The sequence below is a fragment of the Podarcis vaucheri genome (assembly GCF_965113315.1).
Source record: "Podarcis vaucheri genome assembly, chromosome: 6".
Lineage (NCBI taxonomy): Eukaryota > Metazoa > Chordata > Lepidosauria > Squamata > Lacertidae > Podarcis > Podarcis vaucheri.
Window position 1 is genome coordinate 31,054,964 of NC_138764.1, and position 1,153,433 is coordinate 32,208,396.

Below are 1,153,433 nucleotides of genomic sequence, written 5' to 3' on the forward strand. Positions count from 1 at the left end.
TGACCCGGAAAAACTGTCTGCGGACAAAGGCTCGCTCCCTCGGCCTGTAAAGCGAGATGAGCGCCGCAACACCAGAGTCATTCGTGACTGGAGACTTAACTGTCAGTGGTCCCTTTACCTTTTTTACTGTGTCATGTGATTGATTATGCAAGGTGAGGCTCACCTCCCCCCCCCATTTTTTATTCAAGTTGGCACCCGTGTTCTCAGATCTCAGAGGTGGCAGAGAAGCTGCTCCAAACTGCTTAGAGGAGCTGCACACTGTTGGGATGAGGCCCAATAGACAGCTCCACAATCCCTTTCCCCCTGCTTTGGCCCTTCAGCTTGGGACGGTCAGTCCCTTTGCCTGACTGTCATCAGAAGGTGGCTCTAGGGAGGTTTGTTAATCTTTTTGTGGGGAGCATGTGCTCTAGGTAAATATATCTGAGTTCTCTGTGCAGAGGCATTAGCAGTTCATAAACTGTGGCTGAAATGAGAGCATTGGAGGGCAGGAGAATCTGTGCACGTAATTTGTAATTAGCTATCACTACCACAATACAAAATAATAAGAAGCCATCCATTGTCTCTGATGTTCTAAAGTGGTTTTTCTTCTTCTTCTCCTCAGCTGATTAGTTTTCAGTGAGATTTGAGGCTACTCAGTACCTCGGTGCATCCCATTCATAATTCTTTGGAAATGCTTTTTTAATCTTTTAAAAGAAAACATTGACTAACTAGAGGGAAAATGTGCTATTAAGAAGAGAGAGGAGGTTGTGTTTTTCTTCAGTTGGTTGAAAATCCATATTCCTTATAACACTGAGGGGAAACTGGAAGAAAAGAAAAGAAAAGAAAGAAGTAGTTGCTTGTGTTAGGGCCATATGGGAGTCATTTAGGGGATTGTGTCCATTTACTGTTCAATAAAACATGAACGCTTACCATAGCAACCGCAGTGGCATGTGGTATAATGCTGCCTCTGAGATGCAGGATGCAGCGTTTAATAGAAGAAAAATGCTCAGTTTTGAGAGCGTAACGAACCCAAGAATACTTTTCGTGATAATTTTCTTTTTTAACACCAGAAAACAAATTTGTTCAACAAAGCACTTCCTCCTACCAAGTAAATACACACAAAAAAAGAGCATAGATAATAATTAATTCTCTGTGTTACTTTCCATTTTGGGAGGTCTTGTTTAGTGGTGTTAAAAGAGGTGGTCTGTTCAATGGAATCAGCACAACCACACAGTTTTGTTGCAGCCATAGTGACAGATTGTGGTTTTATCATCCTTCTGTTGGTGCTGTAGAACCATAGGGAGAGGCAGATTTGGGCCCAAGAAGGTGAAATGCTTCATTTTTTAATTTTTCGCATCCATTTCTGTGCTGCCTACCCCATGCAGAATCCTTTTCTGTGACTATCTACCTCAGAGTCAGAAACAGAATCTATTTCTGGGTACCTTTACCTCAGTTAGCATCCATTTCTGTGTTGTCTACCTCAGACAGAACCCCTTCCTGCTTGGCTTCCTTGTATACTCCAGAGCTTAGAGTGAGGAAACAAACTGGGTGATGTGTTGAAGACAAGTGGAGGAAAACACCAGTTGCATACCCTCCAACATTTCTCTGATGAAAATAGGGATGTCCCATTCCATAATGATACCCCACACATCATACTGGGTTTTATACCCCACACATCATACTGGGTTGCCCCAGCCACTCTAGGCAACCTTCTACATATATAAAAACATAATAAAACATTAAACATTAAAAAAACTTCCCTATAAAGGCTTGCCTTCAGATGTCTGGAGGCATACCCTCCACTGAAAATAGGGACATCCTACTATACCCTTCAACATTTCTCGAATGAAAATAGGGATGCCCTACCGAAAAGTGGGACATTCTGGGAACATATCAGAAACTGGGATGTCTTCTCTAAATCAGGGACATCCCTGGGGAAAAATGGGACACTTGGAGGGCCAGCAGTTGAATGCAACCCAACTCTGGTGAGGGTTCATCATCGAGCCTACCTTGTGACAGTGAAAGCTGCGAGGAAGGCATGCTTTGCTGCCTCCATTGTATCCTCATTGTGCCAGCAGAGTTTACTTCCTGTGATATTTCAAGAAGTCACTACTTAGGATTTAGAGTGCTTCTAACATTCCCTTTCATCAAACTCGTCTGGGCTGTGTTCAACTTCAGTTTCAATCTTTATTGGGAATGTATCAGATTAATCATGCGTATTAATTACAAACTGTGCGTTATTATTTATCCATGATAAAAGTGTGTTCTTTGTGCAAAGATTCATAGCAAAATAACATTTCTCACCAGCAGAAGTAAATTAAATTGAAGTAAGACCCCTAATACCACCATCTGTACAAGTAAATTACTTTCCGAGTAATTAAATATGCATATCTGAGCTGCACACTGTACAGATGAACCAGGTTTTATTGAAGCAATATGCTTATAAATCCCTTAGGTATTAAAGATGAAGTATCATTGGCATTTTGTATTCATGCAGCTATGAATAAGGAGCACATGTGAGTGAGTGTGTGTGTTTGTCTGTCTGTCTGTGGGCTGAATGGGCATCATATTATGGCTGTCACATATTTTTTTAGGGATGTGTTTGATTAACTTTTCATGATTAATTATTATTTGCCAGCAAATAACCAACATGATCAGTCTATTTATATTGGTGACATTTCACAGAGATGTAAGGCTCCATAAGCTATATTAATATTGCATGTGTTTGAATTTACAACGGCAGGACGCCCGCTTGCCTTCTCCGGGTTCTGTGAAAGTAGAACAATGCTGTGAAACTACTTTTCATTATATCGAGGGGATTCATTACAGCTGCATTCGTCCCTCCATGAAATACCAGTAGGCGACCAGTTGGAATTCATGGTCACAGCCCTTTATTAGATCATCAGAGTTTGTAGCCCATAACAAGTACAAGTACAGAAAGGAACAATATCATTAAGAAATGACTCACCTACTACCCAACCGGCCATGGGTCTTGCAGAATAGCAACTCGCTGGCTAGAAATGTCTGACCTTGGCCCTGCGGCTATCAACACCCTGTTTTCACAAAAGAGAACAAATGAGCAGCATGTTCAAGTTATCAAGTTATATGGAAGGATTCACAGGGCTATGTTTTTCACACAGTGACTGAAATGATCTCAAGGTAATATGTACACCTGAAGCTTTCAGCACTCTTTTTTTTTAATATGATGGTTTAGTATATGTGGGTATTAGATGTCAATGGGGGATAATTTGCCCATGATGAGCTGGTAAACAACTGAATGAGACTTCGGTGTGTTCTCTGAATTCACTCTTAGTGATCTGAAAATAGAAACTTCTTTAGTAGAGGGAGTAAAGAGGGGGAAAGGACCCAGGAGCAATATCCTGAGCCTCAAAAAAGGAGCTTTGTGGCCGCAGAAATTGCAAGATAGAGAGGAAAGTTACTATAACTGTATGCCATGGGAACCGTGACAAAATAACAACATTCAAAAAAGTTCATCATTGTCTCCTTAGATATTCTCCCACATTTAAATATGGATAAAACCGGTGCTTCTTTTTTTTATTTTTACAAAAAAAGGTGTCAGTACAGTGGTAGCTCAGGTTAAGGACTAAATTCGTTCCGGAGGTCCGTACTTAACCTGAAACTGTTCTTAACCTGAAGCACCACTTTAGCTAATGGGGCCTCCCACTGCCACCGCACGATTTCTGTTCTCATCCTGAAGCAAAGCTCTTAACCTGAAGCACTATTTCTGGGTTAGCGGAGTCTGTAACCTGAAGCGTATGTAACCTGAAGCATCTGTAACCTGAGGTACCACTGTACCCACCATGAAGTTGTAGCAATTGGTGCCACTGGAGAGAATCACTACATGATCTGCAAGCGATCAAAACCTCTCAATGCTCTCCTTTGTTCCCCCTTCAAAAAACAGTGCATTTTAGAGCCAGTTACCTGTGGAATCTCCTGCCAGCCTCACTTACATCCGCTTTTACTGAGCTGTGTTTCCAAGCTATGCCCTCTGCCGTCCTGGATGGATGATATAACAGGGTACTGTACGAAGGCAGACTTTGTATATGTGGGCACTATACATTGGACCCAGGAGGTGATTTCTCACCTTTGCATCCATACAGGAAAGATGTCTCTCCCCAGCAGAGAAGGTCCTATGGTTTCTTAAATGCTTCAGTGACTCATAAAGTCACCCTTTTTGCTTTAGCAGCCAAAAAGATCAGAAACAAGACCCTGCACAATATAGCAGTGAACTGTAAGGGAGACGCAGAGATCTAAATAGATACCATTATTTGTGGCATGACATCCCTTTTGCTTGCATTTATTTTTGGATTCAGATTTGTCATGTTCAATGGCTAGTACAACCAAGTTATTCGGATTGGATTGCCATTGTTACAGTAAGTGCCACAGTTTTAACATGCGGGGGAAAGGTGCCGGTACTGTCTACCCCTGAGTACCCCCAGAAAAAAAAATCACTAGATATGACTGCAGATAGTCTAAAACCAGAAATAACTTAGTCATGATATTACTTTAATGTGGTTGTGAGTAGTGCTTGTAGTCTGAATGAGTCAAATGAATGAGCCTTCTTTTGTTATGACACCCTGCTGTGCAGATGTGTTTGCAGATCAGCCAACAGACTATATCAAACGCCCTATGTCTAAGTTTCCATTGTCACCCAGTAGCCATATTGGTACATTTGCTTGCAGAATAATTGAGACGTCATTCTTTTTTCTTTTCTTTTTGTAAGAGGTAGCTGCTTGCAGCCTCAGTTGCAGACGCACTGCACATTTAAAGCACATTGCTTCCGACAAAGATGTAGTTTACATTTCATAGAGTTACAATTCCCAGAACGTTTAGCAAGCCACAGTTTCCATGTTTCTTAGGGGGAAGTCATGTGCTTTAAATTTGATTTTAATGTTCTATAAATATGGGGTGTGCACTCCTTAACCAAGACTTTGGTTGATTGGCATCCAGTGCCCTTTTTAAATGTGTTGGGGAGGGGGTGCTTTATTGGGTTGTTCCTGTTTTTGTTTTTATTATGTATTTTGTGTTTTTATATTGTGTTTTTATATCGTAACTGCCCTGAGACCTGCAGGTATAGGGCGGTATAAAAATTAAATAAATAAAAATAATAAGCCATGACTTTTTTTTTTAAGGTGAGTTTGACATTATGGGGAACTGCTGAGCATGATTTTGCTATGATTGACAATATACTGCTGCAATCCGGAGTACTCTTAGTAGGGATTACATCTAACTAAAAACATTGGAGCTTACTTAAAAGGAAACATGCTTAGGATAATTAACACGGGACATTCCTTTGGAGAGCTACAAAACTGGTGCTATAAACCCCATGCCTTGAAAATTATTATATGTTGCTATATGAAACAACAACAAAAAAACACCAATGTATTGTGCAAGAGCAGGAGGGAGAGATAAATAAAAATTTTCTGCTTTCGGTTTTGCTATCTAACAGTAACATGCCTCAAAATTGTATTGAGAGATGGATATTAAGTCTCCACTTGCCATTTCTAACCATTAAGGCATCATTTTGTTCAGGGACCGTTGAGCCTTTTGCAAGCTAGGAGTAGCATATCCCATCAGGATTTCCTCCTCCTCTGTCTAGCTTTCATCTACTTAGACAAAATTGAGTTAAGAAAGAAACCTTCACCTGAAAAGCTTTTTGCTGGTTGCTGTATCTTTAAAGCTTTAAAAGCCTTTTCCCCCTTAGCATTGCTCTTTCCTCTTTTTTTGCGGAAAAGGTCCCTGTTTTTCTTATATTTTCCCCTAGAGAAACAGCACCATTTGAACATTTTTTTTGGGGGGGGGCAGCTGCATTTCATTGTGGAAGAATAAGTCAGGGCAGATCAATCATACAGACATTTTTATGGAGTGCAGGGGAGGAGGGGAGCAAGGCCCCCAAATAAAAATCTACATTTCCCTGTCCAAAGTACAGATATTTTTACAACCAGCCCTGCCCTCAACAACCCTCACATCTCCATTTGCCAACAGCATGCTAATGTTCCAGAGAGATATGTGTTAATGCTTCCTTCTCCCTCATTAATGGGATGCTACTTTGTGGGGGAGTATCACACCTAATGTGCAAATCTTAGTCATTTTTAACAAATAATAAAACCTTTTTATCCTCTGCTGGTGTTTACTTTTCAGCGCCTGCAAGTTTTTTGTATCTGGGAAGTAGCCTTGGCCAATTTTGTATCGATGTGGTAAGATGAGAAACAAGCAGATATCAAATGAAAATGAAGTATCTTAATAGATATGGGCCGGAGGCACTGCAAAACACTATCATGCATTTCCATTTTCTCTGATCCTCCTAAACACTTCAGATTTCACCTTTTCACCTTTGAACAAGATGGCACTAACTTTGATCCTTTCAATTTTGTCCAACTCCAGGCGAGGGCAAACTACTTGAAGACAGTTATCATTTAGATCTTTGGCTCCATCTCACCTCCCTGCTGTCGCCCTGTTTTTTGTTTTAAATAAAAATAAAATAAGCTTGAAAAATACTTTGTTCAATATTTATTTTAGCATTTAAAGTCAATACTCTACGTCATTTTACCATAAAACTGAATATGTACATAAAAATAAAATCTACAGTTGCAAGATTGAAATAACAGCCAGTTGATTTCATTTAAAGGATCCAAGTACTGCTTTGTATAATGCTTTTTTAATTGAAAAAGAAATTATATGAATCCGGGTCACTGAAAATGTAATGCAACTGAGCTGTGGTGATACATCAGATTATGCTCACAGTTCAACAGCATAGTCAGAGATAAACAAACTTTCAAGTATCCATCACAGATTTACATGTTCACAGTCACACAGATTGTAAGATGAGCTTGTTAGCCATTTTGCAGCATCCTGTACACAAATGCTTGCCAAAAGTTTTCAGTTATTTTGAGTTTACCTCATGTATTCATTTAATTGCTAAAAAGAAAAAAAGGTTAGCCATGTTGTTCTATAAGAAAACTCATATTGGGGCAATATTGCTCCCCATTTTTATTATATGAAACAAAATACCACAGTGTGCAGGCTTTCAAGTTTTTCAGAACTCTTCATCAAACTAGCTAGCAAACAGAGAAATGGTTGTGGTGGTTATTTCTTTTTGGGAGGGGTTGATATTGAAACCATGGAGTCTACATGCGCTCACTGTCTGAAAAATGGAATGGGGAAGAGGCAGCAAAAATTCAAATGAGGTTCTTTTTAGTACTACACAGGTATCAAAAGAAGAAGTATAATTTGGCTGATTCCTCATCTCTGGCAACACAAGAACAGGCTATTGCTCAGGCCTCTACCCATCTTTAAGCAAAGCATGCAGATTTCTTGACAGGTGGAAGATAGGAATTGACAGGAACTAGGAAGTATTTATGTTAGCAAAGGTGAGATGGTGTGCCAGGCAAAAAGCTAAATAGGGCAGCTTTATCTAGCAGTTTGGAGATACAGGCTCTGTGGATTCGACAATGGCCAACCCTGCCCCACATTACTACCTAGCCTAGGGTTTCCCAAACTTGGGTCTCCAGTTGTTTTTGGACTACAGTTCCCATCATCCCTGACCACTGGCCCTGCTAACATAGGATGATGGGAGTTGTAGTCCAAAAAACAACTGGAGACCCAAGTTTGGGGACGGCTGATCTAGCCTGATGAAGAGCACTGGAGAACTCAAATGCTTGCACACGATTTTGTGATATTTTGATTGACAGCAAAGAGGAACAAATCAATAGCTTCAGGGTGGGGTAACAACAACGACAGATTTATATACCACCCTTTATCAAAAGATCTCAGGACGAGATAAAAATACAAGGTGAAAGCACAAATAAATAGTTAAAACAAAATAATACCCTGCTCCCACAAACACATGAAAAAGAGTATCGGATTTCAGTCAGCACAAGGCCTGGTTGAAGAGGAACATTTTTGCCTGGCACCTAAAGGTGTATAATGAAGTTGCCCTAGGAACCTCCCTGGGGAGAGCATTCCGCAAACGGGGAGCCATCGCAGAAGAGGCTTGTCCTCTGGTCCTCATGTGGAGGAAGCACATGAAGAAGGGCCTTGGATGATGATCACAGGGTCCGGGTGGGATTAGGTATTTCGAAAAAAACTATCCTCCCATCTTATGGAGCAAATTCCCAAACTACAAAGAATCTCAAAACAGTTTCAGGTGTTTCATTTGCCTTAGTCCGCTCCACTTCACCTTGGGGAGGAGTTGCGGTGGACCGCGTGGCCCCCCACTCTCCTCCGAGGGCAGGAGATGAAGTCCCACATTGCCTGGGGAATCCTGGCCACGTCGGCGATCAGCCAGCCAATCCGCTGGCTGGTGGGGGCGTGGCTGGGACCATTTAAGATGTGGCGCGAGCTGGAGGGCTTCCTCTTGGCTCGCTTCTTCCCCTCCCTCCCTCCCTCCCTCCCTCCCTCCCTCCCTCCCTCAGTATTTTACAGGTTTTTCTTCTTTGGCCTTGCTATGGACCTTGGTTGGTCGCTGTTGAGGGGCCTGGTAGGGATTTTTCCACTTGGCAAATTGGCTTGGGCCACTTGGTTTTCGCCTGACTCACAACTTTGTAAGCTTTGGTGGTTAGGCATTGGTTGATCTTATGATGGGGAGGGGAGGTGTGGCCATCACTTGCCCCTCCAAGCTTAAGGGTATTCCATTAAAGGAATCTGGGGGTGTGGATCTTGTCTGAAGCCTGGGGTAGCGCTAGGGCCCTGCCACGACCCTGGCGGGAACACCTGGAGGAGCTCGAGTTGCTTTGCATCGATGGGGCTCCCCCTTCTGGTGGTTTACCCTTACCGGACTCCCTGCGCAACAGGCAGGAGTCAGATATAGTTGGGTCCATTCAATGACTAAGCCAATACCACTCACATTCTGTAATCAATAAAGTTGTGACCAAAATTTGCCCAATAACGTTAATCTAATATTTTGTGTCCTGGTGTGTTTTATTCTTCAACGAGGGGGTGGTTGCGGGATCTTGACATGCAAATGCAAGTGCTTCCCCTTTCCTGTATGTGCATTTCATTGCTCTGAAGCTTCTCCAAGTCTCCTTAACTAGTAAAGAGCTGTATCTCTCTTTACGACCTTCAGGTGCCATTTTAAACCATGGTAGAAATTGTTAATTTTTATTTAGGATTCCCTTCTCCTTTTCTTTCTTTGCACTTATCTTACATCTGAAAATCAATTATCTCCCCAATGCTTTCCCATTCAGGTTTGCTGTTTCATTTCCCCTAAAATAACCCATTTCAATGGCTGATCTTACAGAGGAATATCGAGTGCAAACGGTTCAATTAAAACAAAAATCACTTTAGGGAAATGTCTACCCATCATACCACACGTGAACCTCTGGGAGACAGCATTCATGTTGCCTTCATTTTGGGGAATAATATTTCCCACGGTGCCAACTTGTCCTCTGGCTATATTTTTGGTTTGTCTTTGACCCTTTCGACCGAGCAATATGTCAGATACCAAATTATTTCATATGTCAACTGTCTCCTGCCTTCCTTCACCCATGTTACCCCTAAATAATTCAGTTTATATATTTCAGGTTGCTCCAACTAGCTTCTAGTCCAGAAATATTTGCCTAGACATGTTATCCTTGGGAAACAAAGGCCAGTGTTACCCATTATGTCAGTCATGTGGAGGCTGGTTGATAACATTTCCATGTGGCAGCTTCCGTTACACTGCATAACTATTGCCGGAATCCTTATACCCTACCTTGATCACTGAGATCATTGGCAGGAGCACCGTTGGTCCTTTCCCAAGTTGGTGAGGCTCATTTGACAATAACCGAGCCTTCAGTGCCATCAGCCCAGTCCTGTGGAATACTCTGCCAATAGAGATTCAGCAGGTGCCTTCTGTGCCAACTTTTAAACACCTGCTGAAAACTTTGGTCTTCTGCCAAGCCTATACCGTCAATTAAGAATACATCCTTCCACAATGGCTAATTGATTTCTTCTTTATGCTTTTTATTGTATGGTTTTATTCTTGTTTGGGGTTTTTCTTTTGTTGTAAACAGCACACACACGACACAGTGTTATACAAATATTCAATAAAACATACATACATATATCATGTAAGGTTAAAGGTAAAGGACCCCTGGATGGTTAAGTCCAGTCAAAGGTGACTATGGGGTTACTGCGCTCATCTCGTTTTTCAGGCTGAGGGAGCCGGCATTTGACCGCATACAGCTTTTCCAGGTCATGTGGCCAGCATGACTAAACCGCTTCTGGTGCAACAGGACACTGTGACAAGTGCCACAGTGCATGGAAACACCGTTCACCTTCCCACTGCAGTGGTACCTATTTATCTATTTGAACTTTCAAACTACTAGGCTGACAGAACCTTGGACAGAGCAATGGGAGCTCACCCCGTCACATGGACTCCAGCCTTCTGATCGGCAAGTCCAAAAGGCTCAGTGGTTTAGACCACAGTGCCACCCGTGTCCATTAAATATCATGTAGAACAGGTGTGGGCAACCTTTAATCCTCCAGATGTTGTTGAACTACAATTCCCATCAACCCTGGTCATTGGCCACCCTGACTGGGGCTGATGGGAGTTGCAGCTGTAGCAACATCTGAAAGGTCAAAGGTTCCCCAAACCCAATGCAGACTCACCACATAGATCACACAGGTTCCTGACCTAAGGGAGAACTAGGCCATTACATAACACAGACATCTTGGGATTTCATTTCCAAGCAGGAATCTTCAACTCTGACTGAGGACCCTCTGGGATTAATAGCATTTCAGGCCAATATTCATGGGGAAAGGTGACAGCTGTAGGCGCTCACAACCACTAATGCGACAAGCTTAATGCAGTTTTCTTGCAACTTAATTCTGCAGCAAATGAAATAGGAATGATTCATAAATTAATGTGGTTCGGCCACCGAACTTGACAAATTACTGTGAAAGAATGGCTTTCTCTCTCTGCACATACCTGGTTGGGGATTGTGGGAGATTTAAAAAATGTGGGAGACTTGGTAGGGAAACCCTAACTGCCTATTAAAAGAACTCTAAAGGAGGGGGGGGAGTGTAAAAATGCATGTTTACTCAGAAGTAAGTTCCACTTTGTTCAGTGGCACTTTGTTCAATGATTCAATGTGTTTAGGACCTGAAGCCCCCATTTCAAGTTTTCATTACTATATGAATTCAGTACCAAAAATAAAAATCAGGCTTGGCATTTTAATAATTGTTTTAATTTAATTTGTTTTCCTAGAGGGATTTAAATCACCATTCCTAGATGCATCATAAGCAAAAACATCCATTAGAACCCCTTCTTTAAGACTAATCCTTAGATTTAAACCTCATTTCCCCAGCTTGTAAATTCTGAGCTGTCCACTTCCTGTGAGTTCTCTTTGTAAGACCTTAGGTAAAGGTAAAGGTACCCCTGCCCATACGGGCCAGTCTTGACAGACTCTAGGGTTGTGCGCTCATCTCACTCTAGAGGCCGGGGGCCAGCGCTGTCCGGAGACACTTCCGGGTCACGTGGCCAGCGTGACATCGCTGCTCTGGTGAGCCAGAGCCGCACACGGAAACACTGTTTACCTTCCCGCTAGTAAGCGGTCCCTATTTATCTACTTGCACCCGGGAGTGCTTTCAAACTGCTAGGTTGGCAGGCGCTGGGACTGAACAATGGGAGCGCATCCCACCGCGGGGATTCGAATCGCCGACCTTTCGATCGGCAAGCCCTAGGTGCTGAGGCTTTTACCCACAGTGACACCCGCGTCCCTTGTAAGACCTTAGAGCTAAGCTACTCAGCTCGTCTGCTATAGCAAGTGACTCTTGATTATTTTAAGTCACCTTGCAATGAGATCTACTTTGATCTGGCAGCTGACAGTCAAAGCATGTATCATGATGTAAGAGCTGAGCTTTATCTGTGCAAAATGTGTTGCTTTAGCTGTTCAAGTGGTTACACGTCGTGAAGCCCTAATTAAGTTGCAAAAGTCCTGGGAGGGACACGAAAGTGCTGTGTTTTAACCTACCAAACTTGGTCTTAATTATGCATCGTGAAAGTTAACTGGGCCAGATTAAAGGGGAAATGGGGAGAGCAGAGTGCCAAACTAGACAAAGTGAGAAAAACTCTGAAAACTGACTGTCACCAACTCCAACATGGGGAAGTGACAGGACTGTAGTTGCAATGTAGTTCCAAGTCAGTTCAGTTTTCAACAGGCAGCTGGATATTATCCAATATATTGTGGAATCTTAACAGCACACCGTTCCAATTTCCACTGCCTGTGGGCCCATCCAGCCTGAAGACAAGCACCTGTTTAAATTCCCCATCACTGTCATGTGAGCTTCTGTGACAAACTGTTTCCATGGAAACCAAATTATCTTGACAAATGTTCAACAGACTGCTGCCTAATCCATCTACACAGCGTTGTAAATTAGTCATCTGTCTACTCTAGATCTCCTGTTCCTGATTACAACAGGCCTCCAGCTGGCCGGTAGCAGAAGTCAATGTATCGGATTGCTTTCCGAGCTGAGGCATTGGCCATAAAGGACCTCGGGCAGATGCAGTTAGAGGAAGTTAGAGGAAGTGTGGCAGAATTGTGAAAATAATAATAATTGCGAATCAGACTATGCAAATCAGTCCACTTCTTGTTTTTGTAGGGATCTTGAACCAGGCTGAAAATGTCAGTCCTCTCAAATGAATCCCCCCTCCCCCAAATACTGAGGGATAAACCAGAATGTCAACTCCATTTCAAGGATTATGATGGTTTCTTGGCTAAGGAGACATGCTAACAGAAAAAGAGATGACTACATGGCTGAAGATGAGTCACTGGATGAACAAATGTTATATGGGTTGACAAGGGGTGATTTAGGAGGAGCAGCCATAGTTTAGTGTGAAGCTCACCATTTTATAAGGTCCCATGTGTAATCCCTACCATCTCAATTTACAGATCTCAAGTAGCAGGCCTTGGAAAGGCTATTGCCTACGACCTTGGAGAGTCTTTGTCAGTCAGAGTGGACAGTCCTAAGCTTGATAGGCCATCAGTTTGATTCAATATAAGGCATCTGTCTCCCCTTTTTGTTATTTTAGCATGGTTTTACAGGCTGCAGAACAGATGAGCAATAATCAGTGAATGGCATGACCAACCAACACTGCTATGAAATGCTGCAAGTTCAAGTTCCTTTTTTTAAAAAAAATGTATTATTTGTATCCCGTATTTAAACTTAACCAAAAACTCAAAGGGCAGCTTCCACAAAGCATCACATAACCCTTGTCCTTCACAACTGATGGGTAACTGAGGTTCCAAAAATAACTTGCTGAAGTCTCCAGTAGAGCACATCACAGAAATCAAGCCTGGATGTGTCTAGACACAGGGGTTGCTGTGGCCAAATCAGAGCTCTCTCAGTAGGACCACAGTTGGCACGCCAGCCAAAGCTGATGAAATGCGTTCCTCAGCTAGGAGTTCAGCAAAGAGTCTTTTGCCAGTCACGCCAGGTATGGTCCTCCAATTTTCCCTTTGGATGCACATGGCAATCCCCTGTAAAATGTATGGTAATCTCAGAGTTTGGGTTATGCCAAACCCTGTTAAGGTAGCCTATCTTTCCTACCTGGAGACGAGTGTTAATAAAGTTGCCGTCTGTTCTTTTAGCCCAACGCTGTTGCCAAGGTTGCTTTCTCTCGCTGTTATCTATGATGGAGGCTCATAATGGTGTAAAATATTTCCTCAGAATTGCTGTTATCCATAATTCTTACGAGCGTCTGATAGTTAAAAGCCACCCTTACGGTTACATTAAGGAAGTGAAACCCACACTTATTAGTCTCTCATTTCATCCTGTTTCACGTCGCCTCACCTTTTTGGCCTCGGCAGCTCTTTTGCCCATAATGAACTCCATTTAGCTTCCCTGCAGTAGGACCTTGTCTTTGTTAATCACTGACCTGGCAGCATGAAACTGCATTGAAGAGCAGGCTAGGATTTCTTTTGTTGCTTTTCTGGATTCTCCACTTCCTCCAGCAGTCGTAGGTTCCAAGGAAAGGGAGAAAAATAGCCTGAAGAATAAAAGATAACTAAAATAAAATACTTTAAAGTTGCACAAGTTAGAGTCCTTGATTTCCCCTTCGTCTGTCCACAATAGTCAGATATGTGGGAATCTTAAGGGGAGGAGACAAAATGTTCAGGCAGTGGGGAACCTCTGACCAACAGACCAAATTAGGTCTGGCATTGGTCCTGATTTGACTCCAGTCGTGCAAACCAGTATCACACTTGACGCTGCAGGTGATGTCAGGTGTGAGGAAGGTGGAGGCATAGTCGCTAAGGAACAATTGCGAAGGCCAGCACTGATTGGTGATGACAGCAATCCTGCCAGTATTGGCTGTGCTTTGGAGTTCTCTGTCAGGAATTTTGAACCACAGCCAATGCCTGCCTCAAGCAAACTTACTGGAAGCACAACTAACCCTGTACATCATTGGCTTGAATTGAAGACAACAGAATACAGGAATTTCTTCTACAGGTACATCATTGCTGCCACCTGCTTGCTCGCCCACCTATTCCTCTGTCCCACAGAGAGCAAGCAACTTAGAGGGGGAACACAGCATAATGGAGAAGGCAGGCAGAGATGAAGATAGTCACTCAATGAGGATACCATGGTTAATGTTATCAAATGCTCCTAAGAAGTTCAGGAGAACTAACAATAATACATAAGTGATCCACCAGGGTGACCAAGGCTGTTTCTGGTCCACAACGTGGCTTAAAACTGGATTGGAATACAGTGGTACCTTGGTTTGCAACCGTTTTGGATTACAACCATGTCAGACCCGGAAGTGCGTGTCCTTTTTTTGGATTACAACCCTCCCCCTTTTTTATTACAACCCATTTTTTTTGGGAGGCCCCATTGGTGAAAGTGCACCTTGGGTTACAACCAGTTTTGGTTTACAACTGGACCTCCGGAACGGATTATGGTTGTAAACCAAGGTACCACTGTAGATCCAAACTGAGGCACCACTCAGTAGATCCACTGAGGAAATATGCAGATCATCACCACTAGAGTGCATACCAGGAATCCATCCTGAGAACCTATTGAGAACCAGAGGATAAATTCCTTAAAGAGAGCAACATGTTTAACCACAACTCTCAGATCCTGGAGAACGAACATGAACATAGAGGAATGGTTGGCCACAAATTCTCAGCTCATGAGTGGATAACAGAATGCATAGTTGTGAAATTGGCATGCACAAAAATCTATATGCTGGGGAGCACACTATTTCCTTTATTTAGAGAAGGGATTTTCATTCAAGTGTTCTGTCATACTTACACAGCTGCCAGAGCTGCTCCCCCGCCCATCTCTTGACCTTTGGATTCTGTGCTGTTGCAAAGATGGCAGGATGTCAATGCCCCCCAAATTGAACCTGTGATGTGTTTTTCTTTGATTTATGGGTTTGTAGTCAAACTTTATAAATAAAGTATCAAGCTGAGCAATCAATCAAAAGATAAGCAGATTCCTATCTTTTAGAAGGATTCTGGCCCAGTAAGTGAGGTCTCATCCATCTTTTGCAAGCTTCACTTTAGCTTCTGACCAAGAGGGAACTCCTCCCAATTGTGGGTTTCTTGGCATTAAATACTACTCCAAGTACAAGCTCTTAAAATGTATCTTTCACTTGTTGCTTTTGCTGTTCCAATCCAATTTCAAGAACACTTACATTTTCTCTTTGCACTTTATTATCCAAACCTTCCTTCAATGCTGTGAATTCGAAGGAAATGGTGCCATTTTAAATCCTCCTAGGTATTAGTGTAAATCTGTTTTGCTATTCCAAACACACACACACACACACACACACACACACACAATCGAGTACACTCAAACTGAATCCCCATTTGTTCTATTAGCATCCTCTGAATTTTTCTTCCAAACAAGACCAAGATTATCATGTAATGTTTTGCTTTTCTTTAGCACAGATGGTATGAATATGCAGATTGGTGATTTTCTAATCAATACTGTTGCACTTGGGAGTATATGTAAGTATTGTAATAATGCATTAGTCAGGAGTGATGTTGTAACACACTGAGATCACACACATAAATCTAAGACACCACGTCTAGACACTCCAGGGAAGACAGCCTGCCATGGGTTAGAGCAGGCTTTAAGGGAGTGAAGACTTTCAAATATGATGGGGAAATAATGCAATTTGCAGACTTTAATAAAACCACTGGGGAATTAATTTCAGCAGGGCAATATTCTTTCTCAAGACATCCATGATCTTATGTTAGCTTTGCAGCTAATCAGAACAAGAGGCATTTTACCTGTTATCTCTGGCATAAGCACAGTGTGGTATCTGTGAATTGCACTAGATCTTTAATGTGCTGAATATGAAAATAATCCCTTTATAGATAGCGGTTTAGCACTATAAAACTGCATTATGCAAACAGCACACAGACAGCATAAACCTTGGAGATTCAGAATCTGAAGAGCTTACAAATTAATCTCATAAATGCCGGCTGGAGCATGCTCTAGCAGAAGGCATCCAGCCATGAAACTTGACCAACTGAACCTGCAAAGTTTTAATTAGTAGCATTTTTATGATACGGTATAAAAGGACAATGCATGATTTGTGCCTGTTTTTATTTCTGCACACACATGTGTGCGATACACATTCCGCACACTTGAGTTCCTCCACGAAGGTCTAGCTTTAATTCCCTCTCCTTCCTCTCTTTGTGACTTGAGTTGCCTTTGGCAATTTTGCTGTTGGTACAGCTTTTGGCATCTGATTTTTAATCAGGCAACCTCTGTTTAAATTACTGCCAACCGATCATGAGACACAAGCAAGTAATCTGCTGCACCATTCCAGCAGTCGTGTGATAAAAATGTCAATTTAAACTTGGCTAAGGATGACAAGGCACAATATTTTCCCGAGCGCAGAATGAACTGAATGCACAACAGGATCCTGTCTATTAGGTTTACCAGAGCTATATAAGCAGTCAAGCCCACCCTCTAGATCTGTACTGAAGAACACTTGAAGACGCTAATCAGAGGAGACAGGTGCAACTTTCTGGAGTTACTTGTCACTCAGTGATGGCATTCAAAAGCCAGCTTGGGATGCTTCAGGAAGGTGGTGTGTGGATACCACCCATTATATAGATTAGTCACTAGGTGGCACAGGAATTAGTTGTAGCCGAGGGAAACCAGGAGTTTGTTGTATCTGTTCTGCTCTCTGTTTAAGAGAATCAATGAAGTTCTTTACCTGCTTCCCAACTAGTGTGTCTTCTAAACCTTCCATAACAGGTGGCACTCTAAGGAAAGATATGAGAACCTCTTCACATAGTACATAATTAAACTATGGAACCTTACAATGCAACTGAATATCAGAGAGTTCAAAATATGACTTAACTGTGTGCAGGGGGAGTCAAGCCACATCCACTGAACCTATATCTAATCACCTGTGAATTGCTGGGTAACACTGAAATTCTTTCTTTCTTTCTTTCTTTCTTTCTTTCTTTCTTTCTTTCTTTCTTTCTTTCTTTCGTTTTGCCATTCTTATCTTTATTTTACCCCAAACCATGAAGTGGTGCATTTGCCAGAACTTCCCTCTTCCCTCTGCTTTAAGACACGGAAAACTGTCACCTCGGGTGCATATGGTCATCAATTCAAGTCTTTGTTTTTAGAGAGTTCACATGACATACCTGCCAACTCTACTCTTTTCAATTAAATCATAGACCTGATCTATGGAGAGTGAAGATACTGGCTGGTTCATCTGCACATAGAGAGAAAGAGGGTGGAGTGAGGTCAGAAACATTTCAAAACAATCAACACCTGTATTGTTGTGGATAATAATAATAATAATAATAATAATATAATAATAATAATAATAATAATAATAATAATAATAATAATAATAAATAATTATTATAATTCCAGTGATCACTAGAAGGACAGATTGTGAAGCTGAGGCTCCAATACTTTGGCCACCTCATGAGAAGAGAAGGCTCCCTGGAAAAGACCCTGATGTTGGGAAAGATGGAGGGCACAAGGAGAAGGGGACAACAGAGGACGAGATGGTTGGATAGTGTTTTCGAAGCTACCAGCATGAGTTTGACCAAACTGCGGGAGGCAGTGGAAGACAGAAGTGCCTGGCGTGCTCTGGTTCATGGGGTCACGAAGAGTCGGACACGACTAAACAACAGCAACAACAACAACAACAACAACAATTTATTAGTCCCCCACCCATCTGACTGTGTTACAATATATGGAATATGTGGCTATGTGGCATCAGTTTGGGTAACATGTTTTATATATTGTTATAATCTTTGGGGGTCATTTCTGACCCCAAAGGTGCAGGAATGTTAAATTCTGATAGGGCTCTGGTTTTCCACTTGTCAGATCGAGAAGTAACATTTTAAAATTTGGCAAGATGCCACTAAGAAGTCTTTATATGAATTCTCCAGAATTTTGTTCTTGTGTGTTGCTTGTAAATGTTATTCACCATTTGGCAGGTGAATAACATGTGGATCAGAAACGTTTTACTTAGGCAAGGATATTTAATCACTGAAGAGGGTGAGCTTGTGAGTTCTTAATGAAACCTTTTTAAAAAACAAGAAGTCGTGAAATTCACAGAGTCAGAAGTCTGGCCCCCACTGGCTGCATATGTGAAAGAAACATAACTCTTATTTTGTACAGAAGCAGGTGGGGAAGGTGAGAATGAAAGGACTCGTAAGAATTTGTGGCAGGTGTCTAAACACGGAGGTAAGTAATAAGCAGATATTGGCTCCTGTTGAGATCAATATGGAGGTTTGGTGACCCGAAGAGGTTAAAATTGACTCAAAAGTAGAGCAGTAAATCTTGCTATTGATCCAAAAAGCAGAAATCAATATATATATTATTATAAACATTTTTCTTTTTGTTGGAGATGGTAAAGGTAGGGTGGGTTTTAAGACTTTATGCTGACATGGCTTGGACAGCTGAGTTGTTTATGCCATTTAACTAAGGAAGGAAGACAGGATTTTTTTGGACTTCCTTCCCTAGGCGCTTCTACCTATGAAGTTGTTCTGAACAGATTTCAAATCCTATGCCCTTGTTTCCATTCCTATACAGTTTGGATGTGGAAACATGCTTAGGCTAGGCAACTGGAGGCGTATCTAGGGTCCTTTGCACCCTTGGCAAAGAGCTGTATTGCCATACCCCCTCTGAAAAAAAGTCATCCACAATAACTACATGAGAAATTATTACATTTTGCGCAACCCGAGTACAGTGGTACCTCAGGTTAAGTACTTACCATATTTTTTGCTCTATAAGATGTACCAGACCACAAGACGCACCTACTTTTTGGAGGAGGAAAACAAGAAAAAAAAATCCCTCTTGCTGTTCTGGCTTCTGTGATAGCTGCGTAGCCTGCATTCACTCCATAAGACGCACACACATTTCCCCTTACCTTTTAGGAGGGAAAAAGTGAGTCTTATAGAGCAAAAAAATACGGTAATTCATTCTGGAGGTCCGTACTTAACCTGAAACTGTTCTTAACCTGAAGCACCACTTTAGCTAATGGGGCCTCCTGCTGCCGCCGCGCTGCTGGAGCATGATTTCTGTTCTTATCCTGAAGCAAAGTTCTTAACCCGAGGTAATATTTCTGGGTTAGCAGAGTCTGTAACCTGAAGCGTATGTAACCCAAGGTACCACTGTACTTGAAATGTCCGGCGTGATGCCTGCCTTTGTGCCATGGTGTGAGAAGGACGGGAAGCTTCTCCGGTGTTTGATCTTGCCGTGATAGCATCGTTGCATCAGTATATTTTGCTCTGCGCATTGAATCAATGCCTGGATGCGCTTGTGCGCATTGGTAACCAAAACAAGGACCTGAACTGCATCTGTCTTCACATTTAATGTACACCTCTTCCTCAACAAGAGCTGGGCTCCCAGATTAGGCTGGATTGGGGAAGAACAAAACATCCCAAAAGGCAGGGTTGTTCTAGCTCCTGTCACAACTGCAAAGGAAGCAATTCTTTCTATAATGGCAGAATTTTCTGGCAAAGCATAATAGAAAAGCCAAATTAGGGCCAGCTTGTCCTTCATGCTGTAAATGGGCAGCGAAAGAGAGAGAAATGTTCACAGTACATAATATACTCCATAGTTTCCAGACCTCTGAGACCACCCCTTCCATACCCTCCAACAAACCACTGATCAAAAACTTGTTTTTGAGTCCCGGACTCTTGCAGGAGCCGGGTGATCTGCACAAGAGCATGAGACCAAGAAACAAGCATCTTTTGGTCTGGCACAAACCAGCTGGCTCACACCAGAACAGGGCATTCTGGGATCTAATCAGAAGCCAGGACGGCTTCTGTAACTCCAGGACATCATGCTGAAATCAGGACAGTTGAGGGGTCTGCCCTTCCCTATAGAGGGTGCCGAGAGGTGGGAGGCCAGTGTGGTGTGTGATCTAGAAAGGAAGTCCTACAAGAGCTGGGAATTTTTAGCTTGGAGAATACAAGATTAAGGGAAAGTGTGCCAGCTGTTTTCAAACATCTGAAGGGCTACTATGCAGAAGACAAAGCAGACTTGTTCTCTTTTGTTCCATGGAGAGGGATTACAGCTGATGGGTAGATACTACAGATGGAGTGGAAGATCTTGGAGAAACATCAGGAGAAAAACTACCTAATACTAAGAATGTGGGACAGGGGCATTGACTGCTTTGGAGCCACATCCACACCATTTTAAAAACTTTAACAGTCATGGCTTCCCTGCAAAGAATCTTGGGAGCGGTAGTTTATCCCTCACAAAGCTATGATTCCCAGCACCCTGTTCTCAGGATTCTTGGGTGTGGGGATTTAAATGTGCTTTAAATGTATGGGTGTATGTGGTTGTGACTGAGATGGTGGGATCTCCTTCACTGAAGGTGTTTTAGCAGAGACTAGACAACCGTAGGTCACAGATGCTGAAGTTCCAACGTCCCACATGCAGTTGGGCTAGACACTCTCCAAACCACCTCCCCAGCTAATTCTAAATTCTTTGGTATACTTCCTTACTTTCCTTGTTTTGCCACTCTCCAAATGACATGCTGCATATCGATTTCCTGGCTCTCTTATGGTCTACTTATACAGCAAATGCAGAATATTTTCTTTTCTTTTTTCTTTTTAAAGCATGCACACAGGCAAATGGTACTTCAACCTTCTCCAAAAAATATATTTTTTAATTAAGAGACTATCATCATGACATTTTAGAACCGTAAAAGCTGCATTTAGGGGGCAACATGAGGTTTGCCTTTAGATATGTATCTCTACAGGAAATCTTCTTAACTCATTTTCTCCTTCACTCTCCATGTGTTTCTCCACTGGAGTTAAAAACACACTGTACAACCCATTTCCTCTGTAACTGCGTTTTCCTTTGCTTCTGTGGTTTTAGTTCTTGGCTAGTGAATTGACAAGATGTTCACTCAGTTTTCATATACGTGCACTTCATTACAACTTTAAACTTCTAGAGAACAAAGTACCTAGGAATGCTGTCCTCCCTCCCTCATTATTTGAAACTTTCACTTTGTATATATCCAATATAACCAAAGTGATATCGTCCAGCAAATGTTTAAATGAGCAGAACCTACCATCTAAACGATTTGAGGTGACGCCTTGACGCTGTATACCTGAAGAAGCACCTCAACCTCTGATGTCGAAGCCCAGACACTGAGGTCCAGCTCTGAGGGCCTTCTGGTCATTTCCTCGCTATGAGATGTGAAGCTACAGGGAACCAGGCAGAGGGCCTTTTCAGTAGTGGTGCCTGCCCTGTGGAATGCCCTCCCATCAGATGTCAAGGAGATGAATAACACTGTAACCTTTAGAAGACATCTGAATATAATAATAATAATAATAATAATAATAATAATAATAATAATTTATTTGTACCCCGCCCATCTGGCTGGCCTTCCCCAGCCACGCTGAGCGGCTTCCAACAAAGATTAAAAATACAGCTCTTTAATGTTTGAATATTTTGTGATGTTTTTAGATGTGTTGGAAGCTGCCTAGAGTGGCTGGGGCAACCCTGTCAGGTGGGTGGCATATAAATAATTAAATTATTATTATTATTATTATTATTATTATTATTATTATTATTCATAGAAAACACTGGAAATAACTAATAACTTCATGGTCTTCCTGTACAGTGAACTGCACTGCTGTACTGTATAGACATTTGCTTCTTCCTTTTTCACTGCAGTTATGTTGCATAGCATTTTATTTTTTAATTCCCTCATACCAAACCCCTGGCTTAGAAACAGCACACCCATTGGATAACTGAGCCATTTGTCATGTATGTTAATCAACTATAACAAAAATATCAACATGTTACTGTAAGTGTTTGGGCAGAGGCATTCCAAGTAGAAATTACCAACCTATATATTATTTGTCTGTTTCAGGGATGGGGAATCTGTGGCGCTCTGGAAATTGTCAGACTCCAGTCCCCATGACAGATGGTCAGGGACAATGGGACTTGTACTGCAACAACCTCTGAAGGCCACAGGTTCTTCATCCTAGGCCTAGCGAATGAAACTATGCTGAATAGCCAGTATTGGGTCTGAAAAGCCAGTAATTTCAAGCTTCTGCCATTAATGTTTAAATAATACACTGACAAGCCTATTTATCCACAAGTCTTCCATTCTGAGAGTGACCTAAAAATAAATGTGACAAGTCTAGTGTGCAGCCCTACTTAGACAGATGCTGAAGTGACTGACATGTCCGTGAGTTATTTATTTAAAACCCACAAAACTACATGGCCTTCCATTTTTATCTAACTTCTGCTCGTCAGCATTGGTTTTCCCCCTCCTTTGATGGCACAATTCCTTAGCAACAGTCTGAAATATGGATAGCTAATGAGAGAATTGTTTCCTTGCTGAGCTCCATTCATGTATTCCCCTCACATCTAATTCTCTCTTTTTTCAAACCTAGTTTGAACACTCTGATGAGAAGCAGAGGAGGCAGGAAAGGAAGGCAGCACTCCCCAAATTTCTAAACCTGAACTTAGCACTTCATAAACCTGAGGTACCAGATGGGCTGCCCTCCAGACATGGTTGAAATACGACTCCCATCAGTCCTAGCTATCATGGCCAAAGGCCAGGGATGATGGGAACTGCAGTCCACCAATATCTGTAGGACATCTTACTACCCATAAATTCTGGGCCATCTTGTCTCCAGCTGTACCGGAATAGTACTTCTAAGTGTAGCTCAATTTGCAAACATTTTGAATAATTCTTTTTATGTAACTGACAGAGAATCAAAATCCCATCTTCTCTTCTCTTCCTCCTTCTTCCCTTCTTTGTCTTTCTCTCTCTCTTCTTTTTCTTGCTGTATATAAAAAAAACTTTAATAAAGATAAGTATGCAAAAAATAAAATAAATGTAGCTCAATTTAACAAAACAACAACCAAAAACCCTTACACATTAATACAGGGGTGGGAGACATCTTACAGTCTGCAGATGAGATTCTGGGTTGCCCTATCCCCTGGTGGGCCATTCTGATAGGTGGGCTGCCCAACTGTCAATCACCTGATGTCAGCATGATGTCAGGTGACCCACTCTTTCCTCTGAATTCAAACCACACTGCAAAGGGCAATCCAAGTGGATTGGTGCTGACCTCAGGTCCTGCTTTTAGCTGAAGAAGCTGTGCGATAGTGTTCTCCACTGGGATCAGCCTATCAGGTGGTTGGTGCTGACTTTAAGCTCTGATTTTCACAGAGTTCAGCCGCACTGCAGAGTTCCCAATAGCACAGTTGATTCCAGTGGGATCCCAGTAATTTAACAGCTGTAATTTCCTGGCATTTTGGAGCTCAAGTAAACATGGAAAGCCCTTAATGTGATGTGTTAAACCAGAAGGTTGTTTGTTAATTGTATCTGATTACTTTTTGAGAAGCCTGCAACCCTCTCATCAGGCAGACTTGAAACTACAAAGGGAGAAATAGCTCATCAATAAGAAATCACACACCATTTAGAAGAGGAAGAAGTCACATCCCGCTAATCCTATATCTATTGAGTGCATAACTGTCAACCGTCCCTTATTTGGCGGGAAACTCCCTTATCCCAGCACCATTTCCCGCTGCTGTCCCCGATTGATGATGTCTCTTAAATTTTCCGGGTTTCAAAGGAAGCAGCTCCTCTCCCTTCCTCCCTGCCATCCAGGGAGGAGGGAGGCTCCAACTGTGTTGCTTGGCTACATTGCTCACCCAATAAGGAGTCTAAGAACGACTGGGGTGGTGGAGCTTGCATGCCTTGTGCCGATCAAATCAGCCGCGTTGCCTGGGGACTCGCCTTTGCTCAGCGCTTCCCAGCAGAGAGGTGACGGTGGTTTTCCTTGCTGCATCCGCTTTGCCGGGTTGCTGCTCTGTGGGAACCGCCACTTGAGGCTTCGTTTGGCTGCTGGTTGACTAAAATCCCTTATTTTGGCTGCTGATCCCTTATTTTCGAGACTGCTGGTCCCTTATTTTCAAATCTGTAAGTTGACAGCTATGATTGAGTGTCAAATTTATTGGGTGAAGTAAGTTTAGAAACAAGGGTTGCCAACTATTTTCCTAACTAGGCTGCTGTGTTCACTGGGGGTCATGCTGGTTGCCATGTCCTACAAACACCCTGGATAATTTCTGTACATTGTGCAGTTGTTAAAGGCTCAGGAACAGGCCCACCTTGGGGTTTTCAGGTCAATTGGCAAGTCTAGTATTTAAAGGCTTCAACAGGAAATTCATCATTCTCCCTTTTCCCCCTAAAGGCTCTCCTATGCCTTCAGAAACTTACCATCAGAAATCAAGCCACTGTGTGCCTCAGAGATATTTTCCACTTCCCACTATGTCTCTCAAATAATTTCTACTCATCTCCTGTGATTTCTTCTCCTTGCCACCTTTCACACCTAATGTCTGATCTCTTGACTTAACTGAACTGTACAAGGTTGACACCAAGTCTCCAAGCATCTTGCCCAGCAATAACAAACTTTTGTTGTTTCAGAGGCTAAGATTGGCCAGAAGCCATTGCCTAGCAACAGCAACATAAACCAATGTTAGTCAATGGACTTGCTTATTCTGCTGTGGCTAGGCAATGGTTTCTGCCCAATCTTTTCATAAAAACGACAAATATGTCATATAATTCATGGGTAAAGAGCATATGCTAGACTTTCCCCGTAATCTAAAACAACCTGTTTCCCAAAACACGTAACACAAAAAAAAATTATTGAAAAGCTACTCCAGCATCCATAGAAGAAAAACATACAATGTCAACATGCCATCAAACATTTACCTCATTCAAAACAAGCCATTTCTTTTCCTTTCTACCCCAAATTAAGTAAATCTTACTGCCATTCTCAATCTGTAAGTCCTAGAAGATACTACCCCCTGGTTTCTCATCATAAAGGCAGAATGTGATTTTAAAATGGCTGTGGGGGGTGTGTGTGTGTGTGTGTATCATCTATCATCTATCTATCTATCATCTATATCATCTATCATCTATCATCTATCATCTATCATCTATCTATCTATCTATCTATCTATCTATCTATCTATCATCATCTATCATCTATCTGAAACACACACACACACACACACACACACACACACACACCACTTCTCCCCCATTCCTTTTAAGTCCCCCATACCAGCTCAGAGATGGCACCTGAGTGCCTGGTTTAAAGCCATTTCAGTTGAGTCTTTGAGAGATGTATGATTCCTCTGTCCAGACATTTGCAATTAAGGCAAAGTTGCCGCTGCAAACTGTTGACTCATTATATGATGAACCTGGGCAAATAAGAAAGGTGTAGAGGGTGCATACATTCAATAATCAGGATATATTGACTTTTGCTGAAGGTCAGGATCACAATTTATTAACCCAATAGGTAAATATTGACTGAAACTTTAGACAGCTCTTGCCCACCCCACTTATTCCCCCCCTTCTTTTAGCCTAGAGGACTCAGGACTTGCTAAATAATTCTGTCTGCTACTTAGTAAGTTGTAGGATTCATTGTTTTACTTGCAGAGAGTTCGTATTGCTCTCTTGGGGAGCAGAGAAATTTGCAATGTATTTTAAGAGGATACTTAAAATCATGCTAATTATTTTCGATCAGTTCTGCTCTTCTCAAGCAGTTTCCTTTTGCTGAACTGGGTTTTCATATACCGTTTTCTAGTGGCCATTGTCCACGTTTCTTTCTAATTTTCCCTGTTCTCCTTTGGATGTTTGGTGGATCCCATTCATTTCTACCCCCTTTGGAAGGATTTACTCTGATGTCCATAGAGAGAGGTTGTTTACGCTTTTAAAATACTTGGTTAGTTCCCCCATCTCTTTTGCAATCAAATTCTTTGCAAATCTCGTTCCTTGTACATAGTATACAAATAAAAGTTACAGCACATTTCCACAACAGTGCTAAATCACTCCTCCTGACCTGATAAAAAATACATCTTTTCACCCAGTAGACCTGACATGGCCTGTAAGTGTGCAATATGACAAAACTCTAAATAATATGCAACCAGTGTAGATTGTGAAAATTGCAGAGTTTTGTTTTATTTTTATTTTCTCTACAGGTACAAGGCTGTCTGCAGGCTGGGTACCAGAAGTGGGCCTCAGCATCTTCCAAGCATAAGTTCTTGGACCAATAACAGCTCCCTACATATGGCGTACATGTGTGGAAGTGGAATCTGGTTAAAGAGTGAATCCTTCACTCCTTAAAATCCATCACTGTTGAAAGGGAGGAAAGGAAAGGAGAGGGAACCAGACAGAGTGACCGTCGGAGTCTGAGGGAAAGAAGAGAAAGAACTGAAAAGAGGGGGGCAAAAGGAATGGATGGACTGAGGTGAAGGAAAAGCCTATGCCTATGTCCAGCTTCTCTTTGAAGACCTCCATCAAGACGGAGCCCACCATCTTTCCTCTTGGTAATTGGGCTCTGTTGTTCAACTGCTCTTACTGCCAAGAAGTCTATGTACAATAGTCAAAGCACATTTCACCCCTCAAAGAATTCTGGGCACTGTAGTATGTTAACGCTTGCTGGAAATTGTAACTGTGAGGAGTGAATTTCAGGGGGCCATAATTCTTTGAGGGAAAGAATGCACTTTGAATGGATGTAGCAGCATAGAACCTGCTGTGTGACAGACCTTCGAATATTGAAAAAGTGTGACCATGCTCCTCCTCAGATGTCTCTTCTCCAGGCTAGGTATGCCAAGTTCCTTCAACCATTCCTCAAAGAAGATTGCTTTTTTTACCTACCCCTGACCATTTTCATTGCTCTCCTTTGAACACATTCCATTTTTTCTATAACCTTCTCAATGTGTGGTACCTGGAACTGGAAACACTTGTCTTCAGTCAGTGGCCCTGCAATAGACTTGGAAACTAAGATTCTATTAAGGCATCAAATTAACATTACCCTTTTTTGCAGCCACATCACGCCCAGGGGTGCCAACTTGACTAAAATATTGTGGAGGCCAAAGCCCCCCACGGCCTCTAGGAGTTAGTTCCTGCAGTTTATGACTGGCTGCAATCCTGAGATGGTTTTTCTGTGATATACTACTGCCATGCCAGGTATCTGTCCACCTCCTCCAATTTATACATGCACATTGGGATTTTCCCCATAATGCGGCCCTTTATGCCAGTCCTCTTTCTATGATTTTGTGGGGCCCCAGAAGGATTTGGTGGGCTGAAAGAGAGATGATAATCTCATGCTTGTATATTTTAGACAAGTAAGTAGGCGTGCATTAACAAATGGCTGTCCCCAACCCCAACAAGGAATCCCTATTTGCTTTCAAACAAATACCCACCCAATTCTAAAGGTCTGGGATGATCACGGGGAATGTACAATCCTAATGCTCATCTGCATTTGCATTGGTGATGCGGTGGCGTCAGGGCTGAGCTATCTGAGGTGAGCCAGGAACTGGGAAGCAAGAGTAAACAATGGATAGACCAGGAGAAAGGCCCAAGTTGGGACTGACAAATATCCAAGGATGCAGAGCTCAGGAAGACCTTGAGCAAGACTCAACTGGAAAAAGAATCTCTTTTGTACTCCTTCCCACCAAGAAGGAGCCAATGCAGGGGCAGACGAAGGGGTGTGTGGTGGGGGCAGACCGCCTCAGGTGTCTTTGCTGAGGGGGGTGGCATTTGGCAGTTGCAGGCGGGCGGTGCGCCAAATGTCTGCCATTGGCGGCTTGCTCTGCTCCCATGGGCTGCTTGCTCGACCCCTGGCTGCAGGGCCGCACACCATTCCGTGCACCCAAGCGGCTATCCCACACCTGGGAGGGCACCCTCCGCACCCCACACCCCTTGGGAGCATGCCCACCCTGGGAGCGTGGGCATATGCTCTGCTGCTGAGCCAATGGTCATCCCGGGTGGACAGAATCAGTCGGGAGAAGCTGCCACCTGCAGTTGTCGTTCATCATGAATGGCAGTTGCAAACAGATCTAGCAGTGGAAACCTGCTTATATGCATTGGTTTCTCTTTCTGGCTCACACAGCAACCATCACATCTATTTCACATTCTTATAGGACATTTCCTAATGGTTTTTTTTAAGTTAATGGGGCAAATATATCCCCCAAATGCTTTCTTGGGGTGTTGCATTATATCTCTTGAGCTCTCACACACAAACATTCACACACACGTACAAACTGCAACCAATATCATTTAATTTGAATTTAGATTCTGCCCTAAACAAAGAGTTATGTGGCCTGCATTTTTTTTTACTTTTTTTTACTGCTATATCATGATTTACTAACTCCATTTTGGGGGTTAAAGGGAGCATGACCTTGCTCCGTATTAATATTTAAAGATTACCTTGTGCATGAAATCAGATGCTGACACAAGTCTCACAGGACTGGTGAGCTTTCTAATCTTTTGAAAGAAGCGGTGCCACATTGCAAATATGTCTTGCAAAATATTCAAGCTACAGGATATAACAAAATGTTAAGCCAGCAGGAAGCATGTCGTGAAAATTTCAATCTGTACAAGCAGTTTGGCAATAATCTATTTTTAAGTGAATTGCAATACCATGAAGGACATTGCTTAACATCGTAGCAAAGGCCAACAGCTTAATCTGAGAGACCGCAGCAAAGAGAATAATTCTCCTAGTCAGTCATAAATGCATTTAGTGCCCTTTTCAAGGTAATAAACAGAATCGACTCTTTTGAAAAGGGGGAAAGGGGGCGGGGTGGAAATCATCCCAAATTTTACATACAGTTTGTGAAACAATTTTGCACTTTGGGGCTGGGGGGAATCAACCTTGAAATGTTTTGAAATTACAGCTGGTCACCCTGAAGCAATAACTGGTGACAATGTTCATATAGATTACAAACACACACAATTTTTGTGTGTGTGTTTGTGTAACTATAAGAATTAGCGAGAATAAGGAAGGGAAATCTCCATCTCCTTTCAACTTTTCTCAGTAGTCAAAATGTCCTCTTCATGTCAGTAGTCAAAATGTCCTTTGTCATGCTCATCTCGAGGAACTATTGTAAAATCAAGGGATAGGCAACCTGTTTTTCCCCCTTCTAGATCTTGTTGGAATCCAACTCACGTCAGTACCTGCCAGTATGACCAATGACCAGGGCTGATAGTCATTGTTATTGGTGTCTGTCTCAAGATACAATGGAGTGTGCCTCTGGGGATGAAGTCAAATCACTGCACCAGCAGCACCAAGGTGACCTCTCTGGGGCAAAAGCCTGGGCAATGTGTATAGACATCCTGGGCTGTCCAGACAATGACCTTCCCCCCTCTCAGCCTCACTGATGTGGTCCAAAGGAAAGCAGAGCAATATGTTTGGCACCAACTTGGCTGCAAGAATTGACAGAAGGAGGCATGCAAGGTGCCATCCATCCATTTTAGGGATGCCAGGTTTGTGTAGGATTTACTCCTTAGCCTTTTCTTCTCCCAGAGATATCCCACAAGACAGCAGGAGTTTAGGATCCTAGTTTTCCTACCTTTCCAGGTTGACAAGCTCCATCTGCCCCTCACTTCCCTCTACAGCATGTGCAGAAGCCACCTTCTTGACTGTTGGACCCAAAATTGGCTTTGTCCTCTCATACCACTGGAACCTGTCTTTGCATGCAGGAGAAGTTCCTACCTTACTGAGGGTTTGAGACTCATCAGCTAGTGTCACCTGGTTAGCTGGCCAGTCGAAGCAGTTTCCCTGGGTTTGACCGCTGGGTGCAGGGTGAGGACTAAAGGTGGACAAACTACCTCAGAAGGAGCACGACTTGTCCCTCACCAGAGTTACCACTGCTCCCCTAATAACCCACACTTCCCAATGGTCGTTGTAGTCCTACAACATTTGGAGGGTCACAGGCTGCCCTCCTTGACAGGGTCTGCAATGAGATATGACCAGAGAGCAAATGTTAGTAGCCTGAAAAAAAATCAGCTGTAACCAATGAAAGCAACAAAACTGGTGGTGGTGAAAACGACGATGTCAATGATATATGTCTGTGTGCGAGAGGAGAGAAGTGGGTGTGTGGGTGTGGAGGCTCTTTACACTTTTTCATACATTCTAGGCCAGAGGTCAGCAAACTTTTTCAGCAGGGGGCCAGTCCACTTTCCCTCAGACCTTGTGGGGGGCCAGACTATATTTTTTGGGCGGGAAATGAACGAATTCCTATGCCCCACAAATAACCCAGAGATGCATTTTAAATAAAAGGACACATTCTACTCATGTAAAAACATGCTGATTCCCGGACAGTCCACGGGCCAGATTTAGAAGGCGATTGGGCCAGATCCAGCCCCCAGGCCTTAGTTTGCCTACCCATGTTCTAGGCCTTTTTGTAGCATAGACCAAACCTTGGATGCTCACATGTTATTGGACTACAACCCCCATCATCCCTAGCTAGCAGGACCAGTGGTCAGGGATGATGGGAATTGCAGTCCAATAACACCTTGGGACCTGAGGCTGAGAAAGTGCTAGTGTAGACCAACAAATATTCTTCCCACGTTAATCAAAATATGTCAGTGCATTTCTATAGTTTTTCTCAAAAGCATATATTGGTTTGCTGAGAACTCTCAAGGTCATTTTGATCCCTTTTAATCTCATACTAGCATCAACCCCTCAAACAATTAGTGACTGCATAAGAGAGCAAGGTCATGCTTATCTTCCAAGATCACATTCTTGAAGATGGTCCGGAAAAAGCAGCTGATACAGAATATCGCTGGTGCCCAACTGTTGATGGGCACCATGATTTTATTTTACTTCATTTATTTGACAACATTTATATACAACTTGATTGTGAGAAAACCTCCCAGCGGTTCACAAAAATATAAAATAAAACATTGAAATTCTCAATTAGCAGCAGGTGTTTAAAAACATTCACAGATTAAAATCAACAATAAGCTAAATACAGAAAATCACACACCTACACCATGCAGCTTCTACATGTCTGGAAACAAAACAAACAAAACAAAAATGTATTGTAACAGGCACTAAAAAGAACACAGTGAAGATAGGTGCTTGGTTTCAATAGGAAGAGATTATATTACAGTGGTACCTCGGGTTACATACACTTCAGGTTACAGACTCTGCTAACCCAGAAATAGTACCTCGGGTTAAGAACTTTTCTTCAGAATGAGAACAGAAATTGTGCTCCGGCGGTGCGGCCCCATTAGCTAAAGTGGTACCTCAGGTTAAGAACAGTTTCAGGTTAAGAACGGACCTCCGGAACGAATTAAGTACTTAACCCAAGGTACCACTGTATACCAATTTTTAAACAACTGTATTTGGTTACCGGTTTGTTTCTGTCCTCAGTTCAAGGGGTTATCCTAAATGATGTTTAGTGTTATCCTAAATGGCTCTTAATTATCTCAAGGAGTACCTTCTCTCACATCCCCCCCCTTGCTTTGCCCACTAAAAACTGCCAAAGAAGTTGCTCCTATTTTTTATGCCAATTGTTTGTTTTAATTTTAAAAGTGGCTGGCGAAACAGATTAAAGAACCGTTCAAATATCTTTAAAAGGCCAACGCTCCAGATACTTTGGAGTGCATCTCCCGTCACCCTTGCCCATTGGCTGTGCTGGCTAGGGCTGATGAGAGCTGTCATTCAAAACAACTGGTTGTGGAAGGCTGGAGTAGACGATACTGAGCCAGGGGTCTGACCTGGTATAAGGAAGCACACCCTATGCTCCTAACCACACGGCTGCAAACTGCATAGGAACCTAGAAAGCACCCCTATAGCAGATCGCAGTATGCATCCATCTAGGCCAGAAACGCAGCAGCCCTCCAGCATCTCAGGCAGAGGTTCTTTCCTACGGCTGCTATCAAATACTTTTAAGTGGAGATGTCAGAATGGAAGTTGGGACCTTCTGCATTCAATTGCACTCTGGAACTTCCCTGCCTCTTGGTCCAGCAGTTCTTGCAACCAATCCTGCATGCATTTTATACCACATTGGCTCTTAGGATGAGGCCGCCAGTGCGGCATGAGTCTCAGATAACACGGAGCTATTTAGTGAAAGGAACTCACGTAGCCGAAACATTTTGCAATATCATACAATATTCATATTTGGGAGAGTTCTGATAATATAAATGGAATTGAACTACGTGATAAGGTTTCTGGTCTGCTGGATTCACTTCCTGATGTCTTTTCTCCTATTCATATTTCTAAACTTTTTTTTTGGGAGGGGGGAGAAATCCCATTAAATTCTCTTTAAATACCCTTATTGCTGGTTTGATGCTCTCAACCAAGAGTGATCACAATTTGTTAAGATAAATATATACTAGATCATGAATGTTTCATGAATCAGGCTTGGAAAGTAAAGGATAACATCTTTTTATATATATGAAAGGAAAGTGAGCCTCTTTTCCATAGTGAAATTATTTCACTGGGGAGGAGAATGAAAGCTATTTCGGCTGCTTAGGACACCTGATGTACCGTTCTAGATGAATTCAGATCATTTAGGAAAATGCTACAAGGTACTTTAGCTTATGACTCTCATCTGTTAACGCACGGCTGTTTAAAGTAATAAAAAGCTAATTACAGAGTGGAAGGATTTTGGTAACTAAATTAACGTAGATTTATCCCTCTAAACAAAAGCCCTTGCTTGAATATTACTATTGCATTGTGTTTCCTTGCTGATGTAAATGTGTATGGGTGACACCACCAGATGGCAGCCTTGGGTACAATCTTCCAACTAGCGACCCCCCCCCCCAACTTAGTGTGTAGCAAATGCTCATATTTTGCAAATATAAGTTTATTTTGGGCATGCTTGTTTCTGAATAAATATTGGGGACCGTGTGTACTGTCAGCTCTGCATTTTTAGCTTTACTTGGGGACAATTGTTTGTTCTGACAGTGCTTTTCATGAAAACAAATTGGGAAACAGATATGGAACTGGATTGAAATTCCCTTCAAGAATCTTCAAGATGTGTGTCCCATTCTTTTCTTTGATTATGATAGAGGTGTGAAAATATACTTTTGAAATCCTCCAAGGCCACTCACTAAATATATGATAGGAATCAGCAACTGGTAGCCTCAGGGTCAAAACTGTACATCTGCAGACACACATTTTCCCTCATTCATTCATTCATTTATAAAAATGTTTCTATACTGCCATCTCATGTAAAATATCAAGGCCTCTTATGTAAAATATACAATAAAAAGCAGCTCAAATTATTATTTAAAATGACTGGCTAGTCAAGAACATTTTAACAGCTGCACAGTCTTGCTGCATAAAAAAAGTTTTCAGGACACACCTGGAAGTCAATAGTGAGGACCATCTCTCTGCGGGAAGTGGATTCCACAACATGGGAATGGTGACATTGTATATATTAGGGATGAGGGAATAAATCTGATTGAGGTCATATTGATTAGTGAACCTAAACTAATTTGCACTTTCTGAAATGATGTGAGAGCTGAATCAACAGGCTTCCTTCAAAATTCACACTTCTCTGAATTTTTCAGTGTGGTTCTTCTGCAAAGAGACAAAATTGCATATAACGAGATAAAGTAGGCAAAGAAAGAAAGAAAGAAAGAAAGAAAGAAAGAAAGAAAGGCGTGTACTGGTAGAAATAACACACAAAAAATGCTTTGCAAAAATGTGTGTGTTGGGCAAAAATACAGACAAACATGCCTTTTAAAAAGAAAATCTAATTAAAATGCTTTTGAATTTTCGTGAGGACGTTTTTAAAAAATCAAAATCAAAATTGCAAATTAGTTGGTTTGGGTCTTACTCTCCGGAGCAGGAGAAAACAAGCTTGCTCCATCTTCCATATGACTGCCCTTTAGATATTTGAAAATGGCTACCATATCTCCTCAGTCTCCTCTTTTCCAGGCTAAACATACCTAACATACCCAACCCAATGTTCTCTTTGTGTGAGATTCATTGAAGGTGTTAGGACTTACCTTCCATGCTGGCCTAATGGCAGGTTGGAATGGGTCATTCTTCCTGCAGGGCAATCAATTTTAGTACAGAACTACATTTCCTTGGACCCAGTTATAACAGCTAGCCCTCTGTAGTTTGGTTCTCAGAGCTTCGTTTGTGTAAACAGGGTATACCAAGTCCAGTGTGGACAGTAGCTGAGGTTGATTTGCATATAAAGCTCAAAATCGCTTGGGACCCAAATATCTCAAAGGGCTCTTCCCCCAGTATCAACCATCTTGAACCCAATGAATGGCAAATGAGGCCTTGTTGAAAGTGCTGCCAGTAGGACTGCTCTCTGACTGGTCCTTTGTTTAGTGGCTGTTCCCCATTTGCTGAATGACCCCCATGGTGATAAGTCCAACTCCCTGCTTACCGACGTTACCCAGTCATGTGGTGTCCGAACGCTAGTGTTCTTGACAACCCAAAAACCACTGGTTGAGTGAATGCTTTAAAGCTTGGTTTTTTTAGTACCTGCTTTTAGAATGCTTTTCAAAATGATTTCAGTATTGCTGTGCTGGCTATCCCTGGGTTCCTTCGGGAAGAAGGGTTGGGATATAAGTTGAATAAATTATAATAAAGATAATATAAAGTAAGACATGAATTCCGTGGTACTTCCTCATGCAAAAGACTCTCCTCCCTGAAAGAGAGGGGAGGGGTTGTGGTCGGGAGCCCGAGCTCCGCCTAGCAGGGGGCGTAGCCCCCTGCCTTCAGCTCACCTGGCTGGCGCTCACGCCCCCTCGGTGGGCCACCCAACCAGGTGCCGCTGAGGGGGCGTGTTCAGCAGCTTTTGCTGCAGCGACAGCCTTTCCCCGGCCTCATTCTTCGTCGTCGCCTCTTCGGGAAGTCACCCACCCTCCACTCCCTTTTAGTTAGGGCTTAGGTTTTTGGCCTTGCTATGGACCTTAGGTTGGTCGCCCCGGTTGCCTGGGGGGCCTGGTAGGAGTTTTTCCACTTGGCACTAGGCTATTTGGTTTTTTCGCCTACCTCGTAGCAATCGTCACAACTTTTGCGGTATTGGTGGGTAGGTTAGGCATTGGAATAATGTGTTGTGGTGTGTCGAAGTGCTAGGTGTGGCCATCGCCTATGCCTTCAATTTTTTAGGGGTATTCCGTTAAAGGAATCTGGGGGTCGTGTATCCGTCCGATGCCTGCTTGGCGGGAGGCCTTGGCACGACCCTCGGTGACAACAGGGGTGAGCCTAGAGTCGGATTAGCATCGACAGGCTCCACCTACTGGTTGAATAACCCATCGTCCAATGCCTAAGCCAATACCTTTTCCATTGCTGTAACCAATAAAGTTGTGGCCTTTTCTTGCCCATTAACCATATATCACGTGTCCTTGTGTCTTTATTTCACCACACAGGGGTCGGGTCCTCGAACCACAATCAGTGGCACTTAATGAAAGGACTGGAGCCTCAACTCTCAGTGTAATGTTGGACAAAGGACATCATCCCCCTGAAAGGTAACTTCTGGGAAAACCAAACATGATAACCAATGTCATAATATTAAGTATATCATAAAATATACAGAAGCTGTTGATCTTGCTGTTTGATCCATCAAGACAGGCAATTTGAACATAATCTGCAAATTAAATTCAAAGCAAGCTCCATGCTTCTGAACTTTAGGCATATATATATATATATATATGCAGGTTTTGGTGTCTTCGGGTGTCTTCCCGTGTAAGAGTCGGGGTGTCTGTGCGACGTTTCGACGAGGTCTCACTCGTCATCTTCAGGCTGGTGCTTTCGGCTTCTTGTTACTGGAACATATATATATATATATATATATATATATATATATATATATATATATATATATATATTTTCACAGAGCCAGAAAATAAATAAATCTTGATCTTATGATTAAACTGTGAGAACTATGGGGGAAAAGCATTTTCAAATGAGATCTACTAGGGTGTCTCCTAGGACTGAGGTTTTAAACCAAAGTTGCATCAATTACTGGCTGTTTGTTAGGGCAGCTCCTTGCTGAGTAAAGGTCTCTGGGCTTTCATCGAAACCTCCCTCCCTTCCTGTTTGTTCTTTAGACAGAGTGAGGCAAACACCTCCTCCCAGCACCAAACGAATGCAAATGCATCGTATCTTTTATTTTTCTTTCTTCAGAAATTCATACAAATATTTAAAAGGTAGCGGATGATACTGTCATAGAGATGCACATCTTCAGAGTTGGGGAAATACTTCCTTTGATGCTTTGCAAATGAATCTCTTTTTTTAAAAAAAAAGAAACCTAGAAAAAGCAAGGTTAGGAGAAAGCCTCAAGAAGTAGAAAATTCCACAATAATTTTACAAGGAAAACGAAACTTGTTAACACATGGCGTGCTATTTTCTTCAGAAGTGAAGGCCCCATGGGACTATGGTCCTTACTACTTAATCACTACAGTAATTAGACATGATGTGGGTGAGTATTTAATTGAACAGTGGGCCATTTCAGATGTTAAAGCACTTTGGCATAACATTTCATTTCCTTTTCCTCATGTTCAGGGGATGATTAAACGCATACTAACTTTGGTAGGGAAAAGGGAGAACTTGGCCTGTTAAGCTATTAATTGGTATTAAAACTCTATTTGTTTGCACTGATTGCGGAAGAGAGTAACAGAATTGTTTAGTAAACAAATTAATAGAATATCTTATGCAAATCAGGTTATGTGTAAATGCACCAAGAACCCCAAGAAATCTCATTAATATATAAAGCATGGTGTCTTAACATACTGTGCCAAAAAAAATTATTCTGTGTTTCCCCCCCTACCATTCTGATCCCTTAGTGAGAAGACATTGCATCCTCCACATGCATCTGCTGGGTGACCTTGGGCCAGTCACACTTCTGTGAAGTCTCTCAGCCTCACTCACCTCACAGAGTGTTTGTTGTGGGGGAGGAAGGGAAAGGAGATTGTTAGCCGCTTTGAGACTCCTGAAGGGGAGTGAAAGGCGGGATATCAAATCCAAACTCTTCTTCTTCTTCTTCTTCTTCTTCTTCATCCAGGGAATAGAGAAATTCCCTGAATTTCTCATAGGTAGAGTGTGGGGCTGGGGGAATCCACCAGTTATATATGGTCTGCTAAGAACCTCAGCAATTTTTAAGCGGTTCATGGAGAGGAGGGAGGTTTGGGAACACCTGATTCAGGATATATTATTTGTGAATGTGTTGAAACAGTGATGCAATCAGTGGGTCCTGTGAATTTTCGTACACCCTGTTTGAAAAAGAAACTTTAAAGCAGCATCTTTTATGTACATAATCTCAGAAAATGTTGCCTTTCATATGAGACAGGGAGGAATGCCAAGACGTTTTGAGCTAGAAAACGGAATCTTCTTTTTTGATTGTCTTTTCCCCCTGGTTCATTTTCTCGAACAATACAACATTAGCATCCCACAAGTGGCCTAGAAAAGACCCCAGAGAATTAAATATGCTGGTATCGTTTGGCCACCCGGAATCAAATATCATGGACGGTATGAAATGACTTATCATAAGCTCGGAGCACACAATGGGGATCTTTGTGTTATTATTTGTTTAAGCCCCTGCTGCCCTTTTGCACTTTTGATGGTAATCTGTGTTTTTCAAAACATCAATTCAAAATGACATTTTTTGAATGTTGCTGTTGTGAATAGCTTTTGATGAATAGAGGGTTCCTTTGAAAGGTTACATGTGGGCAGCAAAGCGAGGGCACAGCTGAACTGGATCTTCCCTCCCCCTCCCCCACTTTTTTTTTGACCTTGTAAAGGTGACTATGACACCTTTTTTTGTTTATTGTTTATACTGAAGGCAATGACTTACGAAATAAAAATTCCGCATAATGGTAAAAACAAAAATGTTCCACTTCTGGCCATGAATCCAGTTCTCCTTTCTTGCACCGAAACAACACTTTGAATCATAGAATTGTAGAGTTGGAAGCGATCCCAAGGGTCATCTACAACAACCCTGTGAAATGCAGGAATCTCAATTTCATTAAAAATAGGGCACATCCACAATGTACAGTCAACACACATTTAATTACATGGCTTCCCACAAGGAATCCTGGGAATTTAAGGGTTCTGGGAATTGTTACTCTGTGAAGAATAAACTACTGTTCCCAGGATGCTTTGAGGCAAGTCATGTGCTTTAAACACGCTTCATATGTGCTTTAAATATGCTGTGGATGTGACCTTAGAGTCCCTGGCCCATTTCAGAGGCTCAAAAATAATTTTTAAAAGCAAAGGTATACATGTTGGTGAAGAAGAAGAAGAAGAAGAAGAAGAAGAAGAAGAAGAAGAAGAAGAAGAAGAAACAGCAGCAGCACACACAGTTGTTTTGCAATACTGGAACCAGCCCAAATGTCTCAAAAGTATGACAGGTTCTCCAGAACACATCCTCAAGCAAGGGTCACATGTGGAGGACTAAGAAAAATGAAAAGCAAAGAAGTATTTTAAAATAGCTTGAGGTTCTACAGGGGTGGACTTTGGTAATATGGTGCCTGAGCATGGACAAATCTGCGCCCTCCCCTAAATATATATCTTTTAATTTCACAGTACAGACGATTCTCCATTTGTGATGGGGTTAGGTTCTGAACCACCGCATGCATACACCAAATCTTGTGAAATGAGGAGTCACCTGTATCACCTCAGTTAATGGGCAGGGAAGAAGCTTTCCCACCTGTCAACTAAGCGAGAGCCACGTTGTCCCTCCATGTGTGAGAGCCGGATGGACGGCTTGGCTCTCACACAGCTGACGGGAAGGGAAGTGCTCATCAACAAAGAGACGGAAGTTCTGAAGGCGCATTTCATATATTTATTTCATATTTTATTATCCTACCTTTTCTTCCAGCTGTGAAAAAATAATCTCTGTAGAAATTGGAGTTTGCTCCTTAATCTTAGGGGTACCATTAGCAGCGGTCCAATCAGACTGCAGTTGGTTCTCTTATCACGCAGCTTTATTACCTCAACCTCTGGAGAGCCTAATTACTTAAGTATTTCTTGAATAAATTTAAGAAGCGGTCACAGTCCATTTATTGAAGAAAATCTATTACCTCTGGTGTAAAAAATGTTTTGCCAGCAATTCAGATAGTAATAATAGTCGTCTGAGGGTGCTCCTATTACAAAATGGCCAGGTAACTGCCTACTGCCCCCTACTGCCTACTGCCCCCTACTGGATTCACTCTTTGGAAAACCTGTGTGGTTGCAAAACAAACAAACAAACAAACAAACCAGTTTCCATTTGGTGATTGCTGGCTACAAAGGGTAAGGATGGATATAGCATTTAAAGATAAGTCATAGAGCAGCCTTCTCCTGCAGTGTGAGCCTGGCTTTGCGGTTTGGATGACATATGTACAGTGTTCTTTAAACAGAGCATTTTTTGTTTTCCAAGTGGCATGTATGCATTCTGTACATATTCATCCAGTTTCATCTTTGAATTTTTTGAAATAAAAAAGTAAGACCTAGTGAAAAAGGCAGGGTAAAAAATGATGTGCTGCTGAGGATTCATTTATTCTGATCTCACAATGCTCTGTTTCTAAATTACTATTTCTATCCGATGATTAAAAATCACGGCATTTTCTCATTTGAAATGTGTGGCCTTCTCTTTCTCTACCCCCCCATCTAATTCCACCTACACTGACTCACCCATGTGAAAGTAAAGCAGTGCTGGCACTGGGCATGTACACAGAAAGCAAGAAATAAGTGCATGACAGCTATCCTCAACTTGCATTGGGACTTTTAAAATCCACATTGCCGGAATGTAGGCATTCGTTTCCATTCCAACCAGTGTTCGGTGCTGTTTCTATTCCACTGCAACTCAGCTACCTTATCTGGCTCACTGTCCACAGTAGTGAAATTTTACTTATTATTATTGTTATTATTTTGTATTTGTATTTCTCGAGACACAACAGAGCACACCTCCAGGGGTGAAGTCAAACTGCTGCATTAGCAGCAACAAAATGACCTCCTCAGAGCGCAAGCCTGGGCAGCGTGTAGGAAGGTTCTGGGCTCCCCAGATGACTAGCCCACCCCACTCAGCCCCACTGATGTGATCCAATGGAAAGCAGAGCAACACGTTTGGCATCAGCTTGGCAGCAGGAGTTGCCAGAAGGAGGTGCATAAGATGTCCCCAACCATCTTAGGGACTCCACTTCAGATCTAGCCTTTTCTTGTCATTAAGATACCCTGCCAGGAAGCAGAACTTTGGGATCAGAGTTTCCCTTCTCCTAGATGGGCTATCTTCCCAGGATAACAACCCTCATCTGCCCCTCATTTTCCTCTACAACACGTGCAGAAACCGTCCTCTTGACCATTGGATCCATTATTGGTCTCATTCACTCAATCCTCTGGAGCCTGTCTTCACATGCAGGGGAAGTCCCTAGCCCACTGAAGGTTTGAGACCCATTGGTTACCTTCACCTGGTTTAGCCGTCCAGCCAAAGCCGTTCCCAGGGTATGGCCGCTGTTACATGTTGAGAGCTTCTAGGAGCCACAGGTGAGAGCTGAGTGTCAGGAGAGGATTAAAAGTGGACAAACGACACCATAAGGTGCATGAACTTTCCACCACCAAAGGTACTACCCTTCTCTTAAAACCACATACGTTATTGTTACGTTATTTCACACCATTTGAATGCAAATAAAACACAATGCAAATTGGAAGGGGGGAATATAGTAACATCATATTTCATAATATTTCAGTTTGCAGACTGAAAACAACAGCCACAGCTGTTGGTTTCCATTGGGGACATGGGAAAATTATGCAAACATTTTCTCCTTTCATTTCCACTGGAGTCCTCCAACAACCCTACTTAAGTGTTACATATTTGTGACATATGCAAGAATTTCAACATGTTTCCAGTTTCATGGATGGTTTTCTTTTGCCACAGAGTTTATCCTTTTTAAAAGGCATATATTACTGAGCACGCTGTACCTTGCTTTTCTAAAGTGCGATAAAATCTCACGAGATATGACCAGCAAAACGTAACTCCGTACTTTATGCCTGTTGTAACTGACTGAAGGACACCCTGACACACACACACATGCAAAATGAGGTTCATCTATACATTTGCCAAAGTGTAATTTGAATATATCAGGTCCATTTGATGAAATAGGTGCTCTTCCTGAAAACCTCCATAAAATAGGGGCAACAGCAAAAAGAGTTTTTCAAGATAAGCAGCTCCTTCCACCCACAGAGGACTTTTGATCCAGCTTTCCAGGTGGAAGGGGAGAAGAGGCAATATTTGCTGTTTTTCCCCTCCCTTGAAGCCCACCACAAACTGTTCCAGAGGACCCCCAACCCTCCAGAGCAGATGTCTGAGAAGATGCAAGGAAATGTAGATGGAGTGAAACTCTGTTGGTGGGAGCAAAGTCTGGATCCAAGCCATAGTATTATCTATTAGTTCCTATAATGATCCCAAGGCAGCATACAATGGAGGTCATCCCATTTTATCTTCACCTCAACCCTGTTAGGTTGTTAACAGTCAATGACCCACTAGACTGCCTTCCCAGCTCAAGAATTCCCTGGAGGAAACCTACAATCTTGATGCATTTCAACCCAGCTTCTTGCTTGGTTTTAGAAAGGGTTGTTCTATTGCACAGCCTATAGCAGTGATATAGCATTTGATAGCTGGCATGCACATTGTCAAATACTAAAACAGCTGGCAATGGTAGTACCTGATTTTACTGATAAATGACACATATTTAATATTTGACAGTTGTCAGCTTATGAGATTTCATACTTGACGCCTGCCAAAATCAAAGCTATCAAAAGATGCTAATAAGGCATTCACGCTCACATTTTGAAGAGAAAGTTGCACACTCAGAATCTGAACTTGAATTCCAATGGAGAAATGCTGCATTTTCCATTTTAATGGAGCAACTAGACATGTTAATGGCTATTTGCAACAACAAAAAATTGTTTCAGCTCTAATCTTAGTAGATAATGGAGTGGCTTTATGCTTGTGGTATTTGACAGGTTTGCTCACTGTTTCTCAAAGAAGAAGAAGGCTAGCAGCATGATGGACCAAAAGCGTTTTTCACCATAAATGGTCCCCCAACCTCATCAAATTTCTTTGAATTGCTGGGGAGTGACAGAGGTGATCTTTTCTATATCCATTATCCACTCAGTATAATACAGCAGGATATGTCATTTGTGTTTCCAGCGCTATCAATAATAAGAGTCTCTTTAGATTCTATATTTGCTTGTTGGCATTTCCTTAGATGCCCATGTTCAAGGAAAGCTACAACTGAAATAGATGTCATGTAATGCTATTAGCATACTATTCTCATGTTGAGCTTTTCTCAGGACTCCTGATTTTGAACCAATGTGGTTGTATCTTGTGGACAATGCGTCTCAGCACCAGTTGACAAAAAAACCTAATTTCCTGATGAAGAATTACATCTGCAGATAAACCCATCAAGATCACAGGCATCAGTGTACTAGAATAAATCATCTATCATGTTTGGCAGTGTATTTTTTTTGCAATGCTGGTTGTGTAATTCAGTGAACTCCGCTTATGTCACAAGAGGACAGCCTCTAACTTCCTCTGGTCAAGCCTTTGATCCAAAGGGTTCTTGCCACTTGCTGGTTTTAAAAAGAGGCAAACAGAAGAATGCAAGGAAGGAAGTACTTGCAACTTATCATATCACATCTGTAGAAAACTTGTTAGCATACGGGTGCACTTATTTCATGGAGCAACGTTTATAGCATGGAGTAGGAAAACCACATGCATATAAAGCAGTTCACCTACAAAAGCCATGTGAAGAAACTTAAGATAATAGAAGAAAGTGTAAAGGTTCTGGGCAGGCCAATCCAACCCCATCTCCCTTGTGTTGGGATAAGGGCTGGGTGTCCTTCCACCAATGCAGCCACCAATGAAAACCTCTGAAATGAAGCTATCTTCATGAAATACAGTGCATAGTTATGAACTGTACGTTCCACACTTTTTAATGAATTGGGGCTGAAGAGGGCTAAAAACTAACTGTAAAAAGCTTAATGAGGTATTGAAATGGTTTTTGGGAGCTGCAGAATAGACCAAAATCTGCAAAATTTGGGAAAATACTTACAGCTTCGTGGTGGACAAGCTATGGTCGGTCTTCTGTATGTTGTCCACCAGCTGAGAGAAGTGATAGTACCTAAAGAGTGTGGGTGATGCTCCACCCTTATAACGTTTTGATGTTTTCATGTACTTTTAATCTTCTGCTGGAAGCCTCCCAGAGTGGCTGGGGAAACCCAGCCAGATGGGCAGGGTAAAAACAATAAATTATGATTATGATTATTATCCTTGAAATCAATACGAGGCAAGCTCAAGATGAACTGCAGAAAGGAGGGGAGAACATTCTTCACCATCTTCAGCGCTGCCATTTTGTTTTCCTAGAATGCATGCAATGGTGGCTCATTCTAAGGCATTCAAGAAGAGAGGTAACAGTTGCCACAAAAATGGTGACAGCTGATAGGGTTGGTGGCCTTATTTTTTGGTGGCCACTATTCCTCCGCTCACTGAGAATGTTCTGGAACAAGGTCTGTGACCTTCTGGGGAAATAAAATGGCAGCCACCACTACAGGCAGTGACAATATTTTTTTAAAACAAACAAACAATAACATAACAACACCATTCTGAGCAACAAAAGCAAATGTGATTAAACAATAGACACTGAGACGAAAGTGTCCCCCCCCCACACACCAGCAACCCTATAAAAGGCCAGAAAGGGGAAGGAATGGGAAGAACTATACAGATGTAAAAAGCTGAAGTTCAGGTACCACACACTCTTATTCTGTGGGTACTACTACTAACCTCCCTACTTACTAGGAAGGAGAGGGCTGGGTGAGGCAGTGGGGAGGTTAACATGGTGGAAATGAAAGAATCAAAGAATTGTGGAGATACAAGGGACCCCGAGGGTCATCTAGTCCAACCCCCTGCAATGCAGGAATCTCAGCTAAAGCATCCATGACAGATGGCCATCCAACCTCTGCTTGAAACCCTCCAAGAAAGGAGAGCCCACAACTTCCCAAGGGAGACTGTCCCACTGTCAAACAGCTCTTACTGTCAGAAAGTTCTTTCTGATGTTTAGTCGGAATTGCCTTTCTTGTAACTTGAAGCCTAGGGTTGATTCCTACCCTTGTCCCCCCTGCAGGAGAAAACAAACCTGTTCCCGCTTCCATGTGACAGTTCTTGACATATTCAAAGGTGGCTATCTGATCTTCTCTCAGTTCCAATGAACTAGCAGGAATACCAGCTTGGCTCCACATGTGCATTTGCATCACACGTGGTGCTGTGGGTAAAACCTCAGCACCTAGGACTTGCCAATCGTATGGCCGGCGGTTCGAATCCTCGCGGTGGGGTGCGCTCCCGTAGTTCGGTCCCAGCGCCTGCCAACCTAGCAGTTCGAAAGCACCCCCTGGGTGCAAGTAGCTAAATAGGGACCGCTTACTAGCGGGAAGGTAAACGACGTTCCGTGTGCTGCGCTGGCTCACCAGATGCAGCTTGTCACGCTGGCCACGTGACCCGGAAGTGTCTGCGGACAGCGCTGGCCCCCGGCCTCTTGAGTGAGATGGGCGCACAACCCTAGAGTCTGGCAAGACTGGCCCGTACGGGCAGGGGTACCTTTACCTTTACCTTTTTAACCTCCCCATCACCTTGCCCTTCTGCTGCCCATAAACTCTAGTGACTCAGCTGCCAGGCGGGCACCACCACCTCACCACGCCCCAGGTTTAGCCCTTATGCCGGTGCAGACCCACCTCTGCTGCTGTTCCCTCCACCACCAAGTATTCCTCCCCCCCCCAGTAATCACAGGCCTCTCTCGCACATTACCTCAGACACAACTCAGTATCAGTACCTGTAGTGCTTTCAACAAATACACCCACAGGCAGTGTCACTGCACCTCAGATTGACTCAGGCCGCCTCATTCAACTCAACTCTCTGTCACGGTGCAAATGTGACTTCGTCGGAGCCCATGCTCTGGATGTGAAAAAGCCATTTCTTTTTAGTGCCCATTATTTGCTAGCTTCTAATCATTGCCCTGTTGACAGGCGCTAGCTGTGCTTCTTCATAATCTGAACATAAATAGCCTGGCAGACAAGCTATTGGGATAATTTATGCAATTCTTGACTGGGTTCTGGAGTTATGTCGGCTAAGTTGGTGTGTGAGGGCTTTGCTTTTTCTCGCTTATATCTTCACCCCTTTACCACGGCGGATTTACCATTAACATTAGTCACCTGCCTGCCCCCTCCTTTCCAAAAAGGAATGGAATCTTTGGTTCCATTTTGAAATTTCACAGCGGCAAAAAAACCCCCAAACAAACCACCAACCACTTTCCATTTCCAAAGCACTTACAAGTCATAAAGGTACTGTGTGCAGTTAAAGTCAAATAATAATAATAACCCTTCTGTACAACCAATGGCTGCCTTCAGCATTATTGTTTCTCCCCCTCCCCTTTCCCCCCTTTCCAGATCCATAACTGTCTTTAAAATCACTGTTCCCTCCAGCACCAGAGAGGCTGTAAAGATTTCAGGGACAGCCTTTACTGTCTATCACTGCTTCCTATTTTGTTGTCACTGGCAATTTCAGTTCATTTCATTCCAACGTTTGTGTCGTTCCTGCTTCTACCCTCGGTTTTCGGAGGTGTGGAGAACTTCTAAGCTAGGCTTCCTTCATATCAGGCCTCCCCTGCAAAATAAATGAAGGGAGGGTAAAACAGGACAAGAGTGAGCTTACTGGCTTTCTTCAAGCCTGTCCAAGACATTTTGTTATCTGAGGCAGTGCAGGAAATTGTTTTCTCACATGCCAAGGGTAGGGAACCTCAGGCCTTTGGGTCCAAAAGTGCCCCTCTAAGCCTCTTTATAATGCCAATGTTTTATTTTTTACATAGACCTCCTAAGTGCTGTTTTTCTAGAAAAAGAGGTGCTGGAACTCACCATGAATATCTCCCTTGTTCTTTCATAACAGCAATGGCGCCCACATTGAGTGCTGGTGAGTTCTGACTGAAAAAAAGCACTGGTTCACCACCTCTCCATTTTATCCTCACAACCAGGGTTGGTTTGTTTTTCAGGAGGAACTCACAGGATCTCAGTTCCAGCATCTCTCAGATGGGCATCATTGCCATTCAGTGGGCAGTGCGTGGGGGCGAAGGCCCTGGTCCAGTTGCCACTGTGTCACCCAAGTGTCGTGCTGTCATGACATCATGACGTGACAGTGTGCGGTGCGCACCGACATTGGGCACCCACAGTGTGGGGTTCAAATTGGTGCCCCGCTCTGCCCAGTCGTATTATGTGGAGAGGACTAGTCCTTCCACCAGGCAGGGGATAGGTACCGCCCCCTTCAGACAGTAGTTTTCGGGATACAATTAGAAGTAACAAACTATCATTTCTCCACCCCGACCCGCAAAAAAGTTAACCTGAATTTTCTTCCCCAAGCAACAAAATGTCTCTGGAATAGAATACTTACTTGGCTGATGTGAGAGACGAGTAGATATGCTAGTGTATTTATATGCCTTTCTATGACAAGTCAGTGACAAGCAAATCAGTCTCTTATGCTTAAGTCAAGAAATAGTATTCTCTATGAAATTGAATATCAATATACGTATCAAGGCTTTGAGATTAGACCACTGAAGAAGCCTGGAAAACTACCTTGGGAGTGTGCTACCTGCAAGCCCCAGTAAAAGGGCCCCATCGGGGGCAAACAGCGGCCTCTTGATTACTTGGACTGCCAGGGCAAAACAGGTGCAAAATGCCGGCACCCTGTCTACAACTTCATTAACATCCATCTACAACTTCCCTAGCATCTCTTGGTATTGTGGACAACACCGAACTTACCTTTTGTTGGTATCTTCATGAACTTACCTAAAAAGATTTTTTTTAAAAGGACTTGAAAAATCCATTCAAATCAGACATTATACTGTAAGTTCATCTTAGGTTGGGTAGTTCACAAGTCTCTGTGGCTTTGCATAAGGTTTTGTATTTTTCTCATGAGATTGATAAAGAATGTATAATCATTTTGGTAATTATTGTGTGTATATTAGTCGCCGACGTCTTGCATGAGTCGTACTACTGGCCCATGTATATGGCAGCCAGCCCTCAATATGGTTGCTTACGTTATCTGCCATGCGGCCTTCTGCATTGTGAGTGGGCCATAATGGCGGCAGTACTTTGGAGAGCTACTGCTATCCCTGAGCAGGGTCCTATCCTAGAAGGGCAGAGTCATTTGTTTTGCTTGTGTTGAAAGCTGTTGATTAGGCATGTCCTCAAAGGTCAGGCAAAGCGAAATCACTTTCGCCCCTTCTCAGAGACACCCCCAAAAGATGATTAACAGCAGCAGCAGTTAGAAACTTGTATGCGCAGAAGTGGAAAGAAGAGAAAACACCAACAGAAGACAAATGGATTTTATAGCTAATGGACTATGTGGAGCTGGCGAAACTAACAGCAAAAATAAGAGACCAACATAACAGACTATCCATGGAAGAATGGAAGCTCTTTTTGGGATATCTGAAAAAATATCATAATCCGATGAAATCACGAGCAGGATTTGAAATAGGAGCAGCAGTAGAAAATTGATAATATATGAAATAGAAGTATATGTATTAGGTGAAATGTTTATAACAATGCAGTGTATTAATGGGATGGAACGAAGAACAGCATGGCGGGAAAGATGGGAAGTCAAAGTTTAAAGAGAAATGTACAATCAATGTGGAATCTGGAATTTATACGTAAAGATTTAAAAATTAATAAAAATTTGACCAAAAATAAATAAATCATTTTTTGCCCCTGCTAAAGGCAAAAGGCACTCCTGCCATTTTAAGAATGCTGGTGCTTAAGCAATGGCTGGCAGTGAGACAAAGTTCAGTCGCTTTCCGATGGTTTTCTTACTTTTCCCCATAAGGATTTGAACTTTAAATAGGAATCGCTAACACAACCAATTTTGTGTTTTACACCTCCGTTCCCGCACCAGTTAAATCAGTGTGCAGCAGCAGCAGCAACAGCTCGTATCCTGCTGGGACTCCAACCCAGTCCTTAACTTCTGTTTCCGTGGCTGTAAAGCACATCTTTTTCCTGGCTGTAAGTACGCTGGATCAAACAGGCTTCTTCCTTCTCTCTCCCCTGATGCCTTCCTGCCTGATTTCTCTACATTCCTAGGAAAGGTGCCATAACACTTTAAAATTCTTAACTTGCAATTCTCTGGCTCAAAGCAATATAATGGCCCTGGAGCGGACTTTCTAAATCTCTCCTTTCTCTCGGAGGCCTCGTGGATCTGGTTGTCTCACCTGAGCACTGGCCTGGTTTCTTGCAAATTAGAAGCTGGCGTTGGGGGACGGAGAGGGTTGGAGGTTTTGCTCATACTCTCCAAGGTTTCTTGTCTTCTGGCACTTTATCCTTACTTGTGTTCATTATAGCATTTTTTCTCCTCACAGCTCCGTAAAAAGGGTCTCAGGAGGCCCTTGCCAACGTCGGCTTGCAGGTAATGTTTTCCTGCTTCATTTTTGGCTCTCCCAACACTAGGCCTTGTAAACAGCACGGCCAAAATCCGACTCAAATTCAAGCATGTGTAAGTGCCATTAGTGTGCAAAATAAATGCACAAAAAAGGACAAACATTACTTATTCAAGGATTATATGCTTGGAATGTACTCACTTGTTTTAATAGGAGTGACCTGCCCCTGACATCACATTTGGGGCTAACCCCACCCTACAATGTACACGTGTTGAGCATGGATGATGGAGTAGGGCTTACTTGTGCACATAATTGTGGGGGTGGGGCCAATAGCACAGTCCCACTCCTATGGCGACATGTGAGTGACTTGCGCACATGTAACACATAAAAACAGCTGTTCTAGAGTGTTGATACTGATGTATCCTGTTTAACAGAAGGCCATAACTCAGTGGTAGAGAATCTCCTTTAGATGCAGAAGGTCACAAGCTCAATGTGAAGTTTCGCTGTCTGGATCCCTTGGCTGCCACTGCCAGTCAGGGTGGACAACTGTGGTAAATGAAGAAGAGTTTGGATTTGATATCCCGCTTTATCACTGCCCGAAGGAGTCTCAAAGCAGCTAACATTCTCCTTTCCCTTCCTCGCCCACAACAAACACTCTGTGAGGTGAGTGGGGCTGAGAGACTTCAAAGAAGTGTGACTGGCCCAAGGTCACCCAGCAGCTGCTTGTGGAGGAGCGGAGACGTGAACCCGGTTCACCAGATTATGAGTCTATCGCTCTTAACCACTACACCAATGATCTGATTCAACAGAAGGTAGATTCAGATGCTCCTTAGTACTTCTTGTCAGAATCTCAAAGTTTTCCAAGGTATTGTTGAAGGTGTGGCATGACTAAAGCATTATTACAAGTCACACTCCTCCTATTATCACAAAATACTTTCGTTGTGCTAAAGCAGCAGCAGCAGCAGCAAACCCACAAGGCTTAGAGCAGAACAAAAGGTAGGAGAGTGTCCAGCAAGAGGAATGCTGTCATGCCAACATTGATTCACTTAAAAATTATTGTCTTTAACCTTTTCTTCTTCAAATTTCTACTCTACCATTTGTACACAAATTTGTACTCTACCATTCTGCCACTCAGTGTGATTTGCAACAACACAAATCTTATTAAACACACATATCTTTACTGTCAAAATAGTTAACAAAGATAAAAGAGCATATAAACAGAAGTAGTTCAGCCTGACAAAGCCCCCACAAAACCCCTCAGGGTATATCTAAACACCATAAGCATGTAGCTTTTCTGAGGTAACAGTTGCCGCTTTCCACAGTATGAGTGCCATCCCAAAAAAGGCCCTTCTCTTATGACTTTCCACAGTTTTTCTACAGTCCAAAGTACTTGTTGCAAGGTCTCATCTGAGCACATGGTGTAAAAATACAGAACTGAATGGGATCCCAAAGGGACCAGGGCAAAAACGGAACTCACATATAAAATGTATACAAAACACTTTTTCTTTACCAATCTAGCTGAGTCCCTAGACTTTTTCTTGACTCTAGGGTAAGAATGCCAAAATCATTATGCCAAACAACTGTATTCTGAAGTGTTTATGAAGCTAACATGCAATTGTATTTCAATAATTACATGTTAGAATAATTATATATAAAAGAGCCATGGCCCTGTAACTCGAGATACACTTATTTGATGTGGCCTCTGTGCTGAACAAACTGCCCATCTCTGCTTTTGTGCCATACTAATTGTTATGTTCCAGATTAGATTCAGACATCTCTTTATTTCAAACTAGCAGTCGTGCTCTACTTTACTTCATTTTCCTCGTTAATTTAAAACAGATGCCGGGGGTGGGTGCAACCTCTGAGCCCTGGCACAAATTGTGCCCATTGTAAACTACTTTGACTGTGCTTCTCCATCAAGCTCTAATAAAAGAAGAGCATATTAACAATTCAATCTTGTCGTATAGGTAATGTTTTGTAAATTTCCTTTCGAAACGGGGGACGGTACATTTTCAATCCTCGTACAGGACTTGACCCGTTTGCCAATAAAGTCAAAGGAATGGCTTTGGTTTTGCTTTAATATGTAATAGATCAGATCACTGGGGAGTCTGCAGAATGTGACAGATGCAAGATTTGAATTAAAAGGGGGCAAAATACTAATACAAAATGGATTGCCTTAATATCAGATGCTTGCAGGCACTTAGCTCATTTCCATGCTGTCACAGCTTCTGAAAATTCTGTAGCATCCCCCAGGTGACCTGAACTCAGATAAGGGCATCTACACAAGAGTAGGAAATGTCTGTGTACTGAATTGCGAAGTACAGACAGTCCTCATAATCTTGAATTAATGGAGTGGACCCTGATCATGTAAATGAATAGCACCACGCATATCAGTCCATATGGCTGTAGATATTTGGATCCATTGCTGGCTAATGATTCTAAGAAAGCCATTCTGCTGCATGGATAAGTTTGGGGTTGGGGTGGAGAAAATAACTTGTCTCTCTGGATTATGCAAGGACCACAGATGAAGCAAAGTTGATTTGTGTTAGTGGGAGAGTTTAAATTGTTTGTCAACTTTCTTTCTTTTTTAGAAAAATGCATTCAATTCTTTAAAACATTGCAATCATCAAAATATTTAAAACATAGGATTTACATGTTGTATATCTGATCCTCATGAAAATCAGCAAGACCCCCTTGGGCTTAAATGCCTTGTGGTGGATATAGAGAGGAACCCCAGGCTGCATGCCACTGCCTGTCTGTGCTTAATTTGTTTTTATTTGGAGAACAAAATGTTCTGTCTGGTTTTTTTTTTTAACAAAAAAAGGAAGGAAGGAAGGAAGGAAGGAAGGAAGGAAGGAAGGAAGGAAGGAAGGAAAAGAAAGGAAAGGAAAGGAAAGGAAAAGAAAAGAAAAGAAAAGAAAAGAAAAGAAAAGAAAAGAAAAGAGGTGCCATTACTCATATCCTCATAAAAGTACTGTGGGTGACGGTTCAAAATGGCGCCATGGACAGCGAAGAAGAGAGCGGAAAGTACTCCAGGCCATCACAAAAAAGCTCTGGTGGGAATAAATAAAGAGTTTAGGCTCTCCCTACTTGCAAAGCATCATAGGAATAGTTACCTTTTACTCACATTGAATTAAAACAAATATTGGAGGCCTGTGTGTCCATTATCCATTTAGCAATCCACAAAACTTTGCAAAATACCCTTTAATGACAGACCGTAATGCGGTCTTATAAATATTGAAAAAGGGCAGCTTGAATTCTTCATGGCAGACACACTGAAGATAGGCAAATCCAATACTTCCACAGATTCAAATATGCTTGCATCTTGTCCGAAATGTTCCTGCTAATTTGTCTTGGTTCAACTCCCTCCCAACTTTTGCCACAAATTGCTTCTGTCAGGAACCCTAGCGGATACGTTGCTGTTAAAATGTTCTCCTGAAACATCAAACACCCGCTGAGAAAATTATCTCAAAAGGTTAACACAGTAAGGCTTAAACATAAAATGCCAGTGCCACTCTCACATTCCCCCCAGCTTAAAAAATAAATAAATTACCCACAGACTGGTAGAGATGGCTATCAGAGTTTTAAGTGTAGGCCATTCCCAAACATCAGGAATGCTTTGCTCAATGCATACAGCCTGATGTCTACATTGGCAGTGCCGTAAGAGCTTGTACAAACCCAGCGAAATATTCAGGCTTGTCTTCTTTCCAAATTGTCCTCCTTGAACTCTCCAAGACAACCGAGCAATTTAAATCAATGGACAACTGCAAGGGTGGGAAATGGAGGGCAGGAAGAATTAATAACATGCTAAATCTCAGCCTGAGAATAGCCATCGGGGTCTGATGTCAGCCGTTTCTGTTTTGGAGGATGCAATGATATTTGGCAAGGAATGATGATTTACAAAGAAAATGGGGAGGCCCATCTGCTCTCCTGCGATGCGACGTAATAGCAGAGGCTGAGATGGCCTCTGATGCATTGGGTCACTGGCTGCTTGATATTACTGCTGCTAGGACGACTATTTAACATTTATTGCTCCTTCGCATTGGGGGGTAATATTTCAGTTAGGCCATATAAAATATAATTTTAAATCATTATTATGTCTCTATCCCTGATGGCAGGGCACAGGTGGAAACCATTAAGTGATAAACTATGACCGGTCACTGTTGTATGTTGATGGCAATACAGCAGAGTGCTGCTTCCAAGGAAACACTCTCAAGGAACGGCTCGTTTCTTCCGATTCACTGGCGCGCTGAGATAGCACCAGGCCTTGCAGTGAGGCAGCTCACTTGTGCTGCGAAGGGCAGGACTACAGACTGTCTTGTTACATATAAGAGGAAGGGGCAGTGGTGCGCAGGCTGTGGGCTAAGGGGACTAGGCTAGTCTCCTAAATGTCCTCAGTAAATTAGAGTAAAGGTAAAGGTAAAGGGACCCCTGACCATTAGGTCCAGTCGTGACCGACTTTGGGGTTGTGGCACTCATCTCGCTTTATTGGCTGAGGGAGCTGGCGTACAGCTTCTGGGTCACCCAGGGGACCAGAACAGCACACGGAAACGTTGTTTACCTTCCCGCTGGAGTGGTACCTATTTATCTACTTGCACTTTGATGTGCTTTCGAACTGCTAGGTTGGCAGAAGCAGGGACTGAGCAACGGGAGCTCACCCCGTCGTGGGGATTCGAACTGCCGACCTTCCAATCGGCAAGCCCAAGGCTCAGTGGTTTAGACCACAGCACCACCTGGGGCTTCCTTTCCAAAACCCAGGATTCTTCTGCTAGCCCCTACCCACCCCAAATCGCCCTTGCAAGCTGGCGCTTCTGGCCCTAACTACTCCCCTACGAAAAATTTCACCGCACACCACCGGGAAGGGGTAAAACCCTGCTGTGCTGACGAGAGTCTTTTTGCTAGCTTCCGCTTAGTTGAATCTGGCCCTAAATATTCACATACCACCTTTCCTACAATCTACCAAGAGAATGTTGTTTTTTCCTCATTCAAGCTTTACCTTAATCTTAACTTCTCATTCTGCCTTGTGTATCTATTCCAAGTACAGTGGTACCTCGGGTTACATACGCTTCAGGTTCCATACGCTTCAGGTTACAGACTCCGCTAACCCAGAAATAGTACCTCGGGTTAAGAACTTTGCTTCAGGATGAGAACAGAAATTGTGCAGCGGCGGCGCAGCGGCAGCAGGAGGCCCCATTAGCTAAAGTGGTGCTTCAGGTTAAGAACAGTTTCAGGTTAAGAACAGACATCCAGAATGAATTAAGTTCTAAACCCGAGGTACCACTGTATTATGAATTGCAAAGGGCATGATCCTGCCAATGTTAAGTGCATCTGAGTCGTTGGCTTTGTAGAATTAAGCACTTCAGCAAGTTTTTTAGATCCTGATCAGCGAGCGGAGCTTAATTTTCCCCCACTAAACTCAGTGGCACTCCAAAGTGCTTTACTTTGCCTGGGTCATGTCTAACAGCAACAAAGAATATTAATTACAATAATTGCTATCTATCCAGAGCTTACAGTGCTTAGCTGCTGTACATGGAAATATTTTTATTATTATTAATTCAATTTCTATCTTGCCCTTCCTCCAAGCACCTTGGGGTGAGCCCTTTTGGCCCTCCCCATATATCTTGGGGGTCAGGGCCAGGCTCCCCAATATTCCAGAATTACAGACACAAAGTGTGCAGCTGACCGTGGTGTGGCTTCAGTGGCCGGCTTCTCCTCCTCCTGCTGCTGGCACGTCTGGGTGGCATACCCAGAGCCAGTGGAGTGTAGTGGATAAGAGCGGTAGACTCGTAATCTGGTGAAATCAACCACCCAGTGATGGAAAAAGAGTGAGAGAGTGAGAGAGGTATTCCATCACTGGCCTTCCCTTGTTAGAGAGCCAGTGTGGTGTAGTGGTTAAGAGTGGTAGTCACGTAATCTGGGGAACCGGGTTCGTGTCTCTGCTCCTCCACATGCAGCTGCTGGGTGACCTTGGGCCAGTCACACTTCTCTGGAGTCTCTCAGCCCCACTCACCTCAGAGTGTTTGTTGTGGGTGAGGAAGGGAAAGGAGAATGTTAGCCGCTTTGAGACTCCTTCGGGTAGTGATAAAGCGGGATATCAAATCCAAACTCTTCATACATGATTTCTCCCTTCCTCCCACCCATTTAATTCTCACAACAACCCTAGGAAGTAGGAAGTTAGATTGAGGAAGAGAATGACTGGCCAAAGTCACACAGTGAAGTTCATGGCCAAATGGGGGCTTGAACCTGGATGTCCTCAGTTTGCCCAACTTAAAGCAGTAGTCCCAGTTTCTGATTTGATCCTGGAATGTCCCACTTTTCCTTAGGATGTGCCCCAAACCATTTCCAGACCCTCCTATTTTCCAGGGACAGTCCCAGATTTACAAAAGCTGACCAGGTTTCTGATTTGACCCTGGAATGTCCCACTTTTCCTTAGGACATCCCTATTTTCTTCGGAGAAATGTTGGAGGGTATGGAGTTACGAGACCCCTGAGCCAAGGAGAGAAATAACTAGACAACCTTTAGAAGACATCTGAAGACAGCTGTCTATAGGGAACTTTTAAAATGCTTCACAGTGGTACCTCGGGTTAAGTACTTAATTCGTTCCGGAGGTCCGTTCTTAACCTGAAGCACCACTTTAGCTAATGGGGCCTCCTGCTGCTGCCGCGCTGCCAGAACACAATTTCTGTTCTCAACCTGAAGCAAAGTTCTTAACCTGAGGTACTATTTCTGGGTTAGCGGAGTCTGTAACCTGAAGCGTATGTAACCCGAGGAACCACTGTAGTTGTTTATTTCTATGACACCTGATGGGAGGGCATTCCACAGGGTGGGCGCCACTACTGAGAAGGCCCTCTGCCTGGTTATTATTATATAATTACAATAACTGAATAGGTCGTACATCAGAGAAATGTTGGAGGGTATGCTATCACCTGAGGGAAGTAAGGGATCACAAAGGAAATCTGTGACATATATATCCCAAAATTGCTGAATTATTTAGTGTGTGATGTTGGTGATTTTTCGTTAGGAAAACCAGGCACTGTATAAGCTATCTCTGACAAGGTGAAGAATCCAGGTCCCTTGAATGGCAATGAAGGAAAAGAGAGACAAGGTGGAAACACTTTGGGACTGAATTGTGACACTCATCTGTTCTTTAATCTTTCATAAGGCATTGACTCTTCTATAACCTTTCTTGAAACAGCACACCAAGTCACGGTACTATACACCTCTGCTGTCACTTCCTGAGACACATATTGCAATGTTTATCTTTTTTATCCATATGCCCTATGAGTTTCCGTGTGAGTCCTTTCATAGATGGCTGTTCCTCACAGCTGGCTTTATTCTCTTTGACACTGTGTTGCACTGACGCAGCACTGTGATAGCTGCAAAATATGTTTCAGATGACACGTTTGACTTTGGTGACATGACAAGGAAAATAATTTAAAGCTTCTTCTGTTTGAACGGAATGCTTAACAGGTCACCACTAGCTACCAGGTGGCATTGAGGCCCCTTATATGTCCAGCTGTCCTTTGTCAACAACCAATTGTCGCTGTTTTTTTGTGTTGAATGTATGCTATATGGTAATTTATGGACCGAATAGGTATCTAAAGCCATTTGCACATGCAGAATGTAGGCACCCTATATATAGAAATGAGCAAACCAGTGATATTTTAGGGAGCAGGATAGCAGGCGGGGCCCATGACTTATATCACAGGAGCCTACACAACACAAAACACTGTTGCTGTATGTAGGTTTTACTTTATTTGTTTTTTATCTTATATTTTGGAAATGTACATCCAGGTTTTTTCGCTTTAATTTTTTGTGTGGCCCCCTAAGCTATAGCTTGCTTAGCTTATACGTAAATCTGGCACTGAATTGCACCCAAGGCTACTACCATCCCCGCCCCACCCCCGGGATGGTATCACCCACTTTGGAAAACATTGATATAGCCCACCAGTATATTCAGGAGTAGGGGGCTGCCTTTTAAAAACATCTCTAAATTGCCAGCTAGGCCCTTTTCCGATCCAAACAGTTGCACTTGTCTGACACTTGAAGTCTCAATTGTGAAGAGAGAGAGAGAGAGAGAGAGAGAGAGAGAGAGAGAGAGAGTCCCCCAGAAGTAAGCGTTTACGCGGTGGGATTCTCTCACAGCAATGCTAGATGACTAGTTTTAAAGGTCAGGGTGATTAAAGCATATTAAATAATTCATTACCCTGAAAGACACTCAGAAAATGAAGAGACTGTTCACGTGCTGGAATAAGAGTCTGAAACAGTTTTGGGGAGCAATCGTGCATTTGCAGATGGTGCCTGGGCTCGCTTCCAACAGAGGCCGGAGCAGTTTTTTAAAATATATATATATATAAAATCTCAGAGCCAGGAAAGGCATTGACTTCAGGTACCAAGCTCCTCAGTCCTGAAGTGCCTCCTCTTCTCGGCCAAGCTTTGCACCTTATGGCAGCTGCAGAGAGAGAGAGGCGCCCAAATGAGAGATGTGCTGAGTGAGAGATGATTTGAAAGGAGGCCAGGTGCAGAGAGGCCTCCAGCACAGCAGCTCGCACAACTCGCAGCCAAAAGGAGCAGCTGCATCCCCAAGGAGCAGCAGAACTCTGTGGCTGAGAGTTGTGCTCGAAATAGCCCTGGTAATAGCCCTTGCAGGAGGAACAAGCCAGTTTTTTAATATAAAGCTGTACTGATGCACTTCCAATCCAGGTGGCCAAAATGTCTGAAGATGCTTAGGTAAAGTTTGGCCTTCGTGTGTTGTTGTTTAGCCATTTAGTCGTGTCCGACTCTTCGTGACCCCATGGACCAGAGCACGCCAGGTACTCCTGTCTTCCACTGCCTCCCGCAGTTTGGTCAAACTCACGCTGGTAGCTTCGATAACACTATCCAACCATCTCGTCCTCTGTCATCCCCTTCTCCTTGTGCCCTTCATCTTTCCCAACATCAGGGTCTTTTCCAGGGAGTCTTCTCTTCTCATGAGGTGGCCAAAGTATTGGAGCCTCAGCTTCACGATCTGTCCTTCCAGTGAGCACTCAGGGCTGATTTCTATCAATGTCTAATGAGCAACAACAGTTCTGGTAAGAGTGGCTGCTATCAGTGGACATACAGTCCATGGTTTAGTGGTGAAAGCATCACCAAACCATGGGCAGTATGCTCATGCAGCATCTCAGATCACCTCGGCATTGGCCACAAAACTGCATTTGTTCCGAAGGGTTTGTGTCCAAGCCGGGACGCGTGTTTCTCAGCGGCTTATGTGACCAGGCTGTTAATATCTCCAAAATGAATATCTATCTACTCAACACCCACAAGCAGAAACAGGATTATATTTTTATTTTCAAATTGCCACATAGATTATGGTGAGAAGTCTCCAAAGATTATCTGCTGAATGCCAGTTTTTAATGAATCACATTTGTCTTTCTTGATTAAGTCCATTATTACCCCCTTTAGTCTTTCACCAACCTATTGGCTGGATTTTTCACTTCACAGTTTGGAAGAAGAATTAGCCAATGAGGCAGGCACTTATCATCAGTCGGTTTATGTAATGCAGTTTACAGTTTATGAATTCAAGAAACTGTAGTTTCATATAAGAAAATTAATAACAATGTAATATCTAAATTGTAGCAGTACTGTTCAGACCAGGCAAAGCAGCCTGCATGGAGTTTATAAAGTTTTCTTTGTTTTATCATAATTTAGGAGCAACATCCTCTAGAGAAGGGCATCTATTTTGAAACTTTTTGGGAATTTTTGTCAATGAATCTTCAAGCGCCAGTTGGAGGTTTATTATTATTATTATGCAATTTAATAAATATATAAGCAGTAACTATACTACAGTCCAATGAAAATATGTAGAAATAATGTTGCTATAAGCTGAAGAAGTGTGGGTAATGTTGCTGGTAGCTTCGAGAACACTATCCAACCATCTCATCCTCTGTCGTCCCCTTCTCCTTGTGCCCTCCATCTTTCCCAACATCAGGGTCTTTTCCAGGGAGTCTTCTCTTCTTATGAGGTGGCCAAACTATAGGAGTCTCAGCTTCAGGATCTGTCCTTCCAGTGAGCACCCAGGGCTGATTTCCTTAAGAATGGATAGGTTTGATCTTCTTGCAGTCCATGGGACTCTCAAGAGTCTCCTCCAGCACCATAATTCAAAAGCATCAATTCTTCGGCTACCACCATGAGTTTGACCAAACTGCGGGAGGCAATGGAAGACAGGAGTGCCTGGTGTGCTCTGGTCCATGGGGTCACGAAGAGTTGGACATGACTAAACAACAACAAGAACAACAACAAAATGGAGAATTCCCTAGATGCCTTGATCTGGATGCGGGACAAGCACTCTCCCATAAGAGAGCCCCAGCAGGGGTTTAAAATAACAAAATGTGTGAAGTAAAGTGTGGGAATGTTGGCTGTTAGACCTTTAAAATATGCCCCTTTAAGTCACTTCCAAAGCTTTCTTCCATTTTAGCATAGAAAAGTCCACACCATTTGGTAAATTAAAAATGGTTTTTACTTACAAACACTTCATAGGTCAGATTCATGTGTTTTCCCAAACAGCAGTCAGAAAACACAGGCAACAAAACCTGGTTCCAAAATTTGGTAAAGAAACTAAAGACATCATTGTACGCAGGTTGTACATTGATAATAAAGGTATTATTATAGAAACACAAAGACAGCTTGGAAGGCTTGCACAACACCTGAGCCTGGAACAACCAGGCCCAGACCTCCATTACACATTGAATTCACATGGCAGACTAAGAGTTTCCAAAGTATTTCTATAGAAAGACAAATGTGGATTTGAATAAGTCACGCGGCCATCTGGGCCAGCAACCCAGGCATCCTTCCTGGTTGGTTACATGTTAGAAAAAGAAAAGAAAGCATGGGGGGGAAAAAAGAAACTTGACTTCCACCTTCCAAGGTGAGGGGGTGGCCTAACTAAGTCTAGGAAAGCAGCTTACTCTGTGGTCTTAACCATTTCATGCATTAACGAGAGCTAGGCATTCTGGTTCTATTTGTTGCACCCTTGTACAAGGCTGTCCTAATTGATGTCCTCCATGTTTATAACTGGGGATGATACTAAACTACCAAGTTCCATCAGTGTAAGGATTTCCACTTGCACAATGGGATTTCCCCTCTCCTCCCCCTGTGCTCACCCCATGCTCACCCACCTGCTCCAGAAGGTTGAGGGCACCCCAGAACAGATTTGGGAAATGCACGGCAAGATGAGAGGGGGAGAACATTCCATTGCACATGTAGAAATCCTTGTCACAGAATGTTACATTGGATATAACCTTGAATCTTAAGAAACACCAAGGCCGGATTTAAAGAAATCAGCAAACACATCCAGTTGATTGACACACAACTAATTCACACTTTGTGTGTGAGGGAACTGTATCTTGATTAAATGTGTGAATTTAACCAGATTTGCTAAATAAAATAAGACTCAAGAGTCAAATTACACATTCAGAAATATCACGTACTGTATTTCAGAATGTAGCTGAAACTCCCAATGGGAAAGTAATATCTCAGGGAGCAGGGTTCTAACTTGGGTTTTTTTTTTTTTTGTATAATATGCTGGGTTTTTTTACATGCAGCTCAATTTTTTTTGGTTTTGTTTCTTAAATGGAGGCACTCATGCATGTGTATTGCTCCATCTATGTTTTGAAGCCGTATAGGTCTTTGTATGACTAAATGTCTTTGACCACTAATATCTCAAACACTAGATGCTTGCAGATGAACCCCACCACACAAACACACATTTTCTAATTGTATGCGTGAGGAGAGGAGTCATGACCACTAGCCCATGCTCCCATGGTTTGGGAGAAGCCATGATACTTTTTAAAGTGTGGTGAATGTATAGCACAGATGGAGCCTGTGTTAGCCAGAGGTTGGTGTCTACATGAAAATCCCTGGGCTTCCCGATAGTGAGGAAGAGCCCTGTATTTACACAACAATCTCTCGCTAACACAGGCCCATTCCACAATATACATTCAAAATACTTTAAACAGTGTCATGGCGTCTCCCAAAGCATTCTGGGAACTGTAATTTATCATGAGCACTGGGGGTTGTAAGAAAACCCCTATTTGCCTCACTGAGCTACACTTTCCAAAGTTCACTGGGATGAAGGATTGACTGTTAAACCACTCTGAGAAGAGTAGCTCTGTGAGGGTAGTAAGGTTCTCCTAACAACTCATTACTCCTGACAAGCTACAGTCCCCAGAATTCTTTGTGGGAATCCACGATTGCTTAAATTGGTATGATACTGCTTTAAATGTATAACACAGATGGGAGGACAGAACGCATGGCCGCTAGGGTACATGACTGGGGTGCCGTCCCACTTCCCCACACATGCACATTTGACGTCATGTTGCCAGTGCCCTACTTAGTTAAGTAATGCAACTACCTTTAAAAGAAATATAAATTGTTGATCTGAATTAAAAGTATGTGCAGGAAAGCTATCTTAGGTTATACCAAATCTTTTACTTACTGGATTCCAAATAAGAGCACATGTACACAGTCACCTCAGAGCATATAAGCCGTTTAATGATTACAGCTTCACTCAAAAATCCCTGGGTATTTTAACGTTATGGGAGTGATGAGAAGCACCAACACTACAGTGGTCACTGCCTCTGTGCTTTCCCCTCAAGCTTTGACCCATGTGGTTTGTCTGACAGTATGTTTAGTAGGTTCCACAAGTGATGTCCTTCCCAAGAGGGTGGTCATCTCTTGCATAGCAGGTTAAAAACACTGCCAGAGGAATCACAGGGAGAAAAGCTTTTACTCAGAGACAAACTGGTATGGCAACATCTAAATATCTATAGGAAGGAATGTAGGAAGCTGCCATAACTCATATCAGACTGCTTGGTTCATATCATGTAGCACTGTGCCTTCCCCTTCAAAAAATTATCCTGTATTTCCCCCTACCATTCTCCATCAATTTATGAGAAACTAAACAGCATTTGGATCATTAAAGGGGCTAGAGATTTTTGGTGAAATTCTCATGGATGGGATGGAGAAACATAAAGAACCAAAACTGATTTGTCCATCCCTAATTGAAAAGAAACCTGTCCATTTCTGTTTGTCTTTGTTTCATATTTTATTGTCTTAAGTTCGTTCTCCGCTTTTTCACAGCTGATTGTTAATATGGGTTTCTCCTAATAGAAGCACTTTTGTGTGCAATTTTGCTTAATGCAAAACATTTTTGCAAAGCAATTTCCCCCAATGTTCTGAAATTTTGTATGTTATTTTCACTAAAATATGCATTTTATGGTTACTTTACCTTGGTATGTGCATTTTTTAATATGTTACTTGGCTGGAGAAGTGCACTGCAAAATTCAAAGATTCAGTTCATGTATTGTTTCAGAAACTGCAGATTAGGTAGGTTTGCCTTACGTGAACTGAGAATAACTGTCTGGAGTTTCAGATGGGACTTTTCCCTAGTGCTGTAGATGTTGAGGGTTCAACCTGGCGCCATTTGCACACAGAGCATGTCCTCTACCACTGATCTGCAGCCTTTCCCCAAGAAGGGGCCTGTGTAAAGAAATGTTTTGGAAAGGTAAAACTTCTTCACAGTTCTACAGTTCTGACAGTTCATTCATTGGGAGCCATGAAAGTTAAATGGGCTTCAAATTGGGTTTTATTTTCTAGTGGAGACATGCTATGATTCTTAGATACGGTGTGCCGCTTTCGGAATTTCTCTCAAAAACAGAGTTTTCTCATTTGGCCTAGCTTTAAAGCTTGGGGGCGAATGGCTACTTTGCTATATTGCTTTCTGTCATATTGCAGCGAGGGGGGTGCTTTAAGCATGTTTTAGAGAGGACCAACCATCCCTCCCACACTACATAGACAACACGAGGATATCAGAGCAGCTACTGCTGTGAATAAAAGTCTAGGTTAGTGGCAATCATTGTTGCAGGTCAAGAGAGCCCCTCTAGCACTGGAGGGCATCATAGAGAGCCTGGAGATAATCAAGAAATGATAACAAGACATGTTTCCATCATGTCTCATGTGACTTGATCCTGTGGCACCATGGCACCATGCATTCATAACATGCTAAAAGTGTGCTGTACATGAAGTGTTCCCCACATCATCAGTCACCATATCAAGTCCTCCGAACATCTGGGCTTGAGAAGAAGGATCTCTTTCACCCTATACTTTTTAAGAATTGGTGACTAAGCTGCTTTCTTGCACAAGATCAGTTTTGGGTGCAATACACGATGTGCAACCTCCGTACAGACCCTAGAAAACTCAAACGGTCCTCAAAACTTCCAGACTGATTCTGAGAATGCTGTTCAGAGTAGTTTAAGTAGTTCATCATCCCTAGTGGGATAAATCGTACAGGCATTTTATTGAGATGATTTGTTTTAAACTCAGCTTCTTCTCTTTCTTTTTTTTAAAAAAAATTCTGGTGGAAATTCTGTGACCTATAATCCTGCAAATGGTCATTTTGACACTCGTAAAGAATTGCTGGTTATTTCAGGTTAATTCATCTCTTAAAAGCAGAAAAGCTTTGAAAATGATGTGGCTTCCCTGTTATTATAGCCACTGTATACGCACACCCCTTTCCCCTTTTAGTTTCAGCCGGAGACGTGCGCTTTGTGTGACCTCTGCAGCTTCTACTAGATACTCAAAAAGCATGACCAAGGTTAAGGGCAGGCAACAGTTATTAAAATACATTGTCAAGTACCATTGAAAACTCTAGCATAGATGCATCCTTGACCTTAACTACCATCTACCTTCATGCCTTCCTATGCTAGTATTAGCATTACTTTCTGATTCTGTAAGCCCAGAACAGCTACCTTGTGATCATCGCTCTCCGTTGTTGATAAGACAATGAGGAATGCAGATGTCTGTGGCTCGCGGCGCCATTTTTGTTGTCCGTGGCAATTGCCGCAGAAAGACAGAATCTCAAGCGGGAAAGATTTATCAGTCCAATTGCACTGTGGGGGAAATTGTAGGGTGGAGACTCCCTCAGATGTCATCTCTGATTCCCTGTAATTTCCCACTGGTTTCCACATCAGCCTTCCCTCATGTGATAAAAACTACAACAGAAATAATGAGAAAAGGAATCTGCAAGACTGTGATTGAATTAATGATATGGGCTACATCTTTGAGATTACATTTATTTGTTTACTTGGTTTATATACAGTTAAAACACAATGTCATAAAGTAACAACCTGTTGCCTAAAAGTTTCCATCAGAGAGAGAGAGAAAACACACACCTTAGATGACTTAACACACACAGCCCAAAACACCATTGTTTTTCAAAATAGTAAAATCAAATATATTTTAAAAGCCCAGGAGAATTTGTTTAAAGAACAACTGACCCAATATAGTGGTATCTCCGGATGTGAACGGGATCCATTCCGGAGCCCTGTTCACATCCTGAAGTGAACGCAATGCGCGTCTGCATGTGCGCGGGTCGAGATTCGCCACGTCTGCGCATGCGTGTGACGTCATTTGGAGCGTCTGCGCATGCACGAGCGGCAAAACCCGGAGGTAACGTGCTCTGTTACTTCCGGGTCGCTGCGGAGCATAACCTGAAAATGCTCAACCTGAAGCCCATTTAACCCGAGGTATGACTGTAATGACTTTAGAGAAGACAGCAGCTACTAGTCATGATCCCTATGTTCTACCTTCCGTGTCAGAGATAGTATGGGAGTCACAGGTGGGCAGAGTGCTGTTGTGCATCTCCCACAAGCATCTGGAAGGCCACTATGACAACAGGACGCTGGACTAAATGGGCCATTGGCCTGATCCAGCAGGGCTCTTCTTATGTTAAGGTGCCAGGCGAGTCTCTCTGGGGAAGGCAGCCATCTTTGAGAAGGCCCTCTTCCACATCACTTCACATGCAGGAGGCAACCAGAGCAGGACCTCTGAGGAAGAGCTGTCTAAATTCTTGTAAAACAACACTTGCCTCTCAGCATCCGTATGTGTCAGGGACTGGGCAGAGGAATGGTGGAGACTGCCTCCCCAGCCTGGCCCTTCCAGAGAAGGACAATTCAGAATTACAACAAGGGTTTAAGGGAAGTCACAGCTCAGAGGAAGTTGAGGGGAAAAGTTGGGAAATAATGGGAGAGGAGGAGGGGGCAGAGCTGGCGCAGCTGGCTGACACGTTATCACTAGAAAGCATTCCAGACCCACCATCTCCCAGAATCCGGCGAGCCATAAAAGTAGGAGAGCAAAGAGCTCGGAGACAGATGGCCCTAAGCGGCAACCATAAGGGGTGGGGGTTGTGCCATTGACGAATGAGGTAGTGGGAGAAAAGGGGGGTGGAGATGCCATTTGGGGCAATGCCATTATTCTGAGAGGCTGCATTCTCAAGCCTCTCTCTGCAAATATTGAATAAAAAGCAGGTGGTAAGAACTTTTCCTTTTCTTATCCGTTCCTGGCAACCTGCCGTGGGGGTTGGTTCCTCTGCTGCCTGAGTATGTAGTCCAGAAAGAGAAGAGGTTCAAACCCTGTCATGTCCTGCCTGAAGAGACTCCTGCCTCCTGCAAGCCTCTTCCAGACACTGAGCTAGATGGACTCAGTCTTAGACAGTAGCTTCCAATATTCATGATGACGCCTCTTCCTTTGCCCCTGAGAGTAATCTCAGGATGGTTTCTGAGACTGGGAAGGGCATTACCTTCTGCGCAGCTGAGGGTGTGTGAGACATGATGCTGTTGTTGGCGTGCAGTCAGAAGCACTCTGTATCCATGTCAAACCCAGTGTTATGAACCCCTTGGGCGGGTCCATGCAGAGTTCAATTTCTTATAGAGTTGAGAAGATGTTTGCTGAGCGCAGTGGTAGGTCTTTACTGGTCCACCAGTCAGTAGTAGAAGTGTTCCTCGTCCAATAAAGTCTACTGTCAAATTGTATTCAGTGAGAGCTAGCAAAAGCCATGCTGACCGAGGCTTGAAGACATGGACAAGGTGCTTTTGATGGCCTGTCCCAGTGTGGTGTAGAAGAAGAAGAAGAAGAGTTTGGATTTGATATCCCGCCTTTCACTCCCCTTCAGGAGTCTCAAAGCGGCTAACATTCTCCTTTCCCTTCCTCCCCCACAACAAACACTCTGTGAGGTGAGTGGGGCTGAGAGACTTCACAGAAGTGTGACTGGCCCAAGGTCACCCAGCAGCTGCATGTGGAGGAGCGGAGACGCGAACCCAGTTCCCCAGATTACGAGACTACCGCTCTTAACCACTACACCACACTGGCTCTCACACTGGTAGTGGTTAAGAGCGATAGACTCGTAATCTGGTGAACCGGGTTTTCTTCCCCACTCTTCCACATGCAGCTGCTGGGTGACCTTGGGCTAGTCACACTTCTCTGAAGTCTCTCAGCCTCACTCACCTCACAGAGTGTTTGTTGTGGGGGAGGAAGGGAAAGGAGATTGTTAGCCACTTTGAGACTCCTTAAGGGGAGTGAAAGGCGGGAAAGCAAGTCCAATCTCTCTCTCTCTCTCTCTCTCTCTCTCTCTCTCTCTCTCTCTCTCTCTCTCATTTGCCCTCTTGACCATTGCCCCTTCTGGCTTCTCTGCGCAAGTTTGGAGGAGACCCAGGAGTTGGTGAACACACCCTTGTATGAGGGGACAATTCAAATAAGGTGACTGTTGATGTCAAACTATGGAAAAATGGGATTCAGATGCTGGACTGGTGGTAAATGGGAGGGGTTGGGGGGTTTCCGCCCTTTTTGAGGCCTGTATAAAAAGTCTAGACTACAAAATAGGGTGAAAATGATTCAGAATGACTCTGACTTCTCTGAGGCTAGTAGGTCCCAACCTCTACGTCTCTTGCACCCCTCCCAGCATGAACCAGACCGCATTCTGCCCTCCTTGCAGTAGAATCACAAGCTCAAAGGCCTCCCAAGTCTCCTCCTGCCAGAAGAGGTCCTCAAGGAGTGCAAAGATGTTTAGAGATCAGGCCCATCTGCATCTGGGAAATGATGGGAGTTCATTTTCCTGGATTAATTGCTAATCAATCCAAGAGAAAGGACTGACTGCCAATCTCTTGCAAGCGAGCTGAGAGATATTCTAGCTGTTACAACAGGGGCTTGACTGCTCTGAGTATACTGGTGTGTTGAGTTTAGTGTTTTAACAGAAGGTAGCACATTTGTGAAGATGTAAATGGCATTTAATGCACTGAAGTAACTATTTGATTTGTAGTTTCCAGCATTCCCAGCTACGCAGCGGAAAGCCTCTAGGAACTTTGCACTTTCTGATTTTCTCTCCCTCTCCCTCCAACGTCCCAAGCAATTATCCCTCTTCAGTGCCAGTTAATTTGTGAATAGAATATCAATAATTTATACGAGTATTAACGACGCTGATCATACCGGGGCAGAAAAGAAACATGATGCTTGACTTCTCTCTCCAATCCATAAAAAAGAGGCAATTAATTTTGGGTTTCTTCTCTCAAATCTGAAGAAAACATATTACATCTCGAAGTATATTTAGCAAGTGTTCTCCTCTTTAAAGTGGAATAATTCATCACTGTCTCTAAAATGAGGTTTATTCGAATGGAAATAACATGGTTTTTAAATAAAATATTTCATTGCCAGCTCCTGGTCTCCATATCATTACCTGCATTCTTTTTTTTTAAAGAGAGAGGGAAAAAAGTGCCCCTCACTTCTTCTTTCGAGAGTATCTTTAAAAATACATTTCTTCTGATGTTGATCCTTCTAACTCTGGCCCTTCCTGCCATCTCGTTTCCGAATCACTCCACCATGTAATTGTATATTACTGAGATAAGTTGTGACTTGTTCTGACTTTAGTATATTTCTATTTCTATTTAATTAAATGGGGTTTAGCACAGAGCTGAGAGGGGAGCCCAACTGCAAGGAGCAATGCTGGATGGCGGGTTTATTCTCTTTATCTTCCTCCACTTGAACCGTCCTCCCATAGCATCGCAGCCATATAAATAACCTACGTGGTACTCAAATCAGGTTTGCTCTGGGCTTGAGATTGGAAAGTCTTTAGGTCAGGAAGGCAGAAGTATAATATGAATCAAGGTGACAGGAATGGCTTTTGAATAATTTTGTTAATCAGGCACCTTCAGCAGCTCCAGTCTCGTAACTTGTTTACCAGACAAGCCTCGACTAAATCTATGCATTTTTTTTTTAATTGCTAGGCGAGCTTTATTGAACCGAGCCTTAATTAGGGCAGCTGTGATTGTCTTGCATAATTAACTGGGCTTCATTTATAATTATTTTCTGATAGTTGAAATTGTTTCCCGCATGTAGTGACACACAGTACTAATGGCATGGCTGCAACCCCTTTGATTTCTGTTTATTAAGTAAAGATGTGGATTGGACAGATGTAAAGGAGGACATTGCTCTTGCTGAAAGGAGCTGCTTGCCACATGGGTCCTAGAAAAGCCAAGGTAAATGTAAAGGACCCCTGGATGGTTAAGTCCAGTCTAAGGCGTCTATGGGGTTGTGACGCTCATTTTGCTTTCAGACAGAGGGAGCTGGCATTTGTCCACAGACAGCTTTCCAGGTCATGTGGCCAGCATGAAGCATGACTAAACTGCTTCTGCCACAACAGAACACTGATGGAAACCAGAGTGCACAGAAAGACATTTTCCTTCCCTCCACAGCAGTACCTATTTATCTACTTGCACTGGCGTGCTTTCAAACTGCTAGGTTGGCAGGGGCTGGGACAGAGCAACAGGAGCTCACCCCATCGTGGGGATTCGAACCACCGACCTTCCATCAGCAAGCCCAAGCCCAGCAAGAGGCTCAGTGGTTTAGACCACAGCGCCACCCATGTCTCTATAGAAAAACGGCGTTTCCATGTGCTCTGGCTTACGTCATAATGTTCGGTTGCACCAGAAGTGGCTTAGTCATGCTGGCCACATGACCCAGAAGCTGTCTGTGGACAAACACCAGCTCTCTTGGCCTGAAAGCGAGATGAGTGCCGCAACACCATAGTCACCTTTGACTGGAGAGGGGTCCTTTCCCTTTCCCTAGAAAAGCCAAACATGCCAATGGAACATGGTTAATAAATATCATAAATGACTTTTTTTTCAAAAACAGAAGAAGAAAAACTGTGTTTTCTGACATTTCTCTTCTGTACAACTGCTAAGGGTGCAGGAATCCTGTCACCTTTTCCCTCTGTCCTCTCAAAGTAATAATTCCCAGCCTTTGTTTTCATTAGGATAAAGGTGGATCTTTTAAGAAATGGTTTTGTTTTGTGGGTTACCTGTGCAAAGGGGTATACTGAGTGGAATGAGGTTGCAGGGGTGTGACTCTGGTCCTGCTCGTGACAACTTGTGACTTCTCCTAACACCACCACTCTCCATCCATATGTTAGCAAAGGTGTCTGAGGCAGGGAATTGTCTACATGTAACAGTGGTGTAGCATGGGCCCAGAGGGGTGGCACAAAATTCTGAGAGGGCCACAAGCAGGCACAACACTTGAGCACTTTGCCCTTGAGCTGGCCAAGCCAGGAGGCAGCGGAGCTGCCACATCAAGAAACATGTGCAGCCATCACTAGCAGCAGTGCCGGCAGTCACTGCCTCACGGGCTCTGTTTGTGCCCCCGCACTGGCGCACACCTCAACCCCAGCTGCCTTGTTCACTGGGCAGATGCAACACTTTCCCTGCCCCGGGCACCAGCAACCCATGCTATGCCACTGGCATGTAGATCTCTCTGCAGATAGGCTTGACTGGATCGTGGAAACCTGAACTTGCAGGGTGCCAGGGCCTGCCTCAGATGCCCATGCTGAAGCATTGCTGTTGTTTAGTCATTTAGTTGTGTCCGACTCTTCGTGACCCCATGGACCAGAGCACGCCAGGCACTCCTGTCTTCCACTGCCTCCCGCAGTTTGCTCAAACTCATGCTGGTAGCTTCGAGAACACTGTCCAACCATCTCGTCTGTCATCCCCTTCTCCTTGTGCCCTCAATCCTTCCCAACATTAGGGAGTCTTCTCTTCTCATGAGGTGGCCAAAGTATTGGAGCCTCAGCTTCAGGATCTGTCCTTCCAGTGAGCACTCAGGGCTGATTTCCTTCAGAATTGAGAGGTTTGATCTTCTTGCATTCCATGGGACTCTCAAGAGTCTCCTCCAGCACCGTAATTCAAAAGCATCAATTATTCGGCGACCAGCCTTCTTTATGGTCCAGCTCTCACTTGGTCCTCAGTCTACATACTGCTTAAGCCTGCCTTGTAGAATTTTAAGCATAACCTTGCTAGTGTGTGAAATGAGTGCAATTGTGTGGTAGCTGGAGCATTTTTTGGCACTGCCCTTCTTTGGGATTGGGATGTAGACTGATCTTCTCCAATCCTCTGGCCACTGCTGAGTTTTCCAAACTTGCTGGCATATTGAGTGTAGTACCTTAACAGCATCATCTTTTTAAATTTTAAATAGTTCAGCTGGAATATCATCACTTCCACTGGCCTTGTTATTAGCAGTGCTTTCTAAGGCCCATTTGACTTCACTCTCCAGGATGTCTGGCTCAAGGTCAGCAACCACACTACCTGGGGTGTACGAGGCATCCATACCTTTCTGGTATAGTTCCTCTGTGTATTCTTGCCACCTCTTTTTGATGTCTTCTGCTTCTGTTAGGTCCTTACCACTTTTGTCCTTATGGTTATCTTTGTACGAAATGTACCTTTCATATCTCCAATTTTCTTGAATAGATCTCTGGTTTTTCCCATTCTATTGTTTTCCTCTATTTCTTTGCATTGCTCGTTTAAGAAGGCCTTCTTGTTTGGACTGTTGCAATAGAGGGAAGTGGGAGCTACACATTGTCACCAGGGTGTGTCCTCTTCCTCCTCTTAATATATCATTTCTTAAGCACCTACATAACAAGAATCTGTATTTGCTATATATTTTGGAAAGTTGCTTGTCTGTTTGCTATGCATCTGGGCTTCCTATTTCAGCCTTGCATATTTGGTTGGTACTCATGCCAGTGCATCCCACCAGAGCAGGGATATACTCTTGTTCAATGGAGCTTCTCCCTTCCCCTTCTCTCAGTGTGCACCTCATGCTCTCCTGCAGTCTGCTGTGGAGAGTGGTGGGGGTGAACCCTGGACATATTTAGGGGGCACACAGGGAAGGAGAGGGTGGAAGTTTCTTTGCACAAGCATAAATGCATCTGCTGATGGGAAAAGTTGTGTGGCACTACACTGAATACAATACATAGTTCCAAAAACATATAGCTTGGGGGGGGGGGCAGGATGAAGAAAGAATTACGTATAATGCTGTTTTCATGAAATGTATCCTGCAAGAGTTCTGTCTCTTGGGGGGAAATTGCATTGTGCCGTTTTAGCAATTACTGCAAGTGTTTCTTAACTACAACCCCTGGGGCTTATGATTTTGCTTTTGTCAGCTATTCCTTTTTTGGTGGTGGTGGTGGTGGCAGAGTGTGTGTGTGTGTGTGTGTGTGTGTGAAACTTGCTCATTTTTACCTGATTATTCAGAATCATTTGTGCAGCCTGGGATCCCACAAATACAAAGCAAAACATATTTTTAGGAAAATATTAACTCAGCAACAGTGCGATCTGAAAAAAATGCTCTATTCAGAAAGTAACCCTTTCCCCATAGCTATAACGTCATTCTGAAATGAAATGTTCACTTTTGTCTTGATTTGAGATTACCAAAAGGTTTAATTTATTTTAATCATTGTTTAAGTGACTTGAATTTTTCTTAAATGCTAGTCAATAAGAAGATTAAAACATAAATGGCAGTAAATGTGCTCTAAATATCAGGCTTGCTGAAATATTTCCAAGGCCCTGGATCCTCTTAACCATAATCTCCTTTTGAAAACAGGAAAAAAATGTCATCCATATGAGCATCTCATGAATTTAAGCTCTGATTAGGCAAGGAATTATGTACAGTAGCTTTAGAAATCTGATAATTAAAAAGGAAACACAAGATCCTTTTAGTTGTGACATTTAAAAGCCTAATAATGCTAGAGAAAGGTTTTCAGCATTTCAGGACCCCACTTTGCGAACTGCACTAGGTAGTTTATTTGAATTATAGGTGCTTTAAACACCAGTTTAATCATTCTGTTACTTGAAAGCAATAACTGGGTTGACATTATTTGGATTTCAAGCCTTGCTCGCCTTTCCTAGTGAAAGGGAAAACAAAGATGATTAACAACAATAACTAGTGTTTTTTGACCACTTTCCAAAGCTGGAGATTGGAGTCAGTTGATTTAATTTGTACTGTAAACCTATGACACAGCCATGCCCATTTTACAGATGGAAAGAGAAGGTGTGTAGACGAGACCAATAATTTTAATTCAGAGTGCTTTCCTAGTTTCTCAGACATTCATGGAGAGTAGCTTTGAAGGGCCTCTCTGTACGAAGCAGAGAAACCTTCCCCTCCTTCCTGCTTCCACTGAGAAGCCACAGCAGTTGTTGCCACCTCCTCCTCCTCCTCCTCCCCCTCCTCCTCCTCCTCTTCCTCCACCACCACCACCTCCTCCTCCTTCATTGTATCTCACCTTTTACATATGAGACATTTACTATTTACTACTACTACTACTACTACTACTACTACTACTACTACAGCTTACCCTCCATTCCATAGCATCAGAGGTTGGTAGTCAACAGTCTAATAAAACACATTATAAATACAGCAAGAGCAGTAAACAAAAGCACAACATCAAATACCGAAAGGCAGCAGCAGCTTACTGTGCTTTCTCTCAAAACATGTTTAAGAAATGTATTTTGTGATTTGCTTAAACTGTCGAGAACTATGCCACAGTACTGAGAGAAGTGCAAAAAGTGATGGGATGCTAATATCTGTTCTACACCCAGATCAAATTCCTCAAACGGTCCTTGAGCCCAAGTCATCTTTCTGCCAAGAGCAGCTAGCATACATGGTAGCCCAGCGATGAGCAAGTTGCTGGGTCTTTCTATGCAAATTGCAGAATGGTTTCTACTCTAGACAAGGGGTAGGGAAACTGTAGCAACATGTTTGGGGGGGGAGGACAAATCTGATAATTTCTGGTCATTTCATTGTTCAGTTCTCCACATTTCCTCATCAGTTTGCATTTGCATTTTTTGTCAAAAAGTAGTCCTCGTGAAAATTCACCAACCTTTTAGGGTGAATTTATCTTAACATTCAGTTTTTGTATGCAATTTTGCCTAACATGCATGTTTTGCTATATAATATAATGTATGTATTTGTATGCTGGTTTGGCTAATGTATGAATTTAATGACACCCTCATCTATACGCTTTTGTACACATTATGTGGCTGGAGGACTGCATTGCATAATTCAGAGAAATGTGAATGTCAAAGGACAGCTATGCTTCACTCCATGCATTGTCTTGGAAAGTGTGAATTAGGTGGCTTTGTTATGTATACTTGGTTTAATTCACACTGAAATGAAAATGCATGTGCATTATCAAAGGTTTAATATCTAGACTAGGCTAGACTAGACACATAAACACTCACAGCCATACACAGCCTTCTTAGATCCCAACATCAGCTCGCACTGCCTTGTGACCATGTTCAGATTTTCTTTTGGGCTTTGCTGATGTAATGCTGCAATGCACAGAAAGAGACAGCAGGTGGTGACTATCATATGCCCTAGCTAGGGTCAGAGGATAAATTCAACCCAGTTTGTGTTTAAAGACGAACTTTCCTAGTTTGTGCTTTCTGAAAGAATACGAGAGCTGAAACACAACCATCCTTTCAAAATTCTCACTTCTCCCAATTTTGCAATGCAGTTCTCCAGCCACGCGATGTGTGCAAAAAATGCATATACTGTGGCATGGGTAGGCAAACTAAGGCCCAGGGGCCGGATCCGGCCTAATCGCCTTCTAAATCCGGCCCGTGGACAGTCCGGGAATCAATGTGTTTTTACATGAGTCGAATGTGTGCTTTTATTTAAAAATGCATCTCTGGGTTATTTGTGGGGCCTGCCTGGTGTCTTTACATGAGTCGAATGTGTGCTTTTATTTAAAATGCATCTCTGGGTTATTTGTGGGGCATAGGAATTCGTTCACCCCCCCCCCAAATATATATAATCTGGCCCCCCACAAGGTCTGAGGGACAGTGGACCGGCCCCCTGCTGAAAATGTTTCCTGGCCCCTGTACTATGGTGTATGTGTGCATATAAATGTGCATATTGGTGGAAAGAACACAAAGGCCTCAGGATGATAGAGTTTGTTCTTTCAGCACACCAAGATCAGTGAATCCAGATCATGTGTGCACGTGAGATTTATCCCTCTGTCACTAGACATTTACTGAGATTACACAAAGTTCTGTGTGGTCCAGGAACACTGCTTATGCAAGGATTCAAATCTGCATTTGGATCCAAAGGATGTGGGGATCACTGTCCCTTTCCCCTACTCCCACAACTGACAGACTTATTTCCATACCCAGTTTCCACGATTGTATCAGCTAGTCTCTCTTGCCCCCATGCACATGTGATTCTGGCAGTGATAACCGTGACAGAGACAGAACAATGCTGCAAAGGTTTTGATCAGCAGGAGCATCGGGGACAATCAAACTCTCCAAATTTTCATGAACATGTTTGGGGAGATAGACTGCAGACAAATCGGATGCCCTAATAAAAATAGCTATTTAAACTTCATGCTGCCGGGGCCAGGTGCTGGCAAACTTCCCTACTAATTTAAGATTTGGATTCAGGCATCTGGAGAGCATCCCGCTGACATACACACAGAGCAACCAACCTTTTTACATTTATTTTACATTTATTTGGATCAGTGGATTCCAAACTTTTTTCCTTGGGGGAACCCTTTCCTCATCAACTTCTCTGTCTTGCCATATCACTTGGTCTGCCCAGCTAGTCGGCTTTGGAATGTGTTGCAGAGCATCCTGGGATAATTTCTAGGGGCCATATGGAGCATTAGCCAGGCCCATTGGGTTTTGCTGTTGCTCTATGTCAGAGATGGCTAATCTGTAGCTCTACAGAAATTGCTGGGCTACATACAGCTCCTATCATCCAGACCCTGACCATTAGCCATGCCAGCTGGGCCTGATGGGTGTTGGGGTCCAACAACAACAACCAAAGGCCCATAGGTTAACAACTCCTGCCCCATATGTGTTCCTTAAAGGTAAAGGGACCCCTGATCATTAGGTCCAGTCGTGACCGACTCTGGGGTTGCGGTGCTCATCTCGCTTTATTGGCCAAGGGAGCCGGTGTACTGCTTCCGGGTCATGTGGCCAGCATGATTAAGCCGCTTCTGGCGAACCAGAGCAGCACACGGAAATGCCGTTTACCTTTCCGCCGGGGCGGTACCTATTTATCTACTTGCACTTTGATGTGCTTTCGAACTGCTAGGTTGGCAGGAGCAGGAACCAAGCAACGGGAGCTCACCCCGTCGCAGGGATTCAAACCGCCGACCTTCTGATTGGCAAGTTCTAGGCTCTGTGGTTTAACCCACAGTGCCACCTGCGTCCCTCTATATGTGTTCTTTAGACTGCATCAAATACTCCCCTCTAGTTACACACAGCAGTTGACAACCAGCAATGGTGCACAAGCTGTCTTTCAGGAAAGCTTGTCTGTCATTATCGATCTTCTTATCAGGGAACCCCTCATAAGCTCCCAAGGAAGCCCAAGGTTCCCTGGAGTATGAATTGAAAACTACTGATTTAGATTGCAGGTAATCCAGGACGCCCAACCTGGTTTAACATCAATATCTCTTTTCACCTCCCCTTTTCTGCTCCAACGTGATTCATCTCTAGTCGTAAGCGACAAGTAATTGCTTAGTACAAGTGAATCCTCATAAATATTGATTGTGAAATATCCTGTAAATGTGCAATGAAACTAGTGAGAAACATTAAAAGAAACATGTTTACCAAAGACTCTTTAAAGGCAGGAAGGTGTCTGTGTGTGAGGGGAAAACTAATTCCAGAAGGAAGTCACACGTGTCAACTCTTTTCTCCAGTTGGCTAAGTAACAGCAAGGCTGTTTCCTAACTAAACAGTCTCATTAACATAAGCATAACTACAGGGTAAATTTTCAAGCTCATTCCACGGAATTCATGGAAGGGGAGGGAATATTCTTTTAATATGCACAAGTCATGCAGACAATGATATGAAGCTAATTCGTTTCATCATATTATCACCGTATCACATTAGCTTAAAAGAAATAATAATGCAACATGGAAAATGTTTGCATATTAGTGGAAACTCTCATTGTACCCTATTAGCACCATATCATATTAGTATTGCATTAGGCGATTATGCTTCAGTGCTAAAATGATGAAATCCCCACTGCGAAAACTGATATTGAATTCTTGTAATGTTTTAGAACCATTTTTAGCTCCACACATAAATAATTCATGGGAGAAGATCTAATGAATTGATGAGAGAGAGAGAGAGAGAGAGAGAGAGAGAGAGAGAGAGAGAGGAACCATCCCTTGACATTATGAGAATATTTATGAATGTAAAGTCATGAAAAATTATTCTAAAAAAAATATGGAGACCAAAATATCTGGCTTATTGCCATAGCCTGCTTACATACCCTGAGTAGAAAACTGAGGCAGGCAACCATGTTTCCGTGTGAACCTGCCGAATTGATTGAAAGAAATGACTGTCTATGGGCTGGCAGAGTCTTGACATCTTGCCTGGAGCAAGTATAGAATCATAGAGCCGGGTGTCAAAGGTCATCTAAGCTGACAGCCACCATCACCTCTGCCAACAAGAATTTCCAGGACTGCAAACAATTGCCCCAGAAACACTAATATTTGAAATGAAGCCATTTTCACAATTTCTCTAGGCAACCAGGAGCTGGAATACATAACCAGGAGAATCGCATGGTGTGGCTTTCAGACCACAAGTGAAAAGATCACAGTCTTTTGAGAGAGAGAGAGAGAGAGAGAGAGATAGGGAGGGAGGGAGGGAAATCCTGCACGTGAAAATTAGCTCACCAAGAACAAAGGTTTCAGCCTGGTGCAATAGTTATCATTGCTTTAAACATGGGGACAGTGGGGCAGGGGGACTGAGCAGTTTAAAAGTACCCCTTTATGAAGGGTACTTCTCAACTGATGAAGATGGTTAAAGCTATCTTGGCCCATGAGCAGATCGAGAGATAAGACTTGATAGAGATAGGTTTGTGAGTCTGGGGTGGTAGTTTCATCCCAGTATTTCTGGAGCTGTGTTGCCATTCTTTCCAGGGCAGGGGGCAATTTCCATTATAGTTGCAAGTGTATGAGCAAAAAAACATCAAAATGGTAGTGTAGCATTAAAAATACACAAATGCCTAGAGCTGATAATGTCTTCAGGTAATACCTGAAGTTCAATCCCATGTTGACCGACATTGGCTGTTGGGCGTTGTTAGGAGATCCCTGTTCCTCTCTCAGAGGTACAATTCACAAAACTTCCTGAGAAGAGGGGATTGATTGCCAATTCACTCCAGACTTTTTTTTCTTTTTTTGCTCTGGGTGAGGAATAGGGGTTTTTCTAACTGCTGGATTATGGAGAAAGCTAGAGAGTTCCAGAAAAAAAATGTACTTCTGCTTCATTGACTATGCAAAAGCCTTTGACTGTGTCGACCACAGCAAACTATGGCAAGTTCTTAAAGAAATGGGAGTGCCTGATCACCTCATCTGTCTCCTGAGAAACCTCTATGTGGGACAAGAAGCTACAGTTCGAACTGGATATGGGACAACTGATTGGTTCAAAATTGGGAAAGGAGTACAACAAGGCTGTATATTGTCTCCCTGCTTATTTAACTTATATGCAGAATTCATCATGCGAAAGGCTGGGCTGGATGAATACCAAGCTGGAATTAAGATCGCCGGAAGAAATATCAACAACCTCAGATATGCAGATGACACAACCTTGATGGCAGAAAGTGAGGAGGAATTAAAGAACCTTTTAATGAGGGTGAAAGAGGAGAGTGCAAAATAGGGTCTGAAGCTCAACAGCAAAAAAACAAAGATCATGGCCACTGGTCCCATCACCTCCTGGCAAATAGAAGGGAATTGTCAGAGCTGCTTCCAGATCCCAGCTCACAGACGATCATGCTAGCCAGCGTTTACTTTATAAAAGTCTTTATTGAGTTACAGTTTCCATTTTCAAGCTGCAGCGTGCAGCTCTACGTCTTAGAAGCTAGACCGGCGAAGCTCCGTCTGAGTCCCCGCCTCCTGTACACCAACTTAATACTCTAGCCTTACTCCACCTCTTCCGCCTTTCCCTCCTTCTCTGGGTCCCTCTGCCCCCCGTGGTCTCTTCCTTCCTGGACTCTTCTGACGCTGACCCTCCGGACCCTTCTCCTTCCTTGCGGCGGGCTTTAGGACCTGGCTCCCTTTCTGGACTGCTTACTGTGCCGCCTTCCTGTGCATTTGAACTTGGCGTGCGCGCCCAACCTTCCACCTTCCTCTTGACCGTTTCCTCACTCCCCGATGGAGGTGTGGCCACTCCTAACTCCTGCCCTCCCGCCTGTGGCGAGACGTCGGATCCCGATACCTGGCGCCCTTCCTCTCCACTGCGCTCTGTTGGGGACGCTGGCCCCGATTTCCAACTGCTGCTCTCTGAGTCCCCTCTGGTCCCTTCTTCCTGGGGTGTCCCCCTGGGTCCCCCCTTGCTCTGATCACTGGCGCTCCTTTCTGTGAATCTTCCGATTCACTGGAAAGACTCGGAGATCTCGGGTCGTTGTCATCACTCATCTTTCCTTCGGACTCCTCCCCCTTGCTCTCTGTTTCCTCCCTTTCCCGCGCCTCTGCTCCTGAACCCCTGACAGGAATGAAATGGAGGTAGTGAGAGATTTTACTTTCTTGGGCTCCATGATCAGTGCAGATGGTGACAGCAGTCATGAAATTAAAAGACGCCTGCTTCTTGGGAGAAAAGCAATGAAAAACCTAGACAGCATCTTAAAAAGCAGAGAGATCACTTTCCCAACAAAGGTCCGTATAGTTAAAGCTATGGTTTTCCCAGTAGTGATGTATGGAAGTGAGAGCTGGACCATAAAGAAGGCTGATCGCCAAATAATTGATCCTTTTGAATTATGGTGCTCTTGAGAGTCCCATGGACTGCAAGAAGATCAAACCTATCCATTCTTAAGGAAATCAGCCCTGAGTGCTCACTGGAAGGACAGATCCTGAAGCTGAGGCTCCAATACTTTGGCCACCTCATGAGAAGAGAAGACTCCCTGGAAAAGACCCTGATGTTGGGGAAGATGGAGGGCACAAGGAGAAGGGGACGACAGAGGACAAGATGGTTGGACAGTGTTCTTGAAGCTACGAACATGAGTTTGAGCAAACTGTGGGAGGCAGTGGAAGACAGGAGTGCCTGGCGTGCTCTGGTCCACGGGGTCACAAAGAGTCAGACACTATTAAAAGACTAAGCAACAACAACAACTTTTTGCATCCTTAACTAGGGTTGCCATATTTCAAAAAGTGAAAATACAGACAAGTTGTTGAGCTTTTTCTGTAGGCTGCTTGCTGTAAAACAACAACAACCCTGTAAGTGGTTTATATAAACTCGTTAAGAGAAAAATATACCCTTGAGGAAAGTGAGGCACTGAGGCAGGGATGTCGCTGGGTGAGTAAGCCCGCTTCTGCCTAACCATGTCCCAGAGCATTTTGAATCACTGCCTTGCACATACCTCACAACATTGCTCCAATGAAAATAGGGACATCCTATTCCATAATAACAATTTTACTATTTATACCCTGCCCATTTGAGCGGGTTGCCCCAGTCACTCTGGGAGGCTTCCTACATATATAAAAACATAATAAAACACAAAACATTTTTAAAAACTTCCCTGCCTTCAGATGGCTTGGGGGTCAAATGACTCCATACTCTCTAACATTCCTTTAATGAAAATAGGGATATCCTACCATACCCTCCAACATTTCTCTGATGAAAATAGGGTTGTCTGATGAAAATAGGTGTTACGTTTCCAAGGGGTTGCTCGAGAGCAAGCAGGCAAATACCTCCCTGCTCGGCTGTGAAGCCTTGCTTTTGATGCAAAATAAACTTTATCTGTCCAGAGCGCCACTCTCCCGTGGCTGACTCATTCACTGGCAGAATCCGTGAGTGGGTGGGGCTTAAACTTTCCCCAGCAAAGTAATTTATTGACGCCCACTCTGTGCCTCCCCTCTCGGCGTGAAAGCTTACTGCACAAGGAGGGCATGGGTAACGGAGGACCTCTCTCCTCCCCACTTTGCCCAGGCAAGGTGTCCTGGCACCGCCTCGCCTCCTCTGAGCCCTGCAGCTCCTCTCCACTGGAGGCGTGGTTACTCTCCTCCGCTGAGGAGGAGCTGCTTCCCAGGATCTTTGGGGGCTCTCTGTAATCCATCCGGCTTTTCCTCTCTCCCTCCTGAACTGATGGCAGTTCCCTGACAATAGGGTTGTCCTAAGCAGGACATTCTGGATTAAATCAGAAACTGGGACAGCTTCTGTAAATCCGGGACTGTCACTGATGAATAGGGACACTTGGTTGGGTGGACAGAAAACATCCATCTCTGGACTATGTATATTTTAGCTGCTGTCTCCAGGTTGAGGAGAAACTCCATGTTCAGGTAAGCTGCGTTGTTATTCAAAGCAATCTGCTGATTTCCTAATGCCTCTGATGGCAAAATATCTCTCACATTATTTTAAGCATGCCTTCCAATCTGTGGATCACACCCAAGTACCAGAAGAAGAATTGGGCCAAGCTCTTTCAGAGAACTAAACAGCTTTTGGATACAATGGCAATAGGCTTCTGCATCTTTCTACAAAATGTAGGTGGGTGAACTACTTTGTGATCAGATTCAGTGAGTTCAGCTCTTCTTCATTACAAGCATGAATGCACCCACCAAGTTTACACTGAAGAGCAAGAAAGCTTATGGAAAACATTTGCCCTTATATTCTTTACACAGCATGCTGGAATTTTTGTAGCAAATCTCTATAAAGGCTAATGGCTACCTGACTGTGCACAACTGTGAATATTCAAGGTAAAAACAAAAATGCTCTTGGAGTGATAGGGGTTCTTTTCCCCTTAGTGATATGACCACTGCATGCTAATTCGATTATGAGCACATATATATTTTCATTGAATTGATGTGATGTTTTCTATTCAGAATTCAGTGGGCAAAGATAAGGAAGTACTTCCTAGTTCAAAGGCCTTGGGCTTGATTCAGAGTTGGCCTATGATTATGGCAAATATATACAGCCATATTTAGGACTGTAGCCATAAGAAGCTGATCCTAGCACCCCAAAATCATGATGTGGTCCTAGGAATTAGAAATATTTTCTCTGCCATATGATAAAGTTGCCAGGTTCAGGACTTTTTCTCTCTCTCTCCTCTCCTAGACCACAGCTGCACAATTCATTCAGGGACTATCACACCACCTTAAATAGCCATGGCTTCTCCCGAGAATCTTGGCAAATACAATTTGTGGTTGAGCTGGCTACGGAGATTGCCTGCATCACCACTATTTTGCAAGCAATGCAGTGTTGGCAGCAGCACTCCAAGGGCGGTGGGTAGGCAGGCAGGAAGTACTCCATCACTGGCTGTATAGTGGACAGGAAGTGTCAGGAAGTTAAACTAGGATTGCCATACATGTGGATTTTCCTGGACATTATTAGGATTTCAAAGGCGGATTTGACATCCAGGGGAAATTTCTGAAAGGTCCCGGCTCTTAGGCAAGTCAATCAAAAATCATGTTGTTGTTTTTTTACTTTTTGAAATATGGCAACCCTAAGTTAAACAGCAGTCAAGCAAGGAGCTGGCAGACCACAAAGGTGACATTCCCATTGGTGTCAGGTGAAGGGTGCAACCTGTCACCTCCTGAGCTCACCCTAGCTCATCATTGGGCTGACTCTGGACAGGAAGTGAGCTGGTCCACTTTTCCGAAAGATACGCTCACATACATCGCACAGCTTGTCACTGTATATTTAAATTACCACCACTACAAATAAGTTTAAGTAACCTGGCTAATGATCAGGGATAGTCTTCTGTATTTGAAAAGAGCTATAACAGAGAAAATGGCCTATGGAAAAAAGGGAGGGCAATATTTCACCCCCTCTAATCACATTTTTTTGGACCCTATTTTCAATTTTTTGTTCCCCTCACCCTGTGCTCTTTGTATGGGAGATATTACCACAGCTGCTACAACAGATGCTATTCTGGCCCTGCACAGCTTTCATGTTTCATCTCCAAAACCTTGAAATTTTTACAATATTCATTTTGCAGCTGAATCTGAAAGTAAAATGCAACCGCAATTGCCAAGGAAAAAGAAAACACAGCTTTCTCCAAGGAATCAGAAGGGCATAATCCCCTCAAGCTGAGAAAAGCGCCTCATATTCTAACAAATGCTGGCTGCATGGATGATGTGCCTGGATTCCCCCCACTGAAAATATGGAACAGAAAAGCTCAAATATTTGACTTCGCTCTGCATCCTTCTTGCTAATGGTGAGGCATGTGATGAGTGCCATCCACCCCCAAAACTATATTCTTGGCTTGCTTGAGGAGTTGTCAGCTGTCCAGTGCCATCAATCTAAGTAAGGTTAATTATGGTGATCTTAAGGACATTGCCAGGTGGAAGATTTTGTATTCCTAAAACCCACAGTGGGAGATGCCTTTCAGATGTTGTTGGATTCCAGTTCCCATCAGCCACAGTCAGCATGGTCAATGGTCAGGGATGATGGGAATTGCAGTCCAGCAGCATTTGGAATCCCCAAGTTAGGGAAGGCTGTAAAAGACATTTTTTTAAAAAAAGACCTGGGCATATTCACACTACAGACTTAACCTGGTTCAGTAGTCATTTCCTATGGAACTCTTGGAACTGTTGTTCTGTGAGGAGCTTAGAGTATCTAATGAGCCTCAGGGATAGCTCAGTTGATAAGAGCATGAGATTATTAATCTCAGGGTCTTGGGTTTGACCTCCCTGTTGGGCAAAAGATTCCTGCATTGCAAGTGGTTGGACTAGATGACCCTCGTGGTCCCTTCCAACTCTACAATTCAAAGCTTCAAAAGGGTTCTTAATGTCTCAGCCTATTGCTAGTCCCAGTAACTTTTTGTTTTGTTTTGTTTCTTTGCCTTAGGAGAGAACCTGTGAAAATTAAAGAGGTATAACCCTTTTTAGGATTTTGCAGTGAAGATAGACCCTTTGAAACAGTACTCAATTTGCCCGAGGTGCCAACATTCATTCTTTGTGTCTTGCGTGGCTTATGGTCAAAATCGTTCTGCATTACTTTAGGCTGAATTCCAGAATATCTGAAGTCCCCTAGAGGCACGATCAGCGCTGCTTCAATAGGCAGGTATGTTCTGATGTGATGCTGCAGAAGGATGCCAAAATAAAATCAATGCTGTATCAGGTCCTATCATAAGCCTAGTAGTTAGGAATAGTGAGTCGGTTATATCCTCACTGCAAATACATGGATTCCTTTTTATCTGACATTGGGTTGCAAAGCTCTTGCTTTCTGAGCTGCTGTCAGGTTGATCAAATGTGAACAAAAGCCACGTTTGAATTTTTCTACCACCTCTTCTACATATTCCTCCATGTGTAAGTGAGACGCATGGGAATGGGGCAATACCTCCTCGCCTTCTGGTCTTAGTCATTTTCCATCCACATAGTGCCAGGGTGGGGAACCTGATGCCTAGGGGGCAAATGGAGCCCCCTCTTGTCTCATTCCATCTCATTTCAATTTTAATTTGCATGCCACTTTTCTTACATTACTATACAAGACAGTTTACAAGCTGAAGAAACAACAAGATAGGCAGCAAAGACCACACACCTAATAATCTGACCAAATACAAAAAAGTCACAATAACTGAAGCGCTATTCAACAATCCATCAGAATATAATAGGAATCAGTAAAATTAAATACCAGCAAATAATAATTACACAGTTTACCCTTACCAATTACAATAAAGAAAGACTAAACTATAACCAATAGTTTGGTCCTTATGACTTGCCCCAGGCCACCCACCCACTTGCCAGGCCACATCCTCACCATCTTCACCCACTCCTTGAGTATTTTTGCCTGACTGGAACGTGTCATTGAATCCTGACAAATAACTCTTTCTTCCCTGGGCGGAGTACAGAGAGCAGCAGGTGGAGCAACTGGCAAGATGTGCAAAAGTAAATTTTAGTTCTGTTGCTCCGCCCACTTTTTCCTCTAGTCCCGCCCACCACCTCCATGTGTCCCCCATAAGGTTGCCGCCAAGGAAATGTGGTCCTTGCACTCTGATTCCTCAGCTGTGATGTAGTGGCAATGGGAGGGGGAATTTACAAAAGGCCAAATGGAGAAATAACACCTCTGAATACCTTTTCTCCTGGTTGGCATGAGCTGGCAGGGGTGAGAAAGTGGTGGTTTCTTCATTGTGGAATTTCCCCCTTCCACACCTGAGGATCACTCAGCTGCTCTTACCTGGATTACTAATCCAACCTGATTTCACAGAATCCCAGAACTGCAGAGTTAGTCGTAAGGGACCCAGGCGCTCATCTAGTCCAACCATTGCAGGAATCTCCACTAAAACATCCATGACAGATGGCCGTCCAACAGCTGCTTGAAAACCTCCAGGGATGGAGAGCCCACCACCTACAAGTGCATTGCCTATTTACTGTGGAAGAACTTTGAAAAGCAGCCTTGCCAAACAAAACTTTGTCAACCGGCCAAAGGGTGTCCAAAAAGCTTTTAAAGGCAATAACAATGCGATGCAATGATGAAACGCACCACAAAAAAACTGAATTATGTTCCCTGGCACGGTAGCAACAATGTGGATGTATGCATTCAGAAGTGCTGTTCTTTATTCATTCATTTTGACAGGAGTGCCTGAAAGAAAGATAATTGTTCAGAGTTTGGATGAATGTGTCCTCCGCAAAGACAATGAATTTTCTACTCATGAGCTATTTCTACAGCCTTCTGCCATTAACCCATCTTCACTGAAATGGAAGGGAAGAGTGCCATTTCTGAGCAGAAATTCCAAAATGTGCTGATTGGCGAGCTTCCCTGTCGCCTTCTAACTAGATGGCACAGCAGGCCTTTGGCAAATTCCTTCTGCCAAAGAGTCAGTGACAAATGAAGCTCCTGGTATGTGTTATGGAGACACAGTAGGCAGCGAGTCTCATTTGGACAAACTTCAGCTTTAGGAAACTTTTTCCAAAGTGGAAAACTTGGGGCAAGGCTGCTTGGCTACTATGGAAGCTGGAGGAGAGCAGATGATCATTTTCTTCAATATAACAACAACAACAACAACAACAACAACAACAACAATTGCATCAGTGGTGTGTGGGACTAGGTTTTTTAAAAAAGTTTTTAAACATTATTTTTGTGTTCTTTAAAAAAATGCTTCACTCTGCCATCTCTGTATGCGCCTGCAGATGACCTGCTTATTCAATACGCATCCTGATGTGATTGCAAATAGCTTATGCAGCGGTTAGACAATGTCTGGTCTTCATTGACTGTTCATTCTGATTTGCATATAGGGTGGTTATACGACAGCGAGCATTTGTTCGTAGGATGCTTACATGGTTCCCTGTTAAACATGGGTGGTGCTGTGGTGTAAACCACTGAGCCTCTTGGGCTTGCTGATTGGAAGGTTGGCGGTTCGAATCCCCATGATGGAGTGAGCTCCCGTTGTTCTGGCCCAGCTCCTGCCAACCTAGCAATTTGAAAGCACACCAGTACAAGTAGATAAATAGGTATCGCTGCAGCGGGAAGGTAAATGGCGTTCCTGTGTGCTCTGCCTTCCGTCACGGTGTTCTGTTGTGCCAGAAGCAGTTAAGTCGTGCTGGCTACATGACCCAGAAAGCTGTCTGTGGACAAACATTGGCTCCTTCAGCCTGAAAGCAAGATGAGCACCGCAACCCCATAGTTGCGGCGTTATGGGATTGCGTGCTCATCTCGCTTTCAGGCCAAGGACTCCTTTACCTTTTTAAAAATTGTTTGTTCACCCCACACTTTACAATGCATTCCCCCATCACTTTCCAACAATAAAATGGCAGGTTTGTTGTGCTAGGGCATGGGTAGGCAAACTAAGGCCCGGGGGCCAGATCTGGCCCAATCACCTTCTAAATCTGACCTGCGGATGGTGTGGGAATCAGCATGTTTTTACATGAATAGAATGTGTCCTTTCATTTAAAATGCATCTCTGGGTTATTTGTGGGGCATAGGAATTCATTCACACACACACACACACCGCATATAGTTCGGCCTCCCACAAGGTCTTAGGGACAGTGGATCGCCCCCCTGCTGAAAAAGTTTGCTGACCCCTGTGCTAGGGTGACAGCCCTCATTGCACAGATCCAAAGTTCCAGGATGCACTTGAATCCCTCTCACAAAATGATAGCAGTCTAGAGGCACCCTGTGAGTGGAGACACTGAAAACACAACAGAACTCAGTGGTACCCTATCCCTACTTCTCTAGTACATGAGGTCTGACATCATGGAGGGACATCAGTGGGTACTTGCCAAGGCTGACACTCCAGGAGGGGGTCCACCACCAACCACCAGAGACCCCAGGCCGTGATGCTCCTCTCTTTGCTGTTGCTGCCTTTTCACCACTCCCTCCAAGCAGCGATGGAGAAAAGGGAAGGTGTAGCAACCCCCACTCTCCTTATGTGTTCCTTCTGGCTGTGCGGGTTGGGTCCAAAGTGGAAAGTGGCAGACATATGGGCAGCAATTGACAGCAGCACGGAGGAGGTGGATAAACACCCAAGGTTTTTCTCCAAATTCTGGGGCTCGCCTCGGGGCCGATCGACTGTGAAACTACTGAATCTTATATTCCCGGAGGGCCCCCCCAAAAAAACTGTAGTCCACATTTAAAAAAAAATGGTCCAGTAGACCCAACTTGAGTTGCATGACCCAAATTGATTGATTTTTGTTGTATATATTTCATCAATCCCAAAATGTGAGAGTCAGTAGCACAGATGGAGTGTTGTGGTGAGTTAGCTGTTCTGCTGGGGCTGTTCTGCCCCTTCTTAACAGAGGTTAAGACCCCGGAGGAATAACAATGAATTCACAAAGGTGCTTAAGTGGATACCAGAAACGAAAACTCACAGAAAACTTGTGGTGATCTGTCGTGTAACAACCCCATGGAAGAAGGCAACAGTGGTTATCCAGACCTTGTTTCCCCAAAACAGTACAAGCTTCAGGGCCCCTAAAATGTAGGTCTATCACTGGCTGGCCATGCACACACTGGGAGGCCTTTCTCACTTCCCTACACCCATCCCTTCCAGAAGGAACTCACCTTCCTAATACCCCGGCTTGCAAGTAACTTGGGCCCAAAGGCTTGCATGAGTAAGGCTCCACATTCCTATCCCCAGATGGGAATCCATATACTCAGTTACTGGGCGTGTGTTCTTATATTGAAACTGTATCTGCTCATAGCCATCTGGTTGGCCACTGTGGGAACAGGATACAGCCTCTGCCAGCCCATTGAGTTCCTGTTCTACACTTTCCCTTTGCTGGACTCTGGCTCAAATGCAACTCTGGCCCAACCCTCTCTGCCTCACCCCATCCCTTCTTCCAGAGTTATAAAGAACTCTGAAGACTTGCTACCAACAAACTATCTCCCAGCCATTTGCCCCCAGCCAGATCTGCTGACCAAGGACCTGATTCCAGGGGGCAGTGGGGTGGTGGTGCCAGACAGTCCCTCACGCTGTGCTATTATTTCAGAGTCTCCGTATTTGTTCTGCTCCCCTATTCCCCAGCTTCCTTTTCTAAACACGAAGGCAAGAGCGGCAGAAGTCGCAGACTTTTCTGAGCTGGGCTAGCTCGGTAATCTATAATTCATTACCATAGTTAAAAACAGACTGAGGAAATAACTGGAACAGTTTTAAGGAAACATAACTGTCAATATGGCAGGACCCCAGTCATATAGATTCTGCCATAATTGCCGCTGCAGACATGGCATTAGATGAGTATCATTTTGTCAATTAACCTTTTTTCCGTTTCATAGTTTATTATACCCCGGAAGAATCCATTTGTAATGACCTTACTTTACATGATGCCCACCACTTTAAACAATTTACTACCTGCTCCTTTTACCCTTTGCACATATTCGGTTACACTTTCTCCGTGTAATGCATAACCTTATGGCTTGCAGTGAAAGCAACTCTTTTTTAAAATTTATGGAGTGTTTCCTTTAACTAAATACTATGTTGGTGGTAAACTCTTTGTAACACTTTATCGGGCTAGCTAAGCATGCAAGGAGTTCCTCTTAGTTTATCATCCTTTAAAGCGTTGGTTCCATGATTGAAAACGCTTTCTTTTCTGCCTAATTAGTAATAGAAAACATGCTTCTTTCTTGATATTTATCTCCTAGAAAGGATGATAAAATATTAACCCAATTAAAACTTATTGTGATAATCCAGCTGAGAACACAACTGCAAATCTCTTACCAATTGACCTTTCAATTTGAAATACATTTAAAACTGAAGGCTTGATATAACCAAAATGTAAGTTCCATTGATCTTAGTGGGAGAGCTTTTAAGCATCTGTGTAACTCTTCTATTGAAACAAATAGGAACTAAAAGATCCTTTCCTTGACTGAATAACATTTTGGCTCTTTATTCTAAAATGTTTTTTTTAAAAAGCTGTTGTTCATCTGCAATCGACAAAAAAACAACAGAAAAGAATATTTTTGTGGCCTTGCCGCCTTTGAAGCAGCCAGCAATTTATGCAAACAACTTACCCTCAAAGTTCTGACAATGCGGAGGGCAAGGACTTGTACGGGGAATAGTTAACAAATAGAAAGAAAGGATATATTTTAATTTCAAGGTTCACTGGAAAAATAACATGGGAGGGAATCAATGTTTGCCAAACAGAAGGACAAACTCAGATGGGAAATAAAAAATGTATTTACAAGATTCAAAGACAGTCTGATAAGTGATGGCAAGCTGAAAAGAAAATGTTAAAGCAAAGCGTTTTTTTTCAGGTTTGCATCCAGATTTAGCTGGAAAACTATTATTATTCAAGGATGATGCAACAATACCCAAACCCCTTAGAATTTGGTTTCTAGCCCTACAAGGGCCTATTGGGAAATCCTCACACCCTTTAAGGTATGAATAAAAATGCAACAAATCTGAAGTTACTGCACACCATTGCATCTGCTTCTATTCTGCTTAATCCCTTCTCCAACTTTCTTTTGTCTCCTTCCTCCCTTCCATTCTCATATTCCGGTTCATCTTGCAGTACAATTAAGGAAGCTTACAAAAACAAACATTGACTCGCGCAAACAATTCACATGACCTCCGGGCACCCAATTTGCCCGTCTTAAACCCCTGAAATACTCTGGCTCTTTTGCGCGGGGTCAGCTCACCATCTGCAAACACCACCAGGCACATCAGACATTTCAGAAATGACTTTTATGATTAAGTGCACAAGGCTGTGTGTTGCAGCAGCAGCAGCTGCTCCCTGCCAGGTCTTTGAGCCTCACACCCTAAGTGCCTGCAGGCAAGCCCAACCACTGATTGATTGCCCCATGTGGTACCTGAAGTGGGGACAGGGTAGCAAATTAGAGAGCTTGCCGGGAAGAAAAAAGATTTCTTTTCTCCCTCCCTGTGCCTTGTGCCCCAGCCTCCCTGCCTGTCTGGTGTTCTCAGGAAGCTGGCATTTGGTGGGGTGCAAAATTTATAAAAACTGTACTGTACATATTGCTTTAAATGGAAATCTGGCTTATCTTTTAGCAATGCTGTTGAGGTTTCTGGCGTTGTTGTTCTGCAGTTCAGACATCTGCCAGGTGGGGGCAGGAGTGGAGCTGGACAACGTAGTCTCGCCAACACAGGCTATGTAGCAAAGCATCCGTCCTGATTCCGTACTGGTGATTCCAGAGGGTGGTATATATTTTTTGTCTTGCTTTTTCTCTCTCTCTTAAAGCAAGTTAGACAAGCAGAATCAACTGATTTATTTCTCTTTCCCATTCCTCCCACCTCCCTTCTCCCCATTCCCCATTTGTTCGCTAAGTTGTTAACCACAAACAGAGAGAAAAGATGAAAAATCCAGCAGCTTTGATAATAAGATGAAAATGTCTCTCAATGCCAAGGCTTTCACACGACCACATCGATAACAGCTTAAAGCTTCCCTCTTTGGACGGAGAAAATCACAGCCATTGAGGGAGCCTAACCAATGAATCCTTGGGGAGAGATTTTCTCTTTATGACATTCTCCTTCCTGATCAGCTGCTCCTGGTAAGTAGAGCCTGTGGAGAAAGCGAAAGCCTCACCTATCTGTAATAACTAGCAAACAGAAGCCAAGCTGACATTCTGCACTATGACAGCAACTGCTAACTTTGGACAGCTTTCACATTTAGTCCTTTGGCTGAATTCGGGTTTTCTAAAAGTCTGTTTACCTAATTGCACATTTTTTCCTCAGTCCAGATTCGGATGGAAGTTAGATGGAGAAGAGGGAGGGGGGTAGCGCTGTGGGTTAAACCACAGAGCCTAGGGCTTGCCGATCAGAAGGTCAGCGGTTCAAATCCCTGTGACGGGGTGAGCTCCTGTTGCTCGGTCCCTGCTCCTGCTAAACTTGCAGTTCGAAAGCATGTCAAAGTGCAAGTAGATCAATAGGTACCGCTCCAGTGGGAAGGTAAACGGCATTTCCGTGCGCTGCTCTGGTTCGCCAGAAACGGCTTAGTCATGCCGGCCACATGACCCAGAAGCTGTACGCCGGCTCACTTGGCCAATAAAGCGAGATGAGTGCCGCAACCCCAGAGTCAGTCATGACTGGACCTAATGGTCAGGGGTCCATTTACCTTTAGATGGAGAAGAAAGATGATGATACTTTCAGGTTCTCATGCATCTTACCACACAAGCCCAGCCCCTCCAAGTGTCCCTATTTTCCAGGGATGGTCCTGGATTTACAGAAGCCATCCCAGTTTCTGATTTGATCCCAGAATGTTCCGCTTTTACTTAGGACGCCCCTATTTTCATTTAAAAAATCTTAGAGGATATAGAGTTATGTGACCTGTAACCTGATGCATCTGTAACCTGAAGCGTCTGTAACCTGAGGTACCACTGTATTATTATTATTATTATTATTATTATTATTATTATTATTATTGAATAGGGCACCCCAATTTTCATTGGAAAAGTGCTGGAGGGTGTGCAAGCCTTCTTCTTCCTTATGAGAGTAGTTCCCCCGGACTTGGAGCTTTATAGACATTTTGGACTACAACTCCCATCAGCCCCAGTCAGCCTAGCCAATGACTAGAGATTATAGGAATTGTACTCCAAAGCATGTGGAGGGTACCAGGATGAGGACGACTGTTCTAGGGAGTAATTGGAAGCTGAAATCCTGACTACCTGATAGAGATGGCTAAATATGTCAACTTCAATCCCCCACCCCCGCAAGTTCTCATTTTTCCAATTTTAAAGTCAATTATCTACATTTTCACATCACATCCATCTGCATTTGGGTGTGAATTGTGCCTCAGACCATCTTGGCTGTGAGTTCTGGAGGACCTGCTTAGCGTTTTGCAGGCCTTTTCTCACTTGGCCTGGGAGGGCAGACCCCTGACTGACTCCAGCTACAAAAGCTGTGGCTGCTGCACAGAGTCTTGGGCTGGGCTTTTGTGGGTTTTTTTGTTTTTTTTTATAGAATATTTATTAAGAATTTAAACAATAAAACATCATTCACATACACAACCCAAAAAAGAAAAAACACCATCACCGTCAATCAGTAAAAAAAAGAAAGAAAAAAGAAACGAAAAAAAGATATACAAAAAAAGACAAAGGACAAAAAATCATAAAAAAGGCATGAAAAATAGTTCAGTTTCATGAATAAAATTTCCATAACCCTCTGGGCTGGGCTTTTGTTTAGGGGAGTGATTGTTGCTGTTATTGATATTAATTTGTTGCATGTTGATTTGGATCTTCTTATGATTTATGTGGAAACTGTTTAATTTGGTTGTTTACTTTTTGAAGCTTTATTTATTGTTTATGAGTACTTTTGTTATGTTTGTAATTTATGGTTTTATAATTTAACCCCCTTGAGCATGGTTTTATCTGCAGAGAGGTGGCATGCAGATAAAATGATGAGATGAAATAGCCAAAATTGCTTGCAAAAATGTGTATAAGAAATACATTTTTCCTAATATGAATTGTTGTAGATTATATTCACTAATATGCATTTACTTCGTTGGTGAACTGCACTGCAAAATTCAGCAAAGTGTGGATTTCAAGTGATAGTGGTGTTTCAGTTCTTGTATTCTTGCAGAAAGTATGAATTAGGTAAGTTTGCCTTTAAATGTGAACTAAACTGAACATCCATCCATACTGAGGGTTTCAGAGACTGATTCAAACCCCTCATGAAAATGGGTGGCCTAATGGATTTAAGAAGCCATAATAATAATAGTAATTTATTATTGATACCCTACCTATCTGGCTAGGTTTTCCCAGACACTCTGGGTGGCTCCCAACAGAATTAAAAGCACAATAAAACATCAAACATTAAAAACTTCCCTAAACAGAGCTGCCTTCAGATGTCTTCTAAAAGTCAGATAGTTGTTTATTTCCTTGACAATTGATGGGAGTGCGTTCCACAGGGTGGGCACCACTACCGAGAAGGCCCTCTGCCTGGTTCCCTGCAACCTCACTTCTCTCAGTGAGAGAACCGCCAGAAGGCCCTCAGAGCTGGATCTCAGTATCTGGGCTGAATGATGGGGGTGGAGATGCTCCTTCAGGTATACTGGGCTGAGGCCATTTAGTGCTTTAAAGATCTGCACCAACACTTTGAATTGTGCTCGGAAACGTACTGGGAGCCAATGTAGGTCTTTCACGACCACTGTTATATGGTCTCAGTGGCCACTCCCATAAACATATTGTGTTGGATATTTCATACCAAATCTCCCAGGGTCCCTTGCTAAATATATAAAAGTTTGATGGTTTGAATGCTTTGTATTTAAAATGCTATGCAGAGAGATTTGCATTAGACAAAAGAGAGGGGTCACTTGGACAGATGTGGCAAGGAGAGGTTGAAAATTTCCATTCCAGTGTGAAGGTTGGAAACCCAAGCAGTATATCATCCGCAGGAAGAGGAAACCTGAAAACTCAGCACCGAGACCCAACTTAGCATGGTTTGTCAACGATTGAGAGCAGCAGTGATAATTATAGGTGTGAAGCTCCACAATGATGAACAAGCTTAGGATCTTTCTCTGGGACCAGAGAGAGGAAAGTTTATTGAACTCTATTAAGGACTAAAAAGAAGACAGAACCACATTACAAGATCATTAAATAGCAATGTGTTACTTCATAACTTGCCATGTTTAACTATAACAATTCAAGACTGTTTTAGTAAAGCTTTGAAACTCATTCTTTGTGGTTGGAGGGCAAATTCTTTTCTACTTTACACAGGGTCCAGGTCAGGCATTTCATTGTAGCAACATTCCTGATAGCTGGCAGCGACAAAGGCAGCCCTGGAGGTGAAATACTGAATCTCTGAATTTCCCTGCATTGGATTTTGCCACTTCCTGGCTATAGAATGTGGATTGTATTTAGCCCAAACTATGACTTTAACATATGATTACTACATTTAGCCAAAAGACCCAACTCTCCAAAGCTAGCAATTGCTGCTCACTGTGATAAAAGTTGCTACCCATAGCAATGTTCTCATGTGGCTGTGAGCAAGCCAATTATGGGAGGGAGGCAGCTAACCACTGGCCCTGTAGATGTTGCTAGGCAACAACTCCCAACTCCCATCATCCCTGACCAATGGCATGCTGGCTGGGGCACATGGGAGAGTTGAAAACCAATAATATCAGAAGGGCCACCAGTTTACTACCCTTGTTTAAAAGGCTGATGGTGACCTGCACTGGCAGTGTTGGCACAATGGCAGCAACACCGAACAATGTGGGACTGGGTGGGAATGTTTTGGGTAGTTGCCACTACAGGCTGCAGAGATCTCCCCTTTCTCCCACCAACTTGACACTGGTTTTTACTTATTGAGGTGAGCAGTCACAACTGAACTGATCTGGCTTTCCCTTCCACTGGCCATTATTGGCTGGATCAGTGCAGCATGGGAAACATGAAGCACAAATTACATGCATGCCTAAGGAAGCAGGAAAAATGTACACCCTTTGTGCTACAAGGGGCTCCATTTTTCCCCCCAGGACCCAAGCCACAATTTAAATCCAGCTTTCCACAATTAAATCTTGATGTCGTACTTACATACGACTGCATGAGACAAAACTTTGTTTACAGTTCAAGTGGTTTGTTTACAGTTCAAGTGGTTCAAGTGAGTGTGGTTTCAACATATAATTTCTGCAGAATTATGCCAAGGGAGCTGCTTCCTCAGCTCTCTGAACAATTTCTGAATGCTTTAGCCTCATCAAGGCCAATTGAAAAAAAGATGAGTGAGATAACATAGGGAGCTATTGATGCACACCAATATGGCATCTGGGATTCAAACTGGAATCTGAGAGACTTAGACCAAGTTGTCATCAGCTGAATCTGCGTTATAATTTTATGGTAGTTGCGTAGTCACTCTATCTACCGATAACATGTCCAGTGCCAACGAAACTTCAAAGATGGATCTCCTCTTATGCTACAAATAAAGCACAAAAGCAATCTGTGGTCTAATTCATATAATTCTTTGATCGTGGTGACATGGACCACCAAGCACTGCATGAAGGTTTTACCGCACAGTCTCTTTGTAAGGCAAACCATAAATAACTCAAAACTGGTTCCATGATTCAGCCTTATAAGACAGAGATGGAGGGAGAGGGAGGTAAGGAGAGGCACTGATCTCAGTCTCCAACCAACTGAAGAAGTAGAGTTGGCAGAGCTGTACTCACACTCAAAGGCCACAATGCAGTAAGGAAGCAGACCTTGTAAGCCTCAGATGAAATACAGAAAGAAGGGATCAGCCTTTGATGGGGAGAGATAAAGTCAATAACTGCACTCAGATCCACACAGCAGCGCTCACCTTTGACATTTCGGCTCGCTCTACGTGAGTGACGTGCCATTGATATCAACAGGAGTCCCTGGCACATATTGGGAAGGAAAGAATATCAGAGGCAAGTACTACTGAGAAAGATTTCCCCTAGCTCTGTAAAGGAAAAAGACTTCAGTATCAGGCTTGTGTTGGATTGCCATATTGTAAACAGTAAAGGGGATTGTGATTGGTGTGTGTGTGTGTGTGTGTGTGTGTTGTTGCGTTTTTTAAAAAACTTTTCACAGTAACCCTCTTAAAAATTAATGACTGAACTTTCATAGATTCTTTACAAGTGTGAGACACCTTAGAAAGAAAATGTAGAGCTGCCATCCTGTTGCCCTGATGGTTTTTTTTACCTCTTCAGGAAGCATTTGCCCCAGAATTGCTGCCAGTGTAATAATCCAAATGTGGGGGCAACATCCACTTGCATTCCTCCCCAACTTTACAAGTTTTGGGGCTTATTCTTAAAGTTCCTGGAGCAGCATTGTTGGCACTGCCTCCTGGCTCCATAGCACACCACTCAGCTGACTTTGCATACAGGAAATGACATGAGATTGGGTGATCATTGCTCTCTCAAGTATTTGAACAATTTGCATTTTAAGTGTTGGAAGCAATCAATTTTTTTTAAGCAGCAGAAATGCAGTTTTTGCTCTACTTTTAAAAAACCCTGGTATTTAAATATATTGGTCCAGATTCTACTAGCCCATTCCTCTAGCAGAAGCCATCTCCATGTGTTGCCTTTTAAGCTAGATCTACTATTTCCTGTGCTCATGCATTGGCAAATCATTAGGAATGCTTCAATATCTTATTTCAGAGTGACTTAAGTTGCGTTTTCATTGAGGTTCCTTTGTATGTAAGAGAATTTGTACACCATTATCTTGAAACCAAAGCACGTTGTGTTTCTAATTGTTTAGCTTCAGAGCATTCAGGGGAAAAAATTGTCTCTTCATGTGTGCTTGCTCCAGAGTGACCTAGGAGCCAATCCTCAATGGCTGACTTCTCTCCTTGGCTCCAATCAGCACAAAGGGCGAGAAGCCTTCTTAGTGGCTAAAAAGATCCTCTTTCATGCTGATTGGTTGGCTCTAGAATGCTAGAGGCAGGATTCCTGCTGTGGAAATAGTATGGGGTGTTCAACCCCTCATGACTGCAGACCACTACACCTCTGAGCCTGACAAGATGTCTGACAGTGTGAAGTACTTTTTAGCCAAATAGTTTGCAGTTAGTTTGCACTGATTTGCTCTTATGGGATTTTTGTTTGAATAAATAGTAGGTTTGTGGCCCAGTTCAAATGTTACTGTAGAAAGACGAGAAGGTGCTAGCCGCCTCTTGAATAGCCTCTCCATTTGATGAAGGGATAATCTCAAACTCTGTGATAGAAGACAAAGTAGATATATTTGAAATATTGATTATATACAGCTTCTGAAAAATGGTAATGGGGAATTCCTGGATGTAGTATGCATGATTCTCCTCATCTGAAAAGTTTGATTAATGCACACCTAATCTTTCTTTCCTGCTAATAGACTGTAAAGTGTTCCCTTGGAAAGAAATGAATTATCAGACCAGTAGTACAAGTGGTTTTAAAGAAGTCCATTTATAATGCTGCATCTTCAGCAAGTAATTCTTGACCTAGAAAACTGTTTCACTAAAAATGACTAATTTTGCCAATTTGATATTTTTGCTTTGGATGTGATTTTACACTAGCAGGCTAATCTATTCTACAGTGTGCTTACCAATGGGAGAACAGAAGAGTCAAATGAACAACAGAATCAACCTTCCCCCCTTCTTTTTTCTTTGCTTTTTTGCAAACTAATGCCTAGATTATATTTTCCCTCTGTTTTTCAAAAAATAATAATAATCAAGTGGAATCAAGCCATTTCAGGTTGGGAACTCCAAAACCTCTAAAGGCTTGGGCTTGAAATTGCACATTGCAATTGAGAAGCAGAATTTGGTCCTTTTTAATTGCAGCTTTTGCCTCCATGCTTGTGTTCCAGAGGGTAAGAAACAATTTCCGTTGTGAAGTAGAAGTTTAGGTATTTTTATCTGGCGGTAAGTATTGCTGTATTCAGTGTCAGCTACTCCCCAGATAAATATGCACAACATTACAGTCCTGTAGTTAGGGAGGGTGGGCTTCAACTTAGGGTTGCCATATTTCAAAAAGTGAAAATCCTGGCTCAAAAGTTGTTGAGGTTTTCAGTGATTTCCGCCCAGACACTGTTTACAAGGGCTGAATAGGACGTATGGCAGCCCTACTTCAGCTGAATTATGTGAACCAAAATACAATCACACTTTTCCAACTAAAATATATGTACAAAAATGCATATTTTATGGGGAAATATGCACAAAAGCCTAAATATTAGTGAGAATAAGATAGAAAATGCATCAGAGAAGGGGAATTCCTCGCAAAAAAATGTGTATTATAAAATTGTGTTTATTAGGACTTAAATGCTGACTGATTTCCGTGATGCTTTTGAATTATGGTGCTGGAGGAGACTCTTGAGAGTCCCATGGACTGCAAGAAGAGCAAACCTCTCCATCCTGAAGGAAATCAGCCCTGAGTGCTCACTGGAATGACAGATCATGAAGCTGCGGCTCCAATACTTTGGCCACCTCATGAGAAGAGAAGACTCCCTGGAAAAGACCCTGATGCTGGGAAAGATGGAGGGCACAAGGAAAAGGGGATGACAGAGGACAAGATGGTTGGATAGTGTTCTCGAAGCTACTATAGCATGAGTTTGACCAAACTGTGGGAGGCAGTAGAAGACAGGAGTGCCTGGCGTGCTCTGGTCCATGGGGTCATGAAGAGTTGGACACGACTAAATGACTAAACAACAACAACAATTTCCATGAGGATATTTCTAAAATTAAAATTGCAAATTGAAGCAGAAATGTGGAGAATGGAAATTGACTCTGGACTCTGTTAAAGTGCATTGCTTTTAAGGTTTGTGTGAGGTGTGTCAATCTCTTTTTCATGATTTTTTTTTGGGGGGTGGGGGCAATAGTCTTATGAAAATACACCAGTTAAATTAGAGATATTTCCCCTTCCTCAGGAGCATGCAGGATCTTAAAGGGCAAAATCCTTCCCCTACATTTATGCCATCTCCTCAGGCAAAGTTGAGGGCCCTGTGTACTAATGCTGCTTGATGTTTAAGTAGCATCTTTGAGTCTTCAAAGTGTCCCACATGTTCTCTTGGCAATCAGCTGTGGAACGTAAGCTGATATTATTGCCCCCATATGTAAGATAAGAGCGTAAGAAAAACCCTGTTGCAACAGACCAAAGGTTCTATATAGTCCTGCCTTCTGTTACCCACAGAAGCCCACCCGATTCTTCTGGAGAGACCACAAGCCGGTCTTGAAGTCAACAGAGCTCTCCTTCTGTTATTCAGAGACAAAAGTTCCGTAGAGGAATTATGGCTTATTGCTATTGGGAGACTCCATTAATTTCTCTAGTTTCAGCTATGTGCCATCACACCTTGTAGCAGTGACTTCTGTAAACAAATACTGTGTGCTTTCTTTTCCTTATCTTGACTCTTCTGCCATCCAATTTTGTTCATGCTGGTTTGCATTCTTAAAAGACTCATAAGCTGGTTCATCAAAGACATGGGTGATTCTGAAATCCAGCCAAACTCAAACCTGCAATGAATCTTGAGCTGGGGACCTGAACTGTCAGTCTGGGCACCACAACAGACCTGTCATTGATATAAGCTTGGGGGCAAATGGGGCTGCCTGCTCTCCTGAGACACTGGAATATTTATACAGGTGCAACATAAATCTCAGGGATGAAGCCTGCCAACTCCACTCATACCTGCCTTGATAGCAGTGAACTTGTAACACGGAGGGAAATGTTGACAGCTATGATGGTAGCCCTAGTTCAGTCACAAACCTGCAAATCTTCTGTTGCATCACCTGTGATCGTTCTCTCAGTTCCAATTTGTATGAGTAATAATATTTATTTATTTATTTAATTTTGCCGCCCATCGGGCTGGGTTCCCCAACCCACCCTGGGCAACTTCCAACAAGTCAAAACACAAGACAACACCAAACATTAAAAAATACCCTATACAGAGCTGCCTTCTTGTAGAGTAACTTATCTCCTTGACATCTCATGGGAGGGTATTCCACAGAGTGGAGCACCACTACCGAGAAGGCCCTCTGCCTGGTTCCCTGTAACCTCACTTCTTGTAGTGAGGGAAGGCCCTCGGAAATGGACCTCAATGCCAGGGTGAACGATGGGGGCGGAGATGCTTCTTCAGGTACACAGGGATGAGGGCATTTAAGGCTTTAAAGGTCAGCACTGACATTTTGTAGATCCTTTAAGACTGGTGTCACCAGTCTGGCAGCCGTGTTCGGGATTAGTTTCTGAGTCACCTACAAAGGTAGCCCCACGTGCTAATGAGAATTATTATTAATGTCTATTTGTCATGCAAGACGGCAGATTTTCAGTTCTTCTCTCTCCACCAGCTCCCCTTACTACCAAAACCTGCCCCCCTCAACATGGCAATTAGGCTTTAAAGCAACTTCTATTGGCAATTGTCTCTTCTGACTATTTACAGAATTAAGAAGGATATTGACAAGCTGGAATGTGTGCAGAGGATGGCGACCAAGATGATCAAGGGTCTGGAAACCAAGCCTTATGAGGAACAGTTGAGGGAGCTGGCTATGCTTAGCCTGGATAAGAGGAGATTGAGAGGAGATATGATAGCCATCTTCAAATATCTGAAGGGCAGTCACATGGAAGATGGAGCAAGCTTGTTTTCTCCTGCCCCAGAGGGTATGACCCGAACCAATGGATTCAAGTTACAAGAAGGAAAGAAGATTCCAACCAAACATCAGGAACTAACTCCCTCAGAAGGGGATGGACTCTCTTTCACTGGGGATTTGTAAGCGAAGGTTGGATGGCTATCTGCCATGGATGCTTTAGTTGAAATTCCTGCATTGATTGGGGTTGGACTAGATGACTCTGGAGGTCCCTTCCAACTTTACAGTTCTATGATTCTATGTGAGGGAGATGGAGGCCTAACATCACAATTTCACTTCCAACACCAGATGCACTAAATAGGCGATGACTGATTGTGGGAACATGGCTTTTCAGAGTCAATGAAAGAGAGTATGAGAAATATTGATGGGCTCTCAGTAAGGTTATGAAGGCTGCCATTTCCTTCTCAGTCTAAATGTGCCAGCTGTTGACAGAGAATCTTTTTCACTTGGACCAGAGAACGGCATGTGCCCAATGGGGAATTCAAGGCCATCTCTTTATACTGTGTTTTCTACTAACAAGTTTCACGCGGCATGTTTCCATCTGCCTGCATATGCTAGGAATGCTTGTTGTTGTTGTTGTTTTTAGGTTTCTTCATACCTTTCAAGCTTTGCAGTTTCCCCTTCAGCCTAAAATTTCCCATATGGCTGATCATCACTGCCTTACAAACTCGAGCTGACAATTGGTATATCTACAGTATTTAGCAAGCACTAGCATGGCTTATTGCTGCAGATTGGATTGCTTACAAATAAGTGACCTTTGGCAGGGCTGTTAAATGTTGCCTTCTATCGCCCATAACTCAGTGGTAATGCACATGCCTGGCATGTGAAAAGTCCCAGCTTCAAGCCCTGGCATCTCAAGGCAGTGTCAAGAAAGATTCCTATGTAAAACCCTGGAGAGACGACGCCAGTCAATACAAACTAATCCTCAGCTAGGAGGGCTGGTGCTCTCACTTTGTATAAGGAAGCTTCCCCCAAAGAACCCTGGGAAGTGTAGCCTGTTAAGGGAGCTGAGAATTGTTAGGAGATGTGATTCCCCTCACAGAGCTAGGATTTTCAGAGTGGTTTAACAACCAATCCCTGCAGCTCTGTGAGGGGAATAGAGATCTCCCCTCAGCACCCTTAAAAATAACACTGTTCCCAGAATTCTTGGTGGGGAAGCACTTTAAACTCATGGGGTGAATGTGATCTAAGGTTGCAATTTTAAGCGTGCTAGCCTAGAAGTCAGTCTCTTCTACTATGTGGAAGCCAACACCAGAATTGAGAGCAAACAACAAAATGGCATCTCATGGACTCAAACATTCAAACACATTCACTGTGGTCTAAACCACTGAGCCTCTTGGGCTTGCTGGTCAGAAGGTCAGCAGTTCGAATCCCCATGATGGAATGAGCTCCTGTTGCTCTGCCCCAGCTTCTGCCAACCTAGCAGTTCAAAAGCACACAAGTGCAAGTAGATAAATAGGTACTGCTGTGGCAGGAAGGTAAAAGGCATTTCAATGCACTCTGGTTTCCGTCACAGTGTCCCATTGCTCCAGAAGTGGTTTAGTCATGCTGGTCACATGACCCAGAAAGCTGTCTGTGGACAAAAGCCAGCTCCCTCGGTCTGAAAGTGAGATGAGCACCACAACCCCATAGTTGCCTTTGACTGGACTTAGCCTTCCAGGGATCCTTTAACTTTTTTTTTTAGTTTTGCAGGCATCAGTGCCACCACTGTCTTAAAACCTCCAAGTGTCCCTATTTTCTGGGGACAGTGCTGGATTTGCAGAAGCAGTCCTGGATTCTGATTTGATCCAGGAATGTCCCACTTTTCGTTAGGACGTCCCTATTTTCATCAGAGAAATGTTGGAGGGTATGGAGTTTTGTGACCACTGAGCAAGGAGACAAATAACTATACAAACACAGGGTGTTTTTTTTAAAAAAAACAAATTAATGTTTTATTATGTTTTTATATATATTGGAAGCCGTACAGAGTGGCTGGGGCAACCTAATCAGATGGGTAGGGTAATAATAATAATAATAATAATAATAATAATAATAATAATAATAATGGAATAGGGTGTCCCTAATTTCATTGGAGATATGTTGGAAGGTATGCACCTGCATGCTGTCTGCCATTAACACCCCCACAATACCCTGGCACAGTGTCACTCCAGGACACTGGGCAAAGGCTAAAACAGTGACTTTCTACCTGTCCAAAGCTGCTACTTGGCAGTAGGAGTGTGGATACGGAGGGCCCTGTTCAAGTGATGCTATGCCCTCCCAGCACATTGAGCCATTCACAGTCACAAAACCATGCTGGGCATCGCCACTGGTTTTGGCCACATTGAAAGAGGCAGTTTTTGCCACCACTGTCAAATTGGCCTCATATGTAACACTCCCCCCCCCCGGAGTGGATGGATGGCTGCTATTCATTTTTATATAAGGAACAGTAGAGACTTTAGTTTGAGACTTAGCATCTGAGGTAACTGTAGCTGTGGATTTATCTCACTACATGGTGAGTTGCTCTATTTATGAGGTGGTAAAGCAACTGTTTGGAACAGCTTCTCTTTTTTCATTGTTCACTGGTCAAAACAGTTGAATCAGGAAATTGAACGTGTCTCAGCAAAGAGAAATCAGCTAATACATGGAAATGCGGGCCTCCGAATGCATTTTCCTGCAATGCGCACATGTCAAAAAGAAGCACGTGTGGGGTTGTTTTTAAATGATGGAAGTTTGTTCGGATGAAAGAACTTTTTTAATTTTGTTTTTTCTCAACCGTTAAACTGAGAGTGCAATCTTTTACATGCCCACCCAGAAGCAAGTGCCACTGATGTGAATAGGACCTGCTCCCAAGTAAGTGGGCATGAGATTGCAATCTCACTTACTGCACAAATCAGAGGTTGCCAATGTGGCACCCACTTGTGCCAGTGTGCCCACCGTTATTACCTACGATGCCCATGAAAAGCATCAGGAAATCTCCCCTCAAAAATCCACAATACATGTTTGCTCTTCCTGCTCATTGCAGCCTCTCCTACCTTGAAGCAATTATGCCATGCCTCTACAGCAGCCATTTTGTGTGTTAAGCCACACCCCTGGAACTGGTACCCGCAGGCACTTTTCTCAAAATTCCTCATGTTCCTACTGGCCCAAGAAGTTTGGCAATCCCAACTTAGGAGACCTCACTGGAGTGCAGCTTAACTTGCCTTCTACCCCTTTGTCCAATTTTTGGGGAAAATGTTTTCCATCTCTCTCAACAAAGGAGCTTGTTACAGCTTCTACACCAAAACTGTCTCTACCTCATGTGTGTGTGTGTGTCCAGCCCAGCCTAAAGAATGCCCAAAATTTGTCTTGCCAAAATGATAGGCTGTAGCACTTTGTACATTTGGAATTGATTGCGGTTCATTGAGGGACAGCCAGGAATCTTGACTTTCGCCTCATCTTGTAAAAGAGTCAAATGGTTTTTGATTGCCTGGCCATATCTCCTAAACCCCTTTTTAGTTCTTGCTGCCAATGAAGCTGGAAAGATCACTAACAACAACAAAAATGCACCAAACAAAGGGTTCTGTGTGCAGAGCTGGAGTGCCATTGCACATGTCTTGATTTTGCTGCCTAGACATATATTTAGCCTGCGTAGGGAGCAGTAAATCAGTGGGGTGATACGTGGTCACCTGACTTCCCAATGCAGAGTGTTGCTGCTGGTTGTGAAGGGGGTGAGGAGGAATTGAACCTGGTTCTGTGGAGATGCAGTGGCAAAGCCAATATCCCCCAGAATTCCCCCTTCCCCCTATACATTTCCTTTCCTCTTTTCAGTAACCAGGAGCAACACTCAGTGTTGGGAAGTCAGGTGAGCAATGCTACCACACCTATGCCTCCCTGCTATTGGTAAGGTGAAAATGCCATCATTTAACAGTTTTCAAACTTACAGTGGTACCTCAATTCTGGAAGACCATTCGAGTTCCGAAACATTTGAAAACCAAAGCAGTTGCTTCTGGAAGCATTTACTTACGGAAAACTCAATATGGAAGCCACATAGCATATTCGACTTCTGAAAAGCATTCGAAAACTGAAGCACTTACTTCTGGGTTTTTGGCATTTGAAAATCAAAACGTTCGACTTCTGAGATGTTCGAAAACCGAGGTACCACTGTATTTTTATTAAAGTAAGCTAGGATTTCATTGTACTAGGTCATATAACTAAAACAAAACAAAACCCCAGGTTCAGTAGATTTTATTACAACTTTTCATAGTGGAGATTTTTTCTGGCCCTTGCCAAGGCTAATGGCTAGTCAAGTTGTTGCTTGGTTGCCTGGTGATTCCCAACTTGCAAGTCCAAACAAATTCAAGTGTATGCAAAGATGAAATGGACTGTGAATCATTTGAGGATGAGCTTGACTGGCAAGTAAACAGGCCCCTGTAAGAGACAGAAGTCCACCTGAACAGGGCAGCAAGATGTTACGTTCACAAAGCTCCAAGACTTGTTTTCGATCCAGCTTTTTATTGGGTGGAGAATGAGAGCATCTCTGTGGCCTTTCTGGACAATCTTTTAACTAGCTGACAGCTGCTTGGAAGCCCTGATGAAATACCTCTGCTTTGACTCTCCTGTGGCACCGCACACTTTGATCAGGAAACTGACAAGGAATGTTTTGCCTCAGGCTTCCTCACTAGCATCCCTCATGTTCTGCTGTAAAGCTATTATTGTTTGTAATACCTGTTAAATATGGTGATAGTGAAGCACTTGGCAGTGGCCGCTTCAGGAAACAAACAGTAACTGGAGATCAGAAGCTCGTCCAGTCTCCTTCTCTCCTTTCCTTCTCTCTCTCTCTCTCTCACACACACACCATGCCCCCTCAAAAATCTGCACCTGGGACCACAGCCCTTCTGGCATACCCAAGGCTACGCCCCTGTTCTGATGGAGGTTTGGAAGGATACAAAAAGGGAGAGGGCCTTCTCCCCACTGATGGGGTGCTCTCCCCAGTAAGGTCCACCAGGCATCATCATCCACATACTTTTGGCACCAGGTAAAAACATATCTCTTCTCTTAGGCTTTTGATGGATGAGGATGTTTTTGATGTCTAACTAACATCAAGGGATGCGGGTGGCGCTGTGGGTTAAACCACAGAGCCTAGGACTTGCTGATCAGAAGGTCAGCGGTTCGAATCCCCGTGACAGGGTGAGCTCCCGTTGCTCGGTCCCTGCTCCTGCCGAACTTGCAGTTCGAAAGCACGTCAAAGTGCAAGTAGATCAATAGGTACTGCTCCGGCAGGAAGGTAAACGGTGTTTCTGTGTGCTGCTCTGGTTCATCAGAAGTGGTTTAGTCATGCTGGCCACATGACCCGGAAGCTGTACGCCAGCTCCCTTGGCCAATAAAGCGAGATGAGCACCGCAACCCCAGAGTCGGTCACGACTGCACCTAATGATCAGGGGTCCCTTTACCTTTAAGGAACACATATAGGGCAGGAGTTGTTAACCTATGGGCCTTCGGTTGTTGTTGTTGGACCCCAACACCCATCAGGCCCAGCTGCAACACCCATCAGGCCCAGTTGCATGAGAATGGTCAGGCTGTTTGTTTGCATTGTTGTGTTTGATTATAAAATTTGTGAAACTTTAATAAATATTCTATAAAAAAATAAACTTTTTCAAAGAAAAAAAACACAAAAAAACAAACAAAGTGCAAGTAGATCAATAGGTACCACTCCGACGGGAAGGTAAACAGTGTTTCCGTGCGCAGCTCTGGTTCATCAGAAGCGGCTTAGCCACATGACCCAGAAGCTGTACGCCAGCTCCCTCGGCCAATAAAGCAAGATGAGTGTTGCAACCCCAGAATCAGTCACGACTGGACTTAATGGTCAGGGGTCCCTTTACCTTTAACATCAAATAAGTGGAAATGATAGTAGCCTCCAATAGCCGTAATCCTCCATGAATGTGTCTAAGTTGGTGGCCCGTTGCTACATCCTGTGGCAGGCAATCCTGTGGTTCCCTTCTAAGAACCTGGTGCTCACCTACCACCACAGCATACAATAATAACGATGCCACGGCCCACCTAGGAAGCTATTCCTGTCCGCATCACTCTTTCACTTGACCTTAGGCCTGAAGTGCATCATATCCCCTTCGGTTCAATGGGTAGCAATGACTCAGTGCTGACCAAAGTCAAGGTTGCTGATGAGGTCAGAGAAGCGAAAGCACGGAAGGGTGAATCGGCTCATTACAGCGCTCCATTCCGCCTGACCTATCCTGGCAAAGGCACAGCTATTCGATAAAGGCTTGTGCCGAGGGCTGTGGTATATGAATGCCAGTCCCTACGTTTAGATTTCAAGTTTCTGAGCAGGTCAGTTTCAACCAAATTGCCTCTGTAAATATGAAAGTGCCCTGAGTGTAGCAAACTCCGAGACGTTCCGGCCTTGCTATTAAAGGGGCAGAGCCACCTCCTCCGTGGCTTTCCGTGTTACAGAGGAAATCATCTGTGAGATGTATTGAAGCTTTGCCGAATCGCTTCCCTGACGATGACCTGACTGTGGTGGTTATTCTCGGGAAGGCCCTACTTGAAGGCTTTATTGTGCTGTAGTATTTCAGCCCAGGAAACAGAGCAAATATTGGCATGAAATACCGTTTGCTGTTGCTGCCGGTACTTCGGAACGCACCAGCCAAGAGCATAAAGTCGTAAAATAAAGATGTATGCTTTAATTTCCAACCGGTATCTTGGTAGTCTATAAAACTGAAATACTGTACCATTATTAGCCCTTTCTTTACATCATTATTGTATCGAGCATTCCCTGCATGCTAGATTTTTCAAAATGGGCAGGGAATGAAAACGGCAACAACTCTATTCCTATTAGAAAGGTCAGAATAAGAGAGATGTTCATGCAGCCACACCAGCTTGGGACTAGGTCCCTATGTAGGCAACAGGCCATTTAAAAAAAAATACAAATAATTCACTTTGTTTTGCAATTCTTTGGGGATTCGGTTAAACCAGGATGGGGAACCAATGGTCATCCAGACGTGTTGTTAAATTGGTCATCTCTGACCACTGGCCATGGTACCTAGGGCTGATAGGGATTGGAATCCAACAACATCTAGAAGGTCACAGGTTCCCCATGCCTGATTTAAATGCACACACAGAGAGTTATTAGTTATACACTGAGTTGCATGAGACTGTGTCGTACTATGTGTACATTATGAATGCATAGTTTTCTTTTGGGATTCTTGGCCAATCAAGACTTGGACCTGGAACTGAGTGTCGCTTGCAAATTTGGGACTAGCCAATAGGGAAGTGTCAATAAGCATGTGATTAATTAATAAAGAGAAATGTGGATGGAAAAAGATAACAATCCGATAAAGCTGAGGTGTTCCTTAACAGTTGCCACATCTGGGAACCTATCAGTGTGTGTTTTCATCAGACGATCAGAACATGTGCACATTTGAAGAGAGAATGGGTGAAAGACATCTCAATGGGGGCACACTTGCAGTTTCCTAAAAGTGACAAATCCAGCTTCCTCTGCCGTTTATTCTGGAGGCAGGTTTGATTCATAGATATCTAGTATATCACAATGTATCACAAATATACATAATGGCCATAAGTCATCAGAAAATAATTGAAATAAAAGAACTTAAGCATGCTTACCTTCCCAATGGATTGTGGTAAATGCCTCTATCATCTATCTATCTATCTATCTATCTATCTATCTATCTATCTATCATCTATCTATCTATCTATCTATCTATCTATCTATCTATCTATCATCTATCTATCTATCTATCTATCTATCTATCTATCTCTATCTTTCATCTATCTATCTATCATCTATCTATCATCATCTATCTATCTATCTATCATCTATATATCTCTATCTATCTATCATCTATCTATCTATCTATCTATCTATCTATCTATCTATCTATCTATCATCTATCTATCTATCTATCTATCATCTATCATCTATCTATCTATCTATCTATCTATCTATCATCTATCTATCTATCATCTATCTATCTATCATCTATCTATCTATCTATCTATCTATCTATCTATCTATCTCTATCTATCATCTATCTATCTATCATCTATCTATCATCATCATCTATCTATCTATCTATCATCTATATATCTCTATCTATCTATCATCTATCTATCTATCTATCTATCTATCTATCTATCTATCTATCTATCATCTATCTATCTATCTATCTATCTATCATCTATCTATCTATCATCTATCTATCTATCTATCTATCTATCATCTATCTATCTATCTATCATCTATCTATCTATCTATCTATCTATCTATCTATCTATCATCATCTATCTATCTATCTATCATCTATATATCTCTATCTATCTATCTATCTATCTATCATCTATCTATCTATCTATCTATCTATCTATCTATCTATCTATCTATCTATCATCTATCTATCTATCTATCTATCTATCATCTATCTATCTATCTATCATCTATCTATCTATCTATCATCTATCTATCTATCTATCATTCTATCTATCTATCTAGTGCTTTTTTCAATAAAAATGTTTAGGGGTACTCTCATTTTCCTACTCATATTGAAATAGTGTCCTTCAATGAGGCCAAACTTAGATTCACAAAATGTGAGGGGTATGCGTACCCCTGCGTACCCCCCAGAAAAAAAGCTGTCTGTCTGTCTCCTCTCTCTCTCTCTCTCTTTCTCTCTCTCTCTCTCTTATCTACCATCTATCTAAATATCTATCTATTCATGCTATAAATGATTGATCACAGCCAACTTGTCGAAGGAAGTAATGGTGTAGAATTCAGTTGGAATGGGGTGAACAAAAATGGGTGGTGGAACCTTTGTGTATCTGCATGGTAGGGAATATGACCCTCTAGTTCATTTGAGTAAGACTATATTTTGGTCTGAAACAAGGAAGAAAAAAAGTAGATGCAAGGGTACATCAGCATAATGAAAACAGATAGTAAAGGTGTGCATGCACACATATGCACAGCCCCACTTGAGCCTTAGTCTAATGTGTAATTTATCATCTAAATGCATTCATTCAGGGAAGGGGGAATTACACTCAGTTATCGGCAAAATAAATGGAGTCGGCTGAGATTACTTATTCATGCAATTGGGGTGTTCCAGACTATGGGAATGAAGCAGATGAGAGATCTTCAAGGAATACTCACAATGTTCTTGATGCTCATGTTTATCATATTTCTTAAGGGTAGTAGTCTTAGCAGACCAAAGAAAATCATATAAATACTAACCAGGCAAACAGTGCTGTGTTTGTATCTGCCACTGCAAGCTAATTATATGGTGAGGAATTAATAAGATGGAAAGTGGTCGTGTTTACTCTCTGGCAATGTTATCAAGTGCACATCCTTAAGCTAGAAAGGTCAGTGCATTCAACTAATGAAATGATGAGTATTAGAGCAAGGTGTATTTCTGTACTTCTCTGGGTAAAGACACTTGGGCCTGAACTCACTCACTTACTGATAGAGGGACTGAAATTGCTAGAGAGAAAGCTGGATGTGGGTACTGCAATCTGTGCTGGCATCTGTCTGTCTCAGGAGACAATGGAGGAGTGAGCCTTTGGGGATGAGGTCGAGCTGTTGGAAGGTTGCAGTGCCTGCTGTGGCTGTAGAGACTGATGCGGGAGAGACATGTTTTGTTGCAGCTGAGGTAGATGAAGGCATCCAGTTGTGCTGCTGCAGATGGCGTTTCTTCTCTCTGAGCTCCTCCCAGCAGTCATTTCTCCTCTGGCTATGGATACATGACCTGACTGTCTCCAGGTGCTGCGGTCATCTGCAATGGATTCTCAGACAGTGGGGTTAATGTTGCCAGTCTTCCTCTCATGTTTGCAGAGATCTTTCTAACACAGAGTTGGCCTGACAATGTGCCTGGTGCCTGGTCACCACAGAGCACATCCTTGGAGATCCTACCATCTTCCATTCTGTGGACATGACCAAGCCAGCGTAGTTGTCGCTAAGACAGGAGTGTGAGCCTGCTAGGAATGTGGGCTTGGAAGAGCACATCTCTGTTCGAAAATCTACCCTGCCATTTGATACCCCAAATCCTACTGGTTCAGTGGCTGTGGAAGGTGTTGAGGCATCACTCCTGATGGTTGTAAGTTGCCCACAACTCAATTACATAAAGCAGCGTGCTCAGCTCGCAAGCCTGGTATACCTTATCTTGGAATTGGATGTTAGCATCACATTCTCCCATACTCTTTTGGAGAGGCGAGTCATTGCCGTAGTTGCCTTGCCAATACAGTGGTACCTCGGGTTAAGTACTTAATTCATTCCAGAGGTCCATTCTTAACCTGAAACTGTTCTTAACCTGAAGTACCACTTTAGCTAATGGGGCCTCCTGCTGCTGCCGTGCCAGCGGAGCACGATTTCTGTACTTATCCTGAAGCACAGTTCTTAACCCGAGGTACTATTTCTGGGTTAGCAGAATCTGTAACCTGAAGCGTATGTAACCTGAAGCGTCTGTAACCCGAGGTACCACTGTACATTTGTCCAGCTCAGCATCGCTGGAGAGATTGCTGGTCATGGAGGAACCCAGGTAGACAAAATTGTCAACCACCTCAAGTGTGTGGTCACCAGTGTTGATGCATGAAGTGCTGGTGACGTCCTGACCCAATATGTTGGTGTTCGTCAGATGAAAATGAACAAAAACAGCAAGTAGTGATAATATCCACTGGTTTGTTTACCCATTCTGGACAAGGCAATTTCTGCTCTCATTTCTGTTTTCTCCAGAATTCTCCAACATCCCCAACTCAGGCATTAGATTCCTATCTACCATGTGATGTGGAGCTCATCTTACATAGAGATCTGAGAACTGGACTTTTTAGCTTTCACATGGCAATCCTGAGCAGGTCTGCTAAGAAGTCTTACTCTTAGGAAATTGGGAAGAACTTTGCAACCTATCTCTCATTCATTTTCCATAACAGATCACCATATTTGAGGGTGAGAAGGAAATTGAATCCATGTCAGAATGGTTTGTGGTCCTTGTTGAACTTGTTGCATGAGTTTCTTTGTTCCCCTTTGTCTTCCATTAACTGGTAGCTGACTTGTTTCAGTCATCTGGAGCAATTTGGTCTACTGGCATTGTTACATTGTGTTGCTCTACTACATTTTCTTAGAAACAGGACCGTTGACTCCGCTGAATACATTGGTGCCAATGAGGGTGGAAAAAGCTGTTCGTTTTTGTTCCCAGGGTTTGCCATTTTTCCAAACTTAAATTCAGTTCTCCAGATTTCTGCTGCAATGTGTGTGTGTGTTTTCAAAAATACGAAAATTCAACAGCATTTTGCTGAGAATTTCTCTTCAGGAACACATTTTTATAGGCAGTTGTGACTAACGTACACATTTTTGCAAACAATTTCTCCCAATATAATGCATTTTGTATATTATTTTCACTAATATGTTCACATTGATGCACACGTTTACCTAGTATATTCTTTCCTGGGAACTCTGTATGTTTGGAGAACTGCATCACAAAATTCAGATAAATGCAAATTTTAAAGGATGACTGCATTTTGGTTCTCACATTGCTTAGGGAAGTATGAATCGGAAAAATTTGCCATTAAATGTGAACTGAATCAGATTTCTCCCCTGTCTCTAGCATCAATTGAAACCACTCTCAACTGAAGGCTGGCAATTGGGATTTCATCTTGAAGCTGCTTAAATTCAAGTAGGCTATTTTATTTGGTTGTAAGTCAGATCTGTATATAAGAGAATTAATAAAACCAACATTCTCCTTCCACAGATACCTCCTTGCACAAGCTGCTGTGAGCGTCTCATAATCAGGCTTTGTACAATGTTGCTTTGTACCTCGTTATTGATTAAATAAATAGATCAGGGATCATCCAAGCACACAACTTTAAATGAATCCAAACATCTGCCCTTGAAAATATTTGAATGTTAGACTTTTGTTTGGAAGATTGTCATGAGCAGTAACAAATGCAAAGCAGGGCTTTCAGAATGACTTTTGTTAGAGGCATATTCTTGAACTATTCATCTGTGCTAAATGCATTTTGCTCGAATTGTATGTCATGTTGCCAGAAAAGAGTTGTTTCCATGCCAACTCATTTGCAGCATGGGAAAGAGGAGCGGGGGGTGGGGTGGGGAGAGGGAGAGGAAAGTGGGGTGGATGGAATCAAAGCCACTAACATCTGGAAGATGTCAGTACTGATAGAAGCCACTTGCCATGAAAGGCAAAAGACTGCAGGAGGCTTAGCCAAATAAATGTTATGTAGAGGGTAGCACACTGTAAACTCACTGCTCAACAGTGAATCATTATTCCATTTTTGGCAATGTGTTGGATCTAACCCTTGCGCCAAAGATAGGTTTGCTATTAAAGGAATATAAATACCATCCATAATTCTCATGTGCATGTTCTCTCTCTCCCTCTCTGACAAAGATCTAAGTGGCATATTTTTACACTATTATTCTTACCATAGCCACCCCATGTAAAGCAAAGTGAACTAGTGAAAGAACTGCACTCCGCTTCCCAGACTATTTCTTTCCATTCTCAGTACTGCTGGGTCTCCCTTTTATAAAGAACTAATTTATCAGTAAGATTTGTGAGTGCTGAGTGTCTGAAACTATGGATTTGGTCTTTGTGTCCACTCCATTCTCTCCTGCACCCACCTGCAGAAATTCTTTCCTCCTCCTCCTCCTCCTCCTCCTCCTCCTCCTCCTCCTCCTCCTCCTCTCTCCCTTTTCCTTTCCTTGTTTTGCCCTCAGATAGAAATGAGATTGTTTGGTTATTACCTAAGCATTATGAAATGCCCATGGCCAGAGCTGTGGTACTTGAAAACTTCACATACCTAGATATATTTAATTTTGAGACGATCTGGGAGCTGCTGCTAGGCCAACAGCAAGCGGAAGAAGCAGCAATTTTTGCTTCATGGTGCAGGGACATTTCTAATTTTCTTAACTACGGGCTTACAGCTTCATTTAATTTATATTTGTAGAGGCACAGTTATTGCTAACTGAAATGTTCTGCAGTAGAAGCAGTGGATGCAATACTCGTGTTGTGAATGGAGGGGGAAAACCCCATTGGTTTTAATGGATTATGCCGTTTCTGTGGTTCTTTTTCTCTCTTATTATACACTAGTAGCAAATACTCAATTTATGCGGAGGCTTGCTTCAGGTTCCAAAGCACCTTGCATTACAGGCCCATGTTTCCTCATGTTTTAAACCCTTCCCAAAGAGCCACCTCATGGCCTCAATAAACCAGAAGGGTTCAACTGTTTTCCAGGGAAGCGGGGTTTCCTTAGAGCCCTCTCAGGGGCTCCTCAGTAAGAACAGGCAAGTTTCACGAAAGGGAATTTGATTACTTTCCTAATGGGTAGCAGAAGATCAGGCGAGGCAGAATAAGGCCTTTCAAACACACCTGGCTTTAATGCTGCATAACATACCTGGATAAAGCTTCACCCATCAGCAGCAGAAACAAGACAAATACAGTGGTACCTCGGGTTAAGAACTTAATTCGTTCTGGAGCTCCGTTCTTAACCTGAGGTACCACTTTAGCTAATGGGGCATCCCGCTGCTGCCGTGCCACCACTACGCGATTTCTGTTCTCACCCTGAAGCAAAGTTCTTAACTCGAGGTACTATTTCTGGGTTAGCGGAGTCTGTAACCTGAAGCATTGTGTAGTGGTTAAGAGTGGTAGACTCATAATCTGGTGAACTGGGTTCGCTTCCCTGCTCCTCCATATGCAGCTGCTGGGTGACCTTGGGCTAGTCACACTTCTCTGAAGTCTCTCAGCCCCACTCATCTCACAGAGTGTTTGTTGTGGGGGAGGAAGGGAAAAGAGAATGTTAGCCGCTTTGAGACTCCTTAGGGTAGTGATAAAGCGGGATATCAAATTCAAACTCTTCTTCTTCTTCTTGGTCAGGCAGTTTCCACCGCTCCTCCTCACCTAGCCAGTCCTTGACATCCAGTAATGCACAGCTACAGGGGGCTGTTAACTCAGCATTCTAAGGCAGGGGTGGGGGACTTTTTCCACTCAAGGGCCACATTCCCTTCTGGGCAATGCTCTGAGGGCCACATGGCAGCGGTGCGGGGTGGAGCCAGAGACAGAAGGGTGTGAATTGCAAATGTCAATTTTAGATAATAGGCTAGTTTCTACACAGACACACACACACCGTCTCTATCCTCAAGGACACATTCCAGCCAGGCAAAAACCCCAAACCCTAGGATGTGAAGGAGGGCTAATGAGGGGTGTGTGCTGGGGAGAGTTTCAACGGCCTGCTTGAGTGGCCACATTTGGCCTTCACACCTGAGGTCCCCCACCCCGTCCTTGTGTGCGTTTGGGGCAGCGGCAATAGGGAAGGAAGTGTATCACTTCTTCTCCTTTACATGACTTTGTCTCCTTTACATCTGCAGGTGTGGTTGTTGTCTTGCCTTGGTCATAGATTAGATGGGAGCCAGCAAATGTCTTTACAGTAGTTTTTTTAGCTCCTTCCTTCCTTCTTTTACCATCATTCTGAGGGGGGATAGGTAATGTAAGAGCTATTGTTCTCAGCTCCTACACGTTTAATATTTTCAATCTGTCGGTGCACCAATTTGGGAGATTCTTGTTAAAAAGCTGGGGACCCCCCACCCCCCACACATAGGGATTATCAGAGGCCAGTGGATTTCAAATTTCCCACTTTCAGGGAACCCTCGCTTTCTTGCTGAAGGTTCTGGATACAAAGCATTCTCTGCCATATTTATTTATTTATTTATTTATTTATTTATTTATTTAATCCTATACTGTACCGCCCTTCATCTGAGGACCACAGGGCCATTTACAGTATTAAAAAAAAACACAGCGATACATAACATAACGACAGACAAAACAATACCCCTCCACACATACCCACATTTTAAAAGGCCATAGATTGTTTAAGGGGTGCCACTCTATCAAAGAAGCACACACATACATGCAGGCACACAGTTATTCAGGACTGCTAAAATTAGTATATTAAGTTTTCAATACCTTTGATTTCAAGGGGGAAAGAAAACATCTCAATCATGTGAGCGGAGTGTTGCCGAGTTGTGTTTTGAAATATTTTTAAGTGTTCCGATAAAAAACCATTTCCAAGTCAACATTTGAAGCCATTTGAATGTAATTTTAAACCACACTGTGGTTGTAATTTTATATACACTTACCTGGGAACACACTTCAATGGAAACAATGAGACACACTTGTATAGGAGTATGCTGTAACTGCACTGCATTGATTTTTGCCTTTCTCCTAATCAAATATTTCAGTTCAATTAATTTTGACTATTTGGTGGGGCAGGGGATGAATTTCAGATGATTCAACCAAGTTTCCTCACTATATTTTTTCCTGTCTCTTTTGCACATCTGTCCTAGAGAAGTGGGGAACTTCTAAGCCCTCCAGATGATGTTGGATTTGCGAATCCCACCCTCTCTGGCCATTGGCTGAGGCTGATGGGAGTTTGGATTCATCAACATCTGGGGCGCCAAAGGTTTCCACCGCTAATCTATCCTTTCCTCCATTTCCCCAGACCCCTTTGGTTCTTTGTTATTATTATTATTTTGCCAGTTATTTTTATTGATTTTCCATCATTTTAAACAAATTGTCACCAAATTTATACAAATTAATACAAATTTAAAAGATTCCTTCCCACCCACCCCAGATGCTCCCTCTATTTTCCTCCCTCCTTTGCTGTTACCAGTACAATAACTTTTCCAGATATCATTTCAAAATGCAGTCATCCTGCAAATTTGAAGATTTGTCCTAAGACAAAACATCTCAAGAAAGTGAAGGCAATGGAATTAAAGGTTTGTTTATAACGGTAATAACTTATTTTATTTATATTTTACTATAATACTATATTAAAGTAGTATATATTGCCTCTCCTCGATCTGAGACAGGTTGCATTTGATAAGCCTAACCAAAAGAAAACAGCTATTGGTGGGATGGAAGAGAAACTACGCATCTAGGTAAACTATTCAAACTGATATGTTTATGCTATACTTAAATCCCAAACTTTTCTCAGTAAAATAAAATCAGCGTTTTGCCTCTAAGGTGTTGCCAAAGTGAGTCAGTAGATAAAGTGATGGTAAGGGGGGGATGGAGAAACCCCACAAGTAATCTGTCCTTAAACAAACGGAATATTTATTGATGCCAAATCATGTTCCTATTGTCAGAGAGGCTTGATCACAATGCCAAATAGTATTGTTCGGCAGGGATACAAAAAGCACCAGCTTTGCTTCTGTTATGTAAAATAGGCATTATATAATTATGATGCCTCGTCTTCTTACAAAGTCTCTAAATCAACAGTAAATGCTCTGCACTCTCTAGCTGTAAATAGGAACATATTGGCTTTGATTTCTCCAGAACGTTACATAATTGCTTTGATCTTTATCGTGAATTACTCTTCAGCTGAGTTTCATGGCCTGTGTTGTCAGTTTAAAATTTAGGGGTTGGGGAAGAGGTATTATAGACCAAAATGAGAAGAGACAAGGGTTTTGTTTTGTGCCAGAACAGCTGCTCTGAATACCAAGGCGTCCGTGAAAGAGATTAGGGCTCTTCACTTGAGACAAGAGATGGCTGAGTGGAAGACATGGTAGAGGTATATAAAATCATTAATGGCTTGCGAGATGTGCTTAGGAAACACCTGTTTACCCTTTTGCAGTACTCAAACACACACACACACACACACACACATAGGAGCACCTGATGATTTTCCCTAGCAACAGGTACTTTTAAAAAAGCAGCATGCACACAGTGCAAATTTTATCTATAAATGGTCTCTACTAGAGGTTATAATAATGGTCAGTCACAGAATTAAAATCGCTACAGTCTTTATGTGGCAATTCTGTTTGCCATGGTTATCCCTCCTTTGTCTCTCCTTCTCCTTCTCACAGTTTGATCCATAAAGGCCCTCTGAAGCAGTGAGGGAGGTGCTGGGGCCAGGGCATCTAGAAAAGTGTGTGTGTGTGTGTGTGTGCGCAAGGCTGGTGGAAGTCTCTACTATATCAAAAGCAAAAAGCAAAACATCCTTCCATTCAAAAAAGGACCTCTTTGAATTCAAGCCTGGGATTACCAATGGGCACCCATGCACCCATTCCCCCTTCCTCAGCCCGAAATTAGGCTTGGAATAAGATTACAGTATATTGAAGACAGCAAACTGTGGTCCATCTGCCCTATGCATTTAAAGCAGTATCATACCACTTGGAACAGCCATGGCATCCCCAAAGAATCTTGGAAACTCGAGTTTGTTAAAGGTGCCGAGAGATGTTAAAAGGTAAAGGTAAAGGGACTCCTGACAGTTAAATCCAGTCGCGAATGACACTGGGGCCGCGGCGCTCATCTCGCTTTACTGGCCGAGGGAGCCGGTGTACAGCTTCCGGGTCATGTGGCCAGCATGACTAAGCCGCTTCTGGCGAACCAGAGCAGCACACAGAAACGCCGTTTACCTTCCCGCCGGAGTGGTACCTATTTATCTACTTGCACTTTGACGTGGTTTCGAACTGCTAGGTTGGCAGGAGCTGGGACCAAGCAACGGGAGTTCACCCTGTCGCAGGGATTCAAACCACCAACCTTCTGGTCGGCAAGCCCTAGGCTCTGTGGTTTAGACCTAGGAGACTCCAATTCCCCTCAGAGAGCTACAGTTCTGAGTGGTTTAACAGCCAATCCCTCTTCTCTGGGAATGCAGAAGGGGCCAAGCAACTATTAACTGGGAAAGGGTTCCACAACTGTGGAGCCACCACCAAGGAGGCCCTGCTATGTGTGCTCACCAATGTGGTTTATTTCACTGGCAGACCCACAAGCAGAACTTCTGGTATAGATCTTTAATTACAAGCAGGGTCCTATGGGCACAGCTAGTCCTTTCGGTAACTTCCTTCTGACTCCACTGTAGTCTTAATTCAGCACTGCTGCTGCGCCTTAGAAGAGATCATTTCTTTGCATTGTTTTTATGCATGCCTGTTTGTCATAGCTTGGTCCCTGTGACATTATCTTATGGCTGAAGGCATACAGGTAGTCTGTGCTTTGAGGCGAGTTTATGGTGTTGATGTGTCCAAGGTAGGAAAAAGGAAACACAGGAATCACGACCATTTTACGCCGTAAAAATGTTTAATTTTGTGGTATGATCAGCGGTGGACATGAGGTTCATTTTAGATTTCAGCCTTAAAAAGACCCTACATGCACACTCCTTTGCAAAATTTAGCCGGGTCATCATGAACCATATATGAGGCCATTAACGCTAAGAAGAAATCTACTGTCAAGATATTGCAATAAAGGACTAAATTGAAAGTAGAATAGGAGAGTCTTATTGCTACACCGTGCCAATTATATTACCACATTGTTTCTTTGCTACAAGACTGATAAGAATCTACAAGCGCCCAGAGCCCAGGGGACTTGAAGATGTCTGGTGAAAATTGGAAATCAATAGGACTCTATAATCGCAAGCAAACTGCATCATTTTCACTGGGGTGAAAGATGACAGGCATTATCACATTGCCAGAGACATCGTTACACAAAAGTGAAAGCCTTCTTTACTCCTCTGGAGTAATCCATCAGGATGGTGCAGAAGATGCACTTGGCTTTCTTCTTAAAAGAGGCATTTAAACAGATGGTCCTTTTGGAGAACAAAAATAGGAAACAAATGTATTATTAGCCTTTCGATATATTTTTTTCCTTTAAGAAGACGGATGTGTTGCGCATTTAAGAAAATGATTATTCTTTGGAAGATGGCTCTTGCTGACTGAGCAAATACTGGCTAGCTTATCGTCGCACCTTCACCTGATCATCTCTCTTGAAGCAAAGTCTAGGTGGAGAGATCATTTGACTTACAAAGTCCAGATGCGGGTTGGGTATAACTTAAACAAGGGCAGTCAGATCTGATTGTTAGATTTGCTTTCAGTCATGCAGCGGTTTTCATCTAGGGTTTGGGAAGCCCTGGATTCCTTAGAAGCTCCTCAGAGGTTTCTCCATTAGATCAGGAATGGTAAAGAAACTTCAGCTGAGAGGGGACCCCTTTGAAGTCCAGTTTCGAAGGCGCTTAGAGCACCCATCAGCTGATCAGCACTAAGAGGAGCCAGTGTGGTGTAGTGGTTAAGAGCGGTAGACTCGTAATCTGGGGAACCGGGTTCGCGTCCCCGCTCCTCCACATGCAGCTGCTGGGTGACCTTAGGCCAGTCACACTTCTCTGAAGTCTCTCGGCCCCACTCACCTCACAGAGTGTTTGTTGTGGTAGGTGCTGAGGGGTAGCCTCTTTGGTGCTACCATATGACATCATGATGACATCTAGCGACCTCATCCACTTGTCAAAGTTGGCCCTTGAAGTGGTGAGGGGGTAAGGGGTAAGGATCCAATCCAGAACCAGTTCCCCACCCCTACTCCCTTCACAGAGCTACAATTCCCAGAGTTCCCTGTGAAGAAGAGGGATTGGTCGTTAAACCACTCTGGGAATTGTAGCTCTGGGAGAGGAACACAGGTCCCCTAAGAACTCTCATCACCCTTAACAAACGACAGTTGCAAGGCTTCTGGGAGGGTGGAGAGCCATAACTGTTTAAATCTGCTGTTGTTGTTAATTGATTTTGTATACCACCCTTCATCCACAGATCTCAGGGTGGTTCGCAACATAAAATCACAATATAAAAAAACACAAAACATACAATAAAAATAAGAACAACAACAAACCAATAACCCTCCTCCCACAGCACATGGCATTGGGTGTCAATCAGAACAAAGGTCTGATTGAAGGGGAACATTTTTGCGTAGCGCTTGAAGGTGTATAATGAAGGTGCCAGCTGAACCTCCCTGGGGAGAGAGTTCCACAAATGGGAACCCCCTGCAGAAAAGGCCCATTTTTGTGCTGCCACCCTCCAGACCTCTTGAAGAGGATGCACACAAAGAAGGGACTCAGAAGATCTCAGAGTCTAGGGAGGTTCATAGGGAGAGAGGCGGTCCTTGAGATATTGGGGTCCTCCGCCATTTAAAGCTTTGTGAGTCAAAACCAGCACTTTGAATTGGGCCCGGAAACTAATTGGCAGCCAGTGGTATCATAAAGTGGTATCGTAGTGCTTTTAAAATATGATGTGACTGTGGTCTGAGTGCTGTTTGCTGAAATCAACAGTGCACCGTCCTTCACATTTTACACATTATCAAAATAATGAGGGTACAGTATAGAAAGCAGAAGGACCTGTTTGTAAGCTGATGGTTGTGCTATTCAACTGAGTTTCAGGGGATTATTTCAGCGGTATTCTAGGTGACATTAGGAAGATTAACAGAACATTCAGTTTTATTATTATTATGTCACTCTTCCCACAAAGCAATGAAAAGAAACATTAAAAACAAGTATTAACACCCCCCATCAATGTTTAATAATAATAATAATAATTTATTTGTACCCCACCAATCTGCCTGGGTTTCCCTAGCAATTCCTGGCGGCTTCCAACAAAGATTAAAAATTCATTAAAATGTCACACATTAAAAACTTCCCTAAATGTTTATTAAATTGCAGATGGATACAAAGGAGTGGTGGTCAACCCTTTCTTCATACATCTTTCTCTCTGTGCCAGAGATAACTATTTATTCATACAACCCTTGCGGGTTTCTATGTCATGAAGAGCCAGGAAAAATATAATCAATAAGTAACTACCCAAAATGCCTTGCTATATCGAGAAGACTGGGTATCTTCATTTCTTACCAACTCATCCCAACATGTTATTTTATTTTTTGCTGCATCAAGGAAACCTAAAGGCAGGCTTTAGCCCTGCCGTTAGAACAGTGTCTCGCTCATTGATTAGAGACTTGCTAATGTCAGCATGGGACGCGGGTGGCGCTGTGGGTTAAAGCCTCAGCGCCTAGGGCTTGCCGATCGAAAGGTCGGCAGTTCGAATCCCCGCGGCGGGGTGCGCTCCCGTCGTTCGGTCCCAGCGCCTGCCAACCTAGCAGTTCGAAAGCACCCCCGGGTGCAAGTAGATAAATAGGTACCGCTTACCAGCGGGAAGGTAAACGGCGTTCCGTGTGCTGCGCTGGCTCGCCAGATGCAGCTTTGTCACGCTGGCCACGTGACCCGGAAGTGTCTCCGGACAGCGCTGGCCCCCGGCCAATAGATGTGAGATGGGCGCACAAACCCCAGAGTCTGTCAAGACTGGCCCGCTCGGGCAGGGGTACCTTTACCTTTACCTTTAATGTCAGCATGCTTTTTTTATAACCCTGTAGCAATTCTGCAGTATTTACACAATGAGGAGGATTATGGTACGGGGAAACTGCTGGTAGCTGTCTCAGAAAATCAGACATCACATGAGCAAAATGCGCAAAGGGTTCTCCTGCATACATATCAGCAAAATGTGGGTGGCTCGTATTAATGGGGAAATGTTCGGCTAAATATTTTGGGGAGGAGGGTGTGCCGGTTCTGCTCTGGTCCACAGAAACCCCACCTCATGAAGGAAGAGATGATGCGACTCCCTGTATGCAAAATCTTAACCCCCCTCCCCCGAACTCACTTCTCATTACAACTTACCTGAATAATAATAATAATAATAATAATAATAATAATAATAATAATAATAATAATTTATTTATACCCCGCCCATCTGGCTGAGTTTCCCCAGCCACTCTGGGCGGCTCCCAATCAAGTGTTAAAAACAGTACAGTGTTTTTAATATTAAAAACTTCCCTGAACAGGGCTGCCTTAAGATGTCTTCTGAATGTCAGGTAGTTGTTTATCTCTTTGACATCTGCTGGGAGGGCGTTCCACAGGGCGGGCGCCACTACCGAGAAGGCCCTCTGTCTGGTTCCCTGTAGCCTCACTTCTCGCAATGAGGGAACCACCAGAAGGCCCTTGGCGCTGGATCTCAGTGTCGGGGCTGAACGATGGGGTTGGAGACGCTCCTTCAGGTATACAGGACTGAAGCCGTTTAGGGCTTTAAAGGGCAGCACCAACACTTTGAATTGTGCTCGGAAACGTACTGGGAGCCAATGCAGATCTCTCAGAACTGGTGTTATGTGGTCCCGGTGGCCGCTCCCAGTCACCAGTCTAGCTGCCGCATTCTGGATTAATTGCAGTTTCCGGGTCACCTTCAAAGCTAGAGCATGCACCACTCTGGCGAGACAGTCCGCGGGCAGGTAGGAGCTGGTACCAGATGGAGCTGGTAGACAGCCGCCCTGGACACAGAATTAACCTGCACCTCCATGGACAGCTGTGAGTCCAAAATGACTCCCAGGCTGCACACCTGGTTCTTCAGGGGCACAGTTACCCCATTCAGGACCAGGGAATCCCCCACACCCACCCGCTCCCTGTCCCCCCAAAAACAGTACTTCTGTCTTGTCAGGATTCAACCTCAGTCTGTTAGCCACCATCCATCCTCCAACTGCCTCCAGGCACTCACACAGGACCTTCACCGCCTTCACTGGTTCTGATTTAAAGGAGAGGTAGAGCTGGGTGTCATCTGCATACTGATGAACACCCAGTCCAAACCCCCTGAATAATGAAAAGAACAAAGAGTCTTGTGTCTTGAAGTCTTGAAATCTTGAAGTCTAATGCATTAGTGCTGTAGCTCTATGGTACAACATCTACGCTGCACCCATAATGTCCCAGTTACAAACTCTGGCATTTCTAGTTAGCGCTGGGAATGTTTTCCAGTCTGGAATCTCGGCGAGTTGCTGATAGTCAGTGTAGACACTACTGAGATAGATGGACCAATGGTCTCACTCAATATGAGGTAGCTTCCTATGTTGATATATTCCTATTTACTGTGGTGTAAGCTTCTGTGGATTAGTGCCCCACATCACTGGATGTACGATGTGGATTCTATCTCACAAAAGCTTATGTCATATTTATTTTGTCCTCTTTACGGTGGCTCTTTGTTATTTTTGCTGCCATAAACAACCATGGCTATCTCTATGAAAACTGAACAATGAAATGCCCAGTTTAGGGGTGTGTGTTCTGTAATTGTTGTTGCTGTTGTTGTTGTTGCTATATTTTAAATCACTTTAATCTGACATCACTACATGCACTAGTGAGAAGGAACATCTGACTTGTGGGCCAAATTAGGTGTGCCAAAATTCCGAATTTAGCCTGTGAAATCTACCTTATGGTAAAAGGCAGGATATCATTTTTTAAAAAATTCTCCGAGTCAGTGTGCCACTCTAAATTTCTGGATTGGAAATGCTGCACATTTAAGGACCAAGTTGTTAGGGTGCATAGAGAAGAGATCCATATACATATATGAAAAAGGTAGCAGTAAAAAATAATGAAGAATGATGCAACTTGAGATCAAATCCAAATTCTGTCCTCTCTCTTTCTCTCTCTTTCTTGCAGATTTGCCTTAAGTGCAAGTCAAACAAGATTTTTAACACCTTCATCACCTATAGGGAATCAGGATAATAGGCTTGTAATGATGGCGAGGGCAACTTTTGATGGGGGGGGGCATGGTGCAAAACAGAATGCTACCCTTTCTGATATCCAACCATCTGGAGGATTGAAAAACATAAAGTTGGAAGCATCAGGGGTGGGTTAGAGAGTCTAGGCTCTTCCCATCAAAAGTGTTGAGCATTCTGATCTGGAAAAATGATTGACACATTCCTTTTACTGAGGTTCCTCCCATATCGAATCATAATATTATATGTTTGTCAAGTGATATAAACGGCACCAGAACCTAGTTGCGATGCCCATCCCTCTGCCTTTGATATCCCACTGGTGATGTTAAGCATTAGCAATATAGCAGCAGGAATTGTAGTATTAGTCATTCTATAAGCAAAGCTTACTAGGATGTTATTCATCCTATCAGTTCTTGTCATATTTGAGATTTAGAAATGAATGTGTTTCATTTTCATTGCAAGTACTCTACCATTTAACAGCCCTTTTACTTCCTGCAGAATATTAGGGCAGCATCTTGCCAAATAAGAATCTTCTGAGTGTGCCGTGCTTTTCCTAATTTCTTTATCGTGGAGCAAAGTAATAAACGACCCCCAATCTGTGGGATCTATTAAAATAAATAAAACCTGGAGGTATCTCCCCCAGTCAATTGCCACCCAGATTATAAAATTCTCTTCTTAAGGGAGGTTAAGTGTTTACCCAGCAGTGCACACATATCCCAGCTCCCTTATTAGTTTGGCACTCAGCTTAGCAACAGCACAAAATCTTTCCATATAGCTGCAGTGCCCACAAAGTGTTTGAGAGAGAAAATTGTGCCATACTAATCTTGTTAGGCTTTCTGATGCCATTGACAATAAAGTATTGACAATACCTCCCCCCCCGTAGTTTCAGTCATATTTATAAGGGAGACTATGAACTACCACATAGCCTTTGCCCTAATGCTGATGGCAACCAACTCTGTTTTCCATTCCACCAGGTGCTATGGTGCTTATTTAGTTTATCTCATCATCAAGCCTCCTGAATTAAGGAAAAACTAAGGTAATAATGATCAGCCACAGGTCACGTTTATGCAATTCATGTGTGTGCATGCTCTCCTTGGGTCAGATAAAAGCATACCATGTACCAAGAGTAAGAGCCGATTGCTTCATTCATTTGGTAATCAAATCTGACCAGGAAGACCCTTGTTTACTTTGAAAGTGACCTAAAGGGGAAGCTTCAAAGAGGAAACTGATCACGGGGAAGGGGGGGGAAGGAAAACTGCTTTTAGTGATCAAAAGATTAATTACTTTGGAGTGGATGGTTAGTACAAACTAAATGAGAAACCACTAAAGCAGCTGAATGGAAACCCAAAGAGATGATGTTTGCTTTGAACTAAAAGTGGAGTAGATATTTTAAAAATGGGTGCCATTCTACTGAGTCAATCTGAGAGTGGTCTCTTTCAGAATTGGATGGTAGGATTAATGGCCTTTTTAGCTGGTAGCCATCTAAGTAGCCCCAAGGAAACAGATGTTCAAAAATTATGGAGCACTGAGGTCTGCCTTTATACCACACACTCTGTTGGAGAAACTAGGAACACTTGCCCAGTGATGTAAATATTCCTTGAAGAAGGCTTGTGAAAATGTAGTCTATAGTTTAATACACTAACAGGGCAATCCCAGAGACGCTTTCTTGGTAGTTAATCCTACTGAATTTAGTGGGGCTCACTCCCAGGTAAGTGGGTACGGTCACACTTACATTCCCATAAGCCAGCAGGACACACTTCCATCCTCCATTGAGACAAGCAAGAGGCATTATTAGAGATAAAGGTCTTATTCCTGTCAGGCAAAAATACTCAAGGAGGGTGGAAAACAGGGTTGGTGAGGCTGTGGTGCTGAGGGAGAGAGGGTATGGAGAGATGTGCCGCCTGGGGAGAGTCCCAATGGTCAGAAAGGGAGGAACACATTTGGACCTCAGGCATGAGGTTCCCTGCTTCTGTCATGCCACATCTCCAGATACGAGTGAATGGGGACATGCAACAGATCCATAATGGTTGGCTGTATAGAATGGCATGGCCAGTCCTACCATTTGGTAGAGTGAGGCAGGTGCTTTGAGCAGTTGATTTATTATTATTAATATTGTAATGAAAGACCCCCAAATTTTTACTTTTCAATGTATTATTGTATTTTTATTCCTGATGAGGGGACGTGGGTGGCATTGTGGGTTAAACCACAGAACCTAGGATTTGATAATCAGAAGGTCGGCGGTTCGAATCCCTGCGACGGGGTGAGCTCCCGTTGCTTGGTCCCAGCTCCTGCCAACCTAGCAGTTCAAAAGCACGTCAAAGTGCAAGTAGATAAATAGGTACCACTCTGGCGGGAAGGTAAATGGTGTTTCCATGTGCTGCTCCAGAAGCGGCTTAGTCATGCTGGCCACATGACCTGGAGGCTGTACGCCGGCTCCCTCGGCCAATAAAGCGAGATGAGCGCCGCAACCCCAGAGTCTGTCATGACTGGATCTAATGGTTGGGGTCTCTTTACCTTTACTTTTTTATTCCTGATGAGAGGGTCTTGTGGGGCGTTCTGTCCCAAGTGACAAAATAAATGGTTGACATTGAGGACTATATACCAGTGGCGTAGCGTGGGGGGTGCCAGGGGTGCCAGCCGCACCGGGCGCAACATCTGCGGGGGGCGCGAGTCCAGAGGGAAGGGACAAGTTCCTTCCTCCGCCGGGCTCCCCGCCGCCACCGCCAGCCTTGCGCCCTAGCGCGTGCGCGCCCCCCGCCGCCGCTGCGGCTGCGCTCCACTCACTGCTCGCAGGAGGAGCAGCCGCTGCAGCAGCGCTGAGGATGCCACCGACGCCTGGCCGGGCACGGGCAGCCTCCGCACCCTGACGCCATCCCCTTCCCCCTTTTTTTCCAGAGCTGGGGGAGGGGGAGGTTTTAAAAGGGGGTCTTGCATTGTATCTTTCAACTTCAAAGGGAAAAAGGTAAAGATTAGAAGTGAAGAGGACCAAGAAAAATTCCTGAAAGACCACGGGGAGGATCTTCGGAAAGGAGTGGCAGGAGCCTGGCCACTACCTCCTACTGGCTCAACACCTATTCCACCTCCAGATTTGGACGAAAAGGGAGATCCATCCCTATTGAACTGATAGATTGATCCAGGATGTCTCTGCAGCTACTTAGTTGGAATATTCATGGCGCAAATTCCCCCAAGAAAAGGAAAAAAAAATTCACATATTGAAAAAAGAACAATTGGACATTATTTGTCTACAAGAAACACATGTGACCAGGCTTCACAGGAGAGTTTTAATCAACAAAAGACTAGGTCAAGAATTTATTTCATCAGACAAAGTGAAGAAAAGAGGAGTAGTAATCTATGCAAAAGAAAACCTATCACCAAAATTTTTGTTTAAAGATGAACAAGGAAGAATTTTAGCAATTGAAATACAAACACAAGGAGAGAAATTCTTGATAGTAGGAATTTATGCACCGCTGCAGCAGCGCTGAGGACGCCACCGACGCCTGGCCGGGCACGGGCAGCCTCCGCACCCTGACGCCATCCCCTTCCCCCTTTTTTTCCAGAGCTGGGGGAGGGGGAGGTTTTAAAAGGGGGTCTTGCATTGGCGATCCTGCAGCACTTTGGGCTGCACGACGCGAGCGCGCAGCACGGATCAGCCACGACCCCACCCCGTGCATTTCCCGGGGAAAAGTACTCCGCGTGGGAGGCGCGTTTCCCCTTCATTCCCTCTAGTGCAAATCCTCCTTGGGTTCCCTCCCCCGTCTTTCCTCTCCCTACCTCACAAAAGCCTCACCTCGTTGCCTCCTCGCTGCCTCTCGCCTCCGCAGGAGCGTTTCCCTCCGCGGAAGAAGGAGCAGGGCGCTTCTGCAACTTTGGATTGCAACTTCTTGCTTCCCTGGGAAACAGAGCCCGGCCGGGTCAGTTGTCCAGCGGAGGGCCAGTTCCCCGCTCCCTCTCTCTCTCTCTCTCTCTCTCTCTCTCTCTCTCTCTGCAACCCTTGCACCCCCCCTGCGTACTACTTGCAATGCAACTTCCGCGCTCCATGCGCTTTCATAGAATCTGTTGAGCTGGAAGGGAGCCGAGGGTCATCTAGTCCCACCCGCTGCAATGCAGTAATACGCCGCTGCCCCCCTACAAGGGATCGAACCTGCAACCTTGGCCTTATCAGCGCCGTGCTCTTAAACTGAGCCATCCGGGCTCCCCTTTCCCCCACCTTCTTGCTTGCCTGAACCTGTCCGCGTTTTGCATTCTAACACTTGCAAGCTCCATCCTCCAGCAGTTCCCTGACGCCGGCTGCGCTTCCTTTCAGGCCAATACTTGGCAGCCATAAACTCGCACCGTGTCCAATATCCTATAAAAAGCATTAATCGGAATACCTTGCAACATTTCATCAAAGAAAATTGAGACGCCCTATTCCATAATAATAATAATAGTAATAATTTTATTATTTATACCCTTCCCATCTGACTGGGCTGCCCCAGTCACCTTGGATAAAAATATAATAAAACATGAAACATTTAAAAAAACTTCCCTTCAGATGACTTGTGAAGTTGTAGAGTTACTTATCTCCTTGGCTTGGGGGGTGTCAAATAAAAATAAAAATAAATTATTTATACCCTGCCCATCTGGCTGGGCTTCCCCAGCCACTCTGGGCAGCTTCCAAAAAAATATTAATACGTCAAACATTAAAAGCTTCCCTAAACAGGGCTGCCTTCGGATGTCTTCTAAAAGTCTGGTAGTTGTTCTTCTCTTTGACATCTGGTGGGAGGGTGTTCCACAGGGCAGGTGCCACTACCGAGGAGGCTCTCTGCCTGGTTCCCTGTAGCTTCACTTTTCGCAGTGAGGGAACCACCAGAAGGCCCTCGGCGCTGGACCTCAGTGTCCGGGCAGAATGATGGGGGTGGAGACGCTCCTTCAGGTCTACTGGGCCGAGGCCGTTTAGGGCTTTAAAGGTCAACACCAACACTTTGAATTGTGCTCAGAAACGTACAGGGAGCCAATGTAGGTCTTTCAATGTAACTTCATACATTGTTGTTGTTGTTGTTGTTGTTGTTGTTGTTGTTGTTGTCGTTGTTGTTTAGTCATTTAGTCGTGTCTGACTCTTCGTGACCCCCTGGACCAGAGCACGCCAGGCACTCCTGTCTTCCACTGCTTCCCGTAGTTTGGTCAGACTCATGTTTGTGGCTTCCCCTCCCCATCCAGCTTGGTTTCCCTAGCCACTCGGAAACCCGAACCCTATGGAAATAGGGATGTCAAGGTTGCAGGTTCGATCCCCGCACGGGACAGCTGCGTGGTCCTGCATCTTTCCTCAGGGCCTGCAAGACAGAGCTGTTCCACCTGGCCTTTGGTTTGGACTCAGTGGGACCCTTATGTCTTCCCTCCCCTTACAGTTTTGATTTGTGGGCTACTTTTAAAATGAGGCTGCTTTTCAAATTGCATTTTAACCTGTATTTTAAATTGGTCCCTCCCCCCATTATGTTTCTATTGTAATTTTACCGGTGTTAGCCGCCCTGAGCCCGGCTCTGGCTGGGGAGGGCGGGGTATAAATAAAATGTATCATCATCATCATCATCATCACCACCACAGGGGGTTGGACTAGATGACCATCGGGTCCCTTCCGACTCTACGATTCTATGATTCTATAAAGCCATGCTAAAACCCATGGGTTAGGGGGCGCAAATTACTTGCCTTGCCCCGGGTGCTGACAACCCACGCTACGCCATTGCTATATACGCTTTGACCAGCTTAGAAGCAGGCAGATGTCTTGGGTTGAGCCAGCAGAATGAAGGCAAATATAGTGGTTGCTGGAACATTTTTGTCATATTTGGGTCTCTGACAGATCAATTCTATGTGTGCTTACATAGATGTAAAACCCCACTGTGCTCAATGAGGCTCTCTCTCCCTCTCATCTTGCAGCCTTGATACAGGAGACCAGGGTCAATGCAATTCTCCTTAAGGCAGAAGAGTTAAATTAGATTATTATTGCATTTCTCTCTGAGCTTCGACTTTGTAATAAAATGCTAAGATTTTATTTTAAAACAAAGTTTTGTAAAATAGTGACTCAGTAGGAGATATCAAGCAAATCCACCGAGGTAGATTAGAGGCGAACAGATAAGAAAGCATTTACTGGGTTATTTGGAGAATATAGCCAATTTTGTAGGAAATGAAAACTAACAGGTTCTCATTTAAACATTAGGGATAAAAGTGCTATTATGAAAAATAATAATCTAAAATGTTTTAGAGACCACCAGGGAACCTTTTGCTATTCTCTCATTTAATAAAGTAAGAAGAATTTTGCTGGATCGCGCTAATGTCCCACCGTCTCCAGTATTCTTTTCTTATAGTGACCAACCAGGTGTCTATGGGGAGCCCAGAAGGAGGAAATGAGTGCAACAGCATTGTCCCCATTTGTGATTCCAAGCAATTGGTAGACAGATTCATTCAGCTTCTAGGAGTGTACATGTTGTACACAGATGCACCTGAGTGTAGGTCTTCCTGCCGTGAGGTTCGCTCCAGCTCACCTTTTGTCAAGGCTCTGTCAAGGCTTTGCAAAAGCTATTCCTCCCCCAGTTGCAGCAAGAGCAGAGAAAACAAGGTACAGTGGTACCTCGGGTTACAGATGCTTCAGGTTACAGACGCTTCAGGTTACAGACTCCGCTAACCCAGAAATAGTAGCTTGGGTTAAGAACTTTGCTTCAGGATGAGAACAGAAATCGTGTGGTGGTAGCAGGAGGCCGCATTAGCTAAAGCGGTACCTCAGGTTAAGAACAGTTTCAGGTTAAGAACGGATCTCCAGAACGAATTAAGTTCTTAACCCGAGGTACCACTGTAGAGCCCTTTCAAATGAGGTTTATTCAATCCCAATAACGAGAGGCAAAAGAACACAACCAGCCTCAACAATAGCGTTGTTCCAAACTGGGCTCCTCCTCCCTCCTCCATAACAGTATCTTCCCTTATGGTGGCCACTCATGGTCAAATGTCTTTGAGTCCTTTGTTCCTGTACTCTGCGTTCTGGGAGAAGGGGGATCAGAAATACTTTCCAGTGACAACGTGTCATCTGGCTGCCCTGCCGCAGTCCCGCCCCCCCTTCTTCTCACACTTCCCAACTTTTCTGTTCTTCTCTCTCTGAGCTGTGACTTTCCTCAACCCCCTGCTGTAAATCCAGGCTGTCTCCCTCTTCTGCTGCAGCTTCAGGAGAAGGGTGGGGAGGTGATCTAGTCCTCTTGAGTCTGATCCCTGACACCTTTGTTTGGTTGGAAAATGACTCTGCTTTCTTAGGTGGCTCTTTCTGGCCAGATAGTCAAAGGAACTTTTTCCGGCTTGGAAGGCTGGAGGCCATTCCATTCTAAAAAGAGATATTTTAGATGAGCAAATGCAATACCTTCTCTCCTCTCAGGAATGGAGCTCCAGGAACAGGGTGAGACAAAGCAATGAATATGCCAGGAGGCAGGAACTATACACAGTGTGAACTGATGGAGATTTACTGTTTCTCTGGAGCCAGCCACCTAAAGGGACAGGTGATTGTCCTCACTAGGGCAGCCGCAGGGGCTTTGGTTGCTAATTATAAGCCAAGCTGGGATAGCTCAGTTGGTAGAACATGAGACTCTTAATCTCAGGATTGTGGGTTCAGGCCCCATGTTGGGCAAAAAATACCTGGATTGCAAGGGGGGTTGGACTAGGTGACCCCCGCAACCCGTACAATTCTATTGTTGCAAGGATTTTAAGGTACCAGTGACCCACTCAAATTGTGTCCAAGAATTGACAGACGCAGCAGTGGAGAAAAAGAAAGTGATATTTATTGCTGAGCAATAATTGACCCGGTGGAATCCTTTCCAAAAGACTGGGCCCCGGGCTCTAGCGCCCTGGGGCTTTATACCTGAGTACATACATCATAGATACATGACATAATCGGATACAATCGCAAACGGCAGCAAAAATAAAGCTAATGAGCGCATTCAAGCCTTGCCCCCCGATCATGTAAAGAGTTCCCTCCCAACTTCTGCTTTTTCAGTCTGAACATGCAGTATAACCTTTCCCCTGATTTATGGCAAGAAACAGAAACGTAAGGCAAAAGGAACTCCTACGTGGCTATCTGCTGTACCAGGACATTCTGCGGTTAGCATCTTCCTGTTTTAGCTACTCGGGACCCTGTCTGGTACAGGGGGGAAAGTGCCAGCACATCAGATTTATTGCTTCCCCCCTTTTGTGAGTGAGACATTGAAAGAACAAGGAAGGGAACTGGGGCAGAGTTCATTTCGGATTTTTCAGACCTAAGCATTTCACTATATGTTGTGCAGAAGCTTTCATGATTCAAACATGGATTATATAAAAATCATTATAAGGATATATGGTTGCATATGGTTATACAGTGGTGCCTCGCAAGACGAAAAGAATCCGTTCTATGAGTCTCTTCGTCTAGCGGTTTTTTCGTCTTCCGAAGCAAGCCCATTGACGGATTAGCGGATTAGCGCTATTAGCGGCTTTTAGCGGCTTTTAGCGGCTTATCAGATAAGCGGATAAGCGGCTTAGCGGCTTGGGGAAAAGGGGGGGAAGGAAAAAAACCCCGCAGGAACTCGCAAGACATTTTCATCTTGTGAAGCAAGCCCATAGGAGATTCGTTTTGCGAAGCACCTCCAAAACGGAAAACTCTTTCGTCTAGCGAGTTTTCCGTCTTGCGAGGCATTCATCTTGCGAGGCACCACTGTATATGAATATATGGATAACTGATTATATGAAAAGCATAGGGGTAAAATTCCTCCAGGTGGTCCTGCTTCACTATGACTCTAGCTCAGATATTGGTTTTTGCTGCTTCTCCACACTTGAGCAAGCTTTGGGAATTGCGGGGGTGGGGGGCGGGGCGGGAAGAGGATCTCTTTGTTTCAAACATCGAACATGCTTATCATGGTAAATCTCCATTAAAAAGCCTCCATGCACGGACAGAGGAAGGGGGTGCAGGGTGTGTGGTCCACCCCAGGTGTCATCCCTGAGGGGGGATGACATTGCTGCACCGCCGCCACCCCACGCTCACTGTGCGGTTAGGGATGCTCGCCGAGTGGGTGGCTAGTCCCGCCCCCACGCCGCTCTGGGTGCTGGTGCAGGTAGCTCCGCCTCTGCGTCCATGATTGCCACAAAGGCCAGCCAATTGAACCTGAGCACAGCTGGGAGGGGAGAGGAGAGATAGCTGCATCATTGTCACCAGGGACAGCCAATCAACGCTCTGCACAGCCAGCATCTATTGGACTTCGATTCGGCTGCTCTTGACTTCGATTCATTTAAAAAGAGATACGGTAAATGTGAATTTATGCCAGGCACACTTCTCAGGATATGCACATCTGTACACAGCCTAAAAAGGAATTAGTCTACCACGGTCTTCTAAAGCTGTCCTGGCCTCTAAGGAATAAAGACAGCTTGTCTGTAGTGTGGTTTTGATGCTAAATCCAAAACTGTTTCTCTCCTTGTGTCTAAATTTAGTAATGAGGATATAATGGAGCAGTTTCCAAGCTTCTGTCTTCTTTATGCTGTAGGAAACTGCAGCTTAAAATTGTGTCAAATACTCAATATTAATTTGTCTAATCAAATAGATTTTCTGCTTCAAGGAATGTGGATCAGAGCCAACGTTGCTCTGAACATATGATAGCTCTAGACATCTGTATTTCATTCCTGTTAGTTTGAGATATGTCTAAATCCTCACCATTTCTGAAGCTCAGTATTATTTCCTTTATGCTCTGTTGATGTATTTACCGATGAGCCAATGCCCCAGAGTTACGTATGTTTACTCAGAGGTAAATACCACTGAGCTCAATGGGGCTTATTCCCCAGTAAGTGCACATGGGGGAATTGAAGCTATACAGGGGAATCTATACCTGGAAATCTGGCAGCCTGCTTTCCTTCATTACTCAGAGGACAAGGAAGCTGCTAGCAATCCAATGCAGAGGGATTTATTTATTTTATTTAAAAATTAATCTCACCATTAATACTTCCGTCTAATGTTCAACCAAACTCCACCTTCCTGTAATGTAGGCTCATTAGATGTAATCCTAATGGGCCAAAAAGCTTAAGGAATTAGACAGGGCAGGAACACTTACTTCTGGGTATTTCAGCTTAAAAAAATATATGGATGTAAATCTAAAAAAGTAACCACCGCTGAGTTCGCTGGAGTTGGCTCCCTTAAGAGTTCAGCTGGATCCACTCCTGTAGAATTTGCCAGACAGCTTGTAATTTTGTTTTAAATGTAGGGGAGAAAGAACAATGCGACAGTTATATTATTTTCTAATAAAATGTTTGTATCATTTTAGTGTTTTTTGGTTTCTATGGAAGCCACCCAGAGTGGCTGGGGAAACCCAGCCAGATGGGCGGGGTACAAATAATAAATTATTATTATTATTATTATTATTATTATTATTATTATTATTATTATTATCACTATACCTATTACTATTACTATTATTATTATTTTAATGTGGTGGTGGTGGTAGTGATGAGCAATACTCTTATTGGAGAGGTGGATCATAAATAAACTGACTCTCTTAGGCTCAAGAAGAAAAACCCAGAGTAGCAGATCTTTTTCTTTCTTTCTTAGCATGGTGCTGATAAAGCCAAGGTCGCAAGTTCAGTCCCCATATGGGTAGCTATATATTCCTGCCTTGCAGGTGGTTAGACTAGATGATCCTCAGGGTCCCTTCCAACTCTACATTCCTTCCTTCCTTCCTTCCTTCCTTCCTTCCTTCCTTCCTTCCTTCCTTCCTTTCACTATGACGTATTTATTATGTGCCACGAACTCCATCACAGTTTACTCCACACATCTGTAGGAGATATACTGCATATACTACAACGAGGTAGAGCCTTCACATATTAATTCACAAAACCCCATGCAACATTAGCTCAGCAAGGAAGAAGGGAGAACTTAGGACACTGGTTCTTTGGGACACAGCTTCCAAAAGAGAAGAAATAATAAAACAAGATCAAAAGTCCCAGCACAGTCTATAGGCTGCACTGCTATAGGCTAAAGCTATAGGCTTTACCAAATTCCCTAAGGGCAGTGGCATAGCATGGGAGGAACACAGGGGTGGTTGCCCCAGATGCAAATTTTGTTAGGGGTGCAAAGTTTCAGCACCCGGTGCTGCCTCAATACAACTTTGCGCTTCTGTCACTAGGCTCTGTTGAAAATAGCTTCTCCATGCGAACCAGGAAGTGACCTCTCCAGACAACGGAATGACTCTTCTTTTCTTAACTCTGCTGCTGTGATCTCCTGGGTGACACGGAGGCCTTAGGGAGTTGAATGTGCATGTGTACATTTCCCTCCCACCCACCCCCACCTCCATGCGGCCCCAGGCATTGGCAACCCACTCTACATCACTGCTTAAGGGTACCTCTCTTCCCTCAGAACGGAATAGTGCAGAGAGTGACAACTCTTGAACTTGCTGGTGACGGAGAAGGGGAACTGACTTGCAGCCAGACTTCCGGGTTATCTGCTGTTGGGGAGGAGGGCTGAATTTGCATAGCCTTGCCCCATCCTTCATGCCAAGATCATGCAGTGGAGATTCGGCCACTGTGTGTGGGGTAGCAAAGTCACTTAAAGTCCTGGGTGTCCAGAGAGAAAAGTCTTGATTACTGAGCACTGCTCTGGGCATGGATGGCTGCAAGAATGGTCCACATCTTGTGTTTAAAACTTCAGAGCTGTTGCAGGTTACAAGTGATGTAAAGTCATACCTCATGTTACGTCCGCTTCATGTTACATTCTTTCAGGTTATATCCCGCGGCGACCCGGAAGTACCAGAAAGGGTTACTTCTGGGTTTTGCTGCTCCCGCATGCGCAGAAGCGCAAAATGACATCACGCGCATGCGCAGAAGTGGCAAATCGCAACCCGCGTGTGTGCAGACGCACCACTGCAGGTTGCGCTCTTTTCATGTTGCAAACGGGCCTCCAGAATGGATCCCATTCGCAACCAGAGGTACCACTGTATTCTAGAAATTTATTTAAAACAAGAACAAAACATCATTTAATAATAGAGGCTTTTAGATATGCTATTGTGATCTCAGGCCTGCTTCAGAGAAAGGTGGGATGGTGTTTACCTTTTGAAAAGCAAGCTTCCCTCTCACCATCCATTTCTCTCTGTTCCAAGAAAACAGCCCCATGCTTCTTAACCTAATGACTTTCCGATATTCTCTCCCAATACCATGGGATAAAAACTGCCCCTCCCTTCTTTTATCTGCTTCCTCTCCAGCCAAGAGTCATTACAGCTCTATATTTAAAGTGACGCTCTTTTTTTTCAGGAAAGGGGATAATTACATAAAAGCAAAAAGTGATGATTTTCTGTTTGAAATATCAGCAGAAGGCTGCTTTGCACATCCAAATAGGCTATGGCCTGGAGAGTTATGAAAACCGTATGTCCTACTCTGAAATTAAGTGCCCTCTTTCTGAAGGCATCCTCTATTCAAAAGGCTGTCTGGCCCAAGTTGGGTTCAAAGATAAAGAACCAGAGGGAGGGGAGGGGAGGGGAGGGGCCTTAGTCAGTTGAGCTGTGTACCCACACAGAAAACTTGTTCAGGTGCTAACTGCTGAAGTTGCCCATCAACACCACCTGGACCAGCAGTCTGGGCAGGTACAGAGCCCACCTGGTCACAGTCTTCCCTACTATGGTAAGATGTATTGTATTTCTGTACAAACTATAGTAATTATTTGCGCCTGTTGTTGGCATCCATCTGTCTCAAGAGACAGTGGAGTGTGCCTCTGGGGGTGAAGACAAATCACTGTGTTAGTGGCACCGAGTGACCTCCCTGGGGCACAAGCCTGGGTGGTGTGTTAAGGAGGTCCTGAGCTGCCCAGACAACAAGTTTCCCTTCTCAGCCTCACTGATGTAGTCCAAAGGAAAATGAGTAATATGTTTGGCACCAGCTTGGCTGCAGGAGTTGCTAGAAGGAGGCTGACAAGTCACCATCCAACCATCTTTGGGACTCTACTCTGGATTTCTGGAGAGTTTGCTCCTTAGTATTTTCTTCTCCTGATTATGTGTCAGAGGTACTTCTCCTAACACCCCGTACATCCCTATTTGCACCAACACATATGAATTAACATATGAATATTTTATGGAAAAAAATCTGTCCAAGTTTTGACAATGCATTTCCTCTTTGGTACAAGTGCCCTAGAACTGAAACTGCAATCCTGTGCCCCTTTACCTGGGAGTAAGTCCCACTGAACTCAATGAGACTTATTTTCCATGTGATAGGATTGTATTGCCATTCACTCACAAGCTCGTCTCTCCTCCTCCCAAGTTCAGGCAATCTATACAAGACAAAAACTTCCTCATTTATTAGTAACTGGTCTTTGACCATTTCTTTAATGCAAGCCTCCTACTTTCCTTGGCAAGCTGATTTGCATAATGTGTTATTATGTCTAAATGCAAAACTAAATGTCTCCATGTGGTCTTTAAATGACAAGTGCTTGTCAGCTTCATGCAATATTCAAAAGCAATGGATCCAAATCACAACAGCTCGAACAAAGAAGTTAAAAAAACCTTGTTGTGTATCCTTCCTTGACAAATTTACACTTTGGTATGGAATTGTCAATTAGAGTTTTCATGTGTTAAACATTTCAGTTCAACTGTGAACGAATTTAGTGTAGCTTTTATTCTGCCGTGCTTTGAGAAATTACTATTCACACAACAGGTTTTCGTCCCCCCTCTTCCTCTCAAACAATTGCTGCTCAGGGAATAATCTTCAGATGACCTTGGCGAGATATACTCAAGAACTTCAGCATTAATTATTCTGGGAAACACAAATGCCTCGTGACAATGGTTCCAAGCGCTGTGGGGGGGGGGACCTGTTACCAAGTTTCCATTTTAAATAGTGATTGACTTGAAATCTCCAACATTGGCATACTGTCTTGGGTTATTCCTTGGAAAGTTCAGGACAGCTTTCACAGAAATCTTGTTTTTGGGTGTTCACATACGCCTATGAAAGGAATATATTTGTATGTTGAGCCTCAGAATACGCAAGCTGAGAATTCTCTTAGACTCCATCTGACGTTTTTGGTTACACTGCAAATTGTAAATTGTGCCACTGCTAGGGCAGAGGATTTCTGGCTGAGCTTTGGACATTTCCATTTTCTGGAGAAGGCTTGTGAAGGAATTAGGATGAGGCCCAGTGGCCTTGTCCCCTGCCTCTATGCAGTCAAATATCCTGTTTTTAGTACAGAGCTTTTCTGCATATACCCAGACATTTATGGGCTCTTGTGTATGTGATCCACACCCCTCATTTTTCCAGGTGTGTGCGCGACACTGTGCAAAATGGGATGCCTAAGTTGCGGTGATTGGGGGCAGAGATAGAGGTGCAACTCTGAGCCCTTCTCAACTACCCACTGTAGCCCCATCAAGAAACAGACCGCACCAAAGCCTATAAAGGTCAAACCACTCTAAGTAACCAGCAAGCATTGATCTAAAGTATTCCTTGGGTTGTACAAGGGCATCTGTGTATGTACCTCCATCACACTTGAACACACAACTGAGGATCAGAGAATTGCCGAGTTGGAAGGGACCCCACGGGTCATTTAGTCCAACCCCTTGCAATGCAGGAATATGCAGGTAGTCCATATGGTGGTGTCATCAGCACCATGCTCTCGCCAACTGAGCTCACTGCCACAGCTTCAGTGCTGAACTAGATGCAACAAGGCTTGGTCTAGCAGGGCTGCTGCTATGTTATTGAGACACACCTTTGTGCATATACAGAAAAGCTTTTACCATTCTTACCATTTGTTTTCCCAACCAATTTCCTTGGCAGATTCAGCTGATAGGCGATAGTGGTAAGTTTCATAGTTGAGCAACGATTTGAACCTTTTTGGGCACAGAATTCGTTGGTCCTCATTGGCTCGTAAAGATGTATGAGCATTCCTTGTCCTCACTTTCTTTTACAGTGGTACCTCAGGTTAAGTACTTAATTCGTTCCAGAGGTCTGTTCTTTACCTGAAGCACCACTTTAGCTAATGGGGCCTCCTGCTGCCACCACGCCGCTGGAGCATGATTTCTGTTCTCATCCTGAAGCAAAGTTCTTAACTCAAGGTACTATTTCTGGGTTAGCGGAGTCTGTAACCTGAAGCGTATGTAAATCTGAAGCGTATGCAACCCGAGGTACCACTGTACTTTCTTTTTTTTAAAGCATCCAATTCCAAATCAGTCTGAGAGCAGGTAAGATGCTCTCTGAACATCTTCTTCTTCGTTGGTGATCACTCGTAGCCAGGTAAGATTGTCTTCCATAAACATGGTTTGAAAAGTGAGTCCGTAAGTGATTTTGGAGGCCAGTTCTGGATCCACACATCCTTCCACAGTGGGGACATAGGTTTCTGGGTGGAAGTTGATCACGGTGAGGGTTTGCCAAGCGTGCCTTCCTCTTAGCACATTTCTCCCTTGCATCCTGAGTGTGAGCGTCTTCAAAGCCCATGACACCTTTGGTAAAGGCTGTTCTCCAATTAGAGCACTTGCAGGCCAGTGTTTCCTAGTTATCGGCGTTTATACTACATTTTTAAAGATTTGGCTTAAGAGAGTCTTTGAACCTCTTTTGTTGACCACCAGCATTACACGTTCCATTTTTAAGTTCGGAATAGAGTAGTTGCTTTGGAAGACAATAATCAGGCATTTGCACAACATGACCAGTCCAACAAAGTTGATGTTCAAGAATTATTGTTGAAGAACATACAGGGTTCCAAAGACAGTGTGAAGCCTCTGCACAGAAATGCCTCCCCACACAAGGGCTTCCCCTTCCCCCATGGTGGTGGCACCAGCAAACATAGCCCCACTCTCCCCCTTCACATGATTTTTTTGTGGGAGGGGGGCAGAAAATGACTTGAATAGGGATGTGAAGGCTTCTGTTTCTGAACAAGAGGGGCAGGTTTTCACAATTCATGTAGCTGCGGCTAACTCTAAAATTATCTTTGGTGAAATGATATTAGAGGCTGAAGACTTTATCTATCATAATGGCAAGCAAATTTTGTGCTCCAAGTGGCTGTTAAATAGCCTCATAGGCTGCTGTGTATTGAAATAAGGTACAGTACAGTTGCTTCTGTTTTTGTATATTCCTGAGTATTGGTGTTTATCTCCTCTCTCTCTTTCTTGCTGTTGCTATTTGTTAAGAAGACTTATAGTCTAGATATGCGTACAGTGATTTATACATGCAGCTCTCCATGTATCAAAATGAGAACAAACCCCCCGTTGGGTGAAAACAGTAGAAATGAAGAAAAGCTTCCCGGTGCAGCTTTTAGTAATCTGCCCTCGCCGAAAGAATAGATTTAATTATCTAACGAGATGGCAATCATTTCTGATCTTAGTGCAAAAGAAAAGCGTCTGGCAATGTGCTTTTTTTAAAAAAATATTTGAACGAAAACAAAAACAACCCACTGCTATTAATTTTTGCTTTTATTCTCCTGCAGACAAAAAAAAGAAAAAAGAAAAAAGATTTTTAAAGGAAATATGGGAGTCCCTTATGGGTCTGGCGGCAACCGTATTTGAGAGACTAATCACGCCTGTGGAAGTCTCAGTGAAGGATTCTGTGTCCAGGGAATGCACATTGCGTTTTTTCGGCTGCTGACGAAGTCCAGTTGTGTTATAAGGCAGTTGGACCCTCCAGCCAACTTCAAGGGGGGCAATTAGGACACATTTTTGAGTGAGTCGCACACTGTGATCAAGCTGATAGGAAGGACTCAGCATCAGCCTTCGTCTTGAAAGGGGGACTGATTACCATTTGTGCTCTGCATTTTAGTAATCAGAAATCATTATACAAAAATACCAGGACACATCTCTTATAGCTGAGCTAAATTGGCAGCATAAAAAAAAATCAACTTGTAAAAAATAATATTATTACTTTGATCTGCATGGCATTGGTACTTTGTCAAGTATTTAGCACGCCCACAGCCTGATCCTAAACATAGCGATATCTGCCAAGGAAATGGTGCAATGCTCCTGAATCACCAACACGCTGTTTTAAACATTGTTCTGGCACCAGAGGTGGGTCACCCCAGATCTGGATGTGGACCTCCAGGCCTTTCTATATGGCCCCTGGCAACCTTCTCAAGACCGACCCCTTTTCTTAGGCCATATCCCTCTGTGAGTGCCTTTGCCTAGTTGGAATGTGTCACTGAGCAATGAAATTATGCCTATTTCTTGCCCAGTTGAAGGATGAAAGCATGTTTGCGTTTTGTGTATAGAACTGGCAGACTTCTGTGTGGTTGAAATGTAGCCTAGGCTAGAAAAAGACTTATATGAAAATCATGTACCCGTGGTATCTGACTCCTACAAAGTTGGCAAAAATGTATAGGACAAGTACAAATACCTCCTGGAAATGTGAAGAGAAAGAAGGTACCTGTGGGGTGTAAAGATCTCCAGGAGCTCCCCAATAAATAAAGACACAATTGACACGGAATTTAGTTTTAGGTTATTGGCATAATTTTGGCCACAACATTGATTAAAGATAGTGAGTGGTTTGTTTAGGCATTGGTTCCTGACTAGGTGCACCTGACCTCAGCAGGGCAGCACTGACGACTGGGCCCCATCATATCGTCAGTACAGGTGGGTCAGTACAGTACTTGGGAGAGAAATGGTCCAGGATCAGACTCAAGCTCACCCCAAATGCTCCTAGGGACTCTTGCGTGCCCCCCCGAAAGGGGTCAAAAAAAGCATGGTGAATCCCTGGATTCCTTTAACAGAATACCTTTGTGCATTGGGAGGGACAGGTGCTCCAACCCTCTCTCCAGATCACCTTGAACCAATGTTTAACTGCCAAACTTTACAAAATTGTGATAATTTGCTATGTGGCAGGCGAAACCCAAGTGGCACCAGCCAATGTGCCAAATGGGAAAATTCCTACCGGGCCCCTGTCCCAACAGCAGACGACCTACGACGGCATAGCAAGGTCATAGCAAGATCCTAAATATAGGGAGGGTGATCTGGTGCACAAAGCGAAAGAGAAAGTTCTACGTAACGTGCAGTGGTATATAAAGGTCTCTCAGTTAATACACAAAATTCCCCATTGGCCAGATGTGCTCAGCAACCGAGGGACCACCAATTGGGTTGTTGTGGCTATCCAATTGCTCCCATCCACACAAACAGTGAGGTCACGTGCTCTCTGTGAGGAGGACTCGGTTTATCATATGTGATAGACCTCTAAGGTGGGGAAAGCTTTCTGGGAGATGATATACAATGAAATGAGAAAAAAAATGTTTAAAATAACTTTTGTTTTTTTAAAAAACAGAAGCTTTTTTATTAGGAATTGCAGGTACCGACATCCCAAAGGACCAGAAAAGACTTTTTATGTATGGAACAACAGCCGCCCAGATGCTACTAGCCCAGAGATGGAAAGAAGACAAAGTCCCTACCAGAAAAGAATGGCAAAACGAGCTGATGGACTATGCCGAAACGGCAAAGCTGACTGGAAAACTCAGGAATCAAGAGGACAAAAACTTTACAAAAGAATGGGGGAAAATTATAAGTTATTTCAGAGACCACTGTAAGCAGATGGAAACATTGGCAGGATTTGGATTTCACTTGTAGTGTAACAATTACCATGGGAAATATGGATTGATATAATAGTTAGCGTTTGAAAGAAAACACAGTTTTAATTGTTTAAAACGGAATTCCAGGGAGGGGTGGGGGGAAGCCCCAAGATTTGGAAGAATCTCTGTATGTGGATATGAATTTGAATTTTAAAAATATTTTTGTACTGTAAAATGATTTCAAAAAGAAAAGAAATGTAGCTTAGGCTACATTTAAAGCAGTAACATATGAATTTAAACAGACCTGCCTTTGCCTAGAGAATCCTGGGAAGTATAATCTGTTAAGGGGGTTGAGAGTTGTTTGGAAACTGCTATTCCCCTCAGAGGGCTACAATTCCCAATCAATCCATCTTTCTGAGGGGAATAGTGGTCTCCTGATGACTCTCATCACCCTTGGCAAACTACAGCTCCCAGAATTCTTTGGGAGAAGCCATGACTGCTTAAAAGGGTATCATACTACTTTAAAAATATGGCATGAACGTGGCGTAGTTCTAACTGCAGACAGGGGTGTGTATAGTTGTATATATGTCTGTGTCTATATTACTTACGCAGTGTAACCTTTTTTCCTACTAGGGTTTGAGTCAACCATAAAATATTATATTCAAAATATACACCGTCTAGTCCAGGACACTTTATTTTTTGTTAATATCAATTCATTTCTAAGAAAACGAGACAACTTTATTTCACTTTTTTTTAACGCTCTTCCAGAAACAAGTTAACAGGTGTGAAACTCCATGTTAGAGTTACTGAATTACCATTGATCAGAATATAGAAAAACATCTTCTGGAGGACTCATATGTTTCTCCCCACACCCACCCCTCTTCCTATAAAGTACTAAAGTGACGCTTTTTGACATATTTTGACACCTGGCTCTTCAGATGATTTGCATCAATTATGTTATGGTTATAATGTTGGTTCAGCCCTCCTGTTTGCCATTGAAATTGGAATGCCTCCTTTATACAAACATACACACAGCGAAAGCTCACGTGCTCCACTTACCTTTGTAGGCAGTCCAATCGCCATTTTCCTCTGAAGCAATGTCAGTGAAGTCAATGGAACAACAGCAGTGGATGTCAGACAGCATCCAGAGGACCATGAGGGGAAGAAAAAGCAATTCCTTCTGCAGAATCATCTGCAAATTAGGAACCAGCAGCCTCCTCAGTTTGAAAAAATACAAGGTGATCCTTTGAGGAGCCACTTCAAACACTGAAACCATTTGAGTGGAGTGGGTTTTCCTGTTTGACCCACTGCTTAAAGGGATTGGTATTCTGTTTGGGTTGACTGGTATGGAAAGATCTTCTTTGGGGTCAGAATTGGAGGGTGGAAGCTAAGCCCTAACACCGCCCCAAGATTACCCATGGTCAGGTAGCTCTCAGCCCCCATTCTCCAGTTTTGCCTCTGCAACTTGTTCATTTGGGGCCAGGAACAAGCACCTTCGAAATTGGAGTGGTTTTTTGTTGTTGTTTTGGTTGTTTTGCTGAAGATAGAGGTGACTTTTGGCCTCGACTCTCATATTTTGCCTCTGGGGCAGCTTTTCTCCACCCTCATAGTGTTGGCAGAAGCACTTAAATAATGTAGTTGAGTCTGGAGAGAAATTATTGGTAAATGTTTACTGAACAAAATGAACAGAATAGTGTACAGCTTTAGCAGAAGGAAGTAGAAGGGCATGCCAATGTATCAGTCAAAAAGCACCAGTTCCATATCACAACAGGCAGTGTACATTAGAAAACAAGACAGAAACACTAGCCTTAAAACCAGGAAAACTAACACAATAATCCCCACATCTCAATACACTTCTAGGTTTGTAACGGAGGTATGTTACCCAATTTGGCAAATTTACATTTCATAAATATACTAGATTATTAATGTCTGTGACAATGCTCAAGTGTCTTTGTCAGATTAAGAACAGAATGTAAGGTGTGGTTCTAAATATGTTTGCCAAACTATAACTCCCATAATCTCTGGCCATGCTGTCTGGGGCTGGTGGGAGTTCAGCAACATCTGGGGGCACCCCTGCCTTAGAGCATGCTATACATTCTTGGTGGGAGAGTGTACCCCAAACTTCTTGCAGGTACACACTGAGGAAAAAAATCAGCACTGAGTGGACTGACTAACCTTTCATTACTCTATTCTCAGTGGTGACGGCCTCATGGGATGCTGAGGGTTTCTCTGAAAACCATGTGAAAATCCCCATTAGATTTCTTTTTGACGTTGCTCTCCTATGAAAAATATTTTACCGAGGGGTCTTTGATAAAGAAAATTACAGGGTCTGCTGTTTGTGTTGTGTAGGAACTCCAAAACGCGTGTGTGTGCATATAGATATACAGACACATATGTGCATATGCTGTACTGAACAAGTGCAATTTGAAATAAATAAATTGGGCTTTATTTTTTAATAAGGTAAGACATGCAATTATGTGATACCTAATTTCTGTGCATAATTAACATGATTGTATGTGCAGATCAAGTAATTATGCATGCAAATAATCGCAATTAACTGTTTTATGGGTAATTATTCAATTATTCAATTTCCACACACAATCACAGTAATTGAGTGCACAAATTAAGAATGCAATTGTGTGTACCAAGTTCAGTGCACACTTGTGTGCTTAATAATCAAGCTCTCACAGGGGATTCCCCCCCCCCCGAATTTGCCTGCTTGACATGGGAATTCTAAGGATACGTCCTATTATAGTTTGCTACCGGCAATCTCTCGTCTATAGTTTATGTCGTAAGACTGCAGTAAGTGGTTATAATTTTTCTTCCCAGATTTCTTTTTGTTTTGCTAATGTTTCCCCTGCGTACTGTGAATGCAAATGATCCCTCAGCTGAGGGAAGCCTGATTAACACATGCAAGTAATCTCCAAAGTTGTCCAAAGGGAGAATGACATGCTGAAGTTCCTCCTGCTATCTCAGGTGCATTCTTGGTAGGTTTGCGGCCTTGGGCGCGCGCACACACACACACACACACACGAGCTTTCTCTAAATATCTGGATTGGGTCAAAAGCATTGATTTAGAACTGGTGGCAGCCACACGAAATCATGGTCAATTACATCACATGACAGTTGTGTGGCGAGTTCCCAATCCCCCCCCCCCAGGTAGAAATAATGAAACATGACACAATTATTAAGGTTAACGGGCTAAAAAAAGGCCACAACCTTATTGGTTACAGGTGATGAACGGTATTGGCTTAGGCATTGGCCCTAACCGACTATATCTGACTCCAGCCCGTCCGCTTGAAGTCCAGGAAGGGTAAACCACCTGTAGGGGGAGTCCTGCTGATGCACATCACAACTAGGAGCTCCCCTGGGGTCACCAATAGAGGGTGTGCTTTAGGCCCTAACCTCCCTAGGCTTCAGAAAAGGGCCACGCCCCCTGGAATCCTTTAACGGACTACCCTTCAAAATGTGGGGCAGGTGATGACGCTACCTCCCCTTTTTCCATCTACAGTGATACCCATAGCTGTCAAGTGTCCCTTATTTGAAGGGACAGTCCCTTATTCCAGCACCATGTCCCACTGCTGTCTCTTATTGATGGATGTCCCTTAAATGTCCCTTAAATGATGTCCCTTAAATTTCAAATGAAGCAGCTCTTCTCCCTCCCTGCTGGCCAGGGAGGAGGGAGGCTCCAACTGTGCTGCTTGGCTGTGTTGCTCACCCAATAAGAAGTCTAAGAATGACTAGGGGGTGGAGCTTGCATGCCTTGTGCTGATCAAATGGCTGCGTTCCCTGCTGCGTCCCCTGCCTTTGCTCAGCGCTTCCCAGCAGAGAGGTGATGGTGGTTTTCCTTGAGGCTTCGTTTGGCTGCTGGCTGGGCTTTCTGCCTTTGGCTCAGAGGGGCTCAGAACTTGAACATATCTGTGCTGAGTGCTCGGATCGGATTCGGATGGATACGTCATCGACGGCCCACTCACCCTTGCCGGCGAAAAGGTCTGTCTGGAGCAGGGGAACATGGTGGGGGGGAAGCAAAGGAGATCTCGTGGGAGGGAGGGAGGCTGTGTGTGTGTGGCTAGTTAATGCAAGCTGAGGGGTTTTTTGAATGCTGGACGCCATTTTGTTGCACATGCTGCTGCTGCAAACTTTGCAGTGCAAAGCCAGACCAGGGAGCCATCTTAAGTTGAGGCTGCATAGGCCTTGTGGTGCATGTGATTCAGATTCTATTCAGTTGAAACTCTGGTTACAAAGTTGGTTGGACAGTGTTCTCGAAGCTACCAGCATGAGTTTGACCAGATTGCAGGAGGAAAGGAAGACTGGAGTGCCTGGAACAGGTGAGGCTGCAGGTCCCTTATTTTGGCTGCTGGTCCCTTATTTTCAAGGCTGCTGGCCCCTTTTTTTCAAATCTGTAAGTTGACAGCTATGGTAATACCACGGGTTAAGTATTTAATTCGTTCCAGAGGTCCGTTCTTAAGCTGAAACTGTTCTTAACCTGAAGCACCACTTTAGCTAATGGGGCCTCCTGCACCTGCCATGCTTCCGGAGCATGATTTCTGTTCTCATCCTGAAGCAAAGTTCTTAACCTGAAGCACTATTTCTGGGTTAGCGGAGTCTGTAACCTGAAGCGTATGTAACCCGAGGTACCACTGTACAGAACTATTCCAATGCCTAACTGCCAATACCCAGAAAGTTGTGATGATTTGCTACGAGGTAGGCGAAAACCAAGTGGCTGGTGCCAGTTTGCCAAGTGGAAAAATTCCTACCAGGCCCCACGGCCGGGGCAACCCGATTGGCTGGCCAGGGGGTGGTGCAGCCGGGAATCTCCCAATTGCGCAGGGGCTGGCCTCCCACCCCCTGGGCACGTGGAGGGGCCGTGAAGCCCGCAACCCCACCTCCTCCCTAAGGCAGAAGTGGCTGTATCCTTTCATTGTGACCTGTTTGTGGGAAAAGGAATCGCCACAGACCAAGGCTTGAGTGTTATATGTAAAATGGTCTACTGGATGGCTTTCAGACAAGACTTGGTTCCTTCTTCCTAATGCTGCCTTAACCTGATAATGCCCGTTTCACCTGATCACACAATGTAAAATGCAGTTTTGGTGGAATCTAGTAGAAGCTTTGCACTCATTTCTGTGTTAACTGCTTTCAGGAAAAAAAATCCTTATGCAACCTCGTTAACCTGAAAAACATTGGAGTTTTGTGCTGTAATTTCCCCACCATTGTCACATGACAAAATTTGGGGTACCGTTCTGGCGAACTGTTCTTTCCTGCCATTTCCATGGGTGAACAGAGGCACACATGCACATTAAGGGTGAAGATATGTCTAAGGACATCCACTGTTGCATCACCCTGGTATGAATGCAATTTAGCGCAACATGGCTCTGTATCGATCAAAAAGACACAGTAACGGAACAGGGGACGCAGTGTGAAAGGAATGTTAGAAACCAGAACAGAAGCGCTAGAATTCTAACCAGGAAAACTAACACAATAACCTCCATGTCTGAATTCACGCAATGTCTTGTTATATCATAGGTGGGGAGCTTTTTCTAAGCCCAGCCGGCGTAATCCCTGGTAAGCAAACTCCCAAGCACCACATTTCAGTGATCAGTGGGGCAAGATACAAAATTCAGAGATTTCTACACACACAAACACCCCTCTCTCTTCATCCTCCACCCAGGGAGGCGTTCAAACAGTTCAAGGACACATTGCAGTTAGGCAAAAGCACTTGAGGAGGGCGCAGTCAAAGCGAAACACATTTAGGAGCCAATGGGATTTGAAATCGGCCATTTCCTGTATATACACTGACATTTTTTTCTCTCCCTTGGAAACAAGCCAATCTTTAAGTCCCTCATCTAGGCCTCACTAGTTTTTATTCACAGTATATACACCCACGTCCACCCAAACTGGAATTGAAACCTCTAGAAAAGGATAATTTTGAAATATCCATAAATGAGCATAATTGGAATGACTTTCCACCCAGTAATATGGGCATGGAATTTGAAGCGGAGGGACAAATCACCAGTTAGCAACAATAAAAACGTTGGATGCTGTTGTGTGTCCTTCCCACCCCCACTTTTGCTGATTTCACAGAGCTTGCAGCTGCCTTGTAGATAGGGTTCCCATTTTATTGTTCTGTGAGGTTTATGCTTTACCCCTCCCCTGTGTGATTTCAATATTTCTTTACCCTTATTTTTGTGTTTCTAAAGAAAATCCTGATTTCCTTTCACTTCTCCTCGTCTCTCCAGGGCACGTCTGCTTAACAGCTTATCATGCATGCAAAGAAAATCCGGATGCATTGACAAAACCCACATTTCCCCCAGGTTAAAGATGCCCTCTGCTATAATAAAAAAAGGATCAGCCTGGTGATCATATCTGACCTAGTGCCCCACCTCTTTCTTATTGCGACAGATTCAGTCAGACAAGTTGTTCCTCAAGACAGACAAGACATGACCTTGTGGAGACTCGGGAGAATTCAGGACAAGCTGGAATTCTAAGTAATTTATCTGCTGTTAACAATATTACTTCAAATGTCCTAGAAATCTCTTCCTAGAAGAAAGGACTTTCCACAAATAGTAGTGATATTAATCTCAGAGACACACAAAAAAATCAAAGATGGTGGGGAAATCAGAAATGATGACAAAGTAGAGAGACCTGAACTCATCTTTAAAGGGAAACACACCTATGCAGGTTTACTCTGAAGCAAATTTTGCTGTGCTCAATGAGACTTACTTCCAGGTAAGTGTGCATCAGATTGCAGTCTTGATCTACTTTGCCCATATATGAGAATGTGTTTGTGTAGCTAGTAAAAGGCTGAGGTCTTTCGTTCCCAGATAAACTTTACAGTAATACTAGTATGGTTTGTCTACAGAGTTGAAGATAATGATGCTTATTGTATTCCTTTACCAAGTGGAGAGGGAGAGTTTAACAGGGATATGGGAGGTGCATGCAGACTGCAGGTTTTCTATAATGGTCTTGCACAATTTGCCACATGGCAAACAGGGTTCCACTGTGCACGTTGGGGCTCTCCAAGCCCACAGATACTGTCTGTGGTGGGCTAGGAGCTCCAGATTTATTTGCAGACAACTAATGCAGAGCTTAGACAATATCATGTCTTTACTGATCATTCCTTCTGATCTGTAAAATGCTGATAGTCGAGGTGACATAGAAGGCCATGGTGTTTTGTCAAGTTGGTTAGATGATTTAAAAATCTGCTAAAAAACTGTTTACTCGGGCCTTATCTGATGTTTATCCTGGTTGGCTGCTGATTCTGTTCTTTTTAACTGAGGAAGGTTCCTTTTTTGTGTTTAAATAATGTATCCATTGTTTTTATGTTGTTTTTAAAAACTTTTTATTATACTTCCAAACCGCTTAGAGATTTCTCTGTCTGCGTTTCGAATCCCCATCATGGGGCGAGCTCCCGTTGCTCAGTCCCAGCTCCTGCCAACCTAGCAGTTTGAAAGCACACCAAAAAGTGCAAGTAGATAAATAGGTACAGCTCTGGTGGGAAGGTAAACGGCGTTTCCATGCGCTGCTCTGTTTTTGCCAGAAGTGGCTTAGTCATGCTGGCCACTTGACCCAAAAAAACTGTCTGTGGACAAACGTCGGCTCCCTCAGTCAGTAAAGCGAGATGAGCGCCACAACCCCAGAGTCGTTCGCGACTGGACTTAATTGTCAGGGGTCCTTTACCTTTTTTATACATATAAAGAAAGGCCAAAGTGATATTTGCATTATCCCAAGGACGTTGCCAGCTGAATTTCAACAAGAAGGCTGTAGATAAAGGAGTAAGTTGGAGAGTCAAGAACAAGAAATGATTCCTTCAACAGATACAGCTGGGGATAGGGTCTAAGAGGGTAAGCCACAGCTTTCATAGGAAAAAGTCTGTTTTGAGGACAGAGAGAAATTACATTGGGCAGATGTCCTGAGAGAGCATTCTAGGCATAGAGGAGTGGGAAAGGATAATGGGTGCTGTCTTTTAAGAGAGTTTGGTGGCTGAAGGTGGTAGAGTTTGGAAGCAGAAAGTCATATCCACAATAATCTGGTATCTGAAGAAGTGTGCATGCACACGAAAGCTCATACCAATAACAAACTTAGTTGGTCTCTAAGGTGCTACTGGGAGGAATTTTTAAAATTTTATATCCACAGTAAATTAGAGCGGAAGTTCAGGTGAGTCCACGGGAAGCTTTGGAGATGCTGTGTGAATAATGTGTGAACCTCTGGTGCATCAGCTGGGCCCAGATGAGGAGCATGCATAAGTTCTTGTTCTCTTCTTCCATAAAGGTTTTGCCAGGCCTTGTGCTACCAGGCATCACCCTTCGTCTGTGGGCTGTCACCAGAAGTTCCTATGCAATGTGTGAGGCAGGTTTGGGGAACCTTTGGCTCACCAAATGTTACTAAAATACATAGCCCATCAGCTCCCGCAAGCATGGCCAATGACCAGGGATGATGGGAGTTGGGTTTCAGCAACATCTTGGGGTGGGGGTGGGTGGGCAAAGGTTACCCATGCCTGATATGAGGGATCTAACAGTGGTAGTTTAATGTCTATAATCTGTACAGCTAAATAATTTGCTAGTTATGTTCCTTTGACTCTATAGAAAAGGCCTAATAGGAAAATGAAGACAGGAGTCCCTTCTACTTATTTGAGACATGAGAAAACTGAAACGTTACTAATTGCACATTTCAAGCTTTTTTTATGTCGTTCGTTTGATTGGAACATTATACCATGAGTTATAATAGGGCAGGAGCACTTGGCGTGTTTTGTATCCGCTTTTTCTTTCTCTTTGCAGGAATTCATTGAGCACGCTGTTTTGAAGGAAAGGCCTTTTTGTGTGTATTTTTAACAGCCAGTTGACGATGACTTGCTTTCCGTCACATGAAAGGCTTTGCTCGTAGATTTGATAATGAGAAGCAAGGATTTCTCTTTTCGTGATCTGGGCAGGGGGGATAAGTGGTGCAGCCCTGTATATGTCCATTCCGAAACAAGTCTTGCTGAATTCAGTGGGACTTTGTTGTTGTTTAGTCATTTAGTCGTGTCCGACTCTTTGTGACCCCATTGACCAGGGCACGCCAGGCACTTCTATCTTCCACTGCCTCCTATGCAATATTTTTCTTTACAGCATTGGACTTTCCTTTCGCTTCCAGGCATATCCGCAACTGAGCATCCTTTCGGCTTTGGCCCAGCCGCTTCATCAGCTCTGGATCTACTTCTACTTGTCCTCCGCTCTTCCTCAGTAGCATGTTGGACGCCTTCTGACCTGAGCGGCTCATCTTCCAGCGTCATAACTTTTATATGCCTGTTGTCTTTGTCCATGGAGTTTTCTTGGCAGGGATACTGGAGTGGCTTGCCAGTTCCTCCTCCAGGTGGATCACATTTGGTCAAAACTCTCCACTATGACCTGTTCATCTTGGGTGCCCTGCTTGGCATAGTTCATAGCTTCTCTGAGTGATTCAAGCCCCTTTGCCACGGCAAGGCAGTGACCCATGAAGGAGTCAGTGGGACTTACTCCCTGGTAAGTCCCTGGTGGTTACAAAGCTTTTTCTGCCCAAGAGACACATTCCCTCATGAGAAATCTTCCAATAGCCGCATGCCAGTGGCAAAAAAGTAGGAGTGGGCAGAACCATGGGTTCTTGTGTCTGCACAGTGGCTGAAATTGGGCTGCAGGCTTGTGGTTTACCCACTGCAGGGTTAGATGATTGCAGCCTTCCTTTGTTAACTGCACAGACCAAAGGGCACATTTGGCAGAATTACAAATACAATGCAAACATAATTTCATGTTCAAATGCCAAGTTGGAAACAATAATGTTATATAGAAGAGGGAGACTTTCCAAATAACAATATGTAGCATTTTAACAAGTTGTTGTTGTTGGCATCCGTGTGTCTCGAGAGACAATGGAGTGTGCCTCTGGGGGTGAAGTCAGACTGCTGCATTAGCAACACCAAAGTGACCTCCCTGGAGTGCAAGCCTAGGCAGTGTGTATGGAGGTCCTGGGCTGCCCAGATGACAAGACCCCATCCCAACCCTTAGCCTCACTGATGTGGTCCAAAGGAAAGCGAGCAATATGTTTGGCACCAGCTTGGCTGCAGGAGTTACAAGGCACCATCCAACCACCTTAGGGACTCCACTCCGGGGATGTGTAGGGTTTACACAAGAGAGCCAGTGTGGTGTAGTGGTTAAGAGCGGTGGACTCGTAATCTGGGGAACCGGGTTCGCGTCTCCGCTCCTCCACATGGAGCTGCTGGGTGACCTTGGGCCAGTCACACTTCTCTGAAGTCTCTCAGCCTCACTCACCTCACAGAGTGTTTGTTGTGGGGGAGGAAGGGAAAGGAGAATGTTAGCCGCTTTGAGACTCCTTCGGGCAGGGATAAAGCGGGGTCTCAAATCCAAACTCTTCTTCTTCTCTTCTTCAACTCCTTAGCCTTTTCTTCTCCTGAAGGTATTCCACGAGGCACTAGAGGTTTGGGATCTGAGTTTTCCTTCTCCTAAATGGACTACCTTCCTGAGTTGACAAGCCCTCGTTTCCTTCTACAGTGACAGTGTAGAAGCAGAAGCTTCCTTCTTGACTCTTGGACCCACGGTTGGTCTCGCCCACTCAATCCATCAAAACCTGTTTTCTCATTCAGGGGAAATCCCTAACTCACTGAGGGTTTGAGACCCATCGGCCATCTTCACCTGGTTTAGCTGGCCAGTCAAAGTTGTTCCCCGAGTGTGGCCACCGTCACGTGATTTGCAACAGGGCAAAGATATGATTTGAACCAGGGACTTCTAAGTTTTCAAATGGTCATTAGTCACATTGCTGTAGCTCTCCTAAAGAGCCATAGTTTATGTAAAGGAGGCACAGTTAGAACACACTTTCCCAACTTCGGCTCTAACTCTCTTCTGTGTTATTTTCTGTCACTGGTTAAAAGTTGAACAGAGCCAAATACCAGCTCTCGGTCATCCGTGTAAAAGCATATTAAAGGCATATCTCAGATAAAATAACAGAGTCACTGTAGCGCCTTTTCAGATCTCTTGGTTTTTTTCTAGTCTAAAGTACATTAGCAATGAATAACATTCTGGTAGGGATGTCTGGCAAGCAATATAATTAGATTATTGGCATGTCACAGTGTGAACCAGGAGCACGTCAATCTGTTTGATAGTATAGTAGATACTTTAGGAAAGTTCCCCATTTGGCTCGAGAAACTTGTTATTTTCTTCAGATGATGCAGCTGTAGTGAATGAAAAAAAAAAGGCATTTCAATCTTCTTTTGGCTCAGAGCACTTTATACAGGTGCAAATCGTGCGCTCTCTCTCTCTCTCTCTCTCTCTCTCTCTCTCTCTCTGTGCCTAATGTTTACAGTGAGTGACTGTTAGCTACCTGTATAAATGTATCTGGCAATGGGAGTGGAGAAATGATCACAGCTCCTTCTGCCCCCTCCACCCCATTCTCTCTCTCTCTCGTAGTACCTCAAAGCGTGCAAATGAAAGGTAGCATTTTGCAGAGGCAGAGGAATGTGGCTAAAAGACCAAGGGAAAGTTTGGATACACAGAGGTTGAGTCCTAAGTGAGATGAAGCTGTAAGCAGGGGACAACCTTTGGTGAGGCATCAGGGGCAATGTGTGTGGGCTTTTTGTGTAGTAGCTCTACACCAATGGTATGACCTCCTCTCTGCAGTGTGCCTTCCCTAGTGAAAGGGGAGAAATTTGATTTAATATTAATTAATATATTGTTAAATCATAATCATATTTTTTAATGATAAGAAACAAGGCATTCTGTGAACACACCCACTCCTTCACACAGAAATACATTAGACAGAATAAACTAAACCACAATGTAAATTAGAAGCCTAAGGTCTTTATAATGTCCTTCATTTAGGCCTGGGGACAGAAATACCATTCCAGTATCTAGGGGTGGAGGGTGGGGGAGAAACATTTTCTTAACATTTTTATTGTAGCCACCTTCTTTTGAAAGACGAATAAGTAAAAGAAAGTTGGTTGGGAAAGATGGAGGGCACAAGGAGAAGGGGACGACAGAGGACAAGATGGCTGGACAGTGTTCTCAAAGCTACCAGCATGAGTTTGACCAAACTGCGGGAGGCAGTGGGAGACAGGAGTGCCTGGCGTGCTCTGCTCCATGGGGTCACGAAGAGTCGGACACGACTAAACGACTAAACAACAAGGATATTTTTAAAAACAAGTAATGCAATCAATGGTCACTTCCTAGATCTCTATTTGCTTTATATCAATGCGAACTAGACTATGCTTTATGTATTTCTGCGCTATAAACATTGCATAAAAAGGTAAAGGGACCCCTGACCATTTGGTCCAGTCATGACCGACTCTGGGATTGCGGTGCTCATCTCGCTTTATTGGCCGAGGGAGCCGGCGTACAGCTTCTGGGTCATGTGGCCAGCATGACTAAGCCGCTTCTGGCAAACCAGAGCAGCGCACGGAAATGCCGTTTACCTTCCCGCCAGAGTGGTACCTATTTATCTACTTGCACTTTGACGTGCTTTCGAACTGCTAGGTTGGCAGGAGCAGGGACCGAGCAACGGGAACTCACCCCGTTGCGAGGATTCGAACCACCAACCTTCAGATCAGCAAGTCCTAGGCTCTGTGGTTTAATCCACAGCGCCACCCTTCCCATTATTGCGTAGTTCAGGATTAATCAATTGAATAATTATTTCATCCAAGGAATGGAGAAGAAAGTTAACTCCTCCCAATTTCAGTCTGGATGCTATATAAGTAACATGAACCAAATCTACATATGTGTGCTTTTGGGTGGGAAGGAGCTGTTAATTCTCAGCTATGCACACACTTCTAGAATACAACTTCCTTGTGTGATGGAGACATATAAAAAGCTCTGCAGAGGCTTGGTCCAGAGTACTTAAGCTAATGCCTGCTCCCACTTGGATCTCTTCAAGGCTATATGGCCTTCAAATACCTCAAACCACTGAGGCTTATAAAGTGGCTTCAAGGCACAGAGACCTTCCATAAGTTACACACCGCCATGGTATTCCCTGCCAGAGGAGCCAGACTTTCTCTCTAGTGGTCTTCCGGGGACTTGCTCATTTTTGAATGAGCAAGATGCTGTTTTAATGCTTGAATTATTAAGTTTTGTTCCCTGTTTTTATTGGAGCTGCTATTATTTGAAACTTTAAAATGTGACGAATTCCCCCTACCAGCAGGCAGGCAGCGCTGATAGACCTTGATCAAGAAAACAACATCCATAAATGGGATTTCCAGAATGACCCAGTTGCTAGATTCTGTGGCAATGCTTGCGGGTACCATTCCTATAATAGAGGGAGCAGGGGAATAACTTATATTGTTGCTCCTTTGCTCAGACTTGACAGGGTTAAAAGCTGTATGGATGTTTGGAAAGCTTGAAGCCAATGCGATGCGACCTTCATTGTTCAGCATCCTCTGGCCCGAAAGCAGCTAAGTTTTCCATGTGCTTAGTATTCATAGGCAGCATTTTCACACCCCAGTGGACACTTGTACTGTGATTTCAGAACAGTCATGGCACTTGGAAGCTGCTTTGCAGACAAGAAGAAAGGGAGTGCAGACTTCTTGCACAGTCAGGATTCCAGCTACAAATCTATTCAGATCTAGCTTCCTGTGACATGCTGGTACTTGACAATGGCACAGCTCACCTACTTTCCAGGTGAAGCAGTTACTATGGCAGAGTATGCATTTCCCCCTCTGAATAATAAGAAAAGACATCCAGAGACTGCATCATGGAACTCTCATGCCATGTCGCATTTGACCATGACAGCCCATCGGTCTCTGACTTGAATAGGGTTCAGTTGGGACTTGATTGCCTGGTTTCAGAAAGCAGTGTATTTAGGCAACAGATAGCCAATCTCAGGGAGCCAAACCGAGAGAGCAGGAGGTGGTCAACCTATTCAGGACCTGGGAGAGCTCCTGAATCGTTTGGACAGCAGCCTGAGCAAAACTGAGTATTTAAATCAGTGTTTCCCAACCTTTTTTGGGCAACGGCACACCTGTTTAATGAAAAAAATCTCGCGGCACACCACCATTACAGCCCCGTGACGTCAGCGCGCAGCGTCACGCCGGGAGGGACGCACGAAAGTGAAAGTTTTTTCCCTCCCCCTTGCCGGGGAACCTCCAAGCTTTGGGGGTGGGAGGAGGCAGCAGAGCGAGGGACTGAGGGACGGCGGCAACTGAGGCGGCGGCGGCTGTTGTGGTGGTGATAGCGGGCGGAGGAGGGGGCGGCGGCGGGGCTTGAGGAGCCGTCGCCGGGAGTTGCTGCTGCTGTTGTTGTTGCTGCTGCCCGGACATGCCGGCCTCCTCCTCCTCCTCCGCTGTCTCGCGCTCCTCCCTTTTGCACGCGCTGCCCCGCCGCTCGGCACCACCACCGCGGAGCTGCCCCCGGCTCGATGCGGATCCTCGCCGCCGCCGCCTCTCACCGCCCGACTCGCCCGCCTCCCTCCCACGGCACACCAGCCAACGTCTCACGGCACAGTAGTGTGCCGCGGAACACCGGTTGGGAAACACTGATTTAAATAGTAAAACAAATCTGGTGGGTGCTCAGACTGGTTTCAGGATTCAATGTTTTTTAAAGCAGGCCCTGGTTTGAACCTTAGATGCCTCCCTTCCACAACCTGGTATGCTTGTCTGCTCAGAAATTACAGGAGGTGAAAAAGATTGGGCAGGTAGGGAAGCTGTGGGTTCTGGTTCTTTGCTTAAGGTGCTTGAATCCATGCCCTCAATGATAAAATCCTGTAGCAAGTCTTCTTCCTACGAGTGGGCTTCAAAGTGTTCTCTTTTTCAGCTGGTCCTTGGGCAAGTTTGGAGCCTGCAGGATCCCTGAACTAAATTGTTGATGACCTAGGACTTGCCGATCAGAAGATCAGCGGTTCAAATCCCCACGACGGGGTGAGCTCCCATTGCTCGGTCCCTGCTCCTGCCAACCTAGCAGTTCAAAAGCACGTCAAAGTGCAAGTAAATAAATAGGTAAATGGTGTTTCTGTGCGCTGCTCTGGTTCGCCAGAAGTGGCTTAGTCATGCTGGCCACATGACCCAGAAGCTGTACGCTAGTTCCCTCAGCCAATAAATCAAGATGAGCGCCGCAATCCCAGAGTCGGACACGACTGGACCTAATGGTCAGGTGTCCCTTTACCTTTGCCTTACACAGTTATACTAGTACTCTCTGGCTTAGAATATCAGCTTTTCCCAATCTGATATTCTCTGGCTGTTTCGGACTACAATACCCATCATCCCTAACCATTGACCATGCCATCTGTGGCTGATTGTTGTAGTCCAAAATATATGAAAGGCACCAGGTTAGGGAAAAGCTGTTGTAAGGCCAGGGTGGCAAACCTATGATCCTCCAGATGTCGTTGGAGGATAACTCTTGCCACCTGCATGTTCAATGGTCAGGGATGATGGGAGTTGTAGTCCAGCAACATCAGGCTAGCCACCCCTGATCAAAGGTGTCTGGAGACTGGGATGTGATAGACAATGGAAAGGATCCCCCCCCCTTGTAAAAATGTAAGCATGTCATCACACAGCCCCCACTGGAGGATTTGTAGTGCGAATCACCACAGTCCTGGATTTGCATGAAGTCAGGGTGGGAAACAGGAGCCAAAGGTTACACGATGTGCAGGTGGAAGAAGATGCAGGAAGTCACCATGGAGATGGTGCACAAAATGCGAGAGAGGAGGCATGAAAATGGGTACAAAGCCTGGCTGCAGAATAGAAGAGATAGGTGGCTTCAGAAATGGGATTGAGAAGGTGAAAAGCAAGCTTGGGGTGGGGGACACTCTAGGAGGTCAATGTGGGGAGATTGTGGTGGGGTTGGAGTCAGCAGTGGTATAGCCCCAAGTTGGAAATATGTGGGGAAAGCTAATGCCTCTCTTGGTTCACCCTGAAGTACAAAGCATCAGCTATATTGCCAGTGTACATTTGTGCAAACAGACAGGGATCTAATAAGTTCAAACGTATTTTGTTTAGCTGCTGATACGGATATGCTCACCATTGTGACAGGTAGCCTTAGACTTCATTTCGCGCCTTATATGTATCGTTATTTGTATCCTATGGGGTAAATCAGACGTGTTACCAGTCTCCGTGAGATCGATGGAAATTTCTGATGTGTCTGCCGCCACACTCGAGCGCAAAGCACTGGAGGGCATTTCGCATGCCGAGAAAGGTCAGAGCAAGACTACATCAGTCTCTGAACCTAAAATATTCTGAACTCTTCGCTACCCATTAAGAAGAATGAAGAAAAGCTGTGATTTGATGTACACCATCCAAAAGAACTGCTCGAGGCAGGAAAAAAAGTTACTGCTACTCATTGGGCGGAAACTAGGTCTCTTTAAAAGATAGGAGTGTGAAACTGCTTTTAAAGGAAGATCCTCTCTCTCAGTAATTCCTTGTCAGGGCTTTGCGGGGATCTCTCCTGAAAGTAATCAGCTGGAAGAGCCACAGGGAAGAAGACAGTCTAGGTCAGGCAGACATCAAGGGTGCAGAATGGTCAATCGAGAGGCATAGGTAAGTTATACAGCCAAGTCTGGCAGATGGTCTGGATCCGGAAGCTGAGAGTCCATGAGAAGAAAAAGTAAAGCAAGGCACTGGAGCCTCGAAAGCAGCTACTCCCTCTTATAAGCTGAGGTCCTGCTCGTGGGCTTTCCCCTGGTTGGCCACTGTGAGAACAAGATGATGGGCTAGAGAGGGCTCTGGCTTGGCCCAGCAGAGCTTCCCATGTGTTTTGAAGTTGCTTGGGCTGAAGAACCAAGCAATGGCGCTACTAGGTCAGCCACCCAGGCCCTGATTGGCTCCCCAGGTCACCTAGTACACAAGCTGTGGTACCCATCTCATGTCTGGGCATTATCTGGGCGGCATTTAGAAGAGTAAATAATAGTTCCATCTGCTCTAGAGCTGCTCTGGTGGTGCAGAAGGTCACCATTCTTTGGTCTCTGTTGCCAGATCGTCTGATGTGAGCCTACTAGCACCTTACGTTCCCAAACAGCACCAAGAGAACTACATTACTTCATTAAGGCTCCTGTAACTCCAAAGCAAACATCTAGAGAGCAGGCTGTGTGTGTCACAGTACTTTGTTCTGGACTCAACTCCCTCTAATTGGAGGCTGTTCTCTCTGTATGTAGTCATATCGTTCAATCTTTGCAATGGGCGTGATGGGTGTAAAAATCTTTAAGTTTCCATTGCTCCCAGTGCAGCAGAATTAACTGTACACATGTGACTGGGCCAGGCCCAGCAATCTGAAGTGATTTAGAATCCAGGAACCACAGAAAAGCCAGGAGGCAGGAATGAAGGACAAACTAGGAAGCAGGAGCAAGGAGCAAACCAGAAGTCACAAAGAATATCGGACCACCCAAGAGCTCAGACAGACCATGTAGTTCAAACAAAGCTCAATTGGAGCGGGAAGTCCTTTATGCTAATTCTTGCCCAGAAGTATCCAGTGGCGAGGGTCTAAGAAGACTGCGGAGTTCATGGGGCAGATGCCTACAGATCCAGCAGCTTCCAACAGACTACTCTCATATTTGCTTCCTTCTAATCAAGAGCCACGCCCAGCAACTTATGCCAAAAAATAAGTGTGAGTAGCTACTCTAAGAACAGGTGATTTTTCTGCATATGCACCCTAAAAGGAGAACCCTTTCAGAAGTAAAGGATGTGTCCATTTTTAGATTTTAAGAAGAATCCTGTGCCTTGGTTATCAGAAGTTTGGGAAGCTAGATCAAGGTTTTGCCACCTGTCTCTGTTGATTGTATAACCCAGTCTTACCCAAAGTGGTGCCCTCTAGATGTTATTCCAGCAGAATAACTTTCTGACAGTAAGAGTTGTTTGACAGTGGAACCGTGTCCGTCAGAAAGTGGTGGACTTTCCTTCCTTGGAGGTTTTTAAACAGAGGTTGGATGGCCATTTGTCATGGATGCTTTAGTTGAAATTCCTGCATTGCAGAAGGTTGCCCTAGTTGACCCTTGGGGTCCCTTCCACCTCTACCATTCTATGATTCTATCATTCCTGTCATTCTTGCCAGCTGGGGCTGATGGGAGTTGTAGTCCAAGGCATCTGGAAGGGGTACCAGGTTGAACAAGGCTAGTATAAACTGACCATCCCTGCTCTACAGATAGCTTTGGTGAGGCGTACCTCGTCCCCTTCTGCTCTCTGCTTGTGACAGCTTGTGGTCTCGAGTATCAATCTGTAGTGGACCGAAGTGCGAAAGATCCTGCCTTGCCTCCAGTCAAGGGATCGGAACGGATGACCTTCTCATTCTTCCCAGTCCTATAATTCTAGATTAAGTAATTAAGCATAAGGCTCGACATGGATAATTAATACAAAATGTTCATCAGCCTAGTGGCTCTGGGAAGTAATAATTTACATCTGTAAATTAATCAGTTAATTAATTGGTTAAAAGCAAGAGGGATAATTGATTAAAAATCTTTAATCAGCTGGCAGCCATACTTACAAGGTGAGCTGCAAAGCTAACACCCCGGTCTTCCACACACGTACTCGGAACCAAGTTCTATTGATTTCAGTGGAATTATGCTCCCAGCGAGCATGCTTAAGATCAAATTTTGAATTTATAATCTCTGGTGAAATGAGTTCATGACTTATAGAAGCATTACATTGTTTCACTATTGCTATTCAGCTCATCGTTTAGGGAAGCACATTGGAGAGTCGGCCCACACTATCCTTATCTCTGTGACATAATCTCTAACTAAATACTTGCATTGGTTTGCCATCCCAGTAAACTGTTTCCAATACATTAATGCCATTATCTTGTTAACTCCGACAAATCCTAACCTTGTTATAAATGTGTCATTAGATGAAGAATTATTATAGAATCAGCAAACATAATGAAAGGAAAGCAAGGAGTGCAGATGTGTGTGGGGTGGGGGGGGGGAAGAATTGCTCCTGAAATTGTTGCAGTGTTTGTAGTTTTGTAATTCATTGACACATTACCATGGCCTCCGAATGTGGGTTTGAAGGATCTGAGCGTTGTGATCTGAGCGTTGTGAATCGCGCCAAAATCCTTATGTGAAATTGATCTGCAAGCATGGTGCATATCTGCAGCGATAAAAGAACAAATCCAAAATATGTACCTGGCTTTCTCCTAATTCAGGCATAGGCAAACTCGGCCCTCCAGATGTTTTGAGACTACAACTCCCATCATCCCTAGCTAACAGGACCAGTGGTCAGGGATGATGGGAATTGTAGTCTCAAAACATCTGGAGGGCCAAGTTTGCCTATGCCTGTCCTAATTGATATCCCTTCATCCCTTGCTTTCCAAACCATAAGCGGGCTAGCGAGAGCAACAGTGTTTTGCAAACTGGATCATAGATGTCTCATATTAATTGGTTATCAATAGGGCCTATTTCACCCACACCCACGGACCCGATACTACGCACATTTCTTCAATGAAAATTTTGCCATCTGCATGCTTATTTCTTGGGCCTGGTTTACCCATTTGCCAGAATGAGGTAGTAGACTGTGCCACATTAGTTTGAAGGGATATACATCACCTTTGGAACGCCGTCTCTCATTTTTGCAGCGAAATGTAGCTCAGTTGGTTAGAGCGTGGTGCCAATAATGCCAAGGTTGCAGGTTTGATCCCCATAAGGGACAGTCGCATATTCCTGCATCGCAGGCGGTTGGACTAGATTATCCTCGGGGTCCCTTCAAATTCTATAATTGTACAAAAGCTCCCTGCAAGTTTGAAACACACAAACTCAACACAGGAGAAAGGTGCTGGCTCAGACAGTACTCTTGCTTCTGCTTGGGTGGAAGTGTGGGCTTTTGTTTTTGTTTTGTTTTCCTTTTAATTAAATAGGGAAGTGTTTAAAACTGTAGCAAACAAAGTGATGCCCTCATACAGCCAGAAGTAATATGGTTCATTTTACCCAGTGCTTTAAAAAAAAAAAAAAAAAAAAAAGTTCAGGGATACTCTCATTTTTCCTGCTCCTATTGAAATACTGCCCCTCAATGAGGCCAAACTTAGATTCACAAAATGTTTAGGGGTATGTGTACCCCTGCGTCCTCCCAGAAAAAAAAGCACTGATCTTACTACCTCAGGGCTCAACCACACTATATTTTTAAAGTGGATTCTTTCCCTCAAAGAATTCTGGGCACTGCAGTTTACCCCTCACAGAGCCCAGAATTCTTTGAGGAAAAGAATGTTCTGTAAATGTGCTCTAAAGGTATGTAAGTGTATACACAGCCTCACTGCTAAATGTGGGAAGGGGAAAGCAAAGCCGGGCCAGCTGGCCCCTTCCCACCATTGCACCCCCGCTTGCCCCACTCGTCCTTCAGTGGGATTCTAGATTTTGCCAGGACAGGGGGCTCAGGAAACCCATTCCAAGGATTATATGCAACAAGAGGTCTAGGAATGTTGTCAGTTGTTCTCACGATTATAATTTGCATTTGTTGTGTTGCAGCCCCAGGTTCTAAAATTAATAATTCTAGAAAAACAGTGGCTTTCTTGGCTTTGATGTTTTGCTAATTATGACACAGTCTAACATATTGAAGTGTGCTTTCCTAGAACCACTTGTCTCAGCGGGGCATTCCACAGGTATTTATGTTCCTTTAAGGGGACCAATGAACTTACTCCAACAGTTTATCATACAAGCTACGCTTCCCGAGAGCAGATCTGCTATACCAAAATATATGAACGTCTCCAGATGTATTCGGCTTATTGCCGATTCATTGGTGCACTATTGCTCCATCTGTCTACTTAAAAGGTTTTTATGAAGAGGAATGAATTAACTGTCCCTACAGGGAAAACTCATTGGACACTGTGAGCGCAATGCTGATGCCAGAGGAAGACCAGAAGGGGAACACCTTCAGTCAAAGGACAAAGTGAAAGGGGCACATCTAAATTGATGCTGAGGTGAATGTAAGGTCCATGAAGCGATACAGACACAGAGTTGCTTTGCTGCTCTTAATGTTGAGGATGAGATGGCTAACAGAAGACTAAACTGATTGAGATGGCTGAGGAAATAACTGGAGGTTATTAGACTGGAGAGGGTATCAGGCACAAAACTGCTTGGACCTTTGCTTTCTAGGCACAAGACAACCGCAAGTCTGGATGAACCCTTGTTTATTGCAAATACGTGGTGTCTTCTTCTTCTTCTTCTTCTTCTTCTTCTTCTTCTTCTTCTTCTTCTTCTTCTTCCCTAAGCAGAAAGGGGGCATTCATGTTTGATTCCTCTTGGTTTTGTGAACCCCTTTTTACAGGGGTCATTGTCAGGGGCTGGGCAGGGGAGGAATGGTGGAGACCGGCTCCCCATCTTGAACCTTCCAGGGAGGAGGAAGAGGAAGACAGTATAGATTTACAACAGGGGTTTGAGGGAGGTCACAGCTCAGAGGCAGATGAGGGAGAAAGCTGGGAAATCATGGGACAGCCAGAACAACACCCAGCTGAGGCGTTGTCATTAGAAAGCATTCCAGACCCTCCATCTCCCAGAACCCGGTGAGCCTTAAAAGTAGGAGAGCAAAAAGCTCAAAGACAAAGGACACTTCGCAGCACCCATAGAAGAGATGATGACGACGAAGTGGGAGAGACGGGGGGTGGGGTGGAGATTCACTTGGGACAACACCATTATCAAAGAGGCTGGGTTCTATAGCCTGTCTCTGTAAAGATTGAAATAAAAAAGGACTGTAGGAAACTTTCCTTTGTCTTTATACTTTCCTGGGCAACCAGCCAGGAGCTGTTGACAACATCCTGACAGTCATGGAGAGCAACCTAGGATCTGGGATTTTATCCTCATGGTGGACCAAGCATATATACCAAACTCTCCTCTGCTAGCTGCCAGGAACCATTGCAAGAGTATAGGGACTGTCTAAAATCCTGGTAGGCTCTCATTGGCTCTCCTCCTAAGTTCTGAACATGCCCCTTCCCTTGGAAGATTTGTAAGTCACCCCCTGAGAGGCTGCATGACCCCAATCAAGCATGACTGGTCTGCTGGATCAGACCAAATATCCATTAAGACTAGGGGTGAAGACCCTGTGATCCTCCAGATATTCCTGGACTGCAAATTCCATCACTCCTGACCATTGGCTATACTGATGGTGCTTATGGGAAGTGGGAGTCCAATGGTATCTGGAGGGCCAGAGGTTCCCCAACCCTGACCTAGGCTGGCACCTTGTTGCCATCCAGGTGCTTCAGATCATTAAGTCCAACAGCTCAACCATATTTGTCCCCAGCACCTGGTAATTCAAGGCATAAGTTTTGCAGGTGTAGTTTAGGGATCCGAACAGTTTAGAAGTGCAGCAGCGGAAAAACAGAATTATGCTGGTCATTTCAGAGCCCCCGTCCAAACCTCCTTAAAATGATGTATGTGAGGTATTTTGGGCACGTGAGGAAAGTGTGCCTCGGAAATAATTAAAGAAGACGGGACCGTTGAAATATTTTATTAAAAGTCCTTGGAATGTTAGAGCAGGGCATTCATTCCTCTGCCCAATTCCATTGCTATTGTGGAATTCATTCTATTAGCTGGAATATATTGTTCAATCTAGTGGAGCTCGGCTGGTACAAATGCATTTGGGATGGCAGCCAATGTTTCCCAGCCTAAACATGTTGCTTATCTACTAGGCAATCGTTTGGCTCTGTTGATTACAAACCTTTTTAAATCTCAATCTTCTCCTGCAAGGGGAAAACAGAAGGAAAGGCCGTCTTTTCTAGGCTGACAATGCTGTCATTTCCTCCATGAGGAATATTGAATAGTAAGAACTTTTGAGATTCACCCCCAGCTTTGAAAGTTTGTACATCACTGAAGGGATTTCACCTTCAAAGATCCTCATTCCAGAGGGAATCCCCTTTTGAGGATTTTTACTCTGCAGAGGAAACAGTCTCATTGCCTTTGATTATTTCCTTCTTCAGACACAGTCACATTGCTTGGGTATCCTCTTTGAAGTTGAGTTTCTTCTCTCTCTCTCTCTTTACACCTTAAAGGATTTCCCCTTTGAATACGTTCACATTGCTGAGAGGTGATCGTTCCTTCACTGACATTGATTGTCTTTGATGATTTGCAGAATGTGGAAGAGAATCCACAAAACCAGCATTGTGATAATAATTGCACTGTGGTTAAATGGGAGTGCTGTGGGCTTATTCATACTGAGAAGGATAACAGTGACACTTTAAAATATAGCCCTCTTTGTCCGAATTTGGTTATAACTCATTAGTATGGCACGTCCTTTTCACATATGAGACACCATCTCCAGAAATTACAATTAGGAGCTGCCTGAGAACAGGCCAGATAATATTGCTATTACATTTTTATTCCGCTCTTATGCCAAGGAAGCAAAGTGTCGTACAAGTCATTATCCCATTTTAACTTTGCAGCAGGCAGAGGCAGAATGTTCCAAAACAGAGGCTGTGTTCACAGATCTCAGCAAACCAGGGTTTCTGGGTTATTGTGGTCAGAATCTGTAAGTCAACAATGAATTGTGTTTAAGGCAGGCTAGTGTTTGTGGCTTGCTGAGAAAGAAGCCACCATCTCAGATTTTGATGGAGTAGGAAGCCAAGGCTTTGGGGTTTGTTATCACAGTTACACCAGGGAAGTGTGAGCTGCTTGTTCACAGTAAGTCACGATAAGCCCAAAAAAATCTGGCTTCTTGTTTCATGCAGATGTAGCCACTGTGACTTTCCCAAGGTTAAGGCATTTGAACCAAGGTGTTTCTTCTTTCCATGACACAACACTGACTCTAATGATGGGTGAACACACGTTGATCTGATGTGGAATGCCTGCAGCTTATATGAATTATTTTCCAAAAACACTTTTAAACATCACTTTATTCTACATGCGGAGAGTCATCCTCATTTGCATGTAGCACTAAGCCAAAACATGGCTTTGCACATTGTACCAGCTCCCAGGGCGGAGACTGTACCTGCTTTGATCCTCTCTGGTCCTTTTAGTTTGGTGCTGTGCACCAGCTAAGTCAGAGTTTGGCTTTGCGTGTCATCCAAATGTTGGATTGTGGTTAAATTCTCTCCTCTTTAACGATGATTGGTAGAAGAAACTATGGTTACAGATCTAGGTTGAAGAGGTGAGAGCTTAACCATAGTCCCATGTTCAGATAACATTTGAAGCCAAACCATGGCTTAGTTACTGCATTGCCCTAAACTAAAAGGAACAGGGACAAATCTCCTCTCCAGGAGCCAAAACATGTGTGTGCTCATTATATCAACACCATCATCATCACTCCGCCTTTTTCCCTGACAGGGATGCAAGGCAACTTACAGATAAAAGAAGAACAGCTAAAAGCAAGACAGCTAAAGAACCAACATTAAAAACATAAAATAAACATTAATCGAATTAAAAGTGTGTGTGTGTGTGTGTGTGTGTGTGAGAGAGAGAGAGAGAGAGAGAGAGAGAGAACTATTAAAAACATACAGATAATTCCAATAAAAACAGCATGACACCAGCCCTTTCATTAAAAACAACCAGTTTCCAAAATCCTGTTGCTATAAGAAAGGCTTCACCTACCGGCGGAAGGACAATAAGGAGAGAGCCAGTCTAACTCATCTAGGGAGGGAGTTCCAAAGTTGTCTGGGAGCAGCCACCAAGAAGGCCCTCTCCCGCATCCCTACCAAGTGTGCCTGTGAGGAGGGTGGGACCGAGAGAAGGGCATCTCCCATTCCAACAAGGGTGTCTCTCTTTGTGGATGGCATTGTATTATTAGATACATTGCTGATATGGTGTAAAGCTAGGGGTGGGGGGCATGGCCAGCCAGGTGTGTGTGTGTGAGAGAGAGGGGGGGTTAGCCATTCCTGTAGCTGTTATAGCCTGCAAACATTTTATATAGGGAAATCACAGGCTCATAGAAAGAACTTCCTTTCCTCGGTCACTAAAATGGAAGATGCATCTCTACAAAGACGAAAGGGTTTGTATTTGTGGTATCCCCTCTACTGAAGTTCAATAGGGGAAGTACAATCAGGCAGCTTCATAGTATGCATGGGGATAGCCCTTGTAATTTGGATTGGAGGTGATCCTCCATTCAGCCTACATGGTCCAGTCAACTCATACTGTATGCCATGGCAGTTTTCTATGCTGGCGATGGAACACAGAAGGCTGACCACAGGGAACAATTGGGTCTTACTGATAGCATTTTAGGAACTCTGCTGGCTTGCTAGCCACTTCAGATGGTAGGAAGGCCGGAGACTGGGAATTCTCCAAAATAGTTGTTTTTCTCTGAAAGCTTCTGCCATTTCCCCAGGGGCGCCGCAAACGGAGCCAACATTTGTACATGGGCTTTGAGATCTCCAGATGAAATGGATTCCTCAATTGTTTGGCTTCGGAACAGTCACAAAGCATCCCGCCACTGGCTCCTTCTTTAAGAGAGTGGGGGGTTTTGCGCTCGGTGGCATTCTGTCCAGCCATCTGCTTCTCTGAGAACACCTCTGAGGATTTTGGTCGTGAACAAAAGTAACACAGACATCTAGGCTGTCACCGAGAGCTTTTTATGTGTGAGACAAAGAAAAACCAATCTAGGGGACTGAGAAATGAGAATTTGAATTTAAGCATCTGTACTGGGAAGGGAAGGCGGAAAACAATGTCCTGGGGCTCCTTTCACACTGCAGAGGATTGGATTGTTTCCCAGCTCTATTTGTTAAAAATAATAATATTTGAAAACCAGTGGGAAGGAAATAGCCTTGGTGGCAAAGGAATGGATGTCTTCACCCACCCCCCAGAAGCCTGAGAAGGTGGAAGATGAACAGTTAAATGTGACATGCTTTGACCTGTAGATAGACAAGGGCAGGCGGCAGATTGTCCCAGAGAATGGCTTGTTTTTATTTCAGGGAAATAAGCCATAACCTGCTAAGAAAGAAAACGCCAGAGAATAGCCTATAGGACTTGTTTTGACATTTCAGATCCCTTGCACTAAGAGAGCTTCTGATCTGAACGTTGAAAGAAGAAGACCTTTATGGAGGCTTTCACCTGTAACGTCTCCTTTAAGCAGCTGCACAGCTGGGTCCAGTAAGACAGGTCAAAACCAAAGCCGACTTTTGGAAATGGTTAGTTTACAGCATGGGTAGGCCAACTAAGGCCCAGGGGCCGGATCCGGCCCAATCACCTTCTAAATCTGGCCCGTTGACGGTCCGGGAATCAGCGGTCCGGGAACCTACATGAGTAGAATGTGTCCTTTTATATACCCGGTAAAATGCATCTCTGGGTTATTTGTGGGGCCTGCCTGGTGTTTTTACATGAGTAGAATGTGTGCTTTTATTTAAAATGCACCACTGGGTTATTTGTGGGGCATAGGAATTCATTATTTTATTTTTCAAAATATAGTCTGGCCCCCCACAAGGTCTGAGGGACAGTAGATCGGCTCCCTGCTGAAAAAGTTTGCTGACCCCTGGTTTACAGGGCCACCAAATCAAATAATTAAAAAAGGCCTTGTTAATGGAGAAAAAATCTAGCTTGTCAATTGTGCAAATTGACTACTGGGACAAAACTGATAAAACCCCTACTTGGGTTGAGATGATGAGTACTGAGCAATGAGGTTTAAAGGAGAGATTGATGAACACACACGTCCAGAAATTCTTACTCCATATGTTTTCTCGGTTGTAGCTTAATGTTCAGAGTTAGCAATGTGATGTGCATTAACTCCTTAAATCCAGGCTAATAATCATCATTGATCTTCACATCCAACTCCTTTATTTAGAGACTGCATGCTTCATACGGATCTCGAACCATCAAGTGAAGGAATGTAGAATTTACCATAGTTTGAAAGGCACATTTTAATTTCTATAAATTATTTACTAAAGCAGGACATATGTGCATACTTTACAAATGGCATGAGAGAAAATACTTGCATGTGCTTGTGGATATTCCTGGAGGAGGAGGGGGGTCATGGTTTCCTTAAGAGTTCCCTTTTCTTTACCATGTCCAATACTTAGCTTCTACCCATTCCATTTTCCACTGCAGATATGACATGAATTTATTCTCCGGTAAGCTCAGTATCTTCCAGCAGACTTATCTGTGCGCAACCCTTTCCTGTACTCACAACATGTCGGCTTTGCGTACAAGATCTTTAGGTATATAGCGGAGCTGAAAAGGTCCCCCTCTCCTGGTATGCAAGCTCTGGGAGCTTGTGGGGAGATAAGCTAGAGGCAAAGAAATTCAGTAGGTTTCACAAGGCACACTCAGCATCCCATCAGTATTTCATCCCTGTCTCTGGTATTGAGCAAAGAGAACAGACTGAGTTTACTTTTTATCTGCACCTTTGAATTGGACTGTCTTCTCTTTCCATACCACATCCAGAATGACAGAAGCAGAAAATTGTACCAGAGAACTGGCGACATCTGAAGATATGTAGTATTTTTATATCACTTATGACATGTGGTTGTCTATACAGGGTTGAAGAGTCTTTTCCTCTTGGATGAAGAAAAAGGAAAGTGTGAGTGTTTCAGAAAATCAAATATTTCTAGTAGGTGACATCCATTTTGTAGCTGTTAACATGAAAGATCCCATTAGACCTCATCTAATTTGAACATGTTTAAACCAGCACATTTAACTCAACTTTGCTAATGACTCTGTCTTTAATGTGTTTCCCTGAACCTGAACAAATTACGTGATACATTTAAAATGCAAATATGCCCACTTAAGAATTAGGGCTATGATCCACAAATCACTAACTTTCTAAAAGCCCAGTTCTAACCACATTTATACAAAAGTCCCACTGTGTTTACTCCTGGGTAAGTTTGCAAGTGATTGTAGCCTAATCATCTTTATTGTGGTCAGTGGGGCTACTCCAGAGTAAGTGATATGAAATTCCAAGCTGTGGCAGGCTGATCTTATCCATGCATATTTAGATTAATTTCATTATGCTCAATGGAGCTTACTAACAAATGTGTGCACAGGATCACACTATTATGGTAAACTGTGAAAAAACAAACAAAACTTTCAAAATCTTTGTGGACCCTACAGATACTCATACTTTTAGTTATCCTACTTCTTTACAATGTTCTAGATATTTACTGTCTCTTAAATACTTTGATGTTGATTGAGATACAGACTACACTGTGTAAAATCTGTTATTGTTTCAGATAATACGTTATGAAATACTATAGAGTTTCTGTTTATGCTTAGGATAGCTTTTAATGCATAAATGGACTATGATCCACAATCCAGTTAAACCACAGTATTTTGTAAGGCACATTATATGTGTAGACTGGGCTAAACATGAAAAGCTGCAATTATATCGTGCATAATGGCACAACTACTTTCACTGTCATCAGGACATCATATGATCATATACACCTACGACATAAAAACCAATTATATTCCATCTTTATCACTGCACTATCTGTTGCATGGAGGCAAAGTGCTGTCCTCGCATTATGGAGGGTGGTGCTCTCCACATGGTGGACTCTCGTCATCTCTATTGTCCATGCTGGTTGAGACTGGTGGGAGCTGCAGTCCAATGACTTCTGTAGAGCACCTCACAGGAAACTCCTGTATTATGGGGTGATTATATCTTCTGAAGCTTTCTTCTCCAAAGACCGTCTCACTTTACGATTTACACTTGGTTATGGACATTGCTTTGTTTCTAGAACAAAAGATACTCTGGGCGATTACCCTAGTCGCAATTTTTCCTCACGGCCAGGTGGTTCTTGAGGTACGCTGGACCTGATTTGTTAAGGCCTTGTAAATGAATACAATAACCTTGGAACTTAGGGCTTACCACTTCTGAAGGAGATGCACTTATCCCTTCCACTGTTAGTACACATCAAGGAACTATGGTTGTGATTTGCTGATAGGAACAATGTGTGACTGTACAGACTCAAAGCTGATTCAAGTGGAAGAGGAGGCTGTTAAGGAATGAGTTATTTTCCCACAAGTTAGTGCAAAAGATTTCCCCCCAGGATGCAGCTGCAGAGCACTCCTGACTGTCTTGTCCCTGTTGTTGTGCCGACTGGCCTATATCAGAAGCTCCAATTACAGCATTCTGGTTGTGGAGAGTAGTGGGAACATGTGGAGGAGGATTGTTGGAGAACTGGGAAGACTGAAGTTGTAGGACTTTGGCAACTATGGACTTGCCGGGAACTTTAAGCAAGGACTCTGATAGCTGAAAACCCTCTCTGGGCTCAGAGAGAGAAGCATTCTTGAAGCAACTGTATATAGTGTGTGTATGGTGTATTTCATGTTTACTGAGTAAAACTCTGCTACACTTTGTCTGCTGTGGGAAGTTTAATCGCTTTGCTGAACTCCTGACTGTGCAGTCACCCAGCAGGTTATTAGGAACAAACATCCAACAGAGACATTGTGCATATATTCTTGAATCCTTGGAAATTTGCAGGTGTTCACATTTCGCAGAGCCCAGAGATTCTGAATATTTCTTTGCCTATTTCTTATTTAGTCATCTAACAGAACTGAAGACTCCAAAGGATAGAGGAAAGCTGTTTTGAAATGAGTGAAAAGTGAAACCAGTTTTTTGAACTGTGTTCTATTTCCAAGGATATGTTTTGAGGGACTGTCCTTATTTTGGAGCCTCTGTTGGAATGCTACCAGACTTTGTTGGCATTGTTGACATGCTTGAGTTTCTGATGAGATTAAGGCTGCATTTGGATTTTGAGTTTATTGTGTTAGTTTTACTTGTGATAATGCAAGTGTTTCTGTCCCAATTTCTAATGTTTCTTTTACACTGTATTACCTGCTGTGTTATGGAACTGTGGATTTTTGATCAATATATTTCCATGCTGCCCTAGATTTCATTCACACCAGTAGACATGGTGTGACACAAAAAACAAACAGCCTTGGATGTGTTGCTGTTCCCCAACCCATTCCGGGCATGCATATTTCTGTTCCCTTGTGATTCACTATGCAGTATGCCCAATTTCTTTGTTGCGGGAGCAAAACTCATGTAATGTTATGGGCTTCCAGGGCTGCAAATGGACTCCCCCCCCCCCTGTAAACAATATAGGAATTAGCACTAAACTTCCACTCAGGTTCTAGCTGTGGATGTTATGTTGTGCGGGAGATCAAATAAAATGTGGAAACAAAGAGATAAGGAAATGTCAGAAAGCTGAATATAGTGCACTCTGAACACAGGCATAGTAACCATGTGACCCCCCAAGATATTTGTGCAGGGTAGCAAGAAGGGTTTAAAAATATGTAACCAGAGGATGAGACACACACATGTGTCAAGTACACTGAAGGCCTGCCTGCTTGAATATTATTATTGGGAGTAAGAGAAAGGTAATTAGTTAATTAATTATATTTGTATGGGCTGTGGATTTACTTTTTTGCCTTTCTGGTCCATCCTGTTTTATTAATATACAAAGGAATATATATTTATAATAAAAAGGCCGAAGCTAAGGAAGAACGACCCCTATTCTTATTTGTCAAAGCAAGGCGCTGCCACGGAGCCAGCCTGTTTGAGGGACGTTCTTGTCCCTGGGAAAGTTGAGGCTTGCAGCATCACTACTGCTTTCCATGTTTTATCACATAAGTAGGAAGTCTCTGATCTCTGGCACATGCAGTCTTGGAGTTGCATTCCTGTGGCGTGCGCACTAACAGATGCGCAACGCAAATGGACCCTGTGAGCCCTTATGGATGCAAAGATACTTATGCAGCAAGGCTGAAAGGAAAAATACCCAACATCTACTCAGTGCTCTGAATTTCTCCTTGCCATTTCTGCACCAATCTCCTCTGGATACCTGTTCAGACATATGGGCTGCCTATATTAATTTATACTTTTAAATCAGGACCAAAGGAGTATTTTTTTATTGTTCATGTCAGCTGATGATTTTCCTGTCTTTTGTTTTACTGCTATATTTGCAAAACCGAAATTTAAGTGAAAATGGAGACGTCGTGTGCACAGTCTCAACCTGTAACTTTGGTGGCAATCTTGCCACCCATTCCTTTATTATTATTATTATTATTATTTCCCATTCCTAACTTGTCTTTCTGGAAGTAAACCCCACTAATGTCAATGCTGTATCTATTCACACACTGAGAGGCAAAATCAACAGAAAAGTTAGGGGGGAAATAGTTCTTGAAGTAGGCAAAAGGGGGGGGGGGAGGCCCAGTGTATGAGAGGGTTTCTTTCCCCCTCAGGTCAAAGTCAGACAATTTATGGAGTCTCTCCCCGTGCAAATAATCATTATTAACAAAGAGATGCATATCAATATACACAGAGATGAAACTCCAGGGTGCAGGGATCCTAAATAATTTCCTTCGGAAATTGTGCCTCAACCCCCCCCCCCGAGGTTCGCCCTCCCCCTTTTAACTCGTGCTTCAAAGCCCAACACAGGGAAAGAAAGACAAATCCCGCTCTTTTTTTCTTTTTGTGTGTGTGTGTGCGCGCGTCCCATTTCTCCCGCCATCTCCCCCCACCCCCCTGTTTGCCTTCTGAGGGCAAGAAATATACATACACAAAAGCCCTCAGCCGCGCGGACTGCGCATGCCCGAGGCCTCTCGCGCATGCCCACTGAGAACAAAGGAGTTCCGTGGGTCTGATGGGGAGAGCGGAGCCTGCTAGATAGAGCGCTCGGCAACCTTCGGCGGTTTCCGTTGGGGCCCGGCCGCCATTTTCTCGCTCCCCTCGCTCTCTCGCTGCTCGCTACCTGCGCGGCTCCCTGCCCTGGTCGCCAGCGCTTTGTCCTGTTCGGCGATGGACGGGTGAGTGAGGGAAGGAGTGAGGGACCGACGCCGCCCCTGCCGCCACCGGGAGGAAGAGAGGGAGGAGAGAGTTGTTGCCGCCGCCGCCGCCTCTCCCGCCTCCCTTCTCCCCCTTCTTTTTCGAGGGGGGCATCCCTTACGTGTCAGGGGCGCTTCCCGAGCTCCTTCCTTCCCGCCTGCCGGGCTCGGGGCGTGAGGAAAGCCTGGGGGTCCCGGGAGGAGGGGAGAAGAGGGGCGTGTGTGGGTGTTTTCCTCTCCCCGGGGGGAGGCGCCTGGCCAGGCGGCTGTCACTGCCCCGGGTGAGGGGCGGTGGTTGGGGGGCCGGTCTTGCCTTTTGACAGAGGCCTGGGCCTCTGGAAGGAGGCATCCCCGCTGGGATGCTGGGCTAGACAAGGCCCCTGTGGGAAGAGGCCCCCCCTTCTTTCCCCTGTTGCATCCCCGCGACCCGTGGCATCCCCGCGTTCACACGTTACTGGCCCCTTTCCCCATGGGGAACGCCCTTTTCTTCCCTTCCCTTGTCTCCTCCCTCGTCCCGTCCCTCCCGAGCTCACCCCTCCCCATTGTTTCATTTGGGTTAGGGTGACAGAGGAGCAGCAGCAGCAGCGATGCCCCCCATTTGGGGCAAAGGAAGCAGGAGGAAGGAGGCTCTTTTGTTTCCATTGGGGCCTTGTGTGTGTGTACATGCCACCTCTTTTCTCCCAACCTCCCAAGGTGGAAAAAAAAAGATGCCTTTGTGTTTGCTGGAGACAAGGCAGACCAAGCCGAAGGAAAGGAAGGCAGGGATTGCAGGCGTCAGCCATATGGAAACAAGGCAAAGGGCCTCCCTCCATTGGTGGTGAGGAGCTTGGGTGGGCAGCTTGCGGACGTATCACAGGCAAGGCCCTCTTTTTATTGGAAGCTGGGAAGTCCCGCTTTCTGGGCCCTGCTCAGTGACAGCGTAAATAGAGGGCTGATTATTATTTTTTTACTGCCTTCGCCAGACTTGAATCTGCTTTTGAAATGAAGCTGGGCAGCTCTTGTGTACATGATAAAATGGTTTCACTGGCTTTTGTTATACATATAAAAGAAAAAAGATAACGGCATGATGGTTAGCGATCATAACAGGAGCATGACGAGCCCTGCTAAGACTTGGGAAAGTTAGTCAACTTCAGTGGCCCAGGCTTGCATGTAACTCGAAACCAAACCGGTGGATGGGCAGCGGGCAAGATTATTATACGCACAAGTTGTATTCTCTTGAGCAGCTATTTGCTACATCCACATTCAGTGCTGGGATCTAGTTCTAGGCTTTATGAAGTTTCTTGCCCTGCCTTGCTAAAATCCATTTGCTGAATTGCCAGTGCAACTCTTTGTTGACATTAAGGACATAAGAGGAGTCCTGTTAGATTAGGCCAAAGCCCTATCTAGTCCATCATCCTTTTCTCACATTGGCCAATCAGATGCCTGCAACATGCGGGCAGTACTCCTATTTCACTCTTGTTCCCCAGCAACTAGTATTCAGAGGTGTGCTGCCTCAAATGCTGGAGGTAGCATACAGTCATACCTCGGGTTACAGACGCTTCAGGTTGCATTTTTCAGGTTACGGACTGCCGAAACCCGGAAGTACTGGAACAGGTTACTTCCGGGTTTCAGCGGTCACGCATGCGCAGAAGCACTGAATCGCAACCCGCGCGTGCGCAGACGCGGGTTGCGAATGCTGCGGGATGTGAACGTGCATACCGCACAGATCATGTTCACAACCCGTGCGTCCACTGTATAGCCATTATGTAGCCATGATAGCCTTTTCCCCCCATTAACTTTTCTAATACCTTTCTGAAGTAATCATCACATTTCATAGTAGCATAGTGTTAACTATGTACTGTGTAAAGAAGTACAGTGGTACCTTGGTTCTGGAATGGCTTAGTTGTCGAATAAATTGGCTCCTGAACACCACAAACCCGGAAGTAAGTGTTCCAGTTTGCAGATGTTTTTCAAAAGCCAAACGTCTGGTGCGGCTTCCAATTGAGTGCAGGAAGCTCCTGCAGCCAATCAGAAGCCACACCTTGGTTTTTGAACGGTTTTGGGAGTTGAATGGACTCCTGGAACAAATAAAGTTTGAGAACCAAGGTACCACTGTACTTCCTTTTGCTTATCCTGATTTCCCCACCATTCAGCTTCAGTGACTCCAGACTCTAGTTTTGAGACATGGAAAAGAACTTCCTCTACATCTAGTTTTATAAGCCTGGTCTGTTGGGCTTGATTAGATCTGCCTAGGTCAGATTTGCTCTCTTGTATGTGGTTTTACAGTTCTAAAGAAAACATGAACAAAAGTTATTTATCCTTTTTGGCTCCCATTATCACCAATCCAGGTTTGGTTGTATGTGTGGCACCAAGGTAGTTCTTGCCACCTTGTTACTTCAGTATGTCATGAGTAAGTCTAAATTATTACAAGTAAGCATTTTAATGCCAATATATTTAAAATATATTGAATGTTTGGTTTCAAAGAGAATGCCTTTCTCATTAGAAAAGAGAAATAAAAGTGAATTCCCCCTTTTAAAAATTTATTTTCTTTTTCAGCATTGTCACTGATGTTGCAGTTGGTGTGAAGGTAGGTTATGAATTTAATAAATAATCCTAAATTTGGTATGAAATATTAATTTGTCATGTTGACTATTTGTCCCGGTCACTTTCGGTCAGGGGTGCCAGCAGCATTTCCTGCTCTTAGTACACTGTACGTGGATTGATTCCTCAGCCCCACCCACAAAAGAGGGACCAATCTGCAAATAACTTGTGTATGTTAATTTATATTTATAGATACAAATTTATAAATAATTACTGTAACTTAAATAGAAATTGAATACATTTTGCCATAGTGGGGAAAACTTTAACCATGTCAGGTGACCTTGTAACCCTATGTGAATTTGATTGTTTGGTAAGTATAAGGCCATGATGGGAAACTTTTTCTTTCTATAAAGGGTCATTGACCCACCAAAAAAAAATCATTCTGGGGGCCATACACAAATACAATGACTGACTGACAGAATGTCAACAGATGAAGCTTTTCCCATTATTGTATTTCCATCCCAGAAAGGGCTTAACCAGTTGGATTTCTGTCTGCCATGCAGCTCTTAAGAACACAAGAACACTGCTCTCCTCCAATAACAATCCTAAAGTATGCAAAGAATACACGTTTCACGAGTCCTATACTGGCTATATTTTCGTAGGTCTTTTGATCAATTTATCTCATTCTGGCAACATTCTGTCCGGCCAGGCAGGATATTTCAAATGTTGGTATCAAAAGAGATTTTAGATTTACAGCAACATAGGTTCCATTTCCTGTGCTTGGATAATTCAATATGTGCAGAGCAATCTGTAAGGGTCGGTGGGGGACATAACTGAAAGTGGATGAACTGCCTCTTTCTATGCTCGGCCACACCTGTGCCCCCCCCCCTTTCCTTTTTCTGCTAGTTGTGTAATTTGTCCCATGTTCCAGGTGTGTGTCTGGGGAATGGAGGAGATGTGGATCCACAGCCTCTTCTGGAATGCTTTCTTTCTGCACTTTCCAGTGTTCATGCTCTGTCAGAACAGAACTGGCTACGTACCTTTCCCTTACTTCATACTGGAGGCCTAGGAAATCACATCTCCCTCTCCAAGGGCAGACCTCTCTGCCCTCATAGTGAAAAACCTTATGACTCCCTGGGGCCTTTTGTGGGCTGCGTTGCAGGATTGGTATAACCCATGCTCTCACAATAACAGTCCACTGCCCTCTCCTTCAGTATATATGTGTGTGTATATACTGGTGATGATATACCCTTTGCAGGGTAATTGTTGTAGGGACTGTGTGACTTAAGTGGAACTAGAATTGGAGAGTTTTTAATATATTTAATGCAGAGTTCATAAAATAGGACTGAAAGGATCTAGATTCTAGCTATATTATGAACATTGCAAAGGTCTAGGATTCTAATCACTGACCCAAAGGAAGGTAGCCATAATGTTCTCAGTTTCTAGACCGCAGGCTGGAAGTACAGTCATGCCTCATGTTATGTCTGCTTCATATTACGTTCTTATGTCTGCTTCATGTTACGTTCTTTCATGTTGCGACCCGGAAGTACCGGACAGGGTTACTTCCGGGTTTTGTGGCTCATGCATGTGCAGATGTGCAAAATGACGTCACCCGCATGCGCAGAAGTGGCAAATTGCAACCCGCACGTGCGCAGATGTGCCGCTGTAGGTTGCACTATTTTCATGTAGTGAACGGGCCTCTGGAACGGATACCGTTCGCAACCAGAGGTACCACTATATGTTGTAGATTGTGCACTCATGTCTCCTTTCTTTTGTGGCTTGCTTTTACTGTGGTATTACATGTGTGATTCTGATATTGCCAAATTGTGGTTTGACATTACATGCATGAGCAGACACCTCCAAGTCACCCTCCTGCTTCCCTTCATATGTCATGATTTCTTTACTTAATCCTGGGTTCTGGATTCTTCACAAACTGCAGTTTACCATTTAATCCAAACCCAAGCTATGGTTTGAGCAACCAAGGACCAAACCATGGTAATTGGTATTGTGTGCCTTCTTCTACATGGAGTATAACCTTATGTATGAAATAGTAATTATGTAGCATTAGTGTTAAACCGGGTGGCTCTTGTATGCAAGCTTTGGAGTGGGTTTGCAAACCCTGGTTATGAAGGATTCTGGTTAATGTTAATTATGTATTTGCACCAATGTAACTAATGTTACATCATGGCAAAAGCAGGCCATGAAATGGAAAGGGGAATTAACATGGAAGATGGGAACATGTAATCTCAAAGAGTTCTCACAGGGATAAAAAACATGCTTGCACTGGGCCTGCAGTAAGAATCTTCAAAACTGTCTAATCTGAGAACAGATTATACTAGGAGAACAGGTAGTAATAACCTTGAATTTTGGGGTATTTGACATCCTGGTTTATTTTGGGTAGTCTTGATTAAAAACACTACTGCTCTGAAACACGGAACCTGTAAAATTGTAAGTTCGGATTAACATGGGGTAAAGGCCAGGTGCTTTGTACTTTATCCTCATATACTGTACTACATCAGTGCTTGAAAAACGGTGGTGGTAAGAGAAAGAATTAAGCAACAATGTACCTCTGAGCATACATTCAGTCTAGGAATTTGTTTTCAGTATCAGAATTGCTTTTGAAATCCTTTCACATGCAAATCACTCTTATTTTCCCTAGCTTCCTTTGTTCTTAAATATTTGATAGCCAGACACCCTTTAGATCCACTGTAAATTATTCATCTACCAGTGGATCCTGAGATGTCTTCTACCCCATACCTGACTTAGATAAAGCTTGCTATGGTACAGTGCTGTGCTTATAAAATGAATATGCCTTTCTTTTGGGAGCATGTGAACATATTTGGACCAGTAACAGGAGTAGAATCTCTCATAGCTAAGCATATATACTTTGAAAATGGAATTGAATTCTGGGAGCACCCATCTTATATTCTTCAACACAACTGCCTCTAAGAAGAATATAAACTGTCATTCTTCCAGATGGCATTTTGCCTTTTGCAGAGTTGAACTGACAGTTTTGAGGAGATAGTTTAATTTGTCAAAAGCATCATTGGTGATATCAGCACAGTTCTGGTCAAAGGACTGTCTGGCTTGCTGCCTTCTTCAGCAGAATAAGCATGTCATTAACCACGCCTCTTAACTGGAAATGACTTAAAATAAAGTAATACATATTAACTAATAACTTATAAGAATACAATGGTAGTGGGAAGCAAAACATTTCCTGGCATGCTTTGTAGCTGACCAGCTGACTGACATCAAAAAACCAATTAATTGAATGGAGCTCTGTTGTTAAATGGCTTTTCATAAAGTGAAAATTGGGCAGTGCAAGTTAAAAATCTGTATGGCTGTATGGATTCATTGGGCGCACACATTTTTCTGAAATGATCACAGTTTTCTTCCTCAAGGCAAGTCATACAGTTTAATTTGCATGAACTCTTCTAACTAGAGCTATAGACAAAATTTTATAGGCCCTAAATGATTTGTGCGAATATTCTAGAATATTTCCAAAAGCATGAGTCTAGGATGTACTTTTTGTGTACCTAACAACCTAATATTGCTGTTCCTCCTTGGAACATATTTAAAATGGCTAGAGCTGGATATGAGTCTGGGCAACGAAGTCTTAGAGGAGGGACTGTATGGGCTGGGGGAAAGCTGGCCTTTGTTAGACTGATTTTGGTTTAGGGGTTTCCATCTGGCAACTTCTTGGCTATGGTGATGATTCCATTTTTTGCCTGCAAAAAGCACAAGAAATTGCTGGTTTACAGTTCTGCTTTACAAAATGTATATTGCCTATTTCAGTTATCAGTATAGGAATTGCTGTTTGAATAGTAGCTGATTATAGGTTTTGCTGATTTATGTGGTCCTTGCTATAATGGGACAGGTATATTTGTACAAATATACAGTGCTTCACCATATATTCTATTGCAGTTATTTCTGTTAGTGAAACTAGGCTATTAGTTTTGTAAATCCGTATTTGACTTGTAGACTGAATCACTTTTTGTTTGAAACCACCTACACAGATTTGTTTGGAAATATTTGGAACACACAACCCACTTGATTTAAAAAAATATATATTTTTGAGGCAAGGGAGATAATGACAAGAACTTTATTCCAAGGAAGGTCAAAATCTGTACTGTGGAAGTGTATGAAAATATGTTTCAGGTCCAGGTTTCCATTCAAGAAAACAACTTACCTAAATTCTTGGAACTCTATAATCATAGTATCTTTTTTGTTAGGCAAAGAAATGTTGTGTGTAGTCTACAGAAAGCATTAGGAGGGCAGCTTAAATGAATAAGAATTGATTTACTTAAAATTGTCTGTAACGAGATACAACCTATTTTATAAATGATTTTTTTCATATCTATATGATCACTGCCAGTGAGCATTATAGAGCAGGTTAACAAAAAAAATCACTTTTCCTTCCTAGTTAATGGCTCTGGAGGCAAAGTAATGTACAAAAATTACTTTAACCTTCAAAGTTATGTGACTACTCTCATGCCTTTCATAAGAACTTCAGAACCTTGCTGGATCTAACCAAGGGCCCATCAAGTCCAACCTCCCGTTCTCAAAGCTGCCAATCAGAGACCAATGGGAAGCAGAATATAAACAGGAGAACACTCTGCCCACTTAAGTCCCCTCCTCCATAAATTAATTTGCCTAATCTTTTAAAGCTATCCAAATTGACGGCCATCATAATGTCTTATGGTAGTGCATTCCATAGTTTAATTATGTGCTGTGTGAAAAATTACTTCCTTTTGTGTGCCCTGAATCTTCCAACATTTAGCATAATTGGATGACCCCGAGTTCTAGTATTTATGTGAGATGGACAAAAACTTCTCTTTATCCACTTTTTCCACACCATGCACCTCTTACTATGTCCTCTGTTTGCTTCCTTTTTTTCTAAAACTAAAAAAACTGCTGTAACATTTTCTCATAGAGTAGTTGCTCCATCTCTGGAGCCATGATAGCCTGTTGCTGTAAAAATAGCAAGAATAAAGACTCTTGTGGGACCTTAAGCCATAATAAACTTGTTAGTCTTTAAAGTCCAATGATACCCTTTTTAAATAATTTTGTTACCTTTTCTGCACCTTTTCCTGTTTTCCTTTTTGAGGTGTGGCAAACAAAACTGGACACAGTATTCCCAGCATGGTTGCACCACAGATTTTTTTTAACGCCTTCTGTATTTCTGCAATGTTCTTTAATTGTGTAGAAATGCCCTAGCTAACATGTTACTATTCTTATTCTTATTCCAAAGTTAATGGCTTAATGAGGTGATAAGGTTTTGAATACTTGGGAATTCAAAGTTTTTCTTCTTCTTGCTATTCAAAAATCTAAATGCCTGTGTTATGCTTTCCTAGTAATTAAAGAGATTAAAGGGTGAGTCATCACTTGACCTACTATGATAGGCTCAGAGAATTGGAGAGAATTTATGGCCCTGTTTCAGCTATGTGGACAGATGGCATAAAAAAAAAACCTCTCTACTGTGGCAAATCTAGAACAGATATTTTCTGTGTAGGCCTAGGAGACAAGAATGTCCTGCTAAGATACTACATATTTGTGGGTGCAAGGATAAGATTAATATTTGTAGAATCAGATCTTTGACTGTACCCAGCGTATTATTGGCACTAGCTAAGTACCTAACCAAATTTATTACTCTATTATGGTGCTTAAGGAAGGGAATACAATTTAAATTTCCTCTCTTTTGGGGATAAATTTCAAGATACGGAGGTGTTTCGAGGAATACAGCCTAAATTCAGCCTGTCTGTTCAATTCCATGTCTCTCCTGACTCATTTATGCTGATCAAGGAGAGGGTTGACCAGCTGGATTCAGGGTATGATTAATACCTCTTTGTGAGAAGAAATAGTTGCAGTCATTTTGAAGGAGGTGGGTTTGAGGCCATTTCCAAAGGAACTCTTTCTAGACACCAAATATAGTCATGATTGTTGTTCAAATAAAACCTTCCCTGTACTGCAAAGTTTGTCTATGGCTAGAGGGTGGTGACTGTAAAATTCAGGCATAATTTGAATGATGATGAAATAGATTGACTTCGGTATAGCTTCCGGCTTGTCATCAGAACTAAAACTGCATTGGTTGTTATTTTATATGAACTTTATTAGGAGAAGGAAAAGTGAAGTGTGATCCTGCTAATATGTCTGAATCTCTCAGCAGTTGATACCATCAAACATAGTATACTGCTGGAGGGGCTACCTAGTATTGGAACTGGAGGGGCCATGATTCAATAATTTGCTTCCTGCTTAGAGAGACAGTTCCAGAAGGTGGTGCTGGGGGGTATTGCTCTGAGCCATTACATCAGTATTCTGGAGTCCATTAGGACTTCCTTTTGTGCCTTATGCTCTATATAACTTTGGGTAAGGGATTATCACCAGGCTCTTTCTTCATTTTATCAATGCATATGAGATGACACGGGCATACTGAATTTGTGTCTGAAGACAGTAGTGGTTTACATGAAATTTAACAACCTAAACTCCGTTCAGACAAGATGGAGGTGCTGTTGGTAGGTGACTGGTATGACCGCTAATGCGGTGTTCAATCTCATTTGGGATTGTACTCCCCCAGGTGGTGCCCTCCAGATGGTTTGGACTAAAACTCCTGTCATTCCTAACTATGAACCATGCTGGCTAGGGCTTTATGGAAATGGGTGGTGAACCTGTGATCTGAGGATCAATCTTGGCTTTCATATTTGGCCTGTGATCCTCCTCCCCCCCTCCCAGTTATTGCGTGGTGATTAATCTGCCTTTCAAGAGATCAAGCAGGTAGTGGCTGCTGAGCTCTAGGGCATTCCTGAGTCATCCTGATCTTCTAGATGTACTTTATTCTGACCTCTGCTTCATTTTTGAGACAGCTTGGTGGATGATTAATGCCAGGGGAAAGCATCCTTGTTGATTTTCCATAACTTCAGAGTCACATTAGATACCATTACCAATTACATACTTTTGGATTGCTTGTCCTGGAGCAGTTTTCTGGCTCAGTTCTGAGTTATACCAGAATCTGTCCACCAAGAAGGAACTGAAAGTGATGGTGGGATACTGTAGCTCAGTATCATGGCATTTACTCTATGGTGTCCTTCATGGTTTTGTATTGTGCTTTGCACTGTTCAACACATTCATGAAACTACTGGTAGAACTCATTTTGATGGCTGCAATCAATATATGATTGATACCAAGCTCTTTCTCATTTCTTTTCATTAAATCCAGATGTGGGCATAGGTGTCCTGAATAGGTGCATAGCATGCTCATTAGTAAACTGACAAGATAAGAGAGAAGTGTCATTAGCTGATAATAGCATATCTTTCCATGGGAGCAATATTGAACCTGTTCTGAATTGGGTTGGCTTCTTGAAGGATCAGCTTCACACTTTGATGTTATTCTACATTCAGCGTTGCTGCTGGATGCATAGGTGACATCCATAATGCCTTCAACCAACTTCAGTCGTATTTGGTGTACTTAGGCTTCCTTTTGAAAACAATTTGGAAATTCAGCTGATGCGAATGGGGCTGACTACTGAGAACATACGCCAGTCACAAAAACATTACTAGCTATCACTTTACTTTGGGGCTCATTTCTAAGTGATAGTATCCACTTGGGAGGCTTTGTGAATAAGTTAATTTAAATTATTATTGAAATGAGCAAGAAGAAAAGTTGACTTAAATCATTGATTTGAATTAAGATTTTCATTGATATCTTCTTCATATATTTCCTAAACAGGGCTCCAAGAAAATAAATATCCAGGCAATTTTGTTGATTCATAATTTCCTGCAATGAGAACATAATCTGTGACTGCTTGTAACGTATTTAAATTAATAGCCCTTTGAAGTGAATTTGTTTTCTTTTTACATAGAAACAGACTTTAATTCAATGTTCTTGTTTGAACGTAGTGCTAAATAATGGTTTAGAGCTACATTTCGACTTTAGCCTTAGTTTTAATTATGGTTCATTGGTCCAAGAGCGGTTTGTAAACCACCTTTTGAAATTTACTTGTTTGGACAAACTATAGTTAAAGTTAACAATAGTTTGTAATGGTTTTGATATATTGGCAAATCTTGATTGGTAGAAAATGGAAGTAAATGCTTCTAGTCACCATTTGCAGCTATGCCAGAGATGGGGAAGTAGAATTGTATGAGTCTAAGGCTTGTTTATGTAGCACCAAATCATAGTTTAATGTTGTGGCTGAACACAGCCATTATATTTGAAAAGGATTATATATGCAGTTTTAAGATAAGTATATAATTTACATTTTTGCATTAAGTTCATATTTCATTTTCATCCTGCTTGTTAAAAAATCACTTAATTGAAATATAAAGCAAAAATCAGATTTAAATAAAATATCAATAAAAAAGTCTACTGTGATTGCAACATGAGGAAGCAGCAAAATAATATACTTTGCCACATTTCATATGCATTGCAAGAAATTGATCTTAGTTTACAAATTTAAGGGTAACTTGACCCTTTATGATTTATGTCTTTGGAATATTTCTTGTTGTGTCTGAAAAGTTCATTTTGAAACTGGAAAAGACCAAAAAGGAGATGGGACCTAAATAGCTAGATTAGAAATCATAGCAAAGAAATAATAATATTCAGGTTCCTTTACAAATATCATTTTGATTGTATGTAGATATTGTTTTTTTCATGACTGTTGCAAGCTAAGGATGCTAACTGAAGTTGATGCACTCTTAGTTGCTTAAAACATTTTAATCTTTCCATAGGCTGTTGAGTAACTTGCTATCTTTACAAATTATGTACAGTTTTCAGTGAAGAAATTGGACTGGATGAACAATTGCATGTTAATAATTTTAGTTTATTTTGACTGGCTACCTGAAAAGAGTGGTGGAGGAAATCTGATAAGTCTTCGTTCATACATCACCTTAAACCACAGTTTAAAACAAACTGTGATTTAACGTGAACAAGCTCTGTGCTGTTGTATGCTGCTCAAAAGTTCCTGAGGTTCTCATTTCCCATGTCTGAACCTGAATTCGTACTTTGTTTCCCCCACCAAAAAAACCACAAGCAGTGAGAAGTTGGTTATCGCTTCTGGTTTGTTTAGGACAGTGTTTCCCAAACGTTTTTGGGCAACGACACACCTGTTTACTGAAAAAAAATCTCGCGGCACACCACCATTAAAGCCCCGCCCCGTGACGTCAGCGCGCAGCGTCACGCCGGGAGGGACGCACAAAAGTGAAAGTTTTTTCCCTCCCCCTTGCCGGGGAACCTCCAAGCTTTGGAGGCGGGAGGAGGCAGCAGAGCGAGGGACTGAGGGACGGCGGCAACTGAGGCGGCGGCGGCTGTTGTGGTGGTGGCGGCGATAGCGGGCGGAGGAGGAGCCGTTGCCGGGAGTTGCTGCTGTTGTTGCTGCTGCTGCCCGGACATGCCGGCCTCCTCCTCCTCCGCTGTCTCGCGCTCCTCCCTTTTGCACGCGCTGCCCCGCCGCTCGGCACCACCACCGCGGAGCCGCCCCCGGCTCGACGCGGATCCTCGCCGCCGCCGCCTCTCACCGCCCGACTCGCCCGCCTCCCTCCCACGGCACACCAGCCGATGTCTCACGGCACAGTAGTGTGCCGCGGAACACCGGTTGGGAAACACTGGTTTAGGAGGAAACAAACTAGGAGTCTTAATTTGGATGACAAGCCAAGCTCTGGTTTGTTTTGTCCATGTCATGGCAGGAGGAGGGGAGGAGTACTCAGGAATATTTGAGTTGTTTGCACTAGTGTGCTGCTCGTTCACATTAAGCAATAATTTGTTTTAAACTTTTGTTTGATGTGAATCAGGCCTCTAACTAGGTTTCCTAGGTACTCTTTTTTTTTTAAAAAAAAAAGATATTTCAAACTTACATGCTTAATATTAGTGTTTGCATTTTTAAATGGCAAAGTGCTTACTGTTTCTTTCTTTTTAGAGAGGATCTGACGAGCTTCTTTCAGGCAGTGTACTCAATAGTCCGAACTCTAACATGAGCAGCATAGTAGTTACTGGTAAGTGATGCTTTTTGAAAGGAGACTTTTTTCATTGTAGCATCAAAATGTATCCATGTTGCAGAAGAAGAATGAACATCTGGACAAAGAATGTTTATTACGCCTTCTTAGGATCTGAGCACTGAAGTTTTTAAATATCAAATGCCTAATACAGTACTCGTAAAAAAAATAATAATTCTGATGCATGGAATTTGGAGTTGCCCAGAGCAGAACTACACCAGCTGGACTTTCACATGGGCAGAATGGGATGGGGGTGGTACGGCAGTCTTTACCAATTCCTTCTGTGGCCCCCAATACCTTTCCCCCTAAAAATCTGTTCTGGAGGGTTGGGGAACCCTCTGTAATACTGTGGGGAGGAGGCATAAAGGACTGCAGGGGAAAGGGAGAATCACTGGACATTACCTCCCCCGTCTTCCACCAAGGATCTTGGTCCCTTCTTTAAATGATAGGAGCTCTTATTTAGTGCAACACCAGGTCTGAGTCCAAGCCTGCATAACTTTAAAAAAGGGATTCTCACAGTTTATTTTTTATTGTTTTTTGGAGAGGGACCTTCCATCAGGCAAGGAAAGACTCATGCAGGCATTTGTGCTTTCTGCCTGTCTGCACTGTGTCATCCAGCCAGGATCTGTTTTTATATCCTGTGTTTCATTTATGTCAGGGGTGCCAAACATTTTCCAAAGATGGCCAGATTTGATGAAGTGACCAAAGTCGTTGAAGTTTTTTTTTAGGATTTTACCCCCAGGACATATACTGCTACTGGAGCTGGATTAAATGGACTGGTGGGCCGGATTAGGCCACCGAAACGGATTTTGGACATGCCTGATTTATGTTGAAAACTCTCACCCACCCGTATTTTTTTCAGACAGGTTTGTGTTGCTTTAGGAAGTCAGAGCAACACGTGTCGTTTGTACCAGGTCTCCTATTCCTCTTTGCAGGTTACCTCTCCATCCCTAGGTGAAACACCATTTCAAATAACGAAATGTTATAAAGTTTCCTCTGCTAAAAGAATGGCTATATCCTATTAGTTTGGGTGGCTTTTTGAACTACTGATAGTACTACCACTGTCCATAACTATTATACCTGGATGTAGCAGGAGAGGAGGGGGGAAATACAAGCCCCCTCCAGCAACCAGGCCAGGATCAACTGTCATATGTCTCCTTCCCTGCAAGGACTCTGTTTTGTAGTCATCATATAGCTATTAGTAACTGATACTTGAATTTGCATATTTTCACTGCCACTCCTCATCCTGCCTTCCCTTAGTGCAGGGAAGGGACTCCCGCTCGCATCAGTTGCAGGCAGCATGGACAGTAGACAGGAGTAATGAAAGTTGTAGTCCAGCAACAGTTGGAGGGCCACAAGTTCCCCACACCTGCTTTAGTGTCATATGTCTCAGCTTCTAAGATCTGTTCTAATCATTGTACAATGCTTAAGAATGTATTAAGTCAGGGGTAGGCAGCCTATGGGACAGGTGCGGCCCAATCGTCTTCTAAATGCGGCCCGTGGACGGTCCGGGAATCAGCATGATTTTACATGAGTAGAATGTGTCCTTTTATTTAAAATGCATCTCTGGGTTATTTGTAGGGCCCGCCGGGTGTTTTTACATGAGTAGAATGTGTGCTTTTATTTGAAATGCATCTCCGGGTTATTTGTGGGGCATAGGAATGTGTCCATTTCCCCCCCAAAATATAGTCTGGCCGACCACGTGGTCTGAGGGACAGTGGGCTGGCCCACAGCTGAAAAAGGTTGCTGACCCCTGTATTAATTGCATAATAGAACTTATTGTGAATAGTTACCCTTGAATACTGGTATCAGCTTTGCAGATAGGTCTGAAGGGGGTACCTGCCAGAGTGGCTGGGATGGGTATGTATATATGTATGTATGTAAGTATATATGTATGTATGTATAAATAAATTATTATTATTATTATTTCTTCATGAAACTTTGTCTCCCAATACTTTGAGGGAAAGAGAAATTCCCATGCTCAAGCCTTCATGATACAGTTGTACAATGTCATAGAAATTGAGTGCTGAATTATTTCTCTTCTGTCACCTTAACTAGCCAGTAGATGCTGTAGATTCCTGTGTATTAGGCAACTGGGCGTATAAGACGACTCCCCAAATTGGCAGTCTTATACACTTCACTGGGCAGTGACAGTGGGCAGCGGGCTCTGCGCCAGGAGGGAGCTGCCCGGTGAAGCTGCCCAGCGATACTAAACTGGAGTGGGCCATCCACTGCTGCTGCTGTGACAGCTTTGGCAGCTTCCGAAGCAGCGGTGGGCTCCACGCCTGGAGGAAGCCATACCCGGTGAATAAGACGACTCTCAACTTTTTAACCTCTTTTCCAGGGTTAAAAAGTCGTCTTATACGCCGGAATCTATGGTAATTAATGTGTTCTTTTTATGCTGGACTTTTAACTGTCCATCAAATTTGGGTTTGTCAGATTTTATTGTATTTTATTTATTTATTTATTTAGCCACTCTGGGAGGTATGGCTGAAGAGTGGGTAATACATGTTTTGAAATCATATATAAATATATTAAAATTGAATTAGGGTGGGAGAGCCATGTAGCTATATCCCTGCATCAGTGCAGTAGCCTGGAGGCAATTTTTAATTGCTAGGTAAGTTGCTAATTATAAACTTGAGTTATGTAAATGTTAATTATGGAGCACTGTAAACACATTTCTTGTTTATAAGATTCCAAGCAGGGATCAAAATTAATGATGTAGCAATATATTTAAAATTACCTTTACCTTAAGTATTGAAATTAGTTCCAAGTTGAAATGGAAGGGCAAGGGAAATAATTTTGGTAATATTTTCATGAACCCCTTCATGAGCGGATCCTTGGGTGACTTTTTTGGGATGAAGTGGGGTAAAAGGGTAAAAAAAACATGTTTGTTGTGAGAGGAAAGTATTTCTTCAGTCTATCAAGATAGGAAGCAAACTTTTTGCTGAAAATGTAGATTGCCTTGGGAGTTGGGAAGTTCTTTGCCCCTCTTCATGGACATCCAAACGGAAGTCAAAATACTGCTTCATTTGCTCTCAGTAACGTAGCCAATCACCTTTGGCTTTATCAAATTCAGCACTTGATTCCTATTTTTGGGTGAAGAAGAGTTATTTTTTTCCAAATGATGTAGCAGTAGCGTAATATCTCTACAACATAATAATAATAAAAGGCAGAAGGTCTGGAGAAGATTTTGCATCTTTCAAAGGTTTTTGACATTAAAATCTAAGTGTTAGTATTTGGTGCAGCACTAATTGGAAAGAAGAGTCCTGTGTTAATGCCCAAAAGAGTAGCTCACTTTGAATGAATATATATACATACATACATACATACATATATATATATATATCCTTACATGTCAGATGCTACTCTGGAGGAGACCTTCCCCCAGCCCCAAAAGGGGCCTAAAAAGAACCCCCACTCCTTTGCATTCATGCTTGATATTTTGGTCACATATGCCAGGCTACTATTTTCTTGGACTTGTGGTGTGATTTTAGGAAGCTTCTTGTAACAAAAATAAAAATAAATACTAGCTCTTAAACCTCCTGTTGGCACATAGCCATCTTAAAAATTATACCAGGCTTTGTTTACAGTGATTTAAAGATTTTACCACTAGGTAAGCATTTAGTTTCTGCTCTTAAATCAGGAATATCCAACATGATGCACTCTGATGCTGTTGGTATACAGCAATGTTATTTAAAACACAGTTAACCCAGTTAGTTTTGGCAATGGTCAGATATGATGGGTGTTGTAGTCTAGCAACATTTGGAGGTACCATGTTGGCTATCACCGGCTTAAACGGTCATATATGAAGTATAATGAAAGTATGGGGTTTGATGTTATTGACTTGCTTCTAGTATATTTGTGATCTTGAAACTTGCTGTTCCTGTTTGGATGAGAAACAATATTGACACTTCCAATATTGGACTTTGTTACATGTGATATGAGTTTAAATATTTGCACATTCAGATTCCTTAAATTGAAAGAAAAGTTTCCTGCATTTCTCTAAAGAACCTCAGCATCGTGAATAAGTTAAGATCCTAGACTTACTTAGAACAGACTCTCTGTGTGGTCCTACTTTTGATTTTCTAATAAGGCAGAGATTTGTTTAACCTTTTGTAAAAGTGAGAGTGAAAATGTTATCAAGAAATTCCACACTAATACAGAAGTCTTTCTGCTGTGCACCGTGAGGCCTACTGCAGTCTTGTAACCCCTGAAGCAACACTGGATTCACCCTTTGCCATGAGAGGTCGGGTGTCTGATAAGGTAACAGTTGCTCTGCAGGCTTTCCCAGCGCCCTTTGCTGATGATGCCAGGGATCACCACATGCTAAATGGAGCCACTCATTTTATTAGCAGGCTAAAATTCTCTCCTAAGCAGCTCACCACAGGTAACTTTCAAGCAATAAACGATTGATGAAGGAAGGTTGCTTCATCAGTGGAGGTGGGTGTTAGAATATGCACCAGAGCCAAGAAAATGAACAGCAAGGACTCTAATGGCGGTGGCCTGCAATGTGAGTTTCTTGCCTGAAAGCACCATAGACCACACTAGCTGCACGTATAACCCTGTTGCTCTGTTGGAAGGGATGAAAAGAGGATAACAGGAGCAAATTTCCATACTTCCATACCTCATTGGAGAATAGAAGGAGATATTGAGCAGGAATTTGGAAGCATTGTAACAAAGACAAAAGTAGAAAGAGTATCAGAGTAGAAGATGACAACCGGAGTTGCGAAGAAACTGCAAGAAAGACCGGAGCAGGAGAATCAGAAGACAGTTTGAACAATAGAGCTAAGAAATAACTTTCAGTATTAATTCAACAAGAACAGCTCTGAACATCTTGTTGGATAGCTACAGAAAGATATTCTTGGTGGGAAGGAATACTCTTCAGTGCTTCAAGAATAAAGGTGACAGTCATAGCCTGCAGAAAAAGGAAGAGAAGTGTTGTGGTGGTTGAAGACTCCCTACTGAGAGGTACAGAGTGGCTTGTGAATGTACCAGACCTGTTAACTTGTGACATAAGCTGCCTTCCCATTGTGTGAGTTCAGGAAGTGAGGGACAGGTTTGTCAGACTTACCAAAACTGCTGATTATTCCTTCTTGCACACCATGTGAGATCAAACAGTACTGCCTAGCACAACTATGACTATCATATGTATGTATGAAGCTCTGGGGATGAAAGTGAAGGACTTGGAACTTAAGTAGTGGTCGTGCCATTTCTACTTACAAAATGTGGAGGGCTATGAAGAGAGAGAATAATACTTCAAGTTATTAGAGTTGATGGGAGAAGTTCTGTTTCTGGGACTGGTGCAAGCTTCCTTAAGAAGGACTACTGGAAGGAGATGGGCTGCAAATTACTAGGACTGGAAAAAAGTGTCTGGCAAAAGAAAAAATATGAACCTGATCAAGAGCTTTGAACTAAATTCTGTAGCAGTTGGAGATAGGTAAGTTCAAAAGGTAAGCACTGAAGATAGGGATCTGTGTGCTGTAGGAGAACAGGGGGAATTGTGTGGCTGACTAGCAAACTAAAATCTCAGGAGAGAGATTGGAGCAGAATTTGCAAGGCTTTCAGTGACTATACACTAATATGCAGCATATTGAAAATAAATGAGTTTGAACTGCAAATACAGGAAGATAAATACAATATGCTGGGTATAACAGACTTGGTGGGGAAACTCATGTGATTTGAATGTAATAATTGAAGGTTACAAATTGTTCAAAAAAGAATAGGTGCAACAGAAAGAGAGTAGCATTATATGTCAAAGATGGTCATATCTGCAGAGAATTCATGAGAGTCAACATGGTAGCCTTGTGGATGCACCATCTGGGTCAAAATAAATGGAGGAAAAAATAAAATTGTGGTTGGACAGTCAAACAAACGTGGTGATGTAAATTATCCTTTCCTGAAACAATTTACAGGTTTTTCATGGAAGCAGATTTAGTAGTATAAGAGAGTATTTCAACTGATGTCTTCTGACTGATACCATGGAAGATACTAGAACAGAGAAGAAGGGAATCAGTTTGAAAGTCCTTAGTAGAACCCGGCATTTGTCAAGAATAAATCTTGTTAATCTTATCACTCTTTAAAATCAGGTTAATAGATGGTGGGAATGCTGTGGGTGTAATCTATCTTGATTTCAGCAAAGTGACTGACAGAGTACCCCTTGATAATTTTGTTAAATGTGACTTAAATGTGGGCTAGGTAATAGTATTGTCGGAAGGATTCACAGCTGGTTGGAAAACCATACTTAGTGCTCATCAGTGGCTCCTCATCAGAATGGAGGGAGGTTTTCAGGGGGGTTCTTCTGTAGGGCTTTGCCCTACCCACTTTCAACATTTTTCATCAGTCAATGACTTAGATGAAGGGGTAGAAATAATTCTTACAATATCTGTGGATGACACACTTGCTAATTAGGTAAAAAGTATGATTGTGTATATTATTTATACAATCGAATAAAAATGTACAAGGAATTAAAATGTGATATAGGACAATCATTACTGTTTTTCCATCAAGAATGCAGCTTTCTAATCTTTTAAGAAGAAGCTAAACATAGCTTAAAATGTGTGTCATTGCAAAAGTCTATTCTAACTAAATAGGTCAGAAAACTGTATAGATTTCAAGTTACATTCTTCAGTTCTTCTTTAGCAAGTGAATACTCTTCAATTATCACTCCAATTTGCAAGGTGGTTTCTTTATCTTTATAGTCCGGTTATTGAATGACCTTACCACTTACTACATTAAGCATAGGGTTCAACTGAAGTAAAAGTTTACCAATGCTGATACATGGCTGTTTTTAACATACTAAATTAGCATTTCATAAATATAATTTTGGGAATCATTTATTGAAAATGAGTATAAATAATTGGCTTCCACTTAGCTAGAATATTCTATCATAGGCTTTGAGTAGTAACTTTACGATAAATAAATTTTTATTTCTTTTACAAATCACTGTAACCCTGAAGTACAGTGGTGCCTCACAAGACGAAATTAATTCGTTCCGCAAGTTTTTTCTTCTTGCGAGTTTTTCGTCTTGCGAAGCACGGTTTCCCATAGGAATGCATTGAAAATCAATTAATGCGTTCCTAGGGAAACCGCCTTCAGACCAGGTCCGGGGACAGTCTGTCCCTCGACCTCTTCTGAAGGCTGGGGGGGGGGGGACGACAAGGGCTTTTCTTCCCACTGCCAGCCTTCAGAAGGCTGTTCTGAAGGCTGGCGGTGGGAAGAAAAGCCCTTCTTCCCACCTCCCGCCCCGCAAGCTCCGGGGAAGGGAGGGCTTTGCTGCCGACCGCCAGCATTTTAAAAGCCCCTGCTGTCCCGGGGCGATTTAAAAATGCTGGCGGGCGGGAGCGAAGCCTCCGCTGTCCCGGGGCGATCTTAAAACGCTGGCGGGCGGGAGCGAAGCGTTCACTGCCGACCCCCAGCATTTTAAAATCTCCCCGGGACAGCAGAGAAGTCTCCGTTGCCCCGGGCGATCTTAAAATGCTGGCGGGCGGGAGCAAAGCATTCGCTGCCGACCCCCAGCATTTTAAAATCTCCCCGGGACAGCTGAGAAGTCTCCGCTGCCCCGGGCGATCTTAAAATGCTGGTGGGCGGGAGTGAAGCGTTCGCTGCCGACCCCCAGCATTTTAAGATCGCCCGGGGCGGCGGAGAAGTCTCCGCTGTCCCGGGAAGGCAGGCGGGGGGGGGGGAGCAAAGACTTTTGCCCCCCGCCGGCCTTAAGAAGAGGTCCAGGACCTCTTCTGAAGGCCGGCTGTGGGCGAAAGTCTTTGCTCCCGACCGCCAGCAATTTAAAACAGGTCCCCGGAGATTTCCCTGCGAAGCAAGCCCATAGGGAAATTCGTCTTGCGAAGCGCCTCCAAAACAGAAAACCCTTTCGTCTTGCGGGTTTTCCGTCTTGCGAGGCATTCGTCTTGCGGGGTACCACTGTACAGAGTTTGGCTTTCCATATCTCCCTGGTATTTGAATTGGTAGAGGAAAATCAAGTAAACTGAGTTGTACATAGTATACTGTCTAGTAAGGTCAGCCTCTTCCAATATACAGAAGCCACCCATGACAGCAAAGTTTTCAGACAGGCTGTGCTGTCTGAAAGATGACTTTACATAATTACATAAAGATTACTTTATGAGCGAAAAGAAAGCAGGACTGCGGAAGAATTAAATCATGCCCATATCTACTTCCATCAATGTGTAACAGCTTTGGTTATTTATGACTATATGCTTTTCAGATGTTGCATTGGCAGGCAAAACAAACAAACAAAAACTCAAAAAAACTTTTTTTGAGTGAACAGGACCTTTTGCAGGCACAGTATCTCTTTTTAAGTTGGGCTTCTGTTCCTCCTGCACGTGCTCTTGTACAAGCTGTAGCAGTTTATGGCTCAGCAACTTGGTCTTGTGTGTCTGTCTTTCTCTTTGGGTTTCAGCTCTTATCTGAGTTGCAGTTTCTCAGTATTTAGCTTTGCCAAGTTGAAGCCTATATTTCTCAGTTAGTTCAGGTTTGCTTATTTTTAGTTGTTGAGCCTGCATTCTTCCCAATCTTTGGTAGATTTCAACAAGTAGGATGTCCTGTTTACTCACTGTTGATGAGAATTTAGTAATTTTGCTGCGACCAACAGGGTAGCAATGGAGGAATTTCCAGTTAAACACTCCGGCGCAATTAACCTCCTTATATGTGATTATTGAGTTTTCCCTGCCTTGGGTAACTCTCCTGAGAGACCACTCCCTCCACCCCAACTATGGACTTTTGGAACTAAATCAAAGACGGCTCAATAAAATTTTCTACGTCTGCTTTGGTCTTTAAAGCAGTGTGTAGTAATTAGGTATGCCCAAATAGCAAAAATAAAACAATAAAACTGGTTGAACTTTTCTTCTTAAAATATAGGTTGAACCTACCAAAACAGCAAGCATAAAATTCTAGCAAGCTCATGAGCAGAGGTGGAAAAGAAAACCGATAATTGCTCGTTCCCCCCTTACAGTTTGTACGTACCTCCTGAGTGTTTTTTTATTTCATAAAATTTATTTACTGCTTGACTGTAAAAACAAAACAAACCCTCATAGCAGTTTACAAAAAGGGTAAAACAATAAAATAGTTAGTAAAACAATTAAAAGATTTAAAAAATTAGATCCAGCAATAAACTAAAAACACATCAGTAGGGTGTTTTTAACAGCTTTCATTTAACAGAATGGAAGCCTCTGGCCTGTCTATCTATCTAATTAATATATATATTTATTTAGTTATTTATTTAATATGTATACTGGCCTTCATCCGTAGATATCAGGGTGGTTCACAAAAACCAAGATAGGAGGCAAAATTTGCAGGTGCTATTCTAACCCATTTGTTTTGTGTCAAATGTTATACCCATATTGCTAGGAGGTACCGGTAAGTCTGAGAGGATACTGAAAGAGGATAGTGTCTTACGTTTCCGAGCACAATTCAAAGTGTTGGTGCTGACCTTTAAAGCCCTAAACAGCCTCGGTCCAGTATACCTGAAAGAGCATCTCCACCCCCATTGTTCTGCCCGGACACTGAGGTCCAGTGCCGAGGGCCTTCTGGCGGTTCCCTCACTACGAAAAGTGAGGTTACAGGGAACCAGGCAGAGGGCCTTCTCGGTAGTGGCACCCGCCCTGTGGAACACCCTCCCACCAGATGTCAAAGAGAAAAACAACTACCAGACTTTTAGAAGACAGCCCTGTTTAGGGAAGCTTTTAATGTTTGAAGGACTATTGTAGTTTAATATTCTGTTGGAAGCTGCCCAGAATGGCTGGGGAAACCCAGCCACATGGACAGGGTATGTATGTATGTATGTATGTATGTATGTATGTATGAATGAATAAATAAATAAATAAATAAATAAATAAATAATATTATTACTACACCCCTGGTGTGTAGTTATCCACTTGCAATGATCGTTTTTTAAGAAAATGCAGTTGAAGTAGGGTCTGTAATGTTTATTATAGCACCTGTGCTGGGAAGGGGGAGGCACGAAGTGGGTGATTAATAGTTTTCCATCCATGGGGACTATATGGTAGAGTTGTGTGTGTGTAGACTAGTGGAATCACAAAAGCAGCATGAAGGGGGAGTGTTAACCACCCATCCCCAAATCTGCTTGCTTAAGTTACCAGCTTTGGTCCCCCCCCTTGTCTGTAGAAAAACCTGAAACCACTATATGTAGTTTTAGTCTCTCTCTTTTTTTAAAAAAAAGTGTCCTAAAAGGCTGCAGTGGAAGTTACTACTCTTTTAGTGATTGGTCCTGTTTACAACTCTCTCTTTTTCTATTTTCTTAACTGGCAATCATTGTATGTTTACAGTTAAAGTAGTTACATGGAAGCAAATTCAGTGCCCAATGCAAGTCCTGCTTAGATTGGCTCTGCTTAGGAGCTCCCAAGTGTTCTTCCAATTGTTTCTTTGCAACAGGGCTTGCATCTGGCCCTGTTTAAATTCAACGTGGTATACAAAGCCTGCTGCTTTCAAGCGGACTCAGAATCCCCCAACACCTTATGACATAAGGCGATTGACAGAGCCCCCCACCTGCTAAAAGACAAGTGGCCACTTTTTGATCTGGCCTGCCTGTTAAAAAGTGGTTCTCCACCCTTGCTCTTAGGAGAAAGAAAACTGTATAAGCAGCAACCTTTTTGAGTGGCATTCACAATATGAATATGCCCCTCCTTGCATTTGTGTTGGGCTAACTTGGGGTAGGAAGAGGTGAGAGAGAAACTGCAGTTTAGTGTAGATCACTAGGACTGGAGTCCTATGCACACTTGCCTTATGAGTAAAAAAATTATAGGATTCTGCTGTAACTATTGTCACAAGTACATTCCTTCAAAGGAAGTATTTTTTGCAATTCATCATTTATATATATGTGTTGGGAATGCGATCAAATGCTTATCTAATGCAGTCACTGGTAGGTAGAGCTGGAGATATACTGCCTGTGATCCAGAAGGTAGCACATAGGAATCATGGCTAGTAGCTACTAACAGCCTTATCTTCCATGAATTTGTCTAATCCCCCTTTGAGTGCTTCAGGTAATTAATTGTAATGAGTGATCAAATTTAAAACCTGATAATAGCTATGCTGCTAGGTTTTGTAGGACAGTATTATTGAATTCTTCACTTCGATTTTAATACATTATTTCTATTAAATGTAGGAAATAAGGGAACATTTGCATTGTTAACTATTCTCTACATTATGATAACCATTCTCTGTTTCACCGGTGCATTCTTTGTTGTTTCTAATCTAATTGCCTTTTTCTCAATTGCCAGTTCTACCCCCCCCTCCACAAGTAATTGATTTCACCTTCTAGTAGCTATTAATATCTGCTTTTTTTCTCTGTGCTAATTGTGATCACATCCCTTGCTCACAACATAAATCAACCATTTCATGTTGAGTAGCACATTAGGATAGCAGCCTGAATTTTGAATAGTATTTTTAGTATCATTTAAGGATGCTTAAACTTTTGGTGTACTGTTCTATCTAACAGATAACAAAAGGTGGAAGCAATGCATTATGTCTGTTTGGAAAGAAATAGGGTCTTCACAGTGGTTGTCCATGTTGCTTGACTACATAGGATGAATTAACACATTTTTTCTGAAACATCTGAGAGCTAAAGCACTTTGTTTTTAAACCTCAATTAAAATTGAACGTAGATATCACACTCAAAGCCCAGGCAAGTTTCTTAGTTTAATGAGAATTGTCTGCCCTCATAACTCCTTTTTGCATGGTTCCTGACTGGAAAAAGGCCAGGCCACACCAGTAACATATAAAGACCCCATGAGCTACTTTCAAGGATAGGTAATTATCTGTGATTGCACTGTGATGATGCAGATCCCACCATAACTGTGATGGAGCAGGACTACTTACCCCATGGAGCAGTGAAGGTTAATTCAAAGAAAACCAAGACTAGAGCAGTCAGCCATGCAGAAATACAGTGAGGAGGCTCCTTTCTTGCTGAATTATTGCCTTTTGGGCTCACCAGTGCTTTTATTTATTTTTTAAGGTGTACTACCAGTTATCCCTTGGCACATTAGTGTTTCCTACCACATAGTTTAGGATAACCTGAAATGGTTATCAGTTATGGTACAGTTATCTTTGCTTCTCAGTGCTTCAGGCAATTAATTATGTAATGGTTGCAGGAAAAATCCATGGTAAGTTGATTCGCCAAATATTGCAGGGCTTTGTGAGGAAGCACATTAGCAGCTGCATTTTACTTCAGTTAATCTTTTTAAAATGTTGGTTGAAAGAAAAAAAATACTCATTTCACATACTGATTTGGAAACTGTATGCATGCACAAAATGTATTTTTCTTGATGAGTTTATAATAAATAGGGTAGCTTTCAGATATGAAATGAATTATAAAAAAATGTCTTTCAGCCAATGGTAACGACAACAAGAAATTCAAAGGTGAAGATAAAATGGATGGGGCTCCTTCTCGTGTTCTTCATATCAGGAAATTACCAGGGGAAGTGACAGAAACAGAAGTTATTGCTTTAGGCTTACCTTTTGGTAAGGTAACCAACATTCTCATGCTGAAAGGAAAGAACCAGGTACTTTCTAATTTTGTCTTACTATTTTAGTATAGAAAACATCTACCCACCAATCAGTCTAAATATTCTGTCTGCCTTAAGTTGAGGCCGTATCCCAGCAATGGAGCCTACTCTTACTAGCCAGGCTTGGAGAAATATTTCAAGTTAATAAGTGCAGGATTCAGTGTTCATGGACACACACACGCCTTCTACAAGAGTGAGATAAAAGGCCAGATTTTAAGCATCAGTACCCATTGGTTGGACATTTGCTTTTATTCACTTGATCCTATCTTCTGCTGTTGTGTTGCAGCACATAGGTTTGGGTCCTAAGCACAATTCAGTTAAAGGTAACTACATCTAGCTCATGCTGATTTCAGTGGGAGAGAATTATGCACATTGTAATCTCCCCTTGAAATTGATTATGGTGGCAGATTTCAAAATGGTGGACTCAAATGTGTCTCCTCCCCCTGCCCCCAAGTCTCATTTTCCAAGCTGTACACAGGCCCATTCAGGCCTACGAAGAAAGGGCTTGTTTTTGTATGATCATGCCCCACACTACCAGTTTCACCTTTCCCAAGCCGCCTCTTGTTAGAATGGGGGACTACCAATACAGTGGTTTTCTGGCACAGGGAGCTACTTTTCCCACGTTTTGTGGCATCAATAGATGTTTCTGCAGATACAGTAATGAACAGGCCTTAAGTTTAAATTCTCTGCTACTGTCACCACCTTCTGGGCATCAATTTAGAGAGGGACAGCAGCAGTGGCCTGTGCTGTGGCCCAATCATATCCATATTTGATTGAACCCAATCCATATTTAGCTCAATGAAACACATCATGAAGAGCCTAACTGATGCTACACTCCCCGGTGTGAGAGCTGCCTGTTTGCTGAGAATTCTGAACTCAGAGTTCTGATGGAGATACAAGCTAACACTCTTAAGAAGTCTTTTTTTCTGTAACTCATTCATTTTCCCTGCTCCTGCCAACTTTAAAGGAAGGCAATCATTAAGGGGCAGATAAGTAAATACCAGTTCTTCCTTGCCCTGCCTCCATTTTCTTGCACCTAAATAGCAGGAGGGAGAGCAGCACTTCAGATTCTCAACAATCAGAGCCAAGCTGCTCTTTTGCTTAGCATATCAGGTTCTTAAATATGGCTTGATGGTTGCTTTTCTTCCTAATACTGGTTAACGCAGTGTCTCTTCAGTTATCATCCTATACTTCTGTTTTTTGTTTTTTTTTAAAAAAAGTGTGTCTTTCAATGTGTTTTGTGAAAAAAATATGTTTTGGTGTCTGAAAACTAATCTTATCTAAAAATATTTTATTTGAAGAAACCTAATTTGTTCAGACTGTAAATTCTGATAGTGCTTTACCAAATCTGATATAACAAAAATTATAGTTCTGCTTTGATAATAAAGACTTAAGAAGATGAAAACCTTTGAGGAGCTTCTCCTGCCTCCTTAACATGGGATCACATTCACAGCCTAATTCTAAACATTCAGAAATAAGTCCCACTTAGGCTGTAATCCAGCCCTACAAGATTCTGCCTGTGGAGTGACACCAGTGTCACAATGCCAGTGTGGAGCTCCCTGTTCTGCCTGCCAAACATACGGGTGGAAGTGCAGGAAGTGGGAGGGACAGAACCAGCTCAAGACTGCTATACCCAAGCTGGCCCCACTGCCATCCCTTGACACCATCAACCTTGATCTAGCCTTGAGTGCTGGTGTGGTGGCTTTCCTATCCACTCCCACCTTCCACCCTGGCCAGTGTGACCAAGGGGCTGTGGATGTGGCGGTGGCTGTCATGCCTTGCAACCGGGCTTTGGATTGTCATGTTACACTCTTAGAGCTTACTCCTTCTGAAAGGGACTGCTGTTTGTTCAAAGGGCTAAACTTGGAGAATGAGGATGAGACAACTATCCGTCTTGTTTTGCTACTTAATCGAAAATTACATACATGAGTTTGCAGGAAACAATAGACTCTGGGAACTATGAGATGGGATGTATCTTGTTGAGCAAGATTATTGAGGATGTTCTTGAGCAAGAAGCCTGAGGAATGCTTTCTGCTGAATAGTGTTTTTACATAGTTATTAGAGGATGCAATAAAAGAGCACTTAACTCTTTAACCAGCCTGAAGACTCATTTTAGGCGAATAGAATAGTCCTTCATATTCTTTCCCCAAATATACCCAATATTAGTACATGATCCAAAGGAAACATTTGTTTTCTTCACCATAATAGCTTCTGCAAAGGCCGCTAAAAGCTCTCTCATTATTTGTGCAGATTAGCTAAGGAAGGCGATTCTTATCCCTTCCCAACTCACCAAATGATTGAACTGATGGGCAGATTTAAACCTCCCATCCAGCCCAGCACTGTGTCTTCTTTTCTTTTCTTGCAGTCAAAATCAGCATGGTCTTGGGAAGCTCAAAAACTGTTTTGGGGGGCCTGGATCAGGTCCCCAGACCAGGAGTCAGCCCTTCCCTGCTATAAGCCGTTTCTGACAGGCACATTATAAACTTTTGACTTCTTGGTCAGGAGTTCTAACAGCCAAGTCAGGAGATCATGCACGCCGTTAATAACCTGTGGTAAAGGGATATAAATGCAGATCAATTCTCCTACAGTATTGGATGCTGTCTGTTGAAAATAACCTTTGCCCAACTGCCTCCTGTGGTTCGCAGCCACACAGTTTACTGGAGGTTTTTATATGAAGGCTTTTAAATAGTCATCTACCAATTTGAAACCTGTGGAAAAATGAATACTTTCTATTGGGTCGGGGGAAGGTAATTGGCCACCATGTCTTTCAACATATTGCTGGATCCTGCATATTTCTCTCAGAAATTGGAATAGTGGAGCAGTGCTCCCTTTCATTTAGGATCAGGTTTGGCAAACTTCAAATAGCCACAGTGATCTGCTGATAGGTGTAACAAGTCACTTGCTTTTTAAGGTTATGGAGCTTGGAGCGCTGCTGCTTGTTCAGACCTCTATGCTTCTCCCTTCAGCCAGGCTGGTACTGGTCCTCCTGTCATCTGTGTTTTGGAGAGGAGAACCCACATAAAAGTGCTTTTCTTTCTGAAAATTGCTCTTGGGATTCCCCTCTGCCATTTTTTTAAAAAACTGTTTGCCATGTTTTGGTTGTCAACAACCCATGGATAAGAGAGCAAGTCGACAACCTTAACTGTCAGATTGTAAATATCTCCAAGTTTGCTTCAAGTGGGTATGTCTGAAAAAATTGTACATGCTCATTTCCTTAAACAGACATCAGAGCTGTGGCTGCTTTTGCCCTCGAGGGAACCTGTAGCATTTTGTGGACAGTTGGGGCACATTCCGACCTAGTCCTTGCTTAGTTAGATCTGTAGATCTGTAATGTGTAATGGATTCTGAATGATTTTGGCAAGTGTTTTAAATGTCTCATCACTAAAGAGCCTGGCAAATTCAGAAACAGAATATAGTTATGTATGCTGCAAATACTACAAAACCATTTTTAATATTTTTATAGGCTTTTTTGGAATTGGCAACAGAAGAAGCTGCGATCACTATGGTCAATTATTACTCTGCTGTGACGCCTCACCTTCGTAATCAGCCCATTTATATCCAGTATTCAAACCATAAAGAGTTAAAGACCGACAATACACTGAATCAGGTAACATGCCCATTCTCAAGATTATAGTTGTTAATGTTGTATTGATTCCCTGTGTGTGAACACCCCATCATCAGTCCCCCCCCCCATTCTGATTAACGTAGGAGATTTGCATTTGGTATTATTTTATGGTAAAGGCAAATAGTGCAAATGCCTAATAGTGTTAAACAGTTAAACTTCCTAAATATTTTTTCCTCAAGTCATCTTAGACATTAATTTTGGCACAAGAGCTCGAGTTCACCTATAAAAGGAACTTGTTTCCTTCTTATGTGGATAATGTGCAGTCTTATTTCCAGTATGTTTAAATAATCCATTTAAATTTCATAGCACTGGTAACCTCACCTTATTTGATCTACTCTTCCCATAATGCAGTCACTGCAAAATATATTCATATTCACTCCAGGAAATAACTGAGAATATAGTCATTTGATCTTAAAGACGTTAAAACCTATTCTTTCAGATAAAGACTGTATTCTTACTGGAGCAGGGAAACTACTGCTCCTACAGGTGCTAACTTTAAAGATCTTTTTAAGCATTTGATGTTCCCATTTCCTATGAAAGATGTTAAAGCGCTACTGACCTATGCTATGTCAAATGGTAATATCTTCATGTTCGTTTCTTGTGGTTTTTCCCTTGATCATACTAACAGTGCTATAACAAGCAACACTTTTTAGGACTCTTTCTGTTCTAGTCTTCGTTAAGCCTTGCCTAGAGACTGGGCATGTCTCATTTGAAATACAATTGTCCAATCAACTTTTTAGCCAGTTTTCCATAGGTGTTAAAAACTTGCTTGTTACCTGTGGTGGTAATCCTTAGAAAGTGTGTATTTTCTGGGAAGACCTGTTGGCAATAAGCCTTCATGAGCTGTTAGAGTTACAAAATAATTTTACGTAACAGGGGCAGGGCAAACTGTCTTCTTGATGGTTACTGAATTCTGTTCTGATAACATCCGGTTGAATGACACTTTTAAGTGTGGCAGCCAGAGAATGTGCTGCAATTTGAAGAACTTAATTATTCCATAATCGGAGGCCAACACAATTTTTAGAAGTGCTGCATCCTGCCCTGTACTCATTGGACATTGCCTTTATGGACTAGCACTGTGAACTAGTACAGATGTCATTGTTTATCTTAAACTGTTACTGTGTCATCAGCTCTCCTTTCCTTGTACAGTGGACCCTCCAGATACGAAGTAAATTCGTTCTGGGGGTCCATCCGCAACCCGAAAAATCTGTAGGCAGAGGCGCTGCTTCTGCATACGCGTGCGACATGATTGAGCGCTTCTGTGCATGCATGCAGCGTGCAGAGCACTTCTACACATGCACGAAGAAACCCGGAATTTACGTATCCAGAGCGGTACATAACTAGAGGGTCCACTGTACTTTAACAAACTGCACTTTTTAGTATATTTTGGTTCCCTCCTCACATAGGATTCCCATTCATAGCCCTGTAGTCACCATTGTAGTAGCTGATATAACCCAATCATATTGACCTAAAGAAATGTTTGCATATTAGTAGATAGAAGAAGGAACTCCTATTATTGTTACTGTATCGAACTTGACTCTCAGTCATATAGGATGTAAAGAGTGTCCGTGTAATGGGTTTTTAAAGATTGAGAAAGAGCGAATGGCAATGCTAAAGTGAGAGTTCCGGAAGATTCCTTTCAGTCCAAAGCACATTTACTGGGAAGTAAGACTTACCTATTGATATCCAGCTATCTTGCTTTTAATGAAATGTGGCATAATGCCAAGCACAGCTTTTTCAGTATGATTTTATAATATTGCCAGAGGCTGGGGCGGGGGGGATCTCCCATTGACTTCTTAAACATAAATCCATTTTGCTACCACAAAGGTTTTGTGTAAGTATTAGGAAAACAATATTCATAAAATAAAGTTTTTAATACATAAACAAAAAGGTTATGTTCCATTGATTTCAGTAGTAACAAGACACCATTTTATTTACATTCTGCCCACTAGATCATAAAACATGTATATTTTATTGTTGGTGTTCTTATTGTTAAACCACTTTGGGGTGTTTTATGGGAAGTAAAATATAAAATAAGAGTGCATTCCTTTCTGGCATATTTTATTTAAAATTATTTATGCTGGTGTGCGTAAATATGCACGTGTGTTGTTTAAGCTGTGACAAATAATAATAATGAGAATATATACATTTTTATAGCATCTCTATAATGATACATTCAAGCAAAATGAATCTATGCTTTATTTAAGAAAAAAACCAGTATTGACAAAAGTATGGACAATTTTAAAAATGGTGACTGCATTCTGATTATCATATTTCAGCTTAAGAAGAAAAAAACTGAGATATGAACAAGCCTTTTGGCATTTTCATGCAGCCCCTTCATGCGATTGAGCAAACCAGGAAGTCTTTCATTAACTGTAGTGTCCCTTTTCGGCCAAACCATTAAACTTTGGTTAACAGCAGCAGAACCAGCTAGATAATGAAGGTAAGAGTGGGTGGAGTGTTGGGATAGGTCTTGGTAAACCAGGAGTCAAATCCCCACTCAGTCATATGAAATCCACTGGGTGACCTTAGACAACTGACACACATTCTCTCTCTCAACCTAACCTACTTCACAGGGTTATAAAATGGAGAGAGAAGAGAAGCACATGTGCCACATTGGGTTTCTTAGTGGAAAAGTGGGATATAATTGTAATAATAAATTTTAGAATAAATGGTTTGAAGTTGGACTTCAATCCTGGTTTTGCTGATGTTAACCATAGTTTCCTGATTTGTCTGAAAAGGGAAACTCTAGTTAATGTAAGACTTCCTGGTTTGTCTGCTCCTGCTGTGAAGGGCTGTATGCATGGGCAGAAGTTTCATTAAGATCTTAACTTACTAATTTTGCCATTAACTACTTTTAGATTCATTATTTAAGAAAGTACTTCACACACATTTCTGATTTTGTGTGTGTGCATACTCCCTGTTTGAGTGAGTGAGCACTTAGAACCAGCATAGTTACCAGATGCAGAATGGATAGTTCTCTGGATTTTCTGGGCTATATTCAAGATTCTGTATTCATTAGGTCTAGGGCTCTTAGGAGTTTTAGGGCTGCACTACAATAGAATCCAGTGCAACAGTTGCACTAGTGGAAACTTGAGCAGTCTATTTCTCCAAAATTTACCAGCAGTATGCTTATGCATTCTCTTGCACAACTATGTTCCAATGACACAAAACATTTTGCTCAAGGAACAAGTACACTGCTAAATGACTAACTTAGTGCTACATTGGATACAACTCTTGGATAAACATTTGTCAAACCTTGCTTCAGAGGACTATAACCCCCCCCCAAAGTCAACATCTGAGTGACTTTAAAAGTGACCCCTAAATCAATATCAACCACTCAAGGCCCCATTACCTTGAGACACTGACTTCCCCGCAGCTGCATAGGTCTAAGATACCCTCAACGTATTTAGAGGGGAGATACCTGGAACTCCACATGGAACTCAGGTGCATTTATGGATGCAGTCAGGTTGAGGATGCTGTACATTACCATCTGCTTTGCCCCTTATATTCAATGTCAAGAGATTTTTAAAAATCACCTGTTCTTGAGTGTCTCTCAGTCCGATCACCACAGGAGGTGACAGTTGAGCTCCTAGTTCAGGGGTCGGCAGAGATTTTGTGGCTTTGGCCAGTTCACGGTCCCGCAGACACTGCGGTGGACCGGAGTGTGCACACACGCATGCACAAACACTATTTCCGGCACTCCTTCCGGCGCGGAGGAGGCATGCACAGCTTCCCATTGGCTGCAGGAGCTTCCTGCAGCCAACGGGAAGCCGGCCAGCATCGCGGAAGACAGTCCCCGCTCTGCTCCACACCGGTTTAGCGCGGCACATGGGAGCTGACCAAGTGGGCGGCAGGGGTCCTCAAGCAGATGGCGGGGGTCCATGGGCCACTTGTGGCCCATGAGCCTTAGGTTGACAACCCCTGTCCTAGTTGATAAATATCTCCAGATTACATATCTGGTACCAAGTTCGCTCTGGTAGCTAAGAAGCTCCATTCTATATACGTTAATGCTTCCTAATTTTAAAACCTCATGCTGTAAATCTTTATGTTTTACCTTTTATAGGTCATGTTATGTGACTTCAGCATTGTTCTTAGCCTCTGCTGTACATTGTAAAGGTCTTTGGATATATACAATAAATTGATTGACTTTAAAAGTGTACGTTCACTCCACTGTGTCAGTGGGAGTTCTGTCACTGTGTTGAGTATAAAGTTGATACGCAGAAACGGTAAAAGTTGCATAAATGTGAAATGAATTTATATGTACATTTATTGGGTTGGTAGATAACAGTGTACTTTTCACTGAGACCTTAGATACAGTGTTCAGGCTGCCTTCAGTTGGCAAACTGCCAAGAAACAGCTAGCAAAGTACAGTTTTAAAGAGGTGATTGTGTGTGTCCCGTGAGCTTTTTGTCAGTCGATGTGTAAGACCATTGCTCTTATGTCAGATATTGGAATCAGAAAGGTCAGGCTCTGATAGGTTCTTAGTGGACTTTCCAAATTCATTGGTTTAAAAATCAGTGAGCTGTTGAATTACCAGAGAGTAGCTTTTGCTTGGTTAAATGGTTTTGGTTGAAGAGAATTAACGTGCAGACACACCACTTTCAGATTGTGTTCAGAGTTTGGAGAAGCAGCAGCTGGAGCAGGGCTGAGAGGCAAAAGGTCCTGGTGACATCAGGGAGAAAGAATTCAGGACACCAGGGCTGAAACCACAGAAGGCTGAAGCTGAAGAAGTGACTAGAGGGAAGACTTAAGGTTAAATCCTCTGCAAAGCCCATGTGTTAACTGGAAGGGATAAAGCCTATTGACTTAGAATAGGGAAGAAAACTAGTACATAGTACTTTGAAATAACGGTAACATTTTAAAGTAATTATCAAACAAAATGTTTCACACCTAACTTGCAAAAATCATATAATCTGAAATTATAAACAGATTGTTATAAATATTGACTTTCAGTGTTAAAACTTCTGGTCTGTTCATCACATAGCCTAAACCCAGTTGTTCTGGGCTAACAGGTGAATGTTTAAAACTAAAGGGGAGTTTAAAGAAATAAAAATGTATGCCCATAAAAACGTATGCCTTCAATATATAAGCTGCAAATGGCAAGGATCTTTACCTTGTGCAGATAAAGGCAGGATCGTACACTTAGAGATAATATATAAAAAGTAACAAGGCATCACAGTGGATTACACCTGCATGACTCAGTACATGGATTATGCTGTCCATCCAGTCATCATTAGGCTGACTGGACACATATTTGATGCATATGTAGATTTTCATTGCTATCCAGGGTCATTTATTGTTGCATAGGACTAGGTTTGCATGACTAGAGCTGAACTGGGAATAGAACTTTTAATCACCTTTAATAAGCATTGTCAAAATACTTTGGGATGCCTCATGGGAGGTGATTCATAAAAGAATAAAACAATAATACCTAATATTTATTATTTATTTATTTATTTATTTATTTATACATACAAACTAATTACACACTGATTAACTACAATAGCCTCTTAAGTGGTTTCTGAGGATCCAATAAAAAAAGGAAAAAATCCATTAAAATTATAAAATCGGTTAAAATGCCTTCTGAAATAATAATAATATAATAGACTTCAGTAGGCACCACAGAGGTGTTCCAGGAGGAAACCATGGTCTGTGGGATCAAAAGCCCTGAGAGATTGAGAAGCAACTCCCCCATTCACTCTTGGTAATATTATTATTACCAATAATATTATTATTGGTAATAATATTAAATATTATTACTTCATCCATTACGGCAAACAAGGCTGATTCAGTCCCACAACTGCACCGGATCCCAGATGGAAACAAATCCAACTATTCTTGTCCCTCAGGAATTCCTTTAAGTGCTTGGCCTCCAGCCTCTCCACTGCCTTACCTGAGAAAGAGATATTTGCAATCAGGTAATAGTTGTAAACCATAGGATCCAAGGTGGGTTTCTTCAGGAGTGGGTGTGCCACTGCCTGTTTAAGGGTGGCAGGTGCCACTCCATCACATAAAAATGCAATTCACCATGCCCTGCTCCCATTCAGTCAGCCCCTCTTGACTGGATTTCACTAACCAGGGTGATAGAATTTGTAATCCATCAACATTTTTGAACTCAAAGCTGACGAACACTTGGTTAAGCTGACCTTTATTTTTGACTGACTCCAGTTAAGTTTTATAGTACAAAGAATTGTCAAGTTAACCTAAAACACTAACTGCAAAAGGGGGGAGGGATCCTTTTTGTTAAAACCGAGAGATACATTATCCAGAAGCGTTCTCCTGTGAGAAAGTAGATTATTCAGAATACAGAAGCTTGGATTCCTTTGCACTCTTATGTTCTCAGGCAGTCTTCTTATTTACTTCTTCCTGTTCAACAGCAAGCAGTAGTATTTTCTTTGCTGGAGGTCTCCTTCCAATCTTTGGAACTGGTTGGACTGAAGAGGAAAGGTGGGGAATAATTGGTCTCGGGCCCATCAATGGAAAAAGAAAGTAAAAAAAATGGCTAAGCTTACATTCCTGTGCATCTAGAATATTCCCCAATCTTCTAGAGCTTGCTTGTGGCCAACTGCTGCACCTTATTTCAACAAAATGTACAGTATTTTGTTGTTGAAATACCTATTCCATCTCTGGCTTCTCTTCAGCTGATGAGAGTACTGTTGTTTCTGATGCTTAGAAGTGATAGGGAAGTCCTGCAATAGCACAGATTTCTCCTCTTCCATCTTGATTTCATTTCAGAAAAATATACATCTGCTATGCATTAACAAATTTAGTCTAAGTTATTACACTCTGATACACTATCAACATCCAGTTTAATGTAGATAAAGAGTGTCAAGATGTTGTGCATGAAAGTATTCATACTGTCATATGGAGAGCAAAAATAAAAGCTAAAATATTTTTAGAAATTCCATTCTGTCATTGACTTTTTTAAAAGGTACATTGAAGCAACTACGGAATATACTAATCTTTAAATCTAATTCACATATTCTCATTTTGAATGCTTTCCCTTCTCTTTTATTGTAGCGAGCTCAAGCTGTTCTACAAGCAGTGACTGCAGTACAGACAACAAATACTCCCATAAGTGGAACCACAGTTAGCGAGAGTGCAGTAACGCCAGCTCAGAGTCCTGTCCTTAGAATAATTATTGATAACATGTATTATCCTGTAACTCTTGATGTTCTCCACCAAGTAAGTCTTTCTTTTTACGGGGATTTTTTGAGCAGAGAACAAAGCAAATGTGTCAGTAAACATGGTCATTGAATAAAGAAAACAACTTCAGTTTGTGTAATGGAACTTATCTTCCCTCTCCTCCTTCTGTGTCCCTCCATTTCCCCCCAAACCTGCTCTGGAGAATTCTTCCAACCTTCTGTAGCATATTTGAAAGAGGGGCGGAGGGAAGGGGAGGTTCTACTGCAGAATTCAACCCACAGAAACTGGCCAGGAAATACACTTTCAGGATCTATGTAGAATGTTTGTTTTGCCCCCCAGATGTGGAAGGGAGTATAAACTTTTTGTAAGAATTCAGCAGAACCGTATGGTCCAAGATTCATGAATGTTTTCAGAAATACACATTTTCATGAGTTTCATATTCCTGAGTCTTCCTGAATTTGCCACACCGTTGCAATGAAACTGCTACAGAACAGCATTGCAAAATACAATGTGTTGGGTTGGGTGTATTTCGTGAGTGCAGATATTGTATGTTGACAATTGACTGCTCTTAGTGAATTGTGTACCTACATGTGCCTTCTGGTGCAATTAGAGCTGAATCAGGGCTGCAGACTGGCCTTGTGACATCTTCATGTGGCCAGAAAACAATGGGCCAAATGTCTCTGACATTTATCATGGTAACTGCACGAAGGGCTCAGTCTGGTACTTGATCCTGAAGCTTTACTACAGTTAGGCAGGGGTGGACCTGATCAGTTCCTTAGGTGGGAAACAAGTTGGAGCATCATGTAAGAGCAGGCTACAAATAGAATGTGTTCATTCTGTGATCCCTGATTGGTTGGTATTATGTCATAAAGGAGAGAGAAGTCCTGTTAAACTTTTTTTGTAAGTGGAAAATGGGAGACCTCAAAAATGTTTGAAGGTGAAAATTCAGTTCAGCTCCACTTGTAAATGCCTGACATTCACCTATATGCTAGAATGAGCACAGTGGAAAAAATAGGACTTTTGGGTGCTGGCTGGCTGCCCATTGAAGAGCTCTGACATGAGCTCTTCATGTCTCTCCTGGCAGTGTTTATTTTTGTTGCTATACTTGGATATGTCATTCTTTTGGCAGGTGTATGCACATAGGTACAGGTGGAGGGATTGGGAATGCTGTGGCTAGATGGAAGTAAAATGCCAACAAACAAACAAACCCCAGTTCTGAAACTACTGCATTAAAAGCTTTAATGTACATTTTGCTTGGTGGCACTGGCAAAGTTAACAAGAATGAAGGGTTGGTTTGACTGGTTTGCTTGCCTCCCATGATATCAACTTCAAGCTGTGTCATCCCAGTGCTGTATTTTATTCTTCAAGTTTTGTATCTGGGTCTTTACGCTGGCTGTTGCTTAAGGTTATTGTGGTTCTAACATTACCCACCCAAAAAAGAGAATAAAAGTGTATGAAGCCTAGATTGTTTCATTCATTTATCACAAATTGAATGAATGAGTAAATGTACCTAACTAATTACCCAAGGGAATGCAACCCTCAGTAGGGAAATAAATAAATAAATCTTACCCTGCTCTAAATTCATGTGTGTATACACCTGCCAAGTGAGCATAATGCTTCCTGCATCTGATGAAGTATCCTCTAGTCCAAAAATATTCATTTTTTTAATGTGCCCCAAGATTCTTTGCTGCAACAGACCATTGCAGCTGCCCCTCTGAAACTAACCAGATACATGATGTAACATCTTAGTGGTTTGTGTGGGTGTGTTTTGTTTTGTGACTTGTAAAGTTGAGTACCTGTGTACTTTTGATTGTTTTTCACAGATATTCTCTAAATTTGGTGCAGTTTTGAAAATAATTACATTCACAAAAAATAATCAATTTCAAGCACTGTTACAGTATGGTGATCCAGTAAATGCCCAACAAGCAAAGCTAGTAAGTATATTTAATTCTGTTTAGCCTTTATTAATAAGTATAGGGTTACGTATAGCTGGCAGCACTTGTTTTGTCAAAAATGTATTTGTGTGGACAAAATAATTAACTTTTGAGATTATAAATGAACATCAGGATCTTACTGCCTGTGAGTAAACATTCTGTTCCTAAATCAATAGTATCACTGTTTCACCCAAAAATAACCTGGGACCAAAATGAATATGTTATGCTTTTCAAATTACTAAGTTTGTCTTAACTGTTTTCTTAAGGCTTTGAGAAATAAACTAATGGAAAGTATTGACAGAGGTTCTTTTTAAGAAAATGCTGTGGCAGGGAACTTCATATCTAATATTTCTACCTAATGCTTAACTGCCTGGAGTTGGTACATTGATTTAGGTTGAGCACCTGAATTTTGTTTATGTGCTACATTTAGAAAATAATCTAAATTAGGGTGGAGATCCTACAGCCTGCTTTCTAGTCTTAGTCAGCATTTATAAACATTAAACAATCTAAACATTCGTTGAATTGATAAGTAAAGTTATGAAGCAGAAATGTGAAGAGATAATTTACAATGCAATCATTTGTGTGTCTATTCTAAAGCAAGTCCCACTGAATTCTATTGGATTTGCTCCCAAGAAAATATGTATAGGATTACAGACCTTAGACATCTAAATACATTGTGAAGATGCTTTTTAAAGCGGTTCATGATGTGCCTTTGGGTGATAAAATATCCAGCATTCTGAAGGGTCAGTTTAAAAACCTACTATTGCAGAAGAGAAGCTAAATGAAATTTTCAGTTTTTTGCCATAAAGGTTAATGGTAAAATTACTTTGCAGATAGTGCTCTTTATAGGGAATCGGAATGTGGCCTTCAAAGAAATTGAAGGCTCAATAAGGAAGTTTAAAGAGCAATTTAAGAAAATCAAGCACCTAGATGAAGTAGCATTTCCTAAGGAGTCTGATGAAAATAGCCTTGTCAACATCACTGTTGGCTATGAAGTGCCTATGATGTTCAGACTTGCTATTCAGGTTGAAAAAGTGAATTCTGGCATAAAATGATTCTCTTTATTTCACATTGGCTCACGTTGGGTTATTTCCCTATCAGACTGTTGTTATTGTAGCTGAAGCATCTGAAGTTGCCATTGCCTTAAAATTTCTGCCTTTGCAAAACACACCGAGTTATAAATAAGCTCTTGTATGCATACCATCATGGTGGATAAACGTTGGCTTTTAAGATCAAGTGTGCAAGTAATTTGTATATACATATAAGATCAGATGTCTCCATCAAAAATAATCAGCAATACATTAAAATCTGGATTTAACAGAAACATGTGTTAGTTTACTCCTACTTTTAATCTGCTCAATTAATTGGAAACTCTTCCTTAATCAAAAAGTTTTTAAGTGATCAGTTTGATTAATCAGCTATATGTTGCAGCACAGCTTATTGCCAATTAATTCTGAAAGAAAGGCCTTGATTAGTTCTCTTCACAGGAATATTGTCAAACTGACAAGTGTTGCAACATTGTTGTGTGTTACTTTGTTTTCAGATAAACTCATTCCTTGATCCAGTCACTCTGTTCTCGGTTTCAATGTGCCTGGAGGACAGTGCCATTTCATTTTTTTAGTACACCTGCTGTCCATATACTTTGACATTGCTTGGTGTTTCTTGACTGAGGTGGTGATAAGATACTGTTGAAGACGGGAGAGAGATGAGAGAGAAATTTGAGAAGAGGTGTGAGACAGGGAAAAGCGTTATCACCACAGCTATTCATAGTGTCAGAGCTTGTGTTCCATAGGTTGGATTGGTTTCCTTGAGGTCTCAAAACAGATGGCAAATGTTTGCATCATCTAAGAGATGCTAATTATGTGCATGCATGCTGTGAGATGCTTTTATGGATGCTCATTTAGAGTCACTTGTGAGCTCAAGTTTTTCTTGTTTCCTCATTTTTGAGGTTGGAAAGGAACTTCTATATTTATTTTTACAATTTAATAGGAAACATGACAACATAACATATATTTTATGCTTTTGTGCCTGTATGGTATCTGTTCGAGCTTATTTTGGGGGCATGTTTTTTCATACTTATAATATACATTATATTGAAGCCTTGCAGGAGTTGGATATGGAAAGATGATCAGTTTCTGCCCTTAAAACTACTGTCATCCAGCTGTGCCATTGGGTGTTTCACTCACCTGGAAGGCTTGCACTGATAGACCTATTCCTTCCCTCAGATGAAATGAAATGGGGTATCTGTAGTAGCTATGTTCACCTCTGTTTCAGTGGAAAGTATGATCACTGAAGTTTAGATTTGAGGAAGGAAATACCTGTTTTAAACTTCGTAACTGACACCAGTTGCTGGAAACTGCAGGAGGGGAGAGTGTGCTCGGAGCCTGCTTACATGTTTTCCATAGGCATCAGGCTGGCCGCTGTGAGCCCAAACCTGAGCCTGGGCCATGCACATCAGAGCCCAAACCCAAGCCCGGGACACCCAGGCCAGAACCCAGGCCTAGACTGCCTGGGCCAGATCCTGAACCCAAGCCCAGGCTGCCTGAGCCAGATCCCAAGCCCTGCGCCCAGGCTGCCCGCAGCCAAACCCAAACCCAGGCCACCCTTGCCAGAACCCAAGTCCAAACCGCCCGCATCAGAACCCAAACCTAAGCCCAGGCTGCCCATGCCAGAGGCTGAACCTGAGACCTGGCCACCTGAGTCCCTGTGCATTCGCCATCCATGTATAAGACAACCCCCAATTTTTTACTAATTATTTTTTAGCAAAAACCATTGTCTTATACACAGAAAAATACGATGATTCTAGTTCCAATGGTTTTAGTAAAATTTCGAGAATAGCTAGGCTAACCAGTCTGTAATTTCCTGGCTTTCTTTTTACCTTACATCCCCGCTTTTTGTAAAATAAAAAATAATACAAAGTTAAACCAACTATATCAGCATTATCTAGCTAATAACGTCCAACTACTATTGAATATAATATTTGATAGTATCCAGTTCCATATATGCGGTGATGCATATTAAACATTTTTATATTAATTTCAGTGGATGTATGGGTATATATGCTTAAACCTCAACTGTAACATCTGTCATGTGATCTTCATTAATATTTTTCTATTTTTCTAGGCGTTAGATGGTCAGAATATTTATAATGCCTGTTGTACCTTACGGATTGATTTTTCCAAATTGGTCAACTTGAATGTAAAGTATAATAATGATAAAAGTAGGGATTATACTCGCCCTGACCTTCCCTCTGGTGATGGCCAACCAGCTTTGGATCCTGCTATTGCTGCTGCCTTTGCCAAGGAGACCTCTCTTCTAGGTATGATTTTGTTTCTTTCTCTCTCCATTCTCATTATTTACAATGTCTTCTAAGATAGTATCTGCAGATTGTATTAACTTTTTATCCATGCAATCATTAATGAGAATACTGAATAAAGTAGACCCTGAGCTCTGAAGAATAGGTCTGTTGATTATTACTTGCAATAAACTTTTCTTCCCTTTCAACAAATTCTGTTCACATTAGCTGATTCCTCACTCCTTTTTAAGCTGTATCCCTCCCAGTCTTTTAACTTGAATACCTGCTACTGAAGCTAACAGGGCTGCCCATTATTTCAGCTTCTTTTATTCCATTTCTTTACTACATATGTTTTATATTCATTGGGTACCCCCCAGAACCTATAAAATGAATCTTAATACATGTGCTATTTCATGTAAGGCCTTTTCTACTATTATTGGATGGGGATTGCTTGGCCCCACATAGTTGAGAGCAAGAGCACCTGGCTTTTCCTCAATCTCAGATGCATTAACTCCTATATCGCTACGGTTCCTTTTTTATGAAAACTGAAGCAATGTGGTCTTCCCATCACAGAACTGATGAAACCTTACTGCTTCAGACATGACTTTAAACCACCTCTGTATAGCATTTGCTCTACCGTAAAGTTATAGCCACTCTCATGTCATCTACTGCCAGGTTTACAGTCTCTATATATGTATTACAGTGAAGCTCAGTGGCATATCAAGGCATTTTTAATAGGTTTGAAAATGTAATTCTTATGTTTACTTCTTTATATATGTTCTTGCTGCAGAGTTGAGAATTATTTCTCATTTTCTTTTTGCCTACCTCTCTGTGGTGTAAGCAGTGGGGTGGGGGCAACCTTGTTGGCTGAAATCATATTACTCTTTCCCTTCATTGGGGCAACACATTGTATTGTCGAAAGACAATTAAATTTACTTTTTGCTTTGTGCTGATGAATATTGCTTCAAGGGGAAATGCACTGAACTGTGAGTATGGCTATAGGTGATTATGCATGCAATTTGATTCTATTTATTTTATTTATCAGCCAGGCCCCATTAAATATAGAAGCAAGAATGTTCTCTTTAGAAATACCTAGGTGCACATGAGCTAGGGATTTTCCTGACCGTGTGAAGTTTAGATACAATCCCTCAGTTTAAAAAACCCCCAACAACTTTGGGACTCTGCTGTCTATGTCTGCTATCTCCTGGTGTAACATAATATTCAGAACTAGTGCAGTGCTATTCATACTTCCTCTTAACTTTCATTCTTTAATGCATATGAGGTATATACAATCTGGTCCTATTTCTGGGTCTTTCTGAGTGTCCAGGATTAAAAGGTTAAAGTTTAATGGATATCATTGGCCCAGATGTATACGTATGATGTGTTTCCTCATACAATTTTTTCTTCTACAAAAGGATAACTGCTCATTAAAAAGGATGGCCAATTTACAAATAGAAAAACTCACTTTCAATCTATTAGAAGTGCTTGATTTCTATTGATGATACAAAATTTGTACTCTATTAAAGAAAATTGGATGAGGAGAAATGCCAGAAGTTCACTATGTCTATTTTTGTATCTTAAGAGCAATAACATGATGGTGGTGACTTAATTTAACCCAGGGGATGGGTTGGGAATTAAAAGTTCGCAAATTTAAAACTGAAGATGCATTTGAGTCATTTCTGTCTGCATTTGGATACTTTCACCAGAATTCACTCCTGTATTTTCTGTGAATAAGCCAATCGCTGTCAGTTTTCTCTGTGAGCCCTTATGCTACAAGTAATACCTAGATGTAAGAAAGAATTAGCGTTGAATTGGCTTTAGTAAATTTATTCAACATGGTTAAAAACAATGGATATCAGCATGTAGCAAATCAATACATAAAACAACAACAGCATCCACAAAAAAACAAACAACTTTATCAGCAAACCAGAGCAGCACAATTTTTTTTTTAAAAAAATTGCTTCCTAACATAAAGCTTTGATACAGCTGGATCATATTTCATCAGATGCATGGGGGAAGCCCTAACCTGGTGCCTGTGAGAAAAGGAAAGTGTTGGCGCCAGACCAGTGTGGCTGGAGAGATGCTGTCATGATAGTAGTTGCAAAATGTGTGTGCTTCCTCTGATGCTGTGGAGGTAGCATGCCTCTGAATATCAGTTGTTAGGAACACCAGTAGACAGTGTGTTGTTGCACTTCCATTCTGCTTGTGAACTTCACATAAGGTTCTAGTTGGCCATAGTTGGCCACTGGGAGCAGGAGGGTTCTTCTTAGGTTTTTGTGTTTGAATTTTAAAAAATGAATTCATAACGCGAGAAATGTGGTTCAGAAGCTTTTGCCTACATATAGTTCCTTACGGAAATACTATGTGTAAAAGGAGTGGGGGCTGTGCCCATATCTTGTGTAATGTTTGCATGTGTTTTTATCTCTTCTCTGGCCTTTAGTAGGAGGAAAAACACAACCATTTTAATCAATAAAATTAGGAGTATGGCAGAGAGTTGAAAAAGAGTAACTTTTAGAGGGTAATTTGCAATAAAACCATAGACTTTTTTTAGCACCCTTTCATACAATCATAGCGGCTGAAAAGGGATTTTTTTTTTAAAAAAAATGACTTTAAAATGAAAAGGGTAATAGTGCTAAAGGCTGAGATCATTATCACCTTTGAGTGAGGTTTTTTTGGGAAAAATGCTTTGTATTCACTCACTACAGATTGGCAGAGTGCTTAAAGAGGAAGATTAGGAGTAATTTAAAGCAGTCTTCCAAAAAAAGCACCACCCTTTAAATTACCCCCTTTAAACATCCTCACAAGTCACATTAGCTTCCAGGATCACCCAGCCACAATGAAGGTGGTAATATTCTTCCAAACTACACCTTGAGCCAGGAGAGCTCTTGGTAAGGGAGAGCTGGGTGAGTCATTGGGTGAAGTTGACTGTACTTCCGCTTTCTTGTGAGTTGATGGAGCAGAGGAATGACAACAGCTGTAACTGGGTTTTTTTAAACTTGAAATGGTCTGTTCTCAGAACAAGCACACATTCTTTATATGGAAGCTTTAATGTTCCAGGTTTTGTTTTGGTTTTTTTGGTAAAAAGCTTGTTTTGTTAATTTTTAAAACATCCTTAGGTGAGGTGAGTGCTGCAGATGGCATTGTGCACCTAGTAGCTCTTAAGCAGCTACAGCGCTGCTACGGGGTGTTCTCCCATTAATCTCCAAAGGGTTCAGCTGATAGTACATGCACATTTTTCAATTAATCTCTGCAGCATTGAATAATATTTAGACTGTATTGAACAACCAACTCTTATAAGACCTTAGGTACACATGACTTCTACATCCAGCACAGGTAGCTTGTGAATAAAGGATTCTGGGAAAGGTGTGTCAAGGTGTTACTTGTTGCTCCTATCTACAGCATTTTCTTTTAGAAAGCATTTGATTTAAGAAGTTGTGGTTTCTGTGTTAAGAGGAGTGACTGTCTAGACTTCAGATTTGGTGCTTTGTGGCTCTGGGCCTTTTCTCTAACTGTATATCGTTGCAAGAAGTTGTGATGATTTCAGTGGTAGGAGGAATGATGTTCCTCACAGGATTTAGACTCAAGATTTAGACCCATCAGAAGTCAAGGAGATAAAGAACCACACAGCTTTTAGAAGACATTTGCTGAAGGCAGCCCTATATTGGGTAGTTTTTAATGTTTAATGTTTTATTTTGTTTTTCTATGCACTGGAAGCTGTCCAGAGTGGCTGGGGAAACCCAGCTGGGTGCGCAGGGTATCAATAATAAATTTATTATTATTACTATTATTTGAGCCTATTATTAAGCCTCCCTCACTATCTGTAGATATTTGCAAAATATCAAAGGAGCAGGTCAAATGTATTTCTCTTGTCTCTGTTTTCTTATAGTTAAAGACATGTTGGAGGCACGCCTTATTGAGTAGCTGAACTTGAAAGTGCTTGACCCATTTGTTTAGTGTGACTTGTTTTCATGTGCCATTGAAGCTGCCATAGATTTCTGATGGGCAAATTAAGCACAAACACCTTCAGTGAGCTATTTCTTACAGGATAGTGTTTGTGTTAACTGAAATGGTAAGCTAAGGACTGATAGGGAGGAAATGCAAGGTTCTGTGTCGCGTGCTAGTGAACTAGTAACGAGGTTTTCGCTCTCAGGATTCTTTGGAACATTGGTTTGTCATAAAGAAGCGGAATTCCACATAGGTCAACCTACAAATGGATAGAGCTGGACAAAGGCGCAAAACCAACACAACACTTCTAAATTAGATTATATTGGAACGACTTGTGTGTGTTTCGTAAAATATGCTTTATTTTAAAATTAGGGCTTCCTGTTGCAGCTGTTCCAGGAGCGCTGAGTCCATTGGGGATTCCAAATGCTGCTGCTGCCGCCGCGGCAGCAGCTGCCGGCCGTGTGGGTATGCCTGGAGTTTCAGCTGGTGGCAACACAGTCCTCCTGGTTAGCAATTTAAATGAAGAGGTCAGTGAACCTACTTGTTCACCCTTCTTTTTTTTCCTTTACCATGCTTCATTTTGTAAACTGCTTAAGTGCTTCTTTATCTTGAGCTTGCTTCAATTTTTATTTATTTATTAAGATCCGTGGCTCCCCACCCCCCCAATGCTACCCAAGGTTGTTTTACAACTAGATTCCAATAAATTGTTTCTGTTATAGTTAAATACTTCTGTTTTCCTAGGTAGCCAGCATCTTTTAAAATACCCTTTGCTATTCGGCTACCTATTTTTCCTAAGAAAAATATGGTAAATATTGCATGTTCTGGATGCCTTTTAGTTTATTTTTCCAAGTACCTATGTGCTCCATTTTGTAAATTGGTTCTTAAGAAAACTGCTGTTCTGTTTTGCCTGAGCTAATTATTTGCTTGTTCATTTCATGCTTACACGTCATTGCATTTTTGTAGTATTAATTTGTGAACAGCTCTAACACATTTTTCTTTGAAGGTTCTCCCAAAGATCTTGCTGCAGCACTCTTCAATCTCTCTTAGTAATTTTATCTTTCCTTCACAGTTTTTATTCATCTTTTCTCCTAAAAACAACAACACTTTACTTCAATACTTCTTTAACTCTGAAATCGAAGAGGTTTTCTTTAGTTTTGCATTTTATCATCTTGTACCTTTACTTTGACTTGCTGTGAAAGCTGGTATGAAATGTGGGATAGTTTGTATCCATTTGTCTCCTTTGAATATGTGTTTCATTTTTTGATTGGCCTCTTTTTAAATATAAGCCATTATGCTTTTCTCATTTTTGTCATTTACACTCTTGCACATTAAAATGCTTGGATCAGAGTGCCATTTTGAAAAACTCCTGCCTGCATTTCATAACCAGCCATGCTTATGCAGTTAAAGTTTAGAGTTGGGCTTGTTTTTGTTTTAAGTTTCTATTGCATGGATTTTTCTTTTCTTTTCACATTCAGATGAGACGTAATTTACTGTTTGATATGGATGTACTTTACCCATATTTTGTCTTGGGTGACTACATTTTACTCAGTTTTCTTGTACAATACATAAACCAACCATTTTCTGACCAAATTCCTGCATTTCCTATGTACTGACCTATATTTTATTTTTTTTTTGTTCCCCACTTCCTTATTTTTCTTCTGCATTGCTGTTTCCCTTCCCCATTTCATCCTTCTCCCTTTGTTCTCACCTACCCTTTCCCTGTCTCTTCCCAAATTCCCACGCCCTTCCCTGTCTTCTCCTCTGCCTACCTTGTCTCACCCCCTGTCTCCATTCCCCTATGTTCATGCTTCTGTGCTTGAACAAAATGTTCCTCGGACCAACTTGCCCCAATTAACCGCCTTGAACCATGATCCATGACCACCTCACCATTCTGCGGGAACCACCCTTCGTTATGGATGATCTGTTCATCTCCGCTCTTCCTCGACTCTTCTCTCTTCTTGTCTTATGCTGCTTGCTCTTCTCTCCTTCTAAAGATGGTTACGCCCCAAAGTCTGTTTACCCTCTTCGGTATGTTATCGTTAGCACTATACTTTTATTATTGATTTAATTATTTGTTTCACCTTAATTCTTATTTGTAGCTAGCACTTTGGCTTTAAAGTTGAATAGTAAATCTTTTGCTATTTTTCTTTTGCTGTTTTTTAAAGCTCTCCATAGATGCAAATTTTTCTTTTAATGCATGCTTTTTATTTTGCATGATCTTTAATTTAATATCATTCACATAGCTTTGAGGGTTTATCAAAAAAATGTCTTCTTTTTCAAAATTCACCTATTCAAAATCTTGTTCTTCTTTATTCATTTGCGTGAATGTTGGGAGAAGTGAGAGACATGTTCCGAATGTTTCATTGATATGTCAAAATGTGCTATTCAGCTATCCTTAAAAACGTTGTTTCTTTTGGATTTACTTCTCTGATTCTAAAAAGGTGTTTATGGGGATGTGCAGCGTGTGAAGATTTTATACAATAAGAAAGACAGTGCTCTTATACAGATGGCTGATGGAAACCAATCACAGCTCGGTGAGATTAGTGGATTTTTCCTCTCTCTTATTTGCCACTTAAACGTTAGTTTTCGGTGTCCTTCAAGTCATGTTTAAATTTCAGCGTTTGCTTCTAATCTTTCTAAAATCTGAGATTGTGTAGGAAGAATGTTTTTTCCCCCCGATCACAACTTCTTACACTGCTTTGGAAATCTGAACCTGAAGTTCCCCTTGCTTTTGAGTGACTTGCTAGGCCAGAGAGTTCCTTGTTATTGACACGAGCTCCTTTTGTGAATACCACGGTTGGGATCCAAAGAGCCCTGTGTACACATAAAATGCTTCCTTGCTTGCACAGGTGGAAAGTTGAAGCTTTCTCCCTTCCTTATATATATCCTTAGTCACATCAAATATAACTGCATCTTAAGGCATAGCTTTTGGGAAGGGGGGGCGGGTGTGAGGGTCTTGAAAAACCTGGTGCATGTGGAGCTCAATGTGTATGGCCTTTTGGATCCTTGCCCATAAACTTAACATACGTCTGAAGAAAATAAAGCTCTATTGAAATCATAATTTGTATTAATTCAGTGACCATAATAATGACTTACTAGAGTCTGGCAACGTATGAAAACGTAATTTGTTTATTGCTTTGCTGGGCACATTTGCAATATGAGCACAGCTTTTAGATTAGCTGTCAGTAAAATTTAGACTGAAAGATTTCCAGATAGCAATAATAGCTAAATTTGTCAATTTATCGAAAGAAAATTGCCATCAAATGCTCCACCCCAAACACTGAACAGATTAGAAATTACACTACTAAATTCAATAGAAGAAACACTGAAATGAATAATTGGTTTTGTTTTCCAGCCATGAGCCATCTGAACGGACAGAAAATGTATGGAAAGATTATTCGCGTGACTCTTTCCAAACACCAGACAGTTCAGCTACCTCGAGAAGGGCTTGATGACCAAGGACTGACTAAAGACTTTGGCAATTCACCTCTTCATCGCTTCAAGAAGCCTGGGTCAAAAAACTTTCAGAATATTTTCCCTCCATCTGCAACTCTTCATTTATCCAATATCCCGTAAGTGTGGGGAACACGGCTGAAAGATTCATACAAGATCCAAACGTTAGCTTCTAATCGTCTCTCTCTTCTCCCCTTTGTCCCCCTTTTTGTTTAGACCATCAGTATCCGAAGATGACCTACGCATGCTGTTTGCTAATACTGGGGGAACTGTGAAAGCATTTAAATTTTTTCAGTAAGCATGTTTTCTTTGAAACTTCATTTAAAACGAGACAACAGCTGCCTTTGGTAAGAACAAGGTTTATGTTACAATTTTCTAGTGCTGTTTTGGTATCTAATTTTATTGCTTTGTTCCAGAAGAGATCACAAGATGGCTCTTCTTCAGATGTCAACAGTAGAAGAAGCTATCCAGGCTTTGATTGATCTGCATAATTACAATCTTGGAGAAAATCATCATCTGAGAGTTTCTTTTTCCAAATCAACCATTTGAAGTGCGAGATCAAAATAATAAGGTTGTATCACGTTGTTTAGTGTTGTCATCTATGACTGTTCGGGAAAGCGGGGACCAGAGATGGACATCTGTTTTTCATGCTGTTACCATTCCTTGATTGTTTATGTATAAATGAAAACAAAAAAGGATTTACAAGGAAGAAGCAGTGGTATTATCTGCTGGTTTTGCATATGTTTATGAAAGGTTTTTGTTTAAAAAGGGATTCTGAGGAAATCCCATAGTTTTTCAACTTAGTTAACATACGTGCCTTAAAAAAGGAAAACCTAGAGTTGCTAGAATTGCATTTACTAGTTTAAAAAATTGGTTGTCTGGGGCACATTGTTACATGGGAATTAATGGGTGCAATCCAGTAAACATTAGGTTTGCCTACATCCCATTGAAATCTATTGATTTTTAAAACATTGATTTCAGAGGGACATCGCTGCACCTAACTTTTGCAGGATTATGCCAAATGTGTATTAGGCAGGAGTGTGTAAAAAGGGTTAAGCTTTGTTTCTCCTGCTTGGAATTTATTGGCTTTCATGAATCTTTTTTTTTTATGGAATATGTTGCGTTACTTTAAGAGAGATGCAGCACATTTGACTTGTGCTTCTCTCTTGTCTCTTTCTTTTTTAATTAAGTAAAATGGCCTTGTGTATTCCAGATTTAGTTTGGTCAAGGATATAGGCATAAGTCAGAGTTAACAAGATGCAGAGAAATAATTTCTTTTAAAGACAGGATGATTATTTTGTTTGGGGTTTGTTAGTTAGTTTGTTTTACCCCTCGGGCTTTGAGCCTCTGTGGGGAAAGCATTGTTAAGTCTTAACCTTTTTTGTACACACACTCTGGGGGCGTATCATATAAATGTTGGCACTAAGTAATGTCTTGTTTGTGGCTGAATATTTTTTGTAGATGTTTTTTGAAGTTGACATGACTTATGTGCATTTAAATATATATTGCCATTTTTAGTTAGTAATTACAATTTGAAATATGGTTGTGGATTTCTGAGCATGTGCAGACCGGTCTAGCTAGTTCAGGAGTTGGTGCATGTATTTCAAGGATGAAGAAAGTGTATTGCAAACTTTTGCAGGAAGATTAATAATTTTTGTGGCAGTTTTCTTTATAAAACAAAAACAAAAACAAAACTGACAACCAGGTGGGACCAAAGTTTATGTGCCTTTAGTCTTAATTTACCTTGCATTGTAATATTCAGTTTTAATAAATCTCTTCAAAATATTTTGTATCTAGAAATGGATCTGACTTTACTATAAACATGACTCAGAATCTACAGGAAAAAATAATTAATTTGAAAGCAGTTCCTCTGTCAGTCCGAACTGTTGTCTTGATTCTGTTCAAATGACCAATACTTTTTGCAATTGATGTACTTAGTTCCAAGAGTCATAGATTCTGTTATCTATGTAGAAAAAGGTCATGTATATTTTCTATTAGTTGAGTTTTTACATCTTTAGAAATGTAATATTTCAGTATAGTTTGAAAGCGGCACAATTAAAAATTAATTTTCTAACAAAGTTGGGAGGTTTGATGGTTGTTTAATTTCTTCTTATGTGTACGCTGCTTGCCTCTGTAGCATGCTCAATAAACACTTCTGTAGCTCTGTATTCACCTCTTCTGTCTTTCTCTGCTGCCTTTTCTCTCTTTTCTTCTTTGTTTTCCACTTCCACTGTGCTTCTGAATTCATGTTTATTCTCTGCCAGGGTGGGAAAAGCATAATAATCTGATTTTTATAATTGTCTGGATTTATACAATATGAAAATCAAATGCTATGGAAAATGTAGCATATCTTAAAGTGTATATATTTCACCAATTTAAGATTGTAAATGCTTTGTTGAAGCACATATGGAAATCGATATTAAACATTTCCCACCCTGTTATATAACCTACAGCTTTAAAGACATAACTTTTATTGTAGCTTGTAAGTTCTATCTTTTCTGTTTTTTAAATAGATTTATGCACTAATTGACCTTTCAGGTTTGCCATGCTTTTGCTGCAGTTTCATCTTCCATTTTCTGTGTCTGCTAAACAAATTTCCACTAATCATAAGATAACCTTCATGGGCTCAAAGCAAAATAGCCAACTTGCTCATACAGAAATTTAGCAATGGCTGTGTTCAAGATACAAAGAAGGGGTGGGAGGGGGATGGAAGGAAATGGTTGCGGGGACACGTCATCAACATCATGCTTTAAACAGTGCTGAAAAGATTAGTCCGACTTTTTCAGAAAAAAACTGGCATCAAATACACACTTAACTTCCTATATGTTCAAACTATAAATGCCACTACACATTTCTTCCATTTAACTTCAGCTGAACAGTTCAGTATTCCAGATTACTTTGAACTTCATGTTCTTTAGGATAACATCACCCGTGTTTAAAACACACGTATCAGTGATGGTTACTTATTGATTTCAGTAGGGTCTACCTTGGACTGGTCTGCTGATTTTCAGCCATCATCTGTATATTGGTCACAATATGTTGCTAATTTGGACCTTGATATCTTAATTCCATGTACTTTGTTAATGGGCCATGTTTCATTACAGTGAAAACAACACAGCACAGACTCATTACATTTAATTGCTGCTTACTTGCGTGACAACGTTAACACGTTGTAGGTTCTGGTCCTGCTTGATCTCAGAGTACACAGATTAGGAGACAGGTAGGCAAAGTATTCTACCAATAGTGAAGAGAACCCTCCCTTGCAGTAACAAAAAGTGTGTGTGTAACCTCAATCCTAACATCTAAATACATGTGTGTTAAGTTGTGTGCTTGTGTTGTTTTAGACATTTTATTCCTCCTGATCTTTGGAAAATCTCTAGGCAGCTTACAATATAAAAACGGACATTATAGTGCAAGAAGCAGAGTACAAAAGATGTTCACTACCATGCAATGCAGCTTCCACACACTTTTATGCCAGAGATGAGTATAGCTGCTTTAGGAAAAAAGCTAAAAGTCACACTAGACAGGAATGAATCTTTGCACCCACATAAAGGGCATCTTAACTTTACAGCATATGATTTGCTGGTGAACCCATTACATTTACTCTGCAATATTTTTGTCATACAAGTCACTCTCAGAAGTGTGAAACTTGAAACATACCTTGCCAGATCTGGAGAGATGGACTTGAGGATTGAAAAGAAGAGGATTTTGCCTTCCTTCAACATGTCTTTTTTATTCCTGATTCTTCAGGAACAAAATGTCTTACGTTAGAATTTTTTCCATTAAGTTCAACATTAAGCTTTCTTGATATTTAAGAACAAGGTTGGCTAGAACAGTACATTTTTCGTTTTCCAGGAAAGCTGGGATTTTGAGAATAAAGCTGGGATTTTGAGAATTTTTGCAAACCCAAACTGGCTTGTAGAAAAATATCTCAGTGGCTACAATTTACTAATCCTTGCTTTAAAGCAGGAGTTATAAGCTGACAGTGTTTTTTTAAGTTTTTAGTTGTTGACATTGAGTGACTCATCTCTTCATTTTGTTCATTATGGGTCTGTTAAAAGTTCACAAAATTAATAAGCAATTGGTACGATGCCTTTGTCAGGTGACATGCAAATGATGTGAATGTCATTTTCAAAGCCAGGTGAGCTTTTTAAAAATGTAAATAACTTCAGATACCATGGGTTTAGTTGATGAAGAGCAAATGTACCGTTGAATGATTTATTAGAATCATTTTTCCTGATTAGTAATTGCATCAAATTTTTCATTTTGGAGTTGCACATTATTCGGAGGGTGTTTTTCTGTGCAACAGCAACATATTTCTGAACATCTATCAAATTTCTAATAAGCACTTGAACATTATTAGTCATATATCTGGCATTTACTGGAATTCGTTATTGGATCTCTTTTTGTATAGAATTGGAAGCCTCGATTCAGGTTCATGCACACAAATCCATACAATGAGTTCTTCCACATTGAATTAAGCATTGGGCAGTGTTTAGAGTTTGGATCATTCACTTGACATTGATGTCAGGGAGAAACTCCATCTCTGCTAACATTGGGTTCCATATATGTCAATCTGTCTTTGGATCCCTACCAAAGTCTCTGTGCCAAAACAGACATTACAGAGAACATTTATCCTTGCTGAGTCACCTCTACCTACAAGATCTAGATTAACTTTTCCTTTATCCTGATGTCATTATGATGTGTATGTCTCTGACATCATATATATGACACCTTCCTCCAAAACTCCTAAAGACAACCACCAACAGCTTCATATATATGTTAAATGGCATTGCTGGAAGAATAGTTCCCTGTGGAACCTGTTGGAAGAAATCCCAGGCAGCAGATGAGCCCTCACCCATTTCTCCTTTCTGAACATGGGCCTGAAGATAAGAATGGAGCCATTATAATACGGTGCCTTTGATACCAATCCAACTGAGCTAGTGCAGGAAGATACTATGGTCAATGGTATCAAAAACTGCTGAGAGATTGAACAGAAGTAGCAGGGTTGCCCTACTCTTGTCTCACATGATAACGGTCATCCCTCAGGGCAACCATCAGATTGTAATTATCAGCCTCATCCAGGAATATCTTCAGTTGCTCCACAACCACCACCTCCACCACCTTTGCCAAGAAAGGGGCATTCATGACTGGGTCCAGTTATTACAGCAAATTACACTCCGCTGGGTCAAGTTTGGGATTTTTAAGGGTGAACTAATTCCTGTCTTAGAGACGCAGGTGGCGCTGTGGGTTAAACCACTGAGCCTAGGGCTTGCCGATCAGAAGGTCAGCGGTTTGAATCCCTGTGATGGGGTGAGCTCCCGTTGCTCGGTCCCTGCTCCTGCCAATCTAGCAGTTCGAAAGCACATCAAAGTGCAAGTAGATAAATAGGTACCGCTCCGGCGGGAAGGTAAACGGTGTTTTTGTGTGCTGCTCTGGTTCGCCAGAAGTGGCTCAGTTATGCTGGCCACATGACCCAGAAGCTGTACACCAGCTCCCTCGGCCAATAAAGCGAGATGAGCACTGCAACCCCACAGTCGCCCGCGCCTGGACCTCATGGTCAGGGGTCCCTTTGCCTTTGCCTAGTTCCTCTTTAAGGGCAGCATGCACCCCTATGTCACACAAAGATAGGTTTGCCGCACCTGTGGACCCATTTTGTCACCCCGCTCTTGGCTAGCTTTAAAAAGGCAGGATGGACAAGGCTCTGATAGGCAGGTGGTCGTTTCTGCATCATGGTTTGTGTAGAAATAGATATTGTCAAGATAGCAGATTGCAGAGGAGCTTAAAGTAGATGCAAGGGGAAGCTCAGTTCTGCCCTCTGGTACACTTTTGAAATATAAGGTTTAGGGCAGGGATAGGGCACCCCAGGTTCAATAGCAAAACGTAGTCCTCCAGACCCCTCTGTCCGACTCAGGACTTTTCCTTATATCCTTGGAATATCCTTATTATATCCTTATTATATCCTTGAGTTCTGATAATGCTTCTTGCATGCCTGGGTGAAAGATAGGGTTGGAGGCAAGCAGGAAGAAAGCCTACTGCACAGAGGTCACTCTCCACTTTACCTCTCTGCCGACACACCAACGGCATGTGGTCCTTGGAAGGTTGCCTCAAAGGGCTGAAGAAGATTCCCCATCTCTAGTTTAAGGGGAAAGATTGAGGCACTCATTGTTCATAACTTACCCAACCAAAATCCTAAACTTGATGTACATCCCAGTAAAAAGCTCATTGAAGAATCTCCCTCTGGCAGGGGAACTGTTAAAGGTAAGCAACTGTTTACTTGCTGTATATAGCTTTTTCAGTGAAATGTCAGATCATCTTCTAGATCCTCCCAAAATTTTACAGTCAATTGGAAGTTTTTCAATTATTAGAAGCAATAGGCAAAAGGAATAAGCACCCAGAATGAAGAAATATTTTAGTACGTGGCCTAGATCTGGTTCATCTCTTGCGCCTTGGGTAAAACACTCGGGTGTCACCTTACTGCTTTAATGAAATCTTGCAGCTCTCATATAGTGAGAAAATAATAAGGTAAGCAACTTTATTCCACTCACTGGAAATTAGATATTTCAGGCATGAGACTTAGTAGTAGATATTCAGCCTCAGGGAAATGTCTGGTATAAAAGTATAGATTTTTAACATTAATTGGGGAACAAGGAATAGATACCCAAGATACTTTTATAGTAAGCAAACATGACTAAACAGCTGTCTCCTTTTAATCTGGATGTCTTGGATCCATTTGTGCTGTATTATGCAGCCAACTATTGTCTGTACAATTATGCTAAGTTGCACCATGCACATTGTGTGTGTGTGTGTGTTTAAGATACATACTTTGCACACTGGTGTTTCTTGTTTTTAAGAGCGAAAACAGTGTCGAGAATGGACTGTCCTCTTTGGGGAGTTAAAATGTTGCACTTGGATCTGAAGACAACTGCAAAAAGATCCTTCTATTTTCCAATTTTCTGGTTTGAGTTCCGCCGCTTGTGTAATCAAAATGGCACCACAAATGCACAAGACGGATGTATTAGCTGGGGTGGGGGAGCCCCAAGCTTTGTAACAACAACAACAAAAACTTTTCTAGGGGGAACCCTAAAGGAGTTCATCTCCTGAGCTATGTCCTTTTTCACAAGCACGTGTTCTATATCCATAACGCTTAATAGGTAAAGGTAAAGGGACCCCTGAACATTAGGTCCAGTCGTGGCTGACTCTGGGGTTGCGGCGCTCATCTCGCTTTATTGGCCAAGGGAGCCGGCGTACAGCTTCCGGGTCATGTGGCCAGCATGACTAAGCTGCTTCTGGTGAACCAGAGCAGCGCACGGAAACGCCATTTACCTTCCCGCCAGAGGTACCTATTTATCTACTTGCACTTTGATGTGCTTTCAAACTGCTAGGTTGGCAGGAGCAGGGACCGAGCAACGGCAGCTCACCCCGTCGCGGGGATTCAAACCGCCGACCTTATGATCAGCAAGCCCTAGGCTCTGGTTTAACCCACAGCGCCACCCGCGGCCCTTTATAACGCTTAATAGGCAATAATAATTTCATTATAAGGTTTGATCAGAGTTTCAGATTGTGCGGCAATGAATTCAATTCTGTGCATTCATATCTACTCGAAAGTAAGTTTTTTCAGTGGTGCACCCTAATAGCACCTTAGTGGAGGTGGGGAGACTGCTAAATGTTTTACCTGCTAAAATATCAAATACAGATTTCTTCTTTTTACTTAGAAAAATGTGTTAACTATATCTAGTAAACTTATTATGAACTTGGATCTTAGTGTCATGTTATTTACAGGGTATTTCTTGATGGTACCAAATCCTGAGTCACGAGCAGATTGTGTTGTCACCTCAATTCACATTGTGAGCATCTCTGTGTATGTGTGCATACTGTAAGCTGTTTTGCAATACTGTGAATCATGCATTTCTTGACTCTGGAGAATTGGCTCATATATTTTATCCTGACAAGAGAATAGTCTCTTCCAGCTACCTAGAGCTACATATGCTTACCAGGAACTACGTTCCACTGAACTTAGTAGGACTTCGTTCATTCTTCTGCCCTTTCCACCTTCCACAGAATCATAGAATTGGAAGGGACTACAAGGATCATCTAGTCCAGCCTCCTGCAATGCAGGAATCTTTTGTCCAATGTGGGGCTCAAACCCATAACCCTGAGATTAAGAGCCACACACCCTATTGACAGAGCTACTCCAGCTGTGCTATCCAAGCCCATAGAATAATAGAATTGTAGAGTTGGAAGGGATCCCAAGGGTCATGTAGTCCAACCCTCTGCAGTCCCGGAATCATCTTCAAGCTTCTTTTTTATATTTAAAAAAACACCACCAGAAACAAAAAAACTTGCTTTTTGCCCCAGGATAGCATAGCAAAACAGTACAAGTTATTCTTTCTTTGGGTACTAAATTCCTATTAGTGCTACAAATGTGAATATCCTGAAAGCATCAGTGTTGTTTTTTGTAGTTAATAGATCTCCAATAAAATTTGTTGGGATTGCCAGGGGCCGATTGGAGGGACTAATAATCTCAAGATGCACCGTGACTACCAAATTGCAGCCCAAAGAGAAGTTGCGGTCTTTTAGCAGCACTGGAAGTAAATACAGCCACTTCCACTAGGTCTATTCACTCAAGCTGCCTTCCTTCCTTCCTTCCTTCCTTCCTTCCTTCCTTCCTTCCTTCCTTCCTTTCACTATTCAGGACAAGGGGGAAATCAGACAGGGGATGAGCCAAATGGCTCCCCACATTTTTCTGTGGAAGGTGATAGGTGATCTGCAGGTTGCTATGGCCTGGCAAACCCTAGCTGCATTCCAGTACTTTTGCATACGCATCATAAACTGCTGCGCCTAAAAGCAACTATGTAGCCTGGAGAGGAGGGAAATAATGCACCTTCAAAGGCAGCTAATTAACACTCCTGGAGGAAAACACACTTATCACACCCTTCAAAAGCACCGAGCACGTATGAATAGTGAACTTATTAACCTGTGGAGAGGGCACAGTGGCCAGAACAGAATACAATTAGTGTCCCTGTAGCTATAAACACGATTCAACCAGCATGACTAGAAAACACCAGGGCGATTGCATAAATGCAGAAGGGGAAGCAATCTGAAGGGAGGCAGCTATAATCCAGAAATCTCTTAAAAAGAGAAATATGCTCGGAAGTCAGTAACGGGCACACCTACCCGTTTTAGCAATGTTTGGGGCGGGCGAGACTCGTTTTGCAAATTTTTTCTTATTTGTTAGTTGCCTGACACAGGGCAGTCTTTAGGTGACATGCAATTGAGGTTTAAAACTTCACATTTCATCAAATGCCTGGGTGAAAAGTCTTGACCGGAGGCCAAAAAGACGTCAGTATTGGCACCAGACAGACCTCACATTCCACAGACAAGGGGAGACCACAACAAAACTGACCCTCTCCCTCGTCATTCTCCCAGACTCCCTTGGAGGGAGCATAGGGTTTCAGATGGTGCTCATAAGGTCTGGCTATGTTCTTGCTGGGGAGAGATGGTCAGTCAGATGGTCTGGATCCTGAGTCATTTAAAGCTTTATAAGTCTATCTTATAAAGACTTGAATTGGGTCCAGAATTCTATAGGCAGCCACTGCAGTTGTGCTAATACTGGTTAGGCTACTTAGAATCATAAAACCGTAGAGTTGGAAGGGACCACAAGGGTCATCTTTTGCCCAGTGAGAGGCTTGAACCCCTAACCCTGAGATTAAGAGCCTATCAGCAGTCTGGCCACTGGCAGAGGACCCTCAAGCTCCAAGACTGGTCCTTCACGGAGAATCTGACCCTGTCTGGAACAGCCAACTCTACTCATATGAACATGGAAGATAGGGCTAAATCTTGCCTAGAAATCACCCTTATCTCAAGGTCCGATTCCCTGTTTTAAAGAAAAAGCATGAGATCCAGGCCTTTCTAGACCAAGGATGAACCTGTGACTCTCCAGATGTTGTACTTCAATTACCTTCCACTCCAGCCAGTATGCAGTGGCCAAGGATTTGGGGAGTCCAGCAACAGCTGAAAGTGCCGCAGATTCCCCATCCCTGTTGTAGACTGTACCATGTGTCCCCAGATGTTGTTCGGCTACAACTCCATCATATGACCACTGGTCCTGCTGACTAGGGATGATGGCAGTTGTACTCTTAACAAGAGGCTTCCTCAAACTCAGCCCTCCAGATGTTTTTGGCCTACAACTCCCATGATCCCTAGCTAGCAGGACCAGTGGTCAGGGATGATGGGAACTGTAGTCTCAAAACATCTGGACGGCCAAGTTTGAGGAAGCTTGCTTAACAACATATGGGGGGCTCAAGGTTGTGAAACACTGCTCTAGAACATTGGGCTGTTAATAAAGAGAGGCCCTAGCCCAGATTTCTCTTCTTTCTGGCTTTTTTCTAGGCAAGAAAAGAACATTCAAAAGAGATTTACCCACCATTTGTGTGCATCAGAAGTCCCAAAGAAAGGCAGGCCATGTTGGGCTTTTTTTACTGATTAGTTGTCTAAGATGACTCATACTGAATCCAACCAATGGTCTGTCTGATCTAATGTGGTTTTGCCTTTTCATGTCTTAGGGTTTCCCAACTCTGTTCTATTTTATCCTTTAGCTGGAGATGCTGAGATTTTGATTAGGAGGCCTTCTACGAAAAGCACGTGGGTTAGCACTGAGCTGTGCACTCCTGTTTTCTTGAATGTTTGCATGTTTCAAGCCTGAGCGCTGGCATGAACAGCTGACTATGGTGCTAAGCTGCTCTAAATCCTGGTCTTGACAGCTGGTTCCAGTGTTAAAACTCAGAAAGCTCTGAACCGGACACATCTATCACTTTTTTTTTTAAAGCAACTTGTTCCATTTGCAGTATCATCACATGTGAAGGCACTCCAAAAAAACCCAAGAAAACTATAAACAAGGACATGTAGCTCGTGCTTCCTGTTCCTCTATATATTCTATTTCATGAAAAATAGAACATTTGCATCACCCTTTGGACAAATTACCCCAACAGTGTTTGCTTGCCAAAAAGGAGAGCCGTGAAAATTCAAATTTGGGTGTAATAAAGATGGGCAGGAGACTGGATGTACAGTCGTACTTCCGTTTATGTAACCCTCTGGTTACGTAAACTTCGGGATGTGCGTGTGGCAAACCCAGAAGAATTTTACCGGGTTTCGCCGTGTGTGCATGCGCAGAAGCGGTCTGCGTATGCGCAGAAGCAGTCCTCAGGTTGTGGAAAGCTCGGGATCCGACCAGACCTTTGGAATGGATCCCATCCGCAACCGGAGGTACCACTGTATTTGCACAAAACATTGCATCTTCTGCCTTGGTTCTCAGTTAAAGAGTTAAAACTGTATTTAGGCAGTACATATTCAGGTTGCAGGCAAAGGACTCATGTGATCAAAGGATTCTTCACAAAACACAATCCAGAAAACTAGATGTTCTAGTATAGCTTTCTTCCTGTTTTTGGTATGCTTCAATCTTATGAGTCCCTTTCCATCCTTCTGAAATGATGCTGCCACAGAATAGGTACCTCAAGTTCAACCAATTTGTTCCTGGCTATTTGGAGGAGCACAATATGAGTAGATTCCCCACCCCTCCACCCCCATTTTAGCTAGAAGATTTACACTGTCAGAAGCAACACTTAAGATGCAGTAGGTACTTGCCGCCGACATCAGAAAATGTCAAGTTCATCAGGCATGTTAAAGAGAAGAAAGACTATTTTAAGCCTTAAAAAAATTAAATCAGATCCTACTTATTTCATAGCAGCAGTACACAGATTTGATTTTTGCTGTTGATTTGCAAAGAACAAGCAAGTAGTTTTTTCACCAAGAAGGCAAAATGTAAGGTCTATTCCATAGATGGAGGAGAAAAAGGAGGGAGAAGATCCTAGTGAGGGGTGTAGCCAGGACCGGGGCACACTGGGGCAAGCTGGGTATGGGGAAGGAGAGGTTGGAAGGGGGTCAGGAACCAGAGTAGCAGGACCCATCACCAGAACCAGAGCGCCCCCTGTTTCCATGAAAATGGTGGCCTCTGAGGCATAACGAGCAGCAAGAGGGACGCTCTAGGAATCAGAGGCCGGCAAGGGCCCACAGCCCAGCTCTCTAGCTGGCCAGGTGAGACTCACTACCTCTGGAAGGAGGGAAGGAGGTTTGGAACAGGTGAGCTTCATGTACCTCATCAAGCCCAGATGCTGCAATCAGCATAGAAATTCCAAAAGGAAGCAGAGCTGAGGTGCTGTGTCTGCTTAGCTGCCCATATTGATGGGCCTTGGCTTGGATGCTTCATGATTTACGTGGGACTGTGCTTTGGTTTGGACACTGGACACCTGGATTGACCCTTGACTGGGGTCTCAACATACTGATTTGCTGTCAGGTAGGCCAAGGGTTCAGGAGAACTTGCTTGTTTCCTTCACTATGTTGCCGACCAGTAAGCCATTTGAATGGAACCAGTTCACAATATGCCAGTTAAGTGTACTGAGCATTAGAAATTGCTTATTTTGTTTTTAAAGCAGTTATGGAATTCTAATGGGAGTGATGAAACTTGAAAGGAATAACGGGCAAGGGTTTGAATAAACATGCAATTGATGGTGTTAATTGTCGTAATATTGATCATATCTGATTCACCAGGCAATGATCTACAAAAGGTATTTTTAATGATGTGGTTGTGGTGAAACGTTCTGAATAGGAATAGCTCTGTTCCACACCTGTTGAAGATAACTTCAGCTTGGAATGTGGAGAAGAACAATTAGATCTAGGTCAGGAGTCAGCAAACTTGTGGGGGGCTGGACTATATTTTTTTTAGGGGGGTGGTGAACAAATTTTTATACTCCACAAATAACCCAGAGATGTGTTTCAAATAAAAGCACACATTCTACTTGTGTAGAAACACCAGGGAGACCCCACAAATAACCCAGAGATGCATTTTTAATAGAAGCACACATTCTACTCATGTAGAAACACACTGATTCTCGGACCGTCCGCGAGCCGGATTTAGAAGGCGATTGGGCCGGATCCGGCCCCTGGCCCTTAGTATGCCTACCCATGATCTAGGTCAAAGAGCTAGTTCCCACACACCCAAATACTGCATAGTCCCAAAGGTGAGAGAGCCTCAGGCTCAGAGACCAAATGCAACCCTCCAGGAATCTCTGCCTGACCCTTAAGACTTTCTCCAGGCCACAACCCTTCACTGCCCCCACTTTATGCCCTCCTTGGATGTTTCTGCCTGACTGGAATATGTCCTTAAACTGATTGTGCTTTTTGCTTGCCTGGATGAAAGATAGGGAGGGGTGTGTGACTGTGTGTAGAAACCAGCCTACAGTATACAGTCGTACCTCAGCTCCTGAACACATTGGGAACCAGAACTGAGTGTTCCGGTTTTCAAACATTATTTTGGAAGTCGAATGTCCGGCGGGCCTTCCATGGCTTCCAATTGGCTGCACTTTGGTTTTCGAACGTTTTGGAAGTCGAACGGACTTCCCGAATGGATTCTGTTCGATTTCTGAAGTACGACTGTAAAGGTAAATTATACATTGGTTGCTCCACTCAGTGTAGTTGAAGGAGCGTCTCCACCCCCATCGTTCAGCCCAGACACTCAGGTCCAGTTCCAAGGGCCTTCTGGCAGTTCCCTCACTGCGAGAAGTGAGGTTACAGGGAACCAGGCAGAAGACTTTCTCGGTAGTGGCGCCCGCTTTGTGGAACCCCCTCCCATCAGATGTCAAGGAAATAAACAACTATCTGACTTTTAGAAGACATCTGAAAGCAGCCCTGTTTAGGGAAGTTTTTAATGTTTGATATTTTATCGTGTTTTTAATATTCTGGTGGGAGCTGCCCAGAATGGCTGGGGAAACACAGCCAGATGGGTGGGGTATAAATAAATTATTATAATTAGTAGTAGTATTTCTCAGGCTCTGCCCGCCACTGCCATGTGGCCCTTGGGAGGTTTCCCCGAAGGCTATGTGGCCCTTGGGATGAGAAGGGTTCCCTCACCCTGCTCTAGACGTTCAGCAAAAGTGCAGCACTAAGAGCCAGGCCAAACCCACAGCAAAGTTAGCAACTGAGTTTTCTCCCTATAGATAAGGGTTTGTTTTCCCACTAGGTCGGAGCAGGAAGTATCACTGTGCATTTGGAAGAGAGCAACGCTCCCTACCTCCCAGCTCTGTCCTCATGTTTTGTCATATCCGTATTTCTGCCTTTGGTGCTGATGCGCTCTTCATTCCCACTTCTGTTTGTTCCCACCGCTGCTGTCATCCTGCGCTGCTTCAGCCATACACCATTCCAGGCTTTTTAATCTATCTTCTGTAGTTCATTTTCCTTTCATTAATAAAACAATGACCTCTGCAAATAAAAATCAAATCAGTGTGAAAGTCTCATTTGATCAGGGTTACTGTTAATGGTTACTTAGAAAATGAGTTCTTATTTCAAGTGCCTGATTAATGGATCTAAGAATTAATCAATTACAGATTCCTGATTACTTTTGCCAGAGAGTTAATAGGCCATTGATTACCTTGGGTTGGGTGTCTGAGTGCACACGGATCAGAACAGTACGTGGACTCCTTGCTTCCCATGTCCCCCCCCCCCCAACCACCACAATAATAAAAGTAGTGTCTCTCGGCTTATGGGAATCTTCCAGTGTGCTCTAAAGTCTTTGATGCCTTGCCATCTCAATCAACCAATAATAATGACAATAATAATAATAATTTTATTATTTGTACCCCGCTCATCTGACTGGGTTCCCCCAGCCACTCTGGGTATCTTCCAGCATATATAAAGACATAATAAAACGTTAAACATTGAAAAATTCCTTATACAGGGCTGCCTTCAGAGGTCTTCTAAAGGTTGTGTAGTTACTTGGCATTGATGGGAAGAGCATTCCACAGACTGGGCGCCACTACCGAGAAGGCCCTCTGCCTGATTCCCTGTAACCTCACTTCTTGCAGTGAGGGAACCACCAGAAAGGCCCTCAGAGCTAGAGCTCAATGTCTAGGCTGAACAATGGGGATGGAGACAGGGCTGAGGCTGTCTAGGGTTGATGGACCAAGTCCTGTTCCATTCTTTGCAGAAATGACCCAAGCCATTTTGCCGCCTGAGGCAAAGGACAAGATCTTGTATTTCCCGCTCTGTGCACGAAATTTGACTAGACCCCAGGTTGACTATTCCTTCAGCACTGGTGATGGAACAATGTCTTCCACTGCACCCCAGGGCAGCAAGCTAGTTTAGGGGCTGCAGGGCAAAGGGCACACATTTCTAGCCACTTCCCACCCCTCAGAATTTGCCACCTGATACAGCTGCTTCACATTGCCTCATGCAAGCGCTGGCCCTGGTTCTTTGACTCGTTTTTAGCATTTATGTGAAATACCTAAGGATGCAGCCATTAAACCATCAAAGCATTTGCCTATTTAATTGGAGGGAAAGTCCATGAATTAGGTGCTCAATTGCTTACTTTGGAGGCTATTTTGGGTGTGTGAGAAATGTACGTTTCAACTCTTGGCCGCCCTTCATCTGAGAAGACGGTATATGACTATATTAAAAAATCTTGCAAAAAAATAAAAAATCACAATATTTAAACTTCATAAAACATACATTATGTGGCAATCCTCTCTGGAACTCTCAAGTGTTATGTGCAATATTCACCTAATGCAGTCCATCCGTGCAAAGATTTTTGCTTGCACATTGGAACTATCCCCCTCATCTCCACACACATTGAGGCTAACCAGCAACCTGGGATTATGGGAGTTGTAGTTCAGCAGTGTCTGGAGAGAACCACAGGTTAGCTACCTCTGAAACGTATATGCCTAATTATCTCTCCAAGAAGAGAAAACCAGCCTGTTTAATGTCCTTGGCGCATGTGGCTGTACTACTCTATTTCCTTCAGCAACAGAGTACTTTTCTAGAGCTGAGAAAACTGCAAGATTGGGAAATACGCACTTTGTTTGGTGCCAGCAACCTCATAATCATTTAATATGGTTGCCAGCCACAGTATTTACACACTGCAGCTGTTTGGAATGATTGAGCTAATCAAGGAGCATTAAAATGTGGTTGGTTTCTCCCCTCTCCCCTCTCCCCCCCCTCCTACAATCCTCTTCAGCCTACCAGCTTGTATTTGATGACAACAAAATAGTTGTAGCATCCCTTTGAAGCTGACATTTCAGCTATGCAGTCATTTCCATGTAGGAAACTGCCCATATCCTATATGCATGCCATCACATCTGATCAACATACAGGTATATTGTTCATTGGTTGTACAAGTGATGGGGAAGTCTTGGTTTAGATTTTGGATGTGTTTCTTTTAAAACTTGTTTTTAACTTTGACTTTAATGGACAATTTCAATGTATAGTTTGTAGTCTTCGTAAAGACACCTAGAGGTTTTATCTACAACTGAGCGGTATACGAATTCTGTTAAATAAGTACTGATTGGCAGTGATGAAGTAGACTTTGGCTACGAAATGTATGTGCCGTATATTCATCACATGACAATGTGTACATGAGGTGCATTTCCTGTGTGGAAATATTATCCATACAGAAATTTCATCCCTGATCAAAGTAGCTGCGAAAACGTATTTTCCGTTTGCAATGTATGTCCTTTGTGAAAGTGAATGTGGTATATAGATGCTTGAAGGGAGATTTTGAAGTTATTCTATTCCACATGGTGTTTGGGGAAAGCAAAAACTAGAGCACAGAAGGAGGAGATTCTGTGTCGCCAAGAAAATGACTAGAGCTACAAGCCTAACCCCAGTTTGGGGTAAGTCCCATTGAATACAATAGGGACTTCTCAGCAGACAAGGTGAGGATTGTGCTGTTATTTATCAGTTAAGTGAGGTCAGCCATTAGGCTGTTGGAATGTCAGCAGATGCACACCCTCTGCAGATGAAATTTCAACAGGGGTGGAGGAAGGGGTGTGTGGTGGGGGCAGGCCACCCTGAGTGTCACCACTGAGGGGGGGGGGGTGTGACAAAATGCCGGGCAGCACTCACTGCGGGGCCTGCAGCACGCCCGAGCTATGGCTTGGGCGCCCACAAGCTCCGCACTGCCCCAAATGGTCTGCCCGCAGCCTCCCCCTCAGCTGTATGGCGGAGGAATGGGAGGAGGCAGGCATACTCCTCAGAGGCCCCGTGGAGTGCCCTGCTTCGGTTCGCCCTACCTCCACAGGCGGGTGGCCCCACCCCTGGGTGCAGAACACGTGCGCCACCCCAGGCACCAAATCGGCTTGCTCCACTGCTGAATTTCAAGAATGAAGCCTAACGATTGCTTGATGTGTTTCTTTCTACATGGTTTTTTCCATCTCTCTGTCCTTCCCTCTCTCTCCCCCCGCCCCAATAATTGTTCCCTTGAAATGTTTACCCAGTGCCATTGCCACAAATCTGCTTGAGCACACACCAGTCCTGGTTCCTATCCCTTTCTCAAGCCCCCTGATCTGTGGTAAATGTCTGAGAAGCTCCAGAAGGAAGATGCACCTCTGTTTCAGGTGCATTGGGCCACTCGATGAACTCTGTACGTTCTCAGAGTCTTCAAACAGCAATGTAATTGGCAAAATCACAGAGAGTAGCTCTTCACCGGGAATGGATTAAGTGTTTCAGCACACTTATTATATACCTCATTGTACAAAAGTAAATTCTCAAGAAAAGGGGTTCTAGTTTGTTTGCTGGCTTTTAAATTATATATATGCATCTAGGTCCATTTCAGCTTTTGACACCTTCATCTGTAATTTGGCTCCACCGGTAGAGGCTGAAGATAAAACCTCTTATGAGAAGCTACCATATATAGCAACTGTCTAAACCAGAGATGGGTGCCCTATGGCTTGCCAACTCCAACTCCCATCAGCCCCAGCCAAGAGGGACAGTGGTCAGGGGATGATGGGAGTTGTAGTTCAACACCTGGAGGACCACAGTTTCTCCATCCCTGGCTAAACCTTTTGCACTTGCCATCGCACACACATTGCAGCCTTGGGTTCATTTGCATCTGAGTGCTAATATTTTCATGTAGCAAGATGTGCTTCCACTTAACTTACTCTTGAAGATTTTAGATGGCTTCTTGTCCTCTCCTGGTTGTTTTATCAGGGAGTTGATAATTGAAACTCGCGGAGAAGAAGAGAGCAATTTCTGCTCAAGGCAAGCAATTGGAGGGAGCGGGGCGAAGCCTATAGTTATTTGGTTACCATTTTAAACAAGTGCTTCATATAATATCTGAGGTATACTTCTGTTCAGGTCCAGCAGGCTTCACTAAATCAACTTCCCGCTCCGTTCAGTTAATGTTTCCCTCCACCCCCTGTGTCTGAGGAGACTACAAGGCGGGAGGTTTGGAGAATAAAAACACAGAAGGTAAGATTAAAGAACCTGTCGAAAATTACCAGAGCCTATTTTAATAACCCGCTCTGATTGCTGTGCACAAGAAGTTGGGAGGCAGGAGGTTTAATCTCAATGCAGGTGCCTTTGCAATTATAATCGGAATTGAGCAGAAATACTGGTCAATACAGCCTGCACTCCTCAGGGTAGGGAGAGGACAGTAAGTGGAATTAAGTCTTGGGACTTTAGGGAAGGAAACATAAAAAACAAGCCTAAGTGGTTACTGATTCAGAGATGATAATTACAAAGAATATGTGAGGTTTTGGCTGTGTATGCACACACGTACACATAGGCACACACATGCATAGTCGGCAATAAATTAATAAAGACTAGATTATCCAGGGCAGCTGCAGAGCAGAAATGTTGGTTTCTCATTAATGTTTAGTGAGTTTTGATTGGAGAGAAAAGAAAAGCTTCCAGCTTTACCTTTAGGAGCGATGCGTGTTCTCCTTTTCCTCCAATTTAGGGTTAAATTGGTGTGGTGTGTAAGGTGGGGGGGAGGAAGTTCCATTAATTTTAGGCAGGCTAAGGGTTGTGGAAACATATAGGGTGTTAATTGAAAATACCAGCCTCCAGACTGCCTTCTCCTTAATCTCTCAGGCTAAAACCTTGCTCTGTTTTCTACTCTCCCTCCCTTTCCTTTGGCCATTTTGTCACATAATGCCCGTCGAGCGTGTGTGTTGTTGCTGTTTTTAATTAAGTGTGGGCTGGAGAATGGCTGAGGCAGTGCTGTATAGAAGCTAGCTTGAGGAAGCTTTGGAAGGCCTCCCCGCATCCACCTATGCCTTTTCTGCACCTTTGTCAGGATAAAATGCGGATAGCTCAGGTTCAGCAGTGCAAGCCTATGAAAAACCTTCAGCTCCATAAGCAAGGTTCCAAGGGGATCCCCAAAGACATATAAATAAACCTCATATAACATGTAAATTTTCTGGGGAAGGGGGAATGCCACATAGTTCCCCGTTTTTACAAATTCCACCAACTTCAGACTTGCCCCCCCCCTTCCCACCTGCCCATTGTGATTTAGTGTTTCTTAAGTCACAGGAGAGAAATGAGAGATTCCGTAGCTGAAGACAAGCTTTTAAAGCATTGCGCCTTGAGCCGACAGTATGTTGACATTAATAAAATACTTACGTATCTAAGGAGAGTACTTGGGTTTGAATATTCCGTCTCTGAGCTCTTGCAGTGGAACAATTTGGTTCGAAATATTACTTTCCCTGGCTTGGTGCAGACCCAGTATGTAATCATGGTTAATCCAAGCTATATCTTGTTGCCTTAACCCTGATTAAGACTCACAAGCAGGCTGCATACAAGCTATATATTTAAAGAACATCAGTTCCCAAAGAATCCTGGGAATTGCCACGGAGCTACAGTTGCAGCACCCTTAACAATCTACAATTCCCACAATTCTTTGCGGGGAGTAGTGTTCTTTAATGATTGGCATCCATGGAGTCACAGTGAAAGGCTTCCTGGCTGTGAGGAACAAGTAAGCAGATTAGGCAGGGCGGCCATTTTCAAGGAGGCTTGTGTCTGTCTAACTTTGCTAGTACAGTGGTACCTCAGGTCAAGAACTTAATTTGTTCTGGAGGTCCGTTCTTAACCTGAAACTGTTCTTAACCTGAGATACCACTTTAGCTAATGGGGCCTCCCGCTGCTGCCGCACCGCCACTGTGCAATTTCTGTTCTCACCCTGAAGCAAAGTTCTTAACCTGAGGTACTATTTCTGGGTTAGCAGAGTCTGTAACCCAAAGTGTCTGTAACCTGAGGTACCATCGTATTAAAGTTACAGATGCATTACTATTCTCTCTGCCCTTTTAGTGCATGTTTTACCCCACGGGCGGGAAGCCTGTTTTGGTCAGGGACTACAGTCGTTCTTAGTTATCCTTCTGAGGGTCGTCTTCAAAGATCTGAAGGGCTGTCACATGGAAGATGGAGCAAGCGTGTTTTCTCCTGCTCTGGAGGGTGGGACATAAACTGATGGCTTCGAGTTGCAAGAAAGCAGACTCTGGCTTAACATCAGGGAAAGCTTTCTGACAGTAAGAGCCATTTGACAGTGGAACAGTCTACCTTGAGAGGTTGTGGACTCTCCTTCCTTGGAGGTTCTTAAGAGTGGATGGTTGGCCATCTGTCATGGATGCTTTAGCTGAAATTCCTGCACTCAACAGAGGGTTGGATTAGATGACTCTTGGGGTGGGGGGGGGTCCCTTCCAACTCTATCATTCTGTATGCCTGTGGTGGGTGTGTCCAAGATAAAAGTGGGTGTGGCCACACACACCACATAAATCCCCCATGCACCCATACATCTGCACTTCCCATACACTCACACATGCCCCCCACATTTGTACACCACACACACACACACACACACACACACACACATTCCCCTACGCATATGCTACCCACTCTCCTCCTCCCAAAATTTAGACTCAGAGAAGATGTCACAGGCTGGATTGAAAGTCCCCGTTCCTACCCTGGTTTACATGAAATGAGTCCACCTCTTGGAGTCCACCTGCACCTCTTAAATCCTCTTCATCTGGAGACTCCCTTTTTCCCCTTAGATTTGGATGGGTCATGTCTGTGATTTCTAGATCTTTTTACCTGCCCCACTACACCGAAAGCTGTTGATTGGCTTATCTACTTGAATCTTCTGGGCCATTTCTCTAGCAACCTGTGATACAACTTGTGAGCTAAAGTTTCCTGTCAACTATTTCCATCCTTCATGGGGCACTTGTGCTTTTAAGAGCTGGGCAGCTGTTTAATAAATGGAGCATTCCCTCACTGCATTTCTTTGTGGAGCATATGTTCACCTGTTCCATTTCGGCCTGTTGTACAGGAGCTAACAGCAAACCTTTCTACCTGGACATTTATAGGAGGGTTCCCACGACTGTTGTTTCATCGGAGAAAACAAAAACAACACATACTTGGATAAAAACCAAAAAATATATCAAATCCTTAAAAATAACAACTACAATCCTAAAACTTCTTATTTCGGGTGTAATCTTATTGAACAACTGGAACTGTTTGAATACGTTGAGGGAAAAGTTTTAATGTGAAATACAGAGAGGTTTTCTGAGTCAGGGCTTGACTCCTCAGTATCTGCTATGCCCCTCCCTTATTCTGTTTTCTGACTCACTTCAATTAGAAATGTCACAGAAGTTCTTTTTATCTGTTTAATTAAATGCGCGTCCTGCCCTTCCTCCCAAGGGAGCCCAGGGTGACAAACAAGAAGTGATAAAACAATTTTAAAAACCTCAAACTATTCCAATACAGATGCAGACTGATCATTCCCAAGCTGTATAGGGCTTTGTACACCTAAAATCTATTTGCAAATTGGCAGCCATTGCAATTCTTCAGACTGTGGAGTCATTAGGTGTTGGGGTTTGGTAGTGGGCCCATTTCATATGCGCAGAGGCTGAAAGTGTGGCTGTGCAGGTCTGGGCAGTACACAGTATATAGACTGAGTGTGCACCCTAAAACAGGTGTGGGGGATATTTTTCAGCCTAGGGGCCCATTCCTTTCTAGTCAAACTTCTGGGAGCCAAAGGTGGGCAGAGTCAGAGGTGAAAGTTGGGTGGAGCAATGTGAATTTTCCCTTTGAACAGTAGGCTAGTACACACACACACACACCACACACACCACACACACACCCTTCCCTGACCTCCATTCAGACATAAAAGATGCATTATCAGAACTCAATGACATCTTCCAGCCAGGCAAAAATACTTAGGGACAGTGCAGAGCAGGTTTGGGTTAGGAAGGTGTGCAGCCTAGGGAAGAGTATTGAGGGGCAGATAAAGAGCCTGCAGGACTGAATTTCGACCTGAGGTTCACCTGGCCACCTCCTTAAATAGGCTAGGTGTGGGCTGGTTGCAGGCCCCAAGCCCCTGCCTCCAACTGACTGAGCAGGCATTGCCTGTCCTTACCTTGAGGGCCTGATGCGCCTGGAGGGGGGCAGCGCCTGCCATCACCTCTCCCCACCGTGCCGGAAGATGGTGGCCTTCCTGGACCCACCGCAGTCGTGCCATGTGGCAACAGCTGCCCACCTGGAATCCCAGAACATGGCCTCTCCAAGTCCTCCATCCCATGTGAGGGTTCTTTGGTAGACAAGCTGACGGCTTTGCCTGCAGGAACAAAGTATAATTCCAGTGAAATGAAATGTATACTGCTTTGTCTTTTGCATGGACCGTAAATGTTGACCAGCTAGATTTGACTGGTCAGGATTTTATGCAGCCACCCTAGAATTTACGTATTGGTGGAAGCAACGTTCCCTCTTCCCTTGTAGTTTTTGCAGAATAATAGCAGCATTTGGTTTTTGTGATATGATAGAGCGTGCAATTTAAAAAACAAAAAAGGCTGCTTTTTGTATTTTTATACCACTAAGAGCTGAAAAACCCATTTACATTACAATGAACATTTAGTATGTTTGCGTTATTTCCCCCGATCCAGGATATAGCATTTGAGATCTACAAAGCAATATACCAGTATTAGGCAGAGGCCTCTTCTGATGTAATGGCGGGTGCTGCCATTACATAAGATGGCTTTTAGAGATTGATGAGTAGATATTTCTGGAGGGCGGGGAATGCATTGGAATTCATTATCCGTGCACATTTCTGCAGGCAGTTCCAGATAGCACAAGCTTTTGCCTAGGAAAGTTAGACAAGTATAATGAAAGTTGAACACATAGGTACTTAAGAGGTTGTTTCCTAAAGTCATCCTGAGTGGGATAGAACTGATGCTAAAATTACCTTGGAACAAACCCCATTTCCTGTTGCCAAAGCAATCTTTAAAAGGCGGGGATATTTTTGCAAACAGTTTTCCAAATGTGTGCTAATGTGTCTTTTGGATGGGTAATTTATCACAACTGTAGTGCTTTTATATCCTTTACACTGCAGTGCTGTACAAATGCCCATTACGTACCCAGGTGTGCGTATTATACTATGCCTAAAGTTTGAATAAACTCATTAAGTTTTCCTAAGGTACAGGAGAGGATCATTAAAAATCTTGCTTCAGACAGCTGACAACTTAATATTTTTTACAGCATTCATAAAGTTATCTGTTCAGTCACAGTGGGACCAATCCTGATCATGGGAATTGCGGGTACAAAACAGCTACAGACTGTGGTCCAAAATGTATGCAAAATAAGACGCTTAGAAGGCTATTAATATTCAGACATGAGTAGTGTAATTATCCAGCCTTATTCACATCTAGACTGTACCTCTTTAGCTTAAAATTAGCATCAATCGTTTGGAATTCTTAAACATGCTATTAAGGAATTAACATATTATTAGGGAAATAAAGTTATGTTGTTCCAAGTTTACTCTTGGCATAAAGATGCAAAGACACACAGTGTTCCTAACAAAAAGGAAGTGAATGCAGAGTTTGGTGAATGTATAGCTTGTGTACAAGCCTGACGAAGTGATATACTAGGGATAAACCAGGGATGGGAAACCTGTAGTCTATTAGTAGCAGTACTGGTAGCAGCAGCACTTGTTCTTTATCTCCTTGACATCTGATGGGAGGGCACTCCACAGGGAGGGCACCACTGCCAAAAAGGCCCTCTGCCTGGCTCCCTGTAATTTCACTTCTTGCCATGAAGGAACTGCCAGAAGGCCCTCAGAGCTGGACCTCAGTGTCTGGGCTGAACGATGGTATACAGGTCTGAGGCCATTTAGGGCTTTAAAGGTTAGCACCAACACTCTGAATTTTGCTTGGAAACGGACCAGGAGCCAGTGTAGGTCTTTCAGAACTAGTGCTATTCTAGGGTCTTGTTGGGATTCCACCCATATCAGTATGGTTAATGGAAATTACATTATATCAGGGATGCTGGGAATTATAGTCCAATGGTAGCCAGAGGTCCTCAGATTCCCCATCCCTGCTCAAAACCCTGACAGAGGACCGCAGAGGATATATGCAAGGGAAGAGATCACCTTTCTCCTCTACTAAGTTTATCTCTATAGAGTTTAGTCCAGGGTAGCCAACATGGCATCTCCCAGATGTTTGGGACAACAACTCCCATCAGTCCCACTCAGAATGGCCAATGGTCAAGGGTGTTGGGTGTCCCAAACCTGTGGAGGGCACCACGTTTGCAACCCCTGGTTTTGTCTGTAATCAGCCTATTTATAACCCAACTTTTCATAGCAGGATTAAAGTGGTTACCCCTCCTCAGTGCACTTTTCTCAAAGCTAAGCATGCTCAGTCATCCACCCACCCACCCTGCTACATGGACACCAGTGATTTGATGCGGTCATCTTGCGCCTTAATTTTAAGGTGGTGCTGGGGAAGAAAGCAACAAGATACAGTGCTATGCTTGCTTGTTTATCTGCTACACTTAGATCCCACCTTTTCTCTGGTCAGTAAATCACACACTTCAAAGTTGGAGCTGACTCTCTATTATCAAAAACACAATCTCCGCAGACTTGGCTGAGTGTCAGGCCTAATGAGCAGAGCAGCTCATTCCCTGTGGGTCATACTCCATGAAATCAGTCCCCACAGCTGTCTATGTCTCCTCCCCTCCAGGGCTTTCCCCAAGCAATCGGAGACTGTGTCTGCATGTAGCCAATCTTTCCTCTGCCCTTTTCATGCCTCTTCTGGTTCTGGGTGACAAGGGAGGAGGGCAGCTGGTTGCAGCAGGAGGGGGAGATTCCTGTGGCTCTTCCTTAGCATGACTCCTCTGACTCACCAGCCTCTTGACTTCTTTCTGCCACAGACTCTCCCAGCTCACCAAGCCCTATTACCCAATATTATTACCCTAAATTCCATATATGTACTTCACCCAAAATCAGGGGACTGATTCACACACACCCATATGCAGGCATATCTCTCATGAAGGTACAATCAATCAGGGAGCCAGGATGGTGTGAAGTTCCCCAATAAATAAACTAGATGCTAAATGGAAATGGTTGAGCATATCTTCATCTCTCTTGGAAGTAAACACCATTTGCAAACCCGTTCCACTTTTAGAAAATAACGGAACCGCCTGTCTTGTTTTTAAGAAATTAATAATAAAAAGGCACAGCCCTAAGTGTGCCCAGCAACAATATTGTTATGTGGTGGAGTGTGCTGCATTTCTAATAGAAAGATAATTCTTTTTAAAAAAAAAAAATCCCTTCAAAATTAGACTTCAGAGCAACATCCTAAACATTCCCATTGTGAGAGCACGTCTGATGATGTTCCTGCACTGACTGGCTTATCTCCTACCTGCAGAGCTCTGTGCATTGAGAGGCAGCAATAAATATTTCTTTTACACCATACTCTGCTGAAATGTAATCCATTTGGAAGGGACAGGTGGGTATTCCACACACACATCCTGCAATGGTTCTTCCACTGTAATCTTTTTGGAGAACGGGGCAATGGAAACTACAGGACCATTCCGCTCTAATATTCTAGTACAGTGGTACCTCGGGCTAAGAACTTAATTCATTCTAGAGATCCATTCTTAACCTGAAACTGTTCTTAACCTGAGGTACCACTTTAGCTAATGGAGCCTCCCGCTGCCACTGTGCCACCAGAGCACGATTTCTGTTATCATCCTGAAGCAAAGTTCTTAATATGAGGTACTATTTCTGGGTTAGTGGAGTCTGTAACCTGAAGTGTCTGTAACCCGAGGTACCACTGTAAATGGAAGTTGAATCCTTCAGTTTCCGTAAGCAAAGAGCACCTCCCACAATGCTCCAAAGGCTGCAAGGAGCTAGTACAGATTCCAGTATACTGCTCTTGCACCATTACCTGTACCATAAAAAGGTAAAGGTAAAGGACCCATGGATGGTTAAGTTCAGTCAAAGGCAGCTATGGGATTGTGGCGCTCATCTCGCTTTCAGGCCGAGGGAGCCGGCGTTTGTCTGCAGACAGCTTTCCAGGTCATGTGGCCAGCATGACTAAACCGCTTCCGGCGCAATGGAACACCGTGACAGAAACCAGAGTGCACAGAAACTATGTTTACCTTCCCGTCACAGTGGTACCTATTTATTTACTTGCATTAGAGTGCTTTCGAACTGCTAGATTGGCAGGAGCTGAGACCGAGCAACGGGAGCTCACTCTGTCACGGGGATTTGAACCACCAATCTTCTAATCAGCAAGCCCAAGAGGCTCAGTGGTTTAGACCACAGTGCCACCCGTACAACAGTGTATGCTAAATCAGATTTTCTTGCTGAAGGCCACAAAGACTTTCCTGGAGATCTTCCTTATCCAGCAAATCTCAACATTTCTGATCTACTATGGATGTCCATGTGCAGTTTACCCAGAAGTCTGTGGCCATTTTGCAGTTTTGCTGTTTACAGTTTTGCAGGAAAGGACATCATGGCTGCGTCAGTCCATAGGAAGCCACAATTCATTCACCTTGACTCAGGCAAGTTCCAGTGAGCCAGCTTCCAGTGAGCCAGTGATGGCTTCAGCTTAGAATATTCTGAAAGCTCAAGGCCACCACATTATTACAGGCTGTAGTCTAATGAAGGTCCAACTGCATCTCTCCATTCTGGCATTCAAATTCAGCAGGTTCCTTTCCCCACTGCCCACGTCAGAGGAAGAGTTTCTGTGCTTTGCCCTCTCTTAGTGGTCTGCCAGCTAAATGCAGAATTGGTTTCATTACCTGGTCTGACTACTGAAGAGGGTGACTCAGGCAGGGATGATATTCCGTGCTTCCTGCAATTTTTCTTCCATGCATATAGCCGGGTTGTTAAAAGGCTATTTTTAGCAGGCACTGGAGTACAGTGAAGTTCCTTTTTTTTTTTTTGAATAAAGACAGAGTACAAAGCGGAAGGTGAGGAGCACAATGGATCTTGCCTCGGAGGGTATAGTACTTTAATCACATTTATATCTTCATCTGAAGAAAGTGCCTGAGAATTATTTGCCTCCTGCAAGCAGATGTGATGTAGTGAAAGGGTTCGAAATCCAAAAACATAGAAAACATGAAGATACCAATATTCTGTGCTACATAACTGTGTGTGTGTGTGTGTGTGTGTGTAACATTTAAAACAAAAGTATTAAGTTGTCAGGGCTGCCTCAGGTCTCAGCTCACAAAAGACCAATGCCAAGCTCTTCTTATATACAAGGATGTTTATTGCAGTTCATTATTGGTTCCACAGCCGAGGCGTGCAGCCCCGCGTCTCTTTCTCCTAGACATTAGAAGTCCCCTCTGAATCGGTCCCTCCCCTACACCAGTTTAATAAGCTAACGCTGCTCCACCTCTTTCTCTCTTTCCTTTTCCGCAGGGTCTTTCTGCCCGCCGGGGTTCCTCCCCTCCTGCTTTCTCCTGAAGCGGAGTCTCCAAACTGCTCCTGCCCCCTCCTGCGGGCTTTGGGACCTGGCTCCTCCTCCTCCAGGCTCCCTGTTCTCCCGCGCACCTCCTCATTTGAACTTGGCATGCGCGCCCAACTTCTGACCTTCCTTTTGACAGTTATGCTACTCCCCTCACTGCCTTCCTCCCCTTCCGGGAGAACGGCTTGCTCTGATCCCTCCCCTTTCTCTGTCGCCGGAGCTGCTCCCTCTGACACACTGGAACCTCCCCCTCCCTCGCTGCGCTCTGGTGGGGAGGCTGGCCCTGATTCCCAGCTGCCGCTTTGGGGTCCCCTGCTGGCCCCCCGCTCCTGACACTTTCCCCCTGGGGCTCCCCTTGCCCTTACCACAGGCGCCCCTTTCTGGGAATCCTCTGATTCGCTGGAGAGACTCATGGAATCCCCTGCGTCATTGCTATCCTCTTCCTCGCTCTCCTGGGATTCCTCTCCATCGCTCTCCATTTCCTGCCTTCCCTGTGCCTCTGTCCCTGTACCCCTGACATAAGTTAAAATGGTAAAAATCATACCATCATAGATCTAGGATGTCAGAATCTGTTAGTGAATGGTAGAAACTAATACATGGTAGCATTTAGATAATACTTGGGATATGAATAATAGAGTTGGTAGGTACCCCAAGGGTCATCTAGTCTTAACCCCTTGCAGTGCAGCAATCTCAACTAAAGCATCCATGACAGATGGCCATCCAACCTTTGCTTAAAAACCTCCAAGGAAGGAGAGTCCACAATCTCCCAAGGGAGGCCGTTCCACTGTCAAAACAGCTCATACCATCATAAAGTTCTTCCTGATGTTCAGACACAATCTCCTTTCTTGCAACTTAAAGCCACTGGTTCAAGTCCTACCCTCCAGAGCAGAAGAAAACATGCTGGCTCCATCTTCCATGTGACAACCCTTGGAGTATTTGAAGATGGCTATCACATCAGTCTTCTCTTTTCCATGCTAAACATACTCAGTTGCTTCAGCCATTCCTCATAAGGCTCGGTTTCCAGATCTTTAATCGTCTTGGTTGCCCTCCTCTGCACAAATACAAGCTACAGAAATGTGTCAGACAAGAAATTCCTGGATTGGCTCATTCAAAGCAGTCTGGTTAGGCTAGCTAAGTGCAAAGCCATAGTGAAACAATGGGGAGCCAGGTGCCGGGCCATTTATGACTACTAAAAACATCCCTGCCGCCTGCCCCAGGAGTGGACAAAGAAAGGAGATTCGGGAGGTTGCCAAGTTGACTGGAGACACGGAATCACAGAAAAATGTGTCCGTTTTGAAATATAAAGGTGTTCTGGGAACAAGATGGAGGAAGGAAGCAGAACCATCTTGTCACTGGCTGGAGGTGGCTGCACCAAGAGACTGGTAGCCATGACTGACTGCTGCTTCAAGCCCAAGGTTGCTGAAACTATGAGAGTGGCAATGAGAGATATTCTTGGAGTTTAACTGGTGACTAGGAGTGGCCACCGAGACCATATAACACCCGTCCCGAAAGAGCTATATTGGCTCCTAGGATGTTTCCGAGCACAATTCAAAGTGTTGGTGCTGAAGGAGTGTCTCCACCCCCATCGTTCTGCCCGGACACTGAGGTCCAGCTCTGAGGGCCTTCTGGTGGTTCCCTCACTGCGAGGGAGGTTGCAGGGAACCAGGCAGAGGGCCTTCTCAGTAGTGGCACCCACCCTGTAGAATGCCTTCCCATCAGATGTCAAGGAAATAAGCAACTATTGGACTTTTAGAAGACATCTGAAGGCTGCCCTGTTTACGGAAGTTTTTAATGTTTAATATTTTATAGTGTTTTTAATATTCTGTTGGGAGCTGCCAAGCGGGGCTGGGGAAACCCAGCCAGATGGGTGTGGTATAAATAAATTATTATTATTATTATTATTATTATTATTATTATTATTATTATTATTAATGTTCTGCACCCCCTCCAATGAAGACTCCAGGTCTAAATATGTGTAAAAGAAGCCATATTTCTTAAAGACGGTAGCCTCTGCTGTCCCTCAATTTTCCTAATTTAAACACAGTTTCTGGAACCCTGTGGAATCTTACTGCCACTTGGCAGAGGTTGGGGTTGACATGCAACCTTACTATATTTTTCCCCTCTGGATGATAGCAGAGCAAAGCCAAGTTGATGCACACACACACGTCCATAGCTGATGCATCAAGCTGCATTTGGAATGCTTCCTCCGTTCCCTTTTCTTCTAATCTAGTGCCCTTTCTTCCTTCTCCAAAATAAGCCTCTGAAAGTTCAGGTTAGATTCAACTTCCCTGTTGCTTTGGCAGGTGAACGGAAAGCTGAGTGGACTGATCACACACTTCCCATCTGTCAGCTCTGTCGCTGTTGGTAGGTGCTTAAAGGAATCAGCACTCATTTTCTCAGGTGCTACGTTTAGACAATTCACACAATAAGCAGAACTCTGTTTACAAAAAAGGAAGGTGATATAGGAAGGTGTGTGTTTACAAGAATCCGTCTCTGGGCTTGGGGAAGGTGGTGGCATGGCTGTCCTGGAATGTCCAGCTTTTCTTTAGGATGTACCTATTTTCACGGGAGAAATGTTGGAGGGTATGGAGTTATGTGACCCCCCAAACAATCTGAAGGCAGCCCTGTATATGGAAGCTTTTTTAATGTTTAATGTTTTATTAAGTTTTTATATACCGTACTTTTCCGTCTATAAGACACCCCCATGTATAAGACACCCCCTATTTTGGGGGACTCAAATTTAAGAAAATGGGGGGAGATGGCACAGAGTTGTTGAGCTTTTTTTTAGGGGGGGGGTTGTCGTAGCGTCAGTCAATCAACACCACCAATTGACGCAGCAACAAATCAAACACCCACCCTATTCATTAACCATGTATAAGACGACCCACACGTTTTAGCATGATTTTTTTTGAGAAAAACGTAGTCTTATACAGGGAAAATAACGGTATGTTGGAAGGTGCCCAGAGTGACTGCGATAGTCCAGTCAGGTGGATGGGGTATAAATAGTAAAATAATTAATGTAGGGTTGCCATACACCCGGAATTTCCCAGACATATACAGAATACTGTAGTCGGCAGCAGTGTCTGGGTGGAAATTTGCAAAATGTCCTGTGAAATCCAGGTGTATGGCAGCCCATGTAAGCAGTGCAACTTTGGACAAGTTCTGTCTGGATTTTTCACTCTTTGAAATTCCTAATTTATGACATAGGGTGTCCCTATTCTCGTCGGAGAAAGGTTGGAGGGTGTGAGATGCTCTAACACTGAGCTACAGCCCTACCCTTAAGGGAGTATGTCCAAGTATACTGAATGCCAGAAGTCACAATCCCATTTCGGTTACTGTTCATTGAACAAATCATTTTCGAGTGGGGCTGGGAATGCTCTGCAGTCCACTTGAACAAATAAAGTCATTTATGCCCAAACTCCCCCCACCCATTAAGGCAGTGAAATACAGCAAAGAGTTGACTGCTGTTGGCCCTCTTGAACTTGCTAAGAGGGTGGTCTCAAGCACTTTTGTCTAAAGGTGTCTAAAAGTCACTTAGTGGCCGCCTGGAACTTTTGACAGAGGCCTCTGAGAAACCATTTCAGCAGCTTATGGTGGCTTAAGAGCTTAATTCATCACTGTAGGCTGTCTCAGCACTTTGCTGGTAGGGGGCAATTTTTTATTTATTTGCTGACCATTGTTGCTTTTCTCCCCACTTACAATGAGCTTGTTGCTGTTGGAGTCAGCTTTTATATTAACTGATGGAAAGCAGCCAAATGCACATCCTCCTGAAAAAATTCAGGGAGGGCTTGGGAGGATGAACTGAAATGATCCTAGTTTAAGAGAGATGGAGGTGGGTGGCGCTTCTGTGGTTGCATGAATGCTAGCATTTGTCCTTGTCATTTATCGCTTGCTTAGCCTAGTGTCGTCAGTGAAACAGGCGAGGAGAAAGCATGCAGGAGGTAGGTCCCAACAGGGAACTATGTACCCTGTCCCTCCACTTAGACTAGAAGAATGAGAAGACATCAAAGAGGTAGAATGGAAAGGAAGAGAGGTAAAGGTAACAATGGGTAACAAAAAGCCAATAGGAAGGTCAGGTGGTACCCGGTGTGGAAAATTTCTTGTCACCCCACACCCCACATTGATATTTTTTTTTAATTTTGCCTGCAAAAATAGTTTTACGTTATTTCATATTTTCTTACAAAGGAATGTGGATCATGGGCCTCTGATAACAAGGAGGCAACTGTGGACAGATACTTAAATCTACAGGGTGGATTGCATTTCAGCTGCACTGAATTGAAATTTCAGCCTTCACAACATATGAAAACAGCCAAGAAAACAGTTATTTTCGTGGAGGAGGGTCAAGATATTAACTGATATGCATGAAATTCCAGATATAGCTATATAATCCCTAGTGTAGTAAGATAAGACCTTTGCAGAAGGCATTTTTTTTAAAAAAAGGTTTTTTTTATGAACTGCCCTAGTGGGGCAGTAATTGTTCCTTTTTGACACCCCCCTCCATGATGGAACCCGGGGCAGACCGCCCCCTTCCTTCGCCCCTGAATGCATTTATATTGTAGGGCAGGGTCAGGAACCCTTTTTCACACTGACAGCTGCATTCCCTTCCAAACCCTCCAAGTGCCCCTATTTTCCAGGGACACTCCCGGATGTACAGAAGCCATCCCAGTTTCTGATTTGATCCCTGAATGTCCCGACGTCCCTATTTTCATCGGAGAAATGTTGGAGGGTATGGAGTTAGGTGACCCCTGAGCCAAGGAGATCAGTAACTAGACAACCGTGTAGAAGACATATGAAGGCAGCCCTGTATAGGGAAGTTTTTTTAAATGTTTAATGTTTTATTATGTTTTTATATATTGGAAGCTATCCAGAGTGTCTGGGGCAACCCGGTCAGATGGGTGGAGTGTAAATAATAAAATGGTGATGATGATGATGATGATGATGATGATGATTGAATGGGGCATCCCTATTTTCATCAGAGAAATGTTGGATGGTCAGCTCTCAGAAGGGCAACTTGCTTTTGCTTAATTTTTGTTTAGTTTTTTGATGTCCTCGACTTTGGTTTAATGAGGGTACACATATGAAGGCGATGGAAGACTGGTGAAAGACTCTGGCAGGGAAGATCTGCCAAGGTGGGAGAAGATAGGGAAGCCCCCATGTGAGTCCCTTCTGTGTGAGACAAGGGTAAGATAATGATGGATAGGTCCAACATATATAAATTTTGCCTCTGTACATTAAGCTCATTTCTAGGCACATGCTCACACCACTCTCTGTCATCCATCCTGTAAGGGTGTGTGTGTAGATACTAGGAGAGGATATACTTATTAGATATTATCCTTCCTTTCTCACATTTGTGAGTTCAGCAGAGTGCATCCCTTTGCAACTCCGACCCTCAGTGCGTTCCCTGAAGGCAAGGGGGGTGTTGTCAGAATGCTTGAGTGTATATGTCTGTGTGTTGCTTATAGCCAAGCTCTCCCATAATCTGTCAAGGGAGATTTTTGCTATTTGAAACAGCCATTGTGGTTTATCCGTGGAGAGCCATCTCTCTTCTTTGTGTGTGAACATTAATGGAAGGAACCTGGGGGGGGGGAGAGTAAGAAGTTTACATGGCACTTATTGCCGAAATGAATTTTGTGAGCTGAGACTTAATCAAAGGAGGGAGGTGAACTGAAAAATTGCATCTTCGCTACATTAGCTAATACAAAACAAGAGTTTCGGGGCAGTAAAAACAGGGCTGTGTCTTATTACCACACAGCACCATGAAGTCAACCCTAGAAAGGGTTCCATGGAACATTCCATCACTTGGAGAATGCAGAGGTGTGCCTTTGGCTGATGAAGAGCTCACAGATTCTTCAATATCTTTGTTATGTCCATTTCCTCCTTCACAATCTCTCACATCCTCCCTCCGTTCTTACTCTCACACACTCATTCCTACTAACATGCGGTACTCATTCACACAGGACCCTCACCCATGTGTTAACAGTGACTGAACATTTGGATGGGGTGGGGTCTAGTCCTCTGATGAAGCCCTTCCCACACACAGTAAACTTGAGGTGCAGTGGTACATTCTGAAGTGCAGGTACTCTTTGTGACAGTCCCCACAGCCACACCCTCACACAACAATTCTGATATTATTATTTTTTTACCAATGCAGACAAGGTGGCTTCAATATTAAGCCAGCTCTCCCCTGCCCCATATGCCCAGTCCTATTTAGCTTAACCACCTGATCAAGATCTTGCTAATTTGTGACATTTTGGCTGTTCCTGAGAAAGGGGCTTTGCACTCCAGCCTCTTGCGAAATACAAGTGGTTCTTTAACCCTTTTCATGCATGCAATTCCCCTCTTCCTCTTCCTGGCTGATCGGGTGAATTCCTCTCTGGGGGAAAAAATTGGCATGTAGTAGATTGCCAAGTCAGGTCTTGCCATCTCCCATTGCCTTTGGCTTATGGGCAGGGGTCCCTCGGGTGCCCCTTAGGCTTAGCATGCACACTTTAGTGAACCATGGAAAGGGGCTGTGGTGTGTGCATGCTAGGTTCACACAACAAAGGAGAAGAATTTCTTCCAATTCTTTGCAGTATTACCACAGTTTGCAGCTGGAAGTGGGCCTAGGACTTGAGGTGTGTTTGTGTGTACTCCTTCCTTGTTACATAAACCCACTCTTTTGATTTAGTTAATCTGGGTAATTGTTTTTGCAAATCTTCTAATTTTGTTATATTTAATAACTCTAACAATTTTACCACTCTGTTTGGCTGTCGGGTCTCCTTTATGGGTGTGCTGGCAATATTCATTTACATGCTGTGCAATGTTCTGTCTGATGATTTATTTCATTTCAGCTTGCTGTTAAATGCGCAAAACAGCCTATCCATGCCATTCCCCCCCCCCGACAACCCAACTCGGTCCCTTAGTCACAAGCCATCATAGATGAGTAGGCACCTTGATTTCCACAGGCCATAATCTATTGGATAGATGCTTACTGTATATATGGGCTAGTGGAGCATTAATGTATTCCAGTGTATGTGTGTGTGTTTTTAGCACACTGCACTGACTTGAACTGCAAGCAACTGAAAGGCCCATTAAAATTAATTTAAAATCAATGTAACCACTTGTCAAGCTTAAATATTTCCACCTTTCATTTTCCTCCCTCTTAGGCACCTAGTAAATAATTCTCAGCTGTAAAATAAGTAAGTAAAATGGTCTACTTTGCTACTCCCTCATGACCTGTATTTCCCCCTAACCTGGCCTTTGTGCTCTCCTGAACACTCTGCTTAAAAACCTTGTTCTTGCATTCTTTTTTTAACCTAGTGCAAATTATTTGAAAGGTTTTTCTTGTCCTCCAAAGCATTTGAAGCTTTCAGCATAAATTTGATGGAAGTCATCAATTCCTCTCCCTTTTGCTGGCAAAACAGAGAAGTCAGAGGCAGATTGGTCCATCATGTATCTGATCTGATTTGGGATTTGGGGTAGATCGTGGGGGCAAAGTGTTCAAAATTAACTCTCGGAAAACTGGTCTTTTAATATCTCTACATTGGCTTTTGTCAATTTGCAAGTGGCTAAATATTAGCTTCACAATTAGAGATTACAGTGGTGTCAGATCCTACACTATGGGGCATAGCTGTCAACTTTCCCCCCTTTTTTAAGGGAAATCCTATTTGGAATAAGGGAATTTCCCTTTAAAAAGGGAAAACGTTGACAGCTATGCCATGGGGGCACCCCTGTTATGGGCCATGGCTCTGCAGTACAAAATCTGCTTTGTACACAGAAGTCCCTGGTTTAAGTCCCAGCATCTCTGGGTAGGACTGGGAGACCCTGTGGTCTGAAATCCTGGAGGGCCATTCAGACAATCCTGAGCTAGGAACCCTGAGGGTTATCTCATCCCAACCCCCGGCAATGCAGGAATCTCAGCTAAAACATCCATGACAGATGATCACCCAACCTCTGCTTAAAAGCCTCCAGTGAAGGAGAGTCCATCACCTCCCAAGGGAGACTGCTCCACTCAGTATATGGTAGCTTCCTATGTTCCTAGGAATATCCTTCCCAGGGAGTCCAGCACTGATCTGTTTGATACTTGACCACCGATTTAAAACCTACCCATTTGCCCAGGCCAAACCTTAATATCTATATTAGTTGTTGCACTTGGTTGCACAATATGTTTCTAGGATTGCTTACAGTTTATTTTTAGGAGGCGGGGTGTTTGTTTGTTTTTCTGCTAGTTTTTTTTGGTGGGGGTTGTGTTATATTTGCATTTCCATTTTAATTGTTGTAGCTCACGCTGATATTGTAACATGAAGGGTGGGACAAATATATGCTAAATAATAAATACGGTGATTTAAAACATGGGGAATTCTTAAATCAACCATTCAATCTAACATACTTTAGAAAGGCAAAATGGTGTTTTAAAGGGAACAGGACCAAGTCTTGATATTTGATCATAACTATAGAACCTTAATCAATTTTTATTATGATACCATACAAACCTTATTATCTACAAACCTTGTAGTTATTACCCAAACTTTGGATTAATGAGGGATGCTTCTTTTATTGCTGTTATTTAAATCAGTAATGCATTCTTAAATATTCATTATATTTAATATTAATAACTAATAACAGAAATGAAGGAGAATAATTATAACTAAAAATGGAACAAAAAATAAATCCATAAAATAATTACCATTGCTCTGGCTGGTATATACAGTCAGGAAGAGGTTTCTTATAACATTAATTATTACAATCTAGTGACTGTACAGAATTACAGAATATCCGGGCTCCCTTTTCCAACCTCAAATTCAGGAACAACATAGAAGTAAGAGCTGAGCAGGAGAGGGGTATATTTTTGCTTATCAGCTGAACAGTAAATCATATTTCTAAGTCACAGCAAACGCCATTTTTGACAATAAAATTTAGGGCAATATTTTGTAGTCTAAGCACTCCTGCGGTACTTCTGGTATAATTTGCTTCACCATTTTCAACTTGTGGTACTTTATGTAATGTCCAAAAAGTTATTCCCCCCCACAAAAAACCCTCACAAAAAACCTGAGACAGAACATACAGCAGTTCAAACTTGAAGACTAGGAGCTGAACTTTCTTGAGTGCAGTAATTACTTTCCCAATTTATCCCACATCCTGTAATGCATTTTGAAAAACAAATGTTTGACGACCCAGACATTAAAAATTTACAGCATTTTCGAGGTTCCTCAAAGAGTCATTAACTTTTTAACTTGTGTTTGGACACAGTTCCTTTTCTTTCATTTCTTATCTCCAACTGACCTCCTATAGGTTAACTGTCTCCATGTGCAATTTTTGCACGAGACAATCCTCCCCAAGCCTACTGTCATCTTTACATAGCAAGCTGAACGATCAATTGGTTATACACTATGTATCTGACAGTGGTGTTTGTTTGAGAACTTATACTATAATCCAGGGCAGGCACCATTTTTTTCTGATGAGGGTTACATTCTCTCCATGGCAGTATGCCACTGGTGGGTGGCATCGGAGTCAGTCATGGGCAGAGACAGAGACCGAAAAGTGTTTTGAGTTAACTAATCCAGAGTGAAGTCTGCCTTGCTTCTGTTTTCAAAACAAATTCAATACCTTGCTACGCAAATACAGTTATCACAATACGTAAAGCGCAACAGGCAGAATAATAATAACTGTAAACAATTTATTGGCCTGATCTGTAAGCAAAAAACATTTGTGTACTATATTTTTCAGTAATGATACAGTAGATATCTTATTCACTACTATTGTACCTTGGATACCAAATATTGTATTACCATGCTTTTATTTATATTGTATAGATCTAATATCAGCTGAGGAAGCCTTTGGGGGTGAAACAAGGGAGATATCTGGAAACCTTGTTCTGCCTAAGTTAGCAGTTTGCATCTGCACCAGCCAGCTTGTGCCAGCAGTCTACATCAGCTGTGTTGTTCTCGTTACCTTGAGGACTTTTCTATTTTTTTACCTAAGGATTATGTTATATAGGAACTTACAAGAAGAAACAAGAAGAAAGCCTAAGGATTGTTATACAGGAAGTTATAAGAAGAAACAATAGGAAAAGATAAGAAAAGAAGAAATGTATTAATATTGGAATTAGTCTCATAGGTTATATAACATGCATAGGAACTGTATAGGTTGCACATACTGGGCTAGATCTTTACGTTAGGAAATAACCGATAAAATGTTTACAGTTATTATTCAGCCTGTTGCGCTTTGTGTATTGCTTCTGTTTTCATCATGGCTACTTTATCTTAGAATTCCCAGTCCTGTGCAGGGATAGGAGAGAAATTTGATTAGGTTTGCATTTAAAGATCCATATCTTATTCACATTCTCTGAAACTGACATGTGAACCGAAAAACAGCCATCCATTGAAATTTGCACTTCCCCGAATTTTGCAATGGTGATTTCCACACAAAAACTGCATATACCAGAGGAAAGTGTACATGTAAATGCATATGTAAGAGTGGCAGGGGAATACCAGAATGCATTGTGCAAAAATTGCTTTGCAAAAATGTGTATTTCAAGCAAAATTGCACACACCAAAAGTGCACATTAGAATAAATTTGCACTAAAATGTTGATGAATTTTCATGAGATCACCCAAAAGTGTGGTTGTGTGTGGGGGAGAGAAATCACAAAACTGGTGTGGAAATATGGTGAACCAAACTTCAGAATGGAAAAAGGAGAAACCGAGAGAAACCAAAATGGACAGATTTGCCTTTCCCTACTCAGAGGTAAGCCCCACTGGGTTTGTCCTGGTTACTTTCAAATACAGATATAGAGGATTTCCCCCACCACCACTATAATAGACTAATTCAGCTCCTGTTCTGGAAAGTGAACAATGGCAATTCCCCACCCACTCCTGGCTTTAGTGTGTTACACACACAGCAGAAGCCTACCAATTTGTTCTCAGAAAACCACCTTTTCCTCAAGCCATACAACCAGGGTAAAAGAAAGAAAGAAAAATCAGTGTGCTTTTTATCAAATACAATACTGCCCCTTTAGATTGTTCAGAAACTGCATACAAAGAAGGAAGAAACCCATTAAAAAGCCTGGAGTCATAAGAAGGAAGTGTGCAGGAAGAAAGGCATTCTGATGGGATGAAAGAATGGTGCCTTTTCAGGAGGTGTTGGGAGCTGCAGAAAATGAGGTTGAGGCTGCAGGTTCCCCACCTGTGCTATGATAGCGGACCTGAAATACATTGGCATTTTGTTCAGGACATAAGAGGGGTGGAGAGCGCTTCTTTATTCTTAAGGGTTTGGGAAGTCAAGCTACTATGACAGCCATTAGCTTAGATAGGTTCAAAATGTACTAGACAAATTGATGAAGGGTAGGTCGAGAAGTTAGCCAAAAGAGCAAAATGCCTGCTCCTAAATTTACATCATTTATGAACGAGTTAAGAAACACAGGTCCCATGACTGACCTTGGGGGACTTACCTTCCTACATCTCTCAATTCAGAGAACTGTCCATCCGGCCCTATTCTTTGCTTCCTACAACTTAATCTATTCCTGGTCCACGATAGGTCCTCTCCTGTTATTCCCTGCCTGCTAAGCTTACTCGGGAGTCTTTGGTGAGAGCTTTCTGAAACTCCAAGTTCACGAGGGACCCACCCACACCCTGGCTTAATGTGGATTGTGAACATCTTGTGCCTTCTTTAACCACCACCTATCCATGTGGTGTCCTTCACCTACTGTTGTCCCATACTTTCTTCTCCCTAAAACTGGCAATTCCCTATACTTTGAAAATTGGAGTAGGAGAGATAGGTTTTTCAGGTGGGGTTAGGCATTCCTTACTGTCTGCTTGCAGAGCTTTTATTTTTGCAAGAATTTGTGTTCCTTTTTGTTCTCTTCAGGTGGACAAGACTTCCATTTTTTTGAAGGACGCATTCTTGCCTCTAATAGTTTCTTTGACCTGCTGAATAACCACACTGCTATCCTCTTGGCCCTCATAGTAGTGTTCACACTCTGCTTGAACTTCTAATATTCTGTTTTTTAAAAACTCCCAAGCATTTCAGAGTGACTTTGACTCTCTTGACTTTTCCTTTCAACTTCCTTTTTACCAATCTCCTCATTTTGGGGAACTTTCCTCTTTTTTTAAAAAAAAACAAAACAAAATCAAATGGTCCTGTGTTAGATTTTCTTGATTATTGGCCATTTATGTGTATATTGAATTTAATGGCACTGTGGTAACTGCTCCCAGTTGGCTCAACAACACTTACATCTTGCACCACATCCTGGGCGCTATTCAAGAAGCCATGCCAATCCCCATGACAAAGTCAGAAATCTGTAGTTTGGCACTACTTCATTCGGACCAACCAAAATGTCACAAAATAGCAAGCTTTCAAGTTATGAACAGCATAGAAACATATAGCTAGAAGAGACAACAAGGATCATCTAGTCCTGGGTTTCCTAAACTTGGGCCTCCAGCTGTTTTTGAACTACAGTTCCCATCATCCCTAGCTAGCAGGGCCAGTGGACAGGGATGATGGGATCTGTAGTCCAAAACAGCTGGAGGCCCAAGCTTGGGAAACCCTGATCTAGTCCAACCCCCTGCAATGAAGGAATATTTCACCCAGTGTGGGGCTTGAACCCACAGCTCTGAGATTAAGAGTCTTGTGCTCTCCTGACTGAGATACATGCTCAGGCCAACACACAAAGAAAGGTCCCACTTATTTTTTTCACTCATCTGTTTATCATGAAAGCACAACCTTAGTGGGTAACCCCCCTCCATTCAAGGGAGGGTGGCATTTTAATAAAATATATTTTTAAAAGGCACTACATAAAACTAAAATGTCAGATATGGTATTTATTGGATGTTTCTATTATTTGCACAATTGTCTCTATTTTTAAAATACTACACACATAGTGCAAAGAGTTTAGCAGTTGCCTGGGAAAAATAATAATTGAAGTCTGTCTGCCATCCATTTAGAATTAGCTCCTCCGGTTTGTTCGGTTCATGGATAAATGGAGCTAGCAAATCTTATCCATTCAGGTCATGGAGATGAGGAAATAGCCTGACTGATGTGAGGAAACGGGGGCTTATATTCTGATGGGCTTTAAACTGAAATAGCACAATTTGAAGTCAATTAAGGCACACAGCTTCTCTGCTGTATAATAGAAAGGAAGTCATTTTAATAAAATTAATGCTGGAAAAAGAGAGGAGAGGATTATGGCAAGGGCTCTGCAGTGGAGTTCAACAATGACAGGAAGCTGTACTGCTAAGGGGAGCAAGACTGCCGAAAGGATAGACATCAGGCACATTCCCAGCTTGACTTCTGGGACACATATATGGTGCAGATTAGAAGTAGGCCGGAATCAGCTTGACTGTCATTGTTGCTCCACAAAGGAACCCTGGCTTTATCGTTGAATCCGCCTCCTCAATCTGTCATTAAGTCAAGATGCTTCTCTCTGTAGAGTACTCCGAAAGCCCAGTTCTTCTTCTAAGAGTGTGGAATGTAAGCAGGACTCAACTAGACCAGCATCCTATTCTCATAGTAGCCAACTAGTATAGTTATTTAATTCACTGAAGTTGTAAGTACTTGCATGCATTACTATGTGTTTTAATTTTTACTGGTTGGTAACGGAATGCTAGGGAGTTCTCTAGCAGTTCTCATGTGATTGGCTAATGTTGGCTCACACAGGAGGTATCTCGTGAAGGAGAGACTCCAATTTATGTGAGGCAAGATGACTGTGTTTTAGAATCCACTGTGAACACTGCTAATTTCAATAGAGTGTTGGAGTTCTTCCTCTCTACATGAAAGAAAGAGAGCAGAAGACTGCAGAAAAAGGTAAAAGTGGAAATCTCTCCTAAGAGCTGCAAGGCATGGCCTAACTGAGACACAGAAGGCTCTGGAAAAAGAGGAAAATACAGTTGTTTGGAAGTTAGAAGAAGAGACTGTAAACCCATGCTTGGAGAAACATGTGACTGCAATTATCATGTTTTGATTCATCTATAAGTTTCTGCAAGTAAAGTTTTTGAATGTTAAAATATGGACATTGGTTTAATTTCCAAAGAAGGGTGTCAGTCATGTATATGAATTGAGCTGCTTTGCTGCGATTTTGCTACCCTTACCTCAACAACTAGATGCTGGCAGGAAGCCCACAAGCCAAACCTGAATGCAACAGCACTCTCTGTACCTGAACTTCACAGCAACTGGTGTTCAGAAGCACACTGCCTCTTGACAGTCGAGATCAAATGGGTTTGCATTAACCAGAGAAGACCTTCAGGTCAGAGGCTATGGCTTTCAAGCAAATGTGAGCCCTGGCACCTCTCAGTTAAACACTAATGGGTGTGTATGAGTGAAGGCGAGATTGTGATCAGAATGAGGCAGTGAAAACAAGCTCTTTCCTGACATTGGTACATGTAGGTCTTGGCCCCCACCCTGCAAGCTATTTGGCTTCCAAGTTTTGCAAAACATTTTGCTCTCTGGTAATTTGTTGCTTGCAGCCTGGAGTCTCAAGATTCACATTTTAAGCCTGAAAATTAAATAGAACTATAGTCCAGTCCATTCTGTCAGTGACAATTGTGAGAGCTGAAAAGCAGAACATGATTAAAGAATGGTCCTCCTCACTGAGATAATATTTAGTTGCATATCCTGATCCATGGATCTGTGAATTAGGACATCAAATATACAACACTGGTAGAAAAAAATTTCTGATCTGACCTACATGATGAAAAGCTTTGGTTAGTAAAGTAGCACTCAATCCATTACAAGAAAGGGGGCCTGCTTTTGCTCAACATAAAGGAGATGGTTAATTAAGGTTTAAAATATTACATATTGATTTACAGATGTCCAAGCAGCAGGCATAAAGCTCTGTTGTGGGGATAGCAGCCATTGAAATATATATATAGCGAGAAAATTCTCTATGTAGAATTTAGTATTTACTTTTAATTAAAAATGTATAAAAGAAGGGTTAAAAATATTATGAAGTCTTTCAAATGGGGAGTTGGTTCCACCCTCTGAGGCCCCTACAAATGGAAACGGATACATTTTCGAGAAGCTTTATATTGCCTTTTGGTTTATTGAAGTGTCAAAGGGTTTATGAGCTCTTCAGCTCAAGTTCTGATTGTTTTACCCAACTGCTGTCACTTCTTATCACTATTGAAGGCAGGGATCGAAGTGAGGGACCCAGGAGAGAGAGAGAAGCTCCCAAAAATGCAGAATGGCTCCATGTATGTCACAGGCTTTGCTCACTCCAGGCCTAAAAGTGGATGCCAGCGGTTGGGAAACAAGGTTAAAACTCCTCAAGTCACATGTGTAACAATGGTCTGTTTTCTTGGTTATGTATGGTTACAGAAGTTGGGTGTCTCTGCCAGGTAGTGGCAAGAGTCCATGGGCTTCCATGCATTCAACCAGAGTCAGTGTTCCTTTGGAGAAATGAGGCATGGTAGAGACTGTCGGAGCTTTCAGAAATGTGGATGGCCATCTGTCATGGATGCAATGGTTGAGATTCCTGAATTGCAGGGGGATTGGCCTGGGGTCCCTTTCAACTCTACAGTTCTTTGATTCTATGATCCCGGTGATCAGGATGATTGTTTTTGGTCACGAGCTCTCGTGGGAGCCAGCTGACTCACACGACAGCAACAAAAAATGATTGCCTTTTGGTCTGCCGCTATGGCGTGAGCCAGCTAACTCGCACCAGAGTCCCAGACAATAAAATAAAATAGGGACATTCCAGGATCTAATCAGAAGCTGGGATGTCTTCTGTAATTCAGAGATGTCTCACTCAAATTGGGACGGTTGAGGGGCATGTTACAGGAGATGTAAGGGATTGAACCTGGGATGTTCTGCAGGCAATTATGATGCCAAATGATGGAACCATGGGTGGCTCTGACTACTTGTCCAAGCTGGCCAGCAGGGGTGCGGGGAGATGGAGATCTAGCCTGCTAGGCAAAATTTTTCCCCACCCCTGACCTAGAGTGATTGCTGCTCTCATGCCAAAAAATTTAACCTCCCCCATTTAAAGTTCTGTAGTGCTTTAAATTCAATTTGTCTGTAGCCTTTTTACTGCATTTTACATAAAAATGTATATATTTTAAAAAGTTACGTAGCTGAACTGCATAATACTGTCTAAAGGAGAGAGAATTTCAGTTTGCAAATATATATTTGAGACTATAAAAACATGCACCTCGGCAGCCATTTTGCTGTTTTAAATTGTATAATTTAATTTCCCATGTAGCCTGTGTTTGTTTTCCAAAGGATTTCTCTCCCCCACCCCAGAAAACACACCACTACGCACCCGACAAATTCTCACAGTCCATTTTGCTTTGCTGATTTCCCCCAAGTATATACAATTTGCAGCACATACAATTCGCAATTGACTGTTTAAGGTTGATCTGATCCATTTCGGAACGTTCTGCAGGATATGCAGAATCACTTTATGCAAGGTGGGGGGAACGCGGCCTTTCTCACCGTCGTATCAGTTTATTAGGTTTTCAGAAACGTATTCGCTTTGCTATCAACAACAGTAAGTAGGAGAGAGGGAAGGGAAATGACAGAAAATCCATTTGACAGAGTAAATGGGCTCTCTCTACATGCATGTATATGAGCGAGAGAGTATATAGGGAAAGTAACCTTAGGAGTGCAAATAGAAGAGGCACCTTTTAGCATTAGAATGGCAAATCATAAAGATGATGTGAGCCGGAGACTTTATTATTTCATATCCAAAGCAAATAGAAAATTGACTTAAGCTTGAGAATCCAGCGACTTTGGATCTGAATGCAAAATTTAGTTGTAGCTACACGGTAAGTAAAAAATAATTCAAAGGGCAAGGCACTCATGTGACCCAGGCAAAGAGGATGCTTTGTAGAGAGAGAGAAAGGCAGAGGATGAAGTCAATATTTAAATCTTGAACGCCTGCGGTTATAAAGGGAAATTGTTTCAGCTTGGAAGTACTGCAAGCCCCATAAAGACAAGGCATTCAGAACAGTTGATTCAAAAAGATCATAATGCAGTGGTACCTTGGTATAAGAACAGCTTAGTTTATGAACAACTTGGATTAAGAATGCTGCAAACCCAGAAGTAGGTGTTTTGGTTTGTGAACTTTGCCTTGGAAGCAGAAAATGTTCCGCTTCCTGTTGAGTGTGTTCCGTTTGTAAACTGAGTCCCCCCACTGCTATGTGAAAGCACACCTTGGTTTAAGAACGCTTTGGTTTAGGAATGGACTTCCGGAATGGATTAAGTTTGTAAACCAAGGTACCACTCTATACAAAAATGTGTATTACGTCTATAGTATTATGGGCTTACTAGTGAAGGCTGACAATTTCCAAGGCTGTCGACTATCACCTTGTTGGCTTTGCCATGAACGGAGAAAGAAAGAAAGGGTGGCCTTATGGGTCTGCTCCCTTTTCCTTCCAGCAGGCTAATATATTCATTATGACAAATGTGGTGGTTTTCTGCAGCCAACAAGACCACCTCTGTTCCAGACCAGGAAAGTGGTACCTTGGTTCTCAAACTTAATCCGTTCCAGAAGTCTGTTCCAAAACCAAAGTGTTCCAAAACCAAGGCACGCTTTCCCATAGAAAGTAATGCAAAATGGATTAATCCGATCCAGACTTTTAAAAACAACCCTAAAACAGCAATTTAACATGAATCTTACTATCTAGCAAGACCATTGATCCATAAAATGAAAGCAATCAATGTACTGTACTATAAAATAAATAAGGCAGTATTGTAGATGATTAAAAAAACAAATTCTTACCTGCACTGATGATAGTTATTGTTTGAATTGGGGGCTTTTATCCATTTCCGCAGTCAATCAATCAGTCAATCAATCAGTAGCTGAACTGGGTTCCACACAGTCACAAAAACAAATTAACCGAAAAAGCCTCAAAAACGAAAAGGCAAAATAAATAGCAAAAATAAAAGCATCAAACTTAATCTGTTCTGGAAGTCCGTTGGACTTCTGAAATGTTCAAAAACCAAGGCGCAGCTTCTGATTGGTGCAGGTGCTCTGGAAACAATAGCTGACAGCCACATCAGACATTTGGCTTCCAAAAAAGTTCGAAAATTGGAACACTTACTTCCAGGTTTTCAGCATTTGGGAACCAAGGCGTTTGAATATCAAGGTACCACTGTAAATGTTCCTGACCTAAATACATTTTAGAGAGATCAGAAATGTACCAACTGACCCACTGTTACCTATTGTTGAGAGGAGACTTCCTTGGCTGGTGTGATATGGCTGGTTTCTCTCTTTTGAGTTGGGTAATGATGCGCAGGGGGCGAACCCTCTAATTACCTGCTCATGCCTCACAGCTGGCTTGAGTCCTGACATTAGAGTACTAGCCAACCCTTAAGGCAGCGGTTCTCAACCTGTGGGTCCCCAGATGTTGTTGGACTACAACTCCCACCACCCTAGCTAGCAAGGCCAGAACTCAGGGATGATGGGAGTTGTAGTCCAACAACATCTGGAGACCCACAGGTTGGGAACCGCTGCCTTAAGGGGTTTATCGGAAAATGAGCAACCCATTTTCATTGGGTTGCTTCTAGCTTAAACCATGTTTAAACCAGGTTTTCACTGGGCACAACGGCAACTTGTGGCAGCCTTTGGGAAACAAAAATGGTGGGGTAAACTCTCCCAGAGTATCAGTTACAGATAGGTAGCCGTGTTGGTCTGCCATAGTCAAAATAAAAAAAATCCTTCCAGTAGCACCTTAAAGACCAACTAAGTTAGTTCTTGGTATGAGCTTTCGTGTGCATGCACACTTCTTCAGATACACTCAGTGGAATTTTTTTATTTCTCCCAGAGTATGTTGACTCACTCTGTTTTGGGACATGGTAGCGGAATTCCAAGAGGTAAGCCCTCACTAATTTCACTCCATTCCCCCCATCTAGGAACACAGGAAACTTCCTTATACTGAGTCACACCATTGGTCCAACCAGCTGAGTACTGTCAACCCTAATTGGCAGAGACCCTCCTTCCCAACCGTACTTGGAGACACTGGGAGTCAAACCTGGGAACTTTAGCATGCAATATGTGTTCTCCATCTCTGAGCTGTGGCCCCTTCCCCAGCTTCTTTGGCTGGAAACTCAGCTGTGCAGATTTGCATCTGCATAATTTGTCGTGCTGCCACAGGGACCCGTTTTCTAGCTTCACTATGGAAATGGTCCGGACTATTCACTCTTAATTGGGATATACTTTAAATGGGAAGAGAACAGAATAAGAAAACAGTAATGACGGAAGAGTCAATCAATGTTCGGGTCAGTGGGACGCGGGTGATGCCCACTGCTTCTGATGTGGACTTGTTGCACCAGCCTTCAGAAGAATGTATTTGTCTGTGTAAACACAAAGCAGCCCCCAAAAAATACTGGTATGTGGGGAAGTTTCTTTGGCTATGAAAACGTTAGATTCTCGCCGACTGAGCCTTGGCCGATAATGAAGTGTTCTGGGATGAACCTGCATCCCAAACTGACATTTTTGGAATGCTAAGTTTTGCATTTTGATGGTAATGCATTCTGAAAAGAGGGCAACACGACTCATTTAATAATGTATACATCATTTACAGTTTGGAGAGTTAGCCAGCTTTGGGGTGATGAGACCTCTCCCAGCCAAATGGTTATCAATGTGGAGTTGTAACATTTTTAAACAGGGGGTAAAAAAAAACACAACCCCTACACACACCCACACCCACAACCCAACTTAATGATACACTCAAAATGATCCATGAAGAGGAAAGAGTATGTATTGCAGCATGGGAGAATATTTGTGCATTATTTAACAGCAATAATGTTTGAATTCATACATTATGCAAATATCTTTATAATCAGGGAGAATGAAAGAACTTGGATCGCTCTGGCCTCTTTAGCTCTGTCATTAGCGACTTATTTGTGCATAACATTTAGTCTGACAAAACTGCCGCAGCCTGTCAGTTGAGAAGAAAGGTTATCATCAGAACTTAATGGTCCCACTAGAAAGAAAAGGTGACAAATCACAGGCTGTTACCTTGAGGCTGTCTTCTGCAAACATATCGGCAACAAGTGTTAAGGAGGGCTGGTGGTTCTGAGGCCCAATCCAGTTTTGAAACATCGAGGTTTCCTTTTGGGGGCTTCCGATACTTGCATGTAGCAGCTGCAGAAAATGTGTCTGAAAACGGGAGCTTGCCATAATAGGCTCCTATTAAAGTATCAGCAAACCTGTTCTGTAGTAGTCAAAGCAATCAGTCACTCTCCCAGTAAAACCACGAACATTCACCTCTTGTCTCCTTCCAGAAATAACCCACTCTTTCCCATCTAAAAACATACCCATTCAGATCTTCAGCATATTTTTTCTTAGTGTGCTATACAGTGGTACCTCAGGTTAAGAACTTAATTCGTTCCGGAGGTCCGTTCTTAACCTGAAACTGTTCTTAACCTGAAGCACCACTTTAGCTAATGGGGCCTCCTGCTGCCACCGCACCACGATTTCTTGTTTTCATCCTGAAGCAAAGTTCTTAACCCGAGGTACTATTTCTGGGTTAGCGGAGTCTGTAACCTGAAGCGTATGTAACCTGAAGTGTATGTAACCCGAGGTACGACTGTATAGTGTTGTGAGTATTTGGCAGGGGGGCAACAGTTAGGTTGTATGTCTGAATCCTTTCTAATTCCTGAATCATAGAGTTGTAGAGTTGGAAGGGACTATGGGGGGTTATCTAGTCCAACCCGCTGCAAAGCAGGAATCTTTTGCCCAGTGTGGGGCTTGAACCCACGACCTTGAGATTAAGAGTCTCATGCTCTACCGACTGAGCTATTCCAACAGGGATTCAGTTGCTAGAATAGCCAGCCCAGGTTCCTGGTGAGGTAATAGCCTAAGTATGGGTTGTTAAGGGAGCAAAGGAATGGGTTCTGTGCCAGAGGACAAATGGGTAGGTGGGGACAAGTTAGAAAGTTAGAAAGACAAAAGCCCAAGTTGAGGTGTTTGTGGACTAGCATCTAGAAGCAGGAGGAAGCAGACTGTAATTATTTTCCTCCCAGAAAAGTTTTTCTCTTTCCTTTCCACTGATTTGGCTGTGCCATTTTGTCTTCCCACATCTATAAGGTAAAGGTAAAGGGACCCCTGACCATTAGGTCCACTCGTGGCCGACTCTGGGGTTGTGGCGCTCATCTCGCTTTATTGGCTGAGGCAGCCGGTGTGCAGCTTCTGGGTCATGTGGCCAGCATGACTAAGCTGCTTCTGGCGAACCAGAGCAGCGCCGGAGTGGTACCTATTTATCTACTTGCACTTTGATGTGCTTTCGAACTGCTAGGTTGGCAGGAGCAGGGACCGAGCAACGGGAGCTCACCCCATTGCAGGGATTCGAACCGCCAACCTTCTGATTGGCAAGCCCTAGGCTCTGTGGTTTAACCCACAGCACCACCCACGTCCCAGTAAATCCCACTGTGTCCAATAGTGCTTACTTCCTTGTAAGTGTGTTTAGTACAGGGGTCAGCACACTTTTTCAGCAGGGGGCTGGTCCACTGTCCCTCAGACCTTATGGGGGGCCGGACAATATTTTGAAGGGGGAAAAATGAATGAATTCCTATGCCTCACAAATAACCCAGAGATGCATTTTAAATAATAGCACACATTCTGCTCAAGTAAAAACACCAGGCAGGCCCCACAAATAACCCAGATATGCATTGTTAATAAAAGGACACATTCTACTCATGTAAAAACACACTGATTCCTGGACCGTTCATGGGCCAGATTTAGACGGCGATTGGGCCAGATCCGGGCCCCGGGCCTTAATTTGCCTACCCATGGTTTAGGATGTGGGCTTATTCACTTTATGAGGCTGTCCATGGAAAGAGAACTCACTAGGTGAATATTTTTTACCCTTTTTAAAGTCTGCAACCCTTATAAATACTTACCCAGGAGTGAGCCCCATTGAACTCAGTGGTACTTACTTCTGAGTAAGCATGCTAATAATAAGTTTGCCAAAATGAAAGCAAAGTAGTCATTCAAGTAGTATTAAATGAGTCATTAATTATTGTAATAGGGGAATTTTGTTTGAATTATGCTAATGTTCGATAATTTCTGCTCTTAATTTTAGTAGATGTAAATAATGTTTATTTGATACTATGTTGATTCGTAATTCCTCGAGACGGGCAAGATATTCATTCTGCATTCCATTAAAGGAGGTTGGATAAGGCAGATACATTCATTAATAACCACAAACGCTGATTCACCAGATGGGCAAACTATTCACGTAACTAATGAATCATCGGTCAGGGTTGCTAGGTAATATATCACCATTAAATACTACAAATTGAACTATATAAAAATATATATTGTGTTGATATTTCATATACTCAAAAGAGGATCTGCCAACCTTTTCTGACCACAGGGCACATTTCAAATTTGGGGAGAGCACTCGGAGCGCCACTCACAAAATATTTGCTGGGGAGGGTTGTGTGTATATTGCATAACACAAAATGGCTGCCATGGAGAGCATGGCAAAACAAAAAAAACTAGAAAGACAGTCACTCCCAACGACATTATATTTATTAGGGGAAGTCAGCCACATCCTGCTAGCTCTAATTGTCCTTGCTCTTCCTTTCCAGTGAATCTTTTTAAACAATGTTCAGAAGTTTTAATTGGTAAATCGGCTCACCCACAAACATTCACAAGTCAGTAGGGCTTATTTCTGAATACATGTCTATTCAGAAGGGACCCCCACAGCAACCTAAGGGCCTATTTATACTATCAAGTAGCAATTGATTTTCTGGGCTGCACTACTTAAATTCAGCAGCATGTATGTGTGTGTGTGTGTCTGCATATATATCCCTGCATACAGAAAACAAGCATGCCAAGGGAGAAATGCTCAGCCTGCTTCCTTCCTGATACACACCATTTCTAAATGCAGGCAGATTCCCCCCTTTTCTTTCTAGTGGGGTTTTGTGCTTTGAAGGGAGGATATTCTACTTTGCCCACAGCCCAGTGCCATTTTGTTACTACTAGTGAAAGTCTCTGAAAAGTCATAGGCCTCGTTTCCTGTTAGCCATCTCTCTTCTGAATTCTTACCATGTCAGTCGTTGCTCTAGAGCAGCGATGGCCAAACTTGGCCCTCCAGCTGTTTTGGGACTACAATTCCCATGATCCCTGACCACTGGTCCTGTTAGCTAGGGATGATGGGAGTTGTAGTCCCAAAAACAGCTGGAGAGCCAAGTTTGGCCATCACTGCTCTAGAGGAATGTCAGACCTATGTTGAGCTACAATGCCCATCATCCCTGGCCATTGGTCATGCTAGCAAGTGTCGGTGAGCATTGGAGTCCCAGGAACACATGGGGTCCCAGGAACTTACATATGCTCTGATGTTTTGGATGCCATCATAATGATACACAATTTTTAGATGCAGACCTTATTGAACACTTTGTATGAAATGACATCTCCGTGGCATCTTATAAACATACAGTGATGTTTCTTCTGGGAGTCTGTAACTAATTTGGAGCCTGATGAAATAGATATTTCAAACATCTTTAATGTGCTTCAGCTTCGACTGAAGTGTGTTTGGGATTATTTCATCAGATTTCCTGTTGTATAACTGGTTTAGTGGTATGGCGGCGCTGAACTCACTGCCAGTTCCTTTGGGATTTAATAAGGAAGACTCTTTTTCTTTAACAAAGCTTTGTGTGCTGTGTAAACACTGTCGCCTCCAACACAGCAATGCAGAGTTGCAATCCTTCCAAGTGTCCCTATTTTCCAGGGACAGTCCCTGATTTACAGAAGCCATCCCAATTTCTGATTTGATCCTAGAATGCCCTGCTTTTCCTTAGGACGTCCCTATTTTTATCAGAGAAATGTTGAAGGGTGTGGAATTATTTGACTTCTGAGCCAAGGAGATAAATAACTATACAAATCTTTGGAAAACATCTGAAGGCAGCCCTGCATAAGGAAGTTTTTAAAAAATAATATTTTTTTTTAAATGTTGGAAGCTTCCCAGAATGACTGGGGCATCACAGCCAGATTGATGGGGTACTACTACTACTACTACTACTACTACTACTACTACTGAATAAGATGTCCCTATTTTCACCAGAGAAATGTTAAAGGGTATGGAGTTGCTAGCTGTTAACAGATTCTTTAAAAAATATTCTTTTAAAATGCCTTTTAAAAAGAAAATAGCGCTGAATACAGTTGCCATAATAAATGCACATATTTGATGATATTCTTTTCTTATCTGATAAGCAAGAAAAGGTCAGCCTGACGTTAAATTGGCTACTGAGTGAAGGATCAGAGTGTAAATGGAATCTTGAAAGTTGGTAAGCAGGAGTGTGATAGTGTAAATAATGTATTAATTATTGACAGCACGGGGACAGGAAATCCCTCTCCTGTCCCAACAGCTTTGTTTTTCTTTGACTGACAGCGTTTAAGGTGTGTTAATTAAAGGGGCCTCCCCCACTCTGAATGGGTATGATCCTGCAAAGAGGTAAGGGTGTTTAAGCCCACTGATGTGGTCCCAAAAGAACACAGAACAATATGTTTGGCTGCAGGAGTTGGCAGAAGGAAGCATACAAGGCACCATCCAGCCATCTTAGGGACTCTGGATTTGTGCAGTTTACTCCTTAGCTTTTTCTTCTCCCGAAAATATCCCACAAAGCAGCAGAGGTTTAGGACCAGAGTTTTCCTTCTGCTAGATGGGCTACCTTCCCAGGTTGACAGGCCCCATCTGCCCCTCACTTCCCCCTACAGCATGTACAGGAAATTGCCTTCTTGCCCAGTGGATTCACTATTGTTCTCGCCCTAGAGCAGGCATAGGCAAACTCCAGCCCTCCAGATGTTTGGGACTACAATTCCCATCATCCCTGACCACTGGTCCTGTTAGCTAGGGATGATGGGAATTGTAGTCCCAAACATCTGGAGGGCCGGAGTTTGCCTATGCCTGTCCTAGAGACTGTCTTTGCATGCAGGGAAAATCCCTAACTCACCAAGGGTTTGAGACCATTGGCTACTCTCACCTGGTTTAGCCAGCTAGTCGAAGCCATTCCCAGGGTGTGGCTGCTGTCGCATGCTGACAGCTTCTAGGAGCCACAGGTGAGAGTTGAGTTCAGGATGGGGACCAAACATGGACAAACCACCCCAGAAGGAGCATGATGTGTACCCCATCCCCTAACACCCAATGCACCTATATGGGACCACAGTGACTTAGCTTGGGTCAGGGTGGAGAACCATGGCATTAGGTGACCCATTTTTCCTTTGTAATAGGTGCTGACTTCAGACCCAGTGGGGATGCACTTTAGAGCTTTCAGTAGGAAACGACCCAGGATCATTGTGTTAGAATTCCTGTTCCATGATTGCAGTCATGGGATTGTAGCCTTTCACATGACGTTGTATGTTTTGACTCCACAGAGTGGGAAGTGACGGAGACAGGATGTTTGTATTGCTGTGTTCCATGAAGTGGGACTATTATCCTTTGTTCTTTCTCTTTGCTGTCTGATGCTACAGAGAGAGGGAGCCATGTTGCAGTGCTCCGTGTGTGTTTATATGTAAATAAAGTAGATTAGCCAAAATGCTGATTTGCTGAGGTCTGTTACGTAAGCTGCAAAGACTCTGCGGATCCCTAAGTGTGCCGGTGTCTGTTGGCATCAGTCGCTGTGATGTTTGGGCAGAAGAAAGCTTTTGAAGCTCCTGAATGAAAGACCAGGAGGGAGAGAACATGCCAGTCGGGCATGTGTCTCTGCCAGGGACCTACTCGAGTGTCGGACAAGCTCCTGACACATTGATCTCAGCAGGCTTGGTGATGAGCAATTGAAAACACAACTTAAGGCTCCCAATTGTGCACTGACAGCCGTGCTTCTACTTGCCCCATGCTTGATGTTTCTTGGGTGGGTATGGTTTTGGAGAAACAGCCTTGTGGGCCAAGTTGATACCTAGGCTAAGCCTAATTGTGCCCATAGGCCAGACACTCCCCATCCTTGCTATATATTCCCAAGGAAGGACTGACCTGGGCCACTGTGTCTCATCAGCAGAGAATTCTGCACCTTGAAACAGGAATGCCTTATCTCTTCGCCTTTCATAAATTGAACCTAATCCAAATTAATGTACATGCAAGATTTAGGCTCATTGCTGCTATTGTTTAATGAGATGCATGTGAAGGATCTTATTAACCCAGACACCCAGTTCTCTCATGCTCTGTGATGTAGAATATCTTCATACAGACTAAACGGTGCTGCTTTTAATGGGGCTAATAACAATGCATATAGCTGCTACATCATGAAAGTAAACACCCATTGAACTCAGCACCTCAAAGATAGGTATTTGTCAATGCACCCAGAACTGGGAAATTAATTGCCAGTGTTTCTATTCCATTATGAAACAAAACAAAAGTGGATTTTTGTTTTTGTTTTGTTTTTCATTTAAAAGTGCGAATGACTGACTGGAGCAGAGAGGAATCTGTCAGAGGAGGGTGGCAAGGGGTTGGGGGCCAGTACACAGGAACTAGGGATGCGGGTGGCGCTGTGGGTTAAACCACAGAGCCTAGGACTTGCTGATCAGAAGGTTGGCAGTTCGAATCCCCACGACGGGGTGAGCTCCCGTTGCTCGGTCCCTGCTCCTGCCAACCTAGCAGTTCGAAAGCATGCCAAAGTGCAAGTAGATAAATAGGTACTGCTCCGGTGGGAAGGTAAACGGCATTTCTGTGCGCTGCTCTGGTTCGCCAGAAGTGGCTTAGTCATGCTGGCCACATGACCCGGAAGCTGTACACCGGCTCCCTCGGCCAATAAAGCGAGATGAGCGCCACAACCCCAGAGTCGGCCATGACTGGACCTAATGGTCAGGGGTTCCTTTACCTTTACACATGAACCAGAGCAGAGGCCTAGGGAGAAGCAGGAGGGGTGGTCTAGGAGGCTGAGGCAAGCAAGGCCCCATAGCCCAGCTCCCTAGCTGGCCAGTGGGGCTGGCTATCTCTGGGAGGAGGGGTGTGATTTCTCAGCTGGAGCAGACTAGGAACAGGTGAGGGTCACCTGCCTCATCAAGCCCAGGTGCTGCAATCAGTGGGCAAAACAGCAAAGGGAAGGAAAGCTAAAAGGCTGTGTTTGCTCAACTGCCCACATCGATAGACCTTGACTTGGATGTTCCTGGACTGTGCTTCAGGTTTGACTCTACACTGTATCCTGACTGCTGGACTTCAGACCTGGCTACTTGGATTGACCCTGGACTGCATTTCTTCACCTTTGGACTTTGCTTGTGTGGATTGATCCCCCCCCGACTTTGAATTTTGGACTTGACTTGCTGCAAGGTAGGCCAGGGGTTCAGGACAGAGGTGTTTATTTTGCATTGCTTGAAAACCTATCTTTCATTGGGTTTTCTGCCATTTTTAAAGCTACTTTTAGCTACTTTATGGTATATTTGTAAATTGCCTTGAAATGCATGCAAAAGGCAACTCTTTAATAATGATGACAACAATAATTAATATACCTGGGTTTGGTGCCCACTGATATTTACTTCTTTCCATTTTGGTATGTGGTGTGGGCCTCTTTTTGGTTGAATGAAACCATCCTATTGCAAGCAAATTTATCCTTATATGATATATGCTCGGAAGGCCTTCGCCTCCTGATATTGCTGTATTATCCCTCTCATCACTGTCCATGCTGTCTGGGGCTCTTAGGGGCTGAAATCCCAATTATGCCTAGAGGGCACCAGACTGACAAAGACTTTACTTGCATTGTAGTGATGATTCAGGATGGGGGTAGGATCAGAACCTAGGGAGCATTGGATCATTCATCGTGGTTGATTTTTGGTGTACTATTTACTAGATGCTCAGTTTTGGATTTGGCTAATCCAGTCCAAAACCTGTTATTTGCAACTGCCAATGCTTTTAGTGGAAGGTTTGACTTCTGGTCACTAGAAATCCACTGCTATTTGCAGAACCTGTGCATCAAAAACATTTTTTTTTTTTACCAAATGCCATTGTGGCTGGATATATTAATTTTTCTGCCTTTACTTCCTAATATAACTTTGTCAGAACGAGGCTTCCTGCACTCTTAAGCCAGTCACCATGGCAACTGCATTGTTCACCTGCGATCGGCAGGCACAAGCTGTTGGAACCTGAGAGCTAGCCAGGATGAGTCACGCTTCTCTCCCATTGATGGTGGAACAGGTGTGCTTCCTATGCATCTGCAGAATGTGCAGGAGCCTATAGCGTAAGGGGAATGCACTTCCCCTTATGCCGATAGCATGTTGACGGTGCCTTGGCTTCTCTACAAATGCATGATTCTCAAAATATAAGGGGAACTGAAGGCACTGAGGAAGTTGCAAGCAAGAGAGGTGGGACTGTGTTTGTGTGGAGAAGGTGGATGGAGACTAGTTGTTCTCCCTCTGTCATAACACTAGAACCCTGGGTCATGCAATGAAGCTGAATTTTGGGAGACAAAGGGGCAGGGGAAAAGAAGTATTTCTTTGCACAGCCCATGGTTACAGCAGATGTACTGCTGGCCACCAACGTAGGTGGTTTTGAGAGAGAATCGGGAAACTTCATGGAAGAAAAAGCTACTGGTCAAGATGGTTGTTGCCCTGCCTCTACTATTTGAGACCTTTAAGGATTGAAACACCTGTTGCTGAGGATCGCAAGTGGGAAAGTGCTGCTTTGCTCATGTCCTCCTTCTGTGTGTCTGTTATGTTCTAAGCTTGGATCCTAGAACAATAGACAAGTAGGATCCTAGAATGCAACAACTGATTGGCCTGCAGGAAAAGACCAATCAGGCTCCAGGAGGAAAGCCGAATCAGCCAATCAGATGGGACTCATTGTGTAAATAATGTATATAAAAGCCTGAGTTGGGGGGGGGGGAATTCAGTCACTGTTTTACAAGCTGCAATAAAGAGCATGAAATCAGTACAGGACTCCGAGTATATTTCAGTGTCCCAAACAGGCATCTGGTTAGTCACAATGAGAACAGGATACTGGACTGGATGTCCCTTCGCCCTCAACCAGCTGGGTTCTTTGTATGTTCTTATGTAAACTGTCTCATGATTTCTCTCCATGAATCCCTGCTTTTGTGATCAGCTCAGAATTAAAGCCCCGTTTTGTTGCATTTGCTTAACAGAATAGCTGCTAGAGAAAGGATGGGTTAACCTCAGGCTCGGAGGTCAAATGTGGAAGCCCATTCAGGAATGCCATTATGTGCCCTAGACCAGGGACACAACTTGCCTTGCAAAATTACCAGATCTCTGGTGCTTTTCATGTCCAAGTTCTGAAATCTATTCATTGGATTACAGCCGTTGCTTTGAGCTGGGCCACATTCTCACAATTCATTGAAAGCGGTAGTTTGTTCAGGCTGCTGAGAGTAGTTATGAGACCCTTCTTCCTCTCACAGGGCTACAATTTCCAGAGTTCCTCGTGAAAAGGGATTGATTGATAAATTACCCACCCCTAAAATAAACCCAATTCTGTGTGTGCGAATAACCTCCCTGCTACAACATTTAATTACAATTTTAATGGCGAGCTAGACACAACACTAAACCCCTGGGCCACCCAAATGGAATTCAGACCTTTGTGTATCCCATAGCTTGCAATGAAATACAACTCGCCAATAAGAAACAAATGCTCACATTTGGCAAAAATGTGAAATTTATTTCCCGGAGCCGTTATTGAGATTATTACACAGGGACATGCCCCCATGCTGCTAAAGGCAGAAGAGTGACAGCTATCTACCTGCACTGGATATTTCGAGGTGAAAAAACTGCTTTTAACTGAATGCAAACTTCAAAGTGGAATGTTTCTGCTAGCACTAAAATATAATTAGTGCTAGCAAAATATGAATGGGTCCCCCACACCTATATTATGCTGGTTAGCTTCCTTGCTGTTATGTTGCTGCCTTTGCTCTTACAAACTCCCCCCTTCCCGTGCTTAGCTTGACATTGTGAATTCTTGACTACAGGTCAAGCAAAGAGGAGAGACAGAATGATCTATGATGGAAAGATGTTCAAAACTGATTGCTACAGGTTGCTCTGAAAATGTAGCACCCTGTCCTTGACATGAAATACTTTCCCCCTCCTTGCTTTTATTATAGTTCTCATTTCAGTGTCACTGTTTACACTTCTGATGCAAGCCTTCACCTCCACATTCATTCTGGGAGTGGAGAGGCAAAGCCCTTTTCTTTTGTATTATTTTAATAAAGGAAAAGCGGGAGCTGGGTGACTCATCCGAAAAGCTGCCGTCGAGTGAGCTCCCTGGCCGTGTAGATAACTTTAGCTGAAAAGGAAAGCTGGAATATTAGTGGTTAAAAGAGTGGGAAGAGAACCCTGAGAGCTAGCCTCTCCCTCTCCCTCCCTACCACTCTTTGTGTCAAGGTGGTCTCCCTGGCACGGTATGGAGGCTGTCCCATTAACGTCAATGTCAGCGCTTTTGATTCCAAGGACATTTATTTGGAAGCCAGTTCTACCGAAGTCAAGAACATGAGTGGGGTGTGAATGTGCCCATAAACAAGCCAATGGTGTGAAGTGTTGCAAAACCTCCCACCAGAATTTTGCAGCCAGAAAAGACTAGCCTGTATTATGATGGAGAATGGCCGTAGCTCCATGATACCTTTCTATGCCCAGTTTCAATCCCTGGCATTTCCCTTAGCTGGGCTGAGGCTAGTGTTAGTTTCTGTTTGCCACTGAGCAGCTGCTTAGAGTCACAAGGCTCTGTTTACATTCCAGAGACAGTCCAGGCTGTTGGAAGTCTCACGGGAATGGGAGACGGATGTGACGTTACTGGTTTCCTGTTCCTTTGTTGTTCGGTTGCTCTCTGCTCTCATAGAGGATGTATTTTCCTTAGCTGTCTGCGTAGCTTAGTAATAATGCATAGCATGTAGCCATAAATCTCATCACTTCCACGTGCTGTTTTGGATTCTCTGCTGAATGGGATGTGCCTGAGGCCTTATCAGAGGCTCAGGTCGTCAATCACGTCAGAGGGCGATTCCGGAAGATGAGCTTTATCAGCTTGGCCGAGCGGAGATCTCGACAGCTAGTGCCTCAGCCAGTGGAAGCCCACGAGGCAGCAGCACCACAGGTGCAGGTGAATTAGGCTGAGATCTCACCCCAAATTGGCACTCATGCTGGCACCGCTTCTCCAGCAGCAGCAGAGGTGGCAGGGCAGGTGGCTGGCAGGGGTGACAACTTGAATAAAATATTGAGGGGGTTTGGGTAAGCCCCACCCATCACAAGACATGGTGCATGAAGACCATTTGAATGCCATCAACTTTGGGGGGCACTGCCCCCTCAAAAATTTATTGGGGGAGTGAAGGGACCTTGGCCCTATGAGTTGTCTGGCACTTTCTGTTTCACCTCAAATGGCAAACGGGGACAAACTGTCTCTGTCTCTAGGTAGGGCTGGGAATGTCCCCTGCCTGAAACCCTGATGAAAACCCAGTGTAAACAATACTGAGTCAGATGGACTCCTAAGTATAAAGCAACTTCCTGTGCTGTTTTAAGGTTTCTCCTGTCCCCTATGGTCCTTTAATCCCCACACCCAGCACTGTATTTTTAACAGCACACATGTATGGTGGTCAACAAAAGAGGTTTAAATACAGCCTCAAGGTAAAGCTAAAAAAATGTAGTATAAACACCAACAATTGGGAAACACTGGCCTGCGAGCGCTCCAGTTGGAGAACAGCCTTTACCAAAGGTGTCATGGGCTTTGTTTTTTTTTATAATCATATTTATTAGAATTTCCAATTATAACAGAATAGGAAAAATAGAAAAGATAGAGAAAGGAAAGAAAAAGAAAGCAAAATTTAAAACCTTACTTTCAGAACCTTCTTTCTGGGACTCCCTCCTTCCCCTCCCGACTGTATTCCCCTTTCCTTAAGTTGGTTCCACAAGCTCTCATTCCCAATTTAAAACCTAATATATTTAACCCATTAACCAATTTAAGTATACAATCTTACCATCACTCCTCATCTTTAACAGAAAAAGAAAAAAGATTTCCCCCCCAAGATCTGCCCCAATTTCCTTCCACGAATTCCCCCTTTAAAAAACAAAACAAAACATGTTAGATCAAAGTACAAAAGTTATATAAAGAAATAGAAGATAATAGATATAAAAAGATTCAAAAAGTTGGTTACATAGCCTTTGGATTCCAAGATTCCCCCTCCCTTCCCCGGTTTGAATTCCCCATGTCCAGGAGGGAAGGCACCAGATACGTGGAAAGAAGCATTCATCACATTGATACCTAAAGTGGAAACTGAAAAGACTCAACTCAAGAACTACCGTCCCATCTCACTCCTAAATGTGGATTATAAAATATTTGCGGATATTCTGGCCAACAGATTAAAAAAAGTATTAAATGAGATAATCCATAAAGACCAGGCCGGCTTTCTCCCAGGCAGACATTTGTTTGACAATACCAGGAACATTATTGATATCTTGGAACTTTTACAAACAAATATTAACACCAAAGCAGTATTGATCTTTATTGATGCGGAGAAGGCCTTTGATAACATTTCCTGGAAATTTATGAAGAAAAATTTGGAAGGGATGGGAGTGGGAAGGGGGTTTGAGAATGGAATAGAAGCAATCTATTCAGAACAAAAAGCTAAGTTGATAGTGAACAATGTGGTGACAGAAGAACTTCATATTGAAAAAGGAACACGACAGGGATGCCCCCTATCCCCCTTATTGTTTATTTCAGTCCTGGAGGTTTTGCTGAACATGATAAGGGAGGATCGGCAGGTACAAGGAATACGGGTCGGAGCGAAACAATATAAACTGAAAGCATTTGCAGATGACCTGGTTTTAACACTACAGGAGCCAGAACCCAGTACAAAAAGAGTTTTAGAACTGATCCAGAAATTTGGTCGGGTGGCGGGTTTTAAGTTGAACAAGCAAAAAACTAAAGTCTTAGGGAAAAACTTGACGGCCATGGAAACAGAAGGGTTTCAGAAAGAGACAGAACTAAATATTGTTAAGAAAGTGAAATACCTGGGGGTCAATCTGTCTTCCAAGAATTTGAATCTATTTAAAGATAATTATGAGAAATGTTGGTTAGAAGTTAAAAAAGATTTAGAAATTTGGTCAAGACTGAAATTATCCTTGTTAGGCCGAATTGCAGCTATAAAGATGAACGTTTTGCCAAAGATGTTGTTTTTGTTTCAAGCCTTGCAGATTGTGGACAGAGTGGAATGCTTTGGAAAGTGGCAGAAGGACATTTCTAGGTTTGTCTGGCAGGGCAAAAAGCCCCGAATAAAGTTTAAGATATTAACTGATGCAAAAGAGAGAGGGGGGTTTGCCCTGCCGGACCTAAGGCTATACTATGAAGCGGCAGCCTTCTGCTGGATGAAAGATTGGATTCTATTAGAAAACACTGATGTCCTAGATCTGGAAGGCTTCAACAATTCGTTAGGTTGGCATGCGTACTTGTGGTATGACAAGGGTAAATCATATGGAATGTTTAAAAACCATATTGTCAGAAAAGCAATATATATGGTCTGGAAAAAATACAAAGACTTATTGGAAAGCAAAACTCCGAGGTGGATCTCACCAATAGAGGCCAAAGCTCGGAAAACAACCAATATGGAGGCTTATTGGCCGAAATATTGGGAAATAATAGAAAATATTGAAGGTAACTGGAGATTGCAGAGCTTTGAAAAACTAAAGGATAAGGTGCAAAATTGGCTGCATTATGCCCAAATTAATGAGGTTTTTAAGCTAGACAAAAAAACAGGTTTCCAGGTGGAAAAATCGAAACTTGAGACAGAGTTGCTTGAACCAAAGACCAAGTTATTATCGAGAATGTATAACTTGCTGCTTAAATGGAACACTCAAGATGAGACAGTTAAACCAGCAATGATAAAATGGGCTCAGGACATTGGTTATAATATTATGTCTGATGACTGGGAAAGGTTATGGACCACCGGTATGAAGTTTACTGCATGTAATGCTTTGAAAGAAAACATTATGAAAATGGTATACAGGTGGTACATGACCCCGGTTAAGCTAGCTAAGATTTACCATTTGTCCGATAACAAATGTTGGAAATGCAAGGAAGCTGAGGGAACATTCTTTCACCTCTGGTGGACCTGCCCAAGACTGAAGGCCTTCTGGGAAATGATCTATAATGAGTTAAAAAAGGTGTTTAAGTACACTTTTCCCAAGAAACCAGAGGCCTTCCTTCTGGGCATTGTCGGCCAGAAGGTGTCTAAAAAGGATAGAACTTTTTTTATGTACGCTACAACAGCAGCAAGAATTCTTATCGCTAAGCATTGGAAGACCCAAGATTTGCCCACACTGGAGGACTGGCACACGCAACTGATGAACTACATGGAATTAGCCGAGATGACTGCAAGGATTCGAGACTTGGGAGAAGAAGCAATGGAGGAGGACTGGAAAAAATTTAAAGACTATTTGCAAAAGTATTATAAGTTATATGAAACATAAGATGTCGTGTGATTGGGAATCTAGCCCCAGTAACAAAACTTAATTATTTATGAAATTTGACAAGATTTATGAAAGAATCAAGGTTTAAATGGGTAAAAACGATATTATGGTATATTGCTCAGAGTATATATTGATCAAGAGATTTAAATTTAAACTGTAATTGAAAATAGAAAGAAACATACGAAATAAGGATATAATTTGCTGATAAATTTATTGTTAAGAAATGCATTCTGCGAGGGATGGGGGAAGTCCAATGGAAATTTGAAATGAGTTATTGAAATGGTCGTGTTTTTCTTTTTCCTTTTTTTCTGGTCTTTTTTTTTCTTCTTACTTTTTGATCTCTTTGTTATTTCTGTAAAAAATGTAATAAAAATTATTATAAAAAAAAAATGAATTCCCCATGTCCATCAGTCCATATGTTATCAGCCTGGAGATCTCAAGTCCATAGCCAATTTTTTCCCTTTCCACCTTGCCGGTTTTCTTTTAATTTGTTTGTTTTAACGATGTTTAACTTCAAAATTCTAGTCTAATAGAGGCCTTTAGTTTCTTTGGTCTTTGTTGCTCCTCCCATTGTTCTTTCCGTGTCGTAGTTGGTTCTTTGTTCTTTTTATTCCTCATTTTCTCAGGTTTCTTGTCTTGTTCAGCTGCTAAAACGTTCTTATTCCAAAACCTGGTATCTCTACAGAGGTTTGTTATTCAGGAACAAAAACTTACGTCCAGTCCCTTCCTTTCTTCAATAGAAAATTCTATTGTCTCCTTTTAATGTAAACACCTCTGTAGACAAAATATTATTTCAGTTTTGCAGCTTTCCCAGAAGATAAGACCTGTGCACAATCCCAGAGTAATTTTCCACATACGACCACTTGTAATGTCCCGAAACCCCTCTAGGGGGATTGCAGTAACTTTGTATCCTCTGATCCAAAAGTCAAATTGTTGTTTCTTTCCCCCCCCCCGATAGTTTATATCCATATTGTATCAAATTATAACAAAATTAACCAGCAAAATACTTGTATCAAAGTCCTCTTTATATTCTCAAGATTTGACAGCTACTTTGACAGCTGTCAAATTCTCCGTCTCTCTTCGCCAGGTTCTACGAATCGCCCCGGTTCCCAGGGGGGGTTGCCTTTTCCCTCTCACCCTCCACTTTTCTCCTCCAGCACAATTCTTGTAGTTTCCCATCGTGGAATTAATAATTTTTATCAGCAATAAACTTCTGGATCGATCTTGGTTTTCCAGTCCTTGTTTTAGCATGTTTACAATCAGGGGGGGGGGGACTGACTTCCTTTTTAGATCACCCCCGCTCGTGCCGAATCTGAAAAAGATTCTTTTTTTCTCCTTTTATACCCGGTTACCCAATTACTCACGGGTTGTTGTTAAATGTCCGAATTTCCAATGGAAGAAGCCAGCGCTCTTCGTCGAATGGCATGCGGCTGCACTCGGCAGGGGAAGCGGAGGACTCACAGCACCACGCCACTCCCCGGCACCCGATCCGTAGCCTTTAAAAAGGCTCCTTCACGAGTCGGGAGGGCGCTAATGGTGCCAGCCGAGTCACCATGTCCACGGGCTCCGTGCCCGTGGTTTTTAAGGGTCCCCGCATCGCCGGCGCGGTAGGACCCAGCCCCTGCCGAGCAGACTCCCTCCGGAGCTCGGAGGGAGTCCGCCATTCGGCGATGGCGCCAACCCGGAAGTCCCCAAAGGTGTCATGGGCTTTGAAGACATTCAAACTCAGGACGCAAGGGAGAAACATGCTAAGAGGAAGGCACACTTGGCAAATCCACACCGTGATCAACTCCCGCCCGGAAACCAATGTCCCCACTGTGGAAGGACGTGTGGATCCAGAATTGGCCTCCACAGTCACATATGGACTCATTGTTAAAACCGTGTTTTTGGAAGACAATCTTACTCGGCTTCGAGTGATCGCCATAGAAGAAAGAAGATGTATGTGCCTTCCTTGTCCTCAATCCAGAGCTCCTACAGAGTCCCTGCACAAGTATGCTGTACCAGTCACTTTCCTGAGAGCCAGTGTGCTGTAGCAGTTTCAGTGCTGGGCTAGGATCAGGGAGAACCAGGTTCAAATTCCACCTCCCGTCCCCCAAAGATGGCTTTGCATATCTTCTGGAAAACCTGGGGTTCCTCTGAGCCTGCTGATACCTCCCACTTGTGTGTGGACATCGCAGTTGGGCTGCCAAGGGATCCACACTCAGACTCGGAGAATGAATGTGCCACTGGTATATATAGGATGAGCAGCTGCAGAAGAAAGTTCAATGTCAATTTCCATCCCGCATATGCATCTATCTAGCTTTCTAGGACTGTGGCCAATGGGGTTTCTGCCAGCGTGGTTTCTAGTAGTAAAGGGGATTATTTCAATCCATTCAATTCATTTTTTATTTTATTTTTTGCAAGGTGAGAGGAATCTAGGGAGTGCTCTCTATTGACCAAGTATCTTCAGTTAGCGAACTATTTCATATTGCCAATGCAGATCTTCACCGTTTCCCTATTAAAACGAACCGGAGCTCCGGCAAAGTGAAATTCCAGCTTGTTGATCCTGTCAAACCTGCTTCTGATATACGGCAGGAAAGATGAGCCCTGATAAGAGCAGGTGAACTTGTTCATCCGAAAGCCAGCTTTAAAATTAAAACCGGGTGAGTGGCGGCAACATATTCTTCCTGACCCCATGCCAGGCAAAAGGGAAGGGAAGGAAGGAAATCTCTGCTGCCTTCAATGGCTGTAATGAAAGCTGAATTGCTCCCCCACTCTTTGAATGCCCTAAAATAATTTCTTGGTTAATTTTATGCCTCTTATTTTGACTGTGAAAGCAAGGCATCCCTCCCACCCCTCTGCCATACCATTAATAGGGTCAGTCTGTGTGCTGCTGGTGGTTACCATGCCTTCAGTTGTGTGGAATCCTAACAACCATTATAATTTGTTTCTAAACAGATCAAGAGCTATTTACCAGCTCAATGTTTTGTGCACAGCTGGGTGCCTGGCAAATGTCCAATACCCATTAACATTTAAAAAATTAGTCCCATAATGCATCTTTTCTATGGCTTGAGGAGTATACACACTGACACATGTTGGGAACCAATTAGACTTGCACCACCATTATGCTGGCTGCATTCAATGTCTCTGTAAATGAGGGCTAATTTAGTTGCCAGAATGGTCTATCTTGAAGGCACACAAATGACCTTCGGCTTCCAGGGGGCTAAGAGAACACACAAGGGGGGGCAAGAATGCTCTTTCCTTCCCCCAATTCCTCTTCGGAAGCAGAAACGTGGGTGCACTTGGTGGGCTGATCACTGCACATTAGCCAGAAGCCCATCAAATGTTGGAAATGTCTGCTGTGGTCATAAAGAGGGGCTGTCAGGGAGTAGATCAGTCAGCCCTACCTTCCTAGTAGATTGCCCAACTTTTCTTTCCCTTGGCTCCCTGATTCCTTTCTCTGGTCTGCAATGTTGCCATCAGTCTGTTGACAATGGAGTGTGCCTCTGGGTGTGAAATCAAACTGCTGGAGAATCACAGCACCTGCTGTGGCTGCAGAAACTGGTAACTGGCAACTACTGCCTCCTGTGTTGTTTTTGCTGCATTAGCAGCATCAGAGAAACCTCTCTGGGGGACACAGGCCTGGACAGTGCATGGAGGTCCTGGGCTGCCCAGACTCTCAGCCTTGCTGATGAGGTCCAAAAGAAAGCAGAGCCAGTGCCAGATTTACGTATAAGCTAAACAAGCTATAGCTTAGGGCTCCACTGTCTTAGGTAAAGGTAAAGGGACCCCTGACCATTAGGTCCAGTCGTGACGACTCTGGGGTTGCGATGCTCATCTCACTTTATTGGCTGAGGGAGCCGGCGTACAGCTTCCGGGTCATGTGGCCAGCATGACTAAGCCGCTTCTGGCGAACCAGAGCAGCGCACGGAAACGCCGTTTACCTTGGCCCCCCCAAAAAAAAATTAAAAGAAAAACAACCTCAATGTACATTTCCAAAATATAAGATAAAAAAACAAATAAAAGGAAACCTACATACCTATTAGGTCCATAAATTACCATATAGCATATATTCAACACAAAAAACAGCGGCAATTTGTTGTTGACAAAGGACAGCTGGACTTATAAAGGGCCCCATTACCTTCAGTAGCTGAGGGCCTCATCAAACCTAAACCCGGCCCTGAGCAGAGCAATACATTTGGTACCAGCTTGGCAGCAGGAGTTGCCGGAAGGAGGTGTGCAAGGTGCCATCCAACCGTCATAGAGACTCCACTCCAGATTTTTGTAGGCTTTACTCCTGAGCCTTTAATTCTCCGGACAATGTCTCGCAAGGCAGCAGGTACAGATTTTATCTTGGGGTTTACTCCTGAAGCTTTTCTCACGAATGAGTTTAGTCTCAAGGGAGCTGAGGTTTAGGATCAGTGTTTTTCTCCTCCTAGATGGGCTCCCTTCCCAGACAGAGGGGCCACACCTGCCCCTCTGTCTGCATGCACGCCATACATTGAAAGCACATGGCTTCATCCTGAGGTAAAATTAAAAAGCTAAATAAACCCTGCAAGTCTTTGTGGGCTTCTTCTGAAGTCAACAGTTTGTTTAGAGAATAATATTTTGAAGAATAAGGAGAGGTAATTTAAGCATGTTAACAGAGAAATGTATCCCTTCTGCTTAATTGGTTAGTCTCCTACTAAGAAATAGCTCCTCAGAGGTCAGTTATTCTTCAGGGATCTCTTGAACAAAAAGAAAAAAAAATGCCTTGATTATCTCTTGAATGTGGAACTTGTGACACAGTGTGTACTGAGAAAATGAAAACAAAAACCCCCCCAAAGATAATAATTCTTTTTAAAATCACTCCTGATATGTACTATGATGAGTTCCCTCTAATTGCAACTTTATTTATTTATTTATTTAGAAACCTTGCTACAATCCAATATCATCAGCCTCACAAAGGATCTCTTATCCCACAATATTTGGGATTTGAAAGTGCAAACAAGAAAAATCTCATGAAAGAAAAGCAAACCATGGTATTTCTCAGGTGCCCAGAACCCTGAAAGAAACACTATTTGATGTGGTGGGGAAAGACATTGAGTGTTTGAGTTCAAACGAACCAACCACACACTAAATATGTAGGAAACGCCATGAAAATGTCACTTGTGAGTGAATACTACATGACCAAATGCCTGTGTTTTTGGTACAACCCATGCAGTTCGGTGGGAGGAGATATTTTGGGTGGCTGACGAATATTGTGCATATTTTGCTAGGTTATTTGTGTGTGTGTGTTTTAAATAAAAGGAATTGTGGCAGGAGGGACCGTAAACACTAGTCAGACTTGGAGGCTTGGTGCAGGAGATCAAGATCCCTGTCAGCTGTCTGTGGTGCAACAAGCTTAAGAGTATTGCTCTCATTCTTTTGTATTTTGATTGTTACTCACCCTGAGATCTAATGATAGACAGGAGGGTGTTGTTGGAGAATATTGTCATTGTTAAGTGATAGAAAACGTTAGTCGTACTCAAAGTTGACCTATTGAAACCCATACACTTCAAATTGTGTTTTATGTTACACACCAATATCAGACTTTTTGCAGCGATGAAAGCAACAGGAAAGTGTTCTGGGGAGTGTGGAATAACAATTGTTTGCGGCAACTTCATATAACCTCCCCACAAACAAATATGGATGCATGATTGATAGCAGCTCCTCTGGAAGCAACTTGTAAGCTGAGGGTTTTTCCTCTTTCCCCCCCATCTGAAGGAAAGCTGTTGTAACTTTAAAATGCTATGCCCTCTTTTGCCACGCCCTGATGAGGCTTGAGAGTCTTCTCCCCTCCCTGGCTGTGGGGCAGTAGCAATGGGGTGCCCTTTTGCACAGAAGACAGTTCTGTGAAATCTTACATGAAGTTTCAGGTGGGGAGAGCTAAACATACACCTGCGCCTGAGACTCCTCCACTGTGAAACTCTCTGGCAAGTTGGGTATTTTCATGGAGCTACATGTTTGCATCTCGAGGCCCCAAGACCCACCCCCAAAATAAATACACACGGACACTTATATTAGTTTAAGTTTTAGGGCAAAATTTTTGGCCACAACTTTATTGAAATACAATCACGTGAGCGGTATTGGCTTAGGCATTGACTCCCCACTATAACTGGCTCCACCTCTCAGTGTGATCGTCAAATGGGGTAAACCAAACGAGGGAGGAAAGTCGATGAGGACCAACCTAAGCTCACCCCAGGGTTCCTGTGGTCCTGGCATGGCCCTAGCCCCTCAAGCGGACTTTGGATGAGATCCAGGACCCCCAGATTCCTTTAAGGGAATACCCAGTTCCTGGAGGGGCAGGTGATGGCCGCACCTCCCCTCCCCACAGTCCAACTGAGCCAATGCCTAACCGCCACCTTACAAGTTGTGACGATTTGCTAAGGGGTAGGCGAAAACCAAATGGCTAAAGCCAGTCTGCCAAATGGAAAAAAATCCTACCCAGCCCCTGTTCCAAAACAGACAACCCAAACCAGAGCAAGGCCAAGCGACTCTAAACTAGGGAGGGTGGGCGTTCAACAGTGCGATGCAAGTGCCCCTTCTTGCATCACACTGCTGTTTTTAAAGCCCTTGGGATCACGCCACCTACTGGCTATTGGCTAAAATCCCCATGTGTGATCCCAGGGGAATGGCCAGGACCTCTTGCTCCTACCCCCTCATTTTAACCCTATCAGGTGAGCTCTTGGGTCCCGGGCGCAACCAGGCCCCTCTGTTATGAGGATCCCATTTCTGCTCCTGGTCTTCCACATCACATGTGGAAACAGGGCTAAATTGTAATGTAAAGAAGGATGGATGGGATGCTTGAGTAAGAGAAGGAAATATGAATGTAGTCCATGTAAGAAAAGGTGGTAGTCATGCAGTGCTCTGCAGCCTTGCCTCTTTATTTGAATAATCTGGATAATTAAAAAATGTGAGCTATGAGCAAGTCCTGTTCTGGGACTGAACACTGTGGGTTACCGGCCAGGCAAGTAGGCAATAGAGATGGTGTGTGTGTTTGAACGAAGGCCTATATTTTCCAGAAAGCAACATTTGCTCCAACACCAGATTCTGTATGAAAAACTGCAGATAATTATTTGGGACAAGGAAGCAAGTGTACATATATCTTGGAAGCCAAGGGGAATGGTGGTTAGCCAAGGGATTCAGACTCCTGTTGGGCAATGTTGGCTGCTGGAGTTGGGCACCTGGAAGCCACACATTTGAAATGCCATCAGTGGTTTAAGAATATCACATTATGTCCACAAGCAGATTGCATATTCTTCAGCAATATCGTTTTTTTGGCTTTCAAACGATGCCTGGTTTTCAGACATCCAAAAACGCTTGATTGCATGGCTTACTTTCAGAAATGGCACGTTGAGGGAGAATGAGTTAATCAAACGGCACAAGGGGAAACTTGAAATTCTCATCATGCAAACATTCAGGCGGCTTGGGGAGAGAAGGAAGTGATGCCGAAGTACAATGGCCTTACGCCAGTGATTCTCACGTGGAGCAGTGGGCTGAATGCTTAAAGCAGCATGCAAGGCTCGCTCTTTGCCCCACAACAAGAGGCTCAGCGCTTTCTGTTCTAACTGGGCTGGACATTTGTTAGGCCCTGAATCAAGGTATTGGCTGTGGGGTCCCCACCTTAATGTGCATGGCCTGTCTAGGCATAGGAAACATTGCTTAAGTGTTAGTAGTAGTACTAGTAATTATAATTATAATTTATTGTTTATATGCCACCCATCTGACTGGGTTGCCCCAGCCACTCTGTGTGACTTCCCCAAAATTAGACACATTAAACGCAGCAAAACATCAAACATTAAAAACTCCCCTATACAGTGGTACCTTGGGTTAAGTACTTAATTCGTTCCGGAGGTCTGTTCTTAACCTGAAACTGTTCTTAACCTGAAGCACCACTTTAGCTAATGGGGCCTCCTGCTGCTGCCGTGCTGCTGGAGCACGATTTCTGTTCTCATCCTGAAGCAAAGTTCTTAACCTGAAGCACTATTTCTGGGTTAGCGGAGTCTGTAACCTGAAGCGTATGTAACCCGAGGTACCATTGTACAGGGCTGCCTTCAGATGTCTTCTAAAAGTCAGGCAGTTGTTTCTTTGACATCTGATGGGAGGGCATTCCACAGGGCGGGCGCCACTACCAAGAAGGCCCTCTTCCTATTTCCCTGTAACCTCACCTTCTCCCAGTGAGGGAACTGCCAGAAGGCCCTCAGAGCTGGACCTCAGTGTCCGGGCTGAACAATGAGGGTGGAGATGCTCCTTCAGGTCTACATTGTATTTTTAATGGATATGAAACACACACATTATTGAAATTATCTCAACAATGAAAATGGCATGGAGAGATAAATACTATGGTTATATTTATCATCCCAGTATTGAATAGATAGGTCCCATGCTTCACGAAGCTTTTCTACTAATTGGCAGCCCCTTGTCAATAAGTATCCAATAATCTTTTTGAACTGCTGAACTGGGGCCCTCGCATATATGACCTTCTAATGAAAGAGAGCAAAATGATAGCAATGGCCATTTATACCAGAGGTAATTGCTATCATTTTCTTCTTCTATGAGAAAGTCATACGTGTTAGGGCCTCAGTCCAGCTCAAATTAGTTATGACTAATGGCACAATACTGTGCATGTTTACACAGAAGCAAATTCCATTATTTACAGTGATGCTGCCTCCCAGATAAGTATCCCCAGGGTTGCAGCCTAGATAGCAGTTAAAGAATTAAGTCTGCTGTGATTAATCATAGAATCATAGAATTGTAGAGTTGGGAAGGGACCCCAAGGGTCATCTAGTCCAACCCCCTTCAATGCAGGAATCTCAACTAAAGCATCCATGACAGATGGCCATCCAACCTCTGCTTATAAACCTCCAAGGAAGGAGAGTCCACAACCTCTCGTGGGAGTCTGTTCCACTGCCTAGTTTCACTGGGACTTTGTCATGATTTCTAGCCATAGATGGAGTAGGGTTTTGAGTTTAACTCTCTTTCCAGGCAGCAGGCGTAGCCACCCTAGCAGAACAAAGCAAGCCAATTTTAATTTTCACCACTAGATCTCCTAATAGAATTGTTCCTGGACCCATGATTTCATGATTCCACTTGAATACATGCACTCCAGTTCACCATGCGTAAAACAGCACTTATTTGTTTTTGTTTTTTAAAGGTTGTTTATTTGAAATGCAACAGCCAACATCACATCAAATAGTTATATACGAAAGCCCAGATTGGCTTACTGATTTTGAGGCTATCAAGATTGTTTGAGTTGGTCCCAGTGAAGTAGAATGGTGACATTTGGTGTATCTCTATAGTCAAAAAAGCACTTGTGTCTAGTATTCTAGGCAGTTTATGAATAGCAACAAGACCTTTGCCTTCTTGAATGACTATTCAGTGTTTTTAAATCGCAAGAAACTCTCATGGGGTCTTGGCTGACTGCTGCTTTAATGTGGGGAGTTGGGCAGAGTTGTACAGATAAAACATTTGATAGTGCTGTAATAGGGTATAACTTGTGAACCTTTAATTGGGATACAAAGTTCAGTACCAATAAATCTCGCTGATTTTAATGGGAAAGTTAAGCATGCACTCTCTCTCCTGTAGTAGAAACTGACAAAACTTAAAGATGTTTCCATTTAGCTGGATTGCTGTCTCCTCAACTTTCAGAATCTCAAAGCATGCGTTTCCTTCCATGAAATGCGACAGTGGTGGAAGACAATATTTATTTTAAAAGTGCATTCCACTTCACAATAATCACCACAGAACTTTTAGGAACAGAATAATCAGTGTTGTAGTTGTTTGTTGTAGACTGTTCCCCCCCCCCAAGAAAACCAAAGAAGTGTATTACTTTTTAAAGTGCATTTTTTTTAGTGAAATTCAACACATGGGTTGCAAGGGTTTGTTTATTTTTGGCTTGGACTTCCATTCACACTACAGTAGTACCTCTGGTTGCGAACAGGTTCTGTTCCGAAGCCCCGTTCGCAACATGAGCAGAACGCAACTCGCATCTGCGTGGGTCGCGATTCGCCGCTTCTGCGCATGCGCAGTCATTTTGAGCGTCTGCGCATGTGCGAGTGGCGAAACCCGGAAGTAACCCTTTCCGGTACTTCCAGGTCGCTGCGAGATGCAACCTGAAAAGATTTAACCTGAAGCAAACGTAACAAGAGGTATGACTGTACTTGTAGCCTTGGAATTTGGATAGATTTTTCTTAACTGTTGCAACTCAAAAGATAATCCTATATGCCCTGTAGTTCTGAGCCAACTGGAAACATACTAAGTTCAGTGAACCTCAGATGCAAAAGGGAAAACGTTTAGGAGGACGAAGCAATTGAAAACCGCCTGGGTAACCTTATCACGAAGCAGCTTGCCTCTCTGCCTATGTGTCCCATTCAAAGAGCAGGCACAATAGCAAGAACTCATATGGAATTTGTAAAGTTCACTGCATTTCTGATTCTGGTCAACTGTTGCTTGCTTGCAGCCAATTGCGCTATGCCACTGTGATTAAATTAGCACTTGAAAGGCTCTTTCTTAAGTTCCCGGCTGATCAGAGGGTTGGGACACGCAGTTCCAGTAATCTTTTAAGAGGCCTGTGCTAGCAACTGCAGAGTGAACCGAGATCTCTTATGTCATGTTCAACGTATGGGGATTCTTTGTAGTTCCTTGGTATCATCATTGTGTGAGGTGCTTGATGGACAGCGTGTTAACTACATGAAAGCTGACCCGTGCATAATGCACAGTAAAGAACCAGAGTTCAACACTGTCATTGTGGGGGTTTTATTTTTTATTTTTTATTTTTAAAAAAACAAGTTCAGAGACACCATATCTGCCATTTTCACACAGGGCAAGGCTGCCCCAGAACTTTGCTCACAAATTGTTCAGCAGATGTGCCTTGCTGAATGTTAGAGGTGAATAACAACAGAGGGGTGGTTGGGCGGGGAAAGTGAACCTTTTCCACTGACAGTAAGGAACAAGAAACGGTAGAAGGTTGACCAGACTTTTAAAACAGCACAGTGAGGCAGGTCAAGAGAGTCTGGTTGCCAGCAGTGTGATCAAATGCGTTCCTTGCATCTAGCCTTTTCATAAGTATTGAAGCATGGAAGAAACCTCCAGTGAATTTCCCCTCAATACAGTGGTACCTCGGGTTACAGACGCTTCAGGTTACAGACTCCGCTAACCCAGAAATAGTACCTCGGGTTAAGAACTTTGCTTCAGGATGAGAACAGAAATCACGTGGCAGCGGCAGCGGGAGGCCCCAATAGCTAAAGTGGCACCTCAGGTTAAGAACAATTTCAGGTTAAGAACGGACCTCCAAAACGAATTAAGTTCTTAACCCTAGGTAAAAGGGTAAAAGGTAAAGGGACCCCTGCCCATTAGGTCCATTCGTGGCCGACTCTGGGGCTACGGCGCTCATCTCGCTTTATTGGCCAAGAGAGTACAGCTTCCGGGTCATGTGGCCAGCATGACTGAGCCGCTTCTGGCGAATCAGAGCAGCGCACGGAAACGCCGTTTACCTTCCCGCCGGAGCGGTACCTATTTATCTACTTGCACTTTGACGTGCTTTCGAACTGCTAGGTGGGCAGGAGCAGGGACCGAGCAACAGGTGCTCACCCCGTCACGGGGATTTGAAGCGCCGATCGGTATTCTTTCTTTCTTTCTTTCTTTCTTTCTTTCTTTCTTTCTTTCTTTCTTTCTTTCTTTCTTTCTTTCTTTCTTTCACGTTTCTATTTGATCTCATTGGAACCTCTGATTTGTCTTACAATTCCATTTCAGATGAAACTGATTCCAAAGAGTGTGTGAGTGATCTCGGTGGAGTTGCGGATCTGTTGAAATGTTCTTCGAAAGTTAATACCATTGTGCTCAACACGTGTTATCCGCCTGTCATGTTACAGTCCTGTAGCCACATATCTAGGAATTAGCCCCATTGAATTCAATGGGGCTGACTTCTGAGTTGACATGTAAAGGATTGCACTGTGGGTTTAGGATTGTAACCAAACGCAGGCTCGGAAATAGCTACTTGCTTTGTGGTGGACTGACAGATATACAGGGAGTATGGCTAAGCTTTAGATAATTTGGGTCATGAGGTTTTTCACCCTTTGACCAGACAACATCAGGGATTGCATATAGCTCTTTTCCTCCAGGCTGCAGAGCTTCCATGTGCAGTGTCTGTTGTCAGAAGCTCAGAGGCTACCTTGTTCTCCTACACCACCACCACTGGCATCACGGATTGCCCACGGATTTAAAGGAGATCTACCTCTCCTTTAAATCAGAACCAGTGAAGGCGGTGAAGGTCCTGTGTGAGTGCCTGGAGGCGGTTGGAGGATGGATGGCGGCTAACAGATTGAGGTTGAATCCTGACAAGACAGAAGTACTGTTTTTGGGGGACAGGGAGCGGGTTGGTGTGGGGGATTCCCTGGTCCTGAATGGGGTAACTGTGCCCCTGAAGGACCAGGTGTGCAGCCTGGGAGTCATTTTGGACTCACAGCTGTCCATGGAGGCACAGGTTAATTCTGTGTCCAGGGCAGCTGTCTACCAGCTCCACCTGGTCTGCAGGCTAACACCCTACCTGCCCGCGAACTGTCTCGCCAGAGTGGTGCATGCTCTAGTTATCTCACGCTTGGACTACTGCAATGCGCTCTACATGGGGCTACCTTTGAAGGTGACCCGGAAACTGCAATTAATCCAGAATGCGGCAGCTAGACTGCTGACTGGGAGTGGCCGCCGGGACCACATAACACCGGTTCTGAGAGATCTGCATTGGCTCCCAGTACATTTCCAAGCATGATTCAAAGTGTTGGTGCTGACCTTTAAAGCCCTAATAGGCCTCGGTCCTGTATACCTGAAGGAGCGTCTCCACCCCCATCGTTCAGCCCAGACACTGAGATCCAGCGCCGAGGGCCTTCTGGCGGTTCCCTCATTGTGAGAAGTGAGGCTACAAGGAACCAGACAGAGGGCCTTCTCGGTAGTGGCGCCCGCCCTGTGGAACGCCCTCCCATCAGATGTCAAAGAGATAAATAATTACCTGACATTCAGAAGACATCTTAAGGCAGCCCTGTTCAGGGAAGTTTTTAATATGTAACGCTGTACTGTTTTTAACACTGATTGGGAGCCGCCCAGAGTGGCTGGGGAAACTCAGCCAGATGGACGGGGTATAAATAAATTATTGTTGTTGTTGTTGTTGTTGTTGTTGTTGTTATTATTATTATTATTATTATTATTATTATTATTATACATAATTGTAATAGGCTGCATCCTCCTTGAAGACACTGTGGATATTTAGTGTCTGTAGATATATGTTTAGTGGCCATAATCCAACCAGGAGTTAAGTGAAATCAATAAGCATCCTTCAGTATCACAAGAATTAAATAGTATCTTAAGGAACAAAGTGCTGAGATGATGAATTGGTGGTGGGGTGATTTTCAATGGATGGCACTAAGTTAAGGAACACTTTGTTTACATGTGGTGCTCTTTGGAGGTTACATGTTGAAGTATGATGTAGTTGTATTACAAAGTGAAAACTATTTTTGTAAGAACAAGTGGGCAGTGTAGACTGGTTTTGCTCAGGGTTTCAACCACTCTATTATATTATCTCCTCCTGCCTCCTCTCCCTCCTCTTCTGCGCTCATTGGGCGTGCTCTGGCTTCCTTCCTTCCTTCCTTCCTTCCTTCCTTCCTTCCTTCCTTCCTTCCTTCCTTCCTTCTTTCCTTTTTTGCACTTCTGCAAACCTTGAGGCTCCCCTGAGCATGCTAAAACTTCTCCTTTCTGCACAAATGGTCTTGTTCTGACTACATGATGGCAGAACACTTGGAAATTTGAGATTTCTATTGGTATATTTTTTTCAAAAAAACATTTTTTAAAAAACAACAACAACCACCAGTGTGGATTTCACTGTGAAAAATGTATTATGTTGAGCTTTTGGTACTATGTAAATGTATTTAAATTAAATATAAAAGAGTGATCAGTGGGAGGCATCCTTCTTTAATTGATTGACAATCTGGTACCCTCAAGATGTTGTTGGATTCCAATTCCCATCAGCCACAGCCAACATGGCCTATGGTTAGGAGACCTGTAGGTCCAACATCTGGAGAAACTGATCTACATACAGAGAAAAAGGAGGAGCTTCCACATCCTTTTCTCTCTTTGTCCAGTTTACTTAAAAATAAATAAATATATCAACTGAACTTCATGCTCAGGCTGTACTGAAGTCCTGCTTCTGCATTTATTAACATTTTAAAGGGTGTTATTAAAACAGCCCTGAAGAGAATAATCATAAAAGCATGTTTGTGAAGGATACGGGGATGTGAGGGAAGAATTAAGATTGGCAGCATTTGTATTTGTTCCCAGCATTGCCACCTCTTCTGCTTCATCCAATTACTGAGCTGTTTAGCTCTTTGCATGGGCCATGTTTATTCCTTCCCTGTCCTCAGATATGAGCCTCATTAAGGCAAAATCTGACAAGTTCACACTGTGCCAAATGAGAACTCTGGAGTTGTTGCTCTATTTGGATACAGCATCAGGTCATGGACTTTCAGACAGATTTGAGAAGATGAACTGGCATAAAAATAATCTCTTAATGGTTCCCCTCTTCATATACTTGGAGAATTTAGGAAAAGCAAGGGGGGGGGGTTGCACATAAAGATTCCCAGGCTCCAGAGAGTCTAACAACACAACGGGGAGGGGGGAGACGGAAATCCTCCATGTCAATCTGCCACAAGAGTATTTCAGTGACCTGGCAGTAAATTGCTACAGCAATTTTGTGACAAGTGTGGGAATGGATGTGCGAATGATTTGCTCTATATTCTTCACATTTCTGACATGCCGAAATGTCATGAGTAGCAAACAGCTACTAATACACTCTTGATAGTCAAAGATTCCATTGTTCCACCTCTGGTGTGCTTCGTTCTCCAGGAACGTCGGGGAAAGTGGTACACACAGCTTTCTGCTAGACCCTCAAAATGCTCAGCTATAGGGAGAGAGAGCTCACTTCTGGGTTCACTTCCGTCTCTTCACATCACCACCAGTTAGTGTCCCCCTGTACTTAACCCCTATTCCCTTCACAGAGACGTTGTTGTTGTTGTTAGTCCTTTAGTCATACAGAGATACTATTTGTCAATCTCTCTTCCCAGGGAACTCTGGGAATTGTAGCTCTGAGAGAGGAATAGGGGTCTCATAGCAACCCCCAGCACACTTAACAAACTACACTTTCCAGGATTCCATGACTGACTGATGTAGTATGAGCCTGCTTTAAATGTATAGTGCAGATGGGGCCTTTATCTGCTCTGCTATAGTTCTGTATTACATTTTATACTAATAGTGGGGTAGAAGAGCTGAAAATTATGTCAATATATCTCACACCTGGCAACCAATGCGCCCCTTTGGTTTCTGATAGTACATGGGTAGATGACTCTTTAAAAAGACACAAATTTCCCTTTTTTTTAAAAAAAATAATATAAAAAATCACATATCTTTATTAAAAAGTCAGCTCATGACAGTTCAGACTTCATGGGGATCAGGTCGTCTGTAGCCTCTGGACATACTATAGGCTGTGCGTCTTCAGGTTGCCAACAAACTACTGAAGCAAGGTAATAACTCAACTCACTTCATGGCAGGAGAGATCACAAATGACCAGTGCACCATGTAAGTACAGCCACAAGAGGGTTTGGTTTAAGACAGATGATTAAGGGAGATGATTGCATGATTCCAGGCAATATCTGCTTCAGGTGTCGATTATCACAGTCAAACTTTGTGAAGAGCAGCGATGTGCACAGGCCCATCAGATTTGCTGCATATGTGTAGTAGACTTCCAGTGATGGATTTTCGGCCGCCCACTTCTCCTGGAGAGCGATGATATTAAAGTTTTGTCGGTAGAAGGGAATGTCTGTAGAATGGGAGAGGCATCTGACCAGCTGGCAACATTCCAGGAGATGATGTTTAGGGGAGTAGTTGGTTCTTGGGTTTTTAGATTCCAGGCACTCATAGCTGTTTTCTGCTGCTGATTCCTCGGGTCCTTTGGGTTTGGCTTGATTGAGCCGCGATGCGGAGGAATGGGTGAGCCTTTTGGGGGAAAGGCTAATTTGGGGGTATTAATTTGTCTGTCCAGGCAGTCACCTGCTAAGACCTTATTTCATTCCTCTGCATGAATAGCTTCTAGGATTCCCCGGCAGTCCATGAAGATTGGGCCAATTCCCGGCGCTGGCACCACTAGTTCAATTTGTTGCAATTTGGACTGGGCTGTTGGTGGGGGTGTAGGAGAGCCCGTTTCTTCTGGAGCCAGATATCGACAAGTTGTCCATTCCTTGTTAGTTAAAGGCTTTGATTTACAATTGATGTAATTAAATTCCATGGGAGGAGGCGGGGCTAGAGGTGGAAGAGAGTTCCTTATGGTCGATAGTCTTTCAATTAGTGCATCCTGGGAAAGTAGAATCTGCTCGAGGTAGGTTGTTCCATGCCCCTCTAGAAGCTATGGTGGCTCATTTACCAGAAGTAATGTAGTTAGCATTAACTCAGGAAGCGTATACTCGATTCTGGCCAAACTAAGCCTCATAGGAGGCTCTAGGAAAACAAACGAAACTGGATCCATGGAGGATGAGGCTGTCTGCTGATGGGGGGCACGTGAGGAAATGGTGCTGTTGCACCAGGTATCTGGTTTGTGTCGGGAGCCAGAGTCAAGTGTAGGACAGCAATAAAAGCACAGTGTAGGTGACGCTAACTCTTTATTCAAAGCAACCAAAAGCAGTCCAGGCCTAGTGATCCCAGGAACTCTTCCCAGTAGGTCTTGCCCCAATGAAGCAGCTGCGAGGACTGAAGGTGCCCTCTTCCCATAGATGCCTAAGTCCCCTCCTCTCTGGGATCCCCCCCCCAAAGCAGTAGTATTCTGTGTCTGGGCACAACCAATCTCTGTCTGCCCTTTTCATTTCTCTGTGTGTTCCAGCAGACCAGCGGGGAGGGGAGCTGTTTGCAGCAGGAGGGGAAGAGACCCCTTGGATTCTTCAGCCTCTTGCTTCATTGCTGCCTCTTGGCCCCCTCCACCTCCAGCCTCCACTTCTGCTTCTGAGTCCGCACTGCTCTCTGCTCAAGCCTCTTCCTGCTCACTAAATCCTGTTGCCCCTTCAGTTTCCGACACTACCTCCTCCCAGTCTGCTCCCTCTGACCACTCATCATTGTCCCACCACCAATCCCTGGCTTCTGAGCCTTCTTCCCTCGGGGGTTACCCAGCTGGTGCCTCCCACCACTTCTCTGCATTCAGCCAGTCCATAACAGTTGGACACCGTGAGGAGAAGATGATTGCCGACATAAGCCTTTGGCCTGATCCAGCAAAGCTCTTTCTGTGTTCTTCTGAAAGTTTAGTGCAGTCACATATATCAACTTGTTGAATACAGCAGGTGTATTTGAACCATGCTGATTTTGCCTCTGTGCATCTCTACAAGCTCCTTTCCACATTAATAATAGTGATCAGGTCCTCTTCAGTGCTGCTACTGCTGTTCCTTTCTCTTCCTGGTCCACATCAGAGCCTTTGTAACGTGTACCAAAAAATGAGAGAAAACAACACAGTGTCATCTCTGGGTTCCATCAGCATGCCTTAGCTGTATGGATGCTTTTGACTAGACAACTTATTAAAGGTCTTGGCAGAAGGCTGCTACTTCTATTTGTACTTCACATGCTTACCAATGCTGCACACATTTATCTCTCCTAAACCTGTTCAGACATGACACAGAAAGTAAATGCTCTCTTTCATGTCACCAGGGATGGATGTCATCCCTTGAAACGTCTGCATTTTCAAGCAATGAATTCTGCATTACTGACACACAATAAAACTCCCACTCTGTTAAGGCTCAGTCACGTTGCTTGTCAACTCTCGAGCTCAAATTGAGCAGAAGCACCTACAACTGGACAACTGACAATTCCCTTGAATTTGGTAGGGGAAAAAAAATCTCTTCTATTGATCTTAAAAGGGAGAAAGTGACAAGGTGTGAATTATTCCAACAGGAATGATCCAGGAGATAAAGCAAGCTGGCCTGTTGGACTTTAAGGAGATCTTAAATATTGGGATGGGTGAATTTGTCAATTCTGGTTTCTCTTAGTTTCTGTATTTTCCAGTCGTACTGTGTAACTTGCCCCTTAAAGATAAATAATGTGGATCTCTGATTCCGCTAGAGATGGATGTGATATATTACACAACTTGGTTCTTAGCCTTGGTTTGTAGTGAATTAATCTGACATAGAGTCCGGCTACATGTTACACTCACCCTTTGACAAGTTAGTTGCATTGTAGAGTCGAGCTCTGACTGTTGAGACTTCTGAAGCATTTCAGGCAGTGGACAGAGGCTTGATGATAGGTAAACACACAGACAAGTAGGAGATGCTACTTTCCCCTTCCATTGTTAATCTCTGCCTTTTCTCTCTGCTAAATGGCTAATTCCCCTCCTCTCAACATCTAAGAAAAATGACCCACCAAGCAGAGAGAGATCAGGTCTATATAGTATGTAAACACACATACATTTGTGGCATAAATTCACCTTGTGCATCAAGCTGTGATGAAACTTCAAGCCATTTTGTCATCTGACCAAATCATAAAAGCTGCCACAGCCCGTGCATATGGGTTCTGCCCTCAGTCTCCTCAGCCTTAACGTTTTGCAGAGCTGAAGATGGATTCTCAAGACCTTAGTCAGCTGAAAGTCCCATTGAGTGTCTGCTCTCATAGAGCCACTGCCTTGCATGCCAGCGGTACCTGTCAATTGAAGGCAAAGCTTACATGCGACAATCACAATGTGAACTGCTCATGTGAATCCAGCCTTGGCAAAATATCCTACGCACTTTCCTCCCTACTGATGCTGCCTCTTTGCTTGTGAGTGTCCAGCATTTTACAAACTGGCAGCGTGTGCAGAATATCGTGCAGCGAGGGCTGAAACAATTCCAAATCGTCATGTTTTCTCCTCCCCCTCTTTCTTTCTCTCTCTCTCTCTCTCCCCTCGCTTTCTTCTTGTTAATTTTGACAGCCACTCCCATTATATTCGCTTTGAAAGGTATGTGAGTTGGCAGGACGCCAGACTCCAGTGTCAAACGTACAAGGAATGTTGCGGGCTCCTTAGATAGCACAGCCAAAAATAAAATAAAATTTAAAAAATATCTTGTGCTTTTGCTACCCATTTCCCACTCTTTGCTCCCACCATTTTCCTTTTCTACGCAGAGAAGGGATCCAGAAATTCGTTGCTAATTAAAATGTCGCAGTTACAGTTCTTCATAATGCTAGCTCTGATATTTATATAGAGTCCCCCTATTTAGCTTTAACAGCTAATAAGCAAAGATAGAGCGTAGCTGTCAGCGCACACACAGAAAGTCGTAAGAAACTTCATTGAGCTTGCTTTAAATTGCTATGCACCCCGGTATCTCTCTTACAACCATGTTTGCTGGGTCTTCTCCATGTGTCCCGATGCACAAACTGGGTTTATCCGCCATTTCTCCATCAATTGTTGAGGCATTGTTGGTAATTATGTGGAGATGCCTTAATTCCCTGGCGAACTAGAAAAGGATAGCAGACCAAACAAAGCTGTGGACAAAAAAGAGTTTCGAAGAGGTCTTCAGATGTTGCTCGACTACAATTCCCATCACCCTTGGCCATTGGTCAGGCTACCTGAGGCTGATGGGAATTGGAGTCCAACAACACCTGAAGGGCCTCAGGTTAGCCGTACCTGCTTAGAGAATATATGCCTAAAACCTTCCTGAATCTTGAATGTAGTGTTTCAGTAGAACAGCACCTGCTCTGGAGAGTGTGTGAATATGGGAAAGCACCGTTTCAGGTGGGTGGCAATGAGAAGCAAGGCTTTCTCTGTGATGGCAACCTTCCTGTGAAGCAAGACCTATCTGGCTAACCAAAATAACAACAACAACAACCAGTCAGCCAACCGTTCTCTGGCCTCTGGGCCATATTTGACCCATTGATACCTCTCTCTTGTGTGTGGATGGTGCAGGTTTGACAACGTAAGGCTAATGGAAAACAATATAATATCCATGTTTTATTTTTCCCCTTTGGAAAAAACACACACCAAACAAATAAGGTTTTTGTGTTAATAAATTTCTGCCATGAACATCCTGAGGAGCAAGAGGGGGAAAGTAAGCAAAGCTAGATCATGTTGGGTCCCCCTCCCCATATTTTATACTTTTTGCTTTCTGCTAGTGAAATAGAATATAGGCTTCACTAGACTTTTCTTCAGCCATATCAGCTGCCTTTAACTCCCTGGGAGAAAAATCATCCACCTTATCTAAAATAGCTGGTCGATGATACAAGCCATTTTTAAACGCTGGGAGTCTCTCCCCCTGCCCCCGCCTCCATGTCTCAGGTAAAGTTTACAATTCGGTAAATAATGTGGGAGGGTTTCAACCTGGGCTTTCTGACAAGGGCAGAGGCGTATGGATTTATCCAGACCTTTAAAGCTGCCAATAAGAACATTTAGAGTTTATCACAGAAAACCGTAGTCTCATGAAAAGGGATTAGTTAAGGGCATAATGCTAGGAGCCAAAGTCGAGTTTCAGATTCTGACAGGCCCCTCTTGTGTAAGATCACCCCATGCTGAAGATGCGGGGGGAAACCAAGCATCCTTGAACAGCCATTCTGACTGGGATGAGGGTCAGGTCAGGAAAGTGTGATGAAAGCCAGAGCATACAAGGATGGCTGAGTCTCTTCGGTGTGAGCCACAGGCTTGGCAGACAGTGCCTCACTGAAGAATTAGAACATGAATGGTGGGGATATATTTATTTATTTATACACTGTCCTTCCCTGTGATTGGCCTTTGCTGGAGCACTTGGCACTTTGGCTACTGCTGAAGGGACTGCATACTTTTCAACATTTCTTCAATGAAAATAGGGATATCCAATGTAACAATAAGGGACGCGGGTGGCACTGTGGGTTAAACCACAGAGCCTAGGACTTACCGATCAGAAGGTCGGCGGTTCGAATCCCCACGACAGGGTGAGCTCCCGTTGCTCGGTCCCTGCTCCTGCCAACCGAGCAGTTTGAAATCACGTCAAAGTGCAAGTAGATAAATAGGTACCGCTCCGGCGGGAAGGTAAACGGCATTTCGGTGCACTGCTCTGGTTCACCAGAAGCGGCTTAGTCATGCTGGCCACATGACCCGGAAACTGTACGCTGGCTCCCTCGGCCAATAAAGCAAGATGAGCGCTGCAACCCCAGAGTCGGTCATGACTGGACCTAATGGTCAGGGGTCCCTTTACCTTTACCTATATAATAATAATAATAATAATAATAATATTTATACCCACCCAACTGAATGGGTTGCCCCAGCCGCTCTGGGAGACTTTCAATATATATAAAGACATTAAAAAATTAAACATTAAAATAACTATAAATCTGAAGGCAGCCCCATATAGATAAGTTACCTCCTTGGCTTGGGGGGTTGCATAACTGACTGTAGTCTTAGCTACGGTGAGGTGGCCGCCTCAGGCAGCATATGCTAGTAGGAATCCAACAAAGGTCCGTATAGTAAAAGCTATGCTTTCCCCAGTAGTGATGTATGGAAGTGAGAGCTGGACCATAAAGAAGGCTGATCGCCGAAGAATGGATGTTTTGAATTATGGTGCTGGAGGAGACTCTTGAGAGTCCCATGGACTGCAAGAAGAACAAACCTATCCATTCTTAAGGAAATCAGCCTTGAATGCTCACTGGAAGGACAGATCCTGAAGCTGAGGCTCCAATACTTTGGCCACCTCATGAGAAGAGAAGGGGACGACAGAGGACGAGATGGTTGGACAGTGTTCTCAAAGCTACGAACATGAGTTTGACCAAACTGCGGGAGGCAGTGGAAGACAGGAGTGCCTGGCGTGCTCTGGTCCATGGGGTCACGAAGAGTCGGACACGACTAAACGACTAAACAACAACAGGCTGGTCACCAGAATGAACTCTGCTGCCAATAGGCCAAGTAATGGGTCATAAATGGGATACCAAAGATGGTAGCTATTTGTTTTTTTTTAAATGATATTTATTAAAAGTTTAAAGATTACAGAAGAAAGAAAAAAGGAAAACAATAAAAAATTTAACAGAACATACTTTACAATACATAAAAAGAAAAAACATAAAAAACAATACAACAATACAGCAAAAAGAAACAAAAACACTAAAACACACATCCAATATTCCATATCTTTACCTTTCATTTACTTGTTTCATTGACCTCCTCACACCTCCCTTTTTTGTATTCTAGTTCAATTCACTATTTCAGCAAATTCTTTCCATCTTTCTCAATTTTTGTTCTATAATTTGTTGTAACGGTCTAACCTTAATTTTTTTCATTTTTGCCCCTTATCAATCAGCTTTTACTTAATTCTTTATTACATTTCTGCTAAAACCATATAGCTTCATTCCAGCATCTCTAACATTCATTAATTTTGCAATGTTTTTGTAAATATACTTTAATTTTTTTCCAATCTTCTTCCACCAACTCTTCTCCCTGGTCTCGGATTCTGCCAGTCATTTCCGTCAGTTCCATGTAGTCCATCAGCTTCATCTGCCATTCTTCCCTGGTGGGTAGATCTTGTGTCTTCCAATACTTTGTGATAAGTATTCTTGCTGCTGTTGTGGCGTACATAAAAAAAATCCTATCTTTCCTTGGCACCAATTGGCCGACCATGCCCAGGAGAAAGGCCTCTGGTTTCTTCAGGAAGGTATATTTAAATACCTTTTTCATTTCATTATAGATCATCTCCCAGAATGCCTTAATCTTTGGGCATGTCCACCAAAGGTGAAAGAATGTACCTTCAGTTTCATTACATTTCCAACATTTGTTATCGGGCAGATGATAGATTTTTGCAAGCTTGACTGGTGTTATGTACCACCTGTAGATCATTTTCATTAAATTCTCTTTTAAGGCATTACATGCCGTAAACTTCATACCAGTGGTCCATAACTGTTCCCAGTCAGCCATCATAATATGTCCAACATCTTGGACATAATAATGATTTCACCGTTTCATCTTGAGTATTCCATTTCAACAGCAAGTTATACATTCTTGACAAATTCCAAAGATGGTAGCTATTTGTACCCATTCATTGCTCATTACATTTGCTTCAGAATGAGGGACAATGGACCCCAACAAGCACATTTGGCTCACATGTTAAAAATGCATTCTAAAATAAATGCACACCTCTGAAACCCTCATTAACCCATTCCTAGGGACGGCATGTCACTCTACTAGTGCAAAACTTTTAGATATTCCACCACTTGGGGCTTCAGGATGTTGTTTTCAGGGAGCAATGCTGCATAATTCAGCTGAATGGCAGTGTGCGAATGGCATTATTTATAAACCGTGCATTTAAAACCCTCTAGTTCTTGAGTAACAATGATGTAAATCAGGAATCTAGGTTTCCCCCCCTTAATACTGTCTCCTCTCACAAAATCAGCAGACAGAAATTCTAGCATTGCTCTCCAGTCAATAAGCAGCATGGGAGTTGGCTAGGAAGCATCTTGCAGTTTTTCTCGAGCTCTGCTGAAAAGACCAAATCTATATCTCAGGTAAGAATCAAAGGCAATCCCATGAGTCGGAGGAATGTTCTGTCTGCTACAGAAATCTTTGCTTGTCTTATTAAATAGTTTTACAAACACTTTCTACCCTGGGGGAAACCATTTCTCACAACACCTGAATTTTCCCAATTAAAAATGCGAAAGTTGAGTGCTTTGACAACTGTGCAAAATGAAGCATAGACTCCAATGTGTGTATCCATCCCTGACACTCGAGGTAGGGTTTACCAATAAATATTGCAATAGAGCCTAGTCTTGTGAATGGACAGAATACATTAGGGCTGCCATACACCTGAAATTTTCTGGACATAGCAGCAGCTAAATCAATTTGGTGAATTTGCAAAAAAAGCTCAGCAACTTTGTCCCAAAACTTTTGTGGCTGGGTTTTCACTGTTTGAATATGGCAACCCTAGAATACATGGTATGCATGGATAGAGTCACTCTCTCCAAAAGAACCAGTTTTGAAGCTTGAAATCCCTTGTCATGATCTGTGGGCCATTGGCTGATATGCCAGGCACCCATTCATAGAAGACTGCGATCTGTCGCTTGTCATTCATGATTAGGTTACCCTGCATAGGACTTCCTATGAAGGTGGTCTGCCACTGCAGATTGCTGCTGCCTGATCTTTTGTGGCTTTCCACCTATCTTAACACACCCGCATCAGTTTGCTTCTGGCCTAATTCATGAATCCTGATTATTTAGGGAACTCATAGCCCTTTGCATTTGATCTCCTAATGAGGCCCTGCTGAAACGTCCATGTTGTGTAGAGGCTATGTTGACCTCCATTAGAAGCAGAGGGAGTAGATCCAGTTATTTGGACTTAAGTCCCATAGAAAATAACTTGACAACTTTTCTGAAGTCCAATTGATTTGAATGGGAATGGAGTTCAAACTGTCTTAAGCTGGGTCTAAATGGGAGTAAAGCTCACCACTGAGCTAGATGGCCTGATTCAGTATAAGGCAGCTTAGCCTGGATCCAACCCAATATATTTTCTGGTAAGGCCCAGGTGCTTATAATGCATTCATTGGGAGGGCCACACCTTATTTCGCTGGCAAATTAAGACTCTTTGTGCCTTTGGGAAAATAATCAAATTTACAGGATGGTTAGTCTCTGCTGTTTTATGATGATTCCCTCCCACCATTGATTTTGTTAGTGTTGATTTTAAATGTCTACACCACTTTGATCATGTTACTGGATAACAGTTGGATCCACCACAAAGTCCCTCTCTCCATAAGCTAGAATTGGTCAGGTAGCATGAACAGTTCTGGTAGGCCTCAAGTACTTGTGTTGATACTAAAGCTGTTTCCGTAACACCACACTCTGCCTTCTCTGCATTTTCCTATGTCCCTGGAAATACTTGCACAATGTGATGTTGTGGGATAATTAAGCTAAGCAAGAACTTTGGGCAGGCTGTGATGGGTACCTGTTTTCCGAAAGAGCAGGAGATGGAAACCTTCAGAAGTCAATGGTCTCCAGCTGTGATGCTAATGAAGTAGACTGGGGTTGATTCACTGGAAGGCATATTGGGAAGAAACACAATGTGCGTCAATGGCAACTGCCGAGTCATCTGGCTGAGTCATCTCCATACACAAACAACATGGAAAGGATTGCATCTGAAGTGGAAGCAATTCTTTCAAGTGGGCATTACTGATGTATTCGACCATGCGGAGCTAATTTTGGAGCCGGGACCAAGGAATCGTTTGAGAAAGTGGACAGCGTGTCCAAGATCCTTAGGACCTGATTCTGCAGCCACTGAGAATGGGGGCTATAAGCTGGGGATTCTTTGGTTCCCAGCTTGCTTTGGCCGTAAGCACTCCTAACAAGCAGTTTCTTGAGCTGCTCCTTCCTTCTCCATTCACAAGATCGACAATAACATAGCCTTCCAAGTTGGATAAAGCATGTGCATGATCTAAAAAGTGGGATGTGCAGCATAATGTTGGTATGTGAAGTGCTCCTTCCACTTCATTCCATTTGCTTTCCAGATTTTTCTGCTCCTCCAAAAGTCATTCAGCATATGGCCATCCTCAGATCTCATTATGGGTTGGCTTGTTTTTCTTACATTTCTATCACACCTTTCTTCCAAGGAGCTCGATGTGGTGCATGATTTCCCCCTCTCTCAATTTCGTCTTCACAACAACCCTGTGAGATCAGATAGGCTGAGGGACGGTGACTGGCTCAAGGTCACCCAGCAAGCTTCATGCCTAAGGCTGGCCTACTATCACCCAGAGGGCCTTGCAATAGGCAATCCCTCTCCCTCCTCATACAACCCATCTGTCACCATGATGGGCATTTTGCTAAGGGTGGGGGAGAGAATCTCCCATGAACTTAATGAAGCTTCTCTGACATAAGTCTTTTGAGGATAGCAGTCCTTCTAATTATATGAAAAGCATTCACAGCTGTGAGTAATTTTTTTTCTAATGAGACATTACTGAGATAATATAATATTTAGACATTGCATAAAATGCTGCTTCATAGGACTTCTGACAACTACATATCTCTCCACAAATAATGCACTACCATTTCAGCATCTCCTAGACATCGCTGTATATCTTTTGTCCTCAATGTTGTGGACTGTTTGAATATATATATGGAATTCATTTGAGAATTCTGTCATGGAGGTATGGTAAATCTTCTAAGGCTCGAATTAGAAAGAAGAGGGAAGGAATTAATCAACAATTAATATATGGATGGCATGTCCAGTAAACAAGATTTTCTATAATGAGATTAGCCTCAGACAGGATAAACCACTTGATGAGTTCGTAGAGGTCTGAGACAATCCTGAAATGATGGTGGAAAGAGCAGGGAGTGTGTTGGGATAAACAGCAAAAACAAGACACTCAAACTGCAGTCACTCACCTGGCAATAAGCTTCATCGGACTCAGTTGGTCTTACTTCTGAGTAAATATGCTTTGGATCACCCTATAATTTTTTTAATAATAGTTTTTATTAAGGTTTTTGTGTTACAAAGAAAATGCATAAACAAGGAGTGGTACATCTATTGTCTCTATTTTCAATTCATAGGCTTTTTCACAGTTCATTTATGTTTGGGGAGAGGCACTTTTGTCACAGACATCTTGCACTTGGGGGACAGGAGACATCACTGAGCACCCTGCAGCGCACCCTGCTACCCAGGTTTCAATGAAACCACAGAGGGAGACAGGAGGTCTCCCCCATGGGGCTTTTTCAGATCAGGAACCACAGGCAGCCAGGGAGGCTGCAGCATGCTGGAGGCAAATGCTCACTGGCAGGGGCGCCGAATATAGGGGGTGGAGACAGCTTCAGTCCCCTCAGTATTTTGGGACAGGGGGCTTAGGCCCCCTGAATATTGAGGGGGCTTCCATGCCCCACTGCCCCCCACTGCTGGATGGGACACGTAAAGGTGAACATCACACTCTGTGCACCCTATCCCTCAAGTGCCGCAGCCTCTCTCTGCTGCTCAAGTTAGGCTTGACCCAGGAGTGGAGCTTCCATGGCTGGCAACCTCTCTCTGCTGCAGTGGAGCTGTGCATGGGGCTGCCAGCCCAGTTGAGGAGAGGGGCAGTAGCTCTTTACCACCAACTCTCCACTCCAAGGAAGCTTCCTTGGCAGCTTCCTTGCATGCTGGAGCCAGGCTTTAATAGGCGCCTGGTTTTTTTTGGGGGGGGGGCACCTGGTTGCACCTCTTCCAGAAAATGTGCCCGGTGGGTGGGATGAGCCTGGCCAGGTTGAGGGGGCATTATGAGTGTGACGGCATGCACCCGTGATTGTTAGGAGATTGATGTTCCGTTCCACCCTAAGAGGAACAGATATGTGGATTGTTGTTTGTCACATGCCTGTTTACATTCCAGCACAGCTTGCTGGGAATTTCCGTTTGTGTATTGCTTTTGCTTAGTGCTTCTTGCTCTTAGACATGAAAGAGAGCAGACATGTTTTTCTTTGTCTTGATCTGTGCTGAATAAACTGCTTGTAAATATGCTTTACATATGCCTCTGTCCGCCCTTCCGTCGTGAAGAGATTGTTATCCCTGCTGGCTAGCGTGCTCCAGCTTCTGAAGAGTTCTGAAGCTGTGGGTCACTGTTTGATGCTGTTCCGAGAATTGGAGTTTGCCTGGCTACCGGCCGGTGGGCTGTAGCCATTTGGGGGCCTGGCAAATGCCCCTGTTCCCTTGGACACATCACAACAGTGATGCGTGTTGGGCGCAACTTGGGAGCCCCTGCTCACTGCGGAGAAAAATCACACATGCACTACCATCAGTAAACTCAAGACCTGGCACCCACCAAAATGCAAAAGAAATTCTCAAGTGCCCCAACAATGAGACATTAAAATGGACGCCCTTTCGCAGGGGACGAAAACGCCGGAGAAACTGGAAGGCGGGTTTGGGCCCAGCACTTGTCGCAGCAACTATCTGGGTCACTTGTGAGGCTGTCTGCTCGCATTAGTCACCTGCACGGATATCTCAAGGCCGACTCATAACATACAAATTGTCCTTCTGACACAGACCTTCAGATTTCTGCAACCGTAAAGCAACATCTGAAGCAGAGAGAGGCTTAGAGCTATTTGCTTCCCCCACACTCCCGAAATCCAGTCCTCCTGATCTCTCACTTCAGCGCTTGGCTCGTTGGTTAGTTCAGCGTCTCCAAATGCCATCATGTCAAAAAGGGACCATTCACCCGTAACTAATTAGCATGGCAATTTGGCATTCGCTCCTCACATTACATCTCGCATTGTACGCACCATTATCCCTGCGAATCCAGCTGGCACAGGAAGTTTCAGTTTTAACTTTATGAAGGAATGCATTTATTCTCCGAAGGCATCATCCATAAGTCCCCTAGTTAAGTTCCTGTCTTGGGAATGGCGCCGCCGTCTCGCAGAGAGAAGGGCCTATTCCCGGAACATCCTCGTCACAGCAATACATCCAGCATATTTATTGCATTGTTTGTGCGTGTGTGTGTGCATGCGCAAAAAGAAGACAATTCGATGGTTGCATTTCATGCCTACTAAATAAAGGCCAGGCAACAGAGTGAATCAATGCTCTGGAATGTCAAACGAACAAACAGTGCTTGATTTAAATTTGTGGCTACACTGCTTAAGTGCTGTAATGATAGAGAGCTGAGCTACACAACTCATTAACCCATTTGTAAATAGAAGACTCTTATTGGGCTTGTGTGGAATCATAATGAAAAGCGGGGAAATGCTCTCTGATATGGTAAAGAGAGACTTCTTTGCTAATGCAATCCTCTGTGGAAACATAAATTCTGATTCCACAACAAACTGATTAATGAACTATGGCAAACATCTCCATATTACTGCGTAAACCCCCATTCTTCTGCCCAGCTTTTGCTGAAAAAGAAATGCATGCGAAAGAAACCTATTTTCTCTGCTGACAATGCCTCTGCTTGTTCAGTCTACATTGTGTTGGTATTTCAGGCTGCACCTTGTTGCTCTCTGCTGTCCACCTTTCTTGCACTTTGGAGGACACCATTCAGCAGCATGGTGTGATAACTCCATTACCCTCCCTTTTAACCCCTAATCTATACCAAGGGTAGTCAATGTATTGCCCTCCAGCGGTCGTTGAGCTACAACTCCCACTATTCCAAACTATAGGCCATAGGATATTTTTTTTACTATATCCCCCATTATCCCTAACCAAGGGTCTAACCTGGAGCTCATGAGAACTGGTTTCCAACACCTGGAGAGCAGCATATTGACTATCCCTGATCTATGCCGAAGGACCACTTTAATGTTTTTTGATCTGGATGTATTTATCACACTTGTTTCTTGCCTTTCCTCGAGAAGCTTAGGGTATCATACATTGGATTGGCTCACTTTATCATCACACCCAACCTGTGAAGTGGGTTAGATGGAGAAGTAGCTGCTAGCTGATCTCCCTGGTCCCAGTGCAATGCTCTGTTCATTACAATGGGTTTGTAAGATCTAACTGTTAGCAAAGTCACTTAGAGTCCAGAGAGAAAATAAATCTTAATACAGTGGTGCCTCGCAAGACGAACGCCTCGCAAAACGAAAAACTCGCAAGACGAAAGAGTTTTCCGTTTTTGAGTCGTTCTGCAAGACGAATTTCCCTATGGGCTTGCTTCGCTGCTGTGACTTCTCTGTTGTCCCGGGCGATCTTAAAATGCTGGGGGGCGGCAGCGAAGCCTTCGCTGCCGCCCACCAGCATTTTAAAATCGCCCCAGGACAGCGGAGGCTTCGCTGCCGCCCGCCAGCATTTTAAAATCACCCCGGGACAGCAGAGGCTTCGCTGCTGCCCGCCAGCATTTTAAAATCGCCCCGGGACAGCGGGGGCTTTTAAAATGCTGGCGGTCGGCAGCAAAGCGCTCCTGTCCCCGGAGCTTGCGGGGCGGGAGGTGGGGAGAAGGGCTTTTCTTCCCACCGCCAGCCTTCAGAACAGCCTTCTGAAGGTTGGCGGTGGGAAGAAAAGCCCTTGTCCCCCCCCCAGCCTTCAGAAGAGGTCGGGGGACAGTCTGTCCCCGGACCTGGTCTGAAGGCGGTTTCCATAGGAACGCAGTGATTGATTTTCAATGCATTCCTATGGGAAACCGTGCTTCGCAAGATGAAAAACTCGCAAGAAGAAAAAACTTGCGGAACGAATTAATTTCGTCTTGCGAGGCACCACTGTACTTTACAGAGGAAACTGAACCAAAACCCAGCATAATTTGAGGAGAAATAAACAGAGATGTTTTCTCTTTCTTGCCTTAGGTTTTGTACATAGCACAGAGACATTCAACCAAACATACAAAGAAAAGCTCCCTCAAGACTACACACCCAATCAGGACATGTGTTACCTCAAAACTAAGTCCCAGGTATATACTAAGCCAGGTATATACACTAAGAATTGAGGAAATAATTTGTGCACATGTTCAGTCCAGAATCAAGCTCACATTCCCCCCCAAAAAAAAATGCTGAACTCCTGATCTCACCCCAATCTCCACCATGTACTTCTTTCAACAACCCAATTTGGGTATAGGAGAAGATGTTTATTTGTTGCTATAGCTAGAAAATTGGAGGTCAGATCCCCCAGATATCTTACTAGTAGACCCCAAATTATACCTTCTGCCCAGAATGACATTTCCCAGCAAGCCCTGCTATGAACATTTTCTCTGGCCTGGAGAAAGGAAGCTACCATCCTTATGGGAAAGAGGGAGGAATGAGAAAAAAAGAGAGGAGAACAGCCTGAAAGCAGGTCTGCGAAGGCTACTAAAGCACAAGCTGGAGTGGAAGACATTTATTAACAGACTGAAAACCAAGGTAGCTCTGTGACTGTACATAAACCGAGTGTGTCAGAAAAGCTCTGGAAGAGAAAGGCCTAATATGTTCCTGAACTTGGCAAGGCCTACCAGGACCATCCGTATCATGAGGGAGAGTGAAATGCCCGCCTCAGGCAGTTGGATTTTGGTGTCATGAAAGGGCAGCACATTTTTAACCTGCTTGATTCATTATTACTGTATTTTTACTCCCAGGGAGAGGCGCTTGAGGAATTTTCTGCCTCAGGTGCCAAAATGAGTTGAGCAGCTTATACACCTTGACTTGGAGGGGACATTTGCTGTTCAACTTCAGACAGCAAAATGTCTTGGGCTGGACGAGGCATGACTTCAAGCTGCCAGTTAATCACCGCCTGTATATGTGGATGTCAGGAAACAGAAGATATTTACCAGTCACTTTGAGACGTTCTATTTATACACTGCAGAGAGCTGCTGTTGTCTTGGTCCCTAGTTTATAGATTCCACTACAGCTGGGGATGACTTGAACAAAAGCTGTAATTTCCAGAGAAATCAAAATGTGTGTGCAACTCAGGGCCGTCTTAAGCATATCAAGTGCCGTGGTGCAAATATCCCTCCAGTGCCCCCCCCCCCGATTCCCAGAGTTGTTGATCTTTTCCCAAGCCTCTGTGGGGATTGCTCTCCTCCCGCGGAGGCTTGGGAGGCAAGCTGCACGCCTGCCAACCATATGGTTGATGGGGCACAGCTGGCAGGCGTGCCAGGAAAGGGGAGGCCACCGGCAAAGCCGTGCAGCTCCTCCACTCGCTGGGACACCCCTGAGAGGCCAGTGCCCTGGTGCAATGCGCCAGTAAGCCCAATAGGAAAGACGGCTCTGGTGCCACTTACAATATTGCATTGTGGCACAGAAACTTAGGGTGGTATTCAATTAAGTTTTACCTGGAGCAGGCCCTACAAAGGTGGTTCAACTAATTTCAGTCTACTCTGAGTAACATTGAGCTGGATGCTACTCTGAGAAAAAAACCCAGTGTTTCTGATAGCACAAAGTCTTGAGGAGCGGTAGTTGAGTTATAGGTAGTGTTCTGCCTCCATGACTGGAGCCAGTATGTCTTCTCTACACCAGCTGCTGAGGACAGTGCTGTTGTGGTCATGTCCTGCCCATGAACAATCTGTAGGCCTCTGGTTGACCACTGTCAGAACAGGATACTAAGCTAGATGGGCCTTCGGCTGATCCAGAAAGGCTGTTCTTATGTTCATATACAGTGGTACCTCGGGTTAAGTACTTAATTCGTTCCGGAGGTCCGTTCTTAACCTGAAACTGTTCTTAACCTGAAGCACGACTTTAGCTAATGGGGCCTCCTGCTGCTGCTGCTGCGCCGCTGGAGCATGATTTCTGTTCTCATCCTGAAGCAAAGTTCTTAACCCGAGGTAATATTTCTGGGTTAGCATAGTCTGTAACCCGAAGCATCTGTAACCTGAAGCGCATGTAACCCGAGATACCACTGTACAATAAACTTCCATGGCAGCTCACCATCCTTAATCTGATAATGGGACTTATACACTTGGAGTGGGTACTCAACTTTATTTTAACATGTTCTAGATCACTGGTCTTGAACTAGTGGGTCATGACCTGATATAAGGTGGATCACAACAGGAGCACTTCCACATGCAAATATATGATAAAAGATTAAGAAATGGCATACTCTCCAACATTTCTCTGATGAAAATAAGGATGCCCTATTCTATTATTATTGTTATTACCCTCCAACATTTCTCTGCTGAAAATAGAGACGTCCTAAGGAAAAGTGGGACATTCCAGGATCAAATCAGAAACCAGGGCGCCTTTTGTACATCCAGGACTGTCCCTGGAAAATAAGGACACTTGGAAGTCTGAAAAGGGTCCTGGAACTGAAAATGTTGACAATAGCTGTTCTAGATTGTATGTTTGTAATTACCTATGGCTAATTTTATGCTGTGAACTGCCCTAGCATTGTCAGATGAAGGGTGGTATACAAATTTAATCAATAAAATAAATCAATGGAATGTGTGCATTTATTCTCAAAATACTGCTCTTCTCCTCCAAAGTGAAAGCAAGGGGCTAGATTCTATCTTGCAAATCTCTGCTTTCTTCTGCTCACCAAAGAGTTGTTTGAGTGTTAGAGTATCTACGTAACTGCGGCTGTGCATATATTTGGTCCAGGGCCATATCACGTAGTTAAACCAGAAGTTTGGGTGCAGAATGTATTTAGCAGAGGCTGTCTGTTTTCCTAGCTTTTGTATGCGCCGTTTTTGGTGTGGCTTTCAGATCAACATGCCACGCACATTCCAGCCCCTGCATGGAAGAAACAAAATGTCTCTGTCACTTTGTGTTGTTTGACTTTGCAAATGTAATTAGGCAACTACCTGATGTTGGTACATCGGGGCACCTCATGGAGTTTTTAATAGCGCTAAGTTATGAGTCGCTGTAGCATGGAGCTGAGTTGTAATTGTCACACTTTACTTTTGGCAGTGTATTAACTCCCGCCAGATTTCTAACTCCCAGAATGTATGTGATTGCCAAGTTAGGCCATCTGTAAACACTAACACTTGGTGAACTAACCAAATACACAGTTTGACTATATATTTTTTCCAGGACTCGAATAGAGATTATCTCTGGGGATGCAAAAGAGAGAGAGCATAATCCAGCCAGACTTAAATCTCATTGATTTTAACAACAAAAATTTAACACCTAATTAGCTCTTCCACCAAACTCATTATTACTCTGAGGCTGCAGGTCTGTGCATTTTCACTCAGAAGCAAGTTGCTGTGAATTGAATGGGTCTTATTCCTCATTGCAACCTTAGACTGCGATCCTGAGCACAGCTATCTAGGAATAGAGATAGGCCAAACTGTTAATTTGGGTTTCTCTCAGTCCCCGCCTCTATTAAATTCAGTTCTAGACATTTCCATATCTGATTGAGGGTTTTTTAAAGCCCTCATGAACATTTAAGTGTGAATTTCTCATAAAATACACAATTTTGCCTGATACACTCTTTTTTTTTTTTGCAAAACAATTTCGCCTACAATAATGCTTTTTAATGCGGTATTTTCATCAACCTATGCATTTTTATGCACACTTTGCCCTAGTATATGCATTTTGGCACACATTACTTGGCTAGAGAACTGCATTGTTTTGTAAAATGAGAATTGGGCAGGTTTACCTTCATGCCTACCTGGGCGTGGTCTCGGTTGTAGGTAGTGGATCTTCTTTTGGATAACTATGCTTAGAAATTGATGACTATGGGTCAGTCTCAGAGGTTAACCTGTAAGGTGAATCTACGTGAACCTTTTCTTCAAACCAGGCACTTTCTTTTGGAATATTTTGGAAGAATTGGTTACAAACCTGTAGGAAATAAGCTGAATAAACAGGCATACTTTTTGAGTCTCGAGGCCCCAAGACCCACCCCCAAAATAAATACACACAGACACTTATATTAGTTTAAGTTTGGGGGCAAATTTTGGCTACAACTTTATTGAAATACAATCTCATGAGCAATATTGGCTTAGGCATTGACTCCCCACTGTAACTGGCTCCACCTCTCAGGGTGATCTTTCATTGGGGTAAACCAAATGAGGGAGCAAGGTCGATGAGGACCAACCTAAGCTCACCCCAGGGTTCCTGTGGTCCTGGCATGGCCCTAGCCCCTCAAGCGGACTTTGGACGAGATCCAGGACCCCCAGATTCCTTTAAGGGAATACCCAGTTCCTGGAGGGGCAGGTGATGGCCGCACCTCCCCTCCCCACAATCCAACTGAGCCAGTGCCTAACCGCCACCTTACAAGCTGTGACGATTTGCTAAGGGGTAGGTGAAAACCAAATGGCTAAAAGCCAATCTGCCAAATGGAAAAAATTCCTACCCAGCCCCTGTTCCAAAACAGACAACCCAAACCAAAGCAAGGCCAAGCGACTCTACATAAACTAGGGAGGGTGGGTGGGTGTTCAGCCGCAGTGGCGTAGCGTGGGGGGTGCAGGGGGGGCCGGCTGCACCGGGCGCAACATCTGGGGGTTAGGGTTAGGGGGCGCAAATCCACGGGTTAGGGGGCGCAAATCCACGGGTTAGGGGGCGCAAATTACTTGCCTTGCCCCGGGTGCTGACAACCCACGCTACGCCACTGTTCAGCCGTGCAAATGCAAGTGCCTCACTTGCATCATACTGCTGCTTTTAAAGCCCCTGGGATCACGCCACCTACTGGCTATTGGCTAAAACAGCCTGGCATGATCCTAGGGCAGGGGTCTGCAACCTTTAAGACAAAAAGAGCCACTTGGACCCATTTTCCGAAGAAAAAAAACCTGGGAGCCGCAAAACCGGGAAGGTGACGTTGGGACAGTGCGTGACTAATGCACGCACTGCCCCCATGCGACGTCACAGCCAGTACAGCGCCCGCCACAGTGGGGAGTTTCGGGGCGCACAATGCACCTCCTCCCCTCGCTAGTATCCGCCCCGGAGCCGTGGCAAAGGTGTAAAAGAGCCACATGCGGCTCCGGAGCCGCAGGTTGCAGACCCCTGTCCTAGGGGAATGGCCAGGACTTCCTGCCCCCCCCCCCATTTTAAGCTCTTGGGTCCCGAGTGCAACCAGGACCCTCTGTTATGAGGATCCCATTTGTGGCACAATCCTGTACATGTCTTCTCAAAAGTAAGTCCTATTGAGTTCAGTGGCGCTGACTCCTGAGTAAATGGGCAATCTATTGTGTCTGTACGATGATGGCATCCTCAGCTATGTTATCCATGTTCCAGTGTTACTGTTTCATTTTCTGAGAAATGCCCACTATTTTCAGTGTTGAAGAGGCCACACACTGTGTGGGAGTGCCAGGAGTACTGTATTTCTCTGTTGTAAAGATGATGATCAGCGGCTGATAATGTCCATCTTGAGACTGTAGCTGTTTGCAAGAATAATGTATGTCAAGCAAACCATTCACATTAAATAGGCACACTTCTGGAGTTTCGAACAGCGAAGGATTATTACATACCCAACACTTCCTATGTGTGCATTAACCACACTCGGTGTGGGGGCATGGAGTTCATAAACCATGTAAGACAACGCGTGCGCCTGTGTGTGTTAAGCAAAAATCACAGAATTGATTGAATGTACCAAATTGAACGTGCAAGTACATTTCAGTGAAAAATGTATGCTGTCTGCAGAAACATGGGAGCAGTAGACAAACACAGTTTAGAATACATGTCAAATGAGAGATCATCTGTGTGATCACCACATCTAGACAACATATCAAATGAAAATAAAGATATACAAAAAGGCAGTACATTGCTTCATGTGGTGTGTATGTGACGGTAGCCTTCCTGCTGTTTGCTCCTGGGTAAAAAAGAGAGAGAGAGATGGGGCAGGGTGATAAAACAAATTGTGCCTGTATGTGGAAGGGAAGAGAAGGAGAACATATATCTTGCTCTTTATTAACAGTGTTACTGTCAGAGCTGCTACCAGGTCCCAGCTCACATAGGACCACGCCACACAGCGTCCACTTTAAAAGAGTCTTTATTGAGTTACAGGTTTCATTTCCGAACTGCAGCGTGCAGCTCTACACCTTCTGCTCTAGGTCGGCGAAGACCCGTCTGAGTCCCCGCCTCTTGCACACCAGCTTAATACCCTAGCCTTGCTCCACCTCCTTCTCCTCTCCCTACGTCTCTGGGTCCTTCTGCCCCCCTGGGCCTCCTCCCTTCTACTCTCCTCTGACGCTGACCCCCCTGATCCTTCTGCCTCCTTGCGGCGGGCTTTAGGACCTGGCTCACTCTCCGGGCTGCTTACTGCTCCAGCTTCCGCTGCATTTGAACTTGGCGCGCGCGCCCAACTCTCTACTTTCCTCTTAACCGTTGCCTCGCTCTCTGAGGAGGGCGTGACCACCCCTGACTCGTGCCCTCCCTCCTGCTGACAGCCTCCGGAACCCGATGCCTGGCTACCTTCCTCCCTGCTGCTCTCAGTCTTGAGCGTGGGTCCCGACTTCCAGCTGCTGCCGCCCTCAGTTATGAGCGTGGGTCCCGACTTCCAGCTGCTGCTCTCTGAATCTCCTCTGTTCCCTTCCTCCTGGGGTGTCCCCCCGGATCCCCCCCTTGCTCTGCTCACTGGGGCTCCCTTTTGGGAGTCCTCTGACTCACTGCTTAGGCTTGGAGATCTCGGGTCGTCATCATCACTCATTCTCCCTTCGGCTTCCTCCCCCTCGCTCTCTGTTTCCACCCTTCTCTGCGTCTCTGCTTCTGAACCCCTGACATCCATCCCCCCCTCGAAGCCCCCCCTTCCCCCCTCCCCGCTGTCAGGTGTGGGTGCTGGGCGCTCCATCATCATGGGAGGGAATGCTGGATACAGGTCGCTCCCCGTGGGTGGCCGCCAACTGAAGACCTCCGAGTCTTCCCCCTCGCGGTCGTCGACGTGGACTTGTTGCTCTTCCATCTCTGTACCGCCGTGCTCGAACCCGAGGTCCTCCCCGAACACGTCCAGGTCAGTCTCTGCGTCGGTCGCTCGACCTGGCATCTCCAGCCACTTCCTGCGCCATCGCTCCTCTGGTCGATCGTCCCACCAATACGAGTTGCCTGATGCCGAACCTGCCGGTGAACCTTCTGGGGAACGGGTGCTCCGTGCGGGTTCCCCTTCTGAGTCGAATCCATGGAACGTGCTGGAAGAAAGTGTGGGTGTGAACAACCAGTCGTCGAAGAAGCTCGCTGGCATGGGTTTGTGTGGGAAGAGGGCATGAAACTCGTCCTTGAGCAGGGGTTCCTCCAAAGCGTAGTCTGGTACCCAGCTATTGGCGCTGGCCCGGGTGCCCTCTCTGGCTAAGAGGTATTCGACTCCCTCTTCCCCCCATCTGGAGTCCAAAATCTCCGTGACCTCGTTGATGTGGTCCTGGTGCTTCACCTCCCGCGTCTCCGTCCGTTCCCGGAGCGGACTTGGCGCCGTGCCTGGCTCCTGGAACCTGTGAGGTGCCTTGTAGGGAGTGAGCACCGACCTGTGGAACACCGGATGCATTCTGGAACCCTCCGGCAGCGCCAGTCGGAAGGCTACCGGGTTGATCTGCGCTTCGACTTGGTACGGACCGATCTGCTTGTGCCCCAACTTCTTCTTGGCAAGCGACCTGGTCGGCACTGCGTGGGCTGCCAACCAGACCCAGTCTCCCACTTGGATCACTTCGCCAACCCGCCTGTGCTTGTCAGCTTGCACCTTGTAGGCGTGCTTAGCTAGCTCCAGCTGCCGTCTGAGTTGATCGTGGACCGCCTGCAGCTCTGACGCGAACGCGTCCGCCGTCTGTGGTTCTCCTTCCCCCACTCTCTCCAGTCCCGGGAAGGTTCTGGGATTCCTCCCATTGTTGGCAAAGAACGGCGTCACTCCTGTGGACACGTGCTTCGTGTTGTTGTAAGCGAACTCGGCTAGCGGCAGGTAATCCACCCACGTCGCAGGCTGTTGATTGGCATAGCATCTCAGGTACTGCTGCATGATGGCATTGACCCTCTCTGCTTGCCCGTTGGTCTGCGGGTGTCTTGCTGATGCCAGATTGACCTTGACATTTAGAAAACCCATCAGCTTCTGCCAGAAAGACGAGATGAACTGGCGTCCGCGGTCGGACAGGATAGACCGTGGCAGGCCATGCACTTTGAACACGTGATCTATGAACAGTTTGGCGGTTTGTTCCGCCGTGGCCACCTTCGCACACGGAATGAAATGTGCCATCTTGGTGAACAAGTCCACCACCACTAGCACAGCTGTCTTGCCTCTCGAGCTGGGTAAATCCGTCACAAAGTCCAGGGCCACCCTCTCCCACGGTTCAAACGGTGTTTGCAGCGGTTCTAACAGTCCCGCCGGTGGTCTGTGTACCGGCTTGGCCCTCTGGCAGGTGTCGCACCTCGCGACGTAGTCCGCGACCTCTCCTCTCAGCCTGGGCCACCAGAAGTCTCTCGCGACTAATTCCATCGTTTTCTCTGTGCCAAAGTGACCGGCCGTGGGTGCGTCGTGCAACTGTTGCAGTACCTTGGCGCGAAGGTCGTCTCCGGGTACATAGACAGCCCCTTTGCGTAGGAGCAAGCCGTCCCGCACCTGGAACTCGTCCGTGGTAGCCGTGCCTCTGAGCAGTTCCGCCATCTTGTCTTGCGCGAATGAGTCGTCCCGCAATGCACGTCGCACCGCATCCAGGTCTACTGTAGCTGAGGCACACGCCCACGCCGTCGGTGCGAAGATGTGCATGGCCGCCGCTGGCGTCACCTCTTCTAGGTATTGCGGTTTTCGGGACAGTGCATCCGCCATGATGTTGGTGTCGCCTGGGACGTACTCTATTCGGAAATTGAAGTCAGCAAAGAACTCCGCCCAACGTATCTGCCTCTGGTTCAGGAACTGAGCCGTGCGCCAGTGCTCCAGATTCTTGTGGTCCGTGCAGACCTGCACCGTGTGCTTGGCGCCGATTAGGAAGTGCCTCCACGCCTTGAAAGCTGCATGAATGGCCAGCAACTCCCTGTCCCAGATGGTGTAGTTCTGCTCCGACTTGCTGAGCTTTCTGGAGTAGAACGCTCCCGGCCGCCACACCCCCTGCGGGTCGCGCTGCAGCAGGACAGCTCCCACGGCTCTGTCTGACGCGTCTGTCTCTACCCTCAACGGTTTACTGGGGTCGATATGCAGCAGTTGCTTCTCCGATGCGAAGAGATGCTTGAGCGCTTGAAAGGACTGTTCCGCCTGCTCCGTCCAGATGAATTTCTTTTTTTTGGAGCTGAGCGTGTCCGTAATTGCTGCCGTCTGCATCGCGAACCCCTTGATAAACTTGCGATAGAAGTTGGCGAAGCCGACAAACCGCTGGACCTCCTTCCGGTTGCGCGGGCTTTTCCAATCCAATACCGCACGAACCTTGGTGCTGTCCATGGCTATCCCCTTGTCCGACAACTTGTATCCCAGGAAATCCACCTCCGTCGTGTCGAACTGGCACTTCTCCAGCTTGGCGTACAGTCTATGTTGTTGCAACCTGCTGAGCACCTCCCTCACGTCTCGGTCGTGAGCTTGCTGCGAGTCAGAGAAAATCAGGATGTCATCCAGGAAGCAGACGCATGTCTTGTAGAGGAGTCCCTCCAACACGTGATGCATAAAAGCTTGAAAACAGTGAGAGCCATTTTGTAATCCAAAGGGCATAACTCTGTATTCGTAGGTGCCCAGCGGTGTGAACATGGCCGTCTTCCACTCATCGCCCTCCCGCATGCGGATGAGATTGTACGCCCCTCGCAGGTCCAACTTGGTGAACACGCGTCCCTTGCGCACCGTCGCGAGGAGGTCGTCAATCCTGGGCATGGGGTAATCAGACGGTTTGGTCATCTGGTTCAAAAGGCGGTAGTCCACAACTAGTCTTTTTTGGGGCGTGTCTTTCTTTTTCACGAAGAAAACGGGACTGCCCCCCACTGCCTTGGACTCTCTGATGAAGCCACGCTCCAGATTATGCTCGATGAACTGTTTGAGTTCCTGCATTTCATCTTCAGACATGGAGTATAGCCGCCCCTTCGGCAGCGTCGCCCCCGGTAGGAGGTCAATCTTGCAGTCATATGGCCGGTGAGGGGGTAGCTTGTCCGCCTCCTTCTCGCAGAAGACCTCCAAAAAGCTCGCGTATTTGTGGGGGACCGCTTGCAACGTTCCCAACTGCAGTTGTGATTCCTCCTCCTCTCCCTCCCGTCGGGGCAGGATGCAGTGTTCTGCGCAATAAGAGGAGCCGAAGATCAGTTGTCTCTGGTACCAAGCCAGTGTCGGACTGTGCCTGTCCAGCCAACTCATGCCCAACACAATGGGCGTGTCCGACAGTTGGGTGACATTAAAACTGATGACTTCCCTGTGGTTGCCAAGGCGCATCACCATCGGTGGCGTCTGCTTCACCACCTGCCCCCCTAGCAACTCTCTGCCATCCACTGTGACGACTTGCAGGGGCAGAGTGGCAGGCAATAGCTGTATAGCGTGCTGCTCCCCAAAGCTCTGCGCTATAAAGTCTGCGTTGCTTCCAGAATCCACAGAAAGCGGCACTTCGATAGTGACGCCGTCGGGTAGCTGGAGAGATGCTGTGAGCTGCACTACTGGTTTGGGTGGGAGGGGATCCGTGGGTTGCAAGATTGCTGGGGACTGCTTCACAGATGCGTCTGGCTGGGCCCCAGTGCCTCCGTCTCCAGCCAGACATCGTCGTTTCCCTGCTGTGGTTCTCCTTGCTGCGTTGCTGCAGTCACCATTGCTGAGGCTGCAGTGTGCTTGTGGAGCCTCCGGGGACACTCCTTCGCCAAATGGCCTGGATCCTCGCAGATGTAACACTTCCTGTTCCCTCTAGGAGGCTTCGCTTTCCCTGCTGCCGGTGCTAGGGCTCTGGCTGCTGACTGAGCCCTTGCACCTCCAACCTCCATCGGTTCCCCTCCCCCTCCTGGCGGAGGTGTGGATTGCGCACGCGCTGCTTCCCTCGGAACGAAAGAGAAACTTCTCGCTGCTTCGCGCCCTCCACGTCCTTCATCTCTGCACCATGGACGTTCTTCCAGCCTCACCCCCACAGTCAGCGCCCTTTGGACCACCTCCTGCGTGCTTCGGGGCCTCTCCCCCCTTGCAATTTCATCCTTAACCGCTGAACTTAGACCCTCCCAGAAGAGGTCTCTGACAGGGGGCGAATCCCGATCCCATTCTAAAGCACTGACCAGCGCAAAAAATCGGGCGTGATACTGCCGGACGCTCGCCCTCCCTTGTTTTAGTCCATGAATCTCCCGTCTGGCAAGATCCACATCAATAGTAGACAAAAAACACGCATCCATCGCTTTGATAAAGGCATCTGCATTCTGAAGCGCCGGATCTTTATCCCTCCACAAATTGCGCAGCCAGGCTTTGGCATCCCCATGCAAATGGGACAATATGAACCCCACCTTCTCTTCCTCATCTCTAAAGTCTTTTGCCAGCAGTTGCAGTGCGCACATTACGTCTGCTCTAAAATTAGGGTACTGTTGCAAAGTCCCATCGAAGTGAGCCACAAGCCCTCCTGCTCTCCGTGCCAATCCCACGCCCTCCGGTCTGGGTCCCGGTTGCCCTTGCTTAACAAGCATTTCAAACCTGGCGTGTAGGTCTCTGTAGGCGGCTGTAGTCTCCTCCTCCCGTTTCTTGGAAGCCAATACCTCTGAGGACAACTGGGTCACTGCCTCTTGCAGCGCGGAGATCCTCTGTTCTTCCGTCATCTTGCTAACCTTTGTGAGCTCGCTTACAGACACCCCTCTTCCTCCCCTAGCGGCTTCTGCTCCCGCTGCGAGGTTTCAGGTTTCTGAAGCTTTGAGGAGACGGGTCTTACTGTCAGAGCTGCTACCAGGTCCCAGCTCACATAGGACCACGCCACACAGCGTCCACTTTAAAAGAGTCTTTATTGAGTTACAGGTTTCATTTCCGAACTGCAGCGTGCAGCTCTACACCTTCTGCTCTAGGTCGGCGAAGACCCGTCTGAGTCCCCGCCTCTTGCACACCAGCTTAATACCCTAGCCTTGCTCCACCTCCTTCTCCTCTCCCTACGTCTCTGGGTCCTTCTGCCCCCCTGGGCCTCCTCCCTTCTACTCTCCTCTGACGCTGACCCCCCTGATCCTTCTGCCTCCTTGCGGCGGGCTTTAGGACCTGGCTCACTCTCCGGGCTGCTTACTGCTCCAGCTTCCGCTGCATTTGAACTTGGCGCGCGCGCCCAACTCTCTACTTTCCTCTTAACCGTTGCCTCGCTCTCTGAGGAGGGCGTGACCACCCCTGACTCGTGCCCTCCCTCCTGCTGACAGCCTCCGGAACCCGATGCCTGGCTACCTTCCTCCCTGCTGCTCTCAGTCTTGAGCGTGGGTCCCGACTTCCAGCTGCTGCCGCCCTCAGTTATGAGCGTGGGTCCCGACTTCCAGCTGCTGCTCTCTGAATCTCCTCTGTTCCCTTCCTCCTGGGGTGTCCCCCCGGATCCCCCCCCTTGCTCTGCTCACTGGGGCTCCCTTTTGGGAGTCCTCTGACTCACTGCTTAGGCTTGGAGATCTCGGGTCGTCATCATCACTCATTCTCCCTTCGGCTTCCTCCCCCTCGCTCTCTGTTTCCACCCTTCTCTGCGTCTCTGCTTCTGAACCCCTGACAGTTACAAAAAAAAAAAGGCCAATAGATTCTCATGCACTTACACAATTGCATTCTGCACAGCAACAAATCACAATGCCACATTTTCCCTGGCATAAAATATTGCGCCTTGAATATTTCAGAAATGCAACAGACGTGCTGCTGCAATGAGCAAATGGGTTATCATTTCAGTATCGTCAGCTAACACTAGCTTTTCTTTATAACCAAAGAGTACAACTAGCAGATCCAAAGGCACTTCGTCACCTGTTATGGTTTGGATTTATTCTTTTAGACCAAAACGGCCTTATCTCCAGGCAAGACCAGAATATGCGGAGTGAATCAGGATTACAGAAAGCACATCTCAAAGGGGTGTTATTTGCACCATATGGTTGGGTTTCTTAGGTGTTTTTTAAACAAAAAAACAAAGCTTTCATGCACTGTACATGGTAATTCAAATGTGGATGACGTCCCATCAAGGTAATTAAAAACTTCAGTGAGAAGTCACCAGTTTGATTGGCATGTTTGATGAAGAAACTTGCTCAGCTGCATTGCGGAACAAGGACCACTTGCCCCATAAAGTCTTCTCTTACTTACCGAGTGGTCCAAAGTCCCCTTAGACCAGGCGGGATGTGTGTGTGTGTGTGTGTGTGTGTGTGTGTGTGTGTTGAACAGAGGTTTCCTTCCACTCAACACGACTGGCAGAGCTGCCTACCACTGGTTGCTGAGCAGCAGGCAGATCTCTTGAGATTTCTAGAAAGCCCTTAAGCACTGTGTTCCAGGAGCGGGGCAGAGCTGGCCAGGGATCTCGTAGATTTGTTGCCTCTGCAAAGTGGTTGGACCAATAGCACAACCCAGGAGACAGCTCTATGAAACAGATATGCTTTAGTCCAAAAGCCTACAGTTCCTACAGTTAACGATTGAGCCAGTTCCCAAACTGAGTCAAGGAGAACCACAACCAATGAGAAATGAATGCCTATTTATTGGGGCTGGGTGGAGAGGGAATTGTGTGAAAGAATGTTGTTTCTGGAAATGGCCTCGTTCGCTCTGTTGTGTTGTTCCTTGTGACTTGAGAGGTGTCTTCTCATTTGTCTCTGGGCTCTCAAGCAACATTTTTAATTACAAAGAAGAGACGAATTGGTGAGACCCGTTATTGCTTGTTCTTGGCAAAGTGTACACAGCTTCAGGAGGGAGGGACGAAAGATTTAAACCTGGTAAGCATGGAAGGATTAAGTGTAGGAAACAGTGGGAATAAATGTTACGAGAAAAGGACTGACACAAGCTTGCATTTTCTTGGTCGGAAAACAAGTGCACAAGAGGTACGTAGCCTTCAAAGAACTATTTGATGGGGGAGGGTCAGGTTTTATTTGGGGGGGGGCTGCAATGACTGGCATGGTACAGCATTATTCATGGTGTGTGACTGCTTGTGGTGGCGATTGGTGGAAAGGAAAACAGTCTGCCTACATACTACCTCTGCAGCAAATGGCTTTTGTTTATTTCAGGGACTGCAGTTGGGTTGTTCACCTAGTAAAGGGAGCTTTTTTGGAGTTGATTAATGTGCCTTTCCACCCATTAGGCTATAATCCAAAGGGGGTTCAGCCACTTCTGAATCAGACCAAAAAGCAAGCAGGTTTCCCGCAGAATGCTGTCTGGTAAAGAATTGCCTGTCTCGCGATAAAAAAAGGACTTGTCTTGTCATGATATGACATGACCTGCCCTGTTATGACATGACCCAACCTGACCTGCCATGACCTGACATTATCATGACATGTCCCATCCCGACATGATCTCTCCCCAGAATCTGGCATCAGTCTCACTTGTTGGGCACGTTTCCTAGTTCCCCTGCTCTGTTGGTGCTTCTGGGATGCAAAACAAAAACACAATAGAGGGCTGTTCAGTAGCACCTTAGAGACCAACTAAGTTTGTTCTTGGTATAAGCTTTTGTGTGCATGCACACTTCTTCAGATAACTGGTATCTGAAGAAGTGTGCATGCACACGAAAGTTTATACCAAAAACAAACAGTTGGTCTTTAAGGTGCTACTGGACATTTTAAATATTTTTTTATATATATAATCGACAACAGAGGGTGAAAGTCCTAGAGTGGCAAAAACAGGAATGAGGGCAAAACTCTCTAAACCGCTCTAACTTGCCCTGGGATGATTATCTGGATGTAAAGAGCAGAATGGGGCCTCCGCTGCCCTCCCTCACAACTGATAGGCTGGGCAGTCAGTTCCTGCAGTGGTGCTGGGGGGGGGAGGGGACATTCCTAGATCCAATCGGATGCTAGGATGAGCTCTTGTGAATTTGTGATGTCCCAGGAAATTCAGGGCACTTGGAGGGCATGCAAAAAACAGCCTACACATGCGAACCTGTCTATGCAATAAACAGCACGATTCTAAACACACTTCCTAAAAAGTAATTTCATTGAGCTCAATGCACTATATGGGACTTCCCTCTGTGTAAACGTGGTCAAGCTTGCACTTCAGGTTTCTTATAGAAACTTCATTAACAAGGGATGGATCCTTTTGTGTAGCAGCAGCTCAAGTGCCATTTGTGATCTACCGGAATAGCTCCGTGAATGTCCGCCTTGTCTGGTGTCCATTCCGGCGAACGTCCATGGCAAACCTGGAAGTACTGGAACGGGTTACTTCCGGGTTTTCCACTCGCACATGTGCAGAAGCACAAACCACTCCATGCACATGCGCAGACGCAGCACTTTGCCCTGCGTCCTTTTGGGCTAGCGGCTGGGGCTCTGGAACAGATCCCAGCCACAAAATGAGGTACGACTGTATTTGCAAGTACAATTTTTAAAATCCTGGAAACAGAAAACGTTTTGGCAGTTTCATTTGTGCCCCACAAAAACAGTTCTGTTTCCCTTAAGGGACAGTCATTAGGATGTTGTTGTGACCAGCCTGCAAGGCGGACAGAATGGTATTTATTTTGTTTATCGTGATCGTTCATTCTTCCACATACAAATAAGGAGAGCGTAAAATCCAGAGCGCCTTTCCATTGTGGCAAACAAGTTAGTTTTTAATGCCCCTCATTTCTCGCTGTAAGATTTTGATTCCCCACCCCACCAGATAACCAGGATAAAGTTAGAGCTACGAATTAGAACAGCTTCTCTTGGGGTTTAGTGACTTTACAACATGTAGCCTATCATAACCTACAGTTTCCTCCTTGCCTCGGTTAGTGAAAGACAGCTCCGGAGCAGAGAGGCATCAGGTATTCAAACATTTATGTAACACTGGAAATAAAATGTCACTAGCAATGTAAACAGTTGACTTGCAGCCCACGCCATAAATCCTTGGGCACACAAGAAAGGAGTCAGCCGGCATCAGGATTCCTGACATCTTCTGGTAACTGTACTTTCTCCAGATAGCCGCTAAGCCGGGCAGGAGCTTATTTCATGCATTAAATTACTTGTGGCCGAGACAATTAGAAAATCCAAACAATTAGTAAGATATCACATGTCTGCCATGTTATTGTAAGCCGGCAAAAGCTCTTCCAAAGTGGCATGTTCCCGGATTTAAGGAAACGCTGCCCTCTTGTGCAGGAAAATGAAGCAACCACAATATTTCCCCCCCTTTTCTTTGCCAAATAGCCCACTTCCTAACAGCAAGCACAACACAGGGACTCAGCCCTGAAAACCCATTCACAAGGGGAGCAGGGGAGGAGGAGGAAATCTTTTCCTTTTTCTTCTCTGTATCCCAGAGAGAAGGTTGTATGCACAGGTGAAATATTGCTGAACTTTGCAAGCAGTCTAGGAATTTCGTATCTTTTTTAGTGTGTCTCAACGCTCAGATCCAAATTACATGGGGGAACTGGTCTCTTTCCTTCCTTTGTATTATTGGGTCCATAATAACCTGGTGATGTAATGCTGGGTATAAATGCAAATAGGGAAAAGGCTGTTGCTCAGTGATAAAAATCCTCAGGTTCGATCCCTGGTGTTTGCAGGTAGGAGAAGTCTCCTGCCTAAAACCCTGGTGAGGTACTATTAATCAATGTAGACAACACTGAGCTATGCTGAGCTAGATAGACCAATGGCCTGATTCGCTATAAGGTGGCCTTGCGTGTGCCACTAATGAAAAAAGGGGTTTGATTTTAGCAGTTAAGCAGAATGAATTCTGTCCACTCTCGTTACATGAGAAGTTGATGGCCTCAGAGTCATGCTTATGTTCCCAAACGTCACGTCTGTGTCACCGTTCTTGCTGTCTGTCTTTCTCTTAGAACCATCCTTCAGGCAGTAAAGCACCAAGCAACGATTAAAGATTTGCTGCAGTCGCAAAGTCTGGCTGGACGGAGTGCCCCCAACAGTTCAACGCCTCCACTGAACTGTTTAACAAACACGGCGCATCGGTAAGTGGCAGAAATGAAATCCGGTCCCTCTGTTGTGCAGAGCGAGGATGCAAAGCAGATAACAACTCACAAACCTCCAGGATCACTGTAGAGGCTGGAGTGAGCGGGGCTGTTGCTCTTTGTTTAGGCAGCCATAAAAATCCTTTACAGCTTCATCTCTGTGGGAAAATGGAACAGGGACAGAGGGTGATGAAATTTCTTTCCAAATTCATGTTTAGGCTGCAATCCTGTAGCCCATGAATAAGCTGCATTGAATTTAACAGGGCTTCCATCTGAGATCACACTTTTTCATTTGTTGTTGTCATTTAGTCATGTCTGACTCTTCGTGACCCCATGGACCAGAGCAGACCAGGCACTCCTGTCTTCCACTGCCTCCCGCAGTTTGGTCAAACTCATGCTGGTAGCTTCAAGAACACTGTCCAACCATCTCGTCCTCTGTCGTTCCCTTCTCCTTGTGCCCTCCATCTTTCCCAACATCAGGGTCTTGTCTTAACTGCAATACCATCGGATGTGGCCATATGACAGCCATTGATGCAGTTTAAACCAAGACACCCACTGCCCTGAAATAAAGTCCTCATTGCAGCAGGCCAGGATGTTGCTGTGCTGCTTAGAACATTGGTGGGGAACCTGTGGACCTCCAAATGGTATTGGAATCCAGTTCCCGTCAGTCCCAGCCAGCATGACCAACAGGCATGGATTTCGAGAGTATTAGTTCAACATCACTGGGAGGGCCACAAGCGCCATACCCCTGATTGAGAAACAGGGACAGTCCAAGACATTATGCTGCCTGAGGCAAAGGTGACAATCCCTCTCAATTCTTTGTGTAGCGGCCAGTGGGCTGGTAGCTGAATCTTCCTTCAGCACTGGTGATGGGATAGCATCCTCCACCATACCAGAGGACCTCAGGAGATACCATATGGCAACAAAGAAGAATGGCTGGGTGCTCAAGAGGAATGGCCAGAGACTGTTCCTGTTTCCCCTGAGCATCTGCTGCCTAAAATGGTTGCCTGCCTCTGCCAAATGGTAGGGCCGGCCTTGTTTAGAAGACAGTAAGTGGGGAGATGACAAATATTTATAACATTATGCAGTGTGTAGAGAAAGCACACAGAGAGACTAAAATGAAGCTGGTTCAGGACAAATGGAAGTGCATCTTCATAAGAAAGCTATGTAATTCAGTACTTGAAGGGCCAGTTATGGTCGGCTACTTAGACGGCTTTACAAGCAGATTAGGCAAAAAATGGAGGACAAGTTTATAATCGCTCTTAGTCATGTTGGCTTTGTACTACCCTCCAGGTTCAGAGGCACGAACTTACCAAATTTGCAAATTCTGAAACAATAGAAGAACTGAAACACAGCATTTCTTCAAAATGCCCACTCATCTGAATTTTGCAATGCAGTTCTTCCATGAAATAATGCATACAATAGTGCATATTCTTCAGTAAAGTGTCCATAAAACACGAATATTCTTGTGAAAATAAAATATACAATGCATTATTTTAGGGGAAATTGCCTTGGGGGGGGTGATGTGCATTTGGGGCAAAATTGCATACAAACATCCCTATTGGGGGGGGGGTCACAAACTGATGTGGAAATGTAGAGAGCTGCATTTAAGATTGGAAAACGAAGAAACTGAGAGAAGCCAAAATTAACAGATTCATCCCACCCTAGAGAGGACCTTTACGCTCAGCTTTGGCCTCCCCAAGATCTGGTTGGCCATTGTGGGAAACAGGACGCTGAAGTAAATCATCATTTTGTCTGATCCATCAGAGCTCTTATTATGTTTCTAACTAGAATTTTGGGGGTCCAACACCCTGGGTGTAAATCAGGGAGGTGGCTAGTCAGATATTTGTTGGGAGTGAGTTACTTACAGCAGTGTCAGGAGCAAGCTAGCAATAAATCACACTGTGCATGTTGGAGTCCCCTCCCCCAAAGCAATCAGAGACTGTGCCTGTGTGGCTGTCTTTGCTTCTCCCGCTTCATGCCTCTTCTGATACTGGGAGACCAGTGGGAAGGGAGCTTGCCACAGCAGGCAGGGGAGACACCTGTGACTTCACCATCCTGACTTAGCTCTGCTTCTTGGTCTCCCTCCCCCCACCCTCCTGCTTCAGCTTCTGCCTCTGATTCTGGAGTTCTCTCTGCCACAGACTGTTCCAGCTCACTAAGTCCTGTTACCTCCTGAGCTTTGAAGCCCTCCTCTTCCCAGTCTTCTCCCTCTTCTCCCTCACCGTTTTGCCAACACCACTCCCTGGGCTCTGGGCCTTCTTCCCTTGTGTGGTGCCTCTGCTTGTTCCTCCCACCATTTCTCTGCGTCCAACAAGAACATGACAGGCATACGTCACAACAGAAGAGGTTAAGAACACCATGCATAGTGTTGCAGTCTTTATGGAGCAGTCATTTGGATTTGTTTATGGGGCGGTTGTATGTCAATAAGCATTCATTCTGCGGTTGATCTCACACTTTTCAACTTGGTTCCTCTTCACTTTCCAAAGCCTACTATTTATTTTTTACATGTGCATTTGTTGTGCTATGGAAACAGAGCACTTTGATTCCCTTTAATAGCATAAATGCAAAGTTCTGCCTTGCTACATGCTGAGCTACTACCCTTGTCTCCTTCTTTTATGGGCTGGTATTGATTGGACCAAGGGACGCAGGTGGCACTGTGGGTTAAACCACAGAGCCTAGGACTTGCTGATCAGAAGGTCGGCGATTCGAATCCCTGCGATGGGGTGAGCTCCTGTTGCTCGGTCCCAGCTCCTGCCAACCTAGCAGTTCGAAAGCACATCAAAGTGCAAGTAGATAAATAGGTACCGCTCCGGTAGGAAGGTAAACGGCATTTCTGGTTCACCAGAAGCAGTTTAGTCATGCTGGCCACATGACCCGGAAGCTGTACGCCGGCTCCCTTGGCCAATAAAGCGAGATGAGCGCCGCAATCCCAGAGTCGGTCACAACTGGACCTAATGGTCAGGGGTCCCTTTACCTTTACCTATTGATTGGACCCAGAAGAAGAGGCAAGCAGATAGGCAACAGCAACAATGGCAAGGTGGTGATGAGTAAATCTTTTTTTTTCTTTTTTCTTTTTGGAGGAGGGCAAACAAGCTTGAATTTTGGGGGAAGGGTTCTTCTTCACTCACTTGTTTAATATCCAAAACGGCTGCTAGTCTTGTGTCATCTCTAATGCTCACAAACCTCTCACACAGAAGGCTGTTGATTTTCTAACTATTGCTATTTCCATTTTTACAAAATCTGAAAAGGGAGGCAGTCGCAATGAACAAAGCCCTTGTCTTGCCAAACGGGGAATGGAGGTTGATACGAAACAAGTGATTTTCTTTTTTTCTTGTTCCTTTATGAGGTTGTTAAATGACTGTATCCTCACTTCCAGTGGTCATTTGTTCTGTAGTCTACTTGCCTTCTCATGGGGACACTTAACAGAAGGCAGCCAATGAAGGCAAAATGAAATGTAATGATAAAATACACTCTCACTAAAAAAAAAATAAAAAAATCCTTCAGAAGCATTGAGATAATAACTTGGGCATGGGGGAAATCCCCCAGAATTCAAGCTTGTTAAATATTTTGAAATCTGAGTGGGGGGGATTAACTGGGAGGACAAAGAAGTTTAGAATGCGGTTTATTCCATTATGTTAATGAAATGGTTAATTCTATTGCCATAGCAACAAAGAACAGCCATGATAAAAAGCTAAAGGTCTCCACACAAATGCCTGATACAAGGTCTCTCTAGTTCTAAAGCTGATTTTTAGTAGCTACAATAGAAGTGATATGTGTTTTCAATATCGTCTTAAGCTTCCATATCAAAACCCTCTCGCTTAATCCAATAAATAGACTGGTAGCATAAAGTGGCATATATGTTTGCACGTTTAAAACCTGACAAAAGAGGTTTAATGCTACACAATCTTAGCCGAGGATCTCAAGCGAAGATACGGAGGGCAGGAGGGGAATCATAGACAAGAGTAAAACCGAAAATAAAATATTGTAAGTGGGGATAGCTGTCAGACACACAATACTATATTAAATGCCCAGAAAGAGAACCAAGAGAGGGAGAATGAAATTTAAAACTGAGGAATGCAGACTATTGCTCCTTTAGTCCCTTCTTCTTGCTTGGTTGTCTTGAAAAAGCTGTAACAGGGCTTCAGGCAGGATGGATGGAAGCAAGATGATGGAAAAGGGCAGCAGGGAACATCAGGTGAGCTGGATTTAGAGACTGAGACCTGGTTCAAAGTATAAGTGTAAACAGCTGGGAGGTGTTTGGCACCATCTTAAGAGTCATATTCTTTCTCATTCTGTCCAACTAGAAAATACTGAGAGGGTGTGCTAGGATAACTATGCTAGGGCTGAATTAACAACCACAACAACAATAACCACCTCACCCTGGCAAATCATTACTTTGGCTGCATTGCAAAATTTGGAGAAGGGCAAAATTTGAAGGGAGGTTATGTGTTTCAGTTCACACCTCATTTCAGAAATTCAAATGAGGTAAGTTTGCCTTTAAATGTGAATTCAATCAGCTATCTTCCCCCCTTCCCTACTAACAACCTTGACTTACTACCACATGCGAACACTGTCTACAGCTGTTTATTTCGAAAGAGAAAGCCAAAAACAAGCCTCTTGGGTTCAAAGAAGATTTCTAAGGACAGGTTTCAAAAACATCATGCATCACTAGCAATTAAAAATATAGCGCCAACTAAAAGGTGAGCATGTGTAAGCCAGGGAGCAGTGCCATATTTATCTGAATTTGTGAATTTTTTTTTTTAAAAAAAAGAATCTGAGAGGTGCAAAAACCCTCTGAAGCCAAGTACGAGCAAGAGTTTTGACAAAATAATAAATTAAGAGAAGATTTAGATTGTCTGACTGCCAAGATATAGCTAGACAGGGAGATAATTCTGCCAATTTTAGGGCTTGGTTGAGCCCAATTAGTTTTTCTTCTTTCAAAAAGTTAGAGAGTTAAGAGAGTGCTACTAATACATAAATCCTAGTAATTAGTATCTGATTCCCATGCATTCATCATTTTGATTTTATGCTGTTTGGTTTTTTTATACTATCCCCAAGGAAACCTGGCTAGCTGTGAAACCTGTGACCTCTTTAGCAACGTAGCATCACCCTGTCACCGCCATGGATATGAATAGATATTACAATTCACAGAGGAGATGAAGCTACAGTACCATCCGATTCTTGGTAAGACAGTCTTGATATGCCATCTGTCCAATTGCATTACAGAAAGTTACCATGAAATGTTTAGGATTGCACCCAGATTACTTACTTTATTGCAGGATTTTGCTGTATTTTTTACTTTATGTATTTTACTTTATTTACGGCAATCCTGTGCACTCTAAGAGTGCAATCCAAACCCAAGATCTGTCAGGATTGAGTGAGTTTGGAACAGGCAGATCTTTTGAGGGTTATTCCAGTGTAAGTTTCACATTCTAGCCATGAATATGCCAGCGTAACACCTTCAACCTGGCTAAGTTTGACCATGCTGGCTAAGCTGCAGCTCAGCAGAGGAACTTAAGCTGGAGGAATTTATACCATCTTAAGTTCCCCAAAGGTGGAGCAAGCAGAGACTTGCATGTATTCCAAGTCAGTCACATGATCTGGCAACCCAGTGGGACTCATGCCAGCCAAACTCTGTTTTAAAGACTTGTTTTCTATCTGCCAGGTTCGGGCTGGGTCAGCTGGCAAGTCTCCAGTTCCTGAATCAAGCTTGGAATATGGGTAGGTCACACTGGCTTAACTTAAAATACCAGTTTCCTATGCTTCATATTGCACTGTAATTTGGAAATAAGGCCAATTGAACTCAGTGGGATGTTCATTTGCCTGGGCATGCACAGGATTGCAGCATATACTGCCTTTAGGGTGCTGGGCAGCTAAAATAATCCCACCCTGAAAAACATATTCAGCATGCTGATATACTCTTAGAAAGCATTAGTTGTCAAAGTCATCTGTAGAAGTCATGGTCTTTTTGTTCAGCCAACTTCTGTAAACAAAAGGGAAGAAGCTGGTTGACTTTTCCCCACCAAACAGTGGCGTAGCTTGGGGGGTGCGGGGGGGCAGCCGCACCGGGCGCAACATCGGGGGTTAGGGGCGCAAATCCACGGGTTAGGGGGCGCAAATTACTTCCCTTGCCCCAGGTGCTGACAACCCACGCTACGCCACTGCCACCAAATCTTGAGTGAAGAAACAAAGTGAAGAAATCCTCAAAAAGGATTTGTTTTCTGAATATAATATAATATAATATAATATAATATAATATAATAATATAATATAGTTCTACCCTGCCCATCTGACTGGGTTTCCACAGCCACTCTGGGCAGCTTCCAACATAACTAATAATAATAATAATAATAATAATAATAATAATAATAATAATAATATTTATACCCCGCCCATCTGGCTGGGCTTCCACAGCCACTCTGGGCAGCTTCCAAAAAAATATTAAAATGCTGTAATACATCAAACATTAAAAGCTTCCCTAAAAAGGGCTGCCTTCAGATGTCTTCTAAAAGTCTGGTAGTTGTTGTTCTCTTCGACATCTGGTGAGAGGGCATTCCACAGGGTGGGCACCACTACTGAGAAGGCCCTCTGCCTGGTTCCCTGTAACCTCACTTCTCGCAGTGAGGGAACCGCCAGAAGGTCCTCGGAGCTGGACTTCAGTGTCTGGGATGAACGATGGGGGTGGAGACGCTCCTTCAGGTGTACTGGATCGAGGCCATTTAGGGCTTTAAAGGTCAGCACCAACACTTTGACTTGTGCTCGGAAACGTCCTGGGAGCCAATATAGGTCTTTCAGGACCGGTGTTATATGGTCTTGGTGGCCACTCCCAGTCACCAGTCTAGCTGCTGCATTCTGAATTAGTTGCAGTTTCCGGGTCACCTTCAAAGGTAGCCCCATGTAGTGTGTGTTGCAGTAGTACAAGCGGGAGATAACCAGAGCATGCACCACTCTGGTGAGACAGTCCGCAAGCAGGTAGGGTCTCAGCCGGTGTACCAGGTGGAGTTGGTAGACAGCTGCCCTGGACACAGAATTGACCTGTGCCTCGATGGACAGCTGATAGACCAAAATGACTCCCAGGCTGCACACCTGCTCCTTCAGGGGCACAGCTGTCCCATTCAGGACCAGGGAGTTCCCCACCCCCACCCACCCCGTCCCCACAAAACAAAATAATTGAGAATCTCTTAGGAAATCACGACACATCTAAAACAGCATTATCTCACAAGTAAGCAGACGAATGCTGAAATCTGTATGCATAATGGCATATTTAGAATTATATCTCTTGCAACCCTGGCAATTTTTGCATTGCATGTCTGTGCTTCAGGAAAGCTGTAGTGACCAACGCCAGCTAGCTTCTTCTTTCAACATTAAGGATGCCAGTTGTGAATTAGGAACTCTCGACGTTGTGGCAAAGATGTTCTTGTAATATGGTGAACAATTATAGCACCTCAGAACAAGATAACACTACACAGCAGGTGGTCTGTTTAATGGTGCCTCTTGAGGTCCTCAGGGGAAGTTGCAAGACGGAAAGAGCATTTTGATACGACTTGGAAACATACCCACAATTTTTCTTCTTCTTCTTCTTTTTTGGCCTCTATTTTTACTGATGACATAAGTGAGGAGATGCACTTGTTATAAAGCAGCCTTACTATAGAATCTGTTTGTCAAGAAGATCTCTGAGAGAGATCAAGAGATTGTACACAAACTCCTAAGGTATGCATTCTTCTAGAACATTCCCAAAGGAAGCTGAAAACATTTCATCTGAACAAGATGTGAGTGTGAGACTCAGAAGCTCCTCAGGGCTTTGCAGTTGGGCCAAGTTTATTTCCATTTAGGTGTGTGAAGATGCTCAGAATAATTACAGAACACAAGCCAGGAGACAGTTTAGTAGCTAAGCCTTTAAAAACAGTGTTTACTAATGTGGGTGGAACTGCCTCCTAGGTGGGCATTGGGATTACATAGTAGGGCACAAGGAAGCAAGCGGGCAGTGGAGGTGTCAATGACTATCAGACTCCGAAAAGCTGGTATCACTGGAACAAGTTCATCAGTTTTGTTGAATTAATTAAACTAGTTTTACTTGGATTTTGAATAAATGTGCAATGAATTGTTGTTGTTTTGAAATTTACTGTGTTATTGCGGGCCCAGTTGCATAGCTGCCCACTCCCAGGTCAGTGTCTACGTGTGATATATGATTAATAACTAAGGCAAAGAATCTGGATTAAAAATGACCAAAACTTTATTGATTACAGATGTAGGTGGAATTTTGGTTCAGGCATTCCATTCCAGCCTCTTGCTGGAAGGCCGGAAGCACTGCAGGGTCGTGCCAGGATTATGGCCTCCCCAAGATGCTGATCTACTGAGTTGGCCACTCCAAGACTGCAGAGTGCGAGAGGAAGGGGTAAGCATCCATTATCTTCCTTAGTGGGTTGGGCAAAGAACTATTCTAAACAATGCTTTCTATAGGACAGGGGAAATCAATTTATGGAACCACCCAGAAAAGTTTGGGAACTTTAAAACTTGACTGATAAAAGGACACACCCAAGACAAACAGTGTAGCTTTATCTGCAATACTGTTGGGTTTTTGATACTTTCTAGAAACCACGTAGTCCAAGCCTCAAGACCGTTTAAATTACACAAACTCTTGATCTTTTTTATATAAATATATTTATATTTTATATAAATATATATATTTTATATATAAATAAATTTATGGGTTCAATTGAAAAGAAGCCTTTTTCTTATCAGATATCAGAATACCGTTTTTGTGTCTGCATCTTTAATTTTATGAAACTGTTCTGCTGTTTTTATGTTGTGTTTTTGTATACCGCTTATAGATTTTAAAATACTAAGTTGTTTAGGAATACTTAAAGACAAAACCAAATAGCTCCAAGAGAAGCATGGAAGTAGAGCAGTGCAAATTAGCTAAGCTATGAATCGATTTAGTCTGTCAAAATACCACATTAATCTGCTTTGTCTTTGATTTGCTTACCTGCTTGGATGTTATTCAGGGCCTGACATTAATTAAAAGCTATGAAAAGATCCCTGACAAATAGCCACAGAAAACACAACATCTGTCAGAGTTAGTAGGTACTTTTAACATGCCTGTGTTCACTTTAGGACTGCTACCTTTTAAGTGTCAACAAGGCATGTGCATCTGGTTATGTTGGGTTATTAAATATGGAGGGGGAATCTCTCTCCCTAGCAACATTATAGCTAAGTGCCATGAGGTTGATGGAGAATTACACAGTATCTACATTGCCTGATAGAGTGAATTAATCAATATGTCCTCTATCAAAATGGTGAACACATCATCTTTGATTTGTTAATGCTGTAAAAATTACTGTTGTGTGCTGGGATTTTATTTATGAAAAAAAGTCATGGCAGCCACACCTATGGAGGAAATTTCAAGTTGCTCGGGGCAGAGCTCTTGAAAAATGAACAACCTGCATGGGTTATTTCATTTATTTGGACATTTAAATCCTGGTTGTTGTTTTGCTGCATGCAGGGAGGTCCCCACCCCTGAAAAAATTAAAAAGAATTGCTTCTCTGTATCCCCAAAATTGTGGAGGGCTGTTAATTAATTTCAACAATACTATGGCCAGTAAAATATTAAATGAATACTACCCTACGGATAGCGATGAAATAGAAACTGCAGATTTCCCCACAAAAGCCATTTAGAAAGACGCATACAAACCAGGTTGCACAATGTTCTTTAATTCTGATTTATTAACCTTGTAAAAAGTACAGAAATCTGAACATAAGGATTATTTAATAAGTACGATCGAAATTTTGTATTTTTAAGTTGATGGCAGAGAGTATAAAGAAATGAAGAGATCCATTGTTAGCTACTTAAACAGCATGTGGCTTTCTTTGGGATACAGCAGCTAGTGCATGAACCCCCTAACTGAAAATGAGGAATAAGTTGTAACTGACTAGGCTTGGGCAATATATTGCCTAGGACCGGCATGCCAGCTTCACTCAGTGGTATCACTGGTGAAACCACCACCGCTCTTGAGTCCCCTGCCTCCAGCACCCAGAGGGAAAAACAAGCTGCAGGCAGAGAGGGACGCAGGAGTGGAGGTGGTTTCACCAGAGATACACCCCGAGTGAGACCGGCCTTGCATTCTGCCCTCCAAGTGTTGCAGATGAAGAAACAAGCTACATTGGCGAGGCGTGCGCTGCTGCCCTTGCCTCAGCCAAGCAGTTTTACGGATCCCCGACCCGCCGCCAGCTTGCATGACCTAGTGGTAGGGTGGGGGCTCTGCTAAAGTGCCCCCCTCCCCAGCAGCGAGAGCCCCAATTGTGCTCCTGCTTGCTTGTTGGGGTGGGATTGTGGCTGCTCAGTGGGCTCCAGTGTGGTGTAGTGGTTCAGAGCGGTGGACTTGTAATCTGGGGAACCGGGTTTGCTTCCCCACTCCTCCACACGCAGCTGCTGGGTGACCTTGGGCCAGTCACACTTCTCTGAAGTCTCTCAGCCCCACTCACCTCACAGAGTGTTTGTTGTGGGGGAGGAAGGGAAAGGAGAATGTTAGCCGCTTTGACACTCCCTGGGGTAGTGATAAAGTGGGATATCACATTCAAACTCTTCTCAGGCAGGTGTAGCTTTGCTTAGTTGCATCTTTTCCTCCTGGGTACAACAACCACCACAGAAGGAAAAAGGCAATGGAGGTATGGAGGTATGGAGCCTGACAGGCCCTGTGCACTTGGCTACTGCTGCCTGGTCTGCCTTTGGGGAGTGGGGGGGGGCAAGGAAGCTTGCTCAGTTGGTGGCAGAAGCCTTTTTGCTCCCCAGCTGAGCAGCAGGCTGGGTCCAGCTGTATTAGCCCAGGAGCTGCTGGGGTGAAAGCGGTGGCAGTTTCACCCCAAGCCAATACAGATTCTTTCAACATCGCGGTTTATTGCCAAACCGTGATGTTCGGCTGGTGATACGCCACAGTGTTGAAAACCCAGCATCGCCCAGCCCCTGTTACTGACATGCTAATTTAGAATAGTGGGAAATCTCTGTCTCTCCCTCCCTTACTGTAGTTCTACTGTAAACAAATACACAGCCAATTTAGGTTGAAAACTCAGAGGTAAATAGTTGTCAGCATATTACCGCCATATGTCGCAAAGACACGGGTTCTATTTCTGAGAAGCAAATACTCAAAAATAAAACACATGCCTTTGCAACATATGGCGGTAATATGCTGACAACTATTTACCTCAGAGTTTTCAACCTAAATTGGTTGTGTGTTTGTTTGCAGTGAAATACACGGCTAATAAACATTTCTCATGTAATTAAAAAGTTATTCACTTCCTGGCATGGCGCTTACTTACCGCACAGTTGCAGAACGTGAGTGTAACTTCATTTATATGCATTTCCCAAGCCATACTGCACGAGAGATATAAAATTGCTATACTGTGCCTATAACTTTTCACTCACAAAACTCTGCCCATGTGGAATGGATGCCACAAGCTTCCACTCTGGCCTGCGTCCCATGGGTGACTTCCACATGGATGGGTTAGGCCATTGTCCTGGATGCACAAGAACCCTCCTGGCTGTTCCCCAAAACATGAGGGCCTCCTGCACTTCACATAACTTTGGGCTGCTCCTCTGCCCCAGGGCACTAGAGCCCTATATCACCCTCTTTTGGGAGACAGGATGTGTGCCTGGAATGGGCACCTCGGTGTTAGCCAGGGACAGGGAATATCTGGGCCCCATTCTGTATACTCAGCACAGAGGCTGTATTGGTCTGGGGTGAGGACAATATGGCCCAGCGGAAACCTGTGGGCTTCCCATCCCTGCATGAAATGGACACCTGTAGGGCTGGAAAACATTCACGTATGTGACATTTTCACTTAGCGTATCTGCCCAACTGCTCTGCGTCGCACAGGTTGTTCCTGCTAAAACTGGCACCACTCTCTTTTGTTTGGCAAGAGTTGCAGAGAGCCTCTCTATATGGGCGAAAAAAGGAATTGCTGCCTTGCACTGCAAGAATAATCTCATCTTCCAAAGAGTGCACGGATGCAACAGAAAGACGCCATAAATCAGATTCTTGAGCTAACGCTTGCATTTGAAATAATATAGCTAATAGACATGCTCTGGAGATTCATTAACAGAAACAAAGAAATCATGCAAGCTACTGAAAAAAGCACTGAATGGTGAAGAGTGCATTGTATTTCCAAATTTAGTTTTTAATGCCTAGTCAAAAGCAGAATTTAGGGAGAATTAAGGTAATACAGTGCCATATGCTGCAGCCGTTGAAACTGATTAATAGTTCAGAAATACCCATTTAAACCTCTTTTTACATCCTCCTGTAAAACACACACACACATTGAATCTGCATTGCTTTGTTTGTGTGTTTTGCAGTTAATTACATCTTCTAAAAAACAGTTTTAAAAGGAAATGAAATGTGTAATTACCAAATGTTTCCCTGGTAACAAAGTTGGTTTGCGTGTCGGGGTTTAGCTGATTTGGTGGGAGCGGGGAGAGACCCTTCTCCTAATTTTGTGGGGGGTTATGAGGAAGAAATCACCAAAGCCACCATAGCGTGCAAGAATTTGCAGAAAGAAAAAGAAAAAGTAAAGTTCTGCTTCTGGGGGGTGGGGGTGGGAAAGACAAGGATAGCTAACATTTGATAAACTAGCCACTGCTGGTCTGAAGGCTAAATAAAAAATAAAAAATTTAAATTGGAAAATGCAGCTGACATTATAGCAGTCTCCCATCATTAGGTGTCCCCCCGCAATTCTTTTTTAACATAGTTGTTGTTGCTGGTACTAATTAGATAGCAAATCAATAGAATCAAGTAAATGTAAGGTTTGCTTTAACTGCTGGTCTGATCACCTCAGCACACTGGGTTCACAGCTAAGGGCAGGCCTCTCTTTGGTTCATAAGGTGTTGTCCTGGAAACCATTCGGATGCAGTCAATAATAGGGCAGACACTGAGACACAGAGTGCAGCCTGTACAACTGTCAGTAACAGTGGGCAGGTGGGTTTCTGGATCAAATTGTATAGCCTGCAAGCAGAAATAAACAGCACTGATGTCACTCACAGAAAAGGTCAAAAACAACCCCATTTTTAGCATCCACATTTCCTGTAGTTGAGGTGCTTGGAGACATCTTTGTCTGGTTCCGCACTGCAGCTATAGTAACAGTTTCAACCATTAAGAAAATGCATTTTGAAAAATTATGAACACAGTAGCCCTGCTAGAAATCAACACACAGACCATTTTTAGTTAAAAACCGAGTCGAGCCTTCGAGCCTCAGGACACGTCGTGTCCATGATATTTAAGTTCCATGAAGATATTTTTGTTTTCTGTGAAATCAATCTTTCAGAGCACAATGATTTACTGGTGTTATTATTGCAGAAAGCTAAACAGCTCAGTTCTGTGTGGCTTCTGCAGAAATATTTCCACAAATGTTAATATTAATAACAGTGGTACTATAGTAATAATAAGCTACATAAAGTCATTGAAAACAGCAGCAACTCTTGGTTTTGCCAGAAGGTGTACATAAATTCATCAGTGAGCTGCAGCCAATGAATTTTCCTTGAACGATACACATCTTTTAAAAATGCATTTTGGAACGCTTGAAAAATCTTCAGTGTGTATCTGAAATGCCTCATTTCCTTATTCTGCTTCTGCAGAGCCTGAGACAGCACCCTTCAGAGAAAAAACTCTGAAGGCGGCTTACTGATTTACACTAGGGTTGGATCTACACACAGGGGAAAAAAACGCACTATAAATAAGTCAGAAATTAAATCCTTTTAAGAAAAAAAATGTTATGTAAAATTGCATAGAAAAGTTTTCTGCTCTACTGCACCATCAGGCATTGCATGTTTATTTAAAATGCTGTGGGTTTTTTTTTTTTACTAACGTTGTCAATGTGTGTTGGCTCCATTTCTGAAGAACAGGCTAGACACTTGCCACACTTCATGTGTGGCTGCTTTGATTTTCCTTGGGAGGATCTTGGGTGGAGGCCACCTTCTCTAGTGGTCCATTTTCTTTGTTTGTTCCAGATAAAAGAGCTTTTGCCTGACTGGGATGCGTCCTCAAATTGTGTAATGCCTCCATTACTGAGGTAAGAGTCACCCCTGTTGCTCTGCACACCTAGGCTCATGGCTCCATGTCCCCAGGCAATGCTGCCCCAGGATTAGGGAGCATGAACCTCTCTCCCTAATGCAAAGACTTCTACTCCCCATATGGCTGAGCTTCCTGGCAGCTTGGCAAACCACACACAACACAGTGGACCTCTCAAAGGTCTGGGCACTCCTTGCATTGTTTGCAAACACATTAGAAATCTGATCCACACACCTGAATCAAAGGAGAATCAGCCAATGAGGCAGCAGCTACTATGATGCAAAACTGAATACTTAAAAGAGACCAGAGAGGCTACAGGTTTTGGCAAGCAGACCTAGCACAGCTCTGTACATCAGGGAATCACCACCAGGGCTTCCCAACTAGCACAGCCAGATCAATTATTAGAGTGCAAGGACTGTTGGTCAGGGTTAGTGCGACTTTTTCAGTCGGCGACTGCAACACTCTGCTTAGAAATTGACCACAGCCCAGGCACAACCAAATGCTACCTACTGCATGCACTAATGTGCTTTATTTTTTGCACCTTGCATTACTTTGCCCCCTTTGAAATGCATGGGCTAATCACATTCTTTTTCTTGTTGTTGCCGCTGCTTCATTTCAGAGCAAGTTCCTTTGGCACAAAGAGGCCACTATTCCATTGTTAAAAACAAAACACCAGAAACATTATTGCTGCTGCAAGTGAACTAAATTATTTTGCACTGTCACTGTAACATATTATAGTACATTTTTATTAGACTATGATGGTCTTTGATAACAGCGCTCTGTAAGACAAACTCAGCACTGGTGGCTCTCTTATCTTCCGTTTCCATAGTTTTCAACTATGTGAAGCTGGGTTTTAAACTTCATGTTTACTTACATTAACCCTTTTCTGGGGGAAAAATATCTCTGCGGACCCAGACAGGCTGTTCTGCTCCAGGCCCTGATTTTGCAGCAACCTCAGATATTTTTTATTTATATATATATATATATGAACTTTAGAAATGGTTTGCTTGCTGCTTGCAGCTACTGTGGAGAACATGTGCTTTGCCAGCTCACCTTAAGCAGACATACAAATCTGATCTGACCGGTGGAGCTGAGGGGAAAGCAATGTACCAGCAAAGACTGCAAGTCGGCAGTGGAGGCGGGGCTGGCTGAGAGGGGTAAATGTTGGGAAAAGATACACCAAAAAAATAAAAATAAACGTATCACTGCTTCCAGCAGGCAGACTCTGTGGGGGAGGTCATTTACAGGATTATCTAGCTAGAGCAAGGGTTGCCAAACATTTTGGGCCTATGGGCACATTTGGGATTTGAAGAGAGTGCCGCAGGCACAGCATCTCTGCTCACTTCTCTCCCTGCACTCCTGGGTCATGCTCTCGGTGTTGAGCAGGCACAGAGAAAGTGCGTAAACATACACACATGCATCTGCAGAGTTTCTCTGCTTTTCCATGAGGTCTGGGTAAAAAGCCAGATCTGGCGGAATTAAAACAACTGCATGATTTCCTCGCAAAGTCAGCCTCAAATTAAAGCGTACAGTGGTAGACTGCAGAGTAAAAACCAATGAGACAGCACAAAGCTCCTGTTCTCCAGTCCAGTGCTAGCTCCGCATGTTGCGCACAGCTAGTAGTTGCAGATATGAAAGCCCATCTCTATCGAAAGATGCAGAAGGCCAGTAGGCACACTGCAATGTGGACACATAATTGTAGGAATTGTGTTTGTTCATATCCTCACTGGATCAGGATGCTGGTGTGAACGAGGGCTCACTACCACCACACTGCCTTCCCTTCCCAGCAACAACTTACTTCCTTAGTTTCAAGATATTTGCTATTTAATCGATACTATGTGCCTTACTGAAGCTGAAGACTTCCTTGCTCTGATATAGATACCAAGGTTGTCACTGAATCAGCTGAAACCTATTGGAGTTTTACATAATTTGTTTAGACTCTGGTGTGTACACCGTCAAAAGGGACGTGGACCCATTGCAAGCACAATTCTCATAACCCCAGTGTGGATCTTCCGCAGTTTTCTGCAGCCTGCAATATTGGGAGGAAAATGGCAGCTCCACTCTGGATGCTGTGCAGCAGGAAAATAACCGGGGAGAGCTGAAGGCGTGTGCTCTGTGCATCCCAAGTCTCTACGAAACCCGCTTTATTGACAACCCCTGAAAATGGATCGGACACGGTTCATGCAGTCTATACCTGAGAGTGCACCAGTGTTAATTTCCAGTATCTTGTAAATCTCCTTTTCCCGCATGCCCATCAACAGACAGTAGATCCCTTCTGCCTCAGCAGCGAAAAAGATAACTCACAGTGCCCTTTTGCTAATTACAGCTGTACTCTTACCTGGTAGCCAGAATCATTACAGGTCATGTAGCATTTGCCACAGTTGATACACATTTCCTCATCAATCAGAGCCAGAACTTGCTCCGTATTACTGAGCTCTCCATATGTTCCAATATACCGCAGTGCTTTTCCAATTACATCCTAGGTTGGGGAGGTGGGAGGTGGGGAGGGGGAGGAAGAGAAGAAAAGCATTATTGAAACACTTTGGAGATATCCAAGGTTGTTTTATGGCCAAAGCAAAGCACTTGACAGCATGTTTCTGAAGGATGTTGTTTTGCAGGCACTACGGCAATGCTGGGAATGATGGGACGAGTCAAAAGCACTTCATGCTTGCTACACTGCAAAATGTGGATAACAGGTATTGATGGATAAGCAGCTCAAGCATTGGCAGAGCTAAAAATAGCCAGGCCACACAAGGACCCTGCCTTTCAGATCTGCATGCATCAGAGGTAGCATTTAATTAAATCATCCTCAGTGACCATTGTTTAGCGCAACAGGAAGCAACGGGAGAAGTGACATGACACGCACAGCCTGCCTATAGCATCCATGGCTGCTGTTCATTAGCACACCTCGGAGTACTCATTACGAGAGAAGAAAAGGAGGCCATTAAACAACAGGGAACAAAGGACAGCGCCATTGGAAAGAACATGCAAATGGCCCGGCGACCCAAACACACGTTATTGCAGTCATCATTAGTTTTCAGTCAATTGAGCCGATCGTGCCGTGCTGTAGTTTCGTTACCCAAATCTTGTTTGCATGAAATTTTGCCAGGGGAGATTTACAAAGATGGCGTGCTAGCCCTCTGTAAGGGTCACACAACTTTGCAATAGGACAGGGGCAGCCAACGTGCTGCCTACGGGATGTCATTGGACTCCGACTCCCAACAAATGCCAGCCAGCATGGCCAATGGGCAGAGATGATGGGAGTTACAGTCCTGCAACATCTGGAGGCACCAGGATGGCTAGTCCTGTAATAGAGGTTCAGGTGGCCTCTTGCAAGCTTGCAAAAGTGGGATCTGTTTGTTGATTTAATTTCACAACATTTATATACCTCTAATAAAACCTCTAAGCGGTCAACAAAACAAAATGAGTAGCACAACGTAGGAGAAGCAATAGGGCAGAGCCAAACATGGCAGCAGCGTGGCTTCCAAGGCTGGCAGCTCCTCCTCCTCCTGCTGCCGCCACTGGCCAGGAGCTGCTTCCGCTTCCTTCTTCTGTGTGGCAGGAGGAGGAGCCAACCACTGAAACCACTTGGCTCCATGTTTGGCCCTGACTTTTTTGGACACTGCCCCCCAAAAATATTGGGGGGTCCTTTTTTGGTTGGGCCCCCCAGGAGTTGGCACCCTGGATTGAAATATTAGCCGATGCAGAGTGTTACTGAATATGAATAATGTAGGAATTAAAGTCTAGTTGCCATTTGCAGAGTCTGCAGAAGACATCAGCTAGTTCTCTTTCCCCCTTCTATAAAAAACTATGCAAGACACTCCCTGTTTAAAGTTTAAAAATATACAACTTTTACTTAGTGTACTTGCACTTGCAGATTAAAATCTACAATGCAGGTGGGATGTTTCTTAAATTGATAAAAGTTTCCTACATTAATTAAACTGTTACAGACTAACTAACTCTGAGGCAGACAGCAACACAACACAACACAACACAACACAACACAAGTGCTGCTCTAACTGTTAAAACTGTACAACTAACTGCCATAACTGTACCAACCGCCATAACTGCCTCGGAGTGCATGACATCACAGAGTTCTACAGCTCTTGCAATTAAACTCCTTACATATGCATTTTGGATGCTAGCACCCCACAAATAATACCAAAGGAGCACAACAGGCAACCAATACTGTTAAGATAAGAAAAAATGGCTACAAATGCAGAACACCATCACTAAGTGCTTGTCAGTTTCCAGTGGGATTTATTCCCCACCCACTCTGGGAACATCAATTCAGCATGCTGCATCCTGAACTGTTTTTGTGAGTTCCTTTTTTTAAAAAGTGCTTTGCTAGAACACACAAAAGAAGAAAAAGGCAAATTGCTCCACTGAGTGTGAACAGTCAAAACAGATCTAGTATGGGAATAAGAGTTGAGCTGGGTGCAAGTTTGGCAAAGCTGGATTGGATGCGGATCCTGGGTGCAGGATCTTTGGCAAAGTGCCTCCTGAAGGTAGCCCATCTAGGAGAAGAAAGAAAACTCTGATCCTAAACCTCCACTGTCTTGTGGGACATCTTTGGGAGAAGAAAAGGCTAAGGAGTAAACCCTATACAAATCCAGAGTGGAGTCCCCAAGATGGTTGGATCGTGTCTTGTATGCCTCCTTCCAGCAACTCCTGCAGCCAGGTTGGTGCCAAACATATTGCCCTGCTTCCACTGGACCACATCGACGAGGCCAAGAGGGAGGTCACTTTGGTGCCGCTGACACAGACTTTACCCCCAGAGACATACTCCACTGTCTCTCGAGACAGACAGATGCCAAGCACTGCTCTCTTCACTGGACCCCACCAATTTTCATTGTCCATTATGTTTCAGAGCAATGCTACATTGGGAGCACTGGGGGAAACTTAAATGGCAGTTTTCAGATGCAACTATTCAATGCAAATAAAATAAAATAAAATAAAATAATGTTTAAATGTGGTTTTTTTTTGGGGGGGGGTGCGGGTTGGTGTTACCACACTAGACAGAGCCCTGGCAGCTGTCTGAAGATGCCATGTGATGATGTTGGCCTGGCAGCATGGGCAATTGAGTTGTGCCTCGCATTTTCCCGTCACATGATCTGAAATCAATGCAGATTATCCTGGCAGAGAAATGCAATGAACAGGAAGCACAAATCACCTAAGCTTCTTGTTTCCTTCACGTATTATCGTGACCATAACATTGCCTGGTCACAGTTCTCTGGGTTGTGGCTTATGTGAGGAACAAACTCCATTTGTCTGAAATTTCCATTTTTGTTTTATACAGAAGAACCCAGCATCTACTGAACCAGGAATCTGAGCGTTGCAAAAAATAAGTAAGCCCCTTTCTATTTCTTCCGCAAACAAAACTACTTATAGATCAACAAATACACTTTAGTAGATTGATGGACCTAGCATTTTGTTTTTATTGCTCTCTAGTCTGTTCTAATGACTCAGTAAGGAGATAGGCATGCTTAAATCTAATGGAAATCTATGACACTTAATATGTGCTTAACAGAGCAATCCTGTATTGGGAAAGGAGAAGTCCAGTGGCTCAGATATTGCCACTTCCTAAGCTCTGCTGTTTCATCGCAGCCATTTCTTTTAGCCTTGTTTTCTTTTCTCTTTACCAATAGGAGATAATTTCTTTGCCACATCCAGAACTGCTGCAGTTTATAGCTATGTGTGTGTGTGTAGGGGGTGTCTAGTAAATAAGGGGGCTTAGGATCTTACAGATACGTGGCTGCCCCCGACACCCAAATCACATCACCTCTACTGTTGATGGACATTACACCTGTGATGCTTACTGCAGGTGTACCAGCAGAATTAAGTACCACCCCAGTGGCAAACCAGCATTCAAATGCCCTGCTAGGCTGTCCTTTGGACTGCTCCATAAACCTTGCTGATTTCATTAGGGGTAGTGCAGTTAAGTAGGGTGTTGGAGGAATCCACTGAAAATGATCAGGTGGAATTCCTTCCATCAGCCCATTTGACATGCATCATGTCACAGAATCTTGTTGTGCATGCTTGTCACCTTGGTTCCTACAAAAAAATGCATCTTTAAACATGCACACATTATACATCAATTGTTTTGCAATATATGCCCCTTTACAGGTATCTCCTTGCTTTTCCTGAAGTGATGCTTGTTGACTTTGTGCAAGTTGTTTGTTGCTAGAGGCAACCTGTATGCACCAATTTGCAATCCTAACCCTGTCTACTCAGAAGTAAGATCCGCTGAATTAAATATAGCTTACTCCCAGATATGTGGGTTTAGAATTGCATCCTCAATCCATTTCCTATTGTGAATGCTATTCCTTGTTTGTTATCTGTAGACTTTATCTGTACGCCTCAGTTCAAGACCGAGCCTCTTCGGGAGAACTATCTGGATTTGACCATTTATTTTTCTCTGTCCATCGATCCATCCGCTAAATCTGTGTTTTAAGATTGTCCTTGATCCACTCCCAGCAAAATCTTAGGTGCTTTCCTTCCTCCCAACTTGAAGTTTTGTTGACTTATAACTCATTCTTTACTCAGTGTCCTCTGTGCTGTGAATTTATTCACAGCACATTGGCACAAATAAGAATATAAAGCTGTCAAATGTAAAATCATGTTTACAGTGAACATTTTCATAAATTAGCTGGAGCCTTTGTTTCAGCACACACGCACACGACCATTTTCCGAACAAAGTACAGATTTATGAAACAAAATGCTGTAATCAAAAAGGACTTGTATAAGGGCTATGTTTGCTCACCCTTTTGGTGGGGTGGGGTTGCGGGACAACAGAGGCTCCTCTAAGGCCCTGATGAGGGAATTGTGGCATCAATGCCCTGTCTGGATAGGTGGTGTAAGCTATATTGTGCCTATGGTGGTCGCCGTATTATGGGACCAGGTAGGCATTTGTTCACCAGGCAAATTGGCTCCAGCCCAGTGGTTTTGCCTACCTCATAGCAATCGTTGTGGTCCCTTCGGGGGTCACCCTATTTGATGTAAGACTTAGGAGACCCTGCCTGGATTGACCTACGTGTCATTTCTGGTGGGTGGGCCGGAAGTATTTTGATTGCCCCATGCCAAACCAAACCTCTTTCATCTGTATTCAATAACATTGTGGCCTGTTTCGATCCAAACCAGTCTTAGTGGTCTTTTATGTATCTGGGGGGTGGGGTGGGGACTGGGGAGCACGATGCCTGGGCCTGCAATTACCATTAATCTGTGCGAAAGAGAAATTGATACAATCCAGGACACAAGGAGCCAAAGTTCAACAGGGAGTTAAGATGGGATGACAAATTTATACTGAACAATGAAATCAAGCTAGTGAAATAGACTGCAGTCCTAACCGCATTTACCTGAGAGTAAGCTTCACTGAATTCAATGGGGTGTACGTCTAAGTAGACATTGGTTAGAATTGCTTTGTGTAGGCCACTGGCCACTGCATTAACTTTGTCTTTATAGGTGTCACAAGACAACTTGCTATTTTTGTTGCCAGACACTAACAGATTTGTAAATCTCTGTTGATGACTGTGATATGTGTGTCTATTGAGCATTACAATGTACATGAAAATAATGTACAGCAAATGATGAAATGGAAGAAAGACTTGTGGAAAATAAACTAATTGCAGGACAGAAAATGCTAGATGAAAGTGTGAATGACTATCAGAACAGACTGAGGCACACTTGCACATCCCTACACTTAAGGTCCTTTTTGGATGCTGGTCATGGATTACCATGGTATTAGGTTACTCTACTTTTTAAAAATTGTGGCAGAATTTGGAGGAGGAGGAAATAAAGGCATAGCCGGGCTAAGAACCTAAGAGATCAGCCTGGGGTGGACATGGTGAGATATGTACCCTTCCACCTTTCAATTACAGTGGTACCTCAGGTTAAGAACTTAATTCCTTCCGGAGGTCCGTTCTTAACCTGAAACTGTTCTTAACCTGAAGCACCACTTTAGCTAATGGGGCCTCCTGCTGCCGCCGCACCGCTGGAGCATGATTTCTGTTCTCATCCTGAAGCAAAGTTCTTAACCCGAGGTACTATTTCTGGGTTAGCGGAGTCTGTAACCTGAAGCGTATGTAACCTGAAGCGTATGTAACCCAAGGTACCCCTGTATTACTATTGCATAGTAATTAGCTAAGCCAATTTTGGGAAAGATTGGCACAAATGTAGCTGCCCCCCGTCCCCCATCATTCCGGTTATGCCTCAATCTCGATAGGAGGCAAGTTCTGTGGGTTTTGGGCTGGGGGTTCTTCTTCTTCCATGTATAGTTTCATGAGAACCTCATTAAACTGTGCATCATTTAATTGCAAATGGCTTGCATCAGTACCGTTTTGTTAAGTCGAGAACGGGGGCATTACTTGTGTGGCAAAACAAGTTATGCAGCTACAGATAATAAGCGCAGAAGATGCTTTGCAGGTGCAACGCTTTACGGCCTCTGAAACCACCTTAAGAGCTTTCTCCTTGGGCTAGCTCCGGCATTCCTGGAACAAAATCATCTACCCATCAAGATTAATTTGGTGAGTTCTCTCCCTGCCTCCCAATGTGAAGCAGAGATTTGCTCCCGAAGAGAGAGATGCTTTAAAATGGCACTGTGGGCTTTATCTTGGTTGCCTTTCCTCTAGATCGCATTTGTTCAGTTTACAAGCATAATGATGTTTTTGTTAACTGCCAGCTCCGTATGAGGGCACGCCAGTTCTTCTGATAGTCAAGCTGTGTTCTTTCTGACTGGTGCATTATCTCCAGTAATGAGGATTGCACCGGCCAAATCCTGCCCTTAATTAGACCTCTGCTATCCTGTTGCTACCTAATTCTGCCCTTGGTGACACCTGTGCAGCTCATCCTTGTCAGTGGGGCTACCAGGTGTGTGAACAGAACTGGAGCCAGCTGACGATTTGGTTGCTAATGACCTAACTCCACAGTCAAAAAACAATTAGCTGCTGGGGAAACAGAAGCAGGGAGAAAAGGAGGGTTTAAAGTGATTTTTAATTTGACAGTGCTCCGCGGATTCAGTGGGAAACAAATTGGACTCAGAAGAGGGAAACCAGGACTTGTGTCCCAGGATGCTGTGTTGGGCAAGAACCACCGCTCAGCCTGAGAGTGAGAGTAAGCGTAACGGCAAGGCTCGCACCCACCATTCCCTGCAGTATAACTTAACTGGGTCCTGAAGTCCTGCCATTCTGCATTATGGCTCTGCTCAATATCATTGCCTGTCATTTGCAAGTCAGCCCCTCCACAGGGTGCCACTGTGAGCCTCCATTTTCTCCCAGCAATGATGTGGCATCATTAGAAGTGAGGCATTGTGCGAGGGGGAGGGGAGGAGGAGGGAGCAGCCACTTGGGGAGCGATCCTATGCACAAGAATCTGGCATAAAGCAAGCTGATCTAAGGTACGCTGGCGTAAAGTTACACCAGTTCCAAACCCTGTTCAGCAGCTCGGTTACTGCTACTGCTCTGCCAGGTAAAAGCCTGGTAGAGCAGGCCTTTTAAATAGTGTAACTTAACTGAGCAAGCTTAGGATCCAGCCCAAGTCTTCCCAATCTGGTCCTGCCCCAGCCACACTGAAATGACTCTTTTAGAGGGGCTTACACCAGGCTCAGCTCCGTCAGCTTGGGCTGAGCTGGCAGGATGAGCAAGTTATGATGGCGTATCTTCAGCTGAGCTGGGGCTGGGGAGCCAGGAGTCAGTCGGCTGAGCTAGAGATCCTCTGCATCCTCAGCTGCTCATCCTGGCTGATCACACCATAGGAGTGCTCCCCCTCCATTTGCTGAGAGCAGAATGAGAGCAGAGACTCCTTACGGGGTCCTCACCACGGGATCACATTCACCCAGTGCTATACCAGCTACACTGGCTCCCGATGGAGTACAGGATCAGGTTTAAGGTGCTGGTTTTAACCTTTAAAGCCCTATACAGCCTTGGACCCTCGTACCTACGGGACCGCCTCTCCTGGTATGTCCTACGGAGGACCTTACGGTCTTCAAACAAAAACATCTTGGAGGTCCCGGGCCACAGAGAGGTTAGGCTGGCCTCAACCAGAGCCAGGGTTTTTTCGGCTGTGGCCCCGATCTGGTGGAACGCTTTGTCACAAGAGACTAGGGCCCTGCAGGACCTGACATCTTTCAGCAGGGCCTGCAAGACAGAGCTGTTCTACCAGGCCTTTGGCCAAGGCACAGTCTGACCCCCTCCTTTGGTAATCCTCACAGAACTCTAGTCCAATGGTTGCCATTAATTTGATTTTGAATTGATTTTAAAATGAATTGATTTTAGAATGCTGTGTTACTTTTATTGTTGTTAGCCGCTCTGAGCCCAGCTTTGGCTGGGGAGGGTGGGATATAAATAAAAATTTATTATTATTTATTATTATTATTACTGCTTGTGGTGACAGTGAAGCTACAGCTTCTTCTTCTTTTTTTAGAAAAAAGACTACTTGTCTAGAAAGCACCCCTGAAATTTTTCCTCACTCTTGCCATTGCCCCCAAACACACCCCACTTTTGCAGTCTGTGAATGGGGATGCAAAATTTCCAGCTTAGTTCTAAACTGTGCTGTAAACAAGGCTACACAGTTGACAGTTTACCAACAACTGAAGCGGGACTATGTGAAGGCAAATGCAACAGGGGGCAAAAAACTGTAGGGAAGAAGGTGTACTTTTTAATAAAAAATATTAACATTTTAAATTGATTGCTACAAGAACAACCTCCATCGTGGTGATGCGGTTTACCAGTGAGGTTATTGTCTTGTTTTGCGATATTGTAAAATACAGCGAACCCAAGAGACCAGGGCATAAATTAAGAGGAATTCTTTTATCCAAGGCTCCAACACAATGCTTGTATTATGTCTCCCAGAAGACATACTCAAGGGGAGCACACATGTGCCTGAAAAGTCGCATTGTTCATTTTAAAATGAAAAGAGCTATTTTGGTGTACAGCACAATATCTGGGAAAATGAAAGATTTGCAGATTAGATATGTCAAGCAGTTATTAATCAACAGCAATGGAGAAATGCAGGGGGGGGAGGGAGGAAAATTAGACAAAAACAGAGGGGAGGGAATAAATGTCTGATGGGAGGGAAGATGGATGGGAGCTAAGTTGCCAAAATGGAGGAAAAGGGGGTGTATTTCTTCTGAGGAGTAACATCCTACTCTGTGGAAAGGCCAAGGAATTTCAGTCATCTGAGAGAACATGGAGATGCAGAAAAGCTTCAGTGATAAAGTTGTAAGAAAATAGCCATAACAAAGTGGTTACATTAGATCCTACCAATCATATTCGATTAAGTCATTTATATGCACGTGCGGTCCTGTTCATTGCACTAGTCTTCAGTTGGTGTAGATTTAATGAGTCCAGGATATAATTAGGAAAAGGAAATTAAAAACAGAAGCAATCTAATAAGCTATTCCAAATGTGTTTGGGGGAAACTTGGAGCTCAGGGTTAGTACTACCATTAGGCAGAATGAGCCACGATCCATTCTACAGCATTGTTGTGGTGCTGTCTGCAGGGGCACTACCCTGAAACCACAGTACCCTAAAACCACCTCTGCTAGACTTGTAAAGGCCACACCATACTGTGTTCACTAAGATGAAGAAAGTCAGGTCAAAGGCTTTAACCAACAAACAGGATAATCTTCACAGAGAAGCCAGTAGTGGGAAGGAGCTATGAGGTAAAAACAATCGTATTGCAGCTGGAATGGCAATATTATTAAACAGGTAGCACTGGCCCTAAACAGAAGGGGGAAATGAAGTGATGAGAAAAGCTCACAAGATCTAGTAAGAAAAAGGGAAAATAAATGAGAAATATGGGGAGGGAAGAGTATTTGGAGGGTGTATACAGATAAAAGGAGCTTAAGAAAATAAGAAGCCACAAGTATCCTCTGGATGTCATGAGGAAATCAGATACTAAGAAAATAATATGACACTCGCTGATGAAGAACACCCCAACGGAGAGAGCTTATTGCTGGCTAAAGTGTTTATTGTACACGGATTGCGAACTGAGAGGAGTTGTGGGAGGCACTTACGGGCTGCTTACGCTCAGCTGGGAATATCATCAATGTTCTGTGTGTTCTAGTGCTAGTTACACGAAGTGTTGCCTAGTAGCAATCTCCTAGTCAGGGAAATACCTTGAGAGAAAGTGGTGGTGGTGGTGGGGACATAACACATTAAGCTGACAGGTGATGACAGGGATGAGGAGAAAACAATGGAGGTTTGGGGAGATCAAGGGCCGGGGCAGTCCCGAACTCAAATCAACCTCGCCCAGGTGCTGAGGAATGGATTTAAACCTGCTAATACATTCCAGTTCTGCAGCCTCTCATTAAAGACTGGACCATTGTAGTGAAGTTAGGAATGAGTGAATGAGTCTTTGAATTTGTGCCACCTTTGCATGTGCTCATCAGTCCCATGTCTGAATTAATAAGAGACTTTATTTTTTTTTAATGTGTGAAAATTCATATTTAAGTATTTTTAAAAGTATCTGTATTTTCCTTCAGAAAACATCTCTAAATATATTTTATCTCCAGTTGTGAATTGCTAAACTTTATTGAGTGATTGAATCAAAGGCACTCCAAACCATGGAGGTGGTTTGGGGCTGGATGAAGGCACTAAGAACTGTATTGGAATATTCAGGAAGTGCAAAAGGCAGTGGATAACTACTTTCCAGTCTGCAAATTAGCCTGGGAGGTCTCCAACAGGATGCTGTGTGGCAGAATTTGAAATTTGAATTTGCAAGAATTCCTAACGGAAGCATAGTATTTTTAAAAAATTCATTTTTCTTTTTGCACTTGGCAATTTCAATTACTAGTCCAGTGAAGTAGGCTGTTGCCAACTTATATCATGTCAAAGTGTCTAAGCTCCCACCTGCACTATACATTCAAAGCAGTACCACACCACTTCAAACACTCATAGCTTCTCCCAGAGAAGTTTTTTAAGGGTACAGAGTTGCTAGGAGACCCCTATTCCCCCTGCAGAGCTTCAATTCTGAGTGGTATTTTTTTACTATTTTTTGCCTGCTGTTCTAGTGTTCATATGGATTTGTTCTAGGATTTTGACTTGGTCATTATATGATAGTAATTGCAATATCTGATAATGAGTCATATTGAGGTTCCAAAAAACAGGATACAAACATTTTATTTTATTTTATTAAGTATTATTCTTTGCCTATCTTATTTCCCCCCCTTTTCATCATTTCAGGGCCTAGATCAGTATCAGTGCCCTGTTCAGATTGTGGTATATATATATATCTTATATATTTCTGCTACGTTCTCTCCTTTCCTACCAAAATGCCTGATATATTTCTGGTCTCTCCACCACCAAACACTGCCTGCCCTTTCACACCTCTCCAGTATTTGTTCTTGTTTCATCTGCCGTGGCAAAGTTAGCCCTCATTGAAACTGCAGGTGTTCTTCTCTCTGACAATTACATCAATATTTTCCCCGAAAATAAAAAAAACCCTAGTAAAACCCCTAAGGTGAGAGAAGTCTTTGAAAGCTTCAAGCCTCTTTCAAAACAAACAAACAACGATATTTGCTGGGTGTTTCCATGTACACAGAGAGAAGGCTTGCAGTCGGAACAATATCAGAATAGAGCTGTTTGAACTATCAGTATGATGTAAGTCAAGGGTAAACCAGTGTGGTGACTTTCAGATGATGAGGTTGGATTCCAGCTGCCATCAACCCCTTCTGTCATGCTGTCTGGGGCTTATGGGAGTTGTAGTCTGACAACATATGGAGGGTACATTCCCTTAATGCAGTGGTTCTCAACCTGTGGGTCCCCAGATGTTTTTGGACTACAACTCCCATCATCCCTGACCACTGGTCATGCTGGCTAGGAATGATGGGAGTTGTAGTCCAACAACATCTGGGGACCCACAGGTTGAGAAACACTGCCAAAATGTAAGCCATGGGGAAGAGAAGGAGTCCAGACATATATGAGGCTATAACACCATTCACAGGCATTTCACCCTCATAGGATTAACAACTGTAGAAGCCAGGAGGGGACCAGTCCCACCAGGACCTCTGTATTATCTCTAGCAGCCTCACCTCCATCATTCACACATGGAGGTACGTCTGCAGAGGAGAACCCTGTTGAGTACTCAAAGGCTCCCACTGTGCTTGTGAACCTTAAAGGTAAAGGTAAAGGTAAAGGGACCCCTGACCATTAGATCTAGTCGTGACTGACTCTGGGGTTGCGGCGCTCATCTCGCTTTATTGGCTGAGGGAGCTAACGTACCGCTTCCAGGTCATGTCGCCAGCATGACTAAGCCGCTTCTGGCGAACCAGAGCAGCGCACAGAAACGCCGTTTACCTTCCCGCCGGAGCGGTACCTGTTTATCTACTTGCACTTGATGTGCTTTCGAACTGCTAGGTTGGCAGGAGCTGGGACCAAGCAACAGGAGCTCACCCTGTCGCGGGGATTTGAACCGCCAACCTTCTGATCAGCAAATCCTAGGCTCAGTGGTTTAACCCACAGCCCCACCTGCCTTGGTCATGCCTTATTTCTCCACCCCACCTACAACTGTTAATCACATATGGGCAGTGCCCCCCCCAAAGGTGCTGGAACTTGCCATGAAGTTGTTATAGTAAGTTACAGGACAACTTGGGGCAGCCCTGAACAGATGCCAGTTTGACAACAACTGTGTTTACTGCCTGCAGAGGGTGCTAAAACTACTGCAAGCTGTCTCCCTAGCTGGTTTGGGGGTCGCCCCTGGTTCTGGTGCAGGCCAAATAAATGTGCCCCAGCCTCCCTCATTCTCTTAGATTCAGGCGGATGGCTAGGGCAATTTGGAAGGGCTGGAAAGCTTAAAGCCCACCACTGCTACATGGGAGATGGACTGAAGAAAAGGAAATATGAATTGATCATGCCCCATAGCTTGACCAATCATGGCTAGCAGCCAGGAGCTAGGTGGAGTCATAGATCTAAAAAACAAAAGAACACTTTGGCCAGCTTCCATTTTGACTTAAAATGTTTGTTCTGGGCTTCTAAGAAGTATGTAAAGGCAAGAAGCAGGCAGGGGGAGCGCCAGTCCAGAGTACCTGGTGCACTCCGGCTGAAAAATGCATTGCATATGAGTGAAATATCTGATTGGGGCTTGGGTACCCTCAAAATTGAGAGCATACAGCTTGCAGTTAGCTGTGTTGTTCACAAGTCCCTTCCCATCAATGTATTCAGCATGAAAAAGGCTGGCCCCACTTTTGCCCATGACACTCGCCTGCTACTTCAGAATATGGGATGCTTACTAACAGACAAGAATCTGGATCCTGTATGTATCACCAAACTACCCCAAGGTGATCTCACTCATCCCAGAATAATCTGGTCTTTTGTATCATCTTGACAGACGAAAAGCAGAGGGCACATAAGGTAAAACGGTGTGTACAGTGGTATCTCGGGTTACAAACACTTTGGGTTACAGACTCCACTAACCTGGAAGTAGTACCTCGGGTTAAGAATGTTACCTCAGGATGAGAACAGAAATTGCGCGCCGGCCATTTAAATCAGGCTGGGAAACCTGTGGCTCTTCAGATATTACTGCACTACAGTTCCCATCATCCCTGACTACTGGACATGCTAGCTGAGGCTAAGGAGAGTTGGACATCTGCAGGTTCCCCTGTCCTTATTTAACACACACACACGTACATTCTCTTTTTCTAAAAATAAACACCCTCACATAAGGCTGGCGTTGCATCTCCTAAAGGCTTGTAGGATTTAGTTTTCTTCTGTCACTGTTCCCGTGCATATGACAACCACAAACCATCCCAAACTCACACCACTGAACCATGACACTTTGTACAAGAGGCCCACATTCTGTGATGCTACTTACTTTCACAGCTGGGATGGGCTTTTTAGGAACAAGATGTTTTCTCTCAAGCTGGGAAACCAGGGTGCTCTGTTCCATCATGTTCACTTTGGACTCAGCTATTATCTTCTTGCGCTGCTCAAGGTAGGGGCCAAAACTAGGAAGTTTCTAAAAGAAATAGAAAGTATGCCATTACTGTTGTATAGAAAACAGTGGCCCCAGTGAGAGTGAATGACTTCATCCCACATTTGACAGACATGATCAATGATTTGAATGCCGAATCTATCTTTCTTGCCTTCTCCCATGCTTCGGGAGGCTATCCACCTTCATTTTAAAATTGCCACATGCATATTTATCCAATTAAAACATATATTCATCAATCTATGAAAACTTGTTTAAAAAAGATTTTTTTAAATAGTAAAAATTGTGCTAGGTTGTGTGTGCATTTATATCCTTTTGGTTCTTAGCCAGTTAGCCACAATTCCCCCAAGAAAATTTTTGATAGGAGTTTTAGTGGCATCACTAGTCATGATGCAAAACAAATAAACCAACCAACCATGGATAAAGACTGCAATGTATGGACAACAACGAAAATTGGAAAGTTTGGTAGTGGGATAATCTGTCCCTCAGTTACTGCATTTCTTTGGGGTATGTATCACTAGGGTCCTGCTATATAAAAATACACATCACTTATTAAAATAAATGAAATTCACTCTATGTTTATTATTATGGTGCAGGGAATATTATGCACTAAAGATTCATAGAACTTGGGTGAGAAACCTCCATTTGCTTAATGCTTTACATCAGTTTCCCCTTCCAGCTAATGGATTTGCTAGCTAACTTTATAAAGCATGCTCTGAGATTATTTTGACATGGCGCTTAAAGGGATATTGGATCGGTTACTATAATGGCAGCCAGTTCCAAGCAAACTCTGGAAAGTGCTAATTTTATTCATTTCACTATTTGACCTCATTGAGCTTCTTAATCTTTAGCCTCTGGGCTTCTTTCATATAATGCAGCAAAGGGAAAGAATACTAAGCTCCAAAATACTCCACTTCCAGCCAGAAACCTATAAACGCCGGCTCCAATTTCTAAGCACGCCAGTACCTACAGATAATGACTCTACACCACCAATTCATTAAAGTTCCTTGCAACCCATGAAGGTCATTGTGATCTTCCACCTAAGGAGGAGGACCATAACTCATGACACAGCATATGCTTTGCATGTAGGCTCAATCTCTGGTATCTCCAAGTAGAGTTACCAGCAGCTAAGAAAGTGTAGCATAGGCAGGACAATGTTCTATGCAATGGTACCACATCACATACTTCAGGAGCCCTCTTCATGCATTCAAGAGAATACCTGAATGAGCGTCTCCACCCCCATTGTTCAGCCCAGATGCTAAGATCCAGCTCCAAGGGCCTTCTGGTGGTTCCCTCACTGCGAGAAGTGAGGCTACAGGGAACCAGGCAGAGGGCCTTCTTGGTAGTCATGCCCACCCTGTGGAACGCCCTCCCGTCAGATGTCAAGGAAATAAACAACTATCCGACTTTTAGAGGACATCTGGATGATGTTTGATATTTTTATTTGCTGGAAGCCATCCAGGGTGGCTGTGGCAACCCAGTCAGATGAGAATAAAATAATAATAATAATAATAGAAGAAGAATATGTGTGCAGGGGGAACAGGTGTGGGCACTGTTCCAATGTCCCAGAGCAGATTTACAGGGCATGCAAGAAGCATGCAGTTAGAGGAAAAGGCAGGGAAATGTCATTGCACTAGTGGAACTGTTTAGCTGGATCCTCTATTCACATTACGTTCATTTCCATCAAAACAACCATATGGTGAGATTACCACCTGAAGATCATATAATCCCACTTTAAAGTGAAAAATTCTCTATGATCAGCCACATATTCCACACCCCATATTGACCCCAAAGAAGTCACCCCAAAGGAAATGTATCTGGGATATCTATCTCTCTTCCAACATCCCTGATCCTATTTGACATATCCAAGAGAACTGTTTGTTGAGCTGTACATTTTGCCCACATAAGGTCTGCATTCTTGGACCTGTGACTTTCTTTGAGGAAGACTATTGTACATCTTTAAGGGTTGGGAAGAGAAATGGGACGAGCTGTATCCTGATGGAGCTGTCCTTTCAGTACTTCATCTGAGCTCTTCTTCGGATTGAAAGAGGAAGGGAAAGAAACACACATTGTCCTTCACTTGAAGCAACAATGTGTCTTGGGGTGGCCTTGAAGATGACCCAGTGCTGGATCCTGATGCTGGGGTTTGAATAGAACTGGCAGTCTGACCCTGATATAGACAGTACAGATCAGAATAATTTGTAGGAAGGCAACATATCCCAGTGTGAAATGTGGCAGAACTCCCTGTCCCTTTGGTTTCAGTGCGGGGCTTTTCTCTTGCCTCCCCTTTTTATCCAAAAGTAAATCTCTGGCACTCAGCTTCCAAAAGCAACCTTGTAACTGATGAAGTGTACAAATCTCCTGCAACCATGTGATTTTTGTTTCAGTATTTCTCCAGGGATTCATCATTGATGAATTTGTTCTCACTGGATAAGCTAAATCCTACTCATTTAAAGATAACAGTATCTACCAGTAGAACTGTTTCTATCTAGATATAAAAAGCATTAGACTGCCAATAGAGAACTGACAACATAATGAATCAACAATGAAACCTTAAGCCAGCAAAGCTTTAAGGTGAATAAGCCTGTTTCGATTATAATTTATTCACAGATCAATCTAAAGCCAATTGGGCATATTATGAACTAGAAAAGAGGCTGCTTTTCTAAGAGAAGCAGGCGCCTGATATCTTCATTTTCAAATTACTGTAGCCTTTTTTTTAATGGAAGAAACACTGGCCATGTTTGAGGAAGGTAATATGACCAGTTCATACTAATTCTCTCAGATAATAATACTAGTAATTCATTACTTAATGATGAATACATGTATCTTATCCTGACTAGATATTTGCAAAACTAATGCACTTGCAGGTATTTAGTAACCTGGCAAAACATTTCCTCTGCTTCCAAGATTACAGGACTTTAGAGTGTCTCACTAGCCCTTTTAGTAATCACGTGATTACGACTGCATAAAGATAAGAGGAGGGCTGTCCTCACTGACCTTGCCATGGTGTTTTCCCTGGCTCTGCCCCCTAAACCCAGTCCATTCATTGGAGGGGAAGACTTAAGCGTGAGCCTACTCTACATATGCAGGCTCCCCACTCGGTTAAGAAACCGGATTGTGCATGGTTCAAAATTCCATAAGGAGCCTATATGTGTGCAATGGGTTCTCCATTTCAGACTTCCCCTGCCCCACAGTGGTGTGGGCAGCAATGATGCAAGGACAGGGTCCACAAACAGAGCCCACTCTTTCCCTCTCATGATGTTAATCAAATATTGAGTGAGCATCAGTACAGCACTTAGTCAAGTCTCAGATATATTTAAGATTAAAATTCAAAGCAGCAGCCAGCTTTTAAGAATATGGGTTTCTCAGGGCTTTCTTTCAGCTGGAACTTGCCAGAACTCAGTTGCCTTTCTATGAGAGCAAGGGAGGTGTTTGTGGTGAGTTCTGGCACCTCTTTTTCTAGAAAAATAGCATTGAGTTTTGTAACGATTTGGGGAGGAATTCAACACCATGTTCTTCAGATCTTTCTGTCATGACAATCATTTCTGCTTGCCAGACAAAATGTTTTCCCTCTGCTCCCCTTATATGCTTTTCTCCTAACCCTCCAGAGCAGATCTGGAGAGGCGCAGGGAGCATGGGAAGAGGAAAGAGGCGAAGTCCCATTTAACTAGTGGGAGCCCTAGCACTGTCTTCCACTTGTATTGTAGCTTAGCTGAATCCAAACCCATTTTTTCCCAGACCTCATAATAACTACCTTAATGTTATTTTTGTGGGACCCGGGTGGCGCTGTGGGTTAAACCACAGAGCCTAGGACTTGCTGATCAGAAGGTAGGCAGTTCCTACCCACAACGGGGTGAGCTCCTGTTGCTCGGTCCTAGCTCCTGCCAACCTAGCAGTTCGAAAGCACGTCAAAGTGCAAGTAGATAAATAGGTAAGGTAAACAGCGTTTCCGTGCGCTGCTCTGGTTTGCCAGAAGTGGCTTAGTCATGCTGGCCACATGACCCGGAAGCTGTACGCTGGCTCCCTCAGCCAATAAAGCGAGATGAGCGCCTTAACCCCAGAGTCGGCCACGACTAGACCTAATGGTCAGGGGTCCCTTTACCTTTAATGTTATTCTTAATGTCATGCAATTCGTTAAATTTGTATACAGGCAACCCTCATTTTGTGTGGGGGTTCCATGCCGGACTCCTGCACACATAAGCCCACTCCACCCCCCCTATTATGCTCCTTTCCATGATGTCTTTATGATATTTTGTCGCCGCTTCCATGTTTGGTGCGTCATTCGGATGCCCTAAATTGGGAGTTGCCTGTACTGCCTTTCATCCATAGATCTCTGGGCACTTCACAACACAGAAATAGTCACATCATCATTATATGATTTTATGAAATACATGTCTTTTGCACACTTGGTTAGAACAAAGGCTCATTTCATTATTTAAAACACCACCAGTGGATTTACCAAGACTTAATTTGAACAGTTCAATGCATGGATCACTTATAAGGTTTTGCTTTTGTGTTCTGTGTGAAGCAGAAGTGATGAACCTGTGATACTCATGATTTGTTGGGCTCAAATTCCCAGCAGCCCCGGCCAGCATGACCAATGTCTGGCAACACTCGGAGCCCTACTTTTTCTCCACCGCTGTTATAAAAAGCAATTCCTAGGCAAAAATAGGAGGGCTCTGTGCAAGTGAAGAAGCCATAAGCAGTTTGACTGAACATATCAGTGTTTGTGTGTTGTATTTTGATAGCAGTGCATCTGTGGGGATTCCAAAGGAAGTAAGAAGAATATTGACAAGATTAATGAAGTATCATGGGATGGGGGAGACGTTCCTCACACATCTAATCCTCTTGTAGCTAAACAACAGGGAGTGTAGCCTTCATTCCCCTTGAGAAATTTTGCTCATCTTTTTTTAAAAAATACTTTCTGCCTTCAACATTCCACGAACGTTTTGCTTGAACAGGGACCACCCAAATATGCCTCAAAGTTTTGGCTTGGATAACATCACTCTCTGCAACATCACGTCATTTGCTCATCTGTTAAAGGCAACACCATTCCTTCTTGTTTAGACTTCACTCAATGATCTTGATCTGATTTATTTGTCAGCTTTGAAACAAGAAGATTTGAGGGATTATTCTTTGCTACAGTACAACATCATTTCATGTTCTAAAAGACCAACTGGTCTGGTCTTCTGGCTATGTAATATTCATCACACACACAAAAAGGGGAGTTAAACACCATACTGTGTGTTAAACCAAATGCTTGATTAGCAAGGATGCCAAAATGAATGATATACCTCTGTTGTGGGAAGTAGGGAGTGTTGGATGGGGGGGGGGGACACAATGAAGATTTCAACAGATTACTGTGCTACTTGGTGAACATCTGGCAGACTGTCACTTAATAGACAATAACGTCTTCTCTAAACAGAAGAGACTTGAATCCATCAGGGATTCCTTCAGTACCTTATGTGCTTAACTTAGGCTGTAATCCTACACACACTTGCTTGGGAGTAAATCCCATGGAAACCAGCAGGGCTTACTCCTGAGTAAGACATGCCTACACTTCCACTGCACAACATCTGCTTTGTGCTCTTTCCATAGATTATCATATTCATGACACTTTGAAGTGAAAACCATTTTACTGTCTCACTCTACCCAAAGCATGAAAAAGAAATTAAAAACACTGGCAAGTTCTTTGCTTTCAGTTTTTTGGGGCATGTATGAGGAAGGCCTTCCTGGCCATTTTGGGGAAAGAAATTCTGACAGCTTAGCAGAACTAAAGCTGTAACAAAGACGACAGCAGACTGCCTATTAAGAAACACCACAGAGCAACAAAATGTAACTGCTTTCCCCTCTCCTTAATAAATATGGTGACTCTATGCTTCTGTACTAGCAAAGTGTGTGCAGATAACACTGTGGAACATTCTCGGGGTGTTTCTACAAGCAAGCTTACCATTTTGTTTTGCATACTGTACATTAAGCCAAATGAAAAAGTGGCACTGCATATAAAAGATACAACTGAGAAATGGCCACTGTCCATTTTCTTTTTCACATTTAACAGAGTTCAGAAACTGTTGGCAAGTCGTATTTCCAAAGAGGACACACCTGATGTGATCTGCCTGGAACCATGTGGAGATCAGAGCATGAGAATCTATGCACTGCTGGGAGTCCTGCTCTCTTACAAAATGGCACACAAGGTGGTCTGAGGGTTATCTGTCGGTCTTCTCTAAAAAGCGATTCCTGCCACCTAGGAGCAGCTAGCTAGTGCAAATGGGTCTTGCTGCTACGCACTATAAAACCAGTGTAGGAAGTACTGCTGGGAGAGATGCGCATTGATGACACATGCTCTCAGGGTTCTTTTTACACATTTTACTTACTTTGCAGACTCCAAGGGGGAAACTGAGCACAAAAGACATAAAATGCACCCAAAATATATATGTGACAGGATGTAATTAAGACCCGTTGCTCCCAGCAAGACTGGCTACACCGATTTTTGGTGGCTGAATTTACTTTTTAAAAGCAACAAAAATGACAGCTCAGCAGCCCTCAGAGCACCTCAGAATTGCTCACAAGCCCACCCACCTTTTTATTATTTTTGTGTGTCAAATTTTTTTTGGGGAAGTAGCTTTTCAAGGATACGATCATTAAAAACCCAGCATGGAAATGAGATGGAAGAAACTTTAGCCTGACATAGATTTTTGTCCTTGAGTCAATCTCTACTTTTCACATGCTGCAAACATATGCACAATGATGGGCGGCGTGGGAAGGGTGGGGACTTTGTCTGAACCCCCTACGATATGGGCAGTTTTCTGAGGCAGATTACCTGGCCAAGGAAGCCTTGAATTTATTCAGGCTGGCATCACTCACAGCAACTCTCCTTCTAGCTAATGCAGACAGATAAATCAAGGACACTGCTCCCCCCCCAATTCTATGTCTGTTTCCTAAAACCTTCACCAGCCACTCAAAGCCCTACCTTCTAGCTGCCTCAAGCTGTTTTCTTTGGCAAGGAAAAGCCTGTTGCCGACACAGCGCGAGTTAATTTATTGAAGGGTTTACCATTCCCTTTGGTTCTGATCCCAAGTTATAAAGAAAATAATTCAGTTTTGTGAAGTGTCCTTCATGCTCGGTGCTCACCAAAACCCCTTTATATTACAACAATGATTTAAATTCTTGTAAAGGAAAAAGACAAAACAGCATTGCTGGCCAACTTACGGAATCGTGAAAACAATTAATTTTGCCCAGCAATAAAAGTTCCACCTCCAAACAAAATATCATAGCAAATGGAAGTAGAACTACAACTTTCGTTTTACTGTAGTTTGCCTTCTGCCAAGGAGCTGGAATGAGCTGGCCCATTCAGATTCTGAAAAGTGTATTTTTCCTCTATACCGCTTTATATTTTTAATAAACATCTCAAAGCATATTAAATAAATCAATCAATAAAACAACAGCCGGGTGATGTTCCTCCAGCCTCATGATGAGCCTCTTCAGTAGGGCTGGTGAATCTGGGCCCAGCCCCCTAGACCAGATGGAAAGGGTCTTGCAGGGAGTGGCCTTCACACTCACAGCTGGGTGAGGAGCCTTTTAAGCAAAGCTTCACCAGAGCCTCGAGTGCCCTACAGGGTCCTACTGAAATGAGACTAGATGGGGCCAACCTATGGAAGCTTCCAGGTGAGCATCTCCAAGTTCTCCTGTATCACTGGTCTTTGGCTATAAGGCACAAATGGAGTAGCAGCTGATGCTCCACACTACCAGGGGAATAGGAACATGGAAAACAGTCTTCTACTGAGTCAGACCATTGGTCCTTCTAGCTTGGTATTGTCTATGATGACTGGTGGTGGCTCTCCAGGGGTTTCCTTCAGCCCTAACCTGGAGATGCTGGGGAGTGAACCTGGGACCTCCTTCATGCAAAGCAGACACCCCACAACTAAGCCATGGCCTTTCCTATTGTGAATAGCTGACATTGAAAGGGGTGTGTGATTCTCACTAGGATTGTGGCTGCGGCATAAGAATAAAGCTGCCCTTCCCTCATGCCATGTCTCCAATCCAACTCAGCCCTCTCCCACTACATTTTCTCAAGTGATCTGATAAGAATCTCATGGGAGAAACAGGAGAGAATGATAGCTGCTAGAGATCTGTATCTCTAGCACAGTTGGCCAATTAATGCACTGACATTTTGGGGATGGGGCTATGAAGGACTATCCCTTCGGTCTCTACATCAATAAGAAGACTAGCTTAGGCTTTGAAAAGCATGACTTAGGAATTGTGAGGATTCTATAGGGTGACATTTTCTTGAAATTTACACTTTAATGTAAAAAACAAAACAAAATCAGAATATAATCTCAAATGTAGGCATTTCAGATCTAGAAAACAAAACCACTCTTTCTGGCCTGGCCTAATAAATGTCTACTTAGGATATTTTCTTCTACTGAGGTCACCAAAAGGCTCTTTGGTACACAAAAATGCCAAGCATTTCTCATAATGGTTTACTCATCTCTCTTTTATATTAGTTTATTAGTGCACAAGTGACAGTTCCTGGTACTCGAAGCAGCTCTTTTAAAGATTAAAAATATGTGATAATACAATGCTTAGATGCTCTGAGACACATGCTTTATATCTTGAACTACCCTAAAGGGAAAATATCAACTTCTAGCAAGCACTGGTGATTTAGCACAGTGTGCAATTGAGGTATGTGCATACTTTGTGTAAGCACACAGATTATATATGGGTATGGAAAAGCCAAAGGAAGATTCAGTTGCAATTTTGTTTCTCTCCCATGTTGAATTCTTTTGTTTCGTTTTTTTTTTTCAAAAAAAGGAGATGGAAATAGCATGTGCCTTGCATATATTAGGTTCTGAGCTGCATTGTAAATAGGAAATCTCTCTGATAAATCTAGAAGTAAACTCCCCCTTCTGCTGGATCACATAACTCTCCTTGTGTTATACTAATAGATTACATAAATGCAAACCATTGCTAATAATTCCTAAATAAACCTTCTTCCACTTCAGATTCACTGTAATCCATCTCTTATGTCAGATGAACTGTGGTACTTATCCTCCTTACTGCAAAGGCTATAATGCGGCTCCTTATTCATCTCTCATACACAGTAATCCCTCCACCTCAACTTTGCAGATTTCTAATTTAAATGTAAAATATTCATGGCAGACAAAGGAGCCCTAGTCTAAACAACAGCTCTTATAGCTAATACAAAGGATTCTGACATTGTCTTTACCTAATCTTTTTAATAAAATAAAAAACCCACAGGCTACATAGTGATTTTATTCATCACAATGATTATCTGCATTTTCTGCAGAAATACAAGCTTTAATAACAGCAATTAGGAATAATCTTGAAGCTACTATAAAGGTAAAACATTCTTCCAGATTTTTTTTTAAAGTCTTGTTGTTTTATTCTGCAAGACCATATGCTGCCTTGAATACTTCTTTTATTATTCCATGATATTAAAATGTATGGCATTCACAGCCACAATGTGGGGCACTGGCCACTGTTTTATGGCTTTAAAGGAAGATTAGACAAATTAATGGAGGAAAGGGCTATCATATGCTTAACTCAACCAAACCTTCCTGTTCCGAGGCAAGAAGCCTTTGAATTCCAGTTACTGGGGGTGGGAGGCAACTGGGATGGGGTGCTTCCTCCATGGCCTGCTTGTGGATTTCTGGAAGCATCTAGCTGGTTACTGTTGAAAACAGAAAGCTGGACTAGATGCACCTTTGATCTCATCCAACAGGGGTATATTTTATGCATCCAAATTTGGGATGAGGAACCTGAAACCCCCCAGACGTTGTTGGATTCTAACTCCCACCAGCCCCAGCCACGACACCCAATGGTCAGAGTTGTGGTTGAACAACATTTGGAGCACCACAGGTAACCTATACAGATATATCTATACAGATACACAATTGTTTTGTTGTTGTTTAGTCGGGTCTGACTCTTCGTGACCCCATGGACCAGAGCACACCAGGTGCTCCTGTCTTCCACTGCCTCCCGCAGTTTGGTCATGAAATCTTACAGTGGTGCCACATGGGGATGGAATCATTCCCCGCCCCCAACCTTCTGAAACTGAGTAATTTAAATTTGTTTGTTAAGAATAGGGCACATGCATTATCCCACTTTTATGGGACTACTGAAGAGCTCATTGCAAATCAGAAAAATGCATCCCTATGCAGCAATTTACAAGGAATAAGAGGAGCGTAACTCTATATTCAAAGAGCAAATGGATAGGGTTATGGTTGAGCAGGGACCTGAGCTAATTCATCGCTGACTTCAGCCTTCCCAACTGCAGAGGAATATGAATTATTACAGTAGCTAATGAAAATATATTTATTGTTTTTGATTTATTTTAACAACCCTAAGTCCATGAAGCAAGTAACGTTACTAAACAAGTAACACGCACCAAGGAAGTGTCATAGGGGAGAATAACACTATCTCTTGGGTGTGTAAAGCCAAAGCTCTTTCGGGTCAAAAATCAACATCTAGAACTGAGCCCAGAAATAAACTCTGGAACAGAGGTCTAAAGTCCTCTGGTGGCCCATCCATTTAAGGAAACACATACTAAAAATATATATATTCTGAATATAGCAGCTTTTGCTAAATGATTCATTCATTCAGTCATTTTATTCATATCCCCCATATCCAAGGAACTCAAGTGGCATACATAGCCCCCTTCCCCCCAATTTTATTCCCACAACAATCCTGTGAAGTTGGATAGGTTTGGAAAGAGTGACTGGCCCCAGGTCATCTTGTGAGTTTAGTGGTTGCATGGGGATTTGAACCCAGGTCTCTGCACTTCCAGTCCAACACGCTAGGAACTATGCCACAGTGACTCTATTGAACTGTGGCATCCGATTCTGAGTCAGTTGTTCTTTGCCAACCAGCCTTTTTAAAATAAAATAAAATAAAATAAAATAAAATTAGAGTCAGCATGGAGGCAGTTACACAGAAAGCTACAAAAGTTAGACCTAGCTCCTCCTGCAGTACCATATAGCTGAATGAAATATGCAAAGCAAAGGGAGAGAAGAAAGCAATATGAGTGGGATCACGTAGCCTTTCCAGTTGAGTCATGAATGATAACCACACTGCTTCTGTGTAATCACCCAGTGTCAGAAGTTTAGATGGACACACCTGGGAATTTTAACCTAACACCATCTTGCGAGGAATTCCAGTTAACAGGAACAAGTAATTAATCTGGGTAATTAATCTGGGACGACCCAACCAGCTTTTGCTCGCAGTTCATGCTGTGCTTGCTAAGTCTCTAGAACTTTCATTAAGTTTTAAATATTTTAGATGCACATCTAGAGACAACTCCAAATCATTAAAATATGATAAATCATCACAGCATTATAAATCATTATAAAGATTATACAAATCCATGTCACGAATACAATAATAATGGTCCCGGCACCTGAATGAGAGTAAAATGTTCCTTCCCTGTAGCAATAGTGAAATGTCAAGGCCTAGCTTTCAACGTGATAAAACGATACTATATAATACGCAGGACAGATAGATAAAAGAAAGATGCATTATAATAAAGTTTCTTCATTTCCTCAAATAATGAAATGTCTCCCTTATCTAACAATCACTAACTATAACCATCACGATTTTCGGAAGGAAAAATGAGCTTACACTATTCATGCATGTCGTGGGCAGTGAACTCCAGGGAGAAAGGGCATGGATCTGGCAGTGGCAATGGCAGCAGTGGTATTGGCAGTGAAACCAGCAGCACCAGCCATTTAAGTTCTTCCCCCAACAAATGCACACCTACCAGCACAGTTGCAGGCAGGAGCAATTTGCCTGCAATTGGGCAGATTTCTTACCCAGGGAAACTTCTCTCACACCTGCTATTTAGATATCAGTTGTACACAAAACACATGGGTTGGAATTCAACACAGCACAAAGCAGATTGTTCCACCCGTGCAAGTATTTCTGCTTGCCCAACGGAACACACACACACACACCCTTTTCAAGCTACCACTCTTGGAAATGTAAGGGCTGCGTTTGAGGGGAAACCACTGGAGCTATCCTTCTGAAAAATTAGCAAGATTAATGACAACAGAAGGGGCAATGGCTGCAAATTTCATCCACTTCTGCTCCCTAAGTTAGATACAATTCCTTAAGCTAATATTCCCTACTAATAAACTCTACATGTATTCGCCTGTGATTTGGCAGGCTTAATTCACTCTGGAGAGGTTAGCCTGCCTGAAAATGCCATTTGCTTCTGCTAAAAGGGGGAAACATTATAGTCATTTTTTATTCCCCATAATAGTGAGTGTAGAAAAGCAAAGTTCAATTCTTTCTGAAATGAATTTGGACCCTGAGCCAAATTGCATAGCCTCCAAGTGCTTCAGACCGAATCTTCTGTTCTGAAGCACTGAACCCAGATCCAAACTGAACCCCTACTATAAACATTTTTCCAATGAGTAAAACCCATACATGGCCAGATATTGGACTATGTAAAAAGTTACAGACTGATTGTATGAGATTTAAAAAAAAAATCAGTTGAAAAGTTTTATGTCACTTACTCTCAAATTTTGCCAAAATTTTAATCCTTTGAGTTGCTACTATGATTTCAACTCCTATATTTAGAACTAAGCATCTATTCGGATGAATCCTAGAGCAGTGTCTTTGAATTTAACTGCAAATTAGCATAGACTAGCCCACCTGTCTATCTTCACCTGGAGAGAAAATGAGATTTTTGCTACAGTGGAAGCTCTGCTTAAAATGACCGTCTCATCTTCATCTTGACTGCACTCAAATAGCTTCCAAATAATATATTTCAGATGAGCGATTGCAGAGATCCTGCAGTGCTTGTATATTCAGAAACAGAATGCTTCATAGCAAGCATTCATTGAAAATGCAGGAAATGTATTTTTTTATTTTATGTCTGGACTTAATTTTTCTTTCTGAAGTGATGAATGATACTTAAAAATGCTTATTAAAAACCAAGGAATCCCCATTGGTCCACAAGGGGAAAAGCAAATCCAAATCCAGAGTCAAGCTATCCCTACAATTAGAACCAGAAAACTTGTCATAAAATACAAAGGAAGCTTTTGAGTTTTCTGGAACCCTTCGTCAGGTGGGCTGTTACACAAAGAAGTGAGTGCTGTAGGGAATATGGAAAGATAAGGAACTGCACAAAACATTTGCTTTATGTTTTAGCTATAAGGTCCGCAAAAGGCAGGGCTGGAACATTTGTGTCCCTCCAAATGTTGTTGGACTCCAATTCCCATCAGCCTCAGCCAGCATGGCCAATGGTCAGTGTGGCGTTTGCCGCCTAGGTGGGTCATAAGGAAAGGGTTAAAATGAGTGTGATGTGATTGGCCAGTGGAAACTGATAGGAGGAGTTAGGGATAGAGGGGGAGTTGTGTGAAAGTCAGTTGAGAGTTGGGAGTTGAAGAAGGAAGTGTGGGATGTAAACACAGGAGCAGTCAATGACAACATTCCTAGAGTGTACATGTTAGAACATGGGGAGGGATGTCTGTCCAGCAAGCAGGTAAACTTCCTGGGGACAGACTTCCTCCGCATGTGACCAGAGGTGGGTGTGGCCTCACCTGTGCAGGTAATGACAAAAGCACAGGGCAGGCAGCCATCTCTCTCTCTCTGCCATTTTCCTTCGATGAGGAAGCATGTAAAGATGCCCTCTTGGCTCTCAGCCAAGAGAGGAGATAAGGTCTATCTTGCAACAAGATAGATTCTAAGTATATGTAACCTTTTTAAGCCTATCTACCTTCTGGGATCATGTTGTGAACAGAACGTGAGTAAACTCTTTTATACTTTTATAAAGACTGTGTTGTGTCTTGTATTTTAAGAGGGAACAAAGGGGAAATTACCAGAGTAATTATTATAGAGGTTCTAGCGAACCTGTGCACACGTTACCGTTGCGAACTTAAAGGGGAATGTCTATAAACTCTGCTGATATTTTGGGAACTTGTTAGCACAAGTTGGATAAGGATATAATCCCACAATATATCCTCTCCTGCACCCCAGAACATTCCCACAGGAAGAGGGAGGTTAAGTCTGTGGGTTGGTCGAGTTGTGAGGTGAGGGAGTGTGAGGAATTGTTAGGTGGAGTCAGATAGATAGTTGGAATAATCAGTTTGAAGTTGTTAGGAACGCATAGAACAGTTACGGAACTAGGTTTAAGAAACTGCTAAGAAAAATTAACTGAAACCATAAGCTTGTTCAGGCCTATAAATAAACTTGATTATTTGTTAATGATACCAACTGACTGGACTCCGTGTGTACCCGTGAGGAGAAACGGGTTGGTGGCAGCGAAAAAAGCAATCACAGTGGCGGCACAGGGTCAATAGACTGTCAAACGTCCGGGGGCTCTGTGTGATCGCCACAGTCAGGAATGATGGGAGTGGTAGTCTAACAGCAGTCCATGGGCCCCAGACTCCTCATCCCTGGCATAGGTTCTGGCTATAAGGTACTTGTGTGTTTCTGGGTAGGTTCTGGACTTTGCGTTTCAAAAAATGGGGGTGGATCAGCCATGTCTTCTGTCTTAGAAACCTAGATAGCACCACGACATCTGCAGCATCTAGCAGAGACTAATCTAATTAAATCTGCAGTGTTCATCTTGAGACTGAACATAAATGCAGACCTTATGCCTACAATATTAAACAATTTTGGGGTTCTTTTTTTATGCCCCCTCCCTATTCGCCCTATCTGTATTGCATAAGAGACAACTTGACGAATATAATTCTGGTTGTTTCTGATACAAGTGTTGCCTAACTTCTAAATTTCTGAAAGGTTTCACTTAACATCTCTTTTTATAGGTCACACTCTTGATTGGACAGTGGTTTTTATGTTTAATTATGGTCCTGCACCATCACTATATTTGTCACAGGGTTTTTGTTTTCTCAGGTTCATTTCATTTTGCAGCCCTTAATAAAACATTTGCAGACTGGGGCCATGAAAGCTTTCAGTGCTTGGGAAGTTCTAGTTTATCCTCTCCAAAAGGAACTAGTTCAAGATCAAGTTCACCCTTTCACAAAATGAACCAGTTCATTACAAGTTCACCCAATTTCCTCTGCAAAACAAAGTCAACATTCAGAAGGTTACAATTTAAATTTGTGCAAGTCACACAGCTGTTAAAGGCAGAAGGCAACATTCACTGTTTTCTTACACCTGCCCTTCTCACTGTAAGCCAGTGATGGCCAAACTTGGCCCTCCAGCTGTTTTGGGACTACAATTCCCATCATCCCTGACCACTAGGATGATGGGAATTGTAGTCCCAAAAGAGCTGGAGGGCCAAGTTTGGCCATCACTGCTGTAAGCCATTCTTGTTGGATGAGAGTGAATCTCATCAGCAGGGAAGATAAGGAAATGCCTCACATTCTTTCCTTTAGATTTATTAGCAACCATGATTAAGCAACAAAGTATTCTTAGCAACATCAATACCTCTCTAACTGCCTAATAAGACCAAAAATGTTGCCTCCATGTTTTGCTTACTAACTTTGTTTATGGATGTCTGATTAATTTATTATTCTTTTTTAATGAAAGCTTTTAATTTCTTTTTTTTTTGGGGGGGGGAGTGTAGTTGGGTAAAGGAATGAAGCTGAAGCTGAACTAGCAATTAGTCGAAATTCAAACCCAAAATGAACTTAGTTCACCCAGCAATTGTGAAAACAACTTTCAGGTGTTGTTCAGAGATTTTTGAACTAGACCAGTGAAAGGTGTTCAGCTGAACTAATTCATTTCAAGCGCTGATTTCAACCAACCTCACCTCAGGGTTACTATGAGGTCAACAAGGGAAACATCTAATAGAAAGATAGGTAGCCTTTCTACCAAAACTCTGTCATACTTATGAGAAAGCCAGTCACACAGATTAGACACTAAATCCTAGCTAGTGCTTGTAGGCTGTGCTGTTGAGCCATAGAAAAAGCATGGCCTAAGGCAGGGACCCCCGAACTTGACCCTCCAGATGTTTTGGGACTACAACTCCCACCATCCCTAGCTAACAGGACCAGTGGTCAGGGATGATGGGAATTGTAGTCCCAAAACATCTGGAGGACTGAGTATGGGGGTGCCTGGCCTAAGGCATCAGAAATGTCTGCAGAGGTAAGAAGTGGTGGAACAAGGTCACCTCATCTCCAAATTTGGAACCACATAGCTGGGTGAACTAAGGGTAGGCATTTAGCACGAAACTTGGACTTGCAAATTTCGGTAATATAATCAAGCTTGCATTGAGGACAATGCTTAGAAACAATCATGCTAAAACACCTTTTCTTTTTTATACAAGAGAAACAATGGCAAAACTCTTTGCCATAAATTTAACTGGGGCCAAATGAACTTTCCTCAGGCTTTGGATCTGGTCCACAGGCCACCATTTGACCTTCTCTGATTTAAACACAGGAATAATTTTCCTTAGACATTTCAACTGGATTTGCTGGTCTTGTCTAAATCTCCTATTCTAATTGGTCTGAACACTTTGCCATTGTACCTCATACCAACTTCCTAACAGAAGGTGGTAAATAAGAGAAATAATAAATCCTTCATTATAAATGCAGACTGAGCAGAGCTAAAAGGAAAATCAATGTTGCAATTTTAATTTACCACTTCATTGTGTAAATTTATATGCAAGCCTTGTGCAATAAAGTTTTCTCTGGCATATTAACCAATTCTTGCCAAACAGAAATGCTGCATTTTCATTTTGCATTATTTTCTACACCGAATAAAGGGCCCCGCTTTTTCTTAACTTTGTCCAAAAAACATAGGCTTCCAGCAAGACAAACTAAACATATTGTCATTGGTTTATCTGAGAGCTATCAATTCTAGGAGCCATTGTGGTAAGGACATTATTTAAACAAGAGTCCATCAAATGCAGAACATCACAGCTGATGTTTTATTGCTTCTATAAAAGCCATCTTGGCTTGAGTATACAAGGACCAGCACAAACAGAAACTCCGACACAGCTGCATAGCCAAACCTACTTAAAAATGTATTGTTTTCGACAAAGGGCAACTAAGCCAGTTTTGAACAACATCTTCTGAAATGCCACTTCCAGAGAACTAGTCCAGAACACATGGCAAATAGCCAAATCTTAAGAGCTTGCAGCTTTCAAGCTGTGCATGGGAAAACCTTGGAGTTCATTGGAAGCTTATGAAGGACTCCTCAATGTGAATATCAGAAATGGCAGACATGGTTACCCAACAGACAGGCTGCCTACCCACATGGGGTGGTTGTTATATACTCAAGCCAGAATGCAGCCTTCATCAAGCTTTCTGGATCTGTTAGCTGAAACTATGTGAGCCTGCAGATCATTTTAAACCAGAAATGTTATGTCCAGACCAAGTTCCCATTAAACAATAAAGGAATAAATAAAGGAATAAATTTATATAAATTGAAAAGGAATAAAATTGAACATGTATTACAAGAAGAAAATTTGGACATTATATGCTTGCAAGAAACTCATGTAGCAAGAAAACATAGAAGAGTATTGACAAATACAGTCATACCTCTTGTTACGTCTACTTCATATTACGTTCTTTCAGGATACGTCCTGCGGTGACCCGGAAGTACTGGAAAGATTTACTTCCGGGTTTCGCCGCTCGCGCATGCGCAGACGTGCAAAATGACGTCACGCGCATGCGCAGAAGCGGCGAATCACGACCCACGCATGCACAGACGCAGGTTGCATTCTGCTCATGTTGCGAACAGGGCTCTGGAATGGATCCCATTCACAACCAGAAGTACCACTGTAAAATATTAGGGATGGACTTTATAACATCAGATAAGATAAAAAAACAACAACACAAAAAATGAGGTGTGGTAATTTATGTAAAAGACAAATACAACCCCAAACAGCTATTTAAAGATGAGGATGGAAGAATGATAGCTATAGAGATAACATTAAAAGGTGAAAAAATTGTGATAATGAGAACCTACACACCAAATGATTAAAAAATTGGAATTTTATAAAGAATTAGGAGAAAAATTGTTTGATTTTATGGATAAAAAATAATTTTAATGAGTGACCTAAATGGGGTAGTCTCATTAGAAATGGATAGGACAATAAGAAAAACGGATTCAAAAGAAGGTAGACTACCTCTGACTTTCTTCAATTTGGTGGAGAATTTTAAATTGATTGATGTTTGGCAATTTAGACACCCATTTGAAAAAGAATATACCCATTATTTGGAGCCAAATCAGTCTGCCGGAAGAATCAACTCGATATGGATATCAAATTAGTTAACACTGAGAATAAAAAGAACTGAAATACAATCAAAGACTTTATTAGAGTTAAAAGGAGAACAAAACTCCACATTGAGGTGGAAGCTAAATGAAAGTCTTCAAGGTAACCAAATAACTATGCAAAAAGCTGAAAAAATTCTGAAGGATTATTTTGAACTGAACTGAATTTGGATAAAGGGACAGATCTAAATATATTATGGGATATAAGCAAGGTGGTAATGAGAGGGTTTTTTATTCAGCAAAGTGCACATCAAAAAAGAATTTGAGAAGGTAAAAAAAAGGAAATTATGGATGAACTGATAAAAAATGAAAAAGTTGATTAAGAAACCTGGAAAGGACTCAATAAAACAAAATATAAAAATGTTACAGGCACAATTCTCAATGTTAGTGAACCAAGAAATTGAATGGAAAATTAAAAGGTTGAGACAAAGAAATTTTGAATTTGCAAACTAACCAGAGAAATTGCTTCCCCTTTGTGGAATGCTGTTCCCAGGGAAGCTATGATTAGGTGCTAGGCAAAAACATTCCTCTGTAACCAGGCCTTTGGCTGATTAAACAATCTATGGCCTTTTGAACATGTTTGTGGGAGAGGGTTTATGGGCTGTTTTTGTTAGTATTATTATAAGTATTCAGTGTTTTCTGTATTTTTTAAACTATAACCCACCTGGTTATCTTCAGATGAAGGGTGATATATATATATATAAATGATGATGATGATGATGATGTAGTATTTGGAAGAGGCAATAACTGTTCTCGGGGTTGCTCAGGTATAAATCCAATGTAGAGATGGGGTTGCTTTTATCAATGTGCTTAATCATGCCTTTCTCTGGGTTTGATTTAAACCCCAAATTCTTACACACAATGCTTCCTCATAGCTTTATTAATGTACATTGTGTGTGTGTGTGTGTGTGTGTGTGTGTGTGTGTGTGTGTGTGTACTAATTCCAGTATTTCTGAAACTTGGATATAAGCACACAAAAAGGGTTCTGTGCCTAATGTTTTAATTCTGTTCAATATTCATATTCACACACACACACACACAATCAAATAAAGAAAACTTTACCCTATTTTTTCCTGTGGCATCTGGTGTTTGCTGAAGAGGAAATAAGTTTATGGGCTGAGATGATGAGAAAATGTGAAGTACTCTTGCAGGACTGAGCTGGGAGCGTTGACGATAGTTGTGGGTTAAGACTGTTATGCATCAGTTGCTTACAACCCAAATTGTTTCGCTGCCAGTTCATTACTGAATGACAGCACAGAAGCAACAAGAATGCGACTGTAATCATGATATTACAGACTCGCTCATCATGCTCTCAAGATGAACACCTCTGTCTTCTCAAAGTATTTATAGAGCCTCCATATATGATGAAGCTGAAATGTTCCTGCAGTCAAAATGGTTGGGTGATGAGCAAGACCTTCCGCCTGAGACCCAGGAGAGGCACTGCCCGTCAGAGTGGACATTATGGGGCTGGATGGACAAATAGACTGGCCTGGCACCCTATGTTCCATGTCTGCACATTAAATTTAAGTTAAATTGAATAATTAACCATGAATTCAATGTTGTTGAATATAAATATTCGGCATACCACCAAGTCATAGAGTGGAATTCAGGGCTACACTATGATCAGTGTTTCATCAGTAGAAGCATTGCACCTAGCCAGATAAAATAATCCCTCATCTCCTCCCCCTGGGATTTCCCGACATGCACATGCAGCCAATTTTGGGGTGCATGCAGTGGGTGGAGAGGAGGAAAAACCCCATTGTGCAAGCAGAAGTCCTTCCACAGGGCTTCCACTCACATGGCTCATTAGTTGGATACAACCCTTTGAGCAGGACTTGCCTAAGTATTACTCAATTAGATTCAATTGGGAAAATAGCTTCTACAAAAGGCATCATGAACTTTGAAGAAGGATAAAAGTGAGAAATGAGCTAAGAGGAAGGCACATTCGGCAAATCTTCACCGTGATCAACTCCTGCCCGTAAACCTATGTCCCCACTTTGGAAGGAGGTGTGGCTTCAGAATTGGCCTCCATAGTCACTTGTGGACACACCGCTAAGGCCATGTTCATGGAAGACAATCTTACTTGGCTACGAGTGATTGCCAAAGAAGAGGATGACTCAACAGGAGACCTACATTGAAACCTGGAGTCTTTATTCAGATAGGGCTGGGAAAAAATCCAGCCTGAAATCCTGGAGAAAATACTGAGCTAGATAGAAGAAGTGTGTGAGTCACTATAAGGCATTGTCCTACGTTTTGTCTCTTACAGCCCTTCGGATATTTATTTATCTGGTCATTTAATATATATATTAAAATAATGGCCTGCCCTTTGTCTGTAAATCTCAGGATAGGTTGCAACAGTAATTACGGAAATCAGTTTACAACCATCACCCCATGGTCGGCAGCTATCTGAAGACAGCTATCGTATCTTCCCTGAATCTTCTGTTCTCCAGGCTAAACATGCATTGTTTAGATTGAGGGAAAACTAAAAGTCTTGCCTGTGGACCCAGCTGGTTGGCATGTGGGTTCGTCAGAGGTGGTGACGGGATGAGTCAGCACTCTGGGGCCTTGGCATCCATCCTGGAATGTCAGGTGCCGACTCTGGGATTGTGCTTTTCATGCAGGATGGATATTGTGACCACACACACAAAGTGCAAGTTACACCGATTTCCTAAAGAACATGCTTCTCAGTATGAGTTCTTAGGTCTGAAGAATGAAGAAAAGGTCAAGGAATATGTACAACAACCTTAAGCTATTATTTAGTATCGTGATTTATCATCCCTTGTTTAGGGGTGAGATGACGATGTTTGTCACCACAGAGTCTTTTCATATAGTGAGAGACTGGCTTAAAAATATATATCTGTTTTTCAGGTTCTACAGCAGCCCTCCATGCTTTCACCAGGCTACTCATCTTTATTAAAGCTGAAAGCTTGGTCTGCATGTTTATCCACTTATCTTTAAAAAATAATAAACCTGCAAATATTTTTGAGAAGACTTGCAGAGCCGCTCCAGGGATCAGAGTAGGTAATGGGGCTGGTGACATTATAGTATTGACCAATAAATGACCTCCACAAATTCATCTTCCCCATTCTATATCCTGCCTGCTAAACTGTTTTGTGTTAAGCACTTGCATAGGAGCTGAAGAAATGCATGTGTTTACAGAACAGCGAAACGGCCTCCATTGGTAAAAAAATTGCACATTTGTACACGCCCTTACTGAACCTCTCAGGAAGTCTGTGAAGGAACTTAGTAATTTCTTACTACCCTGTGATGTCATACAGTCAGCTTTATGGGTACACAGGAGACCTGGTGGGTCTGTTATAACCAAATCCAATAAAACTATTCACTGTTACGCCAACCCCATTAAATAAAATTAAATGAATGTTCAAATAATGAACGAATAACTAAATAATAAAAGACCAATAGATTCTTCAAATTAATATTAGCATCTATCTACTCAATAAATATATTATTAGGACACGTTTCATCAAAATTAATTCCAGGGTGGTTTACAACAAGAACAAATTATATAATATACATGTGCCTGTATACACTAAGAAAGACCACAAAAAAACCAGCAGATAGAAAATCAGGTACACTGTGGCGAATGGTTCAGTAAGAAAAAGTTTTATGACTAGCATTAAAAGGTAACAACGTTGGCATCCACATGCATTGGCAAATCATTATTTATTTATTTTTCCTATGAAAAGTTGTCAGTATTTTAGTGTGTATTCCTAATATACAAAGCTTGGAATGTGATTTTTGCCTAACGTACACCTATTTACAAAGCAATTTTATCTAGTATGCTGCTTTTTTGGTATGGTATTTTACTAATGAATGCATTTTTTAGGCACATGTTCCCCTACCATTTATGGATTTTTGTACACATAACTGGACGGGAGAACTGCATTTCAAATTTCTGAGGACTGAGAATGTCAAAGGATGGCTCTGTTTCAGTTCTTGTATTGCTTTGGAACGTGCAAATTAGCTAGGTTCACCTTTAAATGAGAACTGATTTAATTTCCCCCCTCATCCCTCTTTGTGACCCTCCAGATGTTGTTGAATTCCAATCAGCCCAAGCTAGCACAGCCAGTGCAGGATCAGGGGTGATGGGAGTTGTAGTCCACTAACATCTGGAAGGCTACAGCTTAGCCACTCCTTGCTTAGGTTACAACTGTGGTTGTCTTAGTTTTGTTTGAATGTCTGCATTTGGTTTTAAAGAGTATTCTTTACTTTTTTTTCCTTTCAAACAGTGGTTCCTCTTTTGTTACCAGCCATGATGTAGCACACATAGAGTGACACTCCATTACATCTGCATAATTGGATTGTTAGAAATCAACACCTTATATACTGGGATTCCTAAAGTAACACTAAATTTCACTGAAGTAAAATACCGCTTGCTATTTACAAACTGTGAAACAATCTACCATTGGTGGGGGATCTCCATACATACGGTGCATGGAGCAGCGTTCCTAAATAATTCCCAGTTGTTAAAGGGGCAGATTGTGGAAAATGATAAATGTAAGAATGAAGATGCAAGGCATGGCTTATAGTCACCGAGTTAAACAATGAATTACATGAAAATCTCTAACGAAGATGACAATCAAAATCTCAGATGCAAAGCACAGCGTATCACGGAGCTTTCTTCATTAAAAATGGTCTACCGCTGATCTGAATAAAGGGCAAATAAGGTCAGCAGGGATGAGGCATAATTATTTTAAGTGTCAGTTTTCAAAATACAGAAGTGCAGTGAGAATGAGTAAGATTCCAAGAAATTAATAGGATGCTTCCCAGAATGTTTTTGGCTACTGCACTGCTGTAACATGTCCCTGAGTTGTTGATTAGGCAGAGGCTGAAATCCTACACTTACTGGGGCGGAAGGGCTACTGTTAATTATATATTTTTTAGTAAACTGGGCAATGCAAGAAGTTAGCCCCTTCAAAAAGGCAACCTAAATTTTGCAGCCTGGATGTGCCTGAACTGGCCACTCACAAGCCTGCAGGAGTTTCTTCAGCTCCATGTATGAGAGCTGGAGTACAAGATGCACCAGGTAAACTGCCTGTGAGGGAATGGGAATATGTGGTCAATGTGCACATCTATTTTGGTGGAAGACAGTGGCATAGCATGGGTTGGAGGGCCGCGTGGAGGGAGGGAAAGGGACAGAATCTGCATGTGCCTTCAACTGCCTAACAGTGTCCGTGTCACCCAGGAGATCCCATCTGCAGAGATATGAAAAGAGGAGTCATTCTGTTGTCTGGAGGGGTCACTTCCTGGATTGCATGGAGAAGCTGCTTTCATCAGAGCCCAGCAGCGGAAGCATGCAACTGTACTGAGGCAGCATTGAGTGTTGAAATTTTGTGCACCTAACAATTTTGCCCCTGGGGCAACTGCACCTGTGCCACACCCCCTCATGCTACACCACTGTTGGAAGATGCCTGCTAATTGACGTATGCATGTACCAGACATCAAATCATTGTTGTGAGGAATAAAGTTTGGACATGCACAATCAAAACAAATATTAGATAGTGCATGACAAGGAAGTTAACTTTTGTCACAGCTCTCATGGATAATTAAAATGTTCAATTTTGTAATGGTTTAAATTAATTGACTTTCAAAACTTCTGATCAACTAAAAAGGCCACCTGAAAACAGCAGATGGCAAACTTCACCTTCTAAGAACACTTAGGATAACCCATCTTCTAAGATGGTGTCTGCTGAAATAAACACGTGCTGAACTTAAAACAAGGATGCAGCATCTTTGGGCTTTGAGATGTTGCTGAAGTGCAACTCTCATCATCCCTGACCATAGTAGACCATGGCAAGTGGGGGAAAGATGGGAGTCAGATTCCAAAATCTGAAGGACGACAGATTCCTGATCCCTGATGTAAGAATTATTATTTTTTGTTTTTTGTTTGCTTCAGAACTACTGCTTTACTTATATGCAAATGCAAATTAATTAATTAATGAATCAACTAAAACCCACATGAGTAATGACTAAGATGGTGACACAGCCTTGATTAAAATCATTCTTTCTAAACAAGTAGATTAAAACCATTCTTTCTAAACAAGAACTTCTGATTCCCAGGCTGTTCTGAACTCCTTTCTGCTTAATAACTAGTTGACAACAGAGTGAGCCATAAATGAACACAATGAATGCAGCTATTTTTTGCAGATTTGTCACAGTGGAAAAGAAAAACTCTGCATCTATTGTGTTTCATAGTTATTGGTGCTCCCCACCCCTCCTTCAGTGATTTTCCAATTGAGGACTGCCTGCCCAAGAACTCCTCTATATGACCTGTTTATTGAGCATTCATACAGGTTTGCTTGCACAAAGCTTATGCAGAGGTTATATGGTGTCTGTGGTTTATTGAGCATTTGTTCCAATTTATTTGTGGGGATGTTATATGACAAATAACATTCATCCTGATTTTTTTATGTAGAGGTTTTCAGTTTCCCCATCTGTCTATTGGGTTTAGTGCATTTCCCATCCTTTTCCTAATCATATAAAGTCAGTATTTTTAAAAAGTGGATTTGTTGCAACATAACACGTTAATCCACTTTAATTGTGCAAACTTAACTTCCTGGTGCGTGACTGAATTCCTCCCATAAACGGTCTGGAGACAACCCTAAATTACCAATGAAATAAGAATGCTAGTCAAAGTAAGAGTGAATATATACTGTAACATACATTAAAGTAGCACTTCTAAGAAACGTTACTAAATAAAAGGAGAAAAAACTAAGCAACTAGACCCTAGTTGCCATTTGGCCATTATCTTAGTGTTCAGTTAGTCTCCATCCCTAAAATGAAAGTAAAAAAATGGTCCATTTCAAAAGGGTGTTTGTTGAACGGGAAACAAAACGAAATGATGCTAAGTACTTTCCATATTACAAGTGCAGTTAAACAATTATATCATAAGTAACTGCAATGCATTTATGAAATGGACAATTTTGAATATGCATTTCACTAGTGCAATTCAAGTATTCTACAGTGCTTTAGACATAACAAAAGTTGAGGTATGGGGAGAGAGAAAGATACGGAAAGCTTGCTCTGAATTTAAAGAACTGCCCTTCTCTGCCATTGAAGAAAATTCTTCCACCAGCAAATTCCGGCTGACTGCTATGATGAATGCTTTATCACTAAGATCCAGGCTCCCTTTAAAACAGTGATTATTATTCTTGTCATGACCCCTCCGGTCATCAAATCATAGGGTCTTTTGTCATGAAACAACTGTCCAATAAGGAATAATCTAGGGAAAAGCCTGTAGCATAATATCTTCTACCTCTTTATAGTCACAGTAGGAGTTGGAAAAATCTACTCCTTCAAGTTATTGCTTGCTTAAACCCTTTTTTTGGAGGGGAATATATCTTTAATTATGTGACATAAGAAACTGGGCTTTTCAAGTTCCAGAGCAGTTGGAAAAGAACAGTTTCTGTTTCAAAACAACCTGAAAGTACTCTCAAGATTCAGCAAAGGTTCAGATCTACACAGATACTAATAGTCTGGCATATTTCCCAAATAAGCATGGCAAGAACCTGCCCCAGTGGGACCGGTGGAGAAATTAAGCCTCATTTGAATTTTGCACTATTTGGATCAGACCGAGAGCAGGTCCTACTCAAGAACTACACTGCAGTTGCCTAGACAAAACCATTTCAAAAGCAAGGCTTGTTTACAGTAGGTTCTCAGATGGCCTCACCCAAGATATAATGCTTATATTATTATATTATATTATTATATTATATTATATTATATTATATTATATTATATTATATTATATTATTGCTATTGTATGTTGTTGTTTATATCTACCTATTTACCTATTTACCTATCTATCATATCTATTTATATAATAAAAAATATCACTACTTAAATGCATATATAGTTGTGCTGCAACATTCAGAATTGTTGTTGTTTCAGTGCCATGCTATGCATTTTGTGTTTTTATACTGTAAACTGCCCTTTGGTCTTCAGATGAATATAATTATATTTATATGAGCCACTACTTCTACTTTAATTTACTACAGAAGTAATAAAAGGTGACTTATTGCTTTTGACTTTCTTGAGTTCTATTCATTTAGAAGAAAGCTCCCTTACGGCCAGAGCCCCATAACCTAGTTATACCTGCAATCCAGAGCATCACGCATGCAAAGGCCACCCATTTTCTGCCACCAAATACTCCACTTGAACATGGCTCCTATTATATGTGCCGAGAATTTTCCCATCTCACAGACTATGAAGCTACATGACTCTGTCATACTTTCATGTTCAATTATATATGAAATATCCCACCAGCTTTTCAGGCTGTAGTTGGCTTACAACAATGCAGAGAACACCATACAATGATAAGAAAGCAATTAAAAACCACACCATCAAAAAAACAACAACACATTAAACAGCAGCAATAAAAATCTATAGGATCATATTATCATAGAATGGCAGAGTTGGAAGGTACTCTGAGGGTCATCTAGTCCAACCCCCTGAAACACAGGAAAATCAACTAAAGCATCCATGACAGATGGTCGTTCAGCCTCTGCTTAAAAACCTTCCAAAAAAAAAAAAGAGTCTGCCACCTCCCGAGGGAGACTGTTCCACTGTCTAACAGTTCTTAGTGTCAAAAAGCTCTTCCTGATATTTAGTCAAAATCTCCTTTCTTGTAACTTCAAGCCGTTAGCTTTTTTTATTTTTTACTGGTGCATCACATTGCTGACTCACATCAAATTTGTGGTCTACTAAGACTCCTAGCTTCTGCCAACCTAGCAGTTCGAAACACGTCCAAGTGCAAGTAGATAAATAGGTACCACTCCAGCAGGATGGTAAACGGCGTTTCTGTGTGCTGCTCTGGTTCGCCAGAAGTGGCTTAGTCATGCTGACCACATGACCCGGAAGCTGTACGCCGGCTCCCTCGGCCAATAAAGCGAGATGAGCGCCGCAACCCCAGAGTCGGCCACGACTGAACCTAATGGCCTGGGGTCCCCTTTACCCTTAAGACTCCTAGATCCAAAAATGACTGTTCTATGGTGCCTGGCCAAGCAAAAGCATCTTAAATGTTTCTACTTGGATGTTCCAGAGGTGGGGGCTGCTACCAAGGATGCCCTGCCCTCCCTAATTGTGGTGCCAGGCCATTGCTCTGTAAATTATAATGCAAAACTGACGGACCATTAAAAAGTAAGGAGTTACAGTTTCAGAGGCTCAGTAGGAGCCAGTGTGGTGTAGTGGTTCAGAGTGGTGGACTTGTAATCTGGTGAACTGGAGACTTCGTGTCTCCGCTCCTCCACATGCAGTGCTGGGTGACCTTGGGCCAGTCACACTTCTCTGAAGTCTCTCAGCCTCACTCACCTCACAGAGTGTTTGTTGTGGGGGAGGAAGGGAAAGGAGATTGTTAGCCGCTTTGAGACTCCTTAGGGTGGTGATAAAGCGGAATATCAAATCCAAACTCCTCCTCTTCTTCATCATCATCATCACATGCCTATAGTTTGTTAGGCACTGTACTCCCCGCCCCCCAAAAAACCATATACAACATTCCTGGCCTGAAGGCTTGTAATCTAAAAGACAACTCAAAAGAAAAAAATGTGGAAAGAGGGAGAATGGGAAAGCCAGCAACTTCAGGCACAAATTCGTCAAAAAGTTATAGAAGTATTAAATGGCCAGGTGGAATGGCTGCAGAGGAAAGGAGAGGCCAAATGGCAATTGACTCAAGCCAAGCTGAAGAGGCAAGCCCCACTGTCCCAGCCCTCTCTCCATGTGGCTGGGTTTCAGCATCAGCTAGGTGAGTTTCAGCATCAGCTAGGTGACCAGGTGGCTACTAATAGATGAAGATGAGGAGGAGTCAAATAGCAGATGGTCCCAGCTGAGCAAAACAAAAGTAAATCACAAAGCATCAAGTTCTGGCAGTAGGCAGTCTTGCCTGATGAATGCTGACCACAAAGGCAGAAAAACAGGACATCAACTCAGAGCAGCACAGGATTGTATGATGCAGTCTTACAGGAGAATAGAAGCCGAGTCAGATCAACGGCCCAGCTGGCCTAGTATTGTTTACACTAACCAGCAGCAGCCCTCTGGGGTTTCAGACAGGGAGCCTCACCCAGCCCTACCAGGAGATGCTGGGGACTGAAGCTGGGACCTTCTGCATGCAAAGCAGTTGCCCTACCACTGACCTATGGGCCTCCCTCCCAAATATGTTATGATATCATGTAAGGGGGTAAAGAGCTTTGGTCATGACTGGCAGCACCCCTGCCACAATAAAGGTGAATATTAAAAAAGTAAAGGTACGCTTCTGGCGAAACCAAAGCAGCGCATGGAAACGCTGTTTACCTTCCCGCTGGAGCGGTACCTATTTATCTACTTGCATTGGTGTGCTTTCAAACTGCTAGGTTGGCAGGAGCTGGAACCAAGCAACGGGAGCTCACCCCGTCATGGGGATTCGAACTGCCGACCTTCCAATTGGCAAGCCCTAGGCTCAGTGGTTTAGACCACAGCGCCACCCGCATTCAAGGTGAATATTAGAAGGAGTTAAAGCTCACATTATGAGCTTGTTGTTTCAGGAACTTTCTTAGCACTTCAGCATTAAAGGTTATGCAAAGAAATGAATAAAAATAATAATAGAAAAGGGCCACAAATAGGCTGTTTTACCCCCAGAATTTTTCCACATGACCATACACAACACGAGCCAGCATTTATTACCACGAACCTAGTTTCTGGAAGGAAAGCAGACCAAGCCTGCCTACCTACCTGCGTCTGTGATCGAGGAGAAACATTTGGTAGCAAATGACTTCAACAAACGCAAACACAAAAATTGGGATCTGAAGGCTTGCCACCACAAGTCATTTGTTTCCTCGTTTGCCTCGCTGCTGCTCTTCCTGACAACGCAAAAACCCAACGCTCTTTCCTTGAAACATCCCATCTATTAATCTAACCCTAAGCCATGAAAAATGTGTGTGTGGGGGGGGGAATGTATTGAGTGAAGCCACACTTAGTGCGAAGGGGTTGATGGAACATACAGAGATGTTATGTATGGCAAGAGGTAGAAGGGGGTAAGGGTTCGTCGTTAATAGGAAAAGATGTCAAAAAAATTGAAACATAATAATAGTGCAATTTATCCTTGCTAAACGTACTGCAGTGCACTGTAATTAAATATGAAAACCTAAATTTATCTCTGTGTTCGGCTGTCATTAATTTAACAGGGAATGCACATGTTGTAATCTAATGGCTGATTCCACCAGTTCCCCTCCCAACGTGCAGCATATTAAAATGTATATTAGCCTCAAGGTGCATAAACACAAAATAATAGGGCAAAGGTTTTGGTGTGTGGAGTAGGGGAGAAAAAAATCCATGCTCAAAGGCCGTCAAGTAGCTGGTGATGCAAGGGAGCCACTCACTTAGCCTCATTAAGCCAAAGCTCTCTTTTGCTTGTCTTTTGTTCTGCATGACAGCAGCCTCTTTGTTGTATAATAATTCATTCCAAGTTCGTTCCAAGCTACCGAAACTGGTGAACTGTGGCCATTTTAATGAGAAGTATTGGTGCTATGCATAATCTTGGAGCCACGTGGACCAGGCAATCACAGAGCACTGCAGCCAGCAAAATGAGAGACTGTCGAAATCACAAATTTGTCAAGTTGTTTTTGGACAGGGGTATTATAATAAGCACTAAAATATGCATCCTATTACTTTGCATCTGCCAGTCAAAGATCACTGTAATGAATGCATGCTGTAGGGTATGACCAGGCCGTTGTTGTAAGTAAAACAAACTGGAGAGTACAAAAAAGAATTATGTATTTTTGGCAGGGCTTGCCTTATTTTTAAATCCTTTTGCATCAGGAGCTGGATTTTTCTGGCACCGTGTCCAACGCCAGCAGTGAACACACTAAAACTGCCAAAGCTAAAGAGTTAACTGGAATACATTGCTGTTGATCCCTCTCTCTCTCTTTCTTTCTCTCACTCTCTCTAATGGCTGTGTTTACTAGCTGAAAAAGACAAAATCTTAAAACACAGCACTCCCAGCAAACGTAACATACAGCCCATGAAGGCACACACAGATTAAATCATTTTAAAACTCACCTCGCAATCATTTTAGCATCCTTTGTTTAAAAGTTGCTACTGAAAATAGCTTGGCGCTTTGCAAAAAGGACATTTTATAACAACCCACAATCTCACGAAGGGGTCCTAGATAGGGACAGTGCACACACACAGAGACATTGTGCATACAGCACCTCCTCCTCACCCCCAGACTGGTATGGGCACAAGCTTTAGGATTGCGAATACATAACATGCAGAATCTTCACTGATATGGGTCTCATGTGAGTGTTCATCCCTGTGCACAATCTTGCTATATACAGATTCCATTTGACACAATCAAGGATGGGCAACTTGGACAGAGGCACATGCTAATGGGCGTGTTCACTCGTGACATTCCTGGGAGGTGGGGGGGGGGCTTGCAGACCTTCCAAGTGTCCTGGATTTACAGAAACCAGCCCTGTTTCTGATTTGATCCCGGAATGTCCCCCTTTTCCTTAGGATGTCCCTATTTCCATCGGAGAAATCTTGGAGGGTGTGGTAGGAAATTCTTATTTTCATCAGAGAAATGTTGGAGGCTATGGAGCAATGCAACCCCCGAGCCAAGGAGATAAGTAACTATACAACCTTTAGAAGACATCTGAAGGCAGCCCTGTATAGGGAAGTTGTTTAATGCTCATTATGTCTTTATATATGTTGGAAGCTGCCCAGAATGGTTAGGGCAGACAGGTGAGGTCAGAAAGATGAGGTATTATTAATTTATTATTATTATTACTGAATAGGACTAACATATTTTCATCAGAGAAATGTTGGAAGGTATGGGCTTGTGAGGGCAGAGACTCATTTCCTGCTCTCCGCTATACACCAGAGGGCTCTATGCACTGGGCTGCCAGAAAGAAAGGAACGCTAGGCATGTCTGCACCTTTTTACACAGTGGTGAGATTCAAAACTGCTGCATGCTGTTCAGATTCTTACCACTTTGTTTATAATTGGTGAGATTTCTCCTCGCTGCCCCAATCGCACGTCCTGCCTTAATGCTGCAATAACGAGGGGGTAGTATTTTCATTCTTTAAAACAGCACGCTGCCTTCTTTACACAAGCACAAATCTGCTATGCGTAGTATATATCTATAACAAAGTCATGCAGTTATATAACTTACAAATCTATGTAGCTGTTTCTAATCATGTGTACATTTGTAATTTAATAACAATAAATTGAATGATAAATATGTGGTCTGCCTCAAATTATGTGTATATGATGCATATGATTTACATGTATAAAACACACATGCTTTAAAAAAACAGCCATTGGGGTGGGCAACTGGGCAGGTAGAGGAAGGTATTTAACCCTTTTCCTGCCTCTGCACTTCTCAAAAATGGCCTCTCCCCAAACTGATTTCCCCACTGCGGGACTGCAGGTGCATGCTTACTGAACGTGAACCTCAAATTCCAGCAGCTGCATGGGGATAATTTTGTGAGGAATGACACTAAAGGGTGGTGGAAATAGTAAGGCACTTCCTGCATCTCTTCCATTGAAAACACAGGCCTCCCAATGCTGCGTCTCCTCCTCAGCACAGGACTCTGCTGCATGTAACACGCTGCTTGCCTCGCAAGAGGGTTTTTCAGCAGCTCAGCCTATATCGGCTCAGAATCAATAATGGAGCCGGAATGCATATCTCAGAGGTAAAAGTAAACAATGGAACCAAGCTAGCCCTTTAACACAGAGTGATGGGAATGTTCTCCTCCGGGAGTCAAAAAGCAGCTCATGGATTTTTCAGTTCTGCTGAAAATTATCAACTCTTCTATTCCAATGCCTACAACACATTTCGTTTGGTGGCCAAAAGGCGCTGTTTTTTTTTTTTTTTTGTGTGTGTGTGTGTGTGTGTGTGTTTTGTGTTACAAAAAACTGACTGATTTAAAAAGGCCAGAATGGAATTGAATCTGTTCTGGTTTCTTAAAAAATATTTAAAAGCAGTAGTTTTTTCCCTGGGGGTACGCATACCCCTAAACATGTTGTGAATCTAATTTTGGCCTCATTGAGGGGCAGTATTTCAATACATGAAGGAAAATGAGAGTACCCCTAAACCTTTTTTAAAAAGAAAAAAGCACTGTTTAAAAGTATTGGATTTCCTATCTTGTGCAGCAAAATAGTTTGGTGTCATACACAATAATCCTAAACTGATGCTACATAATAATTTTGTATTGGTTTGTTCTCTCTCTCTCTCTCTCTCTCTCTCTCTCTCTCTCTCTCTCTGTGTGTGTGTGTGTGTGTTTTTGCAAATGTGTGTGGTGGTGGAGGGGAGAGAACCAGCTTTATTTACATGTTTGTATACTGGTGGCACCTGAATAGGTAGATGAACTGACTTAAAGGCGGTTATAGACTAGAACATTTTTGTTACCACCAGCAGACACAAGTACATTTTTCAAACATAATTGCAGAAAGTCTGCAGAGAGCGATCAAGTCAGCAACCAATGAAAGACTCTTGGAAGAGACAGACAGCAGCAGATAGTGACTACTTATCGATCCAATTCTACTATGGGGAATATGATGTGAAAACACACACACGTTTTAGCAGACTATTTTTTACACTATCCCCAATGTCCCCTGGAACATTAGTTTGAAGGCAAAAGCATCCTTACACCTACATTAATCAGCTAATCCTGTTTTATATCCAAAGTTTTTATTTCTGTTCCACAGTACAGTTTGTCAGGTTGCAAGGGAATACCAAATGAATCATGGAAATTAATGAAAAACAATGTGTCACGTTTGCTGCGCTGGGTTTTCACATGAGAAGTTAGATCCCTTTTCTTCCCCCCACCAAAGGTTTTCCACAATTCACTGTATTGTATTACAAACCTTTCCCTCCAAACTAATACTTGCTGGATGAAATGACATCAGAGTCCGATACAAACAATTGCTGAAGCTTAAAACATTTCATGGACAATGCTAAAGAATCAACAAACCCACAACAAAAAAATAAGCTGCTATTATTACCAATTAAAATTAAAAAAAATAATCACCACCAGCTAACACAAAAGTTAAGTAGAAGCAATTCGCAGCAGGATGTTTGACAGCACCTCAAACAGCACAATGCTTATGAGAGCTTTTATTAAACTCTTTAATACACTTAAATTCTAACTAACCTATGATGAAAAAGTGATGCAGAGAAAGAACTTCAGTCAGCAACAAGAACAATGAAGCAAATTCGATAAGCGCAAGTCACAAACTGCACTGATGGAGACAATCTCCACTCCAGTCCCCCACAACCCCCCGAAAAACTGCTCTGGAAGGGGGGGGGAGGACTCTCCAGAGCAGATTCTTTCTTTTGAGGGGGCAAGTACGGGGTCTGTAGAGAAGAAACCCAAAGTCCTTTTGCACAAGCAGTGTTCCTTTTGCACAACCAATAAGATGTAATTGAGTCTCGTCCTATATCTTTGATTGACAGCACAGTTCTGTCCTTGAAAATTTCTGCTCAGAGGTTAGCACTATTTAGTCCAGTGGCGCTTATTCCCAAGTAAGTTTGTATAAGATTTAAGGCTTGGACCTATCTTGTTAGCAGGGCTGTGCGAGATTCTTCAAGGTTCTTCAGAACCTCCCGTCTCCTTCCCCTGAGTCAACCTTTTTGGCATGCTTCTAGAAAGCAACATTCAAAATCCCATCTACATCTTATCCATATCCAAAATATCTAATCTACAGTGGTACCTTGGTTTATGAACTTAATCCGTTCTGGAAGTCCGTTCTTAAACCAAGGCGTACTTTCCCATAGCAGCGGGGGACTCAATTTACAAATGGAACACACTCAACAGGAAGCGAAACATGTTCTGCTTCCAAGGCAAAGTTCACAAACCAAAACACCTACTTCTGGGTTTGCAGCATTCTTAATCCAAGTTGCTCATAAACAAAGCTGTTCTTAAACCAAAGTACCACTGTATACCATTAGCTAGACATGCAATAGGATAGTTGTCAACATGGAAACAAAACTCACTATTTCATTTAGAAACTTCAAAGTAAAAAATAATACCCTCCAAATGGTATACAGATAAAATTATACATAAAACCTGATCAAAATCTATAAACTATTTAAAAACAGACTTAAGAGCTGCTACACTTTTTCTTTTAAAAAATCATACCTTGGCATTTTGTTTTATTTTTAAATTGTGGTGCATCCCTTTGAAAATAGCAACATAATTATGAAAACCATACAGTGTTCTGACCACTTTACTCATTTGGAAGTAGATCCTTTGACTGAAACTAAGTGAGATAATTCCCTTTTATACGTAGTTATAACTAATTTGTCAAGTTTTTGAATCATGGGTTACACAGCTGTGGGGTTGAGCAGTCTGTCAATATTTTTGTTCAGATTCTCCTAGTAAATGACCTACGTTGGTGGGTCACATTAACAGGGAAGGGAAATTTGGATAACATCTGCTAAATGTTTACGGTGGCTGGGAGCAGGCAAAGCATTCCAAATTCATTGGGTCTTCTCCAGGCACAGTTAAGCAAATCATTGGCACTTAGCTGTGCCCTTCAATAGAATATAGGGAGTGGATTACACCCTTTTCATTTCTTTCCAATTTATAGGCTGCTGCACTAAAAATGGCTTCCAAAACGAACAGGACTTCCGATTAAACATGTTGAAGATCAGACGGCAAATGACAGGACATGGGTGGGATAATTTACTTACTTTATTCGTTTAATTTATATCCCCCCTCACCCTTCCTCTCAAATGAAGGGTTTCAGAGAGCATTCCTGAGGTAGAAGGCAAGCTTCCAGTTCCTGCATGGGCCACATTGCCACTTGATGCAGGATTCTGTATGTCAATAGTTTTAGATGACACCCAGATGCAAGTTTTGCTACTTATCTCCTTCGTCAGCCTTCTCACCCCCAGAAAATGAACGTGATGCCTTATCTGCATCCAGAAATGGATGTTGGAAAAGAAGACTAAAGGATGAAATGAATGGTTTTGTGTTTTGGGGTTCAGACCCCATTTGCATTTAGGTTTTTTTTGGGGGGGGAGTGAGTCCCTTGTATCTCAGCATCACTTTGCCATCTATGAAATGGGTGTTTTGTGGCTGGTTACTCCCACATTGGCAGCCATTTGTGAATGAGCATGAACCCTCATCCAGGCATAGCTGTCAACCTTCCATTTTTTTTTGCAGGCAATTCCCTTATTCCAGTGCCGTTTCTCGCTGCTATCCCGGATTGTTAGGTATCCCATAGACTGTCCCCAGGACAGGTGAGGCTGCTGATCCCTTATTTTTGAGGCTGCTGATCCCTTATTTTCAAATCTGAAAGTTGACAGCTATGCATCCAGGGCACTCATTTTGTAACGGCTCCCAAGGCGCACTCTCAAAATTCCAAATGTATCCCTCCATGGGCCCCCGAAAAAGCTGGAGAACCCATGCATTAGACTCAGGGCTGTACCCAAACACCCACTCAACCATGGAGTTCACAGACTGACTACCAGTAACTCACTACATCTCAGCTTAAACGTGTCTCAAAAAGTTGCTGTGAAGATTAAATGGGAGGAGAGCCAGGTGTGCTGTCCTGAGCTCAAGGATAAAGGGAAGGGAAGGATAAAATTGTCATGCTACAATCCCATTGGTGATCTGCAAGGGCTTTTCAACCAGGTGGAAGCATTCACAAAGGAGGGAGGAGGACAAGAGGAGGCAATTTTTCCAATTGTCCATCCCTCTTGCCATCTCCAGAATCCAACCCCCCCCCCAAAAAAAATCTGGAGGATGTCACAACCCCACCCCACCCCACAGAATAAATTTTGGAGGTGAGCTGGGGGCCTGCATTGGGGAGGGGAAGTCAGCAAAAATTCCTTTTCTGCCTGCATTAGCAGACACCTCTGCTTCAGCAGCAGTGCAGGGAGACTACTTGGGTTCAGCCTGAAAACAAATATATAATAGAGTATTAGACTGAATTGTTCTTTTCAGTGATTTAGTCTGGGGAGAGGGGGCATAGGGTTTTTTGTTTTTTAAAATCTGCTAAATAATTTAATGCTTCCATCCAATGGTCTTTAAAACAAGATTAGTCCCTTTGATTTTCCATTCATGTTAGATTTCCAACATAGCCAGGTAAGCTAAAAGAAGAAGAAGTAAAGTTAAAGGACCCCTGGATTGTTAGGTCCAGTCAAAGGTGACTATGGGGTGTGGCGTTCATCTTGATTTCAGGCCAAGGGAGCCGGCATTTGCATTTGTCCACAGACAACTTTCTGGGTCATGTGGCCAGCATGACTAAGCCGCTTCTGGCGCAATGAAACACCGTGACAAAAGCCAGAGCGCATGGAAATGTTGTTCCCACCACAGAGGTACCTATTTATCTACTTGCCACTGGTATGCTTTTGAACAGCTAGGTTGGCAGAAGCTCACTACCATCAAGCAGATTCGAACCGCTGACCTTCTGATCAGCAAGCCCAAGAGGTGCAGTGTTTTAGACCACAGCGCCATCTGCATCCCTTCTAGCCAGCTGAGCTACCTTGGATATGACAGTATTCCCTCTTCCCTCACTCACTTCAATCTTTTTTATGGCATCAGCCTTTGGGTTAAGATTCATTTATATTACTAAATGTTTAAGAAGCTTTTTGCACCATACCTTTATATAGAATTATTTCTTGATATAGTGACAAGCTGAGAAAACTATGAATTGCAATCCCTCTTCTCATTCAAAACACTGAAAAGTGGGGGGAGATGGGAGGGGGAGATTCTCCCACAAGTGCTATTTTCCATAAAGCAAAGATACAACAAAAGATGAAAGTCCTTGTGTTTCTGGATGGCCCTGTGTTAGGCAGATGTGAACAAGCCTTGTGATACTATGAAAATAAGTGTCTGGGGAGGGGGCTGCTAAGCGGGGTGGGGTGGCAAAGAGACCCTGAGCAGAAGAGAGTTAGTACATAACCTCAGGCACCTGAGTTTAACCACTGAGCTTTAGAAGTTGAAACAACCACCCCCCAAAATGTTTAATTATTATTCTTAAAAAAAAAGACCTAGAAAGACTGTACTCTCCAGGGCTTAGTGATAGGATTGTCTCTACAATCGAAAGGTAATGTTATAATTTTCAGAGCTTCACAGAGAACAAAGAAACCTTCCCCCCTCCCACTAACACCTTCCTGAAAAGAACTCCAGTCTCCAGCAATGATAAGCAGAGATTTGGAGGTATCTGACACTCCAAATCCTATTCTTTTGTAAATCTTTGCTTTATACAACATTTTCAACCATGTTATATTAGATTTTTCGAAGGATAATCAATAGGCATGATGTATAACTGAAAGCACTCTTCAAAGTGAATCTCTTCCAGAAGCCAGAAACAAAAGCCTAGTGCTTTCTTTCTTTCTCTCTCTTTCTCTCTCTCCTCCTCCAGCTGAAAATCTAGCCTGAGCAGTGGGGGGAGGCAAAAGCCGCCGGGGAGCAAATTAAAAAGCCGGTTTTGACCACGGCTCTCCTCGTTGAAAGCAAAAGTCACCCTGAGCCGGCTGTAACTTATTCCAGCTGGCAACAGTCCCCGAGGAATCCTGTTGCAAATTGGGAATGCTTAAGCATGGCGGCGACGTGGAGAGAATTCCGACATGGCTAGAGTGGCGTGAGCTTTCTGGGTTTCCTCTGCACCAACCAGATCAGATGGAAAGGGAGGCGGAGCTCCTCCAGGGAACGGGTCTCATTGTTCAAGACTGTGACCCAAACTCTAAATCTGTTTTAATTGGTGTGACATTTTCCAAAAAAATAAAATAAATTGTTGTATTTGCTAATGGGAAATTATAAGGAAATAAAGGTTTGCCCTGATACAGCCTGAATGAGCCCCCCATACATCAGGACTGGCTTAGTTCAAGGTATTGGAGATGACCTACAAAGCTGGAAGTGGCCTGACTCCAGCAATATCTGGAGACTTGGCTGTCTCTACTCACACATGCTTTTAAGACCCGTTGGCAGTCCCATGAACAGACTAGGCGTCCGTGGGGTTCGCTTCTATCTTGACAATTCCATGGTTCCATGTAATCCCACATTACCAAGCTGTAAGGTCTCGATGGGATTTGAAAATAGTGTGTTCCCATACCTGCGCACCATATAATGATGATGTTTAATGGATCAGCTCAACAACTGCTTCTCTGGCATGTTTTTTTAAAGGGGAGAAAAACTGAAGCTGGCCAAGTGGGAGGTTAGGAATGTGGTACAGCTTGGCTTGTGAGACCAAAACTTACTAATTAAATACTTGGGGTTTTTTTTTTCTTCTCCACCCCAGACAGTAGCATAGTGGCAAGCTTCATACTATATTGAAAGGTGGCATAAAAATCTTGTAAATAAATAACGAATTAACAAGCCTCGGAGCCCAGTACCCAGCATAGCCAAGCATCTGAGAGTGAGTGGTCTAATGTAACATACCTTTCCCACCAGGTCAGCGATTTTGGGCACAGGTTTTCCCTTCTGATGCCTTATAGTTGGTGGGCTCTGTCCATCCCAGTCTTGAAATTCTTCTATGCTTTGCAGATAAAGCAGAGCTCTCAGCCCAGTGCAGTAATCCTCAATCACGGTAAAATCTTGATTCTGTATTGCACTGCAAACCTACAATAGAAGATGCAAACTTTGTTACTATGGAAATGTGTAGCTATTGATGTTAGAGGCAGAAGGTACAGAACTCATGAATGAAGATGACCAACCTTTTTGAGGCATGGATTGTTATACTTGCTGTAGGGTTTCAGATAAATTGGTAGCCATGAGTAGGTTCAAACAGGACAGAGTAATCAGTTGTTCTTTACTCTTTTCTTTGCTTTAGAACTATGGATTTGGCAACCAATCCATTGGTCCAGTTCTATTTGTCAATAAGTTCATTGAACATTCAGAATTTTTAGCCCATATTAAAGGTAAAGGTAAAGGGACCCCTGACCATTAGGTCCAGTCGTGGCCGACTCTGGGGTTGCAGCGCTCATCTCGCTTTATTGGCCGAGGGAGCCGGCGTACAGCTTCCAGGTCATGTGGCCAGCATGACTAAGCCGCTTCTGGTGAACCAGAGCAGCGCATGGAAAACGCCGTTTACCCTCCTGCCAGAGAAAAGTCTACTTGCACTTTGGCGTGCTTTCGAACTGCTCGGTTAGCAGAAGCAGGGACTGAGCAACGGGAGCTCACCCCGTCGCAGGGATTCAAACCACTGACCTTCTGATCGGCAAGCCCTAGGCTCTGTGGTTTAACCCACAGCGCCACCTGCGTCCCCTAGCCCATATTACTGCCTCACAATAACACAAGTACTTGGATGTATTCACTGATAAGCAAGCTGCAGCAAAATAACTGGAACTTGCCCCTTGTACATTTTATTAGTGTGTGGCATAATAATGCTTTTCCTGAACAAAATAACTTGAAAGCTTGCCATCTCCAGTTACTTTCCTACCTGCTTGTTCCAAACTTTAATTGGAAATGAGCCTTGAAGAACCCCCGAAAGAAGAATTCAATATTATAATATACCTCCCTGGCTTCTATTTGCATTAATAACAAAGAACTGCATTATTGAGTGCTGTGCTGAAATGTGTTCTCCAATTTTTGCAAAAATCTTCTTCCCCTATGAAAGAAGCTTCAGTTTTTCTGCCTCTTTGTCAGAGTGCTCTAGAAAGTCTTCAGAACTTCTGGTGTTTTTTAAAGATTTGGAGGGTGCGGAGTTAAGCTTAACTTTATTTTTGTGACAGTGGCCATGGATGGTATGTCTGTGCTTTTCTTTCCCTTAGACATTACTCTAGAACAGCCTTTCTCCACACTGGGTCCCCCACACTGTAACTCCCACCATCCCTAACTAGCAGGACCAGTTGTCAGGTATGATGGGAGTTGCAGTCCAACAACATCTGGGGACCCAAGGTGGAGAAAGGCTGCTCTAGAACTTTGCAGCCTCCCTGGCTGCCTGCACTCTCTGATCTAAAAAAGCCACATGGAAGGAGTTGCTTCCTGGTGGCTCCTTCTGAACTTTCATTAAAGAATGGGAAGTCAGAGAGGCTGGCTTCTGAGCACCTGAGACCAATGTGCTCACTGGTTTTGCTTTTAAAGAAAGGGTGTCCTTTTAGCTGCTTTTTTTTTAAAAAAAAGAAAAATCTGCACTGATTTGTTTACAAGTACAAAGACTTTAAAAAGAAACAAGGAACAGTGTTACACGCACACTAGGCAGCCTCCCCAACTTCTCATGTTTGCAGTAAAACCAAGCTGTGGACATGGGTTTTTCAGGAAATAAAGGCATCCAGGAGGACTGCAGAGTGCAGAGAAATGGTGAGTAGTCTGAACGAAAAGAAAAACACTCCAGGCCACTTTAAAAGGTAAAGCAAGCACACACATTAAAATGGCACAGCCCCCCCATGTCCACTTTGATCTTTTTTGAAAATAACTTCTTTTCTGATTAATAGACTGAGAATAGTAAAATAAAAATGCAGGAGGAATTTTCAGCACAGGGCTAGTATTATTCCAAAGCACTCTTGCACATTTGGACATAACATAAAATACCCAGCTATTCCAAAGACACACACATACACACCACCTAAAATTAACTTGCGCAACTTTGAAGCCGCTACTGATGAAATCCTAGGTAACATCATCAAAGCTTTTTGGGTGCCACCTGCTATATCATACAAGCTACTGTTCATGGGGCAGGGTGGAGGGGACGGGGGAAGAGTATACTTTGAAATACTGTACACTACAGCTGCTCAGGAAGAAACAAGGAACAAGTATAAAATATGCACAAGAACATTTCCTATGCAGCCCATTTACATTACACAAAATCTGTTTCTCTGGAGGAACAGTGTGAGCATTAATTAGGTCTGTTATACCTTCCATAGATTTAAGCTTTATCTTTCTCTCTCTCTCTCCCCCGCCTCTCTCTCCTTCTCAGAACAATTATAGAGAACATCATTATAATTTCCTCCACAGGTTATTTAACTGTAAAACTCAACCAATGCTTTATTTAAATTTCTTTGTTCACTAAGGGCTTCTAATTTTTAAATATATGAGTAATATTTTTTTTCCCTGGATGCTGGGGAAAAAAGAAAGGGGGCATTGAAAATGCAGGTAAAAGATATGCTGGCTTATATAATTCAAACACGCCAGATTCCCATGCCGAAACATTATGGTATTTTGACAGTTTGTATGCAGTTGAAATACGCAGGGGCACAACTATTCTAATTTTATACACAATGTGATTTTTAATGTGTGGTTTTTTACCTTATTTTAATGGCACCAATTGAAATAGTATCAGGATGCACTGCCTTCATAGAAATAGGGAGGCCAGCCAATCAAATTCCCAGCTGTGCATCAAAGCACATATCACGACTGATCCTGGCTGGCTGAGATCTCACAATGGACGAGAAAGCAAGGCAGGGTGCTGCGACAATTATGTATTAGGAAATGCAAAAACCAATTGGTAGGGTACTGCATGATCTGGGATAGCTCTTATGGCACAGTAGGAATTCATCCAACAGATTATATATATAAAATCTCAGGTGAAACTATATTCTTACATCCCCAAGCAGGGCAAGTACCCCTCTTATGAAGGCAGGATGCGATCGAGCATGTGTGAGATCACCATGTGGCATGATCCAGAGTTGTTTACTGCGGCAAACTGAATGCCCCTCCACTTGAACTTTCTACCTCCACCAACAAGGCATTAAAGAGAGTGGGCAGTTTGGGATGGTTGCTGTTTTGATTAGCAGTCCTCCCCCCAAAACAACCCCCTATATTGCTACACCCACAATCTTTATCAGAGAGGCAGTTCGTTAGTCAAGGTTGGCCCGATACATTTTGCTGCCCGAGATGCTGCAGAAAATGTTGCCTATCCCCATCCCACATCAAGGTGCATAGGACCCAAAGGTGGTCAAGTTATTTCGGCACCCGAGGCAGAAATCCCACAAGAGCTGCTCTCTGAGAGTAAAAATACATGGATAATAAATAACTGTCCTTTCGTGACACCCCAAATCAGCCACATCTTTCTCACTCTGCCTAATCATAGGGCTGACCGAGTGAGCTTAACCTACCACTTAAACCTGTAGATGGCACTTGTAGATTTACCTGTCATGAAATGAAGGGAAGAGAAAGAATGAGCTTTTCTGTGCCCCTCTCTCATTCTCTCCCTTTTCTGCTGGGCCCTTCATTCAAGGCAATGTCCAAAATCCCTTATTGATGTGCTTTACTTCTGCACATTCCCCATTTATTAGCCACATCACCTGCTGCATGCGAAAGAGCATGTTTGCCTGTGCTTATGTACATCTATCAGCTAACATTATAAATATTTGTTCCCACTTGTTGTATCTGTACAACACCAAAAACAGCGATATCGCTGTGTACTGCATTTAGCAAAAAAACCTAAACGTTAACAGACAATCAGCAGAGATCAAAGTGAGTTTCCAAGTAGTTTCCTGGCAATTGAGACAGCAGCCTCTTTCATCTGTGCTGTTACGGTGGCAGTGTATTCTTTGGAGATCACAAATGTTTCACTCGACTATCATTTCCCCCCTTTGTCAAAGTGATAAAATTCTAGCATTTACCAGAATGCCACCTTGCTTCCCCCAAAAGGTGGAGGCTCGGTTCAGCTTTGCTACTGAACAGCAGAAGATTGCCAAGTAAAAGAGCTTTCCAAATGCCATCCTATTAGGAAGCCAGCCTTTCACCTCAGTGTTTCTAATATTCTCACCGTATCAATGGGATAAGCGACAAAAACTGTACTCAAGGTACCTTAGAAAGGTCCTGCAGTGGATAGGTTGTTTTGATTATATTATGTTTAATTTGGCTGACTTCAAAATGTTACTCAGTGACAATACACGAAAGGTAAGTAAAAAGTTATGCATGCAGTCCATTAAGCACACTTGCCACATTATTTCCTTGCATTTTAAATCGGCAATGAGAGACACAAAATAAATCAACCTATGACTTCAGGGTTATAAAAGTGCCAAGGTAAGCCGGATTCATTTCTTTTTGCAAAGTCAAATCGAGACCATTTCCCTTTTTGCTCACTTGGGTAATATTTTTGGAACTATAGAAAATGGCATGAAAGCACATCCCGCAAGTGTCATCAAAACTTCAGTAGATGCTGATGTGTCTAATACAAATGAACACTTTGGGTGGTGAAAAAGTGCATATCATGGGTAGGATTTACCTAACACACCCGGTCAGTGGAAGTCTCGAACAAGGACTTAACATTAATAATAGTTTTATTGTTTGTACCCCAACCATCTGACTAGGTGGCCCCTACCACTCTGGGCAGCTTCCAGCATATATAAAAACATAATAAAACATGAAGCATTAAATCCTTCCCAATACATGGCTGCCTTCAGATGTCTTTTAAAGATTGTGTAGTTCTTTCTCTCCTTGACATCTAAAGGGAGGGCATTCCACAGGGTGGCTGCTATTACTGAAGACCGCCTGGTTCCCTGTAACCTCACTTCTTGCAAGGTGTGGAGAGGGGGATTGTTTTATCTGATAATCAGAAATGCTCGCCCTATTGGAGGGATCTGCTTAGTGCAACACTGAATTCTAATCCATGCACAGATGGAATGTTCAGAACAGCACAGTGTTGAATTCCACCCAAGATTTTACAACATGCTACGCATATTATCATGTACTTTCTTGAGACTGTCCAAGCACATTGCTGTGGATAATAGAATTCCATAGCAGATGGAATCCCTGCTCCTGAAGAACTTGCCAAATAGGTTGAGGTCCATTTGCTGGAATCTACCATATATCTGGGCCGTTTCTTGAACTCCTCGTGATTGAGAAACAAGCAACATTAGGTCTTTGGAGAAGCTTCTGGACACCAACACAGCCAAATGGCATCAAGCAGCTTCTCCAAAAGCCTATGAAGAACCCTACCTCAGAACCTGGTGCTTTCTAAAAAAATAAATTTAAATACACTAGGACTGAAGTAAATCTAACGTTTTCAGAATTAGATCCATTTAGTGTTGGCCATCTCTATAATCAAATGGAGGGCCAAACATGTGTTTCTGGACCCCCTTCATCTTTGATTTTATATTCTTACGATGTTAGTGATGCTATTGTAACCTGCAACAGATCAGGCTGAGTGATTCGTTAGTGAATCCTGACTGCCAGTTGGAAACCAATGATCTAATAAACACAGTCTATGGGAGAAAGGTTGAAGATACAATGGGCGGTATCTAGAGTTCTTTTGAGTGGAAATCTACTCATAGGATGTTCCTGTTGAAGGAAGGGGAGGGGAGTGATTTTTGCCACTTCCTCCTTCCCTTTGGAGTTCCTATGCTCCCTGAAAGCTGCTCCAGAGGTATGGAAGGTGCCCTGGAAGCTGCAGATCGGAAGAAAAGTGTGGATTGAAATAACTATTACATTCATACATAAAATATAGGTTTGCTAAATTCTTCTGGTTGTGAGGACTGATTCACGTACACAGGTTCACTACCAGAAGTCTCCACATTTGCTGGCTTATCACTTAGCTCTCAGTGAATTTTGTTGGGGTGGGCGCAGAGTGCCCATTCAACTCACCAGTGGAGTGTGCCAATGGAACAGAAAAATCCCAGACAGCTCTTGGTAGGGTCAGTCCCCTTACTGACAGTAAAATGCAGTCCCACATCTTAGCAGTTACATACAGTTGTAGTATAGGGTCCTTCCAGCAGCATAGAGTCTCCTTGCAGTGTTCCAACACAGACGAGGTTCTGATCAAGAAGCCTTGCTTCACACAAGTGTATTTAGATTGTGCTGAATCACTCTCATGTGCTTAACTAGTTGCAGGTGCAGGACAAGCACACCCAAAATTAACTAGCACACTTAACTTAACCCTTTCTTCTCCTTTTTCTTTGCATGCATAAACCCTTGTACACCATCAGATTTCCTGAGAGCTAAGCTGATAGGGCAAAAAAATAATAATATAAACACCCTTGTCTCCACTGTGGTGCTAGCTTTGGATGTTACAGACATTCTGAGGGAACTGAGAATACTTTATTATTGTATTCATTTATTCATAAAATTTATATACTGCTTGGTGGTGGCGGTTGTTTTTTAAAAAAACCCCTCAAAGAATAACAAAAAGAATTACCCAATGAAATTATCAGTAAAAACAATTCAAAACCTTCAAAAAAAGTTATAGTCAGCAATAAGCTAAAAAGTAAGGTTAAAACACACGTCAACATTCTACTTGTCTGGTTATGCTTGCCTAAACAAAAATGTTTTTAACGGAAGTCAAAGAGACTACAAGAGAAGGATACCTACCTGACACAGCACATCAGGAAGAAGCTTGCCTCTCTCTCCCCCCCCCCCCGCTAATTTCGCATGCACTTATATAAGAGCAGCATTCAAAATTGTACAGTGTTACCTTGGTTCTCAAACAAATCCATTTCAGAAGTCCATTCCAAAACCAAAGCATTCCAATAGGAGCGCTTTCCCATAGAAAGTAATGCAAAATGGATTAATCCATTCCAGACTTTTAAAAACAACCCCTAAAAGAGCAATTTAACATGATTTTTACTATCTAACGAGACCATTGATTCATAAAATGAAAGCAATACACAATGTGCTGCAGACACACAATCAATCAATCAATCAATCAATCAGTAGCTGAACTGGGTTCCACACAGTCACAAAAACAAAACAAAAAAGGCACAAAAACGCAAAATAAATAGCGAAAACAGACAGACCTCAGCGTAACACTCAAAACAGAAGTGTGGCACTCAAATCGGAACTGTAACACTCAAAATGGAGCACGGTTGGCTTCCGGAAAAAGGTTGCAAACCGGAACACTTACTTCCGGGTTTGCAGTGTTTGGGTTCCAAGTTGTTTGAGTACCAAGGCGTTTGAGAACCAAGGTACCACTGTAATGTCCAACTTGCCAATTATAATGGTTCTGTCCATATGATGCTCTGCTGCTCGAGTTTGCCAAATGCACAAGGTGGCCCAGAGCCTAAGATTGCTGTCAAAAATCCAAGACCACTTGAACATCAACAGACCCATGTATCTGCAAATGGTCTTAAAACATTTAGACCAAAAAACCTGAGGTAGAGAAATGGAAAACAAGGGCGGGACGAGCTAGAATGCAAAGAATTTCAGTATTTTTGGCTGAATTCAGGATGGACAGTCCTTGGTCCACGGAGACGGCATTGTGGGCAGACAGAAATCTGTAATGAACAATGTCATTACAGCAGGAGCCTGTTGTTCCCTTGAGGCACGTTCCCATGGGGCCATATTTTTGTAAACTGCAAGTCTATCAAAACCAGCCAGCAAAACAATTTTTCTGTCTTGGGACCTCAATTTAGTCCTGGAGTGATTAACCTCTCATCCTTTTGAGCTTCTTCCTTCAATACTGCTATATTTTCTTTCCGTTAAAATTGCTTTCGGGCTCCATCAGCTTGGCTATAAGAATTTGTGAACTCAATTTGGTGTCCACGAAAGAAACTTATTTGTGATCTATGAAAGGAGAAAAGTTCTCTGACCCCTAGAGTCCTACAGGAATAAAGTAGAAAACCCACTTTCACACCACCCAAGAGACTGTTTTCGACTTCTTGTCTTTCTACCCAGATAATAACTTTCAAGAAGAAGGAGTAAAATGGAGGCTCTTGGAACGTTTTTACAAAAATCTCAGTTTCTACAATATTTCTCTTTCTTCCTTTCTTCCTTTCTGCTTCTGAGAGATCACTTCTGGGCAAGGTAGCCCATGTGCTATTTCACAGAAGGTCAATTTTGGAAAAGCTGTTCATGGGCCATTCTATAAGATGGTGCATTAGTTCCTCCTTGGAAGAGAAGACCTCAAACGTAATTGAAAATTGGGCACAGTCAACCTTTAGTGATATAGCCAAACTGTGGCTATACCTACACAAATAAGGGCTGTGCTGCAAAGTTTGAAAATTATTGCACCAACAGATTCCCCCCCTCCCAATACAGAAGAGAATCAATGGTTTTTCTTCTATTACTTTCTCTTGTGGAAGCAGCATTGAAGAACAATGAACACATGGTATTTTAATAATAATAATAATAATAATAATAATAATAATAATAATAATAATATCTTTATTGTCATTGCCCCCTTCGGGGACAATGAAATTACTTGACTGCTCCATAAAAACACTAATTAGACAATACAGTATAATACAGCAAGGGAGATTAGATGACTTTCAAAGTCATCTATTCAGGGCCGAGATCGCTCTGGAGAAGAAGCTGTTCTTAAGACGGCTCGTTCTTGTCTTCATCGTCCTGTATCTCCGTCCCAACGGCAGGAGCTCGAAGAGACAGTGACCAGGATGCGATGGATCTTTTACTATGTCCAGCGCCTTCCTATGGCACCTTGTGGCATAAATCTGCTCTAAGGTGGAGAGTGGGCAGCCAACTAGTTGCAAGGGAACTAGAGGATGCTAAGACTTCCAAATAAGCAACACTTTCATATATTATTATATATGAAAGCATTCATGACATGTTTCTGAAGCCACTTTTTCATTCAGTGGGCATCAGAGGTCTCCCATGGAAAAGAAAGAAAGGCCCATCGCTAGGAATGTGCATTATATCACATGTCTGATATCCTGTCTGAAAGGACAAATGCATTTATCCAGCTAAGAAGCTAAACATGCAAAAGTTTCTAAAGCAAAAACAGGCCAGGTTTCATATTCTAGAGCTGCTGCTATATAAAATGTCCACACGGTCGAAATAAACCCCTTCATTCTATTCCCTTTCCGGTTACAGCTGCTAGAAATAATGACTGCAGAATCCTTTTCAACAAAAGGTCATTTATGTCAATGGACAGCACATAGAGGATCAGATCACCTGCGGTAATTGCAAATTAATGCTCTACTGCTAATGCATTAACTACACACTATTGATCTACAATTGAATCATACGGGCTGCTGTGAAGTGATTTTTTACTTTAATATTTTTTGTGCTTTTATGGAGTTTTCCATAATGCATTTTCTCTTTCAACTGGAGTTTTCTATAATTGTCTCCATTTTTAATTTCCTACAGTGAGATGACTTCTAAAAATGCATGTCTCTGCCTCAAAAGCTTTTTTTTTAAAAAAAAATTATATATAAATATATTTTTTTAAATCTATCAAAGGGAAAGATGTGACTCAGTAGAGCACATACGTGAGAGAAAAGAGATATGCGAAAAGGGATGAAAGTCTTATTTGTCAAATCAAAGATTTAGGGGAAAGAACTCTCTTTTTAAAAAAGCAAAACATATGTTGAACTGGAATGCTACACTTTGTTAAAAATAACTAAATCTAAGGATTAATTTGCCTCTCATCAAAGAAATATCAAGCATCGGGAGTGATGTATATACCAGGATCTGACTTTTTCTTAACACTGTTACCTTTGGACTTTTTTTCATATGTACGCAGCAAGGGAAATGATGGCTTTAATGTGTTTAAGCAATAACTATCCCCACAAAAACTCCATATCCCACTAATTAGAAAAATACCTAAGAATTTATAATGCTCAGAAAGAGTCAGAGGTTGGGTTTTGTCTCACACTCCACCTACATCACCAAAGCAAATTCTTTCCTTAATTAAAAATGTTCAATTCAGCTGTTGAATCTGCTTAAATTAACTGTACTGGCATTTGTTCAGATGCTGATCTCCTGGTTATGTAGAAGAAGAAGAAGAAGAAAGGGAGGGGTGAGAACCCTAAAAGAAAACCTCGGTTGTATTACGGAGGGTGAAATAGGTCCCATAAAAATCGAAGCCAGGTGTCTCTGTTTTCCACAAGACACACCATAATGAATCATGCTGTTCTGTAGTATCTTAGGTATTTATTCACTTTGAACTTTATATTTTCACTCAATAACTTCATATTTAAGGTCACATACAGAACCATTTTTTTAGGGGTGCATGCACACACACACACACACACACACACCAACCAAACCTGACCTGCTGCCAACCTGACCTGACAAAGATCTGGGTCCCAAATCAACTCAGGGCCCATAACTGATGTTTAATTAGGAATTTAAACCCTAAGTAAACATGCAGCCAGGAACAGAAGAGCAGGAGGAGGAAGAGGCATTGTGTTTACCTCCTCCCCTCCCAACTCGGTGTTTAATTAGGGTTTAAGACCCCTAATTAAACATATGGTCAGGAAGAAGAAGCAATAGAGTGGCTGGAGGCAGACAGAGAGGGATAAGGCAGCAGGGATATCAGGGTGGGGTGGAAGCGGCAGTGGAGCCAATCCAACACTCCGGCCACAACACCCACACTACACAGAGCTTCCTCCTGCCTTCCCCTTTTGATAAGTGTGTGGCACTGGAAAGCCAAGTAAGCAACGCTTCTCCTCCCATGCTGCCAGGCAGCCCTGCCAAACAATACTGCACATGTTTACTTGAAAGCAAGTCCCAGAGAATGAAGGGGGTTTAATTTCTAGTAAGAATGCATGTCTCTGTCCACCCCTCACCCCAGAGCTACCGCCAGGGCTGTCTTATGTATATCTGGCTCCGTGGTGCAAAGATCCCTCCGGTGCTCCCCCCCCCGTTTCCCAGAGTTGCCAACCTTTTTACGGCACTGCCAGCAGCTTTGCGGGGCTGGAGGAGGCAGGCAGCAGCTGGAGGGCAGCTCCTCTGGCAGGGAAGGGGCGGAGGCTCCGGGCACAGTGCTGCTTCAGCGAGGCAGGCAAGGGTGGCACACTGATGCTGGGAGGCACTGTGCCCAGCCTCCACCTCTTCCCTGGTGCCCGTGCCGTGGTGGCCACAGCAGGCATAGGATCCAGAAACAGCGTTGCTTTGGCATAGCATAGTGGAGGCGGGCGAGAGCAGCGAGCTTATGCCAGGAGGCGCCACGTCCAACCTCCGCCTCTTCCCTGGCGCCCTCCAGAACTTGGTGCCCTGGTGCCCCGCAGCCCTTGCCTCTATTTCAGGGGTCGGCAAACTTTTTCAGCAGGGGGGCAGTCCACTGTCCCTCAGACCTTGTGGGGGGCCAGACTATAGTTTGGGGGGGGGAAATGAACGAATTCCTATGCCCCACAAATAACCCAGAGATGCATTTTAAATAAAAGCACACATTCTACTCATGTAAAAACATGCTGATTCCCAGACCACCCACGGGCTAGATTTAGAAGGCGATTGGGCCAGATCTGGCCCACGGGCCTTAGGTTGCCCACCCATGCTCTATGTTCAAGATACCCTTGGCTACCGCCCTCCTTTTTCATATCCCCAGGCTGATCTAGAGTCATCTCAATCTGATTCGCCCAAAGACTGGAACCACCCAAATTTGTTTCAGAATTCAGACCTCGGCTGAATCTGGTGCTTAGCTCTAGTGTTTTTGCTTTGAAAAGAAGAAAGCTGGCTTTTAGTACAGCAGGTGGAACCAGTTCAATGGATGGGTAAAACAGGAACGTATTTGGTAACATCTTGCTTGCAGAAGCTTAAATTTGTTTGTAGAGAAGAAAGCATGGGCACTGTGTTGAGGAAACAAACAATGGAAGGATCTGTGCTCTTCAAAAGGTTTGGATAGGGGGAATTGTTTGATAAAGATCGATAAAGCTGAAGTCCAGCTAAACTTGTGCTTTTTTAAATTGTTGCAATCCACCTGGGATGTTATGGTGAAGGGTGAGTAAGAAATCAAATAAATACATAATATATATATAAGCGCTTGCTTTAACCTACTGGCACCATGGGATAACTAAGCACCAGTTTAACTCTCTGCCCCTGAAAACAATTTGGCATGAAAACGCTTAATATGAGCAGGGCTAACACATGCTTGCATCCACATCTTGTCACTCTCCTGTGGGATTGTCACTGCATCAAACTGAAGCAGTAGAAGAGAACCCACGGTTCATTTCAGTGGGGCAAGATTGAAGACATTTCCTACGTGCTGGTTCCTTTGTCTTTATCATTGCATATGCCTAGATTCCGCAGAAAGCTCTCCTGCCAAGTTGTTTTGGTAACGCCTCTCCTCCTTGCAGAAGGGAGGAGTTGTGAGCAGGAGCCATTTCCCGCATTGGCAGGGGGCGTTTCGGCCCCTGCCCAGCCATTCCAGCTGCCGCGCCATGCCCCCGGGTAGCCAACCAACCAGGTGGAGGCTTGGCGAGTCCTTGAATTACAATTGCTTTTCCCCACCCTCAAAGGTGTTGGAGTTCAAGCACAACCGGGAATAACACCATGTGATAAATCTGGGCCTTGTCCACCTGTTCCCAGCTCTCTGGAAACTGGTGGTTGTGGTTAACCAACGGCAACAAGGACGCCCTTCTGTGAAGAGTAGGACTCTTTCCAATATTGGGAGAGACTCTGTTGCAGTGGCAGCCTCTGCTGGATGGGAGAGTCAATTTTCACTGATCGCCCCATTCCCCTGTGCCCCCCACCCAGTGAACTGCCCTGAAACCTTTGGGTATAGGATGGTATGATGATGATAATAATAATGATAATGATAATGATAATAATAATGATGATGATGATGATGGTGACATGGGGTGGGTTCATTGCTGCTGGTTACCAAGAGGGAGAGGTGCAAGGCAGCCAGGGAGCTCAGCATGGTGTGGGCACAGTGGTAGATCCCATTCAACCCTCCTGCCACTGGGTCTGTACCAGGCCAAATGCCTGGTGCCTTCTCCCTCCTGCTCTTGGTAACTGGCAGGATCACACTGTCAGTGATCACACTACTATCTGCTACTGTCCCCCACACTAATTCAGAGGGTCCCTCAACCCTCCAGAAGAACATTCCATGGGGCACAGGCAGCTACAGTGAGAAGGAAGCATTAGTGACAATAATTTCCTCTGTCCACTCATGGTTATTCTGGATCCAACCCATCGCATGCACTTCTTTGTGTCTCCATAGTTAATATTTTAAAATGTATCATTAGAGACAAGGTTGGATTTTGTTTTTTTTAAAAAAAGAATAACATTGAACCTATTCACTTTTGCCTAACTATACATTAGTAAACTAATCAAGTCATCAATTTTTTAATGTCAAATCAAAGTCCTTAAGCAAGTTGAGTACAAATGAAAGGAGCATTGCAATATATTTCAGCTAATATAACATTTTAATGGAAATCTTCAGAGGCTTGGTGACAAATTGTAGGAAGTTATATACTCCTTTGGTTGAGGTTCAGTTCTAATTAGCAGTCATAAATGAAATCAATGGAATATTCCCCTGCTGATCATACTTTTCTGCAGACATAAATGCTGCTTTAGATTCAGGAAGGCAAAACGAGAAAAAGAAAGGCTCAAAACTGAAGCCTTGGAAATTAGCTATTTTTATTTAGACAGTCCCGTGGCATATAACTACAAGACTCTCTAAATAAAGCAAATGTAAGTTTCTCTACAGCTATAAAATAATATTAATAGCAGCAAAATTAAAGAGTTTGAGACATGGAAAAGGGACACCTAGGTTCTAATCTTCTTCTCTGAGCCTGGTCTTGGTTGGGGAGGGCGGGGTATAAATAAATAAAAATTATTATTATTATTATTATTATTATTATTATTATTATTATTATTATTATTATTATTATTCTCAGGCTCTATTCAGTTGTTATCACTCAGCCTAATCCAGCACTTGAATTATGGAAGGAAGACAGAGGTCCCCTAATTATATCCTTAAATCACTCCCTGGTTTCACCCAATTTTAGGCAAATTGGCTCTTCCTGGAAGGGGACCATCACAAAATGTATGGAACTGAGTCTCCTACACATCTGAGCTCTGATCATATGTACCCAGTGGCGTAGCGTGGGGGGTGCAGGGGGGCCGGCCGCACCGGGCACAACATCTGGGGGTTAGGGTTAGGGGGCGCAAATCCACGGGTTAGGGGGCGCAAATTACTTGCCTTGCCCCGGGTGCTGACAACCCATGCTACGCCACTGTATGTACCTCACAGGGTAGTTAGGAGAGAACTGTGCAATAAAATGCACACCATCCATGACTTTCTTAGAGGAACAGTGTGAGACAAATCTGATAAATCAATCAATATGTGTGCACAATAAATTAATTACCAACACAGCCAAAGTTGAAATGCAATGGCTCTCAATTTACCTGCCCATCCTATATGTAACTTGAAATTTGCCATGACTGTAGGTAGCAAGAAGAATTTTAAGCCCACCAAAACTTAGAACATACCGAATAGTGGGATTGAAATACTTTTCTAAAATGGCAGCTTGGCAAATATTCAGGATGTGGTCCCAAACACTGGAAGAAACATCTGTCCCAGCAGCCTGACCGAGCAATAGTTTATACTACCCAAAGTTCAAAACTGAACTCAGTGGAGGTTTCTCTATTAGGGCAAAGAATAAAATGACTTTACAACACAATGTAATTTTCAACAGCAAACCTTCAGGTGCTCATTCATTGCACAGACATACCCTTGCCATTCCTGGTATGAGTAACATCCTAAAGTAACAAGTTGATCAAACGGTGTTGCCGTGGGAGGTACATGGAAATCCAACTAGAGAAGGGTTGGTTATTGTGGCCCCTGCAGATCTTGCTGGACTATAACTCCCAACATTCCATTGGCTCTGCTGGCATTCACACATTAATTTTCATAACAATTCCCAGAAAAAAGGAGATAAGGGTAAAAAGATATATTTGGACTTACCTCCTCCCACTTTAAGGCCAAATCTCAGTTGTTGTTTTATTGTAAAACATATTACTGTGTTGTTTTTTTTCAAGCTATCAGAATAAAAGTAGTACCTGCAAAACAGAAGCACCGCTCTGAAGAAATTGCAAGCCACTCTCAGCTGAGTCAATGCCTCCTGTTGCCAGGACTGGAAACCCCGGAAGAGCACGAGCTATTGCAGAAACTGCTCGAAGGGCAATGGGTCTTATGGCATTTCCTGTACAGAGAGAGAGTGAGTGTGCATTAGTGAGGCAGCAGGCAAGGAGGGTCACGGACTCTCAACTCCCCTCTTTCCTCTTCTCTCAAACCGGTCGCAGGCTTCATTTCCTATCCTGCTGCTTTTCCATGCTTGGAAGCACCTCTTCATCTGTTATTTGTCCAGCCATGAGAAGAGAAGACTCCCTGGAAAAGACCCTGATGTTGGGAAAGATGGAGGGCACAAGGAGAAGGGGACGGCAAAGGACGAGATGGTTGGACAGTGTTCTCGAAGCTACCAGCATGAGTTTGACCAAACTGTGGGAGGCAGTGGAAGACAGGAGTGCCTGGCGTGCTCTGGTCCATGGGGTCACGAAGAGTCAGACACGACTAAACGACTAAACAACAACAACAACAGAATACACAATGACCACTGGGCAGAGGATCTTTCAGCCAACAAGTTTGTGAGCTGCCAGCTTTGCCATGCATTGTGAGTAAGCAACGCCCCACTAGGGTGTCTGAAGTATTTAGGGAATATTGCACTACCATTTTTCATTTTGATTATTATTATTTTTTAAAAAAACAGGGATCTGTTTGCTGATATGGTTTTTCAATGGAACACAGAAAAATCTGTTGCGTTGTCAATTTTCGAAAAGGTGTTTCTTCTGTGCTTATTGCCTCCAGCGAAATGTCACCTCCTTCTATCAGCCCACCATTTTTACGGTCGACATTGTGGTCTTTACAAACAGGATGTCTGACAAGCCTCTCCCATCAATGCTAGTTGCTACTGAATCAGCATCCAAATACTCAGACAAGCTGTCTGTATTGACATCTGCTCCTGATTCAGCATACGAATTATCCTCTAGGGTTGTGCCACCTTCAGCTGCTTCAGCACAGATTCCTCTTCATTATTCACCAACGCTGGCATTTCCTCCATTCTCAACGATGAACCTGCACCCCCCCCCATCAACAACAGCTCCAGAACCAATATTCAAGCTAGCCCCTCAGGAACCCCATTAACAACACATGTCTTCAAGGGATAGAGAACCATCAGCGACAAAGAATTGCTGATTCCACCCCCCACCCCCCTTTGCATACGTATGAAGGTGCAGTGAAATTATCCTTCAGACAGGCAGAATAGTGATTGAAGGCAACGAGGGGGGAAGATATGAAGTTTAATTAGGCCCCTGACTCCAAACTGCAAAGGTGGTGAAAGGTGTGCAAATGCGTATGTTTGAGCAGAGGTGGGGATTTCTGTAAGAAGACCTAAAAGAGCGTAAGTAAAGATCATAGCAAAACAGAAGATCACAGAGGGAAAAGCGAGAGGGCAAAGAACTCCCATTGGTCATTAATGGATGGCTTGATATTTGCAGTTAGCTTAGCAAAATCAATCTTAAGGAGACTGGGAGGAACACAAAGAGTCTTCCTAAAGTCATACCGGTGGCATGCGCTCTCTCAACACTGCAAAACCCAGTCTTTCGTGTATTGACTATGAATGGCATGTTATGTGCTATTGGGTGTGGGGAGGTTGCTGCTGTTTAATAATTTGTGTTTTAAAATTGGTTCATGGTTGTTTTTTCATATTTGCTTTTATATGGTGCTTTTGGCATATGCTTAAAACTCAAGCACTCCTGGGCCATTAATGGCGAATATTGGACCAGCACAGATCACCATCTACAGTGGATATTGTTAACAGATATGCTTAGCGTATACTCACTGAAATTCAACGGACTTAAGTGACCCACTTGTCCCCTTGATTTCTTTGGATCAACTCTAAGCATGACTAATTCTGCAATGCCACAGGGCTTGGCAAGGACAACACTGCACCCAGAGTGGAAGGGTGGGGTGATTTGGTCTGATCCCTGTGCCAGGGATTGGGCCCATATTAGGCCTGATGTTGTCTCCTAACAGCAGTAATATCCCGGGCCAGCATATACACACCCCTTCCTGCCCTCAGAACACACATTTTGGGGGTTTTCTGCTGGAGGGGGTATCATCAGCAGGCCTCCCCCCCCCCACTCACCCAGTGGCTGGTGGCTTGCCTCTGCTCAGCCCAACCCTCCCAAAATTTGGTGTAAGGGTGTGGTTTAATTGCTCTGTCTGTCTGGATACAATTCACTGTTTCTTGTGGCATGTCTGGGTGATGCCTTTCACTGGTAGAATGATAATTACCCTGACAAATAACTCTTACACACACACACACACACACACACACACACACACACACACACACACGGCTTGTCTTTTTCCTTCACCGTTAGTTCAAAAGCCCACCTGGATCTTTTGTCCTATCAACAGAAACAAAAGATACACCGCAAAGTTGGGGGCAGACCCTTCCTGCAATATCTATCGTACCGTGTTCCTGGCATAAAAATGAAATTGGATCATAATTCTCAGTAGCGCACTGCATACAGCAAAGCAAAATTTAGCTTTAATTTATTTATGTTACAGTAATTACAGCATGGATCTTCCTTGCAAAATTAAATTTAAGATTCACTCAGCACTGTATTAAACATGAACTAAGAATAAACTAAGAAGCTAACATAATATTAAACATACAATTTATTTTTAGCGAACTGAGGGTAATTTTGGATACTGTGCTGTTATTAAAGGGAAAAAAACAAGTGACATGTAATAGTACATGTTGTGTTTTACATATATACAGGGCTTTTTTTTCAGCTGGACCTCGCTGGAACTCAGTTCCGGCATCTCTCAGGTGGGCACCATGGCCATTCCAAGAGAACGAGGGAGGTGCTCATGGTGAGGTCCAGCATCTCTTTTTCCAAAAAAAGAGCACTGCATTTATAGCCATGGAGAAAGTGCCTTATGCTAGCCAGACTGTGATTCCAACTCAGTACTGGGCTCATCCCTTGCCCTGTTGCTTTTCCCTGGAAAAACTCAATCTTTACTGCTGAATCAGAGCAAATATCAATTGGGTATTTTCCGGATTGACGTTTGCTCTGATTTGTTGCTAAACAGTGGGACAAGGGCAAAACTACTTGGACCCATGTTTTCTAGGCTCTCTAGGCACGAGACAAGCAGAATTGTGGATGATCCTATTGTCTACCATGACTATCAGAGACTCGCCAAGATTTGAAAGAGGGGTTTGCCTTGTTCTCCCTGAAGATTGAACATGGGGTCTTCTGTATGCAGAGCTGATGTTCTATCACTGAGCTCTTTATACATTATACCAGTATTTCCACATCTACATTAGCTCCCAATTGTCTTTTAGGCACAATTCAAGGTGTTTATTAAGACAGGGCAATATATCAATATATTGTCCCAAACCGGTTTGAAGTCCATATCGTGATGTCAGTTTCATAGTTTTTGACCTGGCAGTAAATTGCAAATCATGATTGTATGCTTGTGTGCGATGCAAAAATCACAGTGTGGGAAACACCATGAAGCCAGGCAATCCCCCTACATAGCTCCACCATTCTTTCAGACTGTGATATATCAATATATCACGATGTTTAGCTGGTGATATATCGCAATGTTGAAAAGCGGATATCGCCCACCCCTAGTGCTGATTACATTTAAACCTAGGTCTAAACTGCTTAGTTCCTACGTACATTAGAAGGATCCGCTGCTAGTTTAGCTGAGTTCTACACTGATATGGGGGTAGAGCAGTGATGAGCAAAAGCCCTAGGTCCCCCCCCCAGCAAAATTAACCTCCTGATAAGTCCCATTGCCGCAGATGTTGCCCATTAACATGGCCCACGGAAATGCCAATGAGGAAGGGCTCAGCCACACTTCTGTTTTCCCTACCGTGTCCCCCCTAGAAAACCTGTGGTTTAGTGCTGAATCGGAACAAACAACAATGAGGTTTTCTACAGATTGCCATTTGTTCCAATTTAGTGCTGGAGAGTGGGTTTTCTGGGGCAAGTCGTGGGCAAAGGCAAAAACCACTCAGCTTGTGACAAGTGGAAGTGTAGATAAGCCCAAACTCTTGCCTTACAATAACCTCTTTAGACAGTTTCAGCTGCAATGTGCTTTAATTCAAAGGTGTCAGCTTTATGACACCACCTGTGTCCAGGTTCCAATAGAGAGGTATGTAGGGCTGCCAAAATACACGCAAAAAACACAGTTCTTCACAGTTATAATGCCCTCCTCACATTTTCCCAAGAGTCTAACCCAACCTAATTTACTCTGCTTTCAGAAGTTAACATTTTGGAGGCAGGAGTGTGAGCGGCCATTTAATAGTACTATAATCTAATTATTTTACTTTAATGTGTGGGTTAAGTCAGTACCTAGATGGGATGTGTTCCACAGGAGCCAGCTCCTAAGTAATGAGATCCCTTCAGCCCCTGCAATAAAATATTTGAGGAGGCCGCACGCCCAAAGTTGATGGGAACAGTCATCCAGAGGGTGTGTGTGCATCACATCTTGTGATAGATTATGCAGGGCGGGGCTAACCTGCCCCTTCCCCAATATTTTATTCAAGTTGTTGTTATTGTTTAGTCATTTAGTCGTTTAGTTGTGTCCGACTCTTCGTGAACCCATGGACCAGAGCACGCCAGGCACTCCTGTCTTCCACTGCCTCCCGCAGATTGGTCAAACTCATGCTGGTAGCTTCAAGAACATTGTCCAACCATCTCATCCTCTGTTGTCCCCTTCTCCTTGTGCTCTCCATCTTTCCCAACATCAGGGTCTTTCCCAGAGAGTCTTCTCTTCTCATGAGGTGGCCAAAGTATTGGAGCCTCAGCTTCACGACCTGTCCTTCCAGTGAGCACTCAGGGCTGATTTCCTTCAGAATGGATAGGTTTGATCTTCTTGCAGTCCATGGGACTCTCAAGAGTCTCCTCCAGCACCATAATTCAAAAGCATCATTTCTTCGGCAATCAGCCTTCTTTATGGTCCGGTTCTCACTTCCATACATCACTACTGGGAAACATCACTACTTTATTCAAGTAGGCATCCCTGATGTGTTCTAACTCAAAGTAAACAAGCTCCTACCTAGAGAGAAGGCAGCCACTATTAAGATGTGATTTTGGTGGAAACACCTTCGAACTAAGCTTGCTTAGGATTGCGTCCAACTAGCTATGCTGTTGGGCATGCAGCACACTGTTGGTTTCCTACTATTACAGTTAATAAAATTGCTGAATATGACAACAAGTGGTTTTTGTTACGCAAACAACCACCTAAGAGTAAATATCAGCACTCAAAATGGCAGAACGGGAATTAATCTGGAAACATTTGCGATTCACTTATTGTAAACACGTTCGCATAAATACTAATTAAACTAGACATTTCAAGGATTAGGGCAAACAAGCAAATAAAGCAAAGGGAGAAGTCTAACCTTCCCTGGCAGAGAAACTCCATAAACTTGCAGTTTGCAACGTGACATTTGGGAAGTACTTGACGCAGACAGATGCAAATATAATAAACAAGACATCTGCATCCACCTCCTTATTTGGGATAACAAATTCAATATTGTTTTTGCTCCCTTCCACCTGTAGGTGGCCTTCAAAAGCTGCACTTATCACATAACTCATTAGCAGGGTTTTCAATACTGTCATATCCAGATAATTAGCAATTTATTTAAATAACCAATTTCTGTGGAAATAATTGCCATGGAATGCCCTGAACCTTCTTTTTATAAACTATAATAAAAGTGTTAAGATAATCCCTGACATTTGCAAATGCCATTAGTTCACCTTTCCTTTTGATAGTGCTATGGCTTTATGTTTAAACAATTACCCGATAACGCAGCAGCTTAATGAAACAGCGCAGCAAGCACATCTTTCAAAATGGCCAATGAATGCATTTAAATGCAGAAGAAACCAGTATACATACAAGTTTGTAGAATATATATACATATGAGAAACTACAGTTACATTGTAGAAAGAAATTCAGTGTTGTAGCATCACACTTAATCTCGTATTTAAGAAAAAAAATCAGAATACTGCATTAACTATAAAACTATGAAAATCTCTAATGTCTTTGGAATCTTCATGGGAATTACTTAAACTACCTCACAGTCCTGATCTACACTACAACCTCATACTGGTTTTATATCAATTTAGCTGCCATGGCTATTCCTCCACTTGCCCTGAAAATTGTAACCTGATAGGATGTGGAGATAAGTTCGTCCCCTCAAAGAACTACAACTTCTCAGTCCCCTGGGAAATCACTATTAAAGCACTTTAAGTGGCACCTGTAGTCTGGGGTAACCCCTCAGAGTCAATAGGAGCAACCTGATTTTCTTTTCTTTTTCAGAAGTGTTTGTTGATGGTAAATCTGACCATCATTTTTCTTGAGTTGCATCAAGAAACTACACAAAGAAGTGTGGTTCTTCTGCCATTTGTAGGGCAGTAATCAGATTTATTCTTTAGGGTGATAGATACAGCCTACAGTCATTTATAACCTGAAGGAGCATCTCCAACCACATCATTCAACCCAGACATTGAGATCTAGCTCTGAGGGTTTTCTGGTGGTACCCTCGCTACGAGAAATGAAGTTACAAGGAACCAGGCAGAGGGCCTTCTTGGTAGTGGTGCCCACCCTGTGGAATGCCCTCCCATCGGATGTCAAGGAGATAAATAACTATACAACTTTGTATCTGAAGACAGCCTTGTATAAGGAAGTTTATAATGTGTGATTTTTAAAATGTTTTTATATGTGGTGGAAGCTGCCCAGAGTGGCTGGGGTAACCCAGTCAGATAGGTGGGCTACAAATAATAAAATTATTATTAATATTATGTCCTTGTTCAAGACTTCCACTGACAGGGTGTGTTAGCTAAATCCCAGCCATGATATGCACGTTTTCACCACCCAAAGTGTTCATTTGTATTAGGCAGATCAGTAATTGCAGAGTGGCTGGGGCAACCCAGCCAGATGAGTGGGGCACTAATAATAATAATAATAATAATAAGAAGAAGAAGAAGAAGAAGAAGAAGAAGAAGAAGAAGAAGTAGTTATATTTTTCTAGAAAAAGAGGTGCTGGAACTCACCATGATATCCTCCCACTTTCTCTTAGAATGGCAATAGCACCCACCTGAGAGATGCCGGAACTGAGTTCCAGTGAGTGATCCCTAATAATAATAATAATAATAATACCACAGAATAAAATTGCTACATCAGTATGAAGAACTGGCTACCTGTACTTTCAGCTTACACTGTGAAGTGGTTTGCCAAATACCCATAAGCACTCAGAGCTTTGGGGTGGTGTGCAAGGGCTTCTATCTGCACAATTGTGCCAGTGTGGTGTAGTGGTTAAGAGCGGTGGACTCGTAATCTGGTGAACCGGGTTTGCATCTCCGCTCCTCCACATGCAGCTGCTGGGTGAACTTGGGCTGGTCACACTTCTCTGAAATCTCTTAGCCTCACTCACCTCATAGAATGTTTGTTGTGGGGGAGGAAGGGAAAGGAGGTTGTTAGCCACTTTGAGACTCCTTAAGGGGAGTAAAAGGTGGGATATCAAGTCCAAACTCTTTCCCCCATCTTCCCCCTGTAAATGGCTCTGGGGAAGGTTGGGACAACCCCCTGTGGGGAGAGGGAATCATTCCGTCTAGCCGCTGAAATGCTGCAAATACTCCATTATCGGCTAGTTTGTTACTGCAGCAAGCTGGCGGGCTTCCCCACTGCAACTGGAAGCTACCAATTTCCCACTCACGCCACCCTCTACTCTGTCCATTGAAGCAACTTTTGGTCATTCAAGTTGTGAGGTGGAGATGGGGCAGATATTGCTTCCCTCCCACTTCCACTGATAGAAGTCTCCACTGGATCAATTCTCCTTCTGTCAGCACGAGGGTCACAACTGGAAACAACCCAGGATTTGGGTATAAGATTAGCATTGTACATACATCATATTTTTTTTTTTAAAAAAAGATTTTTAGCACAGGGCTTCTCTTAATTTTCTTTGAAAAAACTAAGGCTTAGTAAACCGAGTGATCTTGAAACTTCTAGAAGACATAAATTCAAACACATTAGCACATGGCATGCTCAGTGTTTTACCTCAGGATACACGAGCAGAAATGCTCCTTTGTATTCAGGAGCAGTGCGCTGAGGGCTCGGCACATAACTTGTCTCATTGACTTGTGAAAGCCAGACGACTGTGGTGCTTAACATTCCTCATGGGGATGTTGGGAGAGTAATATGAAATGAGTGTATTTTAATTAAGGCTGCCAACTGATGAGAAAGGATTTTAACTGATTGCCGTTTTAACTAATTCATTGATTAAACGGAGATAAAATATGCATATAATCAGAGCCTCGATATAGGTGCCTTGTAGAAATATTAAAAGGGTATGTGAGGTAGCTAACAATATAATAAACAAACACTACCACTCATTGTTAGGACAGGCCTTCCCCGTTTTTCCCTGTTGCTGCCTGAACTTTTCCATCACTGATTCAAATCGAGCCTCACCAATAATCAACTAAAGCTTGAGTAGATTATACCTACCAGCCCTAATATTAAAGTGATCTGGGATGCAGTGGGGGGGGGAATCTAAATAAATAAACTATAGCAAACCGCCTTCTGGAAGGTCCCTCATTGCAAGAAGTGAAGTTATAGGGAACCAGGCAGAGACCCTTCTTGGTAGTGACGCCCACCCTGTGGAACCCCGTCCCATCAGATGCCAACGAAATAAACATCTATCTGACCTTTAGAAGACAATTTTTAGAAGCCCTGTATAGGTAAATTTTGTATGTTTAAGGTTTTTTTTGGTGTGTTTTAATATTTTGCTGGAAGCTGCCCAGGGTAGGTTTTATCCAATGAAGTTTGTGCAAGTGGTTCCAACTCGCACAACGGAACTTCCCCTTCCTCTCCTCCCTCCTTACACCCCTCAAATATGTTGCCTCAGGGAGAGGAGGGGGAGGAGGGAGAGGAGAAGTTCTGCTGCACAAGCTGAAATCCTTGAGCAAATAAGACAACTTAGTTATATACAGTTACCCTTTGATTTACTGGCTGCACCAGGTGGACCACTCTGGGGAGAAGAAGACATTCCATAGCCAAACTGCCATCACTATAAAGATCCTTTCAGTCATACCCACTCACTGTACCTCACATGTGGGCAGCCTCAAAGAAGGACCTCAAATGAAGATCTCAGGGTCCAGGTAGAACGTGTGGGAACTGATGATCCTTCAAATACTGTGTCAAAACCAGTGAAGACTCTGCAGCCCTAAGAGTACTATTTGGCCAAGTACACCGAAAAAGATCAGTATGGAGCAGTGGCGTAGCATGGGTTGTCAGCACCCGGGGCAAGGCAAGTAATTTGCGCCCCCTAACCCGTGGATTTGCGCCCCCTAACCCTAACCCCCAGATGTTGCGCCCGGTGCGGCCGCCCCCCCCGCCCCCCCATGCTACGCCACTGGTATGGAGAGATTCCTTGCATGCCACCCCTTCCATTTCTACCTCTGTGAGTACAGTGGTACCTCAGGTTACATACACTTCCAGTTACATACGCTTCAGGTTACAGACTCCGCTAACCCAGAAATAGTGCTTCAGGTTAAGAACTTTGCTTCAGGATAAGAACAGAAATCGTGCTCCGGTGGCACAGCGGCAGCAGGAGGCCCCATTAGCTAAAGTGGTGCTTCAGATTAAGAACAGTTTCAGGTTAAGAACGGACCTCCAGAACAAATTAAGTACTTAACCCGAGGTACCACTGTATCTCACAAAAGGCTGCCCGTTCCCCATAAGTAAATAAATAAAACTAGAGCTGGTACAGTTTGAACCAATAAAACTGAGTGGCAGGGGATTCAAGACAGACAAAAAGGAACAACTTCTTCATGGAAGATGTACTTGCATGTGGAAAATTCACCGCTACAAAATGCGATGATGGCTGCCGGCTTGGGTGACTTGAAAAGGCAATTAGGCAATGGAGGAGCAGAACTATCATTGGCTATTTCTTATGATGTCTGTATAGAAGCTCCAGATTCAGAGAGGTTATTTCTGGGGAGAAACAGCCAGTGATTTCTGGAGTCATCTGGTTGGCTCTTGGGCTTGGGTCTGATCTCACAGGACTCTTATTTTATTATTCATTCCCCAAATCCTTATGCCACTGTTCACTTAAAGGTTTCCAGGAGAGTGGGAAACCACAAGTTTAAAACACAGCACCAAAAACATAAAGATGTTTAATCACACCACCAATGGAATGGCAAGATAAAAACAGTCTCAGCATAAAATAAAAATCAGATATCAAGGACTTATGTTCTTAGGGTGTGGAATAGGTGGGACATTCATGAGGCATGGTATAAGATGGCCCTTAAATCCTATAGATGCTCATTTTCCAAAGTAACTCCTCATATATTATAAACTCTTTATATAGTATATTACAAATTATTTGTCTATACCTCTAGCAGAATGAAGACATGTTCCACCGCCGTCACCATTGACAGATAAAATACCACCATCATTTGGTTGTGGAATGGGGATACAATGCAATGAAAGTTGTTCAGGGAGAGTAGACAGGGAGATATCATGATTTCAACCCTTTAACTTTCTTCTGCGGTGATTAGTTCCAGAAAGATGAGGTATCATCATTTCTGTGAAGGCATTCTGGCTTATAAGATTGGTCCTTAGGAGCTGGCAACGTATAATAGATATCTTTTATTCCTAAACATCAATCAGTTTCAAGAAAGGCGCTTGCTTGCAGAATGGTAATAACAGGAATATTCAGCTAATAACTACCACAAGCATTAAACCACTAGATGACAGATGCGGAGTCGGCTTGTGCAACAAGAACACTTTTTGTAATTATGTCTTCATAACCATTTCCAAACATTTCTTGCTGCTATTGTTTCTATAGCTTTGAACTGAAACCCCACACTGTTTTTTTAAAATGGAAATATTCACAGAAGTCAATGAAGCTTCTGTTTTTAATGCATCGCTTCTTTTTTATTTAATTGCTTTTTAATTTGCAGCACTTTTTTTAAATGAAAGACTTAAATGCTTTATTTAAAAAACAACAACAACAAAGGAAGGCAAGGAACCTAAAATAAATGAGAGGAAGGGTGAGCCAAACAATTCATGCCCATACTATGTATTTAGGAAGCTAATATTATGGCGCTCTGGAACTATTGCTTTCTTTTGTGTCTTTACTCAGAAGTAGGTCAGAGTAAATTCAATCAGAGTTACACCCTACTGCTTCCTGGATCCTAAAGTGGGCTAGCACAAACAATGCAGCATAATTTTTCCACCCATTACTATAAAGCTAAAGGGACCCCTGACCATTAGGTCCAGTCGTGGCCGACTCTGGGGTCACGGTGCTCATCTCGCTTTATTGGCCAAGGGAGACGGCGTACAGCTTCCAGGTCATGTGGCCAGCAGACTGAGCCGCTTCTGGCAAACCAGAGCAGCGCACGGAAACACCGTTTACCTTCCCGCCGGAGTGGTACCTATTTATCTACTTGCACTTTGACGTGCTTTCGAACTGCTAGGTTGGCAGGAGCAGGGACCGAGCATCGGGAGCTCACCCCGTTGCGGGGATTCGAACTGCTGACCTTCTGACTGGCAAGTCCTAGGCTCTGTGGTTTAACCCACAGCGCCACCCGCACCCATTACTATACTCAAGAGTAATTCAGATTTCTAGAAACGTATTTGTCATCAACATGTTTGGGGCCAATGGGCCCATATGGAGAAAAAAAATGGTGTGGACAGCACACACTGCAAACTATTTTATCAACTACCCTATTTTCAGGGTGGAGAGAGGCCCCTGTGGGTACTATGGAAGGCCACTGAGGTTGCATGTGTGTCCACTGGTGCCATGTTGGCAATCCTTGCTGTACTGTAGCATAATGAGCCTAGAGTAGCAGTTAAGGGTGACCGAAAGAGAAGAGTTACATCATCAATGGACAAAGGGGGGGGGGAATTGCATTAAATGTGTGTATGGTAATTGACATACGAATTCAGAAATAATTTCTATAATTTAAATAGAAATACAGTGGTGCCTCGCAAGACGAAATTAATTCGTTCTGCAAGTTTTTTCTTCTTGCGAGTTTTTCGTCTTGCGAAGCACGGTTTCCCATAGGAATGCATTGAAAAACAATTAATGCGTTCCTAGGGAAACTGCCTTCAGACCAGGTCTGGGGACAGTCTGTCCCCTGACCTCTTCTGAAGGCTGGGGGGGGGACAAGGGCCTTTCTTCGCACTGCTAGCCTTCAGAAGGCTGTTCTGAAGGCTGGCGGTGGGAAAAAAAGCCCTTCTTCCCACCTCCCGCCCCGCAAGCTCCGGGGACAGGAGGGCTTTGCTGCCGACCGCCAGCATTTTAAAAGCCCCTGCTGTCCCGGGGCGATTTTAAAATGCTGGCGGGCGGGAGCGAAGCCTCCGCTGCCCGGGGAGATTTTAAAATGCTGGGGGTCGTTCGCTGCCGACCCCCAGCATTTTAAAACAGGTCCCCGGAGATTTCCCTATGGGCTTTCGTCTTGCGAAGCAAGCCCATAGGGAAATTCGTCTTGCGAAGTGCCTCCAAAACAGAAAACCCTTTCGTCTTGCGGGTTTTCCGTCTTGCGAGGCATTCGTCTTGCAGGGTACCACTGTACAATTCAATATAGTGGGGAAGACCCCCAGGTGACTTGTGTGCCTGCTCAGTTGCTGGTCAGGTGCTGGCCACTCCCGTGGGCCCTGCGCTGTGATGCTGAAAATCCAAAAAGGATTTTTGAGCCCTGCAGAACCCTAAAATGGACCCCCTTTTAAGCAAAAAAAATAAATAAAATAAATGGACATGCCCACTTTGATATGCAGCCCCCAAAGGGTTGGCTGTTAGTCGCTGTGCCCACTAGGCACCCCTGCTCTAAATGTAATGGGGTGAAGGAGAAAGTCTGGGGCTCGTCCGTGCATTCCTCCATGTGTCATTGGCTATATACATGCATACACCTGCCATAACAGTGTCATCCATCCATCCATCCATCCATCCATCCATCCATCTATCTGTTCTTTGGGCTGAAAATATAAAGCACACATGAGTTGACTATACATGATGTATAGTGGTACCTTGGGTTAAGTACTTAATTCGTTCTGGAGGTTCATATTTAACCTGAAACTGTTCTTAACCTGAAGTGCTGTGCCGCCGGAGCACAATTTCTGTTCTCATCCTGAAGCAAAGTTCTTAACCCAAGGTACTATTTCTGGGTTAGCGGAGTCTGTAACCTGAAGCATATGTAACCTGAAGCATATGTAACCCGAGGTACCACTGTATATGCTCACAGGAAGGAGAACAGGCATGCTCACTCTTCTGGGTCTATTAGAGTTTGAGTAAACTCATGCACCAGCTATTCAAACATTTCCATCACTACTTGGCTGGTCAGTTAGAGGGGATGCCATGGTTTATCAGATTGCCCCAGTAAGTAACCTACTGCCTCACATGGATGGACTGTGTATTACTCACACAGACTGGTAAGTATAGTATCTTTTTTTTTCAGAGGGAGGCGGTTTCCCAGCTAGTTTAATTAGCCTAATATACATACTCCCAGTATGCTGGCTTCAGGTTTTGCAGGTCATATTTTGGTTCAGAGTTTTTGCATTGATGAAAGTTAAACAGGATTAGCGGCAGTGCTTGATTTATTCAGAAGCAACACAAAGAGATGCAAGAGAATCCCAACGTGCTGCCGTATCAGATCATTTTAATTGTTATCTAACAAGGGCATCTCAGAGGGTGAGGAGGGTCCTTAATTTTCGTACACAGCGAGTTCCCCAGCCTGCATGAAAGGGAAAGATGGTAATCATACAAAAGTGTGCCTAACTGCGCTCAGCGGATTTCTTCTTTGGAGCAATGCTGGCTGATCAAAACTGAGTTGAATTAACTCTGTTCCATGCACCCACAAAGAACATGCCTGTTTGATCTGAAAACATTTAGCATCAGACCCAACCAATCTTTGCAAGTAACATGCCCCTTTCATCGGAAAATATCAAAGTGTTTTAACAAAAAAAGAGAGAGGTATTACACAGAATCACATCTCACAGGGGACACAGATGCAGGGAAATCAATGCCTTGCACAAATGCAGAGAGGTCTCACCTTAAATATCATCCATACAGGTGAGCACCTCTTGAAATAAAAGAAACGGAGATCTGAAAACATGCATGTGTACTACAAGGTAAGAAAGAAGTATAACTTGAGGCATTAGAGGGGATAGAGTGTTGTCCATTCCCCCTTTCCCCATTGTCATGAGTGTGCAACCTCTCTCCCATTACAAACATTGCTAGGCTGCCCAAATGCTACAAGTGAAAACATTCTTCTCAACTGCCTTGAATATTCTGCTTCCACTGATATCCCATATTTCCTTCAGGATAACAGCGCAGGTATGAAGCCCATTACTAATCCCACATTGATCTGGTCTTCACCTGTTTGCATGCTTCACGTATTAGGGTTTACTTTATTTACATAATTTATAACCTGCTCCTTCAACACAAACGTCTGTTTCCAGGGTGGTTAGCAAGGTAGTTAAGAAACAACAGAAGTGCAATAAAAATGTAGATAATAAAGCAACACATTCAGTCACGAGACGAGCTAAAATAGCAACCATCCATTCAAGTAGATGGCAAACTCAAAACCGTTCTCAGCTTAAGATACAGTGGTACCTTTCTTCTCAAAGGCCTTGGTTCCTCAACGCCAAAAACCCGGAAGTAAGTGTTCCAGTTTTCGAACGTTTTTCGGGAGCCAAACATCTGATGCAGCTGTCAGCTATTGTTTCCAGGGCGCCTGGATGAATCAGAAGCTGCACCTTGGTTTTTGAACATTTCGGAAGCCAAACAGAACGGATTAAGTTTGGTGCTTTTGTTTTTGCCATTTATTTTGCATTTTTCGGTTAATCCGTTTTTGTAAGTGTGTGAAACCCAGTTCAGCTACTGGGTATTGATTGTGTGACTGTGGAAATGGATAAAAGCCCCCCATTCAAACAATGACTATCAGTGCAGGTAAGAAAAAATAATAATTTTCATTTTTATCATCTACAATATTGTCTTATTTATTTTATACTACAGTACATTGATTATTGATTTCATTTTATGGATCAATGGTCTCGTTAGATAATTCATGTTAAATTGCTGCTTTAGGGGTTGTTTTTAAAAGTCTGGAACAGATTCATCCATTTTGCATTACTTTTTGGGAAAGTGTGCCTTGGTTTTAGAACGCTTTGGTTTTGAAGCAGACTTCCAGAATGGATCAAGTTTGAAAACCAAGGTACCACTGTACTAACACTGGTGGCTCTTAAAATCCTGGAAAAACAGAAAAAGAAAAGGGGGAAAAACACACATTTTGCCTGATGTCTGAATGAGAGTCACCAGGATACCACATGACCTTCTCTGGGGAAGGCTTTCTAAAGGTGAAGAGATGTCACCAAAAGGGCTCTCTCTTCAGCGTCACCACCCACATCATTTGAGATGGAGGAGGGCATCCAGAAAAAGGCCTCAGATGACAATCTCAGCCTGATGTGGGATGAGAATGTGGTCCAACAGGTACTGGGGTTCTAAGCCATGGAGGGCTATAAAGCTTAAGACCAATATTTTGAACCCAGCTTAGAAGCTTATAGGGAGCCACATGAGCTATTTGAAGACAGGAGAGGTATGATCTCTTTGCCTGGTCTCTGTTACCAGTGTAGCTGCTGCGTTCTGGGCTAGCTGAAGCTAGGAGGGCCCAAAAGAGAAGAAGGTGTGGTTCATGCGCACTAAAGAATGTGTGTGTGTGTTGTGTGGCCTGGCGCAGTCCAGATCTCTTCCATTTAAGTCCTGGAAATGTTCTATGTACTTCCCTTCCTTAGAATACACAGCCCCCAAGGCCAAAGGGGCCTACAACTATACTATACAACCTTTAGAAGACATCTGAAGGCAGCCTTGTATATGTTTTTTAATGTTTAATGTTTTATTATGTTTTTACATATGTTGGAAGATGCCAAGAGTGACTGGAGCAACCCAGTCAGATCTGCAGGATATAATAATAATAATAATAATAATAATAATAATAATAATAATAATAGGACATCCCTATTTTCATTGGAGAAATGTTGGAGGGTATGGAATAGGTAGAAATAGAATAGAATATAAAGGATATCTGCCTTTTCCTTTCTTTTTTTAAGGAAGGAAGTCTTTGCTGTTAATTTTATCAATTACTGACTTTCTTTTCTCAGGGATTTGGTATAGCTAGAGCAATGAACCTGAAGTTAGATTCTGAGCATCTGGTGTTAGTATAGAGCAGAGAGAGAGAGATTTTAAATAATACTTTTTTTTTTAATGTGTTCTGTGAACTGTCTTAAGGGAATTGAGAAGCGGGGAAGAAAGAGATTTCTACAGGTTGATATAAATATACCAAACAGGAAAATGAAATGTGGGCAACTTTCATGTTATACAAGCAGCTATGAAGAAAAATAATCTTTTTTTAATCTTCAAGATACAGAATATTAAAAAGAGCAATAATAATAATATTCAAAATTCAACTGGACAGCATCACCTATAATGCCAAAACAAATGGAGTAGAATAATAGTTTTCAGACTCGGGTTACTGTGTCAATGCAGAGACTTGAGCTGTGTTAATTCAACAAGCTTGATCCTGCTTGCCAGAGCATGCTTGTCAATATTTAGCACCCAGGGAGCATGTCACGAGTCTTTACAAAAACTCGCTTATAGACAAAACACAGGAGAGGCTGTTGTGATCCTTTTTCTAACATTGAGATTAAACTGTTGAAATTTGTTTCGAGCCTTTTAAAGTAGAGGGGTGTGTGGGGGTGTACACACACACGCATTCCTATATACCATTGGCAACTGAAAAGCGATAAAGTGCATTATGCAATTGAAAACGCTGTTCGTATGAGTGTATTAGATACTTTTTACCTTTTAACCTTTATTAAATACTAGGCACTTTACATCTTGGTGGTGTTTCTTTTGCATCAAATGCCGAAATCAACCTTCCATCCTTCTGCTTTGCTGTGATGTTGAAAACTGAGCAAAGTTCATACCAGATGCTTTGGGCAGCCCTTTGATAAAGCAACTGCTGCAGAGACGAATTCACTTATATTTCCAAAATGTTCCCCCAAAATTATAAGGAGGAACAAACTTCCAAACCATCCGTTTGCTTATATCACCTGAGACTATTTGCTTTGTGAGTTGTGCCTGCTCTCTGACTTCAGCATACACTTTCAGGATGGTACAGAAAGCCCTTTTGTTAGGGCTGCCATTCTGAATGATACCCCCAAGCCTGAATTTTCGACTTCCTCTGCTCACCGAAACTTCGTGCATACTCAAAGGAGAGCAAATGGTTTTCTTGTTCGCTGTCCTTCAACTCACAGGCACCCATTGTAGTCTATTTTCTATTCAGATCTTCTGAGCTTGTCTCAGAGATTCACCCCTTCTAAAGGACCGTATGAGTCATGCTCTTTGGCTTCATTGCTGCTGGCACCCCCTTATATATTATGGAATTTGGGTCTTGACACCAACCTTGTAATATTTCTGGTTGACCTCAATGGAGTAAGAGCTCTTTGCCAACCACATTTTCAGTATGTGCATACATGCTTACAGTTCTCAAGTAGCCCTGCCCCTCCACCCGCCTTTATTCCATTCTCCTTGCTTTATCAATCTGGAAGTGAATAGACCTACTTGCAGGCAGGTGTTTACTTGACAGTTTGTTTGCTTCTAGAGTCATGACAGTAGATCAGTTACATACCTATGATACAAAGGAAGCAATTGTGTCTTGGTGCAAGTGACAATGATGGAACTGAAGCAAGTAATTTCACAGGCAAAACCTTTGAAAGCACTAGGACCTGATGGTCCTTCAGGCAATACACTATGAGAAGTTGCAGGATTATCTTATACAACCATTAAAGGACATTATGAATATGGTTTTAAATACAGGCGAGCTGCCAAAATCATGGAAGAATGCTTACATAACTTTGGTTCCTAAACAAGACATGTTAAATTGATTGCAAAATGAACTTGAAAAGTATTAATTAAAAACTTAAAAAATAAAAGTGTCTTGTTGCACAGAAGACCATGCCTACCAGAACAACATCACATATAATCATTTCTGTTCTGCATTTCAAAGAAGAACATGATTTGTAGCAATCTACTTGCCTGTTCCACCTTCTCCTTCATGAACTCCCTTGACAACTGGGCATTTGTGCCCATTGATGGACCCTCTTACGGCTGTCAGTATGAAACTCAGCAATAATGGTTTCAAAGTATCAGAGGTATTACATGGGAAAGCCTAGAGCAAAATGTTCCACTGCTTTAATTCTTATTATTTATTAAATTTCAATATCACCTTTCATCCAAGGATCCAGTTCCTAGCATAACAATGCAAAATGAAAACACAAAATAAAATGAAAACAAAGCAAGCCAATACCCCCCCAGTATTTTTTTATTTTGCAATATAATTATTCAACAACACATAGCATAATAACAAACTGAAACAACCGCCCCCCCAACTGACACTAATGCTATTACAATGACCACACTATTAGATTCATGTTTGAAGGGTTCAAAAGGTTGGGTGGAAGAGCTGACCTTATAGGAGCAGGAAATCATGGGACAGGGGAAATAAAAAGCCCTATAGATACTGTCCAGAAAGACCTAACACAGATATGGCTGCCTATCAGACGAAATTATCTGACTCATTATTACTGCTCAGCATAAAAGATGTACTATTGGATTATTAGGATGCAGTCTATGTGGGGCTGTCATTGAAAGGAGATTGGTAATTCCACAAGGTAAGTCCACAAGGTCGGTGGACCAGAAGTCACAGAAGCAAGTGATTTCCTTATTACATCAACTCTACCAACTTCCAGGTCAGTTCTGGGCCCGATTCAAGGTACTGGTTAGGGTAACCTAACCAGCTTGAAACCTGCCTGTCTAGTAAGCTCTGCAGGAGAGGCTCTCCTCCACATTCCGTCAACATTTGATGCACGTTGAGCAGAGATGGATGTGAGGGCCTCCTCAAATGGGGAAGGGTTGCAGCTTAGTGGCACAGCAGTTACTTTCCATGTAGACAATCCCAGGTTCAATCCTCCAAACCTCCAGGCAAGGTTGGGAATGTCATCAGTCTCAATCCCTGAAGAGCAGCTGTCATTGTAGAGAATACTGAAATAGATTGTTTGACTCTGTATAAAGCTTCTTCTTTTTTTGTTCCACTATGTGTCCAGGCTCCCTGCCTCGAGGTATCCCATCTAGCTGTTTCTCGCTCAGTTTTTCCTCAATACACCAATAGCTTTTTGGTTTGGCTTAGTAGGTTTTGGTTTGCTATATTGATTTCTCGGCCGGGTTACACTGTTTGTCGTTCAGGTAGGTAGCCATGTTGGACTGGCGCAGTCAAAATAATTTTTTTAAAAAAATAATAATTGTCCAGTAGCACCTTAGAGACAAAAGCTTATACCCAGAACAAATTTAGTTGGTCTCTAAGGTGATACTGGACAATTTTCAATTTTATTTATTTATTTTGACTGTTTGTGGTATTTGACTTTAACTGGCTGCTGTGTTATTGTTTTTTTTTAAAAAAAACTTTTTACATATTTTTAATTATGATGCATTCTATTTTTTGTGTCATTGTAGCTTGTCATAAGTCACTCTGGGTATCTAATAAGGAAAACTGGGATATCAATTCTTACCATTTGTTTTTAAAAAAACATGTGCATGCATAATACTCAGCAAACACACCACGTTAATTAATGCAGCCTACTGTGTTTGGAAATGTGAAAGTAAACATGTGTTTGAATCCCTGCATGTGGCAAATTTGGAGCCGGGAAATGGCAGGCAGGAAAGGTCTCAGGTTCCCACCTACACTTCACTTTTGCTGCTCTCAGTCAGTGCTTTGCAAAGTAGCTTTCCATTGAAAGAGACAAAAGGAAGGCCATCATGCTACCAGTACATATGTGGGCATGATATGTGTACAGTGGTACCTCGGGTTACATACCCTTCAGGTTACATACGCTACAGGTTACACACTCCGTGCTTCAGGTTAAGAACTTTGCTTCAGGATAAGAACAGAAATTGGGCTCTGGTGGCGCGGCAGCAGCAGGAGGCCCCATTAGCTAAAGTGGTGCTTCAGGTTAAGAACAGTTTCAAGTTAAGAACGGACCTCCAGAATGAATTAAGTACTTAACCCGAGGTACCACTGTATTTTGGCCTCAGCTAACTAAAAATTGCATGGGTCATACCCAATGCTGCAGACTTCTGTGTGTTTCCTCACTGCACCCTTCTGTGCTTTCAAAGTCTGCTCCATAGGGTTGAGGGACCCATCAGGGAAGAAGCAGGGGAAGGAGATGAAACAGAAGTCCCACAGTACCAACAGAACTATGAGCGCAGAGCATCAGATACAACTCCATGTCTGCTGCACAGTGCACTTTGCTTAAAAGCAAAACAAAAACAAAAAATCCCTATTTTACAAGGATTAGAGATAGCAAGTGCTGAATTGTGCAGACTCCAAGGCTCTGGAACAAGATGCTTTGGCTCTTAGCCTAAAAGCAGCACTGGGCATTTCTGTCTGATACTTGGGAGATACAAGGCAACTCGCAGATAAATTTTGTGAAGAATCTCATTCCAGTCATGCCTTCCTTTCCTAATTTCCCTTTTCACTGTTTTGTCTTCTTTTCCTTTTTCCTTGGGGAGCAGGGTGATTGATAGCCTAATCCAACGACTGTATTACAGCTGCCTCAAGTTGGACTCTTTTCCTTATCATTAGCAGTTAGCCTATGGTTAAATTCACAGCTCACTGCTTGGTACAACCCCTGAGATTTAAGGTTCTGGCCTTTTAGAAAATATTTAACATAAAATTGAAATCTTGACATACTCAGAACTCAGTTCGCAGCAAGGATTCCTTAATTAATCCAATGTACTGTGCCATTGTTCTATGTAATACTGTGCCACAGTGAACAACTATCCAGGCTCCAAAAGAAGTATAGCACTAAATTAAACAGACTCTGGCAGAATCTACATCCTAAGGTGTATTTCCCCCGCTTCCTGAACAAAGTAGATGATTTTGAATATTTAAATTCACTCTCAAGAAATGTTACCGGGGGTGGGAGGTGAGGGGGAGGAAGGATCCCAAATCCCATTCCCTTCTGACTGCAATTCTATTCCCAATTACTTAGGAGTAAGTGCTCTTGAATTTAATGGGGTGTAGGGATGTAGAGGGATCCATTGTGATTTAGTTAACATATGAAAAGCCGGGTGGGGGGGCGGTTTGAATAAAAAAAACATACATACTAAAGAGAAATGCTGGGCAGCCAATAACAGAACTGTGTGAGCCAGTGAGTCCTCAGTTCAAATTACCGTAAATTTCGCTCTATAACACGCAGATTTTTTGTCCTAAAAAGTAAGGTGAAATGTCTGTGCGTGTTATTGAGCGAATGTGTGGTCCCTGGAGCTCACTCGCCGGAGCGCAGGGGCAAAATAGGCAAAAATAAGATCGGGCGAGATCCGGCGGGCGGGCGGAGGGAAGAGGGAAGGCAGAAGCTTTCCTGCATTCTGCCTCAGGGTCTTACTGCCCACGCGCTTCTGTTGCTGCGTTTGCTCAAACTCAACAAAGAGCAGGGAATCCCCTGCCCTCCTGGCAAGCAGAGGGTTAAGGAAAGGATCGCGTCCTTCCTTCTAATCTTCCCTAGTCACACTGTGTGCAGGCTCCAGCCCACCACTTCCTCCTCTCCGCTCTAGGGACTTGCAGGCAGCCGAAAAGCATGCAGGTGGGGGGGGGGAGAGAGAGAGAGAGAGAGAGAGGGCTGGCTTGGGGGGTGGTGGTGGGGGAACGACTTTTGCTTTACAATGGTAGGTTTCTCATTTCTTTTCCAAAAGCAGAGAGCCCTGCCCCCAGGCCCCCTCCAAATTACAGCTTCTCCAAGCAATGTACTGCTGGAGGGAGACAGCATGCTTGTTTGGAAGAGAAACCCTGCTTCCCTGCTCGTAACAGCAGGCTGGATTGCAGAGTGAGACATGGAAATCTCTGGATTTATATGCTGTATATCAAATATCTTAATCTATACTTTCTACACGCAGCTGGTAAATCAGAATCTCCTGAGCCAGGAGGATTACAGCATCTCTCCTCTCCCCTTCATTAAAAGCCTAATACTCTTCTTTGAAGAAGTATAACGTCAGAATGTTATATATATATATATATATATATATATATATATATATATATATATATATATATATATATATGCTTTCGTAGATTTTCACGGGTATAGGAATGCAGGTTTTGGTGTCTTCGGGTGTCTTCCCGTGTAAGAGTCGGGGTGTCTGTGCGACGTTTCGACGAGGTCTCACTCGTCATCTTCAGGCTGGTGCTTTCGGCTTCTTGTTACTGGAACAGAGCAGAGTCTGGTGTTTGAGTTCCTATAAATACTGTTGAGGGGTGTGGTGTATAGCCTCCAACGTTCTGGGCAGAGAGGAAGTTCCTAGATTAGTGTGCCTTTTCTTCTTTTGTTCCTTAATTACTTGAGGGATATCTTGGGTGATTTCATGAGTGATATTCTGAATATCACTGGGTGGGTCATTAATTACTTGAGGGATATCTTGGGTGATTTCATGAGTGATATTCTGAATATCACTGGGTGGGTCATTAAGTGTAGATTAGTTGCTAAAGCTCTCGTGTCTTGACCTCTTGAGCTTGTGAAGAGTTTTTCTGAGAAGATGGCTGTGCTGCATTTAGTTGTGCTCTGGCTTGGCTTCGTGTATAGGGGCGAGCTATGGTTTTGTGCCTTGTGTCAGCCAGATCTGTGTAGGGATTGCAGGGGGGTGCAGCATCCGGAGGTGACACTATAGTTTGGTTGCTGGATGGAGTCTGTAATATGTCTGTGGTGATGTTCCATGTTAAAGAGCAATTTGGAATCTGCAAAATTAATTAAGAAACAGGACACGAAATTAATTTTGCAGATTCCAAATTGCTCTTTAACATGGAACATCACCACAAGAGAATAATCATGGAAGCCATCGAGATAGAGAAACACCCTCACAACATGAACAAGCGTGACGACACGTCCCGCCTGCCAGACATCTGGAAATTAGCCCTCCCCACAAAAACCGACACCAGAACCAGAGGCACACAGAACGCCGTCACCAATCAACCACACCAGACCCAAACCCAGACCCTCTCCACAGACATATTACAGACTCCATCCAGCAACCAAACTATAGTGTCACCTCCGGATGCTGCACCCCCCTGCAATCCCTACACAGATCTGGCTGACACAAGGCACAAAACCATAGCTCGCCCCTATACACGAAGCCAAGCCAGAGCACAACTAAATGCAGCACAGCCATCTTCTCAGAAAAACTCTTCACAAGCTCAAGAGGTCAAGACACGAGAGCTTTAGCAACTAATCTACACTTAATGACCCACCCAGTGATATTCAGAATATCACTCATGAAATCACCCAAGATATCCCTCAAGTAATTAATGACCCACCCAGTGATATTCAGAATATCACTCATGAAATCACCCAAGATATCCCTCAAGTAATTAAGGAACAAAAGAAGAAAAGGCACACTAATCTAGGAACTTCCTCTCTGCCCAGAACGTTGGAGGCTATACACCACACCCCTCAACAGTATTTATAGGAACTCAAACACCAGACTCTGCTCTGTTCCAGTAACAAGAAGCCGAAAGCACCAGCCTGAAGATGACGAGTGAGACCTCGTCGAAACGTCGCACAGACACCCCGACTCTTACACGGGAAGACACCCGAAGACACCATGCATATATATATATATATATATATATATATATATATATATATGCTTTCGTAGATTTTCACGGGTACAGGAATGCAGGTTTTGGTGTCTTCGGGTGTCTTCCCGTGTAAGAGTCGGGGTGTCTGTGCGACGTTTCGACGAGGTCTCACTCGTCATCTTCAGGCTGGTGCTTTCGGCTTCTTGTTACTGGAACAGAGCAGAATCTGGTGTTTGAGTTCCTATAAATACTGTTGAGGGGTGTGGTGTATAGCCTCCAACGTTCTGGGCAGAGAGGAAGTTCCTAGATTAGTGTGCCTTTTCTTCTTTTGTTCCTTAATTACTTGAGGGATATCTTGAGTGATTTCATGAGTGATATTCTGAATACCACTGGGTGGGTCATTAAGTGTAGATTAGTTGCTAAAGCTTTTGTGTCTTGACCTCTTGAGCTTGTGAAGAGTTTTTCTGAGAAGATGGCTGTGCTGCATTTAGTTGTGCTCTGGCTTGGCTTCGTGTATAGGGGCGAGCTGTGGTTTTGTGCCTTGTGCCAGCCAGATCTGTGTAGGGATTGCAGGGGGGTGCAGCATCCGGAGGTGCCACTATAGTTTGGCTACTGGATGGAGTCTGTAATATGTCTGTGGAGAGGGTCTGGGTTTGGGTCTGGTGTGGTTGATTGGTGACGGCGTTCTGTGTGCCTCTGGTTCTGGTGTCGGTTTTTGTGGGGGGGGCTAATTTCCAGATGTCTGGCAGGCGGGACGTGTCGTCACGCTTGTTCATGTTGTGAGGGTGTTTCTCTATCTCGATGGCTTCCATGATTATTCTCTTGTGGTGATGTTCCATGTTAAAGAGCAATTTGGAATCTGCAAAATTAATTTCGTGTCCTGTTTCTTTCATGTGTTGGAAAAGAGAGGAAGTTTTTTCTTCTTTTTTGACGGCATTCTTGTGTTCTGCGATACGTGCATTTATTCGTCTGTTTGTTTGTCCAATGTACGTGGCTGGGCAGACTTTGCAGGGTATTTCATAGACCCCTTGGTTTTCCAGCTGGATTTTGTCTTTTGGGTTTCTGAGGATATTGGCTATTTTTTGGTTGGTGCAGAAGGCTGTTTTGATATTGTGTTTATGGAGGATTTTGCTGATTTTGTCTGTAGTGCCCTTGATATAAGGAAGGAGGGCCATGCCATTGTTTTCTTCTGTGTCTTGGTTTTTGGGGGGTGTTTCTTTTTGGATTAGCTTCGTAACCCTGTTTTTCTGGTATCCATTGGCGATTAACACATTTGAGAGATTCTGTAACTCAGTTGTCAAGTGGTCTTTGTCAGCCAGGCGTTTGGTTCTGGAGATGAGAGTCTTGGCTACGGAGTTTATTTGTGCAGGGTGGTGGTGTGATTGTGCATGTAAGTAGCGGTTGGTGTGTTTTTTTTTTCCGGTAGATAGTGTGTCCTAGGGAGCCATCAGGTTTTTTGTAGATTAGGACGTCAAGAAAGGGCAGTTGGTTGTTGTCTTCTATTTGTAATTTGGCCACACGGGAAAGAAAAACTAGATAGCTTCCTCACACATCTCAACAGCCTACACCCCAAAATACAATTCACTATGGAAATAGAAGACAACAACCAACTGCCCTTTCTTGACGTCCTAATCTACAAAAAACCTGATGGCTCCCTAGGACACACTATCTACCGGAAAAAAAAAACACACCAACCGCTACTTACATGCACAATCACACCACCACCCTGCACAAATAAACTCCGTAGCCAAGACTCTCATCTCCAGAACCAAACGCCTGGCTGACAAAGACCACTTGACAACTGAGTTACAGAATCTCTCAAATGTGTTAATCGCCAATGGATACCAGAAAAACAGGGTTACGAAGCTAATCCAAAAAGAAACACCCCCCAAAAACCAAGACACAGAAGAAAACAATGGCATGGCCCTCCTTCCTTATATCAAGGGCACTACAGACAAAATCAGCAAAATCCTCCATAAACACAATATCAAAACAGCCTTCTGCACCAACCAAAAAATAGCCAATATCCTCAGAAACCCAAAAGACAAAATCCAGCTGGAAAACCAAGGGGTCTATGAAATACCCTGCAAAGTCTGCCCAGCCACGTACATTGGACAAACAAACAGACGAATAAATGCACGTATCGCAGAACACAAGAATGCCGTCAAAAAAGAAGAAAAAACTTCCTCTCTTTTCCAACACATGAAAGAAACAGGACACGAAATTAATTTTGCAGATTCCAAATTGCTCTTTAACATGGAACATCACCACAAGAGAATAATCATGGAAGCCATCGAGATAGAGAAACACCCTCACAACATGAACAAGCGTGACGACACGTCCCGCCTGCCAGACATCTGGAAATTAGCCCTCCCCACAAAAACCGACACCAGAACCAGAGGCACACAGAACGCCGTCACCAATCAACCACACCAGACCCAAACCCAGACCCTCTCCACAGACATATTACAGACTCCATCCAGTAGCCAAACTATAGTGGCACCTCCGGATGCTGCACCCCCCTGCAATCCCTACACAGATCTGGCTGGCACAAGGCACAAAACCACAGCTCGCCCCTATACACGAAGCCAAGCCAGAGCACAACTAAATGCAGCACAGCCATCTTCTCAGAAAAACTCTTCACAAGCTCAAGAGGTCAAGACACAAAAGCTTTAGCAACTAATCTACACTTAATGACCCACCCAGTGGTATTCAGAATATCACTCATGAAATCACTCAAGATATCCCTCAAGTAATTAAGGAACAAAAGAAGAAAAGGCACACTAATCTAGGAACTTCCTCTCTGCCCAGAACGTTGGAGGCTATACACCACACCCCTCAACAGTATTTATAGGAACTCAAACACCAGATTCTGCTCTGTTCCAGTAACAAGAAGCCGAAAGCACCAGCCTGAAGATGACGAGTGAGACCTCGTCGAAACGTCGCACAGACACCCCGACTCTTACACGGGAAGACACCCGAAGACACCAAAACCTGCATATATATATATATATATATATATATATATATATATATATATAAAGTTCTTTTCCTCATTGTGCGCTATACACTGATAATTGCTGCCACAATAACAATTGATTGAAAATGGAATTTAGTCTCCCCCCCCCCCCCAGAGAGCTGTTCTTCAAACGTTTAGCCTTAATACAGTGGCTGATGTGATACCCTTCTGCTTCACTAGGCATTTTATATAGGGACATTAAAATTGATTTTCTACATCTTGGCAGATGAAAAAAAGTGTGTTACATGCCCTATTGCCCAAAAGTGTGCAAGCACAGAGCAAAGGTTGCAGTGACAGAGGTGGCCAAAAAATAAATACTGTAAATAAAAAAGAAATCATACTTCGTATATCCTGTCTGGCTTGGGGGGGGACTTTTGCTTTCCTTCCCTCCCCATTTAAAACGTGGTGACAAAGCACGGATCCACATGGATCCTCAGGATTTTTGCATTGGGTCACCCCAAATTCACCATCAGATAACATTACATGTCCATGGCTACAGTCTGTACCAAAAAAATCACGCACCCACTGTTGCCTAGGGTCGCAGTGGTGCAAAAACGTGGTTACAAAGCATGGATCCACATGGATCCTCAGGATTTTTGCATTGGGCTACTCCAAACTCACTGTCAGATCACATGTCTGTGGCCACAGCATGAACCACAAAAATCATACATCCACTGTTTCATTTAGAATATTTTTTTTCTTGTTTTCCTCCTCTAAAAACTATGTGCGTGTTATGGTCGGGTGCGTGTTATAGAGCGAAAAATACGGTAAGCTGCAGGCATGAACTCACCAGCTTGCCTAAGGTGAAATGCTATTCTCAGCCAGAACACCCCATCTGCAATGTGCTGAGAAGAATACTGGCCCACCTTGCAAGGCTATTGCAAAAATTAATCAAGCTTTGAACCCCTGAAACACACCAAAAAAAGCTAAGTACTACTACTACTACTACTACTACTACTATTATTATTATTATTATTATTATTATTATTATTATTATTATTATTATTTATGAGCTTAAAAGTGTCAGAGAGAATGGTCTGCTGCTGTTCGTTGTGAAAATTAAGGCTAGAAATTCCAGGTAAGCAGCACCCCCGGCAGCCCGATCCCCAGGGTGCCATCGCGGCTGCCCCCGCCCCGCCTGTGCTGGGAGGCACACCCCGCCCCTGGGATGCAAGCCCCGCCCCTTAAAACAATGCCCATTCATTCTTCTTTAAAAATCTACTTAAGACTGCACATGTGTTGACAAAGGCTGCATGAAACACATGACTTGGTGTTGTGTGGGAAGAGTTGCAACTTTTAAGGCTTCTTGTTTATTTAAAAGAAGTGCTGATTGTGAGAAGATTCAGATTATATCCCTCGCCTTTTGAAAAACAGCAACGGAAGGGGACATAGCCCCTGGTCCGTGCTCCATAAACCTTTGCCCTGGTTCTTAAGTCAGTCGATGAGCTGCGAGCTTCTATGGAAATGGCAGCTGAGTCCCAGCTGAAAAATTATGCATCTCATAAGCTGCTATTCTGCGGAAATGTCAAGCTATGGCAGGCCTGTACCTCAAACTCAGCACTTGGCATTTTCCCTCTGTCTGCTTTGTTGCCATGAAGCAAACATGAACAGTGGGGATTAGTGTAGGGCAGGTAGCAGGCAAGCTCACTGTCAAAAATCTATTATTAGGACTCTGATCTCTTTCTGCACAGACCACTGACGGCAGTGCGTTGGAGGGGGTGGGGGGAAGCGAGACGGCATGCAGTACTGCCCTAATGGAATAAAGAGAATTCTTTGTAAGTCTGTGTACATAATGCATGCAAATGAGCCGCTCTAATGGGCGAGCTACACTTAACAGAAATAATAGCCCCAAATTAAAATCGTATCCGATTTGTGTTGCAGCCCTGCTCTCCGAGTAGGCTTTCCGTAGCCCCCCGCTCTCCAAAGCAGGCTCTCGCCTATTCTGTCTGATTCTCTCTCCAGGTGCAATTTACCTCCCACTAAAATAAATGGTAAAAGTCCAATTGATTTTAACCGCGCTGAATTGCACCCTCTGCTCTCAGCGCGCATGCATATCACATACATTTCCTGCCTCACGATGGCTGGATTTCGATTCGTGTCTAATGACTAGAGCTGACATCACGTAATCAATAAACAACTTGTGACTTAGAAAACAGAAAGCTCCTTGCTCCCCCCCCCCCGCCGCTTTCCAGCCAGGTCTCCACCAAGTGATGTGCCAAAGAATAATAATAATAATAATAGCAACAAAAAGCTGGTATTCCTTCAGCCTCTTTGCTCTTTAAATTAACGTTATCTATTTCTAAGAGATTTAACATATATTGATAACAACATTTATTTCACTGTGTGTTTCGACGTAACAAATGATCTTCTTGGTACTTTCCTGTCAGGGTTTCCTCAGATGGTTTAATTACATTATTTGAAAGACAGACAGATTTTTAGTATTGTTTTAAAGATTCATTTCCCCTGTTCAAATGAAAACCTTGGCAGGGATGTTTTGTGTGTGGCCTCTTAAGGCGAGAGGCAAGATTGTGGGAGTTCTGGGTAAGAGTTAGTTGATGGTTTCTGGTTTTATGTGTTTTTTATTACATACCAAAACTATTGTAAACCACTTTGATATTTTTATGATATGGCAGAATATTAATATTTTTATGCATAAATAAATAAAATATCCCCAGACCCTTCAAACACAGAAATTAGTAGGGAATGGCAAACTTAGCATCCATCCCAACACTTTATCTCTTCAGAAGAAGAAGAAGAAGAAGAAGAAGAAGAAGAAGAAGAAGAAGAAGAAGAAGAAAGAGGCAAAAACACAATTAGGAATACTTATGGTTAGGACCTGAATGTGAACATACCTAATTTGCCCATTAATTTCTGGAGGACCACAGGTTCACCATCTTTGAGCTAGATAATAATGAGTCATAAGCAACACTTTTTTCTAGAAAAATAGGTGCTGTTACTCAGCGCAAACACCTTCCTCTTTCTCAATGGCGCCCACCTGAGAGGTGCCAGACGTGAGTTCTGGCGAGTTCTGGCTGGAAGAAAAAAAAAGCTCAGATCATAACTGATTTGCCAAAGTGGGATGTTTTCATGGTGAATGATTTTGGTTTTCTAAGGGTTTCATGTAGGATTATGTGCTGATGTTCTGTAAGGGTATTAATGGAATTTTCATATTATTATTTTTGCTATACAAGTATGTTTTCTGACACTTAATGTAAATTGTCTTTTTGAAAAGTTGGTGCAAGGTGTAATTTCTGTATTAATTTTACATTCCTCTCAGCTAAAGAAAGCAGCTTTCTGATAGTCACAAAACTCTGTGGCAGCCAGTTCTTTCCCATTCTGCTCAAGACAAAAGATCCTCTCTCATTATATGTAGACAATGTGACATTAATATCATATCCATTAATTAGATTAAGGCAGCTACTATAGACTCTGTTATTAAAAGCAGGTAATTGTTAACTTTTTTTTTTAACCATTCTGGTCACTAAAGGCAAAAAACAACAATGTGGCTGGTTACATGAGACAGGGTCTTTTTAATTGTGGCTCCCCATCACAGGAATGCTCTACCCAGAGTATTGCTGCTGTTGCCAACCTCACAGGATGAAGTCTTTTTAGTTGCTCAGCCCAGTTAGATCTTCTGCCTTACGTTTCTGATTTGGAGATAAATTGTCACCTTTTTTTGTTCTGTTTTCATAAGCTCCATTGTTCTCACCCATCGTTAGCCATTCTGAAAGATTTCTGGCTAAACTTAAGTGAAGCAACACTTAGCATCTGTATTGTTCTTCTAGATATTTAAAATGAAGATTGGATGTTGCTAGCATCTCTGAACTCACCCACAGGAGTAGCAGATTCTGATGCAAATCTTCATCCCACCCCCCCTTGTTCCTGAGGTAGATCTTCACTCGCCCCTTCTTCCCTGACAAGGAAGGGGCACCATTTTGTGGTTCGCCTCAGGTGCCAAGAGGTTTTGGGCTGGCCCTGTCGCTTGGGGTCCCAGGCCCCCCATCTTGAAATATGATAATTTAATTTTGACTAAACTTGGGCTGCAGATACTCACTTTACTGGACTAAATTGCAACCCTGGGGTGAGTACAAGCCACCTAGGTTTGGTCATATAGTAATCCATTTATTTCAAGTCTGTCAGTATAGAGGAAACTGCTACATAATTTAAACAAGTTATTGGAAAAAAGAAAAAAATGGAGTTATCTGGCACTAAATATTGGATTGGATTTTAGTGCCAGGAGAACTGAAGCAGAGAATTAAAGGCAAATATGTCAACCCCAGCATTAGAGTGAACAATAACTGTGATCTTTTAAGAAACAACAACAAAAATGTTACTAGTAGTAGTAGTAGTAGTAGTACCCGAGTACTCAGGTATTCCTGACAAATTTAACTTTTGCAAATTCCAATATGAACTGATCAGACCACTATCTCCCAGGCCAATGTGTGGAGCAGAACTTTATCCTTCAGATTTTCACACACACACACCGATGAATTTTTCTGATCAAAACAATGCATTAAAATGCATTTTTAAATATATGAGAAAACATACATTTAGAAATGCATGTTTTGAGAAGGAAGAACAGGATATTGATGTTGGTCAGGAACATAGATTTAGTTAGGATTATTTCATATTTTACACTTTCTTGCTCATGGAAAGTGCCCAGTCAGCTCCAAAAAGGGAATGTGTTTTCACAAAAAGGTGAAAACTGCTCAAAATCTGGGTTTTAGGTGGGTCACACAAGGTCACACTGACTCATAAATCCTCAGATGTCTGACTAACCTTATCCAGCATGGACAATCCCCTATTTGTTATGTACTGCAGATGTGTTATATACTATGAGTCCAAATCATGATTTTTATATAAAGAATATGAACAAGGCTGTACAATATTATTCCTTAAGGAGAGAGCCCTCTTCCTATTGTGCAATATGGCTACCTGCCCTGAATTCTTAATAAAGGGTGGGCAAAATTCAAATAAATAATTTGCATCATTTATAGATTTTCTTTGCTGCCATTCATTCTGAAAAATGGGCTTTCCCCCCCTTTTTTAAAAAATAAATAAATAAAGATCAACAGCCAGTAATGCGAACTATATTACTCTTACAAATCTATAATTTAGAGCTAATCCTATTAGAATAATTTATTTCAGTAATACAAAAATAGCATGGCAGCTTGCAAACAGCAGGCTGGCCACCTATAGAACAAATTGTAACCACAATTGCACAGCACAGAAATAACCGCAGCCAGACAGTTTGAACTATAAATCCTTTTAAGTGGAAAGCTTCCAAATAAAAGTGCCTGTGTTCTGCTTTGCACTCTCAGGGCAATCCACGGGACAAATGCTGTTGCGTTTATATTTTAAAACACACAGGCAGTCGTGATGGATGGAGACTTGTGGCATTTTGCGTAGGGACGTGCAAAATTCTCTGGGTGCGAGGGACTGGGGAGAGGAGGAATGGTGGAGACCGCCTCCCCAGCCTGACGCTTTCAGAGAAGAAGACGACAGTTCAGAATTACAACAGGGGTTTGAGGGAGGTCACAGCTCAGAGGAAGATGAGGGGGAAAGCTGGAAAATAATGGGAGAGGAGGTGTCAGAGCTGGCTGGCTGACACATTAGCACTAGAAAGCATTCCAGACCCACCATCTCCCAGAACCTGGTGAGCCTTAAAAGTAGGAGAGCAAAGGACTCAGAAGCAAAGGGCCCTCAGCGCCACCCGTAGAAGAGATGACAAATGAGGAAGTGGGAGAGAAGAGGAGTAGAGATTTACTGGGGACAACGCCATTATGACAAGAGGCTGCATTCCCAAGCCTCTCTCTGTAAATATTGAATAAAAAGTAGATGGTAAGAACCTTTCCTTGTCTTACCCGTTCCTGGCAACCTGCCATGGGGGTTGGTTCCTCTGCAACCTGACACTGGGGCATTTCCAAGACAGATCTTCTCATTAATAATAGTAATTATTATTATTATTATTATTATTATTATTATTATTATTATTATTATTTATACCCTGCCCTCCCCAGCCAAGACCGGGTTCAGGGCGGCTAACACCAAATACAAAAACAATTGATTGAAACACAGCTTAAAAAACAAGATTAAAATACAACATAAAAACATTAAAATGCAGCCTCATTTCAGTGGAAACTCAAGTAAAAAACTTTTTGGGGGGACGAAAACGTCAAGTCCTCACCAAGGCTAACTATCCAGACTGGTCCTACATGGACCAGAAAAAAGCCAGGGAAGTCCCCAAAAAGGAGTTCCAACACAGAAGGAGAAAGGAAAGAATAAAGAAAGAGGGGGAGTTAATCAAATTGATTCCAAGCCAAAGCCCAGGCGGAACATCTCTGACTGAAACTCCAATTCCTGGGACCACCTAGGCCCAGCAGTGAGCCTGACTCATGCTCAGACTCCTGTGCCCAACATTGAGGAGACCCATCGCCGCACACTCCTGTGATGTCTTGTGTGCAATGCCAGTAAACCTTTGAGAGGAGGCTGAGTCCAGATCCCAGCCCAGTGTGGCTTCAATGACTGGCGGCTCCTGCTCTCTCACACTCAGGAGGAGCCAGCCATTGATGTTCCACCATGTTCAGCCTCCTCCACCCTCTCAACATTCGGCCCCTTGCCAACAAATATTGAGGGGGTTGAAGACTCTTTCAACCCACCTGTGTTCATGCCTGAGCAGGCCCCAGTCTGACAGTGGCTTAAAAAAATTCACAGGTGTGCAAACAACCCATGGGGTACCTCGATATTCCCTGGGGAGGAACCCAATGGGCTTTGGCCAGAACTTAAAGAGTCCTGCATTAGCCAGGTATCAGAAGACTGGTGAGTGAAGTAAGCACTTTCAGAACACCTGCCTGCTCTATCAGAAACACAACTTTTGAACAGATTTCTCCTTGGGTGGAAATCTACAGCACTGCTAGTGTTGTTTGTTCCTCACCACTCAAGCTGCAGTGCCAAAGGGAGTGAGCCTGACATGAGCCACTCTGCACCTTCCTCCTCCTCCTCCTCCTCCTCCTCCTCCTCCTCCTCCGGCTTATATATACTGCAGCAAACTGGCTCTTTGGTACAAGAAGAGGAGTGTGTATACATATACCAAGCAATAATCTTGCCTTCATTTCCCCCAAGTTACTCCTGCTCTGAGTCAGAGACTGGGGTTATAGGAGGAAATAATCAAGGTGAGATTGATGCCCTAGCTTGCCATCGTACAGATGGCCATCAGTCTGTGATCTATCTACTTGTGCATACAGCAGCAGGCAGGGAGTCTCACTAAGCTCATGGACACAGCAACCCTTGCAGAAGTCTAAAATGTTCTCTCTGTCTATTCATGTGAGCAGGTGCTTGGGGGAAAGCCAGGAGAACTCACAGGAGCAAAAAATATGAAGTATTAACAAGTTCTACTAGGCAAAGTGTATTAGTGTCTCTTGACGAAGATAGCACACACATTTTCATTCACAGGTATCCTAAGAGGTGAAGTCCCTTCTGGCTCTCATACTGGAAAAGCCAGACCCTAGTGAAAGCTGAAGCCCTAGGCAACACAAAGAGCCTGAGCTAATAAAAGCCAGAAGGCTTATACCCCCTTGCAACAACACTTCAGAATAGGCAAAGCATGCTTGTTTGTTTTTGGCATTTAGCTATTGCCCTTTCGGCACTAGGGCTCTCAGAGCAGCTTAAATAATCAGTATTAAAGCAGTCCCTGCTCTCAGCATAGCAATCTAAATGACATGACACAGAAGGAAAAAGGAAGGGAGGGAGGAGGGGAAAGCAAGCACAAGCTCTTAAAGTTACAGCTGAATAACTGTTTGGCTCTCTTTGGAATTGGTTTACCCATAACCTAAATTTGGATTTTTAAAAAATGAAGTTAATTAAAATCTAGGATAACTTATTGGTCAACTATCAACTTTTTTCCTGAAAGCTACCATGCTTAAGAGTTGAATGAATGAGCTGATCCCCTGCTTATCACTCTCCCATTCAGTGGTGTGTGGTCAGTGGACTGGGGGGGGTCTAGGCTAGTCCACTACAGGGGCAAAGAGAACCGCCCCACCCGGAGCGGGATGTTGGGGGCGGGGCAAACCGCCCAGCATGCATGTGTGTGTGCCACTATGTACCGCACACGCGCATGTCGCTATGTACCGTGCATGCATGTGTGTCGTATGGACAGTGGCGGGATCATCTGCTCATGGCTGCAGCAGCAGCAGAGGGATCCCACCGTCGTCCATAAGGTGCTTGAGCGCCGTACAGACGGCGGCGGAGGGTGCAGCCATGAGCAGAGGATCCTCCACATGTGGCTGCAGCGGAGCAATGTTGGTGGCTCGCGCCGCTGCGCCCAGGGGGGGGGTGAGTTCCCTGTGGGGTGCCTTCTTGTCACCCCCTCAGAGATGGCACCTGGGGACAGACCACCACCCCTGCTCTCTTCCTCAACCACTGGTCCCCTAAATGTTCCCCTGGCACCTCCTTCCCAAAGCCCACGAAGCTTCTGCTTGGCTTAGAGAAGAGGAGGAGAAGAAGAAGAAGAAGAAGAAGAAGAAGAAGAAGAAGAAGAAGAGGAAGAGGAGGAGTAGTAGTAGTAGTTTGGAGTTGATATCCTGCTTTATCACTACCCGAAGGAGTCTCAAAGCGGCTCACATTCTCCTTTCCCTTCCTCCCCACAACAAACACTCTGTGAGGTGAGTGGGGCTGAGAGACTTCAGAGAAGTGTGACTAGCCCAAGGTCACCCAGCAGCTGCATGTGGAGGAGCGGAGACGCGAACCCGGTTCACCAGATTACGAGTCTACCGCTCTTAACCACTACACCACGCTGGAAGATTGATTCTCACACACATGACATCAGGACATCAAGATGTCATGAATGTGACATCTCCCTGCCCATCGCCTTCGCAAGCTGTTGCATCTGGCCCTAAACGTTCCCCTACAAAAAATTTCACCACACACCACACTGTTCCCATTGAGAACAATGGGACTTGAACCGCTTAAGCTTGGTTGCCCTGCTTAATCTCGCTCTCCCACTCTCCTCCCCTGGAAATGCTGGACATTTAAAGCCTTGCTACAAAAGAAAAGAAAAGGGTGGAAGGCTGTCTATTACTGTTTTCAATGCTCTTTAAGTTTAGCTTCGAAAATCTCTCACCCTTTTTCCACAGACCAGGAGGGTTCCAGTTGCAAGTGATATTCCCTTGCTCCCCAAAGAGGTGAATTTCCAACCATGAAAGCAGAGCTTTACTATGGAAATGGGGACAGGCTTGGAAAAGCGCAAGGAGTCCAGGTACTGCTGTAATCTGTACTATACACATACTTAAAAATTTGTGCTGTGGAGGACACGCTTTTCATCATGCAGCAATTTTATAGTTTTATTGGTCTGACATTGCCATGAAGGAATTCAGAAATGGCAGCTTAAAATGAAAGAAGGGGGGGGGAATACCACCGAACGGCGTTACTTATATAAAATACTACTGCAATAGTTCTTTTATTAATTTTTAATGTGCAGCACCCTCTGTGACCTCTTTTATTCTTTCGCTGTCAACATGGCAGACTGGGAAAAAATTGAAGCAGGATAATAAAGCCTAGGAAGTCCTTAACCCCCAAGAGAACGCACGTGGGTTTCCTCTTCCTCTCCTGTCTGTCTGTCTGCGTCTCAGTCTCTTTGCGCACACTTGACGCGCACAGAGATTAAACCGAATGGCTCTATTTTTGCCTCAAGCTAATGCCTTTCTTTGCATTTCTATATTTACTTTAAATACTGCCTATTAAGCACAAAAGTGTATTTATCTGTGCAAGGCTATGGACCAATTTACTGCAGTAAACGATTTCCATACATTTATAAGTCAATTAAAACACACACACACACACACACACACACACGACACACTCAGCAAGATAATCGCCACAGGACAGCCTTCCTGTTTTTGACACACAATAGAACTACATGAAAGAAAGCTGTTTCCTTTTGTCTGTCCGGCCTGATTCAGCTGCATTTTGCTTGAACAGTGGGGCACCATTATGCGATGAATATTTACCACTGTTTATATCTCCAAGGAGACTAATCTCCATACCACTACAGTCCAGAAGCTCACGGCATTTTCTCGGCAGGACCAGGTTCATGTTGTCACAGCAACTGAGGGCACGGGGTCAAACAGATTAATCCATCAGTGAAAATAAAGCATGGCACCACATGTACCACAACTCCCCCCACGCCTCCGACAGAGGGTTTAAAATCATGTTTTGTGCAGGCACCCACTGTAGTGTGTATGTGTGTGTGTGTGTCACACAAAGGAGTGAGGCAGAGAAAACATTAAATTGGGGAGTGTGGTTTCACATCCCTGGGGGAGCCACTTATGGAAACATGGCGGGAAGGTGGATTTTGAGAGGGAGACAGATGCCAAGTGCAGCACATAAAGAATTCCCACGATGCATTGGGAATGCTTGTATTTTCCTCTGGTGGTGCCCTTTGATTAGCCTCTGTCTAACATGTGGCCTGACAACTGTGACAGAATGAAAAATTCCAGGAAAACTGTGGGTCACGAGAGAAAAGAGATTTCCCCCTTCCTCGGGGTTGACCCTATCACTGCCTTCCGTTGCAGTGTTTCACCATTAAGGAAAGGGCAGCCCAAGAGTGTTCACACTCAATCTGCTCCATCTGTCATGACTATTAGGGAACACACTGGCCGGCAAAAAAGCGCGGAGAACAGAGCAGGCACAACGCCCCTAGCCGTGCTGCAAGTAGCGCCTGATCTTTCGCTGGCCCCAGAGGAGGCGTTTTCGTCGGGAAAGGGCAACACTTACCTGACACTCCGCCGTAGGTAGTCCTCTTCCGCAGCCCGACAGCTGGCCAAGGTGTGCCATCTGCTCTCAGTCCCATCAGCCCTGACACGGTGTTGGTGGCTGTAACACCATCTGCGCCACCTGAGGACAAATTTAGGGACAGACTTAATAAGCTGGAAAAGAGATGCTGGAAGTTATCCCACAGCGGTAGCGCAAGAAGACCATAAAGCCACGTCAGCCTTTCTTTCTAGCCACAATCCTCCATCACCCAATTCGTTGTCCTCATCTCTTTTTTTTTTTAATTACAAATTTAGAATTTGTAGAGTGCATTTCAAAGACAGTGATACCTCTGGTTGCGAACGGGATCCGTTCCGGAGGCCCGTTCGAAACATGAAAAGCCCACAACCTGAAGTGCCGTATCTGCGCAGGTGCACGGTGTGATTTGGCACTTGTGCGCATGCGCGAAGCGTGATTTAGTGCTTCTGCGCATGTGCGAGCAGCAGAACCAGGAAGTAAACCTTTCTGGTACTTCAGGGTCAACACGGGACGCAACCTGAAAAAACCTAATATGAAGCAAATGTAACATGAGGTATGACTGTATCCCAAGGATGTCACACAGAGTAATCTTTACAGCAGCTACTCTTGCCATGGAGCAGGGATTGCTTGCAGCTCCTGGCTAGTGGCTGTGGTCAGAGAAGGGCTGTGGCTCACTGGTACAGCATATGCATGCAGAAAGTCCCAGGTCCATTCCCCAACATCTCCGGGTAGGACTGGGAAATAGCTCTGCCTGAAATTCTGCAGAGTCAGTGGAGAAATACTGAGCTAGATGGACCAAGAGTCTGACAAGGAAGGTTCCTATGTTCCTATGTTAAGTGCACACTTGATAACAAACCCATGTTTATTTTGATGTAATGCTGGAAATAGTTCAAAAAACCAGAGGGATGCAGCCAGGGAACTCTCTGTGCTCTGGCCTTCTCAAGTGGCCTTTCAGAGGGCACACTATTGTCCAACTCCAATATAAATCACGCCCCCCCCTCTATGGAGAGATACCTACAAGGGGAATACACGTGAATTTAATAAAATCTTTCTATGAGCAAATGATGAGTGCTTGTGAAGAGTTGCAATAGGATTAACCAAAATAGCATGGTTTTACCTAATTGTTTTGACTGGCCATTCACACAAGGAATGTGTGTTTACACATAGACAATCTGATGCATTTAAAGATTATTTCATGTTTTCTGGATTTTATGCTGGAAATTGACGGCATGACTGAATCTTCATTCGATCAAATGTTAGCCTCCACCCCCAGTGGCCAATTGCATAGGAGATGGAGGGAGGCATGTTGGGTGAGTGTTGAGGAAAGCTATCCCACACCTCACAACATGTAGAACAACTTACAATTATATTCTCCATGCACAAACACAATGATACTATCCTGGCCCTGGCTAAGTTCCTCTTGGAAGTAATAAGAAACAGAAACCTACACGCTCTGGATAGTGAGGGCTTTGGAACCCTTTCCCCGTATTTCTGTTTTATTTTCCTTTTGAAGATATTTTTGTGGGTCTTTGGACTGAAATAAAGAATGTGTGTATATCCTCCATGCTGTCCCTTTGTTTAAAAAGGAGAACGAAACCAATAAGAGCTAGCCTTTTTAAGGACATAATATATTGCCTAAGAAACAATCTGATTATCAATTGCACCAAACAAGCAACAATTTACAATTTTGTATTTTCCTTGAATAAAACAACCATAAGCAAAGCAATCTGGTTTTTTTGGGGGGAGGGGTTTTTTTATGTCTCTCAAAAGGTTTAGTGCATCAGTTTCTGCTCATGGGTTATATGCTAGCTGGGTCTTCATGAAGTGGAAGAATGGAGTACCCTGTTTCTTAGCTGCTCCATGCTGGCATCTAGACCATGTGATTCTCTGCCCTCTCCCTTTCTAAGGAGAGAAAAGAATTCTATGAGCGAGGAATACATGTGATCAGGTATCAGCATGGGGTGCTTGGTTTATATGCGAGGGCATCTGCACGGCAGAAGAAAGCAGGTCCAGAATCAGGGATTGGCATGATTAGACACCTGCTGAACCCCACATCCCAGTGAGGGCTCCACTATCAAGGTCCCCCCTCTAGATTTGCTCCTCTTCTTCCTCACCATCACCACCCGCTTGCTCACCATCTCTCCCCTTCTGGCCCAAATGGAGTACAGCAAATGAACAGTGGTGGAAAATAAGGAGAAGGGGTTGCCAAAACTCTTTGTTTGTACTTTGCTTGGCAAATGAGAGTAGGCGGCAGAAATGGTGAGGATGAGGAGCAGCATCTAATGTTGCAGGCAGTCAACCTGGTGCCCTCAAGATATTCTGGACTACAACTTTCACCAGCCCCAGCTAGCATGGTCAAATAGTCAGTGAAGCTGTGGGTTTAGGGAGGGCGCCAAGTTGGAGAAAGTTGCAGTAAGGGATTGAGACTTGCACAGAGAATATGATGGACTGAGGGTGTCTTGCCCCCCTTCCACCTCAACCCCCCCAAAAAAAGACAGCCCTGGAGAAGAAAAGATGACACGACCTCCTTCACCAGGTGAAGGCCCAGATAATGTATGAACCAGTGGCATCCCTTCACATAGGTTTCTCATTGAGAAAAGAGGGCAAAAATGAATATGGCAAATGTCTCGTGTCCCTTAGTAGATTTCTCTTGCTACAACGCCACTTACATGTCCTGATTAATCAAGCTGTGAGCTTATATGACAGGGAGATGCCAAAACATCTGCGCTTGTTACCTTCTTGGGAAGCCCTTGCAATGCTCACAATATCCGTGACATTTGGGGTCAGCTTGGCAAAGAAAGGAATCCGAACAGCTTGCCTCACCCAGCGACAGATGTTGCGCACCAGCTCTGGATCCTGTTCAAATAGGTCAGATAAATACAGTGCATAATTAAAAGTAATGTGATCAAAACTTTCCGACAATCTGCTGCACTGTGGCTTGCTGAAATGATACTTAAATGCTCTGCTTTGCCTCATTATCTTAGGCTGTATCTGCATTCCTTCTTCCCAGTCCAAGGCAGCAAGAAAAGTATGCCTGCCATATATCTGATACCTAAAAATAAAACTTAAGAGGGCTGGCAGTATGATGTGGGATTGCTCAAGCTATCACTGTGGACAGCCATAAGTATCAGCTAGTTGAATGCCTCAAAACTATGTGGAAACAAGTGCATGGTCTAGGGCTGGGGCTGGGGGAGGGCTTTCAAAAATGTGAGCCTCCACTTTGAAAACCCCCCACAAAACCTTATGACTCGTTTTAAGTGAATCTAGAACCTGTCTTGATCCTTGAAGTGGGTTGCAGTGGGTCGCAAACACAGATGTCCCTCCCCTGCCAATTCTTCTCTCTCACACAGCCACTTTGCAAGGGTCAAATAGTGCACTGAAAAGCACTTGGATATCTGGATTTATTTTTTAACATGATTGGATTTCATTTTATTAAAATGGCGTAATAAGTCGAGCAGCTTTAATTTAACCATATAAGATTGTTTGTACATAGGATTTAGCTGTTTTGTACCGAGGAATTATGATGAATTGCACATATATCACAGAAAGCTTAAATGCCACAAATAGGAAGAGAACGTCTTTACCATGGCTGCACCATGGGTGAGCAATTCCGCAGCAATGCACAGGTCCAAGCAGAATTAAACCTTAAGCGCAGGCAAAAACATATCATACCAAACTGAAACAAAAAGTCAAAGGCATTTCACCTACTCAGACTATTTATATTTTGATTATTCTGTAGCCCAGAGCCAGCCAACTGGTAGACCCTTGGAGGGGTATGGACCCAAACATGAGGGTATCTATTTTTATCTGCCCTCCATGGGAATTGCCATTTTTATTCAAAATGTTTCCCCACTTGAAATATACTCGGAGTTGAGTGTGGATTTCATGCTCTTTATTCAGCTCATAGTAGTGAGGAGGAATGGAAGTTCCCATGTCTGCTTTTTATACATTATTTACACAATGGGCCCCACGTGATTGGCTAATTCTGGGATTCTCCTGTAGGCCAATCAGGTTGTAGATTCACTCCCTCCTGGAGTTGGATTGGGAGGCTTCTGCGGACCAATCAGACTGCTGCATTTTGGATCCTATTGTTCTAGGACCAATCAAACTGCTGCAATTTGGATCCTATTCAACTCAGTACATAGCACCACTGTTGCAATTTTAAGAAAACAAAGAAAAGTAACCAAGATGTATGAAATTCCACACTTGTGATTACACTTCAAAATTGTGTACGAACCTGTATGCAACCTGTACATCTAACTTCTGTAGGGCAGGGATCAGGGATCTGTGGCTCTCTAGGGGATGTTGGACTTTAGCTCTCATTAGCTTGGCAAATGGACAGGGATAGTAGGAGTTGAAGTCCAATAGCATCTGCAGGGCCATAGGTTCCCCATCCCTGCTGGAGGTAATGCTATTCCTGAGTATAGGTGATTTTGAACAGTGAGCCCCCTACTACTAAGCAGAAATTTGTTTTCAGGTCTGGTGCCAGCATCTGGAGTCCTACCAGGGCCTAAATCCTGCCCTGGGCCTGCCACACAAGGCACTGTGAAGCTGCCACCTTAAATTTCCCACAATGCAGCATTCTGCGGCACTGTGAGAAGTTTAAAATTGTAGTCACCTGCCACTACCACTAGTGAAGTACATTTCCACCCAGCCCCAATATAGAAGGGGTCCCATGAAGGGCACTTTCCTGCTGGGCTGTGAAAGCTCAGGCTACTCTTGTTTATTATGTAATTTGTTCTGTGGTCAGTTTGTGAGGGGGTGGAAAGACACTTCAGACCCAAGGACCCGGGTCTGGAGCATGCAGTGGTCCTAGAGAACTATCCCGGAGGTAATCAACGCCATTTGAGCCACAGGAGTCTCCAATAACCTAAACAACATGAGTTGACAAAGACGTATTAAGCCTTCCCCCCCCCATACCTCCCTCGTCCAAATAGCTCCTAAGCACAGTTATTTTGGAGAGGTCAAATGGTTTCTCTGAACACTCATCTCCTTTGAAGAACGGTTCAGGATGACAAAAAGCTAAATGGGGAAGAAGAAAAAAATCAACTCGCTCTCTTTAAAGCTAGAAATAGAAATCTTCAAGCACTTACTGCCCTCGTGGGACAGCCATCTTTTAGAGGACAATCAGCTATCTGTTCTATTGATAATGGCTCTATAGTAGTAATCCTCTTTGATTCCAGAGCATGGAACAGTCTTTCACTTTATTACTCTGTAATAAGTTTCTCCCTCTTGTGACAGCTACTGATAATGCCTTTTGATACATTATGTTAAAATCGGCAACACCGATTTCGTGACTAATATGATCTTAATGAGTTAAAAAGTTCTGAGGAGAATGATAAATAATTTATCCCAAAACAAACCGTACGAGCGCGCCAGTCGTGTGTCAGCTAGATCCTTTCCTATAATTATTTACATGTATTCCTTCCATGCTCTTTGCTGAAGTTAATTAAATTTGTCATAAAGAAAGAGGCCTCTGATTAAAGGGCGTATCGTCACAAAAAAAAAAAAACAGCTGATAACCAGATTTAGATATAGGCTGAATTTGCACATAAACACTAAGCCAAACCATGGCTTACTTAGTGTGAACGCGGAGGTTCTCAGAGCAGAGATTGCAGCCATTTTACTCCTTCTGGGTCCGTTTAGCTCAGTGTGGAGTGGCAGTTGAGCCAAGGTTTGCCTTGGTGTATCTTCTGTTCGTGCTTAAACACTTTCCTCCTTAACTTTGGCTTTGGTGTCACAACACCCTGAGCTAAAGGACGAGGGAAGAAAAAAAAATATAGGTGCGAGCTCTTCTCTGGGATCCAGCATGTTTGTGTAGTCTCGGTAAGTCATACTTTTGGCTTGGTGTGCTGTGCAAACCCGGCCACTGCAATCCTAATCTGATAAAACCATCATTTATCAGACCAAGAAAGACGTTTGTATTGAACAGATGTAACATTTTAAATGCGGTGGAAATAGCTCAAATGAGCATATCTGTTTTCAGGGTAGTCAACGTATGTCAAGCCACTTCCATCACATTTAAATGTTATGTCTGCGTCTTCAGCCTGAGGTAAGCATCACTATATTTAAACCACTGCTGGCTGACTTACAGTGCAGAGCGTTATCTTAAAATATTCTGATAATGGAGCATCCATAAATAATAATGTGTTCCATTGCTCGTCCTTGCATGTGTCTTGGGTTATTCCTCAACAATGCACGTTCTTCTTTATTGAATTAAGAGATTTCTTTGCTAAGGTTTCAATGGATAACAGGTGACCTGTGCTTTTGATTGTTGAGAACAGCCTGTGTGGTACCATTGTGAAGAGACATTGAAGTCAGAGTAGTGTGGTAGATACAGGGGGGACTGTAGAGTGCTGGGCTTGCATTGTAGTAGTAGTAGTAAAATAATAATAATAATAATAATAATAATAATAATAATAATAATAATAATAATAATTTATTCATAACCTGCCCAGCTGGTCGGCTTCCAATAGAATTGATGATGATGATGATGATGATAAAGCAGCGATAAAACATCAGACATTAAAAACTTCCCTAAACAGGGCTGACCTTACAGCAGCCTTTCTCAACCTGTGGGTCCCCAGATGTTGTTGAACTACAACTCCCTTCACCGCTAGCTAGCAAGGCCAGAGCTCAGGGATGATGAGAGTTGTAGTCCAACAACATCTGGGGACCTACAGGCTGAGAACCGCTGCCTTAAAGGATTATTTTGAGGACAAAATGGGCCCAATCCTATAATATACTGGATTTCTTGGAGGAACAGCGAGATGCAATTGCTAATAATAATAACAACAATAATTCAAGAGCACTGCTATCCATGGGGGCTCGTTTCTATTTTACCCATTTCACAACAAAATGCTTGCTATGTGCAGTTATAATCCCCAGGAAATTTCTGGAAAAGGAAAGCGAGCGCTTCCCGCTTAGGAATAATAGTGGATATGAGCAGAGCTTAAAGAGGAGGCTGTGTTATGCTTTTGATCCGCATCTCCCGTTTAGCAAAACTTCGGGGGTATTTCCATTCCCCCCCCTCCCGTTGTGTTTTGAACACTTTAATAATTAATCGTAGGCATTCAAAGACACATGCCATGGGCATCGGCAGGGCCTAAGGTGTATTTACATGAACGGCGCCCCTCCCAGACTTAGGTCTGCACATTTCTAGCTAATAAAAATGGTGATCTCCCCTGCACATGCAGCTTTCATGAAATATTCATGAGAGCTGCACCGGCATTTCGAAAGCAGCTGCATCCTTGCGACTTCCATTGCTTGCTTATGAATATCCTGATGGGACCCACTTTAGAAGAGAGAGCACCTCCAGAAGGTACAAATCATACAGGCTTTCGTGATAATTTTCTCCAGCTTAGGCATTTTAACAATAATGGGGAGAATATCTGTATTATAAGCAAAGCAGCATGTGCCGTGCCAACATTATCTTTCTCTCTCTCCCGTCATCCTAACACACAGAAGCTTTGCGAAACAGAATCTGGAAGATGCAATATTATTTATTTCCACCTGCCTAAAAGTGTCAGTGGTCTACCTGTTCAAAGGAGTCAGCGGCTCAAAGCTTTTTTATTATTATTTAAAGGATGTATTCCTAGGCCTCTCTGAAATTGCCAAAGTAGGTCTTTGGATTCAGGCATCCGTGTCCTAGAGACAGAGATGAATTAATTCGTCCATTTCAGCTTCTCTCGGTTTTTTCATTTTTCCAATTTTAAGTTGAGTTTTCCACATTTCCCCATCAGTTTGTGAATTTTATTTAAAGACTTCTTGAAAATTCAACATGACTGTAGTGTGAATTTCTTTTTTTATATCTATGTTCATATGTTATTTTGCCTATCATACACATTTTTTTGCAAGGCATTTCCCCACAATATAATGCATTTCTGCTTATTATTTTCAATAAAATATACATTTTTCTACACATTACTTGACTGGATAACTGCATTGCAAAATACAGAAATGTGCAAATTTCAAAGGGCAGCTGTGCTTTGTTTTTCCGTATGGTTTTTGGAAATTCCAAATTAGGGAGGTTCACCTTTAAATGTGAATCCAATCAAAATTCTCTCCCTATAAATGTGAAATCAATTAATTTTCTTCTCCCATCTACACATGGTCATTGAATTGCTGAAGTTGAAACAGAGTTAACATCACTGTAGCAGCATGAAGAAAGTTGCTGTACAGAAATAATACCTTGTACAAAGGCAGAAGACAGTGTAAAGAATTTGCTGCCACTTTTTCTCACAACAAATGTTATCAACGCTACACTGATTTTTTTCTCATTCATATTCAGTTCCTTAGCAAGTGTCTCAAATTAGCCCTTGCACCTGAGATAGCAGATTTTCATCAGCTTGCAAAAATGTCGGTGATGACAGAAAATGGATGAAAATTGATTTGCTTTATCAAATACTGATTTACTTTATTTCTCTAATGCACAGTTTGCTGTTTAATGTAGCTAGGACTTTGTGGAGATTCCAGGTAACAACAACAACAACAATGCAAGAGTGAGTGGATGGATAGAGAGATACAGCTGAAAAAGTGTGCAGAGAATCTGCTCCTGTATACTTGTTGGAGAGCCTGGTTTACAGACCATAGCTCCCCAAGAGAACATACATCCTTCAGACATAATCCCCCCCCTTAAAAAATTAGCACATTTATCAGGTCTAGGGGGTTGTACCAAGGCAACCATGGCTACCGTCTAACCATTGTTCACCATTCAAAGGCAGCAGTTTCCTTCGCTAAGAAAAAATTCCCATTAAGTACAACTAAACAATTCATAAGCACCAGCATTGGCCGCAGTGAAGACTAATGGTGATTTTCCATAAACTAGAACCTGAAAACTGTAGCTAGAAGTGGATATCCAATCTTGCATCAGCCCTCAGTAAACAATGAACATAAGTTAATGGTATACTGTGCTTATAACACCATGGAAGCTACATCTTGATGGCACAATTACATGCCACAAAGGCACATGTGTGACTGAGCCTACCTATTCTGTCATCCCCCATGGTCTGATTGCACTGGGTAGCTACATGAGACAGAGCCTTCTTAGGGGCAGCACCTAGACTGTGGAACTTTCACCTGGCTTCATCATTACTGGCGTTCAACTGGCACATTAAGACCTCACAGAACACTTGGGACTGGAGGAACCAAGTTCTGCTTCATGTCCTTATTCAACTTCTTGTTTTATAGATGGGTGGTCCCAGGGAGAAGACTGGGAGGCGGGGCTGTCAAAAGCTGAAGAGGTAAAACGGATTTGTGAGAAGGGAGAATCTGTGGCAGAGAGAAGCCCAGAAGAAGGAACGTGGGGTGAGGGAGACCCAGAGGCAGAGATGCGTCAGGCTGATGAAGAAGCAAGGATGTCTTCCCCTCATGCTGCAACGAACTCCTCTCCTCCCTTGTCTCACAGGACCAGGTGAGGCATGAAGCAGGACATGCCAAGGTAGACATGCCAGCATAGTCTCAGGTTGCTTGTGAAAAACCGTGGAGGAGACTTAGGCAGCTGTGGGAAGGCGGGGACCTTGAGTCTCCACAACTGCATCAAAGGGACAAGACATACCAAGGAAGAGTTGCTGTACTCATTAGGCCTGGCACTTCTGACCAGACCTTGTTTCCTTCACTTACTCTGTGCGATTTATTGCTGGCTGGCTGGCTGGCTCCTTGACAGGTCACAATTAGGCCCCAGACCTGAAGTCCGCCACCCCTCAGTGCAGTGGCTAGAATGTCATTCGTATAAGACGCACCCATGTATAAGACGCCCCCTATTTTGGGGGACTAAATTTAAAGAAAGTGAGGGGAGATGGCCCAAAGTTATTATTGAGCTTTTTTTAGGGGTAAAGGCTGGGGGTTGGCAAAGTGGGCAGCTGCTCCCCCAAGCCACTGCGGTGGGAAACTCCCTAGAGCACGGGCCGCCAACCAGCTGGCTTCCCCTCCACGCCACTGTGGGAAACACTCCCTAGAGCGCGCACCTCCTGCAGCTGCATGGGGGGGGAGTTGCACACCCCAGCTAGCGGTGTGCAGCTTCCCCCCCATGCCACTATCCGTGTATAGGACAACCCCAGTTTTTTGACATGACTTTTGAGTCAAAAAACCTTGTCTAATACACGGTAAAATACGGTAAAATCATGAAGTGATGACCTTGGGCCAGTCTCCATCACTCACAGAACAGGTGTGAGGGTAAAATGGGAGGAGAGAACCTTTAACAATGCAAAGAAAGCAAAATAAATAAGAAACAAATGCTTCCCTACAAGCAGGACCCTTTGTGTGGGTCTTTCCCAAGCAAGCTGCTTCGCAACCAAAGAGATGGTAGTAATCAGATGGGAACAATGCACTCAAGTCACCTCTGCCCACCTTGCCATGTTATTCATACACACAGCCTTGCATTGTGGGAATCACACCAATCAGAATTGGCTCTGACACTGCTAGGAGGACGTCTGCTGTCTGATGAGGGTCTGAGCTGAATTGAAACAGGTTACAGTTTCACTAAAAGGGCTGCCCATCTGGAGTTTTACTGAGTTATCTAAGCTGGTTTATATTCCTTAGTGTAAATCTCTGTGAAGTCAAGGCTTTAACATACAAAGACCGGTATTATGAAGACTGAAGATAGGAATGTAGCCTATAAAAGACCGTACCTTGGGGCACTCAAATTAAATTAAACAATGATCTTCTTTCTGCGCAGAATACTTGCGTGACTAGTAGTGTAATACAAATATCTCCTTTATCCAAAACCCAACGCTATGAGAGAGCCTTAGGCCTGTACTGCTGCTATTATATATAAAAATAAAAAGTTGAGGAAGCTTATGTGGAAAAGATTTGTTTTTTTTTAACTGCTTGGTATGCAAAACTTATTAGCTGCAAAAAAATGGGGGGAAACCGATGGGCATTTGCATTTGCAAAATCAACAAATGCAAACCACCCCAAAATGGCTTTACTTAATCAGGTTAAAGGATCTTAATGTTTGGGGGTTGAACAACAAACAAACAACACTATAATAATTATAGCATAATTTATGCCTTGCCATATTGAAAATATATCTTGCTTTGGTTATCTCTCTCTTTCTCTCTCTCTCTTTTTTTTACTAATGACTGTTTATTGTAATCATAATTTTAAATTTGTAACATAGTTTCAGTCCAGGGAAATAAGTGGATGACCCTGAGGGCCAGGAGAGATTTACTGTAGCACAGAAATCTGCTAATTTGGCTTCCAGTACCCCTATTACTTTAGCTTCCTGTACCAAAATGCATTTAGCTTATGGATGCTGTTATATTCTGCTAATCAGTTCAGAAGCAACTGGCAGCAGCAGAACCACTGTGGATTAGGCTACATGATTCTCAGAGAAGGAATCAGATGTTCAGCCCTTGTTTCCTCTCTTCCCTCCTATATCATCTTCATCTATTTAATGTAGTGCATATTATTAGTAGCATTAGTATTATTTCACTGCCAGAGACCATAAAATGGTCTCATGGTGACTTACAGAGAAAATCTAAAACAAGGACAAGAAACACAGTTACAATTAAAACACATAAACCAAATAAATGTGACCCCATATTCATCCCCCCCTAAAAGACAATTGTTCCCTAACTCCACACGCTACCAGTGATTCCCATTCCCCCCCCCCTCTGGGCTACACTTTCAGAATAAAAATTTGCTTGCCCCACACCACATTTTTTATTGATAAGAAATACATTTGTGGGGGGAAACAGCTCCCATCAGTGCTTGATTTATAACATAGAACACAAATACTTCATAATATGATCACAGGACACCCAGAAAGTGTAAAACAATGAAGCTATGTAAGAACATGGATCATTCCCAAGATATAATTACAAATGAACCTCTTACGTATGTACCTTAAGAATGTAAACAAACTCAGTAAGAGATGTGAACTTGCTTTTGCTGGGTAATCTCATTTATATTAGGTCTAACGTGAGACAAACTAACTCTCATCTCCTCATCAACACAAAGAAGCCTTTGTCTTTTCTGATCTTTCATATTTGCGAGAGCTGAAGATCCCCTTTTATGACAATATGTTGTGGAGATGCTGTTTCTGGTTGTGTACGCTTCACAGACTCATGTGTAAACCAATTGACAGAGTATAATCAAATGATGCCTGTTGTCTTTGTCCATGGAGTTTTCTTGGCAGGGATACTGGAGTGGCTTGCCGGTTCCTCCTCCAGGTGGATCACGTTTGGTCAAAACTCTCCATTATGACCTGTTCATCTTGGGTGCCCTGCCACCTCATGAGAAGAGAAGACTCCCTGGAAAAGACCCTGATGTTGGGAAAGATGGAGGGCACAAGGAGAAGGGGATGACAGAGGACGAGATGGTTGGATAGTGTTCTCAAAGCTACCAGCATGAATTTGACCAAACTGCGGGAGGCAGTGGAAGACAGGAGTGCCTGGTGTGCTCTGGTTCATGGGGTCACGAAGAGTCAGACATGACTAAACGACTAAACAACAACAATCAAATGATGCAACCAGGCCTATATCCCGAGGATAAGACTCCAGAGCATCCATTTTAAGACCATTGCTTTTTAACACACAACTTGCATCTAAGGAAACATCCCGCCCCGGGCCCTGTTAGCCTCCAACAAACGCCCCACAGAATTATGCTATGTAGTTCTGGAAATAATGTTGACTGGAAATAATGTTCTTATTGGGTATTCTTAACTGGTTTCAATGTACGTCACTTGTGGTCCCTATGTGAGAAAAGCACCTAACAGATATAAGAAATAAAATATGCAAAATACAAGAGCATCATCAAGAGCATGAGCCAAATTCATGAAGAATAAACTCCAAAAATGGTTATTAGTCATAGCAAGTGGGGCCCTGTGACAAAATGTTGCAGTGAGGTGTGTTTCCTGCTCAGGATACTCCATTCCATTCCTTTTCACTCTTGGGTATCCCATCCCCAACAGTCAGTCTGCATTCAACAGCCACTGACCATGCTCAGTCCTAACTGGGTTATTTGGGTCCCCCCCACTCTTTAGGGCAGGCATCCCCAAACTCGGCCCTCCAGCTGTTTTGGGACTACAACTCCCATCATCCCTAGCTAACAGGACCAGTGGTCAGGGATGATGGGAACGGTAGTCCCAAAACAGCTGGAGGGCCGAGTTTGGGGATGCCTGCTTTAGGGATTAAAAATAAATAAATAAATATCTTTTGAAAACCTTGGATTTCCCCAACACGTTGGAAAGTTCTTTCTTGCATGAATGTGTGCTTATTTGGATACAGCACTCTGAATATCAGAAACAGAAGTGATAGCTATTATGGAATCTTTATCTTCAGAATCATAGTATCATAGAACAGTAGAGCTGGGAGGGACATCTAGTCCAATCCCCTGCAGTGCAGGAATCTTTTGCCCAATGTGGGGCTAGAACCCACAAATAGCATGCCAGAGTATATCTGTTTGGGGGGGGGGTGTCCTGGGGAAATAGCAGGAGATGGTTACTGCCTTCAAGTGCTGCTGGTGGGTTCTGATGGCTATTGCAGGAATGGGAGTCTGGCAAGATGGGACTTGTTGTGGTTTGGCAGGGCTGTGTTCTTAGAAGCTGGACCTAAGAAATGCTTTGAAAATTTTTAATCTGCCTCTGTTGCTCTGTTGGTAGCTTAATTGCTGTTAATATTGCTACTACCACATTTATTTATCTCCAGCTCTTCCACTGGAAGTACCTAGGGCAACCTATAAAGCCTCGTAATATAATCAATAAAACTGCCAGAACAGCTTACAAACAATTTCTAAAAGCAGCTAACAAATTAACATATAACACAACAACTTAAAAACAAACACATAATGGATATTAATATTAGTATCAAAGCTCCCATCTCTTGTCAGTAGTACAGGATCAGGCATGTGATAAGTACTCTGTTGTTTGTTTCCACCAAACTGCAAGCAATGCCAAAAAGGGAAAAAAGCAAAAGGCTTCGTTTTCAATTATTGCAGATCAATGCTTTCTAAGTGCCTTTCCACTATCCGAGTTCCACCTCTTAGATTATTCTTTGCCTTGTTCATGATGATACACCAAGAACATAATCGCTTCCCACTCCTCCTGTGGGATGTCCAAAATTACCTTCAGAAAATTGAATCTGCCTTAATCCTACCCGAAATTTCACAGTACCTAATTACAGAATTGCAATCAATCATTAAAGCAAAAGAGACACCATTTGTGAATTTCACAGCTAATCTTATTGCAGACTCATGTCCTAGCAAGGGGCTTTTTAGTCTATGTGCTTGTCCCATTTCAAACTTAATTAAAGCTAACAATTTGCTTAAAGCCTGTCAAATTAAGGGGGGAAATTTCCCAGGGTAGGAAGAAAAATAACTCTTGGCTTAGGGTTCTGCAGAATGTATTTCCTTACTTCTCAGAAAACTTGACAGTAAAAACTCGCCCGGCATCATCTACCACTGACAGCTGTCAGAAGAGACAGAAAAGGGGAGCTTCTAATGCCACAGTAATCATTTCCATAGTTAAGTGTACAGTCACTTGCACAAGGCTGCTCCTGGAGACACTCAGAATTCACTCCTATTGTTTGGTTAGCTTATTTCCCCTTTTATACCCTGTGCCTTCCTCTTTTGCAAATGCACAAGGGTTCCTGAAGAGGTCACCTTTCGTTCAATAGAAGACATGAATGGCAGAACACACCAGTCTTCCATATAGGGCTTCTCTAGATAACCCATGTATTCAACATCCATCCCAATTTGCTAGCACTAAGCTTATATGGGGGTTAGATTACTTCATACTGATTTGTTTACAGAGTGCTAAAGGATGCGGGTGGTGCTGTGGTCTAAACCACAGAGCCTAGGGCTTGTCGATCAGAAGGTCGGTGGTTAGAACCCCCGTGACGGGGTGAGCTCCCATTCCTTGGTCCCTGCTCCTGCCAACCTAGCAGTTCGAAAGCACGTCAAAGTGCAAGTAGATAAATAGGTACCGCTCCGGCGGGAAGGTCAATGGCATTTCCATGCACTGCTCTGGTTCTACATGCTGGCCACATGACCCGGAAAAACTGTCTGTGGACAAACGTCGACTCCCTCAGCCAGTAAAGCGAGATGAGCGCCGCAACCTCAAGAGTCGTCAGCGACTGGACCTAACGGTCAGGGATCCCTTTACCTTTACCTAAAGGATTAATATTCTTCCTGCATTCTTCCTAATTTGTTTGTAGGGTCTTCTCATTGGTAATCTATCCATCCATGTCTTCTCCTTAGTAATCCATCCATCAACCCCATACTTTTCAGTGCGTGTCCCCACCACTTTCCTAATCATGAAAGTCATTAGGGAAAAAAAGTGGATCTACTGCATTTGAGCAGCAGTTTGTTCAAATCCCTTTTATTGCTCCAGTGCCTCCTGCAAAGGGAAGCCTGTGTGGAGACACCCATAGTTCCGATGTGCATTTCTGACAGTGACCAAGCATGTGACCAGGGTAGTGGGGATGTGCCCAAATGGCTGCCCCCAATTTGCCTGTGTTTTCATAGATGGTTGAACTGGGGTTGTCTGTTCAGTTCTCTTTTAGGAATCAAAATCCAGCCCTCAAAATGATCCTTGAAATTGTTTCAAAGGACAAAGGGGATGCTTGCAATTCCAGAGTGCGGAGGAGGAATCTTCAGTGAGCCTCTGCCTTTGCTCTTTTTTTTCTTTTTTTTCTTTTTTTCTTTTCTTTTTTTCTTTCAAAAACTTGCTAAAGCTGCTGTCACACTGGAAAATATGAATGGTAGAAGCAGCAGAGTCCACTGCTACTACCACAGTGCCCAAATCTGCTGGATTGTGTATAGTACTCAGCTAAGTTTACTCAGAATAGACACACTGAAATTAATGGACCACAGTCTTGTAGCTGTCAATTCCAACAGTTACCTGTGGGCTGGAAAAAACAAAACAAAAAACCATCCTTTCAACTCTATAAGTCTCTGATTCTGTGACACAGTTGCCTGTGTAGTAGTAGTAGTAGTAGTAGTAGTAGTAGTAGTAGTAATAATAATAATAATAATAATAATATCCTGCCCATCTGGCTGGGTTTCCCAAAGTCACTCTGGGCAGCTTCCAACAAAAGATTAAAAATATATTAAAACATCAGTCATTAAAAACTTCCCTAAACAGGGCTGCCTTCAGATGTCTTCTAAGCATCAGATAGTTGTTCTTCTCTTTGACATCTAGTGGGAGAGTGTTCCACAGGGCAGACCCCACTACCGAGAAGGCCCTCTGCCTGGTTCCCTGTAACCTCACTTCTCACAGTGAGGGAACCCCCAGAAGGCCTTTGGAGCTGGATCTCAGAGTCTGGGTTGAATGTTGGGGGTGGAGATGCTCCTTCAGGTATACAGGACCGAGGCCATTTAGGGCTTTAAAGGTCAGCACCAACACTTTGAATTGTGCTCAGAAATGTACTGGGAGCCAATGTAGGTCTTTTCAATGAGTGGGAATTGGTGCGTGAGCTGCTCCTAGCTCGGTTAAGGCATGCACACAACTGGTCTGCAGTTAGGCTAGAGACTTCTTAGCTTGATGGGGAAGCAATACTTAAAAAAAAATAAATGGAGGCTTTATTGTTTTTCATTCCTTTTCTGACAACCTATTCCAGTTTAAAAGCACAAGCTTCATTCCCAATGTGAAATGCAAGGGCTTTTGGCTGCACTTAAGTAAAGCTGTAAGCAGAGTGTCATGACTTGCACAGGTGTTCTGCAGATCACTCACTCCAAGTTCCACTCGGCGGCGCCTTAATGGAGACAGATTCTCCCTTTTTCCAATCATACTGACTGTTCCTGGACAGAATCAAGTTACTCTGAATTAGGTCTGGGCTTTCTGTCATGGCTGAACTGAGACGTCACAGCTCGAATCATTGCCTGAGCTATGAGAAATAGTGGCAGCTAGCTGAGAAAAGACTTGAGCGCTCGGCTGTGACCAAGTGGGTGTTCCCAAACCTCTCCTCACAATTGGGAGCTTCGTAAACCATTTTTTTGTCAGAGAACTCCAGCTTAAAATCCAGTGTAGTAGCATGAAGCATAGGTACTGGATAGCATGAACAGAGTAAACGAGGCTCATTTTGAAAATGAAAACAAAAACCATCACTTATTCACACTCTTGTTTTTTATTATATGTCTGGAAACTCAAAGTATGGTGTGGGCAATTACAGTAGGTTGGTCACAATGTCCTTTTTTTTAAAAAAAAAAAAAGCTTTCAATTGGCCCTATTCTCTGGCAAGCACTGTATTTTTCTGTGTATAAGACTAGTTACTTTCTTAGAATACTGTGCTAAAAACTTGGGGTCGTCTTATACACGGATAGTGGGGAGGTGGGGAAGGCGATTGGTGGCTGCTGTGGTGTTTTTGCTGGTGATTGGTGGGTGCTGCAAGGTCCACTGGCTATTGGCTGCTGCAGCAATTGGGTGAGCAATTGGTGCTTCCATTTGGCGAGTGTGCAGCTGATAGTTTGCTTCGCCGACTTGTGTGTGATTGGCTATTGCATGCCTGCGGGTGAGTGATTTTCGGCACTCCCCCTAAAAAGCTCAACAACTCTGGGCAATCTCCCATTTTCTTTATTTGGAGTCCCAAAAAAGAGGGGGGCAACTTATACACAGAAAAGTACAGTACTTATGTGCTACTTAATGTTTTAGGTAGGGTTGCCATATTTTAAATAGTTAAAAATCCGGACAGAAAAGTTGTTGCACTACATTTTTGAGCTCTTTTTAAGTAAAATCGACAAAAACGACACTGCCGACATGGGTTGCCACACTTCCCGATTTTCCCGTTTTCCTGATTTTCGCCCAGACACTGCTGCCATCTGCAGTATTCCGCATATGTCTGGGAAATTCCAGACATATGTTGTTGTTGTTGTTTAGTCGTGTCCGACTCTTTGTGACCCAATGGACCAGAGCACGCCAGGCACTCCTGTCTTCCACTGCCTCCCGCAGTTCGGTCAAACTCATGCTGGTAGCTTCAAAAACACTGTCCAGCCATCTCGTCCTCTTTCATCCTCTTCTTCTTGTGCCCTCCATCTTTCCCAACATATTGGTCTTTTCTAGGGAGTCTTCTCTTCTCATGAGGTGGCCAAAGTATTGGAGCCTTAACTTCAGGATCTGTCCTTCCACTGAGCACTCAGGGCTGATTTCCTTAAGAATATGGCAACCATGTTTTAGGGTGACCTAGGGAGCTATGACTGAAAGGAAGATAGGCTGCAAATAGCACAGACTTTTGAGGGCAGGGAAGGAGGGTAGTAAGAAGCAAGAGTCACCAGCTATGACTCTTCTCATTTTTGTTACTGAGGACAATATCCAACCCATCTTCTTTGACACGCTACTCAGAACTGATCTGGCATGGGTATCCACTTCACAATGCCAATGCCATTCACTCACTCACTCATTCAGTCATTCAATCTTTCTCTAAAACACTTTCTGAAAGTTAGCTGGCCTCCTGTCAACTATAGCTACCACAATGCATTAGCTTAGGATACACCTGAACTCAGCTTGTCTGCCAGACACATCTGCACATTAAACTCCAATGTCCAGAATAACCACACATGAGTTGCAGCACAAAACAGAAAATGAGACGTTTTTCCCCTACTAATTATACCAGTAGGCACAAATTTGAAGTACAGGGTTGCATTCAACTATGTGTTACTCAGCGCAAAACCCACTGAAATTAATGAATCTTAGACAGCAATGCATGTAGGTCTACTCTGAGTAGAACTAGCACTGAATACCATTTGTAGGAGTTTTGCCTTGAGTTGCAAATGGTGATGGGAAAGTTGCCAGGTCCAAGTAGGGATGGACCAATATGTCAATTTCAATTTCTCTCAGTTTCTCATTTGTCCAGTCTTAAGTTCGGTTCTCCAAATTTCCACGTCAATTTAGGATTATTATTTTTTTAAAGTCCTCATGAAAATTCATCAGCATTTAATTGCATTTCCCCTGATACACTAGTTTGCATGCAATTTTATCTAATATACACTTTTTTAAAAAGCAATTCTCCCTAATACAATGCATCTTTGTAAGTTAATCTGACCAATATATATACTTCTCTGCACAATTTGTCCCAGTTTATGTATTTTGCACACATTATGAAAATTGCAAAATTGGGAGAAGCACGAACTTAGAAGGATGGCTGTGCTTTTCTTCTTGAATTATTTTTGGAGGTGCAAATTAAATAGGCTCACCTTCAGATGCAAACTAAATTGAATTATTCCTTCATCTCTAGTGGCAACTACAGTCCTGTCTTTAAAGGTTTTTGAGAGAACTTTGCAACAACTCCCTTTTCCAGCTCAAATGAAGGCTTCCCCACCTTCAGTTTAGCTCAGAGTCTGAATTTATCAAAATGCTTCCTTTAGTGACCATGTTACATGAAACAAAATATTCCGTAATGATGAAATAACTCAGGCTACTGTAACAAGACACAAGGCATGGCATGCAAGAGTGTTCTGAAAACCCATGGCATACCAGTTAAAACTGGAGCAAGAGCCATTTACACTATTAATAATAATAAAATAAAAATAAAAATTTATTTATATCCCGCCATCCCCAGCCGAAGCCGGGCTCAGGGTGGCTAACAACAATAAAACAGTACAAAAGTACAGCATAAACAACACTCTAAAATCATTCATTATAAAATTAATTAATTCAAGCCACTGGCAACCATTGGGCCAGAGCTCCGCGAAGATTGCCGAGGGAGGGAGTCAGGCTTTGCCCTGGCCAAAGGCCTGGTGGAACAGCTCTGTCTTGCAGGCCCTGCGGAAAGATGTCAAGTCCCGCAGGGCCCTGGTCTCTTGTGACAGAGTGTTCCACCAGATCGGAACACTTGATTGATTTCTCTGTGACATTAAGAGTCCAAATTCAATCATTATTCTCTTTGGTTGTCAAAGGTTAATAACAGCTGAATTTTGGACCGAAGAATCAACACAAACATTGCCAGGTAAAAACAGTAAATTGTTTCCAACTGAAGCAAAGTCAATACAGGACTCTTTTCTTCTTTTTCTTTTAAGTGACAGCTTTTTGTGAAGGCCTGGGGAGAAGGGTAAGAGGAGGAAATGCCTTCCTCCTTTCAAGCCCACTGGTTCTTCACTAACCAGTTCCTCCACTAACCTACTCATCTTCAGTCAATTCTGCCAAATATTTGATCACTCTCCTGCAGAAAAGGTCCGTTCTCTCTACTTTCCATATAGAAAATAGTTTCATGGGGAAAGAAAGTGGCTTTCATATTGCTCCTCAAATTCAGTTCCCCAGAATTTCCATTTAAAATGTGTTAGGTAGAAGTAGGGTTGAGCAAATGTGTCAATTTTAGTTTCTCTCAGATTCTCATTTTTCCAGTCTCAGGTCGATTCCTCCACATTTCCATGACAGTTTTCTTTTCTGAAGACCTCGTGGAAATTCATCAGCGTTTTATTTTGAATGTCTCTTAATATATACATTTGAATGCAATTTTGCCTAATATGTGTCTTTGTGAAAAGCAATCTGCTATCACACCAGGCATTTTTTTGTACGCTATTTCCATGAGCGTATGCATCTTTGCACACACTTTACATTCTTGAACATGTTACTTGGCTGAGGACCCCATTACAAAATTTGGATAAGTGCACATTTCTACTGATGCCTGTATTTCAGTTCACACATTGCTTTTATATCTGTTGGAAGCATCCCAGAGTGACTGGGGCAGCACAGCCAGATAAACAACAATAATTAATTAAAATGTGAACTGAATTGAACTTCTCCTCCATCTCTAGGTAGACAGATGCTTGCTATTTCCCCAGTTCCCAACATGTTCACAGCAGCATCTCCTGGGTCTCAGTCCCTGCAGTGGCAATTCCAACCATCCCATAGCTGTCAAGCGTCCCTTATTTGGCGGGATAGTCCCTTATCCCAGCACCATGTCCCGCTGCTGTCCCTTATTGATGATGTCCCTTAAATCTCCAAGGTTTCAAAGGAAGCAGGTCCTCTCCCTCCCTCCCTGCAGGCCAGGGAGGAGGGAGCCTCCAACTGTGTTGCTTGGCTGTGTTGCTCACCTAATAAGGAGTCTAAGAACGACTGGGGGGTGGAGCTTGCATGCCTTGTGCCGATCAAATCAGCCGCATTGCCTGAGGACTCGCCTTTGCTCAGCGCTTCCCAGCGGAGAGGTGACGGTAGTTTTCCTTGCTGCATCCCCTTTGCCGGGTTGCTGCGCTATGGGAACCACCACTTGAGGCTTCGTTTGGCTGCTGGTTGACTAAAATCCCTTATTTTTGGCTGCTGATCCCTTATTTTCAAGGCTGCTGGTCCCTTATTTTCAAATCTGTAAGTTGACAGCTATGAACCATCCCTCCTCACATCAAATAGTTTGCACAAAGGGTCAGGGTCAGGGATCCGGGGAAAGACAGTGGGTAGAATTGACTGAAGTGAGTGTGAGAGCACAATTTTGGGTCGCAGAACCAAAGCTTCCTTCCTTCTCCTTCCCTCATGCATCCTCCAGATTGACTCTGGATACAGTGGTGCCTCGCAAGACGAAATTAATTCGTTCTGCGAGTTTTTTTGTCTTGCGAATTTTTCGTCTTGCGAAGCACGGTTTCCCATAGGAATGCATTGAAAATCAATTAATGCGTTCCTATGGTCAAAAAGGGGACGCGGGTGGCGCTGTGGGCTAAAGCCTCAATGCCTAGGGCTTGCCGATCGAAAGGTCGGCGGTTCGAATCCCCGCGGCGGGGTGCGCTCCCGCTGCTCGGTCCCAGCGCCTGCCCACCTAGCAGTTCGAAAGCACCCCCGGGGGCAAGTAGATAAATAGGTACCGCTTACCAGCGGGAAGGTAAACGGCGTTCCGTGTGCGGCTCTGGCTCGCCAGAGCAGCGTTGTCACGCTGGCCACGTGACCCGGAAGTGTCCCCGGACAGCGCTGGCCCCCGGCCAATAGATGTGAGATGGGCGCACAAACCCCAGAGTCTGTCAAGACTGGCCCGTTCGGGCAGGGGTACCTTTACCTTTACCTTTATGGTCAAAAAAAGTCCAAACAAAGCCAAATTTGGTACAAAAAGAGTTTATTAAGTGCTCTTTAAAGTCACACATACTGTAAAGAGCATTTCCGAAATTGAAGGAACAATAATTTAAGTTTCTAAACATGACAGAAAAGCATTTAAAAATCACCAAAGTGTATTGTACATACATTTTCTAAGACTCTGGGGGACAACTCGAAGAAGGTTCCTCTTCCACTCTTTGCTTCTTGCTGAAGAACCTGTCCATGGTCTGCTGCTTCATCCGCCTTTTCAGCACCTCCCTGAAAGACGACATGACCCTCGTATCAAAAGTGTCAGGTCCTTGTCAGGGTGGTGCCACTGTGCAAAAGCCTGCACATCTTTCCACTTCTGGCAAATGTCCCTCAGTTCTTTGGAGGACAGCCGTTCCTCAGTTGCTTCCTCCTCTTCCAGTGAGGCCTGCTCCTGCGCAGCCTCTGCCTGCAGTTCGACCAGCTCCTGGGTGGTCAGCTCGTGGTCATGCTCCTCCACCAGCTCTGTGACCTCCAGGCCCATGGTCCTCCCTAAGGAAACAATGTCCTGCACCACTGTTGACTCTGGTGCATCAGAGTCACTTGGTGCCACACAGTCCAGCCACAGGCTGCGCCAAGCGCAATTCAAATTTCTCTGGCTGATCCCGTTCCAGGCCGTGGTGATCATCTTCAAGCAGGTGACGATGTCGAAGTGGTCCTTCCAGAATTCCCGCAGGGAGATGGTGGTGCAATCAGTCACCTCGAAGCATCGCCTGAAAAGCTCCTTGGTGTAGAGTTTTTTGAAATTGGCGATGACCTGCTGATCCATCGGCTGGAGCAGTGGCGTGGTGTTAGGCGGCAGGAACATGATGTTGATGAAGCGGAACTCCTCCAACAAGTCCTCCTCAAGGCCTTTAGGATGAGCAGGAGCATTGTCCATCAGAAGCAAAGCCTTCAGCGGCAGGTCGTTGTCCAGCAGGTACTGTTTGACAGCAGGGCCAAAAGCAAGATTGACCCAGTCCACAAACAGCACACGTGTGACCCAAGCCTTACTGTTGGATCGCCACATGACACTCAGCTGCTCCTTGTCAACCTTGTGTTTCTTGAAGGCCCGTGGGTTCTCCGAGTGCTACACCAGCAGGGGCTTGATCTTCAGGTCACCGCTTGCGTTGGCACAGAAGAGCAGGGTCAGACGGTCCTTCATGGGCTTGTGGGCAGGCAACTTGGCCTCCTCCTGTGTGATGAAAGTCCTTTTGGGCATCCTCTTCCAAAACAGCCTGGTCTTGTTGCAGTTGAAGACCTGCTGTGGAAAGTAGCCCTCCGTCTTCACAACCTCCAGGAACTCCGCTGCAAAGTCTTCAGCCGCAGGAACATCAGAACTGGCAGCCTCTCCATGCCTGACCACGCTGTGGATTCCAGATCTCGTCTTGAACCAGTCAAACCAGCCTCTGCTTGCCTTGAAGACTTCTGGCTCGCCTGAGGTTCCTGGCTGTTCCCGGACAACGCCTGCGTGCAAGGCTTTGGCCTTCTCACAAATGACGGCCAAAGTCTTCACCAAAGTCTTCAAAAACCTCAAAAAAGGCTACCACACCGCGTGCTATGAGTTGCTCCTCGAAGTCAAGTCGCAACTGCACCTCTTCAGGCAATGCACCCTGGGTATTAACGGTTTTAAGAAAAAGGAAACAAACTTGCAAGACGTTTTCGTCTTGCAAAGCAAGCCCATAGGGAAATTCGTCTTGCGAAGCAACTCAAAAAATGAAAAACTCTTTCGTCTTGCGAGTTTTTCGTCTTGCGAGGCATTCGTCTTGCGAGGCACCACTGTAGTTGGGGAAGGAGCCCCCAGAGCAAATTGTGAGAGTGCAAGGACAGAAAGGAGAGGGGATGTTTTCTTGTGTGAGTGGAAGTCATTCCACTCATGCAATGACTTCGAAGGATACAATCCACTGACAGACTGAGGACAACTGCGGTTGCCCTAAGGTCCAATTCAAAGTGGAACCAAAGAAGCAGATGTATAAAGTCCAGTTTCACCCTTCCCTGCCACATCACTAAATACCGTGCAGATCGAATTAAAAATGTTCCATGCAAGCATCTTATTTATGCCACTGAAAAACGCAAAAGAATTAGCTGTAAACTTTTAAACTGATAGCCAATGGGGGGGGGGGGGAATAGACTTTCCTGACTCTTACAGGGCAAAACATTTTATCCTGACCATTTCTATAGGAGTAAAATAGTATTTCCTCTATCACTGTACAAAAAGGTGGTAGGTGGTATGATTAAACAATATTTCAACTCTTTAGTTCATGCAGAGGTTACCTGCCAGAGGGCATAAAGGTTTGATTAGGTTTATGTCGGACATGAGAAATTTCAAAGGAAAACCATACACCTTTTCTAATATATGAGTGCTGCACCTACAAATGACTTCTTTTCATGTGGCCAGGTATGGCAAGCATTTAGTCCCTTTCTGATTACTAACAGGAAGAAAAGAATAGGAATCACGGGAAAATAATAATAACAGTCTTTCATACAATCAAGGGGGTGCATTAAAGAGCATAAAGATTATGTACTGGCTAGATCTTTCATTTTTATTTGGTATTGGAGCAGAATAGATTGTTGATGGTATTTGATCTCAGCCCTGATCAAAAATAAAATGGAAAATGATTTTAAAGCCTTGAAACTGCTCTGTTTGGTAATTTCAACAGTCCATCTAGCCAAGCTCACTGTATCTAAGAACACCTCCTCCTGCGTTTAAGGAACCTACGAGGTGTAACAAATTCCTTTAGAGCAGTGATGTCCAAACTTGGCCCTCCAGCTGTTTGGGGACTACAGTTCCCATCATCCCTGACCACTGGTCCTGTTAGCTAGGGATGATGGGAATTGTAGTCCAAAAACTGCTGGAGGGCCAAGTGGTCAGGGATGATAGGAATTGTAGTCCCAAAACAGCTGGAGGGCCAAGTTTGGCCAACAATGGTCTACATTGACTGACAGTGGCTCGCTGGGGTTTCAGACATCCGTAATAATTTAACCATATTATTAAATTAAACAAATTAATACATTGAAGAAATAAATATAAATAATTGAATCTCTGCAAGAGGAGGATCATTGATTTGTTTTTCTTTTTGTTTTATTCATGTTGTCAATTTGTATTTTTTATGTTGTGAAGTGCCCTGTGATTTTTGGATGAACATCAGCATACAAATTAATAAATAATGCAAGGAGTTATTAATAAGGTTACCTTATTAAATGTTATGGTCCACTTTAAAAACACTCACTGTTTCTGGATTCTGCAGTGATATTGGGCAAAAAAGCTTCACAATGGTTTGTACCAGGGGTCTGCAACCTGCGGCTCCGGAGCCGCATGTGGCTCTTTTACATCTTTGCTGCGGCTCCGGGGCGGATACTAGCGAGGGGAGGAGGCGCATTGTGCACCCCGACACTCCTCACTGTGGCGGGTGCTGTACTGGCTGTGACGTCGCATGGGGGCAGTGTGTGTGTTAGTCACACACTGTCCCGATGTCACCTTTCCGCCCGCTGTCAGATCGTGGCTCCAGAGATATATTTGTTTTAAATGTCGCAATGGTTTTGCGGCTCCCAGTTGTTGTTTTTTCTTCGGAAACGGGTCCAAGTGGCTCTTTTTGTCTTAAAGGTTGCAGACCCCTGGTCAAAGTCTGCCTTAAGGCTGAATGACAGTAAATGCAGCAGATATGTTTGTTCCAGATACCCTGAGGTTAGCTATGGTGAATGCAGGCTTGAAACTGTGACCGGTTTTGTGTAGAGGGATGGAAAGGCCTGTCCATTTCTGACCTGTGTCAGGTTCAAGAGAGGAGATTACAAGAAAGCAAATTCTCACTGAACATAAGGAAATCTTTATTGTTATTTCTTGGAATTTGACTTAAGAACAAGGAACGCAGAGGAGGAGAGGTGGGCTTTTTTTAAAAAAAAAATATGTAGGAATAAAACATATTTGGAAAGCAGCCAGCAGCAAAAGGAAGACATGGAACTAAATGAGTTATTGGTATATTCCAGTAACAGTAGTAATTTTGTCCTTGCTAGAAAACAACAGCAGGAGAGGAGATTAAAGAAAGCAACAGGGAGAAATGGAAAGCAGATACCCAGAAGGCAAAGGGAAAGAAAAGCAGTTAAAGCACACAGAACTCAATAAAGAAATAGGGGGAAATTATATGTGACCTAGTAAAATACGATAAACAAATAAGTAAAAAAAAAAAATGCTAACGAGAAATGGCAACAAATCTGAAAGAAAAGTAAAAGGTAAAGGGCTGAGTTGTGCTTGGTTCAATCTCGTTGCTTGTCAATCCAACTTGAATTAACCAATGATTGCTGGATGGGTGAACAGTTTCAATCAATCAAGAAAAACATGTATCAATCAATCAATCAAAACATTTGATGTTTGAGCCAGAGGTCATAATGAGATCAAGAAGACAAAAAGCTTAACTCAACTGTGTGCAGACACGGTTCAAAATATAATAGAAGGAATTGTCACAAACTGTTGCAATTTAATCTGCAATGCAAATGCATCTTTAGAAGCCTCATGCACTGCAAACAAAAATTGATAACTGCTTCTTTAAGATTCAGAGGGGTCTCATGTCTCTTGCTTACTAGCTAGGCTCGTGTCCCTCTGAAATGTATGCCCCAGATCTGCTAGCGGAATTTTCCAAGTGAGATACTAGAGTAGGGCCTATTACTAAATGGCTGGGCCCGAGACAAAGGTCACTGAAACATCACAGGTATTTAGCCTTGCCTTACGGCTGAGATGCTTAAAGTCAGCTGGTCAATTTTATTTTTAACCCTTGACCTCATCTAGCCATAACAAATTCTTTCGAGGAACCATCAATCTTCAGTCCTTGCTAGGTTGTAATTATAGTTCCATCCAACATGGGATAAAGTGAGAGTCTGGATTTCTCCCATAGGGGGAACATTATTTCATTGGAAGGTACTGATATTTTCCCCAAGAATGAAAATTAGGGTCGTCTACAGAGCATTAGTATATATACGTTAGTGCCACACTAGTGAATCCAACTATACATCGCACTATTCCTGAGACACTGAAAAGCAAAGCTGTGTGCAGCGCTCATAGAGAAGAAAAAGGAAGTCTGCAAGAAATCCAGTTTTATGTGTGTGTATGTGTTGCATATGGTGCATTTGAGTGTATGGTGTATAGTGCACAAGTGGGAATGGGTGAAAATCGAGAAGCAGCAAGTTTGGATTAATTTTGTCATGCAACTTTTGTCATAAGATTTGAAGCTCATTCGTTGTTGGAGGCAGATAAGCATTTGACCTTCAAACAAACTTCTAATTTTGCAGCGTATGGGGGGGCATAGCGGGAGGGGGAGAAAAGGGACACAGATGGCCAGATGGATACTTTCTGATATAGGATGGAATGGCACACACACGCTATTTCACACACACACACACACACACACACACACACACACGGTTTTGTGTTTCTAGTCAAGGTAAATCCTGAAGGGGTTTTTCATCAAGATAGAAATTCAAGCTTTCCCCCCTCCCCCACCCATTTCTTTCTTTTGCATAAGCCATTTCCAACCTGCGCCAGCAGGAATAATGTATGCAAGTACTGGAAGCCTCTTGAATGTGTAGTCAGTGGGGAACAGCCTGGCTACATGCGTTTTTACATATCTTCCAGCTACAGCGGAATCAAAGAGCCAACTGCTGAATTTCGGAGCCCAAGGCTATCCTGTGGATTTATAAGACCCCTTGAAGGAATCAGATCCATAAGCCAATAATATGCCAACATTATTATTATTATAAAAACATATATGTATATAACAGTAGTAGGTTTTGCTTCCCATATAAAGTGGATTTTTTAAATTTTAATATTTTATACTCTTCTATTATCTTTTAAACAAGTTACTCATTTAAAAGTTATTTCACTGGCTCGGAGCATCGCATTATGGAAATCGAGTCGGTGTTAACTTACAATTTTCATCCCGAAGAATGCTGTGCACCCCAAAACACTTCCTGATTGTTTTTATTTGAATTCATAAAGCGGCACATCCCATAGGCTTGGAACAACTCGCATTTCAGCTCCCCTCTTTCTTGGTATAAACACACTTGTCACTGTATTCCTTTCCAACCTTCCCTTTTCCTGGTCCTTCCTTAAACAAGCAGGCATCCCCTTCTGAGGGGATGAATACTGTGACATTTCAGACAGATAGGTGCACAGATTTTTGTGTGCAAGGAAGAAGAGAAGAAGAGTTTGGATTTGATATCCCACCTTTCACTCCCCTTCAGGAGTCTCAAAGCGGCTAACAATCTCTTTTTCCCTTCCTCCCCCACAACAAACACTCTGTGAGGTGAGTGGGGCTGAGAGACTTCAGAGAAGTGTGACTGGCCCAAGGTCACCCAGCAGCTGCATGTGGAGGAGCGGATAAGCGAACCCGGTTCCCCAGATTACGAGACTACCACTCTTAACCACTACACCACACTGGCTCTTCAATGGAGAGTCTTCAAAGTTTTTAAGGGAGGGAAGAGATGCACACATACACATCATTGGGGGGTAAGCATACAACACAGAAGTGCCCCTAGCAAGTAATCTGCAAAATTTCAGGAGGATCAGTGCAGGGGCTTTTGTGCAACATTAGCTTCTAAAGTTCTGTGTGGGAGATGGCTACTTTGTTTTCTGCTCAGTTGATTTCAGCTGGTAAGTCCCTTCTACATGTCTTCCAAAAGCACTGTGATTGGATGTGAAAAAGAGAGCTATGGTAAGATTATCTTCTGATTTGAAGCTATAGCCATCCATCACAAAATAAAAGCTCCTCCTCTCGCTCCCTCCTGTCACATGGAGAGCTTCTAGAAATACAACAATGAAAGCTTCTCAAAATTTCCCCTAAATAATTGTTGTCCCTTTTCCAGGACTGAGGCCCGAGCAGGTTACGTTATGTAAGGTTTTAATTGGTGTTCTCATGTGTTGGCAATACTGATTTCTATCATTGTATTTTTATGGTTGTAAGGTGCATTTGAAAAGCTTTGTCTGGAAAAGCAGCACAGAAATAATTTAAAACAATAGCAACAAACATCAGTCTGTTCTCTTAGACCTCTGAAGTGCTGATGTGGTCCAGAGGCTTTAGAAGAAGCCTGATTCATGCCCCTTGGGACACAACATGACCTCAGAAGATCCCCAGATTTTTTCCCAGAGCTGTCCAATTTGGCTCTCGGTTCAAGATTGATCAAAACAGAATGCACACCCCCAAATAATACATGTAAATCTGAAAGAGTTCCTGAAGTGACTGACATGTTTAGCCATTTATAAACGATCTCCTTTACTAATATGAACATGTTCATGGAGAGCTCACACAATACATCAACATACTTTGTGAGTTTTTGTTCCCTAAAATGACATGGTGACAGTGTACCATGACACTGGAAAGTTGTCAGCAATACAGTCCAATACAATCCAAACAATACAAAATAAGAGGAGTGAGGCAACCTGTAAGTCACTGCCAAATAAACAGAAGGGCAGATACAGTCAAATGTTGGATCCCGAATGCCGAAAACCCAGAAGTAAATGCTCCAGTTTTCGAATGTTTTTCAGATGCCAAATGTCCAATGCGGCTTCCACTTGAGTGCAGGAAGCTCTTGCAACCAATCGGAAGCTGTGCCTCGGTTGTCGAACATTTCAGAAGCCAAACAAGATTCCAGAATGGATTACGTTCATCAACCGAGGTTTGACTGTAATTAATTCAATGTAAAGGATCCATGAAACAGTCAAGTCTCATCAGGATGCCAATAAGGAGTCAGACCAGTTGGGCTTCCCGGATGAATCTGGGTGCTACAATTGAAAAGGCCCTGTCCTGCGTCCCCCACCAATTGGATTCTCAGCGGCCAAGGTATGTGGAGCAAGGCCTCAGGCACTGATAGTAGTGGATTGGAGTTTACAAGTGCAGGATTGGACCAACAGACATTCAGTTAACAGAATGACAAGCCTACCAGTTCAGAAGGAGCCTCATGTTGTCTCCTTGCCCAGCTTCTAATAGCCATAAAATGCCACGGCTGTAGCTATTCTTCTGTAAAACGCCTCTGAGCTCAAAATCGCTTGTACTGCATTTCCCCAGAGATGCTGGTCAACATTAAGAATGTATAAAGTACAATTCTCTCGGAGCATTTTGGCAACTATTTGTTATGATATTGCTTCCTGTCAAGCGCATAATGCAATTTTGTCTTCCATAAAAATAAACGCGCTCTGTGTGTGTGTGTGTGTGTGTGTGTGTGTGAAATCTCAGGCTCTTGTCATTTCCCACATTTCTGTCACTAAATATTTAAACAAAGGGAGGCCAGAGAATCCCAAGCTAGCAATCGGCTTCATGTAGTTTACCCCCCTAAGGTTAGACTGCGAATGAAATGGTGCTGCATCATAGAGGAGACTTAAAAGAGATAGCCATTAAAAGCCCTACCTGCCCACAGGCTAGGCCCATGCCTCTCTCTCCCATGCCATGCGGACAGGATAAATTTAACTCCAGGGCATCCGCTCCAGAAGCCTGTATGACACACAAGAAAGAAAATATCAAATATTAACTGCCAAAATGGTACACCACTTCGGTGAAGGTAATTTCCCAAATGACAACCTGATGTGTAGATCTGTAACTCATGCCACATGTAATATCCCCACCCCCCCACAACCCATCAATATTTACTTTTGGTTTATGACTAATTCAGTGCAAAATGTAATTTGAAGAAACAAAACACAACAAACTTTTAAAGGGGTTACATTGCAAAACAAACTATAATCTGACACAGAGAACTTTCATTAACCTCTCTTTCCCCCTTCCAAAAATACCTCTGGAATCGTGGCAGTTCTACTAATTGTACTGAATAATTGTATGAGTAATATGCTGAATAATGATAGAAGTCCGGACTGTATCACTTCATAATGCAGGTGAAAGGCCAGAGGTGTATGAAATGGTTGAACATTTCTTCCAAGTAAAATATATAGGGAACAGATGCAACAGAGAATAGTCTGTATTAAACCCTTCTCTCTGACAGACTTGCATTCTACATGGCCAGAATTTCTCACAATGGGTATTTTGTTAATTGTTTCAGATAACAGCTTATGGCTGGCGGTCTCCAAACACGGATAAATCCACTACATTTGTTTGATGTTGGTTTGCTTGTAAAATAGAAACAATCTTAGAGGGCGTTATTAATTCTGGAAACACATTAGGGTTCTGCAGAGAATGGACTTATTGGAGGATATAAACACACACAATACATATACCAGAAACTGTTACATAAAATCCAAGCTGGGAGGGGGCTGTGTCTAAAGACTTTACATGCCAAAATCTAACCAAATGCAATTTGAACTTTTCCACTGCAAGCCCCCTCTTTGGGCTTAAATTGCCCCAGTCTTCCCTTGGGGGTCCAATCCTCACCGTTTATTATCAGGAGCACAGAGCTCCCAATCCTGGAAATATGCAGATGAGTTGCACGGTGCAGTGAAGTATGAGCAAAACAACATGTCAAGAAGGTTTGCGGATCCGACGGCAGTGTGAAAGAGGGATTGCTACTCATGGCTTGTATATGCATTCCTCCGGAGATCAGCTGTACCATTAGGTAGAGTGGGGCAGTCACCTCAGGCAGCAGGTGCTAGGGAGTATGAAGTGGGGCAAGGCAGATCTGTGAGTTCCAAGTGGCCTTGTCTGTGCATCCTTAGAGAAGCATCTCACCAGGTGAGATGGAAGCAGCTCCTCTCCTAGTTTCCCAGCAGGTAAGGCAGGAAGATCAGTGCAGTGCAGATGCACCAGCAGGAAGGCTGGATTGGCTCTGACAGTGCATTTGCTGCTGTGGCAACAATGACCCACTGGCCAGGAAGCTATCTCCACCTCACCAGTCACTGCGACACCATTAGCTAGCCTGTGGTCCTTGGCTTTCAACGGAGAACAGAATCCAGTTGCCAGCACTGAAGTTAAGATTCATCTGCATCCGGTTGACTTTTGTAAATGGAATTTTGCGGTTGGGTACCTTGTCCTTTGACTTGGACAGCAAAATGTTTTGGGCCAACCCTGCTCACCTTTGCCACTGGTGAATATATATAAACATATATATAAATGCTATGGTTTCCCCAGTAGTGATGTATGGAAGTGAGAGCTGGACCATAAAGAAGGCTGGTCACCGAAGAATGGATGCTTTTGAATTATGGTGCTGGAGGAGACTCTTGAGAGTCCCATGGACTGCAAGAAGATCAAACCTATCCATTCTGAAGGAAATCAGCCCTGAGTGCTCACTGGAAGGACAGATCGTGAAGCTGAGGCTCCAATACTTTGGCCACCTCATGAGAAGAGAAGACTCTCTGGAAAAGACCCTGATGTTGGGAAAGATTGAGGGCATTAGGAGAAGGGGACGGCAGACGATGAGATGGTTGGACAGTGTTCTCGAAGCTACCAGGATGAGTTTGACCAAACTGCGGGAGGCAATGGAAGACAGGAGTGTCTGGCGTGCTCTGGTCCATGGGGTCACGAAGAGTCAGACACGACTAAATGACTAAACAACAACAAATATATATATATATATATATATTTGCATTGCTTTAAAAATACCCCTGATAAATCTGTTTGACAAAGGAGTCGCAGTGGGATAAAATGAAGCATGAATGATGTGCACCCGTGCATCAGAGAAATCAAAAGATCCCTGCACTGGTTTCTGGATTTGCACACTGAGAAAGGTTTCATGGAACTAATCTCCCTTCCAAGATCTGGTGGTGGTAGCAATTTTTCCTCTATGTGCTTAGTTCTTGAGCTCCCTCACCCCTCCACCAGTATGCACATAAGTGCAGCACATGAATGGGGAGAAAGCAGATATGGTTGGCAATAAAGGTCACTTGAGGAAATCTCAGCAGCTGCAAGTCATAAGGATTGTGGCTGCTAATGAAACCTGCTATCCCTTTTCACAAAATGTGTTTTGTCCAAGGAAGGTCCTGAATTCAAAGTATATTGTTTGAATTGATCCTTAATCCCATTTAGGGTTCGTGGGCCAGGCTTCGAGGTAGGCCTCATCACAGAATAAATAATTATAATTGAGCTGCCCAATATTTGACTGTCTATCTAAAGGTTAGCAAAAGTCATTTAAGCCAAGGATCTGATGGCAAACACTCTTGCTGTTGATTCCAAAGTGAAGTCAAGAAAAGTGCACTGAGAATATGGGAGCAAGCAAGAGAGAATGAAGTCGGCTAAACTTCTTTAAAGGTCACATTTAATTGTGAGACAGGAAATAGGTCTTATATTATCTGAACACTTTCCCAATTGTTGTGAATTATGAAGGAACAGCAGGTCTACTGTTAAAAGACTTGGGCCATGAAAATCTTTATTCAAGTCTCAAGTAAGAGAAAAACCTGGTGATTTCTAGAGAATTACCGTAAGGTGTGGACTTCAGGAAATCTGTGCTCGAAACGAAATATGTTATCTTCGCCATTCAAGACACCATTAAAACAGGTCTAGCCCACCTAAGTAAATGCTCCTGCTCAGATGCTTATAACTCCACACAAAGAAGAAGGGCAAAAGCAAAAATCTACCCCTTTGTCCCAAATTAAAAGCCCCAGGACATTATGTGGAGAATGTTGGTTCCTCAAGGCTGCGTTTTAGAGGCTGCTTTGAAGTCAGGCAGCAACAAATGTGAAATGAAAGCTCAACAGAATTGTCTTGAGTTCAGGCTTGAACCTTCAGAACACCATTAGAATATCTTATCACTTGAGCCACAGACGACGTGGCCTCCTCAGGCTATTAGTCTCCTCAGGAAACTGCATCTGTGTGCTGTAATAGATGTAACTTTAACTGCAGGCAAGCATGGAACTGTAGTTTTTAAAATCCCAATAGCTGCTGCAGGAGTGTGTGTGAACAGGAATGAGAAATGTGCACAGAAGATGCAGCAACATCTTCCATAGCGCTTCATGAGGGGAATCTTAACGTACACATGCAGCAGAATTTATTCCTAGGCCAAGGGAAGGAGCATGTGAGAAGGGGTGGAATCTGGTCCTACTTAAATGGCCAGGGCTGCTCCAGTCACAAAACAACCACCCCAGACCCAAAAATTCTGAAGTGTATCTCTTAATTGAATTCAGAAACAAAGGATCAACCCATGCAATGGAGGCTCCTGCAAACCTTTAGGGTCCTTTAAAAAAAAAAGAAAGAAAGAAAAAGTGCCAGAGGTCACCATGAACTTCTCCCTTCCTCTCTTAGAACGGCAGTGATGCCCACCTGAGGGGTGCTGGAACTGAGTTCCAGCTGGGAAAAAGCCCTGAGCTTTAGAACCTGTTTAGAATAAATGGTTTTATGTAACTTGCTTTTAATGGTTTTTAATTTGGTGTTTTAAATGAATATTTTAGACTGCCTACTGTAAACCACTTAGAGGACTTTTGTCCTAGGAAGCGGTATATAAATTTTGTAATACACCCTTGAAATCTACTCCTTTTTAATTACTGTTGTAGCTGTCACCCTTATTAGTAGATACTGATCTCAATACAAGGCAAACTCAGTACAAGACAAAGCAACTGTGGATTTGGTGAATGGTTCTGCAGCAGTTCTAGCCTTATCAGAGTCAGCGGTATTGCGATAGAGTAAGTGGTTTAAGAGTCAAAGCGGGGAGAGGGGGATAACTTCAGTCAGTATTACACATAATTTCTGATTTAGCAAAGCAGGAAAAACCTATCTTCGTGTGCTTTAAAATTATTACTTAGGCAAGGTTAGAATCTGGTTTGCATTTTGTTGTTTGTGAGCGACAGGAGTGACTTTTGCCTGCTGTGTGGCCATGGTTCAGAAACTCTAAAGAGACCCATCAGAAGAAATGCTATCCATCATTTTCCTCAAGCGTTCCCCTTCCTGTTGAGCTTCACAACCTATGCATGTGGGCTTGTTGTTATTTTTGTTATTTACTTCCATGACAGGTTGACCTTTAGTGTACATGGCTGGCCTCCTATGGAGACCTGACTGCATCTCCTCTAGGGCTTATGCACCTTGGAAGGTCACAAGTATTTGGCAGGGAGAGGGTTGTTTTCTTTCTTCTATTTTTTAAAAAAATGTTTCTCATGTAGGCCATAACCTACATGTGGGGCAATGTTGAGAATTTGCAAAATAAGAATGGTTTTATCAGTTCTAGAAAAACAATAACCAAGAAATAATAATTGAGGAGGGAAAAACCTGTCACGCTTTAAAAAAAAATATTAAGACCAAATGAAGAAGAAGAAGAAGAGGAGTTTGGATTTGATATCCCACTTTATCACTACCCTAAGGAGTCTCAAAGCGGCTAAGAATCTCCTTTCCCTTTCCTCCCCCCACAACAAACACTCTGTGAGGTGAGTGGGGCTGAGAGACTTCAGAGAAGTGTGACTGCCCCAAGGTCACCCAGCAGCTGCATGTGGAGGAGCGGGGAAGTGAACCCAGTTTACCAGATTACGAGTCCACTGCTCTTAACCACTACACCACACTGGCTCCTTACGAGTCCACTGCTCGTATGGAATGATATACACGACCAGTTAAAAACTGCTGAAGCAGAATTTCACAAAGTATACTCTCCATTCATTTCAGAAGAAGAGGAACTTGAACAGCAGGGATGAGGACCGAGGGCCCTCCAGATGTTGGACTACAATTCCCGTCGTTCTGACCATGGGGGCTGGGGTTGATGGAGATCAGAGTTCAACCACAACTGGGTTCCTAATCCCTGTTGCACAATGCCAACATTTATGGATGTAAACAGTGGAGACCTTTTTTAGATTTTAATAAGGAAAGATGGGAAAATGAGATTTAGCAGTGCATCCCAGGCACTCAATCGGAAGCCGCAGAAGCCGCGTCGGACGTTTGGCTTCCAAAAAACGTTCGAAAACTGGAACACTCACTTCCAGGTTTGCGGCATTTAGGAGCCAAAACGTTTGAGTCGCAAGGCGTTCGAGAACCAAGGTGTATTTGTTCTGAGCACTTTCCTATTTATATCTCCTACTCACTACAATAACTTTATCAATATAAAAAATTATAATATTTTTACAACTACTTCGATGAAATTCGAATTTTCATGGGAGTGTATATATATATGATTGATATGCAAAAATAGTAAGAGGCAGAAAATTAAACCGTAGAAAAAACACATTTTAAATGCCTTGGTGACTAAGAATGTCTTGATCTGACATCTAAAAGCTTGCATCATAAGTGCTAGGCATACCTTCCCAAATAGGGCATTCCAGTCAAGGTGCTACCACTGAAAAGGCCCTCTCCTTTGTAGTTACATAGCACACTTCCTATAAGGAAGATACTTGGAACAGGGTCTCAGCAGAATATCTTCAGGCAAGAGTAGACTGGTGTGGGAAGACACAACACACTGCCTCAGGTATTTGGGTCCCATGCCATTCAAGGCTTTAAAGGTTAAGCAACTGCACCTTGAATTCAGAAAACTATTTAAAAATGAATCTAGTTTTGAAGCAATGCACCCTTTGCATTTGCCCTGACCCAGCTAGGGCCCTTTCATGTGTGGGGGTGAAATTATTCCTCCAAGTGAATGTTGCACGTGTAATTTCATAGCCGAATCCACTAACCAGGGCTGTGAATGCTTTACTCTGGTAATATATTCCTAATGCAGATTATCAGCTGTTTAGGATGGGGAGTGGGACAACTGCTCAATTCTTCACTGGAGCTGTGATGAAGAAAACAATCATTTCGTAAAACTGTTACCGTTTTGACGATTCCATTTTCTTTTGAGCCTATAGCCTAGCTAAACTGAAAGGGCCTTTTCTTGCCTGCTAGTTGTTTTCAGGTACTGCATATAGCAAATGTTCCTTTTGCAACACCGAAAAAATATAAACTATTAGACTCAGTGGTGGCTATTGTATGCAGGAAAAGAGAATTGGCTAGGAATGGCAATAGTGGTTAATCTTGAATTGTTTTGTAGACAGATGAAAGACGGTATTGGGAGGCAGTTAATGCATACGAAAATTAGTCAAAGCCTTCATAAAGAAATATATTGAAAAAATGATTATATGTAATTACATGATATTATGACGAAGCCTGATCTGAAGAGCTACAGGGTTTTGATTGGTTCAGGATGGTGACATTGGATTGCAACTGTTAAGATCGCTGTGATCCTTTGATTGGTAAAATGAAACGACGTGTGTAATCTAGAAGTGTATAAGAAACATTGCTTTGGATTATGCTCTTAGCAGCCTCCTCCTCATTTTCGAGGCCGTCCCTATCCAATTAAGGGCCATCATTTTACTTGCAGCCTGCATCCTTTTATTTTGGGTTTCTGGGAGGGATAACGCCAGTCTAGGAACACCTTTTAAATTTCTCCAACAGCTGCACACTTGTAGATTTGGATTAGGTCCTAATATTTCACTTTATTTCTCCAAGGACCTGCAGTTTCATTACTGTGCGAGATTAAAACGGTACATTCAGCAGAATCAAACGGCAACATTTTTCCTGTCCCGTATCATTTGACACTGCAGATGGCAGAGTCCGTATTTTGATGCTCCTCTGTGGTTTGTTTGTTTTTTAATCGTACCTACTCATGGGGGGGGGGGGAGAACATCAAGGGGAAGACTAAGCCTGAGTCCTCCTTCACACACGAGCTTTCGATGTACAGGAAAGCTCCCTCCATACTCCCCATGGATGTATTCAAGTGTGCAAACCCCACCTGTAGCCTGCAGTGAAACAGTCCAGGGAAAAAAAAATTACCACTTGAATATCTAGAGTTCTGGGAAAGAGTAGACAGATTTGCAGCTTCATTTATAATTTCAGCGCACACATTGATGCACGCAGTGCATCTTTCAGCCTATATATTACTGCCTTAATAAAGTATTTCTTGCACAACCTTGATAAACCTTGCTTTAAAGAGAGAAACAGAGGAAGACAGACAGACAGACAGAGAGAGAGAGAGAGAGAGATAAAATTCCAGGTGCTTGACCAAGATGTTTTCATTTGTACAAGTAGGTATTTATTTTATAGGAAAACCAACAAACTGCCGTTATGTACAATAGCTTTTGTGCCACCGGCACTTTTTTCTCTCCCTTTTGCAAATCTGTATTAGAAGCAGAACAGCATTAAATGAGCCTTTTATACTTTAAATATTCAAGAGTTTTATATTCAAAATTTCTTCTGGTGCTGTCAAACTAGAGTGCCTGAAGGCAAGGTAAGATCAAGTTAGGTTCTCAAAGGTAGAATTAAATTTTATCAGGGCATCCGTCATAATATGCGGGTTGCTTAAAATGCAAATAAAAAGTGTAGAGATTCAAAGGCTAAAGGATTTTCAGGTAGAATGCAAAGTCCAGGGGACCGCTTCTATGCAATAGAGTCATTTAATTTACATTTCTACCATTTTAATGAAAACACAGAAGAAACAAGCAATAATGGATATGTCTTAAGCTCTCGGTTTTTTGGTTGGAATTTCCTTTCTTTCGCAATCTCTCTCATGGAATAAAAAAGTAAAAAGGGTAAGAGAGAGGAAGGGAGGGAGAGGGAATAGGATGAAAAAGCATATTAAGAGGCCATTACCTCAGCCACTTTGGAAAGTTCAGTCCAATCGTCTTTATTATAGCTGCACATGATACTGGCGATGACAATCTGAAAAGATAAGTATTGGTTTATACAATGCTGTATTCCTGAATAATACCTTCTGCATATATTGCAATGTTTCTGCTTCTAACCCTCTTCTGATCCTATTTTGTTGTTATAACTGCAATACAGCAGTCTGGGGATTTATTTATTTTTAAAAACTCATTGTGATAAAAGACAATGAATGTTGGGCATGAATGGGATTGGGAGGCACTGTGGGGCAAGTAACAATCTTCCAGCAAACCAACCTGAAATCAGATGGCTATTTAACACCCCCTCCCCAACAATTCCTCAACACATCGGCCTTTTCCATTGGAATTCTGTTAAATGTAAACGTGCCAAATTCAATATCTTAACAGCTATCTTAAAAACCCCCACAAAAACCTTAAATTTGGCAGCACCTATATCAGGAATGTTGGAGACAAGTAAATAGATAAGATAAAACTAACAGAAAATAAAATTGAATTTTTGCAAGCAAGCTGGAGACAGGAAAATTTGTATGAGAATTTTCTCTCCAATACAGTGGAGTATTCCTCCTTAGAAATCATCTCCATGTAAGGAAATAATGTAATGTGCAAAGAGTCTCTAAATATGCACAAGCACATAGGTTTCCAAAAGTTGACAGGAAATTGACGGCAACTCAAAAACCCAGCAACTTCATCTCTATAGGTGCAAATTCGCAGAGTCAGACAAGCAGTTTCCAACAGTAACTGGAGTTTCGAATGGGTCACATTCTCATCTTGTATACATCCGGTCTCTGCACAGAAATGCATCAGATTTCAACCACTCCTTGCACGGTCCCACTGATTACAACTCTCCCCCCCCCCATATGGATGTATATGTGAATTCACACTCACATATAAATAGATTTGGGGGGGGGGGGAGAGACACAATCAACTCTCCAAGTGTCAAGCTCAGGAGGCACCTGCCCCAAACTGTCCCTCAACTCTGTCACTCTGTCAACTATTGAGCAGCTGGAAGCAATTTGCACAAGCAATTCACCTTCACTTTGTAAAGCTGGCGGTACTGACATACTGTAGGTGGCCAATACTGTGTTAACTTCTTTAAAATTATTCTTTGTATGGGCTTTAACAAATGACATGCACAAGAGCGACTGCAGTCAGATGCATCCATGCAATTTTATCACCTTACGTGGCAGGGATGAATCATGCATGCACAATGTGTATTCAAAACAATGGCACGGGCTACAATTCAATCAAAAATAAGGTGTTAAAAATTAAATGGCTGGAGGGAGGGTGCCAGTGGTGTTCTTTACCTTGGGCATCTTTGGTTTGGGGCCAGCCTGTTATATGCAAGAACAGTTATCCTCAGTTGATAGGTATCTGAATATGATACATTCACGCACATATACACTTATCAGCTAAGGATAACAGCTCACACAAAGAACAAAGTGATGTGCCTACAATTATGCCACAATAAAATTCTTAATCTTCACAGTGTGGTGGGACTCTGTTCTTGCCACAACATGCATATCTTCTGCCGCTGTACCCCCAGTATTTGTCTCAAATTGAGTGAGGCACAATAACTAATAAATCTGTCATCTACTATAGTTTATTTGCTGGAAGAAACTGTGATGGTGCCAGACTATGTTATTATCTGAAAGCAACAAAAGGCGGTATCTTCTGCAGCTTCATTGTGTGTATACGAGGGAGATGCAGATTTCCGTTTTATAGCAAAATTATCTCAAACATTAGGCTTAAAACTTTCCATGTGGAGATAATTGTGACTGACAGTGCTGCCCAAAACCCCTTCTTTCAAAGGAAGGTAGGTGGTGGTGGGTTGTAGGGAGAGATGCTTAATTGGATTACTGACATGTGTTCAGTTAAGAGAGTGCCCTAATTTTCAAATAACTTTATTCTTAATGTACTATCTGTTAACTGTCCTTCTATTCTTTACAGACACCCAAAAAAGCTTCTAGTCTATGCCCAATTCAAAGGCGTGCTAAAAGATAAAGGTAAAGGACCCCTGACAGTTAAGTCCAGTCACAGGCGACTCTGGGGTTGCGGCACTCATCTCGCTTTACAGGCCGAGGGATCCGGCGTTTGTCCACAGAGAGTTTTTCCGAGTCATGTGGCCAGCATGACTAAGCCGCTTTGGAACACTGAAACCAGAGCAGCGCATGGAAACGCCATTTACCTTCCTGCTGGAGTGGTACCTATTTATTTGCTTGCACTTTTTGGCGTGCTTTCGAACTGCTAGGTTGGCAGTCTGGGTGCTAAAAGCCTTTAAAACAGCCTTTGCCTAGCTGATGTTTGCAGAAGTCTATCCAATCCTATCAGCCCCAGCTAGCATTCCCTGGCTGAGGCTGATAGGAGTTGTAGTCCAAGCCGTCCGGAGAACACCAGGTTAGCAAAGCCTAATGTAAAGCCTTAAATGAATTGGGGCCAAGTTACCGGAAGAAATCCCCCCTCCCTTCTGTTCATACCTGTCCAGAGATCTTCATTGCAGACTTTTATCCAGGTTCTTGCAGTAAAGAATCTGGCTGCATGGTGGCCCTGTAAAGGAGGGGTCCCACCACCCTAAATTTCTTGCTAATGAGACCATCGCACAACTTTAAGGAAATGGCAGGGGGATAGGACAGGACAAGCTAAGGCGAATCAGTGACTTTAAAAAATAATGCACTGTGGCCCAGTCACAGCACCCTAAATCCCTTTGCAAAGGTAGTAGCTATGTTGTAAAGGAACAAACTTGACAAGGCTTGATCTGGGATTAAAAAATGGCCACTACTTTATTGATTACAGATGTAGGTGGACTTTGGCCCAGGCATTGGCTACTGGAGGGCTGAAATTTAGAACAGGGTTGTGCCAAGGATTGTGGACTCCCCAAGACACTAATCTACCAAGGTAGCCACACCCAGGCTACCGCTAGAAGCACCATGGCCCATCTGCCCAACAGTTGGCTTCTGAACAGAAACTTCCATCTAGATCCCGCTAATAGGGTACCCTGAGTTCACACTTGCTTTAGGTTGGGGGTGATGCATCCCTTCACGCAAACCTACGGTAGATGACTAGAATTCCATACCCAAAAAGTTGTGACATTTTGCTATGAGGAAAGCAAAACCACCCAATGGGCCCAATCTGTTTGCAAAAATCCCTTACCGGCTCAGAATATGGCAACCATTGGGAAACCATAGCAAGGACAAATGCAGCATGCACAGGAAGAAAAACATGGTTAAGACAAAATTAACTCAAAACAGTATGAAAAGGAAGGGAAGAAGGAGGGTTTGCTCTGCAGCCAACTGAGCTACAAACACTAGACAGCTTTTCTCCTCAGTCGGCAGACAAGAAATGCTCAGGTCCAATAACCAGACTCCGCCTTATTGGCTTACCATGTTTCTGCATCATTTTGTGCCTTCTTTTTTTAAAAAAAAAGTCAAAAAAAATGTCAGCGTTTTAGAATGCAGTCCTTCTAATATTCACATTTTTTGCAAATTATTTTTCTGTAATATAATACATAAATATATACATCATTTATGCACGCTTCCCCTAATATATGCACTTTTGTACACTTTTTTGGGGTGTGTGGAGAAATATATCACAAAATTCAGAGAGGTGTGGATTTTTTTTGGATGGTTGTTCCAGTTTCAGAACGCATTAATCAAGTTCCCATTACAATATGAAGTAAATGAAATATCTGCTAGTGGCACTAGGGTAGGAAGTAACTTCACCCTCTTTAGGAGCTTTTAATTGCCTGCATGTTTCAGTGAGGCACTTTTGTTATATCATGTTATTCTGTGCCGTTCTGGTTTGTTTTTATCCTACAGTTGCAGGGTTTTTGTGTGTGTGTTATTAACTGTAGCAACTCCCTTGACAAACACACATTTCTGAGAACAATTCAAAGTGTTGGTGCTCACCTTTAAAGCCCTAAACGGCCTCGGTCCAGTATACCTGAAGTAGCGTCTCCACCCCCATTGTTCTGCCCAGACGCTGAGGTCCAGCACCGAGGGCCTTCTGGCAGTTCCCTCGCTGTGAGAAGCCAAGTTACAGGGAACCAGGCAGAGGGCCTTCTCGGTAGTGGCACCCGCCCTGTGGAACGCCCTCCCACCAGATGTCAAAGAGAACAATAACAACCAGACTTTTAGAAGACATCTGAAGGCAGCCCTGTTTAGGGAAGCTTTTAATTGTATTTTAATATTCTGTTGAAAGTCGCCCAGAGTGGCTGGGAAAACTAGCCGGGGTATAAATGATGATAATGATAATAATAATAATAATAATAATAATAATAATAATAATAATAATAATAATGGAAAGGCAGATTGAAAGCAATAACAAAAGAATCCACACGATCCACATAGGTCCTGTGCACAGAAATGAACAGTGCATCCTGAGACTGGATTGTGAAAGAAGTGCTCATCGTGCAACTCAGACTACACGTGAACTGGTGGTCCCAGGATAGAATAATGACAAAAGGTATACTTCCTCCCCTCTCACACACAATCTACAGGCTAAGCAGAGTTGCACAGCAGGAGGATTTGGACCAAATGGCTAAAGCTATTTGCCCTACAAGAGAAAGGCAGCTCACCATTAGATCTGACCAGGGAATTTGTCTTGCTTAAGGCTTTCATAGGTAACCTGTAGCATTTCAATCCCAGAACTGAACCATCTGCACAGTGCAGACAAGCAGGAACTACTGAGAGATTTTTTCCTTTTTCTGTATCTCCCATTTGAGCATTCAGTCAGATGTGTATAGTGCTGAGTGCATTGCAATGCACACAGGTGTTCCCTTTATTTGGCTATGGCCTGAGGACACATGGTGTGATCACCTGGCTTAAGTAAAGCAGGTCTGAATATACATGGAAGCCCCATGCATGATGCCTTGAATTCCCTGATATTAATGTGTTAATATCCACCTTCATCTCTGAGAGAAGGATCCAGTGACTCCTCTCCTCTTGGCATACCGGTACTTGGGTGCCAAGGGGTTGCAGAATGCGATTGCCACATCTTTGTATGGGAGTCCAGAGTTGGAGTGAGCTGCACCAGAAGTTGTGCTGCCATGTGCAGTGTGCTTAGGAATTTCCTTTTGGAAACATTAGATTTGTGGGGACAAAAATCAATGGGTTGGGTGCTTGGGTTAAAATAGGCACACTAAGCAAAACAGGCCTGCCTTGGAAAAAAAATAATGTAGATATGCAAAACATGTTACTAGCATCTGCTATCCATGTACAAAAAGTTAACCTTTCTTGGTTTTTTTGTTTTGCTAACCACTGCAAATGTTTCCTTGATTAAACATGATCAATCACTGCTGTGTGCTGCATTTTATTCAACCTTGAAAAACACACGAGAGGAACAAAATGTCAATTATGCAAACAATATCCTTTTATAATGCTGCATTTTTTATGTGAAGGCCCTTCTAGAGTTAGAGAACAGATGGAATGTTATTTCGTAAGTATTTAGTGGTCGGCAAAGCCTTCTTTCCAAAACAGTAGACTTGCAGTTCCCAATATCAGAGATAGAAAGCATGCTTAAATTTGCACGGGGTTAAATAAAAAAGGGTCCTTCAGAATTTGCCACCCCATTTATGGTGGTGAATATTGTGGGCAGGGGCATTCCAGTGGTTTGGGGAGAGAGGAGGCAAATTTTGTCAAAGTCTTTGGGTAAGGAAGGTGTGTGCATCCCATTCCGAGCTAGTCTGTGGAGTGACCTCTTTGGAGCAAGAGACTGTGGCCCCACAGAGTGCCCCATGGCAACAAAAGACCTTGAGGAACCTACCACAGTCCAAAGCGGCCTGAAGTGTTCCATCTCAAGGATGCCTTACCCAGACCCACCTCCAACTCTTCCTGCCATGAAGATGATTTTCGTATCATCAATGGTTTTCTGTGAAATCTGAAAAAGCTGAGTTTCAAAAAACGTGGAAGTGATACAGGAGACGCAATGCTTTGACTATTCTTAACTAAGATAACTAATTTTAAAGTGTTGGTTCATCTAGTATTCACTTTGAAAATCAATGATATATATATATGTTGAAAATAGTGTCTTCTACTGGAAACAAACTATTTCAAAACTGGCCTCTCATTTCACGTTTATATGTTCATGTGACATCAGCAGTGATGGAAAAGAAACCCTATACAGTACTTTCAATCTATTATGCATCTAGGGTGTTCATAACAGTAGAAGCTATTCATTTCCTTTCTAAGAGGCTTATTTACAAGCCACTGTCTATTCTTATATGAAAAGCGCTTATACGAAAAGATCAGTTTTTCTCATGATATTATGTGGGAGAAAAACTGGCAGGACATGTACAAGTGTACTTTTCTTCTCTTTCCCCTTTTGATAAATGCATTTTCCTATATTTCTAATGGAGCATATTTTAAAGCTTTTTTTCTGGCCAGTTCAGACAACACTCTCCATTAACTTCTCCATAGGCACAGTGAAGGAGCCAGACTCACTTTTCTGCTCTGTCCACCACGCATACTTGCCCTACCCAAACATCAATGCATATAGGGGTGAAATTGATTGATGTTGTAGTATGCTTTTATATTTGTTGGAAGCCGTCCAGAGTGGCTGAGGCAACCCAGTCAGATGGGTGGGTATTATTATTATTATTATTATTATTATTATTATTATTATTATTTACACGATTCAAGGGAAATTTTGGAACAAGAGGGTGATAAATTGAAATTACAGAGTTATGAGAAATTGAAGGCTAAAGTACGAGACTGGCTCCACTATTATTAAATAATGGAGGTTTATAAACAAGACAGGAAAATTGGCTTCCAGGTGGAGAAATTAAAATTAGAAACAGAACTGTTAGAACCCAATGCTAAAAATTTGTCTAGAATATATAACTTGTTGCTGAAATGGAATACACAAGATGAAACAGTTAAATCAGCTATGATTAAGTGGGCACAGGACATTGGTCATAACATCATGTTTGCTGACTGGGAACAGTTGTGGACCACCGGTTTGAAATTTACGGCATGTAATGCCTTAAAGGAAAATATTATGAAAATGATCTATAGGTGGTACATGACCCCAGTCAAGCTAGCAAAAATCTATCATTTGCCTGACAATAAGTGTTGGAAATGTAAGGAAACTGAAGGTACTTTTTATCACCTTTGGTGGACGTGCCCGAAGATCAAGGCTTTCTGGGAAATGATATATATTGAAATGAAAAAGATACTTAAATGTACTTTCCCTAAGAAACCAGAGGCCTTTCTCTTGGGCATTGTCGGCCAATTGGTGCCAAAGAAAGACAGAACTTTTTTTATGTACGCTACCACAGCAGCAAGAGTACTCATCGCAAAGTATTGGAAGACTCAAGATCTACCCACTCTGGAAGAATGGCAGATGAAGGTGATAGACTATATGGGACTGGCTGAAATGACCGGCAGAATCCGTGACCAGGGGAAAGAGACGGCGGATGAAGATTGGAAGAAATTCAAAATTTATCTTAAGAAACATTGTAAAATTAATGAATGCTAAAATGTCGAGGTTTTAGGGGAAAAAAGGGGATTACAGCTGTAAAAGATTAAGTAAAAGAAAAGAATAAGGGAAAAATCTGATAAAACTAAGGGCTAGGATTTGCTGAAACAGGTTTGGAAATTGGGGTGTAGAAAGGGGAAGTATGGGGAAGTTGGTGAAGTAAGGTTTAAGAAAAAAGGATACGAAATTATACATGTTTGTTTGTGTGTTTGTTTGTTTGTATTGTGTATTGTTTGTGTTTATAAAAACTGTGAAAAACCAATAAAAATTTTATTAAAAAAAATATTTACATGATTCACATTCACAATTCAAAACCATGTCTAATGATACAGGGCTTTGAGGGTCAAAACCAGCACTGTTAATTGAAACTACAGTCATACCTCGGGTTACAGACACTTCGGGTTGCGTGATTTCGGGTTGTGCACCGCCCCAAACCCGGAAGTACCGGAATGGGTTACTTCCGGGTTTCAGCGCTTGCACATGCACAGAAGCATTAAATCACGCTTTGCGCAGGCACAGAAGCGCTGAACTGCGACCCGTGCATGTGCAGACGCAGCGCTGCGGGTTGCGGACACTGCGGATTGCGAACGTGCTTCCCGCATTGATCACGTTCACAACCCAAGTGTTCGCTGTATCTGGCAATCAGGCCGGAACTAGTGTTATGTATCATCACTATGACTTTCTGCACTAGCTGAAGTTTTCCAGCAGTCTTCAAAGGCAGTCCCATTTGTAGTGCTGTGCAGTAATCCAACCAGAGGCTACTAGAACATAGGCAACTGAAGCAAAGATGTCTCTGTCCAGATATTTATGAAACACATTCAGGGGGTCATTGAAGTAACCATATTTGGTGTGTGTGTGTGTACATGCATCCCTGAGAACTTCAAAGTATATTGGGTCATCTCCGCTGCTACTGGATAAGTGTAATAAGGTGAACCAGGGAAGGGGGCAATGGACAAGACGGATTGCTAACCCAAAGACCTCAGACTCTGCTGAGGCCTCAGCTGCTGCCCACTGAAGTCTTGCATGGAAACCCCAGTGAACTTTTCAAGACCAGCCACCAGAAAGGACTTAGAATATTTTAAATAGACGGGTGCTGTACAAGAGCACCACTTTCAAATGAATGGAAGCTCCACAAGAGCACTGCATGCAGGCCGTCTGCAGCTCTGGTTCACTTTCGTATTTTATAGACTGAAACCATTTCGATGGATACAGCTACTAAATCTTGCACTGCCCATAATCTCGTCTCTGGCTAGCGCATATTATGAAGAACATTCTCTATGGGATATTTATTTGAGAACATTTCCACGCTTTGTCCCGGCCCACCAAAATAACAATAAAATGAGATAAATGAGATAGTAATAGGAGACATGCAAAATGTTCTCTATTGTGCAAACCAAAACTTTGGGAAAAAGAGAAAGCTTTTCAGTAAAGCGCGGCTCGGGTGCGTGTGAAACAATAAGATGAATGCTTGGCATTAGATTACAGCATCCTAAGCTACGCTTACAATTACTGTATAATAATGAAGGCATTAGTAATTGTTGTTCTCCGAAAGACACTACCAAGATACATCCCCGCAGTTCTTGCATGTTATTTTACAACTCCCTCAGAGCTCAGAAAGAAAGACAAACTGCTGACTGATATTGTCCTCCTTTTCATTAGGTGTGTGCCTTTGCATTATAAATGCTGAGATGCTGGTTTGCTTCCTCCCCGCCCCCCCAAATCTTCAATTGAAATACTTGCTTTGAATATAATTCACTAGTAATGAAGCTTTACAAAGAAGTCTAAAATGATTTTTTTTAAAACAACAACAACATGAAAGCCAAAAGTGCCCAGAGGAATTAGAGCGGCATTATATTCTTTTACGGGACACGGGTGGCGCTGTGGGTTAAACCACAGAGCCTAGGACTTGCCGATCAGAAGGTCGGCGGTTCGAATCCCCCCCGATGGGGTGAGCTCCCATTGCTCCTGCCAACCTAGCAGTTCAAAAGCACGTCTAAAGTGCAAGTAGATAAATAGGTACTGCTCCAGCGGGAAGGTAAACGGCATTTCCATGTGCTGCTCTGGTTCGCCAGAAGCGGCTTAGTCATGCTGGCCACATGACCCGGAAGCTGTACGCCAGCTCCCTCAGCCAATAAAGCAAGATGAGCGCCAAAACCCCAGAGTCAGCCACGACTGGACCTAATGGTCAGGGGTCCCTTTACCTTTTTATATTCGTTTACATTTCCTGCTCGAAATGTGGTGCATTTGTGTTAAATCTTTGAGCGACATCCTTCCTTTTAATTTGGCTGGACAAACCATGGAATATTGCTTCCATCGGCATACCCAGTACAACTGTAACATTCGCTATCTTTTCTCCTTAAGTTTCAAGTCCTTGGTGTTTACAAAGGAAAGGGTTAAAAATGAATGGCTTCTCTGTTTATGGCTCTGAGACATGCAAGCCAGCCTAGCAGCATGTAGACAGCTGCTGTGGATGGGTCAGTACAGATTTCCCTTCTCTGCTGGTACCCATTAATAGATGGGATTATGCATAGTTAAAAAGGGAAGTCTATATGCCTGCTTTATTGTACGGGCAGATTTTGCTCCTATACAAGGAACGCTGCATCTGATAATTTACTTTATTACTCATCATCTAGTCCATGTAAACAAGCTGTTTTAACATTTGCACATTGAGAAAGCTCATTTATCATATGGAATAACTTTAGCTTGCTACATTCATGGACCATGAGTGCTATCCGTAGATGTATGGACATAATAGAAAGAGTCAAGCTCTTTGAAATGGGGGCAAGACAGATGTTGGAACCCCCCCTTGCAAGTATGGCTGCCTTGTGGACCTTTTGTTTAAAAAAACATATTGTGTTTTTCCCTTGGAATTTTGATTCGTCACTGGATTGAAATAAAAAAAATAAGCTTCTTATTAAAACCCTCTTACAGCTTCAAATCCCATGCAATAAGAGAGTTAACCGTTGTAAACCCTGTCATGTCTGTGAGAAGCAGAGGAATTATCTTGTTATCAATTTAATAATGGAGCATTGAAGTAAATGATGCCATCCACTGACACCAGTAACGCTGCGCTCCCCTGGGAAATTCAAGTCTGTAGAAACTGTCAATCTAGATGGATATGGACATACTAAACAATGTACCTCCAAGTCCATAAATCTATTCTTTCGATGCCGCCTTGCTGAAAAAGATTCTGCATAGAGATAGACACAAGTAATGCAGGATGTCTTGACATTACTGTCCTGCAAGCCTCTTCTCTCTCTCTCTCTCTCTCTCTCTCTCTCTCTCTGGGGAGGGGGAATTAAAAATAAATAAATAAACCCAGAGTGGGGCCAGTAAGCAATTTAACCACTTCTTTCCTTCTTTTGTTTTGATCCACAACCTGCATTTAAGACTTGCTGCTTCTGCAGCAGGGGAAATCGCACACATGCAAACCTTTTAATAATTGAATGCGAGTGGTAGATTCTCTTGTAACAAATTACTCATCTGTTTATGCCTAGAAGCCTTCTTGGCTCCCCCCCCATTCCCTCTTTCCCTTTTCTTTTGGATGCTTGCTCATCTGTCGCTTTGTGGCACTGTCCGCTGCCCGACCAGATTGAGATGCAGCGGATCTTTCGCTGCCGCCGCTGTTTGTTTTTAATAAAGCAAACATCCTTCCGGCGGGCAAATAATCTCGGATAGCAGCAGCCCTCAATGCAAGCATGTTGGCGTTTGTTCACAGTGGGGCAGAGAACACAGAATGGGAATGGCAAACAACAAAGGCTAAATCAGGGACGTTTCATCTGAGCGCAGGAAATGGGGAGCATGCGACCAGCGTTGCATTACAGTAACCCTCCTTGGGCTGCGTCTCAGGGATGGCCAGCACGAGCCTCTGTGCACATGCAAAGCAGAGAAGATCAAGTGGTGCCAATTTTAATCTAGCAACAAGGTAAGGCGCTGAGCTGCTAAGAAGACGGCAGCATTGAACATTCCCAGTGGAAGTACTGGAAACCAAAGGCAACTATAACAAAGGGGTTTTGTAGCACCTCAAAAGACTGGCAGCTTTATTGTGGCATAAGTGTTTGTGGACATGAGTCCTACTTCATCAGATGCATGGAGTGTTATCCTAAGTCACAGAGTTGGGGAAAGGGGACTGAGAGCGGTGGTGTCAGAGGGAAATGAAAGTGCCGAAAGTGACAGCGATGCAAAAGTTTAACGGTGGCCCTTCCGAAAGCAGTGCTGGCATGGCAGCACAAACACCCTGGCACTGGGGAACCAATTAACATGTGAGATACAAAAATCCATTATCTAAGCCACAGGTGCTAGAACTTCTTAATACTGTAAATTGCAATTCTGTGGGTTCACACCGGAGTCCACCTTCAAACCTATTTATTCAAGAATAGCCAGATGAAGGTCAGTTCTGCAAGGCTGAAATGTTTCTTTGCTAGGCTCTGTACCATGACAACTATTGCAGCAATTTCCAGAGGGGGCAGCTGTGTCAAGTCTGTTGCTGCAAAACATACGCAGTGTCTTGTGGTACTTTGAAGACTAACAAATATATTACACCATAAGCTTTCATGGACTACAGTCCACGACCATAAATTTATTACTTTTTTATATATATAAAAAAGCTACAAGACTGCTGTTTTTACAGTAACAATGCCACACTTCCCCCCTCCCATTTCTCCTCTTTCTTTGTTACCATTTCCATACCCCGCCCTTCCTCTTTAGGTTTTTTTTCCTCTTCTCTCCTGTTCAAATCTGCACGCTTGCTGTAAATTTGCCTTAATTTGCCTTCAGCCCATCAAAGCTACTCTTCATTAAAGCCTTCATTTCCTGCCTTGTCCATTTACTGCTGGCTGCAGGCTTGGTTTTCCATTTATGATCAAAATGAACACATCTTTATTTGGGATGTTTTTGGCAACTCCTTGAGATGTTTGCTACATTCTGCTCAATTCCTGACTGTAAGCTTTTAGTGGAGGGCCATGCCATTTCCGAATATAGAACCGATGACTTGTAATTGCGGCTAATTACTACACACACACTTTGGCCTCGTGAAGATGTACATCGCTGGCTTGCTAAATCATAGTTTATCAGGTAGGAGGAGTCTGGGCCTCTGGACATCCCTTTTGACTCCTCCCTTGAGAAGCGTGTTCACAGGGCTTTCTTTCTGCCAGAAATCACCAAAACTCAGTTCCTGCACCTCTCAGGTGGGTGCCACTGTCATTATAAGAGAACAAGAGATGTGCTCATGCTGAGTTCTGGCACCTCTTTTTCTAGAAAAATAGCACTGAGTATTTGTGTCCTCTGTTCGAGGTACTGTCATAGGATATTCATCCTTTGGAAGGACTCCTTTATTGTGGGGCTTCCATTCCATTCCAAGTCTGGTTAAAAAAATAAAATACCCGAAGAAGGGAGACTAGGGACCTTGAATGGTTAGCACTTGGGCACCAAACTGAGCAGAAAAACAACACCTGGCCACAGTCTTCCTCATTGAGTGAAATGTATTGCGTACCCATGAGCACTATACATTTAAAACAGTATCATACCACTTTGAAGAGGGGATCCTGGTTTGTTTAGGGTGCTGAGAGGTGTTAGGAGGCCTCTATTCCCCTCACAGAGATTGGTTCTTAACCCACTCAGAGAACTGTATCTCTGTGAGGGGAATAGGTGTCTCCAACAACTCTCAGCAGCATTAACAAACTACAGTTCCCATGGTTCTTTGGGGGGAAGCCATGACTGTTTAAAGTGGTATTTAAATGCGTAGCACAGGTGGGGGCCAGTATTTCATTCTACATATGTATACAGTGGTACCTTGGGTTAAGAACTTAATTTGTTCTGGAGGTCGTGTGCCTCCGCCGCATGATTTCTGTTCTTATCCTGAAGCAAAGTTCTTAACCTGATATACAATTTCTGGGTTAGCAGAGTCTGTAACCTGAAGCGCCTGTAACCTGAAGCGTCTGTAACCCGAGGTACCACTGTATTTATTTCTAAATTTTCACAAATCTCTTTCCCTAAAAATACAAGTCCTTGTTTCACTGCAAAATCCCATCATTTCTCTGTTGCAGAAAGAGGTTTGGGGCAGCATTAGCTTGCTATTCAGAATGTTGCTTGCTGTGCTCTAACATGGCTTCCAATTGCCTCCAGCAACTCTCATGGGATTGGGAGAACTGGCACATGGATATGTTTCCATAGACAAATTCAAGCATGATCTCCAGTTTAGCCTCAATGCTCCCTGCTCTGCTAAGACTCTCCTCCCTGGAAGAGAGGGGAGTGGTTGTGGGCGGGAGCCCGAGCACCACCCCTAGCAGGGGGCATTAGCCCCCTGCCTCCACCTCACCTGGCTGGCGCCCACGCTCCTCTGCAGGCATCCAACCAGGTGCCTCAGAGGGGGCGTGTTCAGCAGCCTTTTGCTGCGGCGCCAGCCTCTCCCCGGCCTCATTCTTCGCCGTCTGCTTGGCGGGAGGCCATGGCACGACCCTCAGTGACATCAGGGGGGAACCTATAGTTGGATTAGCATCAACAGGCTCTGCCTACTGGTGAATAAACCCACTTGTTTTAGAGATCCAATGCCTAAGCCAATACCTTTTCACTGCTGTAATCAATAAAGTTGTGGCCTTTCCATGCCCATTAACCTTATATCACGTGTCCTTGTGTATTCATTTCACATCGCGGTGGTCAGGTCCTCGAACCACAATGAGATTGCAGGAAAAACCCAGCCCCTTGTGTATACAGTTGTAACCTCCCCATGCCCCATGTTGAGTCCCCATTTGAATCAGAGAACTGGTGCTTAATGTGCATTAACTAACCAGCATGATGCAGCGGTGAAGGGATGAAACAAGGAGGGGGCATGCAGATCCAATGCTTCTTCATAGCTTGATAAACTATGGTTGAGCAGGCTGAGAGCAGGCCCTCCAAGCAGACCTTCCAGAGACAGTCCCAGATTTACAGAAGCTGTCCAGGTTTCTGATTTGACCCTGGAATGTCCCAATTTTCCTTAGAATATCCCTATTTTCATTGGAGAAATGTTGGAGGGTATGGAGTCATCTGACCCTAAGGCCATCTGAAGGCAGCCATGTCTAGAGAAGTGTTTTAATGTTTAATGTTTTATTATATTTTAATATATGTTGGAAGCCTCCCAGAGTGGTTGGGACAACCCAGTCAGATGGGTGGGGTACAAATAGTAAATTAGTTAGTTAGTTTGAAGAAATGTTGGAGGGCATGTGAGATGCATCCAAACCGACTCTTCCTCTTGCTCTTTCAGATCATTGCTGTCGAGGGCCAAAAGTCTGAGAGAAATAAGTACTGGCGATGAGGAAGCGGTATCATCATATGAGGCAAGAGCAAAAGAGCAAAAACAAGAAAACCACAATGATGCTCACTCAGAAGGGAATGTGGAATGAATGATTCTTACCATTTGCAGCTCAGCCATCCCTACTCAGCCAAGCATGGAAAATTCTGAATGGCTTCAGAATAGCCGGCCACCCCACTTTGCCAACCCTAGCAGGAACAGCATACTTTTAAGATATTGCCTCGGTATCGGGGGAACAGGAGAGGCCAAGGAACAATCAGAAGAGCTAATGGAAAGTGGTTATGTCTAGTTTTACAATATTTCAAACACCTAAACTATAACCTGCAGCAAAAACTTAACAACAGGGTGCTGACACCTTATTGATTCTTGAGACCACACACTGAAAAACAAGGTAGGCAAGAAGGCAAAGAAATCTCCAGGGTTTTCCCCTTTCACTACACATTTCCTCCCCAGTATTTTTATCTGAAAATGAGGCGCAAACATCCAGAGCAACAGATGCATGCACAATAGCAAAGAGGCAGGAACAATGCAGTCTTCTTTTACCATTTAAACAAGAGGCGGGGAACCTGTGGCTCTGCAGGTGCTGGTGAATTCCAGTTCTCATCATCATCCTATGCTGCCTCCCATCACTGTAAGCCAGGCATAGGCAAACTCGGCCCTCCAGATGTTTTTGGACTACAACTCCCATGATCCTTAGCTAGCAGGACCAGTGGTCAGGGATGAGGGGGAGTTGTAGTCCCCAGAGATCTGGCGGGCCAAGTTTTCCTATGCCTGCTGTAAGCTGATGGCATCCTCTGTGAAGTATCCTCACAGATGGGACACCTGCCGCAAAATTGCCCAGGTGCACCTGGAAAATTTATTCTTACCAGACACATTTTTGCTTTGAAACTATTTTTTTTGCTGTGTAGGGGAGCTGAAAATAATGCCAATCTATTTCATATCTGGCAGTCAATGGGCCCCTTACATTTCAGATAGTACATGGGTAAAGGTAAAGGGACCCCTGACCATTAGGTCCAGTCGTGACAGACTCTGGGGTTGCGGTGCTCATCACGCTTTATTGGCTGAGGGAGCCGGCGTACAGCTTCCGGGTCATGTGGCCAGCATGACTAAGCCGCTTCTGGCCAACCAGAGCAGCACACGAAAACACCGTTTACCTTCCCACTGGAGCGGTACCTGTTTATCTACTTGCACTTTGACGTGCTTTCGAACTGCTAGGTTGGCAGGAGCAAGAACCGAGCAATGTGAGCTCACCCCATTAAGGGGATTTGAACCGCCGACCTTCTGATCGGCAAGTCCTAGGCTCTATGGTTTAACCCACAGCGCCACCCTAGCACATGGGTAGATGAGTCTAAAAACCTGGGACACAAATTTTCACAGCCTTCTAGCAGCTATCATGACTCATTTACCAGAAGTAATGTAGTTAGTGTTTACTCCAGAAGCGTATACCCGATTCTGACCAAACTAAGCCTCCTAGAACAAAATATACATCAGGAGGTTTCTACAAAATAGACACCCCCCCTTACCTTCACACAATTTGAAATGATGTATTAGACTACCAGCCCACAAAGGGAAAAATAGCACTCAGGAAAAGTATGGAAGCTTGTATTTCTGGCATCCTTCTACATATTTGAAAATAGCACATACACACACTCTCCTTGGCCCAAACTGAAACTCGGCACAACAAAGGGCTCTTAACAGCTGGGCTTTGCAGCTGAAGGTGGATATCCCCATCTGCTCCCTTCCCCAAATATTCGGTGCTTAAACTGAGCCAGCATTTGCTCAATATGAGAAGCTGCCTTCAGTGCCAGGTCTCAGCTCTGAACATATGAAGACTAAAGCAAAGGAACACCAGGCATGTGCTAACTTTTTTCCAGTTCAGTAGCCTTGATCAGCCTATATATTACTCCCCTAAAACTCAAAACTAAACAAAAACCCAAGTGAAAAACACAAAGGAAAATAACCACATTTGGAAAAGAGATGTGTGCTGCTACTAAGCTTCTGTGAAGAAGCCGAAAGCAAAAAGAAGATCCAAATTTCTATTTTTTGCCCAGACCTGTTACCCATAAAGAGCCATTCCCAGCAAACTTTGCAGCCAACTATGTACATTAATCTTTTTCTGCCAGGCAGTGCCTGGTAGGTTCCAACATCTGTGAAGTACTGAAGGGCCTCTAAACACGTGCAAAATACCTTTGGTCAAAAATATACCACTCAAATTAACCTGAACACATTAAGGAGCAGGGAGAACGTGGGAATTCCTAGAATAAACTGCAGGTATACAGAGCAAAGCAGCTATCAAGATTTCACTTCTATTTCTCCCTCATCAACAAACAGAATGCAGTTTGTTGTATGCTAAGATTGCGTTTTAAGAAGTTTGTCCTGAGCAGGACCCACTAGTTGAGGAAGAACAAGCAGGCAGAAAGAAATATGCCAAGAATGTGACTGGATTTTATGAATAAAGGTTAAGGATCTCCTTAAGAACAACTAGTATCTCATGGATAAGGGAGCAGATACAAACTATTAATTAATAGTGAATGAGCAAACTAAATATAACTCGTACGTATAACTTCCTTATACACTAAATGCAACCAATACTTTTTCAGCTGCCCAATCATCCCTCAGGTTCCTGTTTCTCAGCCCACTGCTTTTTCTGCAGTCCACCTTCAGACATATTATCCCCTGGTCATTGTCTCCTCTGCTCAGGACACAGTTTGTCCCACAAAACTGCTCCTTCCCCTAGAAAATGTAAGGATTAAATCCCAGCCATTCTGACAACTTTCCCATTCCTCACTGAAACTGAATGACAAACATTCCGAGCAATGAGAAAGCACGTTTACATTCCATGCTACCCTGCCGTCTCAGCTAATCAGCATCCAGAGGGTTCACTTCCATGCGTGATACAATATTGATGTCTTCTCCTATTCTATCTTGTAAGTTCTGTCTCTGTTGTCTTAGGAGACCCCCACATGCCATTATCTCATGAGCATTACTAGTCCCGTGTTACTTCCGAATTCCATCTTTTGTCAAATAGTCAACAGATGGGCCTGTCATAGAACTGCTTAAAAAAAAACACCATCAGCTACGGTGCATATCAGCATCGATTTCTGTCCTCAAGAAACCAGTATTGTGATTTCAAAGCTAAAATGGACAGCTACTGGATTAATGGATTCCTGCAGCTCATAGTCAAAATGGCCAAATGAGAGTAGCAGCTCTTTCAATATGATTTTTATGAGAGGGTAAAGAATTGCAGAGAATAAAGCTACAGAAAACTAGGGCTGAATGATTGAAGATGATTGTGTATGCCCTCTACATACCGCAGCATGCCAAAAACTTATTCCCCCTTCCTACAACCTAATTTTTTTCAGCAAGAGTCAGGAAGAATGGTTTGGGATTAAAAAGCAGCAAGGATGGAAACAAATGTTTTGGAATGGGGGACTGAAAATGAATGCAAATCCCTTAAAAAGAAAGACCCAGCATATCACAAGCTAAGCAGTGTGACAGCCTTTCCCAAGTAAACTTAGCTTTGTGAAATGGAGGAAAACTGGGGTAAGGAAGAGCTAACTGACAACAGCAGGGATTTCACAGGCCTTTTTGTTCCACAAGACAGTGGCACAATGGGTCACGGTATCTGGCTGCTAACCAGAAGGTTTGAGCCCACCCAGGGATGGCTGTGGGAAGGATTCCTGCATTGCAGGGGGTTGGACTAAATGGCCTTTGGGGTCCCTTCCAAATCTAGAATTCTATGAATGGAAACTTCCCTTCCCACGCACCCCTCTAGCTTTTGGGATGAAGTCTTCAAGGCGTCTGTTGTCACCCGTTTCGACTTACTTTATTTATTTATTTATTTATTTATTTATTAGTTTTCACATACAGTGGTACCACGGGTTAAGTACTTAATTCGTTCCGGAGGTCCGTACTTAACCTGAAACTGTTCTTAACCTGAAGCACCACTTTAGCTAATGTGGCCTCCTGCTGCTGCCGTGCCGCCGGAGCACAATTTCTGTTCTCATCCTGAAGCAAAGTTCTTAACCTGAAGCACTATTTTTGGGTTACCTGAAGCGTATGTAACCTGAAGCGTATGTAACCCGAGGTACCACTGTATTCCATTACAATACAAATGTCCCAAAGCCAACACCATTTCCTCCCCCCATACATTTACATGTATATTTCTTCAATGCATGATATTAATCTTTTCTCCCTCCTCCCACTTCCCTCCGCCCCCACTCGATTTCCTCCAAGTTATACAATTTACAATAATCTTTTCATTCTACAACCTTCTCAAGTCATCTATATATTCTTATTATCTTTCCTTACTAATTTTTCTTCCATCCAGTACTTCACATTCTAATCTAGGTATATTCGACTTTTCTTGTACTGATTATCTGTAATGCTTCTCTGGAGAAGGCATGCAGCAGGCATGCTGCAAAACCATGGAGATGCATGTCTCATCCCTTCAATAAATGTCCTTTTGGACTCAATGGAATGGCATCTGACAAACTGTAAAATCCTTATTACACTATTGAACTTATGCTGGGAAAATGGAATTGTGCAGTTGGGCTCCAGGGCTGGAGAAGGGCAAAGATGGCTTATGACCACCTCCTCAGCTTCACCCATTATTCCTGGTTACAACTGTGCCCAACTGTTTCCTCGTGGTATTGTGGAATATTTCAAGGCCAATACAGTGGTGCCTCGCAAGACGAAAAGAATCCGTTCTGTGATTCTCTTCGTCTAGCGTTTTTTTTCGTCTTGTGAAGCAAGCCCATTGAAGGATTAGCGGATTAGCACTATTAGCAGCTTTTAGCGGCTTTTAGCGGCTTATCTGCTAATCGGATCAGCTGATAAGTGGCTTAGCGGCTTATCTGCTAATCGGATCAGCTGATAAGTGGCTTAGCGGCTTAGAAAAGAGGGGGGGGGGGAAAACCAGCAGGAACTCGCAAGACACTGTCGTCTTGCGAAGCAAGCCCATAGGAAATTTGTTTTGCGAAGCACCTCCAAAACGGAAAACTCTTTCATCTAGCGAGTTTTCCGTCTTGCGAGGCATTCATCTTGCGGGGCACCACTGTATTTATATACTGCAGGTATACTTAAATTCACTGGTTTCAAAGCTGTACAGGCATGATCCCAAAGCTAGAGCTGAAAAGGACAAGGAGCCAGGGGCACCTTCTATCCTAGTCAGCATGAACCAGCAAGATTTCAGGATACAGCGATAAATTTGCCACATGGCTCCACTCCGACATCTCATTAGGATCGGTCTGTTAGCTGCAATCCTGCACTCACTGATTTGGAAGTAAGTCTCACTGAATGAAATGGAGCATGCCTTGGAGTAAAAACACACAGGGTTGTCTTCAGAATCCTATCTCACTGTTCCATTGAGCAGAATGTGTGTCTATAGTTTTATATGTTTTTATTTATCCATGTGTACCCTGCTCCTCGGGATGCAGGTGGTGCTGTGGGTTAAACCACAGAGCCTAGGACTTGCTGATCAGAAGGTCAGCGGTTCGAATCCCTGTGACGGGGTGATCTCCGTTGTTTGGTCTCTGCTACTGCCAACCTAGCAGTTTGAAAGCACGACAAAGTGCAATAATAATAATAATAATAATAATAATAATAATAATAATAATAATAATAGTAATAATAATAATTTATTTATACCCCGCCCATCTGGCTGAGTTTCCCCAGCCACTCTGGGCGGCTCCCAATCAAGTATTAAAAACAATACAGTGAGTAGATAAATAGGTACCACTCCAGCGGGAAGGTAAATGGTGTTTCTGTGCACTGCTCTGGTTCGCCAAAAGAGGCTTAGTCATGCTGGCCACATGACCCAAAAGCTGTATGTCGGCTCCCTCGGCCAATAAAGCGAGATGAGCGCTGCAACCCCAGAGTCGGCCACAACTGGACCTAATGGTCAGGGGTCCCTTTACTTTTACCTTTACCCCGCTCCTCAGCCAAAAAAGGTCCTAGAGCAACTTACATTCAATCAAAACAAGACAGTTCTTAACCACAGGCTTACAATACAGCAACAACAACCTACACAAGGGGGAAAGGACAGGCATGGAAGAAGAAAATAAAAACCAAAATTCAGGCACTAGTTTCTAAACAGCTGTTCCTATAATGACCAGCTGGCACAGTTCAGGGGCAGGAGGTGCCTGATGGAGCTGTAGTTCCAGTAAAAAGGATGAAATGTTGTCCAGCCCAGACAATGAAGTATCCAGCTCTGAGGACCTTCTGGTGGTTACCTCACGGTGAGACGTGAAGTTACGGGGAACCAGATAGAGGGCCTTTTTGGTAGTGGCGTTTGTCCTGTGGAACACCCTCTCATCAGATGTCAAACTGATAAACAACTATTTGATTGTAGAAGACATCTGAAGGCAACCCTGTTCAGGAAAGGTTTTAATGGTTGATGTGTTATTGTGTTTTTAATATTTTGTTGGGAGCTGCCCAGAGATGCTGGGGCAACCCAGTCAGATGGGTGGAATATGATTATTATGATTATTATGATGATTGTTATGATTATTATTCCTGCTTCCTATTCCCCCCATCCATTGAGGCAGCCTGATGGAATGGCTCTTCTGGGGAGGGGAGATGAGGCCTGATGGGGCTGGCCTGTCACAGCAGAGCCAGTGGAGCGAGCTCTGCTTCTCAGATCTCCCAGTGCTGGAATGCAAAATTCAAGCAAGGTTCTGCAATAGGATGGAAATGTATTTTTGCACATGAATGTTCATGTGTGTGAGCATGTCTGTGCACACACAGAGCACTTTTAACAATGGAATTGTGCATCATATTTCAGGAGGAAAGGAATGCCGAGCTACAGAATGGCTCACATTTTAAGCCATGATCCGTATTCTTGCAAAGAGCTCTTCTCCCATTCCTCCGTAGAGGAGCTTTCAGCACTGGCATTAGCTGAATTGTCAAGATCAGGTGCTGTGAGTACTAAAGCTGTCTTTCGCCATTAAGGGTTTGTTTTTCCCAGTAATCAAGAGAAGCTCTCAGCTCATTTTCCGGAAGAGGCCTGGCAGATTATTTCAGAAACAGCTTTAATTTTCTCCTACTTTACACCTTGGGGCAACGTCTTCAAGATGTGCTTATCATCCTGATAAAATTGTGAAATGCGTTCCTTCCTAATAGGACCAATGTCTTGTACTCTAAGCAAAGGATGCTTCTTACTGAAGATACAAATCTCCAATGTGCGTTACTGTTTTGTACCATTGACTATCGCATTTTTCATAAAAAGCTATTTCAGCAACACAAAGGCATGGGGTGGAGAGAAAGACGGCCATTCTGCACAACTGAAGGTAAATCCACAGAACACTTGGGAAGTGGAGCCCTTACTTCTCTCGCGCACAAGACCTTGACATAATTCCCTCCCTGCCTTAGAAAAAAATACAATGTGTATCCTATATGCATTTCTGCCCAGGGTGTGCGTAATGTTGCACTTCCTGTGATCTCAAATCGCAGTGTTTCATGCCAATAAATTGTAATGCATCTTCCTGCTAATGAATCACAGACAGTCAATAAGGCAGAATGGCTCATTCAGGAGTGCAAACTGATACTTTACAGGTGTAGTTTGTGGCCTTCTTTCTAAAAGACACACACACACAGAGAGAAACACAACTCCAGACATTCAACTACATATTTACTTAGACACTCTTATCATTTCGAGATAGTGCACACTTCCTTTCCAGCTTCAAGGTTCTTTGCTCGAGAACCTAAACATCTCATATAAAATGAACACCTGTGATTCCATCAGACTGGACAGGATATTATAGTTTGGCTATGAAAATATGGCTCAATAAAGTGTTGATTTTAGATATCAGTCCCCAGTTATAAAGAGTATGGAAGACAAAAGGGTTTTTGACAGACACCATAAATATATATTTTTCATAGTAGCACTGTAATTGCATATATGTGCACTCTCTCTCTCTCTCTCTCTCTCTCTCTCTCTCTCTCACACACACACACACACACACACTACACACACAGGTTCCTGAAAAGGAATATTTACACGACAAGAAGCATATCTACATTATACCACTTTCTCCGGGGAAAGCCACAACAGTGAATTGTAGGAACTGTATTTAGGCAAATTTTTAGTAATTCCAGTAGTTCCAATTCTCTCACAGAGCTCACTGGAGAAAGGTGAAAGTAAACTTAGCCTGTAGGTCTAGGTCGTCAATAGGATAGTTACAACTACCATGCCAACCCCCCCCCCACTCATCATTGCATTAATTGGATTGCTGCAATGTGCTTTGTGTGGGGCAACCCTTAACAGTGGTCCAGAAGCTACAGCAAGTACAGAATGCAGCAGCAAGGTGTGCTCTATCTATCTCTGTGTTGAAAGAGTTATGCCAGCTACCAATACGCTGCCAGTCAAGTCTAAGGTCTTGCTTTTGGTTTATAGAGCCCTGAGCAACTTGGGACCAGATCGCCTCCTGCCACTTCAGTCCTCTCAAGACACTTTCTTAGTGGTGCCATAGGTTCCAAAAGTTTGTCTTATGGCCACTAATGCCAGCTCCTTTTAGTGTGGTGACATCTGCCCTTCGGACTACAGTATTAGCCTTTAGGTGCCCACTTAAAGGTCCCCCTTTCACCCAGGCTTTCCCTGAGAGGTGAGCCAACCATCTTGATTCATCCATCACAAATCAGTACATCAGATTAACACATTTTGCATTTGTTTTATGAATGTAATGTTACTGTATCATTAGATACATTGGAAGGACAAAAATATGGCCTCTTTCGATCAATGAACAGATGACACAACAGCCCTTGCAACCCATTAATAGATCGCTTTCAGAGGAAGATTATGTATGGACAAATTTAATGATATTTGGAACATATTTACTGAAGCCACCATGACCCATGAATCAATGGACATTTGAGGGAAACAGTAAGTTTATCCATTTACATACATGTTATGTAGTTCTGCAATCTTAATTATAATTTACTGTCGTATTATTGGTTTTCCCTCCACCTTTTACAATGTTTTATGTATTCTTTCTTTCCCCCTCTCTTTTTGCTTTTAGCTCATTGTACTACTCTTAATAAAATTATTTTTGAAAAATGAGTATGTTAGTGTTGATTTTACATTGTTCACCACAGTCTTTTTTGCCTTTAGATCGGTGATATATGCAAATAAATAAATCCACTTGGTGGCTATTATAGAAAGACATGTATTGCTAGACGACTAAGACTCCCTTCATGTACACCTTAGGGGGGTATGGAAGTAGTCACAAATGTGATGGCAACCCACAGCTCAAATTATGTGTGACCTAAGTCTACAATCCTGTACCAGTCTTTATCCAGTCTATTTATTTATTTTTAATAATGTTTAGCGCTTGTGGTACGTTTTTTAGTTTGCTTAGCAAGTCATTATTTACTGACAATAAATATATTTCCTGAACCAATGGTGAAAGGATTTAATTGTCAGTCAAACATCACTAATATACTTTACTCAAGAATTCTGTTTGGCTAAGGAAATCCCTGTTTCCAGGACAGCTTAATTTATCAAATGTTCCATTAAAATGCCACGACATGCACTGTCAAATACTGAATAAGGGTCACTAAGTGCTTATGTACACTCAGGGAAACTTGTCACTCACTTTCAATGATATTTTTTTTAAGCTGTATTCATTGTGGATGTCTTTATTAATAGTCAATCTTCTAAAGCCCTTTCTTGTGCTCCATTCATTACAATGACGGTCTGGCAGACACCGGCACATCAAAATTGATTGACTGACATTATGAGCCAATTCACTGACTGCTTTCATTTGTGCAATCCTACTGAAGGTGACAGAACTACACCAGAGGAAGGGGGTACTGCATCCACCCACCACCCTTGCTCTAGCTGATGATTTCCCCTGGAAGTTGGAAGTGCTGTGCTTTGTTCAATGGCTGCCATGGCGGTGAGCAAGCTCTGCTCATGCTTAACTATATGCCTTGGCCCAGTATACCTGAAGGAGCATCTCCACCTCCATTGTTCAGCCCCAACACTGAGGTCCATCTCTGAGGGCCTTCTGGCGGTTGCCTCACTGCGAGATGTGAGGTTACAGGGAAGCAAGCAGAAGGCCTTCTCGGTAGTGGAGCCTTCCCTGTGGAATGCCCTCCCATCAGATGTCAAGGAAATAAACAACTATCTGACTTTTAGAAGGCATCTGAAGGCAGCCAGCTTCAGGTAAGTTTTTAATGTTTGATGTTTTGTTGCATTATTTGTTGTTGTTGTTATGTTGGGAAACCCAGCCAGATCAGCGTGGTATAAATAAATAATTATTATTTTTAACTAGGCCTTGAGATTTTCAGCTGACTCCTGTTCAGTTGTGATGTGTCTCTATGTATGGAATACAGTGCTACCTTGGGTCAAGAACTTAATTCGTTCCGGAGGTCCATTCTTAACCTGAAACTGTTTTTAACCTGAGGTACCACTTTAGCTAATGGGGCCTCCCATAGTTGCTGTGCCGCTGCCATACTCATCCTGTTCTCATCCTGAAGTTCTTAACCCGAGGTGCTATTTCTGGGTTAGCGGAGTCTGTAACCTGAAGCGTCTGTAACCCGAGGTACCACTGTACATGGTCAATGCAAGGCCACATTTCCTATGCTGCATGCTCTGGAGAACCAAATAATATCATTCTTGAGTATCTTAGGAGAAGATAAAAGCAACTAGACTCTAGACAGTCACCACAGTGAGTATTCTGACTTACTCTTTCTCTCGTTCTAAGATTCTGACAAATTTTTATGAGGTTTTTTTCTCCCTAAATTGCGGCTGAAATGTGGAGTACTGAATTTAAAACTCGAATCAGAAACTGAAAGAAATCAAAATTGACAGATGCATCCATTCCCTAGTGGAGAGGTTCTCCAAAATCACGTCAAAGAGCTGTTGTCTCACACTTCCCACTGCATTTCCTATCACTTTCTTTATCCACTAAAATGGCTTTTTAAAGCGTGAGCTTGTTGTACCAAGTCCACTTTAATTGTGCAACCTGCATTTGCTGGTGTGCAATTGAATCCCATCTGAAAATTAGCATCAGCCCCTTGCAAATTATATTGTTCAGCTCAACTCCTGTCAGGGCCATGTGAATCATAAGAGTTAATGCAGCTATATTTTGGATAATCTGAATACAATTCCTTTTGTACCAAACATCAATTCAAAGCACTGTCAACTGCTTTGATAGTGACAAAGGCTTAATTCTTAGCATGATGATTTTTGAACCTACTGTTTAAACTGCCTCTATTACAATGCAAAGGCAATTATATATCAAATTTCATTCTATTTTTAATATTTACCATAACACAATAATTTACTTTACTGTAATCACTAGTTGATATTCTTTTGTACACTCATCTCTGCTTTATCTCTCATTTGAGCAGAGGATGCCATTCACTTGCTCATTAAGTTCATTTAGGGCGAAAAAACTTTCTGAGTATTGTCTAGGTAAATAAATAAATAAAAGCAATGCACACCCTATTGAGAATTATATGCTTTTTCAGGGATATGAACAAAAAACTTCCTAAAAGCCCTAATTACACAGAGCATTTTATTATAAGCACCAAGAGATTTCTACTCAGGCTGCAAAAATCTATCCTCATTTAGTGATAAATTTACCGTTACAATAAGGATAGTTTGTAACTGAATGCATGGCTACATTCAACTACATTACATACATTACTGTTTGTTGTTGTACAAACAATGTATTTGCACACAGAACTGGAGAAGAAAATAGTTTTTTAAGCAAGCAGTTGGTGGCATAAACACATTTCTTTTGTCCTACATTTGCCTCTAGTTAAACAAGTTTTGCAAGTTCCCGAACCATAGAACCCTGCTGAACCTGTTTACAAGATGTGAAAACAGGATGAATATATGCACCATGATCACCTGTCTCTCGGACTAGACCTCCACTCCTCTTCTCCAGCCCCTATGGGAACTTCCTTTGCATCAAAGCTCCACTTACTTTGTCAGGGAAGTCCATCTTCAGCTCAGAGACACTTTTACACCAGTAGGCTGCCGTCTTCTCACTGATGAGCTCAATGTTCAGGAAAGAGCCTTGGCCTGGACCATAGATGGGGCCTGAGGTAACGCCACGTATTATTCTCGGAGAAACGTTTGTTACAATGTCCTATTAACACAATGAGAGAGAAAAAATAAGTTAAACAACAACAAGAAGAGATCAACCACAGTAGTGCAGGAAAAGGTGGTTTTGGAGAAAATGTAGAAATGTCGTGATAGAGGAAAGCCTGCCACGTATATCTGAACAGATGCCTGCTAATTTTACAGCAAAAACCTAGCTATGGCATTACTGTTTCGCCAGGTGCTGTGCAGTGTGTAAGAGGAATCTGACACACACAAGGAAGACAGCAGAGAAGGGGTAGGAGGAATGGAATGGGTAAAAGGAGTGATACAGAAAGCAGTTGGCCTAGTAGGCCATGGATGGTGTTAAAGACACAGACAAACTGAGCTACCACTTAAGAGTCTGGGTTCAACCATATCTGGGATGTGGCTATTTCAGAACAACTAACTGGGCTTAGAGGGGTTGCAATAGGTATTGTAAAGACTTTTGATGTAACAACCTGGTCCCCTTTCTTTTCATAGGGAAGTAGATAGCAAATTTCTCCCAGCAATTTCGCAAACGTGTTTGTGGAAAGCCTACATTGACCATTAATGTTTTAATAATACAGTGGTACCTTGGGTTACATACGCTTCAGGTTACATATGCTTCAGGTTACAGACTCTGCTAACCCAGAAATATTACCTCGGGTTACAAACTTTGCTTCAGGATGAGAACAGAAATTGTGCTCAGGCGGCGCAGCAGCAGGCCCCATTAGGTAAAGTGGTGCTTCAGGTTAAGAACAGTTTCAGGTTAAGAATGGACCTCCAGAACGAATTAAGTACGTAACCAGAGGTACCACTGTATGTGAAATGATGCTATCAGCTCAATGCTCTGTTGTTGTTGTTGTTGTTGTTCAGAGACTTATTAAATTTACTGATAACAACAACAACAACAACAACATACAGATAGAGGCAATTCCCACCTATCTTTTGAGTGTCTGAAGATGGGGACACAGACAATGCTGTCTATTGGCCATACATTCCCAAAAGCTGCAAAGCTAGATGTGGACCTGGGACCACACCAATGTGTTAACACAATGAGAAGTGAAATACCTTATATAGAACTGAGAGAGAGCGTGCGCGTAAATGAATGAACCTTCAGGCAAACTTGAGCATTTTCATTTCAGTAACGAACTTTCTTTTATTTCAGTGAGTCTAACCCTAGCCAGAGAGCTCAGCAACCACTAGGCACTCAGAGTCAATGATATGGACAATATTAAGAGTCCAATATTATAATATGCTATAATCAAACCACTTCAGATCAAAACCATAAAGTTATAAGGAAATCTTCATCCTGTGGAGGAAAGCAAAATTAAGCTTCTTTTTTATTTTTTCTCTCCCTACCTATATATGCGTGTGTGTATGTGTTTTTAAGACACTTAATTCAGAAAAAAAATGCTGTATGTAAATAAGTTATTTTGGCAATTTATAATAAAAAATGATTTTTTTGGGTAAAGGCCATTTAGTTAAGGATTTCATAGAATTATTTGGTTAAGTACCCCTACTCACCATCTTGTCACTTCTGGAGAGATAACATGAACCCCCATTAGTATATAGCAATTAAGGTCAATTTACATATTTTAATTAAGATCCATCCCATATAAAACAATTAGGGTAATAGGCATACTAACTGATTTCATAACATTTGGACGTTTTTCCAACTAGATAGACAGGAAACCTTAATTAGCATTAATTAGTGCTGATCTGCATATGTTTGATAAGGCATACCCTCACCACAAATGATTATTTATTCCTGAATCTGCCAAATGCTACCGTTGCAGAGGATAAAGGGACTTGCTTCATATTGTATGTAAATGTCTAGTGATTTCTATTTGTTTTTCTGTTTGGACTATTTATTATAAAATAAATGGTGAGAAATGGTGTGAATGTACAAATATGTACATTCGCATATAGAGAAAGCATGCCAATTAATGTGCAGTGGTTAATCAGCACTGCTGACATTTCAGTGGTAACTGGGGAAAGGATAATAGCAGTTAGAACTTTTCCTGTCGTATATTCTCCTTACATCCCAAGGCACTGCATGTCAATAAAGTTTTCAGTTAATTTTCCAGCAGCCTCTGAAGATGTGGGCATTATGATACACAAAGAAATGCAGTCCTGTTGTCAGCTTTATTAATTTTCATTAATGATCTACCTACGATACCTTTCCCTTTCCCTCAGTTTTGTCCAGCAGTTATATTCACAAAGTGTCTTGTTATTTCATCAAAATCAATTGGGCAATGGGATTCTCCTGTGCTTCTGATCATTTTGTTTGACATTAAATATCACAGAGAACTTCTTTTCAAAAAACCAAACAAACCCAACCCTTAAATATTTAGGTACAATCTCTGAAATGTTTTGATCCTCTTTAATTTGTTTCTAAGCTGTAGGGTTGATTATGTTGCAGCATTCCTGCTTGTAAACTGCCATAAATTTTGTTGATCAATTTTTGTCTTTTCTTTCCTGTAACTGAGGATCTGTTTTCTCTCTTATTTTAATTGTGGATTGTTATCTCCTTGGGCTATGAGCAATGAAGCTTCTGTAGTTTTATAAACTGTATAGATATTTTAAGATCACAGAGATGGGACTAAACCTATGATCACCTCGTACAGTTCCATCCCCAAGGGAAGGATAGATTGGCTATGTAAAGCTATCACATAGCCAATTCACATTCAGGACAATGCTTTGCACTTACACAAAATGAGTGTGAGGTTCCACCATTTGCCATAATGCTTTAAACAGCCATGGCTTCCCCCAGAGAAGCCTGCGAAGTGTAGTTTGCTATGGCTGCTGAGAGTTGCCAGGAGACCCCTGTTCTCACAGCGGTTTAACGATCCATCTTTCTTCCCGGAGAACTCCAGCTCTGTGAGGGGGAACAGGGGTCTCTCAGCAACTCTTAACAACCGTAACAAACTGCAGTGCTGCTAATGCTCCACCCATGCGAACTAAAAATTCCCCATCCCACCTCATGCAACTGCTAAGCCCCCCTTTCACCTTCCCAACCCCATTTCTGAAGCCACTTCTCTTGTCTATTTTGCAACCTCATGCCCATGTTTCCTCCTCCCCAGTGCTGGATAATATAAGCTAATCAAGCTATAGCTTAAGGCTCTCCACTCTCTTGAGGACTACCAAAAATTTTAAAGAAAAAAACACCTGGATGTACATTTCCAAAATGTAAGATAAAAAATAAATAAAATAAAACCTACATACAGCAACAGTGTTTTGTGTTGTGTAGGCTACTGTGATGTAAGTAACGGGCTGCACCTGCTAGCCTGCTCCCTAAAATATCACTGGTTTGCTCATTTCTATATATAGGGTGCCTACATTCTGCATGGACTGGCCATGCAAATGGCTTTAGATATCTATTCGGTCCATAAATTACCATAAAGCATATATTCAACACTCCCTCCTTTTCTGCAACTCCTCGTGCAAACAGACCACTCCCATTGTGACCTCCTTGTCCCAAACACTGCAGCTACTAAGCCTCCTCTACACTTTACAGTGGTACCTCGGGTTACATACGCTTCAGGTTACAGACTCCGCTAACCCAGAAATAGTACTTCGGGTTAAGAACTATGCCTCAGGATGAGAACAGAAATCGTGCTCCGGTGGCGCGGCAGCAGCGGGAGGCCCCATTAGCTAACAGTTTCAGGCTAAGAACGGACCTCCGGAACGAATTTAGTACTTAACCCGAGGTACCACTGTACACTGAAATATGAATCTGCCTTCTATTACCCTGCAGCCCCTATTGTACCCCATTTCACCTCCACTCCCTATTTCTCCTTCCTACTCCCAGCTTTCCCCCACCCCTCCTTGTACAAAACCCAGCCCATTTCCATGCCTCCTCTTACCTCCTATTTGGCAGCCCCCTAATGCAATTTTGATGAACTGAATGTTTGGATGATTTAAAAAAACACAAACAGATTTATTCTTTAAAATATATAAATTGCCACATTATGAATGTGCATTTTAACTATTGGGATGCTCCAGACAAGTTGTTCATAGTCTTATTGAACTGCATTTTTTGTCAGATGGCTATAAACCACCTCGAACATATAAGGAAAGATGTAAGTAAAATTGACATGGGAGGAAACCAGACCATCCAGTGTCCTATTTTCCAGGGATAGTCCCAGATTTACACAAGCCATCCTGGTTTCTGATTTGATCCCAGAATATCCTGCTTTTCCTTATGACGTCCCTATTTTCATTCGAGAAATGTTGGAGGATATGGAGTTACGCAACCCCCGAGCCAAGGAGATAAGTAACTTTACAACCTTTAGAAGACATCTGAAGGCAGCCCTGCATAGGGAAGTTTTTAAATGTTCACATTTTTATTATGTTTTTATATACGTTGGAAGCTGTCCAGAGTGACTGGGGCAACTTCAATCAGATGGGTGGGGTATAAATAATTAAAAATATTTTAGAATAGGATGTCCCTATTTTCATCAGAGAAATATTGAAGGATATAGGAAACTGGGTTGATGGCAATTGCGAAAAACAAATTAGGATTTCCACAGGTAAAATAAATAATAATAATAATAATAATAATAATAATAATAATAATAATAATTTATTTATACCCTGCCATCCCCGGCCAGAGCCAGGCTCAGGGCGGCTAACACCAGTAAAATTACAGTAAAAACATAATAGGATTTTTTTAAAAAAAATACAGGTTAAAATGCAATTTAAAATGCAGCCTCATTTTAAAGTAGCTGATAAATCAAGTCCATAAGGGGAGGGAAACATAAGAGTCAGACCAAGTCCAAAGCAAAGGCCAGGCGGAACAGCTCTGTCTTGCAGGCCCTGCGGAAAGATGTCAAGTCCCGCAGGGCCCTAGTCTCTTGTGGCAGAGCGTTCCACCAAGTTGGGGCCAGTACTGAAAAGGCCCTGGCCCTAGTTGAGTCCAATCTAACCACCTTGTGACCTGGGACCTACAACATGTTGTCAATTGTGGACCTTAAGGTCCTCTGCGGGGCATACCAGGAGAGGCGGTCCCATAGGTATGTGGGTCCTAGGCCGCATTCCACGGGTGCCCTGCATTCCATTCAATGCTCCCCCACTGCAGTTCAAGGAATTATCAAGGAATTATCATACATGCCAACTGACTGTAAAACCCAGTCCCCCACACCCCGCTTTCAAACCTCACTTATTCCCCACTTCACCCAGAGAAACATGGCCTTGGTATCAGACTCCTATGCAAGCTCTTCTTCTGGTGGGGAAACTGTGATCACAGCGACTCTTATCCAGGGAGCTGGAGAGGCAGGCATGCCTAATCAGAGGAGCAGGAGGTGGCAGCAACACCTTCAACTGCAGGTTGAAACACAGGGGACTTTCAGATGCCAGAGCGTCTCCACCCCCATCGTTCTGCCCGGACACTGAGGTCCAGTGCCGAGGGCCTTCTGGCGGTTCCCTCATTGCGAGAAGCAAAGCTACAGGGAACCAGGCAGAGGGCCTTCTCGGTAGTGGCGCCCGCCCTGTGGAGCGCCCTCCCACCAGATGTCAAAGAGAACAACTACCAGACTTTTAGAAGACATCTGAAGGCAGCGCTGTTTAGGGAAGCTTTTAATGTTTGATGCATTGCAGTATTTTGTTGGAAGCTGCCCAGAGTGGCTGGGGAAGCCTTGCCAGATGGGTGGGGTATAAATATTTATTATTATTATTATTATTATTATTATTATTATTATTATTATTTGGGATTCAACCATATACTGGACAATTCAAATGTCACAAATATAATTGGTTGAGAGCTCTGCCGCAACAAACCCACCTCCCCCCAAACATGGACTTTTTGTGATAGGGAAAGTGAGGGAGGGAAGTCCTGGAAAGTGTGGGATGACATTCGCTTTGATGCAGCAACATCTGACCTGCCTACAGACAAATCAGAAGAGCCAACATTGTCTAATTGGGATGAACACTCAATAAACAGGTCATCTGGAAGTCCCCCCCCCCAATCATCCACACAGGTTAATTGAAACGATTCAAAGTCTACCGAGTCTTCAGCAAAACTCATCACATCTTGCCTGGAAAGGAGCTTTGCAGTGTTTGGACTCTCAGAAGCAAAAGAGACTAGGACAAATGAAAGCCTGGAAGCACATTGCTTTTTAGGCCCCGTTTTCCACAATTATTTACAAGTGAAAATGTTTTTACAAAGTAAATAAATAAATCATACATATGCTTGTGGTGAATCACACACACACACACACACACACTGGTAACAAATAAGGTAAGAATTCACTGCACTCTAATTGCACTCTAATATAAATGAATTAGACTAAATCATCTTAAACTTATTTTGCACTGGTTCAGGTATGGGGAAAACAGCTGCTTTGCATTACAAATGTCTGTAGACAAATGAAGGTCTTCAACATGGATAATTTTACAAAGAACTAATTTTATTACATCTTTCTCACATTATACATTTCCTCAATTGCAATCTACTCTTGAGGGCCTCCTTAAATATTGTTACTTTTCCAAATGGATTGTGGAAAATGGAACTGAATAAATTGAAACACAAAATATATTTATTGGCACAAGTTAGAGGGCTGCACTGTTAATGCTCACATTTCCCCCTCCTTAATTGTTGCTTCAGGCTCATTTCCCAGTTTGATATAATTTTTGTTACCACAACATTTGAAATTTCTTTCTCTCTCTCTTATTTACTCACTATGACATGGTGTCTGATTTACTGGGGCTCGAAAGGATTTTGTTTGTGGTTGTTCAGTGACATCACAGCATCATGTGTCAAATCAATCACATCACTTTGTCTGCTATGTGGTACCTGATTTTGTTTTCAGAGTCACATGACTCTATTTGTCAACAGTTGCAAATGGAGTAGAAGTGGAATTGTAACCCAACAAGTTAGCCAACAAAGAAACGCTACAACCCTAAATATCTATATATAGATATATAACCTTTCTTCATCATTTATCTTACTGCAGATTTAATGTATTTAATGGCCAACTACATTCAAAATGCACTTTGTGTCACAGTGTGTGATTCCTGTAAACCTTCTGCATACTTAAAATCAAACACGGAAGAACAAAAGTCAGCCATGACACACATGCAAAACAAACGTGTCAAAATGACAGTATTGACTTCTGTAAAGAATCAATCTTCTCTCTCTCTCTCTCTCTCTCTCTCTCTCTCTCTCTCACACACACACACACACACACACACACCATTTATTGCATTGACCAGCCCAATCCTATCTGTTTGTGGACAAGGTATTTAAGCATAAAACCTCATTCTTCTCCAGATCACAATATCTGGCTGGACACCTGAATTTATTTGAGTCCAAAGGCACTCTGGACCACATCAGTGAGGCCAAGAGGGGGGTCTTGTCACCTGAGTAGCCCATGACCTCAATACACACTGCCCAGGCTTGCTTGTGCCCTGGGGAGGTCACTTTGATGCTGCTAATGCAGCAGTTTGACTTTGTCTCTGAAGGTGTGCTCCATTGTCTCTTGAGACAAATGGATGCCAACAACAACAACAAAAAGGTGTATTGGCGCAAGGAACAATTTTTGTGTTTCCTTGGATCCTGGCCACAGATTCCAGTTGCCACAGAGACTATATACTTTGGCACATTGGGTCATATCCAGAGACAGAGACGGCAGAATTCCACTCTCTCAATTGGGTTTTCCAAGCTCCTCCTGCCTGCACCCATTGAAGGTCACTCCTGAGGGTCAAGGGACCTTAGGGAATGGGGGGGAGCTGTAGAACTACAGGAAAACTGAGCTAAATAAGTGGGGCTCCCTTGAGCCAGTGTACAGTAAGTATTTTTCTGCTTACACTAGTTATTTATTGGACCCAAGCCAATATGAGCACATTCAATGCCCTCTTTCGATCCACCATGTGTGTCTAAGTCAGTTTCATATATTCTGTTAAGCTCTCAGGTAAATTGTCAGTTTAAGTTGCAACTCAGCTAGGATGGCACAGATATAGCAAACATCCAGATGAACCAAACTAGAATTAAGGATCTCACATTTCTGTTCAAGGAGAGACTGTGATAAAAGTTCACAGAAGTCACCAGTGAATTAAAAAAACTAACGGAAAATGAAGTCAGAAACCTGAAATAAACTAACCAAGAGTATCCCCTTAGATGAAGAAGAAGAAGAAGAAGAAGAAGAAGAAGAAGAAGGTGGTACAAAATCCAGGAAGCCTACAACCAACTTGGTGGCTGTCACTGCTTTCATGTAGAAAGTGCACCTCTACAATGGGGAGGAACGTTAATGAGACAGAATTAAATGCTTAAGGCAGATCTTTTGTTAACTTTGGAATATGAAATTGTTGTATTTAGTGAACTGTGTGACCTTTGTCAGTTTCCCTTCATTATAGATGATGTAAAGGTTTAAACAAAGTGATCACATTATGTCTTTTTCAGAAGTTAATTTATATGACCTTTCCTCATCTAGAGAGCTTTTTAGGTGCTTTGAAGTAAGTTCCAGAGTGTAACAGTGGTTACTTCTTACTAAATGTCAGCACTGGAAGAAAGACAGTCACAATGGCCTTATTGTGAACAATTCCACAGGGATGTCTTACGAAACTATTCTGGGGGGTGGGTGGGGGGATGACTTTCATGTCTCCGTAAAACATAATTGTAGGTAAAGTTTGAACAGGCACTCAGTTGTAGCGTGCAAGAACAGACTTCATGTTCTTAACAGAATACATTACTGAATTTGTGATCGAAATCCACAATCCACAGATGCTTTATTTTGGAGCACTGGGTTAGTTCCAAATTGAAGTCATTTGCACTTTATTCCCATTGGAATCAATGGGGTTTCTGTTAAGTCATGACTCCCTTTGCACATTTATTTCAAAGGGACTTGTGTGCAACTGATTTCATGGTGATCCAGTCATGGTGTGACTCACACCTGCTTTCCTGTGTTTGTCTGTAACTTGTGCAGTGGGAAACCGCTTGATTAAAAAGCTCCAGTCATCCTTAGCTGTGATGGGAGCCTCCTTGAATAGAAGATTCTCCACTGCAGGATAATAATAATAATAATAATAATAATAATAATAATAATAATAATATATTTCTATCCCGCCCATCTGGCTGGGTTTCCCCAGCCATTCTGGGCGGCTTCCAACCAAATATTAAAAACAATACAGCATCAGACATTAAAAACTTCCCTAAACAGGGCCGCCTTCAGTTGTTTTTAAAAAGTAAAATAGTTGTTTATTGCCTTGACATCTGCTGGGAGGGTGTTCCACAGGGCAGGCGCCACTACCGAGAAGGCCCTCTGCCTGGTTCCCTGTAACCTCACTTCTCGCAGCGAGGGAACCGCCAGAAGGCCCTCAGCGCTGGACCTCAGTGTCCGGCCTGGATGATGGGGGTGGAAATGCTCCTTCAGGTATATAGGACCGAGGCCGTTTAGTGTTTTAAAGGTCAGCACCTACACTTTGAATTGTGCTCGGAAACGTACTGGGAGCCAATAAAGATCTTTCAGGACCAGTGTTATATGGTCTCAGTGGCCACTCCCAGTCACCAGTCCAGCTGCCGCATTCTGGATTAATTGCAGTTTCCGAGTCACCTTCAAAGGTAGCCCCACGTAAAGCGCATTGCAGTAGTCCAAGTGAGAGATAACTAGAGTATGCACCACACTGGCAAGACAGTCTGTGGGCAGGTAGGGTTAAAGGCTCCCTTGCTTACCCTGAGAAGCAAGACTGGCTCAAGATATTTTACTGTAAAAGACAAAGTGGCACTATAATTGGGATACTCTATACAGTTCTGGTCAACTCATCTCTAAAGGGTATTGATTGAGTTGGAAAAGCTTCAGAAAAAGGCAACCAAAATGATTGAGGGGATGGGGGGCCACTAGGGGGCGCATCGGAAGATGGCTGACAATAACATCTCTCCGACCCACACGAGGTAATTTGGAGGCTATGATGGGGGTAATTAGCCTCCCTAACCCCCCCCAGGATTGTGGGGGAGGGGCGGCCCTTGCCTGCTGTGCCCTATACCACCCCGAATTTGTGGGGGTGGGGGCACTAGGCACAAAGCCCTCCTGTGGGATTTCCGGCTCTCCTGGACGCCGTCCCTGATTCGCGCCGCTAGTTGCAATGATCTTTAAAAGAAACAATTTGGACGAGATTAATTGCACATGTTTCAAGGAAAAAGGGGAGTAAAGACTGCTGACAGAAGAGATCTCTGATAACAAGACAAGAATAAAATATGAGAAGATACGTCAAGATACGGTATGGCAAATGGGGGAGGGGGGAGAAAACCTGCCTTCCTTTTTTTATGTGATTTAACAAGAATCCCCTCCCCTAATGAGTCAGAAACTAAGGACTTAAGCTGTGGATTTAAGGCTGTGTGGAGATAAACTTTCGATCCAAAGCAATGTTTCAAGATGAAGCTGGAAAGCTAAGAGTTTTGGAATGACACAGTTAAAAATGCCGTCGCCATTTTGGGAGGCATTGTTGGAGCTCTTGGGTCTGAGAGGAGAAAGAGAGAAATAGAGTTGTTTACATACTGTGGATCAACTCCTCGGTGGGACTTAAGAGCGACAAATGCCAAAATTTACGATGGAAAGAGCGATGTTATCTATGAAGGAGATATATGGAAACCATCTAGACTTAGTGGAGGAACGGGAAATCCACACAGGATTATTATACTTGCTATCGGCTTAAGGAGACCAACAGAAGAGATCGTAAAGGAAAAAGAGAAATTATATGAATAAGATATGATGTGGAAACACCAAGATAAGACTGGATAGAATTATGAACTTTGTTTGGACTGATTGGGACTGATTTGGACATTAACGCAGTAATAAGAAGATGATCTGAATCCCCCGTTGGATCTTGAAGTATGGGTTCCCCCAACAAAATTTAAAAAATTGGCTTTGTAATTTAGATTTTATATGATGTGATTTAATTTGATGTGATTGGCCAGTTAATAAAAAATATTTTAAAAAAACAAAAAAACAAAATGATTGAGGGGATAGAGACAACTCCCCTATGAGGAAAGGTTGAAGTATTTAACAGGAGCATGGAATTGTAGAGTTGGAAGGGACCACAAGCCCAAGGTTTCCTAAACTTGGGTTCCCTGTCATTTTTGGCCTACAATTCCCATCATTCCTGACCACTGGTCCAGCTAGCTACGGGTGATGGGAGTTGTAGCCCAACAACAGCTGGTGTTCCAAGTTTTGGAAACCCTGATCTAGTCTGAACCCCCTGCAATGTGGGGATCTCAGCTAAAGCATCCATGACAGACGGCCACCCAACCTCTGCTTAAAAACCTACAAGAGAGCCTCCAACTTCCCGAGGGAGACTGTTTCGGTTTAGAGAAAAGGCAAGCAAGAAGTGGCAGGACAGAAATTATAAAACAAAAGCATGCCACGGAGGAAGTGGGTTCACTAGAGTTCGTGGACATCCAGCGAAGTGGAACGTTAGAAAATTCGGCAGAGATAAAAGGATGTCTTCCTATAGCTCATGGTTAAACTATGGAACTTGCTCCCACAAATAACAATAATAAAATAATAACAATAATAGTAATAATAATTTATTATTTGTACCCTGCCTATCTGGCTGGGTTTCCCCAGCCACTCTGGGCAGCTTCCAACAAAGATTAAAAATACATTTAAATATCACACATTAAAAACTTGCCTGAAGCTGGCTGCCTTCAGATGTCTTCTAAATGTCAGGTAGTTGTTTATCTCTTTGAAATCTGGTGGGAGGGCGTTCCACAGGGCGAGCGCCACTACCGAGAAGGCCCTCTGCCTGGTTTCCTGATGCTTTGCTTCTTGCAATGAGGGAACCGCCAGAAGGCCCTCAGCGCTGGACCTCAGCGCCCAGGCAGAACGATGGAGGTGGAGACGCTCCTTCAGGTATACTGGGCCGAGGCCGTTTAGGGCTTTAAAGGTCAGCAACAACACTTTGACTTGTGCTCAGAAACGTGCTGGGAGCCAATGTAGGTCTTTCAAGACTGGTGTTATATGGTCTCGGTGGCCGTCGCCAGTCTAGGGGCCGCTTGGCTGGTTTTAAAAGAGGATTGCAGAGGTTCATAGTGGATAAGGCTATCAGTGGCTACTAGCCATGGTGGCTATATTCTGCCTCCATGGTCAGGGGCAGTGATGTTTCTGGGTACCAGTTTCTGGAAACCACACAAGGGGAGAGTGCTTTTGTGCTAAGGTGCTGCTTGAGGGTTTCCCATAGGCAGCTGGGTGGTCTTTGTGTGAACAGGATGATGGACTAGATGGGCCACTGGCCTGATCCAGCAAGCTGGATGTGAAAATAAATATGCAATGCAGAGCGGGTAAGACAGAAGTAAGTCATTATGAGAGAAGACACAGGATATTGTGGGTATAAAAGGCAAAATAGATAGATGGTCATGCAAATTTCAAATCCTCTGTGCCTTTCATAAAGATGACCCTCTTTCTGCCCAGTCAGGGAGAAGCGCAGCTAAAGAAAGCACTTAATCAATATTTCAGTATCATCCCAGGATTGCTCACGTATACTTGTGAGAGAAACTAAATCCACCACTCTGTGGGGAATGGTACAACTGTTCATTTAGCTTGGATAATTTGCTTGTTCCTTCAGTGGGCGTCCCTAGAGCTTGTGTCATAATTAAAAAGGAAGTCCCAGTATCTGAATAAAATAATGTTAGGCTTTTATTCATTGTTGTTTTCATGTTACAAAACAAACTTTAATAGAAATGTGGCTTCCCCAACTCAGCACACATAAAGGAGCCTTAATCTAACAGAACAAACTCATACAAGTCAGAAGTAGTAGCAAATTCTCTTTATCCCTCTTGTGTGAGGTAACCATATGGAAGCATGCCAACCTGTTTTGCATGTTGCATTAAACCATAGTTAAACTATGTACTTTGTTCCTCCCCTACTTCTCCTGATGCCATATTGTTGGAAATTAAGTCATGGTCTGTCATGGCATTATGTATGAACCCAGACTCATGGTTTATTTCAGGCATAGGCAACCTCGGCCCTCCAGATGTTTTGGGACTACAATTCCCATCATCCCTGACCACTGGTCCTGTTAGCTAGGGATCATGGGAGTTGTAGTCCCAAAACATCTGGAGGGCTGAGGTTGCCTGTGCCTGGTTTATTTCTTTTCAATAATCCACCAGCTGTAACCAAGGTTTGTTTCTGACTTACTGTCGGTGGTTTGTTTGGAGAAACGAACCACAAACCCTCATTTGGACATAACGCTAAGCCAAACCATGGCTTAACTCCCAGCAGCATCACAGAAGCAGTGGAGAAATGCTGTGATCACATACTGCATGTTCATCTTTAAATCATGCCTGGGCTTGCACAGTATATTTCCAGAAGCCACAGCATAGGCTCCTGTCTCTATGTGGTGAGAGGACGAAGCAACGAGAGCCAGAAGAGTGATGGTGGCATTAGAAAGCAGTGGTGGGGTTGGGGGAAAATTTGCAAAGCGGGAAAATGCACAGAACCGTATGCAGCTAGGAGGAGAAATCAGGGGATGGGATGAAAGGGGGAGACTACAAAAGCAGAAATTACAATAGAGGAGGGTGGAGGAGAGGTGAAAAAGCAAATTTGGCTGCTTTTTTTTTTTACCCTGAATCTTCTTTTTAAAATGAAAATTAAATTTTAAATTCCTTTCCTCCCCCACAGCCAACTGATTTTTTCTTGACTGAGCTGGCCCTTTTAGGTTTGCAGAGAATGATGATTTTGTGGTGGACCATTAGCCAATTTACTTTGTCTTAAGATGCCACCAGGCTCCTTGTTTTTGCTGCAAAAGACTAAGAGGACAACCTCTCTGGAAACTCATTAACTTTGGAAAAGAACACAGAGGGAAGGTAATTGATTTGTAAATATCAGTTGATGGCTGAAATATCCATTATCTACTTTGTGCCAAGTTAAAAGAAAATATACATTTAAAAATAGATATATTTCCACATAAGCGGACAACAAAATAAAGCACAGGCTTAATAAATAAATAAATAATAATAATAATAATAATAATAATAATAATAATAATAATAATTAGTTATTCCCTGGCCAGAGCCAGGCTCAGGGCAGCTAACACCAGTAAAATTACAGTAAAAACATAATAGGATTTTTTTAAAAAAATACAGGTTAAAATGCAATTTAAAATGCAGCCTCATTTAAAAAGTAGCCCATAGATCAAAACCATAAGGGGAGGGACACATAAGGGTCAGACTGAGTCCAAACCAAAGGCCAGGCAGAACAGCTCTGTCTTTCAGGCCCTGCGGAAAGATGTCAAGTCCTGCAGGGCCCTAGTCTCTTGTGATAGAGCATTCCACCAAGTCGGGGCCAGTACTGAAAAGGCCCTGGCCCTAGTTGAGACCAATCTAACCACCTTGCTACTTGGGACCTCCAAAATGTTGTTATTTGTGGACCTTAAGGTCCTCCGCAGGGCATACCAGGAGAGGCGGTCCTGTAGGTACATGCAAAATAAAACAACTGCAGCACTGTGAGTAAATATTGGGAGAGACTGAGATGTTCATGCATTGCTCCTCAGGAAGGATCATGCCAGAAACCAAGAAAGAAGCCTTGGAATGACTCCTGCCTTCAGATCCTGGTGAGTCATTGCCAGTCAAAGTAGACAACGGGTTAGATACATCAGATCAATCATCTTTGTATAAGACAGTCACTCATGCACTGTTTAGTCTAATAAAAACACAGCAAGCAAGTAAACCTCAAAGCAAATTTAGAGTAAACACGAAACCGCAAGAAAAATGTTTTTCTTTTCTTTTTTCAAGTATTGTGCTGATATTTTAAGTAAAACAGCTACTCTTGCTCCTAATGCTCTTACAAAAGTTCAGCATCTCGATTGGTTCCAGAAGCATTTAATACAAATAAACACTGGGGAAAATATAAAAAAATTGAAACTCTCATGCATTTCTGACATCTGTATTTGACAGCATTTTTCCAGACCTTTAGAATGTTTCTTCTGCCATTACAAAAACATTATTTTAAGAAGCTATTATGTCCTACACCACTTAGCCTTGACAAACAATTACGACATATCACATTCAACAGAATACAAAAAGTAATCTGTATGACAAGGTTAAAATTAGACTTTGAACAATAGGTGCTTTGCAGAGCAATTCCAAACTCTGTGCTGCTTTATGAAATTTTCCACTGAGGGGGGAAATATGGGGGAAGGGAGGGGGAGAGAAAGAAAAGTGAAGGACATCTGTCATGGAAGGCTTAGAGGACACACCATCCTGGAAGTTAGATGAAAACTTTATTGTCTCTCTCCAGTACGGATGGAAGAGGCACCAGAAACTCTTGGCTCCACTCAAGTATAGCTAGTAACGAAACCTTATACTACCATCCACACAAGCACCTGAAAAACCGACCGAGAATATTTGTGCAGTCAAATATTTCATTATATTCATGACAATATTTCTGAACTGTATGAATAATACAATTAAACTCCCATAATCCAGAACCATTGGCTATGCTGGCTGCGACTGAGGGCAGCTGTAGCACAAAATATCAGCCGGGGGCACCGGGTTGGGTAAGGCTGGTCTAGATCTGTTGTGGGACAGAACTTTGCTTGGAGAATTTAGTGCAACTAGTACAATCAACTAGTACAGTGCAACTAGTACAATAAAAAGCAGAGACATCACCTTGATGACAAAGGTCCGTATAGTTAAAGCTATGGTTTTCCCAGTAGTGATATTTGGAAGTGGGAGCTGGACCATTAAGAAGGCTGATCGCTGAAGAATTGATGCTTTTAATTATGGTGCTGGAGGAGACTCTTGAGAGTCCTGTGGACTGCAAGAAGATCAAACGTATCTATTCTGAAGGAAATCAGCCCTGAGTGCTCACTGGAAGGACAGATCCTGAAGCTGAGGCTCCAATACTTTGGCCACCTCATGAGAAGAGAAGACTCCCTGGAAAAGACCCTGATGTTGGGAAAGATGGAGGGCACAAGGAGAAGGGACAACAGAGGATGAGATGGTTGGACAGTGTTCTCGAAGCTACGAACATGGGTTTGACCAAACTGTGGGAGGCGGTGGAAGACAGGAGTGCCTGTCTGGTCCCATGGGGTCACGAAGAGTCGGAAACGACTAAACGACTAAACAACAACAACAAGTGCAATCATCAAGTGCATGGATGCCATAAAGTCTGATGCAATCTTCACTGCCTCATCCCTTTGGTGGTGCTACTTTGGGGATGGAACGAGGGTGTAAGACAGCCCCTTTGTGTTAATGGAGATGGGGTTTTAACTTGGGTGAGTGTTGTTTTATTTGGAAGGTGGAGTTGTTTGAAATTGTTGTTAAATGTTGTATGTTAATTTAGATTTTTGTATTTGTGGGCTGGAGGATTGTTTATGGACTTTGGTTGGGGAATGTATTATTTATTAGTGTGTCTTTTGATTATATTTGGTTATTTTTATTTTTATTATGTTCTGACTATTTTTATTATGTATTTTGTGCTTTGTACATTATAACTTTGTGCTGTGAACTGCCCTGAAACCTATGGCAAAGGGATGTGGGTGGCACTGTGGTCTAAACCGCTGAGCCTCTTGGGCTTGCTGATCAGAAGGTTGGCGGTTCGAATCCCTGCGATGGAGTGAGTTCCCTTGCTCTGTCCAGGCTCCTGCCAGCCTAGCAGTTCGAAAGCAGGCCAGTCCTGCTGTGGCGGGAAGGTAAACGGTGTTTCCGTGCGCTCTGTTTTCCGTCACGGTGTCCCGTTGCGCCAGAAGCGGTTTAGCCATGCTGCCCACATGACCCGGAAAGCTGTCTGTGGACAAACTCCTGCTCCCTCGGACTGAAAGTCAGATGAGCGCCACAACCCCACAGTCACCTTAGACTGGACTTAACCATCCAGGGATCCTTTACCTTTTTTAAACCTTTACTACTACTACTACTACTACTACTACTACTACTATTACTACTACTAATAATAATAATAATTTCCATCAGAGCTGCACTTTGCTTATGCAGTGGCGTAGCGTGGGTTGTCAGCACCCGGGGCAAGGCAAGTAATTTGTGCCCCCTAACCCGTGGATTTTAGCACTCGAGTCTCTTCCGCCCCCCCCCCCAGATGTTGCGCCCGGTGCGGCAGGCCCCCCTGCACCCCCCACGCTACGCCACTGTGCTTATGCAGACTCAGACCAGTAGTCCATCTGTCACAGGATTGCCTACTCTGGCTGGAAATGACTCTCCATGGTTTCAGGAAGGAGACCTCCCTAGCTTCACCTGGAGATGACAGAGAATAAAGCAGCATAGCCTTTACAGTGGTACCTCGGGTTACATAAGCTTCAGGTTACAGACTCCGTTAAGCCAGAAATAGTACCTCTGGTTAAGAACTTTGCTTCAGGATGCGAACAGAAATCGTGCTCTGGCGGCGCAGCAGCAGCAGGAGGCCCCATTAGCTAAAGTGGTGCTTCAGGTTAAGGACAGTTTCAGGTGAAGAATGGACCTCTGGAACGAATTAAGTACTTAACCTGAGGTACCACTGTATTTCTTCAATGAAAATAGGAATATTCTATTCTACATCAGGAAGCTTCTCCTGCTTTTGATCTCGCCACACATATATATGTCATATACACAACTACATTGGTCACCTTGAGCCAATTACAACACCTTCAACAGATAAATGGAATGAAATAAAATTTTAGCTGTAAGCTGCCTTGAGTCCCTGCCAGCAAAAAAGGTGGGCTATAATAACGATAATGATAATATCATTATCTGTGAGAATATCATTATCTGTGAGAATGATCAGGAACATAATAGTAAGTCCTCAGTGGGACTTAGTTCTGAGTGAAAATGCTTAGGATTGCAGTGTAAGACTGCACGTCTTTACCCAGTTACCTGGGAGTAAGCACCATTGAATACAGTGGGACTTACTCCTCAGTAGACAGTGTAAGGTTCCATTTACTATAAAGGAATAAACTTTTCATGTGTTTCCTAAAAAATGGCCGGCTGCTGAAGCATTACAATTGAAGAATTTAAAGTGGATTGGTGACATTTTCCTTCAAAATCATAGGAAGGGCTTTGTATGCCTGCTTCAGCATTTCCTTCATTTGGTGCAGGAATTGTATCTTCAGTATAAACAGCATACACATAGACACACACATACACACCACTTTTAATTGTTCTCAAAGACGTGGAGGGGAGGAAAAAGGAAAAGTGGGACATTCCGGGATCAAATCAGAAACCAAGATGGCTTCTGTAATTCCAGGACTGTCCCTGGAAAATAGGGACACTTTGAGGGGTATGCGAATATATTTCCTTCTATAGACCTCCTGGCTGCTAGCTGAGTGTGCAGGGCATGCTTGATTACCAAAGAGGGCCGCCAAGCAGTTTATCCATATCTGAATTCGCCTTTTAGCTTTACAATGCTGAATCATTTTAGAGAGAGCCAGAATGGCTAGTGAGCTCTTGCTTACATTTCGTCAAAAGCTTTGCTTCTGTTATTTATTTGCAAAGCCAATACAGCTGACCGTGGCCTGCTGTCAGGGCTGGTTTTCCACAGATGAGATAAGAAGCAAGCAACTATTCAGACAGGCAGTGCGCAAGGGCTGAACACTATAAGAGCTGCTCATCTGAGAATGAAGAGCCAGAGGAGAGCTAGCGGGTGGATCAGATGTAAAGAGTTATACGATCAGCTGGAACCCTACTGGCTGCTTATATCACCTGATGCCTAATGAGTCAAGGCAGCACTCACAACTAGGGGGAGGCTGCCAGATGTAAGCATGCAAGAAAATAAGAGAATGGAGCAAGAAACGATGGGAAGAGCAGAAGCTAAAGCGAAGGTTTGATCCATCCAAATAAGAAGGAAATTCAAAGTTTCCACAGCTCAAAATGCAATGGTTTGGGGTCATTGTTTTCACCACTTATTGGATTATCTATGAATCAGGGAAATTCAAATTCGAGTGGGGGGGGGGAGGTGAGGAATGTATGCTGTGGACACCATGTGGACCATGCTGAATTAACAAGAAAACAAGCAGATTTGTATGCAGATTATGCTCTGGTGTGGACAAGGCCTGTGGGGTGATTTGGTGCTGAAGGGAGGCACATAGTTCGCGCTGGAGTTTCCTGGGGGGTGGCCTGTTATTCCCCCCCCCAGTTTTTAATGTGATAAAATATAAAGATACACAAAAGTATTTATTCCTGAAGCCAATATATAATCATTTGCTTTGACTTTATTGCCGAGGTGGTTCATAACTTCAGCATCAATGCTGCATGGTTTCAGTTTAGTACAATGACAATTGTTATGGCCTGGAAAATAATAAATGGTATGATCTGGAATTGGCGCCATTTTAAAGCAGCCAGTGTTTTACCATGCAGGAAGGTGGTTTCTACAAAGTGTGTCTTATGATGTAATAAATAGTCCACATCAACCCCTTTCAGAGATTTGGAAAGGAGCTAAACCCCAACAACTTTGGTCAGATTGGATAGTCTGAAATCACATACACACTTCCTCAATAGATACAGGTTGTATCATCTGCATACCTTATGACATAATTATTAAACTCCAAAAGGAGTGGGGGTTTGGGGTTTTTTTGGCGGGGGGTAGAGATGCCACCTACTAAACACCCCAGCAGCCACTGATAAGATTGGTATTTTTGGAATAATAATAATAATAATAATAATAATAATAATAATAATTTATTTATACCCCGCAAACTGGCTGGGTTTCCCCAGCCACTCTAGGCGGCTTCCAACAAAGTATTAAAATACAGTAGTCTTTTAAACATTAAAAGCTTCCCTAAAGAGGGCTGCCTTCAGATGTCTTCTAAAAGTCTGGTAGTTGTTCTTCTCTTTGACATCTGGTGGGAGGGCCACAACTTTCGTAGGAAGTCTAGCTATCCAAACTTTCCGTACCTTATGACAATAGTCCAAAAACAAGTGTAGGAAAAACAACAACTAACAGCCAATGCCACTTGCACAATCCCAGTCTTACCATCATAGCCACTGGCTACCATTTCAACTAGGATCAAAGCCAGTATGAAGACAAAGGTTGAGTCTGGCTGGTTATCTCTACAAATGAAGATATAAACCAGAAATAATGCCCAAATCTACTGTGAGGCATTGGCAACACTGGCATGTGTAATGCCATGCTTTAAATCTACATAAAGTTAAATTGCACTGAAATCACAGCCATTTCCACGGGTCTCATGCAAGCATAACTAAGCAGGATTTGCAGCCTTAGCTGCCTGCCAGGATGTCCATTTGCAGAAAACAAGGTAGGAGGAACTAATTACAGAGAATTCATTATGCCTTTGATTTACAATAACATTAAACAGGAAAACTATTTGAAATATGGATTTGACTCACTTGACAGGGGTTAAATCATTCTTATAGAAAGTTTAGCTTGGAAGGGGGGAAAAAGAAACAAGAAAGCCCAGCCAAAAAAACAAACAAAAAACCTACTAATATGAATGGCCTGTGTTTCATATTACTGCTTAAGCTCAGACAGACAAATTGCATGAAGCCAATTATTATTGATAGCAAACGTCAGGCAGGGAAAATGCAAAACTTTGAAAAACAACCTGAGAGACATCGACAGTGTTATGTATTCACATTAAAACAAGGTGCTATAACACTAATGACTGCTCTTGAAATCCTCTGACAACTCCTCAATCTTAATCAGTTACCAACTGTGGCCTTTCTACCACCACTAAATGTTTATTGTGCTTGTGGCATTAAGGGAAGACTCCTGCACAACCAGTGCAATCAGTCCTCATTTGGATTGGTTTAATAGTGTTTTAACAATAAGAGAAACATGAGCTGTTTTGATGCTCTCTCTCTCTCTCTCTCTCTCTCTCTCTCTCTCTCTCTCCAGTGTATCTGAAGAAGTGTGCATGCACACGAAAGCTCATACCAAGAACTAACTTAGTTGGTCTTTAAGGTGCTACTGGAAGGAATTTTTTTATTCTCTCTCTCTCTCTCTCTCTCTCTCTCTCTCTCTGTCACTGTTCTGGAGCAGAAATCTATGGTCAGCTTTTGAAGAACCACACACAGCTAGTTCTCCACCCCTGCCCAAAGGAGCTTGCTTGCATCCTAAAAAACAACAGCATATGGAAACAAGAGAAAAGAGAGATGGAGGGAAAAGACGTAAAAGCAAACTCAAGGACCAATTCCTAAACAGTAGGAATGACCAGGTGACACAGAAACAGATCAGGGATGGGAGATGAGATGATGGAGCTGGACTTTTGGCCAAGCTGATGGAATGTGTCCTGCTTCTCATCTCTCCCACTGGTGGAATGGTGAGGTTTGAACTGTGGACTTTGCAGCTGCCAGAGCGATCTTCCTTGGCACCTGACTGGAGAGTGGGGGGAATCAGTTTGATGGAGTTGTATCTCCCCCATCCCTGTCAACCTCCACTGGCCTTCTGCTTACGGAGTGAAACTAGAGTTGACCACGCTGGCCGAGAGCTGCCCTTTCCACCGGCCAAACATGTGAGTGGAAGTGCCACTGGTGCACAGGTGCCGAGCTGCCCCCAAGATTGGGGGCGGTGCGTGGCACGTGTGAGTGTGACATCACACGCACCACACAGCATGTGATGTCACACACGTCTTCCATGCAGGCCAAACCGGCGTGGCCTAGCAGAAGTGTTGGGAGATGCTGCAAAGGCTGGTGCAACGTTGCTAGACAGTTCAGCTTCCTCTGCCTCCTCAATATTTGGGTGGGTGAGCCCCCTGACAAAACCTCTGCCACCAGAGTTGGTGTTCCTGCGCTGGTGTGATCCTCACTGGCAGTGCCTGGAAATGGGGCTTTCCAGGGGAGAGGAGTCCTGCCTGCTCCCCACCTGGCTGCCATGCACAACAGCCTTGTGGTTATGGCCATAGTCCTACTGCTGCACAAAGCCCTTCCAGGCTTGGGGTGAGTCTGGGTAGTTCCCGAAGGGTCACTAAGATACAGAAGCTCAGAACGTGTAAGCACAGGAAGAAAGGTCGCGAGCCGCAGTAATATATGAAGGAGAGAGAAAGCATTAAAACAATACCAGGCCCACACATACATTCAAAGATCACGGCTGCAATGCTTGCCAATTAAGCATCAACATTCACACTTGCGCACAATCAAAGAGGCGACTCTTTGCTTAAGGCAGAATTTACCCACACACTAGTAAAGCCCTTAACAACAATGGACACCTGTTCAAGACTCACTTATTGCCTAATTAAATATTAACATGTCTTGATCCAATCTGTGGCATAATTTTAATTACTGTTGTCTCTTAGGATAGCCACATAATCAATGTATTTAGAGCTGTTCCTAGAGGCTATTTTGTAATTCAAATTGTGATCCATCATTACAATATTTTCCTCCGGATTGCTGTTAGAAAAACCAGCCCCATTAAACTCTCCTAAGGGGAGGGAGCGGGGATTAAAATAGCCCAGTTTCTTTTTAAACAAAGTGAAAACTTATTTGAGACCTAAATGGAACCAACTATTGAAACCAATTTGCAAGCAGCTGCTTCTGTTAACATTGTAGCTTTTCCTAGATTAATCTTCGGCATGGCCAACCCACAATGCACCTATTAGTATTTAATACATGGAAACACTGCACCATGTTTATGTTTTGATTGCGCCGGCTTTCAAAAAGCAAGCCTCACAGTGCACATCTATGCAGAAGCAAATCCTACTTAAAAAAATTAATTATCTTTTATTGAGTTTTTTTAAAAAAATAATAATAATGAGCAACTACAGCAGATGAAAACACCATAGTGAAATGCAGACTCTTAAATGCAGTCATCTACCAAGGGTAATGCAAGTACGCATTTCAATCATGCTTTAGATTGCGAAATTAGATTCATGTTAATTCTTTATTTCCGTGACTTTATAAATGTGCCTTAGTATCCAAGACCTAGGACAAAAAACACCTGGAGATTTTCATGATCCATAAACATGCATACACTGGGGGAAGAGAATAGCTGTGCTCTCTGTTACTTGTGTAATCAATAAGATCCAAATAGCTTCAAAAGGATCGTGATTGCACTGCCCCCACAATATCACAAATCTCTGTGTTTTTATTATCTAGTTAGCTGTTTAAAACTTACATGCTGCTTAACTACAGTCAACTCTAAGCAGATAACAAGGCATAGTTCAGTTGGTAGAACATGAGACTCACAATCTTAGGGATGTGAGTTCAAGCCCCATGTTGGACAAAATGATTACTGCATTGCATGGGGTTGGATTAGATGACACTTGTGGTCCCTTATATCTATGATTCTATGACTTGGACATAATACAATGAAGCAAAGATCAGTTAAAATAATAAAATCAAAAATTCAGCAGGCGCTAGAAGTTCAGCAGTGAGAGGGCATTCCATAAAATTTGGCCCACAGTGCTAAACACATAGCTCCTGGTGGATCCAAGCTGTGCATACGAACAAAGTAACAGTGACCCCCCTAAAGATTTCTGTGATAGGACAGGGATATAAGGGATTAGACAGTCCTTAATGTTTCCTAGGCCCAGTGGAGCTGCAGTTCAGCAACATTTTGGAGGGCCACACAATGCAAAGACTGTGCACCATTAGCAGATGAAAAACTGCCTTCAGTATGACATTCAGATCCAGGCACATGGTTCCTTTATGTGTCTGACTGATGTTTTTGTTTTAAAAAAGCAGTGACGTCCCTGTCCCCCTAATGCGAATCAAGACCACTGCCCAGAGGCAGAGGGAGTTAAGCTTTCCCCTCCACACAGTGGTTCTGGTGAAACTTCCCAATCCCCACCAAAGCTGCTGTACATTCCATGAGTAAAACTGAAACATTAAAAAAATGTACTCTAGTTTGGTCCTTATTCTGTTTGGTACTATGCTCTGAGCAAGAAAAAACAGCCTCGCTCTGATTTCATATCAATGCAAATCAGGAGCATAACGACATCTTAGTAACAACAAAAAGGCAGAAGAAAGGTCACTTTCTGTAGAGAGGATTCTGGATGGAGACACCTTGTGCGAGTGGTTCTCAAGGCGTGCGTTCCACCACTCTGGTGTGGCAGGAAGATGCAAGGGCAAACAATGGAACATTTAAACATTTCACTGTAGTATAGTACGTCCTCGGTATCAGAAAAGAGAAAGGTTTCATTGTGTTGATTAGGAGATGAATTTGTTTGTCTCAAATTAGACCTAATATAAATGGAATTACCCAGCAAAAGCAAGGTCACATATCTCATTGAATTTGTTTACATACTTCAGGTGCAGATGTAAGAGGCTCCTTTACAATTATATTCTGGGAATGATTTGTGTTCTTAAGTAGCTGTATTGTTTTATACTTTCTGGATGTCCTATAATCATATTACAAAGTAGATTTTCTAAATCAAGCACCGCTAGGAGTTGTTTCTTTTCGTTTTCCAATGTATTTCTTATCAATAAAAAAACTGGCGTGGTGCAAGGAAATTTTTATTCTGAAAGTGTGGCCCAGAGAAAAAGGTTTGAGAACCACTGCCTTATGTAAATATTAGTAAGGTTCACTGGTATAAACTCCTACAGAAATAAAAATCTGGCTCTGGTTACAGGACTGCTGTAAAGCAAAATGACCCTTTCTTCATTTTTCAGGATAACAACATATGGACAAAACATACGAAACACAAAAACTTCTGTTCCCATTACAGGGACATATCAGCACATGTGGTGCAAGTGTCCGTAAAAGAATTTTTTAAAATAAAATTGTATTTACAGAATTATATTTAATTACAAGGCAGATAATTCCAGTGAGACCAGGACTGAACTCTACTTAATTTGTATAGCCAAGATATGTTGCAAATTAAAAATAAAGAATTAATAAAGCATATATTAGCCACTGCATGAACCACCATTGCCAGGACATAGAAATCATTACAATGACTATGGATCAATAGTATAATACAATTTGGCATACAGAATTATTTTGCAAACTGACACAAATTTAAAAGTAGTAAGTGTGATTTTATTGATTATACGAAGAATGAGCCATATGGCTATACAGAACCCTGTGGTTCATATATTCAGAAATGTTTATCTGAGCATATACTGTTGTTTTACTTTTATTCACATTTTATGCAACTGTTGCATGTCTTGTGTCTATAGAAAGACAGATATAGATATATAGTTTCTGTTCACTGTAATCATGTTTGGGCACATGTGCTCTAGCACTGTCAATGTTTCCTTCACATAATTGTGTCAAGTTAATGTATGGCAGCAAGGTGCATGACTTTGTAGTAATTCTTGCAATCAAGATGAGTCTAAAAATGGTTGCCAATATAGCAATAATGGTTAGAGTCCCACACATGAGTATACAAGTATACTTTTTCTGGATGGCCCCAATATAGTTCCCTGGAAAACATTAGCTGCTCCTGCTATACATATGAACTGGTATGTCTTTTTCCTTCCTCTGCAATTTTAGACACACTCACTTTTAAGTAAGCTCCACAGATTGGACCCATCTAAGAAATTCAAATCAGGACCGAGATATTAGTCAGACAAACAAAAATTGCTTCCTCGCACAACACACAAAAATTGCCAAATGGTGCTGCTGGGTGGTATTTTCAAACCAGAGCCTTACTGTGTATATGGCTGGAAAATTGACAAAACTGTGCAGGAAATAAACCATGGAAATGTCAATTTTACCTAATTCAATCATTGATGCTAATCCAGCACTTCTACAGTGTGTAAGAGATTCAAACCATTTTAAGTCAATACTTGCCTTTACTGGGATCTTTATTATAGATTTTGATCATGGCTTGCAGCCTTATCTACTTGAAAATCCATGAAATAAACCAAATGTTTTCCCTTAAGCTCTGGTAGTAGCCATGTGCCGGGTACGAGCTACAAGAGTCCTTCTCCACCATGTATGCTTCCCTTTTAAACATTTAAGAGCTGTGGGTGAACTATACAAATGAACACAGTGAATATACTTATTGTATACCAGAATTCAAAAGTAAGTCATTTGCTTGCTTAGATAGATTTACCCGCTGCCTTTGACTCCATTAATCGTACCAGATTGTGGGAGTAACTCTTAAACACCAATATAGAACATAGACTCCTCCCGTTGATCTGAGAGCTGTACAGCAATACCGACACGAGAGTCAGAGTGGGCCTAAATGGCTGCTTGTCTCAATTTTTCAAGTCAACTAGTGGTGTAAAACAACACTGCATTTTAGCCCTCTCGCTTTTCAATTTCTACATCAATGATATGGCTCTACATTTAGCCCAAGCTCATTTCCCCTCTCCGGTATTTAGAAACAGGAAGGTGACCTGCCTGCTATATGCGGGCAATACAGTGGTGCCTCGCAAGACGAAATTAATTCGTTCCGCGAGTTTTTTCGTCTAGCGAATTTTTCGTCTTGCGAAGCATGGTGTCGGAAAAGTTTTGGAAAAGCTTCAAAAATCACCAAAAACCTCAAAAAAGGCTACCACACTGCGTTCTATGAGCTGCTCCTCCAAGTCAAGTCGCAACTGTATTAAGGGTGTTAAGAAAAAGGAAACAAACTTGCAAAAAACGCAAGATGTTTTCATCTTGCAAAGCAAGCCCATAGGGAAATTCGTCTTGCGAAGCAGCTCAAAAACCGCAAAACCCTTTCGTCTTGCGAGTTTTTCATCTTGCGAGGCATTCGTCTTGCGGGGCACCACTGTATACTCCTTTCTCTTTCCCGTCTGGGCTTAAAAACCTCCTGGAGGCTCTCAATTCATATTGTAAGCAAGGCCACCTCCTGGTTAACCACTCCAAATCAAAAACCATGGCCTTCGGAAAACGTAGCCCCCAATATTTAATGGACCCTTGAGCACCATGAACTAGAGCAAACCCGTGTTTTCAAATATCTCAGAGTGCTTTTTAGTGAAACATAGACTTGGAAGCGGCACATCAAGGTGATGAAAACCGGAGCGCAGAGAGAGATTGGGCCTCTGGTGAAGTTTTACTTCACTAAGGGCTGGAAACAGTTTGAGCCCGCGCTAAAAATATTTGGCAGTAAACTGATCCCTCCAATGCTTCATGGAGTTGAAATCTGGGGTGAGAATGAGAGTGCTATTAAAGGGTTAGAAATGGTGCAAATCCAATTTCTCAAGAGATTGTTTTCTTTACCCAAGGGAACAGCAGCTGCACTCTAACACATGGAAGCTGGGTGGCCAACGTTGACAGCAAGAGCTGATTGCACCAGATTTAATTACCTGAAAAGACTGTCCTCCATTCCTTGTGAGCAAGTGACAACCCTGTGCTATGCGGAATTGGAGAACAGCCAATGGTGGAAATCTAACACCCAATGTTATTTGAACTCATATTATTTCCATAAACTAGAGGAGGTTATATACACAAACAAATGCCAATTAAGGGATTGGTGCCACTGGAAAGAATCACCACGTGATCTGCAAGCGATCAAAACCTCTCAATGCTCTCCTTGGTTCCCCCTTCTAAAAATGGTACATTTTAGACCTGTTGACTCTCCTGCCAGCATCACTTAGATCTGCTTTTACCGAGCTGTGTTTCCAAGCTATGCCCTCTGCCGTCCTAGACAGATGATATAACAGGGTACCGTACGAAGACAGACTCTGTATATGTGAGCAACTGCAGGTAGACGATAACTTGCACTATTTACTATATTGACCACTATACATTGGACCCAGGAGAAGATTTCTCATCTTACTGTCCATACAGGAAAGATGTCTCTCCCTAGCAGAGAAAGTCCTATGGCTTCTTAGTAATGTAAATGCTTCAGTGACTCATAAAGTCGCCCTTTTTGCTTTGGCGGCCAAAAAAATCAGAAATACGACCCAGGACAATATATCAGTGAACTGTAAGGGAGACACAGAGATTTAAATAGATACCATTATTTGTGGCATGACACCCCTTTTGCTTGTATTTGTTTTGGATTCAGATTTGTCAAGGCCAATGGCTAGCACAATAAAGTTATTTGGATTGGATGGGCTATACAGATTTATTTACTTATGAATTCATGAGGAATTACCTGAAGGAGCAAGCAATATTTGCTTCAAATACGACTAAACGACTAAACAACAACAACAAAACTGAAAGTAATTTCCAGTACACTTTGCATATACTTCATGGAGGATATAATTCGTCTCTCCATAAATGAAGTACATACTGCCTTGGAATGAAACAATGATCAGGGCCGGGTTAGGCAGAAGTCCACCCAAGAGAAAACTCTACCTTTCTGCTGTAAAGCAAGCACTGCAACTGCAATAAATAACCATGCAGGGATGGGTGGGAGGGTGGAGTGTAACAATACCCACAACAAGGGCAAAGCTACAGACTAGAGACCTGCCCATTATAATTCCCATGGGAAACTGAAGTTACACTAGAGCCAAGGCCAAATGTGTCAACTGTGGTTTCTATGTGCTCTTCAAATATCCACAATCTTATGTCTCGGCCACTCTATTCTGCCTTGGTCAGACCACACATGGAATACTTTCTGGGCACCACAAGTTAAGAAGGACATTGACAAGCTGGAATGTGTACAGAGGAGGTTGCCCAAGATGATCAAGTGTATGGAAACTAAGCCTTATGACAAAAGGTTGATGGAATTGGGGATGTTTAGCCTGGAAAAGAGGAGACCGAGAGGAGAGATGATAGTCATCTTCAAATATCTGAAGGGCTGTCACATGGAAGATGAAGCAAGCTTGTTTTCTCCTGCTCTGGAGGGTAGGACTCAAACCAACGGCTTCAGATTACCAGAAAGGATGTTCCAACTAAACTTCAGAAGAACTTTGTGATGGTAAGAGTTGTTCAACATTGGAACGGTCTCCCTTGGGAGGTTTGGGTGGCTCCTTCCTTGGAGGTTTCCAAGCAGAGGTTGGGTGGCCATCTGTCACTGATGCTTTAGCTGAGATTCCTGCAATGCGGGGGGTTGGACTAGATGACCCTTGGAGTCTAAGACCCTATCAAGTTTCCTGGATACATGAACAAGGATGCTGTGAAGATGCATGTATGCAACAACAGGCTGTCTGTGTACCATTGAAAAACACCAGCGTTCTGTCAGAGTTGCACCTAGCAGAGACTTCTGTTTCAGAGTGTTGCCTGAACATTCTGTCTTCATTATGCTCAAGTGGCACTGATAGACATTTATGTTTATACAATATACTCTTCCTGCAAAAATACAACAGGCAAACAAACTATGCCCCGGACTTTAAAAAAAAAGGAAAAGGGAAAGTATTATGGCACCATTGTTTCCATTTATCTCCTGCATGGAAGCCCTTCAAGTTTCTAATCAAATTCCAGTTGAGTACAAGTGCATATATTTCCCTGACAACTATGTATATGCAATATATCTAACTTGCAAATGATACAGTTAGTAAGCTTCTCCTTGGGCGGTTTAGCTGTCCCACAAGCATGCTAGGATTGTAATCAGCCAGCTTCTTTATTCCTTTAGCGAGCCTGCCGTATAGCTGTGTTTTGTTGCCTTCATTTCAAACTTACTTTAAGTCCAAATTAAAATGCCATGATATACCTCTGGGGAGGAAGGGGGGGGGAGGAGGAGAGCTGTGAGTCAACTTGAACAAAGAGACATCGAGCTAGGATGAGCTTCAGCCTTCACTGCTGGACACAGAGGACCATGTTGTGGGAGAGGCGACGCTTTATTACGGTTGCACTATGGCCTCCCTTCCCATCTTCATGCACCCCACATTCCAAACTCCAATTAACTTCCGTGTGCATTTCAGTCCTGAAGTGATTGCAAGCCCCCTCGTATGGCAATGCAATTTCTCCTTAAGTAGCTCCTTTCCTCAAGTAGATGCATGCTGAGAATAGCAAACTACCTGCACACTGGATGTTCCGCCAACACTCCGCTCCTTGTCATAATATTTCCTGTACAAATAAGAGTGCCTCTGGCTGTGGCGAGATGCTGTAATATGGCTTGCTTGCCTTCATCCACCACACTGGGTCCACAATGGAACAACATAATTTGTTCATGAGCATATGCATGCCATTTTTTAAAATTATTATGAGAAAACCTTCCTAAGCCAACCAGCTCCTATCATTCCACAGCACCACTGTTTTATATATCACCTTGAACTAGCTCAAGGATTCTTCTGTTATTCATAATGAGCCTCCCCCCCCACCTGCCAAAGCTAAGGCAAAAACCATTTAAGCATCCTGAAGGGTTATCTGAGAGCAATATTTGGCGCTATAAACATGCGGTGAGAAAGGAAGCACAGGTAATGTTCAGAACAAAATAAGCAAAGGAAGTCCAGGTGAGAGGTGGGAGGGCACATCTTTCTCTGTAGGCGATGAAAGTTAAGATTTAGTGATGAGGGAGAATCTTGTAGCTTCTTTTTCTGTTTCTTCTTTTTAGTTTCTTTTTTCTCTTTATTTTCTGTAGATTAGTTTGTTTCTTTTATTGTATTGTGAAAAATTCAATAAAAAGTTACAGGGGAAAAAACAACTAGGCAAATGAGTGATCTGTGCTCTGAGGTATCTGAAATCTAAACTCAGATAAGCAGAGTGTAAAAGTGGGGAGGGGACAGAATTTGAAGGTGGCAAGAGGCAAGTGTAACTTGCGTGTCAAGACCCCTTGCTGAGAAATAACACACACAAGGACACGGATATTAGGTTTATGTTACTGGGCAAATTTGGCCGCAACTTTATTGAATTACAGAATGTGAGCGGTATTGGCTTAGGCATTGATTGGACCTGACTATATCTGATTCCTACCTGATGTGCAGGAAGTCTGGTAAGGGTAAACCAGGGTAAACCACTGGATGGAGGAGCCCTGTTGATGCCGACCAACTTGAGCTTCCCCTGGTGTTCCAGTTGGGGTTGTGTCATGGCCCTAGGCCCCAACCCGGGCTTCGGACAAGATCAACACCCCCGGATTCCTTTAATGGAATACCCTTAAGTTTGGAGGGGCAGGTGATGGCCACACCTCCCCTCCCCTATCACAAGGTCAAACAATGCCTAACCGCAACCCTAACAAAGTTGTGACGATTGCTATGAGGTAGGCGAAAACCAAATGGCCAGTGCCAATTTGCCAAGTGGAAAAATTCCTACCTTAACAGCCACCAGCCGAGGTCCATAGCAAGGCCAGTGCCTAAAACCTGCAAAATAGGGAGGGCGGGCAGGTGATTGAGGAAGCGAGTCAAAGAGGAAGCCCTCCGGCTCACGCCTTGGCTTAAACGGACCCGGCCACGCCCCTCCGGACAGCGGATTAGCTGGCCAGACTCTGACATGGCCGGGATCCCCTGGGCAGCGGGGGACAAAGTCCCCCACCCCCAGTGGAGAGTGGGGTGGCCACGCGGTCCACCGCAACTCCTCCCCACTGGGAAGTGGAGCGGATTTATTGTGAATATGCAGGAAGCTCCTGCAGTGAGGTGTGTTTTCATTTTTCTAGACTTGTTATCATTTATATTATAAGTGTTGTTTTTTCTTCAGGGGGTACCCAAGGGTACACAGTGCCGACACCTCTCTCTCTCTCTTTTGGTTAAAAAGTGTGACGCTTACTGTAAAAACTTCATGGTGAGAACCAGCACTTATTTTTCTAGAAGAAGAAAAAGCATTGATGATATGTCTAAAGTCTAGAATGTATTACTGATGTCTTTGGTGTCATTTTTCGTGTTTTGCTTTGCTTCAAATGCAACAGAAGGTGAGATGGATACTTTGTGAGATGGGTACTTTCAATGTGGGAAGGAGGAAGATGCTGGAGGTTATGATGGACGTTGTTTGTGTGCAAGGATGGTGGGTTGTGCAGAAGGAGGAGGAGGCATGGACATGAGGTCAAGCACAGCTGCAGAACAGAAGGGAAGTGGCTTCAGAAGTGGGGATGGGAAGCTGAAAAGAGAGCTTAGTAGTTGCATGGGGTGAGAAGGGGAAACCCTAGGAGGACAATCTCTCTATATATTTTTTAAGCCATTTAATTTTGCAGGCTATTTACTTAACCTTTATGTAGTCCACAATACATTGCTATGAATATTGCCATTGCAAATCCCAGACCATTCAACTTTTGCTCCTGGGAAGGAATGGAATATTCCCAACAATCCACCAAACACTGGGAAGAACTCACATGAAGATTATTTGAAATGTACAACCTTTTCAGTAAAGGATTAGCTGTGAACTGTTCCCTCCCTCAGAAATCACCTAGAAAACCTGCTTGAAATACACTTTCAATATGAAAAAAAATATCAATAATTTAAAACCACAGGTTGAAATTTTTACAGCTTCCTCTGAAAACTGCCATGTTTTAAAATGAAAATGCTAATCACACAAATGGGGCAAGATGTAGCCAAAAAAGATGCATGGGAGCGTAGATTTGCTAGACGTGCAGGCGCGATCTCAACCTCTTTCCCCTCCCTTGACTCCTTTCTCATTTATGATAAAACAACTTATAAAACCCCCCATTTTTCATTCTAGAATTTCTAAGGCGTGCATCATTCCTTTCGTCAATAATATTTTCTCTATGAGAAGCTAAATAGATCAAGACATTTACAGTAAACATGAATACAGAATGTGGGCAATGCATTTTTAAAGTTGTATTATTAAGTTCCCTTCTTTCTGGCATAGCCTTCAACGTCAACACCTTAAATAATGCCTGGAATACTTTTCAGACATATAATAAATTCTGTAAGCATTGGGTTGTATCCAAAGGAGTGACTTGTTCTGTCAGCGTAAGGATTCCTACTTCCTCAGGGAAGCTTTCTCTCCTCCTCTCTCCCCCCCCCCACATGCTTCCTATATCTGTTCTGGGTTTCTCCCCAACCCTTCAGAGCAGATTTGGGGAGGATGCAATGCAAGCAAATGGGAAGCAGGGAAGGAAGTTCCACTGTGCAAGAACAAATGGTTCTGTTAGCTAGGGATGATGGGAGTTGTAGTCCCAAACATCTGGAGGGCTGGAGTTTGACTATGCCTGCACTAACAGAACAAATGCATTTGATATGGCCCATAATAAATAATGTTTCCCAATGGCTGCAGCCTATGCTTTTATTTATTTATTAATATTTATGTGTTTATCGATCTACAATGTCCAATTCTGACCATGGGATCTTGAGCAATGCCAACCACCTTGAGCCATGAAACAAACCAGAGGTGTGGTACTGTATAAACACCCAAACAAGCAAAACAACAGTAAAACTGCAATACAAACAAAAAGAATACCCAATGGTCTGTTAAAACAGATTTTGAAGAATCCGAGCCAGCAACAAACATGCAGCAAAAATAAAATAAAATAAAATCAGCAAAAAGTTCACGGTGGAAAGTCAAAGCAAAAGAGAACCAGATTGCTGGTACTTGACATCAAAAAGATCACAGAGCTGCCTTTAAACTTACTACCAGAGGAAAGTGGGAAACAGTTGAGAAGCATCTGTTGTGGGAGACTTCACCCCTTGTGGGGGATGAAAGTCCTATGCCCTCAAACCAAGGACATGAGGAAAGAAGTTGATATGGACACTGTCTAGACACTGGAGAGTAACTCAGACTGCCAAGGTTTAAAAAGAAAGAAAAGAAAGAAAGAAAATACCTTTTTCAACTTAACCATTTCACCCTGCCATATTAAAGACACTAGTGATGTGCAGTACAGTTTTCTATTTTTGCATTTATATGCATTATATTTGCTAAATCAGAATTTATTAATCTAGCTCATTAATAAAACTATTTGAAAATAAGCATTATTCTAAACATTAATTGCCTTGCATAATAGTATCTTACCATTACCCTTCTTCCTTTTGTAATTTCTCTTTAAAATTTGATTAGACAGAGAGATGGGGAGTCAGTCAGATAGAATTACCCATCATTGGAGAAAACTACCTGTTGTTGCTTTGGCTGCATCATTGCTCAGGAAACACCCAAGAACAGGTGGTGGGTTACTCCAAGGTCAGGTAGCCCTAACTCTTACACAGACTAAAAGTAAGCAGTAAGGGTAAAAGGGATCATCAATTTTAATTGAGGAAAGAAAGGAGAGAGAGAGAGAGAGAGAGAGAGAGAGAGAGAGAGAGAGAGAGAACAGGATAGACTTATGAATGCTTGAGAAATTCAACCTCTGGAATTTCAATGTGACTGATCTCCTGGACTAATGTGCAAATTGGAAGCTAAGTTTTCCAATGGCTTTCAAACATCCTAGATGTTCTGTCAGAATCCTTGACTCAAATGTCTTCTTTGGCAATCACTCGTAGCAGAGTTAGATTGTCTTCCATGAACACGGTCTTAACAGAGAGTCCGTAAGTGACTGTGGAGGCCAATTCTGGATCCACACATCCTTCCACAGTGGGGACATAGGTTTCTGGGTAGGAGTTGATCATGGTGAGGGTTTGCCAAGTGTGCCTTCCTCTTAGAACGTTTCTCCCTTGCATCCTGAGTTTGAGCGTCTTCAAAGTCCATGACACCTTTGGTAAAGGCTGTTCTCCAATTGGAGCACTCGCAGGCCAGTGTTTCCCAGTTGTCGGTGTTTCAACAAATGTAATATGTTCTAAACGTATAATTTTGAGAGAAAGCATGCTTAAAATCTATACCTATATGGGAAAAAAATGTTGAGAACTTTTGTTTTAGAATGTGATTAGTGCAGATATGGAACAGGCTGGACTGGCGGGTGAACAACTATGAAAGTCAAAATGACCAGGTATAGGACTGATGCATTCAGCTCTAGGGAATCTGCAAACTAAGGACAGGTGTATGAAAACCAACATGTGGGTTAGGAATGAGGTGCCTGCCTGGTTTTGAAAGAGAAGGTAGATATTGTAGGAATATCAGAAACCTCATAGTTTGGGGAGAACGTGCAGAGGATGAGGGTTTAGCTCCACCCTCCTGCCACTCATGCTTAGTTTTAATCACACACACACACACACACACACACACAGCTCAACCAGAGTGGGCCTTCTTAGTGGTGGTGCACCAGAGAAATTTACATACCTTATTATCCTTTCAGTGCCAGGCAAAACCTTTTTATTTATTTTATTTTATCTCCCCAAGCTTTTCAGACACAATTATAGCTTACGATATTATTTGTACTTATATTCAATTGCTTTATTCTTTTCATAAACCACCCGGGGGATATATTTCAAGGGCAGCATCAAAATACTTAAAATAAATTTAAAAACCAAAGATAATGTATAGTATAGAAGCAATTCTTTTATGCAGGTAGGAGAAAGGTCAAGAGATGCAGTCAGGGGCGCTGACTAAACCTGATCACTACCCTGGTTGACCCGACACAAGATATTCAAAAGAAGGCTGCTTTGGTCTATCCCAGGGTTTCCCAAATTCGGGTCTCCTGCTGTTTTTGGACTACAATTCCCATCACCCCTGACTACTGGTCTTGCTAGCTAGGGATGATGGGAGTTGTAGTCCAAAAACAGCTGGAGACCCAAGTTTGGGAAACCCTGGTCTACACAGTCCCATCCTGGGACCTGATTCTCAGTCACTCTAAAGCATGACAAAATACTGGTTTTATTTTTATTTATCTTTTCAAGTCAAAGCCTTACACCAGTTCTCCATTATTTTTCAAAAACAAGGATTAAAAAATATATACCACAAACAATGGAAGCTTAAGCCTTAATTTTTTCCAAGATCCCAGCAGCTACATTCCCCTGCCCCTGGAATGCACAGAACCATGGCACCCTAACAATTCCACCAGTGTTCGCATGACAAGACTTATTTCCAATGCCTCCTTATTCTGTCATCTACTGGCAGTGTGCTCTCCAGTCATGTTTCCTGCCAGTCTTTACCAGTTTGCCAATTATACAAGCTGCTTCCTAGACATCAGACAAAAATTCCACAAGACTGCTGTGCAAGCGCACCCTAATTAACCATCAGCTTAATTAGACAATTTACTGTGTAATTAGCAGGCAATTAGTCAACACCTCTCAGATCTTATTGACTGCTGTGACAGCCTTCTCTACTCTGCACATTCCAATACACAACCACCACTATGTCTCTAGCACTCTCTAATCCCTGTACTACACAATTCTGGGCAAAGAGCAAGGAATGATATAACACAGCAAACGGGGTGTGTGTGTGTGTGTAAATCAATGTGTGGTCTGTCGGCATATTGAACTTTTTTCTGGACGGCCTAAATTGTTTGGTGCTATTTGAGCAGCTGCTGAATGAAGCGGCTGAACATCTGATCTGCTTAGATCATGGGTGCTCATTCTGTACCCCAGCTCAAGGAGGGAGGGAAGCAAGCTGAAGACAAATCAATATCCTGAACTAGGAAATCAACTCCCCCTCCCCACCCCACAACCAGAATAAATAACAGGAGCAAAAAATAAAAAATAAAAAATCTGCCTTATACCAAGTCAGTCCATTGGCCCATCTACTATTGGTCTGAGGCAGTTTGGCATATAAGCTGCATATAAATTAATAAATAATAATAGTGGTACTCTATGTGACACCCTCAGGATATTGCTGTATTTCTTCTGTCTGAGGCAGTGTGGTTAATGGCCATGAATGGTGGGGATCGTGGGTCAACAACAATATCTGGAAGGCCAGCCAGGCCCAAAGCATTTTGGCACCTGAGGCAAATGCCAAAATTGTGACACCCCTCCCTGTTAGCGTGTGAGTGCCAAGTTTTGGGGTTTCTTTTGTTTGTCTCGACAGAGTTACTCAGAAAGTCTTCCTGCATCTTCACACCAGCAGCAGCAGCAGCAGCAGCAGTCCAGTCCTCTCTTGGTGAATTCCCATGAATTAACCACTTCACCCACCCGATTCTTCTCTAAAGTCCTCATTATTTACATTACAAGTTGAATAACACTACTGGTCTACATATAATCAAACCTCGGTTCCTGAACAGCTCCGTTTTGGAACATTCTGGCTCCTGAATGCCGAAAACCTGGAAGTAAATGCTACGGTTTTTGAACATTTTTCAGAAGCCGAATATCTGAAGTGGCTTCCGCTTGAGTGCAGGAAGCTCTTGCAGCCAATTGGAAGCTGCGCTTTGGTTGCTGAATATTTCGGAAGCCGAATAGGCTTCCGGAACGGATTATGTTCGTCAACTGAGGTTTGACTGTATAAGAAACGGAACAGATCTCTGCTTCCTTCAGGCATCCGGTCAGACAGACAGGCTCACAGACTTTCACATATTCTGGCAGCCACACTGACCGACACTACCTACCTCACACTCAACTGCATCTCTCCAGACACGACCTGTTGAAGACACCTGTTGCTGGGGAGAATTCTTGTTGTTATGCAGATGTTTTAGGTGTGCCTCAAGGGCGTGCTTCAAGGCTCGTTTCAAGGTTATTTTGGCAATATACCAACACTCCCCACCAGGGAAGAAGAGATAAATGAAGATCCATATCAGGAAGAAGGGGCAGGTGGGGGGAGAGATTGACATTGGGATATGCTGCCCCTGAAGACCCTTCTACCTGAGGTGGTCACCTCATCTCACCACATGGGTGGCCCATCCCCAGGGCTGTCTTAGGCATATGTGGCACCGGGGTGCAAAGATCCGCCTGGTACCCCCTCCCCCAGGTTGCCCAGTACCAGGCATGCAGGAGGGCCGAGTCAGCCAGCCATCTCAGTGTCTCACTGGCTCAGTCGACCCCAAACTCGTGGCACAATCCTGCCCACAGCAGAAGAGCCTGCTGCAGCACTCTGACCGACGGACGGGCTCTTCCCCGGACTGAACTCTCGGGCTCTGGAGTCTCAGCCTGGCACCCCTGAGAGCCCGGCACCCAGGTGCCCCACAACCCAAGCACCTATGGGTAAGATGTCCCTGGGAGGGCCATCACTTTGGTCTACACTGACTGGCCTTCACCATCATGGGTTTCATACAGGAGTCTTTCCAAGCTCACTTGCCGATGCTGCGATTGAACCAGGCACCTTCTACACGCAAAGTATGTGTGATGGTTATAGATATGTCTAAGCATGTTTTCATTATGATTGAAAGAATCACTCTGGTCTGGTCTGCAATACTTCCACATATGCTCATTCATACCATTCCTACATTAATCTGCCACTTAAACAAATACGCGTGGAAACGTGTATTTAATTGTGCGTTTCATTTTCTGTCACATTTCAAACTCCTTTCAAAATACACGTTTTTTAAAGAAATGTAGTTTCATATGTCTTTTTTTGAGACAAAAGCTGCCTCAGAAAATTATGGAACTACATTTTCATGCAATTTTGCTTAATGTTTTTCTCCCATAAATGATTCTGTATTTTAGAATGTTTTTAGGGAGTGGAAAGGGAGCAAGGACTAAATGAAATTGTGTGGTGGGGCGGGGGGGGAGATCACTAAAATATTTCTAGACTTTTGTTCATCACTGAGAAAACCTGATGGCATATTTTTAAAGATTCATTCTTAGCACAACATTTTGTGTTTTATTCAAAATCCTATATCCGAAACCTGCTCAAATATATATCAGCTTATCCAAATGAATGGCAATACAGAATCATGATACAGCACAGATAGATACAGTAAATGAAAAATCTTAACCCATTTTAAATAGAAAATGCTGTATTTGAAACTCGCTCAAATAAATACCAGCCTATCCAAATGATACGTAATACATAATAGCCAAATAGTCCCTGAAAGGAGTTGTTCACAAACAGAGATCACTTACAAACAGCCTGAGTAATAATGAAGCAACAGAGTTGCAACCCCTCCTATTGTACAATGGAAGAGACGGCTGGAGTTGTCAAAACCTTTTCTCTGGGATATTAAACATACTTTGTGGGCAGCTACTTTTACGGATATGTGATTTGCACATTTCTCTCCCATCAACTCAAATATAGTTACATTTGCAAGCTGCAAACCTTCCTTTGCTGACAACTGGATGTGTTTGCGTTTCCACACAATATTGGTTAAATACAGGTTGTTGTAATTCTGGAATGGAGATTAATGAGGGAAATTGCTTAGAACAGCAAATATTAATCCGCTACCAGAAGCTTTGCAAAAGTGTTCTTAGAAGCCTAGAATGTTATCCTCTTGTCATTTTATTGCAGACTCACCAAATTCACCATATTGAGACATATAATTGCTATTCTAAGATATATTGAGTTGTATTCAACTAACTTTTACACAGAGTAGGCATATTGGAATTAATAAACCTACATTAATCAAGGCCATTTATTTCAATGGGCCTACTCTGAGGAACTGTTACTTTAATACAACCTTTTATTTATCTTCCCCCCATTCTAATTTGGACTTATTCTACAGCTAACTTTGAACCTGTTCTGGTCAATTTCATTTGTACTTAGATGGGTCAGCATAGTTGGCTTGTAGTGTACGCGTGAGGGTGGGGGAGAACCGGAATCCAATAATGATGGCATAAATATATCAGTTAAAGCAACATATATTTATTTTTGTTGCAGTCCTGAACTTAGATGACAAGCAATGCTTCCTACCTTTGCTTTAAAAAGTATATGCTCAATAAAATTGTATCGTAAATGAATTTATGCGATCTCTCAAAGCTTTATTGGATTGCTGTAACCCTTTTTTACAATTAAGTTTCCCATTTTGCATTTAATAGATATGTATAGTTAGTTAGGAAAAATACGGGCAAATGACATAAGATTAGGTAATAAAACTTCACAGAACTTCAGTAAAGTCCAACCACTAATTATAGCAGCAGGAAAGCCTAAAAGCAGTGCGAACGATCTCTCATCTCTCTTTCTCTATATCACACACACATTGTAGAGAAATATTCTGCTTCAGCCTGTTCTCTGTTACGTGGGAAACTTTTGGGTTAAAGGATCTAAATGTCACCCACCCACCCCAGTCTTGTGGATACCAGTGGTGGTCAACTTTGACAAGGAAGACCTGAACTCAACCATGAATGTATGTTGCATATGGAATCCAACTTTCCCTCCCTCCCTCATTCTAGCTAGCTTGACTCATAGGGTTGTTGCGAGGATAAAATAAAGTGTCGGAGCGGGAGATATAACCACGTCAACCCCGAGTTCGTCGGAAGAAGAATAGGATACAAATGTAACAGGGAGCAGCAACCGTTTATAAGGGCACTTGAAAATACTGAAATAGCAACTGCTTCAAACGTATGGACAAATATGCAATAAACATAGCTCCGTTTCGAATGCTGAATTCCTCTTTCAAAAGCAGTAAATGCAGAAGGCTGAAATCCTCAAACCCTTCTCCCTGGCAGAGTCCAAAATCACGTGGATGCAAGCACTCAGGAATAGATGGTCTGAAACTCATTGATACACAGTGTGAAGAATTTGCAAAACAAGATAGAATTAATCAGCATTATAAAACAAAAACAAACAAAAACCCAGGGGCAGTTTTATTCAACAACATTAAGCTTTTGTAGGGTGGGCAGGTGAGACACCACCTCCTATGTTACCCCCTCATTGCAATTCTCTCGGTTTATATCCACCTCTCAAATTGAGGGGGGAAGTGGAGCATTTATTTGTAAAACAATAAATAATTCAAGTCACAGGGCGAAAAGCTCAGTGTGCTAAGAAATCTTGCAAAATGCTTGCTGTTTCCTTTCCCCACTCTCTGCCTAGGATCAGTGTTAATAAAAAATAGTCTTTGATGTTATTTATTGGAAAGGCAAACAGTTGTCGTCATCGTTGTCTTTTTTTTTTATTTGACATTAACAATCTGATCATTTGTCTCTCTCCAAAGAAAGCCTACGTAGCTTTCATATGGTCTACACAATAAAGCATCAAATATTTCTGTTTACTGAGATATCAGCTGGCATTTCACTGCAAGTCAATGGTGCGTCTTGGCTGCAGCACACTACACACTTCAATCTGGCATCTACAAATGTCAAGAGTATATATGGAAATCAAAAGCAGGTTCTAAATTCTGTCTTCCTTTTTTTTTTTAAGGGAAACAAAGTTCACCTAAATATATTTCATGCAAGCAAATAAAAATAAAAAAGTTAAAATAAAAATATCATTGCAATATTCGGCTGTCAGTCTAGAAGAATAACAAGGGAAACACTGTCAGTAGGACAGGATAATAAAATTTCAAGCAGATGTTCATGCTAAGTCTCTAATTCTCATGCAACTCCCTTGGCAAGCATATACTTATTTTATCACATGCAAGCGAAGCAAATTGCACTTCATCATCACAACTGAATTGTGAAATATTAATATTTCATATTCCAACAAAACTCCCATAGAACAAACTTTGTTATGTTAAAAGCACCAAGAGTTCTGCATTTTAATATCATTTAAAGTCATTTTCGGAGGGGGGGGCAGGCAGACTTGCAACCCGAAATTGTAACTAGGATATTGCAAATTACTGGGCTGCGATATCAGAGAAAGAAAATATGTTTTTTATGCTGTGAGTTCAATTCAACAAAAAATACTGACATAAGTGAGGACAATGCAAGTCATTGTGCTTCAGTGCAGGCACTTATAATTATGAGGAGAGGCATGGGCCTCCCATATCCGTCCCTATGGAAACACCACCGGTTGCAGTATGAATTAGAATGTCTAATGTTATGGAGGAATGCCATTTCATTGCACAATTAGTAAATTCATACAGGCAACGGCTCTAATTGGCAAGCAACGTCTGCAGTTACCACTATGCCATCTTCCTCGTTACAAGTTGCTGTGAATCATGTTCAGTGTGTGAACACATTCACACTGTAATAGCTTGATGATTCCACCCCCCCCAAAAAAAATTGTTGCATCTTTCTTCAGATTTAATCGGAATCTAAACAGAAATCTCTTTTTGAATATTGTAGCAGGCAGAGGTGACGTTCAGGTGCAACACTAAACCATGGTTTAGGTTTAAACCCCCCTCCACCAAAAAAACCCCAAGTTTCAGTCAGTCCCAGACACACACACTCCCTCCTCATTTCTCCTCCAGCGCTGCCAAGAATATATTTGAAGAGTCCACCTCTAATTAACCACAGTTTTGTGTGTTGTATGAGCCATAAACTGTGGCTAATTTTATACTCTAACTACAAATTACAACTAATAGGCAGCCTAGCATTACACTTGGTAATTTTAATATTGCTCAACAAAAAGCATGAGAGGCCTGGATTGGGACCACAGCATGCCGGAAAACTCACACATACACAGCTGTTACCAATAAGTGTCTGTTTTTAACTCTATGTATGCCAGTGATGGCGAAACTTGGCCCTCCCTCCAGCTGCTTTGGGACTACAAATCCCATCATCCCTAGCTGACAGGACGGGTGGTCAGGGATGATGGGAATTGTAGTCCCAAAACAGCTGGAGGGCTAAGTCTGGCCATCACTGATTTATGCTAATGGAAGTATTTTTGCTATCGCTAACTGTTGCCCAGGGGTGGGGCGAGGCGGGGCGGGGAAAGGATTGAGTGTTCCCTTGTACAGTAGTCCCAGATCACTGCTTCACTTACTTTGGGGTAAGGAAAAACACAAAGGTGCTGTAGGTTGCACACTAAACCAAATGTGTAATTGGACATTTGACTCTGGTAAACCAAAATATGGACAAAGGTCTGTATAGTTAAAGCTATGGTTTCCCCAGTAGTGATGTATGGAAGTGAGAGCTGGACCATAAAGAAGGCTGATCACCAAAGAATTGATGCTTTTGAATTATGGTGCTGGAGGAGACTCTTGAGAGTCCCATGGACTGCAAGAAGATCAAACCTATCCATTCGTAAGGAAATCAGCCCTGAGTGCTCACTGGAAGGACAGATCCTGAAGCTGAGGCTCCAATACTTTGGCCACCTCATGAGAAGAGAAGACTCCCTGGAAAAGACCCTGATGTTGGGAAAGATGGAGGGCACAAGGAGAAGGGGACGACAGAGGATGAGATGGCTGGACAGTGTTCTTGAAGCTACCAACTTGAGTTTGACTAAACTGCGGGAGGCAGTGGAAGACAGAAGTGCCTGGTGTGCTCTGGTCCATGGGGTCATGAAGAATCGGACACAACTAAATGACTAAATAACAACAACAACAAACTGAAATAAGGCAACTTCAGAAGCTACAGTTAAATGCTGCCTTGTTTCAACAATTCATTACGAGCATTAAACAGTCTGTTTAGATTGAGGCAACACAAAAAACTGTAGTCATAGAATTACAGATTTGGAAGTGAACCCAAGGGCCATTTAGTCCAACTCCCTGCAAGGCAGGATTCTCAACTATAAAGCATCCATGACAGATGACCATCCAACATCTGCTTAAAAACCTCCAAGGTTTGGGTCCTACCCTCCAGAGAAGGAGAAAATAAGCTTGCTCCTTCTTCCATGGGACTGTCCTTGATATATTTGCAGGAGGCTCACAATCTCCACTTTTCTGGGCTAAACATGCCGAGACTATAAAATGTAAGTGAAAATTTCTGAACTGCTCCTTCGTGCCTCACAGAAGAAGGGTTGGGATTCTGCAAGTGGTCAGAATATTTATATTTAAAGCATGCAACTTCCCTCAGAGAATCCTGGGATCTGTAGTTTGTTAACGGTGTTTGGAATGGTAGTTCTATGGAGGGGTGAACTACAGGTCTCGGGTTTTTTTTGGAGTAAGTCAAAATTCTTAAAGGGATATGAATGTGCTTTAAATGTATGGTGTAGATGTGAAGCAAGACCTCCCGAGAAACACTTCCTTGTAACACTAAACTATGGTTTAGCATTAATCAGCCACTTAAAAAAAAAAAATACTAGAGATTTCAGATGAAGTGGCTCGACATGTTTATTTCTGCTGGTGAGCCTTAATAAAGGCAACAGCTTCCACGTTATTGAAAGCGACAGCATCACAAATCAATGCATGTCACCGGCAGAGTAAAGACAGATGTCTCTGATTAATCAGAATTACATTTTTAACAACCAAGGAAACAGCTAAAATCAAAGCAAATATTTCAGCCATGCCTGCTGTTTTTTATTCTTGCTCCTCTATGCCAACTGTACACAGTGAGGCAGCTACAACTCTAAATCTAGAATTTTTAAAATCTATAAAAGTTCTCCTACACACACTTTTTATTAACTTTAGCAGACAAATAGAGTTTTGAAAAAGACAAGTGAAAAAACTGAAATATAAATTTCGGTCAAGACTCATATGTCTGCGATGTAGATTCCAATAAGAAATAAAACAAAACCATTTATCAGCGACATTGATTATCTGTTGAGGTCTGGTTCTCCTACGAATTGCATCAGTTATTTTGTCTCTTTCTGCCACATCAAGACATTTTAATAAACATTCCTAGACTGAAGTTCTCCACCCCCTCGCGAAATCGAGCCTAAACACATTTAACAGAAATCAATGAATGCATTATCAGAGATCTTAAAATGTTAGGTTTGCACACCCCCCCCCAATTATGCTGAATGATATAATCAAAGTATTTCAACCCAACTTATAATGTGCCATTTACAAAACTTCATCTAATATTTGTCCCCAATCATTCCATGCGGTTTGGCATCCTCATTCACAGAAGGGGAGCATGGAGAGTCACATATTTCCAGCATTAAAAACCTGACAATAGGAAACATCTGATTAAGCCTAGTAAAGGTAAAGGGACCCCTGACCATTAGGTCTAGTCATGACCGACTCTTTATTGGCCGAGGGAACCGGCATACAGCTTCCAGGTCATGTGGCCAGCATGACTAAGCCACTTGTGGTGAACCAGAGCAGCACACGGAAACGCTGTTTACCTTCCCGCTGGAGTGGTACCTATTTATCCAATTGTACTTTGACGTGCTTTTGAACTGGTAGGTTGGCAGGAGCAGGGACGAAGCAACGGGGGCTCACCCAATTGCAGGGATTCGAACCGCTGACCTTCTGATCGGCAAGTCCTAGGCTCTGTGGTTTAACCCACAGCGCCACCTGCATCCCTTCTGATTAAGCCTACCTGGCATTAAATACCAGGGGAGGTCAAATGTTGTATTGTATGTCATGCAACCAAAGTCTTAGGTCCCACCTTCCCTATAACTTTAAAACAGTGTTATACCATTTGAAATAGCCATAGCTTCCCCAGAAGAATTATGGAAACAGTCATTTGTTAAAGGTGCTGAGTTGTTAGGAGATCCAAGTGCTCGCTGTGGTAAAATATGAGGTGCTGGTACTCTTAGTGATAAGGGTGTTGTGGGTGCTAGCACAAAATGGCTGCTACAGGAAGCAAAATAAAAAATAAAAAGGTGAAGGCATTCTGCATCAGCAGTAACTGCCACAAAAAAAGCCCTGGAGACCCCTATTCCCTTCATATAGCTACAATTTTCAGAGCTCCTTAGGAACAGGGGTCGATTGTGAAACCACTCTGAAAATTGTAGCTATATGAAAGGAATAGGTGTCTCCTAGCAACGCTCAACACCCTTAAACTACCATTCCCAGGATTATTTGGCTATACCTGTTTAAACAGTTAAAACACTGCTTTGCATTTATAGTGGAGATGGGGCCTTGCACATACAACCTTCTGGAGTTGCAAACCTTGTTCCATTTTTGCTCTGAAATTGTAATTCCAACTCTGTCCTTGGTGGACAGTGGAGAAATCTGCAGTCCTCATGGAAAGGAAGTAAGAAAAGCAGGGCCAGACAAGGGGCACCCAATTGCCAGCAGTCCATAGAGTGAAGTAGGATGAACAGTGCTGGGAGCAGCCACTGCAATCTAATAAGAACTTGTATTTGGAAAAGGTGATTATGCTGTCCCCAGGGCAACACTATTTGCAACTTGCAATGGGTAGAAACAGTCCTCATGCAATAGTTTTTAATTATTTTATGCAAGCTACTTTGGGGGTCCTTTCCAGAAGGAAATACAGCATGAAATCAGATAGAGGCAGGAAGAGAGATAACCTATAGTGAATTAAGACAACTAATTGATAATCTCGTTCCTGTGTTTCCTACCCAAACTATCAGAAGCTTTCTAAGGTTTCAGGTAGAGGTCTTTAATAGGTATCTCAGACCTATCTGCACTATACATTTAAAGCAGCGAGCTACAGTTTATTAAGGGTGCTCAGAGTTCTTAGAAGACCCCAATCCCTCTCATGGGGCTACAATTCCCAAAGTTCCCTGGGAAGAAGGATTGATTGTTAAACCACTCTGAGAACTGCCACCCTGTGAGGGGAACAGGACTCTCCTAAGAACTCTCAGTTCCCTAAAACTACATTTCCCAGGATTCCTTGGGGAGGAGACATGGCTACTTAAAGTGGCATGTATAGTGCAGACGAGGGCTTACTGGATATTGTTTTAACTTGAGAGGCCAAGGACTGAAACTGGGAGCTTCTTAAGACTATACCTTAAAGACTAACAAATTCAGTATGGCATAAGCTTTCATGGACCAGAGCCCACTTCAGCAGTTGTAGGAAATGTAACCCTAAATTGGAAGGCGTATATACATACACGATGCGATGTTTGTTGTCCTGAACCCTCGGCCTACCTGGCGGAAAGTCCCACCTGGCCTATACAGTAGGACAAGTCCAAAGCTCAGCAGTCAGGAAACACAATCTAGGGTCAATCCACACAAGCCAAGTCCAGAGTCCAAAGTCCAATGGTCAGAAAATGCAGTCCAGTGTCAATCCATGTAAACCAAGTCCAAAATCCAACAGTCAAGAAACGCAGATCAGAGTCAAATCCAAAGCACAGTCCCATAGACTTCCTGGAGCACCCAAGACAAGATCCATCAGCATGGGCAGTTGAGCAGACACAGCACCACAGCTCTGCTCCCATTTTTTCCTCTTGAGTCTTGATTGTAGCACCTGGGCTTGATGAGGCAGGTGGCCCTCACCTGTCCTGAGCCTAATACAGCTGAAGAATCGCACACCTCCTCCCAGAGCTAATGAGTCCCACCTGGCCAGGTAGTAAACTGGGCTGTGGGGCCTTGCTTGCCTCAGCCTCTCTGACCCTACCTCCTCTTGCTCCCTATGCCTCAGAACCTGCCTTGATCAAGGAGACAGGAGCCCCTCTGACTCTGCTGATGGATCCTACTCTTCTGGTCCATGTAAACTGACCCCCATGCCCTCACCGTCCTCTGTCATCCCGTGTGTACTTTCCACAACCCCAACCTCTCTTTTCCCATCATCGGTTTGCGTTAATCTGGTCTGTGACCGTTTAATAAAATTTGATTTGATTTGATCATCGGTTTGCCCCGGTGGGTCCTAGTTGTGACTGCACCCCTCGCCAGGATCTTCTTCCTCCTCCCTGTTGTCCTGCCAGTTCATGACATGTGTGCGTGGTGGTAAGAGGAGTGAGGTCAAAGGAACAGAAAAGGCAATATGCAATTCAGGGAAAAAATCCTCAGGTTGCAAACACATGTGAATGACAACAAGCACTCAGTTTTAGATAATTAGCTAACATTGAATCTCTCTCATGCCAACTTTTTTTAAAAAAATTCACACACATCAAGAATATACACACTTCCAGGAAGCTTATATTCATTCTTAGATGTTAATTTAATAGGAATTCCATTTCAACTGGTGGTGCACGCAGTACTGAAATATTAACCACAGTCTGCAATGTATCCTTTTTCCAGTTCCAATTAGATATGGACTAAAGGGATTTTACGTTTTTTTCCCAGGCAATTCCACAGACATGGAACTAAATGAAGTGGTTTTGTAGGACAAGCTGTATTAAATTGGTACAGCCAAGGTCTACTCTATTTTATCTAATCTCCCAATCTCTTCTCCCTTTAATATGCAACATGGTATCATTGCATGGCCATTAAAAAAAGTATTTCAGACATGAATGCTGACTATTAATTCTATGGCAAGGAAATAAAGGTGGAGATGGGTTTCTGGGTCTAGGCCAGGTGGAAAACACATATACACTGCAGTTTCCTTCCCCCTTCATCTCAAATGACAACCTCACGTAAACATCAAGTAGCCCTTTGTTAGATCTGCCAGTCATGTTCATGGATTTTGGACTCGGCTATACTGGTAAAGAAAAAGTGATTTATATGTGTTGTGTGGAAGGGATGCGGGTGGCACTGTAGGTTAAACCACAGAGCTAGGACTTGTCGATCAGGTCAGCGGTTCGGATCCCCGCGACGGGGTAAGCTCCCGTTGCTTGGTCCCTGCTCCTGCCAACTTGGCAGTTCGAAAGCACGTCAAAGTGCAAGTAGATAAATAGGTACTGCTCCGGAAGGAAGGTAAACGGCATTTCCATATGCTGCTCTGGTTTCGCCAGAAGCGGTTTAGTCATGCTGGCCCCTTGACCTGGAAGCTGTAAGCTGGCTCCCTCAGCCAATAAAGTGAGATGAGCGCCACAACCCCAGAGTCAGTCATGACTGGACCTAATGGTCAGGGGTCCCTTTACCTTTACCTTTATGTGTTGTATATGTGATATAACAGTGTGCCACCAGATGGTGATGTAGAGCCTCATTTTTCTCTGCCTGTTTTCCCTGTTTAAATTTACAATGCTTTAAATTGAAACACTTCTCCGATGTGTCTAGATCCAGCCTTGGTGTGTATGATGTGTGTGCTGTGAGAGGAATAGCATATCTGAGACTAGGGAAAGGTGAAACAATCGGTCTTGGTTTCTCATTTTTCCAGTCCCAATTTCAACGCAACACATTTCATTTCTGCTTGCCTTTTTAAAAAAATGCCCTCATGAAAACTAATCAGCATTTTAGTGTCATTTCTCTAAATATACACATTCCTGTATGCAGTTTTGTCAAATATGCATTTTTTGCAAGCAAATTTGCCCAGTACAACACATTTTTGCATGCCAGTTTCACACACCTTTCCTGATGCATGAATTTTGTACACATTTTGCGGTTGGTGAATTGCACAGCAATATTTGCAGAAGTTGTTTCGGTTTGCTTATTGGTTCAGGAGTTGAAAATAAAGCTAGGTTTCCATTAAAACATGAACAAGACTGAATTCAAGACTCATGAAATATATAAAGTGTAGCAAACCATTTCCTTTCCAGGTACTACTTGGCTTTTGCTTTCAGTGTACCATTAACCGAAGAGGCAATGCTATATATTTCCCCCCACTGTAGCCATTTCCATGGGTGAAAATAAGCCAGGGACACCACAATCTCAAACTCCTCCTGACCCAAGTTTTTGTGTCCCTGAGAATTAATGAGAACCGATTCAGTCCCCTGAGTTCTGTTATTGTGACTGTATAGTGTGGAGGAATGCAAATACCCTTCATTATAACAGTAAGTGTAGGTGTGGAGTTGGGGGGGGGGGGAGACAACGCCCAGGGAAGACTTTTCTCCACAACACAAATAGCAGGTTTCGGTTTCTGTGTGTACAACACAGGGTAAAGGAAGGACCTTGTTTAATCTACGTCCTATATTTCAGAACCATCACATGGAAATGCATTAGCTAATTTTTACTTGTTGTACAGAAACACGCCTTCTAAGTCCCATTAATGTGATTTTCTGCAGCTTACCAATAAGAAAGTCTTGGGAAAGGATAGGAAAAGCAAATGTGTAATAGAACCGTCCGTGAGTGGCAGGGCTGAGTCTGCGTGACACGAGGCAAAGAGGTGTCAGCAGAAGCCATGGAGACAACGATGGGGAGACTGGAGAAAACCAGAGCTGGATTTGGGGCACATGATGGTTCACAAGTACAGTCGGTAGGTCAGTGGCTTTGCAAATGTGCTGTAAAGCAGGAGACACAGTAACAGCGGTGGCTATTACAGCACCTTAATTAAAGGAAGTGGCTGCTTCAGTGATCCAGAATTAATTTTGGCTAGACAACAATTATAACACAGCCTTCTGGGTGACTCCATCCTTGGTTAGACACATATGCAGCTCTGACCTGTAGACACAGACTTTGACCTGACTGAGCATTGAAAGAAAGCGAAAAAGCAACCCTATGTTTTGAAGGTGACGGGAACAGAAGGAAAGTGCATTTTGATTTCAAAGGGCACCACCTTATCTCCTCCTCCTACAACTCAACCCTCTCTAGAAACATGATTGCTTTTAGGCTACCAGAGAAGGACAGACAAGAGACAACCAAAAACGAAAGCAGAACTGTGTTGTGGATGAGTTTGGTAGCGCCTGTTAGAAGGGAACAATTCGACATAGGAATGGAGCAGAAATTCAGTTTCATTAACATCTGAATGTGACTCTCCTTAATTTGTGCTTCTCAAAACTATACGAAGCAGTATGAGAACCATCAATGGATATATTGTACAAAATTGCATGCAAACATGAGTATATTGGGAGGAATGAATGTTAAAATGGATTCTTAAGATGGTTTTTAATGAGAGTGTTTTTAAAAGAAAATTGCACGTTTCTCAGAGTTCAATGGCACAGCAAGTCAAAGGAATGAGCCTATGACTGCGAACTACTGACAACAGTGTGTTCACCTTTCAATCACAGCCTTTCGTAGAAAAAACTACAATACCAGAGCCATTTGTTTGTGAAGGTTCAATTCACATTCCACTTGCATGGAATAAAGAGAGAGAAGTCAATTACAGATCATCCAAATTATGCCACGAATTTGAAATTAAATCTCTGAAATTTGAAAATCTCAAAAGACAAAATGGGAGGGGGGAACCTCATACTTTTCAGACATTCAATATAGATGTCAAAATCTACTGTTTTTAATTTCCAGCTTGCAGCTGGTCACTCAGATGACATGTGGGTCACAGTTTTAAAAGTATGCACAATAGAAATATCTCTCATTCAAAACAATCTAAGTGGCTTCCAGACAAGTGGAGGATGTTTTTTATATATATAGAGTGTGTGTGTGTGTGTGTGTGTGTGTGTGTGTGTGTGTGTGTTTGGAGTGAAAATATAGCTTAGTCCAACAACCCCCTACTTGCTTAATTTGGCCACCAGAGGCCAGTCCATTCAAAAATATATATGGATAACTTTCCTTCTATACTATACCGAATGGTATAGTAGAACTACTATTTAGAAATACGGAATAATGAACTCCTCAGTGTTCTTGGCACCTGAACCTATCATATAAATTGCATCCCTGGGGCTGCTTTTGGGGATTCTAATGCGACACAAAGAAACATACCATTTCTGGAATATTTGTACATGCAAGTCCCACCATGCACTCCTAGGACATTGTTCGTTAGACAAGCGTTCGCATAATGAGCTGATGATTTCCATTATTTCCTATGGGAACCTTTCTCATCCATGCTTTTGCCTGCCATGCTTTCTGCCTGAAATTGCTGCAGCCAATCAGCAAAAGCCAAACAAAGGAAAAACTGTCCAATCTCTCCTGTTCTCTGATTTGTTTGATATCACTCCCTCTCCCCATGGTTTCTGTTGGAGACGGCGGCCACCGACCAGCAACACACAAATGACACACGGCGTTGCAAAATTATTTCAAACGTGGTGGTTAGGGTGGATTGGGAACCAGCTTTCATTACCTTGTCCAGAGAAAAGGTTTTGGTCAGTGCAAATCCCCATCCGGCTTCGAAAGCTCTGCGAATCATTGGCGAACTTGTGGTGGGAGTCGCACTGGCGAGGCCAAAGGGGTTTGGGAACCGGAGTCCAGCAACTTCTATGCTGATGTCTACTGAATCCACAGGCGTGTAGAAAAGAGGAAGCTGGGGTACAGTAGGAACAGCAATACCGTATAAAGACTGTGGAAAGAAAACAATGACAGCACAGAAGTTGGCTTATTCATCATCATCGTCGTCATCACCGCCATCACCATCATCACCATCATTTATTATTTATATCATGCCCATCTGGCTGGATTTCCCCAACCACTCTGGGAGGCTCCCAACAGAACATTAAAAACAAAATAAAAGCTCCCCTAAACTTCCCTAAACAGGGCTGCCTTAGGATGTCTTCTAAAAGTCAGATAGTTGTTTATTTCCTTGACATCTGATGAGAGGGCATTCCACAGGGTGGGTGCCACTACTGAGAAGGCCCTCTGCCTGGTTCCCTGTAATCTCACATCTCGCAGTGAGGGAACTGCCAGGAGCCCCTCGGAGCTGGACCTCAGTGTCTGGGCTGAACGATGGGGGTGGAGATGCTCCTTCAGGTATACCGGGCCGAGGCCGTTTAGGGCTTTAAAGGTCAGCACCAACACTTTGAATTGTGCTCAGAAACGTACTGGGAGCCAATGTTATTTCACCTCCAATTCATCACCCCATCTTCCGAGAAACTAAAGTTAGTGCAATGTGGGGGTGCTCTTACATTAGTCTCAGAGTAACCCTATGAGAGAGAGTTGTCTAGCTGAGAGTAGTGAAAGATAAAACTGTCAATTTTCACTCATATACATATTTTTGCAACACAGTTTTGCTTAATATATACATACTATGTTCTTTAATATAACACACTTCCGTATGTTATTTCTTTACACATATATACGCTTTTATGAACAATTTATCCCAGCATAAGCATTTTTGTACATGTTACTTGGCCAGAGAACTGCACTGCTGCATTCAGAGACACGCAAAATCCAAATGATGGCTGGGCTTTACCTTGTGTATTGTTTTAGAAAGTGTGGGTTCACCTTTAAATTTGAACTGAATGGAAATTCTAGCTGAGACACAGTGCCTGCCACTTGAAAACTTTCCTTAATCAGAATGAAGGGAATCACTCACATATTTATGTGTTCATAATGTCAATAAATACACTGCAGACAATCCAGTCAAGTTATGAAAACAATGAAATGCAAGATCCCAACAAGTTCGGTCACCTTCCCTCCAATATTTCTCCAATGAAAATAGGGATGTCAATAATAATAATAATAATAATAATAATAATTTATACCCCACACATCTGAATTGGTTGCCCCCAGCCACTCTGTGCGGCTTCCAACATATATAAAAAACATAATTAAAACATTAAACATTCAAAACTTATACAGGGCTGCCCTCAGATGTCTTCTAAAGGCTGTGTAGTTACTTCTTTCCTTAGTTTGGGGGTTATCTAACTTCATACCTTCCACCATTTCTCTGGTGAAAATAGGGACGTCTTACCATACCCTCTGCTATTTCTCTGATAAAAATAGGGATGTCCTAAGGAAAAGTGGGACATTTGGGGATCAAATCAGAAACTGGGATGGCTTCTGTAAATCCGGGCCTCTCCCTGGAAAATTTGGACACTTGGAGGGTCTGTAGTCATTAACTACGATGAGAGTCCAAGCCTGAACTTGTCTGCCACTTTAAGAGGTTGGAGACACTGATTCCGTAGAACGATGGGCCTTAAGCTCACTGCTGTCCTCCTCATCTATTCCTGATTGATGAAGAAGCTGATTTGTTAACAAGCTGTGACAAACCTCTTATATGCTCCTCACACACGAAGTGGGTGTGGGAGGGGGTGAGGAGGTATGTGAGCATGCACTGTGCAAGCGACAACAAACCATAGCTTGGCATTAAGTCTGAGCATCTCCTCAGAGTATTGTGAAAGAACGATGTCAATCAACACTTGATGATCTCCTTCTACCAGTCCACAATAGAAAGTGTCCTTTCATACTGCATCATGGTGTGGTACGCTGGTTTGACATAAACTGATAGGAAGTACCTACAGAGGGTGGTGAATACAGCACAAGATATTATGGGATGTCCCGTGAATCCACTGGACGACATTGCAGAAGAACGTTGCCTCAGGAGAATGAGGAAAATTCTCAGGGATGATTCACACCCTGGCCGACACTTTCTTGATCTCCTGCCCTCGGGCAGAAGATATAGAAGCATGATTAGTTGCACCAACAGGGTAAATAACAGCTTCTATCCATGGGCTGTTAGGTTGCTGAATGAAAAGATAACAACAGGGCAACCGACTTTCGGGTTTGGTGTGTGTGTGTCAGTAAACGAGGGGAATTAAGACTAAGAGAGCTGAGTAGGGAGGTGCTCGTGTAATCTCACTGTATGCAAGTTGTACAAGTGACAATAACGTATTTCAATTTTTCAATAGATCTCCGAGATAGCTTGCAAACCGTGCTTTCCCCCAGACCAGTTTCTTGCCTTCCACATCAAGTAGGTAGAAAAAGCAGGCAAACAATATTTATCTAACAAAATCTGTCTGCTTCTTAACTGTAAATAAAACCTCAGACCCTTCAAGTGCTTTTGTCTTCCATGGACACTCCCAGATTTACAGAAGCTGCCCTAGTTTCTGATTTGATCCCAGAATGTCCCGCTTTTCCTTAGGATGTCCCCACTTAGGCCAATTTTCTGCATAACATATGGAACATTAAAAAGCCAGAGCCTTCTCCTGCGGTCTGAAACGGTACAGTCCATTCTACTACTTCACAATTCTATCCTTGAGACACTGCTAACATGCCTGGGAGAGCTAGTTTAAGACAGCTAGTCCCTGCTTGCTCCCCTATCTACATCTTGCTCATTGTTCTCCCAAGGACACTACATGGTGTGATGAGTTAATGCACTCGCCTCCTACATCTCTCTAAAAATGAAACACTCCATCGGCATCCTTTTTTAAATTCATCAGTACCTTCCAGCTTTTGTAAGAAAATTCCTCTACATCTCCGCACCTTACTGACCTGCTCTCCATTTCAATCTTACCCCTCCCCCCAAAAAAATAAGACTTCTATTCTTCCTCCCTTGTATTTCCACTGCCTTCCCCTCGTCTATTATTTATTATTTAATTCTGTAATTGCATTATTTACAGTCAGTCAGGGATGCATTTTGTATGAAAGTCACTATTCAAATTAAAATTGTATCACACTGCAGTACATTATGCCCTGGCTCTGGATTCTTCAAGAGACTCAACAGCGTTTTCTAAAGAGATGCACTTATTCACCTTACAGAAACACAATAAGGAAACTTAAGGATGTGAATTAATACCAATTTCTCTTCCCCCATCCCACCTCCCAAATAACTTGTACTCAAATTATCTCTGAAATGTTTGAATGTTGCATTGAGGCAAAGCTACATAAAAGATAAACTCCTGGCAAACCAAATGTAAAAGCTCAAATATTATTCTTTTACTGAGAAAGAAAGAAGACTTTTTAATGCAGCATTACACCAAGGAAGTGCTCTTAAAGCTATACTGAAGTGAATGGAAGCTTCTGTGAACCATCAATGAATCCGGCCCCTCTGTTATTAAGTGCCCAAGTGCCTTTCATCTTAACAGGGATAAAATACAGGCAGAAGGAACTCAGAAGAGGAGGGAAATGGAACTAGGACTTAATTTATTCACTTCCTGTTTGTGAACTCCACAAGAGATATAATGCTAAGGGAAGGAAAAGAAGGGATATTGCAAATGCAGTTCCTTATTATCACAGCTGGGACACGGGTGGCGCTGTGGTCTAAACCACTGAGCCTAGGACTTGCCGATCAGAAGGTCGGTGGTTCAAATCCCCGCGATGGGGTGAGCTCCTATTGCTCGATGCCTGCTTCTGCCAACCTAGCAGCTCGAAAGCATGGCAAAGTGCAAGTAGATAAATAGGTACCGCTTTGGCAGGAAGGTAAACGGCATTTCCATGCACTGCTCTGGTTCGCCAGAAGCGGCTTAGTCATGCTGGCCATGTGACCCATAAGCTGTACACCGGCTCCCTCGGCCAATAAAGCGAGATGAGTGCTATAACCCCAGAGTCGGCCACGACTGGACCTAACGGTCAGGGGTCCCTTTACCTTTATATTATCACAGCTCACCTAAATGGGGATGATGCCTACAGTGTGAACAGAAATAACTGGGATCAAGAAGAAATTAGTTCATAGATACCAGGGCCTAAGTGAGGGCACCAGAAGCTGCATAATACACAAGGAGGGAAGAGGAAAAGACGGGAAGTGACGAAGTGTCAAGTCACAGCCAGGGAGGAGGACAAAAGGGAAGAGACAGAAACATAAGTGCTGTTTCTACATATAGGATCAAAGGTATCCTCAGGCTTCCGTTAAGAGCAAGCAATGCTGGTTATTAGGGAGGTGTATTATCTCTGCCTGTACCCTGAATAATCAGGTGAATCGGGGTATGCTGGGTCATAATCTCACACCCCCAAGTTGGCTCCTGCTGATAACAAAATGTCTCAAGCTCCAGAGTCGCTCTGTTGCCTCCAGTTTTCAAAAATGTTCCACACACAACTTTTGCCTTTCTTTTCTAAGGTGGACTCTACACACATATAAAAAACCCCACTGTGAAAATACTTTTTTAAAAAACACGTTTTGAAAAATAAACTGAATTTGGCATAGCTCACTCTCGCCATCTAGTGTCACATTTGTATACTGCACTATACAACACATTTAAAATGTTTTCTATGCAGCTGTATAGCTGAGTCCTAAGTAACAAAACCATTCCTAGTGGGGAAATGGCCAGAACTTGAGAGTAGAGGGGGTGAAAAGGGGGAAGAAATCTTTCCATTTGACAGACAGGTCTAGCTCCTCTTGATGACAGTGAATTTCTCCCCACAGCGCCACCCGAGGAACAGCTTTAAATCAGTGCCAAAATGTGTATGTATTTATGGCTGGTCCCTTCTAAAGCGTTGGTCTTAGCTTTTACTGAGATGCTATACTGCAGGGATGGAGAACTTACGGCCTTGCAGTTGGGAGATGGACTCCAACTCCCATCAGCCCCAGCTAGCAACATCTGGAGGGCAATTTCTTACACACATATTGTTGTTAGCAGTTTTCAGTAATAGCCTATAGCTTCTATACTGCGCTATAGAGAAATTACCCAAATGACATATCATTAACTAATGTGAAATTGGCAGGCTGGACGGGTCGCCATCTCGTGTATTCAAGAGCATGCCAATCTGCTTCGCCAATATATTTTTAATTTCAAGATGGAGAGGCTACAACGGTGAGAACAACGCAGAGGAATGTCCTCATGTAGATAAGAAAGGCAGTTTAGCGCTATGCTAGCCCTGAAAATAAAGCAACAACCCAGGGATGCCTTGACCTGCCTCTAAATTACAACTGTCCCCAAATAATGCCCCAAATCCAACAACTAAAATTGCATGTGGTCCCAGTACTGCCAAAGCAATGGCCAAATTATAGTAATTGCTGCCACAGCAACCAGATTTTACTGAGACCGCACACCCAAATAAATGCCTCGTGGCTACCCATTCATCTAGCAGCTGGAAAGATGACACTTGACATTTGGAAACTTTCCTGTGAAGATTGCTGCAAGGCTTTTCCCATTAGCTTCATGGTGAGATAGTAAGGTCGAATAAGCTCCCTCAAAACCTGCAAAGGGTAACAGAAACAACTCTAACATTAAGCCCGCTTGATCTAAAATTCCAATTGACAAGCTATGAATTGTCAGATTTCCTCCAATGCCTTTAGTTATATTCCGGGGAAACGTGTGTTTTATTGTGCGGATCCGTGCCCAACAAGGCATACGTGGAAGAAAAAGCGACGCACTTAGAAATCAAAGGGCCGATTCACATTCCGCTACTCAGAGGCATTTGCCATTGTGAGCATCATAAAGGGTGATGGGGAAGATGCCTAGAAAAAGCTCTGAAGGCAAATGATAACAGTTCCATGACTGAAGCTGAGGTCAGGACTTGTAATCTGAATGGGAGATTTCCTGGGCACTCTGAGCTCCCTAGAGGAAGGGTGGCGTGTTAATGTACTGTAGAAGAGCTTATACATGCAGAGAAAAAGGACAAGAAAGGTGTGCTTTCTTGGCGTGCTGTTTAATTAATTTCAGCGTGCTGTTTAATTTGGGTGTGTTTTGTCCTGCATCTGCAGCTGGTTAAGCATGTGAGAATGAGTCAGCAAGCATGTGAGAACAACTCAGCACAATCTACAATACAAATGCTGCTGTGTTTAAGGCAAGTTTGTTCTTGGCCCCTGTCCTTGGCCAGAGCATAGTCTGTATGCTGTAAGGAGACTGTATCTACAACTGTACGTAACTAAAACTGCATTATACTGTCAGTAAAGGAACAGACTCTTTCGAGAACTGCTTGGTGTTTCTCTGTTCTTTTGGCACACCCCACTGGCCTTAGAATGGGCACTCTGTACATTGGGATGGTATATAAACTGAGGACGAATGCCTGATGGACACGTACTAGGCAACAATATCCAAATGGCTCTTCAGTGCATGTCTGTGCAAGTCTTGTTTTTATGACATTCTCTAGGACAACTGTACGTACACACGACAGAAACAACTGCCAAGTACAGTGTGAATAAGCCCATAGTTGTCTATTATTCTCTGTGCTAGCAAAGAATATAAGCACCATTTTGTCCTTATTCCAATGCACATATGGGCATCCTCTGAAATGCCAGGAACATCCATGCTGGAGAGGGCTCCACATCTGCACCAGTGTGTGTGTGTGTGTGTGTGAATGCATGTGCATGCCAGAATCCCCCAACAATTCCAGACAATTGGGCAGTCGCTGGTCATACAAAGTCCATGGCTCTCAATGGAATCCCTTGGAATTTGGGGCTAAGCAACAGTTTACAAGTAGCGCCTTGGTATACATACATGTGTCTGGAGGCAAGGGAGCTTAAACCTACGAAGAACCGCAAGATGTGCTGCCAATCAGATGAACACAACACAGATGAACACCCAAAAGCCATGCCATCATGGATATCAGTGCTACAAAAACCCTCAGACATGTTGACAAGGTAATATTCACATCAAAGTTACAAGGTGGTCTGATAAGAAGAAGAAGAAGAAGAAGAGTTTGGATTTGATATCCCGCCTTTCACTCCCTTTAAGGAGTCTCAAAGCGGCTAACATTCCCCTTTCCCTTCCTCCCCCACAACAAACACTCTGTGAGGTGAGTGGGGCTGAGAGACTTCACAGAAGTGTGACTGGCCCAAGGTCACCCAGCAGCTGCATGTGGAGGAGTGGAGACACGAACCCGGTTTCCCAGATTACGTGACTACCGCTCTTAACCACTACACCACACTGGCTCTGATAATACAGATCATCTCCATATTGGAGAGAATACTATAGCAAAGGGATAGCCAAAAGGAGAGAATAGTGGCTTGCAGAGCACCACTTTACTGTGCTTGTGATTAAGATGAGAGATGTACTAGACACTTCAGCCAGGGCTGTTGGTGTGGACACCAGCTGAAGAAGGAGCAAGGCAGTCAAGCAGGTACTGTATATATGGAGAGGGAATCAGAACTGAGACTGAAATTGACCATGAAAAGTTTGTTTGGACTTAGGAACCAGCCAGGTAGAGGAAGCCTCTTGGCCCCATGAATGCTCTTGAGTTCCTAGTTGCAATATTAGCCTTTGACTGTCTCCAGTGAAAGTACAGAAGTGGTGGAGAACAACAACAGCTCCTTCTTGCAGGTCACCACAGCATAGAGAATGACACAGTAAAGGTAAAGGGACCCCTGACCATTAGGTCCAGTCGTGGCCGACTCTGGGTTTGCGGTGCTCATCTCACTTTATTGGCTGAGGGAGCCGGCGTACAGCTTCCAGGTCATGTGGCCAGCATGACTAAGCCGCTTCTGGCGAACCAGAGTAGCGCACGGAAACGCCGTTTACCTTCCCGTCGGAGCGGTTCCTATTTATCTACTTGCACTTTGACGTGCTTTCAAACTGCTAGGTTGGCAGGAGCAGGGACCGAACAACGGGAGCTCACCCCGCCGCAGGGATTTGAACCACCGACCTTCTGATCGGCAAGTCCTAGGCTCTGTGGTTTAACCCACAGTGCCACCCGCGTCCCTAGAGAATGACATACTTGGATCTAAAATCCCTGGTTTGTGATGTTGGAATCTTACTACTTCCTGGCTCTGAGTTGCTGCACTGCACTAACAACTCAGCAACTACATTCACATGGGCACCTGCCTGCCACTGCACTCTTTTTCATGATAAATGCTCTACTGCAATAACTGCCACATTGCAATAACTGGAAGATGTCCCTTTTTCCAATACCTGCAAAATAAATGACACACCAAACACCTAACTACTCCCTGCCCCCCAATAATAATAATAATAATAATAATAATAATAATAATAATAAATGTTTCTATAATTTGGACTGCGATTCAGTAGAAATCTATTGGCATCTCACTTTATAGAACGTGGAATATTCGGAGACTTTCTTCCAAAAGCTACAATTTGAGGCAAATTCCACCATTTATATAACAATGTACCTATGTTAACAGAAAAGAGCTGGCAGCATTTATAGCACTTATTTTCCTCTCCCTTAAAAAAACAAAACAAAAAAACCCTTTCCTTTAAAGTCCCTGGGTTGAAGTACTGCAGAAGCTCTTATAAAGATTTTTTTCCCCTTGCAAAAAAAATCTTACCCACAGACTGACATACAGCCAATTGGGTCTAATTCAGCGTAAGTATTTTGCCTCAAAGCACTCAGTGCAATTCCCACAGAAATGCATGGAGCCGGAGCCAGTGGAGAAATTTAAAGATCATGATCTAGATGCTGCAAATTACCTTGTGAGTGATAACCAAGTCAGTATCATCCTAAACATTTTAACAAAATAACACTGCTGGCTTCTTGCTGCAACCTCAGATCCAGCGCCTTATACAGTACTAGCATTGAATATAAATGGGATTCCTTCTTTCCTGACTCCCTTTGCTCTCCATCCCACAGTTTTAACTATGCAGAACTGCTAAGTCCCGGTCTATTTGAGAGGCCACAATTTTGCTGGGTTGCCATTTGGCTCAAATAAAATGCAATTCTCTCTCTTGAGAATTTAGGAACTCTGAGTATTCAGGTTAAGGGGGTATAAAAAACCTGGAAGGAATAGTTTTCCCACCCTGAATAACCATTTCCAAATCACAGCACCACCATTTGGTCTATGACAAAGGCTTGATGGAGCCAGGGAAACGGGGAAACTGTCCGCAGAGAAAGTGCTTCCATAGTTCACAAGAAGCATCACATTGCATTTCCTTATTTGAACCCTACTTGCTTTAGCTGCAGCAGATTAAAGCCTCTGCTCCCTGCAAGAGAGGGGAGTGGCTGTGGTCGGGAGCCGGACTCCGCCTCAAGAAGGGGGCGATAGCCCCCTGACTCCCACTCACCTGGCTGGCGCCCACGCCCACGGGCAGGCCTCCAACCAGGTGCCTGCGAGGGGGCGTGTTTAGCAGCCTAAATTGCTGTGGCGCCAGCCTTCCGGCCTCACTTTTCGTCGTCCCGTCGCGAGTCACCCACCCTCCACTCCCTTAGAGCTCAGCGTCTCAGTTTTCTTTTGGCCTTGCTATGGACCTTAGGTTGGTTGCCCTGGTTGTCCGGGGGGCCTGGTAGGAATTTTTCCATTTGGCATTAGGCTTTTGGGTTTTTCCGCCTACCTCGTAGCAATCGTCACAACTTTCGTGGTATTGGTGGGTAGGTTAGGCATTGGAATAATGTGTTTGTGGTGTGTGGAAGGGCAAGGGTGGCCATCGCCTGCACCTTCAATTTTGGGTATTCCGTTAAAGGAATCCGGCGGTCGTGTATTCTGTCTGATGCCTGCGTGGTGGGAGGCCATGGCACGACCCTCGGTGACATCAGGGGAGAGCTTATAGTTGGATTAGCATCAACAGGCTCCACCTACTGGTGAATAAACCCCCCTGTTTTAGACTCACCCCTCTCTGAGGGGGTGGAGTCAGCTGACGTAATCCAATGCCTAAGCCAATACCTTTTCACTTGCTGTAATCAATAAAGTTGTGGCCTTTTCTTGCCCATTAACCTTATATCACGTGTCCTTGTGTTTTCATTCCACTACGCGGGGATCGGGTCCTCGAACCACAACATGGCTCTCCTCAGAAAATAATGAAGAAATCCTCAGTAAATCAGAGATGTGGTGGACTTCCACATTGTCCAGGTTGGCATAGCCAGTGATGAGGGATGATGCGAGTCCAACCAATACCTGGAGGACCACAGCCTCCCCCTCACTGCTTTAAATATTCTTTTCTACCACTCCCTGAAAGCGATTCCCATGCCATCGTTGTAGAATGGGCACATAAAAAATGAATGTGCTGCCACAGTGCGTGTGTATGTACTGCTTCATCACATCCCACATAAATTCTCTTGACTGACACCAAAGTGTGGTTTTCATTCTGTTTCAAATGGCTCTGGAAAAGAAATCTCGAACAAAAAGGAGTATCTGAAATTTTCTATTACAGTAATGGGTGTTTGGGAAGTAAATGGTTGTACCCATTCCTCTCACCCCTCAGAGGGCCAGTTTTTAGGTTAGAAGGGGAGGGAAGTGATAGCATGCACCACTGCATTAAAGACACTGCACTAAAAGACAAGGTCTGCTTCCAAACAAAGCAGAACCACAAATCCTATGGAAAATACAGCACATTTGGCTACATGAACCAGCTATGTAGTTTTAGGAGCCATGGCAAGTAAACAATCATTTGGAAAATAGCCACTCTTCAGCACAGAAACAAAGATAATTGGTGAAAGGCTAGAGAGTGGTGTTCTTTATGCTAAATCAATCCACATACGGTGGTACCCTGGTTCTCAAATGTCTTGGTACTCAAACAACTTGAAACCCAAACAAAGTAAAGTGTTCCGGTTTGCAAACTTTTTTTGAAAGCCAAACGTGCTCCGTTTTGAGTGTTACACTTCTGATTTGAGTGCCACACTTCCGTTTTGAGTGCCATACTTCCGTTTTGAGTGTTACGCTGAGGTCTGCCTGTTTTTGCTATTTAGTTTGTGTTTTGTGGCTTGTTTGTTTTGTTTCTGTGACTGAGTGGAACTCAGTTCAGCTACTGATTGATTGTATGACTGCAGTACATTGTTTATTGCTTTCATTTTATGGATCAATGGTCTCGTTAGATAGTAAAAGTCATGTTAAATTGCTGTTTTAGGGGTTGTTTTTATAAGTCTGGAACGGATTAATCCATTTTGCTTTACTTTCTATGGGAAAGTGTGCCTTGGTTTTGGAACGCTTCGGTTTTAGAACAGACTTCTGGAACGGATTAAGTTTGAGAACCAAGGTACCACTGTATATGAAAATGCCTCAGATTTCTCTAACAAATGTCTGTAGTTCTATAAAGTGACCCACCTCATATATTGAGAACCATCATTGAGAACCATCACTCCAGTTACTTATCAACTGGAGATCTGCTTAACACCAACCTCTTTGGGCCTGTTGGCACACCTGGAAGTTTGAAATGTGCCAGGAGTGGCAGAAACAAAATGGCTGCCATGGGGATGTGACATAACGGAAATAGTTTACACATCTGCACGAGCAGGAAAAAGAGACAATGGCACAAAACGGTTTGTGGACACATGCCCCATCAGCTCCCCATGAATGGAAGAAAGCCACTAATATTAGCCATTCTCATATTTGCTCATAGAGAGAAGCTATTTGCACCTCTTCTCTGTTCAGAACAGAAGAGAGACTGAGCCAGTGCAAACAGGAACAGATCAGGTACAGCAAACAAACACTCTCTCATGCAATGTGGATTTCTGAGGGGGTATTTACTGAAACCTTTTGTGGGCACCAGGGGAGGCCACATTGCCACCTATGGGTACCTTGCTAGCAGCCCCTGGATGACACAAACTTATCCAATGAATAATAAAGACAATGGTCAACTAAGAATTGGCTGGAAACACTGCTATTGCGAGCTGAAGGTTTAAAGAATTTTCATGGTCTGGAATTTATTTTATTTTTGAGGCAAAACTACCGACAAATTATTATGGAGACGGGTCTTAATGTTGAGTACAAAAGAGCAGGAAATGTTTCCACACTAATCTTTTTTTTATTATTTATTTATTTTTATTAATTTTCTAAGCCAAACAACAACAGAAAAAAGAAAAACAAAAACAAACTGAACACACCAATGAGAAGAAAAAAGAAAGACATCAACCAAAACAGAAAATATAAACAAACCAGAAGACAAACATAAAAGTTGACTTCCCTCCATCTCGATTTTGGATTATGTAAAGTAGTAATTCTGTTCTGCAGTTTTCATTTTATATCATCTAAACATCGCAAGGATTATATTAAGCCTACTGTGATTTTTATATCTCTAGAATTTGATTCCATGTACATTATAAATTTATTCCAGTCATCAATAAACTTTGTACCTTTTTGCTGCCTGATATTCTGTGTCATTCTTGCCAAATCCATATATTCAAATAATTTAATTTGCCAATCTTTAACAGTCGGGATATTTGGGGTTTTCCAATTTTTTGCTAACAAGATCCTGGCAGCTACGGTTGCGTATTGAAACATTATATGATCCTCTTTTTTAATCTCGTCTCCGATCATTCCCAGAAGAAAAGCTTCGGGTTTTTTAACGAAAGTGTATTTAAGTATTTTTTTTCAGTTCATTATATATTGATTCCCAATTTTTTTTTGATTTCTTCACACTTCCACCACATGTGGAAGAAACTTCCTTCTTTGGTTTTACACTTCCAACACCTATTATCTCCGGTCATATACATTTTTTGCAGTTTCACAGGGGTGATGTACCAACGGTACATCATCTTTTCCATATTTTCTCTGAGGGTGGTGCAAGCTGTAAATTTCATTCCTTTAGTCCACAGCCTCGTCCATTTGTTGAAATCCAAATTGTATCCGAGGTCTATAGCCCATTTTGTCATGACATCCTTAACCTCCTCATCCTTGGTGTCCCATTCTAATAGCTGATTGTACATTTTAGATAGCAGTTTAGTTTTACCTTCTATTATTTCTACCTGGAACTTGGATTTTTTTTCGTTCATTCCGATCTTTTTATCTTCCTTCCATAAGGCATTGATTTGATGGTACTGCAGCCAACCTGATAATTTACTTTTTAACTCTTCATATGGTCTAATTTTCCATCCTCTTTCTGATCTTTCTAGGAGGTCTTCATAAGTCCATCTCTCACCTTCTATATTTGTTTTTTTAATAGTTAACATATCTATAGGCGATAACCACCAGGGTTTTTTCCCCCCAACAGTTTCTTGTTCTTTTCCCATGTTTCTAACAATGTTCCTCTGATAATATGGTTCGAGAAGCCTTTATGCACCTTTTCCTTATTTTGCCAGAGATAAACATGCCAACCAAATCTGAAGTCAAATCCTTCTAGGTCTAGCAGGTCTGTATTTTTCAAAATAATCCATTCTCTAAGCCAGCAAAGGCACGAGGCTTCATAGTACAGTCTCAGATTTGGGACCGAGAATCCTCCCCTGTATTTTTATCCGTTAACAATTTAAATCTAATTCTCGGTCTTTTACCTTGCCATATAAATTTAGAGAGATTTTTTTGCCAGTTTTGGAATATTGCACTTCCTCTAATCACCGGAACGTTTTGGAATAGGAATAATAATTTCGGCAGTATGCACATCTTGATTGCTGCCATTCTACCTGACCAGGAGAGTTTGATCCTGTTCCAGATGTCTAGTTCCTTTTGGATATCCTTCCAGGTATTAATGTAGTTATCAGCCATTAAATTTATGTTTTTCATTGTAAGCCACACTCCTAGGTATTTTACCTTTTTTACTTCTTTAATTCCTGATTGGAGTTCTAATTGCCTCCTTAGGTCTTCCACTATGTTCTTTACCATCAATTTAGTTTTAGTTTTATTTAACTTAAAGCCCACTACTCTCCCAAATTCCTCTAGAAGTACCAGGGCTTTGTCCATACTTTGTTTTGGGTCCTCGAATTCTTTCACCCCAATTCTAATTCCTCGTATCTCTGGTGTTTTCCTTATCTTATTTGCAATTACCTCCAATGCCATTATGAAAAGAAGTGGTGACAGGGGGCAGCCTTGTCTCGTACCCTTGGAAATCTTGAATGTATCAGTTAAATTGTTGTTAATAATCAATTTGGCTCTTTGACTAGAATAAATTGCTTTGATTCCCTCCATAAAGGCAGCTTCTATCCCTGCTGTCTCCATACACTTTAATAAGAACTGCCATGAAACATTATCAAATGCTTTTTCTGCATCGATAAAAATTAATACTGCAGGGATTTCATTCTTCCTTTCCAGGTATTTGATAATATTTATTATGTGCCTAATGTTATCTTTTAGTTGTCTATTAGGAAGGAATCCAGCTTGGTCCGTGTGTATTACATTTTTTAGGTAATGCTTAAGTCTGTTTGCCAAAATTTCCGCAAATATTTTATAATCATTATTAAGAAGCGATATCGGTCTGCAATTTTTAATACTCGGTTTATCTGACTCCGCTTTAGGTATCAACGTTATGTGGGCATCTTTCCAGGAGTCCGGTATCTTCCCTCCTTGTAGGATGTTATTCATTACATCACGTAGCACCGGGGCTAACTGTTCTCCAAGAACTTTATAATATTTGGCCGACAAGCCATCTGGGCCCAGAGCGTTCCCTAATTTCATTTTCTTTATTGCTTCCTGGACTTCCTCTATTGTTATGGCCTTGTTCAATTGGGTTTTCTCTTCCTCCGTTATGGATGTTATTCTGTTATTTTCTAAGTATTTTCCTATTTCTATTATATATTCTTTTCTGTATAATTTTTCAAAGAATTTTAGGAAGTTTTTCTTTATTTCGTTTGGCTCTTCCACAAGCCTTTCTTGAATTTTTTATCTTGTTGATCACATTTTGCTTTTTCCTTTTTCGTAGTTGCCAGGCTAAAAATTTTCCCATTTTGTTTGCGGATTCGAAAAAATTTTGCCTCATTGATTTACTTCTCCATTCAACTTCTTGGTTAATTAGCGTTGAGTATTGTAATTGTAACAATTTGGATGTTTGTTTAATCTGGTCATCACTAGGATTTGTTATTAATTTTTTCTCATATTCTCTTAATTGGGTCAGGATTTCATCTTTGTTTTGTTCTTTTATTTTTTTCCTGTGACTATTTTGCTGGATTAGAAAGCCTCTTAGCACTAATCCACACTAATCAACAGCATTTTGTTTTTGTTTTAAACCAAGCCCTCTCCCCACCAGCATTCAGTATTTGAACAAGGATATTTTCCAGCCTGAATAGTTAAAAATGAAATTTTCGGTACCACTTTTCAGTTCCAAGTGATTAGGAAAAGCAAGGCCACTGTATTCCCTTCTTCCCTTTTCATTAATGATTTTTTTTTTTTAAAAAAAAGGATATTCCATGTTCTACAAACTGCATCTTATGAATGGTTTACAAGAAGGCCTATGCAAGACAGCCAAACAAACATGCATGCCTGTGATGGGATGATGAGCTGCTTGTGCGTAAAATCGTAGTCCCTCAGAGTTTGTGCAACCCCACAAACCTCTGTGTGTGACAGAGCTCCTCAGACATGTCTGCTCTAATCACTTGCAGATTCCGACAGTGGTTGTTTTCGGAATCGTTTCCAGCATAAGAGTTCCTTAACGGAAACACGTCTTCTGGACTCACGGCGTGACAGTTTCCGGCGAGGCGTGGGTCTCCCTATGGGAGCTTCAGATACCTCCCCACTGTTCTCGCTGGAAGTGTCTCTGAGCCCTCCCACCTGCTCGCATTCCCTCAGAGATCCACTCCTCCCCCTGCTGGTTCCTGCTTCAGCTGTTGATTCTCTCCCAACCTCCCTGAGCCCCTCCACCACCTGTTCCTCCGATGGCAGTTCCCTGACAATGCCTTTCAGTATCCAGTCAGAGAATTTGTTCCTTCACCTATTTGAGCATATTCCTTACACACATTTTCCTCTCTTTCCCCTGCTTGTATAAATTTCTGTCCACAAGCAAGGCTCTCTTGCCTTCCTCCTGCAGGTCTCTTGTGTGACTGCCAAATTTATCTGACAGGTAGGCAGCTTGCTTTGTGCAGGTGCCCTTGTTTTGTATGTGTATATGTATTTTAGAAAGTGATGGTGTGATCACACCCTGTACATAATAATTTCTGCCCCAGGTGACAACACTAAAAGTATTTTTTTTAAAAAAAACACCAAAAACTTCCATGCTGTTCAAAACACTGAGATCCTTTAATATTTATAAGCTATTTCCCCATCCAATTACTTGAGTAAAGTGTATTATGCAGTGTATTATGCATTAAGTTGCATCCCCTTTGGGTACAAATAAGAATTGTTAACCAATGAGAATTACTTTTTTTTTAAGCACACTAATCAAACCAAGCAACAAACCAACCAACCAACCCCTCAACAATAATCCAGGCCCTCTCTTATTTTCCAGTTTCTATAGCTAATTTGGGGTGGAGAACCTATATCCCTCCATATGTTGTTGGACTCCATAAGAGGATAAAAAGAGTCTTGATAGATTGAAAGGCTTATCTGCTGTTTTCACAGTGTTCAAGCACTGTTTTCACCAGTGCTTTTTTCGGGGGTGGGGGGTGGGACAGGGACATAGCTGTCAACTTACAGATTTGAAAATAAGGGACCAGCAGCCTCGAAAATAAGGGATCAGCAGCCAAAATAAGGGATCAACAATTACTTTGATAAAATACATATTTTGTTGTGTGCAAATGGCTTTAGATACCTATTAGGTCCATAAATTACCATATAGCATATATTCAACACAAAAAACAGCAATAATTTGTTGTTGACAAAGGACAGCTGGACATAGAAAGGGCCCCATTACCTTCAGTAGCTTATTTAAGGGACATCATCAATAAGGGACAGCAGTGGGACATGGCGCTGGGATAAGGGACTGTCCCGCCACATAAGGGGCACTTGACAGCTATGGACATGGACAGGGATGCAAAGGTACGCACACCCCTAAACATTTTGCGAATCTTTGTACTTTTGTCCATTTACTGTATTTATTTTCCCTGGTTTGAACTACAAAATGGTGATTTTCTTGAGTCAAAATGAGAGTACCCCTAAACATTTTTTTAAGAAAAAAACAACACTTGTTTTCACAGTGGTCAGTCAGAAACCTTTGAGGAGCCCAAAGGCACAATGGGAAGAGAATATCACTCATAACCCTTACCAATTGGTATTCAGTTCCCTATGGTACTGGATGTAATACAGCCATCATGACTAGTAGTCATTGATATCCTTATCCTCCATGAATTGATCTAATCTAATGCTCAGTAGGTAGAGCAAGAGGCTTGTAATTTCAGGGTTGTGAGTTCGAGCCCTACATTGGGCAAAAAAATTCCTGCATTGCAGGGGGTTGGACTAGATGACCATCAGGGTCTCTTCCAACTCTACAAATCTATGATTCAAAAACTGTCTAAGTAGATGGCTACCACCCAATTCTGTGTGAGCAAATTCCATACTTTAGGAATACGCTGGTTGAAGGTGTTCTTCCATTCTGGCGGTTCCCTCATTGAGAGAAGTGAGGTTACAGGGAACCAGACAGAAGGCCTTCTCGGTAGTGGCGCCCGCCCTGTGGAACGCCCTCCCAGCAGATGTCAAAGAGATAAACAACTACCTGACATTCAGAAGACATCTTAAGGCAGCCCTGTTCAGGGAAGTTTTTAATATTTAATGCTGTATTGTTTTTAACACTTGATTGGGAGCCGCCCAGAGTGGCTGGGGAAACTCAGCCAGATGGGCAGGGTATAAATAATAAATTATTATTATTATTATTATTATTAGTAGTAGTAGTAGTAGTAGTAGTATGTTCTGAATGTCTCACCACCCAGCTTCACTGGATGATGCCTGGTTCTAGTATTATGCAAGACAGACAAACAACTTTTCCTCATCCATAACCACCAATGTCCCTGACGATTGGCCATGTTGGTTAGGATCTATGGCAGGCTTCCTCAAACTTGGCCCTCCAGATGTTTGAGACTACAATTCCCATCATCCCTGACCACTGGGTCCTGCTAGCTAGGGATCATGGGAGTTGTAGGCCAAAAACATCTGGAGGGCCAAGTTTGAGGAAACCTGATCTATGGGAGTCACAGTCAAACAGGATCTGGAGGGCACAAGTTCCCCATCCCTGATCTAACTCTTTCCATAAATTACTCTGTTGTCAGTAACTTAGTTATCTCTATGATCATAGAATCCCACCACATCTGAACTGTTCTTTGCTTATTTGATAGCCTAGTAAGTTTGGGAAAGAGCAGGGAATACGCTCCAAGCCTGGATAGCTCAGTTGGTTAGAGAGTGGTGCTGATAACACCAAGGTTTGATCCCTTTTTGCGATAACTGCATATTACTACATTGCAGAGAGTTGGACTAGATGATCCCCAGAGACCTTTCCAACTCTACAATTCCATGATTCTGAACGCCTGACAGGAGAAATCAAGGTAAAGTCAAAAGAGAGTCTACTGAAAACTCACCTGTAAGTATTTGTGCATGAACCAGGAAGCTTGCTTTCCATCATTCACTGATTCCACTGTAGTGTTGGCCAGTCCACTAACGTCACCTCCTGCAAAAATCCACGGCTCGCTTGTTTGCATGGTCTCTTGATCAATTTCAGGGAGACCCCATCTGTTGAACTTGAGAGGATGCAGGGCTTCTTTTACTGTTTTGTAAGGAAAGAGGGGATGGGAGGGAAGCAGAAAAAAGTAGATGACACAGGTATCTACTGTAAGTTTGGAAAAACTCTTTGTCTGTACACTTGTATTTTCGGATACCTCTTAAAATATCTTAATTAAATTTTGCATGTCAGCTCCTAAAACCAAGAGGAACAGGTTTTTGTCTGTTTTGGAATACCACTGAAGGCCGTTTCAAAACAAAATGGCAGATTGGACCTTTCAAAACTGCAGCAATTTGGACACCACTTAAGATACCATAACCAAACTTGGGACAATGCTTCCTAAGGTCAAAGAGCAGTTGTCTGTCTTTATTTGGATACTGTTGGGTGCCCTTTTGAAACACAATGGCATACTCAATCTTTCAGAGATTTGGACACATCTTAGGATATCATAACCAAATTTGTCATGATGACCCCTGAGACAGGAAGAAGTTTCCTGTTGAGTACCATTGGATGGCATTTTGACTCAAGATTGTGGACTCAATATTTCAAAAATGCACTCATTGTCAATGTGGGCTGCTGTTGAAGTCTTAGAATTCCCAGGCAAGATGGATGCCCTTGCTATTAACACTTAAAATGTTGCATACTATTAGGTACCTGAAGGACTGTACCACTTCAGACTGCCCATGGGGGGAATCACATAACAGAATGCTCTTTAGCACAAAACCATTCTCCGCATGAATCTCATGAGCATCTCAGAGAAACAACAAGGCCAGAACCTTTTTCACTGAGAATTATTATTATTATTATTATTATTATTATTATTATTATTATTATTATTATTATTATTTTGAGGAACTCTCAATATTATGAGCCACTACCTTCTATCTGAAAAAGCACAATCCAAAATCAAGTTTAAATCCTTACCTGCTTTTTGGGGAAACTAGGACTCTCTGGTTGTTTGATGACTATCGTCTCACTTTAAGGTAATCAAAACAGTATGTTGCTGTGAGTAGAGTAGCAGGCACTAGGGGACAACATGGTGGGGCTGTGCTGCTCACCTGACCTCCCTCCAGCTTACTCGCTGCTTCATACCAGAAGGAGGAGAGGGGAGAAATAAGACAACAGTAAGGCCAGTACAGTGCAAACACGCTGGTAGAACCAATCCAGCACTCCTTCTGGTGCATTTGGAGCATGCTGACCTTGTTGCTGCCTCTCCTCTTCCTGGTATGCATCAGTGACTCAATTGCCAGGAGATCAGGGGAATGGCACTGCCACGACAAACCATCTGCTGCTGGTAGAAGAGTCTTAGACTGGAAAGTCTGGTTTCATATCCCCATTCCTCTATAAACCTCCCTTGGTGATTTTGCATCAGCCAGAAACCCTCAGCCTCAACCTCATGGGGATAATATGTGGGGTGAGATGTAGATTGCCTTGTATTCTTCAGAGAATCAGCAGGGCACATGTGTAATGAACAACGAAACAATGCCTTTATATTTTTTGATGTATCGTTCATTATGGTTTGATGCAAGATGTATTGGAAAGGTTTTGCCCTGAAAACCGGCAAACAATGAAACAAACAATAGCTATGATAAATTAAACCAGGAAACAATTAGGCAAATAAATAAAACGGCAAAAAAGAACGGAAGATTGTTCTCTTGCTCATGGCAAAAAGTAATTTTAACTTCAAAATAATGTCATTTATTCTGCTATAGTTTAAAATTCAGAACAATCTGTCATTTAAAAAGCACTAGCTCCTTAATTTTAGCCGCATATGGAAGTACATTTGAGTATTATTTTAGCACATATTGATGCCCTGTATCAAATGAATGACGTTTATGTAGGTATTACTCTATTATGGTACCCAGGTTCTCCCTCCCCCCCCCCTCTTCCAAGTGACAGGGTGGGAGGGGTTTTTTTTTTAGCATCCCTTGGGGACATACCACACACAGATGCAGATTGCTAAGGTCAATTAAACTGATGTAGCTGTGCTGTCATATATGTAAAAGAGAATCCTGCTAGTATATTTCTCAGTTGTCATAGACAGTGTCAAAGATGTGTTCTGTTTCTACAAGAGATGAGCAGAGGCAGCTGTGTTTTGCCTTAGGAAACCCTCTGTAAAGTCAAAACTATCATTATAGGAAGGGATCAGATTTCCATAATTTCCCATTCTCCATTTCCATGTCAATGAGTTAAATAATGGGATAGAGGGCAACCATGTGTCAAGGGCTTGTTAGTGGGACAGATCAAGTGAGGAGGGGGAATGGACTTCCATGATGGATTTGAAGGAGGAAAGGCAACTGAGGCTGTAGTAGACATAGGGCTGCCCCATAGAAGTTATACGGAGGTGCACAGTCAAGGCTTTCTTTCAAACATTTTCTGCAGCTGCTCCAGACGCAGAAGAGTTAAGCCTCTTCAGTCTTTACAAGTGGCTAGATTCTTCAGCCTCAGAGATGCTACGGTAAATAAAGTCTATTTGGGTCATGGTCACCACTGTGACTGAAAACACCAAGAGGAGAATCTGTGGGGTGGCAGTGGGTGGGGGAAAGCAAAGCAAATTGGATTTAGACCCTCACACAGGCACTATCTCAAAATGCACGGGAAGGAAGTAATAGTTAAGTCCAATATCTCATTTTTTGATACAGTCAACAAAACGCTATTATGACAAATTAATATGACTACCACATAGGGGCTGCTAATACTGATAATGCCAAGCACGAAATGTTTTGAAACCCTGAATGCTAAGATAAAGCACTGATGGCTTAGACAAAAATACCAGGAAAAGAAACTGTTTTGCATGTTTCAGCAGCTAATTTTAAAACTGGAAATACTGTGTCACTTTCAGGATCAGAAGCGATTAGTCTCCTTTAAAGTCCCACCACTTGCAGAAAACTAAACTGAACGGAAGCAAACAAAGCATGCATTTGGTTAAGTCTGCTAAAATAATTTACAAAGTCCCAAGACTAGATTTCTTTTCTCCAGGTATCTGACTTCCAAGCAGCTGAGTTGGTTTAATATTTCTATGGATAAACTAAAGAGGACCTAACGTTCCAGGCTATATTTCTTGAAACCTTAATAGGCACTTCATGGTTGTTGGAGAACGGTAGTTTTGCAACAGGAAAAATTGGCTAATTAGACTATTAGCTGTGTGGTGTAGTGGTTAGGAAGCTGGACTAGGGTTCAAATCCTCTCACAGCCCTGTAGCTCATTGGGTGTCCTTGGGCAGTCACAGCCTAACAGGGTTGTTGTGATCATAAAACGGGGAGGGGAAGTTGAACCATGAGCATTACTACCTTGACCTCTTTGGAAAAGAAGTTATAAATGCAATAAATATTGACCACTACTTTGAATCCAGGCTCTTGATGTTCCTGTGTGGTTCATCTCACACAATCTCACCCCTCCCAGGTTACTGTGGCATTAGTGGGAGGGGAGAAAAGTAGCTCTGACACCACTATCAGGAAACAAGACCCTGTTTTCACTATCAAGAAACATTTTATTCCACTGCAGGGACAACTTATATTCTTCCAGCAGCACTTGAAAGGCTGCCGGTACTGCGAGTGAGACAATAGCTATGCAATCTGAACAGATCATTCAAACTGGATGACAGCATGCCAAAGTTACCAAAAGATAGCAGCACAAATGCAGAAACCAAAATAATTTTGTAGACTACATTATAGTTCAAGCTGCTGCGTTCATTGAGCAAATAGACACAAATAGGAAAGCGTCAACCAATTATACACCACTTGGTGTGGGGGGACGGCGACTACGAGTAATATTAAGATATATTGAAAAGCTGGAAAATATTTTAATTAGCAAAACAAATCAAATGGAAAAGATTCCTCAAATAAAGCTTTAAAAGTGACACAGTGTGTGCTTGACTGCCATTACTAATTAGGTATCCATGTAATGTGTGTTCAATTTGGGCTTATTTAAATAGCAGAAATGCTCATTAGCTGCAGTATTTCTGTGAAGCCTCAGTAAACAGTTTAATGGTATTTTATGTTTAACCAATTTCATAAGTTCCTGTAATTTTGGCGTTTGCAGCTCATTAATGTTATTTTTGATATACATCTTGCAGACTTCTTTCACCGAAAACTGGCAGTATTCCCTTGACTGCACTTGGGATATATAGTGACTTCTGCTTAAACCAGAAACGAAAAGAAAGGAGAAGATGGCAATAACTTTATGATAGAGCCAGTCTGGCTCTTGTGTTATTAAGGCAAAAAAACACACACACAAAAACACCCTTAAAAGGTTCAACAGAAAGTGGTACAGGAGAACATTGCTTTGGAGCCTAAATTGACTGGCTTTCTTAGGGAACTGAAGCAGATAGAAAATCATATTTCTGAGCTCTTCCTGTAATGTATTGTACAGTTTGCACCACCATTTTGATACATCATAAACGAAGTGAGCTAGATGCAGCTAGGTGATTTTAGACCCTGGTAAGGATGAGTGAATAGAACAATTTCCGTATCTCTTATTATCTTCAAGTCTTACGGTCAGTTCTCCATATTTCCACAGCACCCTTCGCTTCTTCTTTTCTAAGCTCTCATGAAAATTTATCAGCTTTTTAGTGCACCAGCACAGAGTGATGATATAGGTGGTCTGCTAAGGATGTGGGCCTTCCTTTATTTTCTTTGGGACTTCCTCACCCCCAGACCATCAGCCTCAGGCACAACCTGGCCTCTGCTGCTCTTGTAGCCAATGAGATGCCTCTTGTGGCACATTAAGGATGTACAAACTCTTTCCTCAGCTAAACTGATACATTTCTCTAGCCCTATTGAAGTTATTTTGTCTTCTCTCAAAACTTCAGACATTTCTCCTGAGAAAAACCCTCAAGTGGAATGTACTGTACTTCAAAATTTACCTCATGTCTTATTGGGACAGCAACTTTAGAAGAACATGGATCTTTATTGCTTCATATTATTTCGATTTTATTTAAAACATGCGGGAGGTGGGAGTGGAGGAAATTTCCATATTCCTCTACTTGAAGAGCTTGTATGCATCATTAACATTTCTTTAATTCTAAAACTGAGCCCAAAGCAGCCAGGGTCCACTCATCTCCAGTGCTATTTTTCTAGAAAAAGAGGTGCTGGAACTCACCTTGAACACCTCCCTTGTTCTCTTAAAAAAAGAAAGCACATTATTTTATTATTCAAGAGATGAACAGGATTTTCTTCCAACCAGAGAATGGCACCCATCTGAGAGGTGCCAGAACTGAGTTCTGGTGAGCTCTGGCTGAAAAAAAATCCTGTCCATCTCTTGATTAATAATATACAGTGGCGTAGCGTGGGTTGTCAGCACCCGGGGCAAGGCAAGTAATTTGTGCCCCCTAACCCGTGGATTTGCGCCTCCTAACCTGTGGATTTGCGCCCCCTAACCCTAACCCCCAGATGTTGCGCCCAGTGCAGCCGCTGCCCCCTGCACCCTCCATGCTACGCCACTGATAATATAACTTGATTTCTTTTTTTAAAAAATGGGAGGGGAAATAGCTATAGGCCTCTACCTAGAAAACTTGTGTGCATTATTTTTTTCTTTATTTCTAAAATTGTGGCTGCAATAGTCAAGGTCCACTCTTCTTCCAATATATTTTCTTGCTTATTTAGATATGACATAGTTCCCTTAAGGTGTGTACTTCTGGATTCAAAAAAAATTATATACATATGTACATATCTATATTCCTCTCTATTCTGTTCTTTACAGCAGCTAATGTGGAAATAAAACACATTATTCTGGGCTCAGGTCTGCTGCCAAACTTAAGATTATCAATGGCCTCTTAGTAAGAGCATATGTGATATCAACTCCTAGTGAAACCTGGCAAATAATGATAAGCAGAAACTCTGAGCATAGCTATTCACAAGGGAGGAAAGCCTATTCTTGTGCAGGTATTGGGGAAATGGGAAATAATAATAATTACAGAAAGATCACGTTGTGCTTCACAGCAACTGTCTGAGGCAACACGAAGCGGTGCTTAAAATAGCCTCCTAAAGTAACTCGGCTTTTTGTCCCCTGTAAAAATAATCCCATTGAAAATTATGCACTTTCTGTGTTATTTGTAATGGGTGTGCTACACGAACAAGGCTTTTTTCATGTTTTTCACCTCTCATGCTTTTACCTCTCATCACTGAGTTGTTTCAAAGGCATGTTAGCAATGCACATATGCAGCAACATATAATGGTGACAATAAACTTTGCGAATTGTGTTGATATAGCGGAATGTTTCCCTTCTGTTACAGGATTTCTCTTCAGCAAGGCTATAATGACTTTAATTGTGACGTTTAGCTTATTTTTTTTAGTTGTTGCTTTGTTAATAGCGCCTCGTAGATTGAAATTGCTTCACTCCTGATTTGTTAATGACTCTATATGGCTTATGCCGTATTTGTGATGTTCTATTATGTCCTATCCTGTTTTTTGTTATTTATTGTTTGTAAGCTGCAGTGTTTCCCAAACTTGGGTCTCTAGCTGCTTTTGGACTACAGCTCCCATCATCCCTAGCTACCAAGATAAGTGGTCAAGGATGATGGGAACTGTAGTCTGAAAAACAGCTTGAGACCCAAGTTTAGGAAACACTGAATAATAATAATTATTATTATTATTATTATTACACATTCTGAGTGGCTTCTGGCATATATCCAAAAACTTAATAAAACATTAAACATTAAAATGGATGAAAAGCAGCATAGAAATATAATCAGTCAATCAGTGGCAAACATTTTCAACAGTGGGGAGTGGCTTCCACGTAGTGGCAGGGCATAGGCTATACATGGAAAAGGTCCCAGGGTTCATCTGTGTGGCATCTTCATGAAGAGGTGGGAAAGATGCTTCTCTGCAACGCTGGAGAGAGCTGTCAGTCAGTGTGGACAATACTGAGATGGACCGATGGACTGACAGCATTATCAGTGTGCATTTCTTGGTACGGAATGTATTGATTTTATATGTAAAGATCTTTCCTAATTAATTCTAGGGGGTTTGGGAAGTGTGTGATACAAACTGGAAGTTCCAAGCTGACAAGTAAGTTTCTATTCTGCCTAGAAACAAGCAGAAGGCTCCTGATATTTGGGTTATTCCTTCAGAGAAGCTGCACAGCTGGTTTTAACTGGTTCTGCTATCTCTTTCACCCAAGGTCATTCTGACTATAATAATAGGCCAGAAGGAGCCCGAGTTTCACTTTTTCTCTCTCTCGCTCTCTTTCCTTATGGTGTGGTGTTCTGTACATAGTATGCTTAGTATTAAGGTTTTAGTCCTATTGTAAGTTATTTTAAGTTTAAGACAGGCAACCCCAAACTCAGTCCTCCAGATGTTTTGGGACTACAACTCCCATCATCCCTAGCTAACAGGACCAATGGTCAGGGATGATGGGAGCTGCAGTCCCAAAACATCTGGAGGGCCAAGTTTCGGGATGCCTGGTTTAAGTCAAGTCTGCTGCAACTGGATTTCTTATGGACTGTCCTAATCCTGAACGTATTGGATTTGTGACCATTATGCTCATTTGCCTTCAGTGGCAGTAAAGCTCTGCTGGATGAAATACAATTGCCTCTGGTCTATTTCTGGGGAATCCTAAAATGTGTCTTAAGTTTATTATTATTTTTACTCTGCTAACAATATGTTGGATTCTATCTCTGGATCAATATTGAGCAGAATTCATGACAAGCATAAGGCAGCTTTCTCCGCTGTATAAATTGCAACTCTGACTATAGCCAAGAACAGCCCTTTCAGGAGAAAATGGAGTCCCTGTGGCAACAACAGGAAATTGAAGTGCAGAGAACAAAGGAGGACAACTTTTTGCAGCCGAGAAACAAATATGGGGAAGGGTGGCAGACTATTTGTACTGCGAGTTTTATTGCAGCTCTTTTGCCTTTTTCTCTTTTTCTCCAAAGCAACCTTAAATAATTCATTCCTTAAAAGCTACTAACAAATAAATATTTATCATCACCCTCATCATCTACCACAAATACATTCCTTGTGGAGGCTGCGGAGACCAGGCTAAAAAGAGACCTAGTGCAGGAAAACAACAAAGCATAATCATGTTTCACAACTATGAGGGGCAAATAGTTTTTGGAGGTGCCCCTTTGAAAGGCTTGGGGGCACAGGGGGAATCTTTCTCAGGATTCCCCCTGTCGCAGGTGTTATTATCCCCCAGAAACATAAATGTCTCTGGTTATTTCTAAATCACACAAAATAATCACCGTAAGTTATCTTAAGATAAATTCTTGTCATTATATTTTGAATTTAACCTTGGATATATCCAAGAGCTGAACTTTACTATAAATCTTCCAGCCACACTGGGACTGAAGCAAGGGTGGCTAATCTATAGTCTGTAGACCATCTATAGATTCCCCAGGTGATTTATGATGCTCCTGCAAGCCTCCAATAATTTGGCAGCCATGTGGACAATATAGTCATACCTAGGGTTAAATGTGCTTCAGGTTGAGCACTTTCAGGTTGCGCTCCACCGCGACCCAGAAGTAACGGAACACGTTACTTCCGGATTTCGCTGCTCGTGCATGTGCAGATGGCCAAAATGGCGTCACACGCATGCATGGAAGTGGCAAATCGCGACCCGTGCATGCGCAGACGTGGGGTTCGTTCGCTTCTGGATGCGAACGGGGCTCCGGAACAGATCCCGTTCATATCCAGAGGTACCACTGTATTTAAATACAGAGAGAGAATGAGAGATCAGATATAGATAAATATATTTATTTAGACAATGGGCAGGAGGTGGTGGGATGAATGTCTGCTGAATATATGGGTGTGACTGCGCATGTGTGAGAGATCGTGACATGCCAATATCGTGACAGGCCTTGGAATCATGGCCAACCCTCAATGTGGCCTTCAAGCTGAAAAAGTTGGTACTTCCCTTGACCAAAGTTAGAAATTTCACCCTTGAATGCTTCCAATAATGAAACCTTCAAGATTCTCTGCCACATCTGAAGTACAGCAGAACATCCTATGCCAAATCATAGCTGTCAACCTTCCCTTTTTTTGTGGGAAATTCCCTTATTCCAGCACCATTTCCCACTGCTTCCCGCTGCTATCCCGGATTGTTACATATCCCATAGACTGTCCCCAGGACAGGTGAGGCTGTTGATCCCTTATTTTCGAGGCTGCTGATCCCTTATTTTCAAATCCGAAAGTTGACAACTATGTGCCAAATTACTAATACACTGGGAATGGATTAGGATGAAGTGCTGCCCAGCACCCTCTAGTGGCCATGCCATAGGCATAGAGCAGCCTTTCCCAACCTTGGGTCCCCAGATGTTGTTGCACTACAACTCCCATCATCCCTGGCTAGCAGGGGTTATAGTCCAATGACATCAAAGGACCCAAGGCTGGCATAGAGGCCTCAAAATTTGGGGGTACCAAGTAGCAGGGAGTCAGGGACCCTAGTTTTCATTTGATGGAACATCACAAGCTTCAGTTCTGCTCAGAAGACCATAATCCTGTTGACCACTCTGATACCACCACTGTCTCTTCTCTTCCAATCTACATTTCTCTATTGATTAATGCTTGTCAAAAAATCAACATGACCCACTGCAACAACTAGCCATCTCATTCATATATATGTTGTTGTTTAGTCGTTTAGTCTTGTCCGACTCTTCGTGACCCCATGGACCAGAGCACGCCAGGCACTTCTGTCCTCCACTGCCTCCCGCAGTTTGATCAAACTCATGCTAGTAGCTTCAAGAACACCATCCAACCATCTCATTCTCTGTCGTCCCCTTCTCCTTGTGCCCTCCATCTTTCCCAACATCAGGGTCTTTTCCAGGGAGTCTTCTCTTCTCATGAGGTGGCCAAAGTATGTGTGTATATATATATATATATATATATGCTTTCGTAGATTTTCACGGGTACAGGAATGCAGGTTTTGGTGTCTTCGGGTGTCTTCCCGTGTAAGAGTCGGGGTGTCTGTGCGACGTTTCGACGAGGTCTCACTCGTCATCTTCAGGCTGGTGCTTTCGGCTTCTTGTTCCAGTAACAAGAAGCCGAAAGCACCAGCCTGAAGATGACGAGTGAGACCTCGTCGAAACGTCGCACAGACACCCCGACTCTTACACGGGAAGACACCCGAAGACACCAAAACCTGCATATATATATATATATATATATATATATATATATATGAGAAAATTGGGATTTAATCAGGTTGCTGGATAACATTAGTTGCTGAGTTCACCACAGGACTACAATAAAAGAGGATAAGCAGAGTAAGACCACTAAACTGATTGATATTACAGCTGGATGAGACTATAGACACTACTGGCGTCATTTGGCAAATCTATATTCAGCTTCTTATTTAATAGGTCAGCTTTTCAAATATGTTCTCATAAGCTCCAATTAAAGTTAACTTCAGCAATGAGGACTTCATTAGTGATTCAACGGTTGCTCATTTCTTTTCTCTTCGGGGCATAAGCAACCGATAAATCAAATTCCCTATAAAAAGTTTTCGCAGGGTGGGATGGGGGTGATAGAAAGGCATAAGAAATATCAGAAGAGCCCAACTAAATGACACCAAAGGCTCATCTAGCCCAGAACTAAGGGCGTACATTCCCTTTTTCCAATGAACAAAGAACTGGATTAAATTAGGCCCATTCAGTTCAATGTTCATGCATACAAAGAGAATACACAGAGGAACAAATTGGTACACATGGATCCCCCCCGATTCATAGAATCATTCATGCCCATTCATGTGCAAGTGGGGAGAAAATGGGTGATGGTGATAGCAGACCTCTCCTCTCTGGGTGTTCCTGCCAGCTGCCATTTTTATATGTCCAAACAGGTTCACATGGTGACTCTCACACGCCTTCATGAATAACTTTACTTCAATGCACGTTTTCTTGTTCCATCTCTTGGTTAAAGAGCCCAATCTAGACATTTCCCTTGCCAGATCAATGTATCCGCTGAAAGGGCCACTGGGTTGCTCACAGCAGTCCTATAATAGCTAAGAGACTTACTGCAGTTGCAACAAAATTCCAAGCAAGAGTTACTTTCACGAAGGGGCAATGGCTGTGCAAAACAAAGATGGAGCCTCATCCTCCAAGAACTCACTTCCCTCGCGTTTGGGTGCATCTTCCACAGTGTGGTTCCTTTTCCCTGCCTCGAGGGTTCTAGATCGCACAGGGAACCTATGTGACTAGAAAAGCTTCCCCACAAGCCCTTCACATGAGCAATGACAGAATAAGTCTATAATGTAAACAGATTTGCATGCATTCTAAAGCAGCATGCTGAGATGGGCATAGGCATTCACTTTTAAAATGGAAAAGGGCAGTAGTGGCTTAGGCGTAGGGCTCTTGCTTTGCATGCAGAAGGTCACAGGTTCAACCCCTGACATCTCCAGTTAGAGCTTCTGCCAGTCAATGTAAACCAGGGTTTCCCAAACTTGGGTATCCAGCTGTTTTTGGACTACAGTTCCCATCATCGCTGACCAGTGGTCCTGCTAGCTAGGGATGATGGGAGCTAGAGATGGAAGCTGGAGACCCAAGTTTGATGTAGACCATTCTGAGCTATATGGAACAATGGTGTGACCCAGCATAAGGCCCCTTCCTATACACAATTAAAAATTGACCTCCCTAACTTGTTCCTTCCTACCTAAGTTTCCTGCAGAGTTGTTAGGGAACAGAAAAGAGATTTAGTGATCTACGTTTTCTGCAGAGGAACACGAATGCAAGTTACGAACAAATAAGAAAATGAATGTGCTCTTTTTAAAGAATGAAATTGAGGCAGGAAACAGTATTTCAAATCAAATTTCACCCTCTCTTCTATTGTAGCCATTTGAAATGTGCACATTCCAGTCATCAAAGTGTTTGTTCTAGGGAATTTAGTACATCCTGGGAGAAAACCCAACCAAAAGTAAGTCCCACTGATTTCAGTGTGACAATTATGCATATACTTGAACCAGTGGGATTTAAACGCGCATAACTGCGGCTGGATTATGCCCCTTGTAACTGAGAAATACCTTTAGGGTCACTTAGGACTGAACCAAAGGCACTGATCACCACATCGGCTTTCAGGCGGACAATCTGATCCTGGTCCTCATTCCAGTTTCCATCTTCATCTTGCTCTGTCCGAACAAATTCCATAGCAACAATCTTCCCTCCTTTCACTACAACCTTCCGAGGGGAAAGGAAGGGGAGAAATTCACATTTTTCTTCTTTTGCAAGATCTACCTGGAAGGGGAAAAATAACATAGTTGCTATTGATTTTTTTTTTAAGGTGAATTTGTATGTTGAAAGCTATCTTGAGAGAGTCTGACCCTAAAAGAAAAGTCTACAAATGTTCTATATAAATAGATAACACTTGTGTTACTTTCTAACCCTGCAATCCTATTGCAGGCATCCCAGGAGTGCTGAGTATTTGAATCTCCCTCTTTGAGGATAGAGAGAAAGGTCTATCATCAGAGGTAGAAATCTGGTCCCTCAAGCCTCTCCACGAGGCTGTGGAAAGATCCACAGCCAGTTATTGTGATACTGGAGATGGCACAGGAGAGGTATGCCAGGGGGGTTCTGGGAGGGTCTGTAAGTCCACAGGATTTAAAACCCTCTCTATCCCAACTCTCTCTTCCAAAAGAGGGAATAAACTACAGTGTTGGCATAGCCTATTTCCTTTCCATTGTTTCCAAGGGGGCGGGAATCTTAAATGAAACATAAACTGGCAAAGTAAAACAGGAACGCAATAAAACCACTCCATCTTCACTTTCTGCTCTGCTGAGCTGGTGGGACATTGGAATAGAGTGAGTCATCTACCTCCAGCTCTCCCCCTTTTTGGCCCCCTTGGATCGCAGTCTACATCTTCTACACACTGGGCTGCAATCTTTTATTGTGGCTCGTTCTGTAGATTCCAGTGTTAGGAGGGTGAGATATGCATCCGAACAGGACAATGGTAATATTCTCAATACGCATCAACCTCTCTCCCCGCAATCAGAAGATCAAACTGTCTTTTTAAACATCTTTTCTACCACCCACTACTTCTGGAATTGCATTACTTTTAATTAGCAGCATCTGTTAGGAGACCTCTTGGATTTGAAGTCAGAAATGGAATCGGCTTCATCTTTGTGAAAGGCTCTTACAGTAGGCTTCATTATCATTCCAATATGAGAGGAGACCACACAATCTGTTCTGGGAATAGCAGTTAGACCTACACACATTCCGTTGTCAGCTACTTGCTGTGGTGCCCAATTATCAAATCCACAAATGTTTTAAATGAATTAAAATGTGTAAGGCAAGGCTGTCGTCGTAAAATATTCCTCAAGTCTGGGATTCATCCAGTCTCTTTTTGCATTTAAATTATCATTTATGATTATTTTTGTTTCCATTCATTTGACACATACTGAATCTACACAAAGCAACATCTTCCATGACCAATAGTCACAATTCTTTCTAATCCCATTGGTCAGGTGTCTTTTCTTAAATGTCAATGATTTCAGCTGAAGAATGAATTCACAGCAGCAAAGCCCAATTTAGTGAGAGCAGCAAACCTCTGTTTTCCCCCAAGCTCCTTTCTCCCCAAATTCTACTATGCCATGTGCACCACTCCTCATTAAAGTGCAAGAAGGAAGTCAACAGGGGAAGGTTTAGTACAGGTGTGGGGAGGCTGAGGCTTTCTGGGTGTTGCTGAACTACAACTCCCATCAGCCCCAGCAAGCCAGGCCAACAGCCACAGATGATGAGAGTTGTAGTTCAGCAGCATCTGGAGGGCCCAAGGTTCCCAGCACTTGTTTTAGTAAACCAGAAACGGGTGCCTCCGCAGATATACACACTGCCTCCACATATCTGCAAGAAATATGGCAGATGGAATCACTGGCAGATAGCAGTCTATTGCACACACACACACACAGGACTTCAGAACTTAGACAAAGAGGAGATGGACAGTATTGACAGTATGCATTAATACTGTTAGTTGTTTGGATTATTTTTATTATGTACTTTATTATGTATTTTGTGCTTCGTATATTGCCTAGGTGTTGTGACCCACCCAGAGACCTACAGGTATAGGGCGGTATACAAATGTAAGAAATCAATCAATCATCATCATCATGCCTCATTCTCTCTGTTAATCTACAAAAATGGGAGGTACTGACTGTGAGGCCACAGCAAAAGGGCAACAGTACAGCAGCTACAGTCTGGGTAGCAACCATGACAGGATAAGCACCCCTCCCAAATTCCAGCTAGAGAATGGACCCTCTTGGAGTGAGATCCCACACAACAAACCTGATCCCAACGTGCCTATCAAACAGAGCAGATGTGCATTGTACATTGACAACACAATGCCACCAGTATGTAACTATGACCTCGTAATAGCTTTTCCTGAAAAAGTGAAGCAGAGGCTACAGACATTTGTAACAATGACAGGACCCTTGAGGATGAGCCCTGCCATAGAGACCAGGGCTTGAATTCAAAGGAGTGCTAAGTAACTCCTTGCACAAGTGGAACAACATCTGCTTGTGCAAGGAGACTCCCTACTCTCCTCTCCCACTGTGCCATCATATTTCGCTGTGATTGTGGCAGCAAACCACCCAGAGACTGCTGAATATCTTCCCCACTCCCTTCCAGTGCTATTTTTCTAGGGGGGGGAAGGTGCCGGAACTCACCATGAACACCTCCCTCATTCTCTTAGAATGGCAATGATGCTTACCTGAGAGGTGCCAGAAGCCACCTGAGAGGTGCTGGAACTAAGTTCCTGTGAGTTCCCCCTGGAAAAAAGCCCTGCCCCCTTCTATTACCATGATACTATTTCAAAATGTAGTGCTATTCTGAGACTGGAATGAGTGCTGCCATTGTTACAAAACAGGAGACAGAACTAAAAGGCGAAAGAGGTATGCCAGTTTCACTGCCCTGCTTTGCCCACCAAAATTTAGACTCCTGGAATGCTTCTGCAAACCTCCTGAAATGTCACCCAAATGACCTCCATTATTTACTTCAGGGGTCAGCAAACTATTTCAGCAGGGGGCCGGTCCACTGTCCCTCAGACCTTGTGGGGGGGCCGGACTATATTTTTTAGGGGGAGGAATGAATGAATTTCTATGCCCAACAAATAACCCAGAGATGCATTTTAAATAAAAGCACACATCCTACTCATGTAAAAACACCAGGCAGGCCCCACAAATAACCCAGAGATGCATTTCAAATAAAAGGACACATTCTACTCTGATTCCCGGACTGTCCGCAGACCGGATTTAGAAGGCGATTGGGCCAGATTCGGCCCCCAGACTTTTGTTTGCCTACCCATGATTTACTTCTTGCTTCAATAACACCCACCATTTTAAGTGAATCTATTCTTTGTGAATTTAAGAATATAACTTCTAGTCATGCTACCAGATGCTTGACTTGCTAATTTGGTCAAAGATGTTTTCACATTAAGGCAGGAGTTGAAATTATTCCAAAAACTGGGCATCTCTTGAAAGGATTATGCAAAGTGGATATGAAATTTAAAGAAGAGCTTAACTCTTTTTCTCAGAGCCAAACCTTTAGGGTTCATTGTGTTCTATTTGTGTTCACTAAAGTTGATAAGATTACTAACTTTTATGGTTAAATAAAAATGTGGCAGGATTTAGAAAAGCTGTCCTGGTTTCTGATTTGATCCTGGAATGTCCCATTTTCCTTAGGATGTCCCTATTCTCATCAAAGAAATGTTGGAGGGTATGGAGTTATGCAACCACTGAACCAAGGAGATAATTACCTTTAGAAGACATCTGATGGTAGCCCTGTATAGGAAAGTTCTTTGTAAAATGTTTAATGTTTTATTGTGTTTTTATACATGTTGGAAGCCACCCAGAGTGGAGGGGCAACCCAGTCAAATGGGTGGGGTGTTGTTGTTGTTAATATTGAATAGGGCATTTCTATTATCATGGGAGAAACGTTGGAAGGTATGGCATAGTCCATGGTCAAAAGTTATGGTGGCTGTGGTTCAACAATATATAGAAGGCCACTGGTTTGCTACCTCTGTTTTAGGGAGAAAAAAAATCTGCAAACAATATTTACACCTCAGCAAAAAACAACAACAGTTCATACATAAGAACTAGGGAACTACCATCAGAGTTGTGCTAAGAATAAATCAGTGTATTTATTACATTTGTTCAAAAATAATCTCTCTAAATTATTACTCTCTGACAAAAAAACTCCAGAACATAAATTATGTAGCATGGAAAATTACTCTCTGTTCTAGATGATTCCCCACTAGTCACCTTGCGCAACCGTTAGGTCTACATCTGTCCCTGAAGACAGGGGGCTATTTCCGCATATATTTTGTAACTGGGGCATATCTGATGTCTCATTAGTGTGAATTATGCAATAATACGTGGTATGTGGCACATAAATTACAACAAAGCAAGCCCAACACATTGCGATAATTAAAGCTGAAATAAAAAGCTTTCATAATAAAATAAATGATTAAGATGCCAATCAGAAGCTTAATATGTGTGTGGCGTATGCATGCCGGCTACTGAAACTCTGATCTGAGTTCCAAATTAAGTTGTGCCTCAAAAAATTGGTAACCTTTTTTTTTTAAAAAAAAAAGCACATGAATTCAACACACAGACTTTCTTTCTGAGGATCTCTCCCACATGTAAATAAAATTCCTGGCCTGCTCTTCATAGACATCTAAAAGTTGTTCATTTTTATGGTGGCCAGTTGGACAAGGCCTGTAAATATCGCACACAGTTTGGAGTGGCTCTACATGTACATTTCCTCTATCAGAAGGTCAATATTTAGAGTCATGTCGCAAAGGTGAACTGGCTCATGAAAACAGCCACATGTGAACTGGAGTGATGGGCCAACGAAACTCAAGCAGACATTGCTTTGGGGACTTGCCAACCTGGCTGAATTCATTGCTGGGAGGCTCTCATCACCTCAGATACATGGATTTCCTCTGCAAAGTATTTTTTTTTAGAAATAACAACATTCCCACCTTGTGGTAAGTGACCATTTGAATGCAACCTAGAATGGAGTAGGGTAATCTGTACAGTGCAACTGGATAGTTATAATTTATATATTTGGAAAACTGAAGTAACTACCCAGAATTCATTCTCTCTCTCTCTCTCTCTCTCTCTCTCTCTCTCTGTGTGTGTGTGTGTGTGTGTGTGTGTGTAATTTTCCCCCAGCCTCAATTGGAATTACAAACATATTACCAAGTGCTAAACTGCATGTCTATAAATGGGAACTTTCAAATGCCATCGTATATTTTTAAAAAATAACAGTAGCAGACGCTCCAACTGTCCCTATTTTCCAGAGAGAGTCCCAGATTTACAGAAGCCGTTGTGGCTTCTGGTTTGATCCCAAGAATGTCCTGCTTTTCCTTAGGACGACCCTAGTTTCCTCAGAGAAATGTTGGAGGGTATGGAGCTATGCGACCCCCGAGCCAATGAGATAACTAATTCTACAGCTTTTTGAAGACATCTGAAGGCAGCTCTGTATAGGGAAGTTGTTTAATGTTTCATCATGTTTTTATATATGTCAGAAGCAGCCCAGATGGGTGGGGTATAAATAATAAAATTGTTGTGGTTTTGGTTGTAATGGAACAGGACATCCCTATTTCATTGGAGAAACGGAGGGTATGCAATAGAGATCATAGGAAGATGCCTTATACTGATTCAGATAACTGGTCTATATAGCCCAGTACTGCCTGCACTGCCTGGCAGCAGCTTTCCAGTGCTATCTCCCAGCTCTTACTTGGAAATGCTGAGAACTGAACCTGGGACCTTTTGCATAGAAAGCCTGAGGCACAGAGCAACCTATACATTGAGCCAAGCCTGTGCAGAGTGCAAGGGGCAGCCTGATACACTTGCCCCAGGCTTTGGAAGGCTAAGCTGGCCAGGAAGCCCCCTCAGGGGCTTGTTGGACTTGCGTTGTCATGCCAAGAATGCCCCATGCCTCTTAGCTGACTGGGAATTCCTGCCCCACGCCTCAGACAAGCTCTGCACAGGCTTGCGTAGAGCCCATGTGGCTTGTTTTTAAAGTCTGACATTCAACTGTTGGCATCTCTGGTTAAAGGATATCCAGTAGGTGGGTTGGGTCCATGAAGAGGTGCCAGTTAGAGAAAGAAGAAGAAGAGGAGTTTGGATTTGATATCCCGCTTTATCACTACCCGAAGGAGTCTCAAAGCGGCTAACATTCTCCTTTCCCTTCCTCTCCCACAACAAACACTCTGTGAGGTGAGTGGGGCTGAGAGACTTCAGAGAAGTGTGACTAGCCCAAGGTCACCCAGCAGCTGCATGTGGAGGAGCGGAGACGCAAACCTGGTTCACCAGATTACAAGTCAACCGTTCTTAACCACTACACCACATTGGCTCTCAAGACTAGGCTAGATGGTCTGAGTCAGTATACACTTAGGAACATCATATAGTTCCTAAGAAGACCACAGTAAACACCTCATAGCAATATTTTATTTCAAGTGGCTGGCACAGTGTTATAAGACGGCAAAAACCATCAGGTGTGAGACAGGTTTATTATATCTCAATGTCTTCCTGAGGGGAAATATTCCCACACTTGTATAATTTTAAGTTACATGAAGGTTTTCTTACGATAGAAAACTCTCCTCACAGTTGACAGAAACATGCTGTGAATAAAGAACACGTCTTGCACACACTTGTTTTTGTATTTCAGGGCCAACTCTAAAGGGCATGAGGCTGGGCATGTGCCAGGACTCCAAGAGGCCATGAAGAGTCCACCAGGTCAACAGCACTATGGTCAAAAGGAGGCACAAGATACACATTAATTGACACACTCTCAGGGCTGGCGCCAAAGATTGGCATGTCTGATGAAAGCCTGATGGACCTCCTTCTCCTCTTCAGCATGTTCACCCACCTCTCACCCTGGGCCAGATAACAGTGGTGGTGAGAAGGAGGAGGAAATGTCATGACTCTCTGCCAAGCAAGCAAGCAGGTAGAATAGTAAGAGCAGCAAGCAATTAGTGATATGGAGGTAGATGCACTGATAGAGGTCCCATGGAGGATGTCTTATCCTGCAAAAACCTGGAGCTGACCCTCCATGCACTGCCTTTTCCTGGTTAAAGGAGACTCACTGAATGACACCCAAATTCATGCATCTGGAACTCATTTTCATGAGTAGTATGTGATGTTCTCCCATATGCACCAGTAAAGGCAGATATCAATGTAATGTTTATTTTTACAATCAGCGGGTAGACTTAGTATTTATTTTATTGCGGTCCTATTCTATGCTGGCTGCCTCACACCCAAACACCCACCTGCACGCTGTCTCTGGCTGAGGTTCTAGCCTCCTCCATTAACCTCCCAGAGGGGTCTTCCCTCCCAAACATAACAGCACATAACAAACTTCTTAAAGGGATAGCCCCACATGGGAGAAGCTGTCTCTGGGCTTGTCTACACTTCCGCTTGCCCCGTGCCTAGAAAGCATGGTTCCGAGCGGTTTTCTGCTTGACCTGAGATTTCTAGACATGGGTCTGAATGATTTTCCCATTGCTCTGCTCCTTTCCCAGGGAAAACTAGCTCTTTAGCTCTAAATCAAAGCAAATGTGAATCTGGAGAAAACCTGAATTGCTTCGACTGAGCACTAAAGAGTGGCTTTTCCCAGGGGAAAGTAGCGGGACAAAAGGAAGTGTGGATAAGTCCTCTGTTGCTACAGCGCAACATGTGAAGATGAAATCACACACTATTTGTGACTATTTGTACCTTTCACTCTGACTTTCTTTTTATGTATTTGTTTCCAAACAAAAGCAATAGGGAGCAAATGATAGGCAGGGAGTAGGGGAAGAACCATCTCGTCCTTTGCTTGCTAGCCACCATGTTGCTCAAAATTTCTCATTTCCAATGCTATTTTTTTCTGTCCTGCCATGGGCATGGAGGGGAGGGGTATAGACCTCAGTACCTTATCCCCTTGGATGAAGGAAAGTAAATTGTTGGGGAGGGGGAGTCAAATTTTGAGTGTAACAAATGCCCCATTGGGAAATGGCTGCTCCCCTCACCCCCAATTCTCTGATCAACCCCCAAGCCGGCCAGCCCCAATTGCCCATGTTTTAATGTTAGGGGAATGCAGCAATAACCCCCACCCCCCAAACCAGTATTGCATACCTTAATGTATTTCCTATTAGTACTTCCGGTGTTTCAATTTTGGGAAAACTTACCTCCTCAGGGACAGCCCGTATATTGGTAAATCCTTTCCTGAACACCACAAATACGCGACGAGCTCCACAGCGCAAAGCTGACGTTGCACAGTCAAAAGCAGTGTCGCCCGCTCCAAGAACAATCACTGCTCCCTGTATTGATGGCAATGGAGAGCGACAGGCGCACATTCCTGAATGATGAAAGGAAAACCCCATTTTCAAGGAGGGGAAGAGAGGGAAAAAACACCAGAAAGCTATTTCTGCATGACAGCTCAAACGGCACTTATACTCGAAGCAATGTAAAATTGCATCTTGCAGTTTCCGAGCATGGAGAGTCAGTATCAAATTATTCTGCTTCATTGAAAGACAGTTTTATTCCCATTTTTAAGATATGCTCATACATGTAATTTCATAGTCAGTACCCTTTAGCAGCACTGCCTTCCTGTCTTGGCAGGAAATAAAGTACAATGCATTTCTTCTTTAAAAATAAAAATAAAGGGGAGACTGTAAGGCCTTGTCAGATTGAGTGAAACTGATTTAAGATCCTGGTATTCAAAAAATTAAACCTTTGACTCATTCTTATCGGCATCACTATTCCTTGAGAAAGAGAGAGGGAAATCTTGTTACCAGAAATTCTGTCTGTCACACGATCTAATGTGACTAGAGTCCCACTTACTCAAGCCCTTGTCCAAGGAAGGCTCCACAGTTGTGGAGGTAGACTACAAGTGGTAGAAACTGAGGTTATAAAAAGGAAAACAGCTCCAACCACTCTTACTTTGCGAATCATGTCCACTGAAACAAGATGGCGTCCTGAACGTGGGAAGAATATTTGTGCTTGATATCCAGGGCTCCTGGCTCTGGTTCAATCTACCTAGAGCCTGTTGTCACCACCATATTTATGTATGTGCATACATCAGGTGTGGGGAATCTTTGGCCCTCCAGCTGTTTCTGGATTACAAGCCCCATCATGGCTTTGGCCATGCCTGCCATATTTGTTTCCTACTTCTTTTGTTTCTTAAAAGAATTATGAGGAGAAATATGAAAGTCTGTACAGTGTCAATAAGTCACTGTCTGGTAAGGTACAGGATACTGAGAAAGGCTTAAAAACAACAACCCTTAAAAGACACAAAATCCATACAATGTGTTACACTTTAAAAGCAGGCAGAATGCAGCTAACCACTGATTAAACAAATTACTGTAATTTTTAAAATGATACCATAAATAGAATAAACCTGTAATCTGAAGGGGCCTGTGATAGTTTCATTCAAAAGACTATGTTTTTTAAAGCATATCACCAGTGGTCTATAATTCTTACGTTTGTGCTGCGGTAGTTGTGAATTTTCACAGCAAGGGTGGAGAACCACAAGTATCAATTTCTTCCAAGAACAAAAAAAAAGTTAAACACAGGCCTTTGGAAACTTAAAAAAACCCCACCACACGCACATGGAAACCTTCAGCATAGCATAGTACATAACCATTTATTTTTTCCATATGGAGACAGAATTGAATTTTATCAGGACTGGTCACATTTTCACCAGTTTTATTTCAGGCAGCTAAAGCACTACAGTAGTTTGGGACAAAAGAGTCCATTGAACTATTTCCTGAACCCATCCCCATACTGAGGATATTCCTTCTGATTGTTTTTTTCTGTTTGTTTCCCCGATATGCTGTTCTTCTATTGTGTTTTCTTCCTGGCCATAGTCACTTGAAAAGCCTAGCAAATCAAGGATCACATTAGAAATATACATAGCTAACAAGATTTAGAAATGTGCTGATGTCACTGAGGGCAAATAAAGGTGCTTAATGGATCCACTGCCCCTACCCACAATTATTTTATTTATTTAACAAAATTTATATACTGTTTGAATGTCAAACAAAAACCCACCAAAACCTCTAAGTGGTTTACAACAGTAAAATCAATCAATCAATCAATAAAATATTGATGAAACAGGTATTGAAATCAACATTAGCTAAAATGGGTGACCATGTTCGCTTTTCAATATAATGTCTGAAAAAGGGACACATTTGTAAGCTGCTGGAAATGTCAGTGAGATGTTCCGTCCTCTTTGGCTAATGCCTAGATTCCATTCAACTCATGTCTTTACACAAACCCAAATTCTTCCCACAATACTGTACTTAAGACAAAGGGTTTTGACACAGAGGTGAGCCAAGTGCCAATTGTAAATAATTGTGAAATACCTTCGATGCAGAGATTGGAATGCTGAAGTAAAAGGTTTAGGCCCAAAGCACCACACATTCCTGGCCAAAGCTGTCACAGGTATGGTAAGTTGTCAGGTCTACTTATGGAATAGGCAACTTAGTTGTATTATGGTTCTCATGTGGCACTACCACCAAATGTAAGTAGTTCTTGGCAACTTCCACAAGGAGAGGTACACTGCTTCAATAATGTCAGGGGACTGCCATCAGAACAGGGGAGGGAGGCAGGGACGCTGTTGGGATACAGGGAGCCGCAGAAACTTCTGAGGAGCAGTTCCTCATCCAGCGGTGGGGAAAGCCACACCTCCAGTGGAGAAGAGAGGGAAGGGGCCAGCCAAGCGAGCAGAGGGCTCAAAGATGCTGCTGAAAGCCCAAGCTCGGTTGGCTGGGGGGGACGCACGCCAGGAGGTTAAGGGGTGATATGATAGCCATGTTCAAATATATAAAAGGATGTCACATAGAGGAGGGAGAAAGGTTGTTTTCTGCTGCTCCAGAGAAGTGGACACGGAGCAATGGATCCAAACTACAAGAAAGAAGATTCCACCTAAACATTAGGAAGAACTTCCTGACAGTAAGAGCTGTTCGACAGTGGAATTTGCTGCCAAGGAGTGTGGTGGAGTCTCCTTCTTTGGAGGTCTTTAAGCAGAGGCTTGACAACCATATGTCAGGAGTGCTCTGATGGTGTTTCTTGCTTGGCAGGGGGTTGGACTCGATGGCCCTTGTGGTCTCTTCCAACTCTATGATTCTATGATTCTATGATTCACTTCCATCGCCCAGCTTGCGCAGAGGGGTGAAACACAAGGACGGGAGGTGGAGGTTTGGGGTGTCTAAGTTCTTATGTTGGGGGAGAAGCCGGAAGGGGCCACTCCCGCATTCTGTAAGTGACTAAGACGGACATGAACTTTGGAGTTCTGCACTGTAAATAGTTTGCACAATAAAAACCTGTAAAAGACAGGTTTGGAGTCTGGTTACTCGCGAGGAACAACCAGCAACATCTGACAAATAAGTATTAATCTCCACACAGGATTGAATAATTCAGCCTTGCCGAATGTCACAGGTTCATAGACTCCACCTCCCAAAGACAGTAGACAGATTTCAAAAATGTTCATCATCTTATCCTATGAGGTGACAGGGAGGGGAGCTTTTTCTCTCTTTAACGAAAAAAAAAGCCTTGTCATCACTTTAAGTGGCACCATGGTTGCTCTGTGAATGTCGCTGGGCAGAACACGCCCAGGAACGAGGCTATTTCAGGAAGTAGAGTCATTTCCTACCTTGGATTATTATTGCAGCTGGTGATGGAGAGAGCAATGGGAGACGCCACCTCAAAATAAATAATTAAATCACTGGGAGCAACTCTGTCATGGCCCCATGTCATTTTCATTGGGCTTTTCTTTCATAATGAGGAATGCTACTGACCTAATTGCAGTCCTATTGCTGCAATTGCTGGAGCAATGACAAAGCTATTTTTCCTAGCAAAATGAAGACCGCATCCCACTGCTGATTTGCATTTATCATGGTAATCCACACAACTGAAAAATAAATGAGACACCCCCCACCAATATAAAGGTGTCCAGAAATATTCCACCACCACCACTTTCATGGAAAACTATTGTTTCTTTTTTATTTTTCCCCAGGAAACTGTAATGTCCCCTAGTTTGGGAATAACACATAACTATAGCTAGTTAAAAATCCTCTTTGCACAGAAGGAGAAAAAGGGAGGGAAAGTGACAGAGCCCTAAGGCTCATGCACATAACACTAAATCATAATTGCGTGCTCTTCTATGAATGACTTTTCATTCTAAGCTGCTGGAAAATCAACACTATGGCCTGTGTTTAAAGACCTCTTCTGCACACACAACTCCATTTTCCTTCAGAACAGGAAAGTCCCACAATGTTTTAAAGAGGCTTGCTAAAGGAAACTCAAGAATGTGCACAAAAATGGCATCTCTGGCTCACTGAATGCCACCCTATGGGCAGGGGCAAAACTCTATGCTCAGTAGTGTGAATGACTTGTGTTGTTCCCTGCATACCAGTTTATATTGTTTTATTAAAGCCATGCTCTGTGTACCTTCCATATGGAACATTACAACATATATGTCCCCTTCCTGGTTCAGGGTGGAGGACAGAATGCAAGGCTTCCTTTTATTGAAGACTTTTTATTAGTAAGATTCTGAATAACTATAGATCCTGATACTTCATATTTTGTTTTTGTATTAAGCATATCGAAATGTGAGGATATAAATGTATTGCATAAATATCTTGAGAACAAATCGTTCCGGCTACCTGGTTTACTTGCCATAGCCACCAATGGCAGGAAGTCTTTAGATGTGTAAAATCCTTGATCCATTCCCAGACCTTGAAATACAGCTTCTCTCTTTGGTTCTGGTAGACCTGATACACAAAAAGTAGAAAGCGTATGTGAGTATGTCAAGTATTCATAAGAAAGGAAAATATCTTCATCCTCTCAACCATTAAATTAGAAGAACCTATAGAACTTTGCTGACAACCAAAGATGGCAATTCATGATCATTATATTTTGTGCACAGTAACTTTTTATTCAGCAAGGGCGTATTCATCATCAAAATCATTTATATAATGTTTTCAAGTGGTCAAAGCGTTTCACATCTATTATACACAGTAGTTATAACTATCATGCAATGTCAGTGAATATTCTTATCCTCTGTACTGCAGGTGGGGAAACGGAATCAAAGAGAAAAGTGATGTGTGGCCTGAGCTCACCTAGTGAGTTCATAGCCAAATAAAGACCTGAAGTTGGGGGTAATCCAAAACCCTCCAGAGCAGATTTAGAGGGGCATGGGGGGAGAGAAGAAGATGAGGAAGTTACATTATGCAGACAGAAATCTTTGCACTAATGGGATGACTTTGTTGGATACAACCCAATTAAACCATTTTGATATTTGTATGATTTGCATAAGGGCTTGACAAAAGAGCTCTTCATGTTGATTACACATATTTCAGCACTAACAACTCTCTACACAATTAGGGCTCATCTCTATATCCCCCCCCAAGATCCGGTACACATTCAGAAAGATCTACTGGGTACCTCTAATAAGAGAGGAAGAGCAGCTGCCATCAGGAAATATATCTCTGTTGAGGCTTCTGGCACCTTTTCTTTCTTACTGTAATAAATACTGATAAGCTGCTACCCGACAAGTATTTGTTTCAGCCACTTGAATGGACAACTGTAACAAATATTTTACCAGTCACCACAGTGTCGACACATTGTCTTTTTGGACCTTAAAAGCCCCTCACTTGAACTTCATATGAAAGAATACACCAAGTGCCATTTTACGTCACCCTGAGACCTCAGTCAAGACAAGAAAATGTCTGAAGACAGGAAAATAAAACATTTCTCTACATCTGGAGCAGGGAGACATTATGAGTGCAAAAAAACAAAAAAAAACCCGACACTTAGAAAAAGAAAATCCAGAGATATACCTTCAAGGAATATGGAAGACCATATTCTTGGATGTCTGCCATACTCACTGCCAAGAGTCATTCAATGCTCTATCAAACATAGAACATGCAGATACCCACAATGCCCCCACACAATTGAATGCCCATAAATTTCCAAGGAAGCAAGCGCAATATCTATTTCCCTTGAAAACAGAGGTGTCAGAGCAAAAACTGGTGTGTGTGTTGCATTTAAGAGGAGGAACTCTTGGACCAAACTCAACATCCCAGATGCGGGTGGCACTGTGGTCTAAACCACTCAGCCTCCTGGGCTTGTCGATCAGAAGGATGGCGGTTCGAATCCCAGCAACAGAGTGAGCTCCCATTGTTCTGTCCCAGCTCCTGCCAACCTAGCAGTTCAAAAGCACGCCAGTGCAAGTAGATAAATAGGTACCACTGCGGTGGGAAGGTAAACAGCATTTCAGTGCGCTCTGGTTTCCGTCATGGTATCCCGTTGCACCAGAAGCGGTTTAGTCATGCTGGCCTGAAAGCGAGATGTGCACCACAACATATCCCAGACTAAACCATTCCACCCTTCCTCAAAGAGAGCAAGACAGACAATGTAATGTGATATCAGAAAGATAGTTGATGTGTTCATAACACAGGGCAAAATTACACATTTCCAGTTGTATCTATTATACCATAAGTGCAAGGATGTCTCCTCACTGCAGCCCTGTGTGTGCTGCTTTCCTGGAACTGAGCTGAAATCCTTTGAAGTTTTCCCATTGACTTGTATTGAGAGAAAGCTTTGGTACTTCAGCCCCTGAAGGCATTTGAGGCAATACAAATAGATAGGCCCCTATTCTTTACTACACAATACAGGCGTTGCTAATCCCCTCATTTACTACCCTGACTACTGTTGAACCAACCTCCTGTGTACCTCTCTTTCCTCCTAAATATGGAAGGGGTATTCTTTCTGGAGCTTGCTATTCCTTAGTGAGTACGCGGAGACTGTCTCACTCTCACATGCCTCCTCCTCCCCGGAAGGAGCTGGTTTGGATGGTGGGAAGATGAGACAAGCCTGGTGTGGGGAGGGCATGGGCAGGGAATCAAGAGGTACTTTCCTCTTCCCGTTGCTAGTCTCCGATTCTCATTCTCCCTAATGAAGGCCCCCACAGCCCATTGGGCCCCTCTATGAGATCATCCCCTTCCCATTCTGCATTTCCCCGAGGTTCGTGCACCACTCAAAAAGCCACTCCTAAGTTTGGAACGTGGGGCAGAGAGTTCCAATGGGAGCTTGCTCACTCTACAGTGGTACCTCGGGTTACATACGCTTCAGGTTACATACGCTTCAGGTTACACACTCCACTAACCCAGAAATAGTGCTTCAGGTTAAGAACTTTGCTTCAGGATAAGAACAGAAATCGGGCTCCAGCGGTGCGGCAGCAGCAGGAGGCCCCATTAGCTAAAGTGGTGCTTCAGGTTAAGCACAGTTTCAGGTTAAGAACGGACCTCCGGAACGAATTAAGTACTTAACCCGAGGTGCCACTGTAGTTCTGAATCATGGGAAGAGCCTCGGCACATGCAACAGTCTTCTCCATTGTAGACTTTCCCCACAACACTGTTAGAATATTCCATTCCACCTTAAGTACAGGCATGACTGTTGTGTGTCACATGCCAGTTTACACTCCAGCACAGTTTGCTGGGAACTTCCGTTTGGGTATAGCTTTTGCTTATGCCGCTTGCTTGGAAGTGAAAGGGAGAAGACATGTTTTCCCCTTTGTCCTGATATACGCTGAATAAACTGCTGTAAATATGCTTTGCACAGCCTCTCCCTGCCACTTCTGTTGTGCGTTTACTCTGCTGAGTTGCGTGCCCAACTTCTGAAGCTTCTGAAGCTCTGGGTCGCAGATTCATGCTGCACCAAGGACTGGAGTTAGACCGGCACCTTGGCCAGTGGTCTGGAGCCAGCTGGGGGCTTGCCAATTGCCCCCGTTCCCTTGGAAGCATCCCAACAAACACATGGTGGGAAAGGGGATGAAGTGACAGTGGAGAGGGCCCTCCAACATCTGCCCTCCTGTCAACCGTTTCCTCCTTTTTTTGGACAAACAGCGTCAAAAGGTGAAGGCAGACCTCGCAAAAGAGCTCCTTAGGAGATGCAATCTGAGGTAACACTATCTCTCCAGCCTCTTGCTTTTGTGTGTGTTTTGTGTGCACGTCACAAAAGCAGAGGTGCATCTAACTAAAGCCTTGTTAACGCAGAGTATTAGTAAGCCCTGGGGGGGGGGGAAGCAATTCTAGAGGGGAAGAAGGCTTATTAATAAATTAGGAAGAAAATAAAAATGATGGTTTTTAAATGGCAAAGCTATTAAGCAGTTCTTTTAAATCAGTTTTTAACAAGGAAAAATAAGCAGAAGTAACTACGGTACAATTAAGAAAGTAATGGCCCGGATCCTGAGTTGCAGTTAAGAGTTCTTCAGCGCAGCTTCTGGGAAGGGCTGGCTAGGTGGATTTCAGTTCATCTTGCAGCCGTCTGGGAAGTGGAGGGCTCCTTCTCCCAGTCTCTATAATCATTGCTGGTGACAGGGAACTCACCTGACAAGTTGCTAAGACTTTCACCTATACACGCAACCACTGTTGACAGTGGCACCTCTAGCACAAGACGAATGCAAAACACTCTGCTGGAGGAACCTCTGCCTCACAAAGACAGGGCTAAGATAGACAGACACATTTATAGACTGATGGTGCTAGGCTGGGAGTGGACTCGTGCGTTGAATTTAAACTATATGAAGAATAAGTTTATTTTCAAATAAAATTGAAAATGCAGGCAACAACAAAAAAAGCAAAATCAGCACTTAAAAGTAAAACAAAGCCGCTCATTAAGAGGGTAGTAAATGAGTACATAAATAAAAGATTAAATTGGCTGGTTACCATCTTTAGTATAGCCTGTAGGCTAGTTCAGAGTAAAGATTGCTAACTATCGACTATGTAGCCGTAACCTAGTCAGAAATAATACACGCCTCTATAGTTGATTGGATCATGGTCAGAACACCAAGGAGCTTCCACACAGGAGATAATGGAAAACAAGGTGCTATGACAACTTTTTAAACCATTTTCATCTCCCACAGAGAGCTCACTTCTGCAGCCTTTTTCTTTTTTGGACAGATTAATTTGAAGAGAGCAAAGCTGTCAGCAGTCAGGTTTGATCTGCAAGTACCTGCACTACACCTGTCTCTTTTTTCCTCTCTCTCTCAAATGCACACATTCACCTGTAGTGTATTTTATAACTATTTTTGATTTGTGGATCTTTTTTTTCCTTAAAAGTGAGGAATGAATGGTGAAGCATACAAATATATTTTTTTTTTTTCAAAAAGAAAAAAGTTGGACATGCCGGCCTGTAGGAGGAAACCACACTGACAGCTAAGCCAATGTTCAATTTTCTGGTCTGTAGAGCCATGGTGGAAATTACAAATCCAGGGCTTTATTCTCCTGTGTGTGAACATTCTCCACTGTGTGTGAATACAGTGGACGCTCGGGTTGCGAACGCGATCCCTGTGGGAGGCACGCTCGCAACTCGCAGCATTTGCAACCCGCAGCGCAGCACCTGCGCATGTGCGGGTTGCGATTCAGCACTTCTGTGCATGCACAAAGCGCGATTTAGTGTTTCTGCGCATGCACGAGTGCCAAAACCCCAAAACACACAACCTGAAGTGTCTGTAACCCAAGGTATGACTGTGTGAGCATACTGACTTCTGGTTTAAGTGTTGCTTTTGTCTTAATAGACCCTGTAGATTTTACTCCATGTGCGCTGTAAAGGTTTAAAGCTTTAGATGTTATACTTCCTAGGGTATTAGGAGACCAATTCATGAACAATTATTTGCGTAGGAGAATAAAGTTCTAAATTCCATAATGCAGAAAGGACCAGTTCAGGTATAACAGGACTACTGGACAAAGTACAGCTTGTTTGAGGGTGAACAAGCAATGAGCTTATTTCCCCGGGTGTTTTGATGGCTTCAGGTTGGCAGGCGCAACATGGCAGCTATGAAGATTACACAGAATCACAAAATTGCAGAGTTGGAAGAGACCCCAAGAATCATTTAGTTCAACCTCCTGAAATGCAAGAATATGAAGCCATCCCATATGGGATTGAACCTGCAAGCTTGGCATCATCAGCACCATGCTCTAACAGGCAGTTTAAGAATTTGTAAAATAAATAAAGTATTAAAACTCAGTGCACAGCAGCACTAACATGCTACTCGTTGAAGACTTGCAGTGCAGAATATTCTTGGGTCTCAGAGAATTGAAGCTATTGGAACTGAAACTAGGGAAGAATTTGGCTGTGTTTGTGTATAGCAACATCATCAACAGAGTGTGCTGCTACTTACATGTGTGCCTTTTCATTTTGTGGGCAATCGAGCAAAGCTGTATTTGTGACCCTGTCATCTGAAAGCAGTATTTGGGAACGTTTTCTCAGTTACCATTTCAATACACCACCTCTCTGGCACTAAAGGGCACAGAGAACTTTGTTAAACAAAGATCTAGTAATGGACAGATGGGAGAGTGAGATCAAGATTATCGGATAGAGAGCCAATAGTCACACTGGAGAGACACTCTTTTGTAATGAACAGCCACCCAGCAGAAACACACTTCGGAGAGAGATCAAATATTGATATATCACCCAGCAGCCACCCAGGAGAGAAACAATTTGGAGTAAAAATACAACACACACACGCACACACACACTACATGGGGAAGAACGTAACTGAGAACAAACATAGAGACACACAATCTGTATAAAAGCCACCAGCAAAAAGAGATACAGGGAGAATAACATCTGAAATAGATATATTATTTGGAAGTAACATGCACCCAGGACAGATGCCATTTAAACAGATGTTGGACACCCCCACTTCTATGGTGAGTGCAGTAAATGCCCAGGAATCACACATATGCCACTCTCAGATTTAGCTGCTGCAAGGCCTACAATCACCACAACCCAACAAAATAATCTTTTCTAGCATTTATATTCTATAAGCACATATATTTAAAAGGTGGATAGGTCAAACCCTGTTCCAGCATCATAAAACCTGAACATCCCAATTATTATAAAATCAAAATGATTTGTTCCAACCATCCAAAGACTGACACAGTGAACCTGAAATGCTATAAAGCTTGCCAAACATTTCAAAACTCCAAGAAGAAAGGGCTGTGATACAGCAGTGAAAAAATGTCTCCTTGAACTAGGGATGCTTGAGGAATTAGATTTCTGTGAATTCTGATGCGAACAGAATAAGTGGACCAGAAATCCATCTGATGTCACACTTCTCAGAATGGGAGGGATGGACAAAAATACCAATGCAACACTAATTAAAATCTCTTAAGTTGTACTACAACTAGGGATGGGGGAGAAACTAAGCCCAGTTTGCATTTAAAGGTAAAACCTAACAAGTCCACACTTTCTGTAACAATATGTTAACTGAAGCACAACCATCCTTTGAAATTTGCACTCCTTTGAATTTTGCAATGCAGTTCCCAAGACAAGTCAGACACACAAAAATGCATATGCTGTGCACAGAAACACAGATATCATTGAAAACAACATGAAAAATGCATTATATTAGGGAAAACTGATTTGCAAAAAATGTGTACATGGGGACAAATTTCTACAAATGGCAGGCAAATTTTGATGAGGACTTTGTTTTTTTAAAACACGCACAGACTGATGTAGCAACGTGTGGACCTGAACATAGAAGAAGACTGAAAAAATAAGAAACCAAGAGAAACCAAAACTGACAGATTCACCCATCCCTAATTACAACACATATTTGGTATACATTGATTTTTTTTCCTGGCTGAAGAAATGGCTGTAGCAGTTAAGCTGCTGAAGTCTGTCAGCAGGAGAGAGTGAGTGGCAGAGTCCTCTATTTGTGCCTGTTTGTGTGTGAAGTCCTTGTGTATGTATTTGTTTGTGTTTGTGGTCCTTGTGTGGAAGAGAGGAATAACCAAATTCTCACATAGTTATCTTAAACTGAATATCCACAAATGATCGTTTACTTTCCCCATATGCTTTCGGTTGGGTTAGAAAGAATGGCATTTGCTGGGCTGCACGTAACAGGAACAAGGCTGAGAGACTGGAGCAAGACTGAAGAAGGCAAACCTTGGGGCTAATGCCTGTACCATCACAAGGCAGGCAACACCCACACAGTACATCTGCATTGGAAAGGAAGCAATGAATCCCACACTTCTGAATAAACAGGACTTTGCAAAACAGATCTGTTTAAAACAAATGAACAAACAATATAGAACTGAGAGGCATTGCATACTAAGGGAACTCTCCCAACTGTGATGTTCTGACAATGTGTGCAGTTGTTTTGCTGACTGCCGCTAAAAAAACAAAGTTTGCAAGAAATTAGCAAAGGGAGCTAGAAGTATGAGGAGGTCCAGTCACAGCAGACCAAGGACTGTTAAACATTCAAAGGATCACGTTTTGCAACTTCAGCTATACAAGAGGCTGGCTATCAAAATTAAGAGTTTAGAATGTTGAAGTCTACAGTATACAGTGGTACCTTGGGTTAAGAACTTAATTTGTTCTGGAGGTCTGTTCCAAACTTGAAACTGTTCTTAACCTGAGGTACCACTTTAGCTAATGGGGCCTCCCGCTGCTGCTGCGCCACCGCCGCACAATTTCTGTTCTCATCCTGAAGCAAAGTTCTTAACCCAAGGTACTATTTCTGGGTTAGCGGAGTCTGTAACCTGAAGCGTATGTAACCCGAAGTGTCTGTAACTTGAGGTAGCACTATATCTCAATAAATATTGGAATGCTTCCCTCAGCTCCCCGCCAGCCTCCAAAGGAAGAAAACTATGGTGCTCCACTGAATTGAAATTTCAGCCTTCATGGCATAGGAAAATGGCCAAGTAAACAGCTATTTTCATGGAGGAGGGTCAAGATATTAACTGATACGCATGAAAATTCATATATAGCTATATAATCCCTAGTATAGTAAGATACAGTGGTGCCTCGCAAGACGAAATTAATTCGTTCCGCGAGTTTTTTCGTCTAGCGAATTTTTCGTCTTGTGAAGCACGAAATCCCATAAGAATGCATTGAAATTCAATTAATGCGTTCCTATGGTCAAAAAAGTCCAAACAAAGCCAAATTTGGTACAACAAGAGTTTATTAAGTGCTCTTTAAAGCCACACATACTGTAAAGAGCATTTCAAAAATTGAAGGAACAATAAATTAAGTTTCTAAACATGACAGAAAAACATTTAAAAATCAACAAAGTGTACAGTACATTTTCTAAGACTCTGGGGGACCACTCAAAGAAGGTTCCTCTTCCACTCTTTGCTTCTTGCTGAAGAACCTGTCCATGGTCTGCTGCTTCATCCGCCTTTTCAGCACCTCCCTGAAAGATGACATGACCCTCGTATCAAAAGAGTTCACAAGGTCATGTGCCACGTGCTTGTCAGGGTGGTGCCGCTGTGCAAAAGCCTGCACATCCTTCCACTTCAGGCAAATGTCCCTCAGTTCTTTGGAGGACAGCCGTTCCTCAGTTGCTTCCTCCTCTTCCAGCGAGGCCTGCTCCTGCGCAGCCTCTGCCTGCAGTTTGACCAGCTCCTGGGTGGTCAGCTCGTAGTCGTGCTCCTCCACCAGCTCACTGATGTCCTCCTCTGTGACCTCCAGGCCTATGGTCCTCCCCAAGGCAACAATGTCCTGCACCACTGTTGACTCTGGTGCATCAGAGTCACTTGGTGCCACACAGTCCGGCCACAGGCTGCGCCAAGCGCAATTCAAATTTCTCTGGCTGATCCCATTCCAGGCCGTGGTGATCATCTTCAAGCAGGTGACAATGTCGAAGTGGTCCTTCCAGAATTCCCGCAGGGTGATGTTGGTGCAATCAGTCACCTCGAAGCATCGCCTGAAAAGCTCCTTGGTGTAGAGTTTTTTGAAATTGGCGATGAGCTGCTGATCCATCAGCTGGAGCAGTGGCGTGGTGTTAGGCGGCAGGAACATGATGTTGATGAAGCTGAACTCCTCCAACAAGTCCTCCTCAAGGCCTTTAGGATGAGCAGAAGCATTGTCCATCAGAAGCAAAGCCTTCAGCAGCAGGTCGTTGTCTAGCAGGTACTGTTTGACAGCAGGGCCAAAAGCAAGATTGACCCAGTCCACAAACAGCACACGTGTGACCCAAGCCTTACTGTTGGATCGCCACATGACACTCAGCCGCTCCTTGTCGACCTTGTGTTTCTTGAAGGCCCGTGGGTTCTCTGAGTGGTACACCAGCAGGGGCTTGATCTTCAGGTTGCCGTTTGCGTTGGCACAGAAGAGCAGGGTCAGACGGTCCTTCATGGGCTTGTGGCCAGGCAACTTGGCCTCCTCCTGTGTGATGAAAGTCCTTTTGGCATCCTCTTCCAAAACAGCCCGGTCTCGTCGCAGTTGAAGACCTGCTGTGGAACGTAGCCCTCCATCTTCACAACCTCCAGGAACTCCGCTGCAAAGTCTTCAGCCGCAGGAACATCAGAACTGGCAGCCTCTCCATGCCTGACCACGCTGTGGATTCCAGATCTCGTCTTGAACCGGTCAAACCAGCCTCTGCTTGCCTTGAAGACTTCTGGCTCACCTGAGGTTCCTGGCTGTTCCCGGACGAGCTCTGCGTGCAAGGCCTTGGCCTTCTCACAAATGACGGCTTCAGTCACTGTGTCCCCTGCACGCTGTTCCCAACGCTGTTCCCAACTGTTCCCCCAGCCACCCACCACACAGAAATTCAAATCAAGATTTTTTTTAAAAAAACCAGCAGAGTGGCCCAATGGTCACAGAAATTCATAAAAATGCAGAAAAAACCACACAAGCTTCCAGATTCTTGCAAACCCCCTCCCCAACTGTTCCCCCAGGCCCTCCCCAACTGTTGCAAACCCCTCCCCAACTGTTCCCCCAGCCACCCACCACACAGAAATTCAAATCCAGATTTTTTTTTTTAAAAAAAACAGCAGAGTGGCCCAATGGTCACAGAAAATCATAAAAATGAAGAAAAAAAAACACAAGCTTCCAGATTCTTGCAAACCCCTATCCAACACCAAGTCCTTGAATTCCAAACACCCCAACCCAAAATCCAACCCCCCAAAAAAAAGTTTTAAAAGTTTAACTTACCAAATGGCTGCAAAATAGGTTTTGGAAAAGCTTCAAAAATCAGCAAAGTCTTCAAAAACCTCAAAAAAGGCTACCACACCGCGTGCTATGAGTTGCTCCTCGAAGTCAAGTTGCAACTGCACCTCTTCAAGCAATGCACCCTGGGTATTAACGGTTTTAAGAAAAAGGAAACAAACTTGCAAGACGTTTTCGTCTTGCGAACCAAGCCCATAGGGAAATTCGTCTTGCGAAGCAGCTCAAAAAACACAAAACCCTTTCGTCTAGCGAGTTTTTCGTCTTGCGAAAGACCTTTGGAGCAGGCATTTTTTTTTAAAAAAAAGTTTTTTATGAACCGCCCTAGTAGGGCAGTAATTATTCCTTGATAATTTGTCACCGCCCTCCATGATGGCACCTGGGGAGGACCGCCCCCCCTCCTATGCCCCTACTCTGGGGTTGCAGCGCTCATCTTACTTTATAGGCTGAGGGAGCTGGCATTTATCCGCAGACAGTTTTTCCGGGTCATGTGGCCAGCATGACTAAACCACTTCTGGTGCAATGGGACACCAAAACCAGAGCAGCACATGGAAATGCCAATTTCCTTCCTGCCGGAGCAGTAACTATTTATCTACTTGCACTTTTTTTGGGGGGGCGTGCTTTCGAACTGCTAGGTTGGCAGAAGCTGGGACCGAGGAACGGGAACTCACCCTGTTGTGGGAATTCAAACCACTGACCTTCTGATCGACAAGCCCAAGAGGCTCAGTGGTTTAGACCACAGCGCCACCCCCGTCCCACCTTATACACACTTACTTGGGAGGAAACTTAATGGAGATCATTTCTGAGTAGACATGAATAGGGCTGCATTATTTCTATCTTAGTCACGCTTTCACACACACTTATTTATTCTCTACTCAAAGGCCATCTCCTCATACTGTAAGATTCATTTAATAACTCTTATAGAACTGCCCTTGAAGGGAGAGTTGATGGAGGAGAAACCTAGAAGTAACTTGTCCAGGTATCTGAAGAAGTGTGCATGCACACGAAAGCTCATACCAAGAACTAACTTAGTTGGTCTTTAAGGTGCCACTGGAAGGAATTTTTTTATTTTGACTATGGCAGACCAACACAGCTACCTACCTGTAACTTGTCCAGGACCCAGTTATACAAAATTCAAGAGATGTACATATCTGGATGGAATACACTGGCCAGATTATATAAAGAGAAAAAAACATTCTCCATTTCTCCCTAACCCCAGACAAATTCTAGCACAAACACAGACATATTTTTTAAAAATCTACAGGAGGAAAAAATCCCTTTAAGTAATCCATTGTACACAAAGTTCTTTCAATGGCTTCTTGCATTTCCATTTCAGAGATAGCATGACGATTGCTAACATTCATAGGTTTGCAAAACAGAGAAGATGGCTTGTACTTTGAGTACACTGAAAGTAAACATCAAACGTACATAAAAGTACATATTCTAAATTCAGTCTGCATAAGCATCACATAATGTTCTAGGAAACTCTGATCTCTTCAACAAGCCCATTTAGAAACAAAGATGGTAATTACGTACAAAAACTATTATGTACAAAAACTAAGAAAGGGAGTACTAGAAGTTTCAAATGCTACTTCCTTGAGATAAGTATTAGTCCGAGATAACAAACCATTTTAAAACAATCTCAAGTTGGATTTTCATCCTATATATTAAAACCGTTTATACATAAAACCACAAGGTGACATATAACAAGAGAACATTTACAATTTATACTATTAACAGTCTTGCATTTGGCTGCTTCAATAAAACAGTGATTTAGTTTCGAGCCACTCTAGATAGAGCCTGTCACCTTGTGCTATAATAACAGCTATAGAATACTAAAACACATACTGCAATTGTATATTCCTCATCATACGAATATGTTCTTAACAGGATTCCCACCACTGCTACCCCAGGAGGGGGGGAAAAGGACTTACATTCCTAAGGAAATGTGTAGACTTCACATTACATTGTAGACATTTTGCAATTTTAACATAAAATATTTATTCATGCTGGAAGACACAGCCTCATCCCACTCATTCATTAAATATATTTATTTGAGAACAAATCTTTTTGATTGAATACTTTGTAAGGAAAAGCCCTAGGACTCGCAATGTCACCACTCGGCAAGCTATGGAAGGCTGATGTCAGTGACAGATCGTGTGGGCCACTGGATGTGACAGCTCATGCCTGCAGGATGTCCTCTGATGGGAAGTGCATGAAAAAGAATTACAGGTAAAGTTTGCTTTAAGTGCCGAAAAAATGAATATTTATGCGCCTCTTTCGCAAATGGGAATATTTCATAGGGAAGGTGCATGCTGTCTGTTACTGGAAGAATTTCGCGAAAAGGAGAGCATGACAATCAAGCCAAACAAGGAAAGAGAGGCGGAGGGAGAAAACACACCAGCTCTTGGCTATTAAAATTCATTCCAATTAGAAGAAAATGAAAACAGAAAGGCAGCGACATCTCTAACTAGATACTTGGTATAGCATTATGAAGGTTTGATATTCGGAGATGAAAAGAACCCAAGGCTTCATAGGTAATAGCAGGTGACCAGTATCTCTCAAGGTCAGGCTGACAGCAGTTGGCATGCTAGCAAGGTCTGTCTGTTGTTGTTTTTTAAGAAAAGAAGCCCTCCCTTCGCTGCAAACGCTTCCCTTTTCTATGCTGGCAGTTTGGTGACTTCCCATTGCGAAGTTCAATCAAATATGGATGCTCCCCTCTTTTTTCCCTGGTGTTTGGATTTGTGGGGGTAGGGGCTGTTTTTGTTGGTTTGTTATGTATGTTGATGGAGATAAGTGTTTTAATTACTTCTTTAATGCCTGGGCTTTTGTATTTTCTCCTCTCTCCCTCTTTATTTCCTGCTGTTTGAGATTAATGCCTCATCTCCACAGCAGGTGCCACTTTGATTATTATTTTTTCCTCTTTTTCTTTGGAAGACTGACTGGGCAGATTTATTTTGTAACGTAACTGCTTCTTTTTATGCGCTCTGTGTGTGTGTGTGTTTGAACACACACACACACACAAATAATACATACATATAAGTATACATACACACTTATTTGGATATATCCAAAGTTAATCATACTTAAGAGGAGCGCCACTGAAAACAATGGATTTAACTCACTTGGTTTTAATGGGTCTACTTTGAATGGAGATTTTCTTTTTGATTTTGGTAAATTTATTGTCATTGTCCGTATATACACAGTATGCACAGCAACGAAAATCAAACACCCACCCAAAGACCGGGTACACATATACATTTGCACGTATCTCCGAGCTCTCATCCTATTTGGACATAATCTATAAAACATACATAGTCCAGAATATAGCATGACCTATTTAAGGCATAACATAACCTAAAACCTATCTCATTCCTTCCTCTCCCTACTTACTAAACCTTGCAACTGGCCCTGAGATCATTATTTAGTGCAATCAGAGCTCTTGGATAGAAACTATTTCGAAGGCGTGTGGTTCGTGTTTTCATTGTCCTATATCTTCTGCCCGAAGGCAATAGTTCAAAGAAGTTATGAGCAGGGTGGGTGGGATCTCTCAGAATGTTATGTGACTTCTTCAGGATGCGAGATGTGAAGATCTCATCCAGGGTTGGTAGTCGGAGCCCAATAACGTTCTGGGCAATTTTAATTGTTCGCTGTAAAGCTTTTTTATCCATTTCAGAGCTGCTCCCATACCACGATAATATACTATAGGTTAAGACACTCTCAACGGTACTATGATAATAGGACAGGAGTAGGTGCTGGGATAGATTCAGTCCCCTGAGCATTCTCAGGAAATACAACCTCCCCTGCACCTTCCTCACCTTCCTCTTACTACACTAAGTGGTGTTTTCATTTTTTGTTTAAATTAATCCTAAATTGTAATTCTCCAGTGAACCCTACCACTTCATAATAAGAAAAATAAAATAACGGTGGTTAAAATCATGTGTCAATGACTCACAAGTTAGTGTTTCCTTCAAGGGAGAATAGAAGGGACTATTCCCAACATTACTTCATTACTGTGCATGCTTAAAATGAGGGATGGAGAAACCTTGTGACCGTTCAGATGTTGTTAGACTACAAAAGTTATCAACTCCAACCACCATTGCCAATGGGCAGGGATTGTGGGAGCAACATCTGGAGGGCCACAAGTTTTCCACAAGTGGTTTATAAAAAAACAGAACCTCAAAATAATGAAGTGTTTCAAAGAATACAGTGGTACCTCGGATTAAGTACTTAATTTGTTCCGGAGGTCCGTATTTAACCTGAAACTGTTCTTAACCTGAAGACCACTTTAGCTAATGGGACCTCCTGCTGCTGCCACGCCGCCGGAGCACGATTTCTGTTTTCATCCTGAAGCAAAGTTCTTAACCTGAAGCACTATTTCTGGGTTAGTGGAGTCTGTAACCTGAGGCGTATGTAACCCGAGGTACCACTGTAGTTGGAAGAAGTAGAGGACAAATGAAAGGCTTTCTTCTTCCACAAGTGCCTTTTGGGGCCTATACAAAAAGGGAAAACAAATTATCTGGCAATCACCAAAAACCATCTCTATGTATTTACACATTACAACATCTACAGTGGAACTTTCTCATTCCTTCCCCACAACCAGGAACTACTGCAAAAGACACGTAAGCTTGAGGAGGAAATACCAATTTGTGGTGAGGGCACAGAGCTAGCACATTGCTTCCACCTGCTCAGTGCAGGCCTTCCCAAGTTGTGCAGGGAAGTTCTACCCTGTTCACCTCAACGTCAGTAGAAGCAGAAGAGGTTTGCTCACTGTGGGGAGGGTTGTGTGGTGTGCTGTCTGCTGCAAGCCCATCTCTCCCCTCTCCCTCCTGGTAAGCAGCAGTAACACACCTGTTGGGAAGCTAGCATCATGACACTACACAACCACCAAACAGCTTCTGAGTAGAAGCATCCATGTGACTGGAAGCTCTGCATCAGACCTTCCCTTCACCACATGGGAAGGTCTGGTACTGAATGGCTGGGAAGGAAGATATTTTTCTAATATGATGGCAGCTTTTCAAAACTGCTGGTGAGAAACCTGTGTCCCTCCAGATGCACACACCAATCACCTCCTAAATCTGGCCCATGGACAGTCCGGGAATCAGGGTGTTTTTACATGAGTAGAATGTGTGCTTTTATTTAAAATGCATCTCTGGGTTATTTGTGGGGCATAGGAATTCATTCATATATATTTTTTTCAAAATATAGTCCGGCCCCCCACAAGGTCTGAGGGACAGTGGACCGACCCCCTGCTGAAAAAGTTTACTGATCCCTGTCCTATTCCATAATTATGATGATGGTGGTGATTTTATTTATACCCTACCCATTAAACGTTTTAATACTTCTCTACACAGGCCTGCCTTCAGGTGTCTTCTAAAGGTTGCATAACTCCATATCTTCTAAATAACTCTGTATCTTCTAACATTTCTCCAATGAAATGACATGCTAAGGAAAAGTGGGACATTCCAGGATCAAACCAGAAACCGGGATGGCCTCTGTAAATCTGAGATGTCCCTGGAAAATAAGGACACCTGGAGCATCTGCAGATGTTGCTAAACTACAAATTCCATCTTCTCTGATCATTGGCCATACTGTCAGGTCTGATGGGTGTTGTGTGTCCAATAACACCTGGAAAGACACAAATTTCCCACTGGTGTGCATGGGGATGTTAGGGGTGTGACCAGTGCATGTGGCCTCATGCCTCCTACATGCAAAGTTACCTGTTTGGCAATAATGCCTCGGTTAAGTGTATGGGATTTCAAAGGGTTTACTCTGAGTATGACTTAGTCAGATATTACCCAGTGCTGAATAATCAAATATTTGTCAGACAAACAGAAATGATCTATACTAATATGTTGGCCTATAGGAATATATCATTTATGTACTGTTACAGAGTGGTCTTAACTTTGTGGAAATTCTATTCTATTAACATTTTGTATTTTCAGGTCATTGTATTATTGTTGTTGTTTCATCACCTGCTTTCTAACTGACTGAACAATTATTTATTTAGGGTTTTTTTAAAATAATAATAATAATAATAATAATAATAACAACAACAACAACAACAACAACAACAACAACAACAACAACAACAACATGTATATATTTATTTTAAATTAATTTCCAAATGATCAAAATATCAATATAAATGCTTGGGGGAGAATATGGAGGGAAAGTGCAAAATAAGTTTAAAAAACAAAATCAACCATTTCCATTGTTTTTCTAGAAACACCTTTAATCTGTCTAGTGGGTGGAAAATGTTCTTTTGCATATCCAGTTGCAGTAACAAACCAGAATCAAAAGAGCCTCAAAAAATGAACGTGTGCCTTTAACTTTTATCACCCTCACCCTCTTAAAATTTGCCCTCATTGATTACAACTTGCATCCAACTTAATTAATTGATTGATTGGTGAAGACAGATGTTTAATCAACTAAATATTATGTAATTGGCTGAAGGCCCTAGTGAAAAACGTTGTATCAGAAAGGCAAACTCTATGCTAATTATGCAGAACACATTTCTGAACAGGAGCAGGAAGGATTTTCGACTCTCTTTTGCACAATTTTCCTGGAGGAGGGAGACCATTTGGTTTCCCATCACATTTTAAATGTTAGAATCCCTTTATGCAGGAGGGGGGAGTTTCTGTGAAAACGAATGATGATTATTCATAACTAAGGGACATCAGAGCAGAAAGCCCAAAAGCAGAAGGCATGAAAGGAAAAGGACTTGGATAATGACGTACTTGCATGCAAGGGTATTCATGAGATGGAAACCAGGAAGAGATGGCCACCACAAGGGCATGAATCACATGACCTGCTTTTGCAGGTTAAAAATCAGCATGTTTTGCCACTGTTACAAGGTTTGTAGTGTTGAAACAGACTGACGGGCATTTCAAAACATACAGTATATATGGTATCTCACCAACACAATACACAAAACAACAGAAACAACAGACTCACTGTGCAAGTACAGCAAGTCAGAGCCAATCTACAATTGGCCCTGCATACCTGAAGGAGCATCTCCATCCCCATCGTTCAGCCCGGACACTGAAGTCCAGATCTGAGGGCCTTCTGGCGGTTCCCTCACTGTGAGAAGTAAGGTTACAGGGAACCAGGCAGAGGGCCTTCTCAGTAGTGGCACCCACCCTGTGGAATGCTCTCCCATCAGATGTCAAGAAAATAAACAACTATCTGACTTGTTTGGGGAAGTTTTTAATGTTTGATGTCTTATCATGTTTTTAATATTCTGGTGGGAGCCACCCAGAATGGGCATGATAAATTTATTATTATTATTTTATTATTATTATTATTATTTACACATTACAGAAACCATTCCCCAACCTAGATGGAGGAACTGATGGGAGTTGAACAACATGTGGTGGGCACTAGCTTGGGAATGGCTGATTTAGAGAACAGTGATGATTTCTGCCTTTTTACTGGATCTGCACATTCATAATCTAATAAACTGTAGGGGATAGTTTGTGAAAGAACCCTTCAAAATCCCTTGAAAGTACTGAAGCAATTTGGAACATTGGCTGAGCATTGAGCATCGAGGTGGTCAGCACTGATAAGCAAAAACACTTAAGGAAAGCCAGTCAGCAAGTTACAGCTCTTTAAGAAAGCTCTGTTCTGTGTGACTCATTTTTAACTTTAAATAGCAACTGTGTGTTGTGTCTCTTGTGAGAGAAAAAGAGATCAGGTCTGGGACTGTGGTACGTACAGACATGTGTTAATCCTTTTCTCCTGTGCAACAATCCCAATTAATATTCTCCACCCTGGAAGTATTTGGCATTAGAAAAGATTCCATTTTTTATCTGCTTGCTTAAGAGTCCTGGTGCCTGGCTCTTCAGGACCACCATCTGATCAAGGGACAAAACAGTATCTTCTAAATAGAATATAAGGAGAGGCAAATATCATTAAACACAGGGTTGGTTTCATTGAACACAATGTCTGTGCAATATACACTGTTGTTTGTTTTATCTGCTCATCTACTAAATTTGCTCATCCATGATGGTGTACATGAGATTTATTATCCAATTTTATTCTGCCTTCACAACAGCCCTGTGAAGTAAGTTGGGCGGAAAGGCTGCAACTTGCTCAATTCATGTCTGTGCAAAGGATTCGAAGTCCTACATTATAGCCATTGGAAATTTTTGCTAACTATTCCCCAATGTTCCTGTGACTTTAATAGCCAAATGACAAGCAGGTAAAGCTTTTCCAAGTATACAGATGCAAAGTCTGCTTGTCATGTAAGCTACTACAAGAGACCTGACAGTAACAGAAAGACAACACAGCTGCATACCTTGCCATGTTGGCACTTTGCTTCTTTCTCTACGTTCTGTTCTGCCAAGGCTGAAAAAGCTGAAATGGTTAGCCATGAATCATGATTTGCTGGGCTTAAGAGTCCTGCACATATTTGTAGAATAAGTGAAGAAACAGCTGCTGGAAAAGGGAGGGGGGATAAAGTGGAAGATTGCTCCAGACCTCCCTCCCTCTCTGTCATCCTGGCTACAAATCTGAAAAGGTCACAAGGGAAAATGAGTTTAGCGATCTCAGCCTGGGGCCAAAGCCAGCCTTTATAGAGCATGTGAAATTTCAGCGAAGGCAATGAAGTAGGACCGTTCTCACGCCAAGGCTAAATTTCCACTACTAGGAAACAGGTCACTTCACACAATTGGGCCCAAATGGCCAATGTTTGGCAGCATCCCAGCACTGGCAAAGCAAGGTACTGCATTTACATCTACATGTTACAGCTATCTACTCTTCTTCTGCGATGCAATATCTGGAAATATTTGGCTACCATGTTGATCAATACCATCAACAGTCCCCAAAGCACAAGGACTCTCGTCAATTATTGTTTGTTTGACATGCGTGATCACGCTAGAGGGCCACCGAGCGACCATTCTTCCTCACATTGTTTAGGGAATGGGTCACTGGCCAAATGACAGGGACATGCTCCATTCCAAGCCTTTCTGAGATAATTTTGAGTCAAAGGAATAGAAGGTATCTGCAGGTCTATTCAGATGTTCCTGACAGAGCAGAAACTGTAGTTCAATAGGAATCCCAGGTGTGTGTACACCTGCCTCCAAAGGGAAGGGACTGAATTGATTTGAACGTGATCGTTGTTGTTGTGTTTTGGAGGGGGGGGGTGAATGCCTTAAGGACAAGTTGAGCAAGACTTGGCCCCACCCACTACCTGTGCAATATGTGATTAGTCTGAAGGCAACTGTCTTCTCTGTGCACACGGCTTCCAACATGGAGATGGGAACCCCAGCCTATCAGAGCACACATTGGCTGAAGAATGTGCTCTGCAAATTTATTAGCACAGCATGGCTATGTTGCCAAATATTGGGAGAAAGGAAAGGTATTGGAAGAGACTAGCACCATGTTCAGAGGGAATAACCCACCAAATACCAGTTGCTGGGAAAGCGCTTGCTTTCTTCGTGGGCTTCCTGATGGCAAGCTGTTGGTCACTGCAAGAAGCTGGATACTGAACTATGCTGTACATTCGTAAAGCAAATGAAATCAATCTTTTAAAATACTTGAAAACAGCAGCCATAATCCATCTTTAGTTCAGTCACTAACCATGCGCAGAAAGATGCAGAAGCCAATTCACATAGAAGCATGCATCTAGCTAGCACAATAGGGCCTAGATGAGTTGTCCATGCTGGTGGAAATCAAAGAAAAAGCAGAGGAACTCTAGTGCTCCAAAGCTGTAATTCCATGTTCACCTTCTCTGAAATAGGACCCACTGGTTTTAGTGTGATTTATTTCTAAGTAAACACACATTGGACTGTTCTACAGGTTAATGACATTCATCGGAAACAAGAGGTACAAAACTTTGGTTCTAAGCCAAAGGACACAACAAAATGGGAATTTCTATAGGGAAAATATCTAGCTGCATGTAGAGTAAGAACAGCATAGTGCACTTTTCTAAACAAAACCCTTAAAACAAGATCAATTCCCCATATAGTCAGATGTGGTGGGAGGAAAGTTAGATCAATGCAAAGTGGCACTGAGAGGCAAAGTGGATATTCATTCAATGCTAGCAAATCCTAATGAAATTATAAATGGCCAGGTCACTTGTATTATATGGTACTACCATCCCTCACTGGTGTAAATCAATGAGATCAAATAGAGCTTTACCAAATCACATCAGCAGATGGTTCAGCTGAAGGCATACAATATTGTCTTAATCTATTAAGTAATTAACATTTATAATGCACCAAATGTAAAACTAAATTGCATCCCATTTCACATTTGTTGTTATATAATATTCATAATATTCAATAAGGAGACGGAAAATCACCAAGAAATTAATTTTATACCCTAAGAACATCTCATTTGAGTTACAGCTTGTCTACCTCTATCATAGAAAAGGAGTTTCTCTAGCTTTCTCTAGATGTTTTAGAAATGAGCAACCTCTTAAAGTGAGACTTGATCACTGATTTTAATCTTTTTTTGACTGACCTGATGACTATTCATTAATTTGTTAAATTTAAATAAATTTGCATATGTTGCATTGGTGCCTTTTTGAGGCTGTTTGAGGACAGGGATATAAGGGATTAAAGGTAAAGGTAAAGGGACCCCTGACCATTAGGTCTAGTCGTGACCGACTCTGGGGTTGCGGTGCTCATCTCGCTTTATTGGCCGAGGGAGCCAGCATACAGCTTCCGGGTCATGTGGCCAGCATGACTAAGCCGCTTCTGGCAAACCAGAGCAGCACACAGAAACGCTGTTTATCTTCCCGATGGAGCAGTACCTATTTATCTACTTGCACTTTGATGTGCTTTTGAACTGCTAGGTTGGCAGGAGCAGGGACCGAGCAATGGGAGCTCACCCCGTTCGGGGATTCGAACCACCAACCTTCTGATCAGCAAGTCCTAGGCTCTGTAGTTTAACCCACAGCGCCTCCCGCGTCCCAACATTTTGCATTACGTTGATAAAATAACTTTTAAAAAGTAAGCATGCTCTTCAATCTGAGCCTCGCACACTTTGCCCACTCCATTTTGATTATCTCATCATTACTTTACACCATGCTTAAGAGAGAGTGAGAGTTGTGCTTATCACAATATTACAAAGTCCTAGTAAAAGGTGTGGAAACCCAATCAGCAATTACATTTTCTCCAGCCCTCCCTTAACCACCTTTTCATATGCCCAGGGTGGTTCAAAAGTACTAAACAGGATGAAGAGTCCGTCCCATCGAGCATGTCATGCTTCAGTCTAAATGACGTTACTAAACAACTATTTCTGGTAGTTCGTCTCTCTTTGGGATTCCATAATGCAGCATAAAAGGGGTCTTGTGTGTACAGACCTTGAATCAACTTAAAGGGGTTTCCAAAAGCCATCCATCATGGTGGTGAAGGAATATCTCTACCCAGTCATATGTTGGGGTGGCAGGAAGTGAATCTACACTAGCCCACCTGGAGGGCATCTCTAGGTAGAGATGCGGGAAAGACTCCTTCCAGAAACCCTAGAGAGCTAGTGCTAGTCAGTATATACAACACTGAGTAAGATGGACCAGTGGCCTCACTCAGTATAACACAGCTTCCTATGTTTGGATGAACTATCAGCAAATTAATGGTCCAATAATGGAGAGAATATCAGGAAGGTCGCCTCAATACCTATTGGGAGATAAAATCCCATGGGTGGCATTGATAGTGGTGAAATTTCTATCCCCGGTGGTGAGAATTAGAAGGCAATAAATCACATGAAGCTGGAAGGATTGCTTTCAGGGTCTTACATAGGGTTAGTTGTTATTTTGTACAGAACTGAGCAGCTGTTAATATGCAGCATGTTTTTGCATTTGTCCTGTCTTGAAGATTTTGGTGCATTGTCTGGTTTATTTTCGGTCATGTTTCTGACGTGTTGACCATAAGCTGAAGATGAGTTTTGCAGGATCTGTGACTGGCTTCCGTCTGTTGAGACAGCAGGCTGGGTCAGGGTGGGTTGAAAAGGTTCATGTGGTGTTAAGTCTATTTCCGCTGCACTCTCGCAATGAGTCCTCAATCTGCACATTTTTAAAAGGCACAAATTGGAGCGAAGCTTTCATCCCGTACAGCCAAAGGCATGTAGAAATTAAAGTTACTAGGATTCAGGAGAGACAAGTTCAGATCCCCATGCACCCATGAAGCCCAGTGAATGAATTGGGCCAGTCATTTTCTCTAAGCCTAAACTACACCACAGGGTTGCTGTGAGGATGACATAGCACGGGAGGAGAAGGATGCATGTCAGTTTAGGCTACTTGGGGAAAAGGTAGGATAGACATGTAATAAATGTTGCTTTCAAATCAAATGGCCATTAGAGAAATAACTCTGGAATTCCCACTGCTCAAAGAAGAACGAGTGCACAAAAATCCCACAATGAGAGTCCTCAGGGATACGTGAAACCAACATAAAACTTTTTCAATGTACTCAAAAATATGTGGCATGTCTCTAGTTTAGTCCAGCATACAGAGGGAACAAGAGTGTACAACAGTTGAACTCTTCCCAACTCTGCTGTGTCCCTTGTTTTTATCTATACAAAACGGTTGTTGAAGTGCAGTTCAATGATCTCTGGAGACCATTAGGAGATAATTAAAGATAAGTGCAAGTGGCAAGACCCTTCACCTCATCCTTGAATTCTAGGAGGCAATGGGTTGTATCCAATGTTAATCTGACTCAGAATAAGCCTACGGAAATTAATGAACTATTTACGTCCAGAAGAGTGCAATGCCTGGAAACAGACAATCAGGTTGTGTATCCATGGCAGTGACCAGAGGAAGAGTGACCAGTGGGAGGAGTAACTGTTGGGAGGAGTGCAGAGTGGAAACAATGTCAAGATGTGTTTGCATGAGCACAACTGGACGCCTTCATCTGTTGCAGCTGCAACAAAACTGGTCTCTTCCATGTTGGTCTCTACAGCCACAGCAGGCGCTGTAACTTTCCAGGAGTTTGATTTACCAGACTGGAAGCTGGATAATAGACAACGTCAGGGATAGTCAAAGTCCTACCTTCCAGATTTGGAAGATAACGCCCATCTGCCTTACTTAGCATGGCCAATGATCAGGGATGATTGGAGCTGTACTCTTCAACATTTGGATGGCAACAAAGTTGGCTACTGTTGGACTAGACAGAGCTTTGGTCTGATCTAGTTGGGGTCTAGTTATGTTCTTAGCAAGAAATTATCATAAATAATTTTGTGTCTGCAGGTCTAAGAGATTAGGAAGTGTGTGTGCGCGCGCACATGCATGCTTATATGTAGTATCTGGAGAGCTCTGATAAGGAGAATGGTGTAGCTCCCCTTTCATTATACCAGAAGTCAGCTGGAAGGTGAACCTAAAAAACAACAACAATAAAAAAAATGACTAGACTGCTTACATGACTCATATGGGCACAGGATCCTGGGATGCACAACCATCTCTTGCCCAGGAGCACTTAAGTTTATCATGCCCACAAGCCATGCTTATTGGCAGAAACTTTCATTTTTGGAATACTTTTCTCTACCTTGGTGGGGGCGGGGGGGGGACTTTGCAAAACTTGCTTTAATCCTGCGGAGTATTTACATCTACTTGACTGAACAAGAAAAGAAAAAAGGGAAAAGAAAACACTAAAGGCTGTTCAACAATTTTTTTTCACATATTGTTCCACCTACGCCACACTGCTCAAATCGCTTTAGGTAAACCATCTCTAACATACATTAAAAATGATGCCCTGTGAAAAGGATTTTAAGCAATGCTCATTTGTCTAGAAGCAGTGGATGTGGGACTGAAAACCCATCATCAGTTCGTTTTGACAAAAAGGTAATAATTAAAGTCTTTTAACTCCCCTCCTCCTCCTGCACATCATTTGACCTATGATAAAACAGCCTATCAGATTTCCATTCATTATTTCTACCTGAAGGGCTTTGCCAGCTCACACATATATAAATCTCCATTTGTCAGCTTTAAACTATACCTGTCCCGCCCGCTACGAGGGCTCATTGCTCTTGTCCCTTAAAAAATTGCCAAATGCCGTCAAGTGACATAACCTGCCTTCAGCCTCCAATGACCCTTGCAATCAATAATATTTGTAACCTGTAAGTGCAGAGTTAAGTAGAACAGAAGCGATGCACCGTCCTCGTTAACCACATTGAGCTGTGATACTGCAACCGGCTCCCCTGTGCCTCCCGTGATCAATTTTAATCTCTGGCCCAGGAATAAAAGAACGCAGGCTCCTGCTTCTGAATTCATCTCAAAAGGATGCTATAGATTTGTGTGTCTGCAGAGGGAATGAAATATTTAATTCAACCAGGGGCTGAAGGAAAGAATGCATCTAAACTATCATTCCTTCTCATTACCCTTGGTAATATTTAAGCCTTCAGTTGACAGTATTAAACACAGGGAGGGGAAAATACACAGCGACAGGTAAAGAGCAGACCTCTCTCTCGTTCTTTCTTACATTCCAGAGGCTCACAGTTGCTCATTATAGCATTCGTGATTAGTATAACTGTCATCACAGCGGGGTGCATTTTTGTATCATAAACACTAGCTATACAAAAAGCACAAACTGGCAGCTAATGCACGTTGCAAAAATTGGATTCACGGCACACTGTAAGGAAATTGCTTTTTAAAATAATATATAAAAGCCATTGAGGAGCCAAGTTAATATATCTGATTTTTAGAAATTTTTAAGGTGTTTGCGTTCCATTTGTGCACATACACTGCACACCTGCAAGTCTCTTTCTCACACGCACTTATAGTTCTGTGGACTACTTAGCACAATATGCAGAGGAAAATCCAGGCTCTCTATCAAGTATGTACTCAACAGGGAGCTGCAGCCAATCACAGCATGGCAACTGTACACACAGAAAACCTCTGAGATGTAAACGCAGAAACTCAATGTAGGAAGCAGCTCCGAAAGACAAAAAGGAAAGAAAGGGCTGGACGAATCGGGTGGGGTGGGGAATACCTGTCTGCACTTTTCAGACAAAAACATATATGTGGCTCTTCACAGGATAATATCAGTGAAGACTGGAAATGTAATGAATGTGCACATTTACCAGCAAATCTTAGGATATTACAAGAATCAACAAGAATAAATGTTTGCATCATGACTTGTCTCTTGACATACACACTTTTAGCATGGGAAACGTCTTGTTCAAAATAATGATGGAAATGAGGCTATGTGAATGTAATTGTTTACTTGTAAATGTAAAAAACCAAACCCTGGCCTACCCATTGCTAGTATTGCTAAATTTTGGTAATGCTGTAATGCTGCCATTGTGACTAACCTTGGGTCAGCCTTCAACCAACTAGAGGGTCTCACATAGGGAAGGATGAAACTATCACTCTCTCGGTTTCAATTTTTTACAGTCTTAAATTCAGTTATCCACATTTCTGCAGTAATTTATGGTGGCATTCTAGTAGAAATTTCTCCTAAGAAATACAATTTTTTGCATGTTCATATGTCATTTTCACTAATATATGCATTTTTAGGCACACTTTCCTCTAATTGCTGTATTATTATTATTTGGTACACTTTGGGTAGGATTCACCTAAGCAGCCCTGTTAGCAGAAGCTCTATGGAAAGATTTCTGCTTGTACAATGGGGCTCCTTTCCGTCTCCCCCAGATGCCTCCCAGAGTCCCTGAAATTGGCTGGAGGAAGGGCTTCAGGAAAACCCCCAAACCGTGCACAGGGGGAGGAGAGGTGTATTATTCTGTCTTCTTGCAAGCTGCATCGCTTGCACAGGTGGAACGTTCATAATGGTGCACTGTTGAATTCCACCCATTTTTTGGTTGCAGAACTGCATCGCAAAACTTGGAGAAGTGTGAATGTCATGGACTGGTTGGACGCAGAGGAATGGTGGGAGCAACCAGCTGGGAAACACCCAAGGGAAGAGGGTTCCGAGCCAGGGGATTGGTGGTGAGAATCAGGGTTCTGAGCCAGGGGATTGGTGGTCCAGAATCAGAGCCAGAGCCAGTGTGTCTGTCAAGAGGCAAAAAGGAGACAGGTTCCAGGGAGTCTCCCTCTTCTGCTGGAACAGCTGTCCATGGAGGCGCAGGTCAATTGTGTGCCCAGAGCAGCTGTCTGCCAGCTCCATCTAGTACACAGGCTCCATCTAGCACTCAGACCCTACCTGCCCGCGAACTGTTTCGCCAGAGTGGTGCATGCTCTAGTTATCTCCCACTTGGACTACTGCAACACGCTCTATGTGGGGCTACCTTTGAAGGTGACCTGGAAACTACAACTAATCCAGAAAGCAGCAGCTAGACTGGTGACTGGGAGTGGCCGCCAAGACCATATAACACCGGTCCTGAAAGACCTACATTGGCTCCCAGGACGTTTCCAAGCACAATTCAAAGTGTTAGTGCTGACCTTTAAAGCCCTAAACAGCTTTGGCCCAGTATACCTGAAGGAGCGTCTCCAGCCCCATCGTTCAGCCGGGACACTGAGGTACAGCACCAAGGGCCTTCTGGCAGTTCCCTCATTGCGAGAAGGAAACTAACAACTATCTGACTTCTAGAAGACATCTGAAGGCAGCTCTGTTTAGAGAAGCTTTAAATGTTTGATCTTTTACCGTGTTTTTAATGTTCTGTTGGGAGCCACCCAGAGTGGCTGGGGAAACCCAGCCAGATGGGTGGGGTATAAATAATAAATTATTATTATTATTATTATTATTATTATTATTATTATTATTATTATTATTATTATAACAAGATCCCCTCCTCCCGGTCTCTCAGGGCATGAAGAGGAATAAAGAGGACAGAACAAAGAGATGCAAGGCAAAGGAACCTCAGTTTGCTGGGGAAGGAATTTTAGAAAGCAGTGGGAAGGCAGGGACCTTCAGTCCTTGCAACTGCTTCACTGGGGCAAGACCTACTGGGAATAGTCGTGGTGACCACTTGGTCTCAGCTGTTTTCATTTCCCTGAATAAAGAGTTAACTTCACGGACACCTGGTGTTTTATTCCTAACCTGAGCCTGACTCCAGCTCCTGACAGTGACTTTCAAAAGATAGCTATGTTTTCGGTTTGTATATCGGTTCAAGAAGTACGAACTAAGTAGTTTCTCATTAAAATTCAAGCAAACGTGAATCTCTCCGCCATGCTCCTGTAAGCTGCAATGTAAAACTTTAACAAACGACAGATCTATATATTATTTCTTGCATTGCTCCTTTGAGACATAAATGCAAGCTGGTTATCTTGAAAAATAAATAAAATGCCTGCAGAAGGCCACAATCCTCAGCGCTCTTTGGCTGCTCTCCTCAGCACAGAGATACAACTGAGGTGATTAAAGAATGGGAGAAAAAGTGAGAGTTGCACCCTTCAGCCATAACGTTACCGAAGATGCCTCATATGAACTGGGGTCATCACATCACAAGTTGCCTTTTCACTGGTGCTCACTGAAAAGGGCCTCAAGAAAACTCGCTGTCTTGGCCATATTCATGCAATCCCCATGACAACCATAACATGTAACTAGTGTCCATCTATCAGCTTCATTTTCTCCACTGCATAACTAAGATAATATTGAGTTGTTGCAAGGATTAGTGAGATCAGCATATGTGAAGCTCTCTGAACACTTAAATGTCAAAATATTATTATAAGAAAAGTTGGTTATTTCCCCAAATTTCAAAGCAAGTTTATAATAGAATCAACTGCTCTGGTCTGTCAAGTGGCAATGAGCACAGCATTGAGAATGGCCATTTCCACCAAGTAACCAACTTTCCTGGATTAATAGAGCAATTGATTAATTAATTGGTTAAGTGATTAATCTAGAATCTAGATTAATTGATTAATCTAGAATCTAAAAAGACTGTCTTCTTGTGCATTTGACATAACTAGGTTTATGCTGAGAGCAAAGAATTTTGGTGCAAATTTTTAGTATCAAGATGAGCACAGATGTGTGTTCCTGCTCATAATCAAAGAGCAATCTCTCTCAATAGTTTCATGGGCAAGTGGTAATAACATCTGTTTTGTGCACTTTTGGTTCAGAACCGAAATGGGCCTATAAACATACAATCTCATAATTTGAAATTAGGAACTGGTTTCGTACCCAGAATGAAAGTGCTGTGCTGACACAGCTGTCGGTTCCAGCAGTACCAATAGCTCTGACTGAGTAAATTGCTCTAACAAAGGCTAGAGGTGGACTGATGTCTTATGAGTCACTGTCTCCAGTCCTGCCCCCTCAAGCTCTGCCCCTTGCTCAAAAAAAATGGTGACTCTTTTAAAGGACAAAATGTCTGCCATACACACTGTACTTTTGGACAGGCACAGAAGTGCAGGAGGGACTTGGGTTTGTTGCTCACTGGGAGCCTGGGTCTGGTTTGGTGGGCACATTGTTAGAAACCGGTCAAGTTCTTCCTGGGGTGACACAGCAGCCTTCAACTCAGCCAGTTCATGCTCATCCTTTGACTCTGAGCTTGAGTTGGGCTCACAACAGTTGTTAAATTCCAAGGCTCATGCTAAGGGGAAGGTAACTGAGGAAGGTAACTGCCCTCGCGTTGGCTCACAAAGTCCTTGCTGGGAGTTTGGGACTGATGAAGAACCTCATGTATACAATGGACAATGTTGATAAGGCCAGAGAGTACAAAATGACACTGAAGTCCTGCTAAAGAAAAACCATTCAAAACATTTTGAAGAAACATCTGGGGAGACACAAACAATGGTTTGATACATCTAGTGGAACATCAGAGAGGTGGGGAAAGGACAACGTTCTAGATCATTGGTTCAAACTTCCTCCTGAACTTACAATGGCTGGAAGGGAAAGATTGGAAATTTGTCAAAAGCTAAGAGGTGCACAAGGGAGCAAAGGTACCAGAACTATCACTACCGGCTTCCGGGTCAGCGCCATTGGTGAATGGCAGAGTTCCCCCGACCGGAGGAACGGGCTCCGTGGAAATTGGGTCTTCCCGCCGCGGCGAAGGTGGGGACCCGCTAAAAATCCCAGGTGGAGGAAACCTGGGAACGTGGGGTTTGGCAGGGCACCAGAAGCACCCCCCTACTCACGGGGAATCCCATTTAGGGGCTCCGGAGCGAAGTGGGGTAAGAAGCGCAGTGCTACGAACTGACTGCTACTTTCACGGAGTGAAGCCGCACAGTCATTACCAGACAGCGCTGACTTTTTCCTGTGGACAATTGGACTTAAAATAAGTACCCGTGAGTAGAAATGGAAAATTGGATCAAGAAATTGTTTTAATTTGGTATCAAAGCGGGAAGGTGCAAACAGGAAGTCCGCCTTCCGCTTTTTTGTATATAGACTAAAGCAAAAATTTTGCAAGCTAAAGCCGGGAAGCTGTTAAAAAAGACTAAATTTCCTACATTTAGAACCACTGAAACCCCCCTTGGAAGGAGGAGAAAAGGGGGGGGGACTCTGTTTAACCCCAGCAGGAGAGGGAGTGAAGAAGGATAAGTTTCCACCGTCTCTAACCTGGGAACGGGATGTCAGAGACAGAAACTGTTGGAGAGGTTCATTGACTGTGAACGTAACACTATGACAGATAGCTAATGAAGAGAAACAAGTTGATTCTAATGTTGCCTTTTGCATTTTAAAGAAACAAAATACTTGAAAAACATCTGAAATATCTGAAAAATGAAAGTAACTTTCCTTTGTCTTAAAAAAAAAATGGATACAAGTAGACTGTCTCCTCTAGAGGGAGCTTGTTAAATTGTTGCTGCAGCATATTTGAGACCCAACATCTGTGAGATTAAGACTGTGGGAACAGTCTTTTCTGACCTTGAACAAAGATGAGCTGGGAGAAAGACTGGGTGCTTGCTTTATGCAAGACAAATGCTTTGCTGGAACAGATGCATGAGAAGATGGACTTGAAGAATGAGAAAATGGATTTGACTGTTGTGGTTAATAACATTGATATAGAAATCATCCAAGAACCAACCTATCAATCTGTACTGACTGGGCAAGTGCAGATGACAATGGAGGAGGATGCGGCTGCACCTCAAATAGTACAAATGGAGAGACCCGAGGCCCTACAGGAGCATAAACTGCTGTTATTGAAGATTGAAGCTGGAGTGGGCCAAGGGGAGTCTGGAGATGAGGAGGTTCCTAGCTTTGGAGAGACTTTGAAATTTGATTTTAAATACATTTTGGATTATATCGAGGACTGTGGGGAGTGGGACTGTGGGGAATGGGCGAGCTGGATGAAGGGTGATGGAGACAATTTTGGGCTGGAATCCCCCAGAGACCTACTCCTCAATGAGAAAGGAAAGAAACTAAGACAGAGACCAACAAAAGGCAAGGAAAGAGGCAAGCACAAACAAGATGAAGAAGAATTGCAGAAGGGACATGGAAGAGATTTAAGGGCCTCGGACATAAGGCTTCCAGGTTGATGGACTAGATGGAATGGACAATAAGGACTGACATGACCCGAGACCAGGAAGAAGAGACGCTGGATGATGATTGGAAGAGAATTTATAATGGAAATCTTTTATTTTTTTAGAATTAGCTAATGAATATTAGGGGAAATGTGGGAATGAAACTATACGACTCTAGCAGAAATGATATCAGAGCAATGTATATTTGAAAACTAAGATTTAAGTTGTAAGGTATTTAGGGGTAAGATAAGGTTTAATAAATTAAGGTAATTAATCTGAATAACAGAATATGGGGAAAGATGGTAAGGATTTGTCGAGTTAATTAATAGGTTAAATTGTTAAGATAAATTTTATAACAAAAATTGAGAAAGATGGAAAGAATTTGCTGAAATAATTACTAAACTAGAACACAAAAACGGAGGTGTGAGGAGGTCAATGAAACAAGCAAATGGAAATTATGGATATGCAATTTGGGATTTGTGTTTTTTTTCTTTTTTTCCCTTTTTTCTTTTTTTACTTTTACTTTTACTTTCTTTTGCTGTATTGTCGTATTTTGTGCTTTTCTCTCTTTTTATTGTTTTCTTTTTTGTATTGCAGTGTTGTTTTTTATTTTCTCTTCTAATTTTGAAATCATCAATAAATATTATTTTTTTAAAAAAACAGAACTATCACTACCAATGGGATTATGCCAGTGAGTTTAAATGCTGCACACCTGCTTCCTGCTCAGGAGTATTTTGGCTTCCCTTAGTTTGGACCCCTTAAGGCAGGTTTGCTACATGTTTTTGTACATTCAGTATCGGAGCTAAAGAGGTGCCCATCTCAATGGAGATCCACATGACAACCAAAAAACAAGAAGCATCTAATCGATAAATAGAAAATCAAGTTTACATGCTCCCAATAGGTCCCTCTTAACTAGGATTTCTCGGTGAAATGTTCATGCCTGTCTACAGCTGCTGCTGTTGCTTTTAATCCTTTCACACCAGTGGGTCCAACATGCCTGCCATTAGCGTTAATGTAAAACGAATGAGCATTTTACACCAAGATCGGCCAGCGCTTTTCCTCAGGAAAAAGGGGTTAACACCAGAGTAAGCTTTAGCAATGTAAATTATTTCCCCCATGCGGCTGCAGAATCACACAAGTTATTCATTTAAAAATTATTAGCATATAAAAACATTATTATCTCTGCAGTTAATGTACACTTCGCTGACAACCTTTTGGACCATTACAATTAAAGGAAGGCAGCATCCCCTTAATGAAGTTACAAAACATATTGTTTATTAAAGAGCAAATTATATCTTTAATTAACTTTAAATATTATAATCCAATGAAAAATTCTCTCATAAACTAAAAGGCCTTTCAAGTGCTCAAGGCTGGAGCCAACGGTATAATTTAAGAAGATGATTTTGAGTTGCCGTGGTTGTCTCTAAAATCTAAAAATATTTTGCTTTGGTTTTTCTGCCAGCAGTTTTAGCTTTTTACATGTATTTGCCACTGCTACTAAAAGTGAATTATTTGTTTACTGAATTTGTATACCGTCCAATACACCGGAGGTCTCAGGGCAGTTCACAAAATATTACCGTTGTAGTTGTTGTTGTTGTTAATCCACAGAGGATCAGCCAGAATTCAGATTTTTTTTATTGGTTCCTGGGGGGGGGGGGTTAGGTCAGTTTCACTAGAATGAGGAGATGTTCGGTCATCTCTTAATTATTTTGCACTGATCCTCCTTTGAGCAAAGATAAAAGTGCAGAATACTACAGTGGTACCTCGGGTTACATACGCTTCAGGTTACACACTCCACTAACCCAGAAATATTACCTCGGGTTAAGAACTTTGCTTCAGGATAAGAACAGAAATCGGGCTCCGGCAGCGTGGCAGCAGCAGGAGGCCCCATTATCTAAAGTGGTACTTCAGGTTAAGAACAGTTTCAGGTTAAGAATGGACCTCCGTAACGAATTAAGTACTTAACCCGAGGTACCACTGTATTAGTATTTAGCAGTTATAAGCTACACGCCACGGAAGTCAGTGGCAAAATGTGCATTGATTTAAATGAAATGGGCAAAATTACAACTAATCATCTTCATAAAGGGTAGCGAAGCAGAACTAAGCAAATGTAATAGTTGGAACATATTTTTAGTAACCCGGCAATGCCAGATACGAAAAAGGCACCACTCAGTTCCTGGAAACGTAATGTGAAAATAAGTTCTACAGATGTCAAGCATCACAATGTACCACTTGGAAACAGTGAAGAGCTCATTAGGAGTGTCCAAATCTCTCTTGCTGAATAGGTACTACATATATAGACAGTAGCAAAATGGCCATCCCTTTGGGTGGCGGCATATAATGGGGGTCATTATAGTATCTGTATACTCTGCACACAGGGTTGAATCCAACTAAGCCATTACACTTACAAGTGATTGCTGATCCATGGCCACTTGATATACCTTTGGGGAGAATTAATTCGCTGATGAAGACTTATCATTGAAACAGTTCATTATCCTGGAAGAACTGTACTGTTTGCTGCTGTGCTTGGAGCGCCCTATTGCTAGATTTGGGGTGCAGGCAGAGGTTGCCTTGTGGAAGCAAAAGTAGTTCTTTGACTGCAATAACTTAGTAAGATACAACCAGTATGTACATTGCATTCTGTGGGAGCTTTCACAATGGAAACTGCACCGCTAGTTTCTTCAAGTTGCAACCATTCACTTATATGGGGTCATATGCAGATGACACAACATTGATGGCAGAAAGTAAGGAGGAATTAAAGAACCTTTTAATGAGGGTGAAAGAGGAGAGGGCAAAATATGGTTTGAAGCTCAACATCAAAAAAATGAAGATCATGGCCACTGGTCCCATCACCTCCTGGCAAATAGAAGGGGAAGAAATGGAGGTAGTGAGAGATTTTACTTTCTTGGGCTCCATGAACACTGCAGATGGTGACAGCAGCCGTGAAATTAAAAGACGCCTGCTTCTTCAGAGAAAGGCAATAACAAACCTAGACAGCATCTTAAAAAGCAGAGACAACACCTTGCCAACAGAGGTCCATATAGTTAAAGCTATGGTTTTCCCAGTAGTGATGTATGGAAGTGAGAGCTGGACCATAAAGAAGGCTGATGCTTTTAAATTATGGTGCTGGAGGAGACTCTTGAGAGTCCCAGGGACTGCAAGAAGATCAAACCGATCCATTCTGAAGGAAACCAGCCCTGAGTGCTCACTGGAAGGACAGATCCTGAAGCTGAGACTCCAATACTTTGGCCACCTCATGAGAAGAGAAGACTCTCTGGAAAAGACCCTGATGTTGGGAAAGATGGAGGGCACAAGGAGAAGGGGACGACAGAGGACGAGATGGCTGGATAGTGTTCTCGAAGCTACCAGCATGAGTTTGACCAAACTGCGGGAGGCAGTGGAAGACAGGAGTGCCTGGCGTGCTCTGGTCCATGGGGTCACGAAGAGTCGGACACGACAAAACGACTAAACAACAACAAAAGTCGTGTATTCAGTGGCACATCTTTCGAGGTAGCGCAGCTTCTCTCCCGTAGACTGTGCTCTGAAGGGAAAAGACCTTTAAAGGTTTGAGGGCTGCAGCCCATGCATTTTGCTTCTTATAACTGAAGGGAGCTACTGAGGGTGTGATTGTCGACAAAGAGACACAACTGAGTAAGTAGAAGCTCATTCTTGAAAGCGTGGCCACGATACTCGACTCTACCAAACTTATAGCCAAGGAACAAAAGATTTAGGCAGCTAACCTTGTTAATCTTCCTCTCTCTCTCTCTTTTAACAAGTTTTGACATTGCTAGTTAATCATCAGGGTCTTATTTTATTATTTTTTAAAAGCGAGCCATAACAAGGGATTGAGCTGCATAAATTGGTTCACAACCACAGTCCACAGAAGGCCCGAGACTGTGAAAGCAAAACAAATTTTCTGCATAGTTGCAGTAACTGAGGAATGCATATGCACATAATGAAAAAAAATTAAAAATGCTTGCTTCTCAGAAGAGGATTGTTGAGTAATTGATGAAATGCTTTTTAGAGCAGGAAATCAGCGGTTTTCTCTTGACATTAAAGCAAAAATCATTTCATGCCTATAGAGATTGACACAATGGCATTGGATTTAAACAAACACTCTTTTTTTTTTACATTGTGGGCAGAGCTTTTTCTGCAAAAAAGCAATTGCTTATTTTTAAAAGCATGCACGGCATGGATAAAATCTGTATGATGTGCTCAAATTATTCTGCAAACTACATTTGTCATGGGAAAAAAATTCAAAAACACAGGGAAACAGCACGAATCCTACTTTAATTACTTTCTTAACCAAGATAGTTTGAACAAGTTCCGAACAAATTTAAGAGGCTGAACCCAGACTAAGTTGCTCGTATTTGGATTCCATTGAAACAAATGAGACAAGTTAGCCATGACTGGTTTTCAGTGGGCACCAAATGTGACTACCTCATCCTAAATCTAATCCAACCATTTAAGCTTTCTTAATTCTCACTAAAACAAAGTTGGATTTAAACATGCTATGACACTATCCCATGGTCCAGTTATTCTCAAATGGCTTCCGTCTATCACCTCCCACCAACTCTTGAAGGAGCTAAGCTTCTCAAAGAACGCTGGGCGACTCACTCTCTTCCTTAAAATGACCCATGACTAATGGAGCACAGAGTCCAAAAAAAACCAGGAGTTTGCTGTAAAAAAACCTATTAACCAGCAGGCAAATCTGGATCGCCTTTTGGGCATGGGACAACTAATGAAAACCTCTCAGTTAGAAATGCAAAGAAAGCGAACACCAAAACAAAGTAAGTAGGTTCTTGCCAGAATATGTAGGTGATTTCGTACATGAAGTTTTTAGGTTTGGCAGTGGCCACTTCTCCATAGGGACTTGGCATCATCTTTCCTTCCATTCAAGGAAGGCCAGCTTGCTTTGAAGTGGCTGAATCCTAAACCTATTTCCAGTGTGCTGTAGCAACAGCATCATCATGCAGCCATTAACAGACTACCAAACCATGGCAATGGCAGGAAACAGATTTGACTTCCTCCCACATTTGAAGCTCATGGAGGGATGAGAATCAAAAGAAGCTTCAGGGTTCGCCCTCTTCGTATCTCACCCACTTAGATTTGGCATTACACCAGTGCTCTGAAGTGAACTCCCTTCCTCCATCCCAATGTCCTCTGAAAATGTCACAGGTGAACTACAAGGCGACACCTCTTCCAGTCGTTCCATCTGCCAAGCACTATAGCTTGCAGGGCAATAATATAATAATAATAATATATTTTTATTTATACCCCGCCCTCCCCAGCCAGAGCCAGGCTCAGGGCGTCTAACACCAGTAAAATTACAATAAAAACATAATGGGGGGGGGAAACCAATTTAAAATACGGGTTACAATACAATTTAAAATGCAGCCTCATTTCAATAGTAGCCCATAGATCAAAACCATAAGGGGAGGGAAACATAAGGGTCAGACTGAGTCCAAACCAAAGGCCAGGCGGAACAGCTCTGTCTTGCAGGCCCTGGAGAAAGATGTCAAGTCCCTCAGGGCCCTAGTCTCTTGTGACAGAGCGTTCCATCAAGTCGGGGCCAGTACTGAAAAGGCCCTGGCCCTAGTTGAGACCAATCTAACCGCTTTGTGACTTGGGACCTCCAAAGTGTTGTCATTTGTGGACCTTAAGGTCCTCCATGGGGCATATCAGGAGAGGCGGTCCCGTAGGTACGGGCAGAGTGATCTCCTCTCTTATCTCACCACATGCTGCTCTCCTGATCATGGGCAGAGGAAGGGGGTGCAGTGGGGGTGGAGAGCCCTGGGTGTCACCACTGAGGGGGGGTGTGACAAAATGGCAGGGAGCACTCACCGTGGGGCCTGCAGCGCACCTGAGCTATGCATCTCTCCTGCGAGTGACAGGGTGGCTTGGGTGCCCTCAGCTGTGGGGTGGCTGAGTGGGAGGAGGCAGGCAGACTCCTCAGAGGCCCTGCAGTGCATTCTGCCCCAGCTCGCCCTGCCCCCGTGGCTGGCTGGCCCTGCCCCTGGGCGCAGGGCATGCACACTGCCCCAGGCACCCAATTGGTTTGCTCTGCCGCTGCTCCTGACCCCCCCCCCCTGGAGTCATTTTCAGCAGGGGGCATGAGCGGGGAGGGAAGCCCCATTGCACGCACAGAAGTCCTTGCACAAGGCTTCCACTGACAGGGCTGGTTAGGTGAATCCTGCCCCACATCTCTAAAGCTGCTCTTTCAACTCTCTGGAGAATCACAATGACTCTCCATTGTGGTGGACACACACTGTGCTCAGCTGACAATGGTTAGATCCTGCCTATCATAGCCACAGGTGAAGCAATAACCTCTGGAAGATGCTGGACAGGGAAAACAAAAGCCCCTTTGGTGACTGTTAGGTCGATGGGCAAATGCTGGATTAAGAACTGACCTTTCAAATGCGTAGATTTACATATCAAATGTTGATTTATTTTAATGCCAGCTGCTATTGCACATATTCTTGAAATTGCACAAGCCATTTGTGGAGGTTGACAGCTACGGAGCAAAATCATCAAATAAATCAAATTTTAGCATAGTGGAATAAATAAATGCTCAAAGGCAAGAAAGCAATGTATTTCTAAATGCAATCTTTACAAGATAAAAAGAGATTACTGTTGGGGCTCCATAGGCAGAGGTTGGGGACTATGGCTATTTACTTATTTATTCATTCAATTATTTACACAAACAGCTTGGATCGCTGTGTTGAAACCAAGATGCCTAAGAATGCAGATGTTACAAAACCGAGAGGCACATTAATTAATAATGAAATAAGCAGTTTACACATCCCACCGATTATTTAACTGGGTAGATTAACAAATCACAGAAGTAGATAAGTAGACAACGAGGTTTCGTGAAAGGAGAGAAAAAATACCAGGGAGGAAGGATTAAAATTGTGCCATAAATTAAATGCTGTTGTAATATGGTAATAAAGAGAATATATGGAGCAACCTTTAATGAGATGTGTAGCTGAAAATTCCAGAAAAACCCCCCACAAATCTTTTGATCCTGCTAAGTCATATGCAATGAATGTAATGCCTGAAGACCCAGAAGGTGCACAGAGTTCCCATTGCCATATGCAGCTCCAGGAATGTACAAAGCACTTTTTTAACAGCTGGAGAGCCTCACTTCCATACTCCAATAATTTCAGGCAAGCAAAAGACACTGGTGGAATCTACAAACATATTAAAAAACGTTCTGAAAAAATACATTGAATTTTCCATAATGCTCACCATCGCCATCTAGTGTCACATTTTATATTGCTCTTAAAACACGCTTAAAACCTTTTATTTGCAGCTGTATAGCTGAGTCCATTATGAGAGTTCAAGGACACACGGCAAAGCCAGGCAAAAGCATTCAAGGGAGGTACAAAAGAAGGCTGGTGGGGAGTGTGGCTAGGCAGGAGGTGAAGTCTGGGGGGTGGGGTGGGATCCTGCGGCCTAGATAGAGAAGTCTGAAGGGCCGGATTTGGGCCCCAAGTCCGAGGTTTAGCACCCCCTTTTTGATGTAACGTGCAGTACCAGCCAAAGAGTTGAAGCCACCACATAGGATGGGCTAGATATCTACAGTAAGACCACAAGCTACATTCAGGATGATGGCAAAGCATATAACTGGAATGGTCACAAAAATACTAAAGGTCAGCCTATCATTTAAAACGAAATATATTCTACAAGGCGGAAACCTATTTATTGTATACAATGGTTAGCAAAGGAAATGAGCAATCCAAATAAATTAGAAGAAAAGTTCCTTTTCAAAAAATCAAGATGGTTAAAAAAATCCCCCAAAGACTCCCACCCCCACCCTCAATCTGATTATCTGAAATAACCTTTGGATCAAATTTCTTATTTGGGCTGAAACAAAGAAAATCATTTTCAAGGGACGCGAGAGATCCTGCAAGATTGCAGAAACCAGATAGGGTGTTATAGGCTTTACTTTTGTTACTGGGTACATAATTGCAATCTTTTTGTATAGTAAAATAATAATTAACAACCACCACCACCCTGGAAATTAAGACCCAATTTGTACACAAATATAGCCATAGGATGGTGCTGTTAAAAATAAAATAAAAATCAGGCCTGCCACTCGACTACAATCAAGGGAAGAGTGCTTAACCACAAGCCTGTGTACCTCTTCTCCGGTAAGAATAACTAATATGAGAGGGAGTGAAATGAAAAGAGCTGGAAATGCATTCCCTCCCCCCCTGCCAGCATATCAAGCAGGTTTTCATAAGGAAGCAGTGGTCATCAATCACTACCTCATTACCAACCTGTCATCTGGGCTTAGGCTAAATGTATTCTGGCTTGCTGCCATACTAAATGTTCAATGAAACATCCTTAAGGCTCTCTACAAGTTCAGCTGAAGTCGCACATGCTATACATCAAAGAGGAACATTAGCGTTATCATAGCTTAATAAATAGTGCCATTCCGGCAACATCATCCTGTGTTCTAGAGCTATCTCCCATTCCCTGGTATTATGCAGTTTAAGTAAACAATCTGGCTGTCCTGCGTGATGTTTACTTAATGATAAATGCATGTAATGATAATTAGTCATTCTGGGACATATGCACTTCCACTCCCTGTTGAAATTTATATATAGATATATATGAAATTTCAACAGGGAAGGGAAGTGCAAACAAATACACAAGCACACACACCCACACCCACACCCACACACACACACACACCTTAATCACCGATTGCCTTAACAAAGGGTTCTGTGAAACCAACATTGAATTAGGGATGGAACACAGTTTCAAAACGTTTCCACTGAATAAAATTAATAATCCTCAAATGATTATGAAGTGCCCAGAAAATCTCTTCTGTTCTTCCAATAGACCAGTTAACCAACTGCCTAATGCATTAAATGAAAATAAAAGGGTGTACATTAAGTCCTTGTTAGCAAGTAATGTACTCCATTTTAGTTTCATTTTGGACACCTACGCCTTATGAAGGAGTTTTGAAGAGTTCCAAAGTATGCAACGCTTTTAGGCACATTTAGAATCCAATAAAAGGTATCACCAATTTACTAAACACTTTGAAGAGAATGATAACATAGGCTAAAATGTTCAATTGCTAAGGAATTGCTATTCACTATTCTGTTTTGTATTTCTCCCTACTGGGAGATGCCAATAAGAAGGTATGGTCCACATAATTGCTGGTATTTTTAATAATAGGTCTTGTTTACAAGCACAATTCAACCTTAGAACATCAATGGTTTAACATGAACATAGAAACCAGAGGAGGCAGGAAATTTTGGAAGAGGGAGACAAATTGAAATTGCAGAGTTTCGAAAAATGAAAAACAAAGTGCGAGATTGGCTTCATTATTATCAAATAATGGAGGCATACAATTTGGACAAAAAAAAATGGATTCCAGGTGGAAAAATCAAAATTGGAAACAGAACTGTTAGATCCCAAAACTAAGATTTTGTCAAGGATGTATAACTTGCTGTTGAAATGGAATACTCAGGATGAAACTGTGAAATCTGCTATGATTAAATGGGCACAAGATGTTGGACATAATATTATGATGGCTGACTGGGAACAGTTATGGACCACAGGTATGAAGTTTACGGCATGTAATGCTTTAAGAGAGAATATTATGAAAATGATATACAGGTGGTACATGACACCAGTCAAGCTTGCAAAAATCTATCACTTGCTCGATAATAAATGTTGGAAATGTAAGGAAACTGAAGGTACATTCTTTCACCTTTGGTGGACATCCCCAAGGATTAAGGCTTTCTGGGAGATGATATATAATGAAATGAAAAAGGTATTTAAATATACCTTCCTGAAGAAACCAGAGGCCTTTCTCCTGGGCATAGTCGGCCAATTGGTGCCAAAGAAGGATAGAATTTTCTTTATGTATGCCACAACAGCAGCAAGAATACTTATTGCAAAGTACTGGAAGGCACAAGATCTACCCACTCTGGAAGAATGGCAGATGAAGGTGATGGACTATATGGAATTGGCGGAAATGACTGGCAGAATCCGAGATCGGGGAGAAGTGTCGGTGGAAGAAGACTGGAAAAAGTTTAAAGACTATTTACAGAAATATTGCAAAATTAATGAATGTTAGAATGATGTTGGATAGAAATTAAGTGGTTTTTAGCAGTAATATTATAAGGGAATATGAAAAATGGATTATTAACAGGTAAAAATTTAATGTCACAATATTTTAAGATTAAAGACTAGGATAAATAAAGAGGGGAAGGATTTGCTGAGCTAACAAACTGAATTGGAATACAAAAAAGGGAGGCGTGAGGAGGTCCGGGAAACAAGCAAATGAAAGATAAGTAATGGAAAGATTAAGTTGTTTTTAACTACTTTTATTTTGTATTTTTCTTTTTTTCTTTTTTCATTTTGTAATATTTTGAAAATCTTAATAAATATCTTTTTTTAATTAAAAAAAAAAAGAAACCAGAGGAGGCTCTGCTCTGTGTTCTGCCACTGATGGAAGTATGGCAACCAATAGGAAGGCCTTTTCCAGTAATGGTTCCAAGACTATGGAACTTCCCAAAGTCTGTCTCTGTCTCTATCCCCTCTCCCCCTAGCCTAGAATCTATTTACCTATGATCTGTTTACCTAACTGCCTTCTCCTATATCATCGTGCTCAAACCCTGAGGCCATCAAGTGATGTTATCTTAGTGTGACGGCACCTTCAGTGTCCCGACTTCCACTTGCAGAAAAAGGGGCCTGGGCTTGATTAATATGAAGGTTGCATTCAAAAAACCACTACATGGCTTAAACCAGGAGACCACTGGGCGATTGAAAGCAAGGCAGAAATTGAGATGTTGTCTCAGCCCCTATTACACCCCCTTCTACCCTCCTTTTGGAGAGTGGGACAGGCACAATCGTTCCCATATTTCAGGCCCTGAGTGATGGGACTGGACATGCAAGATGTTTTCCGGCTTTCTGGCAAGGAGGAAAAGAGAACCTTCCTCAAGTTCACACATTGCTCCAGGTATTTCCCTGGCTTAGCAAGGTGTCAAGTTCTGGTTCCTGCCTAAACACTAAACTGAGTGAACCTTCAAGATCCTCTCTGATGGGATGTTGACCTTGTTGTCCATCCAACTCCTCCTGCCCCAAACTTAACTTGAAATGATTAAATTGTGAAAGGTTGGGATGTGCTTTTTGGCCATTTCCCTTTAGCTTTTGGATTATCGTGCAACTGAGATCTGTGTCTCACACTAGACATAAGAGGGGTGCTGTCCACGAAGCAAGTGCTTAAAACATTCTTAGAATTACACCAGTCTAAGGTCGGTTAGGAAAGGAAAGGCAGCATTGGAAACTATTTCAGACATCTGAAATTTACTGATTTGGTGCATATCTTAGAATTTATCTTTCTATGTATCTAACCATCTTGGGTCTGTGCTACATGTTTGTAAGGCAATTTACACGAGAATAAGAGGGTTCGTGACCAGTGGGCTTAAGGAGCGCTACTGCCCTACTTGCAAGAACCCCCTAACTGGTTGTAGCATACGAGACTGAGGACATAGAGGGCTTAGAAATGTACATATGTTTTTTGTGTTGATGTGCACGCATACAATCAGGATCAAGGAGCCTGATTTCATTAGGATGGCTGATTTCTCCTAGACACAAGAGCTTTATTATCAAAATGGCAAGTGCAACGCAATGTCTTCCTAATGCTCACCATCAGCCAAGCAATTTAAACCTTGTTCCCAGTACCCTGTACTGTAGCTGCTAGGTCACATTACATAGCTCACATGAATGCAAAAGTAAGAACCATCCTAGATTGGAAATATCTGCAAACACCCACCCAACAAGTGCCAAAAGAAGCATCAAGGAGTCCTACCCACTACCCATTTTTTTTTTGAAATTTCCATATAACAAAAGTGAGTTACTAACAAATATTGGGGGTGGCAGGGATTGCAATATGTAGACAGTATTTTAGACTGCTTCAGTCATCAGAAATAAAATCAGCCCTGGCCAGCAAGCCCACACAATGTGTTTTCTTATATCTTCTCTTGTTGTGGGAGTGAGTGAGAAAACCATTTGCCATCCTGCAAGAATATATTTACCAGTTCTCTCTCTCTCTGAAGGGTTTAACAGCAGCTGCTGCTCCCAGCATTTCAGGGTGAAACAGAGAAGCGGGTTCTGTTCACTCTAAAAACATTACCATCAGAAACTGCAATAGCCTTTAACTTGTGTGTAGCGTAACCTGGTGAACAGGCAATTCTTTATTTCAGATTTATTTGTTTAAGTGTTTCATAAGATGAACAATAACAACTTACACTACTGGCCTTAGAAGAAGTCTTTTAAGAAGAGTTATTTAAAGCCTTGATCAATGCAATGTTCACCCCCTCCCAGAGGTTCACCCCCTCCCAGTTTTCTTATTATGGTCATAATCTTCCCATGACCTCTTTACAGATGAGTGATGGTATGAAATCCATTTCTTTACATTCTCTTATGAGAGGCAAAGAAGCTGAAAGAAAGAAAAAGCTTTGATCCTAAGGCAAGGTAGAGCGCTGGTGGAATATTACAGGTCTCAAAGACCCTAAACCAAGATGCTGACATGTAGACATCTGCTAATATATGCTTGCCAAGATACTGAGTTGCCTGCTAAGTGATAACATTTAGTCCCCCCAGAATAGAGGCAACAGATGCATAAGGATCTCCCCCAGCTAGTCTTTGCTTCCAGCACCTTCAACATGTTTCTTCAATTATACATTACAGGAGTGACTGCACAGCAGTATACCCATAAACTCTAACTACCTAATTCTTCTCTTTCCAAAATTTACAAGGGTCAAGATACTGCTGAAGCCCATAGGACATTAGCGTGCAGCTGTTCTTCCATATGTTCTCTAGGTTTACATCTGTTACAGAGATAATCCCAAAGCATGGTAGTTGGCATGACATGACACTAACATATCTGATGAGCTTGGGGGTTGGAAGTCACTTCTCTCTCCTATTTAGGGTTCCGGGACACTTTTGGAAGGTAATCACAGTTTCCTGCTAGAGCGTAACTATGCGCAACATCTGTGATAAAAGAAACCAAATGCTTTTATTGGAGGGGGGTTAAGGCGTTTTCTGAATTGCAAAGGGCAACAGATAAAACACCTTTTTGCTGTTGTAGGAGAAAACAAGAAAAATAATGTAAAAGCAGACAAAACAGAAGCCAATCTGACCAAAGCCATTAATTGAGAAAAATAAAAAAGCCTCCATTCAGCATACTCATAATCTTGCTTTCCTTATTTATTTACCAAAAACATTGCACACTCCAATTTCATTAAAGAAATTACAACAATCACAGCCATACAATTAAAAAAAAAATCCCATAAAAGTTAAAACCAGGGATAATTCACTAATAATTGACAGAAAGATGTTTTCTTAATTGCCTGCCTAAGCTTGGCATCCTAGAAAAGTTTTCAGGAGACATTTAAAGGTTAAAAACAGCAGGTGTTTGCTGAATCTCTATTGGAAGAATGTTCCCTAGTACTTGCCCAATGTCACTAAAAGCTCAATTTTGTGTCCATATCAGAAGAATTTCATTAACATGGGGGATTAGCAACTAAACTCCTGTAGATGATCTCGGTGATTGAGTTGGGATACAAGGATTCAGATCCCCAAGGTAACATGGGCCTATCTTGTTCAGAGCTTTGTAAATTAATACAAGGACTTTGAACCTGAGTTGGAAGCCAATGGGTTGTCAGTACAGATGTTTTAAGAATGGTGTTATGTATTGCTAGCCATGTAACCCCATCAGCAGTCTGGCCACTGCATTCATTCTACACCAGCTGGAGCTTCCAGACTAGGCCCTCAAAGATGAGGGTAACAATCTTTTGACATTTGTGTTTTCCTTGAGTCCAGATCTGTACAGGGTAGCAAAAGACCAGGCTTCCACTTGTAAATTAATGTTGCAGTGGAGCATCCAGACAGCCATGATCTTTGAGTAGAGTGGGTGAGTCTGCTTTTAAGGAACAGGCTAGAGGAGGCATGGCCAAACTTGGCTCTCCAGATGTTTTGGGACTACAGTTCCTATCATCCCTGACCACTGGTCCTGTTAGCTAGGGATGGTGGGAGTTGTAGTCCCAAAACAGCTGGAGGGCCAAGTTTGGGCATGCCTGGGCTAGAGGGATAGGAAGAATATGTGATATTGTGTACAGATCTTCATGGGCATAGCCGGGGGGTAGTGGTAGCTGCCCTACCATGATCAAGTAAATCAATAGAAATACTTAATGAACTGACCAATCACGATGGTTCTGCCTCCCCTAACAAAAGTCCTGGCTAGGCCCATGAAGATCTCCCCTTGGGATGCAAGAGTCTTGAGTGCTACAACATGATGACCAGACACAGGCCTGATTTGATTTTATAAATTATATGTAGAAAGCCAGTTATTCCCCCCCCCAATGGTTAATGTGACTGATATTTGTCCCTGCATGAATTTTAATAATAATAATAATAATTTATTATTTATACCCCGCCTATCTGGCTGAGTTTCCCCAGCCACTCTGGGCGGCTTCCAATGAAGTGTTAAAAACAATACAGTATTAAATAGAGTGGTGCCTTGCAAGACGAAAATAATCCATTCCGCGAGTCTCTTCGTCTAGCGGTTTTTTCATCTTGCGAAGCAACCCTATTAGCGGCTTAGCGGTTTAGCGCTATTAGCGGTTTAGCGGATTAGCAGCTATTAAAGGCTTAGCGGCTAAAAGGCTATTAGCGGCTTAGAAAAAGGGGGGCGAAAAAAATCGGAACACTCGCAAGACGTTTTCGTCTTGCAAAGCAACCCCTTAGGGAAAATCGTCTTGCGAAGCAGCTCAAAAACGGAAAACCCTTTCATCTAGCAGGTTTTCCGTCTTGCGAGGCATTCGTCTTGCGGGGCACCACTGTATTAAAAACTTCCCTAAACAGGGCTGCCTTCAGATGTCTTTTAAAGAGAATATAGCTGCTTATTTCCTTCACATCTGAAGGGAGGGCGTTCCACAGGGCGGGCACCACTGCCGAGGAGGCCCTCTGCCTGGTTCCCTGTAACCTCACTTCTCGCATTGAGGAAACCGCCAGAAGGCCCTTGGAGCTGGACCTCAGTGTCCGGGCTGAACAATGGGGGTAGAGACACTCCTTCAGATATACAGGACCGAGGCCGTTTAGGGCTTTAAAGGCAATTTACTTTCAGGTAAATAAAAATGTTGGGAATCTTGGGTGGAGGGACTAAACTCCAGCTAGAAGAAGAAGAAGAAGAAGAAGAAGAAGAAGAAGAAGAAGAAGAAGAAGCAGCAACAAAAGAACTCAGGTAAGTAAATTAAAATCCATTAAGACAACAACTTCCTTAAATGCCCATAGTCCTACTTCATATTTTTGAAACATTTAATATAAACTTCCAGATTCATATTTAGACAAATCCATCGCACTATTAAGCCTGGTGAAAGTATATACAAGATTCCCTTATATTTTGATCAACATCAATGTTTAGGGTATTTCTGATGGTGGATCATAATTGGGTAAGGTTTTTCTTCTTTATTAGCCAGAAAAAATGTCTGCAATTTATGTATATCATCCTCTAAGTCAGAGAGAGCCAATATGGTGGCAGATGGGCCATTACTTCCATGATTCCTGACCATTGGCCATGCCGACTGATTCAAGTCCAACAACATCTGTCTACCCCTGCTCTATGTATCTGACCAGAATATTTCCAATGCGCTCAAGAAACTAGAAATTTAAATTAAATATTCCACCAACGGCTACAAAAACTGAAGTCTGATGAAGTATTGCAATTCCTTGCTTTGAACAGAACGGCAACAATATCGACACGCACCATGGAACGAATTCACCCCAACCCACAATTTTGCATTACTATCACACCTCAAAAAATTAAGCATTCTTACAGCGTGCACAGACTTGCAGAAAAGCACCTAGAGCAATCTCATCAATCACAGTCATAGAGTAGAAATCCTGTGTTTAGGTAGCTTTAAGATCACAAATTCCATGATGCAGTGCAACTAGGAGTGAAAACCATACATTAAAACTTCTGGGGCTCTTGATTTCAAATAATATATTAACTAAGCATAGAAGAGCAACTCGGTGAAAGCTTGAGTCAGCTGAAAGATTCCATAGGTTTTCTGGGCAAATTTATTCCACAGGTTCAGGAAAGGAGAACCAAAATTAGAACCCTTTCTGCAGGTTTTGCACTTTAAATTAGTAAAGTGCTTGCTCCTGTTTTATTTAGTGATGCTGCCAAGATTCAAAAATAACAGGCATAAAATATTATCATTCTCAGCACACAATTCCTGACTGTATTGCAAATTAAGCTCCCTTGCTCTGCAATTCTTACTCTGCTCATTTAAATGGTGTTATATTATGAGAGTAAATACGGTACCAATATGCAAATACAGTCAGGGGGAGAAAACCCTGTTCTATCACTTATATAATTAAGGAACAGGTCCTGATCTCTCAGCAAGAAAGTAAAAATATATCCAAAAGCAAGGTTAAACCCTGTGCCACATGAAATCTGAAGTCGTCTTCATTCTTAGAATATAGAATCAAATTATTATTATTTTTTAAAAAGGGAGAGAAGCCTGACAGCAGCTTTGGATGTTGCAACTGAAACATGAACCTGTGCCTCCTTTCCCCATGACTCTTCTAGGTCTTGTCCAAAGTCATCAGGTGTATATATTTTGCACCTGTATCAAGATAATCTGCATTTCCCACAAGAATCCAGGTAGGGAGTGGAGCCTAGTATCTATGCGCCATCGCCTCTCTCATCTACTCTTGTTGAGTAGACAGCTGTCCTCAGTTGACTTTGCAGAAATGGAAGAAAAGGTCATCAGCCCAGATACCAGATGGAGAAGAAAGATGTTCCTTACAAGAGAAGGGCAGATAGGATGGGTTTAGGCAGCAGCAGGGATTATGTTATAAATTATCATCGTGATAAAGGTTGCAGAAGAGTCGGGGTTTGTAGGGTGCAGCATTTTTTCCTGGTGTGCATGAAGTTAATCAGTGCAGTTTACATTTTCGTTTTGAAATAAGAAGGCAGTTCTCTCATCACTATTTTTTTTCTTTTCCTTCTTTTGCCCGATATGTGTCATTTCAATAGCTGAACACAATAAAAACATGAACATTTAAGGAAAGTTACAGCACATTAAGTTTAACCCTCATTTCTGTCTTGGATGATAGATGCAAGAATTCCAACTGAGTTGATTTTATGAACCAGTTAAATGATTTGTATTCAGAACCACATTAAAAAATCCCCATGACAAAGTGCACTTGAACGAAAATACCCTGCTTGTGACACATCCTTTGCAAGTAATGTGTTTTCATTTTTCACATGTTGCATCTCATTTATTTTATTCAGGCACACATAGTTAAATCTGCAAGATACGGCAAGCTCCCAATACCCTTGAAATAATAAATCATTTCTTACAGATGTTTTCACCCACTGCAAAGCTGCCTCTCATTAATCAAACATTATCAGTTTCTATCAATGCCCAGTCCTAAACAGGGAAGGCACTTCATTCTCAGTTCTGACTTTTATTCACTGGCTAGCCCCACGACCCTTCTTTATTACTGGATACTCATTTGAAACATGGAATCCCTTAATGTGTGCTGCATTTTGGTGGGTTTTCTTTAACCACACAAGTGTTTTATAAGGGTGTAATTCTTATGTTTTATGCTACAATTAAATTCACACACATAATCTTAGTTGGAGCTCTAAGTCACAGCAGAAATGCATAAATATTATGTTCAGGCCTCCTTAGGTAGGCCATTCTTTAAAGAAATTGCAAATCCATAAACAAAGCAACTCAAAGATATATTGTTTTGTTTCAAAGTGTGAAATAGTTCTCTGAGCAGAAGCTAGGCAATATAAATCTTTCCTTTTTTCATTTTGGATAAATTATTAAAACTTCATTTCAGAAAATAGTATGGTACACATGATAGAGTCTTATCAAGACAGTTCTTTAGAGAACACAGAAATGTATGTGAACAAAGGGCTATCAGATACAGCATTTTTTTTTTTAGAGTAACAGTAGACAGAAATTATTTGAGTATTGGAAACTGTCCCCTGAATAGGAAATAGTTCTTCTAGTAATACGTTGTTTTGATCTTTCCTCATAATGCTTCATATTCGATGACACAAGGAGTCAAGTAAGATAATGAGCAAAACCCCTCTTTGTTCTGAAGAATTATATAACCAAAAAGATCAAAACTATATATATTTTTTTGCTTGCGGGTTTTGAGAAAAAATATTTTTAATATTAAAATTTGTTTATGGGATCTACTGGGTTGCACAATGGCTGTAATACAAGCCTACTTGCATGTTGCTACAAGCGGCCCCCGCATGAGGCACGCATCGCCGTTGGCATCAAAAGGACAGGATGAGTGTCATGTTTGGGGGCACTAAAGCAAGGCACGGATATTTTGTAAACCTTGAGGACAGCCATGTCCCCTCACCCCATACAATTCCCCCTGGGAGCAGCTAAACATCATCAAGCTCTGTCTCTTCCAGGGGACATCCTCTATGTGCATTCAAGGTGTTCAGTTGCTACAAGACCCCTTGCTAGCCATTGTGGGCAGCCTGAATAAACAGTTTTAAAATTAATAAAAAAGCAGAAAGACATGAGGAGAAGGCCACAGGCAATGGGGAAGGGCTGATCTGGGTAGCAAAGAGACTTGACCTTCAGTCTTCCCTCTCCTTTTGTCTCAACCAGTCCTTGGCTTCATGGGATTGACAGAAATGAGCATGACCTCCTAGCTTCAGAAATGACAAAACATTTGTATACCATCTGTTACTACTGCAGACAACAGAATATTTGCCCCTGATCAAAGACCTTATATTTCCCCTTTTTAATGCAAAAAGAAATCCTTAATATTTTTACAGAAGCAAAGATTTCATGACCAAGGAGACCCTGCTGTTATTATTTAGTATACAGGAAATGAAACCAAAAAGTTATTATTTAATTTATACCAAAAAATATCCAACTTTTGACTTAGGCCAAAAATTGTTTAATAAACAGTGGCTTTAAAGACTAATCAACCACATCTTTTTGACCATTAAATTGTTATCACTGATTTCCCCCCATTAAACTCTAATCAGGAAAAGGCCATTAATTAGGAAGGTCTTTGAACAAGTACAGTATTGAGCCACTGAAACTTATTTATAATTTTCCATTATGGCCTATGTTACAGTTCTTCCTCTGGCATAGACACACTGCCTAAAATCAATTTAAATTACAGAAAGGAGGAGTATGTCTGGCAATACCTAGGAAATTAGAATGCCAACTGTTCAAATGTTATGTATCAATTTAATGCCACTCAGTATACATGTGGAAACGAATAGACAATAGACAATGAAGTCCTTTTAATAGAAACTGCTGCCAAGGACAACAGACTCTGAAAATATTTTCTCTTGTGATGTAGCCAGCCATTTTATTATTAGGTGAATATGTGGTTTTATTATCTGGCATGCATATTCTTTTCCTTCCAGTTTTCTAACGGTTCCCTCCCTTAAATCTTCCTGTGAAGTGTACAGATATTGTACATACAACACAAAACCCATCTAGTAAGGGTGCAGACGTTCCCGTAAAACTCCCTAGAAATTATGGCACATATTACACAAGACAGCTCAGGCATGGCTTACAAGAGCCTTTCTATTCAAGTACTGGGCCAGAAAGTCAACTGTTCCAAATTACAGGATGAATTTATGGTGCAGTAATGTAGATCAATGTCATCCGCACAAAGAACTATTTATGATGGATTTGTCCAACATGGCACAACAAAACACATAAAATGCATCACCTATCGCCATCAGGGAAAAAATAGCTTTATGTGCATGTTATTCTTGCTCCTAAACCATTCTCCAGATAATTTATATTGCCATAGAGTACACTCAAAAAGGAATGTTTAATTAAGTGACTAACATCATGATCCTAAACACATTATGTGGCAATAAGTCCCATTGATTTTAGCAAAACAATCTTTCATGTAATGTGTTTAGGATCACTGTGTAAAGTGTCCATTCTTCATGGCTTTCCTTCTCCACATTGACCCAAGAAATAAATAGCCTTGACAAGAGAGAGAAAAGCAATGTTGTTTTCTTTTTTGGATCTGAAGCTAGGAAGCAAATAATGGTGCATAGCAGCTTCTGAAAGCTTGTTCTATAACAGTGTGGAAGTGTTGGCTAAGTAATGCCCTTAAAAAAGTGATATTGCGGTTTTTAAATGATGCCTGTAAAAACAGTGTTTCCTCCTTTTAGCCTTCGCTTATAGGCACAAAGGAAAATAACAAGGAACTCGTGCATTATTGAAAATAAAAATAAAAATCCTGTTGCATCATGAAACCTAGTAGTTATCTGGTGCAAGCAAAGACAGAATTGAAACTAAGCAAAATGAGATCTTTCTTTGCTGCCTTTAAATGTTCCCTAAAATCCTTGAGTCTAAAGCCATGACTATGCCAATCCTTGTCCGACTGAACTTTTTTTTACCCCAAAGTGCAATAGAATGTTTTCTTTAAGACTTCTTAGATTCTGAGAATATTCCCCTTTATTAAGCTGATTTAAAGGTAAAGGTAAAGGGACCCCTGACCATTAGGTCCAGTCGTGACCGACTTAAGGGTTGCGGTGAGGGAGCCGGCATACACCTTCCAGGTCATATGGCCAGCATGACTAAGCCGCTTCTGGTGAACCAGAGCAGCGCACGGAAACACCGTTTACCTTCCCACCGGAGCGGTACCTATTTATCTACTTGCACTTTGAAATGCTTTCGAACTGCTAGGTGCGCAGGAGCATGGACCAAGCAATGGGAGCTCACCCCGTCACGGGGATTCGAACTGCCAACCTTCTGATCAGCAAGTCCTAGGCTCTATGGTTTAACCCACAGCGCCACCCGTGTCCCTAAGCTGACTTAGGGCCATCATTTTTCCTATCCATTGCTAATGCTCAACAACAACGACCAGACTTTTAGAAGACATCTGAAGGCAGTCCTGTTTAGGGAAGCTTTTAATGTTTGACGAACTACTGTATTTTAATATTTTGTTGGAAGCCACCCAGAGTGGCTGGGGAAACCTAGCCAGATGGGCGGGGTAAAAATAATAAATGATGATGATGTCATACTTCTCTTCAACTGTGTTCATTGTTTTTTTCTTCTCCTTGAATGAGCCACATCGATGATCCCAGCCGACTGGAGTATCACGTAGTGAATGGAATTACATCAAAGGATGATTATGCCAATCAGATTTGGCATATAAAGTCCACCAAGAATGCAGTGAAGCTTCCTGTTAAATGATGGTCACACACTCAATGGGATGGCACCACAGCCAATCAGATTTGCCTACAAGATGTCAACACAGCCAATGAAGAGAAACGGCAGATGAATAGGTGATTCTCCCCCCCCCCCAAGCATTGGCAAAATATCACTGGAAGAAAGAGATGCCAAAATTGTTTTGGCTCAGCCCTAGTTAAGACATCCAAGAAAAGGAAAATCGAAGGGACAAATGGTTCGAGCACACTGGGGCACCAAGTCAAGACTAGCTGTGCTGGCTACTGAAATAATTAACCTCAATTGGTTTAAATTAAGTCTGACATGAGCTTGGCCCTTCTACAACAGGATTATCAATTGAGAACCAGACAAGCAGGATAAGCTATAGCAGGCCGTCTTCCTAGAGGAGTTCCCAGACACATTCCTAAAATCCCCTTCATATATTTGAGATTTCTTTTAATGTGTCAAAACAGCTACACCCCTTACTGGGCAGGCAATAAGGAGAACTTATAGGGGGGATTTGATTGTAGGAAAACACCAGAAGGTTTTCTATTGGGAATAGTACCAGGAAGTCTAGAGGAAGAAGACAAGACATTATATTTCTATGCAACAGTAGCCGCAAGGCTATTGATTGCGAAAAATTGGAAAAGTGGTATTATACCGACAAAAACAGAGTGGCTTGCCAAATTATTGGAGTATTACAATATATCCAAAACAGTGGGAGAAATTGAAAGGATCTCAAAAGAGAAGATAGACAAGGACTGGAAGGTGTTTAAAGGATACTTGCAAAATCATATTGAAAAATCAGAACTCCCATTAGAATAAACAAGTTCCGTTATAAATACTGAAATACTAAATAAGATGGATAACAATGTGTAACAGAAAAAGAAGTAGAAAATTGGTTTAAAAGTGTATGAAAGAAAGTAATAGAAGTGGAAAGAAATTGCAATTGAGTAGATTGGAAGTCTAACACAAGGGTGGGGTGAAGGGTGAGGGATGGTGGTGGGAAAAGGAAGTATCTGTGGGATTGAGTGTGGGTATGTATGAATATTTTTAAGGATTGTATGAAATGTATGTTTGTATATTCGTAATATGTATGTATTAATGTTGAATTATTTTAATAATAAAATATTTGTGTTTTAAGAAAAAGTATTTATAAAAATACATTTTTACATGGGTAAATTGCTTGGAACCTTTTATTCCATAGCATGAAAAACACCCGCCAGTAATTGGCGCCAGATATCAAGAGATTTTAGTGCATCTCCTCCCCCATTGTTTTTCAGTGGAGTTTCAAAATCCAAGAAGCTTAGCTCACTACCTTGCCTGGGGGGGCGGGGGGAAATGGAGGGGGGAAATGAGCGTGCATTTCAGGAGCTATTATTTAAATTTTGTATTTTGTCACGGCTCATATGAAATAAGGTAGCACGACATTAAAATACAATTGTCTGGAAGCAGGAAAATTTGGCTCAGTGGTAGAGCATCCTAAGCTGTACCAGGTCAAATGAACTGAACTCCATGGCACATTAAGACCCCAAAGTAGAAACTCTCTTTGCAGCAATACATTTGGAGTGGGCCTGTTTGGGCCTTTTGGCTTGGGGACCAAGTGGATGGAGTAGCTTAGGGATTGGCTTGCTAGACCCAAGTCAGATTTTGAGAATGCTCATGATGGCAAATGGTTGTAACATTTAGATATCGAATGATAAAGGAATCACTGCACTCCCCCCACCCCTATTACACAGCCGTAAGATTCGTGTGAAATTTTATACACATTATTTAAGAACAGAATTGTCATTTATTTTAGAATGCCAACATTACTGACATTTCAGTGGGTGGTTCTGTCATAGTATGGCCAGAGAATGAAGGGGAGGAGCAGAGACAGGCAGAGGAAGGGGGGCAGGAAGTGGCGATCGAAGAAAGAGGGGAAAGCTAGGAGGCGGAATGGCTCACAGATGTTGAACCAGAGCCTCAACACCGCACAGGAAGTTCTGGCACAGACAGTGAAACAATGCCTATTCCCTCTGCCAAAGAAAGGGAAGTGTTAAAGAGGAGGGGGCAGAGGCATCACATGAAACTTCCCCGCCTTTTCTGTTGGAGAAGGGGCGGGCATAAGTCATTCCCAGAATCTGAGCCGGAGGATTCGGATGCATGATTGTAATGCGCTGCTTGTACATATGTAAAATATCTCTGAGTGAGCAGAGGCATTTCTTGTGAAGAGCATTCACAAGCCATCACAGGTTCCAGTGCATATTAGGTTCTGTCAGAAACGAACATCACCAGGGTGAGCAACTGCTACTGGAAGGAAACTCTGTTGATAGAAGATTGGGCAAAAGGTGCTACTCCTTCTTATCCTAGATGTGAGAAACTTCATTGACCTATGTATGTGACAGAACTCCATGATTTGTCACAAAAAACAGAAATCATAATTCCTTCTGCAAAGATACTCCAGAACTTGCCACATTAAGAATTTTGTTGTCTAGTCCCAATTCAAGACAGCACTTCTGCTTTCTGCTGGTACACTGCATTGCACTTTACAGACAGAAATGAAACACAATAATTATGTTAATGGACAGTCTTCCATCCAGACAGAATCACTGTCATCTTTCAAAATGCTCCAGATCAAAGACTTTCACCTGCATCCTCACTGTTTAGCTTGATCATGGGGCTTTGCCTTCTCTCCCCTGGACCCCAAAGAGGCCCAGTTCAGAAGCAATGCTAAAATATCGATTAGTGCTACAGGCACGACCTACAACAAACCAAACCCAAACCTGCCTCCCCTCTAGTTAGTTAAGCAAACTAACTTCACAGAGCACATAATCCATGTTTTGAAGTTGGCTTGTTCAGAAATTGGCCAATGTTCTTTTTTAAAAAAATGCAATCTATTTTTAAAGAGTTTTTAGTAGATTTTATCCATATAACCCAAATAACGAAACAGAACTTTGTGAAATGGCAATATCTGACTAGTATGTAGCACAAAGTAGCTTTGAAACTGAAATGAAATGCTGCAGAGGTCCTTCTGCGAACTGCATGGGAGAAGGGAAGGGAAGGGGTGCATGTACAGTGGTACCTTGGGTGAAGTACTTAATTCATTCCAGAGGTCCGTTCTTAACCCAAAACTGTTCTTAACCTGAAGCACCACTTTAGCTAATGGGGCCTCCTGCTGCTGCCGTGCCACTGGCGTGCAATTTCTGTTCTCAACCTGAAGCAAAGTTCTTAACCCGAGGTACTATTTCTGGATTAGCGGAGTCTGTAACCTGAAGCATATGTAACCTGAAGTGTATGTAACCCGAGGTACCACAGCTGTAGAAAGAAGTTTCACTGTTTATTATTATAGTTCATATACATAGCATGAAACAATGTTTCGGACCACAACTCCCATCATCCCTGACCACTGCCCATGCTGTTTGAGGCTGATGAGAGTTGGAGTCCTACACATCCGGAGAGCACCAGTTACAGAAGACTGGTTTCGTGTTAAGTCTGAACCAGCTCAACATCTCACTGTTGGAACTTTTCGCAGACAGATCTAGTCACATGTACACTTCAAACCAGATTATTCATGCTTATTTAAAATAAAAAAAATGGAGGGAGGGAGTCTAGGGTTAAAACGCTGCCAAAACAAAAGCTTTGTTGTTGCTTTAAAAGAAAATGCTTTCGTGCATTCTATTGAATAATTAGTTTGGCAGGAAAATAAAGCAAGATTGCCATGAAAAGAGCACAGACGCACAGTGGCCCCCCATTCTGCATGCTCCTCATATTATTGCTCAGAGATCTCTCTCTTCCTGGAGAATCTCAACTAGTGCCTCCTGCAGAATGTAGCCATCGCGTCCTCTTTCTTTCTCGGTCTTATCTATTTATTTATTTAGCAGAAAATGTAGCCATATTGGGCAGAGAAGATGTGAAAAATGCTTCAGATGATCCTGCCCTCCCACTCTTCTTATGGGAGGTGAGAAACTCAGTGGGGAGGTTTAGAAGGGATGGTGGAGGCTGGAATGTACAGTAATAATGAGACGACAAAATTGGCATGAGAAATTATGTGAGTATATGTATTCCTAAAATACTTGTGCTGGCCTCTGGTCAAAAAAAGAAAAAAGAAGAAGAAGTCCATATGCAGAAAATATCTTCCAAATTTAGTTTATTAATCAGGAGCAAGAGGCACAATTTCTTTCTGCATCACAAGCAAAATGAACATCTGTTCACTTTTTGTCACATAGGTTTTTAATGCATGTGGGTGGGTGTGAACAGAGCCCTTGATATGTAATATTCTTCCCATCTGCACACCAGGTGGCACTGCATAGTTAATCAGAAGATAATAATTGGCACTAGGTGATTACTTACTTTTTAGGGATAAGGGAATAAATCAATCTTGCAACATAAAAAAAAAAAATAAAGTGCACCAATGCTCAGACTTTTAATTTCTCTTTTGCTGCCCAATTTGGTAACGATCAATGAGATTATCTGATGACACTATTGTTTCCAATGGTATGTTAATTAGCACTGAACAAATGCAATTACAGAGAGGATCTTTCCATGAATGGTTTGATTTGCTCTTTCCGATAGAGTTCTGTAACCTTCAGCTACAGAAAATTATATAGCATTTGAGCAGGAGGGAAGGGGGAGAATGTTGTCTGTGCATTCATTTAAAAAGGGCTACCTAGGACACAATAGGATTCACTGCCACACAAGACCTCTAGGCAGCTAAGAAAGGAGTAACAGGTGCTATAGCAACATCACAGCTATATACAGAGGGAAGAAATAATGGGCCTGACAAAGCCAGCCAAACCCCCATGAAAGCATCTCACAATTTAGAGTTGCAAAAAGCTGCCCGATAACTGCATTCACCCCCTGCAAATGTAACCATTCCTACAAAGACTTAAGCTGTGAATGACTTGAGCAATGAGAATTCCAGCACTTCTCTAGGCAAAAGGAGCTCCTGAAACTCACTTAGAATATTCATCAGCCTGGCTTCCTTTTATTGCCCTTAGACCCTTTCCAGCTCTGCTCCACGCTTCCTCTTTGGTGGCCTTTTGCAATAGTCAAGTGCTGCAGGAATGCAGCTCTGATAAAAACTGCTAGCACAGAATGGTAGCGGTCGTGCAAGTTCTACAGAACAAGAGAAATGGAACGAGTTAGGAGTCTCTTTGCGGAGTCACAGTTTTGACTGCATTATCCCAAGAGGAACTGCTACCTCATTGCACTCCTCAGACCTCCAGGTAACTGAATTTAAATGAAAGGTATTAACTTCTTTCTACTCCGACTGACATAGATTAATTCTGAAGTGTTAACACCCACAGTTACCTTTGTTTTGCATAAAGACGGGAGAGCCATTCAGTTCATATTTTAATGCAAATGTAACCTGAGTTGCACATGTGGAAACAAAATGGGAACTGAAACACAGGTGTTTGAACTTCCGTTTTGAGGTGCAGTTCCCTGAGTGAAAAATGTGTAGAAAAACATGTATGCTCTCTACACACTTATGCCCTACACATGAGTAGCACATGGATAGGGCTCATGGTGACCCGCAAAAGAAGATTATTCATTAAAACAACTGCAAAGCCATTTAAAAAAAATGTGAGCAGCCAGGAATTCCATGAAATGCCCATCTAGTTGTTGTTGTTATGGATCTAAGTATTGTGTCTGTCATCTAATCAGCTGCAAAGCTGGCCTGTGGTCTTCTGTGAAAGAAATACATAGCTATGGTGGTACAGCTCAGAATGGCCTGCCCCCATCAGTATCTCATTTCCCTGCAAAGCTGAACAATTAAGGGAGAGTCTTGGTCAATCTAGAAATGCTCAAGGGAAAGCTTTGATGTTTAAGCAGAATAAAAGTTTCTGGGAAGTTTAATTGCCCAATTAGTGGAGTGTGTGTGTTTGTGTGTTTAAAAAATAGAAAAATATTTCTGCTTTTAAGTAAAGGAAATCATCCCAATATAGTTCAATGCCAATGTCTCCCACAATCAATCATTTTGAAATATAGACACACTGGGCAGCACAATGGTCCTTCTGTGTCTGAAGAACGAAGGAAGGAGGGAAGGAAGGAAAACCAACTGGAATTCAAAATTAATTATAGAAATGAAGGAGCTAGCTGTAATTGATTGTTTCTGGGGTATGTGAGGAGTGATGTTATTTTAACTAGGTTCTGCGCCTCCCATGACATTTATTATCACTGATTGTTGTATTTCACTCATACACACACACATACCCTACCTTATTGATTAATTTCTAAAGTTTGTGGCATTTCCCTTTAATAACTGATAATGAAAGTGACGGCAATTACACACAAGACACATGTAGCTTAGAGTGAATGCCTACAAATGTCGTTTCAAAATTCAGGGTCTCCAAGCCATATATTTTAGGTTCCAGCATTTGCTTGTTTAAAAACACCAATTATGTGCAATTAATCATAACAGAAGCTTTTAGGCTAACAAAGATTAAAAGCAGGTGATTCCTTAAAGCAGGTAGTGCCAGGGCACATTGTATAGTTGTTACCTGGTGACAGCTACAAAAAATTCCTGTAGTGGCTTTATCTGCACAGAAAGCCACTACAAGCAGCAAACAATTGAGGATTTTGTTCAGTTCTTAATAGTGGGATGAATAAAGTTTCCCACTAGCAGTGCTTTTTTCAGGGGATATTGTTAAAAAGTGTGGCACTTACACCAACAATATCACGGTGCGTACAGGCACCTCTCTCTCTTTTGGTTAAAAAGTATGACAGTTACTATACCAACTTCATGGTAAATACCAGCACCTGTTTTTCCAGAGAGAGAAAAAGGACTGCCCACTATACACTATTGGATCTGAATGTCTCACCACATAGAGCAATGCCCATTATATGAGATGAGGGTTGGTGGGAATTCTGACCTTCTGACAACTGAACCCCCCCCAACACAATGCAAAACAAATTTGCAAAAGGAAAAAGCAGCTGTGATCTCCTTGTGTTTGGGATCTCATTTGCCTGGACCATGGTGACATCAACACCTAACACAACCATCACCTCTATTTTCACTCTCCAGTGTAAATGAATATAAGAAAAAATGCAACCCAATGAAAGAAAGCAGCTGCAGATTTGAGGATAGGGTCCAAACGGAATGAGAGAGGGAGAAAGCAGGGGAAAGATAAATGAAAACTACTGGGAAGAGAAGACCAGGCTTACCCACCCACACAGCTGCAGTTAAATTTCCATACATTGTCAATTTCCAGCACTCTGTGGTCAGCCACTTTCATGTCCAAGGGCATGAAAACTACCCTGGAGCAAACGGCTATTCACAGCTCCACAGCAAATCACTCTCTGGTCATCTTAACATATCCTTTACGTCAATAATGACCTAAGCATTCACTGTAGACCAATCGTCCAATGGTCACATGCTAGTAGCAAGTGTGCTCAAAGCAAAAGGGGATGTTTGTGGCTATCCCACAAACTCCCTTACACAAGCACACATATGTAGAATACAGGAACCTCTCTCACACAGAGTCTGCATATATTGTCCACCTCTCTCGCTCACTCCTCACACACACATCCCTCACATGCACTAAAATGATGAAAATCATGCACTCACTTCTTTCCCTGCTTCCAGACTTCCAGAATTCTTTTTTACCATGGTAGTGGTACATACAGGACAGAATCGTTTGCAGCTCACATGTCATAACCCTGGCCTTTCCCTTATTGCATCTGTAAACTCATTCTCACCCCAAGAGGGATTTTGGTTTTGAAAATAATCCTTCTAGCACCCTTATGCTGGCCCACTCTAGAACAGGCTTTTAGTGGGGCACTTCATAGAATCATAGAGTTGGAAGAGACCACAAGGGCCATCGAGTCCAACCCTCTGCCAAGCAGGAAACACCATCAGAGCACTCCTGACATATGGTTGTCAAGCCTCTGCTTAAAGACCTCCAAAGAAGGAGACTCCACCACACTCCTTGGCAGCAAATTCCACTTCAGTAAGAAGGAATAGCAGGATTGTCCCAAGTCTCTTGTTCTGGATCTGGAACTGCAACATGATCAGCGCTGAAGGGGGCATTTACGTGCTGCCATGCTTCAAGCAGCAACTATGCTGCAAGACATCTGGGGTTGGTTTGGAACCTGAAATGTTTGGTGGGATACATTAGGCTGGGCTGTATGGCACTGCAGTTGGAAAGAATTCAGGTTTAAGCATCTTCTTAAAGGTAAAGGTAAAGGGACCCCTGATCATTAGGTCCAGTCATCAGTACTTCTATTTATCTACTTGCACTTTGACGTGTTTTCGAACTGCTAGGTGGGCAGGAGCAGGGACCGAGCAATGGGAGCTCACCCCGTCGCAGGGATTCAAACTGCCGACCTTCTGATCGGCAAGTCCTAGGCTCTGTGGTTTAACCCACAGCGCCACCCGCATCCCAAGCAAGCATCTTCTTACGGTACACCAATTCTTTGCTTCAAATTGTATCCTTCCAGTGCCAAGATATATGGAATAGGGGAAGAGGCAAGTGCTCTGCAAAAGCACTAGAATATAAACAACTAAGCTACACATTGCTCCTCAAAATCGGTACAATTCACCACCTCTACACTGCCAAGATAACCCTTTCTTGTTGCCTTTCAACTCTATGAAACTGGTGGGTTGTCTTCAAAACTTGCTTTGATATTTTTCATTACCAGCACCATCATCAATCACACTAGTACTAGGAAACACATGCGTAGTGGCTGTACCAATCACACAGGCAGCAACTGGAGTAAGCAGCAAACAGGCATGGACAAACTCGCAATAGGTTTCCTCTAGAAATAAAGCTCACATGTTTCATAATGCAACAAAGGACAAGGACAACAACCTTGCTGGCCACAGGCATTGCATCCTCCCCATGTGGATTTGAGACCATGTAAAAGTGAAGGTGAATGGAACAGAAGTTGTAAGCAACATACCTTTATAGCATAGCACAACACCACAACGGCTCACTTAATGCAACTGTTAAAAGTATCAACCTTTGTTTCCCATTTCCTGACTTTTTGGAGGTTGAGTCACCTTAATTCTGGTCTCAGACCTTTGGTTTGTTTGGATTTTATTTTTTTAGAATAATTGGATAAGTATATTTTGTTGCTGCAGGAACCTGTCCACGATGCACTTTCATATCTAACTGGACAGAAGTCCTCATTAATGCCAACTATGGGGGGCAGGAATTGATGCCGGGGAAATTCAAACTGGGAAATTCATCAGTTCAATCCATTATTCTCACCACAGTCACCCCATTTTCACTAGTGAAAACAACTGCTGTTTTGCAAATGTAAAAGAATGGCAGCTACTCAAGGCAGTCTTAAATGCAGGCTATGATCATGGAATGGATTCATCATAAAGGCAATGTGAGTGAGAACAGCTATAGCTCAGAGAGAAACCGCCTGTTTTGCATGTATAAAATTCGGGTAGTGGAACCGGGGAAAGAACTTCTTCCTGAATCTCCGGAGAGTTGCTGTCATTCAGAGGAGACAATAATAGGAGAGGTGGGTTCAATGGTTTGACAGAGCATAAGGCAACTTCTTATGTACATTCCACTATGAGATCAGTATTAACACAGCAGGTCAAAAGGAAAGGAGCTCTTGAGTTCTCTTTTCCCCTCGCAGACATTATTTCTTGTCTGTACACCTCACAAAATCCCAGCTGTGCCTAGCTGAGTAATCTCAGAACAGAGGAAAGATTGCTGGTAGTTTAGCCTAGCTCTCGGTTACAGAGACAACCAAAGCTCTTTATGTATTCCCACCTAACTTCTGGGATTTCCCCCCTCCCTGAGCAAAGGGTGGGATGAAGAATGAAGGGTACATGGTTTGTCAGATGGATTAAATCAAGAGGGACGGTAACCTGGCACGTTGCCTCATGTACAATTATCAAGAAATATGACCCCATGGAAATTCCTACGCGTGGAAGGTCTCAAACAATGAGAGGATTTAGGATTATATAAATCACAATGGCCTGCAGTATAATCACATGAGAGAACAAACCTGGAAAGCTTATTATACTGAATACCCAGATGGAGAACAACAGTTGTTGCTGTACTAAGAATTACCACTCTTGTAATCAATAACAAGGAAAAAAGAACAGTTGGGCAACTTGTTTCTTATTATGTTCACTTAGGCAACGTCTAGATCAATAAAGAGCATTAAGTCTCATACCACTATTGGCTCTGCATACTCAATTTGCTGAGCGTATGCTGGGGAGGGATTTGGTTGTACATTCACAATTTTTTAGCAGATAAACATGCATTCCACTTGGAAAGCCATTGTTTAAATGCCGGGCAATTTTTTTTGTAGCATATCGAGACAGCCAAAAAAAAGGGGTCTTGGTGAAGTATGCTAAATATATATTTTTAAGAAAATGAAAAGCATAACCAGAGAGGTTATTATTTATTGTCCCTAATTTTCAGTAACACTTACTGTTCCTAAGGTTGACATCTAGGCCACCTTCAAGGAAAAGAAGCAATTTTGGAGTATAGAAAATGTGCGTCTGTGATGTTGCCCATATACCTCAACATATGCCAAGATCAGAGGAACTTCAACATATTTATGCTTCCTTCCTACTCCTGCCCCAATCTGCTCACTGCATGTATTCAAAGTGCTGGTTTTGACCTATAAAGCCTTAACCGGCATAGGACCACAATACTTCAAGGAGTGCCTCTTTTCGTATGAAACTACCTGGACCCTGAAATCATCTTCTGAGGCCCTTCTTCATGTGCCTCCTCCTCAAGAGGTTCAGAGGGTGGCAACACAAGAAGGGGCCTTCTCTGCAGTGGCCCCCCATCTGTGGAATGCTCTCCCTAGGGAAATTCACCTGGCGCCTTCATTATACGACTTTAGACGCCAGGCAAAAACATTCCTTTTTAACCAGGCCTTCGGTTGATCTGATTCACATTCTATGCCCTGTTAAAATGTGTTGTTGTTGTTGTTGTGGTGGTGGTGGTGGGGCTATTGGGTTGTTGTTTTTATTTTTATTATGTATTTTGTGGTTTTATAACTTTATTTTATTCTGTGAACTGCCCTGAGACCCCTGGGTATAGGTTGGTATATAAACAACAACAACAACAACAACAACAACAACAACAACAGAAGCTAACCAAACTGGAAGATCCAACAGCAATTTGAAAGATAGTGAAAGATAACCACATGTAAGATAACCATGGATCTCTTGATCTGGGCATTGCTTTCTATGTATGGTTGATATTGGAAGTGAATGAACCTGAGGATGATTCCAAATGGGGAAACCAAGCCAGATGGGCGGGGTGTAAATAATAAAATCATCATCATCATCATCGCCATCATCATCAAATCTCAATGTGCGTAGAAATGTGAGTCATTAACATCAAAACAGCCCTGCTTTCTCTTTCTAGGTAGTCAATTCATGATGCTTTTGTCATGATGGTTTTGGGAGATTCCTTCTACCTTGTCTTAATGACAGGTGCATGGAATTTGCAGGAGAGGAACAAGACGCAGGGGATACAATGCAGGGACATGACGTATCCCCATGACGTATTATATCTTTTGCACAGAGGGGAATTCCTTCCAGCTAGGGCTGTGACTCAATCAAAATCTTTGATGACTAACCCTATGAATTCCAGTTCCAGTACCAATTCAACAAATTTGCACAAAACTTGCATGAAAACAGCTTACTTTGTTTTTAAATGATGCATACAAGTGTTATAGCTAGCATTGCCACAGAAGAGCTATTCCTGTGCAAGGAAAATGCCTCTTTCAGATAATACCTGAGCTCTGCATGCATAAGCACAATATTAAGAATATTGGATGGGATCCATTGGGTGCCTTTGCATTCACGGAAAGGCTTTTGATCCAGCAGACACTTACGCTAATAGAAGAAAAGGGAAGACATTTTTGCCCCTGAAGCTCCTCACATCTTCTTCCACCCTGTTCAGGAGCGTCCCTCAAGTCTTTGGAGCAGGTTGTGGGAACTGAAAGGAATTGGCAAAAACTGCCTTCCCTGTTCTTCCACAAGTAGAGATATCCACCAGATCAGGCACAGGCAAACTCGGCCCTCCAGATGTTTTGGGACTACAACTCCCATCATCCCTAGCTAACAGGACCAGTGGTCAGGGATGGGGGGAGTTGTAGTCCCAAAACATCTGGAGGGCTGAGTTTGCTTATGCCTGCACTAGTTCAAAGGCTTTAACATGGGTGCACGTGTAATAATTGGATTATACCCTTAAAAAAAATGCTGCCAAATCACCTTTAGTCTATTGAATCCAACTAATCTCTGCTTTCTCTATCTGCAGACAGAGCTAAAGTCTTGAACCGGAAGCTTAAAAAGCACATGGGCAGGCAGAACAGACCACACAAAAATAATAGTGTACAGCCCTTAAAATTGCAATTATTGTGGTTTTTAAATTATGTATAGTACTATCGACTTGCTTACTGTAGTAAACATTAAGGGAAGGGCTACCAAAAAAAGCAGTATGTTCCCTGTGTGTGTGTGTTTTTAAAGATAATGTTGATCCTGCAATCTGCTGACATTAATTTAGCATAAATAAGTCCCCTAAGGATTTTGTTACTTAATGATCATATTGAGATCTTGACTAAATTAGTGACATCTATTAAATAAAGTGCTCCTTAGGAATGTGATAATTGTACTAGAACATATTGATTCAGGTTTTATTAACTCTGTCCCTAATATAACACAGCAGCCATTGCCAAAGCCAACACCGTTTCATACTTCCACAGCCCCAGAGAAATATTTCATGTAGGTAATAGGCATAATTATATATTGGGGAAAGTGGTCGGTACCAGAGAAGGTTGCATTAAAACTAGTTAGAGGATGGCGAAAGCTCCTCACATGCTAACGGTACCACTTCGTGAGATTAGTGTTTAAAGGTCTCTTGCTGAGACACAGGAACACGGCCCGTTTATTACAGCATTAATCATACATACAATACTTCCAGTAAAACCAAGTACAGAGGAAGAATGATGAATCCCTACCAATTCCAATAAAGATTGCTTTGTAATCATCTTCCTTCAAGGCACTGAGCGTCAGTCCTTCTGCCGAAAGCCCTCTGCCGCAAATTATCTGAAAGATAATATTAGGAAGCTCATCATCACTTTATCAGTCACTTTTAAGCTCAAGACATTCAGAAGCTTTGTCCCGGTCATTCAATCAATCATTTTAAGAAAATATAAAATTCCACTAAAGGCCAAAGGACTTTTTTTTTTTAATGTTGTTGACCCTGGACTTATATCTGAGCCAAGACTGCGAACATATAGCAGAAACTGATTAAATACTTTTGCTGGTTCTTTATGCCCACTTCTAAATGCAATTCAAAGTGCTGGTGCTTACCTGTTCACTTTCTATGGTGGGCAGTGTTGCGGCTAAGCTGCAGGCCACGCCAGTGATCTGGCGATTAGCAGGGCCAGATCACCCAGCTGCTGGCAACTGTCCAATGTCAGCAGGTTTTGGGCAGGCGTTCCCTGCGGGGTGGTCCCAACTGGCCAATAGGCATTATTATTATTATTATTATTATTATTATTATTATTATTATTATTATTATTACCACGCCCATCTGCTGGGTTTCCCCAGCCACTCTGGGCGGCTCCCATAGAATATTAAAAACAAAATAAAAGATCAAACATTACAAACTTCCCTAAACATGGATGCCTTCAGATGTCTTCTAAAAGTCCGATAGTTGTTTATTTCCCTGACATCTGATGGGAGGGCGTTCCACAGGGTGGGTACCACTACCAAGAAGGCCCTCAGCCTGCTCCCCTGTAGCTTCACTTCTTGCAGTGATGGAACCACCAGAAGGCCATTGGAGCTGGACCTCACTGTCCCAGCTGAACAATGGGAGTGGAGACACTCCTTCAGGTATACCGGGCCGAGGCCGTTTACAGCTTTAAAGGTTAGCACCAACACTTTGAACTGTGTTCAGAAACGTATTGAGAGTCACTTGGGCCCACTCCCAGGAGGGAATAAATTGTGGCCTGCCCCAGCTCTTCTCCTCAGCCTTCACCGGACACCTTTGCTCCTGTATAAACTGGCCTAGGTACTGAGGTAACTTTGAAGGCCCTCCTTCAGGTGCCCCTGGCATCTTAGGTTAGGCAAGCAGCATCAAGAGTATCGTGCCCCATTTATGACATCCTCACAAAAGCTGCCCTGGTACCAACCTTAGTATTGTGCTTTTTAATGTAGTATTTTACCATGCTATCACTTAGTCTCAAAAATAACAGGACCGCCAGTAATCAGAGCATGAGGTCTTGCTGAACTTTGAGTCGCTCCGTGGCCTTATACTGCTTCCTCCTCTGCTCACGCCTTTCTAAACTACATGCAACTTGTTCCACTTGTTAATGTCCATTACTGTCATGGTTCTCTTTAGCAATGTTTGAAGTTGCTTACTGGAACATGGTGAGAAAGGGCATAAAGAAAAGTCAGCACCGAGTTGGACCTTAGGATTTAGAAGGAAGCATCTGTAATAAGAATGGAATGCACGGATAAAATACGGAATTTGCTATCACGAGATGGCCACCAATTTTGACGGCTTTAAAAGTGGATGAGACAAAATGGTGGAGGAGATGGCTAACAGCTACTATTCATGAAGACTATATGGCACTTCTAGGGACAGAGGCAGCAGGAGAGGATAGTGCCCCTATGTCCTGCTTGTGGACTATCTATGAGTATCTACTTGGGCACTGGAGAAAACAAGAGGCTTGACTGATTGACAGGCCTTTAGCCTAATCACACAGAGCTCTCGTTATATTCTTAGGAAAAGGTGTGGGTTGTTTTGATTAGCAAATATTTGTATTTGAGGGAGAATGTGTAATGATTTTACTGACACACCTACGGCATACTGAAATTCTAAGAAGACCCTGGGCCTCCAACCAGAAGGATATCTCCTCCTGCCAGTGACTCTGTGTCTTACAACCTGGTTTGCTTTTGTGAAAAAATATTTTAAGAAACAGGTTAAAAATAAAGAAAAGCTTTATTCCCATCCAAGCTGGGGACAGCACCACAAGCACATACACACACTCCATGTGTTGAGCCGTCCGCAACATTGAAGTGAATGGACGATCTTTGCTAATATGGAAGCTGAAGGTATATATCCAAGACCCTTAATTCTTGGTTGAGTACATGTTAAAAATTATCTTTCCCCCTCTGTTCGTTTAAAAGACGTGGTATAACTCATAATTATGAAATGATAACCAAAGCACAGTTGCAATCCTCCTCAAACAGATACTTTATATTCACTGGGAACAAAAAATAAATCATTCTAATTTATCATACAATGATGTGGATTATACACACACACACACACACACACACACACTTGGGGTGGTGGGATTTAGTATTCTTTAGGCCTAGTCCTGTAACTTTCAAAAACCCAAATTATTCTTAGAAAAAGAATTACATGCATAAATAACTTCCAGTGCTCAAGACAATATAGCATTCTTCATCTGAGAGCACCGCAATTACTCTGATTTTGCAGAGGAAAGAGTTCTGTGCGGTGGATATGCAAAGAACTGAAAGAGATCTCTCCATCATACTCATTAAGGGCCACGATAATATCAGGGAAAATGAAAGGCTTTGGAAGTATTGCATCTTAACAGTGTGCCAGCATATACTTTGCTGCTTAATAGTTTTATTATCATGATATTAGCTCCGTGGAAATTATCACATACGTACATGGACAACATTAAGTATGATAATCAATTTAAAAATATATACCACAAAACACGAATAGCTGAGTCTTTTCAAGGAAGTTTAACAATCATGCAGGGTTCCCCCCCCCAAAAAAATGTATTATTAATGCTCCACTTAGTTACTGTGCGAGACAGGTCTTCCCCCCGAGATGATATCTGTACACATTGTAAGAAAATGGAAAGTGTCACGGATTAATGTTTTTTAACTAATATTTAACTTGCATAAAAGGAGGAAGAGGGGGCTGGAAACAGGAACACCACGACGTGATTAAAGAAATCAAATCCTTCCAATAGCTACACTGAACCCCTAAAGCAATTTAGGTATTTGTTTCTTACAGACAATTAATCACATGCAGGCAAGCCAGATGAGAACTATTGATTGCCCTTTTCCAAACTAGTGGCATTCAGACAGCAGACAGACAAATGCCCTGAGCAAGAGAAAGCATCTTCCTCCCTCTGCCTGGTGTAGCTTTTAATTGTTCTTCACTAATGTGCATGACATTTTGCTGTTAATCTTTGGCAGAGCTCGGCTCCCTTTTTTTCCTGCGAGCTATACCAAAGCAGTTTATATTTTTCATTACCTTCACTCCGAGGTCTTTCATAAGCTCAGTTTCGAAATGTACTACATCATATGGCAGCCGGAACTGGGGGATTTCAGATGTACTAGAGAGAACAAATAGAATAGAGCTGATGAAACATTTCCCAGCTGTTTTACAAAAGAGAAGGCATCCTGGAATATTAAACATTTAAACACACAAGCACAGAGAGACAGGCAGAGCATACTTAAAGCGGCTGAACACAAAGTAGGAAGTGCATCTTAAAACTTGCAAGAGCATGGCTAATCTAATGAGCAGACAGAAGATACCCATGTTGGCACCTGTGGTATAAACTCAAGGAAAATATTTCAACCCATGTAAAAAAATAAGGCATGCTGAAAAATTATATAGCCACTTAGAATAAGAAGTAAATATTGTATAGGCAAATGAAGTTTATATTTATCTTTTACCTAAAAGCAAAATATGCCCATTTAAACCAAAAATATTATACAAAGACTTGCTAAAATTGAATATGTAAGGAGAAAAGGGTAACCACTAATCTCCAGTCAGGCACAGAGATCGGGTTCAGATCGGGTCTGATGCAGGTCACTAACAGTTGTATATTTCTGAATATAAAGACCTCAGCAATATTCAAAGGGTAAGGACAGAAGTTTACCGTAATGCTCCTGGATAGATTGGAAATGTTATCTAGTCTTTCCCCCCCAATTCATTTGTTAAGAAGTAACTGGCACATCAGTTTCACCCAACCCGGGATCAAGATTGCAAGCAGCTCTTTGTCCTCCCCTTTACCTTCTTTCCTGTTTCCATAATACACACAGGTTCCACTTTCCAAATGCTCACTAGGCAAAATTTCACTTATCCAAACACAGAGGATTATGCAGAAACCTCACTAAATAGACAGCTGATTCAGATATCTAAACAGCTTGCCCACTTCCTTTTATATGCTTTGCTGGTCAATGGCAACCAATTTCCAGAAGAAACCACAGAGAAAATGCGGGTGGGCGAGAGAAAGACCAGCCAAATCAAAAGATCAGGAGAGATCGAACTTCTAAGTTTTTCTTTTATCTCTCTTTTGCTTGTTGGCTGCAGTCATTTTAGGAAAACCATGGTGGGAGTGGGGAGAGCGATCATGGATTAGAAATGTTCCCATAGGAAACAATGGGAAACATTGGCTCATTATGGGAACAATCACCTAACAAACGATTTCCTGGGATCACATTGTGTTCAGAAAGTGTGACCTGCAGGTATCTGTGTTAATCTGTGGTACCTCAGGTTAAGTACTTAATTTGTTCTGGAGGTCCGTACTTAACCTGAAACTGTTCTTAAACTGAAGCACCACTTTAGCTAATGGGGCCTCCTGCTGCTGCCACGCTGCCGGAGCACAATTTCTGTTCTTATCCTGAAGTAAAGTTCTTAACCTGAAGCACTATTTCTGGTTTAGCGGAGTCTGTAACCTGAAGTGTATGTAGCCTGAAGCGTATGTAACATGAGGTACCACTGTATTTCTGTTCCTTCACCAGCAGTTATTCACAATCCCCAAAACCAAAAACAGAGATGAACATACCCTGGTAAAAAAGGTAAAAGTAAAGGACCCCTGGACGGTTAAGTCCAGTCAAAGGCGACTATGACTGGGGTTGCGGTGCTCATCTCACTTCCAGGCCGAGGGAGCCAGCGTTTGTCCACAGACAGCTTTCTGGGTCATGTGGCCAGCATGACTAAACCACTTCTGGTGCAACAGAACACCGTGACAGAAACCGGAGCACATGGAAATGCTGTTTACCTTCCCCCCGCAGCGGTACCTATTTATTTACATGCACCGGCGGGCTTTCAAAATGCTAGGTTGGCAGGAGCTGGGACAGAGCAATGGGAGCCCACCCCGTCGTGGGGATTCGAACTGCGGACCTTCTGATCAGCAAGTCCAAGAGGCTCAGTGTTTTAGACCACAGCGCTACCCGTGTCCAGGTATCCCTCTTCTAGACCAAGCCAATACATGTCAGCGTGTATCCCTCAGTTCAGCTCCTGTGTCCCTCCATAGTTCTCTCCTGGTTTCTTCTTTCTGCAGCAACCAATAGTGCTATTTAGAACTTTCTAGTAGTATTTCAAATCTGCTTTAGTCCTTTTACCTCTCTTGTAGTCTCTTTTAACTCCAGCCCTTCAACTTGCTGACTCCACAAATGCTTGTTTCTAGCTTGATTTATATACTGAATTTTCACTTCCCCTCCAAAACCTTTCGCCAATCAACAAGGTGACTATTCTCCTTTTAAAGCTTCTGATTCTCCTTAACTGCTAAGTTCTTAGTATGAACCTTGGATCTGCCTGTAAACGACAAGCCCATTGTACAAAGCACTCTCTTACACTTTTAGCCTCCCTGTAAACTTTTGACCCTCCTGTGCATGGGAGCCTTTAAAGCAAGCAAGCAACCGTTTAACAATCCAAGTCTTTCAACCAAAAACCAAACACAAAATGGCTGAAAGTTTTATCCTCTCACAGGCAGCATTACGGTAAAATGTACTGTAGATTGCTTAAGCCTACTACCTTGAATATGTGGCATCAAACTATTGAGGAAATTGCTAAGAAGAGTAAGAGGGTCTCTGCTGTGCAACTACCCAACATTCTATGGCCCTTCCTAATAATTTATTGGCCACTTTTATGCTTTCAAGCTTTATGTTCATGCTGTTCCTTTCCTTGAGGCTTTTAACTTCATAAATTGCCTAGAAATCTATAGCTATACAGTTGTACCTTGGAAGTCAAATGGAATCTGTTCTTTAAGTCCATTTGACTTCCAAAATGTTCAGAAACCAAAGTGTGGCTTTCAATTGGCTTCAGGAAGCTCCTGCAGCCAATCAGAAGCCGCAGAAGCCTCATCAGATGTTCGCATTCCAAAGAACTTTCACAAACCAGAACACTCCCAGATTTGTGGTGTTCAGGAGCCAAAACGTCTGAGTACCAACACGTTCGGGATCCAAGGTACAACTGTATGATAGAAATCTATAGCTATATGATTGTGTACGAACGCACATGAAATTAATTTATTAAAATGAATGGTCTGATTCTGTCTTTAGTGTTGCTACTTAGCAAGGGCTAAAAAAGTTAGAAGTGAAAGACTGAACATCAAATTCGCTCCCCAAATGCTATCCGTATTTGGCTTCAGTTATTCAACATACTGAATAAAAGTATATTGTTTACAATAAAAAGATGAAGTGGGGTTTTTTAGGGGGTGAGGGGATTTGATACTTAGAATGTATATTTTGGAGGAAACCATGCCCCTCCCCAAACTTCAAATTGTTGTAGTTGAATGATGAAAACATGGTGTTCAGAATGCTTTATTTCCAAATTTAATTATACTTTATATAATTCCGAGCACAATTCAAAGTGTTGGTGCTGATAATTAAAGCCCTAAACTGCCTTGGTCCAGTATATCTGAAGGAGCATCTCCACCCCCATCGTTCTACCTGGACACTGAGGTCCAGCGCTGAGGGCCTTCTGGCGGTTCCCTTGCTGCGAGAAGCCAAGTTACAGGGAACCAGGCAGAGGGCCTTCCTGGTAGTGGCACCCACCTTGTGGAAGGCCCTCCCGTCAGATGTCAAAGAGAACAACAACTACCAGACTTTTAGGAAGACATTTGAAGGCAGCCCTGTTTAGGGAAGCTTTTAATGTTTGATGCATTACTGTATTTTAATATTTTGTTGGAAGCCGCCCAGAGCAGGTGGGGTATAAATAAATAATAATTATTATTATTTCCAAATTTAATTTAAATCTACCTTAAGCCACCAACATAGCCTTCCTTTTCAAATATGGTGATGTTTGAGTAGCCCAATCGAGCCAGAAAGGTGGCACAGCTGATGCTTGCAGGCCCTGCTCCAAGAAGAGCTATCTTGGCATGGTAGGCTTCTGGCATTTCTTCTGGTGGTGGCAAGGATGGACTTCTACTCTGAGGAATATTCATTGCTCTGAATACCTGAAAAGGAAATGCATTAAAGTAGTTAATGAGTACAGAAGACAACACCCCTCTCCTCAAGCCCCAACAGTTAACTTGTTTGAAAAATATCCATTCGTAGAGTTTGTCATCACATGTGAAAATGGCAACTCTCAAAATATTCTTTATTGGTTTTCATTAGCACACTCCATATATACATATTATATTACATTTCACGTTTACACCTGCTCCCCAGAGCCGACTTCCCTCCTTCCCTCTTCTGGCCTTTTATATCGCATCTAACTTTTTCGCATTGTCTTCATCCATTTTGCATATTATTGTTCTTCTTTCGTATTTGTCAATAGAGTGTCTATAGTCAAATAAATCCTCCTGTATATACAATTCTTATTGTCTGTCTATATTCATTTACAACTACCATTGGTTACATTAATCACATTGTACATTTTACTTTTTGTTATTTTCTTTATCCAGAAATTTTCTTTGTATTTCACATTATGAGGTTTATTTCAGTTCTACTGGTTTCACTATTTCACCTTATCCTTCCTATGTATGACATAAATTTTCCCCATTCTTTTTGAAATGTTTAATCGCCCTGTTGTCGAATTTTCCCCATTAATCTAGCTATTTCTGCATATTCCATTACCTTCTGTCACCATTCTTCTACTGTTGGTACTTGCTGTTGTTTCCAAACCAGGTTTGGAAAATGGCAATTCTCAGTGTTAAGTATCAAGGAAGCTCATCGCACAGTGAACACTAAAGTTGCAAACTATCCTTACGGAATGTATTCCAATGACTGCCAATCACAGACAACTGCTGCCAGGGACTGGCAGGACATTGATGAGTGTGCACTGGGAGAAAGGGCACTGGAGTCTGACTCGAGAGAGGGGGTCACTGATTTGTGGGGGACTGTTCCAGCCAGGAGTCAGAGGCTGAGGAAGTTTCAGAGCTGGAGGGTGGAGCACAGGATGGGTAAGAAGAAGAGGCAGGTCAGGCAAGTGAAGGGCTCAATACTATGCCACCCTCTCCTGAACCACTGTCCCCCGGAACCAGGAGGGGATTGAAATGGGAGGAGCAGAGGGAGTTGCCACGAAGGCGCAGTCTTTGGTTCCAGGTGCTCAACCTGTCAGGGGAAGATACATAAACTGGTGGAAGGGGAATGATCACCTGTTGCTGCAACTGCTCAGAGCACAGACCTGGGTATAGCTGCCAAGACACTAGATTGGTGTGCGCAGGTATCCAGAGCTGCAGAAGCGATTGTGTTATCTTTGACAATAAAGAATTAACTATCCGTGTGTGCATTCCTTTGGCTGGGAAGCATCATTGACAACTGCAGAGAGTTTGAGATTTACTTGCCAGTTGCCTCACTTTTATCTGTTGGATCGCATGATGGAAGATTTGGGGGGAGCGGGGCGTTCAAAAGCAATGATAGCTGGGGCAAGCTGTGATACTTACTTACAACCTAAAACAGGTTTCATGGAAGTGAATTCTGCTTATTTAGAATGCACTTCTAATCAAGTGTGCTTACAATTCCAGTCCAGGTGAATAAATAATATAGAACCACATAGATATCAGAGCTATTAGATTCCACACATGCCCAGCCCCAAAAGCCCAGGACCAGAAGCATTTATTTGACAGAAGTAGACCAAACCAAGAGTCTAGTCAATTGTAATTTTAAATGAAGAAAAGTTGAGCATGACTGCAATGTAGTGGTTGAGAGATCATGCAGCCATGCAAGAAATTCTAAAAATTCAAGGTTGAGTGCTTTGCTTTTAATTTTGCCTTCTCGTGCATATGGCTCTCAGTAACAGTACAATATAGGGTTTAAAAATAAAAGACCTATGTTGACCATCTATGATGCTCAGTCAGTGTTCCACGCTGTGAAGAAGTGTGGGGTGCTCTTTCATAATAATTTATAAATGATTTTAATAGTACAGACCCTATAAACAGATATACATTTTCACTATCATCTAAATCAGTATTCTCCAAAGTGGTGCCCGCCCCCCGCCCCCGATATTTCAGAGTATAATTCAGATCAGTCCCAGGTATCATGGTTAATAGTCAGAGATGATGGGAGTTGAGGTCTTCAACATCCGAAGGTCACCAGATTAGGAAGGCCTATTGGAATCACACAGCATTATAGAAAAGAACATGATTCCTACCATTTACAGCAGTGCACTCCAGGTGGAATTGTGCTTGGGCCTGGTGTGAAAGAACCAGCTAGGGCAGCAGATAGACAACAGAATGCTAAAACATCTGCACAGGCTATCCATATACTACCAGGTCAGGTTCAAGGATCTTGCATGCCTTTTTAAGACTCATGGGACAATTTAAACAATGCCCGGCAAATGCCAGAAATACAAGATGCTAATCGGCAAAAACAATTTGCGTTTGTGGCACCTTGATGCTGACCATTTGCACTTATCTACCTGCAAAGCCAGCGTGATGTCTTGTTTTGTGCTGCGTTACTGGCACAGCCAGTCAATAAGTCTCCCACCCTATGCACTTAATCTGCTGGCACAGTATGTTTTCAATTGGGCTGTAAATCTTGCAGTGCACAAAAAGGCAAGGACCACAAACCATTTAAAGTGCCACATGGAAGACAAAGGGATTAACCCAGCTTAATTGGTTTATAACAGCACAGTTTAAGCACTTAGGCAGGTATCCTACCTGAATGCTTAGGGAAAGCTGCACAAATATTTGAGGCAGAAGCACAATAGGCACTTTGAACTACCGAGGGCAGGAGACAATTCCCTAATTGCTTACATATGCCCTCTCTGTCATTCCTCCCATACCTTTGCTAAGAAGCAACCCTGGAGGTAAACCTAAAAAATGAAGAGCACACTGCTAAATAGCTTCTTGGAAGTAAATATTACAACCCAGTGGTTTCCAAACTTAACACATCCATAGAAGCCTTTATTCAAGTCCACCAAGGAACCCTTGCCTGTAAAGACCTGTTGGGACTCAATGTCACCCTGCACAAACCAGGACACATTCAACACTTCTCTACACATACCCACTGCAGTGAATGACAGATAAAGGTAAAGGTAAAGGGTCCAGTCACAGATGACTCTGGGGTTGCGGTGATCATCTCGCTTTATTGGCCGAGCGAGCTGGTGTACAGCTTCCGGGTCATGTGGCCAGCATGACTAAGCCACTTCTGGCAAACCAGAGCAGTGCATGGAAACGCTGTTTACCTTCCCGCTGGAGCAGTACCTATTTATCTATTTGCACTTTGATGTGCTTTCGAACTGCTAGGTTGGCAGGAGCAGGGTCTGAGCAAAGGGAGCTCACACCGTCTCGGGGATTTGAACTGCCGACCTTCTGATCAGCAAGCCCAAGAAGCTCAGTGGTTTAGACCACAGTGCCTCTCGTGTTGGTGCCCAAATCGTCAATAAGGGAGGCCTCTTCACATCACAATCTCAGTGAGAAACCTCATACAGTGGTACCTCAGGTTACATATGCTTAAGGTTACAGACTCCGCTAACCCAGAAATAGTACCTCGGGTTAAGAACTTTGCTTCAGGATGAGAATAGAAATCATGCAGCGGGAGGCCCCATTAGCTAAAGTGGTGCTTCAAGTTAAGAACAGTTTCAGGTTAAGAATGGACCTCCGGAACAAATTAAGTACGTAACCAGAGGTACCACTGTATATGTTTCCATGGAGCCCTAGGGATGCAGACTGAAAGCCATCGCTGCTGCTCAAAATGTTTCACGCTATTCTCTCTCAAGGAGATCTGGGATGGAGTTCATTTCATTTATGTTTTATTTTCATCCCACCTTCTTCTCTAAGCTCATGGTTCTCCCCTTCTTCATTTAATCCCCACACCAACCCTGTGAGGTAGGTAAGGCTGAGAGGCAGTGACTGGCCCAAGTCCACCCTGTGAGCTTCGTGGCTGAGTAGGAATTTAGACCCTGGTCTCCCAGGTCTCAGCCCAACAATCCAACCACTACATCACACTGGCTTTCATGACAGACCTTTCCCCCTAATGGAATTAAAGGTCTTCCTGCTTTGTTGAGATGTCCATCAGAGTCATCGTCTCTGGGAAAATGTGCTTGACTAGATAGCCCAGAAATGCTCATACATTGAACTATTCTCTCTGCAAGCTGCTTTTCTCTAGAGGCTTGTGGAATAAGTTTCAGTTGCCCCTGAAAAAGAAGAGTAATTGTATTCAAAATATTTGGGGGCTCTGATACTTAAGCTCCTTTCTGGAAAGTTAGCTCACAACACTTTGAGGTCCACCTCTTGATTTCCGCCTGTCCTTTTGTTGCTGCTCAGCCTCTCCTTCTGGCATGCATTTGCCAGTGCAGTTTATGGCTACAGTAGAAGCTGAACATGTTAATTTTGATAGATTTTGTCTGCTGAAGATAACAAGAAATTATTCAATCTTGCATGCTTGGAATGCAAGTGGAATATTACCCCAAAAATGCATTATGAATGTGACAGATTATTGTTCCTTATCATTTCTATAATATATGACATAGTCATTAAAAACCACTGCCAAACTTGAGGGGGGGGGACCTAAAGTTTGCAACATTTATGAGCATGATCTGGGTATAAAATGAGTGTATATATTCTAAGTATATATTTGTGTGCGTACATATTTCAATAAATTTTAAATTATGCAGAACTACCACATTGCTCAACTGTATTAGAACCCTTGATACCAATAGATCACTTTAAATAAACTTAAAATGCTGTGATGAAAACCATTCAGAGCTATTCATCCTATGCCAGTTTTAATATCAATCATTGTGCCAGCGCACAGCATTTTTAATAGATTTCTAAAGATTTTTGAAGAAGAATGGTGGATATTTAGCAAAATCTATCAAGGCATAATTCTTCCCTATTAATCAAAGCATTAAGGCTAAAAGGAGACACAAATCAAGGTTTAACAGATATTGCTCACATTTGGTTTTAAAAACAGTAATAATTCAGTATTATATCACTCACACATTTGACAAGAGTTTAATCTATTTCTTTTACACGAGCCGCAAATGTGCGTATTTTTAAAGAAGAAAAAGCAAACTGGAATGGTTCTCTTTCTGTGGTAAGCCAAAAACATTCACTATTAGTAAAGGATCGGACATTCACTGTGCTCAATGAAACTTGCAAGCACATTCTTCCAATAGTCCTCCTGGCCTCTCCTAGGGAAGTCCAAAACCAGTTGCCTGCCACAAAGAGGTAGTCAAAAAAGATGACTGCTCCAACAGGAAACTAAATATCTCATTTGCCAGCTTTCCTTGCAGGAAGAGTTGCAGGTAAGCTACAAGTAGAGTGTAGCAATGGGCTATTTATTCAAAGGAATGCCTGCCCATAGAACACCATGCAGGAAGAGAAAACTGCATTATCTAAAGCTGAAGAACTGAGGTGAATGAACTCGTAACGGGTTCGGCCCAGTTTATTCTACCATCTGGGGCAAAAGGAACCGTGATTCAAATCTTTTTCCATTAAGTATTTTTAAGAAGAGCATATTACATTCATTTTTAGAGTGTACTTCACGTATGAATAGCTACAGAGCAAAGTTCAAATGATTAGCTGCCAAAATCTTAGCCAATTTTTTAATATATATCTCTATTTTAAGGCACACCATTTTTGAAACTGGAGCAGTGGCGGACTTTGAGGTCTCAAATTTCAGCAGCATCCTCTGCAACATGAACATTTGGTGCCTCCTGCTTCTCACCTTCTATTCTACATCATAGTTGCAGTGCCCCCCCCCCCGAGACTCTACGCCCAGTGTGACTGAACCAGTCATGCTCCCCTAAATCCACCTCTTACTGGAGGGGTAGGTGGGCAGAGCTACTACACTTGTGCCCACTTTCTCACACTTCACATGGGATCAGAACAGGGCTACACTGCAATTCAAACCTTAGACCACGGCTGAATATAATGGATGATTTGCCAAGTGGCAATGGAGCTGCTCAATAAGTCAAGGTGAGCAGACCAATCTTAAGGGATTATTTATTTCTTTATTATTTCACACTGACACACCGCCCTTGTTCGCCAAGTGGGAAAGGCAGTGTGTCTTATGAAATCACCTAAAGCTGTTCAAAACAAGTTTCTAATATGTTGGCAACCTCATACCTGGCATTGCTCAAAAATCCCAAGAAACCAAAAAGACCAGTGCAGTTTTGAAAAGTTCCATCCACCATATTGATTCAAAATGGCACGCAACTGTATGCAAGCACAGACAGAAAACATGCTCCCAATATCTCAGGAATCATCATGTGAAATTGGGTTACGGTATCTTCAGAGGTGTCCCAATTCATAGCAAGCAAGCAACTTTCCAAATTAGCCTGAAAAGATAGAGTCAATATGGCAGGGAAGGGGGAATCTCCAAAACCAGTGTGAGGCTGAGCAAGAGTTCCAATGGTCCGGTGGATAAAGCTTGTGTAGTTTGTATAGCTGCTTTCCTCCTGCCCTTCAAGTTGCCCATAAAAAGACCATCTGGCTGATAACTGGGCCTCTAATAGGTGCAATAATGTGATGGGAGCTAAGTTCAGCTTGCTTAGTATGGCTCCAACTCTACTTTTTAAAATGCGAGTCACTGGGGCAGGGGGCATGTATAGGGCTAAAAGACTGGATGAAAACAATAAATAATAAATTCCTATTTGGCATCATGTCTGTGCAGCGATTGTCCTATATCATACAGCTGTGCTTCATGGGTGGTAACCCGCATCCCAAGGGCCACACACTACCTTTGGCCCCCATGCAGGTTGAAATAGCATGGAGGACAGAATGAGACCAAGAAGGGAAAAACATGGGCTGGGAGGAGTGTAGCTGACATGGATGGAGAGATGGAAGGAAGATTGGGAGGGAACTCTCTGTAAGCAATCAGTTCTCCGGTAAGAGAAGGGCCACAGCTTAGTTGTAGAGCATGCAAGGAGCCCAATGACAGGCAGATCTGGAGCCAATGAAAGGCGACCTTTGAGGGTGACTTGGAAACTACAACTAATCCAGAATGCGGCAGCTAGACTGGTGACTGGGAGTGGCTGCTGGGACTACATAACACAGGTCCTGAAAGATCTACATTGGCTCCCAGGACGTTTCTGAGCACAAGTCAAAGTGTTGGTGCTGACCTTTAAAGCCCTAAATGGCTTCGGCCCCATAAACCTCCACCCACATTGTTCAGCCAGGGCACTGAAATGCAGGTCTGAGTGCCTTCTGGTGGTTCCCTCATTGTGAGAAGTGAAGCTACCAGGGAGAGGGCCTTTTCGGCCCTCCCATCAGATGTCAAACAGACCAACAGTTATGTGATTCTGAAAAGACATATGAAGGCAGCCTTGTTCAGGGGCGTTTTTTAGTGTTTGATGTTGCATTGTGTTGGGAGCCGCCCAGAGTGGCTGGGATGACCCAGTCAGATGGGTGTAATAATAATAATAATAATAATAATAATAATAATAATGTAAAGGTAAATGAACCCCTGACCATTAGGTCCAGTCGTGGCCGACTCTGGGGTTGCGGGGCTCATCTCGCTTTATTGGCTGAAGGAGCCAGCATACAGCTTCTGGGTCATGTGGCCAGAATGACTAAGCCACTTTTGGCGAACCAGAGCAGCGCACGGAAACGCCGTTTACCTTCCCGCCAGAGCAGTACCTATTTATCTACTTGCACTTTGACGTGCTTTCGAACTGCTAGGTTAACAGGAGCAGGGACTGAGCAATGGAAGCTCACCCTGTCGCGGGGATTCGAACCGCTGACCATCTGATCAGAAAGTCCTAGGCTCTGTGGTTTAGACCACAGCGCCACCCGCGTCCCTTATAATAATAATAGGCGGCAGTTAATTATTGTTCTTGCCCCCATAAGGCACCCCCTGAACTTGTTGTAAATAAGAGGACAGTCAGATGGGGACTGGCTGAGGGCAGAGAGAGGCTGGTGGAACATTGCCTCATAATGCCCTAATGGACCAGCCTCCACTGCTGGGCAAAGGGGAGAGGGAAGGAAGGAAGTGGCAGAAAGAGAGAAAATTTTGCTCCTGACCTACCAATGGCACAAGGCAGAGAGAGCCTGTTCTTTCACACACAAAACAAATGTTCCCCAACCCTGCTTTATAACCAAAAGTACTTATGGATTCCATCTAACTCTTTGTATATTCTTTTATTCAACACAAAGAAGTGAGCGGAGAACTACTACGTTTGACTTAGTCTGGTTGCCAACAAGATGTGGAATCAAATCTCATTATTAAACAATCAAACAAAAAATCTGAGCTCTACACATCTTCACTTACCTCTGTAGCAAATTGCTGCAGTCCGCCAATATTAATTGGTCCCTCCTCGGTGGCATATAAATTGCATCCACCCACGCAGAGGTCTGAAGTTGGACACACCATCCCACACGTCAGCCCAAGCGGGTTGTCAGAAAAGATCATTCTGGCAGCTCCGTAGTAGTTCTGCACAAGCAGGAAAACAGCAGCAGCATCATGTTAGAAGGCATGTGGAAGCTTAGAGACAAAGCTTTCAGCATTTCATCTGAACAATGTGTGTAGCATTACCCCAACGATTCCACACAAAATGTAGCCACATGTTACTCAGACATACAAGTTTTAAATCCATTTTCAATCATGTCAACCTTATTTTGAAGACTGAAATGTTGTGATTAGTTTAGGCAGATCTTAAGTCCTCCCTGTAGCAAAATGGTCTCGCTATAGAAATAATGTTGTAGCTGCAAAACCTTCGTGTAATGGCACCCTCTGTTCCTAAATCAATTACATACAAGGGGAGAGGGAACCCCACAAGATAATGTAATTTCCTTCCCAATTTCCTTCTCATTCCACAGAATCCACATCAAGACAACTCCTATCTTTCATTATTACTTGAAAGATATTTATAAAATCCACCACTGATCCTCAGCAAAATAAGCTGGTTAATACATGCAAGGTTGATGCAGCAAAAAAGTTTCTATGATTTTATAATTATATGATTTATCTGTACCCGTTGTTTCCTCAATATGTGTCCAAGGGCAGGCAAGGAATAGCTTGCAGCGCCCTCAATAAGGTCAATACTCCGGGAAAAGCCCTGACAACACATTCCTGCTGCTTGAAATGGCAACCCAAGGCATCTACTCAGAATTAATGGGGTCATGTTGTGCAGTGGTTACAGTACTGAAGTAGAGTCACATCCACACTGTACATTACAAGCACTTAAGTACATTACAGTATGATCACATCTTACACACATTTAACTTGTGTGATCTCAACTATACACAGTTGTAGGTCAGCTAGTTGAAATCCTGTGTGTTCAATGCAGAGCCGATACATGGAGAGGGTCTCCCCACACCAAGTCTGGATTGCTCGCATGACATCTCGTGGGAACTCAAACACCACACGAGATCTTGCAAGAGCATCCTGGGGCTTCTAGAGTCAGTGAGATTAGAGAGCCTCGCTTGTAAACCAAGGCTCTCTAATCTTGCCAGGTCTGGGAAACTCCTGCAACATCTTGCGGGAACTCGAACGACCCCATGAGATCTCATGGGAGCATCCTGGGACTTTTGGAATCAGCACACCAGTTCCTGAAGCCTCAAGATGATTGCCAGGGGGTTGGTTCCCAGGATTTGAGTATAAGCGTTTTTGCATATACACAGAACCATTGGAACCAACTGCCATGTAAGACACAATCCTACTGTACATCCCCCAAAGAGCCCTAGGAATGTAGTTTGTTAAGGGTGCTGGGAATTTTAGTTCTCTGGTGGGTACACTATTGTTCTTACCATTCCGGGGATGGGGTGGGGGCAGAAGCAGCGTGCTTTACATGTACAGTGTAAATGGGAAAGGGATGCAGATGGCGCTGTGGTCTAAACCACTGAGCCTCTTGGACTTGCAGATCAGAAGGTTGGCGGTTCAAATCCTGGCGATGGAGTGAGCTCCCGTTGCTCTGTTCCAGTTCATGCCAACCTAGCAGTTCGAAAGCATGCAAATGCAAGTGGATAAATAGGTACCACTGTGTCAGAAAGGTAAACAGCATTTCTGTGTGCTCTGGCTTCCGACACGGTGTCCCGTTGCACCAGAAGCGGTTTAGTCATGCTGGCCACATGGCTCAGAAAGCTGTCTGTGGACAAACGCTGGCTCTCTTGGCCTGAAGGGATGAGTGCCACAACCCCAGTTGCGTTTGACTGGACTTAACCATCCAGGAGTCCTTTACCTTGTAGATGGGACCTAGACTTGGGGAAAACTAGGTTCAAATCCTAACTCAGTCAAGAGGTTTCTCATGGGCCCGTCATACTGTCTCAGCCCTACCTATGTCACAGGATTAGTGTGAGCGTAAAATGAGGACAAAACAGAGCTCTCCTGCTCTTCCTTCCACCAGCTTGTTCCAGCTTGCCACCAGGGGAAAACCAGTCAGAGAGGAAGGCATCAGTGGGCTGGTGACATGAGGAATGAATAGAGGAAATATTTTAGCTCCAACTAGCTACCTCATTATGAGGAACAGTTATATCGCTCCATACAAATTAAAAGGCGGCAGGGCAGAGGGAGCTAGGAAAACATTTCACCTACACAAACTTTGTTTATTGCCAATTCTGTCTTCCTAGCACCAAGCAATGCATTTCCATAGAAAATCCACAGGTAATTTGGAAATCTGCCATGTTGCAAATATGCTCACTTTATTTGCTGCTTTATTAGTTGTTTGGCTCCAGGTAGCCTCAGACAGTTTCATGCAGCCTCAAGGACTCCATTAATTTGAGTCTGAATGAAAAAGAAACACGGACTACGTGTAGGAGTAAATGTGTTTTTAAAAATAACATAAACGGGACATCTTGCAAAAAAATAAAAAAGTGATTTCACAGGACTGGGCAAGATGAGAAGAGGTGCTTTGGCGTGAAAGTATTAAAAATGTCACTATGATGACAGATATTGTGAGGATGCAGGCTGCACATAGAAAACGCACAGCCCCAACAGAAGCATTTTGGATGAACAGATTACAGAATGTGCCTTTGTGGATTTCAATAAGCCTGCCTAAAAGTATGAAATGATATTCCAAATGGCTGCAATGGCAGAATCAGATACTGGTGGATTTCAGTGGCAGCTGTATTCGCAACTGGACAACTACAGGAAAAGAGGAAAGTGCCAGATATACACACAGGTTGCATCATCCATGTGTCTATGCATCATTTAAACAAGTCATGTGATCATCTTGCCCATCAGACATCAGAGAGCAAACTGGCAGCAGACATTATTTAAGCGGCTTTTCATTAAAGGTCATTGGGAAGATCCAATTTTAAACAAGTAAATAAATAGGTTGCACTCTAGGCTTTGGAATCCACAGTCTATAAGGTAAAAGTTAAGTCTAGTCAAAGGTAACTGTGGGATTGCAACGCTTAACTCACTTTCAGGCTGAGGGAGCAGGCGTTTGTCCACAGACAGCTTTCTGAGTCATGTGGCCAGCATGACTAAACTGCTTCTGGCGCAATGAGACACGGTGACGAAAACCAGAGCGCACGGAAACGCCATTTACCTTCCTGCCACAGTGGTACCTATTTATCTACTTGCACTGGCATGCTTTCGAACTGCTAGGTTGGCAGGAGCTGGGACAGAGCAACGGGAGCTCACTCCATCGTGGGGATTCAAACCACTGACCTTCTGATCTGCAAGTCCAAGAGGCTCAGTGGTTTAGACTACAGCATCACCCGCCACTGTCTATAACAGGAATGGGCACGCTGCTGTTCAGATGTTGCTGCACTCCGACTCCCATCATCCTTGACCATTGGCAATGTTGGCTGGGGCTGATGGGAGTTGGAGTCCAGCAATAGCTGGAGGGCCACAAGTTCCCCATTGCTTTATTAGGTTTTTTTATCCCCATTGTTGCTGCTCTATGAGCACAACAGTGACAGCCAAGTGGCTAAGGGAAAATGAAGAAGTCTTATGTCACCCTTCCTGCGGACTGCTTCGCATTAGCATTCTAGTCAATCTAGCTGGTAACCAGAAAGCTACACACTGTCATTTTAAAGGGAATAACACATGAAAGTATAGCTTAATTTATTTGTCAAAATTCTAAAGCCTTTTAGCACATGATGGAAGTTGAAACATCAAACCAGATGTCTTTTACACTGAGGCTGAAATTCTAAAAAGGTATTTATTTACAACTGCCAAATCAGTATATGCAAATCACTATCCATTTTAATTTATTAACTAAATGTTCTTCATGGAAATCAAATTGCAACCAATTCAACAGGTGGCTATTTGTTTTTCCCCCCTGTGCTTTCCTCTAAAACACAATTAATTATATAATGGTTAAAAGACAAATTTTCACATACTAATATACTTGTGTGGCATCTTCATTAGAATACTTCCATTATGTAAATTCAAATGTTGATTGTTTTCCTCTGTTACTGGATTATTATTGTGATTAAATTTATGCCAAGATGCATTATTCATTGGATTTAAAGCCATTATGTACATTTTATATGGACTGTTACAACTACAGTGAGATATGCATTGTGGACTTCCACGCTATTAGAGACTAACACAGTAACACAACAAATGTATTAAAGGGAACAGCCACAATCCAACATCCCTAATTTTGCATTTGATTGTAGTTGACACATTTTGCAGTTCACTTTCAAATTATTTCAGAGCTCATAAATGCACCAAAACTTTAATTAAATGGGCAAATGTGAATAATTACCAATTAAACAATTTACTTAGTGGTTATGCTGATTTCAATAGCCATGAAAGCTTCCACAAGCACTTTCACCATTGTGTCCAAAATGATGGCATGAACCACTTTCAGAAGAACTGAAAGATAAATTCAGGGCACTTACACCTTCCTTGTCCTACATAATTAGACAGATGGGCACCATATGAAACTTGTCACTGTTACTATCCTGTCTGAAAGAGTCATGTAACATGAAATGAAAAAAAAAATATTGGGGACATAAAGAACCCAGAAATAAGGAAGAATCTCAATTAGAGGCTAATGGAGATTAATAGACTAATTAGAGAACTCTAATAGAGAGCTCCAGATAAACATGATTTTCTCCCATAAACAATTCAGAGGGAAGTGTTGGCAAACCGATGCCTACTTAATTTACCAACAATATGGCTGGTTATAGCCTGTGTTAATTATGATACTGGCTGCAGTGATGATGGTACTGGGAAGAGCCACAGAAATTCAGTGATCTGAGTGCTGGGTTTCTGCTTGAAACCTTGGGATACAATTCTACAAGTCCATTGGTAAGTCATCCTGATGGTCAGTTGGACTAACAATGATGGTTATCATGCAGAATTGTAAAACACTTTGTATATAAACAATCCGATAAAAATAATAATCAAAAGGTGATTTTCTATTAATTTCTAGGCAGCTGTAAGCAAGTTACTGACATCTAAAGGCAGCATTCAGTACTGGGAAGAAATGCTGCTTCATCTCTTAAGTTAGATTAAGCCCTGCCAGGATCAAAAATATTTTCTTCTCTGTTCATTATTAATTTTTCCAACCATGGGCCAATACAATACAATAAAAGTATAAGTTGAAAGGCAGTTTTTGTTGAAGCAAAGGTGTCTGTTCTGGATGCAAAAACCATCTTGGTAGTCAAGATAACCCCACAATTAATTGGTAGTTGTTGTAACATGGAGCTCATAAATGTTTATACAGTATTCACTATATATTCACCTATATATATTCAGCCCAGTATATCTGAAGGAGCATCTCCACACCCATCAATCAGCATGGACACTGATGTCCAGCGCCGAGGGCCTTCTGGTGGTTCCCTCACTGTGAGAAGCGAAGTTACAGAGAACCAGGCAGAGGGCCTTCTCAGTAGTGGCACCTGCCCTGTGGAACGCCCTCCCACCAGATGTCAAGGAAATAAACAACTATCTGACTTTTAGCCCTCTTTAGGGAAGCTTTTAATATTTGATGAACTGTTGTATTTTATTATTTTGCTGCAAGCCGCCCAGAGCGGCTGGGGAAACCCAGCCAGATGGGTGGGGCATAAATAATTTATTGTTATTATTATTATTGTTTTGATATAAGCTCATTGGATTGTTTTGATGTTATCCTTACAGTATGTGTGGTCTGCAGGTGCTGTCCACTGAGTCCAGAAAGGGGAACTCTCTCAAAGATTTGGGTATTTGCCACCTATGCCTTTATAGTCCACCTTCTTTGAAAGTCTACGGAAAATCTATCTCTTTCAAGATCTGGTGGCCCTTGGGAAGAAATTCTGCACTAGTGTTTAAGGGAACACAACCCTAGATTTTAAGTTTTTAGCCTTCTCCCCTCCCCATTCCCTATGAGTGGCTTGTCGGCATTTCTAGCCTTCTCTACAATGATGGTCACCTTTGGTCTGCCTCAGATTGTTTCCACTCTGCTCTCTATTTAGAGCACACTGTGAATAAAGATTGCCTTGTGGGACTAGGCCAAAAGTAATATAGTCCAAAATTCGGTTGCCGATAGCAGACAAGAGAGATGCCCTGGGAAGCCTACAAGCTTGGTGTTACAGTGACAACCTTCTCCTGTTTGCTCCCAGCATCTGGCAATCAAAGGTTTCATATCTGAACATGGGGATCCCATTTAGTTGTCATTGCTAATAGCTGGTGATAAACCTGCCGATGACCCTACGCTTCCATTGAATTGCAATGGGCAAATATCTACACACTTGCACGGACTTTCTGAAATGAGGTAAATGGAAGCTGGGCAATCATCTAACCCCTTCTAGCACAGATTTCACAAGCCGCTTGGTGTTAGCACATAGGCTGCCTGAAAAGAATGGTGCTTGACATTTGCCTCATTTACACTTGGTCACTAAAACGGAGACTACTGGATATTGCCACAAGGATATGGCTTTTGTTAAATGTTTAAGTGGGTCAGTCACATACCTTGCTTGTTAAATCAGCACATTTCCTAAAGGTATGTTATAAAACGGTAGGCCTTTTTCTTAAGAAAAACAGAGAGTTCTGGGTTTGTTTGTTTTTTTTTAAAAAAATATCTTACAGTTTGTTGAAGAATTAAAAAATATAGAACGCTAAGGAGCTGTAGGCTAAGTTCCCACTTCCTTGACAGGGCGAGGGGCTACTGTATTTTAACTTCTCTATACACCCCTAAGAGTATTAAACCACTACAAACAAGCCTGTTTCTCACTAAGGGACAGCCCAACAGTTAATAAGACAGCATTTCCCTTACACTGACATATCTCGAGTACATTGCTAATGGCTATTTTAGAGGTGAGGCAACATTTGTTAAGCACAAAAGAGGTGAAATCCTTCCCACCTTATCAGTGGTTGAACTGTTAGTACAGGTAGAAGTTCTTGAGGAGGTTTAATGCAAATCAACTTCCTGTAGCTTGAAATATTTTTGTTTGATTGTTTATGCTTCAGTCTGTGTTAGAATTAACACTATTGCCCATCTTTCTCTGAGTGTGGCATTACAATAGTGTCAACCAATATGTAATAGGTGTATTAGCAATGCTTTGGCTGGTAAATGACACCACATACAACCATCCCTCCAATCAATGAATTATGGAAGAATTCCTCACCTTCCCATGATTCCACTCCAACCATGATTCCATTCTCTGTCACACATCTATTTCTCTCTCCCCCCCATCTTGTGTCACCCATCTCTCACTCTCAGCCTCTTTCACAGATGGATACAAGCATCATACAATATTATTTATATAACTCAGGGGTGGTGAGTCTATGGCCTGTGGGCCTAAACCAAGAAAACCGGGTTAAAAATACATTAAACTTTCATTCTGGTAGAGATAGAATAGAATGGAATGGGCTGAGTCTCTCAGCCTTTTGGGGAAATAATCGTCGAAAGTTTGTGTCTGACAATGTTCGTTCCTGACATTTCACCAAGCTCGGAGACATCCAGTCCAGGATAATATTTTCCTAATTTTTCCTGATCAAAAAGCCAGAAGAAATAAGAACTTTCCAGCATTCACAATGTTATACATATCCTAAAACTCAGAAGGAGCTTAGAAACGAGATTTAGTTTAGGTTGTTCATTTCCCTCCTCTCTCATGTCAGAACTTGGTAAATTTGCAAAATTCGAGCGAGGAGGAAATCTAGCATTCGGATGAGGGCTTGGCTTGGCATGGAGCGATTTTTGAACTGAGTTTTCCCATGCCCCATATGCCAACCAGTATTCTTCACCTATATTTCATATCATTAGCCCCTTGCTACAGGAATGATTAAGGTTACTCAGTGACTTAATGGCTGAGGTAAGATTTGATATGAACCCTTCTAACTATTTTTTTAAAAACGTTATGACATGACACCAGTTAGGGATGGGTAAACCTGACAATTTCAGTTTCTTTTGGATTTTAAGTTTTAAGTTTTAATTCTTACATTTGGTTTATCACATTTCCACATCAGTGCATAAACTTCTTTTTTTAAAAAATCTGTAAGCATTTCAGCTGCATCTTATATACATTTATATGTAAGTGATTTCCCTAAATACAATGCAATTTCGTATGTAATTTTTAAGAATATAAGAATTTCAATGCACAATTTCCCCATGTGCAACTCTGGGTTGCAGAACTGCATTGCAAAATTCAGAGAGATGTGAATTTTGATAGCCATGTTTCGGTTTACATGTTGGTTGGAGAAATATGAATTAGGTAGGTTGGCGTTAAAATTCAAACTGAACAGTTTTCTCCCCCATCCCTCATGTCTGTCTCTATAAATGTTACAAGTCAAATCAAAATTCACCAAGGAAGCTTTGCAACTATAGCATTTTACAAACTTTCACAGACCACCCAAACTTGACTCGCTTTGACTTGGGTTTCCTTTTTACTGCTGAATATACTGGAGCTCCCCATTCTGTGCCAGACCAGACAACAAAGCCACATTCCTCACAAATGAAACCAAATGATTTACTGCAGACACTACAGCCTTTCCCAAGCATGCTGTGATCTCCAACTAATAAGATTTAACTGAACATGAAGAAGGAAGCAAGACTCCATGGCTGCATCAGGAAGATAGGTTCCCAAATGAATTATGATTATTCAGGGAAGTCTGACGTTTACCATTATTCATCAATAAAAATGGGTTTGGAACCAGAATGCTTTGTAAATGTTTTTAATTAAATAGATGCCTGCTCATGCTTTGTTTACAAAATGCCTTCTCCTGGGCAATTCCACAGGAAGGCATGCATCTAAGTGGATAGGATGTTTTGTGGTTTCCTTTATCAAAATGTCAATAAGTACTGCATTGGTAACCAAGAGAACAGAAGCCAGCCTTAAACAGACATCAATAATTGGTAGCAGACAGAGGTGGATCTTCACATGTATCACTTGGAAGCATTACATAATATGCATGTAAATGAGAATGTTTTTACTAGAGAAAACCTATTAAAAGATGTAGGATCAATACTGTTAGACCAGAAGAAATTGCGTTTTCTATCAGGAAATGCTCGTACCATTTAGACTGTCCTCCAATTCTGGCATCCATTATTTATATTCCACACTGAAACTTCCTGATATTGTAACTTTCTCAAATGCACAGCGACTGTAAGTCTGCATTCTGCGTAATTAGAATGGAACTAATGGCTCACAACTGGTAGCAAAATCCTAAACAGCCTTGGCATGGAAATAAATCTGGCTGATTTTTACTGAAACCTGCACCAAAAAAGTATGTCATGAATCGCCCTGCAATCTTCAGATGGAATTTTAAAGTAATACTAACCCAAGTTCATTTTCTGCTGCAAGGAATTCAGCGAATCTAAAATTAGAAACCAATTGAAATGGTAGAATTCAGACAGCTAGCCTTGTGTTAAAATAGTTCTAGTAGATCTATTTATTGTCACAGTCAATGGTTAGTACAATAAAGTTATTTGGATTAGATATGGATTGCTGTGTACATAGTGCTATACTAGGATATATAGAATTAGCCTTACTAATATAGAAAAAAGAACTGTAAAGAAGTTGTATAAGAGCTTCCAGATCAATTTTTAGTACCTAAATTTTTAGTCCCTAAAACTGAAATTCTACAACAATCCAAAGGCTCCAATGAATACTTGCAAACTATACACAAAGCTTTTTTTGTGGGAGGAGAAAGAGAATTTTTCCCACAGAGGATACCAGAAGCAACAGGTAATCCCTGGAGACTTACGCAGGCATTCAGCTAAATGCATGATGGCACAAGCTGTGTAGGGGAACACATTCAGTCCCTAATAATAATAATCTAAATAATAATAATTTATTATTTATTCCACCCATCTGGCTGGGTTTCCCCAGCCACTCTGGGCAGCTTCCAACAAAATATTAAAATACAGCGGTCTGTTAAACATTAAAAGCTTCCCTAAAATTAAGAGCTTCCCTAATGTCCCCATTCCTACACACTGTACCCCCAAAACTTTCCATATTGAAAAGCAAGGTCTGAAAGGTTTATGCGTTCAGCTAATTCAGCTGCTTAGCACAATGCCTTCCAAAATTGTACATATTCTCCTCTGAAAAAACACACGGGGAAGCTTTCTGGTTCACATCACAGTTGGCGTTTGATACAGCGAGGCCTGACAAATTCAGGATGACGGAGCATGAAGCGCAACGTCGTGCCTGATATGGGATTATGATTGTATCTCCAGTGGTTATCAGTAAGGATCCAAGCAACTCTGAGGCTGATTCCATGAGCTCAACTGGGGCTGTTTTGTGTTTTGTTTGTTGCTAACAGAAGGTCTCCAAGCCACAAATGTGGAGGGTTTCTTATTTACCAAAGTTTCATAATGTTTAATTATGATAAATTCAAAGTTAAGGAAATTTTATTAAGTGTTACAAATTGAATGAACACTAAGCAAACAAAAGGAGAGATTACATAGTCAAAATAGTGCACCCTATGCAGCATTTACACAGTCACAATCTCAATGGTGGTTGTTTTTTATTCCTAGAGTGTGTGTCCAGAACGTCGCAAAGGTTGTAACAGTATAAGAACACAAGGACTGTTTTTCACATGGGGGGGGGGAGTTGCCATGCTGCATGGAAATACAGTGGTACCTTGGTTTAAGAACAGCTTAGTTTATAAACAACTTGGATTAAGAACACTACAAACCCAGAATGAGGTGTTTTGGTTTGTGAACTTTGCCTTGGAAGCAGAACATGTTCTGCTTCCTGCTGAGTGTAAATTGAGTCCCACACTGCTATGGGAAAGGATGTCTTGGTTTAAGAACGCTTTGGTTTCAGAACTGACTTCCGGAACAGATTCTTAATCTGAAACTGTTCTTAACCTGAGGTACCACTTTAGCTAATGGGGCCTCCCGCTGCCGCCGCACGATTTCTGTTCTCATCCTGAAGCAAAATTATTAACCCGAGGTACTATTTCTGGGTTAGCAGAGTCTGTAACCTAAAGTGTCTGTAACCCAAGGTACCACTGTACCACTGTATTATAATATGGCCTAACCAACTAACCACTTCCTTCAGCACAAGGGTTTACACTTGTGCAATGAAAATTTCTCCTCCTGCTGCTAAATCTCTCCTGGGGTTTTCCCCAATGCTCTGTGACAGAATGGTGGAGGATGCAGGGTACACACAGGGAGCAGAAATCTTTGCACCGGTGCAACAAGATATTTGGATACCACCCACTGTGTGGTCCAACTCCCATTAAACTAGAAGTCGTGGCTTTGGAAATCGGAAATGAAAAGCGCTGAGCTTTGAACTGTCGTAAGGTTTTAAAAACTATTATTTTCAAATTCCAGTAATGCAGACTACAGACTAAATTGGAAGAGGGGGAGTGGAGCAAATGCAAACCTTGACAGGGTATCAATATCCCTCTTATTTTGCCATTGATCGTTACATCGCACCATTTGACTTGCGTCACCAAAACAACCCTGTAGTTTTACACCGCTAACGGAAAAAGAACCCCATAAGTTGGTGCTTACACTGTCACTTTAGTCTTTGTCATCGAGAATGCAAGATATTCTTTCATCGAAACGGTGTCATCGAGACAGTCTATTCTACATAATTACACTATGGCAACCGAAACCAGCTGTCAGCCATCTCAGTACATTAAGTACTGATAGATATCTTAAGAAAAGTCAATGTTTCAAATACATCAAGAACATCCTTACTTTTCATCTGAATGCTTTTGTACTTAGCGACCTGGAAAAATATCAAGATGCACATAAAATACTGAATAAAATTCAACTTTCAAAAACCTAGCACCCCAGAAATCCTTCAAGAAAGGTTAATTAAAATGCAGATTTCTATGTAATTATAACTCAGTGCATACTAGCAGCTTTAGCTTCCTTTTTAATAATAATAATAATAATAAGTTTCTCGTATTAATGATTCCCTGTATCATTTTGCTTCTGAACTCTGGCAGATGATTTTTGGCAACAATTTGCAGTGGCATGTAGGTGACATCTATCCTGTATCGAAAATTAAAGACACTATCTTGAAGCCCCACTTATTAAAATTAAATGTAGCAGTTTTAAATGGCATGCATGAGCGCGCATGGCTTGTGCAAATGAGTACAGACTTTCACACACAGTCTCCAATTTGCATGCACAATTTGAGCTGTCATTTTGAGAACAGGCCCTCTTGCGTCTAACGTCTGTGTTTCATTACATTTTAAATCTTAAATGAAAGAATTAAACACAAAACAGAGGAAAAGGGGGGAGAGGAGAGAAGAAAGCAGAAGTAATAAATAATTTGAGGGAGAGGGAGAGAGGGAGTAAGAAAGAGGGGGGGGAGAAAGATGGAGGATGAAAGAGTTGGTGAAAGCAGGAACAGTAGACCAGAGGAATGGAAAGCAGGTAAATAAGGGAATGAAGTTGAGGGGGCGGGGGGAGTGGAAGGGAAGGAATAAGACATTTGGAAAGAGAAAAGGTTAAAATACTAGATCAATCAGAATATTAAAGGGGTAATACCTATTATTAGGAATAACTAAAACGACGCAAAATAATGAGCAAGCTTTCAAGTTGCCCATAAGACTTCTTTATGCTAGATACAAAGCAAAAATAAAGAGGAAAGGAGAGGAGAAGATGGGTATAATGCCAGAGCCCCAAACTGCACAGTTTGTAAGCCTTAGGATGGTGTGCAGCTGCTAGGCAGACTTAATCTGCAATCCTATACACATTCATCTGAGAGTAAGCTGCACTGAAACCAATGAGACTCACAGAACAATTCAAACCCGGGTTTAGGAGCAAGGATCCCTCAGCTGCAAGTGTAAGCTGTTGTTGACCTAGTGCAGAAAGTAGGGGGCAGGCCAATCATTGTACCAGCCTGCACCTGGAACAACAATCTGGTCCAGCTCAGCCTCTGTGATGTAATGAAACAGCAGTGGGTCTGACTCGGGATCCAATGGATCCCCAAGACAGCGCAATCAATCAATCTAGGAGGAGGGAAAATGTGCTTCCTTCTGACAACTGACTTCTGTTGTGGGCTCACAGCCTGCTGTAGGGAACTGGCGGTGAGCGCAGGGGAAATTCCATCTCCCTGACGTCCTGTCCCAGCCTTTTCTGTTTCCTTTCCACTTCCTCACTCTCTCCACTTGGTTTTCTCACACATGATACACCCCTCAGGCAGTGCTGTGCAGTGATTATTATTATTATTTTGTAGCAGAACAGTTAGGACCAGAGGTGCCAGCTTGCAAGGCTGATTGAGCGGGGTTCCGACATTGCACATGTGAGAATCGCACCTCCATCCCTAAGCCAGGCAGAAGCTTCCTGGGCTTTGGGGAGGAGGTGCCATCATCCAGCCCGGACACTGAGGTCCAGCAAATGGGCTGGAGCCGGATAGTCGTTAGGACCAATGCCTAAGCCAATGCCTCTCATTCCTGAATTCAATAAAGTTGTGGCCTAATTCGCTCAATTGACCTTATATTATGGTGTCTCGTGTCTTTATTTATCCTGGTGGGGGGCGGGAACTCGCCACACAATCGCACCTCCATCCCTGAGCCGGGCAGAAGCTTCCTGGGCTTTGGGGAGGAGGTGCCATCATCCAGCCCGGACACTGAGGTCCAGCACCGAGGGCCTTCTGGCAGTTCCCTCACTGCGAGAAGTGAGGTTACAGGGAACCAGGCAGAGGGTCTTCTTGGTAGTGGCGCCTGCCCTGTGGAACGCCCTCCTAGCAGATGTCAAGGCAATAAACAACTATTTTACTTTTAAAAGACAACTGTTTAGGGAAGTTTTTAATGTCTGATGCTGTATTGTTTTTAATATTCAGTTGGAAGCCACCCAGAGTGGCTGGGGAAACCCAGCCAGATGGGTGGGGTATAAATAATAAATTATTATTATTAAATTATTATAAAGCCCTGCTGCCTCCTCTCCAAAGCCGAGTGGGCTTTAGAGAGGTGGTGACAGGGCTCTTGGACCCTTTAGGGGACTAGCCAATTCCCATAGTTCATTGACCGCATGCCACTGACCTCAGGATATCTGGGCTACAGCACACGAAGGATGGGCCCCACTGACATGTCTGGGAAATAAAGCAGAGCACTGCACCCATATTCTCACTTGGTTCCTTCCACTCTTACGCTGAGCAAACATTTGCTTTTTAACACGGCTTTTCTCCAGTGAAAGCATGAATAAATTATGATACCTTCAAGCTTCTCAGCAAAATCATTTCTTTACACGTCTGATCTTCTGTAGCAGGCTATGTAGTGACAAAATGCCTGCTTGTTGCTTCTCCCTCCCTCTCCCAAACAAGCATTTGCAGTACGGGGAACCTCAAAGTTGTCTGTCACCTATTGAGCGAACGCAACAGAAACAGGCTGTTTGCGCATTATGGCGAATCTTGACTAGAAAGGACCCGGCAAAATAGTCTGCATGCTTTGGAAAGCAGGGCTGTGTAATCCCATTGTATGAGAAGTAACGAAAGGAAGTTCTGGCCTAGGCTTTGCGTGTTGAGTCCCACAATGCCACCCTCACCCAAAAACTCACACATCACACATCAATTTTTGTTTAAGGTTTTTGGCATCATTTTTGGCCACAACTTTATTCAGATACAAATGTGAGTGGTTGCTTAGGCATTGGTTATGACTATCTGTCCATGCCCAGGGACAGTGCTGACTTCCGGATTCCAGCGGAAGCCAGCGTGGGAAACAAGTATTGGGTGAGAAAATGAAGCTGGGGACCAGTCCCTCACTTCTCACCCTCATGTTCCTGTGGGGCTTGCACGGCCCAAGTCCGATTCCAGGGACAAGGACGAAAGAATGGCAAGCCCCTGGATTCCTTTAACGGAATTCCCATTTCCGCAGCACCATTGGAGGGGTAGGCACTTACCCCTCCACCAACCAATTTTAACCAATGCCTAACCGCCAACCTTACAAGTTGTGACGATTTGCTACGCAGTAGGCAAAAACCACAAGGCACAAGCCAATCAGCCAGGTGGCAAAATTCCTACCAGGCCCCCGCACCAAGGCGGACGACCCCATGACAGGCATAGCAAGGTCAAGCAAACCAAGAACCCCCCCTATAAAAGGGAGGGTGGGCGGGTGATCCGGTGCAAAAAGGCCAAGAGGACGCCCAGCAATGGCGACCTGTATTTAAAGGCTCTAACCCCTCCTCCGAATTGGCAACATACAAAACTCCCCAGTAACCCAATTAACCACTTAAGGCCTGGGTTAACCAACCCACCCAATCACACTAGGGTGGCCTGTATTACCCAACCGCAACACATGCTCTCATTTAGGGAGAACATGCTTTGCAGAAATGTGGAAACCTAGCACAGTGTTGCCAAAGTCAGTGACATCCTTTTCCTCAAGGAGGCTCAAGGCTCATTGCGCCTGGCAATTCAATTACCCTCTCCACCCAGAAAGGCGCCCCCCCAACCCCTTTCTTGCCAAGTTGAGGTCTACAGGCAATGAAATGTAGAAGAGACCACATTGTGCAAGACCTGCAAATATCTAAAATGCCCCAGGCTTGAGAGAACAAGAATCCCTGACCTTTTATGATTGCTACAGTAGTTTCCCAACAAAACACACAATATACAATAAAGCCCCTTAAATACCTGACAAAAGAATGCATTTGCTATACTCCACCGTCCAAGGAACTTGCAATAATGAAAGCTCCTTCAATGAAAACCTGAGTCACAAAGCTTCCCGGTTAGTGAGAGAGCAGGGACAGAAAGGGATGGTATGTAGCAGGAATCTGAGTATGCCTTCTCTGTCTCTGATATACACCTTTGCACAATGCATTCAGGGCTCGATTAAGCCATACTGAGGCCCTAAACTACATCAATTTTAAGAGGCCCATAGCAGAACACAGAGACACACAAGAAAATGTGCATTATTCTAAAAGAAAGGACCATGAAAATAGAAATAACTAACTTGTATATCTGCATATGTGCCAGGATCTAGGCAAGATACAACTAAAAACTATCAAATGGAAACATATATTTTTTGCAAACTCTACTTGCATATGAAATACTTTAAAAAAAATATCTTATGATTTCCTACTTGGCATATATGAAGAGAGTTTCAGTGTCTATTTTAGAGTGTTTCCCTTGCTTCCTTTCTTTTCTAAACCAATGAGTGACACTTGAGAGTGAGTTTAAAAGGTTGTATTTAGAGCCCCCTCGTAATCTGAAGCTATAAACTTTATCATAGCTCACATGTAAATTCGCTCTGACTTCACATACTTAAAAGTCCTATTCATACATGAGCACAGGCACTGACTCCTAGGGGCCAAGACAGTTTCGAGCCCCCTAATATATCGTGTGTCTGATGTCAGGACACCATGCAACATTGCATTGTGAGCACCCCAATCCTCTGGAGCAGCTGGAGCCTCTGCACATGAGCCACATGGAGGGCTAATACCACTGGGCTTTGGCGCCTCCTCACGTGAGAACTAATTGTGATCCCATATTAGACCTTTCTAAGAATTGATGCTTTTGAATTATGGTGCTGGAGGAGACTCTTGAGAGTCCCATGGACTGCAAGAAGATCAAACCTATCCATTCTTAAGGAAATCAGCCCTGAGTGCTCACTGGAAGGACAGATCGTGAATCTGAGGCTCCAATACTTTGGCCACATCGTGAGAAGAGAAGACTCCCTGGAAAAGACCCTGACGTTGGGAAAGATGGAAGGCACAAGGAGAAGGGGATGACAGAGGACGAGATGGTTGGACAGTGTTCTCGAAGCTACCAACATGAGTTTGACCAGACTGCGGGAGGCAGTGGAAGACAGGAGTGCCTGGCGTGCTCTAGTCCATGGGATCATGAAGAGTCGGACATGACTAAATGACTAAACAACAACAAAGTTACAAGGCTGCCAGAATGGCAGCAGAAACTCATCACCAATGCACATGCTTATTAGAGAAAAGACTAAATGATTCAATGTTTCTGAAGATCACCCTCTAGACTAGGGGTAGTCAACCTTTTCATACCTACCACCCACTAATGCATCTTTCTTGACGGTAAAATTTCCTTACCGCCCACCAGTGCTCGAGGGAAGATGGATTCAGCTTGTGCCACCGTAGAACCCCCTACCGCCCATCTAGAATCCTGAAATGGCCACTAGTGGGCGGTAGGGACCAGGTAGACAACCCCTGTTCTAGACAGCTAATGCTAGACAAATAATACTGATTATTATTAAGGGAAGAGGAACGAGTGCAGAAATCCAATACTCAGTTCCAGTCTGACCCACCGTAAAATTCAAAAGCACAAAGTATTTGCCTGAAAAGGTTCAGAAGGTTTGGTTTTTAAATTTGCAACACACACACACATCCCACAGTCAAGGCTGAAACTGAGTGCCTTTCAATGTTTTCTTTTGTTAGTTCCATTCCATCCTATTAACTGAAGTAGGTGCTACTTATTAGCACTCTCATAGCTAGGTTTTGCCATTAAACAAGAAAAAAAAGTTTTAGTTGAAGGAATCTTTTGGAACAAAACAAAAAAAAAAAAAAACCAAAAAAACCTGCATTGCCACTGTCCTCATAAAAGGCCCTGCACTTCAAGGTTTAGTTCAAGGTGCTTTGTTAAAAAAATCTCTCTCAAGTAAACTAAAAACGAAACTAGAAAAAATCTCGGCTCTCCTCCTCCAGCACATCATTCTGGCGTGGGTTCCACAAACCATTTAGCTTATTTTACATTAGCAGAGCTCTCTGAGGACAAGACATTATCTTCTTAAGAGAAATAAAATAAAATAAAGCTGCAGAAGCCTAGTAAACTTCTGTAGTGAATCTTAATGCCACAAACTGCTTATTTGTTGTTGTTTTTTTTTTAAAAATTAATTAATAGTATCAATTAAGAAGGTCCATCCAAAGCCAACAGTTTTATGGAAAGAAAAAGATATATAATTACTTGAAAAGGCAGACTGAACACATACACTGGCTATACACTTATTGAACAATATCTCCGCAGGAAAGTAGCAAGAATAATTATGCAATTAAGAAAAGACTGCTAAATTTTATAATAGCTGCTTCTAAACATTATTTCATTAAGCTACATACAAAGATAAGGGCTGTAATTCAATCATACAAAAAGAAATGCAACGACGGCAGGTTTTGGCTTTCATTTTCTTGGTGAACCAGCCTCTTCCTCTTTTTCCTTCTTCTTACCTTGTTTGCAATACTTGTGATAAATGACTTGATGTCTAGATTAGTTGGGCAGCTCTTCTGACAGGGGGCATCTGCACACTTTAAGCACCTGGGGAAGAAAGTAAATGAGTTAAAGCGACTTACAGCACAGAACGCTGCCAACAGCATACATTTCCCCCCCTTGTACCTGACAGAAGCTAATCAATCTAAAAATTAATAATGCTTCACCGTTTGGGCAACAACTAAAAAATGTTCCTGGGAGAAGTGCCATTATTCCCATGCCACAGACAGGCAAAGCAAGGCAACCACCAGCAGATCACTCAGGCCACCAAAGTCAGAAGGAAGCCACTCATAACACACAACTCTTTTGCGAGTGTGTCGTGCTTAGAATTGTGCAACAACATAGTCTTCTTCTCCAGAGCTTTTATTTCTAAGGGCAAAAGGAACAGGAGCTGTTCCCTGAATCAGTAGCTATTACATCCTCTCTCCACCTCCCTTCACAGTCTTCTGATGTTCCTTCTGAGGTTATAGGCAAATGCTCAGTGCTCAAAGAATATGCTGAATGACAAAGAATGAATTAAATTCTAGCTTTCCTACTGAGCAAATTTTCACAAATATTCATGAATTTATTATCCTACATGCAACAGGATGAATCAATGACCGACAAAGGTTTAAAAAGCTGAAGGAATGACTAAAATAGGATCATTTAGGCTGGGGTCAGACATAACACTGAACTACGTGACTGAGCCTTGGATCCATCCACTTCTCCTTTATTTCCTTCACTGGTATGGCCATAAGAAGCACTTCCTTCCATTTTCAGCTAACCATGGTTTACCATTGTGTCTAAGCCAGGACTGTGGTTAATTTTAACCGTGGTTTGCTCAAACAAGTCAGCTTCAATACTGTGGCCTATTGAAATAAGCCAGATTCAAAACCAACCAGAGTTCTGGTTTGAAAGAAACTATAAACAAAGTGAGTTGAAAATGGAAGGGGATGCCTCTGATCTCCTCACAACCAGGCTGAAGGAAGAGAGGGGAGTGGGTTCGCGCACTTGATTTAGTGTTATGTCTCAGCAAAGTCCAACTAGGTCATGGGTAGGCAAACTAATGCCCGGGGGCCAGATCCAACCCAATGACCTTCTAAATCCGGCCCACAGATGGGTCCGGGAATCAGCATGCTTTTACATGAGTAGAATGTGTGCTTTTATTTCAAATGCATCTCTGGGTTATTTGTGGGGTCTGCCTGGTGTTTTAACACGAGTACAATGTGTGCTTTTATTTAAAATGCATCTTTGGGTTATTTGTGGGGCATAGGAATTTGTTCATCCTTTCCCCCAAAAAATATATTCTGGCTCCCCACAAGGTCTGAGGGACAGTGGACCAGCCACCTGCTGAAAAAGTTTGCTGACCCCTGTACTAGGTAAAGTACTTAGTGTGTGTGGACTACAGTGGTACCTCGGGTTACATACGCTTCAGGTTACAGACTCCGCTAACCCAGAAATATTACCTCGGGTTAAGAACTTTGCTTCAGGATGAGAACAGAAATCGTGCAGCAGTGGCGAAACAGCAGCAGGGGGCCCAATTAGCTAAAGTGGTGCTTCAGGTTAAGAACAGCTTCAGGTTAAGAACAGACTTCCAGAACGAATTAAGTTCTTAACCCGAGGTACCACTGTAATTCATGAGAGCAATTAAGCACAAGAACTGCAAGCACGTGGTGTCAAAGGGAAATAGGAAAGTGAAAAGGATGTAACTCCCTTGCCCATGAGCTCAAAGATTTCCACATGTACAATGGGATTGCCCCCTTTTCCCTTCCCCTTGCATGTCCTACACACTCCCCAAATCTTCCCCAGAGAATTGGTAGAACCCCTAGAACAGATTTAGGGGGCACATGTGGTGTGTGTGGAGGAGATAAGGTCCCACTGTGCTAGTGGAAATTATTGTGTTTATGGAACAGTTACTTAGCACTACGTTGGTTACAAGCCAAAGACTGGAGATAGTTTTCAGGCATGTTCAGCTCCAGGGCCAAACTTTGACAGAGGCATCACAGCTAGTTCGCAGTTGACATATTGCTTTCTTCTGCCCACTGTTGTCTCTCAGCCAAACAGGTTTGAGAAAAACTATAACACCTGAATGCAGAAATGATCATAGCATGAGTATGTACACCACAGGCACCAATTCCTTTATGCCAGCTTCCTCATTCTAGAAACATTTCACTAGCCTCCAGGAAGGCTACGGACAGGGCCCTATAAGATCCTGCATGCTTAATCCAAAGCCAAATGATATCTTAAATTGGAAGAAACCACTTTATTTTGGATCAGCAGAACAGGAGCAGTAATACCGCCCTACCTTGCCTGTTGCAAGAATTGTAGCACTAATGTAGATAAAGCACTCTGAGTACTTGACATGCATTATATAAAACCTTAAGGATTATTGCTGTTTCTACAGAGCATCATCCCATTTCAATGCCTCACACTTATGGTGAGCCCTGCAATTTCTGGCAAGCAGAATATTGTATTATGTTGAAACAATAAACCTGTGGTTGGTATGAGATAGTAAGTTTGGACCACATGTGGGAGGAAGAGTGTTTAGTCCATACAGGGTGGTTTTTGGTTTTTTTATTTGACAATGTTAGACCAACAATAAAAAGAGACAGCTTCAGAGCACATTTCAGCAAGTCTAGAGCAACCACACTGATCAAAGGAAGGAAAGGCTTAGATGTAGGTCTAAGCTTTAAATAAAATACACAAAAATTCAATTTTAGAGACGCTGCGTATGAGAAAATATTAATTGTGTGGGCTCTTGTTTTGAAGATCTTCTAGGAAAGCAGATTTTAAATAAACTATAACCTGTTTTAAATATGACACCTTGGGGGATGGTGCTACACAAACACTACAACTGGTAATGAGTCTCACCCGTCTAACTTTAAACCTGCAAAGAGAACATCTGAAAGAACTGCCTAGGAAGCCATCTTAGCAATAGATTACAGTGGTACCTCGGGTTACATACACTTCAGGTTACATACGCTTCAGGTTACACACTCCGCTAACCCAGAAATAGTGCTTCAGGTTAAGAACTTTGCTTCAGGATGAGAACAGAAATCGGGCTCTGGCGGCATGGCAGCAGCGGGAGGCCCCATTAGCTAAAGTGGTGCTTCAGGTTAAGAGCAGTTTCAGGTTAAGAACGAACCTCCGGAACGAATTAAGTACTTAACCCGAGGTACCACTGTATTGTGTAGCATCGTTATGCATCTTCCGTCAATAATATATATTTATTTGCATTATTATTACTGGAGTGATAATAACAATAACAGTAACTGTCTCGCAAGTAACAGCTGTTGAAAATGTCAGATGCTAATGAGGCAGAGCAATGTGAGCCCGAATTTGTGGCACTGGGTGGGGAAAGTGGGGAGAGAGTGCTGTGAATATGCCAGTATAGACAGACGCTTATAACAACACCATCTTCCAATTCTCAGAGCACTCTGCAGACTAAAGTGCATCAGGCTGCCATTAATCCCACTTATCACTCTGACAGCTCAGTAATTACACCACTGCTATAGCCCAGGTACTGCAGTTGTAATAAAATATCAACCGCTGTGCAGGATGCATGCTGGTGAGATGTTTTATTAAACTTGGGGGGGTTTGATCATCAAGTGACATTAGGGTTGACCTATTTTTTTCTATTTGACAATAAATTATCCTTTGACCATGCCATAATAGATATTACAGAGTGCATTTACTGTACCAAAACAGAAAAAGGTACCACATTCCGAAGAACCAGACAAATGGCATAAAACAAGACAGTAGAAAGGCGTGCCTGAATGTTATTACCTAAATGGCTTTAAATGATAGATACTGTGAGAAATTGCAAACATGGCTCCAGACGACAATTACTGCAAACTACAATTCAGCACAAATTGTCACATGCACACGTGTGTGTGTGCATGTGTGTGCACACGTCACTCTTCACTTTCTTTGTAAGAGGTCCCCTTCTACATAGTTATACACTTGAATTAAATAACATTTTAAGAACAATTAAGAAGCCATTAATCAGGGTGGAGGTGCTGTTCCTACCTGTCAGGGGATGATTAGCTGCTTGTGCTTAAAATAGTGCCTGGGAAGGCTCGGGGATGACACCCGTGATTGGCCAAAAAAGGGCTCATTCCCGTGGACACGTTCTCCGCATTGTTATAGGCAAATTCTGCCAACGCCAGCTTCTCCACCCAATCATTCTCTCTGTCATTCACATAACACCTCAAATATTGCTGGAGGACACCATTAGCTCTTTCCGCCTGCCCGTTGGTTTCTGGATGGCGGGCAGTGGAAAAATTCACCTCTACATGCAATAAGCTCATGAGCTTCCTCCAGAACCTGGAAGTAAATTGTTTCCCTCGGTCCGAAACCACCCTCAAGGGGGCACCATGCAATCTAAACACATTTTCCACAAACAATTTAGCGGTTTCTTCTGCTGTGACCGCATGTGAGCAGGCTATAAAGTGGGCCATCTTGGTTAACAGGTCTACCACAACCATAATGGCTGTCTTCCCTTTGGACCTGGGCAGATCAGTCATAAAATCTATTGCCACTGCCTCCCATGGTCTTTCCGGCGTGGGTAGTGGTTCTAATAAACCTGCCGGTGCCCGCCTCTCCCCCTTGGCTCGTTGACATCGGTCACACCCTCTCACATACTCCCGCACATCTTCCCTGACCTTGGGCCACCAGAATTCCCTGGTAACCAGCCACATGGTTTTGTGTTGCCCAAAATGCCCTGCTGTGGGGCTATCGTGCAGTTGCTTGAGTACCTTTTCCCTCAATTCTCCTTCAGGTACGTATAACGCTCCCTTGTAGTACAACGCCCCGTTTCTCTCCTCAAAACCCCCGGGTTTGTCTCCCTCCCTCCTGAGACCCCTGAGTTTGTCCTGGGCATACTCATCCTGCACCGTTCCCTCTATCAGTTCCCTTAGCCCCACCAATGCCGCCCCACACACCCAGCGATCCTCGGGAATGACATGGGTCTCTTCGGGTGCACCCTCTCCCTCCAAATATTCAGGTTTGCGTGAGAGAGCGTCCGCCCTAACGTTCTCCTGGCCTGGTACGTAACAAATCTCAAAGTTAAATTTGGAGAACTCCTGGGCCCATCTCAACTGCCGTTGGTTGAGCACTCGCGCAGTTCTCCAATACTCTAGATTCTTATGGTCCGTGCGCACTTGCACCTTCTGTTGTGCACCAATTAGTAGGTGCCTCCATCTCCGGAAGGCCTCATAAATCGCAAGAAGTTCCCGGTCGTACACCGTGTAGTTTCTCTCAGATTTGTTCAGCTTTCGCGAAAAGAACGCACACGGTCGCCACTCGGACCCCTCCTTCCCCGGCTGCAGAAGAAGCACCGCCCCTATGGCTCTGTCAGAAGCGTCTGTTTCGACCCTCAGCTTTTTTTGTAAATCCACATGTAGAAGTTGTTCGTCAGAGGCGAAGGCTTTTTTCAGTTCCTCAAACGCTCGCTCCGCCTCCCCCGTCCAAACAAACTTCTTTTTGCTGCTGAGACAGTCCGTGATGGGCGCCGTCAGGTGAGCGAAGTTTCGGATGAACTTACGATAAAAGTTTCCAAACCCTAGGAACCTCTGCACATCCTTCTTAGTCTTGGGGGTTTTCCATTCCAGCACCGCTTGAACCTTGCCGGGGTCCATGGCCAACCCCTTGTCTGACAAGCGGTACCCCAGGAATTCCACCTCCTTGGTATGAAACTGACACTTCTCCAGTTTCACCCACAGTCTGTTGGCTTGCAACCTGCTCAACACTTCTCTGACGTCTCTCACATGTTGCTCCTCATTCTCCGAATACACCAACACGTCATCTAAGAAGGCCACGCAATTCTTGTAGAGCAAAGGCCCCAGTACATGGTTCATAAAGGCTTGAAAACACGCGGAGCCTGCTTGTAATCCAAAAGGCATAACGAGATATTCAAATGCCCCCAAAGGGGTGAACATGGTGGTCTTCCATTCATCCCCTTTCCTTATACGTATCAGGTTGTACGCCCCCCTTAGGTCCAGCTTTGTAAAAATCTTTCCTTTTCGCACCCTGGTCAAAATATCATCAATCCTGGGCATAGGAAAAGCCACCGGCTCTGTCACTGCATTTAGGGCCCGAAAGTCACATACCAGCCTCGGCTTGTCCGTGTTCTTTTTATCCACAAAAAACACTGGGCTACCCCCCGCTGCCTTGGACTCTCTGATGAAGCCTCTCTTCAGGTTCTTGTCAATGAACGCTCGCAACTCCTGCATCTCCCTGTCTGACATGGCATACAACCTGCCTACAGGAAGCTGTGCTCCAGGGAGTAAATTGATCTGGCAATCAAAGGGCCTATGCGGGGGTAGTTGGTCAGCTTCCTTCTCGCTGAACACGTCGCTGAGATCAGCATACTGTGATGGCACCTTCCCCTTCTCCATCACTTCCGTCCCTGCTAGGGTGGCTTGGGCCCCTGCTGACCCCTTTTCCCCCCTGCAGTGTTCTAAGCAATGTGCGGAACCGAAGGAAACCACTCTTTGATGCCAGCCCACCAGCGGATCATGTAGGGCTAGCCAGCTCATTCCCAAAATAATGGGAGCGCCTCCCAAGGTGGCCACATTAAACGCTATCAGTTCTGTGTGCCTTGCCACCCTCATTATCATTGGGATGGTCTGCAAGCTGACGCCTCCTCCCAACAGTTCTCTGCCATCGATCGTGGTCACCTGCAGGGGGTTGCTTAAGGGGATAGTCTGTATCTGGTGTTCAGCAGCAAACTCCTTGCTCATGAAATTGCAGGAGCTGCCTGAGTCCAACAGCGCCTTTATTTTTAGGGGGTGTCCATTTTGCAACTCTAGCGACACTTCAATCACTAGAGCAGGTCGAGGAGCTTCTGGCACTGGCACTTGGGGAAGGGGCACTTTCACTGCTCTTTGGCCTGGCTGCAGTGCCCTGCTGGCAACCAGGCGTTGGCTTTTACCTGCTCCGTTTCTCCCTGCTCTTCCCCCTCAACAGTTCCCACCATCCCTTGCCATTCCTTCCTCTGGGGGCAGACTCTGGCAAAGTGGCCTGGCTGTTGGCAGAGATAGCATTTCCGGGGTCCCTTTCCCTCCTTCTTCGCCCCCTCACTGGGCTTTGAAACTGCGCGCGCGCGGGCTGTTCCGATTTCCATCGGCTCTGCCGGCGGGAAAGCTGGCTCAGGAATGTCTGGAATGCGTAACTCCTTCCAACGTTCCCCTCTCCCTTCCCGCCTCTCCAAGGCTCTTGCCTCCTGGCGCGCTCCAATGGTCAGCGCAGATTTGGTCAGCTGATCCATAGACACCGCCCTGGGGCTCCTGGCCAGCTCGTCTTTCACAGCTGAAGAAAGACCTTCTTCAAATAGCATCTGAATGGGTGCTGCCGATAAATCCCACCCCAATCTGTGAATCAGCATGGTAAATTCAGTCCAGTACTCACGGACAGATCTGCTTCCCTGCTTGCAAGCCATTAGCTGTCTGCGCACTACCCCCTCCTCAATATCGCTGGAGAACATGATATCCATTGCACGAAAGAATTTCATAGTGTCCTTCAGGATATCGTTGTGCGTTGCCATCAGGGGTCGAACCCAATCTCGCGCCCCCTTCTCAAGATGCCCAATTACGAAAGCAACTCGGGATTCCTCATCAGGGAACTCATCAAACTGCACATTCAGGGCATATTGCATTTCAGTCCTAAAGGCATGGTAATCCTTGGGGTCCCCCCCAAACTTCTGCACTAATCCTGGTACCTTTCTGGGGAACTGAGTGGTTCTCCCCTTCTTGTCTGCATCTTGAGCCCTCCTCTCCTCGAGCCTCGCCGTCTGCAGCGCAAGTTGGACCTCCAATGCTCGGTATCTGTCTTCCAAGCTTGGACCAGCTCCACCCCCTGCGGCTCCGGCTCCTGCTGGGTCGCTCATGATGCCTTCTCCTGCACAGGCAGCGTACAGAGACTGTCGGACTGCTGTCAGGGGATGATTAGCTGCTTGTGCTTAAAATAGTGCCCCTTCAGAGTTTGTGCGACCCCACAAACCTCTGTGTGTGACAGAGCTCCTCAGACATGTCTGCTCTAGTCACTTGTAGGGTCCGACAGTGGCTGTCTGCGGAAGCGCTTCCAGCAAAGAAGTTCCTTAACGGAAACGCGTCTCCTGGACTCACGACGTGACAGCTTCCGGCGAAGCATAGGTCTCCCTGCAGTTGCTTCTGACACCTCCCCGCTATTTTCGCTCGAAGTGTCTCTCACCCCTTTCTCTCCCCTGCTGCTTCCTGCCTGGGCTGCTGCGTCTCTCTCAGCATTACTGAGATCCTCCTCCAGAGACCCCGCGCTCCCCCTGCTGGTCCCTGCTTTGGCTGTTGACTCTCTCCCAGTCTCTGGGAGCCCTACCACTTCCCTTTCCTCCGATGTCAGTTCCCTGACACTACCCAAAGTAAAAAAACACACAGTACACAAGCCATCCAGAAAAAAACAGACAAGCAATTCTCCTTTCACCGTACCTATTAAAAAGCAGAGACATCACCTTGCCAACAAAGGTCCGTATAGTTAAAGCTATGGTTTTTCCAGTAGTGATGTATGGAAGTGAGAGCTGAAGCAGAAAGAAGGCTGATTGCCGAAGAATTGATGCTTTTGAATTATGGTGCTGGAGGAGACTCTTGAGAGTCCCATGGACTGCAATAATATCAAACCTCTCCATTCTAAAGGAAATCAGCCTTGAGTGCTCACTGGAAGGACAGATCGTGAAGCTGAGGCTCCAATACTTTGGCCACATCGTGAGAAGAGAAGACTCCCTGGAAAAGACCCTGATGTTGGGAAAGATGGAGGGTACAAGGGAGTTCATGATGGCTGGGAGTTTGTTAAGAGGGAGATAGTAAAAGCACAACGTCAGGCAATACCAATGAGACGGAAACATGGAAGGTGCCTAAAGAAGCCAGGGTGGCTATCTAAAGAACTTTTAACTGAATTAAGATTAAAAAAGGATGTGTACAAAAAATGGAAAAGGGGGAAACCACCAAAGAGGAATTCAAACAAATAGCCAGCACGTGTAGACACAAAGTCAGAAAAGCTAAAGCACAGAATGAACTCAGGCTTGCTAGAGAGGTTAAAAGCAACAAAAAAAGGCTTTTATGGGTATGTTCGTAGCAAAAGGAAGAACAAAGAAACAGTGGGGTCACTCAGAGGAGAAGATGGTGAAATGCAAACAGGGGACACAGAAAGGGCTGAACTCCTCAATGCCTTCTTTGCCTCAGTCTTCTCCGATAAAGAAAACAATGCCCGACCTGAAGAATTTGGAGCAAATGATTCAGCAAAGGAAACACAGCCCAGAATAACTAAGGAGATAGTACAAGAATATTTGGCTAGTTTAGATGTATTCAAGTCTCCAGGGCCAGATGAACTGCATCCAAGAGTATTAAAAGAACTGGCAGATGTGATCTCAGAACCACTGGCAGTCATCTTTGAGAATTCCTGGAGAACAGGCAAAGTCCCGGCAGACTGGAGGAGGGCAAATGTTGTCCCTATTTTCAAAAAGGGGAAAAGAGAGGACCCAAATAATTACCGCCCAGTCAGTCTGACATCAATAGCAGGGAAGATTCTGGAACAGATCATTAAGCAAACAGTCTGTGAGCACCTAGAAAGGAATGCTGTGATCACCAATAGTCAGCATGGATTTCTGAAAAATAAGTCATGTCAGACTAACCTGATCTCGTTTTTTGACAGAATTACAAGCCTGGTAGATGAAGGGAACACAGTGGATGTAGCCTACCTTGATTTCAGCAAGGCATTTGACAAGGTGCCCCATGATATTCTTGTAAAGAAGCTGGTAAAATGTGGTCTTGACTATGCTACCACTCAGTGGATTTGTAACTGGCTGACTGACCGAACCCAAAGGGTGCTCATCAATGGTTCCTCTTCATCCTGGAGAAGAGTGACTAGTGGGGTGCCACAGGGTTCTGTCTTGGGCCCGGTCTTATTCAACTTCTTTATCAACGACTTGGATGATGGACTCAAGGGCATCCTGATCAAATTTGCAGATGACACCAAACTGGGAGGGGTGGCTAACACCCCAGAGGACAGGATCACACTTCAAAACGACCTTGACAGATTAGAGAACTGGGCAAAAACAAACAAGATGAATTTTAACAGGGAGAAATGTAAAGTATTGCACTTGGGCAAAAAAAATGAGAGGCACAAATACAAGATGGATGACACCTGGCTTGAGAGCAGTACATGTGAAAAGGATCTAGGAATCTTGGTTGACCACAAACTTGACATGAGCCAACAGTGTGACGCGGCAGCTAAAAAAGCCAATGCAATTCTGGGCTGCATCAATAGGAGTATAGCATCTAGATCAAGGGAAGTAATAGTGCCACTGTATTCTGCTCTGGTCAGACCACACCTGGAGTACTATGTCCAGTTCTGGGCACCACAATTCAAGAAGGACACTGACAAACTGGAACGTGTCCAGAGGAGGGCAACCAAAATGGTCAAAGGCCTGGAAACGATGCCTTATGAGGAACGGCTAAGGGAGCTGGGCATGTTTAGCCTGGAGAAGAGGAGGTTAAGGGGTGATATGATAGCCATGTTCAAATATATAAAAGGATGTCACATAGAGGAGGGAGAAAGGTTGTTTTCTGCTGCTCCAGAGAAGCGGACACGGAGCAATGGATCCAAACTACAAGAAAGAAGATTCCACCTAAACATTCGGAAGAACTTCCTGACAGTAAGAGCTGTTCGACAGTGGAATTTGCTGCCAAGGAGTGTGGTGGAGTCTCCTACTTTGGAGGTCTTTAAGCAGAGGCTTGACAACCATATGTCAGGAGTGCTCTGATGGTGTTTCCTGCTTGGCAGGGGGTTGGACTCAATGGCCCTTGTGGTCTCTTCCAACTCTATGATTCTATGATTCTATGATTCTACAAGGAGAAGGGGACGACAGAGGATGAGATGGCTGGACAGTGTTCTGGAAGCTACCAGCATGAGTTTGACCAAACTGCGGGAGGCAGTGGAAGACAGAAGTGCCTGGCGTACTCTGGTCCATGGGGTCACGAAGAGTCGGACACGACTAACCGACTAAACAACAGCAACAACAATAGTAGTAACAATTCAAAAACAATACATAAAATAACTATCACTTTGCTGTCCAAAGATCAGCAGCTACAATCTGCCTAATGGCAGGGCCTGCCCTTACACTTTTTAGTTAATTTAAATAATGATAAAATAGAAAATATACTTTTATCTTACTGGGGGAGTCCAGAGAAACTACCTGCAGCTTTGTAAGAACACAGCTATGCCAACATCACGCACCAGGCATGTGTAAGCAATCTTTGGATGGAACAATAATTTACTTCAGAGAGTCAGAGTGATGAAAAATGCTGAGCTTCTTCCAATAAAATTAGTCCTGTGGCCTCTCTTGTGTAATAGATGAATTACTAGCTACAATGTTCTGTTACCTCTGTTCTATGAGAAAGTAACAGGGTGCTGAACCCTAGTTTTAGCCTTCTAAATGAGACAATAGCTGCATTCAGACAGCACTTTGTTCCTTTTTCCAGACAGTTCCCTACCTGGCATTTTTATTTATTTATTTATTTTGCATTTTATACAATTTTACCCAACCTCTTAAAAGCACTCTGGAAAAGTAGTGCAATCTAGTGGAAGCTTAGCAGTCATTTCCATGTTAAAATTCCAGGGGGGAAATCCCATTAACCTGAAAAATCACAGGAGTTTTCTGCTGTAATTTTGCCATAGATTTCATAGTTTGGTAAAGGTAAAGGACCCCCGGACAGTTGAGTCCAGTCAAATTTGACTACAGGGTGTGGTGCTCATCTCCGCTTTCAGGCCAAGGGATCCGACATCTGCCTGCAGACAGCTTTTCCAGGTGATGTGGCCAGCATGACTTAACCACTTCTGGCACAACGGAACACCATGATGGAAGTCAGAGTGTGTGGAAATGCTGTTTACTTTCCCGCTGCAATGGTACCAATTTATCTACTCGCACTGGTGTACTTTCGAACTGCTAGGATGGCAGGAGCTGGGACAAAGCAATGGGAGCTTCCCCAGCCATGTGGACTCGAACTGCGGACCTTATAATCTTACCATCAGCAAGCCCAAGAGGCTCGGTCCTTTAGACCACAGAGCCACCCGCTTCCCTCGTAGTTCATAGTTCACACCGCTGCTGCCCACATGTCAGAACTGGGGCATCCATATTCCAATACAGATCTTTCTCACCATTTTCATGGGTGAATCATGGAGAAAAAGACATGTACATGGACATAAAAGGGAGGACAACATGTCCAACAACGTCCACTGTTGTTTCACACCACGCTCACCAGTGTGAATGAAAGTTGCAGGAGCATGGCAATCGATCACTCAACACGCCACAGTTGCATAATGCAACCTGCAAAGCACCGAATCCGAGACCAGGAAGAAGAGTCAGTGGAAGAAGATTGGGGAAAAAAATTAAAGTATATTTACAAGAACATTGTAAAATTAATGAATGTTAGAAAGATACTGGAATGAATTTACATGGTTTTAGCAGAAAGGTTATAAAGAATTAAGTAAAAATAGATTGTTAATGGGTCAAAGTGTAAAATTTAAGGTTAAATTGTGTCAAGATAAACTATAGAACAAAGTTTGAGAAAGAGGGAAAGGACTTGCTGAAACAACTAATTGAATTAGAATACAAAAAGGGAGGTGTGAGGAAGTCAAGGAAAAAAGTAAATGAAAGATAAAGATATGAAACTGGATGTTAGTGTTTTTAAATGTTTTTGTTTTTTCACTCTTATTGCTTTGTTGTACTGTTTTTGGGTTTTCCTTTTTTTTCTTAGTATTGTATTTTTCTTTTATTTTTGAAGTATTGTAATCTTTTTTCTTTTTTATCACTGCCTGCTTTTCTTTTCTTTTTGTAATTGTTAAACTTTAATAAATATCATTTTTTAAAAAATGCAACTGGCAAAGCACCGTAACCAGAATGTTAGAAACTGGGACCAAAGTGCTAGCATTATAAACCAGGAAAATGGATCCCCACCCCTGTATGCACCCAGTGATGAACAGGCATGGATGGGGTAATTTCTAAAAGCAAAAAAATGTGTGCAGAAAGAGATTTCTACTTGAACCCTCTGCTCCTCTCACCCCTAGTTACAAATGGCTACTGGGAGAGGGAGAGATCTGCCTCTAAGATCTGCACATGTATTTGCTCCAGTTCCACATACATCCTGCAGATCAATGCTCAGTGATCTCAGTTCTGATCGCATAGGAGGGCACCAAAGGGAATGGGAGATCCATCTTCTACTTCTATTACTCTGCAAGTAATAGCAGCCACAGATAACATTGCATCAGGTACCCCTTTCTACCATTCTTGTATAAAACTACAGTGGTACCTCGGGTTACATACGCTTCAGGTTACATACGCTTCAGGGTACAGACTCCGCTAACCCAGAAATAGTACCTCGGGTTAAGAACTTTGCTTCAGGATAAGAACAGAAATCGTGCTCCAGCGGCGCAGCAGCAGGCCCCATTAGCTAAAGTGGTGCTTCAGGTTAAGAACAGTTTCAGGTTAAGAACAGACCTCCGGAACGAATTAAGTACTTAACCCGAGGTGCAAGTGTATATTTAAGGATTAAGATGGCTGGGGAAACCAGAAGTAACACACCTACCTATTTTCACAAAACTTGTTTTGAGTAAAGATACCCCACTCTCACTATATATATGCTTAATGCTCTTTTGAAAGGGGAAACAGGTAGGGCCTCAAGGTGTGCTGCAAGCAAGATGTCAGGGTTTGCTTGCTTTGCCCCTCAGCTTGCCAGTGTGGTGTAGTGGTTAAGAGCAGTAGTCTCATAATCTGGGGAACCGGGTTCGCGTCTCCGCTCCTCCGCATGCAGCTGCTGGGTGACCTTGGGCCAGTCACACTTCTTTGAAGTCTCTCAGCCCCACTCACCTCACAGTGTTTGTTGTGGGGGAGGAAGGGAAAGGAGAATGTTAGCCGCTTTGAGACTCCTTAAAGGGAGTGAAAGGCGGGATATCAAATCCAAACTCTTCTTCTGCTACCTGGCCTCCTCTTCTCTTACCTTTGCACATTCTCTGGATACCTTCTCTGTGGCTGCCATGGAAAAGGCCAGGGGCATCTCAGCTGGAGATGCCACATCATTTCAACTAGAGGCAAAATTCAGCATCAATTTGAACTCATCTCTCTAAGTGAGATATCTGAGGAATTTCAAGTGAATTTCAGGTGTCAAAAGAGTTTTGATCGGACTAGCAAAATGCTTTAAAGTCGCTTCACACACAGAGAGACACACACAGAGAGATCTCAGCTCTTCTGCCCAATGAAGTCACCGGCCGCTGCCTTACAAGCTGTTGCAGAAGCTGCCATTTTTGCCCACTTGTGAGCTCTGACCGTGGGAGAAGACAGCAAGAAGGTAAGAGTGGTCCACCATGTCACTTCTTGTCTGTTTCCTTCAATCAGTAGTGGGTTGTAGAAGGCAAGGCTGCTAGCCAAAACCATGTGTGAAGACTACACTTACTGTACATCCACATGGCTCTCTATATAGCAACAAAGGTAGGCCAGTAATTTGTAATGAAGAACATTTCACAATAAGAGCACACATGGGCTTGTAAACCCGCACCCACATAGGCAAACCAATGGTCTTTTCTTCTGACAAAAGCAAAATAAGTATGAGACAATACTACTTTGGAAAAGGGGTGGAGCAAACACAAGGCAAAATAAACTTGTGTCCTGACCCTTATTGCCCAAATTCCCTATATGACACCCTTGACATTGACAAGAATGTTGGGAAGGAATTCTACATAATGCTAAGTTAAAGTCCCTTAGCAATGTATTAGTTGTGCTAGTGGAATGGACTTGGGCTAGACTGTGCAAGAGAAGGAAACCAGCAGGGTTCTCATGGCTGCCGGCACACAGATTGCAGTAGCCCCGAAACTTCCAGGTGCATACATTGCACAACCTGTTGTAAAACAGGCTTCTGCTAGTGCAAATGTTGCACTGGATTTCATATTGCGCAAGCATTCTTCACATCCTTACGCTAGCATAACAGCCTTTGCACTGGCAGTCAAACGTGCATGCAAAGCATGTACCCAGCTAAGTCTTTCCTATATACCTGTCTAAGAATGAGAATAAAGGTGGTAGAAAGAGGGGGAAATATTCCCATTCGCATATTTCTTTTTTGGATGGCCTGTAGCTTCTGAGAATCAGTTTCCTTTTACTCACAACCTTCCATGCAACTATGACAGACAGCAGGAAAGCAGGAAAAAGACAGCCTGTGATAGTATTCATACACACACACGAACACACAACACGCCCCCAAAAGGAAGAAGAAAATATTTTCAAGCATCCAGCCTCTAGTTCTCTTCAGGAGAATGTCAGATGCTACCTGACATTCTGGTGAGACTGTCTTACCAGAGTGGTGCATGCTCTAGTTATCTTTCACTTGGACTACTGCAATGCGCTCTACATGGGGCTACCTTTGAAGGTGACCCGGAAACCACAACTAATCCAGAATGAGGCAGCTAGACTGGTGACTGGGAGTGGCTGCCGAGACCATACAACACTGGTCTTGAAAGACGTACACTGGCTCCCAATATGTTTCCGAGCACAGTTCAAAGTGTTGGTGCTGACTTTAAAGCCCTAAATGGCCTCGGTCCGGTATACCTGAAGGAGCGTCTCCACCTCCATCGTACTGCCCGGACACTGACATCCAGCACCAAGGGCCTTCTGGCGGTTCCCTCACTGCGAGAAGCCAAGTTACAGGGAACCAGGCAGAGCGCCTTCTCGGTAGTCGTGCCCATCCTGTGGAACTCCCTCCCACCAGATGTCAAAGAGAACAACTACTACCAAACTTTTACTACCAAACTGAAGGCAGCCCTGTTTAGGGAAGCTTTTAATGTTTAATAGGTTATTATATTTTAGTGTTTTGTTAGAGGCCGCCCAGAGTGGCTGGGGAAGCCCGGCCAGATGGGCGGGGTATAAATAATAAATTATTACTATATTACCTATAGTATCTCAAATAGCCAGAATTATGTAGCCTCTTTTTCATATACATGATCACAAAATATATCCCCACCAATACTATTTCATCAGTGAAACACAGTGTTTTTGTCCTTGCCTATTAGGAAACTGATCTGCATGTGCAAACTTTCTACATGCCATGAAATGCCACTAGTGTTAAGAAGCTTTGCTGGCAATAAGGGGCAAATATGAGCTTCTTGCAGATTTAATAGTAAGTCCAACATATCTTCAACTGCACAAAACTGTTCATCGGTAGGAAGTGGAATCCAAAGGGACAGAAGCATTAAGGAGAAACAGTGACCATGTAACTCTCAGCTCCCTTTATACTTTTTGAACAATATGAAGTTACACCAGGAAACATGGCAATGCACTGAGAATATTTTTCTGTATTTTCTGTGTTTGTCCCAAGACCATAGTATGATTTATTTATTTATTGGATGTGGTACAGTTGTGTTATTCTTTGCTGGCCTTGAGGAAGAAACGTACAGCACCTGTATTCAAGTCAGCTTTTCCAAGTGAAGCAACTTGTCTGCTTTTCTTTTTTATTGTGAAGATGTTTTTAGTATTGGGATTTTGAAGGCTTACTTGTGATTGCTTTGTTAACTGCCTCAAGCATTCTGAGAACTGCCATTTCATTAATTTATTTATTAATCATTCATTGACATTTTATTTCCAGTGGAAGTATATTGTCCACGGAACAAGCTATGGAAATGACCCAGAAGTCAGTTATTGGCTACGGGAGACCAGCTGGATACGGGAGACCAGAAGCTCACTTGAGACGATACTGCCGTTCCATAGCCTACATGAAAATAGTGTGCTCCAGATCATTGTCAAATGTGATTTCTGGCTTCAGCAGCCATTTCATTCACCTAAATTGGAAGATTTCTAAAACCAGAAACACTGGCAAACGTGCAAGAAGCCATATTGACTCAAGAACGACATTGAGGCATACTTGTCTAAAGCATCTTATATACTCAAACTGTCCCCAAACGTTATTACTTTTTTTAGTTGTGATATCTAAAACAGTCTCCTGATACACATTTTCCCTTGTTGATAACTGACCCTTCAACACAGCAAGTGTGATTAAAAAAACAGCAAAGACCAGGGAATAAGAGGTTCAGCGAGGGCAACATTAGGGGAAAGGCTATCTGCAAGGAGATTTCGGGTATTTTGCTTTCTTTCTCAACACCCAGATTTCCTATCCAAGACTCCTGGAAAGCCACACTTTCAAGGAGCAATAGGTTGGTTACATTATCACCGAAAAGGAGGACAAAGGCTAGTCAGATTTGCATAAACTTTGCATATGCTAATCAACAGGCACAGGAACCCATTTAGAAATTATAACTGTAATTTAAACAGAAATACAAGGCAGCTGTCCACAGTGTGGGAGATGGGGACCAAGTGGTCGGTGTGCCTGCCCCTTCAAGGCATCCACTCTGTCTTCTTATGGTTCATAATCTTTAGAACTGGCCTTGGAACAAAGCTAGCTTTGAACGGAGAACTTCCCTTCGTAATGTAGAACATGTTGGCCACCTATTCACTGCCTTGAACTTCCTTTGCATTTATCTGTCATCTGCCCTTTGCAAATATGACATGCATGTGGTCAAAGCAGTCCCCCTTTTCTTCAGCAGGCTACCCCCTCCCACATGTTTTATCCTCAGTTTTCTGGCTCTGAAGATGCATCTTCCCCGAGGTATCGCCGCTTTCTATCCTAATATTTGTGTGCGCTAGAGCTAAAAATCGATGGAGGTGGAGAGAACCTGCTGCTAAGAAGGTAACCTACGGCATTGCCATAAACACAATGAATAAATGCAGGGATGTTCAATGAGAATACCTTTTCACCTGCTGTCTAGAGACTCAAAGCCGGGGATCCTTTGGAGGGAAATGTTCCTCAGGAGAGAGCAGTCAAAGAAAACCCTGAAGCAAATGCACTGATTCTAGCCAGTTCTATCAAGGGTATGTAGTTCTGCCGGTCTCCTCTCTCTACTGAACCCACATATCAATGGAATGAAGAAGAAAAAACCCAGTAATCTTCTCCTTTCCTCCTAATACAATTATCTACAATGTGGTAAGAAATACCACAATTCTTCCTTTTATAGGTTCGGCTTCCAAAATACAGTTTGCACTGTTTGTACAATGTATGTTCCTAATAACAGGACATTATCAAAATGTTTTATCTTCTTTTGTTTTATTTAAGTCTCAAATGTTTTGTGGGTCACTTCTGCAGCATTTGCTGGGAAGCGGGGTAGAAATCTTCCAAACAGAATACGTTTAATTTATTCATCAAATTATTTTCAAACACTTGTTGAGCATTCGCTTGAATTACCCACCTACCTATACAATGTCATTTTGTTTCGGCTGCATCTAGAGTTTCAGCGTTGCAAAATAAGTGGAGGCAGAACCCTTTCTTTCATTGGTACCACGAATCACTAGAAGCACCACTAACGTGCCATGGAAGTCATTTGGTCCCTCGCAAATCACACTTGCAAACAGGTACATGACATTATTGGTTACTGAAAATAGTTAGCGCTAATGAAGGAATGGGGATGGGGACAGACTGACCAACCAGTAGCTTTCAATAACGGAAGTGTGTTTTATAACATTTGTTTCAACATATTTTGGACACTAGCTTGTATGCTCCCAACCCCAACTCCTGTACACAATGGGGCTGAGGGAGAACAAGGAGAGATGGCAAAATGATCTACAGTGGTACCTTGGGTTGCATACGCTTCAGGTTACAGATGCTTCAGGTTACAGACTCCGCTAGCCCAGAAATAGGACCTTGGGTTAAGAACTTTGCTTCAGGATGAGAAAAGAAATCATGCAGCAGCAGTGCGGCGGCAGTGGGAGGCCCCATTAGCTAAAGTGGTGCTTCAGGTTAAGAACAGTTTCAGGTTAAGAACAGACCTCCGGAATGAATTAAGTACTTAACCTGAGGTACCACTGTATATCCAGCACTAGCAGATAATTGTGACCCGTAAAATTCTATAGGGGCCAGAGATATGACCCGATGAAGTCTGTACTGCTAGTGCAAGGATGTCTCCTTGACTGTTGTGGCTTCACTTTCATCCATTAAAGAGGCAAAGTGGATGGATAAAAGTGTTTTCTCCCTCTCTCATAACACTAGAATTCAGGGCCATCCAATGAAGCTGAATGCTGGAGGACTCAGGACAGGCAAAAGAAAGAACTTCTTCCCTCAGTTCGTCACTCCCACAAGGTGTAGAAAATTGGACAAATTCACGGTCTTCAGAGACATACTGCATGTCATTGGGAATCACAAGTGGAGAGAGTGAGGTTGAGCTCAGATCTTCCTAGCAGGTTCCCCACTGTCTCACTGTTGGCCACTGTGAGACCAGAGCACTGGAGGAGATGGGCCTTTGGCCTGACCCAGCAGGATCTTCTCAAATTCTTATGATGTGTGGACTGAATTCCTACCAGACGCTCATCAGGCCATCAGTTCAAGACCAGCTATGTGTGCAAAAGTCATAACAAATTGTGAAGAAAAATCTAGCTGGGGAGGGGAAAGAATTTATCGAGATTGTTGTCACAAGATGCTGTGAAGGCCACTAGTTTAGATGGTTTTTTTAAGTGGATTATTTATGTATTATGAATGTAGCTTATATATCCTGCATTTCCGCTGTAAAAACTAGTGCTCAAGGCAGTGATTAAAAACCAACCAACCATTGAAATTATTATAAACTATTAAAACAGTTGAACAATTTAAAAGCCCCCCCAAAGACAGCATATCAGATAATTAAAGCATCAGCATTAAAAATAAATAAATGCAAAGGTTAATAATAATAAAAAATCTCTTAAACAAAACTGTCTCATTAAGGAGTGGAAGTCAAACTCATGAATGCTAAGTCTATCAGCCACTATTAATCCTAATGGCTTTATGGAACCTCATGGTGGTTGCAGCATGTGCCTGGCAGTTTGGGTACCAGTTGTGGGTAAGCAGCAATAGCAATTCCCCTTGTTTTCTGCCTGGGGGATTGCCAAAGGTATCTGGTGGTAGGAAGCAGAAAGTTGAACTTGACTGACCCTTGAAATGAGCAGGACTCATCTTACGTTCTTACTAGCAGAAAGTACCCACCTTTGCCCAGGAATTCTAAGATCTGAAATGGTGCCCAGCATTCAAACTTAGACAAAGACTGCCTCTTCCACCTCATTAACTGCCATGCTGAGCTGGGTGTTGATCCAAACTGAAACAGGATGGAACCACCCTTCCCAACTGGGCAATGATATCTTCAGAGACAGCTAAATTGGCACAGGGTGGAACCATCATGCCACCAAAAGTGGTGGTGATGATATCTTCAGAGGTGTCCAAATTGACACAGCTGGGACCCGTCACACCAAATTGGGCAAAGTTATACCAAAGCCACATTTCAATCCACCATCTTGATTCAAAATGGCACACAGGGTCCAAATTTAGACAAAGACCTCTGCTCCCTGTCCCGCCCCAGAATCCCAGTGCCAGGTTTGGTGATACTATCTTGAGAGGTATCCAAATATACAGAGGAGAGACAGACAAATTTCCAAAATATATAGCTGATGAGAGGCCAAAGCTGGACCATTCTCTCTATTGACACTCAGAGTTCATATTTTGATAGGTGAATTGTAGGATCAACTGTAACCAATAAAATACATAGCTACATTTCTGAGAGGCTAAATTAAACCACTAATCAAACACAGGAATATCTATAGCACCAAGTTTGGGTAAGGAAGCAGCTGTACCTTACCCAAACTTGGTGCTATAGATATTTGACCTGACTAACAATGCATAGATAAAAACATACAATATCTACATGGAACATTATTATGCCCTGTAATCTGGACTGGACTCATAAACCTGCCAGTTGGATTCAAGTGAATCAAATTAAATGTGATTACCCAAACATAAATGTTAAATGTGTATGCATTATAATGGGTAAATCAGTAACCATGATCGTGAAAATGAACATGACCTCGGATAATCCAATTATTTTACACAAGAAGAACAGTTGGTCAGTTCAGCCATGCATAATCAAGTAGTATAATTCACAGATCTGGATAGTCACATTATACTGTCATAGCCCCAGTATTTATTTTATTTTAAAGAAAGTGTGCAAATGTTACCAGAGTTTTTAAGAAGCTTGTGGTAATATGGATCTGGAACTATAGTCAATAACAGGCATGGGGGGGGGGGAACCACAGCAATTTTAGCATTACCAGAATCTTAAACAAGCTTATTTAGAAGAAATTCACTGGAAGGGGAAAAAATATTTTGACATATGCATGTTAAAGTTTGGAGTAACTGTGCAAAAGGTGACCATTGGTAAATTTTTGTATTGCAAGAAGAGAAGAACTATGGTAAATTAGGGATGGATGAATCAAACTATTTCTAGCCTGCCTCACTTCTGCATGTATTAACTCATGCAGAGCTGGCAATGTTACAAGTTCCACACATGTGGATACCTGTTCCGCACTTGTAAGAAATCAGTGTTTAGTGTGCCAGCACCTATACGTTGGAACTCCCTGTGTATTGACCTCAGCCAAGTGCATTCACTGTATTGCTTTCAGCTTCTATTTAAAACATGTCTGTTTTTGCAAGCCTATTCAGATGTGTATAAGTTACACATGCCTTGTCTCTCTTCAGCTACTGGTGGTGTTAATCATCTTTTGAATGGGTGGCACTGTGGTCTAACCCACATAGCCTAGGGCTTGCCAATCAGAAGGTCAGCGGTTTGAATCCCTGCGATGGGGTGAGCTCCTGTTGCTTGGTCCCAGCTCCTGCCCACCTAGCAGTTCAAAAGCATGTCAAGTGCAAGTAGATAAATAGGTACCGCTCCGGTGGGAAGGTAAACGGTATTTCTGTACGCTGCTCTTGTTTGCCAGAAGCGGCTTAGTCATGCTGGCCATAGGACCCAGAAACTGCCTGTGGACAAACGCTGGCTCCCTTGGCCTATAGAGTGAGATGAGTGCCGCAACCCCAGAGTCGTCTGCGACTGGATCTAAGGGTCAGGGGTACCCTTTACCTTTTATCTACTGTACTTGCTTTTAAATGTTTCATAAAAAATATAAAATGTTTTAATTTGTACTTTTTATCTTTTGAGCTAAGAACTGTATCAGAACCTTAAATAACCACTGGATAGGTAAGTTTCAATGTCTGTATTAAATATCAGAATCCACAAATAAAGAATTCCTCACACATCCCTATTCCAAATAAAAGTGGCCATATTTGTCTAGATCGGGCATAGGCAAACTCGACCCTCCAGATGTTTTGGGACTGCAACTCCCATCATCCCTGTTAGCTAGGGATGATGAGAGTTGTAGTCCCAAAACATCTGGAGGGCCAAGTTTGCCTATGCCTTGCCTAGGTCATACTCAGAGTGGACTTAGCTAGTCATGCTTATCTTATTTAGCAGAATCAAAGAGGGAAATATTTTCCTGGGCTGTACTACTTTATTCTGCAGGTGGAGATTGCCTGTTTGAATGATCTCCCTTGAAAAACAACTTTTTCAAAATATGGAAAATGAGCATGTTAGGAAGAAGGCCTTAGCCTTGTCTCCTCTGCACTATGCTAATATTCACTTTATCAATTGGTTATGCTGATGCAGACAATGTATCAGATTTAGTGCTGGGGGACAAGTCATGCACCCTATGGTCTTGATACAAGAAGACAACTTTTGGACCACATGTATCCAGTAAATATACAGCAAGATGGTGAGAAACAGTAAACACAATGTGTATAATTTATATTTGCTAAACTCACAAACTTAATCTACCATCATGCAACTTGCAACATAATATCAGCAGTAGGTTGAGATCATTTTTGGTAGTGTTTGGCCTTGTAAAACTATGTGGAAGATCCTGTTCTGGGTTTTCCATCCCATTTATTCTAACCGCACACAGTAGTTCAGTCACATGTAGCAGACATGGTCTGAAGGCCACATGATGCAGTTCCTTGCTGAAGGTAAGAAAGGTTACTCAGTGCCTCCTGAGAATTCTCCATATACCTCGAGTTCCGTGATGGAAGAAAAGCAAGATACAAATGTACTATAAGCAAGGAAACAAATATACAGTGGTACCTCAGGTTACATATGCTTCAGCTTACAGACTCCGCTAACCCAAAAAATAGTGCTTCAGGTTAAGAACTTTGCTTCAGGATGAGAACAGAAATCATGCTCCGGTGGTACGGCAGTGGCAGGAGGCCCCATTAGCTAAAGTGGTGTTTCAGGTTAAGAACAGTTTCAGGTTAAGAACGGACCTCCAGAATGAATTAAGTACTTAACCCGAGGTACCAGTGTACACCTTAGACAAACTGTGATCGTCATCAACAGCAACAATTTATTATATTATTAAAAAAATTATTATATGCCACCCATCTGACTGGGTTGCCCTAGCCTCTCTGGGCAGCTTCCAGCAAATATAGAAGCATAATAAAACATCAAACATCCAGGGCTGCCTTCAGATGTCTTTTAAAAGTTGTATAGTTATTTTTCCCCTAGACATCTGATGTCATTCTACAGGGTGGGCACAACTACCAAGAAGGCCCTCTGCCTGGTCCCCTGTAACCTCACTTCTTGCAGTGAGGGAACCGCCAGAAGGCCCTTGGAGCTGGACCTCAGTGTCTGGGCTGAATGATGGGGGTGGAGATGCTCCTTCAGGTATGCAGGGCCAAAGCTGTTGACAGCTTTAAAGGTCAGCACCAACACTTGTGCTTGGAAGCGTACTGGGAGCCAATGTAGAGCCTTTAAGACCGGTGTTATATGATCCTGGCAGCTGCTCCCCGTCACAAGTCTGGCAGCTGCAATCTGGTTTAGTTGTAGTTTCTGAGTCACCTTCAAAGGTAGCCCCACACAGAGAGCATTGCAGTAGTTGAAGTGGGAGATAACCAGAGCATGTACCACTCTGGCGAAACAGCACACAGGTAGTCAGGGTCTCAGTTGAATGCCTGCAGATGTGAATGTTATGTCTATGCATTTCGCAGACTTATGTACATAAAATCCTCCCCCTGAGGTAATACACATAGTAAATCCTTTTTCAATAGCTGCCAACACAAGTCCCTACTGTTACCTGCAATATTACAGCAGCCAAACCTAGCAGTTGTGGTTCTGAAGCATGCCAAAGCTAACAGCCGTTTTAAAAGCATCACATAGGTGTTCACCATAGAAGTGGCCACCTCCACACAGGAGACAGCTGTTACATGATGTTCAATATCCTTTTAATCCTCTATAGACCTTAGACAGAATGGGTTGACAGAACTGACAGCTTTTATTATAGCTTTCCTAGTACACAATAATCTTCTTTCACCTGGCCTATTCTCCCAGTAGTGTTATAAGACTTTTGACTTATATCGAGGCATCATTCGTAGCCTGCTTAGGAGAGGAGAAATTATTTTTGTGTGCTGCGACCCATATGCTGTGTAAATTATCTTTTCAAAATTTGGAACACCTGTTGTCGGGTTATCTTAATACCAGGGAAATTCCTGAAGGACTCGGCTCTGGAGGTGGAGGGGGGGCGGGCAGAGGGAGAGTAAAAGAGACCTCTTCCGCAAAGCATTCCTGCACTAAAGAGGGCCTGCATCTTTTATAACCTATTTACCAAGATATACTGTTCTTCACCATGCGCCAAACAGCAATAACCCATTTCCAGTCTTTCGCATTTCCAGAAGGTATTATTTAATACTCGCATTTAGTCTATCTACCACCCCAGTGAGATACGATAAAGCTCACTGCAGCACAAATGCAAAACAATAATATGGTCTCATTGTTTAAAAATCCAGAAAGGGCTGATTTCATTATAGCAGTACCATTATTATTACCTGACCATTCCTTCAACCCATGTATCTTGTTACTATATCAGGGAAATGCACAGCAAATAGAATTACTCAGTACTTTCTGCAAGAGAAGGGTGGGGAAAACCTGATAGGCATGTCATAATAGTTTATGAAAGCAGAGACTGAAATATAGAATTTCATTGAAATAGAGTGGTACCTTGGTTCTCAAACGTCTTGGTACTCAAACACCTTAGTTCCCCAACGCCAAAAACCTGGAAGTGAGTGTTCTGAGTTTTTGAATGTTTTCCAGAAGCCGAACATCCGATGCGGCTGTTGGCTATTGTTTCCGGGGCACCTGTGCCAATCAGAAGCTGCGCCTTGGTTTTCGAACATTTTGGAAGTCAACGGACTTCCAGAACGGATTAAGTTTGGCGCTTTTGTTTTTGCTATTTATTTTGTGTTTTTGTTTTTGAGGTTTATTTGGTTAATCTGTTTTTGGGACTGTGTGGAATCCAGTTCAGTTACTGATTAATTGATTGTGTGACAATGACTATCATCAGTGCAGGTAAGAAAAAAATAATAATTTTATTTTTTATTATTTGCAATACTGATTTATTTTATAGTACAGTACATTGATTACTGCTTTCATTTTATGGATCAATAGTCTTGTTAGTAAAATTCATGTTAAATTGCTGTTTTAGGGGTTGTTTTTAAAAGTCTGGAACCGATTAATCCATTTTGCATTACTTTCTATGGGAAACACGCCTTGGTTTTGGAACGCTTTGGTTTTAGAACAGACTTCTGGAACAGATTAAGCTTGAGAACCAAGGTACAGTGGTACCTTGGGTTAAGAACTTAATTTGTTCTGGAGGACCGTTTCTATGGGAAAGCACACCTTGGTTTTGGAATGCTTTGGTTTTGGAACAGACTTCCAGAGCAGATTAAGTTTGAGAACCAAGGTACCACTGTATAACACTTTGTTTGTAATCTCACAAAAAATGCTCACTAAAAAAATTAAAAAATGGAAAGTAAAAAAATAAATAAGTGAGCCAATGTGCAACTTTATGTTGTATACCATGTCTGATGTGTTCTCAGAAACCTTCAGACCCCAATACAAACAAAAGGGGGTTCATTAGTATCACCTTCCCCTGGAAAATCACATCTTTTTATGGGATCAATAATGTCTAAAAAACACAAATGTGTTAACATTCAGCATTTGCTATCCCTAAAGTACCATGGCTCATTCAAAACCTTCTAACAGCTCACTGATGTACCAACATTGCTTTAAATCTGATTTGCTATATAGTTCCCCCCTCCTCCCAGCTCCAGGAGAGAGATTGGGAGAGGAAGGGTTGCAGAACGGGACGTAGCAGCAAGATAAATGAATGGCTGTCTGCTTTATATTCAGGTGTAGGGTAGTCCATAGGGAAATCACCAATCCTCGCCGGAATCAGACAGATTTCTTTCAGCAATTGATTTGGCCATGGAGCAAATTGCCATAGGAAATCATATTAATTCCACAATCTGATCATATTCAAGGTATACTGCAAAACTGCCATTTCTGATTTCCCCTCAAAACCAGCTTGATACTCCAAACTTTCAAAAACCCAAGGAGTGAAAATAACAGGTGTGAGTTGTGGGTATTCATGTGCATGTGTGTGTGTGTGTCTAAATCAATACTTTCATAGGCACCTTGAAGTTGCATAATGAACACCACAGAAAACAAATCAGTCCTTATGGTCTATAGAAGACCATGAGAAGCCCCCAGGCAGTGATCTAACCACACAAAATTGAAAACCTTGCTGTATTCTAAAGGGCTCTACTCCTGACTATCTGAACCCCAAAGACTGCAATACATGCATGCCATATTTCATATAAATTCTTCTGCGGAATCAAACTGATTCATTATTTCAATACCTCACAGTTTTGTAGAGTTCTTGCAAAAAAAGAGTCCTGTACAAAAGCTAAGCAAAGCTGAAACAGAACAACTATCACCAGCAGATAGCCTCCTGTAGGAAATGCACACATCAAATAAGAGAATTCAAGTAAACTGTCTACTTGCCAAAAACTTAACTTAAATTAAAGGGTGCTGAAAATGGTCAGTGAGCCGCCTGTCTTAAACCTTCATTCTCATCTCTGCAATGATCATATAAAAAGATCTCAAACATTCCTCATACGGCTAAAGGTTTGTTTCGTATTACCCAGAACAAAGGTAAAGGTAAAGGGACCCCTGACCATTAGGTGCAGTCGTGGCCGACTCTGGGGTTGCGGCGCTCATCTCGCTTTAGTGGCTGAGGGAGCCGGCGTACAGCTTCCGGGTCATGTGGCCAACATGACTAAGCCGCTTCTGTCGAACCAGAGAAGCACACAGAAACACCGTTTACCTTCCTGCCAGAGCGGTACCTATTTATCTACTTACACTTTGACGTGCTTTCAAACTGCAGGAGCAGGAACCGAGCAATGGGAGCTCACCTCGTCGCGGGGATTCAAACCGCCGACCTTCTGATCGGCAAGTCCTAGGCTCTGTGGTTTAACCCACAGCGCCACCCGCTTCCCATTACCCAGAATAGGAAGTGATTTAAGCCAATTACACTTTTGTAGATACACATAAACATACAGTCCATTTGGGGCCTGCTAAAACTTTCAACTGCAGCAGCAAGCCCCATTTTGCTTTACATCGCACATATTCAGATGTATGATTGTTGGTGCCACAAAATTCAAAGTCTCTTTCTTCTTCTGTATTGGAGATCTCAAAAGGAATTCTACTCTACAAAACTTAAGCAAGCTTTGGAAAAGAAGGGAAAAGAGCAAACTGAAACCTCGGCTTCTGGGCAAATCCTGAATTCATTGTTTTAACGATGCATGTGTCCTTTTATGCTCTCCTCCTAAATCTCTCTGAAACCTCAACGATAATGTGCAATTGTGAAAAATATCTAGAATTTATTGAAGCTATATATTTTTACCTGCTCATAGTCTGTTTGCATCACTGGTTACCTCAGGTTTTATTACTCTGGCTCTAAATGCGTATCCAGAGCTACAAGCTCAAACATCCAAAAACGTTCCCTGTGCAGTACAGCCCCATCCCTGCCTACACACTCCAAAAAACACCTTCATTTGCCAGGCATTTGGAACAGCAAATGCAATGGATTTAAAACTTCCAAACACACGATGGACAGATTTTAGGGTCTTCAGATTTTATAAAATCTATATGCCCATTTAATATCAAGCAATTTAAGCTCTGGTTTCGGGTAAAGACAGACATGATGCAAATGTAGAAATCACAGCAGGTGATTTTCCTGTGGAGTATGCAAGCCCATTTCCTAGTTTCCATAAAGGATGTATACCTGCAAAATGCCAAGATGTTACCCTTTCTCAGAGCTTCAGGTGGATCGCCCAATTTCCCTCTCCCCTTTTTTAATTCTAGAACACCACTTGCACATTTATATTATTGTTTTGCATGAATTACTTTAAAAAAACAAACTTGCAAACATTTTAAGGAAATTTAGGCAACTGCTTCAGATATTTAGGAGAGGGGGCTGTCAAAGAGTGATGGGTTCATGACGTCACATATCTGGCCAGTAAGTGCTCTACACAGATGGATGTCCCCTATTCTCCATCTCCCAAACACGGTTAAGAACTTGGCTGTGGTTTTCCATGCTCCAGACTAACGTGTGGAAAAATCTGTCTTGATACACAAGTCCTTTACCCACATCTTTAAACAAAATACAAATTAGCAGGCGCCAAATTGAAAGGCGCAGCAGGCTCAGTAATAATAATTCTTACTATTTTAGACTGATGCAGCTAAATTATTTACAATTTATTGAATTTATAACCTGTTCTTCCTCCCCCAAGCAGCCCTGGGTGGTAAGTTGAAGGACTGAGCCTGAAGAGCCACAAACAACCCAGTTTTAAATTCATTTCACCTGGAACTAGAAGATATTAAACCATCTGAACACTAGATTTGTATAACCACTCACTTAAGAAATGAGAGGTAGTGTCATATATTCTTCCATTTGTTTTGAAAAGGAGGATCATGTTACGTACAGTACAAAACAGACGCCCTAAGAAAATGTGTGAAACAACTACTCATTAACTGTGTCTAAATACAAAACAAAATATGTACACCTTTTTGCCTCCTGGATTTCCCCCTCATTTTCTTCTTACACCTGGGGTCTTTTTTTTTTTTGGTGTGTGGGGAGAATACATCTCTTTTACAATATTATGAAAATCAGAAATAGATGGCATTTCCTTGCATGCTTTGACATTTGTGTTGGTGTTAAAGGGGATTAGTCTAGATTTGCTTTTTGTCCTGAAAGAAGAAAATTATTCCAAAAGCCAAGATTGAAAAGGCTCTCTCTCTCTCTCTCTCACACACACACACACACACAGAGAGAGAGAGAGAGAGAGAGACTGCAGGGGTCAGCACAGAGCAGATGAGGAAAGCTGTAAACGCCTACACAAATCAGACTTTATAATCTGTGAACGTTTCATTTTAACCCATAAATTCAACATGGCAAGGCAGCAACAAGTTGCTTCTCTAGCGACTGAGCCTCAGATCACAAAGCTTTGTGCCACTGCCGCTTGTGGCCAATTAGAATGCAAATATTTAGCAGGAGAAACAGTACAGTGAGATTTTTTGACACACCATGAAATGTGACACAGCACCCCGTCTTCCCAGTACAGAACCCCTCGGGCATTCAGACGTCTAATACACTGATGATTGTTGTGGCGGTGGCATGGGGGGGGGGAGAGAGTCATCAGGCAATGTAGAATGAGAGGCAGTAGATTTTCCTGATCCCCCATGTCAAAATTAAAATTGACTGAAGCTTGTTTAAGGCTGGAAAGAACTCAGCAGCCTTGTTGTCAGGGCAGCAAAAAGAGTGCCCCATTAGCCTGCTTCTTTGCGCATGCATATTCCAACAGTTAGATACTGCTGCTTAACATCTGAATGGACTCTGCTCAAAAAAGATTGCTCAAAAAAGATTCTGAGTAGCTAAAAAAAGAAATGATCCATTCACACATTTAAGTTACAACATAGTCAGGAAGCAGGCTTGAAGACTCAGCATATGGTCTGAAGACGCATAGTTCAGCAAGCTGGTTGAAGCAAACTTGAGCCTGGCCAATGCGTGGATGTGAGTCTTTTTCAATTATGAGAAGCGGGGTTATTTATTGAGGGCAGTGTCCAATACACTTGTCCCATTGGCATGGGGATTTATGCTTGCACAACAAAACTTTCCCCCATCTCCTTCCCCCTATGTGCCTCTGGCACTTTCCGCAAATCTGTTCCTTCCTCCACCGCCAGCAACTGCTCAGATGGCTACGTACATATGTTTGCCTTTATATTATTTAATTTATTAATTTTCTACCCCCCCTCTTTCCTCTCAAAGGAGATCAGAGTGGCTCAGAGGGGTCACTGGGATCAAGTTTCAGGGAGAACACACTATACTGTTTTGCATGGAGTACTGGGTACCAAATGTTGTCATCAGCAAACCGCAGCTCATCGGTATATCTTAAAATGTATGAAACCGACTTTCTAAGGGCAGTGGAGACAATCTAAAAAGAATATTACAAAGTTCCTTTTAGAAGAAAAAGAGTTTGGATTTGATATCCCACTTTATCACTACCCGAAGGAGTCTCAAAGCGGCTAACATTCTCCTTTCCCTTCCTCCCCCACAACAAACACTCTGTGAGGTGAGTGGGGCTGAGAGACTTCAAAGAAGTGTGACTGGCCCAAGGTCACCCAGCAGCTGCATGTGGAGGAGCAGAGACACGAACCCGGTTCCCCGGATTACGAGACTACCGCTCTTAAACCACTACACCACACTGGCTCTCCAATGTATTTTAAATAAAATGTATTTTAATATAATGTATTTCAATTTCAATTTCATTCTGCTGCATGGGACAAAGACAATAAATATATCATATATCATATATCGTAAATTAAATACATTGGTCTTGGTCTTGCGCTGCCCTTCAGTTCACAGTATGGCCTGGAACCCAGTGGAGTCTCCTACTGGCATGTTTGAGAGTGACGGAGGGAAATAAAATTATTATTATTTATTTCTATACCGCCCTATACCCGAAGGTCTGAGGGCAGTTCACATAAAGGATCACATACATAAAATCAAAATACAAACAACAACCCAATAAAAAACCCCTTAAAAGAGCCAGGACTTTTTAGGGTATAGGTTATAAGATGTAGTTCAAGTCAGGCAAAGGCCTGGTTAAAAAGGAACATTTTTGTCAGGTGCCTAAAGGTGTATAGTGGGGGAGAGCATTCCATAGACGGGGAGCCACTGCAGAGAAGGCCCTTCTCGTATTGCCACCCTCCAGACCTCTTGAGGAGGAGGCGGCACACGAAGGAGGGCCTCAGAAGCTGATCTCAGGGTCATATGGGAAGTTCATATGGAAAGCGGCGGTCCTTGACGTATTGTAATTCCTCCCTTTCCTGCTGCCTTCAGACCACTTCCCATGCAGTTCAGAAGGTCCCACTGTTGCGAATTCTTCGCGGCGCTTTAGCAGAAATGCTCAGAGTTCCAGGTTCTTCAGTGCAGTATATTTATTGTGAGCTATATATACAAATATCTACAGGCTATATAGGGATGCGGGTGGCACTGTGGGTTAAACCACAGAGCCTAGGGCTTGCTGATCAGAAGGTCGGCGGTTCGAATCCCCGTGGCGGGGTGAGCTCCCGTTGCTCGGTCCCTGCTCCTGTCCAACCTAGCAGTTTGAAAGCACGTCAAAGGGCAAGGAGATAAATAGGTACCACTCTGGCGGGAAGGTAAATGGCGTTTTCGTGTGCTGCTCTGGTTCGCCAGAAGCGGCTTCGTCATGCTGGCCACATGACCTGGAAGCTGTACGCCGGTTCCCTCGGCCAGTAAAGCGAGATGAGCACCACAACCCCAGAGTCGGTCACGACTGAACCTAATGGTCAGGGGTCCCTTTACCTTTACAGGCTATATAACACATGAGCAGTTCATACAGTCAAACAGAGTACCTGGCTGCACCTTAAGGCAAATAGGAAGACCTTTCTCTCTCTCTCTCTCTCTCTCTCTCTCTCACCACACTCTTCTACACCACACCCTTACTGCTGGACAGGTTTGCCTTTTAAACCGATGACAGCCAATCAACTGACAGCACATTACTGCTGAGTCATTCTGACCCAGCACTTTCGTAGAAAGTATTGCAGGCTGATTTCATCAGCCAGTTGCATCAGCTAGCAAACTCAAGCCTGCAGACTTACTATTTCACACAGCATTCTGAGAATCCCGACACCCACCCCCAAGACCTTACTCCCGTATAGACATCTGGTTGGCCGCTGTGAGAACAGGATGCTGGACAAGATTGGCCCCTGGCCTAATCCAGCAAGCTCTTCCTATTTTTTTCCATTAAGATTCTACGAAGAACATTCCTTTCATGGGCACTCAGGATCCAAGCCATTAAACATAATAAGAACTCAGACTAAAACAGACACAAGACTGCAAAATACCTGCAGTGGAATAATTTCAGGATCCAAACATTGTAATACTAAACAACTGACAATTGATTAAAGTTTGCATTATATCTGAATTTCATGAGGACACAAGGGGAGAAAAAGAGACAAACAGAGCTGAACAAGTGATTCACTTGCAGCTGGAAGTGAGGCCTTGAAAAATTGTCTCAGGGTCACCCAAATGATTTCAGCATCTCTCGCTAATAGCCCTACATTCACATTGAAATACAATTGGTTTTGTGAAACGCAGCGCTTTTATCATTACCAAATAGTTGAAAAGCATAGCAAAAAAGTTCTCCCCTGCTATTTTTTTAATAACTAGCATATTATAGTTATTTCTCTTGACCTATATAAAACCTTTTAAGAGAACTTTTGAAAACTTCTTCATCAGTAAGAAGCTTTCTAAAACTTAATTATTAAGCTATACTTATTCATTTGTAGAATTTATATATTACCCTTCACCAGAAAACAATCACAGACCTGAACACATTTAAATACACAATAGCCAGAAGTGTATTGATTTAAAATTCAGTCCCAGCAAAACAGGCAATCCACATATATAGGTCTATAAACATAAATACTCAAGAATGCTTGGCAGAAGAGGAAGGTTTTCAGCTGATACCAGCAAAATGGATACTCTTAGGATAGGGTTACCAGATGTCCCCGTTTCCCGGGGACAGTCCCCGGATTTGCGAATAAGTCCCCGGACAAATTCCATCCCCGGAATGTGCCCGGATTTCATCTAATGTCCCTGGGAAATGCAGCAGTGGCAGTCTCAGCAGCCTGGGGCAGTTGGCTCTTGCTGGCTTCAGGAGCTGCTCGGAAGTCCCCATAACTTTCAGTTTGACAGGTAGTCCTATTAGAGCTACAGATCTCCTTTCATAAACACTATGTTGCTTGCTCCTTCTAATCTATCCAATATATAAACAGAATCTTTAAGGAACTTTTGGGTACAAATAGATGATCACAGGATTTGTAAAGGATTTTTCTTTTTAAGACTTTCCTTTGCACATGCTGGGAACCAGAAAATATTTGTGTATTATTAATCTACTACAGCCAGAATATTCTGAATGTGGCAATTTCTAAAACAGAATGATTAGTTTCACTCGGCGCCCAAAATGCTAGTCACCAGATGTAGGTACCAGATGCATCTCTCTCACATTGCTGGCCATTCCTCACATGCTTCCATCAATAAAATCAACTCATCGTGTGATGGAGGCTTTTGAGGGCTTTCTCCAAATGCTTTAGCAATGGCATCAGATCACTGCAAAAAAGGAACCTAAACAATGAATGCAAAAGGGACGCAGGTAGCGCTATGGGTTAAACCACAAAGCTTAGGACTTGCTGATCAGAAGGTCAGTGGTTCGAATCCTCTTGATGGGGTGAGCTCCTGTTGCTCAGTCCCTGCTCCTGCTAACCTAGCAGTTCGAAAGCACATCAAAGTGCAAGTAGATAAATAGGTACCGCTCCAGCGGGAAGGTAAACAGCGTTTCCGTGTGCTGCTCTGGTTCACCAGAAGTGGCTTAGTCTTGCTGGCCACATGACCCAGAAGCTGTACGCCAGCTCCCTCGGCCAATAAAGCGAGATGAGCGCTGCAACCCCAGAGTCGGTCACAACTGGACCTAATGGTCAGGGGTCCCTTTACCTTTACTTAAACAATGAATACATACATAAAGATAGGGTGCCTATAAACTGATGTCATAAACAGCATCTCCTAAACCAGGATGGCACCACTTGCAACCCACTAAATCCCTCAAGTTTACCAGGCTGCTAACAGGGTAAGAGATGTGGGTGGTGCTGTGGTCTAAAACACTGAGCCTCCTGAGCTTGCCGATCAGAAGGTCAGCGGTTCGGATCTCCGTGATGGGGTGAGCTCCAGTGGCTCTGTCCCAGCTCCTGCCAACCTCGCAGTTCGAAAGCACACCAGTTCTAGTAGATAAATAGATACCACTGTGGCAGGAAGGTAAACGGCGTTTCTATGCGCTCTGGTTTCCGTCACAGTGTTCTGTTGCACCAGAAGCAGTTTAGTCATGCTGGCCACATGACCCAGGAAGCTGTCTGTGGACAAATGCCGGCTCCCTCAGCCTGAAAGTGAGATGAGCACCGCAACCCCATAGTTGCCTTTGACTGGACTTAACTGTCCAGGGGTACTTTTATCAGGTGCAGGGAAAATGATTTGTTTTTGCTGTCCAGAACTGTAAAAACCAGCACTTGCACACTGGTCATTTGACTGGTCATTAAACAAGCATGCTCCAAACAAAGGATTCTACTCAGAATGCATTCTAGTTTAGTCAAGACAGGATTACTAGACTTGCTGCCAATGGCTTAAAATCAGCATCACCTTAAGTGAAACTGCTTGTGGGACGACCACCCACCTGGAGGGAGGCTTTTTTTTCTTGGCTCCCCCTGCAGACCCTTCTGCCCCCTTTAAAAGCTGCTCTGGAAGGTGAGAGGTGCAAATTAACCAATGGAAAACATATGAATAAACTTGCATTCAAGTACAAACAGTTCTAAAGAAGAAGGAAATGTGCTTTCTTTGTACATGATGCATGCAACTGTAGAAGACGGCATACTTTTCCAGGACAAAATACTTATTTGAAAGACTCGTCTTCCAATCTGCAGTTTCTGAAAATATTTGGACTGAAATGTTTTCTTAAAAAACAAGCAAAATAATAAATAAATACTGCCCAATCGATCATGGCAGCTATTTAGTCAATCAATTCAGAAAGCAAATAAACAAAATAAATTCCATTAATAGGGCTTGAGAAATCTGTTAAAACAGTCCACCTCTGTGAAATATATTTGCTTAGAAGTAAGTTCAAATGATGCACAGAAACTTCCAGCTAGGGGTGTGAATACCCAAACATGAGAAGATCACTTTAAACAGGACCCATGGTCAACAGTCTCCATGCAGATAGTCATTTTTGTGCAGACTGGGGATTTGTGGAAAAGAAGTTATGTAGAGTGCTCAACTTGGATTCTATGATTCTATGAGGCAATGACCTATATTTTTGCTTATGCTGCTCTGCAAAATTCCGTGTATACTGACGGGGGTATAGGAACTATTATTACTAGTAATAATAATCAATAACATCATGAAGGGCCCATCAAGGGAAAGGATTAGAAATGAGGAATAATAACATTCCAAATATATAAAATGTGCTTTGCAAAATGTTGTGCTTCTTAAAAAAAGAACTCTTCCCTCTTTAAAAAAAATATTTAATTATCTGGAATGATATAGTTGAAGGGTAGGAACAGAAGAGGGGATTGTCAGCAAACTGGGGAAATTATTACAGAACAGTGGGAAGGCTAAAATGCTTTGAAATGGAAGGCAGCGAATTGGGAGACAAAAGAAAAACAGATATTTCCATTTTCTTTTAAAACTCAAGAGGAGTAGGAAGCCCTAACGCAGATAAGCCAAGCATCATGCATGCAAGATAACAAGCCGTTTGGGTTAATTACTGTTTTGTTGCAAGTCTACCGAAATTTTAATCAACGGAACTCTATTCTTACACAGATTGCAAAGAGGGGACATCTGTAGAAGTTAGTGCCATTTTTAACTCCTCGGGCACTGCAACACCTGGGAAAGCCACGGGAAAGAAATCATGGATTCTTTCGGAAATTACTGCGGCATCTGTCAACTCAGAAGGAGGTATACAATACTGACTTGCACGGCAACAGGCATTGTGCCGCAGCAAGCATCGTACAAAATGCTCAGCTCTTCCTCTCAGGCACTCTTCACCAAAACTCTGGAGGAAATCCATGCAAGTGAGCATGAGTTTAGCTTGAGGTGGAGGGAACAAGCCATGCCCTTGTGGATACGACAAGTTTTCCATCAGGCCCAGCGCTCAAAACACTGGGTGGGCTGGAAAGCACCCAAGTCATGCATCATTTGGCCAATGTTGCTTCCTGCTGGTGTCCAGCATCTGGAGATCAGAGGCAATACTAACCCAGCTCAATTTTTGGCAGTCTATAATCCTGTTTAAAAGCTATTTAGGCCAATGCCCATCACTTTTTTTTCAAAAATAAATGAGCGTGTAAGAGTGTGATTGTAAGGACACACACACACACGCCTACCTTGACCTGGTCCCTGGTGCAACTGCTGGGGAAACCTCAAAGCAGATCATATGTGGCTTGTTCAGAGCATCTCTGTGGCACTCAAGCAGGAGAATGGGCAGGCATGCAAACCCTACCTCACCAAATCTCTATGGGCCAGGCTTAAGAGGCTGGTGAAGCACTTCTGGCCATCCTAGAGGCTACTATAGCAGAAAACAATCTGGTCTTTCCACACATATGTGCATGTGATATGAGTGCTGGTCAGGGCCATTCCTACCTTGAGGCAGCTGCCTCACAGAACAGATTTGGGGTGTCATGAAAGGGCAGCAAATCTGCAGTCACTTAATTTATGAGTGTCAAATTTTAATGCCGGGGGGAGAATAGGTGTTTGCGAGTTTTTCCTGTCTCAGGTACCAAAACAGACTACTGTGTACTTTGGGCAGGAGACACCCTTTGTTGTTCCCTCCCCAAGGCAACAAAATATTCAGGGATCTCTCTAGTGCTCATGGAAACAATTTGCTATAATGTATTTATTCCTTGTTAAATGCCTACTGCCAGTGCCTTTTTTCCCTAACAAAAATGTTTAGGGGTACTCTCATTTTCCTACTGATATTGAAATACTGCCCCTCAATGAGGCCAAACTTAGATTCACAAAATGTTTAGGGGTATGCGTACCCCTGGGTGTCCCCCCCCCGAAAAAAGCACTGCCTACTGCTGTAAATGTCTCAAGGCAACCTCTAGCACAGTACAAAATACAGTCAAGATGACCTATAAAAAAGCCTTGCTGCTTCATCGTTAAAACAATCAGTACAGATTCTTTAAACAACAACAAAACAGGAAGGAAACCCCAGGAAAAGACACACAATCAGAACCAAATCAGAACCCCACAGCGAAGGCTCCGCAGGGTCAAGTAGGAGCAGAACTACTGCAAAGAATTACCCCTTCCCAGTCCTGACAGCCACAGATGCCATGGTGGGTGGTATCAAGAGTCACTGGGAAATTAAAGATTCTTTCTGGGATCTGAATAACAAAGACACAAGAGTAGGCTAAAACAATGAAGAGTTTTGCAGCACCTTAACTCATTTATTAGAGTATTAGCATTGGTAGGCAAAAGGCCTTCACTAGATGCACAAAGTGACAAATGAAGATGAAGGATATTTATAGCTACCCAAGCCCCAGAAAAGGATAGCTATGCAAAGTGGAATCGAAAAAAAGATACCACACATGATTTAAACGACTGAATTAAAGGAGAATCAGTCACTAAGACGGTTTGATGCTGAGAATCAAGCGGGCATTTGTTTCTGTTTTGTCTCTGCTACAGATATTCAGACTTATCTGTGCAACCATGAAGTCATCAGACTTATTAAACAAAGGAAATTCTGGTCTGAGTGCCCGTAGGCATCGTGCTACACACTTCCTCCGAGCCACTTCTCCATTTTAACACATATTAACTTCCTCCTCCATGCCATTTATTTTTTCCCCTATCACAACTCCTTCCCCCAGCAGATGCTCTGTCATTGCGGCCTCCACTTCAGCTCCAAGAAGCTGCATCACGGTACTTTTGGCTATGTGCACACAATACGCTTAAAACATCTTCCTCCATACCAAGAAACAACCCTGGAAATCCTAGTTTGCCCCTCACAGAGCTAAAATTCCCAGCACCTATATCAAACTACCAAGTTTCTTTGCGGGGGGAGGGGCTTTCTTGATTGCATCATGTGCAAACAGCCTCCAGGGATGGGTGCAAATGGCTTCTTGAAATTATCCAGCACAGGGTAGGGGGAAATTGGAGTGGGGGACATATCAGCCCTGTACTCCTGACCTGCATACTTCAAGTCCAAAGTTCAACAGTCGGGAAACATGGTCCGGGGGTCAACCACGTAAGCAAAGTCCAACGGTCAGGAAACACAGTCCAAGGTCAAACCCAAAGCACAGTCCCACAGAGGTCCAGGAGCATCCAAGCCAAGGTCCATCAACATGGACTGTTGAGCAGACAAAGCACCTCAGCTCTGCTTCCCCTTTGTACTTTGCATGTGGATTGCAGCATCTGGGCTCGACATGGCCCTCACCTGTTCCTAGCCTACTCCAGCTAAGGAATCACACACCTCCTCCCCGAGCTAACAAGCCATACCTGGGCTATGGGCCCTTGCCTGCCTCAGTCTCCCAGAGCATACCTTCTGCTACTCCCTATACCTCAGAGCCCACCTTGTTCATGGAGATAGGGACTCCCTGGTTCTGATGATGGGTCCTGCTATTCTGGTCCCTGCACACTGACACACACACCCATCCCCTTGCTGTCCTCTGCCATCCTGTGTGTGTACTTTACACAACCCCAACCTATCCTTCCCCATCCCCAGTTTGCCCTGGTGGGTCCCAGCTGTGGCTGCACCCCTTCCCGAGATCCTCTTCCTCCCCACCCCCATTGTCCTGCCAGTTCACGACAATCTCCAGGAAATGGAGATATACTTCAACTGTTTTGCAATGGGTGGAGTCATGGCATCAGCAGTAGCATAGCAGCTGTGCTGGCTGCCTGGCTGCCATTTTGTATTCTCCACTGAGAGTCAGACTCTAGACCTTGTGTCATTCTGAGGCATTTTCAGAGGGAGGAGTGAACGGAAATGGCCACCAGGAAAAAAAGAGAAATGGAAAATTTGGAGACAATTCTGCAAAGTTGCTTTGTTCTTCTAGGGACTGTCGAAAAATCTCAGAAATTGTTTCTTCTGAGAAGCACTGGCTCTGGACAAATTCTCTATCTTGCATTTTAGTCCCCTCCCTCCCTGCTTTCTAAGAACTGTTCAGAGGCTGTAAGATCACCCTCTGGTGGTCAGAAAGGAGAAAAATGGAGAGCTGAGAGTGTCAGAGCTTGAGACAGAATTTTAGGATTTCCGTTGCAGCACAGAGATTAATATCATATGATTTATTTATTTTTTAAAGAGTACTTTGTGGGTTCTTTTTCCATGTATATCCCTTAGCTGCCAAGACAGAATACCAGAGCCTTGTGGGACAACAAAGAAAAAAAGTGAGTTGTGTGAGGAAGCATGTTCTCTTACCTGTCCCGAATCATCAACTTCATTGGATGCCCACAAATTGCTAGCGTTGGGAGAAAGGGATAAAAGTTTCCCCTGCTTTCTCCATGTCATGCATAATTCTATAAACGTCTATCTCAGCCAGCCAGTCAGTTTTATTGCACATAGCCAAAGGCTGCCGCAATGTACACAGAATTATTTGACAATTAAAAGAAAATATACTGAATTGGTAAAAAAAGACTTAAAACATTTATATTATTAAAACATTACGTACTCTAAACAAAGCTAGAAAAGTACCCCAATGTACAAATAAAAACATTAAACAATAAAATTCATAAGCTAAAATCATCACATGGTCATGTTAAAAACAATATCAATTAATACAGTGTGCAATTTATACGCAGAGTTTGGTGACAAAGATAGAGCATAGTCTGAGGTAGATAGATAGGATCAAATAAATTCATATAAACATCTATCATGTCATCTCTTACTGGCATTTTCTAAAAAGTCTCAGATGTTGCAACCCAGTGCTTTTTTAAATTTTTAAAGAAAAAGTAGGTGCCAGTGAAGCCAATAAAGTAAGTGCCACACTTCTAACATTGGGGGGGGGGGTTTAAGGTGCTGGTACTGCATACCCATAAGTATCCCCAGAAAAAAGCACCACTGCAACCTTTCTCTGCATAAGAGTCACTCCGTTCCTTTGATCTATAACATCCTTTTTGAGGTAAGATGACCAGAGTACACAGCATTCCAAACGCAGCTGCAACACAGATTTGTAGAATGGCATTATGATACTGGCAGTTCCATTTTCAATTCCTTTCCTAATGATCCCTAGTATGGATTTTGCCTTTTTCATGCCCTCCATGCAGAAATAAAATATCCCAGGAAACCCCACAGTCATACAACCAGTGCTTTTTTCCCTGGGGGGACCCATACCCCTAAACATCTTGTGAATCTAACGGGAGAAGAATAGCACAGTGAATCGTCAGTTCCGTTGCTGCCCCCGAAGGCAGCCTCATTTCCTATCACAGTGTTTCCTTTGTCTCAGGTGGAAGCGAGCGTTTAATGTGTGAAGTAGGAGTTGGAATCTAGCACAGTGATTGGTCAGTTTTGTTGTTACCACCTCCGATGGCGACTTCCTTTCCTTTCCCATTGTTTCCTGAGTCTCAGACAGAAGCGAGCGTGTAATATGAGGTAATGCATGCTCTTTGTACTTTTGTCCATTTACTGTATTTTTTTTTCATGAGTCAAAATGAGAGTACAGTGGTACCTCGGGTTAAGAACTTAATTCGTTCTGGAGGTCCGTTCTTAGCCTGAAATTGTTCTTAACCTGAGGTACCACTTTAGCTAATGGGGCCTCCTGCTGCCATGCAATTTCTGTTCTCATCCTGAAGCAAAGTTCTTAACCCAAGGTACTATTTCTGGGTTAGCGGAGTCTGTAAGCTGAAGCGTCTGTAACCCGAGGTACCACTGTACCCCTAAACTTTTTTTTGGGGGGGAGAGCATAGCATACAACCCAATGTCAGCTAAGTACAGCAGGTCTGTCCTTTAAAAAAACAAACAAGCAAACAAACCTGCCACCCAAACATTGTCCACCAACAATATAAATAATATAAGAGGCCTGCTGGATCAGGCCAAGTGCCCATCCAGCCCAGGATCCTGCTCTCACAGTGGCCAACCCACGTAGACTACTTACAGCGGCTAGGTTAAATGTCCTTGACTCTGCGATATTGTGGGGAAGGTACAGGGGAGTACCATACGCCCAGAGAACCTGTCATTGTACCATGGGTGTGGTTGAGTCCACCGAACACATCCTCTTGACTTGCCCTTCTTATGCAGAGCTTAGACAAAACTTTATAGACCCACTCCTATGTCAATCTAGCTTCCTATCCGGAGAAAACCAGGTTTTACACTTGCTGAATAACGTCACTAGAGCTATACCTTCCTTGGTGGCCAAATTTCTTTTTTTAGCTTTTAAGCGTCACAAGACAATAATTGACTGTATTGACATGGGGCTATCTGTTTAGCCCATTTTAGTGTTGGCTAAGTTCTAAAATCTTCCTGGAGCTTTTAACTGTGTTTTGACAAATGTACTTTTTTCTGACTGACGGTCGAATAAAAGGTTGATGATGATGACAGCGGCCAACCCAGATGCTTATGGGAAGCCTGTGAGCTGGACCTGAATGCCAAAGCACTCACCCCACTTGCTATATTTCATTTCATTTCACTTTTAATTTATATACCACCTTTCTGTATTACTGCACACAAGATGGTTTACAAGCTAAAGAAACGGCAAAGATCACACACACCTTAGAACAATCTGTTCAAACACAAAAAGTCATAATAAAAACATAACTTTATTTCAAACAAAGCAACCTCCATTCGAATATAATGGTACGCAATGAAATTAAATACCAGCAAACAGTAATTAAACAGAAATGGCCAAGAAATAATTATCCAGCAAATGGCATTCAGAGGCACACTGCCTTCAATGCTCCAGGTACAACATAGCATTCATTGCTAGCAGTCACCAATAGCTTTATCCTCCATTAATATCCCCAAGGCACTGGCCATCTTGAAGATAGGAAGTCCATAGCTTAACTATGTGCTCCATGAAGAAATACTTTTATTTTTGCCTCTCCTGGATCTCTCATCCTTTGACTTTATTGGATGGCTCTGGGTTCTAGTAAGAGAAGACGGGAAGAAAACCTGTCTACCCACTTCCTTCAATTTCTATAGGGGCCTTCTGAGGATCTGGTAAACCCTCCTGTCTTTGTCGCCTGCCTGCAAAAACAATCAGCAAGTCACAACACAGAGCTAGTGTACTGTTGCATTTGGCTTTTTAGATCACAAGTTGTACTGTTTAACTTTATGGAAATATAGGGTGGGGGAGGGAGGGAGAGAGAGAGATTTCCTAGTGTTGCAGTCAAGGATAACAGAAGCAGACACTGTCGCCCACATATAATGCAAATCTGATACTAGGCTGGCTTGGCTGGGTTTTTAAAAGCTGAGAGGGTGTGTGTGTGTGTGTGTGTGTGTGTGTGTGTGTGTGTTTTAAGAGCACTGATTATCACAGAGGCTCTTTCTAGAGTACTGATTATCCCCAAGATCCCCATGACCCGTTGCTGGCGGTACAACCCTTGAAAAAATTAGAAGGAGCCAGAAAACAGATGCAATTATATTTTCGTTTCATGAAACATGGAAAAAATGGTACAAAATAAAACACACACTGCATCGCAACACATTCATAACAACTGAGGCTACAGTATCTTGTAACAGTTAATGAAGCGGTCTGCTTGGAACATGCAGATGGAAAAACGGACTCCCATTTTTGTTGCAGAAATGGAGTTGGGCTGCTTATATCACTTGAACTATAACACAATATCAGCATCTTTCCCAGCCCCCTCCTCCCTGAGGTTACTGTAAAACAACCCAACATTAACAGATGAAGAGTTCAATATATATGTTAAATATTATCTGCTTACTAAACATCCTTGTCCATTTTGATTTCTAAGGGTACAGGCAAGCATTTTCTAAATCACACTGTTTGAAAAGAGAGAGAAAGCAGAGCTGTGCTGTGTGCCAAGAGCTTCCATTGTACCAAGAGGGAAGAAAGCTAAAGAAGCTTTTAAAATAAAATATCCGTCCACTGGAAAAAAAATGTCACTATTTACATGCGGTATGTCAACTGGGACAAACAGTAATGGCTAGCCTTCAGTGGATTATTGTAGACAATCCTAGTCTTTTCAGGGAAATGAATGGCTGTCTTATTCATGTAAATTAACACACATGTAAAATTGCCTCTTGGTTATTACTAGAACTGAGCCACAGAAACAGAGTGTGGCAACTTGTACATGGGGGGGGGGGGTGACCAGGATCGTACAGAAATGCTGCAGTCACAAATCCTGCCTCTGGCCGCACACTGTTAGGAATTCAGGGAACACCCTTATACCAAGTCAGGGAACACCCTTATACCAAGTCAGACCATTGGTCCATTTAGCCCAGTCTTGTCTACACTGATTGGTAACAGTGAAACCAGAGTCTTTCCCAGAGCTAACTGGAAATGCTGGGGCTCAAACCTCGACTTTTTTTTTTGCAAAGCATGCGCTTAACAGGTTGGTACGTGAGAATAGGGACTTTTGGCATCTGCAGGAGTGACAGGCATCCCCACAAGGCTGTTGGCTCTCTTGAATTTTCAAAATGCCCTGGGAAGTTGCCAATCAATCTAACTGACCATCCTGTCAAAGTGCTAGTCAGTCTCTGGAATAAGGAGTTGACTTAGGCACAAACCCTCTTCCACAGGTTAGAGTCCATGCTCCAGAGAGCTGGCTCACGAAGCATCACAGACAATATAGGTTAACAATAGAAGAAAATGCAGGACAAAATCCTACCAAAGGCTAGAATCCATTTGCAGGCCTATACTGTGATAGAAGCAAAGAAACGTCATTTCTCCACTACGGTTGTGTCTGTTCAGCACCACCCAACACAATGTTTACCAGAAATAATCCTGTTAAGGTAAAGGAACCCCTGACCATTAGGTCCAGTCATGGCCGACTCTGGGGTTGCGGTGCTCATCTCACTTTATTGGCTGAAGGAGCTGGCATACCGCTTCTGGCAAACCAGAGCAGCACACGGAAACGCCATTTACCTTCCCGCCAGAGCGGTACTATTTATCTACTTGCACTTTGACGTGCTTTTGAACTGCTAGGTTGGACAGGAGCAGGGACCGAGCAATGGGAGCTCACCCTGTCGCGGGGATTCAAACTGCCAACCTTCTGATCGGCAAGTCCTAGGCTCTGTGGTTTAACCCACAGCGCCACCCACGTCCCTCTCAATCCTGTTAAAACCTGGTTTAAATCCAGATCCAATTTACTACTGCTATATGACATGACTGAGAGGTACTCTGTGGACAGAATTATTCACATCCATTCATACTCAATACACCATGTGGAGTGCCAGTCCAGTGAATGAGGAACTCTGCAGTCGACCTCCTCACATTGGCTTGGAGGTCTTTCCATTGATGACAGAAAAAGATGTCCTTCAAAAACTGCACTGGGTAACATGTCTGCTTCATCCTTTTGCCCACCCTGACTGGCTCCTGCCAGCAGAGAATAGATGGACAGAAACATCAATTAGTTCAGTGGATGTGAAGGCGTCCTCTTTTATTTGTCCCCATGTTAGTTTCAGTTTGTTGGTTAGCTTTTCTAAGTAAGAGTGGATGCGGGTGGCACTGTGGTCTAAACCACTGAGCACTGAACCGCCAGAAGGCTGACGGTTCAAATCTGTACGACAGCGGTGATCTCCCATTGCTCTGTCCCAGCTCCAGCCAACCTAGCAGTTCGAAAGCACACAAGTGCAAGCAGATAAATAGGTACCATTGTAGCAGGAAGGTAAACAGTGTTTCCATGCACTCTGGCTTCCATCAGTGTCCCGTTGCGCCAGAAGCGGTTTAGTCATGTTGGCCACATGGCCTGGAAATCTATCTGTGGACAAATGCTGGCTCCCTTGGCCTGAAAGCGAGATGAGTGCCTTTGACTGGACTTACGGTAACCGTCCAGGGGTCTTTTACCTTACCTCTAGTAAGACTGTTTCCCATACAGTTTGGTATCAGTGGTCCATGTTCACTCATTTCAGGTGCCTTCCAGTACGGCTTCCCTTCATTACATACACAACCCAACAAGATAACGAGAACCCACAGATAACAGACTGATAACAACCCCCCCCCATGCAAACAAAACTCATTGTAGTCAACTGAAGGCAACCAACCATGCCATAGTCCCCCTCCCCAACCTCTCTCAATGCCAATGAAAATTAATAATGAAGAAAATGAATGTACCCACGTGATGCTGACACAAAAACCTTCCACATACACTATATAAAAGAATGAAAGTTTACTACCCCTCTCTTCTCCCCCAGCCTTATAGTGCATACATCAAAGTCTCACATCGAATATAACTGATCTGTAAAAAGGACTTTATGATCAGAAAATAGAGATGATGTATGTATTTTTGTAGTGGGATGCGGGTGGCGCTGTGGGTTAAACCACAGAGCCTAGGACTTGCTAGTCAGAAGGTTGGTGGTTCGAATCCCCGCGACGGGGTGAGCTCCCGTTGTTTGGTCCCAGCTCCTGCCAACCTAGCAATTCGAAAGCATGTCAAAGTGCAAGTAGATAAATAGGTACCGCTCCGGCGGGAAGGTAAACGGCATTTCCGTGCGCTGCTCTGGTTCGCCAGAAGCGGCTTAGTCATGCTGGCCACATGACCCGGAAGCTGTATGCTGGCTCTCTCGGCCAATAAAGCGAGATGAGCACCGCAACCCCAGAGTCGGTCACGACTGGACCTAATGGTCAGGGGTCCCTTTACCTTTACCTTATGTACTTTTGTAACCCAAGAAAATATTTAATAAAAACTTTTTTAAAAAAACAACAACAGTCCAGTGGACATCAGCCAGATAATTAGCAGCCAGATGATTAGTCAGAGTTAACCAATGGGGACACAAAATATCTGTGCAATGAAGATCTCTGATCTTAATTTTCAAAGCCTAAATAGCCTAGGCTCCATTTGTCTCACAGAGCCCCTTCATAGCACTGAGGTAATTTTTAGGAGCTCTTCTCCACATGTATTCTTTGTCATTGTCAGTCTGTTCTCTGACCATGTGCAAAGTGTTCTCTGCAGCAGCATCCGCACTTGTTGAAGTCTTTCTGCCGAGTTGGTCTCTTCTCAGCAGGCCTTCAGAGGGTTAGTCTTTGTTGTTCAAGCAAGCCAGAGTGGGTTTGTACATTCTCTGAAATCTGCCAGTCAAAGGATTATCCTATATCTAAAATGCATAACATATATATTTTATATGGTTTGGGGCTACGGCTGCTTTGTTGTTTTTAAAATGTTTTATTTCTGTACTTCAGATGATACTCGCTTATTGTTTGTAATGTCAGTCGCCTTGAGGGTCTATGCAGCCATGTTAGTGGGGTATACATTTTAAAAATGGACAGGGAAGAGATCGGTTTGCAACATGCCACGGGAAACTGCTGGTTCTTTTCCCTTTGAAGTAAGTAAGTAAATACCCTCCCCCCCGAGCAGCCCAAAGTCTCACCTAAATTGGTGCTTGGGGTCTGAGCCTTTCTCTTTGGCCTAGGATAAAGCATTTTGGGTTAACCATAAAGCCTGTGCAATCTGGCCAATTGTTTATTACACGCTTGGTTACATCTTGTTTCATATTCTGCATTGAGTCTCCAGTATTGATTGGGCCCGTTGGGCTCACTACACTATAAATACATTATAAATGAATGGAACACAACAAAGGAAAGAACAAGAAGAATACACGATATTTGATGTATTAGGTAGCTATACATGCACAGCATCTACTTTGCCTAAATTTTAGCAATTATGTGTGTGTGTGTACAAACACACACAAACACACGTTTTGTGTTTATTTTGAGGAAGACAACCCTTTCTTTTCAAGTAATCTTACAGGAGAGAGAAAAATTCAAAACTCTCAATTTCAATAATATATTTCCCCCCTGTTGAACAGATAGATAGCATTAAAAAGCACTTTTAACAGAGGAAAAGGTCAAAATGGACATTTCCAAGGATACAAGTTAGATACTGTATGCAGCAGACATATCTATTTCTATTTAGTATGATATGAAGCACTTTTAGACATTGTTTTGGTGTGATGTGCGGTACATTATTCATTTTGAAGGGATGCTTAGAGTGGTATTTTACAAATGGAAGAAAATAACTACTTTCACATACATTTGTGATTCAAAGCCTTCATTTAAGCAATGACACCCATCCATCAACACTATCCCAATGCTGCATGCGCCTTTTATTTAATAGAACTTCTTTATCACAGTTCTTTATATAGAATAAGAAAACCTACATATGCAATGCAGCTGTAGCACATCAGAAATTCACAAGCATTTTTAATACATCCCTACAGGAGCAACCGGAATGAGATGAATGACCTTTCTTCAGAGGCCAACGTAACCTGACTGCAATGATGGGTGCCCACTTTGCCCTTTAAATCTTAGGGCAATATGTCTCAACACAATATTATTATTTTTTTTTAAAAAAAAGCTATTTAGTGTATTGGCTTCCATATAAATGATTTGCTCAAAGAGCATATTTAAATTCTGGTGCATTTATCATAGAATTCTCCTTATTGATTTTTTTTTTAAAAAAATAATAATAAGATAAATTGTTCCATTTTGCTAATTGCTCTGCTTTATCTATTTCTGCCAGACTTAAAAGACAGGATCTGGTGAAACAATTGTGCTAGTATTGGTACGGCAGGACAGCTGATTCCCCCAAGCACTTAGACCTGAGCCTGCAACAGATTCAGGTCTGAATGGGGGGAGCACTCAGTAACTTACAGTTACAGTGTGAGCAACAGAAGAACGAAGGGGAGGGAAAGGTCTCCTTTCAGACACAGCCACACATCATGAGGACACTTTGTACTTCAAAGCAGGTTCAGCGATAGCAGTCAGTAAGGTGGTCAAACAAGAGGATGCACAGATGGAACAGCTTGGAATTCTTCATCGATATAGGCTTCATGAGCAGGCTGTATCTGCTGCCATTCCAAAGCAGCACAGGAAAGGCTACATACTGTATTTTTCGCTCTGTAAGACGCACCAGACCACAAGACGCACCTAGTTTTTGGAGGAGGAAAACAAGAAGAAAAAAATTCTGAATCTCAGAAGACAGAACAGCAAGAGGGATCACTGCGCAATGAAAGCAGCAATCCCTTTGCTGTTCTGGCTTCTGGGGTAGCTGCGCAGCCTGCATTCGCTCCATAAGACGCATACAAATTTCTCCTTACTTTTTAGGAGGGGAAAAGTGAGTCTTATAGAGCAAAAAATACGGTAATTTTATTTGTATGCTGCCTTTCCACAGTTCAAACATTGCTCAAGGCAGCCGACAACATGAGAAACATACATAACCGTAACGTAACAAAAGTAGTCATAAAAAATAAATAAAACATCCAAAAATACACAACCAAACTGACTAATTTCCACTTAAATCACAAGATCTAAAATACAGATTCAATAAACAACAACAGCAACAAATCCCCCAACAACAAAAAACCCCAAACAACACCTTGCCGGAGAATTATTTTCCCCAAAGTTTGTTCAGCAGCCTCAGCTTTTGTAGCTGGAGTCAGTCAGGGCCCCGCCCTCAGAGGCCAGGTGGGGAAAGGCCTGAAAGGCAGGGATCAGGTCTTCCAGGGCTGAGTGCCCAAAAGATATTTGGCTTCCTGAGCATCTCAGCTCTCTTTAAGCAAATTTCTAGCTCTCCTGGATGAGAAGGAACACTTGCTCAAATTTCAGAAGTAGCTAAGTAATATTTCCAGTGCTTGGGGTGTGTTTTAATGGCCAAAACTGCTTCTTCCTTGTTACCACAAATTATGCACATCTATTCCATTCATGCAGATTACAGAATTCTGGCTTTCTTAATACAGTTGTACCTCGGAAGTCAAATGGAATCTCTCCCAGAAGTCCATTCGACTTCCAAAATGTTCGCAAGCCAAAGTGTGGCTTCTGATTGGCTGCAGGAAGCTCCTGCAGCCAATCGGAAGCCATGGAAGCCCCGCCGGACGTTTGGCTTCCAAAAATAGTTCGCAAACCGGAACACTCGCTTCCAGGTTTGTGGCGTTCGGGAGCCAAAATGTTCGAGAACTAAGCTGTTTGAAAACCAAGGTGCGACTGTACAATATTTGGCAAAGCATAAAATTTCACACAACCCCATCTCAAGGTATCTTTTCAATTCTGAGTGTGTAAGGTCCAATTAGCCATTGAAATGCATGTCTCTTGGTTATAGAATTTGGATTGGAGGTTCTTTTTTGGGGGGTCATCTCCCCCCAAAAAAAATTATTCTCCAGATTATGACCTCAGCAAGCCCAAACTGAAATGTCCACTTCAATCCATAATAATAAATTGCATATATATTATCTCTGAAAACACAGAGTCTTGAATAACCTATGACCATGGTTAGGATGGAAAATACCGAATTTCTCTCCCAGCCATGGAAGTGTCTTTTTAAATTTTGTGTGTGTGAGAGAGAGGGGGGGGGGACACAGATATAAAACATGCTTAGTCTGATCTGAATTGCTGTAGTGCTCTTGTTAAAAACCGCCATCTGTCAGAGATTATCCTATTTTACACGAAGGAACATGCATTAATTATTAATCCTATTCCTCGTAGAAATGTACTCACACAAGATCAGGACTATTCTCGGTGTGAAAGCACCATTAGTGGTCTTAGCAGGTGGTCTCGGGATGGAACTTAGAAGGGATCCCTAGAGTGCTCTCAGCAGATGAGCTCTTTCAGGGTCAGCCCACCAGCCATGTGGCAGGAGCGCTAAACTGTAGACGGCATGCAGGAAACAAATGTTGAATGAATTCCCTTCTCTACCCGCAGTAGACCAATTCCTTTGGCAGCCAAGAAAACCTCGGGAAGGCCACCGTTTTTTTAAAGGCAAAGTGCTAGGGCCTCAGTTCAGCAGAGCATCTGAACACATGAGTAATCCTACTGATAGCATGGACAGGTCATTTTGCACAGGCTAGCCCAGGAATTCCTTTTCAGTTTGTATAACATTTGGAACGCTATTATTTTAGTTTTATTATTTATTAAATTTGTATACTGCCCTTTATCAAGCTATCCTAGGACGGTTCACAAAATAAAATACAGAATAAAACACTAGTAAATATTCAAACCAGAACAACAAAACCCCTCCCCTCTTCCCGCAGATATGTTTAAAATACTGCAGGATATTGAACAGCCAAAGTTGAAGAAGAACATTGCAAAAGTGCTGTGGGCACACCTGGAAAATACCTGTGGAGGTGTGGCCAATCCCATAACAGCTTCTGCAGGGGGAACAGAAAGATAAAGGGACCCCTGACCATTAGGTCCAGTCGTGACCGACTCTGGGGTTGCGGCGCTCATCTTGCTTTATTGGCCGAGGGAGCCGGCGTACAGCTTCCGGGTCATGTGGCCAGCATGACTATGCCGCTTCTGGCGAACCAGAGCAGCACACGGAAACGTCGTTTAGCCTCCTGCCGGAGCGGTACCTATTTATCTACTTGCACTTTGACGTGCTTTCGAACTGCAAGTCTAGGCTCTGTGGTTTAACCCACAGCGCCACCTGCATCCCAGGGGGAACATAGGCAGTCACAAAATGTTGGGAGATTCCACTATAAGAAAAACATGAAAAAGGGACAGGACCTTGAAATGGTGATGATATTGGGTGCTGTAATAATGTTTCCAGGCTATGTAAGATGAACCATGTTGGATGAGACCAAAGTGCTCTCCCCATTTATGATTTCCAGCAACTAGTATTCAATGATCTACTGCCTCTGACAGGGAAGCTAGAGCACAGCAGCATGGCTAGTAGACATTCATGGTTTTAATCTCCATGAATTTGTCTAATCCTCTTTTAAAGACATCTCAACCTGCTTTTTTTGGGGGGGGGGGGCTTTCAACAATCAAGCAGATTCCAAAAATTGCCATGACTTCAATCAGATGTATTTATTTAAAAGTTTTAGATGTTTCTAAGCTGTCTTTTAAGGGCACAGCCTCCTCAAATTAAGTTGTAAATACACGATTTAATTAAAAACAAGCGCTGAAACATACCATTCATTTCGCAATAAAACATACCATTCACAATAAATCACAACAAAACGGCCAGTTTAAATGTGCTCAATACAATAAAATTCAGTAAGCACGCACACAAAAAACTCCGCCCCAAAAAACAGCAACCTACACAATAAAACCATTTGATTTAAAGCCACAGAAAACAGATTGAGTTTTAAGAACTTTTCTTAAAAACCTGAACTGAAGCAGCCAGCTGCATATCCTTTGGGAAGGAATTCCATAGGGTGGAAGCCATCACTGAGATTGTAAAATTAAGTCATTTTGAAGGCCCACAATACTCAACGTGACACAGTTGCAATGGTTTCCTTTGCCCCTGCAGATTCTGCCCCCAAATAAACTTCTCAGCATTTAACCATCAATGCACTCATTTCCCCTCTTGTCCCCAGCCTCACTAGCTCTCTCCCACACCCAACTCACCTCAGGCTGTGTCACTCTGCTCTTTTGGACAACCTCTCCAACCTGTTCTTTTGGGTCCTCCTATTCTTTGCTGAAATCTTGATTCTTCATCTTCCCCCCTTTCTCCAGCTAGGTATTCTCCCCTGCTTTGGTTCCCTTCCTTTCTTCCGTCTCTTCCTTCCACAGCCAACCCCAGTTGTCCCTGCAGTGCAAGTTGGCCACATTCCCTGTTAAGTATTAATTGGTTTAGTTGACACTGAAATGGAAAATGGCTAAATGTGTACTGCTAACATTGGGGTTTTCCACATTAGTTTTCTTAGTTGACTCTGAACACTTGTCGAGTTGAAAATTAAATAATTGTTGTTTTCTGCTACGTAGCACATGAGTAACCTTATATCAGGTGACAAGGATATTTGGTTGCAACTCTCCATTCTGAAGGGAGTTGCCTCTCAGTCTTTGTTCTCCATGAAAAAGGTAAATGAAACTCTCTGGGAAAGAGGATCCAGGCAAAATGGATGCTTTTTGGATTATTTGCTGAACCTGTGCTGGACAGCAGAAGATATTGTATGGACATTTTTGGATGTATCATTTGATGACTCTGTTTCGTTTTGAAGAGTTCTGCAAGTAAATGTTTGAATAATATTTTCATGGGTCTGGGGAATCATTTCTTCCAAAAGGACTCAGTTTTCTTGCATCCAGTCTCTTCAGACTATGCAGTATTAATATCTGCAATACCCCTTGCTTCTCTCTGTCTTGTTCTGGTCTTGCAGAGTCCTTGCAGTACAGCACTTTCCAGGTCTGGATGATTGGCAGCCACATACCATTGCCAATGGTAGTGGCCAGAATCCGCTGCCTGTCCCTACCAACACCAGAAGCACCAGAGACCCTAACAAATGCCATGCCACATCTCCCACAGGTGACACTGCAAATGGAAGACCCACAGTCTAGAGAAAGGGCTTGTCACGAGACCAAGTCAGATCTGTATGAGGTGGCACAGGTCAAAGCAGGAACCTCGGAAGCACTTCAAGTATCCAGACATCAAAATAACGCTGCAGACATAAGACTACAATGTGTTTGGCAACTAAAGGTGCTGTTTATTTGTAGCAAGACATTAAGTTATTTGTTGTTCTGCCTCTCAATATATATTGAATCATGTCGCTGGGTTTAGAAGCCATTTTATCTTATTGCTTGACAAATGTCTGATAATTTGAATCAGGCTGTCAAGCTGCATTTACTTGTGCTTTTAAAGATATATCGAATTGTATCATTATGTCTAGAATGGTTATGTCATTGGAAACTTTTTTTGTAAATACAGTAATTACATATTGTGTAAAATTTAGTATTTACAGTTTGTTTGGTGGCCAGACTTTTTATAATCTGGGAAGGCAGGGAAAGCACCTGAGTGGGGAGAGAGGGAGAGGTCCACTGAGACTGACAGGTCAAGTTTATAATCTTGTAAGCGTTTTAGAGTTTACCTGGAAATCAAGACAAGTTTAGTTTTCTCCTCTATCCGTTTTAAAAGTGCCTAACACAACAGCCCTGGGACCTATTTGTCTGCAATTTGACAGATTTCTTACCCCGAAGTTCCTCTCTCATGTCTACAACTTTCAGGTCAATTGCCGACAAAACATATGGGGAAATTAAGTTAATCATTTTTGTATTCGCCTCAAAAGTATAATGCAGTAAAACTATGACAGCTATCCTTCTGAAGCTGAGGCTCCAATACTTTGGCCACTTCATGAGAAGACAAGACTCCCTGGAAAAGACCCTGATGTTGGGAAAGATGGAGGGCACAAGGAGAAGGGGACGACAGAGGACAAGATGGTTGGACAGTGTGCTCGAAGCTACCAGCATGAGTTTGACCAAACTGTGGGAGGCAGTGGAAGACAGGAGTGCCTGGCGTGCTCTGGTCCATGGGGTCACGAAGAGTCGGATACCACTAAACGACTAAACAACAACAGCAACATCCTTCTGAAACTGAAAAGATTCATACCACCAGAAGGGTGATCTTGACCACAGATTGCATAAAATTATGCATAAAAATAAAGTGTTAAAACTCTCCCCCCTTTTCTAAAGACTTCGAAAGAAAAGACCCTGGAGCCAATCTGGATGGACCAATTTGCCTGCAATTTTCACAAACTTCTGTCAAAAGAGGGGAAATTACAGCCATTTTTTTATTTTTGGAGAGTGGATGGAGGAGGAAACAAGAAGGCATTGAGTTGAAATGGGGAGCCTTCACAGCCCCTTGGACTGAGCCAGACGGTTTTCTGAAGCATCTAATCAGCAGTCAGGTGAACTTTGAGGCCAGTGCAAATCCCTTAAAATGCATAATCAAATAAAATCATGAACTACAGTTTGAATTTTGTAAACAGTCCAGGGATGATCTTCCTCAAATACTTCTCATGATAATTTCTTGTTTATATTGGAAATACTCAAGGTTGAAAAGCAAGCAACTTCAATAAAAAGAGATGCATGTGAAATAATAAATAAAAGGAGACATAATACCAATTTTGCACTTTCCTTTTTGACATTTGATCTGGAGAAATTGTATTATAGGAGGCAGGCAGGGTGGTAAGTTGGAATAGTGTGTGTAACAATGCCATTTTATTTTTTCCTGTCCCCTCCCCCTCTTTTTCTCTGTTTTTTAGGGTGGTGTGTCCATTTACTCTTTTCCCCCATTTTTTTCCTTCACTTTAAGCAGTGACCTCAAACATACAAGGATTTTTACAATTTATTCATTTTGGAGAGAAAACAAACCAGATTTGTCCTTTGAGAACAGGTGTTCATAAACTTTTGAAAGTGGAGTCTGTATTTCCATAGCAAAAGGATTTTTTTCCTAGCCAGTTTTGAGATGATATTTGTGTCTGCCTCCTACATTTCCTGTTGGCAAGTTGGCTAAATCCAGCAGCACCCCTGTTGTTTAACCAGTGATATTGGAAAACAGCCACACTTTCACATTCATTTATTTCTAGCTATCAGATAAAAAACAACCTGTTTCCAAAAAAAGTGCCCCCCCTCCTTTAAAAGAAGGGTTGTAACAAAACAAAACCACTTATTAGAGCTTCCAACTTTATGGTCAGGGATTATATTTAGTCCTTCTGGCTGGCATATGAATATGGAAGTGTACTCACTAGGAAGCCACGTTTGTAGCCTACGAACTGGTGCCCACAGTCCTGTGATGCCTCCATCACTTAAAGTACCTGTCAGGGGATGGTTAGCTGCTTGTGCTTAAAATTGTGCCCCTTCAGAGTTTGTGCGACCCCACAAACCTCTGTGTGTGACAGAGCTCCTCAGACATGTCTGCTCTAGTCACTAGTAGAGTCTGACAGTGGCTGTCTGCGGAAGCGCTTCCAGCAAAGAAGTTCCTTAACGGAAACGCGTCTCCTGGACTCACGACGTGGCAGCTTCCGGCGCAGCATGGGTCTCCCTGCAGTTGCTTCTGACACCTCCCCGCTATTTTCGCTCGAAGTGTCTCTCACCCCTTTCTCTCCCCTGCTGCTTCCTGCCTGGGCTGCTGCGTCTCTCTCAGCATTACTGAGATCCTCCTCCAGAGACCCCGCGCTCCCCCTGCTGGTCCCTGCTTTGGCTGTTGACTCTCTCCCAGTCTCTGGGAGCCTTACCACTTCCCTTTCCTCCGATGTCAGTTCCCTGACATCCACCTCCCCTCCAGGGCCCCCCTCTCCCCCGCCCCTACTTTCTCCTCTGGGCGGTGAGGAGCTGAAACCCCTAAAAGAATCCTCTTCATCTTCAGACGTCTCGAACAATTCCCTCCATCGGTCTTCGTTCCGACTCGCTGAATCCTCCTCCACCTCGGAATCAGCGAACCCCTCCAACTCTTCTTCGTCGTCGGTGGTGGCGAAGTATTCCCTCCGGAACCTCGCCACTGGCTGGGGTTTTCTAGGGAATCTCTGATGAAAAGTTTCAGTCAAAACCTCGTCATCTACCTCCTCTGCCCTGACCCAGGTGTTTTCCGACTCCGGCTCCCCTTCCCACATTACCAAATACTCTACTTGCTCTCCCCTCCACCGGGAATCGAGAATCTCCGCTACATGGTAGCTGTGTTCTTTTTCCTCCATAGCTGGTCCCCTATTGACCCTCCCCTCTCTGTCCCCTATATACGGTGACAGCAATGATCTGTGGAACACTGGGTGCAACTTCATGTGGTTCGGTAACCGGAGTCTGAAAGCCACTGGGTTGACCTGTTGCGTGACTTCAAATGGGCCCAGTCTTTTGGGTCTTAACTTCTTACAACCTCCTTTAAATGGTAACCCTTGGGTGGACAGCCACACCTGGTCCCCCACCCTAATGCTTTCCCCTTCCCTTCTGGTTTTGTCTGCCTGCCTCTTATATTCCTCCTTCGCCCTGTTTAAATTAAGTTGGAGCTGGCGATGGATCGCTTCCATTTCTTCAACGAACTGTTCTGCGGCAGGAACGCTCCAGTTCTCCCCCTCCCCCCCTGGGAAGGCTCGGGGATGACACCCGTGATTGGCCAAAAAAGGGCTCATCCCCGTGGACACGTTCTCTGCATTGTTATAGGCAAATTCTGCCAACGCCAGCTTCTCCACCCAATCATTCTCTCTGTCATTCACATAACACCTCAAATATTGCTGGAGGACACCATTAGCTCTTTCCGCCTGCCCATTGGTTTCTGGATGACGGGCAGTGGAAAAATTCACCTCTACATGCAATAAGCTCATGAGCTTCCTCCAGAACCTGGAAGTAAATTGTTTCCCTCGGTCCGAAACCACCCTCAAGGGGGCACCATGCAACCTAAACACATTTTCCACAAACAATTTAGCGGTTTCTTCTGCTGTGACCGCATGTGAGCAGGCTATAAAGTGGGCCATCTTGGTTAACAGGTCTACCACAACCATAATGGCTGTCTTCCCTTTGGACCTGGGCAGATCAGTCATGAAATCTATTGCCACTGCCTCCCATGGTCTTTCCGGCGTGGGTAGTGGTTCTAATAAACCTGCCGGTGCCCGCCTCTCCCCCTTGGCTCGTTGACATCGGTCACACCCTCTCACATATTCACGCACATCTTCCCTGACCTTGGGCCACCAGAATTCCCTGGTAACCAGCCACATGGTTTTGTGTTGCCCAAAATGCCCTGCTGTGGGGCTATCGTGCAGTTGCTTGAGTACCTTTTCCCTCAATTCCCCTTCAGGTATGTATAACGCTCCCTTGTAGTACAACGCCCCGTTTCTCTCCTCAAAACCCCCGGGTTTGTCTCCCTCCCTCCTGAGACCCCTGAGTTTGTCCTGGGCGTATTCATCCTGCACCGTTCCCTCTACCAGTTCCCTTTGCCCCACCAAAGCCGCCCCACACACCCAGCGGTCCTCGGGAATAACATGGGTCTCTTCGGGTGCACCCTCTCCCTCCAAATATTCAGGTTTGCGTGAGAGAGCGTCCGCCCTAACGTTCTCCGGGCCTGGTACGTAACAAATCTCAAAGTTAAATTTGGAGAACTCCTGGGCCCATCTCAACTGCCTTTGGTTGAGCACTCGCGCAGTTCTCCAATACTCTAGATTCTTATGGTCCGTGCACACTTGCACCTTCTGTTGTGCACCAATTAGTAGATGCCTCCATCTCCGGAAGGCCTCATAAATCGCAAGAAGTTCCCGGTCGTGCACCGTGTAGTTTCTCTCAGATTTGTTCAGCTTTCGCGAAAAGAAGGCACACGGTCGCCACTCTGACCCCTCCTTCCCCGGCTGCAGAAGAAGCACCGCCCCTATGGCTCTGTCCGAAGCGTCTGTTTCGACCCTCAGCTTTTTTTGTAAATCCACATGTAGAAGTTGTTCGTCAGAGGCGAAGGCCCTTTTCAGTTCCTCAAACGCTCGCTCCGCCTCCCCCGTCCAAACAAACTTCTTTTTGCTGCTGAGACAGTCCGTGATGGGCGCCGTCAGGTGGGCGAAGTTTCGGATGAACTTACGATAAAAGTTTCCAAACCCTAGGAACCTCTGCACATCCTTCTTGGTCTTGGGTGTTTTCCATTCCAGCACCGCTTGAACCTTGCCGGGGTCCATGGCCAACCCCTTGTCTGACAAGCGGTACCCCAGGAATTCCACCTCCTTGGTATGAAACTGACACTTTTCCAGTTTCACCCACAGTCTGTTGGCTTGCAGCCTGCTCAACACTTCTCTGACGTCTCTCACATGTTGCTCCTCATTCTCCGAATACACCAACACGTCATCTAAGAAGGCCACGCAATTCTTGTAGAGCAAAGGCCCCAGTACATGGTTCATAAAGGCTTGAAAACACGCGGAGCCTGTTTGTAATCCAAAAGGCATAACGAGGTATTCAAATGCCCCCAAAGGGGTGAACATGGTGGTCTTCCATTCATCCCCTTTCCTTATACGTATCAGGTTGTACGCCCCCCTTAGGTCCAGCTTTGTAAAAATCTTTCCTTTTCGCACCCTGGTCAAAATATCATCAATCCTGGGCATAGGAAAAGCCGCCGGCTCTGTCACTGCATTTAGGGCCCGAAAGTCACATACCAGCCTCGGCTTGTCCGTGTTTTTTTTATCCACAAAAAACACTGGGCTACCCCCCGCTGCCTTGGACTCTCTGATGAAGCCTCTCTTCAGGTTCTTGTCAATGAACGCTCGCAACTCCTGCATCTCCCTGTCTGACATGGCATACAACTTGCCTACAGGAAGCTGTGCTCCAGGGAGTAAATTGATCTGGCAATCAAAGGGCCTATGCGGGGGTAGTTGGTCCGCTTCCTTCTCGCTGAACACGTCGCTGAGATCAGCATACTGTGGTGGCACCTTCCCCTTCTCCATCACTTCCGTCCCTGCTAGGGTGGCTTGGGCCCCTGCTGACCCCTTTTCCGCCCTGCAGTGTTCTAAGCAGTGTGCGGAACCGAAGGAAACCACTCTTTGATGCCAGCCCACCAGCGGATCATGTAGGGCTAGCCAGCTCATTCCCAAAATAATGGGAGCGCCTCCCAAGGTGGCCACATTAAACGCTATCAGTTCTGTGTGCCTTGCCACCCTCATTATCATTGGGACGGTCTGCAAGCTGACGCCTCCTCCCAACAGTTCCCTGCCATCAATCGTGGTCACCTGCAGGGGGTTGCTTAAAGGGATAGTCTGTATCTGGTGTTCAGCAGCAAACTCCTTGCTCATGAAATTGCAGGAGCTGCCTGAGTCCAACAGCGCCTTTATTTTTAGGGGGTGTCCATTTTGCAGCTCTAGCGACACTTCAATCACTAGAGCAGGTCGAGGAGCTTCTGGCACTGGCACTTGGGGAAGGGGCACTTTCACTGCTCTTTGGCCTGGCTGCAGTGCCCTGCTGGCAACCAGGCGTTGGCTTTTACCTGCTCCGTTTCTCCCTGCTCTTCCCCCTCAACAGCTCCCACCATCCCTTGCCATTCCTTCCTCTGGGGGCAGACTCTGGCAAAGTGGCCTGGCTGTTGGCAGAGATAGCATTTCCGGGCTCCCTTTCCCTCCTTCTTCGCCCCCTCACTGGGCTTTGAAACTGCGCACGCGCGGGCTGTTCCGATTTCCATCGGCTCTGCCGGCGGGAAAGCTGGCTCAGGAATGTCTGGAATGCGTAACTCCTTCCAACGTTCCCCTCTCCCTTCCCGCCTCTCCAAGGCTCTTGCCTCCTGGCGCGCTCCAATGGTCAGCGCAGATTTGGTCAGCTGATCCATAGACCCCGCCCTGGGGCTCCTGGCCAGCTCGTCTTTCACAGCTGAAGAAAGACCTTCTTCAAATAGCATCTGAATGGGTGCCGCCGATAAATCCCACCCCAATCTGTGAATCAGCATGGTAAATTCAGTCCAGTACTCACGGACAGATCTGCTTCCCTGCTTGCAAGCCATTAGCTGTCTGCGTACCACCCCTTCCTCAATATCGCTGGAAAACATGATATCCATTGCACGAAAGAATTTCATAGTGTCCTTTAGGATATCGTTGTGCGTTGCCATCAGGGGTCGAACCCAGTCCCGCGCCCCCTTCTCAAGATGCCCAATTACGAACGCAACTCGCGATTCCTCATCAGGGAACTCATCAAACTGCACATTCAGAGCATATTGCATCTCAGTCCTAAAGGCATGGTAATCCTTGGGGTCCCCCCCAAACTTCTGCACCAATCCTGGTACCTTTCTGGGGAACTGAGTGGTTCTCCCCTTTTTGTCAGCATCCTGAGCCCTTCTCTCCTCGAGCCTCGCCGTCTGCAGCGCAAGTTGGACCTCCAGAGCTTGATACCTTTCTTCCAAGCTTGGACCAGCTCCAACCCCTGCGTCTCCGGTTCCGACTGGGTTGCTCATGATGCTTTCTCCTGCACAGGCAGCGTACAGAGACTGTCAGACTGCTGTCAGGGGATGGTTAGCTGCTTGTGCTTAAAATTGTGCCCCTTCAGAGTTTGTGCGACCCCACAAACCTCTGTGTGTGACAGAGCTCCTCAGACATGTCTGCTCTAGTCACTAGTAGAGTCTGACAGTGGCTGTCTGCGGAAGCGCTTCCAGCAAAGAAGTTCCTTAACGGAAACGCGTCTCCTGGACTCACGACGTGGCAGCTTCCGGCGCAGCATGGGTCTCCCTGCAGTTGCTTCTGACACCTCCCCGCTATTTTCGCTCGAAGTGTCTCTCACCCCTTTCTCTCCCCTGCTGCTTCCTGCCTGGGCTGCTGCGTCTCTCTCAGCATTACTGAGATCCTCCTCCAGAGACCCCGCGCTCCCCCTGCTGGTCCCTGCTTTGGCTGTTGACTCTCTCCCAGTCTCTGGGAGCCTTACCACTTCCCTTTCCTCCGATGTCAGTTCCCTGACAGTACCCTTGAGTACAAATGCTGGCAAAGGAAACCATCCTCTTTTTGCAATTGCACAGTGGTGCACAAATAGAGAAGCTGAACATCTCTCCTGCAGGGAGATGCATGTGCTCTAAATATGGGGAAAGCTCATGCATTGTCCCTCAGAGAAGATACTTGTGCACTGCAGAGCAGGTGCTTACTTCGTAGACTCTACATGGCTTGGGATACAGTTACCTTAATCAGCTCCACTTTTTTATGGGGACGGGTTGCGGTCGGGCCTCCTGGCCACTCCCCTCCATGCGGGGGCGGAGGAGACCCCGGCCACGCCATGTAGCCAGACAGTCAATCAGGTCGCTTCAGGGGCATGCCCGGGGCTGATATAAGCTGCAGCGTGACTCTGAGGCTGTTAGAATTCCTGCTCCATGATTGCAGTCATGGGATTGTTGTCTATCACATGACGGTATATGTTTCGACTCCACAGAGTGGGAAGTGACAGAGATAGGATGTTTGTGTTACTGTGTTCCATGAAGTGGGACTATTGTCCTTTGTTCATTTTTCTCTTTGCTGTCTGATGTTAGAGAGAGAGAGGGAGCCATGTTGAAGTGCTCCGTGTGTGTTTATATGTAAATAAAGTAGATTAGCCAAAATGCTGAGTTGCTGAGGTCTGTTACGCAACTGTGCAAACTCTGCGGATCCCTAAGCGTGCCGGTGTTGGTTGGCATCAGTCGCTGTGATGTTTGGGCTGAAGAAAACTTTGGAAGCTCCCGAACGATTGACCAGGAGGGAGAGAACATGCCAGTCGGGCATGTCTCTCTGTCAGGGTCCTACTTGAGTGTAGGCTGAACTCCTGACAGGAGACCCCCGGCCACGCCACGTAGCCAGGCAGCCAATCAGGTCGCTTCGTGGGCGTGGCCAGGGCCGATTTAAGCTGCAGCGTGACTCTGAGGCTTCCCTTTCAGCCTTGCACTGCGGACCTCCAGCCCTCCCACCCTTTCTTCAGGTTTTGTCATTGGCCTTGCTATGGACTTCAGTTGGTTGCCGTTGAGGGGCCTGGTAGGACTTTTTCCACTTGGCAAATTGGCACCAGCCACTCGATTTTTGCCTACCTTGTAGCAATCGTCACAACTTTGTAAGGTTTGGCGGTTAGGCATTGGAATGGGGGGGGGAGATACATGGCTTTGCATACGGCTACCTTAAGGGCTTCCTTTTCATATCCCCCCCCCCAGTCAAGTCCTTATGCCTTCCAAAACAAGAAATAGTGATTAAGGAGCAACCTGTTTTGGGAATAATTGTCACAGGGAGGCTATCTGGTGCCGAATTTGTGATCGATTCGGTGCCAGCCATTTTTTCATTCCCCTCAGGCCTTTAAAAATAATAATCAATTAACATTCTCCTAACTTGCCCTTTTGCATTTTACCTGTCTCCCTTGCTTGCTTGTTCAACTCTTTTACCATATTATTAAGGTATTTGCCGTCACCTGCTCTTAGAATATTGCCGAATGGGAAAATAAAACTTTAATCAATGTAACAGAAGTGCACAGCAGAAGTGCAGAAGAAGCACGACTCACTCTCACACACATCCTGTTAATGCCACTTCCTGCATGATCCAAAGCAATCCTCAGTGGATCGTGTGAAATCTGCAGAGAAAACCCACCGTAAGATGCTCACATTGCAGCAGTGAACAGAAACCTGGACCGATGAAACATTTCTACATGAAAGGTAGCACAGCAGGATACCATGGAATGGTCCACGTTACTAAAACTAAGATGGGGAAAAGGTCAAAGCCGTGTGGCAAAGCATCACTGCTAGGGGCCCCTAGTGGGTCATAAGAAGACCTGGTCTGCTTTGAAAAAAAGGAAGCCATCTTATTGGATACATCTACAAACCTGCCCCTGCTCCTCAGGGCGGAATACTCCAGGCAGCAGTGACAAAATACAAGCATTAGCATAATCCTAAAGGAAGGAATAAAGGACATCAGGATCTTTCAATGCAAGCTAGAGAATTAGAGATTGAATTGCCCAAGAAGCATTGCTATTGCCCAGAAAGCCCCAACCCATTCTTGAGCCCTGCTAGGATCACAGCACTGGACAAAGCAGTGGGAGGAATGTCAGGAGGCATTATTAAGCAGTTATTCCCCAGCTGCAAAAAGGGTGCTAGCCCAATTTTCTAAGGAAATGCATCTATTTCATCTCTCTCTCTCTCACAAGTTTCACTCAGACAGCTGTCAAAGGGCATTGCCCTGCCAAAAGCAAACTGAATGACTGTGGATTATGTTTTGGAACAACACTCCAAAGCTGGCCGGATAATGGTGTAGGTCTTCTTCAGCCAATGACGAAATCACGGGAGACTAATGGGTTAGAATATGTTCGGTAGGTATGAGCTACACCAGAACCATGTCCCATAGGGAAAGCTAAGGTTCAGATGGTGTTCAATTGCTTGTTTCAAAGTGTTATTGTGCTGGTTTGAAGGTCTGATGGTGGGGGAAGATCATATATTGCGGAGGGTGTTTAAACATATAGGGTTGTATCCAACTAAGCTTATTCTGACTTGACCCATTGAAATTAATGAGTTTTAGTCATGTCTATTAATTTCAGTTGGTCTACTCTGAGTAGGACTAGCACTGAATACAACCTTCTAACAAGTGTCAGGTATTGAAAGTTTGGAAAAGACTTTGATCAGATCACTGCAGATCTTGATGCAGTCAACATTGCTCCAGCTTTGAAAGGAAACACACACCAAATACTGTAAGAATTAAATGAACAACAATCGTAACAGTAGATGTGAGAATTATGTTCATTGTTGTTCTGTAGACCCCACAATTTTGCATTTCTGGTAAACCTTCTATAACCAATAAGCTACTCTCATAAAACGACAGAAAGCAGCACGAGAGCGCCTTTTAATAATAACTGTTCACAACCTCTTTTCTTCTGATTATTTGAATATTTCTCTGCAAGGAGACACCGTAAGAATGCCTTTTGTTCTTGCCAGCATGCTACCTCTGGAAATAACCCAAGAACAGCAGTGCCTTGGATTTTCTGCTAATTTCAAGCTTCTAATTTGATGCTTTCAGATTCAAATATCATGAAGAGCAGATTTTCATTCCACAATTATTTTATGGCTACATTAATTTTTTTATTTCAATCTTTTGTTTACATTTGGAGAGAAATCTGAAGTAAGGCAAGAGGGAGAGAGGAGAGAGGAGAGAAACAAAACACATCCCAACACCTACAAGGATGGCATGCTTTTATTTGTGAAGTTGCCTCCAAAGTCATATAATTACACTGTAACTCTGTGGGAACAATGGTAATTTCACAGCAGTTCATGTTGCTGTTATCACCCTACATCCTGATAACTATGAAATTAATTTGTGGCATCACTGTATGTGTCAGCCATAAGCTGTTCCCTAGGTAACATTATGCAACCACAGAAAAGGAATTTGGTACAGCAGAATCAGCTGCAGTAGACCATGCATAAATGGAGCATTGCCAGGCATGAACACGCAGCAATGATTTGGCTACCAGTGAAGCTCAGGGCCACAGTTTCACGTTTTCCAACACTTCACAGCCAAAAGTTGGGGACACAACTGCAACGCCCAAACTCCTATCAAGGATCACTTCCCAACCCCCATGGACACACATGCTATTGAAGGTTCTTCTTGGGATGTGGGCAAAGGACTTCCAGAAGGAGGTTCACTGTAAGATTCGTGATTCCCATGAACACAAGGGTTGGGTTTTTTTTGCATCATCCACATGATGTCATCAAAATGACATCCTGTACTACCTCTCTTTTTCAAGTAGTGCATCTTCTTCTTTTCAATTTTTTTTATTGATTTTCCAAATTTATAAACAAACAAACATAAATCCTAACTATAATTGTTCCACTATTGTTAACATTGTTAGGTGACTTACTTGAATCCTCCTGGCTGAGTTTCAATGTATATCATTGTAACAGTTTTCCAAAACTAATTTCTCATAAAATTTACTTAGCCAATTAACATCTTTCTTTCTTTTCATATTAACTTTAGACATATTATTCTACAACATCACATATTTAATCCTAAACTAATCTGGTATTTGCAAGTATTTCTATTTAAGTTATCTTAGCATATTTAGCTAAATAGTCTTTAAATTTCATCCATTCCTCCTGGTACTCCTCCTCCTTCTGGTTGCGGACTCTTCCGGTCAGGTTGGCTAGCTCACAAAAATCCATCATCTTCATTTGCCATTCCTCCGCTGTTGGCACTTCTTGTGTTTTCCCATTTTTGGCCAACAAAATCCTAGCAGTAGTTGTGGCATACAAAAACAATCTAACATATTTTTTGGGCAATTCCAAACCTATTATTCCAAGAAGAAAGGCCTCTGGTTTCTTCTTCTTCTTCTTCTTCTTCTTCTTCTTCTTCTTCTTCTTCTTCTTTGGCAATAACTCGTACTCAAATAAGATTGTCTTAGTACAATAGCTTTATAAACAAGCATTTGGGTTTCCCTGTGAATGTCCTGGTCCTCAAACACTCTGCACTTCAACCGGGAGAAAGCCTCACTCGCAGAGCTCAGGTGGTGCTGAATTTCAGCATCAGTGTCGGCCCTTGTGGAAAGATAACTGCCCAGGTAGGAGAAGTGATCGACATTTTCCAATGTTACACCATTGAGTTGGATTTGTGAAGCTGCAGAGGGGTTGTTTTGTACTTGTTGGTGTAGAACTTTGGTTTTTTGGATGTTGAGAGATAGGCCAAGCTTTTCGTAAGCTTCTGCAAAGATATTTAGGATGGTCTGGAGGTCATCCTCTGAGCGTGCACACACTACGTTGTCATTGGCATACTGAAGCTCTGTGACGGAAGTTATGGTAACCATAGAATCATAGAATCATAGAATCATAGAATCATAGAGTTGGAAGAGACCACAAGGGCCATCGAGTCCAACCCCCTGCCAAGCAGGAAACACCATCAGAGCACTCCTGACATATGGTTGTCAAGCCTCTGCTTAAAGACCTCCAAAGAAGGAGACTCCACCACACTCCTTGGAAGCAAATTCCACTGTCGAACAGCTCTTACTGTCAGGAAGTTCTTCCTAATGTTTAGGTGGAATCTTCTTTCTTGTAGTTTGGATCCATTGCTCCATGTCCACTTCTCCGGAGCAGCAGAAAAACAACCTTTCTCCCTCCTCTATGTGACATCCTTTTATATATTTGAACATGGCTATCATATCACCCCTTAATCTCCTCTTCTCCAGGCTAAACATGCCCAGCTCCCTTAACCGTTCCTCATAAGGCATCGTTTCCAGGCCTTTGACCATTTTGGTTGCCCTCCTCTGGACACGTTCCAGTTTGTCAGTGTCCTTCTTGAATTGTGGTGCCCAGAACTGGACACAGTACTCCAGGTGTGGTCTGACCAGAGCAGAATACAGTGGCACTATTACTTCCCTTGATCTAGATGCTATACTCCTATTGATGCAGCCCAGAATTGCATTGGCTTTTTTAGCTGCCGCGTCACACTGTTGGCTCATGTCAAGTTTGTGGTCAACCAAGACTCCTAGATCCTTTTCACATGTACTGCTCTCAAGCCAGGTGTCACCCATCTTGTATTTGTGCCTCTCATTTTTTTTGCCCAAGTGCAATAATTTACATTTCTCCCTGTTAAAATTCATCTTGTTTGTTTTTGCCCAGTTCTCTAATCTGTCAAGGTTGTTTTGAAGTGTGATCCTGTCCTCTGGGGTGTTAGCCACCCCTCCCAGTTTGGTGTCATCTGCAAATTTGATCAGGATGCCCTTGAGTCCATCATCCAAGTCGTTGATAAAGAAGTTGAATAAGACCGGGCCCAAGACAGAACCCTGTGGCACCCCACTAGTCACTCTTCTCCAGGATGAAGAGGAACCATTGATGAGCACCCTTTGGGTTCGGTCAGTCAGCCAGTTACAAATCCACTGAGTGGTAGCATAGTCAAGACCACATTTTACCAGCTTCTTTACAAGAATATCATGGGGCACCTTGTCAAATGCCTTGCTGAAATCAAGGTAGGCTACATCCACTGCGTTCCCTTCATCTACCAGGCTTGTAATTCTGTCAAAAAACGAGATCAGGTTAGTCTGACATGACTTATTTTTCAGAAATCCATGCTGACTATTGGTGATCACAGCATTCCTTTCTAGGTGCTCACAGACTGTTTGCTTAATGATCTGCTCCAGAATCTTCCCTGCTATTGATGTCAGACTGACTGGGCGGTAATTATTTGGGTCCTCTCTTTTCCCCTTTTTGAAAATGGGGACAACATTTGCCCTCCTCCAGTCTGCCAGGACTTCGCCTGTTCTCCAGGAATTCTCAAAGATGACTGCCAGTGGTTCTGAGATCACATCTGCCAGTTCTTTTAATACTCTTGGATGCAGTTCATCTGGCCCTGGAGACTTGAATACATCTAAACTAGCCAAATATTCTTGTACTATCTCCTTAGTTATTCTGGGCTGTGTTTCCTTTGCTGAATCATTTGCTCCAAATTCTTCAGGTCGGGCATTGTTTTCTTTATCGGAGAAGACTGAGGCAAAGAAGGCATTGAGGAGTTCAGCCCTTTCTGTGTCCCCTGTTTGCATTTCACCATCTTCTCCTCTGAGTGACCCCACTATTTCTTTGTTCTTCCTTTTGCTACGAACATACCCATAAAAGCCTTTTTTGTTGCTTTTAACCTCTCTAGCAAGCCTGAGTTCATTCTGTGCTTTAGCTTTTCTGACTTTGTGTCTACACGTGCTGGCTATTTGTTTGAATTCCTCTTTGGTGGTTTCCCCCCTTTTCCATTTTTTGTACACATCCTTTTTTAATCTTAATTCAGTTAAAAGTTAGATAGCCACCCTGGCTTCTTTAGGCACCTTCCATGTTTCCGTCTCATTGGTATTGCCTGACGTTGTGCTTTTACTATCTCCCTCTTAACAAACTCCCAGCCATCATGAACTCCCTTTCCTTTTAGTATTGTTGTCCATGGGATCTCACCCAGCACTTCCCTAAGTTTTATGAAGTCGGCTTTCTTAAAGTCAAGAAATTGAGTCCTAGTATGCTTGGCTGCTCCTTTCCGCTATATAGTAAACTTCAGAAGAGCATGATCACTCGCGCCTAATGATCCTTCCACTTCTACCCCACTAACCAGGTCATCAACATTGGTTAGGACCAGATCTAAAATGGCTGATCCTCTTGTTGCTTCTCCCACTTTCTGGACAATGAAGTTGTCTGCAAGGCCAGTGAGGAATCTGTTTGACCTTAAGCTCTTGGCTGAGTTTGACGTCCAACAAATATCCGGGTAATTGAAGTCCCCCATTACTACTATCTCCCTTCCTTTTGCATGCTTGGCCATCTGTTCCAGGAAGGCATCATCTATGTCCTCCGTTTGGCTTGGGGATCTATAGTAAACTCCCACAATGAGGTCTCTGTTATGCTTCTCTCCCTTAATTTTGACCCAAATGCTCTCACTTTGGCTTTGAGGTTCTAAATCTTGGATCTCTTCACAGGTATACACATCCCTGACATATAACGCCACTCCTCCTCCTTTCTTGTCTGGTCTGTTTCTCTGAAATAGATTGTATCCCCCCATTATTACATTCCAATCGTGGGACTTATCCCACCAGGTTTCAGTGATGCCTATTATGTCATATTTAGTTTGCTGTACCAAGAGCTCAAGCTCATATTGTTTATTTCCCATGCTTTGCGCATTAGTGTACAGACATTGAAGTCCATTAATCATTCCCCCGTGTCTCTTATTTAAGGATTTTTTCCTCCCACCACTAGGTCCGCGTGCTGTTTGCTCCATTTGGTCTATGACATTTGGATGATCATCTTCATTAATTGATAGACTCCTACCTTCAGGAGCACTGTCTCCCTCCCCCACATTAGTCAGTTTAAAGCCCTCCTGATGAGGTTTCTGAGATTTTTGGCAAAAACATTTCTCCCAACCGTTGTGAGGTGCAGCCCATCACTTGCCAGAAGTCCATCTTCAAGAAACTGCAGTCCGTGATCTAAGAATCCAAACCGTTCCTGTTTACACCATTTGCAAAGCCAGCTGTTCACTTCCACTATTTCCCTCTCTCTCCCTGGGCCACGTCGTTCAACTGGGAGGACAGACGAGATGACAATTTGTGCATTTAGTTGCTTCAATTTCCTGCCGAGAGCCTCGTAGTCTCTTTTGATCTTCTGGAGGCTATTGCTTGCAGTGTCATTGGTTCCCACATGAACCAAGAGGAAGGGGTATTTGTCAGTGGGTTTTATGATTCCTTGCAGTCGTTCAGTTACATCTTGGATCTTAGCCCCGGGGAGACAGCACACTTCCCGAGACATCTTGTCAGGCCCACAGATCACTGCTTCTGTTCCCCTCAGTAGGGAATCCCCTATCACCACTACACGCCTCCTCTTGGGTTTGGTCGGGGTTCTTCCGTGAGCTGTCCGTTCCAAGGTCGCCTGCACATTCCCTGAGGACTGACTTTGCTGCTCGTCTTCATTTACCTGATCGACTGTAATGAGGGAGAGATCCTCAAATGGAGTCTGTTCTTCGTCTTCCATGCTAGGGGAGAGGACCTCAAAGTGATTGTGTATTTCTAAACAATCAGAGTGAACCCTGGGCCTCCTACTTCTTTGAGTCACGTTTCTCCATATATCTGGCTCCTGTGTTGGTGAACTAGACTCCCTCTCAGGGGAGTCCCCTGTCTCTTCTTTGGTGGAGACGGTGTGCTCTGTTGCTTCCAAGAAGAGCTCCAGCTCTCTAATTCTTTGGAGCGTAGCTACACGTTCCTCCAGTTGCTGGACTTTGTCTTTTAAGAGGGCAATCAACATGCAATTGCTGCAGGTAAAGCTGCCTGCAACCTTTGGCAAGATGGCAAACATTGCGCAGGAATCGCAGGCGACTGCAGCTGTTCCCTCCCCTTCCATCTTGAGATCATGTCGTTGGGGGTGGCTACAGAGGTCCTCCATCATAAAAAGCTTGAAGACAGGACAAATAACTTCCCCCACAAAAAAAACCTAGGTCTCCCCCAACAAACGTTTGAGACTAGCTCCCCTAAATCTAAAAGATGGATATAACTGCGCGCGCCTCTAGGCGTGCGCCGCTGCCCTGCAAACTCTGATAAGCTCCTCCCACAGCTAATCCCCTGCCTCAACAGAAACCCTGCCCCCTCTGACCTTTACACAGGGAAAACAGCTAATCAGCCACAAAGAAACACACACACACAAGAAAACCCTTTTTGCTCCTTCTTCAACTGCTGCCCTGCAAACTCTGAACCTTACTCTTTGCTTTCAGCCTGCTCAGATTAAAGAGCTTTCCATCTTTTCGACAAACCAGTAGCATTTTCAGGGTAGCATATTCATGGTACCCCATGGGGGGGGGTCTCAATGGAAGTCTCTGTCCAGAAGCTAAGCATAGGGCAAATGGGTCATAGATCTTCCAGCAGCTGCCTTAGGACAGCCATCTCAGTATATGAGTGTATTGAGGAAGCCATAATCCTGGGCACAGTTCTGAAAATGTTTTGGCCCACAGGCAGGAGGCTGGGATAGCTACACATCCAATGCCTGAGACAAAATTCTACCTGCATCTGTAATCAATAAAGTTGTGGCCATTTTTAATCCAGTCTGTTGTCTGTTTGAGTTTATTTTATCACACCCCAGTTTAGTCACAGCCTAGGGGAGGATGGCAATGCAAAAGGGACCGCAATTGTCTTACTTATATTTATTAAAGTTATCTTTCATTCTTTCTCCAATAATTGGTGAATGATTTTCACAGACAATCCCCCCAAAAGTTCCCCATTCAGGCAGAGACTGGTCTGAAACCTAGGAGTCTTTAACTCAGTCCTAAGTAATTTTCAGAGTACATAGCAAAAAAGAAAGAAAGCGGGGAGGGGGGACAGCTTGCTGCAACATCTTGGATCAGATTTATATTGCATTGCCAGATGCAAGCTTGTGGATAAAAGAACTATTATTCATATCATGTTAGAAGGGGTATTTTATTCTTTTTTAATATAGAGCCTGCTTTCCTCTGATCTGTAGAACCAGACTGCTAAAGCTACATTTGGGAGCATTAGAAACTAGGATTACACTCTATTCTTTTATTTTGCCAGTGTCTTCCAGGAAGCGGGGAAAGCAACTGCTGCATTTGTTATACATACAGATTCAGCGGCTTTGCTGGGGATTTTGCTGGTGAGTAAAAGCAACATCTCAATGTCAGCGGCAGTGGTAGTCATCAAAGCAATCCAAGGTGTTGAACAGCCACTGTGATCCACTATATCCAGGGATGAACAAGTTTTGTCATTCGCTGGTTCTGATCTTTATCTCTGACTGATCTGCCTTTTGTGATTGTTACCACAAGGCATAGCCCTAAGACCCCTGACAATGTTCAAATAAAGCCTTTTTTCCAAATTCAAAAACAAAGCTTTCACTCAGTTTTAATAGCAGGTGTGAGGTCTTTCGCCGACTTGTGCTAGTTCAATCCAGAAACACATTCTCCATTAAGAACAGGCTTGTGCCACAAGCCAAACTTCACCACTGCTCCCAAGGAAACTGAGAGGGCCCTATTTAATTTTATTATGACACCTGTGAGGACTTCTAAACATTTTCTCAAGCACCCACTTCTAGTTATGATTTAGTGTGTGTATTTTTAATATAGGGATGCTGAACCTGTAGCCCTCCAGACATTGGTAGATTGCAAAAGAATCACCCTTCTGGATCATGCCTTGCAAAGCTAGCAAGTAAAAGAAGCACAACATCACTCTTGTGCTATCCAGAAACCAGCGTTCAGACACACAGGGCTTCCAATACATAATCACCACCAGGCATGGCCAAACGTGGCCCTCCAGATGTTTTGGGACTACAATTCCCATCATCCCTGACCACTGCTCCTTTTAGCTAGGGATGATGGGAGTTGTAGTCCCAAAACATCTGGAGGGCCAAGTTTGGCCATGCCTGGTCATCACAATATATTCTCCATTAATTTTGCTAAACCCCTATTAAAATCATCAAAGTTGTTGCTGCTCCCAGTGAGAGCAAATTCCATAGTTTGAACTTCACACCATGTAAACTACCTGCTTTTGCCTGTCCTGAATCTTCTAATATTCAGCTTCACAGGATTGTCAGGGACTGGCCGGATGAGGAAGAGTGGTGGAAGCCACCTGATCAAGAGCCCCCCAGGGAAAGCACAAAGGGACTTGGATCCTGGTGGTGGGAAACTGGCCACACCCCAGAGGAGGAGAAGTGCTGAGAAGTGCTGGAGACTGGGAGCTTGGAGGAGGATGAAGAGGAAGAAACAGAAGGTGCCCAAGAACAGGGAAGAGACGGGAATCTGACTTGGCAGCTCCATCTAAGAGCCACCTTGACAGCTTCTCTGCTGACAGCCTGCAAAGCGTGTTCTCCTTCATGGAGAGCACGGATTGCGGTGGGGTTAACCAGACACCTCCTGTTGCTGGGCAAGTTGGTTTGGTTGGTCCAAAGTGTGATTGGACTCCTCAGGTTGCTGGGGAGAGTTTGATGTTGCCAATTTTTATTGACAGCCTGGGGTGAATATATTCCCTGCATGCAGCGTTGAGCTTCCTTTTTTCGCTGCATACATCGGATTACCTGCCCACCCTCCGTAATTTTAGGGCATTTGTTGCGTTTGACCTTGCTATGCCTGTCATGGGGTCGTCTGCTTTTGGGGCAGGGGCCTGGTAGGAATTTTGTCCATTTGGCTGATTGGCTGGTTCCATTTGGTTTTTGCCTACTGCGTAGCAAATCGTCGCAACTTGTAAGGTTGAAAAAATTGGTTGGGGGAGGGGTATGGATTAGCTGTGCCTGCCCCTCCAATGCTGTTGTATTCCATTAAAGGAATTCAGGGGCTCACCATGCTTTTGTCTGCACCCCTGTAAAGGGGGATAGGGCCATGCAAGAGCCCCTGGGAGCATTTGGGGAGAGGTGAGGGTCTGATACCCAGCTCCATCTACTCCCCATAAAATGTTTACCCTTAACTGACTTTGCAGGCTTGCGGATGTCAGTTCTGTCCCTGGGCGGGGACAGATAGTCATAACCAATGCCTAAGAAACCACTCACATTGTTTGTATTTTAATAAAGTTGTGGCCAAAATTATGCCAAAAACCTTAAACAAAAATTATGGTGTGAAGTGTGAATTTATTTGGGAGGGGCTTAGGGACCTCGAAACGCAAGCCCTCCCCCCATTCCCAGAGCAAGGCTTTTATTGCATGTTTCCAAGCAAAGAGCCAGACAGAAACAGAGAGGATCCCTTGGAGTTCGCCATAGATAGAGGGAGGGTCCTGACACAGAGGGACAGGGAGCAGAGGGGACGTTACTGCTTCATCTAGTCAGGAGCAACCCTTAAAAGTATCCATATGTTCTGTTTCTGCTTCCTTAGTAAATAAATTAACTCTAAATTAGCCAGTGGTTCACTTTCTTTCTCTGATCTGCGAATGACCTGTTCTCCTTGTCGGCTCCCTGACACTGGATATCACCAAGTCCTTAGCATGACCTTTCCACCTTTACAATACTCTTTCTGAAGTGCAGCAACAAAAACTGCACATAGTGCTCTGAGTGCAATTCCCCCAAAGTTTTGTATAATGGTGTTAGGATTTTGCCAGCTTTATTGCCTAATGATCCCTAGCATGTAGCTCACCTTTTTCGCAGCGGCTGCGCGCTGGGGTCAGCACCATGACTCCAAGGTCTCTTGCCTGCCATTTGGTGTCATCAACAAACTTGGAGATCATCCCTAATTCCAAGTCGTTTATGAAGAAGTTAAAAAGCACAAGTCCCAACACCGAACCTTAAAGGACCCCCTCTTCTCACATCTTTCCATTCTGAGAACTTTCCATTAATTCCTACTCTCTTCTTCCTGTTTTTTAACCAACTATCAATTCATATGTGGACTTCACCTCTGATCCCATGACTAGTCAGTGGTCTTTGGTGATGAGCTTTATTGACAGTTTTTGAAAATCTAAGCACCATCTACTGAATCACCCCTATCCATATGCTTGTTTACATGCTAATATATATATATATATATATATATATATATATATATATATGCTTTCGTAGATTTTCACGGGTATAGGAATGCAGGTTTTGGTGTCTTCGGGTGTCTTCCCGTGTAAGAGTCGGGGTGTCTGTGCGACGTTTCGACGAGGTCTCACTCGTCATCTTCAGGCTGGTGCTTTCGGCTTCTTGTTACTGGAACAGAGCAGAGTCTGGTGTTTGAGTTCCTATAAATACTGTTGAGGGGTGTGGTGTATAGCCTCCAACGTTCTGGGTAGAGAGGAAGTTCCTAGATTAGTGTGCCTTTTCTTCTTTTGTTCCTTAATTACTTGAGGGATATCTTGGGTGATTTCATGAGTGATATTCTGAATATCACTGGGTGGGTCATTAATTACTTGAGGGATATCTTGGGTGATTTCATGAGTGATATTCTGAATATCACTGGGTGGGTCATTAAGTGTAGATTAGTTGCTAAAGCTCTCGTGTCTTGACCTCTTGAGCTTGTGAAGAGTTTTTCTGAGAAGATGGCTGTGCTGCATTTAGTTGTGCTCTGGCTTGGCTTCGTGTATAGGGGCGAGCTATGGTTTTGTGCCTTGTGCCAGCCAGATCTGTGTAGGGATTGCAGGGGGGTGCAGCATCCGGAGGTGCCACTATAGTTTGGTTGCTGGATGGAGTCTGTAATATGTCTGTGGAGAGGGTCTGGGTTTGGGTCTGGTGTGGTTGATTGGTGACGGCGTTCTGTGTGCCTCTGGTTCTGGTGTCGGTTTTTTGTGGGGAGGGCTAATTTCCAGATGTCTGGCAGGCGGGACGTGTCGTCACGCTTGTTCATGTTGTGAGGGTGTTTCTCTATCTCGATGGCTTCCATGATTATTCTCTTGTGGTGATGTTCCATGTTAAAGAGCAATTTGGAATCTGCAAAATTAATTTCGTGTCCTGTTTCTTTCATGTGTTGGAAAAGAGAGGAAGTTTTTTCTTCTTTTTTGACGGCATTCTTGTGTTCTGCGATACGTGCATTTATTCGTCTGTTTGTTTGTCCAATGTACGTGGCTGGGCAGACTTTGCAGGGTATTTCATAGACCCCTTGGTTTTCCAGCTGGATTTTGTCTTTTGGGTTTCTGAGGATATTGGCTATTTTTTGGTTGGTGCAGAAGGCTGTTTTGATATTGTGTTTATGGAGGATTTTGCTGATTTTGTCTGTAGTGCCCTTGATATAAGGAAGGAGGGCCATGCCATTGTTTTCTTCTGTGTCTTGGTTTTTGGGGGGTGTTTCTTTTTGGATTAGCTTTGTAACCCTGTTTTTCTGGTATCCATTGGCGATTAACACATTTGAGAGATTCTGTAACTCAGTTGTCAAGTGGTCTTTGTCAGCCAGGCGTTTGGTTCTGGAGATGAGAGTCTTGGCTACGGAGTTTATTTGTGCAGGGTGGTGGTGTGATTGTGCATGTAAGTAGCGGTTGGTGTGTGTTTTTTTCCGGTAGATAGTGTGTCCTAGGGAGCCATCAGGTTTTTTGTAGATTAGGACGTCAAGAAAGGGGAGTTGGTTGTTGTCTTCTATTTCCATAGTGAATTGTATTTTGGGGTGTAGGCTGTTGAGATGTGTGAGGAAGCTATCTAGTTTTTCTTTCCCGTGTGGCCAAATTACAAAGGTGTCGTCAACATATCTGAGCCAAAGTTTGGGTTTGTGTTCTGACTTGTCTAAAGCATTGGTTTCAAAGTGTTCCATGTACAGATTTGCGATGACCGGTGAGAGGGGTGATCCCATGGGTGCTCCTTCTATCTGTTTGTATCTTTGTCCATTGTGGATGAAGTACGTGTTGGTTAGGCAGTGGTTGGTCAGGTCCAGGATGTATTTGGGGGGGTTGTATTTGTTTTGAATGGCTGTCAAGGCTTCATTAATGGGCACTTGAGTGAAGAGAGATACAACATCGAAGCTCACAAGTAGGTCATCGGGATGTAGGTATTGTTTCTTTATTGTTTCTATGAACTGGAAGGAGTTAGTAACGTGTGAAGCGATGGATTCTGCATAGGGCTGAAGTTGCTTAGCGAGAAATTTAGCGAGATTTTGTAGAGGTGAGCCTATGGAGCTGACTATTGGTCTGAGTGGTGTTCCTTCTTTGTGTATCTTGGGGAGACCGTAGAGTTTGGGGCATCTGGATGATTTTTCTCTGGGGATGATTCTTAGCTGGATTTCTTCACTGATATATATATATATATATATATATATATATATATATATATATATATGCAGGTTTTGGTGTCTTCGGGTGTCTTCCCGTGTAAGAGTCGGGGTGTCTAGGCGACGTTTCGACGAGGTCTCACTCGTCATCTTCAGGCTGGTGCTTTCGGCTTCTTGTTACTGGAACAGAGCAGAATCTGGTGTTTGAGTTCCTATAAATACTGTTGAGGGGTGAGGTGTATAGCCTCCAACGTTCTGGGCAGAGAGGAAGTTCCTAGATTAGTGTGCCTTTTCTTCTTTTGTTCTTTAATTACTTGAGGGATATCTTGAGTGATTTCATGAGTGATATTCTGAATACCACTGGGTGGGTCATTAAGTGTAGATTAGTTGCTAAAGCTTTCGTGTCTTGACCTCTTGAGCTTGTGAAGAGTTTTTCTGAGAAGATGGCTGTGCTGCATTTAGTTGTGCTCTGGCTTGGCTTCGTGTATAGGGGCGAGCTGTGATTTTGTGCCTTGTGCCAGCCAGATCTGTGTAGGGATTGCAGGGGGGTGCAGCATCCGGAGGTGCCACTATAGTTTGGCTACTGGATGGAGTCTGTAATATGTCTGTGGAGAGGGTCTGGGTTTGGGTCTGGTGTGGTTGATTGGTGACGGCGTTCTGTGTGCCTCTGGTTCTGGTGTCGGTTTTTGTGGGGAGGGCTAATTTATAGGAACTCAAACACCAGATTCTGCTCTGTTCCAGTAACAAGAAGCCGAAAGCACCAGCCTGAAGATGACGAGTGAGACCTCGTCGAAACGTCGCCTAGACACCCCGACTCTTACACGGGAAGACACCCGAAGACACCAAAACCTGCATTCCTGTACCCGTGAAAATCTACGAAAGCATATATATATATATATATATATATATATATATATATATATATATCAATCAGTTAGACAGGAGGACATCAGTATAGAAGCATTACCACTTGGTCTTCAACAAGATTACTTTTTCTTGTTTGGAATTCTATGTTTGATAATTCTATCTTTAATAAGATAGCCAGGTAACACCTCTCATTCAGCTCTCCAGGAGCTGGTCTCTTGAATCATAACCGTTTCTCATAAAGGGGCCACATACCATATATTTAGTTGATTATGCATACAATACAAGATCAGTCCCACACCTACCAAAATTATAAAGACACCCTAACGCTTTCTGCAAACAAGGCAGAAATATGGAAGCATTTTCCATGACGGAGGAAACCTTTTCAAAAATCAGGACAGGTTTCAGTACCACATTAATCTCTTCCCCCCTCCAAACTTGGATTCCTTCAGTAATATTTTGTTCAAGTAACTATTCAAAAGCCAACCAGAACTAAAATTTGCTTCTCAGAAACACCAGCATTGCCAGTGACAAGTAAGCTCCTTGGTGTCAAGCCAAAGCTGCTGGAGACATCTTAGATGAACTTTTATTTCCAGACAATGAAACAAATGTGAAGTGTTCTTCAAATCAATGGAAAGTAAAGTAAACAATGTCATCCGCTGCTAAGAGTTATGTGACAATTCAGCACCTATGAGGTTTCTAGAATGCATAGAATTTGAGGAGCTAAATAGAGATGGAGCAATTTACTTCTCACTCTGTCAGTCTACAGTAAGCCACACAAATAACTGAACCCTACCCAGTTCTTCTGTAGAACCTATTCAACAGGCACAATGCCATATTTTCTCTCTGGATATGACTTACCTACCACGGAGACTTTTGTGACAGAGTCCTGCCAGTCTTAACTAGCTTTGCATTAGCTCCCTTAGCTAGGTCTCTCAGGCCATATCTTGTCAGTTGTTCCAGCCCCACTTGTTGCTTGTTGCCATAGCTGTCAACTTACAGATTTGAAAATAAGGGACCAGCAGCCTCGAAAATAAGGGATCAGCAACCAAAATAAGGGATTTTCCTAGCACAGGTATGTTCAACTTCTGAGCCCCTCCGAGCCAAAGGCAGAAAGCCCAGCCAGCAGCCAAACGAAGCCTCAAGCGGTGGTTCCCACAGTGCAGCAACCCAGCAAAGGGGATGCAGCAAGGAAAACCACCGACACCTCTCCACTGGGAAGCGCTGAGCAAAGGCGAGTCCCCAGGCAACACGGCCGATTTGATCGGCACAAGGCATGCAAACTCCACCCTCCTTATTGGGTGAGCAACGCAGCCAAGCAACACAGTTGGAGCCTCCCTCCTCCCTGGCCGGCAGGGAGGGAGGGAGGGGAGCTGCTTCCTTTGAAACCCGGGAAATTTAAGGGAAATCATCAATAAGGGGCAGCAGCGGGACACGCCGCTGGGATAAGGGAGTTTCCTGCCAAATAAGGGACAGTTGACAGCTATGCTTGGTGCCCAAACTTGCAGCTTAGCCAGATTCTGGGGAAATGTAGGCATGTTTTGAAATGCTAATTCGTATATTTAAAGGTAGAAGTTTCTAATTCTCCATTAGAAGCCTAACCAGCTTGGTAACTTCATTTTGGAGAGCTACAAATGATACCAATCAAACTACTGTTACCACTTTGCCTACTGAGGTTCCTGAGTTGTTAATTAGGGATGGATGAATCCTTCAGTTTCTCATTTTCCCAATCATAATCTCAGTTCATCACATTTCTGTATCACTTTGCACTTTCATTTTTTAAAAAGCCCTCACATTTTAGTGTACATTTCTTCAAATGTCAGAATACAGTTATGTAGGCATTTTTGCAAGCAATTTTCCCCAGTGTAATTCATTTTTTGTGTCATTTTCATTAGTATGCCAATTTTTTTGTGCTGTTTCCCCTAATAGATGCAAGTTTGCACACATTTTTGGCTTGAATAATTGCATTGCAAAATTTGAAGAAGTGCAAGTTTTGAAGAGCAGCTGCATTGTGGTTCACACATTGTTTTGGGAATTGCAAATTAACCAGGTTCGCACTAAAATGCAAGCTAGACAAATTGAATTCCTGCCCCTTCCCTAAGCTGTTATCCAACGAAGGTGGTTGATCTCAAGATGCTTGAGGACACCTAACTCTGAGCAGAATTGCAGCTTCAGACTAAAATAATAATAATAATAATAATAATAATTATTATTATTATTATTATTATTATTATTATTATTATTAATAATATTCCGCCCTCCGCAGCCGAAGCTGGGCTCAGGGCGGCTAACAACAATAAAATAGTACAACATTCTAAAATCATTTCATTATAAGATTAATTCAAATCAAATTGATGGCAACCATTAGGCTAAAGTTCTGTGAAGATTGCCGAGGGAGGGAGTCAGGCTGTGCCCTGGCCAAAGGCCTGGTGGAACAGCTCTGTCTTGCAGGCCCTGCGGAAAGATGTCAAGTCCCGCAGGGCCCTAGTCTCTTGTGACAGAGCGTTCCACCAGATCGGAGCCACAGCCGAAAAAGCCCTGGCTCTAGTTGAGGCCAGCCTAACCTCTCTGTGGCCTGGGACCTTCAAGATGTTTTTGTTTGAAGACCGTAAGTTCCTCTGTGGGACATACCAGGAGAGGCGGTCCCATAGGTACGAGGGTCCTAGGCCGTATAGGGCTTTAAAGGTTAAAACCAGCACCTTAAACCTGATCCTGTACCCCACCAGGAGCCAGTGCAGCTGATATAGCACCAGGTGAATGTGATCTCGCAGCGAGGACCCCGTAAGGAGTCTCGCTGCGGCATTCTGCACCCGCTGGTGTTTCTGGGTCAGTCTCAAGGGCAGCCCCACGTAGAGCGAGTTACAATAATCCAGTCTGGAGGTGACCGTTGCATGGATCACAGTGATTAGGTCAGGGTGAGAGAGGTAAGGAGCCAACTGCAAGTGCCCTTGTCATTGCAACCTTGAGGTCACAGATGGAATGTCCATCTCAATGACCACTCCAACATATTCTGTAGCTGTAAGGAGCACGTTAGGAGGTCAAGACCCAAACATTAAGAGTGGGGACTTCTATTTTCTTACCAACTATCTTTATATTTTACTGCCATGAATTCTTTTTTCTAATTGACTCTTTTCCTTCCCTTCCCTGTCATACTCCTTTTATCCTTGATATAAGACAATTCCAGCCAGCCTTATGCTAAGAGCATGAAATCGCAAGATCATCGCAGTAACTCAGTGTTACAAAGAAGTGCCATTCCTGTTGTGCTGTCCAATTACAAAATAGTAAAGCAGGGATAGTGCACAGCAATGATGTTTTTTTCTATTTGTTTCGGTAAGTTTAGCACAGCAGGAAATGTGGCATTCTCCCTAGATAATGTGTCAAAACCGCAGTTAGAATTTAAGTGCAAATGGAAGTTATCTTAAAGGCTTCATATGTAGGCTAATAACCCCGGTTGCTTAAATGAGATAATTATACCTTACATAATATATTTTACTTCAAGGATTTGGTATCTTCATTTTAATAAAATAATAATTTGCTCTTGGGGGGTGGGGGAGTGCAAATAGCCCTTTTATGTGAAGGCCCTGTAACACTAACATGCCAGTATATGCTCAGAATTATTATTTTATGTAGCTTCAAAATTTTGGAAACCTTCCTCCCAGCACCTTCAAGATATTTTAGTGAAAACAGGCTTCAACTTTGACTCAAATGATTGAATGGGTAGGTGCTGAAAATCCATCAGCTTGACAGCATTTGCTGTCAATATTTAGAAATGCTGCTACAAAGTTAACCGTGGAAGACATTAATGGTCTATCTGTGCCCAGGAAAGCCATGTGCAATCAGATTTCACCAAAAGAAACAAACTCCATCCAAATATCATGCCAAGAATGCTCACGTTACATATTCAAAATAAATTACTGAAATTAAACACAGAGATTTTGCATAATGCTGCCCTATTTGCATAACTTTATCCTCCAATCAATCTCAGATTTTTTTTTAAATTATATGGCAAGCATTACATCCTACCTTTCAGCTACAAAAAAGAAAAAAAAGGTCAAGGCATCTAATAACAGTTAAAATAATAAAAAGAGCAGGTGACAATTCATTAACAAACACCATTTAATCAATGGGAAGGCTCATTTGAAAGAAAGCAGTCCATCAGATGAGCTTTGAAACCCTAAAGAGTTCGGAGCCAGACTATCACCAGCACTTTGAACTGGGTGCTACTGCAGCTGTTTCAACAACGAAGTCACAGCTAGCATATTCTGGACCAGTTGCAGTTGCTGGACACTCAACACAGGCAGCCCCACACAGAGCACATGGCAGTAGTCCAGACACGATATAATCAAGGCTCGTAACACCATAGTCACTTCTGTATTTCCCAAGAAAGGATCAATGGGCACTGCAATTGTTCAAGAGGAGAAGCATGACTGAAATATTGTAGATATGACCTGTATTTGTTTGAACACTGTTCAACGTTCCATGCATCTGATAAGGAAGAAAAAGCCATGTTACAGACAATTTTGTTGCACATAGTATCACAAGAGGAAGTGCTCAGGTCATCTGAAGCTGACTAGACCTGGCCATGATACTAACCAATTTTCTTGTGAATCAGTTTTCTGCCCACTTAAGTTGTCTTGAGGGTGCAAAGTAGCCATGTTGGCTACCCCTAGCATAACACAACACAGACAGTATTTGCATTTGGGTAGTTCCCATCATCCTTGACCCATGGTAATGTTGGCTAGGGTGGATGGGATCTGGAGTCCAACAGCATCTAGAGAGCCACAAATTCCCCATCCCTAATCTAATAGACAGGGGCACAGGTGGCTCTATGGTCTAAACCACAGAGCCTAGGGCTTGCTGATTAGAAGGTTGGCGGTTCAAATCCCCATGATGGGGTGAGCTCTCATTGCTCGGTCCCTGCTCCTGCCAGCTTAGCAGTTCGAAAGCATGTCAAGGTGCAAGTAGATAAATAGGTACCGCTCTGGTGGGAAGGTAAACGGTGTTTCCATGCACTGCCCTGGTTCACCAAAGTGGCTTAGTCATGCTGGCCACATGACCCTGAAAAACTGTCTGCGGACAGATGAGCACCGCAACTCCAGAGTTGTCCACAACTGGACCCAACGGTCAGGGCCCCCTTTACCTTTAATCTAATAGACACCCATAACAATTCTACCAAAACATGTTAGGTCATCAACTATTTGAATAAATACTTCTACCTTAAATGTCATTACTAGTATGGAACATGAGCTCTTGGAAAAGAAATTATTTTTGTATGAAAGCAATGTACCTAAACACACACACTAAACCTTTTAAAAGAACTTTTTTTAAAAAATCCTCTATTTGTCAATATACAGCAGTGCATGCATTTTTCCACATAACTTGGCACTTCTTGTCAATCTTGCTCAGGAGAATCTGTACAGGATAAGTTGTTTTCTGGGAGTGGGGAAAGAAATCTACTTTTAACAAGGGGCAAAAATGTGGAATTAAGAGATTAATTTTCAATATCTGACTTTAAAAAATTGCTCTTTGCTAATCCTAGCAAAATTAAAATGTTGATTTCAATAAAGATTTCTTTAGCACAGAACATTTCTTATAAACAATATGTTTTAGATTTTCTCAAGTAGCCAAAAGTCAAGGAAACAGGATTTTAATGGCATGGTGTTGACAAAGAGCGAACTCCTTCACGTATCTTAGAACACAATAGGAAATATAGTTTAAGTTCTTAAATCACAGGAAAATTACTATGAAGTTACATGCCTAAGATTTAATAAATATAGTGAAGTGCTTTCAACAATCTGTGAGCAAAAACACTCTTAAATAAAATAAAGTAAGTAACATTAGGACTGGTAGCAGTACGTGCTCCATCCGTGCTAGAGAATTTACGTAGGCATTGTTGTGGAGCCAAGTGCCAGTGCCCAGGTGCAAGAAGGCTACAAAAGCCGTAAGACACCCAGGAAAGGGGTGGAGCAGTGTGGGACAGCACTGGGTACCTGGCTTCCTAACACAGAAGTCACTTCCAGCAACCAAGCAGGAGAGGGACAAGGCACCGGGGACATATGAGCAGTAGAGATGCAGTGATGGGGCCAATCTGATGTTCCCTCTGCTGTGCTCCTCTGCACTGGCTTCCCTGCCATCTAATCTCTCACACTTTTGGTTTGGAAGAGAAATGAAAAGGCAAAATTGCCTATACAGTGGCACCTCGGGTTAAGAACTTAATTTGTTCTGGAGGTCCGTTCTTAACCTGAAACTGTTCTTAAGCTGAGGTACCACTTTAGCTAATGGGGCCTCCCACTGCTGCCACACCAATTTCTGTTCTCATCCTGAAGCAAATTTCTTAACCCGATGTACTATTTCTGGGTTAGCAGAGTCTGTAACCTGAAGCGTCTGTAACCCGAGGTACCACTGTACGCCATTGGAGGTGGTGGGGAATCATTAATGTATTTTGTGGATTAATACAGCTCCCTAACATAGTAACAAGGGACGCGGGTGGCGCTGTGGGTAAAAGCCTCAGCGCCTAGGGCTTGCCGATCGAAAGGTCGGCGGTTCGAATCCCCGCGGCGGGGTGCGCTCCCGCTGCTCGGTCCCAGCACTTGCCAACCTAGCAGTTCGAAAGCACCCCCGGGTGCAAGTAGATAAATAGGTACCGCTTACCAGCGGGAAGGTAAACGGCGTTCCGTGTGCTGCGCTGCCTCGCCAGATGCAGCTTTGTCACGCTGGCCACATGACCCGGAAGTGTCTCCGGACAGCGCTGGCCCCCGGCCTATAGATGTGAGATGGGCGCACAAACCCCAGAGTCTGTCAAGACTGGCCCGCTCGGGCAGGGGTACCTTTACCTTTACCTTTAACATAGTAACAACAACTGAGGGCTATTGTACATGATGAACAACTTAACAAGCCATCCCTGGCCTGGGCCACTTGACATGAAAGATATGCTTTGTCAGAAGTGATTTCTAGCAATGGGGGAGCAGGCAATAAAATGCAACTGCTGTCCCAGCCAGTCTAGTGCACACTGGCAAAGTTGAAGCTTTAGGGCAAGGATGGAGATCCTGTAGCCTACCTGATATTGTTGGACCACAACTGCTCCCATCCTTAATCACTGGTCATGTTTCCAGAGCTGATGGGAGATGGAGTCCAGTAACAACTGGAGGGTCATAGGCTCCCCATTCCTGCTTTACGGGTTATTGTTCCTTTAATTTAAAGCTTCCTCCCTGTGGGTTCTCCCCTTTTTATTGCTTCTTCTTCACCAGAACTGGGGTATTAGTGGTGACTGCCTCATAGCTAACCATCTTCTATTCTATGAACTGGGGAAGGAGAGGTAAACAGAAACAAAGGAATCTACTAGATCCCTTCACAACCCCAACTCGTTTGTACAGGGAACAAAAGATGGCTAATTCAAGGCAGTTCATCAATAATCCTCTTAACTGTTCTGAACTTCAATAAAATAGAAGTCACAGAACCTGGAAGTAGGAATCTACTAATTTATATTGCTGGGGACATTGATTACAGAAGGAATTTGGTCAAGGGGAAAGTTAGCATTTGATGATGCAGCACTGTAGCATCTACAACTACCATTTTAAATTCCCACTTCCAATTGATAATGGAAAGAATTGCATTGCAGCACTAAAGGTTCTTAATGTGGAAGCAACCTCTGATGTGGTTAAAAAGTCATTGCAAGTAGACTTGAGCCCCTAAGAAAAAGCTTGCCAATCAGTTCTAATATACAGCAGTACCTCGGAATGCATACAGGATCCGTTCCGGAGCCCCATTCGCATCCCGAACGGAACGCAAGACGCAATGGCACGTCTGCATGTACGCAGGTCGCATTTTGCCACTTCCGCACATGCACGTGAAGTCATTTTGAGTGTCTGCGCATGCGCGAGCAGCAAAACGCGGAAGTAACGCACTCTGTTACTTCTGGGTTGCCGTGGAGCGCAACTCGAATGCACTCAACCCGGAGCACATTCAACTTGAGGTATGACTGTACAAAGTTTTTTTTTCCTAAAAAGAAAAATTAAAGGGGGAAAACACACAACTGGTGCTCTGACATTCCATCCATATTTTGTGAGAAATCCATTCGGCATGCTAAGGATTTGCAAGCTACAAAGTAAGATTTTTTTACAGGTTTCCCAGAATTTGGCATTTCATCCACCTCAAACTATGCCTTGAATTTCATTACTAATTACAACAATATCAGTGGTGGCAATTATAATAATATCAATGGACAACAAGCAGGCTGCTTTGCTTGCAGCACAAAATAGCAGCCCTGCGAGTAACATAAAGCATTGCTGCACTATATAAAGCAACATGATTAGCAGGTATAACATGCAATTAAACTTTATGGGCTCGCACACACATAAAAAGAGCCTAAGTGTTATAAATATATTTCTTAATATAACAGAGATTTACCTCCCCTTGTGTTTTGTTTTGAAGAGTCCAGTACAATATAGCAGCTGAGGTGTGTGTGTGTGTGTTTGCTTGCTTGTTTGGAACAAAACAAGTCTGTTAAAAGAAATGTCTGCAAGTTGAGACACTTTTCAATGGGCATTTCCACAGAATTCAATAGAAGTTTATAACTGCCAGTTCTGACCATGTATAATATGTAACCTTAGGTCAGTTAAAATTAAAGAATTTTGGTTTATTTGAGACAGGTGATTGAAGGAATGTTCAAGGGAAATCACAGTCTCTCCACACTCCCATATTCCCCCTTCACTACAGTATTCTCTAAGGAGGAAGGCTTGCTCTCCGATTTATCTCTGCAGCTCACAGAGTAAATTAAAATTCCCAACTGGAAAAAAAAGAGAAATTACAGATGAAATCTTGGACAATATAAAGTACAGAACCGCCTAAGCCTATACAATCTTATAAGCCCGTATGAAGTTGAGAAAACAACTCAACATAAACATTCTGTGTCAACGGTGGCATAAAGGAGACTACTTCATCAAATATCAATCTTGCAATCAAGCTCAAAACAAGACTTTTATGGGCGTCCTGATTTATACTTTAAATATATTTAAGGCAGTGCAATCACTTTTCTAAAGCCCTGGAGATAACCGCCATTGTGGAATACTGTGACAAGATATTCCCTTTGAGTTATTCTGCAACTAGAAACCATATGGCTCTCTGTTTCAAAGCTACACTGATCGTTTGGGGAGTGTTTGCAAAATCAGATCAAAAAACAAAACACATGAGCAGACTGAAGCAATATGTTATTGGACTACAACTCTGATCATACCTGGCCATAGACTAAACTGGCTGGGGGGGGGATGGGATTAGTAGTCCAACGCCATCTGGGGAAATTAGGTTGAAGAACATTGCTCTAGCACAGCAACTAAAACATCAGATAAAGCCAGATCTAAAATCTATTGCAGCTATATTAGTAATCAAAGTAAACATTTTAACACTTCAAGACTGAAGCTGTCTCTATGGTACCCTCTCTACTTTCCCATCTATACAAAACCTGTGATGTTGCTGGCTATCCACCTCCAGTCCACAGAGCAGCTCTGGTTTAAGAAAAGAAATTCTGGGCACACCAGAATTTTGGCACTTCTCGTTTTTTCCCTTCTCATCCTTAAAAAGCAGTTGCACAAACTTATGTCTTTTAAAATTAGACTCATCACATGCAAGTTGACTAGATATGGTAATGCACACCCTTGTTTTCCTGCAAGTAGCCAGTGCAGTACTACCGGGCATTTTCATTACAATATACATTCATTGGCTTCTGTCCCTTCACTGCTACCCTTACTGCTTAGCTTCTGTAATAGTTTATTCCAGGGTGAAGAAACCTGCTTTAGGATGCACCATAAGGGAGTGATAAGACGAAAGTAGGAACTGATATCTGAATGGTAAAGTGATACTAGGAACTGATATCTGAATGGTAAAGTGATACAGTGATACCTCAGGTTAAGAACTTAATTTGTTCTGGAGGTCCGTTCTTAACCTGGAACCATTCTTAAGCTGAGGTACCACTTTAGCTAATGGGGCCTCCCGCTGCGCCACTGCCACGTGATTTCTGTTCTCATCCTGAAGCAAAGTTCTTAACTCGAGGTACTATTTCTGGGTTAAGAGAGTCTGTAACCTGAAGCGTCTGTAACCTGAAGCGTCTGTAACCCGAGGTACCACTGTACTTTAAAGCTGGGATAGGGGGAAAAACTGGGTTCCACTTCACACTTCAAAATGTAACAAGCAATTTAAGTAATCTGGAGATACAGATACTGGAAGCAACTTCAGTGACCATGACAGCTGAAAAACACAGAGATGGTGGCTATACCTGGACATAACAAGTCATGGCCCAGTTCACAAGTAATGCTAAGCTAAATAATGCCCTAGCTTGAATGCATTAAATTATGGCACCTTTTCAAATCCTCCTGCTGCTGGGCTAAGTTTGGCTTAGTGGTACATTCAAAACCAAGCTCAAGGTTTTTCTCCCCTGACAAACTGGGAGTGGTAAGACAATAACAAACCTTGTGGTTTGTCTGGAATGAGACAAACCACAATCCCAGGTTCAAATGTACCATTAGAGCCAAATCATGGCTTAGCTTCAGGAAGCATGGTAGCAGGACATCTGGGAGAGGAACAAAGTGGATGGGGTTTCTGTTATGAATACCCACATGCTCAGATAGCCATGGTTTGGCTTAGCGTTTATGTAAAATCTGGACCCATGTTTTGGGAGAAGAGAAGCGGGGAAGAGGATAAGTGTGCAGAGGCAGAGAAAGAATTATGGGTGGAGGAGTGCCATAATTCTGCCATCCTTTGGATACCCTGAAAAATTCACCAGACCAGCTGTAACCTGGAATCTGTGCAATGAAGCAAACTGAATGCTAAATAGGACACAACCGTAAGCAGCCTGAGGAAACTCCATAAACCAAAAGCAAGTCTATGGTGAGAGACCTGGGAGATGTCAAGAGGGTTCCAGGAACTCTCTTCTTCATTGTGAGATTCTGGAGTTGATCTATGAGTTTATCTGGGACCCGGGTGAGAACCAGAATATCTGAGTGCTGTCCGGCATGAGAGCCAGGAGGCTAAGATGTGTAATAACTACTAATTATTTTATCATATTAGTTGCTGCTGTTGTTTGAGCTTTCTGTCCAATGCCTAGAGACATTTCCTACATATTAAGCTATATAGAAATGGTCTAAGGAGCTAAATAAATGTGTTGCACTCTCCATGTGAGTGGAAACAGAGCACACAAAATGGAAAAAGATCTTGGATATGTGTATCAGCTTTTCATTCACAAAATAGTTTCAGTGGCCTTAGTATTTGTGCCATACATCCTTGCAATGCTGGCTTAATATTCCCATCACCTTTAATATGTCCCATTCCATGTCCTGGGACCTGAGTGAATAAGCAGAGCTGAACGAACTCCTGCGATCATAAAAGTGGAAAATCAAGAAAAGCACGTTCTCTCTTTGAATGGAGGAGGTCATTCATTTTCACATACAGTAGTATAATCCCATTAAAGTCTAATAGAAAAGAAATTACATGGGCTGCTATATCCTGAAAATTAAATACAAATTAGGAGAAAGGGGAAAAAAAAAGCATAAAGAAAGAAAGAAATCGCTGTACAATTTCCTTAATACTTGCACAATTTGGATGAACAATCTTCATTCATTCACACAGTTTAGTATAAATATAAAACAAGGCACCCCCTTAAGCATTTTTAGTAACAAATTAAACATTTGCGTTTTTTAGTGTGCAGAGAGGCTTAGCATTCGCGCAGCTTCAAAACCAAAGTACAGCCTCAAGGGAAGCCTCTCCGCTGACAAATTAATACCTTAGAGAATAGAGCTGAATGGTGGCAATGAACTCATTTGTTCCCCCAATAATGAAGAATGACTCTTTCTTTACCACATCTGTGACTGTTGCCATGGTGACCCAGACTTACCTCATTGCTTCTCGAAGTGCTCCTCGCTCACCAAGAGTTGTGTGCTTGATGTCATCAAAATTATTTTCCAGCTTCTCACAGTTCTGCAACAACAATAATAAAAACAACAACAGGAGAATCCACATTAAAAAAGCGGAATTTCCAAGTTGGGTGAAGCCCTCATTCTAGTTAGATAAATTGCCCACATTCACTCTCAGTGCAAACATAGCTGATTATATTGATTACATATTCACACAAATTACTCATTTTTGCTTTTAATTGCATAGGAGTAATTAAAAATGACACTGTGAACTCAGCAACAAAGTACGCATGAAGCTTATGATATGGTTGCCATGGCAATTCTCTTATCAACATTCCATAATGTGAGAGATAAAATTTCCTCCTATTGGTTTTGTTCCCGCAACCCAAGCAAGAAGAACAAATGTGTATTATCTTTTGTGTGTGTGTCATTTTCCAATGAAAGAGGTGCCATCAGACAGACCCAATAAAGTTGCATATGTTTATTGCATGGAAAGGAAATGCCTTGAATATAAAGATAATGAATCATGTTTTGTACTGATTCAGCGGGAGCAAGTGTCCAGGAAGACCGAAAACTCTAAATTCCAAAAGTTCTTACAGAGCACCTGATTTGCTGAAACTGCCACCAACTAACTTTATTTCATTTAAACATACACACACACTTGAAAGCCAGATGCAATAAATTCAACATCTGATGTGAAGAGAAAGCTCTGTAAGGCCCCGTCTGCACAGTACCTCTCACAGAACTCTGTGAGAGGAATAAGGCTCTCCTTTTGTGATGAGATCCTAGAGTTTGACATTACAGTACAGAGCAACACTACTCCCCGTCCCAAAACATAATCAGACTCTCAGGTATGAGCAGAAAATCAATGTTTAATGATTTCAGGTACACTGTAGAATTATTGCAGAAACAGAGAACGGCTATAACCCCTGCATAAACAAGCAAACATGATCTTCCTTAATCAGGATATGTATGTATGGAATAGTTGCAATACGGATCTTCATAATAATCCCCAGAAAATTTCCATTCTCCTCTCTTCAGTATTAAAACTGTGGCATTTTATATCATATTGTATCATATCACATGATATCTATCTACACACAAACACACACACACACACACAGAGAGAGAGAGAGAGAGAGAGAGAGAGAGAGAGAGAGAGAATACACACACACACTGTATATACCGTATTTTTTGCTCTATAAGACTCACTTTTTCCCTCCTAAAAAGTAAGGGGAAATGTCTGTGCGTCTTATGGAGCAAATGCAGGCTGTGCAGCTATCCCAGAAGCCAGAACAGCAAGAGGGATTGCTGCTTTCACTGCGCAGTGATCCCTCTTGCTGTTCTGGCTTTTGAGATTCAGAATCCCCCCCCTTGTTTTCCTCCTCCAAAAACTAGGTGTGTCTTGTGGTCTGGTGCGTCTTATAGAGAGAAAAATAAGGTGTGTGTGTGTGTGTGTGTACACACACACACACACACACACACACACATATATATAGGATAAATTTGTATGCTTTGCAGCCCTATAAAGTTTCCATAAGTGTAAACTATGAGTGACATGTAAAACGATTCTTGAAATGAATAGGTAACATCCTAGACATGTAAAAGAAAAGCAAATTACTGCATGGGTTGCAAATTTCAACAAGGCCTCATTCTCAAGATGGCTTCTTTGGATGGCAGCAACATGCAGAGAAAAGTCATTTGGAAGGTTCGTCGTTAGACACGTCACAGTTCTAAGACTCTTGGAAATCCTTCCTGTGGCCACCATTCATGACCCGCATCAAACTTAGGAGCCCGAATGCACTCAACGGATTCAGTGTGAGAGAAACATTTGCCCCTATGGGATCGGGACAGTCTACATGGTTTTTCCAGGCAGTGAAACTGAACAGGCCATCCCTGTCAGCTCCTCACCAGCTTAATTAGTTGAGGTTTTATCTTTGAAGAAGGGGTGGCACCTTAAGTCCCGCAACCTTATTATTCCTATCCCCTTTTTTTTCTAATGGAAGGCAATGACAGCACCTTACAAAATGAAGAACATCTAAGCAGAAGCACATCAATAATAATCCGAGCTAGAAAATCAAGCATTGAAACAGCCCAGATTGTTAAAACGGAAAACAAAACAAAAAACCAATGCAGCTTGTTAAAGCAGTCAACAGTAATCTCAAAGCTAGGAGCCACAATTATATTTTCAAAGCAAATTAAAACAAAAGAGTCTTTGCAAGTCTGGCCCTACCGTTTAGTTAATTTCGGATATCAAGGAAGGGCAGAAAATTGCTCCATGGTTTATTATCTTTGTATTCTTACTACCAAGAAGGCAGAGAGAGACACACATGATACTGTGTCCCATTTTTTGCAAAAGTAGTTCGGCCAGCTGTGGGCACTATACATCTTCACCTCAGCAGGGGAAAGGGTGCCATTTATTCCTCTATCACAGGCAGCAAAATTTCTCAGGCGAGCTCTCGTCTTCAGTCATCACCTACAACCAACTAACAAAGGAGTGAGGTGGCAGATTTCAACTGTCAAGGATTTCCACAGCCTCCATGCTGCCCCTGAAAATATCCTGTCTGAAAAAAGGTGCTGCTATTTACATTCTGGAAATACACAAGTTTATTTAAACTTATTGATTAAAACAACAACAACAGAATTTAACAACAGCAAAAGATCTGAAATTGGTTGATAGCTCTGAAACATTTCTCCACAAATTTTAGTACAGCAACCCAAAACCATCCATAAGGCTTCTTCCCATGTCTATTCCTTTACTTGCATTTTATGATTCTTTATAATATTTAGACGCATAGTCCAATCTGTGTGCTAAATGTGTTCTGCCTAGAAGAGGATGGTACACACGTATTTACATAATGTCGCCCACTCTGCCAATCCTGCAGCCATTTCCTAATGATGCCCTGTCTTTGGCTATTGTGAAATTATGACAGATAGCTCAGTTCTTTAAAAGACAAACATGAATGAAAAATAATTACCCAAGCCCCTTTATATCACTTTATTAAAAAGGCCTTATCAACTTGCCCAGCTAACGTCAAAATTAGCTTGTTATAACTTTTGAGATAATGCTACAGACATTTTAATATACACTATTAAACATCATGCTACTCTACTGACACTGCTAAGACATAATTACCAAATCAGCAAAGGATATTTGAAGCAAGGCTGTGTTAGGAGTTCTTTTCTTTCATCTGTTTTTCAAGGAATCGGCAAGGCCATTTTAAAAAAAATAAATCACACATTAGTTCTGTCCTCTGTTTAGTCTCATATGTTTTCTGTTCCTCATCAGCAATATATTATTCACCATTGTAAAAGCTGCAGGAAGACTACCCATCTGCCTTTACTCTTTGCAACCAGAAGATAGATATGGTTCCATTTGACAATATTTAGTGTTCTTTACATTGATGAACAATTATGGATGAATATGTGCACAAAGTAATAATATAAAATGCAAAAAAAGCAGCCTGCTGCATTATTGAATTCTCAGACATACTGGAGGAAAAAACCTTCCTGAGAGAGTTGACGCAAGAAACAGTTTTCAAAACTAGGTAGTGACAAGTTATTCCAAGGACTATTTTGTAAAGGATAACACCAACAACAAAACCCTCTGCAGTCTTCTACCCTAAGGCATAATAGCGCCAATGGTAAAAAGAAGCAGGAGGAGGCATCTCTAAATCTAACTAAACGCTCAGTCTGAAATTGTTTCATTGGGGCAAAAAGCTGCAGAAGACTGGTGACATTTAAAGCAACTGCAACAGCCATGAACCGCTGCAGATACTGAACACCAGAGTCATTTCAGAAGGTTGCAAATCTGACAGCTCGTGTAAGGATGAATAAACATGGCCTGACTCCATCCTTCTCTATGGATCAAAAAAAGAGAGCATCCTACATGTTGTCACAACTGTCCCCATAATTTACTTTTGCTGACCACCACTGTTCAAATGCATTCATTTGAGGTAAAAAAAAGCCATAATGGACATTTAAAGACTATTCCACTCTTCTGGTTTCCTGTTCCACAAACCTTCTTCTTACATAGCTCCATCCAGTTCCAACATGTGCAGTGGTAAACAGGGAGGATATTTACACACTCACTGCCCAAGCTGCACCATCCTTACTCACTTAAAATTGTTTCTAACATGAACAGGAACTATAATGTGCAGGTGTCAGAAGGGACCAGGGGCAGGTGCTATCTCAGTTCTCTACTGTGTGTACATAACTCTGCATGTACTAGATTCAGGTAGGTAGCCGTGTTGGTCTGATGCAGTCAAAATAAATTGTCCAGTAGCACTCGTATGTATATAGGATTCTGATACTGTACACAGCTGGCTAAGTCCTCTCCCCTCCAGAGTTTTTCCTAAGCAAACTGAGACTGTGCCTGTGTGAAGCTAACTTCTCCTCTGCCTCTTCATGCCGCTCCTGGTTCTGGGAGACTAGGGAGAGGGGCGTTTGTCACAGCAGGATGAGGAGACACCTGTGTTTCTTCACCAGCTGGACTCATCTCTGCCTCTTGGCCTCCCTCTTCTCCTGCTTTAGCCTCTGTCTCTGATTCTGGACTTCTGATCTCTGCCACAGATTCCCCCTGCTCACTAAGCTGTTACCTCTTCAGGTTCTGACACCTCCTCTCAGTCTTCTCCCTCTGACCACTCAACATTGTCCCACCACCAATCCCCACGCTCTCAGCCTTCTTCCCTTGGGGGTTCCCCAGTTGGTTCCTCCCACCATTCCTTTGTGATAGACCAGTCTGTGATTTGATGCCAATCCACAGGTAGGTTACTAGGGAAAGGGTGGGGTGTTTCAACAGCAAGCCACACATTCATCACCATGCCTAACTTGGCCCTATGACACTTCCAAGACAAGGAGATAAAAAGTAATTAATTCCCAGTTTTTAACAGCAATTAAAGTAGAAAATGAAAACACAGGCGGAGGGGGACGTTTTGGTGGCTTTCTGCCAAGTTATTTCCTGTGGGTCTTGATAAGGTCTAAAAGTTTCAACTGTGGTGGAATAATTATACGGTATTTATATCTTATCTCTCTTAACAGTTCTGTAATGCTGTATGATACCAAACCACACAACTCCGAGAGGTTTATGATAGCAAAGCAAATGCAACAGAGAAACAATTACAAAGTGAGAAGTAAATGGTGGGGGTGTCAGAGAGAAGAGTCACTAAAAGTTGTGGTCCGTTTGCCTAGGACAGAGAATGCAATGCTGAAATTGGGTTTGGTGGGGAGATTGGGAATTTAAGAAAGATCATTTCACAAGAAATGAGTTAAATTTATAGAAATATCTTATTTTTTCATACAAAAACACAGCATACACCCAATTAGCTACCATAGGCACATGTGTCTAGTTGTCCACTGTTGGAGTCAAATGTTATTTTTTAGTTTGAACTGTTTTATTTTTGCTTTTAATCCTTCTGTTTTGAGATTTGGCTCTTCTGAAACCTTGCTAGAGCCAAAAGACAGTACAGTGGACACTCAGGTTGTGAACGTGATTCCATGCGGGAGGCGCATTTGCAACCTGCAGTGTTCACAACCTGCAGCGCCGTCTCTGCGCATGCATGAGTTGCGATTCAGCACTTCTGCACATGCGCGACCGCTGAAACCCAGAAGCTACCCATTCCGTAACCCGAAAAAACACAACCTGAAGCGTCTTGTAACCCAAGGTATGACTGTATTAAAATGCAGTGCTTTTTATAAAAAAAGAAAAGAAGGTGTCAGTATTTACTATGAAGTTGTTACAGTAAGTGCCACACTTTTAACGGGGGGGGGGAGTGCCAGTAAAAAGCACACTAAAACATATTAAATAGAAAAAAATGTTGTATGTCCACATGGACTGATGTACATCTGTAGCAATCATTCCCAGTGGTTCAGCAGCAGGGACAAGAAAGTCATTGGCCACCATTTTGGATGGTGTGAGCAGTCCCCATGCACACCGTGCTGAGTCAAAGGGGTGCAAAATAATGATAACAACAACAACAAAGCCCATATTTATATGGCTATCTACTGAGAAGATCCTTAAAACCGCAACTGTACCCAAAGAAATCACTGTGAAACTAAGAAATATTGGGGGAAAGGCAAAAAATGTGTCTTCACTCAGGGTACCATATTACCAAATTGCATCCCTGCAGTGCTCTCCCAGATTTTGAGGCACTACAACCCCCTCAACCCACATCGGGAAGGCCAACTGCTGGTTGCCAGATGCATCTTCCTTTATGAAGTCATGTCTTCTTCTTAAAGAGCTGTGTCGAATACAGGCAACCCCCCATTGACGCAGTGGTTACGTTCCAAGGCACTGTGCATTCAAGTGAAATCAGGTATAGTTGAAACTCCTTTGAAAAAACTTGCAAACACCCCATTTCCAGCCCCACCCCATTCCACCCCTTTTTGTGACATTTTCAGGTCACTTCCGGGTTCGGCACAATGCACATGGGCACGGTTGAGCACGTGCACAGTTGCACACATATTCAACACATGTAAATGGTAAGGGGGGGGTTGCCCTATAAGAAGGCTCTTCTTTAAGTTCACCACAATTTGATGAAGTTTTGAAAGCCAAAATGCAAAATGAGCTACGGTGCTGGTGACAACGACCCCCATAGATCAGCTATCTCTTAGAGAGAAATGCCTAAGGAGAAAAGGACACCCAGAACCCAGTTTGGATTCCACTAAAGTGCTTACCACTAAGGTAAGCAACAGAATTAATCGCCAGCCTTGCTAGTATAAAGGGATACCACATTTTCCTTTACCTCTGCCCCCGCCCCGCCTTGCAAAAAGGCTTGTGAATTCCAGCCAGTGCAAGAGAGTGACTCAGCTAATGACCGGCCATTTTTCAAAGAGAGTCATTATCATTTCTTGTTTGTCTCTCCACATACTCCTGTGTAATCCAAGATCTTAAAAACACAAGGCACAGTTCTAAGCTCATTAACCCTGCAGGAGCTTCTTACATTACCATCTTAACTGCAGATGAAGTATTAACACCATCTCACATTACCCTTTACACACACAGAGAGAGAGAAACACAAACACACACACTTTCGTTTCATGGCACTGGGGCGGTGGGAGTTGCGCTGCACATTGCAGCTGCTCCAGTCATCCATCAGTATTGTACGTCCTTCCCTAAAAGCCAATGTTGAGTGTGGAAAACAGCCACAACAGTTGCATTGGCTCCAAGACTTCTGGCATTGCCTTTCCAGTTCTTCAAAGGTAATGTGATAAAAGGGCCTGAGTAATATTTTGACCCACTGACATCCAAATTGGGGGTGCATTCTTTTACACGCTGGAAGCTTGGTGCTGATTAGTTCTAATGAAATAAGGACTAGCCATGATGGCTCTGTGCCAGAGGCGCTAGCTTGCGAAAGCGATGGTGGGGGGAATCAACGTTGAGTGCATGATGTCAGGAGGAGCCGAACAGGGTGGCCATATGACTTAATTGTTGGCAGCACCTCCTCTTTGCTGCTTCGCTCCTCCTTCCCCTCTGTGGCAGGAAGAAGAGGAGGAAAAGGAGGAGGAGCCGGTCACTGGAGGCACATTGCGCTCGGCTCCACTCTTTGGCTCCACACTTTGGAGGCATAGCAGGGGACTAAAAGGTAAAGGTAAAGGGACCCCTGACCATTAGGTCCAGTCGTGACCAACTCTGGGGTTGTGGCGCTCATCTCATTTTACTGGCCGAGGGACCCGGCCTACAGCTTCCGGGTCATGTGGCCAGCTTCTGGCGAACCAGAGCAGCGCACAGAAACACCATTTACCTTCCCGCCAGAGCAGTACCTATTTATCTACTTGCACTTTGACGTGCTTTCGAACTGCTAGGTTGGCAGGAGCAGGGAATGAGCAACGGGAGCTCACCCCGTCACGGGGATTCGAACCACCGACCTTCTGATCGGCAAGTCCTAGGCTTTGTGGTTTAACTCACAGCACCACCCGCGTCCCATAGTCATAGCAGGGGCCTACCCCTACCCTAAAAATAAAGGGGAGCCCAAAAAGGCTCAGCCCCTAGGAGGCGGCACCCCTGCTGTGTGCACAGAGGCAATATGCCTGCCTTTACTCATTGCTGGAGGGTGAGAAGGCTGCTGTGTTCCCTTAAACTAAGATTTCCCATGGGCATCTTGTTGGCCACTGTGAGAACAGGACGTTGCACTAGATGAATCACTGGCCTGATTCTCCAGGCTCTTCTAATGTTTAGGGAACGTGGTTTGTCTTAACGACAACATTATTTTACTAGTTGTATGAAGTTTTGCTGTAATGAACCAATATGGCACTGTGGTGTTAAAACTGCAGGACAACTTTTTAACAACAACAACCCTGATCCAGCAGTAGTAGCACTCTTCACACATTTCAGGTTTGGCTGTTTCAATATACATGTGCATTATTCTAGTGCCTGGTATCATGGGTTGTCTCCAACTAAGTGCTCCAAAAACCAAACCAATTAATAGGCCCGAGTCATGCTGTTAATTTCAATGGGTTTACTTTGAGTAGGACTAGAAATGAATACCATCCAATAGCACCTTCACTACCTTCGGTGGGTTGATTTCAGCTGACATGTTAGTCCTCCTCTCTCTTTACCCTTTACAGCAGCAGGTTGGCACAATGACAACAAAAAGTGTTCTAACTGTCAAGTTGTACTACTGGCACCCGCCATTTTAATTCCCCAACAATTCCTCCAAGGCCCAATGTAGCATTAAACTGGAGTTACATTGTACAAGTGTCCTGGAAGCAGCGCTGTTTGAGAGGTTTAGAATGGCAGGTGCAAGCACAGGCACCTGGGCTTCAGCCCAGAGCAACAAAAAACCAGAAATGAAAGGACCATCAGTATTGGATGCTAATGGCAGCATAGCTGCCACTTTGAGACAGTGGCAGATTCAGTCCTGGGCCACCCCAGAGGTTCAGGTAACTGGGAAATGTCTAATAGTGTTGACCTCTGAAACCAGGCCTCCATTCTTTATATACCACAGTTCTAACAAGCTGCCCAGAGTTTTGTCAAAAATAGAACACAAAATGTTAATCACACACCAAAATCAATATCATTCTCGATCTCTCTTTTGATAAAGGTAGCTTTTGTTAGAAAACACATCATTCTAGGAGCAAATACCATGCTAAGCAGAGGTTTCATTTACTAGTGTTATTTAGTCATAAGCCTTCAAAGTATGGAGATCAGATTTCTGGGAAGGTTTCCTGGGTGCTTCATAAATTATTTCAGCAAACAAGGATAAACAGAGGAATTTACATCAGGGCCCTCAGAGGGGGGTGATGGCTTTCTTGGTGGCCTGCTGAGACCAGTGTGTAAGATGCTTTGTGTACAAAGTCATTTACATCTGCTCTGACTTTGACTCCACATTGGTGGCACCAACTGATGCATTCTGGGCATCTGTCTCTCTCCTGTTGTGATGGGTCTTTTTCCGACTTGGGCTGCCTGAAGCTGGCTATGTCCATTCTGGCTAATTAAGGCTGCCGGAGATGGACTGGCCCAGTGCATTAAGATTGTGATTAATTCTTCCCTAAGGGTGGGTGTAAAGGGACGCGGGTGGCGCTGTGGGTTAAACCACAGAGCCTAGGACTTGCTCATCAGAAGGCCGGTGGTTCGAATCCCTGCGACGGGGTGGGCTCCCGTTGCTCGGTCCCTGCCCCTGCCAACCTAGCAGTTCGAAAGCATGTCAAAGTGCAAATAGATAAATAGGTACCACTCCAGTGTTAAGGTAAATGGTGTTTCCGTGCACTGCTCTGATTCGCCAGAAGCGGCTTAGTCATGCTGGCCACATGACCCGGAAGCCGTACGCCGGCTCCCTCGGCTAATAAAGCAAGATGAGCGCCACAACCCCAGAGTCGGCCACGACTGGACCTAATGGTCAGGGGTCCCTTTACCTTTAAGGGTGGGTGATATACCCAGGGGCGTATGAAGTGGGGAGGTGGAGGGGGCAGTCCACCCCAGGTGACACTCAGGGGGGGGTGACAAGATGGCCCCTGCCTCCCCCCAGCTGTAAAGTGGCTGAGGGCTCAGGCGGCAGCCCGCACAGAGTGTGCATGTGCAGCATCTCATAGGGACTGAGCATGTGCTGCATCCCATATGGTCGCTGCGCATGAGCACTCCATACAGGCTGCAGCACATGAGCAGTCCGTACAGGAATGCCCCGCACGGGGCACCAGAGAGGGTTCCTCCGCCACTGGATATGCCATCATCTAGCTGACAAACCAAACTTAAAGGACCACCTCTTCCACCCAGTGTACATGCCCCTCCTGTTGAAAGAAAGCCCTTTTTGCGTTTGGCATCTTTCTGAGGTATGGCTGGTGGGAAATATGAGAAGCCTCTTGCTTTTGTGATGTTCAAAAGGAGGGAAATTCATTTGTCCTTTTTTTTTTTTTTTTTTGCATCTCACCATCGACTGAAGACCTTAACTCTTCCAAAGAGCTCTAGATGTATCTGCTTTTCAATTAAATTTGTCCTTTTGACTACTGTATTCTCCACAAGATTCTCACCCGCTGCCTTTTTGTATATATTTTAATTATAAATTTGATTGCTGCTGTATTTTTTTTTCTTTTTATATGTTAATCTTATGTAAGCCACCTTAAGCGCTTTCATTTTAGAAATGAAAAAGTGGGGTCTAAATCTTTAAATAAATAAAATAATCTGAATACATCTTCAAGCCGTTTACATCAATTAATTTAGTTCTAATCCAGAACCTAATTAACAGTACCAGTGTGATGGGCATTCAGTTTCTGGGCTTAACTGCAAGTTAAACATGTAGATATAAAACCATTTGCTGTACAGTATGTAAAAAGCTATCTGAAAACAGGAAATAATCGTCAACATTCTTGAGCACACAGAACATCGGCTTTCAAGCAATTCCCAGTTTCCTGGGGAAATAAATGTGGTTTGACCCAGGTATGGGCATCATCTCAGAAATGAAATCTATTCTGCATGTGTAGGGATAGCTGCTCTGCTCCACTGGCTTAGAATGCATTCACTTCTAGTGACATACATATATTTGTGCTATAATTGTAATCCTCCCCCCCCCCCAGTCTATCTTGCTCACACTTCTCCATGCATGCTCCCATTCCAGGATCAAAGGCCAACAGATAGGAACAAACATATGCTGTGTTTTGTGCTTCATTCTACTGTGGCTCCTTAATTTTGCAATATTATCGCTTTGGATAAGTATCTTTTTCCATCTTGAGAAACTCACTGTGATGGTTTGCTGCTTTATTTCTGGTTGTAAAATCTGACATTTATTATTATTTTAGATAGGTTCCCTGCCACTTATTGAAGGTACCTGCTTTCTTACTCCTTTAATCTCTGCTGCCACCAAATATCTAAATACTGTATTCCTTTATTCACCTATTTGCACTCAGTAGCAGGGTCTAGGCTATGTTTAGTTTGGGTTCAGGTCTAACACAAAACCATGGGTTGGCATAATGGGTATGAGCCACAACCAGTCTTGGAGTCACACTCCCTTCTGAAAATTTCCACTGAAAATTTCCACTTTGGGTTCTGAATAAACCATGTTTCCTATTATGCCTTCTCTTGAAACTGGTTTTTTCCTCCGTTTGGTTCTAACAAACTCCCCCAACCTTCTTTGTTTCATTTGGGATGGGATAAAACTGGATTAATCTTTGGGAGTAAGCAAAACCTAAGAACTGTTGGGAGCAGGGCGGCAGAGTTGACAAAAAAATATTTGACTTCCTACCCTGGTATACAAAGGTGAAGATATCTGTATATTGCAATGTTGAATACCAGATATTGTTGAATGTTGAAAACCAGATATTGCCAGAGGTGTTTTCCAATCAGAACTTGCTGGAATTCAGTTCCAGCACCTCTCAGGTGGGTGCCATTGTCATTCTAAGAGAACAAGGGAGGTGTTCATGGTGAGTTCTGGCAGCTATTTTTCTAGAAAAACAGCACTGGATATCGTCCAGCCCTAGTAGTTCCAGTTTCACATCATCTGATACCCAATGTTTGCCTGAGACCCAGTAGAGCTGTTGCCAGGCATACTCAGAGAGTTCTGGGCTAGGTGAACTAATACAGTGGTACCTCGGGTTACATACACTTCAGGTTACATACGCTTCAGGTTACAGACTCTGCTGACCCAGAAATAGTGCTTCAGGTTAAGAAATTTGCTTCAGGATGAGAAGAGAAATTGTGCTCTGGTGGCACAGCAGCAGCAGGACGCCCCATTAGCTAAAGTGGTGCTTCAGGTTAAGAACAGTTTCAGGTTAAGTATGGACCTCCAGAACGAATTAAGTACTTAACCCGAGGTACCACTGTAGTCTGACTTGAGATAAGGCAGCATCCTATTTTTAAAGCCACACAAATGAGATGCATGAAGCACCAGTGAAGAATGCTAACAATCCTTTATGCAGTGGTACCTCAGGTTAAGAACTTAATTGGTTCTGGAGGTCCATTCTTAACCTGAAACTGTTCTTAACCTGAGGCAGCACTTTAGCTAATGGGTCCTCCCACTGCTGCCACTGCCGCGCCACCACTGCGCAATTTCTGTTCTCATCCTGAAGCAAAGTTCTTAACCCGAGGTACTATTTCTGGGTTAGCGGAGTCTGTAACCTGAAGCATCTGTAACCCGAGGTACCACTGCATAGTGCCACCCAACATAGGCTTCTTCAGTTCTAACTTTTAGAAGAACAGAGAACCTAGAACTTTCATTCTGAACACCTAATTTGAATTTCAAGAAGGTGCCATCTGTCTCAGTGATGCAACACTCTAAGCCGTTCAAGTTTAGAATATGCTTGTGAAAATGTAAGCTTTACAAAGCCATCCTCTTAAAATCTCACTTGTACTCCAAAAGACAATTGTCGCCTTCCAAATAGGATTTATAATTCAACAAGGAGTGTGCTCTTTTTTCCTCTTTATTGATTTGCTTATTGATATTTAGAATGTTAGACATAATAATCACTTGTTATTTTGAGAAGTCTTTGGATTATTTAATCAGCAGAAAACTTTAGAAACAACTGTCTAGTGCTTTATAAACCCACAGCAAAATTATAACAGAAATTTAAAACTGTAATATATTGCTGCAAGGATGATTATTAAGGGAAAACACAGCTGACATTTTCTGATTTATGCACACAATCAGAGATGGAGTCCAAGGACTGTGACATAATTATCTTCATGCTAACCATTTTTGTAAATCTCTCGACAGAATTTTAGCTAATTTTAAAATGCCTTCTGAAGATTAGCTCTTAAAATTGTTGGGGAAAATAACACAACTTATTAGCAAGGGTATAATTGTAAACCTTCCAAATACTCATTGTGAATATCATTTAGACAGTAACTCCTGCTTCAGCAGCTGGTAGAAAAGACTCCAGTTTATGGAATCTTGAAACAACAGAGTGGAATCTAATTAAAGAGGATTACATGCCAAAGAAAAATTATTAAAAAACCAACAACAACCAGACTAATAGACCATTGTTATGAATTTAAAAGCCCCTTCCAGCTTCTTTTCCCCCATGCAAACCTTTGTAACCATAACAAGGGAAGTGTTATTCCCTATAAAATTTGAACTTCCGTTGACTTCTTATTCTCTTCAGATTCTAGAAAGTCTTCCCCTAATGAAAATGGGACACAATCAGGCAGACAAAGGCCTCTCACCAGACATCACTGCTGCTCGCCTTGCCTTCTTGGCCGCAGAGCTGTTCCCCACTATCTGCACAGGGTGCCTTCATACAGTAACAAACCAACACAGGACTCAGGGTGGCCCTGCATCTTACTTTAGAGAGGACCATCATCCGTCTGGTCCAAGTCCAGTTTAAAAATAAGGAACCTTAGGAAAGGAGATGGGGGTCTTGGAGTTGCCCATCCACCGTTAGCACCAGGACAGAAGTCTGAGTAGGCATCCATGTGTCAAGGAACTGTCAACATACCACAGGGCAGGCACACACACAGAAGGCACGGAAGGCAATTAGCTCTGGTCCATCTTCATCCAGCTGAGACATTGCTTAAGCTGGCCACTAGCTCTGCCCTTCCTCCTCTAGCCCTTCACTCTAGATCCCTCCCAAGGAGATGAGGGCTACATTGAGGGGGCGGGCTCCTCCTCTGGGCCTGTCTGGCCCATTGCTCAGCAACATGCAGGACTCTTCCTTGAGTGGGATGCTAGGGTGGGAGGAGAGCCAGTAGGACTGGAACTATCCTGCTTGCTGTGTAGCAGGGCCAACATCTGTCTCCTCTCTGTATGAGTCTGTGACTCTAACCTTATCCTGGAAGACCCTCCTTCTCCTAAGCCCCCCCCCCCCTTGAATGCTCAAACCCCCTGCTTTTAGCACAGGCTTCCTCAACCTCGGCCCTCCAGATGTTTTGAGACTACAATTCCCATCATCCCTGACCACTGGTCCTGCTAGCTAGGGATCATGGGAGTTGTAGGCCAAAAACATCTGGAGGGCTGATGTTGAGGAAGCCTGTTCTAGCACCTGCTAGCTTGTTCCTTCTGCAGACTGCTCTTCAGTGTCCCACCACCAGGATCCAGGATCTAAGCTGTCATTTTCTGTGCCCTCCTTGGAGGGTTCTTGGGCAGGTGGATCCCACCACTCTTCCTCATCCAGCCAGTCCCTGACACCAGGTCACCTGATCACCAGGTCTTCCCCACTATGAAGAGATGTATTTTGCTTCTATTCAGATTTTGCCTATACATCAGTAGATGCCACTTTAAGCAAAACTTTGTCCTCTTTTTGGGTGGTGCATAAGTGGTGATCCTGATAGGTGGTCTCTTCCCCACATGTGTTCTCCCCCACATTACCAGGGTAATAGCTGGAACCTTGTGGTCATGGCCAATTGAGCGCATTTAGTTGGAAGAGAGGGTGGGAACTGCGAGGGCATGACCCTGAAGCAATAGATGAAGAGCTGTTGGAAAGGAAATGGCTTTAAATCATATGACTATCATTTAGTTCAGGCAGGCCTGCACAATTTATAATCCTTCAGGCCAAAGCCATGTCTGGCCACTCACCAAGGTCTCAATAGAATTCCAGTTTACTTGCCTTCTTGGGAATGCAAAAGCAGAGAGGTTGCCAGATAAGCAGGCAGGAGGTCACAATTCTTGACACTTGGGCTTTGTGAGTCATGAGGTGTTTGGATCAGAATTAAAAGTTGTGCATTGTATTCATGCGTAGAGCTTCTCCCCACCACCCATAAATGTGTTTTATTAATTTTTCAATGGGGTTGTACAGTAGGAAAAAGGGGAAACAATCAAGTACAATCAAGCAGATACTGAACTCATAGTGAATTAACCATGCACTAGCCCTCATGTGGACAACAAGGCACCTTCCATGTTATGCACTACAAATCCCATCAGCCCCAAACAGCAGAGTTAATAGCCAGGGGTGATGGAAAATTTAGACAACAGCATATGAAGGACTCTACATATCTTACTTTGTGATGCCTCATAAACCCATGTGGCACCTGTGTGAATAATCAACAGTCAGACAACACAGTTGACTTAACTGTGCATTCCACACACATTTTGAAGACAACAGAATACCATAGAATGACATGTTTGCAGAACTAGATGTATTAAATTTTGATCTACTAGATTCGATAACCCCCTTCAGGCACCATGGACCAGGAGAGTGAGCTTCACCCTTGCCAACATATCCAGATTACTGCAGCCTCAGGCAGTGTCTGGGTGGAAATTGTCTAAATGTCCAGGAAAATTGTTTTTGCCGATTTCCCTAAGAAATAGCTGAAAAACGTCCAATTTCTGTGGGCAAAACTTTAAAAAGCTCAACCACTTTGCCAAAAAAAGCTCAACCGCTTTTCTGTCTCTACCTTTACACTCCCAATGGTAATCACTGTCCACATTCTGGGGCTGAAGATCTGAAGAGTAGGGTGTGCTATATACATGCCCCCCCGGTGTGATTTAGAACCCTGTACTATCAGGATTTAGAATTGCACAGCAAGCTCCCATGGTCAGATCTGGACCCCAAATGTGTGAATGGCAGTGAAGCCAGACTTTTGGGGATGAAATGGAGGAGACTGAAGTTAGCAAGTGCTACACCACTCTCCCTTTCACAGAATGAGAACTGTTTGAAGGTTTGAATACCCAAATAGGACAAATGTCCGATTACAATGCCCTAGAGAACACTGTTCTCAATAGAAACATTGTATTCCTATTCTATCCCTTTGAACTTGATCCCACTGCTCCTTTCAAACTTGTCTATACCACAGGATTCTAGACCTCACAAATGAAAACAAACTACTTAGAGGAATAAAAGAGAGAGACAGACAGACAGACATATTTTTCCTTCTTCTAAAAACACATGAATTTCTTCTAGCTTGAGACAGGCAACATTAAGCTCAAGGCAATTTACATAACATCATTATTCATAATATATGAGTATGTTTTTACAATAATCTTTGTCTTTCATTATATATTCATTTTTGATGAACAAGCTGCTGTAGCTTTTGAGGAGTCAAGAATCTATCTATGTAAAATATTTTTTTAAAAAAACTTCTACTCCATGCAATACTGATATTTTTCAATAGAATATTTACCATGCTTTTAACTAATACATAATAATATTATACCAAATTGACATGCAAACATTTTTGTGTTTAGCTTCTGAGGGGGACAAAAAGCACCTGAGGAAAAACCCTACCTTAATTGTTTTTCATAAAATTTCTTGTTCATGTCTCTTCACAGCCCAAATTTGTTCCTAGCTTGGTGATATTTTTAAGGCTTTGTCTCTCCCCCTCTCCCCCCCCTTACATCATCTTCAGGAATCACATAATGTAAAGTATGTAGGTCTTGAGAAGCTGCAACGTGTAGAGAGGAGGATGACCAAGATGATCAAGGGTCTGGAAACCACATCTTATGAGAAACGCTTGAGGGAGTTGGGTATGTTTAAGCCTGGAGAAGAGGAGACTGAGAGGAGATAAGATAGCCATCTTCAAATATCTAAACAGCTGACACATGGAAGATAGAGGAAATTTCTTTTGTCCTGCCTTGGAGGGTAGGACTCAAACCAATGGCTTCAAGTTGCAAGAAAGGAGATTCCAACGAAACATCAGGAAGAATTTTCTGAAAGTAAGAGCTGTTTGACAGCGGAACAGACTCCCTAGGGAAGTGGCGGAATCTCCTTCCTTGGAGATTTTTAAGCAGAGATGGGATGGCCATCCCTCATGTATGTTTTAATTGAGATTCTGGCATTTCAAGGCATTGGACTAGATGATCCCTTCCACCTCTACAAGTCATTCTATGTGAAGCCACTGGGAATAATCGGAGTTTTGAGGCTCTCTTCTCTGTTATGTCTGAATCAGGAGAGGTTGTGACCATTGTGAACCAGAGTTTGGATGCAGTGGTGGACAGGCTAACAGACGGAGACAGAATCCTTTAAGATGAAGACACAGCAGGTTGTGAATCTCAGGTGTGATAGTTAGGGAATTTGCCACTTCTACGTGGGGATACACCTCTCTCTTCCAAGGCAACAGGTATGTTTTTAGGGGGTGCTCCTAGACCCATCTTTGTCACTGGAGACCCAGCTAACTTTCACAATGAGGAGTGACTATTATTACATTAGTACGACAACTGTGTCTTTTTCTGGACAGGAATAGCTAGACTGCCATGAGTAACCTTGCTACTGAAATACAGCAACGTGCTTTATGTGGGAATTCCTTTGAGACAGGTCTGGAAGCTGCAGCTGGTATGCAAGACTGCTGCCAGGCTGTTGAATGGAGCGCTGGGCCTTGTTATTAAGACATAAAGCCCTGAACACCTCAGGACCATGTTATGTACCTAAGAGACTGCTTGCCTGTCATAGTCTTCTTGCTGGTCAACAATGTGCAGAGCTCAATGGAGTGGGAAGCCAGCCAACCAGAAGAGTTTCTGAGATGTACTTGCCTGGAGACAGTGTCAGCGTACAAAGTCAGGTCCAGTTCTAGGATCGGGCAAACAGCAATCCACATGGTCAGACAGTCCAGGGGTCCAGGAATCTGATGATCATGGGGTCAAGACGAGCAGGAAGCAGCAAGGTCTGGCCAGAAACTGCAAGCACTGCTACAAGCATCTGACTGGAAGCTGCTCAAGCGCTGCTTAAGAAGGCTGAAGCCAGCTGGTTCTCATCAGTGCCTTCTCCTATGAGTCCTTGAAAGCTGATCAGATGCAGGCGGAGTCACTCCCCTTTCTCCCCCTTCAGGCTGCTGTTCAGCAGGTGAAGCTGACTCCTGGCCCATGACACTGCCCTTATGCAAATTAGATAATCTCAGGAAATGTTACTCAGTACAACACACCCTGGAGAATATCACAGGGCAGTGATATCCAAAATGGTTATTTTCTCCTGCACTCAGTGTTAGAAACTGAGATATGAAAGCTAGGAGCTAAACGGCACCATAAACCTAGGCTATGGGCGCAATAACAGAATGTCTAGGCATGCTTTTTTAATAACAAGCATACAAAGCTGAAAATGAATAAACTGTAGATAAAACCTTATGATCATTTTTCACATGGTCTAGTCCTTCCCCTGCCCACCCCCCTAATATTCTTAAGAGGGCCTCTTCTCCAGTCTTCAGAGTAGCTGGAAGTGGGGAGACAGAAAAAGGTCCTCCTTTCCTTCCACGCTGCAGTTTTAATCTGAAGCTCAGAAATTGCTTGCGCTAATGAGATTCCCTGTCACAAAATGCGCCTAGAACAATGGGAGTTTCGAACACTGCCCACACAGCTCTTCTCCCTGCCTTACATGAAGCATCATCCATCAGTTGATTATCGCCCAGGCTTTTCTTCCACGATAAGAGTGGGCCCTGTTATGGCTGAGTTTTTGTAACTTTGTTTTAGCAAGGTCTCGTCTACCATCAGACTACTGGGTCCAGTTACCCCACTATTGTCTGCACTGACTGATGGCAGCCCTCCAGGGTGTCAGGCATGATCTTTCCCTGACCTAGAGAGTTTGGGGGTTGCACCTAGAACCTTCTGTATGAAAAAGGATGTTCTAGCACTCAGCTGTGGCCCCTCCCTTTTACTCTTTTTAAAGACTGCTTTATCTCTTTTTATGAAACTGCTTTATTGTTTTCATGAGGAATTTTTGTTCGGAGGTTTTCAAATACTGAGTGGTTTAGAAATGCTTTCAAATGAATAAATACAGCACAATGCAGTGCAACAGAATGTAGAAAGGCAGGACACTGAATTTTCAGCTGAGATCCAGAAGCCGGATTCTTGATTCCATGTGGATTTCCTATTCAATTTTTAACATTTTCTCCCCTCATTCAGCTATAGAAGACATTTCCAAAAGCAGCCCCGCAGAAGAAAACATTTATGTTTCAATCAGCCCCATAGCCTCACAGCTTTTTGTTGAGCAATTCCGTCCTTTTGTCCACGGGCACGTTTCAAATTATATATTCTTCAGTAGCATTAATGCAAAATGCAAAGAATCTTATTTCTGTTCAAACTCAGCTGACAGCAGAGAGAAAAGAGGGAACAGAATGCGGTCCAGCTGGGACCACCACAACAGATAATATTGATATAGTGAAGATGAGACAGACAAGGCTGAAAGGAGCAGTGGGACCAAGCTCAAAACATAACAAATAGAGTGCAAGAGAGCCAGGAGTTTGTATTGAGGGAAGGGAGAGTAAAACAGCGCTGATGTGTCAAGACAGCACAGCACAGTGGGAGCAATGTATTACAGAGAGGTGGAGTGTTGGAGATTCTGTTACAGGCTCCAGTTTTCAGTGCGCGTGGCTGTATCATGGGGATGGGCAAAGACAGGCACTTCTGATAAATCCCGTGCTTTCAAGTAACACCACCCTCGTGAATGGATTTATTCATTTGTTGCAGCTTATTTATTTTTTTCAAATCAGCTTCATGCTAGCTGATGTTCTCTTTGTAATTATCTTGGGGAGAAATGTTTTAGCAGTCAACACAAGACCTGGATGCAAGGAAACAAAAGGAACTTGCCATCCAGCAAGTCAAGTCACATCTTATTGCGTTAGCCAAAGATCATATCCAAAGCCATAATTCAGAATCATTAAGCTGATCGTTTTATTCTGGGGTTTCCCTCTTCTAATACAGCCCCAGGCTGGTGTCTCCAGATGTTTTTGGACTACAGCTCCCATCATCCCTGACCGCCGGTGATGCTGACTGGTACCGATGGGAATTGTTGCACAACGCACCAGGAGGGCACTGGATTGCGCAAGTGTGCTCTACCTTTGCACACCCACTCACCAAATAATTCCACAGAAGTTGACACATGCATACTCTCTCCCCACACCCACTCAAAAAGAAAAAGAAGAAAAAGACAGCCTTTTTTTGTACTTCAAGATCCACCAGTTATGCCTCATTTCCCGCAGGTTAAAACCTACCCATTCATTACTTGACTCTATTAAAGGCTCATTTGAGCCATTGACGAAGTTGTACTTTGGAGCAGGGCACTTGAAGACAATGCATCAGTGCCAGATTAATATGACACAGTAGAGGAATATATAATAATGGCGAGGAACCAAACGGGGCCTCTTCATACGTGCAAACACTTTCGTACACACAAGGGACTGTGTAGATTTACCCCTTTCATAAACAGCTCATTTTGCATAATCATGACATGCTGTTCTGGAAGGCACCTAGATAAAGGACATAAGAAGCTGCCTTATATGGAATGAAAAACACACTAAACCAGCCATCTGTGTCTCTTGGATACTGATTGGCAGTGGCTCCCCAGAGTTTCCTACTGGGGTCCTTTACAGGCCTATCTGGAGATGCCAGGAATTGAAACAGACCTTTTGCATGCAAAGAATGTGACATTTGGGGACAGCATTTCAGAAAGGACAAAGGAATATATATAGTATGTGGCCGTGTGTGTGCGCGCGCATCATACCTGAAAGTGTCATTTACTGTGTAGGGACATGGAATAAGGTCTTCTCAGTAAACGTGTCTCAACTGTGGGACTCCCTTTCCAGTGAAGCATGGTGGGTTGCATCACTGATGGTCTTCAGTCATCAACAAGAACATCCAGATGTTCAACAACCTTGGGGTGGTCATAGGTACCCCAACTCATGTAATAGATCATCTGACCCACCCTGCTTGCTCTGCAAAGCCCCAGGATGGCCCACTCCAGGCATAGGCAAACTCAGCCCTCCAGATGTTTTGAGACTACAACTCTCATCATCCCTGACCACTGGTCCTGTTAGCTAGGGATGATGAGAGTTGCAGTCCAAAAACATCTGGAGGGCTGAGTTTGCCTATGCCTGGCCTATTCCTAAAATAATGTTAGCAGATCCTCACCAACCATTTTTTAAAAATAATTTATTAACTAAGAATTAAATATGGATCCCTGAATGATGGCCAGGAATTCAATCTCCATCAATATTCGATTCCAAATGTAAAATCTAGATGCAAAAACTTATTTTTTAATGAAACTTCATCTCTCATGTGCATTATTTGTATATTTTATACATTCCAGGGGAAGCCAGGTGTGGAAATCCAGAATTCACATTTTGAAAACTAATACAGATGACAACCATTTTAGGTGCATCCAATTGACACGTGATTGCCGACACGTTGGTCCTTTTGGACCTGGAAGAGGGCAGGATGCAATGGCGTAGCTACATGCTCCAAGACAGGGGGGAGGAGAGCAGGCGGGGACAGGGCTGGCGCACGTCCCAGGGGCATGGTGCACCACCCGCAGGGGTGTGGCATGCCACCCGAAGGGGTGGGGCACCCAGCGTGGGCGGGGGGCAGCCACGATGGCGTGCTGCCAGGATCACGCTGCCAGGGGTGGTGCGCTCCCCCCGCACGCCTCTTCCTCCACCAGTGGCAGGACAGGGGTGGAACGGAGAAGGGGGCGGAACAGGGTAGAGCACACTGAAACATGCTCCACCAACACATGCAGGGGCCAGGAATGGAAGCCCCACATGAAATGATTGCCGCTTGTGCTTAATATTCCTTTAAATAATTTCAAAATAAATTCTTCATTTAAACTGTTGTTGTTGTTTAAAAAAATCATTCTTTTTCTGTTAGGACAGAAACATGAGAACTCAAATATTACTTTGCACTGTTCCTTCTACCTAGTGCAAGGACAGTTCTGATATCATCTTAAAAACAATTTTAAAAATCCCTTATAAGGACAATCAATAGTACAAAAACTAGGGCTGTGCAAAACATTTTGCTATATTGTAATTTTCAGATCATAAGCAGTGCTTTGGAAGAACGTAAAATATTTATGGAGAAGACCATTGGCTGTGATTTTCACATTACAGTCAAACCTCAGTTGTCGAACGTAATCCGTTCCGGAAGACCGTTCGGCTTCCAAAATGTTTGACAACCAAGGCTTCCTGCAACCAAGCAGAAGCCACGTCAAACGTTTGGCTTCTGAAAAACTTTTAAAAACCAGAGCATTTACCTCCAGGTATTGGGAGCCAAAACATTCCAAAATGAAGGCGTTCAGGAGCCGAAGTTTGACTGTATCTGCAGGGCCAGATTTAGGTTGATGAGGCCCTCAGCTACTGAAGGTAATGGGGCCCTTTTTATGTCCAGCTGTCCTTTGTCAACAACAAATTGCCGGTGTTTTTTATGTTGAATATATGCTATTTGGAAATTTATGGACCTAGTAGGTATCTAAAGCCATTTGCACATAACAAAATATGTATTTTATCAAAGTAATTGATATAGAAATGAGCAAACCAGTGATATTTTAGGGAGCAGGCTAGCAGGTGGGGTCCATTACTTACATCATAGGAGCCTACACAACACAAAACACTGTATGTAGGTTTTATTTTATTTCTTTTTTATCTTATATTTAGGAAATGTACATCCAGGGTTCTTTTCCTTTAAATTTTTTTTGGGGGGGCCAAGAGAATGGAGCCCTAAGCTACACCTTATTTAGCTTATACTGTAAATCTGGCACTGTGTATCTCGATCCTATACTCCTGGGGTTGCTAAGTCAGCACCCATGGGCACCATTGCAGCCACGAAGGCTTTCACTGGGCAGATGCCCTGGACTCAGAGCTTTCATTTAAAGGGAGGAAGGGAGGAATGCAAGCCCTCCTAGAAGGAAAGTTCTAGGGCAAAACATTCTAAACGGTATCTGTGAAATGTAAGTGAGTGTGGTGTGGCCAGCATGTATATTTTTCCTGGGGATGCTCCCTGTTGCTATTAGACAGCATCTCTCTCTCTCTCTCTCTCTCTCTCTCTGTGTGTGTGTGTGTGTGCGCGTGTGAAATCAATGTGGTGTGATCTCCACAGTCTGGACCAGCAGAGCATAGCTGCGCTCCTATGGTAAGCATAATGTTATTGGAGGTGGCTGCCTCTCTAACGTTGTGTTATGCTGCTCTCCCCCCAGCAGCCATTTTGTGTTATGCCATGCCCCACCATCCAAAGCAGCTATTTTGTGACTGGCACCTCCACCAGCACTCTCTCAAAATTCAGAATGTACCCCCATGGTCCACAAAGGTAGTTGACCCCTGCTACCCTCTGATCAGTTTTCCCTGTCTACTGCCATTTCAGGACCATTTTCCTTTTCTATTTATTTATTTTAAGTATTGTTCATACTGCCCTTGAATTACATTCTCCTTGTCTACTGCACGTGAGTTATCCCAACCAATGACGGATCACAAAATTAATGGGATCATATGAGATGTGGCTATTCTTAGACATCACTATGGGAAACAAAGTTAATTCAGTAACATCAGTGCTTCCGTCCTGAATAACTGAACCCTTTCAAAGCAAGCACACCCACAAAATTCCCAAATAATGGGTTCTTGGTTGGGTGGGAGGTATGCTGCCAAAGAATGTCCACAAAAACAATTAGTACTTTTAGCACAGCCCTAGTTGAAACACCAGTAAACAAACACTTTTAAATTCAATTCTCACTATCCCAGCACACAGTCCAGAGCTAGTGGTTATTTTAGGGAACTGGAGACATGTGGAGCAGAAAACCAGCTGTATCAAAACAACATTCCTCCAGGTGAAGTGTGAATATATTTATCATGGCCCAAGCCAAATACAAAATGAGAAAGACCATTTCCAAAGGGATTACACCATGCAATAAGCGTCACTGGCAATCTGCTGCCAGAGTCTGAGGCATGAGCTGGAACTATCAGAAAATATGTTTTCCCAGATGGATGATGCCGTCCAGCTGAAAAGCTTCTCCTTTGCCCTAAAAATAAAAAAAGAACCCTGGTTTGCCAAGTACTGGTGACCTTTTTTCCTCTCTCATTTCATTGCCTTCTTCCAAATGGGGAAAAAAACAAAAAACAAAGCTCCCACATCAATTCCACAAGAAACTACAGCTTGGAAGCTTCATACCAGAATTTTACCACCAGTGTGATTGCAAGTGTGAAATGGAGGGAGAAGGGGGAATGTGGCTTATTTCAGTTACTATTTATGAATCAGTTTCAGCTTTGAATTTTATGCCATTGGTACCGGCCAACCCAATGTCTGCTGAACTGTGCACAAGATTCCAGGGGTCTCGATCCTTATCCAGGGTGTGTGTTTCCTTTGGGAATGAGGAACGATGGTGACTGTAGTGACTTTATGAAATATAGTTTATTTACACACACACACACACACACACACACACACACACCTGAGAGGCAGATGGGGCTCATCAACCTGGGAAGGTAGCCCATCCAGGAGAAGGAAAATTCTTATCTTAAACCTCTGTTGCCTGGTGAGATATCTTTGGGAGAAGAAAAGGCTAAGGAGTAAACCCTACAACAAATTCAGAATGGAGTCGCTAAGACGGTTCCGTGGTGCCTTGTAGGCTGTCAGGAGTGCGTGCAGGAGCCGGGCCCTGTGACCAGTAGGGCTTCGCAGGACTGGAGCCTTCCTAAGTTTGTTCTGGAGAGGCAAGGCGTGACTGTATACCGCTTCTGCTTTTGGTTTGATTGACCAATTTAGTGTGGACGCGGGTGGCGCTGAGGGTTAATCCACAGAGCCTAGGACTTGCCAATCAGAAGGTCGGCAGTTCAAATCCCCGCGACGGGGTGAGCTCCCACTGCTCGGTCCCAGCTCCTGCCAACCTAGCAGTTCGAAAGCACATCAAAGTGCAAGTAGATAAATAGGTACCGCTCCGGCGGGAAGGTAAACGGTGTTTCTGTGTGCTGCTCTTGTTTGCCAGAAGCGGCTTTGTCATGCTGACCACATGACACGGAGGCTGTCTGTGGACAAACGCCGGCTCACTTGGCCTATAGTGGTTAAGAGCGGTAGTCACGTAATCTGGGAAACCAGGTTCGTGTCTCCGCTCCTCCACATGCAGCTGCTGGGTGACCTTGGGCCAGTCACACTTCTCTGGAGTCTCTCAGCCCCACTCACCTTGCAGAGTGTTTGTTGTGGGAGAGGAAGGGAAAGGAGAATGTTAGCCGCTTTGAGACTCCTGAAGGGGAGTGAAAGGTGGGATATCAAATCCAAACTACTACTCTTCTTCTTCTTCTTCTTCTTCTTCTTCTTCTTCTTCTTCTTCTATAGAACGAGATGAGCCCGCAACCCCAGAGTCGGTCACGACTGGACCTAATGGTCAGGGGTCCCTTTACCTTTACCTTATGAACCCTAAACTGTGGTTAAGCTTAACTATAGTTAGGGAAAATAAGCCAGCTTCAAAAACCATGGCTTGAAGTTGACTTGTTTCCACTAACTTCAATTAAGATTAATCAAAATATTGAAGCAAAGGCTTCTCAGCTGTACTGGAGGGAGAATGGGAATATATGAGTCCTGAGGGAGGCTAGTTTAATTCTCAAATTACTAGAATATGTTTTTGCTTCCAGATGTTTTGGACCAAAACTCAGCAAACATGGTAAATGGCCAGGGATGATGGGATTTATAGTCAAATAACATCTGGAAGGTTCCAAGTTGGGGAAGGCTGATTTAAGGTTATGTCTGAACCAGTCCTCCGGTTAACTAAAATCCCTTTGCTTCTTTGCTTTCTGCAATATGTTATAACACTTTCCCCTAATCCTTCCTTTAATTTATTCCTGCAACTTTGAGATATCTCCTCCTCCTCCTCCTGGCTTCTACCCAACCAGCTCCAAGCAGGACATTCTCAAAACTATGATCCATGGTAATATAGTGTTGCCTAGCAATACATTTTCCTACACCTAGTCTTCAGCTTTTGTAGTAAGGTTTTTCAGAGTCAGCTACAAAAACCCCCCCACAAGCCATACACATGATTCTGCTACCTTCCTGGCAAATGGTACATGAAATCAAAACTTACAGATTCTGAATAACAATCATCAAAAGGTAAGCTTCTCCACACTGCTAGAATAAACCAAAACCACTTGGGAGCTAGAGAGCATCTCCTTTCTTCCCTTTCCCCAGGAAGCTGCTAGAACAAAGTTGTGTGAATAAAATTCTGTTTATTTTGCTATTCAGGCTTTCTTTTATTTTTTTTAAAGGCCTCAAACACTACTATTCCTAACTGGATTTATCTAAATTTTTATCGTCAACTCTGAATTCAAACCAAGCGTATTAGTCGTTTGAGCTTTAATCTAAGCAGAGTCAATAAACACTTTCAACTATGCATACAACCAGGAAAAATAACAAACAACTTAGAAAGTATAGCAGATAATCAAAAGAATTTAGTTTGTTCTCGGAGCTTTTGAACCAAATCCTCAGAGAGTATGAGAACTTGCAATTCCCATCGACTTCAGATGCAACATAAGTGGAAGCTGAACCAGCGTGCAGAGTAAAATTCCCCCATCTAAAAACACAAGCCTTATTTGCTTAGAAGAATAGTTGTGTCGGCAGCATTTTACAAACACTGCCAGCTAAGCATCTTTAGCATCATGTGATTCCCAATCACTGCTAGAGCACATTAATTTGCCTATTTTGGGGGCACAGCTTTATTCAGACAGTGATCCTCTAGATTTGGGCTAAGATCTCTGACTTCAAGTGATCAGTAAGAGCTGAAAAGTAGTTCTTGTATTTGCAGTAAATAATATGTATGAACATTATTTTTCAAACACACAATCACTTCAATACTTTTTTGTACAGTTTCCACAATGTTAAGTCAACGCGCAATGGACTTTGAAATATTGCAGGGGGGGGGAGTGTAGCTCAGAACAGACATCAGTTCAAAGAGTCCAATGTCAAAGTCCTTCCTTTTGATGCCCCTTGATAAATTACACCAATTATTGGCTGAATAGTTGTGATTGAAAAGATCAATGTTTCATAGAACTAGCATTCTACCTACATATCTCTAATTGCTATTGAACTAAGGTAGTGATTAGAGAGAGATCTGTCTGACATTGTATGTGGGTTTTTTTTAAAGCACACATGGTGCTGAAGAGCATCTAATAAATACTATCCAAAGGGGGGAAAGGGTAATCTGAACCCACCAGGAATATCCACAAGTCTAAAAAGCTTACACTTGATCCCTGTATGAAGGGTGATATATAAATTTAATAAATACATAACCTAGCATGTTGGAAGAAGGATAAAGCAATAAGAATTTTCTTGTCACATGCTAGTGTTGTAGGTGCAGGGATTTTCTGATTTTTGTTGGAGAACATTCAAACATGAGACTTTCCCCCCTCCACATATTCCAGAGTAATTCCCACTTCCTAATTCTTGCCTCCCCCCAAACCCCAATACTCAGATGTGGTAGACCAGTATATGCTCTAGTTATATATATACTGATGGCTCAGTCAATCCCTATGCATTTCACAGGGTCTAGATGGAAATTCTCAAATCTTTTAAAACTGATTCTAGGGTACTCATTGTAACAAGGTTTGAAAATGGGAAAGCACCAGGCACAATTTAATTAGGTTTCTGAGATGGATGGACCTCTAACATCTGCATGACTACAAAAATCATTCTATAGCCCTTCTGATCAGGACGTTCTTGCAACAAAGCACTGGGCAGCGTGGGGCAGAGAATCAAAATTAACAATGGGATTTAAGACCATAACAAGTAACCAACAGCATCTTTTATGGGAGGAGAAAGGGGGTGTTATCAGAGAATTTAAAAAAAGTTTATAATAGAAACCCAAGCAGACAAGGAGCATAATTTAAACCGATTTTCTATGTGGTTTCCACTTGCAATAGCATTTTTCACAATAAAGTTAATTTAAGAGCATCTCCTTAATCTTCTTTCATTTGGAAGCTTAACTCAGCAAGACACAAAATGATGGCTGCATTTAGACATAATGTTCTTCATCCTCCCAAACATGGTCTGGAGGGACTAGGAATGTGTGACAAGTGCAAGCACTCCCTCCTTCCTTTCTGGAATAATAGATCACATCCTTCCCCCCCTCCCCCCAAACGACACCATTGTGTGTTGTACCATTCAGACCAGCCAACCGTGGTCTGAGCAAGCCTTCTAGATCAGGAAGATCTGACTTGGAAGATCCAGCATGCCGAGATTCAGGCAGTGAGCATTCCCAAGTTGTGTGTGAAAAGCAGCAGAAACAGCTGTGGTACTTACCGGGCAGCTTTTATCTGCATTCCTTTTCCAGTGCTTTTTCTCATGTTTCTTTGCTGCAGTTGAATTCAAAGAAGCGTGAGTTTGTCTTCGAGGGTTTAGTGCTAGGATATTCTGTGGATAGAGAAAACGAGGCTTTGATTTTTGGGGAAAGTGAAAGGTTCAGGCATGGACACAGTTAAGAAAGAAAAATTAAAACCTACAAAATCACAGCACTCTAGGTGTGTGTGTGTGTGTGTGTGTGTGTGTGTGTGTGTGAAACTTATCTGTAAAAAATAGACTTTAACACGTTCAGTTATAATTAAAGTTGCCTAGTCTTCCCTCTTGAAGGCTCTATGAATTTGGAACAGAGTTAGAAATAAGAGTTATGTTGGTTTGCTTTAATAAACTTAGGCAAAGGTAAAGGTAAAGGTACGCCAGTCCAGTCGCAGAGGACTCTGGGGTTGCAGCACTCATCTCGCTTTACAGGCTGAGGGAGCCGGCGTTTGTCTGCAGTTTTTCTGGGTCATGTGGCCAGCATGACTAAGCCGCTTCTGGCGAACCAGAGCAGCGCACAGAAACGCCATTTGCCTTCCCTCCGGAGCAGTACCTATTTATCTACTTGCACTTTGACGTGCTTTCGAACTGCTAGGTGGGCAGGAGCTGGGACCAAACAACAGGAGCTCACCCCGTCATGGGGATTCAAACTGCGACCTTCTTATCGTCAAGTCTTAGGCTCTGTGGTTTAGACCACAGCACCACCCGCGTCCCATTTAATAAACTTAGTTCTCCCGTTAATCTGCAAGAATTTTCATTTTAAATCTTCTCTCAGTCTAAATTCCATATACATACACCATATTTATTTGCTCTAGATTGCTGTGAATAATACACCCTCTGTTTTCAAAACCAGATGATTTTGCAGCACTGTGCTATAGATTCATTTTCCACACCCCGGGAGCAGCCTTCTCCTATGTAAATGAACAGATGCTATCCTATGGATGTCTACACAGAAATCAGCCCCACAGAGCTCAATGGGATTAATTCTGAAGTAAGGGTGTATACAATTGCAGTTGCTCCTCTTCAAAGCATCCCTGCACAGGGGCAAAGTAATCATGGTAGTCTACTGCAGAAAGCAGAAAAAACAGAACACTGTTCACTTTTGATGGCCTTCAAGGTGATGCAGGTCTTATGTTTCTAAAGCAACTTGGCATTCAGGGGGGAAATGAAACAGAGCACTGTGTAAATGACATTCAAAACTTATACCCCAAGCCATGAAATTCTAATGTAAATTGGCGCTGCATGGCTTGCTCCTATGCCATTGCCATTCGTACCTACATATGACTAGCCATAGACTGTTATTCAGCCAAGGCTCTCAGAAGCAGCTCACCCAGTAGGGCAAAGCCAAAATGTGAGCTTCCTAGGAATAGATTTGCTGGGACATGCCAGGGGAGAGGTCAGGGATGTGTGTGAACAGCAGGAGCATCACATCGGCTCTGTAGTTGAATGCTCTGCTTCCCAGTTGGTGAACCTGCCCGTGGAAAGAATCTGTCAAATAGGGTGCCAAAACTGAAAAGGTCCTGTGAACGGTCACCACCTTGATTCACCCCAAAGGCAGTGGGACTTGAAGCAGGTCCCCAGATGCTGATCTTAATACCCAAGCAACCTTATGCAGGAGGGAATGGTACCCTGTTCACGGGCTGCTTAAGAACTTTATATGTCACACTCAGAACTTCAGATTTTGCTCAGAGACGAACTGGAAGTCAACACAAAGCTGTCTCAAAACCAATAAGATGTGTTTCATATTCCCAGACGCAATAAGTATATCATGCAACCATAAGACGGTCCCATGTACGACACACTGCATTATTCTAAATGTAATGTTACCAATGTATGGGGGTAATTGTGTCCAGGCTATCACACTCACACACATGCAAGTGAATAGCCAGATTTTGATCAAATAATGTTAAAAAAGTAATCAGGTATCAGAAGAATTGACATTGTAGAACAGAGAATGATGCAAACTACAAAAGCTACTATTTTACTGAAGAACAGCAAAGAATCCCTCCAGAGTTTTGCAAATCATTGTTGCAGATTACATGAAGACCCCTTCTCTCCACAGCAGTTTAAAATATTATTCCTGGCTACCAGGTCATGTCCAGCTTTTGTTTCTTGGTCAAAAGACCAAGATATTCTGCAAATCTTCAATGAAATTCTTTCTTTCATAAGTGCTGCAGAAGTCATGATCTGGAAAGTGAGAAGGAATTTTTAAAAAACTAACTCCAACAATTCAGGTAAGGTGTGATGGTGATAGAGTGGTTTGCATCATTTTACACTGCAAATTGGGGGTGGGGGGAGAGACACATTTCTGAATACTTGGGCAAGCCATTACATGGAGGAGCATTCAGAAAGTGGCGCCACCACTACCCGTAACCTGAAATGGTACAATCCACTCTGCCATTTTAGGATTCCACCACCTCATACCTGGTCACATGGTCTGTGATAAAAATGAGTTTTAACAGTACATGGGAATGGACATGACATAAGAAGAGCAAGTGCTTATTCGGAGCAGGGTGGATAAAAATAAATAAATTTAAAAATCAGATTTTTATTTAAATCGGATTTTTAAAAAATTTAAATCAGATTTTTAAAATAAAATGCTTTTGGAGGAAACATCTTTCTAAAGGTAGTTTTCTATTTACATTACATTATAGTCCAAAGGCTATTCATCAGGAAATAAGGATTTGTTTTAAGTTTTTTCATGAGTGCTAAAACTCAAAGAGAGCCAGTGTGGTGTAGTGGTTAAGAGCGGTAGACTTGTAATCTGTGGAACCGGGTTCGAGTCTCCGCTCCTCCACTCCACATGCAGCTGCTGGGTGACCTTGGGCCAGTCACACTTCTCTGAAGTCTCTCAGCCCCACTCACCTCACAGAGTGTTTGTTGTGGGGGAGGAAGGGAAAGGAGGTTGTTAGCCACTTTGAGACTCCTTCAAGTAGTGATAAAGCGGGATACCAAATCCAAACTCTTCTTCTTCTTCAAGTTTTTTTTAATTGTTTAACCACATCAGTTAACAAACATGGATACATATACTATAATGTTATTGTTTTAGTTAAATAAATGGTTTAAATTGTTATTAAGGAAATGTTTCTTTTTCTCCTTCCAATAAAGTACAGCAGAAAAGTTTTCCAAATATAAACAGAAAAGTTGTCCAAATATAAACTTATGAAACCTCACAATAATTTCATAATTATCTGTATTTCTAATAGTATAAACAAATCAGTAGTTTTTGATATAACTGTAAAAACTACTCTGAAAATGTATTATTCCAAAAACAAAATCTTCATCTGGTTGTACAGTGGTACCCTGAGTTACAAATGCCTCAGGTTACAAACGCTTCAGGTTACAAACTCCGCTAACCTAGAAGAGTTACCTCAAGTTGAGAACTTTGCCCCAGGATGAGAATGGAAATTGTGTGCCAGTGGCGCAGCAGCAGCAAGAGGCCCCAATAGCGAAAGCACACCTCTAGTTAAGAACAGTTTCAGTTTTCAGGTTAAGAATGGACCTCCAGAAGGAATTAAGTTTGTAACCAGAGGTACCACTGTAAATATTAAGATTATAGCAGCAAGAATGAGTCTTTCTGTTAAAAACACAGAGACAAAAACTGATTTAAATCAAGTCTTACTGACTAGTGATTTAAATCGTGATTTAAATCAAATCCACCCTGATTCGGAGATTTAAAATTCAGTACTGGTGCAAAACAACAACAACAACTTTCAAAATCATTCCATCCGGTTGTTTTTTCTAGTGAAGCTCCAGAACCAAAAGCAACTCCTGCCTGGACGAGAAGAAAAGCCCAGAGAGAAACCATATTGGGAACAAGCACATGGGATGTTCGACGCTTCAGTTCCCCCCTCCTGCGTGGGTAACGCTGCGCTTTAAATTGTCTCAGCTCCACTTCACACAAGTTCAGCACAATATGAGTTATGTCGCGCCACTGTAACGCCTCATTTGGTCCTAAGCCACGGAGATGAAATCCCTCATATGAACTAGAAGTGCAATTTTTGTTAAAAAAAACCCCGCAGAATATTCCAGGCCCAGGCAGGCCCTCTAAAGAACCCAGATGTGTGGCCAGCTGCTAAAGTACGCAGGAGGAGTCTAGGGGCTGGTCTTACAGCCTATTTTTATGGAAGTTAAAATGCATAGGCTTCTATCTTTTATAAATGTTTAATACGGCACTGCTAAACAGACGACATGCTAGAAATCTCTCCGCAGCCTTTGAACTGAATAATATATTCTTAATATCATACCATAACAGATGTAATCCATTGGGCATGACACCATATGGTTTAAAAAGAGAACTCTTGGAAGAAACCCTGGCGTTTGCTACTCTTGGAATTCTGTATCAGCTAGGATGGCTCTGAGGGTAACAGTTGCTGAAATCCAGCAAGAGTTCACAGTACAGCGTATTTCAGCAATAACGTTGCAAAAAGTGTTTGGCACACAATACCACCAGCATCCATTAGAGGTTAGAGGCTTTAATTCTTTATTTATCGTAATTTATATTTTTGATTATGGGGGGAAGGGACACACACCCAGGGGAAAACACACTTATGAAATATTTTCTTTCAGAACAAGTAAAATGCTTTTAAACTTCTCTTTTTTAATGCAAGACTCTGAAGAGCGTTAGATAATGGTAACTGTGACATGGAAAGCACTCAGGTCCAAGACGAATTTCTCCACCACCTGCCAGCTTTGTGAGAGGTGTGTACAGCAGGGATTTCCAAAGATCGAGGTTTACATAGTCAAAAATGGCACTGTCCTTTCTTAAGAAGTTACAGGTAGGTAGTCACATTGGTCTGCCATAGTCGAAACAAAATAAATAAAATAAAATAAAATAAATTCCTTCCAGTAGCACCTTAAAAAGGGACCCCTGACCATTAGGTCCAGTCGTGACCGACTATGGGGTTGCGGAGCTCATCTCGAGGGAGCCGATGTACAGCTTCCGGGTCATGTGGCCAGCATGACTAAGCCACTTCAGGCGAACCAGAGCAGTGCATGGAAAAGCCGTTTACCTTTCTGCCGGAGTGGTGCCTATTTATCTACTTGCACTTTGACGTGCTTTCGAACTGCTAGGTTGGCAGGAGCAGGGACCGAGCAACGGGACCTCATCCCGTCACATGGATTCGAACCACCGACCTTCTGATCATCAAGTCCTAGACTCTGTGGTTTAACCCACAGCGCCACCCGCGTCCATATCCCAGTAGCACCTTAGAGACCAACTCAGTTAGTTATTGGTATGAGCTTTCGTGTGCATGCACACTTCTTCAGATAGACATCTGAAGGCAGCCCTGTCTAGGGAAGTTTTGAATGGCTGATGTTTTAATGTATTTTTTAATCTTTTGTTGGAAGCTGCCCAGAGTTGCTAGGGAAACCCAATTAGATGAGCGGGGTATAAATTATTATTATTATTATTATTATTATTATTATTATTATTATTATTATTATTCCGAGGTATCAGTGAAGTGGGTGAATGCCAAGGTTTACAGAAGTATCAATTTTTAAAAGAAATATTTGGGGGGAACACCCTAAAACACCCCAGCAGGGACTAAGCATGTGCTATAGTCATAGAACACTGATAGCTGGAAAATATAATGGGGATGGGGAGTGGGGGTAATGGATGGGGAGTGGGGGTAATGGCTGGCAGCAGTCATGGAAGATGTACATGGGTGGAGTCAAGGACAGCCACACATATATCCAGTTATAGCACAATACAGTGGTACCTTGGGTTACATACGCTTCAGTTACAGACTCCGCTAACCCAGAAATAGTGCTTCAGCTTAAGAACTTTGCTTCAGGATAAGAACAGAAATCAGGCTTCGGCAGCGCGGCGGCAGCAGGAGGTCCCATTAGCTAAAGTGGTGCTTCAGGTTAAGAACAGTTTCAGGTTAAGTACGGACCTCCAGAACGAATTAAGTACTTAACCTGAGGTACCACTGTACTGTTTGAAGACCTGTGGGCTTCACCTAGGCTTCTGATTGCTGCAAAAACAGAAGGTTGGTCTAAATGACTCTGACAGAAAACATGGGGGGCCAAAAATATGGCTTGCATGCTTTTATTTTGAAAAAGGTCTACCTCACTGAAAGAATAAGTTTCCCACGTGAAAATTTAAACCCATAAAAATTTAGTTCGGGTGTAAACTTGTTGATCCATGTGAGTTGCGTACTATTTCAGGAGCACCTCAGTGTTAGAAATATTTCACATTCTTGTCTTCAAGAACCCGAGTGATTTGCATTTCTCAAACACACACCCCCTAGCATAAAAAAAACAGCCTTGGACTGATATAGGTCTCTACTGCAATCTCAATCTCTCTCATCTTTCTACTAATGTGTCATGAAAAAGAAAAAACTCCCCTAAAATTCTGCCTCCCTTCTATTATTATAAGCTTTATGATAGCTTTAAAGTTTCAGATTGATCCTCTCTATATTGTAAAATGTTTTGTATGCTTTTGCGCGTGTCATCAGAAGCGATAGCCTTGTGGAGCAGAATTCCATTAAGTCACACAAGATGTTACAAAAAATACTATCTTGACATTGTGACACATTTTATGTAAAGCAGCTCCAATTAAAACTTTTGAGAAGTCAAACGAAAAACCTGGAAAAGTCTCCCTGGCAAAAGATGATAGCTTTCTCCAGTCACCCTAAGCATCTGACTCTGGAATCAGCAAAGTTTTATCTATCATAATTTTATCATTCTACAACCTGACTTGTTCTAGGTGCCTTTCAAGGGAAAATTATGGTTAATTAAAGAGGGGGGGGGGAGGAATTGAAGGCCATTATATAAAACCAAGGAAACAGCTCAGGGGCAATGTAGTAGAAGATGCCCCAGAACATGCAATGAAATCCTTTACATGTCTACTCAGAAGTAAGTCCTGATGAGTTCAATAGGATTTACTCCCATGTAAGTGGGTGTGGAATTGCATCCTATGGCTCACGCACTCTCTCTCACTCTCTCTCACTCTCTCTCTCTCTCTCTCTCACATGTTCTTCAAGAAGCAACACAGAACCTGATAGTGGGCAGGACTTCTGATAGTGTTGAAGAACCTGATAGTGTTGTGGCACTTCTTAAAATCTTTTGATTTTAAGAAGTACCACAACATTCTAGTCCTCATGCTTGCAAAGGTATGCTAGAAGCATGTCAGGCAACGCCTGACAAAATCTCAGAAGCCAGGGTGCGCACACATCCACAGCTGAATTACTTTGGGACAGTAGACACACTCCTGCAACCTTGCATAATGGTTATTTTAAAGGGCCAAGTTCACATTGCTCAGTTCCTTCATCAATCATACATAAAAAGAGCTCTGCTGGCCTGCCTTGACCTCCCTTGACCAACTCCATTCTTTCTGTGGCACCCTGTGGGGCTCAGGAGCCCAGTCATGTCACCCTTTGCCTGCAGAGCTGGCAGCCTCTCGCTCTTTTTTGAACACACTCCCTTGTGGAGTGTTCCCTCAGCTGCCTCTCCTCTCCCCTCTCCCTGGGAGTCCTCTGGGCAGCCGCTGCTGCCGCCCCCAGTCTCTGAACCCCCTCCCCTGCCCTCAAAGAGGTGCCTCCTCACACTGTACCACAGAAGCCTGGGAGACTTGTCTGTCCGCTCCCAACAGCAAGGGCTGGCAGACTGGTTGGCTGGCCTCTCTCACCCCGAGGCCGCCTCAGCTCCTGGCAACCAGCACCCCCTGGCCAGCCCCAGAGGCACCATTCGCCTGGGGAGCTTGTAGCCAGGGCTGCTGCAACCAACAGCTGTGCAAGCCTCTGGGAGGCAGAGACCTGAGAGGGCATCAGAGGCAAGAGGGAAGGAAAGAGGGGCCGAGGCCAGTGTTGCCCGCAGCACCCCTGACCTCATTCAAGGCACCCCAGGGTGCCACGGCACACAGGTGGAAAACCACTAGCCTACCTAGTCCAGCATCATGTTTGCCAGAATGGCCAACCAGATGTCTCTAGGAAGCCCTTTGGGAAGCCCACATACAGGCAACAGCCCTCTCTCACTGTTGTTGCCTGCCAGTTGGCATTCAGAGGCATGGGGCTTCTGATCCTGGAAGCTGTGGGGGCAAAGGCAAGCCCTGAAATCAGATAAATCTGTGTAAACCATAGCCATTTCCATCACTGTGGCCATGAGCTTGCTACATGTCCACCCCTTAGCCTCTGTCCACGCCTCCCTCCATAATAATAATTATTACAGTGGTACCTCCGGTTACGAACTTAATTCATTCCGGAGGTCCGTTCTTAACCTGAACCTGTTCTTAACCTGAGGTACCACTTTAGCTAATGGGGCCTCCCGCTTCTGCCATGCGATTTCTGTTCTCATCCTGAGGTAAAGTTCTTAACCTGAGGTACTACTTCCAGGTTAGCAGAGTCTGTAACCCAAAGTGTTTGTAACCTGAGCTGTTTGTAACCCGAGGTACCACTGTATTTGTACCCTGCCAATCTGACTGGGTTACCCCAGTCACTCTGGGTGGCTTCCAGCATATACAAAAACATAATTAAACATTAAAAACTTCCCTATAGAAGGCTGCCTTCAGATGTTTTCTAAAGGCTGTATAGTTACTTATCTCCTTGACATCGGATGGGAGGGTGTACTACACAGGGGTGGGTGCCACTACCGAGAAGGCCCTGTACCTGCCTGTGAATAATAACGTGGAGGAATCTAGCCACCCTCTTCAGACATTTCTTAAAATGTATCCAGTAAACACATGGGGGGGTGGAGTAGGAATTAGAAGGCTAGCTCCGCCCCTGGCTTAGTTCTAGTGAATGAAAACACACACACATCTAATTTAGGCTACAAAATAAATCCCCCCCCAAAAAAAAGCAGCCCTCTGATCAAACTATAATTGATTAGGTGGGCTTTGGAATGTATGCTGAGGGGAGCTTAAACTTATCTATTTACCATTTTTTATAAACCACTCGCTACTTTATCCTTCACAGCAAGCCGTGTTCGGTGTATTACAAAGTACATCTGTTTCCCAAGCGAGAACAATTGGAATATGATTCCCCCTCCCCAAAAGTAATGGGCAGATTAGAACAATTAAGCTAAGTATCTTAAGAGTTTTGATCCACAGTGAGAAATAAGCATCTGCAGATTTCCCCAAGACATCTGTTTTATTTGAGCTTGAAATTAATCTTCTGATCAGGTAACAATCATTTGAACATCACCATTAAGATGTAAGCTTATGAATGTTTGGCAAGTCAGATTGGCAAGTCAGATGGAACATAATGCAGGATTTGCACAGTTCAGGTATAGCATACGATCGCATCTTATGCGGTGGTTCGGTTCCAAGGGTTCTGGAAATAGAGGGAAATTGTGCATACCCTAACCCTCAGAGCCACCCCACAGTAAGTCGGTGAGAAGGAGAAAGACAGAACCCCCAATACTCCCAGAACCCACATACCTTGCCCAACAAGCAAACGAGGTGGATTATTAAAAAGGCCTATCCAGATTGCAAGTCTTAACACGGCATTATATTTTATACCTTTGGACTTTGTTTCAGAAAAAAGCAGAGCAGTCAGGAAAAGAGGGGGCAGAGAGAAAATGCAATGGTCCTAGTCTGTTTATTTTGTGCAGGACATCTGGGAAGCCGTGCAAGTCCATTAAGCAAAGTGAAAGAATTGGGTATATAAACTGTCATGGCCTTTGGCTAGTACAATAAAGTGATTGATTGATTGATTGATTGACTGAGCACATTTGATTTTTTGACTAAGTGCCATGGGTACTACCCTCTCTGATCATTTCCCCACTCCCAAGAGAAAGTACCCACACTTTGCCTTCCCAAGAGATCTGGGTAAAACTAAAGACATTACACTGAGCCTTGAAAAGCACATAAAGCTGAAAGAGGAAGTTGGAAAGTGAAATATACTCAGAGTCGAGAATGGATTTCATGCTCTATATTCAGCTCATAGTGGTGAGGATGAATGAAAGTTTCCCCAAAGTATCTGCTTTATATACATTATTTACACAATGGGCTGCACGTGATTGGCTAATTCTGGAATTCTGTAGGCAAATCAGGTTGTGGATTCACTTCCATCTGGAGCTGGATTGGGTGGCTCCTGCAGACCAATCATACTGTGGCATTGTTCTAGGACCAATCAGACTGCTGCATTCTGAATCCTATTGTTCTAGGACCAATCAGACTGCTGCATTTTGGATCCTATTCAACTCAGTACATAACAGAAAGTGTCATTCTTCTAACTTCCTCTTTCAGCTCTATGTACTGAAGGAAAATGTAGCCACCCTCAGCACCTCAGGACCAAGGAAGCAATGACTAGGGAGACTCTGGGGCTTCATGAATGCTAGGTTTAAACGTTGGCTACCTTCTTCCCACTTGAAAAGCACACTGAACGGAAAGAGGAAGCTGGAAAATTGATACTGTTTCCCATTTCCTCTTTCAACTCCATGTGCTTCCAAGGCTCAGATTGATTCTGTTAGATCTGCCTTGATTCCTTGGGAAATGATGTGTGCACTTCCACACTTTCTTTCTGTCCTGGAGGGGATGCTAATCCAATGGAGAGAAGTGACCAAAGGTAGTGTTGACCGCAGCACTCACTCGAAAATCAAAACATGACCACAGGTCTAAAAAGGTTGGCAACTTCTGCATGGAATCTGATGCAAAAGTAACTACAAACAATGCCTCCTTGAACTACCGAATCAACCTGTGCACCCTTGTCTCCCCAATCAAGCAAATATATGTGACTACAAAGCACAACATCACCTTGCAAGTAGCTTACTAAATTTGAAGGCGCAAAGTACTTAAAACAAGACCTAAACCCACCGAGCTCTTTGGTTTGACACTGAACTGATAATATCTGGCAGTGCACCATAGCTCATTATAAATAATTGGTTTTATAAAGTGTATCTGATTTATGGAACAGCACATTAAAAATGGTGGGGGTGGGAATCAAGTAGGGTTAATAGAACAAATTTTGCTCAGGAAAGCATGAACAGGAGTTCTCAGCGGCTGGCTTGGTGGATGAACTCCACATCCTACATTCAAAAATGCAATTTAACTTCTTTACCAAAAGAAAGCAGCTTGAACACATTGTAATTTATTCCCAGTATACTGCTAAATGATAACTAATACCATTACTAATCCATTATCCACAAAATATTTATTTTCAGTTAATTTCATTAAGCATTTCAATGCATCTTAATATTATGCTCGTTTGATAGAGACAAGTTGCTCACACTTACAAATTCTAATCCACTTTGCAAGGAACCATTCATCTTGAAGACACCATTCTGCCTGGCCCAATCCAGTCTGATTATGCAGAGTTTTACAAATGAACCGTAGTGCCAAAAGTAGAGTGAGGATATGCCCTCACCTACTAGCCAGTGTAATTCAAGATGACACTAGCCATTTGGCAGAAACCATGGGATTCCCAGTTCTATGCTTGTGTGTCTGAAGCTTAGACTGGGAGGAGTCACCAGCAATGATGAGGTAGTGAGTGAGAGGCATGGAATGCACTTTGGAGGCAAAGATGGCATTGATATTCCTCTTTGCTTAATGCCTTGAGTCTACCTAAGAAGAAGAAGAGGACTTTGGATTTTATATCCTGCTTTATCACTACCCGAAGGAGTCTCAAAGCGGCTAACATTCTCCTTCCCCTCCCTTCCCCACAACAAACACTCTGTGAGGTGAGTGAGGCTGAGAGACTTCAAAGAAGTGTGACTAGCCCAAGGTCACCCAGCAGCTGCATGTGGACGAACAGGGAATCAAACCCGGTTCACCAGATTATGAGTCCACTGCTCTTAACCACTACACCACACTGGCTCTCAAGGTACTGGGCTCTCAAGGTACATAAACATGAACAATCTTCTCATGGCAGTCCTGTTGAAACGGAACCACTTCAGACTGCGTGTATCTGAATACTCCTCTTAAAAAACCCCCACTCTCTGAATGGATGCAACAAAACAAGGAGAAATGGAAGAATCCACTTCCCCTAGAATGCTAATAATTAGGAATATGTATGTGTGGAAGCATTCAAACACACCATTGTCCATCCACAGTTTGAAGCAGACCATGGGATTGCTCTAAAATTGTAGACGGGCATGCAAGTGGCAGCAAAGACTGAGAGAAAGAGCAGGACAAAATTTTGAAAGTTAAACACATCCACACACCAAAGGCTGAGAAGAGTAAGCGGAAGCTAAGACTTTTCCAAAATATTACACGTCATAAACATTCACTCTGAAGTAAATTATTGGTCTAATTGTAGGTGTAATTACCCATCAAATGTGAAAGGTTTGGGCTATGCACTCCGCTTCACTGAACATTTCTCTTATTTTTGTGCTCCATGAATCTGGATGGGAAGTTTGATCATATGGAGGCAGAATTAATTAATTTTCTCTTTGACTGACTTGATAGCTGACCTCGCGATTACCGATCTGGGACAGAGAAATAATTTTCCACCAAAATATTGGTGAGTGAGTCTTCTCTATCTATTTAGGCTGTAACCACCTTCAGCAGAGCCCCTGCGATCTGATTCTGAACATCTGAATTGAATGCGCAGAACCAGTCAGGTTCTAGTATTTTTCGGAGACCCCCCTGCTCTAGGGATGCAAGCACGTTTTGCCACATAAACCAACCTGTCTCGGAGATATGTAAGAAAAATTATAATAGAATCTACAACATGTGGAAGCAAGGATTTCATTGTTATAAGGGTTAACATTTCCATACACAGCCAGGATTGCATACAAAGCCCAAAAGATAACATTGTAGTTCAGATTTTTGCACCATTTGAAAGCATTGATTTCCACAATGTAATAGGGGGAAATCTGCTAGCCAGTTGACTGGGACTGGTTGAACTGTGAAGGTGTACATGGAAGAGCTGGTGAAGTGATGGCCTCTCCAAGGAAATTGACTGGACTAAGTGGCAACTCACTTTCTTCATCTCAGCTTAACAACAAAAATGTGATAGAACCGAAGTTGTGTAAATGTAATTTAACATGTCCCTTCTCAATGCCAAATATTACTGATCCCATTTTGGGCAAGTTTTAAAGACACCCTTCACTAATTCTAGTTCTCTATTGCCAAAGTCTAAATCCTATGATACACACACACACACCCCAAAAAAAAGGTAGGCAATGGGAGCATTAGGAAGTGGGCATGTATTTTTTTTCTTGATTAGGATACCTGAATGTAAATGTTTGAATAGTCAGAGTTACATCTCATTCAAGGCAAATAAGGAGAAACTGCAACTCAAGTTCGGTGTAATACAAAAACAAATGCAACTACTCCAGTGAGTGAAAGTACAGGAATGGGACCTTCATTTGGGATACATATTCATTTGGTAGACAAACTTTGTATACAAAGAAGGTATAGTGCATTCTGTTCAGTTGTTGTTGGAGAATCTGCAGACTTTTTAAGATCAGCCTCCCACATACACACGCTGCCCAGACAACAAAGAATTGTTTCAAACACTCCAGGGCCAAATGAGGATTATCCTGCCCATGCATTTGATTTTCTTTTTTAAAGTACATAATATTTCAGCAGGGTTGGAATCAATAAAATCAATATGCACTACTTTCCTTTGGGCTACATCCTAGAAGCTCAACCTGCCTAATATCCAAACTGCCGGGAGATTAAAGGTCCTGTCCTGGAAAAGGTTATGAATGTTTATTCAAACCCAAAATGGGCACAGATGGCCATGTATCAGCCGGCAGAAAGTTAATGATCTACAGATTCCAATCACAGGATGAGTTAGAACTGAAGTTACTTCTGCTTTTAAGTTTAATCAGCAAGTTATTTTTTTGCCAACCAGTGTAGCTTTTTAGAAGGGAGTTTTTATTTTAAGACTAACACTCTGAGCCCCATAAAGTGACACATCGGCAAACTGCTGCTGCGCCGCCAGACAAGTGCAAACTGGCTTTATGTTGGCATCCCATTCCAATCTGTCATGTCTGGCCATCAGCCTGAATCATCTTTATGATGCCAGCAGCATGCACCATCGCAAGTTCATATATGTATACAATTACACAGAGGTGTCGCAGAAATGGTGGAAGACCCAGGCTGCAGGCTTTTCAATCCCAAGAGCCAGCTACTAGGTGACATCCTGTGCGAGAGATAGAATGTGAGGATGTTTCCAGGAAACTGGAAACAACACTCTGGGAGTCCTTTTTTTGCTATGTCATCATTTAGGTGATCCAGTAGTTCTGGTCGAGAAACCATCCCTGCCCGCTTTGGATTTTGCCCCAAGCTTGTTTCATTTGCCCAGCTGCTTGTTACGCCCAACTTGCATGATTTTCGATAAATACAATAAAGAAAACGAGTAACTTTTCACCATAGCCTAGAACTATGAGTAGGGTTGCATATAATGAAAGCACATTATTTCCCCCAAAGAATCACAGAAGCTGTAGTTTGTCAAGGGTGCTGCGAATTGTAGCTACTTGAAGGATAAAATATAGTTCCCAGGATTCTTGGGGGGGGAGGGGAATGGCACTTTAAATGTATGGTGTGTACGCGCCCATAATGTGATTCTATTCCGCACTGCAGTTCATATGTAGCACCCTCTGCCCATACCATAGTATGGTTTGGACTGTAGTTTACGGATTTGGGAAGCAGGCAGTTGTGTAAGCAGGAGTGCCATTTTGGCTATGTCATTCATTTGATCAAAGGCATCTAGAAACTGCTTGGTATTTTTAAAATGTCATAGTCAAGTCTACCATGGGCCCTACTGTCCAGGAATGCCAGAATCAGCCACATCTAAGCTATTAGTGATACCCACAATGCAAATTAGCCAAGCAAGCCTTGTGGCTCTTAATGAGTGTGAAGGGCTTGCTGACCAGGCCCACTTTTGGTCTGTGACTGCTACATTCAAGCTCAGCTTTTACGTCATTCATTCATCCTTTCCAGTCTCATAGAGTTCCAACAGCCTTTGACAGTCAAAGGCAACGAGGATTGGGGGTAAGGAGTGAAGAGAAAGGTAGATATCTAATGGCTCCCTTTCTCCCTTACCAATATAAAGAACATGGATGTGCAATGTAAACAGATTGGCTTATTTATTTTTTGCTGTTCCCCACATATAGGCAAGGAACTTCCAACAATTTAAGCATGGGCAAGCAGAAACAGTAATGTGTCTTTGGCACAACTGAAATGTGTTCATTTTAGATGCATTTGAGTTGGCAGAAGAGGGCACAACTAACACGGCCAGAGCAAGGAGCTTATTATGCACCCACTAAACCTTTCCCAGAGGATGTGGTTATTGCAATCAAACCTCATCAACTTGGCAATGAGGGTACCAAGTTCCCCTTGCAAGGTTAGAAATCCATGGCTTTTCATTGGTCCAAAAACTTACCCTCCCCACTCTCTGAACCGGTAAAAAAGGTCACCGGAGAAGAGAGCCAGTTTTAACTCCATTCTAATATATAACAGACCCGGAGGCAAGTTAAGCACGTTAAGTCAGGGCAATGCTGGGCATTTTACATTCTGTTATTTAATGTCTATTGGTGTAGAACTTGAACTCATTTTCTTCCCTTTTATGTATCCTCACCCCTTGGATCTCATTAAAGCTTGTTAAACTTCCTTTATTTTAACCGGCTTCTCTGTACTTAAGCTCATTCTCCCCAGAAGCAGGGTGGCTGGCATGCCAAAGCCAGTAGGTGAGAGGCAGACACCTCTGTCAGATAACAGGTAAAGGTGCAACAGGATGGTGGTAGCAGCAGGGCTCTTCAGGGCAGTGCTTCTAAGAGGGAGGATTCTAAGAGCTGGCCTATGCAGTGGAGAGTGCCACTAACACACACAGCTTGAAAAGGGGAGCAGACAAATTAATGTAGCGTCCATCTCTTATTGACTACCAGTCATGACGGCTATAAGGAATCTAGATTTTCAGAGATAATAATAACAGCAGCAACAATTCAATTTATAGGTCATTTGACAGTCTCCAAACAACTTGCAAAATAAAAAACAACAACAACCATGGCATGAAATCAGGAAAAAGTATGATGTATTACAATAGAAGCAATGTGTTAAAACCTACAAACCAAACCAAACAAAATGGCAGCAAAAAACATGCCACCAGAAGGCAGCAAAATTATCTTAAACCATCAAATGCCTTGGAGAAGAGGCATGCTTTTACTTGGGGTTGAAAGGATGTTAATGATGGTGCCAGGTTGACCTCAAAGGAAGGATCATTCCACAACTGAAAAGACCCTCTCTCTTGTTGCAACCCCATGAAACTTCTCAGAGCAGGAACCCAGGGAAAGGCCCCAAATGAAGACGGAAGGGTCTAGATAGGCACTCCAAAATATATTGGGGACCTGAACTTTATAGGTCACAAACAAAACTTTGAATTCAAGTTGGAAAACCAGTTGCCAGGGAGCAACTGCAGAAAATACCTGATGCCTTCAAGCCTTGTTTGTATGTTTCACAGAGGCATCTGTCTGCTGGCTTTGGGAAGCAGGATAGATACTGGACTAGTAGATAGACCTATACTCTGATATAGGAAGACTCTTTCACAGTTCATATTCATACACATAGAACGCTTTGAGATTTTGAATGCTCTCCCACTTGTTAACTGAATATAAGGCAAGTATACTAATACCATGGGATTAGTGTGGCGCTGTGGGTTAAACCACAGAGCCTAGGACTTGCCAACCAGAAGGTTGGTGGTTTGAATCCCCGTGACGGGGTGAGCTCCCATTGCTCGATCCCTGCTCCTGCCAACCCTAGCAGTTCGAAAGCACGTCAAAGTGCAAGTAGATAAATAGGTACCACTCTGGCGGGAAGGTAAACGACATTTCTGTTCGCTGCTCTGGTTTTCCAGAAGTGGCTTAGTCATGCTGGCCACATTACCCATAAGCTGTACACCAGCTCCCTTGGCCAATAAAGCGAGATGAGTGCCGCAACCCCAGAGTCGGTCACGACTGGACCTAATGGTCAGGGGTCCCTTTACCTTTACCTTTATGCTAATACCACATGCCACAAAAAATGTTGTTATTATTTCTGAAGGCAGCCCTATTCAGAGAAGTTATTTACGGTTAATGTTGTGTCCTTAATATTTTGTTGGAAGCTGCCAAGAGTGGCTGGGGCAACCCAGCCAGATGGGCAACATATAAATAATAAAATGGTTGTTGTTGTCATTTAAATTTGTATATAGCCCTTCATCTGAATATCACTGGGAAGTTCACAACATGAAAATACAAAAGGAAAAGACAAACTACATCATAAAACAGGAACAAAACAAAACAATGATCCCACTCCCTTAAACACAATGAAAAGGCCATAGAACATCAGCCAAAGGCCTGGTTACAGAGAAACGTTTTCACATGGGGCCTAAAGATATGCAATGAAGGTGTCAAGTGAGCCATTCTGGGAAGAGCATTCCACCAATGGAGAGCCACTGCAGAAAAGGCCCGTTTTCATGCTGCCATTTTCTGGACCTCTCATGGAGCCAGAGATCTCACCTATAAAGTTATCTGCCCATTGTATCTCTCTGCCAGAGTTAACAATGCTGGGCTTGCCTTCTAATCAAGTGGCATGTCCAGATCAGGGATTCATGAAGACATAAAGAGGCAAATGACTCTCAGGACAGAAAAGTAATCCTTTTCAGGCTGGAACATAGAACGTGCCTCCAATTTTAAATTCAGTAACACTGATACAGAAGTACAGTCGTACCTTGGATCTCAAATACCTTGGTTCCTGAACAAATAGGCTCCCAAACGATTGAAACCTGGAAGTGAGTATTCTTGTTTTCAAACAATTTTTGCAAGCTGAACGTCTGGCATGGCTTCCGCAGCTTCTGATTGGCTGCAGGACGCTCCTGCAGCCAATCAGAAGCTGCACCTTGGTTTTCTAACAGTTCCGGGACTCGAAGAGACTCTCAAAATGCATTCTGTTCAAGAACCAAGGTACTACTGTATATATATTTAGGGACACAAGGCATGTGGAGTAGAACTGTTGTGGACAGTGGGGGTGACTAAAACAAAGCAATCCTCCTGTTAGACTGGGAATATCCCCTCACTCATCCAGTTTAGGATATTCCACCAATCTTTGACAGAGTTTCTTTTCTTTCAGCAAAGTAAGCAGCTCACGTCTATGTCAAGAGAAGCTTTAATAATAAAGAAAATGGTAACACAATAACATGCTACTGAGAGAAACAGAAACAACCTCATGAGGCAAGAACGACAGTTGGCCTCTCTAAAAGAACTTAATTGAACACACAAAGGGAGGGGCTGATTCCGGAGCACAACACAAAAGCCCCACCCACCAGATGCCAGACACACTACTAATCCAATTAATCCCCAGTGTTTTACTTACGAGAACAGACATTGCTGCTTCCCTTAGTGCTTATATAAATCCCACAACCATTTTAATAAGTGAAGTAAGAAAGGGAAACGAAACACACAAATATGCCTACTCAGAGATATTTGTTAGCGATTACGTTATAAGAATACTGAACAAATCACAACAGAGAAAACTGCTGAGGAGGAAAGGAAAATAAAAATGGTCCCGATCAATGGGACAAAAGCAGAAGCTGCATCCAATTTATTTTTTTATTTTTTTAATTTTTTTACTTTCAGTTGATCTTCGTTTTCTTCTCTTTCCAGGTCCATAAGATGGCAATCTTTAAATTCTTTGGTGTCAAGTTGTATGACAGCTCAGAACACATTCTGCTCAAAATGTCATAAGCACCATAGATCAGCGATGAAGCATAGAGCCTGCCTCTGGGGAACAAAAAGGTAATTCCCTTGTTTTTCCAATATTCAGCAATTACAGGCTATAAACCTTATGAATACAAATGAGGGCTGACTGTGTGCATGAGAGAGAGAAAAATTAGCTACATGATGGTGGGGTTTGCATAACAGTTTTATTAGCATAAATTGTGGGCTATTGGATTATAAATAGGACGTCTTAAACAAATGCATTAAAAAAAAACTTTCATACAAGATCCTGCAGGGGGAAATGAACACTTTTTTGAAATGTATTTAAATGTTCATTTATTCATTTAAATTGACATTTCTGAAGCAGCTAACCTTTCTAAAGCAGGGCTGTCAATGCAGTCAGAATGCCTTACATCGTACATCTTCCATCAGGTAGCAGCATCCTGACCTAAGACGGATAGCATCATCAACATTTGGGTGGTTGTTAGAGTTTTCTTAAGAGGTGAAAAATGTAGGGGGAAAGCAAGAAGAGGAAAATAAACAGAACGCCAAATACATAGATTAAACAAATGAAACGTGGGTTCCATGTTGCAGGATGGGGCATAAATGTAGAATGGGGGAATCTGTCAATTTCAGTTTCTATTAAATTTCTGCATCAGGTGTGTGTGTGTGTGTGTGTGTATGTATCTGGAGCATTGTGCACTAAAACGCTGGTGGATTTTTGTGACGCTTTATAAATCCATCACTATGTCATTTTCACACACACACACCAATTTACATATATTTCCATATATACAGTTTGTTGTTGTTGTTGGGGCACTGGAACACAAAATTCAGAGAGTGAATTTCAAAGGACAACTGGGTTTTTGGTTTGCGCACTGTTTTAGAAAGCATGAGTTAAGTGGGTACATAATAAAATGCAAACCAGACAAAATTTGACCCCCTCCCTTTTTCTCTGGTCTGAAGAAGGTGAAGATATAACACCGTTAGCTTTCACTGCCATTCTAAAAACCACAGCAGCTCCACTAAAATTAGCACCACTGCTATAGTAAGCAATTGTGATAACAGATGGAACAGACATAAAATTTACACCACTTATACATCAGTGTTCTCCAACTGTGAGACAAGTCTTCAAAATGAGGTATGGGCAATTACTAGGGAGAGCATGGAGTTTCTCCATAGCTCCTCTGAGCCCAATTATTGCAAACTGACCAGAAGCAACCCTTATTCTATGTTCTCCTCGCCACTTTGAAACCTAGAACTTCAACCAAAGATGGCAGTCTCACCTATCTCCTTCAGGTGAGCAATGACATCATAGTGCTATATTTGAGCAAACCCAAAATGATAGGGTTACTAAACTGCATTCTGGATTATTTTGCCCTTCCATTGTTTCCTTTTGAATGGTCACTTGCTTTTTCCTGCTGCTGTTCAGGCTTACCTCTTATTCTCCCTGCAAACCTATCCAACGGACTGAGAATACACTAGAAACTGAAAGCTGAAAATTAATATAGCTAACCATTGCCTCACATTAAGAACTGGTTAAAATCAAGTGTTTGACCACATCTCCTGCCCAGAAAGAAATAGCTTATGCACCTTTTCCCAAACAAAATCACAGGATTTCACTCCAAGGCAGCATTCCATGAACATTGTAAACACCATTCCACATTTTAAATAGACATTGGAATGCCATACTTTACACACTTACACACACGTATAATTCAAAAGTCCTTATTAAAGAAAAATAGACCAAAAACAGAATTTCCAAAAATAATTCAGAGTTACATGGTAGAAAGTAATAATTTCACTAATTAGCATCAATTCAGCACTCACCCATCTCTTGGCCTATTCCTTTTGCATTAAAAACCATCCAAGCCTATTTACAAATATGATATAGAAAACTGACTAGTTTTTCCTTTCAAGAATTGGGGGGAGGGGTGGTGGTTTACATTTGAAAGAGCTTGATTCCCCTCCTCGCTTATTTTACAGGTGGATAATCCACTAATCTAGTCAAAGGTTTCTATTTATTACATTACTTATGGTAATACTTAGAATCAAAATAATGTTCTTTCTTAAGTATTCCCAGCATATGATATCCATTATCTGTAGATGAAGTCTAATTGTGGGTAGTAATCCTATGAGTTTGATTGGCGTTATTTACAGATTAGTGGCTGCATAAGGAGGACACTGACGAGAGAGGCATGTCTAATGACACTCACCCAATGAGCTTATGGCTGGGTTGTCCTTTGAACCACAGACATCCCTTTTCTCTGCTGATTATCTTTACCACTGCCTCCTCTGCATTAACATCTATGAGCAGCACTTTCTGTCGATCACAGCATTTGACCACTCATGGTCATGTGGTACATGGGATTTAAGACAATTTAAAAGCATGCATGGTGCTGGAGGAGACTCTTGAGAGTCCCATGGACTTCAAGAAGATCAAACCTATCCATTCTTAAGGAAATCAGCCCTGAGTGCTCAGATCCTGAAGCTGAGGCTCCAATACTTTGGGCACCTCATGAGAAGAGAAGACTCCTTGGAAAAGACCCTGATGTTGGGAAAGATGGAGGGCACAAAGAGAAGTGGATGACAGAGGATGAGATGGTTGGACAGTGTTCTCAAAGCTACGAACATGAGTTTGACCAAGCTGCAGGAGGCAGTGGAAGACAGGAGTGCCTGGCGTGCTCTGGTCCATGGGGGTCGCGAAGAGTCGGACACGACTAAATGACTAAACAACAAAAAAAATGCATGAGGGTGGGGTTGATGTCTCACATGACCTAGACGAGCTTAGGCACCCCTGCTCTCCAGTGACCACAAGGAAAAGGTCTCTATGGGACTTCCAAAATTTATGCAGGGCTAGCTCACATGACCTCACAGCCACCCCAACATGCTTTTAATTCTTGAGGGGATCACCTGATGCCCCTAGTGGAACATTATATCAATGTACAGAATTACCCATTCAGAAGAGCTGCTTACCCCATCCCTTTGGTTGCCTGTTTACACTCAACGTATCAAAGCTGAAGTGTGGCATCTTGCTACAAAATCACTTCCAGGCCTAGTCTGAGCAGCTGGAATGGGTTGCAACCAGGCACAGAAGGGCAGAAAGTTGACAGCAACGGGTACCAGAGAAAACGCACAGCTACTCACAGCCAGCACAATCATCTACTCCTTTCCTCTTATTAATCAGACAGTACTATTGATTTTGTGGAGGGACGCGTGTGGCGCTGTGGGTAAACCCTCAGTGCCTAGGACTTGCCGATCGTATGGTCGGCAGTTCGAATCCCCGCAGTGGGGTGAGCTCCCGTCTTTCGGTCCCAGCTCCTGCCCACCTAGCAGTTCGAAAGCACAATTAAGTGCAAGTAGATAAATAGGTACCGCTTTATAGCGGGAAGGTAAACGACGTTTCCGTGTGCTGCACTGGTGCTGGCTTGCCAGAGCAGCTTCGTCACACTGGCCACGTGACCCGGAAGTGTCTCTGGACAGTGCTGGCCCCCGGCCTCTTAAGTGAGATGGGCGCACAACCCTAGAGTCGGACACGACTGGCCCGTACGGGCAGGGGTACCTTTACTTTATTGATTTTGTAACAGGTAGCCACACTGCAGCTGCAGAAGAACAGCACAATATTTTCAGCAGTCTTGCAGGCTTTTAAATATTTCCTGCCCCCCTCAGGAGCGTGGCATAATTTATTTTAAACATATATATCACTGTTTTTCTCAAAAATAATAGAGCAATATCAGTAATAAAGCAGCCTGCCTTTCCAAGATCTCTGAAGCTGTGTCAAGCAAAACAGGATTGTTCACAGCAAATTACGCACCACTTTTTTGCCAACATAAAACTGGCATCCAGAGCCATGCTCAAGAGCTACTGCTCAAAAAGGGGAAAAACCACTTTGTCCTAGCAACTAATGCAAAACTTGAAGAAACCTGCTCCTCAATTAACCACACAGCAACCATGCACCCACAACCACACTTTGCAATACAAAGATCCATTAGTTACTTGTTCCAAGTCTTTGCTAGCCAAAAATGAGTGGACCTCATCAGTTCTAATGCAATAAATGGTCACACTTACTTTTTCCAGGCAGTCACTGGCCATGTAGTTTGCTATTTCTGACAGCAGCAGCAGTAGTTGCCAACAGCAAGGAGTGCTCTAGAGCCTTGGGACACTCTGATTTCATAGTTGTATGACATCATGGGTGCCTGTTAACATCCCATAAGCACCCATCTAATAGGGGCAACAAATATATGACAATTATGACAACGCTTCCAATCAGGGTGGATAAAAATCAATGATTAAAAAATGATAATTAAAAAATAGTTTTTTTATTTTAATCAGATTTTTAAAATAAAATGCTTTTGGAGGAAAAATACTTCCAAAGGTAGTTTTCTATCTAAGTTACATTATAGTCCAAAGGCTATTCGTCAGGAAGTAAGGATGTGTCTTAAGTTTTTCATGTGTGCTAAAACTCAAAGTTTTCTTTTTTTAAAAAAATTCACCACATCAGTTAACAAACATGCTATAATGTTATTGTTTTCGTTAAATAAATTGTTTAATTGTATTAAGGAAATGATTTTTTTTCTCCTTTCAATAAAGTACAGCAGAAAAGTTGTCCAAATATAAACGGTTAATTTATTAAACCTCACAATAATTTCCTAATTATCTGTTCATGTATTTCTAATAGTATATCCAAATCAGTAATTTTTGATATAACTATAAAAACTACTCTGAAAATTTATTATTTCAAAAATGAAACCTTTATCTGGTTGTAAATATTAAGATTATAACAGCAAGAATGAGTCTTTTTGTAAAAAAATATTTAAATCAAGTCTTACTGACTAGTGATTTAAATCAATTTGATTTAAATCAAATCCACCCTGCTTCCAATTTTAAAATTTGGAATAAACACAAGGAGAAGAAATAGACAAGCTTTGGCAATTGTTGTTGTTTTTTCAAGACCTTAAGAAAAAAAATCACAAGGTAGCATTTGCACTAGTTCAATGTAAGCATGTATTTGCAACTGGGAGGCTTTGGCTGTTACACTTCGGCATCCATGAGAAGGCAATGGATCTCTGGGTGTTAGGCAAGAAGATGCAGAAGAGGTCCTGGCCTCTGTATTGCTTCCATCGCCAGCCGAAAATAATTCACTCACTCACATTGTCAAACTATTCTTGTGAGTTTTGAAAAGGCAGCACTGGAAAGGCTTAAAAACGGCGAGGAGAAGATACAGAATTGTGATGGTGCGTCAGGGTATATACTGAGCCTATATCATTATTCACATTGCCTAACACAGACTGGGAAGGAGCCTGAACGTTTTTCTGGACTCCAGCAGGCACGCCTGCAGTTACAGGAAAAAGATAATTATCCTGGACCTGCATAATCCAGACTAGGAACCATTTATCCCTGCTCCCAATGTAGCGAGTCCCCCCATGAAGCCTTGGCAGCCCTCAGCTCATTGAAACAGCCTTCAACGTATCTCCGACCAACTGGCCAGTACAGTCAAAGCCGGAGGCAGCTCCATGTGATTTTTGCTTTCCTCTGCCTACTTTCTCTTACTAACTGATAGATGCAATGCCTGAGGCAGCTTCAGTTCTTCTTCTGAAGTCTACCTCCTCCTTGCATCAGAGCCGCAGGTCCTAAGACTGCCTCCAACAGCCCTTTCCCTTTAATGTTGAGATCCATGATAAGCCAGAGTTAAAATAAAATTCTAGGCAATCCTATTATACTTGCAAGTACCTCGAGGGGGGAAGGGACAAGTGCAAATTACAGGTCTCCTGAACCTTTCTTAACCTTTCTATGAAGAGAGGCTCATTGTGTTTTAATTGTTGCAACCCGTTCTCGGACCGCAGGGTGGAAAAATTACAGTGGTACCTCAGGTTACAGACACTTCAGGTTAACCCAGAAATCGTACCTCGGGTTAAGAACTTTACCTCAGGATGAGAACAGAAATCACACGGCGGTGATTAGCTAAAGTGATACCTCAGGTTAAGAACAGTTTCAGGTTAAGAACGGACCTCCAGAACGAATTAAGTTCTTAACCTGAGGTACCACTGTATTATTATTAACGCTTTTAACCATGGTGGCTGGAAAAAGGTCCCCGTTCTGTGTGGAATTACCTCAGCTGACATGCAGACATAGAAGAGTTCGCTCACTGGTTTCAACCCAAAACAGCAAAAAATGAAAGCTGGGCGATGGGCAATTTTATTTGCTCAGCGTGTGAGGATGCCTTTTAAAGCCAAACAATTTCTCTCCTTTTTTTATTTCTCTCCCCCCAGCCCGCTTCAGTCACATATTTTCTCCTCTCTCTCTCTCTGATTTTTTGCCAAGTCAAATGCTTGCCAAAACCTGCACTGGGCTGAACAAGAATGCTTAACGTGGCTTAGTCCTGTAATAAAAAGGAATTAAACTGTATGCTAATAAAGGGGAGGGAGGTTGCTAGGCAACTGCGAACGGGGAGGGGGGGTAGAGAAAGCTGCTTTTGTTTTGAACTCTGCCACTGCTGAAGGGTTAAACAAACAAAAACCTGCTCATTTTCTCCCTGATGCTTTAAGTAAAGATGCGGAAATGTTCTACGGTGAAACGCAGGATAGATAGGCCCCCAAGAACAAGGTCCTATTTACATAAAATACCATCCCCAAGGGCGATCAACAAACATGGAGGCTATTTGAATGTCACGGTGGTGGTAAAACACGCTTGACTCTCAGCCTATTCAGACGCCACGGCCTCCACAGGGAGGCTGCCAGAAGTGACATGGAAAAAGCGTAACATCTGAAAACTGCATGCCGCATGGACACCCCATGGCCTCAGGGGGTCCCATGTCTACAGGAGCAACCATCAGCCATACAGGGTCCTGCTCTCCACACGATAAGCCAGTTTCAATCCTGGACCACATCTGTCTGCACTATACATTTAAAGCACTCTAATGCTACTTACAGTGGTACCTCTGGTTGCATACTTAATTCGTTCTGGAGGTCCGTTCTTAACCTGAAACTGTTCTTAACCTGAAGCACCGCTTTAGCTAACGGGGCCTTCTGCTGCTGCTGCACTGCCGCCCTGTAATTTCTGTTCTCATCCTGAAGCAAAGTTCTTAACCCGAGGTACTATTTCTGGGTTAGCGGAGTCTGTAACCTGAAGCATATGTAACCTGAAGCGTATGTAACCCGAGGTACCACTGTACTTATGTGGGTGGCGTTGTGGTCTAAACCACTGAGTCTCTTGGGCTTGCCAATCAGAAGTTTGGCGGTTCGAATCCCTGCGATGGGGTGAGCTCCCGTTGCTCAGTCCCAGCTCCTGCCAACCTAGCAGTTTGAAAGCACGAACCCCAAAAAGTTCAAGTAGATAAATAGGTACTGCTCTGGTGGGAGGGTAAACAGCGTTTCCATGTGCTGCTCTGGTTTCTGTGTTCTGTTGCGCCAGAAGCGGCTTAGTCATGCTGGCCACATGACCTGGAAAACCTGTCTGCGGACAAACGCCGGCTCCCTCGGCCTGTAAAGCGAGATGAGCACAACCCCAGAGTCATCTGTGACTGGACTTGTCAGGGGTCCTTTACCTTTTTAAAAAATGCTACTTTAAACTTCATGGCTTGCCGCCTGGGAACTGTAATTTGTTAAGGGTGATGAGAGTTGTTAGGAGACCCCTCAACAGAGCTACAGTTCCCAAGGAAGAAGGACTGGCTGTTAAAACCACTCAAGGCACCATAACTCTGTGAGGGGAATGGGGTCTCTGAACAACTCCCAGCACCCTTAGCAGTTCTTTGGGGGAAGCCATGTCTGATAAAGCAGTAAGATAAGGCAGCTCCCACCCAGAGGCTTACATCTAGAAGACATGGCGCAAGTGGAAGAAAAAAGAAATCTTGGACACTATTTCTTGGCTTGAAAATCTTGCAGTGACCAGATTTCAAATTGCTAGTCTTTCAGAAGCCCTGTTCACATGGGCGTAAATTAATGCATGGTAAAATTTGCCTTAGAATGCAGGGAAATTCTATATTGTATTCAGGCCACCTCTTATTACATGGTCAGTTCTTTGAAGATAACAGTTGTGGGGTGGGGAGAAGAGAGAAGAATGTCTTAAGTCAGAAACGAGAGCTGCAGAGGAAAATGTGATATGCCATGTGGCTTTCTAATCAAGTAACATTTTAATTTTGTCTCCACCCATTAAGAGTTTCTATGGCAAACAATTCTTAAAGATGAAACACCGTACTCAGAAAAACAAACATAAAACAGGAAATTTGACTTCCTTGGTGATCATTCATATGACCCTTATGATGCATGACTAATTCATACATAGGAAGAAATCCACATCTCTTCATTATAGTACAAACTAAAGTCTCCTTTCGGCTTCAAAACAGCATCACAAGCTACAGCTGCAAAAATGTAAATTTAAGGGTATAAGAGGTCAGATTTTTGTTGCTTGTTTAAATTAAAATCAAAGTTTCCTTATATTAATTGTTATTGTGTAGTCATAGTCCTGGTCATTTGATTTATCACACACTGCATTTTCCACAAATACAGTGGTTGCAATCCTATACCTACTTACCAGGGAGTAGGTCCAATTGAAAACAATGGAACTTAATTATGAGTAGACATATATTGGATCACACCGATTGTACTGAAAGCAATTCACATAAAATCAAGTGACAACAATCTAAATACAATAGCAGCACAAATTATTTAGCTGTTAAAAAAATGCATTACACCACTGACAAGCCAAGTGTTTCTCAAAAGTTTAAGCGTAAAACATACCTATATGGCCTATTGAATAGGTCAATTAACAGTATCTAATTTCAATAACATCATTAAGCAATCCACTCAGCAATTAACAGCTAACTCAAATAAAAACTGGGGGGGGGGGAATGTACAACTAAGAAAATTTAACTATTTTTAGCACCATATTTCAGCCAACCCACAAGCACAGCAGAGATAAAAGGCAACCAGAAACCACACTTTTAGTCTGCACACACGCAAACACAAAATCAATCACGATCTCATCTCTTGCCCCCAAGGAAAAAGGCATTTACAGGATTGTAGAGTTGGAAGGCACCTAAGGATCATCGTGTACAATCCTCTGTAATGCAAGAATCAAAATCCTGATCTTCCAGGTGCCACCCCTAGACAATAATAATTAATAATAATAATAATTTATTATTTGTACCCCGCCCATCTGGCTGGGTTTCCCCAGCCACTCTGGGTGGCTTCTACAAAGACCAAAAATACACTAAGATGTCGCACATTAAAAACTTCCCTGAACAGGGCTGCCTTAAGATGTCTTCTGAATGTCAGGTAGTTTATCTCTTTGACATCTGATGGGAGGGCATTCCACAGGGCAGGCGCCACTACCGAGAAGGCCCCCTGCCTGGTTCCCTGTAGCTTTGCTTCTAGCAATGAGGGAACCGCCAGAAGGCCCTCGGCGCTGGACCTCAGCGTCCGGGCAGAACGATGGGGGTGGAGACGCTCCTTCAGGTATACTGGGCTGAGGCCGTTTAGACAAGAGCTCCAGAAGGGCCTTCTACATTGCCCCCCGGCTCAGCCCCTTCAGTACCCACTTGGTGGGGTAGCAGCAGAACCTCTTTACACCCTCCCATCATTTGGTGGAACTTTTCCCAATTTGGCATCACGGGTCAAAACCGGACTGATCTGGGTGATTCTGAAGGGATTGTTGCCCAATATGGCATGGCAAGTCACAACTGCGCCAATGTGTATGCCTCTCAAGATGTCATTGCCTAACTTGGCACAAGAGTTCCTGACGTAGGATGAAGCAGTCTCCTTCTGTGCTTGGATGCCATACTCTATTTTGAATCAAGATGGCAGACCAAGATGGCATGACAGTTAAAAATAAGGTTTTGCAAGCTGAAGAGGCAGTTTTCACTTATAATCAGATGCCATTGGATGCAATGAGCCAGGTAACAGTGTGTGTGTGTGTGTGTGTGTGTCTGTCTGTGTGTGTGTGTGTGTGTGTGTGTGTGCACACACGCGCGCAAACTCGCAAATTACACTAACCATTTAAAAAAAACCCCACAATATTATTTTAGTTTTTTCAAGTTCCTAAGCAGTGCCAGGCACTCTCTGCTAATCTGAACAGGAATTAGCCAAAAGAATGTCATTTGTTTCCGCGTACCAGATGCTCAATTCTTGCTATGGCTGCTGTCCATTGTGCTGTAAATCCATCCCTAAACTATTCTCTCAACTTTCAGGATGCTACGTGCAACCTTACATGTGAATAATCTTAACTGCAAAGTAACTTCATTTCCCCTCAAACTGCTTTAATGGCCCACTTTCTTTTCTTATCTTATTCATCCATAACAATCCTACAAAAGACAGCCTCTGATATTCACATTTGGCAGGTTAGGAAACAAAACTTGAGAAGAGGCTAAGAGTCTTCCAGCAAGCAAACCTATGGAAGCTTAGCTCTGGATCCTGTTTTATTGCACTTCCCTTCCAATTCACAGAGAAAAATATGAGTTAACAGTTTTATGACAGCTCTATGCATATACCATACAGATATTCTTTTAATTTTCATTCATCACATTTGCATTCTGCCCTTCTTTCAAGGTAGCAGACAAAAGAGATATTCCAAGTGCCATGAAATAAAGGCAGAAACAGATTTGTTTTGTTCTTGGGAGCTCTTCCGCTGCAAAGGGAACATCTGAAGTTGGCAACCAAGCCGAGGTCTCTGAGTGGAGGAACAATAGGCTTCATCAGGAACCTAGTGCTTATCAAAGTGCTCTTTAAAATAGTAATAAAAAAAAAGCTTGCTACAAACAGACCCTATGTTGTTAGCCAGGAAAGATTGCCTTACAATGAAGGAGAAGGCTCCCACAGGGTCATCCTGGATCAAGGACTTAATGAAAATGTGTCACTGTGGAGGACAGGAGAAAAATTGCCAAAAAGTTGAAGCAATCTGGAGGATCTTTTCCAAACTACCTTGGGAATGACACATAATCCATATATCTGGCCAAACCAGAGTCAGACACATAAATTTAATATAAAAAAGGCAAGGAGCAGCAACAGATAAAAGCTGGCAATGTAACAAACTCACCCATCATATTTTAACATCAAACAAATGAAGTCATAGACAAAAGGATGTGCATACTAAATATACAAGGAAGAAGAAAAGCCATGCAAGCTGAAATTTGCTGTTTCTAAAAACTTGATAATCGATCTTTGTGAGCTTAAAAAAACAACAACCACAAACATATTAAAGACATCTACCCAACAGAGCTATTTTCTGCAGTTACCATGTCAAAGCACAATGAAAGGTTGTTTGGTTTTAATCATTTAAAGTTTTCAATTCATTTCTAAAGGTTGATGCCCGCTGCATTTGTTCAGGAAAGACTAGAACACCCAAACTGAGATGAACAGAAATGTGGGGATAGGAGTAACCTATATGAAAAATGGTTGTCAATGAAACATTTCAAATAGAAATTCTAAGCTTCTTATTGTTTTTCACACATTTTTTTAAGAAAGAGGAAATACTAAAACTATCTATCTATGATAGCTCTTTCAAGAAGCTGTGACAACTTTAAAAATAATCAACAAATTAATTCTGTTTGGGGTTCCATTTCTTGTTTTTGTTTTTTTAAAAAAGAAAAGCTGTCAAGGCAGACAATTTTATTAATGGACTTTTAATATGTTCCTTTTCTTCCATGGGAAACTTAAGAATCTGGTCAAAATGTTATTTTAAAGAGTCATACTCCATAAATGATGAAATGAGCCTTATTAAATAAACCAGGGCAGAGGTAAACAACTAGAAGCACAGAACTAAGGCTGCAATCTTGGAACTGACCTAAAAGCAAGTCCTATTGAGCTCAGTGGGGCTTACTTCTGAGAGACGCAGGTGGCGCTGTGGTCTAAACCACTCAGCCTCTTGGGCTTGCCAATCAGAAGGTCAGCGGTTCAAATCCCCGCAACGGAGTGAGCTCCTGTTGCTCTATCCCAGCTTCTGCCAACCTAGCAGTTCGAAAGCACGCCAGTGCAAGTAGATAAATAGGTACCGCTGCAGTGGGAAGGTAAATGGCGTTTCCGTGCACTCTGGTTTCCATCACAGTGTTTTGTTGTGCCAGAAGCGGTTCAGTCATGCTGGCCACATGACCTGGAAAGCTGTCTGCGGACAAACGCCGGCTCCCTCGGCCTGAAAGCAAGAAAAGCACCACAACTCCATACTGTAGTTGCCTTTGACTGGACTCAACCATCGAGGGGTCCTTTACCTTTTACCTTACTTCTGAGTAAATGTGTGTAGGATAGCATGGTTAAATGTGTAATCCATGGGTCACTGACCTAGGCAAGACACACGTTATCGGCTTAAAATGCAGCAAGGTCATTTTCCCCTGCTGCATTTCAAATCATATTTGCACCTTGCTATACACACCGTCCCCCATGCGGGTGGCACTGTGGGGGACACAGGTGGCGCTGTGGGTTAAACCACAGAGCCTAGGACTTGCTTATCAGAAGGTCAGCGGTTCGAATCCCCGAGACCGGGTGAGCTCCCGTTGCTCGGTCCCTGCTCCTGCCAACCTAGCAGTTCGAAAGCACGTCAAAGTGCAAGTAGATAAATAGGTACTGCTCCGACAGGAAGGTAAATGGTGTTTCCGTGCACTACTCTGGTTCACCAAAAGCGGCTTAGTCATGCTGGCCACATGACCCGGAAGCTGTACGCAGGCTCCCTCAGCCAATAAAGCGAGATGGGCACCGCAACCCCAGAGTCGGTCACAACTGGACCTAATGGTCAGGGGTCCCTTTACCTTACCTTTATACACACCAGTGATGGGGTGGGGATGCCTTTACTTGATCTGTGTCACCTGTTTGGTTTCCCTCACCCCTACAACACCCCCCCCCCCAGAACTCAGTGAAACGTATCTGCACATGCACCACGGCTGTCTCAAACGTACACACTTCACCTTAACTGTAGTTTATGTTTTCAAATCAGATTGAAGCTGGTTTGAGGAAAAACACATCGAATCAGCAGAACTTCTCAAGAAGCTATGGGAGCAGATCTGGCTAACCTCATGTGGACACAGCTTCAGGGGCCGGTGGTGGATTCACACTGGAGCCAGAGCAAACGGTGATGTGTACACAGCCACAAGAGGATTTGCCGTTTAAGTCACTACTTTGAGAGCCTTAATTGTCTGTTCTAACACAGAGATCCTTCAACCAAATAGTCACAGGTCAAAGAACATGAGCTTTGCAAAGCACTCATTAAACAAATGCGTACCATGTGGCTCCAGCTCATCTTGTATTACGCCCAAGTTCCAGAACATGTTTGAAAAGACTCAGTTATGGATAGGGGGTGGGCGATATCTGGTTTTCAACACTGTGACAGATCACCAGCTAGACATCGCGATAAACCAACACATATCACAAAGTCTGAAATAAGGACGGAGCTATGTAGAGGCACTGGCTCACATTGGCTCACAAAATCACATTGTGATTTTTGCATAGCACACACATAGACATCATGATTTGCAATATATTGCTAGGTCAAAATTTATGAAACCAATATCATGATATGGACTTCAAACTGATTTTGGATGATATATCAGTATACCACCCAGCCCTAATTGTGGGTGGATCCTAGAAAGAGAAAGAGAAAAATGCAGGGGACAAAGGAAAGATGAAACTGTCCCACCAATTCACAAAGTCACTGGTCAGTACTAGCTGGTCAACTGAATTAAGCTGATTACATCAGGGTGGGCACCCCTTTTCTCTCTCTCCCAAAGGCAATATTCCCTCAGGAATATATGCAGGTCTGCTCAGAAATCACCACCACTAGATTAAATGGGGTTACTCTCAAATAAATACACAGAAAGATTTTGTGTTTTTTTAAAAGAACAGACCAATATGGCTACTGTCCTAAGAAGCAAAAGAAAATAATTACTTTAGTGTGCTACACACACGGGTTACCAATAAACTGGGATTTTCCAAACTTTTCCCAGGCTCACTTTGTTTAGTAAACAAAACACCTTTGGAATCTGCCAAGCTTACCTGATATTGTATTTGCAGTTGGCACCATTCGTTGTTACTAATGAGGTTATGGAATGGGAAAATTCCATGGAAAAATAAAAGCACTGGAAAATTTGCCACTTTGGGAAACTTGACACCCCACATCACAGCACATAGCAGAACTGAATGGTTCTAAAGCAGCTGCCTGGGGTGATCCCCCACTTCACTGGAGGTATAAAACAAGGAGGAATGTTTAAGAAAAACCATTTTTCTCAAAAGAAACACCAGCCCTTTCAATTGTTCTGAAACAACACAAGGGAGCAGAGAGAGGGAAACACCTTCAAAAGCCAGTAAGAATAAGGAGGAAGCAGTAGGACAACAAGAACTCAGTTGGGATAGAAGAATGAAGGCAGCTTCAGGAGGCTTTGGGGAAATTAAGTGAAAGTTGAGGGCTACTTGCAGCTCCTGGTTCACATGTTGCCCACTTGGGGATTAGGTACCACCAAAGTTTTGGAACCCTACGCATTTTCATTAGTAAGTAAATCTCACTGAAGAAAATTGGAACTGTGTTGGCATCCCTCTGTCTCAAGAGACAACGGGTGCACCTCCAGGGCTGAAGTCAAACTGCTGTGTTAACCACACTTAAAGTGACCTCCCTAGATGGTGTGCATGGAGGTACCAGGCTGCCCACATGACAAGACTCCTCTCTTGGCCTCCCTGATGTGGTCCAAAGGAAAGCAGAGCAATACACTTGGCACCAGCTTGGCTGCAGGAGTCGCTGGAAGGAGTCGTACAAAGGCGCTATCCAACCATCTTAGGGACTCCAGATTTTGGTCAGGTTTACTCCTTAGCCTTTTGTCTTCCCGAAGGTGTTCTGCAAGGCAGCGGACTTGCTTTCAGATAAAATGCTCAAAGCAAAGTGGATGTGACAACATGCAGTACTGAGTCCACAGTCCTCTCCCTATAAGGTAGGGGGAAGAAGGCCAATTTAAAGTGCAGCGCACATGGGTTGGGTGGGTGTGATAGAGGAGCGGGGAATCACTGGCACGCTGGCCTGATTTGGCCCACATGGCGACTTTGGCCAGGCTGTGCCCATGCACCCCACACCAGATGCCAGTAAAGGTGAGGCTTGGATGAAAGGGGATTTGTAGGTACCACTAATCAGCTATGCCTGCAGAGCCCCTTACACAGTGTGCTCCTTGCTGATTGTCAGTGGCTTGTAAATCTGTGCATATGGTGTTTCCCAGCCCCTCTCTCTAGCCCCTAGAACAACACTTCCCAAGCAGCTTTTCAAACATCCTTTGGGGGAAAATGCAGCATTTGTAAAAGCAGCATTTTTTATTTTATTTTTACTTTACAGAGAAAGCAAGTTTGCATTCAAAACAATTGTGAGATCGTTAACAATATCTCCAACAGCACCCCACCACCAAAGGGCAGGACAAAAGCACTTCCTAGCCCAATGGGAATGAAAGGGAGTTACACATTACCATAGTCATAAACCTCAGGGGTGTTAAGGGCACTGAATTATGAACAGATTACCAACTCAAGTAAACACAATCCTGGGTCCCTGAAAAGATTTGTCTCAGAGTAAAAAAATAAAATAAAATTCTGTGTTTTGACTTCACTTAGGTAGTGACCTTAAATACTTCTTTCGAACAGAACTAAACTACCATAGCATCAGTAGAGTTTGCTTCTACATGTTTAGGATTGCAATATTTCATGCATGTGCAAAGATCCATTGACACTCCTTGAACAGAAAGCCACACACACCAAAAAGCCATTAGTGGTTAAATATTAATTCTGGGTATGATCTAAAGGAAGATGTCACCATCTGTTATTGAGTGATAACTTTCAACGAAGGAATTCTTTTTTTAAAAAAAGTGACTCGAAAGTTAAACTGTCCACTTCGTTTCTGATCTTCTGGTACGCTGACCAGACATCTGCCCTACTACAATCAAGTATTTTATAGCCACAGTTAATGCTTGTGGGGGTGTTGTCTTTTTAAAGTGATACAGTGAAAGCTGTGTGTCAAAAATGGGGAAATGCTAGAAGATTGCTAAGATTAAAAGATCACAGCACTCTAATCGTATCACCAGCTGTGAGCCTAATGAACTAAATTTAAGACAGCCATTATCTCCAGAGGGTAAAAAAAAAATGGCCATTGCTCATCTTCATGTGCTAATTAATTTAGATGTATGCTTATTTACAGCTGTCCACTGCCAAGCATTGAAGCTGTCCTTCAAGACTGTTCAACGGGCACAGAACATGACAAAAACATTTTGATGTGGCTGACTTGTAACCAGAGTCCGTGCTGACTTGTTATAGCTTTCAGGGGTTGATCTGTAAAAGCTCTGCACCTCATAACAGGAGATATCTAAGAAACCAGTTCCTCTGCTATGCCCACTCAAAATATCCACCATGGACCAATACCACCTCCCTGAACCATGTGTCATTTTAGCCTTGCCAATGAGAAGTCCACAAAAATTAGTTATGCTACACACATTATTATTAAGCTGGGACATCTCAGGAGCCTGAAATAAAAGAAACAACACTTCCTCAAGTTTGGAAGAAGTTCTCTGCCTGAACACCTGGTGGGTACAAGTCTGTGCAGAAATCACCTCCTACAATTACATAATTCTGTCTTGAGATTCAAAACCCAAACTTAAGCATTCAGAAGCGCTGCATATTCTGCTATTAGGATTCAACAATGTGTGGATAGCTGTGAGGCTTAACAGCTTTTATGTTCCAAATGCATGTATTTAGGGTGTGTTGTTGGTTTTTATACCCTGCTTGTAAGCTTCCCACACACATCTCACTGGTCCCAGGCACAGCTGGGTGGGTGGTGGGGAATGCTAGACTAGTGTGACATTTTGCTATCTTGCTCTGTCCTAAATTTTCCAGTAACTTGCCTAAGCAAATTCCTGTTGACACAGGTCAGTCTTGATGAATAAAATGCTAGGCTGAGGACAACAGACATGTGGTCAACCCATTTTTACTCCTAGCCAGCCGAGAACACTAGCAAAGCCTGCAATCTTAATCACACATAGTAAAGGTAAAGGACCCCTGACCATTAGGTCCAGTCATGACCGACTCTGGGGTTGCGGTGCTCATCTCGCTTTATTGGCTGAGGGAGCCGGCGTACAGCTTCTGGGTCATGTGGCCAGCACTAAGCCACTTCTGGCGAACCAGAGCAGCGCACGGAAACGCCGTTTACCTTCCCGCCGGAGCGGTACCTATTTATCTACTTGCACTTTGACATGCTTTCGAACTGCTAGGTTGGCAGGAGCAGGGACCGAGCAACGGGAGCTCACCCCGTCGCGGGGATTCGAACTACCGACCTTCTGATCGGCAAGCCCTAGGCTCGGTGGTTTAACCCACAGCGCCACCCGTAAAGAGCACTGAACTCAGTGGGGATTATTTCTAAGAAGATACACAAATGATTGCATTGTGAAATCCATACACTGCATAGCACAGGGAGGTGCAGAAGCCCACCCCCACCCCCCCGCAACTACCACCTCAGGATTCCAAAGTAAGGAGAGACTTTGTGCTGGTCATCAGCCTACGACTTTTTCCACCTGCCTTGCTCCACCCTCCAGGCCTAGGAGCCCTTCCCAAACCATTACTTGGAGAACAGCAGCAGCAGCTGGGAAGAGAGTAGTTCGGGGATATTTTTTAAGAAATATGTTATAAGTTGTGTGTCCTTGTTTCCCAATTTGATCCTTTTATATGGCTTTGTATGTTTGGGATTTTTATGCATTGTGACTTGCTGTTATTTTTATTGAGTAGTAATTCTTTATTGTAATTGACAAATGTAAACTGTTTATTATTTGCTGATATTTAATTTTACTGTTTACTATTATATTCTAATGGATTATTGAATATAGCTTTCTTTCATACTAGTTGTCAATTTTAAATTTATTGTGACTTTGTTGTATTGGATCAGATTGTTATTACATGTGTGATCTTTGTTGTCTATTTTGTTGTTTCTTCAGCTTATAAACCGCCTTGTGTATAGTAATATAGAAAGGCGGTACAGTCATACCTCGGTTCTCCAATGCCCTGGAACTTGTACATTGCAACTACCGAACGACTGAAAACCGGAAGTGAGTGTTCCAGTTTTCAAACGTTCTTTTGGAAGGCAAACATCTGACGGTGTGTCCACATCTTCTGATTGGCTGCAGGAGCTTCCTGCAGCCAATCAGAAGCTGTGCTTTGGAAGTAGAACGTTTCGACTTCCGAGGTACGACTGTATACAAATTAGAAGTGAAATGAAATGAAAGTGTCTATGGCAAGCCAGCCATGTTGGAAGTGTTGGTGGGAGCCTCAAATTTGGGGAAGGAAAAGATATGGATATCAGCAGTCCTTGGCACTTCCTCAATTGAAGAAGATATACACAAAAGTTTAAGAACTTAATGGGCAATTTGAGCTCACTAGGGCAGGAGATAACAACTTCAGAAGGACTTTTTAATTCCTGACACACCACTGTAGAAGATCCAGTTTTAAGAATGGGGGGGGGACCCTATGTACTGGGCTGCTTCACATTTTATATCAGGGTTTGGAGCCTTTGTCCCTACAAATGTTATTGGGTTACAACCCTAATTATGAGAGGCGCTGAGAGTTGGAATCCAACATCATCTAGAGGTCCAAATGTTCCCTATCCCTACTTTATATAATGACCAGATTGGCTGCAGCCACATAATGCAGCAAGTATTGAAGTCAAAAGCATGGTTCTAGATATGTGGCAGACACATACACTAGGGACCACAGACAATCTAGGTTCTTCAGAACAAATCCCCAAGGATTTCAGATGGACTGTGCCTGTCGCGTTTATCATAGGAAGCACCAATGCAACTACGTAATTGTTGCAAACAGCAGTCTTTAGCCCTTGCATAACAAAGCAAGCGTGGAGAAATTCTACTGCGCAACAGTATAATTTTCACAATACACCACCAATGAGGAATCAAAAACTAGAGGGGAAAGGACTCAGGAGGTTGGCATCTCTAGAGATGTTATGTTGGCCTTTTAAAATAAACATGGAAATAAATGATTAATCCCCTGCTCTGGGATAGTCTGAAAGGAACTTTTCATGTGACAATCATCCCAGGGAACATTTCAGACCTTCCCCTTCAATGTTCTGTATTTAGTCTGTGAGAGTTAAAAGCTTTACTAATTCAAGATGGATGTCATGTGTCTCACTTCTCAAATGCAGTGTTCCCAGCACGTATCACACATTCCACCTATAAAGAGATTGGAAGCACCCTTGGGTGACATGCTAGACACTGCCCACTTTGGGCACTGCCCACTTTTGGCTTTGGCTGCAGGCACCAGTGGTATGCTATTTCCCCAACTACTTGACTTAATAATAATTTAAAAAATTCTGCCCCTGCATTATGGGAAACTGGCACACCCAGCACTTACTCCTGAGCGGACTGATTTAGGGGAGAAGCAGTCAGGAAGAGAGTGACAGATTCTGTCTTATACAATTCCATCCAGTATTAATCCACTTAATGGGAATGTTGATTGCAGTACTCTGGATTCAGCTCTTGGGGTCCCTTAAAAGGGCAGCCAGTTGCCAATTCAGGCCTCAGTCTAAATTGAAATAAGTCCCATTGAACAACATGTGACTTATGTCACTTCCAGATGACCTGTTAACTGAGCATTCGCCCGATTTGTTTGCATGAGGTTTACAGGCAAGTTAGATGACCACAACAATTTATTTGTGGGTGAACTGTGAGTTTCTTTGAGCCCTGGGTGACAACCAAGGTGGATATGTGAAGCCTTGTATGAGAGCCAGGAGCTGAAAGGGAAGGTGTATCAATAGGGGTGTATATCGCTTATTTTGGAAATTTGAATTGATGTAACATTTTTATGTGCAACTGTGTGTTTTTGTATATTTGTTATATGTTGTTCGGTTGCTTGTTTACTTTAGTTTTTGTGTACCACACACACACACACACACACACACACACACACATATCACAGTACAGTGGTACCTCGGGTTACATACGCTTCAGGTTACCTACGCTTCAGGTTACAGACTCCGCTAACCCAGAAACAGTGCTTCAGGTTAAGAACTTTGCTTCAGGATAAGAACAGAAATTGTGCTCCGGCGGTGCGGCGGCAGCAGGAGGCCCCATTAGCTAAAGTGTTGCTTCAGGATAAGAACAGTTTCAGGTTAAGAACGGACCTCGGGAATGAATAAAGTACTTAACCTGAGGTACCACTATATAGAAATGGTTTAAATAAGTAAATCAAACTGAGCATTTGTTCCGATTTGTTTTGGAAAGGCTGGACAATACTACCTCAAGCAATTGTTATCCCACTCTTTCAATTGCATGTTGCCATCACTTTTTTCATCAAAAAATTCTAATTTTTAAGGGGTAGCAGGAAGCAGAGGTTTTTTTTATTCAAGAGCATCAAATCAGCTGTCATTGCACAACCAGGCCTTTGGCTGATTAATATTCTACAGTCTTTTAATATGTCCCTGTGGGAAAGGAGGGTATTGGTTCACTGTTTTAATTTACTTGTGTTTCTATATAATATTTTATTCTGTGAACCACCCAGAGATTTTGAAGGGCGGTATATAACAGATTAAATAAAATTAAATAAAATTTGCCAGTATGTGATTGACTCTCATCCCAAAACAGCAACACTCCAGAAGCACCCTTACTTTTTTAAAGAAAAGGATGCTTACTGCACTGCTGGTGAAATTTTGTTTAGAAATACGTTGAGAAATAGGTAGATGGGACAGAAGAGCACGATTTGGATTTGCTGACACAAGCATCAAAAGATTCTCCGCAATCTCTGCATTTTGACCCCCAGATGAGGCTACAGTGGTACCTCGGGTTAAGTACTTAATTCGTTCCAGAGGTCCGTTCTTAACCTGAAACTGTTCTTAACCTGAAGCACCACTTTAGCTAATGGGGCCTCCTGCTGCTGCCGCGCCACCGGAGCACAATTTCTGTTCTCATCCTGAAGCAAAGTTCTTAACCTGAGGCACTATTTCTGGGTTAGCAGAGTCTAACCTGAAGCATATGTAACCTGAAGCGTATGTAACCCGAGGTACCGCTGTATAACTATATGTATCCAGAAGAGGATGAGAAATCAGAAAATATTGGTCTGCCAAAGACTATCCTGCGCAGTCACAGGTGGCTAGACAGCGATAGGCAAGAAATACAGGCCAAATTACATTGCCTGAACCACTCAGCTTGGAGAACGGAGGTTTCCTTCCCTTGGGAAAAGCAGAAGTGACAAACTCCCAGACTTGTTGAACTGCAGCTCCCATCAGCCTCGGCCAGCATGGCCAATGGCAAAGGATGATGGGATTTGTAGTTCAGCAACATTTGGCAGCGGGGGAAGGGGCACAGACTAATCACTCCCATCTGCAGCTTGGGTAGCCTGGCCGCTGCATTGTGGTCTTGCCTACGGATACCTGTCCACCTTTGGCAAAGGTTCCTTGGCATAGGGGATAGTCAGAGCTTAATCTCCTTCATTACGCACACGCCCCCCTCCCCCGCGCGCACACATGTGGAATGGCTCCAGTGTGTTTACAAGCGGGGAGCCTCTGTCGCTCTTGATAACCAGCCACGGGGGGGGGGGACCCCACTCTGCACGTGCCCAGAGGCCCACATATCCCTCGAGCGCACAAGTCAAGCCTGCGGCCACCAAGGACTCCGGACACCTTGCAATGCTTGGCGACTGCAGCAGAGGCTCCTTGGGGGGGTCCCAAGTTTCTTCTTCCCGGTTTCCAGACGCCACGGGGCTCCTGGCGCGCCCTCCTCTGCCGCCCCCCTGCACGAGGACACGGCCGTACCTCTATGTCCACGGGGTCCCGGCTCAGCCAACGGGCCATACTTGCGCCAGCCGCGTCCGCCCTTTCGCCGCCGCCTTCCAGGAATCGTCCAGCTGGCGAAGCGAAAGCGCGACGCGGACCCAGCCCGCCCAGCAACGCCCCCAGTGGGCGGACGCGGCGGAGACCTTCCTCGGCGCTGCCCCTTCGGCTCCGCAGCTGCCTCCTGGCTCCAGCCAATTGGCCTTTTCTGCTGAGCTTGCAGGGAGGAAAACATTCAGACACGGTCTTGCTTTAAAGAAGAGGGTGGGGGGGATATTGATTACTTAATTGCGTAACCGTGTGCAGCTTGCAACAATGTAGGCAACATACGCAAAAGGAAAGGGAAAACGAAACACTGTAACTAAAATCTAAGTTTTGTAAAAATCTAAGTTTTTGTAAACTCGTCAACAGGCTCATCTCAGCTATCTGCCAATCTCCTATTCCCATCACCCTTCTGAGTAATACCCCTCCCCACCTTCTCACTATATAGAAGGATCTGGCAACTTCTGTTTCAGTGTATCTGAAGAAGTGTGCATGCACACGAAAGCTCATACCAAGAACTAACTTAGTTGGTCTTTAAGGTGCTACTGGAAGGAATTTTTTTATGGTGAGAAAGAGAGAGCGATGCAAAAGTTACAGTCGCAGGATATCTGACACTAGCATGTAGCATTTAGACCGGCGAACACAGATATGTAAGAATTTGAGCATTTCAGTGATTTGGCTGTGCACATTTTCGTTGACACCTTTTAATTCAAACATTGCCTTTCTAGGATTTTCTGGTGAGGGCGCAGGGCTGGATTAAACCCTGTGGAGGCCCCTAGGCAGTTGAAATCTTGGGGGGCCCCTCACAAATTATCTCCTAATAGTTTTTGTAATTTTCTTTCAAGATGGAATCAATATTATTTTGATCTGTTGTCGGGCAAAAGAAGAATGGATACAACAACTTAGTAAATATGCAGAAGTGGCGAAACTTAGTGGAAAAATAAAAAATCAAGATAACAAATGTTTTATAAAAGAATGGAAATGGTTTACTGAATATTTACAAATAAATTGTAAAAAGATAAGAACATTGGCAGGGTTATTGTAGTAACTTGCAGCTTTATAAGAGTATATATTTAAAGTAGATGAGTAAATTAAGTTAATTTGGATATGCAGAAAATATTAAAAATAAATTTAAGAAACCACAGAAAGAGGGGGGAGCAAGTCGAGTTTTGAAATGTTAAAATGATTATAAAATTATTGAAATGTATAAAATTGAAAATCATAAAAAAGAACTGTCTGTATTAAATTTGTTGAAAATTATTAAATAAATTAAAAAAAATTGTAGAACTGAAAAGGACTACGAGGGTCACCTAGTTGGACCTCCTTGTGGTCCCTTCAAACTCTACGATTCTCAGTTCTGGTGCCTCATCTCACTTAATGGTGATGGCTGAAAGTTATTATAGGGAATGTGGAAGACACAACTTCCTTGCAAGTCAAGTACAGTAATTGTTTTGATTGTATTACCTTTACCCTGCTAATGCCACTTCTTCTTAAAAAAAGAAGACAAGACAACACATCAGAACAAAATTAAATTTTAAAGCTCTGTGTGTGTGTGTGGCTAATTTGTTTAGTTTGTTGCTCCTCAGCTACTGTGTGTAAAAATAACATGCCTTAAACCAGTGTTTGCCAACCTTTGGTCTCCAGCTGTTTTCGGACTTTTTGTTTAGTCATTTAGTCGTGTCCGACTCTTCGTGACCCGATGGACCAGAGCACGCCAGGCACTCCTGTCTTCCACTGCCTCCCACAGTTTGGTCAAACTCATGCTGGTAGCTTCGAGAACACTGTCCAATGATCTTGTCCTCTGTCGTCCCCTTCTCCTTGTGCCCTCCATCTTTCCCAACATCAGGGTCTTTTCCTGGGAGTCTTCTCTTCTCATGAGGTGGCCCAAGTATTGCAGCCTCAGCTTCACAGTCTGTCCTTCCAGTGAGCACTCAGGGCTGATTTCCTTCAGAATGGAGAGGTTTGTTCTTCTTGCAGTCCATGGGACTCTCAAGTGTCTCCTCCAGCACCATAATTCAAAAGCATCAATTCTTCGGCGATCAGCCTTCTTTATGGTCCAGCTCTCACTTCCATACCTCACTACTGGGAAAACCATAGCTTTAACTATATGGACCTTTGTTGGCAAGGTGATGTCTCTGTTTTTGTTTTTGTTTTAAAGATGATGTCTCTGCTTTTACCCCGGACTACAGCTCCCCATCATCTCTGACCACTGGTCTTGCTGGCTATGGGTGATGGGAATTGTAGTCCAAACACAGCTGGAGACCCTAGGGTGAGAAACACTGCCTTCAACCATTCTTGCTATGGATGATGGGAGTTGTAGTCCAAAACATCTGGACAGTACTAGGTTGGCTGCCCGTGGTTTGTGCTGTTATACCACCGAAGAGCAACAGTGAAGAACCACAGAACAAACTTGCTTCCTGCCTGCCTGCAAGGATTCTCTCACATTTCCCAGGATGATGGCAAAACCTTCAGTTAGGGAGCACCTACTGATCTGCGATAAAAATGTTGGTGGAGGCAAGCTGGCTGAGAATATTACAGTTAAAATTCACTAGCTCTGATTCAAGTTGCAAAAAAATAAAAATAAAAATAAAAGGGTTAGATAGGAAATGGCTGAGCATACCAGCACTTTTAATGGGCAATTTGAGAATGGCTGTCAAATTAAATTTGTGCCCTGAGCATCACTTGCTGTTGTAAATATGATTGTGCATCAAAACTGATGGCATTATCACTCAACCAGCTCTCACAGTATCACAGATGCTTGTTTTTTTGCAAACAAGGTTGTAAGCCAAGTGGAAGGCACACAGACACAAAATCCTCCTTTGGCTGTGTTCTTGATATGTGGAAAATAAGAAGGAAAGGAAACATTCCATTCCATTTGCCTGCTTATAGGAATACTTGACGTCTCTATTGCTGTCAGATCTGCAGATGGAGGAAGGAGTTGGCAGAGATTCCTCCTCTTATCCGAATGGAGGACCAACTTAGGATCCAAGCCTCTGCATGTGGGTCTCCTCTCCTACTGAATGGAGATGGTATCTGGGTGACCAGCTGAGGCAACGGGGATCATCACAACTTCCAAAATTGTAGGGTGCATGATGTAAGCTGCCGAAAGCAAAGAATACTTAATGAAAATTTCTGGCTGCAGCTGATCAAGACTGTCTTGTACTGTGAAGACAACAGTTAAATTTGATCTGGACATCTATTTTTGTTTCTGCAAAGCACAACAATATGTTATTGACAGAAGTGCCAGAAATCAGAATCGTATTCAATTATTTGAAGTTACGTTGTTTACAAGTTACATCCAAGGAAAGGGGAAGTTATGAGCATGGCGACTGCTTGCTTCAGAAAGTGGTCTTTAATGGGGTACAGTCATACCTCGAGATGAATACGCTTCGGTTTAGGCAAATTTGGGTTGTGCTCTGCGGTGACCCGGAAGTAACAGAGTATGTTACTTCCGGGTTTTGCCCCGTGCGCATGCGCAGACGGTCAAAATTATGTCATGCGCATGCGCAGAAGTGCCAAAACGCGCCCCGCGCAGTCGCACCGTCACGTCTTGCGTTCCATTCGGGATGCAAATGGGGCTCCGGAACGGATCTCGTTCACATCCTGAGGTACCACTGTATAATTAAATATATTCATTCATTCATATTATTTGTATGCTGCTTCCCCACAAAATCATGTTCAAAGTGGCTTACAACTAAGAAAGCATTTCAAACAAACTCTACGATACAATTTCACCATAGCATAGCAAAATAACACCATAGTAACAATTTCGTAATAGCGTAGCAAAACAAAAATACAATGTAGAAAGACCCACATTTCCATACTGTACGTATGACAAGATTACTTGAACAGCATGCAGCGCCCAATAGCAAAAATAAAAAGGGTGATTTGCATTTCACCTTAGTCCTAGAAACACCCGCACCAAGATGTGGCTCACCATTCCCTCTCTGGCGGCAGCTTCTTGTAAAGCTTCCAAGGGCATAGGATGGAATATCTGGAAATATAATAATAATAATAATAATAATAATAATAATAATAATAATAATAATAATGTAGCCACTAATATTTATTTTTAGTTCTAATCAAGTGACTCAGAGAAAACTCTCCCCCCCCCCGCATACTTCGTACTAGCTTTCTTACTAAATAATTTGCTCTGGACATCTTGTAAACAGCCCCCCCCAAAGAAAATTGGCATGATATGTCACTTCCAGTATGATTATGTCACCAGAACTTCAAACTCTTTTCCAGAAGGGCAGCCACATTAGGCTTCTGCAGCAAAAATAACCAAGGGTCTTGTGACACCTTCCACATTTATTATGGCATAAGCTTTCACGGGCTGCAGTCCACTTCATCATCAACATAAAAAATGTAACATTACATAATGGATTGCGACTTGCAGCTGAACATTCACAGAAGAAATATAAATCTTTTATTGTGCGCGAATCCGACTGACTCATGATGGTTTGTCGAAGTCAATTGTTGTTTGTAAATGTCCTCTTCTGCCCATTTTCTTTCTTCGGCTTTGTAACATCATACTGTAATGCACATTTTTTGTAGCACTTAGCTTTCCTTTGAATATTCCTCCCCTCCCCCTCCCATTCCACCGTGGCCTTTGTAAAAGTTCTGCAAATCAATGCTGGTTGGTAGTGCATCAATATTTTTGAATTCTCTGAGATGGTTGGGCAAGATCACATACCCTGTTTGATGTAATATCTCATTAGTGTTTTACAGGGCTGCCAAAACCACTGACATTTGGATTTTGACACGGGATGTGCAAATACCAATATGTAGGTATAGACGGTGTGTTGCTATTTAGCCCCAGACTGGATTTGTGAGTCAGTTTAAAGTGTATCATCAGCATTAGCCCCTTCCATTGTGGGTGGGTGGAGGGTACAGTATTAGTTCGAACAGCTGAAAGAGAAACAATAGAAACAAAATTCCAATGATACAAAAATAAATAAATACGTATTTAAAAGCTCAGCATTATTCAAACACATTTCAATGCTCTCAAGTCCATGTCTTAATCTCCAGAACTGCAGAGACAACAATATACACCCCTGTTTATATGATGAGGAAAAGTTGAACTATAAAGCACATAAAAAGAAGAAGAATATGTATTATTGGAATCTGTGCACTTCCCAAGATGGCTCCACATTTGAAACTGACCATCAAAATAACATGGACAATTTTGCAAAAGCCGGCATTCACAGCTTGTTTTCTTTTTAACAACCCAACAAATTGGGTTGCCGGGGACTTTGTACTGTTACATGCACAGGGCTCAAGGCCCTGTGCTCCATTCTCTCCCCCCCTTCCTCTGGCACAGGGATGGAGAAAGCAGGAGCATTTGCTTCTCCTCCTGTGTCAAAACAGAGAACTCTTGTTGGTGATATTATTTAGTCTTGTGGCAAGTGCAGGTGGTAGCATGGGTCTGTGGTGCTTACCCAAACTCCCAACAGTGCAGTCCCTGCTGTTTACCGGGAAGGAGAGGGAGAGGGGCAAGGCAGCAGGGGTGTTGGTGCTGTAGCTGCCAGTATGTTTGCACCGCACCAACCTCTGCACTGCCTTGCCCCTCTGACTCTCTTTCCCCGTAGGCAGCAGAAACTCCACTGATGGGAGGTCAGGTTAGTGCAGCCACCCAACCCCACTGTGCTTTACTGAAAGGAGCCAGCATCATTAACCTGTTGCAATGTACGGAAACTCCACATGAAGCACCCCGGAGTCAAGCTGCATTTTCAGTAGGGCTTTATTCCAGTTGCAGTCTTGCGTTATCATAAAGCAGTCTTCTTACAGTATATCCAGGAATCAGCATACATAGGTGGGATTACATACAGGGGAGAAGCCAGCGTGGGGAAGTCAACCATACCTCTTTCTACTGGTTGGCTATAAACCAATCAGGCAACGCCTCATGTCTCATGATACTGACTCATCACATGATACTGAGTCAGCATTTCCATGTCGCACAGAATGTTAACTCCCTGATGCCCACAATACTTCTACATAACCATGGTTTGAAGATGCTTTGTCTCAGTGAACCATAGTGAGCATTATGGTTCCTTGCTCCTTGCAGAGGCACCAACTTGAGCAGAAGATTGGGGTGTCTGTGTGTGTGTGTCAATGATGCACACATGATGTGTGTGTGATGCTGGGAGGAGCTGGGTTGGAGCCAAACACAGCAGCGACATGGCTTCAATGGCTGGCAGCTCCTCTTCTTGGGTATTCAACCTCCTCCTCCTCCTCCTGTCACCGCCACCAGCCCAGGACTGCTTCCCCCTCCTTCTCCTCCATAGCAGCAGGAGGAGAAGCCACTAGCCACTGAAGCTGTGCTGCACTGTGATCAGATCTGTGATTGTCCTTCTCTGCCTCAGTATTTCCTCAACATTGGGGGGGCAGGGCCCCCAACATTATATTGGAGGAGCCAAAGGAGATCTGGGCCCCTTTGAGTTGGCACCTATGACTCCTTGGTGGAAGAGTAGGGTCCCTCTAAATAAAATAATTTTATCTACCGGTATTTGACTTGTAGCAATGCAATTTCAGCTGCACATTTTTCTCTGTATTTTTAAGACCGACTGGTTTGTTTCAGAATTTGGCTATACAGTTGCACCAGCTGAATTTCTGTCTTCTGTGCTAAAGGCACAGAAACTCTGTCATATGGGGGGGGGGGAGTCGCCTGCCTTAAATCCATTAGGTGCTGCTATTCCAACGCACAATGCAGTCGGTGGCTTTTAAATGTAATCATGACTTCTTCCCTCGCTAGAGTACCCTGAAGAGGAGGAAAGAAAACCCTGATTATTACTACAGCAGAGCTTTCCCCCTCTACAATTCCTCACCTTAAGTGAATCACACTAAGCAGCCACTTTGTGAAACTGAGAAGCGTCCAAATGCATTTTAAAGTTATAATGACTGTTTAGTGACTCCACTAATTTATTCTAGCCATCTGGGGCAAAATCGACGAATGCATCTCTTCCAAAAATGCTTCCTAATGTTTTGATGTACTGGTACAGACCATAAATGTACTTCTTAAAAAGAAGTAGTAGAGGGAGCCCATATATTTTCAGGCTAAATTCATCAGGAGAAAATAATTATCATTAATTTTTTTTTATTTTTTTAAAAAACCACTCACAATGTATTTTCCAGTTTAAGACTTCAATTCCTATGTAGCTTAACTCCTTTCTTGGGTGTAAGTCCAATTCACCATATTAGAACTTACTTCTGAGTAAACATGCATAAAAACAGGCTCTACTTACAGCAAATAAATAATGGAAATTAACAAAACTGAAAAGCATTTTCAGTATTTTCAACATTTTTTTTAAAAAAAATAAGTTTTATATCCAGTGGCTGGATAGAGAAGTAAGATTGGGTGGGTTACGCTAAGGATCAATCTAGACAGCTTGTGGGTGTGTACAGCAGCATATCAGTGATACATTAATAGCACATTTGAATCAGATTTATTATGGGCTATCCATACACCATCCTACTTCATCAGTTGTTCTGCAGTGCTTCCCCGGTGTTTCCATATTATTGCATTCACACTTTAAATCTACCCATTTTATTGACTATGTTCCCAACATCTCCACTCCCCCACTTCCCTGCCCTGGGTGCAAGCAAACCATGTTATGACACCAAGCTGTCATGCTTTCATTTATATACCTTTAAAGTTTTATATACCTAGGCTGTGACTGCTGTGCTAAGTCATGCTCATCTGCAGAAAATGCCAGTATCTGGCATTATTGGGGGGGGGGAGGTGGCAGTGGCTACATCACAAAGAACTGGACAAATATCATTAGCTTTCCAAGATGCTCTCCTGCTAAAGCACATTAAAAGCTGGAATAAGCAAAAAAAAACAAAACAAAACCAGAGGATTCGTAGAAGAAAAGGATAGAGGACATACACTGATTGCAGCCAATGCAGTATAACGACACCATTTTTTGTGTGGGCACAAATGGTATTGCAAGTCTAACCACCCTGATAGCATCACAAGCACAAATCATGATGAATGCATGCCTAGAGGGAGGCTGAGTATATTTCAGCAAGGAACCATTTTTCACTTGTTGCAAACTGTCTTGGATAACAGATGTTTTACCACCATGCTAAAACATCAAAGCACCACAGTTGCTCCATATTACTGGGATCTGCTGTGCTAGAAGGGAGCTGTAGGATTAGGTAAAGGTAAAGGACCATGGATAGTTAAGTCCAGTCAAACTTGACTATGGGGTGCGGTGCTCATCTCGCTTCAGGCCGAAGGAGCCAGCATTTGTCCACAGAAAGCTTTCCGGGCCACATGGCCAGCATGACCAAACTGCTTCTGGTGCAATGAGATACCATGATGAGTTTCAGAGTGCACGGAAATGCTATTTACCTTCCCACTGCAGTGGTAGCTATTTATCTTCTTGCATTGATGTGCTTTTAAACTGCTAGGTTGGCAGAAGCTGGTGGCAGGAGCTCACCCCGTCGCGTAGATTCAAACCACCAACCTTCCAATCGGCAAGCCCAAGAGGCTCAGTGATTATGAATAGTTGAGTGGAACACTGGTGGGTCAATAATGGATGCACTGTTCTCACGTTTACTAAACAGATTTCATGTTTTCTTGGGTGGAGGGGAGATACATTCCTAAAAGAAGCAGCGTGTGCTTAATAACCAAGTTTAGTTAAGTGCTAGTAACAAGCCTAAAAATTCTATAAGTAAGCTTAAGAATGTGTAAGCTAAATAATAACACAGTTCTCTCCTCTTTATGCCCCAGCCTTCATTTCCCAAATTCTGTTGTCTCCCTTGTGTCTATTTTTAGATTGTACAGGGAAGGGACTTCCCTTGTCATTCTTTGGGAAACACCATCTAAAGGAATGGCACTATATAGACAATGCTAAATACTAGGATGGTCAGGCGCAAAAGAGGTGAGAGCTCCTGCGCCTTTCAACAGTGTTGTAGGAGAGCTGTGCCTGCTGAAATTCCCTCTTCTCCACCAGGGTTTAAAAGTGCAGGTGCCCTCTCCTCTAATACCCAGTAGTGACTGGTGCCCATTGCAACTGGTAGGGCAGAAGGCAGGGAGTCCAAGCAGTGGGTGGAGTCAGAGCCAACTAATGCTGGTTTTGCCCCTATCCTCCTCCTCCTGTGCTTACCCCTACAATGGGCAACACAGAGACTAAATAGAAAAGGGAAGGTGACAGCCAGTTCCATTCACCTGGACTGGTTGGAAGTCAGCAGGCAGGCTGGCAGTGTTGGCTGAAGGAGCTGTGCCCCATTTGCCCCAATGGACTAGCCTCTGCTGTGAATACCAACAATGTTCCTAAAGACCCTCTGTTTCTACCAGTCTGCAAATTAGACTTCTACACATGCAAGTCCACCTGGGAGCTTGCAGGACCGGAAGAGGCCTTGTGGAGCACATGAATCAAGTCATTTGCGTAAGGAATCTGAAGGCTGGCTTCTAAATCAGAGTCTGGCATTAAATTATCTTCTCGGGGATAACTCTTAAATGTTATTCCTCAGCTTGGGCCTCAGGCAGGCTTGGGGACGAGCCCAATATCTTTGTAGCCATGTGCAGAATTATGGCCCTAGGAGTCTCTGATAATGTTAACTCGTGCTACGAAGCTTTGTGAGCAGGTATGCCTTTTGATTCAAAACTGAAGTCAAAGTTTAGAGAGATGAGCCGCTATCCCTAGAGTTCTTATAACAAGCCTGCGATCCCCTTTTCTGACTAAGCACTGGCTTGATGTGCACACTGGTCCCCGGAGTATTATACATCTGCTCGCAATGACCTTCTGCCAGAAGCTGGAATGGTTTCTCGATTTTAGGTGATGCAATTTATAAGCGATATTAATCTTTTACTTGTGTCAAACCTTATGGAATGAAATTGCAATGAATGGAATGAAATTCAATAGTACAAAGAGTAAGGTCATGCATCTGGGACTAATAAATGCTTTTGTTATCTGCTGGAAGAGTGGAAAAGATACCAGAGTTCTTGGACAGTTGGGAGACAGCGAGCCATCAACATGATCCTTCAGCAGTGAGAGCAAATGCTATTCAATATATGAAAAGGGGCATTTTTTATTTTTTATTTTATTTTTTGCAGGAATACAGAAATGGAGAGATTGGGGAGGCCCTATTTGGAACAATACTTCAATTCCCCCACACTCCACCAATGCTGGATTTGTGTATAGGCTAAGTAGGCTGAAGTCTAGGGCCTCTAAATCTAGGGGGCCTCACCAGCCTGCCTGCTCCCCAGCGGGCAGTCTCCCCTCTCCCAAAATTGCAAACTCAAGAGTTCATGCAAAGGCAGGGCAACTCATGCACAGCAACTATGAGATTCAGGGATAGCCTGTGGGGCCCAATTTGAAGAAGTGGGGCCCAACTTTAGGGTTATTTGTAGGGTCCAACTTCACAGCCAAAGTCTGCAAAATCTTATAGATATTTAAAAAATTCATCTAGATTGCCGGGGGGGGGGGCCCTTAGGAGTGGCCTGCAGGGCCCAATTTGCCAAATTGCTCCAATTGCCTTAAGGTCAGCCCTGATGAGACTGTTCAGGGGATGGACTGACAAGCCCTGCACCTTCTAGGTCCCTGGTGTCACTATTCAGAGTACAGACTCAAGGACATGTTATGGAAATAAAGGGGGCACTTATTGGAATTTAGTTTTGTCACATCTCAACCCCTCCCCCATCCCCAGGACAATGAGCCCAGCCTCCTTTTATTCACAGTTGCATAAGCACTTCACTACACCATGGCCAAAAACCTGTACATTTTTGGCCATGAAATACACTGAAATACACACCCCATGTGTAGCAATGGAGATTTATATTACTGCATTGTGAATGAACACTGTTTTATTAGTGGACTCTGTATTTTTGGAATTACCTAAGAGCCACCAATAGGGAGCTCTAGAATCTGACAGCTAACCAATCGGGTACTACCAAACAGCGATCCCTATTGCTGAAAGCAGGTAACAAGCAGGAAACGCTTCAGCTCAGCCTTTGCACTGTTGACCAAAATTATATTAGCAACATATACAAGCAGAAAAGTTGTTTTCCTTCATTTGCAAGGAATCATACAAAACAAAGTGGTACTAATAAAGAAAAATTCCAGGGTGGCAACAGAAAGCAAACTAAAAAAATGTTTTTGCAGTTCATTAGAACTATCCAGCAATATCAAATTATGGGAAAACTGGTGCTATTAACAGTAAACCTTCTATTTGGTTAATTGATTTGGCAACTTCCATGCACATGATGTCTGATGCTAATTCCCCCTCAAAGAGTTAAATGATAACTCATCAGAGGCAGCTACAGTTGCAAATGGAAACAAAATATCTGTGAAAGGAAGAGGAGCAGGTTTGCTCAAGTTTCTTGCAGGTAGAAATACAGTTTGTAATGAAGTGAGAGCAGTAGTTGCTTGAATTAACAAATAAGAAAGTGTTGAGAATTTACATGCTAGATTAAAATTGATTAATTCATTAAGAAGGGGATTGTAAGAAAAAACACTGGGGCTCTAATTTGAATAATAGAGTGCCTGGTCTGCAGCCACAGTGTGGAAATAAAGGAGGAGATTGCCCACCAGATACCAGGCACTCTATTATTCAAATTAGAGCTATGAGATTCAGGTGAGGGTCTTATGTCTTGCCAATCCCAGCAGGTATATAACAGGAAGTCCCAGCCTGCCCAGGCCTCATATGAAGGTATTTTTATCTTCAACACTTGAAGAATATAAGAAGCGCCTGCTGGATGAGGCCAATGGTCCACGAAGTCCAGCATCCTGTTTTCACAGTAGCCAACCAGTTGGCCTCCAGGAGCCTGCAAGCAGGACCTGAACTCAACAGCACTCTCCCCATAATGTCCAGCAACTGGTATTCTATGGTGTTACTGCCTCTGATAGTAGAGTCAATTTAGCCATCATGACTAGCAGCCACTGATAGCCTTATCCTCCATGAATTTATTTAAGTGCATATTGTTATTTTTTTAACTGTATGCATTGGACATTTTGAAATATAAACTGGATTTGCAATGCGATGTTTTACATGTCTACTCAGAGGCAAACCCCACTGAGTTCAGTGGGATTTAATCACAAAGAAAAGTTAATCCTACAGTCCCATGCACACTTAACTGGGATTAAGTTTCATTGATTGCAACTGGGTTTTACATCTGAACAGATATGCAGAAGATTGTGCTCTATGTCTTTCATGCATACAGAATTTAGCATTATTTCAAATATCAAATTGAGTTATTTACAACTTGCTATACGTAATAAAGTGGTTTCATCCTACCCTCAACAAATTTGAGGGAGAGCAAGCTTTACACCAACCATTTGCCCTAATTTACATGGGCTAAACGAACAAACAAACAAACAAAAACAAACGTGGATGCCAAAGTGATGGAAATAAATTTAGACTGATGCTTCCTGGGTTACATACCCTCCAACGTTTCTCCGATGAAAATAGGGACATCCTAAGGGAAAGCAGGACATTCTGGGATCACATCAGAAACCGGGATGGTTTTTGTAAATCTGGGACTGTCCCTGGAAAATAGGGGCACTTGGAGGGTCTGGGAAGGCATGAGGTGAAGAAAACCACGTAGCTCTCACAGACTGGTCCTGCTTATATTTTAGACATAAAATTTCCCGCCTGGGTAACAAAAGTAGACCTCCCAGAGCAATAGACGAATCAGCTGTATGTGTGAGTCAGTTCAGCAACACTGGAGTTTGGTAGCCATACTTCCTCCAGGTAATAATGGCTATTAACATTTTAATTGAAAAACAATCAGAAAAGAGAAGGAGACAGGGAATACACAGAATCCCTCCCCAGGAGCCTTTGGCTCTAGGCAGCACACCAATTAACTGGCTAGGAAATTGGATAAGATAGAGGAACAGGAACAATGAGGTGGTACATTCAGATTGATTATAGAGTGACTGACTTGGAGGCTGGCTGACAGGCCTTCCTGTCTCCCAAAATGGAGTTTTGTACTTTTAAAACCGGCATCAATCACATCAACCCCGGGCCAGTCACACAACTTTCCTTGGTGAAGGTGAAGAATGCAATCCAAGTGAGCAAAAAGTCTGGTTAGATTCAAAGATACCTTAAACTGGTGTGGATGGGTGGGTGGGAGATCGAAAGAGAGAGATTAATTCCCATAGAGGTTCTCGTTTTGGAATTATTTAATCATTCTCCATAGTGGGAATGCAGACCCTCCCGGTGTCCCTATTTTCCAGGGACAGTCCCAGATTTACAGACGCCATCCTGGTTTCTGATTTGATCCTGGAACGTCCTGCTTTTACTTGGAGGGTATGGAGTTATGTGACCCCCGAGTCAACGAGACAGGTAACTATACAACCCTTAGAAGACACCTGAAGGCAGCCATGTTGAGGAAAGTTTTAAAATGTTTAACATTTTATTCTGTTTTTATATATGGTGGAAACCAACCAAAGTGGCTGAGGCAACCCCGTCAGATGGATGGGGTATGAATTAATAACAAAAATTAAAATTCTTATTGAATAAGACACCCCTACTGTGGGTTAAACCACAGAGCCTAGGACTAGCCGATCAGAAGGTCGGCGGTTCGAATCCCCATGATGGGGTGAGCTCCCGTTATTCGGTTCCAGCTCCTGCCAGCCAGTTCGAAAGCACATCAAAGTGCAAGTAGATAAATAGGTACTGCTCTGGCGGGAAGGTAAATGGCGTTTCTGTGTGCTGCTCTAGTTTGCCAGAAGCAGCTTAGTCCTCTTGGCCACGTGGCCCGGAAGCTGTAGGCCGGCTCCCTCGGCCAATAAAGCGAGATGAGCACCACAACCCCAGAGTCGGTCATGACTCGACCTAATGGTCAGGGGTCCCTTTACCTTTATTTTCATAAGAGAAATGTTGGAGGGTATGGGAATGCTTATTTCCACTTCAGAAACAAAGCTTCGCTTCGCTTCACTTTATTTTTGTTTCCCTCACCACAACCCTCCCTGCTACATTTCCTTTTTGCTGCACTTAGTTTATCACAATGCTGGGTCAATGCAGGTAAAAATCATCAACATTAAGTAAGTGCTCCGTAAGTGGATTGAAATAAATTATTCCCTCTCCGAATACTAGAACTTGGTGTGATTTAATGCGATTGGTAGCAAATTCAGGACAGAGAAGAGGGAGAGCTGCTTTGCACAATCCATAATTAACGTATCAAATTCGCTATTCCGAGATGTGGCGAAGGGCATTAGCTTAACACAGAATTTGGCATTCCTTAGATCTGATCCAGCAGAGCTAATCTGATGAGCTTTATCCTGGTGTTGGGCACAGAGGGATTTTGCAACCTGCGATTATGTCAATTGCATGTTCTCTAAAGAGGTTGACCTCCGCTGAATCTACCACATTTGTAGGTAATCTCCTCTTGGTGCACAGCTCCCTCCAACACGTGTCATAGGTCTCGTTGAACGTGCTTTAATTTATGGAGCATTTTAAATGCCACACACTCCTAACCCTGAAATGAAATTCTCGTCTATGGCTACAAACAGAAGCTGTTCGGAATGAGGATGATCAAATATTGTGCCAGGTTGCTTCCATCGGGTCCTTGAGCAAGTCTGTCTTCCTAACCTGACATATAATTCAGCTTGTTATTGAATGAGGTGCAGAGCACACAGGCCTGAAGAACAGACGCTAACCTCTTGGATTGTCTGGCTAAAAGATAAATCAAGCATTTGAGCTACTCACCTTCCAATTAACAAGATGTTGGAGATGAACATATTGCCAGCACGCTGAAGATGGATTCAGAAAGGCTGTGATGAAGTTTTTTGTTGTTTTTTTTTTAAAAAGTAAAGTGGTTGCTCACAGTTATATAAATGGACAATATATAATGCATTGATTTTCTTTATAGAAGACAACAGGATCTCATAAAACTGAAGGATAAGCAAGGCAATTTCCCCCAGTTCCTCTCCACTATTGTTCTGACATTCCAATAGCCCTTGGAGTTCCACTCCATGTTGGCAAATCTGGATTTTGGAAGGCTGAAAACACCCTCTGAGCATGCAGATGACATTGATGATACCACAAAAATCCCCCAGTGTCTTTGAAGTTTTTAAAACAACAACAACAACAGCAACAACGTGTTTTTACAGGCATATAGTTGTGCTTATCTTGCAGGATGAGAAACAACAACAGCAGCTAACAGTATTAAAAATATAAATGTAAAAATAGTGTCAGGCATTATTTTTTTAAGTCCACATTACACAAGTACACAACTAAAAACAATAGGTGTCAGAGACCGTGCTGAGGAGGACTGCACTAAGGAAGAATGGTGGGAGCCACTCCCTCCCCCTGATCCTGAATCTTCCCAGGAACAGGAGGACAGTTTAGATTTGGAACAGTGGTTTGCAGAGGGGCCTAGTTCAGAAGGCAGAAGCTGGGAAATACTGGATGGGGAACAGCTAGGAGAAGAAACACTGGAAGAGAGAGAATTAACAGATTCACACTCTCTGGATAGTACCCACCCCCCCTTCTCCAAAGTCACGGAGAGCTTAGAAAGCGTCAGAACAGAAAGCACAGTAGTTACAAGCTCAGATTACAAAATGTAGGAGTGACGTAGATTAATAGGGACGGAGAGGGGTAAAGGTAAAGGTACCTCTGCCCGTATGGGCCAGTCGTGTCCGACTCTAGGGTTGTGCGCCCATCTCACTTAAGAGGCTGGGGGCCAGCGCTGTCCAGAGACACTTCCGGGTCACGTGGCCAGCGTGACGAAGTTGCTCTGGCGAGCCAGCACCAGCGCAGCACACGGAAACGCCGTTTACCTTCCCACTATAAAGCGGTACCTATTTATCTACTTGCACTTAGGAGTGCTTTCGAACTGCTAGGTGGGCAGGAGCTGGGACCGAAAGATGGAAGCTCACCCCGCTGCGGGGATTTGAACTGCCGACCATGCGATCAGCAAGCCCTAGGCGCTGAGGTTTTACCTACAGCGCCACCCGCGTCCCTCTTATTTGGGAGCACTGCCATTTCTAGGGAGACGTGTTCTTTGTTTTCTCACTGTGATTATTAAAGATTCTAACTGGTAAGACGTTCCTTTAGTTTGATATTCTTATCTACTGCCATGGCGGGCGGAAGCCGATTCCCCAAAGCCTGACAATAGGCTGTCTACAACTAAGTTCTACTCAGAGCAGAGCCACTGAAATGAATAGACCTAAGTTCACATCATGTCCATTTATTTCATGGGTCTACTCTGAGTATGATTAGCATTGGAGACAACCCAATAAAACAGGTCATATTTCCATTCATTTATCATCATCACGCTGCAATATTCCAGAAACAGATATTTGAAAGAACCCTAGGACACATTTTCTTGCATCCAGTAAAGTGGAACGACAGGGGGATCTCACAGGTGTGGGGATTCCATAGGCAACGCTGCAAAAGAAGTCAGAAAAAAGAAGAGTGGTTGATAAAAGGGGATCAACAAGAAAAGGGTTTGGGCTGAAGCATTTGCTATCAAAATCCATTAATGCAATTGTGGTTTTCCACTCGGCCAATGAAATTTATTTTCTGGGAAATAGGTGTTTGTGTAAATTTTGGCCCCAATCCAGCATATGCAGTCTGATAACTGGCAACAGCACCAAGATGCTGTTTTAGGGTGAGAGATATGCAGCCTTCTGTTCCTTCTCCTGAACAGATGATCCAACATTATCATAGACTTTCTTGTGTAAAGAGAATATAACACATTTCTCATCATCCCCTTTGCACAAGTAGTTCCTAATCCAGACAGGAATGTTTGATCAGAAGCTATGTGATAATGCTAAGAGCAGATCCTCCAAGTGCCCCTATTTTCCAGGGATGTCCCTGATTTAGAGAAGCTGTCCCGGTTTCTGATTTGATCCCAGAATGTCCCGCTTTTCCTTAGGACGTCCCTATTTACATCGGAGAAATGTTGGAGGGTATGGAGTTATGCAACCCCCAAGACAAGGAGTTAAGTAACCAAACAACCTTTAGAAGATATCTGAAGGCAGCCTTGTATAGGGAATTTTTTATGCTTAATGTTTTATTATGTTTTTATATATGTTGGAAGCTGACCAGAGTGGCTGAGGCAACCCAGTCAGATGGGTGGAGTATAAATAATAAAATTCTTACGATTATGATGATAGAATAGGACATCCCTATTTTCATCGGAGAAATGTTGGGAGGTAGGGATTCCCAGTCCCTGATGCAGCTCAAACCAGTTTGGCCTGCGAGCTCCAACTACTGTGCTGAACATCCACATTTTTTTAAACAGAAAAGCAATAAGAAATCCTAAAATAGAGAAGTAATAAGATGAGCTATAAATAATCTGTTTTGTGTTGCTTTGCATGCTATGACATATACTCTTATCCCTCATTAAAATTGTTTATTAGATGTTTGCTGACAGTGGATATTGATATTTACATACACTGCAGGAAAAATACTACCTCGGTTGTTTAGTTCCACATGTTTTGTGAAAGTGCTCTGCTCAGTTATGCCAAGGGGAACCCAGATCACAGGCTGATTTAGGCAAGGGAAACAGATTTCTGCATTGCAAGGGACTGGGCTAAATGACCCTTAAGGTCCCTTCCAACTCTACAATTCTGTGATTCTGTTATTTTCTTTTCCATGCCTCACGCTTGTTTCAGGATTTCAGAAAGGCCATCAACATTCTGGCTTAAGGGGAGCCTGTTGTTACGGCTAAAGTTTCTATATTTCAAAAAGTAAAATTCCTGACACCCGCAAAAATATTTTTAGGAGGACCCCAAAATTGTTGAGTTGTTTTTTTTATAGAAACCCACCAAAGTTATTAAGCTTTTGGGGGGAAATTGTAGCCCAAAAATATTGATTTTAAGCTTTTTGGAGCTGTTTCCACTGCTTTTTCCATCACATTTCCATACATTCAGGTTTCCCCTGATATTTTACCAACTAGAAAACCAGAACACGTCAGGAATTGCCCTTGAATTTAGGTTATGAGTGCATTTCTCGAGAGAGTGTGGGACTTACTTCCAAAAAAGGATCAAAGGATTGAAGCGCAAGGATGCAATATGCTTGGTCACCTTTTAAATTCATAGGGCCTTAACTTCTAGCTTATTGTGGATAGTATCAGGCTACATGATGATGGTGATGATGATGATGATGATGATTTCATTTTATTATTTATACCCCGCCTATCTGGTTGGGTTTCCGCAGCCATGCTGGGCAGCTTACAGTATATATAAAACATTGTAAAATATCAAATATTAAAAACTTCCTGATACTTGGCTTCCTTTGGATGTCTTCTAAAAGTCATGTATTCTTTATCTCCTTTACCTCTGAAGCAAGGGTGTTCCACAGGGAGGGTGCCACTACCGAGAAGGCCCTCTGCCTGGTTCTCTGTAACTTCACTTCTGGCAGGGAGGGAACTCAGGAGCATCTATCAGAAACCATTTTATCCAGTGTTGCTGAGGGAGACATGAGAAAGCAAAATACTGTTACCAATAATAATAGTTAATACTATTAAACAGTTATTGTTGCTATATAGAATTACTATAAGACATGATATTATTACAAATACTAATACTAATAAATTTCAGCGCTGGATTGTGGCCAGTGCAAATCTTTTATAGTGCTATCCTATGCATCATTCTCCTCTAAATCCTATACACTCCCAGGTATGTATATAGGATTGTGTACTCTGGGGTACGATCTCAAACCAGTGTGACTGCTTTTGCCTAAGTTAGTTACAGTAAACCCTGGTGTATGCCTAAAAATATTTAATCACTTTTATTTTATTTATTTATCTATTTATAATTAGAATAAGCCTATGGATTATGATTTTTAATTCTGAAATCAATCATATATTAATTTAACAGTTATTTTTACTATCAGCCAACTGTAAAATTTTATATTTTACTACTATGATAACATAATGAACCATTAATTTCCGATTTGAAAACCTGTATACTGGTGAATTTGTAATTCCCTCTTGCACATGGTTGAAGGGATTTTTTTTTTCAAAGCATGTCTAATACCGCAGAAGATCTGTCTTAGTGTTTGATGATAATTAGCTACAAAATTAGCCAGCTAGAAATGTTATTTATCAAAACACCACTGAGTCCTGGAAAGATTGAGAAACTCTCCAATGGAGTGTTTGCAAACATGGACAACTCTGTTGTATGAGGTTTGAATGACAAAGTATTGATTAAAAGTCTCTCTCAATTACACCCCCCCCCCAGTTTGAAAAAGGGAAAGCAAAAGACGCTTATGCTATTTGTGTGACCATTTAGAAGCAGATTCCCTTTGCAAGCAGACGTTGTAAAGCTCCCCAGCCCTGTACCCATGTCCCTGTCAAAAATCCACTGTGCTGGTCCCAGGGGCTAACCAAGAGGCGAGGTCCAAGTCCAGTCCGAGGTCGCTGGTGCGGTATGGAGGCAGTCCGTCAAAGCTGTAGCTGGGTCCAAGGCGGGGAGTCGGGTGGGGTCAGGAACTCTGGCAGAAGAGCAGGACAGGGTGCTGGCAGGAACAGGCTAGCAACAATGTTGCTCCCACAACCTGGGACTGGGGCTGACTGGCTTTTATCTGCCCCGAGGCATAGGGCGGCCCCGGTTCACAGGTGACTCGCCTCTCTTGGCCTGGAGGCGAGCACTCCTCCTGCAGGAACTTAGTTCCCTCCGCCTCTCTGCCCTGAGCCTCTACCACAGTCCCAGTCTAGATTGGGGGCCCTAATTACACCAGATATGTTAAATATTTTCATACTTTTCTTGTGTATGGATGAGTCCCATAAGCATAAGGAGTTCCACTTGCACAATGGCAATTCCCTCTCCTCCCCTCAGCTGCTCCCCAAATCAAGTAAATATATAAAAATACTTAGCTAACTGAGCAATTGCACCACAGATAATTCGGTTCTGCCCCCCCAACATAAAGCCTACCCCCCCGCCCGTCCTCCCCAGATCTGCTCCAGGAGTGGGGTTGCCCTATTTCTCGACACAAAAGTTGTTGAGCTTTTTTGGGGACGTATGGCAACCCTATCCAGGAGGCAATTGCAATTACACAATGAATGCAAAGTCTAACATTTGTAGGTATGAACATCCTTTTTGTGTTCCAGAATCTTTTGTCTTTTTTCAGTCCTTTCCCCATGTACCATTGTCTTAACAAAAACCACCCATTTCCCCAATGCTGTTGTTTGTCCTGGGATATGTAGTTCACGATTCAGAAACTTCTGTGCATGGCTGTTCTTCTTTTGTGCAGAAGATTATTATTATTTTTTACAGTCACAGTAGAAGCAGCAGTTCCATACAGACCTCTTCATAATAATATTATTTCCTCCCATCAGAACATTGCACAGTATTCATTTGCTTGACTTTGCCTCTTGATTTTGGACCAGAGCCGCCATCCCTCCTCCCGCCCCAGTTGCTGAAAACTTTCATGGAAAACTGACTTTTCCCACATCTGCTTGTTCATGCATCAAGATCTTCTGAGTCATTGCTTGGAAACGTGTCAAATCAAGATCTACTAAGTGCTGAGCCTCTGCAAAGATGTTTGAGGGCGAGTTAGAAACATGCTGAGTCATCATCTTCAAAAATCCTAAGCACGTTTCTGCAAAAAAGAATACATTCTGAATCAAACAATTCTGAATCACTAAGTCATTCCAAATTAAGTCACACTGTGTTAAAGTACCAAGCTGTATACATTTATTATATGCAACATCAGTATCTGTGCAAAAGATGAGCTGTTATTCTAAGAAGGTTCTGAATCATGATCTGCAAATGTGCTAAGCCTGTGCAAATAAGTCTGTCAGCAACATCCAAATCATCTTTGGGATGCGTGTCAAATCATGCTATGATTTCTGAGTTCCAAAATGCTGAGTTACTGTCAGAAGGTGCTACCAGGCTCTTAAGTAACATACACAACGTGTTCAGCATACTATGTTGTGAGTCATATCAAAATATGACTCAGGAAAAGTGTTGAACTAAATCCAGACCCTCCAAGTGTCCCTGTATTCCAGAGTCGGTCCTGGATTTACAGAAGCCATCCCGGTTTCTGATTTGATCCTGGAATGTCCTGCTGGATATTTGTTTTCTTTTCCTGTATGGTGTGTTAAAGTGAATGATAACAATAAAAAAAATGTAAAAAGAAAAAGAAATCATGCCAGTGCAAGTAGATAAATAGGTACCACTGTGGTGGTAAGATAAACGGTGTTTCCGTGCGCTCTGGTTTCTGTCACAGTGTTCCGTTGTGGCAGAAGCGGTTTAGTTATGCTGGCCACATGACTCGGAAAGCTTTCTGTGGACAAATGCCGGCTCCCTCGGCCTGAAAGTGAGATGAATGCTACAACCCCATAGTCGCCTTTGACAGGACTTAACCATCCAGGGGTCCTTTACCTAGTTCTGATCCACGCATGGGTTCAGTACAGGTGACTTGGACAGCTCTGTTCCAGAATGTGGAGTGAACAATATACCCCAGGATAATAAATAGTGAGCTGATCTCCATGAGCTAAGTGTTACATGCAGCCCAGTGCCTGTTCTTCGGGGGGAATTTCCTGTGCAGTATTTTAGAGTAAACATTTATTTTGACTTTTCTTTAGAAAGTGAAGTGGAAAGTCACTCCAATAAGTACAGTAGATTACAGATCTGTCTGCACATAATGCAGATCAAAAGAGAGTTTTAATCGTTACAGCTCGTTTTAATTACTACTTGACACATTGTCTCTATTGTCCTTCCTCAAGTCCCTCTTTTGAATGAAATATTAAAGACGAGCCACAGATGAAAATATGCGCAGCCGACAAAGGAAATGGCTTTGAACTCCTTGCAGAGGTTTATTGTCCACATTTTCTTTATGAATATTTATTTGCCATAACGAAAGCAATTCATTGAAGAGAAAACATGACGACTTGTTAACGGAGCATTTGCATACACTAATGGTTAAAAGCAAGGAAGGTGATGGTGGGAAATAAATGTAATGGGTTTTCATCATGCTAATTCTACTTTTTTGTTCCTATTTACTGTAGCTAATTCCAGACGTCAGACATGTAAAGGAAGGAAGCTGAGCCTGGCTCAGAGAATCAAATAAAGCTATAAAAGGACAACTGATCTGTTTCTCTGTATATGTTGAGGGTGAGATTACTGTTTTAACCCTTGTATTGTTCTGCTTTAGGTCATATGTACAACACACATTTAAAGCACATTTAAAAACATATGGTTCCCCCTCCAATGGTAGTTTACCCCTCACAGACCTGTAATTCTCAGCACCCATCATAAACTACAGTTCCCAGATTCTTTGAGTAAAGCCATGTGCTTTAAATGGCTTTAAATGGATGGCATGCATGTTGACCTTAGATTCACCCTACCTATATGCTTGCTGAAGGCCTCTGCTGGTTCTTAAATTCCTATTTCACAGAATCACGAAGGGATCTTTGAGATCTTTTGATCTATTATGTTTCTGTTCTTCCCAAAAGCTAAAGGGTGGTGCATTCATAGTTCTCCCCATGGCCATGCCATCCTCACAACATTACCCTGCAAAGTGGTTGGGCTGCTTCTGCCATAAGTGTGCGTGTCAGCTGGCAATGGTGCCATCCCAGATCAAAGATGAACATCTTCTCAGTAGTGGCTTCCTTCCTGTGGAACACCCTTCCTTCAGATGTCAAGGAGATAAAGAACTACATAACTTTTAGAAGACATCTGAAGGCAGCCGTGGATCGGGAAGTTTTTAATGTTTGGTGTTTTATTATGTTTCAATATATGCTGTAAGCCATATGCTGTATGGGTGGGGTATTATTATTATTATTATTATTATTATTATTATTATTATTATTAATCTTCATTTCCATTGAATGTAGATTTTCAAGGGCACTCAGCATCTTTCAAGGATGTGTCATGGGCCCAGAGTCTGCTTTCTCTTGTTTATCAACACGGGGAGGGAGCGGGGATGAAATGATTCATAGGATCTGATTCACTGCCCAAAATGTAAGATTTCACTGTAATGGGATACATTATAAAAAGCTATTATCAAGAGAACTGAAACATAGCTATAAAATGCCTTTGCAGTACCCTTACGCTGTCACTAATGTAAGTTGACATATTTGTATTCATTATCCTATTTCTCCCCCCTTTTCATATATTTCAAATCCTTTATTTTCAGCTAAAAATAGTGTTAGGTTGGCAGTGAAAAACTTCCTTCTCATGGCCAATTCAATTAAGGCGGCCATTAGCTTTGCATAAAAGGCTATAGGAAGCCAGGGCAGACTTTGAGGCACTGACATAATATGGCCTTGATGGGAGCATGTGCTGCGTTCTGGCTCTAGCTAGCAGCAGACCTACATAAATGTGCATTGTAGTGTTCAGCTTCCGAAGTGACGAAGACCTGAATTAACTGTTTGATTGTTGCTCTAATGATGAGGTGTTTGTAGAAGAATGGAAACCCTTGTCGGATGACTTAAGTAGATACTTTAATTCTTGGTCCAATACGAGATGGATTTATATCTCGAGCAACAGAAGAACAACAATATGTTATTTTCAGGTTTATATTTTAGACTTTGTGCAGTGCCGGATTTATGTACAGGCTAAGTAGGCTGAAGCTTAGGGCCTCTAAATCTAGGGGGCCTCACCAGCCTGCCATCTCCCCAGTGCCGTAGTCTCCCCTCTCCCAAAATTGCAAACCCAAGACTTTATGCAAGGGCAGGGCAACTCAGGCCCAGCAACTATGAGACTCAGGGCTAGCCAGTGGAGCCCATTTTGAAGCAGTGGGGCTCAAGTTGGATTTTTTTTGTAGGGTCCTGGTTCACAGCCAAAGTCTGCAAAATCTTATAGATATAAATAAAATCCATCTAGATTGCCCTGGTGGGGGGGGGGGGCTTAGGAGTGACCCACAGGGCCCAAATTGGTCAAATTGCTCCAATTGCCTTAAGGTCAGCCCTGATGAGACTGTGCAGGAGATGGACTGACAAGCCCTGCACCTTCTAGGTCCCTGGTGTCACTATTCAGAGTACAGACTCAAGGACTTGTTATGGAAATAAACAGGGCACTTATTGTAAATCAGTTTTGTCACCTCTCCCCCCCCCAAACCATGGGAAGATGAGCCCAGCCACCTTTTATTCACAGTTGCATAAGCACTTCACTACAGTATGGCCAAGAACCTGTACGTTCAACCTCTGAAATACACACCCAATACGTAGCAATGTAGATTTATGTTACTGCTTTATGAAGGAACACTGTATTTTATTAATGGACTCTGTATTTTTGGAATTACCTAAGAGCCACCAATAGGGAGCTCTGGAATCTGACAGCTAACCAGTTGGGTACTACCAACCAGCGACCCCTATTGCTGAAAGCAGGTAACCAGCAGGAAACACTTCAGCTCAGCCTTTGCACTGTTTACTGAACACTCCCTCCTGTGCAGATAATGGAGAAAGCTCATAAATTGTATCCCTTCTGGTGTCCTGGCCAACTCTATTACGCTGGTGTAAACCCTGGTGCACCAGGAGCCCAGAATAGTTGCAAATAAAATTTGCTCATACGTCAGTGACTGATAAGACTTGTCAACCAGTTCTTCCAATGTCTTCCTAAATTATAAAGCTTCAGAATACAGGCCAAAAGAGAGCAGGTCTGGGAAGAGCAAACCATACAATGGGCAGCACCAGTGAAAAGGCCCTGCTCCGTGTAGCTCCTGCTCTGTCATTTGATAGCATGCCCACTTGGCCTCTTTCTTGACATAGAATGCTCTGTATTGGAGTCTCCAGATCTAATATAAAGACTATAAAAAGGAAGAGCAGGGACCTTGATGTTCCCAACAGCTGCTAAAAAAGCAAGCAAGCACACAGGTCACCTTTGTCACAGGACGCCTATGCCATGGCCAGGCCTGCACCCAATCTTGTTTTTGTACAATCTTGTTTCTTCCCAGTAACCAAAATTATAAATAATAATCTTTGTCGTCAAGGTGATGTCTCTGCTTTATCAGATGCTGTCTAGGTTTGTCATTGCTTTTCTCCCGAGAAGCAGGTGTCTTTTAATTTTGTGACTGCTGTCACCATCTGCAGTGATTGTGGAGCCCAAGAAAGGAAAATCTGAAGTTGGGGGCATTGCCATTCAAATAGTGTGTGTGTCATGTCATGTGATCGAATATGTGGGATGTGGCCTACCCCCCCCCCATATTTTATTCAAGTTGACATCTCTGAATTGCCATTAGGAAGAGGAGCTGAAAAGCCCAGCAACTCCATGTGCAGCACATTAAATATAATCTCCCATGCACTGGTGTACGGCGCCTGGATAGCATCGTTATCCAGGCGCCACTAGACATTTAGATATGTAGGCACATTATATAATTTCCCTTCTGAGAGTGAGGCTACTGTCATAGACAGAAAGGTGTTATTTTAAAGGAACGGTGCTGATGTGGCAAGTCACAGTATATGTATTCATGAAGTTATTTGCCAAGGCTTGAAAGGTCTGGCGACCAATCAAACTCATCCTTCTATGCAGCCCATTTTGAGATGCTCCTTATACAATGACTGCCAGTTACAATTTCATTAGCACTACATTGTTGCCATGGCAATGTGATACCAACTCAATTGATGGGCTTTTCATCATGGGCTTATTACGGAATTTCTCTTTCCATCAAAGACACATTATAGGAAAGCTGCCAACAGACCCTATAATCTAAACTTTAACAAGGATTTCTTTTGCACTATGAGGTGGAATATCTTCTTTGTGAAATCCAGACTGCGCTCTAGACACAAAGAGCGGAGAATTGTGATGTGACACACATGTCAAGGTCTAACTTGGGAATCCAGGAGAGTTGTAGTCTTTTGAGCCTGGCAGCAATGTACTCTGCTGCCTTATGCCCGAAGCATGCAATGATCATATGTTGTGGTGTCACATTTTCTGAGAGAATATTATAGTTTTGGGCACTTCCTTTGTAATTCAGTTTTACAGAGGATCTTCTGTGCAAGCTAATGTCACTAACCTTCACAGTGCTTGCTATCATTTCCCATTGGGAATTAAACCAGAATGCCATTGAGACTGATGGCTCAAGTCTTCTCTGCAATTCTAATTGCTATTCTTCATTGAGAGTGTGAAGAACGTAGTTATTGAACCACAGGAAACCTGTATGGCATTTCCATGATCACCACATGCTCTCGGTAATCACATTTGTTAAAAGCTTGTAGTCCTCATCGTGGCAGGAGAAATGTACCGGCATTTATTTCATTTAACAGGATTCATATACCACTGAATCATCAAAAACTCTAAGCAGCAGACATAAAATATAAAATATAAATCCAATCTTAAGTACCACTTGATCTTACAAAGTGAAAATATAAACAAAATCAGCCCTCAAAACTATAAAAGAAGATTATACAAACTAAAATATATGTCAAATTGCATTTGGAAATAATTGTCAGTGTTTGGAAAAAGCAAAGGTTCTGACTTCCTTTGTCACCTCAGCCTGGTCCTCGGACCCTTGTTGGCATAAAAGAGTCCACGAGAAGAGTTCTTGGCAGAATATTTTCTGCTTTTATTTTTAAAAGTCTTTATCTGGAAAAAGACTGACCAACTGTACACACATCTCCCTCCCTCCCCAAACACTAACATTGACCACTCTATATATACAGGTACATTCATACCTCGGGTTAAATATGCTTCGGGTTGAACATTTTCGGGTTGCACTCTGCGGCGACCCGGAAGTAATGGAACACGTTATTTCTGGGTTTCGACGCTTGCGCATGCTCAGACGCTCAAAATGACATCACACGCATGCGCGGAAGCAGCAAATCACGACCCGCACATGAGCAGATGTGCAGACACGGGGTGCATTCGCTTCAGGATGTGAACGGCGCTCCAGAACGGATTCTGTTCACATCCAGAGGTACCACTGTACAATTAGGTGAAAGGTTGCATGAGTAATTGTAGGCCACTGACTCATGCTGACTTAGTTCTTTTAGCATTAAAGAAACAGCGGCCAAGTTTTTAGCAGTGACAATAATGCCTGCCTTGTGTCCTGGAAGATTTATTTATTTCTGTTGAAGTTCCCAGCTTTTCCAAACCAGCCATGCACTTTTTGAATGTAGATGTTGACTAGATGTCTAAGCAAATATATTCGGCCTGAGCCTATGCATACTTACTTGGAATTGAGTCTCACTGCATTCAGAGGGGCTTGATTTCTACTAAGTGTACAACTGATAAACGTCCTAGGGTCTTTCAGTCCCTCAACTGCAAATGTACCTGAAAAATTAAAAGCTAGGCCTGTTTATTTGTGCTACCGTTGTTACTTGTTCCATGGTGGCCCATTAGGATGACAAAGTGGATTGATGCTGCTCTGCCAACTGTATCACAGTAAAATCATGTACAGCCTATGTATGGTTGGTGAATCTCTGTGTAAGTGTGTGCAGTGGGGAAATTCATGCTCCGGCACCAGGTGTGCATCTCAGGGGCATGGTGCGTTGCCTGTAAGGGCATGGGACATGTCCTGGGGGTGTGACGTGCCACCAGTAGGGGCGTGCAGCGCGTCCTGGGGGCACGGCGCCAAGCGCGCAGGGGGGCAACCACAATGGCACCCCACTGGGATCACACTGCCAGGGGCGGTGCACTCCCCCCCACCTCTTCCTCCACCAGTGTGTGTGAGAGAGAGACAGGGTGTGTGGCACTAGTATGGTTCAAAGATTCAGCAATTAAAATCTGCATTCGCCCACATCCCCAGGATCTTTCAATATATTTGTGCGGAGATATTTACAACCTTTAAGAATGCCTGGATTGTGATCTCAGTTAACTTGACCATTTGCTCAAACGGAACCTAAGAATTGCTTCTCCTTTTAATCCCACACAGGAAATTAAATCACACAGTTAGCATAACAGAAGATAGGCCAATATCTCCATGTAGTTGTGTTTATGTAAATGTCATGCAAAATACGTTCATTATGCTAAAACGAAATATGAAAATCTTCCAGCGTAATTTGTTCCTCCAGAATTCTTCTGTGGTGAAGTGCTTGTAAGAAATAAGCAGGGTTCTCCACCAATTGATGTTTTCAGTTGATCAGGCTTGTATCTTTCAGCTGATTACCAAAACCTCAAGATAGGTGCCTCTTGATGAGACTGAATGAAGTTTGAGATAACTTGGAAATTAATAAAGCTAGCATTCATTGTTTGAAGGAAAAGCTGTCTTTCTCCTTTTCTTCTGAGTTTCCTTGTGCACCAGAAGCAAAACAGCCTCCCAAAATAAACAAGTGCATCCTTAGTTCTCAGGCTTACCATTCAAAATTTGTTTACCGTGATTCAAATTGTCCCCTCTTGGGCTGTAGGTTGTTTTATTGTATTGGTTTTAATCTGCCAAACAGCTGTTGTTGGTTGTTGGGTCTCCAGATCAGGAGACCACAGACCCTGAGATTTCAAAGGCCAAACCTGAGATCTAGGGGCAGCCCAGTGATGTCACAGAGGTGGGCCCCAGTGATATCACAGAAAGAGAGCCTCTTTCCTCTCAGCAACCATGTCCTTTTGTGACATCAGTGGTGGTTTGCAGCCAATGCCAACAGCTGCTGAGGCAGCAACACAACCTCTCCAGGCCTAACATTGTGGGGCACCTCAGCACTGATTTATTTGTTTATTATTTATTGATAACCTGCCTGCCCTTTGATTGTAGAGATATGAGGAAGCAGGAGACCACAGACCTCATTTTAAATTTTCTTGAAAACTTTAATTGTTTTACTAATAATCTAGTTTTATTCTTTTCTGTAAGCCACTCTGAGGTTTTCCACAACCAAGATAGCTCAGTTGTTTAGAGTATGGTGCTGATAACACCAAGGTTGCGGGTTCAATCCCCATATGGGACAGCTGCATATTCTTGCATTGCAGTGGTTTGGACTAGATGATCCTCAGGGTCCCTTCCAACTCTGTGATTCTATAAGAGGCATATGAATTTTATTACATAAAAAATAAATAGATAAATTTACAAACACAAGCACATGCCAACTGACATCCATGAAGTACAGTGGACGCTCGGATTGCGAACGTGATCCGTGCAGGAGGCACGTTTGCAACCTGCAGCATTCACAACCCGCAGTGCTGCATCTGCGCATGTGCGGAGTGCGATTTGGCGTTTCTGGACATGCGCAAAGCGCGATTAAGCTCTTCTGGTAGTTCCAGTTTCGGTGTGGTGTGCAACCCGAAGCTTCTGTAACCTGAAGTATGACTGTATACCAGTTGACACATTCACTCTCCATTTATTCATATTCTACCCACAAATATCGACTGGCTTCTGTTGATGGAAGGTGGATTTCAACCAGCTTATATCTGCAAGCACCAGCTTGCTTCAGCCTTGCAGCACCCACTGGTTTTCGAATGCAAACTCCTCTGGCTTCCACCCACCAACATCTGCCAGCTTCTGCTAGGTCCAACACTAGACATCAACCAGATTCCAACCACAGATATCAGAGAACAACTACCAGACTTTTAGAATACATCTGAAGGCAGCCCTGTTTAGGGAAGCTTTTAATGTTTGATGCATTACTGTATTTTAATATTTTGTTGGAAGCCGCCCAGAGTGGCTGGGGAAGCCCAGCCAGATGGGCGGGGTATAAATAATAAATTATTGTTATTAGTATTAGCTTTCAAGCCACGATCCCACTCAGCAAGAGAACTTGCCTTATTAGTGCTCCACAGCATCTCACAGCTAGAGGGTCACTTCTGTCCATCTGCCAATCCCCCTCCTGCAGGTAGAAGAAGACTGGGCAAGGCTGAATGTCACAGCTGTTGCCTGCTGCGTTATTTTGGAGAAGATAAAAAGGGGCACCTTGATATCTGCTCAGCTGCCTTATGCTTTTGTGCTATCACAGGTAGTCCATAGCCAATAGTAACGGCTTGGGAAGCCTCGAAATTATGGGTGTGTGTGTCAGCAGCAATAAATGCTTGTTTACAATTAAACGTATTTATTATAATAGCCCACTCTTCATTTGCACTGGTACCAGGGGACCACACAAAAAAGCTACTCTGGGGAACCTTTTGCAGCACAACGGTCATATTCCCTTGCAGGGAACCTGCTAGCGTTGGACAGGGCCAAAGGCAAAGGGAAAAGGAGCAGCAGGGGAACATGCCTCCTCCACCAGTTTATGTACCTTCCTCCAGCAGGAAGTGTGCACACGGCCAGAGACTATGCCTGCGCAGAAACGTCCTCTGCTCCTCCCTTTTTAGTCTCCTCCTGGTTCTGGAGGACAGTGGGGCAGGAGAGGATGGGGAAGCAGCTGGGCCCTTCTCTTGCCTCACCTGCCTCTGACTCCTCTTCTTCCAGCCAACCATGTGCTCCACCCTCTAGTTCAGAAGCTTCTCTTACCTCTGATTCTTGCCTCCTGGCTGGTACAAGTCCCCACAAACCATTGCCCCCCTCTCTTGAGTCAGACTCCAGCCCCCTTTCCCTCCAACTTTTAAATGGCAAAAATATAATAAGCTAGCCATTTTTGAAAAAAGGATACTCCTGTAAGTAGAAATCATAAGATTTCGTTGACCAGGAAGAAAACTATTTGTGGACCAAAATGTGCTTAGAAATTTGAAGAGAAAGAGGTAGTCTGTTTTTCTTATTTATTGAAAGCAATGGATTATGAAAGCCGACATGAAACTGTATTCTGCCAAAAAACACCCCCCCAAACATTAAAAAAAGCAGCAGCAGCAGCAACAAAGTCTACATACAACGTCCAGAGACGTGGAAATGCTGTTTACATGGGGCTTGCCTGGAAGAAACAATTAATTTGGATATTCAGGAGGTTCAGATAATTGATATTCAATTAACAAAGGTTCTACTGGAGCAGGGGATTATTATTATTTCCTGACTGTTGAGTAAATATTCACATTTTCCTGCTGCACTCCACTCTACTGGGCTTGTTACGTTGGCGCAGCCTCCAAAAAAGGCTTACGGGATGTCTCACCAGATTTGAACTATCAATTTTTTATTAAGAAACCTGAAGGAAAGGGTTTATAATAATCCCAATTTAACTTTTTCTATTAAGATTGCATTGATTTTTACTTTATCCATTTAATATTTTAATAAAAGCTGGAAATAAGCTGTCAATATGGATTTGATTTCATATACATATCTGATAAAAGAGTTCTGAGCTGCTGTCATTGAAACAGGGATATAAAAACTGCTAGCTCTACAATAAACATGTTCGGCTTACGACAGAAGCTGTGCAAGGATGGTGCTGGAGTTTAAAGTTGCAGAACATCTCAGTAGGTGAGGAGACCCACCCAGTCCAAGGCCAACATGTTGCTGGCTGTCTGCGATGGGTTTGAGCCAGACTTGGCCTTCCACAGATGGAAAGCTGCTTGAAACTGCAGGAAGGGGGAGAGTGTTCTTGCGGTTGCATCCTGCCTACAGACTTCCCACAGGCATCTGGCTTATCGCTGTGAGAACAGGATCCTGGACCGGATGAGCCATTGGCCTCATCCGGCAGGCTGCTCTCACCTTCTTGCACTTTTAAGAAATGTGCACAGAGGCCATTGCATGCAAGAGGTCTCTGGTTCGATCCCTGGCGTCACCAAGTGGGCTGGTAATGAACACTCACACCTCCCTTTGCGGGACTGCAAGGAGCACCCCCAGGCCACATGGGACTCACCAGCTGTTTGGGCTGGGCCACCTCCCTGCCAACAGCCATTGGGAACGTTCAGGGATGCAGGAGAGGATATATTGTTTTATGATAGCTTTTCCAACTTGTGTAAACAAGTTCACAATTTTAGCAGAGTAACATTCCCCTTTTAAAACTTGCAGCAGATGCATTTGCTCAGGCTCTCTAAAGCCTCTATAATAACTACAGATAGGTAGCCGTGTTGGTCTGCCATAGTCAAAATAAAAAAATTCCTTCCAGTAGCACCTTAAAGACCAACTAAGTTAGTTCTTGCTATGAGCTTTCGTGTGCATGTGTGTATCTGAAGAAGTGTGCATGCACACGAAAGCTCATACCAAGAACTAACTTAGTCGATCTTTAAGGTGCTACTGGAAGGAATTTTTTTATTTTGTCTATAATAACTGTTCTGGTATTTTCCCCTCATAAAAGATAAGACACGACACAGTCTTCTATAAAAGTATAAAAAGAGTTTACTCACATTCTGTTCACAAACAGATCCCAGAAGGCAGACTTAGCTTAGAAAAGTAACATACACCTGGAACCTATCTCATAAGGAGATAGTCCCTTTGTCCTCTCTTGGCTGGAAGCATCCTTGGCTAAGCAGATGTTGCTTCTTCGATGCATGTAGCCAAAGAGAGAGAGATGGCTGCCCTGCCCTGTGCTTTTGTCATTACCTGCACAGGTGAGGCCACACCCACCTCTAGTCACATGCAGAGGAAGTCTGTCCCAGCCCAGAAGGAAACAGGAAGTTTACCTGCTGGCTGAACAAACATTCCTCTCCATGTGTTCACATGTTCACTCTAGGAATGTTGTACTTGACTGCTCTTGTGTTTCACATCCCACACAAACCCCAGTTTAAACTTATCAGCGGCTTCTGTGGGGGTGGAGCCAGATGAGTGGACTGTGAATGGGCAGGCTTCCCATTGGTTCACTCGAGATGCTTAAATGGGAGGCGGAGCTGGCAGCAAGCATGCAGTCAGCTCTGGAGCTTCACCCACCCACCCCTCCCTTTGTCTGATGCTTGATTGCAGGTTAACCATTTTTCTTTCCTGTTCAGCAGGCATTGCTACGACCTTTGGATGGTTGCTGTTAAAGAGCCAGGAAGGAATTTCCCTGCTTCGCAGGTTTTGCCCTCCCCGTAGCAATTGTCACAACTTTGGTGGTTTTAGGCCTTGGGCAGAATTCTTTAGTCTATCTTCCCTAAATGGGGGGGGGGCTCACCCCCACCCCCCGTGGCAGCAATTCCAGGGTTCCCTCTTAAAGGGGTTTGTGAAAAGGGAGTCACTGGCCATACAGTGAAAGGTGGTCAGTGAATTCCCCTGCGTTGCAGGGATATGGGGTAGGCTGCCTGCATCCACAAGCATCTTGCAGTGCACCCTCCCATATCCCATTCACCCTGAGGAGCCCCAGTTCCCCGGCTGGGGGGCTGGGAGGGATACACGCCCAATGCCTAAGCCAAGGTCTTCCTACATCTGAAAAGTTTAATAAAGTTGTGGTCAATTTTAACTCCATAACATGTTGTCACGAGTTATTATTCCTTCTGGTGGTCTCTTGGGGTCATGGGCTCTCTGCCTGGGCACACAAAGACAAACTCCTGCCTGAAACTCTGTAGATCAGGTTGGGGAAATAGATCCAGCCACAGGGCTAGATCCAGAAGTGATCGACCATCTGTTGGGATACTGAGACAGGTTGGCAGGACTTCACTCCTGTGAAGTCAGGTTCAAGCTGGGGGTGGTGGTGGTGTGTGGAAAGGAAGATTGTTCCTTTACAGTCTGGCTTGAGTTTAAGCTGAGGACGCAGAGGTGGACAGCCCTCTATGCACCACTTTAGCAGGACCACCCACCTGTCAATTGCCTGATGTCATAAGGACATTGGGTGGTTGAAAGATCAAGCCGCCGTTGTGAAGGTTTTCCCTTTGCAAATCTGACTTGAATTCAACCTGTGGCTGCAAAGAACAAAAGAACCAGGGACACACCGTCATGCCTCTGCTCATCAAATTATTGAGCAGATGACCAGTGGAACGGCTGTTTGCATCTCCATCCATCCTGGTTGCTGCCCCAAAACATGACAGCAGATGCTCTTACTTCTAAGTATGGAAATTATGTTTATTAAAGAAGAGTAATGGAGGAAAGAAGAGACATCACCTTGCCAACAAAGGTCCGTATAGTAAAAGCCATGGTTTTCCCAGTAGTGATGTATGGAAGTGAGAGCTGGACCATAAAGAAGGCTGATCGCCGAAGAATTGATGCTTTTGAATTATGGTGCTGGAGGAGACTCTTGAGAGTCCCATGGACTGCAAGAAGATCAAACCTCTCCATTTTGAAGGAAATCAGCCCTGAGCGCTCACTGGAAGGACAGATCGTGAAACTGAGGCTCCAATACTTTGGCCACCTCATGAGAAGAGAAGACTCACTGGAAAAGACCCTGATGTTGGGAAAGATGGAGGGCACAAGGAGAAGGGGACGACAGAGAATGAGATGGTTGGATGGTGTTCTTGAAGCTACCAGCATGAGTTTGATCAAACTGCAGGAGGCAGTGGAGGACAGAAGTGCCTGGCGTGCTCTGGTCCATGGGGTCACGAAGAGTCGGACACGACTAAACGACTAAACAACAATGGAGGAAAGAAGTTAATCCAGTCCCAGAGGTCAAACAAGGTAAAGGGCTGGCAGGGAGGCATCCAGTCTAGGAGCAAGAGCAAAGCTTCATGAGTTCAAGTTTGGGGACCAAAGGTTCAAGGCCACATGGGAGCTGAGAGGATGTTCCAGTCTTTGACTCAACCACTCTCCTGTCTCCCAAATCCCAACAGCTCCTGCGGTGCTGAGAGCCTACACCATCACGCATAAAAATCTTGCTCTACTTGCACCTGGCAGAAGATTGGGTGGCAATGGCAGGAGTGGCACCGTGGCAACAGTGCCTCTTCTCAGGTGGCAACTGCACTCATCTGGGCAACACAGTCGCTAACGTACCCATTTCCACTGCACATGCAAATCTGCCGCCACTTCCTCCTGCTCTCCATACTAGAACTCCCAAGAGGCAGTGCAAGAATACATTAGAGCTTGCAGTTTTGGAAGTCCAATTGTGATTTGAGCTGAGCAAAGTTTGGCCGTCAGGAATGGCCAGTGATGCAGAGCTGGCCAGTTTGGAGCATGAGAAGCAGAGCTACACGTAAGGAGCACGTAAAAAGATCTGCCCACAGAGAACCCAAACGTTACGTGAGCCAGCCCTTATTTTGTCCTTCTTAAAGGAAGTGGGGCGAGTCTGTGGGAACCAGAAATTTGCTTTAATCGCTCTGTATCTGCTATAAAGATAAAGGTAAAGGGACCCCTGACCATTAGGCCCAGTCATGACCGACTCTGGGGTTGCGGCGCTCATCTCGCTTTATTGGCCGAGGGAGCTGGCGTACAGCTTCCGGGTCATGTGGCCAGCATGACTAAGCCACTTATGGAAAACTAGAGCAGCACATGGAAACGCCGTTTACCTTCCCGCCAGAGCGGTACCTATTTATCTACTTGCACTTCGTGATTTCAAACTGCTAGGTTGGCAGGAGCTATACCGGTGTTTTATTTATTTATTTACTTGTTTTATTGCAGGAACATTTTTAATTTAAGGGGGTGGGGAGAGATTCTGAGGTTTCATATTTAAAACAGAAGAATGTAAGGAAAAGCCATGGTGAATCATATCAAAGGGCCATATCACCCATCATCCTGCTCTCAAAGTGGCCGGTTGGGTGCTTCTGAAAAGGCTATATCATCTGGAGACAAAAGCAAGTCTCTGTACTTTTGCTGTAAGGCCAGCACACACACACACACACACACAGAGAGAGAGAGGGGGGGGAGGGAGGGAGGGAGATCCACACTTCTGTTTTGCTGCCTTATGCTCCACAGGTTTTTCCTTTTTTCTCCCTTTTTATTGAGCCTGACCCAGGGTGGGCTGCAGCCGTCCCACAGTAGCTCACAAATTCTGCTTTCTGAATAGAAACAGCCAAGTAATAACTGCCGGTTATTGACGTCTGACATGTTTTTGAACTACTCTGCAGCAGATGACCTGGGCAACTTGCTATTAGCTTTGTACTTAATAACCCTCAAAGCTGATAGAAAGGCACACTGTGAATGAATCAGAATTACCATATAAATGATAGCGAATGAGCTCAGCAATGCACAGGGGCCCCGAGTATAAACTTCTCTCATCATTTCCTGTGACACATGCATTCAGCATGTGCTCCCGGGCTCCACATGCTGATGTTCTGTGAAGTTACTGCATCCCATTGCACTCGGATTAAATCACTGCTTCGTCGTGATACTTTCCAGCTCTGGTAGGTCACGGTGGCTTTTGTACATTGTGCCGTCATAAATCTCAATCCAGTCTGATGGCACCCCTTATTTGCTTTTGCTTTTCGCTGATGTCATCCTGTCACTCTTATTTATCTGGGTTGTGATATTGTCTGGCTCCATGTATTCCAAGTCTGTCCTGTGACCCAGCTGCATATTTCTAATCATTCTAAACTATTATGGAGATGCAACAGTAAATAACTAGCATATGTCTAAGTGGCAGACATGACGGAATTGCAGTTGCTGCATAAGTAACTCCAGAAACAGTTGTGAGATTTCTCCAGAGGTGGCTCTGTATATGTGCATGCGCACACTTCTCTTTGGGTCTGTCTACATGTGCACGAACTGCCCACTTGCAGGCTTTTCTAGTTGTTTGACAGTATGTGTGATGGCCTGGGAATCTGATTCAGAAGCTGAACCTGAGGAGTCCCAGCCTGCACAGGAGTCCCCGCCTCCAGGGCCGGCTGAGCTGGGGCAGGGGCTTGAGTCTGAAGGGCCTCACCTGTGCCGGATCCTCAGGAGCAGACACCAGATGCATCCACTCTGGCTCCAGAGGTGATTGAGGACCCATTGCCTGCAGGTGCGCCTCTCCCAGCCCTGTCAGGGGGAGGTGAAGTTGCCCCTGGGTCCAGTAACCCTCCAGCCTCTCCGGAGCTGCAGAGGTTCAGGGCAGAGAGGCGGAGGGAACTAAGTTCTCGCAGGAGGAGTGCTCATCTCCAGGCCAGGAGAGGCGGGTCACCTGTGGGCCAGGACCGCCCCTGGCCTCAGAGGAGATAAAGGCCAGTCAGCCCAGTCCAGGTTGCAGGAGCAACAACATTGGAAACCTGTTTCTGCCAGCACCCAGACCTGTTTTCCTGGAGTTCCCGACCACACCCAGCTTCTTGCTTTGGACCCCGCTTCCCCCTTGGTGGAAAGTCTCCAGACCCTCGGCCCAGGACCGGACTTTGACCACGCCTCATGGTAACCTCCCCCCCCCCGGACCAGCACAGTATGGCTACATAGTTCACGGGTTTCCATCTGCTTGAGAAATATTTTCAAGAGGTCTGAGAAGCAGAATAACTTCATACTTTGATCTTTCTAATAGTCTGTAGCTGTGGAACCCTTATTGCCACCCACCATTGACTCAGGCTGCCCCATGGTCCCTGTCAGGAGCTCAGTCTACACTTGAGAGTAGGACCCTGGCAGAGACACATGCCCGACTGGCATGTTCTCTCCCTCCTGGTCATTCAGGAGCTTCAAAAGCTTTATTCAACCCAAACATCACAGTGACCGATGCCAACAGACATCGGCACACTTAGGGGTCTGCAGAGTTTGCGCAGCTTGCGTAACAGACCTCAGCAACTCAGCATTTTATTTATCTACTTTATTTACATATAAACACACACGGAGCACTGCAACATGGCTCCCGCTCTCTCTAGCATCAGGCAGCAAAGAGAAAAAGAACAAAGGACAATAGTCCCACTTCACGGAACACAGTAGAACAAACATCCTGTCTCCGTCACTTCCCACTTTGTGGAGTCAAAACATACACCATCATGTGAAAAAAAATATATCCCATGACTGCAATCATGGAGCAGGAATTCTAACAGTCTCTCTCTCTCTCCCCCCCCCCCCCGCATCAACTTCTACCTCTGTTTCTCGACTTGTCTCTGTCACAGACTCTCTCAGCCCACTAACCTCTATTACTTCTTCAGCCTTTGGAGAACAGCCTTTACCAAAGGTGTCATGGGCTTTGAAAATGCCCGAACTCAGGACGAATGGGAGAAACGTGCTAAGAGGAAGGCACGCTTGGCAAACCCTCACGGTGATCAACTCCCACCTGGAAACTTATGTGCCCACTGTGGAAGGATGTGTGGATCCAGAATTGGCCTCCATGGTCATTTACGGACTCATTGTTAAAACCGTGTTTATCAAAGACAATCTTACTCGGCTACGAGTGATTGCCAAAGAAAGAATGAAGAAGACTTCTTCAGCTTCGGACACCTCCTCCTCCCAGTCTTCTCCTTCTTCTCCCTCTGATGACTCATTGTTGTCCCACCACCAATCCCTTGGCTCTGATCCTTCTTCCCTTGGGGGTTCTCCAGCTGGTTCCTCCCACCATTCTTCTGCGTTCAGCTAGTCCACGACACCCACCTGCTCTATACATGAAATCATTGTAGCCATCAGGTGTGGGACAAATGAAAACATGACAATAAGGAACCACACCTTGATTGATCCTTGGCAATTGGGTGGGGTGGGGGGCTCACTGATGACACCAATCAACTGATTGGCAGTTACAGTGAGCCCCGCTGAATTCCTTTCACAGAAACAGTTGAATGTTTCCTGATGTTGCCCTTCCATTCTGATAACTTTGCTATTTGAAAGCCAACATTATTCTAATGCCCAACTTGTTTGGAGAGAAAGAAAAAAAGTCCCTTACTTTCCCCATATCTTCCATTGGCTTAATCATTGCTTTTGTAACTTTAAATGATGTATTGATTCTGAAGGAATTTTGGGACCATTTAAACAAAGGTTACTGAAGCACAGAATATTTTTCTGCAGAACGTAGGTGTTTCTCGCTTTTATAGCAGTGATCTCGATTTTGTCTCTTAAATGCATGAAATCAAGCATATTTGTTTTGCTCTGGGATGAAGCAATTGCTTCCCACCCCCTGATTTTCTCTTAAATATACATATTTGCAGAGAGAAGTGGCTGTCCATAAAGGATGTCCTGTGCTTTAAGGTGTTTTGCGGTCCTAGCCCCTTGGCCCCTGGGCAACAGGAAGCTGAGCACAGATTGGCAACTGATTTGGATGGAGTACTGGAGAAAGAGAGTCGGTGCAGGCATGGAGTTAACTGTAGAGTTGGAGCCAAGAAGTCAATCCAATGTGGTTCTGAAGCATGGGTGGAGGCAGGCAGTAGGTATACAGCTAAACAAATAGATGTGGAGAGTGGAGGAGGAGGGAGGGAAGAAGGTAGGCAGGGAGGCAAGGCAGGTACAGGCAGCCTGCCAGGTGAGAGACACCTGGAGCAAGATTACAGAGCCATGCAGACAAGACAACAGCCTGCCTGTTGAAAAGATCCAGATATCATCAAAAAGCATTTACATCTACAGTGGTACCTCAGGTTAAGAACTTAATTCGTTCTGGAGGTCTGTTCTTAACCTGAAACTGTTCTTAACCTGAAGCACCACTTTAGCTAATGGGGGCCTCCCGCTGCTGCCATGCCGCAGCCACGTGATTTTTGTTCTCCTCCTGAAGCAAAGTTCTTAACCCGAGGTACTATTTCTGGGTTAGCGGAGTCTGTAACCTGAAGCATCTGTAATCCAAGGTACCACTGTACTGGTTTTTGCTGATGTTAGAGATGGCTCAGAGTAAATTTAAGACATCCACAGATGCTTGTAACACCATCAGACGCAGTGAAGGAAACATATTGCCAAGGCTACACTTCTGAATAAGACCCCCTTACCATTTAAATTCAGTTTTCCCTGGAATATGCATTGTCAAAAGCTTGGAATACAATGGCTGCTCAGTATATTGGTGTTTCCTAGCTTTGCGCTTTTGTGGTGGGTCTTGATTGGGTTCTACCTTCTTATTGTGCTTGGCTTAAATCTGGCACCATGCAACACAGTTCTTCACTTGTGTGTGTGAAGGAGCAAAAGAACTAGGCTGTGTAACAAAGTGCTTTCCTTTGATCTCTCAAGCTTTTTTGGGGGGGAGGGGAAGTTTGTTGTTCATGCATTAAGCATGGCAATTAAGGCTTTTTAATTATTCTGCTTTTAGCATATTTTTAAGAAACATGATCTGAATAAATGAAAACATTTAAGTGGCTACCTTGTTTGCTTTTTTAAAATTATGGTTCAAGCTGGGAAGATTTTGAGGTAAGAATGAGAAAACTGTATTTATTTTTTTAATGAAAATTGCTTTATCATGCCTTTCTTTGTACAGTCCAAGGCCTCTAACACAATAATAATAACATACACAAAAAAATCAGTGAACATCTCTTTTTTGGATTTTCAGAAGGGGGCAGATATCCCTCCTGAGTGTTTATTGGCTTGGGGCATTTCTTGTGAGTTGTAAGTTGGGGGAACCTGCTATTGAATTTGATTCCTGGATTTCTCTTGTTTGGCCCTTGTGTTACCCACAACTCCTAGGACGGATGAATGAGCTATTCAACTCAGTTTGGATTTAAAGGTGAATTTACCTAACTTGCTTTTTCCTAAACAAGACATGAACTGAAACACAGCCATCTTTCAAAGTTCACACTTTAACATTCTCAGCCACTCAGAGATGTCATAAATGAATGTGATGTTATCTTATGGGATGACATCACCAAATAAAATCACAACCAAAGTGAGAGAGGGGGAAACTCAGGGTAATTTAAGCATATATATATATATATATATAGAGAGAGAGAGAGAGAGAGAGAGAGAGAGGTGAAAAGAATATAAGGTTTCAGCATTGGCAAAAATTATATTATAAAAATAGTTTTGGCTCAGCCTTAGTAAAAGCATTTGACACTGCACATATGAATTCTTTTTATTACTGATAAGGTCATATATTTCACTTTATTTTCCAGTGGATAAGTCGTCTCGCCAAAAAGCATATTATTCTAATGTATAAAGAAGACAGGCATATTCTGCTAGAACATCAATAGGGCTGGCTCTCTTCTTTCTCAATTATGAATCCTTGGAAGATCTTGACCTTCTGGGAATGCCTACAGTTGCGGCAACGGCCTCTGCTCCTTTCATTAACACCGACACATTTGTATTCTCTGACCATCAAGCTGCTCTTCATTTGCATGCCTGCCAAGCAGTACAAATTCTGTCAACTGTAATTAAAAAATAATACGAGAGATGCAACGTATTAGAAATAACATTTTGTGGTTCTGCAGTACCTTTTGGCTCAGAGAATTGAGATCCATAGTAACTCCATTATGGACCGAGAATTTGATTACTCTTGGTCTTATCAAAGATGTAACCATCAACATGAGAATGCTGTCCTTTGCATAGGTTACTTTTCATGGCTAGCTGCAGGACTGGTCCTCATGAAAAACCAGCAGCCATGGCCCTGATATTCCGGCAGAGGGACCCATGCTCCTTCCTCTTTGGGCCACTGCAAAAGGTTGCCAGTAGGAGGTTGGCTGTAATGCCACCACTCCTGGTGGCCAAAGGGCAGTATTGCAGGTACCTGCCAAAAAAGAATCAGGTGACATATGGAGCCAACATAATTCTGTCTGCTTCTATGAAGCCGCTGTGGCATGTCTCCTAATTCTGTGCCATTATCAATGCTCACATGTTTCAAGTTTAGTTAGTGCAAAGTGGAAATATTCCACAAGCTACTTACAGGCTCTTTCGATAGGTACAGCTCCCTTCACCTGAATTTTGTACAAAGTTGAAATGCTATCTTTAAACTTCTCGCTGTCGCAATTTGTAATTTCACCTTCATTTCTTTAGCAATTCAGAAGACATCTTAAGGCAGCCCTTAAGGGAAGTTCAGGAAAGTTTTTAATGTGTGACATTTTAGTGTATTTTTGGTCTCTGTGGAAGCCGCCCAGAGTGGCTGGGGAAACCCAGCCAGATGGGTGGGGTACAAATAATAAATTATATTATTATTATTATTATTATTATTATTATTATTATTATTACTACTACTACTATTGGGTCTTAAACATATGACGTGGAACACAGGCAGGAAATTGTACTGAATGCCAAGTGAGTGGAATTCTGCTTGCATAGTGGGATTTTGCATTCCTCCACTTTCCCCACTTGCCCCCCAAATTGGGGGATCCTCTGAAGCTGATTTTGGGCGTGCGCCAGTCAGAACAGTCACATTGATTACGCTCCTGGGTGTCCATGTATAAAGGTAAGATGGGGGGTTCTGTACCTTTGGTTTCTTGGCATAAGAGGAAATATTGACAGGAGCAGCTTCTGAAATTCTTTCTTCTGCCCTCCTCATTCTTTTTTCCTTTTGTGCTGTGCCTTTTAGATTATATGCCTGAGGGAAGGCATGCACAGCCTGCATGTTGTTGATGTTATATGAGCCAGCCTGGGAGTGTTTATAGGATGCAAATAAACCATGAAACAAAATAATATGACAAGTAGGCTTACAATTCACAGTCACAAGAACTACCTGCAATATTAGCTGTGACAAGAAGTAGTCCTTGACCAGAATAAGCAAGGGGGTAACGATTAGAAGCCAGACATGTTTCTCAGACTGAAATTTACAGAGTGTCTCAGGCAAGTGACTCAGGAGAATGGACTATGCCCATCATTTTATAACACCAGTTGCCAACTGTCCCACTACTGTCAAAGGTGCAGGATGGAGCCATGGTCTTCTGCTGCCACATCTAGTCTTCCTACACATAGAGTTCTCTGCTCTGACGCAGCTGCAGCAACATCCCTAGCAAGGCAATCATGTTGTCACATTATGCAACACTTACAATTCATTTCAAATATTAAGCACAGCAGTTTGAATGAATATAGCCAGTGAGTGGAATATGTTTAGAAAAGCATGGAGACAGCCTACCCCAGCTCCTAGGCTTGAAGCAAAATCAACCTCAAAATTTGCCTTCCCTATTCAGTCATATATTTTTTTTTTTGCAAACACGAGAGAATTTTGATTCTGTTCTTCTCTGCACCATTTCCTCCTCCTCCGCCTCCTCACCCCATGCTCCACCAATCTCCCTCATTTACCTACCACACTCAAGTTGAATCCTATTGGCTATGGGGGCTTAATGTGATTTTATGGATAATATTGACAAGAGATAAAGAGATAACACCTTGTCTGCTTGTGGACAAAATCAGGTTACCTAATGAAGAAGGAAAATGGAAACAAGAAGCCGTAGCAGTCAATGAAACAAAAAGATGCTAAAGAGCATTAAAAAAACCAAACAAACACGATGCTTTGTTTAGGTGAATATCTGATCGGTTGTGTCAAGTGTGCTAATTTTAAGTGCATGCCCAAATCGGAGAAGATTTGGCCTTGCTCCAGCAAGTTCAACATAGGATGGTATCCACCCAACTTCTACTCAAAGTCAGTGGTGTAGCGTGGGTTGCCAGCACCTGTGGCTCTATGGAATGGGTAGGTGGGAGGGAAACAGACAGACTATGCATGCACATTTAACTGCCTAACAGTGTTTGCATCACCTTGGAGATCACAGCTGCAGAGGTAAGAAAAGAAGAGTGGTTCTGTTGTCTGGAGAAGTCACTTCCTAGTTCGCATGACAAAGCCATTTTCAATGGAGCACAGTGACGGAAGCGCATAGCTGTATTGAGGCTGTACTGGGTGTTGAAATTTTGCGCCCCTAACAATTTTGCACTCAAAAGGGTGAAAGGCTTCTGGGAAATGATATATAAGGAACTGAAAAAGATGCTGAGATATACATTTGTTAAAAAACCAGAGGCCTTCCTACTAGGATTGGTAGGTAATGAAATTAATAGAAAAGACTGTAAACTTTTCCAGTACGCTGTAACAGCAGCAAGAATACTTCTGGCGCAAAGATGGAAGCAGGAAGAAATTCCAACAGTGGAAGAATGGAGAATGAAACTGACTGAATATGCAGAATTGGATAAACTGACTGGGAAGATTCGATATCAGAAAGACCAAAAGTTTACCGAGGACTGGGGGAGATTTACAGAATCTCTGAAAAGCATATGTGATGCGCAGACAACTCTTGTTGGTTTTGAAGAGTCTCTGTGAAAAGTTAAGAAATATTGTAAAAAGGAAAGTAGGAGAAAGGAAGAGGAATGGTTAAAGGCAATAATAAGTTCAGAAATGCGTTAACAATAGAAATTTTAACGAGAGATTGGCAGAGAAACTGAGGGAAGTCAAAAATTGATGAACGTGTGAGCAAATATGAGTTGATTGTATGAAAATGTTTGGAAAATGAATAAAAATTATTTTTAAAAACCCACAATTTTGCACTCAGGGAAACTGCCCCTGTAGCCCATCCTCCCCACCCCCCCACCCCCGCTAAGCCACTGCTCAGAGCATACCCATTAAAATGCATAAGCTTAAGGCTGCAAACTTAACTCCAGTTACCTGGGAATAAGCCCTGCTAAATTTAATAGAATTTGCTTCTGAGCAGACAGGGTTAGAATTGCACTCTTAGATTAGTCATGCCTATTAGAAGAAGAAGAAGAGTTTGGATTTGATATCCCGCCTTTCACTCCCTTTAAGGAGTCTCAAAGCGGCTAACAATCTCCTTTCCCTTCCTCCCCCACAACAAACACTCTGTGAGGTGAGTGGGGCTGAGAGACTTCAGAGAAGTGTGACTGGCCCAAGGTCACCCAGCAGCTGCATGTGGAGGAGCGGAGACGCGAACCCGGTTACCCAGATTACGTGACTACCACTCTTAACCACTGCACCACACTGGCTCTATTAACATCAGTGGCTCATCTCTGAGAAAGACCAGTATTAAAGGCAACCTGTAAAATACTGAGCCAGACCATTGGTTAATCTAGCTCAGCATTGTCTATGCCAGAGGTGGCCATCTCCCAAGAGACTGTGATCTACTCATAGAGTTAAAGACTGGCAGTGATCTACCCCCTTTTGTGGGGTTCAGGCCAAAGTTGTTCAGCTTTTTTTAAGGAAGGAAATCCCTGTTTTGGGGGGTTCAGGTTAAAGTTGTTGAGCTTTTTTCCAGGTCTATGCTGTCAGGCAATAACTCTCCAGTGTTTCAAATAGGACTTTCCCCCGGTCCTACCTGGAGCCACCAGAGATTGAAGCTGGGACCTGCTGTGTTGCTCTGCCATTGACTTTTATCCTTTCACTATCCCATCCCATCTCTCTTTCTGTACCCCAAGCTTGACTTGAGGCTGTTGCCATGGTAATCTGGTGTGCTCCCAACACAATAGGGCCAATCTGTCCCTCCGGCTGCACCAACCATAACGCTCTGGCTATGTTCATGATGCTGGTTTGACGCCACATGTCCCAAGATTATGCTGCTGCACTTACTGACTTTTTTATTTTGTTGCTAAAATGTTGATTCCACACCCCACTCAAAACAGGCTCGCAGCATGAAAGCATGAACGCAACAGAAAACCATGCCCACCATAAAAAATTTACAATAAACCAAATTCCAGAAAGCATCAATCATGGAGGCAATGAAAAGAACAGAGCGGTTCAGTCGACATTGTGCTCCATCCTGATGCTTATTTACTGCTGTATAACTCAGAGGGCCAGACCTTAACTCCCTTACCTGACGGTATTTTATGCCGTTCCTAGTGCCTGACTGTAAAGGCATAGGGTTTCTGAGGCTGCAGTGGTGAAGAATCTCAGGCTTATCTCTACGGGAGGTCCTGACACAATAGGAAATGTTAATACAGTTCTGCAGTGAATAGTAAATCTGTCATTCTCCTATGAATGGCAAATCTGCTGTTGAGCGAAGCAGGCAGATTAGTAGAATATTGCTTTGTGGAGATCACTGGGTGCAGGCCATATAAGGCAATTCCCCCCTCCTCTTCAAATGGCACCTTTGTGTGTGTCAAAACATTTAATGCAAAAGGCTTAAGTAAATACAGTGAATTCACACCGTTTCATATAGCAGTCCTGGGTTTGGTCAGCTGGAGAATGGATCACCCATTGCTACAAATTGTGCCGGCATCAATGTTAACAAAAGAAGCTATAGGTTGGCACAACCCTCTCATTCTTTGTGCCAGTATTACATTAGTCTGGGGTGGAGGAACCCTGGTATGGAGACATTTATTAATCTGAAAGTTTGAACCAGTTTTGAATGGCTGGGTTCTGCTTTAATTTAATAATTAACCAAGACAATCAATACTTATCCCATGTTTGAGAATTAGGGTGGCTGAAAAAGTCTGGGGCCATTATCTTCTCTCCAGGAAAGACAAAAGACATAGGAATGTACAAAGTCATAGCACAGTAGAGTTGGAAGAGACCTCAGTGGACATCTAGTCCAACCCTCTGCAATCAATATGTGTCTAGAGGAACCAATGAGATATCAGAAAAGCATAGGGAAATAGAATACCGAGCTATACAGGAGTAGAAGCATTTTCACTCTATTTAACATTGTTCCTAGAATTTAGGTAGCAGCTTCAGATTAGGCTGGCTTCTTCAGTAAACTTGCCATCTGTTCCTTGTTTCAGTGAAAGATTTCTCATCTTTTATCAACGTCCAATCTTTCCCAATAAAAATGCAATACTAACCTGGCCTGCTCCCAGGCTTGCTGCCAAGTTTGTTGGAATTTCCACCCTAGGTGATACAAGAGCTCTGTCCCTGGCGGCTGATCTATGATGACGGTTTCACGCATGCAAGCCATTACTCAATAATGGCAGCCATAGTAGGTGTGGCTTTCAGGTCAAGAGGTGTGGCTTCTACACAGGCTTGAGCTCTCTCTCTCTCCATTGGCAGACTGCCAGTGCTGCCATGTGCTAATTTGAAAAAAAAGGAAAGAACTGCAAACCAGTTCTGGAAATCAGCAAATGCATACAGACCACAAACCCTAATGCCGCCACCTTTGAAAATGATTTTGCGGCAATGGCTCCAGTGATGTTAAAACTCCCATTTCGAATACAAGGCTCATGAATAAAGAATAAGCTACAACTTCTTGATCCATTAACATTTTTATGAAGCACTCTGAGTGGGTGGAAGCTACGTAGGACAACAGGATCAAAGGGCTTTGAAAATGTGGCCAAATGGATGTGGATTCTCTTTTCCTCTGTAGAAGTGCTGAGTTGTCAGAGGATAGCTTCAAAACTCCTCTGCCCTAAACAAATCTGTTAGGCTGTTAGGATCTACTGACATCTCTACATTTCCAATCTCCATGTAAGGGGCCCATTCTCATTGCAATGGCAGTCTAAACATTGTGGCATGCCCATGATGTTCTGCTTCCAGAGAAGGTACAGCAAATGGCACAGCCCACATGACCCATTCAAGATATAGGCCCCCCAATGCTGCTAACATTTATTTTGGCACCTAAGGCAGAAAACCCCATAAGGGCCTCCCCGCCTCGTTAGCAGTAGTAGATTAAACAATCATAAATCAAGTAACCCACAATTTGCTGCGGTTTTATGATACCCCAAACCTGCTGCCTGAGGCACTTTGCCTAATGGTAGGGCTGGCACTGTTGCTTCACCCACTGCCTGGATAATGTGAGGAGGACAGGGATAGGTGGGAGGAGCCTACTCAGTTGTGCTGGTGTGGACAGAAGAGTAGCATGGGCTCCTTCCTTGTGGGCTGGGTTTTGAAAGTGCTATCTTATTGTTTGAGAAGAGGCCCCGAATATGCAGAGAAGTACAGTGGTACCTATGGTTACAAACTTAATTTGTTCCGGAGGTCCATTCTTAACCTGAAACCGTTCTTAGAGGTACCAGAGGTACCACTTTAGCTAATGGGGCCTCCCGCTGCTGCTGTGCCACCGTGCAATTTCTGTTCTCATCCTGAAGCAAAGTTCTTAACCCAAGGTACTACTTCCGGGTTAGCGGAATCTATAACCCGAGGTGTTTGTAACCCAAGGTACCACTGTATAACCTTCAATTTTCTTTCTTTTCTTTTCTTTTTTTAAAAAATCATTTTAGGGTAAGAAAGTTAACGCACGATTATTGATTGCATCACTTTAAAGAGCATGTATTATAGTACACAAACAATACAAACTCTGATGAATAATTAATTGTTAATAATAAAGCATTACCACATTTAATCCATTCCAAGCTGATTTTCCATCCTGTAAGCTGTTGTCCCAAATGTGGTCTCCCTCTCTCTCTCTCTCTTCCACTAATTTTGCAACATGCTCATCCACCTAACCCTGCATATATTGGAACAGATATACTCACTAATCGTCCTCCTGAGTTTCCCCCAGAACTTCCCCCTCATCTGCTTCCCCCATCTCTTCACAGTTCTCAAAGGTTTTGTTCTGCAGCTCTGTAAGGCCTTATCCACGAGCCATCATTTGAGAGTCCCCTAATGTCCTAATCGGAAAGGTTAAAATATCATTAATATTCCGTCTTGAACTTTGAAGAGCCATGACATTCAGACTAAGGCTACCTTTTGCATGGTTAATTTGGGCAATTGTGCTTGAATGTTGAGGACAGTTCCCAGCAAATGAAATGGGTCTAGAAATATAGCGTAATGAGACAGAAGAGAGACAGCATGAACCACAAACTGTTTAAGACATGCAGCTGAAGGTTCTGTTCACAATGTTTAAGTGGCGTTCTGATGGGTTGGGAAGATGGATGAGGCCACGTGATAGTTTTGCCAGAAGCCTAGCTTGCAATTCAAAAAACATTTACCCTGCTCAGCTTACTTTTAATTATGTGACTCGTTTATGGAATGTGGTACCACAAGAGGAGTTGTGCACCAGCTCAGATGGCTTTGGAAAAAAAGACCAGACCTTCCTCTGAGGGAAGCCATAACAGGCTGTTGCAGTGAAAACCATGTGGCACCCTAAGAAGTAATAGATTTATTGTGGCATGCACAATAAACCTGGAAGGTTGGGTGTTGTGGATTCCTTGGACAGCCTTTTGTGAGCCATTGGACCAGTTTGAACATCACAGCAAACCATAGTTATTGGTTTACCCTGAATGCATCTAAGGGGATTCTTTTGCTTCTCTCTGCTTGTGTCAAAACCAACGATCATGGTTTTGTTTCTGTCCAACAAACTGCAACATCTTCTAAGCCAAATGACAAGTGAGTTTCACTGGGGAAGCAAACCATGATCTCTGTTTCAGATGTAATGCTAAGCCAAGGATCATGATATGTTTCTTTACAGTGTCAGCAACGAGGAGCAAAACACACCAAAAGGGCACGATCCTGGTAAACCATTAACTTTGGTTTACTGCCATGTGTGAACAAGGTCATTATCACTCAGCCTTCATTAAAATGGAGGAAAAGTAACATTCTCAATGTCCTTGGTGTGATGATGAATGATCTAAAAGTTTGTAAGAAGCTCCTCAAATCAAAAGTGCTTCATAACAGATTAATAATGCACGATGCTTGCTGTATTCCGAGTGATGGCACCTCAACCACTTCCATCAGCGTTGCTATTATATTTTTAATTGATTTCTAGCAGCTCAATCTGACTCCTTCATTCAAAACACACTTTTTTTTTTGCAACTGACTGTCTTCCTACATATCTCTGTAGATGTTTACAATGCAATGGAATTTGTCCATTGATTGACGTGTGCCGATAGCACATAAGTTCCTTGGTGTTAGAAACCAGGGTGTAGTGCTTAGCATTTTACATTGGGCCTCACGGTGACAGGAGGCATGTAATATTCTCTCCGGGATATGTAAGTACCCATCTCCTGGATAAATAATTTAAGAAATTGTTGGGAAATCATACCCATTATTAGGATCTGTGCTCAACAAGTGCCATTTTCTCTGAATTGTATTTGTATTTTGATAGGTATTGATTTTAGGAGTAGAAGCGATGAATAATACATTTCATCTTCCTCCAGTGCTCATAACAATAAGCTGAAAGAAATAATGGAAGAAGGGTTTTCTTTTAATGGAACACTCCTTTTGAAGACCACAGGCTGTCTTCTCCTAAGTAAAGGGTGGAATGGGAGAAAACAGCAAGAAGTCTAAAAGAAAACTGAAGTCCAAAGCAACCAGGAAGTGTGTGAAGCTCAAGTCATGGAGATCTAGGCTTCTGCTGTGCTGTGGACAAGGAGGGTATCCCCAAGCCATGCTATTTTTCTAGAAAAAGAGGTGCCGGAACTCACCATGAAAGCCTCCCTTGTTCTTCTATAATGGCAATGGTGCCCACCTGAGAGGTGCCGGAACTGAGTTCTGGTGAGTTCTGGCTGAAAAAAGTCCTGTCCCTAAGCACACTTCACCTCTGATCTTTTTGCCGCTGCACTGAAAAGTCAACATGATGCTCCTACTGATTTTTATTATTATTACAATGCTGTCTGTTATTATGCTTTTAATTATTTTATTATTATGTTTTTTTATTCTTGATACTCTATAATGCGTTCTTAACGTTTTGTACTGCCCTGGGATCTTTTGATAAAGGGTGGTATATAAATGAAATCATCAATCAATCTCTGGAGCTCATTTTTTAAACTGACTCATAGAGGTAGAAGTTGGTGGTAGCATGATGGTGCTCTCCTCTAGAATCTTCTGGGACTGCCTGGTCATCAAAAGCCCAGGAAGCATCTGCTCTCTAGCTGATGGATAATGGGAAGAGGGGAAAAACTGTTAGTTGAGTATAAGGAATGATATGTGAATTAGGGATAAATGTGTAATATCAAGCAGCAGTGGGGGAAAGCGGAGACGTATCTAGGACAAAGAGCAGGAAGTCAACTTTTTGGGAAAATTGTATTAAATTTGATATAATTTGGCATTGATTTGTTTTTGGGTTTTTTTTTTGAAAACTAATAAATATAATTTGGCAAAAAAAGAGCACCTGTGCTCTAGAAGGAACTGCCAATTCTCATCCCTGACAATGAGTATTATTTGGTGTGGTTGCCAACACAAGTTTCTTTGTGGCCACTTCTCAGAGGATGATTTCTCAGGTCAACATGGTTATTGCCCTTCAGGAAATTCTCATGTATCATCCCCACTGAAATGAATGGAAACAGTCCAAGAGCACACAACCTCTTGTTCATTTGAATATGATGCACACAAAAGAAACTCCATGAGGATTGCATCCCTTCTTAGCACTTATAGTCAGATATTTTTCAGTCCAAGGCACACAGTCTCTGGTGGGCAACCTTCTGAGGTCCCCATCTCCTTTGTGGGTGGAGCAGCACATGTGACTCTTCTGACCTTTGAACTGTAGACTATATGCCAGCTTGCGAAAACCTAGAGGTTTCTACACACAAAGCTCTCCATCTAGGCAAGCAAGAATTCACAGACACATTCCAGGCAGGCAAAAGAATGAGAAGAGGGTGTGGTCCAGGTCTAATGAGGGGTGTGACCAGGGGAGGAGAAGTGGCCTGAGGAGAGTCCTGAGGATCAGACAGAGAGTCCTGGAGACTTCATTTGCCCCTGGATCTGTCAGGCATCAGGGAATCCAGGAGCGGATAAGACAAGGAAAAGTTCTTACCACCTGCTTTTTATTCAATATTTGCAGAGAGAGGCTTGAGAATGCAGCCTCTCAGAATAATGGCATTGCCCCAAATGGCATCTCCACCCCCCTTTTCTCCCACTACCTCATTCGTCAATGGCACAACCCCCACCCCTTATGGTTGCCGCTTAGGGCCATCTGTCTCCGAGCTCTTTGCTCTCCTACTTTTATGGCTCGCCGGGTTCTGGGAGATGGTGGGTCTGGAATGCTTTCTAGTGATAATGTGTCAGCCAGCTGCTCCGGCTCGGCCTCCTCCTCCTCTCCCATTATTTCCCAACTTTGCCCCTCATCTGTCTCTGAGCTGTGACCTTCTGCAAACCACTGCTGTAAATCTATACTGTCTTCCTCTCCTCTGGAAGATTCAGGAGGAAGGGGAGGTGGTCTCCACCATTCCTCCTCTGTCCATTTCCTGACAGGATCTGAGGTTCTCCTTCTCTATTATAGAGTCTTTCTTTTTTCAACGAACAAAAAGGTAACTTTCAAAAAAAATGGCAATCATAAATATATTCCTGGTGGCTGAACAGGGTGGTTATTGAACGGTTCCAATCCCCCCCCCACATGATAATACAGGCGCCCTCTGCATACAACAGAAACTCAGAAAAATATCGAGCGTGAGCATAAACGTGTTTGTGTGAAATTTTTGTGAACAGGAGATGAAAAAGAGGCAAGAGCACCACTGAGCTGAAGAGCAATTTGGAATTCAGACAAATGTTTGCAAACACCGCGTTGCAGCGTCCAGCCAGCTGTAGCTATTATGAAACACACCAGATAGTGATTTTTGAAGGAAGGTAAATAAAGCTTTATTTCTCCCCCCAATATGCTGTCTTCGATTAGAAGGGGAAATGAGATTCAACATTGTGCCATACCACAAATCACGGACATCAAATTCAGCACCAAAGAGAAAGAGATCTAGGTTTCTGGCTAACTTGACCATCTCTCAGGCAAAAGAGACAGTGTAGGAATCAATCGATCTATCTAGCATCTATGTTTCTATCACCTTCCTTCCTTCCTTCCTTCCTTCCTTCCTTCCTTCCTTCCTTCCTTCCTTTCTTTCTCTCTCTCTCCAGGCTTTCAACATCATAAATCCTCACCACACACCAAATCAAGATACACAGACCTAGCCAGAACAAGAGATTTAAAACTGGCTGTATATCAATGGTACACCCAGCCAAAACACCAAATGAGTTAAGAGGTCTCATTTTTAAAAGGGAGCAATGTCTTAAGGAATCATCTGGCTTGAGAGCCAGTTCTTTTCATCATCTGTGCCTCAGATATATTGGAACTCATCTATTAGAGCCTTTCTGTTTTGCTGCTTCGAACAGACAGCAGTCATGGCCCATTTAAAATACAATGGCTGCTTAGGCACTTCCGATTATCATTTGAGGATGCATCTTTTCTCTCTGTCTACATTTCAGAAAGGCTTGGCCAGGAATCAGGACACTGAATCATGGAACTGGGAGTTTTTGCAGCATGAAGGATAAACTGATGCATTCTAGTCCTTGAGTTTCTTCTCTCTAAATGCAGCAGGGAGGGCTCCTTTTAGTGTGGCCAAGGATGAGGCTTGCTGTGCGTTAAGGAACTGGCTCAGGGCATGATTTAAGCACCTGTGGTCTTTCTGAGAGCAGGGGGAAAGCATCCAAAGTCACACACTCTTTCCGGGTCCCCAGCTGAGGCACACCACCCACCCCGGCTAGCCAAGTTAAGACATGGAAAGGCACCATGGCACATCTCCAGAGCCTACTTAGAGCCAGTGCTTTGGATTTATGACAGAGCACTGTGGGTTAAACCACAGAGCCTAGGACTTGCCGATCAGAAGGTCGGCGGTTCGAATCCCCGCAACAGGGTGAGCTCCTGTTGCTCGGTCCCTGCTCCTGCCAACCTAGCAGTTTGAAAGCACGTCAAAGTGCAAGGAGATAAATAGGTACCGCTCCTGCAGGAAGGTAAACGGTGTTTCCGTGCGCTGCTCTGGTTCACCAGAAGCGGCTTAGTCATGCTGGCCACATGACCCGGAAGCTGTACGCCGGCTCCCTCGGCCAATAAAGCGAGATGAGCGCCACAACCCTAGAGTTGGTCACAACTGGACCTAATGGTCAGGGGTCCCTTTACCTTTACCTTTATGCACAAAGAGTTTAAAACACCAGGGGGCACCAGGTTGCAGCTGGGGATGCCTTGGATGATGGCTCCCCTGCCCCCGGCTACACACCTGGAGCAGTGTGTCCACTGCCACAAATGAAAGCAATAGGTTAGCTCTAGGGGCACAGGTAAAGCTGTATGGCATCCACAGCTAGCCACTTCTCTATCCTTTCCTCTAGCACCCACCATCTGAAGCGGCCACCTCACTCTGCCTAATGGGATGGCTGGCCCTGAGCTTGGCCATTAAAAAAGGACATTGATGGAAAATAAAGTGTTAATAAATGCACTTTAAGGCCTTTATGGAACCTCCATTTTAATTCCACTTCCAGCTAATTGGGAGTGGGAGAAGGGCCTCAGCAGGACTAAAGGGCTCTACTTTTGAAGGAACCCAAATGCAGGGCAGTAGAATTGGAGTGTCACCACAATTCTGTAGTAGTTTATGTGTGGTTTTTTCCACCCAAAAGGCTCCACATTGGATCCCTGGCAAGTCTGGTTTAAATGACCCTATATTTCTGGCTTGGGAAATACTCTTGCCAGAGCTGCCTGCCCTGGAATATTATGACAGAGTCTTATGCTCAAATAAAAAGAGACCCCTCATTGCTTTGAAACCTGAAACTAACAACGGCTGCTGGTGGGGAAATGGGTGGTTGTCTTACATACTCAATATGCATCTTCTAAACAAAATAAAAATGGATTTTCTTCTGGGGTTTTTGTGTTTAAAGTTTGTTCCAAAATAAGCAGACAATAAGGTTTTGCTCTCCTTGCATTCAGTAAGAGGACAGCACTGGAATTATAAGTGGCTATATTTTTATACAGGAATGCACCATGAATTTCAAATATTTTAAATGTGCCTTGTTGACCAGTCTTGCCACCTCCACCTTCTGCTGTATAAATGTTTGATGTGTTTTTGTTCAATAAGTGCATGTGCTTTCCCCTTGAAGCACCGAATCAGTTCTTTCCCCCCCAGCTGCACATCACCCTGGGAAAGTCTCATTGTGCAGCTGAAAAAAAGAAGGGGGGGGGGGATAACAAAGAAGCAGAGGATATCTTTCACCGTGAAATATTTGCTTTATAGTATAATAGAGGTTTCTGCAGCATCTGAATGCTGCATATTTTCTGCAGAGCATGCCCGAGCTATTGACAAACCATTGGTTTTATACGTCCCAAGATGCATGAATTATTACTGCCGTTCACCATTTTATACTTCTAGTTCCATAGCCTATAGCAACGCTTTCCTGTTAGCTGTTGGAGACTATAAGGGACCTCTGGCAATGGTGGTTATTGATCAAGCAGTGTTCAGTGTTTGCTTGCCAAGTAATGGAAAGATGAGCTAATTCTCCAAAACATCATAAAACCCTCCAGTTACTGTGATTGTGATTTCTTGCCTTCTTAGTAATGCCAGGTGGGAAGCCAGAACTGGCAAACTGTCCATGAAGCCAACCCTCCGCATCTGGAATAAAACTGGCACCTGAATTCTGAGATTGATGTTGTATTATAGATGCAAAGTACACTATGCAGAAATGAAAACAGGCTACGCATTATTAACAAACATGTTGCCCAAAGGAAAGTTATTAATAAGTGATACATGGAGAAGGGAAACGAAAGACTGAGTGTGTAATCCGCTAAGCACTGCCTCCGGGCAGCCTTCATTTATTTTCCTATAGTTGTGTGGAAGTGAACAGTGGGTGTATGGTGGATTGGTCCCAAAGCAGTCACCATGTTGATTAATTTTTGTGATAATCCTATACTCAGTCTTCTTAAGAGCAAAAAAAGAGAGAACACAATATTTTTTAAAATCTTTTTTTATTTCGGCAAAGAGATTCTAATGGCAGGAAAAAGCACGAGAAACAGATGCATCCTTTTATGAGCCTAGGAAATGAAATTTTGTTTCATTTTCATTTGGATCACTTTGCCAAGAGACAATAAGAGTGCAGGGATTGTGCTTTTAATGTAGAAAGCTGGAAGCATTAAAATGATGCCACTAATTAGTGCTTAAGAGCTCCGGCATGGATGCATTCTCTGTTCACATAATACTTAAAGGCCTCGTCCAAAGACAACTAGAAAATCAATGAAGAGACTCCCATTGGGACTTGGATTTAGCTCTTCCAAGGACTACGCCCAGGAGAATGTTTGCAAGCATAGCTCTTGTTTTGTAGGAATTATCATTTGCTTTATCCTATTGTTTTTCTCCCTTTGGCTTTTGTTCCCCATGCCAACCCAGTTTTCTTCTCTATTCCTGCTTCTCAGATAGTCTTTGGGAGTGTGTACAGTAGAAATCCTGCATCTAGATTCCTGATCTGGAATTGCCCCAAAGTGACTGCTTACAAAACAAAATAAGAATCCCCAAAGAGTCTCTCAATCCTATCTTTTTTAAAAAAATAAAAATGATACTTGCTGCAGAAAAGCTAGTGAAAATGTATCTCCATGTCCCAATCCCGTGGCTTGCTGGAGATGCAGTCGCGGTTATTTTCATGATCCCAGTCCAAACACGGAGTTGAAGGCTGCAAAGGCACCAGCTAAGGAGCTAGAGCTGGTTCAGAGCTCTGAATCAGCTGCTGGGGATCAGGGCACCATTGCAATTGAGGGACAGGGGAACTTCCTACACTACCAGGGCCTCTGGGGCCAGAGCCTGGAGCCACACAGGTGCCTTCCCCTTAGCCTATAGAGCCAGACGGATTCACACATATCTCACATAAATTGTCCAGAAGTACAGGAAATGCACCAGGAAGAAAGTTCTGCAACAGAGGAGGGGAGGTTGTCTTCAGGCCAAGGGGTTGGCTGTTTAAGGCTCTCCACAAGTAGATGGAGCATGGAGCCAGTTTGATGACAGAGGCTTATAGGGCCTCAGTCTGCTGTAGCCAATTGCTCACTTGGAGCTATCCTTGGTCCTGAAACTTCTTTCCAGCCATGACCTGGTGACTTGCCCCCTTTTCTATGGGATCCATCACTGGACCAGAACTTCACAGTTATGCACACACAGTGCTCTTCTGCCTTCAAGGGCTTCCACTTTCACAACATCTGAGGGAGAGGTTCTGTTTATGAACCTGTTGGCTTATGTCAGGGGTTGAGGAAGTGCTTTAAGTCTGAGGGTGGCATTTCCTCACAGGTGATCTTTCATGAGCCACATGCTGGTGGTGATCAGCAACAGGTGTTACCCTGACCTTAATACAGTAAAAGTCAGAGATTTTCGCATACACCTCTCACACATTTCTCTATTTGCCATCAAGTCAAGCAAGAGGTGTTATCACAGGACACCTTCCAGCCAGGCCAAAGTACTTGAGGAAGGCGTGGATTATGGCTATTGAAAGCTGTAGCCTAGGGACTGAGGTGTGTGGACTGGGAATGGGTGTGGACTGCGAAGAGTCCTGAAAGCCAAATTCAGTCCCCAAGCTTGAGGTTTCTCACTCTTGGCTCATGTGGAACCAGCTCAACCCATTGATGTGAATGGGGAAACCACACACACACACACACACACACACACACAGGCTCTGGGTTCCATCCAGGATCTGAAGTGTACAGCAGATATGAGCTGATCTAAGACCATATAGACAGAGCAGAGCTGAAACAAAAGTCTCAAGCCTCATGCATCTTGTACATTTAGAACAACAGTACTGTATGTTTCCTGCAAGTATACTATGCTCTTCCACAGTTCTGTTACTTACGGGATCATCCCACTTTGAGCTTGCTGTTAAGTGTATACCGTGTGGTTATTACTGGATATCATTTGCTGTAACTATGTGTTTGGAACTCACTTATGGACCCTATGGCCCTCCAGATGTTGCACTGTATTGCCTATGCTGGCTGGTGCAGATGGAAGTTGGAGCTCGACAGCACCTGGTTCCCCACCCCTGACCTAGATCCAGCAAGGGATATTTACATGCATCTGTAGATGCAGATGTGCCTTTAGATGAGCTTCTGGGTTGGATCCGACTGGATTTGTAGGTGCATTCCCAACAGCGGCCGCTTGTTACATGCAGCAAAGCTTGAGAATGGCTGGGCCAGGGAGATCATGCCTGCAACTGCCACCAGTGAAATAAAGCACCTGTGCACGTAACAGCCTGTGCAAAACACAGGAGAGCATTCTTTTAAATCTATACTTCCAAAGGACAGATGCGTCCAAAGCCTACTCTTTTCTCCTTCCATCTGCAGGCTTCAGAGAATTAGCAACATCTGTTTATCAGTCTATAGCTGTGGCAATGACATCTTCTGTTACAGCAGCCTACAGCAGCCACAGACATGTAAGTTATCTGTGTGGAGTCCAGAAAAAATGAGGTAGTGTAATGTAACTATACTTCCTGTTCCTCTTTGAATGCCACTACTGGGTAGTATAGGAACAAAGGAAGTTGCCTTATTCTGAGTCAGAGTATTGGTTGACTACAGTGACAGGCAGCAGCTGTCTAGGATTTCAGACAAGGATCTCTCCAGCCCCACCTTGAGCTGCAAGTGATTGAGCAAAGTAGATATTCTACTATTGAGTTGTGGCCCTACCCCCTTTCGAGACCGTTTAAGCAAGAGCAAGTAACTCTGATATGCCTGTCATTGGTCCCCACTCAACCAGTCATGTGCTGAAAGGACTAATCAATCTGCCTTGCAGTGAAGAACGCTGGTAGATGGAAGGCTGTGTAGTGGAGGGGGGGGGGAATGGCAGGGAAGACCTTGGAATGGCATGCATAAGAGGGATAGTGAGAAGGAAAGTCCCCCCTTTTATGACTGTGGACATAATTTTGTTTGCTCTCAAAATAACCTGCAACAACTTCAGGTATTGTCAACTGCAATGTGGCGCAGTAAATATTTGCTTCTGAATAGTGCAGTTCCTTTTTTTTTTTTTAAACCAACCCATTTGATCTACTGTTTCATTCTGGAACACTCATAAAGGCAGGTTAATATTTCATAGATTTATAAGGCCAGGTCCTCAGCTGGAGAAACTGGCATGGGACCATTGATACCCACAGAGCTATCATGGCTGATTTGTACCAGCTGAGGACCTGTTATGCTGAGATGTGTGTGTGCGTGTGTGTGCTTCTGGTTTATTTATTTATTGCCTTAAAGAAGCTATTTGTGCTTGACTGTCAGAAGACAAATATCCTGGCCATGAGCAATGTTGACAGTGTGGAACTGTGTCACCTCTGGTAGAGGCTGGGAAAGCAATTGTTGACTAGTTACAATACCAGGAGCTATTTCCATCTGTCCCCACCCTCGTAACATTTCTTGCAAGGCTGACACCCAATTCCCCTTCATGTTGTAACATAGCAGGGACAACAGAATCCCTATTCAGACTGCATTCTGATTCCCCGCTTAAACTGTGACATCTCAAGGCTAGGCAAGAATCAGGAGCCTACGGAGACGTATGCTAGATTTCAATATCAAAGCAGAGATTTGGGGCTTTCGTTTTTTTCATGAGTTGCTATTGCGACATTATTGAAATGTTGTCGTTGCACTACAAAGGAAATATTTATTGAATATTATTATGTGCCACTGTTATTTGCTTACTTTGTTGGCTGCTTTGAACACCACGTCCCTTGTGGAAAGGCAGCAAATAAAGTCTCATCTGATCTGATCTGCTCCTGGACTGCAGTGCTGCAGAGGGAGAAAGAAATGCTTGATCGCTTTCTTTTAGGGAAGGGACACAGCTCAGGGGGAGAGCATCTGCTTTGAATGCAGAAGGTCCCAAGTTCAATGCCTGGCATCTGCAGGGAGGGCTGGGAATGTCCATTCTCAAACCCTGGAGATCCCCTGCCGCTCAGTGTAGACAAGACTGAGGGAAAGGGACCAATGGTATGACTGGAAACAAAGGGTCTGGAAACCAAACCTTAAAAGGAGCGCTTGAAAGAGCAGGGTGTGGTTAGCCTGGAAATGAGGAGACTGAGAGGAGATATGATAGCTATATTCAAATATCTCAAGGGCTGTCACATGGAAGAGGGGACAAGCTTGTTTTCTCCTGCTTCAAGTTAAAAGAAAGGAAATTCCGACTAAACATACGGAAAAACTTTCTGACAGTAGGAGCTGTTCAACAGTGGAATGGTCTCCCTCAGGAGGTTGTGGGCTCTCCTTCCTTGGAGGTTTTTAAGCAGAGGTTGGATGGCCACCTGTCACGGATGCTTTAGCTGAGATCCCTGCATTACAGGAGGCTGGGCTACATGACCATTGGGGGTTCTCTTCCAATTCTACAATTCTATGATTCTATGTGCTGAGTGGAGAGGTATCTTTATATTAGCCTGAGAGCAGCACCTGTATTCTTAATTTTGACGTAGTGCCTATAAATCTTAGTCATCTTCAACATCCTCATCATTAGTTTTAGGAAATTTATACTAGATGAGACTATTAGTCTGTCTAGTCTAGTTTGGTCTTCTCTAACTGGCAACAGCTCACTTGCTACTTGGTCCTTGCTGTGGGAATTGAAGCTCGAACCTCCTGCATGCTCCAACATATGAAGTATGGGCTCATCTCTATTGCTTTTACACTTGGTCCTCAGATTTTTGAGTTCAGAGTAATGGCATAAATATTATGCCTTTGATAAACAACTAGATACAGAAAAAGCTTTTGATAATCTTTCCTGGATTTTTTTGGGGGAAGCTACTGGATTGAATGGGAATGTGAGATAAATTTGTGAGGTGAATAAATGCAATATATACAAAGTAATTTGCAAGTATAATAGTGAATGGGGTGTTAACAGAAAAATGTATTATCAAAAATTAATGACACAGGTACAGTGTGATCCCTGGTCATGCTGAAATGAATAGGATTGTGCAGTTAGAAAAGGCTAAGACAGCGACTCCTAGCAGTAAGGCATTGCAATGACCTTTCCTCTGGGTTTTTCTTTTAGCTAGTTTTTGATTCCTTCTTCCAAAGGGAGACATACCTTGAGTGTTTGGACATGATGAGGCCTGTGGGAAAGCAGTGTGATGCTGAGTGGTAGAAGTTAGGTTGCAACAACTTAAGCCAGGGCTTGTCGCTACGGTTGGTGAACTGTCAAGCCTTGCGGTCTCAGCTTCCCTTGAGAAAAAGCATTCCTCCAGACCTGACATCTTCAGTCAACGTCAGGCAGCTGTGGACGCGATTATCAGTACCTTGATCCTTGCTTTCCACTTCAGAGACAGAAAGCTATCATTCCCTCCTCAAGAGCTTTGAAGTGCTCCACTGCTCCCTGTTAAGGGCATCTCTCCCCAACTCCCATCTTGGTGCCCTGTTGCTCTGAAGTATAATACTCCGGACGAGGATGAAGGCAAACAAATTCTCTCCTTGGGCAGTGATGCCTGACATGATACCCTAATGGCGCCTGAGCTCTAGATGTCTATTTATTTCCTTGCCAGCTCTCTTGGAAGCACCAGGTTGTCAGTTTATGCTCTCTGTCAGAGATTTCTCTTTGGAAGCTAAGCAAACTGAAAGCTGATTCTAGCGAAATGTTATTTTGTTGATTCCTCCCCACTTCACACTTCACTTTAAAATAAAAATGAAAATCTATCTTTTGAGACTGAAAATCCATATACAGTTCCATGGTAAAGTGCATGTAATGGTACTTACCGGGAGAGCAATGAGTTAATAATTGGAGGAGGAGCCACCCAGAGGCAACATGGGAAGAAGAACGCCATGATGTTGTTTGTGCTATGAATACGACAGGTGACTTGTTAGAGGCTCTAGGCCTCAATTGTGTTTTATATTAATATAAATGCTAGGCAGAGCAATACTACCCCCCAAATCACAGTGCTGGAAGGGGCTTGGATGGGGTGAGGTGTCCCCTCAAGTGAGCTTTGCTGGTGGGGGAGCTTCACTGTCAGCAGAGAAGCTTCAGGTGCAATGTGTGCCCCATTGTGCCCATCCAAATGTTGGGCACACAGAGTTTACTGCAGGGGGCATTCTTGTCAGTAGTAGCCCCATAAAAGGGCATTTCAGGGTCTGTGCTGTGCCAACCATGCTGCCATCATTTGAGGGGAAGTGGCCTGATCCAGTCTATTTACAGTGCCAGCCTGGAAACTGGTGCCACCTTGCCCCTTACCTTCCGTTAGGGCTGGGTGATGGATGCACTGCTGGCTGTGCCATTCTTTCATATTCCGCCACACTGCTGTTCAGAACTGTGCCCTACGTCCTAAGCACCAGTGTCTGTTCTTGTTGGAAGCCTGAGGGCAGCGCTGACTTTCTGCCAGAGCTGTTTCCAACTGTGTTGCACACCATGAACATGTTTGCTTACACGAGTGATATAGGTGAGAACACTGGTCAGGCTTCTGTTTCATCTGAGTCCTACGGAATAATGGAGACACCACCCCTTTCAGCTCAAAGGCAAATGGTAACATCCCGGAGATGGAGGAAGCACAAGGTCCAATGCACCAAGGAGCTTATATCGGAACGGGCATTGTTATGGAGAAAAGAGACACTGGATTGAATAATCTCATGACTGAAGGAAATTACATGAGTAAGCAGCCTCCTCTTGCAATTACTTACATTGCCTTGCCACACCTCCAATCCCCTTCTTCTGATTTCCAACACACACGTACAGGAGATATATTGCATAAAGAGAACCTTAAATGTTGCATTTTACTGGAGTGGAAGGACCTTATCAGGGCATATGACAATGAAAATAAACTTGGAAGAAATGGGGACAACTATTTATAGATCAGGTGTGGACAACCAAGAGCCCAGACTTCTGACAGGAGTGTTTGTTACTCCTTAAGCAACCTGGCAGAAAGAAAGAAAGAAAGAAAGAAAGAAAGAAAGAAAGAAAGAAAGGAAAAAGGGGGTGGCAGAATGAGAAAGAGAGAGAGAGAGAGAGAGAGAGAGATGGGCTGGCCCTTCCCACTTTGGGTTCTGCTCATTGCTGGATTCAGATCTTGACAGTTTACTCCCAGAGGAATGCAGCCTTTTTACACACACACACACACACACACACACACACACACTACTTAAATCTCTGACAATGTAGTACATGATGCCCACTGATCAAAGGGGTGAAACAAGGGCATGATGATGTATGCAGCAACTGTTAATGTTGTTAATATTTTTATTATAGATTATAAATGCTGTATTGATTCGTTAATCATATTACTTATAATACTAATTTTAATAATAATTTTATTATCTGCAGCCCACCCACACCATTTGCCCCAGCCACTCTGGGTGGCTAAACTTTTGCTGTAATTGTGAGGTTTACCTTGTTTTTTAGTTGCCGCTTTGCTAATAGCGTTTTATGGGTTGCAATTGCTTTATTGGTGATTTATTAATTATTTTATATGATTTATGCTGTGCTTGTGATGTTCTGTTGTGTCATGTGTTGTCTGTAAGCTGCTTTGAGATTCACTTGAATGAAAAGCGGAATGGAAATGCAATAGATCAAATCAAATCAAACTTTGGTCAGGCCTGGGCTGACGTAGGAACATCAAATGCTGCCTGATACAGAATCGGCCCACCAGCCCATCTAGCTTATTACTGTCTACACTGACTGGGATTGAACCTGGAACTTTCTGCATGCAAACCATGTGCTCTACCCCTGGGAGATGGCGGTGGGGCCATGAGTGCAATCCTCTAAACATCTATTCAATGGGGCTTACTCCAACGTAAGTGGATTGCAGCTTACACAGTGCATCTGCACAGTGTCATAACCCTGAAGCACCCCGCTCCTTTCCTCTCCTTGGCTGTTGCTTAGGAATGGCAGTTAGTAGAACATAACTCTTAATCTTAGGGTTGTGGGTTTGAGCCCCATGTTGGGCAAAAGAATCCTACACTGCAGGGGGTTGGATGATTACCCTTCCAACTCTGCAGTTCTGTGATTTGACCCCTACAGGTGCCACAACTAGCTCCTCGACCATTCCCATGGCTAACTGAAGAACCAGTGGGGCAAAATGTGAAAATATGTGAGAATCTGTTGAGCTTTCTATTTGATTTGGAGAACCTGGACAATTTTGTATGGGCAGGAACCTAGAACAAGGGTGAGGAGCCTTCAGCCTGGGGGCCAAATGCAGCCCTTCCCAGCCTGTCTGTCTGTGTCTCTCTCGCTACCACACTTTCTCTACCCCTGGCTAAACTCCTCATTGGCCATACTCCACACCCTCAAGTGCTTCTGGCAGGCTGGAATGTGTCCTTGAACTCTCATAAGGCCTTTTGCTTCCTGGATGGACAAGAGAGAGGGTGTTGGGATGTGTGTGTGGAAATTAGAATTTTTGTATAATTTACATTTGTTGCTCCAGCTAGTGCTATTTTCCCAGCAAAAGAGGTGCCGGAACTCCCCATGGACACCTCCTTCGTTCTCATAGAATGAGTGGCAGCCACCTAAGAGGTTTTGAAACCCACCTGAAAGGTGCCAGAACTGATTTCCTGTAAGTTCTGATTGAAAGCCCTAGCTTCACCCTTTTTTGCTTCTGACCACTCCCTCCGCTGATAAGTGACCCCTGGAACATTGTCCTTGGGCTCAAAAGTTTTCTGGCCCCTGTTACAGAGGCACTGCTGCTTTTGCCGCAAATTTATCTGCTCATTTTTCCTTTCTCCTTCTGTAATTGTGGTGGCTGGTTTCAATTTGTGATGTTGCATCCCACCCTAGCATTACCTTGCAATGAAAGGCAGGTTAGAAACCATTGCTTGTCTTTTTTTATTTTATTAATAGAAATATATACAGCATACAAAGCACATTCAATATATTGGGAAACCACAGAAAAACAACCAGCCATGTATCACAGTAATAGGTTAGAAACATTTTCAGTAAATTAAAAAATAAAATAAAACTGTCCTGGTTGAATTCTGCCCTTCGCTTGCTTCTAGACTGATGTCTCAACAAATTTGTTTTTTGGTGGGTTTTTTTGAAGAAGAGAAAAGTATTTCTAATTGGTTGTAATTCAGAGATGCACACAGCCTGGAATTTGGATGTTAAAGGGTTGCACGCAGATTGCATTCCTATCTGGTTTTCGCTAGCATGAGGCTGAGTGGAATCAACACACAGCATGTCTTAGTAGCTCCTAATTCTAATGCTTCATTTAAAGCATCCCACTTCTGTAGAGTGACAAAATACATTTCAAAATAGGTTTTTAAAAAATCCATTATGAAAGATTAAAATATTCCATTGTTATAGTGAAAGCATCCCAAACTGTTAAAAGCCTATTGTCAGATGTAATTTGAAAGCAGGAACACTCTCTCCACCCTCCCCACATGAGATGAAAACTAATTCAACTTTCTATACGTAACATTGCATATAAACAGCAGTTTAGCCTGATGCACATTTTTGGAACTCGTGTTTTTAAAAATTCACGACAACAGGGATTCCAAAGATCCAGAGATCTTAACAATGAAGCAAAAGTAAGGTGAATACCACTTCGGGTGTACAAAGATCTTTATTCAGTGCAACTATTTACAATATTGAAATGTCAGTATAAGGAAGCAAAAGCTGGTTGCAGCTTCTTTAGCTGCTGGTATAGACTGTAAAAGCAAAAGGTTTGCAATAACCACATTTAGTATTGACAGTATTTGGAATAAGTGCTCAGGATACGATGTGTTTTGTTCTCAATACAGCCCTGCTAGGGAGACAGAGGCAGGGACTGGTCCAAGGAAGGTTCATGACTGCGTGGGTTTGCACTGAGGTATCCCTGATCCCAATCTGATTCACAACCCACTGTGCTGCAATGGTCGTCTGTCAATAGTTGACTGCGCACATTTCACAACATATTAAAACAGAGACAGCATAGGCTGAGCATTGCCCCCCAGAGAACACAATTCTGCCTTTCCACTTGCTGCATCAAACTCCTCCTCCCTCCCCCCACTTCTTGTCTATTTGCTCCTCTGCCTCTGCACCAGGCTCCTCCATTTCTCATCATCGTTCCCTCTGCTTCCTATTATTTCTGCCTTAAATCAATTTGTGTTAAACAATCACCATTGCCCATGACAACTCCACTTTATTTCTGTCTCTCTTCTGCTCATTTGGAAGCAGACTTTGTGGTGCCATCCTAACAAATGAGAGCTATTTAAAGAGTGGCCCAGTTCCCCTTTTTAAAAACAACAACAACACCATGATGCTTTGATCCTGCAGCCCGATAAGCCAACCAGCCTGCCCACACCCCCAGATGATCAGTCACAGTAAAGTATGACTAGCATAGCTAGTTCACATAGCCTAGCAGAGTGTTATGTAAACAAACCAGAGATGCTGGTGAAACATCATGCAGTAGGGGGGCCGATGGGGCTGGTTCTACTACTAGATAAACTGAAGGGTGCTTTGAGAGTGGCTGGGCAGGAGACACAATACGTCTGATCCATTGGGCAGAATCTACCAGGAAGTTACGCTTGAGTGTCATTGAGTCTTGGACTCTCTCAAAAGCTCCATCATCTCATCCCTGGCCTTTAAACAAAATTGGAGACTCTAGAAACCAAATCTGGGATTTTGTGTGTGCAAAGCATGTGTTCTTCCATTCTGCTGCGACCCTTCCCACAGTTCCTGTTTGGTTGTGTTTGCCACATTGCTTATTGGCAAAGTGGGAGTCATTTACATTTGTCTTCGTCAGGAACCACCCAAAATCCTGAGCCAGCTCGAAACCTGGCCAGGGTGCCCTTTGTTCTATGCTGCTTAAAAGGCATAGAGGGTGTAACCTGGTGCAGAACAAAAGCACCAGCTTGTGAAGCTCTGATCCTGTGGACAGGATGCAAGTCAAATAAGCACCTGCCCAATCAGAGCTGAACAAACTCACTTTGCATGGCACCTTTGGACCAGACTGTCGTCATGCTCTTACAGTGGTGCAGCTGAATGTATACTTCTCCTAGGGAGCAGGCCTGAATGCACAATTTTGAGCCAGTGCAGAATTTTGGATTTGTCACAAATGTTTAAAGCAAATTTCTAGCCCTTATGGGTTCAGAGATAAAGCTGAAAACATCTGGGTTGGTCTCTCACAAGCCACCATCAGGTATGGAACTTGGGGTCCCTTCCAACTCTATGATTCTATGATTCTTCTACTCAAGGTGTTCCAGTGCTTTGTGTGAATGAATAAATCAATTTATTTCGGTCACTGGCCAGAATGAGTGCCTTGTGTTTCTTCCAGGAGCTAATAGAAACATGCTAAAACATAGAAAAACACAGATGTTCACAAATGAACTTACTTTTTCTAATTAATTTTCATTGCGGAATTTGGTTTTTCTCCATGCAGAAATCAGGTAGGGAGGGTTGCAAGTTTGCGTATTTTCCTGCTTATGCATCACATGTCAGTGCAATGTCTCTCAGGATCAAGGCATCAAAGTCCGAAACACAGGTTAGTTCTCTGTTTTTGCATCCTTCTGTTCTCACCAGGGGAAAAAAATCACTGTCTTTCCCAACCCCCCCCATCTCATCTTACAGCTCCTGCTCTCCATCATCCCCTTTCAGCCCCACCTGAGGTTATTGTCCTATCATGGGCTCACCAGAATAGTCTTCATAAGCTCCTAGTTGTGAACATCTCTGCAAACTGGCTCCAAGTGTGGAACTTCAGAACCCTGAATGAACTGACTGATGGACGCTAGATTGGTTTGAAAATTCCCTTGATGATTTAGAAGTGGTGAAGGTGGTGTGTTTACCGGGGCCTTCTCCCATTGTGGAACTTGTGCTGTTGGCTTCAGAAGATCAGGGAGGCATCCTATTGGCTGCAAGAAAACACAGGCTAAAGATTTGTGCAACACATGCATTTATTTGTTTGTTATTCACCCCACATCTGGCATTCAGTTTAGAAAAGCTAAGTCAATAAGTTCTTTCAGATATGATCTTAAATCTTGTCTTTTTCAACTCAGGTCTACTCATATTGATCTGGTGTTTCTTGCATTACTTCCCCCCTCCCTTTCTCAATAGCAGGGGAAGCTTTCTTTTTCATTTTTTCTCCCCCGTTATTAGCTTACTACGTACTAAACTTTGCTTAGTCTTCAGCTAGATAGTGATGAATGCCACAGTATTATTAGTTTCGCTATTTATGCCTGTATTGGGGGGGGGGGGGAGGAGAAAAAAAGAATGAGAGCATGGGAAGAGGGGAGGGAATATCTGAAAATGTGCAGGGAATAAAATCCAGAAACTGCCAGCTTTTGTAGAGATGTATATTGATTTCATCACACTGTATGTGGAATTAAGGTATTGGGATCAGAATATGATTTTGTTAAAAGGAAAAGAAAAACACCTCTGTAAAAAAAGCCAAGCAAACTGCAGAGAGAGAGAGAGAGAGAGAGAGAGAGAGAGAGAGAGAGAGAGAGGTATAATCACCCCGGCTGTTGTAGGTCTGATAAACATCCATAGAACACATCACCACATGTGATTTCAAAAAGTCCACATGCCTTCATCTCCTGCACTGGCTTTTTAAAGAGGAAGCTGATAAACAAGAAGGTGTGCAGCAAGTTCTTCGGGAATCAGCCTGAAGCTAAGTAAAGAGATTCTGATTTCCCCCGCTTGTATCACAGAAAAATAATGCGTTGGTCACGCTACTTCTAAAAGGACAACACACACTTTTTGGATATCTGCTCAAATACACACAATATCTAGACAAAAAGCAAACTGTGTGTGTGTTACAGTGAATGCCCAGCATTTGGTTAATGTCAATGTTCAAAGCTGAATGTTGATAACATCTGGTGGGTTTTCTGAATATCTGGGCACACCAGCATATTTCCTCACTTTTCAGACACCCTCAGGCAGGAGGAGCACATCCCGTTTCACCACCAGAGGCAAAACTGGAACATGTTGCCACCCCTGCTTAATGCTACCCTGCCAGACACTGTTCCCATCTTACCTGTGTTGTGTGGTGGCACCTGAGAACTGCAGCACTGACTTCTGGTGAGATCTGATGAGATCTCACCAAAGTCTCATAAGAGCTCATGCACTCCATGAGACCAAGGTGGGAAATGGTGCCACTGCTGTGCTGCTTCTCCGCTGTAGGAGGAGATAATGGGAAGGGTGGTGGAGGTGAGGTTGATGACACCTCTTGGGCTTCTGCCACTTGAGGCAGGTGCCTCACCCTGCCTCATCAGTGGGCCAGACCTATCTTCAAGTGAACATGGTTAATTCCTATTTAGGCAACGCTCACTGTTGATGCTGATAATCACCTAAACCTGGATGGGGAAACCTGTGGCCCTCCAGAATTTGTTGGACTAGAACTCCCATCATCCCCAACTCTTGGCCATGCTAGCTGGGGCTGATGGGAATCGGTGTCCAAGAAAATACGAAGGGCCACTGGGTCATCACATCTGACCCAAACCATGGTTTAGTTGAGAGGTAGACATTATGGTACTCTCCAGATGCTACAGCTCCCATCTTTTGTAACCGTTGGCCATACTGGCTGGCGCTGAACATCTGCAGGTCACCACATTGCCCAGCCCTGGTTTAGTTATCAGGTTCAAGTCATGGTGAGTTTCAGGCTCATGTGATCCCAACTCGGTTCCTGGAGTGGAACAGAGCTCAGTCCTCCCTTTAGGGGTGGGACAATTATTCAAAGCGGGAGTGGGGCTGGAAATTATGAACACCACTGCCTTTATTAAAACAGCCCCCATTCAAAGCTCCCATTGAAAGCCACCAGCCATTTACCAAAGGCTCAGTGAAAACTGGTTTTACAGCCTGCCTGGAACAGAAAAAAGGTGTTATTGTGAAAGACCCAGCAAGCCACAGTCTAGGGTTGGTAAGCTGCTTTTGCCTTGGCAAGCCATGAGTCCTAGAGACCTGTGGGTTAAGCCCACCCAATAGCACAAAAGAGAGGAACTTGCTAAATGCCCTTACATTATTCCTTTTTACTGACAGATTGCCCCCACCTGCAAATGGTAGTCCAGCATTGTAAAGTTCCTCTGTCCTAGACATGAAAATCCACCTAGAAGGTTACGGCACATTTTATCACCTCCGTAATACTGTGTAACATTATTTATCTGTAGATTTAATGCAAGTTCAGTGATCTTTAGAGATTAACATTGAGAAGCGTGATATTAAAAAATACCCAGAGGCTTTCAGAAAGCTATTCGGAGCACAGAATTGCAGCCTTCCCCCCCCCCCCGTCCAGTTCCTCTGTCTGGGAAGTGGCGTGGATGGCATTAATAAATCAAAAATTTGTTTTCAGATTTGTATCAAGGGCTGTGAAATAGGGATGAAATTTATAATACCCTTCTATTCCATAATTGTTTCTATACATGAGGGAAATGTGGAATCCTCACCACAATCACATCCCCTGCACCCTGTTTGCTCAGGGCAACTTCCTTTTGATCCTTTAGTGTTTGGTACCATCACTGGAGATCACAGCTCTAGTTCATTTAGAAGAGACTTGTGCACAATGTAAGGCCTGCATCCTGATCACAACACTCTCTTACTCCACTTGCTACCCTCTGGCAGTGACGTAGCATGGGTTGCCAGTGCCTGGGGCCACACGGGAGGCAGAAGTGGGAAGGAGGGAAATGAACGGAGTACACATGCACATTGAACTGCCTAATGCATCGCCCAGGAGGTCACAGCCGCAGAGATAGGAAGAGTCATTCCACTGACTGGAGATAGCACTTCCTGGTTAGCATAGAGAAAATTTCAAGAAAATTGCTTGCAAAAATGTGCACACATTTTCATGAGGACTTTTAAAAATAAAAACATCACAAACTGGTGTGAAATTGGGACAGCTGAAAAGACTGGAAAAGCAAGAAAATGAAACGGACAGATTCCCTAATTTCTCATATATGATTAATCAAAAAAGCACAACTGTTTCATGACTACGCTTCAATCTAAATGAATAACATAAACCAGATTGAGAAGAGGCTATAGCAACATGAAATAGGAGTGGGTAGGTGGGTGGGTGGGTGTCTGATGAGTGGGATTAGGACAGTGAACTTTAATGCAATAGTAGGGGTTAAACAAAAGCTATTTAGTGGTCTAGAAGAAAATGTCTTCTTATTCTTGCTGATTCTTTCCCCCCTGCCCAGTGCATCATTTAAGAAGATCATAATTATATATATTTTTAATCTCACCATACTTCAACTGGTTGCAGCCTGAGTGCCCCCCTGGAATTAAATCTTTTACATTAAAAAAAGAAAAGCAATCTCATATTAGAGCTGTCAACCCCACTGTGATATTAAGATATATTTAAAGACATTCGTTTTCATGGTGCTGCGTGCTAAGCTTCCCTTGCTGTCCCCTAATTCTTCACAAGGTGTGACAGCCTTGTGTTCCGGTGGTGCTTGGCAAGCTGCGCTTGAATTGCGTTTCTCGTTTGCTCAAATCTATCACGGTTTGCTCTGTGCAATGTGGAAGGAGCCATGTGAGCTGGCCAAGAGGAACAGAGGCAGAGGACAAATCTGTGTGAAGAACAGCAGGCTGCACCTCTTCTCCGCCACCGCCAAATCAATCTGTGTTTGCCTTAGACGACTGCCGATGGGAACTGGGCTGGCTGAATGAGCCAGAGGGCCGAGGCAGGGAATCATCTTTTTGAGAAGTGATTTATGAAAATTGAGTAAATGCAATTGTGACAGCCATTTCCCCACTTCTTGTGAAATAATACTTAGATGGACTGACTCTTCAAACTTAGTGGGGAGGTATCAATAAAAAAATCAAGGAATACAGTCAGCTGCATAAAGTGAAAGGTAATAATAATAATAATAATAAATTTTATTTATATCCCGCCCTCCCCAGCCGAAGCCGGGCTCAGGGCGGCTAACAACAATAAAACAGTACAAAGGTACAACATAAACAACATTCTAAAATCATTCATTATAAAAATTAATTAATTCAAGCCACTAGCAACCATTGGGCCAGAGCTCTGCGAAGATTGCCGAGGGAGGGAGTCAGGCTGTGCCCTGGCCAAAGGCCTGGTGGAACAGCTCTGTCTTGCAGGCCCTGCGGAAGGATGTCAAGTCCCGCAGGGCCCTGGTCTCTTGTGACAGAGTGTTCCACCAGATCGGAGCCACAGCCGAAAAGGCCCTGGCTCTAGTTGAGGCCAGCCTAACTTCTCTGTGGCCTGGGACCTTCAAGATGTTTTTATTTGAAGACCGTAGGTTTCTCTGTGGGGCATACCAGGAGAGGCGGTCCCGTAGGTACGAGGGTCCTAGGCCATATAGGGCTTTAAAGGTTAAAACCAGCACCTTAAACCTGATCCTGTACTCCACCGGGAGCCAGTGCAGCTGGTATAGCACCGGGTGAATGTGATCTCGCAGCGAAGACCCCGTAAGGAATCTCGCTGCAGCATTCTGCACCCGCTGGAGTTTCTGGGTCAGTCTCAAGGGCAGCCCCACGTAGAGCGAGTGACAATAATCCAGTCTGGAGGTGACCGTCGCGTGGATCAAAGACACTTTGATCACTATTCCTCTGTTTTCCCAGCCTCTTGATGAGCCTTGCCGTCTTACTTTTAAGATCACTACGACATGCGCTGCTAAAAAGGTATTTTTTTAATCTTCAGTGCATTAAGGACACAAGAAGAGCCTGTTGGATCACGTCAATGGCTATCATACCCTCCAACATTTCTCCAATGAAAATAGGAACATCCTTTCCAACATCCTGCTCTCCCAATGGCCAACCAGATGGCTACAGGATGTGCAAAAAAAGGACCTGAGCATGACAGCACTCTCTCCACTTGTGATTTCCAGCTATTGGCATCCATAGGCATAGTGATGATGACGATGATGATGAAGAAGAAGATGTTAATTGATTTATACCCCACCCATCTGGCTGGGTTTCCCCAGCCACTCTGGGCAGCTCCCACCAGAATATTAAAAACATGATAAAAGATCAAACATTAAAAACTTCCCTAAACAGGGCTGCTTTCAGATGTCTTCTAAAAGTCTGGTAGTTGTTTATTTCCTTGACATTTGATGGGAGGGCATTCCACAGGGCAGGAGCTACTACTGAGAAGGCCCTCTGCCCGGGTCCCTGTAACATCACCTTGCAGTGAGGGAAGCACCAGAAGGCCTTCGGAGCTGGACATCAGTGTCCAGGCTGAACGATGGGGGTGGAGACCCTCCTTCAGGTATACAGTGGTACCTCAGGTTAAGAACCTAATGGAGGTCCATTCTTAAGCTGAAACTGTTCTTCACCTGAGATACCACTTTAGCTAATGGGGCCTCCCGCTGCCACCGTGCTGCCACCGCATGATTTCCGTTCTCATCCTGAAGCAAAGTTCTTAAGCCAAGGTACTATTTCTGGGTTAGCGGAATCTGTAACCTGAAGCGTCTGTAACCCAAGGTACCACTGCACTGGGCCGAGGCTGTTTAGGGCTTTAAAAGTCAGCACCAACACTTTGAATTGTGCTTGGAAATGTACTGGGAGCCAATGTAGGTCTTTCAGGACCGGTGTTATGTGGTCTCAGCAGCCCCTCCATAGTGACTCTGATAGAGGAGGAAGAAGATAGCAGTTGTGGGCAGGAGCCATTGATAACCCTAAATATGTCCAGGGCTTTTTTTCAGCTGGAACACGATGCAACACAGTTCCGGCACCTCTCAGATGGGTGCCATAGCAATTATAAGAGAACAAGCGAGGCGTTCATGATGAGTTCTGGCACCTCTTTTTCTAGGAAAAAAAGCACCGAATTTGTCCAATCCTCTTTTGAAGCCATCCAAGTTGGTGGCCATCACTTCTTGTGGGAGCAAATTCCATAGTCTTAACTATGTGCTGTGTGAGAAGGACTTTCTTTTGTCCGTCTTAAGTCTTCCAACACTCAGCTTCAATGGATGTCTACAAGTTCTGGTGTTATGAGGGTGCGAGAGAACATTTTCTCTATTCAGTTTGTCTGCACCATTCATGCGTTTCTACACCTGTTACAACTGCAACAAAGAAACCAGTACTATAATGGTAAAATGTATACATTGATCAAGGCATTAAAAAGTGGCGCTTGTGAGTCCTTATGGTTGCAAAAAGACTTGTGCTTCAAGGTTGGATAGGTGAAGACCCACCATCCATTCCTCAGTGGTCCTTCCACAGTTGAACATCTATCTTAATAATGAACAATCTCATTTGGATACCAATTTGGGTCTATAGCAATGTCTATGTTTAAAGTAAGATTGGTGGATTATTCTTATTGTTCATGGGAAATGATGCTCTCTCCTCTCTACTGCCATATTTGCAATTAAAAATTAGAAGAAAAGCACAGAGTTAAATGAAGCCTTGTAGGCTGCTTGGTAGTAGTCTAACCCTCTGTCTGAGGTGGCGAATCCAGAGCTAATTCCAACAGATATCTATTCTGCCTCTGCTTCAAGACCTCCAGCAAGGGAGAACACAGCACCAATGAGGGTGACTGATTCTATGGTGGACCTACTATCCAGAGGATTCATCTAATGTCCAGACCTGGAAGGGTGGGCATGCATGGGAGCCAAAATGGAGGAAGAGGAATTTTGTGTGTGGCTGAAAAGCAACATCTATGAACAAACCCACCATAATATTATTTATCATCATCACCAGTGCTTGGCTTATAATTTACAGGCCCAGATTCTTTGGGGAACATGAACAGCCTGAGATGTTCCATACCTATTCAAAATTATGCTCCTCAGATCTTCCTGATGTCCAGATCAGCTAATAATTAAATTCAGCCTCACAACCACAACAGGTCATATATGCCATGCATCTACATGAAGGGGTCTTGCTTTTGATAGCTTCATTTTCTAAGTGCAACAGCCTTAGTCTGTGCAGCATTTAGACAGTCGGGCCTTCAATCTGTTACCTGCAAAGGTATGAAAGTCTTAGGCAGCTTGTCAAGGATCCTTTAATTCGGGGGTGGGGGTGGTGGCCTTTTGATGTGGTTGGACTCCAACTCCCATCAGTCCCAGCCAGCATGAGAATGAAGGGCATTGTAGTCCAACAACCTCTGGAAGGTCACAGGTTCCCCATTCCTGCTTTAATCGAGGCCCTTTTCTCCCTTTCACTAGGCTCTGCCATTCTGAAAGTAGAAATTTAAAATGCTTTGGTTTGCGACAACTATATTTGTCTATATGCTGCGCCAGAATGATCATTGCCCAGCATTATAGATTTCCAGCATCTTAGCGTTAGTTTTGTGTGTGTGTGTGTGTGGTAGTGGGATGGTGTTATAACAAGGCAACATCTGGGTAACTTTGTATTGTTTACAAGAACCAGCTCACCCTTGTAGCTTGCCCGCCTCTGAGCAATGGATCCACCATTCATTAATTATAATCTCAACAAATGAAGATAAAATTTAAGAAGGGGTGGGCATATGAGGGTCTAAAGGTAAAGGGACCCCTGACCATTAGGTCCAGTCGTGACCGACTCTGGGGTTGCGGCGCTCATCTCACTTTATTGGCCGAGGGAGCCGGCGTACAGCTTCTGGGTCATGTGGCCAGCATGACTAAGCCGCTTCTGGCAAACCAGAGCAGTGCACGGAAACACCGTATACCTTCCCGTCGGAGCGGTACCTACATTATCTATTTGCACTTTGACGTGCTTTCAAACTGCTAGGTTGGCAGGAGCAGGGACCGAGCAATGGGAGCTCACCCCGTCGCGGGGATTCGAACCACCGACCTTCTGATCGGCAAGTCCTAGGCTCTGTGGTTTAACCCACAGCACCACCCGCGGCCCCATGAGGGTCTAGCTCACTCCTAATATCATGACTCAGAACAGATTTCCCTGATTTATTTTATAAACTCTCTTGGGCATGGCTGTTCCAATAAGAAAGATGGAAACCACATCAAAGAAGGAGTAGACACAGCTAATTAAAATTAAAAAACACCTTTAGACACAATCCAGATAAGTTAAGTGTTTTTAAGTCCCAACAATTTCAGTGGCAAAGATTTAAATATGTGCTTGACCCATGGAAATAAAACAGACCAAGTCCAGCATGGGAGCACCATCTAGTCAGATTTGTTTATTAAAAATGTCAATCATAATTCAGAAATGTGTCCACTGCAGTGCCCCATCTTTTTTGTGTGAGGCCCACAACATTCTGTGACCATTTTGTTTTAATTTTACTTAATCAAAGTGAAGGGGATTTTTCAAAATATACTTTTTGGGGAGCTGTCCACGGCTATTATGCAGAAGTGCACGTCTAGCCAGATTTTTAAATAAGCAGACAGTGGTGAGGCTATATTGTCTGCAAGCTTTAATATTTTAGATGCGATACAACACAACCCATTACATGCAGATGGAATATGATGCCACTGTCACTAGGAAATCAATTAGAGAAGTATTGTGCAATGGCTAAAAATGCTCTAGCATCAAAAGGTCCAAAATTGCATGAGAATGACTTCTTGATTTTAGCCTGATCCTAAATAAGCTCATTTAGCAAGAATGTCCAGTGAACTCAATCAAACTCACTTCCTAGCAAGGCAACTTAGGCTTGCTATCGCCGTCTTCTCAAGAAGTATTGTAGCACAGCAGAATGCCTCTTTACAGCACTGGGTTGACAAGTTCATGAATTTTTACTAGTTTTTCTGTACTTACAGTGTGTGTGTGTGTGTGCGCGCGCGCGCGCTACAGTGAATATCCAAAAGACATGGCTGTTGTGGCTCACCTGTGTATATTGGCAAATCCAGACACATTTGGGCAATGTCTGAAAACTCTTTACATCATGAATATTCACTGGTATATATCTAAAAAGAGGTCAAACACAAATCAATTTTCTGATATATCTAAAAATGGGATTGTCAGTATTCACAAAAATGCCAACAGACAATAGTCACTGTCCTATTTCAGACAATTATAGTAACATAAGGGTAGCCAGAGGACCCAAATCCAGCTCTGAAGAGCAGGGGCAGATATGATGTGGCTAGACCACAATTCCCATCATTCCAGAAGACTGGTCATGGTGGCTGGAGCTGAAAGAAGCTGGAGTCCAACAACAATGGAAGGGCCATAGGTTCTTCATACTGCTTTAATGCTTCCCATCTTGTTGATGTTAGGCATGGGCTTCCAGTACATTTCTGGGCCTAATCTACAGTGCTAGTTTTAACCTATGAAACCTTCCATGGCTCTGGACCCCAGTTCCTTATGGAACACATATTTCCATATCAGCATACATGGAGCCTCAGCTCATCATTGGAAGACCTCCTCAAAGTGCCATCATAGAGAGTCTTTTCTGTGGTGGCCCCCTGTTTATGGAACACTCTCCCCAAGGAAACCTACATCTTCATCCTTTTTGCACCTGCTAAAGACTTTCCTCCCTCTCCCAGATATTTGACTGCTGTTCTTTTCTGCTGCTTTGGAGAGTACCTTTTCTTGGCTATTTTAACTGGTCAGTTTTTCTGGGGATTATACTGATGTTGTTGTGGGAGAAATACTTTTTTAAAAAAAAACACCTCGGTGGTATAATACATTTTTTTGGGGTGTTTTAAAAATGTTATGCACTTATTGTATTCATTTCTTATATTTTCATAATAAGTTGTCTGGGGTCTCTTTTGTATATGGTGATGAATGGTAATCAAGATCTACTTTCTGACCACCTTTTTATGAATGCAGGCTAAGGCCACATTGTAACCAGGAAGGAAATGTTAAAAAAATGCATATCTTTAATATTGCAATTGTAATATTTTGCCCAAGAGGGGTCAAAATCCGGAATCTATAATGAATAAACAATTCCTGTTCAATCACAAAAATGCGTCATATCATTATTCCGTTCTCACAACTGAAGAGTCACAGTCTAAATGTGAACACAGATCTCAATGGCCACTGATGGCTATTATTCAGAATTGATGAACTGAGGCTTTCAAAATGGGAAGCAAAATGGAAAGCAGGAAGCAAAATGCAGTGTGAGATGTACCTCTCAATCACAGATCTCCTTCCATCACTGCCTCCTGCAAGTCACTGCATCAAATGTTCCTGCTAAGCTGATCTCCTGCTTTTGCTGGGTTTGTGATCAGAGGTCTCACTTTGGGTCCTGCCACAATGGCTTGCCCTTTTCGACGACCTACGTTGATAGCAGTGGTGGTGAGGCATTTTTTCAGCACATATAGCAACGGCATCCAAGTTGCAGGAGCAAAATTGCATGACTTGTGGTCCACAAAGCCAAACAAAGCCTAGCAGCTATGTGCAGTCATACCTTGTGTTACATCCCGCAGCAACCCGGAAGTACCAGAACAAGTTACTTCTGGGTTTCGCCGCTTGCACCTGCACAGAAGTGCCAAATCGCGCCGTGCACCTGCACAGACGCAGCACTTCGAGTTGCGGGCATTTCACATTACGGATGAGCCTCCAGAACGGATCCCATCTGTAACACGAGGTACCACTGTACTGGAGTCCACCAGGAGCTCAACAAACTGCCTGTCATTTTCCCCAAACTAGTTGTGTAGAACACTAAAAATGAGAGCAGTTGTCAAGCAGGCCATGATATATGGTGAGCAATTTGTCCTCAGAATCTACTGGATGGCTCACAAGCCTGGCTGTGCACAGGTTACTATCATAGAGGCAACTGCCTGCCAAAATCCCAATTTGGCTGAGAGCTCATCAATATGTCACAGTCTCCATCCCTTTGCAGCAGGTTCCTCTCTTCTGACTGGCTTCCCTTCTCTACAGATTCCAAACTGACCTTCAGTAGCAAGATGCTCCTGGTGTGAGGTTCTACCAATCATACTGTCACTTTTATTTTTACATTGGAATGTAGGAAGCTGGCAGGAGTCTTCCCCCATTTTACCTGGTGATAGTCTTACCTGGGATCAAACATGAGACCTTTTGCATGCAAAGCATTGGCTCTACCCTTGAGGTACAGCCCTTGTAATTTTCATTTGCCATTTCTATGTCCTGCCTTTCATCACAAGATATATTGATGCTTCCATTTCTTCTCAGGGCTTATGGTCCTGTGATGTGCTTAGAACACAGCAGGAATGGACAAAATATATCATAACATGTACCCCAGAGCCCAGCTGAGCCTCTTGTGACTCTTCCAAGTTTTGGAACAGAGGAACGCAGGAAGAATTTGAGCATAGAAAGTCAAACTCTTGGCCAAACAAACTCAGTGTTGTCTAACTGGCAGCATCTCTCCAGAGTTTCAGACAGGGGACATTTGCAACCTTTTGCATGCCAAACAGATGCTCTGCTATTGAGCTACAGCCTTCTCCAAAAAGCAAGCTGAAGGTACCGGCTTTGGCTTCTCATACCATTGTGAAAGGGAAAGCCATACCTGGGGATGAACAACTCTGTCAGTTTCAGTTTCACTCAGTTTCTCATATTTCCAATCTTAAAATTGGTTCACCACCTTTCTGTACCGTTTTGAATTTGTTTAAAAAATCCTCACAAAAATTGACCGGCATTTTAGCACCTATTTCTCATAATACACACATTTTAAAGCTACTAATAACGCATTTGTGCTCATTTCCCCCTAATATGTGCATTTTTTGGTGCACACCCTTTGGGCAGAGAACTGCTTTGCAACATTCAGAGAAGTGCAAATCTTGACAGATAGCTGGAATTTGGTCTGTGCTATATTAGAAAGTGCAAATTAACAATGCTCCTGTTAAAATGCAAACTGAATCGAATTTATTCCCCCTTCCTAGTCACACTTGATGCGACCTGGTCTTCTGTTGCATTTTTAAAGGCAATGCCAGCTCAATGCTAATCTGAAGGGGACCTCAAATGGCACTTCCCTGATGAAGAAACAGGAAACAGGAAACACTGTAAACAGTTCTGCTTCACCATTGAGACCCCAATTCCTGCCATCACCTCTTTGTTTCCTCACACAGTGCTCCCAGAAGCAGGTTGTGCCACTGAGAGCCAGTGTGGTGTAGTGGTTAAGAGCGGTAGTCTTGTAATCTGGCGAACTGGGTTCGCTTCCCCACTCCTCCACATGCAGCTGCTGGGTGACCTTGGGCTAGTCACACTTCTCTAAAGTCTCTCAGCCCCACTCACCTCACAGAGTGTTTGTTGTGGGGGAGGAAGGGAAAGGAGAATGTTAGCTGCTTTGAGACTCCTTCGGGAAGTGATAAAACGGGATATCAAATCCAAACTCCTCCTATTCTTCTTCTTCTTTGCTGTATGGCAATGCCAAATCTGCTTAAACTCCCAGAGGCTAAATTTCTCACAGGAAGGACTATATTAGTCATTCCAGCTCAGTATTGTCTGCACTGACCACTAGATGTTCTCCAGGGTTTTCAGGCAAGAGGCCTTCCAAGAGCTGTCTGGAGATACCAGGAATTCTGGAACCTTCCACATGCAAAGCAGCAGCGGTGGTCAGCGGCACAGCGGTGCTTCCCTGAGCTCCCACCACCAGTGTTGCTGCAGATTACCAGGGAGGAGGAGAGGAGGGGTGAGGCAGTGGGGAGGTAAAGGGTCCCCTGACCATTAGGTCCAGTTGTGGCCGACTCTGGAGTTCTGGTGCTCATCTCACTTTATTGGCCGAGGGAGCCGGCGTACAGCTTCCAGGTCATGTGGCCAGCATGACTAAGCCGCTTCTGGCGAACCAGAGCAGCGCACGGAAACGCCGTTTACCTATTTATCTACTTGCACTTTGACGTGCTTTTGAACTGCTAGGTTGGCAGGAGCAGGGACCAAGCATCAGGAGCTCACTCCGTCGTGGGGATTCAAACCGCCGACCTTCTGATCGTCAAGCCCTAGGCTCTGTGGTTTAACCCACAATGCCACCCGTGCCCCTAGTGGGGAGGTTGGCATGGTGCAAATGCTCTGGTGGAGCCAATCCAGTGTGCCCAGCGGTGCCTCTACACCATGCTGACCCCCACTGGGTAAGCAGTGCCGCACCACCACTGCTGAGAAGCTCTGAGCTATGGCCACTGAGCTATGGCCCTCCATGTTTCGCACTATGGAGGAAGAGATGCGCTTGTGGGATTTCCTTGCCTCATCTTTCAAAATGACCTGCGCCTTGATGGGAATGGGGGCGGGGCTGTCATTTGTTGCTCTGCTTCAGGAAGCAAAGCAGTGGCCTCACCACTGAGCCATGACCCTTCACCTAACGCTGAAGGCAAAGAAGAAAGTCTTTGTTCATTAGGCAAACGTTAATATTTCTATTTACAACTGGACTGGAAATGCTCCAAGAGATTCTTTTTCTTTTCTTTTTTTTCATTGTCATGAATTTTGAATGTTATCAGAAAGGTACTCTGAATTAGGAAGTCACTGCTCAAATCCCAGGGAAAGCGATGCACGCCAATAAACGATTTTAGCATGTTGTAGGTTTCTTTTGTTTCCGTCGCACAAATGCGCATCTACCAAGCTTTGTGCTTTTGCCTTTAATGAAATGATTAGCCCCATCAGGCTAGTGACCTGCTACAATTAAAAAAATGATGGGATTCTGTTCCCCACCCCCCAAATTCAAATTCCCACCTCTTATGAAACAGAAGCACTTCATCTTCAAATGTTAACATGTCATACTAATGATAAATCTCTTCTGCTCTGGGGGAAAAAAAGAACACTTCACTTCTTTCACATCAGTTACTAGCTGGAATATTGGAAGCTTGAATTATATTTTCGCAACATGGTTTTGAGGGCCACTTCATGCATTACGTTTGATGACATGGAGATGATTAATCTCAGAGCTGGACAAGGAGCCTGCTTTGGGGCTAACTAAATGCTAAGCATAAATGTGTGCAAGAGAAACTCCTTTTTTTCTTTTCAGGAAAATCACCCTAGGAAGGGGGATTTTGAGTGGAGAAATGGCAAAGGAGGTACTTAACCCATTCCACACCCGTATTTTCTCTACGTCATGCTTCTCCCTTCATGGATGAAAATGTATGTTGAATCATTTGGGACAGAGAAATTGTGGGCAGAGAGAGGATTAAGAACTCCGTTTCCCTCACAATACTACTTTTCCACTTTGAGCCACCACTTCTCCAAGTTGTACAAAGGCCAGAGAAGAATGGTGTCAGGGTTGTGTGTAATGTGTCATTTGCCCCTCTGAAATGGAGGAAAACAGCATTGCTTGTGGCTTTCTCAATCAATGAAAATAAATTGGGAACCTTTGAGTGGCTTCCTGCTGCATGCACTTCCATTGTCATTCATAGATTTCAAGATACAGGGAAGCAAGGCAACTGATTAAACTAAGTTGCCTTAAAAAAGAGAGAGTGTATTTGTTAACTAGGCATGTTTCACAACACATCTGTCTGTCTGTCTGTCCATTTGCCTTCTCCCAGGACCCACTTTGCCAACACAGACAGGGAAAGGTTGTATCTGAAAAGGGAAAGAGACTGCAAGGTAATTCAGCATATTTGGGGAATTGGTAACCTTTGAGGAAAGTCCTCAAACACTGTCTTGGATATCAGTGCCTTTGTGAGATCAGTACTCATCACACAATTGGCTTGCAAAACAAACAAACAAACAAACACGTTCTAGATAACAGGGATGGGGGAGAAAATTCTGTTCAGTTTGCAGTTTAAGGCAAACCTTCTTAATCTGCACTTTTTGGAACAATTGAGGAACTAGCATGCAGTTGCCATTCAAAACTTGCACTTCTACAAATGTTGAGATGCAATTGTCTAACAAAAAAGTGTACAACAATGCATATTATATATAGAAACCTATATATATATAATGCATATATAGAAACCTACATGTGTGTGGCAAAATTGCATGTTTTAGGAGAAATGCGCACTAAATGCTCATGTACTTCCACAAGGACTTGTTTGTTTCCTTTAATTGCAAACCAGTGCAGAAATGTGGTGAATTAAACTGAAGATTGGAAAAAAGAGGAAGCAAAATAATGGTCAGATTTGTGCCTCCTGGGTAGATAAGGCATTAAATGAAATGAAAGTGAGGCTACCATGGGATGGAGTGGGTAGCTAAGAAAGAAAATTGTGGAGAAATTGGGGGCATACATTTGTCCATATCCTGAACTACAGCTCATATTTATAGCCACTTTTTCATAAACATTCCCACCATTTGATGGTGAAATTGTAACCAGCCTGACTTGCCCTCTGTTGTGCCAGGTGGTCCTTTCTTATGACTGATGAAGTCCTAATTTCATTACAGTGGTACCTCAGGTTAAGAACTTAATTTGTTCTGGAGGTCCATTCTTAACCTGAAACTGTTCTTAACCTGAGGTACCACTTTAGCTAATGGGGCCTCCCGTTGCCACTGCGCCGTCGGAGCACAATTTCTGTTCTCGTCCTGAAGCAAAGTTCTTAACCCAAGGTGCTATTTCTGGGTTAGCGGAGTCTGTAACCTGAAGCGTCTGTAACCTGAAGCGTCTGTAACCCGAGGTACCACTGTACAAGTTTCCCACTCCACATTTGAGTCTGCGCTCTCTAGCTCTGGAGTCACCACAATACTATTTTTCAACAGGAACTTTTACTACGCATGATCGTAGTAGGTTGAATCCAGCAATAAACTTCTGAACTCCCACTAAAATTGACAGTGGCTGAGAATAGTAGACCTAGGTGAGGACTGCAAGTTATTTAACAAAGCCCTTGCACCAATAATATACTATGGCGAATGAGATTATAAAGGCCTAACATGAAGGCAAAATGCCTTCTGTATTTTGTTAGTTAGGGAGTGGCATCTCTTTTTTTCCAGACAGAGGCCCTGAAAGTCAGGTAGAAGTTCCACTGTTGCAGCTTCCAAAAGGGTGTCTGTTTGATTTCTGCCTGTCATTGAGCTATTCAAAGCAGCGTGCATGCACACGAAAGCTCATACTAATAACAAACTTAGTTGGTCTCTAAGGTGCTACTGGAAGAAATTTTTTTATTTTGTTTCAACCTCTAAAAAGGTAAAAGATGGCAAAAGCCCTAGATGTAAACAACTGTTGCCCTCTTAATCCTTTATAGCCTTCGTTGCACTGTGGCAGCATTCAAAACCACTTAAATCCCATCAAATTTGTATTCAGCCCAGACCCTTTAAACGTCCCTATATTCCAGGGACGTCCCTGATTTAGAGAAAATGTCCCGGTTTCTGATTTGATCCCAGAATGTCCTGTTTTTCCTTAGGATGTCCCTTTTTTCATTGGAGAAATGTTAGAGGGTATGGAGTTATCCGACTCCACAACTGTCTGAAGGCAATCCTGTATAGGGAAGTTTTTTTATGTTTAATGTTTCATTATGTTTTTATATATGTTGGAAGTTGTCCAGAGTAGCTGGGCAACCCGGTAAGATGTGTGGGGTATAAATAGTAAAACTATCATTACAGAATGGGAAGTCCCCATTTTCATTGGAGAAATGTTGGAGGATATGCCTAAATGGCCTTGGCCCAGTATACCTGAAGGAGCGTCTCCACCACCACCATTCAGCCAGGACACTGAGGGCCAGTGCCAAGGGCCTTCTGGTGGTTCCCTCATTGCGAGAAGCAAAGCTACAGGGAACCAGGCAGAGGGCCTTCTCGGTAGTGGCACCCGCCCTGTGGAATGCCCTCCCACCAGATGTCAAAGAGATAAACAACTACCTGATGTTCCGAAGACATCTGAAGGCAGCCCTGTTCAGGGAAGTTTTTAATGTGTGACATTTTAGTGTATTTTTGGTCTTTGTTGGAAGCTGCCCAGAGTGGCTGGGGAAACCCAGCCAGATGGGCGGGGTACAAATAATAAATTATTATTATTATTATTCAGTGCTTCCCAAATAATGGAGTCAATAAGGTGAGCTGTGGGCAAATCATGGAGTCACTGAAAGAAAACTAAAGTCAACAGACAGCAGCAGCAAATGAGATAAAGCAGCAGCACTACCCTGTGAAAAAGCTCCAATTAAAGTGCCTGGGACAACTAAACAGATTTTAATGACTTGCCTGGTGCTAAGCAATGAGGTGGCCTGATGGGCTTCCTTCAGGAACATAGCTCATAACGCTACGGATAAAGCTCTGCCCCTAGCGTCACTACATCTTTCTTCTCCAAGAGAAGCTAAAACCTCTCAGGGGTCCACCCTAAAAACGGTGAGGCGAGAAGCAGCTCTTACAGCTTGACACAAACGATAATGTTTCATAAAACAACAGGGCTGTTTTCCTAAGCACGGCACACTTAATTGGACATGGAATCCATATTTCCTTTTTTAGGGCTCCTGAAGGGTCTCCATGCCTTGGGCCGGAACTTGGGGCTCGTTGCCATGGAAGCATGTGAGATCATATCACCCTGCGGCAAAGGTTTCCTGTTTCAGCTGCACTTTATTAGGTATTGCTTACAGGGGAAGAAAAACCTGCGCAATAACAGCATCATCACGGCACATGTGGTTTATTTGTTTGTTTGTTTTAACTGGAGTCCGGAGGTGGGGAACTTCTGGTCTGTGAGCAGGCCTACATTTTGGGGGCCCTCAAGCTTGAACTGTTATGGGGCCCCTTCGCAACCAGCAACGAGGTCTGGGTAACCACTGTTATCTTCTTCAGTGGGGTTGTTCCACGCAGTGCTATCTTTCTAGGAAAAAATGGTGCTGGAACTAAACATGAACACTTCCCTCAGTCGCTTAGAAGAGCAATGAGAGTTCTAGCTGAGAAAAAAGCCCTGGTTCCACGACAGATCACCACACGTTTACAACTTCTGTGCTACTGACGCTAACTTTGGGATTGTTGAAATACATGCAACAACAACAAAAATAATCAATTTGTGTTGCGCAACCCAAATTGGGTCTACTAGACCCAAACATTTTAAGCAATGTGGACTATAGTCACTTCTGGGCCCCTCTGGGATTAGAGGTCTTGAAGCTTCAACTTTATTAGTTTCATAGTAGATTTATCCCTGCTCAGGACTCTTCCACAAACCATGCCCCTCAAGGGCCCTTCCCCATGTCATCCTTGAGTATTTTGACCTAGCTGGAGTGTTGTTGTTTTTGAGCTCTGGTGATGCCTCTCTCACTTGCCTGGATGAAGAACGGAAAGAGAAGCACATGTGGAAATGTGAGCCTACTGTACCTGTGGCATGTGAGCCTACTGTACAAAGGTTACCTATGTCCCTTTGTCCAGTATTGCTTCTTGCCCCACCCATCACTTCCATACGGCCCCCAGAAGGGTTGCCCACAAAGGCCCTCGAGGTTGAAAAATGCTCCCCACCCCTGAAGAGGGTCACAACCTCCCTGAATTCAGTTCTGATCTTTTCTGCTCGTTTTAGAACAGAGTAGCTCCAAAATAAATATTGGACAACATTTGAGAAGTTCTGTTTGCACCACCAGATGATGGAAATCCAGGCAGAATTTGCTCCCATTTTCCAGGATAGCTCACCCTGGCACTTTGGGAACCTGTGACAAAACAAAGGTGTCTTTCCCAGCACAAGTGTTGCTCTGCTGGAGATAGGCCTGCTGTTGTTGTTGTTGCAGAAGAAGGAGCTCTATACAACTCAGCTATATAACAACAGAAAGCTATACTAATCATTTCACACTCTCTCTTTTCCCCCAACAGTAATTTTAATTTAAGGCACTAGAGGAGATGCAATTTGGTACGATTTAAGAGCTGCATTTGTATCATTATTTCCACTCTCCTGAATCATTACTATTTCAGTAACAGCTTGGATGGAAGCCACAATCTGAGCAACTCTACCAAAACCCTCCTTATCGCCATGTGCGCACCCAGCCCCATCACTCATTCTACCACTGCGGGCACAATTGGTTAAATCCGTAAATAAGCTATTGATATACATCTTGGGGCTTGTACTAAAATCAACAGAGATACTTCAGATATAGCCAAACATAATTAAGGCGGCACTCCTCAGCATGCTTACTAAGACACAAGTCCTAGTGAATTCAGTAGGGCTTACTGCCAAGTTAATCATGTTTAGAAAGGGACTCTGCATCTGTTTGGCACCAGGAAAAAAAACATTTTTATTTTCAGGGGCATTTGGACAGTATCAATGATCCAACTTTTAGCGGCTGTTTCTGGTGTTTGATCTAGGTAAAAGGTAAAGATAAAGGACCCCTGGACTGTTAAGTCCAGTCAAAGGTGACTATGGGGTTGCAGAGCTCATCTCATATTTCAGGCTGAGGGAGCCAGCGTTTGTCCACAGACAGCTTTCCAGGTCATGTGGCCAACATGACTAAACTGCTTCTGGTGCATGGAGGGCCGTGACAATTGCCAGAATGCACGGAAACACTGTTTACCTTCCCACCACAGCGGTACCTTTTTATCTACTTGCACTGGTGTGCTTTCAAACTGCTAGGTTGGCAGGAACTGGGACAGAGCAGCGGGAGCTCACCCCATCGTGCGGATCCGAGCCGCCAACCTTCTGATCAGCAAGCATTGGGTGTGTGGTGGATGTTCTCAGCTTTAGGTGATTTGGGGTGTATTTGCCTTGAATTTGGTGGGAATGTTTTATTATGTCGTTTTGTATATTACTTTTCTTGTAAATTGCTTTGGGATGTGTGAAGCGAGAAATATAGTCAATATACAAAACCAACTTTAACACTGAAATCCTATGCATGTTCCCCTGGGAAAAGCTCCATCTAGAAACATCTTACTGAGTTCCAATGGAAGGGCCATATCAGTGATCAGTGGTAGATAACAGATTTTGCATGTAGAAAGTCCCAGATTCCTTTACATGTATAACAGGGACAGGGGTTCCAAAGAAGATGACTAAATTATTTATATATGTGGCAACAGCAGCTAGAATATTATATGCACAGAAATGGGGAAAAAAATTGAAGGTTCCAACAAAGGAGGGGCGGCTTTTGAAAGTAATGGACTGGGGAAAAATGGCAAAGCTGACAGCGAAATTAAGAGATCAAAATGATGAACTTTTTGTAGAAAAATGGAGGCTTTTCGTGGACTGTTTGAAAAAGCACTACAGCAAAATGAAATCACAGACAGGATATGGATAAAAGCAGAAGAAGAAAAATGACAACGTAATTGCAATAGAGAAACTTTTTGTAATAAATAAAGATATAATGCAGTAGAAAAGCTTTGAGTAAAAACATTATGGAGGGAAGGGTGGGAAGTCAATGTGTGAAATTGTTAGCAAGGTCAGGTATATGGGAGCAGAAGGATCTGCAGGAGAGTGACACTTATGTCCCACAAGCCTTGTGGATTAAACATTGTGGTAATTGGGGACCTGGAATGGGAGCAACAGTTATGCTCAGTTGCTGAGAATATTAATAAAGTGCAGGAACGAAGGATAGCAAAAAAGAGTACAGCAGCAGTTGGATGAAATACGCTGGGAACTCTAGAACACATTTTAGACCAGGACAGCAAACATGGTGGCCTTCAAGTGTTGCTTTACTACACCTGCCACCCATCATCCTTGACTATGTTGGCTGAGGCTGATAAGAGCTGTTGTTCTACAAGAGCTGCGGGGCTCAGAGCAACAGCCTTGTGGCAGCACTGAAAGGTTCAATCTTTACAGAGGGATTCCAGGTAGAGAGAACCTTTATTCTCCTTTGCAGGGCTTTTTTTCCAGCTGGAATTTGCTGGAACTTAGTTCTGGCACCACCCAGGTGGGCGCCATTGCCATTCTAAGAGAACAAGGAAGGCGTATGAGACACCGTATGAGGAGAGAAGATGCCCCTGTGGCTTTGGGCAACTGGAAACAACAGAACATGTCTTTTTTTCACTGCCAAGACTACACAGATATATGAGCTAGGTTCTTCTTACCTAAACTACAAAAATTCCCAAGTCACACAGAACAATTTTATACCTCCCTGCTACTTCCAGATGAAAACCCAGATGTTACATACTCAGTTGCTAGATTTTGTGCTGTCATGATGGATATTCATCGAAGGATGTTTTGCGCCACAAACTAGGCCCAAAATGTAAGACCTGCGCTCCTTCACACTCCCTCCCTTATAGTTGCTTTTAACCGTTTTGTCCTTGTTTCTATCTTTTTAAGAATGTATAATATAATCACATTTTAGTTACTAGTTATTATCCCTTACCTCTTTTAAGTCTTATGTGTTCAGTTTATCAGTATGTTTTATCTTATGATGGTCTGTGACCGAAATAAAGTTTAATACTGATACAGGAAGGCGTTCATTGTGAGTTCCGGCGCCTCTTTTTCCTAGAAAAATAGCACTGCTCCTTTAAATTTTGCAATCCCCCCTCTCCACATTTTGTGATACAGTTATTGGCTCAACCCCCCCACCCCCCAAAAAATACCCAAATGCATATTTTAGGATAATATACATTTAGAAATGTGTGCATAGATGATAGATAGATAGATGACAGATATTTAGATAGATAGATAGATAGATAGATAGATAGATAGATGATAGATGATAGATGATAGATGATAGATGATAGATAGATAGATGATAGATAGATAGATAGATAGATAGATAAAGTCCAGTTGCAACTATGCTTTTATATATGGATTCTCTTACATACTTTAAAAAAAAGTGGGGGGGGGGAGAGCCACAGCTTAATGCCTAAATGGAACTTCTAGAGAAGCACTTGCAAAACTGAGTCCGGCTGTAAACAGACTGATCTGTCTCTTCATCATCCCTAGGTATAAGATGCATCCCCACATACGTCAGCAGCCATTTTGTGATGAGCACCCATGGCACTGTCTCACTAGCTGCCTCACTAGCTGCCCATTGTTCCTTCGGCCTTGGGCCCCATTTGCAATGAGGGGACGACACTGAGACTGCAGAAGCAATGCATTTCGTTATATTGCCACCTGCTTCTTTTACTTTCTTTTTGGTGTCCACTGCTGCCATTTTACTGTTGTTGACTTACTTGTTCTGAGGCGTTGCATTTTTGTTTGGGTTTTCGTGTGTGTTGCTTTTAATGTTGCCTTGGAAGTTGAACCGAGGGAGCAGGGATGTTTTTATATCAATTGATCAGTCTGATAATAACTGGTGCTTTAAAAGGGGATGTTGTGATTTATGCACACTTGTGCCCATCGTAACAGATGTGATAAAATACAAATTTGTCCTCGGGTTTCTGAACCTGGGCCCAAACCATTTCCTAAAATGGCACCCTTTGTGGCGCAATGCCAGCAAATTGTCAAAATCTGATTATTTATCTGTGGGCTGATTCAGATAGGACTGTAGTCCACGGTGAGAGATGAAACGCTCTTAGGAGCCAAGCAGTTTTGTACCATCCCTGGGCTGATTTTCTCCTTCCCCTGAATAGGTCTTGGAATAGGATTGTATATGGAGGTAAGAAAGGGTGATGTTCCCCTGGTTATTGATCAGCATAATAGCCTGCCAGAGAGATACAGCTGGAGCTGATCTGAGCTGTGTGCCACACAGCAGTTGCGCTGCTGGGCCCGAATGAAAGAGATGAAAAGATGGCTTTAAAGCTCTCTTGGCCCCCGACCCAATTTGCTATTACAGAACAGGACAATCTGTAAGGGAGAAGAAGGAGAGAGAGAGAGAAATCCACTAGCTCTTGAGGTTCTTTATTGCCTGTGCTTGGCATGTTCTGTAATGCCGGCTACACCATTGCGGCTGCAATTTACTATTTAACTGGGAAGGAATCCAACCAAGGGGATACCAGCTGGAGAGCAGCATTTATATCAATATTGGAAGCCAGTGATATCCCTGAAGGACCCCAGGGGCTCACTGTCCATTTCGGAGCAGGCAGAGCCATGCCAGGGACGAAAGAATTTTGCTGCAATTGTTAGAGGGGTTTTTTTGGAGGAAGGGGGTGGTAATTGCAGCAGCAGTTCTGGTGGCAGTCCAGACACAGAAAGCTAAATTGTCACAGCTCCAGAGCTGGGATAATATCCCTGAGTAGAAAATTGGGCTTGCTCTACTCAGGAGGACAAATCCAGAGATGAACGATCGCAATGTGATCCAACCAGAGTCCAAAGCGGAGGAAAAATGTGTTCTTATTCTGGCTGCCTGGTCAGAAGATGCAGCTTTCATGCCAGCGGTGCAAACAGAGGGGCAACTGAAGCAGCATCCTTTGCTGTACAAATGATTTTATAAGTCCTTGTTTCTCAATTTGATCCTTTTACGTGGTTTTGCAGGGTTTATGGAATTTTATGCATTCTGATTTGCCATTATTTTTATTGATTATGGTTTAGTTATTCTTTAGTGTAATTGATAAGTGTAAATCATTTAATTACTATTTGCTTATATTTACTTTCACTGTTTACTCTTATACAGTGGTACCTCGGGTTACATACGCTTCAGGTTACATACGCATCAGGTTACAGACTCCGCTAACCCAGAAATAGTACCTCGGGTTAAGAACTTTGCTTCAGGATGAGAACAGAAACCATGCTCCGGCGGCACGGCGGCAGGGGGCCCCCATTAGCTAAAGTGGTGCTTCAGGTTAAGAACAGTTTCAGGTTAGATACGGACCTCCAGAACGAATTAAGTACTTAACCCGAGGTACCACTGTATTCTAATGGATTGCTGGCTATTGCTTTATTTGATATAAGATGTTCTTTTTAAAGTGTAAGGGTTTAGGGAAGAGGCATCACATAATTGGCGTGACCAAGAACTTTTGATACAGATCCAATGGGTACCTGATGCAGATTGGTACATATCTAAGGTTTACAGGATGGTCCCATGCATCAAGGCTGGGGAACCTACCACAATTCAGAGGTCACACACTCACAAACACACACCCTTGGGAGGTTGTGGGCTCTCCTTCCTTGGAGGTTTTTAAGCAGAGGTTGGATGATCATCTGCCATGGATGCTTGAGTTGACATTCCTGAACTGCAGGGGGTTTGGACTAGATGACCCTTGGGGTCCCTTCCAACTCTACAATCTTATGATTGTACACACAAAAGAAAAAAGGAAAGGGGGAAATCCACATTCCAGAGGAAGCCCTGACAATAACAAATACTCCTGATGAAGACAGTAACTTGACCCCAGGCCATACAGGTGAGTAGGCGATTCTTCCGAGGCCCAGGTGATTAATGATCAGTGTTCAAGGCCTAATTGACCTGCTTGCTGGTGTTCATGAAAATTAAACTCCATGGCAATAATGTTAAGTTCTGGCAAAAACGAAACAAAGCAAAAACATTTGAACATCAAACCAAGCCCAGGTAGGGATGTAGAGTGAAAGGAGAATTGCATGCCTACCTACTACGCTCATTTTATTCTGATTTGCCAGCTGGTTGGCTTTATATGCACAGGCGATCTAACAAAGGACAAATGGGCTTCTACTAAAGTGGATGATGGAAGCAGGATCTGTTCTGTTTCCTTCTGCCTCGGCTGTGCTTTCCTGTGCCAGTCGTCAGCTAAATGGACTCTTATCTTATCCCTCCCCACAAATGCAGTAGGAATATAATGTGGCAGTTAGAGAATTGGGTGTGGCTTCAGTCCAGAGTCCCAGCTCAGCTCTGGCCTTGGGCAAGTCACCATCCCTCAGCATAATCTACCTCAGAGAGATATTATAAGGATCACATTATTTCTGTATCTGCACATGATGGTTAATTGCTATAAACCCCTTACAAAGCTCCGCGGGCAATTCAGGCTCTTTGTTATTGGGAACAGACAGTCAAGGCATGCTCAGTGCGCTCCCTTAACCTGGAAGAAGAAGGGTACAGGATCTCAGAATCCTCTCCAGCTGGTCTCTGATCTCTGACTTACTAAGGTGCCCCGTGCAAATGGCAAATGACTGACATCGCCACCCTTCATTTTAAAGCAAAATCAAATGGCCTTAGCAATGACCGCAACACCAGCCAAGCTGTTTTTCTTCTGCTCAACTGACAATCCTGGTACATTTCAAACTTGAGGCTGAAAGAAGTGAGATCTGCAACAAAATGTTGCAGTGTATCCTCACCATCACAGAGAAATGGCCTTGGGCAAGTCACCATTCCTCAAGGTTTTAGGCAGCTAGGTCCACCTCCAGGATATCATAGCAGTCAGGGGTCAAGCAGGCTAATTCAATTTCCACACCCTCCATAACTTCCCCACCTTGGATGTGTGACTTAAAATACCATAGCTCCTGGAAGTCAAGGAGAAGGCTCAGTTCTCATTAGGGTGTTTTGGCTTTTCAAAATCACCTTTTTATTATTATTTTTTGCACTCCTGCATACCATGGGGTTTACCCCAACAACCAGGTATCTCCCTTTTGTTTCTCAGTGGCACCATTTTGGCTTCGCTCTTGTTGAGAGATTGATCCACTCGTTTCCGAAACCAACCTTTCGTTTCCTTTTATAATTATTAAATGCATCTATACATGACTGACATTGTCTCATCCTGCACACACACACCCCACCACATCAACAACAAGAGATCTTAGGCACTGACCTGCACATCATACTCGACAGCATCTTTTGATAGCCTGATTACTTAAGAAGATAAGTATTGCTTTGCTGAATCAAGGCAATGGTCCGGCATCCTGTTCTCACAGTGGCCACCTAGATGCCTGTGGGAAGCCCACAGGTTCCCTAATATGACAAGTGGGATCTGCAGCAAAATTTTGCAGCCTATCCTGATTTCCTGGGGGGGCGGGTGAATGCTTCTGTTTAGCCAGCCATGCCCTAATATTCATTCAATGACTACTCAGCATGTTCATGTTAGGAAATAGTTCCGTTCCACCTTAAAAGGGTCAGGCATGATTGTTGTGTATCACATGCCTGTTTACTTCCAGCTTCCTGCTGGGAACTTCCGTTTGTATATAGCTTTTGTATTCTGGCTGTTTTCCTGGACATGGAGGCAAGCAGTCATGTTTTTCCTTTGTTCTGATCTACGTTGAATAAAGCTGTAAATATGCTCTCCTGTCTGCATCCTTTCATTGTGGAGACTCTACTGAAAGGGTGTGCATGAGACTTGGAGTGTCTCTGAGGCTTGTGTCACTAATTGACTGATGCTGTTCCACGGGAGACCGGTGATCGTCCGGAGATGACTGGAGGCCTGCCTGATGCCTCCGTCTCCCTGGCAGTATCCCAACAGTTCAGTCCTCATTGGGATCTTTTGAATTTTTTTGCCCTGACCAACATTTTTGTACTTCCACAGTCGTCAGGATCCCCCCGAGCATGCTGATGTTTTTCTCTTGATCCCACTTTGACTCCAGTCCTGTTGAAATTCACCAGCTGAGTTTGCTATTAGAGGAAATGATGCAGCTACAGGGCATTGGTGAACACTACAGCACCAAATACATTATGCCCAGATTTGTCTATATGTTTATTAGCCTGGACTCAATGCAACCGTCTACTTGGCATGAACTGTGGAGGGTTATAGTGGCTGACTGTAGACTACCTTTTAATAAGTAATTTTAAAAGTTGGCAACATTTGGTTTACAATCAACAAAGAGCTTTAGACCCAGGGTGTGTGTGTGTGTTTTAAATGATGTCAATTAGTTCTAACAGCCTTATGGGCTTGTAAAACATTTAGGCGATCTACGCTACAGCTAAAGGGGACTGTTGTTTACATCATGCCATGCTGACCCGGGGATACAACAAAGGACACATGCACTAGGAATTAGATATCTAAAGGCCTGTGGAGATGTTCTATTGGAGAATAAAATATTAGGGGGCAGGTAAGCCCTGCCCCGTCTAATCGATCACATGTTGTGATGCATGCACACCATTTGAATGGCAATACCCATCAACTTTGGGGGGGGCAGCTGCCCAAAGTATTTTATTGGGGGTGTGAAGCCCCCTCAGCCCCTAGGAGTTGGCTCCAATGATTGCAGCAGACTGAACGTTTGTGGGAAGACTGGGATCACACCTGCTGGCTTTGCTCTTACCTTTTTTGCACATACAGCATGCAGTTGAAAGGGTCTTACATGCATTACAAACTATGACTAGGCTCTGTGTGTACGATCAATGATAATGCTTTTTGCAAGGCTCTGATCCCATTGGCAAGAGCTTATGTGTATGCAACGTACGGGGTGCTTGCTCAGGGATGGTGTCCGCACCCAAAAATCTGTGGGCTCACTAGGTTTGCTCTCCCAATCCTTCCCTATACTGGTTGTCTGAAATTTACCAAATGGAAGCACCGGGAGTCAGGGCAGCATTCAACGAACACGTCCTGTCAGCACAAGGATCTCTGCTTGAGCCATGGGACCTCCTCTTCCCTGTCGCCACCTTGTGTGCCTGGGCCCATCCCCAAATCTGCTCTAGATGATTGGGAGAACCCCTAGAACAGATGTACAGGTTGGCAGAAGGAGGAGAGAAGGGGGATGTTCTGTTGTGCAAGCAGAAATCCTTGTGCTGATGGAACATTCGCATAGCACTACACTGGATGCAGGAAGTTGTCATCTAGATGTTCCCAAACGCCTGGAATAACACTAGGTCAGAGCCTGCTAGAAACATCAGAATGGGTGTCTTCTTCTGGTGTTTGCTGGAAACTGTAGCAATGTTTCTTTCTGCTTTCTCTTGCCTGTTGTGCTGCTGCAGGTGCCATAAGAACCAAGGACACAATATTTTATTGAGTTAGACTATTGTCCCTCCAACTCAGTATTGCCTATGCTGAGCTGGCAGCAACTCCAGAGGGTTTCAGACAGGTGACCCTCTGATCCCCACCTGGAGATGCTGGGGTTTGAATCTGAGAGCTTCTGCATGCAAAGCACATGCTCTATCACTGATGCCCTATGATGGCCTCATCTATAAGGCTATTATTATTATTATTCCCCTCCTATCTGACTGGGTTACCCCAACCACTATGGTGGCTTCCAACGTATATAAAAACACAAGAAAACATTACACATTAAAAAGTTTTCCTATACAGGGCTGCCTTTAGCTGTCTTCTAAAGGTTACATAGTTACTCATTTCCTTGACATCTGATGGGACGGTGTACCACAGGGTGGGTGCCACTACAGAGAAGGCCCTCTGCCTGGTTCCATGTAACTTCACTTCTTCTTCCAGTGAGGGAACCGCCAGAAGGCCCTCGGAGCTGGACCTCAGTGTCCAGGCTGGACGATGGGGGTGGAGACGCTCCTTCAGCTTTTTGCTGTTTGGGTAGCTTTGTCATTGCTTTAAAATATCCCTTAACTGGCACTGCCCTTCATCAAAGGGTTTCAGGGAGGTGTGAGAAAGAAGTATTCATAAAACAAATTTGCACAACATACCAACACAATTTAAACCCACTAAAAACACGCAACCTAATGAATTGTGTAAAAATAAAATAACCTCAGTAAGAGCACAATTCCAAAAACCATCTGAAATCTGGGCAAAAGCAAGGCCTTCACATCTGTCTACTTAGGGAGGGTGTTTCAAAGGCAGGGCAATACCACCGAAAGGCAGGGCAGTACCACCTTTCATGGTGGAAAGCATAAGTACATGTACTTGGCACAGAAGGCCATCAGTGTGGATAGCTCAGTTGGTTAGGGAGTGGTGCTGATAATGACAAGGTTTGGGGTTCGATTCCCATATGGGACAGCTGCCTATTCATGCATTGCAGGGGGTTGGACTAGATGATCCTCAGGGTCCCTTCCAACTCTACAGTTCTATGATTCTATAATGTAGGTGGCTGAGGAAGCTTAGGATATTCCTTGGGGGCCTTTCTGCCAACGGCAGCCTACTGAAAGCCCCCCAAACCAGTTTAGAGCTGGTGGAGCAATTAAAAAAAGAAGGTGGTAGTCAACTAAATTTTACTCAGAGTAGACTCAGTGAAAGTAATGGACCTAATTTGTCATGTCCATAAAATCCAAGAGGTCTGCTCGGCATAAAGCTTAGTTGAATACCGCCACAGAAACGCCCCCACATCTTCTAACCTTGTAGTGTTCTGCACATGGCCATTCATTCAGATTAGTCTGCAAATTATTATGAAGAAGTTGGGGGCAGAGCTGGTCATTGTGCTTTCAAACACACCCTCCACTTAGCACAGTCCCTAAGGATGTAGAATAGCTGAGAATCAAAGGATGGGGTTCAATCTGGGGGGGGGGGCAGATACAAGCCTGGCAGGACTTATGCACCTGTAATAGTTGTGTAGAAGGTGTGGTTTGTCCGGCAAGGTGACCTGCTGACCTCCCCTTTGCTACACACCTTCCACAGGTAGCAGGAGCCCTGACGCACTTTTGCACATGTTTGAGAACCGAAGGCCATTTGCAACATTTGCCTGTGGGCTGCAAACACGCCAGCTAACTTTCTCTCGCCTAAGCCTGGGACAACTGCAGCTATTTCCAAACAGTAATTGGTTTATTGTATGATGTTGTGGTGGAAATTGAACGAGGCAAGCTCGAGGCTGTCGATGTTCACACATCAGAACATGCCTTTTCCTGTTGCTGACATTTTCCCTGAGCTCACCAATCGACTGAACTGTACTTGCATGGAAAGCGAATTGCAGAGCAGATTCGTCAATTGCTCGGGCTGCAATTGCACTTACTTCTGAGTCGACTTGGTTGAAACTGCATATAAAACTGTGTTTATTAGGATTAAAGTGCCAACAAATATGTTGTTTTTTTAAAGTGAATTGCTGCAGAAATGTGGAGAACTGGATTGAAGATTTGAAAAATGACAAAGTTAAGGTTACCAGAATTGACAGAATCATCTATGGTTACCTATGGCATGACTGCCAATGAAAATATTAATGTAGTTTGTAGTCAGGACCTCAGCTGGATCCATGTAGCTTTAACACATTCTTTCTCTGTTTACCTGCTGGCCTCCACTTCCTTTTCCTTCTTCTGTGTTTTCCCCCAGTGTTGAATTTTAGACTGGAAGCTCCTTAGGGCAGGGACCAGTCCTCTTAGGATGCAAAGCCTCATGCTTTATGAATGGACGGTACCTCTAAACACATAAATATAACTCAGTTGATGTTTGTATGGGGAAAGTCATGGTGTCACTGCCTTCAGTTTTACACTCAATAGGCTCCACATTTTAATGGCCCTACATTGAAGTCTTTCGGCTTTACTGTGAAGCTGTTGTTTTCTCTTTAATCCCATTCTTCTTGAAAGCATGATCAAAGTTCCACCCTTTGCTTGGTATCGAACACAGATATGTGCATTTGTTTGTTTGTTCTTCTGCTTGTGGGTTTTTTCCCTTGTTTATTCCAATGCTGGATTTTATTTTATTTTTAGTGATGTTTTGTTCTGATGTTGTCTCTGGCTATCTCATTTGAGGCTCTTTTTCTTCTCAGTTTCTGTTTGATTCTACTGCTTCTGGGCTTTCACAGCATATTTCTAACCATCTCTACTCAGAAGGAAGTTCTACTGAATTCAATCAAGCTTGCTCCCAGGCTAGTAGGGTTATGATTACAGCCTAATTTGTGATACCATACATTTTTTGATACCCTCCCCCAATCATTACCCATCTTGGACATTTTTCGAAAAGCTGGGGTGCAAATGTTTTACATATTATTTAGATCATTACCAGCAACCCCTCAAAGGCTCTGAGTGGGATGGCAGTGCAATCTTAGGCAGGTTCATTTGCCTAACTCTAGGAGAAGTCACATCTTTAAAGTATTTCCATCTTTGAAAAATGAAAGATTTTTGTGTGTTTTTCCTTCCCTTTCCATTTTTGCCTTCATGATGGAAAAAGAAAAAGGGCAACTTACAGAATTTCTTGCTGGGGGAGTGCAGCCTTCCAAGAATGTATTTTTTTTCCTTTGGGTTAGAGAGTAGAGGATATGTTTTATTGTATTTTTGATATTTTGTTGGGAGCCACCCAGAGCGGCTGGGGCAACCCAATCAGATGGGCGGCTTATTATTATTATTATTATTATTCGTATTAGTATTCCTCTCGACTTTGCAGCCATGTGGAATATATGTTTCTGTATATGTGTATATGGGTGGTCTGATGAACTGCCTTCTTGTGAATGAATAAATACACATACATGTCGTGTGTGTGTGTGTGTATATGAAAAGATGCATGCATTTGTGATTGTGTGCATGCGCACACCTGCTTTGAGCAACTGTCTTCCTGTGAATGAATAAAACTGCAGCTGGCATCCTTGGATGCAGCAAAATCAATGAAGAATCCTGTGGCACCTTAAAGACTAACCAATGTTACTATGGCATGAACCTTTCTGAAGGAGAGCCCGTTTAATCACATGCAATCCACTGGATCTGACGAAGTGGCCTCCAATCCACAAAATCTTCCTGCCATAATACAATGATGCTTTTAAGGTGCCACAATATGATTTTCCGGTTTTGCTGCTACAAACTAGCTTGACTGCCCTCCTCAGAAGGTGTTTGTAGCAAGGCTGCAGCATCCGCTTCTGGGGAAAAAACATTTGCCAGGTAAAACAGTGGCTCAGTGGCATATGCTGGCAAGGCAAAGCAAAGTTGCACTAATTCCCTTCCTTTGTTTTTCTCTCCTCTCAGGGGGTCAACTGTTCCAACAATTCAGACCACCAGCCTAGCAAGTGGAGATTTAGAAACTTACTAACTAATTACAGTGTTTACAATCCACAACCTGTTTGCTGGCACCGTCAAGCAAACCACAGCCTCTTGAGTGCACCAAAAGACACTTGCTGGCAGGAGTTTGTGAAGGTTCCAGGCTGGTTACATTAATTACTGTTAACTTAATTTTTATGCATCAGGCAGAAGCTTTTAACTGGCTGTTTGAGAGGATTAAAATCAGCCATTTGTAAATGTTAAAGACACAGTGTCCCTGGTTAGGCAATCTGTACAATAGGATTTCGAGCAGGAAATTTGGTTGTAAGTTTTCACTTACTGCCATTTTTTTTTTTTTGGGGGGGGGATGAATGCGGATGGAAGGCATACAATTCCTGCCAAGAATGTTAATATCTTTTGTCTTCCCCCTGCAATAAAAGTACTAGCTCTAAAAAGATGTCTTGTTCAACAGTATCAATTTTAAAGGATGGCCTCACTAGTAACAGGGTGGTTCAATAGGTATTGCACTATGATACCTTATGTAGATAACACATATAGCCTTTACAACCCAAGCCAAAGAAAAACACAACAAATATTGGGTTAAGCATTGGTGGGTTATCCAGGAGTAGCCATGTTCTCTAGTCTTGGAGGACATTCATCTATTTCCCACACTCATATCTAGTCCCTGAAAGTTTATTATGATATGCCTTCCTGGACAGCAGGTTTATAACAAGATGGCAGAATTTGATTTTTTTAAAAAAAAGGAAGAGTGATACTGACTGAGTAGCAGACATTGTATGATTTGTGTAGAGATAAGTCAGTATCTGGGTGTGGTTTGTATGTGTTAGTGGAAAGAGTACTGTATTTTGTGAGACAGGGTGTGCCTTCGCAATGTTTTTGATTTGTTAGGATTTGATTGTTCTGTGGCACTGCATTGCATTGTAGTTTCTCACTTTTATTGCTGGTTCTATGTACATACTTTATTGGAGATTTTGTAAACCACTTAGAGACCATCTTGAGTATTAAGCGATGTATCAACAGTAAGAGTAGCTCTTTACAGCTATGAAATACACTTCTCCATACGTAATCTCCAGCAATCTTAGACTGTGGACTTAATGGTGTTATGGGCTCTGCTGTAGATGGCAATGTGTGTTACTTTGCCAACTTCAAAATGTGGCAAACCAGAAATGGCAGACACTCTATATGCTGACACAGAACAATGCCTGCTAGAACATCTGGGATCTATCACGATATCCCCTATTGTGTTTGGGGAGCCTCTTTCTGCTACATTGCTCAAAATTCCTGTCCTACCATCACCATTTAAATGGCATTTCTGTGCGCTGCTCTGGTTTCGGTGTTCTGTTGCTCCAGAAGTGGCTTAGTCATGCTGGCCACATGACCCGGAAAAACTGTCTGCGGACAAACGCCAGCTCCCTCGGCCTGTAAAGTGAGATGAGCACTGCAACCCCAGAGTCATCTGTGACTGGACTTAACTGTCAGGGGTCCTTTACGTTTTACCATCACCATTAGGAACACATTCAGCCTTGGTGAGGACAATTATATTGTTGGGCTTTATGGCCGTTCTGCACAGAGTTTGGAAGCCTCTTCCAAATGCCAAGCTCTGGAAAATGCAGAGGAACAACATCACTTTCCATTCCAAGACACACTGAGGCCTAGTCATGCCAGCTTCACAGCCTGTAGTTTGTTCTCCCATGCAATATCTTCTATAATAACCTTCCACGCATCTGCAATCTAGCTGTCTGTCTGCATCCACTGTCTCCTTTTAACCTGATGCTGTTGGGAAGTCATGAGGGTGTAGAAAACCATAGACTGGGTTAGAGAGGGACTTGGAATTCCTCAACCCTCCCTATTAAGTATATTGGGTATCACAGATTTCCCTTGCTTTAGGGAGTTGGGCTTTTGTAGCATTAGTATTATTACACCAGTCCTTACTGGTGCTGGGTTAGGTGGTATGAGATCATCAGCTGGGGATGGAGACTAGGGAAGCAATTCACATCCTGAGAGATCCTCTTGAAAGACAGATTGGCAGTGCCCCTTTGTCACTGCACAGAGTACATCAGATGGCAATAGAATAAAATTTGCATGAAATTTACTGTGAGCAACATTCTCTTTCGTCTCTTTGATTAAAATGTGATTGGGTCTGTCAGAGGCCACTGAAAGGTGCTTTGCGGAAAACCACACCTTCTCTCATTGAACCTCCTCAACACGCAGTGCGTGAACTCCGGAATGCAGCTTCTTTTCAAAACAATGGAAATCAAGGTGCTTTCATAAGACACACGGAATGCTTTTTGAAAACGTTAGCGTGACTGCAGACATGTCACTGATGTCTGCAATTATGCACACAAGAAACATTTCAGCTAGCTATCTAAATTAAGCACACACTTATGAGCCCCACCTTCCACTGCCCCACTCCTGCACACCCTACTGAAGGTTGGAAGAGGCCGGTCTACCACAGATGTGCCACTTCTCTCAAGTAGTGCTAACATGCTTTCTAAAGGCTGCAATCCTATATGTTCTTGCCTGGGAGTAAGCCCCACTCAGTGGGATTGCACAATCTGCACATTCTAAGGAGATGCACATAGAATTGCACCGGAAGGGGGCATTTCATATGCACACATGATGTCCACCAGATCATTCATACTACACTCTGATGAAGGGTTTCCCATACTAGATATGGCAATAACAGCAATATTCACTGGCAGTGAAGAGTCTTTGTAGCGTATGCTATGTTCTACATCCACTGTCAAAGCCAGTGAGCCTCTGAATCCCATTTTCCAGAAATTGCATGTGAGGCGAGTGCTGTTGCACTCAGATCCTGTTTGCAGACTTCTCCATGGGCATCTGGTAGGCCACTGGGAGAAAAGGATGCCGGACTAGATGGGGCTTTGACCTACTTAGCAGGGCTCATATTCTTGCTTCCCAGGGAGAGGGGGAAATTGGACAAATTTCTGATACATTTCTCTCTCTCTTCTCTCTCTCTTCTCTTCTCTCTCTCTCTCTCTCTCCTGGAGAATTTCAGTGCCTTCTCCATTCCACGAGTATATTTAGCAAAATGGGCTCCACAATTTCCCACCTAATAGGGTTCAACTGCTGATTTCATTCTTAATATTGTTTAATGTTATTTTGATGTTGTTGTAGGAAGCAATGGACCTGCCTACCTCCTTCCAGCTCTCCTCTCTTGGCCCATTCCTCTCTCTTCATCTACCGATATGACTTAACAGAGCTCCTTTCAACATTAAGTGAGCTACTTTTTTTTTGCTTATAGTTTCATTTATGAGGAGTGCAACGTATTTCCAAAACATGCAAGACTGCACATTCGGCCTGGGAATAAATCCCACACAATGGAACATCCTTCAGAGTCACCCTGCACATGACTGGGTTGAGAGAGAGAAAGAGAGAAAGAGAAAGAGAGAAAGAGAGAGAGAGAGGTTTTGTATATGTCGGAGTGCATTAACTGGGACGCCACTGCAGCTTGCTAGGGCAGACTTTACTATAGAGTGTGAGCTCCAATACAGGGGTTGCTGTGTGTGTGTGGCAAGATACATTCCTGGCCTCCCAGCCGCTATCTGGAAATTCAAGCAGCCCTTGAAAACACCGATGTGGCCATCGCTGCCATAAAGAATTTATGACCACACGCCTTTCAACTGCAGGCTTACACCTGACTGAAGAAAATGTTGCCTAGGTGGACTTTAATCTACACATCACTTGTTGGGCTGCTGGGTCAGAAAGACATGAAAGAGCACTTCCCACCTGCACATTGTGTCAGAATGCTACACTCCACAAAGGGCTTTTCAGTTTCCAAGCACAGATCTTGGTTGCTCATCACCGTTGCCTATAATTTCTGCAAATAAGGGATGGGGAACTCATGGCTGTTCAGATGTTGCTGTGATTCCAGCTCCCATTAGCCCTAGCCAACATGGCCAGTGATAATGGGAGCCATTGCACAACAACATCTGGAGGGCCACAGTTTCCTCTGCTTTAATGGACAGTTCTCTCTTCCTTGTACCAGACTCTGCTGGTCTAAAGAGTATAGATTTAAAACGTTGTGTTTGCCTAATTTATCCTCCCCACGAGTTCTCTGTCAAATCCCCACAGAGAAGAACCAGTGCTTTCCACAAGCAGAGTGGAATCTGCTGCCCAGTAAAGGAACCATGTTATCACTTCCCCCTCTAGAGAACACCACGGCAGTCAATCCACTCACTAGTGGATGAACGTGGGTGCAGGGGGAGCAGTCTGCCCCAGGTGCCATTCGGGGGGGGTGCCATCGTGGCTGCCCCCATCCCCACCCCCAGGATGCTTGGTGCTCTGCGTACCCTGGGACACCCGGCGCTCGGCGCACATGCCCCCTGGGACACACGCACACCACACCCCCAGATGTACACCGCTCCCGGTGCTGGAGCATATAGCTCCACCACTGAATCCACTTCAGGAGTGAGGAACCTGTAGCCACATTGGACTAAAGCTTCCACCATCCCTGGATATTAGCCATGCTGCCTGCAGGGGCAGATTTAGGGCTGTGCAAGTGATGCACATGCACTGGGTGCTGAGCGGAGAGGGTGCCATCTCAAAGCCCATTAAGCTTTGGGAAGGAAGCGTGAGGGCTCTGACAGAATCCTAGAGTCCTCCCACCTCTTCCTCAAAGCCTAGTTAATGCTTTCCCAGTTCTGGGAAGGAGGTGGTGTTACCAGTGTGTACCTGGACTCACATGTGCACAGCCAGCACTCGTGTATGTTCATATACACACTGCTGAGAGGTTTAAAGATCTTTTGCTGGAGTTCTGAGATGTGCTTGTCATGGATGTGTGTTAACCTTGTAACAGTGGGAAGTCTCTAGGACCCTCCAGACTCCTTCCCAAGGTTGGGTGCCTCCTTAGTCACCTTTGGGAAGGCAATGCAAGATCTGTGGATATGTGTGAGCCAATTTTTAGTCTCAATCAGGGTGCCATAGTTCCCAAGTTTGCCACTGCTGTCTGGGGCTGATGGAAGTTGGAGTTGAGCAACGTCTAGAGACCAACAGGTCCCCTATCCCTGATCTAGTTCCTGCAAAAGGGCACAACCCACTCAGAAATCAGACCCACAAAACACTCAAAATGCCTGGGAACCGCACAAAAGCATAGCTATATTCTTTCCTCATGAGCTGCTCCTTTGTGGACCGCCCCCACTTGCGACAAATTACAATTGACAAGAAATGCATGTTGATAGCTGAAACTGGATTTAAGCTCTGTTTACGGTAAATGGAAAAAGACTGTTTGGGTTGTGGCCAAAACTCAAGGATTATGGCTGATTATTGGCAGAAGAGCAGAAGAAACTGGCACGAATATTTATATATCTGCACTGTCTCACACTTGCTGATTGCTCCTGGTCTCCTCTTCCAGAGGAAGTTGATGAATGAAAATCACTTTTAATTAAGAGAGAGAACAAAGACCATGGGCATCTGTTCTCCTCTAGGCCATCTATCGCTTGTCCCCAGCCCCGCCCTCCTTTGGAATGCAGCTGCACCTGAGGCCTGGCCAACCTTCCAGCAACCCATCCATAAATGGAAAGCAAAGAGACTACTGGCAGATGGGCTAACAGCCCATGTAAGACCTCCCTAGCAAGTTGCCCTCCATTAAGTAAAGTGATTTGGGGTGTTGCGATAATGTTTGGGTGGAGGATGTTGGGAGAAATTTCTGGCACAGCGCTTAAAATATTTTGGCCAGTCTTGGGTTTCTGTTCACCTTGATTTAGGTGAAGGTAAATCATTTGGTGTTCAATCTGAGGTAGCCAGAAACCTTGGGCTGTCCCTTTCCATCACTGTGGCTCAAAGCGGCCATATTTTCTCTTGTCTGTTGCCTCATTCTTCTTTGACCCTCGTCCAGCCAATATGGTTTTGTGTCCCACTGTTTCTGCTTGCTTCCTCTTTCTTATCCCATTGTGCCATCTCTATGTTGGATTTTGCTCAGGGAAGCCAGATTCACCTTTTTTCTTCCTTTATCACCAATTCACACTCGAAAAGGTTGCATTGCTTTAGTCATCACAAATCCCACCTTTCTTCCCAGTCCAGGACAGTGCACCTAGAGTAATTGTTGATCTCATTGGATCTTCACAACAGTGTAAGCTAGGTTCAGTTGGGCATGTCAAAGGCCTTTTCATTGACCTTCAAAAAGGATTGATAGGATAGTTTGGCTAGAATATCACCTATAGCAAGAATTGAGAACCTGTAGCCCTTTAGGTATTGTTGGATTCCCAAGTCCCATCAGCCCCAGCCAGCATAGCCATTGGTCAGGGATGCTGGGAATTGTAGTCCATCAACATCTGAAGGACCAAAGGGGCCCCAACCTTAATACAGAGGAACCTCGGGTTACAGGCGCTTCAGGTTACAGATGCTTCAGGTTACAGACTCAGCTAACCCAGAAATAGTACCTCAGGTTAAGAACTTTGCTTCGGGATGAGAACAGAAATCACACAATGGCAGCATGGCAGCAGCGAGAGGCCCCATTAGCTAAAGTGGTACCTCAGGTTAAGAACAGTTTCAGTTTAAGAACGGACCTCCAGAACGAATTAAGTTCTTAACCTGAGGTACCACTGTATACAGCTTGAAGCCATGTCATTTGGTTTCAGATAATGCACAGTCAAACCAGGAAATATCCTGAGGATGAATGTCGGGGGGGGGGGGACAACACTGCTGCATTTGCCCATTTGGAAAGACTTTGCCTTAATGTGATTTTCTTATCTGGCATATGCCAAATTACAGGAATTTAAGTCTAAATGTGGAACTGCATTGCCAGAGAGCGGCCTGTTTCCCCCTGTCCATTTAAGCAGCATTAGAAGGGCTTGACCAAAGCTTATATTCAGCTGGGAGGCCTTTGCGGCCGAGATGACAATCAGGCCTGTTCCAATGCTAATGTCACCGCCAATTAAATTAAGTAACCAATAAAGTAAGGCTGAGATGTAGGGGATGAAGCCAGAGCCCCTCACACAAGCTGCAGTGTTGGCGCCTTTCTGTTTTATGTAACGTGGGTGCTGCGAACAGCAAGCACTTAGCAACTCATGGCTATACGATAATCGGAAAAATACAGATCTGAAACCTCTAGCTGCAGATCCACATACCCACATTCTTAAAGCTAAGTGCTTAATGCCAGGTTAGATCAGGGCTTGCCTGTGAAAGCGCTGATGAGTCAGGGCGGATGTGAATCATCCATTTTGACCAGCTGCACTGGCAACAACTGGAAATGGTAGGTGAGACACAGTATGGTTTGGCTGTGCTAAAAGTGCCCTCCAATCCTTCAAAAATATTTATGTGCAGACAGATCCTGCCCTTCAGTGGATCCGTGCACAGTTTCAACCATTTCTTATGGGCGCAGGAGTTCGGAAACGCGTCTGAGGCTTCTAGAAGGGCTCTCCTATTTATATTGATGGAGATAAGACATTTGTGTGTCTGTATTCCCATCCCTTGCTTCTTTTCTTTCTCTCGGTTGACACCAATAAGAGAAACCTGTGCACCTTGAAGTAAATCAGCCCAGTTCTCTGGTCCCAAACTTATATGCCAATTGGAAGACAGTTATCAATTAGCTGGTGCACTTTCCCCAATTTTTGTGATTCAGTTTCGGTTTTAAAAAGAGTGTACAAAAAATATATATATTGTGCTTTGGGGGAATGCACTGGAAAGCATTCCCAGTGCGAAAATGCTAATAGATGTTAATAAAATGAAGAATGTTAATAAAATGCATATAAACAGTGTATGATTTGAATGTGAATTTACATGTGCTAAAAAAAAAAACCTTCAAAGAAAAGAAAACAGGGCAGAAGGACTCTATGACTGAGTACACACAAGACTGACATGAAATGGAAGCAGCCTGCTGTGCCCACACCTAGCCTGGATATACAACATGGCTATAGTTTGCAAGCAAAGCCAACAAACTAAATTATCCAAGATTCCAAAACTGACGTTTGACATTACAGCTTTAATTATTATTATCACTGCTATCACTAGCAGTAGAATTTTGCAAATGCTATAGCTTAGTCCCATCTGCCTCCCATATAAGAAATAATACAAAGAGTCTAAAAAGATACCTCTTTATAAGCAGCGTGCTCGTTACCAGCAAATCTCTAATTGTACAGTTCTTGACAAGAAGCATTTTTTAAGGAAGGGAAAGATTTCATCATGGTAGGAGAAAAACTGCTTCCCTTTCCCCTCCCTTCGCAGTATCAAAATTTAGAATGTAAGCTCTGCAATGCACCATGTGGGCTATATATATCCTCCTCCTCCTCCTCCTCCTTATCATCAACATCATCATCTGGATTTGTTAATATGACACTACTTGGAATACCCCCTTCCTGCATTTCTCTTCCCAGAAATGCTTTCATTAAATCCCTTCATTTTTCAGTGGGAACACCAGACAAGGGGGAACAGGAGTAAATATGGGACCAAGTACATTTCCAGAGTGACAGTCAAGGAGGTGACACTTGTCAGATTTCAGGAAGAGAAACAACAATATATTTCTTATTAACTCTCTCATCTTATGTCGCTTCCAGATAACCCATTTATTGAGTGTTCATTCAGATTTGTTTGCACAAGGTTTGCAGGGAGGTTAGATGATGCTGGTTGTTTATTGAGCTGGTTTGTTTGTGGGGAGGTTATACAATGTTACACCGAAAAAGGGCTGTTCCACACTTTCCAGTGTACTTTTAACATCACTTTCCTATTGCAAAAGAGCCCATTTTGAGGAGGGGAAGGCAATTTGTTGCGCAAGAGTGCTGAATCAACTTTAATTCTGCAACCTGAATTTGCCAGCATATACCTGAATTTCACACCAAAATAGTGACAGTCTGGAAGCAACCCTGAACATATTGGGTGGTATTCAACTAAGTTTTACTCACACTGAAATGAACATAACAAAATTAGGTCCATTAATTCCATTGGGGCTAAGTAAAACTTAGTCAAATAACACTCATTTTCTCTGAAGTAAACCCTACTGGTTTCAACCGAGTTGATTTTTAAGTACCGTATTTTTTGCTCTATAAGACTCACTTTTTCCCTCCTAAAAAGTAAGGGGAAATGTGTGTGCGTCTTATGGAGCTAATGCAGGCTGCGCAACTATCCCAGAAGCCAGAACAGCAAGAGGAATTGCTGCTTTCACTGCGCAGTGATCCCTCTTGCTGTTCTGGCTTCTGAGATTCAGAATATTTTTTTTCTTGTTTTCCTCCTCCAAAAACTACGTGCGTCTTTTGGTCTGGTGCGTCTTATAGAGCAAAAAATACGTCTAAGGATTGAAGCCTGATTTTAATTTCCCAGCTAAATTTGTATGTGAAAAGTCCACTTCCTTCAAGTAAATGACAGGGGTTCAAAAATGTGGGTGATACATTGAGAGCTATATTTCTGGGTTGCTTGCCCCTTCTGGGCCATCTAAGTTGTTTTCTTTTGTTTTCTCCCACCCTCTCTCCCTTACACCACCTTACCTTGTGTGTGCGCGTGTGTGCAAATGTTTATGAGCATCTTAAAAAGTGCAGGGGTTTAGGAGGGTGATGGAAACCCAACCACTGCTGTGTTTGCTTATTGACAGCTCCATTGTTCCAGACGCAAAGAACCATTTACTAACCACAGGATGTGCTTCTAACAGAGAAAGTCTGGAGGAAACAGATGAGATAACGGCAACAAGCACATGGGGGGTGTCTGAAAAGGAATGTATGCGACTATAATGCTCTGCAGTCCCCATGAGTTGGTGGTGCTGTCAAACTGTGTGACTCTGGTGTGCTGAACTACGCTGAATGATAAGGTAGTTGCAGCTACATCCTCTGACAGGCTGGATCTTGCTTTGCAAGGGAAGCTTGGGAGGACGCATCATGCATGGAAGATCTTGCTTGTGATCTAGCTGTAAGGCACGCAGAAGTCATAATATGGCCTGGGTTGCCAGTATTACATGTGAGAAGCATCTAGGGGTCTTAGTAGAGCACAAGCTTAACATGAGTCAACAGTATGATGCAGCAGCAAAAGAAAGCTAATGTTATTCTTGGCTGCATTGATAGAAGTATAGTGCCCAGATCAAGGGAAATAATAGTTCCACTCTATTCTGATTTGGGAAGACCACACCTGGAATACTATGTCCAGTTCTGGGTGACACAATTTAAGAAGGATATTGACAACCTGGAACGTGTGCAGAAGAGGGCTATCAAGATGTTCAAGGGTCTGGAAACTAAGCCCTATGTGGAACTGTTGAGGGAGTTGGATGTGTGTAGCCTCGAAAAGAGGAAACTGAGAGGAGATATGATAACCACCTTCAAATATCTGGGGAATGGGGAGAAGCAGACCTTTGAGTGTCAAGGATGAACCTAGAGCTGTGTTCAAATGGCCTCTCAAAACTCTTCCCTATTTGCTGACAGAGAAATTTCACCAAATTTATTTGGGAATTTGTTGGGAAATTTTTCAGGAATGGGGCTCATCTTTAACATAGCCTCATGACCCACCTCACAACCGATCCACCATTTTGTATCCTCCACAATTCCCTGAAACTAGCATCCTTCCTAAGCCATTGTGAGGGGAAACAACAACTGCCACAAAACTGAAAACTTAATGATGGAAAATCTTCAGGGAAGAATATGAAAAGTGGCCATCATTTTTGAGGGGATGAGACAAAGAAACATTTCAGACATATTCTCAGAAATGTTTTCTGTGGCATTTTGGCCCGAAGGACAAGTTTTGCCCTCAGTGCAACTGTGTCCCCCAGTATAGCAGCTTACTTTTATCCAGTAAATGGCCACCACGAAAGAAAAACAAAGGGAGTGCCTATAATACAACGCTGAGGTGAGGGCTAAACTGCCTCAAGCCCCAGGTGAGACCAGGGTCTGGCACAAGTATAGACTTAGCCTTTACCTCAGTTGCTTGTCCAAGATTGCAGACACGTTAATTTTCTTCCCCAAAACATAATGGGAGCCACTGAGAATAAATGTGCTTCTACAACCTTAGGCCAATTTCTGGTTGTTGTTGTTTTACTCATGCTAGCTTCCTCAGTGCTATTTTTCTGGTAAAATTGGTGCTGGAATTCCCATGACCACCTCCTTCATTCTCCAAGAATGGCAATGGTGCCCACCTGAGAGGTGCCAGAACTGAGTTCCAGCTAGTTCTGGTTCAAAAAAAAAAGTCCTGTTTCCCATATTTTTAAAACATTACATTTTTTATCTCCCTTTTCCTCCAAGGAGCTCAGGGTTGTGTCCAAGATTCTTCCTTTGCACCATGTTATCCTCATCACAGTCATGTGAAGTAGGCCAAGCTGAGAGAGAGTCACTGGCCCAAGGGCACCCAGTGAGTGACATGACCCAGTGGGGGTTTGAACCTGAGTAGTAATAATAATGTTATTATAATAATTTATTATTTATACCCCGCCCATCTGGCTGGGTTTCCCCACCAGTCTGGGCAGCTCCCAACAGAATATTGAAACATGATTAAACATCAAACATTAGAAACTTCCCTAAACAAGGCTGCCTTCAGATGTCTTCTAAAATCAGATAGTTGTTTATTTCCTTGACACTTGATGGGAGGGTGTTCCACAGGACGGGTGCCACTACTGAGAAGGCCCTCTGCCTGGTTCCCTCTAACCTCACTTCTCACAGTGAGGGAACCACCAGAAGGCCCTTGGAGCTGGACCTCAGGGTCTGGGCTGAACAATGGGGTTGGAGACGCTTCTTCAGGTATACTGGGCCAAGGCCGTTTAAGGCTCTAAAGGTGAGCACCAACACTTTGAATTGTGCTAGGAAACGTACTGGGAGCCAATGTTGGTCTTTCAGGACCAGTGTTATATTGTCTCAGCTGCCACTCCCAGTGTCCCCATACTTAGTCAGATACACTAACCACTAAAACACACTGCCTAGTTAGTTATATTTCACGCTACTAAAGATTTATGCTGATGGGGGATCATATTCTGAGACCGACACATGCATCCATCCACGAATTCAAGAGCCGTTCCTTTTGTGCAAAGGCTAATTTAAGAGTGGCATCAAGTAGCAAAGAAAGCCCTAGAGCCAGTGTGGTGTGGTGGTTAAGAGCGGTAGTCTCGTAATCTGGGGAACCGGGTTCGCGTCTCCGCTCCTCCACATGCAGCTGCTGGGTGATCTTGGGCCAGTCACACTTCTCTGAAGTCTCTCAGCCCCACTCACCTCACAGAGTGTTTATTGTGGAGGAGGAAGGGAAAGGAGAATGTTAGCCGCTTTGAGACTCCTTAAAGGGAGTGAAAGGCGGGATATCAAATCCAAACTCTTCTTCTTCTTCTTCTATATCAGTTGGAATGCATTTGCATAGGAAGAAAAGAAAAGAAAACTCTGGAAAGGCTACATTGGTTGAGCTGCAGTTGAGCGGGTAGGTGGGCGGAAGCCATATGGCTCATATTCCTTCGGCGACTCTCCTTCCTCCTTCACATGCCCAGATTGGAAGGTGCTAAGTTTCACTTCTCACATTTGGTATCACACATACTTTAATTCGGAAGGGACTCGTCCAATTTAGAATCTATCCAGTGGAGTCATTCCAGCCTCCTCGTTTACCAGAAGTGTGTATTATAGAGGATGGAAGAAAAAGCAAGGGAACACATGGGCAAGAAGAGCAACTCCCTAGAATGAAGGCACTTGGACGAAGCCCACGGCCAGCTGTCAGAACAAGGCCTGTTTCAGTGGATCTACTCTCAGAAAAACTTAGCTGAATACAGTGGTACCTTGGGTTACAGACGCTTCATGTTACATACGCTTCAGGTTACAGATTCCGCTAACCCAGAAATAGTACCTCAGGTTAAGAACTTTGCTTCAGGATGAGAACAGAAATTGCACGGTGGCAGCAGGAGGCCCCATTAGCTAAAGTGGTACCTCAGGTTAAGAACAGCTTCAGGTTAAGAACGGACCTCCAGAACGAATTAAGCTCTTAACCCGAGGTACCACTGTACCACCCAATGTAAGCCATCTTGCACAATTTTGCTAGCCATTCAGACTTTTGTCTTGCGATCCACCTTTCTGTTTTTGCTTATCAAGGAGACATGAGAGCTGCTGAGGCCCAGATTCTCAATCAGTTCTGCACCCCAAACTGCATGATGAGGTTTGACTGTGCTCTTTACAGAATCATGGCACAAACACAGTTCTGGCTAAACTTGACTCAGATCCTATTATTAGGGCATCATAACAAAGTCATGCACAGCCAGTAACCCAGATTAACATTGGACTTGGCTATGGTACAGCAGTGGTAAACTTGGAAGAAGATCAAATTAGAATCATAGAATCATAGAGTTGGAAGAGACCACAAGGGCCATCGAGTCCAACCCCCTGCCAAGCAGGAAACGAAACCTGTACTGTTCTACAGGTTAGGTACAAAGCCAAACCAGTTATTTCTTCTTTTGTGGTGAATATTTATTTCATTTTATTTACTCCCCTTTTTCCTTCCTTCACAAATTCCAATCACACACCCTGCTAGGACAATTTGCATCCTATGGTTGACTATTCAGGAGTAAGTTCCATTGAGTATAATTCAATACCCACTTTGGAAGCTCCATTGAACTCAATAGGATTTACTCTTGTGTAAACAGGTACAGGCTTGCACTCTTAAATGCTTGGAAAGACGTGTCAGCAAAGCCTCTAAATTTAATTTGTGTACAGTAGCAATTCCCCCCCCCCCGCGCGACTACCTGTTCTGTAGACCAGGAGCCAAACTGCAAAAGAATATTCCCTTTCTCTTCTTCCTCCCTGCCAGCTCATTCATAGATTAGTTGATTTTCTCTCTGTAGATCATAAGAGTCATTGCAAAACTGGCGAAAGGTTTTTTAATATTCTTCACCAGCAGAGATCTCTTTGAACACTGCAATCGATTTTCCTCCTCTTGCTGCATTAAAGTTTAGCCTCTTCCCCATCCCTCCCTGCCTCTGTTTTCGTAGTCGACTAGTAAAGGGCTCATCACTCACATTCTTTGCAAGCATCAGAAACCACATTATGTTTAACAAATAGCAGTTATTGCTTTCAAATTAGAGATGCCCCCCTTAAATAAATATGGTTTTGACTTTTGAACTGCATCTGGAGCTTCAGATATATATTTTTCATGCCCCCAAATTGTAATTATTACATTAAAATGAGAACTGCATGAAAGAGAATGTCATCTTTAAGGAAAGAACAGAGACCCCCCACCCATCCATAGAAGGTGCTGCAATTTCTATAGATTGATGGCTCTAAATTCACAAGATTTTTGGATTTAATGAGAGGGGGGACCCTGCATTGTAGAAACACAGCAAATTTATATGGAAAAATCTGCAAAAAGAACTACCAAACGTTGCCGAAACCACTACAACAGGGAAGGATCCTGAGAATCATCTAGCCCAAACCACTGCAATGCAGGAATATGCAGCTGTCCCATACGGGGATCAAACCTGCAACCTTGTCATTATCAGCACCACACTCTAACCAAGTGAGCTATATTACAGGATTGTTAATACAGTTGTTTTCTATTGTTCCCTTTTTCTTTTGCTCCATTGAGTCCTATGGACTTGGATAAAAAAACAACAACATTTGAATATGAATATTTATAACACCCATCGCTGTTCTCTGCCCTCAGTTCATTTAGAAATGCCATTCAATGGTAGTGTTCTGGAGCTACCTAATTCTTCAAAGAATGCTATTACATTACAGTCGGGATTTTTTTTTAAGTTATCCTCACTAATACAGTTGAAAAAGAAGGATCCCGTGATCTTTGGACCTTTTCATCAAGCTCCATATTATATTGCTATTTCCAGTTAATAGTGGGTAATTGCAAACTACACTCTCTAATAAGATGGGGGAAACAGTCCTAAATGAAAGCAAATTAGAATAAAGTATTTATTGTCTGTTGTGGCTTATTAAACACGATGCTAGAAATTTACCTGCGCAGTAATCCGCACAGCCAGTGTCGTGTCTAAACAGAATCACGACACTTAGCTATAGAGTGTTAGCCCATCAGTGGGAACACATCAGTGTGCTAACTGCACAAAGGAATCTGGTTGTGTTAATGTGGCATGTATAGTGGGTGGTCAGGTTTAGAGTTGCTATTGGCTGCGGGAATCCCACGTGGAAAGGTTAAAACACCCACAGTATTTTAACTGCAAATAAATAAGTAGCACAACTGCAAATAAATAAGTAGCACAATTTTTGAGATTTTAGTTTATTGAGTGGGTAATCTTTGATTTTATTGTACACTGCTTTGGTAGCTTTCAGATATGGACCGGTTTATAACGCTTCAAATAAATTAAACAACAAAACAACAGCAATATGCCCAGGAGCTACATTTAAAGCAGGTTTCACCTTTCTCTTAGCATTATATTATTATTAGCAAAAAATTATGGTGTCCAAGAACAGTGTTATCTGAGTAGCTCAGAACGATAAAAATAATATGCTTCCACTACTACTATTACTTGGAGCAGGACCTTTTAGTGTGGCTGCCCCTGTTTTGTGGAATAGCATTATTGTCAGGTGCACACTGTCAACACTTTCCAGAAATAATTCAAGTCGTTTTTGTTCTGACACATTTTCCCAGCAGGAACTGCCCTGAGACCTTTGGATGAAGGGTGGTATATAAATTTAAGAAATAACTAGTAAACATAGCTGGGTCTTTGCCATGAGTGTCTATTTTGCATGGTACTTGCTTTTGTGTTTTTTTAGTTGCCTTTGTTCTCATTCAGCTTGAGACGGTGATAAAGAAGGCAATCAATATATCAAGAAGAAGAAGAAGAAGAAGAAGAAGAAGAAGAAGAAGAATGCCTAAAGAGGGAAATTTAAGAGAACACTAATTCTAGAGAGACTATTTCAAACTATTTTAGTTTTTCAAATAGATGGCGTTTCCATTCGCCTGGTATGACAGATCAAAATATTTATTGAATTTTTCCTAACAGAGATGAATGGTTGACTTGGTAGGAGACTGTGACAAAAATTAGGTGGGCTACTAAAGTTTGGTCAGCCAAACCAGACTGGCTCCATCTTGTCTACAGCCCCAAAGCCCCACTTACAAGTAGCCTGTTGGTTACTAGAAGAAGAAGAAGAAGAGTTTGGATTTGATATCCCACTTTTCACCCCCCTTCAGGAGTCTCAAAGCGGCTAACAATCTCCTTTCCCTTCCTCCCCCACAACAAACACTCTGTGAGGTGAGTGGGGCTGAGAGACTTCAAAGAAGTGCGACTAGCCCAAGGTCACCCAGCAGCTGCATGTGGAGGAGCGGAGATGTGAACCCGGTTACCCAGATTACGTGACTACCGCTCCTAACCACTATACCACGCTGGCTCTCAGTGTTTGTTTGTTTAAATTACTTTGTGTAAAAGGGTTTGTGAAAGCAGAAGCTTCAAATCCTCCCACTGGCCCATTTCTGCATGTTGTTACCTGATGATAACTCAGCTCTTCAGAGAACTTACCCAATTCCTGTCTGCTTACCCTGAGGGATACAAAGCATTCCTATAGATTTCCTTAACCCCATTTAGGCTGCAATACTGTGCCCACGTACCTGTGAGTAAGCCTCATTGAAATCAATGGCACTTAAACAGGAGTAGCTGTTTATAGGATGACACTGTTAATTCAAAATGGCTGCTATTGAGTTTTAAAGATGGCTGCCTCCTTTGCTGCTTACTGGGGGCCGCCATTTTCATGGTGAGCCGTTGACTATCTACATGCTTTTACAGAGTGGGCAGATTGTTGCTAATTTTATTTGAGAGATTGAGTGTTAAACAACCCTCCAAAGAAAAGGTAGTTAATAAAGCAGCCTTGTAAGGAGGAGGAGATGACACAGTATGTCATTCCACACAACTCTATTTTTTAATCCTAAAATACTAGGAAAACATGTTTCACCTCTCAATCTTTCAAACTATAAGAATGTCTTGCAATGAAGCAAGAATGCTTTATTTGAAGGTTCAAAAGGCATCTCCTGCTATTGTGGAGGTACATGTGAGTGGAAATCAAAGATTAACACTGCAGTCTTACAGATGTCTAATCAGAGATAAGCCCCATGAGTTTAGTGGGACTAAGTCTCAAGTCAGCTTGCTGGAGAATCAGTGAAATAACTCAAAAAAGCAAAGGACTGTGGTGATTTCATGAAGGTTTCCCTTAAATTACAATACATTCCGCATCGATTTCCTGAAGTTTTGCTCAAATCACTGTTTCTCCTGAATCCTGGCAGCACATCTTTCATTTATCTCATACGTGAAAGCCTTTCAAGCTTCTGACCACATTCTAATCAAATACAGACACATATATTAATTTCTGAGTACGATTCGGTTACACTTGCATGTCCAGACTTGCTCAATAGTTAAGGATCTTCTGCTTTGGGCCACTTGTCCCACAAACCTATGCTAAGGATTGTAACCAGAGAGTTTTGTTTTACCCTTTTGCACTTAATTTGTAACACTATTGCAGTCATTGCATTTTCTTTTTTACATTTTTCCCCCAACTTAATTTCTAAATGAAAATTTTGTGGGTTTTGGTTTGGTTTTTTTGAAGAAACACCCAACAATACCTCTGGCATGGTGTGCCTTTATTGTATCATACTGTAAGGCATATACGGTATATATATATCCTCATTGGGCTGTTCTATGTACCAAATAAAAAATTTAAAAAAATAGGAAGCTATACTTGGCAGATTTTCAGCCACTTCAAATCCTACAAGCTCAACACATCTGCATTTCTCTGTCATTGTATGCAGTTTCTGACAAGGTGTCTGGTCTAATCCAAAGTTCGCCAGTCATTACCTTTAGCAAGCCCACTTCCTCGTCATTCAAAATCATAACCAGCTGGAAAGAAATCAATGGTCTGAATGAGCCTCAAAACTTCGATCAAACTGAACTTTCTGGTCAAAGCACCCACTAGACTTAATTGGAGAAGCATAATATGTCAGGAGAATAGCACGGCCCATTTTCCTGAGTCAAGCTGAAGAGCCAATATTTATCTTTTGTTGCAGAGCAGTATGCAGGGGTTCTAAACAGAAATGAAGAAATCACAGAATAAAATTAAAAGATCAATGCCAATCGATTTTGGCATCCCCTACCTTGCTACAAATAAAATGCTTTAAAAATGAAGCAAAACGCCGTCTTCCCAATTTGATCAGCATTATTCCTTAAAACAAGGAGGGTCAGCTGGTGCCATAGACCAGATCCAGCCCTCAAGTCAATTTTATCCACTGATCCTGCTAAATTTAATTGAAATGTGCTAAGTTCAGCTCATATGTGACGGGGGGGGGGAGGAATCTTACATATTTCTGTTTCTACGTCATCCATATTCTGCACAGAATATGTTGCCAATTTGCTTCTGGGGGGGGATCTATCAAGGGAATGAATTTAATTTTCACCCGCCCCCTGAAAAACCTCAAAACATCCCAATTCATATACTGTGAAGTAGCAATGGAGAGAGAACTTTGGTTCAATTCACAATCAAAAGAGAATCTGCCTAATTCTCATTTTCTGAAGCAATATGCAAACTGAGACATATTCCCTCCTTCAAAATTTGTACTTCTCTGAATTTTGCAATGCAGTTTTCCAGCAACATAATGCTTACAAAGGTGCATATATTGAGGTAAAGTGTGCCACTAAATGCATATATTGATGAAATTAACATATAAAATGCCCTAGGTTCAGGGAAAATATTTTGCATATGAAAATGTTCACCCTAAGATGCTGGTGAATTTTCATGGGAACTTTAAAAAAACACACCTAAAAGTGATGGAGAAATACGAAGAACTGAAGACTGGGAAATGAGAAACAGAGAGAAAATGAAACTGACAGATTTGCCCATTCTTAGCATGAAGCCCTTATTGTGGATAATTCCAGCTTCATTATGGAGCTTGACAAAGATGTTTGATATTTACAGTCTTGAGCCACTTTATGGAGAAGAGAGAGTAGCTCCTAAAAATACAGAAGCTGTCTTTTTATGTTCTTCAGCCTACTGCGACAATTGTTGATTCTACTAACTCACACACACAAACACCAGTTCTAATTCCATTAGAAGGCAACCACCCTGTCAATCCCACAAAAGGAACCCACTTCGGCAAAGAGAGCTACATGGGACAAAGTGGTGAATCCATTTCTGCAGTGGAGATCCCACCACCCTTAAAAAAAAAAAAACCCACCCAACTAAGTAATCTTTGTTTTCAGTTTCTAAATGATGTACTTTGTAAATGATACCTAGAAGCATCCATGTCTGCCATGGGAAACCTGCCTAAATCTAAAAAGAAAAGTTACTTAAACCTCTTTGCAAGCAATCCCCCACTTATGAGTTGAGGACACCCCTCCCAGTTTAACCATGGATTATATACCCATGGGTGGGAGGATTGCCTGACCTATGGTTTGCCCAGATGCTCACTTACCCTTCACTGGTTTGAAGAATGCCTATCACAGCTTTCTCTCCTTGATCAATCAAAATTATGTATGAAAAGTAGACCAGGAAATGTCACCAATGTGTTTCGTTCAACTGCCGTGTAGTCCGCCTCCTGGTCTGAGAACCAAGGGCCTATAATGGTGATGACAAGCGGTGTTTCGTTTTTGCTTCTGCACTGAAAACGCCAGACTTTATGTATACATTTTAATTTGGATGATTGAGAAGGGCAATGGAAATCAAGGTTCTCTTGATACCTCTCTCACTGATCTCCTATCTCCCCAATATCGTATTAGCCCCAACCTCCAAATACATATGACTTCTGCACTTTCCATTTGCACTATGAATTGATTTGCATGTAACATGATGCCACAATATGGCAAAATGTAAATGTATGAGCATGAGGATTTCCAGAGAAGAAATTATGGTTGCTGTGCTTCTCCCCTAATCTGAGTCCTCCTGTGCTGATGTGAACAAAGCCATGGTTTCTCGTAGTGTATCGTCCAAACCCAAGCTCATGGTTTGTTTCCTATAGAGCTATAAATGCAAGGGCAAACCTTGGTCACAGAGTGAGACAAACCATGAGTCAGACAACACAAGAAGACAAACCATGGATTAACTGATGGCAGCACAGCAGAAGTAAGACCAGAGGAGAAGCAAAGTGGCTGTGATCTCTCCAGGAACCCAAACATTCACATGTTACCTGTGAACTAGTTCAATCTCTGCATAAAGGTAAAGGGACCCCTGACCATTAGGTCCAGTCGTAGCCGAATCTGGGGTTGTGACACTCATCTCGCTTTATTGGCCAAGGGAGCCAGCATACAGCTTCCAGGTCATGTGGCCAGCATGACTAAGCTGCTTCTGGCAAACCAGAGCAGCGCATGGAAACGCCGTTTACCTTCCCGCTGGAGTGGTACCTATTTATCTACTTGCCCTTTGATGTGCTTTCGAACTGCTAGGTTGGCAGGAGCAGGGACCGAGCAACGGGAGCTCACGCCATCGTGGGGATTTGAACTGCTGACCTTCTGATTGGCAAGTCCTAGGCTCTGTGGTTTAACCCACAGCGCCACCTGTGTCCCAAATATCCACTGGTAATTTTAAGCATCGTAGGAATGAACAGTATATTGGAGGCCAGAGTTGGGCAAGGTTTTATATGTCAGTTAAACCACCCCTCCCCCATTTGCTAACACATATTTAATTCTAATCTCCCAAAAAAATGGTCCAGGAGAAAGATTTTAAACTCAGCTAAAGCCATAATGCAACTGTGAAGCAAGAAGAAAACCCTTTTACAAAATCCAGCATGCTTTTTAAGACAACAAAGGAAATTTAGTGCTTGGGTATTTTCTAAGGTTAAGAGCAAAGAGAATAAAATCCTTCTTAGCCTCACTGCGCATATCACAAGGAATCAATTGGCCAAAAGGATTCCCCCCCCCTCCATAAATAACAAGAACAAAAGATAGAGAAGCGCTCCTCCAATCCCTTTGTGGGCTCTCATTGACTACTATTGCTGTGGACAAAACAGTGTGTAACAGCCAACACCTGAATAAAACAGCAGGTGCTAAACTGTATAATTTTAGATTTAAAGAAAGCTTGTTCCACATTGCAGCTAAGGACATCATACTGCTGCTACATGTGCTTAGTATAATTCTGTGATCATTCATTTTCCTTTAAAATATAATTAGGCTACATTACCATTTTAGATTCCAAAATATGATGCATTATTTGGAACACTGGCTAGTTACAGTGCACTTATCTGCTGACATTCAACTTTTCTTTTTTCTTTTTTTTAAAGCCCTCTTCCTCTAATGTAATGTCAGTAATGCATTTTTGAAATACAGATTTTCCACCAAGGAACCATCTTGATAAAAAAAGGAAGGAGAAAGAAAGATGTGATCCTTATAAAGACATTACTCTCTGTTAATGTAAAATGAGTCACCGAAATTCTACATTTTCTATGCAAACATTCATACATGATGCAATGCTGTGCTTTCCATCTGTGGATTTTATGGACAGACTGTCCATTTAAATTCCATTTGGCTCTATACATTATTGTATTTCCCACTAGAAAAGTCCATTTCCCTCGTCAAATGGTAATATAGATCCCCCCCCCTACTTCTATGGGCTTGATTTGGCCTCAACAGGGTGAACAAATTCTGTGAATATTATTTTTTAAATCTTGCTAAAAGGACGGCTAAATTTACCAAGGGAGATCATGAATCAGCATCTTTTTCAATACTCAGAGGAAACACAGTTACAGGATTTCAATAGTTACGGCAGATCAACTCTTAACTAGTGTATGTTGCATTTTCTTTTTAGATAGAGAGAAATAAATTAATACAGAGTGGAGTGGAGGGGGGGAATAAACATTTGCTGCCAATTAGTTTTGGAGCAGATACAGAAGACGGAAATGGTTTTGTACAGTCTGCCTGAGAGAGAGTCACTGTGAAAGAATTCTCTCCCCCTTTTTCAAAGCTCAATATGAACCTGGTTTCTCTCTCTCTAATGGCACAAAATATCAGAAATAGCCGAGTCATTTTGATCTCATGGAAAGATATTGTACGGGGGGGGGGGTGTCTCCAAAATTAGATATCTCTCTTTTATACGACTCTTGCTCTTTTCCTCCATGTTTCTTAGCTGATTGACTGCACTAATTTTTTCCCAAACTATGTGTGTGTGTGTGAAATATACAGGTTTTTATGGGGAGAAAATCTACCTACTAGATTGCACTCACTTTTCAGTAGCCAGGAGCATTGGAAATCTGACTCACTTTAAAGCCATCCTACAGATCCTCCCACTCCAATACTCTCTAAGAACGAGCGAGCTGCAGTTAAACTAGCAGCAAAATTTATGATTAACTCATTGATGCATTTTATTTTATTTTATGCTCATTAGACCTTGGCGATATAGATGTAGCCTTATGGAGTTTCTTTAAACCACTATCTGCGCCCCGCCCTCGGCTACATTTATGGTTTTCTGTGCCCACCCACAGTGTCTCCTTTAATTGGAGACTTTTAACAACTCAATTCCTGATCCTGGAAGCAAATTTCTTGCTTAGTTCTCAGCGACTATGAGCTTTCTCCCTTTTATTGGACTTCATATACACAATCATGTTAGGTCCCTATGACCTTAGCAGCAACCGTTGGGCACTCAAAAGTGCCCTGCTCTCTTAACTACCTTTCTCCCTTGCTGACAATTATGCCTGAAATCCTCCAAACACCAACATGGTGGGGCCTCCACTCTCTTTTCCTACAGACACTTACCCAAAGCTCTTCTCTTCAGAGAAGTCTTCAGTTTAAACCCTTAAACCCCCACCTCCCAAATGGAAGCAAACCTAGCAGCATTTGCACATCATCATGTGGACAGCATCATTATATAGTTTAAAACACCATGTGGCACTCGGCTTTGTTGTATCTTAGTGGAGTCAGGAGTTTTGTGTTGCTATTATGTCTAGCTGTCTGAGTGCCGTGCAGTTTCATGCTTTTAAGTTTTAAACCCACAGATTCTCAATGAAAGGGAGAAAATTGTAGAGTTCTCCGTCCTAGGAACCAACAGCTTTAATAATCCAACAGTGCCGCCTAAATCAAAAGCTAGATCTGGTTGCTTCCACTGAGCTTGAAAGCTTTACAAGGGGAAGGAATTGTGCCGGTACATTCATTCCTTTATGCCAGCCTTTCTCAACCTGTAGGTCCCCAGATGTTGTTGAACTGCAACTCCCATCACCCCTAGCTAGGAAGGCCAGAGCTTAGGGATGATGGGAGTTGTAGTCCAACAACATCTGGGGGCCCACAAGTTGAGAACCACTGCTTTAAGCCATGGGGTAAGAAGCCAATGATGTTTATTAATTCTTAGCCTTTGCTGAAGAGGTCCATAAACACAATGGTCAGCATGGTCTGGCCAAGCTGAATGCTCATCCGACCCCCAAAAGGAATGTGTTTTGAGATGTGTCCTACTTTAAGGTGACAGTCTTCTACTTGAAGGTCTGTTGGGAGGAGTCCTCTTTTTGGAAAGCTGTCTGATCCAAATCTAGTTTAAAGATAAAGAATCCTAAGAAGGGAGAGCAAGGGCCATGAAGGAGCCCCTCAACTGACAGTCCTTGGACATCGTATATCTATATTATTAGCATATGCCAATTGTTAGGCAGATCTGTGTTCCCTCTTTTGATGGTGCATCTCCTCTCTTTCGGCAATACCTATGCAACCATCCTAACCAAAGAGCTTAGTAGGCAGGAGAAACTGCTGAGTCGTTTGTTAGGACTGTGCATGAATTATGAACAGGGTGAATTCTGTGAGCTGGCTGATGAAAAGAGATTTGTGCTTGGAATTCTTTAGAGTCCTTTCTGAAAGAGTGGAAGCACTTCACAAAGTCATAAAGAATAAGAGAAAGCAAGGCAGTCTGAGTTGATCAAAGCCCAGACCAGGGAACACAGAAAACGTGTGAGCGACTGGGAAGAGGTAACTAACCTCCGCTCCACAAAACACCAGAAACCATCACAGCAGCCATTTTGAAAAGGATAGTCCTGACAGAAGCCACAGAGAAGGAAGCCTTTAAAAAGAAGTCCATACATTTTTAAAGCATCCTGCAGCAAAAAGTCCTACCCTTTCAGACTGCATGCAGAAGATGTAGAAAGACTCATCGATTAGAAGGCTTTGTCTGGCTCAAGGAGCACACTGCAGTGCCGTAGTTCAGTGGTACAGCATCACTTTTGCAGCCAGAAGGTCCTAGGTTCAATACCCAGCATCTATAAGTAACACCTCTCTGTCTGAAACCATGAATCGCCACAGCCAATCACTGTAGGCAAAACTGTGCTAGATGGACCATTGGTTTGACCTGCTTTAAGGCAGCTTCCTAAGTTTCTTGCAGGTGATATTCAAAAGCAGGCATTTTGCTATCATGTGTCATATCCAGATTGCCCCAAAAGCAAAACAACAGAGGCAGACAACAATTTAGGTACCACATTTTATGAAGACATTGTCCCTCCTTAGAGAATAAAGTTAACTATTAATTTCAAAATCAACTCAGGAGCAGTTTTTGTTCACTGTATATTTGCTACAAGCTCCTAAACTGGATTATCACATCAGTTATGGAGAAGCTCCAAGATTGAGACTAATGAAAACAGTGAGATAATCAGAAGTTTGGAGACAATGGTCTACTACAGTGGTTTTCAACCAGTGTGCCGTGACACCCTGGGGTGCCTTGAATGATGGTCAAGGGTGCTGCCGGCAACACTGGCCTCTGACCCTCTTTCCTTCCCTCCTTCCTCTGATGCCCTCTCAGGTCTCTGCTTCCCAAAGGCTTGAATGGCTGTTTGTTACAGGTGAATGGTGCCTCTGGGGCTAGCCAGGGAGTGCTTCCCAGGCTTCTGTGGGGCACTGTGAGGAGACACCTCTTTTTGGGGTGGCAGTAGCTCAGAGACCAGGGCAGCAGCAGCAGTGGCTTCCCATGGGACTCCCAAGAGAGGGGAGAGGAGAGGAGGCTGAGGGAACACTCCACAAGAGAGGGTGTTTGAAAAGGGGTGAGGGGCTTCTGGCTCTGCAGGTAAGGGGTGACATAACTGGGCTCCTTTGCCCTCCAGGAGTGCTGCAGAAAGAATGTAGTTGGTCAAGGGAGCCGCGGACCCTAAATGGTTGAAAACCTCTGGTCTACTAAGAGGTGATCCTGCAGAAAAGCAACCCACGGCATCCCCGTTTCCTTATTCCATAAGGTGTGTGGAGGTGGGAAGGATGAACAAACATGACATCATTAAAAAAATTACCAACTCTACATCATTTACCTATGGTTCCAAACATCAAGAAATGAGGGGAATGTAAATCTGTGTAGATCTTTTAAAAAGTAATGAAGTTGTAGTCAAGGGGGGGGGGAGCACTTCCAACCGGTCTTTTTTCAAAAGTGGTAAGATTTTCCAAATCTTTTCCTTTGACAAACCAGAGTGCTAAATTGACTATGTTTATCACACCCTCTGGGAGACTTTGCTTTCAATGCCTGCCATTTGGAATCAAAAGTGCTTCAAGATTCTTTCAAAGGAAGATGGCAGAACTCCTCAGAGACGTAAAAGGAGTCATTGTCTTCTTGACTGACATCTTAATTCATGGCACACCAGTGAGAAGGCATGACAAAATGTTGACCATTGGTTTGAAAAGGATCCATGAATCTGGACTCAAGGTAAATGAGGAGAAGCATGTTATTCATAAAGGCGAAATAGAGTATTTAGAACACTACTCATGCAGGATGGGACAAAAGCAAACCCAGAGCAGTGTTCATAGCAAACATCCTACCATAAAACCTCACAATTCAAGTAGATGCTTACAAGTTAGGTGAACGTGTGGTGCCCACCGCTTTATCAACATCTGAAAATAGGCTTAATCAGATATAAGCAGCCATTCATGTAGCTTCAGACTTTCAAGAAGTCTCACATGACATCTAATCAGGATGGGCTTCTCAGTGCTTCAGAGATTACTAGGAACTGTGCTGACTATGGACAACTGAGTGAACTGGAAGGCCTAACAACAAAAGGGAACTGTATTGTTACACCATAAATTATCAGGAAAGAAATAACAGACCATCTAGGTCTAATCAAATGCAACAAGTAAGCCAAGTAGACAGTCTGGTGGTCTGGTGATAGAAATGACACAAAAAGGAAAATCTTATCCTGTGAATACTGCAGAAGAATTAGGTCAGCACCGTGGGAAGAACCATTATCACAATATCCTTATCCAATAGACCAGTGTTTCCCAAACGTTTTTGGGCAACGGCACACCTGTTTACCGGAAAAAAATCTCGCGGCACACCACCATTAAAGCCCCGCCCCGTGACGTCAGCGCGCAGCGTCACGCCGGGAGGGACGCACAAAAGTGAATGTTTTTTCCCTTCCCCTTGCCGGGGTGGGAGGAGGCAGCAGAGCGAGGGACTGAGGGACGGCGGCAGCTGAGGCGGCGGCGGCTGTTGTGGTGGTGGCGGCGATAGCGGGCGGAGGAGGAGCCGTCGCCGGGAGTTGCTGCTGCTGCTGTTGCTGCTGCTGCCCGGACATGCCGGCCTCCTCCTCCTCCGCTGTCTCGCGCTCCTCCCTTTTGCGCGCGCTGCCCCGCCGCTCGGCACCACCACCGCGGCGCCGCCCCCGGCTCGACGCGGATCCTCGCCGCCGCCTCAGTTGCCGCCCGACTCGCCCGCCTCCCTCCCACGGCACACCAGCCGGTGTCTCACGGCACACTAGTGTGCCGCGGAACACCGGTTGGGAAACACTGCAATAGACTTTGGAAAAGGCTAGTGGCTGACCTGTATGGATTGAGAAATTGACACAATTGTCATGGACCACAGTTTTATATGTCCAGAGATGCTTCCTGTGCCTGATATTACCTGTCACAGAAATGTTGCACAACTGTTCACTTAGCCATACATGATGCATGTGACCAACACTGCAATCCAGTTTGCCATACAGAATCCTAGTCGTTCCAGACATCTTACACCTTTAATCATATGAGCACTATCCCCTGCTACTGTCAAGCAAATGGTGAGGCAGAGAGAACAGTACAGACTGCAAACCAAATCTCTAGACAATCACCCGTATATTGCAGTTTTAAGGTGCAGGTCCGCACCACTGGTAGCTTCTGGATAAAGCACAGAAGAATTGTCAATACGGAGAAAAATCTGACCACCAATTTCAGCCACAAAGAAGGATCTGGGGACTGTCGCCACTTCAGATTTCTAAGTTAGGAGTGGTTATGAATGAGAACTACCACATTTAGAGTCAGGAGGAAGAGTGAGTCAGGAGGAAGAGTCTTTGTCAAATCTGATGGCAAACTCCAGCTACTGTGCACAGAACAAATGAAACACCCTGTTTCTTGAGCCTACATGTGGAATGCTTAAAAGAATCTGACATTTTCCTATTCCCGAAAAGGTGCAGTTGCCAAATGCCCAAGAAGTACCTGAAACCCCAAATTAATCTACTGAGATACTGCCTGAGCCATCTTTTAAGACTAACAGCAATGCTACTACTCAGATCATTGCTCAGTCCAGCCAAGATATTCAGAAACCTCCAGAATTTAAGAGATGAGTGGCTGAACCCCTGAATTACCAGATATTTCAGTGGTGCTGATTTATTGTATTGTTTATTTAAACAAAAGGTTGGGGAAGGTGGTGGATAGTGTCATTATACAGCTTAGTCACTAGGTGGCTCTGGACTTAGCTATAGTTGGGTGGAGTCAGGTGTTCCCTGTTACTTTTATGTTCTTGTTTAAGACAAACAGAAGTTCTTAACCAACTTTCTGACTGGTGTCCTCCCTGAGCCTTCCAAAAACATTATCCTGAGCTATCGGTACTCTGTACTCTGTCTTGCAGGTCATCTGAGACAAGTATTTTTCATACATTACTCTGTAAAGTGCAGTTTCCGTAATTTCTTCTACTGCATTAATATGGCTGCTGATTTTGAACACGGGACAAACTCAGAGTCATTTCACACATATCAAAGGAGCAAACTTGGGTTTGCTGCTGAGTACTGTATACATTTAGCAAGGGAGATGTAGCCAATGTTGGCTCGCCACTGAACATACCTGTATGATACACCCTTTTATTGAACTCAGGCTTAACATTTTAATCTTAAGTATACATCTAAAAAGAAATTACCTGTGCAGAGACATTTCTTTGAAAGGCCTGGGAAGCATCACAACAACTAAAGGCTTACATATATGGAAAAGCTTTGCTGGGAACATATGGAATGCATGCTGAATTCAGAACTACGTGGTGATCGAAATATAGTGGTCCCTCCATAATTGAGTTTCGAATATATCCTGGTAGTTAGTAACAGCTCTCAGTGTCTCTAATTCCAGGCTATTTTGAATATTGTGTTTACAATTCTACTTCTCAAGGATTCTTTGAACAGTTCTTATCTGTATTCAAAGCTAGCAATACTTAAGGATGGCTAAATACTGAAACAATTACTTCATAGACTTGCGGATACACGCATTCTTTGTACTAAGATTGATCTTGTTGGTACTTATGCATTTAAATATTTGAATTTGTTTTGGTGGGCATACGAGGGTCAATATATAAATTAGAAAAGCACATTGGTGCCATTCTAATATTTCGCTTGGTTTTACAATGTAGAACCTAATCTTAGACACACTGACTCGGAAACAAGTCCCACTAAATTTAGAGGAGTTTACGCTCAAAAAAATTTGCACTGATTTGCAGCCACCATGTTATAATAAAGGACATGCATGCAGCCTTTAAAAATGCAAAGGTGTGGATTGATGTGTACTCATTTTAAGTTTCTTTGCTATTTTTTCTTGTAGCACAGTAAACAATGAAAATGTGCAAGGAGTTGGTTTCTGTTCTTTTTTTTTTTTTTTTGCTAAATAAAAGCTTTGCCAGCATCAGGAACATGAGACGTTTATTACAAGAATGGTTTTGATACAAAATCTGCACCTGAACATTTGGTGCAAACTAAAATCCCATTCGAAATCAATGGGAAGTGTTGTTGGATGTAGAAGGGAAGCTGGATTGGCCCCCAAGGAAAACACGGCTTCTGTGCCAAAGCTGTATTGCTAAGCTGCATATACAAGCTGTTGTTTATGACAAATCTGCACTCGGCATGTGTAGGCTATTGAATACCGATTATGGTCTGATCTTGCAGCCTTTGCTGAGGTCAGTGAGAACTGTGCCTAAATCAAGACTGCAAAAACAGAAGTTAAGTGTAAAGAGCCAGGAGCAATATGCTCTTTAATATATTTCCTAAATATAGTTCTTTTTAAAAATTGCACTCACATAGCTGTCCACCACTGGTAAAGGTAAAGGGGCCCCTAATCATTAGGTCCAGTCATGACCGACTCTGGGGTTGCGGTGTTCATCTCGCTTTATTGGCCGAGGGAGCCGGCATACAGCTTCCGGATCATGTGGCCAGCATGACTAAGCCGCTTCTGGTGAACCAGAGCAGTACACGGAAATGCCGTTTACCTTCCCACCAGAGCGGTACCTATTTATTTACTTTCACTTTGACGTGCTTCTGAACTGCTAGGTTGGCAGGAGCAGGGACCGAGCGATGGGAGCTCACTGCGTCGTGGGGATTTGAACCACTGACCTTCTGATCGGCAAGTCCTAGACTCTGTGGTTTAACCCACAGTGCCACTCCACCACTGATAGAGGGTGGCTAAACCAACAGAATTTGACTTAAGATTGTTTTATCCCATTGACTCTAGTGGGGCTAGCGCACCTTAAAGGCAAGTACTTTAGGTTTCATTTTGAACTGCCAATCATACTGAAGAGTAGAGGAAGAACTTTAAGGCCAGAACACGTAGGTGGAGCCCAGATATGTGGCCCTCCAGATGTTGCTGAACTTCAACTCCCATCAGCCAAATCAAGAACATCCTGTGGCTAGGGATGATGGGATTTGCAGTTTAGCAACTTCTGGAGGGCAAAGGGTCCCTCACACATGATGTGGCCTGTCCTGTTATGAGAAGACCTAGCCAGAACATTTTCTTTTCTTGGATTTCACTGAGAAATTGGGTCTACTTTCCTTACAGAGACCAATTTATCCCTGGAAATTCTTCCTGCACAATGGCTTCCTTTATGGCCATGCAGTTTAAACAGGATTGCCAAGACTTAAACACCTGAAACTTTAGAGAAAGAGTAATGTGAATCCTTATTGAGGAGAGAATCATATAGTGTTTGTATGTGAGGTCAGGGCACACACAATGTTTAGACAGAACTGCTTAGCGCTGGCAGGATCTAAGGCTCCAGCAAGGAGAAGAATATGTACTTCGCGGATATTAGATAAGGAAGGCCATAATTCTATGTAAGCATTTTCTGCAATCGTGCAAATGTGCATCATTAGAGTGAAATGACTATAGCCACACTGGTGTTTAAAGATATTCATGTATGTAGGTTGTGCCTATGTGATACACATACACACATATTTGGGGAGGGGCTGAAATTCCATGCAACTAATTAAACATGTTGTACTTCTCTGTCAACGGTTGATTTACAACGTATTTTTTTTGACCAATAAATATATATTTAATAGTACTTATTTAAAGTGCAGTGCAATGCTATGCATGCTTACTCAAAAGTCAACCCATTGCGTTCAATTTGGCTTACGCACTAGACAGTAAACATAAGATTTCAGTTTAAGGTTGCCATTCTACACTCACTTACCTGGGATTAAGCCTCACTGAACTCACTGGATCTAAGCAGGCAAGTATAGGGTCGCATGGCTAGAGATATGCTTATCAAAGCATAAAAAAATGCATGTGGTAACAAAAGAGGACACATAAATCAGTGTAATGATTTTTAAAAACTGCTCGGTTTTAGTTAAATGCCCAGACTTGTGTGAAATCTTGGCTTTTGATTTTATTTTTTTTTAAATGAGTAGTTATAACGAAAATTTCAGGCATAAGAGTAATTATGATGATGTAATACTTTGCCATGTTTAAATATAGCAACCAAAACTGCAGATTGCTTAAAATTAAAGGTGTACTCTTCTGGCTATATATTCAATTTTATTTTTCTGTGAAGCAAATATATATACATTAGGGTTTTTTTAGGGAAATGTTGTACTGGGAAGAAACAATCCTTTATTTTATCACTATCTTAAACAAGTTGCAAAATTGGGGCCTCATTCACTAATCATGACGTCTTTCAATTCATTTTACTCTAAACGCCTTGATTTCTATGGGACCATTTCTGCTGAAATGATCTAAGAATGCTTCCACTGTATCTGACTTCATTCTGAATTACAGTGGTACCTCGGGTTACATACGCTTCAGGTTACAGACTCCGCTAACCCAGAAATAGTACCTCAGGTTAAGAACTTTGCTTCAGGATGAGAACAGAAATCGTGTGACGGCGGCGCGGCGGCAGCAGGAGGCCCCATTAGCTAAAGTGGTGCTTCAGGTTAAGAACAGTTTCAGGTTATGAAAAACCCTCCGGAACAAATTAAGTATGTAACCCGAGGTACCACCGTATTTTCTGTTGGAGAAGCCCACGAACCAATGGGCAAGATGCACTGAGTAGACCTGGAACTCAGCTATGAACTAATCATTCATACCTACTTTACAGGTTTGTTTCAGTAGAATAAGTACTCCACCTAGCATCCTAAGCTGTTTGATAGACAGAGGTGTACTTAGGGTCCCTTGTGCCCTTGGCAAGGAGATGTATCAGTGCCCCACAGCCCTTTGCAGGAAAAAAAATCACTTTTCTGCATTAGAAATTACTACATTTTACTTGACCCAAGTAATCAAATTGTCCCCAGTGCGGATGAGCGGAGGAGGAAGGACGCATTTGCACACATTTGTGGTGCAATGTGAATAGGACGGGAAGCTTCTCCTGTGTTTGATATTGCCGCAACAGGAGTGGTGTGTTGCCACACAAACATATGTCACACACTCCTTAGTCTGATAGGTGATTTTTTGTGTGTGTGCCCTACCCCAGGGCCTGCACTCATTGGAGGGGGGGGGTTCCAACAACTAGGCACGCGTCTGAAGAGAAAATATTGATCAAACTTACAGAATATTTGTCCTTTCGAATGTTGTAGGACTTAAGACTCCCATCATCAGCCATGCTGGGAGAGGCTGATGGGAGTTGCAGAACCAACAACATATGGAGGTTCACTACCCTTGACATAAACGGAAGACATAGTGGTGATGATGGAGAGATGCATACTCAGCTTTCAGGCTCAGGACAACTAAATGCTATTATTATTATTATTATTATTATTATTATTATTATTATTATTATTATTCCCATCTGACTGGGTTGCCGCAGCCACACAGGGCAGCTCCCAACAGAATACAGTGGTGCCCCGCAAAACGAATGCCTCACAAGACGGAAAACTTGCTAGACGAAAGAGTTTTCTGTTTTGGAGGTGCTTCGCAAAACGAATTTCCTATGCGCTTGCTTCGCAAGACAACAATGTCTTGCGAGTTCCTGCTGGGTTTTTTTCCTCCCCCCCTTTTTCTAAGCCGCTAAGCCGCTTATCAGCTGATCCGATCAGCAGATAAGCCACTAAAAGCCGCTAATAGCGCTAATCCGCTAATCCGTCAATGGGCTTACTTCGCAAGACAAAAAAACCGCTAGACGAAGAGAATCACAGAACGGATTCTTTTCGTCTTGTGAGGCACCACTGTATTAAAAACACAATAAAACATCAAACATTAGAAACTTCCCTACACAGGGCTGCCTTCAGATGTCTTCTAAAGGTTGTATAGTTACGGCTGCTGCCACTACTACTACTACTAACAACCACAACAATTTTATTATTTATACCCTGCCCATCTGGCTGGGTTTCTCCAGCCACTCTGAGCAGCTTACAGCATATCTAAAAACATCAAGCATTGAAACCCCCCCGATACAGGGCTGCCTTCAGATGTCTTCTAAAAGATGTGCAATTCTTTATCTCCTTGACATCTGGTGGGAGGGTGTTCTACAGGGAAGGCACCACTACCAAGAAGGCCCTCTGCCTGGTTTCCTGTAACCTCACTTCTCGCAGTGAGGCCCTCGGAGCTGGACCTCAGTGTCTAGGCTGAATGACGGGGGTCCAGAAGCTCCTTCAGGTATACCAGGCTGAGGCCATTTAGGGTTCTAAAGGTTAGCACCAAAATTGTTGAACACTTTCAACATGATAAATTGGGGAAGCGATTTGTGCCCAGGTCAGAGTATGCGGCATCCCCAGTAGGACAGGATTTTTCACTTTGCAGTGTGTGGAGCATGCTGCTCTTGCAGGTTTTATTAAATGTCTGTTTGCTTGATAGAGTGCTCTGGCATGGGACTCCCTGGCTTCCCATGTTCTCCAATATTATTGCTTGGTTGATAACAGGCTGCTCTCTAGAGGTGGGTAGGTACAGGCAAGTAGATTTCCACACAAATGTGTGTGTTTGTTTCTATTTAGCCACAGAAGCTCCAGCCTCGATTCGGGGAGGTGGAGAAGTTTGCCTGCAGCCTTGTGGAAGATGCTGAATCATAGAATCATAGAATCATAGAGTTGGAAGAGACCACAAGGGCCATCGAGTCCAACCCCCTGCCAAGCACAGCTTCCTATGGGATATACCAGCCCCTTCTTTGAACGCTTAAAGGTAGAGGGACCCCTGACCATTAGGTCCAGTCATGACCGACTCTGGGGTTGCGGCGCTCATCTCGCTTTATTGGCCGAGGGAGCCGGTATACAGCTTCCGGGTCATGTGGCCAGCATGACTAAGCCGCTTCTGGTGAACCAGAGCAGCACACGGAAATGCCATTTACCTTCCCGCCTGAGCGGTACCTATTTATCTACTTGCACTTTGACATTCTTTCGAACTGCTAGGTTGGCAGGAGCAGGGACCGAGCAACGGGAGCTCACACCATTGCGGGAATTCAAACCACCGACCTTCTGATCGGCAAGTCCTAGGCTCTGTGGTTTAGCCCACAGTGCCACCCGCGTCCCTCTTTGAACACTTAGTGTCCATTAATCATAGGAGTGAAGTAAGTATCTCCCTAATGCAGATCATAGGGTACACATGCCCTTACTAATCCCTGCTTCCAATGTTCTAGCCACTACAAATATTCGCTTGAATGTCTGCCCTGCATCTAGCATTTATTTTTAGTTTTTAAGAATTAGAGTTACATAATTAACTTTTAGTGCAACCCATTAGACTACATGTGTTTCGGTTTTTGCTGTTTCACAGTGTGGTGTCCCTCCTCTAGGCTCTTAACTCCCACCTCATTCAACACACACACACACACACACACACACACACACACACCATGCTGGGCTCTGGGCATGTGCAAATGCAATACTGACCTTTAAAGCCCTAAACAGCCTCAGCCCTATATACCTGAAAGAGCATCACCACCACCACTGAGGTCCAGCTCCGAGGGCCTTCTAGTGGTTCCCTCACTGTGAGATGTGAAGCTACAGGGAACCAGGCAGAGAGCCTTCTCTGTTAGTGGCGCCCGCCCTGTGGAACGCCCTCCCATTAGATGTCAAGGAAATAAACAACTATCTGATTTTTAGAAGACATCTGAAGGCAGCCCTGTATAGGGAAGTTTTTAATATATGGTGTTTTGTTGTGTTTTTAATATTCTGTTGGGAGCTGCCCAGAGTGGCTGAGGGAAGCCAGTCAGATGGGCAGCATATAAATAAATTACTACTACTACTACTACTACTACTACTACTACTACTAGACAAGAGCACTGAGGGGAGTCAGTTCTCACTCAGCTATCAGCAGTTGACTTATGCCTCTTTCTAACCCGCCTCACAGGGTCGTTGTGAGGAACAATTAGGTATTATAAATCATAAACGTCTTTTATACCCTTGCAGGGGGTGGGGGGTGGAAATGATTACAAAGGCTTTGCAGGCTCCTTGTATTTCTAGGATTCTAGGAGCTTTGCTGTTTCCTTAAAATTGTATCTGGATGGCAGATCCCAGAAGCAGCTAGGCCATTTGCTAAGGGTATATATTATACAAGGCCACTGGGAATGTAATTCTAGCTGCTTTTGCACCATCTAGCATTTGTCAACATTATATATTTCTGAAGAAGGCCATATACATTGGCTATTATTAGCCCCACAATGCAGCAATCTCTAAAATGCTAGATGAAGGGAGAAAGAAACCCATGGTCATCAAAATGTTAATTTAGACGGCAACAAAAGAGCACAAAGAGTACAGGCATTAAAAATGCATCAGCCCCTATCATTAAGACATTATATATATATATATATATATATATATATATATATATATATATATTCCACGAGCTAGTCATATTAAACAAGGAAACCATAGAAATACAAGTTTAAATAGATGCTTACCTAACTTATATACTAGTGGCTGAAACACTTCAACCCCACAAGATACACAGCCACACCATAAAGCAAATAATTATTGTATATTCCGTCTCTTTTTTGTGTTGAACTTGATGCCCAGGTAGTGTTTTTGACACCAGAAAGAGGATGTGTACAGAGGCTTGTAATATAAATCAGAATCTTTCAGATCCTGCCTCATTTTCTCTTCAGCCTCCCATTTGCTATGCTGTTCTCCTACTGACTGAGGATTTTGGGCTGCTACCTGTACTTAGCTAACAGGCAGTGCCATGGAACTTAAAGGCTGCAAACCCAACCCCATTTACCAGGGGACAAACCACACTGAGTTCCGCAGGATTTACTTCTGAGTAAACATACATAGGATTGCACTATAGGACACTGATCCGGGTTAACATTGCCAACCAGCTTCTCAAAACGTAAAAGAAAGCTTTGATTTTTTTAAATATATATCTTAGAGTTTTAAATGATCTTGACAAGAATAACATTAAAATGAATAAGAGTTAAATGCAAAAAGGCCGACACAATCATAATAGGATTCATAAAGGAAAGATAAATTTATCTCCAAAAATATACAAGCAATGTTTCCTTTTCTACCACATTCTTTCTGATGGGGAAGAAGAGGTAAGAGGAAAAATCATGTTCGGGAGCATCGTTAGGCTGTTAAAAATGTATTTTAGGGAAGAAGACAGATCTGGCTACATAAACCTGGGAAGAAATGAAATGGAACTCAGGTAAAGAATCTCTTTGAAATGATGACGGAAGAGGCTAACTTGGCTACTACTGGGTCCCCCCCCCAAAAAAAAATGAAATGCAATTTGGCCCACCCTTCATTAGGTACTGAGTGTAGCGAAAGCTTGCACCCTATTTTATGAAATTTTGGTTGTTCTAATAAAGGTTTGGTCCTAACCTAATTTGGACTGGAATTATTTCATATCATTTATGTGAGCTATAAACTGCAGCCACAAGAAGAATGAACTAAGCCACAGCTGGGCTCTCTTATGCCAGCACTGACCTTTCTCTCCTTGGGTGCACTTGAAAAATACCCTTTACTCTGCCCTTTAGTTTATTTCTATTTGCCTCTAATATTGCTCTGTATTCTTATGCATGATCGTTGGTTTCAATATTGCATTGTTTATGTTGTCCGAATCATTTTAACCACGCCTTTATAAACTGCCTTGGAATCGCTTGGTGAAGCATGTTTAAGAGACATTTAAATCAAACGAATAACCAGCTCCCTTTAGTAGTATAAAAGTGCACCGCTGACATACATGTGGGACAAAAGTCCGAAAGAGATGTTCTGCTTTCATGCTAGAATGAGGGACGTCTCTTGCAGAGGTTAAGGGGAGAGAGGGGTACTGTGTCCCAATAAGAGGCCCTGCTAACAGGGCTACAAATTCTCCATCTCAGCATCCACCATTGCCTGGCTACTGGGCTGTTCAGGGTGTGGTCTACAGTCCCTCTTCCCACATAATATATGTGCTGATCCTTCCTGCTCAAAGAACTCCAGCTGGAGAAAGTGAATTAAACGGAACACGAAAATTTGATTTGGAGAATAAGCACATCTGGCTTTCAGACTGAGATAACTAAGTGCTTACGGCAACAGTCTAACAAAGCAGAATCTCTGACTGTATTTTATATACATTACTTTGTATGTCGGTTTATCGCAACGCTGAATGAGTTCAGCGCTTTCCAGCTGTAGCCAAGCCTAAGTGCAGGTCTAAGTGCATCTGCTCAGATTTCTCCCTTGCTCGTGTTTTGTTTGTTTTTTTGCCTCTGCCTCTCTTCTCCTTCCTTTCTCATTAATGTCTCCACCACTGTCAGGATTTAGATTGGAAACATCTTGAGTGCAGGGACCTTGATATAACCATTGTAATATATAAATAATGCCACCGGCAGTAGTAACAGCAGCAGCAATAATAATAATAATCTTATTTGTTGGTGTTCTTTTGTTTGTTTGTTTGTTTGTTTGTTTGTCTGTCTGTCTGTCACCTCATGATTCTCTGCAACTGAAGTGAGGTATATATATTTTAAATAAACAATTCCTAAATAAACTACCAAAGGCCTATCTAGTCCGGCGTTCTGTCTTTGACAGCAGCAAGCCGCTGGAAGGCTCACAAACTGGTTATGATGCCAATAGCGTTCTCCTGTTGTTTGCTCCACTGTAACCCATCAGTTAGCCAGAGGTAGACTGCTTTTGGCTCTGGAGGTTCCATTCTCAGTGGGACTTTACACACATCTTCCCCGAGATATCCCTCCATAATCTGCTCTTATGATAAAATGAACTCTTACGATAAACATTGGCACTGCACTTTGCAAACATGATCTTGTTTCTCTGCCCGCTTTCCTCTGCACAATTATCTCCATGCAGGAATAACATCATTGTGAAGTGGCCCTTAGCTATGATGACTAACAGCCATATCCATGAATTTGTCTAATCCTCTTAAGAAGCCATCTATACTAATGGCCATGACTTAATTATGACCGGAAATCTTTGGGGATAGGAAAAAATAGGAGAAAGACACACCCAACACCTTCTTTTTCCAGAGCCACTACATTGCTTTGTAAGTATGTACCCTACATAGCTGCCCAGCCTGAACAATTGAAAGCTTTCCCCCATCTGAATTTGGAAACTGTAACATCCTTCCTTGCTCCTCACCTGCCACCCTAATAAAGGATAACTCTGGACTTCTGGACTGACAAATGGAAAATAACGAATTGTTGCTCCAAGGCTGCCTAATTTACTGTGTTCCACAAGGCGACCATGCTTTTACTTCTTTTAAGAAAATAAAAATCTCTTTCTGTGTGTGGTTTTGTTCAGGTTTTTGAATTGTAAGCCACCAAAACGCAATCGTCAGGTTTTTTCGGTGTGACACTCAAGTTTGTTGCTGCTGCTTTACGCCCATTGCTTGGTGTGAATCGCCTAGCAGACATTTCAATTGCGCTTTTTGAATACGTTGCCACTGCGTGGACCTGGGGGTTAATAAGAAGGATGTCGTTCAATCAATCAAGATGTAAGATCAATATAGGGAAGAAGAGGAAAGGGGAACACACGAGCGCGCGCACACGATTTGGGAAGAGCCGCCCTATCGAAGAAGGCGTCACTAAACAATAGGAGGGACTCTCGCCAAACGGGGCGCCAGTGGAAAGAGAAAGCGCCAGTCCCCATTGGAGGCCTTGCCCCTCCCACGCGCCCCTCACCAACTCCACCCTTCTTGCTGGAATGTTCGGCAGCTCCAACATTCGGCAGGGAAATTGGAAATTTCGAGTACTCTCACTTTTCTGATTCTTGTACGCGCTTTGAATTTCACCTAACCATTTCTTGGATTAACTCCGTTACGCCTTTGACCCCTTTCGTCATGTGGGCAGGATTTTTAATGGGCTTTTGTGATTTATTTATTTTTAATTAGAGAAGAACAAAGATCTCCTAAATCCTACCAACCTCTTTATTTTCGCCCCCGCACTGTAAAAAAAAAAGAGAAAAAAACTCATGCTGTTGAAAGCGATGCGGGTGCTTTTTTCTGTTGCGCACCCCTATCCAGAAATTTCCTGCTCCTTTTGCTGTTCTAATACGGCACAGCCGAAAGGAAACTTGGGTGTGGCCAGGAATGGGGAAGAAGAATGCTGTTAAGATGGAAGCAATTCTTCCCCGTCACTCATGATTTCAAATCGCGAGTGTTTCCTTCCTGACTCCTGACAAAAGAAATGTGTATTCTTCGGGGCAGGGATTTATTTTGCTTTGCTAATATTGACCCTTAAGGGGCCGTCTACACACTTATGGACCCATCACTATCTCCCAACAACCCACTCATAAGGACCACTGACCAGAGGAATCGACGACTTAGGAGAAGGGTCTTGGCTTAGCCTCCGCCACATACAGATCAGCGAGTTCAAAAATCCACCAATCATTTCTCCAAGCGGAGGGGGAGCCTAAAATAAACAGCGGCTCCCCTCCCATGCCCCCACAAGGATCAGGTGGACAAATAAAGAGGAGTGAATTATACAAAAGATTTTTTTAAAAAAATAATGCAGAAGGAATCCTAGCAGCTTTCGCTGCAAGAAACGATTAGAAAGGAGGCCCATACTAGCAGTAGTAACAAAAACGTTTGGACAGAGACATCCTTTTGTGAAGTTTATCCTGGTCGTTTCTCACGGATCGACCTTTTAGCCCATCCCCGTCCTCTCTCTTTGCTCACACACAAACACACATCTAAGGCACCACGTATCTAACGACGGGCCACCATCAACGTCCCGGGCTGTAATCCTAAAACCACGGCTACTCAAAGTTCTGTTTAATTCAGTGGGGTTTACTCCCGGGCAAGCCGGGTTAGGCTTGCAGCCGAATGAGTGCTCAGGATGCTCCCAGGCTGTGGTGTATTTGGGCTGCAAAAGCCAAACCCAGCTAGGCTAGTCTTCTAGAATGGGGTCAGTCGTCCGTTGAATCCCAAGGGTCAGAGGAGGAGGAGGAGGAGGGGCGTTCTTGCTGTCGCCTGGTTTTATTACATATCCCCCTCCCCCACCACCAATGGGGTTTGCTTTGGACAAGGCAGCCTTCGGGCAGTAGTAACAACTGGCTGCGAAAGAAGGGCAGATTACCCAGGCGGTAGAGGCTACTTGGAACCGGGGAGGAAGGGAAGAGCGCAGCAGGAGCTCTAGTGTGGCTCGGAAAGAACTTAGGCGAGGAGTCCCTTCGACAGCGTTGCTCTACTCCAGTTGGTTGTCCCACAATGAGAGAAGGACAACCAGCAAATTATGGATCGGATGTGGGAAGCAAGCAAGGGACAAGATTGAACCCAGAGGTGAATGTGCCACTAAAGCCTCTCCACACTGACACAACCACCATACTACGCAGTATGTTTTCTATTGCCAGACCACGAGTTAAATTTAATAGCTGCTGGGGCGAAGAATTGCGGACAAAGGGATCTGGAACAAATAAACAGCCCCCACTTTCTCAACTACACCAGGGCATATTCCTATTGCTCTGAACTAATTACTGGTAAAATGCTAACCCAGGGTGTGGTAGCTCGTCCCAGACTCTGCTTCCTTTTTTTCCTGCAGGAAAGCGATGGACCCAGATCCTCCTCTTTTACAATAGGGCAGGCCACATGCCCTACTTTGGGGAAATTTCCCCCTACTGCATCGGCCTTGGGTGCAAAGTAATAATAATGATTGTAATTATTAGAGAGAGATATATATATACACCCCGCCTTAGGCCTGCGGGAAGCGGCTCGCTATTGCATCAGTCGGACACTCATTAGGGTCACCGCAGCCTTCCTACAGAACCAGGGCGTGGGAAGTCCAAAAGAATCTCTGCCCCGGCCTGTCTACACAGAGGCACTGCGGGAGGACTTCTCGATCAAAATGCTCACCCTACGATCCTAAATAAACTGAAACTCCGGATCGTGTACGCGTGAAGTGTATAAAAATGACACTATATATATAATTCCTATTGTGAAAAGCTTGGATCTTCTTCACCCCTGTTCCGTGGAGCTGACCAAGGTAGCTAGTAGCAAGGATTGAAGCAACTCTCTAAGGCTGCAGTTTTATACACATACAGAACTCAGTGAGATGCGCAGCCGGATCCTATGCCGGTTTTAAAGGGCTCTTTCGAGTCTAGGACCTCGGCCAGACTTCCAAGAAAACAGTTCAAAGATCGAGCTGTAATCCCATGCATTAGGATCGCTAGAGACTAAGGCTTGTCCCTCTGTGCACAGTTGGCTGCCAGTTGCCTAATGAATAAGGTGGGATTTGCTTCTCAGTAAACACGCGTTAAATGGGGTTGACATCCGAGTCAACGTGTTTAGGACCGCATCGCAAGAGACAAGAGAGAAGGAACGGGCGACACTGCTACCCCACCTCCCTCGAGCGAGAAACCAAGCGTCCAGGGCTAAACCGAATTAAACCTGTCGCTAGTCCCTCAAGTTTTGTTTTGTTCCCACCGAGCACGCAGCCCTTGTCCAAAAACGCAATAGAACCGGGCCAGGCAAAAGCGGGAAGCAAAGCTGGATACCAATGTACAAATTGTATTTGAACACCCAATCCGCTAGTCCTCCTTGAGATTTACTCCCAACTCCACCTTTGGGCAAACACACAAAGCCACTTCTTTCCATCCTGACAAACCACCGCCGCCACTCTACCAACCCCAACCTCACCACCCCTTCCTTCCATCCATACGTGCCCCGGCTCCACCCTCCCAATGGCTTAAGGCGGATCAGAATCCCCGCTTGCGCGTCTGGCACCCGGGCGGACCAATTCCACTCCGGTTGGGAGTGGATCAGAAGTAACAAAGTGGGGGAGTCAATAATCCGCATTAAGAAAGAGGACGTCCGGAGCCGGAGCGCAGACGCCAGGACTCCACAGACGCCCCCCTCCCTCCCTGCCTCCCATCTCCGCAGTATCCGAGTGGGAAGCTGCAGTGAGGCAACCCCGCCCCGGTTGAAGGGGTGGAGAGGTCTGGTGCAGCCGGAGATTGCGAGGTAAGAGAAAAGGGAAGTACGAGAGCAAAATGAAATAATGATTATTATTTAGATATATATGTTTAAAAAATGATGCGCTACCTTGGCAACTAGAGCCGTTTAAGGAGCCAACCGGGGTGGGTGGTCGCTGCCCACCCGCCTGCCGCGAGTACTCTCCTCGACTACGCGTATTCTTAAGCAATAACAACGTAATCCGTATTATCCACCCAAGAATACCCGTCACCGAAGAGAGTCAGAAAGCCGGTGGTGGTGCTGGCGCCGGTGGTGGTGGAAGAGGAGGCGAAGAGGAGGCTGGAGCTGCACGCACCGCGACAATAAATCCACAACTGTACGTCCGGTGGCCCAGAGGAACGGGAGGAGGAGCAGGAGGAGAATCCGAGAGAGAGTCGCCCAGCGAGCGATGATCCCAAATCCACGCAGGGCTGCTGGACTCCGGGGCCCTGGCAAGGCAAAGGAGAAGAGGCAGCCATGAAGGACTGGAGCGAGGGCAACTCCCGAGAGCAATTGGTAGCAGGGCAGATGCCCAGGTCCAAAGGCGCAGGCAGGCAGGCGAGGGCACACACACACGCATGCACCCCGCAAGCATGCGGCCACATCAAGACACGAGCCTTGCCACGCCACGTTCAGATACGTGGCTCCTCCGAGGAGGCAGCCCTATTCCCACGCGACGCGTGGACGGGGCTGATCTGGATCCACCTGGGCGCTGCACAGCCCCCGTCCACGAATGCCCCAGACGTGCTTGGATACCCCGTCAGCAAACATAAATAACCGAGCTGACAGTCCAGCCTGCTTGCGTGTCACACAACACACACACACATGTTCTTATCAAACCCCACAGACCGTCTATCCGCATAAAAGACGTAGGCGCGCGTTACAGACGCATCAGCTGCATGCAAAGACTGTGCACCCAGGAAGCCGGCCGCATGCACCTTTCCAAAGCACCGTTATACGCATTCACTGCTCCGTCTATCCATCCATCCATCCATCCATCCATCCATGCATCCCTGCATGCATTCATTGCTCCGTCCGCCCAGCGTTACCTGGCCAGCTTCCAGCTTCTTCTTCTGGGCTTGTCTGCCATCCTTTCCCCTCTCTCGAGTTCTCCCTGGGGTTGCGCTGAACGGCTCTTCATGGCAGCCGACGCGATTTCTGGAGAAGAGACGCACAGTTAAGCACACAAGTCTTACCGAGCTGTTTGCTTAGACTAGCAAGGTGAGAAAGAGCGCATGGGTGGAAATCTGATCAAGAAAACCGCGCACGCCCGGGAGAATTTCAGCGAGGCGCTTGGAGAGGTCCCGGCTCGCGGGGGAAAATAAGCAAAAAACATACTCTCTCCGCCGTTGTCAGCTGCTAGAAGGCGCCCCCGGAGCTGTCGGAGAGAAGCAAGTGCCTCTCCGCTCCAGGCCTCTCGCATGCTGTATAACCTAAGGCTAAAAGTCCCTTCCGAGCGCAGTAATATAAGATAAAATAGAAACCATCCGTTTTCCTTTCCCGCGTGCCACTAAAGAGCTGGGTCTCAGTGGCGAGGGCTTGACGTTTTCTTAAAGCAGCGTTTTTGAGATCGCCTGATAAACGCGTGATAGCACATCCTAGGGATACTCTCTACGCCTTACGGTCTGGCCAGCATGTCTCCAAAGTGAAAGCGCTTAACCGAGTTCCCCTGTCTCTCCCCTTCTCACTCCGTTCCTATGTACATTTGTACGGATCCATTCACATTTCTTTTTTTACAAAAAAAAGTTTTCTCATCCTGCAATGCTGGTATAGTCAGACACAACGTGTGAATGAACACTCTACAATCAAGAGCCAGAGTGGGGCGGTAAAGGAGGTCTTTGTTTGTCGAACCTGCAGCGGTTGCCCCTGAGGATAAGGGTTTTGGATTCGGTTTCCTCTAAAGGAACAAACAGAATAAAATAAAAATATTTTTTTAAAAAAATCCCAGCTCACAGTAAGTTTGGGATGGTTTTGTTCCGCCTTGGCTGCAAAATACAAAGAAGCGCCTCTAGAAGACTGGGTGTGGGTGGGTGCTGCACTCTCCCTCGCACCAAGACTCATTGTAAGGCATCTGTCTAGCTAGAGAGCTCTGTAACTGACCAGCTTGTATATCAGATTGCAAGTGACATTCACACAAGATGTTTGCGTTTATTCTTGCCAGATTTCCTCCTTCAGGACCAGCTCGTGCTTTAATACCAGATCATTACAAAGACCTAGAAAGAATAACTGCTTCTTTCTTTTTTAAAAAATGCACATAGACACCCACCAACACCAACAACATCCCAAACTACTTACACGATACAGATAATAATTTCAATGATTAAAAAATAATGACACATGCAACTTCCACGCATTCTCTTCAGTTTTCAGCTACGTTTCTCACCCACCTGAAGGCAGAAGGCTGAGGCTGCACTACGAGAATAACAGCTATAAAAGAAACACCACCAGCAGCACACACAGAGATTCCTTTCCCTCCGCTGTGCACAATTGAAGATTGACACACTACAGAGAGCTCGGACAGGGGAGGAAAAGAGACGGGGGCAGTCTGTCCTCCTACTGAACTCTCAGCCAGAAAAGCCGCTTGACGAAAGTCAACACGCCACCAGTTTGAGGCACCTCATCTCTCTCGCCTTAATTCAGAAAACAACGTGTCCGAGAATCCCCTCGTGCCAAAAACTCGTGGTAGGGGAAAGGCTGAGGGTTGATAGCCAAACTTTTCCAATAGTAGCATTACTATGATTACCCCCAAACACAGAAGCCCGCATAACAAAATGCACTTTGGCGATTTTCCTCCCCGGGCTGAGAAATCAGCCCCAACTCACCACCCCCACCCCGGAGTATCAAGCGCCCATTTCCAAACTTGCTCCATCAGTCGCGCCCGTTGACCGCTTCAATGCAGTGATTACTGTGCACGGCCCTCCTTGCTGGATAGCACCTACCAAAATGGTCGAAGGCAGTTCAGCACCGGGGCTAGTGGACAGCTCCGTCCTTGGGGAATCCCTCCCCGCTGCACCAGCGAGAGAGCTCTGATGAGCCCTAAGCCAACAAACAGCGGTCCCTCCTTCAGGCAGGGCACGGGGACTTAACGAGAACACCATTTCCTACCAGATCGCTTGCCTCTGGGCGCATATTCTATTCAAACCTCCTTAAACTGTCGGCTCCATCGCCACCCCACCCCTCAACGCTCTCTCTCTCACACACAGACATACACAAACACGCCATGCCACACCACAAACCCCAGTGCCATCTCTGGCGCTTTGTTGCTCCTTGGATACCTTTTGCAGCTTCTGGAGCCCGGAGCGACGCTCAGCATCAGCATTAACTACCTTTGTTCATGGAAAGCCATGTTGATTAGAATCTTCCTCCCTCCCTACCGTAATAACTGGAGGGATTGAGCCCTCCCAAAGCCACCGATCAGAATAACAGGCAAGGAAGGCTCCGCTTAAAATGTCAAATATTTGTCTGTGTTGATTTGGGGTGGGTGGGAGGGAGAGGGGCTAGGAAGAGATGAGCAAGCTATTGCCAGCAAATGAGAATAAAGCTTTAGAGCAGTTCAGGGATTGCCAAGAAGAAGAGAAACGCCGCCAATATAAGCCAGGGATGCGATGACTTATATGAACTCTGGACCAGGCAGGATAAGGTGCAAGTGCACGCAGGGGGTTAATCAGAGAAATATTTATCTTGATTAAAGTGCTGCCTCCTTTTCCAGAGCCGAGAGAGTCACTCCTCGCCACTTCCTCCCCATGCAACTCCCAGAAATCCACCTCTATTGAAGCGCTTACCCTTTAAATCCTGGTTTCGAGCCGAACTCCAACTGTGTGTAAAACCCAGGGAGGCATCTGATGAGCTAGGGAAAGAAGCTCTGGGCAGCGGAAAGCTGCCCCCCCTCCCCGCTCCGCACTCTCGCCTTCCCTCCTGGTGCCGGATTATAGTGTTAACAAGCCCTGGGAAAGGGACCTCGGCGCCTCTGGCTGGCTTTGTGTGCTCCGCTGCCTTCCCACCTCACGGATGCTGGTGTTCTCCAAGTCCCCGACGATCGCCTTTCAGATGCTGCGAGCTTCCAGAAAAGAAGTGATGGTGGGGGTGGGAGGGAGGAGGGAGGGAGGGAGAGAGAGAGAGAGAGAGAGAGAGAGAGAGAGAGAGAGAGAGAGAAGAGGAGGGAGAAGCAGAGAGAGAGAGAGAGAAAATCGCCTAATGCAATCAAATCGATCTGATCTACACCATCTGTCGCCTGCCACTACACACAAACGTTAAAATAAGGAAAAACGGGAGTCACTGACAGCTCAGGAAAGGCTGGTCTTGCCGAGTTCATTTTGAGCAGAGCTTAATTGGAGATGGCCAAGCACATACAGCAGCCACCGAAGCTTCTGTTAAGCCATCAAGCACCAGATCCCAAGCATGCTAATGGTGGATTAATTGAGGAAGATCTGACGTGCAGGCTTCATACAGCTCATATTCATGACTTCCTATTGGGAAAGGACCGATGCTGGGTGGTATGATGGTAAACGTGCAGTCTAAAAGGGGGGAAGGGGGGGAAGCTGCTGAGAAAAATGGCTCTGTGTTCCCAGCCTTTTCCTCTGATAACAAACATGTGTCGAGCAGAACCGTTTAGCAGGGCGGTGTGTGTGTGTGTGTGTTTATGCATGCTCTTGAACCAGAGCTAGCAAGCCCCGCACGTTGCATTGTAAGAATAGATATGTATATCAATTCTTTAGGGACTGTAACGGTCTCGAACGTATGGTTGTTACAGGGTCTTGCTCCTTTCGAAGAAGTTAGGCGCCCTTCTTTTCATGATGTGTGTGTGTGTGTGTGTGTGTGTGTGTGTGTGTTTAATCTATACCATCTCACTTGCGCTCAAAGCACACCCAGATAATGTCTCTTAAAATCTCAGCGCTGCTAATTTCATCGGGATTGACGCAAAGTCGCTTTCTTGCCAGCAAACCCCGGGACCTTTCCCCCCACTCAACCTCCCAGTGGGGATTATTTTTGAGAAAGACATTTCCGATCACTGAAATTTGGACATGGACTGATTAAATATGGGTTTCCCACCCGTTCTTCCTAAGGCTCAGACAGGGGAGGGAGGGGGAGACCCAGTGTGTGTGTGTGTGTGTGTGTGTTTAGAACAGCATTTACACAGTCTGCCACCACCAAATTTCCTTGCAGCTTCCAGTCCGTTTGGGCTAGTTGTTAAAATATATAAAGGATGCAGAAAAAGTTGGAAGGAATACACACTGTTTCCTCTCCTCTATTCTAATGAATACGCTGTTAATGGGGTGGGAGCAGGTTACACTACAGCAGCTCAAAAAACAAGTTAGCCAAAAGAGTCTTTTAAAAAAACAAATAAGCAAACAAACAAACAAACAAACACGGAGCGCGAATATTATTTTCGTGTGAACGCGGTTTTTTTTTTTTTTTAAAGCGGACGGCAGAAGGGAGTTGAGTATGATATGCAAATTAGCGTGTCGCTGTCCACATACCTGGTGCTGAAACGGAAAGGTGAACCGCTCTAAAAGCGGAGACAATAGCCAGATAGGAAGCAAACAGCAAATTTATTACCAGGAATTGGGACGTGGTTCACTGCTTGCTTTGGAAGGCGGAGGGAGTGGAGACGGGAGGGGGGTGTCCCGTCCCTATATAAAGCCCACACGTTTCTCTTGCCAATGGCTGAAGCAATTAAGATTCTTGTCAGTTCCCACTCCTCCCTATTTGATTAGCAGAGAACTAAAAAAGAAGAGGGGGGTGCGCATCTAAATGACCGACTTTAAATATTCCAGTAAACAATTAACCGTTTAGGATAATTCTAGAGTTAACTGGACCCGTCTCTTGAAAGTTTGGGTTAATCTCTTTAGAACAAACCTAACGGTTATGAATTAGATTAGCCTTGGAAAACGTAGCCTAAAGACAAACACACACACACACACACACACACACACACACACACACACACACACCTACCTTTTGTTTCAATATCCATTAATTAAGCACCACTGCCTACCTACGCAGCAGTCCTGGGTCACAGCCACGTGCCTGAGCCTAATCTCCCCAGCTGCCTTTGTTATCATCCGTGTCCAACGATTGCCCTCTGCAGGTCAGCCTTCGAGTCCTCCCAGGCAAGGCTATTGCAAAAAATGAAAAATGAAAAAATGAATGAAAGAAAGAAAGAAGTATGGCAGACGAATTGGTCGCTCGTTTTAGAGGCAGGTAGGGAACTTTGCAAGCATTCCCGGAGGCTTAGCATTAGGACACTAAATGTTTATTTAGCACTGTATGTATGCGCGCGCATGTGTGTGTGTGGCCGCGCTTAGCATATTACACCCCCCACACACACACACTCACGCTTGCTTATGATCTGAAGTTTTGTTCTTTCTGTTCTACTCCGCTAGTTGGGGAGTTTTGTGCTAACAATTTTCAGCTCTGCTATGTGCTGGAGTAGACCCCATCCTACTGTCCACAACTCACCCCAAATTGAAACCCGGCCAGGAACCTGACCCGCAGAAAATCTCTGGGCTTCAATTGGGTGTTTAAACACAGCAAGGAATTCAGTTTCTCCTTAATCACAAACGTATGGGGGGGGCGAGTTTTAAGGTAGAGTAGTCATCTGGGGACTCACGGTTGCAAGTCCTAGAGAACGAGAATCCCTTGGCCAGTCAGAAAGGCCACTCAGACTACACCTTTCTACAGTACTTGGAAGTTTCACATGAAAGATTGCTTAGTGCAGCTTAGATTCCTCTGAACGCACGCTAGCTCCCTCCCCCCCAACGCCCTTCCCCCTCCCCCTTTTATTGCACACATGACTAAAGGGGGTAACATTTTCTGCCTTTTCAGTACTGTATCATGAAGATTCTGAATGGAGATCCCGGCCCTTGTTAGTGACTGTAAAAAAAGAAAGAAAGAAAACCCCCAAAACCAGAGGTAGCTATTATTCTGGATGAATTATTCCACTGATAAAATGTGTGTTCGGTTGTGCAGATGTGCTTGTAGACTGGACTGGAAGGGTTGGGCTTTAGAGGAAAACCGATCCAATGGAGAAAGACACACACACACACACACACACAGAGAGAGAGAGAGAGAGAGAGAGAGAGAGAGAAACAACAGCCCAGTTAATTGCCTCTTGATAAGGATCGTTTTATATTTCTGTAAAGAGGATTGTAACTTTTGATTCTCTGTCAGGTATGATTCCCGCAGTGATAGTTGGCCGCACTTCATACAGCGCAAGCGAAGAGTCAATCAATAATATGCAAAATGCCCTATTAGGAGATACTAAGGCAGACTAATTATTAATCGCTCGCTTAAAGGTAATTGAAGAGCGTTTGATTTGTCCTGTTTAAAAAGCATTAAAGGGGAAAAATCGGAGTCGTAAGATGGGGCGGGGAGTTGTTCTGTTTTTCTTTGGTGACTTGCATACATTTCCACGTGTGCAGTTGAGGAATCAAATATTTCTCAACAAGGTAAAGGGATGGGAAAGCAAGCAACGTCCATGCAAACCTCCCACCCACCCTTCTAAAAACAATAATGTTGTCACTGGGGTCTGGGGGGTGAGGACTGCACGACACTCCTCCTTCGGGAGACCATCGCTACGTGAAAATTCTTGTTAAAATTATTATTAAGGGACAGTCCCAGCTCAGTGACGTCACCTGACTTTGCACTGGGTGCCTCAACTCAAAAGTAAGGAAATGGCGTTGCACCGAAGGGGGTGGGGTAGCAGCTGTCATTCCAGGGCCCCGAAGGAGGGGTTGATGCTTTGATAGCCCAGCTCGCCTCTCCACGCCCCGCCCTCCTAGGCAAAGGACAGAGTTGAAGATTTGCAATGCGAGTTGCTCTTTGCCCTTTAGAGCAATCGGGACGAGCTTCCTCAGATGAGCATATGGAGTGGCTGTCTATGACCAGCTATCCACGTCGGGGGGGCGGGAGGCTAGCCATACAATGCAAATCTGCCCCAGTGCAGCTCTTTCTTTGGCTGGAGGTAACCAGCGACGTCCCCTTCTTCCCTTCTCTGGTGGTGATTTCCTTTCCAACTTTCAAATCATCGTGGTGACAGCAGGATAAGCCAGGTGGTGTGCCATTCAGAAGCATGAGTGATACTCCCAGGCAGTTTGGGAGCTGAGGGTCCATCCATATTATAGCATACAGAAGATTGCCTCTGAAACTAGGCTTGCTAGCACCCGACAATGCTTTTTTGATGGTTCTGGTGTCATGGGATGTGCCTTAAATCAGAGATTGCCCACGTTGTGCCTCCAAGTGCTGTTGAACTACAACTCCCATCATCCCTGACCACGGGCCACCTTGGCTAGGGCACTGTGGTCCAAACACATGGACGGCACTCTGATGACTACCCTTGCCTTAAATCAGAAGTGGGAGGCCTTTGGCCCTCCATATGTTCATGAAATCCCTTCATCCCTAGATATAGGCCTAGCTTTCTGAGGCTGATGGGAGCTGTAGTTGACCTGGAGCGCCGAAGGTTCTCTTACACCTTCTTAACTCAAAGGAGAGTAACTCCGATGTAGCAGAAAGAACACGGGGACAGGAAGGATTTCCGTTTGAGATGGCGGAGTACATACTGCGTCCCCGTCTCAAGCCTCTCTCGTGCACACCCGTTCTGTACTTTCAGAGGAGGGCAGACTTCGGCTTGTCAGATCTTTGATTTTCACTAGAAGCCCATGATCTTACCAACCAGAGCCAGGTCTTTTAGAATTCCAAGATCCTCTGAGCACATTCGGAGCCCAGGAAAATGCTCTCAGCACCAGAACTGAACTGAGATCACCGTTCTCTTGCACAAAATCCTACGCTTGCCCTGGCTAGCTTTCTTCATTTCAGCAGCCTTATGTAGGTGGCAGAAGCCATTTTGTTGATATTGCTAATAAAAGGGAGTCAGAAACCCTTGGCGATCCACTGCAGGTCCCCAAGAGATCCCGACCAACCTACCCCTCCAGGTGTTGAAAACTGCAGGACTGTAGATTAACCCAGTGTTTCCCAAACTTGGGTCTCCAGCAGCTTTTGGACTACAACTCCCACCATCCCTATCTAGCAGGACCAGTGGTCAGGGATGATGGGAATTGTAGTCCAAAATCAGCTGACGACCCAACTTTGGGAACCACTGGATTAACCGGACCCGAAATAGCCTTTTCTCAGATGCACCTGGGAGTTAATTAACTACCTTCTGTGTGTAGCGAATGAAAACACGCGCTCTGTGCATGTTCGGGAGCCTCCTCTCCCACATCACAACCTTCCACCAGGCATATGCTGCGGATGCTGTACCCTCGCGTTGACGTGAGGCTCAAGGAGGAGTTCTTTAAAGGAAGCCAAGGAGGAAGGAATAGCAAGGAACCAAAAGGCAGGCCGCAATGCTGGCATGCAAGGAGTGGAAAAGCGATGTCCGGATCCAGCGATGGGAACACCATCAACCCTCGTGGTGATCTCGAGCCCAGCGTGCCCAGAGGAGGGAAAGCCCAACCGCCTAGAGATGCCGATTGATGGGCGGAGCCGCAAGCGCCTCATTGCCAGGCAACTCACGGAGCAGCTAAAGGGCAGCGCTCAAAGGCCAGCGAGCAGCACATCCTTCCAGTGGCAACGGGCGGGCCAACTCCGAGGCAGAGAGGGCGGGGCGGGGGGGAGACTTCCAGGCAGGAGGCAAAAGCACGGGACGTGGCTAGCAGCGCTGAAGAGGAGACAGAAGGAGAGTTTCAGATCTACTGCCTGGATGCTGATCATCCTCGACCTGGAGGCTCTGTCTGCTTCCTTTGATCTCTCGTCCTCGCCTTTCTCCCGCTCCATCCCTTACATGCACGCGCACGAGTTCACCCTACGGCTGCCAGACTTTCCTTGTTTTAGAGGGGAACCCACTTCTGCTTCCGAGAACTTCTTCTTCTACTCAGAAAGTAGACGACGGTGGTGGTGGTGCCAAATTTTCACACGGTGGCTACTACCGCTCCCGGACAAGCCATCTCTGGGATAGCACAGCAGGCAGAGCATGAGACTCTTAATCTCAGGGCGTTGACTAAATGATCCTCGTGGTCCCTTCTATGATTCTTTGATGATACTGTCAGCCTTCCGTGAGCTCAGTCGTCCATGCCCCTGCCCTTTTGATCATTTGTTTCTCTTTTTCCGTTTTGACGAACGAGGGCAAGGTTAGACAATGTTCACAGCTGGGCAGCATTGACCAGAATTCGGGATTGGAAGGGATGCCGTCTAGAGAGCCTCTTTTGAACTAGGCCAAAATAATTCAGTGGGCAAGCAAGTCACACCCAACCCAATAATCTTATCTGGGAGACACACTTGATCAGGGGTAGTAGGCACCCTAAGAACCGGGGCTGGATGCGGCCCAATTGCCTTCTAAATCTGGCCCGTGGACGGTCCGAGAATCAGCATGTTTTTACCTGAGTAGAATGTGTCCTTTTATTTAAAATGCATCTCTGGGTTATTTGTGGGGCCTGCCTGGTGTTTTTACATGAGTAGGGTGTGTGCTTTTATTTAAAATGTATCTCTGGGTTATTTGTGGGGCATAGGAATTCGTTATCCCCCCCAAAAAAAAATATAGACCAGCCCCCCACAAGGTCTGAGGGACAGTGGACCAGCACCCTGCTGAAAAAGTTTGCTGACCCCTGCACTTGATCCTGCACACGGCTTGCTTTCCGACATGTAAACATCTGGCCATTCCAAATGTATGATTTTATTTTATTGAACAGACTCTGGATCCTGCATAATTGTGAACCAGACCTCTTACACAGTTTGCCAGAGAGGTCCTTGTTTTGTATCTCTGTGTGCTTTAAATGATGCTCTTACAAGCCCTATCATAATATCAGCTGCAGCCAACCCTTTAGGGCAAATAGGCAAGGCTGGCACAAGACATTTTGGCACCTGAGGCGAACCACACAATGGCATCCCCCTCCCTGCCAGCGAAGAAGGAGGAAAATAGAAATCAACATCAGGGACAAAGGGGGGGGGGAGAGAAAGGTCTACATCAGGATCCACTGCCCTTGTGGATCCTGCCACCTGAGGCAGTTGTCCCACCTTGTCTCATGGGTGGGCCGGCCCTGCAAATAGGCCACCATCCTACCAACCTCAGCCAGCTCCACCCAACTGCCTTCTTATATTCAGTCCATACACAAAAAGAGCCTGCTGGATCAGGCCAATGGTCCAGCATCATGTTATCACAGTGGCCAACCTGTAGAAAAGCAGCAAGCAGAATTTGGGCGCAAGAGCCCTCTCTGCTCCAGTGGTTTCCAACAACTGGTTTTCAGAAACATTGCTGCTTCCAACTGTGGCAGTTTCAAGACTGAGCAGTCCAAGGCAGTGGCGTAGCGTGGGGGGTGCCAGGGGTGCCGGGCGCACCAGGCGCAACATTTGGGGGGGCACGTTTGGCCGGCCCCCCTCGAGGAAGCGGGAACCTCTCCCTTCGCAAGACGAAAGCCCATAGGGAAATCTCCGGGACAGCGGGGAAGCGCAGCGCTTCTTCCCCACTGTCCTCGGACCTCCTCCGAAGGCTGGCGGTGGGGCGGAGAGACCTCCTCCCACCGCCAGGCTTTGGAAGGATGCTCCGAAGCCTGGTGGTGGGGCAGAGAGACCTCCTCCCGCCGCCAGCCTTCAGAAGGCTGCTCCGAAGCCTGGCGGTGGGGCGGAGAGACCTTCTCCCCGCGCCAGCCTTCGGATGGCTGTCCTGAAGACTTGTAGTGGGAGCAGTGGCATAGTGTGGGGGGTGCAGGGGGGGCCTGCCGCACCTGGCGCAACATCTGGGGGGGTGCGGAAGAGACTTGAGTGCTAAAATCCACGGGTTAGGAGGCGCAAATTACTTGCCTTGCTCCGGGTGCTGAGAACCCACGCTACGCCACTGGTCCAAGGTGTTGGTAGGTGTTCCTTGGCCTGAGGTCCCTTTAGCTCCCTCAGTAAAATATCCGAGGCGCCCCCCCCCCATGAGTTAATGGGCATTGCCATTCAAATGGTGTGTGCATGCTGCATCTTGTGGTTATGATGGGCTGGGCTTACAAGAACCCCCTGATATTTTATTCAAGTAGGCACCTGCGGTTAGTAGCCTTGAGTATCAGCTTAGTCTCAGCGTTGGCACTGCAGAAGTCAGCAGGGAGGAGGATGGTGGCTGAACTAGGACTCCTGGGCTCTGCCTGCCATTGGCTCTGCATACACTTCCTATTGGGCTCTCCGCTTTCCTCCTCTCCAGTTCCAATGCACACCTGTCATACAGCAGTCTGCATAACAGGGCGTAACAACACATGACTCATGTTTGAACCTCTTCCTGGTCTATGCAGATGCTAGTAGAGGTGTGGCCTGTTTTGACTCAAGTACCAAGTAGGCGGAGTAGCCACCAACCCAGGGGGGCCAACTTGAATAAAATATTGGAGGGAGGGGGCCAGGTAAGCCTTGTCCCGCAGAATCGATCACATAACATGGTGCACAGACACCATTCAAATGGCAATGCTCATTAACTTTGGGGCCCCCTCAAATATTTTATTGGGGGGGGGCAAAGACCCCTCGGTCCCTGCGAGTTGGCTCCTATTCACCAGCCTATGGGCCCTACGCCTTTTAGGGGCCCCATGACAACGGATTAAAAAAAGAAGAAGAATTGATCTTGAAAGAAAATTGCAATCAAGCTTTCTTAGTTCAATGTTACACCACTTGAGATTTCGACTGCCTACGGGTCTCCACAGGGTTTAATCCGGCCCTGGCACAAGCCTCGCCTTCTCCTTTTTGACCCGAGTGGGGCTCATCAAACTCCCGCCTGCCTCTGCACACACTTCCAGCGGATCGTTAATTTCCTTTGTGCGCTGGTTTCCAGCAGACAGCTACTGATTTACGCAGCACGGGTGACTACGATCGCACGCACGCATACACGTGTGTTGTTGTTGTTTTTCGGTGACCCGGCAGCGTTTGGGTCTCTGAAGGAGCGCTTCTCCTGGAGAGAGCGATGTCACGTGTACATCCCCAAAGGTCGCCTGACTCGTATCTTTTTGCCAAGCAGAGCAAAGCATGCCCAAGTAAAGGGAAGCTCCTTTGAAAGCGGGGACTCCCCTTCCTTCCCTGTGGATTACCTTGCAAGCGGGACTGGGTGGCCGGTCTCCCTTCCTAGCCGGTTCAAGCGACGCACCCATCCCGCCTGCTTCGAGCCCAAACGGCAGAGCGAAGGAGCCCCCTGCTGGCCAGACGGCGTTAGGCGCGCAGAGGAGAAGCTTGCTTACAAAGAGCCTGGGCGGGTCCGCAGAGTGAATGGAGCCGAGGCAGTCTGGGCTGTGAGATGCTGGACAGAAACCCATAGAGCTCGTTCAGGGCGTCAACCGCCGGCTCCCCCTTCCCCCGCCTTTTTTTTGTGTGCTGCTTCTGAAGCCTTGAAGGAAACACTGAATTAGCAGCAGGACGGTTGTGAGCAGAAATCCTAGATTTCCGTTGTTTGTGGCCTTAGATGAGCGTTTTTAGGATTCATCAGCCTCATACTTTGGGGTACGTGAGGGTACAGGTAGCAATGCACCCCTCGTACATCTATTTCTATTTTTTTAAAATCCTCTTGAGAAATAAGTGATATTGCAGATCTCCCCCCCCCCACACACACACTTTTGGGTAGGTAAGTTTGTTTGTTTTCCTTAGAGAAGCAGCAAGGAGTTCATATTTTCTATATGCTCCAATAGTTCTTATGTTGGACACATCTTTTTTTGTTGTTTTGTTTCTGTTGTTAATGGGAAAGAGCTTTATTTGTTTATTTGAAAGGATCTACTGATTTATGGGTAGTCTGTGAAGTCATTGTCTTTGGTGTTAACCTTAGGGCTGCAAACCTCTCCCCTCATCCCTGGCCCATTGAATTCAATGGAAGTTTCCAGGCAAATGTAGTTAGGCTTCCAGCCTAAGACAGAGTACACAAAATTTGTTTAAGGCACATGACTTTCCCCAAAGAATCCTGGGAATTGTAGTTTGCTGGAAATCATAGGTCTCTGTGGGGTGAGCTATGGTTCCTAGGAGTCTTTGGGGAAAGTAAAGGGACCCCTGACCATTAGGTCCAGTCATGACTGACTGTGGGGTTGCGACGCTCATCTCGCTTTATTGGCCGAGGGAGCCAGCATACAGCTTCCGGGTCATGTGGCCAGCATGACTAAGCCGCTTCTGGCGAACCAGAGCAGCGCACGGAAACGCTGTTTACCTTCCCGCCAGAGTGGTACCTATTTATCTACTTGCACTTTGAAGAAGAAGAAGAAGAAGAAGAGTTTGGATTTGATATCCCGCCTTTCACTCCCCTTCAGGAGTCTCAAAGCGGCTAACATTCTCCTTTCCCTTCCTCCCCCACAACAAACACTCTGTGAGGTGAGTGGGGCTGAGAGACTTCAAAGAAATGTGACTGGCCCAAGGTCACCCAGCAGCTGCATGTGGAGGAGCAGGGAATCAAACCCGGTTCCCCAGATTACGAGACTACTGCTCCTAACCACTACACCACACTGGCTCTTTGATGTGCTTTCGAACTGCTAGGTTGGCAGGAGCTGGGACCGAGCAACGGGAGCTCACCCCATCACGGGGATTTGAACCGCCGACCTTCTGATTGGCAAGTCCTAGGCTCTGTGGTTTAACCCACAGTGCCACCTGTATCCCTAATGTGATTTAAATGTGCCTGAAATGTATGGTGTGCAGCCATGGAGCTACAGCCCCCAGGCCTTGCCTTCTGCTTTCTCTGGTTTGGGCTTCTTCGACTTGAATTTAGCTTAGATCCATCCCTATGATTTTTGCTCATGTGACTAAACAGAATCTCACCTTGTTTAAACTTTGCGTGTTAACCAGGAATTCCAAACCGTTGTGGTCTGAGTGTCACAGTAGCCTTTTTCCTGAGATAGGAAAACATGCAGCGTGTGGTCCAGAGTGTGAGATGTGAGCAGTGAACTCTTCAGTTCAAATGTTAACATAGCCAAAAACTCCCTTGGCGGCCTTAGGCAAAAAGCCCCCACTATGTCTCCTTCCCTTCCTAGCTGCAAAATGAGTATAATAATACCTGCACCCTTTGTTATATTAAGGTAAGGATTACAGGGATAATGTGTGAGAGAAGCACTGGACATTTTTAAAGCTCTGTGTATTGCAGCAGTATAAATTTACCCACTCTCCTGCAAAATAGTAGCTCGCTAAGTAAGAGTTGCACTGCGTTTTTGCACTAGCCATTATGACTAGCCATACTGGCCAACTAGTCATGTCCATCGTGGAAATAGAAGATTTTAGGCTAAAGGGGAAATTGACACCTACTAAGCAGGCCGGCAGAGGAGGAATGATCACTCAATTTCCTCAGCACCATCATTGCTGGTCAATCAGTAGTATGGTATCCATTCCTGCCAACCTCTCCTGCAAACCTAGAGAGCAGGAGAGCTTTCTTTAATGCTGCTGCATGTCCCTGTCCCTCAAGGAAACCCCCTTGAGGTTTTGAGGTCCGCCGAGTCAGTGGCGTAGCGTGGGGGGTGCAGGGGGGGCCGGCCGCACCGGGCGCAACATCTGGGGGTTAGGGTTAGGGGGCGCAAATCCACGGGTTAGGGGGCGCAAATCCACGGGTTAGGGGGCGCAAATTACTTGCCTTGCCCTGGGTGCTGACAACCCATGCTACGCCACTGCGCTGAGTCCTTGCGGAGCTTCTAAAAGCTCCCCCGCTGCTCGGAATACCCAGAGGGGTTTTTCCGCACTTCTTTGATGGTCTCAGCTAAACCGGAAGCCGACACCTGTGACTCTTAACCAGTCTGCCTCATCTCTGCCTCTTGGCTTCCCTCTCCCCTTCTCGTGCTTCAGCTTCTCCCACTGATTCTGGACTTCTTTCTCTCACAGACTCTCCCAGCTCAAGAAGCCTTGTTATCTCTTCAGCTTCCAACACCTCCTCTTCCTTGTCTTCTCCCCCTGTCCACTCATCATCATCCCACCACCACTCCCCAGGCTCTGAGCTTTCTTCCATTGATGGTTCCTTCCACCATTCCCTTGTGTTCCACCAGTCCATGACACCAAGTCTGCCCAGACAAGAATGTGGCCATCTAGCTGAATTTCCCCTCTCAACCCTATTTTAGCATCTCAGGACTTCTCCATCTAATTATACCAAGCCTTGTTTACCTTCCAACCTCTCTTCTAGTCTAGAATCACAACCCCAGTCCCCTGGCCTGCTAGTCTCTCTCTCTCTCTCTCTCTCTCTCTCTCTCTCTCTCTCTTACACACACAGCCCCTCCTCCTGACCCCAGATGTTATGTGTGGCTGATTATCATCAATAAGTGTTGGGAAACATTTGACTCTCATCAATGGAAAGTCTTTCCACTGTCAGTTGCTATCAGCTCAGCTGTGACTGAGCTGAAGTACACAATAGGCCGGTGAAGGGGGGGGGAGGTCAGATATGCTGTCCCAAGAGGTTGATATGATCAAATCCTTTTAGCGAAACAAGCATTTGCTTCAGCACATTTGATAGTACTGTGTTTGACAGCCTTCTCTTCCTTGCAGACAAGTGGTTTGAAGAAACACTGACCAACAGCTACCGTGAGCCCTTTGTTTTTTGGGGGGGAGGTGAAGATATGAGTGGATCTCTGTCCATGACACAGCATTACACTGACACGGTCTCAACGCTCTCCCTCTGCCAAGCACCAGAATGGAATGGCTGATCCCACAACACAATGTTAATTCAGTTGTGATTAGGCCCTGTTTAATCTGTCTGGAGCTAGGCAGTCATATTTTATCTGGGTAATTTCATCTCTGTGAAATGTTTATTCTCCACTTGTGAGATCTGCTGTTGGATGGTTTCTTCTCATGTGATCAGTGTTGCATAAATTGCCTCAGATGTGTTATACATTGCTGCAAATTGGTGCTGTCACCAATTAAGAGCGGTGGACTTGTAATCTGGTGAACCGGGTTCACATCCCCGTTCCTCCACATGCAGCTGCTGGGTGACCTTGGGCCAGTCACACTTCTCTGAAGTCTCTCAGCCCCACTCACCTCACAGAGTGTTTGTTGTGGGGGAGGAAGGGAAAGGAGATTGTTAGCCACTTTGAGACTCCTTAGGGTAGTGATAAAGCGGGATATCAAATCCAAACTCCTCCTCTTCTTCTTCCTTCTCTGTGGTGGCATCCTTCTTGTGGAAACCCCTACTTGGTTACACCCAGAAGGGAGGTGGCTCTCACAGGTATGACAGGAAGTCCTCCCTGTTGGAGCCGCATAACTCTGTGTGGCCATTCTAGCAAACAGGAAATGTTGGACTTAACTGCTCTGTGTATATATATCCCACACTAGTCCAGCATCCCGTCCACACAGTGGCCAACCAGATGCCTGCAGGAAGCCTACAAGCAGGACCTGAGCCCAGAAGCATGCTCTCCTCCTGCAGCTTCCAGCAACTAGTATTCAGAAGGATATTGCTTTCGACTGTGGATGACGGGCTGACGCATGCCAAATGAGGAAGCCTGGCAAGCCAAATTAGGCCTATGGGTTGGCCGCTCTAGTAGAAAGAATCTTCTGTCTGATACAGAGCGATAAGGGAGAGCAGGAAGGGTCTTGAATTTGCCCATCCATCCACAGTGAGCACCTGGGCCAGGCAACCATACAGGTTGCCTGCGCACAGCCTCCTCCCACTATGTTGATCTAGCTTGCATATGCCTTTGTATTTAATTATAGTACTTATTGCTCCATTTGGTTCTGTTCCATACCGATTGGCACGTGCAAACCTGTTGTTTTCTTTTGGTAAATTCATTTCTACTTGTTTAGGAAGTGCATAATTGGTCAACCAAGTCCCTGGACTCTGACGATCTCGAACAGCTGTCATTTATTCTCCAGCACTAAATGACTTTACCCCATAGGTGTGCCTTGCGAAGTGTTAACTCCCCCAGCAGTGTGGACCATGCAGAAGTACTTTACAATGGAACAAGCTGCTGTTTGATAGTGTGGGTGCGAATTGCCGTGGCACTTAGAAAACCATACCAAAAGAGGGCCTCCATCAGTAAATAAGTGCATCCTGCTTGATCCCCTTTAAAAACCGTGTTCTTGGTGATAAAAGCAAAACATGTAGAACATCAGAGGCAAACATGCTGTAATTGAATTCTAGAAAGCAAGCGTTCCTCTTGGCTACTATTCCTACAGGCCTCTTCAAAATATGGAAATATATTGGTGTGTCCTGGAAAAGGCAAAGGAAAAAAAAACCTTCCTAAAAAACAACAACCCCCCCCCACAAAATCCAGCAGTTTTGGACACTTAGTTGACATATGTCTCATTATCTTACACCAGAAATGTGACAATGAGTGACAGGAGTCCGCCGAGAGATTTAAAGTGATGATAAAGGCAGCAAGGCTTCCCAGAAACACCGAGTCTAGTTCTTAATAGCTACATGCTTCTTTACATGCATCCTAATAATTTGACATTTATAATTCACTGTGCTGTTGAATTCCTTATCGTTTTCGTACTGTCAGCTCCTTCACATTTGGAAATAAATGTCCTTCCTAATTATTACGTGTAGTTGAACTCCTAACATTCTTTTTTTAATCTACCTTGTATTATCCCCCCCCTCCATCCCATGAACAAAATGGGAACTAGGAAACTATTAATGCTCAGTGCCCTTTCATTAAAATTTAAACTCACACCGGTCTTAAATGTCATGCTAAAAAAAAAAAAAGTAACACAGCTTATAGCTCATTAATGTTTGTTAGTAAAGCAGGGCACATGCCACCGTTTAAATCATGCTTTCCTTTATTAAGGACTGAAAGGAAGTTTCCATGACCCATTTTTCTTCTCATCCAAAGAGACTGTTGCGTGCTGCTCTTGAAGTAATCACCGTCCTTGCTAACCACCTCCTTTTGTGTTGCTGACTCTCAAACTTTGGGATTGTTGAAATATATACAGCAAAAATTCAAGTCATGTGATTCAAATTGGGTCTACTAGACCCAATTTTTTAAAGCAATGTGGACTAAAGTCACTTGTGGGGCTCCTCCAGGATTAGGGGACCTGAAGCTTAAGCTTCATTCATTTCATAATAGATCCATCCGTGGTTGGAAGTGACTTCAAAGGACCTCTGGTTCAACCCCTGAAAACCAATGCTACAACATCCCTGATAAGTGACCATCCAGTTTGTGATCAGAAGGTGCAAGAGACCAACAAAACTGCTGAAGTTTAAGCAGGTCTAGGTCTGGTCAGGGTCCGGATGGGTAACCACCTAAGAACTACATGCATATAGTTTTTGGTTCCATGATGGAGGAAAGGTCAATGCAAATACAGAAATCAAATAAATAAATCCAACTTCTCCAGCCAAGGTGGTTCCACCTCATTCTAAGGCAGATCATACATGTCCCTTCTATGAGTAGGAATTGGGGAGAATTCAGTTCAGTTCACATTTTAATGCAAGCCTATTTAATTTGCTTCTCTGAAAAGACATGTGAACTGAGATGCAGTTATCTCTAAACATGCATACAGAAATGGAGATACAGTGGTACCTCTGGTTACATACGCTTCAGGTTACAGACTCCGCTAACCCAGAAATAGTGCTTCAGGTTAAGAACTTTGCTTCAGGATGAGAACAGAAATTGTGCTCCGGCGGTGTGGCAGCAGCAGGAGGCCCCATTAGCTAAAGTGGTGCTTCAGGTTAAGAACAGTTTCAGGTTAAGTACGGACCTCCGGAATGAATTAAGTACTTAACCTGAGGTACCACTGTATACGTAACATGTATACGTAACATTTGTGGAAAAGAACATACTGAAACACATTATAATTAGGTGAGATTGCTTGCAGAATGTGTACACTGAGCAAGAGTTGCATACAAAAATTCCAACGTTGGGAGAAAGCACACCAAAGTGGTGACGAATTTTCATGAGGACTTAAAAGCAACTTTGTAAATCAATGTAGAAATGTGGCAAGCCAACCTTAAGAATGGAAAAGAGAGGAGCTTGTCTATGAGGCCTGCCATGTGGCTAACATGTAAATAATGCCAAGAAAACATTATTATCCATGGTTTTCAATTATAGCTGCCAAATCTTGTCGTTTTTTATAAAAAAAAACACCCCACCCCAAACATCAAATAATAGTTGCTTTGTGTCTTTTTGTACTTGCTTATATTGAACAGTGCCAAAATTTTCAGCCCAAACTGGGAATGCTTCTTAGTCTGCTACATTTATCTCCAGGCATGATTTATATGTTCTATTTTCTCCAGATCAGTGATGGGGATGCATTCTTGAGGAGTAAAAATAAATATGAGACAACTACACCCCATTAAACATGTTTTATCTGCTTGTAGAATTGGGAAGCAGGTAATTCTTAGTGTCACACTTCTCAGAAGGTTTTCTTTAAAACACACACACACACACACACACACACACACACACACACCAACTTCAAATCACTTCAATGTATTCCATGGCACTGCCAGTTAAATTTCATGAATTATGAAATGCTGCCTCAGACCTGTATAGTGAGTTCTTTTTCTTGACATGGGGTTGGAATAGCTAGATCGGAGATGGGAAACATATTTCAGGCTGATGGCTGCATTCCATTCTGGGGGACCTTTTGTGGGGCGCATGTTGGTCATGATTGGGGCCAGAGGTGAAAATGGGCAGGGGAATGATAGAGAAGTTTGTAGTTTCCACACCTACGCACCACTATTTATCCTCCATCCAGACAAGCAAGAAGCACTATCAGAGTTCAAGGACATATTTCTGCGATGCAAAAACACTTAAAGAGAAGGGGTGTGCCCTTGGTAGAGTCTCAAAGGCCAGACAATTAGGGCCTCTTGGCAAAGTAGCTAAATTGCAGCCCAGAAGCCAAACCATGTGCAATAACGACTCTTTTCTTGAAATTAAAACAATGTCCAAACACTCATTAAAATATTCAAAAGCTTTTACTTGCAGAACATATAGCTAAAGAAGAATATATGCAAAGTATTTACATTCATTTTATTGTTGTTAGCCGCCCTGAGCCCGGCTTCGGCTGGGGAGGACGGGATATAAATAAAAAAATTTATTATTATTATTATTATTCACGTGTTTATCCAAGCATGGGCTTTAGTTTTTCTTCATTGAAGATTACAGCTTCTTCCTTAAGCCTTCAAACTGTGTCTTTCTCTCTTTCTAGTCCTTGCACTCAGCCTTCTGTATTTTATCCAGATAGGCCATGCAGTTCCTTCTGAGAGGTCTCCACATTCTCCTTCCAGCAGACTTCTACTTACTGCTTCTTTGGGAGAACATCAACTTCTGTACTTCTTTCTGTCACATACATTCACACAGAAACATCAGCACTCCACTCCTCTATTGCGTTGATCTAACACTGCCTTGGGACACGGGTGGCGCTGTGGGTATAACCTCAGTGCCTAGGACTTGCTGATCGTATGGTCAGCAGTTCGAATCCCCACGGTGTGGTGAGCTCCCGTCGTTCAGTCCCAGCTCCTGCCCACCTAGCAGTTCGAAAGCACTCTTAAGTGCAAGTAGATAAATAGGTACCGCTTTCTAGTGGGAAGGTAAATGGCGTTTCCGTGTGCGGCTCTGGCTCGCCAGAGCAGCTTCGTCACACTGGCCATGTGACCCGGAAGTGTCTTCGGACGGCGCCGGCTCCCGGCCTCTAGAGTGAGATGAGCGCACAACCCTAGAGTCAGTCACGACTGGCCCGTATGGTCAGGGGTACCTTTACCTTTACCTAACACTGCCTTATCTTCAGTGTTCACGGAGATGCAGCCATTACAGTCAAGTCACTCACACACAGAACAAAATGAAGAATGTAATAAGATACCTCCCGTGTGACTAAAGTTAACCAAACACACAGGAGTTACTGGGGAACATCCCAGAATTAAACACACACAATGCATTCAAACATTCCCAATTTCAGTAAATTAAATCACTATACTTAAAAGAGCCTAGGACCGCATTTGGTTCCCAGGTATGATATTCCCCATCGCTGAGTTAGATGATAGTGATTTTGTGCTCATACATAGTTGAAGCTAAATCTGCTGGAGTATCCCTTGGGTGTGGTATTTAGCTTAGCAGAGGATATGGCTAATTGGACAGGCTATTGTGTAAGCCTGTATCAGGCTGCAACCCTCAACACGCTTCCTTAGCAGTCCCATTTTGCTCAGTGGCACTGCCTTCTTTTTGGATATTGCCTCACAGAGTTGAGCATGCAGACCATCTCCTCTCGCTTGAGTTCTCTGGATTGCACGGGCTGGCCCTTTGCTTTTTAAGCATAATGTTTGCAGCCTGGAATAAAATTTGCAATTAAATTTTACTCTTTGCAGTTACAATGGGCGAAACGCTGCGGATGCCAACAGCTGGGGACTGCCAATGTTGAGACGTATTCAATTTCCATATAATGGGTAGAAACAACCTCCATTATTGCAGCAATCTGTTGCCTTTCCCATTAAGGTTCCAAACTTCAATTCTTCCAAATGAGACGGTGATGCTAACCTCTACAAAATTTCTGCTGTCTCCAGAATGCAACTGCTTGGTAAAAAGGATTTTTCAGATACTGAAATTACAAAGATATTGTCAGTTAAGCGATCTAACCATGATGAAGAAAATGATTGAGAGTTACTATAATACTTGTGTGCTGGATATATATAGAGAGAACATTTAAAGATCAAAGTAGAAGGGAAATGGGCTTAGGTAGGGCTATTACAGAAGATCATGGAAGAGGATTGTAAATATACATATAGATCTACTTGATTATTATGCCCTTGAATCTGAGGGGGGAGGTACTAATAACACAGTGGAATATTTATGCATGAACTAGACAACAGTAGTGAGAAACCTATGGCATTCCAGATGCACATGAACTCCAACTCCCATCAGCCCTAGTCAACATGGCCAATGGCCAGGGGTTGGGCTTTGCTGTTCTGAACCTGTCCATTTTCTGATCAAGTTCTGATCATAACTCAAACTTGGTCCATTGTGGCTCAGCCCAGTCTGGTGGCTTGTGAAAAGAACATGATTGGTTTTGATCCTCTTGACATTGTTGCACGTATGGCTATTGTTGCTTACTTAATGGCTACTGTTGTTTACTGTACTGCTACTGTTATTCATTGCACATAATCAAGTAGCTATTTGCATGCCCTCTGGGGATCACCTGTCTTGTGGTACCCCAGTATTTTTGAGATGTCCCTTTATTCTTCCCACATTCTTTAGTAATGAATATTCCAGAGCTTGCACAAAGTTTTGATTATTGGGAAATTATTTAGAATTCCTATTCAGGGATGATGGGAGTTGTAGTCCAACAACACCCCCACACTTGCTTTGCAGCATAGTTGACTGACTTTCAAAAAGTTATTAGCAGAGTTACAGAGTCAAGTGAAATAACATTTGATTCCTAAAAGTGCAGATAAAACTGAAGTTAGAAGGTAGGGCTAAGTTGAAACGACTAACAATTGTTATGCACATTTTTGGAAGTGCTGAAAAACACTCTTTTGGCAAAGACGCTTGGAAACATGTTCATGGATTCAATTACTCTGCTCTATTGCACTTATTTTCAGTTAACTTCACATGTTGTCAGTAGCATGTCTGCATAGCCAGATCTGATTGGCTGTGTATTATTGTGGCATCATTTCATAATCCCTTTTTTCACTAGCAAAGGTAAAGGTATTGCTGTTTCTCTCAGTTATATTGATTTGTCCACATCATCATGCAGCCAGATGTTGGGGTATGTGTTTATCTTCACCCATTAACCATGCTCTCTCTCTCTCTCTCTCTCTCTCTCTCTCTCTCTCTCTGTGTGTGTGTGTGTGTATGTGTGTGTATGAAGCTTCAGCAAAGCGGTTAAGCTCACCAACACAAAACAGTGTTGTTTTAAGCAGAGCTGTTTTACATAGCACAAACAAGACACGCTATATTTGCACACTATATACAGGTTAGGTAAAGGGACCCCTGACTGTTAGGTCCCGTCTCAGACGACTCTAGGGTTGTGGCACTCATCTCGCTTTATTGGCTCAGGGAGCCAGTGTACAGCTTCTGGGTCATGTGGCCAGCATGACTAAGCTGCTTCTGGCGAACCAGGGCAGCGCACGGAAATGCCGTTTACCTTCCTACCAGAGCAGTACCTACTTGCACTTTGGCATGTTTTCGAACTGCTAGGTTGGCAGGAGTTGGGACCGAGCAACAGGAGCTCACCCTGTAGCGGGGATTCGAACCGCGACCTTCTGATTGGCAAACCCAAGGCTCTGTGGTTTAGACCACAGCACCACCTGCGTCCCAGTATATACAGGTTACATGAAGGCTTTTCTCTCTCTGCTCCCTGAGAAGTTTGTGTACTTACTGAACAAAATCCACCCACAAGTTCTAAATCAACTCACACATAGTCCTGCACCGGGTTCTAAATTCTTCAAAAATGTTTCTTCTGTGCTGAAATTATTATTTTTCAGCCTAAAAACCTGAAACTGGGGAATGTTTGGAGCAGGCCTAGTAGAAGGGGCCTATGGAGATGGAGAAATGTATCCAGCAGATGAACACAGAACTTAATTACTGATGGTGGCTTTGCATGCTATAGAGGAATAGCCATAGTATGGTTGCCAGTGATTTTTCTATCTCTGCTTCTCTAACTGCACATCTTCCTCCAAGTGGATCATGTGTGAGTTTACAATGTACCTGGACCTCACAGCCTATGGGAGATGGATAACTTCCTTTTGCGCATTTCACAGGAAGTAGATACCCTTTTCCGGGGAAGACACTCTTGTCTACATTGCATTGAGAAGGTACTATTTTATTACAGGTTGAGCTACAGCAGTGTTGGCAAAACAGGGCAAGCAAGGGCCCGTTGTTTTTCAGGTTTATGCCTCTGATATACCTAGAACATTTGTTCATTCAACTGTTTATAACAATAGTTGCTCAATCCTATGCCTGTCTGGCATCGGTCCCATTGAGCTCAATGAGAATTTCTTCCAATGTAGTATGCAGACAATGCAATCTCTGTGTTTAGCACAGGAAAGCAGTGTTTCATATGGTTCACTTAAGACTTACCATATAGTTAAAAGTGTGTGTGTGTGTGTGTGTGTGTAGAAGGTCTGCCTCTGTACTCTACCACAACAGCACCCCAACAGGAGCATGAAAACAGGATCTAGAAGTCACACCTGCTTCCACTACCAAAGTTTCCTTGAGGTGCATGAAAGCACCCTCAGAGAATACTTTGTCCTACCATAAGACAAGATTATCTGCCTTACACAGGCAATATACCACATTTTTCCATATATAACACCCCCCTCCCCGTGTATAAGATGATCCCTATTTTTGGGGACTCCAAATTAAGGAAATGGGGTGGGGGGGATTGCTCAGAGTTGTTGAACTTTTTGTGGGGGGGGGGAATTGCCGACAACCACTCACCCGCCTGACCACCGCTGCCAATCACACTTCTCACTGAAGCCACCAATCGTCAGCCTGCTCACCACCAGCCGCCATCAATCACCCGCCCATTCTCCGCTGACACTCTCCTGCTCGCAGCTGCCACCAATCGCTCGTCCCATCACTGCACTATCCGTGTATAAGATGACCCCCAATTTTTAGCATTTTTTATAATAAAAAAATCGTCTTATACACATAAAAACACTGTAGTTCTTTGTAGGGCTGGGATGAATAGATAAAGGATTAGATGTAGGTTTAGTCCTTGGCAATGAGCTAAGGAAGATTATCTATGCGACTACTTATTTAGGATTTTATATCCCACCCATCTAAAGCACACACATTACTCAGGGTACCTTACAATGATTAAAGTCACCAATTCACAATAAAATAACAATAAGCAAATCAAGCAATGTAAGATAAATCAGAGTCAGGCTCATCAGATAAATATAAGAATAAATAGATAAAATGTTATCTATCTGGTTATGCAAAGCCTGCCAGAATCATAAGAATAAAGTATTTATCAACCCATGGAGTGAGCAAGAGAGGAAGCCAACTGAGGTTCCTGAGGCAAGGGATGTCACATTGTGGGTGTGGCCACTGAGAAAGCCCAGGCTTCCATCTTGGGTGGGACAGAGGGAAATACCTGTCCATCCAATCTTGGGGAGCAGGCAGGCTGCTATGGGAGAAGGAGGAGGAGGTACTTAAGGTCTAATCACAGCCACTTTTAATTGTGTCCAAAAACAAACTGGGAACCAATGCTGTTGCTGCTGGATATGTGTAGCATGGTCCTGTATGCGAGCATCCACAAACATGCTTGTTTCCAAATTCTGAACCACCTGAAGTTTCTGAAGAGTCTTTAAAGGTATGTATATGTAGAGCACATTGCAACAATGTATTACAAAGATAAGGCACATGTTGCCATGGCCAATTCTGGTCTCCTGAGGATTGGGTGCAGTTGGCACACCAGCTGTACCCGAGGCAAGGCACTCCTGACTACAGCCACCATCTCATCATTCAGTGGAAAAACAAATCCAGGAGCCTGATTCTTCAAGATGAGTACTACCCCAATACAAAACAGGTTGCTTGTCTATTCCAGAGTCCACCTTCCATCTACTAGAAGCTCCGTCTGAATTAAGCCTCCTGAGAATTTCAGCGCATCAGCATATTTCCTGGTAATAAATAAAAACAAGGAATAGAGCTGAATGTTGTGTGCATTCTGGTGACAATGCAACCCAAATTTCTGGATGACCTCTCCCAGAAGTTTCATGCAGATATTAAATAAAATGGAGGTCATAACTGATCCCTCAGAGACACCATCCACCAGTGGTCAAAGTCTTAAACAGGAGGCACCTAGTATTACCTTCTGAAACTACCACCCAAGGATAGGAGAACTTTCATGGTTTTACCCTAACTCCATCCTTGCCTAGTAGACCAGAGAGGCACCATGGTCAAATGCCATTGAGAGCTCCGGGATAACCAATACCTCTGGCTAGATTCAAATGTAGCTAGTCTCCTAAGAAGACTACAGCTGCCTCAGATCTAGACAATGCAGGGAAAGATTTAAGGCAGGAGCTTATGTCCAAGATAGGAAGGCAATTAGGATCTGAGAATAGAACAAGTATAGTCCAGAAGAGAGTCAAAGTATAACCTGGAGAGAAACAGGACTCCATTCCTCTGCGGCCAAATACAAGCCAAGGGTGTGATCACATTATATGAGCTAGTGCATGTTATACTGCTGGTTTTGATCCTCAATTAAACAGCACATCATTGTTGTTTATTAGTTACTTATTTTGAACAGAGATTACTGTGTGAGTCTCTGTAATTGAAAAGATTGTGGGCATTCTATGATTCTATGATTTGAGTGTTATCATGGCTCCCACTTAATTTCCCCTCCAGTTTTCACTGGTGCATTTGAAAACCTGCCCGTGTGCAAGAAAGGAGATCATGCGATTCCTGCCTCCAGTTTGTACCTATTCCTTTTTACATTTAAGGTGGGCCAACCTTAATGTTTTCTGAAGAAGTTCAGAAAAGGAGAAACAAAATAATCAAAGGGATGGAGTGATTCCCCTGTGAAGTAAGGTTGCAGAATTTGGGATTTTTTTTTTTTTTTTAGTTTAAAGAAAATGCAAGTTAAAGGTGACATGATGGAAGTTTATAAAATGATGCATGCCCTGAAGAAAGTCAACAGAAGCTTTTCTCCATCCCTTATAGACAGCCCATGAAGCTGGATGTTGGAAGATTCAGGATGGATAAAACAAAGTACCGTATTTTTTGCTCTATAAGACGCATCAGACCATAAGACACACCTAGTTTTTGGAGGAGGAAAACAAGAAAAAATATATTCTGAATCTCAGAAGCCAGAACAGCAAGAGGGATCGCTGCACAGCAAACCCTCTTGCTGTTCTGGCTTCTGGGATAGCTGCACAGCCTGCATTCGCTCCATATGACGCACACACATTTCCCCTTACTTTTTAGGAGGGAAAAAGTGAGTCTTATAGAGCAAAAAATACGGTACTTTTTAATGCAATGCATAGTGAAACTATGGGACTTATTCTCACAGGAGTTAGTGATGGCCACCAAACTGAATGGCTTTCAAAGAAGATCAGACAAATTCATGGAGGAGAGGGCTACCAAGGGCTCCTAGCTGTGATGGCTATACTCTTCCTCCCTCCACAGATTAGGGCAGCAATGCTTCTGAATACCAGCTGCTGGAAATCACAGGAGGGGGGAGGGCTCTTTCAATTGAATCCTGCTCCCTGGTTTCCCACAGCCATCTGGTTGGCCACTGTGAGAACAGGATGCTGGGCTAGACAGGCCATTGGCTCATATGTTCTTATGTCAGGGCCCTCCTATAACTTTCATGGTTGTGCAGATGAGGGAATTTTGCAAGAGCTGGATTCCTTTTTTCACACCTGGAGCACTGCGACGTAATAAACTTCCTCTGCGACACGACTGATAAAAACGCTGGACGTCGCCGTTGAAAAGATGAGCCCCGAGGTGTCCCTTGCACCCAGTTGAACACGAGACTGTTTGCTCGCAGAAGTCTTTCCATCTGCCATTTCCATCGCTGAGATATGGAAATTATCTATGTGACATGTAGACAAATATGTAAATTATTCAAAGCCTTTCAGCTAATTATGCCCCGTCTATGTTGCCTTAGGTTTTTCTGCCCCTGTTTGCAATCAGACAAAACCGGCAGATTATTGCATTGTTCCACAGCAGGGTTTAAACACACACACACACACACACACACACACACACACACATTTCTCAAAAGTACTTTTCACTTTCTCCCCCACAAATTAAAAAAAAATGAAAAAGGAATCAATAGTAAAGAGGAGTCGATGGACAAGAGAAAGAAAGAGAGGGAGGGAGGGAGGGAGAGGGAGAGAGAGAATGCATTCTACATTAAATTAGTGTGATGGAAAATGAATAAAAAATGATCACACCAGATATTCTTCCTTGAAAATTATTAAAATTCATAGCTCAGAGGTGTGAATGCTTCTTTAAGAAAGGTACTTATGTTATCCCCAAAATAGCACCAGCACCATGTGATGGTTTCAGTTGCTATGGTTACTACACATTTGTTATTTAATAGCAAAGAAAATAGATGCACAAAACATGCTAATTATAACTGGTACAATTTCCCCCCCAAATGTTTGAGATGAATATGCATACATGTTTTATGCATAAGGGACAGGAATGTCCTTCTCTGAGAATTCTGTATTTTTGGTGGTGGTAGGGAGAGTATTTTAGTACCTGCCTGGGAAATACTTATGTGGTTATTTCAACCCAGAGTATAAAGAGATGGGGAAATTGTAAGACAAGCGCATTTTGTATGAAGTACAGTCAATTCCCCTTCTGATAGCATGGGGATGAGAGCATGAGAATCGAAAAGGTTTCCTAATCTATTCAGTTCTGTTTATTACTGAGTGTTCTGAGAAAAGAAAAGCTGAACACATATACATGGATGCTCAAATCCTGTTGCATAGAGCAAGCGAGTCAAGGCTTTATTGCAATTATTTTGGCCAAGTGCAATTTCATGGGCGTGCAACTGTAGATAATGGCTGGAGCTGCCCATTGAGGCCTCCAGTCCTATTATTTGTAGCACTGCCAGTCTTGGGGGTTTTGCATCCCCTGTGTTAAAATAACCACATAAACAAATCCTGCCTCCCCCTCCACACTTCCCTGCACAAGTGATTGGTGATTTTAGTATTAATGTGATGGATAGTATCAGAAGGCATCTGATGTAGCTACCTGGCTAAAGCTAAGCAGGTGTTGGTGTGGTTAGTTCCTGGGTGGGAAACCACATGGGAACCCAGTATATGTTAGATTTTCCATATTTCAAACAGGGAAAATCCAGACGGAAAAATTGTTGAGCTTTTTGGGCCAAATTGCAAAAAAAGAAAAAGCTGTTTTTGAGCTATTTTTATGCGGAAATGGCAAAAATGGCACTGCTGACATGGGGCAGCCCTAAATTACCTTGAGGTTCATCATGGAAAGAAAGGCTTGTCTAAAATCGTGACCCTCTAGAAGTGGTAGGAATCCTGTTCCTGTAATCTTGGACCATTGGTCATGCTGGCTGGGACTGATAGAGGTTGGCATCAACAGCAGGTTCAAAAGTTCCCCATCTATACATGAAGAAATTTGTAAATGAATAAAGCAGTGTATTATAGCTTTCTTTCTCCCCCTCCTCAGAAAAAGGTGGGCGCAGAACCGAGATGAGAATTTTGATGTCAAATGTTTTCCAAGTCGTCTTTCAATGCTCAAAGATTTCCTGAATAGTATTCAAATATTTTTAAGCTGCATTTGGGTTTAATATACTTTATTTCCATATATTCGGGAGCTGATATTTGCTAGGGGGCATGTACTTCTGTTTATGACTTGATGGCATTTGATAGCTGTAATATTTACTATTGCACAACATTGGAAATAGTAGACACTGACACAAAACTGCTCAGCTGAAGGGATTTGACCACATCCTTTAACATGGGCCCTGAAAGCTGGCGCTAAAGTCTTCTGAGAGCTTTATTGCAAAAGTAATTAGCTCCCACCAGATCTCTAACCAACTGCTTCTCCAGGAGAAATGTCTTGGAGAGATAGTGGGTATTTAGTATTGGGCAGTGCTTCGCAGCTGAGGCATTTATGAGATTTCATATTTTATGAAAAACAATCAGGAGATGCCAAGAATAAAGCATTCTAATTCTGAGGTGATATTTTGATTCAAAAATGCAGTCTTATCGGTGTGTCTGTTGGTGATTGGAGGCCAATTCTGGATCCACACGTCCTTCCATATTGGGGACATAGGTTTCTGGGTGGGAGTTGTTCATGGTGAGGGTTTGCCAAGCGTGCCTTCCTCTTAGCACGTTTCTCCCTTTTGTCCTGAGTTAGAGCGTCTTCAAAGTTCATGACACCTTTGGTAAAGGCTGTTCTCCAATTGGAGCACTCTCAGGCCAGTGTTTCCCAGTTGTCAGTGTTTATACTACATTTTTTAAAGATTTGCCTTGAGTCTTTAAACCTCCTTTGCTGACCACCAGCATTACGCTTTCCATTTTTAAGTTCGGAATAGAGGAGTTGCTTTGGAAGATGATAATCAGGCATCTGAACAACATGGCCAGTCCAACGATGCTGATGCTGAAGAACACATAGCAAATGCTGACCTGTTTCGGCTCTAGAAAGGCGAATGGGGATAGTTTCTAAACATAAAATGGAGAATTATGTCCTATATCTACACACCAATTTTTGAATGATTGATTTTAGCGTTTTGAGAGACATAGTCAATTATACCCAGAGATGAAAAATGTCAAAGCAATGGCTTTTCTTTACCGGATCAGCTATGTGGATCGCCAATTAAATAAGCGTTGTAAGTAAATGCTAGCCTGGTAACCACACATGGCTAGGAATTACATGCTGGTCAGAGAGGTTGGAGCACTCTATTCCTCCTCTGCAAGAAACCAGGTCAGAGGAAGGAAGACTTCTCCTCTACGCCCTTTGTAGAAATGCCAGCCCCCTACCGTCTAGAAACTTGGGAGGAGGGGCTTATTTATGAGACTGCATTAAATAATGCAAATTAGCTTATTAATTATTTCCACAATGCAAGAAAGATAAAAAAGCAACTCCTCAAATAAGTGGTTATAACATCCTTCGGAATGTGTAGTGGCACTCTAATACCATACAATTAGCTGTGACTGGTGCATTTTTACTCTGAACCATAGTGTTGTGTGTGCTCAGATATGCACACCAATCCTTTCTCGTCTAGGGCTAGAACTCTCAACTCTGTATGCTGCACCATGGTGGTGACCCATAGAATTGCGGTCTGGAGCATCTCTCTACTGGTTACTGGAACCTCCTGCAAAGGATGGGCTATAAAATATACTTTGTCTCGCAACAATTTCCTTCCTAGCTATGGTGTATTTCAGTGTGCTCTTTGGCTTTGATTCCTGGTTTCATCCTTCACCTGACTTTCTAGCATAATTCCTGGCTCTCCCCAGACTGCTAATTATGATGTATCCCTGTATACAGCCTGTGTCCAATATTTAAAAAATATACTTAAGGAAATCCACATTGCATTCATTGCATCTGGGTGCTCACGAATGTGCAGAATCTTGACTGCAATTAGAGTGGCCAGATTCTAAAACTTACAGAATGGCAAAAAACAAAACAAAAAAAACAAAAACCCCCACACCACACATTATGCCAACTTTGCAGGGATGTTATTACACCATAGCTGCAGCTATGGACATGAGTGGCAATTTTTTTAAGGGTTGAAATGCCAGACTGCTGCCTCTGAACATCTGGATTCCTGGTCTGTGCAGTCGTTTTAAGAACAACAAATGAGCTGTGCAGCACTCATCTGCTAAGAAAATGGTCAATTATTTAAGACTTTAGATGAGCTGATGTTAGAAGCAAATCTGTCTAGCAGTTTTCAGACCTGTTATCCTGTGTGGGAGTGCGTACGATGCTTTCACAGTCGATGTGCGAACATCGGAGTCACATTTTTGCTTATTGCTCTGCTGCATACTTTACATGGTTGCTTCTCGGAGGGATTATTAGTACAACCCCAGCCCTCACCCAATTTTTCATGAAGGGATGGAATCGTTGGACCTGACAAGTTTTACAGAAGCCTGCATGATGGCACTAGGACAGAATGTGTACTTATTCACACGCTGGTGCCTGACATGGGTTCCAGGCTCTGTCACATGCACAGCAAGCTGCCTAGGAGTCACTTCTCACTTTCCTGTGTAACTGTGGTAAGTGTGTGGGAACGAATATCACAACCACACAACCACTGAACCCCCGTCCTGAGGTCACAGCTCATAAGGTTAAAGCCCACTGTGGGTTCCTGTCCAGGAATTTCATTGCAGCTGCAGTTGCAGATATCATTAATTCTTCGACTGCTAGGACTCTCATATACCGGTAATTCTGACAAAAACAGAAACGGGAGCAGAAATTGCCAACAATCCCTTATTCATCCCATATGCACAGAATGGAAATCAATCCGGAGAATAAAATTGGCACTTGCTCTTCTTGTTGCTTTCAGTCTGCAAATGATATGTAATTGATTAGTGTTCCTTCCCCCTTTGCATTGAATTTCCTTTGCATTGAAATGAATGGGGTGAAATAATATAATGTCCATGCAACTCGTGTCATTTGCGTACTTATCCATGTTGATTAGTAAGTTACATAATTTCAGCACAGTGGACAGCAAGATGAATAACATAGCTTTTGGCGGATGATGAATTGTAGCAGAACGGACAAATACAGAGTAAATAACAGAGGAATGGGAAAAGATGCCTTGGGAGATCTCTGTCAACTACAGTCCAGCTCTGGAGTAGTCCATGTGACTTCAGTTTGGCTATTTCAGAAATAGGTGGCATTGACTATTGGGTTTCTGAGAAGGCCGTGATGGATGTGGCTGGATAGTAGTAGCATCACAACCAGGCAATCATGGATGCATGTAGGAAAGCCCAAATTCCTATAAAGGCAGTTGCTTTGTGAGACTCTCCAGGGGGACTTACGAGTGCATGAGTATGCTGGACTTCCAAATGGCTGCAGTGAGGAACATAAACCCTTCAGTCCGTCTCTCATTTCTTTCAGTCACACCAGTTTCCATCCAAAGTACATGGCAGTCAGTTGCTGTATTTCAGATGTTCCAGCATGTCAGTGATATTGACTGAAAAGCCTTCTGCACAGCCTGCTGTCGGACTGATTGATACCAGCTATAACAATATCAAATGTTATGGCATCATAATTCCATTTGAAGCAAGAGGCAATCTTTGATCTTTTACTATCAAGAGATTACAATATATCCTTTGATAAATAATACCCTTCCACTGGTGTTGTAGAAAGTGCAGTTGTTAACCATTGAACAGCTACAATATTAATTGTAACAGCAACAGCACACACACAGAGAGAGAGAGAGAGAGAGAGAGAGAGAGAGAGAGAGAGAGAAATTGGAAGGCGTAACATTTTGAGAACAGAGAATGCAACTGAGGTGCTTTTAAAATGCTTTTAGATAGCTTTTAATTGCTTTCAATATGTTCTCATTTCACTTTTAAGTTGCATTATTCTAACATTTTGATGACTGCTGCCCTGGGCACAGTACAGCTTGGAAATGTATAGGAAAATGTTGGGAGATTCATGTTCAGGCATGTTATATCTAATGGGGTAGAATGAACAAGTTTGACTATAGAGACATATCTTGGCAATTTTAGCTCCCATCAGGGCTGTGGTCAGAGGTCAGCATCCATGGGCATCTGCCAAGACCCACACTGCCAGCCTGGGGGGTGGGGCACTGATGCTGCTGATGCTGCTCCCTGCTGCCGCTGCTCATTCACATGTCTTCGCTAAACAAGTAATGGACAAGAGGAAGGAGGAGGATCTCTCTGCTTGCTTTGCTCTCTCCCTTTTGGTGGTCATGTAGATTGGGCTCAAAGAGTCAAACCATATGGTAACAGCTGGGAGAAGGACATAAGTCCATTCTGGGCATCTTGCCCATGGGCCTCTCAAAACCTGGAGATATCTCTGGCTCCCAGGAAATACGTTTATATTTCTGAAGTCTGTAAAATATTTTAAACCAGAGCTGGAGAACCTACAGCCCTCTAGAAGTTCTAGAACTACAGCTCCCATCATCCCTCATCACTGGTTAGCTAGCCTGACCAGCCACAAATTGGTAGAATGAGTTTTCAGTGTGTTCAATCCGGTCCATGCATCTACAAATGTACTCTTCCATAGCAGACTCACCACTGGGCCCTTGTACATCTGTATGCCTTCCCCTTCAGTGCCCTCATTGGCATGATAAGGCATTTTAATCAGACAATTAAATAGAAACATCATTGGGGGAAACCATAAATTACTAATTTTGAAATTGCGTGGCGAAGAAATAATTCTCTATTTAGCCAACAAACTTTTCTTTACCAATGAATTACTTCTCTTGCAAAGTGGGATTGGCTGAGATCGTCCTAATCCTCTGTTACTTTACACTGGCATTAAATGCCTGAGCAGATTGTCTATAAATAATTACTAATATCTCTTCCAGGCCAGGAGTCAGTGTTGTTTGGCTCGATTGCCCAGGCATGTTTACACTATGGCTAACCTTCGTTAAGAAGAGAGACAGAGAGAGAGAGAGAGAGAGAGAGAGAGAGAGAGAGAAATACACATGGCAATTTGAAACAACATCATAATTTAGATTAACTGAAGCGTCCTATGCTGTGGGCTCCTTTTCCATCATATAAGTAGTAACCATCTGTGAAAAGCATAGAGGTGGGAATCTTTTTGAAGGTTATGTCAGTCATTGAGAAAACTCCTCCACTATAGTTAACGGGCTGGTGATTCACATACCAGCTATTTCTGTTTATTTTTCATTCATTCCATACTCTCTCTCTCTCTCTCTCTCTCTCTCTCTCTCTCTCTCTCTCTCTCTATGTGTGTGTGTTTGTTTAAGTGAGTGAGTAAGAGAGAGAAAGTGTTTCCCCATACTCTTGAAATTACTCTTTCATGTTACATATATCAAGCAGGACAATGACAGGTTAGTATCCTGCCTTTGAAAATAAAATAAAATCTGTCGTTACGAATAGCAAGTTTACCATGACCATCTCACAATGCTTGCTGCCTCCACAAATCGGTTGCTGGGATCAGTAAACTGAATAGGCTAATCTGTCAGTTTCAAATGAAGATGCTGCAATATCAGCGGAGCAGAAATGGTGGGGGAGCACAAACCTGGGACTTTCTTTTTCTTTTCCCAGAACGGAAGCAATGACATAATGTGCCGGAGTACCAGAGTAATTGATGGACCCTCCTGGCATCAGCCAGTGAACAAGGTGAAAATGAGGCTTTTAAGTGTTGCTATTATTTGAGACATGTTAGTCCTCTGAAAGCCAGGGAATGAGGAAAAAGTATTATTATTATTTTTGGAATGGTAACACCTCTTTGTAAGATTGTTTGCATTTCTAATGAAAAGGGAACACAGTGCATTTCAACCTTTTTTGAAGTTGTGCTAAACCTTTGTTCCGTTTACAAAGTGAACCATATGCAGTCATGTGTAAGCCCCACTAAGTTCAATGGAGCTTACCCCCAGACGGCTATGCATAGGTCTCCCCACAACTAAATTCCAGTATGCTAACTCTGACACCACCTTTCACAAGCACACTATGCTATGACTTATCGTAATCAGTTGCTTATTCTGCAGTATGCTGCTGCTCTTTGGGGAGGTGTATATTGTTGTTGTTGTTTAGTCATTTAGTCGTGTCTGACTCTTCGTGACCCCATGGACCAGAGCAGGCCAGGCACTCCTGTCTTCTACTGCCTCCCACAGTTTGGTCAGACTCATGCTGGTAGCTTCGAGAACACTGTCCAACCATCTCGTCCTCTGTCATCCCCTTCTCCTTGTGCCCTCCATCTTTCCCAACATCATGGTCTTTTCCAGGGAGTCTTCTCTTCTCATGAGGTGGCCAAAGTATTGGAGCCTCAGCTTCACGATCTGTCCTTCGAATGAGGTGTATATTATTCATATATAATAGTTATTGTCCCCCCCCCTTTTTTTGCTTCTTGGTAATGGGGGAGGAAGGGAAAGGCAGAACTAATTAAATAAAAAATGTCCCTAAAAGTCTGTCCTTATGGAACTTGGTTTCCCTTATTCTTACAGGGGTATTGATAACAGTGGCACATTCTGCTTTTGTTTTAAACTGTTAAAATGGTTGGTAACTTCCTAGATTTTCTCTTCAGCTGATACAGAGGCCCAATTAGTGAGAAGTTTCACAGTGTAGAATATATATATATATATAAAGAGAGAGAGAGAGTAAGATTACGCTTCATAACCTTTTAATAGGGTGTCTGAATATGGGCTCCATTGAATTTATTTTCCTTGGCAGTTCTGCTTTTCATGGCCAGCTGTTCTCACATTCTTTTTCTTAAAAAAACTAGCCTTTCTGTATGAAATGCATTGTGGCTGATTCCATGTGGAGGCACTTAAGATTTTTGGCAATTAAGGCTGCCCCACTATGCCCTCTTAATTAGGGGTCAGGGCTGGTTGAAGATACTTTACTGCATGGAGTGGTGCAGCAAATACTGCTTCCTTCCAATGTCAAGGGGGATGACATCACTGATCATGCACAAATAGCCTTTAAACTCCGTGGGTCTTACTTCTGAGTAGAGTTGGGGAGGAATTCAACTCAATTTGCATTGAAAGGTGAACCTGCTTAATTCTTGCTTTCCAAAGCAATAAGCAAAGCGGAACAGAACCAGCCTTCAAAATTCGTACTTCTCTGAGTTTTGCAATGAAGTTCTTCAGCCCACTAAATACAAAAATGTATCTACTAGGGAAAGTGTGCCTAGAAATGCATATATTAATTAAAATAACATACCAAAAATGCATTATAGTTGAAAAAAATTGTGCATATTAGCGATGTTATTGTGGGGTTTTGTTTTGTTTTAGAAAAAAGATGCTGCCGCTCACCATGAGGTTGTTACAGTAAGGCAAGGCTTCTGCCAACCTAACAGTTCGAAAGCATACCAGTGCAAGTAGATAAATAGGTACCACTGCGGCGGGAAGGTAAACGGTGTTTCTGTGTGCTCCGGTTTCCGTCATGATGTTCCGTTGCGCCAGAAGCGGTCTAGTCATGCTAGCCAAATGACCCGGAAATCTGCCTGCAGACAAATGCCAGCTCCCTCGGCCTGAAAGCGAGATGTGTGCCACACTCCATAGTCACCTGTGACTGGAATTAACTGTCCAGGGATCCTTTACCTGAGCAGACCATGGATAAGATAGCCCTGTAAACAGCTTCCGATCAGTCTACCTAAATAACTGTTTCCTCTCATGACATTATCCTATATGTTATGTATCCACTCAGAAGCAAGTCCCACAGAGTTTAAGAAAGCTCTCTCCCAGGTAAGCAGGTAGATAGAAAGCATGTCTCTCGATGTGCTGAGAAGAGTCTTCTCTATGCCTTATTGATAGCTAAGGCACAGCAAGTGAGGATGCAGGAGAGAAACTATTTGAAGCTGTGCTCCAGGTGTGCATCTTGTGACCTAGAGAGGCTCATCTATTCTGGGCTCCTCTCAGACCGTCCTTTGCTGTCTTGCGAAGACTTTCCCTTACCAGCAGGTTTTTGGCCTACTCAGATGAAGCTATTTTTTCTGGTCCTTTGGAAGGATATATTTGATCCAGTTGGACTGGTGCCATATACTGTGTCTAGTTAGTAATTTATTGTGCGGTGGCGGGGGGAGTCTTTAAGATACATTTGTAAAGTAAATTGAAAGTAAGGTAAAGGTAAAGGGACCTCTGACCATTAGATCCAGTTGTGGCCAACTCTGGGGTTGCGGCGCTCATCTCGCTTTATTGGCCGAGGGAGCCTGCGTACAAATTTCTGGTCGTGTGGCCAGCATGACTAAGCCGCTTCTGGCGAACCAGAGCAGCGCACGGAAATGCCGTTTACCTTCCTGCCGGAGTGGTACCTATTTATCTACTTGTACTTTAACGTGCTTTCGAACTGCTCGGTTGGCAGGAGCAGGGACCGAGCAATGGGAGTTCACCCCGTCGTGGGGATTCGAACTGCCGACCTTCTGATCGGCAAGTCCTAGGCTCTGTGGTTTAACCCACAGTGCCATCCGCATCCCAAAGTAAATTGAGAGACATTTCCCCAAATCCGAACTTATCTGTCTGTTGGAACTGCCAGTGATATATCTTCTCCCATTTGACCTGACATTCATAGCCAGAAGATCAGTAAATGTATTCTGTATTAGAACTCCTTTGGGTTGACTATCAGATACAATTAATATTTCAAAACTTGCTGGATCTTGTAATGAGCTACGAATCTGTAATAATTTATTTACTATATCCTTACTTGAACTTACCAAGACAAGGGGTAGCTGTGTGTGATCTAGAGTTTGTTTAATTTGTTGGTATGCTTTTAAAAGTCATCCTGTCAACATATTCTTAAATTCAATTAAACTGTGTTTTTCTCATAGAGTCATTTTCACAAATAAATATTTTTATGGCATTCACAATTGCACTAAAGTGCAGCGAATGGCGACAGCTTCAGACTCAGTTTCCTTTTAAATTTTCTCCATAATAAATGAATATTGTTGGGGAATAATCTTCTGCTTGTTATTGAGAGATCTTTCCAATCACTTTTCCTTGGGGGGTGAATTGTTTTCTTTATCTGCTGCATTCCTGCCTTTTAACTTGACATTTATTTTATTTGTTGATATTAAAAAGGTAAAGGGACCCCTGACCATTAGGTCCAGTCGTGGCTGACTCTGGGGTTGCGGCACTCATCTCGCTTTATTGGCCGAGGGAGCCGGCGTACAGCTTCCGGGTCATGTGGCCAGCATGACTAAGCCGCTTCTGGCGAACCAGAGCAGCGCACGGAAACGCTGTTTACCTTCCCGTTGCAGCGGTACCTATTTATCTACTTGCACTTTGACATGCTTTCGAACTGCTAGGTTGGCAGGAGCAGGGAATGAGCAACGGGAGCTCACCCCATCCAATACCTAATTTGTTGATATTAGGTATTGGTTATATTTATATCCTGCCTTTCTCCCACCCTTCCCCAGTTTATATTTTCAACAACCCTGCCAGATGGATTAGGAGGAGAGGTACTGGCCCAAAGTCCCCCAGTCAGCTTCATGGCAGAGTAGGGAGCATATGGTGTCCTCAGTCCCATTTTGAAACTCTTACTTACTACACAACCCTGCTTTTCTCAAATATTTTGTCTATTCTTAATGCTATAAATCTATTTGAGCATTTCTTGTCAAATAGAAAGAAATTGTATACTTTTATAATAATAATAATAATAATAATAATAATAATAATAATAATAATAATAGTTTTATCCTGATAATTCTAAAGTTTTCTCAAATGTATTGATTTGTCACTCTGACCTTTCTAATGGTTGTCTTCATCTCCTGAGAAGCCGTACGGACCCCCAAAAGTCGTAGAATCATAGAATTTCAGAATTGGAAGGGTCTTCTCGCTACCTGTGGAAGTCTGGGGAGCTTCGAAGCTTTCATTTTATTTGTTGTTAAAGCAGGGCACCACAGGGTTTTTTTCCTCAGCCTTAAACTAAACTTTTAACAACAGCGAAACATTTTGCATAGCCTCATACAAAGCCTAGAGAAACATAGAGACATAAGAAAGCACAGAGCTATAAGTGACAGAAACAAGAGAGTGATGGAGACACACAAAGCTTTATGGGGACCCTTATTCAACTGGGGGGGGGTGTATTGAGATTGCACTTTGTGGGTGAAAGCACCCTGAACCACCTTGTTATTTGCTCCCACGCAGGGCTGCTGCTGACCCCTGCTGCTTATTATTTAGCCTTTGTGGACTATGCATTTAGAAACAGTTGCCCACCATCTCTCTTCAGCATTGTATTCATGAACCCATTTGATTACACTGAAGAGAAGCACAGGAAAGAAGAATGAATTGTTAACCAAGCAAGCTCTCTGTGACTCATCAATGATAAGCTCATTACTTCAATTATTAGGATGCGGATAGACAATACAGATGCTAAAACCTCAGCTAGCTGAAACAAACTAGCCAATTTTTAGTGCAGGATTAGACAGAAATAACCAGGCATGCATGTGTGTGAGTGTGCAGGCAAATGCACAATGCTAGGGATCAAACGTAGGACTTCTTGCATGCGAACAAATGCTGTACCACGGAGCTATGGCCATTCTATAATGTCTCTGGAAAACTAGACTAGAGGGCATAAACTTGAGATTGCAGCTCCTGTTTTGGGGAAGTTCTTTCCTCTCTACAATAGAAGGTGACCTTCGTTTCTGTCTCCAACTTCTGGTGGTCTAGCATCTACAGTTTTGTTAATCTTAGCTCTTGGGCATGATAGAACTTTGTGATGATGCATGATAATAGTTCTCTCTTTCTGGAGACAGCTGGTTTGGAGAAGCTCCTCCTCCTTCTCCCTCTCATAGCAATCAACCTCCTTTTCCCACCACACGTCTGTTCAATCCTATTGGCAGTTGGGGCACAATGTGATTTTATGGGTAACATTGCCATGAAATAAATAGATAACACCATGTCTGCTTGTGGACTAAATCAGGTTGGTCAATGTACCTAATGAAGAAGGAAAGTGGTAGCAAGAAGCAGTAGTAGTCAGGGAAACAAAAGTATGCAGAGCAACATAAAAAAAAGGTTGTTCAAGTGAATATTTGATTGGCTGTGTCAAATGTGCTAATTTGGAGTGCATGCAAAAAATGAGAGTGAATTTGGCACTGCTCTAGTGAGCTCTACGTAGGAACAAACAGCTCAGGACCACAATACCTCAAGGACCGCCTCTTTCCATATGAACCTACCCGGACCCTGAGATCATCTTCTGAAGCCCTTTTTCATGTGCCTCCTCCTCAAGAGGTCCAGAGGGTGGCAACACGACAACAGGTCTTCTCTGCAGTGGTTCCCCATCTGTGGAATGCTCTCCCCTAGGAAGTTCACCTGGTGCCTTCATTACACACCTTTAGGCGCTAGGCAAAGACGTTCCTTTTTAACCAGGCCTTGGGTTGTTCTGATTTACGTCCTATGCCCTTTTAAAATGTTTTTTTTGGGGGGGGGGCTGGGCTATTGGATTGTTGTTTTTATTTTTATTATGTATTTTGTGGTTTCATATCTTGATTTTATTCTCCCTGAGACCCCCAGGTATAGGGCGGTATATAAATTCAATAAACAACACCACCACCACCAACAACAACGTAAAACAATGCCTGAAAGCAAGATGAGCACTGCAGCCCATAGTCGCCTTTGACTGGACTTAACCATCCAGGGGTCCTTTACATAGGAATGGAAGGTTGTTGCTCAAAGTAGACCCATTAAAATAAATGATCCTCAGGCTGCAATCCTAGCTCCACTTACCTTGGAGTAAGGCCTACTGAATTCAATAGAATTTCTGACCAGACATGATTAGGATTGTTCTCTAAGTCAGTTGTGCCTGTTGATGAATAGGACTAGTACTGGACACAACCCATCAAACATTGCCTTATATTGAGTCAGACTATTGATCCATCTAGCTCAGCATTGTCTACACAGGCAAGCAATGACTCTCCGGGGTTTCTTCTCCTTCTCTCTCTAAAGCCTATCAGATTAGTTTCACCCAGTGAATTCCAGCCTTAACTAAATTCTAAATGCAACATACAAGCCACAACATCTGCAGGATCAATATACACCAGAAATGATAAAAGGCAGATCTCATTTTATTTTAATTTTTTTAAGGCTTTCAGCCAATGACTGCTCTCTTTTTGTGCGCAGTCTAGTACCAGGATTAGAAAGCATCCTTTGCAATAATCTTCTTGGAATCTGGTCTGTTGACAAACAACATTAATAAGCCACAAGGCAGATTGTCCAAATGAAAACGTATAAGAATCTGCAACAACGGCAGACATTCTACTTGCACGATGTTAGAAAACATGGAATTAAGAGGGATTTAAATATCTCACTGCTGCTATCTGATTACCCTTGTGAGATTTTACTGCTCTCATTCAGACAAAGACTCTCCTCCCTGCAAGAGAGGGGAGTGGTTGTGGCCGGGAGCCGGACTCCGCCTCAAGCAGGGGGTGTTTGCCCCCTGCCTCCCACTCACCTGGCTGGCGCCCATGCCCTCGGCCAGGCACCCAACCAGGTGCCTTCAAGGGGGGGCATGTACAGCAGCCTAAATTGCTGTGGCACCAGCCTCCAGCCCTCACTTTTCGTTGTCCCGTCGCGAGTCAGCAGGTCTAACCTCCTTGCTGTCTGCAGAAGCCAGGGAAGTATTTCGCAAGGCTTAGAGTGGGAGGGGCTGTTTATTGCTATCGGAGCTAATTCCTTGTGGTTGGAGTACTGGGAGAGTTTGGATCTTTGCTTGGATGTAAATTGCTTCAGTTTACTTTTCGTTGGGCTAACTTCCCTATTTCCCCCCCACTTCTGGTGTTCGGTTTAATTTCAGGGTTGTTAAGCAGGGGGTTCCTAATTTTCTATTTCCAAATCTGCTAGTCTGCTGTCTCCCCCCACTCCTCAGGGTACGGGTCCTCGAACCACAAACAGTAGTTGACTGACATGATGTGTCGTGGATGTATTGTAGCTACTGCCGTGTGTTTGTGTATAACTAGGGTTTATTTGAATGGAAGAGATCAAGGCCCAAATCCAGCAGATAGTTAAGCGATGCTCATTGGTTTCAATGGGCTTAAGCATGCCTAACTCTGTTGGATTTAGGTCAAATAATTTGCACCAGAGAGAAGAGGATTCATTTGAAAGGGTGACTGTCAGCTACCTTATTGAAGCCTAATCAATATGCTCTAATCTGTTGAGTGATGAGTTCTGCATTTCAAGAAAGAACAATTCGGGTTTTGATTTACATTTACATTTTCTTATTAGTATGATTTATCTTATTAATCTTCTTGTTGGTATTACAGTGGTGCCCCACAAGACGAATGCCTCGCAAGACGGAAAACTCGCTAGGCGAAAGAGTTTTCCGTTTTGGAGGTGCTTCGCAAAACGAATCTTCTATGGGCTTGCTTCGCAAGACGACAATGTCTTGCGAGTTCCTGCTGGTTCCCCCCCTTTTTCTAAGCCACTAAGCCGCTTATCAGCTGATCCGATCAGCAGATAAACCGCTAAAAGCCGCTAAAAGCCGCTAAAAGCCGCTAATAGCGCTAATCCGCTAATCTGTCAATGGGCTTGCTTCGCAAGACGAAAAAACCGCTAGACGAAGAGAATAACAGAACGGATTCTTTTCGTCTTGCGAGGCACCACTGTAATCTGCTTTGTAAGTAATGCGTGGTGTGCCCTTTAAAACATCCTCCCAGCTAATCTATAAGAGATCCCACATGGCCATCAGCCTGTCTAACAGTGCAACTTTGGGAATATCTGTTCAGAAGGAAGTTACATTGTAAACCACCATGCAGAAGCATCGCTCATCTGAGAGAGCATGGGGCTCTTATTGTGAGGTTTGTGAGTTTGAGTACCACATTGGGCACAGCATTGCTTGGAAAGGGCCAAAGCTTAGCAGTAGAACATATGCAATGCATGCAGAAAGTCCTTAGTACAATCTTCAGCAGGTAGGGCTAGGAGAGACCCTGGTGTGGAATACTGGAGAGCTGTTGACAATTCACTGTCAACAGTACTGAGCTAGCAGAACCAATAGTTTGACCTCTACAAGGCAGCTTCCTGTGCTCCTGTATAAGCCTTTTTGGGTGCTTTGGGGGAGGGGGCGCACTGCGCATTTGGCCCCTCATGCCACCCTGCCAGCCCTGAGCCACTTTGCGAGGCTGGGAGAGTCACTGCTCATCAGTGCAGAACAGGATTGGGAAACCTTTGACCTGCCAGATATTTCTGAGCAACAACTGTCATCATCCCCGACTATTGGCCATTTAGTGGGGAAGGAGAGCTGAAAAAACTTCATATCTGGCAACCAAAGCCTGTCCCCCTTCCTCATGTAGATCTCCACCCACCCCTTCTTCCTTGGTGGGGAGGGATGGCACTGGGGTTTGTCTCAGGGGCCAAAATGTATTGGGCCAGCACAATACACAGATATATATATATATACACACATACATGCATACATATATAAATATACACATAGTAGGGGGGGGGAGATTTTTTTAAAAATGCCACTTCAGGTGGACTAGAGATAGGGTACAAATATGCTTAAAATGAAGACATGAAAACTTCTACTCCACCTTTCAAAAGATGTTAATAAAAACTCCTATTGATGTTGGAAAAGCAGGGGTGTTGTCAAATAATAATAATAATAATAATAATAATAATAATAATAATAATAATAATAATAATAATAATTTATTTATACCCTGCCCATCTGGCCGGGCTTCTGGGCGGCTTCCAACCAAATATTAAAACACAGTAATACATCAGACATTAAAAGCTTCCCTAAACAGGGCTGCCTTCAGATGTCTTCTAAAAGTTTGATAGTTGTTCTCTTTGACATCTGGTGGGAGGGCGTTCCACAGGGCGGGCGCCACTACCCAGAAGGCCCTCTGCCTGTTTCCCTGTAATCTGGCTTCTTGCAGTGAGGGAACTGCCAGAAGGCCCTCGGAGCTGGACTTCAGTGTCCGGGTAGAACGATGGGGGTGGAGACGCTCCTTCAGAATGTCTACCATTGTCCACACCCTCCATTTCTCAGTGTAAGCCATGCAATGACATCCTTGCGTTGTTCATTACAACGCCCCCCCAAAGTTGTTGAGTTTTTTGGGTTTTTTTAAGGAAACCACCAAAATTGTTGAGCTTTTGAAGTCCATCAGCACGTTGCCATACATCCAGGTTTCCCCTGACATTTTACCAGTTCGGCAAAATCCCCCCGACACCATTTTTGCACCTGAAAACCAGGACATGTCAGGAATTTTCCTGATGTATGGCAAGCCTACTTAAACCAGTGTGCCAAGAAGAAGATTTTTCAGCTTGACGTGCATATGGTGACACTGAGGACGTCATGAATTGGCTCACCACTATAGTATCTTGTATAAAAAATAACCCTCCAACCCTACAATGGGAAAACCTGGCCATTTGATTCTACCTTATAGTGTCTCTATCAAATGGAGCAGAACATGCTTTTCTAATTGGGACGTTTCTGCTTTTCACTTCGACAAACATCATTTTCTTCTTATTGTCCAAGGGAGATTGATAGTCCAATGGGAGAGCAGAGAGTATGGAGAGCTGACTTCCCATGGGTCCATTATGCCTTCATATTGATTCACCGAGCAGTGGACGACACATCATAGATATTTCCCTGATGGAGTCAATCAGCAATTTTGCTTAAATAATCAATGCTTTGTGTTTTGTTTGGAGCAATCAGGCATCTACTTTTGGGTGCACTGAGCAGGCTGGGAGGAAAGCAAACGGAGAGCAATAGCTTCTCATGTGTCTATCGGTGATTAACTGTCCCCAGAGACACAATCATGTTGAAGATGTAATGTGTAACAGATTCTCCTCCTCTCCTCTGTTAGTCATCCACAATACAGTGGGGGTAGCTGTGGTGAAAACTAGGAATGAATGTTTGTCTCCAGTGAAAAATAAAGGGAGAAAGCTGAAGCTACTTCTTAGACCGGATCAGAGTATGAAAATCAGCAGGGAGAGAGGAAGCATATATCAGTGAGGGATAGTTTCTCTTCCACTGTTTGGTTTGAATGTTCATAGCTAAGCCTACACCTCTTCACCGGCAGTAGATGCATACTCTCCAACATTTCTCCGATGAACATAGAGACATCCTACCATACTTTCCAACATTTCTCCGATGAAAACAGATGTATCCTAAGGGAAACCGGGACATTCCGGGATCAAATCAGAAATTGGGTCAGCTTCTGTACATCTGGGACTGTCCCTGGAAAATAGGGACACTTGGAGGGACTGTAGAGGCATCTTCCAAATTGGAGAGATGGCAACATTCTAACTAGGCCTAGAAATAGGAAATGCATTAGGCAACTCACATTTTCTTTTCACCCTGTTGTTCATTTTAAATACTTGGAGCCACTCGCAGGATGCTTTGAAACTGACTCCTAAGTGTTTAGGCTCTGTGCTGGCACATGCAAAAAAGGGGACTTTTTTCTTACCTAATGTTTCTGTGGCGGTAAGCATTGGGCAGGTTTTTTAAAATAAAAAATGCACATTGTGTATGGAAGATTGCTATGAGGATTAAGTGGCATCTGACTCAGCAGTAGGGATGGGAGAGGAATTCAATCCAGTTTCGCTTTTAAAGGTGAACCTACGCCATTCATGCTTTCAGAAACAATATGCAAAGTGAAGCACAGACGCCCTCTTAAAGTCACACCTCTTCGAATTTTGCAATGCAGTTCTCCTGATAGGGAATGTGTACAAAAAAAGCATACACTAGGATAAAGTGTGTATAAAAAATACATATCTTGGTGGAAAGAGCACGCACAAATGCCGTATATTAGGGAAAATACACTTTGCAAAAATGTGCGCATTAGACATAATTTCATAAACATGTGCTATTGGGAGAACTTCACACTAAAACACTGGTGATTTTCCTGAGGCCTTTACCAACTGATATGGAAATGTGGGGAACTGAAAAATAAGAAACAGAGGGAAACTGAAATTAACAGATTTGTCCGTTGCTACTCAGCACATCTACAAATGCTGCCCCAACAATTTAGCAGTGATTTATTTGCTTCCAGTAGCATTCCACCACCCACGACACACATGAAGCAGGATGCATTTTGCATTGCACTTAAACAGAAGGGCTTACAGTTCCCCTCCCCTTCAAAAAAAAACAACCCCTGACAGCTGTCCTAAATGCAATTGCCATTGGGAATAAGACTGCATCCTGGTATGCATTTTAACATGGAGGTGTGAATGGGATTCCTATACAACTGAGCACACTTTCTTCTGCAAAGTATTCAATGTAGACCCATTCTGAAACAATTGCTACCCAAAGGGAATTCCAATTCTTTTTCTTTTTCCTTTTTTTCATTAAACATTACAAACATCAAACACAACAAACAATCGCGAACTATTTCCGTTACAAGCTTGTACAAATCAAAGCCCAGTACTGTAACAAGGGAAGTGTCCACCCATGTAATGTTGTGAGCGCTCTTCTTTCATGCATATGGAAATTCATCTTATTGCAAGGATCCGTGCCACATGTAGCACCCCATTTTAAGCGGGACTCCACATGGCCTCTCCACATAGGGGTTTGAGCAATTGGGAGATATAGAGTATATGTCCCTTATTTATGAAGAAGAACATAAACCAAACCTCCTCAGATTTATCCCCTGTGGAGTTCTATTACACAGTTTGTGGTTAACTGCAGTTTCTATTCTCTTGCTTCTAGCACACTGTAGTCTTGATGATGAGGACTGCAAACCCAAATGCATGATTGCCTAATACAAACTTCTTGATTTTGCTGCCTAAGCTGGCAGAAATCAAGATGTTGTCAAGTATATGGGCAGGGTACCATATACATGTGCCCCCATCATGGCGGGCCTCATTGATACTGTTTGTTTTAGTACTAAAATTGTGGGTTGTATGCAACTAAGCTTTACTTATAGCAGACCCAATGAAATTAATAGGCCTAAATTAGCCATGTCCATTAATTTCAAAGAGTCTGTTTTGAGTAGGAGGTATGTTAGATACATTCCCTTTTGTGTAACTGGAAACAGGCTTAAAAGCCTACCTTGCCCTAAATTGACAGATTAATAACTTTTAGTATTTTGTCCTGTGCATCTCCAGCAATGATGTATATATTCAGGCCGTAAGTTCCTTCTCAAACTAGTATTTGTTTTAAAAAAGATAATTTGCAGAATAACATAACCTCGATGGTTTGTGCGTGTCTCGCACAGTTTTGGAGGACACAGTAGAAATGCCTGAATAATGAGATGAACAAAGCATTTTAATTTTTTCTCTTTCTGTTTTCCTCCTCACAGATATCTCTAGGTTCAGTTCGAAGGAGATGGTTATCTTTTCCCCTTCAAAGTCCTTGTTTCCGAGTATTCAGAATGTTCTCCTTATCTCAGCCTGCCATTAAAGTCCCTGTGCCATGGTATTGTTAGAGATGGCTCCCTTGGGTCAACTGTGGGTGAATCACCATCTATGGCGTCATCCTTTCTAAGCAAAAGAATAATTTACCCTTGTAATCAACAACCTGTTTACAGAGTTCTTCTGTTTGGCTTCGAATTTAAATGTATCTTTCTTCCATATTTTTATGCCGTTAGGCTATGTTCTTCAAATCTTTTGTCCTTGAAGCCAATGGGACTATTTGATGGCAAGTAGAGTAATGATAGCTTGCCCCCCCCTCTGCTTCCACTGCAGTAACTGTTGACTTGCACACTACTTGAAAGAAGAAATGATATGAAAGAAAGTTGGTGACATGGTCCGGTGAGCCGTCGACTCCAAGCCCAGCATGGACAAGCTCATTGGGTCAATTTGTGTATCATTTTCTTTAGGTAGAAGAGTCACTATGAGATGACATAGGAAGCCGCCTTATACTGAGCCAGACCATTGGTCCATCTAGCTCAGTCTATACTGATTGGTGGTGGCACTATTGGATTTCAGATGGAAAATCCTACTCTGGAAATTCTTGGGATTGAACTAGGGAGTGTCTACATTCAGAGCTTGAGCTCTTCAGTTTAGCCATTGCCCATCCCCTAACCTTCCTCGATATTCATACAGTAAAATAATCCTGTGATAGAATGGCTGAATGTTGCCTAACATTCACGCCAAGTCAGAAAGAAGCTAAGTTAGATGCCTTGGTCACATTAATTTTGCCAGGTCTGGCTCTAGGTTCTGGGGTCCCTTGATCATCCTCCCCTGGGGCAACACCCCTTAACAATAACTCAGATCTTGGCTGATATGGCAACCCCATCTTGTAAATAATAAAAAAACTATGAAATTTTGGTTGTTTTAAAAATTGTTGGGGTAAATTTGCCTACTTTGTATAACTCAGCTACAAAGGATTCCTTCTGGTTTACTGTGTAAATGATGGGGAGATTATATGGATAATGTCAGAACTTGGGATCTTCTACACAGCATACAGACCACTGACAAATAACCTCTTTTCCCATTCTCTGAGAAACTTCAGACAACGGCAACAAAGCACAAAATGGTGCTTGCAACCTACCAGCTGAAACCTATGCTCAACATGGAACCTTTGATGGCATGTGTTTGGAATGATAAACCAATACATATTTCTTTAGCTGATGTTGATATTATTGACAGGGTGTCACCCTTGTGGAGAAAGGGAAGCTATCTTATTCCACAAAGCTGAGTAGCATATTGTAATGTAACAAAGTGCCAAAATATCACTCATATTAAGATTGTAGGATGTTCTTTCCTGAAGCATTAGCACTCAGCTTGGGCTGTTGAAACGGAATATGTTCTGGCTCACATGCTATTATTAACGCCTCAGTAAAGCATACCTTACGTAACTTACATTCATTCCATTTCAGTGTAAAGAAAATGTCAAAACAATGGTTTTAAAAAGTCGTCGATTGCATATCATTAAAAAGAAAAGGTGATGTGAATGAATACCAATCATGTTCACTCAGCTGATTTCCCTTCCTGACCACAGAAGAACAGATGAACTTCATTTTCCATCAGAATTCTCTGACATCCCAAGTTGGTGAAAGGAAGCATAGTTGTGAGTGCACTTCACAACTGCATGTCCCTGCATGTCAGGGACTGGCTGGGTGATGAGGAGTGGTGGGAGGCACCAGTTGGGGAACCCCCTAGGGAAGCCTCAGAAGAGAAAGGCTTAGAGCCAGGGGAGTGGTGGTGGGACACTGAGGACACATCAGAGGGGGAAGGAGAGGAGGAATGGTTGGATGCTGAAGAGGCAACAGGCTTTAGCAAGCAAGAAGAGCCAAGTGCGGAAAGCGTTTCAGACTCAGAAGATGAAGCAGAAGTATCCCAGGATTTTGCCATTCCTGCTGTACTTAAGCTCCTCTCCCCTCTTGTCTCTAAGGTCACAGGGAGCTGTTCTGCTGTAGCAGAACAAAGAGCACAGATTCTCTCCCGGCATAGTTTAAATCTCCTTGGGAAACATCCAGCTGAGGAGGAGGAGACTTAGGGGGAAGTAGAGGGTTGAGACCTTCAGTCCTGGCAACTGTTTCGTAGGGGCCAGTCGTGTTTGGAGGCATTTCTGCCTTGTATGCAGTTTCCTTGAGTTAACTTTTCTGCATGTCTCTGTGTCTTGAGTGTTGACCTGTATCTGAACCAGCCCTGACATAGTAGCAGCACTGTTGCTGGGGACATGAACATGACTGGGCAATGCTCATAGTGAGAAGTTCTAAAACACATGCTGCCTAGGGTGTGTAACTGCAGGGAAGGGCTTTTCGATGGCTTCTGTGTGAGGGCTATAAAATATGTGCTGATGGTTGGTATCAAATGCCAGTGATAAGGCTGCCCTGAATGAGGTTTAGAGGTATTGGAGATGAGAAATAATGAACCACAAGTTTCTGCTGGTAATGCTACATAGGCTGGGATGGCACAGAAAAGAGGACAGAGATTTGCATAATATTTGCATATGCTATGTGCCATGCATCTCACCATAGTGGCCAGTTCATATGTATATGTGCCATGCATCTCACCATAATGGCCAGTTGCTCTGCGTGTTCACTCAGTCTGCTGTTCAAGTGCTCGCTTCAACTTCAACCCCCACCCCCATGTTTCCTTCTGATAGGTCTTAATCATTAAACTGGACCTCAGCATCACAGCCCTTCTAAATTAGGGAAGCTTGAGAAAGTTGATCTTTTGAAATTTGGATGCCAGCTGATCTGAACCACACACATGAAAGTGGGGGTCGGAACAGAGTTATCCTTCAGTTATTTTGTGCTTTGCTGAATGTTGCAGCACAATCTTCAGTTCACAAATGGTGCTAAAATGCTTTTTTATTTTAAAAAATACATTGTTGTGGTTAAATAAGACCTGCATTTGTGAGAATATGCATTAAAAAATACGACTCTAAATATATATTTCAATACATTGCAAATGCTTTGTCATTTTCAATTACAGACAAATGTGAATGGACTGACGAATGAACACTGATGAATGAACAAGTCAGCCCAGACCAGAAATACACAGCTGAACCTGTCCCTACTTCACCTGGAGAACTGCCCTCCATAAAGCAAGACCCGCAGCCACCTTAGAGCTACCCTGTAACCACAGCCAGGGCTGGGTTTAGGTTTGATGAGGCCCTAAGCTACTGAAGGTAATGGGGCCCTTTAGATGTCCAGCTGTCCTTTGCCAACAACAAATGGTTGCTGTTTTGTGTGTGTTGAATATATGCTATATGGTAATTTATGGACCGAATAGGTATCTAAAGCCAATTGCACATAACAAAATATGTATTTTATCAAAGTAATTGTTGAACTGAAATACAAGTCTATTAATAGTGAAATACAAATAAGAAGAAGTATATTGGGGGGGGCAAGAAAATGGAGCCCTAAGTCAAGTTACAGGGAACTAGGCAGAGGGCCTTCTCGGTAGTGGCACCCGCCCTGTGGAACGCTCTCCTACCAGATGTCAAAGAAAACAACACCCACCAGACTTTTAGAAGACATCTGAAGGCAGCCCTGTTTAGGGAAGCTTTAAATGTTTGATGCATTACTGTATTTTAATATTTTGTTGGAAGCTGCCCAGAGTGGCTGGGGAAGCCCAGCCAGATGGGCAGGGTATAAATTATTATTATTATTATTATTATTATTATTATTATTATTATTATTATTATTATTGCTTGTTTAGCTTATATGTAAATCTGGCACTAACCACAGCCTTTGGATTAAAGTCATCTGTCACACCTGTGCAATCTCTAAGCACCCCAAAATAGATGGATGTAAAAATGGAAAATGCACAGTGTTATCAAAGAAGAGGAAACCGGTGTGCCTTGTGCTTTGAGGGTGCATTGGAATGGAGCCACAGTGAGTCTGGCTTCTGATCCCTCTTGCTTCCCTGGCGAACTCCTCCTCTCTGTGGCTGGCTGCCACAAGACCTTGGGCTGACAAAACCTTGTAATCACTGCGATGGATAAGGAAGCAAATATTTGCAGGAGGAGTGCTCTGAATGGGATTGCAGGTGACAAGACTGAAGTAGGTTTTTTTAAAAAAAACAAACAACACCAATAGAGAAACTGAGATTACAGTTGCAGAGAGATGTTAGATAAGAGTCTGGCTAAGAGCTTTGGCAGACTCTGGACAGAGAGAAGAGCTTAGATCTTGGGGGGAAAGCAATAGAGGTTTGAACTTCATAATGAATGAAAAGCAAACAGCCAATTTTCCATGCCAGGAAGAATCCTAGTAAGTACAGCAATAATATCAGAAAACATCCCCTCCTCCACTCTTATGTAGGTGCTATAGTTTTCTGGGTGCTGGTATATTTATTTGAGTCCACAAAACATCAACAATAAAGAACATTTTTTTAAAAAAAAAATCCTCGCGTGAAAACAATTAAAAAGAATTTCATATATGCAAACAGTTAAAGGAAAAATCATATATAAAAACAATTAAAAACGATATTATATGCAAAGGAACAAACAAACCAATTTCTTTCTTATTTTTGAAATAATTTTTATTTGAGTTTACAAGTATTAAGATATAACAATCCAACTATACACACCCACAGTTAAAGATTCCTCCAAACCTCTGGACTTCCACCTTCCCTTTCATGGGTTCTATTGTTAACCTTTTCTACTGCATATTTTTCAATAGTCCATATTTTATATCACTCCATTGTCTCCATAATACTTGCTACATAACAAGTGTTATTGCAATCCTGCCAATGTTTTTTATCTGCTTACATAAACAAAGCAATTTCAAATCCAACAAACCCAAATATAGATTGGGATAAAGGTCTCCAGTAAAAAGGCTTGAGGAAAAAAGAAGGTTTTCAATATGTGTTGAAAGGCAATATAGATAGTGCCTCAATGTGTATGTCATTATGAATAAATGAAATTGATAACGTGCTTGGGAATCTATGTGGTATAGCACACAGAGATGCCTGAATCCCAGCACAAAGCTGTACCAGGGGTGCCAACTTGAATAAAATATTGGGGTGGGAGGGGTGAGCAGGTAATCCCTGTACCATTTGAATGGCAATGCCCATCAACTGGGGGGAGGGCAGCCCCCTCAAATATTTTATTGGGGCCAAGGACCCCTCAGCCCCTAGGAGTTGACTCCTAATTTTATTTATTATTATTTAATTTCTATACCGCTTTATATTTTTAATAAAAATCTCAAAGCGGTTTACAGCATATGAAATCAATAAAACAATAAAACAAAGCTTGCAATGTTCCTCTGGCCTCATGAGGAGCCTCTTTAGTAGGGCTGCTGAGTGTGGGCCTCACCCCCTAGGCCAGGTGGAAAGGGCCTTGCGGGAAGCGTCCTTCACGCCTCACAGCTGGGCGATGTACAGTGTACATTTTATGTAAAATAAAACAGACTCATTTTGGAACGAAAATGGTCTAGACCCATTTGATTGATACAAAACTTTTCTTGCAGTACACTGGTACCTCAGGTTAAGTACTTAATTTGTTCCGGGGGTCTGTTTTAACCTGAAACTGTTCTTAACCTGAGGTACCACTTTAGCTAATGGGGCCTCCTGCTGCTGCCGCGCACCGGAGCACGATTTCTGGTCTCATCCTGAAGCAAAGTTCTTAACCCGAGGTACTATTTCTGGCTTAGCGGAGTCTGTAACCTGAAGCGCATGTAACCTGAAGCATATGTAACCCGAGGTGCTTTCAGAAACATCAAAGACACATCCAAATGATTCCATAAAACATATGCTTATCCAAGCATAGATTCAGCATCTTCAGGGTTGTGGTCCTTCAAGGTGGAAAGCAGCCATCTAAGGTTGCTTGTTTGTTGTGGAGGATGGTTGTTAACCTCCATCCAGAGCTTAACCACAGTGCCTCCATCTTGTCTGGATTATGTTTTGGCTCACCCAGACCATAACCACCTCCAGGGGTCAATTCAGAACTTCAACAGCCTCCCACCCTTCAACAGAGGATGGGAAAGAGCTGTAGGGTTGAATGTCATCCTCATACTGTTGGCATTTCTGTCATAAATCTCTGGATGACCTCGCCCAGTGGCTTCAAGCTAAAAGCAAGGCATACAGGGTAGAACCCAGAGGCACCCCATAGGCAAGTGTCTAAAGCATGGATTGGCAAACTAAGGTCTGGAGGGCCAAATCTGGCCCAATTGCCTTCTGGATCCAGCCCGTGGGTGGTCTGGGAATCGCCATGTGGCTTTGCGTGGGGATAATGATCATTCGGGCTGCACCATTTCCCCCTCCCTCACACACACACACCGTGGCAGCACCTCCTACCTCCCTCCTCCTGACTTCTCCCCGCCCTGCCTAGAGGAGGAATGGGGCTAGGCTTTGTTGAACCGCGGTTGGCTGAGTGCCATTTTAAGCAGCCCCTCTCCAGAGCCAGCCCTTTTGTGCTAATCATCGTCCCGCCGCTGCTGCCAGCCCCTGCCGCTCACAAGGCACAGGTAAGCAGCCACCGGGGAGAAGGGAGAGGAGAGTCGTGGGGGGGGGTTTCTTCAAAATATGGTCCGGCCCCCCACAAGGTCTGAGGGACATTGGACCAGCTCCCTGTGGGAAAAGTTTGCTGACCCCTGGTCTAAGGGCTGGAACAGAAGTCCTGCCGCACTACCTTCTGAGACAGATTCTCCAGAAAAGACTGGTGCTATCACAACACCTTGCCTACTATTGCCACGTGTTGCTGTTGCACCCATCATTGTTTCTCCAAAAACACAGCACTGAAAAAGTAAAAAAATAATAATGCCTTTATTGCTGTTGCTTTAGTAGCAGTTGCTCAGTGGCACCACAACAAATGAGAACGTTCCTTCCACGCTGTTGCTAAGTAAGAATTAAATTACTGTTTAACAAAGCACTGCAAAATTTCTCATATGGTGTTGTTAACTCAAAATTAATCAAGGACACGAGGCAGGTCATAACACAGTTCATATAGCTAGCAACCCAAAAAAGAGGAGGGGGAGTAGGAAAGAGGGCACCCTAACATTGAATGAAGGAGCGCAAAATTTATCAGATGACATTTGGAGACATTTGAACAATTAACTGAGTGCCACAAAATGGTTTGTAACGTGGGCCATAGAGCTAGCTAATGGCGTGCTGGGCTGGGGGGGGGGGAATTGAGAATTATTTGCAAGGAGGCATTTTTTGCAATGCTTGTAGGACAGACTTGTTATTGATCAAGTATCTTTCTTTATTTTTTAATATAATATTTATTGAAAAAAATTGAAATTACAGAGAAAAAACAAAGCAGAAAAAGAAAGTAGAAAAAAAACCACATTCAAAAAACAAAAATACACCACAGACAAACAAAAATAAGTCCATCGTTCTCAAATCCCCAAGTCTCATCACCTTCTTTCTTAGACCTCCTCCTCCTCCCTTTTTTTGTATCCTGGTTATTAATTATGCAGCAAATTCTTTCCATATTTCATAGTATTCTGTCATTACATTACCTTAATCTATTTTCATCTTATCTTATAGAAAACCTTAAAAACTTAAAACTTAAATCTTATTTTTACCGACTTCTCACAACCATAATATTCTTGCCTAATTCTTTAAACATTTTTGCTAGAGCCAAATAATTTCGTTCCAACATTTTTCTAACATTCATCAATTTTATAAAACAATCCTGATAATAAAAAGAGAAATAAAAACAATCCAATCTTCATCCAGCGTCCCTTCCTCCTGGTCCCGGGTTTTGTCAGTCCTTTTTATCCCATCGATCTAGCGCATTAACCTGGCAACCTTATATCTGAGGCCCTTAAATCTCTTCCAGGTCCCTTCCGCAGCTCTTCTTCATATTCTCCTTTCACTCGTGGGAACTCCAGCTTGATGATGTTTTTGACCCTTTTCAACAAATCAGCCCCTTTTCCATAGTCCAGACTCAACTCCATGTGGTATTTAGGAAGATGTTTCAGAATCCCTCCAAAATTGAGAGCCCCCACAGCTCCAAACATCTCACGGCCCATTGCCAGACTTGGAAAGTCCAAACATCCTTGCATAGGGGGGTCTATCCAACCCCCCATTTCCAAACCAATCCAAACTTTATCTTTCCAAATCTGGCTTTTTCCAAGTTCATTTGTCAAATCCAAAAGCTCTTGTTCCTGCAAGGCCGCAGCTCCCTCCATCTCTGGCGCCCAAGATTCAGCAACATCCTCTTCTCTCATCTGCTCTGTCAGGACACACTCCTGATCTAATTCCTGGGTGGGCTCCACATAGTTTCCCACTGCTTGTTCAAAAATTCTGGCAGCATTAGTCATCAAATCCATCTTCTCACTTAACTGTTCCAGTAGGGCACTTGTTTTACAGAGAGCACACAGCAGAGCCTCTGGATACATTGTCCCACAAGGTCACAAGTCCTTTCCCACGATTGTAATCTGAGACAGCTGCAAGCTCCCTGGAATTAGTTACAGTTTCACAGTCTCCCTCTAGGGGGAGAACTTCTATTTGTTCTTGCAACAAAATATCTTTTTTGAGATATTTTGTCAATATTTGTTCCTTTAAAGTGTGAAAGGAAGCAATGGAATCACTATGTTTCTCTTTCTTTAACTATCTGTCAAAAACGTTTGCCTCTGGTCAATGAGCTTCAAAACGTCAGTCCTGACACCCTGCTCCAGGATCAGGACGGTGGAAAGTTACTTTGCTTTAAGCTCACTTCTGCAGGTTTAAACAGTCCAAAAAAGATCCCCCTTCTTCTCCTGCTACCGAAGGGGGGTTCAACAGTTTTAAATGATGAAAGCCAATTCTTTAAAAGCAATTTTCTGAGCTCTAGTTTACGTTGTCTTTGCTTTATTCTGTCTACAAAGAAACGGAAGGCTGACTTCCTGTTTAGACCTTCCCGTTTCAGTACCAAATTAAAATAAATTTTTAAGTCCAATTCCTTTCTTCTCGCAAGTCCTATTTAAAGTCTGATTGTTCAAAGTTTAAGTACTCACGGGTGCTTATTTTAGAAGCCAAATTGTCCCAGGAAAAAGGCAGCGCTCTCCGGCAACGGCTGTGCGGCTTCGCTCCATGGAAATAGCAGTTGACTCACAGCACCGCGCCACTTCCCCCTCTTCACTTCGGAGCCCGTTTGTGGGTTCCTTTGCGGGTTGGGGGGGGCGCTAAGGGTGCCCGCTGAGTCCCATGGTCACAGGCTTCATCCGCCTGTGATTTTTTGCAGGGTCCCCGCTTCGCCGTAGCAGAAAAGACCCGTTTCACGCAGAGCTAGTCCCTCCAGTTCAGAGGGAGTCCGCCATTGCCGATAGCGCCACCCCGGAAGTCTCTTGATCAAGTATCTTTCATTCACAGGAGTGGTATCATGAGAAGGAGCAAAGTCATGCTGCACCACTACAAAGCTGCAAAACAGGCCAAATTAGGCCTACAGGGCCAGCTATCTATCGCCATTCTGGTAGAAACTCCGACTGTGGAAAGTGCCCTGCAATCTAGCCTGCAGGGGGACTCAGAGACTTCATGCCTCTTCCACAGAAGTATGGAAGGCATAGGAAGCAGCCTTATATTTATTATTATTTATTGAAGTTGGACCATTGGGCCATTTACTTAAGCATTGTCTGTGCCAATTGCTGCAGCTCTCCAGGGTTTCAGACAGGTCTCTCCCAGGGTTGAACCTGGGACCTTCTGTATGCAAAATAATAATAATAATAATAATAATAATAATAATAATAATAACAACAACAACAACAACAACAACAACACGCATACCGCCCTATATCTGCAGGTCTCAAGGTGGTTCACAAGATAAAATCACAATATTAAAACATAAAATACATAATAAATATAAAAACCAAGAACAACTCAATAATCCCACCCCCCGTCTCCAACACATTTTAAAAGGGGCATTGGCTGTCAATCAGCCAAAGGCCTGACTTTTGCCTGACTCCTAAAGGTCTATAATGAAGGCACCAGCTGAACCTCCCCAGTGAGGGCATTCCACAAACTGAGGGAGCCACTGCAGAAAAGGCTCATTCTCGTGTTGCCACCCTCTGGACCTCTTGCGGAGGAGGCACATGAAGAAGGGCCTCAGATGATCTCAGCAGCCCCTCCAAGTGTCCCTATTTTCCAAGAATGTTCCTGATTTAGTAATGTTGTCCCGGTTTCTGATTTGATCCCAGAATGTACCATGTTTCCTTAGGACACCCCTGTTTTCATTGGAGAAATGTTGGAGGGTATGGAGTTATCCGACCCCCAAGCCTTCTGAAGGCAAGCCTGTATGGGGATTTCACAGTGGTACCTCAGGTTACATACGCTTCAGGTTACATACGCTTCAGGTTACAGACTCTGCTAACCCAGAAATAGTGGTTCAGGTTAAGAACTTAGCTTCAGGATGAGAACAGAAATCGTGCTCCGGCGGCGCGGCGGCAGCAGCAGGAGGCCCCATTAGCTGAAGTGGTGCTTCAGGTTAAGAACAGTTTCAGGTTAAGAACGGACCTCCGGAACGAATTAAGTACTTAACTCGAGGTACCACTGTATTATGTTTTATATATATATCTTGGAAGCTGCCTGGAGTGGTTGGGACAACCCAGTAAGATGTGTGGGGTACAAATAGTAAAATTATCACTAGGGAAAGGGACATCCCTATTTTCATCAGAGAAATGTTGGAGGGTATGTCTCAGGCTCCAAGTAGGTTCATGGGGAGAAAGGTGGTCCTTGAGGTATTGCGGTCCTAAGCAATACTCCATCACTGAGTTATGGCCCTAGCAGTAGAAGGGAGGGGGCCTCCCAGTGTATTAGCTAACATGGGAAACTGATAACAGCAGAAAGGGGATAGTAAGCTAAGCATGAAACGAGAAAGCCCGCCCTTATTCTCAAGTTAGTAAATATATTTGTTACAGACAGTGACTCAGATCCAGATGAAATCAGCTTCCAATGCAACTTGCAGCCCAGGGGAAGGTTTCTCTAATGTAAGCTTACAAGTCTGGTTGCGAGCGCTGAACAAAATGCACTTGTGAGTAAGTGACAACATGCTCAGCACTCGAAGAGAGGGTTTGTGGCTCAGTGGCTTCTATAGTTTCTAGGATCATGAGGAAAGTTGCAAAGTTCAGAAGGATTGTGCGATGCTGAGCGATGTACGTGTCAAACAATTAGTCTAAGATATAGAGCAAAATAATGCATAATACCCGTGAAAAATGTTATATTTAGGCAGAGTGTAGATTGATGCCACCGAAAGCTCTTTAGGGTGTGGAATAATGAAGACAAATACTTGATGGATGCATTTTCTACTCTTATTTACATAACGTGGATTCAATATACTTACAATATATTTGCATCAGAAACATATCTATATATTCAGCCAATGGGAAAGAATAACAGGGTTTTACCAACATGCTTATACATTAATAATATTACTTGGCAATCTGATGTTTCAAGACCCAGGGTGAACTACTTATTAAAAACCCATATACAGCTATCTGTCTTTATCTTTCTTTTCTGTGTGGGTCATAATGGCTCTGATTGTTTTCAAAATTACATTTGGACAGGATATGACTGTTACATGAGAACTCTCCAACCAATATCATTTCCCTCACTCATAAAATACATTATACTGCTGGGTGCACTGAGCCAAATCATTAATGAAGGAAGATTTAACCTAACCTTTGTGCTTCTGACCAGTCATTATTATAGCAAACTAACATTTTAGAAAATGTTTTTAAGAAGTGAAACTGACATGATTATGAATATTGATATTAAGTTCACTTAATTTTTCAGCTGTCTCCTGGCATTTGTGTTCATAATGGTTTGGCTTTTATAGGCAGTGAGGTTTCTGAGTACCAAAGAGAGAGAGAGAGAGAGAAATACTTCCAACTCAAAATGGTTCTGTAAACTCACACAGCACTAACAGATTGATTTTATAAGATCAATTTGTTTTTAAAAAATATTCTTTGTTTTTGTTTTTGTTTGTTTTTTAAAACCTGACTCATAAAAAGAAGGTATAATACATGGAATTGTTTTCCCTTTGTAAGCTGATGTTCACTATGCTTTCTGGAAATATGGAAGAGATCCTTTTCTTCCAAGCACGACAGATCCCCGTTGAAGATTCACAAGGGAGAAACCTAAGCTCTGTGGTCAAGACTGCCAGGGTCTTGATGTCTGATGTTTTAAAACTTTCAGACATGGATGTTTAATATGCATAAAATTTCATATTTAAGTGCATCAATGTTTGAAGGAAAAAAAACTTACATAAAGGTTTGCATTTGCAAGGAAAGATTTGCATGAGAGGTTTCACTCTGGCAAATGCACCAGAAAAGCTTGGATGTTTCCACTTCAGTCTTTAGGCTAATTGATGACTCATCCCAGAAACTCAAGCTCCTGATCTCTCACAGCAAGAAGGTGAAACCTGAGTCTTTGTCAGGGATGGATCCCACAGCCATAGCAGTAGAAGCTAAACTGTGATGATGAACAAGCAAGCTGCTTAGCATCTCTCTCTCTCTGTGACCAGAGAGTAGAAAGTTCTTGGACTGAATTACAGACTTAAAAGAAGACAAATGACATTGCTTACTTGTTTAAGAGTAACACGTTACTTTGCATTTTTGTAACATTTATTTGTAACTATATTGAGATTTTCCAGTAAAGCTTTGAAATCTATTCTTGTGGTAAAGAGTGAATTCATTTCTACTCTGCACATGGTTCAGATCAGGTTTAGATGCAGCGACCTGCCTGCAATTTAAAGAAGGGGGAAGGGGCTATGACTTAGTGGCAGAGCATGTACTTTGTCTTGTGTTCAACCCCTAGCATCACCAGGTAGGGCTCAGAAAGACTCCTTCATAAGACTCTGCAGTGCAGCAGTACCAAGTTAGATGGACCAATGGATCTTACTTGGTGACATGATTTATGAAGTTGGTTGGTGACTCTATCGGCTTCTGTTCCTGACTGAGTTGGGACTTCAACCCAGGTCTCTCAGATCCAAATCTGAAGGATTGCTCCTAAATCTGAGGCTTTGTAGTTAACATCCCTCAAGGCTAGGCTTCCATTTTAGAAAGAGGATCTTGAAACTAGAACAAAATGCATATAATTTCCAATAGGTACCACTAATTCACATGCTCAGTGTGGCGCCATTAAGCTAAACACAACCTAAATGCAGCTAAATCCTCTTTTCTGAAATGCTATTTCCAAGAGAGAAATCCAGAAGATCAGGATTCCCTTCTTGCTATGCACTTGCTGTCCTTTACATCTGCCAATCACCATAGCTGGAAATATCAAAACCAGATTTTTAGAGCCGAGTCAAATATTTGCAATGAGCTTTGAATTCAAGAAATGTCATTCATTCACAGAGTGCAAACTGAACTGGAAAATTGCCTTTCAATTATCATACAGCACCCTAGAAGCTTAGCAGAGAGGCCTTTGTCACTCCGCTATGAGTGAATTCACTATTTGATATGTGTGAATTCACAACTCGTTGGGCAAGAGGTACCATGGAAGCTTATGAGTCTCCCTCTGGGTGACTGCAATTTCGCAAGGATGGCAGAAGGGCAATTGTTTCACTTGTATACTAGCTTCTGATTCCAAAAACAACAGTCTCTTGGGGGATTCCAGGAGGGCACAGCCCAGGGCAAAACTTGGCAAGCCAACAATGGAGCCTGGGATAATTTAGTGTACAAATAGCTAACATGGTGCCTGACATGCTATTGGATCACAACTCTCACCGTCTTTGTCCATTGGCCATTCTGGCTGTGACTGATGAGATCTGTAGTCCAACAACACCTGAAAGGCACCATATTGACCACCCCTGATCTAGTGGGGCCGGGGTGGCATTAGAATAGAAACCAGTGAGCCAGAGGGAGAGATAGACATTGTGCATCAGCAGAAAACACGATGAGCTTGAGATTATTCATATCTAGCAGCAACGTTTAATTGGCTTCTCTTCTCTCTTCTCTCTTTTTGCACTGATGGGAAAAACCCCAAAGCTGCAATGAGTTTGAGCTTCTGTGTTAACACTGCAATACAAAAAAATTCTGAAGAAACAAACAAACAAACAAGTCAGGGAAATCAGCAGAATGTAGACTGATTGACTATCCTAATTGTTCCCGCAGACAAAGCAAAGACTATCAGCTGTTTTAGAGCGAGGCATGAAATGTTCCACCACAGGGAGCTACTTCTTAATTGAGATCTCCCCGCCGCTTTCTGGTCATTCTGAAAACCAGGAGCCACCAGCCTTTGTCCTGCATTCCAGAGTCCCACAAACCCTTCCCCTTCTATAGAGGAGGTAGGGAGTTTTGGCATGTCAGTCGTCATGAAGTGGGCATTGCATAACTCATTTATATAACTTGTAGCTGGTTTCCTGGATGCCGCAGACGTGTTAACAAAGTGCCGGCTTCTATTTTTTGCTTCGGCACAAATACATTCCTTGATTCGAGTAGACAAGAAACCAGCTGAAGTAGTCTGATCACACATCGTCGTAGGTATGTTAAAGTAATGTCGACAGCTTGTTTTCTTGCTAACCTGCTTCAATTTTGGAGTGTTAGAACTGCAAAACTATCTGTGTAGATACATGATTTATAGCAGAGGAGCTGTGGGACCAGTGTTGCTCAAATTTCTCATAGCTGAGTTACGTCTCCTGCCCTGCCAGGGTGCTGTCACACTTCCGTCTTCCCTTGGTGTTGATATTGTTCAGCCATGCATTTCTCACTGAAAAGACAAACTACTGTATGTTCCTCCTGAGCAACTGCATTCTTTTGTTTTCTGTTCACGAAGGGGGAAATAATATTGAGGAGTGTGCACATTTATGAGTGCTTTACCCCTCTAGTGGAGTGTGTGTGTGTGTTTCAAACAAATATAAAACCCCAGTGATGTTGCAGGTATTGTAAACAGACTCTAGTGCAGGGGTCAGCAGCCAAAGGCCAATGGGTCACAAGCAGCCCATGGGAGTCATTTAACAGGCCCATGGACCCCTGCTGCCTGCTCGGGGACCCGTGCCACCAGCTCGGTCGGCTTTCGTGTGCCACGCTAAACCGGCGTGGAGCAGAGCGGGGACTGCCTTCCGCAATGCTGGCCAGCTTCCCATCGGCTGCAGGAAGCTCCTGCAGCCAATGGGAAGCTGTGTACGCCTGCTCTGCACTGGAAGGAGTGCCAGAAACAGCCTTTGCCCACCGTGGCATCTGCAGGACCGTGAACCAGCCCAAGCCACAAAAACTTTGCCAACCCCTGCTCTAGTGCTATTGTTTTCCCTGGGTGGAAGACTGATGACCTCAACTTCCTGCATTCTCTATTTCCACGGCTGCTTTCTTCGCTGTTCCTGCTCTTTGAGCAAAACTGATAAACAGACGGCATTGTCAGCTTCGCCCCATCCTTGTAAAAACCTGTTGGAAAAGAATGTCAATCTAGGGGCTAGATACTGTGCAATCAGAACAGGGTTAGAACTAGGATACCATTAGCAAAAACACTTGTTGCTGTTGGAAGCATCCTGAAGTAAACTTGGAAGTGCAACTGACTTTCCAATCTGTAAATGGCACGAGGATGGGTAAGGCTGGTGTGGCCCATTTCGCCAACTCAGGATGTTATGTCCTCCTTCCCTTGTGAAGTTAACTCCATCAAAGGAGTTGCAGAGGGACACAATGTTCCTCTGCATTATGTTCCCTCTGTGTTGCATTGCAGGGGGTTGGACTGAATAACACTTGGGATCACTTCCAACATTCTATGGGTTTTTATTTATTTTTAAGCAGCCTGGAAGTTTAAAAGAAAAAGGAAGAAAACAGCCAGAAGAGGACTAGGCTCTCGCCCTTATGTGCTAGTATTTTGCTCGGGAGGGATTTCTTCACCAGGTGTATTCCACTTGTGATCTGAGGAGCTACAGTCAGCTCGACCATGCAGGGTGCTCACTCTTCTTCCTGCTTAGTAAAGGAACCCCTGACCATTAGGTCCAGTCACGAATGACTCTGGGGTTGTGGCGCTCATCTCACTTTACTGGCCGAGGGAGCCGTCGTATAGCTTCCGGGTCATGTGGCCAGCATGACTAAGCCACTTCTGGTGAACCAGAGCAGCACACGGAAATGCCGTTTACCTTCCCACCAGAGTGGTACCTATTTATCTACTTGCACTTTGACGTGCTTTCGAACTGCTAGGTTGGCAGGAGCAGGGACCGAGCAACGGGAGCTCACCCCATCGTAGGATTCGAACTGCCGACCTTCCGATCGACAAATCCTAGGCTCTGTGGTTTAACCCACAGTGCCACCTGCATCCCTCTGCCTGCTTAGGCCAGGCATAATGCTTAGCCTTTGGGTGGAGAGAAATCCAGCGGTGTATTGGAATGCAGGTACAAACTCCTTTTCCTCTTCCTCTTTTTAGTCTTCCATTTCTGTTAGGTGGTCTGAGCGGTCCCTTTCCTTCCCTAAAACGGATGTTCGCTTCACTTTGTGCAAGATTCATAATCACATAGGCATCATCTGACCTTTCAAGAGATTGTTTCTGGAAACCTAGAGCAGTGGGAGATGTCGTTACCCCTAGATGAAGAGGCATTGTAAGTAATACGGTAAACATGTCCCCCTGTTTAAATAGGAATCTGCTCAGAATTAATAAATACAACTCTCTGGCTTGCACAGCGAAGGCACTCAAAATGGAACCTGGCTGCTGCCTTTTCCAAACGCTCGCCTTAGCGTGTGCAGCGCAGAAAGTGGGAAAGCTCAGAAATCTTTTCATTTGAACTCTTTCCAATTGCATTCAGCAGGATACTGGGAGACCACTTTCATGTGTTAATTATTTCTGCCCTGATTGCCTGGCAACACATAGCAGCGGAGAGGCAAGATCACACTTTGCTGTTTGTTAAAGCTTCCAGTCGAACAGCAGAAAGAAGCTGGAGTGCAGAAGCCTCACCTGGAGAAAAAGAGCATATAAAGACAAGGGAAGAGAAAAGCGGTTCTATGTTTAGAGCAATTTAAAAAAGAAAGAAAACCCGTGCAATGGTAACACATGTTCAAGCCCCAGTTGGAACTATTTTTTTTATAGAATAATCTGCATCACCAATTTCAACAGCATGGAATTAGGTTCTCTGTTATGCAGTTAACAGAAGGACAAGCATGCCGTTATTAGTGCGAGGCTGAAGTCTGCTGGGGGAGTCTTTACTACCTCATCGTCACTTGCCTCCGCCCATCCCCCGTCCCCAGTTTATGAAGCATGCAGCAGGCAGAAATTCACCAGGTGCATCTTTTCTTTTTTTGTGCATCTCCATGCTACGTCCAGTGAATTTTCACCCGTCACACATGCAGCTGGACATAACACAGAGCACTTTTGGTAACGAAATGGCATCACCTCTCCAAGAATCTGTTTTGAGGCTGTGGTCTAAACCACAGAGCCCAGGGCTTGCTGATCAGAAGGTCGACGGTTTGAATCCCCACGACGGGGTGAGCTCCCGTTGCTCGGTCCCTGTTCCTGCCAACCTAACAGTTTGAAAGCATGTCAAAGTGCAAGTAGATAAATAGGTACAGCTCCAGTAGGAAGGTAAACGGCGTTTCCATGCGCTGCTCTGGTTTGCCAGAAGCAGCTTAGGCATGCTGGCCACATGACCCGGAAGCTGTACGCCGGCTCCCTCGGCCATTAAAGTAAGATGAGCACCGCAACCCCAGAGTCGGCCATGACTGGACCTAACAGTCTTTGGCCCCTTTAACCTTTACACGTGCAGAAGGTTTCTTTGTGTTTCTTTGCCAACTTTTTAGCTCTCCCCTGTAGCTCTGCATTTAACATTGGGAACTTTATATCAAAATCAGGGATGGGGAACACGTGGCCTTCCAATGACTCAAACTCTCATCAGTCTCAGCCAGTGGGAAGATGGGAACTGTAGTCTTTTAACATCTGGAAGACTGCAGGTTCCTCATCCCTGATCTCTGCAAAATAGTTTTCTATATACAAGGATGCTGCTTTTCCCCCCGTAAGAGAATAAAAGATGGCGCAGAATCATTAAGGTGTAGTTCATTTTTAACTAATATCTGTTAGCATGAAAGATACTGAGTCTCCTTACATGGAATACACAGATAGTGAACTTTTAAGACTGCAACGCCAGGGATATATATTTTTTTATAAGATATTTATTAAGATTTTCAAAAGATTACAAAATAAAAAGAAAAAAGAAAAATACAAAATAAAAATAGTTCAAAAAACAATTCAGTCTTTCCATCACATATTTTTGTCAGGGTTAATAATGTTGGTTTCTGCTCTCTTCACTGTGCAGCGAAGTGCTTGTCACAAGACAATGTTTACATTCCACAGTCAGAGCACTGTTGGGTTTTCCCACGGGAATGGGAAGCTGGATGTGACGTACACTGGTTTCCTGTTTTTCACTGTTCCTCTCGGAGTTCTTCGTTTCCGAGGAGAAGGAAGGTTGCTTCTCTGCTCCCGCAGAGGCAAGATGCATGTTTGTAATTTCTCAATACTGAACTGAAAATAAAGCAACTTTAAGCATGTGGCACGTACTGTTCGTCATTCCGTTGTGCAAAGGACTCTGCAATCACAACATTTTGGTTCCGGGCCCAGAAAGACGTAAATCAAACTGAGGAGTCGAGTCGGAATGCCGGCAGAGGTACAGAGGAACGGATCGCGTTATCTGCTCTGCGCGTCAAGTTTGATTGATGAAGGTATGTGCTCATGCTGCCCGGAGCAGCCTGCCAGCCTGCCAGTTTCTAGTTTATGGCTTTATGGCTGGACTTTGAACTTTTAAAGCCGTTTTGCCGCGATACAGGCAATGGCTGAGAAAGCGAAAGTACTTTTTAAAAGTGCTTTTGGAAGAAGCTGCAGTACTGTGACGCAGCTTGATTAAAGCAGCAATGATGGCAAATGCAAAGCTGGCTGAAGCTTTTGGGATTCCTAAGCTCAATAAGAAAAATTACACGGAGTGGGTGCTTTATGCAGAGGCTGTTCTGCGGAAAGAGGGTCTGTTTAATGTTATCACAGACAACCCCCCAGCTCCAATTACAGCTCAATGGGCTGCTAAGGATTCCAAAGCAAGGGGAACACTTACGTTGATAGTATCCCCAGAAGAGCTCTGTCTGTTGCGTGGAAAGACCACAGCCAGAGAATTTTGGCACACTTTAAGAGAGGCTCACTTGAGGACAGAAGCTGGTTCCTCAATGTACTATTATGCCAAGCTGCATGGCATGGCTCTTGCTGAAGGTGGAGATGTGCGTACACATCTGATGGAGATGCAGAATCTGAGACATGAGTTGCAACAGAGAGGACTCAACTTTCCAGAGGCTGTGTATTCCTTCATGATACTACATTCTTTGGGACCAAGTTGGGAGTCCGTTGCCACTCAGATTGCTCTTCAACCAACTGCTCAGCTCACAGTAGCCTATGTTACTGCCGTGATCCAGAATGAAGCAGATCGCCGGGGTGCTAGCTGCATGGATATGGGGGAGTCTTCACAGACGTCATCCCAGAGTGCAGTGGAACCACCAGAGGGCGCCAAAGCTTTGAAGGCAGTGAAATGCTACTCGTGTGGACGTCTAGGCCATATGAAGAGGGAATGCAGATATCCCAGGGCCAAGACAGAGCAGCGCAGCGGAAGCTCATCGCGTGGAAAAGGCCAAAGCAAAGGCAAAGGTCCGGTGTCCAGGACAACGCAGCACAAGGCAATGGTCTCACGCTTCACTCCAAACGTCGCAAAGGTCCAGAAGACGTCTAGATCTTTTTTTGTTGTTGATTCAGCAGCTACCCACCACATGTGCAACGATAAGAGACTGTTCGTGTCTTTTACACCGCAGGAAGGTGCGATTCACCAGGCGGATGATCACATGATCCCCAGTGAAGGCTACGGAACTGTTGTTCTTCACAGTTTGGACTTATCGATACAGGATGTGCTTTATGTTCCGGATGCCACACACAATCTTCTAAGTGTGATGCAGCTGAATGAACGCAACATTGATGTTTCCTTCAAGAACAAGAAATGCACCATCACAAAGAAAGACGATTATGTATTGCATGCTGAATGTGTTGATCGTTTGTTTGTTTTGTATTATGATGATGTTGTGCAGAATGATACTTGTTGCATTGCAGGTTCTAACAAAAGTTTGCATGCAGGATGTATTCATGATTTTCACAGGAAATTTGGTCATTTGCATTTTGAGGCAGTATCTAATATGCCTACCTTGGTTGAAGGTATGACTATTAAACCCTGCAGGTACCACATGAAGTGCAAGGCATGCGCAGCAAACAAGGTGAAAATGGCTGCGAAAGGTAAGGTGTCTAGTAGGCAAGCTACAGAACCATACCAGATTGTTCATGCTGATTTAGTTGGTCCACTATCGCCCTCTTTGGGTGGCAATAGGTTCTTCATGGTTCTCATTGATGCATTTTCCAGGTATATTTACGTGTACAATCTCAAGCAGAAATCAGAGGCTTTTCCAAGGTTCAAGGAATTCTGTGCTTGGTTGGAAAATGTGCATGGTAAGAAGATAAAAATTCTTTTCACAGATCGCGGGGGAGAATTCACTTCTCAGCAGTTTGAAGCTTTTCTGACTGAGAAAGGAATTCAACACGATTTGTCCAGTCCTCGCTCGCCATGGCAGAATGGACTTTGCGAAAGGGCAAATCAGACATTGCTTCAAGGGTTAAAAACCTTGCTGCATGATGCCAATCTTCCAGAGAGTTATTGGGCCGAATCTCTCTCATGTTTTGTTTACAGTTACAATCGCAGGTTATCTTCAGCGATTGGTTGTACCCCGTATGAAAAGATGTTTGGCAAGAAACCGTACATCAAACACATGAAAATTTTTGGTTCTGACATGTGGATTCACTCGCCACAAAGCTCCAAGTTAGGCAAGCGTGGTTTGCATGGTATCTTTCTAGGTTATCAGAAAGGTTCTTACAGAATAATGATGACTGACTCTAAGACAATTAGGCTCACAAGAAGTGTTGAGTACAATGCCAAGTGGGGGGAGAATGTGGGAATTTTTCAATGTTATCCTGATGACAATGATGAGACTAAGGATAAGCAACAGCAACCCACACCCACTGATGAAGGTTCTGATTCTGAGTCTGAAACTGAATCGGGTGATTCAGAGGATTTCAAGAGTGCGAAAGCCTCTATGCGACCCTCTGAAAGCTCTGATCAGGAATTGGAAGAACCATTGTTCACAATAGGTCATTTTTCTCCTAAGAAGGAAGAGGAGAGTGTTGAAGACCAAAGGCTGATTCGCAGGTCACAAAGAGCCACAAAAGGCAGACCTCCAAAGAAATTTGCTGATGAATTTGCTAAGACAGCAGTAGCAGCTGTTAAAAGCTCCAAGAAGGTATTTGAACCTTCAAGTTTCCAAGAAATCCAGGATTTGGATTCTAAGGAAGCTGAGCCATGGTTAAATGCCATGAAGGCTGAGCTTGATTTCTTAGAAAAGAACAAAACTTGGGAGCTAGTTCCAGTAGTTCCAGGAATGAAACTGCTTGGAAGCAAATGGGTCTTCAAAGCGAAGACTGATCAGAATGGCAAGATAGTCAGACACAAAGCCAGATTGGTAGCCAGAGGTTTTGCACAGGTACCAGGTGAAGACTATCACGAGACCTACTCACCCACTGTGAGATATGAGAGCATTAGGCTTATGCTCAAGCTAGCTGCAGAGGAGAGTCTACACATTAGTCACCATGATGTAAATACAGCATTTTTGTACGGATCTCTAGGTGAATCACTTTATATGCTTCCACCTGATGGCGTACAGGTAAAACAAGGATTTGTTTGTGCTCTGAAGAAGTCCCTTTATGGTCTCAAACAAAGTGCACGGTGTTGGCACACAAAACTCACTGAAGCATTGTTTTCTCTAGGTTTTCAGCAAGGGAAAGCTGATCCATGTGTGTTTGTCAAAGAGGAGGGGCAAAAGAAGCTGTATTGTTTGTTTTATGTTGATGATATTTTATTCTTTTGGAAAGATGTCACAATGTACAATAACGCCCTAGCTCAACTGAAAGAGCACTTTGACATGAAAGATCTTGGTGAGGTAAACAACTACCTATCTCTGGAAATAGAGAAAGATCAAAGTGGTAACATTCTAGTACACCAGTCACGGAAAATTGCTGATGTGTTAAGCAAACTAAACCTGATGGATGCTAACCCTGTAGACACACCGATGACAACAGGTTATCAGGTAGAAGACACTGAAGAAGCATTTTCTGACACTACACTGTACAGAAGTGTGCTAGATAAGCTAAACTTCATTGCCAGATGTTCAAGACCTGACATTGCTGTTAGCTGTAATTTGCTAAGCAGACAAGTTAACAATCCTACTGTTAAGGATTGGAAAGCTCTGAAACGCATAGCACGCTATTTGAAAGGCACTATGCATTACAGACTGAGATTTAACAATCAGAAGTCTGGTGGTCTTGAGATTTTTGCAGATGCAAGTTTTGGAAGTGACACTGCAGACAGGAAAAGTACGTCTGGAGTTTGCTACATGTACAATCAGGGTCTATTTGATTGGTCATGCAAGAAGCAAACAACAATTAGCTTAAGTACTTGTGAAGCTGAACTGAATGCACTGTCTTATTCACTTAAGGATTGTGAATGGTTGTTACAATTGTTGTTTACCAAGACAACAAAGCATGTTTAGCTTTGCTGAATTCGGAAGGTTGTAAGCAAAGCACGAAGCACTTGCAATTGAAGGTGCAACATGCTAGGGAACATATTCAGAAGGGACTCGTAACGGTGTCCTATATGCCAGGTAATGAAATTCCTGCTGATGTATTGTCCAAGATTGTATCAAGGGATCAACACTGTACCTATGTACAGAAGTTGGGTTTGTACTGATAATGTACGAACACGCTGCCCAGTGATGTTCACAGAAAGGGGGAGGATGTTGGTTTCTGCTCTCTTCACTGTGCAGCGAAGTGCTTGTCACAAGACAATGTTTACATTCCACAGTCAGAGCACTGTTGGGTTTTCCCACGGGAATGGGAAGCTGGATGTGACGTACACTGGTTTCCTGTTTTTCACTGTTCCTCTCGGAGTTCTTCGTTTCCGAGGAGAAGGAAGGTTGCTTCTCTGCTCCCGCAGAGGCAAGATGCATGTTTGTAATTTCTCAATACTGAACTGAAAATAAAGCAACTTTAAGCATGTGGCACGTACTGTTCGTCATTCCGTTGTGCAAAGGACTCTGCAATCACAACAAATAAGTCCCACTGAGCTGATTCTTGGTAAAAGTGTTTCTGATAGGATTGCACGAGAGTAGTGGACTTAAATGCTTTTGGAGCGGGGACACTTACATATCATGTTCATTTGCAACAGAGCCCAAGGCAGCAAACTTTTTATTGCTGCAAGAAGCCAGTGTGCTGCCTTGAGCTCTGTGGCATGGACCACGAGGGTCATCCAGTCCAATGCCTTGCAGTGCAGAAATCTTCCTCCCAACGGGGCTCAAACTCACAACCCAGAGGTTAAGAGTCTCATGCTCTACCGACTGAGCTATCCCACTGAGGAGAACAGAAGTAGAATAATAGAATTACAGAGTTAGAAGGGACTCTGAGGACGATCTAGTCCAACCGCCTACCATGTAGGAATATGCAGCTGTCCTTTCTGGGAATGGAATCTGTGACTTTGGCACTATTAGCACCATTATATAAGTGCCCCCCCATCAGCTCCAAGGCACCATCATTAGTTTTCCTCTGGCAAAAGTTTGGAAGCCTTTGCTTTAATTTTTAGGTGAACCACCACAAATTTCCAAAAACTATGTTTTTTGTTTTATTTTGTTTGAAAACAACAACAAAGCAGCATCAAACCACAGTTTAAGAAGCTGGATTGTTTTATTGGTTAGTCATATTTAAGATGGACCACAGTTAGAATTCTGATGTAATGCTAAACTGTGGTTGGCCCCAAACGGAAGCTTCTGATATCTTTGTGGCTCCACCAGAGTAGGAAAGATAAGAAGCGCATGTAATGGCTTTAACATCCAACGTGAATCGGGACAATGTCTCATCCTCTGAAATATGGGATAGTGATACTGATTGACCTTACAGGGTTGTTGTAAGGATTACCATGACAGCACGTGCAAAATGCTTTGAACACTTGAAATGCGCCATATAAATGCTAAGTAGTACTGTATATTTATAACTCCTAATTGGAATGAGGGCAACAGAGGGGAAGAGCCGACCATGGCAATCAGTTTGCTCAACTTCTGTGCCTTCATCTCCTTCTCCTCCCCCAATCCATCTCACTGAAGCCTGGATTAATACAAATTGAATTTGGAATTAATCACAGAATTGTAATTGCAAGAACTCCTAAGAAAGCATCAAGCAATCACTTCTTCTTTTTTTGTACAAGCTGTCATCTGATGTTATGAAGAGTCTGTTGAATGGCCTTTTTGTCTATTTTACCACTGAGAGAAATAATAAATAAATAAATAAATAAATAAATAAATAAATAAATAAAGCAAGCAAGCAAGCCAGCCAGCCAGCCATTTTTTTTAAAAAAATCAAGTGCCTTTAAAAAAATGAATACACCCACACACAGCAGATTGTCTTTGTGATTCGACACTTGGTAGCTGTTCAGGTAAAATCCACTTTCTCCCCTCCCCACCCTCCTCTACTTTCAGCAGCCTGTGTATTAGGTTGTGTATGGAAGACACAGCAATATATATTTTTTTAAAAAAAGAAACAACAACCACAGTATGGTTTTTAGAGCATTCACTAAGTATCTGTAGGAGTTAGTACAAAAGGAATAATCTTCTAATAAAGACGAAAAGTTGGGAAATTTTCCTTCTGATCTCAACATCACTCTAAGTAACACACATCAGTGCACACATTTTAATGCTGTTCATCTTTATTGTTTAGGAAGCCAACACTGACAACAACAATCCTCACCCAACTGTCACATATCATCTGTAATGACAGGGTAGCTTCTGTTCTAAATTCACTTTCATAAAGCCCTTCATTTTAATATTCCAATTCCCTGCACTTCACCTTAAAATAGTACCAGCTACAAGCATTCTCCACCAATAGCAATGTGCCTTTACAACAGAATACCGACTTGAATTCCTTTGCATTTCTAATGACACACTCTCTCTTCTCCCATCCAGATCTTGCACTCAGTAATTTCCCCCCAAATACATGCTTTTGTATTTGACTCCCTAGAACAGAATCAAACTATCTACTTTTTTAAAAAAAATATCTGTTTGAAATATTTGGGCTTTAGTCTGTTGTTCATGAAAGATCCATGGACTGGTTTGAGTTACTAGTAGTTTTCCCCAACATGGCAGCCTCCAAACATTTATGGACTCCAACTCCTGTCAGCTCCATCCAGCAGGGATGATGGGAGATGGAGTCCAATGGTGTCCACAATGATTCTCTATTTATTTGATATATTAGGTTTATGTCCCACTTTTCTGCCGAGACTGTCTCCGAAAGGGGCTCACAACTGTTAGACTCCATAACGAATGTCTGTGGAAGTAGCAACTGGGAGCTATCTCTGAAGTATATTTTACACAAATGAAGCATCATTGCCTGTACTGCTTTTAAATATACATATACAAGCACCTTTCTGTGATTCTGTTTGGCACGGTAGGCAGCCATTTTTTATTTTATTTTTTTTTAAAAAAAATAAATCTATACGAAACACCAGAGAAACTTGATCTCGGTTGCATTACAGTAGGGTCAACAACACAAAGGATATGCCCCACTTTTCAGAGAGCAGAACGACAGTGTAGAAAACCATCATGACCTCAGGATATTGTACAAAGAAATGGAGAAGCATTCCAGTATTAGTGAGTGTCAGGGCTTTAATATCCTGGATAAAACTAATATGCCCTGTAGGGGAAAAAATGTGTGCTGATGCTGAAGAGAAGTGGGGGAAAGAATCATTTCTGTAGTCAGACACTGGGAAAGCTGTCCAAGAATATTTCATGTGCGAAAACAGAACTCCAGCTTTGGTGTTAAAAATAATGAAATCTAGGGTGTTAAGTACCACATGTGTTGTGGGATATGTTAGAACTGCCCAAGGCGGTTTTAATTTTATTTTCCCAATTGTTCAAGCTGCTTTTTTTTTTAACCTGAAAGATTTAAGTGGTTCAAAAGAGAACAAAAGCTAAGGGGTGTGTGTGACAGAAGTACTGCATTTAACACGCTTTTTAATATCTATATGAAGCCTCTGGGAGAGATCATCAGGGGTTTGGGCTAGGTGTTCATCAGTATGCAGATGACACCCAGCTCTACCTCTCCATTAAATCAGAACCAGTGAAGGCGGTGAAGGTTCTGTGTGAGTGCCTGGAGGCTGTTGGAGGATGAATGGCGGCTAACAGATTGAGGTTGAATCCTGACAAGGCAGAAGTACTGTTTTGGGGGGACAGGGGGCGGGCGGGTGTGGGGGATTCCCTGGTCCTGAATGGGGTAACTGTGCCCCTGAAGGACCAGGTGCGCAGCCTGGGAGTCATTTTGGACTCACAGCTGTCCATGGAGGCACAGGTTAATTCTGTGTCCAGGGCAGCTGTCTACCAGCTCCACCTGGTACGCAGGCTAAGACCCTACCTGCCCGCGGACTGTCTTGCCAGAGTGGTGCATGCTCTAGTTATCTCCCGCTTGGACTACTGCAATGCGCTCTATGTGGGGCTACCTTTGACGGTGACCCGGAAACTGCAATTAATGCAGAATGCGGCAGCTAGACTGGTGACTGGGAGTGGTCGCCGGGACCACATAACACCGGTTCTGAGAGATCTGCATTGGCTCCCAGTACGTTTCCGAGCACAATTCAAAGTGTTGGTGCTGACCTTTAAAGCCCTAAATGGCCTCGGCCCAGTATACCTGAAGGAGCGTCTCCACCCCCATCGCTCAGCCCAGACACTGAGGTCCAGCTCCGAGGGCCTTCTGGCGGTTCCCTCATTGCGAGAAGTAAGGTTACAGGGAACCAGGCAGAGGGCCTTCTCGGTAGTGGCGCCTGCCCTGTGGAACGCCCTCCCAGCAGATGTCAAAGCAATAAACAACTATTTTACTTTTAAAAGTCATCTGAAGGCAGCCCTCTTTAGGGAAGTTTTTAATGTTTGATGCTGTACTGTTTTTAATATTCAGTTGGAAGCCGCCCAGAGTGGCTGGGGAAACCCAGCCAGATGGGCGGGGTATAAATAATAAATTATTATTATTATTATTATTATTATTATTATTATTATTATTACACTCCAATAATAACATTCTGAAGGAGGGCTTGCATGCTGAGAGCTAATTCCCCCCACAAAAAAGTCCAACCTATTTTGATGTGTATGAGACATGCCTATGAACAGGGAATGCAGCATTCAGTGCAACAGATACGGGCTATTTAAATTTTGACACCAATAAATGTTTTCCCAGACCCAGCACCAGCGGGTAGTAGGCAAGCACCATGGATCTCAGCAGGGCTGGGATCTGTGCTGTCTACCCTATGGTGGGCATCATGAGTGGTCCCCTCTGGTGGTGCCAGCACACCCCCTGTGACAACCAACAACTGCTCAGCTTCCATGAAATGAAATGGTGACTGCCATTTCCCACCATGCAGTGTTGCAGAGCACCCAGCGTAGCAAGCACTGCCATCCTGGACAATTGTGGGTAATTTATTTTGGAATAAATAAATACGGTAAATGATGGCTCTCGTAGGAAGTGTGCCAGCAATGCCATGCAAGCTTAATTTTTGGAGGGAGGTGATGGGATGGCCCTGTGCCAACATTGCAAATTTAGCCTGACTGGGCCAGGGTGGTGGTGGTGGTGGACCTAACTTGCATGGCATTAATTTTCTATTTATGTTGTTCCTTTTGGTTCAACTCTTTGTTGAGAGGGCTGGGACTCGATACATATTATGGATGGCATACTGAGAAAAATATGACTAGTACTCAGGGACAGACCACAGCTAAATTATGCATTATGCATTTTGTGTTTTTATTTTGTATTTTAATGTTGTGAACCGCCCTGTAATCTTCGGATGAAGGGTGGTATACAAATTTAAATACATACATATATACATTCCAGAGATGGCATAGAGCAGTGTTTCCCAACCACTGTTCCGCGGCACACTAGTGTGCCGCGAGATGTTGCCTGGTGTGCCGCGGGAAAAATTAAAAAATGTGAAAGATTTTTTTTTAAAAGAGTCAAATTTTCGATTGGGGCGCCGTCACTAGATGACCCCTGGGGTTCCCTCCCTCCCTCCCGCTTTGCGCCTCCCTCCTCCTCCTCCTCCGGGGAGGCCCTTCCTGGCTCTCGGCCAAGGCTTGGCGGCTGCCACTCACTCACTCGCTCGCCCACCCGTCCCTCCATCCCTGCACCTGGCCTCTCCCCCTCCGTCCCCGGCGCGGGGGCTGCCGGGATCCGTAGTCCCCTCGCCCTTGGGTTCCGCGCCCGCACGGGGTGCGCAAACTACGTTTCCCAGCGTGGCCTGGCAGGCCGGGCGTTTTGTTTGAAGCGAAGCGCTCTTCTCCCGGCCATGGAATGAGCGCAGCGGCGGCCGGGCGGGCAGGGGCTCTTCCGCGCAGACCCCGCGCAGCCTGCCTGCGCCCCCGCGGAGATCGGGCGGCAGGATGGAGCCCGGGGTTCCCCGCGGAGGCGGACCGGCGGAGGCTGCCCCCCAGGTAGGGCTGCGTCGGGGGTGCAAGGCAATGCATGCGTGCAGGCGTTGCATGGAGTGCAGTGCAATGCAATGGCAACGCGGCGCCCTGCATGCATGCATGCAACTTCCACCGGTGCTCCGGACTTGGCAGGTGAGGGGGGTCCCCAGTGGGCGGCAGAGAGAGCCGGGAGGGCGAAGGGGAGCCGGGGGGGAGCAGCGCTGCTCCCCGAGCCGAGCCCGGGGGGAAACTTCGGCGTCGTTGCGCGGGGTGTTGGAAGCGGAGGCTGGCGGGGGCCCCTCACCTGCAAAACCTGGTCGCCTCTCATATATTTCGTGCATTGCATTCATTGCCCGCTTTCTCCTCCAAGGAGCTCCCGGGGGCGCGCGTGGTTCTCCCCGTGTTATCCTCGCAACAACAGCCCTGCGAGGTGGGTCAGGCGAGTGGCCCAAGGGAGCACCCAGGGATTGTCCTGGCCAGGTGGGGTGATTTGAACCCTGCTCTCTGCCCGGTCTTCGTCCTCATTTAGCCCCCACATGTGCATGACTGTGGTTTCCCCCCCTCGTCTTGGCTATGGTGTGAGTCTGTGCTGTTAATTAATGGGGTTCTGCCTTCGGAGAAGATGAGCCAGCCCTCAAGGAGGTGATTATGTAATTTGCTAGCAATTCATGTCCCTCCCGGCGTGACGCTGCGCGCTGACGTCACGGGGCTGTAATTGTGGTGTGCCTCGAGATTTTTTTCATGAAACAAGTGTGCCTTTGTCCAAAAAAGGTTGGGAAACACTGGCATAGAGTATGCATGCACATTCAACTGCCTAAGGCAGTGTTTCTCAACCTGTGGGTCCCCAGATGTTGTTGGACTGCAACTCCCATCATCCCTGAGCTTTGGCCTTGCTAGCTAAGGGTGATGGGAGTTGTAGTTCAACAACATCTGGGGACCCACAGGTTGAGAAAGGCTGGCCTAAGGTGTTCATATCACCCAGGAGATTGCAGCTGCAGGGATAAGAAAAGAAGAGTTGTTCTGTTGTCTATAGAGGTCATTTCCTCGTTTGCATGGAGACACTCTTTTCAATGGAGCCCAGTAACACAAGTGAGCAGCCGTATTAAGGCAGCACCAGGCATTGAAATTTTGCATCCCTAACAATTTTGCTCTTGGGCAACTGTGCCTGTGTCCCTGCCCCCCCCCACCCCACTAGGCTACTGGACACCCTAAGCAGCCTCTGCCAATACCTGGCTGCATGGACAAATAACCCATTATTGGCGGAGCCTTATTGTTTCTCATCACTGGCTATTAGGGGCAACAAGATCAATGCTAACTTCAAATAAAATAGCTCCAAATAAATGGAAACAACAACCACTTTCAAGCATTTAGCAGAACCCCTTACATTCTCCTTTGAAAACTCTGGTTGTGGGAATCCGTGGCAGCTAGCAGATTCGGATGTTTTCTAGGCATCCTGAGTAATTCTATGAAGAATATATCGGCAGAAAAGTCCTGCTGAAATAGAACAAATATGTGTAAGGGCACTGGTGTGGCAGGATGCCAATTGCAGCACCCTTCCTACTATTTCTCAGGTGAAATTATAACTGACTTGAAAAAACAACCACCTCCCATGTTATTTACTTCCCTGGTGGTGGCATCGAAACGTCTATGTGAATATAAAGGGAAGTGGCATCTTCCAAGATGTTTTAATTAGTTTGGGCTCAGTCATTAGATGCACAAGCTTGGTTTGATTTATTGCTCTTGGATAATAACTTGTGAACTGTCATTACTCTGTGCTGCTGAGAAGTTTATGAAACAAGCACCGGAAGGTACTTCATGAATTACAAGTTTGCTCTCTCTCTCACACACACAAAAAAACCTTTCCTACAACCCAGGCCACATATTCTTTCAACATACAGAGCATATGTGGGAACCTTCACAAGTAAAAAGGACCCCTGGATGGTTAAGTCCAGTCAAAGGCGATTATGGGGTTACGGTGCTCATCTCACTTTCAGGCCGAGGGAGCTGGTGTTTGTCCACAGACAGCTTTCTGGGTCATGTGGCCAGCATGACTAAACCACGTCTGGTGCAATGGGACATCGTGATGGAAACCAGAGTGCACGGAAACGCCGTTTAGCTTCCCGCCACAGCAGTACCTATTTATTTACTTGCACTAGTGTGCTTTTGAACTACTAGGTTGGCAGGAACTGGGACAGAGCACCGGGAGCTCACCCCATCACGGGGATTTGAACCGCTGACCTTCTGATTGGCAAGCCGAAGAGGCTCAGTGGTTCAGACAATAGCACCACCTTTTACCTTCGCAAGTACAGGGCCTCCACTCACCAAGATGCAGATCTCCCCAGTCTTTCATTCTACATTCAATAAGCAACCTCAGGTGGGAGGATTGGGGAGAACCAGTTTGCACTGGGGTTCCAACAATTAGGGGTTATGCTGTTATGTACTGAAGTTCTCACCCTGGGCCAGCAGGGGGATACTGTAGATAATTTTCACTCAGGTCCACATATGCAAATAAGGAATTGAAAGTGACATTCAGTGATTGGATAGTTACAGAAAGTTGTTACTGTTGCTTTGTAGTTGAGCTCTATATAAGCAGGTTGGCTGAACCCTTCAGCCCAGTTCTGTTCTGGGCCTATGAATAAACAAAAGCTGTTTGAAGAATCGCTGTGTCGTTCACCCACAACTTAACACATGCCAAGACCTAAAACTTGGGGGAGTATTCCATTGAAACTGACTGGTTGCAGATTCAGGGCAGACAACAGGAAGTACTTTGTAGAACTGTTTTATGGAATTTGCTGACATTAGTTTTAGATGGCATCCAAATGGAATTGGACACATTCATGGATAACGTGCTATTTGCTGCTTCCAGGATCAGAGCCACTATGCTCCTGCCCATCTTAACAGCCATCACAGGACAACAACAGCAGGAGAGGTCTATTGTAGCTAGGTTGCTACAGTGGAAAACAGAAGGCTTGACTTGATTGGCCTTTGGTCAGATCTACCGGGGCTCAGAGAAGCCAGCTTCTTCAGAGGGTTGGGAGCTTTACTGAATGACCCTGGGTTCTATGAAGGAGAGAAAATGTCTTCTTCTTCACACCATGCATACATTTGTAAACCTCTATCATGCCTCTCCTTACCATAGCTGTCGACGTTTCCCTTTTTTAAAGGGAAATTCCCTTATTCCAAATAGGATTCCTCGCAAGAAAAGGAAGAAGTTGACAGCTATGCTCCTTACTTGCATTTTCTAAAAAGCCTCATAGGGAAGTTGTACTCTTAATTGCCTGCATAGGCCTGGTGGAATAAAAAAGTTTTCAGCAGGCATTTAGCACTTGGCACAGAAGGCACCCGTTGAATCTCTATTGGCAGGGTGTTCCACAGCACTAGGTTGAAGACACTAAAGGCTTGATTGCTTGGAGATAAGAACTTTTTTGCAGAGTTAAGGGCCTTTTGCCCCAGTATGCATCACTTTATGATTTCTTATATTGAACCACACTTTGCTGCCCATACGTCCAATTTGGCAATATCCTTTTGGAGCTCCTCACAATCCCTTTCTGTTTTTATCCCTCTGAACAATTTGGTGTCATCAGCAAACTGGGCCACTTCTCTTCTCACCTCTCACTCCAGATCATTCATGAACAAGTTAAAAGGCATTGGTCCCTAAACAAATCATCGGGGAACCCCACTTCTTATATCCCTCCACTGTCCATTTATTCCTGCTTCCTGTTCTTTAATCAGTTACTGACCCATAAGAGGATCTCTCCTCTTATCCCATTACTGCCTGCTATGCTTACTCAGGAGTCTTTAGTGAAAGCATTTTGAAAGTCCAAGTCAATTGGAACAGCTCTTTATCACATATTTAGAAACTTTGTTTTGGGTATCTAAGAATGTGAGGTGGTACTACCTAAAACCAAATTGGCTCTTGTATCAATGATTAAGAACATGCAAAAAATATAAAAGAAAGTTAAGACCAGAAATCTCCCAATTAGCACCTGTATTAAGGTACATTAAGTTTCTTAGGGGAAATCAGCTGTTTGATTTTGTAAATTGAGAAATTTGAAATTTCGGGACTTAGTAAACAGTAAAAAGTAAAGGTAAAGGACCCCTGGACGGTTAAGTCCAGTCAAAGGCGACTATGGGGTTGTGGTGTTCATCTCGCCTTCAGGCTGAGGGAGCCAGTGTTTGTCTGCAGACAGCTTTCTGGGTCATGTGCACTGGCGGAGGAAGAGGAATGCCGGAGGAGGACCCCGCCCCCGGCAGCGCAATCCCCAGGGTGCCCCACCCCTGCAAGCAGCACGCCCTGCCCCCAGGACGTGCGACCCACCCCCGGGATGCGTGCCAGCCCCGCCCCATCTGCTCTCCGCCCCTGGTGCCGGAGCATGAAGCTCTGCCACTGGTCATGTGGCCGGCATGACTAAACCGCTTCTGGTGCAACGGAACACCGTGATAGAAGCCAGAGCGCATGGAAATGCTGTTTACCTTCCTGCCACAGCAGTACCTATTTATTTACACTGGTGTGCTTTTGAACTGCTAGGTTGGCAGGAGCTGGGACAGAGCAACGGGAGTTCACTCCTTTGTGGGAATTTGAACTGCTGACCTTCAGATCGGCAAGCCCAAGAGGCTCAGTGGACAGATGTTATCAAGGCATGTGATCTCTCAAGAAATCAGTAGATGGAGATGACAGACACCCTCATTTTAGATTGGTGCTGGGTAACATGACCACTATTATTAATGTGTTATTAGATAAATCTCTTCCTGTATTCTCACAGCAGAGGTTTTCAATTAACTGTTTACGGTAGCATTTTGGTTTACCAGCAATAAGGTAAATGTCAACTATTCCAGTTTATTGTAGCTCAGTGTGTTTTAGAACTTTCTGAAGCTGTTTGCAGAAATAGCCAAAGTAGCAGATGCCAGTTACTTGAGGAAGAACTTTCATAAATTGCTTTAGAATATCTAAGATTGCTCCTAAAGAAGTGACTTCAGTAACCAAATGCTTTGAACTACAATGAATTTTAATAGAAAGAATTTGGTGGGGTTTTTTGTTTGTTTGTCTGCATTCTATTTCAGACATCTGAAATGCCAATTCAGACCAGGTTCAGACATCCAGGTAGAATTATCTGTTCCATCTGAATTATTTTCCTGAATTGGGCTGTGATGGAAAGAGAAGTTCATACTAACTTAAGATGGTCTGAATGTGTATTTTGGACATCTGAAACAGCCATCTTCCTTTGGCGGATTTGATTAGAAACCATTTTGCAGTATTTCTGGTTTTGTTTTGTTTCCACAGTTCCCATACAAAGAACTTCAGAGCTCAGACGTGCCAAGTATTAACAGGCTGCATTGCCTTCTGATTTAAAGTTCCTCAATCAGATTGATCAGAACAGATGCCACATTCGTTTTTCCTGCGTAAACAAGATTTAGTTTTATATTAGCATCTTCGATGCAGCTTAACTGGCAGTATGTTATTTCACTGGCTTAACATCTTGCTTCTCTGTTACTCATAACTACGCTCAGACTGTCAAGAAAGTAGTGAAATTAAATTATCAATCAAAATGATGAAATCTGAGAGGCATAATAGAAACTTGGATGCACACGGCAACTGACAGAAACCTGAGAACATCCCTCGCTGCCATTTCCCTCCTGGATAGATTCTAAGAGTGTTGGTCAGATTGTACCTCTAACACACACGTGGACAACTCTTATCCTAGGGGACCACACTGCAAGCCTTCCATGTGACCTACCCTGCCCTTATGTTCTCCATACACTGGCCAATTTTGCTGCTTCTCTATGTGCAGACTCTCATTCCTCCAGCCCATCAAACAGCTACAGTGGGACCTCAGGTTAAGTACTTAATTTGTTCTGGAGGTCCATTCTTAACCTGAAACTGTTCTTAACCTGAAGCACCACTTTAGCTAATGGGGCTTCCTGCTGCCGTCGCACTGCCGGAGCATGATTTCTGTTCTCATCCTGAAGCAAAGTTCTTAACCCGAGGTACTATTTCTGGGTTAACAGAGTCTGTAACCTGAAGCATATGTAACCTGAAGCGTATGTAACCCGAGGTACCATTGTATTTGGTGGACTGGAAGAGAATGTTTGCAATGGGGGAGAGGCACATTAAAAAGATAATGATGAAGTCAGCGCAGAAAGATTTGTTCAAAAGGTAAAAGAAAAGACTTCCCTTAGAAACAAAATCAGTGAGTGTACCAATCTCAGGGTTTCAATAGTCAGCCTCCCTGGCGTCAATCAATGCTTGGGGGAAGATGTCATATGATAACTTTTTCTGTGCAGGCAGCCAGGGAGGCTGCAGAATGCTGGAGAAATGTTTAATGGGAGAGCCAGTGTGGTGTAGTGGTTAAGAGCAGTAGTCTCGTAATCTGGGGAACCGGGTTCGCGTCTCCGCTCCTCCACATGCAGCTGCTGGGTGACCTTGGGCTAGTCACACTTCTTTGAAGTCTCTCAGCCCCACTCATCTCACAGAGTGTTTGTTGTGGGGGAGGAAGGGAAAGGAGAATGTTAGCCGCTTTGAGACTCCTTAAAGGGAGTGAAAGGCGGGATATCAAATCCAAACTCTTCTTCTTCTTCTTCTTCAACACACACACACACACACACACACACACACCATTGAAGGGTGGTTCTTTGGGGCAAATGTGCCACCAACTTCAGTCTCTCTTATTCAGCTCCTACCTGCCTGCCTACTTATTGCATCCAGTTCCAACGACGCTGCTGCATGTTAGCTTCCTACTTTTCAGCCTTGTATGACGCAGCAGGGAGGCGGATGGGGACAAAACTAGAATGACTTGGTTCTGCCTGTCAGTGCCTCTAGCTCCACCTACTGTTGGTCTTCCTGCCTTCCACCCTAGCAGTTCCAATGGGCACCCTGGCCCCAGCAGCACACATACACACCTCACCCAGTGCCACCCCATAATGATAAAGGAAGCCTTTTGCTAATTCTGGAATGCCAATTATTTCCTTGTGAATTTTAATGCAGGAGAATTTTTCAGCATAACACTCATTGAAGCCAGTGGTTTACATTTTGCCCAAGGTTGGATATTTCATTGTTTTGTAAATATGGTTCTGTTCTCTTTTTTAAAATGTTAACCCTATATACCAGAAAGGTGGTATAGAATACGATAAATAAATAATTTTCGTCCTATGCACATTTTCACACATTTAAGTCCTACTGCACACAATTGGACTTGCTTCCTAAAGAGTGAGTTTAGGATTACCGTCCTAACATATAAGCACACTTTTAGCACCATCATGAAACAGTGCCAATAAGGCAGGGAGTGAGCCACTTGTTTAGCTCAATGGCCACCACAGAAATTTGCACAGTTCATCTGAATCCAATTGACTTTATTTGCATGCCATTTTCAGAAACATGACAGATGCTGCTCTACATTTCTTAGGTGTTCTACAGTATTCTCAGGGCAGAACGATGGGCAGGATAACTCTGCACAACTTGCATCCCTATCGGGGGATTTTGGATGTGGGTGGACGCGGGTGGCACTGTGGGTTAAACCACAGAGCCTAGGACTCGCCAATCAGAAGGTTGGCGGTTCGAACCCCTGTGGCGGGGTGAGCTCCCGTTGCCTGCTCCTGCCAACCTAGCAGTTCAAAAGCATGTCAAAGTGCAAGTAGATAAATAGGTACCACACCAGCGGGAAGGTAAACGGTGTTTCCGTGCGCTGCTCTGGTTTGCTAGAAGCGGCTTAGTCATGCTGGCCACATGACCCGGAAGCTGTACGCTGGCTCCCTCGGCCAATAAAGCAAGATTTAGCGCTCCAACCCCAGAGTCTGCCATGACTGGACCTAATGGTCAGGGGTCCCTTTACCTTTAATGTTATGGAGGGAGAGCATCTCCCCTCCCTGCCACTTCACTTGCGGGGGGGGGGATACAGATACCCGTTGAGGAGAGCCTACTCTATGCATGAAGACCCCTCTAACCATGATGGGGAACCCAATGCAATCACAAGAAAGCCTATATGCATACAACAGGCTGCCTTTTATGTACAGGACTCTTGAAGTGGAATGGGGGTGATCATGATTATGGGGCAACAGGGACAGGATGGCAAGGGGTGAAGTCAGTGGCCATGACCAATGCAATTGTAATTATGTGATTTTGAACCCTGAAACAGGACTTAAAATGGATTTGCATCCCAAACCAGTAGCATTTCAGCATAAAACATCCGTCCATTTTAGCAGATAACTTCAAGCATAAAAATAAAATTAACTACAAAATATCTGGCGTATGACCAACAATCCTTACTGTTTGCATGTTGACAGAGTTGAGAAGCAAGTGGGGGATCTTTTGTGAACTCTTTCAGCCTGTGAGTCTCCTTGACAAAGGCAGGCATCTCTCATTCTTTCTCCCCACTGTATGGATGAAACGTAAATAGCATTTTTCATGCTGCATTTTGAACTGCAAGTTGGATTTTTCACCTATTTGGAGTTACATGGCATTGGTTCTGGTTCCTTGATTTGCTGAGCTTACCCCAGGTGGTCTGGAGATTAAGCACAAGCCAATTTTTATCATCTTCCCTGCAGTTAAGCTGCTCTGTAAAAAGTCTGCCAGCTTGCACTGGTTTCTTTTCTTTTCTTTCATATTTTCTTGTACTGAAGTCGAATCAACTTCAGAAAGGATCGTTTGACAACGTTGCACACATTTCATATTGGTCCACATCCACACACACCCCCTCTGGTTTAGCTGCCTCTCTGGACGGCTTCTGGAGCATCCCTGTCCCAAGCCAAATCATTTCCACTTGCATTGCACAGAGAAAGAGTGGAGCAGGGCTGGTTAGGGATATGGGAGGAATGCATTGGCCGTTTCCTTTAATGCCATGGAGCTGGAGACCTTTGAAGAAAAAGAAGAGGAAGAGGAGGAGGAGGAGGAGTTTGGATTTGATATCCCGCTTTATCACTACCCGAAGGAGTCTCAAAGTGGCTAACATTCTCCTTTCCCTTCCTCCCCCACAACAAACACTCTGTGAGGTGAGTGGGGCTGAGAGACTTCAGAGAAGTGTGACTGGCCCAAGGTCACCCAGCAGCTGCATGTGGAGGAGCGGAGACAGGAACCCGGTTCCCCAGATTACAAGACTACCGGTCTTAACCACTACACCACACTGGCTCTTTGCCAGCCATGCTGCTGGGTTTCCCACTCCAGAGTCATCTTTGTGCTTCTGCACAGGTCCGCTCACCTACTCTGGAGGGCGGTGTTGCAGCAGGGTATCCGGGCTTCCAGTGATCCAGCTGGGTGGTGGAGGGAAGCCGCCCCCATCATGATGCTCCTGGCCGTGTCACACCTCCCCTGGCCAATCAGCGTGGCAGTGTGTGCTTGCAGGAAATTTAAACTGTGGTGTGGCTGGCGGGGGGGGGGCTCCTCTTTCTGTCTCCTTGCCAGCTCTCCCAGCCCACCTGCCCTCTTTCCTATGTGTTGGTATGCTATTGACCTTGCTATGGACAAATGTTGGCTGCCTTGCTGATGGGACCAGGTAGGAATTTTCTCCATTTGACAAATCATCATCATCATCATTTTTTATTTGTATGCCGCCTTTCCACAGTTAAAGAAACCATGCTCAAGGCGGCTTACAACACGACAAGATTTACATAGTTACAAAAGTCATAAACAATAAAGAAACCACATCAAAAAGATACACAAGCAAATGGAAGACAATTTCCACATAAATCAAAATCTAAAACTAAGAATGCAGCGTTAATGTCACAGTTTAAAATGACATAGGTAAAAAAATAACAGCAATTTAAACAAAGAACAAAAACGAAACGAAACGGAGCTCTCTCTGTCCAGCAGCAGCAGCAGCAGCAGCAGTCCTTTATAGAGCACTGGCCACTTGGTTTTTGCCTACCTTGTAGCGATCGTCACAACTTTGTAAGGTTAGGCATTGGGTAGGCCGTTGTTTATGGGAGGGGAGGTTGTAGCCTCAGCCTGCCCCCCCCCCTCAATAAGGGTATCTTGTTAAAGGGATCTGGGGGCAGGGTCCCTGTCTGAAGCCTGGGTGTGGGCTAGGGCCAGGGCACGACCCCAACGGGAACCCCGCAGGGTGACCTGATCTGACATATGTCATTGGACTCCACCATCTGATGGTTCACCCTTCATAGACTCCCTGCAGATGGGCAGGAGTCAAAATACAGCCTGGTTTCACCCAATGCCTAAGCCAAAACCGCTCGCATCAGTAACCAATAAAGTTGTGGTCTAATTTATCCCATAAATCTAAATACTTGGGTCCGTGTGAATTATTTCCAAGGTGAACTGTGGGGCCCAGGGCCTTGGCACACAAGTCTTTTTTCCCTAACAGGACCAGCTCACCAGTCTCAAGACAATCCCATTCTTAGGAGTACATAGCCACCCTCCTAGAATCATAGAATCATAGAATCATAGAGTTGGAAGAGACCACAAGGGCCATCGAGTCCAACCCCCTGCCAAGCAGGAAACACCATCAGAGCACTCCTGACATATGGTTGTCAAGCCTCTGCTTAAAGACCTCCAAAGTAGGAGACTCCACCACACTCCTTGGCAGCAAATTCCACTGTCGAACAGCTCTTACTGTCAGGAAGTTCTTCCTAATGTTTAGGTGGAATCTTCTTTCTTTTAGTTTGGATCCATTGCTCCGTGTCCGCTTCTCTGGAGCAGCAGAAAACAACCTTTCTCCCTCCTCTCCCATCCTTTTATATATTTGAACATGGCTATCATATCACCCCTTAACCTCCTCTTCTCCAGGCTAAACATGCCCAGCTCCCTTAGCTGTTCCTCATAAGGCATCGTTTCCAGGCCTTTGACCATTTTGGTTGCCCTCCTCTGGACACGTTCCAGTTTGTCAGTGTCCTTCTTGAACTGTGGTGCCCAGAACTGGACACAGTACTCCAGGTGAGGTCTGACCAGAGCAGAATACAGTGGCACTATTACTTCCCTTGATCTAGATGCTATACTCCTATTGATGCATCCCAGAATTGCATTGGCTTTTTTAGCTGCCGCGTCACACTGTTGGCTCATGTCAAGTTTGTGGTCAACCAAGACTCCTAGATCCTTTTCACATGTACTGCTCTCAAGCCAGGCGTCCCCCATCTTGTATTTGTGCCTCTCATTTTTTTTGCCCAAGTGCAATACTTTACATTTCTCCCTGTTAAAATTCATCTTGTTTGTTTTGGCCCAGTTCTCTAATCTGTCAAGGTCGTTTTGAAGTGTGATCCTGTCCTCTGGGGTGTTAGCCACCCCTCCCAGTTTGGTGTCATCTGCAAATTTGATCAGGATGCCCTTGAGTCCATCATCCAAGTCGTTGATAAAGATGTTGAATAAGACCGGGCCCAAGACAGAACCCTGTGGCACCTCACTAGTCACTCTTCTCCAGGATGAAGAGGAACCATTGATGAGCACCCTTTGGGTTCGGTCAGTCAGCCAGTTACAAATCCACTGAGTGGTAGCATAGTCAAGACCACATTTTACCAGCTTCTTTACAAGAATATCATGGGGCACCTTGTCAAATGCCTTGCTGAAATCAAGGTAGGCTACATCCACTGCGTTCCCTTCATCTACCAGGCTTGTAATTCTGTCAAAAAACGAGATCAGGTTAGTCTGACATGACTTATTTTTCAGAAATCCATGCTGACTATTGGTGATCACAGCATTCCTTTCTAGGTGCTCACAGACTGTTTGCTTAATGATCTGTTCCAGAATCTTCCCTGCTATTGATGTCAGACTGACTGGGCGGTAATTATTTGGGTCCTCTCTTTTCCCCTTTTTGAAAATAGGGACAACATTTGCCCTCCTCCAGTCTGCCGGGACTTCGCCTGTTCTCCAGGAATTCTCAAAGATGACTGCCAGTGGTTCTGAGATCACATCTGCCAGTTCTTTTAATACTCTTGGATGCAGTTCATCTGGCCCTGGAGACTTGAATACATCTAAACTAGCCAAATATTCTTGTACTATCTCCTTAGTTATTCTGGGCTGTGTTTCCTTTGCTGAATCATTTGCTCCAAATTCTTCAGGTCGGGCATTGTTTTCTTTATCGGAGAAGACTGAGGCAAAGAAGGCATTGAGGAGTTCAGCCCTTTCTGTGTCCCCTGTTTGCATTTCACCATCTTCTCCTCTGAGTGACCCCACTGTTTCTTTGTTCTTCCTTTTGCTACGAACATACCCATAAAAGCCTTTTTTGTTGCTTTTAACCTCTCTAGCAAGCCTGAGTTCATTCTGTGCTTTAGCTTTTCTGACTTTGTGTCTACACGTGCTGGCTATTTGTTTGAATTCCTCTTTGGTGGTTTCCCCCCTTTTCCATTTTTTGTACACATCCTTTTTTAATCTTAATTCAGTTAAAAGTTCTTTAGATAGCCACCCTGGCTTCTTTAGGCACCTTCCATGTTTCCGTCTCATTGGTATTGCCTGACGTTGTGCTTTTACTATCTCCCTCTTAACAAACTCCCAGCCATCATGAACTCCCTTTCCTTTTAGTATTGTTGTCCATGGGATCTCACCCAGCACTTCCCTAAGTTTTATGAAGTCGGCTTTCTTAAAGTCAAGAAATTGAGTCCTAGTATGCTTGGCTGCTCCTTTCCGCTGTATATTAAACTTCAGAAGAGCATGATCACTCGCGCCTAATGATCCTTCCACATCTACCCCACTAACCAGGTCATCGACATTGGTTAGGACCAGATCTAAAATGGCTGTTCCTCTTGTTGCTTCTCCCACTTTCTGGACAATGAAGTTGTCTGCAAGGCCAGTGAGGAATCTGTTTGACCTTATGCTCTTGGCTGAGTTTGACGTCCAACAAATATCCGGGTAATTGAAGTCCCCCATTACTACTATCTCCCTTCCTTTTGCATGCTTGGCCATCTGTTCCAGGAAGGCATCATCTATGTCCTCCGTTTGGCTTGGGGATCTATAGTAAACTCCCACAATGAGGTCTCTGTTATTCTTCTCTCCCTTAATTTTGACCCAAATGTTCTCACTTTGGCTTTGAGGTTCTAAATCTTGGATCTCTTCACAGGTATACACATCCCTGACATATAATGCCACTCCTCCTCCTTTCTTGTCTGGTCTGTTTCTCTGAAATAGATTGTATCCCCCCATTATTACATTCCAATCGTGGGACTTATCCCACCAGGTTTCAGTGATGCCTATTATGTCATATTTAGTTTGCTGTACCAAGAGCTCAAGCTCATCTTGTTTATTTCCCATGCTTTGCGCATTAGTGTACAGACATTGAAGTCCATTAATCATTCCCCCGTGTCTCTTATTTAAGGATTTTTTCCTCCCACCACTAGGTCCGCGTGCTGTTTGCTCCATTTGGTCTATGACATCTGGATGATCATCTTCATTAATTGATAAACTCCTACCTTCAGGAGCACTGTCTCCCTCCCCCACATTAGTCAGTTTAAAGCCCTCCTGATGAGGTTTCTGAGATTTTTGGCAAAAACATTTCTCCCAACCGTTGTGAGGTGCAGCCCATCACTTGCCAGAAGTCCATCTTCAAGAAACTGCAGTCCGTTTACACCATTTGCGAAGCCAGCTGTTCACTTCCACTATTTTCCCCTCTCTTCCTGGGCCACGTCGTTCAACTGGGAGGACAGACGAGGTGACAATTTGTGCATTTAGTTGCTTCAATTTCCTGCCGAGAGCCTCCTGATGCCGTTCTTATCTGGATAGAGCTCGGAAAGGCACCACCAATGTCATGTCCATGCAGCTGCGGTGATGGAAGTGCCACCATCAATCTGGTGCACCTGTGTCACCTCTCACCCACCCACATACTCCATGCAAGGAGGGAGTCTCTGCTGCTCCTTCCCATCATATTTGGAGCTACTAGTCCCATTGATCCTTCTTTTCCAGGTTCTCCTCAGCTGCCAAAGCCAAGTCTACAATGTATTTCCCTCAAAAGTCGCCTTTAAATTGAACACATCTGAATAGTTTTACTATCCACCCATCCTCTTCCATAATATTTTGCAACATCAAGAGCAGACTTCTATAGATTGAAGATACTTAGGTTTCAATCATTCTCTCTCTCTCTCTCTCTCTCTCTCTCTCTCTCTCTCTCTCCCTTCCTCCAGGGTGAGTCTTTTAAAAGAGGCCTCATTTAAAGGACTCATCCTGTGTATATATCTATTTATATATAATTTTTATTAAATTTTATGTTTTACAATTTAAAGTACTCATTTTTACATCCTTATATCAGTGACTTCCCTTTTTCTTTTTCCATGGTTCATTTTACATATCGTAAATCCCTGCATATTTTACAAAAACTATACTATTCAGTACCCCATTATTACATCCATCAAAACTTATTTACACTGTTGAATTTATCTTAATGCTGCCAGCATTTTCAGTGTACACAGTTATTTCCCATATATTCAATAAACATTTTCCAATCTTCTCTTAATATATGTTCTTCCTGTTCTCTTATTTTACATGTTAAGTCTGCAAGCTGCACATATTCTGTCACCTTAAGCTGCCATTCTTCTTTGGTTGAGACCTCACTCATTTTCCATTTTGGGGCTAACAAAACAGGGGCCACAGTAGTGGCATACATAAATAGCCTTTTTTGACCCCTGGGAATTTCCGTCTGAATTATCCCCAACAAAAAGTACTCTGGGTTTTTTTGGGAAAGTACTTTTCAACATTCCCCACCCCCAATTCATTCTGGATCATTTCCCAATATGATCATTTCTTTTACCCTTTTACACGTCCACCACATATTCAAAAACGTTTCTTCTACCTCTTTGCATCTCCAGCATTTATCTGATTCAGTCATATACATCTTAGCAAGCCTACTTGGAGCTAAATACCATCTGTAGATCATTTTCAAGTAGTTCAAGTATCAATCATTCTAATTTCTTTTTCCAGAACACATCATGCAAACTTGGACTGGAAGACCTTGGATAAGCAGAGCAGAGAACAGGCCATTCTTCTGTGGCTCTAGTGTAAAGGGTTATTCCATAAAACCCGTGATCTCTCAGACAAGTAGAAACCTCCTTGAATTTCACCCAATAAGTAATTAGATGAGTTGCATTTTCATTATCCGTAGAGGCATACATAGTTCAAGATTCCATAAGGAGCTTAAAAAGAAAGAAAGGAAGGAAGGAAGGAAGGAAGGAAGGAAGGAAGGAAGGAAGGAAGGAAGGAAGGAAGGAGCAGCGAGTGTCTGATAGGCAACCTGAAATGGACATGCGGATTTATCCATGAATGCAGATGAAACCTTTCATCTGCCAGTCAAAGAGTAGGTTCATCACTCATTGCTTTTCTTAGAGAGGTAGTTAAAAATCCCTATGCATGTGGCTCTGCATGCTGTGAGAAATGTGATTGTGGGGGACCGATAATGGTATTTAGATCCTTGTACACCTGCATTTCAAACTCAGCCAAGGCTGGCAGTGAAAATGTGGGAGGAGGTCTCATCTGGTGACTTTTGTGCAGTCAACTGGATGCCCCATTTTTGTTTTCAGGTGTCCACATCTGAAAAGATATCCCTACACTTGATTTCCTTGCTGGGATTCTCTGCCACAGCCAAAGACTCATTGAGCACAAATGCTGAACTAATCTTCTTCCAGAGACACCAGCCCTATTATTTGGCAGAGCTATTTGCCAACTGGCATTCAAGTGAGCAGGGAGCTGAACTTTGGGGAAATAAACAGAAGGCTTATCACTTTACATTCTCCTCACTGAACTTATTGAGCAGCTGTAGCTTTCATTCTGATGTGTGCCGGTGGCTTACGAGGAGGGGTGTGCTTCTCAAAAGCTCACGTCGCTTCTCCGCATGGGTCATTTCACAGGCTACGGCCTCAAAGGAAACAAGGTGCACTTAAAAGATGTGTGACAGGCACACTTTTACAAAGCACGGCAAACCCGCGACCCAGTTTTGGCTGAAGGATGGTGGGAACCCTTGAGAAAGATGGCATAATGCAAGGGAGGTGGATAAAGCAGGACAGTGCCAACACCAGAAAAAAAGGAGAGTTCAGAAAGTGCTTTTTCTGGGCAGCCAGCTTTGCCTCACATATTCGGTTCCTAAGGGGGAAACAGTGATATATATATATATCATGTGAAAAATTCCATACTAGTAGAGCAATCCAAAACTTCATTGGCCCAGACGTGGGTTGGAGTACGTAGTGTCTTTCTACCTCTTAGCCACCTGCCAGCTGACACCAGAACTTTTGAGGGGCTGGGTGAGACTGATATGGCCAAGGATCCTTGATGGGCGCAATCGTTGCACCAGCTGCAGGCTAGTGCAACAATCTTCCTGCCGCCCCCTTCCACCCCAATGACTATGCATGGAAGAGCTGCAGATGCAGCAGTGTACTGCCATTCTATAAAACCTCACCAGGCAGTCTAGATACAGTATACTTTATTGAAAGCAGCTGCTTTTCATATCAGTGGAATTAATTTTGGAGTTTCAATTTTGTTTTATTCTGTCTCTGCTAGGGAAAGTTTTACGTTGTCGTTATTTTATTAATTTTTGTTTTCCTTTTTGAATTTCGAACTTTCAAATAGCGTTATTTTATTATTATGTGTGTAAATCAGCTAGATAATTTTACTGATGGAGCAGGCATATAAGTGTAATGAAATAATAATGATATCTGATATTTCAGTCTTATTTTAATTTTTAGCAAATGATTCCATTACAATGTATATTTGAAATTCTCTTCCACCTCAGTTGCATCTCCTGAAAAAAGTATGCAAACTGAAAAACACCTAGCCTTCAAAATTTGCATTTCTCTGAAATTTGTCATGCAGTTCTCCAACCAAACCCTCCAAATGCACATAATTGTGAAATAACACACAAAATTGCATTGTACTAAGGGAAATGTATATAATAGGTAAAATTCTATATAAAAGAATCTATATTAGGAGAAATATGTACAAAAAGGCTGACACATTTTCATGAGGTGAGGGATTTTTTGTAATATAAAAATGCGGAGTGATATGGAAATGTGGCAACCAAACTTAATATTGGAAAAATGATAAATGGAGGAACCCTGAAACTGAAAGATACATCCATCCCTATCTCAAGTGTGTAACATGGTGGCTGAGAGATCAGCAATTAGTGTAAGCCCAGCCAAGATGGAGAATATTCGCAACATTTCTTACTCTCATTAAACAATTTGGAGCCAGAAATCTTCATAAATCTACTGGTAATCCCTCTGACCCCTACCAATAGATCTCAATCCATCTTCTGCTCATCGTGATTTATCAACTCTGTTTCCTTCTGAAACTTACAGCTTCCTTTTCTTTACAAATTTATGGCAAGAGGGGGCAGATATCTGGGTAGTCAATTCCAGGTGTAAGATGGTATCATCCATCTCCATAAATACGTACAACAGGTGGCCTGTGAACTCAGGCTCAGCTTTTTCCTTTCCAAGAGCGCTGGCTCCTGGGGGCCGAGGCAATGTGACCCCCTGACGTTTTTTGATGGGCCTGGGCACCCTCAATGTTCAGAGGGGCCCCCGTGCAACATCCTGAAACTGTGCACATGACGTCAAGATGTTGTGTCCGGCCTCCTCGATCTTCCAGAGAAGGTAGCGCCTCTACTGGTAGGGAGAGAGAGGTGATAGGAAGGGTAGTGTTGTGAGGGAGACTAGTTTAGTTGGCTAGTGTGCTTGCACTGTGCTGAACTCGCCACCAGATCTCCCTTCCTCCTCTCCCACTGAGTAAACAGCAGTGACTCATCTGCTGGAGGGTCAAGTAAACACCTGCATCCCACCATGCCATTTCGGGCTGGAAAGAGGGTGAGATTTTTCCTTCAGCCTTCCTTTCCACATTTATTTTAGATTCTGCTCTGGTAAGAGAATGGGGTTGTCAGCAGCAGCAGAGCATGCCAATCAGGTGCCTGGGGTGGCGTGCATGCCATGCGCCCGGGGTGGGGCCAGCTGCCTGTTGGCAAAACCTATTTGGTGTTTCGCAACTTCCCGACTAGTTGCAGGACCTTAGCCAGACCTAGCAGAGTAAACGCAGAATCCACGGAAGCAATTGGCAACTTGGCTGCAGACAGGATAGACGAACCAGGAACCAGGAACTTGTAGTTAGGTGTTTATTTTATACAGTGGACTATTTACAGGAACAGAACACGGATCTTTTGCTAGCTCTCTCTGACACGACTCACAACTCCTACACTGACACACTGAACCACTCAACTGAACCACTCAACTCCTGAACTAACAGTTAGTAGGCCATTAATTATCACTCACTTGAGAGAGCTTGACCAATCAGGGAGTGGTCTCTATGTCTCTGTTATCTCCAGGCAGACTTACTCCTTCAGATTGCCTTCTGGCTGTCTGCCAAATCTTAATTAACTCAGTGTGAGTAGCTGCACGTACACAGTTTCCCAACAGTGAGGTGGGGCAAGCCAGGGCAGAACGCTCCATGGGGCCTCCAAAGAATCTGCCTGCCACCTCCACTCAGCCGCCCTACAGCTGGGGAGGGGGGGGAGGCGGCAGGCCGACCATTTGGGGCAGTGTGGAGCCTGTGGGTACCCAAGCCACAGCGTCACTCCCAGGAGAGACGCATGGCTCAGGCGCGCTGCAGGCACCGCAGTGAGTGCCGCCCGGCAATTTCTCACCCCCCTCAGTGGTGACACTCGGGGTGGACCACCCCCACTGCACCCCCCTTCCTCCGCCCCTGGTTGTCAGTGCCTCCCCTGTCAGTATGCCTCTGACTCCTAGTTGCTGGGAATATCAGGTGTGAGCGAGTGCTGTTTTTAAAAAAAAATAAATTTTATTAGTATTTTCTACACAACAACATGAAAGATATCAGAAAATAACAATACACAACACACAAAAATCAACATTCGAAAACAAAAAAAACACAAAACAGAAAAAACAAATCCATATCTTACAAGTTAATATTATAAACACTAAAACAACAACTACAAGACATTGACTTCCACCAATCCCATAGCACCTCCTTTATCTCTCATTGTGTCTTCCTGTTTTCCTGTTATCTTTATCATCTCTATCATAACATCTAGATATAAATCCTTCTTTCATATCCTTTCACTTCACAAGGTTATTCCAGACTCAGCCAGATTTCTGCCTTCAAACCTTGACTTTTGAGGTATTCATTTAGGCACTCCCATTCTTTTTAAACTTCACTTTTTGGTTTTTGTCTTATTATATCTGTCAATTTGGCTAATTCTAAGTATTCTGAGAGCTTACATAGCCACTCTCTCCTAGTAGGTAACTGATTCCCTTTCCAGTACTTAGCCACCAGGATTCTTGCTGCAGACGTTGCGTATAAAAAAAAATAGTTTTGTCTTTTGGAATATCGTCATTTAAAATTCCTAAAAGGAATGCCTCTGGCCTTTTACTATATGATATTCTTAAAATTTTCTTTATTTCTTCATGGATCATGTTCCAAAATTTCCCAATTTTGGGGCATGTCCACCCCATATGGTAGAAGGTTCCTTTTTGTATCTTGCATCTCCAGCACTTATTATTATATGTTTTATTCATTTTTGCAAGTCTTTCTGGTGCTAGGTACCACCTGTGATACATTTTCATATAGTTCTCTTATTAGGTAACATGCTGTAAAATTTATATTTTTTGTCCATAGTCTTTCCCATTCATTATATTCAATTGGGTGGCCCAGATCTTGTTTCCACTTTTTAATAGTGTCTCCTTTTTCCTCCTTTTCTACTTTCCCATTTTGTAACAGTTTATATATTTTTGAGAGAGTCTGTTGGTTGTTATATAAAATTTCTTTTTCCCATACCGAGATTTTTTTATCGAACGCCTTAAGCTTACTATCCTTCTCAAATATTGTTTTTAATTGGAAATATTCTAACCAATTCACACCCCTCTCTTTTAATTCTTCAAATTTCTTTGTTGTTGTTGTTTAGTTGTTTAGTTGTGTCCGACTCTTTGTGACCCCATGGACCAGAGTACGCCAGGCACTCCTGTCTTCCACTGTCTCCCGCAGTTTGGTCAGACTCATGTTTGTAGCTTCGAGAACACTGTCCAACCATCTCGTCCTCTGTCGTCCCCTTCTCCTTGTGCCAACATCAGGGTCTTTTCCAGGCAATCTTCTCTTCTCATGAGGTGGCCAAAGTATTGGAGCCTCAGCTTCACGATCTGTCCTTCCAGTGAGCACTCAGGGCTAATTTCCTTAATTTCTTTACTATTGGGCAATCTTTTATCTCTTCTACGAGTTCCCTATATGTTTGCCAGCTATCTTTCATATTGCTTCTATGCAAGGCTATAGGTGATAGCCACCAGGGAGTTTTGGCAGTTACTATTGTTTTATTTCTTTCCCAAACTCCAAATAGGGCCTTTCTCACCAAATGATTAGTGAATCCTCTATGTGCTTTTATTTTATCATGACCCAGGTAGCCAGGCCACCCGAAAACTTTGTCCCAGCCCTCCAGGTCTAAGATTTCGGTATCTGTCAGTAGCATCCAATCTTTCAGCCATGTCATGCATGCAGCCTCAAAATACACCTTGAGGTTTGGGACTGCGAACCCGGCCCTTTCTCTGGGCTCCATCAGTACTTTGAACCTTACTCTTGGCTTCTTCCTTGCCAGATAAAATTGTGATCCAGATCCCCAAATACTTAACTTTCGTGCTGTTGCACTCATGTTTTGCATGGTGGCTTCCTACAGGCATCTAGTTGATCACTGTGAGAACACAGGGCTGGATTAGATGGGCCACGGGATTGATCCATGATCTTCCTATGACCACTGAGCAAGCACTTTCCATTCTAAGCTATCCGAAGGCCTAGGCAGATGGTTGTCTCACCAGCTTTTACAACAGAACATCACAGCAGTAACAGCGTAACATTAGTAACAATTAATACCCATTGTGCAATGCACAACCCAGTGTCCTTGTGGCACCAACAAATAAGCTGAAAGAGACGATGTACGGTTGAGGTTAAAGGATTGCTTCTTTCCCCGCAAAGTGGGGTGTACAAATGAGTGATACAAGAATTTTGAGCCACATCCACTCTAATGATGACTATAAAACTAAAGTGTGTAATAGCACATAAAACAACTCATTGACTTCCGAGAATTATTCCAGGCTCCTAGGAAGGATTATTAAGATGCTATTAACATACCCTTAGCGGCTCGATATTTTCTACTGCTGATTAATGCATTAGCACATTTTTTAAAAATAAAATAAAAATATATGTTGACCTCCCAAGTTTACTGGCCCAACCCTTGAAAGCACATAGACCACAACTGAATGATAAACTGAGTGTTGGTTGGTCTCTTCTTCAGTGCCAAGAAAGAGGAGAGGCTTCATGAAAAAAGAGGACTGACAAAGGACATACAATTTTGCATAGGCTGATTTAAAACATTACTACAATTTAAATGGAAATATACATCTCACCTTCATGGGGAAGACAGAGACTAGGCCTACTTGGTCTGCTGCTCAAGTGCTAACTGTCAATAGGTAACGTCAAGGCTGTCACTCTCCTTTCTTAGGGTTTCCTTATCTTTAAACTGGAGTGGCAGTCCTTCAATTACAGAACACCTTCAGAAAGAGGACTGTCCTCTGTAAAGTAGGACATAGGGAAACCCTAGTCATTTTCTACTTTTATTTGGTGTTTGTTTTTAAACCACTAAGTTTCAATTAATTGTAACCAAGGAGGTGGGTCAGAATACAGCATATCAGAAACCTTAAGCTTCTATTTAAAAATACATTTGTCAATACATTTTATATTTTGGTGGTCAATGGGTGGGGCATCTGCATCTCTTTTCAGCTTCTCCCAGTAGAATTGGAATAAATGCAAACTAGCAAAAAAGTGCAGAACATTTTAATTTGCACATGTACACATGCCACAAAAATCCAGGTTTTTCTTAGTCCCCAATCTGGACAAACTGTGCACTGAATTTTTATTTTATATTTAATTGTTTATTTTCTTTGATACTGCAGAATACCTTCAGTCCTGTGATTCGGGCACACTGCCAGTCTGAGACTTATTTCAATAAGAATCAGCAGTTCCGAGATCATAACTCTTCTCCTATAACCATTAATTTATTTGGGTTGATTTCCATGCTAACATGCAAACTACTTAGAATTTATCAAAGGAAGATACAACCCCAGATGGATCCAATTATGCACTTGATTTTTTTATTTTTTAAAAAGAAATGTCTTTGTGTATTCTAGTAATGGTTGCCGCATGAATCTATTGTCACAAGAGAACAGAATGAGGGTGGCAAGCCACTTTTCCATCAGCCTTATTTCACTCAAGCAAATCTCTCCGTGTTTTGGCCCCACGGTTCACTCTACCTGCAGCTCCACCAATGTCACCCAACCCTTGCTTCACCCCTGCACGAACATGGCCCCCTTGTGAAACTACAGAATATTGAATTTGGACCTGGGTTCAAAACTCTGCTGAAGCATGAGATGATGCTGATGATGTTGTTGATGATGAAGAATTTACTACAGTTACACTTCACCTTTCCACCTTGTTCCCTTTCTTTTTGGTGGCCATTTTGCTTTTAGCCTATACATTCTCCTGATATATTCAAAATGGTACTCTTCCAGAAAGACAGTACAGTGGTACCTTGGGTTACATACGATTCAGGTTACATACGCTTCAGGTTACAGACTCCGCTAACCCAGAAATAGTACCTCGGGTTAAGAACTTTGCTTCAGGATGAGAACAGAAATCGTGCTCCGGTGGCGCAGCAGCAGCAGCAGGAGGCCCCATTAGCTAAAGTGGTGCTTCAGGTTAAGAACAGTTTCAGGTTAAGAATAGACCTCCAGAATGAATTAAGTACTTAACCCGAGGTACCACTGTATTCCTTTTTGGGAGGAGTACGCCCTTTTATTGCTAGACCCAGAGAAGAGCTTTGTACCTCTAAACAGGTGTGCTTTTATTAATAGGATTTTTAACCATTCTTTATCCGTTAAGAAAGCAACCTTTCCACGATCATAGTGTCAAATATAATCACACTCCTTTCACTGTCCTTTGAATAAAAATGTTGCATTTAAAAAAAGTTGTAAACTGCGTGCTCTACGTTGCGCTTAACACTTTCAGAATCTTTAAAGCCAGACTTGTTTCCCCGCCTTCTTTTATTCAATTTCACCTAGGGATGCTCAGCAAAGTCTTTTCACTGGCTAAGGGCTGATTCACATGGTCATCTGTTACCGTCTGACATGAACATGACTTGCCCATTTCAGTGAATTATGATGGGCTGAATCTGCCCAATGGAACGATAGAAGACATGTCCAGCTAATGAATCACCACTGCTGAGTTCAGCCCACTCTTTTGAAGATATATTCAGGGCACTGGCAGGTCATGATCTGGGCATGCATTGCATCATTCATAAGATTCCCACCACATGCCCCAAATCACTGTGTTAAAATGGTTGTATAATTCCTCCCTCCATATGATTTTCAAGTGTCAAACTCTGATTTATCAGTCATCATGCAATTGGAACACGAGAGGAAGAAGCCCTTTTCATTTCACTACTTCATCCAGGTTGTTTCTTGGAGAGGGAATCTTATGTTTAATTAGCATTGAAAGAACATCAACTTAATAGGAAAAATGGCTGTAGATCAGGCATCCCCAAACTCGGCCATCCAGCTGTTTTGGGACTACAACTCCCATCATCCCTAGCTAACAGGACCAGTGGTCAGGGATGATGGGAATTGCAGTCCCAAAACAGCTGGAGGGACGAGTTTGGGGATGCCTGCTATAGATCATACAAAGGAGTCAGCGGAAGTTGACTTGAAACGGTTCACAGGCCACTCAACACTTAGCAGGGCTAAGACACCCTGGGCTTTTAAGTGCTGTTACCAGCTTTTAAAATACCTTATCTCTTAACTTCCTCTCACTAACTGTGCTAAAAATAAAGTTCCCTTAGAATTATACTGTCTGCAACTTTCTACTAAGGGTAAGTTCACACGTAGTTAAGCACATTGTAATTGCAGCTGTCATGTGTTAGCCTGTCTACTTCCATCAGTCATCACATGATGGGTCATGAAAGGCAATTGGCTTTTATCACCCTCAGCAATTATCAAAGAGCAGCAGCTAAAGTGGAAAGTGATAAAACTCATTCAGTCGGCTATCACCAATTCCACAATGTCTCTCTCTTCAACAGAACTAAAATGGGGATGGGTGGTATCAGAAGAGGAAAAGACTAGTATGCTTCCCCCGCCCCCCAGCTTGTTTGACAACTACTCCACCCAAAGTTAAGATTTAAATTGGTGGTATGACAAGACAGGCAGAATCTGTTGCACTTTTGATGTTGTTGTTGTTTAGTCATTTAGTCGTGTCCGACTCTTTGTGACCCCATGGACCATAGCACGCCAGGCACTCCTGTCTTCCACTGCCTCCTGCAGTTTGGTCAAACTCATACTACTGATGTTGACAGACTCCAATTCCCATTATCCATTGCCATTGATCATGCTGGCTAGGGCTAATGGGAGTTGGAATCCAACAACTGTTTCCCAGAATGCTTTAGGCTAAAGGCATGGTGATGAAGCTGTGAGGCCCAGAAGCAAATGTGTCCCCCAACCATGATAAAGTTCATGTCCACAGACTGATGTTACTGATGAGCATAAGGATCAAGGAATCCAACTGCATCATGGCATATGGAGAACCTGTCAAGAGAAGAAGGCAGCATCAACAAAAGGATGGTGATCGGTGGGATCTGAGGTAATAATATTTTCAAGATTAGATTGTGGGAAGGAACACAGTAATGATAACTGTGGAAAGAAAGTGGTTGTGGTTGTTGGGAAAGACGTTAAGAGATATGGTTTCAGGTGGAACTGACTGTTATTAGTCATATCAAAGTGCTGGAATACAATTCTGTGGATTTTATATTTGGGGATTATTCTAATAATCTGAACCAGCTGGTACATTCACTCATCATGTAATTTCACCACAGTCTTTTACTCACTGTTCTTGCACAGTGAGCATTTTTCTAAGTGCCCTTCTAAGCAAAGAAATCTCAAATGTGCCTTGTCTTGGGAAATGCTTCTTTTTGATGGTTCTTCAGGTCATCGTAAACCCCAGATCTCTCAATCCAAGGAGAGACATTGTGAAGAAATGATTGCCACCTGAAAACAGCCAGAAAAATAACCGGGGGGGGGGACAATATCGTGAAAAGTAAGCATATCATGTCACCACGAAGTAGAAAATCAGGCCTGAAGAGTTGCCCTTCTGCCATGTTTGTGTATTAAGTGTGTTTTGTGAGCATAATACATTTTAAAGGCATTAGAGGCAAGGCAAGAAGATATTACAAGCTGATAATTAAAAACAACCTTTTCTTCTCCGCTGCTTTGTTCAGGAGGAGAGAGAAAACCTCAGCATCAAAAATCGATTGCTATGAAACAAATCACAATTATTTACACATGTCTGATTGCAGCTACCAATTTAAAGCAGCCAATTATACCCAACATGCAAATGCACCACTTCAGAAAATGACTGTGTCCCTAGAGCTGTCCACTTACTCATATACTTCCCCTCCCCATCACCCCATCGTCCAAAATGTCCAATAGCTTTTTCAACAGCCACTGGGATTGGTGGTATATATTTTGCTTCCTTCTGAAATTTCTGAAAGAACGGGTCTCATTAGGCACAAAATTGGCAGTTTCAGACATGCAACGCTAACTTGTCTTTTTGTTTAAAAAGTAGCTCCCAAAGTCTAACAACAATACTTTCAAAATATTCTCCCAATTAAATAATTTTGTAAGAGGAGTAGAAAGCCTGTGCTCTATATTAATCTCCATTCAGGAGAGGCATTCGAAAGCAAACACAGTTCTAGGCTGTATTTTTAGCACACACAAAAAAGAAAGAAAAAGACTTGGTTTCCCACATCACATTGCAGAAGGGCCTTTGTGCACCATCAGTTTATTGTGCTCTAAATGTGCACTTTGTTTTTCATTTGTTGTATGCAGTCAGCTCGTCTGCTTTTAAGGCTGCACTGCTAAGGCAGAGGAACCACATTTTCCTAGCACACAGAAGGCAATCTTGTGTGGATATCTGGGGAACTGTGTGATATGTACCTCCCAAATAACATTGTGCTTGCATGTACAATGCATGCAGAACGTGAGCCTCGTGAGTTCTCTTATGTGAACTGGGATCATAGAATCATAGGATTGTTGAGCTGGAAGGAACGACGAGAGTTAACCAGTCCAACCCCCCTGCAATGCAGAAATCTTTTACCCAACATGTGGCTCAAACCTACAACCCTGAGATTGAGTCTCATGCTCTGTCAATTGAGCTATGACTGGCATAATTGTTTAATCTTCACAATCTATCCCATACCTGCAGGAGTTTGTCATTTATTTATTTTTAAAAAGCATCATATTTTTTTTAAAAAAAGACTGCATGATCAGTCACTGTAGAACTCTAGTATGGGATCACACCTATCATCTATCTGTCTGTCTATCTATCTATCTATCTATCTATCTAGTGATATTTTTCTAGAAAAAGAGGTGCCAGAGCTCACCATGAACTTCTCTCTTGTTCTCTTACAATGGCATCCACCTGAAAAACCCCTATTATCTATCTATCTATCTATCTATCTATCTATCTATCATCTATCTATCTAATCAATCTATCTCTCTATCATCTCTCTCTCTCTCTCTCTCTCTCTCTCTCTCTCTCTCTCTCTATATATATATATATATATATATATCCAGTGTTTTTTTTCTGGGGGGATGCAGGGGTACCCATTCCCCTAAACATTTTGTGAATCTAAGGAGAGTAAAAACTAAAAATCTTAAAATTTTTAGTTTCTTCTCTAGCACGGTGAACCATCAGTTCCGTTGCTTTTGCCCCTGATGGCAGCCACATTTCCTGTCACGGTGTTTCCTCACTCTCAGACGGAAGCGAGCTGTCAGCTGTGTAATAAGACGTAATGCATGTTCTTTGTACTTTTGTCCATTTATTGTATTTATTTTCCCTGATTTGAACTATAAAATGGTGATTTTCTTGTCTCAAAATGAGAGTACCCCTAAACATTTTTTAAAGGAAAAAAAGCACTGTATCCATCTATCCATCGAGCTAGCTTTCATTCAGGTGGTAAACACCATTTAGGGTTTTAAACTTTTTTAAGAAAGCAAGAGGTGGGGGTGCCAAATTTTGGTGTTGCACAGGGCGCTGCTGAAATTTGAGATCCCAAAGTCCACCACTGCTCCCAGCCTGACCACCACCAGGGACATCAGTCTAGACCCCAACAACCACCTAAGAGGAAAAAGCTGGAACGAAGAAAGCCTTTGCAAGCTCTCCTACCTAATGTGAACTGGAAATCCTGAAAGTGTTTTCCAAGAACCACATAAGTTTTGAGATGATAGACATGCGTTTTTTATTGTTGAAGAAGAGATAAGGCTTTGAGCATAACTCTCTTTTTTTGTTCTTTTTGTACTGAAACCCACCAAAGCAGAGGGAAATTTAAATTTTTACTAATTCACTGGAAAAAAGGGATAAAGGCAAGGACAAAGGAGCTTTGATGCAGAGAATAAACCATGATTTAATTCAGATGATGGACTGCCAGTATGGTTCTGAAAAGAATCAGCATAGCAGGAGAAAAGATGAACTCAGAAGCACAACTCCCAAAAGGCATAAGGCACATTCTAGAGAAAGTTAGATCTTCTTAACAGCAACTGATTTCAATGGGACCTGGGTGTGTACCTACTTTCTTCTGTTTTCCCAGTTCTAAAGAAAGACGTATTTAGAGCAAACATTCTCAAAATGTTGTCAAGCTGGCCCTCTATGAATGAATAACTCTGTTATTTGATTCTCCTTGCACATCTAACAAAACAGAGCTAAGAGTGAAGTCATTAATCATATTTAATGAGGAATCACATGGGTTCCTTCACATGTGGAAATTATTCAGATTCACAATATGCATGATTGACGTGTATGCTAACAAAGCAAATGCTGGCGTAGCTGGCACTCTTACCCATGTTCCAGTTGGACTGTCTGATTTTTAATAGTTTCATGTGTATATCTGACTATTCATCCCCATTAAACATGTTTTGCAAACTTGCTCTAGGGGGCCAGTGCATGATAGCATGATGATTTCACCGGTATTGGCCAATCAGTGCTGCCCATCTCCTGCATACTTTTGGAATGGACTCTGGAGAAGAAATTTATGCTTCCATTTAACACAACAAGGGTGCTTCTAACTCAGCTTTCATTTATATACAAATATTGTAATCTCAAATATATCATTTTAAGATTGAGGGTTTGAGACAGCAAAGGATAAACTGAACCAGGACACCTTCCTTCCTTCCTTCCTTCCTTCCTTCCTTCCTTAATTTAGGACAGCAGCTCAAGTTGTAAGGCACATCAATTCTCAAGGAAACTACAACTAAAAAGCTAGGATAAATAGCCTCCTTACCTGCAGACCTCTAGGGTCTTAGGACTGGCAGAGGTGGCTCTCTTGTTAGTTCTGCTGCCCTCAGAGGTTTGGGGGTGTGACCAAGAGGACAGCTAGCATACAGTATGGATAAGACAGAAACAAGAGAGCTGAATTTGGTCTCTGTAATCTAGGAGCATTTGTGGGTTGCTTGACGCTGCTCACTAAAATTCCAGTGTGGAATTTCTGCAGAGTTTAAGCTGGGACTCCACCTATACTCAACCCACACATTTGTAAGGAAAAACAAATGCTGTCATTGTTGGTGCCCAGAGTATGGAAACCCCCTTCCTCAGAGAGACTTGCCTAATGTCTACATTATGATCCCTTCAAGGCCACTTGCAAACAAATGCCCTTTTAATTTCCGCAGGCTAATTTCCGCCTTAAACATTTTGAGTACTTTATAGATGTGCTGTACTAATAGTCTTCTTTGCTGCTAATTGTTTTCATGGTGCATTTTTTAATTTTCCGGTTTAATTTGTACTTGTGAACCACCCGGAGAACTTTTGCTATTGGGTAATTTAAAAACCACTGAAAACAAACTGGCCTTCCTGATATTTCCAATCAGCCCCAGTAAGCACAGCCAATGTGCAGAGATGATAGAAGTTGACATTTGGCAACATTTGAGGGGCCAAAGGTTCCTCACACCTACTTTAGCATGTGCTCCAGCTGTTTGCTATGTCAGCTGGAAGGGAAATACTTAGTGTGCAACCAGTTGCCCCCTTCTAGTTCTTACACCTTTGTTGTAGGCTATATTATGTCCCTGTTGACAGCTGCTAAACTAGGGATGGAGAACAGATGTTGTTGGACTCTAACTCCCATCCGTCCCAGCCAGCATAGCCAATGGTCTGGGATGATGGAAGTTCTGCTCCAACAATTCTGGAGGGTCACAGGTTCCCCTATTTTAAACAGGCAACTCTCTGTGACAGTAATGGACCCATTACCAAGTGTGGATCCTTAAGGCAGCCAATTCCCAAGCATTTGTTGCAGGTTCCATTTGTCATTGCTGGAATCCAAACAGTGTGCTGCTCTTGCGCCTTCTCCCAGCTAGGAAGTTATTAGATCAGCAATATCAAATACGCTTGATTTCCACCTTTTTGTTATTTATTCCAAGCTTCTTAGATTTATAAGATTTTAATGACATTGTGAATACAGAATTGCATCTCCTGTCATTATCTCTCTGATTTTATAAACAAGCAAAGCTATATTGCCACCTCTGCATGTTAACCCACCTGGGATATTGAGAGATTCATTCCATCTCAAGCTTTAACTGTACAGGAATCTGTTCCTCCTCTGGGGGCAGGGGTGTCGGTTAGGGAATTTACCAATAGTTCCTTTTCCGTATCATATCTGTAAAAGATAAATAAACATGAAATTGGAAGCAAATGTTCTTTAAAAAAAGTTTTTTGAAGCTTTGCTTAATGCTTAAATGGGTTTGAAGGCAAAATTCTTTCTAATTGTCCTAATTAGCATCTCAATTGCTGTGCAATGGCCTCCAACGCTGAACTTGAGCTACATTAACTCATAGTATTTCCAGGCTACAGTTCTGTTTCTGAAACTGAGTTTACAGTGCATTTTGCCAGAGAAGAATGGGGACATTAAGCAGCGTACAAGCAAAGAGAAGGGGGAGGGAGGGAGGGAGGGAGGGAGGGGGAGAGAGAGAGAGAGAGAGAGAGAGAGAGACTATACTGAGCTGTGAAACTTCCCTGGATGCAATCCCAAGAGATCCATCAAGTCCAAAAAGCCATTTTGCGAACACATTATTTAATTCACTAAGGAATCAAGAAACACATTTTGTCAAGCCAAGACCAAAAAAATAAAAAATAATTTTTTAAAAAAATCATTATTTCCCCTTTTATTTTATTTTTTTACATTTCCCTGGGGCAAATGTTCATGGTGGTGAGAAAGAACTGCTGTTATTTTCCCCCTTTGTTTTCATTCTGAGCAGAAGTACTTTCCCTCCTAAGTTGTGAATGTGCCATTCCTGAGATGTTAGATGTTGCTAAAAATAAACTTTGGGTAAAGGTTGCACCATGCGATGTTTCGCATGTTAACTCAGAAGTATGTCCCATTAAGACTGGATTGCTGTAATGGGTTCTACATGGGGCTGCCTTTGTCTACAAACCTCAACTGGTGCAGAATGAGGCAGCAGAGTTCTGGAAGGGCTGAGGAGATCAAAAAAACATCACTTAAATTTTTCACCAGCTGCAGTGGTTACTTGTTTGGTTTCCAGGCTCAATTCACAGTGCTGGCTTTGACCTTTACAAACCTTTAAGTCTAAGGCCAAGGTAACTTTGGAATTGCATTCTCCCGTATGAACCTGCCAGGAACTTGATTCCACTACAGATGACTTTCTCTCTGTTCCTTTCCTGTCTGAAGCAATCAGTGGACATGATGGGGTGGGGGTGGAGAGCTGGGCTTCTCAGTTGTGACACCCAGATAGCAGAACAGCTTACACTTAGAAACATAGAATTGTAGGGTTGGAATGAATCCTGAGGATGATCTAGTCTAATGCAGGGACATTCCACTGTCACGTATTGTGATCGAACCTGAAACCTTGGTGTTTTCAGCACCACACTCTAACCAACTGAGCTATCCAGGCATTCTTGCCCCCTAATGGCCTGCCTCTTTTCTAGTTGTGTCTCTTTGATGCTTAAATAGCTGCCTTTATAACTGCTTTGTATTTCACTATTTGTGATTGTTGTCCTTGCTGTGAACTGCTGTGAACTGCTTTAGTATAAGTAGTAGTAGTAGTAGTAGTAGTAGTAGTAGTAGTAGCAAATCGTTCTTGCCAGCGTGCTACAGTGGCAGGTCTTTCCATCACCTTCCTGCACAATACATTTACGTGTTACTAGCTGCCCCTGCATTATGGACAAATGCTTTCACTCAGTTTTGAACCCCCCAGGAAAAACGGCTGAATAGGGAGAGCACTTCTTGCAGCAGGCAAGCCTTCACAGAAAGTGATCACGCTTTCCCCCTAGTCCGGTGGTCTGAATAGTCGAAGGCTGCTTCATGTATTCTGCCCTTTTATCAATTAATTTAAGACTGAGTCATTCATTCCCCCTGCACAGAAAATCTTATCAACATTATTAAAAGAATCAATGCATCCATTTCCCCCCTCATCTCTCCAGGGTTTTTTCTTTTCTTTTTCTTTTTTTTCAAATCCATTTTGCAATAAGAATGATCTCTCTGCTTGACCTAATATGTGTCTGGCTCATGAAAACTCCAAATTGGCATTCACCCCCCCTTCCCTATAAAATCCTTTCTCCTCCCTCCCTCCATCATGCCAATACTTTAGGCAAGAAGATTCCAGTGTGCTGAACATAAGCAGTGGCCTCTGTGAGCTTCGTTTTAACGAAGGAACAATGAAACTCAGCCAAGTGTACTACCAGAAAAATGAGAATGTAAAAATTGTGGTCACTGGAGTTTTTCATGAGGAAAACTCACAGAGGGAGAGGGAGTGGCTCAGAACTGAAACTGTAGTAGTGGAAGAGGAACTGGACTGCTAAGGCAAGAATCTGGAGATCGAGGACTTCATGTAGGATAACACAGGGGCAGGCAGTTATCAGGCTTGCAGGATCATTTATATATTCAGAGAAAGAGAGCGCAAGGGCATGCACAAACTCAGATTCCTCCCTTGGGACCAGGTGCAAAACAGTGGCTAGGCTCTTGGGGTGTGGGGGCAGAAATAGGTTGAATTAGTCAAGTTTCAATTTTTGTCCATTTCCCAAATTTAAGTTCAGTTCTCCAGCTCTCCACAGCAATTTGTGAATTTGTTAAACTCCTCATGGAAATTTGTCAGTGAGGATATTTCCATGCAGGCCTGGGAGGAAGATAAAGGGAGGGAAATTACTTGCTTTTTTCAAGCTCAGTGGTTTTTAAAATGTAATTTAATTTTCTTTCTTAAATTGGTTGCTTTATCTTGTCCAGGGCAGCCCAAAGTTACTGACAACCAACCAACCAAATAAACAAAAACAAAAACCCCCACAAAGATGCATTAAAACCGGGGCAGAGAGAAATATGTTTTTTTAAAAAAAACTTACCCACTTCTAAAAGGCCACAGGTAGTTAAAGGCCAAAGGCCTGGTTATAAAGGAAAGTCTTTGCTTGGTGCCTAAAGATATACATTCAGTTGCCCCAGTAACTGGCAGCTCCTCTTCAGTCTATTCTCATAAAATTGTAGAGTTTGAAGGAATCCAGAGGGTGATCTAGTCCAATGCAATGTAGGAATCACAGCTGAAGAATCAGTGACAACTTGACAACTATTGCATAACTTTCACACCAAAAAGGTCCATTCTGTCTGCTTTCCATATGGAAGATGCTTTTGTAGGGAAAGAAGGTGGCTTTTATATTACTCCTCCAATTCAGTTCCCCAGAAATTTCATTTAAAGTATATAAGGCAGTAGGTGGGATGGGAAAATCTATCCATTTTGTTTTCTCTTTGTTTTTCATTTTTTCTCCAATCATATCTCCACATTTCCACAACAGCGAAACATCCTCACGGAAATTTATATCAGATTTTTAGGGTGAATTTATCGAAACGTACACAGGTTTGTATGCAGTTTTTCCTAATATGCACATTTTTGCAAAGCAATTTCCCCTGCATTTTTTAGGGAGTGGGGCATTTAAATGGAAGTCTGCTGGCAGCACTGCTGGTGGTAATTGGTGGTGCAAATCTGATTGGAAAGTAACCTCTGCCAATGTGTTTTCTTCGAAGCCCAACAGTCTGACAGTGTGCTTGGTTTCCAGTGAGAAAACAGATCCAAACTGTGTGAAAGAACTCAATGTTGAAATATACATTTATAAAGAAACCAGAAGCATTTCTATTGGGCATTGTGGGGAGTGATATAAATAGAAAGGAATGTAAGCTCTTCTTCTATGCAATAACAGCAGCAAGAATATTATTGGCCCAAAAATGAAAGCAAGAAGAGTTACCGTCAATTGAAGAATGGAGGATGAAGTTAATGGACTATGCAGAATTAGATAAACTAACAGGAAGGATTTGAAACCGGCGAGACCAGAAATTCATGGAAGACTGGAGTAAATTTACGGACTCTTTGAACAATAATTGTGAAGAACAGATGACGTTTGTAGGGTTGCAAGAAGTTTTGTGAGGAGTATTATTAGAAGTATTGTAAAAATGGACAAGGGGAGGATGATTTGTTAGGAGAAGTAAAGGCAATATAAAGTTAAGAAATGCATAAGAAGGGGTTAAAACGGTGGATCATCAGAGGTGCTGATGGAAGTCCAAAAAGATTGTATAAGTGATAAGCTTTGTGGTACATTTTATAATTTATATGTTAAAATTAATAAAAAAATATTATATAAAAAAAGAAAGAACTGGATGTCAGGGAGAGTGTCACTACTATGTGCATGAAGTAAAGGAGATAATTGCATCAAATCAAGTTCTCGAGTGTGACTTTTCCCTTTTGCGCGGAGAATGGACTGATTTGGTCTCCCCAATCAATGGAAATTTCTTGTGGTTTCCAGAAGAGATTGCTCTGTGTGCTCCATTACTCCCTGATATCAGTTTGCCATGTTCAGCAACAAAAGGGAGGGTTAAACTCATCTTATCCGGAGTCCACAGTTTATGAAAAGATAATGAAGCTCATAGGAAATGAGGTGCTGCAAGCATTTTGTTGAAGTGATACAGTTCTCTGTCAGCATGGATTCGTCTTCAAATATGTTTCATACTGATCTGGGGACTATTTTATGCTGTGTTGATCCACCTGAGAATAATTGGAAAGTTGCTATTCTGTGTGTTTGTGCGCGCACACACATTTGACTAAATATGTTGTCTACTTGAGACCACGATAAGGAGGAGAAAGTACATGAGTGTTGTTGTTGTTTAGTCGTTTAGTCGTGACCGACTCTTTGTGACCCCATGGACCAGAGCACGCCAGGCACTTCTGTCTTCCACTGCCTCCCGCAGTTTAGTCAAACTCATCCTGATAGCTTCCAGAACACTATCCAACCATCTCTTCCTCTGTCGTCCCCTTCTCCTTGTGCCCTCCATCTTTCCCAGCATCAGGGTCTTTTCCAGGGAGTCTTCTCTTCTCATGAGGTGGCCAAAGTATTGGAGCTTCAGCTTCACGATCTGTCCTTCCAGTGAGCAGGAGCACCTTAGAGACCAACTCAGTTTGTTACTGGCATGAGCTTTCGTGTGCATGCTCACTTCTTCAGATACTTCAGATATTATTATTTTTTAAGTCCTCATGAAAATTCACCAGCATTTCAGTGTGAATTTTTCCTGATGCACCCATTTTTGTGTGCAGCTTTGCGCAATATTTGTAATTTTGCAAAGCAATTTCCCCTACTGTTCTTTCCACTTAACATACACCTTTTTGTATTCAATGTGAACTTCAGATCAACACAGATCTTTGAAGGATACCTTTGTTTCAGTTCACATATTGGGGGGGGGGGGGTTGGAAAGGAATGAATTAGAGAGCTTCACTTTCAAACGGGAACTTCCATCCTTAAACTCAGCCGCTTTGTATTTTTGTCTTGGCTAATGGTTTTTCACGAATAAATGTCGGTTAAGAAAATTGTGACATTTGTGTACTGTACTGGCACCTTGGTTGGTTGGTTAACTGCCCCAAAGGCAGTATAAAAAGTATTTATAAATAAATTAATGCCTACCATGATGCTCTCTGACAAGATCTGCTTTGCGTAATATCTTCCACCCATCGTCCCTCCCCACACCCTGCACCCAACCTGGTTTTTGCTAGGTCTGGTTGTCTTGTAATTTGCCAATACTAAATCAGCTTGCATTCTTGCACAATGTTTAAGAAATTCGTGTTTGCCAATAAAGAGTTTAATTTCCTCCTGCATTGATTCATTAGGTTTCTAAGTACTTCAATAATAAAACTCAAAATGCTTGAAACTTCCATCAAGCGCCTGCATTCAAAGAACATGTCTTGTATGCATACTAAGTCATTCCCTTCTCTTCTTAGAGGTTGGCTCTGTGGCATTTGCTGAAAGAATGTAAAATCCCATAGCAAAGATTCAAAATAGGGAAGGTCAAAAATACCAAAGGATCGATAAATAGAAAAAATAAAATTTGCTTTCATAGAGCCTTTTATCTTCTAACAATTCATTTGCTGGTCCCAAATGGATGCAGCCAGCATATGATTCGATCTGTAGGTGTTTTTTAATCTTTGAAAGTGACTCCCAGATACCTAAACCTCTTGTTCTTCTACCTATTTTTCCCGTTTCAGCTGCATTTTGCTAGGTGTAGAGGTCTTGTAATTTGCCAATACTATATCAGCTGGCATTCTTGCTCAAGGTTTAAAAAATGTGTGTTTATCTATTTCTGTTGTTGTGTGCCACCAAATGTACATGGCACCTTAAATGGTTACATAGGCAAGTCCTTGTTCCCAGAGTTTATAGTCTGAAACACCCAGTGGGGAAGGACAGAGGGATATATGAAAGAATGCAGACCAAAATAGCCAGTGCGGTGTAGTGGGTAGAGTGTCGAAGTAAGACCTGGGAGACCAGGGTTCAAATCAATACAGTGGTACCTCGGGTTACAGATGCTTCAGGTTACAGACGCTTCAGGTTACAGACTTTACAGACTCCGCTAACCCAGAAATAGTACTTCGGGTTAAGAACTTTGCTTCAGGATGAGAATAGAAATCATGCACTGGCGGGAGGCCCCATTAGCTAAAGTGGTGCTTCAGATTAAGAACAGTTTCAGGTTAAGAACAGACCTCCAGGATGGATTAAGTTCTTAACCCGAGGTACCACTGTACTCACCCATTAAGCTCACTAGGAGACCTGAGGCCAGTCACTGTCTCTCAACCTAACCTCCCTCACAAGGTGGTTGGGAGGATAAAATGGGGAGGAGCATAACCACGCATGCCACATGTCTCTCCTGGGAGTGACATGGTGGCTTGAGAGCCTGCAGGCTCCGTGCTGCCTGAAACGGCAGCGTGGGGCTTGTGTCTGCCCACCGCCTCTGCCTCAGCTGCCCTATAGTTGAGGGGGAGGCGGCGGAGAGGCTTTGCATGGGTGGCTTGCTCCACCCCCAGGTGTAGGGTGTGTGTGACTCCCCGGACACCCGAGCAGCTAGCTATGCCATTGGCTGGAGGTCATGGTTTATGACAGCAGCAAGCCAGCAGTAAATCACACCGAGCAAGTTTCTTAGCAAACTCTTCCTTAGCGAAACAGGATCTGCACAAAAGTGTCAGACCTAATGATCGCAGCAACTATCTCCAGTAGGTCTTGGCCCCATGAAGCAGTTGCTGAGACTGAAGGACCCCGCCTCCCTGCTCCCCCTCCAGGGCTTTCCCCAAGCAATCTAAGACTGCTCCTGCATGGAGCTAACTTCACCTCCACCCTCTTCATGCTTCTCCTGGTTCTGGGAGACCATGGGGGAGGGGAGCTTGTCACAGCAGAATTGGGAGACACCCATACTTCTTCACAAGCTACACTAATCTCTGCCTCTTGGCCTCCCTCCTCTCCTGTTTCAGCTTCTGCCTCTGGTTCTGGACTTCTCTCTACCACAGACTCCCCCTGCTCACTAAGCCCTGTTACCTCTTCAGCTTCTGACACCTCCTCCCAGTCTTCTCCCTCTGACCACTCATCATCATCCCACCCAGTGCTTTTCTTCTAGAAAAAGGTGCAAGTACTGCGTATCCTTGAGTCCACCTGAAAAAAACCCACTTATCCTGTCAGGAGTTCAGCCTACACTCGAGTAGGACCCTGGCAGAGACACATGCCTGACTGGCATGTTCCCTCCTTCCTGGTCGATCGTTCGGGAACTTCAAAAGCTTTCTTCAGCCTGAACATCACAGCAACCGATGCCAACGGACACTTGGCACACTTAGGGATCTACAGAGTTTGCGCAACTTGCATGACAGACCTCAGCAACTCAGCACTTTGGCTAATCTACTTTATTTACATATAAACACACAGAGAGCACTGCAACATGGCTCCCTCTCTCTCTAGCATCAGACAACAAAGAGAAAAAGAACAAAGGACAATAGTCCCACTTCACGGAACACAGTAACACAACCATCCTGTCTCGGTCACTTCCCACTCTGTGGAGTCAAAACATATACTGTCATATAAAAAACAACAATCCTATGACTGCAATCATGGAGCAGGAATTCTAACACATCCCACCAATCCCTGGCAATGAGCCTTTTCCCCTTGGGGGTTCCCCAGCTGGCTCCTCCCACCATTCCTCTGTGTCCAACTAGTCCATGACAGTTTATTGCTAAGCAAGTCAGCTTTGTAACTCATGCTTGTTTGGAAGCTGAGCATAGTTAGTGATTAATCACAACCCTCAGTTCAGGTGCAGCAATAAGGGAGAGTCACAAGAAACGCTTTCAAAGTCCTCCTCCCAACTGAATGGGAAGAGGAGAGGGAGAAGGGAACTTGTGAGCCAGAAGCTCAGACTTGCTCATGGCCATTGTGCTAAGCCACGGTTTAGTTTGGCATGGGAGCATGACCGATGCCACGCTTATGGAGGTGTAAAATTATTTTTATACCAAAGGAAAGATAACTTAGCCCAAAATCTCCCCATAAATATGCCCCTATTGTTTGTTTTTCTCTCTTTCAGAGCCTCCAGCAGTATTAAAAGAAGCAGGCCAGAGTAAAGCTGGGTGATTTTCTTGGCATGAGCTCATGCCTTGCTATTCCTAATCTTTTTGTTTCCATTGCTGTCAAAAAAGCAGAGATGCAGAAAGGGTGAATTCCAGCTGAAAAAGTCAGTTTTCATTGCTAAAGCAAGAATTATCCCTCAGGGTCAAGGATTGTCTGAATCAATAACACACTCATTCCATCGGTCTCATGTAAATGGTGAGTCAGTTCAACTAATCCAGCAGTACATCATCTGACAAAATAATAATAATGCTGTATTAAATACCACCACCTTGTCTGTTTTTAAGAACTGATTAGTATGAAATTAATGGCTCTTGCTTTGCTATTGTGCCTGTAAAGCAATTTTTAAGGCATTTTTATGTAGTGCCACTTATCAAGTACTTTTTGATACCCACATATTTACTTTCAAGAAGCATTTGGAAAATATTAATGAGAATTGCTGCTTATACAGAAAATTTTAAGCCACTTATTCCACTTCCAATTAAGAAATGCATTTCAAAGGCGGAGAAAACTGATTAAAAAAACCCTGCCACACAGCGACTGCACAACACAAAATCATTTATCTCTAAGAGAATCCTACATTTAAAAATAGGCATCGCTTACCATGCAGATAGCAGTAAATAAAATGTGAGATTTTTCTTGTCTATACACCAGGATGCTTGAAGAATTAGATGTTGGTACATTCCTTTTTCCAATACAAAGTGTCCTGATCTACATTTCCTGGACTAACGTGCAGATTAGAATTTACTTTTGCACTTCTTGAATATTACTAGAAATAATAATAATAATAATAATAATAATAATAATAATAATAATAATAGAAGATTAATGCCAAAATGGGACAGGACAGACTTATGGTTAAATACATACAAAAGTGGAGTGCACTAGGAAGACACAATTAGCTGAAAACACAATTTTGTTTTGTAGCTTCTTGAAATTCATCCTAAATGCAGGAGATGACTGAAGTTATATTCCCAATGCGTTCCTGCACCCTCCACTCATGCTGGTCTAAGAATCATAGCAGCATAGAATTGTTGAGTTGGAAGGGACTCAGATGTTATCTAGTCCAACCCCTTGCAATACAGGAATCTTAAAACATGGTCCCCCATCCAATTTGAAACCATTTGCTTTGTAAATGTGCTAGCAGTTTTGTTGCTGCACCAGAAGATAGAAGAGACTTGTTTATGATACCTCAGCATTAGCAGAAGTATCCCAGAAGATCATTCATAGTCGTTCTGCCGCCCTCAGATGTGTGGAGTGTCTGGGAGAGTTGTGGAATTCCTTCCCCACAGTGACACACATGACACTTTCACTACAGAGCTTTTGCCAAATGCTAAAAATGTAGCTCTTTTACCCTGGGCATGGGCTCTTGAAGTCTGTGTTCGCAGCACCCACCCTATTTCTGTGACTGTTATTTGGTTTATTTGTTTTCAATTCTGGATTTTAAATGATTGGAGCTTGCCTTGGGAGCTGATGGTGAAGGGTGGGCCATAAATGATGATGATAAAAATAATAGAATATAAACCCCAAGTGAAAAACCTCAGCGATGCAGTCTTTATATATGGCTGATCTCCAGATTAGGCTAGCATGCAATTACAAGTAGCATTTCTGTGACTAAATGCTGATCTCAAATAAGGAAAAGGTGGGGTTTTGTAGTATTTCTACAGCGAAGGGCTGCAATTTTTATTCACTTAATATATTTATACCCCACATTCTCCCAAGTTGGGATTCAAGGTGGCTTACAACATTTAAAAACAGCATTATAAAATGCAAGGTAATAAAAACAAAATAGTTAAACAACCAAAATTAAAACACAATCATACCTCGGAAGTTGAATGGAATCCGTTCTGGAAGTCCATTTGACTTCCAAAACGTTTGGAAACCAAAGCACGGCCTCTGATTGGCTTCAGGAGCTTCCTGCAGCCAATCAGAAGCTGTGGAAGCCCCATTGGATGTTTGGCTTCCGAAAATTGTTCGAAAACCGGAAGACTCGCTTCTGGGTTTGTGGTGTTCGGGAGCCAAAACGTCCAAGTACCAAAGTGTTCAAGATCCAAGGTACCAGCACTTAAAAGCAGTTTGCCTTGACAGCAGCCCAGTTACCAGCTTCCTTTGCAGTTTGCTTTCCAAAAGCCTGCCTTCGAGAAGGACCATAGCTCAGGGTTATTGCTCCTGCCCTGGATGCGGAAGATCCCAGGTTCAACCCCAGCATCACCAGGGACAAGGTAGAAAAACTCTTGCCTGAAGGTCCAGAGACCTGGTGCCAGTTAGTGGCAACAAGCCTGAACTAGATGAGCCAATGGCCTGGCTCAGGATGAAGCAGCTTACCATGTTTTCTAAAGACAAGCTCACCGCAGAGCCAATGAAAACCCTGGCAATTCAAGCGACAAAGGCATCAAACAATGCAGCTGAGATCAGAGGCCTACTGAGACTAATTAGCTGCATCTCAAGGCCCAGAGACAGTATTCATCCCATATTTACACAGAGCCACTGTGGTACTGAGCTAAGCTGGGAATGAGACAAGAAAGGGCTGAGAATAGGAAAGCAGACCTAGAATCATGGAATCACAAAATTGTAGAGTTGGAAGGGACCCGCAGAGTCATCTTGCTCAACCCCCTGCAACTAAAACATCAATGACAGATGGCCAGCCAACGTCTGCTTAAAAACATCCAAGGAAAGAGAGTCCACAAGGTCCTGAGTGGGTTGGTTCCACTGTCAAAAAGCTCTTACCGTCAGAAAGTTCTTCCTGAAGTCAGAATCTCCTTTCTGGTAACTTGAATCCGTTGACTCGTGTCCTATCCTCCAGAGCAGGAGAAAACAAGCTTGCTCCATCTTCCATGTGATAGCTCTTTAGATCAGGCATAGGCAAACTCGGCTCTCCAGATGTTTTGGGACTACAACTCCCATCATCCCTGACCACTGGTCCTGTTAGCAAGGGATGATGGGAGTTGTAGTCCCAAAACATCTGGAGGGCAGAGTTTGCCTATGCCTGCTTTAGATAGCTGTAGGTGGCTTTCATATCTCCTCTCCATCTCCTCTTTTCCAGACTAAACATACCCAACTCCCTGAACTGTTCTTCATAAGACTTGGTTTCCAGACCTTTGATCATCTTGGCTGCCCTCCCTCTGCACATGTTCCAGCTTGTCAACATCCTTCTTAAATTGTGGCTCCCAGAAGGCAATAGTAGTTCAAACTGGAATAATTGTGGTTTCGATGATATCTTTGGTTTCCCTCCAGGTCTGCGCTTTTATATGTGTAAGATGCTATTCTTTAGTGAAAGGAACTGCTGAAGTGGTCAAACCAGTCTCTTTGTTTAATTAATGGCCCAGACAAGCCTGCTAAACATCCTTTTCCCACTACTAAAGAGTTGGCCAAGTTGTCATAGAAACAACTAGCTAGTAATGTTTCCAGAAGGAGGGGTCTGGCTTCCCCCCTCACACTTCCTTGACTGCAGGCCACTTCATCCTAGGCACAGGAGAACAACAGGCACGGGGCTTGTCTCATATGGAGATGGTGGCTGGGAAGACACCGAGATTTGACTTGTTCTTTTATGCAGAAACTAAAGCTATTACTTTGGGACCCCCTCCAAGAAACCTAATAGGGATGCAAGATCTGTTGGAGTGCTAAATGCTGCCAATCCTTCCATTTTATTCTCAGGTTATGAGGTAAAGCGACCCCTGACTGTTAGGTCCAGTCGTGGCCGACTCTGGGGTTGCAAGCTCATCTCGCTTTGCTGGCCGAGGGAGCCAGCCTACAGCTTCCGGGTCATGTGGCCAGCATGACTAAGCCGCTTCTGGCGAACCAGAGCAACGCACAGAAACGCCGTTTACCTTCCCGCTGGAGTGATACCTATTTATCTACTTGTACTTTGACATGCTTTTAAACTGCTAGGTTGGCAGGAGCTGGGACCGAGCAATGGGAGCTCACCCTGTTGCGGGAATTTGAAGCGCCGACCTTCTGATCGGCAAACCCTAGGCTCTGTGGTTTAGACCACAGTGCCACCCGTGTCTTATGCTCCGGTTGTATATGTGTGTAAATAAACCACATATCAAAAAGGCACCACAGTCTCCAGTGATTTTCATTCCAGGGAAACCAAACCTGAGTAAATGATGGAACCCTGAAGTCTCTCACCACCTGGAGATTCATAACAATATGCAACCACAGTGGAAAGCTCTGACAGCTATGTGGGATGTGAATATTTCCATGTACATGCAAATTTATCTCAGTCAGAGCTAGGGATTAGAGAGCAATCTGATTCATTTCACATTTAAAGGCAAATCTATCTAATTCCAAAACAATATGCCAACCAGAACATAACCATCTTTCAAAATTTGCATTCCTCTAGTTTCTACAATAGTTTTCCAGACCAATAATGTGCACAAAAATGCATGTGCCATAGTAAAGTGTGCATAAAATGCATCTGTTAGTGACAATAAAATGTCAAAATGCATTATACTAAAATATAAATATTGAGGAAAATATAAAACTGAGGGGAAATATGCTTTGCAAAATGCATACGTTTGGCAAAATTGCATGTAAAAATGTGTACATTCAGAGAAATTTGCACTAAAATGCGGATCAGTTTCATGGGAAAAGAAATTTGCAAACTGATGTGGAAATGTGGAGAACTCAACTTAAGGTTGGGAAAATGAGAAGCCAAGAGACACTGAAATGGACAGATTCCCTGAGCCGTCATCAGAGTTCTAGAAATGAGCCTATCAATAATCCATAATCCATCAGTGACAATTCCGAGACTTGGTACTCTAATTCTATGCCTCCACCATGAAGGGCAAATTAGGGAAAGACAATGAAACCGACTGTCTGTCCAGGCAGCCAAATGACACAGGGCTATTTGGCTATTTCCAATCTTGTACAGTTGAAGCATTTGTCAATTTCCTTGCTCCTCATAATGCCAAATGCTACCCTTCAGTGGTGTCAAATGACAAAGGACATAACCTGAGAGAAAACAATTGTCTTTATAATCATAGAACAGATGACAGGGAGCAACTGAGAGTGAATCGTTCCACTCCATAGTGCAATGCACCTGCTGTGTGTACAAGACAAGGTGCCAGTCTAAATGTTAAAGTCCTCATGGAGATCCGCGTTCCTATAGCAAGTTTCCAACACATGCAGCTCCAGCTGTAGTATGGTTTGGAATAGTTTGCTGTGATTTGGTTTTAACGGCAAGTGCCTGCTGGGAAACACCATTGATATGGATGGGGGGACAGAAATCTTAGTGTGACTTGGCCCAACATACACAATGCGTTGATCTGCATTATATGGCAGGATGAGAACCTAGGAAGAACTCTGCTGGATCGCACAAAAAACGGATCTAGTTTGCATCCTGTTCTCACAGGGACCAGCCAGATGTGACACGTGCAAGCAAGACCTGAGTGAACAGCACTCCAGCACTCCCCCCCCCCCAGCAACTGGTAGACAGAGACACGCTGCTTCTGAAAGTGGAGATATGATGTAGCCATGATGGCTAGTAATCATTAATTGCCTTAACGTCCATGAGGATGGAAAACATACCTTAGGGGTGCTGATCTCCATGATGGCAGTGTGGGAATGTTCAGGGAGGCAGGAGAGGATATATTGTTTATTAATATCCTTCCTAACTTGGGACACGGGTGGTACTGTGGGTTAAACCACAGAGCCTAGGGCTTGCCGATCAGAAGGTTGGTGGTTCGAATCCCCACAATGGGGTGAGATCATGCAGTGAGAAGCATGCAGTGCAAGTAGATAAATAGGTACCGCTCCGGTGCGAAGGTAAACAGTGTTTCTGTGCGCTGCTCTGGTTCGCCAGAAGCGGCTTAGTCATGCTGGCCACATGACCCGGAAGCTGTATGCCAGCTCCCTCGACCAATAAAGCGAGATGAACACCGCAACCCCAGAGTCGTCCGCACTGGACCTAATGCTCAAGGGTCCCTTTACCTAACTTGCACTAGCAAGTTCTATAACTTAGCAGTGTTTTAACATTCCCCTTTAAACGCACAGTGGGTAGCTGGTTGCAAGCGTGTTTAAGCTTTCCGATATAGATTCTTGGGAAGACCCCTTCTTTCCCTCTTAAAAGAATGAACACACCACAATTTTATTTAAGATATATAAAAGTAGTTTATTCACATTCAACATCTGTTCACAGATGGATCCTTGAAGGCAGACTTAGTTACAGATATATATACATGTGAGTCTATCCCATATGGAGATAGTCTCTTTGTCCTCTGTTGGCTGAGCCAACAGAGCATCTCTGGCTAAAAAGCTGTTGGTCCAGTGATGAGGTCCAAAAAGAGAAAGGTTCCTGCATGCCTAGACCTTATGTTACCTGCACAGGTAAGGTCACGTCCACCTCTAGTCACATGCAAGAGGAAGGATGCTCCAGCCCAGGAGGAAACAGGATGTTTTCCACTGGCTGGAAAAAATATCCCTTTTCATGCCCACTCTAGGCAAACAAGGAATGTTGTTCTTGACTGCTACTTGTGTTTCACATCCCACAGGCAGGGCCATCTAGATGGGTTCAAATGCAGTTCTGCCACCATAGAACTCCACTCATCAAACCTGCTATTCTGATCCCCTGCCAATTGACATTAGGCGGCTGGATTTGAAAACAAACAAACCCAGAGCTCCCCAGTTCCTTCAAATTAGAAGAACAAGATATTTTGCCTGGTTGGTGTTGCCCCATCACAGGGCCTTCTCAGTGGTGACTCCTCATTTGTGAGATGCCCTTCTTAGTGAGGTGTATCTCTCTTCCTCATTATTTGGTTTCAGGAGGAACTTTAAAACATTCTTCTTCACCCAGGGATTTAAATGGCTAAAATATACTGTTTCTTGAAACCTAGAAACTTTTGAAGGCATGTGATTGTTTTGAAATGTTCTTAAATATTTTTTTTTAGAAAAAAACAACCATCTTGTTTTAAAGTTCTGGTGTTTGTCACCCTGGCCTCCTTTGGAAGGAAGAGTTCTGTAGAAATTGAATAAATAAATAAATAAATATGCTAAAATCATTCACTTGTGTGAATAGTCCAGCACAAATCAGTGAGATTACTTACAACAAAGGAACCCCAGGATTGTAGGAAACCCCTCCCAATTCATTTAAACAAACAGTGCTTCACCAGGCGAGTTTATCAACTGTGACTTCAATACTTAATTAGTTATTTTTCTGTACATTTTGATTGAGCCTCCTATTCATGGCGATGTTGCTCTACAATTACTTTGAAACAGAAAGGTGAATTTAGATAACATTAAACTGTGTCTAGACTTGAAGTCCTAATGTAGTAAATTATATGCTAGTGTCAGAGTAAGTCAGGGAATCAATAGTCTTTTACAAACACATTCCCAGTTTGGCCTTCAGCAGACAATATGCCGCATTTACACATTTTTAATAGAAAAATGAGCAGTGGAAATAAAGAGAGAGAATAATTATCTTACCCAGCTACAAGATTCTGCCTCCTCCCCCCATGCCTCAGGATGCTAAATAAATATAAGAAAAGGATGGCTAATTCTCTTGAGAGTGATTATGCTGTTGTTATATCCAGAGGGGTATTGTTCTTGTAAAAAAAGAAAGGAAAAAAAGAACTGTCCATCATGTGCACTGTTGTTGTTGTTGTTGTTGTTGTTGTTGTTGTTGTTGTTGTTGTTGTTGTTTTGCAGCTCATCATCCTACAATGACAAAAAGCTAGTATGGTGTAGTGGTTAGAATTCTGAACTAGGACCTCAGAGACCACGGGTCAAATCCCCACTAATTCACCAAGCTCAATGGATGACCACATGCAAGTCACAGCCTCTCTGAACCTAACCTATCTCACAAGGTAGTGGTAAGGATAAAATGAGGAAGAGGAGGAGAATCATGATCTCTTTGGAGGAGAGATGGGATGTAAAAGCAACCACTAAATGCCGGGGTTAGAGAGTGTAGTGCAGGGAGAAGAACTGGACATAGGATTTGACCTTGGTGGTCCTTGGTGGTCGCCATTGCTTCATACATCAGGGTGATAGTCCTATTCAGGTATGGAGTAGCCAGCAGAATTGCCTAGGCAGAGCTGTGCCTGTGTCCCCCAGCTGGCTTGAGATCAGCTCAGTCTGAAGGTTTGCCACTTCAGTGCATAGAGGTCTTCTTCCCCCAACAATAGGAACCTGATCCATCAAGGTTTCCTCTCTAAATGATGGAAGCCCTTTATGTGCTGACCATCAAGCAATGGCTTTTTCCACCTGCCTTGCCCCACTTTCCAGCCCTAGGACCCTCTCCCAGACCATGACTTTAGGAACAGTAGAAGCATCAGGGAAGACAGGAGTTCAGAGATATAATAATAATAGCAATAATAGCAATAATAGCAATAATTATTATTTTATAAGTTGTGTTTCTTTGCTTTTGAATTTGTATTGTGTTGTTTTATGCACTGTGACTTGCTGTTATTTTTTAATCGATTATAGTATATAGTCTTATTGCAGAGTGAGTTATTTGATTATTTGCTGATATTAAATGTTATTGTGTGCTATTATATTCTAATGGATTATTGAATATTACTTTATATAAGTTCTTTATTTTAAATTTATGTTTTCATCATGGTATTTTTGTATTGGATCAGATTGTTATAAGGGCGTGCTTTGCTGTTTCTTCAGCTTGTAAACCGGCTTGTGTATGGTAATATAGAAAAGCGGTATACAGATTAAAAATGAAATGAAATGTGTAAAAGTTGAGCGCTTTCCAACAGAGCCAATTACGCATTGGGCTGGGGTGTGTGTGACCAGAGTACATATCTCTGTCAGGGATGGGACACATCCCTGCCAACCCCTTTGTGTATTTGGGAGCCATGGGTACCAAGCACCCAAACAGGGCTAATGCATACACCAAAAATATCTAGCTAATCTCAAAGGTGCTTTATTTTCTACTTCACATGCTCTAGGATGGGGTCGTGACCATGACAGATACACAGCACCTGCCTTTGTGGATTAATTTGCAAATGCAGGAAAAATGCTTTCTGCTTTGATGTGCATCTTTTAGTGGGGCATGGATGGCTGAAAAAATTCTTCTCTTCCCTGCAGTGTATCTCAAAGCATCCTCTGTAAGATGGCATTGACTTGTGTCTTCTTTCCTATGATAATATCACTCAAATTGGGTTTAATAGGTGCAATTACTTTGAAAGGCAGAGTGTTACCTTCTGACACTGGGGGATAAATGTGAAGACAGATAGATTGCTGGTTTGTTCTGTACTTATCCTTGGGAGCCTAGGGCCTATCAACGCCGGAGAATTTTGCACTGAGGAATAGGTAACACTGAAAAGTGACTGTCAGACTGATGGAACCATGATGCTGAAGGTGTAACACAGAGGAAAGATTAGAATCTTACACGAAGCAAGGGCTGGGATTCAAAAAGCGTGGCATTCCAGGGGAGGATATTCTCTGTGGTAGCCCCTTAGCTGTGAAATTCCCTCCCCGCAGAGGTGTGAGGTGTGAATGGCACCTTTAATGTATAGCTTTCATCATAGGCTGAATACCTACCTCTTTGTTTTGGCCTTTGACACCTGATAGAGAGATATCTATTTGATAGAGAGATAGAGATATGGAACCACCCAGTTCATCTGGTTGTAAACTGTTTTAACTTCTTTAAATTTTCCATTTTTCCATTGTCGTAACCTACCCTGGGAGGCGGAAGAAATCTAAATAATAGTATAAATAAATAACGTATTTTTCACCCCATAAGACGCACCTGACCATAAGACGCACCTAGTTTTTAGAGAGGGAATGCAAGAAAAAAAAAATTCTTTAAAGGGAGAGCTGAGCAGAGGCTGTATGCATCCCAGGCTGTGCTCAGCGCTCCCTTTCATGAACCGCGTGGAGCGTGTGTGCGGCTCTTGGGGGCTTTTCTCCAAGAAAGGAGAAGGGCAGCCCATCACTGACGGGCTGCCCTTCTCCCTCCTCAGGGAAAAGCCCCCAAGAGCCGCACACAGGCTCCATGCGGCTCTTTAAAGGGAGTGCAGCTCTTGTGGGCTTTTCCAGGAGGTGGGGGAAGGGACTGAGGGGCTGCCCTCTGTTCCTTCCCCCACCTCCCACAAAAGCCAGCAAGAGCCGCGTGCTCTTTAAAGGGAGAGCGGCTCTTGGGGGCTTTTGTCGGTGGTGGGGGAAGGGACAGAGACGTACGCTGTGTCCCTTCCCCTACCTCCTGCAAGAGCTGCGTGCTCGAAGCCTCCTCAGGGCAGTGGGACAAAGGCTGCCCATGCCCTGCGGAGGCTTCGCGCGGCTAAGCCAGAACAGCAAGAGGGAGCTCCCTCTTGCTGTTCTGGCTTCTGGGATAGCTGCACAGCCTGCGTTCACTCCATAAGACGCACACACATTTCCCCTTACTTTTTAGGAGGGAAAAAGTGCGTCTTATAAAGCAAAAAATATGGTAAATACCAATGAATAAACTAATGCCTTACTTTTTTTTCAAGAAATGGCAAAAGCTAAAGAGCATGATAAAGCGCATGGCACAGATGATCTAAAATCTCAAGTGACTGGTCATAGAGGAAGGTCTTCATCTGCCACAGAAATGTGGGGAGGGCATTCCAGAGTCAGGGTACCATCACAGAAAAGTCCCTGTCCTCTGTGAAAGCAGAATGTACTTAATACTGAAGAAACTACTTGGAGCAGACCCTCTACAGAGGATCTCAATACATGAGCAGCCTGGTATGGGAAGACGTGCATAAGACGGTGTGGAGGGTTTTTTGGCGCTACATACTTTTCTGGTGCAACTCCTTATGCGTACTGGATTGCCACTCTTGAAAGTCCCCCAACCTTCAGGACATTCCCAAAGCTGCTATGCACATCACGAAGTATTGCTCTTTTTAAGGAAAAAAATACGGAAAGGAAACAGCAGCAGCAACAAACATTCCGCATTACTGTATCATGCCACATGTTGACTTAAGTTAATATTGCTCTATTTCCAAGCAGTGGGTTGTTTTACCAAAATAAATAAATAAAATTGCAACCTTATGGAGAACCGCCCCTGCATAATTTACCGTTCTGTCCAGATTCCTTGGCAGCAGAAGACAGAAAAACATCCATTACCAAGCAGATGAATGCCCAAAATAACATCAAATAATGTTCAGGTTCAAACTTGACTAACACTGTGTGAAACCTGGAAAAGAGATGAAAATCAGGTGGATATTCTTTGATCAGCAGGAGGCTGCATGGTATTTGCAAATTCACCACAAAGGACCTCCTTTCCTTCCTTCCTTCCTTCCTTTTAAAAATAAAACCCTCTTCCTCACTTTTATAGATCTACAAAAACCAAATGGCTGCACCTGCTATTGGATCTCTGCAATCTGTGTACCTGAGGCAATGAGGCCAAATTGTCTGAGATGGAAATAGCTGTGATTCTGAATGAGGTTTACCACTGTGTTATAAAATGATTCTGTTTTAATATAACAGGTTTTAAAGATTGAGAAATGCAGAAACTGCTTGGCAGTTAACCATAGAATGTTTTCCCCTCTTCCTCCCACAGCTAGAACAATGGTAGGTATGGATAGAGTTGTTCGTTTGTTTTTTGTATTGCAGTGAGAAACCACTCAATTGGCACTCCTTTCCCTAAATAATTCCCATGGTGTTTTGTTAAACATCCATCTTGTACCAAAGAAGTCTGTTTTTGAAGGATGTGATTCTTTCAGTGTCCTGAAAAGGAGTTGTTTGCCTTCCTTTTGAACTGTGAAAGTGGAAAAAAAAACTCACCACTTTCTGCTTGTACATTTTAAAATATACTATTTGGAGAAGGACATTTTTGAGAGGAAGGCAGTTACACAGAAGGCGCCCTTGGGAAAAAGCCCTGCCTGTGTGAAAATCCTGCATCAATGGTGGAAACTTTCACCAGTTTGTGAGCTGGAGGAAACAGAAACTGGGAACACCAGTGGTTGTTGTTTCCTGTCCCTGTGAGAATACCAAACACAACAGGAAACGCAGCAATTCCAGTCCTCCCCACCCCAGCACTGTGTGGGAGGGATGCTGCCATTTTCATTTACTCTTCAGCTCTAAAGTGCAGGCTCACATCTATTACCCAATCTGGAAAAGCCAGAGTTCAGTGGTGGGGCCAGAACAGATACAGTGGTACCTCAGGTTAAGAACTTAATTTGTTCCGGAGGTCCGTTTTTAACCTGAGGTACCACTTTAGCTAATAGGGCCTCCCGCTGCCGCCACGCCGCTGGTGCACAATTTCTGTTCTCATCCTGAGGTAAAGTTCTTAACCCGAGGTACTATTTCTGGGTTAGCAGAGTCTGTAACCTGAAGCGTCTGTAACCTGAAGCATCTGTAACCCGAGGTACCACTGTATAGGGGAGCCCAACTGGTTCGGTCACACTGGGAACGGGGTCTCAGGGCACCTATGATTTAGACTGGAGCATGAGAGATGGAGGGATGCTGAATTTGGCCCTACACAGGATGCAGCTGAAATTTGAGACCCTAAGATCCACCATTGTTGGAGCTTGCATGCAGAACATCCCATCTCCAGGTAGGGTTTGGAAACAATGACAAGCCACTGCCAGTTGTTGTAGACCATACTGGGAAAGATGGGCCAAAATTCTGACTCACTGTAACACATATTCCTATGTCCCTAGTCTAAGTGCTGTGGTGTTCAGTTTTGTATCTCCCAGCCAGTGTCTAAACAGCAGGGAGAAGGATTTTATCTCTTGATCTCAGCACTGAGCATCAAAGCACTGAGATTGGGATAGCCAAGAATTTTTACAGATTGCTTGCTAAAGAGCAGCCAGAGTGCTTCATCTCTTGATGTCCACACTGAGATGGAGAGAGAAAGCTGTGGGCACTGGTGTGACACTTCCTGAAGTTTGCTGAGCCAAATCTGTCCTCTGTCCTAAGGTACTGCTGCTGCGATATTTGAAGGATCACATCTTGCAGGAGAATTTCAGAATGGTGAATGATTTGCCTATTGCAGCACATAAAATTCTAGCAGCACGCTGGATATAATCAAGAACCGTTTTAATAATTCCCTGTTACGAACGAGTTTAAATTGTGGCATTTCTAATAGAACTACACATATTATAAGAAATTTAAGGAGAACATTCACCAGATGGTGGACTTCATTACTGGAATATGACATATCAAGATAATAATCAACCATATATGCTATTGCTGCTAAATTATATATATTATATTATATTATTATTATATAATAGTTGCCTTAGCATTGCTTAGGATTCCTAAGAAACAAACAAACAAAATCAGTGCAGCTTTTGAAAGGTTCAGTTTGTGTCACAATCGCATCCTATTGTATTCAAATGCAGGTGCAAACATGCTCCTTGATCTCAAAAACTATCATGAAAAATTTAGTTATCATATCTTAAGAGATGTTCAAATACATAGCACACAAACAAACAGAAACCTTTCAAAAATATAAAGTAATTATATGCAATATAATTAAAGTATTTGATTTAAAGATAGGATGAGTTATATGAGAGTGGCTGGGGAAGCCCAGCCAGATGGGAAGGGTATAAGTAATAAATGATCATTATTATTATTATTGTTGTTTTATATTTGTATTTGAAGAAGAAGAGGAAGAGGAGGAGGAGGACAAAATTATTTGCAAAGCTTCAGCAAATGGTCATTAACAGTACAGGTCTCTAAGAGCAAGTACGGTGCTGATCAATGGATGGAGAGACTTGTTTTCAGCTCAGTGTTTTCATTTTGAAGTCAAAGCAGGGATTTGCTTCCAGAGCTGTATTATCATTTCAAACTAGGATGCTTCTGCTGTCATTCTCCCATTATTAAAAGCATGCATCTTCATACAACTGTGTGTGTGAAACTATGGGAAGAGATGAATTTAGTAGATGAGCAGTTGACTGAGGGTAGGTTAAAAGCTTTTAGAGGACAACTGTGTGTTGCTTTCTGTATTCTGCTGGGTGGCATTAAGGAGCACTGCTAGCTATGGAGGCATTTGAAATTTAGCATTGTGTTGCAGTCTGCCAGCTGCTATTTGAAGGGTGGACAGAAAGACATAAAACTGAACACCTCCTCCCTATAAGAGGAACGTTCCCTGCTTGATTCCATTCAGAAGATTCCATCATCCCTGTCTGCTTGGTCACCAAGGGTCAATGTGCCCCGTCAAATAGGTACATTGAGAAAATGGATTTAATACGTCAGGCATGTGGATTAAGATTTCTACCATCCTTTACCAGCCAGCAGGTTCGTAAATGAGCCCTCACTTACCATGTCAAAGCAAAGCTGCCTGAGTGTTAGTCATGATGGCTATATATTACCTGTCATAAAGGTAATAATTGGGGAGTGGGTGGCGCTGTGATCTAAACCACTGAGCCTCTTGGGCTTGCTGATCAGAAGGTCGGTGGTTCGAATCCATACGATGGGGTGAGTTCCCATTCCTCCGCCCCAGCTTCTGCCACCTAGCAGCTTGAAAGCACACCAGTGCAAGTAGTTAAATAGATACTGCTGTGGCGGGAAGGTAAACGGCATTTCCATGTGCTCTGGCTTCCGTCACAGTGTTCCATTGCAGCAGACTGGTTTAGTCATGTTGGCCACATGACCCGGAAAGCTGTCTGTGGACAAATGCTGTCTCCCTCAGCCTGAAGAGAGATGAGAGCCGCACTCCATAGTCGCCTTTGACTGGACTTAACCATCCAGGGGTCCTTTACCCTTTACCTATATTACTTATCAGTGTAAGAGGTAGAATTCTTCTGCATAAGAGTTACCCCACGAGTGGGACGTGTGCTCATGTTCTGCTTCAGATCATAAGAAAAGCCCTGCTGGATCTGGCCAACCAGATGCCTGTGAGATAACCTCAAGCAAGACTCAAGCACAAGAGGAGTCTCCCCGCCTATGGTTTGTAGCAACTGGTATTCTGACATTTTACTGCCTTCAATCATGGGGGCAAAACATAAACATCATGGCTAGCAGCCATTGATAGACTTATCCTCCATGAATTTGTCTAATCCTCTTTTAAGAACATCTGAGTTGGTGGCCACCATTGTCTCCTGTGGGAGCTGGTTCCATAGTTTAACTATGTGGTGTTGGAAGAAGTTTTGTTTTTGTTTTTTTAATCTGTCCTGGTAAAATATGGGCTAGACGATATTACCGTTAGGTGGATTTGTAGCTGATGGACTGACAGAACCAGTGCTCATCAATGGCTTATCATTATCCTGGAAAACAGTGACAAGTGGCCCTGTCGTGGGCCCAGTGTTGTTCAAGTTCTTTTGGTAATCCTCACAGAACTCTAGCCCAATGGTTGCCATTAATTTGATCTTGAGTTTATTTTAGAATGAATTTATTTTAGAATGCTGTATTACTTTTACTGCTGTTAGCCGCTCTGAGCTTGACTTCGACTGGGGAGGACGGGATATAAATACTTTATTGCTGTTATTATTATTATTATTATTATTATTATTATTAATAATAATAATAATAATAATAATAAATGACTTGGGCGAAGGAATAGAGGGGATTCTCATCAAATTTGCAGATGACTGCAAACTGAGAGGTGTAGAAAATGGAATCACGATTCAAGATGACCTTAACAGATTGGAGAACTGAGCCACCGCTAACAAAATGAATTTAAATAGAGACATATGTAACATTCCACAGTGTAAGGAGGGCATTTGACAAGCTGGAATGTTTGCAGAAGAGGGCGAACAAGAAGATAAAGGATTTGAAGATGAAGCCTTATGAGGAATGGTTGAGGGAACTGTGCAGAGAAGACTTAGAAGTGATATGACAGCCATCTTCAAATATCTGGAAGGTTGCCACATGGAAGATGGAGCAAGCTTGTTTTCTTCTGCTCCAGAGGGTAGGACCTGAACCAATGAATTCTAATTACAATACAGGAGATTCCAACTAAACATTAGGGGGGAGGAATTTGACTGTAACAGCTGTTCCACAGTGAAACGGACGACCTTGGAAGATGGTGGACGCTTCTTCACTGGAGGTTTTTAAACAGTATGTGGCTGGCCATCTGTCAGGGTTTCTTTGGCTGAGATTCCTGCATTGCAGGTGGCTGGACTAGATGGCCCTTGGAGGTCCCTTCCAACTCTACACTTCGATGATCCTATGCGTCTTCCAACATTCAGCTTCATTGGATGCCCATGAGTTCTAGTGCTATGAGGGACCACAATGACTTGGATACAATTGATAAACTTATGGAGTCGGAAGGCTAGTCCAACCCCATGCAATTCAGGAATCTCAACACACGGTCTCCCATCCAGTTTGAAACCATGCTGGACCCTGCTTAGCTTTGCAAATGTGCTAGCTGTTTTATTGCTGTGCCACTCGTGGCTTCTGCAGCCCCTAGGAGTCTTCTGTAGGCCTTGGGCAGGCCCCCATACTTAGAAATTCAGAATGGAAACTGGGAACCTGAGGCATGGGAGAAAAATGCATAATAGGGATTTCTCGCTCTGATTTTATTCACCTAAAGAGTAGGCTCTGTAGCCAGGGTGAGGGAAGCTGGTATACCATCCCACTTGCAGCACCAATTCATTCCAGTGATTCCCACCTAAGACTGCTAACCCTTCCCTGCAACAAATACAGACTTAAACATGAGTGATAGCTCCTATTTTAAGATTTGGAGCTTGGTTTTAGAATCAAACAAATTTCTTCTTCTTTTTTTTTTAAAAAAAGGGCTTTTGGTATCTCCCTAGCTGTTTCCCCTGTGTTTGTCATGCTCCAAACTCAATCTCCTTGACTCATCCAGTTCTTTAACACCCGAAATTCTTCCAGACTTAGGGTGACTTTTTCAAGATCAGTATCAGCTTCTTCTTTTTTTATCTTGCATTTATCCAAGATAATAATAATAGAAAATTTAAAAACACAATAAAAATAGCAATATAGATCCAACACTCTTTAATCAAATTTGGGTGGTATTTTGCTTTTTATTAAAGTGTTGTACTGGTGGTGGCCTTTGGCTAAGTAATAAAGATCTGGATTTGATCTCATGCTTTCATGGTGTGGGGGGGTAGAAATACTCCCCTTTAGTTATTATGACTATGAACAGGGTAGTTAATAAGAGTAGAGGTTAAGTTACTGATGCTATTTATGAAGGAACACATGCAGTGCAAGTAAGCCAAGGATTTTGAACTTTAAAATAATAATCATTTTTATTCATTTCTTATACCAACAATGTTTACCATGCACTTTGGGTTTGGGCTTCATGACAGAAATATAGCCATTTTTTTGTCAGCTATGATTTTCCGTTCAGTTCTCTGAAACCCCACTTAGAAATGTGGTGGCCCTTTTGGCAATTTAGTTGGCTGTTGGTGGAACAATGGCACAAATGAATGAAAAACAACAACAACCTTTTTGCAATCCAAATAGCACTATTTAATATTAGATAGTTTTCCTGGCTGGTGGTTAAATCCATTTGATTCAGCTGCCGACTGTTCTGGGCAAATGGGGATAAGTTTCCTCTCCATGTGACCTGAGGTGTGGGCTTGGAGCCAATGAGAATCGCTTCATTTGCATGCGAGGGCTCCAGGCCATATAAGGAAGGGATAGGCAGAGACTGGCGAGCAAAAGCTTTTTGCCATTCAACTCTAATTTACTTTATAAATTATTAAATCACCCCCCTGTGCATTTCCATCTTTGATAGTCTTGTGGTATGAGGAGCAAGTCAATGGCTAAGCTAATTGCAATAAGCAGAAGTGGTATTTAAGGCACTGGACACTTTCAACCACAAAGTAGTTCCAATTAGCGTTTGTAAGTGATGTGACAGCAGTTTGCAGAGTACCAAAATAGTCCCTCATTTGTCAAGCCGGTCTGAAGCTTATGGCAGCTTTCTGATCATCTCCCCAGCCACGGGACCTGAAAGCACCTTCAAAAAGCTTTCTCTCATTGATCTTGAGTCAGATGCCGACTGAAAGGCAGACGGTTTTGCCAGAAAGAAGATAGATAGGTGCTGCACCAGCATAAGAAATGTCACTTGCTTAATGAAAAAGGGGTACCTGTTTGCAACGTGTGTGTGTGTCTATGGATGCTCACCCACACAAGAAATTCAGAGAAGCCAAATAGATGTGCTACTGTGAACTCTCATGCAGGATTTGGGCACTACAATGACATACACCAGGGGTGGGGAACCTCTGTCAGCCGGGGGGGGGGCACATTTCATAGAATTGAAGATTTAGAAAGGGACCCCAAGGTTCATCTAATCTAACCCCCTGCAATGCAGGAATCTCAGCAGGTGGTCCCTCACCCAATTTGAAACCATTGCAAATGTGCAAGCAGATTTATTGCCTTCTGGGAAAATTTCTGGGGGCCAGAGTGATGGACGAAAATTGTAGACTGCCCATGGGGTGTGTGGCACAAGGGTGGTGAGAGGTGTGGCCTGGGGAGACTCCCAATGGGTGGTGGGGTGGGATGGAAGAGATGCATTTGACCCCCCTGGCCTGAGGTTCGCACCCCTAACGTGCACTTATCTGGGAGTAAGTTCTATTGAGCATAGTGGGACTAACTTCAAAGTTTGTATAAGTACAGTGGTATCTCGGGTTACAGACGCTTCAGGTTACAGACTCTGCTAACCCAGAAATAGTACCTCGGGTTAAGAACTTTGCTTCAGGATGAGAACAGAAATTGTGCTCCAGTGGCGTGGGGGCAGCAGGAGGCCACATTAGCTAAAGTGGTGCTTCAGGTTAAGAATGTACCTCCGGAACGCATTAAGTTCTTAACCAGAGGTACCACTGTAGGATTGCACTGTAAAGCACTTCACTGAGGCCAAGCTGGCCCAGTGAAGTCATAGCTTATGGAACACATCCAGAAGGCTGGATTCCCACTAGCTGAACCCCATGCAAGGTCTTCTGCTAGTGCAATGGTGTCGTTAAACTTTTACTCAATTGCATTCAGTGGGGAGAAATCAGAGCCTCACTGGAATCAAAAGAAACCTTCCAACTTATTTTGACTAATTTATGGCACTTCCCTCTATGAGTCATGCTTGCACCATGATATACTGTAATTTAAAGAATGCACCATGGGGTGGCACAATATAAATGCCACATTCCATGTATATTCTAGTGAATCTCTCTTAGGTTGCAGTTTGGAAACCTATAAATCATCATCACTACCACCATCATGATGTTATTCCAAAGAGGACTGCAGTCATAAATCCAGTGTAACTTGGCTTGGCATAAGCCCTATTCCCAACTTTGTTTAGGAGGAATTAAATTTGCACCACCCTTTTCCCCACATAAGTTCTGTCAAGTTGCTAAGTCATGTAACAAAGCAGGAAGGGGTTTGGAACAGGTGGAAGTCTCTCCTTGCCCCATCCCACAATCCCCTTGGAATGTCCCTTATTGGTGTAAATTACACCATCTTGTTGGTTGGATTTATACATTGGTACCTCAGGTTACAGACGCTTCAGGTTACAGACTCCGCTAACCCAGAAATAGTACCTTGGGTTAAGAACTTTGCTTCAGGATGAGAACAGAAATTGCATGGCAGCAGTGCAGTGGCAGCAGGAGGCCCCATTAGCTAAAGTGGTGCTTCAGGTTAAGAACAGTTTCAGGTTAAGAATGGACCTTCAGAACGAATTAAGTTCTTAACCTGAGGTACCACTGTACCAGCATATTTCTAGTTTAACCGGGGTGAGGGATTTACACTGTGGTAGCCCTGGCTCAGCCAGGAAAGCCCACAATCTATTGGATCTAAAAATGCTCTCATCCCAGTGGATCTTGGATTGCACTGTAAGTGACTTAAAAAGGGTTTAAACAAAGTGGATCGAAGGAAGAGAGTGGAAGTACTAGAGATTTGTGCTGCTTCTTCCCACTCATATTTAAAATTTGATAGCTGGATTTACAGTTCCACTACTAAATATTCTACTAGATCAACTCATGGGGTGCCCTGTAGACTACGTCAGCCCCTATCAGCATGGCCAGTGATCACAGATGAAGGAAATTGGAGTCTAGTAGCATCTAAAAAGCCACACATTTCTGCAGTATGGAGTAAAGGAAAGCAAACTAATTGTGTGTCTGCCATTTCAGCAACTGTGTGTTTAACTATCGTCTCTAGTTTAGCCCTGATAGCAATTCAAGGTACTTGCTATGACTGAGTCACTAAAATAATCTGGATTTCCCAGGCTATCTAAAAGATAATTTCTGATCCAATACATTTTGCTGCCTGAAGCAGAGCAGCATATTGAACCCACCCTCCTCCAAATCAACATGCAACTCAAGGCCACCAAGGCAGAAGCCCCTCTTCCTTTTCCCAGCAGTAAATGAATGAGGAGGAGGAGGCGGCTGATTATTATAAATGATTTGCTGCCCTTTCATGACACATCCAATCAGCCACCTGAAACAGCTCTCTCTCTCTCTCTACCTAATGGTAGGGCTGGCCCTGTCTGGAAACCACAATCATCAGAAAAAATGCACAGATGGATTACAATATGCCCTGCAATATTGTCTGGAAGATTGACCTCCTTTTTTTTGGTAGGGATCTGGGAACAGGCCCTTCTCATTATTCTGGCAGTGTAAAGAGACCTAGAACAGAGTGTTGCAAGCTTACCTTCAGGTTGAATCGTCTCCACACTGTCAGAATGGTGTAAACGAGGCTTGAATACAAATGGGAGCCAAATCCTCAGTGTTACAGAGTTGACTGTTTCCTCTGCAGGTTGTGGATTTTTCTTTTTCTGTAAATACTTTACTTGGATTTTTGACCTCCTAACATTCATGCAGTAATATAATGTAAATAGCACCGGCTAGTGCTGAATATTCTCTGCCATCTCTTCAAACGAACAAAGATCATAAGAACATGCAGAGGGGTTCTGAAGCTCTATGTCTTGCGCCGCAGGGAATTGGCAAGAAATCGGGTCAGAAATGTGAGTCAGATGTAATACTGAGTATGCGCTAATAGGCTAAAGCAAGAATGAGACTTATCTTACTACTTCTTACATGTCAAATTAGTGTGGTGGTAAAGAGGGTTATATTCTATGGATGTTATCCCAGTTGAATTATTCTGGTGCTTTTTGCATGAGGAATCGCCTTGACTTTCTCCCTCGCCTGTAAGGATGTGGGCCACAAGATTGTCTGGCTGAGCTCTTAAGCTATAATGCCACTTAATATGTACAGAGGTAGCAATGCTTGCATAGGCAAGTGGGAAACACATTAAGTGCAGGGGAAAATATTTAGCAATCAGAGACAGATTCCCTGCATGCTGTGGCATCTTCCACCCAAATGGTTCTCACTATTAGCACAAGACAAAAAGTAACATCTCATGGCTATGCACAATAGATTTTCTGAATTGTAGCTATGGGGATATATTATACCGAACACAGAAAAATGATTTTTTTAAAAAAACAAAACAAAAAGTCTTTGTAATGGCTGACTTTGAAGTTTGCGTGGTTTTTATCAGCAGGCTGTTTCTTCTTTGAACGTATACAGAAGACTTTCTATGCAAATGACATACGAAATTGATGAAATGCTTGTAGCTACAAGACTAGTAGAAAATTACCTAAAATTATGGACGTAAAGGTCTAGGCAGTAAAGATGGGGATACTATGGTAATAACTAAATTAATATCCTTTATAAGAACATCCTGTAGAAGAACGAAGGGCAATGATCTAAAATAGGTGTGCCTTGCCTGGGCTCACAAAGAGACCCTCTGACCCCATTTCTCTTGCATCATTCCCCTGGCCTCAGGAGCAGGCCAGGCAGCAGACTGGCTATGATGTGCTACATCAGGTGTCTGATGCAGTATGCATGCTTCTGAATATTGCCAGTAGGGTGAGGGATGTTGCAATCATGCCCTGTTTGCAGGCTTCCCAGAGGCACCTGGCTGGCCACTGTGCACATAAGGATGTTGGGTTAGATAGACCTTTGGTCTGGTCCAGCAAGGCTGGCCCAATGAGAACTCAGGGTCACTGCCAGACTGCTCTACCCCTGAGGGTCTACTCAAGAGGAAGGGCCCCCTTGGGAGGAGGGAGAATATCCATCTACAGGCAATGGCTCAGCAGAGGATTAGGTAGAGGAGGAACTGAGAGTGACTCTATAAATCTCTCAATCTCTGCTGTATCTTTGCCGTGTTAAAGGTCCCTTTTGAGCTCATTAATCTCTAGCTCTTCCTGGCTGAGCTCTAAATCTTCCTAATTCAGCTCCTGCTACTGCTGAACGTATGGCTCCAGTTTTCACTCCAAGTGCTGGCCACAGACACTAGCCGTTCTTTGCTTGCACATGAATTGAGGAGACCAGTTCAATGGCTGAGGTCCATTAGGATGAAGCAGAGGGTACCTGGAGTCCAGATCCATCATCTCTGCTGAAAATATGCCTGGAGAATTGCCACTGTGCAAAGAAAGGCTCTACCAGCTAAGCTGTTCTGCTATGGATGTCCTTCCTATGGTCCTCTGAAAATAGAGTGGCAACAAGGAGAAGAGCATTGCTACATCAGAGCCAACCTCTCACTTTTCAAAAAGCTGCCCACAACATCTCAGAAATTTATGCCAGGACAGCACCTAGCATAAATAATCCCACTCCCATTAACTCCAATGGGTGGAAACAAGGGCATCACTTGAGTTGGAGATGGCTTGTGTACTGAACAGTTATGACTGGTGGAAGGAAGCCAGAGCTCTGGGTTCCAGATCCCCTGCCATAGGGTTGCATTGCCTAGAATAGTATTTCTAAATTGCCAATTATTTTTTGTATATACATCTCAGGTTTGTGTGGTTTCTTGTAGGCACCCTCTGGCCTGGTTCACTCAGAATGCTAAGACATGGTTGTGGTTTGTGTATGAAACCTACCTAATAGCTTAGCTTCAGGGAAGGGGCACAGCTCATTAGTAGTACATCTGCTTGGCACACAGAAGGTCCCAGGTTCAGTCCATGTCATCTCTGGGTAGGGCTGGGATTGTCCACAATCCCTGGAGAGCCACTGCCAGTCTGTGAAGACGACACAGAACTAGCTGTAACAAAGATATGAATCACTCTAAGGGACCTTTCTATGTACTGCTAACAAACCACATTATGAAGCTATGGTTTGTTGTTGGCTTACAAAAGTTAGCTTAACTATAGACTGATGTTACATATGAAGAAGCATCCTTGTGTGTCAAGACCCCGAGACCACCCCCTCGTTGATGAATAAGACACAAGGACATGGATATTAGGTTAATGTTGGCCCAAGCAAATTTGCCAAGTGGAAAAATTCCTACCAGGCCCCTCAACGGCGACCAACCGAGGTCCATAGCAAGGCCAAAATTGAAACCTGAAAATAGGGAGGGAGGGTGGGAGATCAAGGAAGTGAGCCAAGAGGAAGCTATCCGGCTCGCACCTCAGTTTAAATGGGGCCTGGCCACGCCACGTCCCCCCAGCCAACAGATTGACTGGCAGGTGAATGACATGGCTGGGAACCTCTGGGAGACGCAGGACTTTGTCCCCAACCCCCAGAGAGGAGTAGGTGGCCACATGGTCCACCGCAACTCCTCCCCACTGGGAAGTGGAGCGGATTTCCTCAACTGTACTTAGTTTGGCTAATCCAGATGCTCACCAAATTACAAGCATATGAGGCAAGAGTAGCTGGAAAACCGAAGAAACTTTGTAGAAACACCTCATGGTTTGCTTGATCCTCTGTTGGACAACTCATGGATAAATTGTGGTTTGTTAATGCTATGTGCAAACCACCACCCCTTTTTGTTTGCATTCCTGCTGTTAGTTTTTTTATAGTTACTTTGATTGTTTTAAAATAAAAAATAAAAATCATTCAGTCTAAAGAACACTTTCAACCAGGCTGTCTCTGCTTCATTGATATAAGTAAGAACTTGGAAGCTGTGAAGATTATTCCCTCTGAAGGATGGCTTTCGGCAGATTTATTCTTGTTTAAAAGAATATCTATAAAGTAAGATTAGCCTTACTAGGTACAGTAGGGAGACTCCACAGAAGTTGGAACATGCAGGTCCTGGGCCATCAAAAATCCTTCTTAGAATAAAAGGTAACAAAACACAGAACATAAAACAATGTCTCCTGGTTTGATGTGGTCTCATAGGGCCATATCTATTCTGCAGAACTGAAACTGATCTAACACTTATTTCTTTTCTTCTGTGAGGGAGGGCAGAGATCTCTGACAGAGAATTATCAGCACTTCACGAAAATGCAATTCCCAGAATCCTTTATGGGGAGGTTGAGGTACTACAATTGAAAATAATTCAGGTGTGTGGATTCCAACAGCCATTTAGTGTGTTGTCTGCTGAAAATCATCTAGCATAGCCAGTCTGCCACATATCCATCTATGCAGTCATCTAGATCACAGTGTTCTACCTGCACAGAGCAGTTCCCTTTGGAGCAAATAGCCACATTCTAAAGATAAAGGCATGCCAAGTTTCTTTTCGCGCATTCAAACCACACTGGGACCTGAAATTAAATTAAAATTTACACATATAACTTGTTTACATAATTCAGACCATTTGAAATCATTTGGTTTGTGTTCTCATTGCAAACTGATAAATTTCAGGGCTTGATAACTTGGGGAAGGAATCCCATGGAGCTTTGTTTGTGCCCCTACCCAAAATGCTTGGTCATTCTATGCTCAATTTGTTCTTGCAGGAGATTGCGAATTCCTACCCAAATATGCCTGTCTTAAAAGAGCCTCATGAACTGAGCTGAAGTTAGTGCCTCTTTGTCAGCTAGGGCATGCATTTTCGTGAAACTACACCCAGTACTCACTTGTACCACTTGCTAGATTTTTCAGATTGACACTATACATCATACTAGAGCTTAATTTGAGCCACACTCACCAGATCGGAACTGGCTTTCAGTACTAAAACTCAGCTCTAAGAAGAATTAATGGAGAAGAGAGAGTGCTGTCACTCCTGGATATCAGCATCATGCCCCTCAACACATTTGGGAGATAGCTTTCTGGGTACAAGGGCCTGAATGGAGCTGCGGAAACCTCTCTTTTCAAAAATTAATCACTGGCTTCAGTGGATGGTGGCTCTGTGATTGGTTTCTTCTCTAAGCTGACTGAAGTGAGCTAAGAAAGGCAGAACCATTGGATACTGAATGGAACCAAACTAAAGCGAGCAGCCAGTGGTAGTGACTCAGCAGAGGCCTGGGCTAGAACAAGTGGAAGGCTGGCAAGAACAGCGAAACCAAGGCAGGAAGTCAGCCAGACCTAAATCCCGCAGGACCATGGACAGCTCCTAGGCAATCGACTCATTCCAGTAATCTCTACAGAGCAGAACTGAATCCTCAACAAGGAACAGAACAGGTTAAAAATGTGCATTTCTCCTTGTTGTTCCATGGCTTCAGTCTGTCCTCTCGTTCCTCCAGAATTCTAGCTTTAAGTGGAAGGGGAGGATAGTTTTTAAAATTTATTCTGAAATCAGAACATGTGATGGTGTGTGGAACAAGTGCTCATTGATAATACAATGCAAAAAATCTATATCACTATGCTTATGCTTATTATAATTAATTAATTAATTAATTAACTAACTAACTAATATACTGCCCTATACCCACAGATCTCACCATAGAGCTGTATGTCCAATTGCATTGGGATTGTTTGGGGGGGCGGTGTTGGGTAGAACCCTTTTTCTTCAATGCACACAAGTGCACATGCACATTGGTCAATTGCTGTGCAAACATTGTTTGTATCCTGGGCTTTCTCACAGTGGCCTATTTGGTTCCCCTTTCATTTTTGACAGGTCAAGGCAAGATACTGTAGCATTCTATCATTCTTTATGGTTGCCCTGGAAATACAGATGGAGGAAGGCAAGAATAAACTGAAAGGTACATCAAACAAAGCATACACAATTCAAAATCATGTGGATCTGCCATCATGTTCCATCTTCTCTTGAAGGGCCCATTGGGATTTTGGCCAATGAGAAAGAGGTGAAAACATGGTCTTCGACAGCTGGTATGGTGGCTCCTTGAATGGTTTGTACTACCTATTTGAATGGCTAGGGCCAGTGGTTAAGAGTGGTAGACTTGTAATCTGGTGAACTGGGTTCGTGTCTCCGCTCCTCCACATGCACCTGCTGGGTGACCTTGGGCTAGTCACACTTCTCTGAAGTCTCTCAGCCTCACTCACCTCACAGAGTGTTTGTTGTTGGGGAGGAAGGGAGAAGAGATTGTTAGCCGCTTTGAGACTCCTTAGGGTAGTGATAAAGTGGGATATCAAATCCAAACTACTACTACTACTACTACTACTCTTCTTCTTCTTCTTCTTCTTCTTCTTCTTCTTCTTCTTCTTCTTCTTCTTCTTCTTCCTCTCCACCCCAGGACTCTATCATCTTCTGCTTACCTCCAAGTAGGGCTTATCTAACCTCTCATTTTCCAACTCAATTTCTAGGTCACTAGTAAGAATCAAAGATGCCACATCACGTTCTTCCATGTTACTGTTTGGGGGCATAGTAGTTGCCCTTTTCAGTCTGCAGATCATGCAGTGCCTGTTGTTGTTGTTGTTGTTTAGTCGTTTAGTCGTGTCCGACTCTTTGTGACCCCATGGACCAGAGCACGCCAGGCACTCCTGTCTTCCACTGCCTCCCGCAGTTTGGTCAGACTCATGTTTGTAGCTTCGAGAACACCGTCCAACCATCTCATCCTCTGTCGTCCCCTTCTCCTTGTGCCCTCAATCTTTCCCAACATCAGGGTCTTTTTCAGGGAGTCTTGTTTTCTCATGAGGTGGCCAAAGTATTGGAGCCTCAGCTTCACGATCTGTCCTTCCAGTGAGCACTCAGGACTGATTTCCTGAAGAATGGATACATTTGATCTTCTTGCAGTCCATGGGACTCTCAAGAGTCTCCTCCAGCACCATAATTCAAAAGCATCAATTCTTTGGTGATCAGCCTTCCTTATGGTCCAGCTCTCACTTCCATACATCACTACTGGGAAAACCATGGCTTTAACTATACGGACCTTTGTTGGCAAGGTGATGTCTCTGCTTTTTAAGATACTGTCTAAGTTTGCCATCGCCTTTCTCCCAAGGAGCAGGCGTCTTTAAATTTCATGACTGCTGTACCATCTGCAGTAATCATGGAGCCCAAGAAAGTAAAATCTCTCACTACCTCCATTTCTTCCCCTTCTATTTGCCAGGAGGTGATGGGACCAGTGGCCATGAGCTTCGTTTTTATGATGTTGAGCTTCAGACCATATTTTGCGCTCTCCTCTTTCACCCTCATTAAAAGGTTCTTTAATTCCTCCTCACTTTCTGCCATCAAGGTTGTGTCATCTGCATATCTGAGGTTGTTGATATTTCTTCCGGCAATCTTAATTCCAGCTTGGGATTCATCCAGCCCAGCCTTTCGCATTATGAATTCTGCATATAAGTTAAATAAGCAGGGAGACAATATACAGCCTTGTCGTACTCCTTTCCCAATTTTGAACCAGTCAGTTGTTCCATATCCAGTTCTAACTGTAGCTTCTTGTCCCATATAGAGATTTCTCAGGAGACAGATGAGGTGATCAGGCACTCCCATTTCTTTAAGAATTTGCCATAGTTTGCTGTGGTCGACACAGTCAAAGGCTTTTGCATAGTCAATGAAGCAGAAGTAGATGTCTTTCTGGAACTCTCTAGCTTTCTCCATAATCCAGCGCATGTTTGCAATTTGGTCTCTGGTCCCTCTGCCCCTTTGAAATCCAGCTTGCACTTCTGGGAGTTCTCGGTCCACATACTGCTTAAGCCTCCCTTGAAGAATTTTAAGCATAACCTTGCTAGCGTGTGAAATGAGTGCAATTGTGCGGTAGTTGGAGCATTCTTTGGCACTGCCCTTCTTTGGGATTGGGATGTAGACTGATCTTCTCCAATCCTCTGGCCACTGCTGAGTTTTCCAAACTTGCTGGCATATTGAGTGTAGCACCTTCACAGCATCATCGTTTAAAATTTTAAATAGTTCAGCTGGAATATCATCACTTCCACTAGCCTTGTTATTAGCAGTGCTTTCTAAGGCCCATTTGACTTCACTCTCCAGGATGTCTGGCTCAAGGTCAGCAACCACACTACCTGGGGTGTACGAGCCATCCATTTTTTTCTGGTATAGTTCCTCTGTGTATTCTTGCCACCTCTTCTTGATGTCTTCTGCTTCTGTTAGGTCCTTTCCACTTTTGTCTTTTATTATGTTAATCTTTGTACGAAATGTTCCTTTCATATCTCCAATTTTCTTGAACAGATCTCTGGTTTTTCCCATTCTATTGTTTTCCTCTATTTCTTTGCATTGCTCGTTTAAGAAGGCCTTCTTGTCTCTCCTTGCTATTCTTTGGAAATCTGCATTCAATTTCCTGTATCTTTCACTATCTTCCTCGCACTTTGCTTGCCTTCTCTCCCCCGCTATTTGTAAGGCCTCGTTGGACAGCCACTTTGCTTTTTTGCATTTCCTTTTCATTGGGATGGTTTTAGTTGCTGCCTCCTGTATAATGTTACGAGCCTCCATCCATAGTTCTTCAAGCACTCTGTCCACCAAATCTAAATCCTTAAACCTGTTCCTCACTTCCACTGTGTATTCATAAGGGATTTGACTTAGATTGTATCTTACCGGCCCAGTGCTTTTTCCTACTTTCTTCAGTTTAAGCTTGAATTTTGCTATAAGAAGCTGATGATCCGAGCCACAATCAGCTCCAGGTCTTGTTTTTGCTGACTGTATAGAGCTTCTCCATCTTTGGCTGCAGAGAATATAATCAATCTGATTTCGATGCTGCCCATCTGGTGATGTCCATGTGTAGAGCCGTCTCTTGTGTTGTTGGAAAAGAGTGTTTGTGATGACCAGCTTGTTCTCTTGGCAGAACTCTATTAGCCTTTGCCCTGCTTCATTTTGAACTCTAAGGCCAAACTTGCCAGTTGTTCCTTTTATCTCTTGACTCCCTACTTTAGCATTCCAATCCCCTATAATGAGAAGAACATCCTTCTTTGGTGTCATTTCTATAAGGTGTTGTAAGTCTTCATAGAATTGGTCAATTTCAGTTTCTTCAGCACCAGTGGTCGGTGCATAAACTTGGATTACTGTGATGTTAAAAGGTCTGCCTTGGATTTGTATTGAGATCATTCTATCATTTTTGAGATTGCATCCCAGTACAGCTTTCGCCACTCTTTTGTTGACTATGAGGGCCACTCCATTTCTTTTATGGGATTCTTGCCCACAGTCATAGATATGATGGTCATCCGAACTGAATTCGCCCATTCCCGTCCATTTTAGTTCACTGATGCCCAGGATATCAATATTTTTTCTTGCCATCTCATTTTTGACCACATCCAACTTACCAAGGTTCATGGTTCTTACATTCCAGGTTCCTATGCAATATTTTTCTTTACAGCATTGGACTTTCCTTTCGCTTCCAGGCATATCCACAACTGAGTGTCCTTTCGGCTTTGGCCCAGCCGCTTCATCAGCTCTGGATCTACTTGTACTTGTCCTCCGCTCTTCCTCAGTAGCATGTTGGACGCCTTCCGACCTGAGGGGCTCATCTTCCAGCGTCATAACTTTTATATGCCTGTTGTCTTTGTCCATGGAGTTTTCTTGGCAGGGATACTGGAGTGGCTTGCCGGTTCCTGCTCCAGGTGGATCACGTTTGGTCGAAACTCTCCACTATGACCTGTCCGTCTTGGGTGGCCCTGCACGGCATGGCTCATAGCTTCTCTGAGTTATTCAAGCCCCTTTGCCACGGCAAGGCAGTGACCCATGAAGGGGCATGCAGTGCCTACAAACCCCAAATACTGGGAGCCTCAGGACTGAGGACCAAATGCAACCCCTCCAGGCACCCTGTCCCTGGTCTTTGGACTCTCCCCATGCCACACCCCTCCTCACCCCACCCAACAAATCCCACTCTCCACCCACACCCATCACTGGCTCTGCTTTTCACCCTCCTTCACTGCTTTTGCTTGGCTGGAATGTCTCCTGGGACTGGGGTAATGTTTCTTCCTTGCCCGGATGGAGGATAGAGAGGAGTGTGCGAGTGCATGCAGAAACTAGCCAACTGTACAAATATTTTATTCAACAATAAAGGCAATAAGGAAGTCATCCTTCCTTTAAAAAAAGTCACTGCTCCCAGTTTCTTGTACTGAAGGGAATGTTGTCCTCAAGCTGAAAGCAATGCCATACCCCCTGCTATAAACAATGTGTGGCAAAAACAACAACAACAACAAACCCACACATGTTAGAGAAGCTGAGTTAGGAAACGGAGCTTTTGGAAATGTCAATGAAATGAGACTCCTGCCTTTTTGCCTCCTTTTCCGCTGTTTATTTGTAACTCCCATAACATTTGTTTAAAACCTTTTCCATTCTCTGCTTTACAGCATCTGTCCACATGCAGTCTGCCATCATTGGCTCCTCTTTCATTACCACCTCAGGATTTTCAGGGCTCCCTCTCTTCCCATTGGATGCTTTTATTGACTTTTGCTCTCTGATCTTTTGTTGTTGTTTATTCTCTCTCCCCCCCCTCCTTCCCTCCCTCCGCCCGCACCTTCTCCTTGTGAGTCTTGGTATCCTTTTATCACCTAATGCCCCCTGCTTTCATTCTCTCTTTTTCTCCCTCGCTAAACAATGTTTCTCCAATTTCTTTTGTAGCTATACCGCTGTTATGAATATTAATGGCCTCCTGTAAGGGCTATTATTTGTGGCAGAAAAGACTGCCCTTTGATCTGTGGCTTTTTCTTCAGCGTGTTAGTATGTCTGCAGCTACAGTAGGAGTCCCTTTTATCTTTCCATAAGTCTCCTTCTCTCATTTCCATCTTTCCTTTTTATGCTGTGGGATATATATATATATATAATATTCTTTATTAGGCAATCCTCCTAAGCCTGGCACTCATACAGTGATTTCTACCCTTTGCCTGGGCTGTTTCTGCGGATTCCCTAAAGGCAAGAAACTATTCAGGTACTGGAGGTAGTGTGTAATTTGTTTTGTACTGGAGAATTCCTGCCATGCCTATATGTATTTAGACCACAGGCAAACCAATAAAGTTGTCATAGAAACAAAGCATTTCATGAATAAATCAATCCGTAACAAACTTGTAAACTTCAGAGGGACCACTGTGCTTTAACGCCGTATCTTTTATATACATAAACTAATCATGTTTTATAATGAACAATATGCAGTATTGCACATCTCCATTTGTTTTGTCCTGTTGGGCACCTTATAAATATGCTCCTGACATTTTTATTTTATTTTATTTTGGTATGCAGTAGATGTATCCATCAAGTGGAAGAATGAAATCAAAAGCTGGTATGATAATGCAGCGGCGGCAAGATTTGCCAGTCTTTCATTCTTGGTCCTTTTTTTTTTCAGAGTGGGGGGAGGATGCCAAAGTTGTCGGAAAGTCTAGAAACTGGGAATTGGCAGCATCCTGTGGCTTTTTGATGGTGTTGAAGATTTTGTCAAGTGCCTGGGTTGTTAGGGAAATTTGCAGAGATAATAGAAACAGGAAAGGAGACGTGCAGACCGCATTAGAAAAGAGAATTAAATGCTACTGGATGGAATTTAGAGTCAGAAAATCGATTGGCTCACATTCTGCCTTCCCTTCTGCTTTTGCTAGTTCACTTGTGTACAGCTGCTATGAGGTGCAATTGCCTGAAGCATAAAGGATTGCCAGATTATATGCTTCCACAACTAAATTCACACATTATTTTGGGCTGCTTTCTGTTCCCTCTCCCTTGCTCCCCCCACACCTGAGCAAGCAATGCAAGATATGATTAACTTTCATGACTTCCAGAGAACTTTTTGGATCCTTTCCGACAGCAGAAGCTGCTGCAGGTGAAATTTCTGGGTTGCTGGCTCATGCAATGCATGAGTAGTCCACTTTAAAAAGACCCTGTTTGCACTATACATTGAAAGCACTATTTCAGGGCTTTTTTCAGTCAGAACTTGCTGGAACTCAGTTCTGGCATCGGAGGTGGGCGCCATTGTCATTATAAGAAAATAAGGGAGGCATTCATGGTGAGTTCTGGCACCTTTTATTCTAGAAGAATAATACTATCATACCACATTAAAAACAGCCCTGGCTTCTCCCAAAGAATCCTTGGAACTGTAAGGATGTTGAGACTTGTTAGGTGACCCATGGTTTCCTCACAGAGCTACGATTTCCAGAGTGGTTTGACAATCAGTCCTAGCTCAGGGAATGCTAGGGATTGTAGCTCTGTGAGCAGGACAGGGGTCTTCACACACTTCATAGACTACAGTTCCCAGGATTCTTTGGGGGGAGTCATGATGGTTTAAAGTAGTATAATGCTGCTTTAAATGTAGAGAGCAGGTGAAGCTGGAACTCTGGAGTGAAACATTTTGGACAAAACATCTCAGATTCACTGTCTTTATGTTATTTCTAGCTTAGTCCATGACCAAACTGACTTTGGGAGGAGTTCAACGCCATGCTATTATGATCTGCTTGCCAGATGGATGTTGTGTGTGTGTGTGTGTGTGTGTGTGTGTTGATGATATGCAATGTCCAGACTCTTTATATTCAAAAAAACTTTACTTTCATAAACATATAACTGAGAAGAATATATTTACACTCTCATGCTTCTTCACTTTGTTCCTTATAGAGAGCTTCTGCACAGGTTTCTCCCTATTAATGTTTTGGATCCTCTGTCTGTTTCACTTCAGACAGATCACACCAATGCACACTAAGCTATCTCAGCAGCCACTCTCCCTCTCACACACAGAAAGAGAAGACAGAAAACAGTTAAAAACAACACTTACTTGAATAACAATCACAACAGAATGGAATGTCTCTTTCATGTGACTCACAGTAAGCCAATCACATGAAAGCTACTGCCAAAGGAAAAAGCCCATGTTAAGAATATGCAGTAATTTAACGTAAGTAAACATTTCCATTTCAGGAAATTAAACCATTATCCTTAACAATGGAACCATCTTCCCTCTCCTCTCCCCATGGGCTCTTCTGGGGGTTCCCACAGGGCGGGGGGGGGGACCTCAAGCCAATTTGTGAGGCAAGAGAGGAGGAAGGGTGAAGTCCTGTTGCACAAGAAGGACTTATTCTGCTAGCTTCTGCTACTGCAACTGTTTCATTGAATCTGGACACTTGAATCTGGGACATTGTGGAGGAGCCATTCCTCAGTTCATGGTCAGCAATGTCAACCTACCTGCCATAAAGCTCACATAGCAGATCAACTCTCCCTGGCAATACCCCGAAATTTCATGATGGGGGAAAAAAGTCCCACAGCGAGTTTCACTTTAAATTCACTTTAAATAGAAATCTTTCCCCCCATCTATGTGAGATAACACTCCCCTCAATCTTCTCTTTTGGACTCTCTCGTCGTCTCTTTTTTTAATGATTCCTCATGCTGCTTGTCAAAAAGCATTAAAGCTAACATGTGCTGTTGGGAACGTAAGCCTTTTCCACTAGTAGCATTTTATTCTCCTTCATAATTAACAGTGGCTTGCTGACAAACCTCCCTAGAGCAAAATGGGCACATTATCTAAAAGGGAGGACACATGTTAGGAGTTTCCACATGGGAAGGCCAAGTAAGAAGCATGATTAACACAGTGCCAGCCTAGCTATGTCTACTCAGAAGTAAGAACCATTGCGTTCCATGGAATGCATTCCCAGGTGAGTAGATATAGGATTGTAGTCTCAGGCATAAAATGTACATTACACACTGCTGTGTGTTAATTCCCCACCCCCCCCAAAAAAAAAATATTTAAAAAGGAAACAAACCAAAAAAGTATCCTCCGGAATAAGAATGAACAATTCTGACAGTCTGGGCTTCTTAAGCTTGGTTCCACACATTTCTGCATCAGT

General features: G+C 43.2%; 4 protein-coding genes and 3 long non-coding RNA genes across 22 annotated transcripts; 2 read left to right on the top strand and 5 right to left on the bottom strand.

Moving 5' to 3' along the window:
• Positions 1–720: 720 nt before the first annotated feature.
• Positions 721–25,640, bottom strand: LOC309535203. The gene is made up of 4 exons (XR_014221107.1): positions 25,518–25,640; positions 13,859–13,969; positions 2,948–3,032; positions 721–800 (listed from the first exon to the last, which is right to left on the bottom strand). It is a non-coding gene; the product is annotated as an uncharacterized lncRNA (long non-coding RNA).
• Positions 25,641–172,270: 146,630 nt separating this feature from the next.
• On the top strand, positions 172,271–222,983 carry PTBP2 (polypyrimidine tract binding protein 2). Of its 5 annotated transcripts, none has more exons than XM_082227924.1 (14): positions 172,272–172,450; positions 175,004–175,034; positions 184,893–184,968; positions 197,329–197,501; positions 200,968–201,111; positions 208,153–208,317; positions 210,102–210,212; positions 213,336–213,531; positions 217,825–217,979; positions 219,447–219,480; positions 219,894–219,986; positions 220,808–221,024; positions 221,122–221,199; positions 221,322–222,983. In XM_082227924.1, exons 1-14 carry the CDS (start codon positions 172,443–172,445, stop codon positions 221,452–221,454), a joined length of 1,614 nt encoding a protein of 537 aa, XP_082084050.1. In that variant the 5' UTR covers positions 172,272–172,442; the 3' UTR covers positions 221,455–222,983. The 5 variants fall into 5 exon arrangements, with proteins under 5 accessions (XP_082084054.1, XP_082084050.1, XP_082084051.1 ...); XM_082227925.1 differs by having other exon boundaries at positions 221,325–222,983; XM_082227926.1 differs by having other exon boundaries at positions 217,840–217,979.
• Positions 222,984–274,885: 51,902 nt separating this feature from the next.
• Positions 274,886–351,623, top strand: LOC309535180 (uncharacterized protein). Its single transcript, XM_082228036.1, has 10 exons — positions 274,886–275,652; positions 329,801–329,929; positions 334,237–334,417; positions 334,991–335,116; positions 335,598–335,653; positions 338,179–338,327; positions 343,926–343,987; positions 346,605–346,682; positions 349,286–349,330; positions 350,331–351,623. The coding sequence occupies exons 5-10, from the start codon at positions 335,650–335,652 to the stop codon at positions 350,425–350,427; spliced, it is 435 nt and encodes a 144-aa protein (XP_082084162.1). The 5' UTR covers positions 274,886–275,652; positions 329,801–329,929; positions 334,237–334,417; positions 334,991–335,116; positions 335,598–335,649; the 3' UTR covers positions 350,428–351,623.
• DPYD (dihydropyrimidine dehydrogenase) lies at positions 339,623–866,031 on the bottom strand. 4 transcript variants are annotated; one of them, XM_082227793.1, is made up of 23 exons: positions 865,786–866,014; positions 825,433–825,543; positions 797,089–797,171; positions 709,077–709,164; positions 690,887–691,048; positions 682,487–682,683; positions 678,750–678,831; positions 675,460–675,547; positions 610,731–610,838; positions 606,252–606,421; positions 598,114–598,324; positions 586,025–586,209; positions 567,462–567,677; positions 516,330–516,494; positions 489,604–489,672; positions 481,537–481,620; positions 453,930–454,050; positions 451,180–451,299; positions 413,688–413,830; positions 398,499–398,678; positions 359,791–359,934; positions 346,325–346,465; positions 339,623–342,924 (listed from the first exon to the last, which is right to left on the bottom strand). In XM_082227793.1, exons 1-23 carry the CDS (start codon positions 865,822–865,824, stop codon positions 342,754–342,756), a joined length of 3,078 nt encoding a protein of 1,025 aa, XP_082083919.1. In that variant the 5' UTR covers positions 865,825–866,014; the 3' UTR covers positions 339,623–342,753. The 4 variants fall into 4 exon arrangements, with proteins under 4 accessions (XP_082083919.1, XP_082083921.1, XP_082083920.1 ...); XM_082227795.1 differs by lacking the exon at positions 516,330–516,494 and having other exon boundaries at positions 865,786–866,015; XM_082227794.1 differs by lacking the exon at positions 690,887–691,048 and having other exon boundaries at positions 865,786–866,013.
• Positions 843,478–850,857, bottom strand: LOC309535223. 2 transcript variants are annotated; one of them, XR_014221135.1, is made up of 4 exons: positions 850,155–850,857; positions 848,113–848,265; positions 844,417–844,492; positions 843,478–844,107 (listed from the first exon to the last, which is right to left on the bottom strand). It is a non-coding gene; the product is annotated as an uncharacterized lncRNA (long non-coding RNA). The 2 variants fall into 2 exon arrangements; XR_014221134.1 differs by lacking the exon at positions 848,113–848,265 and having other exon boundaries at positions 844,417–844,538.
• A 63,343-nt stretch (positions 866,032–929,374) lies between the features above and the next one.
• LOC309535181 (uncharacterized protein) lies at positions 929,375–1,011,358 on the bottom strand. Of its 8 annotated transcripts, none has more exons than XR_014221065.1 (5): positions 1,011,209–1,011,358; positions 1,008,996–1,009,270; positions 1,006,263–1,006,371; positions 1,005,304–1,005,662; positions 929,375–932,390 (listed from the first exon to the last, which is right to left on the bottom strand). XR_014221065.1 is itself a non-coding variant. In XM_082228037.1 (4 exons), exons 1-4 carry the CDS (start codon positions 1,008,530–1,008,532, stop codon positions 932,371–932,373), a joined length of 306 nt encoding a protein of 101 aa, XP_082084163.1. In that variant the 5' UTR covers positions 1,008,533–1,008,613; the 3' UTR covers positions 929,375–932,370. The 8 variants fall into 8 exon arrangements, 2 of the variants coding, with proteins under 2 accessions (XP_082084163.1, XP_082084164.1); XR_014221070.1 differs by lacking the exons at positions 929,375–932,390; positions 1,008,996–1,009,270; positions 1,011,209–1,011,358 and adding exons at positions 937,388–939,607; positions 941,192–941,270; positions 1,008,489–1,008,613 and having other exon boundaries at positions 1,005,530–1,005,662; XR_014221066.1 differs by lacking the exon at positions 1,011,209–1,011,358 and having other exon boundaries at positions 1,008,996–1,009,681.
• Positions 1,011,359–1,136,402: 125,044 nt separating this feature from the next.
• Positions 1,136,403–1,137,164, bottom strand: LOC309534689. The gene is made up of 2 exons (XR_014220839.1): positions 1,136,900–1,137,164; positions 1,136,403–1,136,553 (listed from the first exon to the last, which is right to left on the bottom strand). It is a non-coding gene; the product is annotated as an uncharacterized lncRNA (long non-coding RNA).
• Between the last annotated feature and the right edge of the window lie 16,269 nt (positions 1,137,165–1,153,433).

Bases quoted from the DNA above. Each gene is read 5' to 3' on its own strand.
- PTBP2 (XM_082227924.1), top strand. The intron at 213,532-217,824 runs GTATGATTTTGT...TTTTAAAATTAG, and splicing joins CAAGGAGACCTCTCTTCTAG to GGCTTCCTGTTGCAGCTGTT. The intron at 217,980-219,446 runs GTCAGTGAACCT...CTCCTTCTAAAG, and splicing joins TTAGCAATTTAAATGAAGAG to ATGGTTACGCCCCAAAGTCT.
- LOC309535180 (XM_082228036.1), top strand. The intron at 338,328-343,925 runs GTAAGCATCCAT...TGTTTGTTCCAG, and splicing joins GCAGAGTGCGAGAGGAAGGG to ATAAAAGAGCTTTTGCCTGA. The intron at 343,988-346,604 runs GTAAGAGTCACC...GTTGTTTTGCAG, and splicing joins GTAATGCCTCCATTACTGAG to GCACTACGGCAATGCTGGGA.
- DPYD (XM_082227793.1), bottom strand. From the start codon at position 865,824: ATGGCCCGTTGGCTGAGCCGGGACCCCGTGGACATAGAG. The intron at 606,422-610,730 runs GTAGCCGGAACG...TTCATCATTCAG, and splicing joins GGCTATGGCAAGTAAACCAG to GAATGTGCGCCTGTCGCTCT. The intron at 346,466-359,790 runs GTAAGTAGCATC...TCCCCAACCTAG, and splicing joins AGCCCATCCCAGCTGTGAAA to GATGTAATTGGAAAAGCACT.
- LOC309535181 (XM_082228037.1), bottom strand. From the start codon at position 1,008,532: ATGCTGATGCTGAGCGTCGCTCCGGGCTCCAGAAGCTGCAAAAG. The intron at 1,005,663-1,006,262 runs GTAACGCTGGGC...TTGCCTTGCCAG, and splicing joins AGAAGCTGGAAGCTGGCCAG to GGCCCCGGAGTCCAGCAGCC. The intron at 932,391-1,005,529 runs GTGCGTGCAGCT...GTTTTCTTGCAG, and splicing joins GTTGTGGATTTATTGTCGCG to CCAATAGGATGCCTCCCTGA.